At 34.4% G+C, this 1,153,433-nt stretch overlaps 1 protein-coding gene and 1 pseudogene across 8 annotated transcripts; one reads left to right on the top strand and one right to left on the bottom strand.

The window, feature by feature from the left end:
- Positions 1–173,756: 173,756 nt before the first annotated feature.
- Positions 173,757–174,496, top strand: LOC100712766 (small ribosomal subunit protein uS5-like; annotated as a pseudogene).
- Positions 174,497–388,946: 214,450 nt separating this feature from the next.
- Positions 388,947–1,136,388, bottom strand: Nav3 (neuron navigator 3). Of its 8 annotated transcripts, XM_063255189.1 has the most exons (41): positions 1,135,615–1,136,388; positions 1,125,569–1,125,683; positions 923,127–923,524; positions 617,925–618,042; positions 617,235–617,287; positions 598,418–598,490; positions 595,576–595,759; positions 570,450–570,518; positions 567,182–567,324; positions 556,601–557,621; positions 544,614–544,729; positions 528,604–528,712; positions 527,540–527,923; positions 520,653–520,772; positions 474,847–474,979; positions 473,535–473,808; positions 471,966–472,674; positions 469,620–470,108; positions 465,433–465,495; positions 463,867–464,027; positions 459,212–459,400; positions 456,456–456,508; positions 452,108–452,131; positions 450,265–450,342; positions 440,357–440,440; positions 432,411–432,522; positions 425,384–425,505; positions 424,525–424,545; positions 423,673–423,845; positions 421,806–421,959; positions 420,396–420,570; positions 415,390–415,487; positions 411,991–412,086; positions 411,571–411,739; positions 410,152–410,387; positions 402,307–402,461; positions 401,308–401,379; positions 400,516–400,712; positions 399,504–399,622; positions 396,560–396,763; positions 388,947–391,559 (listed from the first exon to the last, which is right to left on the bottom strand). In XM_063255189.1, exons 3-41 carry the CDS (start codon positions 923,196–923,198, stop codon positions 391,440–391,442), a joined length of 6,942 nt encoding a protein of 2,313 aa, XP_063111259.1. In that variant the 5' UTR covers positions 923,199–923,524; positions 1,125,569–1,125,683; positions 1,135,615–1,136,388; the 3' UTR covers positions 388,947–391,439. The 8 variants fall into 8 exon arrangements, with proteins under 8 accessions (XP_063111259.1, XP_063111258.1, XP_063111260.1 ...); XM_063255188.1 differs by lacking the exon at positions 1,125,569–1,125,683; XM_063255190.1 differs by lacking the exons at positions 1,125,569–1,125,683; positions 1,135,615–1,136,388 and adding an exon at positions 1,105,100–1,105,119.
- Between the last annotated feature and the right edge of the window lie 17,045 nt (positions 1,136,389–1,153,433).

The raw sequence follows: 1,153,433 nt of genomic DNA, 5'->3' as shown, positions 1-1,153,433 counted from the left end.
ATTTTATTTCAGCATTAGTGATTAATTGACTAAATGCCACAGTTTACTTAATATTTCATCATTTATTTCCAATTTGTGGTACCTTGCTGTCATGTTAGGTTTTTATTGATAAATTGTGTAAATTAACTTTTCTTATTATAGTTATTCAATATTTATTGTAAAAATAATTAGTTCCACTATAACATCTCTATATACATATATATTTTGATTTGATGGCATACTTTCCTACTACCTGCTGGGTATAGTATATTCACTTATCTCCTTTCTCCCCCTAGTTTGCATCTTCCTTCCTAGGAATCTAGTTTATTTTATAACAAATCCTGGAATCTTATAATAAACATATATGTTATGGATTAAAAACTGGTGATCAATTTAACACTAACTGAGTTGAATCAGCATGGTATTGAGTGTAGATGGCCCACGTGGGGAAAGTTGCCAGCATAAAAAAAGAGACATGGAGAGGAAGAGCATAGCATTATGGGTTCTCCTAAGTGTTGTTTGGAGCCGTTGTTTCTCCTGTAGGAGATTGACATTCTGGCTCCCCTGATATGAACTCAGTTGTTGTCATTGGAGGAGCTCAGGACCTTGTTGCTGAGAGTGACTGTGGTTCTCTTTGGGGGAACTCTAATTCTTACTTTGGGTTCCTGGCTCTGGAAGGAAAGATGTGTGCTGTTTAATCTCCAGGAGAAGTTTGTCACACTAGCTTCCTGAAACAAACTCTGCTGTTCTCAACATCAGAGGAACTCAGGACTTTTTTGTCACTGAGAATGGCTGTGGGTACATTTCAGGGGTTCCCTGATTCTTACTTTGGAGCATCATTTCTTGGCTCTAGTACAGAACCTTCAGCCTGCTGGCACAGCTCCTTCACCTCGCTGGCATAAACTTTCTAGCCACTGCTGATCTTTAGACCTTCCTAAAGCATATTCATGAAATGGATTTTCATGAGTCATTGTCGTGGGCTCTAGGTTTTCAGCTGTGAGCTCACGCAGGTTATTACCATGGGATCCAGGCCTTCAGCTGGATTTTCTAGGTCTTCAGTGTTATGGACAGATTTCCCACACTTTCTTGTATTTAACTCTTGGGTGGCCAGTATAAATAATGCTGTAAGTTATGGGTCCTGTATGTAATTGTTTTTCTTACAATCCCTGACTGTAACAATATAGTGATAAAGCTTAGTAACTAGAAACTCTTGTCACTTTATTTCTTTTCAAGACTGAGTTGTCTATTCTTGGCCATCTGCTCTTCCAAACAGGTTTCATGTCTTTTTTCTCCTAATGTAATTTGCCAAGCTCATGAAAATACAAGAATTTAGATTTTTATTGCACATAAGAAATTGTTATCTCTGAGATGAGTTCTGCCTTGTATCTTTGCTAATGACTTAAATATATTAAATAACATTATATTAAATAATGCTAAGTGCAACTTTTTATAGAGATCTTGATTATCATTTGAATTAGATTTGGGTCTAATATATTATTTTTTATTTTTAATGTTTTATATTTTAAAATTATATATTCTAACAATTGTAAAAGTAATAGATTTTTTAAAATAAACTTTTACATAGTTATCTTCATATTTTTATTTTTTGATTATCCTTTCTAGTTTATTTTATATGAAAAATATATAATTTATTAAATATTTTCTTCACTTATAATCTGTATTCTTTTCCTAATTGTTGTAGTCAAGAGGAATGTCAAATTATTTGGTTTCAGTATCTTCCAAGTGGATTGATGGAGCATAGGTATGCATGTTCTGGGTGGGTGATAGAGAAGGGATTTTAGGTATTATACATAGGTCCATAATGCTATGCTCTTCCTCTCCATAAATAAAGCATTATGTTCAGTCCATTTCCCAACTGGTACTGTTCCCTTGCTATGGTTCCTGGTCACCATGAACTAAGCAGCTTTGCTCTCTTATGATGTCTCTGCCTTGTGCCAGAAGATCAAGGATGAATCTTTTAAAACTGTGAGCCAAATGAAACTTCTCTTTTATCTGGTAGATGTCAAGTATTATGTCTCAGTGACAAAATAGCTAACTAATACAGGAAATCACTACAAGATAAGTGGGGCCATAACTTTGATTAGGAATCACTTGGTTAGGAAGAATTTGGAATGGTCATGCAGGAGGTATTTGAAAAAATTTGGAGGAACAAGCTAGAGTAATGCTAGAGTGCTGTAAGTGGAGTTGGGTGGATTATTCAGTTTGTAGGAACAGATTATCATTAGGAATGCAAAGAAGAAAGATCAGGCTCAAGATGTTTCAGCTGGGAATGAGGACTCCACTGGCAGTTTGACTAGAAGCCATGTGTTGTACACTTTGGGAGAAAACTTGTCTACTTTGTCTTGGGACTTTCCCAAAGACTGAGATTAAGAGTAGTGGACTAATTGATTTGGCAGAGGAAATTTCAAAGTATTTCAATGTTCAGTCCATTGGCTGATTTTAGACAGACTGATAGTAAGAATTAGGACAAAAAGCAGAGCAAAACATTTGAAAGACATAAATCTTGGCCCAAATGAACCATGTGTATGATTAGAGAGCCAAAATAAGTGTGTTTATTGAGCAATTTAGTGCCATTAAAGAAATTTTCTTTGAAAATGGACAGTAAGAAAGATGTCCTAAAGGAACCTCAGCAATCTTTAAGACCCCATCACTCACATATTCAAGGAAAGACTCTAAATCCTCCATGCAAGAAGGCAATCCCTTGGGATCCCTGCTTGAGAACAATATAAAAGTTAGTTCCCTGGGATTCCATTTACTGTATCATCCAGTGTCCCAGATCTTGCAGAGCCATGATCCAAGGGGCCTGCCTATGTCTCCAAATGAAAGCATACTTTGATTTATTCACTTGATGATGATTTTTCCGTGAGTTCATGGATGGTAATTTTGGCAAAAGCATTATGTTCAGGGAAGGCAAATTCACATTCAGAAAAAGTATCTGTGTCAGTAAGGACAACATGCTGCTCTTCCATAATGGAAGTAGTCCAATATAATCAAACTGCTACCAGGTAGCAGGTTGGTCACCCAAGAGAATGGTGCCACATCCAGGACTGAATGATGGCTTTTGCTGTTGGCATATTGGGCATTCATCAGTTGGCTTTAGCGAGATCAGCCTTGGTGAATGTGAGTCTGTGTTGTTGATCCAATGAATAATTTCCTTCCCTGCCATCCATGGCCACTCTGTTGATGAGCCCACTGGGCAATGACAGGGAGGATTGAAGAAAGAGTTGGCCACTATCTAAAGAATGGGTCATCAGATCCATTTGATTGCTAAAGTCTTCCTCTACCGGCATCACTTTTTAGTGAGTGCTTACATAGGATACAAATATTTTTACATCCTATGCCCACATGGAGATATCTCACATACATCTTCCTCAAATATCTTCATCACCAATTTTAGTTATAGTTCCATTCAATTTCCTGAACATCTGCTACAGCCTGTGAATTAATACACAGTCACACCATTTCTCCTTCTAGGTAAAATGTACTACCAGGTGCACTGTCTGATATTTTGTCCACTCTAAAGATTTCTCTTCATCACTGCCCTTCAGGAAGGACATCGCAGAAAAAAGCTATAATGCCACAGCTATTCATTCATGACTGGAGCCTGCATAATTGGCAGAACCATTTGTAAACCAGGTCCTGGTCTTATCTTGCTCTGACAGCTGATCATGTGGTATAACCCATTAGACCATAGGGGCATACTGGGCACAAAGGTACTGTAGTGGAAATAGGAGTCATGGATATCTGAGCAGCTTCTTCATGTAATGTACTTGTAACTTCTGGATCTACTCTGGCTCGATTATGTATATACCATTCCCATTTAATGACAGATTGTTACTGTGCATATCCAACCTTATTACTTGGTAGATAAGATAATACCCAGCTCATGTTAGCCAATTCACATTGCATAGTAACTTGGATTCCCATGGGCAGTTTCCACTAAGGCCCAAGAGCAGGCCAAGAGCTGTTTTTCAAGGGGAGAGTAGTTGTCTGTAAGTGATGGCAGAGTCTTACTCCAAAATCCAAAAGACTGTGCTATGATTCACCCACAGGGGCCTACCAGAAACTTCAAAAAGTGTCTGTGTTTGCCATTGACACTTCAAGTGCTATTGGATTGGAACTTGTGGATCACATGGCCCCAGTGGCTGCACCAACTTGGACCTGTTGCAGAGCCTTTCTTGTTCTGAGCCCCACTCAAAACTAGCAGCTTTCTGAGTCCTTAAGTAAATGACATTGAGTGAAACACCTAAGTAAGGAATGTGTTGACTCCAGAATCCAAATAGGCCCACTGGACATTGTCCTCTTTTGGTTTTAGTGGGAGCCAGATGCAATAAAAGCTTATCTTTTACCTTAAAAGGGGTATCTCTACATGTCCCAAGCCACTGTACTATTAGAAATTTCACTGAGGTACAAGGACCTTGAATTTTTTTAATTAAGACAAACATAAGAAATGACTAAATAATTTTTTTAAAAGAATAAGGGGGAGATTGAGATAAAACAGGACATAACAATATAACAATAGAGATCAAAGCATGACTGTTTCAGCAACCTAGTACTTCACCACCATATAACCCGACTTAATAGTAGTTACCATAGTGTCTGTCTTTTTCCTTGAAATATTTGGATAAAACTTCATATACTCTAGCTTCAAATATTTCCATATCAAGAAGCCCAGAATAAAGCCTTTCTAATTAATGAGTGAAAACTTTATAAGGCTTCAAGGCCACCTAATGGGGAATCATGATTACCACATATTTTTATATATTTGAATCATTACTTACATTAGGGAAACTATTTGGTATTCACACATGCAAGATTAATTTATTTCACTTATGAGTATGATCTCAAGCTGCGCCCATTTATTGATAAATATCTCAATGTGATCCTTCTTTATAGCTGAATAATACTCCATTGTATAGAAATACCACAACTTTTTTATCCATTCCTCAGTTGATGGACACTTGGGTTGTTTCCAAGATCTGGCGATTACAAATTGTGCTGCTATAAACATAGGTGCACATATATCACTGTGGTCCCCCCCAAAAAAAGTAATAAGCACTAAGGAGTAATAAAATCCAAAATGTGTAAATTTTGTTGTAAAAAAAGAGAGGGAAAAAAAAGAAAAAGAGCTCTAACGGATATAACAGCAAGTGTGTTTAGGGGTGTTAAATAGCTGACTATATCAATGTTTTTGGATCATTGAACACAGCTGTTTGCAGTCTCCCTGTTTGAATGTCCACCTTGTATTCTTTGATACTGTGATTTGAGCAACTATTTTCAAGATGATAATATGTAATCTACTAACAGGTGATTTCTTACTGTTATGTTTTTTTTTTTTTTTTTTTTTTGTAGTTCTGTATTACGTGTACCCTTTGTTTTGTTTTGTGTTTTTCTCTTTTTCCTCTTAAATAAAAAAAATAAAAAATAAATAAAAAATAAAAAAAAACAAGGACCTTGAATTTTAGTTGGATTTGTTTCTCATCCTTAAGCTATTAAATGCTTCACTAACAAACCCAGAGTAGTTTCTATCACCTGTTCACTTGGTCCAATCAACATAATATCAACAAATATGATACCTTGTGGGAGAGAAAGGCAATCATGATCCCTGTCAAGTAAATTATGACACAGATCTGAATAGTTAACATAATCCTGAGATAGGACAGTGAAAGTGTATTGTTGGCCTTGTTATCTGAGAAAGCAAATCATTTCTGATGGTCTTTATAAATAGGTATGGCAAAGAAGGCATTCACCAAATCAATAGCTGCATGTCAAACAACAGATGACACATTAATCTGCTCAAACAAGGAAACCACATCTGGTATAAGCATCTACAATTAGAGCCACCACTTGATTTAGTTCACAGTAATCTACTGTCATTGTCCAACACCCACCTCACTTCTGCACAGACCAAATAGAGAATTAAATGGAGATGTGGTGGGTATCATCACCCATGCATCTTTCTAGTCCTTTATGATGGCTCTAATTTCTGCAATCCTTCCAAAGATGAGATATTGTCTCATAATTACTATTTTACCAGGCAAATCCAACTTCAACACCTTCCACATGGCCTTTCAGATTATAATAGCTCTCACACTACAGGGTAAGGAACCAGTGTTAGGATTCTGCCAAATGCTAAGTATATCTGTCCTAATTATACATCTGGAACACAGGAAATGATTAAAGGATGGATTTGAGGAAATATTGGAAGCCCTGTGAGTTGGATCTTTGCTAAAACTCCATTGATCACAAGATCACCATCGCCCCTTACTCTTATTGGAGGGTCACAATGATGTTCAGGATCCTTTGGAACCAACATTCCAGTAGTCCCTGAAATGCCTGAGTCTCTGTCTTCCCTCAGGGTATATTTATTCTGGTAAAAGGCCTCAGGTCACTTTGGGGAGGATGCAATAAAGACTGACCATAAAAAAACTCTGGTAGTGTCCTTCTTTAAGAGAACTCTGACCTGGCTTCATTCAAGGGGCTCTGAGTCTGTAAACTGATTCAAATCTGAGAACTGATTGAGGGGTCATGATTTCCTGTTACTACCATTCAACTTGGTTTCTATTCATTTCTCCTTAAGTTTTTTTATTATATGTCAAGCACAAGTCTTGTATGCTATCTCTTTATTTCACTTTTGGGAACAAAGAGAAAGGCAATAGCAAATATTAAAGCAGGAGATTTGCTCCTATTAACAAGGTAAGGAAGAAAACACGTTCATGGTGAGGTAGATGAGCAGGCGCATTGCAACTTGGAAAAGCAGAATTTTATCAAGAAGGAATCAATGTTCCAGAATGTTGTGGAAAGGTATAAAATAATGAGAAAGAGGCTATTGTGTCCATCATAACAGTTATTTAGCTTCTGAGATAGCCAGGTAAATTCTAACTAATTCTACAATATTATTTATCTAATATGATATCTATTTAGAGGACTCAACTTTTTGAAATAAATCTTCATTCATCAAATATGTCCATACCAGAAATAAGATTATGCTACATTGGAGTAAAGACTCAGGCTTGTAGGAATCATCTTCATATTCTAACTTCTCACACAAATTATTTCTTTACATTAATTAGATTCTGAGTCTCACTTGCCCCTTATAAGAAATACCTAGTTTATCTCTGGGGTAACCACACAAAAGTTAAGTGGAATCTGCTTCTTTCAAAAAGCTTTTCCTGGCTCTCTCTGCATTCACAATGCATTGGTTTTGATTCAAATTAGATGGAATTTAAATATGCCCCCTCATTGAAACAGTTTATTACCCACTGTTGTATCAAGAGTTTAGTAGTTTCTTCCCCATAGTAAGTAATAAACACTTACTGAATATACAGAATTGGTTATTGTCAAGTCACTTGGCAATGAAACATAAAAGATACTGCTGGTGTTATATTGTGATTTTAGTTTGGGGCTCTGAACCCTTATAGAAATGAAATTTATAGAACAGAATACATATTTTAAAATAGCACAAAGTGTGAACTGATAGACGGTTATAGAATAAATTTAATAAAATTGGATTATGGTAAGTGAGGGAAGCCAATTTCAAAGTTAATCTTAGAAAATTCAGTGGCACAGAACGGAGGTGCCTATGGGTGTGTGTAGCCTTGAGAATAAAGCAGCACATGGGAGGTGGGAGAATAAAAGAAGAATCTTAAAGCCACTTTCTAGAAGAAAACATTGTACAGAGGGAAGCAAACCAGTCTATTGAAACGGACTGAACAGGACCTGTTTGCTGGTAAAACAGAGGTCAAGACCATTTTGGGTCAGACCATTGGGGAAGCCAGGTTGAAGAGTTTGAATTTAATATGGCAAACACCAGGGCGCTCTTCCCGAAGGGTGCTGAGTAGCAATAACAATGAAAATGGTGCCTGAGAAAGATTGCTCCTGCAGCAGGGGTCAGTAGCCTAATACGACTGAACATTTGCATGTAACACATTCACCAAAACATTACACTTTGGCCCCCTAAAAAGCCTCTGTGATTACAAAAGACTATTTTTGAAAGGCCCTGTGCTCTTGTGGCATATTTCGTTTCAGCTCTTTGCCAAGGGATTTCTTTTCCTCTCTTTTATCTTTGTGCTTTAACAAATGCCCTGCCACTGGCAAGATGGAGACCACACTCGTTTGTTTTATGCTGCCTGTGGGAGATGGATGAAAACGGCTGCATCTTAAGTTACTTCTCTGTGTTTGCTTGACAGTGACTTCAGCTCTGACAGGGGCATTCACCTCAGGGGTGAGGAAACAATTCCTCTTCATGCTCTCTCACTTCAGAGTTTCGCCTCAGCAGGGAGAAGGCAAAATCATATACATTATTTGAAGCAATTTTGTGATTTATCCACCGTGTACTGACCTACAATCAAATGAACTTTGCTTAAAACCCTCGAATGGATTTTTAACCGCTTCTCTGGGGCCAAAGAGAGACATGTTCAGGTAAAACTCTTAAAAAATTCTCCCAATGCCCCAGAAGCATGCTGATGTTTAACTTCAAATTGACTTTTGCTGGGTTGCAAAGATAGAGCAAAATTTCATTTTCTTTAAAAAAAAAAATGTGCCAAAGGTACACACACTAAATGTAAGGAAGAGTCCTTGAATTCACATTCCTTGAATTATATATCATGAGTTTAATCATATCCCATGTCTGCCCTATTGAATCTTAAAAATATTTAAACCTGAAGTGTATTAAGAAAGTCACATCTTAATCGGAGTACAGGCTGCTAGATTATAAATCAAACTATATAACTTTGCTTTATTGAAAATTTATATGGTCAAAAATTCATGAATGAACTTTGTGAATTGAATTATGAATCAAAAATTTACTAGTACATTTTAATTTATTGTTAACTTTAATTTTCAGCCTATTTTACTTATGCAAAGCAGTGTTTTAACACTGTTTGGGATTTCACCATTCTATCATACTCTCATCTCAGTCTTATTTTGCCTTGATCAAAAACGTTAAATGATTTTAAAAAACTTCACTGAAATTATAAAAACTTATCACCAGTTTGAGGATGGAGACATCTTGGATGTCACACTATAGGACAGAACATCAAGCCCAGTGGAGGTGGCAGAACTCTTTCACAGCAAGGCGTTTCTGAGCAGCTGTCAGAAGCTGTCAGTTTTAGAGGGTGTATGTGGAGGGGGCCCTGGAAGAAGAGGATGAAGAAGGACGTACAAGGACAGGAAAGTGACAACAATGTAACCCAGAGTTTGATTGCTTTTCCACATTGTTCCAGGTAAATTCTATGATCACCTGAATAACTGACTAAAGTTGTGGATAAATGAAAATCAAGAAGTGCAGGGAGAATATACAGGTAGAATAATTCAAGACTATGAGTGCCAGAGGTTTATCATGCCTGGATTCTGGCCGTAACTGTATGAATGGACATAGAATCTAGAAAATGACAGTAATTGACAACAACAGTGCTTACCTTTCACCAGATATTAATCTAATTGCTTCACAGCAGATTTAATCCAATTATCGCAGCCAACCCATGAGGTAGATGTTTTTTTTTAGCATCAGTTTTTTCATACAAAGAAACTGGAGTTCAGGGAAGGTTAAGTAATTTGTGCAAAAAGAAAGCCTGTTGGTAGAATGTGAAGCCAAAGGAATTATAAGAGTAATGTGTAAACTATCAAAATAATTATACTTAGTCTTTGCAACTTACTGACAAGGAAAAAGAAACAATGACATATTTAATGGCTATATTTAAACATATAATATATCCTTATAAAATGATAAAACTCTTAATTGAATAATTGTCTATTCATAAGCATAAAATAGAACTAGTAAGCAATGAACCTGGATATTAAACAAAGGATAATTTTTAGCAAGTGTTTGAAGATATGGCCTGCTTTCTCCTTAGTAAAATGTGAGAGGAAATAGACACATTGAGTAGGGAAATATTTAGCAGAAATTAGTGATTCATAAAATGATCAATCTATGCTAAGAATGTGATATGGAACTGGAGCTGTGTTATAGGGACACAGACTTCTGTCAGAAAGATGAGCTGTGTAATTCATGGAGTCAGTCAATTGCTAGAGCAGAAATTTTGCCAGGCTGGATTGAAGGAAATAGAAACAGGATCAAACAAAATCTGCTGGACTTCTAGGAGTTCATATTTATGAAACTAGGTGCTGGAGATACTCTGGGATGACGTGTTTTTATTCTTTAAGGAAAGACATATATGTCTGTAAGGCTGATTTGGAGGCTCACAGGCTTGGCGTTACTACTACAGGGCCTATGTGATGAACAGGGTGTCGGATAATCTTTCAATTTAGATAGGGAAGAGTTACTGACCAGGATCCAAAGGAAGAAGACATGTATCAAAGCTCAGTGAAAAATAGGAAATATGAATAGAGCTGTAATTTAAGAAAATGTTCTAAAATGGGTGTGGTGCTGCATACCTGTAATCCCAGCACTTGGGAGGCTGAGACAGGAGGATCCCCATGAGTTCAAGGCTAGTTTGAACTACGTGGTGAGACCTTATCTCAATATTTTTCAAACTCCAATATTTTGGATGCTTTATATAGTCCATATGATTTGATTCTGTAATCAGTGGATGAGAGTGATGCATGGCATTGTTACATCTCCCAATGAAATACTTCACACTCTTCTTTTTCCTGATTGGTTGGTTTTTTTGTTTGTTTGTTTGTTTGACTTTTTCATTTTTATCGGTACCAGGGATTGAACTCACGACTGCCTGCTTGCAAGGCAGGCGCTTATGCCGTTGAGCTAAATCCCCAGCCCCTGATTGGTTGTTTAGACATAGAATACCAATTAGAAAACTCTAAGGCCTTAAGTGATTTGGCTGTACATGTTTAGGTCACAGGTATTTAAGGGATTTTAGGTCTCTAAAAACCTTCTATTCTCACAGTGATCTAAGATAGCTTAGACATTAGAAAAAATTACACCTTGATTGTAGTATTTTATGGAAATTTGGGGATGGTTTGCTACAAAAGTGCATGATAACTAAAGAAACATAACTCTCCTACGTACATTGAATTCTAAATGAATGTGTCATTGTTTAGATGAGACTGGGCCTAAAGAGAATTGCACAGCAAGTCTAAGGCAAAATTTACTCTGATTTCTTGATTTACTTTGTAAATTTATTTCTGATACACATTGACACCTCTCATTTCAGTGATACTGAAGAATAGGAAGGAGACCTGGGGAGCACACAGGGCAGTACCAGGGTTATCAGTACCTTCAGTTAGAAACAATGTTGATTTTACAGATGTTGGGGATCAATAGTTTCAAATTACTTGTCAAGCTTGAATAAACCAAAGTGGCAAAATTGTCAAGGTTACATGAGCAAGCAGCAAGACATACGTTTAAAGTTATTTAAATATTTATTTTCTACAACCCACTTTTAAAAGGCTTTGTTTGTCTTTCTTGAGCAGGCTAGAATTTGATTTTTATTACTCATGAAAAGCGCTAATTTCAGCTAATTACTACAGTGTTCTGTAACTGTTCTTTCAAAGTGCTGTGACATCGATGTGTGCGTATGTTTTTTATTGCTAGTAACTTGCTTGTAACTTCTCATTTTCTACAAGAATACACTTTTGAAATGTTGAGTCTTTCCTATTTGCAGCTTATTTTTTCCAGCTGATACACTGCATGACACTACAGTGCCCGTCGTGAGGCAGTGAACTCACGTGAAAGGTTATTTGTCAGTCATGCATGCCCTATGGTGACAGATTCTGAACCATTTAAGCCTTTTAATTTCCTGATGACCAGACATGCAACAGAGAGCAGCCTGAGATATGATCTTGAATTTCTCCAGAGAATTTCATTTTAGAAGTTGGTCCAGATATTCAGAGAAGCCAATGTTATCGCAGAGAGAACACTGATTCTTCAGTGAGAATCAAAGTAAGCTGCCATTTATGTGACTGTAACCCAGGACACATTACTGTCCTGGGTCTATTCACTTTCTTATCTATGAGACTGTGATAATAACTTAGAAATACTGAGGAATTAATATTGATTAATGGATTTTTTAACAGTAAAACTTGTCTTTAAATACAATATTTGTAGGGGAACGCCTGGGTTTTTAGAGGAGATTTCTTTAGCCCTTTTCCAGACCTCTCTCCTGTCCTACAGCCAAGAACTTCCAGCTCTGTGGTATGGGAATATGACATAAATCATGCAATGAGGCTCAATCCAGATCACTAATAAGATTGAGAACTGAGTCATAACTACCACCATTTGTGTAAGATCTGGCCTAAAGATGTATTTTATTTATTATGCATAATTTAAGAATATCTCCAGTCTATAAAGTTGGAATCACTATAATAACAAATTAAATCTGAATGTCTTGCCATATGAGATATATACAATCTTATGCTTAGAATGTCAGTCGTATTAAGTGAAGTATATTTTGTATATTCTTATTAGCTGACTGTTGCTAGACATAGTAGGTTTGTTTTTGGAGTTTCAACAGCAATGCAATCCAGTTTTTGATAGATAGTGTGCATTCTACTAATGTCAACAGATGAAGGCCAAAACAAGAAATAATGTGACACATTTTCAACGTGGAAAATTCTCATCCATTGCTGCGTGTTTCATCCAAGAAATATCATTTGCTATATTTAAAGTAAAAATTATGCTTAGATAACTAAATTTAGATTTTTAAAATAACAAGGGACCAAAGAAGTTATGATTGTATTGGTGTGGATACTGCCTATCCAAGAGAGAATTTAACAATAATTACCAAAATTTCAAATTGTTATGCTCTTTGGATAGAAAGAAACTGTCTTACCAAATTATTATTAACACTTGTGCACAAAGTTATTTGCAAAAGAATGTAACAATGTATAATCATCACTAAATATACAAAGTGTGTATCTTTCACATACTTTTAAAGTGATATAGTAAAGACAATCATTGGATATCTACATTATGGAATGTTACATAGCTATCTGAAAGCAGTGAGATAGATGTATGTGTTCTTCAATGATATATTTTACATAATCTATCACTAAGAATAAAAAAAAAACAAAATCCAATATGTACACAATGTATAGTTTTATCTTGCATATAAACATGTCTAAAATATGTATATATTCCATATATATGTGACATTCATGGTAATTGCCTCTTTACTTTTAATTCTATCCATTTTTCTTGGAACTTTCACAGCAACATATGTCACACCTACGAGTTTAAGAAGAAAAATAAAAATCCAAACCAAAAAACAGAGAAGAAAATCTATTCGACAATGTTAATTTTTGAAAGTAATTAACTTTTAATTTAGCTCATATAGTGTCACATATTTATGAGCAACTGGTAAATCTAAGATGCTGCATAAACAATGGTAAACATTCCAAACAAGGTTCTTTTTTATAAATTTATATTGGCACCTTAGCTTGGATTTGAATTTTTCCTTGTTGGACTGGAAGGACTTCTCCCCATGTAATCTCAATCCTTTTACATTTTATACTCTAATTTATTTTTAAAATTGCCATTAAGTGAAATTGTTTATCAAAATGATGTCTATAAAAATTCTTATTTGGATTTTCTTCAAACTTCTCTAAATTATTTCTGTAAATATGCCCTTGGCTATGTTATCTTCTATTTAGTCCCTCTTTCCCAAATGTCATGATTCAAGTGCTTCCAAAATATTGATTTCTAGCCATTACCTCATACACAACCTACAGATATCTACCAAACTACTTAGCAGTAAATATTTAACTATGACACATCTATCTTAAACATATATTCAAGTTGAACTTTTCATCTTTATCCAAAATACACCCTTTGTTTTTGTTATGTTCATTATACATTATATCTGCCAACCTCAGGATCAAAACTCAGAGTCATCTTTGGCCCCCTTCTTGAGTCATAAAGCCTTGCAGTATCCCTGTCCTTTCTGCTCTACCATGACAACTCTCATGCCACAGCCTTTACCTCCTGCCTGTGCGCCTGGCTGGTCAGGTGTCAGTGGGTTTACTGCTGGTCTCGGGAAACCTCTTCTCAATCATTTTCCTGTTTGCCAGTATTTCTCCACTGACTTCATTTTTCCTTTCACTTATGCAACAATAAAAAATAAAAAAACCCTTACTGAGCACCTGGGGTTTTTTTCAGGGCTGGACATAGTTACAGAAAAATAATACGCAAATAAATTATAAAACCTAACTTCTCAGAAATCTGATCATGTTCATTCTCCTTTGCTAGAACTTTAATGATTTACTGATTTTTCTAAATGTAGTTAGAAATTTTTATATGATAAGTGATTGAATATTTATCATCCCTTCCCAAATTACCCCATAATCTCAATTAAAATGATAATGAAAAACAACACATTTTTAATTCAAATTTTGATATATGGGCTTTTGATCGTGTAATAGATGTAAAAGAATGGTATTAACCAGTTATTAAGTTAGAATATAACAAGCATCTTTAAATGAGGGCTTTGATAGCATTTTTGGTCATTTCTTTCTTAGGTCTCTTTCATCTAGTATGAAAACTTTTTAATGAAGATTCACATTTCATAAATGAAACTACATCCACATTTCCCAAGTCAGATATAAAAGATAATTTTTCACTTTTAAAATCCAATGGGAAAAAACACAATATTTTGCTGTTATTTTATGACCTTTAAAACATTGGACTCCTCAAGTTTGCTAAATAGAAGAGCTGCTTTCATGCATCTCAGCCTAAATTTAAATTCTGATTCAACTCACTAGTAATAAAAGATGAAATAAAAGAATTTCTAGCAGAAAGTTTCATCCTGTGTCTCTCTCTGAATACCTCTATAAAGCAGGAAGTGTGCGAGAATTATTTGGGAGGTCTGCTTCTCAGGATAGCTACTGCATCTGTTGTGTTGCTGTTCAGGAGATTTTCAGAATGCATCCTGCTTTGTTGCAGTGACTCCATGACGGTGTTTCTGAACCTCTGTGATGGAAAGAGGTCACAAAGAGAGAGAGAGAGAGAGAGAGGAGATTCCTCAGACATCTGAATTTTTGAGGTCAGAAAGCAGGACTTGGTTAAATGTTTAGAAAGAAACAGTACTTTTTTCTGACCCTAAGATACATGAGGCAGAAAGATAAAACATTTTCCTTAAGACTGAATGTGATAACATGATTAGTAGCTTTGGAGGTAAACAAAGATGAAACAAGGTGATACATTTGAACGATAAATCCATCCACTTTTAAAGTGTAAAATAGATAAGGTCAAATAAAGACTTTATGATCACAGAATATGATAAGTCATATAAAGTGCTCTCTTTGATAAATGACTCTGCAACTATTAGTGCTATAAAGATTTAAAACTGAGAACCTAAGCATCCAGCAGTAGAAACTGCATAAAGGAAACTGACTTTATCACTCAATTTTAAGAACTGATTTCATTTGTCTAAGAGTAACTCTTAGAATGAAGAGTCCATGAAGTTTAAGAGTAACTCTTAGAATGAAGAGTCTATGAAGAATCCATAGCTGGCCAATGATACATGAAGTGATGTTAGCTGGAAGCTCCTGAAAGTGATGTTTCTCATTTATTTAAAAAAATTAATACTTGTTTATAGAACATAATGTTTCCATTCCCTGTGGAATTGGTGCAGACACCACATTTTAATTCCTTTCTTTATCCTCTTCCCTCTTCTCTCTGCGTCTCTTGATGACTTTCTCATTTGAGAAAGATCTGTTGTCTGTTTCTGATCATAGCAACCCGATACTTTGCTAGTGGAAGCCCATTTGACCACATAAGGCATCATTTGAGGAACCAGCTGAGAGGAGCCATCATCAAAATGCACAGGTGCAAAACACACTGGTCCTCAGCTTCCAGGAATTGGAGGCAAAGTATTTCTTTATTATTTAAGTTACTTTGCTTTTGCTTTTTTATTTATTATTGCTAGATGAATTCTAACCCACCATATAGTCTCTGTAGGGCATGCAAACTGATTTATAGGCTAATAAAATTGATTTAATATTTTAAAACTTCTTGACTTTTAAATACATTTCCAATCTCAAGACACAGTAAAGGAAAAATACTCGTAGCTTTCCAGTGAAGGACATTATAAAAAAGAGGGAATCAGAGGAAGTGATAAATGAACTGTATGTGAATAAATGCTCTTAACAATTGTTCCATATCTCTAACAGTTTACTGTGGATACAGATTTCCTAGGAATTTGCCTGAGCAGTCCTGATATTTGCAACATCTAAATTTCTTAATTCCTCTTCTCTACATAAAATTTTTCTGCAGGAACAAAGAAGTATATGACATTTTGTTACTCTTTCAGTATAGCCTTAATGCATCGGATAGCTTTGGTTATCAGTTTTGCTGATTTCCTAATTTATTTCCAGACCAGATTCTTATTTTTAATTCTGAAGCTGTACATTTAGTTGCCTCATGAATATTTTGTGATTTAGTTGCTCAAACCTAGTGTCAAAAAGTCAGTATCACTTTTTGCAACCAATTCCTAATTTTTTCCCTATCCCCTTCTTAATGAATGCTATTGTTATTCACAGACTCTAAACTTATTTACATTCTTCTTGGACTTCTAGTTGTCATCATCCTCCAAAGATGATCAAGTACTGCTCGTTATATCAACTTATCATCCATGCTGGTATTTCTATTTCTTGCATTTTCAATGCTTCTATTTAAGTCACGTTTTCATCATTTTGACTTATTTCTCAAACTATGCCTCTAATTTATCAGATCATTTTTAGTTTCTTTTTTTTTCTTGGGCTTATTGTTTATATTGCTGTGAGAACAATATTTTTTTAGTCTTCAATTACCAGCCTATTTTCTGCCAATGGCAACCTAATGAAAATTATCTAAATACTCACAGGTTTTATTTGTTCTGTCTCTGGCTACTATGCAACTTCAACTCCTATTGGCTATTATCATTCAAGATTTACAACATTGTATCCTGGGCTACAACTTTTTTGTGACCTGGAAACTGTTTTGCCATCCACACTATTTAATTGCTTTCCTTTTCTAAGTGGATCCTGAGTTCTTATTTATCTTAAATATGTAGCACAAAGTGCAGTGAAGGCACAGAAGAGAAGCTTATACTTATGTATCACATTAATAAGTGAATAAATGAACAATTTCCAAAACTATGATAAATTATAACAAAACTCACAGTCATCTACAAAACAAGAACAATTTAAATGTTGCTTGAACATTGATAAAACCAACTGAGAAAACAACTCTAAAATTTGGTCTAGTAAAGCCTTCTGAACAACTTACTTTTTCCGAATACCAAGATCTTGATTACAATTCAGATATCTGTCTCTCATAACATTTTTTGGTTCTTTTACTAGATGCTTTTACCTATAAAGGAATTTAAAATTGATTGAAGATCTGGACCATGAAATAGGTAATTTATTATTTCTTCACAGATCATTACTGTTTTCTTTTATAAGAATTTAAAGAAAGTTTAAACTATAGATTTCAATGAGTAAATGGGTGAATATCCATGGTACTTGATTTTTACTAATTATAAAATAGGTTGATTTGTCAAAGTGTATAACTAGGAAATTTTGCTTAATCAGCAACAGAAAGTACAAAAACAGAAGATGCAAGAAAACATATTTGGGAAAGAACAGGCTCTGTAAATGGTTCAAGGAAAATGTGGTATACAGACGAAGAAGAATAAAACTAGACTACCTTTCCCTCCCACACTATATTAAAAAATAATTTAAATATACTCACCTCCTAAGTATGAGACCTAAAACTATGAAGCTACTTGAAGAAAGCATATGGAAAACAATTGAATATATCACTGTAGCAAGTGTTTTATTAAAGTAAGACATTGGAAGCAAAGGAAATGGGAGCAAAAATAGATAAATAGCCATACAGTAAACTTAAAAAGCTTCCAAATGGAAAAAAGAAATAATAAGTGCAGTGAAAAGACAACCTAGAAAGTACAGTAAACTAGTTTACCTGACAAATGATTAACATCCAGAATATATAAAGATTCAAAGACTCAAGAAGAAAAAACAAATACTCACATTTTAAAATGTTCCTTTGGTATCAATAGACATTTTTCCAAAAAAATTATAAATGGTCAAGAGTATGAAAAAACACTCAACACCAATCATCAGAAAAGTGCAAATTAAAATGGTAATATGATGCCATCTCAGGCATTTTAGGGTGGCTATTATTAAAATAGAAAAACTAAATTGTGGCAAGGATGTAGAGAAAAGAGCACCTTATACAGTATTCAGGGGGATATAAATTAACAGTAATCATGGAAAGTAGCAAAGAAATTCTCCAAAAAAAGAAAAAATAGATCTACCATATGATTTCACTACTGTATTTCTGTGTATATTTACAAAGGAAGGGAAATCAGCTTGTCAGGGAGATACCTGATCACTCATATATATTGCAGCTCTATTTACAATAATCAACATGTGGCATTAACCATGGTCTTAATTCATAGAAGAATAGATAAAGAAAATATAGTACTTATACACAATAGACTATCACTCAGCCATAAACAGAATGAAATCCTGTCATTTGTGACAACATTGATGGAGCTGGAGGACTTCGTATAAGCCATACTTAGAGAGACACTGCATGGACTTACATGTTGAAGCTAGAAAAGTTGATCTCAAAGAAGAATTGACTGGTAGTTACTAGTGGACAGGAACATTCGTGGGGAGGAAAGAAAGTGAGGAATATGTAATACGGAACAAAGTAGGGCGGATGAGCTCTAGTGTTCACAGCACACTAAAATGAAGTTCACAGCAACCTAACACCTACTTTATGAAGAAGTAGACAAGAGAAGTTCGAAAACTTCAAATATAAAGAATGATAAGGTGATGGAAGCCTAATTACCTTTGTTCATTATATATTTTTACATGTGCCACATGATTATGCTTTATCCCATAAATATGCACAAATGATTGTGTCAATTAAGAAACAATAAAAGATAAAAACCAATGGAATTCTTTACAAATAATTTTAGAGATAATACACAAATTCCCAAAGGAACCAGTGGCACCACTTATCCCAGAAATACATTTCTTTGATATTATTTTATTCACTCATTCAAAAAATCTTACATGAATCTACTCTATGTCCCACTTGTAGTATAAGAACAATCAACACAGACAAAATTCCATGAATTCAAGGAATTTACATGCTGAGGTTGCTTTTGTGTCCAACACACACACACACACACACACACACACACACACACACACACACGATCTGAAGTTTGAAGAAATTTCCAGGTCATGTTTACATTTTCCTGTTCAAGTAAATTTTATTTATATATATTTTGATATATATGTTTTGATGTATCAATTTTGATATACATCAATTTTGATGTATACAATTTTATATATCAAATTTTATGTTTTAAAATATTTATGTAGCCATGACACTTGAATTTTATTATGAACTTGTTTAAAACTAATGCTTCTCAGTTACTAAGAGAATTGTTGTCATTTGTCAGTTCTATAAAACTATATTTATATTTAAAAACAAGAAATTGTGATTTTAACATTTATAATATGAATCAGATGTTTCACTATCTCACCAATGACTCTGTGGAGGAGTGTGGTATTTGGGTGATATTATCAAAGTGTTTGCTGACACGTAACAAGAAGAAAGTGTACACACTGTGATTTTGTGGTACTTATTAATTGTCTGTGTGATACAATAGTACATCACTCAACCAGATCTGATTGAAACAGTAATTGAATATTTGGAATAGTGATTCACAGCTGGGGGTTTTTATGTGCTTGAATTTACCATTGTAACTATGAATTGGTTTTGTGATTCCATTGGTTACGTATTGCTTTAAATTAAACTGATGGGATTGATAATTGAATGCCAGTCATAAAAACTATACAGCTGGTATTTCATTATCTTGATTATTTTCTATCTATTGTGCTTCCATGCAAACTCTATAACTTCCCTTTTGCCCATCACTATGAACTAAACAATAGGTTATGCCTGTAAAACATCACATATCTTAATCAAAGTACTAACATGATGTCAGTTTATATTTTCACTACTTGTAGTTCTAAAAATTTTTGAGAAGCTATAATGTTGAAGCCACTATTTTTGTATTTTTAAACAATAACAATAATTTAGTTCGTTGTACTCTCACACTAGTATTTTTACTCTGCTTTTCTTTTAATTTATTAAAATATTTACTTTTCAGTATCACTTAAATTCATATATTTATTTTGGTAATAGCAGGACCACATGTATCTCATAGACTTTTAAACAGAAAAATTTGTGCATTGCTTGTCACAGTGTGTCAGCAACAGAACAAAGAGAAAAAATAAGTTTTTATTGATCTACTTCTAGTTTACCATGTAAGATTTATTTTTTAATGAGAGGCACACTTAATATCAAATTTGTTTCATCAATTTTCTCTTTTGCTAAATATTTCCTTTGCTAAATGTTTTCCTTTACTAAATAGTTTAATGGCTCACCATTGATGATCTTATTTTCCACCCAATACATAATGCCATATATAATCTGGTCAATTATCTGAATTTTGGGTTGGTGTGTTGTTTGTTTGTCAGTCTATCTGAAGTTTAACCTATAACTAAAGCATAAAATAAATCTATTTTCATAATAAATCTATCATCAATGGGAGAATAAATTGCAGAAGAAATAAGACAAACAAGCAATCTCTATTCCAATAGCAGCTGATATGAAAGATAAACAAGGTTTATAGCAAGGCAAAGATCTGCAAACCATGTGAAATATGCCACTTATGCCTTCTACTTAATATGTTTTATGTACTAAACATTAAGATGTACCAGATATAATACAACGGGTAAATTTAAAGTACTCATATTCTGTGGTTGATTCAAGGTCGAATCCTCTCTGTTCTAGGGCAGAAGACCACCTCTTCAGGCATAGGGAGTCAGACCACAAATGTCCATTATTCATCATAAAAATGTCAGTCAAGAGCATAAATTCGCCTTCAAAGAAACCTGCAAAAATGAATTTTAAATCTTCCTATGTAGGAAGATTTCCTTCTATGTAGGAGGCAGAGCAAAGGGGCTGCAGAATTACATTTCCCTGTGAGCTTCTGCCCACAGGGACAACAATTTTTTATTAATGCACAGAATCACCTTCACAAGAGATGAGAGAATCAGTTGAGAGATTTAGTGCAATAAAATGCAAAGACCTATTGAAGAAAGCAGGAAAGAAAGGCTTGCCTGTGACAACTCTCCCCCAACTCTTAGCACCCCAGCATGGAGAATGCTACCTCCTACTTGGAGTAAGGAGGCTAAACTGAGTCCAGGCCTTAGATTGCAATTCAGTTCTCTGCCTGCCAAGGAGAAAATCCACGGCTGTGCAAAGCCCCTGGACTTCTGTGGTCATGTGATTACCTGTAGACTAACCACTGAAATGGCTTGGGCCAGGCAGCTGACTGCTTTCAGCTACCCTTTCCCCAATCAGAGGCTGCAGAGCTGGGAGCAACACTGCGCATGACAGGAAGCAGGGCATGAAGCCAGCACTTTGTCTTGAAGTCTAGTATCAAGCCCAACACAGTGAGACCCAGAACCCAGTAGAACACAAAGGGCCTGCACAAAGGCCAGAGCTCACATTTGAACCTCCAGAGCAGTCCAGACATCAGACAGAAACCTGTGCACTGATAAGACAGACTAGAGTTTCAACTGCATTGCACATAGTCTTGGAGCGAGTCCAGGCTACACACACCCACCCCACAAGAATGTCCAGACAATTGTGGCTGTAAAACTTAAGAGATAATTCAGCTTAGTATCTGCCTTGATGGGCAAGGAATTGTCTTTGCCACTTATCCTTCAAACTCAGGCAATGTAGCCATTAACAGGGCAGTGTTTACAGATGGAATCCAGAAAGACCTCCACACTGAGAGAGAGCTGCATCACAGTAAGATGGACTTGTGTTTCGCCTTGCATCACCACTAGCTCTATTGTGCACCTTCGTGCATCCCTGACACTGTGCAAAGTACTAACGTTAAGAGACTCAGCCTGGATTCAACTGAGTGAGACTGTGGGTGACCAAAGTCTGCTTTCCACAAAGCTATCTTACCCTTGTAACTCAGAGAAAATAAGCAGCCTGCTTAGAAAGCCTGGAATTACATGGAAAACTAAAGCTAGACTGAGAAGACTGAAATAAATAACTCATTTTTCCATGACCAAAATGATACCACATGGCAAACCTTTAAGATCTTTCAGGAAACTATAACATAAGCTTTAAGAGCTTTCAGCAAACTATAACCTCAAATAAAAGTTGAAAGACAGTGCTAGAAAATGATCTCAGCTAGTATAATATAGGTTAATTATCAAATAGGGAATATAAAATAGTTGTTTTAAGGAAATTTAATAAGTGTGAAGAAAAAACTTGTTTAATACTCTAAAAGGACAAATTTAATGAAGAGTTGAAGGCAATTAAAAGTCAAAGTGAAAAAATTTGATCTGAGAAATATACTCATCAAAACAAAAACCATGGTAGAAGGCATCAATAGCAAAATAGGTCAAACAGAAAAAAAATTAATTAGCTCAAAGACAATTTGTATGAGAATGCATATCTGAAGAAGAAAAAAAAATGAGGAGAAATAAAGAAACTGTATAGGACTCCAGAAGTATTTAAAAGCAAATATTTGAGGTATTAATGCTCCAGAAGGACTTTAAAGTGTCAAAGGGGGAGAGATCTTATTTAATAGAAAATTTCCAAAAATAGAGAAACATACAAAAAATCCAAGTGTAAGAACTTAGAGGCCACTAGTGAAATCTAACCACATCTACTCCAAAAAGCTTATAATAAAGTTCTCACAGGTAAAAGATAAAGAGAAGATTCTCAACACTAAACTAAGAAACTAAAAACACGTAAGCATTTGCCTCATCAATTTAGAGTAAAACTGCTCTTTCCAGGAAAGGAGGAATGGCATAGAACTTTATAGTATTATTTAGAAATGGAGAAATGACACTACCAGACAAACAAAAGCTGAGAGAATAGACTCCATCAGACTCTTTCCACACAGGCAACTCAAAGAGTGTTAGTAAGGAGAAAACATGCAGCAGGATATAATGCACTAGGTGTGTAATTACACAAATTAAGAATAACTGGATATTGCAAACATGGTACTTAAAATATTGACATATTTAATATGAAGACTAAATGAATAAAACAATTACAAATGATAACAGCATTAATGTGTTAAGAAATAGATTGCATAAAAAGAGGCAAAAATGGGGCACCAAAAATTCAAAATGTGAAGGAAAGAAGTACAAGTGGAGGGGTTTTGATGAACATATTTTCTCTTAATCTTTTTCTTTATATTCATAACTTTACAATCATGCTGTTAGTTTCATTTCAAAACAGCTTGCAATAATCAAAAACTGTTTTCATTAATTCTCATAATAGGCACGAAATAAAAATCTACTATAGACCAACCAAAAAGAATAAGCAAGTTATCAAAATACTCCACTACAATAAACCACTTTACAACAAAGAAAGGCTGAAGGAGAGGGACAAAAAAATGATGTAAAGTACAATTAGAAAGTCATTTACAAAATGTCAGCTATCAATATTTACATTGAATTTAAATGCTTTACCTATTTAAATTAAAAGACACCGTTATTGAATAAAAAAGAAGATAGAGATGCAAATAAATGCTCCTTAAAGAAACACACTTCAATGCAAGGTGAAAAAGTGAGACTTCATATAGTTTGAAAGTGCGTGTTAAAATGAAATATTTCACACAAGTGGGATCCTAAAGAAAGCAGAAGTTGTCATATCTGTACCAGATAAGATACAACTTAAATTTTAAAAGCTGAAAATATACAAAGAAGTTCTTTGTGTAATAATAAAGGGGTTGATACATAAGAATAAATAATTCTAAATTTAATATTGGAAATCAAAATATATAAAGGAACTATCAATAGATCTAGAGGAGAGACAGACTCCAATACAATAATAGCTGTCAACTTTAATACCACGCTTTCAGCAATAGACAAATCATCCATAAAGAAACTCAACAAAGAAACAGCAGAGTTACACTGCACCTAAGACCAAGTGGACCCCATTGACATGTACAGAACTTTCCACTCAGCACCTCATGAAGACACATTTTTCTCATTAGCATATGCAGCATTTCTGCATATGCAGAGACTATATGACAAGTCACAAAACAAGCATTTAAAAAAAAATCTTGAGAAAGTACACATAGCTTTTCTGATAACAATACAATTAAATGACAAATCCATAATAACAAGAACTTTGGAAATGATATAAGTGTATGAAATTAAAAAAATAATTTTGAAAAACCGAGGGACTAAGCAGAAATCTAGACAAAAACTAAGAAAATTCTTGGAACAAATGAAAATAAGGACACAATATTCCAAAACCTGTAGAATACAGCAAAAGTTGGACAAGAAGGAAATTTTATGGCAATCAATGCCCATATCACAAAAAAGTAGAAAAATCTCAAACAGCCTATCATATCACAAGACACTAAAGCCAAAAATAAGAACAAATAACTAAGTTCAAGTTTAAGAGAAAAGAAGAAATAATAAAGATAAGAGCCAAAGTAAATATGAGGTTTAAAGGCAATATAAAATATCAATGAAAATAGAAGTCAATCGTTTGAAATGATAAAGATAAAAAAATACTAAAGAATGCACAACTCGAATAAAAAATCAGAGATGGAAAAAGGATGTCAAATGGTTAGCACAGAAATACAAAAATGAGTAGAGATTTTTATGAACAATTAGATGTCAATTACTTTTGTTTCTCGCTTTGCTGGGACAAAGTATCAGACACCCAAAATTAAGGAAGGAAAGGTTCATTTAGTTTAGAGTTTGTGAGGGGTTTCAGTATATAATCAGCTGGCTCCAAGCAGGGTGGCATGACACAGGTACAACGGTTTGTGGTGGTGGAAGAGGGCAAAGGGGGCTGTGGGGGAAGGACACGCCTCTTTTCCTCCCTTAGATTGTACACAGGTCACCCCCTCGGGTGGGAGTAGCGCTCAGCATCTTCCTGACCTCATCTTGCACTGGCTCCAGATATTTACAAAGTAACAACCCTGGCCCCCTGCTGTGTCACTTAGTTAACTTATAATTTTGCAAATTGACACAATGAACAATATTCTAGAGTGAAAAGAGCTTGCCCTCTACACTCCACATTGCAGAACTGCTGGGTTACTCAACCATTACGGATGCCAACAAATGTTATGACCTTAAAAATGTGGCCAAATTTCTAGACATGTATACTTTACAAGACCTAATCATGAAGAAAGAAAAAAGAGAGAAAGACTAAACAAATAAATAGCAAATAATGGGGCTGAATCAGTAATAAAAAGCCTCCCATCAAAGATAAGGTCAGAACCAGGTGGCTTCACTGCTGGATTCTATCAAACATATGAAAAAGCAGCATTATCAAGTCTACCTAGCGTATTCCAAACAATATAGAAAGCGAAAGCATTGTCTAAACAGGTTCTGTTATACTAGCAGATTTTGTTGCCAAAACCAGAAAAAAAGTGAAAGTGACTACAGACTATCTCTGATGAACACGGATGCAAAAATTCTCATCAAGATTCCAACAAATCATATCAAACAACACATGAAAGTGAATGCTCTCTATGAACAAATGGAATTCACTCAAGGGATGATAGCCTCATCCAATCCACACAGACCAGTAAACAAGATGCCCTACATCAAAAAAATGAAGGACAACAATGATAGTCATTCAGATACATACAGAAAATGAATTTGATAAAAATTCGACACCTCCCCATTATAAAAGTGCTGGTAAAGTATAAATGTACCTCAACACAGTAAAGCTATTTATAGTAAGATAACAAGGTAGTACTGAAAAGTTGAAAGTTTTCACTAAATCTACTTATTAACTCACTTTTATTAAAAAAAAAAAAAATTCTGGGATTTCTAGCCAGAGTAATCAGGCAACAGAAAGAAACAAAGCAAAGAAATTATGAAAGAAGTCAAGTTGTTGCTGTTTGCAGATAGGATCTTATTTATAGAAAAACTCTACCAAAAACTCCTAGTTTTAATCAATGAATTTAGGGAGTGTGCAAATATACAGAATCAACATACAAATATTGGAAGTGTTGCTATATGTCAGTAGCGAATTATCTGAAATAGATTAAAAATATATATAAGTAAATTTCAATCACACTAGCCAAAATAAAACAGAAAAACAACAAACAAAATCCTCGACATAAAGTTAACAAAGAAAATGATCTCTACCTAAATCTTTAATAGAAATAGTTGAAAAGAACACAAAAAAGTGAAAAGACAATTCATTTTAGTGAACTGGAAGAAACAATACTGTTAATATGTCCATACAACTCATGCAATACTGTCTGTAGATTCAGTATTATCTCAGCCAAAACAACAGTGACATTCACAAAACTATAAAATAATTTAAAATCTGTATTGAAATACAAACACACACACCAAAAAAGCAAGCAAGCAAACAAACAAATAAACAAAAACCAAATAACCAAATCCATCTTTAGGAAAAAGGAACAAAGCTATGTGGGTCTAAAATATACAACAAAACTATAGTCATCAAAAGTAGCATGTCATTTTTATAAAGTCAGACACGTGGGACCAATGGAAAATAATCAAGAGCTTAGAAGTAAACAAACAAAACAACCAAATGGATATTCAATAAAGAATCTAAGCACAGACATTGGATAAGAGATTGTTTTCAATAAATGATGCTAGAAAATTTGGATAGCCACATGAAAAAAGGATAAAACCAGGCTTATATTTTACCAGTTACAAAAATCAACTCAAAGTTGATGAAAGCACTCAGCGTAAGACCCCAAACCATGAAATTACTGGAACAAAACAGGGAAAATACATCAGGACATTGGAAATGGCAAGAAGTTTTGGATAAAACCCCAAATGCACAAATAGACAAGTGGAATTACATCAAACCAAATGCTTTTTCACTCCAAAGGATTATTTCTTACTTAGCTGGGCTCACAGGAATGTACCACTTTCCTAATGAGGAAAACTTTCAAAATTCTTTGTGATATACTTTTAAAACTGCTCTCCTGTGCAATGCACACCTAAACTACTTGCACCTAACTGTAACATTTTACCCTTGGACCAGCATCTCCCTACCCTTCCCATGCTACCTCCCTGGCCTCTGCTATTATTCTACACTCTACTTCTGTAAAATTAGCTTGTCTAGATTTCACATCTATGTGTGATGATCCAGTACTTATCTTTCTGTGCGTGGTCTATTTCACTTAACAAAGTCATCTCCAGTTCCATCCATGTTGCCACAAAGACTTCATTTCTTTGTATAGTTAGATAACATCCCATTGTATACACATTTCATGTTTTATTTATCCATTGATCAGTTGATAGGCACTTATACTATTTCTGTTTAAAGCTATTGTGAATACTGCTGGAGTGAATATGAGCTGCATACTGTTGGCTGGCATTTATATTAGTATAGCCATTAGTCTACATACTGATTTCATTTCCTTTGAATATATATTCAGTAATGAGATTGATGGAGTATATGGAAGTTCTAATATTTTGAGAAACTTTTATCCTGTTCTTTGTAATGGCTATACTAGTATAAATGCTAACCAACAGTATACTTTTTTTCCCACATCCTCGCCAGGAACTATTATCTTTTGATGTTTTTATGGTAGCCATTTTTATTTGAGTAAAGTATTATCTCACTATGGTTTGGTTTGCATTTCTCTTATGATCAGTGATATTGAATGTTCTTTCATACATCTATTGAATAATTGCATGTCTTCCTTTTTTGAAAATTATCTGCTTAGATCTATTATTTGAGTGTCCCACACTTTGTAATGGGATGATTTGATTACTGATGTTTAGGGTTTTTCCTTCAGTATTTTATATATTCTGGATATCAGCTCCTGGTCAGATGTATAGAGGGTAAATATTTCTCCCACTCTGATGTTGTCTCTGCACTCTGTTGATTGTTTCCTTTTCTGTGAAGGTTTTTTTTTTTTTTTAAGTAAGATAAAATCCTTTGGAGTGAAAAAGCATTTGGTATGATGTAATTCCATTTTTCTATGTGTACTGAAGTCATTTTTGCTGGTGGCTTTTCTTTTTGTAGTTGCCAGGTGCAAAATTTTCAGTGGACAATCACAGAACTATACAGAAGAAATCATAGTAACAATTCCATAAATAACTCAAAATATTGGAATTTATTTCAACAAATTGTCCTTGAGAACTCTGCATCCCATATTTTAAAAAAATGAGTCATGGCACTGTTTTGGCAGATGTCAAGGCATACGGTTGAGGGTATTTTAAGAACCAACTTCTACTTTTTGAGGAAGAAGCAGGCTTTCCTTTGTGTACCACATTATAAGTGAACAAATAATGAATGGGAATTCTCCACTGATAACTGTTAATTTAATACAAAAAGACCACAAAAGTTTAGACTCACCTAAATGTAGAAGTAGTGATAGAGTGCCAAATTTCCATTTCACCCTGTGGACCTGCTGTAATCTTGACTCGCCTTTTGAGGGAAGGATAACTTCTACTATTCCAAGGCCACTTTTTCACAGGGTAATATATGGTAGAGAAGAGAAGAGAAACCTGAGATTCTATACACTCAGCCTTGGTTGGTGATATTTCCTACCTCATTGAATTAGTCCAGATACTTCTCATCTAAACCATTCGTTTCTTCATCTCGAGTCAAGAAATTTTTATTTAAGATTAGCTATTTATCTGTTAATGACACTTATTGACAATAAATTAATGATGTTAGATTCACACATAAAGAGAAAAAAGAAAATTGTTAAACAAGAAAATACAAAGCTATATTATTTTCACATCAATTTTTTGCAAAACAATTTTAACTACAACTGTACTGCTACCTGATGTACTAGTATTCTGTGTGTGTGAAGTTATTATTACAAAATTATTTTAAGTGGTTCATAATTGCTAAATGTAAAAATACTCATTTCTGTACATTAAAACTTTAAAACTCCAGAACATATTTTCTATCCTAACAAATTATATGGTAAATTTATTTGACTTCTATGTGTATATCCATGTAAATCTTAATAGAACGTATGCCTCAAAGATCAATTAAAAAGCATTAACCATCTTATCTAAGGCTGTCATCTGAGGCACCTGAAATTAGTCTTTTGTGCAAGCTCTTCAATAATGCTTTTAGCACTATGGTTATCTCTGTGGATTTATTTAGTCAGAATTCATGATAGCACTGCAAAGAACTCAAACCACTTCTGTAATGCAATTTTATATTAAAGTCATAATTGCTGTTTACAACAGCCATCACGCCTGCTGTTTCTTTGTTCAGAGCAGACTAATGATGTTAGGAATATCAGCGAGTCTTCTAATCCCAAGCCATTCTCAAGGACTAAAGGAGGTTCGCTTCAGAAACAAACAGTATTTGTTACGATTCATTTTCCTGCTACTTCTTAAGGGAAAGGATTGTAAAACTTCAAAACCCGAAAAGAAAAATCTGTATGAAGAAAAAGCCAGTCGCTGCATTTTAAAATGTCACAGAAGACCACGTGGCATGTGCCCTAGATAACAAGTTCTCAAGCAGACTGAGTCTCCCTGCCTCTGCTCCCTAACTGACCTTATGCTGTAATGTATGGATAAGAAGTGCTTTTGTGCACTTTCAGTGGAACATTTCAAACTGAAAAGATGCTGAATTTAATTCCATTCTATTCATGTAGAGTTCTCAATTGAACACTTTTAGAGTCAGATTAAGGGGGAGATGATAGTTTAAGGTAAGAGTGATGTTTGAGGCAATTATCTGCTAACTACTTACATTCTTTGACATATGCAAAAATATTCTTCCAACATTGGATAACCAAGATTCATAGTTTCTACATTGTTAGTCATATCATGATCTTACTGCTTCTTTTTTTGCACTGTCCACATGAATTTGTATACATTAATAAGATTTATTGCATTTTAGTGCTTTTAGTTACTGACTTGTCCATAGTCCAGAAGTGCTGGGGCTGTAGATTAGTTTGCTGCAAGATCAAAGAAAATACATAGAGATGACTTATGAGAAATAAAGTCTATCAGAATATCAACAGGAAAGGGAAGGATAAACTGAGACATATTAGCAGAAAATGATGGACTTCAGTGGAAGTAGACCACATGGAAAGTCACCAGAACATACTTGGAATGTCCAGTTGGGACAACCTTGGCTAGTTAACTGCTAAAAATTCCAGGGACACAGGGACAGATAAGGAAATCACCAGGATCACGTGAGAGCAAGCTATAGTGAGATCACCCAAGAGAGGTCAAAGTGTCCATAGTGATCAGCTGAAATATTATACTCAGTTACTGCAGGGAGAATTTTATGAATTACTTAGTTTGATTGATTTGATTTATGGTTCCACTGGGTGACCACTTTTCCAAGCAGTGGTTGACTTTGCATACAGGCAAGAGAGCAGTTTGTGTTGATAGCACTAGTTTGCCCAGTTCTCAATGTTTATCACATAAATATTTGTTTAGATCCTCTGGTCCTCGTCTGCTTACAAAATTCCTTTGGCTTTGTTTATTTTTGTGGGACTGAAGATTAAACCCAGAGTGTCAAGTATTCTCAGAAAAAGTGCTACCACTGAGCCATATCCTTACTCCCCTTGAATTAGGAAGAGTTCTAGGAATGCAAAAGAGGTATTTCAAGGACATAATATCAAATGCTGTGGTTTTTCTTAGAGATTATATAGTTATAGAGCAAGGTTTCAACTCTAATTTTAGATATTGGGAAACTACAATACATAGAGATTCAGAAAATTCAAAGTTCAGAATCAAGAGGGAAGAGGGAGAAAAGGGAAGAGGCATGAAAGAAGAAATTAAGCAGCATTGTATATATGTTCCAACATCCCACAAAGAATGTATTAATACATGTGTTTAGTTTATTAGCACATGTGTTTATGTACTAACAACATGTGTGAATAAACTAAAATTTAAAAGTCATAGTTGCTTAATGGCAACATATGAATAATGATATCAGTGTCACTGGTAAGGGGAATACATATATTTATGCATATATGTATATGTATATATATATATATAGAGAGAGAGAGAGAGAGACAGACAAAAAGACAGACAGAGACAGAAATTTTACTTATAACAATTGAAGAACTGGCTGTTTGAGATATAACAATGAGGGGACAAAGAAAGAAACTGGGCCTCCTATATACGCCTGTATGGAAGGAACAAAAAAATATGAAAAGAGGAGGAAACAAGAAAGGGTCCTCGGTCCCCAATCCTGAGAACACTGATCCAGGAAAGGTAAATGCAAAGGAGAATGAGGACAGAAAACATGCAATATCAGGCATTGAATCAATAGACATAAAGCGATATCTTAGGAACCTCATAGACGAGTTCAAAGGTGAAGTATTTAACCAAGTAAAGCAAGATAAAGGTAGAAGAAATGCTAAGCACCTCCCAAGAAAAAACAGATGATAGAATGGAAAAACACAAAAAAGGGGAAACTTGTTTGATGGAGAAAATAGGGAAAACATAGAATACATGAAGCAGGTTCCAAGAGATTACCAGGAAACTAAAAACTCTATTGAAAGTTGTCATAACAGCTTGAAAGAAACTAAGGATAGATTATCTGAACTGGAGGACAGATTTGTAATGTGGGAGCATGAAAGGAAAAGCTTCTTAAAAATAACAAGGAAACAAGCAGTAACAATACAAAGTCTAGAAGATGATAAGAGGATCTATAACTTAAGAATTAAGAATGTAAAGGAAGAAGCAGGGATACAAACAAATGAATTGCAAAGGCTATGCACAGAAATAATCAAGGAGAACTTCCCTAATATGGGAAAAGGTAAAGATATTCAGATCTATGAGGACTACAGGACCCCAGCCACCTACAACCCAAATAGAACTACACCCAGGCATGTAATAATCAAAATTCCAAAAATCCAATGTAAGATCAGAATATTAAAAGCCGTCAGAGATAAGAAACTGATCACTTACAAGGGAACACCCATCAGAATTACAGCAGACTTCTTAGCACAAATCATCAAATCACAAAAAGCGTGGGGTGAAATAATCCAAGCTTTGAAAGACAATAACCTCCAGCTAAGATTAATATATCCTGCACAACTGTCCCTAGAAATTAGTGGAGAAACAAGGTGCTGCCAAGATAAAGAGGAACTGAGGGAATTTGCAACCACTAATTCAACTCTGCAGAGAATACTGCAGGACATTCTAAAAGTGAAAAGTATCAGGATTCCAGAAACAGTGGCAGAGAGGCCACAATGAATGGAGCAGAAAATGAAATGAAGAAGACAAACTGACAACTAATGACAGAAAAGGAGCTCAACAGAAATGAGGCAGAAAAGGTTGGATATAATTTCTAGTATAGATGGCCTAGATAACCTAACTTAAGGTAAAAAAGAGAGAATTGCAGGCAGAGTGGGTCAAGAGATAGGGTCCACTGATAGGCTCTTTATAGGAAGTATAATTAACCTGAAGAAGGTTATATGGACCAAAATCAAACATGAGAAAACAGAACTTGATGTGATAGGGAACCAGAGAGTAATAGGGGTAACTAGACCAGTATTTATGGATAGGTTGAACAGACAGGCTTTAATAAAAGAAGAAATACAACTAGAAATCCAGCCCAGGAGTGAGAAAGTTTGGAAACACTTAGGTAAATAGCAGGTCCCCCCCCCCAATACAAAACCATGAGTGTTGGGGAGACCCAAAAATACATGGTTCATTCTAGGGGAGTAAAGGGGAGGAATAGTCTTCAAAAAAAAATCAGAAGATATAGCTAATAGTGTATCAGGAATTAAAACCACTGTTACTTGCACCACGCTGCTTGGTTGGAACTTGTTCGGTCCTAGTTTGTGTACAAGCACTGGATCTGAGGGGCACAAACAGCTGTCCATAGCACAGTGGACATCTTTAATTTCCTATTAACTCAATCAGGATCCATGTATGACTTACACTGTTGTATCATGCCTGATCTTAGTTAAATCTGACTTGTTTGATTGCTGCTTATTATTGACAGATTTTATTCAAAATTGTAAGGTTTTGATGGTATCAAGTTGAGGAGTATAGACAACTATACTGAAAATGACAATGATTCACTATGATATCCATTCTGATTTGATTACTACCTGTTTTTGTAGCTCTACACTATCTACAAAGTTGTATTTCTGTTAATCCTGTTATGTACTGATATGTTCAATTATACTTTATCTGATGATATAGCCAATTCTGTTGATGATAACAAGAAACAGCACAGTGACCATGGTAGAACTCCTTATACAGCAGATTTATATGTCTTTTTAGATTTATATGTCTATAGGAAAAAGTTTAGTTCTGTCCTGCTTTGTTCTGTTTCTCCCTCTAATATAGAATGGACAGAAATACATGTTAAGACTCATGCTTACATAAAACCTATAAACAGTTTATGAGAACTGATCTGATGACACATGATGAAATGAACAAAAACTTTGAAGGGAAGAAAGTGGCACTGCAGTACCCAATCCTGATTCGGAGTGTTATGATGTGAAATCCAACAATATTATTAATCTTTGTTTTCTTTTTTTTTTTTTTTTTTTTTTTGTCTTTTTCCCTTTTTTGTTCAGAAGGATTTTAATCTAATAAGTTGTGTTAGGTCTCAACATAAATGAAGATATGGATAAATGTATACATGTCTAAGTGTATAGGATTAATAGCCATATTACTTAGTTTTTGTTGGATAGTTGAACAGAACTGTTTGCAGTCCCCCACGTTGAATTCCCATTTATATGTTCCACTTGTGTACCTTGAAAAACTATTTATATGGGGACAATATGTATACATCAGCTAGTGACTTATTACTGTTTATTTCTTTTTGAAAGTATGTACTATTTCTGCCCATTTTCTATTTTGTTTTGTCTTTCTTTAAATAAAAAAAGATATAACAATGATATTTTTGATTGCATATTGCAACATGTGCAATGTATACAGCAATTAAAAGTACATGTATTAATTAGTTTTGAATTTGAATAAATCTCATATTTTTAAATTTTAAAATGTAAAAAATAAAAATTATGATACAGAATTTCAAAGCAAAATGATATGAAATTAACAACAATTAATATATTGCATACTGTTACCATCAAAGTAGTCACTCAGATTATAAGAAATAGGCATGAAAAATGATTAAACAATGAAAGCACAAACCATTCTTTTTGATGAATTAATGGAGATTAGTAATCATCTATCTTGTGTTTATTATATTATATTATATTATATTATAATATAATATAATCTTTTCCCTTCATGTCTCTTTTCCCTCCTTTTTCCATCTTTCTTTTCTCCTTTCCTCCACCCAGTTGTTCTTTCCTTATGAGCAGTTTTTCCTCTTTCACTGTCCCAATATCTATTGTACATTTCCGATCTTATTTATTATTTCAGTTTTTTACAGAAGGGGACAATGCAATGTTCACACATGCAAGTCTAGTTATTTCATTTATGAGTATGGTCTTGAGTTATATCCATGTACCTGTAAAAACCTTGAGTTTATCTTTCTTTATAGCTGAGCAGTACTCCATTGTATAAAAATACTGCAGCTTTTTATCTACTCCATGGTTGATGAGCTTTTGGACTGTTTCTAAGATTTAGTGATCACAAATCATACTACTATAACATGGATGCACATATATCGCCATGGTATGATGTTTTCAGTTCTTCTGGGAAAATACCCAGGAAGGAAATAACTGGGTTTTATTGGACCTCTGATCCTAGCTTTTTAAGAAATCTCCACACTGGTTTCCACAGTAGTTGCCCTAGTCTACACTCCCACAATACTGGAGAAGTGTTCCTTTTCCCCCAGAGCCTGTCCTGCATTTGTTATTGGTTGATTTCCTGATGATAGCCATTCATTCTGGAGTGAGATGGAATCTCAGTGTTGTTTTAATTTGCATTTGTCAAATGACTAATGGTGTTGCATATTTTACATATATTTATTTGCCATTTGTATTTTTGAGAAGCATGCATTCATCTAAGTTGCCAAATTTTGGACTGGGCCTTTGAATTTGGGAAGCCTGAGTTTTTTCAATGTTTTATATATTCTAAATAAAAATCCTTTTTTTTCCCCATTATGTTGGTTGTCTATTCACTCTGCTAGTGATTTCTTTTGATCTGCAAAAACTATTAAATAAGATGAGATCCTAGTTGTAGATTCTTGGAAGTACTTGCCTAGTTGTTTGGGTTTTGTTCATGAACTTTCTGCCTACCCCTAAATCTCAAGATTTCTAGCTACTTTCTCTTTCAGTGGATTTAATGTTTCTGTTCTAATATTTAGATCTTTGATCTATTTTGTCTTTAGTTTAGTGCATGGCGATAGACAATGGGGTGGAAAGCTAGTTTTTCCCAGTACCTTTTATTAAAGACACTGTCTTTCTTTCAGTAAACATGTTTGACCCCTGTGTCAAAGAATAACCATTTCTCCACACATAATTGTTATCTTGGAAATATAAAGAAAAAATATGTAAAAATGCTGAACAATGTCCTGGAAAACATAAAATTTGACATTTATAGTTCTCTTTTTTTTTCTTATTTAGAGAAAGATCATAGGACCCAACACTTTTATAAAAGTACTTATGATACTGCCATGAATCTTCCCACCTTCAAAACTGGTCAGAGCTACAGTGTTATTTCATGTTCCGTAAACAGCAAGAGGTGTTGAAAAGAGTTCATTGTGTTTGCCTCCGCATCTCCAGCTACCTGCTTTCTTCAGTCAAGTATCCATCAGCTTCTAGGATGCAGCTCTGCTTTTTGCTGTGATGCCCTGCTTTCTACAGACACGTATATGATCCAGTTGAATCTCTAAGAATTATAAAGAGTGGTTTGAGTTTCTCAAAATATTTCTTCTCTACTTTTTGATATGATGATTTCAGGCCACCTATAGCTTCAACATGAAGGATACCAGTGAGAGCTGAAGCAGTGGTCAGAGTCTAATGGAATCTCAGCCTCCCTGTGGAGTCTGTATCACATAGGTAATTTAACACTGCAACTATGTTGAAGCAAACAGACTTGAATTTTCTCATAATAAGAAATACTAATGAAAATCTAAGTTACATAAGGAAGAACACAGTTTAGAGAACTGTCCTGGATTACTCTGTCAGCTGAAACTTTTAATGTTCATTATATTAATTTGCCCCTATAATCTGATGCCTGTTTATGTCTTTGTGTATTGTAAGTTACAAAAAGATTAAAAACACTTCTTTGTTTTGTATTGATAACCATTCATCTATTACAGTTTGGGGCAGAGAAGGGGTTTGCTAACTTTTCATACAAAGTACACTAACTTTTCATATAAAAAAACAAAAAGGAAGAAAGGTTATAGGAAAAAAGAGCAGAACATGCACCATTGTCCCTAATTCTGAGATGCCAGTAAACAGAGGGAATTAGATTATTGGGAATACTTTAAAATAATACGTCAAGTATGACTTTCTAAATGGCTCTGTGAAAATGCATTAACTTTGAGTAACAAAAGCAAAGGAATTAGAAAACAATATAATCCATGATTATATTGTTTATATTTGTTTATGTTTCTTTAAAAGTTGCTTTAAAGAAATCTAGATAGTCAACTTGAACACTTAGAATATAAACAAGCTTAACCTTGTAGGTTATTTAAAATGATATAGTTTGTGTGCAAATCATAAGAGGTACATTTATCATTAAAAGATGTATCTGATTTAGGGTAATCCTGTTAACCAATTCAAATTCCAGAACTGTCAGATCAAATAGGACTCTTTTGTTAAAATTCAAATTCAATGACTCACAGTACTCTATTTTAATTTTGCTTCTTTCTTTCACAACAAAAGTACACCGAACTTTTCTTTATCACTTATTTACTGGTGATCCTTGAAATGACAATCATCTAAATAACTTAGGCTAAATATTACTTTAAATTGATCTACAAGTCCCTTGAAAGATAAAGCACTTCAGACACCTACTGGTCTGAATGCGAGCACTTCATTAACATATGCTTAGAACTTATTTTTCTCAAGTCAGACAAGAATCCTTTGAGAATATTTGGTTCTTCCTATGATCCAAGATTTGAGTGGTATTCTCAAAACAGCTAACTTCTTTAATTATTTTGACTTACTTAGACTATGTCACACTCAGACATATTCTTAGCTTTGAGTACATAGTAGAATACAAATGCTGGCCTACTGAATTCTTGCCTAAATGGAAATGTTTACTCTGTAAGGTTTAATATTTTATCTCTTTAAGTGAAATCACAATCATTCTGGCACTATCAACAGTCTTCACCTTTTTTCCTTTCATTTGTTTAAAAATGGTTATTCTGATGGGTAAAGTCATTCTTATTAGCAGGTTGAATATGCAAATGATGTGTGAGTAAAAAAAAAAAAACTATCACTCTAACGTTAACTTTATGTTTAAGATATATTAAATTTTATATAACCCAACATCTCATTCATGATTCAGGATTACAATTGATTAAACCTGACTAACAATCCTTTGGCCATCCAGTCTTAACTTACAAAGCAAGCAGGCATGTCTTTGTAAAACTATATATGTATTTACACAATGGGTCTATTTTACTAAAATATCACTTTCCATCATGAAAGAGAGGCTGAGTAAATTCAGGGGAAGAGAAGATTTACTCTCTGGCAGGACTTTTTAAGAAATAGATTGTAAAAGTGTTCAGGGTTCAAACTACAGAAGATCTCAAGATGAGCTCATTTTATCCATTGCACAGTAGAAAAAAAGATTATGGTTTGAAATTGGGAAAGAATTAATTTTTATTGTTTAGGAGTATTCTGGTAGCACTGATCAGCATTGCAATGAGATGCTGTTTTCTAGCTGCCTCTATATTGTTATAGCTATCAGTATGCCTGTTTCATCAAATAAAATACAAGATTATGAAGGGAAGAAATTAATTTTATTTATTTTAGTAATTATAGCAGCTAGCACTGTGCTTGGTTCAGAGTAAGCATTCATAAATTATTACAAATTGTTTCCTAAATTCATGCATCATATGCAAAACTATAAAGTATCAGTATAATACTCATGAAACTTGAAAATGTTATTTAAAATACTAGCTTTTAAAGAAATAAAATATAGTACTAGTTTTCTTTTTACATAGAATTAGAATATGAGTTTCCTTTTCCTTTCTTTTCCGTTTATGTAGCAAGCATTGGGGCATTAAGTTTTTTTTAAGTAAATATTTTATCATTTGCCTAGCAAATACAAATGGATTTTTAATTTTTATTTTATTTAAGATGCATTTTTGACATGAAAATTTATACACATTTATTAGGTCCCATGTACTGTTTCTCTCCATGTGCACACTATTTAATAGTGACACTGGTGTAAGCATATCTACCTTGTTAAATATTTATCACTTTTTGGGGTGGAAACACTGAAAATATTTTCTTTTTTGTTTTGAAACATATAGTACATTATTATTTATAGGTACTTTAAAGAACACTGGAACTTATTTGTTTCATCCTTTGATTCACATTTCTTCATTTCTCCTTGTCTACAGGCTCTCTAGCCTTTGGTAAAGTCCTGTGATACTGTCAGTCAATGAGATCAACTTTTTTTTTTTTTTTTGTCTTTTTCCTTTTTATCGGTACCGGGGATCGAACTCACGACCGCCTGCTTGCAAGGCAGGTGCTTATGCCACTGAACTAAATCCCCAGCCCTGAGATCAACTTTTTTGTATTCCACATATGAGCACATATACCTTTTGTATTTCTGTGACTGTCCTATTTCATATAACATAATGATATCTGGTTCCAACCATACTGTTGCAAATGACAGATTTTATCTTTTTATGGGTTAATAGTATTCTGTTATGTTTTCTTTATACATTAATCACTTGTTAGACATTTATTTTTCTTTCATTTCTTGGTTATTGTGAACCAATAAACATGGCCATATAGAAGTGTCTTCAACACACTGATTTGATTTCCACTGAATGTATGCCAAGTAGTGAGAAGCACACACACACACACACACACACACACACACATCAAATAGCCAATATATGTATTGGAAAAAAATGCTTAACATCACTAATAATAACAGAAATTCAAGTCCCTTCACTCCAATTAGAATGGCTATGACCAAAAAGACAAAAGAAAACAAAAAACAAAAAACAAAAAAACAAGCACTTGCAAGGATGTGGAGAAAAAGGAAATCCTTACATATCATTAGTGGAAATATAAACTAGCACACATCATGGAAAGTAGTATGGAGGATATTCAAAAATTAAAAATGCAGCTGCCCTATTGTAACAGAAAACGACCCTTCCACCCATACTTGAGTCTCTCAATTGCCCAGGTAATAGTTCGTGTTCCAGTTCTGGTTGCTTCAGACTCTTAGAAATGGACGGTCACCACGATGCATAGCTTGTCACTATGATGCACATTGTACAAGCCAGTTTCCAACTGACAAGTCATTCTGCCTTTGTGCTTCCCACTTGCTTGGAATAAAAACCTTATTCCACCAGATGTCAGGGCATGGTATTTTGGGATTGGTCCTGATCTCGGCCTGTTGACATAAATAAATCTCTCTCCAAATCTTGGGAGCCATTTCAATGCTTCTGCTTCCACTGCAATACGATCCATCAGTGTTACTACTGGGCAGAGTAGGTTTTAAAACTTAGGATACAAAGAAAATAATGCATCATAGTCGAAAGTTCGCTAATCATACAGGGTGGTCTTCGTAGAAAAGCTACCTATTTCTTTCTGTTCCAAGTCACAGGGGGACAATTTGGCCATCTCTTAATGCTCAGGCATTAGGAACTTGAGAATTCTTTTGTGGGTAAAGCAGTGACTAAAAGAAAGAAACTGGAATGCTCAACTGAGTCAGGCCAATCAGGTCAGCAAAGATACAAATATGTAAACATGAATAAGAGAAACCAAGTTCACAGACCTTACAGTGTAGGACTAGACAACAGAATAATATAACTAAGCATGGGGACTCCCCAGGATGTCTGCCTTCACCATCAAAAAGTATCATTCACATGAGCAGTATCCTACCTCCCCTAGTGGTTGCTCGCTTTCCAAACTCATCTGAAAATTTCCATGCTAACTGAAATGTACTGTTCCTCCACCCTCCCGACCCAATGAAACCAGACTTACCCTTAGGACTTAGCACAAGTAGATGGTCAATAGTTCTGAGACCTTTTAGCAGCCACAGAGCAAAAGTAGGTAAATATCAACACAAAAGAAAACAATCAGCTTGGGTAGCACAGATCATCAGGGAGACAGAGCTTTGAAGAATGCAATTCAGACACACCCAAAGATGGTGCTGAAGAAATAAACAGGAGTTTGTATGACTAATTAGAGATAAAAAGATCTTCAAAGCAGGTGGTAAGCACAAAACATGTAAAATCCATCTGTTTCCAAAATATTTTTCTTATATTTGGATTAAAATGTTTATGATTTAATTAAAATTAATTTTATAAGTACATTAAAGTGTATAAAGGAATAATTCATGGCATTCTCCCTAAGGGGAATTATAGTTCAAATATTGAGTCAGATATGCAATCCTTAATCATTAATGTGATGACTCAGTAAAGGCAGCACAAAGAGTTGACTACTGAATGCCTCAAGGAAGGAAAGGTGAGGGGTTGCTTCAGAAAGAATGATGTGGTTTAGTCATTTAATTTTCTAGGTGATCAAGCAGAGACATGATTTCAGACAGTGAGGACAAACTGCACAAAAGCATAGAAACCTCAAGAAGCATTCGTGAAACTAAGTAAAATCATCTGACTAAAACGTGAGTTAGGATCAGAGGAAGAGCAACATGGGCTTTGAAGTCACACAAACCTAGTTTATGGCACCGAACTACCATTAAGTAGTTTGGTGACTTTTAACATGCCAATTAACTTATCTGATAACTTAAATCTGATAATTCATCTTATTTATTTATTTACTACTGTTAAAAGAGAAAAATAATTACCTTGCAGAGTTTTTGTGGCACCTAAAAGGGGGTAGGCATCTAAAACACTTTCATAATCTCCAAACATGTTCATTACGTTAAGACGTTATAATCAACCTCATCAACATCACAATGAAGTGTACTCACGGGAGGTGTTGAGACTCATGTGTAGAGTTTGTTATTTTAAGATTTAACAAAGAAAAGCAAATTGAGAATCATGATTTAGGAAAGTCATACTGACAACATGATAGAAGATGAAGAGAACTGAATCTGAGAGAATGTGAGATGAGACTGACAATGTATATGTTTGCAGCTCTGAAAATATATGACATTGGATGTAAGATGCAAAAGAATAGGATGCAGAGAAGGATGTCATTGTGTCTCGTTTTTCCCTTTCTTGTTTTTTTTGAGAATTTTTTGAGAAGCTTAAGTAGTTTATGGGAGGTCAAATACAAAGTCCTAATTGAGGTTGCTGTGGTTACAGCGGGAAACAAGAAAATAATGTGTATCTTTTCTTTCAAGCCCCATTCTTTTTTTTTTTTTTTTTTTTTTTTTTTTTGGCGGTACCAGGGATCAAACTCATGACCTCGTGCTTGCCAGGCAGGCACTTATGCCACTGAGCTAAATCCCCAACCCTCAAGTCCCATTCTTAAAACAGTTATTTTATCAGGATTTATTTTAGAACATTGTATTATATCTAATATTCTGCCAGATAAATTTTCTGTTTTGAACTTTCAAAGTAAGTATAAGATATAATGAATATCTGTCTTTCAAATTTAACCCCCACATTCATCCAAAGTATTTAACAGTCTGTACATATTATCTGATTAAATGAATTTAGAATCATGCAATAGTGAATAAAAGTCAGGAAATATATGAATATTATTTCTGGGCATTGCCAAACTAATTCAGAGAACATTATTACTTTACAAATTCGCTGCCATCTGCCACATTCAGTGTTGTTTCTTTTCAAGGAAATTTAGTTGTTTTTTTTTTTTTTTTTTTTTTTTTTTTTTTGTCTTTTTCCTTTTTATTGGTACCAGGGATTGAACTCACGATTGCCTGCTTGCAAGGCAGGAGCTTATGCTGCTGAGATAAATCCCCAGCCCCAAACTTAGTTTTTATAAAGTAGCAACACAAGGTGCATTGTAAAGTAAAATCCATATTTCCTCCAATACTTGCTGTATTAATGTTCATTGCTTTTGGTTGTTAAGACAGAACCTCAGTATGTATTCAGGCTGGCCTTGAGCTCACTTATGTCTCTACTCACTATGTACCCCAGGCTGGCCTCTAATTCACAATCCTCCTGCCTTGCCCTCCTAAGTTCTGGGATTACAGATATATACTAGCATGCCTTGATTTCATTTTTATTCCTATAAACATTATTTTAATTTTGTAAATTTTAAAACAAAACATAATAACATTGTAATCTGATATAGAAAATTATGATTATTAGAGTCATTTATATTTGTATTTGGTTACAATCAAATAGTAAAGAAAGCTAATAGTAATTATGTAAAAGAAGGACAGATATGGATGGCTATATTCTTGCTACTTTGTTTAGATGAATGTTTTGTTACTTTAATATTTCCCATGATGCAAAGAGTAAACCTAATAATCCTTGTTTTTATACTCATTTAAAAACTGCTTTCTTACACATTCCTTCCATAAATTAGTATTTTTTTTATTTTAAAAAGAATAACACCAAACAAAATAAAACAGAATAAAGCCAATCAAAACAAAACAGCAAAAGTGATACAAGACTTGAAAACAGGATAATAGGAAATCAACAATGACTACCATGATGCCTCTTGTTATCTTCAAAATTGCTGCCCATACCATCAGATATAATACAATCATACAAAACAGAACAGAATACAATTAATAAAAGCAAAATATTGCATAAAACAAAACAGTAAAACACAGCAAAACAAAACAGTGAGAACACTATGAGATTCAGGGCAAAGGATTTACCTCAGTGGCTCAAGCGCTTGCTTGGTAAGCACAAGGCTGTGAGTTCGATCCCCAGTACAAAAACAAAACAAAAAACAAAAAACAAAACCGAGAAATCCCCCATCGTTGCTATATTGCGTATTGTTATCCTCTAACTATATGCTCAGACTACTGGCTTGAGGCCCACAAAGTCAGTCAAACAATATAAGCATAAAGGTTTTTTTGTACCTTAGTTGATATCAACTCTAATCAGCCAGTTACTCTTGGGAGGCAGGCAAGCTTAGCTTTTCTTGTCTCCCAGTCTGCAGGTTGGCAGGCTGAAAGGAAGGGCCAATTGACTTTCTGTTTCTCCTCCCTCCTGGCCCATGGCTGCTGCTGGCTCATGGGAAGGGTGTGTCCATGGATAAATATTTGTCGTTAATTTATTCAGTGACAGAAATAGCTCTAGAAATGTGGCAATGAACAAAAAAAGACCAGAATCCTAACCCTAATGGAGCTAATATTCAGCCAGGAAAGTAAGTTTAGTTTTTATTCTATTTAAAATAAAATCACCTCCACAGAGGTAATTAATGCAATCAACATAAATCAGAGAGTCGTGGCTAGGATTTGCCATTTGAAAAAATGAAATAAGGAATAAAAACATGTGAAGGAGAAAAAGGCAAGTTCTGTTGTTATCTAGAGGGAAAGTATGTTAAGACATAGCAATGAAACAAAAGATCTGAAGGTAGTAATGTGTTAGAGATTCTCCTTAAGCAACACAGAAGCCAGAATACCTGGGAGATAATGAGAACAGTGTTTAGAAAGGAAGTCTAAAAGTTAATGATGGAAGGTATTATACACAATATGAAGACTGTTTTTAAGAACAGTCACCGAGCCCTTTTAGGGCTCTACCTATATGGGCATAATGTCTTTCCCTTCAATATCTTTTTCTTATTCCTTCTCATTTCCCCAATTTCTTAATTTTGGGATGCCTCTGACTTCTTTTCTTGGACCTTTTCTCTACTCATCCATTACCTTGATGGACACTCACAGTGATCTTTTTTAAATATAGTTTTTATACTGATAACTCCTATTTTTTTCTAGCCCTTTTAGGGCTATTGGTATAGCCCTATTAGGTAGATATTATTTGCTTCCATTTGTCAGGAAAGAAATAAAAATGAGACTGGATCAGATTATGAGACTTGCCCAAAAGTCTTCAGTTGAATTAAGATTACCAAGGGTTTACCTACAAATCCTTTTGTTCTGGAGCCCCCTACTGCTGCATCTGGGAGCCCTTCCTTTCTAAGAACAAACTGAAAGAGAGGAAGGGATTCTTGTAAAGCACAGGTCAGTTCTCTATTTATATTGTTATTCATGAATACATTTGTTTACTAGGACTGACTTGTGTACTTACATTTTACTTTTACTCCTAATATAGTGCTTTGCACAAATCAGTACATGTATATTATTGTTCATGATGATTACTGTTGGGGACTATGAAACTTTAATTATAAAATTCATTGTTTACAACCTGATAAAAAAGACTTAGAATATCTATGAGAACATTGATTTGGAAATAGCATGCACAATAAAGATGTAAAGAAGTTAATATTATGTATTTAAATTCATAAACATTTGTATTTTTAATGATCTTTCATTGTATTATTTTATTGAGTCATATTCTTTTTAGGAATTAAGAAGAAAATATGCTGTAGACTACGTAGTAGAAAACTCAGTTTGAGCACTTTTTCAGATGCAAAGTAGTATTTTAGTTATTATGCTATAAATGTCTAGCAATTTTGTATGTATTAACTTCTAAAAGAAATTATTCCTTATATGCCTTCTTTGATTGAAATTAGCTAATTCATATGTATTTTGATGTGATGATTGCCTAACAGAGTGATATAAGTATCCCTAGGAAAAGAAATAACATTATAGGTAGATGAAATTTTCACTCTTGTTACAGATATCTGAGGTTTTATTTATTCCTTAAATAACTAAATACGTTGTTACTGTATTTATCCAAAAACTAATTAATTCACTTTCTTCCTCCAGCATCATCAAATTAAGCTACCCTGCTGTTGGGAGTGTAGGATATGAAAAGGAAAATAATTTTGAGATGGTTAAAATTCATACTTGTGGGGATTAATGACTATGTGAGGAGAAAAACATGCTTCCAGCAAAGAAGTGAACACAGTGATAACTAGAGTGCGTTCAATAATATAAAACTAATATTTTATGACTCATGTACATGTTTTCCCATTTGATGAACATTTCAAAGCTTGGTAAAGGATATGTTACCAATTAGTTTCCTTAAAAAGTACATCCAACTGAAAAGAAATTATCCAACAACTGAAAAACTTATAGGCAATGATACAGAAACTGTTCTTATAATAATTGGTACTCTTCGTGAAATAAATAAGATTTCCTTTGGTTTTACAAAAATCACATACAATCAAAATGCTGTCAGTTCTACATTTAGGTACTCTTTGTATGAAAAATAGTTAGAAATTTAATTTCCAGCCTTTCATTTGATAGTATGAAGGATGGACATATAAATGCATGTAAGAATGTAAATGTATTTAGTACTTTTAGGTGAAATAATACCAATAATATTATATGAAGACAAGCTTGACCCTGACTCCCATTTCTGTTCCTATAGAATTGAGATTATCATCCTTAAATGATTATCTAGTATCCTCATACTTTTTCTCTAGGAGTTGGTAGACATCAACCTGGATTCTGTATTTCTGATGATCTCTAGTACACAGATGTAGATATACACACGACTCTGCAGGACCCAGATGTTATGTACAAGGAACACTGGTGCTATGTTCTTTTACACAGTGGCCCTTTTTTCCTTTGTACTCCCACTCATTCCATCATCTGTGTCCTCTTCACCACATCATGAAGAGAAGCACTAGGTAAATATGTCTAGGGCTTCTGAATTAAAACATCTGTTTTCCCTATGTTCTTATAGTCATGAACAAATAAGTATTTATATTAATTATGAAAGGGTAACCCAGATAATTATTACATTACTTTCTCTGTTATTTCCACTTGTAGAGTTCAAAACACGCCTGATAATCAGAGCTTCAATTCATTCTTTATGAATGAATTCATAATATGGTATGAATTCATAATATTCAATATTGTAAATATACTATTACTTATGTGACCAAATTTGGACTATTTTATTTTTTAGAATATTAATAGCATTTTAATATGCAATATATTAAAATTATAATTTGGTAAACATGTTCTTAAGTGTTCCTGTTTGGACACTTATGTGTGCACCTTGTACTGGTAATCAAAGTAGAACCTTCTGTTATTAGGGTGAAATCCAGATTAGGGACTTACAGAAAAGGGATTGCATACAGTTTTAAACTAAATAACATATTTACTGATAAGGTAAAATAGATTGCAATTGAATTTTATCTCAAAATTGTTATATTCCATCTGAAAATCAAAAATGATTAACTCTTGATCAAATATATATTTTGTAAATATTTTCTTCCATCCATAGGTTGTGTTTTCATTCTTTTGTTGTGCCCAAGCTTCTTCTTTGACTTTTGTGATCCATTAAGCGATCAGGAGCATGTTATTTAGTCCAAGAATCATAAAATTTCTGTGGATTCTCTTACAATTGATTATAGTTTCATCGTACTATGATCTGATAGCTTGGGTGGGATAATTTCCATTACTTTTTTATTTATTTAAAGATAGTTTATGGACCAATATATGGTCTGTTTTGAAGAAAGTTCTATATGATGAGGTGAGTGTGTGTTCTTACTAAAGTAAAGAAAAACACTACACATTTACTAAGTCCATTTGTTTTAAAGTTTGTTTTAGCTCTGAAATTCTTTATTAATTACTTGGATAGTGGATCTAGTTATGAAAATGGGATATTGTGGCACCCGTAATGATGGTGTTGGTGGTTATTTGATTTTTTAATATCCAGTAGTATTTGTTTTATGAGGTTAAGTACGTTGATATTCAGTGCATATATACTTAAAATTGTTATCTCTTCCTGTTGAACTGTTCCTTATACTCATATGTAGTGATTATCATTGCCTCTTCTGGTTAGTTTTAGCTGGCAGTTTACATTTTCTAAGAATAAAATTGCCACATCTGTTGGCATACTGAGTCTTGGAACATGAAAATTGTTTTCCATTCTTTAATTTTTAGTCTATAAATATCTTTTAGGTTTAGATGATTCTCTTGAATGCAACAGACAAATGGGTTCTGTTTTTCAGTCCACTCTGCCAACCTGAGTCTCCTAACTGGGGAGCTGAGGTTATTTACATTGCAAGCTATTACTGGAAGGTATTGACTTATTCCTGTCATTGTAGTCTTTTTCTTTTGCTGACTCTTTTTTCTTTCCCTTTTTGTTTAACTGCTTGCATTGCTTCACAATATATTCATCCCATCTGACTTTATGGTTTGCTCACTTTTTAGTCTCTGTCTAGAATATGCCTGAGTCTTTTTTATCGTGCTGGTTTGGTGTCCCTGAGTCTCTTAAGATTTTATTTGTCACAGAATGCCCTTATTTCTCCACCAATTTTGGCAGATAGCTTTGCAAGATATATTAGTCTGGGTTAGAAGTTTTAGGGCTTGAAACACTTCACTTCAAACTCTCCTGGCCTTCAAAGTGTGTGTTAAAAAGTCTGCTGTAATCCTAATGGGATTACTTTTATAAGTGAATTTTTGCATTTCTCAAAGTTTTTAAGATTCTGTTTTTAAATTGTACAACTGGGATTTGTCTATGAGGTGTCATGGGGAACTTTATTTTTCTTTGAAGTTATTTGATATTCTGTAAGCCCTGTATACTTGTATGATAAGATTTTTCTCATACTTGGAAACTTTTTGCTATGAGTTTTATAAAGATATTTTTACTTTATGTGCATTATCTTCTAATTCATCTAACTACAGTTAGCCTTAAGTTAATCTTCTTGATATCATCAGTATCTATTGAATAAATTTTACTTACTCTTATCTGCTTTTTAAACATTTTTTATTTTAAAGATATTAAGACAAAAGAGGATATAACAAAGTAGATCAGAGCAGAACAATTTAAGCAACACAGCATTTCATCACAAGACAACCCAACATAACAGTAGTTACCAAAATGTCTTTCTTTGAAATAGTTGAGCATACCTTCATATACAATAGCATCAAATGTAACAAAATGGTATAAAACTATTCAAGAGAATGAAAGTATTACAGGGCATTCAGAACCAAATAACAGAAAACAAACAATGGCTACTATATTATCTTACTGTCCATAAGAAACTTGTTTATACTATCACACATAATAAAATCCAATAAGATACAACATGATAAAACCAATGGAAACAGAAGAACAAAAGCATGGTAGGACTTCAAAGCAAGATGATATTAAATCAGCACTGGCTATTATAATGACTTGTTTTCTTCATACGATACCATCACAGATAATAAAATAAAAAAAAAGGATAAAACCATTCCAACTAATGAATGGAAACATTATAAGGCTTCAAAGCAATGTAATGGGGAATAATGATTACCATAAACTCTTATGTGCTGTTACCATTTCTTACACCAGAGACTATATGGTATTTATAATGTGAGTTTGATTTATTTTGCTTACGAGTATGGTCTCAAGTTGCATCCATACTTATAAATATCTCAATGTGATTATTCTTTATAGCTGAGTAGTACTCCATTATGTAAACATACCACAAATTTTTTATCCATTCCTCAGTTTATGGAAACTTAGGTGGTTTCCAAGGCTAACATAAATTGTGCTATTATAAACATGGGTGCACATATATAACTGTGGTATGATGTTTTCAGTTCTTCTGGGAATATGCTCAGAAGTGGAATAGGTGGGTCAAATGGAACTTCCAATCCCAGCTTTTTGAGAAATCTCCAGAATGACCTCCACAGTAGATGCACCAGTCTACACTACCACCAACACTGTAGGAGAGATCTTTTTCCCCACAGCCTCTCTAGTATTTGTTGTTGGTAGTTTTCTTGATCCTGGCCATTCTTTCAAGAGTCAGATGGAATTTCAGTGTTGCTTTAATTTGCATTTCTCTAATGACTAATGATGATGAACATTTTTTCATGTATTTATTTGCCATTTGTATTTATTCATCTGAGAACTGTGTATTCATCACATATGCCCGTTTTTGGATTGGGTCTTTGAATTTTGGGGGTCTGATTTTTAAAAAAATTCTTTATATGTTTTAGACAGAAGTCCTTTGTCTGAGGGACAGTTCGCTTAGATTATTTCCCAGTTTGTGGGTTTTCTTTTCACTATGTGGGAGATTTCTTTTGACATGCAGAAACTTTTTAATAAGATGTGATCCCAGGTATTGATTCTGGGAAGTATTTCCTATGTGGTTTGATTCCTGTTCATGAATTCTCTACTTACGCCTATGTCTTCAAGATTTTTACCTAATTTTTCTTCTAAAAGATTTAGTGTTTCTGTTTTAATATTTGGATCTTTGATCCATCTAGATTTTAGTTTAGTGCATGATGATAGGCAGAGGTCTAGTTTTAGTTTTTGGCATATTGAGAGCCCGTTTTTCAAGCACCATTTATTAAAGAGACTATCGTTCTTCCGGTGAACATGTTTGGCCCCTTTATCAACGATAAGGTGGTTGACTGTATTGGTAGTTGTGGCTGTATCTTCTGATCCATTCCATTGGTCTTCAGATCTGTTTTTATACCAGTACCATGTTGATTTTATTATAGTAGCTTTGTGCTATAACTTCAAATCAGGGATTGTAATTCATCCTACCTTGCCTTTGCTGCTAAGAACTGTCTTTGCTATTCTAGGTCTCTTCTGGTTCCAGATAAAATTTAGGAGTGATTTCTCTAGATTTATGAGGTATGTTGATGGTGTTTTCATTGGGATTGCTTTGAACCTATATAACAGTTTTGGGAGAATGGCTATTTTCATATTTATTCTTCCTATCCATGAACAAGGATGTCTTTCCATTTTATGAGATCCTCTTCAATTTCTTTTTCAGAGTATTATAATTTTCCCTATATACATCTTTTACTTTTTTTGTGAAATTAATTCCTAAGTATTTCATTTTTTTGAATGCTAGTGTGAAGGGTGTGGCTTCTCTTATTTCTCTCTTGGTGATTTTGTTGTTAGTGTATAGAAATGCTATTGATTTTTCAGTACTGATTTTGTATCCAGCTACATAGCTGACTGTATTTGTTATATCTAGGAGTCTTTCAATGGAGTTTTTGGTGTCTTCTATGTAGAGCATCATGTTACTTCCTCTTTTCCTGTCTTTACCCCTTTGATTTCTCTCTCTTGTCTAATTGCTCTGGCTAGTATTTCCAGTACTATGTTGAATAGGAGTAGTGATAAGAGACATCCTTGTCTTGTGCCTGATTTTAAGGTAAAGGCCTTTAGTTTTTGGTCATTTAATATGATGCTGGCTGTTGGTTTGTCATAGATGGCCTTTGTCATACTGAGGTAAAGACCATCTATTCCAATTTTCTATAAAGTTCTTATCATAAATGAGTGTTGGACCTTATCAAAAGATTTTTCTGCATCTATAGAAATGATCACGTGATTCTTACTTTTGGCTTTATTGATATGGTGGATTGCATTTATTGTTTTACGTATGTTGAACCATCCCTGCATGCCTGGGATGAATTTCACTTGGTCGGGGTGTATCACTTCTTGATGCTTTGCTGCATCCTGTTTGGCAGTATTTTATTGAGGATTTTTGCATCTGTGTTCATTAGAGAGATTAACCTGTAGTTCTCTTTTTTACTTAGGTCTTTCTCGGGTTTTGCTACTAGAGTAATATTTGCTTCCAGGAATGCTTTCCAGGAAAGACTTGCTTTTCTTTCAATTTCAATGAAGAGTTTGAACAGTGTTGGCATTAAGTATTCTTTGCATTTCTTGTAGAATTCTGCAGTGAATCTGCCTGGGCCTGGGCTCTTCTTTGTAGGTAAGGACTTGATTACATTTTCAATTTCATTAAAGAGAGTAGAGGTTTTTGAAATAGGTGTTGATGCTCTTCTGTATTTCCACAGTGTTGATAGGGATTTTGACTTTTTCATTCCTCATTAATTTCATTAATTGGGTTAATCAGCAGTTTTACATCTTCTTGACCCAGCTTTGGTACTTCATATGTTTCTAGGAATCTCCCCATTTCTTCTGTGTTATCAAACCTATGAGAGTAGAGGTTTTTGAAACAGGTGTTGATGATCTGTATTTCCACAGTATTGGTAGGGATTTTGCCTTTTTCATTCCTCATTGCATGATTTTGAACTTTTTCTTCTGTTTTTAAATTAAGGTTTACCAGGGGATTATCAATTTTATTTATTCTTTCAAAGAACCAACTCTGATTCACATTCTTTGGATTTTTTTCTTAGTTTCTATTGCATTAATTTCTTATCTGATTTTTATCATTTCCTCCCTTCTTTTGGCTTTGGGTTTGACTTGCTCTTCTTTTTCTAGATGCTTGAGGTGTAGCATCAGGTTGTTTATTTGTATTTGTTCTGTTTTCCTGATGTGAGAACTCAGTGCAATAAATTTTAATCTGAGCATAGCTTTCATTGCATTCCACAGATTCTGGTAAGTTGTATTTGTATTTTCATTTGCTTGTAGGTATTGTTTAATTTCTTCTTTAATTTCCCCTGTGACCCACTGATTGCTCAAGAGTGTGTTATTCAATTTCCATCTGTTGATGGGATTTTTCAGTTTATTTTATCATTAATTTCTAGTTTCATGGCACTATGATCCGATAACATGCATGGGATAATTTCAATTCTTTTGCATTTATTTAAAAATATTCTGTGAGCTAGCATATGGTCTATTTTAGAGAATGTCCCATGTACTGCTGAGAAGAATGTATATTCTGATGTTGTTGGATGGAACACTCTGTATATGTCTATCAAGTCCATTTGTTCACAGTTCTGTTATTTCTTCACTGATTTTCTGTCTGGTTGATCTGTCCCTTGGTGTCAATGGTGTGTTAAGGTCTCCTGTTATAATTGTGTTATTACTTATTTGATTTTTCATTTCTACTAATCCTTGCTTTGTATAGCTGGGTGCTATGGAATTTGGTGCATATACATTTAAGATTGTTATCTCTTCCTCTTGAAGCTTTCCTCTAATCAGTATGTAATGATCTTCTTTATCTCTTCTGCTCATTCTTGGTTTGAATTTCACAATAGCCAATAGGCTTATTGTTGACATGTTGTCTTTATGCTGTTGCATTTTTATCTTTCCATTCTGATTAATTGTCTGCCTTGCTTAGTGGCTCTTTTCTATGTATATCTACACTGTGTTTCAATAATCTTTTCCATGTTTTGGTGATCATGAAGTTCTTCAGGTGTTCTTTATAATGGAAGTATTTCTCCATCCATTTTGAAGGACAGTTTAACAGGGTACATCAGTCTAGGTTGGAGATCATTTTCCTTTAGGATCTGAAATTCTTCACTCCATGCTCTTCTTGACTTCATTGTTTGTATTGAGAAGTCTGCTGTGATTCTGATAGGTTTTCCTTTATAGGTGATCTGTCTTTTCTCTCTGACAGCTTTTAATATTCTATTCTTATGTTGGGTTTATGGAATGATGTTTATGATATGTCTGGATGTAGTTATATTTTGGTTATGGCTATTTGGAGTTCTGCATGTTTCACTGATCCTAATGTCAGTTTCCATTCTCATGTTTGGGAAATTTTCAGCTTTTACTTCTGTAAATAGCCTCTTGATATCATTTGTTTTGTCCCCTTCTTTTTCATTTGTCCGTATTAGTCTTAGGTTTCCTTTGCATCATGTTGCAGCTGTTGAATTGTTATTTCCTGGTTCCTTGTTATTTTTAAAAGATCTTTCCTTTCTTGTTCACTAGCTGAAATCTTGTGTTCAAGGTCTGAAATTCTGTCTTCACTTTTGTGGAGGCAATTTTGACAACTTTCAATGGAATTTTTGATTTCCTGTATATCTCTTTGCATCTGCTTCATGTATTCTGTTTGTTTCTTATATTGTTCATTCAGGGATCCTATCTTTTTGTTTTGCTCCTCTAATTTTTAACTGTGTCTTCTTTAGATGTGTTCAGCATCTCTTTCATTACTTTTATCACTTCTTCTTTTATCTGGGAGATTCTTTCTAATTTGAATTCCTTTAAAGTTTCCTGGAGTTGCTTCTTTATTCCAGTTGCTAGTATTTCAGGTGTATGGCATATATTTTCTTCTATGTACATGGCTCCTCAGATTTCTTGGGATGGGCTGGAAGTTTGAGATTGCATTTTGATCTCTTTTTTGTCATTTTCCTATATTTCCATGGTTCAAGTGATGTTCCAAAGCTTCCCCTGAGAGTGTTAGAAACCATCTCCTATGCCCTTGGCTCCTGGGCCTGAATGGAGGTTGCTGCATGGTCCAGTCAGACCCACAGGACTTCCTGTGCCACCTCCAGTGTTCCAGGAAGCTGGGCAGGCACCTAACCACTGTGGGTGATGGTGCAAAGCTCTCCCCAAGCAAGAACGAATGCACTGGAACTCACTTCACGTGCCTTCAACTCTCCTGATTGAAAAAGATTACCAGGCATGGTCTAGTCAGGCCTCAAAATCTCCCAAGCCCGGTCTGGTGTGGCTGGAAGCTGGGTGGGTCCTTGACTACTGAGATTGATGATCATAAACTCTTCCAGGACTGGCAGCCCAGTTCCCTGATTGAAAGAAGGTCACTGGGACTCTCATCGGCTTTAAATGTTGTCTGATTAGCTTCTCATGTGTGTCCATTTTGTCCTCAGTTTCCAAAATTGCATCTTTGTATTAGTTCTTTCTGCTATTTGTGAATTATGTAGATAGAATTTTATCACCAGGATTTTGGTTTAGCACCTTGTCATGGAGTCTATTTCTTTAGTAATTTTGTCACTCACATTTTAATTGTACTGATCAGCTCTTCCAGTGTTTAATTTTTCCCCATAACTACACTTCTCAATTTCTCTGAAAGTTTTCCTGGCTATGGGTTATGTCTTCTGTGGATTTCTTAAGTTTCTTTCCTTCCTCTATAACCATCCAGGAGCTCAGCGGTTTGATATTTGCTTTCCTCTGCATCAGTGCTTCTGCTCTGTTGTGGGAGAGCTGTGAATCTTTGAAGCATTTTTTTGCCTCATTTTTTCATGCCTGCATCTTTTTTCCCCCTGTAGGCAGAGATCAAACAGAGGGAGGAGAATTGTTATTGTTGATATGAGGAGCTCTTCAGTTAGGTTCTATCTTCCAGTGGCACCTTTGACTTGTTTGTTGACAGGTACATTTATTTTTTACTACTTTAACCTCTTCAGTTTAATTGAGTTGGCTTCTATCACTGTGTTGTAAGAAGAGATTTTCTATTTGTTCTAATGGGAGCAACAGACCCCTGATCATACATCAATCACACCTATTAAAAATTTGTTTTCACATTTGTGTCCTTGTATCAATGACCCTAAAGTCTGTACTTCAGGGAGCAGGTAAGAAGGTGAAAGGTAAGAGAGAGAAGAAAGAAAAATGAGTAGGAAAAAAAAAGAATACAGGGTTAGACTGTGGAAGTATTTTATAGTTAGGTTAAAGAGTTAGTGTTGATAGGGTTTAAGAGATATTTGTGGCATCTGGAAGAGGGCTGCAGGGGAAGGACGGTATAATTAGAGATTGAGGGAAGCTGTAAGATTGTCAGAACCTGTTAATGTATTTTAGGTGAGTTGAATACGAACAGTGCCTTTCCTTTGGTTTTGTTTGTTTGTTTGTTTGTTTGTTTGTTTGTTTGTTTTGCTTTCCACTGTTTTCGCGTCTCTCTGGGACTCCAGCCTCACTGTATTCCCACACTGGGTTTCCTCTTCCAGATGGGACAGAGGGTAGAAAGGGATTTATCTCAGGAGTTTGGACTCTAATTGGAACAGCTCCCCAATAGGCTTGCTCCCTAAGTTTAAGGGTGTAGGGGCTGGTGCACACCTGCAGGGGCGCTGTTTCCTATTTCAGTAACTAAATACTTGGTTTGATCTAGTTGGTTTGTCTTTCAGTTTGATTTTCTGTTTCAGAGTGTGACTTTCTCCCCCATTTCAGAGCACTTGTACTCTTAAGTGACTCTTCTCTGAGCATGTTCAAAGTATCTTCTTTATCCACTTGTGTTGCAAAGTCACATTGATACAGCCACTAGCACCTTGTAATGAAAAACATACTAGGCCTGGTGGCACACACTTGCAATCCTAGCACTGGGGAGGCCATGGCAGGAGGATCACTGCAAGTTTGAGGCCAGCCTGAGCTATACAGTCATTCAAGAGTACCCTAAATTACATCGTGAAACCCTTTCTCAAACAAAATAGAAAAACACTGTTAAACATAACTGCTTTGAAAAAAATAGTTATACATGTGATATATATTTTCTAGCTATATCCATTGGTACAAGTTTAATTATATATCTGTAGTAAATTAATAGGCAGTGCAAACCTAGAATGTGACTGTTTAGTTCATTTCTGTTTCCCTTCTCTAGCTAGTGGCCATAAGGTTGCCCATATCTAGGAGCTTGGGGTAGGACTAACTTACTCACCAAATCTTACTGCATACTTCCTCTAAACTACTGACAAATTGTTCAGTTAGATTCAGTGTAAATGTGATCTCTCTCAGCTACCCTCATTGTTAATTTTCTTTCTCCAAGAAAAAGAAAATAAAACTTTTGCCTCTCCAATGCTATCCTGTAACACTACACATACTCTCTATCTCATTTTTACTTGAGTTTACTGTTTGCAGCCATGGTAACCAACTGTTTTGAGCAAAATCTTTCATATCAGATTTCCCATTTTCAATAGTCTGCATTAAACTTTTGAAAAGCATTTAAGGCCTGAAATTTTCAGTATAACCTAACTATAGCTTTAACAGATAGAAATATTTGTTTTCATTTTTAACTGGTTTGAGCATGTATAAATTTGTTTAGACAATAGCATAATGTATCACTGAGATTTTGTTTAATATTTATATGAAACAATGCACAGGCTTGTAGTACATAATGGTTACATAAGTTGTGGTAAGTTGGTGCCCATACAAAACACCTACTTTTTTTTTTTTTTTTTTTAACTTTCTCTTTTCCTGCCACTCCATTTCCTCTTCCTCCATCTCTTGGTCCCTTTACTGTTTGGAAAAGATGTGTCTCTCTGTTTCCTATTATCTGTATTTTTTCTTGATCTTTCATTTACTTTTACTTTTTCTCATAGAGGAAAATTCATGCAGTATTTAGACTTTTATGTGTGATTTAATTAATATTATATTCTCTAGGTACATTATTCTTCTACAAATGATGGAAAATTATCTTTCTCTAATGCAGAGTGGTACTTCATTGTATATAAACACCTTTTCTTTATCTGATCATCTGTGGGTGGACATACAGGCTCCTTCCAAGATGTAGCCGTGTTGAATTGTGCTGCATGACTATGCATGTTTATAGCAGCACTGTAATATGATACATTTAACTCTTTCAGGAAGTTAACTAGTAGGGGAATAGCTGGGTTGACTAAAATCTATTTTTAGATTTTTGAGGAATCTCTATACTACACCGGTTTTGCTATGTTATAGTTCCACAAATGTATCAAGGTTTCTTTTAATCCACAGCCTCTCCAACATTTGTTTGTTCAATTTCTTGATGATAGCCATGCACAAGAGATGGAATCTTAGTGTTGTTTTGATTTGCATTTCTCTCAGGGCCAGTGATGTTGAACATTTTTGAATAAATTTATTGCTCATTTATACTTCTGCCTCTGAGAAGTGTTCAGTCTTTTTAGTTACCTATTTTTGACTCTTTTATTTTATTAATTTTCCTGAGTTCTTTATAGTCCAAAATAGCGTCACATTTTTTAAAAAATTAGAAAATAGGCTCATAAACTTCTACTTTTTGCTGTCAGAGAAGTCAGTGTAATGGCCAAGTGGTCATTTTTTATTTCTAGAAAATAATTTTTGTAAGTTCTAGAAATTATACAAGAGTTTATATATCCAAATAACCTTCTGGCTTTTAAAACTAGAACTATAACTTATTTTTGGTTTTTAGTTCACATGCTGACCCTATTCTTTACCTCTATTGATTATAAAAGCAGAATAGAATTTTAGATATGCTCTTTATAGTACAATATATACACTTTTTTTTTTACAAAATTTTGCTAAAATCCAACTGCTTTGTCATTTGCAATTTTGTTTCAGTTACCCAAGGAGTTATATGCCCTACCTAATTAGTAATGCCACCAATACCATTCAGGTTGAAAGAATTGTCGTGTCCTGTCACTTGGTCTACTAGTTACAGTTTCAGCGTATAATAGCTTGTCTTACAAGCAAAATTTTTCAGGAATGATGTAAACTCTGAAGGAGCATAACTTTAGTGAATAGTTGTATGGACAATTGAGATGACTGGAATTTTATAAATATCTATGAAGTCATTTACTTGCATTTTCAAAAAGAAATGGAAAGCTGAAGAAATTGAAATTTTGGAAATATAAATTTAATTTTTAATAGAAAAATATAAAGACAGTTAAGTAACAGACTGAATTTATACCCCCCAAATATGCCAAAATTATATTCTGTTTAAGTAGGAAATATAAAATTAATAATTTTAGTGTGTATTGAAATTACAGAGAACTGTAAAGATAGAATGATATTTTGAATTTATGTATTTCTAGTCCTCAAAAATATTCTATAAAGATCATATCTGTAAAAGTTAGTCTAAATAATGTCTAAATAGATAGATATTTTCAAATCAACATCCCAGATGCTTTGCAATGTCACACTTTAAGGTTTTCAGTAGAGAATTTCTGCTTTACAAAAGAGTTTAAAACAGGAAACAATATAATTATACATAAGTAGTATCAAGGTCTGCCAGGTCTGAGAGATGACCTTCTTTGCCTTCTAAATTAATCACCTATTATACCCTGGAAGTATTAAATGCATTTTTGGAACTTACTTCATTATAATACATAGCAAACCTTCTTGTAATAACCAACATGTCTCAACTAGCTCTAATGCATAAACAGCATCATTCTTGTTCTAGCAAGAATTTTAATTTGATCATTCAAAATCATTTTTATGTTGCAAATGTCTTATACATTAGAAGATGCCCAATTATTTTTTACAGTAATGTCAGTCACAATTGTATTGTGTTGGAGGAAGAACCAGATCTGACACTAGAGTGTACAATGTATGGTTTAGTATAAATAGTTTTGCATTTGAATTTCCAGGAGTGCAAAAATATGGCTAGACCCATGAATGTGAATTCTTGCCACTGCTTCCTTCACGGTTCCACTGTAAAAGAGAGGATTTGAATCTGGGGTATTATGGTTTAGATCTAGAATGGCTTCCCAAAGGCTCATGTGTTCAGAGACTGGAAAGATGACTGGCTGATGGTGCTGCTACTTATCAGTGGAATAATTCATTGATGAGTCCATAGCTAAAAGTGCTGTTAAGACGTGAGCCTTAGTTGGAAGAGGTAGCTTAATACAGTCATAACTGTGATGCATATACACCTCTCTCTCCATCTCCTTCTCTTATTCTTTCTGCTTCCTGGTTTCCATGATATGAGCAGGTTTCTTCTGCCTACCCTTTCACCAGGCCATCTGTGCATTGGAGCTGGTTAATTATGCACCAATGCTCTCCAATTTTTCAAAGTGACTAGAATGGTAATGATTTTTTTCTTGTTTTATGGCATTTTCTCTTCCATCCTGTGACAAGTAATTGACATTTTCTGTTTTATAGTCCTTAGAAAAACTTGATTATGATTCACTGTCTTTACCCTTAGATGACGGTACACACATACCCTTTGTGTGTGCATGTGTGTACGATTACTAATTTTAATTCAGTGCCTCCTAATATTAATTGTTCTTGGAAATTAGATTCCATATATATATATATATATATATATATATATATATATATAATCCCAGATTTAAAAGTAGAAAATACATCTATATACTTCACTTGAAATATCAGAAGAAATCCTAGCAGAAAAGGGCAGATGTAATATGTGTCAGCAGGATACAGGCTTAACTTAATTGTGAATATGCACTAATAACTGCTACATAAAATTAAGAACTAAAATATAAAAGAGAAAAAATGAGCCTGGAGGAAGAAGCAGAAAAATGCCATTTTTATTGCTATCATCAGCTCACATTTTCCATAGAGTATGAAAGACATGAAATCCTTGAGCATCTAATACTAACATTAATAAATGATGTTCTCAACCTTGTCTCCAGAGAGGCTACTCAATTTTTAGCATCGAATAGCTTTGCTTTTGTCAAATGAAAGCAGATCATTACATGATTAAATGGAGATGTGTGTGTGCCCGTGTGGGTGGTTTATGTGTACTTTGTTTCCACCCTTCCCTGAATCCTTTACATAACAGAAACAGAATAAAATACAAAGTGGTCTCCCAGGACCAGCTCTAGTGCTGAATACAGATACTTCCCTCCTGTAAGAAACAAGTACGCACTGAGACTTTGATTCGAACCGTGTATTTGACCCTTCTACAGAACTACATATCCCCTCTGGCTCCCTTCATGTAGTCTGTGTTTGGCATCTGTTTAGCAGTTAGCGAGGGCAGGTCTAACCTGCTGAGAATTGGAAGGAGAGCATTGTTTTTTAGGGGCCTATAATTTCATGAGCTTTGACATCTGGAACTCAGAAAAAGAAGCAAATTTCATAACCTTACCGTGAATCTTTCGATACACATCCCTTCAGAGCTGGTCCTAAGATAGCCCTCAGTTCATGTCAAAGACAGATGTTTTCCTTCATGACTCACTTGGGCAGTTAAAAAATAAAAAAAGAACTATTTTATACTAAAGGTTGTTCAGTTAAAATACATTTAAAAATACAAGCAGAAACTCTATCTTCTATTCAGCCAATTGCTAAAATTATTAGTATATGAAGTATGATCATTTAGGAATAGTTTTTGTTACTTTAGAGTTCAGAAGGGAGCTACGTATAAAAAAATATTCTACACTGGAGGAGGAAAAGGTCCTACTGTGTGGTGAGTTGACAGAGTACATCAAAATTTACCAGGAAAAAACTGCAATGTGAAGTTATTCAAAGGGCTTTTTTGCCTCCTATGCTGAAAATTTTACACAAACACAAACACACAGGTGTATACACACATATGCACACATGTGCATACACACAAAGAAAGCAAGGAGATCATTTTCCTTATAGAAACAATAGTAGAATAAGGAAATTTACTAACTGGTAAGAAAATGTCTGCCTTGAAAATTAGAATTGGGAAAAATGAGAGGGAAATGGGGCAGAGAAAGGGAAAATGAAACGTGCACTTTATAGAAGAGATAGAGAATTCTTTAGAGACCAAGCGCCCAAACTGTAACCAAAATCCACTTATTGGCAAAGTGCCAACAGTGCAATTAAACCTGAATACTGAGATTTTGGTTGAGAAGAAACAAGGGTTATCCGATGTTCAGCTGCTGGGCAATGCATGCCCACTGTGGCATGTGTGCCATGGGTTCACTGCCACTGCTTTATACTATGTGTGCATTGATGTTTTCTCTGAAAGCTTTGAGTGGATTTAGCAGCAAAACAAGACCTTATACATTGCAAAATATAAAGATTGATAGTAAAATTTGATTTGCTTGTTTGTCTTGGTAGGTTTAGAAGTTTAATACGCTACTTCAGGTCGATTTCCAACAACTGAAAATTGATGGTAGCCTCAATTAATAATCATCTTTGAAATAATTTTATTTGTTTCTGATGGTATTCAAAATTACTGTTTATATATCAAGGAAAGATAACCATACATTTCTTCAACCTTAAGCACACAGATTATTTTTCTAGATTCTTATAAACTCTTAGAAGTCCCACTTATTGAGATAATGGAACAGTGACAAGATGTTCTTATTCAAAAATTTGCCAGTGAATGTCTGATTTATAACAAATACCAAATTCTCCATATGAAAAATGAGGTATTCTGCAGAAGATTATTGAGAGTATTTACATCCACGGTCCACAGACAGCTTGCTCTCATTTCCTTAACACTGAACCATGAGCATTAAAAAAGGAAATTTTCACATAAGTTATCTGTAGCATACATTTTGTATGTGGCCCATCAATTGCTCTTCATTCATTGTAGTCACAGGAAGCCATTAGGTCACATGAGAGGATCAGGGTTTATGGAAATTTACTGAACTGAACTTAAGGGGAAGCAGTTTATTGTAAAGCCATGAACAGGAGTTTACAGAGCAGCCAGAGCTTTTTCTTCTCTTTCTTTATTTTCTGCTCTCCGAGCCTATATTCTTTCATTGCTTACTACTGTTCAAATCTATGTTTATTTTCTAATCTCACTAGTTTTGACTTTTCTAAGGCTTTGCCTCCATTTATTTATTTATTCAGTAAAGAATTTTTGAGCATATATAATAAAAAACAATGGAAATTTTTGGTTTGGGGAAATACATTTTTTTACAAAAATGTATTACTTGTGTTAATAGGAAACCTATTATTATTAGTTTTTAATCTTTTACTTTTATAAACACACTTAGAATACACAATGACTAATTTCTTTGGAGGAAGTTGGTACATGTATATAAACACATCTCTTCTCCTTCCAAATTCTCTTTTTTAAAATTTTTGCCAGCATCAGATTCATTTATATGTAAATCATTACCAAGTTAACTTTGATAACACAAATTAACAGTCAGACTAACAGGCCAAAAAGCTCAAAAAAAGTAGTAAATCAAGATGATATTTAGGTATATTGTTTATGCTAGACTACAATAATATTTTTCTTTTTGTCTTATCTGCCTTTATTTTGTACCTTTTTTTTTTACATATTGAACTGTTCACATAAGAGGAACCATTAAATATTCGAGCCTGTGTATCTGATTTAATTAACAGTATGGTGTCAAGGTATAACATTGTCCTACAAATGACTCAAGTTCATCCATCTTTATCGCAGGGTAGTACTCTAGTGTGTGTAAATATCACCTATTCTTTATTTGTTCATCTACTGATATACAGGCCTTTTCCAAATTTTAGCTATTGTAAATGGTGATGTTATGGATTTGAATACACACACACACACACACACACACACACACACGCACACACACACACACCACTGTGACACTGTCTTTAACTCTTTCAGGAAGATTAGAAGGATAATAACTGTATTACACTGCCTAGCTACAGTTGGTCAAGGGGAATTTCTACTTTTAGTTTGTTTTTTGAGGAATCACCATCCTGATTTCCATTGTGACTGCACCAGTTTATACTTAAACCAACAAGGAAGAAAGGTTTCTTTTTTCCTGCAGTTTCACTAGCATTTGTAATTCATTGGTTTCTTTATGACAGCCATTCTTTCTGAAGTAAGATGTGATCTCAGAGTTGTTTTTATTTGCATTTCTCAAATGGTGATGCTAAACATTTCTTTTTTTTTTTATTGGCTGCTTGTACTTCTTCATTTAAGATGTATCTATTCATTTCAGATCCCTAGTTTTGATTGGGTCTTAAAAGTTGGGTCTAATTTTTTAACTTTTTTATATTTTGTAAACATTAGCCCTTTGTCTAAGGAGTGGCTTACACAAATTTTTGCTGTTCTATAGACTGTCTCTTCACTCAATGATTTGCTTTGCTGTGCAGAAGCTTCTAAATTAATGTGATCTCATTTAGGGATTCTTGGTGTTATTTCTTGGTCAACTAGTTTTTGTTAAGAAAATATTTACCTACAATTATGCCTTCAAGAGTTTTACCTGTTTTTGTTTTCCAGATAATTATGTTTCTGCTTTAATATTTAGTTCTTTAATCTGTTTTGATTCTAGTTTAGTGCAGGATGAGAGATAAAGGTTTATGTTCAGTCTTCGATGTGTGGATAACCTGTTTTCCTAGCACATTTATAAAACAGGCTGTCTCTCTTCCAACAAAAGATTTGTCCCCTTTGTCAAACATATGGTAGCTGAGTATGCTCAGAGTTGTTTCTGCATCCTTTATTCTGTTCCACGAATCTATTTTTGTGTATATCATACAATTTTTTTTAATCACTGTAGTGTGGCAGTATAACTTAAGTTCAGGACTGTGATGGTCCTGCATTATCCTTGTTGCTCAGAACTGCTTTTGCTATTCTAGGTCTCTTCTAATTCCGTATTAATTATAAGGTTGCTTTCTCTAGTTCTGTGAGGTTGATATTTTGATTGGAATTTTGTTAAATCTGTAAGACAGTTTTAAACTGTATGGCCATTTTGACTATATTCCTTCTGTCTATCCAAGAACATGAAATATCTTTCTATTTTCTAGTGTCTTCTGCAATCTCCTTTTCCAGACTACCATAGTTCTCACTGTAGAAGGTTTTCATTTCCTTGATTGAGGTTAACTCCTAAATATTTCATTTTTCTTCATGGTGTTGTGAAAGATATTGTTTCCTTAAGTTTTCTCTCAATGAGTTTATTATTGATGTACAGGAATGCTGTTGAATTTTGAACATCGACTGTGCATCTTGGTGCAATAATTTATTTGATTATTAACTCTGGTTTTTTGGTTTTGGATTCTTCTATGTAGTAGCTCATGTCATCTACATATGATGACATTTAACTTCTTCCTTTCCTATCCAGATCCCTTTCACTACTTTCTCTTGTCAAAAGGCTCTGGCTAATGTGAGAATTATGGCATGAGCAGGAACAGTGATTAATTAATAAATATTTATCTCACTTTTCATTGCCAACACAGCAAGTAAACATAGTTTAAGCCTACAAAAAAAAAATCATTAAGTTGTGAGTAGATGCAGTGGTCAGAAGTCCCATATTAAGAAGCTAGGTTTTATTATTGGTGATAAGTAAAATAACATGTTTGTATTTGGAACATGGTTCAGTCATCAGGCTAGATGTGGTTTAGGATATACTTTATTTTATTAAGGTTCATCTCACAAATATAAAGTAATGGAGAGGTTATTTTTTCGTTTCTACTGCTAAACAGATTTCAGTTAGGTAGAAAATGTTCTGTCTTACAGTGATTTCCACTCTAGCATGAATGGTTTTTAAAGATTCTTATATATTAATTACACCTTAGGAAAAATAGTTAAGAAACAGCAAATGTTCATTTCAGTTGCTCAATTGGGATAAAACGAAGATGGGTAGAAGCTGTGTTCCAGCCTCTTAAGGTTGTTCATGTAGAAGAAGGAATTAAACTTATCTGCTCCAATGAATATAATGAAATCCAATGGTTGGAATTTGCGAGGAGGCAAATTTCAGTACTTTATGACAATTAGAACTATTTGAAAACAGAGTGAGTCACTAACATGGTTATTATGTTTGTTTCTTGAGAATAGCTCCTACTTATAATACTGAGTCTATGCAAGTCTATTAGATGCTTGACATCATATCATTGTTTGATTCTCACAATAACCCACAGTGATAAGTATTATTATTTTCCTATTTTATAACTAAGAAATAGGTTTAAGAATTTAATTCTCCACTTCGTGACCCAAGCAGAATCAGAGTCAGAATTTTTACTCAGGCCCTCTAATTCTCCTGTGCAGGCTTTTGACTTCACCTAGACAGGCTGTGAATTATGTAGCAAGAGCTGTGAGGAATGGTGCGACAAAATGGAATGAAAGTTGAGGGTCATACCAACAGCATGTCTGACTCTGAAACTTTCGGAGTTAGCAAAACCATGCTACGGGCTTCTTTGTTCTCCATTTTACAAACAACACATGGTATGACATCAACTCTACACAGGTGACCCAGCTCTACTAACAAATTCCTTGTCTGTCTGTCTGCCACTCTGTGTGTTGGTATGTGTGTTTCTCTGTCTAATTGTCCACTCATCTATCTTATTCATTCTTTCTCTTTGTAGTTCCCTTAGTAACACATCATTTAAAGTCAGCCTAATGACTAAGTGTATGTATTATGTGCATATCTGTTATAAAAATACTGTTCTAAAACTTCTACCTAAACAATTCTACATAGGCATTACGCTGAAGCCCTTAGTAAATGAAACTTTAACAGTTTTATTAAATTGTTTTCATATGAAGTTGTTTTTAAGAGTTTTATGAATTGTTTAATAAGTGATATTGAGTTTGTGTATTCTACATTGGAATAACTTTATGTAACATATTTTTTTTCTTCAAATGTAGAGTAGTATAAGTAACAAAGTCCTGGCTATTTTCAGCTCCCCTGAACATATCACAGACAGTTTGTTTAAGGCTGGAGAGGAGACCTACTAAATACTTTTAATATATGTGCTATTTCTAAATTATTTCTTTTGTTGTACCGATTATATACTAAGACAGTATGATACAAAAGAAAGTATAAAACAATAATAATCAGAAAAACTTGTTAAATTCTTTACTCCAAATGAGTACTAAACTATCTCCTCCCTATTAAACATGTAAAATTAAAAATTTAACCCTGTTTAACTTGTAAAGAAAGGCTTCAAATAAAAAATAGAGATCTTTTCTACCTATTTCTGTATCATAAAAGTTACACTTGATGTTGCTAGGAACATAACACTCACACCCCACTTCTCCTAAGTTTCATTATACAATGTGTTGTAAATTTCAGATGTCCAGACATAACTGTTGAGATCATTTAAGACTGATGCTTTTATAAAGTTGCTTAATTTCTGTGATTTAAAGATAAATTTTCTATAATTACATATGCAAATATACACATTCAATATGCAAATTTTGTGGTCTCTAGATTCTCTAACAATATCTGGTAGCCTTATTGATAATGACCACTGCTACTATGTGGTTTCACTGGGAAGATTTACATAATAAAACCCATGCCCAACATGTTGGCTGGCATCCCAGGCAGTGCCAGAATATTTAGCCCCTTAAAGACAGGTTTTTGAGGTTAGAACAGTCACTTTGAAGTCCACAGGAATTCATAAAGGTGTTGTTTTGCTGTGTTTTGGTGATCATTAACTTGGCAAATATATATATGTAATTACTTTGTTATATAATTATTTTATTATATATGGTCATAAATATGTATTGTTTCTGGGAGTGGAAAACACTGAAAGGATATAGTGATCAGCTGTGCACAGAATGATATACCTAACATTTGCAAAATTAAAGAAAATAAGTAAGAAGTCAGTAAAGATGTGCATTTTTCTTCCTAAAATCTAATTTGGCCAAGTTTTAAGATTGGAGACAAGAACTTTAAAAAGTTTCAGACCCCAGTTAGGTACAGAATGATGTAATTGAGAAATACAAAGCAGAGGAATAGAAGGAAAGAAAATGTCCCTTCTTTTTGCTTACAGTTCTGGTGGCAACTGGTTCCATTTCCATTTTGTGTTAAATGCTCATGTTGAGCCCTGTCGCCTAACTTAACAGTATTAGCAACTTGAAATCACTTTAGATTTGTGCATATCAACAGAAGCAGCAAATTTCATTTGCTTAGTGAAAAATGATGATAGAGTTGGGCAAACATTAAGAGAATAAATCCCTCAAATTACTTGGGTTACAGCAGATGCCTCAATAGCTACTTCCAAATCACTCTGCAGGTCCTTATCCTCTCTTGACTGATGATCGCCAGATGATGGGTCCATTTCAAGTCAAAGGAGCACTGATTAGGACAAGTGACGCTGTGAAAGAAAAATTCCTGAATACTAAGTACTTGGCACATAAAAATCACTACAGATTTCAAATATATACGTCAGTTTATAGCTCTGTTGCTGTAGAAAAAGTTATATATATTTTACTCAAAACAGGAGGCTTAAGTTCTGTCCAAAATTTCATTTTACATAGCCAAACATTGTCCTGGGACATTTTATGTCAAACAAGTAACCTAGGAACCTAGAGGGGAAGTCTATAAACTAGATGTGACTCCTTTAATTCTGTTCCTCACTTTTCTCAAATGGCTCTGATACATCAGTGTTCCAATCTGTATAAATTTCAAGAAAAAATGAACCAATGTTACATCTTGAATACATCCAGAAATTAATACTTTACTTGATTTGAGAAAAGCTGTAAAATGTATATATCTCTTCTATTTCGTTACTACAATTCCATGGAACTAGATGGCTTACTTCAGCATCTAGTAAAGTAAGTAAAACACAATATGGAAGTATTTAATTGTAAATAAATATTTTTAAACACTTAAAGATCTAGTTTTTACAGTTGATAGATTGATAAATACAAGGCTTTTAAAAATATAAAGATATTTTTCTATTCTAGACAGGATTAAATTCTCATTTAAACATTCTCATTAGGACATTTCCCCCTAACTACCAAACCAGACTATTAGAAGGAAAGAGACATTGGAGACTTGTCCTAAATTAATGTTACAAGATAGTTAGAATCATTTCTAAGTATTAGGATATTGCCACTAGAGTAAGTATTCAAATCAAGTTTTAAAAATACAATTTTTTCAGAAGTCTGGTTAGAAAGCTGGTATTTGATTTCCAGCAGCTTGTTTTCATAATTGCAGTCATTTTCTCCTTCTTACATCTATTTTCTGTGTCCATAATGCAGATGTTTGGATTTGGGGCTTCACAGGCAGTAAGATTCTCATGTCTGTCCCAGTGTTTGCTCTGCCCCATTGGTTAATCATTTCTGCCTCTCGATGCCATTGCTAGTATCTTCAGGAAGACTCCAAATACGAGGTCATCTGACAAGCCTCTGAGTGTACACGGCTCAGACATCTTTATGATATGGTGAGCTTGCGGAACTCATCACTCTTCCAGCCTTGTTAGTTCTTTGGATATTAATCCACTCTCAATTAAGCATTATTTGAATCGGTATATTCTTAAAATTTTTGTCCATTTCCAAATGCTGAAATTTTTTTTAATCCCTTACCACTTCAGATTTCCATCTGAACTAAACCCCAATATTTGTATACTATTTGCCCAAAGAATGTACTGCCAATTAATTAACTGATGTTCAAAACACCCTTGTGAAGGATTTTTTTAGATCTATAAAATGAGGCTTATCTCAAAGTCGTTCTCTTCATGGAGTTTTTAACATTTGATTTCCTTTCATTCAAAAACAGTTCTTTCTGATCATAAAAGCAATACCAAGTTTTTTTTTTTTTGTGAGTAATGTCGCATATGTATATAGTATTTGTAGATCTTCAGAGGAAATGCAATGTGTTATGCATTCAACTCCAAACAGTACTCAGAAATTAAAGTTGACCAAATCATATGATCATGTAGTTATCTGGAATGAGAGTTCAAGGGACATTTGCTCATTTATTCATTCATCAGATTCTTACTCAGAAATTGGTATGCAGCAGACAAAATAATCTGTCAAACTAATTTACTGACCATGTAATCATAATTACTACATGTATTAGACAAAATCTCTAACACTCACACTGAACAAGGAGGGGGTTGATTGTAGCTCATAGTTTCAGAGGTCTTAGACTATGTGTGGTCAGTCAGCTCCTAAGCAGAACCGCAAGGTGGGCCATAATAGAGGAAGGCTACTCTAAAAGAGAGAAGGGAGGAGCTAGAGAGGGAGACAGACTTTCCAAGAACACAATCTCAATGACACACCTCTTCCAACCCTGCGGAATCTCATAAGAGCACATATACCTCAATCCACTGATTAGCATAGCATTCTCATTTAAATTTGAACTATAACACTACTGTTTACTGAAAGTTTAAACATATGACCTGCTTAAAACCTAATTTTAGTTAGGAAAAGTTAGTGTATTACATTATTTAGAGAACAACCAATATAAGATATCCATTTGTATACAAACACACACACGTGTGCTTGTACATGTTTGTGTGTCTCTATTTGTCCATGTCATAGTAGTAGCTAGCATGATGTTGGATCAAATATCTGGGTATCCTCATTTTATTCATGGAGGTCTCAGAGAGAAATTTACTGTGAGTCACTTATAATAATTGAGAATTTTTGGATTTGAACCACCTTTATTGCAGAACCAATACGTTTTATTGGATCTCACAATACACATTACATAGTCCAAAGTATATCTACATTTTAAGTAGTTACAATTATATTTGGTTGGGGGTGTCTGGTCAGATGTATTAATCCATATAAGAAATATTCATTGAGAGTATACCATGTGTATTGGTTACTTTTCCCTTGTTGCTGGGACAAAATCATCGACACCCAGAATGAGAGAAGGAAAGGTTTATTTAGCTCACTGTTTGTGGAGGTTTCAGTCCGTAATCACCTGGCTCCAAGGCAGGGTGGCCTGGCACCAGGGCAACACTTCAGACAGCAGCCAGCAAAAACAGCCAGAGCAAAAGTGGGGGAAGAGCAAGCCGCTTTTCCTCCCTTATATTGTAAGCAGCCTATCTCACTGTCCCTAGGCAGGTGTAGCACTCACACCACCATTCTGCCCTCCTCTTGCACAGTGTAAGAACACTGGCTCCCTGCTTAGTCTCTTAGTTAAACTTCTAAACTTCTCAAGTTGACACAATGTGTCAACTGAAACACTATTTAAAAGGCACTAGGCTAGGACCTAACTGTAACTCTGAATGAAATACACAATAGCTCTGTCTTGCAGCAGGAGAGACAAACAATAAACAAATAAAATTAATAGATAATGTCAAATGCTATAAGAAAAATGAAATGAAACAATCTGAGGGTGGTGGAAGAGTTCTCTGGATTGGTGGTATTTAAGCACAGGTCTGAATAAAATGAGAGTGTGCATATCTGAAGAGAAGGATTGCAGGTGTAACGGTCCTAAGATGAATGGATATTTGCTTTAGAAACAGCAGGAGATGAGTGTGGCTGCAGAAGAGAGATTTAAGCGTGGTGATAGAGTAGCTGACTCAATAAATTTCCAACAGAACAGAATTATTCTAACGACAGAAGGAATACAAAAATTGTTGGTTTGGGACAATTCATGTACAAACTCCCTACAAGGAATCTAAGTAGACGTGATATATTACAAACATGTAATGATAAATAAGAAAAGTAAAAATAGAACAAAAAAGAATTTGAATTAGAACATTTGAAATTAGCAAAAGAGAAAAAAAGGTGAATGACCTAGGTAGAAACGTTGAATCTAAAGATGTACCAGGTCAAAATGAAGAAGTATGGGTAAGTTTAATGGTTACTGAGACAAAATTTATTCTATAGAGAAATTATGCTGACAACCAGAGGCCTAAAGATTAAAGAAGAGAGAAAAAGTGAGTATCCATTCTGGCTGAATGTGTGAATTTAAGCAAGTGTCGAAAAACTTGGAGTGCATTGATTAAAATGAAGTTAACAGAAGTCAGAATCTAGTCAGAAACTTCTAGAAGTTAATCTAGAAGTCAGAATTGTTATGCCCTTTCTTTGCTCTTGTGATCCAGGATTGTTTTTTGCTTGGTCTCTTTTTTTTTTTTTTTTTTTTTTTTGTAGGGAGTCTATTTTGGTTCTATATGAATGTAGGATTGTTTTTTCTTCTGTGAGACATGCTTTTGCTATTTTCATTGGGATCATATTAAATTTATATATCAGTTTTTGAAATATGGTCATTTGAATACACAGGTTCTATTTAGCCAGGCAGAGATATATTCCATTTTCTGGTGTTTTCTTTGATGTCATTTTTAAAAGTACATCATCTTCATTGCAGAGGTCTTTTACTTCCTTGGTTAAGTTAATTCCTAAGTATTTAATTTTTCTTGGTGCTGTTGTGAACAGTATTATTTTCATGATTTCTTTTACAGTGCATTCATTATTTGGGTACAAGAAAGCTACTAATTTTTGTTTGCTGATTTTGTATCCTACTACATTGCAAAATTTGATCATTAACTCTAGTAATCTTTTGCACTGGAAATTTTTTTCTCCAGTCATCTATGTAGAGAATCATGTCATCTGCAAATAATAATAATTTGACTTCTTTCCTCTACATACTGCTTTTATGTCTTTCTCTTCACTGATTTATCTGGCTAATATCTCTGGGAAACATGGGCATCCTTATCTTGTTCTTGAATTCAAACAGAAAACTTTCAATTTTTATATTTTAGATATTTCTTAAAATAGTAAAGCTAAAAAAATAGTAAAGCTATTACACTCTTCAGTCAGATATTCCTCTTCTAACTATCTTTCTGAAAGAGTTAAAAGTCATCATGTTACAGTAATATAGTAATATGTGCATACCCATGTTTATGGCAAAACAACACATAATAGCTAAATTTTGGAAGAAGACTAAGTATAAATGTAGAATTTACATGTGCAATGCTACTATTATATGAAGAAAGATAAGCTGCGGTCATTTGTAGGAAAGTGGATCATAGTATTATGTGAAATGAACACACATTTAAATGTTGCATCATTTCACCTTATGAGAAGCACAAAATAGAAATAACTTGAAAAGCAAAGTAAAAGACAGATAATAGGTCAGAGAGGAAGAGCTTTTGCAAAATGAAAAGGGATCAAAAGATGGAGAAAGGAGAAAGAGGAGAGAGAAACAGAAGGAAATAAAAGTAAGACAAGCCATGGTACATGTGCCAACTCTCCACGGGAATATAAACCTTATATTCCATAAGCATACACTAATAAGAATTAGAAGAAATGAAATTAGTATAGTATGCAAATATGAAAAATTCATTTTGATACAGAATGAGGAAGCTGTCACCATAGGTATTCAAAATGGGAGATGGATGCTGAAAGAAACATCTGAAAATAATAATTAATAATTGCATGTGCTTTTTATGTATTGAACATATTTATAGAATTATGTGTTTTATCCCATTTAGCGACTATTATGAGTTAAAATACTATTATTATATTTTCATTTGAGATGAGAATACAGAAATAAATGGATATTAAATAACTTTTCCAAAGTAGCTAATATGTTATTGACACAGCATTTTATCTCAAATGGTTTGACTCCAGAACCAGGTCTTAATTAGTAGTGCTTCTCTAGGGATCTAGAATTCCCATTTATAATACAGCCACCAATCTACATGGCATGTACTAAGTTTAAAATCATGTTTACAAAACTGAAAGAAAATTTAATTACTTTAAGTGGTATGGAAATGTAAATAAATTTGCATATAAAATATAATATTATGTCTGGTTTGAGACACATGTATCATGGCACATCTTAATTCTTTTTCTCATTCTATTCCTTTCTTCTTCTTCATGTCTCCAACTCCTGGTTCCCTTCCATTTTACTATATTCAGAAAAATAGAGGAATACTATGATTAAGAGTGTATGATGACCAATTGATATGAATAATAAAAGAATAAAGATATGAAAGATAAATGCATTATTGGAAACTAAACTATAACAAAATTGGCAGTGAGAAAACCACAATCATTTATGACATAGGAACCCAACGCATGAAAGATTCAGTGTTTAATTTGCTAAACACTGTGAGATTTTTGAAGAATGATTATTTTCATTTTACAAAGAATGGATATCAAATGTTACCACAAAGGTACACTGAATGCAAGTGGCAGAGCTGAAGTCTCGTCTGTTTTCCCTGAATCCAACAGCCATGCTCACTTTTTCATTCTTTCAACTTTGTGATAGGCTGGTGTTAGCACTTAGAGATTCTTCCATGAGATGGTCCAGTTATTTAAATTACAAAAGCACTGAGATTCAGGACTAAACATAAACAGTGAGGAATTTTTAGCAAAGTGTAGATAAAAGATAAAATAAAATAAGGGTTTCGAAAAAAGAACAGTTGTGACTCACAGCAACTTTGTGGAGGGGTGAGAGGGCTGGAGGAAACGGAGGACAAAGAGGGAGTCCAGCCACTGGTGGTGATGGAGAAGGTAGAGAAGCTGTTACTCTTTGGCAAACAAGTGCTATAACATAAGGAAATCCAAAGCTTTAGCAGTGGAATGACCCTTTCACTGTGTGGCTACAGCTGTGTCCCTAGCATAAGGGAACACCATCTGCCATGGAGGCGGAACGGTTGTGAATTGGAACAGCGGTCCAGGCTCCTTTTTGCAAACTTGGCAATGACTTTACATTGCAATATGACTAAGGTTTATGGGGATGGAGGAGCCTCCTTATACTAGCCAACTTACTGTAATCCCCAAACGGAAACAAACAAACAATTAATTTGCCCAATGCAAGAAAGATTTTTCTACGGTTTTATTTTAAAAATGGACTTTCCAAGTAATAACCAAGGTTCTGAGTAATATATTCTGCATGTTGTTTGGTAAGACTTTATCCTACAGTGTTAAGTAGGGTGTTGTACATGTGTAGAGGAAGACAGGGCACTTGGAAGGGGAAGACTGACTCAGAATGTTGGTAACCACAATCTGTTACATGCTGCACCAGTATCATTAAGTGGGCTAATTTAAACTGCTGCATTTTATTCTGTTCTGGTATATGTTACAACAGAACAAATGAAAATAAATCATGCACTTCAAATGTTGGTAGATTGTCATGGCAAATGATCTTGTTTCTTAAAGATAAACCCACTGAAGCTAAATTATCCATTTACAGCAGCCAGACAGCTGCTGTAAATATTTATTTTCTTGTTTTCCTTAATTTTCATAGGGAGAACCAAGAAGTGTGCAAGGGACAGAAATGTAGGGCTTTGGGAGGCACATGCCCAAGATGGGGAACACTGGCTTGCTTAAACCCCTAATGTATCATCTGAACAGATGGAAAATTCTTCTTGCCTTAGAAACTACTCATCCATCGCTGGGGTGTAATTGTCCCAGGTGCTGTGGCCATCTGCCAGATGTATTTACAACAAATGATTCCTGAAAACACTGTATACTGAAATCTCTGTGCTTCCTTAGGACATGGGCAAAGAGCATATGAAATTGGATACCAAAACTTTAATCCTACACTTACCATTTCTGGAATAGTAGTTTCTGCTATAGAAAAAGACAGAAATTGATTAGGCGGGATGAGCTATTGACATAAACCAAAAGTGGGAGGATGATCAAGTGTAGAGGTTAAAGAATTCAAGGACACACTAGCAACGTGAAAGAATTAGAGAGAATGACTTCATTCAGTTTGTTGTGAAAACTGCAGGTCATTTGGGTTTACGTTAGCAATGACTTCCAAGAGATAATTGAGAAAGTGAGATTGAACATTAATTAAAAAATATGTTTAATGTCTGGAGTAACTTATGAGTACCAAGAATATACACATGTCAAACCATGAAATTGTGCCATTAGTGTGAATAATAAAATAATAATTCAAAAAAAGGAATGATATTCTTAGAGTCACTCCTGTGAGCAATTGTGCTTTGCACAATTGTGTTTTACCCACAGAGGTATAATTGCCTGCAATATAGTTAACAAAAGCTGTCATTTCAGCAAGAAGAGGATATTTGGTTGTTCATGAATAAGCAATTACATAATCCATTTTCAATTTGTTTGAATGTAGCTAAGCAACCTAAAATGGACCTTTTTTTTTTCTTTTTTAATTTAGTGCCTATTGGTTATACAAAACAATGGGTTTTGTTCTGGCAAATTTGTACATACCCATATTTTAATCACCCCCTAACATCCCCTTGCTCTAGGTCCTTTAGTTTCACAGTTTTTCTTGGAGTTGCAGGGTGTAAAAGCTATTATGATTATACACATGTGCCCTATTACTCATCCTTTTTTGTTTCCCTTCCCTTCTCTTTTTTTCTTTATCTTGCCTAATAATAGTCATCTTTTTTAGACTCCATATATTAGGGAGAATGTGTGCAATTTTTCTCTCTGAGTCAGCGTATTTGGCACAGCATTATGATTACCAGAACATTCCACTTTCCTGCAAATGACAAAATTTTATTCTTTTCTAGAGCTGCATAATACTCCATTAGGCATATATGACATTATTTAAGGCTGATTTGCTTTGAAAACAAAAGAGAAAGCACTTACAAAATAAAAAAATAATTAAAATGAACATAACACAAAATTTAAATTAACAACTTCTGAAAACCTCTTAAATACTCTAACTTTATTGAGCAATTAGTTTGCAAGTAATAGACAAAAGTCTACTGCTTTATTATCAGACATTTCCGAGAGCTGTACTTTTTTTTTTATTTCTTTCTCACTCTAAATATTTTTCTCAGGCAACAACTTTTCTTTCTCCACTTGAAAACTAAAGAACTGGTCATATTTCATATCAATGCCACTTGACCCTTTCCTAGGTAATTTCATTTCTTCCTCTGTATGAAGATTTTAAATAATGTGTGCTTTCTGCTCAAGAATAAAGATGAACAATTTACAATTCTATCCTGATCATAGCACAAACTTCATGGTATAAAATCTCTAGACTGATGAAGGTGAGAGATGGCTTCATGTATTTCTGGTAATTCCTAATTTTGTCACGTAATGCAGGCATCAGAGGATTTTTAGACTGCCAGCAATGGCTCTTCTGACCTCTCCTTCATTACATACATCCACAGCTCCACTCCGATGCATCACTGGATCTCAGTTTATCAGTAGTAATTCATGTGCCTTGTTTAGCTTTACCAGTCTAACTATCAAGCTTAGAAAACTTTAGAAGCAGCTTTTTGCTGTTTAACTGCAATGATCTGAAAGCATCTCCTAAAAGGTTTCCTTTCTTTGTTCACACTAGCAAGAACAAGTGCTTTAAGAAAAATAAGTGTTGCTCAGTGGGGTTGCCTTGGAAAAATAGCCTGAGCACAGAGATAAGGCATGACATAACCTTCCCAAACTGTACTTTAACTTAGATTCACATGAATTTTCATACTCCCTACAAGTTTTTTCATACTCCCTACAAGTAAAAATAATGAAATACAAAAGACACCATCATACATGTGGAAATATAATGAGATACGACACAATAAAAATGTTTCAATGAAACATAGTTGGTACCCTTAAAGAATATTAAAAACTTACCACGTGGACAGAAACATACACAAGGATGGCGTCAGGGTAAACAAGACTTCTGAGTTTTGCAGCTTTTCTGCTGGATTTGAAAACACTACTGTTCCAAAATTCTACCCTTGTGTCCTGATGCTTTATGAATATGGAACAATAGGTTTGTCTGAATTAAGGTGCGGTGTTTTTCTAAATTCTTCATAGTAATGTATGTAACAAACCCTGGTAATACATGTAAAGATCCCAAATATATTCCTATAGTATAAAATCTGAATTTCATGTATAAATCGAATTCAAAGGCATTTGCAAAGAGATATTTACTGAACTGTGTATAGTCCTCAAATGCATAAAGACAACTTAAAACTGAGACATATTTCCCAAACACATCATTTTGTTATTCTAGGCATCCCAAAGAAGATAAGTAAGCTTAATTATAAAGGCAATAGTAAGTCAGACTTACATTTGTTTACTCTAAATTTTTTTTCCAATTTTTTACAGGTCACAAAATTTTCCACTTCATTTTTAAAATATTTTTTCCATTTTCTCAAGGACTTTTGCATTATTGAGGATACTAGAGGTATGTATTTTGTCTTTTCTCCTGTTCTAAGAAGATTGCAGAATTGAATGCTAATATTAATTAACATACTTACTAATAATTTGTTTCTATTTTTACATTAAGAAAATACCAAGAAGATGCAAATTAAAATTATTTTTCTTTCAAAGAGTGGAATGAATTCTTAAGTTTCTAACAAAACTACATCTGCCCTGATTCTGTCTTCTTTGGCAGTAGGAGAACAGCTTGGTTTTGCTACCTACTAATTATCAGGGTCGTTTGTGGAGACTGTTCACAAAGATGTCACCAGAGCTTGTTTGGGTAGAAGTCTGACAATCCATGTGATAATTTCATGACTAAAATAATTAAAATGGGAGACATATGTATCAAAAAGAAAATTATCTAAAGACTTTCTATACTGTCATCCATTTCTGTAAATAGTATGCACAACCTGAAAATACCCAATAATTCTCTTTAGCCTGTAAATTTTAAATCATAAAACTCTTTTTGAGAAATTCATTTCTGACTCTGCAGTTTGAGGCTGACTTCTTAAGGAGTGTGCTTCTATGAGAATAAATACATAATAACCTTTCAGTGTGATATATTTCACATTGGTAAATGATTTAGTTAGTCCTTTAGCAGGTGTTCAGAAAGAAAATTAAATTTACAGCATTAGAAGCCAAATACTCTCTTCCTCAAGCCCCATGGTATGCCCATGATAATTAAAGTCCTACAAATTATGCAGGCTCTATCTGCTACAATGGCAGCTTGGATTCAATTTAGCAATATTCCAGGGAGCTAAAGGAAGTCACCACATCTTTTTAGCAGTGTGGGGCCAAGGCCTTTTGCTGGCATCAGAAGATGACTTAATTCCTGTCCAATGTATGCACCTGCTGCACATTGAGGCAGAGACTGTCACTCTTTGGAGGTCTTTGCCAACAAATTTTTTCCTTACAGTTTGACATGCTTTCTTGGCTATTTGACGTGGGGTTTATTACTGTTTGCATCGCGTTTTCCAGTTACATCAGCAGGACAATTGATGATGAGTTTTTTTTTTTGTTTTAAGTATGATTGCAGAGATGAATGATGTTTTAAAGGTCCAGATTAGTAATAATGTATTTTTGTTTTGGCTCCGATGTGATCAGAATGGTAGCAGACTGCTACTTTGTCCAAGTTACTGTTGCCTGGCTCAATAATTTGAGAGATATATTTGTAGCCTACATTTATATGGACATAGAAATTTGGACAGAAAGCACTGGGATTTTAGTAGCAAAGCTATTTATCATATGGCTTTCCAGAGTTTCAGAGACCATGACAGCTATACAATGAACAAGTCACTGGAAGGTCAGTTTGGACGGCTTTCTTCACACCAAAGCTATTAGAAAGAAAACCGTCTTACCACTGTAAAGTCTCACAAAAATCCACTAGAACCGATATACTTTACAGAAATAGAGGAAAAATCAATTACAGTTAAAAAGCTCAGAAATTATTTTTAAAACTGTTCTGCAAAACAGTATACTGCCTAGGAATAAAGTTGACAAAGTTCTTTACTTACAGTATTGTCTGTGGGCAATTGTAGACAGAAAAGAAAAAAAGCATTCTTCATTGTTGTAGGAGTCAGGAACTATTCCAAAATATTCAGTAATGGAATCTATATTATCTTTTAACAATTTTTTTTTCATTGCAAAATCCCATATGATCTGCCATTAGCAAGTTAACAAAAAGATCTCTGGTGTTAAAACCAACAGCTACTTTAGTATATCAGCTTGTTTAAAAAGATGTCAGGTTCTCTGTACCTTATTTAACTTCAAGATGTGAGGTTTTTAATCTTTAGAATTTCTGAGATCTCACGTATCTTTTCTTACCCTGAAAATGCCTCATGGTTTGCATTTTGGTCAGCTTGAGACAATTATAACAAACATACTGTAGCCTGGGAGACCCCATTACCTTTATTTCTGGGTCTAATTTCAAGGTGTTTGGTGAAGGTCCTTTTCAAGGATTATCGATACCTGGCATTTCCTCATGTCCTAACTTGGAGGGAGAAAAAGATGAAAAAATCTGTCTAGCATCTGTCCCTTCTTAGAGCAGTGCTATTCTCAACCTGAGTGCTCTATCTCATGTCCTCAGTACCGTGCTTCCCCAAAACTCCACAATCAAATACTGTCACTTTGGTCATTAAATATTAAAAATATAAATTTAGGATCACAGGTCAAAAAATTTAAGACTATAGCAGTACATAGCTTCTAATATTTTTAATTTCTGTGTACATATGAATGATTTCTAAGCTAAATGTCCCACAAAGAAGTCTCTGAGTCTAGCCTGTTGTTTCAGATAATTCCATCTGAAATGTGCTCAGTGTTATTTTCTTTACCAAGTGATCCAAATCTTAATGAGTGCATTTATTCAGTCTATCAGTTCCTAAAGATACTGGGGTAAAAAAGACAGATGTGGTCTCTGCCCTTCTGCAGATTCAACCCAATGATAAATATCAGAACTTTAATAAGAAATGACAGATATTAAGACTGCTACAAATGAAAAGCATATAGAGCAAGAAAATGTAATTGAATACTTGCAGTTTGGGGGCACATAGTGAGTGTCCACTGACTCTTTAACTTGCTTACCAATAATTCAGTACCAAGACAAACAATTTGTAACTCTTTGTATATTTAATTCCTTTCTTTTCTCTGAAATCCCACTAATTCTATTTTACTTCAGGCTCTCATCAGTGAGAAAATAAAAAGCAACTCCTTAGCAGGTGCTCCCTTTTGACTCTTTCTGCCTTCTTCATGTTGTGGAATGTAATTGAAGATGGGAAAACAATTGATATTGTTGCTGACATCAGATATATGGAAAAACTATTCTAGTTATGATTGAAGAAACCACTGAGACGTATTTATCACCTGAGCCAAGAACACTTGAGCATGCAGCAAACGGCCAGCTGTTGACAGGAAGCCTGAGAATCATCCGCCCCACAGCACCACAGTCAAAACAAAGCAGAGCACAGTCTTCTCTGCAAGTAAAAAAGAGAAACATTCAGCTGTGAACAGGCAAATTCACACTCCCACGGCACTGTCACCTTCTCTGAGTCTAAAAAAAGTCTAGAAACTTTTTCTCCAGAATAGCATGAAACAAATGAGATTGTCCCATTTGAAGATGTCACAGTTCTCTCACGTCTTAATAGCAGCAGCTTGAAGTTAGTTGCAAGATGTCCGCGAAAGGAGAGAACACCTACACCTTACTATATATGGGAAAGCACAGAAGCAACAGCTGCTCAGGCCTGTGCTCTAAATGTCCCAATACAGCCACTGAATTCTCAGATGTCATTTGCGGAGTCATGCAACTCAGAGGACAGAAGGGTAGCAGGCCACCTGGAGGAGAAACTACACTTTCAAGTGAGGCCTAACCTAGACTGATCAGGGCAAATCATGGGAGAAACACCGTGATAGGTGTAGTGTTGATGATTAAAGAAGCATCTCTAGGAACCAGATCTCATGTTAAGACTGCCAGATTGAATGAGCTGGGAACATATGGGCTGAGTTAAGTACCATCACTGTTGGGCACTTCCCAAAATTTCTATCCTTCACTTTGTGTACATAGTCCACAAATAGGTCTACTCTCAAACTATTTCTAGAATCAATTATAAATTCATTATAAATTATTCATTATAAATTCATTATAAATTATAAATTATTCCTTCGATATGCTCTTCCCCTTCCCTGTTTGCTGAGGTACATTCTCAACTTTGATGATCTTAGTCATTACTTTCTGAACACCTATTTTGCAATGGTTCCCGCACATTTTGGTTACTCAAACTACTCTAATTCTAGGAACTAGGCACAGTTCTAATACTGTGATACAGAATTAAACAAAATAGATATTGGATGAGTTCTCTGACATGAGACACCTATGTTGGACAGACAGACTATAAACGCACAATTAATGTACTGTAATTATTGTAATGATGTTAAAAACAAAGTTTAAACTAGCTCCCACCATTTTTATTAGTTACAAACATAAGATTTTAATGAAATACAAAGGGTCTTAAATTTAATTCAGTCCTACACAATGAGTTGTGTTGCTTGCTCCACAACTAATGATAATTGCTGACTTGCCTTTTAGTTCCCAAATATAGCTCATGTCCAACATATCCAGCCTTAATTTACCATGTTTTTTAAAAAATCAAACCTGCATAAATTTTCTTTTAAACAGTACCATAATTCATTTGAATTTCCAAGCCTGAGAATTCTGCTTCCTGCTTCATCTCAACCATAAACTCATTCATCCAGTCCAATAGACACTTACTAATCTATTGGTTAATGTTCCTTCCTTTCTACTCACTCTGCTATTTTTGTGTTTTAAACTTCATTTTCTCCTTCTCTGGCTGACTGTTATGGATTCTTCGATACTTCCCATTTCATCTTCCTTCTAATTATTCATTATGAGTCTTAAATGAGCTTTCCAAATAAACCCCCAAACAAGCCACCTGTAGTTATGTAATGGTTCTGCAGGGTACTTCTGCCTCCCAGCTCCAACCTCCCATTCCTTCACTCTGTACTTAATTTACCCTGCAGTCCTTTCAGTCCCCCGGTTGCATCCCTGTTCTTCTGCACACATACACCGTTGGTCCTGTCTGTGTGAATGTTATCTCCTCAACATTTCCCTACCTAAATCTCCTTTGTCTTTAAAAAAAAAAATGCTTCGGAAGCTATTTGTCCAGAAAGCTTTCTTACATTTCTCAATAACATAGATTATCCTTCTTCGGTTTTATGTATATTTCTGTCTACTTGGCACCTATGTCTGGCATGGATTCCAACAGAATACTGGAAATGTGCCAGTTTCCAAAATTGAACAGAGCTCCCTGAGGACAGACTTTATCAATTTGATTATGGGTAAAAAATAAAGCATGATAGTCCTCAAAGGACATGGAATATATAGGCAAACATTTCAAGCCCATGCTTAAGGTTCTTTCTTTTGTTTTTAAGATTTTCAAACTTCATGTTTTTCACTTACCAGCTTAAACTTCTACTGAGAATTAGCCTTGTCCTTTTTATTTACTCATCTGTTTAAACCATACTTGTAAGTAACAAATTATAGAAAGAAACTAAAATGAGATACACTTACAAATTATTTCCTGAAATATAAAATGTTATAAAAATATTGCTACCCTTTGAATCTGAAGGGTCTTTAGATACAGGCATGTTTTTGACATTTAACACATTTTGATGTGATTCTTCCTATTTTGCAGTTATTCTTCAGATTGAACTGATCAGGAATGAAGTTCATAAGTGATGCAATACATATTTTTAAACTCACAGAAAAGTAAGCACTTTTAAAAACTTATAGAGAATTTATTACAAAACATTACTAGTATAAAAGAAGATAACTAAAAACCTGAACTCAGAACATTAATTAAATTTCTTCAGAGTAAAAAGAGTAAGAGAGAGGGATATAAAATTCAACAAGGTCTACCAAATATGATTTTATAATTGTTTTGAATTTATAATCTCAATTAACAATGGTTTGAATTTGAAAGATCTTTTTCTGACAGTATGCCCTGAGCAGAGCTAAAAACACTTGATTTCTTCCAAAAATCTAGAGCATTTCCACCACCTAAAAACCATTCCCCTCGTCTAACCTTTGCAAGAAGTTTTCTTCCATATGCCTTCCTAGAATAGGCATTCCTAAAAAATTTCTCATTATCTCTGCCTTTCCTCTCTTTCCTCAGCTATATTTCTGTTTCCGTGATATTTTTAGCATAGTTATGATACAGAAACACTTATATCAACTCAAGCAAAAACATCTGCTAGAAACACAGTGCCTGATTTTAGGAAGTCCAATATGGGTAAAATAGACTCCACTTTTAGGTAGCTCACTGTCTAGTATAGACAAATAGAAAAGATACAGATGTGAAACACTGAACTCTCTGAGAAAAAAGCAGCTCACTATTCTGGTAAATCTGGAGAGAACACTATGGAGCGGATGGTTTTAAATTGTTTTGGAAAGAGAGTCCAGAACCAATGGGCAAGGAGGAGGCAGGAAGGGAGAAAAGGGGGGAAAAGGAGAAAAGGAAATAAGGTTTAAGTAGAGAGAACTGCCTTTTCCAAGGCCCAGAGTTATGAAAGGACAACAGATTTACATGGCTGGAAGATTAGTATGGCCTGGCAAACATAAAAGAAAAATGAACCACATAGTCTATTTACTCTCTCACCTCTCAGAATATTTTGAACAAAAAAAAAAAATAAACAAAGTCTCTCTAGTAGAAGGTATCTTTCTATATGGAACAGAATAGTGGGCAAATTTCACACTATGTATACGAAAAAAGCTTTCATCAGTGAAATCCTGCAACACCTTGAGCCCCTGAGCTCCTCTTCCTCTGTCCTCGCCCACCTCCAGGATGGAATATGTCAATCTATTCTAGTATCACAGTTGACATTATAATTGCTTGAATTACTGTCTGTCTTTTAGATATATATACTATCTCATTCACAATGTCCGCTCTATCGTGTCTACTGCTGTGGTATAAAAGGGATCACAAATTTATTTAACAAAGTTTTACATGACACAAGAGTCAAAAACTGAAGACCTCCAAATCAAGAGAAAGTTGGATTATTCTGCTAAATTTGATGAAAGTGGTTAGTTGTGGAATGATTGTGGATTGTGCAAAAATAAACTCACGATCTAATGGTCATAAAACAGGAACAAACCCAGCAAGGCAGGTTTCTTTGGATCCTTCTTGGCCTCGAAGGGTAGAAGTCCCACCCTGTCCCAGATACAGGACAGGACCCCTAATTAAAGGAACTGTTGTGTATTAAGTTCAAGGGAGATAATTCAGAGACCTCTCTAGGTTTTGTGGCTTCCTTTGAGGGAGATGAGATCTGGTTTCTGTACTCTACCTAATCAGAGAGAAATTGTGGTTTTTACAACCGACGTGTCTCAACAGAAAATGCTTTTCTGCAGACAGGACAGGAAACAAATGGGTCTTGCTTCTGAAACTTTCCCAATACTCTTCAGTTCAAAGTATTTAATGGTGGGGCATCATACTTCAGGGAATCATTTCCTGAGTCCCAGGACAAGTTTCTAAGCCTATCAAAATGAATATAATTAATTAAACTTAATAAACAATAATAACATATATTTATATTTTATATGTATTTTAAAACATATATTTAAAATAGCACAGATTTTATTTTCCCCTTGTTTAGGGAGTTAGTGGATATTTGAATAAAGTGAGACATGGTAATTTTTTTTTTTATCTTCTTCCTTACAATACTCATGTTAAAACATAAAATTATAAAAAAAAACATAAAATTATTTTCATTTTTAAACATACATCTGATGCCACTTTTTCTGAAAAAGTTTTGTTTCTCTAATGTGTGAAGCCCTTATCGATCTATATGCTGGGGTATTTGACAATAAAAATTATCTTTAGTAGGTACATTAGACTAAATAATTCCTTCAAAGAGGAAAATACAAAACTTTGAAATGATGATTAATTATTATAAATTCCTTGGCCTTTGTTCCAGAAACTGTGAGGACCATGTAAGTGGCTCAGGTTGTTTCTACAACCATGTGTTAGAATGGGAGGAACCAAAACGTGTGATTAATCCTTAACCGCATGCATAGTTTATTTGTGTCAGTGATACAGAATTTCCAAGCTAAGCCTCTCCTAAGCCTCTTCTCTGAGACTCACTCTAGAAGACAAAGTGTTCGCAGCCTCTTCTCTGATGCATGTTTTGTTATTCTTTTTTCTCTAGTGAGATATGCTAAAAGTGTATTACAATTCCATGAAGAGAACCACCTGAAGTTTGATTAAGGTCGGATTAATATTGAAGTTCTCACAGAAAAGCTGTGAATAAGTCAAATTCCACCAGGAATTTTCAAAGTATGAGGGAAACCAAAAGTTAGTTCTATATGTGTTTACTTAAATGTAATGTTGATATTTATTATAATGTAAGCTTGTTTATTTGTTGAAAATTTACAGTATAAGTGTATTGGGTCATACTTTATTAAGCTTTCTATTTGTTGATTATAATTTTTATTTTTAAAATATTCTATAATTCTATAATTTATTCTTTAATATTGGAATGAATGACATAACACTACTTTCAATGCCACTTTACATAGAATTTCATAGATTCATTATTATTCTTAAAAGGTAATAGTTTCTATTGTCTCAGTAATAACCAAAGTCATTTTATTTAACTTCTAAAGCTACCTTGGGAACTTTTAAATAAACCTTGGGAACTGTTAGGCATGGACTAATTTTCTAGGATTTTTGTTTTATACAGTACATACAGGCATTAAGCTTGATGAGAATCTATGCAAATTGATCAGCACATAGGTTGCATGATTCCTCTGTAACATAAGAGCTACTCAGAAGTTAAACCAAAATGTTCCTGTCTCCTGAATCTTACACTATGAAAAATACTTATGCACAGGAGGGCTCAGGAAACATAGAATGCTAAAGCTGAAATGGGCTTTAATGTTTTCTAGTAGGAAATATGGACTCTGGGAATTCTCTCGCTGGCAACAAGTCATGGATAACTACTTTCTTCATAACTGATGAAATGGAATTTATTGTTTTCTAAGATGGTCCATTCCACCTGAAAATTTCTGCTTGTGAGAAAGCAGATAAATGAGGGATCACACACATATCGATTTATATTAAGGAAAAAACAAAAACATGATATCAGAATTTCAGAGTTAAGCCTTTCCTGAGCCCTTCTGAAAGTCACTCTAGAAGACAAGTGTTTCCAGCCTCTCCTGTGATACATGTTTTGTGTATCATCTGGTATAAGTGTATCTGGTCATACTATGTTAAGCTTTCCATTTATCGTTTATAATTTTTATTTTTAAAAATTCTATAATTCTATAATTTACTCTTTAATACTGGAATGAATGAAATAACACTACTCTCAATACAACTTTACATAGAATTGCATGGATTCATTATTTTTCTTAAAACAAATAATAGTAAATAAATTAGGAATAAATTACTAAATAATAAAAGAGATAGAAGATCAATGGAAGGCTGCTAATTTAGTGAATAGATGTGGAATATATTGTTAGCAATATAGAAAAAGATTCCACTGGGTTCTTTAGATAGTATAACAAACATGTTAAATTTAAATTAAATACATAAATGTAAACTCTAATTTTAGCCAAACAATAAAAATAAAATCCTTTCTATATCTTGCTTGTGCTTCCATTGTTTGTTTGATTTTTCCATGCCTATATTTTATCATCTGAATGATTAATTTGAAAATAACAATATGCAATGTATTAACCAATGAGAGTCTTCTATTATTTTCTTTTGAAATCCTATATCATTATTTTTATTCTTTTTTTTTAAAGAAAAAAAGAAATCTCCAAAGAAAGCATCTACATATCCAAAGGCATAGTGTAGATTTTCAAATTCAAAAGAAAAACCAGAACTAAAAGCCTGAAGCTGTACGGAAATATGACAATAAATATGACAATCCAAAAGTTAACCTTCTTTGTTTACATAAAGAAATTTCAAAAAATCAATAGAAAAGCATTTTGAAAAACACATGATCAACTACATTGTGTCAAAAAGCAGAAATATAAATAATAAATATATGTGAAATAGCTCATTTCTACAAATAATCAGACAAATCAAAATAACAAAATGTATATTTGTGTATTAGTAATAATAAATAAAAAATTTAAGTTTAAAAACAATCTTTGTCATTCGTTGATATGTTTTAAAATTTATGTTTTGTATTTTACAGCAAAAATATATATGCATATACTAGCACAATTATGTTTCAAGATATTTTTCTAAGAATATAGTATAAATATTCAATGATGCTAATCACAGTATCATTTATATTAAATATTTTAATATAATCCAAAATAAATAGATATTACAATAATTTTAAATGATGTACTAGGTTTCATGATGCATGAGTATATAGATTTTGTGACTATTAATTTTGAATTAATAGATATTACCATTAAAATACAGTAGAGATTATAATAAAGAAACTATGGTCTGATAGATTATTATTTTAGTAACTCATTTCCTGTATCTTTCTTACATCAATTTTGAAAGGCTAACCTATATTTAAGGGATGCAATAACTGAGAGATGGCGAGTCTGAATGCCTTATTCCAGATCACACAGTAAGAACTTTAGAATATTCACTTTAATAGTCAAAGCAATCTGAAACTATTATAAAGGCAACAACAGGTTTTATTAATTTTGGTAGGAATCACATGACTAAAATGCAAATGTGTGCATGAATTAAACTGTAAATAAAATAGCTGTAATACTGCAGTGTATTGCTAGGTACTTGTGATTTTAAAATTTTTTCATAGCATTTTATGTTGAAATGTTTACAACTTATTTCTATTGTTATTTGAACTATTGCTAATAGAACCAAAAGGTTTTTAATATTGCTTATATAAAATTTAAAGCAATATACATATGACAAGACATTAGATCCAAAGCAAGCAGGAATTAAAAGATAAAGCATATTAACTGTACAGCATTTGGCTCGAGAAAACTTATTAGTCTGGCAAAGTTAGGCTTTAGTTTCAAGAGTCTGTTGGGGAATGAGGGCCAAAATCAAATATGATGACTCTACCTGAAAGCATAGTAAAGGAGAAAATGTTGCTCTAAATGTCTATATTTTTAGAAAATGGTAAAACACAAATAGCCTTCTACATTACACTCTGGGAGACTGCATGAGAACTCACCTTGGCTCCAAGCAGATAAGAAAGGGGAAAAAAGTCCTTCAGATGGTTCTTTTTATGTCTCTTTTTAGATCTGTGTACATTTGTTATAAATTTAGTAGAGCAAAGTCTACAGAAATAGTGTTATAGAAGCTTGTCGGAAGAAAAGGCAATCCCTTTAGGAGACTATATTTCATATATTTCATATATGAGCCTCAAAAAATTCATAATAGTCCAACACACTGTCGCACAATTCACATTCAAATCTCAATCAGAGGAAAACATGGCACCAAAATTGAGAACCACTAGGGGTGGAGTTTAGAGTCCAGAGTTAATGGAGAATCTAAGTGAATGAAGAACAGAAGTTCCACATGGACTAATGGTAGGAGAAGAGCATCCTGAAAAGTTTTGATGGTTGTGGCCAATATGCTGGGTTTTAACCTGAATAAATGGATTGAACTTGAAGGGCTTTGAGCTGAAAGGTCATATAGTACACTGTTTAAAATAAATGTCAAAAATAGTATCCTGACTGCACAGCTGTGGCAGTAGCACCCAAGTAGGAAGGAAGTGTTATTAATAATCAGGTGATTGATGACGAGGGCTTCAATTAGATACTTAATCATCACTGGAAACTGAAATGTAATCAAGTTCTTCATATTTTAAAAATAGAGACCACCAGATAGATTTGTCATATTTTTTAAATGACTGGGGAGAATAGTAGCAAGTTTTTTGTGGAATTATGATCAAAGAAGTCACTGATAAACGCTTATATTGATGATTATAAAAGAAAATAAGCAGGCAATTTGCACAGAAAGAAATTCCCTTAATGTGCTAAAGGATATACCTATTTAATTAAGTACAAATATTGAACTTAACAGTGATACTGAGAACTTTTCCTCCATATGAGGACAAGAAATAGATGCCACCAGCAACCTTTGTATTAAGCCTTTACCTAGGAAGCCTTGCCACTCAGCAAGGCAGAAAAGATAATACTGAAGATTATAATTTAAAAACAAGAATTTCATTGTATAGATATCGTATCAGTATTGTGACTAATCTACATTATCAAAGAATTTACAAGTACGTTATTTGAATTCATACAAAAGTTGACAATTTCTCTAGAAATAAAAGCACAAAAAATTTGTTTTCCTATAATACCATCAATAATTTATCATCATATGAAAATATTAAGATACTTTTCCTTACATTGTCAGAAATGTGAAGTATTTGAATAACTACAAACATAGACTATATTTCTATATAGTACACAATTAAATTGGGATTAATCAAAGAAAATCTTAATAAAGAAGAAATATAATGTATTCATGCTAACAATACTCAAAATGTTGCACAAATGGAGGTTCTTTCCGTTATGTTATGAATGATATATCAATTGACTTAATTGCCAATTGTAAACTAAAATTGTTTGGGTCAAAAATATGTTTATATATAAAGTATAAAATAATAAAATGAGTTCATAAAGAACAAGTTTTAAAAACTGTACTAACATATTTTAAGGCTTATTATAAAATAAAATGAATGAGATAATGTGACAATCATGCACTAAATAATGTAATAACAAAAAAATCCTGATGCATATATTTATGGCCACAATATATGACAGAATACATTGAAAACCAGTAGAAAAGACAGATTTTCTATAAATATTCTAGGGAATTATGTACATATTTGGAAGAAAATGAAATTAAATATTTACTTCACACTCTATATAAAAACCATTTCCATGTGGATTAAACACCTCAGTGGAAATAGTTCATGCAATAGTCATTAAAAATGGTGCTCATGCAAAAATATGACTCCAGAAATTAGTTGACAGATTATATATCGCCAATCAAGAGTCCATTAAATACGTCAAATTAAGATAGTACTAAATGGATTGCAAAGGCAATTGAAGATACTTTATAAAACTTTGAAAATGTGACCCAGGGCAGTAGAACCCAAGTGGGGTAATGGGTGCCCATGGATTCCTGAAGAGAGTTTTATAATTCGTTTTATAGACGGATTTATTGAGTTTATGTCCATTCTTTTCTTGTGGAAAATTTTTATTGATGTGCAATGTAAATTGTGACGAACAAATAAAACAATAATATTTGAATTCACAAAACATGTTTTCACCAAGGATGAAAGATTTTAAATCTGTCCACAAAACAAGATACTTTAAAGAAACTCTGCTTTTGGGGATATAAATTAACAATGTATACAGCTCAAATAAATCAGCGCTGAGATCCACTCTCACACAAATTCTACCACATATTTCAAAAAAAAAAAATCTAAGAGAGAAACTTCAAGGACGTCTGTGTATTCTGAGTCAAGGCTTTTGGACCATGATAGTGAGAAAGTCTTAAATAGATCTCACTGAGATGCTGTAGAAATTCCCCAAGCTCAGGGAAGTGTCCAAACCATCACAAGACAACCCATTAAAAAAGGAAAGCAAAGATTATTGTAAATAGCTTCAGGAAAGAAAAAATACTATCTTAGCAAGGCTATTGGTATGATTCAGACTGTAGTTTTTGAGAATGAGGTGTTTACAGCGTCTTGGGATCTTGTCGCAAGTGTTTTAAGGTAAAGATTTCAAGTCTTGAAACTGACTGGACTATGTAGTCTGTGAAATCATCCTTTGAAATTATTAAATCTAACAAAGTGAAGAAAATTTGAGTTAAGTATTCAGCAGTTACTCATTTTTACATAAATTTTCTGAAGCAAGCACTGATGTGAATTATGTATTGGTTTATAATTTATTTCTCCTGAGAAAAGATTTTCTGGAATAACATGCAGTTTCATTTCTTTGTAGCTACTTTTAATGCATTTGATTCTCTTATCTTAAAGTACTGAAAGAATACAGCTGTCTTAATCAGTTCAGGCTATTATGTGTATAACTGAAGTTTATTTTTTGCAGTTCTGGAGACTGGGAAATCCAAGCTTAGGGTGCCTAGATGGCTATGTTGTTGTGAGAGCTACCTTCCAGGTTGCAGACTCCGGCTTCTGTTGATATCTGCTATCATTTGTATCATCAATACCCACCAAAAGCCTAGACATTATCAGTGTTGGTCTCCATGGTGCTATTATTAGGACATGCTGAAACCTTTAAGAGGTAGAGTCTCCAAGGGATCCATTGGTCACTCTGGATCCCTACTCTGCAAAGGATTATGATCCTTACATTTTTTTCCTCTCTGGTCGTGATAGGCTGTTTCACCAAAGGCCCAGAAGGGTAGCACCAACTTTCAAGAACTGGAGCCTACATATCTGTGAGCCAAAATAAACCTTTTTGCTACAGATGTAGCTCCACAGCACAGCACTTGCCTGGCAAGCATAAGGTCCTGAGTTCAATTCCCAGTACCCCAAAATAAAATAAAATAAACTTTTTCTAAATTGATAATTTGTTTTGGTAACAAATGCTAATACAGCATCCTCCCACGATGAAAAGAGTGCTTACCAGCTCTTTGGCCTCACCTTTTAACAACATTAATCCCATTACTGAATGCTCCTCTCTCATGATCTCATTACTTCCTTTACATATTATCATATTGAGATTACATTTCCAACATATGTTTGAATATTGGAAAGAGGAGACACAAACATTCAATCTGTGGCAATGATTGTTTTATATAAAGTTTATAAGTTAAAAAAAAGTTATTATATAGCTTAGAAGTTCATATGTAATTGGTAAAATCACTTAAAACAATAAATCAAAGTTTATCACCAAAGTTAAGGTGGGTAGTTATCTCTAGGTGGGCAAGAAGTTGCTGATGTGAAGGGGAGCAATTAAGAAGTTTCTAGAGGGGCTGGGGGTTTAGCTCAATGGTATAAGCACTTTCCTTGCAAGCGCGTGGTCGTGAGTTCGATCCACGGTACTGATTAAAAAAAAAAATGTTTCTAGAGTTCTGATCAAATTCGGTTTCATTCCTTTAGGGTTAGACATACTATTTGATTTGTAATAATTTCTTAAATTGTACTACTATTTAATGCACTAGGCTGAACTTTAAATTAATTAGGAACTTCAAGTTAATTAGAATTCATGTTTTGAATTCAAAGTCATGTCCTCCTGTACCAACTGATGGCTGAATTTCAGTAGTAATTCCCGTCTCTTTCCTAATTACTTATCCTTGAGTGATTTTAATAATGTTGCTTACTTTCTCATCTACATTTTCCTAGAATAAAGTATGAACAACATTGCTACTTTGTGAAAATGAAACTTCACAGTTTAAATGAATTGTATGGCTTAAATGGTATCTTTTGTCATTTTCGTTGTTAATGACGGTCATCTCATTTCTAAGCACCACTTTCTATACTGCACATGGATGCACATAGTTCAGGAAAGAGTTTTTCTATTTTCTCATTTATTTCCACTTCTGCATTATTGGAAGATACTTTTGTTTGCAACTGGGAGTTACTTGTTCCTGATAATTACTATTTTTTTACTTTACTAACTGTTCCCCCCATGGTTTCTGTGTGGCTTCTTTGATTATGAAGCATCACAGAAATTACTATTTGAGTCTTTTTTCTTTAAATCAAGATTATCTCATTAAATTTTATGGCTTTCTATATTGTCTATAAGCTTATGATCCAAATTACTATTTTCACTCTAAACTTATGAAGCTCAGGGCTAAACTCATATGCACAATTAACTATTTGAAACTAAGTCATCTATTGGGCATCTCAATATTAATGTTACTAAAACTAAACTGATAGTTTCGTGTCCAAATCTTCTCAGCCCATAGTCTTCCTTGTACCTTTCAAAGGCAACACCAACCTTCTACTGCCTAAACTTCAAAATCTTAGAGTTATGCTTGACTTCCCTTGTTTCTCATATTCCACATGAGACCTACCACCTCTGCTCATTTCCACCTTCAGATTCTGTACAAACTGTAAGTGCTTCTCTAATACCTTTTAGTTTAAGCAAGAATCTTTACTATGTGAATTCAAAACAATAGCACCCCAGGTGATGTCATTTTACACCCAGTCTATTTCTGTTTATTATTTACAAATGGTTGATTAGATTCTATGGTAACATAAGATTGATCAAAACTCTCCTCAAAATACTTCCAAAATCCTGTTTCATTTATTCAAAGCTAAAGTCAAAGTTTTAAACATTATGTATGATCATCACACATAAGCCCCCATACAAAGCGCTGCACATCCACCTTCTGACTGATTTTTTTCATGATGTGCGCCCTGGAGCTTACCTCTCTGGTCTTACCTATTATTTTCCTCTTTCCAGGCTCTGCTACAGTCACACTACCTCCCCTCAGCTCACACCTCAAATCTTGCTTTGTAGCTACAGTCAACCTATCATCTTGGATTTATATAGGGCTCACTCCCTTGTTTAGCTCAAGTTTTATTCAAATATTGCCTTCTCTACTAGATCTTCTGTGGTTATTTGTGATTTCAACTTTTTCAATCTATATTGTTAGCACTCTTTCTTTGCTGGCCATATTTTCTCTAGCTTATATATGTATGTATATATATACATATATATGACCTAATTTATAATTAATGCAATATAGTACACATTTTTGAATTCTGTTAATATATAAGTAAATATATTCACATTAGAAAATAATTCTAAGAGTATAAGACTTTCTACTTTTGTTATTGCTATATTTCAAGAACATAAACTTTTGCCTGGAATATACATTCAATAATTGGGTTTTTTTGAAAGACTAATTGGGTGAATGAATCTATGATTGTGTCTTACCTAACTCTCTCACAGGTTTAATATCTCAGTTTTCTCAAGAATAGAACAAATGAGATTCTTCTCTAAAAAAATTCAAACTTTGGGGGAGAATTGACTGTTCACTCATGCATTCAATGCATTGAATGTGTAGTTGATGCCAGACTCACTGTTCTTTATATAGTCTTTCATAAGTCAAAATTTCTTCATCATCCTCTGCCTTCTTCCATTTATTACTACTGATTGAGTTATTCTCTGTCACCCATTTGATATTTTCTTGGATTATTTCCTTGTCACCCATGATTTCTAATAATGGAAATCTTTCAACAAATCAGTCCATATGATCTAATGCAGCCCATCTTTGATTTAACAGTTACAGAGAGGAGTGCACCTCTAGTAGGAAGGTTAATGGGTTTCAGCCTATTCAGTTAATTAAAGTATTCCTTTGGCTATGAACATTTCTGACAGATAGAATTTACTAAACTTTTTGTTCTTTCACATTTCCCTCAGAAGTAAATAGATGCCAGATACTGTGCTAAATATTAGGACTGCTTAGGCAGATCCACATCTTTATGGCCCTATAAATTTCTATGGCCACTTTCTGTTTATTTCATGTGTTTTCCAGAATTTAAGACCAAAACTCTTTTCTTTTTAATTTTTATTTATTTATTTTGGTAGGGGGGGTACCAGGAACTGAACTCACAACCTTGTGATTGCTAGGTAGGTGCTTTATGCTATTGACCTCTATCCCCAGTCCCCTAAGATCAAAACTTTTTGGGTCAAATTCTTGGGATTGCATGACCTCTCCACTATAATTTGTTAGTTTCCAAGGGTTAAAGTTCGGCAATTATTAGTAGTTAATAATCCAAAGGTATTTTAACAACCTTTCTATATATTGATAAAAGTGTATATTATTCTTCTAAGTAGAGAGTGAGAGGCCTAAAATATATGGCTAACTTAGTTGGGCAGGTCATCAAATTTTTGCAATTCAAATTTTGGTTTACAGGCCTGAAACATCAGAATTATCTGGGATCTTAGTAGAAATGTCAACTCCAAAGTAATCCTTAAACCTGCTGAATTATAATGTGCATTTTTATAACATTCTCAGGTAATTTAGATGCCCATGGAAATCAGAGATAATTCTGCACATTACTTTGATTTTTAAACTGTTCCTGGTGATTGCTCTACATAATTTCATTGCTACCTTAAGTGACATAACCAAGGAGAAAAAATCGCAGCAAATTTTTGACTCCAAGAAAGTCAGCAGCAGGCTATGTTCAGCACTACAGATAAAGTAGACTTTTAATGGAATCATAGCAAAGATAAGTGGCAAAAGCATTCAGAAGTTTTCCCACCTATTGACATTACTGAAAATGCCTTCAAAGCAATTTAAAATCCTCATGGAGGAATAATGTAACCTGCCAGTCAGGAGTGTCTTGAACACTTGTAACTAATTGATGTTCACCACTTCAGGCATCAAATGCAATTATTGTTCTACTTGGGATACAATATAACTTCTTGTACTGTACGTGTATAAATTCAGAGAGCATTGCAAAAAATAAAGGCATGAAGAAGTCCACCTCGAGGGAGAGTATCTTTTGAGTTTGGAATATAGAAGATAGTAGCCTAGTAACATGAGGTTTAAATTGTATTGCTTGACTGTTACAGAGGTATCAGGAATCAATCCTGATATCTGATAATACTGTATTTAAGTATGGGTGATGTATTGGAAAATAGCCCACAATAGGATAAATCCTAAGATAATACTTCAAAAATAACCTAAGGCATTATTTTCTACTATTTAATCCTAACGTAATTTTGGGCTTGCATTTCAGTAACTGCAAAGCTACATGCTAAAACTTCCTACTACAGTGCATTAGCTTCTCAGAGTTCAAGTTCAGCAATTAGAGGATGGTGAAAGAATGATTTATGTCATACAGAGACAGAAACAGGTTAATATGACATTGCACCATTCATTAGACTTAGATAAAATTAATTTTTTATGTCAAATTTAGCATATTTTTTCTGTAAAATAAATGTCATTATTGTATAAATTGTGGCTTGAATTGTGCAAGTGGCAGCCCAATCTGCGTTATTTACTCCTCAATTCTCCAGCAATGTGTGGCTGACAATAAGGTTTTCTACATTAACTTAATAGAATACCTGTATTGCTTTTTGTGCTGCTGCCAGTTGCCTCAACACAAAAATAAGATTATTTATATGACACGTAAATCACTTCCACCCACACATCGCTTTACTTTTGAATCCCTAGGCAAGTGTGATTTAAAGTTCTCACTGCTCTTTTTTTAGAAAAATGAGACAAAACAAGATATGTAATATTGTAGTCATTGTCTGTAAGCTATGAAATATATTTACTGAGGCACTGCCTATTGATGCCACATAAAGACTTTCAAAATTTATGTGATTATGTATCATTAGTTATTTAAATAATAGAATATTCTGTCAGAATTTGTTTGTTTTAAATGCGTACACACTCATACACACAAATATGTGTACATGAATAGAAATGTAAGATATTCTTCTTGACACCTTACAGGCATCACCAGTTGGACTTATGGTGGGAGAGATTAGCTGTTCATTCAAAATGCAATCCATTTCTCCTGGGAACATGGCTAGATTTTCTTCCAGACTACATTGCAGTTTAAGCTCCTTAGGTGAGTCAGCTTATGTGGAAGAAAGTTGAATCTTCATATCCTTGATCTCCAAGTAACTGGATCAGAAGTTCTTCCTGCTACACACGGTCATAGGTCCTATTCCATACCCCTACCTCTTTCTCCAATGCCAACGTTCAACCTGAAGGGGTTCATGCACTGGGAGCTTGGAATTTATTTGGTCATGAAGCTAACACCACTGTCTTTAACAGGAATAATCATGTGTCTGAGAACCTCCAGAAATTATGACTCTCATTCCTAATTCTACTCACCACCTCACACATTTTTAAAAATCGGGATAAAGAATATAAACCAAAAAAGGAAAACAAATAAGAAATAAGAGTAAAGATGTGACAGGGAAATAGATGTGAGAGTTGAAGAAGCCTGACTGTGTCTAGAGGTTAGCCAGGGCAGGCAGGATGCCCTGAATCTTTGTAAAGCTGTCTTCTTATTATAGCTTCTTTTAATTAGATTCATAATTATATTCATAGCCTCTTTGCTAATGTTCATTTGCTGCTGTCACTGTTATCCTCACCCGCCTCATCTGGCTTCCATTTTTATGAAGCAATTGGACCACTTTCCCAAGCACAGTTAGCACTCTCAACACGATTGTTTCACCTTTCCTACGCTGTTGATGGCATTTTTGTGTTGATGGTAACATTTCTGTAGGCAAAATTAAAGTTGCACAGCTTTTAATCCTCTTCTCCATCTATCTTGTGAGACATTTGATTTTTCTGTGTGTATTTAATAAAAAAATACAGAGTTTACTAATTTCCAGTATAATAGTTGGCACGGGGATCATAAGACATCTGTGAGAAGCTCTGTAAGCAGCCAGGTATGAAACAAATCTCCGAAGAACAATGTGTTAAGCTCTATAATGAAAGTGTGCACACAAGCTTAAAGAAAGATAAAGATAAAAAATTGATTCTGACAGAGGAATCATGGGAAATTATGGGAAGGGATAATTACACATGCCCTTTAAAACGGGTATATACTTAACGAAGCAGATAGAGTAGAAGCATGTTCTGGGAAGAAAGCTGACGATCAAAGGAGTAGAGAAAAGATATAATCTCACTGGTAAAGAGTGAATACTGTGGGCCAGTGATATAGCTCATCGACACGGCTCCTCCCTGGGAAACACAAGGTAATGAGTTTGATTCCCGGTACAAAAGAAAAAAAAAAAAAAAAGACTGAATATTGCTAAGAGCTGATAATTTGGGTTTGCTGAGTAGAGGAGTTTATAGCAAGTATCTCTAGAGCCTAGGCTAGTAGGCTCAGAAACACTGAGAGGATGTATGTGTTCTTAGACTCTGTCTTAGCAAGCATAGCAAGATATATAATGAGAAACAGGATAAGAGGATCAATTGGAAGTTAATTTAAATAACCCAGAGAGTAATGATAATACAGTCTATTGTAGTATCAATAGGAGTTCTGAGGAGTACACAAGAGTACTTATGACTGAAATACAGCAAGTTAAAGGTAAGATTAGAACAGAAAGAATCAAGAATGGTTACACAGCATACAAACTATAAGGAAAAAAATCAATGAAAAGAAGTGGATAAACTCATGGGTGTTACATTGCTTCCTCTGAGTGGCATATGGTGTGAAAAGATAAGGTCAAACCTGTGTTCACAGGGAGTGGAGCAAACTCCACTCAGTATTCACTGTCCCTGAAACCAAGTGAGAAGAAAGTTCTAAAAACGAGAAAAGATGAACAGAAGCATCTTTAGTTGCAGACAGAACAAGTATCATTAAGTAGAATTGCTACCAAGGGAAAGTAAATTATTGTTAGAATTTTGAAAGTGTCTAGAAAATTTCCTTTACATCTTGACACGTTTTAACAGTTAATTTCCAAATAGAATTACCACAATTTTTGGCTAATTCAAAAAAATGCATAAGATTAAACTACATGTAAATTAGGGGAGTCTGGTATTATGTAGTGAATGTCTATGCCCCCCTTATCAAAGTCATGTGCTCAAATTCCAACTGCCGACCTAATTACATTAGGAAGTGGAATCTGGGGGAAACATTAAATTCTCTATATAAGAAGCCTCAGAAAGCCCACCAACCTCCAGCCATGGTGAATACAAGCAGAAGGCAATCTACAAAATGGAAGGGGCCTTCATTAGAACCCTACCATGCTGCCACCTTGATCTCACACCTCCAGCCATCAAAACCATGATGAATAAACTTTTGTTTATAAGGCACCTGTTGTACAATAATTTGATTCAGGCACATAAAATTACTGAAAATTTAAATCATCCCACTAGTGCACCATTTATAAATGAGACCATGAAAATGAACAGTCATTGTTATATAACTGGGTTTTTACCTTCAAATTTTTGAGAACATGAAAAGTTAAATTTTCTATATTTTTAGTATGGTTTAATTTCTGTACAATAAATTAACTGTACACTTTAGTATTTTGTGCACTTTTAATATCTGACCTCAGGCAGGTATTAATGCTATGATATGGCAGATATTATGCTATAAATACAATGGGACACATCAGAATTCAAAATTTTTAAAAATATGTCAAGAAAAAATGGGAAATTCATGGCAGTATATCACAGAATGTTGAACTCAAGAGTAAAATACAAATTTGAAAGTGATTAATGCAAAAGCAGAGCTAGAGATGATACTAATGATTAGGATTTGAACAGATTTAGTTCAACAATAGAAAATGTCTCTAGTATAAATATTAATATTCCTAAAACATAAGTCATCTTGATATTCCAAGAGATTATCATAAGCATCTCTATAAAATAATTCTTTTACTTCTACTTTATAAAAATTCTTATATTGAATTGAATGCTCATGAAAAAAACAAAATAAATGATAAACTCTAAGCAGAAAAATAATCTCTCTTCTTTCCCAAAGAAATTAGTAATCTGGTTATCCTTCCAATTTATCTTACATTTCTTCACTTGGATATTCTATTTAGGCATCAGATTCAGTACATACCAAACTCAACGCTTTTTTTCCAATTCTATTCATTTCTTTGACCTCCTTAATTCCACTGATGTATAGAATTAAATCGTTTTTGACTCCTTTTCTTCCTTTGCTAGCTCACTGGTGACCAAGTCCTGGTGCTTACTTGACTCTCATTCCTCTTATGTCTCACACTTGTTCTCTTCTTTTTAGCTTTCCTCTGTCATGTGTTCCTAGTTTAATTTGTCCCATTTAGACTTTCCCCATTTCCACCCATTCTAGACCTTCTTGTCAGGTTAATTTTGTTTGAGCAGATATTAAAATGTGACACTTTATTGCTGTATGTTTTACAGACCAAAGAGTCAAACACATTTAATGTACACAATTTAGTGAGTTTGGATCTATGCCATAAACTTCCACATTACTTCCAAAAGTTTCCTTTCATCCTCACCATTATTAATATTACTATAATTGGTAATAATAACATTAAAAAAATCTATCGTTTACCAAAACTTTAAGCAAACTGTACAATACTATTCAATGTAAGAGTACAGTATGTTTCTCTAAGATTTCTTCATTTTATTTATTAAAGTTTAATCAACATCTATTTATTAAAGTTTTATTTATTAAAGTTTAATAAATATCCTTATCTAAACATCTCCAAAGTCTGCCTCTTGAATACTGAGTCAACTGAGTCTCTTTGCTTGTTACATTCAATATTTCCCAAATTATTTTTCCAACTTGAATCTCCATTACTTCCTTTTATGAACCTGGATTTCCAGTAAAAGCACTTCTTCCTATACATACTTTTTGATTTATTGCTTTTATCGATCTGCTCTTGTTCCACATCATCAATGTCTGCCCATCCTATAAGCCAGTAATTGAAATCCCATGTAGCAGTCATCAATCTCTTTCCCAAAGTCCAATAGCATTTTTTATCTCTATATTGTACTCATATTTATCTAAAGTTTCTATGTGACTGAAAGTTTCAGAGAGATAAATGTGAACAAAAAACATCAGAAAAATAAAAACTTCTTTAAAATGAAGACTATTATTATTTCTTATCCTTGGACCAATATAAGATTTAGTGATTCCTTTCTAGCTTTTTATTTTTGCACTTTTCTTTCATGTTAAAGGTAAAATATACAAATGCAAAGCTGATAATTATTCCAAGATCATTTTACATGGCTTAATGCAGAGAAATTTATCTGTCCAGTTCCCCAAGATTCTTCTTTACTTATTCAAAAATTAACATAATCATTGAAATGACCAGCATGGAAAACCCGGTTAACTTCTAGAAATATTTTTCAATGTAAGCATCTGAGAGGATGGAGATTAAAGCTAAAAAGAGCTTTTTACAGACACTGGTCTAAGAATCATAAACTTATTAGCAAATTGAACTACAAAACTTCCTTATAATTTAAGCATCACTAGCACTCCCATTTTGCAGACCAGAGTTCCAAAACATGGAAAGACAAAGAAACTTATTCAATATTACATGGCTAGAATGTGGCAGAACAGGGAAGAAGCAAATATTTAAGTCTGGTCAAGACAGATGATAGTACAATCAGTGAATAAATTAATTAAGAATTTCAATAATTTGACTCAACAGTCTTTGGCATTAACTTATTTCAAGAGCATAAAATAGAAGCAAGTGAAAACAGCAAAATCATACTAAAATATAACCCTGCCTATAAGATCTTTATTTAAAAAAATAAAACTTCTACTATGTATAGACACAATTTTAAGTACACTGATTATTTACTCATTTGAAAATAACTCTTAATTATATAAAAGTGAAATGATTTTTTGTTACCTCATTCACAGTCAGTGTAGGATGAAATAGGATCACCACATCAAAGCCAGCATAGTAAAATGATTCAAATGTGACTTTTAAAAAGACCAATGTTCAAGATATACTATTAGTGAAGGATATGGACTTCAGTTAGTTAGTGAAGTCCTCTGGGCTTCAGTTTCCTTATGTATGAAATGAGACTAAAATTACTGACTCAGCAAGTCTGAAATAATTAATAATGTGTGTGAATTGAGAAACAAACTGCCTCCTTGGGATACAATGCCCTGGATTTAAATTCTAGTTCAGACATCTGAACTACAGTGTAATGATCTAGTTGTGGTTATTTTTCTCATTTTTGAATACTAATGAGAGCAATCTGAATCCTGTGGGGTTATGGGAAGCTTAGAGATAAGCCACAAAATACCTGACACATAGTAGGAGCTTAATGTATGCTTGATCTCACTATTTAATGTTGTAGTTAGGGGTTGTACACAGAGAACAACTATGATTAGGACATGGAGTTTATAATATTTTTATAATGGTCTCCAGAAGTTAACATAGGAAAATGCAGGAAATCTATCCGCAACACCAAAGACATAGATTATTTAGTCAAGAGCCTAAACCCCATGGCAATGTCCCACATGAGTCGAGGTGAAAACTCAGAGCTCAGGACAATGCCTCCCACGAGTCCAACTGCAAGTCCAGAGCCCACAAGAAGGACTCACGCCAGTCTCTTTTATGGATCCGTGCCGGGAAGACCCAAGGGTCAGCGGTGAAAGCCAGAAAGTCTATGCCAGCAGGATGAAGGAGCTGTGCAAGTGGGATGAGGGTTCAATGCTGGAGCCGAGAAGTCACACTCACAACAAAGAACAGGGCTTTCCTGAAAGGCACCACAGCCATCCTCAGCAATATGGAGGCCCCGAGCTCCGCCGACGACAAGCACAGTCAGGTATGTGCCAGGAAGCAGCGTGACGAGTTCATCCTGCAGACCACGCAGCACATGTCTTCCCCTCCAGAGCCAGGAAGCAATGCTCAATGTGAGGACCAAAGCTTCTCCAGGATAACCAACAGCTTAAACAGCAACTTGTAGCAGAACCCACAATGCCTCCTTAATGCCTCAACCCTTCAACACCTCCCTTCTTCTCCACCTATTTATCCTGGCAACCCTCCTCAGGTGGAGCATCTTTGCTCAATGCATGCTGATGTAATCCAGCTGGCGTTAAGTTGACCACCAGTTCTCAATCCATAACAAATGTTAACAAATTTTTTGCTCTCTAGGAGATCTTTAATTTCAAAGGAATTACTAATTACCCTTGACTTCAATTAGCTTAAATCTCAAGCAAAATAATCACACATTATTTATCTCATCTTTTTAAATCCCTTCACTGACTCACCAGTACCTTCCACATAACATTCTAATTTCTATTCTAAATAGTTCACATGGCTACATGGCAGGCTTACTAAGCAGCTCTTAATCTTTTCTGTATACCATCCCCTGGACATAAGGAGAACCCAGATCATTAAGCTACACTGTATGCTTGTTGCAGTAAAAGAAAGTTAAGGAAACTAGTTCATGTAGTCTGACTTCTCAAATTGAATTTGTTTTGCAATATAAAATTGATTATTCAATTTCCCCATCTTCTTTTTTCCCCTCAGACATTCAAACTCCTTACTATTTTTTCTCTTCACATCTTTCTAAGGCATGCTTAATTGGAATAGCTCTCGAACTTAATTAAAACAATAAGCATCTAGTTTACATCGTTTGTGCGGTGAATAACTTTGCAGTGGTTATTTGTTGATGTGAGCATTAAACTTACATGCTCTCAACTCTAGTGAGCATTTTCCCTGTTATATACCTTCATGTCCTTATTGATGGATTTAAGTGACAAAAGAAGACAGCAACAGCAAACCTCCAGGTCTTAACTGTTATACACCAGAGACGGGAGTTATGTACTATGCACATAAATCAATGATTCATCTTCAGAGAACTAGAATTTTTTAAAGCACTAAGGTACTATTTTGGTAAAAAAAAAAATGTAGAGTACTAATATGTGATATTCCTACACCTTGATGGTGCTGGTAGTTAGCTGTACAGTGCCAGTTCATTTGCATGAGTATTTAGAACTAGGGTTTAATGAGTTGCTCAGTTAAAATAACAGGCCCTGTGCTTAAGAGACGATGAAGTAAGAAAGAATTTTCACCAAAAGTAGAACATTTTAAGTAGAAGGAAAACCAATGTCAAAGATCCAAAGGCAGATATAAGAAGAGCAAGATTCCCAAGAACTTTCTATTCCACGTGAAGATGTTTTGCCTGTATTCTCATAGAAGTGTTCTTCCATGTCACACATTATAAAGGGGTTTGAAAGTCCAGAAATAATTTGCCATGTAGTATGGCTTTTGATCCAGGGTAAGGTCAGTATGCAAGAGGAGCACACAAAACTCACTAAATGTCAACCTGGTAGGTTGGAAAAGGGTCTTATGAGAAAGAAAAATATCCTAAGAGACGTGGGGTAAGGAAACAATATGAGGGAATTAAGAGGATATTTTTGATAGAAAAATAACATGAAAAGTCTGGCAATGAGAGAGCTTGATATACAGCAGGCAGTGGTCTCAGGATTCAGCGGAGGTTTGGTGAGTGATGAGAGATGTGGTAGAATACATGAGTGAATTCTCACTGAGATAGGTTTTAATACTGAGAGATTCTGTTAACTTGAATGACAATGAGAATTGAGAATTGAAGATTTTCTTCTCAGAGAACTGTCTTCCGCTTTTGGTCAACTCTGACAAGTAATGATTGATGCAATGGATTCGTGTCTTCAACACACTTTTCTTGTTAAGCACCTACTCTGTGAAAGACAAGTATGAGGTGCTAGAAGAGACAAACAAGTAAACAGACAATATATTCATTCCTACTTTCCATCTGTGAAACTGCACATATGCCTCTACTGTGTGGTTTATACTAAAATAAAATGCTCCATGAAATACCGATAGGGTGTTTGTTTCTGCTGATCTAGAACACAGGGTACAAAGCAAAAAGCTTATGGTGTTGCCTTAGTTTTCTCACTGATGGTACAAATATCTGACATGATGGGTTAGACGAAGAAAGATATATTTTTGACTTATAATTTGTAGAGGTTTCAGTCCACAGTTGGCCGGTTCCAAGGTACAAAGAGGGATGGCAAAGGAGAAACAGTCCATGGCCGAGCAGGAAGGAGGTAGCAAGTAGCAAGAAGCATTGTTTTTCTCTTTTATTCCATCCAGAGTATAAACTTTTGGGTAGTGACACCTACACCCATGTTGGGCCTTCCCATTCTCCACACATAGAAATATTCTTACCCAATCAGTACACTAATTTAGTAGCATGCATCCTTAATCCTATTACCACACAGGCTAGATTCAGAGAGCTCCAAAAAGCCCCCGCTATGAGCACATGAGGCAGGGGGGAACATGTAGACACAGCCATAACAATTACTGTGGAAGTTCAAAGGTGAGGAATTCAAGTGGTATCTGTCTCTGTGTAGTATCTATGAAACAGAGTAAGAAATAAAAGCACTGTCAGGACAGATTTTTCCAGAATCCACAGGAGATAGTTACAGGAAACTTACAAGGACAAGAGGAGAGAGAAAAACCTTAGTGTTCTGGAATTTCTACAATGGATGTCAACTCTACAATCAAATGTAGGACAAATCCATAGAATAGAGATAAAAACCTATGCTTAAAAAGGTTTTCTTTCTGTTCAAGGGAAATAATGCATTCGTTTGCTAAATATAAAACTGGTTGCTGTCATTTACATTAGGTTGAAGTTGGAATCTAGGGACTAGAGGAGAGGACAGTACTATTTTAATTTTAAATGACTTTATTTCTATACCTCTAATAGAGAGTAAATCAAAGGCTGATGATGGTTCTGCAGCTGGTAAAGGGAAGTGTGATGCAGATAACTATTTTTATTTAAATTGATGTGTTGTATTCATAAAGATTAGAGCAGGATGCTGCAGCTGCAAGAGGAAATTTAAAATTAGAGCAGCTTCAATAGTGCTGTTCACAATTTCATCCCAATTCCCCAGCCTTGTCCTATAGTAAGCATTTTTTGCATTTGTGCAGTGTGTGTATGTGCATGGATACACATTTAATATTTTCATTGGATAGTGAGACTAAACTGCTTTAGGGTCTGAAAATAAATTCACTCTCTGTTGGATAATAATCTCTCTTTTTCTTCTTATATCCATAGCTTTACAGTCATGTCAAAACTGTCACCTCATATCTGCTGTTTCTACAAATAAAGCAGCCATCGTTCCATTTCCAGGACCTGAACAGGTACTGTTTGTTTCACACACAATAAAATGATAAAAACTTTCCTCCAGTGTTTTCTGACCAAAAATAATTGCTGCATTTCAAAGAGTTGCTTATATAACTCAGATGTCCTAGATATCTCCAGGCTTCAGAGGTCATCTTTTCCTGTAAAGCCCAAATATGAACAAACTTTTAGTCTATTTGTCCAGAGAGATCTATTTTTTTTTTATTTTAAAACTAGATTTCTTTTCTCATATAGAGCTAGGAACCTCCCTCCACAGACATCCTAGGTTGGATAAACCTTAGTATCTAACCTCACCTACTAGGTTCAATGATAATATCATTATCTGAGCTCAGTGATAACATCATTATTTTATATGTACATATCCATTTAACAAGCCCTTGCTAATCCATGATCTCATTTATCTTCACATTATCTTGTACACAGTATGATTCAGATGCTAATAGCATGCAGTTTCATTTCTGGCCTGGACCTAAATCTTATGGCTTGGGATGCCATGTTTAATTACAGACTACATTGTTGAAAATCTGGTGAGATTTGTCTGGAGAAATAAAGAATACACATTTTTAAAAACTCTGAAAAGGATGCGTATTGTTAATAAATTGATGTAATTGTATTTTGTTGCTGTGTTTGTCACAGTTGAATGGGTAACAGGCCACTTTCTTCTTTCTGTTCCATTCAATGAACAATGATCAGATTAATGTCTTTGCATACTCATCTATAACAGTGTCAACCATATAAGGTTCTTCCTTTACTTATAATCCAAGGCATTGCATCATGATAATGTTAGAAATTTCTTAGTTCAAAGCAAATTAGTGAGACTTTGTGATTCTGGCTGTTGGACATATCCCTGTGGACTGCCCGGTCTTTCAGGTGCTCAGTATCTCTGAGGAAAGCAGATATACTCTTGGTAAAGTTATCAAACAGAGGGCTACTGATTGATTCAGGAAGTGACACATTTGTCAGGATTCCTCTGTGGGAAGCTGTAGAAATTTGGCTTGTCCAAATATCTTTGGCAACTGCTACAAAATCTTTTCAACTGTGGCAAGTTCCAGTCTGGCTGACTAATTCAAAAGGGAAATCATGCATGGCCCAATTTTCTGCCAGTCTTGCATAGAAACAACCAGTAATGAATGCATGGAAGACAGCATTATCTGCTTAACAGTCTCACAAAGACCACAATTAGAATTTGACTTGAAGAGTTTCATGAATGAAATGACCTGGAGAATAAATGAATGATGTTTCTGAAGAATTTCTGTAACCCCTAAATGCTTTGAGCTGGGAAATAAACTTGAAGAATTTTCTAATAATAAGTATTTTTTCCATACTTCAGTACATTCTTTTTCTATCTGTGTAATTTCTTTGCAGCTTATCAACATAGTTATACATACAACTCTTCTGGTTTAACTTTTACTTTACTGGTTAACTATTATATAAAAATATTTTAAATGGTATCTGTTAAGGGTTTATGTGGAATGGTTCTATACATATATTCATTGCATAATCTTTAGATACAGTTACACATGCCTGTCTGCTCCAATATTTATTTGCTTGTAATGAAATACATCGAACACTGTTCTTCGAGTGCTCTGAAATGTACAGTACATTATTGTTTCCTGTGCAATGGGTCACCAGATCCTCTTGCTACTAACTGTAGATTGGTTACTATTCCTCCAACTTTTCCAATCTCTTCCCAACCTCCTGGGCTCTGCTCAACAACATTCTACCCTCATATTCTATAAGACTAACAGTTTAGATTCTACTGAGAAGTAAGATTGTGCAGTCATTGTTATCTATGCCTGCCTTATCTCATTTAACATAATGAACTCCAGCTACATGCATGTTGTCACAAATGTTATGGTTTCACTCTTCTTATGACTGAGTAGTAGTCCAGTCCTGTGTAGGAGGCAACCAATTTTTTATCTACCATCAATTGATCAATTGATGGGAATTTAATATTTTTTCCCTTTTCAGCTGCAAATATTTCCTGGACATAATGATTTAATTTTCTTTAAAGATATACTTTGTTTTGGGATTGGTGTATCATAAGGCATTTCCATTTTTAATTCATTAAGGCACCTGCAACCTATAACGATTGTAGGACTTTGTATTACCATAAACAGCATGCAAGCCTTTACTTTTCTTTACAACCTTGCTAGCTCTTGTTATCTTTTGTCTTTCTTGACAGTAGCCATTTATACTCACGGAAGTGATATGCTGTTGTAGTTTAAGTTTGCCTTTCACTGATGAGTGATGTTGAGTGCTTTTTTTGTCAGATGCTTGTTGGCCATATATAATTTTTCTTCTAAAAAAGGGTATGTTCAGATATAGTGCCCATTTTTAATCAGGTTGTTATTTGCAATTAGATTTTTGAAAATCCATATGTATTCTGTATATTAACCTTTGCGAATATTTTCTGTCATTCTATAGTTTGTGTTCATCAACATGACTATTGTTTTGCATGTGGAGGGGGTGATTTTAGTTATTTTTTATTTATGTATGTATGTATTTATTTATTTGCTGTACAGATGCTTTTCGGTTTGATGCAACATCCAGTGTCTATGTTGGGTTCTATTTCCTATACTCATTGAATTTCCTTAAAAGAACTGTTTTTAGTTATCTGAGAATTTCCCATACTACTTACTGTAGGATTAGTTTCTGGCATCTTATTTAAGACTTTTAGGTGAAATTACGTCTTACTGAATGTTCTTGGTATTTGTTGGCATGTGATGTCATCTGGACTGATTTGATCTTTATTCCAGTCTAACTATTTGGCTTTTTTGTGTCTGGGTATTTCCAGATATTCTAAGTATGTTGTTTATGTTTTCTGAGCCTACAAAATTTCTTTCTGTATGTCAGCACTGAAGGGTGCCCCAATCTATATTTGCAGGAAGTCTGTGTTGGTATATTATCACTGTAAATAGTAGAAGATAATCTAAGCCAGATTTTGTCCCAAATACACTATTAGTACACTATTTTGTTCAAAAAAGAACCAGGAAACTACCTAACAAGAGTTGTTGGTGCCCATACGCCTCTCCCTAGTTCAAGATAGGCTTAGATGCCTTATCCACTGTTGCTCACCTACAAGTAGGCACTGTGAAATTTTACTCAGTTCTGATCAGATAGACCAGTCCCAGGCTCTTATGTCACACATGTGGCCCAATCTATATTACTCCAGAGCCTACAGTCCACCAAGACTAACACAGTACTGGGATAGAACCAAGGCTTTCCCTGCTGTGGTCTGCCTATTACTGAGAAGCACTCTGAATTATGAACACTGTAACAAGTCACAGCTGACACTAGCTAGAATGGAAGTCAAATCAACTGGGGCCATATGTCTTCCTACAACATTGGAAACTGTTCCAAAGACTGTTCACAGGTAGGCCTGTGGATGAGGGCCATTGGAATTTCCCATGTTCGCTTTCACCAGCCCTGAACTAAATTCCAGGCAAAGTCTTACATTTACCACCCTGTTCACTCCCACCAAATATACTGTGCAAGCTGTCCAAGGTCAGGATTTGTTGATGAAGGCAGTCCTCTTGTCACCTAAGATGCCTTGCTAAATAATGTGAGTTGTATTGGAGTTTGATAATTGGAAGAAACTATAAAATCAGGAGTGTAGCAGGGGATTTAGCTCAGTGGCATGAGTGCCTGCCTGGCAAGTGCTAGGTCATGAGTTTGATCCTTGGAACAAAAAAAATCAAATTTAAAATCAGTGACAACTTGAAAAAAATTTGCTTGTTTTGGAACTGAAGTGACTTATTTTGAAAAGTGTAGCATTTCTCCTTGAAAAACATTTTTGAATTGTGTATATTCCTTTCTGGATATGAATAAAAGATTTTCAAAAAAAAAAAATATCAGGGGTGTACCAAAGCCCAAGCTACAGGTGGCATTGAAGCATGTTGACATGCAAGTCCATAATCCTGGGACACAGGTTCCTCTACCAGGTGCAAAGGCCTTCTACAATATATTTCGAAGCTCTAGGTTGTGTACCATCCCTTCAGGTTCTTTGGGGAATTCCCAGTCATGGAAGCCCTCCACTGGTCTGTAAGACAAAGCTTTATGCTGATTCTTCTGTTCCACTCATGGGTAGGTAGAGTACTACTTCCTGTTTGCTGCAGAGGTAGAAAAAGTAATGGAGGTCACAGTTAACCACCCGAGTAAGCAATTTCATTGGCTCAGCAATTCACTGAATTTGGTCTAGTGCTTTGCCTAACACTGGGTTTCATCATGACAACCTAGTACTTGGATTCAAACTAAAGCATAGACTTTATTGCCTCCCAACAGGTAGCATGCCTCTGTCTCTCTCTGTCTCTGTCAGTCTCTTTCTCTCTCTCCCTATGCTGATATGCTTGGAGTTGGAGGAGAGGTGACTTAAGTATTTCTTTGATTCTTGCCTTTTTCAAAGTGTCTTTTTGTTTGGATATACTAAAAGATGGCAGTGTAATATCTTAACTGATTTCTTTAGCTTTTAGGCAAATGAATACCTTTCCAACTTAGTGCACCTGTGGAGAGATGAAAGTAGGAAGATTTTACTCATCTGCCTTCTTAATCCAACAAACAGCCGCTCTTCCAGTTCAGACACAGGGCTTCAGCTTCACTTCCTGTGCTTCCTTAAAGGGATCTAAGGAATAAAAATTGTGTTATGTTACATTCCTCAGCAAAAATTTCACTGCTATTTTGGCTGAGTTCAATTTTAGTTAAATTAAGTAAAACACAACTCACCATTTATGTATACTTCACTTTTTCATAAATACATGTATTTATATAAGTATGTTTTTAAGAATTTATGTAAATATAGCAGATAACTATTAAAATTAGATTTAAGTTAAGAAATAAGTTAAGCAGAGAAATATTAAGGATTTTGAAAACTGAAAATAATATCATCTATAAATGGAAATACCTAGTTCATAAATCATAACTAAAACACATTGATGATGTTCATGGCATATAATTCTACCACTGTCATTTTATAATAGTTCATATATCTTTGAAAGCATATTTCAATCAATCATTATCTTATCTAACTAGATATAACAATAGAAAGAATACAGTACTTTTTAATCTAATTCTAAGAAAAATAAACATTAAAATAAGACTGCTTAGGATACCAGCTTCTTATAGCATGTTTAACTATATTTTATGTTCTATGTTTAGACTGCAATTGATTTATATTTCTCAGTAAAAATAGTAATAAAAACTCTCACATTTTACTAGCTACCTAAAGATAATCATTATCATCATCAATATCAACTGATTTTGTATTTATCCTTTGTTATGGTTTGTGTCTAGGTGGCCCCCAAGCCTCATGCAGTCCTGGAGGCAGCTGAATCTAGCATTTGTGATTGATTCTTTGTCTAGCACTGGGATTGGTACTGTGAGTGCTACACCCACCCAGGGGCAGAGCCAACATACAATAAGGACAGCAAGGAAGTGTGCTTTCATTCTTTCCTTCTTTTTGGTCTTGCTGTTTACAACTACCATGAACAGTTTCCCCTCAGCCACGTCTCTCTGCTCAGTAAGGACTGAAACCTTCAAAACTGTAAGAAATAAACCTTTCCTTCCTTCATGTTGGGTGTCAGATATTTTGTCTCAAAAATTAGAGAAAAGTAACTAAGATATCCTTTATGGAAAAAAAATCATGTTTTCTGATATATTAAAATGATCTAAAACCCTACTATTAAAAAATACAGAAGTACACTACAGTCAGCGAATCTGTTTTCTGGGAAAGGGAAGAACAATAAACAAAGTAAGGTAAACTATAATAAATTATATGACTTAGAAAATAATCCAAGATTTCTGATTATTGTGATTACATATTACGTATAGTTTGTCCCAGATCATTTGAATGTCATTTGGATATTTGGAGAATTCCCCACACATTAAATCCTATTCTATGCAAATAACAGGGCTCATTATGCCAGATTCTCTTCTGTTAGGTCACAGGCAGATGACACATGGTCTGCCTAGGCACAGCGAGATATACAGTGTAGAGTAGGTAGCGTGAACCTTTACGAGACAAGTAGGAGAAACAAGGAGACACGACAGAAGTGATTACAGTAGTGAAAGAGTAAGACCTTATGAAGGTAGCAACTGTGGAAGTTAAGGTCAGGTGGTCAGCATGTAAGCTGTATCCATCTAACCATTATGCAGCTAGTGCTGGTTGTAGGTGATGATGATATTCAACAACAGTTTTATGGCATAGTCAAGAATTTTTGATACTCGAATCTCATTCACTGAATGTCTAGAATGATCTGAAAGCCACTGTTCATTGGTCTACTAGAATCTATCTACTTCTACTATATTTGAGTATCCTCTTACCTGAACTTCTTTCTCTTTGAATGTTTTATTTTATTTTTTTGCCTTTCTTACCAACATCCTCCTGCAAAATGTAAGCTCCACAGCACTTATAACAGAGATTATAGTCTATTTTGAAAATTTATAAATTCTATATGGCCCATCAGTATATCAGACATAGTCAAGGACCAATCAATAATTTTAAATAAATCTATTTCCAAATATAGTATGAACTTACTTTTAGGCAAGGAACATTTATAAGAAAATCATTCTTAATAGAATTTTAAGTAAAATATGCTAAAGTAACTCATTTGCTTTTAGAAGAGGAAAACACATATTAGCCTGGTTTACCTCTACTAAAATTCTTTGTTCTTTATGCAAATATTCCACTGTACCTCATTCCTACAAATAGTCCATGTAAAAAGATTTTGTTAGCATTTAAAAAGAGACAAATTTGGTATTATATCAAAATAAGTTATAGGAAAAAAGTACAGAGAGTTGAAAGCAATCAAATACATAAAATTGGCTAAAAGAAGAAAACTATTAAATATTTATAAATTATGTCCAGAAATAAAACAAATAATCTTGAGAAAGTTTATGAATTTCACAAAATTAATATAAACATAAAATAATTTTCTTTTTATCATGATTTAAAATTATTTCTGGTTTCTCTTTTTCATCTACATAGAATGCAAAGTATATCTGAAGGTTTGAAAAACCAACCTCCAAAGTTTTGTCAATTATGGATTATTGGAAGTTAATACAATTTACTTTATTAAGGATTTTATAAGTTTAGGAAAAGGAAAGAAACAGAAACAAAAATAAGAATAACATAATGCATCACACATCACTGTGCTAAGGATGTAGAAATATCCTTTCACAGAATCTTCAGCTTGACTCTAAGAGATAGCTACTATTATTGTTATTATTACTTAAAAACCTGGTCATTGAGATTTCTCTAAGTTTTTGCTGTTAGTAACTAATAAAGTTCTATAAATCTACCTTTAAAGCTGTTCTCTAAATTTCACTGAGCTGACATATCAAAGATAGAACTAATGAAAAATTATTAGGGCCTTTCTTACCTCTCATTTATGATAAGAGAGACAATCTGTTATGTAGTTATACAAGCACTCAAAGGACATGGAGTAAGCTACTGGCATATTTTGGACATGTCAATTGTCGTGACACCAGGAAATTGTAATAAAGGATGTTGATTATTCAAATCATAGGGAAAAAAATTGTGCTAAGACTTTAAATTTAATTAAAAATAGACTTTCATTCCTAATAATCTAATTTATTGTTTTGGATTTCATTCTTTTAATAATAATAAATGAATATCAGACAATAGGACAAAGAAGTAAAATAGAATGTTAGAATACAAGTATCTAATTCTGTTTATTTCATAAATACCATAAACTAGCTCTAATTTTGTTTTGGTAAATAATTCTCTATCTGACCAAAAGCACAGCTCCTGTCTAAAAAATCTTTGTTTGAATAGCAGGATGATCTTTCTGAAATTTCCAGTATAATTCAAACTAATTTTCTTCAAAGAGAGAGTTCCTCTCTCAGTATGATCTAAACTACATGAAATATTCCCAGATGAATCAAGCTGCATAAAATTGAGATATTTCTGAATTTGACATTTTTGAGAAAAATTTACAAATTTGTTTTCAAATGTAATTAAAATTAATAAAACTATATATTATAGTGCATTTTCAGTGAAATTTTAAGAGGTTGTTTTTGAAGATGTTATCTTTTAAATACAAATAAAACAATTTACCAAATATGTATACCAAGAAATACATCAAAATCACACTGCAAAAATCTGTGAGTTTAAAAATTCTTTATGTATCAGTTTAACACATTCTTGTTTTAACAACAACAACAAAAAACAGCAAATATCTAAAGAGTTTTCAAGTGTGGCAGTATTTTTCTGCATTTTTTTTCCTAAAAGAAAGACAAATATATACCCCCAGTTGAGTGAGGTAGCCCACATCTGTAATCCAAATATTTGGGAGGTGTAATCTCAGGGCAGATAAATATTTCTAAAGCATAATACACTAAAATCCTAATTTTAAACTTTAAAAAATAATGTGTTTGACTTTATTAAAATTTTAAAATTCAGCTTTTCTTAAATATAGAAAAAAATGAAAAGATAAGAAAGATCAGAAAATTATATTCACAATCATATTTCAGAAGGCTGTTACTCAAATTACATAAAGGTACCCTATGATTTAATAATATAACACCTCCAAATTAAACTTGTATAAAATGTACAAATGTCCAATACAACATTACAAATGCTAAAGAGATGTGTTTTAGTAATTCTTTTAAGGGTGATAACATATATCAGCCTAACTTGAATGCATTTTTAAAAAATAGCACATGCAAAAATTTCCTTTTTTTTTAGCACATGTGAATTTCCTTTTTTTCCCCAAAAAAGCAGGAGATAAAACTCTTATGTAAATTATTTTCCCCCTGTATCAAAAAGAAGGGAGGCATCTTTATCAACAACAATAGGGATTGATGTGGAGAAAAATCTGTATTAACTAGATATACAAACCCTTCATCGTCTTAATTCTCCACAATTAGCTGCTCTAGCACAAGTCTCTTTCTGTCATTTTCACCATTTACACTCTTATCTAATATTGTTTGCACATGTGCATTACTTCTACCTGATCTTTTGTTTTTCATTTTTTATGTGAGTTTTTCTACCCATATAAATATATGTACATTTTATTATTTTCTCTGGAAAACTTCTCTGTTAATTTACCTTATGTCAATTTAAGTCTTAGTCCCAGCAGGAAACCCTAAGTGGGTTAGACATTACCCTGAATTTTGAAACACCATTTATTGAAACAGCATTGTCCCTACAATTATTTACAATTTCATGATGTTCCTGTCACATGCTCACAAAAAATAAATTTATCATCACAAACATTGAAAACACAAAGTATTGTCAAGATACACATTGCAGAAGGATTCTATAAACAATACAATCGATTTTTAAATGTGGTTTGACTTGTGACTGGATGTCCCCCCAAAGCTTCATTCAGTTTTGGGGGCAGGATTCTAAAATTTTTGAATTAATCACAAATGGTCCAATGCCGGGATTGTGAGTGTGAGTGCTATACCCACCTGGGATGGGTATTCTGCATACAATATAAGGAAGAGAAAGTGTTTTTTTTCACTCTCCTCTTTTTGCTCTTGTCAATTTTTCTGTCTTACACCTCCATGAACTGTTGTCTCTGCCATGAGCCACCTTGCATTGGACCTAGCAGATTATGAACTGAAACCTCCACAAACTGTGAGCTAAATAAGCCTTACCTTTCTTTATTTTGGGTGTCAGGTATTTTGTCTCAGTAATAAGAAAATAGTAACTAAGTCAGAATTGTTCCTAGTATTTTTTTTTAATTTCAAGGAAGTACCTACAAGGTAATCAGTCATATTATTTCTATGCATCAGATTAAAACATATGGCTGTCCAAAAAGTGATATATCAATAGTCACTGTACCTTCCTTCATGATATTCTAAACAGAGCAATTCAAATGTTTATTAAGAGGTGAGAGGGTATATTAGTTTTCTACTACTGTATATGAAAATACCACAAACTCACCAGCTTAAAACATGTAAATTTATAGGGCAAAAGTCTAGATTATTTGCTTAAATTCTCACAAAATCAAAATTGAGGTAATGGACAGGACAGGCTCTTATCTGAAAGCTTTCAGAAATACTCTGATACAGATTGTTGACAAAAGTAAGGCTTTAGTTTTCCATTTCTTAGCTATCTCTTCTTGGGGTTTACTCAGTTCTGAAAGAGAGGCTAACTTCATCCCATATCAAATGCCCACTCCATATTTAAATATAGCAAAGGTAAATAATTCTCTTTCAAGTTTTTTATCACTCCTGTCCTTTCTGTGGACCAGCCATTAAAAAGAAGGAACTAAACATATCAATAAAGAACAAAGTGAAAGATAGATGATAAGAAATATGGAAGTAGATCTTTGTCAGAAGAGAAGATCAAGAGATGGAGGGAGGGGAGAGAAGGGAGGAAAAGGGAATGAGAAAAGAAATTAAAATGTGTCATGTACGTGTGCCAACTTCACACAAGGAATGTAGGCATTATGTATTGTGAGTGTGTACAAAAAGAAAGAGAACCAAGAAATGGTTAGAGGGAAAAGGGAGGAAAGAGGAAAAGAATGAAAAATGAATTAATATATATTGTGCACATGTATCATTTCTCTGCAAGAAATGAAAGAATTATGTATTTCAAACATGCCCTAGTTAAAAAAAAGTCCTCTTTTAAAGGACTTCCATATTTATTTGGCCTACCTGGGTAATGACTTTTAACATACAATGATGTTAGGAGTAATATTATGTCATATGTAGTATAGATTCCATCCACATTGAAACAGGAGAAGGTTTTAAAAGAGTGAAGGTCACTCTTTTAAATTTTCTTAATTTTATTCTTAAATTATTATTCTTAAATTATTCTTAAATTCTGCCTGTGTCAAAGAATTAATCAGTGATCAATCTGCACTAGGAAATACTACTCAGTGAAAGAAAGCAATAAACTATTGATACATAAAAAATGGTTAAGCTATGAAAAGTTACATTCAATGAAGAAAACTAGGCTTAAAAGAGTACATGTGTAATTCTATTGAAATGAAAGTCTATTCAGCACAAACTATGGCAATATACAAAATAATAGTGGTTGCCAATAGTAAATGAAACACTGAGTGTGTATGGGTGTGTGTAGTAGTAGTACTAGCCTGAGACAGATGCATACTTAAGTTTAAATTGGCACATATAATTAACTCATTATTTTTATTCAATTGTTTGAATATTTGTTTTTATTTATTTAATAGTCTTTAATATTTTCAGATATAGCTTTCCTATTTATATTTAAGTCTTTATTCATGGCCTTTTGGATACTCTGACATGATTTATTTTTCTATGTACATTTTTCAACAACTCTGATTTTACTATAGCTAGTGGTCTTTCAATTGATTATTTTTCTAGGAAGACAACAGTTTTGTCTACAGTGATAATTTGTGGTATCATTCCTATTTCACTTTCTTTTTAAATGAAGCTGTATAGATCTTTCAGAAAAATACTGAAATATGTTAATGATAGCTGATATTTTTTCTTTTTTTCAAGTGTCTTCCAATAAGATTTGTGATGTCTATATATTAAAGATTGAGGTTTTTCACAGTTTTCACTAAAGTAAAAATAGTGATTCAATTGTTAAACAACTTTTTCTCATTTGAAATAAAACTCTTGAGTTTGCTTATATGAGGATATGGAAAAGGTAATCATGTTAATTCAAATAACTTATTCACATTGGTTTTGGCCATGATTGGAGAGAAATATGGCCCAAATTCTAGAATCTGTATTCCCAGGTTGTCACTGAGACACAGCTCCTATCTTATGGTCTATATCATTATGACACATCCATTATTGTTACTCTATTGCCTCAACATGGCCTCTAACCACCATGTCCTCCTTATCTTGATCTTATCTTATTTTTGTTCTCTGGTTAAAGACTTACACATTCACATCATTGTGGCAATGGGAGTATGTCCTTCTTTGATCATCTGGATACTACTTCTTTTCAGGCCACAAGTTAGAAGTGACTTTGTCCTACAACATTTGTTATCTCCCAGTATTATAATTTATACATAGATGTCCCTTCAAAGCCTCATGATGGGGATTTTGAGAAGTGATTGGAACACAAGGGAATGCTTGGGAGTGGATTAGTCTACTGATGAGTTATAGCTAAATGTGATCCTAGGAGGAGAAGCCTGGTCCAAGGAGATGAATTACTGAGAGAGAAGTGTAGAAGAGTATATCTCATTTCTCCTCCTTTGTTCTCTCTCTTTCTCTTTCTCTCTCTGTCTTTCTCTCTCGTCTCTGTGTCTCTCTTGTCTCTGCACCTTTCATTTCTCTACCTCTGTTTCTTTCTCTCTGTGTCTCCATGTGTCTCTGCATGTCTCTCACTCTGCACCCCCTGTCTTCCCCCTCCCTTTCTCTTTTTCTCTCTCTCCTTCTTGTCACTAATTCATTAACTACTTATGTATGCCATTCTGTCTTTCCTTCGAGCCAACTGACTATGGACTAAAACCTTTACAAACTGTAAACCAAAATAAACCTCTCCTCCTTAAATTTAAAGATGTTGGTATTTTGTCCCAGCAACCAGAAAGTAACCACAACAAACTTTGGAACCAGAGAACTGAAGTTGTTGTTGTTACTACTACTGATCGTGTGGCCGAGATGCCTTTGGAACTGGTTTGCAAGAAGATTTCAAAAAAGTATGGAGATGCTGGCTGAAGAAACAGCCCTAGAATATTGTAAGACTTGATGGGAGATTCCTGCTCAGAGTTCAGAAGACCAGAATGTTGATTTATAAACAAAGCAGATGTAAAACACCAGTTTCAGGGTTATTTCCATTGGTAATAAGGACTCCATTGGAAGTTGGACTCTAGACCATGTGTGTTATGCTCTAGCAGAACATTTGTCTAAATTTTGCTCCTGTTGTGAAACTTTGAGGAAGACTGAGGTTAAGAGCAGTGGACTAATTAATCTAATAGAGGAAATTTCAAGGTAGTCTATTATTTAGACTGTGACCTGTGTACTACTGGGATTTAGCCAGCTATAACGTAAGAATCAAATGCCATTGGCACAATTGGATGATTTAAAAAAGTTTTAAATTCAGATAGAAAGAAAGTTCAAGTTAAGTTAGGGCCTGCAAAGATGAAGCAGAGAAAAGCTTGGTTGCTAAAAAAAAGTTAAAAAAGATTAGTACAAAAATGAAAAAATGTCATGAGAGAACATGAAGAACCAGCAAGGGTGCACCATTTAGAGGCTGTGAGTTATAAAAGTGAAAGACTTTGCTTTAAGAAGAGAGACCTAAGACATTCTGTTGAAGAAAGGTCACCTGGAGAATTGATTTCCCAGAATTTAATTCACCAAGCTTAGACACCTAGGCAGTTGGAAGCCTGTGTAGCCCTGATGCAAAACTGCTGACAGCAGTTCTTGGTGCTGATTGTTACCAAGTGCAGAATGTGAGAGTTGTAGGGTAAGGAAGACTTCCACCTATTTCAGAAATAGGTGTTGGAGGCCAAGTGCTGTGCCCTTGAGAAGGCAATGCATAAAGCTGAAAGAATCTGAAACTGAGGTAGTGATTCCAGGTTATGGGAAAAGCCAATAACATGGACATCTTAGGAAAACTCAAGTAGTGAGCAAAGCTGTGCCAAGAGAGAGGCCATTAAGGGCTAATATCACGGGATGTATGGGTGTGGTAAGGCCACCAAATGCTTTAAAATTCACATCTCACCACAATTTGCTCAGTGTCCTGGGCATGGATCCTCAAGGTTTAATGTCTGTCCTAATGGGTTTTAGTCTTGCTCCGATTATATTCCTTTGCATCCTCCAATTTCTCCTTTATGAAATGGGAATTTTTACCCTCTACTTTCTAACCTTCATAGTTTTGAAATGTCTAACTTCCATTTTTGATTTTTACAGGAGCTCATAGGAAAGTTTATCTTAAATATAAGAGGAAAATTTACACTGGGACTTTTCAACAATGATGAAACTTCAGATTTTGACAACTTACACAAATGGACTAAATGCATTTTACTTAAATAAATGCTTATCAGTCTTTTGGACACCAGGAAAGAGTATTATGGTTTCTATGTAAATGTCCCTCCAAAGACTCAGGTGCTCATAGATAGGGCTTTGGGGGAGTGATTGGATCATGTGGCATAATACTTATTAGTGTTTTAGTCCTCTGATAAATTTACAAATAAACATGATATTGGGAAGTAAAGTCTGATTAAAATTAAAGGACCCTGGGGGTATGGACTTTATCTCCTTCCTTCATTTATTGATCTCTCTGTCTCTTTCTAGGTAGTATATCTGTCTCTTTGCCCTGAAAAACATAGTTTTATTTTCTCCAAATTTGCTCTTTCTTGACAAGTAATTCAACTATTCTTGTTCCATGACCTTCCCCTTTCTCCCCTCTTTCTTACCTGCTTTTTCTCCTTATATTCTTCCATATTTCATCTCTTCCTTCCTTTCTTTTTTATACTTTTAATGGAAGATTGATTTTTCATCAGCATATACTCTTCCCTGATTTATATATGATTGTACTACTTCAAACATATTACCTTGCTTTTTATACATCAGTTCCTAGCACATACAGTTGCTATTAAATTTTTTGACTAAAATGATACATGAGAAAATTCTTTTTATTAATATGTCCTATATTTTTCCTGCTTCTACCATATTTTATTTACATAACTTTCAGGATATTTACAGTTCTGAGATTTTGCTTCATACACAAAGTAGAAATAATAGTGTGGCTGTGGTGAAAAATGAATGCTTTTCACTGTTAGTAGAAATGTAAACTAGTAGTATTATTTTGAAAATCAGTGTGGACATTTCTCAAAGCTCTGAAATTAGAAATTCCACATGACCTTTCTATCCCCCCTCTAAGCATTTTCCCCAATGAGCTTAAGAAATCATACTAAAGTGATACATGCATATCAATGTTTATACCATCCAAATTCATAATATCCAAGTCCTGGAAGCATCTTGGATACTAATCAACAGGTGACTGGATAAAATAAAAGTGATCAGTATGAATAATGTAATACTACTTAGCTACAAAGAATGACAAATTTGAGACATTTGTAAGAAAATCGATGCTGGAAAATATAATGCTCACTGAAATAAACTAGGCACACTAACTTAAATACTAGATGGTATCTCTTAATTGCATGAGACAAAATACAAACAGAGAATAATAAATGATAGATAGAAAGGGATGAGATGATGTGTCTCTTGCTCAAGGGAACAAGGATAAAGGATGAGGAGGAGAGAGAGGAGAAATAAAAAGAATAAAAATATGTCATATATAGGAACCTAATAACCTCAATTAATGTAAACATTTTATGCCATAACATGAAATAAGATTAAAATATCAGCAAGAATAAAATCTGAGATAGAGGAAATGGAAAAGGGTGAGGAGAGGAGGTTAAAAAAAGGAAAACAAGAGGTAGTATGTACATGCAGCCATTTCCTATGTAAACTGAATGTACCGCAAACGTACTGATAAATCAAAATTTTAAAAATAATTCAGAGCTACTGTATTAAGTAATATTACAAATGAGAAAGTAGTATAAATCTACATAAGTTTTGTTAGGAATTATTATTGTTGCACATTAAATATCCCAAAAAATTTGTAGACTTGAAAACTCAAGGAATCAATCACTGAAGACAGAATTTTGGGTGCAATATTTTAAATCAGAAACACTCTTCAAGTGTGTATTATAAACTATTTTACTCATGGTGAGTCCAACTATGGAGAGTGCAGGTAAGAACTGAATAGAACAGTAATAGTAGTGGATGTTAAGGTTTATTCATAGATGTCCCCCAAAACCTCATGTGATCATACACAGGGATGCTCACAGGTGTCTGGATCTAGAGTGTGAATCGTTCATAGTGCAGCATGAGTGTTAAGGATTCTGGGATTAAGGCTGGGTGATTACTAAATCAGTCCACTGAGTAGTTTGGCACCTGATCTAATTCCAGTGTCCTAGGAAGGCTATAAAAGGGGCAGAAAAAAGCTGCTAGCGTCCCTTGCTTGCTTTGTGCGTTCTGTCCACTAGGAACTATTTCTACTCTGTGATGCCTCTCTTCCATGCTTCTTTGCCTTGTGGCCAGCTAGTGATGGACTGAAATCTTTAAAAGTTGTGAGATAAATAGACCTTTCCTCTCTTAATTTATAGGTTTCAAGTATTTTGTCTCCAAAATTAGAAAAATAACTTAGAAACTGATGTCGAGTGGGATCATTGCTGTTACTGTACCTGATCATGTGGTTTAGGAGCATTTGGAATCGGCTTATAGAAAGAGGAAGAATTAAGAATGGTTTTGGAGGTAACCGACAGAAAAAAAAAATAGAGTTGAAATATCTTAGGCTGTACTTGACAGTAAATTCTGGTCAGAACTAATAAAATCAGATGGCTGATAGAAAAACTGTTAGTAAAAATCAGGTTTAAAGGTTTCTGCTGGGAAGGATTGTGTTCTCTGTTGAACTCCAGACAATTTGTGTTATACGTTGGCAGAAATTTTGCCTCAAGTTTGCTCATGTCCAGAGACTGACTAAAATTAAAGGCAGAGGATTAATTAATATTGCAGAAGAAATTTCAAGGCAGCCTAATGTTAGAGCAGTACTATGGCCGGTATTGAGGGCTTTTACTCAGATCTATGTTGAGAGTTAAAAAGCAATGAGCCCAGTAAAATGATTCAAAACTGTGAGTTTGGCCAGAAAGAAAACTTCAGTAACAGCTGTACCCTGCAAAGATGGAACAGGGGAGAAATTGGTCACTGAAAAGACTAGCAAGTAGAATCCAAGTATTTCAGAAGAAGACAACAGAAAAAATGGCTGAGGACATCACAAAGAACCAGCCTCAAGATTGCAAAGGTGAAAGAATTTGCTTTGAGAAGAAAGTCCCCAGAATATTAGATTCAAGAATACAAGCAGCCTGGAAAACTGGTTCCTTGAGTTCTCAGTGATCCAGGCTTTTGATCTCTACATTAAAGAGAGAAGGAAGCCTGGTTGTTACCCCAGCGCCAACAGACCCTGGCATCATCCATGTGGTGCTAGTTTTATGTACATGAAGAATGCGAAACATGTGGATTTAATAAGGCGTCCATCTAGATATCAGAAGAAGATGTAGGAGGTGAGAGAGAGTGTGGCCCCGGAGAGGGCAAAGTGTGGAGCTGTGAGCATGAAACTGAAGGTGCACCTGAGTCCCCAGAAACTTGAAGAAGGCAGAAATATGGATAATCTGAGGAAAACTGCAAGGAGGGAGCAGATCTGGTCTAAGAGAGAAGTCTTGGGAGCTCCAAACACCAGAGGTGCCATGGGGGTGGAGGCATCAAAGGTCTTAGGAATTTCCACAGACTACTTTTGATTCTGCTTACAGAACAACATGACAATGTTTACCCTCCTGAATTTTGGAATTGCTTTGGTCCTGTTTCTTTCTGTCCTCCTATTTGTACCTTTTAGAATATTAATGTTGATCTTTTGCCACTATATGTTGAAAACGTTTAACTTTCTTTTCATTGATACAGTGGCTTTCAGCTGAGAGTTTGTCTTACATCTCAGAGGGGCTTTTGAATCTGGACTTTTCAGCAATGCTGAAAGTTTTAGGACTTTGACAACTCTTAGAGATGAACTGAATGTCTTTTGAATAAAGGGAGGTGCATGAGCCTGTGACAAGGACAGGGCAGAATGTTATGGTTCATGTTTAGATATCTCCCAGAAGTCTCATGGGGGTCATAGATAGGGCTTGTTCCAAGGTGGCTGGATATAGAGCGTGTGCTATATTCATGGTGCAATACTTGGATTAAAGGTGGTTAGATTAAGGGCAGGTAATTATTAAATCAGTCCTCTATTGGTTTGGCTCTTTCCATAATCCCGTAGTCTAAATAGGCTATAAAACGGGGTAGGCAGAAAGAAGCTGCTAAAGTCCCTTGCTCGCTTTGCTCCTTCTCCCTGACATGAACTGTTTCTCCTCTGTAATTCCTCTCTGCACTTCCTGGAATCAGCCGATGGTGGACTGAAATCTTTACAAACTGTGAACTAAATAAACATTTTGTGGGTGTCAGATATTTTTCTCAGCAGGGACAAAAGTAAGTAAGGAAGTGAAATAATGTAAAATACAGAGGTGACAGGCTGAAAAAATTCAGGAATGAATAGGCAGAATGATAGACAACAATGATGCCTTGAAATTTGCCACATCCTTCTACTGATCCTCCTGACCTCCAGTCTCTTCTCTCTCACTTTGTTCAGACCTGCTAATGTTCTGGCAATTTTTTCTGACTCCCTTCTGTACCCTTTACTTTTCAGATCTTATTGATATAGAGGTTGCTTCTCATCTCTCTGAAGAGAATATATTTCATGTGCAGGTTAAATCACTTAATCTTTTTTGGTAGGGTCTTCTAGAACTGCTGTGCTTCTATTTTTTCAACAGACAAAATTGCACAGAAAATCTAGCCCTTGTACCAGTGGCTATAAAAGTTTGAGTCATGTTACAGGGTTATAATCTTTTCCAGTGTCCACCTGATTCTTTTAGAATATCTGCTTTGTGATGTGCTATCAATAGCATATATTTCTTCGCATACTCAAAGATACTGCCCCTGGTGATAAGGGGATCCAAAGTTGTACTATTCACATTTATATCAGACTGAAACACTGCTTAAATGAAAAAAAAAGAAAGAAATATGAATATTTCCAAGCATAATTATTATGGATCCTTTGATGGTTCTGATATTTATAGTTCTGATACTTTTGGGCAAATAGGATTCATATTAAATGATTTGAAAAACAATGAATATCTATTAACTATACAACTGTATCACTTAAATGAGTTTCAAGATTTCAGTTCATTCTTTAAAGTTCAGGCATAAGAAAGCTAAGTTTATGTTGTTTTGTTCAAACTACTAAAATTGTTCTAATTTCCACTTTAAAAGTGTCACTTGCTATGCATATTTGCTATTCTGTAACAATATTTGAGAGGGGGACAGGGAAAAGATAGTCAGGGACTTAGAAATGAAAACCCACTTAAAGCACACATCTGCTATTCTATTGAGTCAAGATTTGAACCTTGAGTTGTATAGCTAATAGATATTTATAGAGTTGAACCATGAGGATATCATTTCAAATTCTATATGGTCCCTGAGCAATCAGTAAGTATTTGTGAAATGTCTGTAAAAATGTATAAATACCATTGTCACTGCAGAATATATACTGTCAAAGCAAGCACCCGTTTTCACTGTAGAAACTCAAAGAAAACAACTGAATTTTTTAAAATGGATAAATGATGAGGAATAGAAAGTGAATTAAAGAGGAATTTCACACTTCATGGAGCTTATGAATAAAGAAAAGAATTAGAAGGAGAAAGAAAAAACATCACGTAATTCTACACTTATTTAGTGGTTTCATTATTAAGCAACCACATCAATGTCTCTTATGAGCTGGTTTTCACCGATGTAACTCCAGGTTTACAAACTAATAAGAGTTCCACTTCTTTAAACAATATCAGCAATACATTGTTATAATTGTTATTTTTATTTATGTGCTAAATGTTAAGCTATCAGTATACCATTGTCTTAGACTATATCCCATTGTCTGAGAGTAATTTCTGTGAATCAAAATAGTCAGGAAACCTATTAATGCTGATTCTATTTTATTTGGACAAAACGTGCATTCCCTTGCATCCATTGTAAAATAAATATCCAGCTTTATATTTGTAAAACTTTCTGAAAGTTACATTTGTGTTTATGTAAATTATAGAAAATTCCAACCGGAACATTTTTATATACCCATCAACTTTTTAACATTTCTCAACTAATTTATGATATGCATTTGCCATTCTTCATCCTCTTTGATAGAACAATGCATCTCCTAACTTATGGAAATTAAAGGAATGTTAAATTTGTTCATAAAGGATTTAGTCATAGTATGAAAATTACAAAGTAACTTCAATAAAAATGTTTAAAACACATGGCACTCCTTGAGTTATTTGTACATTTCTAATTAACTCACAAATATGCACTAACTGCTAAATTTTAGACATTATATTGGACACTTTGAGCACAGAAATAAGGACAAATCCTAAAGGTGCCTATAATAGAAAGAGCTAGGTGTGCCACAATAAAGATGATGATTACAATAATTAATATATAACTCACATGTACATTTTAATTACATTTACTATATAATCATATAAATACATAACTACTGCTTAATGAGAAAATATTTTTATCAGATACTGCAGTAGCCACCTTTAAATTAATTACTTGAATTATAATGATTCTGAAAGTTAGAAAATACATTATACTAATAATGAAAATGTTCCTCAAAACACTCCATGTTGCACTGAGTGGTACAAAGCAGAGTTTAAGTGTGTTACAGTTGATACACTGTATCAATTTGAGAAGTTTAGAAGTTTAACTGAGAGACTTAGCAGCAAGTTAGGATGCTCACTTTGTAAATATCCTCATCCTGTGTAAGAGGAGGGCCCAGAGACTTTGTGATTGCTACCCCGCTCCCTTTTTGTTCTGGCTGCTGCCTAGAAGTCCTGCTCCAGTGCTATGTCACTCTGCCTTGGAGCCAGCTGATTATGGACTGAAAACACCATAGTGGGCTAAATAAATCCCTCCCTTCATTCAGTTTGGGTAGCAGGTATTTTGTCCTAGCAATGAGAGGAAAGTAACCAAGACAAAGTATAGGACTTTATAATTGAGTGTGCAGGTTCAAATCCTTACCCTTGTATCACTTTATGCCTCTAGAGCCACATTTGTAAACATACAGGCCAGAGAACTAACCACATAAGGTTAGTACTGACCACAATACTAGTACTAACCATATAGTAAGTCAGTACTGTGTTTTGTGTAGGGCCTGCCTTGTAGGAAAAATTTAACAAATTCTAGCTGGTATAATTGTCCTAGCAAAAAACAAAAGCAAATAAATGGAGTAACTGAATGAGCAAAGGAAGGAAATTACTGCATCAAATAAAAAGTTATAAAAATTTAACCTTTTTTCCCTAATAAACATAAACTATCAGGGAGTATAGAGTGACTGACATAGAGACAGGGCAAAGTGGGTGAGGGAAGCGCATATTGCAAAGAAAAATCACTGGGGTATCCTGTTGTAAGACCAGCATGGAATTAGACGGCGATTTACCTTTTGTGTTTTCTACTATTCAGATATTAAAAAGAATTAATGTTAAAACTTTAGATAGCAGACTAGAAGAAAATGAGATTAAATTTTATTTGTTAACTTTTTAATATTCCAGAAATGCTGTTTTCACTTTTTAAGTTTATAGTTTAATTGGTAAATAAAAATATTTATACTTATTTAATACCAATGTTTCAAATATATACAGAGTCTGGCAAAAATATAAACATCGGGAAAAGAGGAATTGCATAAATATTTTAATACTAAATTTATTGAGACATCATGAGGTTAATGCAAATCATCTTTGGCCTCTGCAATCACAAGAGGTGCTCAAAGTCATGGCCATTACTTTCCAGACATTTATTACTATTGTAAATCACTGAGATGTATATACATTTTTTTGGTGTACTCTGTATATCTTTTATAATGTTAGAATCAGAATAAACATATATATCTTCTCAAAGTTTTATCATCTGTTTATGGTAAAATCTTTCAAAATTTGCTTTTCTATCTTTTTAAAAATATATACACCCAGCTTTTATCTTCAGTCATTTCACTGTACAATAACACACTCACTGTAGACAACAGCTTAGTGCGTGTTGAGCAGCACTTCCCCGTCCCTCCCTCTTCCTTTCATCCTACTATCCGGTAACCACCATTCTGCTCTCTTACTTCAATATGATCAGCATTTTAAGAATCTACCTATGAATGAAATCATGCAGTACTTGTGTTTCTGCGCCTGGCTTCCTTGGCTTAAGATAATCTGCAGTTGTATCGATGTGGTCAGAAAAGATAGGAATTTGTTCATTTTATGGCTGAATAATGTACCTCACTTGTATATAAACCATATTTTCTTTTATCTACTCATCAAACTTTTCACTAAGATCTAGTGTAGTATCTGTTCTTATCAATTGCTGCTTTTAATAAGCAGGACAATTATAAGTTAATCTTCTTACTATACTATATACTCTATAAAAGCCATGATTCTTGATATATCCTATGCCTTCTAATAAGCAAATAAAGAGAGTCTAATCAATTTTTTCCTATTAAAACAATTGACATATGATTGCTTCCTGGATTTGGAAAACAAACGCACATATTATGCTAAATTGTTTCTAAAAGTTGTATTATTTGGACAGATTAAAGAATTTTAATATTGTAGGCCACTGTGATGTAAAGGATTATAAAGAGGGAAAAGTTAGGATTTTGGAGTCAAACAGATACATTCATATTAAGCTTTTGGCATTTACCTACAATGTGTTCTTACAAAAACTAATAAATTTATTTGCTTTTGAATATATTCTGTAAAACGGGGATACTGTCTCCTTTTGATTGGTCAAAAAATTGGATTGGTGTGTTTGTAAGGTATTCAAATAAGTAACTATCAGGTAGATTTTGCTTAATACATGCTAGTTTTCTTAAATCTGTTCTCAAAATTATAGTGGGAATTGTTTCTGTTCTAATATTAAAAAGTATTTTAAGTATTAGGTGAGAAAATGAAAATTAAGATACCATACAAAAATAAAAGAAATACTATAAAATATTTCTTTATATTCAGTGAAGTTTGATGAAATACACACATATGTATATGTATATATATATATATATATAGAGAGAGAGAGAGAGAGAAAGAGAGAGAGAGAGAATAATAGAAGGAGGATGAAGAGGAAGAATAAAAGAAAAAGAAGTTGTTGAAGTTGTTCCTATGTGTTAAATGATAAAAAAACACAAAATCAAATTGTGGAATTGTATCAATAGTCATTGCTAAGTGTGTCAATCATCATTGATAACACTTTTTGAAAGAATATAAAATCAGCATAGTTATCTTATCTCGTACTCTATTCCTTACCACAGCAGGAATCTGTAGATAATCCACCCTGCTTAGACCCCTTAAGATCTTTCAAACCTTTTATAATCCCGGTTTCGGTTCACTGATAATTTTTCATGTCCTCTTGTCTTCTACACATACTTTTTGCTTAATAATTATAACTTCTCAGAGTCTTGCAGCGAGTTATAAACTTTTTTCTGGATTCTGTTTCTTCAGACATTTAATTGTCCATAACTAAACTGTCTTCTGATCTTTCCAGTATTTACCAAAGTCCAAATTGCTTGAAAACATAAAAGTAATTGTGCCCATAAAACCTTGTTGGTTACTTGCAACACCACTTTCTCAAATGTTGACTCGTAATGAATTTTTATTAATATATGAAAAATGTCTTTATAATCATTCATAAATACAAGGGCAAGAGTAGTAGCATTCTTATTTTCATTATTCTTTGTTATATTTGACTTTCTGAATAAGTTTTTAGTTCAGGTTCTAGGGAATGAATCTAATTTCAAATATGTGTTTGCTGTCCCATAAACTTTGAAAATATCCTAAAAAATTAATCATTGAAGCACTTAAATGATTTTTTCCAGATGGTTTCTCAAACCCAATAGTGGAACAACAGCAATAACAAAATGCAACACAAGTCCTGATTTTGGTTTTGTCACATATGGTCATGCATTTAAATCACACAGTATAACACTTGGAAATAGTTAGAACTTGTATAATTTATATAGACTCTCTTAGAGGATTGCCAGTGTCTTTAGGTTCTTTTGCATTACTGCCTGTATATACTAAAATTATATTTTTAAGATTCATTCCTATTGTTCGTATGGTATAAATTAGGCCCCCAGTGGTTGGTTGGAGGTAAAATAGGTGGTCATTTTTCTGATTGGTTAGAAAAAGAGAATGAGAATTTTATTAGAGAAAGGTTTCATAATGTCTATGATGCGCTTCATATATTTAATAACATGAGTCATTCTGAAAACACCCTGCTAAAATGACAACAAAAGATATAAAATATCCACCATTACTGCAATTTTATCCTTAAGATTTATGAATTTTTATCGTCTCTAAGTGATGAAAACAGTGCTTATTTGTGCAAACTGAGGAGCATTTGCTGTTCTTCCAGAAGTGACCACTTCTGTAATCTCTAAGCAGTACACCAAACTAATATATTAAAAAAATTCTCCTTTCAAGGTTACACTAGAAATCTTTTTTCTCATTTCAAAGAGTAAAAACCTAGAAGGGAAAATTGCTATAGAGGTTAAACAACAAGACCTTTGTTTATGGAGAAGAAGATCAAGTATATAATCCTCTTGCCTCGCCCCAGGCCAAACATGCCTATATGTTGAAGGAGGAATCTTCTCTGTCTTTTCCTTAAAATAATACACCACTGTACATGTATCTTTTTTAATATTCCCTTGGGTTAGAGGTGCCTCCTCAAGTTCAGTCAGACCGTTTTCACTCAAATATTTTCATTATTTATGTTCTTTTCAAAAGGACAAAAAACTTGTGCATAATATAAAAGTTTAGTGCAACACTCTTTCCTTATATTTTATACATAACTTGTTTATAGTTCTCCCTAAACCAATTGTATCTTAATGGCATCCTAATAATATTTCCCTAAACTTCAAAAAAATCTCATTATCTTGAAACTACAGGTTTGCACTGAAGAGTAGGATCTCAAAGATTAAATCTCTTCAGTGGAAATATTTTAAGAAGGCAGTTTGGAAATTTTCCTGCCAAGGATGATGCTAATCAAGGATGACTCTATAATGACTTTTTCTCTTTAAAACCTCAGGATGGTTTGTCACTTATTTATAGGATGAAAATGATAACTTGTATGCAGAAAAGCTGAAATCTTATTTAGTAAGTTCATGTTTCATATAAATGTTAAAATTTATATTGTTCCCTTGTGGAGTTTAATAAGAGCTTTATGATTAATACAACAAGGATAGAAGTTGTAAACAATATTAATCAATTAAATTGAACCAATTTATTATGAAAATTTCAATGACCTTCTTCCTTCCTGCTAAGGAAAATAGCTTCATAAAATTTGGTACTAAGAACAATAAGCTGCTCTACATCCTGTGTCAAGAACATACAACATTTCAGATGAAATACTGATTCCTAGCAGACTCAAGAAAAACACATAATTCATACACTTGGAGGCAAATCCATGGTCCATAGAATTCAGTGTTTAAATTTCACCTGAATTTTACCAATTGATGAAAACAAAAGAAAGTTAAAGGTACTGGCAGATTGGAAAGGCAGCTTCTTCTACTGAAATTATTAAGAAGGCGTGAGTAGTAAGACAGTTCCAAAATTTAAGCGAGATATCAATCAGTGATAAAAAGTTAAAGCTTTCCTCCATGCAGAAAAAACAGGAGGGAAGCAATAGTGGTTTCATGAACTCACCAAGGCTTACAGCACAGCTGCTAAAGAAAGTCAAAGAAGAAAGCATTTTGTTTCTCCCTCCCAAGATTTTAAGAATAAATGAAATATATGGTAAACAAATAATCATTCTCAAAAAACTAAATCATCACTTTTTTATGTTGATGTGCATGTCCTACATAAAATCAAACCAAAACAATTAGCTGCTACTTAGATGAATTTCCTTGGTACTCAAGCCTGCTTTGTTCTGACACTGAAATCAAAGAAGTGGAATTGTTCCCCTCACCAACGAGATAGTAATCAGTGGTATGTACTCAAAAGTGTTAGAGGAGAGAAAAGTGAGAGCTGAGCATTTTATACCTTCTCTTTCTTCTGTCATAAGTGCTGCAGGATTTACACAAAAGTATCTCTCATTGCTTTACTTGATTGACAACCAACATTAACAGTGCTAACAGCAGAATAAAGATACCACCAATATATTTCCCTGTGGTATAAGACTGACAATCTTATTAATATAGATATGTTTCAGATACCAATATGAAATATTCATACTATTGAATTGTATTTGGATAACTCTGTGATGAAAGAAATATATTACTTATGTTACAAAGTACACAGATGCATTTCAAAATTGCTTGCATTGGAAGTCATTTTCTTGTTAAGATTTAATTGTATGAAAAAGGCTTAAAAATAAATCTCCAACAAATTCCCTCTAAGTATCATAAAAATCAACAAAGGTTAAATAAAAGATGAGTCTACAAAAGAAGAGAAAATACATTTTATAGCCTCTTATTATTGTTCCCATAAAATAAAGAGGACAATATTTAATTTCATCACCACATAAAAAATATAACATTCTTCTGAGTTCTTATGGGACACAAAGGAATTCTCTTAAAGACTATTAAAAACAATACAAGTTTAAAAAAAACACTATTTCAATACACACTGTACTCAAGGTACAGTGGTATTCAAGGTACTCAAGGTCATTGAGTGTTTTTCAACACCCATTAATGATAGGAACTTATAAAGCACTTGATAAATACCTTGAAAATAATGGATTGTTCATAATTTGATAGCTGGTATTAATACATTCAAAAAATTAAATGATTACAGTTAAAAAATAAAACTTCTAACCATTTTCTTTGCTTTATAATTTCTGGTCATGAGAAATAGAGGAGTTGTAAAATATATTGATTAATGTATGCTAATTTTATGACATAGATGCCTACATCCTTATAATGAAAAAGTAAATGAAGTAACTGTATGTTGGAATAAAAATAACTCCAATATATCCTCCCTGTGTATAAGAGTAGATCATCTCTTTGTAGGAGATATAATATTTTGCATGTATGAAATATTATATAAAATTTTTAATGATAAATTAATTTCCATTTTTGCAAATTTTTCATAGAAAAAATGGGGAATAATTCATACTGTTAAGATTTAAACTTAAGAAAAATATTATAGGAAAACCAAGTCAAGTGTTTAGTGTCTTCTAAATTATATAAAACTATGTAAGATCACTGCATTGTTTTGACTCCTTCATGTAATACTAGAATTTATCTTGATAAAAATACAATAATACAAAACTCCTAGAAATTTATGTTTCAGTGTTAAAACATAGCAAGTAATATGAGTAAGATATTACAGATACAATTACACTTAAATTTTAATTTACGTTTAAAATGATGGATGATTGAAATTCTGAAATCTCACCTGTCAGTCTGGGGCTACAGGTTGTAGACCATAAATTTGGAAGCATGGTTTTCCCCACAAACTCACTGCCTGTGGAAAACTGTTGTAGTTCAGATGGTTGTTTGAACAGTTCCTTAGCATTTATGAGTCTAGGATTCAAAGTAGACATTCATTTGTCCCTGCATAGGGACAGATTCCTCTCTTTAGTTCTTTGTAGTGTTTGAGTCAACCATTGCTTCTTCTTTGACACTTCTTTTTCTGTTGGCTTAGAAGGTACTATTTTACTTTGATTCCCCCACACTCCTCTCAGTCTTCTGCTTCTGATTTCTTCCCCTCTACCTTACTTTTTAATCTTGGGGTTCTCAGTACTCTTAGTGGGCACCTTCTTCTTTCTGTCTCCATCATTCTGTAATCAATGTAAAATTAGTCTATTTTATGAAAGAGAAGAAATTATAGCACCATTAGGCATTATCTTTTATTCAGCAGACCAACACAAGTGCTGTATTTCAAAAAAACAAAATTTTCATAGATCTTTAACAGCAGTTACTTGAAGTTCAGCTAAGTTTAGGAGGGGTTAATAAAATTAGTTCTCATAAGAGAGAAATTTTTCCTGTATTTTAACACCATTGGTTTGGTTATTTGAGCTGATCAAGAGGGTAGTGGTGAAAGTTAGTGGTTAAAATCAGTGCAGAAGGGTTTGGGAAGAAGAGCTGCAGATTTGAAAATGTGCAAGGGACTTGGTGGAACATTACTCATCCTCACAGTTTCTTTCAGTTGAATTAACATCATCCTGATACGTGCCAGTATTTATTGCTCCCATTATGTTTTTTCTAGATACTTGAGTTTGTAATTGGTTAGTTTAGTAGTAGATTATTACAACTTTGAAGTTCTCATTTCCTATTGAACTTCACTATGCAATATATTATAATTAAATTTAGAAATAAATTTATTCTAAAGATATTTTAACTCATCTTGTAATCTATTTTTTTCTAAAATAACTATGCAAAATTGATACATACTTTATATATGTCCTGAACACTGTAAAATTTTATAATATATATTTTTGAATACTTATCTAGAGAAAACAAATTAAGAATAGCATATGTGTGGAAATCATGTAAGTGCCCAGCCAAAACAGATAATGAAGAAAAGAGGGCCAGCAAATGTAGACATTTATTTTGAGAAATAAAGGAAAAATTAAGGAGGTATTTTAAGGAACTAATGGAATATCTTTTGGAGAGGTATATTCATGATAGGCAAATAAAAAGTTAAATATTGCATATTTTCTCTTATATGAAGAAAAGAAAAAGAGAAACGACAGGAAAGTTAGAAACAGGCAGACTGTTGAGATAGGAAAGAAGATTGGGGGAGAAAGGATGGAAGAAAGAGGCGAATAGTGAATGCAAATATAAAAATAGTTACATGCATATAGCAAAAAAAAACCCAAATGAAACTCATTATTCTGCATCACTAATATGCACTAATAGAATTTTCCTAGGTTGAGGAATAAAAGACTCATAGAGGGATGTTGCAGAAGATTCAAGAAGTGATGAGAGCAGAAACACAGTCCAGGTCAGATAGCTTCATTTACTCAGGAGATCTGTAGAGAAAGTAAAATCATGTAAGAGTGAAAACCAGGGTAGAGGGGTGCCCGCCTACTCTAACCCCAGCACTGAGGTGCTGAAGCACAACAATCACAAATTCAAGCTCAGCCTGGGAAATTTAGAAGAAATTGTCTCAAAACAAAACAAACAAACAAATAAACAAAGAGTGAAAAATAGCAAGAAGAGAAAAGAAATGAATCTTTGGAAAATCAAGTAGAACGAAGATTAGCAACAGATGTCCTTAAAAGTTCTCTTGGGAATCTCAGTAGCTGAAACTGCATTTCACTGCCAGTTCCTGTTAAATAGGGAGCTGATTAGAATAGACAGGAAGAAACTTTGCATGGATTAGAAAAAGGGTGTTCTAAGAAAATCAGTAACACTTTAAGCAAGAAAACCTTGAACTTATAATGCTGTATTTAGACAAGGCAATCAACAATGATTATTAGCTTTTCTACTAATTCTTACACGTTTTAAAAAACTTGTTGCAGGATTTAAAGGGTCCTAGGAGATGTGGGTAAGTGTCTACTTTGTTCTGTTTCTGGAAGCAATGAATGTATTTGGAGAAAGAAATCAAAGTCAGTGGTTTAAACCTCCCACAAGACATAACATCCCATTACTTCCCCACCATACATGCACATACATGCATTGATTTTTATTTTTCTATCTTGGATTTTTTAAAAAGAGTTCTACCTGGAAACTCTCTCTCTGTCTCTCTCTCTCTCTGTCTCTGTCTCTCTCTCTCTCTCTCTCTCTCTCTCTCTCTCTCTCTCTCATTGTTCTTGTGTGTGTGTGTGTGTGTGTATATATATATATATATTCCACATATATATAGTATATATACATATTGCATATATATATATATATATATATATATATATATATATATATACATATTATCTACCACAACATATGGAAAACCTAATAGCTCATTAAGGAATAGTATTATGAATGTTACAAATATTAAAATGAATGGCTTTCTAAAGTTATACCTTGCAACTGTGTTAGTTTTCCCATCACTAGGACAATAAGTCTGACACCCATAGTTCAAAGGGAGAGCAGTTTAATCTGGCTCACAGTTTCCAGTGGGTTCAGTCTGTGGGTTATCTCCACAGCAGAAAAGGTATATGGAAGAGTATCACCACTCCACACTGCAGCACTTTATATTTATAATACATTTTTTCCTATTAATTAATTTTGTTTGGGATGACTTCTAACATTTGTAATCAAACATTTCTTACCAGTGTAAGGAGAACTGAAAGTCTAGAACACTAGAACTTTTTATCCAAGCCATGAAATGCACTTCCAATGCTTCTCCATATTTGTATGTGGTCAAATAAGGAAAAGTTCTGGAATTTTTGGATGTGGTTCATATAAGTAAAATCCCCTATATGGATGGACTATAGGGTAAGCTTAAAATATAATCCTAACAAGCACATGGCTGCTCTATGAGAAGATTGCCCTGAAATATTTATACTCGGTTTTCTGGTTGCATATACATCTTCATGTGTAATATATACAGGTAAGCACACATACAAATGCTCATATATACAGTCATTTTGATCTGAGTTTAAATCTTTCCATGTAAGAATATGAAAGGAAGGGGTCACTGGAATGTTCTGAGGGGCGGATCTAATTTCTTGATGATATAATCACCATTTATTTATTCCGTTGAATGTCAGATTGTAGAGACACAGGCTCAGCAGGATTAAACACCAAAATAGGCTTCAAATGAATTCTTTGACATTTCTCTCCTTGGAGGCCATTAGGAGGGCTGACAAGTACTTACTTTAGGGAGAAGTGTTCAGAGCTTGTGAATAAGCAGGGAAGTAGATGAAACAGAACTAAGATAATATAAATATATTTATAATTTTCACAGTTCTTTAAAGTTTATATATACAACTTATTTTTATCAAGTGCCTAATAGTATTAATTTATTACAAATTTTAGAAAAATTGAAATAATAATTTGTCATTCTCCAACATGATAAATTTTTTGTCATGCAATAATAGTAAAAGGAAAAATAGGTAATTCACTGAGAGTTTACTATGTATGTGTGCCAGATATTGCAGTGAATATTTTCTTTCATTTAACCTTGATGTTAATTTATATAATTTTCATTTTTAATCTAATAAATAGATTTGAGAAATCCTCTTGCCCATTAAATTAGTAAATAATGGATTTGGAATTTAAAGCCAGTTTTAGTCTCACCGCGAAGCTCATGCCCTTTTAACTACTCAGCCATGGTGTCATTATTTGTCACATCTTTAATAGTTAGAATGCAGCTTGGTCAGAATATATGCCATGTTGACCTCTATTTACAGCAATGTCCGCAAATTTTTCCAACTTAAACAAGCGATGACATAGATCAAATCAGTTTCTAAGCATCATGTTCTACTCAGAATTCATAGCATTTTCACTTCTGCTCTTAGCTTTGTTTACTCTCTGCTATTATTACTGAAACTGTTTTTCATCTTCAGATAGTTTTTAGATACAATAAAATCAGTCTTTCTGGGGCCATGCCATAAAAAGTGAGAGGTAAGATAAAGAGAAATGCACTTAAGGGACACAATGTATTCTATTTCTCCTCTTCTACCTTCAAAATTCAAATCCAGCCTTCAGGGATTTTGTACCACTTTTTAAAAATCCATTCTGGCACAGCTATGCAGAAAAAAATATTTTAACACACCCATTTCCCTCTTTTAAAATGTTTCTTTTAAATGTTAACCCGTAATTTCCAGATAGCATAAACTACTGTAAAAAATCAAAGGCAGTTTACAAGTTTTCATATGAATAACATGTTCAATGTACAATTTTATTGCTTTAGTTTCTGATGTGAGGAGCTGAGTATTCTGCATATTTCTTTCCTGTGACTTGATACAGGATGTATAACAGCATGAATCTTCTCTTTTCGGATGCAAAGATAATTTTGGGGGGTTGGTAACAATGGCTGCAGTTACAGGGACTGCATGCAGTTGAAAACTCTGCGTAATTCACAGCAATTCCATTTTTACTTTGCAAACGTGTTACTAAATTTCAATTGGGTGTTCATCAGCCTCTGAGAAAATGATTAAAAATAAAAAAAGAAATGTTTCAAGATATATTTTTTCATTCTCAGAGAATTCTGTTCCAGATTTTTAAAATCTACATCAACACCTACTTTTTTTATTATAGGCTCTATGAAGTATCTCCTTTTAATCAATCCATTTGGTGAACTTTGACACTGATTTAATACTAGACCATTATCCCAGTCCTCTTTCCTAAGGTCCATGAAAAACCTCTGATGATCTCTGCAGAGATCTGACAGGTCAGTTTTAACATATCATTTCGTACAGTTAAGTGTTAAGATTTTCACTCCGAGCACGATGGTTTTACTTAAACTGTGTAATACTCAAAAACTCGTTTGACTCAGATGACAATAAAGACATGGTAAACAAAATAAGATTTTGATTATAGAAAATTTTAAATCATTCCTCTATTGTCAGTGGAAAAGACACCTGCCAAATAAGGTTTTAAAAATCTGGTGCTGGCGCAGGCAATGAGAAGAGACTGATTTTTCAAGTTAGATAAAGGCTGAAGCTAGAGGGAAGCAACATGTAAGAATCTCAAAGTAGAAAAAAAGATTCAGAAACATAAAGTCAGCATGTATGTCAGGGTGAGAGAGAAGCAACACTATGTTAGGGACAGTGGGCAGGCATGAATAGGTGGGCTGCGAGGAGACCTCGTTAGGGTGGTAGACTTGTCACCAGTAACCTGGACCAGAACTACCACTGCAGGGAGAGACAGGAGGAGCCAATGCCAGCAGCAGGAAGCAGGCTGTTCCCGCTGTGACACCAAGTTTCCAGTCTGTGGAGGCTCCTTCCTGCGGCTTCACTCCCCACTAAAGAAGAGAAACTTTTCTGAGTGATGGTGTCATTCTAAGTGTGACTGCAGTAGCAGGAGCACGGAGGCACGTCAGGCCATACATGGAGCCCTTGACAACCGTACAGATTCCCTGGATGACACATAAATGACTGACAGACTAGAGAAAGTCAATGCCCCAGGTTGAGAATGAGAGGTTGTAAAGGCCAGGCCCCTAAATGACACAGAGATTGTGGTCTGTCTCTCTAGTCAGAGGTAAACCACCCACCCACTCCTTTATACCCACAGCTTCTCAAGTACAAGATGACTCAGGAATCTGATGGTTTACTGTCTGTCGCTATCTAGACCCATCATAGGAAAAAATAAATTAGAGCAGATTTTCAGCATTAGGAAGCCAGAAGACAGTACGTGGTGCTACACAGCTGTGGGTGAACATAACTGTTAGACCAGAATTAAGTATCCAAGTACATTTTACCTTGTAAAGAGGTAAAATCGAGACATTTCAGAACAACAAAAGCTGAACATTTGTCATCACCATGGCCTTTAATAAAAAAAAAAAAAAAAGTCTGGAAAGAGCTGAGTCAAAACAGAAAAAGTGAAATGTAAGAAGTAATGACAAAGCCGGGCAAAACATGCAGGTCCAGCAAAAGAAAGGTCAGCGCCTCCTGAGAATCGGCCATGCTGGGACTGAGAGGAGCCAGACAAGGAGCCAACCAGCCAGCCTTTCTGGTAAGCTGCACAGACGTATGGTTACACGGCTGAGAATCAACAACAAACCCTGCCTCCCACCCCAAGCAACTGGTTTGATTCAGGGGACAGGCTGAGTTGATAGCAACTGAGACACAAAAAGCAACTAAATGCTGGTATTGTTTGGTTGATTTTGCAGGCCTGGGGCTGGCAGTCTGAGCATCTATTGGGAGGATGACACTGCAATATAGCAAATACGAGGCATTTCCTTCTGTCTGTCTTTGAAGTCCAATATGGTTCTCACTGTTTTGTTTTGTTCTGATTGTTTTGCTTTATTCAGTGTTCTGTTTTGATTGGTTTTACTGTGTTTTGTTTTGGTTTGATTTTGCTATGCCTGAAGGAATGGATAACTCATATGAAGATATCAAGATATACTATGGTAGCTATTGTGGTTTTCCTGGTATCTGGCTTTTAAGTTCTGCTTTGTTTTGATTGGCTTTGTTCTGTTTTGTTTTGTTGAACTTTATTATCTTTAAAATAAAAAAATAAAAAAAGAAGTAATGACAAAAAAATCATAAATGTTTAGGTAAAATGAAAGAAGTAACAATACTAATAATCTGGGAGGTATACCCAAGATTTTTCTGGTAGAATTAAAACACTGGAAAACAAAGCATGTAAACAATAAAGGAGTGATGTTTTATTTTAATCACAGCGAGTGTGAGCATTAACACAGAAGAACTCATGAGCACACAAACAGGCGAGAGGGTGCAGGTGGACGTGTGAAACATTGCCCTATTCACAGAAACATTCAGGAAGAATACAAAGCATACACTCGAAGTTTTCAAATGCAAGAAATGCTGCCTCTTAGCGATACTACATAAAGATTAAAAAGGAACAGGAGAACAATCTTCATTATGTCTTACTTCTAAAAGCTGTACTTATCTAGGTTTTAGTTTTGGTCTTTGTATCTTTCATGTATCTATGTGCCTTTTTCTGAAAGAATATGTCATAAAACATTCTTTTTGTAAGAATCTATTCACCTCTCCGATATTTAGAAAATGAAAGATAATTTTAGGCTTTACTACACAAAGTAATTCTAACAGATGTACAAAACCCTTTTAAAGTAAATTGGGAGACAACCAACCAAGACAAAGGATGTGGTAGCAAAAATGTTCTCTTATACTGTTTTGCCTCCAAACCATATTATGCTGTGTGTGTGAGAGAGAAACAGAGACAAAGATGGAGACAGAGGAGACAGAGATACAGCAAAAGACAGAGACAGAAGAATTACTATCTCAAATTTGATTTGAGCTTCAACTATAGGTCAGAGAAAAAACATTAGGGCCAAATACTACTTCATGAGTGCTATGTTTAGTTTAATGTGGGTTTCTGGTAAACACAGAAAACAGGTGAAAGTTAAACTAAATAGTATAATTTGGGAGGAGATAATCCTGGCTTAAAATTATCTTAATTTGCAATTTAGAGATTTTTCTCACTATTTAATATGTATCCTATGTCAGTAATTCTAGCTTCAGAAAGTATTTGGGTTAGGAACCGTCTTAAATAAGCACTGTCATCAATTATCTTAACTGTTTCATAAAAAATTCACTTGAAATCATTTAAATGGATAGAATTGCAACTGTGTAAATGATCTGATGTATGGCATTTATTTTCGTGAAAAGCCTGTATTTCTTTCACCATAACTTCATTGAACATATTACTGTATTCACAATTATGAGTTTCATAAGTCATCATGCACAGTCTATGCCATTCGTAGTTAACAGTACAACTTAACTGCTAGAATTCTATCTTTTAACTCCTACAAACTCATATCCATGGAAAATTTTGTGAATTTAGAGAGAAGAGCTACTCCTTTTTTCCTGTACCAAAAATGACTAAATTGCTGTGAAAAGAATTTCAACATTCTTTCAAAGGTAGGAACTACACATACGGGAGTGTGCTTTTGCTATTGCCAACATTTTTAAATTATGTTCAGTAGATTTTAGAAATGTTTTCAAAAAGGCAAAAAAGGATAAACATAAATGAATATCAAAGCAGCAAAGTTCTAAGTGCGGATCTAATAAATATGCCATTTGAATTCTTCAGAAAAAGCAATTGATCTATTTTTAGCAGCCGGGCATTATTATATCCATTTGCAGTACTAATGAGTTTAAAAGTTAATCCTCCAGTTTCTGCAAAATGTTAGCATGTTTAACCTAATTCACAAAATGTTCTCAGGCCGAAGGCTATCAGCAGCTTGTTAGAGAGTCCATGACTTTTCTCTTTGCTACTCTGATTGCATTGCTGCAAATCCCAATGCCTTTCATAATTTTCAGATTTCCAGTTTATAAATGCAGTAATAAAACCAAAAACAACTTGATTACATATATCACCAACTTTGTTTAAAATATATAAGAAATTAAGAAGTTATAATTTTTTTCTGAATCAGACTGGCTACTGTGTTATATTTTGGAAATGTAAGAAAAAGACAATAAACCAATTTCAGGGTGAAAATTGTGACAGAAAATGTTAAACATCCATCCCACTGGTCTTCTCTCTCACTTTACTCCTCCTTACTTGTCATTCTGCTCCAAATGCCAAGCTTCAAATCTCTACAAGTCACCCCAAGTAGATCTCAAGATTTTCTTGATTCTCTCAGATCTACCAATTCAATGTAGCATGTAAATTTCATTTTCTACATGTATTAATGCTGATATTTCCACAACATGTGTTAGAATCAGGATAAATTTATGTTTTCAAGTGTATATGTTTGGGCCTCACTATTGGTGTTCTGAATCCAAGTGACTGGAAAGGAGACCCAGGACTCAGCCTGAGAACATCCCTGGTAATTCTGATAATCAAGATTGGGGCATACAAGGGCTCTAGTCAACCAGTAGAGAAAGCTGGAAAATATTAAAAAATGAAACTGAAGGGCTACTAATTGCTAAATTTGCATTCTTTAGGATCGTGTTTGCATTTTAATGGGTTATTCAATGATAAAACGCCAAAAGTACACAGTAATTTTGGCTACTTCTGGACATTCATTTATTTATTCATCAGCCTCCTACTGAGTACCACATTGAGCTTTTCCCATTTGAGATATGAGAATAAATACAGTATTGCCTTTGAAATAATGGACAGAATAACAAGAAATATATGAATTTTAAATGTAATGTGATGTCCTGACATAATAAATATATATTTGGTCTTCATTCCTGGTTTCTGGCTACAGTTCCAAAAACCCTTAAAATACCCTAAATAATAATATCTCCAGTGCGTCTTTTAAAATAATATTCAGTTTTCAGTCCCTGGCTACTGAAATAGCTTTGGATCAGTAAAAGTGAAGCAAAAGGGTTTTTTTTTAAATATTTTTTAAAAGAGTATTGCAACCACCTGAGTTTATGTTAATAAACTAACTTTTAGAATGCCATACAAGGGGAGGGGCTTGTTGCAAGAGAAATGAACCACTGGATTACATAATTGGAATCTTTAGCACCATCCCATGACCTGCATGGAACAGAGTAACTAGAGATTACCTGAAGTAGCAAGGGCCAATGATTTGATCAATCATGTCTTTGTAATAAAACTGTAAAAACTCAACAATGAGGTTCAGAGAGGGTTTGTGTTAGTGAACATGCAGAGGTGCTGAGGGGGCGTGGAAAGTCCATGCATCTTGTACCATAAGATTTCCTTGCCAGATCTTCCTTTTGGCTTTTTCCTTTATAACAAATGGTCAAGTATAAGTATTCTGGGCAGTTCTGTGACTGTTCTAGCAACTTATCAAACTAAGAAAGAACCACTGATTTCTAACCTATCAGAAGCACAAAAAGACAGGAACTTTCCTCTAGAGACTGAGGGAAACTTACCTTGTGGGCTCTGTGCAAACCACATAATCAGTGTCAGAAGGGCACCACTGATGTCAGCTGAGAACTGGAGAAGTGTGCTTAGTACAGAGCTAGCACCCTCCCAACACACACAGTGTATTCGGTGTCAGAAGTATAGTGACAATGAATATAGAAGAGACAGATGCTTCTCTTACTTTACAAAAAAAAATTAAATGTAAATATAAGCCTATGGGAATCAAAAAACAGAAGGTACTTCTTTCTTGTAGAATTAGAGAAAATTTTATTGGAAAAGGCAGTATTTGAGCTGGTCAAAGAAGGCTAGATGTTTTCCAAGTACACGAAGCAAAATGTCATACAAGAATGGATGAGTGAAGCTGGTATTCCCGGAACACACCTGTAGACCCAGAACTCACAATGCAAGTTCAAGACCAGCCTGGACTGCAGAGTGAGATGATGAATCAATCAATCGATCGATCAATCAATCAAAAGAATGGATAAATTGGGCTGGGGATTTAGCTGAGCACCTGCCTTGCAAGCGCATGGTCATAAATTCAATACCTGGTACCAGTAAAAAAAAAAAAAAAAAGAGTCTTTCAGCCAAAATGCGCAATGGACTATGGCTATGGAATAGAGGGCAACTCTGTAGAGAATAACTGGAGCCCCAAGTAAAGGGCTATAAACGCACTGCTGTGGAGTTGGCACCTTATTCTGAAGATGGACCAGTTATGATCCATTTGGTTTCAACACTTCAAACTCTCAAAGGAATTTTTCTCATGAGGTTAACTTTGTAAAACAGCTAGTCAGTCAAATCAGACTTGAAGACCTTCAGTAGGTAGCCTCTTCACCTTCATCCAGGCTGGTTTTGTCTCAGACTACATCTGAAGGAAGGAAAGCTGCCAGACAGCTCAAGCTGTATCTTCTCCGAGCTCTAATCCACATGAGAATGATGTCAGTTTTTCAATGGTCTTTCAAGTTGTCACACAGCTACAGGCAGTCAGGGACCATGTCTTCCTTATCAGTTCTATTCCATACAGAATAAATGTGTGTTCTTCAGAGCTGTGTCATATCAACAAACTCATTCTGATGCTACCAATCTGAGTGATATCCCCAACCCTAAAACAAATGAGATGCGCTGGTGTAAAGACTGGAAGCAAAGAGACATAAACTGGTCAGGACTGGCCACAGGCCTATTTTGAGGGGAATTGGCTGCCTTCATTAAAAGGCCAAAAACAAAACAATGACAAAAGGGCGGATTCTCAGTATTAGACATAAATAAAATATATTTGCAATAGAATTAGCTCATAGCAGAATGAAAAAATTGAAAAGGGGAGAAACTTAGAGCAGGATCAAAACATAAGATGAAAGAGATATTGAATTAAACTGACAGTTGAAGTGGAGAAATAAGATACAAAATCACTTTTTTAGTAGAACCTACTGGGTCTCTGAATGGTTGGAAGAAGAATGGGAGAGAGATGGGCTGATGCTGACAATATGCACAGCTGACACTGATGTTAGAGATATTCTCAGAATATAGCTCACACCTTTTCCAGACGCTTGCAGTGCTGATAAGATCCTAACGAGTAGATGCTAAAATCTCTGAAATAATTGAGACTACTAAAACACTGAGGAACTTGCATCACTATTCCCACACAAACACATAGGCATATATTTTCTTGGATTCTAATCTATGTGCTGCTAATTAATGCAATGTTAATTAAAATTGTGAGTTTGTGATACTATTATTGCCATTACACCTCATTTTTCCTCTGAAACTTTTCAAAAAGGTATTCCTTTTAAAAGGAAAAATACTCTCTAAACCTAAAGTGTTTGTTACTTGACTTTAGCTATTAAAAATGACCTTAACTGCAGTTCAAAAGGTTCACCAAAATTTTTTAATCCAAGTGGAATTGTAAGAACAAAAATAATTTAAAAACTCTGTCTACTCATCATCTTCTAAAAATACCAAATCTAAAATGTAAATTTTAGGTGCAACATACAAAGGATTTTTGGAAGTGGACTTTTTTCTAGTCTTGCCTACTCCAATAGTCTTTCAACTTGTTACTCTTTATTGAAGAAGATAGAATGTTTTCTACACAATATGCAAGCAATTTAAATTACCCAAATGAGGCCCTTTAAGTAGCAGTCATCTCTGTCTCTGGAGATTTGCTGTCATAGCAATTTCAGATCCAATTTATCTTTGCTATTCCATGTTTTACTGGTATACTTTCATGAATATCTACACTAAATCTGTTGCTTCTAGGCTTCATTTAAAAAGCGTATATAACAAAAGCCAGCTTTGCAGTTGTTTGCTATATAATAGATCTTCTTTTGAGAGTTATCTGCCTACAATGGATTTTGTGTACAAAAAGAGGGACTAAGGTAGGGAGAAGGGAGGCAGATTTTAAGCACGTACATTCCTTAGATCCAGGGATTTAGAGTCTAATGCCAGAGAGTGGGTCAGCTGAGAAACAAGAAAATTCCACTAATTTGCATAGAGCAATCAGTGCTCAAGCTGTCTCATGAAGAGTTCTAAATAGAATTTATCACAATGTGACAATATCATCCACTGGCAGGACACTCACTCAGAAAGAGGATGTGATGAAGGTTATAATCTGGTTAGAGTTCTTTGCTCTCTGTAAACAAGTTCCTCCTCTGCCAGTGGGGACAAGAACACAGAATTGAGTGTTCAGGGAGAGAAGTCGATTGCAGCTTTTTTTTTTTTTTTAAAGAAAGATTAAACAAAACAGAAAATAGGTAGAAATAGTACAATACATTCAGAGAAAAAAAAGAGTAAGAAATCACTAGTTGATGTCGTTTTACAAATAGTTGTTCATGGTACAAAAATGGAACATATAAAGTGGGAATTCAAACAAAGAGACTGCAAAAAGTTCTAATCAACTGTCCAACAAAAACTTAGTAACATGGTTGTCAATCCTATACATTTAAACATATATGCAATTATCCATATCTTCATTTATGTTTAGATTAAACAAATTAAAGCAGGTTAAAATCATTTTGAACAAAGAATAATAGTATTGCTGGACTTTACTTCATGACACTCCATGATCAGCACAGGGTACTGTACTGTCTTCTTTTTAAAACTGAATTTAAAGAAAGACTAAAAAAATCGAAAATGGGTAGTAATAATACATACTTTCAAAGAAAAATAAATAGTAAGAAATCACTAGTTGATGATCACAGATTGTCTTCTTACAAATAGTTATTCAAGATACTAAATTGGAGCATATAAAGCGGGGATTCAAACAGTGAGATTGCAACCAGTTCTGTTCAACTATCCAGCAAAAACTTAGAAATATGGTTATCAATCCTCTACACTTAAACATATATGCAGTTACCCATATCTTCAATTATGTTGACTTTCAATAAACCCAAGCAGGCTAATATCACTCTGAACAAAGAATAACACTGTTGCTGGGTTTTACATTATGACACTCCAGTATCAGCACTGGGTATTTTACTGTCTCCTTTTCTTCAAAGTATCTGTTCATATCATCAATTGTCATAAGATCAGTTCTCATAAACTGTTCATAGATTCTACACATGCATGGGTCTTAACATGTATTTTTTTTTAATTTTGAAAGTAGCAATTGTGCAACAGTGTAAGACAGAACAAAGCCAATGAGACAATGCTGTGAAATTGATACAGGATTTCACAGTAGGATACTGGGATTGTAGTACTAAGTACTATGGTATATCTCTTTAATTTAACAATAGCTATCCAGTCAGTTACGTACTGTTAAATCAAACCAAAAATGGAACACTGTAAAACGAATTGAGAATACTGAATAGAGCAAAAGAAATATAACAAAAAGTGAAAACAACCTATGCCTTCAAACAGAAGATAGAAGGAAATCCCCCATATTTGCTATACTGCTTATGGTCATCCTCCCAAGGATATCTATCCCCAGTAGGTAAGGGGGGAGGGGGCAGGTGGGAGAAGGGTGCTTGATTTTCATCTCCCGTGGAAGTTGGCTCACAGGTAATGGTTCTCCTCCAGGCCCAAACTGCAGGTGCTCATCAAGAGGGCAGGTGAATAAGCTGCCCCAATCCCTCCATGGCCGGAACTCTGGAGCTCTGTTCTCCCCCTGGCCTGTGTTGGAGACGCTTACCAAGAGGGCAGGTGAATAGGCTGCCCTAATCCCTCCATAATGGAATCAATGTCAAGTGGGTTCAAATGTCAGATAAAACAATTACTGGTACAATTATTTTGAATTTTCTCTGAGTCTCATTTACCTTATTTGTTAAAGTGACCAATAATGGTTAGTTCTAAGGGTGATATTCAAAATATTTATCATTTAGTAAAGACACAACACCTACCAATCAGAACACAAGTGTGACCATTAAGAACAAATGAAGAAATGTTTGCCCATTTCTGCCCTCTTTTCCCATAAAGTTGATGTGACAAATAAACAAAAGCTGTGCCAGTGCAGTGTCAGTTGGGGTTGAAAGCATCTAATTGGTCCTTATTTTTATTTCTTGCCCTTCCTCAGTGCATAAGCCTAAGATTCTACACACATCACCTTGTTCTCACTTCCAGAATGTTCTGTATGTAGTTAGATGAGGACTTAAAATACTCCCATCTCCATCCAACACTCTGAACTATAGAGAAATAATTTGTCACCTTTAGGAAACCACAAAGTAGTCTGTCATTGTTTCTAAACTTGTCTACATCTGCTTCCTGTGAGTTACTACTTAAGTATGATGATGCTTAAATCTATGCCTCCATCAATTTTTTTTTCAAATACAGTTCCATTTACATTGTTTACTATTCCACTTATTCAGGGATTGCATATTTGTAAGTACTAGTCCAAGGCTTTCCTAAGTATTAATTATTCAGTAATTAACAAGATAAATCACCCCAAAACTCTTATTTTTCAGGGTCCAGAAAATCCTATCTTTCATTGGAACCAGTTCATTTTCCTGTCTTCTTTACCCCAGTACACCAGTTATTTGCACCAGTCAGGTATTTTTTGTTGTTGTTGGTCTTTTGTCTTCAAGAGAGGGTCTCACTATGCAGTTGAGGCTGGTCTTGAACTCACTATGTATTCCGGGCTGGCTTTGAACTCACAGCAATCCTCCTGCCCCAGCATCCCAAATGTGGGAATTAAGGACATGTGCCACCACATTAGCTCCAAGTCAGAGTCCTGGTTGTTATGTTTAACTCCTCTCCTTTACCATCTAATACCTAACACAAAATCAACCTCAACCTCATAAATCATGAAAATTGAGTTGCCAAAATAGAATATTTCTTAATATTTGTTATCTAATAAAAGAAAGAATATTCACATCTTTTAGTATTATTAAAATTTTTCACTATGTTTGAATACTGTACTTTATATATAGGGATAATATTAAAACAAAATTATATTTACCTAGCAAGTAAGAAAAATTTCCACTCATTTCTTTCAGTATCTTGAAATGTTATTGTTCTGGTCCTCTGCACACCACGGTCCCTTTAATGATCATCTTGATATTGATTCCTCCTTGAGATTTGCTCTGTAGCTATTATGACCTCTGACTTCCAATTTTCCCATCGAAATATGTTTCTCTCCTGCTAAGAAGCAACCTACATGTTTTGTCTTTTGAAGCTGAAGTCTCAGCCTAAAATTTTCTTCACTGTTACACTTTATATTCTACCAGTAAAAGGCAAGGTTCAGCAAGTGAACACTGTTCTTTTGGTGTTATATTCTATTGGAGTTTTCACAACATCTGAAATTGCAGGCTGCAGCAGTGGGTCAAATACATAGTAACAACTGCTGGGCTTTGAAAAGCCTTTTTTCCACTTTACTAAAAAAAATTCTGCAAGACCCATACTGTTGGATCACAGCTACAGTTTTTCTCTGAATAACTTATAGTCAAACTTTTGCTTTATCTTATGGCTAGGAAAATTTCACATATCAAAGAAAGTTTGAGCAGGTCAGGAAAAATACATAAATACCCAGGTGCTAACATTGTCATTACAAAACACAAAACAATACAAAACCTGGCATATGCCCCACCATAGCAGCTGAATTATTTAAACCTATTATCTATCACCTTGCAGCTTTTGTGCTTTTAAGGGCTTTAAATCTACGCGTAATCCTATCAAAATTTATTCTTCCATTTAATAAATATTTACCAACAATATCCTCTGAGGCTGTGAATCAAGCCTTCTTTTTATTTAAAGGGGGATACAGAAATGAGAAGCAAGCTATGGCATTAAACATTTATTTAAAAATAATTGAATATTCATAAAGAGTTTAAATTTGTTTCTTAAAAATTATCATTCACAATTCTCAAATTAAAATTTATTCCCAATTTTCTTTTGATCATTGTCCTGGAGAGAAGATTGGAAAGGGATCCATATTTACATTTCTTGTACAGGAAATATCAAAGAAAGACAAAGTCATGCTAAACTATGATGCTTAGGTGAATTTGCCACAGTCTTTCATTCATTCTCTGGTTCATGCAATGAATACCACCTGAGTGGAAATATATATATTTTTATATATTTCAGATAATGCGTCCAAGAACAGGATTATGACTATGGTTAAAGCAAAGCAGCATCTTTAAGGAACTTAGGTTCTGGTGGTATAGGAGGAAGTAATTGAATATACTACAATTACCCAAATATAAAATGGGAAGAATTCTGTAACATGTAAAGGCCCTAACTTGAAATAACATAACCCATGTTGTTTCCTTTGGCTTTTTATTTGCTTGATTGTTTGTGCTGATAATTTCCCTATTCTTTAGAAGTAAAGATCTACAAAGAAACTGGAAAGTTCTGATTTCATTTGCGTGTGGGGTGGGGGGGGGGAGGAATTACAGTGAAAACCCAAGAATGGTTTATCTCTGTTCCCATACATAGATTTAAACCCTGCACACATTGCCCATGAGAATGGATGAGATTTGCCAAAACATATACAAGTCATTCATAATTTTTAGTTCCTCATCTAAGACAGCATAATTGCTACTTTCCTTCATGGTTTAACAGTAATTGTCATGATAGATGCACAAGTTTTAAAGGAACAAATATACCATGTGGTCGTTTTAAAACTTTCCTGCATCTCTTTTTTTCTTATATGTATGTATGATAGTACGGGGATTCTGCCTTCTCCTTTAGAGTTATGGTGGGGATTAAATAACGTAATTTACTTACTGATTCCAGTTACGTAACCAGCAGACTCAAAATACACGATTTTGCTATTATATGCAGGTGGGAGTGTGGGTTTTATGTCAGTGTGTCTCCTCAGAGGCATCTTCTGGTTGACTTTTTGTCCTTAATTCCAACTCTGATACAAATCATAGCAACTGCATAGACGATTTACTCACTGGGTTGTCTACTAACATGTCCAATTTAACATAAATTGAACTCCTAAATTTTTCTGCTCCTAATCATTGTTTCACCACCTCAAGATGAGATTTTTCCTCACTCAATTCCATCAGTTTCTGAACTTCCCAAAGCTGTGGAGCTGTGTTCACCTTCTATTTCCTTTTTTGACTTTATCTAAAATCACTATATGTTAAAACTGTATCTTGATTATTAGTCTTTAGTTTTGGTTTATTAGTCTTTTAGTTTGGAAAATTAGTCCCATTTTCCAGAGTGGAGCAAAGATGGCAGATAGATAACAACAGATGGCTACAGAGGCTCCCTGAGATAGTCAACTTAGAATTCAACATAATATAGTGTGGGGAGTCCTGAACAGAGGGAGACGAATTCTCTTGTCCCAAGAAGAAACTAAGGTGAGAAGAACCAATCAAACATACAGTCCTGGTGCTATTATTGGAACAGCTAAAGGCTCAGTGCTCCCACCACAGTGGGTGATTTGCCAAGCCATCCGAGGTCCCATCACTTCTACTCACTGGAGGTGCAGTCACACTAAGATTGGGGGTCAGCCAGCTGCATGGAGAGCTGAACTGGCGAGGAGCCTGCATTGACCTGTGGTGAGTGACAGGAGTGGAGACATTCCACAGAAAGGGGGGCCCCCCCAGGCAGACAACATTCTGGGATCAGGCAGGACTGGCAAGTACAAGGGGCAGCAGTGACTTCAGTCAGTTGTTCCCTTCCTACACGGGATTGGTGGAGTGAGTTAGGCTTGGGTCACACACCTGGCTGAGATCCAATTGGTTATGTGAAGTTAATTCCCTATAATGGCGCACACTAAGGCAGTGAAGACCTCAGAAGTTTGACTGACTCGGAAGGGAGGTGGCACTCAGTAATACAGTGCAGGCCTCAGCAGCTTGACTGATCCAGAGGGGAGGGGCCAGCATATGCTGCCCCTGTTTGCAACTCATTAGCACATTGCAGTGGGAAGGATCACCTAACCAGCATGCCTCAGAAGAATTGTCACCAACAAAGAAAGAAACTGGGGCCTCCTGGAAGAAAACAAAAAGGGTGCAAAGAGGAAGCTACAAGAAAAAGTCCCTAGGTCCTAACCCTGAGAACACTGACCCAGGGCAGGTAAATATAAAGGAGAATGAGAACAGCAAATAAGCAATGTCAGACATGGCACCAGTAGACATAAAGAGCTATCTTCAGGACCTCACAGAAGAGTCCAAAAGTGAAATATTTAGCCAGCCAAGTAAAGCCAGATATAAGAACATTAATAAAAGAGATGCTAAGCACCCCTCAAGAAGACACAGATGGAAAAAGGGAGGAACTCAAACAAAGGAGAGAACCATTTGATGATGAATATAAAGAAAATATAGAATACATGAAGCAGATTCAAAGAGATTACCAGGAAATTAAAAGCTCTATGGAAACATGGCAAATCTGCTTGAAAGAAACTAAGTACAGATTATCCAAACTGGAGGACAGGTTTGCAATGTGGGATTATGAAAAGAAAAACTTTTTTAAAATAACAAGGAAACAAGTAGTAACAATACAAGGGCTAGAAGATGAGAAGAGGATCTATAATTTGAGAATAAAGAATGTGAATGAAAAAGCAGGGGTACAAACAAAGGAACTACAAAGGCTATTCACAGAAATAATTAAGGAAAACTTCCCAAACTTAGGAAAAGGAAATGATATTCTGATAAATGAGGCATACAGAACTCCAGCCACCTACAACCAAAACAGAGCTACACCCAGGCTTATAATAATCAAGATCCCAGAAATTCAATATAAGAACAGAATATTAAAAGCTGTTAATGGCAAGAAACAGATAACCTATAAAGGAAGGCCCATCAGAACAAGGGCAGACTTCTTGACACAAACCATCAAGTCAAGAAGAGCCTGGAGCAAAATATTACAAGCCCTGAAAGAAAATAACCCCCAGCCCAGATTCATACACCCTGATAAACTGTCTCTAGAAATTAATGGAGAAACAAGATGCTTCCAAGACAAAGAGGAACTTGGAAAATTCGCAACCACCAATCCAACTCTACAGAGAATACTGCAGGGCATTCTAGAGAGAGAGAAAAGTACTAGGATTCCAGGAACAGTAGCAGAGAGGCCTCAATGAATGGAGCAAAAACAGAATGAAGAAGATAAGCAGACAATTGAGGGCAAAAAAACAGCATAACAGAAATGAGACAGAGAAGGTTGGTTATAATCTTTAATATAGATGACCTTGATACACTAAATTTTAAAAAAACACAGGTGGAGTAGATCAGAAGTTAGGGTCCACTGAGATGCTATTAGAAAATATAATTAACATGAAAAAGAGTATACCAACTGAAAATCAAATATGAGAAAACAATGCTCTATGTGACAGAGAACCAGAGAGTAATAGGGACAGCTAGACCAGTATTTGTGGATAGGTTGAACAGGCTTTAATATGTAAAGGAATACAATCAGAGTTCAAGTCCAAGGAGAGAGAAGTTTCTGAACCACTTAGGTAAATAGCAGGTTGCTCCTCCCCATTTAAAACCAAGGGTCTTGGTCAGACCCAAAAACACACAGTGTACCCTGGGGAAATGAAAGGGGAGGGAGAGTCTTAAAAAGGATGGCAGAAGATATTGTTAATAATGTATCAGGATTTAAAACCCACATTACTTGCAACACTCTGCTTAGATAGATTTTATTCTATTCTTAGTTTGTCGCTTGCATTAGATTTGAGGGCAAGACAGCTATCCCAAACACATCAGGATATAGCACAATAATCATCTTTAATTTCCTTTTATCTTAATCTGGAACCCTGTATGACTTATACTGTTTTATCATGACTGATCTTAGTTAAATCTGGTTTTTTTGATTGCTGTTTGGTAATGACAGATTTTATTCAAAACTGATATGATTGATAGTATCAAATCTGAAAGTATAGGCAACTATACTGAAGATGACAAGACTCTGTGATACACATTCTGGTTTGATAACTGGCTGCTTTTGAAGTTTTATTCTATACAAAGTTGTTGTTTTATGAATACTGTTATGTACTGATATATTCAATTATACTATGTCTGATGATATAGCCAATTCTATTGAAGATAATAAGAGACAACACAGGAACTATGGTAGAACTCTTTGTACAATGATCTTATATGTCTATTTCATTTCATGCATTTATAGGAATCCTTTTTGTTTTGTCTTGCTTTGTTTTGTTTCTCCCTCTAATATAGAAAGAATAGAAACACATGTTAAGTCTCATGCATGTGTAGAATATATAAACAGTTTATGAGTATGATGCATGATGGAATGAACAGATACTTGGAAGGAAAAGAGACATTAAAGTACTCAGTACTGATCCTGGAGTGTCATAAGTGAAACCCAGCAATAGTATTATTCTTCATTCAGAGTGATATTAGCCTGCTTGGGTTTGTTCACTCTCAACATAATTGAAGAGATGGATAACTGCATGTATGTGTAAGTGTATAGGACTGATAACCATGTTTCTAAGTCTTTGTTGGATAGTTGAACAGAACTGGTTGTGGTTTCACTGTTTGAATCTCCACTTTATATGCTCCACTTTAGTATCTTGAATAACTATTTGTAAGAGGACAATCTATAATCATCAACTAGTGATTTCTTACCTACGGGCTGTCTCTGACACTGAGCTAGGAAGTGTGGATAGAAGACACTGATAAAAATCATAATGGAAGAAACTTATTTCTCTACTTTAGGTCCATTCTCCCACACAGGCTTAGATAATGATTAGGATTTACATGGGTACATTTATGTTCCTATTTATTTCATCCATTTGATTGCCTACAAAATATTTATTTATCATCTGTTGTAATTTATATAGTGATTATGGCAGGAATAAAGAAGATGAATAAAATATAATGGCTGATATGCAGTTGGCACTCAATGAATAACCAAACTGATGATTGAGAAAAGCACAAGGACATTATGTTTAGTAGGAAATTTAGACAGGCAAACACAACGTAAGGACATTGCCATTGAAGGATGTATAAAATATACCCCAAATACTGTCTGCCATAGAGAAAGCAACGAATATCTGTAGAGTGAAAGAATATGAGCAAATGAGAAATGAGTAATAGGTATTAACTATTGTGGGATTACAGAAAATGATACACCTACTTTGGAAAGAATAAATAGGGGAGGAATCACCAAGTGTCATCTGGAAAAATTCTGGTTTGCCTAGCTATTTGCCAGGGACTCAGGAAATGCTGGTTTGCATACTACAGGAATATGTAAGCAGGGCTGGATATACAGATAGTTACAGTCATAGATATAGATAGATATAGATATATAGATATAGATATAGATATATAGATATATCGTATAGATACAGATAGATATAGACATAGATGATACAGAGATAGAGATTGAGATACATACAGACATAGACATGGCTATATACAGACTTATGTGACTAGTGCAAAATGAAATCACAAAAGTTGAATTCTTAGTTCAAAAAACACAAGGAAGGGCTTAGGATTTAACTCAGTGGTAGAGCACTTGCCTAGCACACAAAATGTCTTGCATTTGACCCCCGGCATACATAGCAACACACAAGTGTGTGCACACACACACCCAGAGCGTGGGGTAAGTGCTATTAAATTTTTTAAATTGTAAGGTTTTTCTTTTCTTCAATGCTCTTTACTTTGACTTTTCGTTTGATTTGCTAGTTAATACTGTTCTAAAAAAATAAACTTTCAAATTAAAATTGCTCATTTCGATTCAATTTTATATCAATTTCAGATGAAAATAGAAAAGGCTTGATGTCATGAATGACACCATTATATTTCATAGCTAGTAGGCGCAGGCACGCCATATTTTTGCCAGGACCATGGACACACTACAACACCACAACTCAGCTGTTTTCATTTACTTCTTGATACGAACACACATTCTGCCAATATTTTCTACATTAAGGTTTATGAAAAAAAAAAAACGAGGAAAGATTGAGATAAAAAGAGCTACAAGCTTACTCCATCTTTTCATTCTGGGCCAGCATTTTCTGCCAATGTGACTGGTAAGACCGAGAAGTCCAAGCAAGATCGGATACACGTTTGCATTTACCTTCTTCGCTTACACACCTCTGTCACTTTGAACTTCACTTACTCAATTTGTGTTCAAAGATATAATTTTTAATAACTCTTGAACAAGGATATCACAGCATTCAAAGAAGTGCAAGGCTCCTCTGGGTGTGAGGCGTGGTGCAGCTACACAGTTTGCTTGCTCTTGAGTACGCCCTGTTCCTTGTCCGGCAGCTTGAACCAGAAGAGTGTCTAGGGAACTTTGCTAAGTCTAGTTCTGTGGAAGGCCCTCATGTAAAGGAAGTGAGAATAACTGAAGTGTGGCCAGAGAAGCAGGCAGTGGCACGCTTCCATCTGTCCTAGTACAGGAATATTTAAGACTCAGAACTGTGGGAAAAGACAGCAGACCCAACTCAATACAACTTGTTAAGCCAAGTTACCTGGATTTGGTATCTACTCTGAAAATTTACTATTCATGAAACCCAGGGAATTTGTGGTTTTTGTGCTGCAGTTTCCTCATTTACGAAGAGCAGTAAATCAGAATAATCCCTTCAAAGGTCTTTATATATGATCACGCAAAATACGTTACCTATCATTACACTGCCTCTGGACTCATTCACTTAAATGTTTATGGCATCATGCAGCGGCTTCTAAGCTGGTAGACACTGTAAGACAAAAACTTATGAAGAAAACTGCACAGACAAAACCAGACTATTGAAATAACTTTTAACCACAGCAAGAAAGAAGTCAAAAGGGAATACATGGAAATAACACTCATCAGAGTAAAAGATGCTATTGGAAATAGACCATTAATTACAGCTAGCCAGCTAGATGTCTCATTTAGTAGGAAAAGAACTGGGGCATTTGGCAGCAGCATGGACAAAAGCAGCTGACTCATACGGTTACACAAAATCTGAAAATTTATTTAAGAGGAGTTCTCCAGAAAATAGAACACACTCTTCAAGGTGAGAATTGTATTTTATGAAGTTTCATACTCATTTTGGCACTATAATAAGTTTGTTTGTCCAAAACAGACCAGGAAAAAATATGTTAAAATAGATAGTGACTAAAATCTTAGTATAGAGCTCATTTCAGTGAGGTTTCAATTATAATAGATGTAGGCCTGTTCCCTTACAAATGCTAATAGCCCATATGTTCAGATTGGTCCATTTGCCAGTAAGCACATTTATTTGTAAGTTGGCCAGTTCTCTCTACTGAAAATTCAAGAAAACTTTGTAATGGTTTAGAAGCATAAATGTGATTATCAGTCTTACTTCAGAAAATTGCTGTAAATTTGCTATAAATTGTGTCTAGTCATAATGGGAATTAACAGTTACCTGTAATAGACTTTTACTTTTGTTTAACCACATTTCATTTCCTATACAACAGCAGAGCTTTAAAAGTATAAATCAGATATCACTTTATTGCATAAAATCTTTCAGTAATACCCCAAAGCAATTAGAATAAAATCAAAACCTCTTAATATAACATTCAAAATTCAGATTATCTTTCTCCTCAGTTTTTAACTCTAACTCTTTCAGAAAATGCGTTCCATTAAGTCAGCACTAGTCTTGTTTCTGGAAGATACCGCCAAGCTCTTTCCTTCAGATCCTTTATAAACCTAAATCAAAGTCCTAAAGGTTTGCCCATTATTGACTGTTTAGGGTCAGTGAAGTCATGGGAGAAATGTTACATTCTCTGGACAGCTTACTCTGTCTAAGAACAAAGGCATCTCTTCTCCTTTAGCTTGTCCTCTGCCACATACCAAACTGTTTATTTTTTTTTTAATTTTAAAAGACATCATATTCTTTCCATTTTTAGTTAGCAATATTATTACTCATATCTTTTAACATAATCAGAAAATTTTCCTACAACTATATCTCTACCAATCCCAAACTGTCACTTATGCCTAAAAGGTATTATGATTAATGTTTAACTAAATAACTGATTGAACAAATGAAAATCACCTCCATGATTTTATTTTGTGCTTTCTTGGTTTTCTTTCCACTATACTCTAGAGAGCATTTCTGAGTATACACAATTACTTGTTTGATGTTCCAATCGATTTCTTCAAAGAAAGTTAATATTTTATGGGGTTTTTGTATTTCATCTTATTTAGGCAAAATAGCTTATTCACTAAAATGCACATCAAGAATAACAATAGAGGTGTTACAGATTAATGGGAACAAATATTACAGCCACAAGTGCTGCCTTTACCATGGAATGTTAGAAACTAAAGCAATGAACAAGTCGATCTAGCGGGGAGAAATCATTCATTCTCCTTCCCACCCTGAAGGTCCTGTTCAACCTCATTACTCTGTGAAGCTCTCCATTCTTCTCAGTTAAAACTAATCACTCTTGAGTGCAACTTACTATATGTATTAGTGCCTACTTTGGTAGAGTAGAAAATTATATTTAACTTTAAAGTTGTTCGCTCTTCCATGAGATGGGGAAATATTTTTAGAATAAAATCATATGAATTTATCAATCTAGTTTTTGTGCCTAGTACACCATACTAATCAAATATTTTTAAAACTTAACAAAAGCTGTTCTAGAACTATTCTAAATATGTACTGATATTCATTACCAGTTTTGGTATCTGTTAGTGGTAGATTTAAAACAAGAATAAGCACCAAGCGTACTGGCACATTCCTGTAAGCCCAGGACTCAGGAGGCTGAGACAGGAGGACACTGTGAGTTCAAGGTCAGCTGGGTTACATAAATGAGTTTAAGGCTTGTCTATACTATATAGCAAGATCCTGAGCAAAAAAAAAAAAAAAAAAAAAAAAAAGAAAGAAAGAAACAAACAAAAGAAGAAAAAAATCCCTCAGTGAATAAGTGAAAAAACTGTAGCCTAGGGTCTATGTCTTGGTTTTATACACAGCCTATAGGCTATGAGGATGATTTATACATTTTTAAACTATTTTGAAAAATTCAAACAGAAAAATATGAGAGTTGAGAATTTTATGAAATATACCGAAGTTCTACTCAAATTAATGGGATTTAAGACATCCTACCCAAAACAGACACAATGGCACTTGAGGAAACACTCAAACCAGCAAGGTCAGTCTCACTTCCTGATACCTGTCTGCACTAAAGCAAGTCGAAAAATCCAGGAGACATTTTCTGAATGTCCCTTGAAATGTGTAGTAAAACCCTCACTCTAGTGGTGCCCACCATAAAACTTGGGGAAACCATCTTCATCCCTGAACATATAGGGACACAGATAAAAATCTGAAGAAAGGCTTTACTAAGTTCTCAGTCTTACCATTACATCAGACCCTCTTTGTCCAAATCTACTGCTTTATAGCAATTGCTGCTTCATCAAACGTAACATAAAATATGCAAGATTTACTCTTGAGGTCTTCATTTCCTGGGTCATGAAAACTTCTCAGTACATTTGTATATTTTCTCTTATTCATTTGTCTTTGTTAGTGGAGCCGGACCCAGGAATCTTGGGATGGATGAGAAGACACTTCTTATCCTCCCACAAAACACAACCACAAAGTACAGCTACAAAAGGATTGGGCCATTTTGACTAAAACCATTACACCAGCAAGGTCTAAAATATTTACTCCCTGGCTCCATACAGAAGAGGCTTACCAACCTTTATTCAAAAGCAAACAATAGTCTTTAAATTTACACATGATGGGGAAGGTTTGCTGTCTTTAAAACTTCTTTATATCCCCATCTCTCATTCCTTACTGCATGGACAGATAATCACAGGGAGGCACATTTGATACCTTGGTCCATCAGTCTTGTTTTCTAAAGCAGTGCGAAACTAGTATCTATCCTAATTCATTACCCTTGTGAAAATGCTTTAGAATCACAAGTGACTTTGAAATTGAGGGCATTCTCCTGTTACTTAACTAATTTCACCTGTTTTGAATGAAAATGGGCTCTGTTATGCAATAAAGTGAAGGCACAGTTGATATTTATACCAGATAGTGTGCTGTTATGCCACGCATCTTGAAATGAAGTCAGTTTTTAGCTTTGATGAAAAAGAGAAGGAAGAGAAGAAAAGAGAGGGTAGGAGAGGGCGAGAGGGAAATTTGTTCCTAAGCTTCACAAGACTCTGGAACAATTAAGTTGCCACTTCAGTTATTTGATGATAAAATCTGGGGAGAACAAAAATGTAATGCTCAGAGAGATAGTTAGCATGTGAGTGGTTGTTTCAGATTGTTCTTCTGAGAGATAGCAGTACCTTTTGTGTTCTTGTAATTCTTTGACTTCCTCACTTTTTTTTTTTTTTTTTTGGTGTCCAACACAAACCCAAAAAGGTGCAAGCACTTATCCAGACACCTTCTGGCTTCTTTTTTCCAAGTAAACCAACAAATGTGAAAGCTGACAGAGTCAGTGAATTGCTGCACAGCCCACTGTCCTCATTAACATCTCCCCTGGGCAACTCAGTCTGAATGAAGTTCCCTTTGTCTCCAGGGGACATCTTAAGGAAAGGAGTGTAAATTGATGAAAAGGAGAGGAATCTTCTTAGAATGAGCTTGTTTCCCTCACATCCCATTGAGGGGGCCATCTTTTTCACCTATTTAACTGTAAAAGAAAAAGAAAAAGGCCTTAGAACATCTTCCATTTCTTTGAAATAATCACTCAAAGCAGGTTGATTGGAAACGTCTTTTTATAATGAATTATAGTCCTTGACTACTGTATCCTGTAAGCAAAGAACCATTTTTGAACAAAACTTGCAGCCTTTCAGTATGAAAATAATTAAAACACTCTCCCATGTCCTGAAACAAATAATGGAGGTCGAAATGACAAATTTAGTACATAGATACATTCCTACCAAGTGCATAGGCATATACATGTGTAACTAAAGAAAGCTTGGCATTTACAAAATAGCCCCTAAAATTAAAAATGTCATTTCTACTTATTGAGAAATGTTAAAATAAGGAGAATGTGGCAAAACTGGTTCACTCTGTCTAAAGAAAAATAGCATTCAGATACTCTTCCTCAGACCTGGAGCCAGAGAAAAGTATTTTACAATTTCAAGGTTGAAAAGAGGAGCTTCAGGATAGATATGTCAGATGATAAAAGTCCTGCTGACTAGGAAGCTTTTAAATTATTTTCAAAATCTTTTATCAAGCTATATCCTGTTATAGAATATGGTGTGTTTTTAAACTGGATTTACCTCTGGCTTCAAAAGTGAACTTCTTTGACCGCATTCCCCTGTGAGAGAGTCGCAGGATTATGAATCCAGTACTTTAACAAATCAAAGAGTAACCTCAAGCCTAGTTCTAAGACAGTGGGTGTCTGAGAACTAGACAGTGATTGGCAGACTGTGTGTATATTATTTCACCCGATATTTACTGAGTCAGTAAATAGCAAGCACTGTAGTCACATCAGCACACACAGCATACAACAATTCCTACCATTAACATGCTTACCTTCTAATTGAGGGAAACAAGTAACAGATACTGTATCATTGAGAAAGTAAATAGCATAGTATATTAAAGAGGACATATGCTATGAAAAAAACTGTAAAGCAAGAAACAGAGGTATGTTGTTCACTTTTCTATCATGGGAACAAAGTAAGTGACACCCTCAACTTAAAGGAAGAGTAGTATTTTAGCTCACAGTTTCAGAAGTTCAGTCCATGCTGGGGTAATGCCAAGGAGGCCATGGCACAGCAAAAGCATATTAGAGGAAAGCTGTTCAACCCACAAAAGCCAGGAAGCAAGAGAAAAGAGAGATATTGAGGGCAAGGACCATAATATACCCTACTAGGTCATGCTCCAAGTGACTCAGCTCTTCTGCAAAGATTCCAAGCTAGCACCAATGCTAGAGAGGCTAAGGTAAGAGAATTGTCATGATTTTGAGTCCATCCTGGGCTGCAGAGTGACTTAAAGACCAGTAGAACTATATAGTGAGATCTTGTCTCAAAAAAAGTAAATTCACTCATAAAATCAATTAATTAAAAGGAAATAAAAAGGTCCCTATCTCCCAGAAGTACATTTAGCTGTGAATACATCAACAGACCAATACAGTCATGAGTATAGCACCACAATTATCCAATCAACTTCCAGAAGTCCCATGAAACTTTTGGCGGACACTCTGGGCCTAAACCATCACAGGAGGATTGAAGGGATAGGAGATGTTATCGTTTTGTAAAATGTGGTTCAGTCAAGGTAAGCTTCATAGAGAAGGTGACATTTGAATATCACTTGAAAAGTGGTTCTTCAGAATAATAATTCAGGCAGAACTGGTTCAGTGGGATCAAAGTTGGACTCCTCTTGCCATGAAATTGTAAGTTTGGGTAAGAATAAGTCATCATTGAGCAAGTTAATGGAGAAGTGACAGATCACGTAAAGCAAGCAATAATTGAAAACTGAGTGAGGACTCATTGGCAGATTCTGAGCACAGACATAAAGACACTGCTATGTTAAAGCTGAGTTGTATGGTACAGCACTTGGAGTTGTCATGAGTGTTTAGAAACTGAAATTTATTTCCTTACATGAGGCACGACATGTTGTATATGAGATGTGACTGTGGGGTTAGAAGTCCTTGTATGGAGCACAGGAACAATAGACTAGTTCCAAGTTTACAGTACAACTCTTGAGTCACTTATCTCTGTGCATCTCTAAGACAATGTAAACTACAAAATCATTGCCATGTGTAGCTCTCACAATGGATGGAGAAACAGGAGAGAGAATAAAAGAAAGATAAAGTGTTGGATCAAAATGGGTTGTCTTATAACTGGCAATCTTATATACATTTTAGTTATCACAATGATACTAATCCTCTGTATCAGGAACCAGAGTGTATGTGCTGAAGCTAGAAAGTCAAATTTGCAGAAGATGTTATATATATTTATAACAGTTTTACAGTGGTAATACAATAGAGGTACTGACAGGAGGTCCCTGTGACACATGTCAGATAAACCTAGCAGACGGAAAACTCAGGAGAAGTGTAAATGTGGGAGGAGAGCCTCCATCCCAAGTCATGCATGTCAGCAATGTTAAGTGACAACATCAGCTGAAGCTTAGGAAGAGAATAAAAATTGTCATTATAGGTACATCTGAGCAACTGCCTCATTCCTCCTGACTGTGACACTGTTCTTATTTTATAGCACAGTAAGGTGAATGTAGCTAACTGTGGTTTGTATACCTCAAAGCAGAAGAGAGGACTTTGAATGCACTCATCATATAGAAATTACACAAGTTTAAGATGATAAATATGCTAATTACTCTCATTCAAAGCATTACCCAAAGTTACATGAATCAAAACATTACAATGCCTGACAAATGTATATCAAAAACAAAAACAAAACGTTTGGTTATCTTCTCTCCCTGTTAAGGCAAGAACATAGATTTTTATTACTTGAAAATGTAATGGAATCACATATTTAAATGACAGAATGAAATACATTTTAAAATTAGAACTACATAGCAAAAAAAATTAGTATATATAAACTATAGATAGATAGATAGATAGATAGATAGATAGATAGATAGATAGATATGGTACTGTAGGTCATCTATAAATAGACTCTCCTGTATACCAAGAGGAAAGTTAAAATTTATCTAACAAAATTCCAAATATTACATTGCATAGGATACCAATTTGCATAGGATACCATAGGAAATCAACTTTGTTTCATGACAATACTTCCTCTAGGGAGCATATGATTAAAAGTAGAATATGGGAACTCTAGAAGTATTAGCACCTCCCATATCAGAACAAAATGAATGAGTTTACCATATAAATACCTTCTGCCAGATGAAGGCCCAGGGAGATACAGATAGAAAATCAAAACATGGTGATGCTAGAAGATTAAGACTGAAAACAATATTTCTCAAAGTGATTGCTTACAAGTTAATCTCTATGAAAGTGATAGGTGGTCAATTATATTTAGAATGAATTTACTAAGAGTATACCATCCTTCAAAAAATAACTAGACAATAGGGTGAAGTGGTGGACTATATAGAAGGAAGGATATAGGAGAGGCAAGAAATGTGATGAAAGAGTTAAATTTTAAAAAGAGTTAAATTGGCATGGAAATACAACAAAGAGGAAGTTCTTTGTGGTTTTGTTGAAGACACACCTGTCACACATTATGAAAATGGTGTTTCATGTTCAGCATGTTTTAGACTTGAGAAGGATTCTAAAGAGCACCTGGTCTCTTTTGTTTTGTAAACTGAGAGTCCAATCAGTTAAAAGATTTACCTAACCCCACAGGAAAAAATTTCAGTCTTAAATTTGGGTCTTCAATCAAAATAATATTCTTCATCTTCAAAGATTCTAGAATAACGCAGAGCATTACAAAGTATTTTTAAAAGTTATGATAATCTCAACTCCCTTTTTGGTGAGTTATTTCTAATGATTTTAGCCATGAGAACATAATTTTGTTTCTTGGGCGGTGAATTTCCAATTTCTAGCAAAAGTCTTGCATCTACAAAGTTTCCATAAATACAAGTACAGAGTGTTTGATCACTGTTTTTTTTCTTTTTTTTAAACTTTCTTCCATCATTTTACTATCAATAAATTTTTATCAGTGTTTATAGATCTGAGATGACTATAAAGATGATAAAAGGAAATATTATCACAGTGTAGATCATAAGACAAATTGCAGTGTGGTGCAAAGAAAATGAAAAGTAAAAGTCAATAATCTCCATAAATCTAAAATCAAATGTTGAACATACATACATGTATACACATATATAACAAATAATTTCATTTCAGGATTAGAATTCAGTCCCAGAATCCAATTTGCCTGATGCCTGGGTCAGTGCTCTAAATAATCACAATTTTTTTTTTTTTTATCCCATGACCTTATACAATAACAAAGTTTAAGAAGACAGTGTTTTGGACCAGGCGTAATGGTGCAAAGCCTTAATTCCAGCACTCGCAAGGCTGAGGCAGGATAGCCACAAGTTTGAGATCAGCTTCAGCTACATAGTGAGACCCTGTCTCAAATGAAGCCTTACAAAAAGAAGAAGAAGGAGGAAGAGGAGGAAGAGGAGGAGGAGGAAGGGAAGGGGGGAGGGGGAAAGGGACAGGGACAGGGTGAAGGAGAAGAAGGAAAAGGAGAAGGAGGTGAGTGTCTCAATAAGGTCAACATAGGCAAAGTGTTACTAGTAAGAAAGTTTGATAGATAAAAATCATTCAACCAAGTTTTTGCTACAGTTGTATGATATCATGAAAAGAGATTCTCGAGTCTCACCACCAAAACTGTTGATAAGTGTCAGTGGAAGTTTTATTCTTTATCTTCAGGTTTTTCTTTTAATATTTGCATAACATAAATCATCTGAGTCTGAATTAGTCTATATTCAGGTTGCATCACACCTGTGCCAGGAAGAAGCGGGTGTGCTGACTTGAATGGTACCACTTCCATCTTACTCCTTCATCTCATGGACAAAGCCGATGCTATATTTAGCTGTCTGAAAAGAATGACAGGCAACATATTTTTGACACCATGGAAGAGTGTGTGAAATGATGACAGGATAAGATTTCAGTTCTTTGATGTTTTAGAAATCCTGTCTTTTCCATAGATGTCAATATGTTGACCATGGTGCCTGACTTTTCTGTAAGAAGTTTTAATGATCAGGGACCCTGAATACTTGCTTTTGTGAAGTATGCCTTCTATCTCCTCAGAAATACATCCTTTCCATCTGTGACTGTCTGTAAAGTAATATGAATCTGAATTGTTCCTATTTTGCATCTCTGGATTACAGCATTCCAAATGATACAACCAAATCTATCTAAACCTGCACTCATCTTCCATATGGCAGGATGGCTAAATCCAAACACAGAAAGTGACTATTGAATTCTGATCTATAAGCATTCTACAATCAGAGAGTTCACTGGAGTTCACTTCTACCCTCAGCTTCATTGATCACTAGATTCTTGAGTTTTCTTCTGTGAGTTTGCTGCCTAATATGTAAAAGAGGCTAGGAAAATCTCACCAACTTTAGTTTTTTATGTTCTGAATGAAAATCCAGCAGCAAAAATGGATTCTTTTTTGATCACTCAATGTCATGCAGAAAGTATTCGTTCATAATGCATCTTTCACTGCTAAAACATTACAAATGGTGAGGTGCAAAGGAACACTCTGTACAGGGGGTAAGGTGGACTTTCTGATGAACATGGGAGAAAAGTTCCTCAGCGACAGTGAATTTTCCCTCTTCTTGTCTTTTTTCTTTCCTCTTTTTCATTCCCCTTTAATTCTTCCCTTTGTTGTAGCTCTTTCCTTTCTTCTTCCTTCTTTTGTCCTGTTCATTTTTGGTATTTTTTATAGCAATGGCAAAGACTGTGATGCACTCCAGCAATCTGACTCTAGCCGTGAGGCACAAGAATAAACTGAGGTGATTCACATTTGATGGGATCATCCTTCCTAGTGAGAACTGAAGTCATGATAATAGGAGATTATTTTCATTCTTCAATGCATTCATACAACAAATGTCAAGCGCTACTTATTATGAGTCAAACAGTTTATGAAATAGTAGGAATTCAAATATTTGCAAGACAGCCAGGAAATTCAGGATGTAGGGAGGACCTAGATAACACAAAAGGAAGCAAACACATTTTTAAGAAGTCAGACTCAGTCATGAAAAAGGCCTGAAAGAGTTTCATATTATAAAGAATATGAGTGAAGCGGAGGATGACATCATTTCTCTAACTGCAGTCAAATTGATAGAAAAAACAATTCTAGAGTCAATATAACATTCTTTGGAGTAAAATAATAATTTATGTAAGACAATCAAATATTTTAGTTGATGGAATTATCAACTTCAATTATCACCCTAAACCAACACAATATGCTAGAAGAAATATAAAACCATGTTTTGACAAATATAGGTTTAATATCAGTTATATCCAAAATATTCTTTATCCACAGAGGTGAGGAAGAACTAGTACTTGTGTTTTGTGAACTTGTAACTTATAAGAGGAAACCTACACAAATAACCATGCTGCAAAACATGGCTATGATAAATATTATATGAATATATTTATGATTTGTAGAAGGTCCCTATTCTTTCACAACATAAGATTAATTAGGACACTCACAGTTTCCACCCATCTAATGGCTTCCTGCCTGCCTGAATATAAATGTCCAAGGCTCAGCAACGACCTTCAGGGCTCTACACAATCTGTCTGTATTACATCTTTGACCTTAGTTCCGCTGGTGTTTTAGCTCATTCACTCTGTTCAGTCACATGAAGTTGCTCGCACAAAGCACCAAGAACCAGAATGAAGGCTTTGGAACTAACTTTCCTCCAAATATTCACATGGCTTTTCTCTCACTTCCTTCCAAACTTCCTCAGAAAGCAGGTGTAATGTGATCAGGTGTAATGTGATCGCTCTGCTATGTTGTTTTCTTTATCCCTCTGCACTTCTGCTGTGCAGGGAAAGCTACATAGATTTTATGTGTGTGATTCACTACTAATCTCTGCAAATTAAAATACAGAATGGAGTTTTCAAACTATTTCATTCCCTCTTATACTCCGAACACAATAACAATATAGATAAATATTTCTGAATACATAATATTTCTGAATATATAAGTATTCCTAAAGTAAAAGTGTCCAGTCTGTACAAACCCAGCTCATGGTTTCAGCAAAATGAAAGAATTAAATTGTGAATAAAGGAAGAGGCTATGAGAGTTTTTACTGGAGATAAAGAGAAGAAAAAAGGCTCCTTCCTGGATAAGAGTGGAATGCCAAAAGAAATTGCCATGCAGAAATTCCAGTCGAAGACAGAACAGTGGCAAAAATCTCAGTGTAGACTGTCCTTTCTGTAGCTCCCACTGCTCAGGGTGACAGGTCCAGGCCATCCTATAGAAACCCTGCTTAAGTTCTGTTCCTCTGTTCTCTTTTGCATGGTGGCTGATCCTCATGCTTCTTTTCCTGCTTATACTTGACCAAAAGCTCTTTTGCACAGCCTGCATCTCTTCCTACCTTTAATAAATATTTACTACTATTTGTGCTTTCTTGATTTCTTTGCTCAGGACAGAAAGAACCTAGAAACCATCTGGAAGGTGACTCGAGCACCACAAAACCCAGTAACAGCATGAGACAATACTTTGGGGATAAAGAAGCAAGTTGACTGGCGGCATGGTCCACCTCACTCATCTATGTCACGTCACTTAGTCTTTTTGCGTGTAGAGGATACTTCTCAAAAACAAGTAACGTCATAAAATTTCTTTATGTAATTAGTATATTGGTTAGATGAGCCATGGAATGTGATCATAGAACAAATTCATTTTAGTGTTCCATTATCCCTTAAAAGTGTTTAGTTGTTTCTTTTCAACTGAATAAAAACTTGTACACTATCATGATGTTTGGGTTCATTCTCAGAAATGGTGACTTTAAATCAAAGTTACTACCACGTATTGTCAGTAAAAGAGCAAGTCCAATTTCATCTAACACCAGAACTTAATCCTTTTATCATGGACAGTTAAGTTATTTAGAAATATTAGAGGCAGTCAGACAGGATTAGGTCCTGGGGAAAGGTCAGTACAGAAGACAGTTGTGACTGAGGTGCCTTTGTTGAAAGTCAGGCCTCTGATAAAGAAAGAAGGTACCCACATACTTCCACTAGGGATATACAGCAGTGGTTGATATTCTAAATAGGCATCCTTGTTCATGCCATGTACACTTTATAAGTAACTTGCTTCCCTATTTGATCCCCATCTAATTAATATTCCCTAAATGATTACGCTCATAATCTTATTGACCATAGTTTTGCCCCACCTCATACATACTTTTTTATTTCTCATTGGATCAGTGTTATCTTATGTCACATTATGGCTTTGCTCTGTAAAACCCTCTTGAGAAGCTGGGTCCCCAGGACCATCCACTCAAGATTCCTTCTATCTATCTTAGACAGAAGCTATCTTTCTCTCAATAAATACTTCTTACTCTTTCTGGGCATGGTACTTCATACCTGTAATCCCAGCACTCAGGAGGCTGAGGCAGGAAGATTGCTTTGTGTTCTAGGCCACCCTAAGCTATAAAGTGAGTTCAAAACCAGCCTGAACTACATTGTGTAACATTGACTCAGAAATCAACAGACAGACAGACAGACAGAGAGAGAGAGAGGGAAAGAGAGAGACAAAGAGAGAGAGATACAAGTTCTATTCTTAACTTCTTTTGCTTCTGGAATTCATTCTTCAATTTCAGAGAACACGAAATCCATGTATGGGACAAGTTGGGAGCTATATTTCCCTTGTATTATTTGAATTATTTGGGGGTCTTATATCACTTTTCTTGTATTCATCAGAGCCACTGGAAGGTAGGGACAAAAGTAAGACAGGAAGAGGAGCTCACAGCAAGGAAAGAAGGTGGTCATCTTCTCTTTTCTTACCTCTACCAACAGTGGTCACTTCAGAGTTGGAGCCTAGGAAAACACAAGAGAATGGAGAATAAAACAGACTTAATTGATTTGCAGTGTTTTAATTTATCACTCAAGTGTTGCAGCAACTGTCTGAAACAGACCGTTTCCTTCAATAATTTCACGGGCTCTGGGGAGATCGCTAATCACTGGTGATCACTCAGCTTCTGCCACCTAAACCCCAAAGCAACTGAATGGTCAGTTATTCCTCCTTGGCCCATATGATTCAGATCCATGAAAGTGAAGTCTGTTTTCTCCTGCAGGAAACTGTACAGTACCTAAAATAAAACTGAATTTCCTCTAATTCCTGACCTGCGAATGAAAACATTCGAGAAAAAATGGCTTTTCCTTTGTTCTTGCTATTAGAATATTTACTATCTAGTCAATTTGAGAATTTGTAGAGACAACTGTCCATTCTGTCTCCCCTTCTCCAACTGTAGAAAGTGCCCATTAACATCTTAGAACAGTCTTAACCTAACCTGAGATGAAGGACAATCATCTTCAGCTCAGTCACAGATTCACATAACAGCTTTCTTCCAACTCTCTCTGAATCTCCATTTAATGAATTTTATACACTCGTAATATTTTGATGAGTTTAAGAACTTTAAACCTATTCAAGGATCACTTTTCATAAAGTCCTGTAGGATGGTCTAGCTCACTGATGGTATCTTACATGGAGGATATATGGAATGGTGTGTGCTTTCTTAAATATTTGGAGACTTTATTTTACCATCCAATTTCATCTTTAAGAATTCTCTTTGATTCTCAATTGGCCCTGGACATAGTCTAAATGGTTGAAATTGCAGCTATAAATTCATAATTCTTTTTTCTGGCTTTCCAACTCACTTTTCCATCAGGTACACTTAATGCTTTCAAATCTGATAGCCTTTCTTTTGTTTATGTAAGAACACATTATTCTACCTTGGTGTGTGTACATCAGGCATGCTCCTTATATTTTATAAATTTGGCCAGCCACATTGCTACACTGTACTATGGGCTGCATATATCAGAGTTGCCTATGAATTAGGGCACTATTTTATATTTATATGTAATAACAAGGCATTCTTGGCTTGCAATATATATTTGTAGTATTAAAATTAGCTGGGAAGGAAGCACTAATAGAGGGATATAAGTAGGCAGCTACAGACCTGTTGGCGATGTGTGAGTCCATAGACTGACTATGTGCTGTAGAATGGAAGTCTTGAAAAGTAGGCCCCTCCATACTGAGTGAAACTGGGACATTTTAAAGTACATTGGGGAACAGTGTACTTTCTGATAGTGATTCACTATCAGAAGAGACTTAATTTCAAAGATTGCACTTTAAGAACAATAATATGGTAACACTCAAGTTGCATTGAAATAGGAGAGTTCCAAGAGAGTAGTTGTTAGAGAACTAAATATATAACATAACAAACAATCCAAAAATGCAAAGGAAATGTTACATAAATCATTGTGGAGTGGAGTGGAGTACTCTATGACAGAACCCGAGAGGAAAAAAGATACTTCAGCGTTTGCTGATTGGCAGAATGATATTGCAATTTTTTATGGGAGTTCAGAAGGGGAAAAATAATTCTTGGTCTGGTTTGGACTCTTTAGTTTTGTGGGAAGGTGAGGCACTCTATGTAGATTTATAGGGGACAGACTGAAACCCTGGCTCTGGACTGGGTCCTCTAGGAAAGATCTCAGTAGAGTAACGCAGCAAACTGTAACAAAACCCAGCGTCATCTATAACTGTAAGACTGTGCAAAATGTGTATTGAGTTTTTATGGGTTATTAGCTTGAACAACAATAAAAGCATATGAGAAAGTGTTTCAATACAATAAAAGGAAAACAATGTCTGATTCAAAACATTCACTATTCTCCTTAAGGAATAGAAAAAGAACAAATCATTGAAATATTGCTACTATGAAACTGAAACTGATAACAAAACTGTTGGCTAACAGCACACTTATTGAATTTAAAAACAAACATTTTAGTCTGAATCAATAATTAGCAGACTTGACATTGCAGAAAATTTAATTAGTGATTTAGTGGACAAAACTGAAAAGAAGCTGAAGAATCCACAGGAAAAGGTCACAAAGTATACTGACAGAGAAAATGAGAAAAATGGCCAACAAAATGAAGGCCTGGCTTATATGAGAGCTTCTTAGAAAAGAAAGCAGAGCAGGTGGAACAGAAACAGTAGTTCCACAAAGAAATCTACTAAATTATCAAGGGTTAAAAGTAATTTGTATTTTTAGCTTGAGTGAAAAGTCATATCCCAAATAAATGGACATTCAATAAAAATAACCTTCTGACAGTGGCAAATTATAAGCACAAAGAAGGCTTTTACACAGAAAAAGAAAGATGTGAGAAATCTTAAGTGTCCTTTCAAACAGTAAATGCAGGGACACAAAGCTGAGGGCAAAGGTCATGCATGACCCACGATTGATTTCCACATTCAGCCACACTTAGGAGTGAAGCTAAAAGGTGGACAAGGTCTCATAAAATAGACGCTTATTTTTAATTTTTTTTTTAACTATCAGAGGTGATTAATGGATGAAAGAAACAAGCAAGATCTAGGTTGGCAACTTGTGAAGGAAGGATGGTTAGAAGAGCTCCAGTCTTCACCTTCACCTTGGACATAATTTCCTTTCTCCCAGTGCAGACTCTTCAGCTTCTGACTCAGATCCTTTCGCCTTGCCATGCAGAATCTTCAGTCTTCCATTGTAGACCCATTGCAGAGTCCCAAAACAGGACATTGCAGTGGGCTCCTGGGACTGAACTCTTCTGCCTCCAGTATACAGACACCTTCTGCACTCTTCCTCATCTGACCCTGTGGGCGGTCACTGAAAGCGAGTTTTAATGCATACATATATATTTGTATTTTTTGTGTTATGTTCATTTCTCTAGTAAACACTGATGCTATAGGTTTTACTGGAGGAGACATTTTAGCATTTTTAAAACCAAAAAAAAAAAAAAAATCTGAAATGAGGTAGAGGAGGCTGTAAAACCAAAAAAGAAAATTTAAATTCTTCATATTACAAAGCACTGCATTTTTTATGCATTCAATATAGAATATGGAAAATTAGATAGACAGTCAGATAGATAGAAACATTGGTGTAAGATTACTTATAGCTGGGATTGGAAATTGTCTGCCGATTTCAGAATATTTGCATAATAAAAATGAACCACTTATAAAATAGATAACAATATATAAAAGTAAACATCAAAGTATAAAATGAAGAATGAATAAAAATTAAAAATCAAAACATAATAAATCTGTAGCATAAAAATTATTTTATCATGTATCCAGTCTTCTGTGTATACCACGGATGTATTTTTATTATTCATTGTCACAGACAGGAAAGCCAAGTTTTAAGAAGTAAGTAAGTTGCCTGGAGACAAACCACTGATAACTAGGGAGACCAGAATTAAAAATCTAGAGTCGAAACCCTTTTTTCACTAACATGTGAACTATATTGCCTGCAGTGTCCATCCATTCACACATGCAAGCAAGTATATGTATAAATATGATTTGTCACTGTCCTTCATTCATGCCTGTACATGTATTCATAGAAACACATGTTCACACGGACACACCTATATTAATGTATATGTGTACACACATGCATATATAACAAAAAATAAGAAAAGAGGCTTAAAAATGAAAAATATTTAAATTCTTCTATAATAAGACAGCCTAAGTTAAAAAGTTTAAAAATTAATCTTAATTTTCAGTCACTAAAGTTAAAATCTACTTACAGCTTGTTATTTTTCCCTCCATTTACAATGAAAGAGTGTCATAATTTTTTTACAATGGAAGAAGTGTTATAACTTTTGTTTAATTTTTGTTTTGTTCTGATATTCCTCTTCTTCTTTCTTGATTACTGGCTTTGCATGTCTTATTTCTCTCTATTGGACCTTCACTTCAATGGCTATAGTCTGAAACATTTCCTATTTTAAGAAAAATTCTTCCTGAATCAATTACACTTTCCCTTTGAGTTATACATTAACATTCTCCTGTCTTAAAAGCCCATCTCTATCCTCAATTTTATCTTTATCTTCCATTCACTATTTAATTCCAAATTTACCTGACTATTTCAGTTCAACTCTTCAAGTCTTTGGTTAGTATGTAAATATCCTCCCTTATTATTATTTTTAAGTTTAGTATACTATGAAATATTAAAGTAAATGAAATGTGGAATAAAAGAATAATTTTAAAACTGTACATGCTTCCCTCATTTCCTGGTCATCATCTTACCTATGAAAATCTCCCAGCCAATTTCACCCTCTGTAATTATAACAGCTGAGCAGGGTTGTCACATTGATTGGCTTCTCAACTGCCAAGGGGATTTGAAAAGCACAATTATGGGTGTGTCTGGGTGGGTCATGAAGGCATGACTTTGCTACTCTTACCTGGTCCCTGATCCCCTCCTTCTCTGGCCCTAGTCCCTTGATCTGCTTCCCAGTTCCCATAAACTAAGAACAAAGATTCTTAGTCCTGAGTCCTAGAAATTCATGTCCTTTTGCTATCATGTTCTTTCCTTGAAGCTAGCTGACCGAACACTGAAAATTTATAAGCCAAATTAGCTAAGCTCTCTTCCTTTAATTTGAGAGTATCAGTTATTTTGTCCAACAACAGAAAAGCTGAGTAATACAATATTCCTCCCTGTTCCAATCATTAAATGAGGTCATTTCCTAGGAGAGTATCCTAGGGCTTACAATCTACACTGTCCTTTCGGGTGTTTTTCTATTCCATGGCTACAGTTACCATCCATCACACATGCTTATGATGGCCTAACTTTGATCTCTTTCTTAGATCTCTTCCTTGAACACCAGATTCACATATTCAACTACTGTCAGACTCTTCATTTGGCTGAAGATTCTTTCTTCTGGATATCTTCCAAATGTTTTAGTTCTCTCCATTTCTCAAGCTGGCACCTGAGGTCATAATTATTTTCCTCCTAGTTATTCCTCATAACCAAAATAATCCCTTTAGTTTTCTCTGCTTCCTGAACTGAAGAAGGAAGAATAGGAAATAAATTAATCAGCTCCATTCTTTATAGCAAGGTAAAGAATAAAGTCAAAAATAATCGTTATGAAAAGACAGGGAAAATAAAAGTGGAGTTAGCATAGAAAAATTCATGATTGAAATATTATACAAAATAAAGTTTAGTATCTTTCATTTTCTTTCCCTATATTAGCACACCTCTAAAATTAATGTCACTTTTCAGGCTTACTTGTACTTTAAAGTAATTCAATTACTATATTCACATACCAGTGAACTTTCTGTATCCATCTACAGTCCTCTCACTATACGCTCATTGTACCTTACTGGAATTTTCCATTGTATGCAGTACTGGTAAATATTCCTCCCATCCCCATTATTTTTCCCAAAAAGAAGTTTATTTTTTTCTTTCATGACTTCTCTGTTTCTTGACAACCCTTCCAATTGGGGAATTAGACAGATAGAGAAACGAGTAAGTCTAGATTTACAGTGCTAAGAACAGGGATGTGTGTGTGCAATAATTTTTATGCATAGAAGACTCTGACCAGAGAGCAGATTTTAATATTTGATTTCGAATATATTCATCCAAATATGTGCATCACTCCTTGGTTTTATAGCCCAAGTCAGGTATATATTGATAGCACTTCAGGACCTCAAGGTAACTAGAAACTCAGTTCATCCCATTTTCTCCTCTATCATTCCTTAGCATTCTTCCTCACGCAGAGTCTGAACACTGCATCTCCGTGTCTATGAACCAGCCTGCAAGAAGCAAGGAGGAAGCTGGAGGCAATGACTACACTGGAAGAGGGGTGGTGATATGTCTACAGCCAATGATTAGAATTTAGTCCCAAACCACACGTGAGGATGGAAAAGAAAAGAGAAGCTGTGAAGAAGACTGCACAGTCTTTGACTGGCTGACCATGCTTAAAGGGCATTCTCTCCTAAAAAGAAGATATAAACGCTATAACTGGGAGTGTGAAAAACTGGATGAAAGTTGATAGCCTCCGATACAGAGCCAATGTACAGGTAGGAAGCAAGGAAGGGAGAAAAAGAGAAAAAAGTAGGAAAGGAAAGGGAGAAAGGAAGAAAACTGAGTCAGGTATAGAATTCAGTGAGGAAAAAAACACTGAAACTTTTCAACAGATTCTGAAAGAATTCAGAACACTATGTCTAATGCTACTAAAATGTTTCCAAAATAGCAGTGTTTGCATAAGTAACAGATTTCCAGGAAGATCTGTAAAGTTCCTTAACATTTTACCATAACATGAGGAATCATGACGACAGCTATGTGTTCATAAGATTGTATTTTGTTAGTCTTACTTGGGTTGAAGTTTGAGTAGTATACTTTTAGAAATACAATGTGTTGGTGAGTTCCATCAAATTTTGCATCAGAACACTTTGAAAATCTTATTTCTACTATTCAGTGACCTCCTGGCTATACACTAATAGATTTCCAATCCACTGAGAAGCAAACCTTCACAAACACTTTTCAAACTTTTAAACCTATGATTAAAAGTGCCTTTACATCAAAAAATCAATCTTTTTTAAGGCATTCAAGGGATTTGCTCTGCAGAGCAGAGACTAACATGCCAGACAGGCTCTTCTAGACTTTTAAAATATATTTCCTTTCCTCTATAAAGAAGTCATTATTCCAGGGATTATTTACACAGGTAGGTTTTTAATGATTCTAAAATTACATTTAAGATCCTGTTGGCCTAAGTATATGCTCCTGTTTACTACAAGATAGTTTTAAAATATTCAAAACTTTCATGCTATAAATGTAGCAATCATTAGTAAATATGGTTTCTTTAATACTTTGTTTAGTTATCTACACAGTAGATATTCTTCAATTTTGAGAAACGTCAAAGAAATATATAGGATATTTATCTTTTTGAAGCAGTTGTAGCATTTCCATAAAGCAAATAATATTTTGTTTTCTAGAACTGCAATAATATTTCTTCTTTGAGAAAATACCAAATGGCAGATGTTGCCAGTGCAACTGGAGGCTCGGTGGCCCCCAGGGCCCAGGCATGTGAGGCCAACATGGTAAGGCCAAGGAAAAGAGGTTGATTCCTGTTATCAAGCTAGGGCATCTGGACAAAGATACGATCATGTCCCTGGAGGAGAGTTACCTCTCCTGCATACCCATGAAGGAGTCTGAGATGATTAACTGTTTCCTGGGAGCATCCCTCAGGGTGAATTTCTAAAGATCATGTCTGTGCAGAAGCAAACTCATACTGCCCAGAAGACCAGGTTCAAGGCACTGTTGCCATGGGGACTATAATGGTCATGTTGTCAGGGTGTAAAGAGCTCCAAGGAAGTAGCCACTGCCATTCTCAGGATCATCATCCTGCCCAAGCTCTCCATTATCCCTATCTAGAGAAGCCATTGGGGAAACAATATTTATCAACTCCACACAATACTTTGCAAGTGACAAGCCACTGTGGCTCTGTGTTAGCATGTCTGCTCTCTCCTCCTGGAGGCACTGGCATCATCTCAGCCCCTGTGTCCAAGAAGCTTCCGCTGCTGGCTGTGACTGGTGACTGCTATAGCTCTACAGAGGTCATCTGTAAAACCTAACAGCTATCTGAACCTTAACCTCCAGGAAGAAAGTGTCCACTAAGTCTACCTACCAGGAATTCACTGACAATCTTGTAAAAACACTCAGCAGATTCTCTGTGCAGAAGATTCAATCTCCAGTGGTAGCTACAAAATAGGGCTTTTACACAAGAAAATAATGTGAGTAAAATCTGAAAAAGAAAATTTAAAAATAAAAGATATAAAGCTGTCACAATAAAACCAAGTATTACAGTAGAATCCACTGAGTTTTTCACGTGAAGGTTAACTTTTGTCAGTGTAGACAATGAATTTTATTTAGCTAGTTTTTTCCTTTAATGATTTCTTTGCATGTTACCCTGTTGCTCTTAGTAGAGATGTAAATTATCTGTGGATAGGGATCCCATCTTTTAGTTTGTTCACTTTTCCCATCATACCACCATAGAAATAATCATAGGTAGGCAATCCTCAATGAATACTAATGATATGCCTTTAACAATGGAAGAAATCTAATTACAAATTTTAATGTTTTGATTTTTTGTTTTGTTTTATTTTGTTTTTTAGTATGGGAGAATAAGTTCAGGACCTTGAATGTGTCAGCCACTTGTACCACTGAGCTGTATCCCTGGCCTTAAATGTCTGTATGTTCATACATCACTGTTTCAAGCTGATGTATGGAACTATAGATAGAGAACAAAAGAACATATTATTGATCAGATATTCCACAGGTTTCTGTGGTATTACACTGAGGCAGTGAATCAAACCTCTTTGCCAACATTCCTAAATGTTAATTTGATCTCTTACAGGCTTTTTTTTTGGGGGGGGTACCAGGAATCAACTTTGGGACCTCGTATATGCCAGGCAGGCATTGTACCACTGAGCTATATCCCCAGTCCCCTTACATGTTTTTTATATCATTCTATATTACATTAGAATTAGCCTCATCCTCCTGTTTTTTCCTATACTTTCATGTCACTACTTCTTTCCTAAATATTAGGTCACCATGTCATTTTTCATGAAGTCTTTGTGAAGTTCTAATGTCTAATTATTTTGTTAATTTGCTAACAAACCATATAAGTGGACTTAAATTAATGAAGGAGGCCTGCACATGACCACAGAGAACTTGGCAGAGGTTGGCACAACACAAGCCAAATGAGGGCTTAGATCATTTATCAGTTTGCAAGAAGTAGCTCCTGAAAATCACTGACAGATGTCCAATAAGAACAGAAAGCAGAAATTGAGGATAAAATTGTAGTGCATTTATTTTCAACAGAGTAATCCTGTCACTAAAATTGAATCAAAACCGAGCCATGTATCTTTTGCCTCAGATCCCCTATGTTCCTGAGGTCAGTGAGCATTTTTTGTTTTGTTTTTATTTTTGGTACCAGGGATCAAACTCATGACCTTGCACTTGCAAGGCAGGCATTTATGCTGCTGAGCTAAATCCCCAGCCCAAGTGAGCATTCTTAATACACATCTTTTAGTCCAAATCTGCAAAAGAATCTCGCTGGTTTCTTATAGTCCTCATTTAAGTAGTGAAAACATAATATTGGGTCTATTCTCTTGACATCTTTCAAATTTCTCTAATTCTTTCTAACCCAGGATCAACTACTACTGGATGATGTTCTAGGTACTGTTATTCTTTAACTAATGTGTTAAACAGCCAGTTAATTCATTTCCGCCTGCATAGGCTTGCTATGTACTTCCATTCAAGTTGCCATCCCATTTACTTCCTAATCTCATAACTATGTCCTTCAGATTAAATTTTCTTTCACGGATTCATTCTCTATAATCTTCATGAAAAAAATCCAAATTGCCTAATAGGATATTCACATTCTTTTACAATCTGGTCAACTTTCCTTTCCAATTAAATCTCTCCCTCCTGTTGCACTGTTGTCTGCCTCAGTGATGTTCCACTTTGAGCAAGTCAAGTGTTGGGCCATTTTATTACCCTTGACTGTCTTTCTACTGTATCTCTTCTGGACAACTTCCAACTAGAACACATCCATTCAAGTTTTATTTCCCTTCTTCCAGGCATCATAATATCTTTAAAAAAATTCTGTTGCTATATTTTCTGTTTCCATTTGTCTAAAATAAAGTCTAGAAACTTAAATGCCAAGAAAATGAAGTTAAAGCAAGCAACCACAACAGTGAGCACTGAAATTTGCCAGGGTCAAGAAGAAACAGATATGCAAGATCTCTACTAGAAAGTGTCAATGGGAAGGACAATTATGAAACAGAGAGTGCTACTACTATGCCTCAAATGTGCTTTATCCTTTTAATCGAGTATATTAATTTTCAAATGGGAAATAGTAAAATGTTACAAACTAAAATTCAACACAGTTATAATGCTTTTGTACTGTTTGACCTAATAAAATCCCATAAATTTAATGTTTTAAAGTAATACAAATTCATAACACTAAAGACTTAGAGGTCATAAGTCCTTATGGGTTAACTGCAAATGTCAGCAGTGCTGTCTTCCTTTCTGGAGATTCAGAGAGAGATCACTTTTTCTCATTTTTCCACTTTCTTGAAGCAGATTACTTGGCTAGTGTTCTCTTTCCATTGCTAGAGCTAGTAACGGTCAAACAATTCTTTCACCTCAACAGTGACTCCTATTTCATCAATATTTATAAGACACTTGCATTTATATTGTGCCCAACAAATAATCCAGAATAATATTGCTGTTTTAAGGTCTGTTGATTAACAATCTTTATTGTAACTCTAACCTTAATTCCTTTTTTGTAACATAACCTAATACAGTTTCCCGGCATTTGGGTGTAGACATTTTAGGGGGGAGACACTACTCTAGCTACACAACAGTCAATATTATGTCTTTCTTCAAAGCAACTCAAGGTTTGTACACAGTGAGGTCTTGTGATTAGATTTGTGAGTTTTGCACCAAATCCACAAAAGCCCATTTAAATTCTAGCTTTCTACTTACCAACAAGGTGTCAAATTTTTCTAAACTGGCATTTATTAATATGAACTTTTAGGGAAATTAGTTTTATTTGCCAAAGTTGTTAGGGGATGCATCATTTTGGAGCATACAAAATCTTCTCATAATTACAGGGTCTGAAATGGAATAATAATGTAGTTGTTTTACAGGTAAAATGATTCAAAATATGTCAAACAAAAAGCACACACAATGGCTTTTTTAAACCCAAAGAGTCAATAAATGATAATTGTAAATATTTTGTGTTTCAGTGATAGTAGCAGTTAATATGAAGTTGAAAGAAACATTTCTTTTAAACACCACAGTTTCAGTTAGGTGTCAGGATAGAGTATCAAAATTATTTTTTTGGCAAAAAAAAAACTTACTGTAATAGTAGAAAAATATCTATGTAAGTAATTTTAAAATTATGAAAACTAAGTCTTTCTAGATGTAATTTCAAAGGCTTCTCTGAATAATAAATACGTCTGTGAGTTTCTTTCAGGCAGCCGGGGCAGGAAATTTTTGTGCACAAGAGTAATATTATGGGAATGAAAAGTTCATCAATCATAACAAACAGTGGAGGTCAGAAAGGGATATCTGTTATTGAGCTCATAATCATATCCATATAAGAATAACATCAATAGTCCTGTTTTAATAGTACAATGAGCCACGGTGCAAAATCCATATATGTAGATATGGATATAGAAAGAGTATCTGTCATTGAGATGCATACCCACATCCATGAAGATATACATACAGAAAGAGAAAGCTAAGAAACTCTGAAAATCTGTGATTATAATGACTAAGATTTTCTTTGTTAGTTCTACATTATAAGGCTATTTATTATTAATTTTGACTCTCAACAGTTTTACTCCTATATAGTTAAAATCCTATAGTTTCAGTAAAAGGCAGTTATCATCAATAGTCCTGTTTTAGTGATACAATGAGACATGGTGCAAAATGAACCAGCACTTACTTAGCTCAAAAACAAAGCAGCACTACCAGCTGCGTGGTTGGATCAGGCAATGTAGAGAAGCAGGGGCCATATGGGGAGTGACTCAGCAAAGACAGGAAATAAATATCTTTCTCTCTAAGTGTCCTAGAGCTAGAGGAAGGAGATTTTTTTGGAAGAGGGATAAGGGTAGAAGGAGCTATTGATTCCTAACTTCATACATACTATATTGCAGATATGAGAGGTATCCAGAGAGCAAATGTAATTATTATGATAAATCCATGTTATTATGACTATAATGACTACTGCCATTATTATTACTTTGAGATAGTCTACATTAGTAGTATATTAATAAATACTTGAGCGGGAAAATAAGATAATAGAGAAATAAGACCCTCCAAAATTATTTCTCTGTAGAAACAGCATTTTGAACAGGTAATCACCCACATTAACTACCTTCCCAGGAGGTAGAGAAACTGAATGAGATCATAACACTCACCTTTAACATGAGCAAAAGAAAAAGCACAATGAAGAATGTAGGAGAAGAAAGTTGCCTGTGTTACCTTTCCTCCAATTTCAATTACTGCAATGTGGAGAGAGATGTCTTCTGTCTAGGGAAAGGAGAAATTAAGTCCAAGTCATAAATAAAAACCCAGTAGTAGGCCTGCCACAATAGACCCTCACAAATCTCTTCTTCTAAGACTAGTTCTTACAGGCAGAGCTTCTGAACTCAAGCTGGCCTGAAGACCATCTGATTGCCTCTACCACCCCTTCCATAACTTTACATACACATCAGAGAAAAGTGCTCTCTCTCATGAGAGTAGGGAAAGGAAATAAGCCTATGATTTTGGCTTGGAACTCAGTCCCAAACTAATAAAAATCCAACATTTAAAACAGACCCCTTTGGTCACTCTCCCAAGAGCAGTGCTCATGAACAGATAATCCAGTATCAGTTGAATGGACTTGAATTCTGATAAACAGCACCTGAAGCTCAGTGCAGTGATTTTAGGCTCTGTGTGCATCACAGCAACAGGAAGTACATAGGTATACTTTCTCCTGTCCCTATGCAACATGAGCGTCAGAAAGCTGCAGTGCCTATCTCTCAGAATTATAGAAGACAATTCATTTGGAACCAGAAGAGACCTAGACTAGCAAAGGTAATTCTGTGCAACAAAGGCAAGGCAAGGGGCATCACAATCCCTGACTTGAAATTATACTATAAAGCTACTGTGATAATAAACAGCATACTACTGGCAAAAAAAATCAGATCTGAAGATCGATGGAACAAATTAGAAAATAAGAAACAACTCCAGATACACTCAAGCACCTTGTCTTTGACAAAGGTGCCAAACACACTCACTGGAAGAAAGGTAACCTCTTTAATAAAGAGTGCTAGAAAAACTGGCTCTGTACATGCTGAAGATTAAAACTGGACTCATATCTTTCACCATGCATGAAATTAAATTAGAAATGGATCAAAAATCTAAATCTTAAAGCAGAAACATTAAATCTGTGGGAGATAGGAGAGGTAAAACTCTTGAAGACATCAGTATAAGCAAAGACTTTATGAGTAAAATCTCAATCATACAGGAACTATAACAAAGAATCAAAAACTTGGCTCCCATCTCTATTAAAAAGCTTTTGCACAGCAAAAGAAACTATCAACAGAGTGAAGGGACAACCCTCTATGTGGGAGAAAATGTTTGCCAGCTGTACCTCAGACTAAAGATTACTATCGAAAACATACAAAGGACTAAAAAAAAATCAGTCCACACAAACTTAAAGACACACTCTAAAACTGGGCATCGGACACGAATACATACTTCTCAAATGAAGAAATATTAACAGCAAATAAATGTATGAAAAAATACTCAACATCACTGTCATTCGAGAGATGTGAATCAAAACTTCACAGGAGGTTCCATCTAACTCCAGAAAGAATAGCTGTTATCAAGACATCAACCAATAACAAATATTGGCAGGGTTGTGGGGATAAAGGAACTCTTCTGCACTGTTGGTAGGAATGAGACTGGTGAAATCACAGTTGATCCTGGCTATTCCCTTCTGGTATCTTCCCAGAAGAATTCAAAAAGTCATACCACAGCAATATATGTGCACCCATAATTTGTAATAGCTAGATCTTGAAAACAACCCAAATGCCCATCAATCGAGGAATGGGTAAAAAGATGTAATACAATGGAACCATAAAGAAGGATAAACTGAAGACTTTTATAGGTAAATGGATGCAACTTGAGACCATACTTATAAGTGAAATACATCAGACTTGTATGTGTAAACACTATATTCTCTCTAGTGTAAGACACTGAAACAGTAAATAAGATCTAAAATGTACAATAGATATTGTAAAATGAGAAGAAACTGGTCAAAAAGAAAGAGAAACTGGGATGGGAGAAAGGGAAGATAAAAAAAAAAACTGTGTGTGTGTATAATATTAAGATATATTACTAATTTCTTTTAGTTCATAGAAAAGAGAGGTTTGTTCTAATTGTTTGGACAAATAAATGTCTATATTTTGTACTCTGAGTATCTAATTTAAAGATAGTAATATACGACGCATTAACAATTGTTACCCTCCTATTATCTTGTTTTGCAATTTTGTTCTATTTTTTTTTTTTCTTTAAAATAAAAAAAAGTGTAAAGAAAGCTGTGGGCTCTCAGTGCAATCCAGCATTACAAACTGATGACCACATGTCTGCTTACTTCATTCCCTGCCCCAACCACAAACAGCACAGCATGAAGAAAGTCATTGTTCACCCAAAGCAAGAAGAGAAAAAGAGGTGGTCTCCAAATCACTACCTGGAGACTGGGACCAGTGCTCTACAGTGAGGCCCAGTGCAGGCAAAGTCACAACTATAGGCCAGTGAGCGCAGGACAGGCATCTAGGTCTGCTCTGGTTCCAGGCGGAGGCTTATACAAATGGAACACCATTCCCCAGCACATCTAGACAACACACTTCAACTCTGGATTCAGAATACATTTGGGGCACCTTCTAAAGCTCAAATAGTGATGAGACAGCAACATAAATTTATGACAAAACTGGATTTCAAGGCACCTTCTACTGCTGAAATAATAGCAGTGGCCACAGCTTCAGAGCAAATAATCTGTCTACAGTTACTTGGAGGACAGGCACAATTAGACAGTGCCAAATTAGAAAGATTGTAATAAACACATAATCCTTCAACCTACAGACAAGATTGCACACCAACTACCAGCAAGAACTTTTAAAGGTCTACGACTTCATCCATAGGGGAAAATAAAGTGCTACCATCTTAACATGTAGAAAATGGTAAGTGTGAACTCTTGGACAAAGGATTTAAAATATCTATTAAGGAAACTTAATGAACTTTAAAAAAAACAGATAAACAAGTTAGTACTTTATCTGAGAAATTTAATAGAGTTTGTAGTAAGTTTTAAAAATCAAATAGATATCCTTCAGTATATATATCATATATATATATATATATATATATATATAGAGAGAGAGAGAGAGAGAGAGAAAGAGAGAATATATATATATATATATAATAAGTGAAATTAAAAAGCAACAGAAGACATCGATTGAAGAATAGATTAAACATAAAAATTGATCAATGAGCTTGAAAATTGACTATTTGAAAATATATGGAGGAGAAAAAAAAGAAATTCTTATGTAAATGTAACTTTCTGAGCACAGGAAGAAAAATATTGCATGTTTTCATTGATATACAGAATATGAAAAAGTTAAACTCATAGAAGTTGACAGTAGACTCATAGGTACCAGAGGCCAGAGAGAATAGAGGAGAGTAAGAAATGGATAAATGTCAGTCAACAGAGACTCTTGTAGTTAGGGGTTGTAAGGAGAAAAACTACAATCATGATACAGGCTTTGTAATACTATTTTATAATGGCTACCAAGAATTAAACACAAGAAGTGCTAGAAATTTGTCCCCAATGCTAAAATCCAGAATATTCAGCCAAGGGCCTAAATGAGTCCAGATAAAGACCTAGATAAGCCCATGACATGGCCTCCCACTAGTATAACCGGAGGTCTAGAGCCCACTAGAAAGACTCACGCCAGTCTGTCTTATGGATCTGTGCTGGGAAGGTGCAAAGGTCAGTGGTAGAAGCTACAGAATCTATGCCAGTGGGGTAAAGGAGCTGTGCTGGTAGGTTGAGGGTTTTATACTGGAGCCAAGAAGTCATGCTCAAAATAAGGACCAGAGCTGTCCTGAAAAGTATGGCAGCCATCCTCAGTGCCACAGAGGTCCTGAGCTCCTCTGACAATAAGAACAGTTGAAGACATGCCAGAAAGCCAGCATGACAAATTCCTTCTGGAGAATAAACAGCACACATATTTCCCTCCAGAGCCAGGAAGCTATGCTTGATGTAAGGACCAGAGCTCCCCCAAAGTGAACCACAGCCACTCTCACCAACAAGGTCCTGAGCTCCTCTGATGATAATGGTCAAAGTCATGTTGGGGCAGCAAGTCATGAGGAGCTTCTCCAGGAGACTCAATGGCTTGAAACATCAACATTTAGGAGAATCCACAATGCCTTGCTCTTCTCCACATCACTAAGCTGGTAACTTTCCTCAGGGGGGCCATCTAACTTAACACCATGATGATTTAATTCTACTGGTGTTAAATTAACTACTAGTTTTTAATCCATAACAATCCACCCCTGGTTAACTTAGTAACCATACACATTTGCTTAAACTGTAGTCTTTAGTCGCAGATTTGTGAAAGTTAATATATTATGAACTTTTCAGATTTACGTTAATATAACAATTACATATACACAATTCTTTTTACACTTATTCCTGCACCAAAAATAAAATATTCAAAGGGTGACCAAGGTTCAACATTAAAACACAATACCTTGCTTAATTAATCTGGTTACAGACATATAAAAACAACATTAAAATCAACCTAAAATAACAATTTTAATCACAGTCCTTGCTTCCCATTAACTTTTAATGTGGCATGCAAGACTAAAAAACAAGAATCTCCTGTAATTCAAATATGCTCTTATCTTCAGGTGAAGGATGTCAGTTCATTTTTCCATTGTCCTATTCTTTTAAACAACTATGTTCTCCTCTATTTCATCTTTGCAACCCATGGTTCCACTGGAGCCTTCTTTCTGGCCAAATGTTTTAAATTACTCTATTGGCTCTTTGCTCTAAATTTCCAACATAGATCTGGTCAAAAGTAACCATGGTACCATCTCAACAGTAGAATGCACTGAAATTTTTCTGCAACCCAGGTAATATCTCTAAACACAAGCAAAATGCAGAAAACTTTCAGCCAAAGCACAGTATACTACCTGGATTCCAGCAGCCACTTTAGTTCGTCTCAATAAAGCCTCCTGAGCTTCACATTAACTGGCAGCATTTCCACTGTACTCTGATTTTCCAGGTCCCAACCAGAGTCTCCAATATGGTTTATAGCATGCAGGGGCTGTCCTTTTGACTAGTCTCTCAGAATCTTTGCAAATTAATTTCCAAGGCTCTTAAGCCACATGGCCAAGCAACAGAACAGCAAGGGCCCACTCTCTTTGTGCCAATTTCTGTTGTAATAGGGGGTTGTGAGGTGAACAATTATAATCAGAATACGGAATTTGTAATATTTTATGATGGTTACTCAGAGTCAAACACACGAAAGTGCAAGAAATCTGTCTACAACACTAAAATCCAGTATATTCAGGAAGGACCTGGATCCTACAGCAATGTCCTGCTGTCCAGATGAAGACCTAGCACCCATGACAGTGCCTTCCACAAGTCCAGCGCCCATGAGAAGTACTCACAGCAGTCTGGTTTACAGATCTGCACTGGGAAGGCCCAAAAGCAGCGGTGGAAGCTGTAGAGTTTATGTCAGCAGGGTGAAGGAGCTGTGCTGGTAGGTTGAAGGTTCTACACTGGAGCCAAGAAGTTATGCTCAAAATAAGAACCAGCGCTGTCCTGAAAATATGGCAGCCATCCTCAGTGCCACAGAGGTCCCTAGTTCATCTGACAATAAGAACGTTGAGAACATGCCAGAAAGCCAGCATGACAAGCTTCTTCTGGAGATTAAACAGCACACATCTTCCCTTCCAGAGCCAGGAAGTGATGCTTGATGTAAGGACCAGAGCTCCCCCAAAGTGAACCATGGCCACTCTCACCAACAAGGTCCAGAGCACTTCTGCTGATAATGGTCAAACTCATGCTGGGAAGTTAGTCATGAGGAGCTCCTCCAGAAGACCCAATGGTTTGAAACATCAACATTTAGGAGAACTTACAAAGCCTCGCTGTTCTTCTCCACATCTCTATTTATGCTGGCAACTTTCTTCAGGTGGGCCATCTATACTCAACACCATGCTGATTTAATTCAGCTGGTGTTAAATTGACCCCCAGTTTTTAATCCATAACACTAACTCATTGTTTAATTGAAGAAATAAGTTCTGATATTGTCTTGTACATATGATAATGTACTGCATATTTCAAAAAAGCTGTAATGAGACTTGCCAAAACAGTTGATAAATCTTTGAATAGATATATATGTTTACCCTGACTTGAAAAGTACACTTTTTGAAAAATCATATGTATTCTATAAGCATGTGTAATTATTATGTTAATTGAAAAATAAACAAAAAGAAACCCTTAAGTTTATTCTGAGAAGTGTAAGGGAAAGTATTTGGAAAAACTTAGAAATTAACAGTATTTAATTTTCAAAAATGTGAATATTTAAGTTTTTTAATACACAAAGACAAATTAATCATGTAAATATTTGCAAAAGCTTGAAATTTATTACTGAATTTATTTACTAGGTCATGCAGAACTTGAATGAATTTACTCTACAGAAAATGTCTGTGAAATATTTTTTTCTAATTTGAAAGAATTTCTAAATTTCTACTCTTTCCAGAACAACTGAGTTTTCCAAAAGATAATTTTTGTAATATAAATAAGGTAAAGAGTAAAAAAGTTTCTTCCAAAGCATACATTTTCCAAATAATTATGTTATGCCTTAGGATATGACTTGTACCTCTTTATATTATAAAGTTATAAACATAGCAATATAACTAGCTCTTTAGAAGTCTAAAACATTTAGCATGTAGTTCAAAAATACCTAATATAACTAAGATGAAATATTTTCCACTTTCTTTAGTACATGTTACATCCTAAGATGATGTTCTAGCAATATACATTTTTAACACCCACTATAAATGTAGAATTTGGTTTATAATACTTTGAACCATATTATATAAAAACCAAATATTTAAGAAATTAATGAGTGTATATGTAATTAAACTGAAGCCTAATTAACTGCTAATTACATTTTTTAAATCTCTGAAAAGAACTTTTATACACATATTAATATATTTAGATTTATGAAACTCTGATAGGTTTGTAATGATGTCTCATTTCAGGTTGATTTCTCTAAAGTTTAACTATATGAAAATCTTGTCATAGGCTCACTTAGCATCTGTATACCACTTCAATGAAATGACTACTTTTATTTTTAATTGCCTATTGCCCATTTTCTAATTGGGTTTTTATCTTTGAATGTCCATAATTTTGCACATATTGTAGACACTATTTCTGTCCCAGTCCTTCCTTTGGGTGGAAGACTTGTCCTCACAATTCTTGCATCTTTATGCCTTGGAAAATCAGCAACATGTGAATGACAGCAAATCCTATTGTTAGCAAAAGCGAAGCAGAATTCTTTGGTCCATGTTTACAGCAGCTTCTCAATGCCTGGATACCTGAGCATGGCGAAATTGAGTGCTGAGGAACCAATTCCTTAAGAGGTCTTTCTTGAGCTAGGATTCTAAATATTCTCTTCTCAAATGAAAATTGGCACTTTTGCATTTTTTAACCTGCAACGGATAGGGTCTTACTGACTGTAAGTTCTCAAGTGGCTTTTTACTTTTCTCTGTACAAAGTACTTTTGTTGTGTGATACTGGGTATCAAACTCAGGACCTCATGCTTGACAGGCAAGTGCTGCATTCCTGGGCTAAGTCCCAGGTACCTTTGGTTTCTTTGAACAGGTAAGGGACCATACAAGGAAGCCAAGCCTACACCTCCATGAGCCACTGCAACACAGCCAGGAGCAGGCACTACTAATCCACACGATGTTTATTAAATAATAAAATCAAGGTATCATTATTAACACAAACACACTCACATTCATACACACACATTTATATACACACACACACACACACTCGCATATACACACACATATAGCTACACATCTCTTCCTGGTAAACTGTAAAATATTTCTTGATCTGTTGTTTTATCTTTAGACTATTTTCTGTTCATTGCACCAGTATTAGATCTTTGAGATTAACATTAGGATTATACTGTTTACATGAGACCAGAAATTGTAATAACCTGTCAGGTAGCTGTAAACAACAAACCCTTCAGTCTCCAACAGAGAGACTATAAATATGACAAAAATATACTTAAATGCAAACAAAAATATTTTCTATTTATGAGTATTATTAGGATAACTGTGATACCGTGAAATGTTATGATACTAAACAGGGTTGTTTCAGTGAACCACTGCTGGGGTGTTTCAGCAAAAAAATTTTACTACAACAGAACCCAGACTTACACATGTACGGATGACATTCTCAAAAGAGATCTTTTTGGTCAGGGTCTGGGTTTAATTTGTGACCAAATTTTAAATGTTTCTTACAAAACCACTATTTTTAACTGAGTCATGATATCCTTCCCTTTCTCAGAAATAGTTTTCTGGGATTGGGGCTGGGAAGGCTGAAAACAGATGGCTCAGATACTGACTAACAAAGGCGCATAGCAGGAGGACACAGGCAGCTGGCGTTTAGAGCAGTGATTTAGGGTTTCTGGATTGGTGTTGACTTTTTTACCTTGAAAAAGTCTAAGCCTTTTCATTTCCTTGACTCTAAACAGAAGTAAAATGGGCTCTCAACTATGCCAGTCTGAACTAAGCGCCTATTTTCCTACTGGAAAGCACTGTTAACTTTGCTCCAGAAAGATAGGTTATATAAGAGCCAAATAAATAAGCCTCCATTTAGAGGACCTCAGGAGTGCGTACAATGAACCTAAAAATCAATGTGAGCTCCTTTGACAGCTGAAATTAGGTGTCTCATAATGTTTTGCCAGCTTCATATAGCCTTGTATATTTTCGCACTACCCTCTATTCCTCTGTGATCCTTTATCTTCATTTGCCTCTCTCGTTAAGAATACAATTTTGCCCTTTTGCTAACATTTCATGGGCTTAGGGATTTACTTTTAAGAGCTGGTCACAAAGCCATGAATTGGTAGCATTAGACACTGCTAACTGCAAAGTAACCTGGAAAAATACGCACCTTGGGATTATTCATTAATACATTACCATTGATAATTTTATTTTGAAGTTTGGCCTTCTTTTTTTCTTTCTATGACACATGGTATCTAGCCAAAAATGAACAAAGGCTACAGAGAGTTCCCTGGGAGAAAGGAGAGCATTGTGATTCTGAAATATCACTGACATTCTCCTGTCTAAGTATGGAGAAGTGAAGTGTGAGACACAAGTTAAACATTAAGAGAAAGAGACAGAAAACTAGTTAGACAGCCAGTTCAAAATTAAATTAGTGACCAAAGGAAACTTTGAAAAAGAGACACTTGTTAAATGGATAGACAAAGAAACATGCTATTTAATAAAATATCTGAAATGACAGATGTGCTTTGCTAAAATTTTTATGCCTTACCTTGAAAACTGTTTTTCTTTTAAAGAAAAGAATTGATATGAAAACAATTCACTATTCTTCATAACAATGGCAGGTTCTATAATAGCTCTTGCAACTGAATTTATCTTTAGAATTTAAAATTGAATCTCTCAATCCCACATAGCCTCATCTTAACTTTTGCTGCTTATCCTTCATGTATGTTCCAATATATTTATGTAACTTACATTGTGTGTGTTTTATTATTTATCCTAGTCTCATCTTAATAAATTACAAAATCAATAAAGATAAGCCTCCTTGTTGGATTCACTGATATATCACAAGCATGCAGAAGGGATGCCTAATACAAAATATTTGGTGGATGTTATGGTTTTAGTGTAGTTTGTTCTCCCAAATTCAGGCAAGAGTAACCCACAAAGTCATATGTTATGGTATGAAGAGGGTGGAGATTTAATTTGATTACGTTGTTTATTCTAAAGCTCCCATAATTGAGTTCAGTCAGTTTCGTAAACAAAGGCAGAGGCACTCAGATGCAGACAGTTGCAAGAGTAGGCTGTTTCATGATATGTGATTCTCTGTGCTGTCTGAGGACCCTCTCATCTCAGCAAGAAGGCCATCACCAAATGAGGCCTTCAGAACACTGATGCAAAGTAAATGTTTTCTCTTCAAACTTACTGCCACAGGTATTTTGTTATAGTAATAAAAAAATGAACTAATATAGTGAGTGATTGGGTGAATGAATAAAGAGTAACATGACATATTAATCAGGATGTTTTTTTCTTGCTACATAGAAATAAATCAACTGGGAAACATTTTTAGCGTTGACTGCCACATTTTCTCTCTGTATTAGCTATGTGCTATAATTTAATTATGCTTTCTATTTTCATTTTACATGCATAAATCATCTGATTTGAAAGATATTGAAGTTCTCAATTTCAAGGATGTGAAGTAATTAAGCGAGATACAGGGTAAGTACCCTGTACAGTACCATAAGAGTTCTTTGTAGTTACAACAAAACGAATAAACACTTTTAGTATCTATCAATCGCAAAGTTCCACAATTTAAAATAAACAATGAAGAAGGGGGGAAAAAGAAAAAAAAAATAAACCATATCACTGCATACTTGCTTTAATGGACCAGCATTAATATGAATGTGCTGACAGTTTTTTATATAAAATTAATCCAATAGATCTAGAGAAACTTGGTTCTCACTGCTGAAATTTTGAACTTCAGTATAGAGGAATAACAGGTTTCTTTACAGAAAATGATACCCTGTGACATTTCAATGAGTTGTCAGATCTATAACCTCCTTTTCTGAACTGTTGCTGGAGGACAGATACCTTTCTTCTGGGGGCTGCATCTCTGTGAGTGGTTAAAAAAGGACGGGTAAGCTTCCTGCACACGGCACCATTATTTGTCTAAGAAGGTTATATTCATGCTAAATCATGTGCACAAAACCATATGGCTGAAAGAAAATAAAATGCTAGCCAATATACAGCATCTCCAGAGAGCCTATCCTGATACAGGATGCCTGCTGATTTGTTTGCTATTTGCATAGATGCCTTCTTTTCTTGGCTCATTGAATATACACATACATAAGTGTGTGTGTGTATAAATATATATATAGATAGATAGATAGATAGATAGATAGATATAGATATAGATATATTCATATTTTATTACAATTTTTGGTGTTACTTAAATGCCATTTGCTCACCACTACACAATGTTATCTCATGATCTACATGATGTTATCACACATTGTGTGTGTGTGTGTGTGTGTGTGTGTGTGTGTGTGTATGTATCATACTTTAATGTCATAGGTTAAGTTCAATCCCATTCCACTTGCCCCAAATTTATACATTGGATACATAATCCCCAGTACTTCACAATGTAGCCCTGTTTGGAGACAGTTTTTGAAGAATAAATTAAAATGAAACCATATCTGTGGGCCTTATTCAATAGGACTAGAATTATAACAACAAGAGAAACTTTAAGCACAAGCACATACCATGTGAAGACACAGAGGACAGCCACTTAAAATCCAGAGAGTGTGTCCTATAACAGTTCCACTCCTTTCAGCCTTCAGCAGAAATCCCCATTCTGGTATCACATCTTCAGTGTTCCAGCCTCCAGAACTGGGAGGAAACAATGTTCTGGTGTTTAATCTTTACCCAGTCTATGGTAACTTGTTACAGTAACCCTAGAAAATAAGTTCTGTATGTGAAAAAAAGAGAGCTTTCTCTTCTGAAATAATTTAAAAAATGATTAATAAAATGACAGAGGGAAAATGATTACTATAAAAATACCAAGCAACAAAAAACATTACCTTCTAGAGAAAAACACCTCATAAATGGATTTTTTAAAACATGGTATCAAACTTACATTCATTTCAGAGAATAGCATTAATTATAAAATAATTAAGGTTTACAGTATAATTTTGGCACCTTCCATATTTAACACTAACAATCTTTTGAAGTGGTTTTATAGATTTCAATCTGTAGGATGGTTTGTCCAATTTTCCTAGCTGGAATTTGAAACCAGAACCTCTAAATTTAAATCTAGTCCTACCACCATGTCAACTCTGCTCCTTGTTTGCATTTAGGTTTAATTTCTTTTGTTCTAATTGTCTTTAGTGAAACAAAAATAATATTCTCTTTTTTTAAAACTACCTGAAGACCAAGTTGCTTACAAGTAATGAGCATATTAATAATTGGTAGAATACAGGATTTTAAAGATTACTGATAACTTGAAATTATTAATTATTATTATGATATTTCAGTTCCTTCCAACTCTAAAATCCCTGTCTTTTGAACTGGCAATCTGTCTTAAAATTGAATGGTAAAATATATTATTTGCTTTTCGGTATGCCTCAGATTACCATACAGAAACACCTCAGTTATTTCATGAAAACCTAGTCACTCTCTATTTTTTAAACATTATTACAGAGTCACAACTGATTCACTTTAGTTTTTATTATTTTCTATATTATTGTGTAAAGGAAATGTTTAAGATAAGGTAATTGTAAATTTTATAACATCAGTGTCAGTTACACCTACTACAGCATATGAATCAAAAATGAAAATACACATTTTCACTAAATGTTAAACCAAGAACATTTGAATAAATCATACTTTATGTTGACATCTCTCAATTATCATTTTCTCCTTTCATGAGAGTGTTGCATGTAGAGCAGTCCCAACTTATCTGCCGTTTTACTTGGTACCTTTAGTTACTTTTGTCAGTCATAACTTGAACACTATGAAATGGAATCATCAAAAGTAAGTTATTCATAAGTTTTACAATGTGTACCATTCTGAATAATGTGATGAGATTGCACCATTTTGGGTCATCTCTAATGGGAAACAAAACATCCTTTTGTCAAAAGTATGCATAGAACTCATTGGTCATTTAATAGCCATCAGACGGCCTGTCCTCACATTGAACACAGTGCTTGTATTATGTAAACCTTATTTAGTTATATGGGTCCTAAAGTGTAAGATTAGTGTTGCAATGAAGGTTGCATGACATAAAACATGAAGAACAGATTAATTCTGTTACTATGTAGCATATTTAAAAAAGCATTTTTAGGGTTCAGACTACTCACAGTTACAGGTATTCCCTGGGGTCTTAGAATGTATCCCCCAGAGATAAGGGAGATTACTGTGCATGTTTTGTCTGCCTTGTTTCTTAATTTCTTGCTACCAAGTTTTATCTTCAATTCATCTTTGTAACCTCTATCTTATTTGTAATAGATGCTCAATAAATATTCAATTCTTGAATGAATTAACAATAAAACAGTTTTATATTTATCACAGTTATTAAATTTTGAATTAAATGAGAATAACCCACCAAGTAATTATTTCATTTCAAAGAAATTTTGTGCGACAAAATAAGAGTATTAATATTTCAGTCAGACTTTAAACAAATGAAGTTCTAAAAACAGATGGTAGAGCCTTTTCATCTGTGCTAAATAGATTTTTATATTAATTTATGAGTGGCATTTATCAAGTTTCTATGACATGAAAAATATTTTTTCCTTAAATTTCTGCATTTTGTCTCTAGCTTAAGAAACTGAAGTCCATTACTCTAGCTTATTTATACCATTACCTTGCCACACTGGACTCCTCTGGGGTATTTGGAAAGTAACCATTCCCCTGATGTTTCAATTAACATTCTAGAACACTTATTATCTTCACCAAGAAACTGTCTTGGAAACCATAACACCGTTCAGCTGGTAATGTATTTTTTGACTATTCAGAGATAAAGAGGTATATTGCTTTTGTTAAGGGATTCACATGAGGATAGAAATTGCTGGTGGAGAAAGACCTTAGCTAAGACACTCAGAGGAAGTCATCACCAAGTCCTCCTGCTGCTTAGCAAGATAACCAGCTCCATGTATTAGGGCATAACTGAAGTTACGATGCTAGAAACCCACTTTGCCAGCTCTCCAAGTGAGAAAGCCTTTGTTTTCTAAACCATCCACCTCATTAACTGAGGTTATAGGATCTGTCTTATCACTCTGCCTACACTTCAGAAAGTAAAAACAGTTCTTTAATTCTTTCTTATTTTACTGTGCGGCTGCAGCCACCAGTCATCAGAGTTTATTGAGCTCTTTCTCTGGATGCTCAGTGCACTGTGCAATATGTCAGCAAAGAACAACAGGAAGAAACTGTCTTCACCTTGAAAGTCTTCCACTTATGAGAAACTCAGGGAAGATATTAATTCTAACATCACCAAACTCTTTTATTGGAATAAAAAAAGATACAGATCAATATGAATAAATTCTGTCAAATATGATGAGGCTGAAAAGGTAAGTATGAAATATAAATGGACCTTTATTTTAAGAATGTGGGTCTGGCATTGTCTCCGGTGGACACGTGGAGTGGGGGCGTACATGTAGCTTAGGTTTGGGGTGGAGCCTAAGGGGCATTAGTGATGCACAGGTAGCCCATTGGTATTCATTTCGAGCCACAGGTAAATTCCTAGGGGTGGGGAAGATAGAGCCCCTTGGTTCCTCCTCCAAGGCTTTACTGGCTACAGTGTCCAGTCTAGGGCAAGATTCTTTCAAAATATATTTTCTTTCTACTTTGAATATACTTTCCCTACAATGAGAGAGACACACGGGATAATAATAAGGATCCACAGCTCACACAAATTGGCCTTATTTTTAGGCAAGTACCCTAAATGAATTCGATAACACATGCCATTTAATGAAAGGTGACCTTATTAGGAAAATTAGCAACTACATGCTATAAAGGCATGAAATGTATGCTAAAATGGTTCTAAAAATACCCCAGCGTAGCTCTCACATTTTCAAACAGAGATTAATGCAGGTGAAATCAAGGTTTATCAAAATTCCATCTTCTTTGAAGCAAACCATTGTTTCAATATAAAGAATTTTAGGAGTTCCTAACAAATATTTTCATTCTGATTAAAAGGTTTGGGTTCAGTTTGGTTGCTGTTGTAGTTTTCCTGTTTCCTCTTACCTCCTTACATTGTTGGAAGTACAAGGTTTTGATAAGCAGATAAAGACAATGTACAGCAACTGTCTGAGAGAGGGAAGTCAATTTCTAAAGCCATGTGCGATAACTTTAATCTTGCCTAATATCTTTTCCCTTGCAATCTTCCTTATGATCGATAAATAAAGTTTCTCCATGTTCCTGAGATTGATTGGTTTCATCACGGGCAAGAAATTTAATGGGCCTAAGTTCCCTGAATACAGTCCCCAACACGATGTTTGTTATCTTTCTCACCCCTCCTTCCACCCCTTCAGCAAAAGCCTTTTAGCAGGAAGAAAAGAAACTGAAATGATGGTGATTTAAAACCATGATAGGTAATTCTTGCCAAATGTTGACCTCAGGAAAGCAGGGATGTAATTCAAGTTGTGTCTCCAGCTACACAGAAGCTAAGACCTTTCATAGAAATTAAAAGCTACACCTAAATCATGATATCTACAGTTTAACAAATCAGTTTAGACTGTTAAAACATATTAGTAAGTAGCTACGTCTATAAAGACCTGTTTTAATGATGCAAAAGCCTCAGACTTTTGTCCTTTATGTGTGATACATCTTCAGAGGTTAGAAAAGGGACAACTTTCCAGTGGCAATATGTGTCTTCTTAAAATTCTATAACAGGGCATTTCCTAGGAAATCTCTTGGAATGTTCAGCTGCTTCAGAGAACTGGGAGTTGGAACAGAACAGGGAGCTGTAGCTGTGAGGAGAGTGGGTGGTGATTTGATTAGGAAGTTAGGGCAGCCAGTTCCAAAACAGGTCATTTAACAAAAGAAACATTTTAACGAACCGAAAGTAAAAGGAGAAAATTACTGATAGGTTTTGTACTTAATATGGATAGTTTTATATTGTGAAGGAAAAATGAACTTTGTGAAGTATGCTCTGATGCTTGTTTTTAAAAAAAATAAAACAGTTTTTGGACATTTTATGCTTGTGTGAACTCAGGCATTGCCCTTAGGTGTTAACTGGAGATCAATTCATTTTGGTCTAAAAGAAAGAGAAATTTTTTATGTCTTGAACTTTTGTGCCAGAGATTTTATTGGAAGATTGAAGTTCACAATAATACAGATGTGGCCATGTTTAGAATTTGAGATATTTATTCCTGGCTTGCAGATAGGACGGGCTACCTATTCTATCTGATTACAATCATTAATTCGACTATTATGTATTTAGTTTTTTTCTGGGTTGTAATGTAAGTGTGCACAAAGTTGAGAACAATTGAATTTCTGACTTACAGGGTTCATAGTCTTGGAGAGAAGCTGTAACATATATGCGTTACTTATTGCTAAACAAGATGTATTAGAAATTATTACAAATTACAAAGTGCAGTGAAATTAAAATAATTCTGTATGGAAAAGGTAATAGTCATAGACTTGGTTCTTAAGATTTAGGCAACAGATACAGGAAATAAATTTACAGTTAGGACAGTCTGGGTACCCTGGAAGAGTAAGAAGGTGGATGTGGTCTTTGAGAGTGAATATTTCCATCTAACTATAGAATGAAGTATGAAAAAATGAAGAAAAGGAAACCTAATAAGAATCATCCGTGTTCCTGCACAACAAGGTAAAGATCTTAGACTTTAGCTCTCAAACAACACAAAATGAAAATTACCATACATATAGTGTATCTTTAGCATATGGTCTAAAGTCAGTTCTTTCTTTAAGTTGATTGGTACAAGTTAGGTATACACAGTGATGACAGTCATCTTAGGTCATTTGTACATGATATAACTTAATGTTTTTCCCATTTCCCACTCTCCCTTCAACCCCCCCTTCCCCTTCCTATTTACAAAAGTTTTGTTTCCAGTTTTTCATTTTTTCTCACTTTTTTCTTTACCATTCCTTCCTTTCCCTTTCTTCCCTTCTAAGTTCCCCTTCTGTTTGAACATTTCCTTCCTATTTCACAATATCATTTCTACAGTTTGGTTCTCATTTACCCTTTCAGTTCTCACCCCTGAAAAATAATGTAGTATTTACACATGTCTATCTATTTCACTTAAGGGTATGATCTCAGTGTGGATCTGATTACTTGCAAATGTCTCAGGTTTTTCTGTCTTTCTTTATGGCAAAGTACTGCTCCACTGTATGAAAAATCAGCACCGTCTTTATCCATTCATCAGTTGATACGTATTTGAGCTGTTTCTAAGATTTGGCTGTGCTGCTAAAAACATGGGCATGCATATGTTGCTGTGATATGACACATTTCGTTCCGTCAGGAAGATACCAAGAAGGGGAACACCTGGGTCGAATGGAACCTCTAGTCTAGTTTTATGAGGAATCTTCACATCGATTTCCACAGTGATTTCACCAGTCCACACTCTCACCAATAGTGGAGAAGTTTCCTTTTCCCTCACAACACTGCTAGCATTTGCTATTGGTTGATTTCTTAATAATAGCCTTTTTTTTTTTGTTGACTGAGATGAAATCTCAGTGTTTTAATTTTCATTTCTTGAATGACCAATGATGTTGGATTTTTTCATGTATTTATTTTGCTATCTGTATTTCTTCACCTGAGAAGTGTGTGTTCATCTCAGATGCTCATTTTTGAATTGAGTCTTTAAATTCAGGGTCTGTTTCCTGAGCTCTTTATATATTCTAGATAGTGGCCCTTTGTCTGAGGAACAGCTCACAAAAACTGTTTTCCACAGTGTGGGTTGTCTTTCACTGTTGGTGGTTTCTCTTGCTGTGCAAAAGCTTTTAATAAAATGAGTTCCCAACTATTGATTCTTTGTAATCGTTCTTGTGCTATTGGAGTTTTGTTCATACAAATATTTGCATATACCAATGTCTCCAAGAGTCTACCTGTTTTACATTCCAGCAGATTTAGTGTAAATACTATATCATTTTATTGCCCTTCAGATCCATAAAGAAGGCAGTTTACATACAGGGCTCTAGATGTAATTCAAGAGTTCTTCTTCCAGTGATTTTACTCTATGTAATCTCTTTTAGAATCTCATGAAACACCTTTCCAAAAACATGTATATGCATAGATATATACAAACTTGTTCTTATGTATCAGAGTATTCATTAATTTCTATGTATATTCCCTGTTTAAAACTTTTGCTATACCCAAATATGATTTGAAGTGAGGGAATGTATTTTTCTTAATTCCATGATCCAGAAGTATTTCAAAACAGAATTATGTCAGATAATATTTAATAAATAAACAATTCAATAAGGTTATTTTCCTCAGATGAATAATTATACATGTGACTTAAATTAATAATTAAAATGATGCAATAATTTCACTCCAAATTTGAAATTGTTCCTCTGCAAAGACAAAAATGACAGATTGGTTCAAATCTAAATGACCTCTAAGTCATTTAAATTCCTTCAATTTTTTTTTTAACTTAGTCCTGTCACTAGTTAGGGCACTCAAATATGTATTAAGGTTACTATATCTTTCAGTTCAAATATCAATGTTTTCATCGATTGGGAATTCTTATATTTTAGTTACTTAAAGGATACAGCCTTATAGGGCAATGTAGTTACAGTTGAATTCTAAATTGGTACTTTCCAGCCTTGACACGTTATATATTAGTAAAAACCACAAAAATCTGTCAGACAGGTGGGTGTAGTGGCACACACCTGTAATCCTAGCATGCTAGAGAATTCCCAAGAGTTCAAAGCCAGCCTGACTTATATTGTGAGACTCTTGTCTAGAAAAAAAAATAAAAACAAAGGAGTTGAAATATCCAAAGCAAAGAATACCAAAATCCAAAAATCCTGTCAGGTTTGTCTTCCATAAAATGGAAATAACAGTAATTATCCCTTTCCTTAAGGTTATTTGAGGCAAACTATTTCTAAATTGTAGTATGTTACCCATTATTCAATTCATTAGCTAATTGAATAAAAATCTAGTCGAGGTAACAGCATTAAGTTTGGGAAATTAATTTCAAAAAACAAGAACAAGATCATGGTATAGTAAAAGAGATAAATATACACAAATAAAAAGCACTATAAGTAGCACAATTAAGGCATATATAAAATGTTAGGAAAATGTAGAAGGACCAGCAAAGAAGGGCCCCTGAAGTGATGTTTGAAAGAGGCAGCAATGAGTGGAAATTTCCAGACCTGGTTTTCTAGCTTGACCCTAGTTCATTATTGAAGTGATTTTCAATGTAAAACCAGTTTTCCTCCTTGTATATTAGCCCATGATATAGTGCTCATATTTCAGAATACAAATACTACATAAGCAAAAGAAAAATAGTGTATTTTACTTTAATCATTATATTTTGATACTTATTGGAGCATTTATATGTTTATGAAAGTGCAAAATTTTCAGTTTGATAGAAAAATATATTAAATTGTTTGAAGTCAATTATCAGAAAAGGTCAGATTGTATAAATTATGTTTATAAAACAATTGTAGGTTTAACTTTGTGGGGAGTATGAGATCCTTTTATTCATAATCTAAAGGAACATTCAACAGTCATGGGCAATTCATCACGTTAATGAATTTTATGCTACTGATAAAAATAATTTTTCAGAAATTTCACATTTATTGGACTTGGGAAAATATTTTTCTTAAAATTGTGAAGAATCGCATTTCTAATAAAGTTATAAAGAAATATACATATTTATATTAGCAGTGTAAAGGTAAATACCTATATTCTGGACATTTCTATGATTGGAATTTGTATAGTATCTTTGCTAGCAGTATTTTCCTAATTCAATCAACGTGTTTCTGTCAGTTTCCCAAGATCAGAGTGGAGCTGACAAGTGTAAAATTTTAAATTTGTTTCCCTGAAACATGTTGTCATAGATAGATCTAGAATATAGAGTCTCCCAGGAGGACCATTACCAAGGCAGAAGAGCACCATTTGGTGCAAATGCGGCATAAATTATGTGAACTGGAATTACTTAAGGCTAACCCTCTGGAAAAGGCCTAATATGAGTGGCCAAAACCACCAATTTATTTGAATTCATAAAACCTATATTAATCACACATATCCCATTGTTCCTAAATATGTATTTTGTCCAAGAGCGAGTCTCTTCATCTCCTCTCTTTCCACCACATGAAATTCATAGTTACGATATCTCCTTTTCCAACTCTCCCAGAAATGCAAATAAGCTAGTTGACTTTATTAAATCCTTAATCTTTGCCAGTCCCTTGGGAAGCATTCCATAGTATTTCATATCCCCCTCCCTCACTTCACAGATCAGATGAAAAATCGAAGACTGACAAGGATTAGATATTTTTGCAAAGTCAAACACCTGGTTAATGTTCAGAATGAGAATTTGAACTAAGAGTATAAAATATATCCACTTTGCTTCTAAGAAACACATTCTGAGATACCTAAAGAGAAAGAGAGAATGAGACATGCAAATCTAATTAAGTTCTTCATAATTCAAGGAGACCAAGATCTCCAGGATCAATGAATAAATTACAGAAATGAAATACTCAATCCCATTTAGCTGCTTTAAAACTTATTTATCATAGAAAGTTAAAGCATGGCTACTAATTAGTACAGAAGATCCAAAGGTAAATGATAGCTTTCTTATTCCTTGGTTGGTGAGTTTAAACTGTTGGTATATAGTGGAGAGTCCAGCAAGTTCAGTGGACTTCAAATTTCTTTTATTTTAGATTTTTATTTCCTACTCACTTGAGAAGAGACGTGATCACTATGGTAATAAATTAATACATATTCTAAACTTCATGTGTTTGAATACCCCTGAATGATTCAAGATACAGTTTCTACCAATGTCAAGAGTAGTGTTTTCTAATTCAAAAGTTTCAAGCAGTATAATTTTTCTACAAAGCATGAAGCCTTTCTAACCTAGTCTTCTGTTAGGCAGGATGGGGAATGATCTGCCAACTATGTTCTATCTAGAATTCATGATTAAATGTAGTCACTGGAAAAACTGGAGTATTATTTGTTTAGTTAGAGAAGAAATGAGTGACTGAGATCAAATTAAGCATGTATTGATGATCAATTGGATAGTATGTCTTAATTAGTCTTTTCTCTGTTATATATAAAGTAGTACTGCATACTGAATCTTTAATTATTATTATTTATATACCGTCACCTGAGATTTTAAAAGGTTTTCAGATATGTTAACATTATCTCCATATTTTAAATGATGTTACATTTTTTTTCAAATGAGATATAGACAGTAAGGGAATCAAATGGAAATCAAAATCAGAGCTTCTGATGGAAGCCTAGTTGGTCACACCAGTGAATTCAGTGACTCAACAACTCAGAATTTAGTAAGAAGTACTTAATATGTTTATAATACCTATAAAATATGAGAAATACCACTAGGCATTAATAACATTTCAATCTTGAGAGGCTGATATTAGATTTTATAATGTGTTTATTTAAATTTATCTTTGACTCATAGAAGCATACATATTGTATATATTAATGAGGTACCAAGTAATATTTGATACATGAATATATTATATAAGATTTAAAACGTTAGACATACTTATATCTTCAAACTGCTAGCATTTCTTTATGACTAAGAAACAAAATTCTTTTTTCTAGTTTCGTACCGCACTTGTACTAGCCTCTGAAAACCATCATTCTACACTGAGCTTCTGAGACATCAGCTTTTTTAGATTTCAATATGAGTGTGATTTTGCAGTACTTATCTTCCTATGCTTGGCGTATTACACTTACCACTCTTCATATTTTGGCAGTGTTGATGCTCATGACAATATTCCACTTTTTAATAGTGGAAAGATATGGTGTGGAGTATACACTGTTTCTGTATCCAACTGATAGATATCTTGGTTGTTTTGATTTCCTGGTACTATGAATACTGCTCCAATAAATATGGAAGTTCATATCTCTTCCACATACTGCTTGTATCTCCTTTGAATGTGTGCCCTATAACTAGAATTGCCTCCTTATAAAGTGTATTTATTTCTGATTTGTTGAGAAACCTCCAAATTGTTTTTCATAGTAAATGTACCAATTAAACACCAACAACAATATACAAGGATTCTCTTTTCTTCACATCCTTGCCATTACTTCTTGTTCTGTCTTTTTAATCATAGCCATTTTTCCTGGACCAAGGATATCTCATTGTAACTTTAAATGTGTATTTCTCTGATGATTAATGAATTTGGAGATTTTTTTTCATGCACTTGTTCATCTGAATTTTTTTTTAAGTTTCTGATTTTGGGGGTGGGAGGTACCAGAAATCAAACTTAGTGCCTTGCACTAGCCAGGCAGATGCTGTGCAACTGAGCTGTATCCCTGGCCATGCTCTCATTTTTGTTTGTTTGAGTTGTTTTTGATATAGAAATGAGTTGTTTTTGATATAGAAATTTTGATGTTCTTTATATATTCAGGATATTAATCCTTGTCAATGAGATAGCTTGCAAATATTTTCCCTCATTTTATAGATTGCCTTGCTATCTGGTTATTTGGTGAAATAAAAAGCTGAAGCTTTTTAGTTTGATGTGATTTCATTTGCTTTTAGCTTTTGCTTCTTGTACTTTGAGCATCTTGCCCAAGAAATTCTTGTGCATTATAGTATCTTGAATTTTCCACTGTTTTCTTCTATCATTTCACTATGTCCAATCTACTTTGGATTTTTTGTAATATGAGAAATAGGGATCCAGATTCACTTTACTGTGTGTAGAGATTCAATTTTCATTTAGAAAAACCTGATTTTTCCAACACATGTTCTTAGCACATTTGTCAAAGCTGAGTTAGTTATAGATGCATGCATTTACTGCTAGGCTCTGTATTCTGTTCTGTTAATCTCTGTGTGTATCCTTATGCTAATAACATAATATTTTGGTGACTGGGACTGCCTGCTTTCCCTCATCACTGGAAGTGTTAGTTTCTCCATCCACAGCAAGCTTGAGGATGGGAACTGTCAGGATCTGACCAGCATTAGATTCTGTCAGCTCATTGCTAAGTTTCAAAAAAAGCTTTTGCTTACTACCTTGTGCAACACCCAGAAAATGGAGTCTTGCAGCATGCTATGTTGTCCAAATTTAGAGTCGTGTTGGAGAAGTCACTTTCTTGGCCATTTAAGAAGATGCCAAGCTGGACCACACCTGAGTCTCAGAGCTGCAAGGTCTTGCACAGTTTTGGTGGACCCCCACCAAGTTCCATGTTGTGGCTGGAGTAGATGCAGGAGATTTCATGACTCTGTCCCCTGGTGTTCAGGATTCTAGTGGTACCTGGGAAGTTCTAAGCCCTGTGTCTTTGTACTGGCCTGAAATAATTTTGCAGCCCATGACTGGGGAATAAATATTGGAGACAGACTTTGGCTATCTGCGCTGATTCTAAGTTGAATCACACTTGAGTTGCACAGCCACGAAGGTCTGCATAGTTTTCGTAGAAAGGTGGGTAGAGCCCAGGTCTGCTCCAAAGTTGGAAATGATAAAGGCTGAAAGAAATGATGAATCAAAATTAGAGACTTTCTTATTGGCACACAGATCTCTGCTTGCTACTAGGATAAGGTTAGAGGATCAGTTCATGAACTCTGACCTGAATGAAGACTTCATTTTCTATGCTTGCTGGAACTCATTTCAGTGAGCTTGACAATGAACTCAAGACAATGCATTGCACTAGCTTTTCTGCCTTGCTTTCTAAAGTTTTGTAGTATTCCTGCCTGCTTTGCTAGCAGGGATTGTAGGACAGATGCCAGGGTAGTCAGCTACCTGCCTTCTGCAGTTCTAGAAGCTCCAGTTTTCAGATACTGGCTAAGTATCTGAAGATAGGGCTAAGAATTGTGGGACCTTGCAGATGGGGCTAAGAATTGTGGGACTTTGCCCAGGGCTGAATTTCACTGAAATGTGCCTAATATTGTTTTTTAATCCCAAAGCCTAGATTTAGAATAGTCATTGTCAATGACTCAAAAATAACAAAAGTTGGTGAAAAATGAATCTGTATATGTCATTGATTAAAATGTAAATTAGTACAATGAGCTTGGAATTAAGTATAGAGATTTTTCAGAATATTAAAAATAGAAATTCCATTTGACCCAGTCATCCTTTTCCTGGGTATCTTCTAGGAAAAAGTAAAATCACCCTGCTGCAATGGTGCATGCATATCCATTTATTGCAGCACAATTCACAATAGCTGAAGAGGCCCATATGCCCATCATCAGTTCAACTGATAAAGAAAACATGACTTACTTAGCCCTTGAGAAGGATAATTATTAGGCATTTGTAGGAAAATGGATGGATCTTGAGACTCCCAGGCTGAATGTAATTACAAGGTGTTGCAAACATTTAACAATAAAAAATAAAATTTAAGAACTCTCTCTTCCAGAAACAAGTGGCACCTGTCTCTGTGTTGGGCTGCTTAGAGTTGGGGGAGGGATGACACAGGCAAGTCTGTTGTCTGTCTTCTGAAACAAGTCTTCGTTATTTGTTATACTAAACATAGGTCCTATAGTTTTTCACTTGGTTGTCTTAGCTCTTGTGAGAGTGGATACATAAGTGAACAGTTGTACAAATCAGCGTATTTGTGGGATCACAATCACTAGAGGATCTTAGTGACAACATCTTCTATCTCCAAAAAGTGGGTATTATAATTACAACTTAACAGATAAATTAAGCTTGTAAATATGGACAAATGAACTTAATGTGACAAAACTAGAATATGTGTCTAGTGCAATAGTCTCTTACGAACTAAGGAAAGACGTGAACCCCAAGGGTCAGACTCCACTGTTCATAGTACACGATTTTCCGTATGTTGATTCAGCGAGACTTACCAAATTTCCTAAAATTAATATTAAGTATGTAGACTCAAACAGATAAATCCAATAGGAATTTCCACAAGACTGAAATTCCCAATCTTTTTCGTATAAAGACAAAAGGAAGTATGCACAAATTTACAGGAATTTATAAATCTGAAGTATGCACCTTGCCTTCACCTGTGAAATTTCTTTCTTAACCTGTTTTGAATATTAAACCTAAACAGGAATACCATTTCATTTGACTCTGTTTTTAAACAACATAATTCAAACCAAAACATTTAAGACCACAAAGTAATTTGCTGTTATATTCAAAGCTAAGTGGCCTAAAAAAGTTAGATGCATGTGAACTGCTTTGATACTTTAAAAACTCAGTTTAGTTTCATATATAGGAAGCTATGCAACAGCTAATAAGTCAACTTCTAAATCTACAATTGAGGATAAAAAGACTAGTCCTTATTCTAATAACCTTGGACAGTTTAGAAAATGGCAATAGTTACTAGTCCTTTCCATAACTCTGTAGTAAACAGAGGCCAGAAAGAAACTGTGACATTGGATAATTTTTAAAAATTATATAGCATAGCTTTGAAAAGTTGAAAGTGAATAAAATGGGTACCATTTTCAACATACTACATTGTGTATTTGCAGTTCTGTTATTATTTCTTTTTAGTTTGTGAACTCCTGAGCATAGTGATTCATGGTTATTATACATTGTTGTAAGTCACCAAGCGCACAAGCCATGTTCCATAAATATATAATAAGATGAGCAGGAATGCAAACATTGCAAGAACCAAATGAAGTCTACTGAGTCAACTTCTCAATTTATGAGTAGCCTTCAATTTTTTCTGTTTCTGATTCAAACTCTCAGCACTACTGATCTTCTCCCCATTCAATCTCTTTCCCTGTACCTCAGCACTGATCTCTCCTTCAAATTCAGTGCTTGCAGATAGTAGCTAATGCTTTTTATGTTTATTTATTTATTTTTGAGACAGGGTCCAGCTACCTAGTCCAGGCTGGGCTCAGACTTACAGTGATCCTATTGCCTAAGCCTCCCAAATGCTAGATTACAGGCACACGCCACCACACCCAGCAACCTGAAATTAACTCTTATCAAGCAGTTATGAAGTAGCAACTATTATTAGTGCTAAATTTATAAAGTTCAACAAAGATTCTCACTGTATTAAGTGGTAAAAATTATTATTAGTACAAAGATGCTCAATAGCTTTAGCAACTACCCCATTTGGATGAAGATTAGGAAGTGAGTAAATAAATAAGAATTCAGAACTGGATAGAGAATTTTCCAGGAGAGCAGTATTACAAGTTCCTTGCAACTAGACTATTAAGGCCAAAGCACATACAGCAATTTCCATAGGAAGAAACAAATTAATGTGACTGTGTTGCTCCAAATATGAATTTCAAAATTTTCCATAGTTGATTAAAATATTAATTATAAATTAAGAAGCATCCATAATGTATACATATTTTTCATTGGTTTTCAAAATTATTGAAGTATTTGTGGGCAAAGAAACTCTTGTAAAATTGAACACCTACTCATTTTTCTTAGAAATAAACTTATTGATATTCCATTTTAAATCTAAAAGTATAAAACTTTCTTATACTAAAAATTTTGCATAATTTTAGTTGTTTAGCTCAGAGATAAATTGGTGAATACCATTTGATCCTTATTTTTTGTAGTTTTATTTATTCATTTAGTTTTTAAAATAGTAAAACTAAAAATAAAATAGAATAAAGTTGATAAAAACATCAGTGAAAGTGATACTGGACTTCAAAAGAAGATAATAAAAAATCAGTAATGGCTATCATAATATATCCCGTGGATTGGTACACTCATAGGTTGACTTCTTGTTTCTCCTCCCCCTTGCTTGAGACTTCCTTGCATCCTAATTTTAATCCCATTGGCGAGAAGATCAAATTCTGTCTTTCCCTTTGTACCTCATTTGTTTTTATCCTACTCTGCATATATGGATATTAATATACTATTGTGTTCTAACTTATTTTAGGTACATAAACATGGTGTTTTCCATTTAGTGCAGGCAGCTAAGACAATTAGGCATCTAAGGCCAAATTTAAGGAATAGTCTTACAAAACGATAAAGGCAATATCTGATTTTTTTTTTTTTTTACTTCTTACAATCTCCACTGAGGGAGACATATAGTTTCTGATGTAAATTATATTACTATTCATACATATTTAACAGCTCCACTGCAGAATTCCTCCTTGTGGAAGGATTCTCATCTTCATCTTGTTTAGTAAATCTAACCACTTGATTTGTTCAGATCAGTGAAAACTGACTACGTGTGTATGTCTGTGTGTGTGTGTGTGTGTGTGTGTGTGTGTGTGTGTGTAACCCTTAAGAGTCAAAGTTTTAAAAATCAATGCATGATTGCATGTGCTCTATTGCCTTGTGGATTCATGCATTAGGCAAGGTTTCACATACTCGCTACTGGATCGTGGGTTTTAGAACCAAAACAATGTGGAAGACCTCTACCAAAAAAGATATTTGGCATGGAAAATAAAGAAATCTCATTTGTTTGTTTTGCTTTTTGGTAAGCTACTGAAATTTTGTAGCTGTTACTGTTGAGTTAGTTAGCATATCTTATCTGACAGTTTCTTCACGAGACCTTGAAAATGGCTGATTGCTTTATTTAGAATGATAGGTCATTATATACACAACAGAAACTCCAAAGGAACTTGCTCAATAGAATTTTTATCATGCAGAATTAAGGATAAGTAGATGAACAAATGATAGTTACTATGACCATGTAATAGGTACAAAGATAGCATTGCTTTAAGAACTGTCTCAACAAGATTTTAAAGTTTTTAAAACAAAATAATCACACTCAAACTTAATCCTTGACTTCATAATTATGTGAGATTTCTCATTTTAGAATTTTTCATAATACAGAAACAACAGGAAAGAAGTAGTAAAGCCACACTTAATTACTCCTTTTTCTATAAAAAATGCACATTATTTTTTAACAACAATGAAAAACACTATTTCCTACCCAGATGAGGAAAAACACTATTTCCTACCCCAAATAAAATGGAGAGAAAATGTTCTTTGGTTCAGAGCCAAATTTTTGCCACTTTGCTTCTCATTTTGCTCTTGAATTGCCAGTATGAGAAGCGATTATACAGTATAAACAGCTCAGTATTTCCAGTCATTTCTAGTAGTTGCTGATGGCCTTTTGTGGTAACTTATGAAAATTATTTGTTTCACTTCCCATTACATATATAACATATTTCATAGATTGTGTTTAAGTTAAAAGGAGATTACTAGATATCATGGTATCAATAATATTTACATTTTTATGCTTAATATATGTGCACAAACTTGCACATATAATTGACACTTCAAGTGTCAATCTTGAAAAGGAGAGAAAAGTGGGAGAGAATATGGAAGAAAAGGAGAGAATATGGGAAGAGAGAGACAAAGACAGAGAGAGAGACAGAAATTCAGTTAGACCAGTAAGCATCCCAGCAGCTCGAGAAGTTGATTGATGTTTCATGTTCTCACCTTTTCTGGGGGAAGCTCTGTAATTGGCTGCTATCTTATATCTGCAGGCCACAGCACCTTAACATCTGCAGGCGGCACCACCTTGACTCCCTCTAGGAGTTAAGTTTGGTAATTAGGCAGCACCTTGCCTACCTAGCTTGTTTGGCCTATTGAGGAATTATGTTAATCAGCCCACCTTATGAGCCCACGCGTGAGAAATTTGAATTGACCTATAACCCTCAGTCTTGCCACTGTTGCTAAGTTACCTGCTGACTTCTCAGAACCCAACTCCCTCCTCCTAAATACCATATATATTTGATACTCCTTCCTTGAATAAACGAGACTTGATCAGACTTCTTCGTCTTGTCTCCATTCCTTGTGTCTCTTGTTTCCTTTTCACCCCCACTCCCCCTCTAGGGTCTCTGTGGACTTACCCGCAGGCCGGGACACTTTTCTTCAAAGAATATCACCAAGAACTCCAGAATACACCTTCTAGAAATGATTTGGGATTAGAGAAGTCATCCATTATAATACAATCCTGATATGTTTTCCAACTTAATAGGTTTTGTAGAATGTCACCCAATAACTGCTAACTAGGAAGACATTAAGAACTTTAAAAAACCAAGGTATTTTCTTTCACCGCATGAGACTAGAGGCTTGCGCTGTGCACTGTGTTTAAAAAGACACTACTCCCCATGCTCAGTATTCATGCTATGTCTTCAGGTGGCAGATGACTGAACTCCAGGAGCATCAGTAGGTGGCCCGTGACCCTGGGCAGCTAATGTTTACCTGTGGGAATGCCTTTTAAAAATATCTATTCCAACACTCTGTCTTTGTTTGGAAAGTCTGTCATTTTCACCTGCTTGTTGAGAAATAATTGCTTCTTCCAGTCAGTGCTCATCTCTGCCCTACACAACTCAGCAAATGAAGGGGAGACTAATGACAAGAATATACAAACACCTTATTCTAGGGGGAAAAGATATTTTAAGAGACCCCATCATAAGAAATGTAAAAGCAGACGCTAAAAACACTCAGTTCAGTGATCCATTTCCTGCTTTTCCTCTTTTAGAGCAAAATAAAATATACATGAATGAAGGATACGAAAGCAGCCAGGTATATTAATGCTGTTTCACTGTTGAACGGTTCCCTCCCCAGCTTCTTCAAAGGCAGCTAAGGTGAAGGAAAAGTTCTTAGTCTTTGAGGGAATTAGTTGAAATTACAATGATAAGAAATACAAGAAATGAATTCAGGAAAGATGTTAGGTTTCTCTTACTGAAAACCCAGATAAAAGACAAAACACAAACATGAATCATGCAGATTAGGCGGTATTCAGAGCAGCCACCAAAACCTGGAAAGTCCCAGGCTATTTAAACACTGAGAGGCTACTAAAGAAAACAAAATAGTTCATCTCAGCTTCAAAAATACAGTATACTGTACCACACTAAAAGGAAAAAAGCTTCCAATTTGGAGGATTAATTTTGTGATGTTTTGAATGGAGACATTTTCTTAAGAAAATTAATATGTAGGCAAGAATATACTTTAACATGACACCATTTACAGCAATATGTGAAGGGATAAGCATCGCCATTTGATAAACATGCTCAATATCAGCCAAAGTATAAATTATAAATTATTTGGAGAATATAAAATTGTGTATAAATGCATCTTTTTCTGTGCTTTCTGTAAGGTATGCTATCCTCATTCCCCAGCCATGAGTGTGGCATCTCAGAGGGGCTGGCCCACGAAAACCTAGAGTGGCAGGGTTCACCCCTGTGATGGCAGTGTTTGCCCTGGCCTTTAAATGTCAGGGGCTGTGTGGGAAAGGGTGAGGCTCTGCTCCTGAGACCGGCTAGCACCCAAGCCTGCCTGCCAATGAAAACAAAGCAAGTATTTCAATTTTTTTTTTTAATCTAGAAAATTTACCCTCCTCAAATTAAACAACCTTGGCAAACACCTCCCTCTTTTGTCCTTTAACTAAGAGAGAGCTATTAGACTTAACAACTTTCTTAAAAGTACCCTTTAATCTCCAAAATAGTGTCTGAAGCCCATTGTTGAAAGGAAAAAAAGTGAAATCTCAGATAAGAAACCTTCCCTGGAGCAGCCGAGCAGATTCTGATTAACAGTAAATGTGAAGGTCTTAATTCCTAAGGGAAGTCAGTTTTTTTCCCTATGCATCTAGAACATGGGTTCCTTCTTTATAGTAACTTTAAGTCTTTAAAGAGGAAAAAAAAGAAGTATCTACAGAAAGGATGGCAAGAAGTAATTAATAGTTTCTGTTGAATATACACAGATATTTGTAATAATTTATCTGGACTATCATTGTCATATATACATATACATATGTATATGCATGCACACTCACATACATATATACCTGATAGATGATAGAGATTCAGAAATGCAGTGTAAATTTTTCTAGTAGCCATGTTGGAGAAAAAATAAAAAGAAAAAAGATAAATAATTTTTAATAACTTCATTTTGATAAAGCAAACAGACATTACCTTGGTTTTAGTGTTTACCTTTAAGGGAATATAAATTAAATAAAAACAAGCTAAACCCTTGATTGCTGGAGCTGCATTTCAAGAACAAAATTCACATGTGCCTAATAGCTCCTCAGCTGAACAGTGCAGAACACTTCAAGGTCAAAGCGCTCACATAAAAGTTGAGCAAAGGGAAGGTCAGACAGGGTAAGCAAATGTCCTCAAACTCATTAGCTAGACAAGAATGTAGTCCAAATGGGAACTTTTTTCCTAAGCTAATGCTTCTTCTAAGTACATTCTGTCGAACTTGATTGTTCAAAGTTTAAGTTTTACACTACACATTAAAATAGAAAAATGTTGGGGCAGTAAAAGAGAGAACATTTTTGAACTGTAGTTCATAATAATAATGCAGATTTATGTAGACTATTCATTTTGCTTTGAAATCCAAAAGTTTCTAAGTGGAACTCTTCATGAAACTCAACAGCCTCCATGGGAGAACTAGCCACTCTTTTGACTCATATTTCATTTTATTTTTTAATTCAGAAATCAACCTCATGTCCAAATCGTTACAGGCCTTCTGTTCATGGCTTTAGTGATCATTTTAGTTGGTCAGAGATTGTCCTAAAGTTCTTGAGGCCACATTAGCCAAATTCCAGAAATAAAGTGCGTGTCATACAATACACAGATCCTTTTTTAAAGTGTTATTCCAGACAACTGACCACAGGCAAAGTCACTTGAGTTCACTGAGCTGTAGGAGATGATGGATCTCCTTCACTGTGGGATCTGTCATCCATCATAAAGCACACTCTGCTCTGGGTAGAGATAATACATGATTACCAGGCTCAGGGCTATAAGAGAAAAGAATCATAAAGAATGATAAACAAAAGTATTTTTTTGTCAGTTCAAGACAGAACTACATCAAATAAGCAAATAAACCTTTAATTTCCTTCAGGTGTGAAAACACTTTCTTTATAAAAATCCTCTGTTTGATGCCCACTTTTTTCTGCTGCAAACACAATTTGTTGCTGCAAATAATTGTGAGGCATCCTTTGGGTTCTCAAACCTTATATCTCTTTCATTGAATTATCCTCTAATGCCCTGCACTGAACTGGAAACTGTCCCAGCACCTTGTCAGCTCTTTTTATTTTTGTTATAAAACAGGTTTTACCTGAAGGAGATGACCATTTGTTGCCAAACTTAATTAAGGAAAGTTGGATCTTTTAGAGCAGAGAAGACTATAAGTTGCTAAACCGCAAAGAACATTTTCTGTGTTTTTCTATGACACTAGAACATCACTATGTTCTTTTCATCCGAGTAAGGAGACAAAAGAGGATACTTTCTACGCCTGCCTACATGTTCCCAATATTTGATCATCATTTTCCTCATTTAATAGGTGAGGAAATTAAGATGGTGAAAGATAATTGGAGATACCAAATGCCTGAGAACAGAAGACGGAGCTAGAAGTCATTAACTTTGTCAATTTCCAAAGTGCAGCCGAAACACTGAGGGTTTGAAAAAGAACAGATGGTAGATAAAGGCAAGTACGGAAGACAGAGGCCTTCCTTTAACAACTTGGAAAGCTGTAGAGTGTTATGCTGCATCTTAAATAGAATAGAAATTTCAGATATTAAAAGCAAGCCACACTGCCTTATATGAGGTTCTAAAAAAACACTTCTCTTTGGAAAGAGCTGCCTATGTTTAAAATTATCTCTTAATGTCCTATTTTTTTTAATTAAGATTATTTAACAATTAAGGTAGATACACCGATCACATTCATCATAGGGAATTTGTACCTGTACATGATATACCTCGATTTGTCTTTTTTCCTTCCCAGTCCCGTCCCTTCAACCCCTCTTCCTCTCTTTATTTACAAAGCTTTGTTCCACTCTATCCTTCCTTTTCCTTCCTTCCTTTCCCACCCCCTCCTCCTTAATTCCCTTTCCTTTTGAGCAATGTCTTCTCATCTCACCATACCTTTTGTACAGTTTGGTTCTTATTTACACTTTCAGTTTCTCACAATGAGACACACACAGTGAGACAATAATTACATGTTTGTTCAATTTATGTATTTAAGAGTATGGTCTCAAGGTACATCCATTTAGCTAGAAATATCTCAGGGTTATCCTCCTTTATGGCAGAGTAGTGCTCCATTATATTTTTCAAAAGGCACATATTTTAAAATCCCTTTATTGGTTGATGGGCATATGAGTTGTTTCCAAGATCTAGCTATTACAAACTGTGCCACCATAAACATCGGCGCACATACATCGCTGAGTGTGATGCTTTTTAATTCTTTTGGGAATATAACAAGCATAATACCTGAGTTGAATGGAACCTTTAGTCCTAGTTTTTTGAAGAATCTCCACACTGTTTTCCACCGTGGTTGCACCAGTCTACACTCCCACCAACACTGGAGAAGAGTTCTTTTTTTCCTCATGGTCCCACCAGCATTTGTTACTGGTTGATTTCTTGATAAGTCATTCTTTCTGGAGTGAGGTGGAATCTCTGTTGATTTAATCCTGCCTCAAATGATTAGTGATTTTTAACATTTTTTTCATTTACTTATTTGCCATTTGTAATTTTTTGCATCTGAGAAGTGTGTATTCATCTCAGATACTCACTTTTTGATTGGACCTTCAAACTTAGAAGGTTTGATTTTTTCAGTTCTTTATATGTTACACATATGCGTCCTTTTTTTTTTAAGGAGCAACTGGCTAAAATTTTTTTCCACTCTGTGGCTTGTATTTTCACTGTATTAGTGATTTCTTTTGCTATACAAAAGCTTTTTTAATAGGATGAGATGCCAGTTGTTGATTCTTTGTAGAATTTTCCATGTTATCTGGATTTTGACACAAAAAAAAACTACAGAAAATTTAAATAGATGTTTTTTATCTCAATCTGATAAAAGCTATGTATGAGAAACTAAGAGCCAACATTATATTAAGTGGACAAAACAAAAAGCTTTCACTGTAAAATAGGGAACAAGACAAGGATGTCCACTATCACCACTCTAATTCAGTATAGTTCTGGAAACATTGGCCAGAGCAATTAGACAAGAGAGAAAAGTAAAAGGAATAAGGATAGGAAAGGAAGAAGTTAAATTATCACTATTAGCAGGTGACATGATACCCTACATAGACCCCGAGACTTCACCAAAAGGCCTACAGATTTAATAACCAAATTCACTCATTTACCTGAATACAAAGTCAGCAGTCAAAAATCAATAGCATTCCTATGCACAAAAAACAAACTCACTGAGGGAGAAATTATGAAAATAATACTTTTCATGATAGCATAGAAAAAAAAGGGAATGCTTAAGAATCAATCTAACAATGGAAGTAAAAATCTCTACATTGAAAAGTACAGTACTCCACAAAAGGAGACTGAAGAGGATATCAGAATATAGAAGAATGTTCCTTCCTTACTTTTTGATAAGAAGAACCAACATAATAAAAATGACCATAGTCACAAAATTGTTATACAGATTTGGTGCAATTCCAATCAAAATACCATTGCCATACCTCACAGAATTAGCAAAAAAAGAACTTTAGAATTCATTTGGAACTGCACAAAAGCTAGAATACCAATTAAGTTCTGGTCAACAAATGCAAAGCACAGAGCATCACAGTCCCTCACTTTAAATTATACTACAAAGCTACTGTGATAAAAACAACATGGTATTGGCACAAAAACAGATCAGAGGGTCAATGGAACAGATTAGAAATACAGAAACAATTTCAAACACAGAATCACCTTGTTTTTGACAAAGGAGCCAAACATTCACTGTATAAAAGCCTCTTTAATAAACAGTCCTGAGAAAACTGATTTTCCACATGCTGACGAGTAAACCTATACCCATGTCTATCACTATGCACTAAAATGAAATCAAAATGGCTAAAAGTCTAAATATTAAATCAGAAACATGAAATTTTCTGGAAGAGAAAATAGGTAGAACTGTTGAAGATAGGTATAAGCAGTAACTTCATGAATAGCGTCCTATTTTAGAAGTCTAGTTAAAATTTTTAAATACTGATTGTCTCAATGATATACTTTAAATGGGCGACCTTAAAATTGCATAAACTACAATTGTATGGCTTAGATGAAATTTCTCTCATTTTTTCATGGAGTTCTATAATAATTTCAAAAAAATCTAAATCATAAATAACCATCCCATTCCCTGGTAAACAAATTCTAACTTTTCAACATTTTGCTTCTCTATCCAAAAATCTTAGAAATGGATTTCATTTCTGTAATTCAAATTTAAGGATCAAGAAGTCTAGGTTCTTTGCTTTTATAATATTATCCACATGCCCACAATATTTTGTTACCTGCCCCAGAAAGGAACTACAACATATACTTCATATACCTTCTGCCATGTTCCTATCACTGATATTATTTAATTTCAAAATTATAAAATTTAATTTTATAAAAACAACTAAGACAAATTACTCAACTTTTATACATATATATTAAAATTCTACTATCAAACATGGTAACCACTAGTCATACATAACTATTGGTAGGTGAAATGCAGCTAATTTAAATTGAATTTTGCCAAAATATAAAATGTGCCTTGGCTTTCAAAAGGTAGGTACAAAAATAAATGTGAAATATATCATTAATGATCTTTAATACTGAATACATATTGAAATGTTTCAAATGGAATATATTAGGCTGAATAAAATATATTCACAAAATTAACTTTGCTGGTTTTTGTGTTAACTTTTTAAAAAATGGTTATTAGAAAATACACAACTACATGCATGACTGTAGAAAAATATTTCTATAGAGTAAAAGCTGGCAAACTTTCATTGTAAGGCCTAGACAGTAATACTAGACAGTAATATTTTAGTGGCAAGTAATATTTTAGTGGCAAACACAGAGTCACCTTGAAATTGTTTCTGTATTTCTAATTTGTTCTGTTGACCCTCTGATCTGTTTTTGTGCCAATACCATGCTGTTTTTATCACAGTAACTTTGTAGTATAATTTAAAGTGAGGGACTGTGATGCCCTGTGCTTTGCATTTGTTGACTAGAACTGCTTTTGCTATTCTAAATAATATTTTAAATACTCACTATTTAAATTACTCAACTTTTTAATCTCTCAATGAAAGTAAGCAGAGACAATATAGAAATAAATTAGCATGGTCATATTCTAAACAAACCTTCATCTACAGACACTTAAATTTATATTTTATATAATTTTTGTGTATTACAGAATTCTACTTTTGATTTTTTCAAGCATTTAAAAATATAAAAAAATTGTCCCTTCATAAGTTCTATGGTCCACCAAAGCTCACTTACAATTTTAATCTCATTTTGAGGTTTTTAAGGGATGTGATTTTTGACAGATAATTAGGTCATAAGGGCTGTTCTCTAGTTAATCAACTGAATCAAACATGTATTAATGGGTTAATCATTATGCAGAAAGGGTGTCTATTATAAGGACAGTCTGTCTCTCTTGACTGTGCTATTTTGCCTTCCTCCATTCATGACCCATACTAGAGGCCAGTCAGATGCGGGCACCATGAGCAAGATAAATGCACTTCTTTATACATTATTTTGCAGTCTATAGTATTCATGTATAGCTTCAGAAAATGAACTTGAACTAGAGGTCAAATAAATTTGGATAGTGAATGATCAGTTAGGTTTGGCCCATGAAATAAACTTAGCTGACCTCTGCTAAAGAGTATAAAGTATAGTGTGGGTGTGATCCTATCATCTGTCAAATCCTGTTTACCATGCAAAGGAGCTCTGAGCTGTGTTAGGGCACTGGAAGAGAAAAAGAAACAAAACCCTCAAATCAGGATTTCTGGAGTAAAGTAGAAACAGGGATATGGTATTGATTTTTCATGTGCCACTAGTCACCAGAATTTTTTTATCCTTAAGAATGAGTATTGTATTACCAAATGTTATGGCAAATACGTTTATACTATTAATTGTATGCATGTTTAAAAATAAAATAGATGGTGGAGGAGAGGTAGAAGATGGAAAAGAATTCACAGATACTAGTTGAATCTCTTGCTTAGCTTCCACTTGCCCTCCTAAGCAGCAGGTGAAACAAACAGAAAAGACAAGGCAGCAGAAGCCTGCACTGGGGCAAAGCTGACCACAGATGAAGTCGATAACTTCCATTCATCCATCTCTTGTGTTTTTGCTATTAGTTCCTGACTTCATGCAGCTTACAGTCCAGTGTAGCCAATAGATTTTAACAAAATAAATAGATACACCAATCGAAACTGCAAAAGCCCCACAAAATACAAGAATGGTTACACTGGAGACTGTTTATAAAACTTATACATATCTATGAATACCTCTAGGAAATTATTAAAGGGAAGAATGTGATTTATGATCTGGGTTTTTCACCATACATTCTATTTTTCTCTTAAAATTCGAAGTGAGGCTGATATCCTTGTTCCCTGCACCCCAGTCCAGTGAAATGCAGGGTTTTCAATAGCAGATATTTTTGTCTCTGATTCACTGACAATTCCCAATTACCACATAATAGTCACCCAATAAATATAATTTTAATGAATGAAAGTTGACACTGGGGGGGGGAGTCACATTGGAGGCATACTATTTATACTGAGGTATCCAAAGAAAATCTGTGATAGGAAAATAGTTTAAGTGAGTCTTGAACCAAAGCCCTCTTCTTACATTCTGAGAGCTACATTCAATAGCTCACCCTTCTGTAATTTACTCTCAGCCATAAAAATGGGTTCTTACAGTCTTTAATACTTCTCTGAAGGAAGAGTTCAAAGATAGAGGTTATGAATAGTCTCATATGTTGTCTTTCTCTGTAATATTTATTTTTCTAAATTGATTCCTGGAAAAGGAATCTTTTCAAAATATTGACTTTAATTGAATAGTTTAAGGACTAGTGTGCTATTATATGGTTGATTTGACTAGATTAAGAGTTTCCTGGAGAGGTGAGTGAACTTAGAGGGTATTAAACTCATTAGTAACTCTTACCATTTCTTACACTAGGGAGACTGTATGGTATTTATATGTATGAGTTTGATATATTTCATTTTGAGTATGGTCTCAAGTTGTGTCCATTTATTTATAAATATCTCAATGTAATCCTTCTTTATAGCTGAGTGCTACTCCATTATATAAAAATACCACAACATTTTTTATCCATTCCTCAGATGATGGACATGTAGGTTGTTTCCAAGATCTGGCTATTACAAATTGTGTTGTTATAAACATGAGTGCACATATATAACTGTGGTATGATGTTTTCAGTTCTTCTGGGAATATGCCTCGAAGTGGAATAGCTAGATAAGTGGGACTTCTAATCCCAGTTTTGAGGAATCTCCAGACTGACCTCCACAGTGGTTGCACCAGTCTACACCCCCATCAACAGTGCAGGAGAGTTGCTTTTTCCCCACAGCCTCTCCAGCATTTGTTGTTGGTAGTTTTCTTGATCCTGGCTATTCTTTCTGGAATAAGATGGAATCTCAGTGTTGTTTTAATTTGCATTTCTCTAACGAGTAATGATGATGAACATTTTTTTCATGTATTTATTTGCCATTTGTGTTTCTTCATCTGAGAACTGTGTATTCATTTCAGATGCCCATTTTTGGATTGGGTCTTTGAATTTCAGGGGTGTGATTTTTTAAAAATTCTTTATATGTTTTAGACAGAAGTCCTTTGTGTGAGGGAGAGTTCACTAAGATTTTTTTCCCAGCTTGCGGGTTTTCTTTTTACTATGCTGGAGATTTCTTTTGACATGCAGAAAACTTTTAATAAGATGTGATCCCAGTTAGTGATTCTGGAAAGTATTTCCCGTGTGGTTTGATTCCTGTTCATGAATTCTCTGCCTACCCCTACGTCTTCAAGGTTTGTACCTAATTTGTCTTCCAATAGATTTAGTGTTTCTGTTTTAATATTCAGATCTTTGATCCATTTAGATTTTAGTTTAGTACATGGTGATAGGCATGGGTTTAGTTTTAGTTTTCAGCATATGGAGAGCCAGGCATGGGTTTAGTTTTAGTTTTCAGCATATGGAGAGCCAGTTTTTCCAGCACCATTTATTAAAGAGACTGTCATTCTTCCAGTGAACATGTTTGGCCCCTTTATCAAAGATAAGGTGGTTGAGCGTGTTGGTAGTTGTGGTTGTATCTTCTAATCTATTCCATTGATCTTCAGATCTGTTTTTATTCCAGTGCCATGTTGATTTTATTATAGTAGCTTTATAACTTCAAGTCATGGACTTTGATGCCTCTTGCCTTGCCTTTGCTGCTTAAATTGCCTTTGATATTCTAGGTCTTTTCTGGTTCCAGATGAATTTTATGAGTGATTTCTCTAGATCTATGAAGTGTGTTGATGGTATTTACATTGGGATTGCATTGAATCTGTATAACAGTTTTGGGAGAATTATCATTTTCACAATATTTATTCTTTTTATCCATGAACAAGGAATGTCTTTCCATTTTCTGAGATCCTCTTCAACTTTTTCAGGGTATTATAATTTTTCCTGTACTTTTACTTCTTTCGTGAGATTAATTCTGAAGTGTTTCTTTTTTTTTTTTGGATGCTAGTGTGAAGGGTGTGGCTTCTCTTAATTCTCTCTCAGTGATTTTGTTGTTAGTGTATAGGAATGATATTGATTTTTGAGTACATAAGATTTTATGGTAATCATGATTCCCCATTGCTTTGAAGGCTTATAATGTTTTTATTCATTAGTTGGAATGGTTTTATTCTGGTTTGTTTGATTTTATTATCTGTGATGGTATGAACAGCTATTTTGAAGAAAACAAGACATTATAATAGCCATTGCCGATTTAATATCATCTTGCTTTGAAGTCCTTACCATGCTTTTGTTCTTCTGTTTCCCTTGGTATTATCATGTTGTATCTTACTGGATTTTATTATGTGTGATAGTATAAACAAATTTTTTATGGAAAATGAGATAATATAATAGCCGTTGTTCATTTTCAGTTATTTGGTTAGAATTTCCTGTAATACTTTCATTATCTTGAATCATTTTATACTATTTTGTTATGTTTGATACTATTGTATGTGAAGGAATGCTCAACTATTTCAAATAAAGAGACTTTATGGTAGCTACTGTTAATATCAAGTAGTCTTGTGGTGAAGTACTCTGTTGCTTACATTGTTCTGTTCTGATCTGCTTTGTTCTGTCTTCTTTTGTCTTAATGTCTTTAAAATAAATAAATTACAACACTAAAATGAACTCATTAGTGTGTGGAGCTATTGATCAGTTCATAGTAGAGTAGGCTATTAAGAGGTAGGAACTAATTGAAGGGAATGTATCATAGGAACATAAACTTGTGGACTATATTGGCCCCTGGCATCTTCCTCTCAATCTGATTTCCTGTTCACTGCCTCCCAGGGGACATGAATTGAGCACTTTTTTCCCACAATACCCTTTCATAACTTTTCTACCTTAGGTTCAACGGACTATAGACTAAAACCACTGAAACTGTGAACCAAAATAAATCTTGCTTCCTCTAAGTTGATATTGTCAGGTATTTTGTACCAGCAACAGCAAAAGTGACCAATATAACTGGTGACAACTAAGTTGGAACATAATTGGTGCCAGCATCACACCAAATAATAAAAAATTATTAATAGCTACTGCCCAAAACTAATGACACAATCATTAATAAGGATAAATCCTTCTCCCCTTTTTTTAGAAATACAGGCTTCCATTTATGATGAACACTATTTCCCTTTACAAAAGAACTAATAAAAGACTCTTAGAGTTGCAAAAGATTAAAAGATTGTCTGTTTCAACCACTGTTCTAAGGTAGGAATCCATATCCTTTTTTTTAAGTGATCACACAATCTGAGCTTCCTCATAAAGCAATCTATTTCACTGTTTGCATCTGGTGAATGGCTGTAAGTTGTTTCTTTAATGACTTTTCTCTTCCTCAGACTTATATTTACTGGTTCTTGTTCACTTATTCGACAGATATTTTATTGCTAACAACATGCTGGAAGATAACAGTGCAATCTTCATGGACCCTGCTTATGTAACTGTCTTTCAGAATTCATCAGAGTAAATATGATTCATCTTCTTTAGGAAAATTCTTCATAATTTTTAGGAGACAATTGTTCCTACAAGTGCAGAAAACAGCTCTGTCATCTTTATGAGAAATTATTTCACTTGGTCACTCTCTCATAATTGTCATGTGTCAGTTACTGCTCAGAGCTGTGAATACTGTTCTTCACGACACAGTTATGATCTTTTCTCCATGATAATTAAAGCTTATGCTCTGAACACTGAACAAACTGAGCATTATGATAAGACCAAAAAATGATGCTATGTGATCTAGAGTGTCACATGGTAGAGCCCTGAGAAAACTAACCTGTAATTTTGAAGCTGAAAGTCTAAAGTTGGCCAGGGTAGGGAAAAAAAGTATCTGCCCAGGAATGGTAAGGACAGAGACTCCACTGGAAAAACAGAATGTCAGCTATGAATCAAAGATGATTAAAAAACACATGAGAAACAAAAGTGTTACTAGAAGACATCGTACAGGTAATCAGAAAATAGGTCTTGGAGAGCTATATAAGTTGATTTGACGGTTTTTTATTAACTTCAGCCAAAAGACAAGTAGAATCTGAAAGATTTTAGGCAAGATAGTGACACACTCAGATTTGAATTCCATAATGATCACTCTGGTTTCAGTGCTCAGAATAAAATAGAGGTGAATAAAGCTTGAGGCAGGAAGATGTGTCAGTGTTTCTTAAAATGTAGCATACATATAATTTGAGGACCTTGTCAAATTGCAAGTAATAAATGTGTTTGGGTGGGTTATGAGCTTTCACATTTCTAACAAGCTCCTAAGTGACAATGATACAGATAAACTGAGGTTCTCAGTTGCACGGAGAAGACTATATGGCAAACGATAATGGAAAGGAGGTTAGGTGATGACAGGGGAGATGAAGAGGAGTAGCTGGATTCCAGTGAGTTTTAGCAAGTAGACTGAGGTCTTCATAAATGAGTGGGTGAGAGAGAGCTGAGGAAAGGATTCCCCCCACTATGTGTCTGACTTAGCTAAAATGTGGGGGCTATGGTTTAAGCACAAAATCAAAAACAAAAATAAAGTGTAGTTCATGTTTAGCCTCTCATAACTATAACAACAGGACAGTTGTTCCCATTCTAAGAAATTCTATACGTTTATTCACTGATGTATTAAGTAGCTTACAAAGTGGTTAAACTTAGTCACATTGCCTCGATAGACTATCAACGTTCTTTAATGGCAAATAACCTAGAGATTATCTTGTATACTGAGGAGCGTGTACATGCAGTGCATCTGTATTCCTGCAGGAATGTAGATCTATACAGTGCACTGTGGGCTTCAGTGGTTTGCATACCAATGGGACTTCATTTGGCTTTAGCAACAGAAATGGGTAACTGGAGATGAAAAGGCTCATTTCCTAACTTTTTACTGCTGCTGTGTTAGTAATAGTAGAAATCACATCTTGGTGATGAGCTGACATGGTTTTTAACAGTCAGGATTCTTTCTTTACTCCCACAGCACATTCCCTGGAAGATTTCTATTAAACAGAAGAGGTAGTTTAAATGTTTGATTATTATAGATTTTTTAAAGTTTACCCACATAGCAATTGCAGCCAGCCTTGCCAGGATAATTTAGGTGGGGCAGTGTGTGTGGGGGGAGAGGTGTTCTAATGCAGTGAAATAATGAAACCTCATTGAAGAGACAGGTTTTTTTTTTCTCTCTTGTCTGAAATATCATTACCCACTTCATCTTTTACGAACAAAGGGTTTATTTGTTGAACTATGCAGGCATCGGAATGATAAACAGCTCTCAGGATTGTTAGCCAACTTGGAGAGCTCGACTATTTCTGGTTGCTAGCTTTAAAAAGATGGCTGTTTATGGTAAACATTCTATAGTTTTCCGTCTACTTAAATTGAAGCTGACAGAAATTCAAAGTTAATGCTTTCCTTATAAAGTGATGCTTTGTGATGTAATTACAGAATGAAATATCTTGGCTGAAATAGGATTTTCTTCTGGAGAGATGCCATTAAAAAGGAGTAGAGAGTACCAGTAAACATTCTGAGACTCTAGATGACTAACAGTGAAAGGAAGTAAAGTCATTTCTTCAGTTCTCTTGAATGCTGTCAGAAAATAACATTTAGTTGAAACAAGCTATTCAAAGTAGACTTCAGGAACAGAACAAGCCACGTAAGTCCCAGGAAATGACAGACAGTTGATTTATAATGGAAAACATCATTATGATATCTGACCAGCTCCCAACACTGATCTTCTGGCAACATCCCTGATGGATCTCTGTAGCACAGATGACTTCACTGCTTTTCCTCCCAGCCTTGTGAGAAAACCAAATTTTCCAGCATCCCTTGCATTTAGCTGGGCCCTGAGACTGAGCCCCAACAACAGAACATAGGTAGGAATACATGAATCCCACTTCTAGATCGGCCCCTCAAAATTCTTCCAAGAGCTTTTCCACCTGCTCTCCCTCTTCTCTCCATGACTGTTGTGCAAGATCCCTGGCTCTCACATCATAGAAACAATCAAAGCCTTAAAAGCCATTGATTTTCTTTTTCACTGAATCTAGGTACACCTTGACTTCTATAGTCTCTAGAGCCATATCAGTGTTATGCAATTTGAGGGCCAAGTTAACCATAATTCAGATGAATAACTCTCTGTTATTGAGCTATGTGCTTATGTTCTGAATAAAACACTTTCTGGTACTGATACCAATCTCTGGAACTGAGGTCATGTCAAATGAGAAGCTTGAAGCAGTCATGATTGTTCACAGTGAGATGGAAGTAAACAAAACAAAGTGCTGGAGTAAATAGTCATTGTACCCAGAAAGAAACTACAGAGGTATGTTGATAAAGGCTTTATAATACCGTGCTTCCTAAGGGTTTGCTAATTTCTTGATTTCATTTTAATTTGTAATATTCTTAAGTTTTAATTACAAGTTTTATTTTTAATTTTTTTGAAAGCACTCTAATTTGAGTTTTTATAAACTAGCCAATAGGCAACATTTTACTAATCTATGAGGTGTATGAAGCTACTGGAATTTGGGGAGGTTCTACATCAGGCCTCGCATCAAAGCCATTGCCATTATTTTTGGAGATTTATAATAAGACTTAGTTGAATGAAGATACAAGAGCTTAACTGATACTGATTCTATTCAGTAAGTCATACCATCTTCACCATCTTGACAGGCAGAAGGAATCCCAATTCCATCTGCAGAGCATGTTGCTTAATATCAGACCACATGTGTTTTCAGAGAAGCCAAGTCCACTGGCTAAATGAATATCCTGCTCACTTGTGTAGTGGGAAGCGAGAAGGAAAGTATTTGAATATTACCATTCAGTTTAGAAAAGGAGGGAGGCAGGAGGAAGAACAGATATGGGTGGTGGACAATAATGAATGGATCAAGGTAGGTGGGAAGAGAAAATAAGGCAAAGAAACAAAAGGAAAAGGAAAAGATAGGCAAGTTGAATGTATTTCTTGTGTGGGCAGATTTTAAAAAGGCTAAATGCAATAAAAAATTACAACTTCAGTGAGTTTAATTTTTCTCAAAATGAAATGTAGTTATAAGAGTTTATCTATTTTGTCTTCTAGAAGGTTGTGTTTCTGTTTTAAAAGTTAGTTTTGATCTGTTTTTATTTTAGTTTAGTACATGATGAAAGTATGTATCTAGACTCAGTCTTCTTCATGTGGACCTCCAGTTCTCCCAGCAGCATTTATTAAAGAAACTATCTTTCCTCCAGTGTACGCTTTTGGATCCTTTAACAAAGACTAAATATTTCAACATGCTTGAAGGTTTTTCTGTATCTTCTGTTCCATTCCACTGATCCTCACAGCTATTTTTGGGCCAATATCATGTTGCTTTTATCACAGCAGATTTTTAATATAACTTCAAAGCTGGGATTGTGATGCTTGCTACTTTTGCTCTTTTACTCTAGATTTTTTTTTTTTTTCCTTTTCTGGGTCTTCTCTGGATCCATTTGAATTTTAAGACTGTTTTCTCCAGTTCTGTGAAAAATGTTATTGAAACTTTGGGATTATAGTCATCTGTTTATCAATTATGAAAATGTGGCCATTTTGACTATATTGGTTCTGCTTTTCCAGGAATGGGAGATACCTTTTTTATCTTTTGAAGTTCTCTTCAATTTCCTTTTTTGGGGGAGCTATAATTTTTGTTATAGAAGTATTTCACTTCTTTAGAACTCTGGCCCCACAGGAACTAATATTGAGAATCAACAGATGGAATAGCAAATTTAAAAGCACAACAAAAAATACCCAATAGAGTAAAAAGGCAACCTACATAATGGTAGACAGATTTCATCACCTATGCTTCAGGACCACAAAATAAAGGACTCAGTCAAAATATGGGCAACTAATGTGAATACACACTTCATGGAAGAAATACAAGTGGCCAGAAATACATGACAAAGTGCTCAACATTACTGGGCTTCAGAGAAATGCGCATTCGAACAACACTGTGATTCCAACATCCCCCCCAAAAAAATGGCTATCAAGAAATCAACTGATAACCAATTCTGGTGAGGTTACAGAAGAAAAATGAACTTTTCTACATTATTTGTGAGAATGTAAACTAGTGCAACCACTTTGGAAATCATTTCATAATTTCCTCAAAAAACTGAAATTAGAAATTCCACCTGACCCAGCTATTCCTCTTCTAAGTATCTTCCTAAATGATCTAAAGACATCATGCCATGGTGATACATGTTTATACCAACACAATTCAAACATACCAAAATTTTGGAATCAGCTTATATGTCAATCAACTAGTCAATAAAACATGTGGTACTTATACAAAACAGAGTACTGGTCTGCCATAAAGAGATAAATTTGAGTCATTTGTAGGGAAAAAAAAGGAATGTACCTTGAGACTATAAGTGAAATAAATCAGACACACAAGCTTAGATAGCTCATTGTTTTTCTTATATGAGAATCCCAAAGCATAAATAAAAAGCTAAATAAAAGATAATAGGAAGTAGGGAGATAGATTTTCACAAAGGGAAGGAGATCAAGAGATGGGTGGACAAGACAGGGAAAGGGGATGAAGAAAGGAATTAAGGTGGGCTGTGACCTGCACCAATTCCCAAAAAGAAATGTAAGCATTATGTACAGTAAACATGTACTAATAAGCAAAGAAAACAAGGAGTCTCCTTCTGTGTTTCAGAACAAAACATGTATTGAGAAGGTCTTTGGATAAGATTAGGTACTTTTGTGTAGAATTCTTAAACTGTGTCTGAAATGCTAAACATCTAAGAGATGCATAGACTAGGTATTGAGTTAAGTCTGAGATGGAAATAGGAGACTGAAAGCTGAGTCCAGAAAAGAAATGCTGCTAAAAACTGTGGTCTGTATCTACTGAGCACCCCAAATTTCCTACGAGGAACACGTGAAGCCCTTTCAAGTTTCCCCATGCACATTATCTTCTATCCTTGAGGCCGTATAGTCTCGCTTAGATGGGAAGAAAACTTTCTTGACCTGTTGTGGTGCTAGTTAACCCAATTAAACTCCATTTTTATATGCTTTTAAATTTTATTTTGGTGTATCTATTTTTTAAAGTTTTGTTTTTGTTAGTATATGTACTTTGAAACCCACCCTATTCCAGTGCATTTGGGCCTCAATGCTTGTTCTGTACACGACCATAAAGATGCATTCCTTGCTTGAGATTCACAATGATTACAAGAAGCCTCCTCAGTTCCAAACCCGAACTGGTCCTCAAATTCTGGAATCACTAAAGCGAAACCAAATTAACCCTTGGGGCTCTGTTTGGATCTTTCCCAAGTGCACTATCTTCTTCAATAAAGATATTTTGCTTATTATTCAGTAGAGGGCTTGCTAAAATCTCACTTTCTGACTTTGCAATCCTTCTGTGGACCTCTTTAGAAGTCTCAGGAAGAATGCAAGATCCACAACCATCAGGCAATGTAGATTAACATCTAGCCCAGGCTTTTCCTGAGTTCTGGTAAGGAGAGGGAGAAGGAATTTGCATGCAAATGTGAACAATCAGTAAACATTTTCAGGCTATTCATTCAATGGGTTTGGTGTAGATAATACAGTGGCTAAATTGGGATGTTAGTCAGCTATTGTTGCTGTGACCAATTACCAGAGAAAAATAATTAACTGGCTTCAAGGAAGAAACATCAGGGCAAGGAATAAGTAAATAAAGAACAGTGAGAGAAGAAGGAGACAGAAAATACATAGTACCATCATTAGGCCTCTGTAATTCATGCCATCAAATTATGGCCTCATTGACAGATTCCTGATGAAATTAGATCCTTCATGGTGCCATTACTTCAAAACCCATCAGCTGGCAATCAAATCTTCAGCACAGCTACCCTTTGGAGAGACCTTTTAGATCACAAGACTGACAACTGTCAAGCCAATCAGCCATTTTTAAGCAGTGATCAGTCACCCCATTCTGGTTTGCTGTTAACCTTCTCATCTTTAATCTCCCTGGATTTAGTTCCTTCTACATTTAGTTTTTCTTTCGTAAACATGTTTATGGCATAAAGATGACTATCCATTCTTTATGTAAAAATATATTTAAGTTTGATTTCTCACGTTTTTTGATTTTGATTCAATATCTTTTGATTAGCTCAGTACAAATTGTCTTTAACATGCATGTTTGGACCTACATTTTTCTTCTTAAGAATTGATTACATATCTGTGTCAGAAATATCCCAGATGGATACTAATTTGCAGTATTAAATATTGTACCTTATATATAGTTTTGCAAACACAGTACATCCAATTCTATCTAATTCAATTAAGAAAAAATTTACATATGAATATATGCAGTTACCATAACCACTATATGGGAGACATAAGGTACATTAGCAAATATAAGGTACATAGCATAGTAAGCTACTGCCCCTTCCTGACATTTGATATGTTGTTGTTATGTTTGCGCGAAATGTCTTTTCCAACCCTCTCCCTCAATGCCTCTGAAAACTATCCTTAAAGGCTAATTTCAAGTGCTAGTTCCTTTATTGACAATCTCTTAAATGCAGCACTTTTTTTTCCTTTGCGATGTGTTAATGAATCTGCCATATACCAAGTTTTTACTCAATTCATTCTCTGCAAAACAACTCTAGAAGGAAAGCACTATCATTTTCATCTTTACAAAGAAACTGAGACTATACTCTTTCCAACCAGAGAAACATCAGTTGACCAAGTCATGACATTCACCTTAACATGCTGGCATCAACATCCACTACCCTATCTTTTACAACTACTCTCCTGTCATGGTTATTTGCCATTTGTTTATTTAATCCACTAGAGTGTATATTCACTGAAGGCAAATGAACCTTTTTTTGTTACCCAAACAGAGGTTATAGCAATTGCCTATATTCATATGTACATTTCTCCTTAACTGAATTTGATAGAATTGGATTGTAGTGGGTCTGCAAAACTGTATATAGGATGCAAGATTTAATACTGCAAATTAGCATCCATTTGGGGTAATTCTGGTACAGATACATAATCAATTCTTAAGCAATAGATCAAGACAAGATTAATTTTTATTATTCACTGTCTCTGTGATGTTAATCCCTTTTCTTACTAGGAGATGTGAAACTGGAAAGGTTTAATTAGATTTGAATATAAAAGACTTTGCAATATTAAATTGTAACCAAATTCTAAAAACTGTCAATATATTTTTTTTGTTTTTGTTTTCTCGATGGTTCTTTATAGCCTTTCACAATTGTTTGCCTATTTTTAACTTCTACTATTTTCAGATCATTACCAATGAATATTATTGTAGTGTAAGCAATCAATAAAACAGTTTGTCTAACACATACTGGAAAACTAAAGGATTCCCTTCTATTTCTTTGCCCATCATTCAAACAAGCTGATATTGATTGGATTCAAATGGTTCCACTAGATTTTTATTATAATACAGAAATATAACCCTTTTGTAGGTTTCTGTTTTGTTTACTTTCAGCCTTCTTTTCATGATCACAATAAGAACCTATTTTGGATTTTTTGTTGTTCATGTTTATGTGTCCCATGTTATGTGTTATGTTCCCATTCACAGCTGTAGTCCTTTAAATGAGGGTTATGGTTGACACTTTCCATTCCATTTGATTCTTTTAAAAACAATTTTTGCAGAACAAAGTGACACACACCTATAATCCCACCTAATTGGGAGGTTGAGGCAGGAGGATCAAAATTTTAAGGCCAACTTTGACAAGTTAGGATATCTTTTCAAAACAAACCAAAAAAAAAAAAAAAAAAAAAATGAAGAGACAGAGAGAAAGGTGAGAGGCATAGTGTAATAACCTTTGAATAGCATATTCAGTACAGCAAAATAATACCACTAATGATTTCTGAGCAGCTTAGTCGTACTGCACACAGTAATTGCAGTAATTGTCTTCATACTGATAAATAACCTGTAAAGTAAAAATCAAAACAAAAGATGATTTCATACATCTAATCTTTCAAAAGCTTCAAACTTCCTTAGATCTCACTGCATGACGACTTCACTTGCCGTTTATTGAACATGGAATTGCACAAGCAAACAAAAGTGCATCTGTGTGGCCTCTTTGTCTCTGATTACTCAGCTTTTGTTACTTTAGACTTGTAACATATTTCCTCCAAAAGGAAGAAGCATAGCACACAAACATGCCAGAGAAAGCTTGTATTGTCTTTTTCAAGAGCACCAGACCAGACCATTCTAAACTTGGAATGCTGCACTGCCATCTGGGGGAGAAAACTTTAACAGTATATTTGCTTTTTGAGCTGAATGGGAAGGTGGGATTCCACAATCACCTAAGGAAATTGGAATAGTGAGAATTTTTCTAGGATCAGATATGAAGTCTTCTACAACAGTTTAAAGTATTTAGCAAGAGCAAATTATATACAGCTAAAGATACTCCTTGTTTTCCAAAATAGGGTTCTTTCATGAGGACACATTACTTTCATTTATTGTTGGCATTTTACTTCCTTTAAGCTATAATTTGAATCTGAATAACTTTTAGATGTTAGTGTAAGTCCCTCACTGAAAAGATGACAAAGTGGAGGTCAGATATTTCCACAGCTGCCTCTATATCATCAGTTATTTGTGGACTATCCAGGAGATACAAGTCTCCTATCTTGCAGTTAAATATTCTCTTTTCTACAGTGTCCTGTTTCCATCGACACTGATGCTATAACACAGATGCTTCCTAACCTTGTACAATAGCTGCTCACAACAGTCAAACACATGGAAAAAGGAATCAAGAATGGCACTGATTCTCAGATTCTGTTCCATGTTTTCCTTTTATAGAAGGCAAAAAAAAAAAAAAAAAAACAAAACAATATAACACAATCAAAATGTAAGGGAAATTGATCAAATTTGTGTTTACTTTTAGAGACTCTTATACTGAATTGTTATTAATCCTTGTTATTTATCTTGCACAAAATTCAGAGTAGTTACTTCATTAAAAATAAAAATAAAAAAAACCTTTAGTTCAAATTCCATTACCATTATATTAAATAAAATTTAAAACATTTGAATTTGATCTCTTCTTAGATAACTTATCATTGAGTTATGTTGGAAACAAATAAATTATAAGTTTCTATGAAAAGTGGCAACATGTGGACAAGTACTTTTAGTGTTTTCTGTATATTCAACATATTAGTTATATTCAAAGAGTAGTAAATAATGCATTAATTTATTTATAAATGTTATATTTTCTACTCAAAAAAGACAGCAATTTATTGGTATGAACTAGAATTATATCATCCTTAGCTACAAATCCAAAAGTCCCAAATTGTATGAATAAGATTTCTTATTATAATTGTATAGAGAATAGCTGAGACTTCATGAGAATCCTGCTCTGGTTTCCTAGCATCTGCCCAAAGCTTTATGCATAACAAGTAGTATACTTTACTCTTTAGCATATGTTCAGTACTCTGCAAGACAGAAAACTCAATGTGCTTTAACTTTAGAGTAATTAGTTATAGACATCATTACTAGCAGAAGATGACAGCATAATTATCTTAGAGGGGTACTGGGATGGCATGCAGAACGGACTTCGTAGGAATTAAGAATGGAGGCCAGATTAAAATATTGCTAATAGAATTAATAGAGTGGAACAGCCTATACTTAAAAAAAATCACAGCCCATAGCAAAAATAAATTTTATTCTCTATATAACATGCATACTCTAGAAGTTCATAAGATGTAACAGAAATAAAATAATAATTATCTTAAAAATTCATCAGTCCTATGTTAGCTTCCAAATAGGAAGAATGGGTCTGGAATGTTGGCCTAGGTTTTTTCTGTCTTCAATAGAATATTATTTTGTGCATGAGAAATTCACTGGTCATTGCCATTTTCACATTTAGTGGGAAAAAGAGGAAAAGAAAAGGGGAATATACCTCTTCCATTCAAGGGAATGTAACATATTGTATCATTTGCCTCATATCCCACCAACAAGACTTAATCATGCAGTCACATCCAGATGAAAATATGTAGCCTCATGCTTAACTAATATCCAATTTTATGCAAAAGAGTATCGTATCAGTCGGCGCTTACTAGAGAAACCAAATATAAGGAAAAAAGAAATGAGTAAAATACAAGACATACAAATATATAAGAATCTATAAGATTGGCTTACAGTGATCACACCCACAGGGTCAGAGAGGAAGAGCACAGTGAGTGCATGCTCACTGGAGACCGAAGGATTTAGTCCATGGTCTGGAGCTCACTGCAGTGTCCTATTCAAGTCCATGTCAGGAAGCCAATGGGTCTGCAGTGAAAGGCTGAAGACTATATGTTGAAAGCTGAAAAATCTGCTATGGAATCCAGGAGATGATGTGCAGCCTGAAGATGAGGACTGGAGCTCCTCCAAAGAAACAGAAGCAAATTTGCCCTTCTTCATTTCCATTTATACCATCCAGGCTATAAGCTGCCCTAGCATAGGTCTTCCACACCCAGTGGAATTGCTTGCTAGGCCAATTCAGCTGAGCTTCACTTACTCAAATTGACACAACGAATCAACCATCACAAGTATGTTAGCCAGGGTAATAGATGCTGCTACTCAAAAAATTTTTTAAAAAGTTTCTACATATGTAAAATAGTTTCAATACAATAGAATTTATTTCTCATGTATGTTTGACATTCACTCAGAGACCCAGACTGATCTTGGCTTTGCCATCTTGAATATATGGAATTCATTGCAGGGAATGAGAAAAGTGTGGTGCTTGTGTTTCCATTCATGGGGGAGTGGAAAAAGAGAAATGAAGGAATGTTTATGACTCTTAAACACCTAGACAAGGAGTAACAGATTTCATGTATCACTTCCATGTACGTTCTTGGAAAGCAGCTCTAAAGATCCTACCTAGCTGCAAGGTGGGCGACACACAATGTAGTCTTTGATGCCCATCCATCTTTAGGATTACTCCCTGTTACAAATGGAAGGATGGATTTTGCAGAAAGTGCAAGGGTATCTCAGTTCAAGAACGCTTTTGTTTGCAAACATTTTTTTTTCATAAACAGCATTTCATAAAGTTTTATTTTTATTTGCAAACTCGGCACAGTTGACAAACATAACCGCATGTGGCCATCTTTTCCAAAGTTTTAGAACAAATTTAGTTTGCAAACCCAAGTGCCACTGTAGTTTTCTCCACAAAAGAAATGACAACAAATATCAATGTCTTTTATCATTGCTTTGGCATTGTTATCCAATTAACACTTTTCTTCTCTTTCATACTTAAAATATGTTGCTGCTTTCTCACTTTCCAAGAGAGGCAACCCCCAAATCCCAGGACGGTCTTGCCTCCTGTGCCAACCCTGGCATCTTTGCATTTCTATCATGACTGGAAGCAGCTTCTCTTGAATTGGCAACTTTTAAATCAAATTGAAGTTACTGCCCTACACTTGCCAACCTAATACAAAATGTGAGGGGAACACAATAGAAACATTTAAAAACTAAATTCTGTAAAGACTAGAAATGGCATAGCAGTGAGAACTCAGTATCATGACAGTTGAGTAACTTATGTTAAGCTCTCTGGCAGCTTTTTGCTCCAATTTCTAGGCCTTATTTCTTTGGTTCTTCATCCTACCAATGTTTGACTTGGTCTTTAAGGAGGTTCTCCGTCCCACTATCTCTGGGGATACATATGAAGTTTGCAGGGGCACGGATTACCAACTTTGGAGCTTCCAAATCTAGGCAGCTTGCCTTCTGGTGGTTGGTCAGGTTTAGAAAGGCAGTTTAAGTTCAGCAGTGAACTATAACCTAGTTGTGAAAGCCCGGGCTATCATTTCTTGGGCAACAGAATACAGTGGAAAACTGTTCTAGATCATACACTCCACTTCCACCAGTACTGGCTGCAATAAATAAAAACAAAGTCCACATCTGCATGTTGCTTTTCTCTTGAAAATGCTGTTCTTTTGTTTATTTTCTGTGCTCTGTCAATCTCCTTTTGGCTCAATTTAATTGTGAGCACCTTAAGGAGAAATAAAACAATTGGCTTTGGTAGGAAGACAACATCCTTAATCTAATATTTTCCACTAGGCTGGCTCCTATTGTCCAGTAATTTTAATAGTTTTGTCCAGTCTTATCTCCTGCAAAGACTGTTTCATCATGGAGAAGCTCATTTTATCACTGCCTCAGCTTGGGCACAGAAGCCTTTGCTTTCTGTCAGGACTGATTTATAAAGGCCTTGAATTATAAGACTCTCTCAATCAATTTAGATCACAGGCCAAAGAAACAGAAAGCCTAGCCTATGTTACCAGAATTATAATCTTTTTTCTCTATCTCAGTCTCCTTTCAAGAGGCTAGTTCTAACGAGCTTATGTCTCCAGTAACACATGCCAGTAAGGCAAAGAAAAATAAATGTCTTATTTTTTTTAAAAAGTCAGTGGGCAATAAAAATATAAAAATTATCTTACTTGACAAATGCATATATATCCAAAATCCTTCTAAGATAGTTTTAACAAGATTCCTTTGCCATGATGCACTTATTGTCAGTAGGAATCTATTTCCCATTTCCTGCCATCTAATCATCAAGCCAGTATATCTGTAGCTGTTGCTTCTGTAACCCCACTCAATACAACCAGGTCCATAGAGAATCCAAAATAATAGAAGTTCAAACAAGAGAGATGTTTATATCTTAATTGGAGGTTAGCTTGGAAGTCTGGGTGTGATATAGAGGCTCTATCACCATTAGAATTTCAGGTCAGTATGTGGTTTCAATTTAGTCATGGAAGTGACTAGTTCACCTCTCACCAATATGCCAGTATCTCAGCTAAAGTGGAAGTCAGAAAGAAGCATCACATTTTCTTGGAAAGGTATAATCCAAAGTGGCAAACAGCCCTTCTGCTCATTTTCCACTCACCAGAATGAAAGCATATGGCCATGCAGGTAGACAACGGCTGGGAAAGTAGTCAGAATGCAATTTTTTATCATTTTAAAACAGGACAGATTTTGGAGGAAATTTCAGCAGTCTTTTGCATCTGTTTATGTGCCCAAATGAAAGAGAAATATAATATCATGAAACATATCCTAGCTATCCTCTGATATTTTCTCAAGTTTATTCTAATGAAAAGGTGGTCAAACCCATAATATTAATTTTCTCATTAATGTATCAAAGTTAACACTTTTAATCTAGTTGCTCAAAGGCAACTTCATGCAACAAGCCATTCAGTGTAATTCTGCCTTCTTAATTATTGAAGGTCTCTTACATTAGGGATAACCTTAGGTAGGGAATAATTTTCATGAACAAAGCTACTCCTAGACATAAGACAAAACAACAAACAGAAGAAAAAGTAATATATATCTACTAGTCTTTATCTAGAGACTAAATCTTTCACAGTTAGAGATTTAAAAAATAAAAACCTACAGATAATAGGACCTACAGGCATTAAGATGTGATTAAAAATGTTTCACTGGTTATCATATCCTGAAGGGTAACTACAGTTTACTAAATTTGTAATTCAAAATAAATGATAATATCGCACCGCAGATGGGCATGATGGTGCATGCCTATAATCCCAGCACGCCAGGAATCTGAGGCAAGAGGTTCACTTTGAGTTCAAAGCCAACCTGGGTTACACAGTGAGCTCTAGTCCAGCCTGTCTTACACGGTGAGACTTGGTCTCAAGAAACAAACAAAAGTACCTCATCACATATATCAGATTTTTAGCATCCCTCTAAAGCTCTCAGTCACATCATTTTTAGACTGCATTTATTCCCAGCACATGACTAGGACCTAGAAAATTAGCTGCCTTTCTCTTAGCAGAGATTTGGGGGTGTTCAACCATACAGTTTCAAAATTAAACAAACATAAAAAAACCAAATAAGCCTCCAATAAGCATCTTTATAAACTAATTGTTTTCTTTTCTTAAAATTTATTTTTTAATTTCAGTTTTGAAATGATAGGAAATCTTGAGTAAAAATAACTCAAATCCTGGTGGATAAAAATTTCAACAAAGTATAGGCTTTCACAAGTGGACAAACAAATATGAGCCTAAGAGCTTTATTTTTAAAATGTGGTTTCAGGCAATGCATTGGAACTTCAGAAAAAGCATTAAGGATGAACTTTGATGCTTCTGAATTTTAAAAACATGTATCATTTAATTAAAATTCCTATAAAATAACATAATCCAGTATGACTTTTAGTTATAGAAGTAGTTATATAAATTCAACATAAGTGTTTCCAAAGCAGCAAATCCACTTCAAGTAGAAAGGTGTTATTTTGTCGATTGTGGCAAGCTAACGGAGACTCTCTGCCCCTTCTCCAGCAGCAGCCTCCTCGGTACTGAGGAAATCTATCTAACATAGTTAACACTTTCCATTCTACTCAGTTCCGCCACATTTTGGAATTAACGAACACTGGTCCAGTATTGCCAGTATTTTCATACAGAATGGTATAAAATCCAGAAACAAATTTGCCACTGACGATTAGAAGACTCTGTTGCATAAAGCACAGATTTTCTACTAACACTTGCACAAGACAAAGGGCAACACCAAACAGATGATAGTTGGATAATTATATTTCAGAATATGTTTCTGTTTTATGTCTACTCCTCTCCTACCTCTATTCAGGTTTCCCTGCGGCCAGAAGAGTCGAGCCGACCTAGCTGTGCTGTTTGGCTCACACAGTCTGCAGTGTCCCACACTAGAGCCATCTATGCATCTGACTGTGTGCTTCAAATCCCACCCCTCTTTATCTTGTACTCAAAGCCTGAGCAATGCTCATCAACCTAAACATTCTGTGGCTCTATCTCAAACTTTTCTTCAGGACATCTGCTTTCTCTGGAACTAGTTTCCTTTTTTCAGTAGTTTCTGTGCCACCTCATTCCTGCATGTTTTCTTTAACTCTCATGTTTATGTAGAGTTTAATTTTCATATTCATTCTAATTGCTTGTTTTCCTATTTTCCCTTTCCTGTGGGCCATAAATAACTCAAGAATATGCCTCTATTTAGTTTGCAATGTTTATGCCAGCATCTAGAACAGTGCCATGTATGAACCCTCAAAAAGCTTCTTAGATGAACACAACGAAGCCAAATCAAAGCCAAATCAGTAAAGTGCTCAGGCAACCAGAACAAAGAGTGGTGTGGAGCAGAAGAAGGGGCAAAGAGAGTTCAGGGACTTTAAGGAAAAGACTGCTTAACAAAGCACGTCACGGAAGTCACCATTACACACTCACATCTTGAAATCCTGACTCATGGGCATTTTCCAAACTGGAAGTTGATTCATATACAATTACAACCATATTTATAAAATACAGAATTACTGAACCAGCTAAATATTTTAGTTCTCAGTTTGCAAAGACAATTTTTACTATGGCTAAATAACAGACACCCTTAAGTATCAGATTCTTATCCTACGTTGATTATCATGGCCTGACTTTTGTGGCTGCTGGAACATCTGTCATACCTCATATTAGAGATGGACTCTTGTGACTGGTATCTGTCTCCTATGCCATCAAAACTCCTTCCAGAGAAAAATGCAATTGATACCACTAAAAGAGAGAATCTTTTGGGTTCTAACAAAAAAATGTCACAGTGTAACATTTGGTTGGGTATTGCATTTACTAACAAAATACAACATAGAATAGAGGAAAGCAATGGATAAATGGATTCTTATTAATTTCTTTTGATGACTGAATCTCTTTCAAGTTGTTTTTAGTTTCTTTCAATGGCTTCTTAAAGCTATCACTTAAACCTTGTTTTCTTTTGGACAAGCTTTAATATAGAAGAACTAAAACATCTACACTAAAATACTATAGGCCCCAGTGAAAGGAACTCAAATTGTGACATATTATTCACCAAAAAAAAAAAAAAAAAGAAAAAAGAAAATCAAAGGCAAGCACAACAGGAAAGCTATACTTTGCTCTTTTTTTTGGAGAAGTTTGAAAGCAAGAAATGCTATTTTCTTTGGCGGAAGATTTGCCTGAGGCATTTTGTGAGCCAAACTGCTAAGTAACATCATTCTTCTCTATGCTATTTCTAATAAGTCTGAGGGGTTTTTATTTTCATCGTATCATAAAGAGATAATTTGGGTGGGGAGAGAAAACTGTCACTGGAGAAAAAACAGGGACCTTGAATTTAATCTTCAAAAAGAGCTTGCAATAACTAGCACAGCTACAAAGCCACCATCAATTTTGTATGTGAAAATTTCTAAGGAACTCAGCCCTCCTTGTAGCTGCACATTAACCTGTAGTAGATTCAAATAGAGAGAAAAAGAGCATGCTATAAAGTACTACTTTAGTTTTAATTGGCTGGCAAGATAGAATTTAATTGCATATTTATTCACTCGCTCAAGAAACTGAACTTGCAGAGAGCACTTACGGATTGCTCATTGGGAACTAAGCATAGAGACTACCATCAAGATAAATTTCCCATAGTCCAGTAGGGGGAGACAAAAATGTAATGCGAGATAAATATTTTTTTTCCCTCAGAGAGCAATTTCTCAACATATAGTGTGTAGCACAAAAGAAGTCTACCACTTTGGCCAGGAAAGACTTCAAAGAACAGTTTACCACAGAAAGAAACATGAAAATGGAATTCCAAATGATGGAAGGTAATGACATTACAAAGTAAAGAAGTATTTTAGAGGAATTACAAGTGTCTATGTAACAGAAAGATGTAGTGGGGGACAAGCATCGGTATCACAGATGACCTTTGTAAATACACTAGTCTAGTTTGATGTCAGTAGATAGTCTGAAATTATTTCCAATATTTCTCAAAAGCTAGTCACTGAACTATTCCAATAGACCAAGATAAAGGTAAAAAATATTGTCTGAATAGATCAATAACAGTAAGAAGTGGTAAAACCAGTGGCAGAGAAAGGACTCAAGATACAGACTGGGGCCAGGTTGGGACCAGCTTAAATTGTATCACCATGTTCTAGCACAGACATTTGAAGAGTCTAAGAATTTTGAATTCAAACATGACTTACCACAACTTTGTGAAGGTTGAGCTGTCAAAATTGGAAGAGAAAACATATTTAATTTATGCTTAACCATTTATATCAAGGACATTTAGGTCTTTATATGAGATATAATTCTATGTAAAATTGAATTTTCTTTAAAAACCTTACAAAACAAAATTCTAAATTCAAGTATTTTTTAATTTATTTTAAACAGGTTAAAACTAAACATAAAACAGAACAAAGCAGATCAGAAGAAAATAATGTAAGAGACACAGATATCAAAGCAAGACAACAGGAGAGCTACAGTGGCTACCATAATGCCTCTTGTTTTCTTCTAAATAGTTGTCTATATCTGTACACACAATGTATTCATACAAAACAAAACTATACAACTGATCAGAACAGAGCGATGAAGGCATTGCAGGCCTTCAAAACCAGACTATAGGAAAATCAACAATGGCTGCCATAACATCTCTAGATCTCTTAAATTAGCTGTCCATACCTTCATGTATGTTGAAATTAAATAATACAAAACAGATTAAAACCACTCTGAACAAAGAATAAAAGGATTACTGGATTTTACAGCATGGTGATATGGAATCAGCAATGGATACCATAACGTCTCTTTTTCTATAAAGTAGCTGTTCATTTCAGCATTCATTATATAATCAATTATCATTTTTAAAGTGCAGAAATGATTTCACAAAAACAATAAGGAATATACCAAAGTCGGAGAAAAATGGAGATTCCCTATGTAAAGATGACTAAGGGACATGAAGAATATAATGAGGAATGTCATTCAATTCAGAAAGGAGAAATTTCTAAAAAGGGAGATAGTTCATCAAACAGAAGTTTGTGCTGTCATTGTTTGATTGTGCACTTTTTATTTTTATGCTTTGATTTTTTGACTTGAACAATTACTTCTAGGAAAAAATGTGCAATTTATCAACCAGTGATTTCTTACTGCTTTTTTTTTAAAAACTTCTGTGTTATTTCTACCCTTTTTTCTCTTTTGCCTTTTTCTCTAAAAAGGGGGGAGATAAATTTTTCTGACCAAATAGTGTATATGAACTTGTAGAATTTCTTAATAATAGCTATTGATTGTTGGGTTCAGGAAGCTCAACAGATGCCTAATTGGTTAAACAAACACTAACGCAAACTTAAACTCGTTCATAAACAAGAAGGCAAGAGGGTTTTCAAAGAGATTATGGGGAAAATTTATAATATGCACAGAGAAGCAAAGACAGGTGTTATGCGATGTTTCTCCAGAAAAAAAACAGACCAAAACACTTTCAACTGAGGTCAACTTTCTGAGATTAAATCACTATCAACCAAAAGTATTGCATCCACTGATTAACTATTATGACATTTTCAAAGAAAGGTATGCAGTTTATGGCAAACAACACCTTACTAAAAACTTATTTTGAGAAGTAATCAATTTTAGAAAGAAATGTTTCATTTTGAAGTGAAGGAAATGATAAACATGAGTAAATGTAAATTTTTAAGTGAAAATTGACATTTGACATAATGATAATAGTAATGATAATAATCATGTCTATTTTGAGAATGAGTTGAGTTGTGTCTCTCCAGCATTCATAAGATGAAACCTAACCCCTTGCAACTCATTTACAGATTTCATTGTGAGTGTGTGTGTGTGTGTGTGTGTGTGTGTGTAAGTAGTCAAGTTAACAGAATGTCACAAGGGTGGCACTTAATTAAGTGGAGTCCTGACAAGAAGGGAACATTTAGATACAGACATACTCACATGGGGGAATAGTGGAACAGATCTTTCCTGGTCTTTCCCTTAGATTCCACAGAGAGTAACCTTCTAGCAATGAGCATTATAATTGTGTAATTAACCATGTGTAAAAAGTAGAAGCTATAACATTTTTCATGGTTCTGTGTTGGTATAAAAATAGTATGGAGATAATGATGAACATGATTTAAGCAGATTATAAATTATGACCAATAAATAGTGTACTGTCAAACTAAATGAAAAATAAAGTTAGTAACTTAAAAAAGTTCTTAAAAATAAACAATAAGTGAGGAAGAGCTACCTATGAAAATTAAACCATGAAGTACAAAATGTGATGGAAGAAATATCTGCAAGTAATACCATTTACCAAACTACTGAATGAACTAAAGTAGTTAAAAGGAAAGACACTTAAACTGCATAGTAAATAAAGTCTAAAATGCCACTTACAAAAGACACACATTAAATACACACTATAACCAGAAGCTTGTAATGTGTGACAAGAAGTTTTGGAAAAGGAATTATATATAAACCATATAAGAGCATATGATGGCAAAATAACTTACAATGTCTTTAAAATGCCATGGCATATTTTTATAAACTATTTTTAAAAGTCTTCTAAGCAATACATTTCCTGTGCAGGTTAATGTTTTTATATAAAAGGTAATTAGGGTAAGATATTGGCTTTATTTTCATTGTCTAAATTTTCATTTTATTAGCACATGTTTGTAGTACTAAGTCTACATTCATTTTAGGAGTTAGGTGCATGTACACAACACAGCTTTTTTCCTTTTTTTTTTTAATCTCTTTCCTCTTCACATCTCTCTCCCTTCTTCTGTCTCTAAATCCACTTTCCCAATTTTCTTGCGCATTATTCTCACCTCACGTTTATGACATACAATATTTACATTCATTGTGGGTATTAGATGCCTGAATATGACATATGTTAAGTCTTCTCCCTTTGCCCTCAGTCTCCTGGACCCTTTCTGTTTCCTTCTATCCATTTTTTCCTTTGTGATTTACACTTTCCTTTACTTAAGTGAGAGATACTACACTGTATTTTAGACTCTGTGTCTGATTTGTACCTCTTGACATTATATTTTTCACCTTTTGTTTTAATATTTGAGAAATATTTTTAGTTTTTAAATCAAGAGTTGACTTCCTTAATTCAAAACACTGAGGGTCCATAAAGAGAAGAAACTGTGCATTTTAATAGTACATTTTATGTCCTAAATACAAATAAATATTATCCTGCTTTTTTAATAGAAAATAATTTTTCAGGTAACTTTGATATTAATAGAATTATTCTCAAGTATTTGTCTATATACTGCAAAATGAAATAAAATCTCAATTAGGAAAATCTAATATATATATTTTAATACTTTTAGATAAATCATATTCTAGGTCAGCAGAAAACTATAATAGTAATTGTAACTTTGACAGAAAGCAAAAATTAGTACTTGTAAGTTTTCTGCCTAGCAAAGAATAAATGATTCCCATCACTCCAAATGAATTAAAAGGTATAATTTTAAAAATAGAAAATGATGATTGTAGTTTGCTAAAACAGCATTTATTACTGATTGATTTCTTTCAGGGATATACTGTAACTGTTCCTCAAATGTAATTAAATTTAAATAACTTTTATATATAAGATACACAAAGTATGAAATACATCATGAAGTACTAAAATAAATGGGAAATTCTAGGGGTATCTGTCTCAGATTTAAAGTAATGCTGTCAGATTAGACTTTATGTGATGCTAACAAAAATTTCAGGGTAATGATTTGACCATCAAATGATGGAATCTTCAATTTACTTGTTTATTGTGTAGTTTAATTTTGAATTTCTCACACTGGCATTGTGGACATTTTGAAATATATATTTCTTGGTTTTCTGTAGGGAAAATTTGCTGGCCTGCACATTTAAAGACAGTAAAAATAATCCTTGACCTTTACCTACAAGACTAATGGATATACTTGATTCTATACATCTCTTATTCCCAAACCATGGTAAAAATGTTTATAGGCATTGCTGAATGTTTCTTGTCAAAAAACTGGTCAAAAAACTCTGATTTAATTATACTTTTCATTAATTGTTTTTCTTAGCGATAGTTTTCAGGTGTCTCAATTTTATTTAGTCTTATTTTAGTTTATAAATATATAAAACATAGCTGAGAAAACTTTTGTCTAAAATTATGATTGGCACTTGAATGGAAGCACTGATGTCTATATAAAGCACATCTTTTATAGAATATTTATAAAGCAGATTGAAATATTTTTAGTTCTTTAATATGGCTTCTAGGGAAGCTCATTAGCATGCTTCTTGGCTGGCTATGTGTGTTAGTTAGGGATCTCAGTTACAAATTAAACATTAGTGCAAATTTAACATAAAGAAAGAGGAACTTGAGAATAACTTGTACAACCCAGAAGCAAGATAGCAGCTGGGTATCTTGGATAAGTTTGCTTAAGCTGGGAAATTGTGAAATCCAGAAATATTCTCAGTCTTGTTATTTATGTCTATGTGCCTATCTCATTGTCTTTAAAATTTCATTTTGTTATGAAATTTTATTATTATGAAAAATCTTCACTAATGCACATAATTAGAATAGTGAAATCAATACTAATTCAGCTGTACTGAGTTTCATCATGACAATAATTACCATTTTTGTTTCATCTCTTACCTTCCTCCATAGTTTACTCTACTTCAAGATACTGTAGCATTTGAAAGGAAAACCTAGATTGATAACATTGTCTTGTAAATATTTTTTCCATATACTCTTAAAAGATAAAGGCTGCTTGTAACATTACCATAAAACCACTGTCACATATAAGTTCAAAATAAACTTACTAAAACTCTTAAATTTTTTGCAGTGTTCAACTGTCCTTGACTGCATCTAAATGTATTTTAATAGTTGATTTATTTAGAATTCAAACAAATTCAATACTAAGTATGTTAATTAAATCCATTTTATTACGTAAGAATATGTCATTTCTCTTTTTCTGGTCCCCTTTCTTTGTTAAAGATGTAAGCTTTTTGTTCCATAAATTGTTTTACTGACTGTATCATCTAATCATTTTGTGCTATTTGAGGTATATATAATTTAATTTATGATTTAGGCTCAGGTTTACATCTTGGCAAGAAAATGTCATTAATTGTTCCATGTAGATATTATTACATCACATAATTAAGTTTTAAAAAATCAACTATTTCCTTTTTTTGTGAAGTTAAATTTCCTGTCTCTGCTTTATTCTTTATTAAATATGTAATTATTCAAAATTATGTATTTAGCATTGTGCATACAAGTATATATTGACAACTTATTTTCTTTAAAATCAAAGTATATTTTGGGGCCTGATTAACAATGATTCTTTGTTTTTGCAAGGATTCTAAATCATGTTTGATGAGTAGCAGAATCACTGGAATAAGTGGATAACTTTTCAAATACTGTATTATTTGAAAACTTAAAGATCCAAAAAGTACAATAGATGTTGTGAAGGGAATTAAACTGCTCAAAAGGAAAGAGCAACTGGAATGGGGAAAAAGGGAAAGGAAAAAAGAGAAAAAAAACTGTATATATACACAAGATAGCCAAGATAATTGTACTATCCATCCTATTAGTTCAGGGAAAGAAATTGTGATTGCTTATATTGTTTGATCTTTTTTGCATGCCAATATTTTGTAATCTGAGCAACTATTTTAAAGATAACTATGCAATATAGTGACTATTAATTTCTCATCAGCTTGTTTTAAAATCATATATTGTTTCTATTGGTTTTTTTTGTTTCATTGTTTTGTCTTCTTTTAGTCTCTTGAAAATAAAAAAAAATGTAAAACTCATTCAGATGTTTAATTGCTAGTAGATTTATTTAAAAATGCAAAGTCATATCCTTATAATGGCATGATAAAATTGGTAACAAAACTAATAATACCAATCCTCCAGATATACGCAGTGCTTTAGACATTGTTAAGCAGTTTTATACCCATAATTTCAGTCCTCAAGACAAATGAGAGGTAGGGCTGAGCCCGCAGCTTTTGCACATAGGACGGATGCAGAGCTCGCTCCTACCTGAGAGTCCATCTGTTGTCATCCTCAGGAAAGGGGTTGGCAGTTAATAATGTGATTGTTCCCTTAATGAAGGCAGTGTTTTTAACAGAAGTTGATTAATCAATTTCCATAATCAACTTTAAAATATAAAATAAAAATGCCAAAATTAAACTGGGTTTCAATAGATATTATTAAAATAAGCAAAATTTTAAATTCCAAGGTAAAAAATGACCTTTTGTATCATATAATGGAAGAAGAAAATGAGGTCAAATGTAAAAAACAAGAAAAAGATATCTGGGGGTGGGAGCTATTTTTATTTTTAATAACATACATAAAATTTTAATTTTCTATTTTTCTTTAATTTCTTTATTTCTTTAATTTTCTAATTTAAATTTCTATAAATTCTAATCTATATGATTCTTAGTGTCAGTGATTAAAAATTTAGAATTACTCAATACTACATTGAACTGAGATAATTCAAAATTAGATCTTTGAGAAGATGTCGACAGAAGGCCTGTCAGTGAGATGTATACACTAATTCCTGGGTAGGCTGCTTCACAGACAGGAAATGAGTAAAAAATAAATCAAACATATGGAAGCCATGAGCACAGGAAAGACTATTCAGCTTCATTATATTAACTGTGTAAATTCTGATTTGATAAATAAGTTATGCACATTCAAACATCTCAACTGGCGTTTTCAGAGGCATACCTTTACATTAGAAGTGACCTTTGTTTAAGTACACTGCTTAATAAGAAATATGATAGTGAATTATTTTTTAAAAAGTGGAGAGGTCATCAGGGTGAGGAAACTTCAGGGCTTTAGATTTCTACTAAGCAAATGTAAACTAATTCAGTGTAAAGAGTAACACAAGCCTTAGGCTTAACCAACCAAAACTGCCAACTAAATTCCAACTAGAGATTTTCCACTGGGATGATTCAAATAAGGCTAGTTCTGCACTGTAACCAATGAAACATTTTCTTTGTCTTGCTTCAGTGTGTGTCTTAGGAAAGCCTCGCATGGCAATGACCCCTTCCTGGCACCCTCCTATACCCCGCGGTCTAGAGTTGCCTGATTCGTGAATCAATCAATGTCTTTTCAAATAGTCTTCTTAAAATGTTAACTAGTTTAAGTTTCTTTTTCAACACAACTGGAAAAAATAAAAAGGCTGTAGATGATATTAAAATAGTATTGGCAAGAGGGCCTTTGGAAAAGTACTTCTGACCACAGATAAGTTAAGGAGACTTCATAAGGTGGCAATTTTAAAGGAAGAGTAAGAGTCAAGCATTCCAGCAGAGAAAACAGCATCAGCAAAACACAGTGATTTAAAGAACTTTTAGATCGCCCAACAAGAATAGTTTGAAGACAGAGTACAATAAGGTAAGAAATAAAATTTCATGGCAGTGAGCTCAGAAAGACTAGGTTCTGCACTAGGTAATGGAACTTTACTTCACTGAAGTGAGACATCAGCAAAAGATTTTCAGTAGATTCAAACAAGTGCTTCTTGACTTCTTATGGCAGGGTTACATTACAAGAAAATGGCACTGGCACTGTGAGTTGAAAATACAGTGAATTAAAATGGCATCCTTGGGGCTGGGGAGTTAGCTCAGTGGCATATGCATCTGCCTTGCAAGCAAGTAGTCGTGAGTTTGATCCCCAGTACCAATAAAAAGGAAAAAGACCAAAAAAAAAAAAAAAAAAAAAAAAAAAAAAAACAAAAAAACATCCTACCTGGGGAACATTCCAAGAAAATGGTCTGGCACTGTGTGTTGGAAAAACAGTGAATTAAAAAGACATCCTACTGAACATCCTACCTAAGGAACAGAGTACACTGTAAAGTTTCCACTGTTCACCCTCAGGATCGCTGGCTGATGGAACCTGTGGCTCCCTGCAATGCCCCGTATCACCAGAGCATCCAACCACAATATGCCAGCCCAGGGAAAGACTAGCATTCAGAACTCTCAAGTGTTGCTTCAAATCGTCTACGTGTGTCTGTGTAGTGCATGCAGTGATGCAGATTCTTCTAACAGTTGTATTAAAGGTAAGCTGGAAGGCTAAAATAGAAGTGGTTATCAGAGAAGAAAACCAACTTATCACTAATGTAGAAAAGGAAAGTGTGAATGGAAAGACAAATAAAAGAGATGAAGAAACAAATAATCAAGTCTTGGCTCCATAGGGTGGATATCACCTATTGCATCAGTTTCCTGTTTACTTCGCAATTAATCAGATTTTTATGTTTACATTTCTTTTTCCATTTTTTAAACAGTGTAATTTTTAAACCAAAATATCTTATAGACTGGATAATAGAACAGATGTATGCTGCTTCATTTTGACTCCCATAGAGTGGAATCTAAGAACGCCTGGCACTACATAAGCTATTAATTAGTTTTTCAAGGTCAAGTTTGAAAGAATTGTAAGCTACCAACTATAGAAATGAATGTGATAATGACACTCATTTGCTTTTGTTTTTTGCTTTAGTGACCCAACTGAGAAACAACTGAAGGCGACAAATATAGAAAGTAGATTTGTTGAACACAGGGTAGTGTCTATAATCTTAGCTACTCATCTGGCTCAGGCAGAAAGAACACAAGTTCAAGACCAGCCTGGAAAACTTAGCAAAACACTTTCTCAAAAATAAAATAAAAAGAGCTTGGAATATATCTCAGTGATGGAGCACTCCTAGGTTTGATATTTAGTACTATAAAAACAAACAAACACACAAATGGATAGGGGTGTAGCTTAGCCTAGCACTCTCTTGGTTCAATCCCTAGGTTTGAAGAGAAGAGAAGAAAGAAAGAAGAAAATATCTTCACATACAATCACTCAATGTTTATATATGATACATTGTTAGAAATAATATTTGAAAATGTACATTGTCTGAGGCCAAAACTGGGAAAGATTTCTAATGTGAAAAAGGGTAGCGAATATTATAGAATTTAAATTTTAAATATGAATGAAATATTGAAGGAGTCAGATCAATTGCTACCATTTAGAAGGAATATAAAGGGCAATCGACAGAGAGATAGACTGATTGATTGATAGATGAATGACATACAGTAGTTTATGCTTCTCCACTTAACAGAGGCTGATGCTGATGAGAGAAAATTCTTTAAAAAATGATATAACAGCACCTGTCTGGCAAACGTGAAGTCCTGAGTTCAATTCCTGGTACCAAAAATATATAAAGAATTTAAAAATAAATGATACAGTGCCAGGCCTTCCATGGGATTTTGTTTTCATTGTATACAATATTTCTATAGCAATTCTATTTAATATTCTAGGGCAAGAAACTGGAAAAAGTAGAATGCTCTTGACTTCTGATCCCTGAGTACTGTGGGACCACTTGGGGAAGCTGCCCAAAATAGCTCCAGTGCAATTCTCTATATCCTCTTTGTGTGTTTCTTTGGTGTCCTTCATTATTATTTTATATTGGGAATAATACATTTTATATGTACGTGGATTTTCTTTCATATTTAAATGTGATCAACACCCTCCCAAATCAAATGGAAGCATGTGTCTCTCTATCTGTGATGTACAGCAGAGACTTGGTGGGACTGTTGCACCAGAAATAACAAAGAGACAAGTATTAATATTTATTTTCTGATCACCTTGTCTGCTGCCTCTGGACCAATCTGGAAATACATACATTTGTTCATTCATTCATGCATTCATTCATTCAATCAATCAATAAATATTTGCACAATGCTAATTTTATACCAAATATGAGTCTAGGCATTGCAAACAATTCCCTTTTCCTCATGTAGCTTATGTTGTAGTTGTATTTGTAAAAAAGCAAATAGATAACACTTTAGATATTGATACATTTTATGAGAAAATAAATTAAAGCAGATTAAAGAAAATAGAGTATATCCATGCAAGGTAGGAGGAGATGAAACTTCTGCCGTAGTGCAGTCTATAAAGGTCTAGTTCATAACATGACATTTTAGCAAGGTCTGCAGGAAAGGACAGAGAGAATACATGAAGAATTGTGGAAGGGAGTTACAGGCACAGGAAAGGACAAGGCAAAAGCCCTGAGAGAGATAAACTTGATTCATCTGAGGAACACTGAGATTGAGTCGTAAGGTTGGAAGGAAGGAAATGAGTGGAACAGTGTGATTTGTGATTTTATTTATAAAGATACCAAATGAAGAAAAAAGACTAACAGCACAGAAAGGATTTATTATATGCTGAAAGCAGGAAGTGTGCCGTGCCACACAAAGTCGTGCACAGAAGCAGCAGAGGCGGTCAGGGGGCGGGAGCAGGAATGAGGGGAAAGCAGTGCACATCCTTCGTTGGGTTTCCATGGCAAAGGCGAGAAAGAGTGAGCAGTTCGACAGGGCTGTTGTGGAGAACCCTGGCAGACTTTATGCAAAGGAGTAGGCGTAATTGTCTGCTACTTGCCCTTGGACTAATTTAGGGCAAGAGCAATCCTGGCTTGGTACGTGGAGTAAGATAGAAGGTAAATAGGTTTCACTCAGGATTGGCTTCAGGGTTTGTAACATGGCTTTCAATAGCTGCAAAAGCAGATTAAGAGAGAAAGGTAGACAGATTTGGTTTCTATTTTGTCACTGTGATTAATGGATTCCATCTAACCAAAGACAGAATGAACACAAATAGTCAAAACTCAGTGGTAGAATACAAGGTTAGAAAGGCAAGGCATTGTAAATATTTTAGATTTTACTCTAGATGAGAATGGAAATCAGCAGAGGGTTTTATGCAGAGGAGTAAAAAGATCTGTATTTAAAGATTTGGCTCTCATTTATTAGTGTAGTAATTTTTATCAGTGCATAATAGTGATCGTAACAGTGATGCTTGTCAGGGAAATTGGTGCATGCATATAATATATCTTGATCATTTCCAATCCTCCTCCTTCATCTTGAGCTTCTTCCCCAACTCCAAAAGTTTACCTTGTAGTTTTCTATCATCTCTCCTTTATTTTATTCATTGGCTTATGTTTATTACTTATATTTTATGCTTCTTGTATAAAAGAAAACACCGTATTTCACAATTGTGTTTTGAAAAGAATCCTGACTGCTATGTTACAAAAAGGTTGGAAAAATAGGAATATAAGTATTTTAGTTTTTGAGTATTAAGTTTGAACTGTCTACTAGATATCCAGGAGTAGATGTTGAAAAGTAGGTTATGTAAAATTGTTCCAGATTTAGATCTTGGAATATCTGTTATATTCCTATATTTCACATAATATTTAAAATATAACATCCTTTTAGGGTGTGCTAAAGAAGTGGTGTAATGCCCAACAGTGCCACAGCAGCATTATGAAATCAGAGTAATGAGGAAAAACTACCACTTCTGAGGTGATAGATTCAGTAGTAGTAGTCAGGGAGGAAAGAAAAGGACCAAAAAGTGAGCTTTGGAAGCCATGAGAAAAGTGTTTTGAGAAGGAATTAAAGTGTCAAATGCTGTTTATGGTTTTAATAATATGAGTCTGTGAATTCAATAGATTTAACAATGAGGAATTTGACATAGATCATACAGTTAACCTTTCAGGAAAGTGTTCTTGCATAAGTGAGCAGAAATTTGGTAACATCTAGAAATAAATCATGTTAAAGAAGGTGCTTGGTTTTTAATACAGTGAATATCACATAGTTTGTTTTAATGTCTGTTGGTCTTCACCTATAAAGTAGGGTTATAGTAAAGATGTTATATTAAAAAGGAGAAAATGGGTAAATATTTTTAATAGAGGGTAAGACCAAATGAGTAAGCTGGAGAGTAAGTCTTAGGAGCAGGAGAATTTTTGCATGTAGTAATAGAAGGGTTTACATAATACAGATTATAATGAAGCACATTATAGAAGTTACTTCTTAATTGCTTTCTATTTTCTTAGTGTGATAGCACATTGAGATTGGGGATAAAGAAGGAATAGATACTTCTCACTCTATACACATGAGACATATACCATTCTCCACAACTGGAAGACAATAACTCACTTGTGATAGTGTCTGCCACTCCTGGGCTAAGTATCTGTAAGGAGATGTAACAGAATATGAACATCTGGGTACAGTCCCATTCCACAGAATTCAGATCCCTCTCTTAGAAATGTCATGTTGTCCCACCTCCATTTGGCATCTATTGTTTAGAGTTTACTCCCAAGATGCTTTACAGTATTATGTTCTTATTTTTTGTTATAAATGCCCATGCTGTTATTTTTAGAAAGAGATTAAACCCTGGTTTCAACTGCTACAGACACTACTAAGTCACAAATATGTAATTACTAAGCCTGATGCAGTGCTATGCAAAGGGAGAAATGAAACGTGAGCTGACATGTGCTGGAGACATCTGATGGAGCCATGGAATGCATTTACATGAAGAGAAGAAAGAACATGTACAAAGACCTCGTGTTAAGCATTGGAGACAAAAAAAAAAAAATGCCAGTGAATCAAGAGCACAGAATGTGCAGGAGAAAATGATGACAGAGAAAGTCAGAGGTTGGGAAGACCGGTCAGAGCTAGTAATAGACACCTTTGTATGTCATTTTCTGAATTCTCACCTTTATACTAAGACCAGTGCACAACTACTGAAGATTTTTAAGGAAACCTGTGACATGATCACATTTGTATTGCAAAAGCAATTCAAAACTAAGACAGCCAGAGATTTAAACCTTGAAGTTCACCACATGGAGACTGATCTCCCCCTTTACCTAGTACCTTCAAGTGTGTGTATAGGAGTAAAGGAGCTTCAGAGAATCCAACATGTACGTCAAAGTGCTGGATATTTAAAGACCAAAAGGATGAACAGAAAAAAAAGAAGCCAGAATGATAGGATAGATTCAGTCCATAATTTTTTTCCTCCAACTTGAAATTCTGTATCTCACAGACTTAGTGTTTATCTTACCAGTGAATTCTGTTTCTGGATCTTCCTTCATTTGTCATTTCCAAAATCCATTGCTACTTTCTCATATAAACTTAAATTATGTCTTTCCCTCTGTGTTCCCAAAAACTTCATATATTCAGAAATTAAAGACCTTTCTCAGAACATATAATTTCAAATTATCTATACTCAGAAATTAAGGCCCTTTCTCCTAGCACATCCTTTCCTCCACTATACTGTTTCCCACTTCTGAATTTCTGCCATGTTGATCCCAGTAAGTGACAATGCCCTTCCCTTCCAGCAGGTCACACACAATCTGTGATGGGAGATAGGAGTTTCTCTCCATCAAATTCTCCGTAAGAAATCCTCAGGCTTGGTGCAAAGTTGAGGAATCAATTAAATGTGTTGTTCCAACACTGAGCAGCTGTTTGCTTAACAGCAATCAGGGAGAACTACTTTGACTGGTAACTAAAATAACGGTATAATGAAGAATTACTATATAGGTGACATTGGCTTTCAACAAATCCATACTAGTCAACTTCTAACTTGGACCAAAATTTCTTTTTATAGTTGAAATTTCACCTACAGAGCAGAGAGAGAAATTAATTTTTTCCCTCAGTTCAGAGCACAAACCACTTATTATGATGTGCGTCATTCAAGCTTTTAGTGTTCTATAAAAACCAACAGAAAAGGGTGAAATGTGTTAAAATCGGCTTCTAATTATATTTAACTGATCAAAATTTTCTATATATCCTATTTAAAATGTGTGTATTATTTTTACAAAGCACAATAATTTTGTGGCTTCTAAATTGTTTTCCATGTAATTTGCTTAGCAACAAAAATAACACTATCTGGACTTCGTTTACTTTTCAAAAAGTACATATAGACTCACAAACATTATACTAGCATGAGTTTTTTAGTTATAGGCCTTCTCAAAGGAGTGATGAAAACTGGTAAGAAAAATAGAATAGAAAAATTTTAAAACTTTCTCTAAATCAACTTTGCGGCTTGCTTTTTCACTATACTTAGAAATTGAAGGTTCTCTGAGTTAATTTCATGAGAGATTTTATGTGTGTAATTTTCAATAGTTTCCATTTCCAGACAATCGTATTTCAACAATAAAATTTTATTAAAGATCAGTGTAGCTTAGCTTTAAACCAAGAAGTTATACATATTTATAGAAAAGCAAGAATTTTACTGCTTAAATTTGCATTAAAATAAAATTTAGAAAGTAGGGAGGACACTTTCAGTTACTTAGTCAGTAACCGCTTCTCTTCCTCATTCTTTGCTAATAGATTCAATTTCCCAGAATGAACACAGAAAATGCCAAGTAATTACTCAGTCTGTCTCCAAAAGATCATGACAATATAACTCAACATTCATCAATAGGACCCTAGTTAAGTTTACTGACAGATGTTTGGGAAAGATTTTTATCCTTCCTAAAAATGGGACATGATATAGGAAACCATAATGAAACAAATTTAAGAATTAAGTTCTTAAAGGAAATGAACCATAAGGAAACAAATTTAAGAAGTAAAGGTAGCACTTTAAAATTGAGGAGAAGAAAGAGGGAAAGAGCCTGGGTCCATGATAGAAGAGTTGCTAAAGCAACCTTAGAACTATTGCACATTGACTTTTTCTTACATGGCATATCACATTTTCTCCTAACATAAGCTATCTTTGTTTAGGAAAAATGACCTGATTAAATTTCTAAATAAGCATGCTAATTAAACTCAGGAAGGGTAAGGGAAAGTTTTCATAATTAAATATGTTTAGAAGTATCTTAATTGATCATTCTGCTTGGTAATGACTTTATGGACCAGTGAAACATGGCCAGCTAAAACACTGTCAGGTATAACTAAAATCGGTTTTAAGGGATAGCTTCTCTGTCAACAGCACCATGCACTCATCACTCAGAAACTTCATATATTAAGTCTAGGTCAAGACAGAAATGTTGCAAGAGAAAATGAAATGCTGTGTTTTCAGGCTCATAATTTACCATATTTCACTTCTATTTCTATTCTCAATTCTATTAAAATTCTCAATAAAGTTTAATGGTTGGGTCAGTGCTTTGATTTTGTCAGTGACATCTAACAGCTCAACCCTTGGTGATGTCTCATTAGCACTCTTTATAACTTTCATTTCTTAATAACAAATGCAAAACAACTCAAGCAGGACATTTTCATTAGATGCTAAATGAGCAAGAGCTACTGTCTTCTACCTCTGCTTGACTCTGTATTGGTCATTTCTAACCAGAAGCCTAGTATGGGAGCTGTCTATGGATGGTGCTTTGTTTTAAATTCCGTTTGAGTTCCAAAGAGGATGACTTACACTCACCAGAAATCCTGGATTTTGGGCTGCGTGTGTTAAGTGGTTATCTTATTTGGAGGGAATCAGAGAATGTTTAAGGTAAACAGAAAATATTTTCTTGGATATTTGAGTACCTTCTTGTGGAGTGTAATATTTTTCACTTCACATCTATTATTTTTCATTTACATAGTAATATAATTTTTTTGTTGAACATAGAACTGCCTAATTTAAGACATTTCCTAACTTCTCTTGGAGCTGTTTATAACATTATGGCTAGGTTAATATTGAAGTCCCAATATTATAATACCAATTATAATACCAATAATAATTCCTTATAGTATTGTATCCCGGTATTATATATTGTAATCCAAATATTGTAATCACTTTTGCAGTCCTTCTCACAATCTGGAAAATTATATTTGTAATCCCATTGAAATGTAATTGGAATTTTGGCAAGTTAATTTCAAGTCATCACCTTCAGGGCAACTCACAGTGAAAGTAAAGACACTAACACATATTCAAATTTATGGACAGCCAAGGGATCTATTGTAGTCAGGGGTTGTAAGGAGAAGAATTAGAATCAGGACAAAGAATTAATATTATTTTATTATGGTCACTCAAAGTAAAACACAAGAAATGCAAGAGATCTGTCCACAAAACTAAAGACTCAGAATATTCAGCCAAGGGCCTGGATCTCACAGCAATGTCCTGCATGAGTCCAGATGAAAACCTAGTGCCCATGAGAATGCCTCCCATAAGTCCAACTGGAAGGCTAGAGCCCACAAGAATAACTCATGTCAGTTGCTTTTACAGATCTGTGCTTGGAAGTCCCAAAGGTCAGTGGTGGAAGCTAGAAAGTCTATGCCAGTGGGTGAAGGAGCTGTGCTGTTAGATTGAGGGTTCTATACTCTAGGCCAGAAGTCATGCTTATAATAAAGGCCAGGGCTGTCCTGAAAAGCACCACAGCCATCTTCAGTTACACAGAGGTCCCATGTTCCTCCGATGATAAGAACAGTTGAGAACACGCCAGAAAGCCAGCATGATGAGTTTGTCCTGGAAATTAAATGGCACACATCGTCCCCTCCAGAACCAGGAAGCCATGCTCAATATAAGGACCAGAGCTCCACCAAAATGAACCATAGCTACCCTCGCCAATAAGTCCCAAGTTCCTCTGATGACAATGATCGAACTCACACTGCAGAAGCTAGTCATGATAAGTTCCTCCAGGAGAACCAATGGCCCAAACAGCAACACTCAGAGAAACCCAAAATGCCTCACTTCTCTTTCTCCAAGTCTCTATTTATGCTAGCAACTTTCCTCAGGTGAACATCTACACTCAGCACCATGCTGGTTTAACCAGCTGGTGTTAAATTGACCACCACAGTTTTTAATCCATTACAGGGTCCTAAGTCCAACCCAAGTGAGGATACACAGACAAAGACCTTGATACAAGGGCCTCTCCTGAATATATTATCTTGTGAAGAAAGGAGTGGTTCGGGGATGAATGACAGGGAAGAGTGTGGGAACCATGTGAGTAACTTGAACTGGCTGGCCAGGTGGGGAGAAAGCATCTTTGCAATATGCAGGGAGAATGACATGCAGAAGGACCAGTTGGCATAGTTCAATTAGCATTTGAATTGTTTTAGGAGGCTGTTGTTTCAGTATCTGATATGTAAACTTTGTACCCTGGAGAGTCATAGCCCCTTACTTTGAGGCTTGTACCCAGCTGACATTCCTGGAATTGTCTGGTGCTGCCATCCCACTGGGTTCAATCAGTCTACGAGGAAAAATGGGAAAATTGTCAGTTGTCCTTAAAGATTACTTATCAGTACCTCATCTGGCCTTATTTACATCACACATAGCCAAATAAAGAGAAAAGAGAAGCCATAGCCAGCTCTGCACATATCAGTGCATGGAAACAAGACTCGACTTTGTTCCACATTCAAGGGAGTCACCCAAATTGTCTCCTAAAAGTTATGATCAATGAAATATGAATTTGGCTAACACCAATACCAAAGTATGGCCAAAATGCACACTTTATTTTTCTCCTTCTATTCTTTTCCTTGACTGTCAGAAAACTATTTTGTGCCATGAGATGAAAGCCTTTGTTAAAGATGAAAGGGGACTAAAACCTAGAGACATTCAATGGATACTCAATAATTATGGAATTATTATGCAAGTGTAGACCAAATTTTTAAGCTTTCACATGAAAGAGAAAAGTAGTGCTTTTGATTGAGCCACTATTTTTTGCCATCTTGTATTGAAGTGAAACACTATTCAAAGTAATACATTTACCCCCCTCCACACTGACTTGCATCACCTTCTCTTTATGTACATATTATACCCATTAAATACATTGCTTCATTTGTTCCTGCTCTTTCCTCTTTAAATGCTTTAATATGTTTAACTAAAAGTTTGTTGCTACTTAAATAAAATGAAGAATAGATATTAGGGAACATCTAGCATTCTCTGTCATACTGGATTATTTTGATAAGTGAACAAAATACACTTTCAGTGGATGCATGGTCTTAAGAGGTTATTTAAAAAATCATATTTCTCAATTATCACCATGCACAGATTTTCCTCACCTGTTATTTAAAGAAAATGTTAGCATTTGCCTGAAGTTCTTAATATAAGCTCTATTTTACACCATGAGTTTTGCTAAAATAGGTAGTTTTAAACCTGTTCCTAGAAAATCCTCTATGTTGGAAGGAAGTCAACATAGAAGCTCTTACATTTATAAACTTTTAAATTAAATTTTGTACATGTAAACAAGGCTCTGCCTGAGGGAAAAAGCAATTTAACTGTCACCTTTACATGCATTTGGTAGACGAGTATTTAAGGTTATGTTATTGTCCTTCACCTCACTTATCTTTATGGCATTGTTTTCTGCTTGTTGTTGTTGGTTTTGAGGTATTTTATGAGTTTATGTTGACTATCTGTAAAATATAAAAGAAGTGGGAATAATAGAAGTGCTTAGACAAAAATATTTCTGATATGAGTTAAAAATAATAAAATTAAGCAATTTATGAAAAAATATTATTCATATGTGTCAGTTATTCTTATGTTTTCAATCTGACTATATTGAAAAATTCTGAGTGAGGTAATTACATCATGTGAGGATATTGTCATCTGCGGATTAATCCACTGATGTTCATAGATGAATATGCTGTTAGAGGTTGGGCCAGTTGGAGGAAGTGGACCACTATACATGTGTCATTGGAAGGTATATAACTGTCTGTCTACCAGAACAGCTATGCTGCACTACGGCCCTCTGCCTTCTTTCTGCCTTTAGGACAGGTGACCATAGACTGACCCTCTGAAACCCTGAGCCAAATTGAATCTCTCATGACTTAAATTGTAGATTTCAGGTGTCATATATATTGCTCCATCAATAGGAAGCATCAGTAAGACACTGTACTAATGTACAGTGACAACAGAAATTACTGTGATATCTTGTTTTTTGAATGGCACTAAGTTCAAATTTCCACTATTTGAACAGCAAAGTTTAGAAAACAACTCTTCTTGGTGTTCAAATCTTTGCTTGATGGTCAAATTAAAAGTCTGTCTTGAAAAAATCTGCATAAGGGGATAGTGAGTCACACATTGTGCTCACCGGAGACACAAAGGGGTTATGCTTCAGGCTAAGTGTCGCTCTTAGCTGAACAACATATAGCACTTGTTTGATTTAGGGGCTTCAGTTAGTTTTTCATTATTTCTTATAAAAATAATGAACTTTTCAGTGTTCAAACATGAATTTGAAATGAATTGAATTTGAAGCTGAAGTATCACTGAATAATGTTGAAGAAAAATAGTAAACTATGCAGTGTGAAGAGATGCTTTTTGCAATGTAAAATAAGAAAAGGATGAAAAAAACTTAAAATTGAAAAATCATTTTGTAGATCTTCATGGCTAGATGCATAGTTTATAAGCTTTGCCAGATGTTAGAATTCCTAAGAAAACATTAAAAATGCCTGCATCTCTTGCTATTTAGGGATTATTAGTATAGTATATGGCTTCTTTTCACTGATTCTGATATGTAGCTACACCTAAGAGTCACTGAACTAATGTATTAGCATCCATGATAAGTGTTAAACAGTGTAGCTCCCAGACCATGACGCCAATTTTGTATTAAAAGAACATTGTGAGAGTTGTGTATCTCCTACCCTTTAGTGATTCTTATCAGTCTATGGCAAAGCATATGACCTGTATATCTAAATTTTTAAATCTCTCCACTGATTCTGATGTGCAAACAAAGTTAGGAATTGCTAGACTAGTATACCAGCCTCAATGACAAATATTAATAAATGTAGCCCCAGATCATGATGTCAATTTTGTATTACAAGAGCAGTGTGATGGGTTTATAAAACACATATTTATCTTTAGAATATTGTATTTATGAATCATTAATTTAAACTTTATGAGTGTATTATATTAAACAATGAATTTAACAGAAAAAATCCAAAAATAAAGTATTAAATTTTTAATATTTATTGAGTGCTTATTAAAAAAGCATCTAAATTTTCAGCAGTGACTGATTTCACTGCTGAAATCAGTGTACAAAGTCTAAAATAGAACAAGAGAAATAAAATTCTATATGAGCTATGATGAAAATATCAATAGAGCTCTACAAAAAAAATATCATCTTCAATTATCACAACTAAGGCAGTCTTCACACATGACAACAGCATGTTCCATGCTCACGTAGCACTTACACTGATGGCTCATGTGTTTTTCTTTCCTGGCCTTTTCGTAGGACATACTTGACATGTCTCTAGTCTTGCTGTTTTTTAAGAGGTTCTTATTATTACCTCATGTATTGTTAACAAGAATATAAAACGTGAATAAATAAAGTATTAAATTCTTGATATCCATAGGCTATTTACAATAAACATCAATATTTTCAAATCAGCTGTACTCTTTCTTACAAAACTTAAGGATAACATCAGAAATAAATTCCTTATGAACTACATTGAAATACCAATAGACTTCTACAAGAAAAATAACCTTTGCTTCAATTATCACACCCAAGGCAGTCCTCACACATGACTGCTGCCCGATTCATGCACACATCTCACTTACACCGACAGCATAAGTGCTTAGCTTTTCTTTACTATGTGGCAGGCTGGTCTTGTTATTTCTTGTCTTCTTATTTTGTCAGGAAATTCTCACTATATTGTGCAGTGTGCACCTAGTAGGAAAATAAGACATCAATAAAATGAAATCAAATATGCTATGTGTGCTCAGAACAGACATCAACATTTTTACTTGAGCTGTTTACTTGTTTACAAAATGTAAAAGATAACATCAGAAATAAAAAAACTATATGAATCACAATGTAAATACAAACAAAAGTCTACCACAAAATCTCTGACAGGTGAACAGGCAGGAGTGACATCACAAAGACTTACTACAACAGCAGAACATAAAAGATGTCAATTGTGCCCTACTGAAAAGGACAAGAAAATAAAACATACATATTATCAGTGTAAGTGATACTTGTGCATGGAACATGTAAATATTTTGAACATGCACCTTCCTGTTCACCTATCAGCTCACCAGTGTGCTCCAAATATTTTTGTATCATTTCCTGGGCAGAAACATTTTGTAATTTCTCCATGATATTTTGCACTTGTTATTTTTTTTGTAAACTATCGAACTATTTATGCCACACATGTTTAGGATTGAGTAGAACACAACTTTTGGCCAAACTTTGTGTTTTCAGTCACACCATAGTTGCTGCATAATTCACCAATAATAGTTACTCCACCTTTAGTTTTGTTATAAAATTTACCATCTCAGGCTTCAGTTTTCTTGAGGTCTCCCTGTCAATTTTTCCATTAAGGTGCACTGTTGACATTAGCAGTACCTGTTTGTTTTCTTCTGCCATATACAAGGCCAATGTTATATCTTTATGAAACCCAAAGATTCTACTATAGAGTTTTCTGTTTAGAAATTGCAACATTTCACTAGGAATTTCTGCTTTGCTCTTTGTACAGTTCTTAAGTTGGTCAACTTGTGTTCTGTTAGCAAATGTAGCAACAGCCTGACTGGTAAGCCTATTCCCATTAGTCTAGGAGATGGGAGTAAAAAGTCTGTTTACAACATCATTTGGTTTATGACTATATGAATAACGACCTAGTAGCTGAGTTCCAGAATAAATTTCTAAATTGAAAGTATAATATGCCTTCCCTTCTACCAGGGCATATATTTTCATAAAGTAGTTTGAAGATTTTTTAAAAGTATATTGCATAAAGCTACAGTGATCACGAGATGCTGAAAGTGTTCATCAGTAGAGATTATGAATGCACTCAGATCTTTGACAACCACAAAATTCTCAAACACTGAGAAGATAGCTGTCAGATTATCAATTCTTTTTTCTTTCTTGACAGGTGGTTTTGTCATCAAACTTCAGGCAATTGGGTTTGTTTGTTCATTGTTGTTTAGACACGGTCTTGCTTTATAGCTTTGGCTGAACTTAAACTCACTATGTAGCCCAGATTGGCCTCAAACTGATGATCCTCTTGCTTCAGCCTCCCCAGATCTGGGATTGCAGGTGTACCACCACATCATCATCACCAACATCATCTCTGCATGAGTCACCTGGTACAAATCTGGTTTTTCATCTATTGAATTGCATTTATGGTTTCTTCAGATGCAGCTGCTGTGAGCCACACTCATACTCCAGTACAGTGCATGACAAGTTTACATAACAGAAAAATGGGTATATTTTACCCTACATGGTGCCCTGAGAAACTGACACAATAACTGTTATACAAAGCATTATGTGAATAAAAATCTCAGCTTGATACTTTTGCACACTTACCCACACTTAGTCTTTCATAGTGCCAAGTGAGTAAACACAAAGATTACTTCCTGGATCCTCCAGGTGCTGCAAAGATGCACAGCTAGTTACTGTTATTCTAAAGTACAAATTTGCAGTAGAAAAGTATGAAACAAGTTTTTGTAACCCAAATATAATGTCAGTGTTAATGTGGAAGAAGCTTAAATGATTCAAAATCATTTAAATATGGGAGAAGATCTGGCTGCAAAAGCATCATAAGCCACTGAGGATCAGAGCATATTACCCCTTCAATAGAGGAGTTTCTTAGATTTTGTAGGATAGCACTGGCCAGTGGAACTTTCTGCAGTAAAGGAAAAGCTGAATATCTGTGTGGTCCAATGCAGTTACCACCTGTCATGCCTGAACTGCATGGATCTAAAATGTGTCAAGTACAATTGAGAACTAAATTTTAATATGATTACTTAATAAACTTAAGTTAATATTATAATCAAATTTTAACCAGTTTATCTTTCAGTATCCATAAATGGTAATATTAAATAATCTTGTCTCAATGGAATTTCAGATTTTCAAATTTGAAAAAATGGCCCACTTATTTTGAATAAAAGCCCTATATATAACACATTTGCAAATGGAAAGTGTGTATATATATATATATATATATATATATATATATATTTTTTTTTTTTAATATGGTGTCTCACTGTGTAGCTCAGGCTGGCCTCAAATTCACAGCCACACTCCTACATTTGCCTCCTGAGTGCAGGGATTACTGGTGTGTACCCACACTCCCAGCTTATAAAATTTTTTCAAGTGGTAAAAAATTCAAACATATTCAGTGTACTCTTCCACTTGCAGAAATATTAAAACTCAGAACAAGTAGATTTATAAGTGACTTTCAGAACAAAAATCTAATTATAAATAAAGCTTTATATTTAGATGATTTTAATGAGACCAATCGTTATATGTATATAATAAGATAATAAGATTCTTGTCTAAAAGTCATATGGAAGAACACATACAGAGAAAATATCTGTGCCAAAATGAGCATACATTGTTTTTTCTACCTTTATGCTTATAAATTATGTGCTTTTTGTTTGAACATCCTTATTTTAGTCCCATAATTATCATATGATTTAGGCACTAATAGCTACATTAAAATGTATAGGAGGAAACTGAGGCTTACAGTGGTTGGTCATTTCTTCAATTATAGTCAATTTATAAATGTTAAAGCTGAAAGCCCCACTCTGTCATACTAATAATTGGTAGCCTCTTTACAATTACATATTTAGTACATTATTTTATTGCTATTCAATATTTTGATACATTTCTGAAATAATTGCTCCATCAACAGAAAACAATTTTTAACTGCAAAAGATGCTGCCTATTGTGTACTTAGGAATACATTTTCATTTCATTAAAGTATCATTATATTTCTCTACCTCTAGCTTTCTGGCTACAACTTGAACAAAACCAATTTCTGAAAGCCAAGGCAACTAAAATTTACTACTATTCAGAAATAAGAACAATTGGTTGCATTCAATCATCTCCTGCATTTTTGCCAAGATAGAAAGGACAAAAGTAGGATAATCATTATCACCAATGCCTTTGTTTTGTAGCTATTCATTAAGAGTAAGTTAGCCAAAATACACTTCTAGAAGAACTTGCTGATTTGCACATTTCTTACAAATGCATTCACCAAGTTGACAATGGTATTTAAACTCTAAATTTACCATAAAAAGATATCATAGAATTCTGAAGAAGCAAAACCATTTCTAGCTTCTAAAGTGCAAGAAAGAAGAGACAAAATAATGAGACCTTAGGAACATGTCTAAAAATGTGACAGTACATTCTGAACATCTATCTGGAACTGTCTCCATAAACTTTGAGGTACATTTAAAATGTGTGACATTGCCACACTAGGATCTTTTTCGAAATGAATCATCCAATTTTTAGTGTTTTACTGAGACTCTATAAGAAAAATACAGTATTGAATCAGCCAAGTAACTATGATCAGCCAGTGAACTCATCCAAAGTTATTCTTCAAATGCTTTGGAGATGATTACTGCTAAGGGCACATTTTCTATACCAAAGTTGCCATTTGTAATCAGTACTATAATCATAATACCCATAAATGCTTTTATATTTGTTTAAGAAAAATGTATATGATTCCTAATAATATTTTAATCTTTTTAAAAGATCAGTCATCAAAAATAAAACTGAACATTAAATAAGTAAAACTGCTATTTGTTGAATTTCACTCTATGCCTGGCACTGCACCTGGAACTTCATGCAGAAGAAGTTATTAGGTTACCTAGGAGAAAACTAGGTCAAGAGGTAAATGTCTTTTCAACATAACTAGTAGGGGCTGGTGCCTGTTAGCAAAACCATTTTCTCAGTCACCCCCTTCTATGTCAAGATATGTTTCTACCTGCAGGTGGTTAAGTATTTTGGGGTTTTTTTTGTTTGCTTGTTTTTTAGTGCATGCAAATCAAGGGCTCTGTCACTGAGGGACATCCTCAGTCAAGAGTATTTTTTAGTCCTTCCTTGTCTGAAATAGACTACTATGACATTTACAGGAAATGGCTACTGTGAAAAGAACCAGAAAAAATTTGTTATATAATGTTCTCCATAAATATCTTTATTTTCCTCCAATTTGTCCACAAATTATGTGCCAGAAATCATCTCTACAATTTTTATAATATTGTGATGTTTCTTATTTTTCAACTATTATAAACTTAATGACATAAACATATAACCTCAAATATATCATACTGTATTATGTTATTATCCTGTAGTGTGAATTAACACTTTTACTGTTCCGAATCCAAACTGGGTAGGAAGGGAACTGACACATTGTTATGGACAGGTGGAAGACTAAATTTAGAAGAGGAAACAAGCCCACAAAGACATTAGAAGAATGTGTGGCACATATCTGTATAGTCTTGGTGTAGGGAACATAAACTCCTCCCAAATTACTATGTCAAGTCAATTTAGTAACTTTCAAGTCATTAAATTTTTGGAAAAGCAGCTTTATATGTAAATACAGATGAAAATGTACAGATATGAAAATTTTCTGCATGATGAAACTATCAGGAAAATCAAATTATAAAAAAAGTCATCTACCTCACAGAAAGTATATATGAGAAGAAATTAAGGAGTATAAGGCCAATATCCACTTAAAAATGAGAGAGAAATAGGGTTCTTATTTATTGGTTGAAAGGAAAAATAAATCACAAATACTTGAAAGCATAACCAGAATAAAAAAAATAACAATAGTTGTACAAAGCTACTTTGAAATTTCTTATTGACAAGTTAATAATTTTTAAATTTCCAGCCACTCCTGTTAGTATGTTAGTAAAAAAATGACTCCTATCATAAATTACTAGTGGAGTGCAATGGTGTGGCTCTGGGAATGAAATCTGACAATGAATATTAAAATGGAAATGCATTCATTGTCATTAGTGCCTTCTTAAGAAAATTTATGGGGCTGAGGATTTAGCTCAGCGCATAAGTGCCTGCCTTGCAAGTGCATGGTTGTGAGTTCGATCCCCAGTACCAAAAAAAAAAAAAAAAAAGAAAAGAAAATTTATTCTGACAATTTACTGACATGTATATAAGATGGCATATGAACAATATTATATACTCTACCATTTGATTTTAATAGCACAAAATTGAGAAACAAAACCAAATATCAAAAGGACCATATCTCATAATTGAATTAACTAACTGCCCATCAATTTTTTTTCACTTGTTCCCTAAAATCATATGACCTAATCTTGTTGTACAAGAGAAAATGAAATAAATTGGTCTCTTACTACATGGAATTCTGAGAATAGACGAGACTCAGATGGCGACACAAAAGGTCACCTGGGAAATGGCAAAACAGAACTTAGATGACCTTCCTGTTCTGCAGAGAACCTGGCATAGCACAGTTACCAAGTCAGAGGGAGGGAAGCTGACTCTGAGTCAGGTCCCAGGCAATAATTAGTGTTCAAGGAGATATAACTCAAAGTAGGAAGATCGAGGTCCTGGCATTAGGAAAAGAAACAGATGGGAGAATCATTTGAGTCATACCCAGGTCTTTCGGAAATAGTAAGAGAGAAGAGAAGGAGAAAACTGTCTCAGAGAGTTTCACTGAAAAATTTGCTCAGATCATTTGGGAGTAATTTCAGAGACCTGGAGATATAAGAACACCAATATGTAGGCAGAAAATGGTGAAAAAGCAACTAAATAAATACATCCTTCTTTCCTGTGTTCAGACTTAGCATGATGAATTTAGTAAGATGCTGCCTGATATAAACACCAAGTTTCATGTTTCCTCCAGATACTTCTGTCTTGGTCTGAACACTGATGGAAACATTTCTGAACAAATTAGATGAAGAGGCTACACTGTCACTTTTCAAACAGTACAGCTCTAGAGCTCAGCTGACCATCACATCAGGGGACACAGAGACTAAAACTCAATAAATGCTTCCGTAATTTACAAGCTTATCTTGTGCTGTTGAATTTCCATGAGACTAATTTTCAGGGAGACAGTGGAAAGATGAAATGTGTCACTTGTATTTTTGCATATGACACTGGGAAGACCATCAGCACAGTGCTGATATTTATTTTTTGTTAAAATAAAATTTTATTTAATAATCTCATAAACATTAAAACTTAGGCATTATTATCCTATCTCTTGGAGAAGAGGAAACTGAGATTTGGAGAAGTCTCAAAACTTATCTAGGGCCACAAAGAAGAAGAGTTCAAGTCTGAATATGAAATAGTCTGATTTCTAGGTCAGAAACAAAGGATAGTTTACCACAGAATCAGCAATAGCCAGCGTATTACCATTTTCCTTTATCAGTTCCACAAGCCCCCAAATCCCAGAGTAACAGGAAGAAGAGAATATGAATATATATACTACAGAAGAATACAGTAAGAACAATGGTTTTGCCCTGAAATATATTTGTTTACTACACTGAGCAGAAAAATGGCACTATTCCTATCTTCCAAGATTGTTTACTATCACGTATCCTTGAAAATATTATCTAAAACAAGTACTTCTGACCACAAAGTGCATAGAAATGACAGAGGCTTGTGCATAATTAACTCTCAATACCAATTCAAAGATCTTGTTATAATATCGCTTAACAATAAGAATATAAATTTATAGAATAAAACTTGTAATTACTTCAAGAGAGTATAAGTGTACAATTTTCACAACTAAAAACTTGCACCTGGGTATGATCATCTTTGAACTAGGATCAATTTGATTGGTATGGAATTATTCTCATAACATTTAATTGGAATCATTTTAGAAATTAATAATTTTCATGAAATTATTTTGAATATTTTGTTACCATCTATGGAAATTAACCTACTCTGTACATGGCTATCGCTAGGGATTTCAAAATATATTTAGTGTTTGAGATTTTTATAAGATATAGATAAATATGTTACTAAGTAGTTTTCCATTGTATCTATTTTCATTTTTACATCTTATTAAAAGACTACAGAATTATTTTTAAAAATGTACTCAGTCTGCATTGCCTTTCACAATTTTCTCTGCAAATTCAGAATACGAAAGTTATATTACAAGGCTGATCAATACTAAATTCTAACTCAGTTACATTTCTAAAATTGCTAACACTAATTTGCTCCTGTGTCAATCAGGAATCTAATTTCTTGAAGTTATAGGACTAAAATTTTCCTCAAAACATACATCCTGTGTAACATTATCCTAGTTAATCTTCAAAAACATCTTACAAAATATACAGGATAGATGTTAGAGTCTTAGAAGAAACATAATCACAATCATAATCACAATTATGATTAAATCTGATAGACCCAATGATAAAGATTTATTCATTCATTTAATATAATAACAAGTATTTGTAACATTTTTCAAAGAATTTCTCTCTCTCGTTATTAATATAAGGTGGAACTACTCAAAAAACACACATCAGTGTGCAAAAAAAAATATATAAACCTTACAGGATAGTGCAGGGTGTGATTCATTCTCTTTGAAATTATATTTTCTCATGAGTAAATTACAAACAATTTCATTAGAAGAGGCTTTGAGAATCTGGGGTTTTTTAGATTATTTTAATAGTCTTGCCGTATTTTATAAAGTTGGTTTTGTTGTCTTTCTTTTTGTTGTTTGTTCTGTTTTGTTTTTGTCTTTTTGAGACAAGGATTCACTATTCAGTTCAGGCTGGCCTTGAACTCACTTTGTAGCCCAGGCTGGCCTCAAACTCGCAATTTTCCTACCTCAGTCTCTTGAGTGCTGGGATTAGAGGCATGTTCCACCACACCTGGCAAACTATTATTCTGCTTATGGAACTTGAGCAGTAATAATTGAACTACACTCATTCTGAGCCTGACAATATTATTAAATTTTATGGCATCTTGACAATGAATTGTCTATGATGTTGGGATCAGATAGACAGTCACAAAAAATACTCATTTAAACTAAATACAAAAAGTAAGTAGATGAGCAATATCTACTGAAGGGAGATTTCCATAAATGCTATGCTTGAGTTTCATTAAACATACTAAGAATATACGAAAAGTACTGTATACATGTAGTACAAATAGCTATAAGAAATTCTTAGTCTATAAGAAGAGATTACCTGAATCATAATTTGTATTCTTCAATATTTGTGGAAAGAAATGTTCCTAGGACAATAACCCTCACAGCAAATAGATGAAAATAGAAATCTCGTTTAACTTCACTCTTTAATTCATTAAGAGAATTTATGAAGTTTTAGAATTTAACTTTTACAGTTGGAAAACTACTTGACAAAAATAGTTAAAACAAGCACAAGTAGTTAAAAAAAATAGTTAAAACAAACAAGCACAGTGTAGGCAAGACCTAAAGCGATGACATGTCATAACCTGATTTTAGAGAAAAAGTATCTCTATTTTCCAGCAGCACCCTTGACTGCTCACCTCATTGTGTTATTTATTTAATTTTTTTGAGACAGTGTCTCACTATGAGTTCAGGTTGGACTTAAATTCATTTTATAGCCCATGATGACCTCAAACTGGTGAAGATTCTCTTGCTTCATCCTGAGGAGTGCTGGAATTATCAGAGCGGTAGGATTATAGGCATGCACCATCATGGCCATCCAATCTTTGATTTTTTTTATGGATACTGGGGATGGAAATCATGACCACATGCTTACAAGGCAGATGCTTATGCTGTTGAGGTAAATCCCCAGCCCCTCTTTGATAATTTTTAAGAATGAAAAGACTGATATGCTAATATTCCTTGTGTATAAAAAATGATAATGTTATTCCCGACATCGCCCTAAAAATAATTATTTTCATACACACACACACAAATGTTTAGATCTAAGTATCTGGTTGTCCATGTAGAGACAATAGTTTCCAGCTCCCCTTACATCCAGCAGTGGGAATGTGACTTAATTTGCAGCAATGCGATGTGAACTTCCTCTATATCTTCTTACAGTGAAATTGATCCTCTCTGAGTGATGTCTTTCTCACCTTTCATGGGTCAATGGTAACACAGTTTTAGCTGCAGAGACAAGTGCATGGCCTTTGCGGTGCAGGAACCTATTGGAAAAAATGGGTCCCTAATCCCTGCCGCAGCAGTTCTCTTTACCAGCTCTAGCTCAACTACTAAATGAAATAAAATCAAGCTATATTATATTTAATGGCATTAGGTAGCATGCTCTAAACTAGGCAAATAAATCATTTTAACAAATTTGGTCTTGATACAGAATGAGAATTGAATACACTTACTATGAAGCCTGAGTTGCTTTTGTAACTTAAATATACAAATCACAATTATGGAGGTAAGATTGCAGGCTACCTCTAGCAATGGTCTCATACTATATCATAACATGGAAGATGGTATTATATGGCTAGAGAGTGGCAATCAGGTGCCTACAGAAGAAGTAAAATACAATTACTTATATAATATTTTATAATAATCCAGTGTTATAATTAATCTAAACCTACACAGGTGAAAATTCCTGTACCTCATGACATTAATTTATTCATGATGAGTCATTCCCATGACCCAAACATCTCTCACTAAGCCTTGTTTCTAAACATTGATGAATTGGAGCGCATGTCTGAACATGGCTATGGGTGGGGAGAAATAATATTCAAACCCTAGCAACCTGAAAAGTCAATAAGGGAAGAAGTCAAGATTAGCATAGTCACTCCATAATACCAGGATACCATATTTCTTGTTTTTCCCTCAGTTTAGCATCTTAAAGGGGACAAAATAGCTACCAAGTACCCAGAAAAGGGAAACAGGTAATATCAGTATGTCTACTCCTTTAATTAGAGTAACAATAATATTTCGTATAAGTACCAATGAGTAAAATGTCTTCTTATACTTTACTGATCAAGAGGCATATATTTCAACTGGGCATATTGGTCCCCAGAATGAATTTGTGATATGTAAGTAAATAAGAGGAGAAATTGCCTGTGAGTATACAATTTAGTATGTCTACCATGGCTTATACTAATGGAGTCCAAATTAAATTCCTGTATTATGGACAAAAATTTATCATTTGAGAGAATAAAAAATAAAAACAATTATTACTTCCTTTGTTTTATTATTTAATAAGACAACTATTTTCTCTGAATCAGGTATCTGAGGACACAAAGTCTTTGCCACCAAGAAATATAGAGAAAAAATATTTTCAAAGTTCTGACAAATAATACTCAAAGTGTTCAGATTTTCCTCCAGTAAGATAGTCCTGAGAAGAGGATACATGTGAATTTAAGTCTCCAGTTAGTTATATCATAGATTTAATGCAATTTCAATCAACATGTCAACAACTTTCTTCACAATACTGGAGAAAATAATCTTTTTTAAAAATATTCTTAAATTTTATTTAAAGACTAAACAAAACAGAAAATGGGTAGAAATAATATGTACTTTCAAAGAAAAAATAAACAGTAAGAAATCACTAATTGAAGATTACAGATTATCCTGTTACAAATAGTTATTCAAGATACTAAAGTGGAGTAATATAAAGTGGGCATTCAAACAGTGAGACTGCAACCAGTTCTGTTCAACTATCCAACAAAAACTTAGAAAAATGGTTATCAATCCTATACACTTAAACATACATGCAGTTATCCATATCTTCAATTATGTTGAGATTAAACAAACCAAGCAGGCTAATATCACTCTGAATGAAGAATAAAACTATTGCTGGCTTTCACATTATGACACACAAGGACTGGCACAGGGTACTGTAGTGTCTCTTTTTCTTCAAAGTGTTTGTTTACTTCATCATATGTCATAAGATCACTTCTCATAAACTGTTTATAGATTCTACACATGCATGAGTCTTAACATGTATTTTTTATCCTTTCTGTATTAGAGGGACAAACAAAATAAAGCAAGACAAAACAAAACATATTCCTATAAACACATGAAACAAAAAAGACATTTAAGACTATTGTACAAGGAGTTCTACCATAGTTCCTGTGCTGTCTATTGTTATCTTCAATAGATTTGGCTATATCATCAGACATGATATAATTGAACATATCAGTACATAACAGCATTAATAAAATCATAACTTTGTATATAGTATAAAACTTCAAAAACAGCTATCAAACTAGATTGTATATCATAGAGTCTTGTCATCTTCAGTGTAGTTTCTTATACTATCGAACTTGATACTATCAATCATATCAGTTTTGAATAAAATCCATCAATACCAAACAGCAGTCAAACCAGATTTAACTAAGATCAGTCATGATAAAACAGTATAAGTCATACAGGGCTCCAGATTAAGTTAATAGGAAATTAAAGATGATTACTGTGCTACATTCTGATATTTTTGGGATAGCTATCTGTACCCTCAAATCTAGTAGACAAACTGGGACAGAATAAAATCTATCTAAGCAGAGTGGTGTGACTAATGTGGGTTTTAAATCCTGATACACTATTACCAATATCTTCTGCCATCCTTTTTAAGACTTTCCTGCCCCTTTCACTTCCCCAGGGTACACTGTGCTTGATCTAAATTGGGGAGGGGGGGCAATCTGCTATTTACCTAAGTGGTTCCGAACTTTCTCTCTCTTGGACTTGATTTCTAATTGTATTCCTTTACCAATTAAAGCCTGTCTTTCCAACCTATCCACAAATACTGGTCTAGTTGCCCCTATTACTCTCTGGTTCTGTGTCACATAGAGCATTGTTTTCTCATATTTGATTTTCAGTCCATCTACTCTTATTCATGTTAATTATATTTCCTAAAAATAGCATCTCATTGGACCCTACCTCCTGATTTACTAGATCTCTCTAGAATGCCCTGAAGTATTCTCTGTAGAGTTGGATTCATGGTTGCGAATTTCCCAAGTTCCTCTTTGTCTTGGAAGCATCTTGTTTCTCAATTAATTTCTAGAGACAGTTTAGCAGGGTATATCAATTTGGGATGGAGGTTATTTTCTTTTAGCACTTGGAAAATTTCGTTCCAGGCTCTTCTTGACTTGATGGTTTGTGTTGAGAATGCTGTTATTCTGATGGGCCTTCCTTTTTAGGTTATCTGTTTCTTGTCTCTAACAGCTTTTAATATTCCATTCTTATATTGAATTTCTGGGATCTTGATTATAATATGCCTGGATGTAGCTCTGTTTTGGTTTTAGGTGGCTGGAGTTCTGTATGCCTCATACATCAGAACATCATTTTCTTTTCCTATGTTTGGAAAGTTTTCCTAAATTATTTCTATGAATAGCCTTTGTAATTCCTTTGTTTATATCCCTGCTTCTTCATTCACATTCTTTATTCTCAAGTTATAGATCCTCTTGTTGTCTTCTAGCCTTTGTATTGTTATTGCTTGTTTCCTTGTTATTTTAAAAAAGTTTTTCTTTTCATAATCCCACATTGCAAACCTGTCCTCCAGTTTGGATAATCTGTACTTAGTTTCTTTCAAGCAGATTTGCCATGTTTCCATAGAGCTTTTAATTTCCTGGTAATCTCTTTGAATCTGCTTCATGTATTCTATATTTTCTTTATTTTCATCATCAAATGGTTCTCTCCTTTGTTTGAGTTCCTCCCTTTTTCCATCTGTGTCTGCTTGTGGGGTGCTTACCATCTCTTTTATTAATCTTCTTATATTGTGCTTTACTTGGCTAAATATTTCCCTTTTGCACTCGTCTATGAGGTCCCAAAAATATCTCTTTATGTCCACTGGTGCTGTGTCTGATATTGCATGTTTACTGTTCTCATTCTCTTTTGTATTTACCTGTCCAGGGTCAGTGTTCTCAGGGTTGGGACCTGGGGATTTTTTTCTTGTTTCTTCCTCTTCCCATCTTTTTTGTTTCTTCCAGGCGACCCCAGTTTCTTTCTTTGTTGGTTACAATTCTTCTGCAGCATGCTAGCTACGTGACCCTTCCCACTGTAGTGTGCTAGTGAGTTGAAAACAGGGGCAGGGTATGCTGGCCCCTCCCCTCCAGATCAATCAAGCTGCTGAGGCCTGTACTGTGTTACTGTGCCCCGCCTCCCCTCTGGGTTAGTCCAACTTCTGAGGCCTTCACTGTGTTAGTATGCACTGCTACTGTAAGGAACTGATTTAGGATAACCTATTGGGTCTCAGCCCAGTAACATGACCCAGGCCAAGCTCACTCTACCTATCCTATTTGGGAAGAGAACAACTGAATGAAGTCACTGCTGCCCCTTGTACTTGCCATTACAGCCCAGTTCCAGAATACCATCCTCCTTCCTCAGGCTCCTGAATGCTGAGATAACAAGTGCGCACCACCACACTTGGCTAAAAGATATGATTTAATCCTTTATAGGAGAGTGGGTGAAATTTAAGGCCACAATGTTAAGAGAAATAAATCAGACTCACAAACTTAATTAGCACACATTTTTTTCTTATATGAGAAGACCTAGTATATGTAAAGAACAAAATGAAAGATAAGTAATAGAAAATAGACAGTTAAATGTTCCTCAATTGGGGAAACAAGAGCTGGAGGGGAGCAAAAATACATGAAAAATGAACTAGGATGTGTTATACACATCCACCAACTCCACACAAGGAATGCAAATATTATATACTATAAACATACTAATAAAAATAAGTCACACTTACTACTTTTAATGAAGTGCACTTTTGGCATGGAAGACTGTACAAAAATACATCCTTTATGTTTTGATGTGGGTGGTTTATACTGACTACACACCAACCATTCCAAAGAGAACAATTAAGCTTTTCTCCTTTCTCTTCATGTGTCTGTTTACTCCACCTCTAAATATAGTAGACAGAAGATCAATCTCAATATTTGCTGTATAGTTCTTATTTTAGAGCTCTCTAATAATCTAGTAACATTAAGTAACATGAAAACATTATGGAACTTTTATTGTTGGTGATACTATTTCATTTTTACAGTTATTTGCTAATGCAATTGGATTTTAATTCATTTAATCATAAAGGTGGACCGAAAAGTGGGAACCAGTCCCATTAGTCCTAACAAGTCAAAGTGGAAATTGTCCCTGCTCTGAGATCAAACATGTGCAAGATTGATATCTCTAGTTCTTAATATTTAGTGATACTCATCCAGTCATTTAAACTCTCAGATTCCATTTCCTTATGTGGGGGTTGGGTTTATAACTCTTTGCAAGATAGGAGTCACAAGGATCTTTCACCATGATTTTCAAATCTCATATTCTTCACTAGAATAACTGTAAGAAGTAGGATCTCATAGTAACTATTTCCAACTTTAGTTAAACTTTACTGCAAGGAAGTTAATGAAAGACAACTTTAGCATGCTTTGCACTTCTGAAAGCTGACAACCACTGCAATGGTACACAAAGACTATTATTTTCCATCCCACTAGTCACTAGAATTATAGATCTGTAGGCAAGTAATGACTTTTGTCATTTTTCTTAAATTTGCATTAAAAATAATAGATTCAGTGTTGAAACACTGACAGCTAAAAACATACAAGTTCAGCATCAACACATAATTTCATTCTAACCTTGTTGTCTCAGTGGTGTGTTTTTTACTTTCCTCCTTGGCATACCAGGCCCTCGCAGCCTCAACTTGTATTATATAAGTTTGTGCATGATGGCTGTTTACAAAGGCTAACCACTCAGAATAGTATTTCAAAATTCTTTAGAAGTTTTGATTATAAACACAATGCATCAAAGTCACAACATCCTGTGACTATTTTTTTGAAAAGCTGTTAATTTCTATTTTACTTTGAAAATGTGATGCTCTTATTAAAAATAAAACTGAAAATGTTCCTCAGTTTGTACAGATTATACAGTTTTGTGTCCACTTATTTAATATATATCTATATGTAAACTTACCTTAGGATGTACATGCATTACAATGTATTAGTGAAAATAGGTTCAAAATAATTAACATTCCTTGCATTATTTCCCTATAACTCATGTAAAAAACCAGCTCCCTACATAGGAAAATTTATGATCTTTCCAGCATGAAACACACGCTCTATTTCAAACTCTTTTCTGCAGGGTACATCCTGAATGTTTCTAGCCACATGAAGATGATCATAGCCCACAGCCATTGGGAAAGTTTGCTGCTCAGAATGATTTTGGAGAAATAATCACTGGCATACCCCTCTGAGGCACTCTTATGAAACTGTCTATATTAGCTATCTCAGACTGTCATAACAGAATACTACAGATTGTGTTCTTCATTAACATAAATTCATTTTATTCAAAGTTACAGGCTGCAAGTCCAAGATTGAGAGATAGCAAATCCGATGTCTCCTGAAGTTTACAAATAGCTGCCGTCTGGCTATGTCCTCACATGGTACTTTCTCTGAATACTCATACCCCTGATTTCTCTTCTTATAAAAAACAAGCCATACTGGATTGGAACTCTAACCTTGTAAACTCATTTAAGTTTAATCATCTCTTTCATGGTGTTACCTCCAAAAGGTCATATTGGAGGTTAGGGCTTCAAATACAGACGTTGGGTAGGGGGCACAATTTAGTCCATGACAATGTTGTTATGGCTTGTGTCTAGATGTTCTCCCAAAAAGCCAGTTATAGATAGAGCTTTCTTTAGAAGTGGATAGATCTAGAATATGTGAGGCTGTAGTTAAAGGTGTGTGGTTATCAAATTAGTCCACTAATTGGTTGGGCACCTGCCCTAAGCTCGGTGGCCGAGGATAAAAAGGTTACAAAAGATAGAAAGAAGCTGCTATGCTAATATGGTCACTTGTAGCTTGGTACCTTTGGTCTTTTGTCTTCTGCCTGCCATGAGCTATTTATCCTTTGCCATGTCCCAGTGCCATGCAGTCCTGCCTTCGAGGCAGCTGGTTGTAGCTGAAGCCTCTACACACCATGGGCAAGTAAACCCTTCTTCTTTAACTTTGGGTGTTGGGTATTGTCTCTCAGCAACAAGAAAATAAATAAGGCAAATGCTCTGCTCCCCATTGTATGAGGAAGTCTGTCTCTATTTTAGTTTTCAAACCTAGCACCTGAACAGAGCTTTATTGTAAAAGAAACAAAAATTTATATCTTTGGAATCACAACTGGTACTTACTGCAGGGGGAGGGCAATGGTATAATTACTACCTCATGCACACTACAGAAGACAAACCCCTTTTCCAATTAGCATGTCAGCAGATATTTTCAGTTTGGAGAATTGTTAAAACTTTGTACTAAGGAGGCAAATGGAATCTATTCTACTCCTACTCCTGTTCTGTTCTGTTCTGTTCTGTTCTGTTCTGTTCTGTTCTGTTTTATATGTGGGTTATAGTTTATATCGAAAATGTCTCCCCAAAGTCTCCTGTGCTTGGAAGGTTACTGGATCACAGGAGTGCTATCTACTCATCATTTAGGGTTAGGGTATTCATCAATTTATGTGTCCATAGATGACTGTATTTGGAGGTGCTGCCTGGTCAGAAAAGGCGTAACTGGAGTGTATCCTAGAAAGGTATATTTTTATCCTTAGCTCCTCCTCTCATTCTCTCTGTCCCCTCCTAGTTTCTATGACATAAGCAGCTTTTCTCCTCCAGGCCCTTACACCTTGATGTGTGAGGAGAAAACCAATCTGGGACTGTGAACCAAAGTAAACTTCTTCTCCTCTGAGTTGCTGGCAGCGAATATTTCATCCCTGTGATAGGGAATGACTGATGCAATATGCAAAAGGTTTTCCAGAATGTCACTGATGTGTGCTAGCTCTGGCCAATAGAGCTATAATTCAGTAACATTCAACTAGCATAGGCACACAAAATTATGAGCTAAGTATCCTTAATATTTGCATTTCACGGATGAAAAATCAGATTTGATCAAAGTCACACAGAAGTGCCTGAAATACTGACACTGAGAAGAAACAAAGTATAGTGGGTAAGAAATGACAAAGAGACATGAAATAATTTGACCTGAAATCTTAAAATCTGGCCTTATGCTTTCTGTCAAGCTACCTAGTATCTTTAGTTATTCACCCTCTTCAAGGGTGAGATGGTATTTCTGAACTATTTTTCTATACAGCAAACCTCCTCAACACTTTGGAGTTTAAAATGAATTATTATCTTCCCTGAATAGGCACAGCAGGGCAGTTCTCATTTGAGGTTCATCGTGTAAGTGCAGGCAACTCTTTTGGGGGCTGAAGTTTTTCAAAGACTCCACTGGGTTGGATACTCAAGGTGACACATGCACATGGCAGCAGTGGTTGATGCTGTGGCCATGGAACTCAGCTTAGGACTGTCAACTGTGGCCTCTTCTGTGGTTTAGGAGGTTCTAAAAGGGAGTTTCTCAAGCATGAGCACTTGAATGTCCCTGAATATCATATCTCTTATGTATTTCATTGCCCAAGCAGGTTACTTAAGATAATAGGGATTTAATGACAAGGCAATTGGATCTCACATTATGGTGTATAAATGCATGCCCATCCATCAAGGGAAGGCCTTGAAAATGAATGGTTATGCTTTGGTTTCCTTCGGTCACTGCAATCACATTTCTCCTACCTGTCAAATATATTCATTTTCAGAGCCTCAAACTCTCATTTCATTATGAAACTGTCTTGAAGTCCAGAATCTTTCAGCTAAATCAGCCCAGGATGGAGATGGACTCATCAGAAAAGATCCTACAAGTGCAAATCCTAGAGGAAATTTCCTCTAAATGTGACAACCTGTGGACCAGAAGGCATCATGTGTCTCTTATTCACTAACAGCCAGCTTGATTCAAACATAGGATGACAGCAAAAGAGACTTCCACTTAAAAAGGGAAAAAATTGACAGCACAGAGCTGCCATTGGTCCACAGAAGTCATAAAACACATAAAGGTTGATTTAGATAACCCAGAGGCATGCTCATATATTATTTATTATTTTTTTGTTATTTAGCATGTCCACTAAATGATAATAGTTTTAAGAACAAAGTCTCTGTCCTTTCAGTAATTGTTTATCTATTGCCACCACTTAACAGATAAATAATCAGGTTTGTCGAGTAAATTCAGACCAGAGGTATGAAAAGTCATATTTCCTCTGCTAATTTTTGGGCTGCTTTTATTTTATTTCTTTTTTATTACATTTCCTCATTTAATGTATAAGGAGTTCAAAGTAGACCTCAAGGGTTTTGTCCAATTCTTGTGATTCTATTCTCTTAATTCTGTTTTTGACACTCTTTGGGTTCCATCACTAACATCACTAATTCTCAGTGCCACAATCAGTGGGAGCCATGACCAGCATTTATTTCAAAGTGCCCCACTCCTCAGTGGTGCTTTAAACAATATTTTCACAACACATTAGAAAATTAAGGTTAGGTGCACAAGCACACTGTGTAAAGGAACAGAACAGTTGAGGACAATCAAAGCCAGACAATGTTTGCACTAGGCTGCAAACATCTTCCAATTTCGTCTTGGTCTGGGGAACATAGTACAGCCCCATCTTCAGGTAGGAGCAACTTAGGCTTACCTCTGATGCCACCACTGTGCTTTGAAGCTCTCGAGATTTCTGTGCCTGGTTGTATTGCAGCAGAAAATGTCAGCCCCATATATCCTTTGAATTTCCTTTTGTGTTTTGATTTCTGTTCTTTCATGAGAGATTTTCCTATGAGTTCTACTGCAATGAGTTGCTTAGGAGACACATGCCTACCTGTAGAACCCTAATTTTGTCTCTAAATCATTTTCTAAATATTTTCTTTAAAAGCTAGCTATTCTCTGTGTCTTCCCATCACTGTTTCACTTTCTTTCTTGAGAAGATAAACTGCAGCATCAGGATTTGTATGTCTTCCCCTCGCTTGTTTCCTTTAATCTGTTCACTAAGTAAAGCATAATTCTTATAAATTCTGAGTTTCCATTAATTCAGCATTCTTTCATGCTGTTAGTGTTCTAAGTAGACTTTAATTCATTCTCTATTTTCATTTATGAGAATTTAAATTAGGTGACATCTCAGGAGGAAAAACTCCTTTCTTCTTTTGTGTTTCAGTCAATCCCTTTGTCAGTGTGTATAACTTCCCCCAATTATTGTGAAGCCATTGAAGATATTGAGAACAAAGCAGATTACACTTAATTCATATCAAATTTCACGCTTAATTTCATCTTCTCTGAGTTTGTACTAAAAAGTACAGTTCAGGATTTTTAAAGTCTAACATAAGAAGTTGTCAGTACTATACATTTATTGATCTATTGCTATGTGGTAACTGTTGTTCTCTTTGTTATGCATTGTTGCCTTTTAAGTTTTCACAGCTCTTTGATTTAGGAAATCTTACTATCATAATGATAATGTAGAAAGTGATTTACACATAAACAAGTCTAGTGACACATATACATATGCTTAGAGCCAGAGTTTTAGTCTTGTGTATCTAATCCCAGATATCATTAACTTAATTAGTATACAGATTCATATTTAAACTTAGAATAGTTTATTATTAACAAAACATTCCACTGTTACAGAAGAGAACAGTTTCATAAGAACTGCATTAGTGATAAATAGAACTTTTTATATATGTTTTCTCTTATATATGAAACATTCTCATTGTTATTGGACATTTTAGTTAACTTTACCTTTTTTCAGATATTTTTTTCCATCCTTAGCCAACAGACTCCATGTTCTACATGGACAATTAAGGCTTAGTTACATAACAGTTTTATCAGCTATAAAACATTAAGGTCTAGCTTCTGCCATTATCTTTCTGTATGTCACATCATAGCAAAGAAGCAAGTCATGATACATCTTTATAGCCTTGTCTAGACTCTTAATTCTGCAATTATAATGCCATTTCTATCTCTGGATCTTAAAATAAATACGACTTCTATGACTTCATCTCATATAAATCAGTTATTTTATATGATGCTTTCGAAATTATATTTAGTTCTTAAGACAAGCCACCATCTCCTATTTTCCATGACCAGAATTTCTCTTAAGATTTTGACAAAAAATGCTATAAAATAAATAAAATCTATTAGTTGTAATTCAATCAAGGGGTCTCAGGAAGATAGCAGATATTAGCCATAAAGGGTATTAATAATTGTCAAAGGGCACTAGACCAATAGAAACAAAAGTAACAGAAGAGACTGTGTGTAGTAGTCTGCCCTTTTCTAAATATTCTTGAGCAACATCCAAAAATTGCAAAAGATTTGATTATAAAAACTCAGGATTTAAGAAACACAAACAATACTTTTTGAAGAATAAACTATATTTTATCACCATAAACCTGGGATTGACATTAAGGTAAAAAAAAAATGGGAAGACAGAAGAAAGAATATAAATAAGAAGTAGAAGTCACTGATGTAGGAGTTTGTGTAAGTGGAGTAGAGTGGTAGATAACAGTCAGGGAAGATTTCTGCAGAAGCAAACCAGAATAAGTCAAATGTACCATAATAGCTCTTTAATGGTGATCTAATTTCTTCACCCAAAATTCTACACAGACTGTAGCAATTCAGCAACCATATATATTCATTTGAGTCAGATAGTGCTCATTTATGCATTAATTTCCTGTGGTTGATATAACACATAACCACACTTTTGGTGACATGTAACAATATACCTGTGTCATTTCACAGTTACCAAGGCCAAGCATCTGAAATAAAGGCACTAAGGCAGGTTTGCTCCCAATAGAGATTTTAGGAGACGTTCATTCTTTGCCTCTGAGGTCCTGATGGAAGGTGGCATTCCTGGACTCATTGCTGGATTCTTCCAAACTTTACTTACATCTTCACACTACCTTCATATCTTCTGTTGTCTGTCTGACATCTCCTTTTCTCTTATGTAGACATTGTCATTGAATTTAGGGTCCACCTAGATAACCCAGGATGGTATCATTTATAGAATATCAACTTAAACACATTGCAAAGACCTTCTTTTCCCAATGAAATTACATTAAACAAATTCTATGGATTTGACAAGGAAATGTCTTTGGAGGACGACCATTCACCTATCAATAATCTGACCAAGTATTCCTTCCAATGCAATTCTTAAAGAATTAAATTCATCTGTTTTCCAGGTTATGATTTTTTTTTTCCTTCTTTGAGTGAATCTGAACTTGATTTTTTCAGTGAAAATGTGGAGGCTAAAGAGGGTCATCATAGAAAGGCCCAGCTGTCATTTACAGATTGCGTCTTTTTTCCTGCTCATCTCAAGTAAAATACTGATTCTTTGAAAATGACACATGCTTAATAGCTTGATAGATAATGCCATCAGAAACATATGAAATGAAGTTACCATTATCAAAGAAGATTTAGAGCAAATCTCCAACCTTCCAAGTCATCAGGGATCTCCTGAGGAGTTATATTACTCACAGTCTCAAGCTTACAAGAAAAAGATGTCCGGTGTAAATAAAAGATTTGAAACAAATGTCCTGGGACATCTAGTTTGATGTGGTAGTGCAATGTTTTTGTTTACTTTTTTGCCTGGGAATACTGTATGATCACCAGGAGTACTAGCAGCTTAGTTGATTTCCCAATAATAGGAATAAAGAACTAAGAGTTCCTGAGACAGTAGTAGTAGCACAGTACTGGTAATGTATTTCCCTAAAGTGAGCATGGCTAAGAATTTCAAAACAGTTACAGATAGTAATTACATTTTGATTCTAAAAATGAATTTTTAAAACCCAAATTATAAATAACGAAGCAAATTTTATGAAAGTTAGCATGTTTCCCGGCAAACTGATGATAGATAAATGAGCATAGACACTACAATATCTTAACTCTTGTGATTCACTTCATGACCTGTAACAAACAGAAATAACAATCCAACAACAAAAATAGTAACAAGACACGGGTGCCTGGGAATCTGAAAGCCTGCTGACCGTCTTGCACCTTGTCTTTTCATCACCTGTCTGTCTACACCGAGGCCAGTATTTGGCAATAGAAAAAGGTGGCACATAGAATATTGCCATGGCCATCTTAATTACTTGGTTATTTTTTAAATCTTCAAATGTCTTTCCTTTTAACGCAGAACAGCATCACAGTGTCTTCTTTATTTCACATTTATCTTCACGCTGTAACCTTCGTCTGTATGTTTCCTTAAAGACAAGGCTAAGTTACACAAACACTTTGCTTCACTAAAGGGAATAATATAGTGCATATTCAATTTCTATCTTTAACACGAAGGGGTTAACAACTGCAAAGCCGACAAATGATTCTCTTTTTCCTCTGTCCTGTTTTTCTCCCTCCTTCTCCCCACTCTCTCTTCATCCTTTGTGGTTCCCATTCCCCTGGCTCTCTGTTCCCTGCTTCCAAATGAGAACCCAGCGGACAGCATTGTGCTGCAAACCAGAGATGTCAAGGATATTCTGTTCAGCAAAGAGCAAGACCATTGATCATTGTTTTTCTTCAGTGTTTATAGAGACTCTGGGCAAGGGCAGTGTGTCTGCCTTATGAAAAGAATTGAGAGTACCGCACAATTCTGACTTCTTGGAACAAAATGCTAAGCTTATTAAGCTCTGAATATTCAGCATTTAAATATAGCTCTGTGTGTTGTATCATTATTGCTTCAGTACAAGAGAATATGTATTTACATCTAAGACACAATTCCAGAGTCTCCGTGTAGTAAATACGGTGATAAAATATTCACCCCTACAGATCTATACTGAAGCAAACCAAGTGACAAAGAAACACACTTAGGCAAGACAGCGTTAGTCTGATAACTGTGTAAAAGAACAAAAGTAAAGAACATTTAAATTACCATAGTTCTCATACAGTATGAACCACAGAAATAGTGCAAGTTGTTTTTTAAAAGCACTGGATAAGCTTCTAAAGTTATGGATCTGCAACATAAACAAATTTAAACCTAAGGAGACATCCTGTTGCCATGACAATATGATACATCAGCTCCCTGTCAGGATGAATCGTGGGCTTCAAGAATATGATCACAGCACTGCACATCAGAGTTCTCAGATAACAATGTGCTGATTTTAAATCTCCCTCATTTATTACGTACAGCTTAGATTTCCTTCCAAAAAAAGATGTATTATAGGCAAATAACCTGGAATAAATAAAAAAAATCTTTCTTCTTATGAAGCTAGTTGGCAGGTCATTATCAGCAGTCGCTTTCTCAAGATTCCCCTTGCCTTCTCTTCTTATTAATTTGTAAGGGATAAGAAGTGACAAGCTAAACTGATGTACAATTAATTCATTCTCTCTGCAACATTTAACGTGATTTTTGTTTGTTTGCTTGCTTATTTAGGAGAAAAAAACACTGAAGAAGAAAGAGATCAATTAGAAAAAGAAGTCAAATATAAGAAAAAATAATTTGAATCTTAAAGACTGTATTCCTGGAATTTAAGGGCTTCTTAAAATCAGAGCAATGTAGGCTTCAGCCAGCCTGCAGACACAGGTGAGACTTCAGAAAGGAAGTAATGTTTGCAACAAATAGGCAAAAAAGTGTAAAAAAGAAGAGAAATTTTTCAAGAAAAGGACATGCACAAAGACACAGAATTTTGGAGTTTAAGCTCTATTTTGGGAAATCCCACCAGGACTGTACGCCTGGTGTGAGATGCATATGGGAAAACAGCATGAAATCTGCTTGCTGTGATGTGGAGTTTGTACTTTATTCTGAAGTATAGAAAGCCATCAAAAGATTACAAAGCATTGGGAAACAAAGTTCAAAATGTGCTTTAGAAAGATGGCTCTGACAGAATAGTGGAGGCTGCATTGTCTGCAGGTGAGAATGACGACAGGAAAATTAAGAAGCTAGTGCAGGAGTCTAAATGACAGACGAGCAAAGACTGAAAAGAGATTTGGGAAATCTATGAGTGGTAAGTTCAACATATACTGGTAATTTGGATGTAGAAGTTATAGAGGCAGTATTTCTGCTATTAGTAATAGGGTGTTATCCAGACTAAGAAATATGATGCATAAGATAGGCATGGACAGAGAGATTAGTGTATTACAGAAAAATCTTACTCTCTAAAATTTGAGGATTGAAGTGAGAACATCAAAGAACAAAAGATGGCAGCATGAACACTGAAAAGATTTACACAAGAGGAAAATGAGGCAAAGGAGAAGTAAAGGAAACAGACATGGGTAGCTTTTCTTTTGATGAAAATATTTGAAGAAAAGGAAAGCCTGACACAGTGGAATGTATTTAATTGATAGATAGTTCTACTGTGATAAAGATGTCTATTAATATGAAAGTGTGATACTATTGAACAATTTATATTACTTCTTTTTACAATGTCTAAGCATTGTTTGATCTCTACCACAAATCTATGTGCTGGATTTGGTATTATTCCACTTCTTATTTTATAGAAGAGAACAAGGAGGGTTAGAAATGCTAGACAACTTCCCAAGGTCATATGCCGAGATCAGATGTCTGTATTTTCATTTGCTTCAGATATTTAGTCTTACCCAAACCACATATAGAAGTTTAGTTTATTAATAGATAAACAATTACTTCATTAGTTAAAACCATTCTACTTCTCAAGAATATAAGAGATTTAAATATCTAAATGTATATTCAGAGTAATGATCCTAGAAATGAATACATACTATATTTTTATCCTGAATTTGTAGAATTTTTACCCTAAATTTGTAGTATTAAGGAAAATAATAATGGAGAGAACCCAATCTTACAGTCATTCTGCATAGAGATAGTTTATGAGTATGCCAGCCTCTCCATGATTAACCATCACTTATCCACATTTGTAGGTAAATAAGCAAGATCCTGACTGCAGACTCACTAAGTATTTGTGGTACTTTTAACAAGCTACAGAAAATTATTCCAAATATTTTCTCAAAAATCGTTTAAAATTACACATATATTTGTAAATCTCTTGCATAAATGTTTGAAGGGTTAATGGGAAAATGCTAAGGAAATCTTTTTAACTCTAAAAAAAGTGATGTTGCCAAGCCTGATGGTGCATGCCTGTAATCCCAGCACTCAGGGGGCTGAGGCAGGAGGATCACACGAGTCCAACACCAGCCAGGACTACATGGTGATTTCAAGGTCACCCCGGAATACACAGTAAGAATGTGTCTCAAAAAATAAATAAATAAATAAATAAATAAATAAATAAATAAATAAATTTAAAAAGTGTTGCAAAGTTAATGGAAAGGCTAACAACTAAAACTAAACTGGAGGGTGTAGCTCACTGGTAGAGGGCTGTGCAAGTTCAAATCCCAGCAGCTCCCCCATACAGTAATTGAAAGGAAGTCATATTTGGACAAACATCTTTTAGAACTGTGAAAGATTCTCTGAGAGCCACATAAAATCTGTATCATAAGAACCCCCTTTGCTTTGGTCATTATCTCTGAGAATGCTTTATATGTATTAATCAATTGATATAACAAAATTTATTGCTTTTGAACTTAAGCTAGGATTTTCTTTTCTTTATGATTTTTTTATTTTAGTCTAACATTTCTTTGTGATAGGCTAGTACATGTATTCACCAAAATATGGTTCATGAAGATTAAAATTTGCCCATTTTTATCTAGGGAAACACACAGCTAGAATGTGAATTCATGTGTTCTGACTTTAAATCTTCTTGATGGCATCACCATAACATTCTATGCTCCATTTGGTAAATTTTCTACGTTAACATTCCCATGATAAAGCCAATGAAGTAATCTTTTCTAGACAGAAGAAACCAAAGCACATTGAGATGTCAGTTGTCTCACAGCGATTATGTGTTGAGATTGCTCATCTAATAAAGTCATAATGAAGTCCCTTTTATTTGCTAAACAAATGACTTCATAAATAGCCAAAGATGTGTTTAGGTTGTCTTAAGTTCACTAGTGTGCTAGTAGTACAGGGTGCAGAGACTTTGCACTTTAATAATAAACAGTGATTTCATAACTCTGTCCCATGGCAAATCATTATAATAAACACTTCAAAAGAAGCCTCATTTCTTTTTCGCATAATGCAAGTATCAAATAGAGTGACCTTTCCCATACTTGCACATTATTTTATTTTAGTAAGGATAATGAATTCCTTTGCTTCTCAGTTTGTTCTTTGTTTTTTGTGAAAATTAATCATCTAGTATTCAAAGTCTTTCTTTGTAAGTCAGATTTTAGAGTCTCCGAGCTATAATCAAAAGTATAAACAGAATTCTCAGATAATAATCATGAGTTTCCTAAGCTTCTGAACAATATTTCAAGTAGGCCAGCTAAGACATGCCTGAAAATAGGAGGAAAAAAAACTAACATTTTATCTCAAGGACATTCTTAAAGAATGAAAGAGTTCTGTAAAGTTTCACAGCCTCTTTAGTATCATACGCACTTGTGCACAGCACTATCAGTATTAGGCTTCAGAGTGCATATGTAAATTAGTGATTTAATGAGGTTTCAGATATGAGGTCTGTACATGAATGTGGTTTAGACAATAAGTCACCCAGGACTAAAAAGATCTGAGTTTCAATGTATCTAACAGATATATTGCCCAAAAAAGGGAGCATTGGTTCAAATATTGTAATTATTAAAATTATTCTAATAGTATATCATAATAAGTATTATTTATTCTTTCCTGCAATAACTTTTTAAGCACTTTATGTGCCAGTCTCTGTGTTATGTTGGGAATTCAGGGAGGACCATAACTCTCCTAATGGAAATTTAAAGAAGTCTGTCTCTCAAGAAAATAAAAGTATAATATGTGTTTACTAACACAATAGAAAGTCACTGATGCTTAAATTTTTTTTCACATACAGGTAATTCTGAGAAAAACAATTTCCTACCAAAAATATTAAAATTGTTTCTGAATTTTCAGAATCAAGGAGGTAAGTGCTTCCACATTTTCATACTAATCCTATTTATAATTATATGTTCAATTAACATTTTGGTGGGAAAGGTTAATCCCCAAGACCCCATATGAGAAAAAGTAATTCTTGGAAATGTTCCTAAGTGAAAACATTATAATGAATTTTAAGACACTGGAGGATAAAAGATACAGAGATGAAGAGAAAAATAAAGGAAACTAACAGTGGTTTGAAGAGGTTATATAGACAGGGATATAGAAAGACAAGGAGAGATTGCACGAAGGATCACAAAAAGAGGCTTTAAAAAAAAAACAAATAGATGTACATCTATCCTTTCTGCATTAAAGGGGGTAAAAAACCAAAACAAACTGCTAGAAAAACAAGAAATAAAGACGACGATAAATAACAATAGCAAAGAGCCCAAAACAGTATAGGACTTCAAAACAAGGAGGTAGGAACATAACTAAGGTTGTTATTTTACATAGTGATCTTCAAGAGTTCCTCAGATCACCAGACACTAACATGCAAAACTGATCCAATCCTATGAATGTCAACTGCTTGTAGAGGCTTATACATGCCTAGAACTTCTAAACAGTTTACGAGAATCGATTGTATTACATGTGATGAAATGAACAGCTACGTTGAAGAAAAAGATATTATGGTATCCATTGTTGATTTCTCTTTGTCATGTTGTGAAATCCAGTAATGCTTTCTTTGTTTAGAGTGGTTTTAGTCTGTTTTGTATTATTTAATTTCAATATACATGAAGGTATGGACAGCTATTTTGAGGAGAACAAGAGATATTATGGCAGCCATTGTTGATTTTCCTATTGTCTGGTTTTGAAGGTGTGTAATGCTTTCATTATTCTGTTTTGATCAGTTTTATAATTATTTTTTGTATAACTTCATTGTGTATGAAGATATAGACAACTGTTTAGAAGAAAGCAAGACATTATATTAGCCACTGTGGATCTCCTGTTGTCTTGTTTTGAAATTTGTGTCACTTACATTGTTTTCTTCTGATCTGCTTTGTTCTGCTTGTTATGTTTTGTTTTATCCTCTTTAAAAAAAAAAAATTCCAAATCTCTGTAATGTCTAGCTGAACTATACTTTTAATGAATTGTTTTAAAATATGTGGTAAGAAGAATAAATCAAATGAAAGAATAAAAAAGAAAAGAAATAGAAATAATTAATAGAAAGCAAATAGATAATTAAATCCATAGGTTATCACATCTCTTGTCTCTAGTAACTTTTACAAAAAGTGACTCAAATTTGTTCATGTTATATTATGTATAATTTAAATAAAATCTTTGTATATCTTTGCCTACAAATATAATCACCCCTTAATCATTTCTTTAAAATATTGAATAATAATTATGAAGTACTTAGTAGGTCCAATCAACATGCTGAATGTATTATGTATATAATTTATTCTTAATAAGCAAAACACCATATTTACTATTATCATACCAATTTACAAGCAAATCATAAAACACAGGACTTAATTTACCATATTTCTTCTCATTTGCCTCTCTTTCCTCCTTAAAAACACATGACATCAGTGCTGAGTAATTTTAATAAGGCATTTATCTGAATCTTAATAATTTGTGTACAAACCCATGTTTAACAAATGTGTCATTGTGAATATTACATAAATTACTTTGGGCTAAGGTTGTAGCCTAGTTAGCAATACAGTCCATGTCTTATAAATAGAAGATCCTGGGTTCAATCCACGGAATAAGTAAGAAAAATAATAATATTCATATTGGATAAGTTTACTTAGAGCTGGAACAAAATATATATTTGGTGAATAAATTAAAATAATTATCATCACCATCCTTATTTGTTTCTGTGGCTAGTTAGACAGCCATGCTGGGCATAAAAATTTAAAGAGTTCCATTCATGGTTAACTGGCAATTTTGTATAATAGACCATATTGTTGTAACAATAAAATACTATCTTTCCATATATGACTATAGACTTCTGTAAAAGTTCCTTTAATAGCATCTAGAATTCTGTACCAAGTCAAAATGTGTTTAATGCAAATATATGTGTATGTGTGTGTGTATATATATATATATATATATATATATATATATATATGGATTACCTAATGCTTTGGAAATATAAACAATTTTTTCCATGGAAAATGCCTTGTTTATTTATCAAATGCAGGACTTCGTACTTGCCAGGCAGATATGGTGCGTGCAACTGAATCATATCCCCAACCTGAAACTCTCTTGTTTCCACTTGCTTATCCATGCCCTTCCTGTGTACACTGCTTCTTCTATTCCACCCATACCCATATGACTGTTCTGTCCTCCTGGGACAGTGGAAAGTGAAGTACAAAACATACCACTTGGCTTTGATTTATAAATGCTTAGTAGCCTTTTCAGAGAAATGTAGAGAATATAAAGTTAAACATAATATTTGAGAAAGGTAAATCAGATAAAATAAGAATGTTCCAAAATTAGGACTAATGAATGAAAAATATGAGGGCTATCAGACCAGAATGTATATGGCCAGGAAGATAGGAATAAAACTTGAATTTTGTTTTGTTTTTGCTTTATACCTGAGATCTGTGCTGAATGGACAATATCATAGCCCACTTAGTGAATGCCTGAACACTTAATACAACATGCAAGACCATACCTGGTCTTCTGCAAATCACCAGAATTTGACCATATGTGAATGAAAAGAAGTAGGTTTCAAATTGTTAGTGTATTATGTCATGTAAATAGAATGAAGGTTCAGATTAAAAATTAAAGTTTTGTAAAGATGTATGATGTCATTTTCTTACCAAAATCAATGAATTCAGGCCTATTACATCTGTTCATTATAGCTCTATCTGTGTGACTATATAACATATATTTATGTTATTGATATGTTTATATTTATATGCTATTATATTTATAAACATATCAATAAAGTTATGCATTTAATTTCCAGTAAATTCTATAGAGTAAATGCCATATAATTTCTTCTGTGAAATCTATAAATATCTCAAAGAGTATTTTATTTATCTTTATAGAAGCAGTACCAGGCAAAGTTCCTGAAGTGGTCACTTAATGTGAGAGTGTAAGAAAATGACTCTATCAGGAAACATGCTTTGAAGGGCATTGATTCAGAAGCTATAAGATAAACTTAGGTCATTTGGCTTGGAGGTTATTAAAACACCAGCACGAGGTTCTGAATCAGGTTGGTGACCCTGGAAACAGAGAGAGGGGCCAAAATGAGATCAACAAGCACAAATTGATAGTTTTCTATTTTAGAACCAGAACTCCAGTGGGGTTGATCCTAGAATGATTTCTGTCCCTTAGTCAAGTGCTTGAGGATACAAAGTAAAGGTTAGATGTCAGTGATAATAAGGACTTGTTGAAACTGCTTTTTAGAGAATACCACATACTATTCAAATAGTTAATCCATTAAAATTGACAATATTTAAACATTTAGTCTAGTGAAAACACAGAACACATTAAGACTTTTCAAATACTCTTTGTACATTCAAAACCACATCACTGGCATTGTTCTTAACATTCATCATTAAATAACTATAATTCTAATTATTATCTACTTTAAATGAACAAATAAATACACATAAGATATAGCTTGACCTTTAACATTTTAAGTATATTTGAAGATTATCATGGTTTATGTCTGTGTCCCCCAGGCCTCATGAGTTTGCATTGTGTATTTGTGATGGTTCATTGTCTTGTGCTTGGATTGATGGTGTCAGTGTGCCACCCACATAGGGGTGGAGCCAGGATGTGATGTAATGGCAGGAAGAAGGTGTGTCTTGCTCTTTGCTGGTTCCTGTTTGCTGTTTGCAGCCGCCATGAACTGCAGCCCAGCCATCCTGCCTGCCTTGGAGCCAACTGAGTGTGGACTGAAATCTCCAAAAACTGTAAGAAATAAACCTTTCCTTTCCCAACTTTGGGCTTCAGGTATTTTGTCTCAGCAATGAGTAGAAAGTAACTAAGACAAAGATTATATATATATATATATATATATATATATATATATATATTACATTTCATTTCAAACTGTAATTTGAATTTTTGCCAGCCCCACATTTACAGAAATAGATTAGTAAGTACTGTAATATGTGGGGCCATCCTAATTTGTAGCCCTCACAGGTCACTGCCAGATTTATCACTGACAAAAATTGCTGCCGAAGACTGACAGGGGCTTTGTGGGTGTCTGTCTCAGAGTCCAAGTCACATTAAAACTCTCAAGGTAAGACATTCTCTATATTCGTGGACATAAGAGGCCACATATACAGAGTTCTTATTGAGTTTTCAGGCTAATAAATCCTCAATGTCTCACGGGGTATTAAAGGTCAACCTATGCCAGTTATAAACAGGGCCTATTTTTGTGTAGGTCCCAGTCTTAAATCTTAAAATGCTTTTATTCCCTTTTATACAGGCTGACAGATACATTTTGTCTTCTCATTTTGTTTATACTTTTTCAGGATACATAAAAGCCTTTCTCACAACCAGGGAAACTGCTGATATACTTGCTAAAGTTCTGTTACAACAAAACCATTCCGAGGACTACAACTTGGTCACAGTGACCCATACCTGATATCATTGGTAACCTCAACAGCAATCAAAATTGCTAAACTGCCATCCTGGTTTCACATCACTCAGGCTAGATCTAACCATCCTTTTGGTACTCATCTCTGCCTTACGACTCACAGGTTGTCATGTTTTGTTATCCAGTTTGGTTCTTAATTTCTTACATTCTATTAATGATCATTTTTACAGCAGGACTCTTTAACAGGATTTCCTACAGACTCCAATGTCATGTATACCAGAGAAAAGCCATACCTACCTACCTTTTAACTTTTATGCTTTCATATGGGGGAATAAGCACCTCTCATAACTTCACTCCTCCTAATCCCACATTTAATTTTTCAGAATTCTGCCTTGCCATAAAAATGTTCCTACCTCAACATCATCCTGATAGAATAACATGTCTAAATCAAAGATACCTTTCCCTCTACCTCACTTGGGTCCTTAAATATGATGGTGCCATGTCTCCTCATAACATCTTGTCTCCTTGTTTTTTTTTTTTTGTTTTGTTTTGTTTTGGTTTTTTTTCAGTCTAACATACATGCATTCACCAGTGAAGTTGTCCTGGCTAAAACACCTGACACTAGCTTCTACCTATCAACCATCATCCCGTTGACTCCCCTAGACCCCAGTACAGCACCCTCAGCCAGCAGGAAGTAGTTAAAGAGAGAAATCTTCACCCCTTTTCATAATAATCATAAGAAGGGATATGAAAAGGTTTTGGCCCAGGCCGGATACTGTAGCCAGTAAAGCCAAGGAGCTCCTATCTCCCCCACCCTTAGGAATTACCTCTGGCACCAAATTAAGACCAATGGGCTATCTGTGCATCCCTAATGCCCCCTTAGGTTCCACCCCAGGCTGAGGCTACTTCTGTGCCTCACTCCATGTGTTCCATGGAAGATTGCTGGCCCTGGGGTGGATATGCCATGCCCCAGGAGGTCGGGGGTATCTCTCCCCACATTCCCAAAATAAAGGTTATTTATATTTCGTACTTCTTATCTTTTCAGCTGCCACCGGTCCTCCTCCTCTTCCTCCACCTTCCAATCCACAGTTCTTATCACTTATTATCTTTGAGCTTTGATGAAGCAGAATTTATTTCAGAGCAGAAATAAAAAGAAGGAATTCATGTCTCCATAGATAGGTCAAAGTGACAAGTAAAAATTTATTGTTAGAGCAAAAAGTAAAAATTTATCATTTAAACAATTCAGTGTATCTTATAAATAAAGTATATACAGATATATTTTAGTGTTAGAATTTTCATGATAAAAACTATTACAAAATCCCTTGTGTATCTATTTATGATTTGTCATTATATTTTATGCTTTAGTTTTTACAGATCACCATTTAGATAAAATCAATAGAGAATGACAACTTTTGGCCCTTGTTGTTGAGGTTGTTTAAAATTTCAGAGTTTGCAATTTTAAATTGTAAGGAAATCAGTCAGTATAACTGAGAGCATTTTTAGAAAGCAGAGTTGTATTATACAGTTTAATATATTCACAATATATGAAATTATTATAATGAGGCAGAAATTATTATTATGTTTGCATTTTAATTAAAACATCAAAAAATAGTGCACACCAAGTTGTATTAGTCACAGGTGCAATTGGAAGCATTCAAACTCATATGGCATAAATATAAATTTGAAACCACAAAATGGTGCCTTAACAATCATTGAAATTAAATAATGAAAGCACAGAGCTACTTTTATTTTTTTTTATATTTCACATTTTTCCATGTCACTTTATTAGATACATTTTATTTTCATTTTTATCTTACAAGTCAACCTTAGAAACAAAGCAGGAAAATTGAGTCATGCCTTTTTTTCAGTGTAGTAAAAGAATAGATGACAAAGGATAAAAGCAGATGGAATTTAAGACATCGTTTCCACATTAATACCTTGCCTCAAACACCATGCAGTATTAAATCACATCCCCCTCATGCAATGATATTAAATTCATACGCTATAAGGTAGTAAATGTCTCCATGGACTAAAGGGAACAGAATATCAGTTCAGAGGGATTAAGTTTCCTCACAGGAAGAGAAATGTAAAAACATATTTTTAAAAATGTAAAAATCCATTTTCAACGTTTCTGATGTAGTAGTGTGGTCATATGGGAAAGAATAAAGATGTTCCTAAGAGGCAAAAAACTGTTCCTTCCAGGTCACGATTGCCTAGTATCTTGTTCACTAAGGTAGGCAGCCCATTTCATTGGGGTTGTAAAAAAATCTAGTTTAAGGGGCTTTTATTTGTAATATTTCATAACAAAACTACAGGCAGGCAGTCACCTCCTCTTGCTAAGTTCAGATTTCTCTTGTGAGAAAAACATGCAACAACATTGAAAAGGAAATAATTGGAAACACTTCCATTAGACTGCAGAAGAGACACAGTGCTATTTTTAGAAGCCTAGAAAACTGACTGGAGAATGGGCTTATATTTTAAAAAGACAAACAATGAACTAACACTGATAAGAAAGAATATAAATGAAAATGTGTAATATTGAACAATAAGCAAATATCAGGTTAAAGAGAAAATAGCAAAGCACTCTGTGATCCTCACAGGGTAACACCTCCCAGATATGCTTACTCCAAATCTTAGTGAGCCTTTAAGTTCATTCTGCAATTTCCACTGCCCAAAAGTATGTGGCCTCCCATTTTCCTTAGATATCAATCAAAAATTTTCCTTTGAGTATAATTGATTCCTTATTCTTGACAAATTTTGAAATAGTTTTGCAATTGCACTATGGAATTGTTTCTAGTTTGAAAAAGAATGCTCAAGGAGTGTCACTGGAAGGCTCCTTCCTATGGGCAGCCAGCGTGGGAAGAGAGAACCAGATAGATCTGCCTCTACCTGCTGGACGTTGTCACCGGAAGACTCCTTCATGTAGACAATCAGCAGGAGCAGAGACATGCAGCCAGGTAAGCCCTATGCACCTGTAGACCACAACTGGAGGACCTTGGTTTCTTTGGGCAGCCATCACCCACCGGGAGAATCAGACAAACACATCCCTCTGTGCCTGCCAGCAACGTGGGAGACCCAGTGTAGACACACAGGCTGAGAGAAGCAGCCCCACCTCCATGCAGACCTGGTTGTTGGGGAAGCCCCTGTATAAGTGCACAGGTCTGGAGCAGCCCACCCCACACCCTGCTACCTCCATGTAAATCTGGGGTCAGAGGACTCCAAGTGCCTGTCCCATTCCCCTACACAGCCAAAGTGGGAAGTGTTTGACCAGCTTGTTGGGTGGAACCCAAGAGAATATCAAGACAAAGGAGCAAAAGGCAATCTCAGGCCTCCAACCCACACAGAGAAAGTCTGGGAGATACAGTCATGGAGGAAAATGGAAGTCACACACCTGAAATCTCTGAGAGGATAGCAACTGAAGTAAGGAAACAACTTTATGGATTGCAAAGGCAATCAAATCAGAAATAATGTCTCAGGTAAAAGAGAAATTATAAACATGATGAAAGAATTGTTCAACATATCTAAAAAAGACATAGATAAAAAGGAAGAGCATAGGAAAATGATGGAAACCTTGAAGGAAAAATATAGAAAGGAATTACAATGCATGAAACAGATTCAAAGAGATATGCAGGAAAATAAAAACTCAGTCAAAAGCTGGAAAACTGTTGAAAGAGACTGAAGATAGATTCAAACCTTGAAGTTATGATTGTAGATAGCATGAAAAGAAAGATCTCTTAAAAATAACAAGGAATCAGGAAATAACAATTCAGTAGCTGCAAGATGATATAAAGAAGCATAATTTAAGAGTGATAGGTGTCAGTGAAGAAGCATGAGTCAACACATACTAAATTAAAAGGCTATTTAAAGAAGTAATAGCTAAAAATTTCCAAAACATGAGAAAAAGATCTGGCGTGCAGATAAGTGAGGCATACAAAACTCCAGCTAGTCATGACCAAAGTAAATCTACCCAGACATACAATAATCAAGATCCCTGAAATTCAGCACAAGAACAGAATATCAAAAGCTGTTAGAGAAAAATAGATCACCTATAAAGGAAAACCAATCAGAATCACAGCAGACTTCTTAACACAAACTATCAAGTTAAGAAGAGTATGGAGTGAAGTATTTCAAATCCTGAAAGAAAACAATTTCCAACCCATATTGATGTACCCTGAAAAACTGTCTTTCAAAATTGATGGAAAAATAAGATGCTGCCATGATGAAGAACAGGTGAAGGAATTTATGACTACCAAACCCACCCTACAAAGAGTGCAAAAGGATATGTCTCTAGAGAGAGACAAAGATGACCATGGTTCCAGTAACCACATCAGGGGGGTTCGCCAAACAAGACAGGCAGTTGAATAAATGAGAAAAGTGGAGAGCCAACAACAAGAGGATAGCAGGGCGGAGGTAAACCAATGTATGCTGGTTGTAACCATTAATGTAGATGGCCTGACTCAGCAATAAAAAGAAACACAGGGAGAGGGGTCAATAAACAAGATCCATCAATATACAAGAAACACATTTAACTGGAAAGAAAATTCATAGACTGAAAATCAAAGGAGAGAAAACAATTGTTCCATGTGACAGGAGACCAGGAAAAAAAAAATGAAAAGGGTAACTGCCCATCAACTGAAGAATGGTTAAGAAAGATATGGTATTTTCACACAATAAAAAGCTACCCAGCTATAAAGTAGAATAATCTTGAGGCTCTTGTAGGTAAATGGATACAACTGGAGATCATGTTCATGGACAAAACAGTTTGAACTTATACAAGTGAATCCTAGCGTAAAAAACAGTAGGAGTTAAAGGGATCAAGAAGCAAAATAGTTATTGTAAAGTGATAGGGGAGGAAACAGCTGGGAAGGAAAGGTGGTAACTACTGTTAATTTTTTATTGTCTTGTCTTGAACTCTGATATAGTCTTCACAATTTTGTTAGGTTTGACTTTGATCTGTCTTGTTTTGTTAGATTTTACTTTGTCTGATTGTATTTTGAACATAATGAGATATATTATGATAATCATGGTTGGTTTCCTATTATCTTGTTTTGAGGTCTTATAGTGCTTTCATTTGTTTGTTTAATTGGTTTTATTGTTTTGTTTTGTTTGATTTTATTATGTGTGATGGTATGAAAAGCCATTTTGAAGAAAAAGAGACATTATAGTAACCATTGTTGATTTACTACCATCTTTTTTTGAAGTCCTATCATGCTTTTATTCTTTTGTTTTTATTGGTTCTATTCTGTTGTGTTTTACTTAATTTTCTTATGTGTGATAGTATGAACAACTTTTTTGAAGAAAATGAGATATTATAGTAACCATTCATTCATTTCCTTTTACCTGGTTTTGAAGGCCTATAATGCTTCTATTCTTCTGATTAGTTTTATACTATTTTGTTATGTTTGATATTATCGTGTGTGAAAGTATGGCTAACTATTTTAATGAAAACAAAAGACACTATGGTAGCCACTCTTGGTATCTTGATATCTTGTTGTGAAGACCTGTGTTGCTTGCATAGTTCTGTTCTGATTTGCTTTATTCTCTTTTGTTTTGTTTTGTTTTGTTTTCTTCTCTTTAAAAAAAATTAAAAACGAATGCTGAAGGACAAAAAGAAAAAATAACACAAAAGATTTCCATGCACACAGGAAATCCTTAAGAAAGTGTCTACATCACTGCTGCTATCTGTGAGGGCAGTGGCATGGTTATGTGATGTCCAGAAGTGTGGACCTCTATGATTCCTGCTTTAGTAGAAATGACTGTATCTATAAGCTTCTTTTATTTTCTCATAAACAGCGCATTTCTATGTACTTCCTGTGGGGTGTGGATCAAACTGAAGCTATTAGGCAGCAATACTTGGCATGAATACTATTCACTATCCAGTTTTCCTCAAGCTTATTGACTCTGCCCATTGACTTTATCAGCATACAGAATGCTCACTGTGGCTACAAACTCCTTCCAATAACCATTTCTTGAACTGGATTGTAAAGGTCCAAATAGTTTAGATTTGGAAAGTCCGCCAAAGACTTGGTCCCCAGATGATTTTGTGCCTGGGACATAGTGAAAATTTCAAGAGGTGGGCTTAGTTGGAATGATGAGTGATTGGGACACACTATTAAAGGATACATTTTGCACCCGAATGCTCTTCCCACCTCAACCACTCCTCTGCCTCCCGTACAACAGGAGACAAGCCATTTCTCTACTACATGTTTCCATGACACTCTGCTTCCTTCCAGGCCCAGAAGCAATGAAACCCAATTGACCAGCCCATTTTCCTCCATAATTTAACTGAGCCAGGCAGAGTGATTCTTATGACCATCGTGCAAGCCTTGGAAAAGCAAAAGCTATGAAAAATATTATGAGATAGTTCTGAGTAGTAAACAAGAATTTAACATTGCCAGAACCATCCAGGGTAGGAGCGAACAAAAGTCACCCAAAACACAAAATGAAAGAGCATCGTACAAACAGAATAAGTGCCTCATTCTGAAGAGTAATGTGAGTTTCTTTGAACAAACACCTTATCTTCTATGTGGTACTCCAGTCTTCAGAAGGCCTGGCTGGAAAGTAATTGCTCATTTTCCCAAGTGCAGCCACACTTTTCTCCTGTCTGTTCTCGTAATAAGGCTCCATTATGTATCCCTTTTCAGCCTAAAAAGAATCAGACACAAAAGGGACACATAGGTCTCTAAGTAAAAGAGAGCAGAGACTCAACAAATTACATAAAAGTTTAATGTCAGTATCTTTTTCTCCTCCTGCCACCACCCAGCTGAGCTCCACCGGCTGGCTGCTGGGCAGGGATGCTGCCTGCGCCCCCTGCTGTTCTGTGGGCTGGCTGCCCTCTTTCCCAAGATAACTTGTCCTTCAGCCTGCAGCATGGCGTTTGAACAAGTGCTGTTTGTTTCATATTTGTCTCACGTTTACTACCAGCATGATGGATACGTGATGCTATTTAATAATGACTCACTTGAAATATTAATAAAGAGCAAGAAGGCATTACTTGAATGTACTTTTTAATTATTTTTCCTCTGAGAGAAGGTGTAAATAACCCAAGAATCTGTTTCCTTCTGTATCCCCTAAAGTACTCCTAATTAACACTGGAGAAAAAACGATCACAGTTGTAATGCCCCCATTTCCATCATTTTTACTAGAGACACCTCTAATACCAATAACAACCAGACAACTGAGGTTTATCATAAAAGCACATTTGATGGACAAAGTAAGCACTAAAAGACACACTACTGCTTTCAATCTTTTCTGAACTAACCAAAATTTGGGGTTGATTGGAGATTTATGCAGTTCTTTACCTAAGAACTCAGTAATTTATCCACAGTACACAGGTTCAGCAGGAGGACAGGAGTCATATATGTGAACCTGACCTCTGCTTAAGGTGGCCAGATAACTTGTGACATCATTTCAATGTGTTTTCTATGCTGTCTCTGCTCCTCACATCCAAAAGCTTTAATTCTCTCTCCTAGACCCATGTCTGTCACCGTGCACTAAACTGAAGTCAAAATGGATCAAAGATCTAAAAATCAAAACAGAAGCACTAAATTTGCTGGAAGACAGAGTAGTTAGAAATGTTAAAGATACAGGAGTAGGCAGAGAATTCACGAACAAAACCAAACTGTGTGGGAAGCACTTCAAAGATTCAGCAACTGGAATCTCATCTTATTAAAAAGTTTTTGCACATCAAAAGAAATCACAAGCAGAGTGAAAAGAAAACCCACAGGGTGGGAAAAAATTGTAGTCAGCTGTCTCTCAGAGAAATGATTTATATCTTAAAACATATACAAAATTGAAAAAAATCAGCCCTCCCCCCAAATTTAAAGACCCAATCCAAAAATGGGCATCTGAGATGAACATGTGCTTCTCAGATGAAGAAATACAAATGGCAAATAAATATATGAAAAAATGTTCAACATCATTGGTTATTAGAGAAATGCAAGTTTAAAATAACACTGAGATTCCATTTCTAGAAAGGATTGCCATCATCAAAAAAATCAACTGCTGCAAATGCTGGTGTGGTTGTGGGGAAAAAGGAACTCTTTTGTACTGTAGTGGGAGCATAGACTGATACAATCACTGGGGAAATCAGTGTAGAGAATCGTCAGAAGGCTAGGATTAGAGATCCCAGTCAACCCAGCTATTGCTCTTGTATTTTCCCAGAAGAATTAAAAACATCATACCACAGCAACATATGTGCACCTTGTAACCTGTTTTGAAATTTGGTTTCATTGTTTGCTTATTTTTTTATTTAAAATAAACATATAAACAAATAAAAACAGTAATTCTCACTCCCTCCTTCTTCTTAGATTTTATTATGAATTTCTATTTTTTAAAAACTCAGACCCCAATTGCTATTGCCTTACAAATAGTTTCAAATTTAAAGAAATAAATTTCTAATTAAAAATTTAAATACATAAATAAAAATACTCAGTTTTAGATATTTTTAAAATGTCAGTACATAAATTCTAGTGGCTCTGGACACAGAAACAGATGTTCGTTTTTTAGACTTTCCCTGGGCTATTAGAGAAAGTAATGAATTCGAGTCTGGTTTATAGGGTTGGAATGGGAACCTTTACTTGTAGAGCTGGTTCACTTCTACAAAGATTTCAAAATCATACACATCTTACAGCCCAAGGAATGCTTTTGCTTTTTACATCCAAATGAGATATACTCTTCCTATTTTAATTTCTAGATAAGTTTTCATAACATAACTTCAAGTTACTGAAAAACTACAGAGAGCACAATTTCCATATACTGTATCAGATACCTTACTATCAATATCTTTTATTAATATGATACATTTCTTATAATAAACCACTGAAAAATACTTCATTATATTCACATTTCCTTAGTTTTCCTTAATGATCTTTTCTCTCCAGGTTCTATCCATGATGCCACATTAAAGGTTTTTGCCATAACTCCTTAATATCCTATAAGTTTTTCCATTTTCAGACTTACTTTCCTTCTTCTATCCTTTCTTCCTTCCTTTCTTCTTTTTCTGTTTGTTTGTTGTTTGTTTCTTTTTTTATGACCTTGATAGCTTTCAAGAGTACTGTGTTTTGTTTTGTTTTGTTTTGCTTGTTTTTAGTACTGAGGATTGAACTCATGATGCAGTGCTTGCCAGGCAGGCACTTACGCCACTGAGCTAAATCCCTGGCCCAAGAATACTGTCAAGTGTTTGGTAAAATGTCTCTCAACTGGGACCTGTTTAATACCTTTTCTCATTAAACTGCAGTTACAGATATTTGGGCAGAATGATCAGAGAGAGGTTTGTTTGTTTAAAGGCCATTACCATCACATTATGTCAGGATATCAAGGCACCATATTATCAACATGATTTATCGTTGTGAATGTTGAGCTTGATCATGTTGCAGTAGTGTTTGTCAGTTTTCTCCATCATAAATTTACTCTTTGCTCTCTCCTTCTGTATTTTCACTGTGAAAGGAAGTCCCAACGCAAGGCTCATACTTTTAAGGGGTAGGTGGGGTTATGTTACACTTCACTGAGGTTGGGGTATCTATATAAGCTCTTTGAAACTTTCCTACATTCATAAATTGCCTTCTCTACTCCAGTTATACATTTATGTATTTGCACCAATGTAGACTAGATATCAATTTTAACCTTTGAATGAACATCTAGTGTGACAATCTAGTTCTGGAAATTGGGAGCTCACTCAGTTGGCTTCTATATCACTTTGATGCCCCTTCCCAACACACTGCATGTTAGTTAGGTTGTGAAATTATAAAATGCTCTGCATTTGTGATCAATATTTACTGGTCCAGCCCAAGAACTAGTCACTCTTCCAGGAAATTTGGTAACCAAGACCTCCATACTCCTTGTGTTTATTGTTGCTAGGCTAATACTAATATACAGTACTTTGGATTATCTTTGGAAAAGATCATTTATTTACCCAATTATTTTGGGTTTTCCTACTAAAGACTAAATCCAGTGTTCATCAGGGCACTTGTCTCAGAACAAAATGCTGAAAATTGCTCTGCAACAACCTGTGGAAGGAGGACAAATGGCATCTATTTTATCAATGAGGAAACAAGAAAACAGAATTATAACAGCTTGCTCAAGTCACAAAGATTTGAGAGACCTTGGTTTGAGTACTGTTCTCTTTATCAACACAGCAAATTGATCCTTTTAACCCTAAAATAAGAATTTACACTTGTATTTTAATTCTCAAGGAAGACTTTCATAAAGCAGTCAAAGAAATCTGGCTTGAGTCCCTTTCAAGAGGGTAGACATGTCAGTGACAACTTCCCCAGAGACAGAAAGGGTAGGTGTTTCTGCAATCGTGTGATACATATGACATATACTTATTGAGGAAATCTAGTGCCCTACTCCACTGAGGAAGCCCATGTGGCCCAAAGATTCTTCTCCATTATAGCTCCAGCAGCCACTGAGAATGAGTCGGTGTCACCAAATTATTGTAGAATTTTTGGCAGTATTATTCTAAATTAGGAGATTATATGGATATGTGAGGTTAAACAACCAGCATTGTGACAAGGAAAATTTTTGTTGAGTGCTATGTAAAGCATATATAATGAGTGAAGTCATCCTCAAAACAGAGATACATTAGATTAAGTCAAACATGAATTTGGCATGACTCCTGAGATGTGAGGTTGGTAACTAAGAACTTTTGTTTTTCCTTAGTTGTTACTATAGCTTTTTTCAAGACAAAAACTGAAAAACTTTATGACCAGAGTGCTGAGATTGAAGGTCAAAGTTATGACATCACTGGGAGTTTAGGTCAACGACGCAAGTGCCTGCTTGGTAAAGGCTAGATCAAGAGTTTGATCCTTGGTACAAAAAAAAGTTATATTATGACTTTTTCAAATTTTATTTTACGCACCCTTTCCATTCCCTTGCTTACCTATACTAGACAATCTTGGGTGATATATTATATCAAGTCAAAGAAGAAATTTACATGCTTATATTAAGAATGCCACAATATGAATCCTGCAGCAAGAATTTGCAGACATTTCTACTGAATAAAAGTTTGACATTGCTTTCCCAAACTCAAAGATTCTCAAAAGAAAAAAAAACAAAACAAAAAAAAACAAAAAAAAAAAAAACTTCAGGAAATATGTATTATGAGTACCAAAGGCTTTGCATCAGCCAATTGTCTTCTTTTATACAGTCATTTCAGACAAAGCAAAAGTGACGCATTTGTTGTCTAAGAGCAGGTCTCAGAAGGCTGAAATAATTGTATCCTTAGATGGTGCTTAGGAAGATAATTTCATGTCTATAAAAAAATTTACCTGCAAAGAAATCTAAACCACTTAAACCTGTATCAAAAGACTTCACAGACATTTAGCCTGATTTGACAGTGATTCAAAGAAAATATATCTTTTTTATTCCCTGTAGAAAATTTTGTTTATCATAAACTTACTGCCAGAAGACAATATAATGTGATCCATGGAATAACAAATTCAAGTGGAAGAATAATACCAGCATCACTTACCAACATACAAAATATGCACTATACTCTGAATAGACTCCAAGTGGAGTGGTTTAAGTAACAAAATAGTCTGAAAAATTAAAGCCATACAAACTAAAGTCCTGCATATATAAATCAAGAAGACATATTCCAACATTTCATGACAATATACTTCGAAACAAGTTTGGATATTCTTAAAATAGTTTATCTTAAATGAATTTTAAATAAATGGCATTTTTAGTCTTGAAATACAACACACTTGTTTGAAAAAGGATCAATAAAAAAGCGAAAAAAAGGAAAAGCCTAATTATTCAGCTATAATAACCAAAATTTCTCTTATTTTTATATAACTCTTCCTTATTACACACTACATTATATAAAAGTATAGTAAAAAATATTTTTACTGTGTTATAAGATATAGACTGCTTTTAATGTTCATAAGTATCAATCAACATTATATTCGTGATGGTAGTTTGAAAGGATTCCCTTCAGTGACCATATTGTGATATATGTAAACTTCCACTGTTGAACATAAATGTTATTTCCTGTTTTTGTAAGTGTAAAATTCTGAACGAAACATAAAAAGTATACTGCATTGCTTGTATGCCTGATAGACTTTACGATAAATTTTTAAAGTAGAATTCTGTATCAAATTTATTGATACTAAATTTGAATGTATAATGTTAAACCATTCTGGGTATCAGTGGCAATGATTAACCATACATTGTCACACTGTAAATTTCTCAAACTCAAGGGTTGCTATTGTCTTAGTTTATTTCCTAGTCTCAACATCAAAACTATGATTAACATACAATCAGGACATAATAAATATTAGTTGAATAAGTTAATATTAGATAAGTAATTTTAAATAATTAGTACATATATACTTGGTTTTGTATTTCAAACTAGTCATAACCATTCTTAGACCACCTTTTTAAAGATAGCTCCTGGGAAACACTGACCAACCAAGGACAGTTATTCTTTCTTTATGCTGTACATGAATTATATAACCATTTTGCTTGACCGTTTATCAGCCTGTATAACCTTGAACCAACTCATGAACATTTTTGAGTTGCTAATCTTCTATCTGTAAGATAAATATTTTTTAAAAAATCCACTTTGCCTTCTTGTCTGGAGCTGTAGGATTTAAACAATATAATGGGAGGTTAAAGCTGTTTGTGCACAATAAGATGGTCTATAGAAAAGAGATTAACAATTAAAGACAGGTTTAATATTCTAGATTTCACTATGCTCAGCTCATCTTAACATCTGAACAGATTTCTGCAAATATGCTAAAGTCCTAGACTGAGAGGCAACTATTTCCAGTATCTGTTCGGAAAGCATAGATCATAATGCCCAGGGCTTCTGAGATTAGGAAGTGATATTTGTTTTCACTTCTATCTGTCACACTTAGCTGAACAATGCTTCCTATTGATTTATGGCATCAAAATCACTTCTTTTTTTCAAGCATAGCATTTGCCATTATCTTTTTGCAAGCACAGGAATCTGAAAGCAACACTATAAAAATAAATAAATAAAAATTTCACAGCTTAAGCATTGATTAAAAACCAAGTTGCTTCATTAAAAACACTGCTGGGATTTGAGGCACTTAGAGGCAATCTTTTCTTTTCCTCAGCATTAAAAACAATAGAGAGATTTATGGATCTTCATGGCTCTAAGAAGGAGCTCCTTGTTATTTTAATGTGCTTTGGATTTAAGAAAAAAGATGTTAGTTTAGAATCTAAATTTTTCCTCATTATATTTCCTACTTTTGTAGAGAGAAAATAAAGGATTTTAAAAATACTAACTAATACTTTGTGTCATTAATACTTGTATGACACCTATCCTGTTATAAGGATCAAGCAGGTAATGTTTCCTATACCTTTGTCTCATCTTTGAATTTCCTGGTCTTTTTCCAAAAGGGACAAGGTCAGTGACAAGGTAGAAATGAGGCCCAGCAGTCACTAGCTGCTGTCTTTAGAGATCTTCCCAGAAAGGAAAAATATCTGTGAGCCTGTCAAAAGGAAATATGTGTCTGGATTTCAACCAATTGCCTTGTGTTGCTCCTTCCAGCAGGTGTCCTGGTGGTCCGGAGGGAAGGGTGATCAGGTGACCGAGGCCCTTTGCCCTCCGGAAGGGCATGCAAGTAACTCCTCATGTAAATAAAGGGGAATTTATGCTTTGTGAATTCAAAGGAATTATTCAACCTGCTTGAAACTCTTTAAAACTCTCTCATGGATATATGGACTTAGGTTTCTATCGCTTTAAAATGAATTATTTGGTATGTCAGTGGTGTTAATCTTCACTATTAAGATACTTTCATCACAGAATTATTTGCCATATGAATGTATCAACTACACTATTATTTTCTTGATTCCTTTACTTGAAGCTGACAATTTCTTACTTAAAGTATTTTTAGAATGGAATTTTGAATTTGTCAGACTTTATATATTTTAACAGCTTAAAAATAAAAATTCAACAAAACAATAAAGGTTGTCGTGAAGCTATTTCTTTCTTGTTTAAAAATACAATGGTATAAAAATGTGGAAAGAAAGCAACAATATTTAATATGCTTGACACTGGATGATAAGAGGCCTTAAGATTCAAAATAGAGTGAATTTTCAGGCACTGCTATATGGCATTGTGTCTAGGTTCCAGATAAAAGAACCCCCCTGCACACATACACACCCAGTGACACCCTCCAGGAAATAAAACATTGCTATATATTTCATGTTTTATCTTTAAATTGAGCTTTGTAGCTTCCAATTCTACTGGTCCTATTTGATATGATAATGCAGGGAAAGTACTGAACTGTGTAGGAAAAATCTAAAGCAATTTTCTCATTTTTATCCAATTTTTTGTTATTAAGTAGGTGCGATTCTAGCTATGACTAAAAAACTATGAAAAAGATCTTTGGAACATAAAGAATTCTAGATTTCTAACTTCAAATGAACTCCCCAGAAAGCCTTGAATACAAAAGCAGTGTCTACCATTTCTGAAACTTTCATTTGCATGTAAATCACCTGAAAATATTAAAATTCAGGTCTAGATGAACAGGGCCTGAAGTTTTCTCTACTAGCACAGATTCTCTGTTTAGTGAACTACAATTTATTAGAAATGGATTAAAGCAATGGCTCTGGATCCAGGGACTAAATATCCTTTGAATTATAGTTCAACCACTTCCTAATTATTTTTCTATTATAGTTATTTAATTTCTTAAAGTCCATTTGCTCATCTGTTAAATGGTACAATATGTACCAAATGGAGGGGGAGTCAGGGGTTACTTTATTAGATTGTTGAGGAGAACAAATAAATGAGTCAATGTGTAAAGTACTTATTAAACCTTAAATAATAAAGAAATGCAAAGGGATAAACTTACACTTAGCACTATGGTGTTTGCCTCTTCTTTAGTGATAGACAAATCACCTGCCAACTTTTAGCATTTTCAAGGGACAAGGAAGAAAGAATATGTAGCTAGAGCCAAGCAAAGAAGAAAGAGCATGGTGAAATCTACAAATTTTCAATTAACATACTTGAAAGGTTACATGAAAGAATTCATATGGAATTAGAAATAGGGTATTGACTATGACAGAAACCTAACCTCAGATTTAATTGATGGGCTTAAATGATCATTTCTTAGTCCTACTTTTGCCAAACATAAGAGCCCTCAATGAAGAAAAGTAGCATTTTCAAGAGACTCAAATTGCACCTGACATTCTATTCAATTGTTTAGCATTCAATTCAGTCAAAAATTACCCTACACATCAGCAACAATGAACAAATCCCCACAATCAAAGAGAAAAAGACACATATAAAAGATTATAATATTAGAAATATCAAGTATGAACTATGAAATAGTGTATTAAACTATGATTAGTATATTAAAACTCAGGAGATTTAAGATGTCTTAGTCATTTCATGACAGGGACTTCATACTCAACCCTCAAAATTTAAAAGAAGAGAGGCTTTTTTGAAACACAATTTCTGTCCACAGAGGGACAGAAGTAGGTGGGCAAAGGGCATGGTAACAGAATAGGCATTTAACCATGGCAACCAGGAAAAACAGAGCAAAAGGAAGAACAGAGGACAAGACTATGTCCTTCCAGGTCAACCCCCAGTGACACACCACCAACCAGGACCAATTTCTATCTGAACATTTAGCTGCTGAACTCATTACATGGTGAAGAATCCACTGATAGAAAAAGAGTCCACTGGTGAATGTAGGGCCACAATAAACCTATCACGTACCACAAACATGGGAATTTGAGGAAGGTTTTAGATCTAAAGCATAATACAAGGTTAAGTCACCATATGGTGTATGAAGCAGTTCTATGAAAACTATGTAAAGTGTAGAACTAAAGAATGCAGTAAATAAAATGTGAAAAATAACTCAAAAGAATTTGATAGCTGATTAAACACAGAAGAAAAGACTGTAGAAAGGTACATTTGTAGAGGATTTATGATGCATAGGTGGTAAAAAGGAAGGAAAATATGAAAATATTTATATGTATTAAACTAAAAACCCTGTTTTGAAATTTCAAGGATGTATAAATACTTAAGAGATTTGTATAGATAGGATCTCTCAATGTAAAAAGTATCAATGTCCAAAGGGAAAATAATTTTAATGAAATTTCAACTAAAAATCTTTCCTCTTTCTCATTGCATTCAAAATATTGATTTAAAAAGCATTGACTTTTAAGACAAAGGGAATAGGAATAAGAGCAGCCAGACAATTTTGAAGAAGAAAAATAGGATATATGATGACCTTAGTGAACCATTCCCAGAGTCCTTTTTATATAAATTTTAACTCTTTCTCAGCAAATAAGCTTTTCAAAGATTCAATAAATTATAATAAAAAACAGTCAATAAATTATCTTTCTGTATCTTGTGTCTTATTTTATATAGTAATTTATCTCAAGATTCTATAAGCTTATAAGCATCTATGACTTTATAACATCTTTATTACAAATACAAACATGCCAATGGCATATGCCATGGCAATATTTGTCTTCCTCCATTCAGGCTGTTATTAAAAATCTTGGCCTGTGTAGCTTAAAAGCAACTGAATTTTATTTTTCATAGTTTAGGAGACTAGAAGTCTATGACCAAGGTCCTCCCACGAGGACCACCTTCTGGTGACACAGACGTGTCCTGAGGGTGTTCTCATGGAGAAAGGAGCAAGCCATCACTCTGTACCCCCTTTTACATGGGCACTAATTCTACTCAAGAGGGCTCGCTCCGTGGCCTAACCACTCTCTAAGGCCCTTCCGGTGAGGAGAATTCATCATTTGCATGGAGGACACAAACATTCATTTACAAATTATAATATTAAGAGTCAGACCCATAGAGTCACCCATTTATACCTGCCTGACTTTTTAATATTTAAATTATAATTAGATAACAGTATTTGAAAAAAGATTATTTTCAGTTTTTCTGCCTCTTTTTAACCCAAAAAATCATTTCTATGTAAGTTAATTACAACTACAGCAATGACTATTTGAGAAAATAAGCACATATATTGTTCTAAAACTTGACCCTTTTATGGACCATGTCTTAAAGTTTGTTTAGAAATAAGACTGAAACAATTTTCAAGGTGACACATGATAGTCATACATATTTCAAGGGTGCAGTATACAATTCAAAGTATACAATGTATAATGATCAGACTAAGATAATTAGCAGTTTCATACTAAACATTTATCAATTCTACCTCATAATTATCTTGTGATATATCATAAATTGTCATAGGTTATAGTTGCCTTGCTATGCTCTAGAATACTAGAATTTCTACTATCTAACCTTATTTTTGTACTTATTTCAATTTTTCTCCACATTAATTTTTCTTAGTCTCTCCTGATAACTACTCCACATTATTTTTTTATAAGATAAATTTCTTCTGTGGAAACAAATTTTTCATTTGCTATTGTGGTTATTGTTATTGTTCTGCTGTGCAAAAATGCTTTTCTCATTTTATCTGTAAATACTTCTGATGATACTTTTCACTTACCTCACTTCCGGGAGAACATGGCAGACAAATAACAGCAGCCACGGAGGCTCTCTGAGATTACCAACTTAGAATCCAGGAGTGGTGCCGTGTGAGGAGTCCCATGAGAGGGGACAAGTACCTTGCTGACCCAGGAACAAAGAAAACTGAGAGAAACCAACTGGAAATGCAATCCTGATGCTATAACAGGAACAGATAAAATCTCAGTGCGGAAGCTGGATCCCGCACCATTGGAAGCTGTAATTTGAATTTCCTGCTGCCGATACTGCATCCCAATCTGCACGGCAGGGAGAGAGACACGCGAAAACTCTGGGAGCGGGAATCGGCCCAAACGGCGTTGAGAGCGGGACTGGCTTGACCTGCAGTGAGTGAAATGGGGACCCTTTCATAGACTAGGAGGCTCCAACAGAGGACATTCTCGGAACGGGCAGACTAGCTGGAACACAGCCCTGCTGTGACTTTAGTCGCATATTCCCCTCTCAAGCAGGAGTGGTGGGGAGCGCTTGGCCTGGTGACACCACAGACTAAGATCCAGTAGGCTAGCCCAAATCAGGTCCCTGCGCCTGGCGGTGCACCCTAGCAGTGAGTCATTCAGTAGGTTGACCTGGAGGGGCAGGCCCAGCAGAGGTGGCCCAGGTCTGTGTCAACCTAGTAAACTGCAGTGGGTGGGAACACTTAGCTGGTGGATTCAAACAAACTGCCACAGACAAAGAGAAAAAAAAAAAAAAAAAAACACTGAGCCTACTACATACGCTTGTATGGAAGGAACAAAAAGTATGGGAAAAGGGAGCAACAAGAAAGGCTCCTCAGTCCCCAATCCTGAGAACACTGATTCAGGAAAGGTAAAAGCAAAAGAGAATGAAGACAGAAAACATGCAATATCAGACACGGCACCTATAGATATAAAACAGTATCTCCGGATCCTCATAGACGAGTTCAAAAATGAAGTATTTAATGAAATAAAGCAAGAAATAAGTAGAATAGTTAGAGAAATGCTAAGCATTGCCCAAGAAAAAACAGATGGTGGAATGGAAGAACAGAAAAAAAGGGGAGAATTGTTTGATGGAGAAAATAGAGAAAACATAGAATACGTGAAGCAGGTTCACAGAGATTACCAGGAAACTAAAAACTCTATTGAAAGCTGGCATAACAGCTTGAAAGAAACTAAGGATAGATTATCAGAACTGGAGGACAGATTTGTAAGGTGGGAGCATGAAATGAAAAACTTCTTAAAAATAACAAGAAAACAAACAGCAATAATACAAAGGCTAGAAGATGACAAGAGGATCTATAAATTAAGAATTAAGAACATAAAAGAATAAGTAGGGACTCAAACAAATGAACTACAAAAGCTATTCACAGAAATAATCCAGGAGAATTTCCCTAATTTAGCAAAAGGTAAAGATACTCAGATATATAAGGCATACAGGATCCCAGACACCTACAACCCAAACAGAGCTACACCCAGGCATATAATAATCAAAATTCCAGAAATCCAATATAAGAACAGAATATTAAAAGCCATCAGAGACAAGAAACAGATCACTTACAAGGGAACACCCATCAGAATTACAGCAGACTTCTCAGCACAAGCCATCAAATCACGAAGAGCGTGGGGCAAAATAATTCAAGCTTTGAAAGACAATAACCTCCAGCCAAGATTGATATATCCTGCACAACTGTCCCTAGAAATTGATGGCAAAACAAGGTGCTTCCAGGATAAAGAGGAACTAGGGGAATTTGCAACCACCAATTCAACTCTACAGAGATTACTGCAGGATATTCTAAAAATGAAAAATACCAAGATTCCAGAAATAGTGGCAGAGAGGCCACAATGAATGGAGCAGAAAGTGAAATGAAGAAGACAAACCGACAACTAGTGACAGAAAAAAAGCTCAGCAGAAATGAGGCAGAGAAGGTTGGATGGTACGAACAGCCATTTTGGAGAAAACAAGACATCATAATAGGTAGTGCTGATTTAATATCCTTTTGTTTTGAAGTCCCATCAAGCTTTTGTTCTTCTGTCTCCATCGGTTTTAATGTGTTGCATCTTATTGGATTTTTTTATATGTGATAATATAAACAAAAACTTTTTATAGACAAGGAGATTATACAGAAACCATTGTTCATTTTCTGTTAGTTGATTCTAAATATGCTGTAATACTGTCATTCTCTTGAATGGTTTTACATTGTCTTGATATGTTTGATGCTACAGTGTACGAAGTTATACCCAAAGATTTTAAGGGAAGAGACACTATGGTAACTACTATTATGTCGAGATTATCTTGTGGTGAAACACTATTTTGCTTAAGTGGCTATGTTTTGACCTGCACTGTTTTGTTAGTATGCCCTCTTTTTTATCTCAATCTCCTTTTTATTACCTACTTTTTCATTTTTATCCTTTTAATTAAGGGAAAATAAACAAAAAATAGCAGGATATATTATAGTAACCCACATTGATTTCCTATTAACTTGATTTGAAATTCTGTGTTGCTCTCACCATCTTGTTTTGACTGATTTTCCTCTATTCTGTTATGCTAGATAGTACCAAGTTTGAAAGTCTAGGCAACAACTATGAAGACAATAAGATCCATTGTGATGCCCATTCTGGTTGACTATTATCTTCTTTTGAAGTCCTCTAATGTCTCCAATATTTTGGTTTTATTGGTCTTATTCTTTACTGTTTTGTTCAATTTTATTATAACATGATATAGGCAATTCTTTTTAAGATAACAAGAGGCATTATGGTAACCTTTGTTGATCACCTTGTATTTTGTTTTTACATTATGTATTATGTCCATCCTTTTGATTTGACTGACTCTGTCCTAGTATGTCACATTTGGTTTTACTTTCTTCAAAAAAAAAAAAAAAGTAATAAGAACTGTAGGAGTAATAAAACCCAAAATGTGTAATTGTCATTGTACAAAGAAAGGAAAAGAAAGTTCTCTAAAAGATATAACTGCATATATATTTAAGTGTATAAGATAGATAACCATATTGCTGAGTTTTGTTGGATTATTGAACAAAACTGCAGTCTCACTGTTGAAAGTCTCCACTATATGCTTTAAGTTTGTAACTTCAACAACTATTTCTAAGATGACAATATGTAATTAACTAGTGATTTCCTACTGTTTATTTTTTCTGAAATTCTGTATAACTTGTACCCTTTTACTGTTTTTTTTTCTTTTTTCTCCTTAAATAAAATTTTAAAAAATATTTTTCACTTACCTGTTTTTTTATGGACTTTATTCTGTTTTATTTTGCTTGGTTTTATTCTCTTTCAAAATTTTAAAAAAATATTTAATATATGCTATAAAAAGACTTTAGAAATGTTACTATAAAGCACAAGCATATTAATGAAAATATTCAAAATCAATGTGTTTAAAATATCCGTAGGATCAGATTTTTAACAAGGGAGAAAAAAGAACAGAATTTAAAATTGAATGAATTAGCAAACAAAATAACTTTAGTCAATGAGTAACATAGTCACCTCATTGAGAATTAGATACTATAATCTGAATTATAAATAGACAATAAGAAGGCTCAAACCCTTTATTTTGTGCTACTTGACCAATAGTCCATTTAAATTTCAGAATCTGAGAGAAATGGCTTTAAGCGTGAGTTTCATTAGCACAGTCAAAAAGGTGGGAAAATAAATAATCTTGAATATCTCCAGGTCCCATAACTCAATTAGTTGTCTGGCTGATAAGTAATGTCAGTGACATATCTTGCATTTGGAATGTTTTCCAAAGGTCTATGCTAAAGGCTTTTTTCTCATCTTGATGTTGTTCAGAGACAGTAGAAAATTTAAGAGATGGGACATGGAAGGAGATTTTGGGTCTTTGAAGCATACAGATAACAGTTTGTCACTTTTTTTTTACATTTCAGGTGGCATAGATGAGCAGCTTCTTCAGTCCCATGTGCTCCTTCCACGATGTGCTGCCTTTCCACAAGAGCCAAAAGTAGTAGAACCAACTGACTATGGACTGAAAGCTCCAAAACTGTGAGGCAAAAAAAAAAAAAAAAAAAATTGATACAGGGCCTCACTATGTAGTTCAGACTCTTGTTGAGTTCTCTACGTAGTCTAGGCTGGTCTTGATCTTGTGGTGATGCTCCTGCCTCAGCCTTCTGAGGGCTGGGATTGCAGGTGTCCACCACCATACCCAATCACATTTTTCAAAGCTGATTATCTTGAATATTTTGTTATAGTAACACAAATTTGACTAATGCAATCAATTTTTTCAGACTATAACTCTCAAAAATTCCCTTGAGGTATTCCTAAATGAACTGCAATGAACTAAAAGATTTGTCACTTAAATAATGGAAGTACATAAAGAAAATATTTAATAATTAGAAGTTGGTAATTAAAGTTTTACGTATTTAAAGGCATTTAATTTTCCAAGTCAATGAAGACCCAAATATTAATCAAAATTTCCTTTCCAAATGATTATTTACATTTGCTAAACTTACAACTGGAATGTTAAGCTTAAAATCTTAAGAATTATTTTATTTATTAAATCAAATATAAATTTTAAAAATTAAATTTAACCTTGTTGACTCCTCATTCAACCTGTAAATGTTAAATAATCTTTTGTATCTACAAAAACCACTTTTGAAGCCAACAAAAATTCAAAGATACAAAATTAGAGGTTGATGAGATTTTTCATAATCCTACTTTGCAGTACAGATGGTATCTAACAAATATTATCAATTACTGTATGATTCTTCCTGTACATCTCTTCGGAAATCAATGTTTAAAGCAATTGATGGTCAATAATCTTCAGTGGCTATGGTATAACTAATTAAAATGCTCATTATGGTAATGATAAAAGAATACACACTCATTAATATAAAACAAAGTTATGCATTTTACCTTATAACTAGAGAGCAAATACTTTTAATGCTATTGTAATCATATTTAAAATTTAAATGTTATGAAATCTTTTTTTTTTTCTTTCTTTCTTTTTTTCTGGTACCGGGGATTGAACTCATGACCACCTGCTTGCAAGGCAGGTGCTTATGCTGCTTAGCTAAATCTCCAGCCCCATGTTATGAAATCCTTATGTAAACTTTTAATTTTTCTCCTTGCTTAAATTTGAACATAAAAAAACTGATGAGAATAAAATGGTTATAAATTACCCAACCCAAGAATGTCTTTCATAGAACAATTTGTGTAGTGATGCGTAGCATGTGGTCACAGTAATTTCTCCAAAATGGGTACATTTTCAAGAAAATCCTCATAAAGTTACCAGATTATGGGTTCGTTACTTCCTGTGATTCATCTGAAATGTTAATTTGTCCGTGTAGCATATATATCTATCTAGCACATTTTAACTTACAAGTGTGACAGCTTATTTCTGATCCCTCAAGATCTGCTGTACTAACTACACATTTTTTTTTCACAGAAAACTAAATTTAGGATTATGTAATATAGCTTGGTAATATGATGGTAGTAATTACAGGCACTGAAATAATGTACATTACTCCCACATCTTTCACCTCACTGTGCAGTCAGCCAAATTATATATTTATTAATTTTGTTAAGCTGGCCACATGAGTCAATAGATTGAATAGAGTCTCTGTTAATTAAGTTTGCAGATGAAATGACTAGAAGCCTGGAGAACAGGTCTGGAATTAAAAATGAGTTTAAGCAGCTGGAGGGGATTTTTGCATTGGATAAGTATTGGACCAGATGACCTCTGTGGCATTTTTGAACTTTGGTATTCTATAAAAGACTGAGAAAGCAATACAATAAGAATTTATACAAGTTGAATCAAATATAAAAATTAGATGGATTAAATTTATTTATAAATATACATATAATCAAAATTAGAAATGAGGGGTTATAATACAGGCATAGTTTTAAATCCTACTGGAGAGATGATTTAAGTTGTTTTGCCTGGTAAAATGTGGTTAGTGATGATGCACATCAATTTCAGGCCTTCCCCATAAGTGTATATTCATATAATCCTCCATTTTCTTCCTTTTTGTGGGACATTGTCATGCAGCAACCTCCAGGGACTACTTCAATGTTCTGTATTAATAATTGACTAATTTAAAATAAACACAAACCTATACCCAAATATGTTTTCCTTATTTTTAAATGACATTTTAAAATGACAGAAATCATGAATAAGTACTTCAGAAAAAAGATAAAATATTTAATAAGGGTATAAAAGGCTACTCAACTTCATTAGTCATTAAGAAAATGAAAATTGGAACCCAGTGAAATACCATTAGTTCCTTTCAGGATTATTAAATGAAAAATTAACATACAGTGCCAAGCAGTGGAAAGATTGTGAAGCAACCAAATGCTTGGATCCTGACATTTAGGATGGAATGTGAGTGTGATTTTGCTACTAAAGCTAATCACATCTACTCTCTGTGAACTTGCAATGCTACTCGTAGATACTTCACCGAGCAACAACTCTTATACTCAAAACATGCATGTACAGGTATGCTGAAAGCTTTATTACTAATAGAGAAAGTGGAAATATAAATGTCTGTCTTACACAAGACTGAATAATCAGTGATATAACAATGGAATAGCATAGCAGACATAAATAAAACAAACTCCATTATTTTGACACTGACCAAGGATCCCAACCCCATAAAAGATCCACATACATAATTTCATTTAAAGTTCAAAAGTAGGAAAAAAAATAGGCAAAGAAAAAACAACAGTATTTGCTTTCCATGTGTGTGGGGTGGGAATTGTATCTGGATTTACAAGGAGTTAGGGAGGTTTCTGGAATTCTGGGAATGGTGTACATTTTTACATATTTTGGCTATGATTCCATTACTGCATTTGTTTGTAAAATGTCATGGAGTTTTAAGCCTAAAATTTGTGCAAGAAAAAATGTTTTAAGTTTACAGAAAGAGTTATAGTCTAACAAGTTCTAGGTTAAACATACCAAATATATAATAGACACACGGTACTATTCTCTTTCTCAAATAGGATTTAATGATGTAAATGTAATCATGTCCAGAGGCAGGCTGGAGATCAGATGATCTTTCTGGGCTCCTTCAGCCCTATAATCCTATGACATTTCCTACAGTGTATTGTTTTTTTCTTTAAACCCCTTTAGTACTTCAATTTCTCTGGTACTGAGTCACACAGGACTGAATTTAATACTTCAGGGGGTTTCTCACAAGGGCAACATAGGTACAAAGTCTGTCACCTCCCTAATAGGTAATATGATAGAGTTGTATCCAGCGGGCAATCTCAATGGCACTTTGTACAGAACTGTACAGCCAGGTGGATAATGCAAGATAATACACTCTCTCTGCTCTCACCTCTGGATATTTTAACATTATTTTTTCACACATTTTTCTTTACCTCAGATGCTTTGCAGTAGATTTATTCTTCTCCCCCAAGGTGCACAAAATTGACTTTCCTTTGGTCAACTTCAGACCAATCTTTTAAACATTTTAAATCACCACAGGATCTAGAATACTGGTGATTTCAAAAAATTTTGCAGTGAATATCATTGGGCTCTTTGTTTTACATAAGCAAGTGGATTAATTGATCAAATAAGTTTTGCTTTAAAATATATATTAGTATCATATGAATATAGTCATAAAAGCCTAGAAAAGACAGGAAGAAAATTAATTACTAAAATTTGAAATTTTACTCATTAAACTTTCACAAGAATTATGCATGTTCTAATTAATACTACTTTAAAACTCTTGATTGATTCAACTTGGAATATTTTTAAATTAACCACTTCATACTAAAGAACATTGCAATATGAATAAAATTACTACTGCTAATATATTTCTCTTTTTAAATAAAATGTAATACTAATTTATTTTAATTTATGAAATGTGCATTGTATATTTTGCTTTGGCATACTTGAAAATCAAAAAAGAAAAAAATGAACCAGCTAGATTATTGTCAACAGACATTTTAGGGGTATTTTCACTTGGAGAATTCACTGGATATGAGAAGCCAATTATTTCTGTTAGCTCCCAAGCAAAACATTTACTCTGGAGAAATAGGAGTAAGCGCTCAGATTTGAAGACATCTACATTAATTGACACTACAACATTTGTTCCCAGATTTTAAGGCTCTCCAAAGGCTATCATTTTAGGACACCCATTCAAACTTTATGTCACTTAATGGTTTGGGGAAAATACAGAAAAACAGCATTCCACTGGACTGTGCAGCTGTGTATACAGCAATTTCAAAGTGTGGTTAATGGAATCTCAGCATGAAGCCAAAGATTTTCCCAAACTCATTAGAGCTGCAGGTTATTCCAGTGTAAAACTTGATTTTTATCTGGAAAGTAAAAATCTAACTTTACATTGTCATCAATCATTGTGAATATGTATCTATTTCTATACGTTACAGTTTGGTATAAAGCTTCTCCCTTCAAAATTTATGGAAAATGTTCATGTCATTCAAATTCTACCAAAATATCAATATAACTCAAAGGAGAACTTGTAAGAATTCAAGTAGAAAATTAGTGTATATATTTTAGAGAAAATAATTTTTTAAATACAGAAGAAATTACTAGACAATCCCGCCATGAAAATTTTACAAGAGGTAAAGTGCATGAACTGAATTACTTTTCTTTTTAATAGAACCACCTATCTCAGACAACTTACGCCAGAGCTAAGACTCACAAAACTACCCATCATAATGATATGCTTATTAGCCAAATCAGTAAGTTTCACTTATTCATTCTTCCAGTGGTTTAATTTTTTAAAAAGATTAAACTATGCAAAACGTATACAAGAGTATATTTTATTAACCATAATTTTTCATTGAAACCATATTTTCTATTTTGTTCAACAGATGTATGACCTAATTTCATGGTGGCATCAGAATATCTAGCTTCATGTTTCTTAAAGGAGATAACCTTAAAATTATTTCTTAGGGTCTCAGGATTTCAAAGATGTTCGATTGAAAAGCACTGACCTAGCTGATTAAAGAAAGCATATCCATTTAAGGAAATCTGTGAACACAGTTTCCCAACCAGACTGTACAAAGCCCCATGGCTGCCAATCGCTCAGTTTTTTACATAACTCAGAAGAATCTTAATTAGTGCCCATTTCTTGTACTGTATTCATATAACTGCTGTCTTAGATATCTTCTATTTTAAAGCTATTCCCTAACTTGTAGGTGGAAGCCTCCAAAATAGCTGCCAACTTCCTGCTTCCTGCTAATCACACTCTGTTCCTTCCCTTGAGGATAGACTAGACATATTGAATCACTTCTAACAAACAGAATACAGGAAAAGTAATAAAGATATTCTTTCCAAGAGATTCTGAACAAGAATACAGCCTCCTCATTACTATGGAGACAACCCTGTGGCTAGAAAATGAGAAAAATCTCCGGTCAACAAATGATACAGAACTAAATCTTGCCACCTGGCACAAGGAAAGGTTCCTACTGACAGTCATGAAGCAACAGAAGTTTGAAGGCAACTGGATCCTAACATCATGGCCGCAGAATTTAGAATGAGACCTTCTCCCACTTAAGATTTCAGATGAGGTCACACCTCTGGTTGAAGTCTCATTAAGAGATTTTGAGGCAGAGGCAGCCTACAAAGTTCTGCTCAGGCTCTAAACCCAAAGGAATTCTGAGAGCATAAATGTTTTGAGACATTTTTCCGTACCGCAACATATAGCTAACTATACTATAATTTGTGCAATTAACTTGTCTTATGCCAACTTGTGAATCAACTCAGAATTTAAAATTGCTTTGAAAATGTTGATTACTGAAGTGCAGTAGTGAGTACTTTGGGCTTTAGGATACTTATTCAACTCCATATGCTTCAAAAATCACAAAATTTTTAAAACTGTTTAACGATGAAACAAATTCACATTTCCTTTTCCTTCACATTAAACATCAATTTCTTTTGCATTTTCTCATATGAATTATTGCTCATCATTCCAGTTAGCTTTTTCCACATATTTTAGAGCATATTGATATAATTAGATACATTTGCCCAAAAGCAAACCTGACATTCAAAAAAAGAAAGCCTTAAGAGATTTTTAAAGATCTAGGATCTGTGAAGGAAAGAGATTTCTAGCTCAAAGTAATAAGTCTGGACTTCATAATTAAGCAAACCTGGGCTTAAAATGATATAAAAATAGTTAATATGACTACCTCTTAGGTTTTTAATCTCTGAAATTGGTTTAATGAAAGTAGCCTCATTGGCCTGTGATAAAGAGTGCCAATAGAATTTTAGCTATCATTTCATAAGTACTTTCTATGGATCTGGTAATTACATCTCTTATTTTATTTCATGTACACCTTAAAGAAGCCAATGAAATAGACAGTTACTTTTTTCACTTCTCAAAAGAAAGCCAGGCACCTCTGTGCTCTTGTACTTTCCCAAGGACACACATAGGTGGTGAAGTGATTAAACTAGGAACCGAACTGAGATTCAAATCACTCAACTGTACTATACATAAAATAATACATTGTAAATCTAATATAAATCTAACACCAAGTAATTACTAGTATAGTTTGCTTCTCTATATTATTTCCATGCAAAGATAGATTTGAGGGGCAGTCAGATAACTACATGTCCATGGCAGATTTCCATTGATTTATGCTATATAATAATCCACAAATCTCTATGACTTGAAACAGATACCTAGTTCATTCTCATAGGTGTATACATTGGCTGGGGAAGCATGGGCAGACTGCAGATTGGGTTTCCAGTCCATGTGTCTCTCTTTCTAGTCTAAAAGATACTGGAGAAAGAGCTTTTCATTTCAAATGTAAGAATCTCTAAGCGCAGTGTGCAAAATTATTGAATGTTTCATGAAGCTTCAACTCACAACTTTCATATACTCCCTATTTTTGTTTCATTGCCAAATACAGCCACATTTTTAATTCCAAAGTCAGCCAGATGGGGAAGGATAACTGTCCCACAGTAAATCATGGAGGAGAAAGAAGGAAGAATGATAAATGAACAGAAAAATTTGCCATAGCATTTATGGGATGTTATAAAACAAATAATAGATAAATATTTGGGATATTTGAAGTTTAAAATTCTAAAGTACTTGCATACCAAAAATTGCTTTTGAACTCCTGTTTTTCATTGATTAATATGTCTACTAACACAGTTGTGGTTTTTTAAATCATCGAGTTTTAAACAAGTATAGAGATGGCAATCATTCACGAAGAACTTTTCTATTATTCCTCAAAGTAATGCCAAATAGCTCTATTAATGCCTGTAATTACTGAATTAGTTAAGAAATGATGGACATAGTCACTGCAAATCATTTTAAATTTAATTTTCTTTTCTGTTTTCTGGGTACTTTTGACTAAAACCCTTCACAATTATAGTTGACTTCTACAGATGAATTGGCATTTATTTTCATAGTTTTCATAGCTAATCTCTTTAGCAGTATACAATTTAAGGAACATTGTCGTGAATTCTGTCTAAGTGTTCCCTCAAAAACTCCTGTGCTCTCAGGTAGGCCTTTTGGGAGATGACTGTAACACAGAGGGGTGACACCTATCAGTAAATTAGGCCACTGATTAGTATAGAGCTAAGTGTGATTTGAGAAGAGAAACCTGGTTGGGGAGGTGGCTGGGTGGGTGTGATGCTGGAAGGGGTTATCTCTCTCCTTCCTCCCTTGATCTCTATTTTCTAAGCACACATTTGTTATACAAGCAGCTATGTGGGACCTGTACCATAAAAGTCCCATAAATGAATGCAGAGTAACCCCAATGAACATACCAGAAAGGAAGCAACAGAAGTGCCACATTCTTACCTAATAGCAATCAAGATTTAATTAAGTAAAAATTTTGCCTGAATATGTCTTAAACAATAAGGAATTGTGTTGGTCCATCTATCTCAGAGTTCAGAGGTAAACTATTTAACCCAGGAGCTAAATTAAAACTCCTTTTGTTATGCTTGACTTCCAACCTTTAAGGTGACTTTTCTGACCAGGATGATAAAATAAAGCAGTTTGGAGTATAAATCTGAACTTCAAAAGGCCCAGAGGAAAGAGTTCATCTCTTTTAGTATCTCTTAATGGAATAAGTACATTTATAGAGCCTTCAGAAAACCTCTCCTTTCACTGCTGTTGTGCACTAGGGCGTGTGTTTCTGAAATAATTAGTGTGGCTAGAATAGTAGGCTGGCAGTAATTACCTGTGTGACTGCTCAGGCTTGGATTCTTCCAGCAGGACTGATGAAGGGAAATATATAACAGTAATAAAAATGGAAGACAAGAACGAATGATATAAGCAATTTAGTGGGGCAATATAACAACAGTACAGGAGAGATTGATTTTAATCATAAGAGAAAATTACAAGCAGCTGCTGGTCAATACATTTGAAAAGATAGACAAATGGACAGTACTGAATTATTTAAGAAATGATGGACGTAGTCACTAACAGTGATTTAATAAACAGAAAAGCTGAATACATCAACATATATTAAAACATTAAACTGGACAGATAGAGAAAAAATTTAAGACTTGCTAACATAGGCAACAGATTTAGACCATTTCACAGAAAAGTTTTACCAAAACTTTAAACACACATAATCCTTATACTAGCTAAACACATTCTTAGCCAGATGTGGTGCAACATACCTATAATTCCAGTACTTGGGAGGTTGAGGCAGGAAGATCGTTGCAAGTTCAAGACCACCTTGGGCTACAAAGTTAGCTCCAGGTTCCCCTGAACTGCATAGTGAGACATTTTCTCAACAATACAGAAAAAAATAAAAACAAAAACAAACAAACAACAACAAAAAAAAACCCCACACTCTTGACAGTTTTACTGAGATATAACTGACACATAGAAAGACTGCACATCCTTAATATGTATAATTGGATGAGCTTGCAACAGGCAAATACCTATGATATTCTCACCACAACCACCTTTACAGGCATAATCAGCACTTCCTAGGGTTATATGCATCCCTGTATTTTGCTTTGTTTTGTTTGAGTAAGAACAATTTTGTTGTGTTTTAAGAACCTTTAACATTTAAATTAACATATTTGAAATGCACAATACCATACAGTTAACCATGGCATTATGCTTTGCTAATTTCTAAAACTTTTCCTTCTAGTGTTACTGAAACTTTGTACAGCTGAACAACTCTAAAATATGTTAGTTCAAGACAGTGATATAAAACTATGTTGTTTAATCCAGCTATCTAATTTTATTGATAGATTGTATGAATCTAACATAGCATGTATGATAAAATGAGGTAATAATATAAAAATTAAATTGGTGTTCAATATCACCTTTAAAAATGGATAAAGTAGGGCTATTTCAGCAGTACAGCACCTGCCTGACAAACATGAGGTCTTGAGTTCAATCCCTGAAACTCGCCAAAAAAAGGCTACATAAAAATTTTAAAAATCATAAAAGCAAATTTAATCTAAGGTATTATCTTTAAAAATTCAGAGATATCAAAAATATTCTTACTGTGGTACTTATATGGTAGAGTAAATATAACTTTTATGGAACAGGAACTCAGCATTGCTGACATCTAACTGGTTGGTAGCTACGTTTCTCCTCTCAATCAGTAGTCTTGTGATGGTCACTGTTGGTAATAAACTAAGAAAGTGGCATTTCAGAGCTTGTTGAGACTTGGGGCAAGCTGTTGTGCAGAGGCTAATGGAGAAGACAGAAGACTGCCTAAGTTTGATCAAAGCAAAGCAGATTAACTAATGGTTCACTTGGTCAGGGTGATGTTTTTATTCGAAGGGTGGCCACATGCTCTACTGGCTGATAACGTGCGAATTTAAGATTGTTGTACATTTGCTTTTATTGCCCTGGTATAAAGGGATCCACTTGACTGGTAATCAAGTGAGTCCATGTAAAAATTGGTGCCAAAAATAATATTATTTTGTGACATTTTATGTTACTTATAATCTCCTACTATCTTTGATGTTTTCATATTTACAGATGGATGTCATTGGTTTTTACAATGAGTTCACAGGTGAGTTCATCTTCTAACTTCTATGCATTTTTTATGCTATATATACTTTATACTTTTATTTGATGTGATTATTAGTGCTTATATCTGTCTGTTTTTAAAGAAGTCAAATTATATTTGACAATAGTATGTAATTATAAGATTCTACACAAATATTACTACTTTTGTTAATGTTTTGCTTTCGTATTCAGTCATAGCCTTTTTATTTGATAGATGCTCATAAGTACTTTTAAAGAATTGCATGAAATTTTTGTGTCAAATAAATTAGAAATGAATAGAAGAGTTAGAAAATTCTGATTTAGTGTTAGCAATTCAAATCATCACCACTGTACTATAGCCATGTTAAGAAATAACTAAAACTAAATATGGTTATTGTTAAAAAATTCCTTTTTAAATTAATTACATTAATTTACATTAGAGAAGTACAATATTCAAAGGAATCCTGTAGTGAAACCTTTTAAAAATGCAGCAAGCCGTCATTTGATAATAATTCATCTTCTGGATTTTTGTTTTGCTTTAGGCAGAATTTGTAAGATACTACTACTGGGCATAGTTATATAAGCATTAACTAGGATGTCAGCTAAAACATGAATACTTTTCATGATAAACAAGAAGACAGGCAAAGGGTAACACTGAAAAAATGAACCTAAGTTCTTCCCATCAAAAATTCTAGTAAGCAAGATCTTTTATGAACACATTTGGATTCCAGTGACCAGCTTTGCCCAGAGTAGGCCAAGAGGGCATTTTATAGACTCTGTAATATACATCAACAATGAAAATATGTATTTTTCCTGGTAAAGATCTTCAATATATTTATGAAGTTTTGAATTTTGAAGCTCACAGTTCTTTTTTATCAGATCCATCTCGTCGTGGAGGGTGCTCAAATTTCTGGCAGATGGAAGGTCTGATTCATGACTTGCTACTGCCTAAAATAGAGTCCCCTAGGGAAGGTATGATGTTCCATAAGGACAATCAAAAAGCAAAACCCAGAGAATATATCTTCTTACTAAGATCAAGAACTTCCCTTAGGGGAAAACCAAGACAATTTTAGTTTTGGTTTTCATCTGGGCCATATCAACCTGACAAAATAGCAAAACAAGCTTTAACAAAGTTCTAAATAGATTCAGTATAAAGTTCAACCAAAAAGAAGATTAATGCAAGTAAGGGAAATGTTATATTCTAACAGTTATCAAATAATATATTTTTCAAACATAATAAATAGCTACAAAAGGTTAACATTGCATATGATAGATAATGAGAAATATTATTTCCATGAATGATTTAGATTAGGAAATTAAATATTCATAAGTAATGGATGCTTCTGAATTTCATAAGTAACTTCAAAAACATCTTTTATATTTTTCTAAGAAAATAATACATACCATATGAGACCATACTAAATTCATAAAATCTCAATTTTAAAGTCTAATAGTTTTCTATTACTATATTGATCTTCATATAAAGACATGATGATAGAAATAATTGGTCAAAAATATTTAAAACAAATATTGTCACCAAATCCTTTAAATTGATTTTTTTTTTTTGTACCAGGAATCAACCTCAGCACCCTGAACTTGCCAGGCAGATAGGTACTTGTGCTGCTCAGCTATGCCCTTGGCACACCAAGCCCTTTAAGTAAAATTGTGAAATATCAGAAATTTATTATCTGAAAGGCATTTAATTCTGGATAATTTCCTTTTATTTATAAATAATTTATTTCTGAAAGAAGCCATGTGTTTCTTACAAGGCCTTTACAAAAGAAATACTGGATTTTTTTATTGTTTTTGTAAGAAATATTCAACTATTATGCTGATCATGTTACCATAAATTTTTGTTTCATAATTATATCTAGGGTTTGTAACCACAAGAACATTACAAAATAAGTTTATATAATTTTCATTTGTTTCCAAGTCTGCAGCTTGTGTTCAGGGAGAAATAGAGAATAAGGGAAGATCTGGAGGACAACTAAAAAAACCCTGTCTCTAATACAATAGTTGTGAATGTATGTTTAACACTGAATAAGTAACTATTATTTTGCTTAATCTCCAATACTGCAATATCAACTGATAATTACTTAAGAGGAAACATCATCGTAAGGTTTTATTTAATAATTACTTCTTCAATCCCTCTTAGCTTTATAACTTTGAAAAGTCTAGAAAACTATGTTATTTGCATAGCAAATTTGAGGAATCTTCAGAATCTCAGCATCAGTTTCCTCAGTAAAGCATAAAGCAAGGAAACTCCCTTAGGGTGACAGCAAATGATGAGGTCTGAGACGGAGCAGAGCAGGCCACCTTCAGGGGAAGATCTCAGTCACACTGTCATTATCAAGTTCTAGCTTTTACAGTGTCTCCCCTTTCCCTGCTCTCTCCAGCTCTTTAGCACTCAGTGACCAATGAACTATAAAGCAACTAGGCTTTAATCAAGTCAGGATTCCCTCTCTTCCCATCTGAAAGGAAATACAAAGTTTATTCTCGAAAGTTATCAAAATTTTGCAGGCAAAACTGTTTCTTCCAGCTTGATGATTCTTTTGTTACGACCCAATGAAGAAATCTGATAACTAACCAGATAATCAAACAATGCTTTTTTTTCTACAGTCATAATAAGTTGTGGCTATATGCATTTCATTAATTTACTCCAAATTATTCCAAACACTGCGATTCATGATCAACTACGTCATAACTACCATGATACAGGTGTGCGTTCACATCAAGGGCCTTGCAGAATAGAAATACTTCACTGAAACAAGTAGAATTTTAGTGCTGACAACAGGCTGCCAGTGTAAAACACACATAACTGAATCAGGAACGCTCCCTGTGCTCAGGGAAGCTTTCGTGATATTGTTCCCTTATGCACATAAGTAGTATAAATAGTAAAATCATAAACTGAACTGGGAAAGAGGAAATAAAACAGAAAATCCGAAGAGAGATGTGACCTAGCTTAATGCTAGTATATTGATTTCTAGACTTACCCACGTTGCATTTTCCAGCAAGCCTTTCTTGTTTAAGAGTTACAAATGCAATAGATTCAAGACTTTCTTAGATACTATGAGCAACTAAAAGCTAACTTTAGTGTTCAGAAAACATAGATTTAACAAGCATTTTGATGTTAAATTCTTGTATGAAAGAAACAAATTGCTTCTCTTTTGAAAGCACACTTTCTCAATCTTTTTATTCCAGAAAATAAACAAATGGTAGTTACTCCTCCAATTATAAACACCGTAAGTATGCTATTAAATCACATTGCACAAAAACATACTTCACATCTTTTCTTTTGTTACCTTTTATGACTTTTGAAATGTTTTAGTACACATATGATTATTGCTTATATTTAAAAATAAATATTTTACTGGTTGAACAAAAAGCCAAATCCAAAACTCCTCAAATATCCTAAAATTATTTTTTTCTCTTCCTTCAAATCTACATTCTTCCTACCAAGCTATAAAACATGGACATATGATAAATTTTTTCTGAGAAATATGAATTCATATTGTAACATATCAAAATAAGAACCATCATGGGAGATAATAATCAGCATTTTGGAAGTATATGGCACAAATATTATTAGCTATCCAAAGACCTTCTATCAAAAGTCTGGAAAAATAGTGGCCAAAAATTCTCTTATTTTCAGATTGTGGATGTTGAAAGATGTCTTTCCTGATGGAATTTTAGCTTTTTACTGTAGCAGTAGAATGCTGATAATATCTTATATTTTTCATAACAGTATTAATAGCAACATGAGACTGGTAATGACTGAATTGACCCAATTAGAGCCATTATGGGTGTTTGGTTGTTTTGTTGTTGTTGTTGTTGTTTTTAGTAAATCCTGTTTGTAAAGTTGAAAATGATTAAAAATAGTGAAAAATACCATATTATACATTTTTTCCTAACATATGGGTTTTTTTTTTCACATGGACACTGCATTAATATCTTTAGAGGTAGAGATTTTCTAAGCCACATAAGGCAGGTTTAAACCTTTACAAAGAGATTACTTTTTTATTTTTGGCAATTATTCAAGAGATGGAGTTCTAGGGTAGAGCTTTACGAATCTCAGCACAAGGTTTTTTGCTTGCTTGTACTAGGGTGGTTTTCTCCGTTTATTTTTATCCATTCTTTTACAGTTATTTTGTTTGTTTGCTTGATTTTGTTTTTGGAGAAAGAGTACCTCCTCTGAGTGCACAGATTGGTAGCAATGTCCTGGCAAACCAAATGTGGTCACTAGGGCAAATATTGCTGCTCACCAGTATGTGGTATCATATTGAAAAAGCAACCCAGTACTTGGCTTTTTCTCTTGCTCACCACTAACTCCTTGATATACCATCAATCCACCCACTCTCCAATTCTATATAGGAATCACCTATGCCAACATGAAATAAGGTTCTCACAAAAACGTAAAATCAGAAAAGAGTAGAAATAGCAGAAATGCATTCTTTTTGCTTGTTTTCTTATTTCAGTATCCTTATATAAAATGAAGATGAACCATGTGGAGATGTTTACTCTAGTAATCCATATTTTCCATGAGACTATCAAAGATCAGCTTATTGTTACCTCAGATTTGTCCAGTTGAGATAGGTACTAATCAGCTCTTCACAGACAGAATGGCCCATTGATTCATTCATGCATTCATGTACCAAATGCCCATTGATGATTTATTGATTCTTAGGCATTCTTTTATCCTGCTAAAAGTTGAATGGTATACAGAGACAGTATCTGTGGTTAATACAAAAGGGCTTCCATCTAGAGGAGGGAGACAGAAAATACATAAACTGACAAATATGATAATTTCAAAAGTTCCTGAATAAAATGAAGCATGATGATAGGATTCAGTGTCTGAAAAAGAAGGGGCTCAGAGTATTCAAAGAAGGACTTTTAACAAAAGTGTTATTTGAATTATGACACATTGAATAGGAGCTATCAGGCACAAGTTAAGGGGACTCCGTGCAGAGGGCTAGGATTTAAAATTGAAACCTAATTGTAGAGTTCAAGGAACTAAAAGAAGTTAATAATATATCATTTCCCTCTAATTTTTGTATGTCATAATTTAAAAATTGACAGAAGACAAAGGGCTCAATACACTTTGAGTCTTTGGGAGAAAAAGATGTTAACTTACTTGTTCAAAGTTACTGTATTTTTTTTCTTTACATTTCAAAACTAATGCATCCCAAGATTTTTGAAACTTTCCACTCTCTTGTCAAGTGTGATATTGGGATCAGGGGTTTGGCTAGGTGGCACAAGTGCCTGCCTGGCACACACAGGTCATGAGTTCAATCCCTGGTATATAAAAAAGCAACTATAATGTTGGAAGTGAATTCTGGATTTGATTCTCAGCTAACTGAGCTGAAACAAAGCTTATAGCCCACACAAATACACATATTTAAGGTACTTTTATTTGTACAACCACTTTTGAAGCTCAAAAACAAATTAAGAGCTTGAATTAACTCCATTTAAAAATTATCATGCAATTTTGAAAGCAGCCTTTAAGTAGTTGAATGATTACTCTAAATCAAATATGCAAGTTCTCAAATCCAAGTCTTCTTGTTTAATTTTCCTCTTCTCCATTTCTGTTGCCTGAGACAGCTTATTTATTTCTCCTTCTAAATGTCTTGCATTCTTCTTCTTTCTTTAATCCATCTAGTATTATTCTTTGATTTTTTCTCACATTTCATGTTTTTTCTTATGCTTAATACTTTTTCATCTATGCTTTCTGACTAAATCCTGTTTATCTTTCTGGACAGGCTTAAGTGCTCCTTATTGCTTACGTTCTTCCTAAAATGTAGTCTAGAAGGAATGATATATTCTGACCCTCTGAGCTTTAAAGATTGGATGTCTGAGTGCTAAACATTTTCTCAGCCAACATTAATGAGAATCAGGTAGGAAGATTTAGACTTATATAAAACAAAAGTCTTATGTACTACCAGACAAATGGTCTCACGTACAGTACAACTTTGGATACCAAAAAACTCATATTCTGGACACCAGCAAGTTTATATTCCCAAGAGAGCAAAATAATTGTAAGTGTTCTAAGATTAAATATTTCTTACCTAGAACATTAATATCTAGAAGCCAAGGAATTATCTCAGCAGTTCAAGCACTTAACTGGTAAGTTTGATCCTTGGTACCAAGAAAAAGAAAAAAGAAAATTTGTATCTAATATTCTTTCATACACACTAGAATTGATATATTTTGTAATATCACATGAAGCTTTTTGAACCTGCTGCACTCTACTTAAATGCAATAAAGTCTATGTGATTTGTACTGGTAAAAAAAACATTTAACATTATCAAAATTAAAATTAAAGAAAACAGAATAATTCTCACTATCAATGCAGCTGTCAGTAACAGCTGGTCCAAAAAAACAAACAAGCAAGCAAAACAAAAAAGCCATTCTGGCATCCTATGTCTAAATAGAGAATATTTCTAAAATAATATCTATGAGTCATATCAAAGAACAAGAATCCTCAATTCAGCAGGAAAATCATATGGTTCTTTTTTAAAATATACTAATTTCCAAGTTTTCCCTCTTTTTGTCTAATTCATTTAAAAATTCAAACTTTTTCTAACAGTGATTCCTTTTTGAACAGTGAGGTTTTCCTCTAAAGGAAAACATTAGACATTTCTTGGGAAGCTGGTGTACTTATGTGGTACATCATTCTGCTGAGTATTCTGCTTAGCTACTAATTTGCTAATCAGCTTAAGTCATTCTGTTTAGCTGTTACGTAACAGCTTGCCATGGTTTATGTCTGTGTCCCCCAGGTTTCATGAGTTTGCATTGTGTATTTGTGATGGTTCATTGTCTAGTGCTTGGATTGATGGTGTCAGGGCTCCACCCACATAGGGGTGGAGCCAGGATGTGATGTAATGGCAGGAAGAAGGTGTGTCTTGCTCTTTGCTGGTTCCTGCTTACTGTTGGGGACCTCCATGAACTGCAGCCCAGCCATGCTGGCCTGCCTTGGAGCCAACTGAGTGTGGACTGAAACCTCCAAAAACTGTAAGAAATAAACCTTTCCTTTCCCAACTTGGGCTTCAGGTATTTTGTCTCAGCAATGAGTAAAAAGTAACTAATACAGAATTTGGTGCCAAGGAGTGGGGTCATTTGCTGTGACTATAGCTGGCCATGTTTTTCAAGAGGCTTTGGAAATGGGTTGTGGGCAGAGTTTGCAAATGTTGGACATGTTGCCTGGATGCATAGAGCTGGAGCAACTTGGGCTGTTCTGTAGAGGAGATTCTGGCCAGAGCTCCAGAGACCAGAAGGCTGATAGAAAGCCTCATGGTAAAGACCAGGCTTGGGAGGTTTCTGCTGGGAAGGACGGCATTGGTTGTTGGACTCCACATGATGTGTGTTATGGTTTGGCAGAAAGTTTGTCTGCATTTTGCTCCTGCCCAGAGACTTTGCCTGAGACTGAGACAAAGGGCAATGGACTGATTAATCTTGAAAAGGAAATTAAAAACCAATCAAACATTGAGGCTATGGCATGGCTATTGTTGGGGGCTTTCAGCCAGCTATATGTTTCAAATCAAGAGCAAAGAGCTCAGCAGGTTAATTTACAATGCTGTGAGTTTGGCCAGAAGGAAAAATCCAGGAAGGCTGTGGATTATGAAGGCAGAGTTGAGATTTTGATTGTTGATGGGAAACAGAGATAAGAAAGATGGCCCCGGGGCATCCCAAGAAGCAGGTCCCCACCCTTTGCAGACTCACAGCAAGGGTGAAATAATTTGTTCAGAGGAGAAGACTGCAGAGCACCATGCTCCAGAATGGCGACAGGGGCCACAGGAGGTTCCAGAATGGCAGCAATGTAGAGAAGCTTTTTTTCACAATCAGGTAAACAGAGCCCTGCAATCCAGGCAACTGACCCCTACAGCCAAGAGAGAGAAAAGCCTGGCTACTGCGTCAGCTGGCATCAGACCTTGGCAGCATCCACAAGGTGCTGATTTTAGGTGCGAGGAAAATGCACAAATTCTGAGGGTAAGATGGCTTCCACCTCGATTGCAAAGGCCTGGCTGGCCAAGCAGTGTACCCCTGAGAGGGCAATTGTGAAGATGTAAAGGTGAAGCCGAAGGTGCAGTGGAGACCCCAGAAGTTTGGAAAAGCCAGAAAGTGGATGATCCAAGGAAAGCTGCAAAAAGTGAGCAGAGAAAATTTAAGAGAAAAGCTGCAGGAGTTGAAATCACCAGAAGGGCCCTGGGGGTGGAATCACAAGCCTTTTGGAGCTTGCAATCAGACTTCTTCAGATGCTGAGCATGGAACTCTAGGACTTAATGTTTGTCCTGCTGGATGTTGGACTTGCTTTGTTCCCAATGCTTTCTATTCCAAAAGTGACTTTTGGAATGGTAATGTTTATCTTGTGCCTTTGCATTTCAGAAATGTTTAACCTTGTTTCATTTGTACAGGGGCTTACAGTTAACAGTTTGCTATAAATCTGAAACTGTTAGGACTTTGGCAACTCTTGGAGGTGGACTAAATGTCTTTTGTATGAACGATGTACATGAGTTCTGGGGGCCAGGGGTGGAATGTTATGGTTTACGCCTGTGTCCTCCAGGCCTCATGAGTTTGCATTGTGCATTTGTGATGGTTCATTGTCTAGTGCTTGGATTGATGGTGTCAGTGCTCCACCAACATATAGGTGGAGCCAGGATGTGATGTAATGGCAGGAAGAATGTGTGTCTTCCTCTTTGCTGGTTCCTGCTTGCTGTTGGCGGCCACCATGAACTGCGGCCCAGCCATGTCCGCCTGCCTTGGAGTCAACTAAGTGTGGACTGAAATCTCCAAAAACTGTAAGAAATAAACCTTTGTTTCCAACTTGGGCTTCAGGTATTTTGTCTCAGCAACGAGTAAAACGTAACTAATACACAGCTTAATAATTACTGAAAAAAATTCAAGAGTAAAAATTAAGATTTCAATACACATAATCATTTTTTCCTGAAGAATTTTTAATATGTACTGTATTTTAATTTATATATTTCATAATTGAGAAATTTTCCTTTCTGTGAATTTGTCATAGATTTGAGTTCACTAAAGAGAAATTAAAATTAAGCTATTGTGGCCTAGTCTAATATTAGTGTTAACACCAGCATCCATTTCACTATCAACGATTCCCAACAACTTTTGGCAATTCCACATCACTAAAGTTATTACACTGTAGCCAGCCCTCCTTGAATTGTGATCTCACCATCAAATCACATTTTTCACAGCTTATAAAAAGCACATTTGTTAGACAGAAGAAATACTAAGGGTTTTTTTTTTTTTTGAGTCTAAAAATGTCACAAGAAAAATGATTTCTACTTGTTATCTGCTTGCCAATACATAATACCAGATTGTTCTAACACACTGTCTGCATTGTATTCATAATTGTTACCATTCTTACTCAGAATTGGAGTCCTTCCCTTAGAGGAAAGGGATAGTTTGAGGACTCTGGATGAGAAAAGGCTCTAAATAAGGAAATATTGAACACATTTGAATGAATTTTCCTATGGAGAAAATTCAGTATATTTCTTCAACTCATCCAACTGTGCTGTGATTCCATGTGCTGTAGGTTTAGCTTTGTGTCCTGATCCCCAAGAAGGAGCTCTGGCCAACACCAGATTACGCCATGACCTAGCTCAGCTGTGCAGTTGCATCCTCCTTCACTATGGAGGCTTATTGGTTCTGAGCCCAGTATCTCTTGGGTTCTGTTTCATATTCTGTTGTTTGTTTTCTTTCCAAAATCGAGTTGGCAAAAATAGTTCTTCTTTCTGCCAGTAGCATTACTTCTTATCTTCCTCTTCATTCACCAAGCCGTGATCTACATACAGTATGTCCCCATGCTTTACCTCCACAGCAAATTATGTGTGTCTTGAAAATTTGAAAAAGAACAATTGTTGGTACTTTGTTAAACTTTAGTCTTTCAGGCAACTACTGATGTCTACTGACAACTGATGTCTACATTATGAGATAGATAAATTTTTTTAAAAAATAGACTAAAACAGTAAATTACTGTATTTTCCTTGGGTAAGGAATTTGTAAAGGGTACTTACCATTCTTGCAATGTTCCCTTTCATATGAAGGAGATTTCAATGTGATAACAACCTCCTAGCTTATGTACTGTTTATCCTGGTTGATAAATAATGATTTAAACTGGAAATTATACAATAAAAGATTCCAGTCAGTTCTTCTTTTCTTTGTTGACATTAAAAATGTCCACAATAAAGATACATTTTGCTTTGCTCATCTATGTTCATCGATCTTTTTCATAAAGATGATCTAGTTCCTAGCCAGAGTTGCTGATAGGTGGATCTATCTAATTCTCTGCTTTCATGTCAGACATACATGTATATATATGAATAAGCCACCACTCACAGCATCAGCATTCTCAATGAAAATTATCTTCTACCTATATCATTTTTTTTTTACTTTTTTGCCTCACATCTCTGTTGTTCTGAACACAGATAGGCAACCTATAGTATTATTTCTTAGGTTTTCTAGACCTCAACATAATTGAAAGAAGTATATTTTATTTAATTCATTTACCACTTAATAGAATGTATAATCCTTAGATCATTACTGTATGTTTTTCCATAACCAAGGAAATTAACAAATACCCATTTTTCCCCATATTTATTTTAGAATGGCTGGCCTATGACACAAATGTTTCACCATAACCAAACAATTACATGAATATCCTGTTCAAATATATAGTAGGGCACTGGTATTTATAAAAGTTAATAATATTTTTCCCAGAGATAATGTTCATTGAAGGTAATAAGAGCTAACACACTAGTCAAATTGATTGAGCATAGTAGGCCAGTATACTAGTAAAAACACAATGTTTAATTTTAAAAACAGTCCCCAGGAGTGAGATTATAACTATCTGTACTTTTTGCAATGCTAAAATTCAAGATTAAATTATTTCATGATATACAACTTTTCAGTAGCGAAAGTCAGGTCTATTTGACTTGAAAGCCCACATGCCTTAATGCCATACCACACCAGTGTATCGTGATGACAAAACTTTCAGAGCTTTCTATGATACAAATAGTTCACATGTGCAACAGGTTCACCACTGCTGCTGTACATTATTTTGTTAAACTAGAAAATCATATGGAAAAAATTATAATTCCACTTGTGTTTGCTGCTAAGATCTCACCAATATGTAAAAATGTATGCAAATTAATTATTCATTTCTATAAAATCCAAAGATGTTTATTAGGAAACTATTATCTTTTAGCAAAAGATTTGCCTATAAGATTATACATAAAATGTAGGTTCTTTGTGTTTCAAAAAACAGATTGTTTCATCTGTTCAGGATGCATCCAAAAGATTCATTCAAAAATAAATGTAAATAAGAATCAGTCTTGACTACCACATAGTCAAACCTCATACTATACTAAGACATTGTTCAGTGTACAAAAACTGCTGTAAAGAACAGACATCTTATTACTGTCTCAGCAACATGTCAACTATCAAACACCTTATATTCTGTCATTACAGAGCCTCTATACTTTCATTTCTAGTTCTCTAAAACTATATTTACTGATTTCATGTTTTTTTAACATCATTGTCCAATGAAATATGCTAAACCATTTACTTCCCAAAGAATCAGAATTTAATTTTCCATCCTGAAACTTCTTTGACATGTCACCACAGGATTCTAATTATTTAGAAGAAAAACAATGTTTGATGATACCCTTACTTTGTTGACATAGATTTGCAATAAAATGCATTATGAATCCATTAAATTTAAAATTAGCATCAGTGTCAATCCATCAGTTTTGAGCATGTGAACAGTTAACTTATGTAGTATGCAATGGTGTCATCCTGCACTGTGGTTATTGGTTAAATATATGTTTTAATCATCCTGTTCACACAAACTCATCTTAAACAGCACCCCTCTCCTGACTACGGTGAATTGTTCAGTGATAGAGTCATGACCCAAGCCAGGTGAATCAAAGCCCTTTCCAGATTTTATATAACTGGGGCTAATATTTTCTCCTTAAAAAATCCTCTAGTGATGTGATTACAAAGTTGTTCAGTAATAATCATTTTCAGCAGAGGCAGAAAGTTTATCTACCACAGAATAAAATAGACAATGAAAGATAAGCAAAGATAGATGGAGGGAAAGAGAGAAAGTATTTAGGTTTAACCAAGGCTCTGTTCCTATTTGTAAACCTCAAGAATTGTTAGACTTTGAATTACACTTGTATCCTTTCAATAAATCTTCCTTATTGCTTAAACTAATTCATAATTGGTTCATATCACTTGCACCTGGAAACTTCATACTATAGCATCCTGCATAGACTATTACACATTGTTCTTATTACTCAGAAAACCCTGATTCTGTTTCTTGATTGCTGTTAAGTATAAAGTGTTTTCCCTAATGAAAGGGTCATTAAGGGTCCTCTGAAGTACTGCTTACCACCTGCAAAACAAATTCAATCTTTATTTATACATTTATGGTGTCAGTGATGCTATTTCCCAAAAGTAAGAAGGTAAATTAGCTCATCATAATGTTTTTTTCTCTGGTCTGCTTTACTAAAGTTTCATACTTTTTATTATTCCTTAAATTCCTTACCTGCTTTTTCAAGAATTTCAGTTCATATTTTTATGCAAACCTCTGTATCTGCTTTCTCTCTCCTATTCTGCTCCATATGTCACATCTATAACAATCTACGTAGAGTATCATTTTGAGCAGCACTGTTCAATTTCAGAAAAAATCTACACTACAAACTTTCAACTTGAAATTCAAGACCATGTCTGAGGCCCGTAACTATCATTTCTACCTAAACTTTCATTGTTGTCTTTAAGAAATTCCATAATTATCTGCATAATAGTCCCTTGTTACTTGTTATGTTTCTAACTCTGCATTATTTTTCTAGAATGCCTGTCCTATTTTCATCTTATTTTCTAAGCTTTACTAAGCACTGTCTTCTCCTTGGAGGATGTATTTGCCTGGAGGCTAGCTAAACTAATCAAGAGGAATTGAAACTAAATGTGATGAAGAAGGGAAAAAAGCCATGAAGACAAATATGTAAATCAATTTACTATGGAAAATAGTAGCTGTAATATTCAAGGAAGAAAAAAATATGGGTGGTAACAGTGACTCATATAAGAAAACACTTGGGCCAGGACCCAGACAATACTTATAATCCCCAATGAAAATATACATCATTATGCAGATTCTAAGTAACACAAAACTTAAACTTCAGGGGAAGAAGCAATAAAAGCCAATTTGTAGACTTACTGTGTACTGTGCTCTTGTGAAAAGAGATTACAAGGTTACAGGGACATGAAGACTTTTTAAGAAGTAAAGGAAGAATGGCATAGAATAGCAAGTGGGTACTGTAATAGGTATCTTGATTGTCAGCCTGGTTGGCTTAAGTGATGCCTTTGACACTAACAATTCACACTTCTTACTGGGTGTGTCTGAATGGGTAACAGAGGTGTGGCTTGGGGACTGTATCTGGTACTTGGCATCTTCCTATATGGCACTCTTACACTGTATCCTGTTTCCTGGTTACCACGAATTGAGCTTTGCTCCATCATGCCCCTTTGCTATGATGTTTCTGCCTTAGAAACAGTGGTCATGAAATGAAACTTTAGACTCTATAAACCAAATTAAATGTCTCCTTCTCTAAATTGTAAATATCAGGTATTTTGCCCCTCAACATAGACCAAGGTTCTAAAAGATAAAGATTACTGAAGATTATCCAAGTAATATATTTGTTAAAACCAAAGATAAATTCAAGATGTCATCAGGTTACATCTTGGATTGTATGGTTAGTGTTAGGGAAAGAGTTTGATTTGTGCCAAGGGTTATGGATTAGAATTAGGGCCATCAAATAGACAGTAAGATTTTTTTTTGACTCAAAATAGAATCTCTGACAATTTCTGTATTAGATATTTTAAATATTTAAAGTCCCAGAGTGTACTAGAATTAAACATTGGAAATTATATTAAATCAGATGCAAACATAAAGGAATTATATAGTAAAGTAAATAAAATTCAAAATGATAAATGATGCTAAAGTACTATGAGAATATTAATCTTAAGAGAATTTGCATGGCTATCTTAATAGGAATCATATTGTTTTAGCATAGAAAGAATGATTAGGAAAAATGTGGTCTTTTATGGTTCAGATAAAGAATGACCCTTAAGACTCATATGCACTGAGAGGCAGGGTTTTTGGATGGTGCTTGGTCATAGTAGGAGTGTAGATGACTTGCTGCTAGGAGAAGGAAACTGATCAGAAGGATGAGTCACTGGAGGCATGATCTGCAAGGTGACTCAGTATCTCCCTTTCTAGCTGCTGTCTGAGCTCTCTGCTTCCCTGTCACCATACCATGATCATGGTTCCTCTGCCCAGGACTTTTTAGTATGCTGTTTATGCTTTGAAACTGCTAATCATGAACTAAAAACATAATCACAATAAACTTCTACACCTTTAAATTTTAGGTATAAGGTGTTTTGTTCTCAAAATAAGAAACTGACTAGGACAGATTTTGGTACCAGAGAACTAGGGTTGTTGCTGTGATTATCTTACCATGTGGTTTAGAAGTCCTCAGAATTTTTTTCAGTATGGAAAGGATTAGAGATGCCATACAGAGAAGCTCTAAACTGGTATATGCCAAAGTTGATGGGAGATTTTGATCAGGCTTCAGAAAACCAGAATGCTGACAGAAATGCAAAAGGTAAAAGTCATGCTCAGGAGGTTTCAGTTGGGAACAAAGACTCCACCGGCAGTTGGGCTAGATTCCAGGTGTATTACTCTTTGGCAGAAAAATTTTCTACATTTATCCAAAATCCTGTTAATCTGATGGATGAAATTTGAAGGAAGTCCAGCAGTAAGCCTGTGGCATGTGTACTGTTTGTGGGTTTTAATAAGACATACATTGAAAATCAGGAGTAAAATGATGTCAGGTTTGGCCAGATAGACAGCACCTGCACAGGTAGGACACAGTAGAGCACAGTTATTCAAACGATTAGGAAATAGCCAAGTACTCAAAGTGAATAGAAAAGGTACCTTGATGACATGTTAGGAATCATCTAGAACCCACCATTCACAGGCTCACCAGTTTAAAAAAAAATGAAAGGCATTGCTTTGAGATGAGCCTTAGGAAAATGGTTATCTGGGGTTTAGTTCACTGTCTCAGCTGTCCAAGCACTTGGAGTACTGTGCAATCATAAGACAACGGGGCTGGTTACTGCCCTAGTTGTTGGCCAGCTTTGGCACCACCCTCACGGGAGTGGTTTTAAATATGAAGATGTATGAGTAAAGCGAAAAGTATAGTGGAAATCACAGGAAGTTGGAGAAGCCAGGAACATGGAACATCTGTGGGAAAACAGTGAACAAAGCCATCTCACGAGAGTCTGTAAAGACTGCACCCAATAATGTCACAGCTACTGGGCCACCCAGACTCATGGGAATTCACATCTAGGCACAGCCTGCCCTAGTGTTGGACACAGAGATACAATAATTACTGTTTGTCCTACTGGATTTCAGTTCTGCTTTGCTCTTAGTCCTTGCTGGGCCTCATTTCTCCATCTGGGAATGAAAACGTTTACCTTATGCCATTGCATGCAGGAAATGGTTAGTTTTCTTTTTTACATTCATGAGGCTCGCAGATAAATGTTTGCCTTTAGTCTCACGAAAGACATCGGACTTGGACTTTTTAGTAACATTGAAAATGCTAAGAATTGGGTGACTTTTAGAGATTCATTTTTTTTTGTAGAGAAATGTAGGTGAGTCTTTTGGGGACCAGAAGGAAGATGCAATGGTTTGCATGAAGAATTGCCCCTAAAACTCTCATACATTTGGAGGTGGGCTTTTGGAAAGTTACTGGTTCATAGGGGCACTATGGCTGACTTGCTATTAGAAAAAAAAATTTGGTCAGAAGGGATGGGTCACTGGCGATGTGACCTTGAAGGTACATCTCTCTCTCCAGCTCTTCCCTTCACGCTCTGCTCTGCTTCTGGCAGCCACACCCTGTGTGCCTTTTCTCCACAGCACCTCTTCTACCATATCATTTTTGCCTTACAACTAGCTAACTAACTGAAACCTTTAAAACCATGAAACTAAATAATTTATCTTTGTTAAATTGCAGATGTCTTGTATTGTGACTCAGTGACGAGAAAGTGGCTAAGACACAGTCTCTAGAAGTAAAAGTAATACTTGGGGAAAATTCATTTTAAATAAGAATTTACCTAAAAAGAATTGGAATATAATTGAGGAAAGTATCTAGATAAATTGAAAATTCTAGCTCATAGTGAGAATTTTCAAAGTTCTCTAACATCTCTATTAGTAATTGGCGCATTCAAAAATTGTGAAAATATAACAAATTTGAGCATTTCAACTGACAAATATAGTATGATGATAAATACATAGGATCATGCATGCCAAGGTTAAAGTCTTCCAATTTTATCAACTTTGCTAATCTACTTACCATTTATCACACAAGTACTAAAATGTTTTTGTCAAATACCAAAAAATAATATGTAGTGCATGTTCGGGGAGGATAAAGCACGCCATAAGATCTAGAAGACTCCTAATGAATTTTTAAAAATCACTAAAATATTTCAAAAGCATTTTACAATAGATTAGGAATCAAAAGTAATAAAAATTGCAAAAAATTAAAACCATCAAATGAAAATATACAGCATGGTAAAAAATGAAAAAAAATACTAAATCTTTACAAATATTCTTCTTTTCTAGTCTTTCAAGGTATCAATATTAAATATAATGAATTACATCTAGTTGTCCACATCCATGTGAATCAATTTTTTTTACTAAAAACCTACATTTGAGTGACTTGTGATTATAGGTACCTGTAATCCCAAACTCTGAGAGGCTGAGGCAGGAGGACTGCAAATTTAACCCCAGTCTGGGCAACTTAGTGACTTTGTCAGACCCTATTTCAAAAATAAATTAAGGTCTGGTCACATGCAAAGACCCTGGGCTCAAGCTCCTGTACTGCAAAAATAAGTAAAAATTAAAAAGCAAAATCTTACACTTAAGTACTAGGAAATGTAATGCATCTGTATATGAACCAGGGTCCTAAGACCCAGTCTTATTGCAGTCTATTCTAGATTTTCTCCAAATGACAGTATTTTGTTATATTTTAAAACATTCTGCATTATCAGAAGTGTAGTCCCTCTTATTTTCTGGGCTCCAGAGTTTGTTGGGCAACTGAGCACAGAATCAACCTAAGTCTAGTTGAAGTAGTCTTCAGTCTACAATTTAATTGGTTATTTACATGGTACACACAGCGTATATATATACATCACAGGTGTCATTTATATTTGATATAATTTATTTCACAGTGAAAATAATAGAATAAATAGCTTGAAATGCTTCTATACAAAAGCCTTCTCGTAAGAAAGTATTATTGATATGTAGAAAAACTGAGAGCATTGTAGTACACATTTGATATATAAAAATTTGGTATCTAGTCTATTTTCAGGTACATATTAAAAACCAAAAATAAAGAATGCCTGTAACTACAATTGGATGAAAATACAACTTCATGCAAGTGCAGAAATGAAAAACTGAGGAAAGAAAAACAATACAAGAATTATACTGGTGAATATACATATAATATGGAAATAAAATATTGACTAATACAATATGGCAGCGTAAATACAATCACATAAATTTTGAGTTTATCTAGATATGCAAATATTTTAACATTTGAAAATGCAACTAACTTTGCTAACAGAAGAAAAATTAACATTATAATAGAAAACACTTCAAAACTATCCTCAAACAAATCTTTGAGATAGAAATATTTAACCTCATTTAAACATTATAAGTGCATACACATATTGAAATATCATACTACCCTAAATTATTTACTATATTATATTTTTACAAATCAGTTAAAATAAATATAAATGAAAGATACATTTTTGATATACATAAAAAGAAATCATACACAGCTATGAAGCTTAATACAACAGACCCATGCTAACAAATACAGATAAATTGCATAAATATATTGGGATAGAGAAAATGGAATTTGCATGAGAGTTGTATAATTTGATGCTAATTAAATAAAATTAAGAAAAAGTTCTATTATAGCAATGCTTATGTACTTTTTATAGTTATTTATATATGTAATAAAACTGATTTCTTAGATGAAAAATGTATTCAGCACAGTAGTTTTCATAATCTTGATGGTAAGCATATGAACATTTGTATTGCTATCTGTACTCTATGTGCATACCTCAAAAATACAAGCATGCAAAAATGGAGTTATACTTACTGAGAGGAATGTTAGGAACTTGAAATTTATCAAATGAAAAGATTATTTTCTATTTTTATAAGGAAAACGATAGGTTTTTTCATTCACTTTTCCACAAATACTAGTAATTCTACTATGTGCCAGATACCATTCTAGCTCCTGAATAAATAGCAGTTAAAAGGGAGACACTTTATAGGTCCTCCTTTAATAGCATTTACAATCCAAGTGTCAATTTACAACAGAGATTCATGCAATTCAGCATAAAATATCTTACAACCAATGTTTAAAGTGGTGCTTTGTGGCAGCATAAGTCACATCAGGCTAATTTAATTTATTTTAAAGATAGGAATCAGTTTTTTCTTTGAAAGTAGCCCTTTTTAATAGCCTAGAGAAATAAGATGAAATTCAGCAAACCTAAGGAAACATACAAATTAACTGATACTGGGATAAAGGAAGGTTTGTTTTTGGAACACTGCACTGCTCAGTTTTCTTATGCAGTAAGAGATTTTTTTTTTCTTGTTGAGTTTTTGGTTGTTCTTAATGGTTTAGGCATAGATATAGATAATAAAATCTATTGTCTTTTTTCTACATTAAAACTTTAAGAAGTTGAGAATGGTAAAATGCAAAGCACCAGCATGCCAAACTTTTCAGTATCATGCCAAAATTCTCTTTTCTTACAAATCTTATTTCTGCTCATGAATTTATAAATATTCTAATAACATGAATCTAAATTTATGATTGTTAACTGCAATGGCTTAATGAGACTAATCCAACTGGTTGTGAAATATGTTTAAAATATGTATTTATAACAATTTATGGTTCCAGATGTGTACACGATTTTCTGTTTCTGAAAGAACATAAGGAATGGATTACATATATGTGTCATCAGATCTTGTTTTAATCAATATTACCTGAGAATACATTAGATTTTGCTGCCATCTTTAATTTGGCTTGACTTTTATTGCAGCTTCTTTTAAAATAAATTATTTTCAAAAGGGAAATTGTATAATTTTCTGTTAAGTAAACTTCAAAAGTAAAAGATATATCAGAGGAGGCTATCTTGGTAATCTCCAAAGTTTTAGCCCACAGGAAACACTTCAGGATTAGTAAAAATTATGCTATGAACAGGTTAAGTTTATCTCAGAAATGCAAGGTTCCTTTAAAGTTGGGAAGTTCATCAGTATAATCTACACTGTATGTATAGAGCAGAAGAACATACAAGATTATGTCAATTGGTATAGAAAAAGAATTTTACAAAATATAACTAATTCAGGTTTTTTTGTTCATGTTTGTTTGCTTGTGACAAGGTTAGGCTACATAGTTAAGGCTGGCTTTAAACTCTCTGTGTAGCTCAGCCTGGCCTTGAACTCATAGTGATCATCCTGCCTCAGCCTCATGAGTGCTGGGACTACAGGTGTGCACCAATACTCTTGGCCAATACAGAGTATCTTTAAAAAATATTTAGGCCTAATGTCATGCTTTCTCATTGTTCCAATTTAGATATGAAATGTCCTCCCAAAATGTTTATGTGTTTAGACCAGACTTGGGCTTTTGAAAGGTGATCAGATCATGAGAGCTCCAATTTGACCTGTGAATTAATGCATTGATGGATTCATAATTTGATGGCATTTTTGGAAGGTAATAGAAACCTCGGAGCTGGAGCCTAAATGAAATGAGTGGCTCATGGGGTTGTGACCTCAAGAACCACACCCCTTATCCCAAGGCCCCTCCTCCCCGTCTCTCTTACCGTCTCTGCTTCCTGGAGACTGTGGGGTGAACAGCTCACGCTACCATGCTGTGACTGCCATGACGATTTGCCTCCCCAGTGGCCCACGGCAATGGGGTCAGCTTACCATGGACTACAACCTCTGACTCCGTGAACCAAAACAAATGTTTCCTTCTTGTTACTCTCAGGTATTTTGCTATAGTGACTAACAGCTAACCAATAAAATACTGGAAAGAAAGAGTTTTTATTTTCTATGAAAAGACACCAAGGAGCAAGGATGTACATCTGTCATTATTTTTACCATTGTGTTAATGAGATAAGCCAGAAAAAATTACAGAATAAAAAGAAGAAAGTAAAACTTCTTTCCATAGATATTTTTAACTTATATATCCTAAGGAAAATACAAAAGAAAAAAAAAAAAAAACTTCAACTAATGATTCAATAAGATAGCAGGATAAACATCTACATATAACACAATTGTAAACTGACAAAAAATCTAGAAAATGAAATTTTTAGGTTCTCATTTAAATACTTTTTCAAATATTCAATACTTAGAGGAAAGTAACAAAATATGTGAAAGAGGTGTTTATTAATAAATACAAAAACTTTCTGAGAAAATTAGAGAAGCTTAAGTAGATATTTGGTATGTCCATGGATTAAAAGAAAAAACATATTGCTATGATACTAATTTCCCACCCGCGAGGTGGTGTGTTCTTGTAATCCCAGCCCTTGGGAAGCTGATGAAGGAAAATCATGAGTTTGAGGCCAGCCTGGGAAACACATTGACGTCCTGCCTCAAAACAAAACAAAACAAAATCAATTTTCCCTGCTCTATATTTCAAAAGTAAACTCAATCAATTCTCAGTAGGCATTTCTGTAAGGAAATGAAAGATTGTTGGCAAATTGTATTTGGAAATATGAAATATATTGAATAACCAAAGCCAGATTAGAATAAAACAAAATTTTAGGACTTTTGCTATTGAATTTTGAAATGTACTATAACTCTAAAACACTCAAACCTAGGTGATATTCCTCTAATGTTGATACATACATGTGATTAAAACAAAGCATTTTAAAGACTGATCAGAGTAAACAGTCAGCTTAAGATCCAAAGCTACAAATATAAGTCAGAGGCAGAAATATGATTATTTCAGGGTTCAGTAGAGGAACAGAGTCAACATAAAGTTTATTACAATTATACATGGAATTTATTGATTAGGCTTACTTTTTTTTGGTACCAGGAATTGAACCCACAACCACACACAAGGCAGGCACTTTAAGTCACTCAGCTAACCCCCCCACCCTGATTAGGCTTACATGACCAGAAGGGGAAGCACTCAAACTGCCTTCTGTAAATCAGAAGTGGAAGAATAGAAAATGACTCTGCACACTGGAGAGCCAGAAGATCAAAGACCTGAATGTTTGTTGCGGGCACTGATATGTGTCTGCATTGGAAGGCTAGAGTTTGTTCCAAAGCCTTACAGAATTGGAGACAATCATCCAAAGACACTAACAGTGGAGGCCAGAGCTACTCCAGAGAAAAGGGGAAAAACCTCATGTCCTCTCTATCCCATGCAGGCTATAAGCCTGTCGCTTGGTGCCACTCATTTCTGGAGTAGGTCTTCCCTACTCAGTTGCAGGCCTATGTGGCAATCAACCACAGACACACCCAGAGCTTTACTAATCTGCTAGGTGGTTCTTAAATCAAAGTGGCACACCACTATTAATGACCATGGTCCTCATCAACAAATCACACTGCAGAACTGCATGTTTAAAACACACACACACCTCACTCCAAATACAAAAGTAAGTAAAAAATGATTATGGATCTAAAAGAAAGTGGTAACTGCAGGAGCATTGAAAAAAAAAATAGGACAAAATGTTTGCAATTTAGAAGATAAACAAATATTTTTTGGACTCAAAAAAAACTTCCATGAAAAAAGTTTCATAAAGTCTCATAGCTAATGAAAAATAGCATTTATGTAAATGTTTATGAACATGCAGAAAATATGGCCAGATATTTTCACACAAGAATTTCAAATAATAGAGAGTAATGCTTACTATGTATTAAATACAATTTTATACTTTTATACTAACTTATGTAATCCCCAAATTAAGTCAAGGTTAAGATTATGTCCCAAAATTAAGTGTGGGTGCTTTCATGTCATATTTACAGATAAGACAACCTGAGGAACAGAATGGTAACTTAGCTAAATTAATGCTGTATGTTAGGAGAACTAAACATACTTCACTTTAGGTCTTTAGACTCCAGATTCTGCATCATTAACCACTTATGTATTGAGCCCTTTGGGGCAGCTCAGTGCTTCTCGAACTTCAGCAGACATAATCTCCTCAGATCACTTGTTCAAGCAGGAGTTCCAGCCCAGGATCAGAAAATTTTCATTTTTAAAAATTCTCAGGTGATGCCCTGAGATGCCACTGGTGCTCAGACTATGAACTGGTGTAGACTATATTTGAGTGGTAGTTTAAAAAATCTTACTGTGAATGACCTTTTTAAACAGTAAAGACTTTATCAGCCAATGCAGTAATCTATAATCTAACTTCAGGACAGCAAGATGAATAAACCCTTAAACTTGTATGACTCTCTGAAATCTTTTTCTAAATCAATATGGTTTAATACTTAGAGATAATCAAAGCGTGATTTGTATAATATCAAAACAGTCTTTGCCTGTCAAAAGGAGGCAAAAGCAGTGCATAGCAGAAAGGGTTTTCTTATAAACTTTCTACAATTAAAAGGAAGGTAACATAATACACTGAAATCTGCTGGGTTTAAAAGCTAAACTCTACCTACAGTTAGTGTGCTTATGAACTCAAGAACTAATGTGTCAGTCAGGACTTAGTTTAATTCTAGAGACAAGATGACTTTTATATCAGAAGCTCCTTACATATATGTTTGCTTCTCTAATGGGAAGTTAGTTTAAAGAAAATATACAAATCTTACCTCACAGGCTACCATAGAGGGAAGAGGTTTGGAACAAGTTTGGCAGATTCTCTGGGGCCTAGCCTATCTCTAGAAAACAGTTGCTTGAATTTAAACACCAAGGACAGATATTGCAAATTTTAGCTACTTTCTTTCATAAGAACATTCTACTGTGAACTTAAAAATTTAATCAACTGCACATTCTACTTTTGAGGGGAGAAAATACTGAGTCTTTGTGATATAAGAAACAAATACTGGTGAAATAATTTTTGTTTTTCTTGCTTTTTTTTTTTTTTTCCTTTTTCCTTGAGACAGGGTTTTGCAATGTAGTTCAGGCTGGCCTCAACTCCTGTCTCAATCTCCAAGTGCTACCATTACAGATGTGCACCAACACACCCAGCTGAAAATAATTTTCAAATGAGATGTCAGTGTAGGTTAGGAATGAAATGTCTTCACCAAATGTTAGCTAGACATGTCCTTTAATGGCTAGGTTGTCAGCCTTCCTATAGTATATGAGAACTGGAGGGGTCACGCTTAAAGATGGAATTCTGGGTTTAACTAGATCTTTTTTCTACTGTCAGGCACATACTAAAGTCTCATAAAGTAAAAAAGTCTGTCCATAATTACCACCACTTTTATGTTGGTGAAGGAAAATTTTTTATTTGAGACATGATAGAGATACAATGGAAACAAAATATTTCTTATTTTGGTCTCTATTGGTTAAAAAGCCAAATGAAAAAGAGAGGATTTAAGAAAAAGAGAAAGAACGCAATATCAATTCATGCCACTTCACATTGTATTTCTAGTATGGAATATTAAAATACTTTATTATTTTTAAAAACCATTTCTGGCCTGCAGAACAATGAGAAATTAATTTCTATTGTTTTTAAGGTAGTTTTATTAGCTCTTAATTTTGAGAACAGGTCTGTTACCAAAAGAGGAACCAAAATGTAGGCACAGAAAATGCTGCTATATTACATTAATGAATTTTTGGTTAAGGTAATCTCATATCTTTCAGAAACATATGAAAAAGAATTTTAATGTTGTTCTATACATTTAAATGCTCAGCCAAGATTCTTTTCCTACTTGGTCTTGAGATAACTCAAGAGTGCACTCAGGTCATACTTCTCACAATCCAGTGATGAATCCAGGAAATACTGGAATTATAATTAAATGTTTTAATGTGTTTCCTGTTACTAAGCAGAGAAGCACCCCCACGAAAAAAAATGCCTACGCAGAAATTATTTGTGTTTACCACTCTGGCTTCCTTGTCCCCAAACTGTTCTATTAGATTTATGTTGAAATAAATATAATGATCCAGGCCCACCTCTGACTCCACCAAATGTTTGCCTTGAGGAGCTAGCTATATGCTCACCCTAAGGAAGCTATATGCAGTGCTAACTCTAAGAAGTCCTAAAGAAGCGCTTTCTATCCACAGTGGAAAAGAGTTTCAAGGTAGCTTGCACTGCCTTCCCTGCCCCCATGGAGTCTATTTCAGTTTGTGGCAAAAAGAAAAAAAAAAAAAAAAAAAAAAAAAAAAGCCTCACGTATATATCCAATAAATTTCAAAAACAGCTCAAATGCATTTGTCTTGTTTGAGTGCTAGCGAGAGTCTTAAGAAGCCACCCGTAGAACCGAAGAAGGGCACTTGACCTGGCAGGAGGGATGATTTTTCTGAGAAACTGACTTTTCAGCTGAAGCCTTTTAGCTTCAGATGGACCTTCTAATAGATGGGGCAGGAGGACAGGGAAAGGACGATCGTGATGAAGCCATAAAGAGAACTGGGAGTGAGAGTGCTGGGGGAAAGATGAAGCAGGAAGAGGTCAAGAAATGGAACGCAAGTCACTGGGGTTAAGGTGGAAAAAGCAAGCACAATAAAAAAGTAACATGAAGCCAGAGGAGCCAGAGCAGCGAGCTTTGTCAGCAACCCTCAAGATTTCCGCTGTTCCCAGCAGGACTGAGGGTTGTAGACAGGCGGGTATGTACTGTTACAGACCTACTTCTTTAAGAACATCTTTCTTCCTGATTTTTTTTTTTTCCCTTGAGGTATTAGGGGTTGAATCCAGGGCTTGGCTCACCTTTGGCAGTGCTGTGCCACTGGGCTACATCCTCAGCCCTTTATTTTGAAATCCTCAGCCCAGTATTTTGAAATGCTGTCTCACTAAATTATATCTGACTGTTCCTCAAACTTGTGATTTATCCACCTCTGCTGCTCAGGTAACTGGATTACAGGTGTGTATCACCACACAGGGCCATATGGAGACTTCATTGCTTGGGAAGATGATGGTGCTTGCCAGGGGGGCATGGTGGTTCATGCTTACAAGCCCAGCACTCAGGAGGCTGAGGCAGGAAGATTGCACATTCAAGGTCAAGTATATGCTACATAGAGTTTGAAGTCAACTTGCACTATATAGTGAGACCCCGTCTCAAAGAAAAAAAAGAAGAGAAAAGAAAAAAGAAAACATGATAATGATGCTGGGCACCAAAGTAGTAGGAATACAGTAAAAAAAAAAAAGTGTTTATACAGAGAGCACAATTGTGATAATAAACAATTGGATAATAAAAAAGAAACAGATATGGGAAGAGACCCAGGTTTCTGTCAGAGAAGTCCACCCAACATCTAATGTGAAAACAAAATAAGGGTTTGTGATTAAACTTCTAAAATTTGGAAGACTACTTATTGCTACAGGACCACATAGTCTAAGTTGATATATACAAAAATCAGGGATATTTTGGATCAAATACAAATAGGTAAGAATTTTATATTAAATTCTACCTTTAGAACATAACTTCACATTAGATATAGTGCCAGGAACTGTTAAGGGTTTGCTATTGTTGCCCATCCTAAACAGAGGCAGGGTAAAGTCCAGTAATTAAGGTGGCAGGAAATATTCAACTCAAAAGAGTAAGCTCTGCTTCTGCCCAGCATTGCTGGGAGCCGGGATTTCCCAGCAAGAGGTGAAATCTTCACACAGGCTGGATCCATTCCCATCATGCCCAACAGCTCAGTAATTTATACTGCTTTCCCCACCCTTCTCTCCCCATTGCCTATGAATTTAACAATTTAAGAAGTTTAATTATGAATGGTTTTTTGAGGGAAATAAAAAGCAGTCATGACAAACACACACACACACACACACACACAAAGACGCATGCACATGGGCACGCTTCCTGCATCCTTTTATTTTTGCTGGTTCTTGTCACAGTTGAAAGCTTGACACGTCTTTTAGAGTTGAAATGAGATTTGTGACTTGAGTTGCATCTTCCTTGCCTCTGTACAATCACATGCACCTTCAACCTCTGTACAATCACATGCAACCTTAAACTCAAGGTTTTTGTATGAACTGCTTCTTTTTTTAAAAAAAAATTATTTTAAAGGGAATAAAACAGAACAATACAATGAAACAAAACAGTGAAAACTCAATATTGGATTTCAAAAATAAGATGGGAGGGAATATACCATAGTCACTGCACTGCATATTGTTACCCTCTAAATAGCTGCTCAGACTCCCAGCTTTAGGCTTGCAAAGTCGATCAAACAATACAAGCTTTCAGTTGCTTGTTTACTTTATATCTATCATCTCAGTCTGTGTTCCTGTGAATCACCTGGTTGTTTGGTTGAGGGTGTTGCTCTTCTCTTCTGGCCCTCCTCTCTCAGGATGGTGGGCTTCCATAAGCTCCCAAGGGTGGGCATGGGGCAGCTTCCATCCTAGTCCCCCGCCCGACCCTCCACTGTACTTTCAGAGTGTTACTCTTAATATTAGCTTTTTAAGCAACTCACACTTACAGGCATGCATACACTAGTGTGAGTGAGCCCAAGCCATCTTCACCCAGTATTTGTGAATATCTTCCTCTGCTTTTGATGCCTCCTGGTCAACATCACTAGTGTCCACAGTATAGCACGATGTAGTTTTACCACATGAGAACTTTGATACATATGGAAGCACTCACATCTATGCAAGAGGCAAAAAAAGGCAGAAGTGACTCCAGTGCAAGGGACGCATGGGCCCCAGTCCATATCTCCTTACCCCAAGAAGACTGAGACTTAAGAAGAGAGCACAGAACTGAGCCCATGGGATTTTTCTCCTAAAAACACACAACTTGTGAGGAAAAAGCAAGTTGAAATGACAGTTGGTACCTTGGTGGGGCTTTAGCACTGACTGTTTCTCCAGTGATTGATTTTTATGCTATACATAATGCCCCATAAAGAAATGCATGTACATTTACCCAAGTAAGGAGGGAAACATGTAACTAACGTAAGTCCCGGGAAAATAAGTGAAAATGAAATTATTTGGGCTTGAACCCTGACCAGCTACAAGCTAGACTTCTGTTCATTGTTTTTCTGATCTATGAACAGAAAGTGGCTCTTTTCCTTTAGCATCCTTCTCAGTCCTTGTAAGCTGGTCCTTTTTGTGCACTATGTTTTTTCCCCTCAAATTCAAACACTCATTTCCTCCCACCCACAGGATAAAATGCCAAGTGCTATTTTCTGATCAGCTATTGGTTTTGTGCCATCTGTCGCCTATGAAGCATGATTTCAAAGAAAGCAGTGGAGCAGCCTGTCTTAGCTTTGAATTGTCTTAGGCAACCACCTCTTCCAAAGTGCTAGACACAAACCTGTTTACTCCTTGTCTACCAGCTTGATATGCTTATGATTTTTTATTGTTTATAATTTACATCTAAATGAATTCACAAAAGATAGTGAAAATTTTCATTTGAATTGACATATTGAAAGAAGGTTTTTAAACCATAATCAGGAGGTTCTAATAGACATGCCAGTCATCCCAATTGAGCTTTCCAATAAAACATCCTTTCCCATAAGTTTTCTTCGTTTACTTCTGGAAAAGATAATGCTTAAAATTGTTCTCCTTTAAGGGAAAAAAGGCAATGAAGAAAATCTATGTCATCCTTCCTTATGAATTTTATAATATTTAAAAATTGTATCACACCAAAAACCATTCTTATGGTAAATGCAGTGACATGTAATTGTCACCTCGGCTACTCTTGAGGTTGAGATACAAGGATTACAATTTCAAGGGCAATTTGAGTAATTTAGTGAGATTCAGTCTCAAAATGTAAAAAGATAAAAATAAAAATAAAAAGGGCTGGTCATTTACTTCAGTCGTAGATCACTTATTAAAAATGCTGGTCACTCATGTTAAGAAAGGAGGTAATGGATAAATTGAACACCTATTATTAATTCACAAAATGTAATTTCCAGCTTCTTAAATCACTGGCCTTTCATTGTTCACCTAAGCTATCTACTTTATATACATTTTCTTTAATTTACGTTTCTTTTGTTTTCAAGGAATAGAAAGATATTCAAGTCAAAACAAAAAAGAAAAAGGTGAGATTATTAGCATACTAATGATTGAATACTCAAATGCAAATTACCATTGCATTCATCTGTGCCCAGGACAGAAAGTTGTCCCAATGATTAAGGTGATGAACCCCCTCCCTCAGACCAGATTCTAACTCACATACATACCGAGTAACTTCTAGGTTCTATGCCCTTCCCCAACAGCAGAAAGTACATAAGAAATTGGTGCTATCCTCTTGTCACTTAGACTGTAGTGAGAATCACAGATATAAAACCAATTATTTTAAGTTTAAAATATAGTAAAATTGTGCATGCTAGAAATATTAGATATAGTGCCCAAGTGCTTTTCAGAGAACACTGAAGATCTCTCAGAAGTGATGAAATTGCAAAGGCTGAAATCACAAAGAATAAGTAAGAAGTAACCAGGGAAGTGGTACTACAGTCCTTCAGTTAGTGCAAGTATATACTGTCTAAATCCCTTGGACTTTTCAACTTCAATGTTTCTGTCAAATTATTCTGGCTAATTAGGACTTTTTCTACCTCCTATAAATATACTTTCCTTCAGCTCCCAAGATCACACAACCATTGGCAAACTATGGTCTCTTAACTATTGGCAAACTATGGTCTTCTCCTGGCATCTGGAGGACTTAGCTTCTCTTAGTCGCTGTTATTTGTCCAATCAGCTTGGTTAAGGGAGATGATGATCAGTGAAGCAAATATTACTTGAAGTAAATATTCATCATTTGAGTCAGGAAAAACAAACAAGAAAAAAAGTGGATTTTACTGGTGAATTGATTTACCTGTTTAAAATACAGATATTTTTAGACACACACACATACAAAGTATCAAGGGCAGTACTCTATGCTTTTTCTCATCTATGAGGGAGAGTTACACACACTCTAATTCAGCTTCCCATATAATTACAGGAGAACATGTGGCAGTAGCTAAAGAATGGCCAGAGGCATCAGCAGAACGTAACTGCAGAAGTAAAGGCAGCTTTCTCCAGAGATGTAGTCATGACCTTGCCGTGGGTAGCTCTCAATTTCTAAATTTATATAGATTGCTACTGGTGCTTTGAAAATGCTTATGCTGAATTCCATGATTTGGATATTCATAATAAAATTATTCTCTCAGTATTTATTTGTAGCACATTTTTGATTTCTAGAAAATCTCTAATTTGATTTCAAATACTATTAATTATTTACTGCTATGAACATTATGGTTAAGCTATAAGATTATTCAGCTATAAACTAAAGATAATAATGAGTCCCTAGTTAAGAATTCAGTGGAGGCACATATAATATGTCCTCTAAAAATAACACTGGCTAATACACATATGGTTCAGTCTCTGTCATAAAAGATGTAGAGACAGAGATGGTGTAAAGATAGCAGAGTGGCTCTCAGAAGTCCCCACGTTCCAGGCTATTTCTGTGTTTCTGTTCCCCTCATGCTGGACGTGGCTTTCCCCTTTGAGTCACCAGAATCCATGCGGTCTACTGAAACATTACAGTGAGTGAAAAAGGAGGGAATGAGGAGTAGGGGAACAGATTTCCTGAAAGTACATTTCATTAGCCAGTACTCAAGCACATATGAAGGTAGGTATGCAAATACAATCATTAGTTCTACTTTTCACTTTGAAAAAATTTGAATAATGAAGTGTGAAGGAAAAATAAATTGGTAAGTAAAAGCTTTCTCTGCCACAATATTTCTCATAGGATTATTGTGAAGATGATGTGCGTTAGTACATCTTAAAATCTTAGCACAATGCCTGACACATTATCAGCTTTATTACCGTTAGTTAACTGTCAAGAAAATAAGCTGTTATTTAACTCTTTAAAAATGCATGATCACATTTAAATGAAATTACCTATGATTCTGAACTAAATAAATGCTTTTATTTTAAAGCGCTTAAAAATTTAAGATGTGAATCAATGTCAGGTAAAATATATAAGAACACCACATTTAGACAGTAGTTACAAATTAGACTTGTGTGAGGTTGTAAATGAATAAAAATTTGATTTTTTATTAAATGAAAGATCTAAATGTAGGAAACTGCAGAAAAATCCATATGCATAAGAAAGCAAAGTGGTTTTTTTGAACTTTAGAACAATTCTTAATAAACAACTCAGATGTGATGATAATAGAATATGGGCACTTCCCCAATATTCACAGATTTCACACAGTTCCATGCAAGTGCCTGTGTAGGTGGAGAATGACGGAGAGAAAGTGTTCCTGTTCTCCTTTAGAAGTGTCTAAGCTGTTCTGATTTGCCTTTTTCTATTTTTGCCATTTTTTGCTCTTAATTTCTGCTTCTCTCTACTTCCTAGTCTTTGTGCATTTTCTCCTTCGATTATTCTGCCAGGCTACTTTGGTATGCTTTTGAGATTCGATATAAATCATAAGCAATGACTTTTATTCCTTTTTAGAGTGTATATTACCTTAAATCTCTGCTTGCAGGCCAGAGAGGGGGCCAGGTTCTCTGATTCTCTGTAACATGTTCTCAAGACTAAAATGGAAGTATATCACAAGAAACGTGATAGGAGGATGGGTTTAAGCTACATCTAGACCTAGGTGAATGGCAGTTTAGGCAAGCAAATTAATTATCCTCAGTTTATTCTCCTTTCTATTAAGACTAGCATAATAATTCCATGTATTACATAAAGTTTTATTTTGAGAATTAAATCTATCATATGTAAATTTCATAGAACAGTAAAAAATATGGAAACATAAATGTTAGTTGTCTCATGATGATGATGGTAATTAAACTAGATATAAAAATTCCACAGTCAAGTTTCTGATATCTACAAAATATTGTTTATAAATAAGACTATTTTACTGTTAAACAAGTGTTTTACCATGCCATTAGATCAGTTAGAACTTCCCACATGGTGTAAAACAAACAAAAACTGGAAAGCAAATATGCTATATCTGATTCATCTGTTGTGTAAATTCTATTTTCTGATAAGATACTGCAAATTGTCCAAAGTCTGTCCTTGTGGCTCTAGTCCAACAGCCAGTGCTGTCACACATTTATCGTATGATGATCTATGATTCTTTACCACTAACCTTCCATCATTTGGTCTAACTCAGGAACATATCATCTCTTTAGTTCGATTTTTTTCCTGTAGCTTGACCCATCTGTGTATTTATAGGTACTTTACTGTTATACCAAACATGAATACTGGAATTTAGAAATGCAACCCAAGGACATTAAAGTTCACCTACAAGTCACATGATTGGGATCATGCTTTGCTAGTTATGCTGAATCACAGCACTCCTCACAATTAAAGATACAAAATTCACAACACCATAGTTATGTGTGATCATGGGCCAATTAGTCATTCATCCATTGAGATGTATTACTTAAAAGGAACAAATGGGCAATCTTAATTACATGATCCCAAAATAAGAATCGGATGTCAGTGATAGTTTCAGGGTTGAAACCCCCACATGATGGTCACTGGTTTCACAGAAGATATTGAATTAAAGAACCAAAATTGGTAGATGGCAGTTATCTCCATAAGGACTTAACTTCAATGTGCTAATGCACAATTAATAAATTAATGTCCTACATAATATCAATAGTTAATTTAAAACACATTCATATGGTGACTGGATAAATATGATTAAGTAGTTGAATGTGTTATACTTGGGTCAGTGTTACATCCCTGCTTATAAGCATGAGGTTAATATATTAGTGTTGATTATGCATTGTATGTTTTATGTTTGATGACATATATAGTAGTTAGTCCATTTATTAGTAGGTAAAGATCAATGCACAAAATGCACAGCAAAAAAAGGTAAAAATTGGATTTCTAATACTAACATAGTGCATAAAAATGTCTAATAACAATTTAAGAGGAGTGATGTTAGGGAATAGTCTAATTAGAATTTCAGTTTTGGGTGCTGATGGTGGAGCTGTAGGCTTTTTTCTTGGTTGCCCTAAGGAGAAGTAATCTCCAGGTTTGGCTTACAAGGCCCAGGTTAATTGTTTTACACTATAAATTCTCTTCATTTGAAAAGCTTACTTTTTAGTAGGTTGTTAGTGTTCTCAGTATTAGAAGAGTTGAAAAGCATAAGATTGACTCTAACTAGCCAGTGATAACAAATGGGGCCTCAGCTCATTGAGCATCAATTCCCACTGGTATAGGTGACTTGGTTCCAAAATTTAGAGCAGAAATTTGACTGAGAGGGTGGAATGTTATGCCTCCTTGTTTTGATGAATTAAGAATGGAGATAATAGCTAGAATGAGGATTGATATTACTAGGGCTAGCATCCTCCAAATTTATTAGGGATTCATCATAAGATTGTATATGTGAGCAAAAATATCATTCTGGCTTAATATGGGCTAGAATACTAAGAGGGGTTGCTGATATAAAATTATCAGGGTCTCACCGGAGTTCAGGGGAGAATAAAACTATTATTAACAGGATTAGTATTATGAGTTGAAAACCTAAGATATCTTTATTTATGTAATATGGAATGGAATCTTATCAGAGCCTGATTTTTCTCCTCATGGATTATTAGACCCTGTTTCATACAGGAAAAGTAGGTGGGTTATTACTGGAACTATGATGATAAATGGTAAGATAAACTAAAATGCAAAGAATTTGTGTGAGAGTTGCTTTGTCTACAGAGAAGTCTCTTCAAGTTCATTCTACTAGGTTAGTGTCCCCGAATAAGATAATAGATCTGTAACGACTATGGGGCCCAAAATGATACTGCCCACATGGCAGGAAGTAGCTATGTCTTAGCTATGTCTGCAAATAATAGTACAACTCTAATATTTCAAGTTTCTAGGAAAGAATATGGCCCATAATAAAAACCACATCTGGTATGTATGTACAGGCAAGTGGAGAACACTGGTGATCCATTTACGTGTAGACAGTGGCTAATCCATCCATGGCTTACGTCTTGGCAAATATATGTAACAGAAGAGAATACAATGGTTGTATTTGTTATATAGCTTATTGCTAGAAATAGTCCAGGAATAATACATAAAACCAGACAGATGCTTAGCTGGGAGCTGAAGTCTCATCATACTGAGGCATTAGGTGGGGCTGGGAGGTCAGTAAACAAATAGTTAATAACTTTAATCACAAGATGGGTTTTTTAGATGTTTGTAACTAGTTTCTGTACTTGAAATATGATGATTTTTCATTTCAATGGTCATTATTAAAGGCTCTGTACGAAGCCTGATTTTATTTACTGTGCCCTTATCAAGTACTTATTTGTTATCGGTGTTGTGTGTTTTTCTTCAAAACCTTCACCTATTTTGACAGTTGCCTTTAATTGTAAGTGGTGGTGTTTGGTGTGCTATTGTGTTAAAATCTGGTGGTTTCCTTTTTAAATTGGATAGTATTTTAACTTTATTTTTCCATCATTGTCCAGACAGATAATCCCACGTGATCTATGCAATGTTAATCTCAGCTGATACAGCCATTAGTCTACCTAATGTGACTATATCTACATTTTGTCTGACCATCTAAAATAAATATGCTCAATTATTCAGTGCCTTATAAAGAACAAATGGTGTTCTTTTCTTTCTAGTAGACCCTTTTCCAAGGTCTTGACATATCTTGACAGATTGCCTCTACTTTTATCAAAAGCAAAGTTTCTAAAATGGCTTTGGCTAGCAGATGATTTCAAGAATTCACTGTAAATGATAGCTATTCTCTCTGAATAAGAATCACATCAGTACACACATCCAAAATTTTACATATGAGTTCAAGAGATTCACAGATCTGTTACCCATAAGTTAGCTCTTTAGAATCCATTCAAATTTTTTATCAGTTAAGTTTAATGTACACCATAAAATCATAACCACTATTACCATATAGATAAAAATCCACAAAACTATGAACAAAATTTAGTCTCTCTGCAACCTACAGTTTGTTTCAAACAATATTTTTTAGTTATGAATATGATATCATCCTTTAGGGTAGGCATCAACTTATATCCTTCAGCAGCTCAATCTTCAAAAATAATCTACAAATATATGTGATCATTTTTAGTCTGTAAAACTTAAATAAAAAAATTCTATGATTAATATGGTGACTGCCTACCTCATTCCCAACTCTTATAAAACCAAATACATTTCAATTTCCAATCTAAATTCATATATCATCACTGTTCATGCAAAAGTTCGTTATTTCTCTGATGGTACCATACAACAACTTAGAAAAATATGTTCTCTGAAAAAAATTCTGGATAATCAGGGATAAAAATAGTGATTGTTACACAGATGTGACTTAATATGAACGAGTGTCTCCCACATTCTGTTCTCATTTTGCTGATACTTGGAGTTTAAGAAACTCAAACGTCATGTAGTTATTAAGGGATACAAACCAGTAACAATAATCCACTTCTATGTAAATTGAAAGCCTAGGTTCTTTGATGTGTACATTTCCATTAGAGAACATACTTACATTTATTTAACTATTTTCATGTCCTTTCCCCCAATATTTGTTGAATAACTGCTATAAAAAACATAAGCTTTTAGCTAAGGTAATATATTCATGAGTACAACATACGTGCAACAAATGCAGGCAGTTTTCTATGTTCCCTTAATGAAACAAAAGAAGTAAATAAATAAATAATTCAATAGTTCAGGAAGCCCTGCTCATCATTTTGTCAATGAGTGAGTGTCTACAGAGGATGTAAGATGAGAAATATGAGTCTGTAGAGACCTAGAATAGCAAAGACAGTTCTAAGCAATAAAGGCAAGGCAAGAGGCATCACAATCACTTGACTTGAAGTTATGATACAAAGGTACTATAATAAAATCAACATGGTACTGAAATCAAAACAGAGCCGAAGATCAATGGAATAGATTAGAAGATACAACCACAACTACAAACACACTCAACCACCTTATCTTTGATAAAGGAGCCGAACAGGTTCCCTGGAAGAACAGTCTCTTTAATAAATGGTGTTAGGAAAACTGGCTCTCGATTTGCCAAAAACTAAAACTAGACCCATGCCTATCACTGTGTAAATTAAAATCTAAGTGGATCAAAGATCTAAGTATTAAAAGAGAAACACTAATCTATTGGAAGACAAATCGGGTAGAAACCTTGAAGACATAAGGGTAGGTAGAGAATTCATGAATACGACTCAAACCACATGGGGAATACTTCACAAAATCAATAACTGGGACCACTTCTTATTAAAAAGTTTCTGCATGTCAAAAAAAAAAAAAAAAAAAAACCTCCAGAATAGTGAAACAAAAACCCACAAACTGGGAAAAGATCTTAGTGAACTCCCCCTTAGACAAGGACTTTAGTCTAAAAACATATAAAAAATTAAAAAAAAAAACTCAGACCTCCAAAATTCAAAGACCCAATCCAAAAATGGGCATCTGAGATGAATACATACTTCTCAGATGAAGAAATACAAATGGCAAATAAATACATGAAAAAATGTTCATCATCATTAGTCATTAGAGAAATGCAAATTAAAACCACACTGAGATTCCATCTCACTCCTGAAAGAATGGCCAGGATCAAGAAAACCAACAACAACAAATGCTGGAGAGGCTATGGGGAAAAAGGAACTCTCCTACACTGTTGGTGGGAGTGTAGACTGGTACAACCTTTGTGGAGGTCAGTCTGGAGATTTCTCAAAAAGCTGGGATTGGAGGTCCCAATTGTTCCAGCTATTCCACTTCTAGGCATATTCCCAGAAGAACTGAAAGCATCATACCACAGTGATATATGCACATCTATGTTTATAGCAGCACAATTTGTAATTGCCAGATCTTGGAAACAACCCAAGTGTCCATCAACTGAGGAATGGATAAAAAAGTTGTGGTATTTTTATACATTGGAGTACTACTCAGCTATAAAGAAGGATCACATTGAGATATTTATCAATAAATGGGTGCAGCTTGAAACCATACTCATAAGTGAAATAAATCAAACTCACATGTGTGAATACCAAATAGTTTCCATAGTGTAAGAAAGGATTCAAATATATAAAAGTGTGTGGTAATCATGATTCCCCATTATGTGGCCTTGAAGACTTTTATAAAGTTTTCACTCATTAATTGGAATGGCTTTATTCTGGGCTGCTTGATATTATTGTCTGTGATGAAATGAACAGCTATTTTGAAGAAAACAAGATATCACAATAGCTAGTGCTGATTTAATATCATCTTATTTTGAAGCCCCACTAAACTGTTGCTCTTCTATCTCCATTGGTTTTATCATGTTGTATCTTACTGGATTTTATTATATGTGATAGTATAAACAAAAAATTTTATAGGCAAAGAGATAATATAGAAACCATTGTTCATTTTCTGTTTCCTAGTTCTAAATACCCTGTAATACTTTCATCCACTTGAATGGTTTCACACTGTCTTGATATGTCTGATGCTATAGTATGCGAAGTTATATTCAAATACTTCAAGGAAAAAGACACTATCGTAACTACTATTAAGTTGGGTTATTTGGTGGTGAAGCACTAGGTTGCTGAAACTGTCATGCTTTGACTTGTATTGTTATATTGCTATGTCCTCTTTCATCTTAATCTCCCCTTTATTCATTTAAAAAATATTTATTTATTTTCTTATTATGTTATTTTTTTAATTAAGGGGGAAAATTTTTTTAAAAATTAGCAGGATATATTATAGCAACTTTTTTGATTTCCTATTAACTTGATTTGAAGTTCTGTATTACTCCCACTGTCTTGTTTTGACTGATGAGACTATGTTCCGCTTTGTTTGATAGTATCAAGTTTGAGGGTATAGGCAACTACTTTGAAGACAATAAGATTCACTATGATGCCCATTCTGGTTTGACTATTATCTTCTTTTGAAATGCTGTAATGTTTACAATGTTTAGGTTTTATTGGTCTTGTTCTGTACTGTTTTGTTCAACTTAATTATACCTAATGATATAGGCAGTTCTTTTTAAGGAAGCAAGTGGCATTATGGTAACCATTGTTGATTATCTTGTACTCTGTTTTTACATCATGTACTATGTTTATCCTTGGTTTTGACTGACAGTTTTGTTTTGTCATGTTTGGTTTTATTTTCTTCTATAAAAAAGTAATAAGAACTATGGGAGTAATAAAAGCCAAAATGTGTAAATTTTGTTGTAACAAAAGAGAGGGGAAAAAAGTGCTCTAAAGGATACAACCGCAAGTGTGTTTAGGTATGTTAGGACAGATGACCATATTATGGAGTTTTTGGTTGGATCATTGAACACAACTGTTTGCAGTCTCACTGTTTGAATGTCCACTTTGTATGCTTTGATCCTATGACTTGAGCAACTATTTCTAAGATGACAATGTATAATCTATTAACTGGTGATTTCTTACTGTTTTATTTTTTGCAGGCCTGTATTACTTGTACCCTTACAATGTTTTGTCTTGTTTTGTTTTGTTTTGTTTTTCTTTCAAATAAAATTAAAAGAAAGAAAGAAATATGAGTCTGTAAAACTTTTATTAGCTCTCATTTCCAACATACCTTTCTGAACAAGAGCAAAGTGTAAATCAAACGATTAATATATACTATTACAAACTTATATTTTATATATTTGTGTTTAACTATATACCATGTTATTTATATTTAAATATATCTAGAATCATTTATTTCATGCTACATTAAAATTTTACAGGTAATTTTGATCATATATAACAGTTTTCAAGTTATTTCCTGACATTAAAATCCGTTCATATGTGAAATGTTCCTGGGCCAATGATAGGAAGATGATCTGAATGGCATCTTCAAAATGAGAGTCCAGGGAGACAAATGTTGAGAGCTGGTGTTCAAATGTGTCTGGAGAAAGGACATTCTGGCCCAAAATACAATCATCTGGTTAATTTTATAGTATTACAAGTGGAATAACTGGCTTATACCATTGTTTAACATCACAAATTACTGAAAACAGCCAAAGTAAATTTCAGTATTAAAGAATATAGGGGAAAAAGTAAAGGGAATTGTGACCATCTTGCTTAAAAACTTCTGAAAGATGTTAGGATATCACTGGTGACATTTGTAAAGACCATTTTCCATAGGTTGATGAAAGTGAAAACCTTCATTACAGTAAGTTGAGTAATAAATAAGAAATGAAAATTTAGAATCAATAAGTAAAGTTACCTTACTTGCCTTTTCCATTACTGAACAAATCAGAAAAGTTAAAAATGTTAGAGCAAAACAGCTAATGTAATAGTCTCACAACATTTACACTGTCAATGTGTATGGTTTTTGAATATGTGTGCATGCCCTCTCACCCTTTTTAAATGGAAAGTTTTTTTTTTCTGTGTGAAGATATCTATCTAAACCATTTTTGTATCATGCAGTAGCCTGAACCTCTCACAAATTCAGTAAGAATCTGTTAGCCAAATAAAAAAACAAACAACAAAAACAGACTCAAAGAGCTGAGACCTCATCTGTTCTAAATTCAAGGCATAACACAGTCCTATTTTTTTGTAAAAACATCTAGCCTACAGTGTGAAACAGTGAAGAGATGCTGAGCCTCCCCTTATTTTATGGTCTCTGAATGACAGTTTCAGGCAGCCCCAGAAGAACTATCAGGACACACAGACAATGCTGAGGACCAGTGGAGGTATGTGAATGGCACCTCTGAAAGCACTTTTCCAAGAGGAGCCCGTCAGCTCCTAATGTGCTTTACCATTTACCTATCATCTTACAAGTAAAAACACATTTCTTCCCATGTAACTACCCATGAGCACTTATTTAATGTTATTACTGCCCTCTGGAGTACTGCCAGGCAAATTTCCTTGGAGCCTATTTTAATTAATAATATGGTTTGCACTTGCTTGAATCCCAAGTTCATTTCAAGGTAAAACTCCACTGTAGACTGCTATATCTTCTCTACCTTAGCTCTGCTTTGAAAAGAAGGTTCTGACTGATGTAGGTGTCACAGAGCACACCACTGGGCATGAATAGAAAAAGCAAACAGCATGTACACACAGTTACAAAAAAGGAAAAAAACAACTTAGGACAAATGTGTCCGAGCCTAATTTTTAGAAGATCCAAAGGACAAATATGGACCAAAATACCCAATACAAGATTTTGTAATCCTTTGACTTTCACCCCAGGTGTGTCCTATGTAGGTCAACCTTTTCTTTTCAATCCAAGTAAAGAAATATAATAGCAATGTTACTAGTTAAACATCTGCCTCCTTGATAGGCCCAATTTTGGTAGGAATATTCCAAAATTGGCTTGAATTCTGCAAGTGTTGTTTGATTGGGTAGAAAGAAGTGGCTAAACTGGTACTTCTCAGTGTTTCCGGTGTACCTCCTAGGTGGGCAGTCCCTTTTTGTGCACCACTCAGCCCCACTGAGTCACATCCAGCTGCCTTCTTACCCCTATTTCTTCTAGCCCAAGCCCATGTGTATTTAAGATTTTACTTAATTTTTTTGGAAATCACAGGTGGAAAGATCCTTTGACAAGGACATTCGGTACCACCTACCATTAATTCTTAGGCATCCCAAGCTTCAAACTCACCTAGAGAATTTGTGGTAGTAATTAGTCCTGCTACAGTTTAGCTTTGCACCATGTTGCTGCCTGATTTTTTCTCAGATCAAACTCACTTAACCATAGCTCCCACCCAAGGTTTCAGATAATTTCTACTGCAGAGAAATTTAGCTAGTCCTTTGTTTGATCATAAACCATCTGCTCATGCCCAAAGGGCCTCATCCTCATATTTACGGCCAAACATGACTCCTTGCTCCCTAGGAGGAAATCTGTGCCAGGCTGTAAAGTAATACATTTTCCCCTCCTTCTGCGACTTTAAAATAAAGCTTGTATTCTTGAACTCTCCATTGTGAAAATTATGTTTCATGTTGCTACATTCTCCTGAAAGATCTCAAGACATCAGGATTTATTTTATTTCCTTTGCCTTTAGCCCTAATGAATTTATCCAAATGCTCAGCCATTCTGGTCTCTGCTTCCTTGCTGAATTCCCACAAAATGGATAAAGAAGGAAAAGAAGAAATGTTTCATTTAGAGCCTGCTCATCTCTCTTTCATTCCATCTTGGTTCATTATAGCTAGAGGTGTGTTATAGCCTCTTCCTGGCAAGACTCCTCATTCCACTCATTCAAAATGCTTCTATTCTAAAGCTCTATGGCTCCCCGCCCTGTGTTCCTTTACTTCAATATACTCCCTGTGCTAAAATACCCATTTGTTTAACTTGCTACACTGAATGAGGTATTTCTTACAGTTTCCTAGTGAAACAATCAGACAATAAAAACTGTTAAGCAACAGAGCTTTTTCTTTGGGAAATGACAGAAATAAGCAAAAATAGGCATTTATCCGATGAAAAAAGCTATGGAGAAAAGAAAAATAGTGAAGAGGAATAGATGATGGAGCAGTCTACAGATTTCTGTAGGGTAGTTAGGGAAGGGCTCACTGAAAGTTTGATATTTAAGAAAATATTGATAAGGTTGTTTGCTATTGCTGCTTTAACATAGTGTCACAAATCCTATGCTTTAAAACTATGTTTAGTTCTTTAGAGGTCAGGTGTCACAAATCTGAAACACGTTTTACAGGGAATGTATCATGGTATAGGCAGAGCTGCACTTACTCTGAAGCTGAATCTGTTTCTGTTTTTTTTCCAAATTTTAGAGCTGCCTTAGGCCAATAGGACAGCATTGTGTTTCAGTGGTCATATCACTGTCTTCTGCATTGAATCTTCTGGCTGCCTCTGAAAAGGACCCTAGTGACTACATTTTGAGCCTACTGGATAATCCAGGATAAATCTTCACCTCAAAATCCTTAATGTAATCAGATCCGAACTAGCTCTTGTACATTATAAAGTAACATTTCACAGGTGAAATGAGTATCTTTTGCATCAAAAAGCAATGTCTCACAGTGAACCTGAGTATCTTGAGAGACCAACTGAGCCCAGCACACACTGAAAGAACGCTCATGCGGATGTGTGAGGGGAGGTATTTCCATGCACGGAACACAGCAGCACCAGAAGTCCTGAGACGTGAAATGAACACTAAGGAATCCAGTGTGTCTGGAATAAAGGCAGTAACCACAGTTCACAGGAGTGTAGAATATCCAGCAGCAGAGCTTTTCAGTCAACTGTTTGTAGCTTTAAAACCCAATGCACAGATTTTTGTCTTCTTCTCTGAGGTGGAGTGTGAAATAGATCATGTGAAGAATCCATGATGGTGACTACATTAGAAATGACGAAATACTCTCCTCCTTTAAAGCCATTGGCAGAACTTCATAATAATGTTATGTTTTTTCCCCCAGTCTTTTTATTTTTTCCCAAATCCAACACACTGTCAGAAATTTTTCCATTATAAATGATCAGAATTTGGAAGGCAAGTTTTCTAGACTGTCCACTTTCCCCTAAGAATATTAAAAGGTCCTCCAGTATAGAGTTGAGAGTTTTGCCACTGTTCAGTCTCCTCAAAGTAATGCACAATGAGAGAGCATTGAAAGTTGCTGCTTTGAAGTCTATTCTTAAGATTCTGGTTTCTATTCAGATGTGAGAGACAGCTAACAGGAAGACTCCATCCAGGGGAATGTATTTAAAAATGATGAAATGCTTGTTTCCCTTTCAGCATCTTAGCAAGATTATTAAACTCTTTGGATTTGACTGCACATTGTTTTCTGTTTTGAGTATTTGACCTTAAGGATTGTAAGAGACTGAAAGGGAGAGGAGGTTAGAGGGGAAAAAAAAGAAGAGGGGCTATCTGCATGAGGCTATTTAAATGGAAGCCAGCAAAGCCTCCAAGCACAGGTGGACATTACCTAGATAAGTTCAGACAGTTTTTGATAGAAAAATTCATCCGGCATTAATAAGAAGTGCTAATGAGGCTTTCCAGCACCGGGAACACAGTGAGCCTGCTGAAATGGCATGGATGGCCTGCAAGCCTTGGCTTGTCTCCCATGCTGCTCCCTGGCACAGGAGCCTGACAGTATTCAGCAATCTCCTGGTGCTATTATGCCTGCCGTGGGCTTGGAGAGCCAATTTGGAAGTCAAAACCTGAATCTTATCTTTTTCTCTTTGCATTCTAACCGTAACAGTCTAATTTTAGACAACGTGCACGCTTCTGGCTACCTAGGAGAAGGACCATGTACAAGAAATTTCAGGTTCCATATTTTAACATATTATCTCCTTGCACAGAGCAACTACACTTCCTGTGGCATATTTTTCTCAGTAGGAAGTGGACAAGTAAGATAAATTAAAAAGAAGCAATTTTAAGATGGGAGCAGATCCACAATGCTTTGCACTTTTATGAGGAAATGAAGAAAATATGTAGAATTTAAATTTCTTACGTTTTGGTCATCTTTACCCCATCATTGTCCTATACTTTGGGAATATAGATAAATTCACAACACCATTATATGGTTAATTAACTGGATTTTTAAAAGAGTATTTCCTCTTTGTCTAATATAGCTTGGTGAGTAAAATCACTCATCACTTACATGTCTAGAAATATTCACCTCAACTTCAACTTTGCAGAAGAACTTTGCAGGGATATCCATTTGGCAGGGACAGATGCGTCTTCTGGGAGAGAAAGGTTAAAGCTGAACAGCCATGAAAAGAACTACTCATGAAAGAGTGGCAAATCCTCATGGGGGCTTGTCTGAATGGTACAGTTACCACTTTGGCTGCTACTGGCCTGCCACCTTGCCTTATTTTTTTGGTGCCCATGTTCAAGGCATACATAAATCAGTCAGCACTAAACAAGATTTTTCAATGTCTGCTCTGGCACTAGCCTCACTTCTGTATTGAGAGCTCACATCTATGTTTGTTCACTATGTACAGTGGTTCAGTTAGGCTGACCCTTCATTTCTGCACAAATATGCAGCATGGCCAGTTGGTATGCAGGATATTTGCTCATCAGAAACAGAAACCCCTAGATTCTACTTTCTGAATTTTCCTCGAATCAAGCTTATTGCATGGTCGTATCCTGAGCTTCTTCATATGTAAGAAGTAACTACTAAGTCAAGAATCTAGCAGTTTGCCCTTGCGAAAATTAGTAAGTACAGAAACATGCCCAAAATGAATAGATTCAAATAAAACATTAATTAGAGTCACTCAAGAAAGGGAGGAGAATAACTCTAAAGGTGACAAAGAAAAAAGTTAAAAGATCCCACGGTGGGGGGGAACAGTGGAATGAAAGACAAGTAGTACCCTTGACTCACTGCATTGGTCTGCTAGGACTCCATGACAACACAGCATACTGTTGATCACTTATACAGCAGGATTTTTTCTCACAGTTCTGGAGGCTACAAGTCCACAATCAATGTCTTATGAGCTTTAGTTTCTCCCAAGGCTTCTCCTTTTGGTTTGCAGACACCTGCTGTCTTTCTGTGTTTGCATATGGCCTTTCTTCTGTGCACACAAATTCCTGGTGTCTTTATGTATCCTAATCTCTACCTTGAATAAGGATGCCAGTTAGATTAGATAATGATTAGAAATCAGTCAATGAAGCCACATTATAACTAGAGATATATGCAAATACTTGATATATCTATGTGTTTTTCCCCCTAGCTTCAGTAACTACAAGGCCTCCGATATGTTTCAAAATTGCCATGGAAGTCATTGAACATTTTGAGAAATAGATATTTCGAAGTGGATGGCTATGCTATAGAAAAAACAAAGTTGAGTGGGCAAAGAAATCCACTGGGCAAGTCAAACTTTCTTGTGGCCATAACGAAGCACAATTTTTCTTTCTCTGTAAAGCCATCATCATCTTTGGCTAGCTTCATGTTATACCTTTCTTGATCATTCCTATTTTGCTTCTATCCAGTCCAGTTTATACAAACAATTGGCAAGCCCATATAGCCTATGCAGTATTTATTGATTGAGTATATGAGTCTAATTAAAAAATTAATTATAACCCAAATTGAAAATGTAGACACTACTATAGCTGAACTCTTGGTTTTGAACTCTTAGGATTTCTCAGGCTGATTGTGAAGTATTCCAGGGCTTCAGTTATAGTTCCTATCACATGCATTTGTGCAGTTTATGCAGTTTGCCACACACACACACAAATAGCGCCACCTATCAAGAAGAACTATTTGGATCCTAGGTATTATTACTACATAAAAGTATTGAGATTTTCTGATGAACATTCTGATGAATTTTCTGAAGAACATTCTAACAAAATCAGTTTGCTGCAATAATTTTTAAAGGAACATAAAGTGTTTGAATAAAAATACCATTTTTCTTTTTTAGCAAAGTCATCATTAAAGGCAAATGGTAGCTTTGTGATCACTTGTGTGTTGCATTTATGGACAAATATCTGAAAAAATGTCTTCCTGTTTAAAAATAGAGTTACCAAATTCAAAATAAATAATTAATTAACTATTTAAAAAGATTAGACCAAAAGCTATGATACCCAGTAGTTTCAAGGACACGTAGTTTTCAGATGTTGGTTTCTAAAATATAAAGAACAAAGGATCCTCGGACAAGTAGTTGATTCCAAGATCAGAGCACAGACTATATAATATAAACTTGAACATTACATAGTATCAGATAATTTTTAATTAAATACATAATCAAAAACACAGAGCACAGACACTGATAAAGATGTTCCTAATAACCAAAACTGGGATGATTTGAGAGAGAAAAGGACAGTGTTAGATGTTAATCCATGAACAATAAATGTCTATGAATTTGTATTGATATAAGTGAAGAGTATGGGAGGGGAGGAGAAGGGGTTAAAAACAGAATTAAGATGCATTATATACGGCTACCAGCTCCACACAAGGAATATAATCATTATGCACTCCAAACATGGGCTGCTCCCCCCCCCAAAAAAAAACCTGAAAAAAAGAAGAAAAATGTTAACTATTATCACTCTCAATTTTAATATGTCACAAATCAACTTCCTTTCTGACTGCCTTGGAGTCTATCTGTCTTATGCTACCTAAACTGAGTGATATCAAATAGAGTGAGAGATGTGAACTCACTAGCAAACACCTATTTTTCTTATTGCAAATCTTCAGTACCATCTGTCTAATTTATTTCTCTTTTCACTCCTGTGTCTCCTTCTCTTGTCATCTATTGTGGCCCATCAAATATTGCTAGCTCCCCAGGGACTGAAAACATTAATACATCAAACCTAAATACAACAAGCCTAAATGTCGTATGGTTTGCCTTATATAAGAAAACCAAAATATAAATACAGAGCAAAGTCAAAGACAGTAAGAGTAGGGAGATAGCTCTTTCTCAGAGGGGGAATGGCATCAAGCGATGGAGGGGAAGAGAGGGAAAGAGGATGCATAAAAGAGGGAAGATATGTTATGTCCATGCACCAACTCCACATGAGAATTGCAAATGTTACATAAAGCAAACATGTACTAAGAGAAATATGCAAAATAAAAATATATAAAAAATGAAAACATTAATTTAAAAGATAAAGCTAATATGCTTTATTTTTCTGTGAAACTCTAATAAATATTCCCTAACTCTGACAAGGGTCCATGTTAGAATACAGATATATTGAAAACATTTATAACTAGTTTAAGAAGTAAGCAAAATTGTGATTAATCGGAAATTTGCCCAGATTTCATAAGCTTTGCCTTATCTTTAATAATTAATTTGCTATCCTAATTTTTTAATTAATAATATGGATGGACAAATATGAATAAGAAGCCCATGCGTTGCTGTGAAGAGATAGACATAAAATGTCATACAAGAGCTATGATATCTGCATCATCTTTTTGACCTAAAAAAACTCAGCTAAAATAAAGCATGCTCTTTAAAATTAAAAAACAATGAAATGCTAGCAGGCTGAAGCTTTAATATCTGCATCAATCTAATTGTAGTTGCTTGATCATGTCCTACAACACTTTTTTTTTAACTTTTCTTGTCCTAATTATAGCATTCTATTTTTTATGAGTTATCTTCGAATACGTTTACCCTTTAATATTTTGGTATTTTAAAAATGAAACTGCAAAAAGATGGAAGAAATTATATTTGTATCTATCTCTCCTCATAGTTCTTAATTTTTTACTGATAACAAAAATTTCAAAATTTAAAAGTAAATTTTTTATTGGCAAAACATTTTGGTTGGTTTTAAAGAATTCAGTCAAGCAAAAATAATGGGTTCCTATTTTCAATTTTCTGTTTTCTGAAAGAACATTCTGTGGTGAAGGAGGAATAAGTTATTTACTTGTTTTTAATCATTTTCACTTGTAATGGAAAGCTTATGAGTCTAGAAGCAAAGGTAGTTGCAAATGAATAAAACAGAGAATTTTTTTTATTAGAGATTTTTTAAATGTTTAGAATTGGTTACATGAAATTCTGATGACTAAAGAGGATCTGATTTCATAATGTCCAGAAAAGACGATGATCCCCACTACTATATATCCACATCAGAACTCCCACTTAATGTTTCTGATTGAAAGTCAATGACACATCAAAAACCTAACATATAAAACAAACCCCTGATATATCAACCAACCAACCATCTCTGTTCATCTGTGCCACGTCAAGTAACAGTAGCTTCATCATTTCAACTTTACATGACCAAATGCTTTGCAGTGGTGGTATTAGGATTCAGGATTATCCAGAAAAGTCTAATTTCAGAAAACTTCAAATTCAGGCTGAAGTCAGAATTCTTTATTTTCAAAAGAACTCTTTGCTTTTAAAGCATTCAACACTTTGCATGAAAACCACCCAGATTATGAAGGGTAGTGTCCTTTAATGTAACTCATTCTAAATGCTAATCATATCTTTAAAAAAACATTCACATCAACATTTCAATCAGCAAATAATTGGTGACCATGGTCTAGCCAAGTTAACACCAAAGTCACTGTGTCCTTCTTGACTCTTGTGTACCCAGTAGCCATCAAACTATCCTATCTACTCCATTTACTTCCCTGGCCCAAGTTAACAGGGTCTCTTGCCTAGATCATTGCAATAGCTCTTCCTCCCAGGCTTCTCTACCTCTGTTTTTTGCATACTCTAGGCACACAGCCTCCAACCTCAGGGTCATTGTCCGTGCTATTCTTTTTGCCTATAAGGCCATTTTGCAATTATCCACATGACTGAATGAATACATCCTTGTAGTGTTAATTCAAAAGTCACCGTGTTGGCCAGCTTCTCATTCTATGCAAACACCTGAGATAAATGTATGGGGAGAAAGATGATTTGGAGTCACAGTTTTGGAGGTTTCCATATTTGATCAGCTGGTTCTGTCACTTCTGTGCTTGTGGAAAGGCAAAAACATTATGGTAGGAACTCAAAGCTAAAGAAATGACCATTTCATGGAGGATTCCTGGCAAGAGGCGAGAGAAAGAGGGGCGGGGGAGAACATGCCCTCACAGGCCTCACATATGAACAGATTTAGTTCTACTCTTTCTTAAAGGGTCTACATCTGGGCACCAGCCTTTTTAATACTTTAATCTTTGGAAAACACTGCAGATCCAAATTATGCAAATAGGCATTCACCTTAGACTTTTCCTGGCCTCTTCTATCACCTATTGTGAGATATCCTTCACTGTTCCATTTCTTGGTTTATTTATTAAATACTGTCTTAGTTAAATATTATGTATTATCTTCCCTCACTAAAATGTAAGCTCTATAAGGAGAGAGAGACAGACTAAGAGACAGAGAGAGACAGAAAGAGGTAAGAGACAGAGAGAGAGAATGGACACTCATAAGGAGAGGGTTAGTAGTAGGTACTCAACAATACAGCTTTAATAATGGAAGTGACTTTTAGAAATTATTGAGAATTAAAGAAAATTTTGTGATTGGGGTGTTAGTAACACGAACATGAAGGATTATTCAAGGTGGAAGGGAATAACAAATGCATGAATGTTGGCTTAAACCTGCTAACATAAAGGAGACAATAAGCATTCAGTGTCACTGAAAAGTTAAGTTTAAGCGTGGGACAATTAGTATGCATTTGGACTAGTTAGCAGGTGGTGATATAAAATAGCTTGAGGGAAATTTGTGCTGCAGAGTAGAAAAGATTGAAAAATTTAAAGCAGTGTGACAGGCTGGTCACATTTTTACTAACACAAGTCGGTAGACTTTAATTTAGATAACATGTTAGAATGAAACTCGGAAGAGGAGTGGCCGTTTCTAAAATAATATTGCTTACAATAACTCCCAGGGCTACTGTATCTTCAGGAGAGAGGAGAAAGTGATAACAATGTTATTAAAGATGAAAATCTATCCCTTACATTAAATACCAAAAAAAATGAGAAAATTATTGTAATTATTAATTTCTAAGTCTATGTTTCACTGAAATAAAAAGTCATTTTGAAGTAACAAACAAATATAATTGTAACAATGTTTTGGGTTCACATGGGAGCTGAGGAACTAATTATTTTTACCCTCTAAACTACCTACTGCTGTTTATCAGGTTTGCAAGATAAATGCTTTCACTCATTATATTTACACAAATCCCCCTACAGTACTTTTCTTTATCAGTGCATATAAAAAAACAATCGATTTTCTAATACTTTCTAACTTTCTCAATTAACATACTTACACTTACACTTTATTAAATTCAGTCTCTCTTGATGTACACTATCTTATCAACTTTATCACCAGAAAGTACAGATTCTAGAATCAATCAAAATTTGAGAATTTAATTTCCTCCCTCATGAATAGAGTCCACCTCTTCTCACCTTCCAAATGATACCCACTGCTTTCATTAAATCAAAACTAGTAACTTTGCCCTTGGTAAGTTTAGCTGCTAAGCCTTAGGAAGAACTGAAAAATGAAATTGAAAGTTGTTACTAAATCTCATTATATCCTGAAGATTGCTGGATAATTTTTCTAAAAAATTAAAAAATAAAACAAAAACCTCTCCAAGCATGAATTTTTCTAATGTGAGTTGTTCATTCTCTTGGTAGGAATAGAATTGGTATGTCTATTTATAATATTACATTACAATCAAGAAGCAAAACCTATATTTCATTATATTTACTAAACATATCAGAATAATAACTATTTCAATGCACATTTCTGTGTGAGTTATGTGCTTTAAGCACCTCCTAAACAAAGGAAAAAGTAGCATTTGAGAGATGGGAGGGAGAAACAGAAAGGTACAACTACTCCTTTATGGGCTTTAAAGAACACAACATATCTAAGACTGATCAATTAACAAATAATTCTTAGGCGAATCCAAGTAGAAATTTAGAGGAAAGAATGGAGGATTCTTTATTGTTCTTCCTTCCTTAGATGTAGAATGGCTCAGATTTGTTTTAAGAGTTTTCTATTTTAATCCATGTCTGATACTTTGAGTGCAAAACTACCACCAACCAACTGGCATTTGATGAAGATGGCTTTAGAGTTCTGAATCTGATTAAACTTTAGACAGGGTTTTCCTGACTGTAGGCTCCCAACTTCCTTTCTTTCCAGTTTTTGCTCTAGGTAACTTGAAAGTTTATTCATTTATTTATGACTGTATTTGAGATGCATATTTTATTATAGCAGAGAAGCGCCTTTCTCAGGGACTTGGGAAATGGCTTTGCAAAGAAATGGAGAGCCCCGAGTTCCTGTTCTCCAGAACAGGGCAGGAGGCGAACTGTGGAATAACTGCCCGTTAGCACCACATGTGGCCTGTCTTGACCAACCTTCCCACCCTGGCTCTCCCGCTACTGTCCCACTGGCTCTCCACACCATTTAAACAGTTGCCTGCTCTTTGTGTTAAGGAAAGGGAATTCCTCCTCCCTTCCTCTTGCAGCAGCCTTTCTCCTTTGGAATAGTAGAAGACTTGAGCAAGTCTTCCTTGTGTTACCTACTGGTTAGGCCTATCAGCTTGGGGGTGTTTGCTCACCACTACTAAATCAAAGGATCCCATTTATTTTTGATGAAAAGCCAAAAAGAATTTATTCAAAGCCTCGTTCACCTAACATCACCATGTCATCTTGTACAGGGGTTTTAGGGCCTCAGCTGAGAAGCACATGTAAAGTTGGGTGAGAAAGCAGAAGGATCATTTTGAGGGCTTCAAATGCTAACAGTGTGTCAGTTGAATACTTAAAAAAACTCAGATACCTAAAAAATGAACTTTATAAATTCAGTATAAAATTCTTGAAAGAATTTAATTAAAGTGCTAAAGGAAGTTATGAAGAAAGTTAAGTCATTAAACTTGAGCTAGCCAAATACTAACTAAATAATAAGTAAAGAGGTAAAGCCAACTGCTTTTCATCAGATAAAATTTATTTAGATTGATAAAGGACATGATAAAATTTGTAAAACAAAAGAACCTTGAAACTGAAAAATATTTCATGATTTGTAAGTTTAATAAATTAACTGTCAATATCAGCAAAATATCAAACATTTTGTTGCCAAAAGACATTCTAAAAACTCACATTTACTAATAAAATTTTGCACTGAATTATCCAATCTTTCAGGGATTCGCTTGAATAACTTGACTACTGATATAAAATTCACCAAAAACTCAATGAAAGGGTTTCAGATATTTTTGTGGGAAAATTATCTGTATGAAGTTCCTTTAATTGTTTTTAAAAATAAATCATAATCAAAATATCTGCTCATTTAAAAATCTTCTGCACTGTAAATGTCAAGAAAAAGTATAATGTTCTTAATTTTATTTGTTGTTTATTTTAGCTGTTTCTTTTAGTTAGTATAAGGTCTTTAAGGAATCATTGATGCAATTTTATGTATAGGTGGGGTTTTTTAATGTTTAAGAAAACACAGGTCTTTAGAACAAATACAATTATGCCCACTGAGAGCATCAATAGCTACTTTTATCAAATTATTTTACAAATAGTACTGTGCTAAATGCCATATTCTAATACATCGCAAGTGATCCTATGACACTGTGTTAACAACAAATACTAAATAATATTTTTAAAAATACACTAAATCTTTAGTTTACAAGCATAATTCCAGAAATAAGCTGATAAATCAAAGTACTTGTATATGAAAGTAAATTTCCCCATAAAAATAATGGATACTGAAGCAATTCATTTCAAAAGCCAAAAAATTCATATAAATGATTACAACACTATAATACAAAATAATAAAGATAATATAAAGAAAAATTTAAAAAGTTAACCTGCACTTACCTTTGAAAACCTCTGTGGCTTAGTTGAGGAAGATAAGAGGGTGGAGGGTTATTGTGCAGGATTAATTTCACAGGACTGGGGATTTAGTTCAGTGGCATGAGCGCCTGCCTTGTAAGCGCGCAGTCGTGAGTTCGATCCCCGGGACAAAAAAAAAAGAAAGAAAAAAAGGATTAATTTCACTATGACTAACAGGATCACTGCTATTTATTCAGTGGATTTTTTTTCATGCAACTCTAACAGGGAGCTATCCAATGACACTTTTAAGAACTTTACAAAAATGTGACATTGCACATGATATAGGGGAAAGAAACTCTCAACCTGCTATGAGTCCAGTACAAACTTGTATTCTCTAAAATCAAAGAATGAATTTTAGGAACACTGGAGGTCAAAAGAAGGTTCTATTGATTAAGGGAAAGAAAATTTCTGTCTGAGAGAGAGACAAAAAGGTCCTGAGTAGATTGCGGAGGATCTTGCCTTGGAAAGGGAGTTTTATAGAGCAAAACCACAAGGTGAAGTGGGTCCAAGTAGGGAGAAATGGGAACTCACAAGTGGGTGTGGACAAAACTAGGGTCAGTCAATGAAATTAGAAGTGTAATTGCTCAGGTAAAATTGACTAAATCAGGATCAAAAAAGGAAGCAAGTCACAGAAACAGAATAGGGGCTCTTCCTGTAGGAGTTGGGTCAGTGGCTTCCTGGCTTCCCCGAGCTGGTGGATACCTATGTAAAAATACAGTCCCCTTTTGGTTATCCTTACGAAGTATGTGGGCACACTTTTTCTTTTTATCTTAAGGTCTGGCCCTCGGCGGAGGTGCCTGTCTCCTCCACAGTTGCAATGTGTCTCTCATCTTCTCCACTGACTCCTTCCAGGGCCCAGTCCTGTCTGACTTAGCTCTCTGTGACTCTCTGTCATCAAACAGATATGTCACTCATAGTGTTGCAGCCTCATTCTGGTGGTGATTTTCTACAAAACTTCACAGTGTCTCCCACATTTTAGACATCTTCCTAATCTCATTTGAAGGGAGGGATCCCTCTACCTTTTTCCTCCTCCTCTGAAGATGAGATCTCTGTTACCTCTTGTTTGGAGACAATTACCCACAATCCCACAGAGAGAGAGAGAAAGAGAGAGAGAGAGAGAGAGAGAGAGAGAGAGAGAGAGAGAGAGAAAAGAAAAAACCATTGGCTCATTTGTGATCACGTGACATTTGGGCTGCCCGAACGACTTGTATTACAAAACATCATTCATTTGTCAAGTTAAAATTTATTAGAAATGTTTGTTGGTCTTGGGAACACTCGTGAACAAATTACAATCCCAGGTTTCACTGTAACTGAACTGAATAAGTAAATATATAAAGATCTCATTTTTCTGGGATCCCCAAAGGGATCGAGTGTATCTACTCTAATTCTTATAGAGTAAGTAAGCCCTTCACAGCAGATATGCTGCAAATGTGTTCTACATATAATGAAATGTGCAACAGATGTAAGACTTCCCCAGTCATAAAATTGTTTCTTTGGGAAATGATTCGAAGAGAATTAATTTATTCTGTGAGCTTCAGGAAACAATTTGGTCACTTCCTCTATTCAGACCTATGAAGAGAGACCCTGTTTCCTCTTCAAATCAGCTTGTCACTAGCATTACCATTTAAAGGAACACCATCAAGGGAAAGCCAGTAGCGCATAATTAAAAAGCTAATTGCAACACATTCAAGAGGAAAAACTTAGAGGGTCTTCTCAGAAGGCTACATGAAAAATATTCACAGGCAAGTGTAATTAAAATAAAAATGAACTAAGCAAGGAGATAGATTGTAGGAATGTGGGGAAGTGACAGGTCAAGAGGGGGTAAGGGTGACAATATATTTGCAAAATGATTTGAGAAGAAGAGCAGAGAAAATAAACAAGTGTTCTTAGATTCAGATCAGCATTCACTAAGTGCAGTTTGGTTGTTTTCATGGATAACAGGGAGTGGCATTTCTGAAGGCAAGGCCACTCCATGGGAAAGAAGCCAAGGAGAAAACAGCATGTCTGAAGGCCAAATTGTTTCACCCAGAAAGGGTCCATCCAGCTCTGTGTACTGTTGGAAAGAATTAAATATGCTTTGCTGAGAAGGAAAGTCAGACCATTTTATTTTTCATCCAATTCGAATAAAAAGCAAGCTACAATCAACATAACAAACATGTGCTGATTACTTAATATAATTCTACTGCATTCATCAAAAGTCTTTTTTCTCTTTATAAACCAGTTCTCCATAAGTAGTTGGGTGTCTTACAGAGCTAATAAAATGTAGCCTCAAAGAAGCACTTGCATTCACATGCATTAGCAGAAGTGTGTGCACAGCCACCTGCTGGGCGTGCTATGAAGTGCAAGGATAGGTTCCTCATTTTAAAATATCTCCCGCCTGGGCTTGCTACTGTGCAAGAAATTTCCCACAGCAGAATCTTTTACATTTAGGCATTGTTTTCTCTGAAGGTCCATGTTCAAATTACATCTGTTAGCTAAAAGGAAAACCAGACTTAGTCCTAATCCTCATCTGTAAATTTTCATTATACTGTGAATGGCATCTGGGGCCCTAGTCTTTCTTCTTTATAAAGTATTCCAATTCATGTAAATTGGCCTAAAAAAATCTGTACAGAATCTTTATGTGTTGATTACGTACAAAGTTAGTACTATGTTTGTATTTTAACTACTACTAATACATTTACAAATATAAATAAAATTTTACGAAGACATTTATAATTATAAAATATGTAATTAATGATAATCAAATTAATGTAAGGATTTTTTTTTTTTTTTTGAGACAGGGTCTCACTATTGCAGTTCAGGCTGACCTTGAGCTCACTTTGTAGCCCAGCCTGATCTGGAACTTGCAACAATCCTCCTGCCTCAGCCTTCTGAGTGTTGGGATTGTAGGCATGTGTCACCATGCCCAGCTAATATTGTAAATTTAATGTGAGGCGAATATAGTTTTCCTTAAAGTGAATTATTGAATGCACATTGTGTTACATGGGAAATGAATTTTTCCATGACTGATTTTGTTCAGCTAGCATGTTTGATACCATGGGTCAAGTGCATCATGGACATTTTAGTCATTGATTTTGACTTTGTTCATCTATGACTAGACATTTCAAGAAGCATTGTTTATAGATCTTGAGTGTGTATTTTTTATACTGGAGTCCCAATCAAGCGGTGTTGTAAACATAAAAATTCAAAGTCTACAATCAAGAAATCAATCATCAGTTCTTAGCTTGTAAGGTGGTCATCCAAATGATTCAGGATATATTTATTTTAAACTGTAATCATGCCACACATCTTAGTTGTTTAAATACAAACGAGGATCACAACTTCCCCACATCTTTCCATGGTTACATAAGCCCTCACCAGATGCAGTGTGTGAAGTGTGACTCCAGAGCAATGTTTACCTCAGAACTTCCTGCAATGATGCGAGTGTCCTACACGCATACAATTCAGAATAGCAACCACTAACAAAATTTGACTATAGAGTTACTGGACTTGCAGTTAATTTGACTGGAAAATTGCAGAGTAAGTTTTACTTAAATTTGAGTTACTTAAGTTTAAAGTTATGTGTCTTTAGTGCCTACTATAATGGCCAGCAGACCTGCAAGCTTAGTTTTTTCCCTCCTAAACTCCCAACAAATTCTAGCTTTCCAAATGTTAATAAGACAATTCATTGTATAATAATTTACTCAGTCATTTAAAGATTAAAACAAGAAGTACTGATTAGCTCAGAGATTTTGTGGGTCAGAAATTTGGGAGCAGCTTTGGATGGTTCTGGCTCAGTCTCACAGGCCACTGCAGCCAGGGTATTTACTGAGGCTCCCATCATCTGAGGACTAGCCAGGGGCCGCAGGAGGAGCCCTGGCTCAGCTTGCTACAGGGCTGCTGTCAGAAGGCCTCAAGGCCATGCTGGCGGTTGGCGGGACCTGTGTTTCTTTGCCAGGAGGGCTTCTCCAGAAAGCTGCTTAATGTGGCCTCATGACATGGAAGCTGGCTTCCTCTAGAACATATGATTCAAACTTCTTTCAGAGTGTGTCAACAGAAGAAGGCAAAGTGCTTTTCATGTCACAGTCTTCCATTCACACCCTGTCACTTGCTCTTTGCTTATTAGAACCTAGTCACTATATTCAGCCCACTCCCAGAGGAAGAAGAGCTCACTCCACTGCTCAAATGAGGAAATGCAGATTTTGTGCACACAGTTTGAGTTTCTCATAGATGTATTAACTAGTAATGGAGCTAGTAAGTGAAAAACCTTGCAGTTCAACTGATTTCAGTCTTAGTCTGAGCTCAGTGTTTTAATCATAGCTCTTACTGCTTAGAACAATCATATATTCAAATGCACGATCTCTTTAGAGCACATTTAGAAACCAAATGCAATCTAAATTCAAGTGTCTACCTTAAATTTTGTTGATTTTTTAAAAGTCTGAATTTTAAAAATCTGTTAAATTCTCAAGTGCTACTTCACATTATAATTTCATCGCTTAAAATTTTTCCTCTTTCCTAAAAAATTGGATACATTATGTTCAGAAAGAACATAAAGCCATCAGAAAGAAAGAATATACAGCAAAGATTCCTGACATTTGGCACCGCAGGACCAATGACACACTGAAAAGTCAAGTTGTCTTGCTGTTTTCCAGGGAATGGCAGAATGACAGCAGGTCCCAATTCCTGTGTGAGAGTTTGCTATAAAATCTTATTTAAGCTATATTACACAGGCTGGGGGTGGTTGCCAGAGAAGTATAATTCAGTGATATTTCCAATCTTGATCTCATCTCTCAAAAAATAACAAAAAGTATTCAAGTACATTGATGACTAGACCCTTACTCAAATCACCCCTCTTTCATTCTCTAGTACCAGTAGAGGCCCAGGGCTTGCATTAGTCTAACAGAAGAATCCTGGCTACCCTTTATGTCAACTCATTCCCTGTTGTTACCCCTTTTCCATCCCACTGACATGGCAGCTTTCATAAAAACTTCTCTTTGGGGTGATGATCCCTAAGGAATATATTAGATCTTCTTCCTCATCACATATGCTAAACAACTTTTCTTGAGGTCTCATCACCTCAGTCCAAATCACTGACAACCCGAGGAGGAAAGGGGACGGTAAGACAATGCAGCAACCCACGTTCACAGGCAGGGAAGAGGGATCCATGTCTAAGAGTATTTTTACCTGTCCCCAAATATAGTGAATTGCTGACACAAAGTCAGGCATCCACACACTGGACACAAATATCAGAAATCTCCTTCTGGTGGAACAGAAAAACTGCCCAGAAAGAGATTTTGCATTTAATCATCGGGGAAGCATTCATACCCTTTCTGTTGAAAGATTCAACTGTGAAATGCTTAGAAACAAAATTCAGGAATGGGAAGAGCAAACACAGAGAGAGAAAAGCTACAAGATAGTAAACTGAATAAATAGGAGACCTGAGGCAGAGAAGGAAAATAGCTTTAAACTAAAGTGTGATTAACTGAGACAAGTCAAGTGTGCCTTTTCCTTGCAACTCAGAGGGATCAGATATGCTTATGAAAGGATAAAGAAATTATCCTTTAACAATTTTTTAAAGAGTTATTGTTACTTTTTAAAAAAATCTCAGTGTCAGTCCTGGTCTAAATTGCTACAGAACTAACAATGGCTAGCATTTATTGATGGTTATTATGTATCAATCAGTGTTTTAACTGCTGTAAAAGTATTGACATATATCTGTCATTATGAGCATCTTATACACAGATATTAGGTATTGAAGAGAATAGAAACAACTTGCTCCAGGCCATATGATTTGTAAGTATCAGAGACAGTATGTTTAAATCAGTTTGTGATGCTATAAACATTCTCAAATCCTAGATAATTTATAGTTAACATAAATTTATTCATTGTTCTAGAGGATACAATCCAAAATTAAAGGACAAGAGTTGCTCTCTACTTGTAAAATGGTGCCTCATTGCTGTCACCTGCAGAGAGGAAAAAGAAAAGGCTGTGAAATAAGGCAGCAGAAGAGCTGAAGGACAAAGGTATAGAAATGCAAGGTCCCAAGCCATGTCCTAAAGTCATTCGTTTCATTTTTGGAGACTCCTGATGTAGTCACCCTAAAGCCCCTATCTCTTAGTACCATTGTATTAAGGGGTTTGTGTTGCCTGAGAGTTTTGGCGGGAGCTATACATAAGTTCAAACCACAAATGATTAAGTTTAAACCTATATATTCCATAAAGACCTTACTGTATTTTTCTGCTGTTCTATATTAAAGAGTTCCCTATTCACTCCAGGGTCATTTCCTGATACATTATCCTGACATGACTAATTCCCGAACATCTTACTCTTGTGTGATCTAGTATGCAACAGCCTCTGTTTAATTCCATTAAACAGAGTCCTCAGTCCTCTCAGCCCTTGCCTCTCCTCCCACAGTCCCTCCAAACTGTAGCCTGCATGCTTTGTCCTGCCTCGCTCCTTCCCTGATGCCCCGTGTAACCTGACTGAGTGACGGGGATCCCAGAGCAAGCAGCACAGAAAAACAGCAGGTCTCTGGACTGCTACAGTTTCATGCATTTGGATTCTGAGGCTGCAGAATCTAACTCTGACAAACAACGTGATCTTTCAGACTGTTCTGTAAGTGTTTATTCAGCCTCTCAGTTGAAGAACAAGGAAAATGAAATTTAGTGGTGAGCTGTATGAACGTGGCCTAGCTCTTAGATAATTTATTTTTTATGACAGATTCCATTTTCTGCTGCTGGCATGATTACGTGGAACACATTTGTCCACTGAGAGTACATTTGTGTCTTTTGCATGGGCTAACTAGATGGTAGCATTTAATTTCAGCAATATTATTCACTTACCAGACCAAAAGACAGTACATGCTCAGAATTACTAAGTTTACTGAAATGGTATTTCAAGAATCAGTTTTGAGAGGCAAAGGGAACATCGGTCATAGCTTGACATTGTCTTATTACATTCCAAGTGCAAATATCAATGAGATGATTGTTTTACAGATAAACTTAGGTTTCAAGAAGTGCAAGTATATATTCGTTCATTAAGGTAATATTGCAGTATCGTTTATTGTATAAAACTATGGCTGAAAACTGAAATAAGTATAGAATGAAACGCAGAGACTATGTTAACAAGGATTGGTGAGCTGGATTAGTGAATGCACATCAAACAAGACCTGCCACTCATTAAGTAACACAAATTGTTGAAATGGCACAATGTAGCCCAAGGTCAGGTATTCTGACTCATGAGAAAGAAGATTCCTGAGCATCCATGTGAAATATCTTGATGTTTAAATGTCGGTGAATGTGGTAGGCAGGATTCTAAGAATGGCTACCAAGAACCAGGGGCATTCTTCCTCTTATAATCCTCTCTCCCATAACTGTGAAGGAAATCTTTTTAATATGACGGCATGTTACCCTCATGACTACTATTTGGCAAAAGGTGAGTATTTAGATGGGCTCAATTTATTTACATGATACCAAAAAAGAAAAGCTCAAGAAAAATTACAGATCTTTGTTGCCTTTGAAGATGTAGGGAGCTATGCCTAAGACCAGTAAGCCTACCTCTTGCATCTAAGAGCAGTCCTAGGCTAACAGCCAGACAGGAAATATAGTTGTCAGTCCTACAACTATAAGGGTTGCAAACAATGTGAAAGGTCTTGAGGACCTTTAAAAAGATTACATCCCATCTAGCACATTGATTTTGGTCTTGTGAGATTCTGAACAAAGAACCCAACTGAGTAACCTGACTTATGATTTCCAGAACTGTGAACTAAAAGATGGGCATTGTTTTAGATCACTAAATATGCGCCAGATTTTTACTCAGCAATAGAAAACTAAATCAGTAAGCAATTCATTTTAGAATGTTCAGGAGCAAATTTAGCATCAGTCAACGAATTATGAGTTTTCAAATTTTGTTAAGATGAAAGTGGCATGAGGAGTTTCTGATAAAAGGAATCCTAAACACTTCTCTGTATTTTTATGTAATAAATTATGCCAGGTGATGGTCATCAATGAAAGTCAGTCTTAAATCAATTTTTACTGAATTTCTTAGATTGACTGATTACATTTTGAGATATAAGAGGAAATTCAACACAAATTGATGATGGGTAAGTAATACATAAAGCATTAATGGAGATAACTATCAGTTTTGTACATATTTTCTGTGATTAGTAATCAAAATAAACTAAGAAAACAGAAATTCTCCCAAACTAAAATTTTCCCCAAAATGGTTTGAGGATAACTATTTCTTTGAAATATGCTTTATTCTTGAGTGACATGTTTCTTTAAAATGGACAGCGAATATTTCTATCCCCAACAGAGTCTCAGGTTAAATAGCATTTAGTAAAGTACAAATTCAGAAATTCCAGAAGATATTGATCCCATAAAAATTAATTATTGCCTCATCTTCCTGGTAAGCAGCCATGGCTCAAGCAAGCACTGGGCAACCCTGGGAAAGAACCAGCCAGCCAGCGTCTCCTGATCTCCACTCCATGTTGGCTTTTAGGGCGCTGGGCAACAAAGCAACCTGCTGGACTCTCTGGTAGGCAGCTGTGAGCCTACCCCCATGGGGGCTGAGAATCCAACACCTCTTCCCCCTACAATAGCAAATGGGAACCAGAGGTCTGAGCATCTCTTGGGAAGATGACCATATGCAATACAGCAAATATAGGAGATTTACTTCTAACATCTCTTTGAAGGCAAATATTGTTATCACTGTTTTGCTTTATTTTGATTAATACTATTGCTGTATTCAATACTCCGTTTTGATAAGTTTTATACGTTCTGTATTTGGTTTGATTTTGCTATACCTGATTGAAAGGACAACTCCTGTGAAGATAACGAGATATACTATGGTACCTATTACTGTTATCCCGGTAGCCTGTTGTGAAGTTCTGTACCAATTTCAAAAAATAAATAAGTGAAGCAAAATAAAATAAATTATCAATATATTTCAGAAAATTATTTCTAGTGATTTTGGTAATAAAATTCTTCTCAATTCCTGGATAAAGTCATTATACTCTTTGACTGAAATGATTTTCAAATATGAAAATGATCAATCAGGAAGTAGTTTCTCTAGAAGATTTACAAGATTATCTTCATATATTCACCGTCATTAGTTGAACACCTAATATGTTCAATTTTGGCAATAAAATGATGGATTCTTGATCCTAGTAATAATACTAATTGGCTAATGTGATATTAATTTATCAAAATGATTAATCAGTGTTTCTGTGGCAGTCTTCACAAGATTTTTTCACCAGCATCAGTCAAACATGCATTATGTTTAAGTCATTGTGTCATAAACAATGTACTAAAAGCAGTTGTAACCAAAAAGATAAATTAGCTAGCAATCTTCAAATATGTTAATCTGTTTCTCCTTTTCTCTTCTAATTTTTATGGTATAGTTAAGAAATAAGCATGTACGTTCTATTAAAAGTGCTACTAAATTTTCTACTTACCCTCTCCCTTACCACACACAACAAACATCAATTTAAAAACATAAGATGACTGAACTCACTGGGTTGGAGATGGAAAAGCTGGGCAATGCAGGATGCCCACTTCCTTTCACTGTTAGCAGAGACCGATCTAGAGCTGCTACGCTGAATTTGAACTCAAGATAGTGAGTGGGCCATCCTGCTCTCCTGTGCAGGCACATGACCAACTCTGTATCATGCTATTCAAGAAGCTGATCTTCCTGTGCCAAAGGGTTTGAAGAAAGAAGTGGGGCTTTCAAGAGTAGGTTAGGGCCATGGAAAAAATCTGAGTGAAACTTTGTGTGTTCGTCTGTTTTTTGGTGCTTTAACAGAGTAGAGGGGATAATTTCTAAAGACAGTGTATTTGGGCTCTGGGTTGTGGATGCTAGGCAGTTCAAAGCAGGGTGCTGGCATCTGGTGTATCCCTTGGAGAGGCATCATAGCAATCACCTTCAAATTTCCAAATTCTAAGTACCGCTACTGTTAGAGTTTGGGGATTGAGTTTCTGTTTTTGTTTTTTTGGTACCAGAGATTGAACTCACGACCTTGCAATTGCAAGGCAGGTGTTTATGCCTCTGAGCTAAATCCCTTGCCTTGGGATTGAGTTTCAAACACTTAAAATTTGAAAGATAAATCAAACTGCAACACTTGGGTACTAATGATTTTACAAATGTAACATGTTTGGGCCTTAAAACTTTACCCCTTTTTCCCAGAATTTCTAAGCCCCATATAAGCCCGTTATTATGCCTTTAAATTCAACAATGCATTTACTTAATGAGATTTTGAAACTATGGATATTCAACAAATCAGACATATTTATCTTTAAAGGCCACCAATAGTTATTAAAATTTGTTTAGAAATGCTAAAAGTTTGTTTTAAAGCATATCTAACACTGCTGTTTCCTTTAGAATTTTCCAATTGGTATGTCATAAATATTAAGGCGAGCATTTAGACTCATTAATATTTCACTGCATAGCAGAATTTCTCCGACACTTTGTGTGTGTGTGTGTGTGTGTGTGTGTGTGTGTGTGTGTGTGTGGGCGGGGGTAGATACCATGTTCCACATAAAGAGTAACAAAGTTTTTTAATAGAATTTTTTGCATATTTTTTAGTTGAATACACAACTTTACAGATGGAACTCTATGGTATGATTCATATATTGTAACATGCTAGAGATAATCAGGTATAGTTATTTTTCAAGATTAACACTTGGGTTTATTTCCAATAAAAGGTAAAAGTGTAAAAGTGCTGGTGGCATTTATTTTCAAACTCCTATTTCATTTTTTGGCTTATGGATATTGAGAACTGCACCCTGACCTTTCTTTGAAATTAATGGCCACATAGCAACTGTAAGTCTGCTTCTACCAGTATCAATATTTGCTTGGCTTAAGAAATGTTTTCATCTGTTTGCACATGATCTACTTTCTAGTTCTCTGGAGCAATTGCATACCCTTTGAAATTCATTCTGTGAGAAGGAAATTTCCAGAGCACACTGCAAATCCACGGTGTCCTACAGGAGTAATGCGGGAGTCCGCTCTCACCTAGGTGACACCAGCTGGTCATACCAAACTTTCCACCACCATCGTACCATGTTCACAGCAGATAAGCACTTTATTTTCAGATTGAAAATTAATGTTAGTAACAATTAAAATTTCATTTTATGGGCAAATTAAGTCATTTTCCTTAAATCATTATGCAATTATGTATTAGTGCCATTCCTCATTTCAAATTTCCAAGTGCACACTCAGTGTGATAGAAATCTTTTTCCCAAGCTAGTTAATAAAATTCTCAGTTGATCTTGACAAAAGGAAACAGCTGAAGGCTGTGCTGTAGGGAAAAAAGGCTAATTACTGTGCTGCACTCACAGAGGGGCTATTCACAGAATGTTCTCTCTAGTCATCCCTTGGCTTCTGCAGCTGAGCTAAATTTCTAGCAGCAGATATTAAGGAAAGCATATAGAGTTAATGGAATATGTCTCTAGTCCACTAGTGGAAAGAACCACTACATTTTAATATGTAAGACAAAGCTTCAACATATGAGAAAACGTATTTCATTTTATAAATTTCAGCACTGAAAGGAAGCCAATTAGCAATAAAAGTCTTTGCTGAAGTAGACAAGGGGAAACAAAGTCCTTTATGTAGATCAGGTAAATTGCAACTTTAGTCTCTTTTTTCTCATATTTAATCTGTATTTAATTTTAAGAGTATTTTTGGATTTCGCTTTCTTATTTTGTTATCTTAAATCTCTTAAAGTGTTGGTATTTGTAAATGTTGGGATGATGGGTATTTTGCAGTGATTTTTAGTCTTGCTCTGGAAGCCATTCTAAAATGTGTTTGAATGATTATGCTTTATGTTGTTTCTTTCTTATAAAATCTAGAGAACAGGATTGCTTCTTATCATGCAAAATCTGAGGACTATTACTCAATTGTAAGATGAATAGGTGCTGAGTGCTTCCTTTTTTGTGTCTCTACAAAACATATATGTTGAAATCTTACCTTCTCAGGTTGAAAGTATTAGGAGGTGGGGTCTTTCTTAGGCGGTTAGGTCATGAGCGAAGAAGCCCCATGAACCGGAAAAGTCTCGGACCCTTCCATGACATGAGGATGCTTGTAGAGGACAACCATCTATGAGGAGCACTCACCAAGCACTAAACCTACCAGTACCTTGATCTTGAAGTTCTCAGCTTTCAAATGTAAGAAATACATTTCCACTGTCACATAATTTACGGTCTTTTGTTATGATAGCTTCAATAGGCTAAGACAGTAAGAAACCTGTGTCCTGGAATTATATAAGAAGATATAGATGATAGGTACATGATAAGTAGATGGACAGATGATAGACGATAGACTTAGATAGATATGGCTAAGACAGGTGATAGATATGTAGTTAAACAGACAGGTACAGGTAAAGGCAGAGACAGATGACAGATACAGAATGTTGAGTTATTCTATAGAAAGGGTGGAAACTTTTATTAAAGAATCCATGCTGGTTGAAGTTAAAAAAAATGTTAGAAAAGACAGATCAGGATGATCACTACCAGTTTGAGGATGAAATGCAAGAGTTACTGAGATAGATACTGGGACCTGTTACGTTATGATATAGTACTGTATATGAAGGGAAAACCAATACTCTATGAGTCTCTACATAAGCAAGTGGCAAAGTTTCTTCTCTAACCACTTGGCATATGTGCGCTGGAAGAGGCTGTGCATCTGATCTGAAAAAATTGCTCACCGAGTGTTATGGTTTATACCAGATGTCTCCCCAAATCCTCAAGTGCTCATATGCAGGGCTTTTGGAAGAGAACTGGACCGTGGGGATGGTGTAGCAGAGCTGCTTTCATGTGGTGGGGCCTAGTTACAGGGGGTCACTGGAGTTGGGTCCTGCAGGGTCTGTCTTCCCCCCATGCTCCTTCCTTCTCTCTTTTCTGGTTTCCTTGACAGGAGGAGCTTTCCTCCACCACACCCCTCTGCTGTGCTGTTTCTCCTTTGGAGCTGGCCAAGCACAGAGTGAAATGTGAGCCAACATGAACCTCTCCTTCGAGTTGCTGATATCAGGCATTACATCTCAATGATAAGAAAGTTACCTACACCAAGGTTCACTGTGCTGTTCTATTTAGTAGCCAGGCCCTGGCCATACATAGCTTCTTAGCACTTGATCACCATAAAGCCATGCAGGAACTCAGTTTTGGCTAAGCTGCTGGTAATTATAAAATTTAAATTTGAATTGAAACAAGTTATTTCAATCTTCTCTGTCCTCTGTAACTTATTTCAGTTCTTTGTATCGATCAAGTTGCTCTAATAGAAATTTGACATCCAAATTGAGATGCACTGGGAATGTAAAATATATGCAGAATTCTAAAGGCCAGGGATACAAAAAAGAAAACAGAATGCAAAATATGTAAAAGACTTTATTAAAAGCATTTAGCTTATTTGTTGAAATGATAACATTTTGATATATTGGAAGAATAAGTACATTATTTTAACTGATTTCACCTATTACTGGAATTTTGAAAGTGCTTGCCTGGCTCTCATATATCTTCTGAGCTGGCTGCTCTACCTTGAGGCCTCACAAATGAGCACAGTCCAGGTGAATTTCCCTCCTGAGAAATCACTGATACTAGAAGACTTTCCTTTAGCCTCTGTGGTGTGGCTATGTTGGAGAAGGAATATCCAATCACCTTGAACCTGATTCAGGCTTCACATAGTTCTTGCTTTCAGTCTCAGACACTGGATGCAGCTAGGTTTCTAAGACAATCTCTAATCCTGCTATGAAAGCACTAAAGAGACTGCCCAATATTTTACTCTGCAGCAGATCAAAAAAAGGCTGAATTAGAGAATGTACATAACTTACCATAAAAGAACTGGGCTATACAATAAGCAATTCAGCCTCTAAGAGTTGCCAATATTTGACAAATTATTGCATTCCATTCCATTCCATTTCAAATATCTGTAGAGATTTTGATCTAAATTCTGTATCTTGAACACCATCTGTAAAACAATCTAATACTGTATTTAGCTGTTTCTATACAGCATGTCAGGGTAGAAACAACCTGGATTGAACACAACTAGTAAAGACTTAGTCATTTTTCTCTCCCCGGGACAAAATACCTGATATTTGCAAATTAAAAGAGGAAAGGTTTATTTGGACTTGTAGTTTCTAGAGGTTACAGTCTGTAGCCAGCTGGTTCAAGGCAGAAAACATGTGGAGGGAAGCACAGCAGAAGAAAAGCTGCCCATATGAGGGTGGCCGGAAAGAAGAGAGCAAGGGGAGGAATTAGAGAGGGAAGATGTGCCCTTCTGGCCACAGCACCAGGGACTCTGCTTCTGACCAGACTCTGCCTTCTGACGTCACATTCGGCTTGTTACCCTCTGATCCAGTCACCTTCCAAATGGCCCTGGTCTGAACACGTGAGACTTTTGGGAGTTATTCTGCATCTAAACCATAATGTATTCATAATCACACAATACTTTGGATGGGCTATGACTAGATTTACAGGCTTTGTACTATCTTATAAGCTATCTGAGAGCTGCATGCTATTTGTATCGCTAACATTGTATAAAACTGTTACACCAGGTGCATTTTATTATCTGTCACCAGTTAGGGTATAAAAGCTACAGAACACAGGTGATAGATTAGTTGATTCTTCCAGGAGACATCAGAAAACAGAGTTTTCAACTCCTAATTCAATGGGTTTCACTTACATTTTACTTCTTTTACAAATGTTACATTAAATGCAGACAAGTATATTAGGCAGACTGAAAAGTAAAAACCAGGTGAACTCTGAGGATTTTTGTTACATTCCTCTCGTTCTAGTCTCAGTGTTATTCACTTGGATGAGATCTTTATTGTGGAGAATCTCCCCAAATTGAAATTCACATCTTCACTCTGGTTTTTATGCCGTGGATTACTATTTTGATCTTTTCAGTTACCACCTGTCTTCTAGACTTTAGCATTACATTTGCAACTGCTTGTTGTAGGTTTTATTCTCAAAAAAAAAAAAAACTTCACATATTTCAATTGCACTATATATAACTAAAACATCTACAAAATACATAAGGAGGAGAAAGAAAAAGAAAACCTGAGCCAGGTGTGGTGGCACATGCCTGTAATCCCAGCACTCAGGAGGCCGAGGCAGAGGATCATTGAGAGCTCCAAGGCCAGCCTGAACTGCATAGCAAGACCCTGTCTCAAAAAGAAAGTAAAAACAAAACAAACAAACAAACAAACAAACAAAAAACAAGAAAAAAAACCACGGATAGGAAATATGGAGCACATTACATTTAAAGAGGGGGAAATTCTTAAGTATGAGGCCATGTCTTTACTGGATAACTAAAGTCCTCAGATCATTGATGTTTCCAGAGTCACTATTCAGTTTTCTAATTTGCAGTCTGGTTTCTAGGAAGCACCTTGCCTATACATGAGAGCTATCAAATTTAATGGAATTGTTGGACCTATAGTATAGTTTAGAAGCTGGGTGTGGTGACACATACTTGTAATCTTAGCACTTTGAGAGTCTAAGGCGGATTACAAAAATCCAACTTTGCCAGGGCAATTTAGTGATTTAATAATAATAATAATCAATAATAATGAGCTGGCAATATAGCTCAGTGTGAAGGCCATGGTTTTATTCCCCAGTTCCACAAGAAAAAAAAAATTTCATTCAGTACATATTTATGGAGAGTGAAATATATCCTAAACTCTGAAGGAACACTATGATAAAAGGACATTGCAGTTATATGCTATTCTAGAAAAGCAGATAATACGGGTTCTTGGTGTAGTCTGATGGAATCAGAAAGTTTTGTCTAAGGCATTAATGGTTTGAAGTAGCATTTGAGAGTATGTGAAGGCCCTGGGGTAAGAGAAATCAAATTATACAAGAACATTATTCTAGGGCCAAGGATACAGCTCAGTGGCACAGTGCTTGCCTGGCAGGCATTAGATGTTGATTCCCAGTACTAAAACAAACAAAAACTCATTTTGAACCCAGTGTAGGCAAAATACTACTGCTTGATGTAACTTGAGATCTCCTTTGAATAAATCAAAATTCTGATAAAATGTAGCAATTTTAACAATAATTTAATTAGTTATGAGGTTAATATTTGTGCTGGGGAACTACACAGACATTCACTTGACAATAGTCGGAGAATATTTAAATAAAAATTTTTTCTCTGTTTTGTCTCAACTACATTTTCTATAAATGTTTCTAGTAGGAAAGAAAACTTCATGTTAACTTTCTGTAGGTTTTACTATGCAGCAAGATTATAACAAAATTTTAACACATGTGCCGGTTACGTTTTCTAGAAATGTTAATATTGTTCTTGATTCAATAATTATTTCTATGTTCCAATACTTAGGCTAATGGTATAGAGAGAAGAACCCAAAAGTAAACAGTGCACATGGAGAAAAAGGTGCTGCAGGACTACACAAGCTTCAGATTCCTCTCTCATCTCATTTATAAAAACAAAAACACAAACAAGATGAGGGAGATAATCACATGGCCAACTTATAAAGATTAGCCCTTTATATAGCAGTATAATCCAACAGAGATAACAGTATCAACAGAGCCACAAAGTGAGCAACACATTAATCACAAATTTTCTAGTGGCTACATTAAAGAAGTAAAAAAAAAAAAAAAGACTTATTTTTATTTTATTTTATTTTTTTGTACTGGAGATCAAATTCACAATCTTGCACTTGCCAGGCAGTTATGTTAATTTTACTGCTATAGTTAATATAGTGTAATATATTGAATACATTACTATTTTAACATTTAATCATTTAAAAAATTATTTAGTTAGTTGCTCATGAACTGTAACTCCGCCATGTCATTATAAAATATTAAGGTCAAGTTTTAAAAATTCCAATGATAAGGAAAGGTTAATAATATACATATTATAATTTAATAGAAGATAAATAACTAAGAAATTTCATTTTCTTCCATGATGCTACCTTATACTGTTTTATGAATATATTTTCTTTGAGAACTCCCGGGCAAAATATGTTACACAGACAATGTATAATTCATGTGGAAAAGGATGCTACAATGATTATCTGAATGACTTTTACTAAACTAAAAAAAAAAACATTGAACTCATTAATGCAGTATATTACTTATTAGTCATTATTCCCAACTCCAGCAAAAAGCAAAACAAAATAAACACAAGTGGGGCTTCTTTTTCAAACATCTTCTCTGCTGAAAGACCTAATAATAGATATTTTTAAAGAGCTCTATTTTTATAAAGATGATTTTTTTTTAAAAAAACGGAAATTCATAAGGCTGAAATAGAAATTTTGGAACTTCTCCACATTCAAACATAATTTGCTAGTATCATTGATTCTATCAGTGTCTGAAAATACCCTGCAGCATTCTGCAGTCAACTATTCCTTGGCCTTGTCTCTACCATCCTTACTGCAGAGATGTTAGAAGGGCATGAGCACAGAGATCCCAATACTAATTATAAGTCCCAGAATGCTATGGTCTGGGTCTCAGTGCCTCTGAATCCTAAGAAAATTGCCTGGTACATAGTAGATACAGAGTACACTTTTGTTGAATAATAACAATGGCTACAGTTTGTGTACATTTAAGATGTGACAGACACTTTTCTAAAGAGAAATATGCAGTCTTCAAAAAAAAGCCCAAGTGGGTACCGCATGTGTACACGTGTATGTTTGTGTGCTCAGAGACTGGGATTGATACCAGGGCCTTGAACATTCTAGAGAAGAGCTCCATGATGAAGCTACACCACCAGCTCTAAATTTTGGGTTAATGAGTTGTTTACTTGAGTGAAATACATTGTAGAAATTTTCTATATGTCCCAAACTGAGTTTAAGAACAAATGCATTAATTATAATTTGTTATAGATGACTGAACCATTTCATATACTTTTCTGTTCTACAATTTTCTTAATTCTAAATTTTTCTGATTTTAGAATTAAAACCCTACTTATTATCCAAATTTATATTGTAATTACTAAGATTAAAGAAATGCTGAATCTGCTTTGAAAAAAAGAATTTTTTTTTTGAGACAGGGTCTCACTTTGTAGTCCAGGCCAGTCTTGAACTCACTATGTAGCCTAGACAGGCCTTGATCTTGCAGCAATCGTTCTGCCTCAGCCTCCCGAGTGCTGGGATTGCAGGAGTGTACCACCATGCCCCGCAAGAAATTATAATTTAAAGGAAGTTATTTTTTTTTTTTGAAATCTTCTCTAATAAAGCATAAACCACTACCCAAACAACTAGTTAGCTTTAAAATAAAAATCAAGGATAATAAAAACAGTTAATTCAATAAAAATAAATATTTAATTAGTTGATTTAACTATGTGAATATCATAATTTTTTATATTCTTATCATCAAGCATGAGAGGACTATTTAGAATTTTCTAAAAATATTCACTGAATAAATAACTTTCATATTTAAGAATTATTAGTTTATGTGCTTAAAAGATTTGGAGCCCTTCCTATATGTAAAATATAAATTTACACATACCCCTAATGGCATATTCATAGTGTAAGTAACATTTTAAAGCTTGATACTTTCTTATGCATGACCATCTAATTTTCCCCATACACAAACACCACACCTTGTTGTCAATAAATAATTCCACTTTAATGGCAAAGTAATAATTTAGACAGATACAGGGTGCACATTTGCAAAAAAATATATGCAAGCTGGTTTACAAGCTAGAGGAACAATAAACCAATAGAAAATACATCATCCAGTTAAGTCCATTGACACCAAGTACTTATTGTCGGGGCTTTACAAAGACTACAAAACTTTTCAGATGATTTATTTCACTGTTTCTGCCTATTTACATGATATGTTACATCAAAAATGTACAAAATATAAAATGTATACAGACAAATGTTTCACAAACTAGTTTAAGTTGTAAACTAGGTGGACCTACTGGGATGTATTGCAGGGTATTCTGTTTATGCTCATGTTTGGACTGTTTCTCAAAATGGCAGGGAAAGATTAGCAATTTTCTTCGATCACATATTATACAAGGGCAACTAGTCATTCATCCAGGTATATATATTGATGTTGCACAACAGATTGGAACCATGTTTTAGGCTTCAAAGTCAGGGTGACAATTCTATGTGCATAAATTCAGTTCAGATTTCCCTCAGGGCAATAGCACCTTGTAAAGACCTATATGCTTAGTAACACTCGAAAAACTGCACCGATGTCTCGTGGTGCTGTTATTGTTCTATAGCAACTGACCCACGGGTGGTCACGGAGGGTAGCACCATTTACACATCCTATAAGTCACACAGTTTGCACATTGGCATATGCATAGAACAAGTCTACACCATGGCCTAGCCCTTGGGTTTCATCAACTTAAAACCTGGGCTCTGTGTGTGGTGGTAGCTTCTCTAGTGGCTGATCAGTTTTCATGCACTCTCTTTAAAGCCTGCCACAACAGATGTACTTCCAGACAGTTTCACTTATCCAAAAATGTATTGGCTTCATGTACAATTTTGAAGCATGCTCACTCTAGCACTGATAGCTCCTGCATAGTCATAACAACTGTAAATACAGGACAAATACACCAGATAATAACAGTTTTGAGGATCTGCATTCTGTATTTGTTTGCAATGTACAGGAAATCTCAGCAAGTGAAACACCTCTTAACACCAACAGGGTAAAATACAATTTTTGTCTGTATTTGTTTCAATTTGTGCAAGTTTGAAAAAGTATTATTTACAATACCTACCCAGTAGACTGTGCAAATCTAACCTTCCTTTACAGTATATATGCTTCCTCTTCCACAGTGAATTTACTGCTTCAGTGTTCTTTAATGCTGAATTTCTCATGTACAAGAATAGCAATCAAAACAACATGCGTCAAAACTAATTAAACAAAGAAAGAAAAGAACAGGGAAGGAAAGCCAAATAGTTGTGCTCATGCTGCATCTAGTGCTTCCAGCTCTGCTGGACCAGAATCAAAATCTGCCACCTTCCGGAACTCTCTCAACTTAGAACTTAGAATGTAGCCACGTCTCTGCTCTTAAGTGATGGAAAGAGCGGGTTTCTAGGTTACTGGAATAGTTTGGAGGAGAGGCAAAGCAACCTATTTGCAAGGTAAAAATACTGATCTTTCACCTATCCATTTCTTTAAAAAAAGAAAGAATGGTTTATAGAGATGAAGCTACTGCATTAACTGGCATTGCTAGGTTGTAAATGAAAAGACAGTGGAAATTACCAATGATTTAGGATTTAAACCAACTGTTACACTGTTGTAGAAATCTGTTTTAAGGCAGTGAGACAGCACCATAGGAAATGTTCCTTCTTTCACTGAAAAGGCTCAAACAAATAAAGCCCTAAGAAAGCCTTTTGTCAGTGTTGACCTAGAATTGGTATAAAACTCTTGTAAAGGGAGTGGGCAGGTGGTTTAAAAAGACCACTGTGGTAAAAACAACCTTATAAAACCTGTGACTCATACACTAAAAAGTTGGTGGAGCACATCATGAGAACATGGCGGTCAGAATTAGATTGGCACTTCTCCAGCTTGCCACAGTAGTGTTTTCCTGGTGGTTGCACAATTCCTTTTGTGCTTATGGAGGACTGGCCTCTTGGCTTCATTCTGGAATAGGGTGAGTGCACAACACAAACACTACTGGAGCCCTGTGACCAGCACCATGTGGCACAAAGGAGGTTGAACAGATCAGAGGAATGGACCCTGCTTAGGGAGAAAGTCCCTTAGAGGAATCAAAAGAAAGGGTCGAAAAAAGGTCTACATTGTAAACTTTTAAGAGGAAGAACATAAAGTCCAGTTTGGCTATCTCGTGTGCAATCTATTCAGATGCCCATAGCTAGGGTCCTTTCCAGTTGACTGGTGGAGCCTTCTGGTACTCCGTGGATATAAAAATGCCTAGAAATAAAATAAAGTTAAGCTCCCATTTCAATTTAGCATCCTGGCAGTTCAGGCTTGGTTCTGCTGCCTCCTTGGAGACCACAACTCTGGGTCAGGGCCTTGGACAGGGTGCTTTCATACTGGCAGTGGTTCAGTGAAAATACCTTTCAAAATAAACCGTTTTTAAAATCATCATCTTTTCCCCTAGCTGTTTTTACCCTCTAGAGGGTAGATTCAAGAGATGAATCCAAAATGTCTTCATGGTGGCTGGTGCTATCGCTGTCGCAGCTTTGTGTGCCCGAGTAATTGGCTGCTTCTTGAAGTTTCATTAGCATATTCATCTGAAGAAAGAAAAAGAGACATATATGTGGGCAGTGATCCACTGAGTCGGCCAGCCCCAGAATAAACACTGCTCGAGCTTCGTGGAAGAACCAACACATCCCATCCAAGTGGAATAGGAAAACGGTTTTAGGTTTCCATGCATTGCCCCTGGCTCCTACATTATTTTTCCCAAACACACCACTTCATCAAACCATGGGGACAAAATAGGGCTGCTAGAGAATGCTTTCACTTGGGGCTGTGAATAAATATTGCTGCAGCAGGGAGACTGGAAAGGAAACTGTATCACAGCTGGACACCTGGGTTGGTTGCTGGAAAGTATGCCAAGCTTCCCAGCTTTTGGCTGGAAGAAGCAGAAAGCACTGAATGGCAAGTGAAAGTCGTGAATGTTCATACACGCAGACGCACAGCCCTGCGTGCACAGGGTCCCTAGGGAGGAGGAGTGGACGGAGGGGAATGAAGCCAGCTGCTGCTCACAAGCCACCATCTGCTGCTTAGGAGCTGACCTCAAGAGGAGGTGACTGAGTGAACTGAACCATGAGCATTTGGAAAGGGGGAAGGAAAGAATCACTGTCAGGTTTTTGTTGTTGAATTTCTTGCTGAACTATGATTGATACATCACTGAGAACAAAAACCACCTTCTGGAACAGAAGCGACTGTCTCAAGTTTCCTGGCTTTATAGGAGATGGATAATGTTTGTTTTAGTAAAAAGGACCTATGCAAGAAAGCACCAGGGGACAAGGGAGCCTTTCAATGTATTATGAAATAAAAGGCAGTCCTGTCACTTGGATTTTGATAGATGTGCATCTCCAATGTTCGTGATAGAAGCTTAAAACAAAGACTGCTTCAAAGCAGTTGTGGATAAATTGATGCTCCAACAATTTTAGAATGCACAGAAAAATATATAAGCATATTTAAGTGGGATTTGCTTTCTTTCCAAGGGTTTCTATGTATCATAATAAACTTGGTATTGCTTAATGTATATGAACAGTATTTTATATACTAATCAAAGTTGTTTTTTTTTCTTCTTAGAAAAATAAAAGGAAAAATCTAAAACAAGATTCCTTGGTTATAAATTAAGATATTCACGTTGGTGTGCTTCTTATAAAATTTGTGCTTAATAAATGACTATAAATAAACAAGCTCAATAATCAATTTCATCAAAATGTCTTTCTGACAAAGAGGCTACAGTTATAGGATATTTTGAAGTCATTTAATGACTCACAGGGCAATATTTTCAACATAATTTTCAGGGTTACTCTGAATATATCAACTCAGTTACAGGAAAATAAGAAATGAGTGATAACTTCTCAATAAATAAATCAAAAAAGCCACATTTCCCCCTGTCTCTGTCTGTCTGTCTGTCTGTCTGTCTGTCTCTCTCTCTCTCTCTCTCTCTCACACACACACACACACACACACACACACACACACACACACATCCCTCTAACTTCATGTACATTCACATTCCCCATCCCTTTTCTTTTGTCAGCCCATCTCTTATTGGCAGCTGGCTGTATGAACACATCTTTGGGTGAAGCTCATTGGTAAAACAGAACTATGTTTTGAACATCTTCCCAATTTACCAAGAGTAGAAATGGGAGACAAAATCTATTTATGGGTTACAATTGTATCTCAGTCCCAACTGTTTGAAACAACTTGAATGGTGACTGCTGTTAAAGTATTATGGTATAACAAGTGTGTTACTAATGTCTGAATTTTAAAATGCTGAAATTTTCTGATAGAACTGGACAATATATTTTGTTGAGGAAACAGGATTTTCTAATTAGCAATGTATTTTCCAAATTTCCAATTTGTAATAAATATATAGAATAAGATTTATTTAGTCTTCTTACTGTATTGCTTTATATTTTGAAATTGGAGACTACAAGAGGGGTAAAGTTGTATATGATTTTGTTATCACTGTGAGAAATTCTAATTCTCTATTAAAGTATTTCCCTTCTCCTCTACTTGGTCCCCTACACCACAGTCACAGTATCATGTCTATCATTTCTTTTACACCTTCTTCTTCTTTTTTTCTCATGTACTGGAGACTGAATCCAGGGCATTCATACCAAGCAACATCTCCAGCCTTTTGGTAATTTTTATGCTAGGACAGGGTCTTTTTAAGTCAGCAAAATTCCCAGGCTGGCCTCAAACTTGCCTCAGCCTCCCGGAAAGGTGGCATTAGGACATGTACCATCTAATAATGCTTATCCTAAAAACATCTTGGTCAGGTCCTGATCGCTCAGAATACCACAGAACTGATTTAGTACCTCTTGACTTTAATCCTCTCTCCTTAAATTTGTCCTCTGATTCATTACCAAAGTGATTAGAAATGGCAATTCTAACAAAGTAAGCTTTTCCTTAGAAATCTTTAGTGGCTCTCTACTGTTTCTGGGATGAAGTTTTAAATTTCTTCAAAGACAAGGCTCAATATGATCTAGCAATCATATGCTTCTATAGGTTTACTTCCCTCCACCAATTTTTATATTGCTCCCTAAATTCTTCATTTCTATTATACACTTCTGTATAACAGATTGTTCTTTTTTAATCTGAATGTTCTCCACCCAGCCATACAATAAAATCTGATTCATTCCTCAAAAGCCAACTCAAGCATCTCCTCAGTGATGCTTTCTCCTAATCATTTCCTTAGTGCATTTACAACTTTCCCTATTACACACCTCTTCACTATTTTATTGTAGTTTATGCAGGATGATGCCTCACTCCACTATTGGATGCTAAACATCAGTTTTGGATTCAGAAAAGACCACTTCTTAAATCAGAAATGACAACTTCCTGTCACTGAATCATAGCACTAAGCATATATTTATTAACACTCAACTCCTTGATGAGTGAATATTGCAATTTTAAAATCCTGTGAAATGTGCCAAAATCTTGTATTCTTGTTCAGATACAAAGGCACAAAGGCTCTCCTCTCTCTCTCTCTCTCTCTCTCTCTCTCTCTCTCTCTCTCTCTCTCTCTCTCTCTCTCTGTCTCTCTTGCCCTCCCTTCCATTTTCTTCTCTTTCCACCCTCCCTTCCAATTTTTGAGGTTCTGGGAATTAAAATCTGGGCTTTACACATGCCAAGTAACTGCTGCTCTGCCTTGAATTCTATTCTAGGATCCTCTGAGATGTTTCGGTTTTGGTTGTGCTGAAAGTACATACTTTATGTCAAAAATTATAGAAATAAAAGCAGACATGATATTCAATTTTCTATCAATTTATGATTTGCCTTTTGGCTTCCAGGTTTTAGCCTATAAATATCATAATCCATTATTTCTTATAAGGTTTATTATAGTAATAGATTATGAACTTTTTTTGCCTTTTTGAGAGAAGGTTTTGCTATGCAGTTCAGGCTGGCCTCAAACTCATGATGATCCTCCTGCCTCAGCCTCCCGAGTCTGGGATTACAAGCATGTGCCACCATGCCTGACTAGGAACTAGAACTTTTTAATGCCAATTGTTATATCAAAATTGAAGACCTCATATTTCTACTTTATAGTAGAAGATAACAGTGTCTGAACCAGAGAAACTGGTGCTTGATAAATTTAGGTGACTTGGACCGTGAAAAATTAGAAAGTTCAGAACAATTCCAAAGGCCTCCTACCATACTAACACTGAAAACAAACTTCATAAATACCTCTTCTTGTCTAAAGCAGACACAGTGAAATAAAAATGCAGAAGCTATGCTAGAATTTATTAAAAACTCAGATCAAATATTCCATTCTTGAACTGTAAAACTTACATTTAGTCTGTTACATTTTAATCATCCCACCAGCAATTATTTAGTGTATACTCACAATTCTGTTGAGTTTAAACCCATTCTTCCATAATTATTGATGTCTATGTATCATGTAAATCACCAAGTACTGCAATAAGTTGTGAAGATATGAGGCTGGACCCTTAGTGAATTAGCCTAGACTAGATTTCTCAAGCACAGGACCTTTGCACTGTAGGAAGTTTTCATGGAAACTTCAGCCTCTTTATTGATCTCTCAAAACACCTTGTAAATTATTCCATGAGAGTGCATTTTACTACAGAGAGTATCTGAAAAGTTTCTTAGACTTTCGACAAGTGACCCCAAAAATGTTAAGAGTGATCAGTTGAGATGATGATGATGTTTCTGTTTGGCATTGTTGACATGAGTATTCAATAAAATATCAAGTCATGTTACATCCTTAGCTATAGCTCTAAAGTATGATTTTAAATTACTTCTTTTTTAGTCTTTGCATGCCTTAACTCTCACAATAGCCTTTATTTCAGTTTCTCCTCTGTACTGGTTGTAAAAATCAAGTGACTCCTATGGTAGCAAGCTAATAAATACATTACATGTGAAACCGACATACTGAAAAAAATATATAAAAATAGATATAAAACAATCTGTGCTCTCCTGTGTTCTTCATAATCATATGTACTTAGTATTTTCAAAATATACTTTGGAATGGCATAGATTTATTCTAACTATTCTAGTATTTTGAGAAATAAAGTCATACAAACTTGTACATGGAATAAGGCAAAGAGACGAACTGTCTTTAGGTTTCCAGGTCAGATTTTTCCTTCCCTCCTTTAGGCAACAGAAGACCAGAAAACTAATTCTAAATGTAATGAGGATAGTTGATCAGAATAGTATATATATATTTTTTTTCATTTAGGATCAATATTTAGTTTTCTCTTACATACCTACTAAATTGACTTACGAAATTTTGAAGACTTATTTAATTACTAATACAACGTAGCGCTTATTGGGAGACAAACTGGATACATGATTCAACTTGGTTTCACCATTTCTTGACTATTTTTAAGGCAAACAATTTTGATTTCCTTTTTAAGAATTTCACCCAATGAAATTCAGCCACAGAAGACAGAGTTAAAACTGAGTGCAGTGTCAGGGCAGTCCTAAATATTACCTACCAGAACTGATGTTTTGACCCAAATGACTGAAGGGACCATCCACTGAGGTCAACATGAACGGGGTGATTCAAACTTCCGTGGCTTACCAGAGGGTCCCCTTCTGTGTCAGTCTGTGGAATGTGCTTTGAGGTTGTCGCTTCTTTCGTGGACGTACAGCCCTCATACCCAACATCTTCCGGGCGCAGCTCAAGTAGCGCTGGGCCCTCCTGCTGCAGAGACGCTGTGCCCCAAGGGTAAGTGTCCAGCACCCATCGGGAGGGATCTTCCCATGGCGCCCGTTTGCCATACATCTAAAAGGTGGAATATATTTGTTACAAAAAATTTTCACTTTTTATTACATCAAAAATATGATTACTAAGTAATTTCTTTTACATGTTAATATCACATAGGACTTTTAGGATGACCGTTTTTATGCGGTTTTCCACATTTTAAATGTACATACGTCTCACTTAAAATTGAAACTAGTCAAAATAAAGAGGAACATCTAGCTATATAATCAGCACTCAGGGAGGAGATGAAAGAATTATTATGAATACATGTAGAAATAACTTCCCACATGTGCCTTTACAAACCAAGAGAAAACTCAAGATTGATAAATAAAAGCTCCAGTATTAGAGGATTTTTAAAAAATCCATGTTTATAATGAAGAGGTCTCCACCCAAGTGCAACTGGCAGAAATGATGGATGAATGAAAAGAGAATTCTTTTTCACTGTCAAATTTCACTTTTAGCCTCATCCCTTAAAGAACTATACAGATACACAACCTAGAGAGCACCCACCCCGTAAGCAAAGATAGAATCTTTTATTTAACCTCTATAGGACTGAATCAAAAGTCAACTGCAAAGCATGCCATGAACTTCCAAACTTGTCAATGGATACATTTTACTTTTGTCTCATTGAGCTACAGTAAACCATCACAGTGGGACATGCCACAGCATTTCCTGTGACATTAAGTCAGCCACCAGGAGCCAAGACTGTCACTGGTCGTATCAGTCCAGTGAGGACAGAAAGATCACCATGACCTGTGTTCTTACAGTGTGTGTGTGTGTGTGTGTGTGTGTGTGTGTGTGTGTGTGTGTGTATGTTTAAACAAAGTCTCATCAAACTTTGACTCCAATCTTTTTTCCAGATTGGTTTCAACTTTTTCATTTTAAAATTTAAGTATTTCTTAGATTTATAGTCTCTCTACTGCTCTGCAAGATTTTAACCAAACTAGATAATCTTTTCTTTATTGTATTTTTTGCCCTTGTATGAACTTTTTGTAAAATTGATACTTGAGATACTCTTATTTTTTTTTCCTTTTTTCTTGGTGGATATATGCATGTATAGGAAGTAATGATGTTATTAGAGGAAATTAACTGTAGGAAAATGTTCATCAGGAAAATGATTCTAACTCTCAAAGTATGAGTGAATATGAATTTTTAAACATAGTTCCTTTGTTTTTGAGCAGAAAGTTAGCTTAAGTTCTACTTTCTGGAAGACACAGAAGATTAGAAGAAAATTGTATAATTCCTGGAAAGCTTATGCTTTCATAACAAAAGACTCAAGAATCTAGATTTAACCCTAAAAGAGAATGAGTACCTAGAAGCAACAGATACCAGCCTTTTAAATAATCTCTCTAGCTCTCATTCCCTAAGGAAATGTACAAACGTAGAGAGACAATAAAAAGCCTAAAGAGATCTAATTCCTCATTTTGGAATGAAGAGATATTACAGAAAAAGAATGAAATGAAGAAGAATCTAAATGTTCAAACCAAGACAAATTGATTGCTGACATTTGAGCAAAGATTGAACCACCAGAATACAAAATTCGGTCCATTATATCACTAGCATCTTTCTAATTAGAATATGAAGTAGGAAACACTTCTCCTACTGGTCCTCCTACTGGTCCAAAGCTGAAAAGTTTTTTTTTTGTTGTTGTTTGTTTGTTTTTAAGCAATTTCCTCTGAACTCAGAGTTTCATCTTTGCTACTAAGCTTCACTTTTTTTTTTTTTTTTTTACCTCTACCTCCAATTTAAGGTTCTTCTTGCCAGAAGATCTAAGGGAAAGTCCATGACATAAGCAATTCCTTTGTATTTTGGTCCTTCAGAGGCCTTGCATGGAATCTCCAAGGAATACTTGCTGCCAACTTTTTCTGGCTTTCACAGTCTTCAGTAGCAGTCACAACTGTCTACCTCCTCAAAGGTTGTATGTTTTTGGTGTTGCATGTGCTGAATGCCCACTCCACCCCCAAGAATATGTTAAATCTAATAGCAGTTAGGAAAACCATAACTGAGTATAACTAACCAGAAACTCCCTAAATCTTGGCTCAGTCATTGGAAAGGAGATCGAATTCCTACACATTAAAATGGGTGATTATATAACATAAGTCAGGGGTTTCTAATTTTACAGTTCCATGAAGTTTGATATCCAAGTTAGGGAAATAGCAACACTGATGGAAAGGGGATATGTTGTTGAAGAAACAGTTTTATTGTTAATGATACACTTTCTCTTTTTAGTTAAGCATAAACAGGACTTTTTGTAGAATGTCAGGGACTAAGGCCGATGAGACAAAAGGCAGAAAGGTCTTCAAACTAGCCTGTCATAGGTAAAGAGACCAATCAACCTTCTTATAATTCAAAGTGTGCCCTAAAAAGTAGCAAAAGATCTTATAAGTGGCATTAAAGAGCTTCAAACAGTGAGACATACCAACATCAGGGTGCCTATAAGTAAATATCGCTTGCTATACACAACATGATGAGTATGAATGATCAATACCTAAGTAATCACGGCTGTGAGGAGATGCCCAAGTACACAATGTACTGTATGAGAAGAGCATCTCGACACCTTCTAGGACAAATGGATGATTGCTGCATGAATCATGTTTACTTTAACTTTTATATTTCTTATTACAACAGGTAAGATACTGCATATTATTTGCTCTTTATATTTCATGACTCATGCCTAAAAAAATAAATGTTTTATTGCTTTTAAATGAATCAGCATGCTTTTGTGTTTGTTTTTAAAAGTTCTATAAATTGAATATTATACCTGAAGGCCTTCTCTTACTGCCTCCAGAATATAAGGTACCAAAGAGTAATTCCAGAGATCCATGAACCAAACTCTAGAACCTTCTACATCCATGGGACAGGGAAGGAAAAGTCGGGGACCTGAGAAGACAAATAACAAGCAAAGTTTGAAAAGGGTTACATTTGCCAATCTTTACACATATTTAGACAATATTTGGAGGAACAAGATTTTTCACTGGATTCCTAGAAAATTATAATCTTGACTAACTACATCTTTACTAAAACATATTCATTCAAAACTCAATCTTTTGATCTCTTCTTTTTATAACAATATTAATATGAAGCAAAACATATTAGAATTAGGAGATAATAAATGTTTTTAAGTAGTCAACCTGCCTAGTTTTACAAATAACAAAATTCAAATATGCTAAAATGAATTGCTAAATAAACAATGCAATTTATTTGTAGAATTTGAAATCTGTATAACTATTTTGGTCGAAATACAGAATTTTTAATTTAACAGAATTTTTAATTTTAATCTATAGAATGTTTTATGATTCTCAACCACTTAAAAAATAAAAAAAAAACATTGTAAACTCTATGTAAGAGAAATAATTCAAGCATTTTTGTCTTCAGGAAAAATAAATTATTTACATATCAACTAAATTGTCTCTAAAGTCTTCTGTCACAACTATATTTGATATGAACAATTAAATTTATTTTTAGCATTTAAAGCATCCTAAAAAAGAAATAACTGTGTTTACCGCAAATGATTACATGATTTTAGAAATTTGACTTTATTGAATTCATTTGATCTCAGCAATATTTTAGTAGGCCATAATTGTGAGACAGAATGAATTTAATTAACAATACAAAACAGAAAAAGGCAAATTTTCAGGAAAGCTAAAATAAATTTTAATTTTTAGGTTTAAAAAACATTAGATTTGGTTGTTATTTTCTATCATCCCATCTGGCCATCTTTACCAAGTACTCTTAGTTCCTGGAAAACAGCATATTGTAATTTTGGAACTCACCAATGGTAACATCAGAAGAACTGTGTGTTTCCAAAAAACTGTTGAGATGATGCCATGTCTTAGGAATCCAATCTATAATTTTGACTAGGTCATTATTGCGTATATTCCTTTCAATTTCCAACTCTATCAGTTTCCTTCGAAGGTATCTACCTAAAAAGCCTTTCACTGGTTCTGTGTGGTTTGCACATAATACCCACCTACAAAAAAAAAAAAAAAAAAAAAAAAAAGAAAGAAAAGAAAATATATTTTGATAAGAATGGAATGTAATTCCACAGTAATTTACATTTCAATACAAAGTAATAGTATTCCTTTATAAATTGATTGGTCCAAGAAGTCTGGCAGTTTATTTGCCTTAGAGTTACAAAGTGGAGAACTTCTCTTTCTGAGCTGAAGAGACCTCCCGGGCTGTCAGCCTCCAGTGGGAGTTTACAAGCTGAGCTCTCTTCTGCAGCAGAATCAGGAACCCTGAAATAGCAGCTCTCACACTTAAAAGAAAAGTGCTTTACTTTAGCGAGGGACATAGAGAGCAGGAAAAACATTCCCACTCTTTTTTTTTTTTTTTTTTTTTTTTTTTTTTAAAGAAACACTTCTGATTACAGGTTGAGGATCACAAAATGTCTGCTTGGAACACCTGTCAGAAAATGTGAGAATTATTTATACACTACAGGTCATCACTGGCAGCACTGGTACAAAAGAAATGGAAAAATAAACATTGTAGACAAACAGAAAGGTGCACAACCAAACAATCCCATCCACTTCGCCAAAGGAAACAATCTTTCAATTTATCTTTACCTGAAGTTGTGATGCAGTTCTAAATTTGGTGATGAGGAAACTCCCTGATTCATTGTTCCAATGATATACGGACTAAGAAAAATAAGAAATATAAAATTTAGACATACTCGAGGTAAATGTGATTAATGCATTAAAGTTGTCATTGCAAACAAGAATAGAATTATTTCCTTTTAAAAACAGACTTTAAAAAGATCATTTTGTAGTCTTAGATTGAATAATGGCAAACATGACTATCCTGCTAATTACTATTGGGGATTCTAATTTCAACTCTGACATTGAGTTAAGGAATTTTCTCTCTCAGTGTAAATTTATTCATCTATAAAGTAAAGAAGTTAGAATAATCATATGATTTTGACCCACTCTAATATATCTAGTGATTATAATTAAAATTTATTATTTTTCCTATTTTAGTATTTCATAGTTATTTTAAAGGTTCTCAGTAATGTGTAGATTTATGTTCAACCCAATTAGTTTTAACTGGTATATTCAGCACCATTAATATTAATTTCTGTTCATTATGTTCTTGGTGTCCTTTCCTTAGAAGCCATGTTACAATGCATCTTAGTAAGTCCTTTATTAACCTTCCCCTTCACTGCCAATAGAAAAACATGACAGTAAATGAGAGTCAAGTCTGAATGAACTAAATTTATCTCTAGAGAAAACTGGAATTTAAACTTTGCAATGGAATTAAAATGAAGCTAGAGTGCTAAAGTTTTCCTGTAGATACCATTTTCCTCACTGAAACTATTCATCGTTGGTCTGTAGATCATAACGCTATCAAGGAACTAATGTGTCTAAAAAAGTACCTCACACGTAATGAATGAATAGATATTCTAAGGAAAACTACCTGTAGATTGTTTCAAAATATGATACAACATTCGTGAGAGAATCCGAAGTTAATGGCACAAATTATGGCTCTTAAAATACAAAAAGGTATAAAAAAAGCAAAAGAGATCACCGTTTTCACGTTTGATTATGTAAAATATTTTGTAAGCATACCATTTGTTGTATTTACAGTTGAGAAAACCATTGAAGATATCACTCAAAGATCCTACATGATGAAGATTATCAAGAATTATTACAACCGGGAGCTCCACACCATTATTATCAGCACTGCACTGCTCAGCTAGGTTAGCTAGATACTGCTGTAATTCCTTTAAAAGACAAAGAAAACAAATCTCTCAATGAGCAATTCATACCATGAAAAGCAGCGGCTATTTTAAGAAAATTATACTTTATCTTCTACTCAGGACTTTGCTTTCGCTAAAAGTTATAGGTCAGTCTATTATTACAAATGCCTTTTACAAGGCAAAAAACTCATTTAGCACACACAGAATAAATTTTTCAAGAAAGAGACAGAAGAGAGAAAGTACAAAAATACAGTACCTGTAGCAAATTAAAACGATAAATGAAAAAAATTTCTGTTTTATTCCTTGAAAGAAAAAGAGTTCTAAGAAAGATTATGGCAAACCATGAACATTGAGATTGATATTTCAATGATTAAAGTACATTTTTTTTCCAAATTTATAATTTCAAATACAGATTAAAATAAAATCTAAATGGCACTTCTTAGTTTCCACTAATAATTTCAGTGTTTCAATTTCAATTCATTATGTGGTCTGCATCTAAAAGCATAGCCATAGGCTCTGATAAAGGTGTGAATTCTGCTGCAATTTTAAACAAAGACAACATTTGTTATATTTCACTGGCTCATTTAACATTAGCAATTAGCATTTCTTGAGCATTTTAATTCTCACACAGATATTATTCCTAGTTAATAGCTTTTAATCTAATTATAACCAGTTCTTTTGCGTGACTATTCTCACAGATGGGTAAGCCAGGAACATAATTAGGTTCTTTTAGAATTAACCTAATCAGTAAGAGCATTACCATAATATTTGCATATTTGCAATGGCATTTTTAATTTGTAAATCTTGCTCAGCACTTAAAAAAAAAGAAATCTATTGTCCTAATTTCTACAGACCGGTAAATACATGAACTACTGTCTAGATACTACTGCAATCTTTATGCAACGCAACTTCTAGAACTAAAAGTACGAAGAGAAAAAACAGTGGCCAAGAGTTTGTGGTATTTGGAAACAGTGACTTAAGTTTAAATGTAAAATCAATTAAATAACTAAAATAATATTTGCTTCGTAGTACTTTAAAACAAAGATAATATAAAATAGAATCAGTCACACAGAATAAGTGCTGCCTAAAGCAGAAAATATAGGAATAATATGGTTAAAACTGGTGCATAGTCTCGGGAATTTTATTCATCTTAAAAGAGTAAATGAATCTTCTATCACTCATCTAGCTATATTAAGACAGTCACTCATTTATAAAATATTCACTGTCTATCTGCTATGCTGACAGCCTTAGACCCTATTGCTTTTCCCTTTAGGCTCTAAAAGTTTTCGCATTAGGGAATGAAATATAGATATGATAAATCATTTCAGTAGAATTTCATGAGTATATTATGAGATTGGAAAATTCAAAAGAAAAACCTTCACCTAACTAGTGGGTATCAAGGATGGTTTTCTGGAGGAGATAATGTTGGAGCCCAGGGAAGACTGTCTGCATACATATGAATAATGAGCTTACAGAATGCAGTGCAAGGTGCTAAGAGATGCTAAAAGAAGCCTGTACAAAAGAGAGGTTAATTCTACAAGGAGTATGATTCTTTATTATTTTAAAGAGAGGATAAAACAAAATAAAAGAATACAAGAAAATAAACAAATGAACAACAATAACAAAAAACCCTAAACAGTAACAATACAGGCTTTCAAAACAAGGTAGTAGGAACTTAACAAAGGCTGTTATTTTGCATAGTTATCTCCAAAAGAGTTGCTTGGATTATTGTTTATAGACATGCAAAATTGACCTAATCCTATGAGTGCTAAATGTTTTGTTCCAAGAACTAACAGGATTAGTAGTACAATCATCTTAGCTATCTTAAGTGTATATATACATTTTTTTTTTTTAAATTGGTAACAGGGATCCAACTCACCACTGCCTGCTTGCAAGGTAGGCACTTATGCCGCTGAGCTAAATCCCCAGCCCCTATATATACAAATTTATAACTTTTCCCTTTTTTTTTTTCTTTTCCTTATCCAAGTTATTTTTGCCCTTTGAGCAGTTTCTTACCCTTTCATAGTATTTATTGAAGATTTTGGTCATTAGAGAAATGCAAATTAAAACAACAGTGAGATTTTATCTCACTCCAGAAAGAATGGACAGGATCAAGAAAACACTCAGCCACAAATGCTGGACAGCCTGTGGTGAAAAGGTACTGTTCTGCACTGTTGGTGGGAGCGTAGACTGGTACAACCACTGTGGAAATCAGTGCGGAGGTTCCTCAGAGAGCTGGGATTGGAGGTTCCATTTGACCCAGCTATCCTGCTTCTGGGCATATTCCCACAAGAACTAAAAACATCATACCATATTGATATATGTGCACCTATATTTATAGCAGCACAATTTTTGAGACTCAGATCTTGGAAACAATTCCAATGCCCATCAACTGAGGAATGGATAAAAAAGAGGTGGTATTTTTATTCAATGGAGCACTACTCAGCTATAAAGAAAGATCACATTGAGGCTTTTATAGGTAAATGGATATGACTTGAGACTACACTCATACATGAAATAAACCAAACTCACATGTGTAAATACTGTATTGTCTCTCTAGTGTAAGTGTAAATACTATATGGTCTCCCTAATGTAAGAAATTGAAAAAGTAAATAAGATACCAGGGGTATCATAATAGTCTTTATAGCGTGGCGACATTTGAGATAAACCTTAAATAATAAATGAAATTGCACATGATAAGTTTGCAGTTATTCTATACTTTAACACACCTCTACTAAGCATTTTCAATATGCCAGGTATCATGGCACCAAAGTAAAACATTTCTGTGTCCTCAGAACTTGGCATTCATAAGCTGAGAAACAGACCAGTAAGCTAGTGGTAGTGTTATGCAGTAAACAAAATACACAAACAGGGAAAGACTTAAGGGAAGTATTTGACCGAGCTTAGAGTTCAGACAATAAAATATATTAAGGGAGAACTTTGAAAATCTAAAGAATAAAAATTGAGAGTTGGAGAGTGTGAGACCATCTTGTGTATCAGAAAATAATGGCTCTATTGTTATAAAAGAATGTAGTACAAGGTAGTGGTTTGGGTGATATGTGCTTTGGATCCAGGAAGAAATGGGATTTTATTATATAAATAATTGTGAACCATTTGATATGCTAGTTTATTTGACTATTGTTAGGTGGGAAGCAATTTATTTATCAATAGAAATAACAATGTGAAGAATGAAATGATTAATTATAAATGGAAAAAGCATTCCAGAAGTATATTATTTATGTTAGGCACAATAAAACTAATAGTCAAAATACATTACTTACATAGATCAAACATTTTGTTCACATGACTAAAGTAAACATTACATTTGTTTATATGAGTAATGTAAACATTATATGAATGATGTAAGCATTACTCATAAATCTAGAGAAGACTTTCTGGTGGCAATCTTATTTCCTATTAACCTTTTACTTTAATATTAGGCAAAATTTTGGTATTTAGAAGAGGAAGAAGAGCTCTACAAAGGTGAAAAGGAATCAAAGGCACAGACATGAATGCTAACCACAGGTGCATGAATGACTAGCATAAATGTTTCGAGTAACTGATGGTAAACACATTGGAAGAGGCTGTTTGCACCTGGATTGGTTCTGACGGCAGTGCAGAAATCCTGAATATCCTAAAGACCTGAGTAAAGTCAAGTCATGATTTAAAAGTGTAGTAAGCAGATATCAAAGGAATAAAAGTTATCAGTAAAGAGAACATTGGAACTGTTGAAGCCAAGAATCCCTAAGGTTCTGAGTAGGAAGCAGTGTGACATTTTTTGATCAAGTGCAGAACGTAAAGAGAAAACACTGGAGGATATTAACATGAGTGGAATCTAATTATAAATAAATATAATTATTCTTTTCATTATATGAGTGGATAAAACCAACAAGAGGCTGAAGAGGAAATTTTAAGGAAAATATGAATTGTACTCTCAGAAAACAACTACAAATGTCCGAGTGACAGAGAATAATTAGTCTGGGTCAAAAGGTGGTTGTAACAGAGATGGATGGAAGCAAATGGACTTAAGCTTTTTCACAGCTGAATTTGTCATTTTTAAACTCATATTTTAGCAGGTGAACAGAAACATATTTATAAGCCAACGTAAAACTTACAAAACTGAAAGAACACATAGCTAATAGTGCTCATGTCAATCACATAAATCAACACAAGGTGAAACCAGGGGAATGCTGGGGAAATTCATTTACGAGGAGCGAAAGAAAGGGCGGTCACTGCAACAGACTGAGAGGAAATTTATGAGGCAAGTAGAAAGGGAATAGGAAAGAATGATAATCACGAAAGAAGAATTTCTAGAAAGGGAAGATGAACTGTAGCAACATTTTAAAGAGAAGAGACGGAGCGAAGAGGAGAGACTGAGTGAGCAGATGGCCAAGGGACCCCACCAATGAGGAAGTCACTAGATGATTCTGGACACACGGAGCCCTTGGATTGTTATGTAGTTGACCTTTCTTTGTGAATCACAGCACATCCCTTGGAATGTAATGAAAGCTACAGAACAGTCAGACATAGGAAGAGACATACACAAGAAATTTTTTCTTATGACTTAAGAGGCTTCCACAGACTCACTTACATCTTATATGGATGCACTGAGGCATTAGTATTAGAAGCTCTATGTCCCTGTGTAGTTATAAGCAAGCAGGGTACCTACCAGATGACCAATGGCAATGGACACAGCTGTATTTTGACATTATAGACAGAACATAACAGTTATATACAGACCACTGAGCACTGCTTTTTTCTGATTTTTGACTCCAGAAACAGTAAAAATTAATCTTCCATGGACAGCTTTCTGATCTTCTCCCTCCTAACATTCCAAGTGGCTTCAGCTGGCTACATCGTCTTCACTAAATCCTTTTCTAGCCTTCTGGGCCTGCTATATCAAATGTCACAAAGTGTAATTGTTTATGTGCACTGCTCTCAATCAAAATATTCCAGCTGGCAGCTTGAGGGAGGGTTTGAAGTGTAGGAAGAAGAACAGAATGTAAAATGTAGAGGTACCAAAATCATTAAAAGATTCATTTCATTTCATGGTTATAATTTGATTTTTAAAAATCAGTAAATGCTTTTTGGTTGTGTCTCTCCAATAGCACAGCACAAAATGCATCAGCATTTATACAGCTCCATTTTCCAGGGAGAGGTCTTACGATTTCATGTCTCATTTGCATTTTATTTTAATAAGTCTATACCGTTGGCAACCGTCCTTAATAAGATCTCCACTTGTCATCTCCCCTTCTTTATATCATCTTCATTTATAGCCACCCCACTTCCAAAAGCAAGCAAACAACATGTGGGTCTTTCTGCCCATTTGGAAGGAATTAGTCAAATTCTCTGCACTGGCTATTTATCCAGCATTCCCGACAGTTCATTCATATCTAACAACCATAAAAAAGCAGCACACATCTGTAGTTGTGTTTACTGCTTTCTTGATGATGAATGCCATGTGGTTTTTCCATAGGCTTCTTCCTATTACAGCTTCCTACTATCATTAGTTTCATCTAAACACTCCTATCAATGCTTTTGTGCTCATTATTTTGTAACAACAATTGAACTTTCTTAATATTGGCACAGATAATACTATTTTTCAAAAATCAAAATATGCTAAAAATGTTAGAAATGTTCATTAAATATTAATACTATAAAATGGTACATAACACTAAGAATATCTCTAAGCATTAAATCTTTTTAAAACTGATATATATATGTGTGTGTGTGTGTGTGTGTGTGTGTGTGTGTGTGTGTATAATAGATCTTAAAGGGAGATACATTTTGAGGCTAATAAAAATTACCTTCTTATTTTATTGAATCAAATTACATCCTAATGAAGTTCGAAGTCAATCTACATATATTTAATTTAAACATATATTGTGATCCCCATCTTTATTGAAATGCCTTGGTTTCTTCTAACAAAACTATTTCACTCTTGACTTTCTAACCACTTTTCTTTTTAATTAAAGAAGAAGTTGTATAGCATTATTACGTATCAACATTCAGGAACAAACCAAATGAGATCACAAGAATACCTAAAAGACCTCAATCCTTTCATCTGTTTTCCCTTCCTTCCTTCCTTCCTTCTTTCCTTCCTTCCTCTTTCTTTCTTTCTTTCTTTCTTTCTTTCTTTCTTTCTTTCTTTCTTTCTTTCCTCCTTTTTGTTGAAAAGAAAATAAATCTTTGAAGTCTCTTTTGTAAAGATATAAGGAGACCTGATCACAGCAGGTATTAGATGTGTAGCCTAATGCAAACAATTGTGTTCTTTCAACTTGACTCAGAGAACAGTCAAATATTCTGCCTCTGGTTTTATGTCTCCTTGGTTGAAGTGGCAATGAGTGATTCAACCACAATTTAATAAATCGTGCTGTGTTTCAATGAAATATTCAGAATCCAGTGATTGTACTCATTTAACTTTTGAGGCATTCTATCATGCTCTATCACTGTTCCTTTGAAGAAAACGTACAAGGCAATTTTGACCCTAAGGGTGTGGGTGTTAGGGGAGGGGTAAATGTGTGTGTGCATATGTTTGTGTGGTTAATGCTTAATTAGTATTTAATTAATGAATACAAGTACACCATATACTATACTGTGCTTATTACATGTGCCTCTCTCGTGCACACACAGACATATACACACATAAATATACTTATTTAATCCTTAAAACAATCCTATTTTTCCACATTGTACAGATGAGAAAACAGAATGCAAGCACAAGCAAATTCAGTAATGAACCCTAAATCTCACAACTAGGCAGCACTAAGGATAGAATCAACTACCACACTAAGAAAATTTTTCCCCAATATGTGTACTTTAGGTATCAAGAACCCAGTAGGTTTGAGATCACATTTATTCCTGAAAATGTGCAGACTGACATTCCTGAGATAATGGATCATTTTAGATCATCTAACCAGATTATCTTTAATAAAAGTAGTATGACTCATTATTACTGGAATTCCTTTAGGATATAGATTATAACAATTGAAATTTCTCAAGACTTTAATAGACATAACTAGTAAAATTAGTTTACTGTTAGGAACCAATTCCCCATGCCTACTTCTTTTCTAGATTTCTTTATTTACCCAGTATGTACAAAATCACTGGGTAGGTTTTAAAGCACTTATAAAATACGACTGTTCAGACTGATAACTATGGCACGCTGGACATTGGTACATGGTGAAATAGACATTGTTTAGTTTCCTGTGGTTCCTAAACATAATTCTCATAGAGATGGGACTTGGGCAATTGCTGAGATCTTAGAATATATTAATTATCATCAGATCATCATTGCTGAAAAGTCCCAGTTAATTTTGACTTATCTACAGACACTGAGACAACTATTACCTTTTTATAAAACCTTGATTACTAGATGTAGGGTTATTTTTCCTGTGTCGCCAAAGCACTGTGCTCACATCTTTCTACTGTAATACTTCCTAAATGATTATCTAATAAAATACAGACAAGGGCTCTGTTTTCTTCTGTATTATCCCAATGCCTTATAGAGTACCTGATAACTGATTATCATTGAAAACAGCAACTGTCTCCAAGTTGATAAAGCAAAGTTTATTCCCTTACTAGATTACACATTTAGTGAAGAGATAGATATTTTTCCATGTATAACATGAAAGTGTCTTACAATCTTAAAACTTGATTACTTAAGACACTAGTGGATAAATAACATCTGTTTTCTTGGGACTCTGTGACTTACCTTACTTGACTTATGGTCCACATTAAAAGTGGCAATAGCATCCTCTGTTTTTTTCCTCCCCAATTTGGCTATAACATATTCAGCAAGTTTGTTTGCTAAATAGGTCTTTCCAGTACCACTTGGTCCTGAGAGTATAATTCTGTGATGCTCCATCAACAAGTTAAAGTACCTTTGGGTAATTGGCTTAGGAATCAGTGTATCAAAAACAAAACTATCCAAACTGTTTTCTTCTATTCCTACAGGAAGAAAAAAAAAGAGAGAGAATAGTATGATGTATTGCTTCCCATGAGCTAGAATTAAAATCCAATGTCAACTAGCAACAGAGCTTCATTCGTCATAGGAATACACTCCCGACCAAATAAATTGTAGGTGTTTCTATCCCACAAACATGTCGCCATTTTAAGAAAGAAAATACATCAGGAGGAAGGCAGTGTGAAGATCCAAATCAGAGCAAGCTACTTCCTTTTGTTTGTGCTCGCCTCCACAGACTACCTCGTGTTTTCTTTCCATTTAATGTTTGCAGAAAGAAATGAAAGCATTATAAATTCTAGCACAAAACATTCCTTCCCTTTGAAAGGGGTTAATTTTGTTAAGAATAAATGTGGAGTTTATGTAAGATGTCCGAGTGTCTCTGTGTGTGACCTTTTGGTTTAACTTTTGTCCTTTCTCTTTATTAACATCTATTTCTCATTTTACATTCCAGCTCTACAACCACTTAAGCTTTTGAAGAATACAAATTCTGACATTTAGCAAGGAATTAGAGACGGAGCAACAGTATATCTCTTTTTACTAACCCAATTATCTTAATCAGAAAATCAAATACTGATGAATTCTTGTGTTAACCTAGTTTATATAAATTTATTGTGGTTCTCAAACATAAACAAACAAAGAATTATGGAGACACGTTACTTCAGGTGTTACGTTAGCCTGTAATGAATCACATCAACTGAAGCAAAGAACCAGAACTTCTCATTTCTGATTTTTTACTTCTGTTCTTCATCCTCAGTGATTATTTATTGAGTATACATTTTTTTTAATTTAAAAAGTGATGAATTTATTTGGAATAGTTTTATTTGGAATAAAAAACAAAATTTGTAGTTCTCTTGTCAAAGATGAGATTGGGGAAAAATCTAGAAATTTGTAACTTCTTAAATCACATCTTTCTGACACCTTAGCGATACTTATAAATGTGTTGTAAATTTCAGATCTCTGAATTCAAAAAAATTCATTTGCATGGGTTTTAATGTTTTCAGTAAGATTTTAATTCTTTTTAAAATATCAAAATGGCCACTCCATATCAAAATCTTCAAAGTGGTTACCATAATTTATGAACTTGAAATTTTAAATGGAAACTGCAAATAAAGGATGATGATTTTTGGTAAAAAGTTATAATTGTGCTTTTTTCACTTTCATTTTTACCTTTTAAGTTCACAGTGATGGTGTTATTATCTCCAACAAGGTATCCACAAGGCAACAGTTCAGGCACTTCCAGGTTAGGGGATCTAACTAAATCTCCTATACAATAACTAGCAATGCAGTCAGAGCTCAGACCAAGGCTTGAAGTTGTATCAACTCGCAACACATATTCCTGCAACAGTTCAAAAATAATAAATAAGATAAAAGAAAAGTTCAAATATCTATAACCAACATAAAGATAAATGTAACAAATTTTAGAGATAGGTAATATAAAAACTATTCATTTCAAACAGTAAAAGAAGGGAAATACAAGAGTTCAAGAGTATAAGAAGGGAAATACAAGACAATAATCAGAAATATTTACACTATTGGGGTTAAGGATATTATCTAAAAAGAAACAGATGAAAAATAGTACCACCATACCTTAAAGAGCCGTCTAATTACACCATCCAAGACATCCCATTTGGTTTTTCCACTGACACCAATGGATCCAATCAAATATGCCTGAGACTTTTGATCCTTAATCAGAACAAAATAAAGAAAGATACAATCCAACTGTGTTTCTTATTTTATTGATATATTATCTTTTAAAACTTAATAATGCAATTGGTGATTACTAAAGAATTAATTTAAACTAGAATTCATTAAGCCTATGGTTATGTGTTCTACTTTAACAAATGAAGTGGGTTATACTATAAAGGATAACTTGGCAACTTAGGAACCTAATCAATAGCAACAATAGCAAGCAAGAAGGAAATTAGATGAAGTGCTTCAAGAAAAGCTGATTCATGACATATTCAGTAAAGAAAAAGAGGAAAGGAATTAAGAATAGCCTGGCATTTTAATGCAATGGGTCTGCTCCTAACCAAAGGAATTTGGCAGCAAGAAAAGGGTAAGAAAAACGAAATAGCATTAGATCATCTGAATCGTAGACATTTATCTCACAATTTTATGATCTCATTGTTTAATAAGCCCAATGCTCAGTTTTTTTTCCACTTTTTAATTTTAATCCAATCCAGTTTTAAGAACTATAACTCATGGAAGTATAATATGTTCACATTTACAGAAGGGTCTAATTTTGAATTTATCAGAAAACTTACTATTGAGAAGAACTTGCCAGAGAAAATTATGGGATTAATTTAACAAAGCAAAGCATTATTTTATAATATAAGTAATGATCTCAACTCTATTTTTATAGGGTAGAAATTTGAGGAATTTCTAAGAATGTTAGAAATATAAACAGCTTAGAATTTGTAGTTTAAATGGTTTCTTTTACACAGACTCACAATGGTTACATGAAATGACTGTCAGAAGATATAATTAGTTATTACATTACAATCCTATTTCTAGTCACTAATTAAGTGGTTATTGAAGGGTGGAGGACACTGATCAAATGTTACATGGCATGGATTCTACAACACACTTTCTATAGGAGACAATTTGAGCAGTTCTCCTTGAATATAGCATTGGTTAAATCAAGAGTTGCCTGCATGTGCTGATGGGTACAGAGCTGGCTATTGTATGTCTTTTTCTCTTCAATTATCTCTAAGCAATGCAAATAAGGCCAGCTGAAGTACAGATATGCAATCTTTAAGCCCAGTCTGACAGTTTCCTGTTTCCTTGCAGTGTGCTCCTGGTCAGTCTGTTGAATGCAGCTGGATGGTAGAAACAGTGAGCTCCAGGAATGTCAACCATGTAGTTAGGTATGAGCCTCAAAATAAAGAGGCTATGATTCCCTAGGGCTCAAAAGTTTATGTATTAAGAGACTGAATAATAGCCTCCTAAATTCATTCATATGCTATCCCAGTGGAGTTATGCAGGCTGGTCTTTCTGCTTAACTTTTTCCTTGCATTTTGCAAAGGTGCTTTTCTCCCCACCTAGCTAGCCAGCTCAATTTACTGATGTAGTTTCCACCATCCTTCCTGTCCCGATCCTCAAGCCACTTCCTCCTTTACAAGGTAATAAATTTTGGGAGAGAACTTGGATCAAGGCCTTTGCCCTTGTATCCTCACTTGTATCAGGACCCCTTCATTGCCATAACTTTGAATACATGTTAATGTCTTTACTCTCACCATGGAATGCATTGGAGGAGGGTGATTGGAATGAATTTGGTGGAATTCGAATAAAATTTCTATGGGATTACAACGGTAACTTTCTAGATTGTGAGAAAGATTTAAAAAGGGGTTACGATACTGGGATTACAATACACAAGATTTGGATTACAATATTCAACATTTGGATTTCAATCATTTCTATCACCTAAATAAAAATGTGACCTTTGGTGAGTCACTTAGCTGTCTCACATCCTCAAATTCTTCATTTGTAATATTTAACCCTATACATGTAAATAATTACTACCATTATTAAGACATACTCTAAGTTAGAAGCCAACACTTTTGCCAAAAATAGTTGAGAAATTCACAGCTGAAACAATGTGTGTGTTGTTTTCCCTCTTATTATGGGCTAAATATTTGTAGTCCTTCCACTGCCTCACTAATTCAAATGCTGAAGTCCCCAGTCTCAGTGTGATTGTATTTGAAGTTAATATCTTCAGGAGTTCAGTAGGGTTAGATTAGTTTATTAGTTAAAGTGTGCATAAAAGTGTGGGACTTTGTGAAGAGAATGATATTAGGGTGGCTCCTTTTTTTTCTCCCCTAAGACACTGATGTAAGACCATTTGAGAACACATCAAGACGCTGACCATGTGTGAACTCAGGAGACAGCCCTTTCCTCAAACCAAATTGGCCAAAACTTGGACCTTGGACTTTGTTATTAGCCTCTGCAACTGTAAAAGGGAAAAAAAAATTTCTGTTGCTTAAACTACCTGTTCTGTAATATTTTGTTATAATAGCACTGGAAAGCTAAGATGGCTTCTTTCTTAGAAGGTTTATTGGGAAAAAATATGTTAAAACACGCCATCTTTTAGAATTATTCTAAAAAGAAAAAAGCTTATTTTCAACATATTTATAGTGAAATCAAAATGGATATGATGCAATAGAAGAGCTGCTTTTTAAATTACATTTAGCTTAGGTTCCACCAAGACAATTAGACGTGCTGGGGATTTAGCTCAGCGGCATAAGCACCTTTCTTGCAAGCAGGCAGTCATGAGTTTGATCCCTGGTACCGATTTAAAAAAAAAAAAAAAAAAAAAAAACTATACACATACAAGTTTGCATCTTGCCTACTAAGTTAGAATTTTGACCCAACAAATCTTTCTGGTTTTATAGAAGAGGTAGAGTCAAATGGCATTGCCAATTTGAAGGCAATATTTTAAAGCTAAAGAGTTAAAATACTTGCCCAATGAGCTAGAACCTTGATTATAAATGATGTAGACATGTAACATCAGAGAGATCTGTTCTCTATGGATTTCAGTGTAATATGTGCCTGTCTGATGTATATAGTGTCGTTTATCGTATAATCTTTTTGTACAAAGGTCCTATTGTCAGTACTAGTGACAAGTAATTGTACATCATAAATATTACCCATAATAAACAAGCATCTCTGCAAGAATATGGGAAACAAGATGTTCATGTCAAGGAATGCAATTATTTCTCTTTCTAAGTTTTAGAAATGGGGTGCCGACTCCTACTGTTTTCAGAGAATGCCCATGTGATATATGTGAGATACATTTCTAGCTATATGGTGATGTGGTTTTTTATTGTCCCTGGGTTTTAGGCTTATTTAATTAACTTATATTATACCAATACCAAGGCGAACGTTTCCAATAGGATATTTAGCAGAATGAATATTTAAATACAAAATACATTTAACTCATAGGCATTTTTACTTTTTTATATACATAATATAAGATTAAAGAAATACCTTTGATCGACCATAGCCCTTGCTTATGGAGACTATAATTTTCACACTGCGCCCATCTTTATGTCCAGATGTATCACCTGCATCATCTAGCAGAATATCTATCCAAGTTTAAAGAAACACACAAACAACAGGATACCATTAGCTTGGATCTGTTTACTGTCTCTGTTTTCTCTCTTACAAGTACTTGTTTTTTTTTTTTTTTTTTCATTGTTCGGTGAAATTTGCTCCCACTCTAATCAAACTTGCTTAAATACCTCACTTTCAAAAGCATATATTACAAGATGGGGATAATGTCTCAATCTAAGGACACATTTCTGCTTCCAATGATCTTCACCAAGGTGTTGGGCTATTGCCTTTAAATGAGGAAATAACAGATTTTTTAACTTATTGCAGATAGTACCTATTAAAGACAAGACAGTATTCAATCACCATAACTGTAAGTCAACAGCAATCAAACTTTTCTATCCAAATTAATTATCCAAGATCAATACCCATACAATTTATGAATTCAGAGGTGCTGAGACTGACAACTGAAATTATTTTCAAGACTTTGGTACATATGCAGCTGTGGTACTGCTTGGCTTATATCTATCATTATTACATAGTTATTGAATTGTATCTCCCTACAGGAGAGTATTAATTATTGCTCTCTTATACCCTTTATGCTAATAATTATAAAGCTAAAATAGTACTTTAAGAGTAATAGTCTAAAAGCAACAAAAGAATGATAAAGTTTCCTAAACTTAACTTATACACACAAAGTTAAAGATCACATAGTTTCTCTTACATGAAAAATTATATATGCCTATAGAAGAGAACAGAAAAAAAAAAGAAAAAAAGATATTTTAATTTAACCTAGGTAAGGAATCTAAAGCTGTGCATTGGCTTAGTAGAATTATTCACGTTTTATATGTTCTTTGGCCTGTTAATTTGCTTCTTAATCTGCATATATGTTAATTTTATGAGATCTTATAAATATGGGAATCTGATACTGGAAAATCAAAAGGAGGACAGAGGAAATGGAAAAAAAAGAATTGAAATTTGTTATGTACATATACCAATTCCCCACAGTGAATGTAATCATTCTGTACTACAAATATGTATTAATAAAAGTTTTTAAAAATGCTGGTTTTTAAATGTGACTGGATTAATTTTCAAAATATATATCAAGTTAATGTTCAAAATATACTATAGTAGATTAAAGTCCATATATATTTACCATCAACAGTGATGCTATTACTGAGCCATGCTTATTATGAAGACAGTGTTTTGTGGATAAAGAAAGCTCAGTTACGTGCTAAAGGGCATATGTACCTGGTGACAAGCTGATTCAGTTGTTCTAATAATAATTTAGAGAGACAAAGGCTGTGACTGAAACATCAAAGAGATAACTACTTAAAAAGAGGGCTCCTGAAAATGGAATGGTTTCTATTATATTAATAATTATCCATATGTAATTTTGCTGATACATCAGCTTCATTGGATTAAGAAAAGCATAGAAATTTAGTAAAGCTTGATTATAGGTGCATTTGCATATGTCATGAAGATATATGATTGTGGGTGCTATACAACCCTGTCATATTTATCTTTGCCTGGTTCCCAGCCACTGTGAAACAAGCAGCTTTACCAGGCCACTCCCCAGTGCCAGGAAGTTTCTGTCTTGGAGCCATTGACTGGATCTCCTAAAACTGTGAGCCACATTAAACCTCTCCTCTTTGAAGTTGTGGGTGTCAGGTATTGTGGCTTATTGGCAAGAGAAGCTGTCTAATACAACTGTGCTGTAAGATGATTCAGGTACAAAATAACTTGAAAGATATTAAGATTTTCTCTAGGAAATTTTATCAAAAGCAATCTCTGTACTAGAATTTAACTATTTTTGCAGTCTTAAATTCACGAAATGTTTATTACCTTTCCCACACAAAACTCAAACTCTAGAGGAATTGATTCTATTTGGCATAGGAGAGTAACTACAATACCTGTTACCACTACTTGTGAGAGAGGACTGGAAATTTGAGTTCAGCTTGGCAATTTAATGAAATTCTGTCTCCAAATAAAATTTAAATACTCATAAATGTCTAGTGATAGAGGTTAACTTAAATTAGGGGATGCAAAGCACTGGATTCAGTCCTAACAATACCACAAACAAATAAATTATATTTACATACAAAAAGATTATAATTGAAGAATTGAAAATTCTTTGCACCTTGAATTATTACACATTATATACATCTAACAAATTACTGTAATGTACCCCATATATTGTCTTGATTTAAAAAGCTCTCTTAAGTATTATTTTAATTCTTTTTATCCTAATTTTAGTAGTTTATAGTAGTTTGCATTGGTTCTTTATGCCTAAGCTTCTTTTAGTTCATGATCAAATTACCTCTTTAACATTTTGCTCTACTATAAATATCCATAAGTACTCAACCAGTACTTATTAAGAATAAAATGTACAATTTTCATAAATATTTAGCACATGTTTATCAAGACAAAAGATATCAAAAAGTATGCTAGGCACTGGGAATAAATACCAATGTGAGAAGAAAAATGAACTCTCTGCTTTTTTAGAATATGAATTTTCAACAAAGCAATAATCAGAATGTATTCAGTTCTTTGCTGAAAAGAACCAGGGCAGTGAAATAGTAATCAACAGAAGGGAGTTCTAGACAGATGTCTAATCCTGGAAGGCTTCCTTGAAGAGGTGATGCTTGAGTAACACCAAAAGACTGAAAAATGCTAGTTAATTGGAAAGCCTCGGAAAGAGGTTCAATCAACAGAACAAGTGCAATTGCTTTGATGCTAGAAGTCAAGGAAAGCAAGGGATGGTATAAAATGATGTCAAAGCAGGCAGTCGTCCATAGAGCAGGGTGTTTTTCCTGATTTCTGATCCCCATATCTGCTCAAGTAATTTTTGGAATATGTCATTCTTTTGTTATCATACTAACTCTTGAAAACAAAATTTAAAATACGAAATTTCTCCTGACACTAGATATCCCACCAAAGCCTCTCTTGTGGTCATAAGTAGGAAGTTTCGAAGGAAGTTGGATTATGGCTTGTAAACATGAATTAAGTATCTGTGGAACAAAATTAATCCATGGGTTAGAATCAGCATGGTTCTGGATGGCAGCATCCAAAAGGCTGGTAGCATAGATGGGGTAAAAGGTAAGGCAGCTGCCTGCTTTTTGCTGCCTTCCTGCCTGCCATGCCATGAACTGTTTTTCCGCTGCCAAGCCCCGCTGCCTGGGAGCCAGCTGACTGCGAGCTGAAACCCTGCAAACTGTGAGCTGAAATAACACTTCTCTCCTTTAACTTTGGGTCTCAGGTATTTTATCCCCGTAAAGAGGAAAGTAACTTAGACAAGGAGGGTAACCATTAACCATTAAATGAGAGAACAGCCATTCTTGCTTTTGTATATGTGGCTACTGAAGCAAAATTAATGCAATAGTTTAAAAATCTAATAGTAGAATAATCCAGGTCTCAGTTGGGATATTACTGCTTGTTATCTGGTTGCAAGATTTTGAAAAAATTACTACAATCAGTTTTTTAAAATCTCGGTTTCCTCATTTGTAAAATGTGGCTTAAATAGCACCTACTACTAAGAGCATAACAGATCATGCTTTCAAAACATTTTACCTTTCAGGTTTAGGATGTTTTGCTGTTATTTCTCTCACCTATATGCATATTCTAAATTCTCTTATCGATAGTGGGAGGAATACATCATGAACCACGCTGGGTCTTTCCTGCTCACAGTATGATCACCTGAAGAAACAACTTCCAGAATTGAGAAGAAAGAAAGAAAGGAAGGAAGGAAGGAAGGAAGGAAGGAAGGAAGAAAGAAAGAAAGAAAGAAAGAAAGAAAGAAAGAAAGAGACAGAAAGAAAAAAAGAAACAAAGAAACAAAAGAAGAGAAAAGAAAAGGAAGGAAAGAAAAGAAAGGAAAAAAGAAAAGAGAAAATAAGAAACAAAAACCTAAAAAACTTTAAGGAAAGGGTCCTGTGTACTTTATATTGGCAAAAGAAGACATGGGCCAAAATGTTTATGAATACTGTTATCCTAAATTACAGAAAGTTCCAGTTTGTCTTTCTGGAATAAGACAGGATCTGGAATATTTACATTTTATTTTAGAAAGGGTATCATAATAGCAGCTTTAAACATTATGACTTTTTGAATAAAAGTGATTTATTTAAATATGCATTTTGTGTCAACAAAGTTGTGTCATTTCTCTTATCTGTTTCTTCCTTTTCCTTCAATGTTTTCTCCTATAGTCCACATAATTTAAATCATTGGAGCCTCAATTCTACAATTCTGAAGCTACCCGGGAACATGTATACAATTGGTATCAGAGTGTCACCTGGTGGTTGTGCTTTGCAATTGCTACAGGCCCTCAAGGAAACGTTTCCTAAACTAAATCTTACATCCAGAAAATGATTCGAGGCCATAGGAACACTTATATTTTATAATTGAATATTTCATCAGATATTAAGATAAATTTACATCATAAGATTGTTTGCTATATAATCTAAACGGTACCCATGTTCCATCATTAGTACTGCTGAATACAACAGAACCCTTTTGTCTGTTGAAAAGTTAATGGAGCTGCAGACTGGGTGATACAAAAGCACTGTGTTCTCTCTTGGTATCACCGTGCAGGGCAATGTCGAGGAGACCTTAGAAACAGGCGTTGTACACATAACTCTACTAAATGGTGTGGAGTCATTATTGTATTCATGAGAATTAATGAGCATTACTGAGAATATTAGGAAGTAGTGACTTTTAAAAGTGGAAAAGTGACTTTTAAAAACATTATTAGAAAACTGTACCTCTAAGATTCAGTTTCACAGAATGTCCTTCAAAATTAAAAGTTTGGTTAACTGACAAACAACGGGGACTATCTCTGAGGATGAATGTTAATACCTTAAGCGGTTGCATGGTTTTCTAAATTCTGGCTCTCCTGTCCCTGCTGACCGTGGGCGTGCTGAGCTGGGCAGGCAAGCACACTGACTCACCTGAGGTGACAGACTCCGTGATGTTGAGGTTGTTGAGAGACAGCCCCAGCGACTGCCTGGAGGAGGAGGAGGATGTGCTGCTGGCGGACTCCGATGGAGGCCGAGTAGGCTTGGCCGCGTTGCCAGTTTCCGCCTTCAACCGGTCATTTTCTGCCTTCAGTATTTCAATTTCATTCTGTTACAAAGATGCAAAACATGAACCACAATTTTGGCTAGTTTGAAAAAATGTCACCAAGTCTGTGTCAGAGTTTATCAATTTTCTGCTAAATAAAGCCTGAGGTAATATGTTAAATAAACAAATTATGGAAACAGAGTTTCCTTCCACAGAAGGAAAGGTAAGCCATTCTGTCTCTTGCATTTATATGTTCTGAAGTCACAAATACAAACAGAATTATTAGTAGTAGTAACATTTTTTGTGGCGCTTAGAACAGAATTCAAGGCTTCACCTGTGCTAGGCAACACCATACACTGATTTTTACCCCAGTACTATTTTTTAAAAAAAATACCACATTTTGGAGAAAATTTCCAGACTTGGTCTCATTTGAATTAAGAACAATATAGCTGTATAGCTCCCAACACTTTCACTTTAAAGTGATATAAAAATCCCATTGACAAACAATGCCACTTTTATTTCTGTGGATTCATGGAAAGTAGGAAACAGAACAAAACAAGAATAGTATCAATAAGGTGATATAAAATTACTTCAACATCCTAGCTAACCCATGAAAACGTTTGTGTTTTTTCAAAACAGGATGCTCAGCTTATAAAACAACAAAAGCCTTTTTATGAATATATACAGCGGCAGCTGAATCTGCTCAGCACTGAGCCTTTCTTATTTCAGTTGTCTGTGGAACCAAGTGATTACTGGTTTACAATAATAAAATGAAAACTTAGTCTGAGCACAGACCGGCTCTGAATTTAGCCTTTAGATGTTTCCAAAAAACACAAAAGCTTTACTTTTACAGATGGCATCCTAAATCATTGTACTTCTGTGTTCAGAAAGCACATGGTGAATTTCTACAGCTTCCTCGTTTTCATTTTGCAAGAGAAAATAGATGAAGATATTTGAAAGTCAGATCTAACAAGCATTTTTTAAAAAGCCAACATAAGAGTAATTCATTGAAAAGTAAAGAGGAAGAATTACGGTTTCTGTAAAACCAGCTCACAGTCTGAACCCAATCAGGAGTCCAAGTGCTTTGAATGGCCCTTGATTTGAGTACAACTGGCCACTTCCACTTTCAACTCTGGATTTGAGAAAATTTCTCATTTGGTATTAAGAACTAAGTTGCAAAGATCGAATGAACAGAGCGCATTTCCAGAGTGGATCTGAAGTGGAATTAATTGTTGGTCGCTCAGAGAAGCAGCATTTTCATTTCTCCATTTGTTCCCTGAAGGTGCTTCGGCACTGACCTGCATCCGATTCATGGCTTCCCGGATCTGATCCAGGTGATGAGCGGAGCTGAGCGCCTCCAGCCGGATATCTGTTAATTTTAATTCCTTTTCTCTGAGCTCACTTTTCAGCTGCAGAATTATCTCTGCCTCAGCCTCTGTGCATTCACAGATCCTGAAGGAAAGGAAAAAAACAAACATACAAATTTGGTGGTGCAGGGGAGCCAGCAGATTAGAAAAAGCCCTTTTAAAAGCTAAACTGCAACACTATCCAGCAGGTACAGAAATTATTTGCTGCTGGCAAAACCTAGAGGCAAACAGGAAGTTTTAGCAACAGTAATACATTCCTAGGTTCAAAACCGAAAGTGGTTGCCCTTTTCTTTTAATCTTTCCTTGCTATATTCTGAGGCTTTAAAATGATCTATTTTTATGGAATGCAGTAAAAAGTGATTTACATTCCTCGGTTTCTGATATTTACAGAGCAGTCGAATCATAATAGTACTACATTTCATTCCATACTTTTCGAGGAACATAAACATCCATTTGCAACGTGTGAAATATTCTGCTTTTAAAAACCAAGGCATTATACATTCAAAATGTTGATTTTTTTTCTTTTGTAAAACTGCAAACAATAATCTTATTTGCCTCACCATGATCTTTCAGTTAGTTACCATGAAAATTGAATATAAATATTGTAGAAATAATTAGAGAGATTAGTTTTGACATTTAAATAATGGATGAATGTTACATAAGCTTCTTTTTAGGCCCAGATGATTTGGATCATCGCTAAAGAAGTGAACACACAAACTCCAGCCCACACTACAAGGCTGGGTAGGGACTGTTGGGAGGTCATATGTATTACATTTTCATTGCTTTGTTGTTTTGTTTAGTGAGCAGGTTTGTAAATCTCTACCAAAATTACTTATTTCATAAGAATTAGTATCTTTTCCATTTAAAATTTGAGAACTAGGTTATTGATCACAAAGTATAAATAACTCATGTTTGTCCACATAGGTGATGCGATTACGTCCCCATAGTGACAATTCCATTTTACAGTTTTGTTTGTTTGTAGTGTTTTTGCCTTTCTGAGATAGTTTCACTACGTAGGTCAGGCTGGCTTGAACTCACAGTAATCCTCCTGCCTCAGCCTCCCCAGTGCTGGAATTACAGGCATGCAGTGCCACACTCATTCACGTATTTGACAATGATACTCATTGTCATGGGTACACAGGAAAATCTGATTTAAATAGTAAGTGCTAGAAAAAGAGTCATCTTGTCATCTCAAAGCATGTTCCTACATACTGAATGCTATTTTTTTGCAGTACCAAATATTGGGTTATGAAAGAAATGTCATGTTAAATTATCTAACAGAATGAAAAATGAACTACAGGTTAGTTTTAAGAAACTAAATTTTAGTTGGAAAATACAAAGAGGAGAAATTTGTGGTAGAAATGCATGCAAGTGATTTCACAAAAAGCAAAAGCTAACAGTGCTAGGTTAGAACCTGTTTTTTTGAAGTTTTCATGCATCACACCATTTTACCGGGATCTATGCTTGTAGATCACAGGGCCATTTTGCCGTTTCTTTGGTGGCCAAACAAGAGGTGACCTGCATGTTTGCACAGTTAGATAATGGATAAATGAAAGTGAAAAGAAGGATCATGATGTAGACAAGCACAGAATGAGATTGAGAAACATTTGATTCCAGTGAAACATTTGATTCCAGTGATTCCAGTGTAACAGTGAAACACTACCCATGATTCTGACTAAGATTTGAAGGTGATTGGTAGTGAAAAAGCACAGCCCATCGCATTTAGAACAAAATCATGGGCTTGGCCTGAAGTTGTTTTTAAAAAGCAGGTCAGTATTTTGCACAAGGAAGGACTTACGCTGAGGCAGAATGAGACGGTTTCATAGATGTCGACCCACAATCACCAGCATTATGGGGCAACTTGGGCGATGCAGGAAGGGATGAATCTGTCAGCTCTTCAATGTCAGAATGTGAGGAGGGAGGCTTGGTGGACTTTTTCTTTCCGAACGCTTGTTTGAAAGAGCTTCTTAGCTGAAAGAAGGACAGAAATTACCTTTCTTGTCTATTTGCACTTTTGAGGGGTATTGCTTTGGGGCGTTAGTTGCAGGTGCCATCCTAGCCACTGCCTGGGGTCAGTATATATAAGCAAGTATTAACAGTTGCAGCACAGTATCTCTTGAAAAAAGACATTGCATTTTGTGTTTTCCTTTTATTCTTGTATTAATGCAGCGCAGCGCAAACATGGAAGGCTTTAAAACAGTGCAAGGTCAAGGGCATGGCTGTCAGAGCACTCATTTAAAACTAAGTACCTTGAAGGGATCTTCATTCCCAATGCTTCGCTCTTCAAGGCAATTTGTTTTAAATGGCCACTTTAGCGCTACAATCAAGTCCTATCCTGCTGACAGTACAAACTTAAAAAGCAAAATGAAATCAAATTCACCTAACACTTCATTAATTGTGATTTTCTATTCAAATTTTCAATTCCCAGACTATTCAAAATCAGAATTGGTATCCCCTGCAGCTCTATTCATAAAGTGGTTTTACTTCTCTTTAAAATTTGAGATTAAAATGAAAAGACACAAAGGAAAGACATACAAGGTAATCTGTTTTTAAAAGGTATAAAAGCCTACTGCCAAAATGAATAGCATTCATGCCAAAGGTAGGGTTTTTTGTATAGATGCATGCCAAATTGTCCACGGTTTATATTCACCTCACTTCCTCTAGAGTTCACCTTGCAGAAACATGAAAGAATGTGGAATTACAAATCAAGGGAATGAAGGCTGGTCAGTATTTTAAAATATTACCTGCATAAACATTTGTTTAAACAAAAAAATTTTGCATTATTTACCAAAAGCACTCTGGTAAAATCCTCTGATAGTTTTGTTTTGAGTTTCATCAAGAGTTGTATTTTATTTAGAAATCTCTCTTTGTTTCATGGCATTAAAGAAATCCTTCATCGTTTTAAAACTGTCTGCAGTGAATAGTGTCTTCCCCTCAGTTTTTAAGCAATTGCATAACATCATCGTAAATTACGATGAAAATTTCTCAAACTTAAAGCATAGTTTTTTTCAAGTGTCTACAGTTTTTCCACATTCTCCTGGCAAAAAATAAATAAAAACAAAAATCAAGCAGACACTAATGTGGCTGACTTCTTATGTTCCTAGTTTGGTAACGTTTTATTCATTCTGTTGGCCCTGGCAAGCCCAAGAATGAGGTTGCTCTCAAGGGCTCCTTGCCTTTTACAAATTTGATTCTCCTTTTTCTTTACAGTCATCAGTGGCACCACCACAACTGCCATCGCCTCTAAGACCACCATCATTATCATCATGCTCCAGCATCTTCCTCCCCACTCTGACAATAAACACCAGCTTTTAGTCCCAATTTTCAGAGTGAACACTCTTCATCACTTTGCCCTCCTAATCTCCGTGATGCGTGGAGCACTGGGGGTGCCAGTCACTTGAATGGGGCTCTGAAAACTTCCACAAATTTCTACAGCCACAAAGAGAGAAGATTGAGTCACTATGCAATGATAAGGTAATAACTGAATTAGGTGGACGATGAGGGCTTACCCAGTTTTTCTTTTTCTTCTTCTTGGAGTCAGCATCATTACCACTGCCAATACTGGAATGGCTGGTGGCACTGTTGATACTAGAAACACTTTCGGAGGAATGCTGTCTTCTGATGCGGAGATCTAGCAACACATAGAGAGTATCACAGTCATTCAGTCTCAGTCTGGAAGGATAAATCCTTGAGGCTTTTTGAGAGGAAGTTCTCTAACAGTGTTCAACAAGGTTTTGTACAGAGCATGTCAGTACAATTTTGGTCTTATAAATTTAATACTGTATAACCATATTTGCTTTAATTAACTGAGTTATCTACATTGAGATTCAATAGGAATCTCATGGGTCTGTAGCACTGCTGGTTTAATGAGTTCTGAGTTTTATCCAAAAATAAAATGCTATGCTAGTGATTTCTACTGAATACCTGGATCAAACAACAATTCCAAAGTGATTTATTCCAAATGATTAGTTCCATGAAGTAAGTGGAAATTCATAATAGGATGAAAATTAATTCTGTCTTTTTAATATTTGTGCTTTGAATAAAGTTATCAAAGCCAAATATATTAACTTTCCATTCCATTGAACTGTACCATGTTAGAGCCAAAACATAAGCATATCATCTCACAGATGAAGAAATTCAAGTACAAAGAAATTCAGTAACTTGACCAAGGTCAAAGAGGCACAGAGAAGATCTTCTAAGGAGAATCTAGGCAGGCTGAATTTGTGAGTTAAACATTTACATATTTATGACAATGCCACACTTCCAACATACCCCTAGTCTCTGTACATGAATAGAATAGCAACACTAACCATAATGCCTAGTATATTTCCAAACTCTTTAATTTTATTCTTTAATGAATGAAATGAATCTAGCTACTAAATATAATTTGCATAAAGTCATGTAATTGAAAAATAGTGGTCACACTCATAGCTAGACTGTTTCTAATATCTAGTGTGTTAGTACTGCTATATACACAAGATATTTTGAAGGTAATAGCATTTGATACTTAATCATTTTAAAAGTACAACTTATTCCATAGAATTAGCTTATAAGATTCATTCATAGCTATTAAATTAAAATCAAAATTGAAGTTTTATCTACTCTCATTAAACTGGTATTAAATGTTAGTGAGACACAGTACTTATAAGATCACATTTGCTTTCAGGGCATTCCTATTGGTATATTTAATTAGTGTCAGTGCATATTAACCAAGCAAAGAATTCTCTACAGAACTTGTAGAATGTTAAAAAAAAAATACTATGAAATAAATTTTCAAATAGTCTCCAAACAGAAAATTGTTTAAAATCAAGCCTGTTCAGCTGACAACTTTATTGAACAGTAAAAATGACCCAAGGCAATAGGCTATAAGTATGTACAAAAATGATTAAGATGTATATATATATATATAAGTGTACATACAAATATATGCACATGTGTGTGTATATATATATGTATATATCCACATTCATATACATAAATAGCAATAAATATCTTTATTTTTCCATTAAGGAAATCATGCTGACAAATTCTATAGGAGGAAAAATATAGCTATTTTTCAAATTACCTAAGTTTTGGTCATTTAGAATTATTTAGAAAATAAAGATGAAAATGTTTACTGATTTTTACAAGCCAAAATGTTACCAAATTCAAAACCTGAATCAAAGTACTTATTGGTGCTATTTTTATTAAACAATAAAATACCCTTTAATCATTTAGTATAGAAGTCATGCAGATAAATAATAGAAGAATAGGTGTATTTTTTCATGTTTTAAACTTTTGATGCAGCTAGTAATTAGCTTTTCTGACAAAGATATAGTATTTTATAGTTTTTACTAATAATTAACTTTCATAAATAGGGCAAATAAAATATCAGAAAATTCTAGTTTTAATTATATCGATAACTAATAAGTTGCACTTTATTTTTATTAGCTCCAATTTAAAAGTAAATTACAATAACTATATAAATGATCAAATACAACTGAATTTGTCAATAAAGATGATCAAAATCATACTGTCAATATTGTCACAGCAATCTTTGAGACATCATAATACTAGTAAAGGAGAATTAACCAATACATATCGACAACTTGAATGAAGGGAGAATTCTATTTTCAAACTGTACTTCAAGTTATATATTTTTTTCTCTTATGTAATTTTCACTTTACACCTTCTGCATCAGTTCTGTCCTAGCTCAGGCCATCAACATCACTTGCCTGGTGTACAGCAGCTATAGCAGGCCTAGTTTCTCACTTCCCAGCCATCCTATACACAGGAACTAGGAAAGTCTTTTTAGAAGAAAAACTTCATTTTCAGTTTCTGTCTTAAAATTTTTCAACAGACTCTATTTTAATTAAATTAGAAAAACTCTAACTCAAAACATGGGCAAAACTGTCACTCAGACAAAGGACTTCTATCTAGAACATATAGAACTGAAAAAAATCCAGTTACACAAATTCAAAGAAACTTCCCAAATGTCCATCAATCAAGGAATGGATAAAGAAGATGTAGTATCTTTATACAAGGGAGTACCACCCAGCTATAAAGAAGGGTAAATTCGAGGCTTTATGAAGACAATGGACATAATGAGACAATATTCATAACTGAAATAAATCAGACTTGCATGTGCGAAGTTCATATTGTCTTTTCTTTTTAAAAAACTGAAAGAATAAATAAAGTCCAAAATGTAAAAGAGATATTGTGAAACTGAAAGGGAAAGAAACTGCTTAAAGGGAAAGAACAACTAGAATGTGGGAAAGGAGAAAAGAAAGAAGGGAAAATATCTATCTATCCATCCAAGATAAATAGTTACACAACCAATCTCTATTAATTCATTGAAAAGGACAATGTATGCCTTCATTGTTTAATCAGTTTTTCATATATATATTTTGTAATCTGAACAACTACTATGAAGATAATATGTGATATATTAACCATTGTTAATCTCTTATTATTTTGTTTTGAAATTCTGTATCACTTTTATTCTTTTTTTCTTTATAAAAAAAACCACATGGGCAAACAGACCTCAATAAACAGAAAATAAACAGGTCAGACCTATCTTCCCAAATATGCTCTACTTATTCAGCCATGTTCATTATCTTTCTTGTGTCAGTTCTGGAACGTTCTAATCACTTTTGTGCTTCAAGGCCCTTCCTGCATCTTTTTCCTCAGTGCTTGCAGTACTATTTGACAGTTATCTTTAAATTTTCCCTAAAGTGTTGCTATCATGGAAAGGTCTTTCCTGGTTGTTCAAGCTCTAGCAGTTTACCCAGTATCCTTTTCTTTCTGAGACAACTTATTCTTATATATCTTAGAATTTGAAAATATTTTCTGCTCTGTCACTAAATAGTCCATTGATACAAAGACCAAATCTATTGTGCTTCCTGTGACTCCTAAATCCAAGACCTTGTACATGATTATGCAGTGGTTGCATAAATTTATTCAAATTATTCATTTATTAAATGTACCTACCATTATTTCTAACAAATGTTTGCTATGAACAGAAATTTAATGTATGTTGCTAAACTGGCCTTCGTAATAGTTAAAGGAAAACTCATGTTTACATGGAAGTAATAACTTGAAAACAATAGTCCAAACAGAATAGTTTGTGCTGTCATTGATTGTTCATTTTTATGATTTTATAACTTGAATAACTACTTCTGAGATAGCAATATGTAATATATCACCTAATGATGATTTACTAATGTTATTTTTTCCATGTTATTTTTTTTGAAATTCAGAATGATTTCTACACTTTTCTGTTCTTTTTTAAAAATGAAAAAATAGTATATTGAGAAAAAAATATCATAGTCTCAACTTTCAGCTACATAGAAATTATGTTTGCTATAATAGTTTTTATGTGCCTTTCATTGTAGCGAATTGTGAGTCTTTTCAGTACAGTCATTCATTTGTATCTTTTTTATTTAGATATATAATGGTGCCAAAAGTAGAGCAGACACTTTAAATATACTTTTAAATGAATAGATTCTATTTTACTCTAGTCTCTATATATTAGACTTTGCTAATAAATTGTTATAACTAACTTTAGAGAAAACAGAATGGTAAAGTAATGTATTTGTGTATGATTTTTGCGTTTATGAAACTATTGCTGCATTCCAAATATTTATATTAAAATCGTATGTTAAAACCTTTATGACAAAAATAGTCTCAACTACTGAATTTCAGTATGATTTCAAATATAAATTTATAGGTTACCCAACCACCTGAATAACAATGAAAAATTCACAATTAGTCCAATTTAATCCTTTTTCTATATAATATTAATGGTTAGTGTGATAAAATAGTACTAAACTCACTAAATTTAATATTAATTAGTATCTATTCAGAAAAAACACCTAAATATTTTGTATATGGTCAAACTTTTATAAATAAGTATTTATAAAATGCTTATTTTTATAAGTAATTTTTGGTTTTAAAATAGAAAAAATTACTTTTTAACATTTTTCTACTCTACTAGATACAATGTATTATTTTTTTCACTTACCATGATCTCTCCCACATTTCTGAGCAAAGGAATTATTATCTTTTAATTCAAGCAGGTATATTTTGCTACCTGTTGCCTAAGAGAAAAGAAATCCTTCCAGAAAGTTTTACTTCAGTGACTTCTACTGTATTAAAGAAGGGATTAAGCCTTTTTAAATCCCTTCTGGACCTATTTATGACATGAAGATTTAGAACATAAGCTGCTATATTATGGCTCTAAGATAAGCTTTAAATACACAGTAATTTTCCATGTAGCTTATAAATCAACTCCCCACATAGAAAGCTTCTAAATTCTTAAGAAAAGTAGCCCATAAAAAGTAGTTTGTCTTTTAAATTAAGTATACCTCACATTAAATGGTTGTTTTCCTAATATTTAAATTCAACTGTACTTTGTTAAATTATGTTATTCTCTTCTGTAAAATCAGAGTAAGATCCTTTTATGTGCAAGGCATCATCATAGGTCCTAGGATGCAAAAACAAGCCCTTTTACTACGAATCAGGAAAGCAGATCTTAAAGTCACTGAACTATAATGTACATCTGTAAGACTAACTACAGATTTTTCTGGTAACCTACATTAGTGATTCTCATCCAGTTTAGGGGGAAAGTATATTTAATGCCTTCCATTTTCCAAAAATACTGTATGCTGAATAAACAGGGTACTAGTTTCTAAGGGAAATTAACAGGCTGTATTAAGAACTTACATGTAAAGAATTAAAAGAAAGTTAGTATCGCTGAAATTTGGCACATAGTATCCAAGAAAAAAGTAAGTCAAGAACATCTCACACACAGTCAGCAATCACTAAATATTTTTGGAATGAATAAAGTTGGCCAAGAAAGAAAATGTCCTGTTAAAGAGCTCGTATTTCAACTGAAAGGCAACGCGATACCTACAGGCATAAGTTTTTAGATGACTGCTCTGGCTTTGCTGTGAAGAAGAGTGGAAAGCAGGGTAAACCTAAGAACAGGAAGCCTAAGTAAGCATCTGTGGTCACAGTTCACAAAAGAAATGACAAATGGTGATAAAGTATGAAAGAAAGTGAACAAATCCAAGAAATAGTTAAGGGTAGAATCCATAGAACTCACCGATGTATTGAATCGGGAGACGTAGTTATGGACAGTATCTAAATTTGTGGTTATGTAAAAGGATGGCGGTGTCATTTACTTAAGCAAAGAACACCAAGACAAAAAGTGCAGAGAAAGAAGATGTCAAATGCAAATATGTAGATGTTGGGTTTGTAGTACCAGACAGACATCAGAAAGTATCCAGGAGAAGTTCTGGGTGACCAGATGGACAGGTGTACATCTCAGAAGCTGATATAAGCCTAGAGCTATAGATTTAACAGTTATGAACACAAGAATGGTAATCATAGCTAGAAGACTAGATAACTTGTTACAGAATTTTAGATAGAATGTATAGAATGAAAGTTTCAGGATCAGAATAGTAGAAGCTTAACACATCCATAATTAAATCAATGAAAAAGAAGGAACAACAAAAACAACTTCAATAAAAACAAAGAAGCAAACAAATCATTTGAAAGAGATTTCAAAGTATTATAAGGAGAAATGAGCAGATGATGTTCTGACTATTAGAAAATAAATGTTTCAAGTAATAGAGATTGGACCTAAGTATTAAAGCAGTTTCCATAACTAACACAATGAGAATTTTAAGTGCTGTATTAGTCAACTGTCATACAAGTCACTGCTGATCCTGGATACTAGGAAATGGAGGTAACAATCCAGTGAGCTAAAAAGTGATTGCTTCAAATTTCTTAAGATGAATGCAATTATTATGTAGCACAAACATACATTTCTGATAAAAAAAAATGAAGAGCACTAAAGACACTGATATTCCAAAGTAGTTTTGCATATCTGACAGACCACTTAAGATTTAGGAAAATAATTTTAAACTGGGAAACAGTTGAGCATATTTAATGCTACTGAAAAGAGCCAATATATGAATAAGAAGAACACATGTAAAAGAATGATGACAATAGTGAGCATCTCTTCAGTGGAGAACCAAGTGATAAGGATGATATCAAAAGTTTCACTATTGAAAATTTCAAAATCATGATGATGAAAAGAAGGTCAAATGTTAGCCTGCCTCCTTACTTTTAAATTACCTGTAAGAAATTACCTTTGTATTGACCACATCCAGGAGAAATTGCTTCCCATGTTCACTTGTTGGGATATTTGCCTATTGGCTGTTTAATTTTATATACAGATCTGGATTATCGTAATCATTACTGGCCCTGATTTGCTTGATGTCAGAATGCATGTATTAATCAATCAGCTCTCCTACATCTATGGGGAGGAATGTGTGTAAGACTATAGAAATGAATATGTTAAGGTTTATTTTAAAATTATTTGATAATGAAGCTTATTATTCTCAAAGTTAGACTTCGGATCACATTAATTCCACCTTGCTGATTTGAAAAGGCCACTGAATAGCGCGCTTTCCTCTAACCATAAATAGTAACTAGTAAAAAAAGATGCTTATTCTATTGGATGAAAAATGGCAATATTTCTAAACATACCTTTGGGAGGGTGGTCCGGACCGTTCAGTGCTCCCTGAATAGCAGCCTGGGCAGCAGAATTCTGGGCCTTCAGCATTTCAATGGTTTCTCTTAGCTCTATAAGTTCTGATTCCTGTGGAATAAACAGTTTGGAAGGTTTAATGTCTGGAGAGAAAAATAAAATGGGTTCAATTTTACATTGTGTCAACATCCTGGGAGATTTGGATGCGTGGCTGACCTTGTTACAATTTACATATCAACTCCTTTCTTTGCTAAACGAAAATTTTAAGAAGTGTTTTCATTAGTAATAGTCCTATAAAAGTGTTGCAATCTTTAAACCTTTAAAAGGGTGACATTCAAGCTGACCAACAGAAAACAAAGTGAGATATCACAGCATTCATTTTAGATACCAAACTTGTAATATTACCTGTGATTACATTAGATATTTAGATATTGCCATTACATCATTGTATTTTATTTATTTACTGTCAACTGGAAAGTGAGTTTTTGTCAAATGATTGATTTTTAGATTTTGTGTAACATATTTTTCATTTGGTAATTCTTTGCCAAGTAAATAACCTGAAGCTCATCCCTAACTCACTTCTATTAAATGACATTTTACTAAATTTCTGTTGGCATATTGGGGTCGTCTTAGATCCTAAAGCTTTTCATCCAGTAAAATTCCTAGCATCAGGACCCAGCTTAACTAAAACAAACAATGGGGGATACCCTTTCATAAACAATATTTTGTACACAATTCTTAAACAACAAATTCCCAATGTAGTTTACAAATCCATTTTTTGAATAAAATGTATGTTTCTTACTGACATTGGGATAATTTAATGTTATATTCTAATACAAATCACTAATTCATTTTATCTTTCTCAGCTAAGTAAGTGAGTTACTGGATTAGAAATTACTTATTATGAGGAAGATAAGATAGCTGGAGAATAAAAGAAAAAGGAAAGGAAATGTGTAGGTAGCACAGACAACATTTCCATCAGAGATTCAAACACAAGGGTATCTTTCTTGATGGTGATGCAGTCTTAAAAATTAGACTTCTCTCAGCCTCTTAGAGGAAGAGGTCCTTAGTAATGTGCCTGTCATTCATACTTTTCTCTAGCAGCTTCAGCAGAAAGTCAAATCATCAGGCTTGGACTCTTTATCCCTTTGGTGAATAGTTTACTGGTATTTAATATATCTCAGGATACAAGGAAGAAAAGATAAAGATTTTCTTTGCATGAAAATCTTGGATGCCTGGTGACTGTTCTAACCTTGGATAGTTAATAAAAGATAGACAATGCTAATTTAAATGATATGCAAGTTTGGGAGAGTTACTTGGCACCTCATATATTTATTTTCATTGGATCCCTGACAAGTGAGCAGCTAGATTTTAAAAACAAATTAATTCTTTTCATAGACTTTTAACACTTTATAAATCAAAGAACCTTTACTGACAAATTAATAGTAATTTCTTGAATTTATATGTAGATCATCAAATACTTGACTATAATCCATTATCATTTATTTGTCATAGAGGAAAAATCTGGTATTTATGGAAAACTTTCCGGCTCAATTCATTAATTTCTTTTTTCTGACTTCTATATTCTGACCCTTGCTCAACTGGCAATGGGTAAGCTTATCAAAATTGAATATATTATACACTTAAAATTAACTCCCCAAGAGGTAAAATATTTACTGGAAATTCATTCTGATTTTGTAACAAGTTTATTTAAAAAGAACACCCATGGTGCATAATTAATGAGCCAGATAACTTGAATATTAACATTATAATATAAATACTAGGTTGCATGTTGTTTTTATTAAAAAAAGATTTTCAACCATGAATTTAAGATTAATGATGTTCATAATGTAGGTTAAAAGTATGCTAAAGTAATTGGTTATAGTTTCAAAGGAACAAAATGGAAATGAGATTTTATGCAAGTGTCTAAAATTTGAGCTTAATTTTTATCAGCTGACTTATTTCAGTGTAAGGATTACACTTAAATCTTTCTAGAGAAATCTCTTCTAAAAACTGTTTTTTAAATGATTTAAAGTAGAATGTTCAGGGAATTTTTAAAAAGGATATTGTGTTGATATATACTAGAAACATCACTCTGTAAAATTAAAGACTGCTTTGAAAACAAAAAGATATTAACAGGTTAGTTTTTACATAGTATGGATCAGCAAACCCAAGTAATTCTATAAGCTAGCATGTAACTTGGAAAAAATTGCCTCCGTGAAAAGACCTACTTTAGGTGAACTTTATAACTATAATCAAGTACCTACAGACTTAAGTAAAAGGAAAGCTAAATTTTATATAGATTGATATAATCTGTTTAAAACGACATTAGTTTTCCCCAAATCTAAAATCCCTTCTTATGTCAGTTAATGAGATCCACTTCCACCTTCTCATGCATGCTGCAACTGCCTCTTTTCTTTGAAACATTTCATGCCTTTTGCTTTTAATATTCTTCCTACCCCTCACAGGTGACTCTGAAGTGTCTCCACACTTAGCTGTTTTTCTGACAGAAAAATAATAAAGTTCCCTTCTCTCAGATCCTCTACATATTTGGTTTGCTTAGTTGTTGGAAAATATGTTTCTTCGTGTGATTTATGACCTCACCAAATGATGGAATGATTTTGTTGAAATGTTCTGGTCTACATTCTGCCATTCTATTTTCCCATTAAAGAATAACATGAAACTTTAACTTTATGGCATAGTGTTTTGTTTTTTATAAGACAGTGGTCAAGAGGGAGTATAGTGCCATATGAAAACACTGAAACTTTTATTACTTATTAAAAATAGAGAGTCTCAATGTGGTTATGTAAGTAGAAAGTTTAGATGGCAATAAAGTCAGTCTGGCCTTGCTTTCTTTCTCAATATTATTATAGAGATAACATCAGAGATTTTATATAAAAATGCGACTGGGATATAGACACTTTTTCAGTCGTTTGTCAGTTTTGTTTCTCAGTTTCACAACTATAGCTAGTTGTTCACATTTATTTTTTAAACATATTTCTTCAAAGGTTTCTGCAAATTGTAATGTTGGAAATTGTAATGTTGCTTTCAAACAAAATTATGTATTATTTTTTGCTCTTTGGTGGAAGTTTGGATAATGACTATGATTACATGTGAGTTTTAGATGTAAATTACAACAAAATCCTTAGGTAATCTGAGATATTTTCATATGATCTCTTTTGAAAGCAAATGAGAAAGCATTTAAGTTTTTAGAATCAATTAAAACTTCAGAGAAAATTATAGGAAATATATCATCAAAGTATGATTTTGTAGGTTCCCTCTCCAATTTAGTAGTTTCCAATTTCCTATAATCATCATTTAGATACCAAAGGACTAGGGGAATCTGTAAAAAGCTTTGGGAATAACATGAGCAAAAATTATTTTCTTTATACTTCTCATCTCCTCCCCTGAACCATTCAGGATAATAATGGCCCAACTCCAATTGACCTGGTACGATCCAGTTTTACATTAAGTTTTTTTTATATAAAGAATCCAAATGGAATAAATACCTCCTTGAATAATTTTTACATGTTTCTGAAGAAAATAAGGTATATCATAGTGAAATGCTTCTAAATGAAATAACCAAATAACATCTCAGAAAACAAGTCCAATTAAGGTTAATTGGTGGTGTTTCCAACCTAAGTTTCTAATTATCTCCTACCTTTTTCAAATTACTTCCTGATAAAGGCCTGTTTGGCTCTCCCCCAAATTTTATTGAACTGTGTTGACATTTTAGGTAAGGCTCTCACATTTTTCCACAAAATATACTTTCACTTCGTCCCACTAATAGGCAGTTAATCTGACTTTATGGAACTAAATTTCCCAAACCATATTCTTCTCTTTTAGCCTTTTCTTTGTATTTATTTTGAAGTCTTGTGTATTTTTTTACTGAAATCAACTGGCTGTTTCTATTACATTTAGGTTCAGATAAGCAAATTTCACCAACTCCCAATAGAAAAAAGTAATTTAAAATTAGGTATTCATGTTTTCTTGTACTCTAAAAAATTAACATATTGTCTGACCCTAGGTATTTATTTAAAAAAAAAAAAACACCTCCAGATGACAAATACTTTAAAATAGGATGAGTTAAATACCAAATATATTCTAATTTTTCCATCTTGATATGTCCAGGGACCTTATTTGAATATATTCAGGATTCTAAATTCCTAAATGAGTATAATCTTTCTAAATTTGAAAACAAGGATTTGCAGTAGTTCTGTAAAAACTTCTTCCATAAAATATATTTGCAGAATTCTTGCCATTTTAATGACCTGTATCAGAGTCTTTCTCAAATGGCATTCTTTGAGAAAATTAATCCCTGCATATAGTGCTCTGAGTGACGTTTCCCATAATTTTCCTCCTTGCTGCTTGTGCTCAGGCTGCTCCTTCTTCTGTGAAATAAATTCCTGTATTTCCTCTGAATTAATTCTCTTCATCCTCCAAAAGCCACAGAGCTCCTCTCTATCACCTCTATTCTGGAACCAGCACGAAGATGCACTGGTTCCCTTTGAGAAGCTTGTGACTTTGTATTGTCGTGTTTCTAATGGCAAAATAAAATTTCTGTTAGTTGACTTATTCACTCACATCTTTTCTTTAAAATGTTGTAAGTACATAACAGCAGTATTCTGGCACACAAATTCAGGAAAAGAATCACTGCTATTTGCCAAATAGAAACAAGGAAAACTGTTAGTACAATATTCAAGGGAGGGATTTTGTTGCATGAGTCAAACTAAAATTTGGGAATTATTACAAGTAATTAATCCCATATGATGACTGAAAAATCATTCTTTGGAGACAGAAGACAAGGACTGGAGTGGTAGTTTAGTTTATCTATTTCACAAGCCAAACACGTATAGCCAACACGTCTTTGTTTCTTCATGTGTTGGCTTTCTATCCAACTTCCCAATGAACTCATTCTGTTTTGCTTTTTTTCAGTGGTGGTTATCTTCATCTGAAATATAATATCTCTAATCTATTTTTATCAGTACCTGTACTAGAATTCAAATTCCATGTGGAATATATATAAATATAAATAATAAATATATAATAAATAATAAATATATAAATATAAATAAATATTTATATATATAAAACAAATCATGTGCAATACCATATATACATGCATATTTTTATATGTGAATATTTTCATATATAAGGATCATAAAATTTATGAGATATATATGTATATATAATGTGTCATATATAAGTTATTGGGAATACATGGAAATATTTCTCATAAAGTTTATGTTCTAGAAAATATCTATATGTATAGATAACACATACAGATACGAAAATAAATGCATACCTCATGTACTTATTTTTTCAGCCTATAATGTTTCCTTCTTATAATCAGAAGATCAGCATATATTTGATGAATGATCAAATGGGCAAATAAACTATAGACCTCTAGGAACAGAGTTTATAAACCTCTATTCTATGGTCCCCAGGCTTTTTCTCAGGATTGCTGGATCAACAAAGAATAATATGCTCTTTTATGTCAGCTCTTAGAAGAAATGTCTTTGCTGAAATATGATTAAATGTTATGCCCTCAGCTTTTAGAGAAATGTCTATCTGAGCAATGAATTTGTCTTTTCTTATTCCCTGACCCCAATTTAAGAACCTCTGCAGTAAATTTGTCCTTGAATTTCGGGCCAAAAAGTTTGTCTCTTCAATCTAAATTATACTCTTCAGGTTAGAAAATGAGAACAAAAGACAACAAGTGATCTCTTTTTGTGCCTTAGTGTTCCTGATACTTGACTCGGCTCACTGCTTTGTGATAGTAATTATCCAGGTTCATGTATTTTACTGTATACATTCATCTCTCCTTTCTTTTTAGATTCTGCCACTGAATCTTTCCATAATATATTGCAATTAATTTTTTCATCTGTGTTTTTATTAGAATCTGTCACTGAATTATGCCATAATATATTGTAATTAAGTTTTTCATCTGCTGTTTTTTGTTAGATTCTGTCACTGCATTATGCCATAAAATATTGCAACTAATTTTATAGGCTTTTTAAAACCACTTTGGAAAAAGTAAATTTATAACTCTTAGCTTAATAAACTAGTTACCAGCGTTATGCTGTATATATACGTTGCAACTAGAATGATTTTATTTTTGGTTAAAAGATAATCAAGGCAATTTGAAGTATCTTAATATCTTTTAGGGAAACATCACAATTCTGGCAATGCTATTTTAAAGTTATATAAATATAAAACAAGAGCATGTAGTTATAAAATTCTTTGTATTATTGAAATATTATTAAATATTGTATACTTATAGGCATTATAAATTAACATGCTTGTACTTACAAATGTAAGTTGAAGGATCTATGGGGGATGGCAATGTTTTTTATTAAGTTTAATTTCTTAAAGATATTAAACTTGAATATTAATCTTTATTTCCAGCAATAGGCCTTCCATGATGATTTGATTTATCTTATTTTAGGAAAAAATGTGAGAAATATAAATGAAACATTCCTGGATGGCACGCTACATGTAACATAATTATGTTATCTCACTTTCTATGTCTATAATGTTATTAACATACTTTTATAATGCTTAGTTTGAGTTACAAAAGGTGAGATATACTTGCTCAGCATCAGACAGCTCTCAAAAAATAGTCAGTGTTCACATTCAAGATTACTGGGTTCCAGTGTGCATATTTTTTTTTCCATCTGGCTGCCCTAAATGGACTTGCAATTCTGTTTTTCTCATAAGTGCTTTAAAGCATGAAGTAATAAACTAGCCTTCTCCCTTTCCTCAACAAAAGAAAAATAAACTCATAAGTTCAAAAGGAGTTTTTAGTCATGCTTCTCAAAAAGAATGGACAGTATTTTCCCATGGGTAGAAGAAATCTGTGAAGTAGAAGAATTCTAAAGCACCATTTGCCAATTACATCTAGAAATTATAAGATATTAGATTTTATCTTTTAATTGGATTAAGTTTTTAAAGCTTTCATAAACTTACAAACTTGGTAATGTATGCTAATTTTGTAGTGCAAGTGACATACCTTACAAATGTTAATGGCATACAAACCATCACTAGAACAGAATATATTATTTCCTAACATTTTAGATTGTGGCTCTCTTTGGGAATTAAGCTAGCACAATGGTTGCCTTCACACTTTATATATATATATATATATATATATATATATATATATATATATAACTTTATATAACTGTTTCCATACATTTCAGAGGCTGCACCTGCCTGAAAATCCAAAGAAGACACAGGGCCAACAGCAGAGAAGACAGTTAACTGGTATTTATAGGGAAAGCAACTAGACTTTTTGGGGAGCATCACCTTCTTATTAAAGCACCCTTTGTGAACTTAATCTTGTCTTTTCAGTATCCATTATCCACACCATAGAATTCTTAATATTTATATTCAAGTTCTTTGTATAACTTAATATTATTTCAAAGGCAGAATTCACAAATGCCAGCTATTTCTTATGACTCCCAAACTGCACAGGACGAGTCATGCATTCTCTGACTGAAAGTCCCTTATTTGATAGAGTATTAACATTTATCCCAGACAAGCTTTTTGAGTATTGCAGCCTACTTTTTAGAGGGTGTATAAGCCATGTGTTTGTGAACATTTTCATTAATGTATAATTCTTGTCGACGATAACAGTTTGTTATACAGAATGCTCTCTCTTATACAATTGTTTCTGCTTCTTAACATTTGGTATTCTTTTAATAGTTTCAGTCAGAAGCAAAATAATGACTACAAAGAAAGAACTTTGCATTCACATATGGATTAATCTGATCATGTCTGTAATTTAAAATGTGAAAACAAAGGCATTATCTTGCTGTCCTGATTGGTACAGAACGGATCCTTTGTAGTATTATATTTCAGGAGATATACTGTGGCTATTATCTAAGTGCTCTATGAAATGTGCTTTCTCCTTTCAACCTTCAGTGGCAATACTTAAACATACCTTTTGTTCTGCTGTCATTGTTAGACTTTGCAATCGGCCAGTCATATTTCCTAAACTTTTTTCAAAAGCTGCTACGAGGTGAGCCTGTGAAGAAAATGGAAGAAACACTGTTAAAATGTCAGCATTTTCTGTGGGTAGACAAAAACCCCTCATTTTACAAAATGCTTAAATCCAGGCATTTTAACTTCTTAAATGCTATGAGTACCCTGGCTAGCTCTCAATGGTGAGTCCCTTTTAACACAAATCTTCACTTTTACTTCTAAACTTTGGCTTCTTAAAGTGAGTGTTTCAGTAGCTTGACATTTGATATTAGCTCAGCTTGCAGAAGGGTATGATATTTTGCAAATAATAACACCTTCTGACTCGTACATCACGCAGGGATTTGACACCCAAAATACTGAATAAAGTTCTGAGCTGCCAAGTTTTGAGAAGAAAGCCCAAAAGGAGGTCAGCGAAATAGTCAATGGACAAATGTTCCTCATTTTTAGACTTGCGTGATGACCTTTGAAGATATTGTTAGCTCCTCTATTGTAATAGTGCTCTCCTTCAAGTGTCAGACATCTGCTGACAGCTTTAACATTATCTTTCCTCCTTCTCTACTTACAAAGGCCTGAATGGAAAAAGAGTTGTCTTTACCTTCCAAACTTGTTAATAAAAGAACTTTATTTCCTACTTCTTTATTCCCTTCAACTAAGGAAGCATAAGGAGACCAGCCAGAGATAATATTCAGCCATATTTTATTTAAAATTAAGATTTTATAGATTTTCAGTTTTATTTTAAATTTCAAAGAATTGTATCATAATACAGACCCACATGTCTTATGATTAAGAAGTATCCGAAGGTCTTACTGTAACTCTACAATGGACCAGTTTCCATCTATCTCTCATGTGCAACAGCTTGAACCAAGAGTAGCAAGTGTGAACAGTTGTTTCAGTGTCTATCCACAGCTCAAGGAATAATGTCAGGTACATTATCTCAAACTGACAGAGCTCCATTGTACCCCTGAAATCATCTAATGATTGGCTATTTTACAACCAAAATGTATAATACACTATATATGGGAAAAATTTGGAAATCCTTGGAAAAAATTAATATTGCTAGGGAAGGGTATACCACGACTCCACTAAGATGTATCCCTCTAGCTGCAGCAGACCTGAGAGAGTGAGGTGTCTACTATTAAAAGGATCTCGAGTCCTCAGAATTAGGACTCTGGATGTTTAATGCATTACTGGATAACAATTAGAATGTAGAAGCATTTTCATTAGCATCAGGACACAAAGGTGTCTGCTCTTAGCTCAAAACTCATTTTTCCCTGCACTTCTTTATATGATATTATAATGCAAAGAAAAATAACTTGTAGAGAACACTTTTACTGGACTCCAACTCCAAGTCTTCAGTACCACGCGCTAACTTGTGTTCTGTTATATTCACTACTGCATTCCACCCTGTCAATTTCTCCCCTTTCTGTCTCTCTTCTTTCTTTCTTTCTCCTTCTGTCTTTTACTTCTCTCTCTACATATCTTGGGTACTGAATCTTCATCCACCCCCACACCAATGTAACCTTGCAAATTAAACACTGAGGTTTGTTAACAGATTTAATTAAATAGCTACTACTCTAAAGGAAGAATGACATCTCATAGTTAAAAGATATTTCAATGGCATGGAAAGACATTACATCAATCTTGATATGCTTAGACGTTAGCAAAGGCTGCATCTTATTTTTGCTTATATATTGACCATTTTATGATTGTGAAAAACATATTAAAAATTAACAAACGAAAATATGCACTTCACTAATTTATCATACAATAAATATTCAAGTACTCATCAGCCAAATCAATAAATACGGAATTTCCAGATTGCCCTTGTCCTTTGCCAAAGACAACTAGGATTGTAATATTTATGTTAACTACAGTTTTGCTTTTCCTGATAGTTTTGCAGTTAAATTTGAATTCCTAAACACTTGACTGCATTTTAGCTTGCCAAGTACCCCAGTGCAATTATATGGCATGAGTCTTTGGTAACTACTTTATTTTGCTTAACATTGCTCTTCATAGTCATCTGCGTAGTGTGCAGCAGGGGTTAGTCGTGCTGTAAGTCATCCATCCATGTGAATTCTCAATATTTGTCTATTATGGGTATTTGCAGTGATTTGCCTTTAGGCTCTTGGAAATAATTCAACTGTGATCATAAAAAGGATACTAAAACCTAACATTGCTTGCTTTATTTTGAAATCAAGAAATATGTAGAAGAAACTCTAGTAAATTCTAGAACTTATTATTTATAAACTAAATAGAAGATTCTATTTAATGTTGTAAATTTTTATGTCAGCAACATTTAAAGTACCATGAGTCCTCCAATATATACACTTGAAAAAAATCACTCTGATTCAGTTATCAATTTTTTATTAAATTTTGATAAGAAACAGTAATATAGCAAATAAGTCAGGACTAAAAACAATATGCTACATAAATTATATTGTTTACATTTTATAGCTTTATGTAGCCAGAAAATAACAAAATATTTACCATTACAGTAGCAGTTTCTAATGTTGAAAAAATTTTCCCTTTAATTATTGACTTTAAAATATATTCTAAATAACATTTTAATTTGAGTCATGCTGTTTTCAATAAAAAGTATATTAAAATTACATTAGTGAATTATTGCTTTAGATTTATGTCACTTCTGCTTAGATTATCATATTAATTTTGTTACTTTGGAATTGACAAATGATAAATTTCTTAGCAAATGTAATTAATGAAAAAGAACTAAATGAGGGAAATTTTCCCACTAACAGTGATCTTTACCATCATAATGAATCGAAGAAAATAAAAATGATTAAACTGTGTGATAATATGCCTTATGTAAAAAAATTTGTAAAAATAACTTAAAAACTATGAATTTTCAGGATAATTATTAATCATATGTTACTTGGTTTTAACTTTTCAGCAGTTGCATAAAAATCAAAACAAATTATATATTAAATATTTCCTGAGCTGTGTTAGATGAAGTCGGTCAAGGATACAAAATAGATAAACTAACATTAGAGAAATATATTTTTAATGCAAACTGGTTTTCGTCATGGAAACATAATATAAGTTGAATAGTTTTATAGAAAAATTTTTCTGATAAACAGTAACATGAAATTTGATTATATGTAATGTCTTCATTACATTTTTTCATTCACAGTGGGACTATCTATCAAATGTGTATCTTTCTAGCAGTATCCTAACAGAGCTAAGTGAAGCTGCATAAGTTAAAGTACTTAAGATGGTTATTTTACTACATGCAAGATTTTACATTTGATAACTATTAGTTAGATGAACTATGAACAATTATGAAAGGTTTCATATTTCTTTTATCTTATATCAAATTGTCCCGTCAGTGTTTGTCATTGTTAATGTGGACAAAATAGTTTCACATTAGAAGAAATGCAGAAAACCAAAAGTAATTGCCAGCTTACATAAAAACACTAAATAGAGCAAAGAAGTAGGACACAGTCTCAAAAAAAAATAATACCCCAGAGGTTTGCAGAGAAAAAACAGTTGCAGAAAAAACAGTACCTTTTATTTTGTTACATATTCATTCAATAAAAGATTTGAAAAATGTTAGTAATAACTAGCCTTAGTCCAATTTCCATTTACAAAGGCCAAGGTTTGTAAACAAACTATACTGGAAAGCAAACAAATGTCTTCTACCTGATTTAGTTGTGTGAAGGCGTGGGTGAGAGCCAAGGGAGCCTGGCTTGCAGCAATGATGTCCCTGTGCATGCCTGCAATATAGGTCTTCTGTTTTCTTGCTACTTGTTAGAGGTGGGTACTGATCAGGGCAAGTCAGGCAACAGAATTCAGCACAATACACTTTCTTTTTCCTATGGGCGTCCTAGTAGGATCACTTTATCCACTTCTTTCCAGTGCAACTCCACAAAGAGGAGGAAAGGCTCAGGGCATGGTCTACTGACTAAACCTTTACTCTGTCATTCATATGAGAAGTGAGCTCATTGAATATCTTTCTGCTCTACAAATGCTCCTTTTAACAAGGGAGGAAAAAAGCATTTTGCTCAAATTTAAAAATTAAAACGGTTAAAGTTCAAAGCTACCAAATATAAGGAACATACAAAATACAAAATATTTCCTAGTTAAGGAACGTCATTAAGTCCTAATAATTACTATTACAAAAATACGAACAGATATTGAAAATTATTATTAAACTAAAAATAATTAATATTTTCCAAATAAAGTCATTGAAATGTGTCCTTCTGTATCATATCTATCACATTTCTAAACAACAAATGTTACTATAGAGATCACACATTTAAACAATCTGTAAAACTTATTTCTAGTCTAAACAAATTAATAACGAATTGCTTGGCTAGTTCAGAAGCAATGTGATATTTTCTCTCTTTTTCTTTTGCTTGTTTGCTTTCTTTCTTTCTTTCTTTTTTTTTTCTTTTTTTTTTTTTTTGTGCCAGGAATTGAACTCACAGCCTTGTGCTTGCCAGACTGGCACTGCACTGCTGAGCTATATCTTCGGCCCTTTCAATGTGAAATTCTAGACTTATTTTTATGTCCAGTTAGAAATTATAAATTAAAACTATGTATATTCTTGGTTTGGAGCACATCATGGGATTTAAGTCCTTCCCAGTATGAATAAAGATCTGGGTTTGACCCCCAGTGTCAAAAAAAAAAAAAAAAAAAAAAAAAATGCAAGAAACCTTGACTTATTTTGAAAAAAAAATCCTTTGCAAGATGATATTATTCAGATACTATGGTTAATTTATTTTTATTTTGGGGGGGTCATTGTGTTTATTAATTTACTAAAAATTCTAAAATGACTATTTAAAATATGATTTCAATTCTAAGAAAGTGAAACTGCGTGGTTGTATTGAGGTGGTTCTATCATACTGATTCAAAATCTTAGATTTTATTTGTTGGAGTAAAACAACATATTTAGACCATATAATTAGTTTAAGAAGTGCTTTTCTCTATCGGAGAGAAATGCACAGTGGAAATGACAAATTTTTGAAAGATGGCAATTTTGTACAACCTAGACTCATTTTTGTAATGCTTGAGGCAATTCACCAAATCCTTTTCCTGTCTTAATAATGTGGGCCGTTCCACATAGCATCCCCACAACAGCAAAAAAATGAAAATGAGACTGGAATGGATGAGATTATTTGTAAAGGGTACTTTGGTGTTTTGTTTTGTTTTTGAAGAGAATAAAATAAAACAAAATTAAACAGAATAGAGTCAATCAAAACAAAACAATGAACATGGTCCATATCTTCAAAGCAAGATAAAAGGAAATCAATAATGGCTACCATAATGCCTCTTGTTATCTTCAAAATAACTGCCCGTACTGACAGGCATAATAAAATCAAACAAAATAGTAAAGAATAAAATCAATAGAAACAAAACAATGGAAGCAATACTTCAAAACAAGATAATAGTAAGAAACAGTGGCTACCATGATGCCTCTCATTATCTTCAAAGTAGTTGCCTAAACCATCAGACATGATACAATCAAACAAAGAAGTAGAATAAAATCAATCAAAATAAAATAATGAAAGCAATATAGGGCTTCAAAACAATAGGAAGTCAAAAATGGCTGCCATATTTTGCTATCTTTGAAACAGCTGTCCATACCATCAAATATAATAAAATTAGACAAACAAAATAAAATGAAACTAAACAGAACAATGAAAACAATATGGGTTTCAAATCATCATAATAGATTAACAATAGCCACTAAAATTCTTTTAGACACATCCTCCTCTTTTACGTTCACAGGACATATCGTGCATTTTGGATTCCACTAACTCCTTTAGTTTTTTACACTAGGGAGACACCATGATATTCACCCATGAGCATGATCTCAGGTTGTATCCATTTACCTACAAGAGCCCCAAGAATGTCCTTCAGTATTCTTTGTAAGGTTGATTTGTTATTCCTTCAGTTGTTTGTCACGGAAGTATATTAGTTCTCCAGTGATTTTGAAAAATGGTTTTGAAGGGTGTATCGGTCTGGACTAGAAGTTGTTTTCTTTCAGGACTTGAAATATTTCACTCCAACTTCTTGACTTGAAGTCTATTGTGATTCTGATGGGTTTTTCTTTATAGGTGGTCTGTTTCTTTTCTCTAACATCTTTTAATATTCTGTTCTTATGTTGAATTTCTGGGACCTTGATTATTGTATGTCTGGGTGTAGATTTATTTTGGTTATGGCTAGCTGGAATTCTATATGCCTCACTTATCTGAATGACACTTTCTTTTTCCATACTTGGGAAGGTTCCTGTTATTATTTCTTTAAATAGACTTTTAATGTGATTTGTGTTGACCCCTGCTTTTTCACTCATATCTACTATTCTTACATTATGTTTCTTTGGGTTGTCTTGTAGCCTTTGAATTGTTACTTCCTGGTTCCTTATTATTTTTAAGAGACCTTTCCTTTCAGGATCACAAGTTGCAAATCTTCAAGGTCTGAAAGTCTATCTTCAGTTTTTTTCAAGTAGTTTGCCAGCTTTCAATGGAGTTTTTAATTTTCTGGATATCTCTTTGAATTTGTTTCATGTATTCTAAATATTTTTTATATTGTTCATTCAAGGTTTTCCTCATTTTACTATGCTCTTCTATTTTTTTAATCTATGTCTCCCTTGGAGATGCTTAGCAATTCTTTTATTGTGTTTTTCATTTCTTCTTTTAACTGAGATTGTATTTCAGTTCTAATTTCTTTTATAGCCTCATTAAATTGTTTCTTTACTTCAGTTATCATCACTTCAGAAATTTCAGGTGTGTGACTCCTGAGATCTTTTGTGTTTACATCTCCTGGACCAGCTCTGCTTGAGTTGGAGGCCAGAGGCTGCCTTTTGTTTTTTCTTATTGCCATATTCTGGGGTTCTTCTGGACAAGTGAGTAGTGGCCTCCTAGGCATTTCCCACATTGGCTACAATTTTTCTGAAGCGAGACTGTTTGGTTCTTCTAGCAAGTGCTGGCTATGGGTATGTGATTGTGGCCATTGGGTGCACTGGTATAGGGCTGTCTGCTGCTTTTCCCATTCTGTGCTGGCTCCCTGATGGCTGCTGGAGTGCATACAGGAGCAGGGTTGGCACCTGCCTGTGTTCAATGGCAGAGATTCTCCACTTTGGCCTCTGGAATGTGCATAAGTGTGGGGACAGCTGCCACCTCCAAACTGAGCTGGCTACCTGCAGAGAACCTCCACATTGTCCCCTGGAATGTACACAGAGGCAGGGCTCAGTCCAAGCAATTTCCACAAGTCTGTACCTGCCTAGGAGCTACTAGAGGAAGCTGGCAGCATTTTGGTTCTGGGCTTATCGTGCCCTACTCCAAATGACTCCCAACCAATCATTCTCTCCTCCGGAGGACTGAGTCCTCTGCACTCACCACTAACCAGTGCAATCCTCTGCATCTGCTGCTTGCCTCCACCACCTTGTCACTTTGCAGAGGTCTCCGGGGCTGCCAGCTGCCACTGTCGCAATGACCATGCATCCCCAGATTACAACAGCTCCTCTTGCAGGGTGAATCTGGCTCTGGGCGAAGGCAAAGTCAGCTACTGCCTTCTTCTATGCTTTAGTTTTTCTTTTTACTCTTTCTGTGGGCTTCAGTTCTTACTTTAGATTCTTCCTAGGTCCAGGGGACCCACATCCTTCCTTCTTGTCTCCTCCACATGCTGTATCCTAGCATCTGGACTATGTCTGCCAGAGAGGCTGTTTACTCTGCTGCATACTGTCCTACCATCTTTGGTATTTGGTCTTAATTTACTTTGTGTATGCATATAAAAATATATTCATATATTATACAGGGAACCAGATATTAACTCACATGAAAGAAGCAGAACACATTACGAATAATAGTTAAACAGTATTTCTTAGGAGTAAGGAAATATCCAGTACTGACTAACTCCCCTGATAGCTTATTATCATTTATAGTTATAAATCATATGACAAAATAAATGAATGAGTTAAATATGATTGAAGCTAATAAAATTATAAGCAGTGTAATATTTTTGAATGTTTTATGTTTCCTTAAAAATGCAAACATAAACATAACAATTCATGCCTTGAAGTTATTTATGATAATATTAAAATATTTAAAATAGTAATATTAAAATTGTTTTGTAATTATTTATACAAGTGTCCATTTATTATTATCAATAAATATTTAGCCTAAAAGTAAATTTTAATGAATTAGTTTGCTGACAAAGTAGACGATAATATACATCTTCATTACCCGAATCTTTTGACTTTCATCTTTTGACATTTTAGGCAAATACATTTATCTGATGGTAAAGGCTTTAACAATACATATTTCTACCCCCTCAAAAGCATTGTAACTGGTAAATTAAGGTTGAAATGCCTAGGAAACCAAACATTAGACATCCATTTTAAAACTGTAGTAGATTTACATTTTTAAATTTGAGATGGTTATATACTTACAAGATGCAAAGATAGTACTGAAGGTCCCTATAGTCTTTATTTAGTTTCTCACAACCTAATCTCACGCAGAGTGTCTGCCCCCAAGCCTTCCTTGGTATAAATCAATACTGTCCAGTGTGTTTCTGGCATTTACACTTCTGTCTGCTCAACAAATTCGGGAACCTTAACAAAAGTGTTTAATACTATCATACACATAGGCTATTGTATAAAATTAACTACAGCCTTGGAATTATCTCTTTAAAAGTTATTCTTAGAAATTTGTTTTCTTTACATTACTGTTAATTAATACTGTTGTCTTTACCTTAATACTGTTGTCTTTCAGAATTACCAACATAATTCCCTAACACCTGATCTTATTTTTAGGAATCTCCTAGCAATGTATATTTAAAAAGAAGAAGAAGAAGAGTCAATTTAAAACTAATATGATTTTCCCAAATTTGAAAGAATAAAATTACTTCAAATACAACACCAAAATGAATACGTTTGGAGGAAAATGACTTGTTCCTTGAGAATTTTGTTTTACAGAATACATTTTACTCTTTAGATGTTGCTCATGAAAATCATACGCTGCACCATGCACCTGTTCATTCTTGATGTGTTGCACTTTGTGTAGAAAACTGAAAATCTCCACAGAGGAGCAGAACGGTTGGGATGGTAAAGTGGAGAGCAGCCCAAAGCCTCACAGCAGAAGAGCAGACTCATGCTAAGCAGGGGCAGCAGGACATACGGCAAGATAGCAGGAGCTTCCTCACCCCTGGCTGCCGCTTCTTACACTATTGTTCCTTGGGAGTGGGCACAACGCCACACGTTTTCCTTTATTACTCTGTATCTACTCTGAGAACTCCCTCGCACAAGGAAAGCCAGTCAATAAATATTAATATAAGTGATGTCCTTTGTTGACAACATTTCTGATCTGTTTTGGTACCAGTAAAGTGTTTCATTTTAAACTGCTTTGAAAACTTGCCAAGGTTTTTTTAGAGAATTGCATCTCATCTACCATGTAGCATTGCTATCCAAACTTTGATCTAAGGTAATTTTTTAGACTTAATTTTATGCTTACCTAATTGTTCAATAAATGGAACTAGGAGAGGCAGGAAATACTAGCAACCCTTAGCCTGTTATGACTTGGGAGGAACTGTGGAGAGCAACAAAAATAAGAAACTAGAAAAGAAGTGAGTGTTTATAAAAGTTACTACTGTTTGAAATTCAGTGTGGTACTAAATACCATTTAAAAACATTTGACTACTCTTTTTTTTTTTTTTCACATTGTGACTACTCTTCAATTTAGATTTGAATTTCATTACTGAATAGGCAGAAAACCTGAACTCCATATGAGTCCTACTATTCGGTAACTTACGTTTGTATAATTTTGAACACTTAAGGTCTGTTAATAAAACTCTCCCATTCTACTACATTAAAACCTGTTCTGCTACATGTAAAAATCAAAGTCAACTTACATTTGCTGAAAGTTGAGATGTGAGAGTAGCAACTTTTTCTTGAGATGCAACCAGCTCTCTTCGCAGCTTATGGATTTGCTGAATGCAATTAAAAAAATCAATTCAATAGATAGATTAATAGCACTAAGAATTTAACCCAAGAAAGAAAGCACTATGTTTAGATTCTTTGGCCATGCCTGTTGCTAAACATAAGAGATGTGAACAGCAGCTAAACAACAGTGATCAAATGTCAATAAGGACACTGGCTAACTTCCCAGCCTGATATAAGCATTTTCTACAATACAATCTAAATATGTCATGCTGTTTGGAAGTGATTAAAATGCAAAATATTTACAAATATATGACAAAATTCTATGTTTATTTTTTTCTCAAGGAATTTCAATTCTTTAATATACCAAACCTTCTACTCCCCCCCAACATAAACAAGGATGCTATTGTTGAAGTTGGACTTTCAGAAAACTATCTCAGTTTGCAAAAGCATTGTGAACACAGTTCATTAACTGTATTTTTCCCGTCTCATAATAGATTTGGTGGAGAAGAAATGGTAGTCAACACTGAGAGAATTTTAAAAAGGAAAGGAACCTGCAGCTGCCAGCAAAAAAACTAGACATTTATACGATTTCACCAAATACTCTTCCATTTCATTTCTATTTTCTTTAAAATGGCATTCCTAGCCTCAGCTAACATTTGAGTTACATGCATGAGATGATAACTAAAAATACTTCTAGAAAGTAGAGCATCTGCTTTATTTTTAGACCGATATAGCTGAAAACGACATTCTCAAGTTAATATTCTCTATTACATGATTCTAATTCCATTAATTTATAAGCCAGAAATTGTAAAGTAATTTAAATTAAAAAAAAAATACCATGGCCCACTGAAAAGTAAAAATGATAAAATGATAAAAGAACAACTGGATACTATTATTTAGGCAAAGAGCAGTATCATTTCTCTACCTCAGTAGTTATGTTTGATATTAGAAACTTGGGTACATGCTGTGATATTAAAATAAAGCCAAGATTTTTAAAAATCAGATTTTCTCTTTAGTAATTATAAATTATATAATCAATATTTTTTCCGAGTTTTTGAACCTAGGGCAAATTTTACTTAAAAGTTGATGAAATAAGACTTCAAAGGAAAAGAGTTTTGTCTATTTTTTTTAACAAAAGATATAGCTAAGGCACTTAATTTTGCTTCAGTGTAAATCTATCAAAGAGTCATTACTCTTTGCATAAAGTCCTAATTGAAGTTTTCTCTCTCTCTTAGCCAGGTCCATTTTTATACAAAATTTTTTTTAATTTTCTATACAGGTTGCTGTTTGATTTGTACATGATTGCACTAAACAAATATTTGTGAATGTGTGTGATGAGAATATATACCGTCCAAGACATAAAAGACTCATCAAGGGTGATGAGGTCATGGCAAAAGGAGATGGGTTTGGATGCTGGCATCTATGTTATGGAGGCCTGGTGCCTCCCATCTAATTATTTTTAATCCTATGCAGATGATCTCACAGGGTGTGGAACAAAGATGGTAATGAAACAGAAACAATAGTGGCTTTTCTATTTTATACCTTATTCATTAATCAATATTTAATGAGACCAATCACTGCAGTCAATTCATGAGATGTTGAGCTAAGACCGAACAGAGAGTTTGTTGCTAACACTTTCCTTTCATTGCCTTTTAAGAAGCAATGCAATACCTAACACCGTTTCATTTATGGACTAGCTAGGCTCTGTCAGGAGTCCTGTAGTTATTCTATTATATCATAGAGCCCTCTGCTGGTAACAACACATATTTCATCAGAGATGAAAACTAAAATACTCAAATATTGCAATGTTACCTCTGAATGAGCCTTTTCTTCAGCCTGTAAAAGGTAAAAAAGAAACAGAATTTTAACTATAAAAATTGATGAAATCCATTATTACATTTCAATAAATTATATTTTAATATTCTTTGATCAAATATAGTAGTGTAAAGTGCACAAAAGTTTTCAACTATTATACTAACAACAGGATCCTATAGGTTTTAAAATGGGTATTACTGTGTATATATAAAAACAAAGTACTTTAAATATGTGTAACTTAATTCATGGACATATAATATGTTCTAAAGGAAAGACAGAATTAAAGACTAAGGCCTAGACCTTAACACACTGCTATGGAATTATGCTCCAAAAGTATGGGTCATAATAAATGAAATACTGCACATTTGCGTACAGAATGTAAAAAATGGACTCAATGAAATTATGTAAAACCTGTTAGCCAAGATTTAAGAGTAATAACTTTATTCTATGATTTGCATATTATAAAAATGCCAAATAAAGCTGGAGAAAAAAGTAACCTCTCTTGATAATGACAGAAAATAAAGGTTATTAGTTCCTACTTTCTTGTATTTTCCCAAATGATTATTAATTAAGTGTACTGGGCTATAAGTCAGCAAAACGCTAAAAGGTCAAGTGCGAAGGCAGTGATGAAAATGAATAGCCTTTGATTATGTAACTCTTGGAAATAGGTCTGGGTGGGAAGAAACTCCTGGGATGCTTTTGATGTAGTTACAGAAAACTGAGCTTTTTTCGTTGTCTTCATGCTGGGCTGTAAAATGTCAGAATATGAGGTCATGTACTATTACATTTGGGAAAAATCTTCATTTTGGAAAAAACTGGAGAACACCTGTGTCTGAAGAGCACAAGTGTGATCTCTCCTGTAACAGAATTGAAGCTGGAAAATAATCTCTGATACTCTTTATCTTCTTTGATATTTCCTTATTAATTGATGCAAAATAACTGAACCACTTTTTATGTCTTCTCTAGAATATATAGAATAAAGAATATAAATATCAGGCTATATTTTATGCACAAGCACTTTTCCTTATCCAAGTTTTATCTTTTTTATATTTCTCTAGCTTGAAAAAGTGTCATTTGTAATATGGTAATAAGATAACAAAATGGTTAACTGGGAGACTCTTAGCAGTCATTGTAAAATCTATGTTTAAAAGCAATGTTGACATACATTTTGAATATTTTACATCTTATTTTTAATTTTTAAAGTGATGATTTTATCTTTTATAATTCTAATAATTTCAGATTTCATGAATTGATTTTTGATTCAGAAGCAAGGAATTTCAAGTCAAAACTTTAATTACCTTAAACAATGAAAATGGCAAAGTTAACTCTGATAATTACTTTTCCCTGATTCTTGGTAAAGTTTTTGCCATTTTATTTGGTCCAAATTCTGTTTTTAGTTGTTATAGGATTATGTTAAATTAGTTATAGACTCAACAAATAATCCATATATTTGAAAAATAGATTTATTCTATTTAAAAAATAAGCATTCACATTTCTCATTAAAATAGCCATAAGTTACATATATTAAGAGGAAGCATAATTTTCATATATTGGTTAACATTAATTCTATATCTTTCTTTCTCACAGTTGATTTTTAATACTATCATATTTTAAAATCCTTATCTTTGCCCATTTTCTGAAGTTATCAATATAATATAGGTTGCTACAAAGTTGAAAAGTCAGATTATTACTATACTTCTTTTAGTGGTTTAGTATGGGATTAATGACATCATGATAGAATTTGATTACTTGTCATTTTTAATGTTAGCTTTGAATCAAAGCCAATATCCTGCAAGAGGTAAATAATATAAAATGCTTTTCCCAAATAAAGTTACGTCAGCTGATTCTGTATTCTGTAAGCCATTAAATGTTAATTTGCTTAGCACTCATGTTTATTAAGCAAAATATCCCTCATTTGGCATTATCTATGGTAAACAACACGTAAAGGGAATATACAATTAATCATGCTATTATTCTCAGGGGTCCACTATATATTAGTATCTACATTCAGAATGAGTCCAAGTCAAATACGGCAAAAGAAAAAGTACCTATATTATGGCCCAAAATTTAAATATCTAACAGAATCAGACTTGTGAAGAATGGAAAGGATTATAGGTATTAACAAAAAGAAAACCACGTAGTTTTGCTACTTTATCTTTGATTTTTCTAGGTTTAATAGAGATATTCTTAATACTCTTCAACTCATATTTCAGAGTTGGGGATATTTCTTAAAAGCTGGGTGTGGTGCCACAAGCCTGTAATCCCAGTATTCAGGAGGCTGAGGCAGGAAGATCATTGCTAGTTTGAGGCCAGTCTGGGCAACATAGTAAGTTCAAGGCCAGTCTGAATACATAGTGAGACCCTGTCTCAAAAAATGAAAAAAAAAAAAATTAAAGGACTATTTCTGTTTGTAGGAAAAGCAACAGCTTTTGACTCAAACTTAGTTTTAGTGTCAGAAAGACAGGAGGAGGAGTTGATGGCAGAAGCTGTGGTTTCCTTGAAAAGAAATACCAATGTCTACAGGGGACTGTAAACATGGAAGGCTTTTATCTCAGTGGGATTTCTAATCATTGCAGCTATAACAGTTGGCCTATTTATAGGTGCATATAGTCTCCTTAATTTTTCACACTTCCTTATTATACATTTCAGTTACACTTCTTGATTGTTTTTAATTAGCTTTATTGTTTGGATATCTCACTTCTATTTTTCTACAATAAAAAAATATATAGTGCTGCTTTTGATTTTGTTTTGGTTTTTGAGAAAGGGTCTCACTACGCAGTCCTGGCTGGTCTTGAACCCGGTACAAACCCAGGCTGGCCTCAAACTCCGGTTTTTTCTGCCTCAGAAAGAATGAACCCTGTTATACTGTATCTGACTTTTTGATTAACATGTATTAATTATATATATTAATGTGCTTCAGTGTGATATTTTCATACATGGGCACAGAAAGCATTTTTCAAATTGTTTATCCTTCTACAAATTTTACAAGCACTGTTTATTTCCCTATAAACCAGCACTATAAATTTAGTCAAATTAAAACAAAAATTTAATTTCTCTGCTGGAGGAGACACATTGGCAATAATCAATAGCAATCTGAGGCTAGTGGTTACTACAATAGCTGGTGGAGATTTGGAATATTTTTGTTATCACAGAAGTCTATGAGACCTCCCTATAAAAAAATTTCTCATTTGTTTTACTCACACTGTCCTTTTTTTCATGAATCTTTCTTGGGATTCCTATGAAAGATTTATCCAAATGTTACTGTACTTATTAAAATAGTCTTATATTCATGATTTTATTTTTAGAGACTTAAATTCCTCAACAAGAGGTAGAACACAGAACGTGTTCTTTCAATAGATTTTCACATTCCTTCTTTCTCTTTAAGCTTTAAACAGTAAATTCATATAAACATTTACAGTGTTCCCTTCATTTTTGAACTTATTGGTAATTTTAATTATTAAAAGCAGAACCAAGCATGATTTGTAACTGCAATGATGATTCTAAGAATGACCCACCTATGACAGTACATGTGCAGGATTAACTTACAAGCAAAAGGCTGTAATATTTAAACCTAATGGAAAAGAGTGAAAAAATTAAAATTGTCTTTAATGCTTAATTTCTCAGTGACAGGTGAAGACTGTGAACTTTTCACAAATCTTTCAGTGCAGGACTGAGGATTATTCATAGTACTCAAGACTCATTGAAAGTCAGCAAGCTGCTTTAAATGTACTTCATTACTACCAAAGCATGAAGGAAGCTTCTTACAGGGTATAAATTCCTACAGCCTTTAAAAAAGATAAAATTATAGTTAATGGACAAAAAACTCATTTCGGAAAAAAACCTATAATTCCACCCACTGGCAATAGAAGTTGAAAGATGGGTACTCCTGAGACATAAAATATTTTAAGTTAAACTCTATTTCGAAGATATGTTTTTAAAAATAGGTAATTCTTTTAAAATTTTACTCTTGGGCAACATGTTCTCAGGAAATAACTTTAAAAATCACAAAATAAAAGAGAAAAATATTGTGGAGCAATTAATAGCTGTGGGTCGAAGAACCAAACAAGGAGACTAACTTTATGAAAGTATGAACTTAGTAATGGTTTCAGGAGCCCGTGTCTTCAGACACTCAAAAGACTGAGTTTTGCTTACACTCATTGTTTGCAGGACACTTGGTAGGGGATCCTCGAAGTGCTGGAGGAGCACCTGCCTGCTTATTGGGTATCCAGTAGCTTTGACTACCATCTTAATTTATTACATGGCATCTGTGTAAATGTTGGTCTGCTCTGCAAGTATCTGCATGCCTGGCACAGGGTGAAGCTTTTCCTTAACTGCTAGCACTTACTGTAGAGTAAAGAGAAGAAGTGCTGGAGACCAAGGATAGTGAAGAGCCGTGAACTGGGGAAAAGAGAAAAAAAAAGTGTAATTAGAATTAAAATAATAAAATCTACCCATACACTTGATGCCTTCACTGAAAAGTAAGGGATGGGCAGTTAGGGAAGGAAAATATAACAGCTAGCTATAAAATTCTGAGAATGATTCTGCTGCAAATTTTTTGGAGATTACAATATCAAGACATGAAAAGATCTGGAAATCCAGACTAAAATTGTCACAAACTTTTGTCTTTTTTTTAAATTGGTACCAAGGATTAAACTCAGGACTGCCTGCTTGCAAGGCAGGCACTTATGCCGCTGAGCTAAATCCCCAGCCCATGTCACAAACTTTTAAAAGTAAAAAACTTTATGCATTTTATTTAATTTCATTTTTATGCAACAAATATACATATATTTTCAGAATTTGTTTCCATTTGTTTCCATTGCATTATAATGCAAGGAAACAAGCAGTTTATCCACTCTGAAATTTAAATGTTATTTACAAGTTGATATCCTGTAACCTAGCACTCAGGGGGCTAAGGCAAAAGGATCCTTGTGAGTTCAAGACCAGCCTGGGCTACAGAGTGAGTTCAAGCCAGCTTTAACTCCCTAGGGAAGACCTGTCTCAAAAAGACAAAAAATAATCAACAATTCTTTTAAATGGAAAATTCATTTCTTCTGAAATTATAGTAATATACAAATACTTCTATTCAAAATGATGTCTCACAAAAACTGAGAATGTAAAATTCAGCCTTTTATTTCTATATGTTAAAACACCATGCTAAGCCACCAAATGCCCATTTTATATTTCAGTAATATATTAATTCAAATATATTAAATCCTAAAGAATGATAACATTATATTTTGCCTGCCAAAAATTCCTTTTCTTATGGAATAATAGTTATTTCTTAAATGCTTGTTTTAAACAAATACTAGCTGAAGAAAGATATAATTAAAAAATAATTATAACACACTAATACATATGCAAATGAGATCAATATGCTGGTATAAGAACACAGGAGAGGTGCTCATCACTTTGTCCCAAATGGTCTGGAAAAGCAGAAGAAAACAAGGGGATTAATTCAAGACACCAAGAACCTCTTTAGAAGTGCTGATGTACCTGCATGTGGTCCACAGAAGGCCAAAGAACAACCTCCAATTTTCTACCTTGAAAGAATACTACCAATCTATGAAATGTGAAGTATTCATCTGTGAGTCTATTTACAAAAGACATATTATTTAAACTCTACCAGCTCTTACATGAACTAAGAGTGCTAGCATGGCGTATCAGAGAGAATATGGGCAATAAAGCAGAGAAATTCTATATTCATTCTCTATCTGCCACTTATTATTTATAGCTCTGTGACCTTAGAGCGTGTGGCTTAGTCATTTCATTTGTAAGTGTTAGTGTTGGGCAAATTATCAATAAAGTCCTTTGACTCTAGTTCAATAATGTTTTAAATTCTTTTAAATGCAAAATGAGTTTCTTTAGAAATGTAAAATCTAGATCACAATTTAAGGAAAATAGTAGCTTAATATTCAGTGCATAGATACCAAAAAACCAACCTGCCTACTTAGGCTGGCATTCTCTGGCTTAGATTATTATAAAACCCATTTGTGGAACACTAGAACTTCTAGCACATAACTATCATTTGTTTGTAAATAAGGGGATACAAAGGCACCTATGTGCTTAGCGAGTCATTTTTGAAACATTACAAGAGGCCTGTCTTGGAGAGAAGGACAAAGAAGCAATAGTCTTACCTTTCGCATTAGTTACATATTTTCTGCTACACAGGTCAGTCAGGTGATTCACAGGGTATAATTTACTATCTGCCACCGTGAACTCAATGGCTTGGTTACTATCCCAAAAGGTAGAGGCAACTGTTGCCAACTGATTTAGTGCCAGCATGTTAAATGTATAGTGATGACCTAAAAAACATGAGTCAATTTTCATAGCTACCTAAACTTTTAGGCAGAAGATATTTTAAATCAGAAGATAGGCAGGAAAGGAGAAAGAACAAAGCTTGTACTATAATAACTGGGCAGTTACAGGCTTTCATCTTGGAATGTTTCAAGATACGGAGATTTTTCTTTTAGACATAATTATTGTCTATGAAAGTATGGCTGTTTTAACGTTTGATTTTATTAAATGAGTTTGGATTTGTTTGGTTTCATTTTATCCTCAGATAATATGCTTTACAATATGTACATCACATGTTTCCTTTATAATAATTTTAAAAATCACTCATGAAATTTTAAATGTCTTAAAAATTTTGATATTTAAAATATATAGTTTAAAAATATGAGTATTTGAATATCTACTAAGCCTGCTATTTTTAAAAATAGATTTATTGAAAGTATTCACATAGAACTGTACAATGGTAAAGATATTTATTAAATCAGGTGAGAATTTTACTGTTAAAAGACAAAAAAAATGACGTAAAATATAGGTACAATGTGAGTTCTAAAATGATATAAGAAACTAACACCAGAGGGCGCATTTGAAAATACAAATCAGCAAATTGTAAGTTTCACAAGACACTTTTTCAGCTTCGTGTGTAATTATAGCTCTTTAACTGAGATATGAAACAAAACATTTACTGTAAAATTTGACAGATATGAGAGGTCTCAAAAATTTGACAGATATGAGATATGTGCATTTTTTGTATTAGAAGACTTGGTTTCACTTTCTAAAGGGATCCACAGTCAAGCATTAATCCGCACGCACCTTCTTCCATGCTGTCCCTGAATGAGCCTGAGTGGCTGATGGCTCGCGGCCTCTCCTCCAGAGACGTGGCGCTCCCGCAGAGCTGCGAGTCGTCATAGAGATCAAAGGAAGAGTCCTGGGCGGGGATGCTGTTTGAGCGCATCATGGTGGGCCCCGGCAGGTTAAACTGAGACAGGTTGGTTGGACTCACTGAAAAAAGATAAAGCATATCAGCCTCTTATGCTGGGGTTTGAACAATGAAAAAGACAGGTTAAAAGAAAGTAAGAATTGGTCCCACTTCTTGTCAAAAAATGAATTTACAGAAAGAAAGATGGCAGAATAAATGGCTTTTCCACTCTAGAGACACATAAGAATTTCTAAATAGGAGAGAAATAGATGTGGCCATCTACTAGGAAAAAGAAGGCTACCCAGGGCATTTTACATGAACTACACATAGCAAAGCCAATTTTTAAAGTAAGATTCTAACCTTACTTGTGATGATTTGAGAAGCAGAAGAGGAGATGATTTAAAGAGAAATGTGAACTGAACTTTTAAAAATTTCCAAGTCACCCTCCACCTTTGCTTCTAGAGCTAGACAAAAACTGAGTTTAGGATATTGTTTTAGATAAGAAAAAATGCTATTCTCAGAATTTTGATTTGATTTGTGGAATCTTCACATATAATTAAGTAGAACAGTTAAAAATTCAGAAAAAAATATTTAATTTTTGTAGAGAATAAACTTCAGATATGTTATTTCTAGATTTAAGTAGTTTGTGTCATTGGTGAGTTTAAAGAAGAAATAAGAGATATTACAAACATTACATAGTAAATGGATGACTGAATCAGATGTGAGTCTCAATGGGAACAGTCTATGCTTCCATAAGTATAAAAAGAAAAAGTGTAAAAGAAAAAGTTTTATTCTGAATGGCTGAAAGGTGCATATGAAAAGAAAAAATACTCCAGGTAAAAAGATGTTTGTCAGCAAAAGCATAGAAGCTGTTCGCACACAAATGTGTTTAATAAGCATTCTGCCTCTAAAGGGCCATCTACTGTGTAGATCTGGGGAAGTTGTCAAGGCTAATGCTTTTGCGTAATAACCTTTGTGGCAACGTGAAATGTGAATGTAAGCAATCACTGTCATTCATGAGACATCACAATTTGTTTTACAGGTTATGAGAGGCCTTACGGAAACCACGACCAATACAAAATGAAGTTTAATTCAAAGACTTAGTTTATATAAATCATATTCTGATATCCTTTCGGGAGTAGGGATGGTTTCTAATGTAGCTGGCATGTGGAGAAATACCTATAAATTATTGTTTATTTCGGCAGTAGTTCATAATAGCATACAATAAATAACTAGTTGTAGTGTTCTTAATTTTCTAATACTTGTTATATGTGAATGTTGCAATAATTTATATAATTTTTTTACATTGTTACACATTTTAATATGTAGACATGATAAAGAAAGCATGAATACCACAACTCATGAGTGTTACTAATAATACTACATTTCACTGATCATTCAGAAAATAATGACCAAACTGAAAACAACAGACGTCCAAAGCAAATGCAGGACAACAGCATACTTAATTCAAATTTAGTTAATTAAATTTTACATATTTTAAAAGGTTAATAGTAGAGGAACTTTAATTTCTTACTAAATTTTAGTAGTGCCTACTTTCTTGGTCAAAAAATATAAATTCAAATACAAAATAAATCAAAATTCTTTAAAATTTATTTTCACATTTAAAAACTAGTCATTTTTTTCCCATGTAATGTTGCACAGATAGAAATCTCAGAACCCCAGGAGCATGTTTACCTATAAAATCTGGGTAGGCAATGAGAACACTCATACATGGTAGGAAGGTCTTCTGCCACAAAGCCCAGTGGCTGAAAATGTTTAGACTCAGGTAGTACAGGCAGGAAGATCTGTTTGGAATCTACTGAAATTATCTAAGTTTTAGAAAAGTTTTAGCATAGTAATGACACTGAAAAGTGAGATGTATTACCTTTAAAAAAAAAAAACTTACATGCTTTCTTCTGTTACAGAACATGATAGTATAGTTTTGAGTAAGCCTGTTGATCATACTGAGATTTTGCTTTGGAGGAGTTGATGGAGGGTTATGTGTGAAATTGTAAGGAAAAGATAGGAAATAGCTAAAGAAAAGACTTTGATCTGAGGCAGTTACGTGGTCTATGCTGACAGAATTTGAGTTTTAGTGCTAAAAATAATCTCAGAGTAAAAGAGGAATTTTGATTTGAGATGAAAAACTCAAGTTGTAGATGAAAGCATAGAACATGCGTTTAGGATGCGAAAACAAGAAAAAAATCTTAGTAAATATATAAAATGAGAAGATGGAAGATGAATTGTATTGTCCAGAATTTATACCTAAAGCCTAAAACAATTATACCTACAGTCTCTTTCACTTCCAAAAGTGACCTAGCTTATAGTACAAATGATAGTTACATTAAAAGAAAGAATTCCAGTTGGAAAATTATAAAGAGAATCAAGAAGGTGTTGTCACTAAAGACATGGCCTGAAGTGTTTTGAGAGGGAGAAATGACAGTTGTGCCTGATGCTGCTGTGAGACCTTTGGTAGAAAACACAATGGAGAAGGGCAGGAGATTCACTTCCTAGAAAGCTGAACTTGATGGTTAGACTCCTGGTTTCATAAATGAAAAGTAAGGGACGTAGCCGACCAGTAGTTTTTAAGTCAAAGTCAACAGGGCACTAAAGTTCACAGAAATGATTTGTTATCAGTAAAAATATAATTCACATTTCATATTCATTGTACAACTCTAAAATCTAGGTAATCAAATATAGTCTCCAATGCTATATCTCAACTTAAAAATTATATTTGTAAAATCACACTGGTGCCAGCTGACATGAAGTTCATATAACTTTAATTTATACAAACTTGTAAGAAATTTATCTCTGCAAAATATGTGACATTTTTGGTAAATGAGGCCTTAATTCAAATGTCAGAGTTTTGCGTTAACTTCTCGTATTTCTAAATTGAGAATCTCCTTCACATGAAATTCTGTACTTACTGTATTGTGACTTATTATACTCAATTAAAGGGAAGATCACCCAAAGCTGATGAGTGTTGTTGTTTTAGAGTATAAAACATGTTTTATATAAAATGAGTATTTGTCAGAGTCTATCAGATCCTCCCTTTGTCTTTCTTATTTCTCATTTTTTGTACATAATCCATGTTACTCTTCATAACATGACCTAAACATGCTCATGATATGACCTAAACATAACTATAACATATTATAACAGTAAACTGAGAAAACCAAGGCTTCTCCAAGGTCAGACACAGGCTTTTCTTTGTTTTCCTCAAAGATAACTGAATAGATGAACTAAAATATGATAGCAGAAAAATGATAGGAGTCAACTAATCAAAATTCAGTTAATGAAAAAATTTATAAGTGATATAAAGTCAATTTATAGCAATGATGTGATCCGAGTTTGCTTTATATGGTCCATGAAATCAGATTTTCTTTTACATTCCTATAACAAAAATATTTCAATATTTTTTTGAAGTTAATGACCGAAGCTTTTTGTTCTGCTTTATAACTAGGATTTAAAGTAAATATAAACTACAGTTCTTTGAAATTTATCGTACAAAGAAGCTTCATCAGTGTGTAGATTAGGCAATGAAAATTTGCAGTTGATAAGGATTAATTAGCTCATGTAAAACCATGACTGAAATAATTGCTTTTAATTGCTAAAAGCCTGACTTGAAAAAGTTGTGACAGAAAAGAAATAGGGTTGAGTCCAATGTGTGAAAGTTGAGAAGTTCAAATTACTGGAGAATGTGAATCATCTATAGGGACAACGTTACAAAGACATTTTTCCAGTGAAAAAAAATAATGACACTAATTCATAAGTGACATGATACAGGATAAATAATAATCTATTTTTAAAATCAATAGATCTAGTAACTTATAATTGATATATTTAAACTTACTGTGACTCTTCCTTGTTTTCTATGATATTTATGCAAGTGATTTTATGCTTCATAAAGTGATTGCTAAGTGGAAAGTCACTCAATGGCTAATAGAGTAATTTATGTTTCATCGTGTTCATCTAAAAATGTTCACAGAATTTTGCCTAAGCAGGAATTCATATATTTTAAGGAGAGTTTAATTTTAGTGATGTTAAAAGAAGCTATCTCACAGTCATTTCGTTGAATGTCATTTTCTCTGGAAAGATTTCTATCTTCTATTTTTCTACAAAAGGATTAAATTTTGCTTCCAAAAAGTTTCCACGGTTTAAACAAAAAAAAAAAAAAAAAAAAAAAAAAAAGAAGAAGAAGAAGAAGAAATGCTTTACTGGTTTTAAAGAGGCTTGTAACATACAGTGGATAAGTTGCTGGGCTTTCAGTCAAGTATTATGGGACTGGCTTCCTCCTTTGCCCTCTCTAATGGTGAGACTTTTTTTTAGAGTCAAGTAAGTTTCTGTAGTTTAGATCAAAATACAATGAGAGGATTGTCTGTGTTAAGCAATCATTGCAAGTAATGAACAATATAACGTTTATAGATTATTCTGAACTATAAACAACTATACAAGTAATTTTTATAGGGCAATGCCAGGGCTCCTATGATAATAGGAATGAAACAAACAAACAAACAAAAACCACAATCTATGTTTTAGAATATTTTACCCAAGTTGGAAAAGTGGTATTTTCCTGTAGTAGAAGATGACATGGCAGAAGGGGAGACCAGAGGTGACTGGTTGCCCGTATCCTGCAGACCTCCAGTAGAATGAGAACGCAACCATTCTTTGCCCTCTTCTTGGTTGGCCTGCCGAGATGACGGGGTGTATCTGCAAAACAGCACAGCTAGGACACTTAAGCACATCTACAAGGGCAAGGCAATACCAGGACAGGAAAACAATTGAGAGGAGTCTACTATTTCAGACTGAACAACAATCTCAAGCAGATTGATTCTAATTAGAATTGCTCAGTTCTTCCAGATGATTTGACACCATCTGTTCGAATCCCACAGGAAAAGAGGCATTTGAGAGGAAAATTATGCTTCTGTGAGACATAAAATTGAAAATCATAAGCAATGAGCAGACAGCCAAGTTAACTGAGAAGGACCCAAAGTACAGTGCTTGAAAGGTTGTAAACGCATAGGCCAAAAATGATACACAGTGATAGGACAGAAACCAAGGGAAGTGGGGGGATGTTCACAGAAAGGCATGGGAAATGGAACACATACTGATGGCCACTTATTTTAAAAGGAAAAACGGTTCCTTGTCAAAATGCATTTGTTATAACATTTACATTTTTAAGGAAGGCAAGGAAATGTGCTTACTTTATTGGAATAATTGTCTAGATCAAATTTTCAAATGGAATACTTGTCAGCTGTTTGCTCTTGCTAACAAATTCAACAGAAAAATGATAATGTAGAAAGTGCTACTCTGACCATTGTTCCTCCAGAGTAATTAAATTCTTTGTCCCCAAACTGGACAGTTTAATATGTTTATAGTGTTCACCTCCATTAGCAACTTACTCTATATCTCCTCCTCAGGAAAAAAAAATATGTGATGCATATTTTTTGGTTATGGATTAAATTTTCATTTTATTTTTTATTCTGATCTGATAATTATTTTGAGGTTATTAAATATTATTAGATTTATTTAGATTTAAATTCAACTGATACCAGCACAGCTGAAAAATAATTGAGGCTCTATGTGTTTTTTTGCAAAGGATGTTATAATCATACCTTAATTACAATACTGTCTGATGATGATGAAAATGTTTTCTCTGATTCAAATTAGATATTCTTGAACCTTTGATCATTACTAGTTACATCTGCAGACTGCATGGGTTTTGGGGTTTTGTAAACATATGCCTCCAAGATGCAAAAATTAAGGAAGTGATGTTATGTTAATTTGGAGGAATGAGTTCTAGCTTCTATCAAAAGTTAGTGCCCCATCTTCCAAGTAAGGCCTATAATAGGTTTTTAAAGACGTCTCATATCTTCAGAATAGTGGTATTCATATTGGAATTAATTTAATTTGAGTCACTACTTAATTTCCACCACTCTCTCTCCCTACAGGCCATCTCACTAACTCTTCAGGTCAGAGAAAGTATCAAGATTTAGTGACTTTAACCTCATATTAGGTGCTACATTGCAAACAAAGACAAAAGAAGAGAGACAAGCACACAAAGTTTACGTAACAACAGAAAAAAAGCAGCAGTTGCGCTGAGAGAAATATATACCTTAGTCCCTTTTTGGGTAGTGTATTTCTGTCAAGCTGCATGCTGTTAAAACAAAGAAAATCCCTAAGGACATAATGTAAACAAAACTTTCAAAGTATACATCCAACACAAATGCTTCTCTGAACTACACAAAATAACTTTTTGGTAACACATACGTAAGTGCTTAACTCATCGGAAAATGTCACCCAAAAGTAATAAGACATTGAGTTCCTTTCTAAGCTAACACACTCAGTGATACTTTCATAATGGAATTACTGCAAGACAGATTAAATCCTGTTAGCACAATGGCCTCTGGACTGTATTTATCTTACACAGTGGTGGTTTTCCCTTTCCTTTGCAACTGACTAGACTTTGGTTTTGATTTCATATACAGGAGAATCACAGTGGTGGCAATAACATCGACCTGCTCTAAATTAAAGTGACAACTTCCAATGGTCACAGAGGATGGAAAGCACCATTTGATGTTTATCTTTTGTCTTCAAATTAATTTAAATCAAAAGTGGCTTATTGTCCATTAAGAGAAGAAACATAATATATAATGAGTATTTTTCTTAAAATGATGTTTCTGGTATCACTAATTTATCTAAACACCTTAATGAAATTAAATTATGCCATTTTTTAGAAATCATCAATTAGGTATGGAAAGGAATATAGATATTTATCATATCTATTTTAAATAATTGCCAATTGTTCATAAGAAAGATTGAAAGATGTATCTAGATTGATGAGATGGCCTCTCTAAAAAGAGAGAAACAGAGGGCATAAAAATAGGTGATAGAGTGAGACAAGCCTATGATTCTGTTATAATTATTGGCATGTAGATAAGGAATAAAATTAATTTGAATTTGCTGAATTTTTGCTCTTTTTCTTTAGAATCTCAAATGATTGAAATTAAATACACAGGATATGAACAATGGGAATGATATAACATGGATGCAAACACACTGACTGAAAATTTAACCATTCAAACTCAAAGCTAAAATGTTTTCTTCCCTGTGTACTCCACTGATTAGCCCATAATGGATAGCATCCAAAGGCTTTACGCAACTTTACTGAGAATGTGCACATAATTACCACATTAAATAGAGCCATTTCCAGTATATAGTAGAGCATACCATAATAATTTTCTTAGGAGAGTAGAAAAATAGTTAAGAGGAAATACATTGAAAAAATATTATAAGTTTATTTCCAAATACAAACTATATTATGGTGAAGTATTCATGTGGTAATGAGCCACTTTAAAGATTACCTCTGTCATACATGGAAATTAAATTTAAGGTTGCAGAAAAATTAAAAATAGGCACACTTTTGCCAATTGTATCCTATTGTATAAAAATTATTTTTTATGTTGCTGAGCAATGTAATAAAAATTAGAAAAAATATATTTAAGCAAACATAATTTAAAGATTTACGTAGTAGCTTGAACCTGATTATTAATAATTTCATTACATGGAACTTTCTGAAAACCCTCAAGATTTCCAAATCATATGCCAGCAAGGACCTAAGGTACTATCAATGAGTGATTCAATCAAGGTGCTGTTTGCCTAGATAGAGAAAAGCAAGTTGATCACATTTGATATTTAATGACAAATCAGAAATACAGTTATTATTATAAACTTACTTTAAAATTTTGGTTATATTACAAAAACTAGGACAAAGCAAAATAAATGTGAACTAATTATGGTTCAAAGACCATTAATGAAGTAGGGCAGCCATTGAGGGGAAAACGTTAAAATATTTTATTACTTGTTCATTCATTTTAATAAGCTAAATAAAAATTAAAATTGGTATGAAAGAAAACTCTCTGATTTTATAGTATTATGCTGTAAATATTAAGATATTCTAAAGTAAGGCATGAGCTTACATATATCTTTATTTCTATCTATAATTAATTTGCTTTAAATATTTACACTTTAACATATCTTCCATATACAAGTCATTGATTTTCTTTGCAGTCTCAACATTCTGTTGACAAATTCAGTTTAATTAAACCAGGATGAACAATTACTCTACATCTACATTTATAAGGAGACAAATACTTCTTCGATCTACTTTAAAGGTTGAGAACAAACTGTTATTGCCTCCAGTTTTGTTCCTAAAAAGTGAAAGTACACAATTTTTTAAATCAAAAATTATTTCAGTGCAGTAAACTGCTGCAGGGAATGAATTAATATTTTATTTGACAATATACCCATGACCATATTAACATTTACTTTATATTGCTTAATTAACAATAGTACATATTAAGAATCAAAGTCAAAACATATTTGTACAAAAAATTTGAAGTATGTTTTAGAAAAAAATTAAAGTAATCTCATTTATAATATTGAGCTATTTCGAAGATTGGACAACTGTTTAAAAAATAGATTTGCCAACAAAGAGTAAATGTATGTTTGTTAGTGTATTTGCACAGCAAAAATTTATGCTGACTTCAGCTAAGATATAGGTCAGGTTAAAATATGAAAACTGCATCACAATTATAGATATATTAATCTTAGCTTCTGGTTTTGATTTAAGGGTTACTTGGTTATAATTAGATACTTAATTATTTTGGAACATCTGATTTCTGAAGGTTGAAGAATTGGTTAAAGACCGTATGGACATCTTGCTGCAGTTATTTTTATAATTTGAAAAAAAATCTATATTTTGGAGGTTAGTTCTGGCAAATGAATGATACTGTTTTTAGTATGCTTGCCTGATTTGGGTTTCATCTTGTTATTTGGATTCTTCGCATCTGAGTATGTAAAGAAGGATCAGTCATTAAAATTGTTTCTATATTTCAATATAATTTACTTTATATATGACAGACAAGGATGTTCATATGGCTTACCAGTGCTAAAACTAGAATCACAGGTGTTGTGGGAAGTCTGACTTCTTTGATTAAGAAAATAAAGTACTGGTTTTATACATGCTGTCCATAACAGCAAATTTAAAAGGAAAATGGATACATTTTACTTTCTATCATCTAGTTGATTGCCATATTTGCCTTGGTCCAGTTTTGCTATGAGGAAACATATTTTCTATAATTTACCAGACAATGGGGAGAGCAAAGTGAGAACTCTTAGGTTAAAGGATAACAGGTGCAATGTAAACATATGAAGGTGTTTCTGTTTATTTGTATTTGTTTTGTTTTATTTATTCATGCAGGCGCCTATGCCACTGAGTTATATTTCTGATCCCTGTAGGTAAATGTTTTGATTGCTGTTTTTAAAATGTTTTGAGGAGGAAAGCTGGAAATCTAGAAAAGAGGAGATATTGCTGCATCAATGTCAGAGTGAGAAAAATTTGTAGAAAGTTATCAGCATTTTCAGGAATCAGTAATGCTTTTCTCAAATCACACAATTAAGACATGTGGCCAAGATCACTTTTGAAAGCTTTATGTGTGCCAAGAAATAAATATCATTAAGTTTTTAGTGAAAAGGTGGCAGCTTGAAGACATTTTCCTGGAGTTAGATTCATATCAACTTATTTTAGAAAGTTCTTTTTTGAGTGGGACAGGAACCAAGAGACATTCTGTACAAGAGTGATATTTTCCCATACGTACATACATTATATAAGAAATGTACATTACATTCTCTATGTTAAGTTAAAAATTATAAAACCAACGAGTATATCTTTTTATAAGATCAGTTTTCAAGAGGTATATTAAAGTAGCACTAGTATATAATTTTCTCTAAGAATGCATGGCTGAAAACTGACTTTTTCCCCACCTTAATATAGATTCCCCAGTGATTATTTTGCTATTTTTCATAGAAATGCAAAAAAATCAAATCTACCATATCCATCAAAGCAGAATTGTAGAACACATTAAAATACTTTTTTAGAAAAAGGTTTAAATTATCATAAGGAGCTTGTATTGTCCTGATACTCAAGCCAAATTATAACGATGTCTTGAGAAGACATCATTTGATATATAAATTCATGATTTAAGTATTACTCAAATTGCTTACTGGCAATGAATGTAAGCAGTCTAGCCATCCTATCTTTGATGGTTTTAGTCCTTTGCAAACTTGGTCATAAAAGTAAATAAAAAGCCCAGTTTCATCAAAGTCATTTCCTTTCAATCTTTTGTGGCTTTGCACACTGGCTCTCACACTGAAATCAAGGGAATCTAACAGGGGAGGGGTCTAGGCAGAGTTCAAGGAGGGAGGGGTGAGGACTTCAGCAAGGCCTCTAAGGAAGCTCACCTTTCTGAGAGAGTAGATCTCACACTACCCGTTCTCATGAGCAGGCTCTGAACCTCGTGAGTGCCTGTGGTCAGTCCAGACAAGGAGCCGTGATGGCTGAGGGGCAGATCAATGGACTCAGAGCTCGTATGGAGGCTAGTCATGGACTGGTAACTTGGAGTGTCCTTGCTGCCAGCAGAGGAACTGCTCAGATTGGCAGCCCACACAAGACCACCTGATGTGAAAGAGTGAACCGATGCTGGGCTGGAAGCCAAAGAGTGACTTAAGCTTATAACATCTGTCGTTAAGTCTGAGGGTTTATTGAAGAGAGGGCTGCTGCCGCCACTCAGCCCACCAGCACTGCCCATGCTGCCCGTACCAGACGATGGTGATTCCAGGCTGCCTTGCCGCGCTAATGTGGTACTAGGGCTGGGCACTACTGAGGAGGATTTCACACCCTCAGTACTAGGTGCAGAGGCAGATTTGCCACCTGCCTTGGCACCAAACAACCTAAAAGAAAAACAAATAACAACTTCAGTTGTTCCACAAAACTAATATCCACATGTAAAATTAAGGGTAACAGTCATCAGAGCCAAGTGTGCATTGGTGTACTGAGCTACCAAGCACTTCCTGTCTCTGCTTGGACTTTCTAGTAATCGAAGGTAAATCAGTCCTGGTCTGCTACCCAGCGGAGGGGAGAAGAGGACAGATTCAAACATGAAAGTCCCTGAACTCACAATTAAAGTGCTCACAAGAATCTTCCACTCATATAATTGATAATTTTTGTGGTTATCTATTTATAGAACCATTATAATGAAACAACTTCTTCTCATTCAATATAGAACACTGAAGTGTAATTTTTTCTTTGTCTTTTTTTCTTTCTTAACAATTGATTCAAAATGAAAAAAAAAAAAAAAAAAGAAAAACTAAAAAAAAAGTGCTTAAGGCAAAGTTGAAGTCATGTTGAATATCTGGGGGCCTGTGTGAATATCTGTTGGGGAGAAATTGGTTGGAAACATTGGCAACTTGTAAGTTTGTCCCTATTTTCCCAGGAAAGGACAAAGGGTTTTATGTCAGTTGCCAGCGTTATTCAAATGCATATTTACAAGAGTGATTTGAAAAATACCAGGTGCTAAGTCAGATATTGGAGTTTAGTTCAGAAAACATTTTAGTTTTGTAAATGAAGTAGATGATACAATCAAATTCATGTAAATATGGAAATAGGTGATATGAAGTAATGGCATGATTACTAATTAAATTGCAATGAAATCCATATTTCCTACAGTGAAATATTTTGACGAATATGAGAAATTGTTTCATAGGTAATGGGCCACAGGAGGGCACTATTGGCTTTTACTTAAGCAACAGAACTATTTACTCTCACTAAAAGCCCTAATTTAATCTTTATAATGAGAATCAATGTTTTAAATAGCCAGTTTTTCAGGATCAATATTTATACTGAAGCATAAAATCTTTATATTTTCAAATAATAATGTATAAAGTTGTTAGACTGTAAATGTTTCAAGACACTTTATTTCCAAGATATCATAGTTCTTGTCATAGTCAGCAGAATAAAACTAACACTAAATATTTAGCAGGTCATGAGATATAAATCATGCTGTCTCACTTCACAGATTAGAAAACATACTCAGAAATATTTAGTTATTTGTTCAAAGTCTTTAACTTCATACATTTTAGTATCAAAGATAAACCTAGCATGGAAATCAATCAGGTTGCTTAGCAGATCAAAGTCCTGGCAAAGAAAGCCATGGAGAGTTACAAAATTTAGCTCGCTCTTTAGTTCTTTTCATATATTAACCATCCAGGTGTTTTCAGATTCTGTCAATCAGATCACAGCTTGCTTTTGTTTCATATATTATGATATGTTATGCTATAAATCTGGCCAATACAATCCACCAAAGGAGCACAGTTTCAACTATGCTCATGATCATCAATGCATTAAAAGCCAGCAAGACAAGGAATACTAGAAAGGATTGCCAACAATCATAAAGACCTACTTTGAACAGTTTTTTCAACTATGTAAATGAGGAACAAAAGTCTATTGAAGTTTTAGAAGCTACCACTTTGTTTTATCACCCCCTGAGGTTACTGTCATGGTTTTAAATTTCTTAAATGTGCTAATATTACAGTGACACTGAAACTGCAAAGTTTCACCATTTCTCAAAATGAACACTACTGTTTGACCTAGCTATTACCTGATCTTAGAACCCTCTGTATTTTAACAGATTTTAAATTCAAGTATCTTAGTTTAAGGATATTCAGGGTAATACATTCATCTACATATACCACATGAATATAACATACACATCCTTTTATAGTTCCCCATCTTCATTTACATATGCTTACCTTCGGAATGTAGGTGAGGCAATGTCTGGATACTTGGACCCTGGCTGCCTGAGTCCTTGAGTACCACATGCAGTGGCAGAGGTGGGGCTGGACTTGGGGGAACCTGACAAAGAAACACTCTCTGAATCAGAGACTGCTACTTTTTCCTTCTCTTTGTCTGTTTGGTTGACAGTGACAGGACTTGAGCGCCCCGAACCAATCTTTGTGGGTTCTCTCAGTTTGGAGGTGGTGGCACCAGCTGACTTGCTGCTGACATTGGAGTCGATGCTGCTGGTACTGGATCTGTGGCCACCTCGTCCAGGGATGCCACTAGTGCTGGACTTCGAAGGGCGGGGCAGGCTGCGGTATTGCAAGGTGGTCTTTGAGCTCACATGCAGCACAACGTCATCCTGGTTCTGTGAACCATCTAGACTGGTTTTTCTCCCTGCGTTTGACTTCCCACCAATGGCAGCAGATTTGGGGATTTTCCCCAGCGTTGCTGAACCACTTGTTATGGTTGCTCCACTGCTGGTGATCATTGTAGATGACCCAACTCCGCTGGGCTTCTTAAATCCAAAAGAGCTGGTGGCAGTTGATCTTCCAATGCCCGATGGGGGCTTTTTCCCCTCATCCCCGCTGCTTTTTCCTGCATCTGAGGGAGACCTTTGTAGAGATGATCCTTTCAATGGGGTTTTCCCTTTCTCAGAAGCTTTGGCATCATCTGTTTTCCCTAATTAATGATAAATACACAAACATATGTGCCTGCATATTTTGGAATCATAATAGCACTTCCTAAAACAGAGTGAAAAATGTGAATCTGCCTTTAAGTTGTGTTTATTTATTTATTATTTATTTTTTGATACTGGGAATAGAACTCATGACCCCACACTTGCCAGGCAGGCGCTGTGCCACCGAGCTATACCCCAGGCCCAAATCAGTTATTTTAAATCTAAGTAGGCATACAACCCAAAGTATTAAGATGATTGAATGGGTAGTTACAAAAATTTGGCTGCCAGAGGAAATAGAGATCAAGGATATAAAATACATAATTTTACTAGTTGAGTTTCTGTGGGATGATTATATTTGGAATACATTGTAACATCTGTACTTTGGACAGCACTATTTATGTTTGGAGGAATCGTTAAAATGATGGTGTAATTTTTCTGAGTTCTTTCATAAAGTCTAATAACCAGCATTCTAACCCATTATCAGCATGACTGCTTTTTTACCCCAGAGTCTGTGGTGAAACCCAGTGGCGTAAGTACCATAAAGATTGCAAACTTTCACAAAGAGTCAGAACAAATGAAGGCTGTCATTGCCTATTTAACCATTATAAAACCAGAAATGGTCACAACATAGAACATACAGGAACTTCAAATTTTCAGTGTGCCCTCTAAAGAATTCCTACCTCATTGTACTTATGTGAGCTTATATGATAATGAAGTATATGAAATTTACATTAAAAGACTACTTAACTCTATGGAGAACCTGCTTATTTTTCTAAAAGAAATATTATTAGTGAAAACAAAGCCCGAATGGAAACCCGAGGTTTAAAGGGCTTGGTAAAGCAGGTGGCAGTGACAAGCCTACCAGGAGTCTTGAGTGCACTTGTTCCAGCTTTCTGCCTAGCGGGGGCCCCGCCGTGGGCAGACATGCCTCTCCTCCAGGAACCAGTCTGCGAAACAGCCAGAGAGCCTTTCTGCCCTGCCTTCTCCACGTCCTCAGGAGCACCCGAGGAGGAGCTGCCCTTCCATTTGCCCCCGCCATCGCCAGGGCTGTCAAAATCCTCTTCTGGTTTCTTCACCTCCTCGGGACTATCCCAGGTGTCATCTGCTGTGGAACGTTTCTCTGAGTCTGTCTTCAGCTACAAAGAAAAAAAAAAGTTCAGAAAAACATTTTATACAGAAAAATTGTGAAGTGTGAATTTCATGGTGTAATGCACTGTCAAACTGATTTAAGATTTTTTTTTAAAAAAAGCACTGATTTATGTTTCAATAGAATTCCTGAGACAATTCTATTTTTATTTTTGTCTCCATTTAAGTTTCATTGATTTCACATAATTCTCACTTGTGCATATTAAAGAATGTCAGGATAAATATGTGCAGAACTCCCTAAATAAACACTCCAGAAAAGAAAAAATAAATTCTATGTCAAAAGTAATGTGGTAGCTGGATACAATGGCACAGGCCTGTAATCCCAGCACTCTAGAGGCTGAAACAGGAGAATTATCACCAGGTCAAGGCCTGGTTATGTATGGGCTACATAAATGAGTTCAAGGCCAACCTGCACCACATAGTGAGACCTTGCCTCACTAAGACAAATGAACAAAACAAACGAACAAAAAAGTAATGAGGAAAACTATAACAAGAAAAAGCTTAATTATTAATATACATTCTTGATTAACCATTCACATGAGATTGCTAAATTTTTTCAGAAATCAATACAAAATTAATTAAGAACAATACAAAGTTATCAAAATAATTGTTAGATTTTTAAATATATCAATATTAGAAGGAAAGATATATCAACTATATCAATATTAGGAGAGATGGGTCAACACAGGTCAATGACCAAAAGCAGGCTGATGAGTACAGTTATATCTCCTGAGGATTGCAAAATGAGGAAAGACTAAAATAAAAATTATTCTAGGTCTAGGGTAACAAAGTGAGACCTTGTTACAAGCCAGCTTTATGAACTTTAGGGACTTACGGAGTGATGCTACAATTTAATCTGATACAACATCATCTGGGAGAAGAAACTGGCAAGAGGGCTGGAGATACAGCTCAACAGGGCCAGTGAGAGGTCCTCTGTTTGATTCCAGTTAACCACTCCGCACGAAAATCAATCAAACAAACAAAAACAAAAACTAGCGGGACCAGCAGAAACAGAGAGGCCATTTCACCTGCGTGCTCTTCCTGGAAGGGACAGTGATGTTGGAGTAAGAGCTGACTGAGGACGTGGTGTTCAGGTCATCGGTGCTGATGTTATCGAGAGTGTCACTGAGCCCGCTGCTCACAGAGCTGCTGTCATCCCAGCTAAACACAAGACATGTAGAGCAATGAGCCAGGCATAGGCCGTAAAATGCAAGCCCCTGCCATTTCCATTCAGCACTCACCATTTATTAGAAAGACAAACCTCTCAAAACATCTTAAGATGAGGATAGGGGGGAAAAAGTGATATTCACTTTCCCTTTTGGGAAATTATATCAGAGAATAACATTATCTAATAACAAGGGAACCAGTGTCTAAGGCAGATCTCATGTCTAGGGCAATATCTATGGAATGAAAAACAAACAAATAAACCTTGAGACAAATATTGCATACTGTTAATAAAGAGTAATATACTACTCTGTTTTTCCTGAAAAAGCAATCATGAGTCATAAAGCAGATAAGAATTCATTCTTTTTCTACAAATCAAACATTTATGTTGTAGTCAGGAACCAGAGAGTCATTGTTTCTTCTTTTTCCTAGCTTTGTAACTATTTGTATTCATTCACCAAGTCTTAAAAATTGAGATTCATTCAATGATATCATCTTTCCTGCATTCTTTCTAATTCTGAGTAATACATAGTATTTCCTGTTACTCATGATCTTTCCTATTACAGTTTTTCTGGTTGATTCTGGGCTGGTGATCAAAATTCACACCTGGACATGACAGTGTCCTCTGATACTCTTTAAAAACTTCTCCTTTTCCAGTAACTGTTCTAAAGCAAAATGTATTTCTCTCAGGGTTCTCAAATAAATCTATTTAATGGGTAAAATAAAATATATGAAATTTGGATATGCTTGTTTTTTATCTAAACAAGAATAAATAAAAAGGGCTACATGTGTAGGCTAAAATGTACAACATTATATAGATGACATGTTAAATAATGAAGGATAAAGAAGCTAACCTGAAGCAGAATTGGAATTCTATTATGCAGACAGGTGGGCTACAGTCTTCTCATTTACTGACTAGGCTACAGCTTCTCATCTAAAGCTATTTGTGTTATTTTAAATAAATCTTTCCAGCACTAAACATAGATATTGTATAAGGACACAAATTCCATGTGATGGTCATGTGGTATAAAGAACCGCTTCCAAAAATCCCAGAGTAAAAAAAGAATTCATAATGAAAGCATAAGCAAACCTCAAAGAGAAGAAAGTTGAAGTATTTTATTGGCTATACCACAAAGTACATCGAAAATAACAAAGGTATATCCAATCACATAGAAACTAAATTAAAAAGTAATAGAATTTATAGCAATGTCATTCATAAGTATTCCTTCTTAGGTGTGTATTTTGTTGCAGATTTTATCTACTGAGGGCATAAAATATCATAATTAGCAAAGACATTTATAAATCATACTATTATCAATAGGTAATATTTTGAATATGAGCAAAAGGACATTTTATACTATAGCAAATCTCTATGACTACCTCCCATAAATCTTATTTTGGTAATTTCTCACATAATGAGTCATACTGATCTGAAATTAAAATAAACAAAAATTCCCATTCCAAGACTCCCTCATAGAAAGATAGAACATACAACATAGAACCTATTTACCAATTACATGCATGGAGTCACAGTAGATAAACAATGTTTAGCAAGCAATGTGGCAGGAGTGTTTGAGCTTTATCTATTAGCCAGCAGAATCATGCAACTCTCTCCTATCAGCACTGGCAGATATCTAGACTTGTGGTCCAAGTTTCAGAGGCACTCACTGGAGTGGCATAACCTGAGGAAATGCTTCTCTAACAGTCTGCCAAGAAATGAGTCCCCATTTAACCCACAAACTTAGAGTCTAATATGTTTTATTTCCTAAAATACACCAAAATAGACTCTGGAGCTTACAAATAGAATTCTAACTAATGTAGTCATTTTAAAACTACTTTTGGGCTGTGGATTTAGCTCAGTGGCACAGGTGTCTGCCTGGCAGGCACAAGCGAGGTCTTGAGTTCTATCCCTGGTGCCAAAAACAGAAAGCAAAAAACAAACAAAAAACCCTCTACTCTTTATTTCTTCGTTATTATATCCTTTAGTTTTTCATCACTATTAAACAATTCCTGTAATATTTTCTCATATAAATATGTGCATGGAAATTATGAAAATATACACACACACTTTGATGACCGTGAGAATACGGTAAAGCTTAGGGTCCTCAGCAAGATATCTATCAGGAAAATTAGAAGGTAAATAACAGATCAGAAGAAAATATTTATAAAAGGCTTTATTTGATAAGACTACTATAAAAAAAGGAATCACAAAAACTCAATAGTGACAAAATAAATAAGTTGATTAGAATGGGCCAATAATTTAATGGTTATATCACTAGAACAGACATACAGATGGCAAATAAGCAAGAAAATATTAGCCAGAACCCTGTGTCATCAGGGAGTTGCAGATTAAGGCAGTGAGATACCCTATGTACCCATTAAAACAGCTCAAACTCAAAACATTAACAACACCATATGCTGGTGAGGATGAGACGAATGATAACCTGTATTCATTGAGGGAGGAATAGAAAAGACAGCTCAATAGTGGCTTCTTACAAAACTAAAAATATTTTCACCATAGGACAAGCAACTGTACTTTGGCATTCCAAATCAGATGAAAATACATGTCCACACACACAAAAAAAGTATGAGCACAGATATTTATAGTAACCTCATTCATAATTTCCAAAACTTGGAAGAAAATAACATGGCCTTTATTAGGTAAATAGATAATCTTTGATATGTCCAGATGGTGGACTAGTATTCAGCACTAAAAATGATGTATAGGTCATGGAAAGACATGGGAGGAACTTAAATGCATAGTACTAAATACAAAAGCCAGTCTGAAAAGGTGACATACATGATTCCAACTGCATAATATTCTAGAAAAGACAAAGTATGGAGACATTAAAACAATCAATGCTTGACAGGGGTTGAGGAAGGCATGGGTAAGTGAAACACAGAGCACTTTTAAGGTGGTGAAATTTTTCTTTATAATACTCTAATGTGGATATGTACATATACATTTGTCCATATACATGGAGTAAACAACACTGTGGGTAAACACTAATGAAAACTGTGAACTTTGGGTAATAAAGATTTGCCCATGACAGTCGATCAATTATAATAAATGCAGCATATCACTCCAATGGAGGATATTGCTACTGGGAAAGGCTCAGAATTTATGGGGTAAATGATGTACAAGAAATCTCTTGTTTCTTTGTTTTGCCATGAATATAAATCTTCTTTACAAAATAAAGTCTACCTATAAATGGTGGAATGCCCATCAAGGGCTAACCTGCTTCGCTAGCCTAAGCTCCACAGGTACTTGGATTAGAACTGTGTGCATTTCCCACCTCCAACATGATGTTTCCAACCCATCTGCCATGGAGTACTCCTCATTGTCTATGTGACTAAACCACACTAGCTGGGTCCCAGAAGCCCACCAGCTAGAAAGACTTTCAGTTTCTGTTCTCAGGAGACTAAGCAGTGCTCCTCGCACCGTCATCTTGCCCTGTGCATACCTCTGGGCTTGGGATTTAACATGTTGTTTTATGAACCTGTAATGATGGGTTTAAGTAGATCATTAGTATGTGTAGTTCCTGAGCTCAGAATTATTTGTTACTTTCTTTTAATCACTACTGTTTAGGAAAACATGTAACATTTAAACACTGAGTGAAACTCTCAAATTTACTGAGGTTAAAAAGAAAAGCAGTTACCAAATTAAGCTCTCATATTTACATGGGGTTTTAAGGAATATCTACTATAATATGCTATGTATTCAAAGAATGAAATTAAATAGAATGATAAAAAATTTAATGGGTATTTAATGAGTGACTGTATAGTAAAAAGATACACATCAATACTTCTAAAAGTTGCTTTTTGCCAATTTAAATCTTGATATCAATGAAATACAAAGTTAAGCATAACAACTAGTACTATAGTTATATTGTTTTAAAACAATTTAACATCTCAAATGACCATAATACCTTTGTGGTTAAAACTAGGATCATTATGTACTACAATCATGTCCTCATAAAAACAAAAATTGGAAAAAATATATAAACTATACAAGGAAAAGACTTTAAGTCATAAAGTGTCAATTTCTCAAAAAAATGAAAAAAAGCTTTTTAACAAATTGAGACAAGAAAGTTCACATTTAGCTTTGTGAAAGAAAACAACAGAGTCACAGGATTAGTGTCTTAGTTGTGATCCTTTTAAGAAGGGTAGAGATAAGCATGATTACTCAAGTGTGCATGTTTGACTTTTCTGTCTCAGAGTGTGGTATTTTAAATCTAAAATAATTAATGCATGGCTTTTCTCTGTTCAGGCTGTCTTAGTTGCTTTCCGTTTCTATAATAAAATGTTAAGAGCATAATATCAACACCGGTCTGGCTCTTACAAGGGCTTCTAGCCACACTGAAGCATGGCAGGTGGTATTGGGACAGGAGTATTCATGACAGGAAGAGAACGCAAGATGAGACAGGAAGCCAAGAGAGTCAGGGCCAGGCTTCCTCTTTATAGTAACTTGCTATCATGGGACCGGCCTGAGATTCCATGCAAATGACAATACTTCCCAGGGCAGCATGTTCCTGTGACCTAACCACCTCCAAGAGGCTCCATGTCTTAAGGGTTCCGCCATTTCCACAACACTATTCTGTGGACTAAGCTTCCAGTACATAAACCCACGTGGCACAATCAAAGCCATCACCAAAGCACAGGACACGTTTTACAAATGAGGAGATAGTTGAATTACAAGGATGGAATGCTTATGGGTTCAAGGTATCTAACCTCAGGTAACTCTTCAGGGCTTCAGAAATTCCATTTTATACAAAATAATTCTTCCCAACTTTCAAAAGTATACTATTCACTTATCGTTTCTTCCTCTTAATTCTAAGCTCTTTCTAATATTGTAGTGAAATTGCTTTCAAAAAGATCAAAGACTTCCATCAACTGCTTACTATCTGTTTTACTCCACTAAGTTCACAATGCATACTATCAAAAAAACCCTAAAGGACAAGTAGTAGTATCATCTTCTCTTTACAGTTTAGGATAAAAAGCTAGCAGCATCCCAAGAAGAGGGAGCTGGGATCTGAACCCAGGAATTTTATCTTCAAAGCTGCTTTTCTCTCTGCTTTCTCTCCATTTCTTGAAATACATCAATGACTAATATTTATAAGGCTCTTTGTCAGCCTCCCAGGGATTTTTACTTTTTTTCCTCTTCTTTGGAATTTCTTTGAATTTCTCAATATGTTGCATTTAAGCTCCTCAACTCATTTTAGAAATTCTTACTTGGAAACTGGCAAGCTATCAATAACTTCAAAATCACTTTATAATTATGACACCCAGATTCACATTTTTAATCTAGACTTGTCTCCCAACTACAAGATCAGCATCTTCTGTTTCATTTGGACAGTCTTCAAGGATGTCCCTGAGATGTTGATATCTCAGATTCTCTCCACTGAGTTTACATAATTTCCTTTGAAAAGTCTTTTGAAATTATGCATAGTTTTAGTAGCTAGCTCCACACTGTCCTTTCTTACACTTGACCCTCATTTCATAAAATTTGCAGAAATTTATGTACTCCTACTCAGTATGATGAATAAAATATAGCTTTCCTTCCTTGAGAAACTCATTGTTTATTGGGAAGGACAAAACTTCAAGTTATTACAATACAGAATGGTAAGTGTTATAAAAGAGATTGTGTAAAATGTTTGGCATGACTGAGCCAATATCTGGAAAGTTACATTGCTTCATGACAGGAATTTTAAAGGATTCATCTAAAAAGTATTATGTTAACCAGTAGGTAGCATTTTAACCCATTATAAATCATTCATTTAGGGGAGCTTTTCTATTTCTTCATCATAGTGTGAATTACTGGAAATAAAGGACTGTGTCTTTTTTACTATTATAGCTGCAACACACAACAAGGTATCTGTTGTAGAATAAATAAATAAATGAATCATTTTTAATTTTTAAAATACTGCTTCTATTCAGCAATTTTAAGATACATTAAAAGCAATAATAAATGCAAGTTTTGAGAAAAAATGTTAAATACATTACTTTGCTAAGAAAACTTGAAGGAACATTTTTGACTAATGACAGCATAATTTTTCTCAATATAAAGTTTATGACTTGGGCTTTCATCTTTGATTTTGTAGATATCAAATTAAGCATAACTAAGATGCAACTAATCCTACTTATTATGGAACATTTAATTAAGTTAAAACTTCATAGAAAATAGTTTCTTTAGTGAAATAATTATTAGCATAATTAGCTCTGAGTAGTGGGTCTCAAATGTCATATTTCCATCCTTTCATTTTTAATAGCATTAACATATACTAAGATTTCTTGACTATATTCTTTATAAAAGGACAAATCTTTATCTCTGCCAACTCACAGATCTGTCACTGCTAAATTTTTCCTTAACAATCTATGACAACTAAATAAAGAATCTATGACTGCTCAATAAAGGACATGTATCTTATCAACACAGTTTTAATTTCCACAATGGGTTATTATCTGCTTTGAAATAAAACAAATAAATCTATTAAGGACATTCACATACCAGTCTTTGCACAGACACATTTCCTGGGTAAATAACTGTAAGTGCAGTTGGTGGGTAACGTGGTAGAAGAATGGAAGAAATTTCATTCTTTTTCAAAATGGCTATATAATTTTACAATGTTAAGACAAGAAATGACAATTCTAATCACTCAGCTGGGTGTGGTAGTGCATTCCTATAATTCCAGCACTCAGGAGGCTGAGCCAGGTGGATCTCCTTGAACTCAAGGCTAGCCTGGGCTTAACATTGAATTCAAGGTCAGTTTGAACTACAAAATAAAGCCATCTCAAAAAAAATTTTTTTTTCTATTTTCTCCACAGTCCTGTCCATACTTGGTAATGACGTATGACACTGAATATTGTTAGTTGCATTAATAAACAGTTTGAATATTTTTTTGGTAACATGTATCCTCAAGGTTTTTTATCATATTTTGTTTCCTTCCTTACTGAGAAATAGATTTTTTTTTTTTGCATACTTTAGATGGATAAAAGTTCTTTTCAAGATATTTTCTGTTTGGCTATAGGTTGCCCATCATTTTTCTAATGTTGTCTTCTTTCTAATTATTGAACTTTATAACTTGGATAAATTAAAATAATTGTAAGTAATTCATTATATATTTTTTCCTATTAAGGAACAACTGTCTCACTCAAGGTTGCAGAGATTTTTCACCCATAGTTTCTTCTGGAGTTTTTTAAATTAGTTTTACTTGTTACATTTATTTACATGAAAATTTTCTTACTATCTGACTAAAATGTTGAGTATAGATTTAATGTATTGATGTATGTTTTATGAAACACAGTTTGTTGAAAATATTTTTTCCTGCATTTAAATACCTTGACATTTACATGATAAAAGCTAGTTGTTCATTTACATGTGGGTTCATTTCAAGACTCTCTGTTCTGTTTCATTGACCTGTAGGTGGATATTTTTGGTCAATATCATCCTATTTTTTGTTGTAATTTTCTAGTATGGCTTGAAATAGGGTGATGTAATTCTATAGGATTTATACTTCTTTGCTTTAAAAAAAAAAAGGTGCTTTAGCTACTATAGGCCTTTACATTTCCATTAAAAAATCAGCTTCTCTACTTCTACAGAAATGTGTTGGTGTTTTGATTGGATTATACTGAATCTAAGAATCATTTGGAAAATATTGCTATCTTATTTTTAGTTGTCGCAGTCCATAAATAAGTATCCCTTTCAGTATTTTGGCTTTCTTTAATATCTTTCAGAATTGATTTGTAATTACTGGAATAGGAGCGTTAATTACACAGAATAATCGATTTTGTTTGCAATTTTGGCGAAAGCATATAACATAATTGGATTATTTTCACACCTATTGCCCCCTGGTCTTTCTCTCTTCCTCCCCCAGTGTCCTTTCTCATCTCTCATATTCTTTTTTCTATTTTCATGTTATCTCTCCTTTTCTTCTAGATTCCTCACAAAAGAGAAAAAATGCAGTATTTGACAGATCTGACCTATTTCACTTATCATGATGGTAGACATATTTTTTAAAAGATTCTAAATAATGTTTTTGGATGTTATTGTAAATAATATATTTAAATTTCTATGTTTCAGTTTATAAAACTGAATTTTAAATGTTGGTTCTGCATGACAGAATATTACTAAATTCACTAATTAGGTCTTTTTAAGTTAATTGATTTATAGGTGCTGGGGACTGAACTTCTGCATTTTTAACTGATGCCTTTATCTTTTTTGCATGCATGTTGACTCAAGTCAACTGTGAAGAAATGCAGTTTTTGTTTCCCCTTTCTAATCTATATGCCAGTTTCAATATACTTAGACATGTATATTCATCAAGATGAAAGCCATTAATCTTAACCTTAAAAAATAGTGACATTTTCCCTTTGTGACAATAACACTGCCTAACATTTAAGTTCAGGAGAAAACTTCAAGAAATAATTACAAAATTATAAAAGCAACAGAAGAACAAATAAAATACTGAATTCAACTTCTCAGTGATTATTTTTAAGAAAGTCTGTAATGTGGAAAAACTGTAACATTGGGATTTATATCACATTTTAAGTTAAATTCTAAATGACTTCAGAACAAAAAAAATAAAAGAGTATCTAGGAGAAATATATATTTTTGTTCTCTAGACAAGGAAGAATTTTCAAATTATAAAGCAATGAAGAGGCTTACAAAGAAACCAGTAAGATTTTAAAAGAAGCAACCTTCTATTTTCCTATACATATTGGAAAAATTATCTAAATGCACAAAAAATAAAATTCATCAAAATTTGATAAAATAGAACATAAAATATTTAAATTTCTTATGGCTTGAAGCTCAAACAAACCAGGAATAATAATGCTAAATATATATAGGAAGATGGAAAAGAATGTAAACATAAAATGCAGAGAGAAAAATTCCAAATATCCCCAAAATATACAAAGAAGCTTAGTTTCTTTATTAATTAAATGTGCCCCCTAATAAGCAGTTAGTATGGACAGAGTCTTTACCAGTGACACACATTTTTTTTCAATACTAGTGGAATGTATAATGGTATTACATTTTGAGGTTATTTGGCAATTTGTAATCAGACATCTTAAAAATGACATCAATACTGACTTTGACTCCTATTTCTACAAGCCAGTACTAAATAAATAAACTTTGGGACAGATTTACTTATTTGAAGATTTATTTTGAATTATATTCACGACAGTATTCCTTTTTCTTAGCAATTAAAAGGAATAAACTATTCATAGGTAAGAAACATGAATAAGACATGAATAAAGGTTACAAATGATTTCTTTCACCGTATTCTGCATCAGCTCCCATTCTGTCATAATCATGAGAAGGCTGTCTACTAAAGTGATATTATTTCTCCTCTCTATAAAACATTCACTCACTCATAACTTTTATTGGTATGCATTTTTGCTAAAATAAGGCATAGTCATATAACCTGTTTCTGTATCTTCTTTAATGCTTTGATTACACGTCAGCGTTATTTAGAAAGTATAACTGTGGAGAGTATAATGAGTAGCAATATCCAAGGGTTCTTAGGTAAAGTCTGTTGAAATAGAAATTGAACATGAGCCCATGGTATGGGAATGGCACAATGCTCTCCCTCTAGGCATGAGCATAAAACCCTCCATACAAAATTTCTCATCTTCTTGCCCTTGCACTGTCTCTTAGCAATCATCTTCATTCACCATTCTACATATGTAATTAATTTAACACTTTTATTATCAAACACTATGAAAATCCATGAGAGCTGCACCTTTTTAAAAAAAATATTTTGTTCACTGGTGTCTTTCCAGTTTCCAGAGCAAACTCTTGAATACAACAGGCATTAAATCAACACCTAGCTTAATAAATCAATCAGTTAATGGCAACCTGCCCACTTGAGCCTCCAGGCTGACAGTAATGACCTAATTGGACCTCAAATCACCAAGCATGAATAGAATATCACATGCTGTATTAGAGTCCTGAGTGCTATTTGTACCTGTGTCTCAGTTCTCTGGACAACACTTGGAGTTACTGGACATGTTTTGAACCAGGTTCTTATCATTTCCTACTTCAGCCCCACTCTGAATTGACAGAATGAAGTTACTATTAGTAGATAAGTGAGATAATATAATTAAAGTGCCTATTCCAGTGACTGAGACTTGTGGATACTCACACAATTATAAAATAGCAATGAGGTAGATGTAGAAAAATATATTTGGATAAGAGTAAAGGTCTGCATTTATTCTACAATTATCTGTTATCAAATGGAAATGCTTCAAGGATCAGTGAATGAACAGTTAGGAAACCAACTAAAGACTGGAGGGTACAAGCTCTATTAAAAAGGCTAAAGCCAAGATTCTCAAGAGAAAATAATATGATCTCTTCCATGATAAAAGGTGACAAACAATATACTAACAAATAATATAGGAAGAGGTCTATGGATTTAGTAATTCTAACATAAAAATACTTGATTCATAAATGGAAACATTTGTACAAAAAAAGGAAAGTTTAAAAACAAATTAAAAGAAAACAAATATTTTTTAAACCTTCAAAAACAAAAAACAAATTCGTATCAGGTTGCAGGATATGTTTTCTCCCACTTTAATAAATATGAAATAATTCCCATAACAGGATACATTTCTCTTTCAAAATACTCTTTTGATACAATGATCTTTGCAATAATAACAAAACTTCTGAAAACTGTTTAGGTTTTGCATTTCAGTATCAAGATACTCATCCTCTCCTCAAAATATGGGCACAAAATCACTTAGACTTACATGATTCTTTTCTATCAACAAACACAACACACCATCTGTCAAGTTTAAGCATTGTAACAGTCACAGGGCAACTTCTCTGTTATTTCAGACTTGCTGATAGAAAATGAGATAGTATTATTTCAAGAAAGGTTAATTTATCATTTCCTGAAAAACATTTATCATGGAGAAAAGAATACGTGATTAGGAGAGATTTTTGAATTGCAAAGAAATAAGTAAATATTTACATCAACATTAAAAATGATCATATGTAAATATCTATCTATATATATAGAATATACATGATTTTTGTTATAGTTCAAGTAAAATTCCTTAGCGTTTCTAAGGTATTTCACTGTACTATGCTCATTATCTGTCCAATCTGGTAAAGGTTAGTGCCTGGCTTAGCATTCACTTGGAATATCATCTCCTCTATGAATCCGTTCCTGATATCCAAGAAAACTTTACTTCATCCACTTCTGTGTTTATTTTAAATATGTGTCCAGTACAGTGTAATTTGTAATTTGTAATTTGTCCAGTACAGTGTAATTTGTGTGCTTATGCAACAGTATCAGTCACAGGACTGAGGATGAGGGCAAAAACAGTGGCTTTTCGCTCACAGAATGAGTGTTCATCTTGACTTTGGTACAGTGTGACACTGCTCTTTAATGTTAGCAAAATCAGTGAATGATGTAGCTTTATATAAGCACAAACTATTATTTTTATCTGTGATGCATTTTCTAGTTATAGTACTAAAGCATGCAAATACAGTAATTATGTATTATGGCAAAAACAGAAGAGGGGATGAAATGAGACAAAAACCAAGAAGAGAAAGTGACTTACTCAGCTTCAGGAGAGGAAGAACAGCTTTTTTGGAATGATACACTTAAAGAGCACTAGGAGACAAGATCAACATCAAGATAAACCATCAGTAAAAGGGTTAGAGAGAAAAAACCAATAAAGGGGGAGAAAGCAGAAAATATAAATCTTGAAAGTAAGAAAAATCTAGAGACAGATGGAATTAGTACAGAAGGTAAAGAGATAAGCATATATTTTTTCTATTGAAAAGGTAAATAGGGCCAGCCTTGAAGGATGTCTTAGCCTTCTGTCACTGCTAAAACAAAATATCAAGTGCCCAAAGTTAAAGTGAGGAAGGGTTATTTAGCTCACAGCTTGTAGTGGTTTCAGGCTGTCATCTGCTGGCTCCAAGGCAGGATGGCACAAGGAAGAGCAACAACCATTTATGGTTGTGGAAGCCAGCAAAAGCCACAAGGGAAGGAGGGACAAGTCTTTTTCTGTCCCTTATAATGTATGCAGGCTCCCGCTCTAGGGTGGGTGTAGCACTCACACCCTTACTTTTAGCTGGAACTATGACAAACCAATCAGCAGACAGATTTTCTAATGCCACACCTTTGATATTCTAGATACAGTCACTTCTGAAAGGCCAATCCCTGTGACTGCATGAGGTTTTGAGGGACACCCAGACAAAACCCTGTAACAGAGGAATTTTGTATTTCATGGCTACAAGTAAGAAATCAAGGGCCAGGTGTGGTGGCACTTACCGACAATCCCAGCACTCAGGAGGCTGGGGCAGAAGGATGCTTAAGAGTTTGATGACAGCCTAGGTGACAAAGTAAGCTTAAGGCCAGCCTGAACAGCATAGTGAGACCCATTTCAAAAATACAAACAAAAGCAAAAACCCCACTGGACAGTATCTTTTACACTGGCAACAGACTGTAGAGTTTTGAAAAAGTAAGAAGAAAATTATATCAAGAGAACTTAAAATGTATTTGTAATCCCATTTGAACTTGACACCTTTACTGTAGTTTATTATATCATAGTTTAAGAGTGCAACTCTTGAACTAGGAATTCACAAAAACATAAGTTTAAAATCTTCCTATTTTCTATTATTTTAACTCATGTAGAATGTTTTGAATTTATCTAAGCAACATTAATAGAGACTAACAATATGATATGGATTATAGTTAAAGATAGCAATCAAACCAAGTGCTGAAGTTTTCATTTCCTTTAATTTTCTCTAGGAGACAAATGGTAAAGATTTATAATTTTTCTATTATGGTATCAGATAGGGATAAACAACTAAAGGAAAATCCCTATTGTTTGTAAAATAAATCTCTAGATAGCCTATGTTGCATTTACTAAATGATGTTAGTTTAAAGTAAATTTATGCTCCAGGCAGGCTTTTATATTTTAATGATATCTGAAGGAAAGAAAAACAATCCTGTTTTTATGATATGAGGTGAAACAGAGAGTGATAAAATAATGGTACTGTAATTTATTTAAAGACATTACTAGAAAAATTTTCATATTAGTATTGCCAGTTTTTTTCAATGTTCATTTTTATGATACTATTATGTGGTTGACATATGCATAAGCTTATCTAAAATTCTAATTGTGGTAAGCTGGGAATATAACATATGCTACATGGAGACATTAACTCAGGGATTCATAAATACCATTTGGTGGTGTCTTTTTATATCTTATATAGATTTAAAAGCCAATGTATGCCTATTCTTGAAAACTAGGTTGTTCAGAAATATACAAAAGAGGCAATGTAAATCATCTGCAGTTTTACTCAGAAGTGACCACTATTAATAATTTAATGACTTTGATAAGTCTATTTTTGGATAACATATATATCATGGATATATCTATCTATATATTATCTATACATAACTATAATATCTATCTATATATCATATTTTTTTACTTCATTGAGATCTTGATGATTATACTACTATTACATGAAACATTCATTCGGTTTATGTTATGAAACATGTGATACTTTAACTTTTCCCAAATCATTATTTCTTATTTCTATATACTCTCCCAAGCTGTACTTTTGTATTCTTTATCATTTAATATAAGTATAAAATATTTTGTAGTTCTCTATTATAAATATTATCATGATGAATACCTTTGTATGTTAATAATAGGTTACAACATTATAATTTTATTAGGATAAATTCCAAGAGAATTATGGATTCACAGGTTATAAACATTTGAACAGGGCAGATGCCGTTTAAGAGTTGGAGAACGCCTGATCTTATATTTCAGCCAGCAAGAGGAGCCTGCCAAGCTCACAAAACCCAGGTAGTTTGGTTTCCGTGAGTAATTCTCAAAATTTGATATGTTAAAAATAGCTGCTAGTTGCAATTCAAAGTTACATTTATCAAATTACAAGTGAATTTGAGTGTTCTATGGTTTTACTAGTTTTCACTCTGCAAACTATTTACATTCTTTAAGGATTTTTGCGGTGGAGTTTAAATAGTTAATTTGTATTATACTTTTATAAGTAAATAATGTTGCAATTATTTTCTCGTTCATCTATTTAGTTTTCACTTTTTTTTGGAGGGGTGCGTTTTGAAACTCACTATACAGCCCAGGCTGGTCTTGAACTTGCAAGGATCCTCCTGCCTTAGCCTCCCGAGTGCTAGGATTACAGGAGTGCACCACCATGCCAGCTTAGCTTTCACTTTTATTAATGATATCTTAATAAGTTTAGAGATGTTTTAATCAAACGTAAGAATTTTTGAAATTTTACCCTATATTTCTCAAAGGGAACTTTGTGCATAAAATTTGATTTGTATTCTTTTTTCTTTTATATTCCTGTACCATGCTATAGTGAAAAATATTTTTGTAACAGCTAGAGAACTTGTTGAATATCACTTTTTAATAAGCTTTTCAATCCTATTTATTATGATGATTTATTTATTCAATCTTAATATATCTAACATCATCATATGGCAAGCACTGAAAGAGAAATCACTAAGATATAGAGGGAAAAATAAAACCTTGCCCTTAATTTAGAAAATATTTTACTTTTGTGAATTTATAAACTTATTTACAGTCATTTTACTTAATAGTACTCATAGCTATTAAGCCTTGGCTAAATTCTCTCTTTTCTCAAAAACCCACTTTCTCATTTGAAAGATTTTTGGCATTAGCTATCTGTTTTAAAAGAATAGAAATGCCCAAATCACTGTAATTGTGAGGCTGAATGAAAAGGAAACATTATATAGAAATAAAAGAGCTTAGATAAAGCTCACCAACTTAGCCACAGAACTGTGTATAAACTTGGAAATAAATCTGTTTTGTTTTATCTTCCTGAAACAGCATGCATTCAAGTAATAAGAATGCAATAAATATTTTTATTTTTAAGAAAGAAATATCACTAGCAATGAGGAAATATTTTTGCTTCAAGATGTATAAAATGTGGTGTAAAAATAACATTTCAGATTCTTCCATTTTAAAACATTCAGAATATCGCCTTGGTAAAGACAATTCCTCTATAAAGCCAGTGTGATGAACAAGTGTCTCAAGAAAGAGGTGAGAGATGGCTCAGAATCAGAGATGCTTGCCAGGACAGCCACATCCTCCCTCCAAAGAACAACAGATGGCAGCAGTAACAATGAGAGCTTGCATCAGATCCTGTCTGGTACACTTGCAAAGTGGGCATTTATCTTTTCTAGCGCCAGAAGCCAGCTGCTGTCTCCTTATATTATATGCATGGATATATAAAAAAAGAAAGAAAATGCAAAAGTGATGTTTAAATCAGCTTAACAAAGGAAGAGGCCTGAGAAATGGGGTAAGCTAATAACAGGACGGCCTGGGCAGCTGTCTTAGTTTCCTGCCGTTTCACAGGTAGGGTCCTCAATGCTAATGCTTGCTCTGCCTAACCCATCTCTAGGTCTAACACACTTAATGCTCCAGGACACTGCCTGGTTTCTCAAAATGCTGATCTCTCTTTCTGGGTCACATGTAGTAGTTCTCAATTAATTTCTTTTCTCTTCCAAAAGAAGATTTCAGTCCACAGACTGTTGTGGCTAACAAGGACCATCTCTCATCTCAGGCAGACAAATCCAAACTAGAGCACACACTGTCAGAAAGGGTCAAGACAAAACAAAAACAAACAAGCGAGAGACCAGTGAGTTCTGGTATGAGCAGGAGTTAGGGAATTTACAGGAGCTAAAGTCTCACAATTTAAACAGAAGCAATATGATACCCAGTGACAAAATACCGACTTTGACAAATGGGGCAGCCCTTCTCAAAGAAAGATCTGAAATCCATTTCCCAGGATTTGGTGAGGGCAAACAGAAAACCTGCCAGAAAGAAAGATGCAAAGACTTGAAGAAAAGCAGTTCCCTTTGTGTAGTATTTGCATAAGTTATCAGTTACTCCCCACTTTTTCCAAAAGATAAAAATGAGGTTTTATTTGAGAAGCATGGAGAAAGTCAGGTAATTATTTGGAACATATATGATGATCATATGATGATTATCATATGATGACTGACTCATATGATGATCTTAAAGATTGAGGCTTTCTCTCTGGAATCTAATACCACCCTGTGTAAACTTCGAGCATATGAGACATTGAATACTTTTCTCAGGCCACCATGAGTCAAAATGTTTGATCAGAAAATGAATTTCATCAAGTATTTATACAAACCCTATATTCCTATTTCTAAGACTACTGCTAACATGTGTAGTAATTATTCTTGTTCATAGTTAGCTCTCCATATCTGTGAGTTCTGTCTATTAATTCAACCAAAGGTAGAATGAAAATACTTAAAAAGTGAAAAAAAATCATCTGCATGTGTACAGCATTTTTCTTTTTATTGGCTAAATAATACAGTATAGTAGCTATTTATATTGTAGTTGGCATTATAAAAGTCAAAGTATACAAGGGGCTAAACATAGGCTATATGTAAGTGTTACATAATTTTATATAAGGCACTTGAGCATCCTCAGGCTTTGGTATCCATGGGGTGAAAGGCCTGAAGCTAAGTCCCCACAGGTAAGGAAGGATAACTGCAATCACATTCACCACGGCTTTTCAAAGAGTGTCACATGGATTTAAGCCACACAGCCTCTCAGTTGTACATACATGGCTAATTTATAAACTTATGCAAGCACTGACCCAGACAAAACCTATATTTTCTACCATACATAATCTCATGAATATATTATGCCTATACATATGTATATATGAATATATATGGGAATATATATATATATATATAGTTTCCCAAAACTCTTACGCATCTTAGCTAAGTCATCTCTCCTAGAAAAATTCTTCAAACACAGTCTCTTAAAACACAAATTGAAGGCTTAAAAAAAAATCACCAATAAAACTCTTTCATCTCTGCTTACCTTGGGACACATACTCTGAGTGGAATGGTGAAATGAAATAGCAGAACTATTTCAACTCTGTTTATGTTCATATTTATTGATTTCCTTTCTCCCACTCTATTGCTCTGTTTCTTCAAGACTTGAGTTTGAATTTCTAGAAATCATTTTTAGCAATTACTATCTTGCAGCAATTAGAGTATCTTCATATATACCTACATAACTTGCAAGATATTCTGTTACAAACGTCTCATATATTGTGTCATTGCAGTATGCTGACAAGGTAAAAGATTTCATGATATATCAATTATGTCACCAAGATAACATATTTTTAAATATCTTTGATGAAAATGATACTTTTTAAATATTTACTTGCTTCAGATTTATAGCCTGGTAATTTAATTTGCTTTTCCTTTATCTTTGTGTTTATCATACTCTTTATTTGTAAAATAATGATGATAGTGCATTCTATAACTACATATACATAAATATTGTAAGTATGATCTCAAAAGGCTAAGTGCTTTAATATATACACAATGATATAACAATGTTAATATCATTCTCCCCCCAAACAAATGGGCCTGGGGATTTAGTTCAGTAGAGTAAGCACATGGGTGGCAAGTGTAAGTTTGCGAGTTCAATCCCCAGTACCACCAAAAAAAAAAAAAAATTAGTCTCCATATTTAGACTTGCAATCATCTCAGTAACTGTTTATAATTTACAAACTATCTTTTTTGTTTGGTTAACAATTTCCTGTCATTAAAATACATCATTACTGTGTATCTCATGTATGATTTCAATTAAAAATAATTCATTAACAACTTCCATGTGATGATAAACTTCAGGCATTTGAAATATTTCCTAGATTACTTTTAGTGAAAAGAACAAGAAGATATCATAGCTTTCTAGTAGAAGGAAATTTTCACCTGCCTCAACTCTTTGAAACAATTACTTCTTCAATGATTTTATATAAACTGCCAAAAGAAGAAACACCTGAAGTGCATATGTAGTTATCTGATTATTTTCAAAGATGATAATTCAAAAATTATCCAAAATAAAGGTAGGGTAAAAATAATAGTAATTTTTAAAATTTGTCTCTTCACAGTCTTTTGGATCAAAATATCACTTAAATGTAAAATTGAACACGACTTTGAAGAAGAAACAAAGTTTACTAGCAAAAAAAAATTACGTACATTTTAGTTCTACATTACTAAGGTTTTGCTTTTCTGCTTAATATGCAGGTGAGTTTTATTTTTTGTTCAGATTCCTTTCATTTTGTCCAAATGAAGCAGAGACCTTATGATCTCTAGTCATCCCCACCATTCTGCTGGATAAGCAAATCATTTTTTTTGTCTTGTTTTGTTTTGTGGTATTGAGAATGCAAATCATAACCTCACGCATGCCAGGCAGGTGCTGTGGAGCTAAGCTATATCCCTGGAATTATAAGCAAATCTTATAACGTGTTTCATTTCCAAAATGTATACCTGGGTTTGCTGTATTATTTTGATTGTAACTTCCTATGTCTGAAGATTTCAGAGCACTTTGATTTTTTAACTTAAACTTAATGTGGTCCCTCTGCTGGTTTTTACTCCATAATTTACTAAAGATCCCTCTATATTTCAGGCTCTGTACTAATTCATGATTATTATAGAATACGTGTATTTAACTATGAGTCCCTTAATTTTAACCTATTTTGAATCAAATCATATAAAAGTAAACATGTATCACGTAAAAGTGATATCTGAATTTATTTGTTTCTACAAAAGCAGTCACAAATTTAGTCACAGAAATTTAAAACAATTATCTAGTGATTTGTATTCACCATCATAAAGGGATCATCTTTCATTTATTTATTCACATTCCAAGGATTTGCTAGATATTTCCTGGACCTACAAAAGACAAGAGAACAAAGTCTAGCCATTCAAGATTTCATCAAATTAAAATTACTGCAGAAAATATATATGGCTTGGCAAGTTTCTTCCCAGAATTTAACTATGAGTTTGGCTAACAATTAATATTTTAAAGGCTGGTAAATACATTACTTCTGTGCTTTGTAATAGAAAGAAACAAATGTCTACATCCCTTGATCTAAAATGCCTTAAAATTTGGCTTATCAATCAGTTGAATATGAATTAAATAGTTTAGAAAATAATGAATACTTTTAAAGAGTAAAATGATGAAGTTAGGTGTGGTGGCTCATGCCTGTAATCCCAGCACTCGGGAGGCTGAGGCAGGAGGATCATTGCGAGTTCAAGACCAGCCTGAAGACCTTGTTTCAAAAAGACAAAAAAAAAAGTAAAATGATGTCTTATCTGGTGTTAGAAATGACCTTAACAAGAAAGACTATTTAAAGATCTATTACTTCAATAAATAAAGAGCAAAAGGCAAATAATAGGGTATAGGAGACAGATCTTTTGCAAAAGAGAAAAATACCAAGAGATAGAGGAAGGTGAATAAATGAGAGTGAGAGGGGATTAAAAAAAAAAAGATGTATTATGTATACAGACTAGCTTCCCATGAGCAATGCAATCATTGTGTACTATGCAGGTGTACTAATGAAAGTAAAAATTGATTAAAAAAAAAAAGATCTATTCTTGTATATACTATGGCAATCCATGAACAATAATTGAAATTTTTAAGTGAGGCTCGCTTCACCCGGCCTCTCCAGCCTTTTTCTGTCACACTGTGTAGACATCTATCTATTTGCCATGCTACTTAAAATAGCACTTAACTGAAATGTAACTTTTCTAAATATTCAAGAAATTCTGCAAGAATCTAGGCCATCGGACATCTGTGTCTTAGTTCATCTTGTGCATTACTGAATCCTTGGTGCTGGATACAAGAGATATAGAATTTCACATAATGAATAATGAATGAACTCTATGGGCTAAAAATAGTAGAAAAATTCAATTATCATTTTTCTCCCTTCCCATTAGCACAACTGTAATTTGCAATAACTGCTACTTAAAGAATAAATTGAAAATGATAATTACTCTACATATTCTTTGTAGGTTTTACTATGGAAATAAAAAAGCGAAAAGAGAAACAAGAAATATAGCTATGTACAGATAAATTATTGCCTACATGCTTATTAATATATTATTTTTAGTGAATATTTATTTTAAATTAAGATTTTTTCTGGTGAACATACTAATAGGGAATTATCATAGAATCAGTTCTCAACTTCTGGCTACAATTTAAAGCTGTCAATATTAGTCAGAAATATGTATGTTACCTAGATACAGTCAACAGTTCATGCTCATGAAATACATTATAATCTTATTCTAAAGCCAAATTTAAGTTGATAAAAGTTTATTACTTAAGAAGTTTAATTACTACTGCTACTATATTCAGTTAAGTTTTAATCTCAGAACACCAATAAAATCATTTGCAATTATTCTTATGTTATTGATGCGTCATACAGATAATCTTATTTCCACTATTTAGCTATGTTAATAATCTGTTGTATTTCCAAACAGCATCTTAAAATATAAACTACACAGTTTACAGTTATGTCATCACCCAATCTATTAGTGGAGTAAAAGGTTAAAGTTTATATCTAGTTAGATACATTCACACACAGCACAAAAATAGTTCTGACACTTTGTAAAATGCCATCCATTTTTCATTTTATTGTTAGAGTTTGGAAGTGAAAAGAAAGATTTTTTGAAAAGCCTGTTAGAGAATTTTCACATCTTTCTGACTTTTATCTTTGTAGTCATTGAATTTTAGAAATATGAAAGCAACTACTACAGTAGCTTTTTATAGGAACTTTAAAGATAGGTCATATAGACAGCTATATGATGTGTCAACCATAGCAATTTTTGTTCTACAAAAACTTTAAAAATATATATGTTGGCAATTTTAATCATAACCTACAAAAAATGTCCAGGGTTACATTATAAGAGAGTTCACAATATATCAACAACATACGTTTGTTTAATGTCCATAGTACTATGATTATTAGAAGATACTTGCAAAAGTTCAGGAGTTTATTATTAATTTAACAACATGGGATCATTAAGGTGAAATTTATAAAAAGCATCTTCAGCCAATAGAGTTAATAGTAATATCAGATACTTTAAATTCAAACAGCCTCATATTAGAATCTTAGATACATTCCTTAACAATTTTGAATTTTCCACTACTTAAAAGTATATTATGCACATTAATTTACTATAATACTAGGCTCAAAGAAGTATGTATATAAGTTCATTTTAAATGATCGTATGTTGGTGCAGTATACAGTAAAGATACAAGATAAGTAGAGAAATATGGTCTATTATGTTTATATTGTTGAAAAATGATGATAGAGGTACCTTGAAACAATAAACAAGATTATAAAAGTTAGTGCAGAGTAGCAGAGAAAGAACTCAAACTCCAGTTTGAGAGGGAGGAAACACTGAATCCACGGAGAAAGGAGAAAAAAAACTACAGAAGGAAAGTCAGCGTCTACAGAAGAAGAATGGAAGATGGAACTGGACGCATGAACTGGGACAATGAGACTCACACTGGCTCTTTGCGGTGTCTCAGGAAGTGCTGTCAGGTAGGAGACAGGAATATGGGGAATCTCCAGTATCAGCACAGATACAGTGAGGCAAGGGGAGGGACCTAACCACCTGTAAAACACCTTGTATCTCAATATAATTCCATAGGCCCAATTAGGTTTCTAGTTCTAAGTTACTCATGCCATCAGACTGGACAAAAATGTCATCACAGAGGCAAAATTAAAATAATCATCTAAGCTAATAAAAACTACAATGAAAAATTTTCACTGACAAACCTAAGTATTAATATGACTTACGGGTTAAGTTTTTGATAAATCAGAAATACCAATATGTTTGTTTAACCAAGTCAAAGCGTCTTGCTTCTTTTCATAGTAAAATTGTGTTTATTTAACATACATTGAAAGTTCATATGAACCTTTCCTAATTATCACAGTCTTAGTATATGACTTAGTATTTATTTATTTCTTCCTTACTTGTTTCACTTGTGTGGGTTAATTTTCCTACTCAAATTACAATCAGAAAGAAAAGAAATCAGCTTACAATTGAGTACAATTCTGTAAGTTGTTTTCGGTGGATGGAGCTTGAAGAAAGGATTTTATTAGGGAAGAATCATAATGTTGATGGCTAAAAAGACACCAGCTTATATGCATTACCTGATGTGCCATATTTGCTAAGAGACAGCAATGCACAAATAGCTGTAATGTTCTGATTTCATAGCATATGGAAATTAGAATTCAGTCATAATCCCAAATGCTTAAACAAATGAACAAATACTAATGATGGATTTAATAGTTCATTGTAGACAGTTAAAGGCTAAAACTACAAATTCAAATGCTAAGAGATGTGTGTGTTTTTAATATGCAAAAGTGTTTGCTATGTTCCCAGAGATGTGGGATACACAGCTATTTTCTTGCTCACGTGCTCAGATTCTGAGTGAGCACCCCATCTACAAATTCTCTAAAGGTGCTTGCTAGCATATGTAGCTCCTGTCTGAGAAGTGAGACCTAGAGCACTGCAGTAATCATAAGGGTAGTAGCACTCACTAGAACTTTAGAAGTTTGCATATTTTATTTTAGTCGCTTCCTGAGCTTCTCTTGAGAAGAGGACAAACAGAGAAAAAAGTGGGAAGAAGATCTCCAGATTTTTCCTTCTAATGAAGATACTGTTGGCATTACCTGTGAATTTATGTGATTGTGTATTTCAGCCAAGTGCTGAAAAGAAAAAAGATACGTTGCAAAATTAGCGTGATCATGGGTCTTCCCTTCTCGTCCACCTAGTCCACATGTTGACATCTTCAAGGATAATCCACTGACACACATGGATAGTGTTTTTATTTTTATAGGAAATCCATTGACACACATTTATAGTGTTTTACTTTTTATAGGAAAGAGTGAAAAAACAATGAATGAATAAACTATATTTTAACACTTCAGATTTTATTTATGTCCATTATGGACTCATTTGGCTCTATAAATTTCATAACCATTAATTCATTTAATATAATTTCTATGTTATATGAATTATATACTCAATATAGTTCATTACTAATTATAATTATAAAAAGACATCCATGATACGTGAATAAGAAATATATGCAAACGAATGAACTTTATATGGTGTTATACAGGCAAAAACATATATAACAAAAAAGACTAGAAAAAAGTTTAGTTTGAATTATGTTTAGAAGTGAGGTGGGGATTTTTTTTTTTTTTTTTACTTAGCAAAGCATTTGTGTGATGCTACTTTTGCAAATAATAGTTTATATTAATTACATTGATGTGTAATGTTAAATTTAATCTCATATTAACAGTTCGTCTATGGAATGAAGGCCAACAGTTTTTTGGTTAAGGACAATTAAATAGATTCTTAATTAAATACAAAATATCTATAAAGCAATAAAAATAATTAGCCAGTTGTGTAAATTTAAAACACTCAGTATATGCAAAAGAAAAAATCAGAACAATTAATTCTAGTACTAGAATATCTTCATTTATTATTAGTTTTTAAAAAGAACAAAGAGATAAGATCTTACACTTTAATAATAGTAATTTTCCATTCTTATATTACTTTGCCACCCACTAACACTCCTGTCATAGAATTTTTAAAGAGTCAACATAAAACTAAATTTTAAACACTGTTCAGATTACCGCCCACTTTTTAAACACCCATTTCTCTCTTTCACTGCAATTTCCAGAAGGGTACTTTGGCAACATCTGGATATTTCAAAGTGTCTTCTTAATTGGTCAAGTATCTTCCAAGCACTCTGCTCAGTACAGAAGAACACACATGTGGACACCAACATAATCTTTAATCTTCCCTAAGGATATAGGTTTTCAGCTATAAGTCTGATTTCTAGAATTGGCTCATACACATCAAGGTCTGTTACAGAAACAGCTTTCATAGAAGATTTATGTATCTTGGCAGCTTAGCAAAGAAATCCTCGCTTTCCGTGAGATCAACAGAACCATTTTTAGGAAATCACTGCCAGACCTGAAGTTAATTTTCTATAATTCTATAACGTCTGTAATCCTCACATGGATGTCTGGGTTTTAATCAGCCCTGCAGCCTAACAAATGGATAGTGACTTAACAAAAATAAACACCAAACACCATTCAACAGGAAAACCACAAGATAACATAAAAGAGCATGTGGTTAGAGGCCTTGGAACACACATTGTTTCATTGACAATGTTTAAGCCTTCTTAGGCACTCAATTCAAAAATAGAAAAAAGTGTTGATGTTATAAAGGAAATCTTCATTAAATCTTTTTCGCTGGTATGAGAGATGGCCAGTAAAACACAATGAATAGCCCAACAGAAAGAGGGGAAAACAGAGGAAAGGGCCATTGCGTTTCCTCCTGCGTGGTGGCCCATCCGCCCACTGTAGGCTCTATTGATTTTTGTACTTTTATTTAGGCCAAACTTGTCCTGAAGAGCCTGTTTGTTTTCCTACCTCTACTAAAACCTTGCTACTGTTTAAAAAAATAAAGAAAAAATTCAAACTGAATATGGGCCACAAGTAGGCTGCAAAGGTCTGGTAGTTGGGTAGACATATCTTTCCAAGTTTTAAGTTCTAGCCCATTTTCAAGGTCTCCTTTCATTTATTAGTTTAAACCAAATGGCATCATTCCTCAGCAATGATTAATCTCTTTGTGAACGATGTTCATTACCATTTGATTCCTCCTTGAGCATAAAAATTTAAGAGGTTAGAAGTAAATCAACAACATTGTCCAAATAGTCTTTCATAATTTTATTGTGATAAAATCACTGGTAGCAATAAATATGTATACCGCTAATCATATTCTTACAAGTGTCAAGAATTGAGCATTTGGCGTAATGAATTAACAAGTAAATATGTTATTACTCAAAGTACTGTATGCATTTTATAATTGTATTTGATTCCTATTTGCATTTTCCATGTAAATGGCTAACAATAAGTATCCCAAACACTCTTATTAAGTCGTCAATAGAATTTTTAACACTAATAAATAAGAAACATGTGCTTCAAGAAAGGTAAACAAAGCTACAGTCACATTTTCTGTAGTTCTGTTAGCACCCCTACTTTTACCAATTGTCTTAAAAATGAGCTAAGGAACATTTTCTGTACATAATATCACTTAATCTCTCAACAATTACATTTTTAAAAAAACGCTATTATTACTATAGTGCAGAGGATGAAACAGTCTTGGAGCTAAAAGCCCACTAAGGAGCCCAGTCTTGCCCAACAATTACAAAATGGCTAAGCAGGAAGGTGGCCCGATTCTTGGAGTCCCGAGTTCCTGCTTTTCATTTCTTGCCATCTCATCTTTTTGATTAAGAAACTCAGAATTCACTGCTGAATGGGTCTTGGTAAACTTAATAGTAATTAGGTCACCAATTTACATTTTTATCAAGTTACATTTTACTCAGCGTTGAGCTTCTGCACTCAGTTTCTGATAGTTGCTTCTCTTGATTGTCTTTGCCAAGATGTGTTCCTAACGGATCTGTTCTTGGAGCTATTCAAATTCCTCAGCCTTGACCTTTTTCGTACATACCAATTTTACATTTCAGACTGCCTGCCTGACATCTCTTCCTGGGTGTTCAGCCTACACACAATATGCTTCTCACTGAATCCATCGTCTTTTTTCTTCACAAACGTAACATTTTTTACTAGATCTTCTATTTTTGACCATCGTTTTCATAATCACGTTAGAAGGATGGATAGAAACTAATGTGAATCACTACTAGGAGGCTAGAAACTCATGTGAGTACTACGATGAATAGTATTAATGTTCACAAACAGGGAAAGGCAAGTCTCAGCTCATGACACACCCATGTGCCGCGTGACATAAACAAAGGATAAATGCCTGTTATTGTAAGCCACTGACAGTTGTTACTACAAATACACGATTTGGTCTCCTCCTACCTTGACATAAAATAAAATCAGATGAACTTAATTTTAAGTTTGTAATATACTGTGTACCTATTATTGCAGGCCCGCTACCCTAACAATGCTATTTCCCAGCTTTTGGAGCTTCCTTAGCTTTTGCATATATTTTCGCTTGTTTCTGTTCTATCAAGATAACTCTTCTTCAGTTGAAATCTGATCATTTCACTCTCCTCAGCAAATATGGTAAATGGTTCTCCAAAGAACTAACAATGATAATAAAATGCATTTTGAAAGTTAAAAAAGGTCTCAGAACACCAAGTAATCACATCAAATAACACTAATAGTTCAAGTGTCAGAAGAGGAATGAGACTTGATCATTGGATTTAACACCATGTACACAATTTGATAGAAATGAAAGCCATTGTGAATTTTAACACTGATTAGCTTAATAATAACAGTCCTAAAAGAACAAAAATGCAAAAGAGCATTGTGGCAAAAGACTATATGGGGTGAATTCAAAAACAACCGGAAAAGAGGAATTGACATAAACTTGTGAAAAGTTGTTTCAATGCTTTTACTGTAAACAGAAAAAGAGAAAAAGCTGGTGGCTAAAGTTCAAGACAGAATGAGGGCATGACATTTGTTTTACTCTGCTCACAGTGAAAGAGGCCCTTCAGTATATTTATGCAATTGCTGATGAAGTAAAAACATGATCCTGGACAGTTTACAAACACTTGAGCTATGATTGTGACCCCAGAGAGAGGATGGCATCGAATGTGTAAAGGAGTGTTTAGCCTGGTGCAGAAGCTGAGACAGGACACACACAGAGGCAGGAGGTAAGGCTAATCTCAGGGCAACCTGTAGGTAGGAAGGTAACTGGAGGGCTGATGCACATTTGGATCACTTCCATTTTCTCAGGGAAAAAATAAGCATGCTGAGAATAGGGAGGAGGTATTAGAGGTCTAAGGACAAGAGAAAGAAGAGCTGTGAATTATCTGTTAAAAAATAAAAGGGAAAAAATAAAAAAAAATTAAAAAGAATAAAAGGGGAATGGCCAAGAAACACTAGATTTTGGGATGTGTTTGTTGTGCCCTTGATATTTCTACTCATGAATTACTATGAAATCAGTCTGAGTGCGTCTCAAGGTCTTTTCTCCAGGCATAGTTAGTGGGCAAAAGCTAATTAGAAAAAAAAAAAATTTTGCTTAATTAAAGGTTAAAGTGAGGTTTTGCTACTTAAATAAGCAAAGTGACAAAAGGGTGTATGAGTGGAAGCAGTAGCCAATAAAAGGTTGACTTTTATTTTTGTTAGATCCCAGAGTGTAACTGGTACAAAGCAGAATATGAAAGGATCGCAAGGGTTTAGATTTCTTACAAGTGGGTGATATTGGTTCTTGTTCAGAGTTACTATTCTTGGTGCAGAGATAATATAAGAGAAAAACTAGAAAAATAGAGGTAGCTTCTAGACATTATGATAGGCAAGATTATGTTACTGAAGGGGTGAAACTTCATCTAAACAAGTTCTAAGGTGGTAATGGGAGTGTTTGATAGAATTGAAAAATAAAATGTCATGAACCTAGGAAGCTAGACTATTGCACACAGATAGTTTGAGAAATCATGACAAGAATAGTGTTAGCAATTGAGCAAAATCAAGGAGCATGCAACTTGAGTCACAGAGAAAGAGAGACTTAAAATTATTGCAGTGAGCAAAGTGGGGAAGGGAAGTAGGTGGTCTAGATTAGCAGTAAGGGATTCAAGTTGATTTTAGCAAAGACGGGGAAGGACAGCAAACCACTGTCCAGGCCTGGACGCAGAAATGTATGGGGAAGGACTGTAGGGATAGCAGACTTCAGAGGAGAGCCAGGTTTCAGCGAAAAGAAGGTAACTGTGTAAGAAGAACAGACTCCAACAGAGGTGACTGAACTGACAGTGAACCTTGAATTCTAAGATTCATAGTGTAAGATGTAAGTATTGGAAAAGTACAGAAAATGGAGTTTAAACAAGGATTTACAAAACTACACCTTAGTGGGAACATGAGTGTGGGGAATAACATTTTGTCTTAAAATAAATTGATATAAAATAAATCAATTTGTCCATCACACGTCTGCCAGTACAGCGCTCCCTGTGGGAAACTGGATCGCCATAGTGCTTTCATTTAACAAGGCTCTCAGAAATCACACACAGCAGGCTTAAAACAAAACATCAAAGTATTCAACATGTAACTTACTACCCACATGTTAAAATGGGACAGAAAAGAGTACTTCATTAATCTGACCAACAACTTTTTTAGAAAGCCAGGGCACAAATATTTTCCAAAGAAGTTCATTAAATTGACATAAATAAGACAAATTTTGAAATATGAATAGGAATAAGCCAAGGAATGAGACATAGTAAATAGCAACCAGGAAAAGATCTAATTAATGATTTCATTTTTTAGAAAGTTTGGGTGCTTATGCCACAGAGCGAAACCCCCAACCCCAGTCTGGCATTTTATAATGAAGACTATTTTTGTGGTGTGAGTGGAGGCAAAAATAAATTGTGTGGCTACAAAGGGCAAGAGCGAGTTGGCTGTGCCACTCAGGACTATGGGATCCTGACTCCAGGGGCAAATCATAACCATGCATCCTTCTCTGGGCAAAACAAGAAACACAATTTTACATAGAGAGCATAAAGAGCCTTAAAAAGCCTCTTTTTTCTTCTATATTTGCCCTTACTAGGAATGTCATGTAGTCAAATAGCTTCATTGTTTTAATAGAGAAGAAAGCCAAAGAGATAAATAGCGTCAATGACGACAATGTTCAAGGGACACAGCAAGGGGACAGCAGACCTAAGCTGCGAGGAGTGGAGGAGCAGAGTGTCCTATTTTGCTGCCATTCATGTGACTTGGGATCCGCGAGCTGTGCTGAATACCAAAACCGGCATCTCGACTGAACTATTAGGTCTATTAGCCTTGTCTCTGCATGGTCAATAACAAAACGTCTGAATGTATGATGACTTTGAGCACGAGCCTTTAAGAAAGTTCCTACAAATCTGAAAAATCAACTTTACTCTGGACTAATACACTACTATGCCCTTAAGATGTTAGGAACATCACTATATATTCAGCAATGTAAGTAGCTAATGCTTCACACCACAGTGGACAAAATCTCACATGGCCTTGTAAGTTTTTCTCCCTTCCAAAATATTCTGACTTCATTTTTGCCTTCTTATTGCCTTTTATTTTCACACCTGCTACTTTGTCTCATAAATAAAATTTCTATAAAACGTAACAGACTCCATTTATGACTCCTAAATTGCCTTTGCTAAGTACGATTTGGAATTAGCCTATTTGTTATCAGAAGAATGTGCTCAGCTACATAAAGTCATAAGATAAAGAAGTTTCAGATAATTAGATGGTGCTGATTACACCTGCAGCATGCACTTGACTTTCATGATTGAAGACTGCAGATGCTATTGTATTCTGCAAAACAGAGCATCCCAGGGAGAGGAGAGTCCAGGGTGCGTTGTAACTACCAGTATCAATTTGAGCACTATTATTCTACTACAAGTAATTCGTCTGATACCTTGGAAAACTCCAAAGTAGCCACCAATCAAGACTTTACCTATTTTAGATAGAAACTAACCTATAATGGGAAAAGCGAAATCTACAAGTCACAGTCAATACTGACACCTACTGTGTTAATAGGTTGCTGTCATTATAATAACAATGGAATAAAAATGATAAGAATTTTCTTTTAAAGTATGGTGATTAAGCCTTTCATCTACAGAACATTTATGCAAGCGAAATTTATTTTAAAAGCCTGTTTCAAGGTAGAAAACATTGAAAAGTTAATTTAAGCTTCACTCTGCCTACCACACAGACAACTTAATCTTACAGAAGTATTCCTATTGATCTTTAGAAAATGAAAAGAAGGATGCCTGTTATGCCTCTGCTGTTTCCTTGCTAAGACGATATGATATTCTGATCTCCTGCTTTCAACTGGTCTTTGGATTTTCCTTGTATTTTATGCCACATGAGTACCTACTGTGAGAGTAATACTTTTACATTTAAAAATTGTAAATTATACCCTTTCTTCAAAGTATTCTAGTCCAAAATGTCAGATTTAAGAACGTCCATCTGGATATAAATTGAGATTCTATTGTCAACAGAATGAGAGTTTGTGCGAGGGGGAAAGGAAATCAGATGAGAAGATACTGAAAGATGAAGAAAGCACATGGAGAAGGATAAACATACTAGCTCTCCATGCTTCACTTACTTCATTTGCAAAATACAAAATGCAAGTCTTCAATTATGAACATTAAGCATTTGGAAGAGCATCTGTCATACAGTGAATTTTACAACTAAAAGTTACCTTCCATTTTTCTACTGCCCTCTGTAGTGAGGAGCACAGCCACCATTGTCAATGGGTGCAGGTGGCAGAAATTCTACCCAGTAGCCAGGTGGACCTGACACTCCTATGGTGTTCTCTTTGGACACAGTACTATTGTAGACACATAAGATCAGGTAAAGATTCCTCATTTTTTGTTATTATTTAGTTATCTTTTTTATTTTTTGTTTTTGTTATTATTTATTATTTTGTTATTGTTTAGTTATCTGTAAAAAAGTAAATTTTAGAAAATTAAAAATGTGTGACTGATTCTTCTGTGAAAATGAAAATAGAATTGTAAACTCATACTGTACATTTTTTGCAAATTATGTTATACAAAGGATAACCCAATTAAATTGGAAATATTTAGTAAAAATAGTCAAATTATTACAGTAAAGACACATTGCCACTATTCTTCCTCGAAATTCTCTTCTCGTTTCAGACACACTTACGTGATCATTTATGTCACTTTTGGAGGAAGTTCTCTTTTGTCAGTGACTTTATGTGATATGGTAAAAAATACAGCAGTATTGCTGCTACTGCGTGTGAGCCAATGAAAAATTAGGATTCTAAAGATATTACCAGGTATATTCATCTATCCTATTCACTACATCTGTCATTGTGGCTTCTGGCTTTTCCCCAAAAGCTAAAATGATGATGAAAGCAGAACTACAAACACTCATAGGAAAAGATTCCCAAACTCCCTCCTAAGGTCGCAAGAAGATGCGCTAAGTCTGTTTGGAGTCAGTATTTTGAGGAACAATAATAGCAATGTGTCTTTCAGTATAATGAAAAATTTTAAACATCACATTTTTGATCATATGTCATAATATTTTTAATGACAATATTAAGGTAAGTTTAGCATTTTGAAGGAGACACTAATATTAAATAAAAACACCGAAAAGTACTGTCTATGTCTGGTTAAAAATGAAAATAATGAGTGTCTAATAAAACTTCAGAGATAAAATTAAGTTTTGTTTTGAGGCAAATTTCTTTCAACATTAGTGGCTATGAACTAATTTTTCCAAAGGCAGTTTCAGGTAACTAAGCTATAAATCTGTCTTTATACCTAAAAATGTCACCATTTTTATTTAAAGGCAACAAAAGATCTCTTCAGAATTCTTGTACTAAACTCGTACTGGATGCAAGGCTCAATGGCACATGAAGGCTGCATGCTGTGACAGTCCTACCTATGGAAGGTAGGACACTCGCTAACACCAAAGCATGCTCCCAGCTGGGGATTTCAAATGATAGTTTTATTTTACAGTCAATTCTGAATGCTGCTTGGACACAAGAGGGTGTATTTATGTGTGACACTCCTCTTGATCTATTTATGGAATCACAGTAAAGACTTAAAAATGGGCAAAATATTTGTAGATATATGGATCAAAATGTCTGTTCTCATAATTTGTTTTTCTACATACTGCTGTTGCCATGTTACACAAATGACTAAGCATGCAGTTGATGGATACCACGCAGGTGATACCTTCTGGGTGCTTGCAGGTCGGGGCAGTGGATGTCAGAGGGTCATCTTGGTATAGTTCTCTTTGTCTGTCACCACACTGCAGAGTTGCTCAGAGAGAAGCTATGGCTTTAAATTAGAAACTGGAGAGTGAGATGCAACTCTCATACTTCCTTTTTGATCTCATAACAGGATTAAAGTCTGATACATTACAAATGAATCTGAGAACTTACGGGCTGAAATGTGTACCACTAAAAATTCATATATTGAACTTCCTCCACTACCTCAGAATCTTTCTTTATTGAAGATAAGGTCTTTACAGAGATGACTAAGCTAAAATGAGCTTATTAGGATGGGCTCTAATCCACTTTATTCTCTCCTTACAGAAAGGAGAAACCTGGACAAATGCATGCAGGAATACGATGCAAAAAATGAAGAGAAAATAGTCATCTACAAGAAAATCTGAGAGGAGCAGATCCTTCCCTCAAACCTCATAGAGCGACTGAACTCTGCCAACACCTAGATTTTTTACTTTTTGCTTCTAGAAATGTGAGACAAAAAGTTTTCTTTTAATGTGTGTCACCCAATGTGTAGTATATATACTTCATTACAGCAACTCTAACAAACTGACACACAGAATGTCACACCTAGAATGAGAATCAGGAAATGGCTCCTGGGCATTGGGTCCAAATCATAAACTCTGTGAGCTAAGAATGATTTTTATACTTTTAAATAATTAAAACTGTTAATGGCAAAGTGTTCTTTTTTATCTAAGTATATACATGATACCTTGATTGCCACTTACTATAAGAAGCCTAAAAGTATTTATTATTGGGCACTATATGAAAATGTTTCTTGAACCCTGACCTAGATAAGAATCAAATTGAATTCAGTTCTGGTTTCAGAATTAAATTATTGGAACATCAGTTAAGTTTGTGGAGTAGCTGTATTCTAACTGGTAAAAAATTTTTAACAAGTTCTCTAATTTTACACAATAAAGAGTAAAAAATATTACAAAAATTGTGAAAAAAGAAAAATTAAGAAAAAATCATACACAATAGCAGTTGAATTTTTCTGACATTAATATAAAATATGAAAAAAATTTTGAAAGTCTGAAGTTTTCTTCTCTCAGCTTTCTGAACTCCGATTAATTTCTTGATGTTTTGATGGAATGCAAAAATATGGAAAGCAGAATTTTTAAAGAAAATGGTCATCAAATATTTTCCCATTACACTATTTAGGTTTCTGATCAAGTGCCTTGGTCAAAATATTTTTAAATGGATGCTGGGCAGGTTTAGACATAACAAAAATTATGGCAAAAATGAGATTTTTTTAAGCAAACAAAAGCAAGTAGCAATGCTAAGGATAATCTTTGAAAGAATTTCACACTTCATAAATTTTTCTCTATCATGTCTTCAAATGTCAATATCCTGTCTGCATGGTTCTTTTTATATCTGTGTTTAAAAAATCTTTATATAAAAGAAACCATTCAATTATTCACTCAAATAAACTTTTATAGGGCATTAGCAGCATATCTGGCCCTGTTCTAGATATTAAGAATATAAAGTCAGACAAATGGAATAAATATTTTTTAGTGATACATGAAGAAAATTGTAACATGACAAATTATATGAAAAGTAAGTGACACTGAGCCTGCTAAGAAGACTTTAGCAGAGTTTACAAAGGCAACAACACAAATGAATCTTTAAGGATGAATGATAGGAAGGATACAGTTAGTATTCCAGGATTCCAGACACAGCAAATAATATGGTATAAATTTTAGGGTGGTATGGCAGCAACCAATAATTCAGGGTATTTATTTGTTTGTTTATCTTGTTTTCTTGTTTGTGGGCTTAGGGATTCAAATCAGGGCCTTCACACTAAGCTGAATCCCCAGCCCTTTTCTGAGACAGAGGCTTCCTAAATTTCCCAGGCTAAGCTTGAACTTGAGTCCTCTTGCAATTGGCCTTGCAGAGTGCTGGAATTACAAGCGTGCACCGTCATTCCCAGCCAATTCAGTGCTTTCAGAATGAAAACTGTGAAGCCAGGCAAGGCAAGAGACTTAGGTAACTCTGCCAGGAACTCAGATGCCTGGATTTAGAACAAGTAGAGATGTGGGCTAGAGATAGAGTGCACTAGTGATTTCATAAGTTAAGCATGCTAATAAGTAAGGATTTCAGTAAAGTCCTTCTTTGGTCTTGATTGGTTCAGGAGGTAGAAATAACCTCACCTGCTTTATCCAGGTGACTCCTAAGGATCCCACAAAAGCTTACTTCTTCCTCCATAGACTTGAACCTTGAGTAATTTAGTACAGAGAGGGCTCTGAGTAGTAAGAAGAGAAACAAGTCTATCCATAGAAAACATAGAGTCAAGCCGAGTATAAAGGAAATTGTATCAGCTACATCCAAATTCCCAGCTGTTATACTTTGCAGTTATGCAGACAATGTGTAACATTTTGTCCTAAGCAAATTTTAATGTGATTTTCTCTATCTGAAGAGGCCTATTACATCTGGTAGCTACAAATATTTCATTCACATTTTCATGTAAAATTAAAGCTAAGAAAACTAAATACCTTGTTTAGACACATATAAATAGTCAGTAGCCCAGGTGGAACAAGGAAGCTGTGAATCCAACTTTTTTTTTAAACACTGATATTCTAACCAATTTGGCTAAATTGTATCTCCCAAACCTGTATTTTTCTCCTGATGTATTTTGTTTATAGTAATTTAAGATCTTGTACTCAGTAAGCACATGGAAAAAATTTGGGAAGAGTGCGTATGGGGAATCAGCATTCTGTGAGGCTGAGACAGGAGGAACGCAAGGTTGAGCCGATTATGGACAACTTAGTGATTTAGTGAGACCCTGTTTCAAAAACTAAAGTCTGGAGATATATTATAACTCAGTAAGACAGCTATTCAGTCCCCAGTAATAAAAAAAAAAGTGTCTTTGATAAGATGGATTCAATTATCCTAGATTGCCAAGATTACAGGCTCTAAATAAGGTGAAAAGCTGGGGACTTTACTATGTGTTATCCACATTGTCACTTTATGTCCCCACATCCCCAATGTGCTGTCCCTGAAATGGATTAAGGCAATTCTGGTGCACCTCTTTGTAGTTCTATCAAGGTGTCTATAAAACCCTGAGCCTGGCTTTGAGTGAGGTCTCTGCTTTTCTATGTCAAGATGTGATGGCTTGTTTCCAAAGGAGCTCTGCCAATGTCATCCCCATGATGTGACACAGGAGAGGCCCTCACAGGAACTAAGCTGATGCAGACACCATGCCCTGAACCTGTTAAACTGTCAGCTAAATAAACCTCTTTTCTTATAAAGGTAGTCACCTCAGGTATTTTGTTACTGTAACGGGCTGATTAATTACATATGTATACATCATGGCACACCCAAACTGAGGAGATACATTGAGGCAATATCCTTGCCTGTCTCTAGGATGGAAAGAATGCAGATTTTTTCTATCCTCTCTATATTTCTATGTTCTGTGAACTTTCTTTAGCAAACACCAAGAAATTTTACAATGATAAAACAGCTACGTAATTCAGGATATAAGCATTCACTTAGATGAAAATACTTTCATTTTTAAATTTATCTGAAAAAACATATGGAAACTGTGTTAAAAGTTAAAATCATCTCACTGCAAAAAAACTTTAACCATTTCAAACACAAATTAGGTCAAACAAGAAAAATACATACAAGTGGAGCACATATGATATTAATAAATAAATCCATGCCACCCACTCTGTGCGGCCAGATGAAAGAGACATACAATTTATCAGCTGCCTGCTGGAAGTCCTCAATTTAATGATCTCAAATGGAATGCCTCACCCCATTAGTTATCCTATTAAAAAAAGAATTTATCCGTAGTTCTTGAAGGGGAAAAAAAATCCAACTGTTTCATGTCTAGATGCAACTTCTCAAATCGAATTAAACTATTAAATTAGCTAGCATAATCTCTACTGTTTTATTGCTTCTCGTGAAAAAAAAAATGCAATAAAAAAGGTCCAAGTGGTCTTTTCCTTCATTAAGTACCCTTAGTAGTCTTCTGTATATATACCAAAAATATTTCTCCCATTGTCATAATTTTGTTATTTCTTTGAAACTTTTAGAAATACTTATGTTAACAAACATTAGATTTCCAGATAATGTCAAATACATAAAAGAGCCAAACACTACTAATTTGCTTTCCTTATACTAACAATTTTAGCCAGCCATTTAGAAACACCAAAACATGTAAAAAATTACTTTATGTTTTGTGTTTTTAGGTATATTGACAATCTGAAGTAGAGGAGATTATGATTACATAATGAATTAATCTATCAATATATTTGGAGCTGAATTTAAAATGCTGTTAATATAAAAAGAAATATTAAATTATAAAATTTGAAAATGTTATATAGCTATGTTAAAGCTTTTATCTAAATTAATTTTAAGAGTAATAGTAAGACCAGAGAAAATGAATTCAAATCCTGCCATTACAATTTATTACCAAAGTGTGTTCATTACAGAGATAAAGTAAAATAATATACTTGTCATGGTTTATGTTTGTGTCCCCCAGGCCTCATGAATTTGCATTGTTTATTTGTGATTGGTTCATTGCTTAGTGCTTGGATTGATGGTGTCAGTGCTCCACCCACCTAGGGGTGGAGCCGTGATGTGATGCGATGTAATGGCAGGAAGAAGGTATGTCTTCCTCTTTGCTGGTTTGGGCTTGCTGTCGGGGGCCGCCATGAACCCTGGCCCAGCCATGCCCACCTGTCTTGGAGCCAACTGAGTGTGGACTGAAACCTCCAAAAACTGTAAGAAATAAACCTTTCCTTTCCCAACTTGGGCATCAGGTATTTTGTCTCAGTGACGAGTAAAAAGTATCTAAGACAATACTTAAATAATGAAGTACACCAACTACACATTCTAGGACCTGTGTGCTGATGGCTGCTATAGTTATTTTTATTATAACCACTGTTTATTATTCTCTCTTCCTTACCTTTCTCCTATCTCATCATTACCATCTTGATGAGATTTATTTGCAAGTCACACTGGAAGCAACAAGGGAAAAGTTCTGCAAAAATTATTGACTCTAAAATAAACAGTTGTGGCCAAGTTTCATATTAAGACCAGTTTTGCCAAGAAGTGCTAACAGTATGCAGTACCACCTACACATATGTTTCCAAATATACTGAAAGATATTTCAAAAAATATATATCTACCATTTGGGCTAGTGATATTATCTACATAACCTTGGAATTTTAATGGCATTTTGGGTTTTAACAATCTCTGTTCTGACATATATTTAATGTAAGATTTGAGCACTCCCCCAGGGTTGATCACAGTAGTTGGTAATAAATATATACTCAGTACATTATTGTGGCAACATTAATTCTACATTGAATTTTACATAAAACTGTTATAAGTTTATAAGATTCCCATGGGTAAGTTAGTTCTGAGAACCAGAGAAAAGTCAAACACCATCTTTCAAGCTGGCAACAATGAGTTGAGTTCAAAGGAGAGATGGGAGGGTATCAAGCAACACTTGTTCTTTTTTCTAACATTTTGTAATGGACTCTCTCTACTGAGAGCAAAGCAATGTAGGCCGAGAGGGAGACCATGTGGTTATGAAATGAAGTGATTATATTTATCTATTCCCATTGCAGTCTATTAATCTTCTTTGAGTTTGTTTTTAATTCAGTAAGCTAATGAAGGAAATCCTTGAACTACAAGAATACACAGATTTTGTGATTAAACTGAACAAATCAACACACAATAAAATAAGTAATTAGAGTATATGGAAATCAAGCATAAGGAACCTGACCCTTGAGCTATTTGATTGATATTTTAGGAGAAACTAGTTGCCTTTGCTTTTCATGTTTGGAATAGGCATAGAAATAGAAAAGAAGTTCCAAACCTTATAAATGACTACCGATATGATTTTATGAGAATTTTCTATGATCTCCTTCATAAGGGCAATTACATTTCTGCACAATGCTAATAACTGTTGACTTAACCATCTACTAAAACTATATGCTCGTACATAGTTTTCCTTCAATATATGAAGTTAGGTACAATGACTAATAACATATGGCATGTAAACTAGTAACACCCTATTGTCTTTTTTAAGGTCTTTGATTAGCTGTGACTTCAGGACCTGGATAGTAGTTTCACAAACAACCCAAATAGTACAGTTCAAATATAATGTATATGACATAGTATATCTTAGCATTTTAAAAATTATAATTATACATGAAAATAACTTTTAAAAAAGATAAATTGATTATGTTTGAAATAGCAGATATGTAGGTAAAGATGTAATAGAATCCAACATAGTCCAGGAAAGGTATCTTTCTTGCTATGATTTATATAATCATATAGACTTGATAACCACATACATTTTTTACATAACCAAATGTATTTTATGATATTTCCATTTCAGTAACTCAGGCAATATTTGTAACTGACCCAATCATCCAGGAAATCTCTACTTCTCAAATGTAAATTTAACACCTACTTTTGGCCAACACCTTACTCTGAAGTCAGTTTCTTTCATTCTCTTTATTAGATGTGCACATGGTCTTCTAAACTACCAATGCATTTAGAATGCTTTATCTCACAGCCTAAAATCATCGTAGGCTTCACCATACAACTTGATTCAGCTTAAACTCAACAGTCAATCACTTAAAACACATTCAGGTTTCCCAATGCTGTGTCAATTCAGTCATCTATTTTTCTATTCTTCTACTCCAGACGCTATGTAAGGATATAGAAAATACTTACTGACCATGTATACTATAAACTCACGATGTCAAGTATTAACTAGTTGGCTTTATGTAATGTAAAGAACTCTTAGCACAAAAAAGATTATTAGACACAAACAAAATTTAAAACTCGTTTCATACCATTAATTAATAAATTAGAAAGCTACAAAATGCTGTTGTTATGGCTTATATCTAGGAGCTCCCCAAAATTTCATGTGGTCATAGGTGGAGCTTCACAGAAGTGGCTAGACCTAGGGTCTGTGAAGCTGTGATTGAAGGTATGTGACTAATACTGAGCCTACTGATTGGTTTTGCGCAGTTCTGAGTGTGGATAAAAGGCAGGTATCCCGGAAGGGACAAAAGAAGTATGATGTTGCTGCTACTTGCTACTTCATTACATTATTGACCATTAATGACCTCCTGCCTTCTGCCCTCTAGGAACTATTTCTCCTCAGTGAAGCCCCACTGCCATGCCACTTGGCTTTGGAGCCAGCCAATTATGAACTGAAACCTCTCTAAACTGTGAGCCAAAATGAACTTTTATTCCTTTAAATTCGGATGTTGGGATTTTGTCTCAGCAACAGCAAAAGTAACCAAGACAAGTATCATCTATCAGGTAAAATACTTGTATATAGAACATATTTTAAAAAGCATTTACAACTGAAGTAATCTTAGTACTTAGTACTTAGAGGAATATTATGGCAGGAGGATTGCAAGTTTGAATCTTGCTAAGACAACTTTGTGAGAATATTTCTCAAAATAAAAAATAAAAAGCATTGGCAATATAGTTTAGTGATAGGGTACCCTTATATTTGATCCCTAATACTGCAAATTAACAACAACAATAATTAAAAACAAAAGGTTTAAATAGAAATTTCAATTAAAAACTGAATAAAAAGTTCTGACAATAGCAAATGTTGATAAGAATAAGAGGAAGCAATTATCATACATTTGTGGTGGAAATAATAAAGAAGACAGGACATGTCATAAAAAAGTAAACAAAATATATCACACAACTCAGATCTTCATTCTGGAGGTATCTACCAAGGAGAAAAAAAGTATATGCCTCCACATTGATTATTTATGAATGATCGCAGCAGCATTCTTCAGAAAAGTTAAAAGAATGGAAACAAGTCAATATTTTGTTAATTGATAAATAATCAAATATATTACACTCAATAGTTTACCACTTGGAAATAAAGGAGAAATTACTGAGATCGGTTACGCACATGATCAAAAACATGCTTCATGAATGAAACCATAGACAAAAGACCATCTATCTGTGAATTCTCCCATTCCCAATATCCAGAAAAAGGCAAAAACAGAAACAGAAAGTAGGTAAGTGGTTGGCTAGGCCTGAGCAACACAGTGGAGACTGATGTCAAATGGCTATTCAGCACATTGTTGTCTTCAAAGTAGTTGCTCAGATTACAATATATAGGCTTGTGAAATTGATCAACCAATATAAGCACAGACTAATCTCTTCAATGAACTAAAAGAAATTAGTAGCTTAATTATGTCAGCTATAATATTCATGTTCATTATCTTAATCTGCACATCTGTCCCTTATTCTCAGCAATGACTACCACCTACTTTACAAATAGAGAGCAAAACTATAAATTCAGGTATTTTCCATACCTCCAAACTAATGGAGAAACTCTTTTTGTTTCAGAGAGTGAAGTGTCTCATCTTTCAGTTAACTTCACTCTAATCTCACTCCATGCCTTACCTTTGGACCTTTAGAAACCCCAATGTGAGGGGCTGGGGATTTAGCTCAGCGGCATAAGTGCCTGCCTTGCAAGCTTGAGGTCTTGAGTTGGTCCCTGGTACTGATTTAAAAAAAAAAGAGAGAAGAAGAAGAAACCCCCAGTGTGGTAGCTCAGAAAACAGAAACTAATTTCACTCCATCTGGAGGCTGGAAGTCAGAAATCAAGGAGCCATCAGAGTTGATGGCTGGTGAGGTCCTATTTCTTGGTTCATGGACAGCCAACCTTTTTCATGGTGGAAGGGGCTAGGGAACTCTCTGAGGTCTCTTTCACAAGAGCATTATATCCATTCAAGAGGACTCTGCTCTCAAGACATAATTACCTTCCAAACTCCCATCTCAAATACCATCCCATGGAGATGTCGGTTTAAACATTAAATCTGTAGCAATCCTATGATCTCTTTCTGGATTCTTCCTATATCTTAAGAATTTTTTTTTGCTTAATAATTCACTCTCTTTCCCTGTTCTAATTCTTTCATCTTCAAAATGAAATGGAATAGATCAGAAATAAATTAATCCTCACTCTGTCCCTCAGTTCACTTTTGTTTGACTTCCCTTCATCCCTTCTATCCCTTCAATGACTGTTCTTTGTTTGTTTATTCTTTAGTTGTGAAACACTCCTGCTTGGGTCTATTTTCTTACTTTACATGAGAGGCAAAGATGTGACTATAGTGTGCACAGTGTTGATTCATATGGCGATTAAACATAATCTAGTTAGTTAGTACTAAAATGTGTCTTAGGCCGTCCTGAAGCCAATGCCACTGAGGAATGCCAGGGCTGGTGACCTGATGTTAGCTGTCTTGCATTAAGACAACTTGGAGGTGGCACAGAGTTTTTCCAGTTACTCATACCTGGTGAGGAACCTGGTGAAGAACTCCTGAATGATGGCATTTTCACTCCAAACAAGTGATACCATCACTGCATCTGTGTGAGAAACTTTACTGACCTAGGATGTTTACAAAACTAGGTGAGCATAAAAGGACATTCTGTCTCCTGCTTTGTATGAGTGTCTCTGTGATTTTACGGATTATCTGCCACTGAGGAAAAGTGACATCTTTAAGTCTAATGATCACATAGATCTGTTAGAGTTGCCAATATATAATAACTAGGAGATTGCAGAAAAAAGCTCAGATTCTTAGCTTCACTGAAAATATCAAGTGGTTTAGTCATAATTGCCCTGCTTTTCAACATCTGTACATTTCTAAAGGCAGCAATCTTGAGAGATGAAGGTGGTGACCCTTTTAGGCCAGTCTTATTTATTGAGTTTACAGGCTATCTCCAAGCCCAAGAGTCCCTGCTAGAAATTAAATTTGCTTATTCTTTCATGATGAACTGTTAGTCTTCAAAACTCTAAGACATACAATGTTAGTGGTTTACCACCCACTCTGTGACATTTTGTGATGTAGCTGAGCATGTTAACATACACAGATAAAACTCAAGTTCTCTAGAAATAACTGGTGTTCCCATTCCATTGTTCCCTTCCATTCTTTATTTAAATATTCACCCAGTTTTTCAACTGGACTTTTAGTAACTTCTCAAGAACTCTGCTTCTTTTTCTATCCACCCTCTTTACCATTCTGCCATTTCTGGGAAAGAGTCTTTTTAGAATGCAGTGGCTACAGCCTGAGTTCTTGCTTTGAAACGCAAAGCCAAAGCTAATTAGAGCAGGTAAAATAACTCCTCATGATTGACAGGCTCAAACTTTTGTCTTTCCTACCCACATTCCCAGGACAGTGGCAAAATCCCATTAAGGTTTTCTTACCCCAAACTCTTCTAATATTTATGCTGTCACTCTACAAATTCCTCCTGAGTGCTTTCAAAATACATGCTAAAAAACATCTGTGCTTTTCCCCCCTAAAGAATCTATTTAAATCATTGTTTTTGGTAAGTCTATTTTTATACATTCACTGTGTATTATGAATTTTTGAAGTTCTTAGAGATTGTCCAATGTATCTACAATGATTATAAATATCTAAGAAACACAATACAGTGATGAAATACCATGGAGGGTTTTTTTTTCTCCTTTAAATTTTTTTATCAGTAAGTTATTTAACTCTTATTTACTAATTTGCTAAAATGAACTAATCATTAGTAAGTTTAATATTATTTAAAATAACTTTAAGGTAGCTGGGAAACCAAAAGGATGGGAAGTAAAATACCTAAATCTTTTCTGTTGGCTACATAGTCCTGGGTAAGTCACTTACTATTTCTGAATCTTCATTATTTTAAATGTAAAATATTGCATTAGATTAAATCAAGAAAATTTAACCTAAAGTATCTGATATTTAACATGACCAAAAACACTAGAAAAGACCAGGGAAAAGTTGTGGTGTTGAATATTCAACAGTATGTTGAATATAGATAAAAATGTCTTGTGCATTTCAAAAAGCTAGTGAAAAAAAGTTTGAATGCTTTCATCAGCCTATATGATGTCTGAAAGGTCTTTAAACAACATGATGCACTTAAACTTTTTAAAATTACATTTCTGTATTTTATAAGCTGATAATGGTTACTTTAGTAAATTGTCTGACAGATGCTTATTGAGTTCCACAGCCACTGGAGACACACAGATTAGATATTACATCCAAGTGTCTCATATTCTGAGTGTAATTAACATGACCGCGTAACAAAAACACTGTCGTACAGTCCTGGAATGATGCGTAACAAGAAAACAAGGAACATGATACAGAAATATAATGTATAGTGCTGTGAAGGACTTTTTGCCATGTAAAATCTGAATAATCTGTTGTTTGTGACTGTGTGGAATTTAGTATAATGAAACCTCCCAAGAGGAACTTTCAAGTAGGTGTCTTTGGCTATGTAAGATTAAAATTCTAAGATTACAAGGTTTAGGCAAATTTGCAGAGAGTAAGTTTTTTGATGTTTGAATAGTAATTGCCATTTGTGTTGAATAACAAGGAACAAAAAAATGTTGCCTTCAAGCTCTTCTTGCCTATCTTATTTGGAATAGATATTACAATTGAGAAAATTTTATAAAGTAAGAAGTATTTTTAAAGGAGCGATGTACATAACTAAAATATTTAAGACCACACATTTAAAAATGACCCTTGTCTTGATTCACTTTCAAAATATAGGTTTTAAAAAACCTTAAAAATTAATTTAGAAGATGAACTAACAGAAATTAATAGTACACTTATCTGTCTTACATATATTTCATTGTTTGATTGATCATTTTTTCATGCCCATCTTGTAAACTGAACAACTACTTTTAAGATAACAGTATGCAACATATTAACTAGTGTTAATTTCCTACTATTTTTGAAAGTTTGTATTGTTTCTATACTTCTTTCTGTTTTATATTTAAAATAAAAAATTATTTAGAAGCAAAGAAAACTCTTTATTCTGTTAACAGGATAAATTAATGTATGACCTGATTGTTATTTAACCAACACAAGTACATAACATGGTATCTTTGACACCTTTAGTTCAATAATTCTCTTAGAAAATTTGTAACTTCATTAAAAACTACATCTTGCTAACAATTTATTTCAGGGGCAATAAGCCATTATTTGATCTAGTTTAAATTCGGCATTGCTGGTATACCATAACTTTGGATATTCTCTTTTTCTTGACAAAACTCAGCTAATAAATAGAAACTTCAAGCTGCGAGTTTTTGTTTATGCTGACTGTTTATGGTTTGGAAGGTCTGGGATATGTTTGATTATTTTTTAGATAAAGATTCTTGAAATTTAATGTACTTAAAACAATCACTTAAATGTTTTGAAAGCTCAGATTGTTGTGCTCCAAGCCTAGAGTTTCTGATTCTTAGATGGGTCTGGGAATTTGTATTTCCAGCAAGTTCTCAAGTGAAGCTGCCAGGAAAGGTGTCAAATTTTGGGAATTACTGTTTTGAACAGACCAAATTTATTAGATGTCTGTTTCACTGGCTCTGTTGATGGAGGGCCCCTTAGTGGGATCCATTCTGGAACTTTAAAAAATAAGAACAGGTTATTCAAATTTGTTTCCAAACTAAAGTTACACTTGTGCTGATTCTTAGGTCTTTTCTATCACAGCCTCATTTATGAAAGACCAAGGGACTTTCCCTCTTTTAACTTTCCACTGTCAGCTAACAGTATGTAGGCCATCAGTTTCAAAAGATCGTACTTACTTTGGATTCTGTTCCCCTCTACTCACTGTCTCCCATTTTTGTACATGAACCATCTCCTTTTCCTTGTAATATCCTTGCAGCTTCATGGCTACTCCTGACCTCACTTGCCTTGCTACCAAATTGGATTTTATTGTTAGGTGGGATGACTGGATATTATAAATGAATGGATAGCCTAACTTCATTCCTTTGCTCATTCACAATATCAGCTTTTGTCAAAATCTCATCATGTGATGAATATGACTAACATTCTGCAGTCATAGGCTTATATTTTAATAGACGATACACAAAATAGACACACAAAGAAGTGGGATGTGTTTGGGGAGTGGTATGCATGATGATGGTAGAACATAATTGACTAAGGAGAAGCTGATAGGAAGCTACTCTGAAAACACTCCTCTGAGAAGGCCACACTGGAGTAAGACGGAAGGTAGTAATGTACGGAGAGCAGAAAAGGCACTCCAGGCTCAGAAGCATCAACTCAAGTGCGGAGGTAGAAATGAATTGAGACTATTCAGAAGAACAGACAAATCTGGGGGATACATATCAGTAAAGATGTCAGGGAGCAAGTTTAAGGAGCAGGCTGGGGAGTGAGGGGAAAATGTTCATCAGCCTTTTAAACTACCTATTTCAACACACACACACACACACACACACACACACACACACACACACACACACACGGGGAAGAGAGCGAGACAGAAAGAAACAGAGACAGAAAACACAGAGAGATCTTTTCAGATTCTCTTCAATTTTTTGCTGATTTTATCAAAATCATCACAGATGGAGAGCATTGCTCTTGTAAGCTAATGAAAGAAACATTTCTGACCTAATTTAGTTCTGTCTTTACTCAGAATTTTTACTTTATGAATAAGGAGGGAATGCCCTTCTCTGTCTGTCTGTCCGTCTCTCTCTCTCTCTCTCTGTCTGTCTCTCTCTGTCTCTTTTAAGCAACTTAAGAAAATGGAGAAGCCTAAGAAATTAGCCTAAAGCAGCAATGGAGAACCTCTTACAACTTCCAGTGACTCAGCTTGCCGTGGCACCCCCCCATTGGCTTGCCACACTTGGCCTAAAGCAAGACTTGTATATTTCAGCACCCTCAAGAAATGCATCCAGTTTATTATATATGATAATTGGAAATGTCTCTTATATTACTAGCTTCTAGGTCAAACTAAGATTATTTGAATTGAAAACGTATTGCCTAGGTAGGAAAATAAGTCTATATTTATTATTAATGCAAGTATTAAAATAAGAAACACAATGTTTCAGTATCACAGAGCTAAAATGGTCTTGGAGGTGAAAGAACTTTAGTTTTTACAATATTCAAAAAAAATCATTGACAGAAAAGAAAAAGACCTTTGCTTTCTTCTGTAAAAACTCTCTCGATCTTATTTATAAGCTTCTCTTATGCACCGTTTACCATCACCTACACCGACAGAATTACCTGTCTGCATCCACTGTTACATCATGAACGCCTCTCTGGATAACATCCCTGGAGGTTGTCGTGTCTGGTACCCGGTTCAGACTTCTGGTGTACAGGCTGAGGCCTCCATCTGTCATGTACCTGAAGAAAAATGTCTAATTAGTCCACAGAAAATTAAATGACCTTTATAATTTAATTAAATACACAGACTGGGTTCTTACTTTTCAATAATTATTTAACATCAACTCTATTAACATTTTTTTCTGTATAAAAATTCTGCTCATCATAAAGATATATTTTTTGTAATAATGAAATAACCTTTCAATTTCATTAGATAATATTCTTTACTACAATGCGTAAGTGGAATATTATAAAACCTATTTTTTCTTTTGCTATCAGTATTTTGGACAGGTTCACAGATAATAAAACTCTTATTAAACAAAAGCAAAATCATTTTATTTTGTGATTACAATTTTTTAAGCAGTGGAGGATCATGAGACTAATGGGACATCACTAAATGTCGAATTTATCTATTCAACAAGTAAGAGTTCTGCCTCAGTCAGTCACTATCCTAAAATAATAATCAAGATATATTAAATATTGAAAATACTTAATATTTAAATGCCAAGGCCCATTGTAAATAGTTTACACGTAATAGCACAACCATCTCCATTTTAGAGATGAAGAAAATGCGTGCTAACTGGTTGAGTACTTGCACGTGGTTCTTTGTCAGCTTGGTAGAATGGAGGAATACTTCTAGAAACGGGGCTGAAGACACCGTGAATACTGTAACCACCAGTGCTGCCTGTCCTAAAGGGTCACATGGTCCTCCCACTTCCTGTCTTTGAGCTGTCCCCATTACTAAGTACACTGTTTATAGATTACATTGCTTCAAGCTATTTACATTTCTTGTGTGACATTTTTATTAATCTGATTTACTCCACTTCTGTTACAGTCCATGTTTTTTGTTTGTTTATTCTTTATTTCCTCACTGGTACTAATCCTGTTTTATTTGAACACATTGCATACATTGTGGCTTATAAAGAGTTTGAATCTGATAATTTTGTCTGACACATTTATATGTCATATTTTTCTGAACAAAAATAGGTTTCAGTTAAATAGCTTTCTAAGTTCACATAGCAACCACTTCTGTTGTTTTTGTGTTATTTGAAAACTGGGACTTCAGACCTTCAGAGTTCTGTTTCTATTTCCTTTTCACCCAGGCCTTCTCTGTTTTTACTTTAATTTCCACATCCGGTTGATTTGATTAAAGTTCCAGAACTGTGTCCGATGCAGCATCTTGTCCTGAAAGAGGACAGTGGCTTGGCCTTTTCAGCAGTTCCTGACATTATCTGCTCCATTCCCCGCACAGGACCGTGGGCCCCATGCTGTCTCGTCAAGTGAGCACAAAACCTGTCCCAGCTTCACCTGGTGTGTGTGAATTTTCTGGTCAATTCCCATAGATGTTTTGGGGTTCTCCTCTTCCAGTACTAAGCAATATGGCATTGCTACCCTCTGTAACTTCGCACAGAAATGTTGATACCAGCTTAGTTCTCTGACACTTGTTTTCTGTCAACTGCTTATACTTGGGCAGCTTATCATCTTTTTTGTAAGAAGTTCTTTCATTTTGTGTTTTTTGACTTTGCCCTCATGTTCCTTGTTTTAATGGAGAAGTTAGAAATTTTTTAAAAGGATTTGTTTCTCCCATATATTGTATCTTCTTATTATTTTATTGTGTTTTTATGGTTAACATTTTCTCTCAGCTGCTATATGTCACAGATAGCCAGCTTTTAATTCTATGCACATCTTAGAGAATTTAAAATGATTTTCTCATACTAACAGATGAACTACAGCTTAGTGTCTTCTTTTAGAGTTGTACAGATAACATGAAAAAAATGCCCCTAGATCAAAAGTGTGAGTTAAGAAACCCACACTAACAAAAATGACTGCTGGGAGACTTTTTCCATAATTATGTGGGGAAAAAAAGATCACAGAGGAGAAACCTGTGCATTTGACATGCAGATAATCTCACAGGGCCAATACGTCAAGAGCAAAGACTAGAGGTAGCCTTTTTAGATTCAAGTACAGTGCTACTATTCACTAGCTCAGGCATGTCATTTAAACTATGACGATTGCTTTAGCTGAAATTTGGAGATAGTAATATAACACAGAACATTGTCTAAAATGTACTAAGTACTATATATATCTGGTCTAGCATTGTCAGGCATTTTTTTCCCATGATGTCTTCTGTATTTGTTAACATTGATTATACCCCATACATGAAATTAGAAAAAAAGAATTGAGATTAGATATCTGACTCAGAAGTAAACAATTTTAAGCCAGTTTAGGCACCTTAAATTTTGCACTGCTATACATACTTCAGTCACTTAAAGCCTAATAAAGGAGAATTAAAGGAGGCTTAATGCAGAGTCAGGATTAAAGTATATCTTCCTCTCTATTTTAAACTTCATTCTCTAGTATTCCTAAATTATTTTGTGTTTGCATTATGTGATTTAAGTACAATTTTAATTTTAGGTTACATGCTTAGTCCAAACTAAGCATTACCATGAATCACCATGCTGCAGAAACTTAACTTCAATTTTCACTCAATTAAAATAAGTAAATTTTCACCCAATTTCCTAGTGTTCTTTTGCAGCTTCACAAATAGGGATATTTTTTCAGACTTATTATAAGCGGGCTTGCTCTGTATAATTCTTAATTACTGACAGATCCACATCCCCAAGTGTGTAAAGTAATTTCAGAAAGAGGAGGAAGAGATAAGCCTTTGCATGCTTCAGGAAATTTTGAATTCTCAGAATGCCGATTAGGTAATTTTCTGATTTCCACCAAGAGTACATGAAAAATATGAAATTTCATTCCCATTTGAATTGCCTTCATGACATTCCTGTGCTTGCATGAGAAAATAATGTCCTAAATTAAAGAGCTTCATTCATTAGTATGTTTTATTGAGCCTCCTGCACTTTTCATCACTAAAACATACTTTTAAAAATTGTGATAGAAAAATGAACCCTGTGATTCAATTTTCTATAAGTTGTAGCACATTCATGTCTAAGCTCTTTTTTTTTTCACTTAAAGAAAATACAATTGAATTAGGCCATCTCATCCCCCACATGTAAATTCTAGGCTAAAATATTCCACTGCTTCCTAATGAGGACCCCATGCCACACCACATCCCCTGGCAGCAAAGGCATGCACCCCAAAGGTCCTCTGCACAGAGGCTCCAATCCCCCTTGAGCTGAGACCCAGCCACATCCCCATGTTCCACACAGCAGAAGGGACTTGCCATGCTTTACATTTCAGTCTCCTGTATTCTGTATGAGGAAAGAGACCATAAATCCATGCAGGTAAGTATCTCTGAAAAAAGTTTTGTGCAGAATTTGGGGTCATTTTACAACATAAAAGATGAAAACCACTGATGTACATTTAAACAGACTTATTTGAGAGACAACCCAAGATCTCCTTTGAAAGAATGATAAAGAACATAGGGAAACCAGAAATCTAAATCAAGTGTCAAGTGAGAAATGAAACAAGTAATGAGGGAAAAGGATCTAAAACATTTTTGGTCAGCAGTGAATTTAGCAGAGACTACCCAGCTCTCATCACACAGGTTTCCTGATCTCCCTAGACGCTTATGCTGCTGAGCTAAATCCCCAGTCCCTAGCACACATGATTGAATCACATTTTTTTGGCCTTTCTTGTAGAGGTAACTAGGGATTTGCTCCAGACAAAGAAATGTAGGTAGAATTCATCTGTAGAACTTTCAAACCTGGTGCAAATAAAGTATTTTCACATCATGGCCCTTCCCTACTTATGCCATTTTTCTGATGGATATGAATGTTGAGAGTGACATTGGAAATGTGCCCCGATAATAGTAGAATTCCCATCCACCTGACTCTGAATGATTAGATTATATGGTATACAGCCCCCAACTGAAAACCCCAGACAAACACCCATGAGTATATGAAAGAGAAGCAATCTTTTCATTACTTTCCTGAGGCTGTGACATTTCTTTGATAAATGAATTGTTATTAGCTAACAAAGTCTTAAAAAGACAGAATGTTCCCAATTCAAAATGCCAAGCAATTAATTATCTCAGAATACTTGTGTGTATGCATAGTGATACATGTATACACACATACATCGTTATTCATTTATTGGATAAATGAACATATAGCACAGGGGGGGGCATTCTGTGTTCCTAAGTATAAGAAGACAATAATTTGTCCTACAAAAAATAATTATGAATGATAAGATTGCTTGCATGAAGACATACATGCATATATGTTTGTACATATATAAATATATGTGTATACTAAGTATATAATTAAATATTCATATAATGTACTTGAAAAGTGATATAAAACTGAACATACAGTACATTCACATTTAAAGAGATAGAAAAAGAAAACGAGGAAAGAGGAAGGAGGTTAGAAAAAATGAAGAAGAAAAAAAAAGAAAATTGAGCCAAAGAGGAACTCCGTAGTCCAATGATGCCATCATGTTCTCTGTAATTGGCATTTCCTCCTAGGATATGTTAAATCCATACAAATGTAATAACGGTAAGCAATAATATCTGAAACTCACATGATATTTATAATAAATTTAATGATGATGAGAATGAATTTATTGAGTAATTGTATTGCACAAGCTAAATAAATTTTTGTGAATGAGTACATTATGAAGTACTACATTTTTATCCTTATTTTGGGTGACATAAAATGAATTTGGGTAAGTTAAATCCCCAAGTTGTCTAAGAATAGAAAGGGATTTAAATTAAGCTCTCTGGACCAAACTACAATCTGTCCTAATTAATTATCATCAGGCTTCCCTGTCCAGTTTAGAAGGGCAGCTACCAGGGACTATTGGATTTTAGGATGTGAGAGCAGAGCTACAAATGTCATTAAAAAGCTGGTTTTGTGTACATGTATGTGTCTTTTGTTTTAGGTCAAATTTTCATTCAAACATAACTTTTTTTATAAATCAGGACAGAGTACTGATCTAGAAGAGCAATTCCCTAGATGGGTCCTCTAAAGACACAAGGATAAAATTAAGTCAAATATCACAATGAAGATTATAGGTACAATAAATTGAAAATTTTTTCCACAAATTATTGAGCCTCAGTTTTTTCTTCCTTCCAATGTTATGGCTCAGAATAGTTTTGAAATTTCAGATGTACTTCAGTGGCTAGAGTGAGGTAAAGATAATAGGCTCTTTTCAATAAAAGTTTTTAAATGTTATACATATTATTAAATACCACTGGTAGTTGGTATGATAAAGGAAAGAGAATATAAGTTTTAATAATTTTTATTTTCAAATATTTTGTTATGATTTTTCATATTCACATGTGCTTGAAAAATATTAGAAATGAAAATCAAAGAGCCAATATTGGAGCTAATTATACCCAGTGTATTTTCATAGAAAGAAACACTACTGATTCTTAGTGCTATATTATATTGCATTTTCACCATTGGTGGTGGTACTGGGGATTGAACCCAGGCAATCATAAACCAAGCCCTTTTTTAACTTTTTGTTTTGTAACAAGGTCTCACTATGTCACTGAGATGCTCGGCCTCTGCTCAAACATATGCTTATCCTATTTCAGCCTCACAGAGCATCAGGATTATGGGTGTGTACCACCAGCCCTGTCCACCCTTCAATTTTGAAATCACACATCACTGGGTTCTAGTACAAGTCTGGTCTTCTCTGTGTTATACAGCAGGAACCATTGGGCTCAATGTCTTTGTGTGTAAGTATGTATAAGAATACCCACACTGTATTGGTATTGGTAGGGCTGGATAAATGAGACAATATATTTAATGCACTTTACCAGAGTACATTATGATTGGAGGAGCACAGAATGGAATCACAGTTATTGGCAGAGGTAATTTTAATATAATCTGGAATATATTCCACCACAGTCCATCCTCTGATTAAACCAAGCATTCCAAATTGCTAAAATACTCTAAGAGATTTATAATCATAGCATTTTGTTTTATTGTAAGAGGAAACAGAAGGCAAACAAAAAAATCTAAGATGTGTAAAGTCTGTGTGGTGGCAGATGAGTTGGAAATAAACTTGCTTGGTTTCCAAACTTGACTGGTAGATCACTGGAGAGCACTCTGGGGTGTGTCTGGGTGTGTCCTGGCGGTGTGGCCTCCAGGTTTCCATCTGGTCCCTCCCCTCTTTCTCCCTCCTGCTCTGCCCTTCTGTGTGGCAGTGAGTTAAATAGCTGTGCTGTACCATGTCCTTCTGCTATGGTGTTTCTGCCTTGGAGCCCATGAACTGTGACCTGAATCTCCTTAAAATATGGGCCAAATTAAACCTCTCCTCCTTTAAAAGTTGTGAATGTGAGGTATTGTGTCCAGCAGTAGAAATCCTGGCTAACACGGTCTAATGCCATCATAGAGAATAAACAGATTGAACAAGCCAATTAAAATTAGATATATGTAACTAAATTCAAATTGGAAATGTATTATTGAAGAATGCTAGAAAATATTTATTGTTCAAAGCAATTACAGGCAGCCTGGGACAAAAAAGAAAATAGAACATTTTGGCAAAACTCCTCCTATCTCCTTCCCATGTCCTTTACCACAAAATCTGTTACTTATGAACATGTGAAAGTCATTCTGAACAACACAGGCCATCTGTGTTTCTCCAAGCTAACAAAACGCAATGGTGTATAATGAATACACAGCCAAAGGAAACCCTGGATATTTTGCTTTCCGTGAATGAGCAGAGGAAATGTCTTGCAAACACCTCAAGAAAATTCTGATTGCTCATCTTTTCTAGTGACTTAACAAGTAAACCACCATGTCTTTTCCACTGTGAGTGCACCCTGTAGCCCACCTCTTCCCTCACACAGTGCTGCTGAGACCAGGGCCACTCACCCACTGTTGATGTCATCAGACCTGAGACTCTTCCCCAGGATATCGCCATCACTCATGTATCCACCGACATCCACCTCAGAAGACATGTCCAGGTCACTGCTCGCTTTCTCACTCATGTCCATCTGTGACATGTTTCCCAGCCGAGAGACAGCGGCTCTGCGGAGAGGGGTGGTGTACATGAACCTGGAGGGGTCCGTGTGGATGAACCGACTGGTCCCACTTCGAGGGTAGCCGGCACCCATGGAGGGAGCGTCTCCTGCCTGCAGTCGTGGACTCGCCTGACCCAGCCTCCAGGTCATGGGAGTGGGGCGACCTGTCAGGTTGGGAATGGTCCTTCCATTCACTTCTGTCGTCACAGTGCTGTCAAATGTTGTCTCCAGGGTGCTGTCAGATAAAATGGAGACATAACCATGCTGCAGTCCAACAGGCCTAAATACCCAAAATGCATGAAGACAAGAAAGCCTACAGTTGAAACAGTCATATCTTAGGAGAATATGACTTTCACCTAAAAAATTACTGTCTAGGTTCATTTTGTGATTCTGATCACCTCTATAGAAGTCAAAATGCGCAGAGAGCTCTTCACTCACTTTTTTTGGTAGCTGTTGTTACTTGTTTTTATCACTGCATTTTAGATAAAACAAAATATTGTTTCATTTTCTCTGTAAACCTTAATCTATGAAACCTTCTTAGACATTGTTTGAGGTTAGCTACAATCATGCTTGCATATTTTCTGCCACTTTTCTAGACATAGTTCAACTGTAATTTCTGCGACTGTTCTCTACGGCAGGTATGAAAATCCTTCTAGTAATTATGATGGTAGTTGGCAATAGCTAAGTCAGTTTGAAAGGGAAATTTTATGGATAAAGAGATGGATTACAGAACCAACATCCTGGAGAGAAGCTGAGAATTTTCAGTTTAAGGATTTTCACTAATTGTCACATACAACACAAATGTATAAACAGTAAACAATAACTGAAGTTTCTTCTTTATACTATGAGAAGGTAATTGCTTGATAATAATTTTTCTTCTTTATTGACCCAAAGATACACAAAATTGAGAAAAACCTGTGGCTTATCTGAGTCCCACGAAGACTAGACATAGTCTCTTCTAAATTCTGCCTCAGATCTGCTATGTTTTTAACTGTTCTCATTCTTCTTGTTTCTGGATCTTCACCTGGAAGAGGAAGATAACGATACATGTGTTATTCAGGCATTTAATTTTCTCAGGATAATTATATGTGTAGATATGTAATACAAACCTGCCTTCTTAGAACTAAAACCATAGGAGGAAGACAATTCTAAAAAGTTTGATCACCTGAAAATTACAATTATTAATAAAATAAAATGTGAATGGAAAAGAGTAATATTATAAGCAATACATTTGAAATTGTATAAGCACAATAATTCTTGAGGTTCTATGCCTTTAATCTTTGCAAATTTAGAGTGATCTTAAAAGATATTGTGCAATCCTCCATATAACTGAGCTTAATTTTAAAAATCTGAAGTTATTTAGGTGTTAATTATTTCAATATGCTCCTGTTGCTAAATATACTCAGACTTGTTGGGTTAAGACTTTCTTACACAGAAAATAGATTTAGATTTCATCTTTATTTCAAACTTAGCAGTACATAATGGCTATACTTATCATTACAAAATAATTACATTTATGGATAAGGTATATAATCTTATGTTAATTCTTTTTATGTTCCCTACTCCTCCTGCCCCTCTCTGCTCCTTCCAACTCTTGGCCCTTTTCTCATGTGCCAAAGCTCTATTTCCATGTTTTCTTTCAATACTTTGGTTCTTTTTCTTCTTCTTCTTCTTCTTCTTCTTCTTCTTCTTCTTCTTCTTCTTCTTCTTCTTCTTCTTCTTCTTCTTCTTCTTCTTCTCTCTCTTCTTCTTCTTCTTCTTCTTCTTCTTCTTCTTCTTCTTCTTCTTCTTCTTCTTCTCCTCCTCCTCCTCCTCCTCCTCCTCCTACTCCTCCTTCTCCTTCTTCTTCTTCTCCTTTTTTTAATTTGAAGACTAAGACTAAGTGAGGTGTTTCCTCATAGAGGCACTTAAGAGCTGTCTTGAGTCTTTTGTTTTGCTAGACTCATGGACCAAGATTTACAACATGGGATAGCTTTCTTTCAATTATTCTCTTTATAAAGGCAAGCAAAACATCCATACTGGTAACTAAGTTCAAGTAAAATCCTAGGCATCTATACTCAAATGGTTGTGTCTAATGGACATAAAACAAAACAACCCCGCTCTGACAGTGTGGTAAGTGCTGGGCTCACACCTAGCACTGGGAAGCAGAGGCGCCCTTATTGTTTTATGGCCATGCAATACTTCCCAGCTAGTGGTACAGGTAATATGAAGAACACAGAGAGAGAATAGAGGTGGGATGGTGCTTCTTCTATCTAATTTGAGCAAAGGGGAAATAGGATCTTAAAAATGGCGGAAAGAGAAGGGAGAAGAAAAGAAGAAAGGAGATAAGAAATGAAAGGAAAGGGAGCCAGAAAGGGGAGAGTGAGGGAAGAAAGAAGATGGGGTGGAGTGGTAGGAGAGAAAGAGAGGATATAATTAGAGCACAAGTTAAGGAGGGACAAAAAGAGTAAAGGGAAGAAGATGAGGCCACAAAAAATTGTAGACAAAGGAATGCAGGAGGAAGTTAGAAGGCATGCAAAATGGAAAAGGAAAATGGATTCAGGAAAATAACATGAATTAAATCACACTCTGAATATTGTCACACAGACAAGTCAAAAATGCATATCTATAATCTGATAATCTAGATAACTCTCCAACATCCCAATCTACTTCCTTATCATTCAAGCAATAATTAAAAAAATATATAATACATGTGACAAACATTCACAATCACAATTATATAGAGTTGGTGGGATTTCAGAGATTAGTGTTACCTGTCAGCCACAGAACTCATCTATGTATCAGGTGGGACATGGCACCTGCCTTTGCCCGAACCTTCAACACCGCAAAGGTTTGCATGTTGCTTTTCAATATTAGACAGAGATAAGGGTGAGAACATTTCTGGGGAAGGTGCCATCATTTGTCTTGGTTCAATTTCTATCCAGGAGCCTCAATGGCTTTGAAACCAACTGAACAAATTCCTACTGGCTTTACCGTGGTAGCCATTACAATACAATAAGACAACATCTAAATTCTGTGTTATCTTTTTCAGTGAAATATTACTATGAATATTCAGTATTTCTCATCCCAGATGTTTGCCAAAACAGCTGCCATTCTGCTGCCAAAATCTGTTATCTTTTATTTGTAAATTGCTTGAACAATTAGAATGTGCTTAATAATAGCACTATTATTTCAAGCTCAGGATACACTGAAAACTTCCTTAAAGTAACCATACATTTTTAAAAATGTAAAACTACATTCACATGGCATGCTTTTTCTATGCTAATTCAAGTCATGAAATCTCTAATTCCATAGACCAACATTCTTTCCAAACTCAGAACTACTAATAACACGTGAGATTCTAACTATATTTGTATATATTTGAGAAATGGCAAAAAAGAAGCTCTTTTCAACTTCCGTAATCTGGTAGATCCTTTGAGACAAAGAAAAGTTTCATAGGGAAAAATTTAAAGAGTGGGTAAAGAATATCATTACATTCAAAGAAAAGGCAGAGATACCAAATTGACCAATTCAGCTGAGTCAGCCATTTCTCAAATGCACCATCCCCTAACCCTGTATCCCTTCTTTCTGGTAGAAATTTTAAAATGAGACCAGGGTAGACATCCACCACCTGGAATAATATCAAAATTGATATTTGAATTGTTGTCAATACCTTTGTAACATTAATTTTAGGAACATTGTAGTTTTAGACATTCTATTCCACCAAATATTGTGTATACCTACTTCATTCCTATCTAAACTTCTTTTCTCCATTCCAACAGTCATTTTAGATGCTTAGATTCTGAATTCATTGCTTGTGTTTGTGGTTTCCCTGATCTCTCAAAGCCATGGCCTTTCTCTCTCCTTTGATTTTTCTCATCATGACATTCACTCATGACATTGTACCACTCATGCCAGTCAGACAAATAGACCTTCTCCCCTCCACACTTACTGAGCAAACCATAATCACTGTCTTATTCATGTCATGAAAGATAATAGCCAGAGCAAAATTTATTATGGTAAATGTTTTCAATGACCCAGGAAAGTCAAGATAAAAACTAAGTGCACTTACAAACCCCCTAAGGATTGACTGCACTGTCTGAAATGTCCTATAAATTGGCATTCAAATGATGTCCAGGGCTTCGGTGGTAGTGGAGTGAGGTACAAAAGGCCAGAGATGAAAGGACACATAATATTAGATGTTTACTAACTAAATACAAGCAGCCCCCATCAAAGAGATTTAATTAGTGTCAAATGTATTCTATCTCACTTGTATAATCTGAAAGGTGACTATTATTCCTGAAGGAGACTTCCAATGTATCCAGCACAATGGCAGCAGCTTCCACACATTTTCTGAAGTGGTCCATTCTGAAATCCACTTGAGTATTTATCATTGGTACAAACTGCTTTCTCATTGCTTACAAAGTCTTTTCTATGAGCAGATGCCAGAGTTACAGGCTTAATTTGGTATTCTACATTATTACTTAGTGCCAAATGGACCATTAAATTTGTGTGATCTGCCCTTACTTTAAGATTTAATTATACATAGCATAATTAAGATTGGCAGCACTGACATCTTTTAACAAAAATCAACCTATATATGAAGGAACCTGATTCACAGAAAAGTATATCCTCTACCCGATCCACATTACTTATGTTATTATTTAAAGTATATTTAAAGTATAGTTGTTTGACCTCTTTTGAGTTTCATCAATGGTCCAATAATTATTTAGATGAAAATTTTAAACTCTTCTACAAAATTCTGACATTGTGGGAAAAAGAGCAAAATATGGTCAATGACTTGACAATTACATTTTAAGTGTTCTCCGAAAGAATTATAGCACATTCTCTGGCCTGTCTAATTTAGTAGGATAGGCAAGAGTGAAAAGTTGAACTCATGGGACCCTGCCTAAAAACTTAGAAGAGACCATTTTGAGTAATATGCAGTACTCAGCAGGTGGCAGGAATTTTGAAATTGCTGTGTGTTGTGAGCTGGGATATATTCACCAACTTAATGTACTTTTATAAACAGAAATTCACTGAAATGATTAATTATGCTGAGATATGATTATTCATACCAGAGCTAATTTAATGCATTCTTATTTTACTTGTTTGTAGTTTTGAATACTGGTACAACTGGTGATGACAGGATCTTAAGGAAAGTAATATAAATGTAATAAACTGATTCTCTGTTCAAAACTCAAGGCATACAAACTTCTATTGAGAGGTTGTCTACCAACTATAATGATCCAAGTGATTTGTATATAAAAAGTCCTACTTCACCTACACACCTATCTAGATCATGCTATAATTTAACAGAGCAACCAATAAATAGTGCCAGAGTACTGTACTTTGTTGATATAGTTGAAAATACTTACATAAGGGCTACTTAGAACAAGATAATGCTATCATGTTAGAAGCAAAGATGAATATTGTCTTATTGTACAGTTGAAGAGATTCTAAAATAAATACAAAGAAAAAAAGAAAAGGATTCATAATATTAGAATTCTTGCCTTTGTACTGAATATAGTTTTTATGAGAAGCAGTTCATCCAACAAATCACATAATGGTGGAAAAGTAATTCTTCAGTGTCTAAGTACCTAGTGGATTCAGATTCAGGAACCAGTATTCTAACTGTAGAAATGCTTACACTTTCAAAGCTAAACTGACCAGAAAATTTTCCCCTATATTCCTCTGCAGTCTGCAAGCTTTTTTCTACTAAAGCTGGTTTACTGAAATAGTCCAGACAATCTTATATAGCATCTTATTTCAGGAGGGTTTACATAAAGGAATAAAAGGAAACCTGTATTTAGCAATAGATGCACAAATCAGGAACAAAGAGATCACTAGCCAGGTATAATTCTTTCAAGCTTAGGGGCCATTAAATGAGGTCCTTTGTGAAAACACACACTGGCAGAAAATATGATGTGCTCAATGGTTTAATATCAGAGATTCTTGAAAAAGGAAATGCATTGCCTAAATATAGTTCAGTACAGCACTGAAATTGGAAACATCAATTAAAATACATACATTTTAGATTAGGTAAGAAACAAAGTGGACATTTAAAGTTTAATCATAAAACTGAAGAGTCACTTGACATCTTATTAACTATATGTACTTCTGCAACTCATCACAAAGGCCTAGTCTATAAAGAATAAAAACAGTACACACTCAATCAGCATAGTTTAAGTAGTAATAAACTACACATGCAGAAGTAGTTTTGCAAAGCACCAAAAAAATATGTATGTAAAAAGCAGTGGCAGCCTCTGAATTTTCAAAAGTGTTGCTAGAATACAGGGAGTTTATCTCTGAAGTATGTAAAGAGGCTATCTATTCAGGTTACTTGGAGGCAGCTGAAGATCCTTGAATATAGAGAAAATTTATCCAGAAGGCCATTCATTCTTCATTCCAGATGTGAGGCAAGGTCACCTTCAAGGAAGCTGAGCAAACAGACTTCATTAATGACTAAACAACAAAAATATGCCTGGAGTTTTAGGAGGTTAACATTTATTTATGGAGATCTAGATTATCCTGGACACCAGGCCAGCAATGCCCAAGGCAGATGGCTGGTATTTACTTTCTCCAATTAGACTTTACAACTGGTGCTCACAGCTCAGCTTTACCAAGGGAATCATTTGAAGAAGCAAGGAATGTTTAAAATGGAGTTTAAAAAGGTCTATTTTTTAAAAGCATCAATCTGAAGAATGGAAGGCAGCTGACCCATACAAGTAAATTCATAGGAAATTATAAAACTTTAAATCCTACACACATTTTTAGCAGCAAACTGGACTCACCCAATAAGTCAGAGTAAAGTGCCTGCTCCAGGTCGCCCAGCATGGTAAGAATCACTTCCTCATCCAGATGAGCTGTCCCTTCCCTCAGGCAGCTCTCCCCTTCCTCCTCAGCCCAGCTCCTGCTGATGCTGCTTGGCTTGGAGGATGCATTTTCATCTTCGGACCTGCTGTCTTCATCACTGTCACCTTCCAAGCACCTTCTTGTGGACCAGTCCTCCAAATCCTCGCTGTAGGAATGACTGCCTCCTGCAGGCAGGAAGCTCCAGGATCCTGAGCTGCTGCTGTGGTACAGGGACTGCACAGACCGCGAGAGAAACCTGGACAGTGAGTGCCTCTCTGCATACTGGGCTTCTCGCTGACTGGCCTTTGCAGCATTTCCAAACCAGTTGGAGATGCGCACAGTGGGTCTCCTCTCCCCTTCGCCGCTGAGGGAGAGATTGGTGAGAGACTTCTGTTTCTGAAGGCAAGCTCCTTTCCTCTTTACTTCTTTACTTCGAAACACAGAGAGCTCAGCAGACCGCTGCATGGTTCTTCTAAGGCTTTCCTTCTTTCAACTCGATTTCATATTGTCTTCCTACACTCCAATTGCAAAGTGGCTCTTTTGCTTTTAATTAACACGTACACTGCCAACACAACCCTCAGTCTCAAACAGAGGATTCTGGAGATAGCTCTGGTTACTTGCTCACACTTGAGCTTGCCACAAGACTTCAGTGATCAGTAGTACTCACAAACATTTTGCTTAAATATATGTGAAGCAGAAAAAGAGTTCACCAAAGACTCTGCTCCAGCTGAAAAGTAGCCCAGGAAGCCAACTACGTTTGCCCATCTTCATCCAATCGCGTGTCTCAGCAGGGTGATGAGTCCACATTTCTCTCTATTGCTTCTGTGTTCCTAGATGCAAGGTAGTGAAGCACGAACGATGCCTCTTGCTTTTTTTCTTCCCTCCTGCCTCTCACCAGTCTTTAACTGATTTAGGTCTGCAACCCTTTACTCTAATGAGCTGACACGGTGCAGCAAGTACAGCTTCCGCATCAGAGCACAGTAAGAGCTGAAATTAAGCACCGAAGCCCAGCCCTGCACAAGCGTCTCGCGTTTTAGTATTCCACCTGCATTCTCAGATCTATGGCTCTTCCTTGCTGCTGCAGTGGAAGCTGCTGGCTGCCATGGCAGCAAACATCCTGCTAAATTAAAACAGAGGCACGGGAGCGGCTGTCCAGCCTTGAATGCCACAGGTTTCAGAGCCAAGCTTGAATGAGACGCTATACTACCAAGCCTCTGTGCATTTAAATGATTCTCAGCCACCCCGCCTCCGACACGGACACACACATACTCACATACACAACACCCACTGCTCGGTGCTGAGGATGACAGACTAATTCTCTATAGCTGCAGGCAGCTGAAGCAGGCAGAGCTGCCTTCTGAGTGTTGGGATTTATGCTGGAAAAGCACAAATCAAATTGAAGAATGTAAAGGACCTAAAAAATGGAGCATGACACCCTCTACTCACTGAGAGATAATGCTTTAAAGGGAAACACTTCACCGCATCTTTTAAAGGACCAAATCAAGTCTTTTATTTCTTTTAAGTTCTGAAGCTACTTAGTAAAACAATAGTGTGATAATAAAAATCAAAATTTCTTTTTTTTCCCCCCTCTGGAAAAATAACAGCAAAAATAGCTTGAGAGGTTTTTTCCCCTTCATATTTTGACTCAAAACATACAACTGAAAGTTTATGGTCAAGTGTACAGAATATAATGATGTGCTAGAAAACACAAAATGCACATCATTTCTTTTGACACTGAGCATTTTTCAAGACTATTCCTGAGCCAATCACAACATAATCAATTAGTGTTTAACATTTTAATAAAACAATAGAAAGCCTAAAAGATAAATTGCTTATATTTACCTTGTGCTGGTTGTGTACATTACAATACAGTCATGACATTCTGCTTTTTTGAAAACTTTTAAAAACAAATATATGGTATATTTGAAATCATGTGTACTATGACAGTAAAGGAAAAAAGAATGAAAGAAAAACTTTTCAGAATTTTCTCTTTACAAATAGCCCTTGCTAAAAGAGGAAAATTGAAAAATATATGCAAACATTTGATTGTCTTATTCAAAGAGATATATAAATCCTCATCATTTTCAGAGCTAGTACCATAAAATTAATTGTGATTTTTTCCACCTCCTATTTATATTCTCAACTAGGAGAAATGCCTAATTTGCTAACTATGTAAATTAGCATTACAGTATGCAATGCCTATATCTGTTCCTATAATAACTACTTATTCTGCAAAGCTAATTACGCCTTATCCTCCCCACCAAGGTCGATCATATTTAGACCTACTTTACATAAGTGTAAAAGAAAATTAGATGGAAAGAACACTACCATTTATGACAAACTTTTGCAATAAATAAATTGTTAATGCTGATTGCTAACTCATTACTTTTAAAACTTGTGTTTATACACTCTGAGCTCAAATAAAAAGAATGCAAGTGACAGATCATTGAATATGTTAATTATTCTTCTGAAACATATTTTTTAAAGAAATAATTTTAAAAGGTTAGAATGCCAGTCCTTCTGGTATTGTTGAACAGAAGATATTTTTCTTCATTTTGAATTAATGTGACTCTGAATTTTTAGGTTATGAAATCACAGTGAAATGTGTTTAACTTATAAAGCTTCAATTTGCTTGACATATATCACTCTAGTATACAGTGATGTCCCTAAAGCCTGCCAGACTCACAAAGAAGGGTGCTTATATGAGCATTAGGCTGAAATTAGTAGTTTTCAACAGGGGGTGATTTCCTCTTGAAGGGTCATTTGAAAATGCCTGGAAACATTTTTGTCCAGCATCACAACTGAGGTGGGCGGTGGGTCACAGGGATAGAGGCCAAGGGTGCTGTCAAACATCCTGTAATGACAAGTCTGAGCCACAAAATGATTAAGCAGTCTGTAGTGTCAACAGAGCTAAGGTTGAAAAATCCTGAGTTGCAATACCTTTCAAAATCAATGCTGAGTTTTTGCCAACATTAATGTCCACTTTGCACTGGTTGTAGCACTGTTTTAGGTATTCTGTATACTTAGGCCTGTGCTCAAAGAGCAATTCTAAGCTGAAACATGTTAATCTCATCAAACAAAAAAAGGAGAGATGAGTGATCCGAGCAATGGTTTCTAAAGGCTCTGCTCAGGAACGGCCTATGGCATTACTTGATTTATATTTAATTTATCAAATCAAATCACAAGGTCTTTCAACATTCAGTGGGATAGAATATGTTATCCTCTTGCCAGAGAGAATCCAGGAATAGACCAACTAAAGCAAAGAAACCAGTAAGGAAAAGTTTGTAAAGAAAAATATCTCTAATAACACTTCAAAAGAGGATGTTTGTTCTTTTGTTTGAAAATATTAACTTGTAATTTGTGTCATTTTGTCCTTCCAATTATATTAGTTCACAAGTTTATCCTAAATAATAATAGTAAGGGACCTATTTGCTGCTCCCTGGAGACATCCATCCCTATTGCATTGAGGTTACATTCATACATGCTTGTATTTATACTTATTTGGATTCACAATAAAAGTGTATATTACACAAAGTGAAGGAGGAAGCCTCAGTGTACAGGAATAAATATGCCCAGTCAATAGCAAAAGTGTGAATCATGCTAATTTTTTCAAAGCCTAAAATAATGCTTCTAAAATGTTCTGGAAAGGAATGATTTTCAGCTCTTTAGCAAACATAATTATAATGTGTCTATTTAAGTAAAAGATCTAAACTGATTTGAATTACCTGAGCTTGATCTTTTTATCTTTATAAATATTCAAGAAAAATTTAATTTTACTGATCATTTATGGAGGTTTTATAGGTCAGATGTTTCTCGTTATTTAAAAGAAAAACTAATAATTCAGAAAAACACGTGCAATCATAAGCTCCCCTTTTGGTTTTGACCTAAATACGTACTTCTACAAAGATTCCTTGAATGTGCAATATTGTTTTAATATTATTACTTTTAAAAATCACAGGTCAGCTTTATTGACACTGAGTCAATTTGACATCCATCAACATTTTTAGTTGAATGTAAATTCCATAAGAGGTTAAAAAGTGCATTTAACAAATGCTACACGTGGTGTTAGATATACTCATGCAAAAGAAAAGAAAAATGTGAACCTATGCAGAATAGAAAAGTTACAGAATTTCTTGAATGATATGAGTTGAATGAAAATTTGGGCTCATTTTGTACTAGCAGACCCTCTTGACACTTGAGGGAAAAAGATAGTCTCAGAGGACAAACTTTTTTTTTTTTTTTCAGTGAATGTGAGAATATAACTTAGACCAAAGCAATAAAATATACACCATAAATTCAGTCAGCCTGTAATATCAAGGTCATCACATGACTCTTAGAGGACAGGCTGGAAACAGTAAGCTTATTTATTCACTGTTATAAATTATATAATACATAGTAATTGACAGAACCACCATCATTAGACCAGCAACTGTCATGAAGTTTTCTCCAAAAAAAAACAGGATCAATGAAAGGAAATTAAAAGAATGTGCTTAAACATTTCAGAGAGAAATTCTTGAAGATTTATTAAGATCACCAAATAACAAAAGTCATATCACTAATTCCTAATGATTACCTTCATACCATAATTTAATTGTACGTTGGCTTTCACTACCACTGAGTGACAAGGTTTTTATAATTTCAAGTGAGTTATTGCACTGATGAAAATGTCAACAGCTAAGCTTCCCACTTAAATTAGTGAATCCCTCCAGCAAGTCAGCAATGCAGTATAAACAGTTTTCTCCTTAATGGTTTTGAATCTCTTTATATGTCATATATCTTGTGGGTCATGAAACAGATTTTTTTCACATTGTTTTAAACCAAAAGAAAGTATTTTTCCTGTGTAGTATGTGCACATTGCAGAGAAGTCAGGAAAGAGCAGTTTTAAACATGGCTTTTGCAGGCCTCAGTCTTTCCCCACCGTGACCTCAGATTTTTTCTCTGTTGTTTTAAGTTTTTCTTTCTGACTGTTTCAGTGAGGATGAAGGCAACTCCTGCATAAGTGCCAAACTTTCTTTTTCAATAGCTTCAGGCCTAATGGAGGAAAACAACATCTCTTTCATAATAGTCTTAGGAAAGATTCTGAGATTGAATTTCATTTGCTCTGATTGAAATAGGTTGGGTCATTCGTCCATTCTTGAAACTATGAAAGAAGCACTGCTTTGTTGGCTGAACTTAGACCAATTTTATTGGATCACATGGAAAAGAAAAATCCCCAAAGAAAATCAAGGCATTTTATCAAAAATGAGAGAATGGATGTTAGTCAGATAAAACTACATCAAGACTTCAAAATAAGCTTACTGTGCAGGTCGAGGTGATTAAGTGACAGATCACTAAATTTCTCCCAAACTCCTTCTGAATCACTGTGCATAATTTCATATATTTATATTTGCATTATCTTCAGACTTCTTTAAATTTATAGGCTTCAAAATGTATAAAAACTGGATTTTACCCTACAAAAACTAATATTATCTGTGAAATATATCAGAAATCACTTTACTTTAGAAGCAAGACATAATTATTTCCCATTGAGGCCTTGCACCAACCATGTGCATTAAGCATTCAACAGTTGCAGTAATGCTGAAACTTTGAGTCTAACTGATGAGCCACAAAGACCCCCGTGGGTTTAGGAAAAATGCCAAGTTTTACACAAGCAAACTAATGAAAATAATAAGGTAAATCGCATTTGTTCTCAATTCGTTTTCATGAAGTTATTTCTTACTAGATTTATTTGTAGATCAAGATTCTATAATGTATACATCTAGTGTTCCTTTGAGACCTGTTTCCTCTTTACAACTAACTTAGTTGCTCCCAAACATCCATTAATTCACTTACTTATGGTTTTATCTATTTGTTTCTTATTACTGCAGAGGAGAGAGCATCTCAGGTTTGTTTTCCCAGCTTTTGGAATGTCTGACATACATGCAAAGTGATGACTACTTAACAGATGGGAAGAACAACACTATAGCCCTCAAAAATCCTTTATTAAGACCATAAAGTCACTTCAGAGACAGGAAACAAAGGAAAAATTCAAACAAGTAACTAACAGCAGTCCAGAGGCCGGAATTCATTTTTGCACAATTCAGAACACTTGTCTTCTCACATTTACTCTCGTCTTTGAAGAAATATTCTGTGGGGCAGTCTGCACTGACACCAGGACTACACTCAAGGGCTCAGTTTGTCATTGTATTATTAGGTAGAATGCAGTAGCTAATGAAAGGAAGAAAAAGAAGGAGGGAAGTGAAAGGGATAGAGAGGAATTTAAGCTACGTTAATATAGGAAAGATCTCACGGGCTTTACACTTCTGAAAGGTTCATTCTTTTATGGATTTCTTCCATTACTATGCTCTTATTCACACTCTCACATTTTACATGTTTTTAAAAATTCCAACTAATTAGAAAGCATTTACTAAATGTTATACTGCCTCTCTTGAATGAATAAACCTTTTAATCCTCAGATTCTTTGATTATTCAGTGAAGCTATCATTAAAATCAGATTTTTAATTTCTACTTGTGCAAATTCCTTCTGATGAGTGTTATTCACCCTAAGTTCACCACGATTACTACTTTCTGAGTGCTTTCAAAGCCAAAGGTATCTTTTGTAAGTTTCCTGTTTATAGTACAACTTTCTTGGCACTTGAAAATTATTAGATTCCTCCTTCATAGTGCCTTCTATTTCTATGATATGCCAATTGCAATAAATTAATTTTTCACACATTTGTAGAGTAGTAACTATGTACCAATTTTTCACTTGAGATATATCAACTGGTAACACAGAAAAATATAGATGGGATGAAATAGCTAAAATCTGGATATATTTTGAAAATATAATTATTGGCTATCTTAGATTATTTAATATCTTAGTTCATATAGTGAGTTCAGAGTATCATTTTAATTTATTTCAGTTCTGAAATTTTCAGAGAAAATAGTAAACATTCTAATACTGAAAATGTCCCACAAAGCTGATCAATACATATACTATTTTCCTGAGTTCTGACAGCAAACAATACTCCAGGACCCAACAAGATACTCTATTAGATTAGAATACAGACCTAAGCAAGTAGAAAGATGGAATTATCATCCAATAAAATGGAAAAGATGAGGGCTGGGGATTTAGCTCAGCAGCATAAGCGCCTGCCTTGCAACAGGCAGTCATGAGTTCGATCCCCGGTACCGATTAAAAAAAAAAAAGACAAAATAAAACGGAAAAGATCAAAATGAAAACTTTATGGAAAGGCAGTTCCAAGGAAGGAGAGAACGCTATGAGAAAAGAACTAAGCTGTGTTATGCTTATGTATCTACTCGTCAGATTTAATCATTGTGTACTGTAAATCAGTAGTAATAAAAAGCTTTTTAAAAATTAATAATAATGACATTCAGTTTTGGGGGTAACAGGTTGGGAATATCTATGATGTACAGGTGCACAGGTTTTGTAAGTTGTTGGATATTTGATTCCAGGATTTAAGGACGACAATTAGAACAGAAACACCCATGGTCCATGGGTACAAGAATGAATAAGACCAAAAGCCATGATGCAGTATCAAATTACAAAGGGAACTTGGATAGATAGAGACGTTCAGGGGCAGAGATTTAGATGATTTTAATCACAAGAGGTAAAAAATACAGCAGTCATAAGAAGTAAAAAGAAAACTAAAAAGGAGCACATAATAAAATTTGAGAAAAACCAAGGGAATTTGGTACCATGAAAAATTGCATTCTAAAGGAGAAACTTTCTCAGAGGAGGGAAAATGATTGATGGATGATGAAACAAAACTAGAAATGAGACCCATGCTTGGTATTGGCCGTGTTGACATTATTATTAACTTTGAGAGTGATTTCATGGAAACATGGCACTTAAAGCTTGGAGGTTTAGGAGATAATGATGGAGGAACAAGACTGAGATGAAAGGCTATTTTTTGTTAGGGAGGGACATAAATGGATACATATCCGAAAATCCTTATTGTAACACATAAATATGTACAATTATTACTTGTAAGTTACAAATAATTTAAGAACACACATTTAATATTGTTGTATAAAGTTACCTTCAGGCTATATGAATAAGGTGTATATGAAACAAATAAATTTCATATTACACGTGGGTCCCATCCCACAATACTATGTATATGCAAATATTCCAAAACCCAAACATATGTGATATCTGACACTCTCTGGTCCCAAGCAGTTTAGATCAGAGATGCTTACCATGTCCTCAATTTATAACCTACAGACTACAAATAAATACCATCCCTCTTCCACTATCTCAAGTTTCCATGGAGAGACATTTGTCCTATGCTACTAGACATTAACTTTAAATGGATACCAGTAAGAATAACACCGTTGGGCGGGGGATTTAGCTCAAAGGCGTAAGCACCTGCCTTGCAAGCAGGCAGTCATGAGTCTGTAAAAATAAAAAATAAAAGATAATAAAAATAAAAAAAAATAATAACGCCATTAAATATGAATTATTGCAGCATTTATTTTCTGTTTTCTCTCCTCAAAACTATGATTTTATTCATAATTCATTACTAGTCCAAAATAATATTATTCCTTCTGTGGAATCCAGTAAGACTACATAAAAGTCTAGCTTATATTTCACTGTCACGCAGTCTATTAAAAACATCAATGTATTAAACAAAAATATGACAAATAATTAAATCTAGACAGAATAAGAAACTACACAAAAATTTTAATATGGGTTATTCATTCACCAGCTCTATTCAGTGACATACTAATTTCAGAAAACAATGTTTCTTTGTGAAATTCATAATTGCAGCTATTTATTCTCAGCTAGAGATTTGATCTCTGGTACTTTGTAGGCATATTGAAGACATTAATGAATAAAGAAATATGGGAATTGTGTGCCTCTTTTGTTATGTCAGGTTTATAAAATATGGTCACAATATAAATACTCAGCATCATTCTGGTCAGGGTACTTTGCAGAGCTAAGAAATAGTCACTTTTTCCAACTACTTAAAAAACAAAAAATAGAATCCTCATAGCTACATCTTACTAAAACAGCTTCCACTGCTTCCCTACATTGATTGTATTCTCCATTTGAAGTCTTTGATGCAGGGTGATCATTAATGTTAATTCAAAAAGTATTCTCAGGATGTTTTCTGTTATTGCCTATATGTACTGGAAGATACTGCAGTAAGGCCTATGTTTGCTATAGTTTGCTGTAGGACTGCCAAAATATGGATGTTCCTTAACTGTCCCAAATTGTGATATTGATTTTAATGATCTTCAGAGAAAAAATGATACTTTGAATTCTGAGGGTAGTAGAGTAATTATTAAAATTAATTAGTTTTTTTTTCCCCTTGTACTTACAGGAAGGGTAAGTGGGATTTATTAGAGTAACAAACACACTTCTACTTCCATGCATTCTTAGAAGCAGATAAAATCCTGAATTCACTCTTTAGGAATAGTATATTTAGACAAGAACTTACTTAGTTCTTCATTAATACAGATCTCTATATTACAGTTACACCAAAGATTTTCCATATAGGCCTGAGCTTATCTGAATTGTAGGAAAAATTTTGGGCTGATAGTGAAAAGGCTTGTTTAATATATTTAATAATCTGATAATTTAAATCTGAGGCATGTATTTTTATGTGTTTTTTTTACATATATATAATGAATATTTTCCTAGATTTCTTCCAAGCATACATTTGGAGCCACCATGCAAAAATGTTCTAAATGGTACCCAACTGAAGACAGAGCAGACCTGAATTAGTCACAAAAATTAATATCAGCACTTGATTTTTAGTATTTTTTGACTCTCCAAATAATACCCAAGAGTTGCTTTACTGACAACAATACGTTTCTCCAGGTTTTCTTGACTGTATTTGACTTGACTAAAGGCAAAATAACTTACAGACTCCACTTCTGGAAATACTACCATTTTTTTTTTTATTCTTAGACTAAAAGAAATCTTTCTGAACAAAATAGTCACATACCTAAGAATCTCTGCAGCAAGAGAAGCACAAAGTATAATTTTGCAAAAACTACATCCTAAGTGTATTTAATAAAAAGATGTACAGGAGATTACAAAACTTCTGACATTAGATCTATCCATGAACTAGATGGCTTACCAGATATCTCCTCCAGGCACTGCTTAGCCGTCTTATTATATGAGGAGTCTGTCTTTGTAGGACTGGTACAGGAGTCCACAGATGGTAAAGAGGGCCCTTCATTTTCTGAATGTGCTCTGAAATTAGCCAAGAAGACAGAATGAATGGCAGTTGTCATCATCAGCGACTCATCAAAGAGCAAGTTCTCCAGCATCAGAAAAAATCAATTTATTACAAACTTTCCATCAAGGTAGGTTTTTTTTTTTTTTTTTTTTTTTAATGGCTGAATGTTCCAGGCTTGTCAGTCTATGGGGGAATTTTGGTACGTTTTAAATACATAACTCAAGTATAAGATATCAAATCAAATATTGTAGACTTTCCTAGATTTAAAAGTTTATAATTACTAATAATTTAATTTTTTTGAATAAAAGATTTGAAACAGTTAACTTTTGGGCCAATTTAGTAAAATATGGGCAGATTTTGTTTTCTAAGAATAATAAAAACACAGTGCCAGGGATTTAGCTCAGTGGTACAAGCGCTTTCCTGGTAAGTGCAAGGTCATGAGTTTGATCACTGGTACCAAAAAAACAAAACAACACACACACACACACACACACACACAAAACAAAACAAAACAACACTGAAAATACACTTTGTATTTGTGCTGCCAGAGCAAGCATAGTAAATATACTTTGAAGTCTTTTTTTCATGAAAATTCTACAAAATATATTCAAAGTATAAGTACAAATAATTTGTGGTTATAAAATTATGACTTTTATCAAATATTTAAATAATGTTAGTCAATCAGAAACAAATCATTCTTAGATCTACTTTTTATATTATGTTCTATATTTGGTGCACGTACATGGTATGTATTTGTGTGTGTGTGTGTGTGTGTGTGTGTGTGTATGATCAACAAAAATGGTCAAATAAATTAAATGAAAAGAACTCCACAGAGGGACTGAACACTTGATATTCTAATCTTATTTCAGACAGATTCTTTCCTTTATTACTCAGATAAAGGTTTTAAGAATCTCTTTTTTTTTTTTTTTTTTTTTTTTTTTTTGTCTTTTTCCTTTTATCGGTACCGGGGATTGAACTCACGACTGCCTGCTTGCAAGGCAGGCACTTATGCCACTGAGCTAAATCCTCAGCCCCAAGAATCTCTTCTTAATATAGCTTCAAAATATACATATATATGATTTAAACCATTGTATCTTTGAAAAATTGTCAGCCTGAACTACTAAGACACTGAAGAGGGCGAGCCAAGTTTGCTCACTCTGCTCTCTGTAGCTTCCTTATTTGCCTTGTCAGATTTCCATTTTTAATACTGGAGCACGGCAAATAACCTCTACACATTTATTGCCTTAGTGCCATTTATTAAAATATTTACATATGAAAGGGAGAAATCAGTAAAATCACTAAAGAATGAATTGCTTTTATTCTGAGTCCTAACTTTGAGAAAAATAAAGTGCAATTGTTGATATCAGAAGTCAATGATATTCAACTGACAGATGTAGAGACTCTAAAATGCTCATTTAAGATGGTAGGGATCATAGAACACTACATGCTATCTATCTATCTATCTATCTATCTATCTATCTATCTATGCATGTATATGTGTATCTATATATATATATATAAATATGTGTGTATATATACATATGAAATAATATATTAAAAAAGAGAATTCCTTATCAAAGTTATGTGCTTGCTCTCAATAATTTCCAACAGACTATTCTTATTTTAACTAAAAACTAAGTTATAAGAAGCAAGAGCAAAATTAAGATGGAAGTTACACTATGCAAGCAATAAGACTTATCACTAAGGTCAGCAGTCGTCAGTGTTGCCAAAGTCAAGATACTTTCAGCCTTTATTTTAGATCTGGCCAACATTTCAAACAGCAGACCAACTCAAGAAGCTCTCCTAATTTGGCTTCACTGACCAAATTCTCCATTTTTCTCTCTCAATTCTACATTTTCTTCTTCTATTTCCCCCTCTATATCATTCAATGCTGGGGTTCTGGGGAGGTAATGAAGGGTTACAAGTACAAAACCTCTAGTTATTCAAGGACATATTCTAAACTTCCAATTTTCATTTGATAGGCTCTGTACAGATTTTATCATACTGCATTTTTTCCTGTTCACACAAAAATTTCAAAAGCATAATTTTAAAGCAACACTTTTCTCTAAATTCCACCCATGGAATTGACATCTCTTTTTCATGATCACCAAAATGCCCAAAGCCATTACGTACAGAACTAAATTCACAATGTTTTTTCCTTAAACAGTTGGTTCTCATTCAAAGATCCCGCGAGAGCACACGTTCTGGAGACCAGAAGCATTGCACAGTCTGGTCTCTACACCAGCACCATCTTGCACAAATCTCCCTGTATTCTGACCACGGTGGCCACAAGTGTCTTTCCCAATTGCTATAGCAGCATTTATCATCTGATAATTTCTTTCACCTCAGTTCATCTATGTTCATTCTTTTCCAGTTGAGTGTCAGCTGAAATGATTGTTTCTTTAAAACTCCTTCCTAATTTCACTGATCAGAGGACGTCTCCTAATGTAAGTGCTCACTGCTTCCTGTGCCTAGCTTTACAGCACTTCATAGACATGTAATATGAAATTAATGTAAGTATTGATTAATATTTATCTGCCAAATTAGATTACATTCTCTACGATAATCTCCCCAGTCTTCCTGATATATAGTTCAATGCCTATCACCTAGTTTGTACTTAAATATTTGAAAAATAATTAAATATATAAGTAATTATATTCCACATAAATATATAATTTTATATCAATAACCAATAATGAGGATGAAACAGCATTATTTGTATGAAGAAAATTTGAGTAAAGCTGAGTGCACAGAGTTTGAATGTAAAACTTGAGCATATCACTAATTATTGACTGATATAACACTGTGTTCATCAGGAAAAAAGAGGAAAAGATTCACCTTGAACAACAGATATGAATTCAATTTTTTTTATTACTAAAAGTTTGGAAAATATCTTGAGGCATAAGGAGTTCAAATCAGTATTAAAACAAGCAACATACCCAGCTCTAGGTGCAATCTATATTTTTCTTCTCTGTTCCCTGGCTTCTCCCATATTTCTGCCCTCCCCAAATATTTCTGAAGTCCACTATGGTTTAATCTTCCACTGGGTTTATTTGGGTGGGGAGCTACTATAATTTCCTGACCTTTTTTCGTATTTATGAAATTAAGATTTAAAATATCCTCTGCATTTCCTAAGGATGTTTATCACTTGTTGAAGAAATTTAAATGGAGAGTATGCTCTGAGACTAGGGTCCCCAAGGAAAACTGCCTGGCTGCCTTCCAAGAAATGTCACAGTGGCACGATGCCTTGGTGAGCTGGCTGTGAGCCAGGACTGGTCTGTCGTCCTGAAGATTCCACATTCACAGATTCAGCTCTCAGAAGCTGAGTCACATGAAGTAGTTCATTGAGAATGCTAATTGTTTCCTGTTAGACCAAGACCGGCAGCTGCCCTAAGAGCCAGACTACTTGTGGCCATGTTACTTGTAAGATGCACAGTATTTTGTCTGTACAGAGCAAAACATATTCAGATTTTGTTTTGGGAATAGAGATTTTACTTTATTCAAAACCTCTTAAAAAGCATTCCTCAGGAGCTGACTTGTGGATATCTTCCTTAATATTTAAAAATTATTACTTGATTCCATTTGTTATGTCCCCACTTCTCACATTAGAAGGACTTTTTTCTAAAATATTGTCACTTTTCTGACAGCTCAATAGTGACTTGGAGGCTTTTATTTTATTTTTCTGGTTGATTTACTCTATTTGGCTTACTCACTTTAAGTCACAAGCTAATCTTATTTGTATTCAACATCTTTGGTATATTTCCCAAGGTGTTCACTTGTGTGTATGGAAACAACTGACCACTGGAAAGAACAGAGATGTTAAACTTGAGATAATTCTAAAAGGAACTCAGAAATCATTTTTGGCTTATTTGTATGTATGGAGAAGTAGATATTTCTATATAAAGTAGGAGTTGCCCATTTCTCTAATATTTTTGATACCTGTTTTCATAAAGTGAAGTTAAATTTTAAACGATCTACAGAAGGACAATCAATGCTGTTACGTTTATACAAATGATGAAAGTTGTATAACTAAATCTCTGGAGGACTGTAAACTGCCCTCTGTTTTTATAACTAGTTCATGCAAAATGAATAAAATATATTTATGGTTATTTATGAAAGAATTGATTAAAAATCTAAAAACAGCATGTATATTTTGACAGAATAAACACCTCAGTTCTCTCTCACAAACTGATACTTCATACTGTCCAAAAGCAAGAATTAATGTCATAATATTCCTTCAAAATATTTAGCAGACACAGCTCTGAGTAGACTAGCTCAAAGTGGCTATTGTGCTAAAAATGTTTATTAAAACTATAAGGTATAACATTGCAAAACATTATTTAACTTATTTTGAGTTCTAATGAGACAATATGTAAAATGACATTATCAATTGGTCTTCACTAAAAATTTATTCAATTTACACTTGAATGAACTTGAGAATAAATCTTAGGTACTCTCATACTTAAAATTTCTAATCTCATAAATCTGGGTCTATGTATTCATATTTTGAAATATAAAACTAATGGTGGAGATGTGTATGACTGTACTTGCATGCATATTTTAAAGTTTTGCTGACTCAGAGCAGTCAGGCTGTGGTTTTAAATATTACTCTCCAAAGAAAGAAATCAGTTTCTGAAGGAAAACATCAATGTGTACTGGAAATCAAGAACACTTTAAGTCAGAAAGAGAGGAACTTTCCAAGAGTTGTCTAGTTTGCTAAATGGACACACCTGCCAGCATGAATAGCTCCTATGAGCTCAACTGAAGTGTTTTAAACATAAAATGGGTTATGGCAGCAATGAACCATAATCCACAGCGTGCGATAGGAAGTCCTTAAAATTTAGAGGGTTATCTAAACAATGGAGAGAAGAGAAATCAATCAAAGTAGAATGCAGAGGATTAAATGCAGAAAGAATAATGAAATTATAACAATGATTTATCTATTGCAATAAATGATTAATCCAGGTGAGGACTCTCAGTGGATGCTATAATTTAGAGGGGAATATAGAGTGAGGAACACAACTTTTACACATAGATTCACAAAACACTCCTAATAAAGTCTATTACATACAGGAGTGGATAATTTTAATGTAGAAAATTATAAAATATATTAATTAGAAAATATTGATAATCATATAATGTAAAGAACATAGCATCATTTCTGTGACCTTTTCTAGCAGTGTCTGTATTTCACATTCAAAATATTGCTGTGTGAGGGAATTTAAACTGCTCCCTGAAGCATGGAAATATATCAAGCTAAGCAAGACAAGCTTGTAAGGCAAGAAGGTTCAAATGAGAAAGAAACAAATGAGGGGGGAGGGGAAAGGAAAGAAGGGACAAGAACAAAAAAGAATAGAAGCAAAAAATTGAAACAAAGACTTGTAAATAAGGAAGAGAGGAGGCTTTGAAAGGAGGAGAGGGGAATGGAAAGAAAAAAGAGTCAATATATATATCATGTGCAATACAGATTCCCTATGATGAGTGTTATCGTTATGTATACCTGAAATGCATCAATAAAATAAAAATTTTTAAAAGGAATAATACAAAAAGCTTTAGTTTGTGCTGATGATCAGTGATGCCCAGTTCATATAAAACCATATTTGCAGAATAATCTGAAATAGTAGCCGCAGAGCTTTATGAAGCTTTATCGGAATGATGGTTATTTGTGCCACACTGCAATGTTTGTAAACTTACAGTTGCTACTCAATTACTGGTTTTACAAGCCAAATTTCATAACTTGTCAGTAAACATTTTCAAAACTAATGCTTGCATTCTTTGCCTTTTTGGACACACTGTATTCACAGTTAAGTTTTCAGTGTCAGTTCATAGGGGAATCTAAGCATTCAGAAAAAAAAATTGTTTTAATCCTAATCTCTTGAGGATCCATGATGCTGCTGCAAAAGACCCACCATCATTTATCAAAAGAAAGAAAACTCCTAAATTTCTTGACCTAGTTTACAAATCAAGTATGTTTAGAGAGTTTCAGCTTATATTTAATTAATGGATTTGCAATTATAGTGATTTTCTCCTCCATAATAGTGTTCTTCCTCATCTAAGAGATGGGCATTTTTTCATTTAAGAGAATTGCTAAGCCTCATTCCATTCTATTTGCTTCTAGTTGTTTACTTTATGCCCAACATGATGTTTCACTGGCACTTAGTACAAATGGTTAGAAAACAAGATGCAGACTTTACAGTAGCAAGTTATGGATCTGGCTGGCATTTATATGATATTGTATTGGAGAGTACCAAAAACACAGATTCATGCAAAAACATAAAGATCTCTCTTTTGAGTTAAGCAAATATTTTACTGTTTTCTTCCTATATCTTTGCAAGTAGAGGAGATATAAAAGTCACATAATAAATACAAAAGTAACTGCAGAAATATGACAAGTGGAAATGACATGTACATTTTGAAAATCTGAAGTAGATAAAGTAAATTTTTTGAACACTGTGCAAAGTAAACAGGATTGAAGAATAAAACATAAAAGAGGCAACAGCAAACAAAGAATTGGAAAACTCTGATGTTGATCTTAATCATTATTTACTTTTCATAATTGGGAATTCTCAAACAGTTCTTAGAAATATCTGAAAAGTCTGTAAATTCCTCCTTCATCTAAACCCTTAACCTGGTTCATCCTGATTCTGTCCCAGAAACATTTCATTGTATCTTCTGAAAACATACTTTCCAAATCATGCTTCACACACACAAGGGCTCAGACACATGCATACACACCCCAAAATGCACAAAAACATACATAGTCCAAGTTCCTGACATTCAAGAATTTCTATCACAATCAGCTCCATTTAGTCTTCTTTTTCCAGAAAACCTGACCTGACAAAGTATACTTATTGATCTTTTACACAGTTTACATGGTCCCCACAGTTCTGTACTTTTGTCTTGTACTCTGATGTTTGCATGTCCAAATTCTACTTAGCTTTCTGGGTCCAGATCAAGTGTCAGTTTCCCTGATTGCAAAAGTGAGCACCGCTTTTTTTTTTTTTTTTTTTTTTTGAAATGATGATGTTGCAAATCTCCTGGGAGTTTTAGACTTCCTGCTGTATTTCACAGTCTACTTTGATCCTACCTCTTCTGTGTTACATTGTAGACAATGCAAGGAAAAAGACAGCTAGCTCTGTGATGTTTCCTTTTGTGCTTAAGGCCTTTCATGTGTCATTACTGAATGAAGAAAAAAATCGTGAATGAATGTACTGATCATAAGGTGTGGTTTAAACCTTTAGACAGTTTAAGACTGCTTATATTTCAATTCAATCTTTACATTTAAGACACCTTGGGAGTTATTTCTTTTCTATTGTACTGTACATTTTGGTCAGTTTTCCCACTCTTCTACCCAATATGACTGTGTTCTGTTTTAACATTTTTTAAAATCAGGTGTGTATACATTTTTGCCTATGTGATTGTGCTAACAGGGGAAAAGTCTTGTTTTGGTGATCTTATATGTTTACAAAGAAGGTAGGTAGGGGTAGATTGAATGTGAAATCACATCAACCAACATGTACATGATAAAAGAACAGATGGTATTTAACTCTAAAAGGATGATAAATTATAACACTAGCAGAGGTATGGGATGCTTCATTGGACTAGATAGTTGAAGATAGCTTCTATAAAGAAACAGCAGAGATCTAAGGACAAGTCATAGACATTTGGTGGAGACTCTTCATAAGCAGAAAAAAAAACCTCTATGACAACAGAGCAAGGGAAGGTGGTTTGAACAATACCATTATGGCTGAGATACAGTGCAGTAGGGGAAGAGGAGGCTGAATGTAATTTGAAGATTAGATAGATTACATGGGACCTTCTAGGGCATAGTGAGTTTTTGAGTTTTACCCTTTAAGTGTAGGTGTCATCTAACAGATGGTTTTACAATCTGAAGAAAATACAACTTCTGCTTAACTTACAGTGGATTAAGTCCTGACAGTTCCATAGTCAGGTGAAAACAGAAGTCAAAAATGAATTTAATAATACTTACTGAGCATCATAATTAGTCAGCACAGCACTCTATAGAGTATTGCATACTGACCCTCAAAGTTGTGGTGGCTGATTGAAAGCTTTGGCTTGCTGCCGTAGCTGCCCAGGTTAAGAGAATATCCTAGTACATGTTTCTAGCCCAAGAAATGATCAAAAGTCAAAGTACAGTTTCTACTAAATGGGTACCTTTCATACACTGTTATAACTAAAAAAAAAATGTAGGTCAAACCATTATGCCAGGGGTCATCTATATATGATTTATCCATTTAGAAGATCCGAGTGCCCTAAATGTGAAGAATGTTACTATAAAGGGACAGAAAGTGAAAAATGGGAGGCTGGCCAGAAACCCGGTGAGAACTGGTGATACGCTGGTGGATTGCACCAGAAAAGGAGGATGGAAAAAGACAGAAATGTCAGTTTGAGGACATATTTTGATAAATGACTTAGTAGGCCCAGCTGAAAATTGGATATGTAAGGAGAAGATAATTGAAAAATGACAACATATGATTTTTCCCAAATTTTCCTGTTTAGATTTCCATTCCCATGGTTATGACTCCTAACCTGTACTGATAGTGGTAGTTTCAGCTGAAGTATTGCATGCCACTTTGTAATTTATCTATTGCTTTCACCATGCCTAGATTACAGAATTGCACAATATTAAATTTTAATGATGGCAAGACATTATCCCTTCTACCTGAAAACCCAAACTCAAATTTTAAGTCTCAACTCTTATTTTAACTTCTCTGTGAGCCATTAATTGGCTGCTCTCTTAAATTACATTATTATTATTATTTTGTTTTTTGAGACCCTATTCTAGTTTCAAATAATTCTAAAACTGAGAGCTTCTTATATTGAATTTACAATCCCGTGTTAAATTCTCAACCTTGATCTTAATTATTTCTGCTCATTAAAATGAATGACAATAAATTCAAAATTATTATTATCACTTTGGAGAAATAACTTAGTTGTAATAATTTTATGTAAGTTATCTTACAGTGGGTTAAAGGTATAAAATCCATTAGCTGCCAGAACCCAACATTAAATTTAGAGGACTGTGAACATTCACCAGCAGCCATAAATCTTCCCATTATATCAAGGGTGTTTAATACTCTTTAAATATTGCATATATGTATGCTTATACAAAGAAACTCATATACATGTATTTTAAAATTTTACATTAATAGAAATTAAACATTTCCTATTATACATGAGCTGTGATTCAGAATTGCATAAACCTGCATTGATATTTTCATAGCCAGAATTTTCCCAATAAAAATTTCTCCTATTTCTATACACATTGAAAGTACATAAGTAAAGAAAAGTACATTATAGGGCGATTGAAAAGAAAAATTAGGAGCTAGTCAGATTTGGGTAGAGGTACTGCAAACTTAAGAGATTATTACTACTCCAATTTAAGACTGCTGCTTCTGCAGGGTACTGTGGCACACGCCTGTAATCCTAGCTCTTAGGGAGCAAAGGCAAAAGGATCTAAAGTTTGAGTCCAGACTGGAAAAATTAGGCAGATACTTTCTCAAAGTAAAATATAAAAAAGAGCTAGAGAATTAGCTCAGTAAAGAGGTGTGGGTTATACCCCTAGCACTGAAAAACAAAACAAAACCAAAAACCCAAAATAAAACAAAACACACCAAAAATTTTTTGTTCATCTTCTGGAAAACTGGTATAGCAACTAACTTTCTTACACTCAACACTTCCAAGTTGTTACTTCCTCTTTTTAATAGTTAAAAGTTAATCTCTAGTGTCAAATAGATATTTAATGAAATTTTACTCAGCCATAAAAGAGAAAGCAATCTTTTTGTTTGAGACATGTGTGCCCCTGGAAAACATTATATTAAATGAAACTAGCCAGATACAGAAAGATAAATATCTCATGATCTCATATATATGGGGGATATAAAAAAATTGATCTCACAGAATTAGAATGATAAGTTACCAGGAGGCTAGAATGGTTTGGTGGCAGGGGCTAGAAATTAGGTGATCAAAAAGTACAAAAATTCAGTTTGATAGGAGGAATAAGTTTAAGGAACCTATTAAACATCAAAATGACTACATGATTATAGCTAATAGAGATTTTATTCTTGAAAAATACTTAAGAGACTGGATTACAGAATTCTCACCAAAAAATGATAAGTATGTGAGGTAATGCATATGCTAATTAGGGTATTCAGTCATCTATAATTTATATATTTCACAATTTCATGAGGTAATGGATGAATATAATTTTATCTGTCAGTTAAAATTAAATTTGAAAATAAGTAATGATTAAAGAGCTCCATCTTTCATGTTGCATAAGTAGAAATATAGAACTTATCTGAGATTCTAGTGTGAAAAAAATTTGACAACTAAAAAGTTATATTTTGAAATGGAAACCATTTGAAATTGAATTTGTCAAATTGGCAGATATTTATTAGCAATTACCTATGAAATTAATTTGTGATTCTTTTGAAATGACTGATGTTCACATAATTAGAGATTTAAAAATGTGCTGAGCATGACATTTGCAACATGTTTTCTATATTATCAAAATGCAAATTAGGATTTAATTAATTATGTTTTTCAGTTAGGAACCCTGGAGTCAAGAGCAGCAGACTTCTTTGTGCCAAACACAAAGGTTTTAAATGAGTTACTGCCACTAAAGTCAGAACAGTAAGGCTTAAAGGAGATGTTTCAAGAGATTAAAAGGAACAATTGTGATTCTGCTTTGCTGAGGGTATAAAGTCCCTAGAAAAGATACTGGGGTTCTTCACTGAGTTTTGACCCTTTTAATTGATTACTAATCATAAAATTTCTCTCCTGTTGTTAAACTGCAAATCTGTGAGAGGGAAAGAGAAGAGTCTATTCCAGCCCCTTACTAACTAGTCAAGGAATAAAACTAGACTCAGCAGTGACTGACAAATTTCTAATAGAGTAAAGCAAATCACAGGACAATAGGCAAAATGTGCTATTTTTATAACCATGTTATAATATGACACATATTTTATTTAGCATATATTTTGCATTTTAATACACATAAAATACAATGAATAAATAATAAATAACAAGCAAAAACTAAGTATGCATATACTAATTATATAGATAATTCTTTTCACTTAGGACTTTTTTTTTTTTTTTTTTTGTCTTTTTCCTTTATATCGGTACTGGGGATCAAACTCATGACTGCCTACTTTCAAGGTAGGCACTTATGCCACTGAGCTAAATCCCCAGCCCCTCACTTAGGACCTTTTACTGATGGGAAATTAACAAAATTTTTACTTTGGGAAAGCAATGTCTTATAAACAAAATTTAATAAATGGTTACAATATACCAGAATATATGCTAAAGATATATATCTATTTCTCTTGTAAATTGCTATTTGGCAGTTATAGAAAATGAACTAAGAGAATTTAAGTAACTTGTCCAAAGTTATATAGCTGGTAAGTGGTATAGCTAGGGAATGAATCCACATCTGGGTGCTACCAAAGTCTGCCTTTTTAACCGTTGTAGTATACTTTCTCCCGTGGGTGACCCCAAAAACATCTGTGAGTGCCAAAACACAGAATGATTTTAAAAGACCACTATCACTAATAGCAGGAACACAGTAAAAATAATAATAATGCCACACAGGGAAAAGTCAAGGCACGTGTATTCTATCCTGCCTTTGACAACCAGTAGACTGCTCTGTGAAGTCTTCAATCTTTGGTAACACGAGAATTAATCTAGATCATATTGTAGTTTTTCCCCCCAGATGAAGACTCCCAATTGTACACCTTTTAGTTAAGAATGAAGCATCAGTCCAAACTGACGATCCTGAAACATTACTTACTCCCACCGCAGTTTGAAGCTATGAACTCTTTGAGCATGAAGACCTATGAGACACACGTGGGCAGAGCCCGCCTTACCTGTAAATGAATGGAGCCACGGTGGCAGTGTTGGGGTGACTGTGCTGCTGCTGCTGCTGGGGGAGTTGGACAGCACCGTTTCCTGTGCTCTGACTGCTGCTCTGCACCGACACAGTGCAGAGGGAAGCCTGGCCAGCTTCCCTCCCATCCAGCGGGGCCGGGCAGTATGTGCTTGTTTTCTCAGTGGCTATGGGCTTGGGTAGGGAATGGGAAGGGCTTCCCTTGGTAGTCCTGAATTTTTCAGACTCTTTGCTTGCTGTACTGCTAGGTGAAATGGTTTGCTTTGCTGTCGGCACCTTTGAGCCTGGTTTAGGAATCCCACTGGAGGATGGAATTAAACTTTCCTTCTTGGCTGCTGTGGTCTTGCTGCCCTTTGGGATCAAACTGGCGATTTTGGAGGTTTTTTTTGGAGCTGTCTCAATCACCTGGTCTTTCTCTTCCTTAACAGGTTTTTCAGTGCAAATTTTATTTTTGTCCCTGTTCTTTTCCTCTTTTTCCTTTGGCTGTAGCAAAGACTTTTTATTGCTGAGATTTTTGCTTCCAGCTTTTGGAGGGGCCAGTTTAGGTGACACTTTGGGACTGCTATTTGTTGAACCGCCACTATTCAGACCACTATTAAAACCTTCCATTTCGCTACATTCAGAAAAGACATCATCATCTTTCCCACCATCATTGGATCCTGAACTGGGAGACTGAGGGGGCCGTAAAGCAGTCCGTGCATTTACCAGCTTGAATTTTTCAAGCATAGATTTCTGTCCTGAGGGAGCAGGTTTGACCCCTTCGGAGACAGGTGGCTTCAGTCTGTCTGAAGATGGTGTGGGTGAGGTGGCTGGACTTGCCTGCTTCACTGTCAGCATGGTAGAGGTGGCGCTGTGCTTGACATTCATGGACTTGCTGCGCCAGGGCTTGCTGGCACTGGGAGAAGGGATGGCGGAGGCAGGGGGCTGCCCAGCAGTGCTGGGAGGCTGCATGTTACCATTTACACCTGAAGATGGCGCAGGGCCTTTGGAGGAGTCTGGCACTGTTATGACAGCAAAGAAAGGAAAGGCTGATTAGTTTTGATCATTTACAATGCATCACTGAGTAACTCTTAACCGTAGACAAAACATTTGTAACAGTCTTACAAGGCATGAATTACTGTTACCACTCCCATTATACAAATAAACCTGGGGCAAAGAGAGACTAAAAAACTTGTTCAAAGTCATATAGCTTGGCTTTGAAATGATTTTAGGGACTGTGTTCTTATCAAGCAAACCTACAGCTTCCTAAAGTAATCTGAAGAACCTTTTAATTCTAACAAACCAGCAGGCCATGTTTTGACAGCAGAAGAAAACAAATACTTTTGTCAAAGAGTACATTTCAGTAGGTAGCATTTCCTTATGTAGCATTCAAAAATCACATTATAATCTGAATTTTCATATAGATATTCTAGCACTTGGAAATCCCTGATTATAAATACTTTTTAAGAATGAAAACCAAATCAAAAGAATTTCATAATTGAGAATATAGGCAAACTGGGTTTGAAATTAAAATGTTAATATTTGGGGTTCCGCATGGTTCTGATCAAGTCATTAAATCTACATTTTATTGACAGATAGATTCTTTCCTGCGCATCATCTTTTGTAAGGAGTAAAGAACGATTACATACTTAATTTGATTCTGTTAACACATTAGATATTGAAAAATAGATGCACAATTATTTTTATGAAATACTCAATTAGAATATTTTACAAAGAATATCCTTTTGAAAATAATCAGGAATTGGACCTTATACATTATTACTCATTCCTAGATATGAAGTTACCATTTTTAATTGAAATATTTTCTTCAAAGGTTGAACACACGCTAAACAATATGTAATTAAGCTAACTAGTGAAGAACACTAATCTTACTCGATATTCAGAAAATAAAATTGACATACAACAAAGAAATCAGAGAAGAGAAATGAGACCAAGTTGCTTGTTGAATGTTTGCTTAGTTAGGGAAGTTTTATTTATTTTCAAATAAATGTGCCCAAAATAACAAAATAGATATTTAAAATTCATATTAATTATAATAAATGTATAGACAAAAGCATTTTATATTAAAGTTCCTCAAATGATTTGTTGTACCAGTACTGAATTTTAACTCCTCTTAGCCCTCTACAGTTCATTTCACTCAGCAAAAAATGATTATTAATATTAATATTAGAGGACAATACCTATATACTGTCAATTATGTGTGTGTGTGTGTGTGTGTGTGTGTGTGTGTGTGTGTGTGTGTGTGTGTGAGTATGTGCCTATAATCTCTGGACTCTGAGAAACTGAGGCAGTAGCATAACAAGTTCTAGCCTGGATAACTTTCATGATTTAATCTGGGAACAAAACCAAACTTTTAATCAAAGCCCTAGTATAATTCCTTAGTATCCTCTCCCTCCAAAAATTATTCACTGAAAAGTCAAAAATTTTTCATAGTACAGTATATCTAAATTTTGTATAGTACATAATACAGTAAATCTAAATCTAAACAGCATATGATGTTAATTGAACTTTTAACAGTAGTGGTATAAAATCTGTATTGTGCCCATATTTAGAATAATTATAGAATTTCATTAAGTTTATTTATAAACACTAAAGTGTTCTTAAAATAGGTGTTTTGACCAATTCATACACAAAAAATCTAACAAGCTTCAAAATATATCTACTGCCTATGAAAGGATTTCAATATGTTGCTAATTATCTGTGTTGTAAGTATAGGTGATTCCAAGTTTATTTCACTGACAGATCCCTTTCAGAGACTAATAATATATCATCACTAGTGGATAGAGCACACTGAGACTGCCTATCAAATATTTCTTCATATTAATTTTTTCTTATTGGTCACATCTTAGATTTTACCTTAGCTTTCTCTGAAAAAAAGTTAGCCCCATCTCTAGCTTTGATCAAAACTCTAACTAGATGACTGCTGTGGTTTCTTCCCAAGTTTAGTACTTCCTCTAACAAGTCATTATCCTCCACGGAGCTGCCTGTTAGCTTTTATTACATGTTAGAGTTGATGAAAGCAAAGACCTGCCAGGTTTTTTTTTAATTTTTAAAAAATTTTTTTGGTCTTTTTTCGGTACCGGGGATCGAACTCACAACTGCCTGCTTGCAAGGCAGGTGCTTATGCCGCTGAGCTAAATCCCCAGCCCCCGAGCCTGCCAGTTTTATGCATAGTTTTATACTATGTCATAGTTAGGCACTAAACTCAACATGAATAACATATTAATTCAATCCTTTCAGCAATAGCATGAAGTTATTAATTTTTCATCTGCAAAGGAAAAAACCAGAAATATAAATAATAAAATATTGTGGCCAAGGTTACAAAATATGTAAGTGATAAATCTAAGAACTCAACTGCTTGGATTCTAAATTGATTCTATAAACTACTATATGGCACTATTTCTATAGAAGAGGTAATGTCAATAGTTTATCAAATATAATGTTGTCACTTCAGTTTAGTAAAATAATAACTGTTAACTTAATGCCTTTAACAGGGTTATTTAAATGAACTTTATTTCTCAGTGAACTAGGGTCAACTGGAGAGTAAGAAATTTTCCTCCAAACAAAATTCATTTTCTCAAGTTCAACATAGTATGTAAATCCCCGTGCATTTCACATGGCAATTACACCATCCGTTTATTTTTCCTATAATCATATATAACCATACATTTTTACTTTGTCCAAGAATTTTATTTAATGCTATTCAGTTCCTGTAATCTATAGGACATTAATTTAAGCTCGTATCTATTTGAATTTGCTGAATGCTTCCTTTATTCAAGACACTCCAAGGTATTTTGTCCTCCTGTTGGAGATAAGAAAACTCAGAAAAGATGCTTGCAACTGCACAGCAACAAGATCACTTGTCAAATGGGTGGGGTGTAAGACAGTACATAGTACAGAAGGTCAGAGGTACAAGAGATCACAGAAGGATGTTGAGTAAGATCCGCATAAATGCCGTAAAGAAGGCAAGTCGGGTTTCCACAACAGGAGCAATAAGTCCAACATTTTGTTAGAGAACTACAGGAATTTTCCTATTTATTTACATTTTAAAATGCATGTATGCAATATTGCAATGCCAAGTTAGAAATAAATGCATTCCTCTCAAATCCTGTTCTGGAGATATTGCTAAGAGGAGCACAATGACGTCACATTAAATGCATCTTCATTCTCTGACCTTTCTGTCAAATGTGTTATTTTACTTCCTGTAATGAAAATAAATCGTGTTGTGTTAAAATATAATAACTGTATTTTATTGAAGACTCTTAACTTTATTATTTCATAGCAACCCAACAAGGAAGGAAATGCTTGTATTTCTAGTTCAAATTTGTGGCAAACAACGAGCCAATAGGACTTGACTTATTTAATTGTGTATGCTAATGAGTATACAGGGGAGCTAATTTTAATCACTCATTGTAGGAGTCTAGAGCTTGAATGCTGTATTTGCCTGAGAGTATCTGACATTTTTATGTGTTCCTCACAGTGTTTCTCAGACTTAAACGTGCACTCGAGTCGTCTGAAGTTCTTAGTGAATGCAAACAATGAGTCAGCAGGTCTTTGGTGAAAGCTGAAATTTTGCATTTCTGAAAACCTTACAGATTTGGATTTGTAGAAACCTTCTAGATTTTCATTTTAAACACCTTCCAGATGGTTTGTACTGTGGGTCCTAGACCATGTTTTGAGTGACAGAGTTAAATAGTTGCAGGAACATGTAAATTGTTTTTTAGGCCATTACATTGGTTAAGCTCATAAATGTCCCAAAGCTGTGCAGTATTAATGGTTTTCCCCCTTTGAACTTTCGGAACCCTGGGCAACTCTTGAGTTCATCTGGTTGATTAGCAGTTTATGGCAAAGAATCACTAATAACTTGTTCAAGTTTTCTGAATGTCCTTTTTTCATTATTTTAGACACAGATTTAGGGTGAATTTGTTACATGTCTGCAAATAGTTTAAGAAGTCAGGGAACTCCCTGTCCTTGCCAGCTTGAGAGCTTTGGTGAAGATGCAAACAAAGATAGAAAAGAACCAATCACAATGTTTTTTAAAGGGTTGAGGGACAAAGGAAGTAGGAGAGAGTGCTTCTTCCTTAGACGGGAGAAAACTAGCTTAGGACCTTAACTAGACTACTATAGAAGTTCAAGTGCAGAAGAGAGATTTCAACATCACTAAACCCCAAAATGAGATAAGAGAGACTCCAGATTATGACAGCCACATCCAATCCACAGTAATGGTCATAGCAACAGCTGTAAAATTGTTCTCGGCTGAACACACACATATATGATACTTCTTTATGTGCAGCTCTAAATATTTCCCCAGACTGTGTCTATATGGCAGCAATGTGGTGCTTCAGGTTTCATTAAAAGGACGAATTACAGGTCACTATGCATCAGAAAGTCTCTGGAAAGTTAAGAGTCTCTCTGGAAGGCTTGCAAGGCTCACCAGAGTAGCTTCTACAGAGTGAGTGCAACACAAGTGGTAATCTCTGAAGTTTATGTACTCAGTAATGAGTTTCCTGGGCCCAGTGATGTCCTCTAAAGGTTGATCACTCAGTTTCTGATGACAGGGACCTTACACTGTAGAGCTTCAGTTAGTGTTAGAGGATTGTGTCACCATGCTACAGTGTGTCAGCTTAACACAGGACGCAGGGAACACTCTCAATTTGTGTATCTCTTTTTCCACAATATGTGTGTGGCTGAGCTGGAAGCAAAGTAGCTCTTATCTCAAAGACACATACAGTGACAATAACAATGATGCACTGTTCCTGTTAAACATCCCCTGCATAACAAGCCCGGTGCACAGAGAGGTAGATAGGATCTGCTGGACACGGGACAACACATCAAGTCCGTGAGATCATTCTCGAAGAAAGGCATTGCTTCAGCAAAATGGTTAGGGCAATGAATCTGGTAAGTAATATGCAAAATATCAATCTGGTTCACAATAACATACCAAAATAACTTTTGAAAATATTTTTTAAATTTTTTAAAAGGAAGCATTCAAAATCAAATCTGTCCTCATTGAAGCGGCTCCTCCTTTTCTCACAACATTGTTTTGCTTTGTGACATTTTGTCACTTATTTTTATGATTCAAAATAAATGTGGGATGGTACAGTAGGGATCTTGGAGGCAATTTCCATTTGTATGTATGTATATTCTGTTATTGCAAAGTCAGAGTTCTCCCATTTATGGAATATTATAAAATTTAAGGATGCTTTCATCCACAAGCCAGTTTGAAAAAGCATGGAACTGATGTGTAGGAATAGTTGAGGGTGCTTCCATACATGTGCATGTTTATGTAAACAAACAACATACTTCATACGCACGTGACTACTTAGTTATATCACCTGATATAGGTACCTAGAGCTGTGCTGACTCATGAAAATCCCTAAGATCCTGAAATTATGATTTGACATTGTGATTTAAGCTTGTGTAAGTGTTAAGTAACATTGTAAAGAGCTATGACAAAATATAATTAAACCATCAATAAAGTAATATAACTAAAACACATTTTCAGTACCTTGGAAAGCAAATTAAAAAATCAGTTATTTAATTTTACAGTAATTTTAAAGTAATTTATGAAAAAAATCGAAAGTATTTAAGAGCTCAATTTCTATATTTAGCTGACAATGAGAATTGAAATTCAGGCCCTAAATCAAAATTCACATTAACTCTAATAGTTTTGTAACACTGAATTAAATTTTGCTAAGTCCTTGGCATCAATTCTACTAATTCTATGTTCAGGGTAAATCAAAGTAAAAGCTTCCACATCAGAGCTGCTAAATTAGAGTCCATGGGAAGAGAAAAGAGATCTCCTTTGTAGCAAACACACAGTTTCAGTATAAAAATCACTTGGGAGAAACAGTGAAAAGATGACAGCATTCGCTCTTTGCTGTGGCATGTTTCTTAGAAATAAGGGGGAAAAACTATTTTTCTCTAAGGAATTTTGTTAAACAACACATTTACAAGTTCAGAAACTACCTTTTACATAAAGCTAGGGATATTTAGATTCTTAATATTAAGTCATTTGGAATTTTTTGAGATTTATTACTGTAAAACTTGAATAATTTCTTGAGGTTGTCTCAGGATGCAAAGCATGTGTCCCAAAGAACAATGATATAGTTCTGACTTCCAGAGAAAATGTGTTTTTCTATAGAGCATGTAACTATCTAGAGTAGTCTTACAAAGCACACGGGCAAATGGACACATGCTGGCGTTAGAATATAGCAGTCATTGTCAGCTTTTGAATAATGATCATCAGGAGAAAAAACAAAAGGACTCTCAAAAGAAAATCATTACAAAAGATGTGATCTTCATTTCACCATTTGTTATGAAAAATTTGTTCCCAAATTTTCCTTCAATAGAACAATGAGATGGCACTGCATTTCATTATAACATTTCTATTTCAGCCCTCACTGAAAGTCATAATTTATGACAATGTGCAATGAAATTTTAATTCATTTGGTGAAATGGTGACATGAGGATACATTCTTTAAAACTGCCTTATTACTCATATGATATTAGATGCACTTTTTGAAATGGAACTTCTGATTTTCTACTGATTTTACTTTATTAAATGTCACACCATTTGTAAATAAGTCATTTTTATTTTTATAAGTCATACAAATGAAAAGATAGTTTTCAGGATTTTTTTCCCCTGAATAGAGAAGTACAATAGTTTCAGAAATAAGCCCTTATTAACCATGACCAATTTTAGAGATCCTGGAATTGATTTATGTAGCTTGTAAGACTTGCCATAGAATGTACAAAGAATATTTCCACTTAGAAGTAAGTAGTCAAGAAACATACTACAGAAATCTGATTACTCCTTCAAATAAAATACATTTATTAATCTTAATTGTTCTACTTTTTAATAATTAGGGAGGAATAGAAATTATCATTATGATATTCAAGTTAGTATTTCCTGAATCTGATAATTATATGACAACTTTTGACAATTCCTTTTTAATCTTCATCCTTCTTAGTCATAATCTATATAAATACACAAAATATTTTGTGACAATGTCAATTATTCAGCAGACAGAAGTTTCCATTTTTCAATTCACTAGGAATGATATTATTTAATCACCACATAGAATCATATTTTTGTTATGTTCTAACTATGAATCTTGATGTTGAAGGGTTTAAGCAAATACTTTACTTAAAAATGTATCATAAATATAGGATAAATTTAAAATTATTTTTCATGTACAATTTTCGGTCATGTATTTTCTTCTTTTAATTTATAATAACATTTTTGGGATACAAAATGGTATGCTCTAAGTAACTAAGAGATAACAACATTGATTCTATTGACATAAAATAATTCAACATTTAATAGTAAATGCCATATTGCATATAGAAGAAATCCCAGATGGCATATTGCAATATGTATTTTAAATTTACTGGCAGTTTATAGACATTTAATGTCTACATTTGATGCATAATAATTGTGTGAATATGCAAACACACACTTTAAATGTTTTAGCATTTTTAGTTTGAATTTAAAGTAATGGTTGAATCACCACAAAATGCAGGGCATTTTGGTGTAGATAACATACCTAGGATATTGTCCTCAATTCTGCATATTATGTGACATCTATCTCCCCCTGGTGGTTATTATAAATATTGCTATATTCTATTTTTGCTCCATTAGATATACATAAAAGATTGATCATGAAAAATATTATTGCTTCATTATTTTTGTATTTTTACTTTTAGAAGTGGAGATAGAGACTTCCACATACACAAAAGGTCTGATACATTATGATATCAAAATGGTAATTTATTGAAAGTATTTCTTTACTTCATGCCAGAATTACTGGAAAAATTCTACAGAAACATTCTTAGACAAAAGTATCATGATGTAGTTTAATTGGATACTTTGGAAGTCCATTCAACAAATCTCCATTCGTAAGCTTAAATGTGTGTGTGTATATATATATATATATATGTATATATATATATATATATATATATATATACATATATATATATTCTATTTAAGCTTATATATATTCCATATGTAATATTAATATGTATATAATTAATATGTATTTTAAACACACAGAGGTATTAGCCAGAACCCATAGTATACTATCTAAGGTCACAAAAAGAGGAAGTATGATTTTCCACTGAGCAACTGTCATCTTTCTCCCCAGGAAAAGTCTAAATCCTCAGTAATATTTTTTTAGGAATTTAAAAAGAGCCTTCAAACACACAAATACAGACATTCCTCCACCTTCTTTTTCCACTCAAATGAAGAGGTGGGTACTACCTGGATCATGACACATTGCTGCTCTTGGGGGCTTACAGTCTGTTCTATTTCATTTTAGGTGAAGGGAGAGATTTCTCAAAAGGGTGTCTGACTCATACATCATGGTGTTAATTTATGCCTGAAGAGGGGAAAGTTGCCCTATTATTTACTTGTGTGAAACAATGTGTAATTATCTAACCTGGGAAAAAGAATTATTACTAAATTGAATTACTCAAAGCAGATCTGCCAAGCGCCCTATCAACTAAATATTTGGGTCAGTCTTTTTTTTTTTTTTTTGTCTTTTTCATTTTTACTGGTACGAGGGATTGAACTCACAACTGCCTGCTTGCAAGGCAGGTGCTTATGCCGCTGAGCTAAATCCCCAGCCCCTTTGGGTCAGTCTTTACTTTTGCATCCTCTTCCATATACAGCCCAATACCATGAATATAATTCAGTGTTACCGATTTGAAAACCCAGCACCCCCAAACCCAAAATAACATTGTAATCATTGCAACAGCTACATTATTTGTAACAGTACATGTTGCTGATTTTATGATTCAGGCATAAGCACCAAACTTACCTGGGTCACTCCCAGGTAACAAGTACTTGGGTAGTCCCTCTTTAATGTACCATTCTGTACTTCACAGCAAACTGGGTAACATGTGGATAATTTCTGATCTGTATTTAACACAGACTTCTACTAATTGTCCTTTTTTCTGACTGATTTTATGATTTGCCTTTTATAGTATATATAATTTCAAGAAGGCAAATGTGAATGATTCATCTAGGGAAAACTGAGGGTATGTCTAAGTTTTGCTCTTTTCAAAGATATACACATATCATAATTATAACTCATTTTTGGGGGTACTGGGACTCAAACTGAAGACCTTGCACTTGCCAGGCAGGGTCTTTGCCACTGAGCTATATCTCTGGCCCTATAACTCACCTTTTAATGCTCCAACATTAACCACACCAAATACAGCATGTATGTAAACTGAAGGTAAAGATTCAAATAAATGTAATAGAGCTTTATGATTTCAGGATAAATTTCCATAAAATATGAAAGATATATGAAAATGCTATTTATAAGCATCTGGGAGAAACCATTTGTGAAACAGATTTTATGCGTGGGAATATAATTAAACACTTTAAAATACATGAGTGCATATTCATAAGATGTTTTTCAGATAAGAAAAGTCCTTGGTGACATTTTTCATCCCAAAAACTATTGCACTGCACAAATATTGAATTAAGCATGTTAAGTCATGAGACTTACAGTAGACAAAGGCCTTAATAAGGTAACAGACAACTACTTACCTTTTTCGTTCCCATTTGCATAATTTGGAGGTTTGTTTTTGTCAATGCTGTTAAAGCTTTGACTCCTTCGGTTTAGGTTGGATGCTCCTTGGGCCTTGCTGCTGCTACTGCCTGCAGCTGACACCCGAGAGGGCCCTGGAAGTCTGAAATAGCAAAAGAAAAATTGCATTGATATTGTATCAATGCAAAAAAAATTAGAGAGCAAGGGGTTCTGATCAGGGAAGAGTTAGTAGGAAAACCATAGTACTATATAGAATGTCCTGAGTTCCAGTGGACAGAAAATGGTACTTTCTATGACAAATAGCTAACTACAAGATTGGACCACCAGAGGGGGAAAAAAACTATATTACTTTTTAATAAACATGCCCTCACCATGGCAACAATAAAGAAAAATTAAAATAGGTGACATCTAACTAAAGAAAATAGTCATAATTTCTCAATTGATGATTTATAAAATTTTGCCTTAAAAGAAATGTAACAATTTCCTGAAAATCCACAGAAACAATAACACTTCACTTTATTAGTTCACAGCATGTTAACTGCAGTTGTTAAGTTGACAGTTTCATCCTGGGTAACTGAACCCTAAAACTTTTAGATTAATAAGAATAAAGTTATGAACAATGAAAGAAAGCAAATATTTCATGATTATATAAGCTAGGTTAGCTACACTGTTTAAAGAATGGTGCCAGGAGCAAGGTTAGAAATTACATTATATGCAACTAGGATGTCTCACAGAAAAAACCTTCATTCATGTAAAACATAAGAAACTAGACCTCAGCTGGTGATTTTGTAAGTGTGTTCACCTGATTATAAGGACATGGAACCAAAAACGATGCAGGTTTCCTAAGGAAAATCACTGTTAGCAGAGTAACAATTTAAAATATACCTACAGCAATAGAAGTTTCATATATTCTTTGTATATGAGCACAGAGATGAAGAAACTTATGGGAATTGTTTTATGCCTAGAGAAAGGAAGTTGCAAGCTACTGTTATTTCATTTGGTCCACAGGTAAACATTATTTTTGATCTTTCATTTCACTGTTTTTCTTTTAAAATTTTAATTAATAATTATTTTATATGGGTTACACCTGACTTTATTTTATGTCACTGTCATCTTGTGTATGTATATATTCAATTCACATGAATAAAAATCTAGCAGTTAGGAAGCAACACTGACAGTAAGATTTGTTGAGAAAACGTGATAGTGAAGGTGCCAACAACTTTGCTGGTATCTGCTGCCACCATGTGAATGTGACTGTGTATTACTTTGAGAATTCTATTTGAAAAAAAAATCCAGGCCTTATAAATATAGCAGTAAAATTTTTTACGTCTTTCTTTTCCATATCTAGAAAATGACTCATATTAGACATCAAAATTTCATGATCCAGCTGTAATATTATTCCACTTTTAACTCACATTTGTAATGCTATCTAGTTTATTTTTACACATTATTTAACAATTCTAACATAAAATTATGTGAATAATTTTATTTATTTGTTTGTTTTGTTGTTGTTGTTTATTTTCTGGTATTGGAAATCTACCTTGTGCTTGCCAGACAGACGCTGTGCCACTGAGTTATATCCCCAGTCCAGAATAAGTTTAAATAGTAACATGTATTACAAAATGAACAGGAAAATACAAATCTAAATTTTTAAAAATGTTGATTTCTTGGAACAATTAAATTTTCAATATCTTGACTTTGTCTTAGAGTTTCAATACGAATGACTAATAAATATTCCTTTCAGCTATTTTGTTAATTAGCGGTTATAGCATGCACAAGATTAGAATCTTTTTCCAAGTGATTCCACCACTAAACTTGTACTTAGAGAGCTAAAAGGATTTTTGAGTATAGCACAATAACCTCAGACACTAATAATTTTCAGTAGCACTGAGTGCATATTCCAGAAAGAACTCAACTAATTAATTTGACCAAACAGCTCAACCATAATAAATCTGAGACAGATTTCTATAGACATAATTGTAGGCTTAGGAAGTTCACTCCAAACTCACATGTATAAACAAATTTTGTCACAAACTTGCTCTGCTTGCAATAAAACCTGACCTATTTCTAGAAAGCAATTAAAATGTATTTTAATCTTTACTGTGACCCATGGAGCCTAAGATCTTCAGTCTGAAGATCAAATTAAAGCAAATTAAAAAATACATTTGCTCTTCTCATTACCCTAATTTGACAGGCAGCCAGACTCTCCAGATCATTCATCAAAGTAATAAAAAAGGGAAATGAGATGAGGGGGAAAACAGAAAGAGAATATGTAAAAAAGAAATGTTCCATTTAAACAAAAATCCTTAAAATACTTCTTACATGCCCAAGTATTAGAAGGAGTAATAAAAATGTTCATTATGTATAGCAGGTCACTATTCCCTTACACATTCAAATTTACAACATTTATTATAATTTTAATTAAATATCTTTTAAAACTTGTTTCTCCAGTATCATCTGGAGAGACACTAATATAGAAAACCAAGATAAAGGTTAGAGCACCTACCTCAGATCAAGGCATCAGACGCAGTCCTTTGGGTCATGCATGCGTAGTATGGCTCATTAATGCTGCAAGGACTAATAAGCCATTACTGGCCACTTCCCAGTGAGGGAGAAAGTGCACAGACTCATGTAATAATCGGAGGTGCAAGACACTGATGATGTGTTGCTACTCATGTGTTTAATACCATAATGATGACTTTATCAATGTGAAGTCAAAAGAAAACTCAAACCCTTTCAATATTTTTATATATTATTATTATACAAGTTATTTATTCTATGCATATTTAAAATACACATATCCTGGGGAAAGAAAATGAAGCTATTATAGATAGTGAATTGTCTAGGCTTCCCTGGTACAAATTTTCCTGGCAATATCGGCTAGCTTTTCTTAATTCTCCATTAAAATGTGCAATAATTAATATGTGTAATCTCAAAAAGTAGTTCTAATTTTGCATTACTTCCAAATTCTGTGTACAGGAGCTTTCAAAGTATTTTTAACTTGTTCTGAGTCTAGGACCTATATTTCATCCCAGTATGTCAGTGAGCATAACTAATCTGACATAGAAAAACAAACCCATCTGATCATCTACCACATGCATGCTCATTCCTGAAACTGTACAGAAATCTACTTGGACGAATTTAATATTCTAAATTTTTCACTCAGAAACATATCATACTTTTAAAAAAATAGAGTGATAGGACAAAATATTACTGGGTGCTTATTGAATATCACTAACAAGCAATAAATTAGAGATATTAACTGACCTAGTAGGCTTTTTCTGACTGGTTGCAATTCCACTGTGATTAGACTGAGTTGCATATCTGGCTGTCAGACTGTATGAGGAGAAACAGAGAAATTGAATTAAAGAGATCCTTTGAACATGGAAAGAAAGCACAAACTTACAAGAAAACTATGAGTTAATGAAATACGACTGGAACATGGATAAAATGTATAAAGAACAAATTAATCAGAAAATTATGGCAATGTAACATAGACACCATGACCTTTGATTATGAATGTACTATGCAGTAACAGCACACCCTTGTAATAAAATGTGTCATTGCTAATTTTAAGACTACGACTATATATTGCTAATAGTTTAATAGTATTATTTCATCTTATAAAAACCATGACTGAAAACCTCAGGGAAATTAAAGTTTCATTGACATAATAGAAATATCTCTTGATAAAGTTATGATAAAAAGTATGGGTTGAGCACCATTAGTGTGTACAGTAAGCTTTTCTGATGTGTTCTTTTAAACTAAGTACTTTGAAAACCAAATGACCAAAATATCTGGTGTCTGTCTAATAAGTTCATGTTGGTCTTTATCTAGAAGTTTTAAAGAAAGTTAACAATAAATGATTTTTTTTCTAAAGGAAGTTATATAAAAAGTTGAAATTTAAGTGGAATCAGTCTTGAAGACCAAGCTTAACAAATACAATCTCTGAACATTTTAAAATAATATTTCTTAATGGTTTTTAAAATTAAAGTCTTTTATCCAAAGACATACAAGAAAGCATTATTGAAACCAAACTGTTTGTTTGTTTTGTTTTTTGTTTTTTTGAGGCGGGGATCGAACTCACAACTTTACGCTTGCCAGGCAGGCACTTATGTCACTGAGCTAAATCCCCAGCCCCTATTGAAACCAAGTTTTGAAGATAAATATTTTATAATCAAAATGTAAATGCATACATGAAATCAGTTTCAGAGTTGTTAAGAGGAGCGACATTAATTTTATGAAGGCTACAGTTCAACTCAGTAGACCCAATGGCTATCCGCACATCTCTGTGGTCAGGGTGGATGCTGGGATGCCACCCATCAGGTGAACCATGACAGTGCTATGTAAATCCAACTGCTGTGTGCCCACAGTCTGTAGATGTGGAAGAAGCCACAACAGGGGATGTGGGAATCAGGAGAGGAAAGGTCATATGGCCCCCTGCCTGGAATTACTCCAGTTGCTTTCAGCCCAGTGGAGCATATTTCAGTCAAGAGGAGGCTTCTTAATACAGTGAGTTTTCTAAGTTCATTCTTCCTCCTGCAGCTGGTCTGTCCTTGGAAGTTGAAGGTCCTTTAAACTGCCTGGCTTGAGGCAAGTACGTTCTCCTGGGGAAGCAGTTCTCAGATTTACAGAACACTTGTGTTTCACACTTGTCATGTTATACAATGTCATTTGTTTTTAACACATTCTGTCCTTTAACTACAATGTACAGTGAAACAACTGGTCAAAAATGGCTAAACTACCTCAGTAACAAAAGTGTCACAGAGTAAGTGAAAAATAGAAACTGTCTCAATGCACTGAGATATTCTATAAAAAGTAAAGCATTCAATGTGAAGAAAAATCTTTTATGAACTTCTCATTTAACTTGCCAATGTGAATCTAAGAGTACCTGGTAAAGCTTATCTGCTGTTTTATTTTACATTTTCTAAGTTAATCATAAATACAAGTAGTAAACATGATAATGAAGCTATGTACTTTCTTTCAGTGAACTGGCTTTCTCATTGAGTTTCCTCCATGATTTTAAACACCACAGTATGATTAGTTGTACTGAACTGGAAAAAAAGAAGCAACAAAATCTGGAGAGGTTTAGTGATTTAATTAAAATCAATTTGGTTTTATGGTCCATATCTCATGTATGTTTTTCAACTTACTAAGAAAGACTATCCTTTTTGCTTGTTTTTTTTTTTTTTTTTTTGTATCAAATCCCTTCTAATTCCCTGAAATTTAGGTTCTTCCCTGCTTTCCTTGCATTTGTAAGATGTTATCTTAAAGAACTTTATAGCTTTGTTAAATTTTCACTGCGTTAGTAATCATACTTGATCCCTCCATTTACTGAATCATAGGTAAGATACCAACTAGCTCAACTGGTGTGTCCACTTACATTCTTGTCCACTTTTTTTCTTTCCATTACTGGGATCTCTTCCTTTCCCCAGCTGTTAAAGGAATGGTTTATTTTCCTCACAAAGAACATGCTCTTTTTCCTCCAGTGCTCTTCTGTGTTCTTTTGTTTTCTATTTTCTACTAAGATATAATATACTAAAATTCTACACCCTAGAATTAACCTGCCCTTTATACTCCAGGTCATGGATATCAGCTGCATGAAAGACTTGTCTACTTCTTTCATTTTCAAATTCAGTATACCAAAGTCTCCACCCAGGTGCTAATCTGCTTCTTCCAAGTTTCTTTTCTTTACGTGTTCCTTGGATGGTAATATAGTTGAGTCATGTGGACTGAAGACTTCATTAACTGACTTTGCTTTTCTTTCCTTGCGATTATTATAAATGGGCAATCAATAGCTATTCATTCTGTTTGAAATGACACAGATTCATTTGCATCTAGGCTCTTCAATTCCAATCTTTATCACACCAAATCAAGTTTTCTACATTTCCTGTAATACCTCTGAAGTAGAGAAGAATTCACAAATAGAACTGCTTGCCTAATTCACTTTCCAAAATGGATAATCAAGATCAAGGAAGGCCAAAAGCTTAGACTTGCCCTCTGAAATTATAAAGGAAGGAAGAAATTCCCAGAGAGACAATAAATTTCCTAAAACGTATAGCAAATTTGTGGCATATTCAAACTAAATATTAACATTCAAGGATTTCTATGTTTGTACATTTGCATCCCTATGCATGTTACCTTTATCACTTAATAAATGCTCTAATCAAGAGGACTTCTATTTCCCAAGTCAATTTTTGTGTACTATTTTTATACTTTTATCCTGCTATAATTCCTATGGGAATAATTTCTACCTGTATCTGTCATAGCAAATCTACCTAATTTTTAAGAACTATTATATGGTCGGGGGTTTAGCTCAGCGGCCTAAGTGCCTGCTTGGCAAATGAGGATGTGGATCCGATCCCCAATGCCAAAAAAAGAACTATCATAAATGACATGAAGTCCATGTACTATTTCTTCATCAACATCCATTTAAATCTCTAAATTTTCATAATTACTTATTTACCTTCTTATTAAGTGAAAAGTTAATGTTACTTAAACAGAAGTTTCATTAATGTAATAACTTCATTTTTTTAAGAAAAGATAAAATAATTTATCAGAAAAATTCCTTCAAGATACACCTGAAATTTTGAGTCTAACTTGAAAAATAAAGAGAGTGGATACTTGGCGGGTTTTTAAAGGAGTAAATTTCTTGACATTTATTTTACTTGATGAAATGTACCAAGGACTATCATAGATATTGGTACTCTGCTTTATCTTATTAAAAAGCAAAAGTAACGTGGGAAAATAAAATATGCTATATATTACCAAGTCAATACATGTGTAGAAATAAGTAGTGCAGAATCTACCAAAAGTATATGCATCATGAAAATAAAAATTTATTTAAATACTAAATTTATCAGGATATCATGAGTTTAAAACAAGTTACTGTTTGCCTCTACAATTACAGTAGGTTCTCCAGTGGTGGTCATTAATTTCTGGACATTTAATAGTACATTGAATTGCTGAAGTGTATAGATTTTATCATGACTTATGTATATTTTTAACAAAATTATTATTTAAACAACAAAGACAATCTTAAAGACTTCTGTTCCAGGAATACAATAATAGAAACAGAATGAAAATACACAACACAACAAATAATCCAATTTCTTTAAAAAACAAGTTGCAAAAGGAGAATAAAATATAGAGTGTAAACCTACACAAACTTAAAAGTGCTTAAAATTAATTACTATGCATGGAATATTTTTAAATGCTGACTCAAAAAGCTTAAATCATTTATGAAAAAACTGAGGAAATTTTACTACCTAGATAGTGAGTGAAACCAAGTAATTACTATTAATTTTTAAAGTGTGATAATTATGTTTGAAAGGAAATAATATATATACCTATATCCAGCTATCTGTATCTATATATCTATTTTAGTTTTTTTATAAAGTGCTACAAAATCATGGGTTGAAAATGATCAATAGTAGAATTAGGAGTTTAGTGTGGTTGGCTATAAGGGAAGGAAGATAGATTGTGAGTTGATAAAATGTAAGTCCATGAGGAATTTAAGTAGAATTTAGAACAAAACAAAACAAAACAAAAAAGGTAGAATAAGGAATCCTAGATCCCCAACCTAACTAGGACAAACCTGGAACTCCACATTGGAACTTTCTGAAATGTTAACAATAGAAATGAAAAAAAACAAATGGAAAATGGGATAGAGAAAATGATCTCTCTGGTACAAAAAGAAATGGTGCGTAAACAAAAGGTATTAGAGAAGACACAAATAAAAGAGTACATGATCTTAGAAAAAGATGGAAGCAAAAAAATGTCCCACATAGGAGAGAAATATTATCCATGAAACAGATACAAAAAGAGATCCAGTAAATTAAAACTTTTATTGAAAACATATATGACAGATAGAATGAAAAAAAGGGTAGAATTTCATATCTTAAACACAATTGCAGAAAAAGATATCCTAAAAATAACAAGAGACCATGAGAAATCAATCTGATAGGTACAAAACAAAGCAAAGAAGAATAACACAAGATTGACTGTGGTAAATGGGCAATGAGACAACTGGAGTAGCACAAATGCTGTAACAATCATAAATATATATGTGCCTAACATGGGAGCACCGAACTATGTAAGACAGTCATTGGTAGACGTGCAAAATCAAAAAGCGATAACACAATTGCAATGGGAAACCTCAGTATCCCATTGTCACTGAGAGACAGGTCAACTAGATTGAAAATCAGCAACGAAATATCAGAGCCGAACTAAATCTAGACTTAACAGGACTAATGGACTTAATAGGAAGAAGTCACACCCCAGGCATCCATGGTAGTGGCCCAAACAGATCCAGCCAGCTCATCATGGGCCCAAAGAAGTATACACCAAGGTCCCATCGCCATTAGGAAGGCATCAATGAACCACTGCCTTTTGCATCTCCACCACTCCAGGAACGCTAGATTGAGGGAACCTAGGTGCCCAGTACAACCACCTGCACCGATGGACTAGCAGAAGATGCAAGAAGCATCTAGGATCCAAAAATGGGCTGATTCAGATAAACACAGGAAAATGTCAAAATGAAGAAGTGAAATACAATCTCAGGCCTCCAGCCCATGTAGAACAAATTCAGAAGATACAGTATAAATTAGAAGTCACACACCTGAAACTTCTGAAAAGATAACAACTGAAGTAAAGAAGAAATTTAGTTTTTTATTGATTGGTTAATTTTACATGCCAAGGTCTGATAGTCTGGACAACTATTTTGAAGATAACAAGAGGTACTATAGTGAGCATTGTTAATTTCCTATTATCTTGTTTTGAAGTCCTATATCATTTTCATTGTTTTGTTTTGTTTGACTTTGTTTTGTTTTCTTTGATTTTATTATATCTGAAGGAATGGACAGCTATTTTGAAGATAACAAGATATATTATGGTAGCAATTGTTGATTTTTATTATCTTGTTTTGAAGATCTGTATCATGTTCATTGTTTTGTTTTTACTGGTTTTATTTGTTTTGTTTTGTTTAATTTTATTATGTCTGATGGTATGGACAGCTCTTTTGAAGATAGAAAGAGGCATTATGGTAGCCATTGTTGATTTACTATTATCTTGCTTTGAAGTTCTGTATCACTTTCACTGTTTTGTTTTGAATGGCTTTATTCTGTTTAATTTTATTTGAATTCATTCTTTTTGAAAACCTAATTACTCTGTAAAGTATACCTGCCACAAATGTTTAGCATATTGAAAAAGTTAATATTTCCTATAGTTATGTTTATAGTGTGGTATCACCACTTTATGAGCCTACTTACCACTTAGACAATAAACAAAATACATATTATTTCATCAACTAACTCACTGGTCTTATCAATTCTATTTATTTCTTTTTTTATGATTCTATATATTAACAGACTGTGCTATACCAATTTGCATTATTAACAACTGCCTGGCATAAATGTCTAGCCCATTGCTACATAAGTCCACACCACTCTCAATTCTTAGAGGCTAAGAACCAGTTTCTTCAGAAGAATAATTTGTTTTGTTTTTTTATGGCTCTGTGCAACTATATTTAACTCAGTAGGTAAAGCATAATTTTTGCATAAGATCTAACATTGCTAGAATATATAATGTTCAAGGCATTGTATGTAAGTTTACACAAATGAGCACATGCGCTTATGTGTATAAATAATTTAAGTAGTTATATCATAACTAGTAAATAATAACTTTGTTACCAATTTGCTCTTATACCCTTGATAACAGCATGTCATTCCTTATTTCTTTTCTTTTTTTTTTTTTTTCTCACTTGAAAAGAAGACAGAAAGACAGCATGAGAGGCTCAGCTGGGTATCTATCAGCAGTTACCCAAAATACAGTTACAACATCAGTTGTATGTGCTACAGTTTGGCTCACAAAAGCTCCTCACAGATCTGGATTTTCAAGCTAAGATATCTAGGTCGGAACTGTTAGGAGGTGGTGGAACTTTTACAAAGTGGGGGGCCTTCAGTCACTGGCACGTGACCCCACAGCAAACATTGTGGTTCCCCCCTTTTCACTAACCACTGGAACCTCACTGTTGAAAAGATGATCTGTAGACCACTAATACCAGAACCACCTGGTCCCTGTTAGAAATACAAAATCAGTGCCCATCCCAGATGCTTTCAACTAGAATCTACATTCTAACAGGCGCTCCAGACAATATCTGTGTATAACAAAAACAGAGAGGCTGTGCTGCGCTGTATATCTGCAAATGTATATTTTCAGAGAGAAAATAGGTAAACGTGTAGGGTCAAGCCTCTTTTTAGCTTTCATCTTCCATCACACTACTGCTCTAGATGGCAGCAGATTCCTTCGGAATCCACACCCCTCGCTTCCCTAACACAACAATCACATCTGCAGTTCCGCTTGTTCCACAAACGTAAGTTTCCTCATCGTGCTATCTCCCACTATGGCATGCCATGCTCACATCCACATTGATATCCTAGACATCAGCCAATCTACTACTCCATTCCTTTTATAGCAAATATATGTTACAAGTTCAAACTTAATCCTAAATTTCAGAACTTGTTTGCTAAATTTTCCTAGATATTTTATATAAACTGTATAATAATTTATCAGGATGAATATCTGTCTTTTTACAAGACTATTATACTCTAGGGCAGCACTTAGTGTTCATTTTTGTATTCTTAGTCCATACCATGAGTTGGTATTACCTAGATAATTGGTTGACTAATATTTACAAATTATCAAACTATTGCATGCTCTATCTTCATTCTCTATGCAGGGCAAATCATTCCAAGAATGGAATTATCAGTGCAACAAAAGAAGAAACAGAGAGACAATACTCTGCTATATTTACAAGTGACAGGCATGTATATCCATTTTCCTTTGTATACCTCACAGCAAATCTGCATAACATATTATTAGCACATCTGATTCACAAAAATATGAAAATTGAAGTACTTTACATAAATGTATGTGTATAAGTAACACGTTTTGTAAATTACAGTGCTAAAACTTGAGCATGTTTCTAAATTCCATAATTCTACGCATTTTCTAACATTTTTTTCACTTGGTCTTAGCCAAAAGGCTGAGAAGAAGTCACTATTGTCAAAGAAGTATATTAACAGTTGTAATACTTCCACATTTCTTTGGGCTAGCTATCAATTTACTATTTACTATTACCTATGAATTTATGAAACTTCCCAAACGTTATGATAATATTTTTATACTGCCTAGAAAATGTCTTCAGTTTCAAATAAAGCTTTTAATACATTAATAATAGAGTACATTAAATAACTTCACTGAACATTTATCTAGAAATCTAAACAAACTTATCAAAACAATATTAAATAATAATTTCAGTATATAAGCAACTACTTCCATAAAATATTATTTATTTTAAAGCAATATTTTAAAGAATATTATTACTTATTTTTAAAGCACCATTTTAATCAAGATTACAATTAACATATGTCTTATAAGCTAGCCATTGTTATGTCCTTATTCAGTCACAGTGACAGTTATTGTCCACAAAACTTTATTGTAGCCTCAGAATCTTTAGCCATTATTCAAAAATTCCTTATTTTTCAAGAAGTTCTCCTCATCAAAGCATTGTTAAGAAGATGAGAATAGAGAAATTTATAGAAAATGTTTTACCTCTTTAGTTATTCTAACAGTGGATTTCCGCATGCATGGAAGATACAAACACAAATATATGTATATACATGTATATATGTGTGTATATATCTTATTACTGAATTTTTAATTTCAAGAATATTTGTCCAAGATGTAATGCACATACGGTTACAAGAAATTGTCAAATATATCTAAATATCAGGCATGTATCACTTTCATCTTCTGTCGTTTCTTTCAAACAATCAGGAGTAGCAGTTAATATTCCAATTTTCTCAAACTGGATTCACTCACTGTGGGTATTAATTTTTTTGTTTTTTTTATTTATTTATTCTACAACTATTATCTTTATATGACTTTTTTGTCCAATAAGAATTTAAAGAGTCACATCAACTTGTTAAGTAATTCAGTATTCAACAGATTGTATTGCAGAACTACCAAAAGATTTTAATTACAGAATGATACATCCGCAAATTAGGTCCATCTTTCTTATAGACACATAAAAGAGGCATAGAGGATGAAATGCATTTGGGAAATTTAACAAGAATGGAAACAGGGAGGCCAAGAAGAAAATAACTGCTATAATTCTGGCAAGATTATGATGAGGAGGTAAGGAGAGGCAAAGGCAGAAATAAAAGTAAGTGATCGAGGTAAGTTAAAAGAGTGGATATTATAATTTGAAAAAGGGGAAAATCTAAGATGATTTCTGGACCTCTGGCTTAAGTTGCACTGCACAGTTACTGAAGAAAGAATGCAGGAAAAGGAAGCCCTTTGAAAACAAGTGTAGGCTTTTATTAAGAGTTGTGCCTAAAACTAGGTTTATCTGCAGAGATGCCTGTTTACACTGTAAAAACGATAGTCCTTAAAACTATGTGTATTGTATTTGTCAGATTTTCTTTTGCTGAGACAAATTATCCAACATCCACAATTTAATTTATGAGAATTTCATTTGGCTCATGGTTTTCAGAGGAGTCATTCCATGGGTGGCTGGTTCCAAAGCAGAAACATGGTGGAATGACATGGTATTTACATAGCTGCTTAGCTCACGGTAGCTGGAAAGCAGAACAGAAGAAAAGCACAAGATACAAAAGGGCTAGAAGCATCATACCCTACCCAAAACTACATACAAACATATCCAAAATATATGCTTTACTAATCCCTTTTGTGGCTTCCATACTAATCAAGTTGACATTATATCCAACCATCACATACATACATCGCATACACATGAATACATACATAACTTATGTATTCTTTATAAAAACTATAATTAGATATTCAGTGGAAAATGTATTCACTCCAAGCTTACAAGGAAAAACACAAAAATGTTGACAGAAGTGTAGAAACTGGCACATTAAATAATTTCTGTGAATGAATAAACTGAACTGTCAAGAATAAAGACTTGCTAGGAGTTTAGCTCAGTGGTGCAAGTTCCTGCCCAGCAAGCATGAGATCTCAAGTTTGATCGCCGGTAAAAAAAAAAAAAAAAAAAAAAAGCAAAAACAAAAACAGCACAATGATTGGTTAATAGAAAGAATCCAGAACCAGATTGCTTTAGCTCAGCAGCTCTTTGTGATAGCTGCTTAAAATTTAAAAGTGGGTGACAGCTTTTATCTACTCAAATTCTTTTTTTTTAAATGAAGATTCACTTATGTATCACTTAAAAAAACATGTAGAATTAAATGCTACAACCATTGTAATGAAAACGCAGCCAAATTCACATGCACACAGAAAAATCCTAAGGGGTCTAAGTATTTTCAGGAACCTTGTACAGCAGAATATCCTATATTTCTCAATCCCTAAAGTGACCTCACTCACCTGAGTTTGGTAATACTCGCGCTGCTACATTCTTTGGAGCTCACCTATCATTTTGATGATACCATATATGTACTCAGAAGCACATAAGCATGACCAGGAAAAGTATAGTACCTAGGGCTTTAACTATGATTTTTAGATCTGTACACTTACAATTATTTTGGAAATATGCTCTTTTGAAAATAAATACAGTTAAGTTTAATTGTCACTCTAGTTTTTCAGAGTATTACTTGTCTTGCATTTTAAAGTAAAAAACACCAACCCTTGCAGGACTTGTCCTTATAAAGAATGATTAGAAATTTCCTAACATGATATCCGAGAACCACTATTGACAAAAGTAAACATAGGATAGACCTTCCAGAACTTACATATCTCAACACTGTACAAAATTTAATATAGAGGTCTTAAGTTCAGGAGTTTTGTTTTATTTTGTGATCTGGTGATTAGCTGAAAATATATTTTGATACATAATGTGATGTAATATATTTATCCGTATAGGGTATTCCAACCATCCTTTGTATGAAATCCATACTCTAAAGTTCACAAATCATTTGAAAGACAAGGAAAAACTGTCTCAGAAAATGAGGTATCTCTCAATAGGAAAACTATTCGCCTTAAGGAAGGTAGTGAAGAAGCTACATTGCAAAACAAACGAAATCACATTCTTCTTGATTGCTATCTATCCATAGATGTTCATGAGCTCCTGAGTATTGTGCTGAGTTCTTTTTTCTTTTATCTTTACAATTCTTTTCCTGAGAAAACTCTTGTGGTTCTGTTCCTTTAGTCAATAAAATATTGATAAGTTAATGTTTCCAAGTCTGAGTCTTTGGTTCTGGCTATATGCCAAGACTCAAAAATCACATGCTAGACCCCGTCATTTAGGAGTCCTGTTCAGCTGCAAACCTCTGAAGACCAAAGCTGAACTTTTATTTGTATTGCCTTCTGCTTTATTTACAACATCATTTTTTCCTTTATTGTACGATCATATATTCAGAATGTTAACTATGAATAATATTCAGAATATACAAAAATCATGTATTCAGAATTAAGCTTAAAAATTTCTTTAAACCAGTTCTTCCTTAATCATAAAAAATTTCTTTTTATGCAAGAATCTAAAAACTGCTTTAAAATGACAACTAACAAAACAGAGATGTTTTCTTATTGAAATACCTTAGTGTCCCTTAGTTAACAAAACTAGAAATGTGATATACCATATTACTAGAGAAGTCTTTCTAAGTTATGAACAATGAACACTGTAGTCTCATTTGTCCTGTGTTTAACAATCTCCAAAGTAATTTGCTTTTATGTTTAGTAGGTAAGTCTCAATTCCTAGCCGTAAGTTGACTTCATCCTACGTAACTTGTACAAATTTATGTAGAGGTATGTACATTTGATACTCCTTCCACTGAGAGGCGAGATCCTTATCCTATCCACCCCTATTTGGGTGCACTTATGAGTGGCTCAGCTCATTACAGTTACCAGGTAAAAGGTCTGACATTCTAAGAATCCCTTATTGGAATGGGTATGGATAGACTCCATTCCACTTAAACTGTTGGGCTTGCGAGTGAAGAATTCATCTTAGAAATGGAGAAAGGTTCTACGTCCAAGTGATTCCACAGTCACCCATCCTGCCCCAGGGGATGCTCTGGGCATAGTGGAACAATGACAAGCCTTCTCCTCTGAGCCTAACTGGTTCCTTGGCTTATAAAATCCATGAGTGAAACAAAAATAGTTTCTGTTTTATCCAATAGATTTCAGAGTCTTATAAAATCTGCACTAGATACTCAAAACATACCTTTACTTAAACTTTCTCTTTAGGTAAGTAGCTATAGCTTCATGTATGTGAAGTGATATTTGTCTTGCTAATGCCTTTATATGTTACTTTTCATGTTTTCAGTCACTTAGCAATTGTACTCTTACTTATGTTAAGATTACTTAACCTAGTGAATCATCTGATTAAATGTCTGGTTTCTGTATAAGATTTCAGTGAACTTGAAAGAAAGAAACATCACCATATGCTACTGTACTTCTAACATAAGGCTTAGTAGTGAGTCTTATTTGAAATTTATTTGTTGAAAAATCACATTTGAAAGTTCAAATTTGAAAACATCACTAGTAGAAAAGAACAGTGGACTCTCATGTAACATACAAAGGGTGCCAGCAAATATACAGTCTTTCATTAAGCCATCTGGTATGCAATTACTATGTCCAACTAGACACTGGTTGATTCCTCAAAACAAAAACCCAGCACAAAGTACTATTTTAAATGGATGCACCAAATAAAAACGTAGATGATTAAACTGTTTTCACAACAAAGAAGAACATAAATGAGTACTTTACAACTGTATAGGTTTTTTTCTATTAGGAGATCATAAAATTATTTTATAATTCTCCATGTATTCTTATCAATAGACTTTCTATCCTGAAGAATGCAAACATGCAGGAATGAAAAATTCTATACAGAAGTCATGTGTAGTTAGATATTTCAGATACTTGATTTCCAAAGAAAGAGATTGCCATACTAAATCATTTGATTACATTTGTTCTCTGAACAACACTAACCCTAAAGAAATACTTGTAAATACAAAAGTGGAAATGTGTGACAGTGAAGTAAGAAATGCCTTGGGTTTAGGTTTTGGAAGACAATTTTTATCTTCTAATTTTATTCCTCTATTATGAGATAGTATCATGTTAAAAAGGTAAGACTCCTTTCAAAATTACTGCAAATGTCTTGAGAGAAAAACAGAGAATAAGTTACCCAGGATATATTCTAACTAAATATATTTTTGAATTCTTAAACTAAGGATTTTTAGACAAACATCAGCGATAGTAAAACATGTTCATTAAACATTTTCAGAACGGAGACAGACTGAAATATACTTCTTTATACTGTAAGTCTTATGATGGCTCAGAGTACAAGTACACCTTATATTCAGAAATAAGCTTAAAATTTTCCTTAAACCTTTATCATAAAGCTTTTCTGTTTATGCAAGAATCTTAAAAACTGCTTTAAAATGATATCTAACAAAACAGAGAAAGTCTTTAACCACATTGACAAACATTTTTCACATTGCAAAACCATGTAAGTTCTTTTTTAAAAAGTTAAGATATTTTGCAAGTATCTGCACTTCAGAATGTGACAAAATACTCTTTACTTAGAAGTTGCTGATACTTCAGTGAAAACAATTCTTCACTACTACATAAATGAGTCAAAAACTTAACTTGAGTTCACATGTGCTTCTTTTTAGTAGCTGGGTGGCTGAAATACCCTGACTACATCTGAGACAGATAACTGATAACTTGTCCCATTAGTGAAATATGGCATGAAAATACATTATAACATCTGTCTTACCTTAAGTCCTACAGACAGTTAAGGTCACCTGCATGGTCTGCTTTTGTGAGGTCTCAAATTGTAACTGAAGAAGGAGATGCCTGTATGAGATATTTCAGCATAAAAGTCTCTGCCTCTTCAGGAATGTCAGACTTCAAGATAAAAGATAACTCAGGAAAGTAGGCTCGTGTTTCTCTCACAATGTCGTCATAAATTAGATTTTCCTCAATGCTTTTACTTAAATGCAGTTCAAAGCTCTAAGCTGTTTTGTGGATCTTTATCCATTTACCCTTTTCGATACACTGAGAGTGTCATTACAAACATTTCATTTTAATGCTACTGTCTTAAAAAATTGAACTTGAAAAAATGGAAATAGCTATTTCATTAATCTAAAAACTAAACTAACAGACAAAACCCACTCAGGTTAAAGAAAACCTGAATTATTTAATACATTAAATATTTAAATAATTTTGTAGTCAGAATGAAATAATTTAAGAACCTATTTCGTGGTATATGTGTTTATGAGAATGACTTCAATTGTCATATTTATAAAATAATTATATAAGTGTGTGTCTATAAAAGTATGTGAGGCTTTATGAGAAATATGCTTTACAGAGTCCTTGTAATCCAGCAACTCTTACTGAAAGCAAATATATTCATCAGTTGGTTCATATTATTAACAAGTGACTGGGGTCTGAAAAACATCATGGCAAGTTTGGTCATGTCTACTGCTTAGTCTTACAGAGAGAAAGGCTGGTTTTTACAATGTATCAGAAAGGTATTGGTCTTTTGGTCTCAAAGAGTATATGGCAGTGGCATGTTGAGAAGTCGAAGTATAGTAAGAGAATACGGGGGGCCAAAATCCAAAGTGCAATGAAGATCATCCCTTAAGCACTGATTAAAGTCTCACAGCCATGATGATTTCAGTTGCTGAAACATAGTCTTTCAGATCCAACTATATGTTCACCCATTCCTCCAGGATTAAAATTTGGATTCAAATGTGTATCTCACTACATGAAAATAGTTAGATGGTCATATTAACATGATTATTATAAGTTTGACATAATTTCATTTTCCATTGTAAGTCAATAAGTCGAAAATTTGAGGTATAGTTTTTAGTATAAAACATTAATATATAATAGTTTCATATGGTAAACAATATCCAGTGAAATAGTCAATTCTATATATCAATGTTCTAAAAAGAGAGTATGTTGTAAATATAAAAGTAAATTATCTATAATCAGGATCATAATCCTAGTAGTTGTGAGAAAAGTTTTATTGAGTATATAAACAGGACATCAATATGTCTCGTTACAAAATTTTTAATAAATGATGACTGAAAAACTAGTTTGCCTGAATTGCAGTTCTAAGATGACTCTCATAAAATTGATAAAGATAGATGCTGATAGATAGATAGATGATAGATGATGGTAGATTAATCTCAGAATTATATATACAACTAAATTATATAATACTGATACAATATTGTTTTGATTTAGGCATTTAAATCCAAGAAACACTTCTCAATTTCCCTAATTATAAGTCAAGCTACTACTTGAAAATATGTGCTCTCGTAATACCTGTGGAAAGACAGAGAATGATTATGATGGTTCCATTTTAGACCCAGGAAACAGCTCCGTGAATTGATTTGTATTCAAAATTTGCAGGCATTGGTCTCTGTGCCTTTCAAGAAACACACATATGTGTTATTCCCAACTCCTTAATGTGTTGTCAGTTTTTGTGCTAATGAAGAAATAATACAGATGTAAGTTCATAACTGGAAAAGGAAAACACAAGACAGACAGGAGCTGCAGATAGACAAGAGACTTCAATGAATTTTGGAAAACCAAAATAAAAGGAGGCTATTTCTGTAGAGTAAGGGAAGCCTGGCTCTGTGTACATGTAGAGAGAGGCTTTGGTAGAGAAAATCAGGGAGGAAAGTCAGACTTGGAAATTCCAGATGAGATAAGTGTCTATAAAAAGAGGACAATTAAACAAATGTCTGTCAATTCCCATCATTACCATCCCGTAGACATTTTTTACAGGCAAGAGCAAACAAAGCAAAACTAACTAACAATCTGAACAAACAAGCATCATCCTAAACTGTAATAAACCTATAACTTTAGAAAAATCTCATGCTTTACACAGATGCAGATATTTCTTAGTTTGATTGGACTAAATCCTCCAAAGCACCCTAAAATGAGCTCTGGCCCATATTCAAAGTTATCTGCTATTTTCTACTTCAAGTCAAATTCTCTAGAGTTTCAGAAAGACCTTGAGAAAGAAAAATTAGGGAATGCCTTGTTTCTGCATACATACACTTAATGTATATGCTTATTATACACACATATTCTGTTGGTTTTCAGGTTTTGGAATAAATCTATACTATGACCATGAAAGAACTATATGTATATGCAGAATGGAATCTTAAGTTTACAAACAATGAAAACAAAAATAATTAAAGTATAAATGTCAGAGGTTAGAAATGATTAAATAGTGGAAGGAAATTGAACTATTGTACAATGTATTACAAAATAGAATGCCAAAAGATAAGTCTACAGTTGATTAAAAAAGAAATAAATATATTACTTCATTATATAAATTTACAAAGTTAATGAAAAAATAAAGGCAGCAGATGTAACTCTCTCAGTGCCATTGTTAAAAGACTTGTGTACACTTACATTTTGGTTTAACTAAGAAAAATTGTATGTTGTGTCTACAACTAATTCTTTCCCCCACCATAGTCCATTGAACAGATAATAATGAAGCTACCAAAGAACCATTCGAGTGAAATATTTCTCATAAAAGACTAGTGCAAAATCCACGGATCATTTCTCAGCATTCATCCAACTCATTTGTAACGTGTTGTACTTTAGATCTTATGAATAATGGTTGTAATTACAGTACAAGCTCTATAGGCAGATTTCTTAGGTTAAATTTACAGACTATTCTCTGTGAAACTTTATGCACGGTCAACTGAACTTTCTATTTGCAGTTTCCTTATTTGAACAGTAAGATTAGTACCTGTGTTATGGGGAAGCTGTGATGATAGCATGAGGGTACACAGCTATGTGTATAGAATGGTAGCTACAACACAACCGTGCTACACTTGAATGGTTACTTTTGACTTCTCCTCTGTTTTGGAACACTTCCTTAAGGAATTTTGCAAAACAGCACACTCAGATTTTCTTCCTACTTTACAATCTGACTCCTTTAAGTTTGTTCCACTAGGTCTTGCTATGTCTCTAATCTCTGAATTCTGGTTGGCTCCTGACCCACGTTTTAGCTCTCTTCTACTTTTATACAGAGATTTTGCTAAATTTATTGTGTGCAATCTTATAACATTTTATGCAGTTTACATGCTATATCTGTGGGATTTGTATCTATAAACCGTTTCATTCCTTTAAAATCCAGTCTTGCTTTTCCAATGCCTTCTTTAGTATTTCCACTTAGACATATCTCATTGACATTTCAAATTTGATATGTTCATAAGTGAGATTCCTACCCTATCTCCACCAAAGCTGTCGCTCCAATAGTTTTTCCATTTCATTAAAGAGAAATATCATTTCTCGTGGCTAATGTTACAGTATTAGTCTCTTGTTTACCAGTTCCATTACAAATATATCACCTTCTTTACTGACAGTACCTTCTAAATGTATTTACTTGAAATTAAACTTCCTCTCTCCACTTTTACCATGATGGCCCAAGCTTTTCTCTATAACTGTTTCTATCACCTCCCAACTTCATTCTATTCTCAGTCCCACACCCAAGAGACCTTTTTGAATGTCTGCATGTTTCATTTCTTGTGTCCACAAGAGTGTTCTATCTGGCCAAGAGCAGAAGCCAAAGTCCAGAGCAGGGAGATAAAACCATAATGATTACTTTTTGCTCTTTCTGTAAATTGTATCCTATTCTTCTTTGCCTCCTTTTCTTTGATCCAACCTAACTGGGATAGTTTCTTTTGAGAAAAATCAAAGAATGATGCTAACTCAAGGTCTAATATTTGTATTCTTGTAGCCTGAAACCCTCAACCCCAAGACAACCCAAGAGAGAAAACTTTGGTAAATGTCATCATCTAATGAGGGCTTCTCTCATGACTTCCTATTTAATTTTGTAAAATTATGGCTTCTATACATCTGATTTTCCTATTGTCTGTTTTTCTGCCTTATCAGTCATCAAATTATTATAATACATTTTAGTAAACTTTTTATTCCATATCTATCATTACTAGAACTTTAATTTTAAAATCTGTTTTATTGACTGCTATATTTCCTTTGCCCCTGCAAATATGTGGAATATATTAATTGTTTAATAAATACTTCTTAAATAAATTCATGAGAGGGAGATAGGGAATTGTGAATCAAAAGATAATGATCAAATGAACACATGAATGAAAATTAGTGGTAGACCTCGTTGGTATTTGAGAGTAACAACTGAAGTTAATAGCTAACGCAATTAAATAGTTAGCTGTGTATAGTTAGAAAACAGATGGAAAAGGCTGAGTCTCAATAGATTAGTTCCATTTTTATTTTATAAAAAATCAAATTTTATAACAAAATAATAAATAATAAAATTAATAAACTGCACATCATTATCCTGAAAGCAGGTTTTCAGAGTACAAAATACTCACCAAAAAGTTTCACACAAAAAGAAACAGATAATCACACAAAACTTTTATTGCCAACAAATTGAGATAAACTAGTCGTGTGAATGAAATAAATTAGAATATACTAAAATATTTTTGAAATAATAGAATGAGTGATTTGAGGAAATGTTTAAACTTTTTTCTATTTCTTATTTATTGTTCTTTTCAGCCCTGTCTCTCTATAAATGATGTTTCTCATGCAAAAGAAACTGTAATATTTAAGCTTGTGTGTCGAACTTATTTTACTTATCTTTGGGATTTTATTATTTTGAATTATTTTCATATATTCAATAATATTTAGAAGTGGATTTGACAAGCATAATTATAGAATGTGACAAAAATATGATCAGTGATGAGGCTATGTTTCTAGAATGTCAATATTTTATTATACGTGTGGTATGATCTTAATATGGGGAAAATGATGAAATACTGTGTTTATTGTATAATAACTAGACTTTAGTGCATAAATTTACTCTTTATGTCTCCTTAAAATACTCATGATGAAGTTATCAGAAGTCTACTATAAAAGGTAAGGTTAAAACCACTTGTCTAAGGATACTCCATGAGGATTCGCAAGCAAGGTTCAAATCTAGTCTTCTCTAAAAATGACAACAACGACAAGGAATTGCTTTAGTTTTTAGTTTTTCAAAGATTCATAGGTTTGAGAATGTCCTTTTTCCCCTTTGGGAACTTAGTTTAACATTTAATTGATTCACTGACTTTAAAAAGAACACACTATAGGCCACAACACAGAACTGAGTCATGTAACTAATTGAAGCCAGGTTTGGGAGGGCTTAAATTACCCGAGCTTTCCTGTCATCCTAAATTAAACTTCCTTATATACGTCTCAAGATTTATAACCTCAGGCTGAAAAGCTGTAAACCGTCAGGGTTTTGGAGTGAATCCCCCAGAAGGAAATAATGTTTCCTGGAAAAGAATCCCTGGAAGGCAAATGACCTCCATGGGAAGAGGGCTCGCAGAACATCGTGTGTGGTGAGGGTCAGAGGGACCCAGGGAAGAGGTGGGAGGAACCGGTCACTCAGAACACATGCTTCTTGCAAGTCCTGTAGGAAGAAGTCCGTGCCACTAAAAAAGCAGCATGGGGATGGGGGCACTTTTATTTGTTTCAAAAAATGCAAAAAATAGAAGGGAAAATCATCCTCTGCTGATATAATAACCCAAATTCCCCAAATACCTTTGTTTTTCACTCTAGAAAAGCTATCATAATCAGTGATCTTGCCAGTATCAGTCATCTATGTGATCCTATCGCCACTGTCATACCCAGTGTTCCCTTTTTACATGTTTTAATTATCTAAACATAAACTAAAATATTTATTCGTGGCCTCAATAGTTGTGACTGACAAAAGTAGCTACTAACTGAAAAGAGGAGGCAGGTATTCAATAACATGAACAAAAATTAAGCTTAAAAAGTCATTTTAAGTACAGTAACCTCCCTCCTTTTAGTTTTTAGCAAATAAAAGATTATATTTTCCAAATACTATCATTTTGATGCCTCAACACACCAGGAAATATATAAACTAAATTTTTATTTTGTATTTTTTTTCATTAGAATGTCTCACTGGATATTTTCAGGGAAACAATGCATCCATTTACATGGTATCATCTGCTTTCATGTGCTAGGGACTTAATACAAATTTAGTGACATTTAACTGTCTTGTTCCTTTCCTATCAATTAGAACCGGAATTACCAAAACACAGCATATGAAAAAGTATGATTAGCACAATTTCCTAAGGGCCTATAACATATTCGTGGATGGAAATAAATTTTTGAATTTAAAAATTGTGATTCAATTTACTTTATTATCTACAACATGCAATAGTATTTTCTTCATCTCCCACTTAATATTAATAAAATGTAACTGTGAATCCAATTCTTATAAAAGGTTTTGTACTCTTCATTAAAATATTTCTCATTTTTCTTTTCTTGGCTGAACAAAAGGCCTTTCATCTATTATTATCAAAATTAAAAGCCATAAATATAAAAGAAACTGGCTTTCCTTTTTGAATTACATAAATGCAAATGAGAGGCTTTAAATATTTTGTAAGACAGAAAATGTTTAATCTTTAACCACCTAAAGTTTTTCGAGAGGTCACTGGTCTAGACAAATTCTAATTTTAATGCCATATATATATATATTATTGGTACCAGGGATCAAACTCACGACTGCCTGCTTGCAAGGCAGGTGCTTATGCCACTGAACTAAATCTCCAGCCCAGACAAATTCTAATTTTAATGTAAATATATTCAATTATTTGAGGATTACTTGATTCACAAATCTTTATCACTCCTAATAAAACAAAATGTTTCCTTGTGAAGGATTTGAAAAATTTAGAATCTGAGTTCCACTTTTTAAAAATTTATTTATTAATTTATTTATTTTGTCTCTTTGAAACAGGGTCTTGCTCTGCAGTTCAGGCTGGCTTTCGGATCACTTTGTAGCCCAGGGTGGTCTTGAACTTGCGACACTCCTCCTGCCTCAGCCTCCAGAGTGCTGGGATTACAGGTGTTCACACCTGGCTTCCACTTTTATTTTAATACAGATACATTACTTAATTAGATAATTTAATATAAACAGATCATAAAATCAAATAAAATTGATCAGTGATCAAGGAAAACTTTTTTGTTCACATACACTTAATTTTGAATTAAAATATCATATAACTATTTTGGAATAAATTAAAAACCATGAACTTCTTAAAAGTATTCTTCCTTTTCCTTATATAACCAAGCTAATCTCAATCTTTTATGCTAAAATTATTTGTTAACAAATTTAGTCAGTGACATGAAGATCTTAAAGATAAAATGTTTATGCTAGATAACTTATGGTATCAATATTTTTTTACTAGTTTGTTGTTAAAACTGAAAGCAAATAAAGTATGTATTATTAACTGCACATTAGATCATTTGTCATTCTTAGCTATTTTATTTAGCTCATTTAAATAAAATGACAAATTTCTAAATGGCTTTATGCTACTGGTGACATTATGCAGTCCAATGTAAAAGTACTTCACTCATGTCATCTATTTATATTTTTTGGTACTCAAAATGCTAGGAATCTTAATAATCTACAGTTATATCCTACAAAGCAGAAACTACATTGATGATTAGAAAATATACATAGGGCCTAGAACTAGCAATATTAGCTATAATGATTATAATGAATGAGAACCTAAAACAAAAAGAATTTAGCATTTATACTAAACATATAAAAGACATATAAAGAGTATGCTACAGTATCAATTAGGACAGAAGCATAAAGCTCCATGTGTTTAGGTAACTTCTGATGGTTCCTTCATTAACCTTATTGAAACTAACCGTAGTTCAGTGTCAGGCAGACTCCAAAACAGAAACACATCTTTATTTGTCTTACACTAATTCAATAAATACATAAAAATTTAATTTTAAATTACTTAAAAATATAACTTCAAATCTATTTCACATGATTATTATTTTAACTGGTACATACTAATTGCATATGTTTAAGCGGTACAATGTGACATTTCAATATATACACGTAATGTGTAATAATGAGATCAGGATAATTTGGATCTATACATCAATCATTTCTTTGTGTTGAGGACTGTAGTGATTAGGTTTAATTGAATCAATTATTGACTTATCAAATGCCCAGATTAGCTCTTTTGGGTATATCTGGGTCAGTTTTGGAGACATGACCTTGGTTGGGTATTGTATATGGTGTTTGTTCTGTTCTCTGGTCCTGTTCCCCTGCTCTACTCCCTGGCCACCATAAACAAACTAGCTTTGTTAATACCAGGCCCTTCTATATATGATATGTCTGACTTGGAGCTTCCACTGAAACAAGGAGACAAATAAACCTTCCTCCATTTAAATTTTGGGTGTTAAGTATTGTTTCTGAGCCATAGGAGTGTAAATCAGTAGAGGAACTGTCACAATCCTTCCTCCCAGTTATGTTGAAGTATTCAATTCATTATTATCAGCTAGAGTTAGCCTACAGACTAAACAAAACATGAGAAGGTGGCCCTCCTACCCAACTGCACCCATATTCACTGATCATTCTTCCTCCATCTCCTCCTCCAGACTTTTTCTAAGATCCACTAACTATTCTATTCTCTACTTCAAGCTCAACATTTAGCTTTTACACATATTAGTAAAAATATTCAGTATTTGTCTTTCTGTGCTTAACTTTAAATATTATAGTTTTCTTAGTCTAAATTGAAGTAACAAAAGTATAGACTCATCACCTCTTATAATAATTCATTTTAGATTTAACTATTAAGAACTTACAGAGTAAAAGGCTCTGTGCTCCTTGAAGAGAATACAAGTAATCAACATTTTAAAAACATATAGTTGCCATTATAGTGCTAACATTTTAAAATGGTATAGTAGAAGTAATGAACAATGGATGTGAAGAGTTGGTAAACTTTAAATTAGATGGTAATTAGAGTTATGGAAAAAGAAACAGTATTACAAAGTCCTACGGGAAGGTGAGTTAGGTGAATCATATTATCAGAAGTGTGGTGAAACTATCTGAGAAGACAACATTTGAGGAACTGACTCAAAGGATCTAAGAGCTAAGTGGCTCTTAACATTATAGAGTTCTGAAAAATGGCTTTAAAGTATTGCCTTTTACAGGTAAGTGCACATAAATTCTACTTCATGGACTAATTCAATATATACTAATTCAGTGTACCAAGTCTATATGCATGGAAATCAGTATATTCTTCAAAATGTACTTAGTATAAGTTCTGTACAAATTATCTTTAAATTACTACACTTTAGGGGGATGAGTACTGCATTTAGCAAAGAGAGTACTCTATAAAATGTATTAAAATAGATACCAATTCAAAAGATAATTAAATCCAACGTATTAGAAAAATTATGTAAGAGTCTATCTACATCAGCCTTAAAGAACACTAATGAAAGTTTTGAGAAAAATTTGCAAGAAAGAAAAAATAACATCTCTCCCCCAAACTTTATAAAAACTACGGCTATTATAGTGGCTTTATAGTTAAAAGTTCCTTTACGTTTATTACCAGACATAAATATCCAGGAAGAAAAATAGGAACAGAAACATTTTCTTCCAAAAGCTCATAAATGCCATGATATTTTCTATGGAAAATTTTAGACAACAAATTCCACATAGCAGATAGAGATACTGAGTGAAGTAAAGTAATGATGAATCATATTCCATAACATTTCCAAATATAATGTGTTTTGTATAAAATAGCTTTCCTTAAAGTTTTTTAATAACCACCTCTGCATCCTCTGTAATCAAATTGCTTAAGTCAAACTCCAAGAAAAATGATCTGATTCTTTTCAAATCTAGGATTCTTTTACATCAACCATTTTTACACAAAATATTTATAATAAGTAAAAACGATGTTTGTTATATTTGTAATATTTATTTTTAAAGAAATCCAGGCAATTTATATTATAAAGATTGTTTCTATTTTTATTCTATAAAGATTGTTTTCATTTTTCAAAACCATTAAACATCACAGAAAGCCAAGATGAGTTCAAAAAGAGAATATCTTATTTTGAAAAATTATCACTTGTCATTCCATAGACTTCATATATATGTAAAAGCTTTGGTAAAATTATGATTCTTTTCAAATAGATACAGTCACTGATTAGTGAAATCTTCCAATAGGACTAGAACTTATATGGTTATGTTAAGAAAATTACATTATTATAAAATATAAAACAAGGTCCATATCTTGGTGACTGAAATATTGATAAGTGATTTCTGGACAGCTGAAAAATTATAGTAAGTAGGAGGTGGCCTGTGAATTTTTAATTCAATTTTCTGAGTCAATACTGGTTACCAAAAAATAAAATCCTCAAGATAGATTAATTTTAGGTTTCAAGTTTGGTTTCTTAGATGAAAAATGTTAAAGAAATGTGAATCTATTTTTAAGCACAATGAACAGTATTTTTACATCCTCTTTCCTTGAGAAAAATAATTATTTCTATTTGCAGAATAGACCTAATTAACCAATACCCTAGTCATTTTCCAGGAATCAGTCTAGCATCTGACAGGAAACTTATCAATTTAAATTTCATTCTGTGATCATTTTTGATGTGTCAATAGGCTAGGATACAGTTCCAGTTATCCTATTAAATATTAATACAGATGTTGCTATAGAAGTATTTTGGAGATGTAACTAAGGTCCACACTGAATTGATTTTAAGGTAATATGCATTAGCTGGAATCAACAGTTGAAAGACTGCAAAAACAGCCTAATATTTCATGAGAGAAAAAGTGGTTGTGCCTAGCAGTTTCAACTCATGATGGGAAACTTTCAATCTCCCCTTTTTGCTGGGTTGTTCTTACAATGTCAGACATGCCTAGTCAGTCTTCACAATCATGTAACACCATTCCTCATGATAAATCTCCTATGATTTACTATAACTCTGCTGGTTCTGCTTCTCTGGATAAGAATCCAATCCAATTGTAAAAATATGGTAATGGAAGAGAAAAGTAAGTCATCACGTTGGGAGCACCCTACCACGGGCTGTGTCTACATGTGCGAGAGATTCGAGCTAGGCAAACAGTTCTATGCATGTGCATACAATATACACACAAATACAGCCTCAGACAAAAACAGTAGGTTACTAAACACTCATCCTCCTATGTTTAACAGACAAGAAGTTTTTGACCGAATTTATCTATCAAAAGCATCAATGAAAGGAGACCAGGACTCAATAAACATTCTAAATACAAAAGCATTATATAAAAGAAGCATGCCACAGTGCTTATACAAAAGACATTTTACACATTTTAATGCAGAACAATTATCTTTAAAAGGCAAAAATCTTCTGCTGGAGGATGATAGATGTTGCTTGTTCAGCCAAAAGAAAAGTGCTTTTAGTTTCTGTAACAGTAGTTCAATGTTCCCAGCATACTGATAAACTACTTAGGTAGTTTTACAAACTTATCAGCTGTATTTTTTAACCTAGTCACATCTAGACAAACTGATTTTAAAACCACTCCGTCTCCCTTCCTTACCTGGACTGCATGTCTTGCTGTGTTTTGACCTGACTGGGTTCCGGAGGAGGGGATGTGTGAGTAACTCCCTGCTGAAGTTCCACCAAAGACTGGTAATACTGCTGTTGACGGTGTTGCTGCTGCTTGTAGCGAGACAAACTGAAAAACAGCCCTAGAATGGCTTTTAAGTTTCCATTTCTTATTTCTGTATCAAACAAAATATAAAAACAATATCATGCAAATTGAACGTGTAATTTTTAGAAATGAAATTCTAGATGCAATCCTTCTAAACTAAATCTAGGAAGTTAGAAATACAACCTGATTTACACCATCATAGCTTCAAACAGATCAGAATTTCTATGAACACACCAACATTTCCAAGTAGCTTGGGATTCTCAGAGACAGAGAGGAAAGGGGTGGCGGGAGGAGAAGGCAAAGCTCACTCCACGGAAATGCTCTTTGCTGGCCCTGAACTACAATTTTCCTACTTAACTTCTTGGAAATGGATGTCCTTGTTCTCTTGAGCTAATTATTTGATGTAGCACTCTACTCCCCTTACAAATATACACAGCCGTTACCAATATAGCCGTGGCTATAAACTGGAGAAAACAAGCTGCTTGAATACTGGTTGTCTTGCATTTAGAAATACTGATGTGTGGGTGTGCATCATAGTACCAATTGTATTTAGAACACTCGACATTCTTTCTGAATCACTCACTAACCAACTTGTACATACATACATGCATACATACACACACATATATCTTCCAAAAATATAGACATTTCAAAAAGCAGCCTATAGCATTTCAATTGTTAATGTTTCAATCATTCTGTGCTTATTTTATGTTTATATAATTAAATAATAAAGATGAGTAGACATGACATTAAATAACATAACTAAATAAATTGAAGTATAAATCCTAATTCTAACAGCTAAGGCACCTGTGTATGTTTTTATGGTACCAAATGATACAAATTCACAAGGTCAGCTACAATATGATCCTATTTTTTCTTCTGTAGCTGTAACTTAGGAATGAAGAAGTAATAAAGCTTGAAATAAGGCTATACAACTTGTGATCATATCGTAAATACAATTTACTTTGGCAATAAAACACATCCCCCATTGAGGTCATGGTTTTACAACCCCTTATGAACTTTAGGAGCACTCCCTATGTGGGTTCTTGCTTTCTGACAGTTCTTCAGGTCCCTCGAACTGTGAAGGAGGGTGAATCATAAAAGTACACCTTTGATTTGCTCTATTTTTCTTTCAGGCCTTACTCACACTTGCTGTAATGTAGTACTGCATTGGTCAAACTCAGACCACAATAGAAAACATCGTTTTTGTCCTATAAACCTGAAAGATCTTCTTTACAGAGGTTTTCCTTGATTTTCTATGTATGCTTGAATTTAGAACATCCCTTTTGAGCATCTATATACTTTTAGGTGATATATAAAAATCAGTGGGATTATACATATTAATAATTTCATGTGAGAAGGAAGAGACATGAACAAATGAAAATATTGGTGCCTGTCTTTAGTACTTGAAAAATACAAGATTATCCTGGGGAATGTTACTCAAATTATATTCTAAATTACAGAGCCACCAGTAAGACTTGAATCAAAGCCTTTTGGTCATTAAAAAGGTAACTTAATTATATACTACTGCATCATAGTACATATATAAAAAACAATTTAAAATAAAGAAAAAATATAGAATAAAATGAAAAATTAATTTATAATATTTGAGAAGTACATGATTTATTTTATTGCAAGGACATTTAAAATTTTACAGTCTAATATTTCCAATAGCATTGAGAAAAGCTGACTTTCAAAGCAAGTTAATGTCATAAAGCTAACTGTCAAGGTATTTAATGGCATTTTTCAGAATTTTAAGTATACAATTAGTAGTCTAATTAAAAATTATTATTGATGCATGATCCACAACAACTTTTATCTAATAATCTTAGCAAATTGATTTTTATCAACATTATTTGAAAATTTCAAAAGGGCTCCTAAAAATATTAGAATTCAAATGTCAGTAGTTGTACATTAATAATCTATGCAAAAATACCTTTCACAATATAATAAACCTGATACATAAGATTTAAAGTGATAAAGGACTACACAAATAGAAGAAAAACTGGAAAATAAAATGACATGAGGGAGAAAAGGAGACAAACAGAAACATCATTTAGTTTTATTAAATATTTCAAATATTGTCTCGTTTTTGAAAATTTTTGTCAATTTATATGTAGGAAAAATAAGCTCTCTAAACAGATGAATGGAAAACCTAGTTCTAACTTTTCCTACTTTGCTGTATATGAAATGTAGTGGTGATTTTTCAAACCATTAATGTTTTTAAATTATTTCCATATGACAGCTAAAAGTACTTTGGTCTAGTTATGTAAGAATTCAAAGAGATTTGACATATTGAATATTTTGACCATCACCTTTAACTTGATTAGGTTATGTTAACACTATAGATAAAATAATATTTGGACATTCAAAACACAATTTAACCTGTATTTATACTCAATATTACCTAATATTTACCTCTTCATTCATATGTCTACCTTTGGATCTGAAAACACTCTAGGCTATTCATAACAAGGTGGCATTTTGTTGATTTATAACCCACCCCATCACTCATTCATGCAAAAAATAATTATGACAAATATGAAAAAATATATAAATAATTAAAGTATACTTTAATAACCACTATGTTTATGTTTCTGTTACTTTGGAAATTTCATCAAATTTGTTGTTATATTACAGAACTATATATTCCAACATGGTATTTCTTACACTCAAAAACATCTTTTTAGAACACTGATGCTATTTATGACAGAGTGCTTTTTCTTACCTTCAGCAGATAGACCTTGAACATTTACTCCTCTGGCTGCTAGAAAACTAAGGCAGACATCAACATTTTCAATCTGTAACATGAAAAGCAATGAGAAAATTAACTTAGAGAGTTATTTTTGATAAGTACATGAGGGAGAAGGGAACCAGAAAGAATGATAAAGAATGAATGTTTTACATTCATTTCATTCTAGAGATCTTTACCAGAACTTAACCAGAATTATTTTGGCTAATTACAGAGTGAGTATAAAGCTTTCATTGTCCAGTTTAGTACTTACAAACAATTCATAAAGGCCTGTCAAGAATGGCATTCTTGCAGAGTAGCAGCCCACCTACTTAACATAAAACTGGATTTTGTGCTTTACAAATAAGTCTCAATGAAACCACCCACATCCAGTGAGACTGTTACATGTGTGGATCTTACAATGTTAGATCATGCATAATGAAAATTCAACCAATAATAATCACCTTAACTATTCCAAAAAATAGATAAGAGGAAAACAGGACCAGAACATGGAGAAATTAGAAATTTTCATTCTAGAACATAGGAGATTTTTAGAGGTTTTATTTATTTACTTATTTATTTTTGATACCAGGGATTGAACTCATGACTTTGTGTTTGCCAGGCAGGCACTTACACCACTGAACTAAAACTCCAGCTTTTAGAGGTTATATTTAGAGTTATATTTTAAAAATTTGTTTATGTAGTTGATTACTAATGTGATTAAGTACAGGTACCGGTGTATTTGCTTTTGTAACAAGATGCCCATGTCATTTTCATGGCTTCTACATGATTTATTTCGACCACCATGTATTCATTAAGAATGAGAAGCAAAAAACACAGTGACTAATTTATGTTATGTAAGATGTGCATCTCATAATGGTCATGGATTTAAACAGTCAAGACTTCCAAGAAAGACCAGAAAGATAGGAAATTCCTGTTCCTTATCAGCATCTTAGTATTTGGAATTATAAAGTAAATAACATATTTAAAGTGTATAACTTAGTAAGGTTTTGATTTTTTTGTTAAGTTCTCAGCAAAAGATACTCATGAGGACACAAAACAGCCCTGTTATTTTTCTCTCTGGCTTAGCTTCATAGTAATGTTAAAGTGCCTCTGAAAATGAAAAGAAAACAAGTTCAAAAATCTGTTTTTCAAAACAAACTATATGCCTTTTTAAAATGCACCTTTTTGCAAAATTAAATTTACAAAACAATATACACAGTGTATTTTTTGCTTAAAAATAACCCGTCAAGTTATACACATTGACTTTACAGGGAAAAAAAAAGGGTACTTATATTATATTAATTCACTTCAAGGTAAATTTACTTAAATTATTTTACAGAGAAAAAGAACAGAGCTGAACATTGTGAATACAACTACTTGAAGTTTTGCCCTGTCCATAAGTATCTGAATATCCAAAGAGGCCTTTGGTGCCAAAGTGCATATCAGAACCATCTCTTTCTTCACAGTTTACTTTGCTAATGACCATAAGATTAATAAGGACTAAAAGGAGTCATTTAAAAATCAGAAATGAGGACAAATGAGATTGTATTATATCTGTCCAAAACAATCTTTTAATTTATTCAAATTCATTCAAAAAATTTAAAAATCAAATAATTATCATGGTCCAGTAAGAAGGAAGAAAAATGGACTGAATATTTTAAGTATTTGTAATGCTAATTCTGGTGCTATTAGTTTGATAGCAATTATATCCCTTTTATAAAAAAATTTTATAAAAAAATGATTTCTGACTTAAACACATAAATGTACCAGAAAATGTTAACAGGATATTATTACCTAAATTTTAGCAACTTTTATGACAGAAGGTGATGGTAGAGAAGTGTTTTATAGTTCATGACATTAGGGAGCAAAGTGGGTAGCAGCTCCAGAGAGGAGGCAGTGAGAAAGTGTATGTGGTCCCCAAGGCTATACTTCCCGGACTCACTCAGACACACACAGGAACAAGGTCAATTAATCCGCTAGGTGTTACTTATCCAGTAGAGTTAACTTATCCGGATGGACAAATTGGTTCATAACAGAGTCTCTGAGTTTGTAAGATAGATTTCTTTGTTTTTTAGCTTACCATTTAACCAACATGCAACATAGACTGAATTGGTAAGAGAGACACACAACATTCTCTCCATATAAATTACAATTAGAAAAGAAATAGAAATAAATGATCCCCAAAACAAGAAAAAAATACTCTTCACTGTTTCCAAATCTTTTTATTAGAATACTTAACTTTTTGGAATATTCTGTATGGTTCTTCATCATGAGTCTCAACAATTTAGATAGTTATTTCATTTTTCTATCAGTGTTGCAGAAACTAAATAATAGCAAAAGAATAGGTAGTGGTATATCATTACCAATAAGACAGTTAAAGACTAGTTTACTAAATTTAGTTTATTGAACAATATGTGTTTACTTGGAAAAATTAATTTTCCCACAATAAAGTAGAAAAATAATATAATTTAATCTAGTACTTCTGTTCCTACTTAATTCCAATCAGTTTATGAATGCATTTATTCCTGTTTGTAGTATGATATTCCGATGTTTTTATTTGTTTGTTTTTTAAGAGCCTGGATGGAACTCAAGGCTTTGTACATGAGGCAAGAGCTCTATGAATTGAGCTATAACTCCAGGCCCCTTCACTACACTTTTTATACAATAAAAATGTTATAATAATAAACATAAACAACTTTGAAAATTCTTGTTAAATGTCATTTTTATAGTGAATTTCCTCCCCAAGTGCATACATTAAAGTACTTTAAATGAACTATTTAACTATATATTATGTTTCCATTAATGACTTTTTATTTCAATAGATTCTTAGGAATTCAACAAATTCTAGGATAATTTTGTCATTTCTGTTTTTTAATACATTGCTGTTAAGGATTGCAGTTAAATAAACTTACCATAAATATGGTTTTAATTATTTTTTCATATGAAATACTATTTCTTTGAATTAAAAACCTCTATGCTTTTTTATTACTGTACAAAGAGATAAAAGTGATTTTACCATCAAATTGATTTAAGTTACTGAAATCAGTTTCAATTTCACCATTGTTTGAGTCAGATAGCAATCAAAATTCAAATTATAGCTGTACCCGATAGTACATGTTTACAACCCCAGCACTCCAGAAGGATGAAACAGGGTAATTAAAAACTTGAGTTCTGCCTATGTGACTTAATGAAACCATGGTCTCTGAATGCGTGAATGAATGAATGAATGAATGTAGCAAGGAGATAGATCTTTTGCAAAAGGAAAGAGGACCATGAGAAGGGCGGAGGTCAGGTAAGGAAGTAAGGAGAAAGAGAGGATGAAAAAAACTGAAATGTACTACATTTATTAAATGTGTTACATAATATATAACCATGATCTTGGGTAATGTATATGATTCTTTGACATCCTTCTCTGGTGCTGTTTTGCTGTTCTGTTCCCTAGGTGCCATAAAATGAGCATATTTGTTCTCCCATACCTTTCTACCATGATGTTTTACCCTTGTAGCCAGCCAATTGTATACCAACTCCCCTTAAACTGTGAGTTAAATTAAACATTTTTCCTTTTAGTTGAGAGCATTGAGTTTTGTGTTGGGAAACAAAAAAACTAACCAATATAAAAAGCTTCTTGGAAGAATTCTTAACCTTAGAGGTCACTTTCTGCCAATATATATTTTCTGTTTAATATTTTTAAGTGATGTGAATGGTCTAAATTCACCAATTAAAGACAAAGATTAGCATAATGGTTCAAAAAACAAGGTCCAACAATATGGAATACACAAGAAACACATTTAACTCAAAAAGAAATTAGTAAACTTAAAATTGAAGAATATAAAACAATGTTTCAGGCAGTAAAAACAAGGAAAAAGTAGGAGTTAGTACACTAACTGCAGACAAACTAAAACTGATCAGAAGAGACAAAATCGCCACATATTAGTTAAGGGCACAATTGACAGAAAGATATAGTGATTATAAATTTATACACAGCAAATACTGGCACACATAACTTCATAAAAGAAACACTAATGGACATAACAAGTTAAATATCAATACAATTATAATTGTATTGTAATGGGGGACTTCAATTGTAATGGGGAATTTCAATACAACAAGTCCTCAACTATGAATGAACTCCATTCTGGGAGAACATTCACGAGTTCCAGTCCAGGAGAACATTCATAAGTTGGACACATTCATAAGTCTGATAAAGTGAGTCTTACACATTTTTGACACAAACATAGTAAATATTTCACAGATATAAATGAATCTAATATTTGTATTTTTATGCTTTACAGTGTGACAGTTTGCAATTCAAATGTTCATAAGTTAAGAGTTTACCATATTATGTCACGAATTGACATATCAATCACACAAAAATCAATGAGGAAAGTCAAACCAAACTTTTGAACAAAGAGACTTAACAGATACCTACAGAATGTTCCCCATAACAACAGAATATACATTATTTTCAGCACTGCATGGAACTTTCTGCTAAATAGATCACACCCTAACCCATAAATGATGCTTAAATGAATGCAAAATAATAGAAATTGTCTCATGCAATTGTCAGATCAGAGTGCTGTGAAACTAGAAATCAATGGTAAGATCCACCACAGAAACTATGCAAAAACACAGAAAATCAATAATGCCCTTTTGAATAATCAATGAGTCACAGATGAAATTGAAGAAGAAATTATTTAGTTCCTACAAACAAATTATAACACCAGTATGGTATACTGGAAACTATGGTTCACAATGAAAGCAGTGCTAAAATGAAGGTTTTTTATCAGTGAATTCTACATCAGAAAAACAGAGAAAGCTCAGATAAATAGCTGAATGATACACCTCAAGGTTCTAGAAAACCAAGAATGTTCTAAAAACAAACCTAATATGAGTAACGGATTTATGAAAATCAGAGCAGATATTAATGAAATTGAAATTATAAAACAATAAAGCATAAAGAATTGTAAAGTGAGTTCTTTTAAATTTTGTACAAAATAGATACAACATTGGTCAAACTTATCAAAATAAAGAAATAAAAGGGCAAAATAATGATGAATTTTGAAGAAATTCAGATCATTAATAACTAATTTGAGAACCTATTATCTAATAAAATGGAAAGCTCAGAAGAGACAGGTTTCTGGCTACATATGAAATACAAAATCTAAACTTAGAAGATGCAAAAATCCTGAATAATGCAATACAGTTCAATGAAATTTAGGAAGTAATAAAATAGCAACCAAGTTTTAAAGAAAAGCATAGGTTTCAAAGGATTCTCTGCCAAATTCTACAAAAACCTTAGAGAAGATCTATTGCTAGTACTCAAGTTTTTAATGAAATCAAAATGGAAGAAATATTCCAAAAACTATTCCTAGAATCCATCATTATCCTAATTCTAAAACCAGAAAATGACCCAACCATAAACCATAACCATCTTTAATGAACACAGAAGCAAACATCCTTAATAAATAGTGGAAAACAGAATCCAGCAAATTATCAAAAAGATTATAAACCATGATCAAGTAGGATTCATTCCTCAGATGTAGGGATCAAGTATGAAAGTATGAAAAACAGTAAATGTAATAGACCACATAATCAGAAGCAAGAACAAAACCAGGTAATTATCTCAATAGATTCAGAAAAAGCATTTGCCAAAATCCAACATACATTCATGACCAAAAAAAAAAAAAAAAGACTAAAGGAAATAAGAATGGCAGGACTTTCTCTTAGTCTAATAAAAGCCACTTATGGAAAACCAATGGCCAACCTCATCCTAAATGAAGAAAAGCCAAAAGTTTCCCCTCTAAGATCAAAAACAAGAGAAAGATGTCCACTCTTACAATTCCTATTCAGTGTTGTTCTCAAAACAATGTCAAACTTTGAAGGCTGAAGAAAACATGTAAACATATCAATATTTCACACATATTAGAACCATGTGTGAATGAAACTTGTTATCATTATATTTTGGGATTAATAGAAATAATTGCAAAGAATGTATACAACCATTGGTACATGAAGGCATTATTTGATTTTTTTAGTCCTGAGATGATAACCAAACAATACACTTCATTTTAGGAGACTAAGTGACATTTTACACATAAATCACTCAGTGTAATATATACTACACTTAGTGAGACTTGTTATCTCAAGAAATATAAAAGTATCTGTGATTTTTATAACATCAATATTAAAATATTAATAAAAGTTGACAATAGTACAAAATGATATTGTAGCCTCTTTTTCATTAGCCACTACATGAATTCTTGTGAGAACTATCCATATTGCATTAAATCTGCTTTCAAAAACGGTAACCCAGTGGTTCTCAAACTTTGCTGCACATAGCAATCAACTGAGGAACTTTTAAAACAACAGATGCCAAATTTCCATGCCCATCTATTAAATAAAATGTCAGTGGATAGTAATCACTTCCAGGACATTTTACAGTTCCCTGGGAGATTTTCAAGTTTCAGAAAATCTTGAAAAATCAAAGCATCAATCAATATTCTTCAAAGAAAATGACAGCCTAAGATCTCAATTTACCCACATGTGAGGTAGTAATTATTGATTATAGCCATAATTGAGATTATAGCCATGCATTGCATTTTGCTTACTTTGCTCATGGTACAATGTAATCCATGTACTTTATTCCTGTGAATCTGACCAAAAAATGTACACACACTTCAGGAAAACAAAAGTAGTAGTATTTTTTCAACAAATGGTGTTACCATCATATATAGCAGAAATATATAGCTAGCGCTTAGAGAAGAAATTGAAAATGCATGAAGCAGCAATCTCAGTGACTAAGATTATGCAAGCAGTAATTCACCATACTAATGTCTGAAAGTTAATGGAAGGAACTTTGAGCATCTCTTGTAATTTTAGAGGACAAAGTAACTTGTCATAATCCCATGACATAGCAATAAATTTAGTATTAAAGTATTTATACAACTTTTCCTGTAAGCATGTATACATTTATTTCTCTCTCTCTTTTTCCCTCTCTTTCCCTCTTTCTGTGTCTCTCTCCCCTCCCTCATATATATATATTCAGTAATACGGAGGTATTCACTTTGAGTTCTAGAGGTACGATGCTCCTCATCTCAATCATGAAGCAGTCATATCTTTAACTCATGGAAATTCAATCCCAGTACTTCTACTTGTTTATTATTGTGTCAGACAGAGTTTTTTGAGTCCTTTCTTCTACTTGTGGCTTAGCTTTAATTGACGTGGAAGGCCTACTTTCCCTATTTTCATGTTATATTAATTATGACTAAATTACTGTGAAAAAACAGTACAATGAAAATAAAGTTCCTAAGTTTTAACCATATCAAAATATATAGTTATACTGAGCCTTGAGGCTTTTTAGATACTATCGAATGCATAATAATATTGGAAAACTTTAAATAAAAACAAATAAATGTGAAAATAAGCCTGCTATTTAGGTTTTCTTTATTGAAGATAATATATTCAATAGAAGTTGGTCCATATTTTCATAGTTGGGTAGATACTATTTATATCATTATTATCAGCACATCAGACATTTTACATTTAATTTTTTTCTATAGAATTAAACCGTTCATTGAACGTTTATTAAATTTTATGCTCAAGGCAGAGATACTATCCTCATACATTCTAAAAGGCATTGAAATTCATAATAATTCCAAATACTCCTGTGAAAATGGGACCCTACTTTTCAAAACATGGATGTTTCTGATTTTCTAGTTTCATAGATATATGTTGAGCTTGACCCTTATGCAGTTGATAAATATGAGCATGTCTAATTGCCACATCCCAAACTTGGTTTCAAGTGATGAAAGCAAGGGGTCATACTATTTTTCTTCCTTATGAAAATTCAAGGCAGTCATCAGATAATTATACCTCCCCTTTTCTCAAATATCAGGACTTTTGATATAACAGAACATTCCAGAAACAGTACAGTTATTTATTGATCTCATGCATTTTTTAACTGCATGTTCTATGGCAGACTTTTAGTATTTTTCTACAGAATGTATACAACCCAACTTAGGAAACAACTGGAGGCTTATTTCACAGTATTAACCAAAAGCTTTCTTTCATATTTTCTTATAAATATTTAATGCAAACTACATTTAGGCGCTAAATAACTGAATATGATTATTATCAAACTTAATTTTTTGCTATGTCTAAATCATGACATACCAATATTGAGCAATTCATTTACTCATTAAATAGTGATTCTTAATGGACAAAGAGCTTTGCTGGATGCTGAAGGGATGTAAAAATGAATTACACGTTCTTTGCCCTTGAAAGCTTATAAAATACATGAAGAGACAGAATAGATTCACAAATCACTATTCCATCAGGCATCATATAATACATTGCAAAAATTTATCAATTTTCACTACAGATCTGGGGAAGCATCACAAAAGTGTCACTTCAACTTGAGGGCTAACTCAGATTTTGATAAGGTTAGACAAGTATCGGATGGAGAAGCAGTGCCTGCCAACCACAACGACCACAAAGAAAAGTGTTCACAAGGGTGCTGGAGAGCAGATTGCACAAATCCTTGTTTTCTCAATTAAGCTTATAGACTGAATTTTAACACAGGACACAAAAACTGTAGTATAGAATATTAAATAATCATAAAAGGACTACCGTGCATAATACCTGAAAAGCTTATTTTTCTCTAGAAATGCACCCTGGTTAGGATAGATCTGAAGTACTAGATACTGCTGTAACAAATGATACTCAGAATGTCTAGAGGTATGAAAACCAATCTTAACTTTGGCTTTCCCGGAACACAGATTCTATTTTGACTTGTGCTGTTTTCCATTAAGTTTAGTTCTTGATTTTCATGATAAATTTGTGCAATTATATAAACTGATAAATCAACATGACTTCAAACAAAAGTTAGAAAAGATGGATAAGTTTTATCAAAATTCTGTCCTAATATAGAATTTTAATAATTATATAGATTTTAACCAAATATAAATTTTTCTGCTGATTTAAAGTAATACACAGTAATCGTTTTGCCTTAAGAGTTATAGGATGTTTATTTTTGTTCATTCATTAGTGATTATTTGTTCATCGAGAAATTTCTGAGCCCTCAAAAACAAAGATCAACCACTCAGTGAAAGTTAATCTAAATTTAATGTGATGAATGTTATAATTAGAGAAATACAGATTACTAAAGAACACTGAAGAGTTTCTTTATGATTGGAAACCAAAAGGACTACCAAAGAAAGTTATTAGTAATTTAGGCTTATTTAACAAAGTTACAAAGATATCTACTTTTAAAGTTAACATCACCCTACCATACTACAATGATAAAGTGTTTGTTCAAGAACAGAATGGATATTCTTAAAGACACAGGGAGCTATTTTCATAACCTCTAGATTTTGTTGCTTAAAGAGAAGCCTGCATTACTCCCTGAGAGGCTAGGAATAGTTAGAAAAATGAAGGAACATGGAATAATGTTGTACTGGTTAGTCTTAGCTATCAACTTGGATGGATTAAGTAACTTTTGGAAAGTTGATTAGCTCAAGGGGTTAATCCACTGATGGCTTAGAGTTTAATGTATTGTTAGGAAGTGGAGCCTGGTTGGAGGGGTTGGGTCACTGGGGACATGCCTTTAAAGAATAATCTTTCCCTGGACTCCTCCCCTGAGTTTTCCCTTTCTCCGCTATAAAGTGAATAGCCTCACTCCAAATCTTGGGGTCCACCACAATCTTCTACCATGATACTTCTTTTTTGGCCAAATTAAACCTTTCCTCCTTTAAATTGTGCATTATCAAGTATATTGTCCCAGCAGGTGATTGATATAAAGGTGAACCCAAGGAAGAAGCTACGTGTGTTGGTCATGGTAGAGGAATATCATATACTGAGGGACCTGCAAACTCAGAATAGCTAGGAATATTGAAAGTTGAATCTCACTTAAATACTTCTCCAGAATTTCCAACTGTTTACCATTTGAATACACTCTTACGGGTAATAGCCTTTCAATCAGTTTGAAAAACCTACATAGGAGAATAAGTCAGGCAGAATGGGATCCAGGAACAGAAATTCTAAAATTTGGAGAAAAGTGGTGACAGGAAGCAAGGCCAAAGAGAAAAATAGGTCTTAATGACACCTTAGCTATCAGATTCTAGACGTCCAAATCCTAAGGGTCTAGGCTTCAGCCTAAATCTCAGAAGTTGAATGGTGTGTTTTAATTAAAGGAAAAAAAGTGATCAGTATTACATTAAAGACATTCATTTTATGTAACCACACAGTACCCAGATTTACTGATATATAAAAATCTTTTAATATATAATGATAGGCAATGAAAACTTAAGAAATCAAATTTTACCTACATTATCTGCAGTACGTTATTTATAAAAATTTTCTTTCAGTGTATTTTATTTTAAAATCAGCCACAGTATTCTAACTTTGCAATCCACTGCACAAAGAAGTTGCAAGGTGGTAAATGTTGTACTGCATTTCAAAAATGGAAGCAACTGTTCAAATATCTCCACCTCCACTCAATAGGCTAGCCCAGAAAAGGAATTTACACATAACTGTGAGCAAGTATACTATTTATAAAAACATAAAACTTTTTAATTTCACAAACTCTGCTAAGTTTAGTAATCACTAGATATTAAGATTGCAAAATTTTTATATAAATATACCATTAAATAACAGAACAAGAATTAAAATACAAACCTGTTAGTATGCAACCAAATTGTCCTTCCTGCCGCACTCTTCTCCCTTCATAACAATATTTTGTTTTGTATTGTTGTACTGGAAGTTAAACTAAAGGCATTTGAGCTACTCAGCTTTTTTTACCTTTGAGCAATATGTGATAATTTCTATTACATTTGGGGAGATAGCCAATGAAAAAGAAAGGATAAGTTATTTTATGATACTCAATTACTGAAGATAAAATAAATTTAAAGTTATAGAAGGATTATAAAATGTGTAACTTCTAATAATAGATATGATTGTATCTTATTTTTAATGAGAAACTTGCCTATCGGGAAAACAATTTATAGCATTCTGAGTTTACACAAAAATTTAAGGAGGATGGCAATACTAAATTGTATAATAAAATATGAACTACATATCATAATTGGTTATATATATATATATATATATATACATACATAAACTGTATTAATTTACCATAAAATGAAAAAATTCACATCTTCTTTCAGAAACAGAAAAATACCAAGAATGCAAATCAAATTAAATTCCTTAATTCCAAATTGTGTTTATCACATTAATTACCCAAACCAACTTAAATATTGATGCATATTAGTGTTAAAATGTTTAAACAACTTACTATATGATCTGAAGTTATTAAAGTATGTATTTTCAATTTTTATTTAACTCTGATTGCCAGACCAAATAATTTACACAAAAATGGTTTTCATATTGCTGGGTTCTCTTTCTTTGTACATTAGACTTAATGTATTTTAGGAAATGTCTTTATTGCCTCATGATAAAAGTACTTTTATAGAACTACGGAGATTACAAGGTATACTGTAAGATAAAGCACTAAAAGGGAAATTATAATCTTCCATAATTTTTCAGAACCAACCTGGGAAATCAGAATTCCAGTGGATTTGGAGTCATAAGTTTAACTCCTTCCCTGCAGAAATGAATGGGAGCCTTGGGCGTTTGTGAGTTCTTTTCGTGGGTCATGTATTTAGAAGTAAGAACTCCACTGACACTTGTGGTTTGAGCACAACAGACTGGCTTTTAATGCCCCATAGTATTTCAGTTACTTCATTACAACTTCACTAGTGTAACAGAACAATTTCTGGAGACAAATTCAGTTTTAAAAATTATGTAATATTCTAATAACTTTATCATGAGTTATGTAATACTAGTAGTTTATACTCATTGCTCCAAATTTTGAATCTACATAAAATAATGAATTCGTTAAAGAAACTATAAAGTAGCAATTGTCATTTAGTATGTCTTTAGATATCAGAGTTATATTTGCAGCAAAGCAAATGTCTTCATCCAGTTATTTCTTGCTAGCCATTCCAAAAGATGAAAAGTTTTAAAAATGGAAGGGGATCATATGAAAGGACAAACTTAGCCATATTCCATTCATGTGAGTCATAGTGATACATCCGTGCAGTGTGCCATTTATAAGACTGTACTAAATTTTTAACAGCATTCCAATATTTTATCTCTTCTCTTCTTGTTTTAAAATCTTATCTTCTTATATTACTGAAAAAGATTGGAAGGCAACTATATGCAGTGGCCAAAAAAATTGAAACATAAAGGAAAGAATACTGATAAAAGTATGGGCTACTTTCCCTCTCAAGAGCAATTTCACTTTCCACATAATTATAACTCTAGAAATGAGACAACGATGTCTGTGAAATACATAACAGAATTTATCTTGAAACCACAACTCTGTGGGATGTGGAATCAGGTAGGAAGGGAATACCAAAACCTACTTTTTCATTGTTAGGATTTTTAAAAAAGAGTAAGAGGAATAAATATCCCCCAGATCTTCACATCAACAAAGTTTACACAATAACATGCAAGTTCAGAAACGAGATTGAAAGTCATGCTGTTGGGCTGGGGATTTAGCTCAGCGGCATAAGCACCTGCGTTGCAAGTGCATGCGTGAGTTCGATCCCTCATATCGGGAAAAAAAAAAAGAAAAAAGAAAAAGAAAGTCATGCTGTTGAAACACTTGAACTTACTAGGGTGAAGTACAAGAAGGAGTCAAGAAAGGAAGAAACGTAAGCTGTGGACACTGAGCCACACAGTCTAATCCTTGCTTTGCAACTACTTCACATAATCAAGTGTCCTAATTCCTCTGTGCATCTGTAAGGACCCTTAAATATAACAGCCTATTTTAACATAGAGATAAACTTGTTTTCAAAACAGATTTTCCTCTACATGTATAACATTTTTGTCTAAGAATCTTACACTTGTGCCTCTGCATTTCAAATAGAGGTTAAATATTTTTGGCTATTTTTATTCTGCTGGGTATTCAGGATATTCTTGGTATTTATAGTTTACTAATTTATTTCCTCATGTATGCTCACCACACTTATGGCATGCAGAGTTTATTTTGAATCTTGATAACACCCACCTAGAAATTATTCAACAGGTGCCATCATCTGTAGCTTCCTGTCTGAATGATGTTAGAGTGTTCAGTAAATTCACAAACTAAATTCTGCTTTTTTAAAGAGCAGAATGTTATTGAGTGAAAGAAAGCTTCTGTCTGAGAGAGAGAGAAAAAAAGACAGAGTGGGAGAGAGAAAGAGAGAGGGAGAGAGAGAGAGAGAGAGAGAGAGAGAGAGAGAGAGAGAGAGAGAAAGAGAGAGAGAGAGAAAGAGAGAGAGAGAGAGAGAGAGAGAGAGAGAGAGAGAGAGAGAGACCTGAGTGGGTTGCCAAAGACTTTGTCTTTTCTAAGACTTTTATAGAGTATAGCCACAAACTAAGGCAGGTCCAAAGTGGGACTCGAAGGTGGGCATGATTTGGGACAGAAATGTTTTTAAGATGAGATTAACCAAAGCTCATGAACAAAGCACATGTATGACCTTGAAACAGGGAAATATGAGTCAGTATATCTCAACAGTGGCACTACTGTACTGCTGAAAGGACTAGCTTATGGTTAAGTTTATGACATTCAGACTCTGTAGGGCATATGTGTATGTATGTGTGTGTGCAAAACAACATTCTTTCAAAGAAGCATTTACCTGTATTAATTTTATTTATCCATTATAATCTATTATGTGTAATACATGCATGTAATATGAGGAAACCATAAAAAATTAAATGGAATAAGATCCAGTGGTTCCCTGGTAGACATCTTCCCCCAAAGAGCTTAAGATATCATATAATAGTGATACATGTATACCAATGTTCATAGCAACACAACTCATAATAGCTAAATCCTGGAAACAGCCTGGATACTCATAAGCAGGAGATTAAATTTCAAATGAAGTATCAATGTATAATAGAATACTATTCTGATAGAAAAGAATGACAGATTTTATACATTTGTAGGAAAATAGATGCACCTGGAAAGTATAATGTTGAGTGAAAGAACCAGACACGCAAGCTGAAATGCTATATAGTATCTCTCATTCAAGTTAGGGAATAAAAAAGGATGGCTAGAAGGGGAATAGGAGATGGATCTCTTGCAAGAGGGAATAGTCCAAGGGAAAATGAATGAGGGACGAGGGGACGGAAGGGGAAATAAGTGGGATAAAGTTGTGCCATGTACAGGCACCTAATAACTTCAATTAATACAAATATTGTAAGCTATAACATGAGCTAAGATTAATAATATCAACAAGACTGAAGAATGGGATGGGGAATTAGAGGAGGAGAGAGGATGAAGGAAGGAAGAGAAAAGTTTTTAGAAAAATAAACAAGGTATGGTATGTACACATAACTGCTCCTCATGATTACTGGAAACTCTGTGAATTGTAAATATACCCTAATAAGATAAAACAATAAATAGAAGAAAATTACGTAGAAAAGAGCAAGCTAGTGCTATCAAACGTTCCAAAGTCACTGTAACATTAGTTTGAATTCTTTTAATATTTGTTTGATCTATTTCAAACACTGCATTTTCATCTAATCATATCCACTATGACATAATGGAAAAGAAATGTGACCCATTTTTTTAACGTGACCCATTTTTCCCACCAGCAAATCTGTCACTTGAACTTCAAGATACCCTTCTCTACCACTTCCTTTAGGATTTGACATTATCACTTACCTCCCTCCCACTCTCTCCCTCTAGTGATCCCTACTGTGTAATTTCCTTCCATGAAAAAAAGTCTTCAAAATTGCTTTGTCTTGACCCCATATGTTCTTTTCTTTAAAAAAAAAAAAAAACACTAGACATCCCTAGAAAATGACTCATGTCAACCCACACTTGTCATTTACTTATAAAGAAATTGTGGCTGGGCAGGAGACCTTTATATCCATTTCTAATTACCAGGACGTACTTCCCCATTCTAATATACCATCTAGTTGGCTAAGTAGTGTTTGACAGCACCTGCCACACTTATGTCAGCTTAATGCTCTATGTTTCTAGGCTAGTGTACACACCATGGCCTTACCTGCAATATTCATATTTACCTTCAGGATTAATAATGTGCATGTGACCCACTCTCTACATAATGGTCTCATTCTCTGAATATCACTTTCTTTTTCTGACTCTTGCACTTTTGCTTACCAGATAAATATTGATACATCCCAGAAGATCCTCAGCTTTTTGCACGGTTGACTTTACACAGACCTCCTAAAGATCTCATCCTTGTCTATGACTTCAACAGCAATCTATGTACTAGGTAAAGTCCAACTGGTATCTTTCTTTGACATTTGGAAATTTATGTTCAGTTACCTAAAGTTACCTTCTACTTGATAAGGTACAAGAAACTCTACATATCAAAAACTATGAACGCCTTATCTTCCTCTGTCACTTAGTCTTTTTCTCCTATAGCAATACTTAGCAATAATAACGGTAACCACTTACTGATTTATGCCAAAGAATTGGGGGCCATTGAAAATCCCCTAAACTCTGTATCTCCCACATTCAATTAGAGACTATCAATGTGCAATCTTCAGGAAGCATCCAAGGTAATTTTTAAAATATTTGTATCAGATCATGCCACAGCCTAAGTTAAGTCTTCTGGTTTCCTCAGGTGAAAACGAATGCCCTAAGAACCCTTCTTATATGGGACTTATATTATTGTCAGTCTTCAGTCTACCCCTTAAAACACATTTCACTATGCTCAAACTGCACCGATCATGTCTGCTTTAAAAATACACCAAATCTAATCCTTTCTGAATCCTTTGATTCTTGCCCATGCAACTCTGTTGTGGTTATTTATTCAAATTTGCACCACTGATCATCATACACAGGTATAAATATCTGGTACCTGGTGTTTGGCTAAAACTAAATTTCCCAGATTTTATGAGAATTTACCTTTATAGTGTAGATTTATGCCTTACAAGAAAACCTTTAATTAGAAAGTCTCAATGATGGTTCAGTAAAGGTCATGAAGTTTCAAATTTCAATGAAAACAATCTGTGACTAGAAAAAGTTATGAATCTAGTTTTACCCTAATTTTTGTTATACTACACAAAGAATAACAGAAAAGAAAGACTGAGGGAAGATTGATGATGACAATAATTCTAAGAGCAGGGATAGCATTCACTGTAACCAGCACAGATCCTGCTGGCAATAAGGGAACACAGCATCCTGTTTGGAGTGGATACATGAAATTTGTAAGCCTAGGCATGCTATCATATTTCCCTTTCCTCTACTTTTTTTTTTTTTCTCAATTATAGTCTGGAACTTGTACTCATTGATTTTATAGAGCCAAAGTAAATTCTTTCAACTAGAGGCAAAAAAATTACAGAATGTTACATCTGCTTTGTAAGTAGTCTTCTAAATAACACTGAGGTCATACCAATTCCAATTTCAAGTTCAACCACATCAGAAAAAAAAATAGATCCAAGTTATGATGCAAATTTAATGTAACTCCAACTACTTTAATACTCTTTGCTTGTCAAAAGAAACACCATTTTCATAACATTTGCATTTCTTAGGCTTTGGTATTTTTTTTTTTTTGTCACAGCAGCAATATCAAGATAACATCCATAGCATCAGTTACTTGTATTTTGGAGGTAATGGGGACTAAGAAGCATCACAAAACTAATAGATTTATATGATCTCTAGATACAGATGGTTCATGTAAGTATCTAAGGACTGTGTCTTTGTACAGTTTTGAGCTTTACAGACTTATTTATTTATTTATTTATTTATTTATTTTTACTGTCATTGAGTATAAACTTAATGCTCATTAGATTCTCTGTAATCAGAATCCAATTGGAATGACAGAATAGGTGGGAGTCTTGCAACTTAATAAAACCCAAAATGTGTAAATGTTATTGTAAAAAAGAGAGGAAAATAAAGTGCTCTACAGGCTATAACTGCAAGTGTGTTTAGGTGTGTAAGATAGATGACCATATTACTAAGTTTTTGTTGGATCATTGAACACAACTGTTGGCAGTCTCACTGTGTGAATGTCCACTTTGTATGTTTTATTCTGTAACTTGAACAACTATTTCTAAGATGACAGTATGTACTCTATTAATTAGTGATTTCTTACTGTTTATTTTTTTGAAATTCTGTATTACTTGTACCCTTTTACTGTTTTTTTTTCTTTAAATAAAATTAAAAAAAAAACAAAGGGAATGCTAACTATAAAAAAATATTTTTATATTTATCCAGTAGCTCCTTAAGGTTAAAATATTTATCCAATAGCTCCTTAAGGTTAAAATAATGAAAGCAAAATAGATAGTGCTAAAGTATGATTTTAGGTTCCATAGAGCTTTTTAATATAAAGCCCTAAAGAATGTCTTAACAAGTATTAATCCACGCATGTGTTTATTAGAAACAATGCTGTTTTCTTAATAACAATGCTGTTCTGTATTTTTATACCAGCTTAATTAATAAAGAATGCTATATACATCTTATTATAATAATATATTAATTAGAGTTTAATTGTCAAATGAGAAGCCAAGACTCAGAAAGGTTACATGTTTTTCAAACTTCCCAGTTACTACTGTGGCAGCATCAGAGTATATTTCACTATACTGTGCTTTCAGTAAAGCTTTAGAAAACAACTGTAATTAATTTCCACACAGTCATGTTTATGCTCAGAGTAACTGGATCAGGAATTTTCTTTAAAACAGAAGTATTTTATAGAGAAAGTTTCTTTCATAAAGTTTTTTTTTTGTAACAGCTGCAAAGTTCATGACATTTTTTGTAGTGCTTTGTAGTGCTTATTTGAAAAGCACAGCCATGCTAATTAATCATTCTTTAATAATAATTTTTGATTATTTTGGATTTCATTTTTTTGCTGTTAAGTAAAGCACGTCAGTAAGTTTAGTATATGTGCTGCCGAGAACAGCACTGATCAGCAAGTTTAAAGAGTGAATTAAATTTCTTCATTCTTCCAAGACTGTGACACGATTTCATTAAGTATATTCACGGCACTTATACTGTGATAAAAATTTGAGCAAGACTCATCTTGTATTTTGGCTATGATTCATGATTATATTTGCTTCGTGTTGTGGATTTTGGCTCTTATTCATGGTTCTATTGGCTTGATATAACTTCAGTAAGGTATTTTGTGTTTCAGGTTGTCTGTCCTATAAAATTAAAATTGGAGCTATTTAATTAAAACTGATTTTTATCTAAGTAGTTAGTATTTTTATTATAAAATTTTAAGCTTTACTAGATGATAAACACAGGATTTAACCTGAAAGAGACAGACCTCTCCAAAGATTACTTTCTGGAAAAGCCATGAGTCATCTGAAAATCACTCACTACTTAGCAAATTTAGAGCGTGCCGTTAGAACTATTTCCACAATGTTGAGAAGCCCATGTGCTTACATTGGACATGTTAGGAACAAAGAAAACTCTACTCATATATTTTTAATGCATATGGCAAATTATGTTTTTAAAACAGTTGTTCACATAAAGAGGCACCACTTAAAATTGGAAATGAGATTTATGGCCATAAAGACCAGTGTTCAGAATTAAATTATCTAGCACATCAAAATAACAAAAAAAAGTCAAGGATATAAAAATAAACCTAGAAATACGTCACATAGGAATTATACTTATTCAACTGAACTGATGCTATCACATGTCTAAACTGTACCCTTAGAAACACATATGACAGGATGGGATCAAACAGCTTAAGGCACGCACAAAACTTTCAAATCCATTTACAAAGGTAGTTAATTCTGGAAATGATGATAAGCATTATATAGTAAGAATAAATATGATTCTTACCATCTGAGAATGATTTCTAGGACATCCATTGATATCTTCAACTTTTTCATTTGCTAAAGCCAAGAAATAAAATAAAAGAGAGAAAAAAAGAATAACATGCTTAAGCAACGAAGTGAAACACACAAAAGAAGAGTTAAAAAAAAAAGAGAGAAAATGCTGCCGCTATGTACGCTCAGTCTCCCAAGCCATGTATAAGACAACACACTTGTTAGCAGCTGCCAATTCTATGTGCACAAATCAAGCAAAAAATAAATAAATAAATAACAATTTTTTTAAAAAAGTGAATGGAGGAAGAAGTTGCCGCTAATTCTGTAGCTTGTGCCAAATGACTGCTGACATGAAACCTTTCACAATTGTCTCTGCTGGATCAGGATATAGTTTCAAGGACTCACAGACTATATGAGTTGTTCCAGTTAATGAAATGCACACATGGGAGACATCTGGTTTAATGAAGCATTCATTTTTGACAATCCAGTGTATGTAAAGCTACAGTTCTAGCTATTTAAAAGCTTGGTCACACTGCCGCCTCTTTCAAATATCCTCACATAAACACATTTAATTAAATCAAGGGAGAGCCACATTAATCTCCAAGACTCATGGAACAATTTGGTATGCATTCGATTTAAATTGTAATTTACAAGAGGGGTCAGGAGCAAGACTCTAAGCTTGCTCTGAGAAGGCAGGTCTTACCTATGATCTGGATGATTTCTGCTAGGAGCACTCCATCTGCAATGTCCTGTTGCAAATCCTTGATCAGCCGCTTGTGGCCCGATTTTGCTAGGTAGTGGTTGGCCCAGTCAGTGTAAATCTGTTCGACAGAGAGAGGGAAGAAGTAAAATGGGTGAGGCAAGAAACAGACAATAAAAATGCTTAAGACAAATGTGGAATTCAAAAGGGAGCTATTCTGGATTACATTCCAGTTTCAGAAGTCATGGCTCAGAAGGAAATAGTTGTTAAGTAATTTTTAAACAGATCTTTCCTCACTTATCTCCTGTTTCAAAGGAAGATGATTCATTCAAAATCATGGACTAGTCACTTGTGACAAAGCAAAACTCCTTCTGATGAGGACTGAGGGAACTTCTATACAACTCAGTTTGAATTTCTCTGTCTATGTAAATAGAAGCCACCTGGATTGATTTTTAGAGGAACTTCATAAAAACTTCTATTAGAAGATTTTATTGAATTTGTCATGTGAGATACTATATGTGACAATGTTTTGGCATCCCTTTATGAAATAATTGCAAATGCCTTCCTGTGTAAGATATTTTGTTTGGCATGTCATTTCTCATTTAAGACTCTTGAAATGTGTTTATATTAGAGAATATAGGCAGCAAATGAAGTTAGAACACACAAATTACAGTATAGAACCAAGAACTTGCTTGCAAGCCACAAGGTTGGCAATTTGACATAGAGTAGAGGAGATTCTTCAACAACAGATCATGTTATTAAGAAATACTAAGACTGTTCAAAATTTTACAAAAATAACTGTTACTAATTTTTTACCTATTAATGTAATCTGATATAATATTGAGCAAGAAATAAGCATAAAGATATTTTGGTTTCATAGATGACTGATACAGATTTATTAGTAATTTTATTTCAAGGCAGAGCAGGATATGATAAAATAGGAAAAAATGAAAATTTTGAAATGAGAATAAAAAAAAGAAATGAATGCAAAATATAGACATTGTATGGTATTTATATACAATGGTGCACTGTTTTGCTATAAAGAAGGATGCATTTGAGTCATTGGACGGAAAACAGATGCAACATGAGACCGTGATGTGAAGTGAAATACATCAGAGTAACTCAAATATCACAAAGATTGAACCAAAATCTGAACTCAAAAGCTTAAATATTACAATTGTTCTCTCATATGAGAAACTCAAAGTTTAAGTAAAATCAAATGGCAAAATTAAAGGTAGGAAATGGGGAGACAGACCTTTTGAAAACTGAAAGAGGACTAAGAGATGAAGTTGGATATAACAGCTCTCCAGGATGAATGTAATAGTTATGCACTGTAAGTGTGAACAAATAAAATCAAAATTTTAAGAACGTGCTCTTAAGTTACAACTTGGGACATAGCGAAACTGGAACATGAAAAGCAGAGGAAAAGGCTTCTCCAAAGATGGTCTGTCATATGGAAGGGCAGAAACACATAAACACTGGACACAATTTTGAAATGTGTAGTGAGGACAGGTGGTAAAAATTGAAACAAATAATGCTGCAAAGGCAAGTTGTTTTAATCAAGAGCAGTGAAAGCCAAGGAAATTACAGAAAACATCTTTACATTGTATAAAACAAACATACATTTCAGCAGAAATAAGCACATCATACATGCAGAGTTTCTTTAGAATTTGAAACTCCTTTTTTTAATTACTGGAGATGGGACTCAGGACCTGCACACTGACACATGCCTACCCTATCCCCATTTTATTTTGAGACAGGGTCTTGGCTGATTCACTAAGTGGCACAGACCAGACCTGGAATCTTTCTGCTGCTTCAGGCTCCCAGTGTTGGGCTTACAGTGTGTGGCTTACCATGGCTTACCACGCTTTGCAATTTTTTTAATAATTTCATAAGAAAAGTTCTAGAATCGATATTCCCTGCCCAGCCCATATTTCACCACACTGTCTCATAGCACAGAAATATACAATGCGAGATCTTTATCCCTAGTCAGCTCATACTGTGCATCTTAGTTTTCAAGTTCAATGTTTCATGTAACCATATTAACAACACTCCTACAAGACAGCTCACAAATATTTACTTTATTGATTTTGATTTAATAATGTACACAAAAATCAATCCCCCAGTTGAAAGATATTGGATAAACTTTAATATGTCTTACCTATACATAAACATGTAAGACACATCCATTAGTATCTATATCGAAATATATATATATATATATAAAATATACATATATTCACATGCTATTATTTTTATAATAAAAAGCCTAGAAGTATGACTGGTACACGTTTTTTGGAATGGATCCTAGGAATAAACATTGTGAAAAGCAAAATAAAGAAAAAGTGTTTTGAAAAATGTAAATTAGCACTTAGATGACTAAAGCTTCTGAAAAATGTAAATGAACAGTTTCTTCTTATCTATATATCACATACATGATTAATTTCATAGTTTGCCTCTGTCATACAAACTTTGAGTTGAGTCTGATCTGAGTTGTGCCTGTGTCTCCATAGGCTCATGCTATTCTCTCATGGCTCGAGTTTAAAGGATCCACAAGTGTGTGTGTGAGTGTGTGTCCAATCAGATTTATCTTTAAAGTCCAGTCAACTATATACTATCACTAGGACATTGGATAACATATTTAACCTTTCTAGACTTAAAAGCTTCCTTATCTAAAACATTGACAGTAATACTAACAAAATTTTGTCAGGACTATTTAAATTTATCATTTATGAAATATATGTCAGAGTTAACTGTGAAAAGAAGACCTCACTGTCATATTTTAGCAGCCAGTTTTGTCTTGCTATTTATAGCTTTCAAAAAGGTACTTGATTATGTTAGTATTTCACAAAGGTTTCCAAAACTGGTCATTTTTTTAAATGTACTACTTGCTTCTGATCCTTCTGTCTTCTAATTTACAAGAGGCACAGATCAGTTTACCATTTTAGCTCAGGAGAATTTGTATATGTTTAAGACTACTGTGTTCTAATTCAGTCCTGTTAAGTTTTTTTTTAAGACAGCACCTCCAAAAGCCTCTGTCTTACACGGAATTCGTTTTATGAAGATATAAAAATATGGAAATATTTATTTAAATAACAAACTGGATAGAAAATATCAATAATGAAAACAATGGATGTCCTAAGGCATATCCACGGTGCCTTAGACATTAGCCTTCCTGGAACTTAGGGGAGAAAGCAGACTGAAAGATACTGAGTTGGCTTTGAGATCTTATGGGGAAAACCTGTGACTTAACTCACACAGCATTTTTACCTCGTCCAGGATTTCTTCCAGAATAATACCACACATGGAAGTGCTTTTACTTGTCCACTGATCTGAAAGTTTACTCAGATGATAACTTAAACTTCCTTTGCAACTGGAGCTATCAATGACAAGTGAATTGAAAGCAAATCCGTACTTAAACAACAAGTACCATATAATTTTTGATGAGGATCCTTCTAACATGTGTAACATGTAAAAGATACTTAAGCTTCTTCAAGAAGATCACAAGAAAAAAAAGTATTATCTTCCAAAAGCATGTCATAATCCAAATGTCAAAGCATAAAGCAAAAGTGTATACATATTTGAAATTATTTTATACACACTGTATAAAAACTATATTTCTCTGTCCACTTAAATCTTATGTGTGAAAGAAGAAGAAAATAGTGGAAAAAGTAAAGTGTGTCTTTAATGAGACAATGTTTAAGTAAAACACAAGTTACATGAAAGTATTTAAAATTCATCAGTAAATCTGCTGTAATGCTTTGGTGAGGGAGGATACTAGTTTAACTTTGTCAAATTTATGAAGTATTTTTGTTCAAATAAACAAAAAAATGGTGTAATTTTGTCCTGATTTGGGGTTTGAATTGCATAGTTGCCTTTAGTACATACACACACACACACACACACACACACACACACACACACAATGAAGCCATTTAACCACTAATTGGTCCAATTATTTAAATAGAAAATGACCCAAAAAAGCATATTTTCTTTATTAATTCTTATAATAGGTAATACAAAAACAAATTTATCAAATTTATTCAATACAAAAATTGACTGATTGAAATGACACGTGCCCCAGTGACCTTTGGAATGATCAGGATGCAAACAAACACACTGCTTGAGTGACACCTGGCACACTATGAAATGGTAACCTCTACCTTCAGTTGAATGAACTACAAGTTGTGTGATTAGGTCTTGCAGGATTATGTTACGAATTAATTACATATGAATTTCTCAGTGAAAAAAATTGTATATTAATCATAATTCAGTGTTGGGTAATTTCTGTAAGAGTCACTGAGGATGTTAATAATCAAGATTCTGGCCCAGGTTTCAGACATGATTTTCTGATAAACTTCCAAAGTCAGTTTTCTCCAGTGATTTTGATTAACTGTAACATTTAAACATGAAGGTGATACCATTTTATAACCATATTTTGAAAAATATAGGAAAGTTACTAATAGTTCATTTTCCAAAAATCTACTTATAAATTCTAGATATACAAGTATGTAAAACAATCCATTCACAATAATTAAAAAAACAGATATCAAAAGTCATAGCATATTTTAAATTTCATATATATTTGCATGAATTGTAGAGTCTATTACACAAGAGCCTATATTTTTTCAGGAACATTCTGTATAATTAAATTTCTATTCTGCCACTTAGAATCCAGGTGGATACTAATCTAACATTTTATTTTCTCTCAATGCCAATATCCTCATCTGAAAAATGGCAATAATATTACCTCTCAATAACATCAGCCTCTCTGAATATTGATATTTTGAGCATAGTGATTAACTAACTATGCATCTGTTATATTGTAAATTATATTATTACTAGTACATTGTTTTAATATAAAATACATTTACATTAATTATGAGCTTATTAAATTTTTTATGAGCAATTATCATTGTCAAATCCATGAATCTTAGCTCTCTATCCAAATGTAATGAACCTAACTAGTTAAAGAAACTGTTCTAAATTATAATGACCCTTTACTCACATTCCCTTACATATTTATTTTACAATGCTTATTTTCTTTCTAATAAAATGGTGAGATGGAAGATAACTTTCATAACATGACACTACTTCTACACAGTGAGTGTGTAACAGTAAAACAACATTAAAACTAGGCATACGGTGATTCTCCAGAGTCAACTTATGATGATTTTTTAAAACTAATAACAACCTAACTTCCAGGGGCTAGAAATCATGTGAGAAACCAATGACTACTCTTCCATATCTGTTTTCATGGCAAACTAACAAATTTTTATTTAGATGTAACTGTGGGTACTTATTCCGAAATATTATTCACTATACTGCGCAAAATATCTTTATTTTTCATGCCTAACTAGTGCTTTGTATTCAGACCATCATCTTCCAAGTTCCCTTAACCTTTGTCTCTGGCAACCACCATTCCACTCTTGTTTCTATGAGTATAATTGTTTTGAGTTTCCACCTGTAAGTGAGACCATAAAGTACTTATTCTCAGACTTCTTTCATTTAGTATAATGTTATCCAATTCCACCCACATTGTTGAAAATGGCCTCTTTTCTCAAGACTAAGTAGTATTTACCTGTGCATATTTTTTATGCACACCTTCTGTACCCATTTATCTGGTGAAGGACATTAACACTGATTTATTATGTGGATTCTGTAAACAGCACTGAAATGAACATGGACGCATATATGTGTCTTCAACATTGTATTTTGAATCTTTAGGGTAAACGCCCAGAGGTAGGTGGAGAGATCAGAAAATAACTCTATGTTCAGTTTTCTCAGGAACCACATTACCATTTTACATAACGGCTGCACCAATTTCCAACAGCATCCATGGCCTCTTTTTTCTCTACTTCTTTGCTACCATTTGTGATCTAATATAGTTTAAATGTCTCCCAAAGATTTAGGTATTGAGAATGTTAACTTCACCAGTTGACTGGTCCATTGGTGAGTTCATAGCTAAATGTTCTGTTAGGAGAGGGGAGCTCGGCTGGAGGAGGTGGGTCATCGTGGGACGTGACCTGGAAAACTTGCCCTTTGACCCCTCCTCTCTTTCTCTGTTTTTCTTTCTATTTATCTTTGTGACTGCCATGAGTTGAACAGCTTCTGCTCCATGTCCTTCTAACACAGAATTCTGTGTAGGACACAAGGATTGAAACTTCTGATACTATGAGCCAAAATAAACTGTTTGTCCTTTAAGCTATGTTTGATAGGTATTTTGTCTCAGCAATGTAAAGATAACTCTATTCTCTGTATTTTGTATAAAATCCATCTTAACAAGTGTGAAGTGATTGTCACTATGGGAAAACCTAGAATTTCAATGACAATAACTGGGCATCTACGTCTTAGAAAACAGCAAAGGACTGAAAAGAAACAGTAAAAATGTAAATGGTAGATTAAAGAAGCGTGACTGCTGATCTAAGTAGGTTTCTCACAAAGAGGAAAACTAGTATTAGGAAAAAAATTGGAAAGAAAAAGTCCGGAAAAAACCTATGAGGCCATCCCTCTGACTTGAGTTTCATAGTAACATATGGACCTAACAAGGGAATTACATAGCACAGTGTCTACCTCAGCAGTCTGCGAGAGCTTCTCCTAGCTCCTCTCTCCTCTTCTGTTCCTTTCTCCTCTCCTCTCCTCTCCTCTCCTCTCCTCTCCACTTTTTTTCCTTTGTTCTCTTGCTTTCTTTTCTTTTCTAATCTTTTCTTTTCTTCCCTAATCCTCTGAGAGCCATATAGAATTGTTTGGGAGAAAGTGGTGGTGCTAGAGTTCTTAAGAACAAAACAGGCAAGGTGCATAGACCCAACAGAGGAAAGTAGAAAGGGATAGTAAAGTAAGGACATATTATTGATAGCTCATGTCTGACATGTACACATTTAGCACTTCTTAGGCAGCAATGATTTCAACAGTAATGATGACGTGTCCACTCTGTAGCATCAGCTGGGGGTCTCGGAAGCTAAGGGTCTCTGTTAATATGGTCCTCTGTTTCTCAGGTCTGTGCACTCATTCCAGAATGGCTGGCTTAAAGCTGAAGTTCTCCTGCAAAGAATGAGGAAGTTGGGTCCAGTATAGATTGAAAAAGTCAGAAATGAAAGGACTGGGAAATGGAGGTACTTATAGTACCACAAGAGTGGGGACAAAGTGGACACATGGAGGCCACAAAGTCAGGGAGAAATTCCAGTGAGCTTCTCCACCTGGTATCTTTGCTCTGCTCATATTTATAAAAGCAAGATGGTCCCTAAAAGTAATCGTTTCACCGATTAGTGTGGTCTAAGCCAATCAGGGCCTTTTATTCCGGTGTGAGCTAAGGGGTCATGGGGCACATACTAAATGCATGGAAGCTGGTCCCTAAAAATAACTGTTTCACACCTGCAAAGGTCTCACAAAGGGTAACTTGTCTGAGTAAGCACGTAGTCATTTCTATAACCTTCTGCTATGCTATCCATGCCTTATGTAACTGCCTATCTTCCCCCTCTTACTGTCCCTGAACTGCTATGATGATCATAACCACATGTGTCAACCCTCACCAGTATATCATATCAGAGAGAAAAGTTATATGAGGGAAGGGAAAATATATGGAACTGAATGAGATGTTTTTTTTCAAAAAAACAAGTTTTTAACTAGAATTGACTGTTACTTTGAGTTGAGAGAAATAAATATCCTCTTACTGTACAAAATCAGAGGTCTGAGTGGGAAACCTATAAATCCTTATAAAAACTGATTTTCAGTGAAGTTTTTTTGTTGTTTCTTGAGACAGTGTTTTGCCATTAGGTCAGACTAGACTTAAACTCACAGTGTAGCCCAGGTTGGCCTTAAAATCACAATGTTCCTCCTGCCTCAGCCCCCAAACTGCTGGGATTACAGGTATGCACCACCACACCTGGCTCAAATCATGTTTTATGACAAGAGTTCAAGTTCAAGAGTGATAGCCATTGTTATACACAGAAGATTGGAAAATCAGTGCATAATAGATCCTATTTTTAGTCATTTTAGAAAGCAGATTACAGACCGGATCTTCAGTTGTTATCATAGAACCAATAGGAAAAGGAGATTTATGGGGATCAGTCCCTTGATTCTTGCAGGACTGCTATGGGTTGGATGTAGTTTGTCCCCCAGGAGTTTATATGTCGGAGACTTGTTCCTCATTATGGTAATGTAAAAGTATAAATTTCCGAAGAGGAAGGGCCTAATGGGAGGTCCTTAAATCTTGTTAGTACATTCTTGGAAGGGATCAGCATGGGTCTCCTGAGACACAGGAGGTTGGCTCTTGTGAAAGCTTGTTATAAAAGAACAAGCCTGGCTACTCTTGAGCCTCTTCGGCTTCTGTCCGACAGCATAGACCCTCCCTCATACACACACCCCGGCACGGTGGCATACACTGCCATCTTTGTGACACAGCTACACAAACAGGAGGGCTTCCTGTTATGTGGCTTTAAACTGTAGCTTTGAACTATAAGCTAAATAAACTGTAACTAGCTAAATACACCTTTCTAAAAATAAGTACCCAGCGCTTGTATTTGGTTACCACCAAAAGTACCTACTACATAAATCGAGCAGCAACATCAACATTAATTTGCATATCGTATAGTGAAAAGCTGAATCTATTAAATGGTTTTGGTAACATTGATAGCAAAAGATGTTTAATAAATTTTCCAACTAAATAACTCAACATACATATTTCTCAATTTTTTATGTTAAAGTCGATGCTGTTGATAAAGTTGTTCAAAAAAATCAATTTTGAAGGTGGTTTAGGTTTATTTAATTTAAGGTCAATATTATTGCATCAATAATCCCAGAAAGTCAGCTGATATAGTCCATGATGGAAAGTAAATTCCTGAGTAAATAAGAAATGAAAAGTCTAGTCACTTGTTTTCACTTTTTTCTTTATTTTTCATATCCAGTTTCTGACTTGGTCCTGCTAATTCTATCTGCTTAATACCTCTCGACCCTTATGCTCACTGGTGTTATAATTGCTCTGGTTCCAGATCTCATCATCTCTCTCTAAAATTGTTCTAACAGGCCAGGAAATTGTCTGAGTACTGGCAGGTTGAGCGTGACACTGTCCTGTACACTAGTGATTACTTTTAAATGCATATCTGATCAAGTAATTTACTTAACTACTCAAACATCACATAATAGCTCTCACTTACCTCTATGGAAATAAAAGTTTCCTTATGAGGCCAGTTTATGTCATTTCAAAGAGAGAAGTTGATTTAAAGAAAAATGGAAAGAAAACACATCACAACTAGGAAGGTTACAGGAAAAGGAATGGAGGAATGATATTCACAAGGATGATCTGCAGAAGAGAATATGCAGTGCAATCAAGGACACTAAGACCTACAAAAGAGCTGAGGTATAAAATAAACCAGTGAGTTCAGAGAGCCATGAATAATGCATTGCCAGGGCCTGAGGAAGGGGCACATGGAAATACTAGACAGTAAAGATTGGAATAAGGTAAAGGCCAGGCAACGCAAAACCATGTATAAAGTCAAGGAGGCTGTGCTTCTGATTCTTAAGGGAAAGTTAGTTTATGTAAAAGACATAAAAATGAGAGCCCTAACTCAGGAGCACTTCTGAAGTACAGTTAGGAGCAAAGAAAGACGGAAAAATGGAGACTACTTAAGAATAATCTAAATTCATTTTTCATGTCTAAATGATGAAATGCATGTTTTCTGCCCCATGTCTCCTAGAAAATTTCCCTCAGGATAGCAAGAACAAAAATCAAAACTCAAACTCTTTTATGACATAATGCATAGATACGGAAGATAGATGCAAAAACCCACTTTAGCAAAAAAAAAAAAAAAAAAAAGGTATAAAACAAGATCAAACCCACAGGAAACTGTAGAGAGAAATGTTACAACAATGGAAACAGGTTTATCATCAGAAAACAGAATGACTTCAGAAGTGAAAGCATTAAATCAAACGGCGGAGCATATGAATAGCTTCGAGAGGTATGTGTTTACCTTCCTCTCCCTCAGCCCATCAAGAGGCAAGATGTAGAAAGTTTATGGGGGTGGTGGCAAACCTATGACACACGTGCCACAGCCTGCTGTCAGTTATAACTGCAGGCTCTAAAAGGTTCATCATCAATGGTCCGGGACAAATCCAGAGTTATGGTTACCAAGTGATCAAAAGGATAAAAGCACAGAAATTAAATCAGGAGGATTAAATGAAATTATGCACACCACTGCTAAAGGCCCAGCAACTGATTCCCCTATAAGCATTTTCTCCTTTAGGAATGTAGAATTCTACATTCCCCACCTCATCCCAGAATACTAGAAAATCCATCTCAGACAGTGTTCATCCCTAAGATCAATGCATACTGACATTTCATGTAAATAAATCAACCACCTGGCCTGTGGGTGTCCTAAAATCTAACACTGAAACCTAAGCATTGTATATGCACACACATTCAGGTACACATAATTCCAAGTTGCTTTTTTTGCCTCATACTTGATACACAGACATTTGATGAAATCCTCTGAAAAGTACCAAGATACACAAAAAGAAGTCAGCATAAAATAGCCACATATCCAGGATCAGAAGAGATTTTAAAGGAAATTATAATTAATAATCTAACAAAATGATACTGTACCCATCAAAAGAGAAAAATAATATATGCACATGTATACATATATTTATAGAGTCACAGAATAAACAAAATTGTTGCAAATTTAAAAAAATAGCTAAATGTCCAGATATACAGCTCAGCATAGCATCTGCCTGGCAAGCATGAGGTTATGGGTTTGATCCCTGGTACAAAAAAAAAAAAAAAAAGTTAAAATCTTTATACTTAAGAGATTGAAACATTAAATTGAGAAAATTTATAGGAAAGTAGAACTAAATGCAAATTATTGGACCCTAATTAAAAAAAACATGAGCATATCAGAGAACAGATTCAGTAAGTCAAATGTCAGACAAATATGAATTATAAAAAAGAGATATAAAATTTATTAAAACACTTAGTAGAGTTCAGAAGATAAAAACTGATGAAGATAACCAAGGATAAGGAAAACAGCCTGAATGTTCCAAGATAGTAGGGGATAAAAAAGAAATCAAAAAGTGCAAGTTATGTTCAAAGGAGCCGAAATCATAGTGGCATCAAAGGTCTCCCAGCCACACTGCAGCTAGACTGCATAGAGAAGTTCTGTGAAAATCTGAAACAATGATTTTCGATATCAAATTTTACACCTAAAGTTGGTAGTAAAGAAAAAGAACTTATACAGAATATTTTAAAAGGAAACAATTAATTCCAATATGCCCCGTGTCAAGAACGTGTGATAACGTAAAATAATGGAGTCTGACACACAAGTGACCACATATAAGAGAGAGGGAAAAGATATTTTCATGTTAACAGCAAAACAAAGTCTGGTCCCTCTGTTGTGTAGCAGAACTAGAGAGCAGTTGTTTTAGGTATATTATTTCAACATTGTTGATGCCAGGGAAATGCTGGCACTGATAATAATCTGAATGTCTCAATGACAAGGAAAATTTTATTGGGATATATTTTATAGAGCTATTGGAAACTGGAAAATCTTAGCCAGAGATTAACAATAAGTTACCAAAATAAAAGTATGAGGCAACAAATATTAGTTCTAGAGAAAAAAAAAAAAAACAGCAAATTTTATTCGAGAAATGTGCTACAATCACAGAATACAATTTTGGCTAACTGTAAATGATGTTTTCAATTTATATTTACATGACAATAATGAAAACAATATGGATTTAATTGACTATAAAACGCATGAATATTGGGCTGAGATTGGGAAGAGGAATATAAAGGGTCTGAATCCTCATACACTTAAAAATTCAATAGATAATCTATAAAAGTGATAAATTGTGACATTACAGGTATTTGTAAATATTGGCATAAATTCTCTAGGACACCACTGAATGGGTGAACTTTGTTTTATTCTGCTGAAGAGGAGAAGGGCTGGGTGAACAGAGGGTTGCTTTCATTTAGACTTCTGACACTGTTTCATGTTTGTTGTCTGAAAACATTTTAAAATTATTCTTTTAAAAATAAAGCTATTAGAAGTATGCAAGCTAAGAGATAAAGAGAATATAAAAGACTTATCTAGGAAATAAAGTCAGCAGAACCTGGAAGTAAAACAGATTCGGTATAACAACCCAAATTTGTGGCTTGGGTTATCTAGGTACAATGGCTCCCATTTATCTATCAGACAGTCAAAAGAGCCTGACTTGATGCATGCTGATGAGGTCATCAACATGTAGTTCATATATCTATCAAGGTAGGTGCATGCTATGCAGTCTATAAACAAAAGTTGTACGGTTCCACCTGAGGGAGTATTGGCCTTAAAAATGAATAAACTACATTGACATGCATAACTACTACTTTTTAGTATCACTGCACAGAATTTGGGCTTTTCTAACTTTGAATAAGTAGTAACAACTTTATTTTAGCTCAGTGTGCTGAACTGAAAAATATTTTCAGCAACAAAACATAGATAGTATGTATCTCATCATTAATATCAAGTGACTGCAAATGAGGCTGAAAGGTTAAGTTTTCTTGTATACATTTAAATCTTGAAAATCAACTTTCTTTAGAACTAATATTTACATAATTTAAACAGAATTTTATTTTCAAAAATAGGGCTCAAATTTATTTTCATTTTTCAGAAATGCAAAATCAAATGTTTTACAGTATATAATGAGAAAATCTAATAACAGAGAAAGATTTAAATATAAGAATTCCTTTTCAAACACAAAGTTCACATACTACAAATAGAAGACACAGTGTGATTTCATTCCTAGTGAAGAAGTTTTGCATATGGTAGGCACTCAATATTTGTTCAACTGGATCTAAAATTTGTATCATTCCATGAACACTTTTAAATAAAGTATTTCATAACCTGTGGAAAGGGCTTGCAGAATACCCTTTTGTATGTTGAAAGTACTCTCTTTCTAATCTGAGAACACTAAAAAAAACCCCATTTATCCCTTTTTCAAGAATATACTATTTTATCTATCATAAAACACACTGCGTATAATTTTTAGGTACTTTGATAGTCATTTCCTCTGTGAGAAGCTTCCTGAAATTCTTACAATCATAATGCTAGATGAAATAAATAATATCAGTATCCTAAACTCTCATTTACTTCACCTCACCCAACCAGGACAATTTCTTGTTATTCAGACATTAAATGTACCCTTTAAGTTTTAGGTTTTACTGAAATGAAATTATGTTGATTTTTTTTTTTACATTTATAGCCATAATACCTTAACTTTAAACCTAGGAACAGCTCTCTATGTTCACACACAAAAAAAATTTAGGTGAATAGACACAGACATAAATGTAAACTAATCAAAAAAGCAGGGACAGGCTTACCATGCTAACTGCAATATGTTCTGAATATGCTACTTGCAATTTGCTTCTAGAGAAAATGACTGAGGTCAGACATAAACTGGGTCCCTCCAAATGAAATCAACCTGGTGAGCATTTCCTGAGAAGCACTGTGCTTGGTTGGTGTTGTGGGCACATCAAAAGGATAAGAGCTATAGCATATCCTAGGAAGGAGTATGACACATGTCAGCCAATTTTGAAAACCTGCTAGGTGTTCTTTCAAATGAGTGGATCTGGACTGTTTGCAAGCCCTCTCATTGAGTGGCATCATCTCCCCTACATCCTTCATCCATCTCTCCCTATATTCTTAGATGACTCAGCATTCATTGGAAGCCATGTGCGCAGCCCTCTAGTACATCTTACCATTTCAAATGTACTGAATGCTCAGCACCTGAGTCAGCATTTCCTCCTCTAACTTTAAGAGCTATAATCAACTGGAGCAATTTCATGGTAGACAATCAGTCACACCATTTGGCATAAATCAAATATGTGATGAACCATCTACCCTGTCTTCAATGCACAGGATCTGATTAATGATCTTTCCTCCTACAAGGAACATGACGTTTTGAAAAGTTTTGCAAAAGAAGTTGGATATTATAATTATAAGAACAATTCTGGTAGTAATTTAAATTTTGTTTCACTTCTATTACATTTCCACTGCTACTGACATGACAAGATGGGCTACAGAGCATTCTTTCTCAAAGATGTAGTATCTACTAATAATAGTGTTGAGATTAAGACATGATCTAAAGCATTTTGTGTGGTTTAACTCATTTACTCCTCAAATGACCCTAAGAGGAAATTATTATTCCATCTTAAAGGATACTAAAACATAGAGGCAAAGTAGTTTCTCAAAGTCACAACAGTAGGCAATTCATAGAAGTCAGATTTTATGGCTCCAAATTTGTAGTCTGAGCCCACACTCAAGTAAATATTTCATTTATAAGGCCTCCTAAATTCCAATATACTACAACTATTCCCATTGCATATAAAGTTGATTTCCTATTGGGGAAAAGGCTCCTTTATTTGGTTGTAACAACATCTGGCACTTACAGAGTTCTATGGAAAAATCCTTCTTAACAACTTGCAAAGTCTACTAGTATCACTACATGAGCTAAAATCTGTTTATTAAGTTATATCAAAAAAGTTGTTTTAAGTTTCATTAACTCTGTTTCCACCTTGTTTTAGGAAACTAAAGCAAAAATAGTTAAGAACCTTTACCTTCTTTTTTGTCTTAATCTGAAGAATTTATACAAACAATGCTAATAAATGCAAAGTAAAATTAGGAAACGTTTTATGATCAAGCGTATGTCACAAGACAGGTGAAAGAAAATATTGTAAAGACATTCAAAATGAAAAGAGAATAAACACATGTGTCTTATCAATTCAGAGTTTCTAGGGCTTTGATCTGGGTATTTATATTTGTATTCTAAAAATGAGCAGTGAAAAATGACTGATAAAAACACCGTAGACCAAAGTGTGGTCCTGGAAGCCACACCATTAGAGCCACCTAAGAACTGATACAGACACAAATTACTAGGCCCCACCCAGATCTACTGACTCAACAGACCAGGGAGGGTAGTGTCCACAAACCAAGCTGTAACAACCCCTCCAAATGATTCTGATGTGTTTCTGTTTGAGAACCACTAAAATACAAAAATGTTGTTCACTGTAAAAGAGATCAATTCTTAAATTTAAATTGTTTTTCAATTTAAAACTGATTAAACTGTTTTTAAACTTTTAAATTTAAAATTTCTCAATATATGTTAAAAGACTCATGACTTACATATTTCCCTTTCCTCTTAAACTTTTCCTCATCAAGAAAAAAAAAGCTCATACATGCTGACTGCAAATGTTCTTCGCAAGAAATTCATTCTTCTGCTATAAATCCTTTAAATTATTAATAATAATGGAAGATATCTATTGCAAAGTTTTCAAAATAGAGATTATTTATCTGTCTGTTTGCTTATCTGCCTGTCTATCAGTAGCCAAAGCACACTTTACATTTAGTTGGGCTAAAAATATATAAGTTGGACACTTCAGAGAATTGTCTGCTTACTGTGTTAAAAACCACAGTGAAAAGTAAGGGAAATAAAAATGCAGTACTCAGGAGTAATAATAATGCATTTATTAATTGATGATCAGCTGCAATAATGACATTGATGGGAGAAAAGATTTAAAATATTCATTATCTTGCCATTTTTCTTTGTTTCTTGTATAATGAACCCCAAGCAAAAACAAGACTATTAGGAAGATTTAATTCCTACTCGAGTATATCCTATTTTCATAAATACTTGAAATTTTAGACTCCACAATAATTGTCATAAAAATATATGTGTGCATGTTTGCAACCCATAGTGAGATCTATACTCCAATTTACTGTTTGCCCAGGACACTTTGACAGATATAATTTGTATTATAGTCACACACAATGACAACAGCTCCCCGTGAGTGGTTTCTCTTCAGTGATATGCTGTTACCCCAAGTCACCACGGAGAGGAGCTAGATCCACATGAGTAAAAGATGATCTGCCAGCAGTGGCTGCTACTGTGCAGGTTTATCACACTGCAGAGAAAAAACTCTCAGAGAACGAAACCACCACAGGAGCACAAAAGTCTCAAGATCTCAGGAGTCATCATATTAACACTCAGCTTAAAATCCTCCAAGTCTCATTTTAAAATTCTTTCTTTTTAGATGCACCACAGTTTCTAGATTGCTAAGGATTCCATTTTAGTCTTCTATAAATTATTGGACTTTGTAAAGTGGAAAATAAAAATTAAAATGGAGAGCGAAAATCCGCAAAAGAAAGAATGTTCATTATATAATTTCATACTGTTCATACAAACACAAGGTAATAAATAAAAATCAAAGACTGTAATTCAGTCAATAGTTCAAGTCTCCCAAACCGAATTTTAAAGAGTTGTTTTCTTTACAAACACATTTCTCTGACTGATATGGCTCCTTAAGACACACTGAAACACAATCTGAAACATTCTCTCAACATGGAAGACTCAAGAAGTAAATATTCTCAGTAAATCTGGAAGCTGATCTAACTTGATATGTTTTCCCCCAGTCTCTTACCAGTCACATGCTCCTCTATCTCGCCCCACCTCCCCAAAATTGAATTTTTGAAAGGTTTCAGAAGTGGAAAATGTGGAGCCAGCAATCAGAAATGCTGGGCTCCTTTCCCAGTCTCAGCCCTTGCTACTTAAGTCTTGATTTTCCTTCTCTTTAATGCAGGGATCATACTCTTATCGACCCTGCCTCACTCAAAGGATTATTGCGAGGATTCACTGTAATATAAAACATCTGTAAAGTAGAACATGTTACAGAGCATGAGGCATCATTATTTTAAGCAATAGAAAATAGTACCTAAGAATTGCATATTAAGACATGTTGTCTTATGTACTTTTTGGCATCACATATACTAAAATGTATTCTCTTAAAATAACAGTAATTAACTACAATTAGAAGCTATTTATATACACATGTCAATACTGACATTACTAATTTACCATCATATACTCCATTACCTAAATTTTATTCTCTGTCAGTAGCAGATACATTACTTGTTATAGCCAAAGAATTTATACATCGGTACATATTTTGAAAATGAATGAGGGTGTAACAATTTCCTTCTTTTTATAAAGAATTGATGACCCAAATAGGAATGGAATTCCAGCAGCCTGAGGAATAAAGTACTCTTACCTCTACTCCTTGTCAAAGAACCTGTTATATTTTATCTTCTATTCAGCAAAATTGGTTCTCCACTTTCCAGAGCATAGAATAACCTTTAGCAAGTAGTTTCTTACTCAGAAACTATTTTTGGCTCTTCTCTCTTTCTATTTAAGTAAAGAAATGTGGACTAGTTCTTACCAATGGACTAGGAACTGAATTAATTTGTACCTCTTCCAAGACTGCCTATAAAAATACCCCTTTCCTAACATCTATCCTTAGGCCAATCCCAAGTACGTATCTAGGTGGAAGCAGGAAGCCACAAAATGACAACGTATGCTTTCATCACTCAGGGCTCTTTTATAAAACAAAGCATTTCTATTCCATACCACCAACTAGAAATGATCATGGGCTGAGGAAGTGGAAATTGATATCTGTTGTGCAGAAAGACTGAAATCCAGAAATTTGTTACTGAAAGCTGGTGCTAATTTAAATTGCAGAGGCGTTCTTGCAGTCAAAGACTTTTCCCAGAACTCCTCTCTACATAAGAATTAATTTAGACTATACAGGGTTCAGGCCCATTGCTGATGGTCCTATTGTCTTAGCAGAGATCATTTGCCCTATACTCACAATTCTGGCTGAATATCCTATCTGTGCTTTTAGTTATATTTTTCATTAAATTCATTTAACAGCAACTTTTGAACACTTATTATGAACTCTTTATCATCAAAAACTTATCTCTTCTATTATGAAACTCTAAAATTAGACCTGTACAGTTCCTTTCAATTCCTTACTACTGGTCCAGGGTAAAAGAGTATGGATACCTGTTGGTCAAATCGTTACTGCCAACATCCTTGAAACTTGAGATAACTAATTTTTTCTCTATAAACAATGATGAAAATAAGACTAAGTATAAATTATATCTATCCTTACTTTGATTTACAGTTTGCCAATGGGTCTTCTAATTTGTTCTTCACAGTGTTCATCTGAGGCAGTTCTTACAATAATGGTCTAACTTTACAGATCCACAGAAGTCATGAAGGTCTAGGCAGATTGTTTTACAAAACTGAACATCATGTATGACATTATTTTGATGACGCTTATAGTTCCAAGTTCCAGTAAAGATAGTTTTTTGTAAAAAGGGGAAATAATCAATTTCTAAATTTATCATTATTTCTATATTAGTTCTATGATTTCTGAATGTAAGCAATGTCACTTAAAATTCAGAATTCTTAAGGATCATAATCTAGGTGATAGAAGAGTGGAATGATGAAACATATTTTTATTGTTTAAACTAGTTTTAATTTTAACATGCATCTCTTCCACATCCTAATTTAATATCTTTTATATGCAATTGTGTGCCAAGAAAATATAACTTCTTCTAATCATAGTATTTAAAATCAGAAACCACAATAAATGCCAAGTGAGAGAAATATTATTATACTACTTTAGTTTATTCAAAGTAATATTAAGTAGCCACAAAAATAAAATTATGCTTATTACATAACAAAATAAAAAATATGTTGCAAAATAAAAGTATGCATACAAAATAGACAGCATATTATTTTAGGGAAGTGATTTTATTACAAGTATCTTTCCTATAATCTAAAGATTCTATAATATTAAATTTCTTACATAATTAGAATTGATTTCAAGCCATGATCTCACTTTTATTTGAAGATAATTAGTAAAAAGAGTTTAAAAGCATTGTTTGCTCTTCTAGATAACGAAACACAGTAAGACTTAGGATTTAGATCTTTAGATGCGAACACTCCCTGGCCATTAGGCCCATAGAGAAAGCCACATGTAATGTGAACAGTTTCAGATAGGACAACACTGGCCACAGTCACTAGAGACCAATCAGCACTGGACAGAGGCCAAGGCTGGCCCAGAGTTCTGAAAAGAAAAGTACTTTGCGGTACCCCATTCAGGTCTAGAAAGAAGACCCACACCTCGAATGGAGAGCCAGTGAACACGGGCACCCCAGAGCTGCACATGCTAGAGCAGAGGGGGGTGAAGGGGGTGAAGGTCAGTGATAAACTATAAGGTCACCAGAAAAGACAAGGACCAGGATGTTCATAGGATCCCAAGTGACGGGAAAAACAATTAGGGTATTTAAGGGAAATACTGACACCCACAAGGGCAGATATCTTTAAAAATATATAAAATAAAGTAACAAAGTAACAACAACAAAAATACCACTCTCCTTCACTGATCATAGCTCAAGACTTTAAACCACAGAGGCAGTGATGTATTAGGCATCTTTTGGGTGACTAGTTAGCGGAAACTGATGACTAAATAAATTAAGGAGCATTTTCAGGCTGACGCAGTAGCTTCCCTTAGGTATACAATCAGAAGCCTTTGTAGTTCAAAAACATTGACACACGATCCAGAGGAGAGGCTTTGATGTAGGTGCCATGGTTCCCAGGAAGCCATGAGGGCAGGTCATCCCACTGCAACATTTACTTCTGGGGAGGATCATTTCACAGATTATTACTCTGCTTCTCCTTTGAAGAACTGTATGAGATGGATCTGCAGAACAGGACTGCCTCTGTTTACCAGTTTTCTCATCATCAGTGAGGCTCCACACAGTTGCTCTCCTTCTCTGACATGCATAATTTTGAAAAGACACCATACTATCTTCTCTTTCGGAAAACTATGAAAAGGGCAATACTAAAATGTTTCAAGGTGTTTACTGTTCTGTTGTTTTATACATCTATAAAATAAATGCTATAAATGCTATAAAATAAATGTTCTTAATAATATGTAACTTTAATCCTATGCTTTCCACTAGTTTTTATCTTTTCATATTAGGTAGGTTATGTTAACTCCAAGGCAAAGGAATTAAGCTATGAGAAAAAAATCATAAGGTCTCTTTCCCAAGTCAGTTCCAAATTGTAGTTCTTAACAAAGGCATTGCTTTCTGGATCTTATGTACTTTGATCAATAATAGCCACAATTTGTTGGCTATTTCAGGAAAGTAGTGTCTATGTCTAGGCAAATATAGCTAACATTGTTGATCCAGGGCTAATCCACAGATTTCAACAAGTCTATCAACAATAAAAGGGGATTTTGATCTGCCTCTCTCTGACTTTATTTTGCAAGTAATTTGACTCAGTTGAACAAAATTTATTAGTATCTAAAGTTATAAATTAATATTTGAATGAATGTTAACATTAATAAATGAATATTAATTATTTGAATAACTTCCATTGCTAGATTTATACTAATGAAAATAATTTTGCATCTTTTTTCAAACTAGCTTAAAGATTAAGTTTTGCTGAGCAGACTGACACACGCATCTAATCACAGGGGCTCACACATTGAGGCAGGAGGATCTCAAATTTACCCAAACTAGGCAACTTAGGAAGATCCTGTCTCTAGATGTAAGATAAAAATGCACTGAAGATGTAGCACAATAGAAAGGCCCTGGGTTGGATCCCCAGTACACACACACACACACACACACACACACACACACACACACACACGTGCACATGCCAACAAACCAACACTACAAAAACTTTTTTAAAAGATTACTGGTTACTTCACACACACTTCTAAACTTAAATTTTAGCTTCTCCATTGGAAATAAGGATTGGAAATGACAAGAAAATTAGCAACCCAGTTTTCAAATACAGGCTTATGATTCTCAACAGGCAACATCTGTAGCCATTTTTTCTCCCTTCTGTGACAAGCGTATGGACTTAAATAATTCATATGAATCTGACTGGTGATCTCTGAAGTACACTGTCGTCTATAGTTCCAAAACTAGTGAGTCATCATTGTCACCTTATAGAAAATAACCCTTCCCAATAAAAGAGACATCTCTAATGTAATTTTTTAAAACTTGCTCTTAGGATAAACACTGAAGATTAATATTTGGACTTACTCCTCCAAATCAAGAGAAAAGAGATGAAAAATGTTTAGTTATATTATTTAGAAGGATCCAAACATTAGAACAGGACCTAAATATTGCAACACAGAGGTGAGTTAAATGTTTGTATCTGTCTTTCTGAAAATTAATTCTAATTTTCATTATATACATTTTCTAACTTTTTTAATTTTCCATGATTGCAAGTTAACCATATTAATTGTGTTTCTAAAAGTAATTGTGTTTCTTTATTCTACGGACAAAGGTCTGTCATGACTTAATTCGTTTTACAATTTGGGGTATTGTATTGTGTTTTTCAAATGTACTATATTGATTTTCTCTATGAGGAATGTCAGAGCATTGGTGAAATTCAATTTTTTTCAGACAAAAGAAAATGCTTGATTTAGATAAAGTAAGAAAATCAAGTGCAACATAAAGGATCGTATTCTTTATTTTAATATTAATTATGGGTTTTAGAATGGCATTATTTATAGTTGAAAAACAGTAACAACAGGATACACTGAGTTTGACCATGTGCTAAGCACTAATCTATGCTCTATACATGTACAACTAATACACTTCTCAAAACCACATGTTAAAGAGTTATTACTACTCTTATTTTACAGGTGATACAACTAAGATTTAGTCTTAGCAAGCAGTTTGAAGAATTCACACATGTGATGCATGGCTGAGCCTAAAATATTAATAGAGCATAACAAATTCTAGAATTGTTTGAATTTTAAAGCATTTTATTTTTAGGCGACTACATGATATATCATTTTAAAATGCCTCCAAATAAATCACTGTCAAAATAAATGAAGAACTCATTTGTTTTTGTTCTGGTAGTGTGTGGATAACAAGCAGTGGCTACTAATAATAACAGATGATTGATTCAAAATCACAGCCAAATTTATTACCATTTTCCATTTCTAAACCATACTTAAAGAAAATCATACATGATATCACACAACTTTCACACAGCACTCTGGAAAGCAACCATTCTGCTGTGGTTAAGGTGGGCTGTCAATTTGATTGGTTTAGTAGCTGCCCAAGTTATTAGTAAATCACATTTCTGCGTATATTTGCAATGGCAGTGGAGGCATGACCTGGGTATTTACATGTGATCCCTTGCACCTTTCTCTCTGGCATTGTTCCCCTGCTTTGCTTCCTGGCCACCTCTAACTGAGGAGTTTTACTCTTCCTCACATTTCTGCCATGATGTTTTAGCTTTGGAGTCAACTGGCCATGGGTGGGACCCTCAGAAAACAGGCTTTTCTGTTTTAAGTGGAGAGTGTTAAGTATTTTGTCTTAGGACCAGGGTAGCTGACTAATACATAGAAACAGTAGTGGGACTTGGGCTTCTGTGATGGTCATAAGTAAGTGGTTTAAAAGCCTTTGAAATTCATCTGTTGGAGGAGTTTTGAAAGGGTAGGAAACACGGGCTAGAAACGTTCCAGAATGCTGCAAGCAGAAAATTATGGGTAAGTCTAGCTACAGCTCATAAGACCAAAATCATGGTAAGAACAAGGACAGTAAAAATGAGGTTTAGGAGTTTTATGAGGAAAAAAGAACTTTTTTGGCAACTTGCAATTTTTTGCTAAACTGTTGCAAAGATATTTGTCTGTATTTGGCCCATGTTCTGAACCTTAAAGGAGACTGAGGTTTAGAATTTTAATCTAATTGATCAGGCACAAAACTTCAAACCAGACCAACAATCAGGTTGTGTCATTTATACTGCTGGATGATCTAGAAAGATTTATGGTGAGAATCAGGGGCAAAAAGCAGATCAAAAAAGAGAAAGAAAAAAAAAAGAAAGAAAGAGAGAGAGAGAGAGAGAGAGAGAGAGAGACAGAGACAGAGACAGAGACAGAGAGAATAAGAGAGACAGAGAGAAAATAAAAAACAAAAGAAAATTTTAAATTTTGGCTCAAAAGGAACATGTGTAAATTTGAGGTTAAAGAAAATGTAGTTTCTGAAGATATGGGTGTCACTAAATACTACAAAGTACATTGCACAAGAAGATGTCTTGAATGCATCTCAGAAATCAGCAAGATTCTACTCACATGTCTTAGTTACTTTTCTCTTGCAGCTGAGACGAAATACCCCACACCTAAAATTAAGGAAAGAAAGGTTTATTTTGCTCACACTTTGTGGAAGTTTCAGTTGTAACCAGCTGGCTCAAGGCAGGGTAGGATGGCACTGGGACAACACTTCAAGGGAGCAGAAGACAACAAAAGCAGCAAGAGCAAAAGCAGGGCGACAGGGGTCCTCCCGTACACTGTAAGCAGGGTACCACCCTTCCAGGGCAAGGATAGCACTCTTGCCATCTCCATACCCTCCTCTTGTACAGACTGAGGGTGTCTACAAAGGAAGGACTTTATATATAAGATTTTGTTAATTCATCAAACAGAATAGTTTGTACTGTCAATGTTTGTCCATTTTTTATGCTTTGCTTTTGTAACTTGAACAACTACTTCTAATATAACAATATGTAATTTATCAACTAGTGATTTCTTAGGGTTTTTTTAAAATTCTGTATTATTTCTATCCTTTTTTATGTTTTTCTTTTTTTCTCTCTAAATAAAAAAAAAAAAAAAGTAAGGACCTTGGCTTCCTGATGACTCATTTAGTTAAACTTCTAAATTTCTCAAATTGACAAAATGTATGAGCCATTACACCATTCCAACTTTAAGGGTACAAAATTGTCATCTTTTCATTTAAGAATAGAGTCCGTAGGATTCCAGCTGAAAAAGAGACACTTAAATTACTGATTCTCAAGGATTCACTGCACTGTGGTCCTGCCTGCTTCTAGACTACTGGAACATGTCCAACGGGACCTGACTAATGCTACCACTGACAGCAGGCCTTTGTGTCATCCACATAAGACTGGGTTAGTCAGTGTGTACAGTGTGGTAGTGGTCAGGGATGCTTCTACACAGATTTCATTGGAAGCTGTGGGAAGCAAAGCAAAGAGCAGTTAAGAGAACTATGTGTGAAATCATGAGGTAGATTAGAGACAGAGACTCCAGAAATTCATAAATTCCAGGGACGTGGAATGTGTATCAGGGAAAGCCACCCACAAAGAGCAGAGCCAGCCTAAGAGAGAAGCCATGGGGCTACAACTGACGAGGCCACTGGAGTACAGCTATTCAAGCCCTCTGGAACTCACATCTCACCACCATGTGACCTGAGTGCCAGACACAGAGACACACGTCTTAATGATTGCCCTGCTGAGTTTCAGTCTTACTTTATTTCTTTTCTTTTTGATCCTATTATTATCATTTTAGGGAAGGTTTATCCTGGGCCACTATACCTTGTGATTATAGAACTTTGGGGTTTTGTTTTATTTTGTTAATTTCACATAGGTCAACAGCTACAAGTTTGCCTTGAGTCTCAGAGGAGATTTTGACTTGAACTCTTTAGCAATGCTGAGACTGTTGAGGTTTTGGGACAGTGACAATTATGATTTACCCAGAGGAAGGATTCTTGTATCATGTTAGGTAGAATCATGACTTGATGTTTACTTGGAGAGTAAGTATGGTTTAAGGAGGTGTGTTTGGGCAACAAGTTGACAAGGGTTAGAATTTCACATTTCAGGGAGATTATCAAATTAATATTTTTGGAAGCTATTCATTAGATTAGTAAGGCGCATTTGTGTGTGTGTGTGTGTGTGTGTGTGTGAGAGAGAGAGAGAGAGAGAGAGAGAGAGACAGAGACAGAGACAGACAGAGAGAGAAGAGACTGAGAGACAAAGAGAGCTATTAGGAAGGACTTTGGGACTACATGTGGTCGCTGGAACTATTTTCTCTTGTACTATCCACTTCACTTCTCTCTGGCTAATACGAGCTGAATACCTTTGCTCTGCCACTGCATTCTGCCATGATGCTTCTGCTTTGGATCCAGCGGACCATTCACTGAATTCTTTGAAACTGTGAGCTAAATGAACTATTTCCTCCTTTTACTTGTGGGTGTTGGGTATTTGGTCCCAGCAAGGGAAGATATGACTAATACACATGCTATCTGAATGATGTTTTCACCAACAAAGAATAAACTGGAAATCAATGAGGATGTGCTTGATTTGTTCTGCAGCACTTGCCATAAAGATGTCTCTGTTTTTGGTCCCTTTTCTTCCAGTTTGCTTTAAGTGATTTCATGTAATCTTTGATGTACTTTAGGTAGGCTTTGTGTGTGTGTGTGTGTGTGTGTGTGTGTGTGTGTGTGTGTATGATGATGATTCATAACAGTAAAAACATTAGTAGTAATTACGGTACTTTTAATACCTTTGCCCTCAGGGCCTTCAGGAGAAGCATTTCTACTAAACAGCAAGTCACTAACAGTGCTGGCTGTCCTTGTGAATGAACACTGTGTCTTCTCTCTCCAGACACTGCCTGTCTGTGATCTCCCAGATCTTGTAGGAATCAAGAGAATGTCTCCTCAAGATCTTGATGTTGGGATAGATAAGTAGGATTATGACTGAAAGGAAACAATCAAGGCACTACCTTAGCAGGAGCACAGTATTCATGGAAAAAACTTAGAGTGCAGAAAACACTTAGCATGTATTTCAGAAATGCTATTAAAATGATGGCAAGTTATACACCCTCCAAACACAAGAATATTCGGTACTCTATAGAAATCACATGTTCTACACTTCAAATTCCAATCACACATCCCCACAATGACAAAAGATCACCAGACAATCAAAGCTTAATTACATTTTTGAGAAAGTTAAATAAACAATTGTTCTCTGAGACTCAAAATTGTATTGATCTAATGCAATATAAAGCAATGGGAGTATAGCGGACACTGAGAATGGTGCATGTGCAGGACTGTCTCTATGAAAACAGGACTATTCTCATAAGAAAAAAAGATGTCTGCCAAGTTAATACAAAGTTGTTCTTCAGTGGTTGCTAGGTAACATATTTGAGCTTAAGAATTAAGCTAAATTATAGATCCTGCAATATGCTTTCATATATTTTTGATAAAATAAGGCATTAAAATGCAATAACTACACAAGACAATGAGCTTATATGACACAGTATACATTATTATCTCCAAGTCCAGTAATGGGGATTGTGATAGTAACCTCTGGGCATTCTGATTTGAAGCAGGATACCCAAGTAACTGAAGACTAAAACATATGGGCTTCTGATGAGGAAATTCTGAATACACTAATTCACCTATGTTACTGTATTTACCACGATGAATGTTTCAATTCCTGTAGATGTTTTATCAAGAGCTAGTAAAGCAAAAGAAGGCTTGACCAAAGCTTGCTTGTCACTTTAATTCATGATTAACAGCCTGCTGTTTATCCATTTCTCTGCCCACAGACACCTTATCTGAACACTTTCTGTAATGGTCACCCTCATACTAAACTTAAATGAAATTTACCATTATTCCTCTTTTTGGTTTTCTTTGAAAACATTTTTTTTTTCCTATATGGCCTTGTGACTGACAGGAAGTACCCAACTCTTCCATTTCCCAAGGCTGGCCAGAGGGTGGAGTGGCTTAGCCATGACTGGCCCTTCACATCCCCCAGAATGCACTGGAACAAGTTGCTTCAGAGTCCTTCGTGGTTATTGAGCAGCCAGCCTTAAGGCCACTGCAATGAGTGCAGCTTGAATTTCAGCCGTGGTAGTTTTTCATCTTCCACTTCATCTGTTGCACCACTAAAGAAGGAGGGGTGGCTAAGATCAGGGAGAGAAGGATTGGGGCTCATTATTAAAGTCCTCAAACTCACTGAACAATGATCAGCTGTAATGATCGGAGGTAACCTTCCCAAAGATCCCCTGGTTTTTCTCAGAGATAGGACAACTGATTCACACCACCTTTCCCCTTTAGTGGACTGAGGCCATGGAAGATGGGGCTGTCTTGGAACATGTCTTGGAACCTACTTAAGCCATCACAGGCCTGAAAGTGCTATAGAAACAGCCTCTTCACACATTTCTGAAGTTAGTCCAGGAGGGCTTTTTGAAGGGCTCACTCTCTCTGACCTCCTATGTTATAGCAACCGCCCTGTTAAAATAATAACTTTGGTGGTGAACTTACTTGTACTTGTTTCTCTGGTCATGTGGGTCCCAAAGTTCCTACAAATCTGCTCATGAGGGCTGGGGTATAGCTCAGCAGCATAAGTGCCTGCCTGTCAAGCACAAGGACCCATGATTCTGATCCCTAAGTAGTGTAGACAGAAAAGTTGTCTAAAAACAAAACAAAACAAAACAAAAAGAACATTAAACAGCAGCGGCTCTTAGCCCTAAAGACCAATGGCCAAAGACTAGCAACAACAACAACAAGAACAACAACAAAAAAAAAAAAAAAAAAAAAAAAAAAACAGTAGCAGAGACTAAAACCTTGCAGAGCTGACATATAATATCTGACAAAAGCCAGATCACAAAAGAAGTGTTGCCATATAGCAATATCCAGTCATCCAATGACATGTGCATCACTAACAAGGCTGTACTTTGCCAACTCACAATTTCCAGGTGAATCAAGAAAAGTAATCCTTAACTGATTGGCAACCTCCCCTTCGAAGCAGTACTCCGGTTCATTGTTTCTCCTTGGTTCAGTGAAATACTGGGTCTGCTGTACATGTACTGTAATGCTTATGGTAGATTGTAATAATGGTCACAATGTCTACTCATCCCATAATGATATGGAATCTATTTCTCCGAACTTGAATCGAAGTGGCCATTTGATTGCTTTGTCTAATGTGACCTTAGCTAACAGAATTCATGTAGAATCGCTCTATAACAGTTCTTGCTTGTCTGTTGCCCTTGGAACCCTATGATACCATGTGATAATGCTTGGGCTATTATAGTAGACAAGAAAAAGTCATGTGGAGAGAAATTCCAGTCACTCCAAGTATATCAGATGAGGTCATTATAAACTAGCTTGCTAAAACTCATACAATCCCCAGTAACAGTCACATACTGACCAGCAGTTAACAACGAACATGAGTGAGCCTATAGAGCAGAGATAAACTTCCTTCATGAGCATGGCTGAAATGGTCAGTTCACAAAGTTGTAAGTTAAATAAATATGTATTGTCTTAAGGTATGGAATTTGGGGTTAATTTCTTAGCAGTCACTAGTAACAGTTACTAGCAACAGCAGTACTTTTCCAGTAAATACAACAGGTGTTATGTGGTAAAAGAATCTGTTGCTAATAGTTACCAAGAATATGATATATATGTATAAGGTAAACTAACATTTTTCAAAAGAAAATAGCCTTGATCATGGAAATTTGACAAAGAAAAGAGTCACAAAGTAATGTTTAATATATTTTTGTTTCAAAAGAGTTCTAATAATGACAGACAGTATAATTTCCAGGGTCTAAAATAGAAGAGAGACAACAACAACAAATCCACAATGTAAGTACAGATTTCAGGTACAAAATCAAGGTTTATTGCTTGAAGTCAATCCTCACTTCATAAATTTTCTTGAACCTATTGCTACAAAACAGTTTGATTTAGTTTGCCTAATTTCTATTTCATTCTTTTCAGGTTTAATAATCTCAGTAATGTCAGTGATAGAATCTATTTTTGGGATTCAAAAAGTCACAGTAGGAGTCAGGGTCTTCTCCAGAGAAAAACAGAAGCCTATGTATGTATTTTAAATACAGGAATTTAATTTGAGGCTACTTACCAAATGAAGGAAAGATGACAATGTTTAAACAGGGACTGTTTAAACCACCTATATTTTAACAGGAACAGGAAAGGTCCCTCACAGGTACAGCAAGATGGAAAAGAGGTGTGATGTTGCCAAATGCTCAGGTCACATTTGCCATGGGAGGATATGAGACTACAGAGATGCAACCCAGCCTTGAAAAGCAAATAGGGAAGCAGTGATCAATAAATACCCTCCTCTTTCTCTGCTTCCTGCCTGTTTACTTCCCACAGGGCCTTCAAGAGTTGAATACTTTGGCAAACAAGTTAAAACATAATTAAGCAGAAGAGCAGGGGATGGATAGAAAAGAAAATAGACGATACCCAAGCACTACAAGAGAACAGAATTAAAGAGAGCTGTTTAAACATTTGCCATAGCATGAGTTACATTATATTATATAATCCCACTAAGGCAACTAACCGTCAATAATACAGTTAAGTAATTGAACAAGACTGATGACATGAAAATGCATATTTTTATTCATTCAGATTGTTTTTTAATCTCCTTATAAAAGTATTTTGAACTTACAATCAATATTTAAAATAATAAACATAATCTTAAAGATCAGTTACCATGCCCTCATTCTTGTGCTGCTATTTAATAACTTCATAATCATAGATAATTGGTTAGCTCCCCATTTTCTAAAATATAAAATGAATGCTATTGATATTTAATTATAAAAATAATAAGATGTCATTGAGGTATAATGAAGGTTAAAGTGATAACACAAATCAACGTTTCCTCCACAGAATGGAATAGATCAATAGACAATAGTGAAACTATTGGCTATTATGTATCAAAATACTATATGAAATATATGTATATGTATCAAAATATTATATGAAATATATAGCCTTCAAACTTTTAAACCGTCTTGATTTTATAAAATGGTCTTCATATAATAATGATGTTTAGATATAATAATATGTTTTTGAGTAGTCACACTGCAAGCCTAGAGTGGACATTACTTTCTTTTATTTTTGATATAAGATTTGTTCAAGTTTTCATGTTTTTCTTTAACATCATACACCACAAACTTCATCAATATGGGAAGCTTTTATATTCTAGATCTCTTTAAAATAATAAAACAGTGCTGTTCAGGACACAGAAATGAGGTTTGTGATGGTTTGTGTTCAGATGCTCCCCTCCCTCCAAGCCTCATCAATCATGGACATGGCCAAACCTAGCATTTGTGATTGGTTCATTGTCTATTGCTTAGATTGGTGGTATAATGCTATACTGAGCCAGCATACAGTGTAAGGGTGTGAAAAAGGGGTGTCTTCACTCTCTTTTGCCCTGTTTGTGCTGTGCTGCAGGAGCAGCCATGAACTGCTGCCCCTCAGCCATGTCATTGTGTCTTGGAACCAACTGAGTATAGACTGAAACCTCCAACCTGAGAGAAATAAACCTTTCTTTCCCTAACTTTGGGCATCAGGTATTTTGTCTCAACAAGAGAGAAAAGTAACTAAGCAGAAGTCAATGTTTGTATTAAGATTTTCAGAAATGTATTTGCTTGATGATAAAATGCATAAATATTATTTATTATGATCCAACTAAAAATCTGATAGTAACATAGATATTAATCAAATATATCTTTGCTTATGCTTCACATTTGGATATTGGTGGTAGGGTACCACTGATAAAATGAAACATATTCCAATGTAGTTAAATAAAGTTATTATGTAACCTTCCTTTCTTTAGAGATTTATTAAAAATTTTTGGAAAATCTACTCCTTCTCCCTCTTCAAGAAATATCTAATATCTTTCATTCTCTTATGTAATTTCTACAATAACTGTTTTTTCCTCCACAGGAGTAGTTATTCTTTCTGCTTGGCCCCTTTATCTTTTTAAAGATTTGAAGTATACAAGCTACAATTAAGAATGATTTTCAGCCTTTCCCTTCAAAACAGTCTTTGGAGTTGTTATTTTTTATATTTGAATGAAATATAATTACACCTATCTTTCAATATCTTTCAAATAATACATAGAGTTTATTTGATATTTAAAAATATGTTATAATCTGTGTCATACTTTTCAAGTCCAGATTCGGGGTACTGTATTTTCTTTTTCCAATGTTATTAACCCTTATGCAAAACTTACTTTCTAATTTCATTCATGTCTCTGCTCAAATACCATCATTTCATAGCAGGCTTCTTTACAGTTCTTGAGAAAATGGTCTCTGTGCTCTGCAATTTCATTACTATTTCACCCCAGACATTGTTAATTCTCAAATGTTTATCATCTATAATATACTATAATTTTGCCTCCCAATTTCCTCTCTGAACTCTCCCAATTAGAATGTAAATGTCACATCATTAAGAATTCTGTCTTGGTCATTGCTGTGGTAGTAGTGCTTTGGACAATTTATAGCTCATCAGGAGAGCTCTATAAATATTGATGGTATAAAATGAATGAATGAATGTTGAATTCATGTACCATTAGTGGACACATAAAGATATTGCTAATTTTTAAACTTTTCTTTACAATTCTACAGGAAAAGACAATAATGCACTAAATTTAATTTCTCAGAGATAAACACTGTCCTTAAGGAACATAGAAAATGTATCCTCTCTATCCTGATGAAATTTGCAAAACAGAACAGTAAATTTATGTTATAATAATAATATACTATCTGAATGGATGTGATTGGTAGATCACATCCATTTTCTTTAACAACCATTTTTCTTTAACAAAAAGAGACCCAATGGTAAGTTCTGGTTTTTGTGTCTGTTTTTGTCAAACATTCAATAGTAACTGATAATCTCTACATCTGTTATTTATTTGATAGATCTCAAGAGGGCCATACAAGTTGAAATTTCAGAGAAACCTTTAAAAAAAACTCCCTGACCATATGGAATGTCAGAGAGAATGCTTAACTGTTTTATAATTGTTAGATTTAAACTTTTGCACAGTGGCTACTGATGCATTCTTCTGAATAAAACATAAAATCTGAAATTTGTGCCTTATTCATTATTTTATTTTATAACCAAAGATAATTACACATTGAAATGAGGCCTTCTTGACCTAGGAGAAGCTAAAGGCCCAGAAAATCTGCAGCTGGTCAGGAAGTAAACTAGGGTGGAGAAATTTTTGCAGAGAATGAAGAGAGAAAGATTAAAAGCATACATGAAGATACTTAAGGTTTTGTCAGAGTGTTTTCAAGGTTTTAACAGCTGGAATCCAAAAGGTGTAGTTTGCCTCCTAATACATGTAAGTAAATGAAAAGACTTTCAGAAATTCATGGAGCTAGATTTAGCTTGGAATGACAAAAGCCATTTAAATTATTTCATAACTAATATGTGTGCTTAAACATAGACATGATACATAAAATGTAAAATACCAGATTATTAAAATACAAAACACCTACATATTTAACTGCTAAAAAGTTTTATTTTACTGTTGAAATCTTCAACTATCATTTTTCTGAATATAACAGATACTCAAAATTTGCTTTTTGCAAGTTATTCACCATTAATTTTATTTCCCGAGAGCTTAGACAAATCCCATGGATTGTTACTCCATACTCACACAAGGAAAAAAAGTAAGAAATCCAGGTTATCCCACAGGCACCCTTTGAGGAAATTTCGTCCATGCCTGTGATCATGATTTACTTTAATGGAATCCCCAAAACAAAGAAGCTGCCCTTCAAATATGATTTTTACATAAAAATGTAAAATGATTTTTACACAATCATCTGTCTTGCAATTTCATGGCCTGGAAACATCTGCAGCAAAACACTAGAGAGCACCCCTGACTAAAATATCAAAGTAACTGCTAAACTCAGAGGCCAGATGAAGCACAAGCAGTATAAATCATCTGTATACCTCTAAAAACGTCTCACACATTCTCCAATGATTGACTGATAAGTGATACGTGAATGAACGAAGCTGTTGATAGTGAATCAACAACATTATCTTGTTACATGCCAGTAGAACCGATAATACTCGTGTGGAGAACAATGTTAGACGATTCTCTCTTAAAGCAGCTTTAAAAGTTGGCATAGATACAAAATGAAAAATTTATGGGAAGCATTAACCAGCTAAACATCTGCTTAGATTTTCATTCAATTAAAAGCAGAGTATGTCATATAAATTCAACTTGGCTTCCTTAAAATGTCATGGCTCAAAGGTAGAAAGGGCTTCTGCTCTGGATATGATTAAGATTCACAAAGAAATAAGAATTTAAAAAAGAAAGTCAACAGTTAGTGAAGCTACATTACATCCCAAGCACAATACTATAATAAAAATAAACCTCATGAAAAAAATCTTAGATATGAGTCAGACTGAAAAACAAAATGCACAATAGTCACAAAAAAAAGGACACATAACTAAGAAAAGATAATATTAAAGTGATCTGTAATAAGGTTTAAAGCCCAACATGGCCAGGGATTATATAAACATTTTAATGAGTTATTTTGTAAAAATAGAAGTTAGATAAGTGACGGGATTAAAACACTTACTTTACTTAACTTTCAATTCAGGATAGCATAGCACCACCCACACGTATACTGCTGGAATTCAGGGCCTAGTCTTCCAGTACACGTAAACTTCTCTGTATCAGACTAGCCTGATAATTAAAAGGTCAAACTATTTTAATGCAATACATATAAAACTCAGAATAATGCCTAGTGCATGGTTAAAATTTAGATAAATACAACTACGATCACTGTAAGCTTCATTCTTAAAATTAAAATATATTTAACTCAGAAGTTTGTTGAACGAGTAAATGTTTCAGGGACTGAACTAGTATCACACACATGAATTCAACCTTTGTTTCTTCTTTTTGCCTAGTTGCATGGCTTTTCTGTGAGCATGAGAACCGCTGTGTGTTTATGATGCAGAGCCATATATACTTTGTTTTAGAGCAAATTATATTGCATTTTAAGGTTTTTCACAATGAACATCTATTCACATCAAAATGAACTTTGGAAGAAACAAAATCATGACTAATGTAATGTAATCTGAAAGGAGAATATATATTCAGGTTTATTAAACCTGAAAACAATGAAAAGTTATCAACATACTTTAAAGGTACTAACTGCTTCATATATACTTTAATTATTTCCCAAAGTTCTTAAAAAAACAATATGCTTTAAAATTTTAGGTATGTGGAGCTGGGGATTTAGCTCGGCAGCATAAACACTTGCCTGCCAAGCATGAGGTCGTGAATTTGATCCCTGGCAAAAAAAAACAATTCAGGAATGATGACAGTAAAAACAATAATAATAATATAGTTTTAGGAAACAGAAATTGATTTAATTTTTTTTCTTCTTTTGTTACAGAAGTTGAACTCATTACCTCACACTTACTAGGCAGGCACTGTGCCGCTGAGCTATGCCCCCGGCTCCTGATCTAATTTTTAAAATTAAGAATATATATTGGAAGGTTATTAGTTTGATATTGATTTACGAAAATTTCTACTGCAAATTACAGTTGACCCTTGAACAACATTGGAACTGCTTGCAAACAGACTATTTTTTTTTAATCTAGGGGAGGATTTTTTTGAGATTTATGAACCAATTTTCATATAGATTTAAAATTTTAAAAAAGCTTAAGAAAAGGTATGACCTCAATGCATAAAATACTTGTAGTTACTAGCTTATTTTTATCATCTCTGACCCCACTGAAATTTATTTAAAAATTAAAATTTAGCAAAACTGACCCATGCACGGTACGTGTGACACTATTTATAGTCAAATGTAAGAAAATGTAACATGCAGTATTAAATCAATAACTGCCTAAACTTAACTGATCACACACTACACCACTGTAATGATTTCAGAGTCTTCCTGTGCTGTTGAGCTGAGGGCCAGCTTTGTGAGTATCTGCTAAAATATACGTGATGCTCATCATCTCAGCCTGACAGGTTCGGCTCCCTAAGAAAATATCCACAGTAAATACAGTGATCTCTCATGCTTCTCAGCTATTTTTCACCGCAGGTAATATGTATGACATGTAAATATTTTAATTGACTATGTGTTATCAGTAAGCTCACAGTCAACAGTAGGCTATGGTTTTAGTAGCTAAGTTTTTGGAGAATCAAACCTTAGACATGCAAGGATTTTTTACTTTCTAAGAGAGGGTGGACACCTCTACTTACTGGATTGTTCCAGGGTCAACTGTTCTCAGCAGCTGATTAATGAACATTTAAAGATTAAAAGGTGTGATTTTGCACTTACTTAGACTTTGTTTTCCCAGGTCTGCAGGTGGAATCCAGTTCCTGTGAATGCTACTCTAGTTTGCTGGATTAACTGTTTCACAAATTTTGAGGGTGGCAAATTTTCATTCCTTTGTTTGTCACATGCAAGATTCTAATCTCATTGCTTCAGTGGAATTTTAGACCTTTTAAAGAATAAGAGGGTTCATCTTTTTCTCACCTTCTTTAACCAAGAACTTCTGAGGGTTTTGCCCTCTTTTTACACTGAGATGGCTCTTTGTTCAAATATTTGGCATACTGCTAATAGTTGGTTATAAAGGCACAGCACTGCTGGAAGGATATTCATACATTCTTTAATTCAGACAGAATCTTTATCATGCACATACTATTTGTTAGACACTGTACTCTGTAGGTTGATAGAAGTATAAAAATAGTCATTTACTTCTCTCTCAAATACAGATGATTTGGGGGTTTCCTTGCGAACTTATTATTGTTTTCTACTGATTAGCAACTGCACTATCTCAGTACTCAGTTCTCACTGTCTTTTCAAGTTTTATTATACAGTTTCTCATCTTTTCTTTCCACTTTCAAGAGAAGTTATGATGGTAAGATAGCACCAGCCTGTCAGGGGGCACATTACTTCTCTGAGATCTAAGGGATTCCCCTGAAAGTGCAATATAAAGTGGATTCTGTGTGTTCTGCAGTCCTGTTTCCCCCACAGAAGTCACTTCTTTGGGGGACAGAGAGCTTTCTTGGTCAACAGTGTCATACTGAGAGTTGTCTGAGCTGTGTCTTTTCAGAGAGGAAGGATGCTTCCAGTGCTAGACGAGAGCCATTTGGTAAGTTTATATAAAACTTAAAATATAAACTTAGATGTGTGATCAGTTAAGTTTAGGCAGTTATTGATTTAATACTGCAAATCAAATATAAACTTAGATGTAGGTAGGATAGATTTTTAGGTAAGAACACCTTTCTCACAATCTGTTACACAGAAGGACACTCCAGTTTCTTTTATGTCTTTGTGTTCCTGGAAACTGAACCTAGGTCTTTCATCATACTTGGCATATGCTCTATCACTGAGCTACAAACTCAAATTTCTTTGGAATTCAATTCCCCGTGGGACATATTTTAAAGAATGCCTGAATAATACAATAATGTTATGCTGATAATGATCTGAACATAAATATAGTAACATTATAAATTAGTCTCAAGAATGATATAGCAATCAATTAAATATGAAGACAAAGCTTAGTTCTCTAATGGTATCTGTCCCACCAAAGGAACTGTATGTTAAAACCATCCGTAAACATTGTGCGTCTAAAGTAAATTGTGATACCTTGAAGAAGTTAATAGTAACTATAGACTCTAGTGCTAGTCAAACCACTCCAGTTGAGTCTTTGATTGACCTGAAGATGGAAAGGTTATTCCAAAATATGTGCAAACATTCATAAAACATCATGTTCCCAAAATAAGCAAAAAAATAAATGCTCTACTTTTATGGGATCAAATGAGATAATATGGGACACATTCAACAGGATGTGAACATCATTCTGGTAGCTGACTTTAAATACTTGTGTGGGGGAGGTACTGAGACTTGAACTCACAACCTAGTGCTTGTCAAGCAGGTGCTGTGTCTCTGAGCCACATCCTATGCAAAAGTATGTCACATCTGCTAACATTTTCATAAAAAAGTAGTTCTACTTAAAAAGAGAAATAACTTAATGTTAGGTGAATAACGTTAAGTGAAATAAATCAGACACACAAGCGTAAATATCTCATGATTTCTCTTATATATGAAAAACCAACAACGTAAATAAACTAAACAGCAAAATAAATCACAATAGGAAACAAGGAGCTAGATCGCTTGAAAAAAAGGGGACCAAGAGGTGGAGTGGGGAGGGAAGGCAGGGGAAGAGGAAAAAAAAAGAATTAAGATGTGTTATGTATATGTATGAACTCTCCCTTATGAAGTAACCATTATGTACTCTCTATGTGTACTAACAAAAATTTTTAAAATATAAACAAAAAGCTACTCTGTCTTGTATGACAAGGTGTTATAATTCCTAATTTACAGCAAATAACCCTGAGATTGAGAGAAACTTAGTGAGCCTTATCAAATGACAAAAGCAAAGACCATGGTTTAAATTTTGTCTATTGTTAATCACCCTCTTTTTACTGAACTACAGAATTTATGTTTGATACTATTTTTAAATGCCTTAAATTGTAATGTATTTTCTCAGGCAAGGATATTTTTGCAGAAAAAGCAATCTGATCTATAAATTATGCAAATGAGAAAATTTTTAGAAGGGTGCACTGAAACATTCTGTGAAATATTGCAAATAGTACAGTAGTGGGAAACCCCACCCATTAATCAGAGTGCTTTAACCTCTGTATATAAAAGCCACCTCTCAAATAAAGTATGAGTCTTTATGGTGAATAATATTTTCAGAAAAAAGTACTGGAAAAAGTATCATAAAATGAAATTAATCTAATCACCAAAAATTGCATAGACACCAAAAGCAAAAGAGTAGCAAGTATATATTTTTTAAAATTGCATTTTATCTTTGTTTCTTTTCTCCTAATGAACACATTTATATGCATTTTGGTAAATGATACTCATTTGGAAAGCATTTAATATAAAAGACTTCCAAGCTTTTCAGTAAAGCACAATATATTTAGCCCATAAGAAGTCATAAACCATATGTCAGCTCCAATACTTTCTTCAGGCATATGTTGCTGGTTTTATGTGTTTATAATACAGTAATTTTAATATTTATGCTTACTTTCCAATATGTAATTAAAAGTCTATGTGGAAATAAGCAATTTTGAATAAGCTGTTTTGGAATATGCTGCTGACAAACATACAATTTGTGATTACTACTTACATACAACAGATAATTACATTTTAAAATAACAAAATAGAAGAAAATATGCTAAAAACCACTGTCAACCACAACCCTGAGTTTCTATACAGTGGTGGTTTATTTCTGCCTTCCAGAAATATTCTTTTATAGTACATTACGAAAATTATGTAGCAATCATTTTGTGTTTATACACGGGTCACCACTTTTACTTAGCTACTCAGAATGAGAGAAGTTCATAAACATTCATCTCTATTTACAAATATGTCGCATACATGTAATGTTATATAAATAAATGTTTCAATCAGTTAACACTCACTGAGCCTGTTTACTAGCCCAGTAGCATGTATGTGTTCACCATATTGATAATTTAGCTGTCTCTTAGGTATTTACGATCTTGGGAGATGGTTGATACACCTTAGCTTTGTTAAATAGGTGTAACCATACCTTATTCTCAGAGTTGTTCTAAGGTTTCCTACTATACAGTAGGGAAGTAAGAATAAATGATCACTGTATAAAAGTGGATGATACAGATTACTACTATGTTACGAGTTGGCATAAAGGTAGAACAGAGAAGTATGAAGAGCATAAATTCCACAGAAGAGACAGGATTCCCTCAATCTTCAGAGATGAGCAGGCTACCAAAATGTCTTAGCTGATGGCTGCTAGCTCAGCTTCTGCAAACACAAGGGGGCAGGACCTTCAGCACAGACACAGGGTAGGGAATAATGCATATAACACCAATGAATTATCACCTGCTGACACCAGCCTTTGTGCTGCTGTTCCTCCTGACTTGAATATCGATTTCTACTTTGCTGACAAGTTGAAATTCATTCTTTAATCATATAGGCTCAGAAAACATTCTCATGTCTGCAAAGCCTACCATTTCCACCTCTTCCCCCATGTAAGGAATCCTGTCACTGTGATCCATTAGCTTACTTTTGGACACGACAACAAACTCTTGTGGCCCTGCTTCGTCCACCACTGCAGAACACATTATGAAAGAGTGTGTTTTACATTTGTTTTTCTAGTAGCCAGCAAAGCCTACCACACCAGAAATCAAAACAGGTTTACCGACTTTTGAGATAGAAGATGTGCCTGAGGCAAGAGGAGATGGAATAAAAGTTGACCAAAAACCAGTTTACAGAATGTTCAGAAAGCAGAAAATGTCCTATGTGACTTCAAATTATAGACGATTTTGTAGATCAGTGACAACCGAGTTAATATCTTGGGAAGTAGAGATACTAGACCCGCAAAGTCTACTCCGAAGTGGTTAATGTCAGATGTATAGACTAGGATGGCAGTGAGAAAATGCAGAAAATAATACACCTACTAAGCAATGACAGAAGTTGACAATTCAGTAGGAAATAGGTTACTTCTAAGGATTATTTATTGTCTTCAAAATTGTGCAGTGTAATCTACTTTATTCCTGTATAATTAAAATTTTAGCACTAAGAGCTAAGGTGTAGATTTACTATACGCCAGACATTCACTGATTCCTTACAACTCTGTGAGGAAAGCACTATTGTTCTCTCATTTTACTGAGGGGGAAACTTGCTCAAATCAATAATTAGTGTGTGGTGGAGCTGGGATTTGAACTCAGGCTTTCTGGCTCAGTGTAGGAATTTTATCAGTCAGATACATAACCAAGAGACTGTCTAATCCTCAAAACTAATCCATTTCCAAAGTAATTTTTTCTTCCCTGTCCCTCAGGTGTCACTCGAAAACAGAAGCCAGTTTTTTTTTTTCCTGTTAGTTATGTTCACTACAATAAATATAAACTCATACAAAAAAGAGATAGCTATAAAAGGGGTTCATTATAAAGTTCAATGGTTTGTCCTAAAGACGGACAGTCTTCTGGATTTGGAAATACCATAAGCAGACATTTTAAAATTAACTGGAGAGCCCTTAGGGACAAAAGCTTGTTTGTCTCTGTCTCTTCTTCCCCTCCCTTCCATCTCTCTCCCTCTTTCTGCCTCTCTTTACCTTTCCCTCATTCTCTCTCGTCCTGTGTTGTCTTTTGTGCCTGTTTTTCCTGCTTCATTCTTCTCTGATTGTGGGTGGATTGGCTGTCTCAGTTCCACGCACCCATCGCAAATACAAGTTTGTTATTTCTGAGTTAATTAATGCCAGGCCCCTGGTTATGTCTACTGGTACCCCACTGATTTCACAGTTTCACACACTTCACGGTTTGGTAGACTGTGGAGAAGGTGCTCCTGGAAATGAAAGTTCACAGGTAACCACAGCATGTCTCTTCCTGACATTAATACTAATTAAAATGTTATAGTTAATTCTGTTTCCATTGTGCTCAACACACAACATGTTACTGTAGTAAATTCTGTGTCAGTAATTTGATGGGTTCATCAGCCATGTTTAATAGTTTCTTTTAAAATATAAATTAATTACTGTCACAATGCTAAGTTTACATCTCTAAGTTTATTTTATTTCTATTTATACAGAATGTAAAATAGAAATATGCTGTAACATAAATTATACATTTAGATATTGCTTAAATGAGGTCATTTGACTATGTATGTTAAAAGATATTCTCTACCTTTAAAACTATCAGGTACTCTCTCCTCTCAAGCAGTTAAGATAATGATCTAAAATTGGAAGAGACTTCCTTACCAAAAATGTAGCACCGATAATGTAAATACGCATGAAAAGAAAACTAGGTTTCTGATTCCTACTATCAGTTACAAACAGGAAGTTGATTTTGGTTTCTTTACTCTCAAAGTAATCTATAATTTTTAATGCGTCTATTCATCTTAAATTTAAATTTTGACAATGCAGTCACTGTTCATAAAGCATTAGGTCCCTGAAGACATATACTACATTTTATTTTGCTAAGAGGCGACTGTTCTGAATTAATTTAAGTGAGATGCTTTCAAAGGTGTCCGGAGACTGTGGACAGCAGATACGAACTTCACTATCACTGGGCAGGTAAGTATCAGATCAACATTTGATACACTGCTTTGTGTCTTTATTATGGTCCTCATTCAGATCTCTCGTTTTTTTTTATAAATACTTCTCTTAAAGCAAAAAACAACAACAACAACAGAAAACAAGCATTAATTCTTGTGCTGGTAACTGGTAAAATTATCGTAGACCTAAAAATAACAAAATACTGATTAAAAGATAGGTTTGCTTTTCAGCTCAAAATGAGTTAGGGTTGAATTTATGAAAATCTGATAAAAGTGCTACAGCAAGTATATTACATACTGCTGCACTTTTCTACTTCCTATTGGCTTGATTATCTGTCTTTTGGCATAATTTTTATCACATTTTCCAAAGGATCAGTTTCAGCACCTGTCTACACAACATTAAAAATGACCCAATAATTCATTTATTCCAGTAGCTTACTGGCCCATCAAATCTCGGATTTAATAGAGTTATTCAACTCATAGAGTGAGAAAAAGTACTCTAGAAATCAACTCCAGGTAAAGAAGTACCCTAAGTAGAGGTGAGTATATAGGGGAGTTGCTTAGTCTTATTTAAGACAAAATCCTACTGCCAACCAAAATATTCAGTCAACTAAGGTTTCAGGAAATAGTTTTTGAAATAATGTATAACCACGTAAACTCCATTACATAAGTGAAAATTAAGAATATAAATCATTTGTTTCAGAGATATAGGTAAAAACAGTTATGATGAAGTAACTCATTCCATTTCTATCCCTGGTATTTCTCCAAAGACCAAATGTATATATTATATATGTTACATGGTTATAGCTACATCTAAAGGCACCTCTTATGTGATACTCAGAAAGTTATTAGTGACAGATCTCAGAGCTCCATGTTCCAAGAAACTCAGTGAGCACAAGCAGAAACCAGAGAGGCCTCCTATCTAAGCATCCAAGGATACTAAATTGGAACAGGTATACAAGGCTCTGTCTATATTTAAGCTCATTAGAGAAATATGGTGTAAAAAATAATTAGGGTTAATTTGTAAAACTAGAGAAGGAGCATATGTGGGAAAGCAACACTGAATGAGGGGTTCCAGGTGGGCTTCATTTTCTAACTGCTGAAACTGTTCTTGTTAAATTTCCTTCAAGCCCAGAACGCGTGCCTCCCACTCTTAGAATGAACAGGCTATAAGTAAAGAGTGAAGCCTAACGTACTGACAGAGGTAAGGTGAACCAAGCCAAGAAACTGCCCAACTCTCCTTCCGTGAAAAACAAGAGGCGGACATCAGCCCCAATCTGTAGAAAACTGTGATTCAATTCTAATTTAGAAGAAATTGGATGAAAACAAACAAACAAATGAAAGTTTATTCTTTCAACAAGTCTGTCTTCAAGGAGTAAAAATAACAAACAAATGGTCAAGATTTCAAGAAAGTCACCAAAGAAAAGAAGGGCAATTTGTAAATGGCAGAGACGTCCAAACAACTAACAGAAAAAAAAAAAAAAATACTAACAATAGGAATTACTACACTGACTAAATGATGGGTCTCTCGCAGGTAGTGAATGAACAAATGTTTTTGAAAAAGGCATGTACATTTTTAAAACTTAAACACAGAAAACATGTCTCATATTATGATTACATATTTTGCTCTTCCTTTACATTTTCAAAAACAATCATTTCAAGTTCATAGCATCCCCTTAAGGCATTTCTGGACAATTCAGCTGCAAATGCCGGAATCTAATTCTCATAAAATTATGTACCTTGTGTTTTCTGACCGTATCTTCTACCCCTTTCCATGACTTGCCATAGTCAAGGTTAATGATGAGTTGTAACTGTTAACGTCTAGTTCTCATTCAAGTGAGTTGTCAGCAATGTCTGATGAAACTGATCATCTTCCCCTCTTTGAACACCTTCTCTACTTGGCAGCCTCCAGGTTTTCCTCCTGCTTCTCAGGCTCCTCCTCACTCTCTGCTGTTGTTTTCTCATCTCACTAACCTCTAAACATTGGTGTGCAATAAGGTTAGTAGTTAAATCTCTCTCCTTTCAATTTATACTTTTCCCCTTGGAGATTTCATCAACTTCCATGGATTTAAATATCACTTGGTTATTATTGACCCTAAAATTAGAAACTATAGTTACTACCTTTCCATGAATTCCAGATCCATCTGCCAACCTCACATCTCAGCACAAATTTCCAAATGCTTCCGGAAAGCATTTCCAAAATTCAGCTGCTGATACTTACCTCTTCCAAACTGGCTCCTCCTATAATCTTAGGCAACTCACTTTCTGCCAATTTTATGCTTCCAATTGATCAAACTAAAACACTGTCATCTTCATTTTCCTCCTTTTTTTATATACCGTGCACAACCCATCAAGCAAATTCTGATACTTTTTTGCTTAAATTTATAGATGATTTAAATTCTTATTTAGTAAGATCACTTTAGGTATATTGAGGGTAGATTGTAAGGTTTTATTAAGTGGAAACTAGGAGATGGATAGATTTCTATTGACTAAGCTATTAACCAAGGACAGATGATGTTGGCTCAGATTTTCATTACAGCAGTAGAGATGGTGAAAAGTTGTTAGATTTTGGATATGTAGAACCAAAATAATGAACATTTTATTGATGTGATAAGCTAATCTATATGTACAAGTTTTCAGCAATTATAACCATTTGCACTTGTGGAAAGGAGAACCATTCTTAAAGAAAATTGTGTTGACATTTTTATGCCTTGGGTCCAAGCTGGGCTAATACCAAGGGCAGACAATATGTAGATGATCAATGAATCAGAAAACTATTTTATCCTTGAAATTATTTACTCAAACTTGAGTGAAATATTGAGCTCAGCTTTTTAGTTTTTCTGGGAAAATATTGAAATATTCTATTTTAATTTCTCTATATCATTTCCACCAGAAATTATTCATTTTCTCCTATTGTAAATATAACAGGATGATACATATATACATATATATATATATATATATATATATATATAATATTTTCACCAATTTAAAATCTACAGATATTTGAAAACCTGATAAAATTTATTCATTCAATTGACAAATTGATGAGTTGAAATAAATCTAATTCAAAAATGTGATAAGATATTCATAAATGAGAACTGATGGTGTAGCATAAAACTAAGACCAGAAGTCCAATGTTAAGTGCATGTGTGGATTAGTCTATCTAATTTCTATAGTCACACTCTCGTCTACAAAATGGGAATGCAAACACCTATTTGCCATTATTTTTTAAGAAGCAAATAAATTTAATTATAAATAGCAGTTTTTTGTCAAAAAGTGAATTTGTTTAAAACAAACATCATTGGTAAAATAAAGAGATACAGTGTGAAGCCAGCTGAGAGTCTGACCAGTTGGAGGCAAAACTATGAAAAACTAAAGGAACGTGATGTAGGAAGTTGAGTTCAACAAGAATAAAGTCCATAGTAAATACACAGATATCCTCTCTTGAGAGTTAATTAGGAACACAGTAATTATTATCATGCTTTGAATAGTCATAATATCAATGAACACATACATTTAATACATATATATGCACACCTGCCAACAATTCCTATGTCTTTCCCATCTACACACAATATAAAGAAAAAATGTAAAATTAGAACTCAGGAGTATTTCATGGTAACTGTAAATACAACTTATGAAGGCAAATGTCTGAATACCTGGCTAAAGCATAGAGATGAGTATTAAGCCAAGAACAGCCTACAAACTTACACTTCTAATTACTGCACAAAGTATTTTGCATCTACAGCTCCCAACAGAACACCTACTCAGGGAAAGATCCCATTGTTTATAGGAATGAGAAGTATGAGAAATGAGGTTAAAAAAAAAGTATTAAAGAATGAAGTCAGAACGTCAGGATCACATGGAGAATACCAGTAACTACTCGAATCTATCACATTAAAGGGCCAATATAACATAATAGTATACACTGATCATTTACAGGAACATTTATACAGTGCAGTAGTGGGTAAGAAAGATTTATTCCCATGACAGGTAAGAGTCTCTGCTCACTAAGGACACAACAACCATCCACGATGCAATCAACAGCAGGCAGGGAAAACCACAAGATGAGGGAAGGGCCAAAAATTCAAAGTTGCAGTATTAAAAAAAATCATTTTATTTTTTCTAGATCTCTTCCTAGAAAAATGTTCCTGAGGGGCTTGTGAAAATTCAGGCTGTGTTTCAGAAGATCTGGGTAGGGTTTGAGATTCTATATTTTTAAGAAGCATGGGTAAGACCCACGTCTCTAGTTCAAGAACCACATTCCAAGCATCAAGGTACTAAACTGTGATTTCAGAGGTGATTCCTACAGTGACTATTCATTAGCTATGCCCTACAGCTTTGACCTGTTTGGCCCAGACAATCTAGAGTCTACATTTAAAAACCTGGAATTTCATATAAAGGTGAGCTTTGTAATTTTTTTGGTTCTATAACAATACTCAAAACCATTGGCATCATCACCTGCAGCTGAGTGAAAATTAGTCCTTGAGAAGGGGGAATATGGGACAACAGAGAAGGGACAAGGAAGTAAAAATCATTAAGTATGTGTATGTAACAATTCCTCAAAATGAATGCTATTATTACATATTGCAAACATATGCTCATTAAAAATAAACTTAAAATATCCACTATGTTCTCATAGTGGAATGTACTCGTAAAATTACTTTGAGAATACAAAAGAGGGTATGTTTTCTCCAACCCATATTGACAATTTCACCATATAGAATATCACTGATAAAGAGCATTTGTTATACAATGCAGCAGTAATATTGATTTAGTTTACTTTAAGAATGTTTTTCACATCTATGTTTTTGTCAAAATTTAAAGCAAGTTAGACCAGATTGTACCTATCCTTTTTCTATGTCATTTATATCTGTCAATTTCTATGTCATTCCAGTCTTTGACTTTGAAACACTTGGTCTTACTCATGTCTTCATTTTTAATAACTAATATAGAGCCAGACTAATATCATAAACTGGATTTCCAATATACAATATACAATATACAATGTATACAATATACATCTGTACAATATACAATGTATACAATATACATCTAAAAGAAACAGAGTTTAGAGTTAAGGTCCTTTGTTTGAGGTCTGTGGTACCCTATATTTTTTACATTACTATTTTCACTCTGAAACTTGTTTCAGTGTGCAGGCAGATATATAAGCTATGTGTACCTGCAGTAAATACATATTTGTAGATTTACAGTTAATGCTTTTGATTAATATTACATCCTTACAATTAAACTATAAGTTGGGGTTTTAGTGAACTCCCTCTTGAAAAAGATCTTAGTTATTCACATCTAAGGTGTTCATAAATTAAAACAAAAACATAATCTTACTATATAACTTAATTCATCAACTTGACAACATTGGCATTTTCTTGTTTTTGTAACAGATTTCCACTGCCTTAAAAATAGCATTAAAAGAGATTTTACTTTTTACTGGAAACAGAGATCAAAAAGCAAACTAAATGGCCACGAAAGGTCAGAATATAATTAAATCCCACTTTCAGTGGTTATGTCATAATTTATACTTTTATATGAGTACTTTGTGAAGGAGTAGGAAACATGATTCTTTTTATCAGATCTTGTATTTTGTTTAAAAAAGAACATTTGGGTAAATGTTTCCAGACAGGAATTAAGAGAGAGAAACTCTGTATGAGGTAGTAAGGTGAAGAGGAATGAAAAGAAAGCAGATTTGAGGCAGAATCATGATGCCTACTTAAAGCCGACAATGTTAAATATTTAAGAATATGTAAAACTTAATGTGTTTTATCCATAATTAAGATAAAATGTTTTCACTTAGAAGAGGCTGGTTGTAAACTATGTTATAAAATCAAGGTAAAACCAATAGAAAATTACTCCAACTAAACATATGCATACATTCAGAGCACCCCCTCCTTCTAGAACTATTTTAAAATCAGGGTGATCTGGCACAAACCAGCAAAACTGGTGACTTTTCGTCTTAGTTTCTTTCTGTTATGACACCTTTCTAGTTTGGTATCCTCATTTGTCACTAGGGTCCTAGGTATGCAAGATTACATTGGATAAATCTGAAAATATGTCATTTACAACAAACTTACCTATAATGTGATTATTTTTCTTCTGTCAAAATTTATCACACAGTTTTTTCAGATGTGGCTTCTGTCACTAGTATTTTAATGAATCACTCCTCTTCATGTGGGGCATTTTGTGTCAAAAATAGAAATGCGAGCAAAATTTCTGCTGGTGCAAGACTCGTATACTGAATCAAACTGTCTGAAAAATGTTTTCTTTGTACTATAGATGATTTTTAAATCTCAAAATGTTTCACATAAAATTCTAGCTGTCTAGTTCTCTTCAGGAGTGAGAAGATCTTGGTACACCAGACTCACACTTCCATATGTTAATAGTGAGCAGAAGCCACTCCTTAAATAGGATCCTGAGCTCCTCACTTAACCAAATCTCCCCCAAGTACTTAATGCTATTTCTTTCCCTCATTGAAAGAAACCTTCCCTAACCTCAGTAAACATTTCCTTGAATTTGCAACTTCTGTGGTAGATTATATATTGGCTACTTTGTTTCCATTTTGTTCATTGAAGGGGGTAGGTAAGGCTCTAATAAACTAATAAAATCTGCAGAATTTTTTTCTAAGCTTTAGGTCACCCATGTTTTTACTAAAATTGTTAAATTTATTAAAATTGTTTTGCAAACTCAAATGACTAAGGTTTTTATATTAACATGAAATATCATTTAGAGCATAATTTAAATATATATAACATGTACATATTCTCTAATCTGTATTGTGGCATACAAGCTACACTTAGAATTTGTGCAGGGGACAGAAACATTTCTAGGTTATGCTATACTGTAATTGTCATGTTGGAAAGGTGATAACGTATCTTGCAGTAGGTTAAATTATGAATTTGAAAGCAAAAACCAGGTAAGGACAGAGGACTACATTAGAGAAAGATAACATTGATGGGAAAAATAGTTTTGTATTTTCTGCTAAAATTGAAAAGCTCTTGGTCTGTAGCTTTCTCAATATCTATTAGTGTAACTACAGATACAAGGCAATATTAGGTCTGTAATTCCTTAGGTATTAAATATGGTCTTTGGCCCCTTCTTGTCTGATACTGTTTCTCTGTTCGCAGCTGTCATGAACTGAACATCTCTGTTTTGCCACACCCTTCTGCAATGAAGTTTCTGCTTGGAGTCAGCCTACTGTGCCCTGCATCTCCCGCAACAGTGAGCCAAATTGAGCTTCTCCTCCTTTAAGTTATGGATGTCAGGTATTACGTCCCAGCAACAGGAAAGCTAAGACAGTGCTCTCAGTTTTACACCTATGAAAAACCATCAGTTATTGACCCTGATATTCCATGTAAACAATAAAATTATCTGTCTAATAATTGTTACCCTTTTCTTAGTTTTCCTTTTGTAAATACATACACACACATTAATTTTTACCAGCACTAAGAACTTCATATACATTTTACCATTTTTATCTCCATTTTAAAATGATGAAAATGAGGACTATTTGGCTTAATTCATTTTCTCAAAATCTAAATCTAGAAATTGCAATCGTGGAAAGTCTGATTTTAGATTGCCTTGTCTAAGAATTTTGGGAACTCTTTGGTCATTACCTAAAGAAATAATTTTCCATCAAGAAGGTACAGTGATACCTTAGTTTATGAATTTTATTCTTCCCATAGTCTGGAATCCATTCTTGTCCAATAAAGTTTGTGACCAGAATCCTGGACAGAATGAAGTTTGTGAATCAAGGTGCCAGTTAGTAGGAGGTATTTGCCTATCTATCTTGGTATTGAGTGCTCTAATCAGTGGTAATAGTGTATTTCATGGAGCTAGCCTTACAACTTCTAAATCTTTATACTAACCATAAATTTTGATGACATTTTTTAGCCATTAATTCATGAGATGACCTTGCTTTTTGACTTATTTTATTGTTTTGAACTATTTCTCCTAATTATCTGTGGGTATATTTCCAACATAGTAATCTGATAAAAAATATAAACTGATCCATGGTCCAATAAGTCTGAGAAGCTTCTCTGTAAGCTGATTCCTGTGCAGCCATGAAGAGAAAAAGAGTGGAGGTATGCCTTTCCTTCTCAGATTTGCTGGACTAATAGATGAATAGTCACAGCCATAAGACTGTTGGCCACAGAAGAACAGAGAAGGGCGGATGAAAGGATCCATGATACCCTCCAAGTCAAGCAAAATAAATGGACAAGCGAATGCAGCACTTAAGATGAATGCTTCTTCTTGGAAAAGCAGCAGAACATAAAAGAAGCAAATTAGACTGGAAATGGGGCTTTAATGGTTTATCTGAATTTATTTCTTCAGGGATCATGCAGATCCTTAAACGTTCTAGGCTCCAGTTTCACTGGAAAAATGTTTGTTAAATTGTTGCCTGTGCTTGTGATTTGTATGATGTACTGCATTATATTAAGTCACTGTAGCTTACGTAGTTACTGGTTTGAAAGAAATTTTACAAGCCACAAATAATGGGACTGGAAATATGTTAAATCATGTAGGAAAATATCCAGTTTTGAGAAAAAGAGAATTCTATATGGCCACTGGTCCAAACAGACAACATATATTTATTTGCCAAGGATATAAATAAGTTGTAAAACTGGGTACTTTATGGAAATTTTTGATTCAACATTATGTGATGACAATGCTGACCATAAATTATTTACTAAGTATCAAAATAATCTTTGATAATAAATTCATATCAAATCACAGCATGAATATGGAAGACACTAGCTAAAACATTGGAAAATATATTTAAGTTATTTTGTTATTTTAGCTTGTTTTCCCTACCAATTCTTCAAGGAGCAATACCAAGGAAAAGTTCTAATATTTCATCATGAACACTAAATTAACAGGGAGTTCTACTTATGAAATGGGATAATCTTGCTTAAGAGAAGAAAGGGTGGAAAATATTTACCTAACCACAGGCTGCTTTGGAGAACTATCTTGTGTCTAAATTATTAAATAATTTATCATATTAGAATATTGGCCACAATTCCTACCTTTTGAACTAGTTACTGGAACATTATAGGCATTTTAGAAGTTGATGGGATTTGAAGTCTCTTTGAAGAAACTTGTGACACTTTCCTAAGGCAGAGATAGCTGTTTGAGGCAATTTTAGATGTATTTGATTAACACTTATTTTGAAGTATTATTCTGCTCAAGAAGTCATCTTTATACTTTAGATTATAATCTTATAGTTGGTTTTATTGAGATTTAGGGATTTTTTCTAAGCCAAAAGAGAGCAACCCTTTTACCTTATGAAGAATTACACTAATATCAAAGCAAAACAGATGTTCCCACTAAACTAAAAAGGAAGAATAAGAAATAGAAGCATTTTTCTATTTCAAGCTAGGAATTATCAGATATAAAGTATCTAAAAGCTAGTGCATAGAAATAACATTTATCATCTTTCTTTATTTCATAATTTATTCAAAATTAAAGAGATTGAAATAGGCTATAACGCTAAGTACTCAGCCTGTTCATTCCTTAAACAAATTAACCAAAAACTAAATTGATTAAATTTATTTAGCACAAGAATTTATAAAACACAGTCATATAAGACTAACATAAGAAAATTCAACGGCTGAGTTTTAATTCTTAGATATTTTTAAGTCACTGTAGCTGTGGCTTCAGTTTTGAGTAATTATTCAAGCTGTCATTAGACAGCCATAGAGCAGGATTTATAACTACTCCACACATTCATGAAGGATTCAAACTTATATTAGTTGTTCTATGTATGTTCTGCAAAAAATATCAGATGCATATAAATATTATAAACAGTATATATAACTGCACTACAGCTCTAAACACCTATATTTTCCTATGATCATCAAGTACTAGTGTCTTTTTCTACTCTAAGCATGTGAATTGTATCTATGTATGATATTAGGAAGAGCCTAGTTATCTATTATTCTATATCTATAATAATAACGATGTTTCAACTGTTCAGTTACCATTAATCCTGATCTCTAACTAATGTGGTTTAAAATGAATGATATCTATTTCAAACAGCATGAATCAGCATGAGTTCAGGATTGCATGAATTACTGCAGAGCAAAAGCATATTTACTGAGTTATTAAATATTTCAGTGTGGTTAAAATCATTTCATTTATCATGACAGTGTTTTTATCTGTTAAAAGTCTAATTTTAATTGCAGTTGTTTTTGATGATGTGAAGTATCTTATTTTTTAAAGTTTATTATTTATTTTTAATAAGTCAACTCATAAATACAAAACTAATTTAAAACTCTAAAAAGATAATTTATAGCTTACGGAAAATTTAATCCACACAAACTTTATAAGTAGCTAAGTATTGAGTAGAAAAAGAAATTAACTTCTAATAACTCCATTTATCTTTCCAACAAATATTTACTGAGTTTTTATTAATTCTTGAAACTTTTGCTAATGGTAGTCATGTAACACTGAATACAAAGTAGATATGTCCTTTGTTATTATGGAGTTTATATCCTAGTAGATAAAATAAGCATCACATATCACACAAATCAATACAAATTTCCATAAAACTTTACGATAGCTCTAAATACTTTGAGTTATAATCTTTCCCTGCATACTGGTTCTGAGGTTACCATGTAAGACAGACATTAAGTTACTCCCAACTCAAATTTTCCTTTGAAAATTCTTAAGTTCCCTATAAAATAGAAGATATGCAACTTTAAAATATAACCAAATATAGTTGTATAGAAATTGAAATCAAGAGAGTCAGGTCTTCTGCTTCACAATAACAAAAGAGTATCACTGACTAGAATGACAAGCAGAATTTTCTGAACATTGTATTATTTTCCTGTTCTCTCTATCTCCTTCTCTCTTTTCCTTACAAGCATTTATATTGAATTTCCTTATTAAATGCATCTATGATGGTACAGCATTGTGTGTATTTTCTGTTCCTCCAAAATGAAGTATTGTCCAAGAGAAGGTCAATATTTGTATTATTAGCGTCTAATATTGTTAGTGGAGTCTAATATATGCTTGTTAGATGAGCATGGAAATCTCTTGTCAAAGCTCCATTAGTCCAGAAAAAAAAATCTTTCCCAAAGAGATTGGAATCCACAATGAACTCTATAAAAATAACTGAAAATTGCATTCAAAGGCATTTTATGTTGACTTTGATGATTAAATAAAGTGATAGAGCTATGTTATAGATTAAAAACTGGTGATCAATGTAATGCCAGTGGAATTAAATCACCATGGTGCTGGGCACTGATGCTCCACCTGAGGAAAGTTGCCAGCATAAATAGAGACGTGGAGAAGGAGAGAGGAGGCGTTGAGGCATTGAGACACTGTTGGATCTCCTACGTATTGCTGTTTGAGCCGTTGGTTTTCCTGGAGGAGCTAAGGTCCTCACATTGAGCACTGCTTCCTGGCTCTGGAGGGGAAAACATGTGCCACTTGGTCTCCAGTATGATCTCATCACGCTGGCTTCCTGGCATGTACTCAACATTTTTATCATTGGAGGAGCTGGGGCCTCCAGGTCACTGAGGATGGCCGTGGTGCCTTTCAGGCAGCCCTGGTCTTTGTTGTGAGTGTGACTTCTCGGCTCCAGCATAGAACCCTCAACCTACCAGCACAGCTCCTTCACCCCACTGGCATAGACTTTCTAGCTTCCACCACTGACCTTTGGGCCTTCCCGGCACGGATCCAGAAAAGAGACTGGTGAGAGTCCTTCTTGTGGGCTCTGGATCTCCAGTTGGACTTGCGGGAGGCATTGTCATGAGCTCTGGTTCTTCATCTGGATTCATGCAGGACATTGCTGTGGGTTTTAGTATATTGTATGTTTTTGGTGCTATGGACAGATATCCTACACTTTCTTGTGCTCTAGGCGACCATCATAAAATAATATTATAAATTACATGTCCTGATTTTAATTGTTCTCCTCACAACCCCTAACTACAACAAACTATAAATTATGACATAAAACAACACAAGTTGGAAGTCCAATTTTTAGCTAACTTCAGGTCAATTATTATATACTGGTAGGCACTGTTCCATTTACTTAAGGAGAAATAATTTTTTAAAAAATATTAAGAAAATTACATAAGTGCTATTAAGTTTAATCGCTTTTTTTTCTCAGCCACCAAAAGCAAGAAAAGTGGTGACATATTCTTATAATCCTAGTGTTCTCACAGACTAAGGATTGAAGATTTCAAGTTTGAGCCCAGTTTAAGCAATTTACAGAGACTTTCTCTCAAATAAAAAAAAATATGGGGATATAGATTAGTGTAAAGGCTCTGGGTTCAATCTCTAATGATATATATATATATATATATATATATATATATATATCAGAAAAAAATGTGCAGTGTATCTATGTCCTAGAGGATTTATGCCCTTGAGGAAGAAGATTTCAGAAAATAGTTATATAGGAGTGGAAACAACAAAATGTTTAAAAGAAATCTAAGACCAAATACATATTTATTTTGAAATAAATTTCATTAATTAAACGATATGGAACACTATTCCTGTCCTTGAGTGATTTATAGTTAATATGCTAGAATAAAAGATCTGTAATGTATACTCAACATAATATGTTAAATCACAGAGAGAGACAGACAGAGACAGACAGAGACAGACAGAGAGAGAGATAGAGGTCTATTGTACTGATAATGAAGGCAGCTTCTGAAGATCAAAGGAGCTAGAGGGTACTCACACCACTACAGGCAAGCAGGTCTTATGAGAAGAAGTCTTTCAGCCATTCAGTGCTTGTTACTGGAGCAGAGAAATGAGGCTGTAAGTATCAATTTGTATTATGCCATGCAGATTGCACGTCATCCTGTGGTCACAGGGACCACTCATGTGGCTGCAGGCTGGCCAGATTTACACTTCTCAGGCAGCAGCTGAAACAGCGAGTCAGTGAAATTGTACTGGGACAGTAAGCGAGGTCCAGACGAGATATGTGAGTGACTGAAAGCAAGGAGCGATACCAGACAGAGGGAACCGAAGAAATATAAAGATGTTAAATAAGAAGGATTTAGGGACTGATGTGTGATGAAGAATAAAAGATGGGTATTTGGCTTAAATAGGGAAATGGGAATCTTTAATAAGGAAGAAGAATTGCCAAGAAAGGATATTATTTGCTTAAATTAAAAGGTTCTTTAAAATAAATATCTAACTAAAAATTTAGATTAAAAGAGAGAAAGATAAAAACAACTAAAGGGGTGTTTCACTTTGTATTAAAACCAGTTTGTATTACCATTTTGTATTAAATTAGGGAATGATTTAAATTAAATGTGGACTATTTTGCTTTAGCAATGGTCTTTTAACAATGCGTCCACTTCAATTTATTTAAGTGCCTCTAAACAGGTCATTAACTACTCAGCAGAGACACTAAGCACAGAAAATGGTGTAAGAAGTTTAAAGCAAAGACTAGGAGTCACTTTCAGTTTAAAATCAGTTCAGAAGTTTCTTTGGTATTCTGATATCTAAAACTGTATCTTACTGACTGATGTTATATTGCCCATAAGTAAGGAAATTCCTTACAAGACCAACACAATTTTAATGTTTATTATAAAAATCAACACGTGTGTTAAGTATTCTACAGAAGCTCCTTTTTATGAACCATTGTTCTTTTATTTTTTCTAAAAATAAGAGACACAGTGATTAAAAAAATAATTACCAATGTGAAATTTGAAAAATTACCTAGTTTGCCTAGACTTCAAATTGGTTACTTGTATAATTACCCCATGGAATTATAGGATGTTTGTGAATCTGTGGCAACCACATTTCAGTATAATAAAACACTTACTAATTCTTAGAAAATGTGATATTTTCAGTCAAATTATATAGAATCTCATTTTCAGAAACAATGATGAAATCATTAAATTTGTATTCTTTACCTTAAAGCAAATGACACAGAATTTTTCATGGTACGCTACCCTGATAGATATTGTGTTCCCTGTATTTTCCAACAGTAAGGATGAGATTCCAGAAGCTCCCTGTTCATCATCAGTATCCTTATCACCAAACCTATTTTATAAGGTTTTTAGCAATTCAATGTTTCTAAAAATTATTCTCATAATATGAAACTGTTAATGTTTCATTCATCCCACGAAAGTGTTATTAAATTAGCTATATACATGAGAAATGTCATAATAAAGAAATAATGAGGCTGGGTGTGGTGGCACACATGCCTGTAGTCCCAGCACATGAGAGGCTGAGATAGGAGGATCCCTGTGAGTTTAAGGCCAGCCTGAACACCACAGTGAAACCCTGTCTCAAACAAAATGAAATTAAAAAAAAAAAAAAGAAGAGAAATATGAGGCTATCATTTATTAATACTTGACACTGTTTCTAGCCACATTTTCAAGATCACATGGTCATGAAATGAACTGAATGACCTTTACCTGAATATACAATAAACAAGTATCAAAAATATAGCTGGCCATTCTGTCTCCATGAAGTTTGCTTTGGGTTTTATTTTAAATTACTACCAAATGACGTGACGCATATTTCAGGTGGTCAAATGTAAATTTTTACTTTTTTATAAATGGCTAGAAAGTGTAATTACTCTTCTAAGAAATATTTTAATCTTTGATATGTGATTTGTGATTCCCTATGGTAAACAAAAATATAAGTAGAAATAGAAAAAAATCAATAATTATAAATTATAGCAAAAATGCAGCAGAAAACATATTCCAGAACAAGAAACAAAGAACACTACTGTGGAAAAGTATTCATATGCTCTCTTTCTCTTTCTCTTTCTATATCCATGTTAGAAAAAAATCTAATTATCATTTATATTCATATTCTGTCTCTTCTCCCCACCCCTACTCTGAATACATGTTAGAAGAAAATATACTTTTTATCAAATATAATTTCAAGTGATTTTGTTGAGCAGTGGGACAGCTATGAAAGGTTGACAAGAAATTATTATGGATGCTGATGGATGAGTCAATCTGTTCTCATTATGTAACTTTGAAGAAGTCTATATTCATCTCAGCTGCCCATTTTTGGACTGGGTCCTTGAATTTGGGGATCCTATTTTCTTCAATTCTTTATGTGTTCTATATATAAGTCCTTTAGCTGTAGGACAAGTGCCTGCAATTTTTTCTGACTCTGTGGGCTGTCTTTTCACTCCGTTGGTGATTTCTTTTGTTGTACAAAAGCTTTTTAATAAGATGCGATCCCATTTGTTGATCATTTGTAGTCTAGGTTTTATTCATGAAATCTCTGCCTACACCTATGTGTTTGAGATTTTTGCCTATTTTCTCTTCCAGTAAATTTCATGTTTCTATTTTAATATTTAGATCTTTGACCCATTTTGACTTTAGTTTAGTGCATGATGATAGACAAATAGGTCTAGTTTTAGTCTTTGACATGTGAAGAGCCAGTTTTTCCAGCACCATTTATTGAAGAGACTGTCATCTTTCCAGTGAATAAGTTTGGCTCCTTGTTCAAAGATAAGGTGGTTGAGTGTGTTTGGCGGTGTGTCTGCATCTTTTTGTCTGTTCCACTGATCCTGAGGCCTGTTATTTTGCCAATACCAGGCTGATTTTAATGACAGTTGCTTTGTTATAGAAGTTCAGGTCTGAGCTTGTGATGTCTCCTGCCTTGCCTTTGTTGCCTAGAATTGCTTTTGCTATGTAGGTCTCTTCTGGTTCAAAATGAATTTTAGGAATGTTTGCTTTAGATTTTTGAGATATGTTAATGGTATTTTGATTGTGATTGCATTAAATCTGTATTGCAGTTTTGGAAGTATGGCCTTTTTTTCACTTGATTCTTTCAAGAACAAGGGATATCACTCTCTCGCTCTCTCTTTTTTTTTTTTTTTTTTTGTACAGGGAATTGAACTCACAACCTTGCACTTGGCCAGGCGGGCATTTATGCTGCTAAGCTATATCCCGGGCCTCAATTTTCCTAAGTCCTCTTCAGTCTCCTTTTTAAGGTACTGTACGGGTCATTTATATCCTTTATTAGACTGATTTCTAAGTATCTCCCATTTTTGGACGTTATTGTGAAGGGTGTGTTTTCCTTAACTTCTCTGTGAGTTTGTTGCTTGTGTACAGGAATGCTATTGACTCTTGAATATTACCTTTGTATGTAATACACTACTGAATTTGGATATTAAATCTATCAGCTTTTGGAGGAGTTTTTGGAGTCTTCTATGTAGCGCATCATGTCATCTGCAAATAGTGATAATTTTGATTCTATTATCTCACTTAGACTACACAGCTTCAAGTTATATACCATTTCATTTCCATTTAATACAAACTTAGGAAACACAGGTATTATGTAGTCAGTTGATATAGATCTCTGTAAAACAATATGCTATTCTACAATTTCTTTGTAGATCTTCCCTAAATACGTATTCTCTAAGGATGTACAGGAAATCTTTGAGTGTGGCGATTTTCCAGGTGCCTTAGCCACTTCCTTCCTCACTGAGACACAATACCAAACATACATAATTTAAAGAAACTTTTAAAGAAAAGTTTATTCTGGCTCATAGTTTGTAGATGTTCAGTCTACAGTCGATGATCCAAAGGCAAAACAGCATGATACAGAGAAGCATCTCATGGCATGGAAGATAGAAAGCAAAGAGAGATAAATGGAGGGAGGAGTGAAAAATGCCCTACAGGCCACGTCTCCAGGGATCCATCTCCTGCAATCAGGGTTCATTTCCCAATACACATTTGGTTATAAACTTGAGTATCATGGCTCTATGATCCCACCACATTGCCAAAGTCCCACCTATGAGAGCATGGGGCTTTGTGGGCAGCCAGATACGTCACAACATTCTTCTCCCCCAAAAGGCTCATATCCATAGTTTTAAGCAAATTGCATTTAGTTAATCTCTAAGTGTCCAAAAGTCCTAACAATTTTAGCATTTCTGAAAAATGCAAGTCCAATGTCTCTGAGGTTTAAGGCAAATTCTTAGCTGTCAGCCTCTGTAACAATCAAAAGAAAATTTAACACTGTCAACATACAGGCACAAGGTGAACATTCCCATTCCAAAAGGCAAAAAAAAAAAAAAAAAAAGAAAAAGAAAGAAAATACAAGGGAATGATACCAAAGCAAGACTAAAAATTCAGCAGGACAAACATTAAATCCTGTACCTTCCTGTTGAGCACTCAGGGCAATCTATGGCAAGAAGACTCCGGGGTGGTGAGCGGGCACCCCTATCACATCACCAGTGGTTGGAACCCTTATGAGTACTCTCTTGGGCTGGTTTTGCTCACTTTTACAACGTTTCTCAGACATGCCGTTTCTGGCTTCTCCAGTTTCCTGGGGTCTCCACTGGACTTTCAGCCTCACACACTGCCATTTTTGGTGCACACTGTCTGCCTTTCCAAGTCTTCTTCTGAAATCTGGTTGGAAGCCTTCCTGAACTCACAAATCTGACAATTCCAGCACCATTTGAATGATTGTTGGAGACCACTATGCAGCGGTTCTGAGCAGGATTTAAAATGAACTAATTGGCTTTCTGTGTTTATCTAGGAGTCTGTCCTAGGCCTCGGCCCCTTGCCTGGCAATGGGAGCTGATCCATAGTAAGCGAACCTCTATGAATCACCAGTCCTGGCTGAGGCCTATGGTGGCCTGTGAGGCCAGAAATACCTCAGAGGACAAGATAAGGCCACAGCTGTGGACACTTGGCTCAAACATCAATTAAATAGATAAAAACTACAAAAACTACTCCTACAGTCTCACTTCTACCATGTCTTCATGATAAGACAGTTCTACTAAACTGACATGATTCATTACTTAGAGACATCCTTAAACTGACTCCCAATGTCCTGCTCATTGCCTGTGCTTTCCTCAGTTTCCCTGCCCTTTGTTGTTGGACCTAATAAATAAAGTGGGCGGTCCAGAGAAGTCTTTGTCTTTGCCCTCAGAGTCTCAAGCTCAGCTAAAGGATTTTGACCCTCCTAGAGCCCTCAAATCATATCACTTGTCTCATTTTTTTTATACCTCTGCCATACACTCATGTGGGAGATAGGAGATCTAGGTCAAGACCCAATAGATGATTCTGTGTTCTGCCACCAGACAAAACAGTATAGCTGGGTCATTTTGTGTTAATACTGCATAGGCTTCAAAGTGTCTGGATGGCTGAGTGTGGTGAACTGAATGCCAGAGAATCAATTTCCTAGATTGCCTTTCTCCTTCAAAGTGCTCTGTGGGGCTCTCTTCTCAAGAAGTCATTCATTTGTGCAATTTTGAGCCTGGAAATAGCCAAGCCTTGCTAGTTTCTTATATTGCCTCAAGACGTTCTTTCTTACTGTCCTGTTGTAAGGTACTTAGCTTCTTGTTGGCAATAATCTTTTTAGCAACCAAGCTTTCATTTTCCATCTTTTCAGACCCAACTTTGCAGGACTTTATTTTCTGGCGAAACTGGAGACTTTCTAAGTCATCCAGCTGGGTTGTTTGTTCTAAATTCTCAAGATAGAGCTAGTTAACAATCCCCAAACTACAGCATGAATACATATTGCATTACCTTGATTTTGATCTTCTGAGATCAGAATCTCTTCTCAAACTCAGTTCACATCACTCTAGAGCTACTTTTTCATAAAGGAGGAAAGATTTATTTTGGCTCACAATTCATAGAGGTTTCAGACCACAGGCAAGAGGCTCCTAGGCAGTTTAGCATTGGAGAGAGACACAGAGAGGGTATAAAAATCAGAAGCAGCTTCTGGCACAGCAGACAGGAAGCAGAAAGCTATCAAGGATAAGTGAGGAATTTATCCAGGTCCAGGTGACTCAGCTCCTCCAACCAGGAGTTATCTCTCACCACATTTAGTTATAAAATCATCCTGATGAGTACCATGCCCCCATGATCCAATCACCTCCCTGAAGCCCATCCTATGAGAACACGAGGCTTGGGAGGTCATCTAGATAAGCCATAATATCAGGGTTCCTTGCTTATCTGGACTATGTGGTTGCACTCCGTTACTAACACATAAATAGTCTTTCAAGAGTCAGCTGTATTTGTTGTCATGAACTATCAACCTCCAAGCACTAAATATATTACTTATATTTAGACCTTCTCTCCCCCACTTCCTGCATAGGTCAGTCAAAATAAAGAAACAGCTGTCTGGGACAAAATAGGCATAGACAATAGACACAAACATCCTCAACTGGGAACTGAAACCCACGAGTTCACTTCTCTGTTTTCAAAACACCTTCCTGGACTATGTGACACTGATGTAAAACTTAACATTTTCAGCTACTATTGGAAAACAACTAAGTTTAAAATTTAATGGTCAAGGGCTGTTTCTAGAGCAATGAACAAACATAATTGGAACTCCAAAAGCATTACAAAATTAAAACAAGGCGAATGTAATCAACATGTCTTGCCATCTACCACCAGATATCTTAGATGACATTTACTTTTTTTAAATTGACTTTTAGAACAGTTTCTGATCTACAGAAGTTTATAAAGACAGTGTAAAGTGTTCTGATATACTCAACACTCAGTTTTCTCTTATTAACATCTTTCAGTAGTATATTATTCTATAATTAATGAACTGATGTTCAATAAATCCGCATTTCATTCAGATTTTCTCAGCTTTTAACTAAAGTCTGTTTTCTGTTCAAGATACTCATTTAGGATGGCACATTACATGTAGTTGTAATATTTTCTTGGATCTTCTTAGCTATGGGTTTCTTAGATTCCTCTTCTTTTTTAATAATTTAAACATTTTTGAAGAGCACCAGTCAGATATTTTGAAGAATGCTCATTTAGTAGAATTTGTCTCATAATTACAGCGGGGTCCTCATGTTAAGGGAAGAAGACCATGGTGGTAATGTGCGTATTTTTCAGACCATAGCAAAGGGAAACACTATCAGTGCCATTTCTCATTGATGATGTTGATTTTCATTACCTGGTTGAGATAGAGTTTGTCAGATTTATTCTCTAGAACATCACACTGTTTCACTACTAATCCCAATACCACATGCTGGAAGGAAACCCACACTTCCGGAGTAGTTAGTCCCCTTCCTGTAGGTGCAGTGGCCACAGCACTTATGTGGATATGTTATTATGTATGCAAGATTTGCCTATTACCCTCATTTATTTATAAAATTGCTTACTTAATAAGGGCTTGTGAATATTTATTTTATAATTTGGGTTTAATACTACTTTGTTTTCTCCCTCAAACTGTTTCAACTTTGGCCACTGGGAGATTGTTATGTTGCTTTGACATATTCCCTAGTACTATCAATGTGGTGCTTTTTCTCATTTTGGGGGGGTTAATCCCCTCCCACCACAATATAAGATTCTCCAGGATAATTCTCATATTTTATTTTCTAAATCTATCATATATCTAAAGATATCTTGTTTCTTTGATTTCAGAATGGTATTAGAAGCAAAGATATAGATGTTCGATATTGACTGCTACTACTGGGGGGGGGGGCTTGATTTTAGCCTTTCACGGCTGAAAAGGCAAAATAAAAGTCTGTGTATATTACCCATGTTCCTACATCTGATACAAATATTCCATACATAACAATCTATACTAAATATGAATTGATACATTTGTATCACACTGTAACACTCTAATCTACTAACATATGGATCGTTGGGGCCTCCTCCCCTTGCTTTTCTGTACATTCTTACTCTAACAAGATCATAGTAACTTTTAACTCAAAAATTTAATGAGATTTGACCCATCACCTATCATATGATGACTCCTCTATAATTATATTCGAGTCAATTTGGGAGTCCCAAGTGTTATCTACAGGTATGTCAGGTGTAGCCACAACAGGAATGGAATGTGCTCTGTTATTTTCTTTTCTTGCCCAGGTTCCATTTACTGAGAAGGTACTTTCAAATCTAGAAAGGGTTCCTCTGCTATGTTAGAAGTCTTGTAGCAGATGAATCTTAGCATATTATTTAATCTTAATTTGATGATCTGAGCTCACACAATAGTGTTAGGTATCCCAGAGAAGTCTGAGAGACCAAGTTTTAATAAACAGACACTAGCTAGACTTTATTTATATTCCACATAAAGCAACAGAACCCATGACAATACTAGAAAAAGGCTTGTCTAAAATCAAAAAATAATGCAATCAGTGAGTCATGCTCTGGCTTTACAAAAGGTGCTGTGAAAAACTGCACTTAGCTCTGTGGAAATACTTATAATTCTACCCCAACTAAAATAAAATAGTATATAAAATATGATATAAAAACAAGAAAAAGTAATAAGGATATGTACAAAGCTTTTGGAAAGAAAAAGTAAATTATTTAAATAGAAGAAAGAAACTGGTTGCTATCAGGCTTCTCATAGCAAATTTGAAATGAGAAATTTAATCAACATCAAGAAAATTCTGAGCAAAACATCCATATACCATATTTTTATAACATTCCAAGCTATGAATTACATATGAAGGCATAACAAATTGATTTCGGACATGCAAGTTTTCAAAACATACTCTTTAATGTACCATATTATGAACGATTAGTAGAAAATGTATTCTCATATTTTAATAATGAACCCATTAAAATATTTAAATGAAATAATAGTAAGTAAAACTACTGAAATTATTACTTAAAATTACATTTAAAAATAATCACAAGCAGATTTAATTCTGGATGATACTAAATAGAGATGGAATCAGCCAGGAGAGGAAGATTTGAAAAGAAGGGCTCTTATTCTAATCTTTTTATATAGCTCTTGAGGTTTCTCTACACTTTAATGTAGTCTGGCACTTCTTGTAAAACTCAAATATAGAACAGTTGAGATTTTAGTAAGTAACTTTGAAGCATTACCTGAAGTTCTTAGTGACATTCCTACATTCTTTTGAGGAAAGGATGTAGATGTTCATGGAGAATTTTAAATATTTTTGCCATATATTTAAAATTAAGCTAATTCCTAAGTATTGCAATTTACAACATGAAAGTATCTACTCTCATGTCTTCGAATGTGTACTAAGAATTCATGCACTTCTTGATAGAGAACTGAGAGAAGAGAAATGATTCAGTATCAGAGCCATATAAGGCAGAAAATACTTTAAAAAGACAACTAAATACCAATATCCTGAATGCTTTCACAAACTGATTAGCAAAACTACCTTTCACATTTGAGTCAAAAACTGTTTCATAAATCATCAATATTTGTATACTTTACCATGGAAATTACAAGAGAAAATATTTTTAAATATGATTTTTCTAGTTATTATATTTTCTTTTGAGAAAAGAAAGTCTTCCTCTTTTTACAAATACAATTGTTCATACTTTGTTACATAGACCTGTCCACTAAGTTAAACATTTGTGCGTATGCAACACTATCACAAGAAACTGTATTTTAAATTGGTTTAAGAAACACTAATGAAAAACAAAGGAACATTCATTAAGAAATGGGTTACTTATGATATCTCTACCATGAGCAATTTTAAATTATAATTCACTTCACTTCCTTATATCACTATTAAGAGTACCATGGGTACGTCAAACTATTTTCAGGGTTAGAGTTAACAATTCATCCACATTTGTTTCCTTTCATGTCATCAGTACTGAAGAAGTGAAAAGGTGACTCTGAGGTCATGTAATTATCAAATGTATCACCACAACTTTAATGATCTAGTGTAACTCATCCAAAATGACTGACTCCAAAATCATTCATAATACCATTAATGAACTAATAACAAACATACAGTTATAAAATATTAACCGAAACAAATGAATAAATTTTTAAATGTATCATCTCTACACTATCTTAGTAGAAATGAAGATAGTAATAGATCACGATGACACTCTCTCTCTGCCTTAGAAAAGGACTAGCAACCTTAACTGCTAAGTTACTTCTCAATATTTTTCTCAAATGACTATAAAGGCAACAATCCAATTATTATCGGTCTCTATAAGTACTGCCTGGTAATAAATGGACACAAAGGTATATATAAAATACATTACAGACTCCTGTATCTAATTTACTGTCAGTAATTCACAAGGGTTTTCCATATCTCTTCAAAAAACTCTTGTACCTAGTATTATCTAGTATTCTATTTGTATGCAGTCTAAAAATTTATAATAAGTCATATATATAATCCATATTGTTTTCTGCTAGGAATAAACTTTTACAGCTAGTTATTTAACTGGTGGGGGAAAATCTGGCTTCTTTAAAATGCTATTAGGAAAAAAAAAACAAAGGAACTAGCTAAAATGTCTCACGTCAATCCAATTCATACCTTTTTGCATTTTGACTTCTAATATTTAAGTTTATTAGTACATGATCATTATATATAACATTTACATGCCTTGTAGGAAGCTGATACATGAATATAACAAATCTTAATTTTTTGACATCCTCTCTCCCTTCCCTCCTTACCTTTTCTAGCATCCCTTGACCCCCTTTAATGGGAAGGCAATTTGATTCACTCTTGAAGGTAAATTAGGATGAATTTTGCTCACTATTATCCCATTAAAGTGTTAAATTCTCCACCCAGGAGGTGTTCCCTCTGCCATTTTGAACATGGGAAGCAGGGTATTGAATTGAGCAGACTCAGAATATTCTCTGCCTCTGATGACAATGCTCTCCAATGTGAATACACATTATTTTCTCCAACAATACTCCCTTGCATTTCTCCAATCAAGGAGGTACCACTGTGGAAGTTAATTCTAGTGCCTTCTTTATCTCCATAAGTATACGACTTTCATTACCTAGTTGTGGTTTTTGGCTTTGGGATCATCCAGAGCAGCATGTTTGGTTACAATAAGGAAAAATGTATATATTCAAAATATTCAGATAATGAAATGTAGCTGTTTTCTGACAGATTCAATTTTATTCTTTCATTTATACATTTATATATTTTAAAATATTTATTTATGTTTCCAATATGATAGGGAATACTTTAGTATTGACAACATAGCAATGGATAAAACAAAATCCTATACTCCCTGACCTGATATTTTCATGCAAAAAATCAACTGATAATTATGACACATTGTTAAGTGCTCTGCAGAGAAACAAAGCGGGCTGATGAAATAAGGCGAATGGGATGCTTTTTTACAAAAGAATAGTCATAAGAACTTTTTGAAGAGGTGCTATGGGAAAGCCTTGCGAATATTAAAGATAAAGCATTTTAGGTAAAAGAATAATGAGCACAAAAATCCTGAAGTTGCATGTACAAAGCATGCAGAAAGGAATTTGAAAGTTTATATAACCTCTTAGATGTTTCTGAGAGAAAAGGCTTTCTCAAAATTATGAATAAGAATATTTTTAAATATTTTTTTCCACTTAAAAACAAACAGGCTGAAGTTATAGCTCTATGGTAAACTGAACACTTAGCAAACACCAAAAACAAACGTAAAGAAAGACCTCCTTTTGACCTCTGTTGGTAACAGTTAAAAGCCTGCCACACAAAACTTTACTCTTGCCAGCTGGTATGTATTTATACATTAAAATAGAAACATTTTCCCATAACAAAATATGGATTGAGTGTGCTGCTTCAACTACTTTAATGTATATTTCTGTAAAATTTCCATTAAAGATGTTGACTTTGAACAGAGCAACAACATCTATTGAGAAAGGAAAATGAAACCATAATTTATTGTGCCAAGAAGTCATTACTCATTACCGAAACAGCAAGGTAGTTGTTATTAACCTCACCTTAAAGAGCAATAATCTACAGCATCATGGATTTTTGCAACTTGCTCCTAGTAATTACTGTATATGAATTCAATCTGAGAAATTTCAGAGCCTGTCTCCCATATTCACTAACAAGCACAATACAGAGTGAAATTAGACTTTTTTACTTTTTTACTGACTAGAAGAAATTGTTCACTAAAAATGAAATAAGAGCAAGTTTATAAGATTTTAATATATATTCAGTGTCTTTACAAAGTGTATGAACAATACTAGCATATAGTGCTAGCTAGGTAATAGAGGTGGACATCCTCACACATTGTTACTGAAAGAATAAATTGTCCAATATAGCTACAGGGAAATGTCACATAATACAAGATGCAATAACGCAATAGTACAATATATGATGAGAATAATAAAAATAATAATGTGACAATCCAATTTAATATATAGCATATAATATAAATTGTATACTTCCATTAAATGCTACCCTGCCACTTTTTTTGGGTTTTTTTTTTCATTTTTTTTGATTGTTATTGTTGTTGTTCTATATTGGAGTGATCTTGGATGGCTGGAACTGAGAGTAGCAATGTATATAAACGTAACACAGATATTATTCTACTTAGGCAGCAACATATACTGCATTATTTTCCCTTCTTATCTGTCCTCAAACACAAGTCTTCTTTATGTTTACTGAAGTTTTCACCTTGCTATTTAGGAGTACAGAGGGAAAATATATTTGAATTTCATGAACAAGGACCTGTGATCTAAAATAATTCAGTTTAAGCACACTCTGTATCTTGGTGTAAAAGATTCTTATGCATTAACTTTTTCTTAGCTGATCACCCATCTCCTCCTCTCTCAACTTGTGAGTGCTGTGTACGTGCCTGTTTGCCTGTGCATATGTGTGTCTGTGTGTGTGTGTGTGTGTGTGTGTGTGTGTGTGTGTGTGTGTGTTTTGCTGGGGATTTACCATTCAACCGAGGGACTTCCTACCGAGTTATAACAGTTTTTATTTTTATTTTTCTATTTTGAGACAGTGTAAATTGCTCAGTGTAGCCTCAGATTTACCATCCTACTCCTCAGCCTCCCAGAGTGCTAAGAATACAGGCCTACACCACCCTACTGTGCTTATTTTTCTCTTTTAAATTGTTCTTAAATACTACGCTTTTTCACACTGTGCTCACTTGGCCCTTTCTCAGGGAGAGGTAGATCCTTGTCCTTACTTCTACAGCGTAAATAAGCAATGTGACTGACTTAATATCTTTTTAATCACCCCAATATTTTCATTGATTCTGGTTCACTACATGTTTTGCCAGCAACAACAAAATGTTTCCATTTTTTAGATTTCATTCTGGCTAATTTAATCTCCTAAAGTATAGAAGATGAATTCCTATATATTCTCACTTGAAATTATCGAGATGTCATAATGACCAGAAATTTTATATGACTATTTCTAAATTTTTACACAATAGTTAGCACTTGCTTTCTTGGTAAATCTTTGTAGATATTAAATTTGACCAGAGTAATGGCAAAAGTATATGGTATGCATGTACATATTTATTTCCTATTCCAATACAAAATGCTATCTCACAAAATATTGAGTACAGTTATGACACATTAATGCATTCAAAGATAGTTATTACATACCTACTATCTGTTATATATTTGAAATACATTATTTGGAAGAAAGTCTCATTAGGTTTTCACACTCTGCAACCTAAAGTTTAACAAAAGATGTTTAGCAAATAACATAGTAATCCATTAATAAAAACTGAGATGAGTTCTAAATGAAAAGAACATGCTATCAGAAGAGACCATAAACCAAAGAAAGCTGACGAAGACTTGGGGGTTGGGAGTAGAGAGAGAGGGAAGTGGTCAAGGCCTGAGATCTGAAAATAAGCAAACAGCTAACCCAGGAAAGAGTAAGAGATGGAAAAGTTCAACTAGAAATTCCCATCTAACTGGTGCCAAAAATAAAAACAAAAAAAGAGAAATAGGAGGGAAAGAGACAGGGAGGGAGGGAAGGAGACAGAAAGAGTGTGAAAAGAAGATAGGAAATACGTTCCCAAGACACTCAGCCTTTGTCCTGTTGAAAATGTCTGGCATGATGAGGATTACATTTATTAAGACCAATTTCCATTTACTCAATAAATGAACATATGTAAAATATAGCAGCATACTGGTGACTAGTTTGAAATGATAATTTTCATTTCAAACTACTTTTATTTGATATTTATTAAACATTCAAAAACTCTGCCCTAAATAGAAAGTTTATTTACCATATGTCAAGAAATTTACATTATTATTTCTTCAAATCCTCTGAACACTTGATAGTTTAAAACTTTATAAAGTTGAGAAATTTTTCCAATGTTACATGGTTTATGAGAGGTATACTTAAGTACTGAATCAGTCCTGTCCAAAGCTGAACATCATTCCATATGACTATCTCCCCATGTGAATCTGGATCTGTGGTCCCTGTAAAACAAAGCATCTTCACTTCCTCTTCTTAGATGATCATTTAAAATGTCTTGCACTGGTCTACATGGGCACTTTTCACATGGAAGTATTTAACTGCTCATTATTTAAACAGATTTCATGAGTCTCCTGCTTACGGTAGTCTTTTTAGCACATAAGAGCATATTGTGGTGGTGTTTCTCTCTGTGCTACACCTAGTGATCTCAGCATACTACTTGTGTATTTTCAGGTCCTTTTGCAATTTGAATAGGTCTCTAAGTTGGGTTGCAGACTAGAAGAAATTGGAAATTCTTATATTTTAAAAACAGCTACATTTTTTCAGTAAGGTCCTTAAGTTCTGTATATGAATTTTAGCAAGACATCCATTTAGATAAAAAGAAGTTTGGGGAAGAAGAATACAAAGAATTAATGGGAATCAGTTATGTAATAATAATTGTGGTAGTCATGAAGAACAAAGAATAATTATGTTATCTTGGACTTTATCTAATTACATTGTGAATAACTGCATTTATAATTTCTAAATTCTGGCTTCTTTTTACAGTGTTATATTTATGGCTTATTTTGATTATCACATTGCTAATTTTGATGCTCACAAAGTTATTTGCATTTTTTCTGGAATAGATATATTTTTCACAGTTTTATTTACTTACATTGAATAGGAACATAAATAGAAGTAATGGTCTTCAAAAATTATCTCTATTGGAAATAAGTGTTTCATGTTATTTTGTAAGTGAATTTGATTACTCACTAAATATTTGACTCTATGAGAGGAAAATATTTTTTCCATTTAACACTATTAAATCAGATGTTCTAGTTATTCACTGAGTTATTAAAATACAGAACATACGTTCTATCCCTGAAACAAGATTTTAAATTCCAATGGAAAGGTGCATTTATTGCAATTGATCTACAAGCTAGGTTCTCACAAGAAACTTCCCCAAATTTTTATAAATTGGGATTAAACTGTAAAATATTAGTCATTGGACTTAGTGTGGGACAGAAGCAGATGTATGGTCCAGCATATTTTGTCTGTTGGATTGTCTATCTTGTGACTTAAATCAAAGTAGCCTGCTGAATACATAGATGAAGAGGCCTGAGGAGTTTATATGAAGGAGAATTGTAACAAAGTGATTTTAAACCTGCTTTCTTATATTAAGTATCATTGTATAATACTCTAAACTCATTCTAATGAAATCATGAGCCTTATGTAATCAATTTCAGTCCTCCAACAGAATGTAGAAATATTCTAATACACACATAATTCCTCTATTTCTATTCATGTTTTGTCTGTACTGAACCAAACATTCAATATAAATGTAATTCTGTTCATTCACTGTATTTCTATTATAGATTTGAATCTTGGTTGTAATATTAAAATAGTATATGTATGTTATCAAATCTTATTTAGTGAAAGTCTAATAAAAATATGATAATGTGAGGTCAATAGACATTTCTAAGGGCAAGAGTCTGCTTTTAGATACATTGAAAATGCTGATTACCTACTATGTACAAAATAAGAAACTGCTAATTTTAAGAAAATGATTGTATGATAAGTTAACTTTCAAATAGTTGCTTAGCAAATAGATTATAATGACCAAAAATACACATATAGAAGAGAAGCAATCAGTTTAACTGTACTGTAGCTAGTTATATAGCAACTTTGTTCATTTGTCTGTCTAGTAGTAGTGCTTTAAATTATAATACAGAGAAAATTCAAAAAATTCTTAGTGATTTTTACACTAAGAATAACACTAACCCAGTAGATGTCAAAGAGTCAAACATCAGTTAGCAAGAATGTTTCCCATATTCTAGAGACATAGTTCCAAAGAATCTCAAATTTCCCCTTGAAGAATATACTAGTAAGAATAGATGATTGGACAACAAGCCATGTTGAATTCTGTTTCTTGGGAAAGGGCTTGAAATTCTTAGTACTTTTATGTACATTATAAAGGTAGAGGTGCATATCATCTTTTCTTTCTTGTTCATCAGAAATGTTTCATATATCAGAATTTTCTCTTATTTCAAATAAAAATAGAATAATAATATAAGATTGATCTATATGAACTACATATGATTTTTCACACACAGAGTGAAAAACTTTAAATTACCTAATTTTACAGATAAAGCAAATGTAAAATAAAAAGAACATATATTACATTCCTCCATGCACTATTCACATCTCATCTAAATGTTTCATCTATTGCTAATCTGTGTGCCTTTTGTAGAAGTCATAGACCCAATAATATTATATTTCATGTTGATAAGGAATTAGGAAAAATCATATAGTGTGTCTGATGCCACAAGACTGGAGAACAGTAAAATTTCTTGCATTATGGATTACTCTGGAAAGAGCTCCTCCATTCTTTGAGTCACTGCATGCATGCACGGTAAGAAATAACTCGGTAGGGGCTGGGGATTTAGCTCAGCACATAAGCACCTGCCTTGCAAGCAGGCAGTCGTGATTTAGATCCCCAGTACCAATAAAAAGGGAAAAAAAAAGAAATAACTCGGTGTAAGAAACTACTTCAGAAATAGAGACATCAGTTATAAAGACCAAGGTAGGTAACATCTCTACCCTTTAAATAGAGGTTCTTTAAAAATTTAAAAAAGTAAACTGAGCTGATTAATTTAAGAATTTCATATTTTATACTTGTCATGAAACAGTAAAAGTAAGTAATATAGTTATTATGAAAAAATAAAAGTGGATATAATTACCATAAAAAATAAATAAAGGTGAATAACGTAATATAACTGATAGTAGCTCTACTGAAATACAGTCCCAAGAGTAATTATGTGAATATTCGCCCCAAGAATTTATGCAATCTGTTTTCTCAGTGTTGTGATTTAGATATGGCTTATTTTTCAAAGGTTTATATGTTGGAACCTTATGTTGGAACAAGTGTGTTGGAACAAACTATGGAACCCTCAAGAGGTGGATCTTACTGGGAGGTCCTCATGGAAACTGGATAGAAGGGATTTGGGGACCAAGTCTTCACTGACCTGTGATCCTGTGGTCTCATACAAGCCCTCAGTGTGAAGCCATCGAACATTAAACCCTACCCAGAATCAAGGAGATTGGAGGTACTTGATCTCAGGCTTTCCATCTCCCTAATACTAGCTAAATAGGTTTTCCTTTATAATACAGTAAGTCTCAGGCATTTTGTTATGGTAATGCCAAATGGACTAATATACTGACTAATATCCAAAAAGTATTTCTGCTGCCTCTGAGTCCCACAAATGATTATTATATAAAGTGCCATTTGTAGAGTAAAGGCCTAAAACCTAGTGCACCAGTGAAATTCTTACAGTAAACATGGGCTAGTGTATGTGTGATACTTTTAAAGGGACTTAACATAGGAATTGCTGAATATGAAAATCACTGAAAGCTAGATCACAAGGAATGTTTCAATAAATTTAACTGTCATGTGTGACACACTGGGTTCCACTACTGAGATGACTGACAAGTCACCCAAAGTATAATTTGACTTAATCCAGGAAATGAGAGAAAACAGAAATAAAAATAAATAAATTAAGGATACACAAAGAAACTATGAATAAGTATTTAGATATATTTTTATTATGGATATGATGCTCCATAGAACTGTTTTTGTTTGTTTGTTTGTTTGTTTGTTTGTTTTTTTGTACTGAGAATCAAACTAATGATTTTACACTTGCCAGGCAGGCACTGTGCCACTAGGTTATATTCCCGGACCTTCTTTAGATGATCTTTTGCTTCCTATTTTGTCTTCTGATTTGAAAACTCTATTATAAAAACAAAGAAAAACTCTCAAATTTGAATAAACAATCTTAATTATTTCACCTCTAATTCTGTATTTCTGCACTTTTAAAGGCTTCCCTCATTTTCAGTGTAATCTTAAAACACAGTCTTTTATGGTTTTAGGAATTGCTTTCTTTCCTAATGTAGAAAATTTTTATTTTGCATCAAAAATTATAATTTGAAGGCTAACAAAATATTGTCACACACATTTATACTAATAAATTAAAGGACTCCTAATAAAAAGAAACTTGATCATTTAAACATGCCAATAAATTTTAAACTTATCTTGCAAGAAATGTTCAGTAGGAGAACTTCTGTTCTTATTTTATGCGTTAATATTTATAAGTAAGAATACTTCAAAATTTTGTCCATAGTTGTTTATATTTTTTATTATGATTATCAAGGAAGTAAACAATCCAAAATAGGTTATTGACAATTCAACTAGTAAATAGAGAATACATTCCCAAAATGTCAGGAGACAACTGCTGAAGAGTCTTGAACTTCTACAAAGTTAACTACTATATAAATAATTTATTTTACACTTTTTAGATAAGGAAGGATTAATTTTGTCACACAAAGATATATGCTGATCCATATGTCCATACTAGAATTATTGTTTGACCACATTTTGCATTTTCTTTCTCTAATATTTGGTGAGTTGATATTCTCAGCTCTTCCACTTTAAATTTAAAATTTCTGGATTTGGTACAAGCAGCTGCAAATACTTTAGTAAATATTTTTCAAGATAATAATTTCTTACATGTATGCATATACTTCATGAAGTCACAGGCGAAGGGTTTTCATTAGGGAAAAAAAAAAAAAAGGAAATAAGAATGATCCCATGTAGCTGAGAGAAAAAAGAAGGCGACCTTTTCTAAAATGGAATGTGACTGTGTCCTCCCTACAGTGTCCCCACTCAAGCTCTAAAATAAACAGTTGCTTCATCCAAGATACTTCGGCTTGATTAATATGGAAATATTAGATAAACTATTCTTTAATCAAAATAATGTTTTTAAAAAGGTCACGATCACTATGAAATGATACTTTCCCTTGGGGCTTTCATTTATTGATAAATTCAAACAAAAAGAGAGTAATGATGCTGACTGTTTATAATTTTTCTTATTTGTTGGAGTCACTTACTGGACCTTGGTAGGAAGGATTACAAAAAGGATTATTAATTTAATAAATGTTTTGATTCATCCCATTTCAGAACAGAACATCAATCCAAAGTAAACACTCAGATTATTTAGCAGATTCAAGGGCTGGCCACAGTAGACACCACACCATTCACAGATGATCACTCAGCTTTCTCTTTACCTCTCCCTGTGTCTTTTGGCATTACTAAACTGGAAACAAATTCCTCTTGTTAATTTACAGAACTGATTCAAGGAAAGCAAGATGTTACATCTTTGCCATTAAACTTTAGGTAATTAACTATTACACTGAGTTTTCCCTTGGACAAAAGTCTCTGCAGAAATGAACTATTTTTTCCTATGCATATAAGCTAAAAGTACTAAAAATCTATTATTTTAATGATATAAAATTTAGAAATTGTTAAAATTATTCAGTATTCATCCAATGACCCATAGCCAAATGTAAAATTCATTCTAATGTGTATACTGCATCTTAAAAATCTTTAAAAAGTGCTTCATGTACTTGTTATTTAGAATAATTATAATATTATCTTTTGAAAAATTTAAAAATTCATGCCTGAAATGAGACAGCAGAAAGTACTTTTAAAATTTCTTCTTAGGAGCTGGGGATTTAGCTCAGTGGCATAAGCGCCTGCCTTGCAAGCAGGCAGTCATGAGTTCGATCCCTGGTACCGATAAAAATGAAAAAGACAAAAAAAAATTTCTTCTTGACTTGGATAGTATTTAAAAGAGATATTAAAAAAGAAAATTTAATTAAATTGACAAAAATTATTTTACCTTCTACCTAATAGTCACACAGATATTAGACTTGTGAAAGAGGATAGTTTTTCTAATGGACCAAAAGAATACATATGATTTTTACAGTTATGGATTTTAAGTTCAGTACCTAATAAAATATAGAATAGCAAACAACCTACAGGAAAATTATTTAAAATTCTAGAAGTTTATCTATGCTTTCCTGCAGCATTTCTGCTTTCTGTATTACATATACCTCTCCCAGCTCCAACAATGTAAAATGCAGTGGGGTTTTATGAGTATCTGTACAGAAGGTAATAACAGCCCAGCATCCTATTGCTTATATGGCGGGTTTTAAATGTCAAGGACACTCAGAAGGTCATGAATCATTTATTACTTAACACTGTCTACTCCATTTTCTTTCACAATATATGAAGCTCTGCCTGCATTGTTGAAGCATTTCTTAAACAGTGTTCTCGTAAGATAGCCACAAGCTGACTTTATTAGTTCACCATTCCAGATCTTTTTGCATTACACCATAATGACATTAATTTAGCACACTATTATCTTCTTAGTCACGGCAGATGTCCCATAATAGAATGACTGGACAAAAAGTCACAAAACTTCTAGGAAGGTTTAGTTAAGAAAGAATTTCATGTTGACAGATACTATAGTCATTTCTAGAAAAGAAAGAAAAAACAAGAAAATAAATTTTATAGATCTTCTTTTCTTTTCAAGCTAGGAAAAATTTAACCTCTTATGAACCTTTACCCAGAGCTACACGCTTCTACAATCATTTGCTGCTTGTGTCTCCACTACATGGGAGAGCAGCAAGCTCAGCGGCACAGTGCCAGCCTTGGCAAGCACAAGGCCATGAGTTCGATTCCTGGTTATATATATATATATATATATATATATATATATATATATATACATTCAATTCCTGGTTAATTTGAATATATATATACATTCAATTCCTGGTTAATTTGAATATATATATATATATATATATATATATATATATATATTCAAATTAAACTCTTGCAGAAGTATATTGATGCTCAGGACACAGGTCTCTGAGAGAGAGAGAGAGAGAGAGAAAGAGAGAGAGAGAGAGAGAGAGAGAGAGAGAGAGAGAGAGAGAGAGACAGACAGACAGAGAGAGAGACAGAGACAGAGGAGCTAATGGGATTTTCCAATGCTTTATTTGTAAATGACTCTTCCTCATACCTTCACTGAGAACCATACATCAAATGAAAATGTTAGCACAGAGCCAAATAATTCAGGCTAAAATGATCAAGTTTACTGAATCTAAGAAGGACTGTTTGAACGTTGTGTCCTTTATTTCCCTTTTATAGGCCAACTGAACATCTTGACTAAAAGTCACTGAAATGTTAACTTCATTGCCATTCAGAAATGTATGAGCCCCTGTTGGAAACCCTCCCCATCTGGTTTCAAAACCATATACACCTCTATTTACAATTGTAAACCTCAGTTTAGGCATTCACATCTGCATCTAATATTTGACAGTAAAAACTAACTTCACTGAATTTAAATGTCAGATGCAGACTTCAGAGTACTGTATTTTACTAAAATAAAATAATACCAATCTATTCTAACCCAAAGAAATAATGCTTTATTAAATAATGAGAGTTCGTGCCCTGTACCCAGCAAACTGTTAACAAAAAATAAATATGTAACAGTTACTTTAAATCTTCCACAACGTTTTGACAATAGAAGTTCTCTCTTTTTTTAACAATAGAGGTTCTCTAATTTTCACATAAGCGACTTGATAAGAAGTTTAGACAATATAAAATACACAGCAGGTTATGTGTGTATTTATATGGATATGTGTGTATTTTACTGGCATACTTTTGTATATATGTGTATAAATTTTCTATAAAATATAAGCATACATATTTACATAAACATACATATTTACGTGCATATTTACATAAAATGTGTATATATAAACACACACACACACACACAAATCCCACCTCTACAGTTGATCCACTGTCTTCTCAGTTTCCTTTCCTCTCCTGATGGTAAACATGGCTACCCTTTTTCATATGCATGCTTATAGAAATGAGTTATGCACAAAGAACTAAATGCATGCATATATACATGCATTTAATTGATATATTTCTTCACAAAAATGGGAACATACCACCCACAATTTTTGCATTTTGTTTTTTCTACTCAGTGTATCTTGAGGCTAATTCATTACAAATGCATGTACATCTACCATGTTATCTTTAATATAAAGGAAAATATTTTAACATTTTAAAACTTACTATAAGTTCAAGTAACTTACAATGAAACAAATTAAGTGCAAAGAAAAATGAAAATAGTGACAATGTGAGGAAGTCAAGGAAACAAGAAATGTGAGAATTATGGGCAATTACAAGGTTCGAGTTGAGGGCAAAATTGTCATTTTAAATGTTTTTTTTTTTTTTTTTGAAAAAGCAAAAACACAGAGCATAAGAGGTTATCAGTTTGTTCTTTCTATCACTCAAAAAACTGTTCTTCCAAGAAAGCAACATCTGATTTTCTTTAAGCATGAAAAATTATTCACTCTGTCATAAAACCTTTGCCATAGGGTCGGAAAGTTACACCCCAAAGGGCTATATATATTTTTAGACAAAGCTGAATAATTTTAAGATAGAATTTATATTGTTTCTGAGACACATTTGCAATAATAGTTTCTGGCACCTTATGATATAATTTTTAACTAAATTTGGAACATAAGAGAATCCTAGAGAAAAGTTATCCCAGTACGATTAAAAACAGTAAGAAATACACAAATTAAAGACAGCAACAGCTGTGGAAATTTTACTTTCTCAACCCTAAAATACTAAAGAAATCTCAATTAGTTGGAAAACTGACTTCCACTTTTCAATGTTTAGTGAGATGACTGAAACTTATGCTATTGACATCCTCATAGTTACTTAAACAAAGAACAAAGATCAGACAACACTTTCTACAACCATGCTAAAAACAAATTAGAAACGATACCTTGAGTTTGTAAGTTCAGTCAATCAAAGGAAAGGTTTCTGAGTTTATGTGAGGGTAAAGATCCTTGCATCTCCATCAAGAGATGACCACAGCAGAGTTATCCACAGATATTACTCTGCTAAGCATAACCAGCTACATATTCCATCAGCCTATTTCATTTCATTTGGATTGGGTTTTTGGTAGAATAGCTATTGTTATACAGACAGCCATACTTATGTAGCAAGCTTGTCTTTTTAAGTTTTTTTTTTTTTCTTGAAGTTTAATATGAACAAACTTTTGATTTGTGAGTCTTTGCTTTCCCTGAAGAAAAGTGGTCAGACTGAAATGAAGTGGATAGGCTCTCCTCATTCTGGAGAATTCCCACAGTGTAAAAAACCACAATGAGATAGTGTAATAAAATATGGCTGTGACTTCCCATCTGTCTTCAAGAGGGTTGTTTTCTCACCAATCCTTCTGGTAAATCTGTTAGAATTGTGTATGTAAACAGCTGGAGTCTTAGATTTTAACATTACCATGGTGACTATACGTATCACATTATTTCCTGAGAACCTAAAGAAGCACGGGTGAAGCTTTGAAAGGCTTAATTAACAACACAGCCCTCAACCAACATTTCCGGGAGCATATGTATTTTGAGTCAGATTCTACGTCCACATGGAACCCAATCCCTCCAAACCCTTGTGTCCCACTGGCCTTTTCTTTTCATGCTTTCCACCTCCCATGAACAGCAAAATTTTCAAGCTATGTTCCAGATCTTAAAATACTGCAGTGTATTTTACAATGTGGATGATGGATAACTTTTTGAAATATTATAAGTGATTGTGTTTTATTTCAAAAGCCACTGCCAAAAGTAAAATCACAGGCCAGATTCCTAGCTCCCCTGGAAATCTCCTAAGAAGTGACCCCTCAAAATTCCTAAAGCCATGATATAAATATGGATTATATTTTGTGTCAAATGCAAGATGTGTTTCTATTCTTGGCAAATTTTATGGACAACATTTGGAACCTAGAGTGAATTTCCTTTTTACCATGTAATCTCTGCCCTTCACAAACACAGATAATAGAATAGCAGAAGAACTTTGTGACATAAAGGCATAATTGACTCCATAACCTGATAAATACAACTGTGTTAGTGAGAGATGTCATTTTTATCTATGTATTTCATCAAAATACAGACTTTATCAGCCCTAGTTTTCAAACATGATATTAAATCTGAGCACTTAGTTAAGTATCTTGCAAAAACATTAAAATATGATTAATTCCTTTGACAAAAAGACAACCCAAGGCAGACCTTTTGTTCATATATATAGAGATAGATAGATGGATAGTTCATGAATATATAAAAGAAATATCATTTTAACTAAAGTTGATTTAAAATTCAAGCTAAAAAATTGTCCAGATAGAACCAAATAGAAGATATTTTAACATTTATTATTACAAATCTTGCTGAATACTTGAAAGAAACAGAATTAGTTATTTTTATTGTTAAATTAAAATTTTTTAATTAAAACATGTACACCTTCTTATTTCATGAAACCATTACAACTAAAATAAAAACCAAAACTACTCCCACAAATAATTATATGATTTTCAATGAAAATTGAAACCAAAATCTTAGTGCATATAAAATAGTTATTATTTATTAAAGACTCATTGTAGGTATGGAAAAAAAAGAGTCCTAATACTTAAAAAGAATTCTGTGAAAATCATGTTGTAAACTTCATTTTGAAGATAAAAATCCTGGAATTGAGTAGCTATGTAATAATTATCAGAAACATGTAAATTTGAACTTCTTTTGACTGGCATCTCACTATGCTAATTATCCACATACATGTGTGTGATGAAAAAAGTTAAAGATTTATTCAAAGCAAAGTCATAAAAAGAGTTTTACGTACTGGATACTGTTAAATATAATACTAACAATTAGCCTACAGTCGCTAATACTTTAATTGTCCAAAGTAAGCTGAAACACTTAGAAACACTGAAAATTTGTAAAGTCTACTTTCAGAAATGTAACTGCTTATCTTCAATTAAAATCACTTGAAAGTATAGAATTCTCTGATGTCTGAAAAAATTTTTTAAATTCTTATAATATTCCAGCATTTTCTAGGAAACAGATGTGAACAATTGCTTTTATTTTCCTCTACTCAAGCTAATATTTTATGAATTCACAAGCACTGTGACGTAATTGAATAATAAGGATATAGTTTTTATTGTTTCTTTGTATTACAGTGGTTTCAAACTGTAGCATTCTTTCAACTGGAAAATATTCCAAAATATAATTATTTTTAATTACTTTTGCAGTGAAAACCCTAATTCAAAGATGCAGTTAAACCAAATATATTCTTAATTCAAGTTAATTTATATTTACATGTTAGAGCAAAACTATAATTCTCAGGTGGGTTTCCTAAGTGAGCAAACTAGCCTGAAGCCTCAATAGTCTTATGGAGACTTTTATGAGAAATTTAACATTATTTCTTCCTAATTTTCATCCTGCCATTATCACTTCAGAGTCTATTATTTTTCAGATTTAAACAGATACTTTTTACAAGAATCAATAAGGCAAAGAATATTTCGGTTCATAGACAGCTAAGACTTGCAATCCTTAGTTTTTCCTAAAAGAAAAAAATACTCTCTCTATTAGTAAAAAGAATTATGCTTTGTCCTATTTTACTCTACATCATACGTACAAGGGTACCATGGATTTCTGACAAAAAAATTGATAGCAATATTACAAAAGTTTATTAATTAAAAATTTAATAATAAAATTTAATGGAAGCAAATGTAGTAGTATTTGCTTTGAAAAATGCACTATATATATATATATATATATATATATATATATATATATATGTTAAAATTTTTCATATGAACACAACCAAAAATCTGGTGAATTGAAGCAATAACCACTGCTTGTTTCTAATACTGTAGGCTGAGAACTGGGGCTAAGGTCAGCTGCAAGCCCCTTCCACTGATTACACCAGGGCTCACTCAGGCACCTGCAATGCGCAGGCAGTCAAGGACACCCTCATCTATCTGATATTAGTGGGCTGTGAGTTATGGCCCTGGATCATGTACTGTCATTATCCAGCAAATTCACGCTTATTCATGTAGTGATCTCCAGGGCGGCAAGCAGGAAATCCACAGGCTTCTGAATCCTAGGCTCAGAACTCTATGATATGTTTTCAACAGTATGTTATGACTGCAAGGAAATTTCAGCTCCACCTTGATTCAGGATAGAAGGTCCTGCAAAGTACTGTCAAATTTTTATGACATATCATAATGTCACTGAATATAGACTTTATATGAAACTACAAAAATAATCACCCCTTACAGATATCATAAATGTACTAAGAACAGATTCTATCAAAGTAACATTCTTTCATTTTTTTTTGCTACCAAATTAGTAGTCGAGGGAAAAGCAAAGATACAGCATTTGGATTTCAGAAGGACATTTGATGACTATTTGCTAGAATTATTTGAAAAATATACACAGAAATTCAGATGGCATGATAGAACAGTAAAATAATTTCAAAAACATTTAGAGAATAGCAATTAAAGAATACTAACAGACAACTGTTTACCTGAACATCTTAGAAGCCATACCAAATGATATACTAAGTAATATTTTAACTGGTATGTAGACAATATTTAGATGATATCTCATTTGATTTAAAATTTAGATAATAATCAGAATAGAGCATAAAAGTGATAATAAAAGAAATTTACAGTTAACATATTTGGATTTTAAATCACATGTTATTATCCAAGATAAATGCCATAAATATTTTGGTGCTTTTATTTCTAATTATTCCAGTATGTACGTACATAACACACACAAACATGCACACACACATACAATAAGTACACACAGGTTATATTGTTTTTACACTTCAACATCCTGTCTCTTTTCCTGCTTTTATATAAAAAACAGTTCTACATCATAAAATGTTCTTGAAAAACAATTTCCAATGATAAGCACATTTTGTGCATTCATAACTCAATTAAAAATGTTAAAGAACATTTGCTTGACAATAAGCCTAAGAACAAACCATAAGGGATTTATTCAGTCAAGTTTATATGTGGAAATGTTAGGCTCAGCCAACAATATGATAAAGTTGCTTCAGTTTGAATCAACAGAAACAGGCTGCTTTCCAGTTACAGGAACAAAAGGAAATAGACCGTCTTTGTTAAATCACCACAGTGACTATTGCTTTCTACTAATTTTTAAATCTGACTTTAAGATGAACGTATCCGACTGTCTAAAGAATAAAAAATCTATATCATAAGTAGAATTCATATCATGTAGAGAGAGATGGTTAAGCTTAATTGTCAACTTGATTGGCTTGAGAGCTCTCTTGGGTATTAACAAAGCAAATATCTGTATTTTTCTGGATGGTCATGCAGGCATGACCTTGGGGGCTCTGGCTGCTTTCTCTCTGGTACTGTTCTTCTGCTCTGGTTCTCAGCTAAAATGAAGAGAGCAGGTTTGTTCCATCACATTCTTCCGCCCTGAAGCTCCTGAATCGAAGCCAATCAAGCTTAGACTGAGTCCTCTGAAACTGTGAACCTAACTGAACCTCTATTCCTTAAGTTTTCAATGTCAAGCACTATGACCCAGAAAGAAAACTAATAATGTGAATACTGAAGAGCAAACAAGACCAGACATTGTCATTTTCCTTCACCCTGTACACTACAACTCTGAAACATTCCACCCTTTAACAGGTCTACTTTCCAAAGCAAATTCTCACCTCCTCAAACTTTTATTTATTATCTTCTCCATGGAAACTGTTCAAGACTTGAATGTGACATGACTCATATAGTAACTGTTGAGTCTGTAAGTGTATGAAAGAATGCACAAATGAACTAGAACAAATATAGGCTATAGAGAGGCAATTTTCTAGCTTAGTATAAGAAAAACGCATACCCTATGAGATACCAACTCTTGGTAATTAAAAGGATTCTGTCAAACCCATGTTAAAAGATATGTACATTAAGTAAAAAATTTGCTGATTTATTTGATGAGGTCAAAATTCATCTGAAAAAAAAATAAATTTGGTGTTAGTTTCCTTAAAGTATAGTTATTAATATTACTTAAAATGAGCACATCTTTGTGTTTTAGGATATTTTTCTAAAATTAGCTTTCAAATATATTATTCACATTCAAAATTATATGTGGATGCTTTTATATAAATTAGCATTGTGATCTTTAAAGTGCAGTATTTCTTTAAAAAGACAAAACTTGATATGTTTACATTACAATTTGAAACATATTTCTCAAAAAATATCATTAACAAGTGAAAATACAACTCAGAGTTGGAAAAATATTTACAAATTGTATCTTCAATGAGGGCCTCATATTCAGAAAACATAAAAACTCCTGTAAGACAAGAAGGAAAGAAATTAACATGCATCAGAACAGTGAGCCAAAAAATCTGAAAAGATATCTTATAAAAAAGGATATCTAAAGTTTAATGAAATGCATGAAAAATAGTCAGTTATACTAGGTTCAGAAAATTGGAGATCAAACATGAAATCCTACTACAGAGAGAATACTCAACAAATATATGAGAAGATGGTGAATTGCATATGAGAAAATAGTATGCTGACAGTTTAATTCCACTGCAAAGAAAATACTAAGATTCTGTGTCCTAAAACAATGAGAATGGCTGGAGGGATGATGTAGTCAGGGGTTGTATCGACAACAATTAGAATCAGGACACAGAATTTATATTATTTTACGATGGCCACCCAGAGCAATGCAAGAAAATGCAGGGAAACTATCCACAAAACTAAAAACATAGAATATTCAACCAAGGGCCTGAATCCCACAGTAATCTCCTACTTGAGTCCAGATGAAAACCTAGAGCTCATGACAGTGCCTCCCATGAGTCCAACTATAGGTCTAGAGCCCACGAGAAAGACTCTGGCCAGTCTCTTTTACGGACCCGTGCTGAGAAGGCTGAAAATTCAGCGGTGAAAGCTAGAAAGTCTATGCCAGTGGGGTGAAGGAGCCGTGCTGGTAGGGTGAGGTTTCTACGCTGGAGCCAAGAAGTCACACTCATAATAAAGAACAAAAGGCTGTCCTGAAAAGCACCACAGCCATCCTCAGAGACATGGAGGTCCCAAGCTCCTCCAACAATAAGAACAGTTGAGTATATGCCAGAAGGCCAGACGACGAGTTTGTCTTGGAGATTAAATGACACATGTCTTCTCCTCTGGAGTCAGGAAGTGATGCTCAATGTAAGGACCAGAGATCCCCCCAACGTGAATTAGAACCATTCTCATCAACAAGGTCCTGAGCTCTTCCAATGATAATGGTCGAACTCACACTTGTGGAGGCTAGTCATGAGAAGCTCCTCCAGGAGAACCAAGGGCTCAAACAGCAACACATGGGAGAACTCACAACGCCTCCCTTGTCTTCTCATGTCTCTATTTATGATGGCAGCTTTCCTCAGGTGGACCATCTACATTCAGCACCATACTGATTTAATTCAACTAGCGTTCATTTGACTACCAGTTTATAATCCATACAAGGGAAGATACAATTTGTTACTACCCCTTAGGAAAACTATGGCAGTATCCACCATAGTTGAAATATGCTTTGCTGTGTTCTTCCAGTGATACTTTTAGATATCTACCCACAGACATTGTGTGTTATAGTTACAAAGTCACAAGTAAAAGAATACTCACAGAAACACTATTCATAAGTCTTGAAAGTGCAAATCATTCAAATGTTCACATTAACAGTGGAATAAAAATAGGAAAAATAATACAATAGAATAACATACATTTTAAAAATAAATGATCTGAGTGGTAAATGTAAATGCCAGAAATGGGACATTCCTGTTTTAGGCTCTATACTTATTAAAAATTCGTTCTTTTTGTGAAAATTTACAAACTATATATTATCATATGTGCACTATTGTGTCCACATTATACATTAACACAGATTTTAGAATACAGAAAAAAATTTTTTTGGAAGATAGGGTCTCACTTTGCAGTTCAGGCTGGCCTTGCAATTATTACTATGTAGCCAGACTGGACTTAGACCCATAGTGATCTTTCTGCCCCAACCTCATTAGTACCGCATTACAGGCAAGCACCACCATGCTCAGTATGAATTCATTATATTTATGCAGGATGAAGTATATTTTTGATATAATAAAATAGCATATTCATTGTTCTTAACTTGAGTTTCTTAGTGGACCTGTAGTTTCTTTATTCGCTAAAATAAGACAGAATTCAGTCTATAACAAATAACTCATTGCTGTTTATTTTAAATGATTTTAAGGCAATATTGACAATATAGTCTTGAGCATGAGGTTTCACTGAGTGGAAAAGTATTTTCCAAATTTAGAAGTTTCTCTTTACCTAACCAATGCATAATCTCAGAGATAAGAGCAAATGTAAACTGCTGTTTTGCAGGTGAGTTGTTTTTATCACACATGAACTCTATGATAAGCAGGTCATACCTATTTATACTTTCTAAAACTGTTTTATATTTATAGAGGTTGCCTTATCTGTTTTCATAACTGCAATATAGAAATAAATCAGAGTCCAAATAGCAGTAATGAAGTTGGGAAATTCAGCAAAGGTTTTCTAAAGATAGGACACCATTAAAATCCCTGAGAAAGAATCTAGTGCCTTCATAGTCCAGGGTGAAGTCTAAGACAGTTTGTTGGATAAGAAAATATCCAAGACATGTTGTAGAGCACGGGAAAGCCAACAGGACTTGTGTCCCTTGACATTTGATACTTGGGATGGTCATGATGTAGGGTCTTCCCTGCCAGTATAGGATAGTCCTGATTGAGAAAAAATGGCAGCATGATACAGGCAGATAAATCTTGAAACAACATTTCTCATCTGCTTGAATCCAAAAGTTTCTATATATCCCAGGAGGGATTTACCAAACTACAATAGTATAAGCTCAGTGACAAATACAGGTGATACAGGACTTAGTGCTCATGTCAGAAAGGAAAAGCACAGGATGCCCAAGAATTACCTAGAAAGGCCATCTCAGCAGAGACCAAAAAGGACCCAGATGGCAGTAAGCAAATAATAGACTCTATCTCTTGGGTCTGGGGATTTAGCTCAGAGGTATAAGCACCTGCCTTGCAAGTGTGTTGTCGTGAAGAAGAAGAAGAAGAAGAAGAAGAAGAAGAAGAAGAAGAAGAAGAAGAAGAAGAAGAATAGACTCTATCTCATTCCATCCCTCGATATCTTAGAACCATCCCTGTACCCACTGCCCTTATCCATCCAAAGATGTCATTATATAAATGAGAAAGAAAAAGTAAACCTCATGGGAAAAGGCAAAATAGCACTGACAAGAAACCTGATCTTGAGATTTACAAAACTTTTACTCTAAGGAGCTTTTCTTCCTTACACCAAAAGAAGAACCTCATTTAATGTTCTCCCATCTTTATCAATCTTCTTTTCACCATGTCAGGAAAAATGGAGATATAAGATCAACAAAAGAGATATAGAAAATAAAGGTACATTTTCCTGTACATCTAAGAAGTACTGTCTCTTAAACCCTCATAGGTAAAACATATAAATTACAGTGCACATGGGTGAATTTACTATAGTACAGTGAAATTATGAGTACATAGAGGAAGACCTAGATCATATATCATCCTGAACAAGGAGGATCATTGAGATCTATGAAGAAAATCTAGTAACAGACTCATCCCACCAGTTATAGCTTAACTGATAAGGAAAGTCAAGGATGCCAAGACAATTTAAGATGTTGGTGTGTGACTCCATCACCTTACAGATTCTTTAGCACAAGGCAATGGCTGGCTTTCTATGAGATAGTGGATACAGTATTTCATGCTAAAGTCACAATTATATTTAAGCAAATGTGTTAACAATAACGTAAGTAATAGTAATAAACAAATGAGGCATGATGTGGGATTCTACATCTATGTTTAAAAATCACAGTTTTGGATAGTCCATTTCAACTTGCTGAGTTATAATTTTACCTCATACATAAAGATGATAACATACATTAGAAAATCCTGTACTCTATCTTCCACTTTTAATATTCTGTATTTTTGACACAAGTTTGGAGACACATGTGACCATTACTGAACTGGTGTATTCAGTTTAAAATGAACATAGTATATTATATTCAAGCCAAAATTGTGACTCTCCAGAATCAGAGAGCTGATATAAAGAAATACAGAGCTAGTAACATCGTTAATAAATTATGAATAGGTTCTAGGATACCTATTTTTGAAACATGGATATATGGTAAATCATTAGTTAAAAGATTAAAGTTATAAAAATCATTGTCCACTTTTGTGTTCAGCAATATCTTTAAATCCCCATCATATGCAAGGCACTAGGTTAGCAAATCTCAAGAAAAAAACATAGATCAAACTGGTCTGTTCTTAATAGGCGTATTTAAACCTTGAAAGATTGCCAAGATTATGCTTGGGGAGATTATTTTTCCAAACATGTCTTCAAACAGTAGATATGATTAAGGTAAGTGTTACTGTACAAAACTTATAATCAAAAACTTTCACTAATGAGTAAATATGGTACAATTTCGGTCTTTCAAGTGTATTGAAAAGTTTGATTTTTACTTTTATTTGCAGGAAGGAGATTTCACTATGTTTACCTATTGTACATTCTAAAATAAAGAATAATATAATCTAAATCATCTAGTGTTTCAGAAAATATGGCAAATGTAGCATACATGAATTCAATAGACAATAAGGTTGGTACCTCTTTATACTTTACGTTACTGCCAGAATAAGCAGTTCCAAATATTTAGTAACTTATATGCTGTATTAAAAATATTATGAGATCATCATTCAATATTTGTAATAGAAGAAAAGGTTCCTATGTGTCTCCAACTTTAATATATCTAGCACAGATTTATATGGACCAAAATACTTGCAGTACAGTTGAAAGAGTATAAAAACTTCTTACTGATTTTTGCCACACGCAAATCTGAGAAGGTAACATACAGAGTGGATCTTAAATTCACTCAGTATCCTAGCTTTTCAGTTAGTAGCAAAATTCATTGCCTTAACTCAGAGCAGTCTGTTATTTTAACATGACTGTTTCTATTTATAAAGTTACACAATCAGTTTGGTTCCTTCTTCTTCTCTGTCTGAGACACAGTTTACAAAAACAAACCACACTCATTACACAAATACATTGCCAGGAAATCTAATTGTTGTTTTCTGGGAGAAACTAAAAGACCTGCATCTTGACTTATGTCTACTCATCCTAAATTACATTTATTCTTTGTGACACTTTCTCCTGGCTAAAAAAAAAATTGTGGTCTGAGGTTTTACTATGCTGATTCACAGGCCATCTTTGATATTCTGACTCTTCATGCTTTGGCTTTACAAAGGTCGTATAAAAGACAGCCCACTGCACAGCAGGAAGCATCCCTTGCCAAGGTCTTTGGGGAGTACCAACACGTCGCGTTGAGGATCCAGGTGGCGAGACATTTGAACAAAAACTTTACACAACAGCATTTGAAAAGAGAGAATAAGACAAGGCAGACATTGGACCTATTTCTAACTCTTCTTTTAGCTGAAAGGCAGCTGAACAAACTTGGTGTGCTCATACGTAGGCTGCAACACTATGGTGGTGTGGTATACACAGCAACTTTCCCCACAAGTGAAATAAACTGCATGTGCAGTGAGAATGAACATGAGGATAAGACATAAGAGATCTTCTTAAAAGTCCTAAAAATATAAAATATAATAAATTTATAATCACCATTTAATCAAAGCCAAAAATTGATAATGTGAGTCCCATAATCTGTGCAGCATCCTTTCTCATGCAGAATGAATTGTAAGAAAAGTTAGTACTCAAGCCACGCTATTCATCCTGGCTGGAGGACTTCTTTCCTGCAGAATTCTCTATGGTTACCTCTATGGATTTTATCTGCCCACCCTTTTAAAAATCTTAGCTTGATTCATAGAGAACATAGATATGTAGGGGCCAAAGAGAATATGTTTAGCAGTGCCTGAGGGAATTCATTTTTGCCTGCCATACTAGACAAAATATGATATTTTGCTTCCCCTGCATTTAAAATGTGTTATCTCGAAGGCAATTTTATTCATCCAATGAAAACAGAGAAGAAAAACGAATAAAACGTATTTCTGAAATCTAAGATTCTCACACACAAATGCCTCTGATAACTGTGGGTGCAGACAGAGGCTCTCTTCTGCTTTATACTCCCCAAACATTCTGTCAGTGGTCTATTATAGCACAGACTTCCCAGGCCACATCCTGTGTGTCTTAAGGAGAAGAATCATACTGTGGAAATAAAAGGAAAGTCATGGTGTCTGTAGGTATTCTAAAAAGGTGCAGAGAAAATAGGTTCACTGCACTCACCCAAGATACCATTACTTTCATCTCAAAACCCAAAAGACTGAAAATTGCCCGAAAACTCAGGAAACTAAGATATGTGTTATTGACAATTCTAAGGCTTTTTTACAAAAGCAGAGCGGAATATTCATTTCCAAAAGTGATTAAAATGCTATGAATTAGGCATGAAAAGATGTATTTATAGTTGAAACTTATTTTTTAAAAATATTCTTTGAAAAACTAAGACTTCCACAGAAGTTATTCTAGAGTAATTGCTAGAAGGCACTTATGCTATTAAATCTCAAATACAGAAGTAACAGCCTCTGGCAATGAATCTTTAATTACAGAAGGAAACAGTATACTTTCAAATTGATAAATTACAGTAATGAAACTATTAAAAATTAGAATACATAAAATCAGAGAATAGGGAAAATCTGATTAATGATTTGGATAAGCAAATATTCTTGTTTACTTGGTATTGAACCATTTCAAAATAATAGATTTGAAGCGTTAAAATGTGTAAATAGCAAGAGGCAGTATGGAAACCATTATTGATCACCTTGTATTTTGTTTTTACATTATCTATTATGTCTATCCTTTTGATTTGATTGACTCTGCTCTGATATGTCGCATTTGGTTTTACTCTCTTCAAAAAAAGTAATAAGAACTGTGGGAGTAATAAAACCCAAAATGTGTAATTATTGTTGTACAAAAGAAAAGAAAAGAAAGTGCTCTAAAGGTTATAACTGCATATATGTTTAAGTGTATAAGATAGATAACCATATTACTGAGGTATTTTTTTTTTGGATCATTGAACAGAACTGTTTGCACTCTCACTGTTTGAAAGTCCACTTTATATGCATTAATTTGGTAACTTGAACAACTATTTCTAAGATGAGAATATGTAATCTATTAACTAGTGATTTCTTACTGTTTATTTTTTAAATTTTGTATTACTTGTACCCTTTTTCTGTTTTTTTTCTTTTTCTCCTTAAATAAAAAAAAAATGTAAGCAGCCCCATAAAAACTGATGCTGATGGTCACCATATGTGAAAACTTACGTCTTAATCAAGTATTTTTTTAAATTTAACCTTTGATAGATTTTTCTGGTCATAAATAACTTCCAGTATATATTATCCTCACTAATTCTAAGCTTCTGTAGTGAATTCATCATGCACATTACAAAAATGGTTGGAACTTTACAGAATAAGCCTCTTGACAATGAAATCTCAGAATGCTCATGAATAAAGAAAAAAAAAAAACAAAATGTGAATCTTCAGTGCAATATTTTAACAGCGGAGGATCTGATATTATTGAAACTTTGTAATAATTTGCATTAGATTTTGGATAACTGTCACCTCCAAAATGAATTCATGTTATTAACTATATCAATCCATCCTTCTCTTTCCTGTCTAGTGTTCCCTTGTCCATAATTGGGGGCCTGGATTAAGGTCAATAACATTTAATGCGATTTTTTGAGTGCACTGAGCATTTAAAGTGAGAAATTTACATACTCATTAATTTTTTAAAAAATTATGCCATAGTTACACATAGCTAAATAAAATAATATTAAAACCTTTAAAAATTATCAAAAATATCCAAAAGTTAAATGCAGAAGAAAATTTATGTTTATTCACTATTATTTTTATTTTAATCTATTTAAGTGTAAATGGAGAATCATGATTAAATGATGGTGACATAGTGCATAGTTATTTGTGAATATACTTCAAGAGCATACCTTTCCAGCAATAAAGGAAATAATATTAAAGTACTTGCCTCATCTTAGCTGAAAGATATAATCTGAAATAAAGTCATTCAAGGTTAGGGTTGGAGAAGTTATTGGTCAAAGATCAATAGTACAGGACTCAAAAGAGGTTTTCAAGAGCATTCCTCTACTCTAGATACAATTTTAGGCTACACTGAGCCCCACTGAGCACCCACAAATCTGAGGTTAGGCCAGAAATTGTTACTGAGACTATTTTAGTTAAACAGTGTTGCATGAATTTACAAGTTGCATTTGTAGGCCACAAATCTATTACTTATTTCACCAGAGCACATGAAGCCAGGAACTTTTGAATGACACACACATTTAAATATATTTATTCAAAACTACACATAAATTTCTTCTTTCCTGTGATTATTAATATTATAGAAAACGATAGCATTGTACAAAAACTATCTGCAAAGGCAAAAAATAAAACAAAAACCATTTGTGTTGACAATGTCTTATCTACTTCGGAAAAAATAGGTCGTGTCTTCATTTTGCTATGCTGTAATATTGCTTTGAAAAACATTTTATATCTAGAGAATTTTAAATATATACTTTACTTTCCATTTTAACCACAATTCAGTGAAGTTGATAGTCTTCACCTAATCTTAAATTTGAGAAAACTGAGTAAAATCATGAAAGAGTAAAAGAATGCAAAAGTGCTACAATTCTAATTCAAACTTTCTGATTACAAGTTTAGTGACCTCTTACTGCACTACTGTTTTTACTAGAGGTGGATACAATATGTCCTATTCATATTTGGATTATATGATGATAAAACATGTACGTGCATCATATAGATGTATATGCTATATACCTATATAACATATATGCATAAAAAGAATATAAAGATACTCATTTCTAATGCAAAAATATTCAATAACCATTAAACTAAAAATTTAAGTCCATATAGAAAAGAAAAGGATGAAAGAGTAAATCTGGAAGAAAAAGGTTGAGACAATTATTATTTAAATTACATATGGATGCATCAATGAAAAATGTGCTACAAATCCAGAAATAGCAAAATACATGAACTCCTTGAGCAAGGATCAGTTATGTTTTGGCCACTGCTATGGTCTCAATGTGGCCTCAAAATTTGTAAGTAGATATTTAAATAGCAGTGTCATAATACAGGATAAAGCCGTTAAAAGTGATTGAGTCATGAGGCTATTCCACACATGGGTAGACATAGAGAATTTACAAAAAGCCAGGAGAGACTGGATTCCCTCTTCTGCTCCTCTACTATGTGCAGACTTCGCATTCCTTCCATCAGGAGGATGCAGAAACAAGGCATCAACCACATCAAAAACAGGCAGATGATTGTCACCACCCAAAAAACCCTCTGGGGACTTGATCTTGGGAATCCAGACTCCCAAACTAGGAGAAGTCAATTTTTCATGTTTATGTCAATTTCTCATGTCCCCATCTATGGTATTATATTATAGAAAAATAAATGAACAAAGAAAAACAACAATTAAAATACCATTACACAGCCTTTATATAACATTGCTTCAAAGGATGAGATACAAAAGGGTACATAACTTCTAGCAACTATACAGAAGTACACAAAACAAATCGTATACACTATTCTTCTAAATGTGTCTGTTCCCATTGTTCTTTGCTTCTTGTGAATCTATGTTTATTTGCATATTTTTTAAAATGTTGCCTATTGTATCGTTACCTTTTAATTCCATTAATCATATTAAATTATTTTTTCAAATAATACAGGGTCTAAATCAGTGATTTTAAACTGAGGGCAGACCGCCTACATGAGATATTTGTCTTTATCAGGAGATGTTTTGATTGTCACAACTGGAGAGGGAAAATATATTCCAAATATAATAAAGGGTATGTATTTGAAAATTAGAATTAAAATAATTTTTTATATTTCTAAGAATTAACTAGGAATTTAATGTTAAAAAGTATAGTAAAGGTGGATTTCTAAAGAGTCTGGTTATTGCAAATATATTTTCTATAATGCCTGTAATTTTAATTTAAGCTAACATACATATATGTTTATGTATAATTACATGCACACACTGATACACACTGTCTCATAAATATGAAGTATGTGATAAATATTTGGCAATAGACTAATTGACTAGATAAATGATTAACAAAGACATTAAAAGATACATAAAATCCATGCTAGGGACTATAAATGATAACTGGAAGGATTTAGATTCACAGAATTAGCAATCTTTTGTAGAACATAATACGTCGAGCTGGAATCAGAGAAAATAGCTAAGAGAACATATTGTTGTTGATTATCAACCGTATGTTCTATGGAAAAAGGTACCATAGTATAGATATCAAATGCTCACTAATGGAAGAAACAGCTGTAAAAAGCAGATGATTCAAAGAGAAATGTTAAGACAGAATTCAAAAAATATATGAGTCAAAATAATAATAGTATGAAAGTTCTGGCAAAAATAGTGCTGTAGAAATTCAATAAATCATTCAAAACAGGTACTGTCAAATTATATAAAAACATGAGAATTCAGAGATAACAAAGAAAAACACACAATCTGTGAGAGGTTTAACTTGAGGAAACCTGTTTAATAAACAATACTGCACAAAGAAGTAGCTCCCATATATAGCTTCATTTACACAACCAAGACTAAAGACTAATGAAGTTATAAATGCAAAAAATTCATCTTGCATTTGCAAAAAGATTATTCTATGCATTGCTCTTCATATTCACTTACCACATTCTGAAAGATCTGTAATATGAGTTGTTCCTTTCAATACCAAAGGTGAGTTTTTCAGTGAATAATTTGCACATTTTCTCTTAGTCCCTGTTGCAACCAATTTCTGAAGGGCTGACAGTAGTTAAATGGGATCTCCAGGCCCAGAGAGTGGACCTCCTCTTAAACAACTGTGCAGTTTCTCATTTAGCAATAGCACGGAGCCAGGAAACGCCTCCTTCCTGCTGTAACATCTTATTCCACCCTAAATATTTAAATTTCTTTTCTAATATTCAAATCTTAGCTGGTCTGGCCTTTCTGGTCCCATCACTGATAAGAGTTTCCAGGACCAGCAAGAGACGACCACTAAAACAAAGTACTAAAAAAAGTAGAAGCATGAATGCCAGATCAAGAGAAAGAAGTATTTTAGGATAGGATTCTGGGTCAGCAGGTTAGAGCAGGAGTCAAATGTGGCCAGCAGTATCAGCCAGGTGAGTCAGCAGAGTACCATAAGTTTCTTATATCATACATTAGTACCTATTACCTTGATGTACTTTTATAAAACTGTGCCAACTAAAAGATCTTTTCTATCTATAATCTAGAAATTAATACCTTATTCAATATTTGTTTTCAAAGATAAATCTGTATAAATCAAAGCAAAATAATGACATCGTCGAAGACTCTGTGAGTAAATTAGAATATTTTTAATGTGGTACATTTTGGAGTTATGTTGAACATCTGACTAATTAAAGAGTCCCTGGATAACTAAATTCTGACTCACAGTTTACCAAATCATTTTCCTTAATTCCTGGGTACACAGATAGATTGCATTTCCTGGTCATTCTTTCCATTAGGTAGTTCTAATCAATGGAACTACGAAGTGATCAAATATCTAAGTCTCATACACAATCTTCTTCTTTCATTGATGGCTGGTTAGAGACGGAAGAGTAAGACCACAGTTTGGGGGACTCTGGGTTCCTGGGTTCCTATACATTGCTTGTCAGCAAATGTTTCCACAGAGAAGCACATTGTAAATATTTCACTCTAAGCCAGACATACATTTTACATTCTAACTACTCATCTCTGCCATGATAGCACAAAAGCAGCTGTACAATAGCACAGAAGCAAACACCATACCTGAGTTTCTAAAAAAAAATCTTTTAAAAAAATGGTCAAAAGCTAGATTTATGCTATGTTGGTTTGTCAACCCCTGATCATATGGGACCATTCAAAAAGTCAGAAATGTATTTTTCATGTCTTAACTCTCTAACATCTAGGGTTTAATCTATTATTGAAGGTAACATTAATACTACTGATATAAGTACAATGTCATCATGATAGTGGGTAAAATCTGCCTTACTGTATTTGATTATGGAAAATTGTGAACCTGTATACCTCAAGTTTTCAAAGTTTTATGCAAGAATTCATTGCAATATGGACATGCTAAAAAGAAAAAGCTTGTTTCATGAACTTCAGAGGCTTTCTTGAATGAACATTTTTTGCTCAGAAAATGGTAAATATTTGCCTTGGATTTCTCATCTGGTAATTCTTTTTCCTCCAGTAAGAACTGCAACACTTCTAAACAAATTATTCCATGATTTGCAATGGGGAAGTCCTGCCCTGTAACCAGTTAGGAAACTCTCCCACAGATATCAAATTTCTCTCCCCATCTCCCTGATTACTAATCCAAAGAAAAACACATTTCAAAGCAAAAATAAAGTCACAGTGATAACCGGGGAAGAGGAAGGGTTCCAAATGAAATTTGTCAAAGATTAATTCAGTACTCCTGGCAAGAATCCATAACCATCTTTATTTTCCTATCACATGACTTAGTATCCACAGAGTAAAGGGCAACTCTGCTTTTGAATACTGTTCATACAGAGTAACAAATCCAGGACCAGGGAGTTAGCTCAGTGGCATAAGGGTCTGCCTGGCAAGCACAAGGTCATGAGTTCAATCCCTCATTAAAAAAACAAAATAAAACAGAATAACAACTCCAGGGACAGAATGAGACTGACACAACAAGGATAAAGAAGAACTAGGCTAGAATTTAAGCACCACATCCCTGATTTCAGTCGCTGTATCTGTTTAACTGGAATATACTGAGTATAACATTCAGCTCATGGCAAATACTCAAAAAGTGTTAGGGATAATCATTAGATTTAAGTGCAATTTGTTGCCAAGTTTCCAAATTATCATTTCAACAAAACCACACATTTCTGCACAAGTAAAATGTATTTATTCTTTAAGACATAGAACTTTGTGATGGTAGACAACTCACACAGCTATCAAAATATCTAGTTTCTTTTACTAGACTTGTTTTTCTGTCACTGTTATGGAGCTTGACAGTTCAGTAAGCATTTGCTCTATCACACTCTCTTCTGTATTTTAGAATTTTTTTCCTTTTTCTGATTTTTACACATTTGATTTCATCATCATCTTTCTGGTTTATAGACTCAATCATGTCCTTTTGACACTTAGCATTTATTTGACTGGTGCACATTCCTATGGCTGAGGGAAAGTCCCCGACACGTACAATCTGAAGGACAAAAGATGTGTTTCGTCTCACATCTGTGAACTGCTGGCTCCATAACAGCAACATCACAGTGGAAGGGCACAGTGGAGCAAAGCTGCTCACTTTATGGCAGCGGGAAAGCAGAACACAGGGGAAGAGCTCCAGCAGGAGGCATGCCCTCCAAAATCATGCCCCCAGCAACCCACATCATTCACCCGTCCCCACCTCCTAACAACACATCCAGCTATGGACATCAGCAGGGTAATCCACTAATGAGCATAACACCTACGTGTTCTAGTCACCTCTCCAGAAGTGTCACAATCCCGTCAGGCTGACAATAACTGACTCAGCATTCTTTGCCTGTCCTATACTGAATCTAAACCTTCATATGGGCATTTGATGTCCATCTTTCAACTACCTTGAATCACTGCATCTCTCCTGTCACATTCTACATTCTAGAATTGGTGAATAATGTGTACCATTGTGAAAAACAACCAAACAAAAAACAGTATTTTTACCTTAGTAAATGTTATTCTCATATATATATATATATATATATATATATATATATATAGGCTATAATCAAATTTATTCTTGAGAATATGATTGAAATGTTATTTTCCCCATATATAGAAAAATAATCATTGCCACCTTTGTTATACTATGTAACACTGTTTCTGTGCTAAATACTAGATACCTTTATACTATTATAATACAGACAAGTAATAAATGTTGACTAATAACTATATGTGTATTCTGTTGACCTACAGATTTTATTCACTTTCTCTTTAAACTTTCATAATAAGCTAATCTAGTTTATATTGTGGTCTTCATTTTACAGATGAACAAAATGAGATTTAAGTTTCCAAGGTAATTTTGCTATTAAATATTGGAGTTTTCCAAACAACCATGGTGACTTGTAGATGCCAAGTATTGCAGAAATTATGAAGGCAAGAGGTAAACATAATCAAGAAGAGATGACTTTTTAGAGCCATTGGTGAACTCTAGTGAAATGAAAGGAAGCTGGTGATTAAAAAAATAAAACAAAAGCAAACTTTAGCATAATGGCAGCGAAAATTACCCACTCTTCAAAAAATCAAATGTCTCCAAATTTGTAAACACTGATTCTGTAAACTAAGAGAAAGAAAACTACTAGTTTTATTTTTACTATGACTTTAAGGGAAACATAATTGCAGTTAAAAGTTGGTTCCAAGTATGGCTTTTCAGTCTGGTTTGATTATGTTTTCCAGGCTATATTCCACAATATCTGGAATTATTTCTGCTTGTTAAAAATGGAGAATGTCATTGATATGTGTGTTGGGAAAAAAAGGTATTTCTATACATCTTATAATGCTTAGAACAGTCACTACTCTGGACCTCAACATAGAATTATCAAGTGTTAATATCATTGGCACCAAGATTGAAAAGTTCTTGTCTAACTATCCACTGGAGTGCTAGCATTTAAAAATGGAAGAGAAAAGAACAAAATCAGAATGGAAATAGGAAATAGATATTAAAAGATGCCATTATTCTTATGTTCTTTAACTTTTCAGATAACAGAGACTAAAGTGCAGAGACTTTACATGATTTATCTTTTAGAATATAGAAAAAGTTTAATGCAAATCTTTGAGCTCTTACAATCATGTCCTTTTTAGTATGTCGCTGAATAAAATGGGTTTAAAACTGACTATAAGTAATTGTTGATAATGTAAAAATATAGATACCAACATAGAAGGACTATTTTGCTAAGTAATAAATGGCCTATATTTTGATTTTATGTTGTCATAAGCAATATATTGAGCACTTTCTTTCTACGAAAAGAAAAAACGATGGCTATTATATTGGAAAGAAAGAGCATAATGTGTTTAACAAGCTGGCAATACTTATATACCCAGGGTGGATGCACAGAAGAAGAGTTTGTGTTTGCAATAAATTTAACACATAGAAATAATATAGAGATTTTTAATAACTTTGTAGTTTAAAGAATGGGATACACATCTTTAAAGATTTTATGAATCAAAAGCTAAAGTAACAGACAACAGTATCAGACTGTTATATTTCTGCCAGTTTTTACTCAAGGACAATATAAGTGTTATAATTACCAAACACTGAACTTTCTGCCAGGCCAGAAAGTGTTAAAACTGAACCATTATTACAAAATTTTTTGTAACATAGATAATACCAGGTGAAACAATTAAAACAGACATAAAAACATAACTTTGAAGGATGAAGTCAGAGTTATAGCTATAAAAAGCAATAATCATGTTCCTTTAGATACAAATAACTAAATGTGCAAGATCAGCAAAAACAGGCAAGGAAGGCAGAGTCATCCGGGGACCTGAGAGCTGACCTCTGCAGCTGTAGGTCTGCACAGCTCTGAAAAGGCTACCAGAGGAGCAAGACAACGGGAGTGCTAACTGTCCTCTGCAATCAGGCAACCTCTCCAAAAGGAAACAGCTGGAAGCCAGAGCCAGAGATATACTTTACTGACATCTGCTGCTATATTTCTATGGGGAGGTTCCTTTCATTTATTTCTGTTATTCATGTAATGCAGTAGAGTTCACATGTCAACTTAATTGTCTTCTCCTGATAATTCTTGGCATTTGGACACAACCGATGATTTATTTACAGTTTGCTAGCAATGTTAATTTAACACGTAAAGTAAGTCTCACAGTTTCATATAGAAAGCAAGTCCATCCCTAGTTCTCCTTCCCTCCCCTGGACACCAGCAGAATTCAGTATTGTAGCAGTTTATTTTCTAGGGTAAGTGTTTTGTATCTAAACAGCTTTACTCTGAGTCTCTATGCTACCCCACTATAACATGCAGATATTGTGAAGTAATTTAAGCTCTCTAGGCCTCAGTTTCTTTATCTGAAAAATGGATAAAGGCCTTTATCATTAGCCTATTATGAAGAGGGAATGAGTGATTTCAGGAATGGCCCATTACTCAGCATACAGTAAGTTTCTACAAACATCATTTAGTATTAAATCCTCCATAGCAATGCATTCTCCTATCTACCATTGCAAGTGTAATTTTGAGTCATTCTTAAATAACAAAGTCCCCATTGCATACTTAATGAAGTCTGTTCCCACTGATAATCTCTAAAATCTACCATATTTGACAGATATTATTGGTCCACTATAATAGTTTATTCAACAGGTTCTTAATTACAAACCTTGCCTTAAAAGAATAATTTTCCTCTCTGTACCTGAGTCCTATCTGCCCATTAAATTCCAACAACACCAAGTGTTTTCTGAATGTTCCATCCAAATAGAATTTCTCTCAGCCATGAAGATCATCCTCAATAGTAATACTATTTAGGTGATATAATTGTCTATATTAGTATTTGTATCTAATTATAGAATTCAGTAAATACTTTTGAGTATTTTGGGATTTCAAAGTGCTGGTTCTAGCCCTTTGAGTTGCTTCCCTTTCAACTCGAAAAGTAAAAAAGTGAATGAACATTCATATTACCATGGACATAAATACCAACTTTCTCAATTAGTCTGGCCATGTCCCAGTAGGATGCAAACTCGCTTCCCTCATACAATTCAGTAGAGTTCATGTGTCCTAAGTGCCATAGCAATTTGTTTATATTTTGACTTTTGAAATACATCTTCAAAATTTGGGTAGATTTGGAGGATAGTATGACACTTAGGAAATTAATGCCATTTTAGTCAGAAAGAAAGGGTATAAAGTGATAAATAAAAAGGACTTGTCTGACACACCTAGATTTAAATTCTACATTTTAATGTTATTTACTATCCATTTTTAATGAATGACTCCTGCTTTCTCTATGCCTCATTTATTTCTATGAGAATAAAATGAGAAACTCCCTACAAAATACAGGGCAGGTACTTGAAAATAATTGTTTTCTATAATAATATTTTAAAAAATAAACGTTGAGTTTTCACAGGTAACCCGACAGGAAAGCCTGGGTGGGCACAAGTGTGGAGAGTGGATACAGCACAGGTGTGAAGAGCTGCAGGTCAAGCAGGAGTTGGGAAATACAGGAGAAGGGAATATTCTCAGTGGTCGGCATGGCCAAGAACTGTCACGAAAAGGGGTATCGGAGGTGCATATGTTTGCTGGGCTATGAAAACACAGATCATCTTTCGTAACCTTAAACTACTGATTCTTATGTAGAGGTCCAAATCAAAGCAACTTCTTCCATCTCATCTGGGAGAATGTTCAGGAAGAATGAAAAAGCAAATGTATATAAGTTTAAAGATGAGAAAAGTCAAGATAAGAAATCAGAATAAGATAGAGCTCAGTAAAACACAAGCCCTTGACATATTATGACGCATTTTTCAATGATATGCAACCTGGAACTAAGAATTGGTGTCTACTGTGGGCAGTTAAACTGAGAAGTGTGAAGAACCAGAGACACTCAAGAAATAGACATATGGGACCTGACAGGTAGTTAGGGGAATGGGAAGAAGAGGAGATGGCAACAATAGGGGTTAGAATGTTTATGTGAAGAAACTCTAAGACATGAGAAATAACGACGGTGTTCAGATTCATCAGCATGGTGACTGTGTTGGATGGATAGTTGTGAAAATACACAGAAGACATGAGAAAGCATCAAGTACCAAAAGATGGGAATGCGTCTGAAAGGGATAAATACAAGAAATAAAAACTCTAGTTTCTAGCAACATATGGGATATAAGATGACAATGTATATCATCAGGTGTCAGCCAGGGAATTCAACATTAGATGACTGCAATGATGGCCCTAATGATAAACCAGGGCAGGATAGGAAATGATGGAGTGAAGATACATTCTGGCACTGTCATATACAATACAGGGTTTAAATGGTCTGAGAATAAAGTGAAAAACTAGACCTGAAGACTGAGACGATGACACAGTACTCCATGGAAATATTTTTTAATGAAGGCAATTTATTGTAGGTACTATCTATGGTCTATTTTACCTTAGACATAGAACCAATAATTGTTACCTGGGCACATAGCTGTCTATAGTAAACAATGCATCTTCTAGTCTCTATTGTAGTTAGGTATAAGATCTTCAAACTTTAGGGAGGTTGATAAAATGTCAAAATATTTAATGGTATAGAATGTATCATTTTTAATTGAGTGAAAGTCATTGATCTACTGGAAATTGAGAGGTGGAAGTCCCAAGTGGATAATGGTGGGTGAAACAAAAACAAACAAAACAAAACAAAACTTGGCTCCAGGACAATTTCCTGAAGTAAAGCATTTAGCCATTCATGTTTATCTCCAGGGTTAAAAACATGGCTTTTTTGTTATGTCGAGTTTTCTATTTTTGTAGCCCATCTAAGTCTCTCTAACTACCTTGATAATTTTTACTATTCTCCTCACTTCTGTTACATTTGCCCAAAGATTTTTTAAAAATCTCTAACAAGAGTTCATTTTAACATTCAGAAGTATTCTGAAATGCTGAGCAGGCATTCTTTACATTTGTTGGAAAAGTGTTTAATCTGATAAGTGGCATGGTAAAAGAAAAAGATTTATATTTAAATATAAATCTGTGCTTGCCACAGTGATATTGGGATACTGGATGTTTGACTGATGTTTGTTAACCAAAGCGATCAACAAAATGCTGTTGAAAATAGTACCCTTGGTGGTCAAATCTTAAGCTAAGGCCATTTTGCTAAGTGGAAGTCTGACTAAACCTACGGAAATGACAACCATATCCACCAGTGAAAATGGATCTCTCTATTCTTTCCATTGAATTCAGCAGACGAGTCATTATGGGTACAAAGAACATTAGAATACCATTGGAGGGTGCTCATGTTTAATTATTTGCAGAAAGCTAATGTTTTAAACGTTTTGTTGCTAATTTATGCTTCCTTGCTTTGCTCACATTGGACTGACAATTATAACTATAATCATATTTACTGTTAACTGCATTTCTTAATTACATAAACTTTGTTAGAGTTAGAGCTTTTAAAAACCATCTGTTTCAAACCCCTTTTTAATAAATGAAATGGCTCAAAAGGAAGAAAAGACCTTAACTTAACTCTTAACTCTTTCTCCGAATTAATTTCATGTCCATTGATCCATTCATCCTCGTATTCACTCATTACTTTAGTATTTAATTTTTATTAAGTGTAAAGTCTTAGTGGAAGCAATCAGAGCACAGAGTAAGATATGGAGCCTATCTTCTATATATTTTCAAAATAGTAGGTAGAGAAGACATTACTCATGTAATTAAAATATGCAATTATAAATATTGGTAGTAGACATATTTCTGTAGACAAAAATCATTTTAAAAAGAGAGAGAGACAGCAAAGACTTTATGAACAAAGTTGCCCTTAACTTGAAACTTAAAGATTTGGACAGGTAAAGATCAAATAAGAAATTCAAGTGGAATGGGATTTCTATTGTACTTATAGAGTTAATTTCTTTATGTGTAGATTTTTCCCCACTTAAAGTATTTTTAACTTACACTTGAAAAGGCAAGTAAAATCAAAACATTTCCTCAAGAAGCTGGAGTAAGAATGGCAACATCACAGTTAATGCCTCATTAAAAAATGATGCATATCAAAGTATAAAAGGAGCCCAGGAAAGCCCTTAGCTGCAGGGAAGCCTGGCACTTTGCATCTGGAGAAAGCAATGGTATTATGCTCAGCAATAAACTATGAGCTCATGCTCACAGACTATTGTATAGTAAATGCCTGAAGATGTCAGTAATAACTAAACCAGGAGGGTTTCAATTTATATGTGAAAATCCAGACAAATGTGCGGTGTTAAGAAAAATATTTACTTTCCTTCATATAACAATGAATTGAGCGCTCGGGGATACAAATACACACAAATTCTTTCAAATGACTTTTAGAGAAAAGTCAGTAAAATTTTTATACTTTAATCTCTTTTTGCATGATATATGTGTGTATATATATACATGCACACACACATATACATATATAATGTGTATATTATATATGACTAGGTCCATTTTTCCTCACATTTGTGACTCATTAATGTTATCAGTGATAGAATATTATCTAGCACTAACTATATCAATAATTAATTAAGTACTTTACCAATGAGTAACATTAAGGAATTATAGTATATGCTTTTCATAGAATTTTGTTCATGACTTTTGTCACTAAAAAAGTATGTTTTTATAAGACACATGTCCAGGTTTTCAATTATTTTATCTCCTACTCTTTTACACTTACGTCTGTCTATTAGTCCCCATTTCACAACATGCTCTGTGGTCCACCTAAAAGGAAATTTGCATTTTAGCTATGTAAGTCTGCAGCACTAACCTTGCTGTCTTCTTTCTCCTTGGCTTTTCCTTGGAGGGATTTCTTCTCTCCAAATTCACAGGTTGATTTTAATGCAAGCTGACAAGAAAGCATTGAGCTCTCTGCCTCAGCAAGTTCCAAAGGTCCTGAAGAATAATGCTCCAATGCAGTCGTGCCAAGACTTGGTATCAGAAGAGCAGTGTGAAGAGGCTTTGACCCAACAGCTGGCTGCCTCAGTTTTGAGGCAACCCCAAGTACAGGCATGGCTTCTATAAAAGTGCCTTTTTGCTGCCAAAGAAAATGCTTCTAACCTCAGTCTGGTAGACTCCAACTTTAGTATTTCCAGAACAAATACTTTAAACAAAACTAGCAGTCATTCTGATTTAAAAAAAAAAAAAAAAAAAAAGCTAATAATATAACTTTCAGGAAGAAGTAAAACTTCATCTTCTGTTAAGTATCTTTTTTTCTTGCAGGCAAGGATGCTCTCTTACCACCATTCTCTCTCTCTCTCTCTCTCTCTCTCTCTCTCTCTCTCTCTCTCTCTCTCGTCCTCCTCCTCCTCGTCGTCCTCCTCCTCCTCCTCCTCCTCCTCTCCCTCCTCTCTTTCTCCTCCCCCCACTTTCCTCCCTCTCTCCTTCCCTCCCTCCCCTTTTCTTTTATTCTGTGACTCAGTGTCTATGGAATACTAAATACTCCTCTAGGGAGTAATCTTTCTGCAAGGTAAATGTTACAAAACTCCTTCCTTAGGATTAAACAGTTCCAATTTTGCCTTTTCTTCTCACTACTGTAGTCTGGACTCTGAGCTTTGAGAGTAAATAAAGAAAACAACAAAAGGAAAAGCCTCCAATTCAAGCGTCAAAGAAGCCAAAAGATCACAATAGTGTAAGGACAGAAGTTCTTCCTGACTTCAGAAATAACCAGCCTGTATGCTCTTTTTAAAGAAAATCATATTTCCCCCAATTTTAAAAAAAAATAGAAAAAGAATGGACACGTTAATGGCCAAAACAAACAGCTGTTGGAAGAACTTTTAGCCCGGAAACAATTTCAGCAATGAAGCTGTTTGTCTGATTTCCAGCTATTTTTCACTACTGACAGCCCAGAGCTGTGGTATTCATTCTGTTTCATCCCATGAAATGAGGTTAAATTCATGCAATAGTAACTAGAAAGCTAAAGCAAATAAGTTATTCAGGAGACCATGCCGTCTAGCTTAGGAAATACAGTAAACAGTAATCAAGGCTCTAAATATATTATTATTCTTAAATGTTATAATGATGATAAAAATATTCCAAGCTAATATTTACATAGAACAGACCTCATGGAAGTTCTAGAGTAATCATATAAGTACTATCGCATGCAAGCACTGCAGTAATTCAAAAGTGTAGGTACAATTGTCTTCTCATTTCCAAAGAATGATTTTGATTCAGATACGCTGAACAAGGTAAACTCTGCAGCAAGTGGGGATTTTTCACTTTAATAACTATTTTTAAAAGTAATTTAAAATGGCATTACTACTCAAGATAGTAATTCAATTTAAAATTCTAAGCTTCTAAAATGTGCATATATACATTCAATGACAATAAATGTTTATCCCATTCATAAAATATTTTACTTTAGCATGCTCCATTTCTTGTAAAAGCACATCAGGAGCTAATTTTTAAACTAACATTTGATGCATATGAATTATATCCTGAAAATTTTTGCACAGAGAAAAATGAAAACAGAAAAATATTTTCTTAGTAATATCAAATATGGGTTATAGTATTGAGAGTTTAATAGCAACTTCCTCTCTAACAGTAGTTTTGTTTCATATGTTTGTTTCTACCTAAGAATTACACAAGATAAATTTACTCATGGTTTTAATCTATTTAGAAAATCAATAATACAATCATCAAATATCATCAGAATTAGCAAAAGTACAACCAAAGTTCCTAGAAAAATCATTGGATCTTAATATAAATACACAATAAATTTTGCCAATTATCAAAATCATGATCATTAATACAGAAGATGTCTTGTAGTAAAGGAATGATATTCTTTGGCCTACTATTTATAACTCTATACACTATTACATACCTTTATGTAATGAGACATAATTTATAGATGAATGAGCCAGTAACTATGGTAAATATATGTGTTTTTGCTCATGCAGTATAAAAGAAATTCTAGTTCAAATTATTAATTTTGCAGACATTTTGAAAAGCAGCCAGAGAGCTTTCCACAATGGGATAATAAGAAACAAATATAATGCTAGTGGTGATAGAGAAAGGAAATGATTTCTGTGAAGAAATCACTTTGAAATTTATAAAATGTTCAACACAATATAACTTGAACACTAATATATTGTTTCTAAAATGAGGGTCCAATCATACACTCACATCCTCACACTGCTAATAAAATATCATAGCTAAAAACAAATATGATTTGCAAGAGAAATGGATTCTAAGAAGACCATTCAAAACACAGGTTATTTGGGGAGTGGGTCACTAGCAAAAATAGCATTGGTACTTTGGAAGACACTTTGGACCACCCAAGAGTGTGGCCAGTTCAGATTTTTTTTTTAATGAGTACAAATGTTCTTGATACTTTAATAAGAAATGGTAGAAAAATGCAGGTAAAAAGCGAACTGTGAGACACTGGGCTTGCTGTTTATCTGGAGAGAGGATCAGTGCAATGTGCAAATATATAAAAACTGCTCAAAACCAGAGGTGAGGCCATGATGAATGAGCACCAGCTACAGGTACTACTTTTATTTTAATTTCTTTAAAGCTGAACCCAAAGAGTTTCTTTTGATTATAGAACATTAAAGCTGAGGGCCTTTTTTCCCAGCCCAAGACTGTACTTTAATTCTACTTTTGACTATTTTGTCTCCCTTTGCTTAGAATAAATCACCCTAATGACAGATATGGCTTCATGTAAAGCTATATATTTTTTACCTTATTCCAAAGTAGTTGACTTCTTACCAAATGCAAATGAGCAATTAAAATATTTATATTTTACAAACATATCAGAGCAGAAAATACTGTAGTACTCATAATGTTTAAAAAATTTTTAAAGTTCCTGGTCAATAAGACAGTTTTTCACATTGAAATGACTTTAGTATATTGTCTAATACAATTTAATTATGAATTTAAAACAGAGTTGAAATTATAACCACTATCAACCATGCAATATCCTTGCAGTAGCTTTTGCCAACAAGAATACCAACAAATGAACTTACAGAAAATTCACTGTGTATCTGGTGCTGTCTTCTCATATCATCCTAAAAGAACCATTTTGAGGACTAGAAGACAGTCAGCAAGCATTTAAGTAATAACTTTAAGGTCATAGTTATTATGCACTGTATAATAGCAATGTTTGAAATACATAGCCTACTGGCTTCATCCTGAATCCATAGTAAGAATCACAACGCAGAGGTCTGGGAATCATACTTACATGAACTGATTCTCTTACATACTAGAATCCAAGATCCATACCTTATAAAATATGAAGTCTGATAATTCAGAGAACAGCTACCTAAAATGAACCCGTGATCAAACACCTGTTCCCTTAGCTAATAGCTGTTTGAATTTGAATACACAGATCAGAGTAAAAGGAAAGAGAATATCAAATACTAACAAAGGTAGACTTTTAAGTAAGAAATATTAACATGTACAAAAAGGATTCACCACATTAAGAGTAAGCAATCCTAAAATTATATGACTTCAATGATAAATCTCCAAAATATACAAAGCAAAATCTGACAATATTGATAAAAGACAGCGTAGAGACGACTAAATGGTGCTAAAAACTGTGAAGAGTGTGAACTTATCCTCTGCTTGCAACCTGAAAGACACACTGGCACATGTTCGTGGATACTGGCAGATGGCATTAGACCCCTACATCACATACTGCGGACATTTTATTATTCATAGCAACAATTGCGGCGGGAATACCATCATTTTTGTGATAGCTCCCCAAGACCCAGGTTATACAACATAATGTAACAAGGACCAGTTGTGACAGCTCGCACACTTGTTTAAAATACAGAAAAGGAACCTTGAGGGTAAAAAAGAAAAAGTCTTTTAGAACAGTTACAAACAAACCTCTTTTACCTTTTTTGCAAGACATATGCATCTGCTTCATTATATTGGACAGCAAGCCATGCTTTACTCCAAAAAGAAATAGTATCTCTATTTTCATGTTCTTTCTTATGTCCCTGTGTCTCTGTTTTCACACACTAACTTCTACACTTATAAAATTGTATTTTCTGTCAATTATCTTTTAAAAAGAGAAATGATTAAAAATGAGCTTAATTCATAAAATTTCCTTTTCTTTTGCTAAGCTTTCTTTTGTCCAAGTGCACATTTCCACCGAGAATTATTTTCCTTTTCCCTAAGTCACTTTCTACAGCAACTCTTTTATTTTACATTTGCCAGTGGTTAAGTGGCTCAGGTTTTGTTTGAGTGGAAAAGAGTTTGTCTGACATTCAGTTTTGAGAGGAAATTTTCTAGGTATAGAATTGTAAATTAATAATTTTTCTTCCTTAGTAAAGATTTTTAGTTATTGTTTTTCACTTGTATAGTTTTGAGAAATGTATTGAAGGGCTGATACTTGTCCATCTCTGTGCTGGCTATTTCATCTAATTCCTCTTAATATTTTCTAAGACTCATTTGCATAGCAAATAAAATATATTTTTCTTTGTGTTTTGAGCCCACTGGTCTCCTCTGTATTTTTATCACATTTGAATACCTTTAGACACTATTTCCTAAAATATTAAATATTATCTGCATCCCACATTTTTCGGAACCTCCCATTACACATTTGTTGGGCCATCCAATCTATATCAGACATCACCAGTTAGTTCCCTACTTTTTTTGCTTCATTTTGCTTTCAATTAACTTCTATCATTTTTTCAAGTCCACTAACTTTCAATTTCATACTGTTTAATACTTTGTGTCTTTCATAATTTCCTCATCATATTTATGATTTATTCTACCTTCTTAAATATATAAAGTGTCCCTATAACTCTTTTAATACCTATATCTTGTAATTTGTCATCTCTGATACTGTGAAATATATTTCTATGGATATTTTCCCTCCTGAGTAGGAGTCATGTATTATACATGCCTGTTAAACTTTTACTGGGTAGTAGGCATTTTGAATTTATAACCTATTAAATAATGGATGTAGAATAGTGTGGTAATTAATAATGGCCTACAATTACGCTGCTTTTGAGATTTTCTTTTAACCTATATTAAGGAATGTTTAGGTTTTGTTCAGAGTTAATTTGCACCTCTTATAAAGAAATATGCTTTTGTGGCAAACTCAGTTTGAGTTCTCCACTCCCACCCTGCAATCTGGATACAGATGTTAAGAAGATTGCAAAATCATAGACTTCCTCTGTGATTGCTTTTCTTTTGAGTACCATAAACTTGTTGATGTATATTGTCTAGTTGCTGAGTGATATTGCTTTAAGACGTTTGCTTAGTTTCAAGTGCTTAAGGGTTGAGAAATACTCTTATTAGCAAATAATATTTACAAGGATAAAGAAAAAGTCAGATTTTAATTGCTTCCTCCAAATCATCTTTCAAACACATTGAATGTTATTAGTTTCACATTAGACTTCAAAAGCCTACATTTTTAAATTATCTTTCATCCATATAACAACTTTCCTTAAACTTTAGATAAAAATAATTTGCACTAATAGATGATAAAATGATTGAGTTGATTTGTCTTCATATTCAATGAATAAATTTAGTTATAAAAATAAAGCAAGATATAGTGAATACAGAATTAAAAGTATTCCTCAGACCATGCTTAAAACACTTAAAACTCTAAGATCTGTTTTAGAATCTTTCTTTCAAAACTCCCACTGCCATAATTTGTTTCAGACACATGGGAAAAATATGATGCATGGAGAAGTACTAGGTTTATAATATTTTGAAGGGTAAATAATATAAAATGTGTCTTTTTGTAGTACTGAAGAGGAGAAAGGAAGATGTGGTATCTGGCTAAACATAGTAGGTAAAGAATATAACGGTTATAAAAATAAAACAGTTAATGGATTTTTGCAAAGGTATACAATGTCCACTAAAGTTAGGATGATCTCAGCAAAGGTGGAAAGTATACATTCTCCATGATACACATTTATCATCTTATAGGTTCCTTATAATATGCTGATAGAGTAAAGTGAGAAAATAAAACTAACTAAATACAGACTTTTCAACCATAAATACAATGAACCGCAAATGTAGAATACTTTGGGAGAAAGTTAACTTTCTCCCACACAGTACATCAATATCTAGAGTAAAAATATACATGTATCTAGATAGATGATAATTAATTGTTTGAAAAAAAGCATAATTATTTGGATAGTCATGCTACATAAATTTCAGTAAATAAATCTCAGTAATAAAACAGTAGACTTATGAATCTGGATGAATGCTCAAAAAGACTTGCAAAATTAAAAATACTTAAATTCAAAAGGTCTATTCTTGTTAGCATACATATACATAAATATGTTTTGTTTTAAAGTACAGAAAATCTCTTTAATTCAAGGTTTGACATTTTAGTCTTGAAAAATGTTATCAAATAATTTTAGATGGAACAAAATGTAAAAACACAATTCTATAAGGTTAATCTTTGTACCAAGCTTCCTTCATTAATTTTGTTTTTTATTATTTTTGAAAATCATATAAATTATAACTAAACAAAAAGATACATTAAAATACAATCATTTGAAGATCTCAATAAAAATAATGTCTGTGAAGGTATAAGTTATCGCTGTGAATGCTCTGCAGGCCTATTGTTTCCCATCTCAGCATCGTAAGACCTAATTTATTTTCACTGCTCCCACTCTTTCTGAGTCTAATTTCAGGTATCTTGAGAGCATATCAAGTTTCTTTCAATAATCAGAAAATATTTTATTTATTTATTTATTTTGCTACTGGGACCTGAACCTAAGACCTTACATTTGCCAGGCAGACACTGTTCCACTGAGCTACAAACCCAGCCCTAGAAAACACTTGTAGAAAGTTTTATTTTAAATTTTTATTCATCTTGAAATTTTAACACGAAATTAGCCTACATTTTAACCCTCATCTGAGTTAAGTTAATTGCTGTGACTACAAGATACCAAGTTTATCTCCAGAAAAGTTTCTAAATTTCAGATATAACCTAAAAACTGACCCTCTTCTTTATAGATCATCTTAAAAAGCCTCTCGACTCAATAATTAGAAAAGTTTGTGACATTTACTAGAACTCCAGAGATATTTCAAAGCACCTATTTGAGTGTGTGTGTGTGTGTGTGAGAGAGAGAGAGAGAGAGAGAGAGAGAGAGAGAGAGAGAGAGAGAGAAATGAGAGAGAAAGAGAAAAACAGCTGGAGAAAGAGAAGAGAACAAGAAGTCTATTATTCCACCTGTGACGACATGAAGCTCAAATCAGAAATGAGGACGTCTGATGATGAAGACAGAACTGATGTGTACTCTTTTTCTGAGAATTTCATTCAATATTTGGTCCATCCTTTCAACATTTAAATAGAATATAATTAGGCAGGATTAGGAAGCGTGGGTAGCAGTAAGCAGTTAGGAAGCAACACAGTCCCCTAAGTGTTCTGAATGTCTACTTATTCAATGGATGAAAGTGGTAACTCCGGACCAACGCTCGCAGCTGTACTGCTCTTTGTCTCTAGTGGGGAAGCATGCAACCTTCCCAGCTGTGTGCAGCAGCCCTTTTCTCAACAGCCCAGATATAAAATAAATATTTGTTTTACATCAGATACTGCAAGCTGTTTTAAATGTGTTTTCCACTCCCAATTTCATTTTGAAATTTAATTTCCGATGCAGCAGTACTATGAGACATCGTCATGTGGGCTCTTGTCCTCCTGAGTAAGATTAGGTCTGCTTATTAAAACACATCATTAATTGTGCCCACTTCTCTCTTTCCAATTTCAAAAATCCGAGTTCTTCATAGACACCAATGCCTTGATCTTCGAATTTTCAATCTGTAACACAGTAACGCTTAGCTTCTGTTTTTATAAATAAGTCTGTAATATTCTGTTACAACAGCACAAAGATAAGCATCTAGTCCATTAGATTTAAAAATCGATCGAAAATTTAAGTTTCCATTGCATAATTTAAAGCCTCAGTGAACACTTAAAACCTCCTTTGTCCTTTTTGTTTTTTCTAACCAGAAGTGTTGTTTGCGTATTTCCTCTTACTAATTATCATTCACCTGAGTAATCACCATCAATTTTCTTTGCCCAATCTATTTTCCTACTAGTGTTGATCTCCAGATATAACATTTCTGTAAAATTATCAGCATCTGAAGAATTTCTCCATGAAATTTCTTGAAATGGTTCATTTTGAAATGGAAAGTATCAGTAACTGTTGCCTAACTTTTATAGATCCTTGATGGATTGCTTTTATGAACAATACGCATGGTACCTGTGGTGCTCTAAAACACCTCTTCTCTGTTTTAAATGTTTAAATCATGAAAGCAGATAAATGGAAAAGCATAACACTGAAAAAGCACAAGAGATTTCTGTAAATATCACTTTTCATTGTGATTTGCTTCTGGTTTTTTTGTTGTGGTTGTTATTGCTGTTTGGCTCTGGGGACTCCCCACTGTGTGCACTGAGCTACATTCCCAAACCTTTAATTTTTTGTTTTGTTTTGTTTTTGCAGGGGAAGTTTGTTTGTTCGTTTGTTTGTTTTTTGAGGCCAATATACATTTAAGTTGCAAAATTTGCCAGGCAAAGCCCAAATTTTTATCCTAATGTGTCAGTCTTTCAAAGTGCTAAGAACATACGCACCTGCCAAAACACCTGACTCACTTAGGACTTTTAAAAAATCATGATTCATGTGACACATATTTGAGGAGTTTCTGATTTTTAGCAAAATTGAAAATCTAAGCTAAATCTAAGCTGCTTTGTTTTCTTCTTTCCCTACATTTATTTACCCACAAGGTTTCCCTAAATATTTTCACAAATACTCTCCTTTTTATCCCTCCCAAAATTCTTGCACAAAATGGATTAGATTTAGTAAGTAGGGTAAGAATGACAATGGAAAACATGATTAAGTCATGCATCTAAAATTTTACTAGAGCTATTACAAATCGTGCTAGTGTAAACACAACTGAAAGAGTAACAATATCCCTGGTGTACAGTAGATACCGTGATAATGAAAAGCAAAGAATGTGCTCAAAAGGAAAGAACAACTCGGGCAGGGGAAAGGGGCGGAGGAAGATGGGGAAAGTTTATATGTATGAGGTAGACATATGCAAAAAGATAACTGTGCTACTAATCTCTGTTGGTTCATCCAAAAGAAGTGTGTCCTTTCACTGTTTGACTGCTCGATCACTTTTTCATGCCTAAATCTTTTAACCTGAACAACTACTTCTAAGATAATAATATGGGATATATTAGTGTTGATTTCCTACTATTTTTTGAAATTTTGTATCATTTCTATGTTTTTTATGTTTTACTCTTTAAAATAAAAAATAATTATAGTTTTGTTTATGTTCTAGTTGTATTCTAAATAAACTGTAAAGATTTTACTAACTTAAACATAATAAAAGTTAAGAAAAACTTGCTGATAGCTTTCCATTAAGTAGATGGCAATAAGCAATATTTTATTTTAAAGAAGAATTTTAATACTTATTAACATCAGTTTAAAATTCTCATTATAAGTCAACTCTTCCACTTTTAGAATGAGTAGCATATTTATACAATAATTGGCTAGTCTGTAGTTCATGCCTAAAGAAAAAAATGAGAAAAATGAGCTGGAACACAAAAGAGTCAAAGTACAGTTTCTATTGGTCTCACTAAAAAATTCCTAGGAACATCTATTTCCACTGTGAGTTTTTATTTAATGGAGTACTATTCAGCTATAGAGAAGGATATACTTGGGGCTTTCATAGGTAAATAGATTCAACTAAAGACCAGACTCACAAGTGAAATAAATAAAACTAGCATGTGTAAGCATCATCTTGCTCTCTAGTATAAGAAACTAAAAAGAAACTAAATAATATACAAAATCTGGAAGAGGTACTGATAAAGGGAAAACACTGCTCACATGGAAAGAACTGGAAGGGGGGAAGGAGAAATGAAGAAATGGACAAGAAAAGGGAAAGGGAGAGGGGGAGAGAGAAAGAAAGAAAGAAAAAGAAAAAAAGAAAGAGAGAGAGAGAAAGAAAGAAAGAAAGAAAGAAAGAAAGAAAGAAAGAAAGAGAAAGAGGAAGAAAGAAAGAAAGAAAGAAAGAAAGAAAGAAACAAAGAAAGAAACAACCAACGGATGGAAGAAAGGAAGGTAACATAGTTGTACTACAAAATTGTTTAGTTCGTTGAAAAGATTGGTTTGTGCTTACATAAGTTGATTAACTTCGCACACCTATATCTTGTAATCTAAGCAACTACTTTGGAGACAACAATATGCAACACACTAACCATTGTTAATTACTTATTATCCTGCTTTGAAACTCTGTATCATTGTTTGTTTTTCACTTTTCTCTCTTTGAAATATAAAAATAACATAGACTAACATATATTTAAACTTGCTGAACTGTCATTCATGAGTGTAACACGTTATGCACGAAACTGTAACACTGCATGTCATTACACAGCTAGGAAACGGAGCTTCCTGACAACTTTTAAAATTCTGATTTTTTTCATGAACTGAATTTGATGTACAGTAAATACCTTGCTTTTGATATTGTTCATCATAAGGGAAGTAAAATCCCGCTCATAAATTTCTCTGTCTGTAAAACAGAAGTTCTTTTTTGTCCCCCAATGCAGGTAGGATAAACAGTATGCTGCTATTTCAAAGAAAGAGACACTATAGTAGTTACTGTTAATTATGAGTTGTCTTGTGTAAAATGCTGTTACTTGCATTGTTCTAATCTTATCTGCTTTGTTATGTCTTCTTTTGTCTTAATCTCTTTAAAATAAAACAAAAAATTTAAAAAAGCATAAAGACTAATATATTGTTTCTTGTCTCCTACTCAGCAGTTTCTGATGGAGTCCATAAAATTTTAACCTGGATTCTTCTAAATGCAATTATCTAGTCCAGACTTTTCTAACAAAAGCATTAAATATTACATGTAGTCATTGAAAACAAAGGATGTTAACAATCAAAGGCTTAGTTCCTGGAAAGCCACCGCCAACTTCCCACACTTTCTGACAGAAAACAGGCAAACAAAACAAAAGAAAACAAAACAAAAGAACTTTGAACAAACATAAATGGAAAGTTTCATAATTATAAAGGGATGGGAGGGACTCTTCTCCCTTAAAGCCAATTTTTCTGTTTCCTTTTACACAGTGAAATGCCTCGTTAAAGACTATATCATTTTCATAGAACAGTTTTAAAGTTCATGCCTGAAAGTATGTACGTTCTAGAGATTTTATTTCTGAAATATTTTCTGCAATAGTATTTTTGAATTTCCCACTGTACACATCTCAAACTCTCATAAAACAAAGTGTATGGGATTTCTCTGACAATACCATTAGGGAAAACAATTGCAATTTAATAGTCTACTGAGATTATTTAAATTTTTAAACCTCCATTTTTCTTATATTATTTTTGTTTATGTTAATCATAAAGAGATTCTTACCTTTATTTCTTCCTTTGGGACTCATAAACAAGCCTATTTTCTACATATATTTATAATCATCAGTCCCAGTTTCTAATTCACTGGCTTTTTCTCTCTAATCTCAGAAACATTATCTTAGTAGTTAAAAGTTAATAGTATGAGGAGCATGAGACATATATAGACTCTACATATTTTTATACTATATATATTTTATATAGTTTTCTTGCTATTGGAAGAATTACAGAAAAATATGTACCTATGCGGAGATATGCCTAAATGTATCTAATTTAAGTTATTTAGCCTAATTTACCTTTTAGAGTTAAAATGAGATAAATGAGAGAAGAATGTTGATTTTTCTCCCACTAGCTTGCATCAACCACATTGGGTGTTAAGGAGGTATCTTATAGAACAAACAGAACGTGACTATAACTCCAAGACAGTATATATAAACAAGAAAAATAAGCAAAACAACACTTCACCAATACTGTCACAAAAGTGAAATGACCACTTAAATGTGGCAATGCTAAGAGCTTTCAAAAGGATTAAAATGCTTTGCTAGAGAAATATCAGGTGAGGTTAACATTTTCCTCTGCAGTAAGAATAGTGATCTTCACAGAATCGCTAGGAAAACTTTCCAAAGCATTTTAATCATTAATAAACACTATCAGTAAAACACTGAAGGAGAAGGAAAGGAACTCTTTATTAAGTAAACTTAGCAGCTTTTCCTCTTATATTTTTCTCCAGAGGATTTGATTTAAGCAAAGCATCTCTGGCAAGGAACAGGGCTTATTATTCTGTCACAAAATATTCAATAAAAGTGCAAAATTACAAGCGAATCTTAAAGAGATTGAGCAATTCCAGGCAAATTTAAAATAGGCTGCTCCATTCAGATAAGCTTGAAAACTTGCTTGTTCTTTCTCACTTTTCCATTTGAATTTTATTGGTGCCACTTCTTTCTCAGCATCTGAACTCTCAGTAAGGATCCTTCTATAAAGTGATCAGCCAAACATAAGTTGGAAATTAGGAATAAGGGTGAATAAATATCTGTCTAGCAAATCAGAGAGAAATGTAGATAAGAAAAGATAGTAATATATTAGAACAAAAAGGAATAACCACCTTTGGAGGGAAGCAGGAAAAATATAAGTTGTGGAGGCACCAACTCAGGTTGTTAATAAGCAAGGATCTCACAGTTAACATACATGCCACTTTCATACTCCCTGAGCTGTTCACTTTAAATGTGCCCTGAAAATTATCTATTCCATAGTTTAGGGATCATAATTAAGATTATTCAAAATCTTATTAAAGGCCTAAACTCCTCTTATTTATGTCAAATAACTTTTAGCATATATTTTATTAATATAGAGCTTAGGAGAGGAAGAAAGGTAGGATGCAATATAAAATACATATGAAGGTAAACGAAAAAGTTTTTTTTTTTTTTTCCAAAGGTGATGCCAAAGATGGATGAATACATTCATGTATAACAACTGGTCACCGTGCAAGAGTCATCCTTATGATACTTCTTCTCAGAAGCTATCTGGATTCTTTACTTTCCATTTGTGCTTGCAATGGATCAAGAATTTATTGGAGAGTCTTGAAGAATTAACTCAAAAGAAGTACAGTCAAATGCATCATCACAGAGACTATCTGAAATACTGATATGAGTCCTATATGAGAAGTTAAAACTGTCTCATTGTATCCACTTTGAAGGAGGTTGTCACTTCTTTCTGTAAGAAAGCACCATTTCTTAGGGCAGAGGATTTAGCTCAGCGGCTCAAGAACTTAAGCGCAAAGTTGTCAGTTTGATCCCAGGTACCCAAAAAAAACAAAAAACAAACAAACAAACAAAAAAACAACCAAAAAGTAGGGAAGGATAAGAAAGCATCATTTCTTACTGAGCTAAAATGCTTATTTACATGAGGGACCCACATACAGGGTGCCAGTAAGTCTTAAATATAGACTAATACATTCAAAGATATATTGGTAGTATAATAAGATCATAGTGTATGTTTCCAACATTCTGTTTATAGCATTTTGTCTTTATTCTTAATTCCTTTCAATGAATATCAAGTTATCCTCTCTGTTAGCATGTCTGGCAATTATCTAGGAATTTCTACAAATTTTAAATTATTCTCTCATTAACCTTCTTCCTAACTTTGAAATTTTACCTCATAATTCTCAATACTCCTGTTTTTAACTGTGTCCTCAAAAATCATTTGATATATGAGACCAGCATAACACAATGCATTTCAATTTCTCACCTTTTGTGGGTGCGTAAAATGTTCTCATTACCATAAAATATTAATAGAAAATCAACCTGTTCTCTTTAATTATACTATTAATATATCTAAAAATTGCTAAATACCACATCCAAGTTTTTATTTTGATAGATTATACATGGGATTCTAAAAATTACAGTGCACAGTCCAGAAAGGATGCAGAAATAAAATAAACTGAAAAAATGATTGCATGAACTGTGATGTCTCAGGAAGCAATGACCACACTGTATATAAGAACTAAAATATTTTGATGAAAATGATAATTATATCAGAATGCAGTATAATTTTAATGGCTGTAACTTACCAGAGATGAAAATTTGAAAGGCCTTAAGGGATGTATCAGGATATTTTCAATACATTATACTTAGCTTCTTAAATCATAATAGATGTCTTTAGCTTCCTCAATTACTTGAAAGAAAATGTCAACATTTACTACATATTCATGAAAGTGTATATGCTGCAGTTTTAATAATGAGAAAATAGTAGCATAATAACACAGCAGTGTCTTCACAGGGTAAGATACTCAAGTTTCACTGCTTGGAGTTTCAAAGTAAGTGTACTCTTGCCCACTCCAATACCTATCTGATCCATGGACACTCATTTGCCTCAATATAAACAATATAAGCAACTGTACTCCCATCGTTAAAAAATGACTAAATCAAAGTCAACCAAATAATTTGTCTGCAAATTATTCGAGTTTTGCATATTTATACAGCATAAAGTTTCTACTTGGATATAATAAAGAATCTGATTGTAGTAAGTAAAGCCAGAACCAAATTTCAGAAACAGTGCCGTCCTGATTCATTAGGGCTCAGCTCCTGATTCATTCCATTGTTATACTCTGATAGCGGAGATATTTCCCTTGCATAACGGCATTCAAGGATGCCTTTGTTAACTTTGTGCCAACTTAAGGACAGCATAGTCAGCAAATCTTCAGTGAAAAGCAGTCTCTCTCTCTCTCCTCTCTCCTCCTCTCTCTCTCTGTCTCTCTCTCTGTCTCTCTCTCTCTCTCTCTCTCTCTCTCTCTCTCTCTCTCTCTGTCTCTCTCTCTCTTTCTCTCTCTCATCTCTCTGTCTCTCTCTCTCTTTCTCCCCCCTGAAATTAAGAAATCAAACTCAAAGATGCTTTTGAATTCCCCAAGCCATTGATCCTCAGCAGCATCCTAATAAACATTTTAGGACCATGAACAAGGTGAAAACCTTAAAGTAGTCCTAACTAGTTTTAAAGTTGCACATTCAGTATTTTGCTTTCACTCTGCTGGTTTTTAATCACAGGTGAGTCCCACTAATGGGCAATTTCCGACTAATTAGGAGGAAAGTAGGCTGGTGTTTAGAGGGCTCACTTTCTGCTTCTCCACAGTGCCTTCCTGGGGATCTGTTGGGTTTTTCCTGCCTTCTTTAATTGCCTCTGCTTACTACGCATCGGTTGTTTTTACTGGCTCTAACCCAGTAATTCCCTTTGAATTCAACCTCTTCTCCTTGTTGTTTTCTTGGTATAGTATTTCAAATAAAGATCTCCATGGCTTTGGTTTGCTTTATTTATTCCTTTTAATTTGCATGGTGCACAGTGACATTGAAACAGAGTTCAATGTCAGATCACAGCAGCAGAAATAAATTGTCTGATTGGGAGTCACTTTTCTCCAAAGGCTGTTTAAGAAATTTCTTGTGTATGGGGAATGTTAAAGGATGTTGGGGTGTCTTCCTTCTTCTTCTTTGTTGTGGTCTTCTTCTTCTTCTTCTTCTTCTTCTTCTTCTTCTTCTTCTTCTTCTTCTTCTTCTTCTTCTTCCTCCTCCTCCTCCTCCTCCTCCTTCTCCTCCTCCTCTTCTTCTTCTTCTTCTTCTTCTTCTTCTTCTTCTTCTTCTTCTTCTTCTTCTTCTTCTTCTTCTTCTTCTTCTTCTTCTTCTTTCTTCAGACTGCAAATCACTATGTAGTTCATGCTGTCCTTGAATTCATTATGTACCACAGGCGGGCCTCAAACTCCCAGTGACCCTCCTGCCTCAGCCTCCCAAGTGCTGGGATTATAGGCATGCATTAGGGTGTTCTTCTGATACAAGTTTTGAGGGCCATGTGTCTTCTTGGGCATTTAAAAACTTATTTCTCTGGGTTGTTACACTTGTGATACTATCTCAATGGTTCTTTTAGTGTTCTGGCACCTCAAAAGCACAAATAGGACTTGCCAAAATATAGAACAGTTTCCTACTCACCAAGTCTCTAAACTCATCTGGGAAGAGGCATGATTTGACTTTTTAATTAGTTCCTAATGCTGCTGGCCTCTGTATCTCTATAGTATGTTATGAAGAAACAGCAAAAAAGATTCTTTCCAAATCACTGATGTATTTTATATTAGATGCAAAATTATAATAACAATAATTTTCCTCAACTCTGAAAGCAGTGAAGTCTAAGTTTGCCACTCTAGTGAAGTATTTTGATTAGTGACAGACTAATTTGAATGCTTATTATTAGTCATACAAATTAATGTAATGCAGGCTGTGTGACTGTTAAACAGGGCTATTTTCTACTCTTTCTTCATATTTTCTTGTGAAACTCTGTCTAAATATACATTCACTCTTTGTTCTTTAAACCTTTTTGCTTTTCTTGGGTTCTACTTTCTCCCAAGCTATTTTTGATGAAATAGCTTTAGGATTTGAGTCAAACGCTCCAAAATGTAAATACAAACACTGGAAGAAGGATGCAGAGGAATACACTTCAGAAAGGTTAAACCAGTGGAGCTCTGCAAGCTGAGGGCTGGGAATTAATGAGTAAGTTCTTTGGGGCCTTCTAGGATTAATCCCAGATTTGTTTTTCTGCTAAAGGATCACATTTTTGAGAAGCAGTCTGAATTAGGGATCTCAGTTCATGTCCTTCAACCAGACAGAGCTGATTTCTCCCTGTATTCTTTGTTCTGGGAGCTGAACTCTGAGCCTTGTGCATGTTCTATCACTGAACTGTGCTACCAGCCCAAGGGCACCTTTAGACAGAGTCCTGCATGACAGCAGCCAGTTGCAGAATGAATACTGTGAAATGAGTGCTTTTGTCACAAAAATAAGGAATCAGTGTGTGGTAGGCCATTTTTAAGAGAAACGTTTTGAATTAAAAGTTTAAATTTCTGTATTTCAGAAATCTGAATATCTTGTATTGTCTTTGTCACACCAAGAAAACCAATTTTAACATTATTTCTTTCTTTTTTTTATCACTCTTCGTATGTTTTTACATGAGCATTTTTTGAATTAAGCAAATAAAACTGATTTGACACAGTGAAAGTTTTTTTTAGTATTATGCTTTAAGATCAGGTTCGAATATCTTGTTTATAAAGAATAATATTTGTTAAGAATATTATATTTGTTAAATATAAATAAATATTTGTTAAAAAGTTAAATGAAAATACTATTGAAAACTTAGATTAATAGAAAGAATAGCTTAATAAACAACATATTTGTTCATATTTTAAATAAAATTTCTTCCTAAAGGTCACACTGAACTATATACTGAGACTATCTCAAAAAATAAATATATAAAACTAAAAAGAAATCAGTTTTAGTTTAGAGTTTCTAATACTACATGTATTTAATCTTGGAAAGAAAAATGTATTCAGTGCTTGATGGTCTGCAAGATCACCCTAAATTCTGAAATACATCCAGATTATAAAATCATTATCAGTCCACTAAAGGAAGCATGAAATGTCAATTTAAACTGGTAGATTATTCACTAAGTTACAAAAGACCAGACTATTGGTATAAATGCTATTATTTCTCTTATACAACTAAAGTATATAAAATGACTATATGCTAAATTTGCCCAATAGAATTCGAATTTAAAATTCAAAAGAAGGCAAAACTCAGAACAATCTAGAGGAAAATAATTTGAAAAGTGGTATTTGAGAATCAGGTTTAATACATCCTTGATTTAATATTTCTACAAAAGCAAAAATGACAAGCCATTACAAATACTGGCAACTCAATTGTTGCTACACTGAAGCAACCAGGAACTCAAGCAAAGTCAAATCCCATACAATAACCAAGAAATCTGCTAGATATTAAAGCCAAACTGATTTGTAATTCACCATGGGATAAAGCCATAGCAGAATGATTTTGTTTCAAAATAGAAATAAGCAAATTATCATGACTGGAATGGTATAGTGCATAGAAAGAATAAATAAGACACAACAAAGTATCTGTCCTGTTTTTCTAATAATTTAAAATATCACAAAGATAGCAACTTACCCCCCTCATTGGTTAAAATATAGAAAATACAACTGCAAAGAAAACCTACCAATGCTACTTTTGTTACTAAAGTATCATTGAATTTGATAAGGTGTTATACAATAGATGGCCCCTACTAAATTATCTTAAGAAGTTTTCAAAGGTTTGGATACACAAGAAGAAGAAAAGTTGGTTGGTTTCATTAGTGTACTTTATTTGAAGTTAATTTACATTACTCTGAAGTCTTACCTCTTCAAAATAATTAATTTCTCATGTAAGAATTCTGTTTTCCTTTTGACTACCTAGGAGTAATAATCACATTTCTTAACCTTTTATCTGTCTTTCCTAGAAAAATCACAAATAACTTTGGTTAAGCTACAAATGTAAAACACAGATAACTTAGTATAGTGTTTCTGACACCTGACTTCTGATATCTCTTTAAGCTTGACTTTGCTAGTGTCAATTGTAGAAAGAATATTAACTGTATTTGCCATTTTCTTTTTTGCTGACTCTTGTTTGATAACCCTTAAACACCTAGGCTAAGTTAACATGCGAGAGAATGACCACAAATAAAAATGTTGTTATGGGTAATATCAACCTGTCTAACAAATTTTTGCAGCTAGAATTATTCTTATATTTATGCCAGTTATTTTAGACCCAAGAATATTTATTAAACATGTATTAATTAAATTAGTAACTCTCTTTTATATCTATCTATCTGTGTAATTTAAGAATATTCAAATGGAGCCCCAAGGATAGCCAAATGTTTCATTCAATTCACTTATTTAGTCAGCAGCAAATACAAATAAAAATACTATACCAATTAGAAGGATGTATGAGACGTGGTATCCCTCACTCAGCAGCTAACTAACAGGAAGCTAAGACAAGAATCATTTTGTTTTGAAACCATTAAAGAGCAAAGATGATTGTCTCTGAAGTGCAGAGGGAATTAGAGGCAAAGACTTGAAATACAAATTCATGCAGATCTTTTGGGAACGGAAATGTGACCTAGATATAGATGGAGGCTTTATGAAGGGGGGGGGGTGGGAAGGAAAGCAAAAAGGATTAAGATGTGATACATACATGTACCAACACCCCTCAGTGCATTAATCCTTTATGTATCACAAGCTAAACTAATAAAAATGATGTGATAATTATTTTTAAAAACTATATCCAAGCATTAGCATTCATGCTTTGCTTTGGCCAATGGAAAATTAATCATAATCATAGCAATTATTATAATACTTTAAATTAAAAAACACTCATTAAAATCTAATATTTGCATATTTATCCCCTCTGTTATCTCATTAATTCTCACAACATCAATAAAGGAGGCTTTATTCTTTCTGTTCCTTCAATGTGGAGAGTGAGGTATAAGAGATTAAATGATTTGTTTAGTGGTACACAGCTACTAAGTGAAATTCTTTTTCATGTTTCTAAAGTTGTACAATTATATTATTATATAATTGTGTATGCCACTATTTATAATTTTAAACCAATATTGTTATATTTAACATTAAATTTAATTATATATCATGACCAGTAAAGGCTTAATTTCAACTTGCTTTTACTAAAGCAAATTTAATCAAAGTTTTTGTTAACTACTATGAAGCTGGTTTCTTCCTCCTCACATAGCAAAAGACTATACACATATCATTTTTAAACTGCTTTGAGTTTTAAAAACTACTTTTTAAAAAAATCTGCATTTAAGCCATAGGTTAAAAAGAGGTAAATTGCAAAACTAATGTGTTTAACAATTTACTATCCCAAAATATATGAAATGTGCAATAACAATTTTAATAATTTTAACATGTACACACTTCTTGGTTGCGAATCCACAAGCCGATTCTCTTATAAAAGAAGACTTATGGAAAATAAATTACAGAAAAAAATTAGAGCCTAAAATTTTGATTAATATTCTTATTAGCTCTGCTACTTGTTAACTTGACAAATTGGGCTGTCTGTGCTTTAGTTTTCCAATTTGTGAAATGCAGACAATAATCTATGAAATTTTGTGAGGAGTAAACAATAAATTATTCATTTAGCATGTAGGTAATTTTGTGCTGGGCACTGTACTTACATTATCTCCATTTCACAGACAGTATAAGAAGAACTGTTATATTCATTTTGCATCAAAAAATTTGAAAAATTTTCTAAGGTCACATCTTAGAGAAAAACAAGCCTCTCCTCCATTCTAGATATCTCTAACTTTTGTATGGTGCTCTGAAAAATGTAAAGAGTGATGTTAAAATAACAACTTCTTATATAGATAGCTGGCTGACTCAATCTCTAAATCAATATGCACTTGGAAGATTCATCTTGACTCAGGGAGTGTTAGAGGTAAAGAGATCTTAAAACCATTTAGTTTAAATGCAAAAAGACAATGAAAACTTTAAAACAGTTTGCTTATTTACCTAACATTTTAAAGATGGTAGGAGAACAGTTCTTGCCTATGAACAGGATCCAAACCTCCTATCAGTACTTTCCCTTGCTAATAAGCTAGAAACCACAAGTTAATCACAACTTTAACAGGAGATCTAAAAAAGTAATTATCCTTTCACTTTCAAATTGTAAGTAAAATGAGCGCCTCTGATTTCAAGTAATATTATTGATTATTTTTATTGTAACTCTGTTTTTTCCTTTTAACATTGGTTACAGGATGCAGTTCTCTGTAGTTGTTTACTCACTCATTATTGTCAACGTACTTCCTTCGGAGGAAGGAGGCTCCGTGAGGAAATTCTCATTGGGTACACTTTGACACTAGTAAAACCTAAGAAAATGTTTAGATTCCTAGAATGGCAGGCACCTGGGATGTTATGAAGCCTCTCAGCAAGTTCTAGTTTGGGTAGCATGGAATGACTGACTATTAGGTGTAAAAGACACTGTTGTAAGAACCACTAACAGATATGCCTCTCACTAGTAACAGAGTGATTAAATGACTTGTTTGCCAAATCACTCATGTCTTAGTGTGAGTTCTTTAAGGAAACACCCATGAGAGAAAATAGAGAAAGAGCCTGTAAATACTGATTACCTTCAAATGATAATATCATTTAAGGAAAGCTGGAGATATCTCTGGCTGCTGTGAACTGTAAGGGAGATTGAGGCAATCCTTAAACCAAATTTGCCTATAAAAGGAATCATGTATTCCCCAGGAAGAGCCTTGCCTAGAATCATCTCAGTGGCTTATAAATTGCTAAGAGAAGCCCTGAGATGGATATGGAACTGTCATAATGGATTTCAAAGCACACCAGCAGAGACCTTGGGTGATGCACCCTATAGTTTTCATCTGCAAGGTGTGTTCTCAAGGTCATCATGAATCATATCCAATGCATTACACTACATGATATTTGAGCACTATCTAGGGAAATTGATAAGGAAGCACCAAAAAAACCTTAAGATTAATTTTCTGCCAGCCTGTGAGAATACTGTTTAAAATAGAAGGTAAACGGAATTATCAAAAAATTTGTTTTGTATCTTGTCTACCTGAGTTTTTCAACTGAGTTCTGTACTTGCTGAGTATAGGAGACTAAGTAAATGGAATGAAAAGCAATTGACTTTGAAATTTTTTTAGGCAAAAGACAAATTGAAGAAGTTGAAAGAAAATAGAAAACAGGTCTAGCTGTAGCAACAGAATAAGTATGAGAATAACGACGAATGCTGATTGATGAATACGTGATATGTTTAGAAGGAGTCTACAGAATTGTACATACAGGTTATTTAGCTCTGTCATGTATCTTCAATGAAACATGGGATAGTCATTACCTTTTGTGAATCTCATCTCTTTGTCTATGAACAGAAACAACATAACCTATGCTACAGTGGAGTTATGAGGATCAAATAAGATAATATGTTTAAGCCACCCACAGTAAGTTTCTAAGGGATAAACTTGTTGGATTTTATCACCGAACCTATCATATAACCTGAGGAAAATATTCTCTAGTATTCGTTACCATTAATAGGTCTTATCCATAAGAATGTGTCAAGAAGGCAAGAATGACAAACTGGTTGAGAAGAATGCAAGCTGTTTAGTATGACACAGCTATATTACCTGGTAGACTTGTGTGTTTTTGATTCTTAACTCAGTTGTAGCTAGATTGCTTTCAGTTAGCATCTGTTACAGTGTGACTATACTTGCGATCATTTTCATGATTATATGTATTAAAAATGATAATAGCGGGCTCCTCTCTATTTGTAGTAAGCTGGTTTGGTGGTTGAGTTTCACAGGATTGAAATGTGCTAAACAGTCACTTAACTGAGCCTTGCAAGATTATTCTGTATACCTGGCAGAAACAGAACACATGAAATAAGAAATCTACGCCAGACTGATAGAAACAGGAGGATAAAGGTAGGCTGCACATACTACCAACAAGTACCAAGAAAGGAAAGAAAGAAAGAGAGAAAGAAAGAAAGAAAGAAAGAAAGAAAGAAAGAAAGAAAGAAAGTAGTTCAGTGGTAGCTTGAAAGTAGATGAAAAACAAGAGGACATAATGATGAATAAGCCAAATTCGTGGTAAAGAAGCAGTTGATGGAGAGTTGGTAAGAACTTGGACATAATTTCCAGTCACACATACCCTACTCTGGTAGATGAGTAGAGAATTTATGGGAGGGATTTGAGATCTGAATAAGGGAAACAGGCTAGTTGGCGTAGTATAAGAAGAACTGAATGATTAAAGATTGAATTAAAGTATAGCAATGAGATTGAAAAGCAGAGGAAAATTTTTTTAGATATGTTAAGTAGAATAGTACTGACTTTGGTACTGAATCCCTGTAGTTTGTGGAGTAGAGAACCATAGAGAGCTCTTTTATGATGGCTTCCACAATTCAGTCAGAAAGGACCGGATAGGTAGAGATACCATTCATGGGTTAGTGAAAATGAGAGAAAAAAGTCAATGTGGGAAACTATGGATGGAGCATGCTGAGTTCACATAGAAAGCAAATCTAAGGTTTTGCTTGTTTTTTGTTGCGTTTGATCTTTCCTACTGTAAGAATTTAATCTCTTGCAACTTCAATTACGGTATCTTAGAAATGGAAATTCTATTTTTTTTTTCCAATCTGAAAGCAGAATCTCTACAAAGTCTACATAATAGAAGGAAGGAGGAGGAAAAGGTGGGTGGGATAGAGGAGGAGGAAACACCTGAAAAACTCTTCCGTATATATATAAAACAAAGCAGATGCTTTCAAGAGTGTGCCATGTGCAAAACTCATTAAATCAAAATATAGTGTCATGGGCTTTGAGATTCATAGACTTTCAGAGCTGAAAGACACCTTAGAGATTGTGTAATCCAAGCTAACATTTCTATAGATGAGAAAACAGGGGTATAGAGAGCATAAGAAACTTGGCCAAGATCACAAGAGGGCCTATAATAGGCAGTGGTTCCAGTGGCTCTGCTGCTGCTTCTACTGACCACACTCAGCAGTGACCTCTAGTTGAAGCAAGCACAAACAATTTAAAATAGTACACAATTACTTGTACTGCATCCAGGATTTCTAATTATACTACAACATTTCAATGGCATTCTGAGCAATCTCTTATAACAGAAAAAATCATATATACATGTAATACACTTCTATCAAAACTACAGAAAAAATACTGGATCTACTGACATTTACCTCAATCTCATGACAGTTATCTACGCTTCATCAGGGAGCCACCAGTGTACAGAGATGCTAAATATCTTAGCCTTAGTCACAAAACTAATACTGCAAGAAGTCAGGATGCTCAACACGGTTCCAAGGTTTGTATTCCTCACCACGTTAGGAAATTCCATTTAATCACTTTTTCCATTTGTCCTCAAATATTAGTGTTACTAAAACAGCACCACAGCACTGACAACATCTAATTATGTTGTCATTTAAATCCAGACCTAAGCGTTATCACGGTAGTCCATGAAAAACTTTGCAGTATGTATATTTACAGTATCATCTATCTGCATAATTCATATTAACTTTTGATGATCTATAAAGGTATGTATTTTAGTCACATAAAATAAAGTTTCTGAATAAAAATGCTAAATGGCAAAGATAGTTGTTTTAAAAAATGTCTAAGTTATCTCAAGTAATCACTACTGTGGAATCTTAAAACTCAGGTCCTTTTGAAAATGATTATATATCATAAAGTAAGTGGTTCCAGTAAAACACTCTGGTTGCTTCACTGTTTGTGTATAAGTTACCCGCTGGACACCTGACCAAAGGCTGGCAGTACTAGAGGACAAGGGAACTAGTGAAATATGTAGGTCAGAAACAAGTCCTCCTCTGCTTCCCCCAACTATCATTGCTATTCATCTGCTTTCAACCTCAGGCTGCTGCTATTCCAGGAAATAGGTTAAAGAGAGTGCTTTGCAACCATCTCTAAAAAATAGTTCTGAAACAAAAGTCCCTTCTTCTAGGACACTGTATGTCATGAAGAAAAGCGAGTAGAGTCTGAGCACAGGAATGATAGGGCAGGCCACGGGTTGCCACGCGCTGCTGGTCAGGAGGCTGAGACCACAGCGTACTCCAAGGCCTTGACCCCACGGTGAGTACCGGGAGAGGAGAGACCCTGAATTTTAGAAATGAAAAAAGTGTCAGCTAACTGGACGAAAGAATCAGGAAGAGGTAAATGTTAAAATTTATGGGTTTTTTTTTTCCCACACAATCCTTCCATCTATAATCCTATCACTCAACAACAATTTTAATAGCACCTTTTCAGTGGTTCACCTTGCATGCTACCTCCACTGAACTGCTTCAAAATGCTAAAATACAATAACAATTACACATTTTGGATTTTATTACTCCCACAGTTCTTATTACTATTTTTTTTGGAAGAGAATAAAACCAAATGTGACAAAATAAAGCAGAGTCAGTCAAAACAAAGGATGGACATAGTGCATGATGTAAAAACAGAATACAAGGTAATCAACAATGGTTATCATAATGCCTCTTTCTATCTTAAAAAGAATTGCCTATATCATCAGGTATAATAAAATTGAATAAAACAGTACAAAACAAAACCATTAAAACCTAAAAATGGGGACATTACAGGACTTCAAAAGAAGATAATGTCAAACCAGAATGGGCATCATAGTGAATCTTATTGCCTTCTAAGTATTGCCTATACTCTCAAACTTGATACTATCAAACAGAACAGAATAGAGTAAAATCAGTCAAAATAAGATGGTGAGAGCAATGCGGGGCTTCAAATCAAGTTAATAGGAAATCAAAAAAGTTACTACCATATATCCTGCTAATTTTTAAAAATTTTCCCTTAATTAAAAAAATAACAAAAAAATAAATATTTTTTTTTAAAGGGGGATATTGAGATAAAAGAGAACACAACGGAACAATACAGGTCAGAACAGAACAATTTAAGCAACATAGTGTTTCACCACAAGATAACCCGACTTACTAGTACTTACCATAATGTCTCTTTCCTTGAAATATTTGAGTATAAATTCGTATACTACAGCATCAAACATATCAAGACAGTGTGAAACCATTCAAGAGAATGAAATTATTACAGGATATTAAAACCAGCTAACAGAAAACGAACAACGGTTTCTATATTTTCTCTTTGCCTATAAAAAATTTTGTTTATACTATCACATATAATAAAATCCAATAAGATACAACAGGATAAAAGCAATGGAAAACAGAAGAATAACAGTTTGATGGGACTTCAAAAAAAGATGATATTAAATCAGCACTAGCTATTATGATGTCTTGCTTTCTTCAAAATAGCTGTTCATATCATCATAGACAATAATATCAAACAGCCCAGAACAAAGCCATTCCAATTAATAAGTGAAAACTTATTAATTTAAAACCTTATAAAGGCTTTGAAGCCATATAATAGGGAGTCATGATTACCACACACTTTTATGTATTTGTATAATTTCTTACACTAGGGAAACTATTCAGTATTCATACATGTTGAGTTTGATATATTTCACTTATGAGTATGGTCTCAAGCTGCGCCCATTTATTTATAAATATCTCAATGTGATCCTTCTTTATAGCTGAATAGTACTCCATTGTATAAAAATACCACAACATTTTTATCCATTCTTCAGTTGATGGACACTTAGGTTGTTTCCAAGATCTGGCAATTACAAATTATGCTGTTATAAACATGGGTGCACATATATCGTTGTGGTATTATGCTTTCAGTTCTCCTGGGAATATGCCTAGAAGTGGAATAGCTGGAACAAATGGGACTTCCAATCCCAGCTTTTTGAGAAATCTCCAGACTGACCTCCACAATGGTTGTACCAGTCTACACTCCCACCAACCGTGCAGGACAGTTCCTTTTTCCCCACAGCCTCTCCAGCATTTGCTGTTGGTGGTTTTCTTGATCCTGGCCATACTTTCAGGAGTGAGATGAAATCTTAGTGCGGTTTTAATTTGCATTTCTCTAATGAGTAATGATGATGAACATTTTAAAGAGACGAAAAGAAAGTGCTCTAAAGGATACAACTGCAAGTGTGTTTAGGTGTGTAAGACAGATGACCATATTTCTAAGTTTTTGTTGAATCATTGAACACAACTGTTTGTAGTCTCGCTGTTTGAATGTCCATCTGTATGCTTTAATTTTGTAACTTGAACAACTATTTCTAAGATGACAATATGTAATCTATTAACTAGTGATTTCTTACTGTGTATTTTTTTGAAATTCTGTATTACTTATACCCTTGCACTGTTTTGTTTTGTTTTTTTCTTTAAATAAAAAAATGCTAAAATAAATTAGGCTTATGTCTTGAGCTTCATGGCTGTTGACATGCCCTCCAAATGAACAAAACTATTTTATTTGGCCCCCTTTACCATGAAAAAGATCAATATTTCAAAAATGTTCCCTTTAAATTATCCTAGTGTTACAAAGACAAAATAGTCACTTTTAGACATATGAACAACATTAAAGGGACATATGAAGAATATTAAAGTAAAGTAAAATAGTAAAGTACATCTATAACAGACACCATTTGGAAATGATAGTGGGCAAATGGTTGCATGATGAAAAACCCAAAAAAATATACCATTTTAACTCAGAAAAGAAACAACCCAAATAAAATAATATTAGTGTTCTCTTATTTCACTGTGATTAGAATTAGTGTCTTTTCTACTATACTTTTCAAAAAGAAACAAATAGAAGCACAAAGAATTTGGAGCATAACAAAATAGACACTTCCAATTATTTTTAAGAAAAGACTTAAATAGGATTTTTTTAAAAGAGACACTATTTGGCAAAATAGTAACTGCAATGATTTTTATTGAAAAGACTTAACAGTTTCCTACAGCATAGATGAGAAAGTTTGACCCTAAATGCCAAGGCAAAGTTCTTAAAAATCTACATTTATCAAATTGCATCTTCCATCTCCCACTAAGTCTCCATGTAGTTGAGGTTTAATATGGCAAATATTCCTCATCTCAGGATAAAAAGGTTATTACTAAGCCATCTGTAGGAGGAAAAGAATAATCACAGGTTGCTTCAGGTTCCCGAATATGCCCTTTGCAAACTGTTCTCCATCTTAAACTTGCTGTACCGTCCACCGATCCTTATTTTATCAGAGAAGCCATGAAGCAGACGGAACACACCCACACATCACTGCAGGAACATCACCACGCTGACAAACAAGAGAGAAATTCTGACCCTGTGACTCACATCACACTTGCTCTGCAATCTGCAATGCTCTCTTGCTTTTTACTTACCTGACCTTGAAAGATCAGCTGAATTTCTACCCTGTCCTAAAATCCACCAACAGTACAGCAATTTGCAATCATAGCTGGGAATCATTTGCTAGAAACTTACATTATTTTTACCTTCTTTGATTCCCTCCCTCACAACCTTACCTCTTCACCTCAGGAAACACATCTGTCTAACATCCAAAACCTTTGCCAATTCATATCTCAATTTCTGTGTAGGGAACACCCTCCCATTGCACATTTCCTTGGGAAAATAGTGACTGGCTCCCACAAGCCAAATGGGGAATGTCTGCATTGGCCTCTTCAGGACAGACAAAGACAATCATGCTCAGAGTCCAAGTCCTTCTGAGCTAACTGAAGTTTTTAAATGTTGAACACATGACAGCAGAAGTACTGTGATGAGGAGAGAGTGGAGGCCTGACGGCCACATGAACCTCACATTTTGCCTTTTGAAGTCAGCATTTGTGGTTTGATGCAAAGATTCCTGATTGCCCTATCGTCCAATGTTTACTGCACCCAAATTGATCTTTCCAAATTATCCTGCCTCCAGTCATACAAGAACCATAGACAATAAAGGATGCTAATTCACGAACTACTTCAGTAGCAAATGAATTGGACTCCGTAAAGAGATGACTTTTTCTGCTGTCTTATCTATACTTGTAAACTTGTTATATGCCCTGAAAAGGTAAGTCCCAGGTTTAGATTATTATCAGTTATAATGTCCTTCTTTATGGTATTATTTTGATTTTTGCATTCCCCAAGTGGATCAACTTCTGATAGCTATATGTGCCCAGCTATGGATACTTTCAAATTCTGATTTTTATTTGGAATATAACCTTTAATACATTTATCATTCTGCAGGCACTGCTGTTACCTAAAATGAAAATAACAAATTAATAGAAGAGGTAAAAGCCATCTTGCAGTGCTGTCCATGTAAAATGCCATAGTAGATTACCCCTTGCCCAATCCAAAGCTGTACACTACTACAAAAGCACTTCTCCCTAAAGGATGAAGTACATCAATGTTCAGTAACACAGGCTCTTAGTTTTGTTTACTGCCACATTTTTTGTTGTCTTTTGTCTGGATTCTCTTTCTTTTCATTAATGATCCTCTTGTCTTCTCAACATGGCACTGATGTAATCTTTCTTTAGAAAAGATCGTTGGAATCTCTGCTTCATCTCATTTTAATCCATCTAGTAATAAGCTAGGTCCAGTGAGGTCAATTTCCACTTATCCATTAAAGAAAGAATGTTACACTTATCACTTGATAGTACTTGTATGAAGTTACATGCTGTCTTCTTTAGCATGATCACAGGGATTATTGCTGAATGGTAGATACTAGCCTAAGCTCTTCGATTTATTGTTTTATTTGATTCTCAGAATGTGCATATTATTTTGGCATTACTTTCCACCACTTATTAGTGAAAAATATGAAGGTCAGAATGGTTATGTATTTATGCAAAGTCACATCACTAAATTTAACTGTATGGGACCATACACTTCAATGATCATAATTTTTAGTACAATCCCCTCTACATAAAATATTTTCACTTTATAAATTCTGGTTCAGTCTTATTTATCCCATGTGATGCAGATCAAGTATTCACTTGTGTAAGAAGCCTGCCTTGCCTTTCTCCTCATATGGAAATAGTTGGTCCTTTAATTTAATTCTCATATCGCTTTATTTTCTCTCTGTGTATTCCAAATCTCTCCCACCTCACTAGACATGAAGTCCCTGGAGGCTCACTTGTGGTCTTTTTCTCTCCATGCCCTTTTGGACTGCACCTTTCTATGTGAGCTTCACTGTTGGATTCGCTTAAGTGCACTGCTTGGATATTGCCAGCATATCCTGTGGGATGAGAATGTGGCTACCAGACACTGACAATCAGAGGCTGTCATCTCTCTACTTGCTCCTCATCCTCCACAGTTGTAGAGTGTTTGTGTATTCCATCTGGATATTGCCAGCATATCCTGTGGGATGAGAATGTGGCTACCAGACACTGACAATCAGAGGCTGTCATCTCTCTACTTGCTCCTCATCCTCCACAGTTGTAGAGTGTTTGTGTATTCCATCTGGTAACTCTGATTCTAAAAATGTTGTATGCCTGTATTTTACAAGTACAAAGAATAAGATCAGAAGCTCTAATCTACGAATCTTTAATTAGCAACTAGAACTGATAGCAAACCTCATATGAATACAGCCCCTTTGAAAATGGTGTTCTCATTGTTACAAATGGAAAAACAATCATATAATAATAGAGAACATTAATAGAATTTATGGCATAAATTACAAAGTGTGTTCCAAGGATTGCTTGTGATGCGATAAGATCAAAAGATTATTTTTCAAATGAGGAAGGGCAAAATGAGAAGATTTAAACATATCTAGATTCTTGAATAGAAGAATTCACGCAGGGGGAAATCAAAGGTGGTCTCCAAATTTATGAGGGTCCCATCTCAAGGGTTGCAAACTGTTTCCTGCCTGAAGGAAAACTGGCTTTGATGAAACAGAAAACTTGCCACAACAATGGTACACAATCATATATGTTTGTCCAACTCTAGGGAAGGAATATTTATGGTCTAATTACAATGAAGTTTTAGAGTGCCACAACCTGGCACCACAGCTCCATGTATTAGTTCCTATCAATGAGCAGTTTGCGACAGTCCTGAATGCTCCAAGTATACGCAAACTGCCACAGAGAACTCAGTTATGGGATACATTCATTTTACTGGAACGATCGTTTTTACCCCCTGAGATGTTGTTTTAGCATTGGTTTCACACAAGTTATGGGCAGAAGCCAAAAATTTAATTCATACCCTCTGGGTGAGATTTTTCAACATTGTGACAAAATTTCAACCCCAAACCACAAATTTCAATGGTTTATGACATCTATGCCAAACTGATAGTTATACTGGAAATAAGAAATATGACCAAGTGCCACAAAAGTGTCATTACTGAGCAAAATACAAGTATGAATGCCAATAATTAATTCTCACATATGGAGAGGTGCATAGATGAGTACTTAAAAAAAAACTTAAAAATCGATCTCAAAGTATATTAATAATATAAGAAAATTACAGACTGCAATACACACAAAATATGCCACAATTTAATTAGTCATTTGATACATCTAATCTGAATAATCACTGAGCAAACTATTCAGTTTCTCTGTGTCCCAAAGAGAATATCTCATGTTGCCTAATAATATGAACATTTATTATTAGTAAGGATTGGACATTTGTTGCTTGAAGGTAATTTCCTCGTTGACTAATATACACAATTTCTTTGTTATATTTTTAAAAGAAAGACTTTTTCTCATTGTTAATATAAAGAAATACCTTTTTCATTATAACAATTTGGAAAATAATAACATAATTTTTCAATAAACAGCAAAATACTTATGATCTCTATTTCCCTATGTAATATTTTAAAGTCATAGTTAGATTCTTGAAGTCTTCCATAGTCTACCAAATTAGCTAAAAATAATAATAAAGGATTTTTCTAGGTAATTACTAATTTTTAATAATATCATTTAAAATGACTATCGATATTGCACTCAAAGTTTAATGGTTTAATACTTCCTTTTCTATTAAACATGATTAAACATTAAGTTAACTAGAATCTGAAATATTAAGCTAGATCAGTGGTGTTGAACCTGTGTATGTGTGCCACAGCTGCTTGTTTATATCACTGAAAGCTCTAAAAGATTAGCCATTATTGGGTTACAGAGATAAGAAAAAGATTATACTATTCCTATGATTAATTATTTTGATAGTATGAAAGTCTCTGGCTCCGATTAGCATTGTTCAGACACAGCATTTGTCAGGTATCTAATAACAAAGCACTCTTTTAGTGAGCCCAGATGTTGGCATTTTTGAGTGATTGAACAGGAATGGTAGTGGATCTTCTTAAAAAGATTATCACAATACTCTTACTGGACATATCTTTGAATAAATGAGTGGCCTCTTCATGGTTGTAGCTGAAGTTTGTCACCTAACTCTGGTAACTTTTAGAGACTCTACAAAATAATTATCTGCTTCTGCTTCTGTATGTCTCGCTATAGAAGGATTATACAAATTCTGAAATCCATGATCTATCAAAAACTACTTAGCTATTAAATACAGGAAAATTTCAGCATGTATCAAAAATCTGAGATTTTTATTAATAGATATCCACCCCATCCATTACAGCTACTTATTTTTATTTATTGGTTGTAAAATGAGGCTAACCTCAAATTGATCCATCAGCTCTCACCTTTATTCACCTTTGTCAGTATACATGGAAGATAAAATTCACACTAACCACATTAATTGAGTTCTGTGAATGTCTCAAACACTAGAAAGTCTAGGACACAATCTGCTCTGCACTCATGACCAAGGAATCAGTCATGACCTTGGACTTTATCCTTTGGGAGGGAAGACCATCCTTTCCTAATTTGTGCAAAAGTGGCACGTGAGCTTGTGCTAATCATGCACACATAGATAACCGAATTTTTTTGTGCTACTTCCAGCACTAGAAGTGCATTTACCTCTTTATTCACACACAAGAAAGTGAAAATATTTTTATTATAGGATCTAATTATAAGATATATATGTGTACATGTAATATATATATATATATATATATATATATATATATCTTCAATTCATGCAAAAATGTAAACACTTTGCTATCATTATTCAATAATGCTTGGTAACAAACCAATTGGAATTTGAAAGGTGTTTTATAATACAGCTAGAAGCAAAGCCATTACAGGATGAAAAATAGATTTTACAAGTTGTTTATTTTTATATTTAATTTATGTAGTCCCAAAAGTTATAAAGTAGTCTGTGCTCTTATACACACATGAAACAGAACAAATATAGATAAAAATAGCACTATAAGCTAAGATTTAAAGCAAAACCTGAGGGAATGGATAGAAGAGGAAGTGAAAATAAAGATAAGATAAAGTCACTAATGAGGTGGAAAACAAAATATATTTCATAAGATGAGGTCCACTGTTTAGAGCTCAGTCACAAATTTAGATTGTTTTACATGATACAGATCAAAGTTGGAAATAGAAACCTACTTTCAAGGATGATACTCATGTCAAAAGCCATAACCATTCCAAATAAAATGGTGACTTCCAAACCTACTTATTTTATTCAAAACATGAAGTTAGTCATGCACTCACAGTGGAAGCATAAATAATTTTGCTATTGAGACCACACAGAAATTCTTCACAGAGGCCCTAATGGATGGACACTGATATGTAAATACGCTAAACAGAACCACATGTTTCTATTTTTATTGTTTTTATGGATTATTGCTTTGATAATATGTCAAAATTCAAGAATATTACATTTTAAGTAAAAATGCAATAATGTAGTTTGCTTGCATGGTTGTTTTGGTCACCCCATCTTAATTAGAAGGAGATGACTATTTAGGTGGCTGTTTATTTAGGTGTAAAGATGAACAATGATTATCTGCTAGCAGAAGTCTGTCTATAAGAGAATTTTGTTCAGTTAATGAAGTCCTTTAGGTGAGCACTTGCTTTCCAGACACATAGTTGCTTTCAATGATTTTTTGCTACTTTCCAGGGCTCTTTCATCCTCTGAATTTGTAATTCCCAATCTAGAAGGATGGAAGATCTATGTCTCTTATAAGAGATCCTCCATAAACATTCTTTCTCTGTTAGCAGCTTTTCATAAGCATTTTGGGATGATAACTTCAAAACTATATTCTCTTAGAAATGCCTTGAATACACCTGTTTAATAATTTTTACTGATTGAGTAATGATTATATAGACAGAAAATAAACAGCATCTATTTGTAAAAACTCATGAAACCCAACCTAATTCTTCATGGGAATAGGACAAAGAAGATAATTACTGTGTAACACTTCCTAGTTTGTGAGAGTCTAACCAGGGGAGTATCTAAGTACAAGGTAAATGTTTATCCTTTTTAGCATCTCTAGTTGTCTATCCACATATCTTATTCACTTGAGCATTAAAAAATGAGGAAATTGGTATTGAATCCTCAAGAAAACCACTTCATATACACTGATTCAGTAATAATAATGTAAAAACGTTATGAAAACACTCATTTTCATCTTTCAACCATATTTTTATCGAGTTCAATAGACAGCATAAACAGGTAAATGCAACAGAATTTTGCAACATCCAAATAAATTTCATATTAGTAATTAATAATAGAATGGCTGTAAGTAATGACCAGAATAGACTGTGAATCCACCAAATCCTGTTGCTTTTTTATTCATTAACATGACTACAGAAGTTGATATAAATGGAAAAAGATAATGTAGTATAATTATATAATTAAGCTAATAAATCAAATCTAGATCTTATTACAGTGGGTAAAGTGTATATAAAATTGTTAAAACACATATTTGATTATAATCTATGAGAAATATTTTATTAAAAATGCAAAACTCCTATTCTTTAACTGTTTTTGCCTGCCTGCTTTATCTTTTTCCATATATTTTATCATTATCTAACATGTTATGTATTTAACGTATTCTTCTTATTTATTTTCTGACTCTCCCAGATTTCAACTCCATTAGGACAACAATGATTTTATACTGCATTAAGCCAGAGACTGGCTTTATTGGTAATTTTTTTGTAGTTAGTACATACTTGATAAGCATCTGTAGCTAAATGAACAGAGTAATTTGCAGTCAAATTTTCTTAAAATATATAGAAATCTTTCTAAACCAAATAGAGATAATATAGACATTAAATAGAGTTTTTCCAGTGGAAGATGTAATTTTCTATATTGCTTTTCTTCTGTGACCTTGGTGGTAACAATTATGGCCTTTGCTTTTGTCTACCACAATTTCAATATAACTTTATTTCTGGGCAGACTAAACAATAAAAAAAGAATGCTTTCAGCAAAGGAAATTCTGATAAGATGATTCAGCAATGATCAACATTTTGTGGGGAAAGAAAATCTCGATTTATTATGGAAGGGGATGCCAAACAAATAAATATCACAAAATGATGTCATATCTCTGTCATTGAATGCCTGTATGGTTCCTAACAGAGAAAAACTATCTGTTTCTGTCACTTAAAATGATAACATTTTGGCATGATAGAGTCTTAGAACAGTATTTTTCACTGACATTTTCTTCATTATAATTTATGTACTATTAAAATGCCCGGATTTATGTGTTGTTCATAAAAGGTCATAACATAAACATGAAAGGAGACAGAAACAGCTGGTAGGCAAGACAAGGAAGCCATTCGGTGAGGTCAGGTCTGGGAGCTTTCATGTTACATGTATGTCCCAAAGGCACATTTTAAACCACAACAAGAATTCAACACAGATTCCAACTGCTTAAACCATCAAAAAGTTTCCTTTTAAAACAGCTTCTCATGTGACTGTGAGTTTATCCAATGAAAATGGAAACTCTGAAACAAAGGATACAAAATAAAGATAAAAAGATCAACAGACATAAAACTCAGTTCAGTTCTCAAGACTTTATGAAAACCCTCACCTGCTAGCAACATCTTATTCGGTTAGCTCAGTAAAGTGCTGACACTATTTACCACTAATCTTAGCAAAAATTTGCCTTCATTAACAAAGTGTATTCTTAATATCATTATCACTCAACTCAGAGTAACTGAAATCAGATGTTACGTATTAAAAATTCTTAAATTGATAAAAACCAATGATTTTTCCTGATTACCTGAAAGATGCCAAAAATTTTTATAATTTTCATTTTTATTTGAAATAATCTTTCTGTTTTATCTCCACTGTTCAGAGTATGCAAAGTTCTTGCCAGACCTTGACAGACTCAGAGTAATTTAGAGAAGGATTTAAATCTAAACACTGTCTTCCTTTCAAAAGCATACCAAGCTGGAGCAAGCTACATAAATTCTCCAAGCCCTGGCAATCTAATCTGTCAGTGTTGTTAATGATGGTGTCTAATTCAGGACTGTCATTAGGTCTAAATAAATTTGTGATAAACTGTCTTTTGCAGTGTTTGGTACATAAAGATAAATATTGGCTATTATCAGTAGACACTGGTATTGGATATGTAGCATTAATTTTCAACTCAGCATACTCTTGGCTAAGCTAAATCCAAATGTGAGATCCTAGATTTCACACAAAAGCAGGAAATTGTCAGTAAATGCAACAAGTCGTGATGAAAATGTCCTTGCTAAGCTACTTCTCACTACACAGATCTGATGTTCTTGGTGACTGCTGAGAAACAGGAAGGTGATGATCTCTAAGTCACCCTCATTTTTCTGGGTCTATTTCTCAAGAACACTAAATGAATTCAGGCAAAAGTCAACTAAGTATATTTTCCTGAATAATTGAAAGTTTATTGACTGCTCTTTTCCAGTGTCATCCTCAAACTCAGTCACATTCCTCTTCAAACTATTTTAACAGAAAACTAACTCAAAGTCCTCTTAATTCAAAAATGTTGCAACACAAACGCTGCAAAGCAACCATCTCTAACCCTCCCACAGGCCCTGTTCCTCCCCTTTTTCTAATTTCCTTACTCCTATGAACATACTTCTCAGTGATATTGTTCCTCACAGAGTCAGTAATTACCTCCTACTTTGGAGTAAGTTCCAGTGAAGGAAGGGAACAGAAGGGAATGGAAGGGAATTGAATGGAATGGAAGGGAACTTGAGCTGTTTCTGATGTTTCCAGATCACTACTGAGATTTCAAATACAATACTTTCAGATTCAAAGACATTTATTTTTTTATAAAAAGATGGTCCTCTTCCTATTTTTGTAATATAAATAAAACTGACTCAGAAATTCAGTATTCCCTTTTTATATCTAGAAAAAAATCTTAATATCATAGTTCCGAGGTCAAATATTCATTTTACTGAAGTTATTGATAGTAATAATCTCATATGTGAAGAATCATTTTTAAAATTAATAACATTTTCTGCCTATTTAACTGAATCGCTACAGTATGTTCAAGTAATGTCTGATGATGATAGTAAGTCTTAATTTTCTTGCTGAAAAATATAATAGTAATATATTTTAAACACTAGCACCAAAGATGTGAGTTTAATAATAAAAGTAAACCGTTTTAGTTCTGATTGTTACTAAGCAAATTTTAATGACTGATTATTTATTTTACTAAATTATAAGACTTGTAACATGTTTATTAGCCATGCTTAGAATTATCTCTTCAAATATTCTTTGTTTTTTCCTTTGGTATATTTACTATTTATTCTTTCAGAAACAAGGAAATGTACAGAGGAAACTTCAGACATTAAAGTTTGTTTCTAACCAAATATATAAAACCAATCAGCATTCCTCTATTCAAAAACAGTAGCAATTGCACTATCAGAAAAACACATTTGACAGACTGCAGGACCACTGTGGGAGCTGTGCCCTTGTATTAGTTACTAGTGACAAACTGGGGATTTTCCACGTGTCTAAAGTTGTACTAGAAATTACATATGAAAGCTTGAAAGCCTGTGATTTATATCAAGTATAATTTCTGTCAAACAGACTTGAATATGAATTTCACAAATATGCACAACTATGATGCATGTTAAAAAGCATGGGGACCATAACTGACAAGCCTAGATTTAAATGTGGGCTCAGCTCTGTATGAATTTTCTTGAACAAATTACTGAACTTTTCTATGCCTCAGTTTCCACAGATATAAGATGGAAGAGAAACTGGCTAATTTATAGAGTTTTTAATTTTAGAGGGCTTTAAATAAATCAATTCATATAAGAGATTTAATGTCTGAATTGTAGCATGGACATTGAATATTTGCTATTTTTGAGGAAAGGCAATTAAATGAACAAAATTCATGTAAGGAAGAATAGAGTTATGGCTGATTACTACATACCCAACCATGTGCCATATTGATACTGGTTGTTCTGCATGGATCATCACATACGGTTTTCACAATTATTCCATAGAAAACCACTAATACACCCACATGTAAAAGCCAAAATCGAGACACAATGAGATGGAGTTACTTAGTTTAAAAAAAAATGTCATACAAAAAACCAAGATTGGGGTCCACCTATTTGATACCCTGACTTTCCACAACATTTTCTATCAAGAATTATCCCCTTCTTATAAACCTTATAATTGCATAATTTAGAAACTAACAATTTTTTTAAAGTGATCATTTTTAAGAATAGACTTAAGCCCAGCGTTTAAATTGTCTGACACTGTGTCCTATTCTTTTCCTTCCACTATTTGTCTGTCTGTCTATCTCCTCTTTGAATGTTAAATGATAAAACCATAAGCTTGGGCACTATTCCCCTTAGACAGCAAATTGAGGGAGACATGTGGAAGCTATGAAACGGTCAATGAAACGGACAGCCGTAGAGAAAGCATGAGCCAAGTTCTCAGACTAAGATAAAAGGAATAGCTGTGTTAATGTCGTGCCAAAGGGGCGGTTTAAGTTTCACTTGGAGAGGGAACAGAGAGAGGGGTGCTGCTGATGTGTGGGAGGAACTGACAGGTTTTTCACACTTTCTTCTAAAGTAATTATAATCTTCTATTTCCTGTATCATTCACATCTTCCTTCCTTTCCCTTCTGTTATAAATGTGGTCAAAATTTTTCTAGCTCAGAGGAGAAAACAAAGAGTTTCCCTGGGTAAGTCTTCAGCTGACACTTCTTCTTCTCTCTCGTTCAAGCAACCTGACCAGCAGTACCCTTCCCACATCCCTAAAGTTTCTGCAGTAATTTCTGGGTTTCTGCCAGTCATCAGTCAAACTGTATTCTGAAATTTAATAATCATGTTGTATTTCTCATTTGGTTTCATTTCCTTCCTGTAAATTTCATGAGTGACTCCATCCTTTACTACAGTATCTTTTTCTTATTTCTTTTTGCTTTGTTTTGTTTTGTTTTGTTTTTCTTTTTCATGGGCACCAGGGATCGAACTCACAACAGCCTGCTTGCAGGGCAGGCACTTACGCCATTGAGCTAAATCCCCAGCCCTTTTTTCTTATTACTATATTACGATTTACTCCTGTTTCTCCCACTTCTCTTTGTCTTGATACTCTTTCTTATTTAATCATTTTCCTCAGTTTCCTTTTCTGCTTTCAACTCAGTCTGCATACCTACCTAGAGAAACTGCTTTCATTTCCATTTATTAAACTGTATCGTTACCTTTTCCAGCCTCGCTCTGCCATCCCCTATGTGAATTAAGGCTCCAGTCCTTCCAGTCCTTTAATAATCCATGATTTTCCAGAACCGCATTCTCTGTCCATGACGTTCCTGGCATTTAAATGCTTTATGTTTTCTGGCAAAGCAGCTTACAAATCATGACTGAATGTCTGACACGTAGTCAGACATTGCTGCCTCTGTGCTCTCAAATACCTCTATCACTGATCAATTTCTTTTCTAGCTGCACTCAGAGTATGCTGCTCAAAGGCACATCCTAGAATAGATCACTCATCTTCACAGCTTACATGGCTGGTCTAGTCACATAAAGCCTTCCGTAATTAGTATTTGATCGGTGAACAAATTTTCAATGATGAAACCAGACCTGACACCAACACTAGAAAGGCAACAGGGCACAGACTGAGGCCAAGGTGTCTGGAAAAGACGTTTGTGGCCAAATTATGAGCAACGTAGGTGCAGCAATGATACTGCTTTCAGAAGTCTTCAATTCTCAGTATGAGAACACTGAACTCTTCCAAGGAGACTTTAATAGAGAAGAAAGTTTGAAAAGATTAAGTTTTCTGAAGACTTCTACTTTAAAAATGACATTTTAAAAAATTTAATAGCCTTCATAATGGTTTATGCTCATGAAACGTTTTAAGCAGTTTTCTTAATGTGGCACAACTGATAACACACCATTAAGGGATTTTACAAGAGGGCACGCGGAGGGCTGGCTTGCTGCTGCAGACCCGCAAACTTCTGGATGGGATATATATTACATGGACTGGGACAGTTTCCAGAAGAATGACCCAGATTCACTGTCCCAAATGTTTCCTATATGCTGACATGAATATACAGAAATTTATGGAATTAGTCATTGCATTTATCAATGACAGATTACTGAGCTAATCCAGGGACACAGGCATCTTACAAGGAAATAAACTAGTTCAAAAAGAATAAAATGAAATGATGTTATCAATGACACATTTTATAAAGTTCCAGAATATTATAAATCCAATTTAATATAAAAATCTTCTTTTTAAACCACATAAAGTAACAAATAAATAAGTATCTATTTAAATCAAGGAAATGCCAACTTAAATGAGTTTGAATTCTAGTTTGGAACCTGATTAAAATGATTTTTGAAAAGCTTGAAAATTAAATTAGCCTCACTAACCCTAAATAAAAATTACTCAAATTTATTTACTTTCTAAATCTCTTTTTCAAAGTCCCTGATCACTGGTACCAATTCAAAAATGGCCAGGTTCCTAGGCATCAGCCTTGCAACATGGATCAAAATGATGATGATTACATAAGTGGTAACATTTGCATTTGACAAGTGACAAAGGGGTGATTTTATTGTTTTTGAACAGATTCTATCACTCAGTATAAATACAAAACAAACATATAAACCATCCAGATAATATGATGTACAACCTAATTAGAACAGACACTAGCTATGCACAGAGGGTCACACACATAAAGGACCAGCATCCAAAGTGTTGTTACACTTCACCAGGCATTTGTTTAGTTAGTTAAAAAAAATTAAGATGCATGAGTCTAAAAGAAAAGATGACTCAGAGCAAAGAGGAAAACTATTTTCATGTGATAGAGCTCTGTCATAGATAGGGCCACATTTATAATTAAGTAAATGAAGCTCCTGATTTAGATCCCAGGGTCCACAGAGTACCATGCCTGGTGTGCTTTTTCCTTGAAATTATCAACATCATTCTGCTGCCCATATCTCCCAGGATCTATGATGTTATTTGAGTGAGGCATCCAAAACTCAAAACAATAACATCATGGGCTTCATTTCTATTGCTTTTGTTTGGGGTTCTCTCCAATATTTTACTCTGAACTCTCTACTGAGCTTAATTCCCCCATCTTTCTCAGAATCTGATGACTTTGTTCTAGCTCCAGTACAACACCCTGGCAAGGGGTCCCTTCCACTGGTTAGTACAATACGTATTCTTTTAGAGGACTGCACAGGACTAGGTTTCAAAAAGTGGAGAATATGTAACTGCTCTCAGGTAATGTTCATTCAAGGTAGACAGAGAATGAGTTCAGGGTTCCGCTCAACCTGTGTTCCACCAGAAGTCTTAGAATTTGAGCCTTAGGGTTGCACACATCATCTCCCACCTGCCTGTGTTGCAACAACGGCGTTGCTGCTGGTTCTCAGCAATGGAAGGCAGTGGGGCTAGCAGCAGGCAGTGCTAACGTATGTGCAGGACCCTTGCACACAGAAGTCAGTGATGTCACTCCTTTCTCTTTGCAGTTGACTCTTTAACAAAATGAGAGTTCTGTAATTGTTGCAATGTGTATTATGTCATTGAATGTGTTTTAGTATCACTTTCCTCTAATGCTAATAGGCTCCTCTAATGCATGTCGTTTCTTGGCTCTTGTGTATATGATGATGCTATGCCTCCTCAGACTGAGCCTAAACTGTATTATTGAGGGAATAGGATATTCTTTTCATGACTAGGACTATTCTTCTTTCTCCACCCAAGGGTCTGTACTGTGGTTGTGCTTAGATGATAAGGATATGACCTACATTTTAAGAGATCGTATTCAAGGAATGTAGTTGTCATAGCTTTAAGAGTTTAAGAAATAATATGACTAGAAGATGTGTTAGTCTATGCTCATGTCCTAGACTTTTGAATGGGAAATCTAACATGACTAAAAAATAAATTGGTTCACATGTCCCCCATATTCTGAATAAATGCCTATTTTTGGTTATAATTGTGCAAAAGAACAATTTCCAGAGAGCTACTACACAACTGGATGTGGTATCTAAAAATGAGCATTAAATATTATTAGGGAATTGTGAATATAAGTTCTACAAGATATGATCATCCAATTCAGTGAATGTCCAAATAAAAATATTATGAATGTAAAAGATACAATACCATCAGTCCCATTCAGAATCCTCCCCTTTGTTATCCTATCATTCTTGCCTCTTTCTGAAGCAGTTCTACAAGTCCTCCACATTAAATATATGAAGTCGTGCTGTCATGGCTGCTTTAACCTCCTAAACTGATTAAAAATGTTCACCTCTCATGGTTATTTTGACTTTGGGGAAGAGCCAGAATTTCATGGTGCCAGATCCAGTGAATAGGTAGATGCAATTGTCAAAACTAATTTGTGAAATTTATTCTTGTTCATAAGTGAAATATCCATATTTTGACCATGTTTCATGAAAAGGCCCAAGCCATGATGATGAAATGTTAAGAATGTTGGGAGAAGATACCTCAGCCATGAAGCAGAACCAGGTTGCCCCTAATGAATTGCTGTATTATACGAGTCTTAGGTCTTGCCTGTTGAGACAGTGAATTTCTCAATGTGTTTTTAACTAGTTTTCTATACAACTCCAGATTTTTATAAGGTTTGGGTTTCTTAACATGAATATATAATTAATAGATATTTGTGAATCTATAATGTTAGTACCATTAATAGATATTTGTGAATCTATAATGTTGTGTAATCTTGAAAAAAATTCACTGAGAATATAATTTTGAAATTCTTAATAACATTGCTGTTTGCCTAGCATTGCATGATGTTAACTGAATGTCAAGGCTTTGTGCTCCCACCAAGAATAACATGGGAAACCACACCATGCACACTTTCTAATGCTTGGTTCATTCTTTTCTTCTCTAAGATATTTAGTGCCTTGCTACCTCCATGGAAGCCTACTAATTTTCAGGCAAAAATAGTATCAGGTTTTAAGTATTCTCAAAAGCTTTGTTGATATTTTTTAATGTTTGGTTTTTAAATGAATTTAAATTCAGTTAGAATTACAGAAGAGGTGCCATATTTATAGCTGTCTTAATAGACACTTAGAAGTGCATCCAATGATGGGGACACAGAAGCTTCTACATCTTAAATTAAATGCTCTTTCTGTGAGCTAGTACTTTGCTTCTCATAAGCTCCCCAGTTTTGCCCTACACTGTCTGACATGCAGGACACCTATATCTTCTGCTGATGTGCTCTATTACAAAATCTACATCTGTTGCAGAAATCTGACAGGTGATTTCGGCTTTCTGGGGAAGATCACAGAAGAGTGTGGGGATATCATCTCTTCTTATTTTGAAGTCTCTGCCTTCTTATAATTCTGGCAATGCCAAGAAGACTAAGTGCTTCAGCCTTTGGTAAACCAAAAACTTTCACTAGAAACAGAACAGGAGTAGGTAGGTTTTTTTTTTTCTTATAAAATAGCCAAGGTTTAATGTTACTTATGTTCTAAATATCCAGTTCTGTAGGCATAACCTATAACTCAAAACTTACCATGCTCTTGCCTCTTTGTATTCATATATTCCTGAATCACAGTGGAGTTTGGTAAATTTTTTGCATCCTTCTAACTCAGATCTAGTTTTCTATTCTTTCAATGGAAGGTATTATACTGGGGACATACTGACTTATACCCTGTAAGTCAACCTTGAAAAGGCATGGGAAATGGACTTCTTTTTCAACATAACTTCTTCATAATGATGGCTTTGAAGTTCTACTGACAGCTAGAGTATTATTCCAAATAAAACTCCTTTTTAAACTCACCAGCTCCTGCTAGTACAAGTGACACTAAACGATCGCCAAAATCAACAGTGGAAACTTAGAGATGATAATGTAAGTTAACATTCTCCTTTAAATTTACATGTAGAACAAAAACAAAAAAATATCCAACCATGTCTCCAAAGCAAACTTGGATGATGCGCTGTGGTTCTCTAGAATTTGGTCTTCCCATTCCTGTTACATATAGAGCAGTTGTATCAAGGCCAAGGTATTTTCTCAGCATGAAAATCATCTCTGCCTGAATATGTAAATAAAAACCTGACAAAAGGAAAATACTTTGGAAAAACATTCAAAAGATTTTTACATGGCTGCTCAGTGATTTAAAAGGCATTTCTTTCTTTATATACATGGAAATTTCCTGCCAGATCTGGATTTAATATTGATTCAAAATAGGATCCATACAAAGTAAACATATTCTATACCAGCGATATTCTAACATTCAGTGTTCAAAAGCCTATGATATTCAACTCACTGTTAAAAAGTTCCTATTCCTGAAGATTTAAAACTGATCTTAGGAAGGAAGCACACTGTATACTAAATTATTACTTCAACCAGAAGTTAGATGCAAACCATCAAGACCTAGCAGTAGTATATCAACTGTTTTAATAAGAAAACATCACTGGTTTCTTTCGAACTAAACTGAGATTAAACTCAGAAATAGCTTTAAAAGTCAGTCTGTATTCATAGAAATTCAACCTTATTTTATATCCTGTACATTTTATTAATTGAGTACCAAGCACCCACAAGATGGGGTAATCAATGTATGCTCATTTGAACGAACATATAAGTAAAATAATGACAGGTAATCTACAGTACTTGGTGGAAATGATTTTATTTGACAAGTTCTCTAAGAAACAAAGGACTATCTTTAGAATTCCACAATTATTTCAGTCAATATAGTTTCATTTTCTACCAGATAATGTCCAAATTATAGCTTGTTGGAATTATACATATTCTTAAATCAGTGAGTAAGAAAGATCTAAGATCCAATCCCAGCTATGCTATTTTAAGCCATATGAATTTCAGCAAATTTTGTAATCTATCCAGAGACTATATTTATTTTAACCATTTTTCATTTTTGTGAATACATAATAACATTTGTAAAGCAACTACTTACAATCCTACCCACTATTGTGTCCCCCCTCTCCGCCATGGTTTTAGAGTGCCCCTTAACTGGCTTCTTCCTCACCTTGAATCTTAGGATGCAAAGAACATTGAAAGCACCCACAAATTTTTAACATGAGCAAGAAACAAACCTTTGCCTTGAGTCATTTTTGCAGAATAAATTAGCAAATTCTACCTAATAGAGGTAAAAGGTAAAAGTTGAATGTGTTAATAGGATATGGAAGCTTTTCCTTTTATAGAAATACTAAGACTAAAACTAAAGAACTAAAACTGCTGCTGAGTAAATATAGAAGATTTTAGAAAGTGGAATGATTAAGAAGAATCCTCTCAGGGATGAGAGAAATCTACTATCCATAATTGTTAAACGGTGGAGAACAGTTGAAGAATCCAGTTCAAAGATACCATTTAAATAAAGATGGCAAGCAAGTATTGTATAGTACATCTCAAAGACTTCCAAAAATGTATCCATATTTTAGGGTGTACATTCAAACAAGAAAATAGGTATAGTTCAGAATACTATTTTAAACCATTACTGAGATACTCAGTCAGAAAAGCTAATTAAAAATCTTTATATAATATGTGGACATACCACATAGAATGATGAATGTGTTTCATTTTTTTATATGAAAGTCTAGACTCAAACTACACTGGCCCTGATGGAACTTGTCTTACTGACATCAGTAAATTTAAGAAGAGAAGTGCCAAGATAATCTAAAATTTGCCAAGCATTCCTTGGTTTCCATACCCAGAAAAATAAGCAGTACAATATACTAGGTGAAAAAACAAACAAACATGCTTGGAAAGTATTTTAAAACTGAAATTTCAAAAACAATCCAGCATCATTTACATAAACTACAAAAGCCATGTAAGCTAGAATTCTGAAAGCATGCTCATTCCTATGATTTTCAGATTTTTATAATCTTATTTTATTTCTATTAGCCTTTACTTTAAATAGTATGAGCAATAATAAAATGTACAATGTATTACACACTAGTTGGTGGTAGTCTGTGCATATTATTTAACACAGTCCTTATTTTTAAGAGAATGATATTCACAACATTATCTTTAGAAAGAAAAAATAAGCAACAAAGATAAGTATAATTTGTGCCTGTTCGGTGTAGGGCAAGGGTTCAAAAGTTAATATTTCTTTATAAAGACTGTGGTAATTAAGCATTTTAACTTTGTCCTCTGTGGCACAAATTTTCTGTGGCACAAATTTTTAAAATAATTTCCTATGCCATATGAATGCCAAAGTAATTTATCTTAAAGATTTATTGAAATGCTTTTAATCTAAAATTATTTTAACTACTTGTGTTTTATCCAATAGCACGGCAAAAAGGAAAAATCAACCCTCATCCATTAGATGGTCACAGAGCTTTGTGATCTTGTGTATCCAGCAGTTAATACAGTGGGGGTATGAATGAGCCAGAGGTCAAAATACCTATGGCCTCGATTAAAATCATATATTTCATTTCTGACTTAGAAGAATGGTAGCAGGAAAATATAAACTGGAAATTATCAATTGTGATATAAGAGATCTACATCAATTCCAGAAGTGTCTACTAAGGAAAACACACTTACTATGACATGTTTCAAAATAAAGGAAAAGATGAAAACTACTGAGATTCATATGTCTATGGAAAGGTAAATTTCTAGGCCTAGTTTTGTAGTTAACATTGAAGAGAGGAAAAAGCAAATCAGTAACTTTTTTGTCTAAGTTCGGGAAGAGATACTTCCTGACATTGCTAATATTCATAATATCATATTTAAATATCTTGATATATCAATTTTTATTAAGATAGATAATGGTAAGTTGTTGCTTTGTCTGTAGCAATTCATTATTTATGTCTTTAGGCTTCACATAAAGTCAGGAGCTAAATAACAGTATTATAAAGAACATGACTCTGGCAATACTTTTGTCTCATGGCAGAGGAAAACAAAACCTCTTAAAATCACTGGTCTCATGAGAAATTCAAACACAGTTTCACATAAACAGCTAAGCCATTAGAAGCACAGCCAAAAGGAACATTAACATTTTCCTAGGATTTTTGCAAAGTCTCACTAACACTCGTCAACAGGATTGCCATTCTGCCTAGTTTAGTGGCATCAAGAAATGGGAAATTGTGATTAAGAAACTTGGTTTTTGAAGCTGTCCGAGTTTTAGTGGGTAAGAATGAAATATTGAATTAAATTCAAAGTCCAGGCTCAGACATGAACTCCATCTCCGTGCTGTAAATTGTAAGTATCTAGGAGAAAACCTAGATCAATTAATTCTTTAGGAATGGTGGTCACAAAAGGAATTCAATGAGGAGAAAAAGTCACAGTCATAATTGGTATCGGATATAGCTTTAAAAGCTCTTTTCCATATATTATTACTCTTTCCCAGTGTAAGTATATGTATGGATGTGAGATATTGAGTAATTCTGCTAATGTTTTTGAGTGGCTCCAAGTAATTGTAGCACTGGTGTCCTTAATCCTGTGTCATTATTAATCAGGGAACAGAGGAGAAATTGAGAGTACATGGCCAAAATGGATGATCTGGAAGAAAGATATGGTGACAACTAAGATCTAGAAAACCAGGTTCATCCGTATTGTAAAAAAATTTTAATTATGTTCTATAAGATTTACATGCACATAGGAATTGAAAACACAAAGGGTAAAAATGAATTCCCATAAACCTCTACCCACCAAGTCAATCTACTTATTCATAGTTATCAACTATCCACAGCAAATTTAGTAAAGAAAATTATTTATGATAGAATGTTATTTTAACTGTTCATATAATTTCTTTAGAAAAGTTTATCTATAATATTTATAAACTAATGTCAGCAAGAACTATCATTATTTTAAATTATTAATTGTTCTCGAAACAAATTTAGGTGTAGCTATTACAACTTTTTTCATATACCAAGATGCAAAATATCAGGGTCAATTATTTGACATCTAATGGCGCTGAAAGCAGTCATCTGACTAATAGAAGCTTGAATATTTTTAGTGAATCTGAGATGTAATGACAAAATATCTTTTATTATATTCTTCTTTGAATAAATTTTAATGCATAATGTTAGCAAGCATTCATCGCCTTTCAATTGTAAAATAATTTCATGGTAGCTAAAAGTAATTCATATAATGTTGACCACTTCTCTGACATTTCTTTAAAAATGATACATGCAGTGTTAAGAACAGTAGTGATGGACCACTCCTCTTCTCCCATTTTTCCCTACTACATCGTGGCAAAGCATGAAACAGAATAGAACTGCTCATTTTTAATGCTATTCCCATTCTCAGTATGACCTAACCAGTAAAAACTGCAAAATCAGCAGTAGGTCCAGACCTAGCGATTGTCCTTAAAAGAGAGGGAGGGAAGACATACACTTGCGTTGTGTCCAAGAAGCTGTCGTTAGACACAGGCATGAAGTTTGCTTTTTGCCAACGCCAAGTTCAGCAATTGCTACTGCTCAATTTCTGAATGGTTATCTACTTTAAGAGAAGTGATTTAGGGAATATTTTTAAAGGAGCATTACTGTGAAAAGCCTTGTCATAAACTTCAGTTGAAAAAAAGTTTTATGAGGTGCCTACAATGTGCAAGGCAAAGTGTTCCCAAGGATGATAAGTAGTTTTCTCTACTGCATTGGTGGCAGACACTTAATAAATAAAAATAAATGGATTGATCTGATGGAAAATGGGGTGATGGGGATTCATTTTTACTTTTTATGTGATTCCAATTCCTAGCTCCACATAGCTCTTACAAAACATTTTGAAAATTTTCCAAAACATGGATGAACTGAGCTTACTAGATCTAAATTGTTCATAAATACAATCGACAGGCTCACATCTTGGAGGTATCTTTTGCACTCAAGCCAGTTTCAATTCAGATTGAAAATACAGAGTGTCAAACACTCTCATTGCATAATTAGCTACAGTAGTGTCACAGTGACCCAAATGCCCAAAGCCAGCTCTTCCAAAGGTCAAAATACACAGCCTCACCAAGAAGAAATGTAAAGTGTGTATTCAATGTGGAGAGATGATAATGAAGGGGATGGTACCCTGTGCCTGTGTCACTATCATAGGTCATTTACCTTTCGTACCCTCATAGGAGTATTACAGAATTGCAATTTTTAATATACCTGTTCATAGTTTTGAAAGCAAAGACTCAATCAGGCCGAATATTTTTCTTAAGTATATAAGTGGCAGAGCTAAGATTCAAGCTCAGGTAGTCTGGGTTTAAATTCAGTACATACTGAATCAGCACTATAGGATTGCAGCCACGAAAATCTATTGAGCCCGAGGCTCATTTCTGTCCTGGCTTGCTTTGCATTCCATTAAACTGAGACATTTTCATGTGTCTTTATCTGTTTTTACCTATAAACCAAGAAAAATGAACTCTTGGCTGGATTTATTTTAACAGCAGTGCCAACCCTGAATTTGTGGGACCTGGCACTTTCAGGTAGTAATTCTGTCCCTATAAGAGAAATACAAACATCCCTGCCTATATATTCCTTTAGAAAATGTCAAACAAATAGTTTCCTCCCCAGCTTCCATGTCAAAATGGAGTATATTTCATGTTTTACACCAAAGAGAAGATCTGTGCCAAGTTTAAATTAAGAACAAAAGTCAAAGTAATGGTGCATCAGTTGTGGGTTTGGCAATGGTAAGAAAAGATAGCCTCAAAGAAAACTCATACCTTTTATGGAAACCAAATATTGACCACAGTTGGCACAGAGAAAACTGCATGGACAAACAAAACTGCTGGATAAACAAATCAAAATTACATAGGAAGCTGACACCCATTCTTTACAGTGGAAAACCAAAGATAAAAATGAGTCACAAATTTTGTATTCTTGGAAAGGATAAATGTTCACCCATCTGGTTATATGTTTTAAGAAATATTTCCCTGAAGATGTCTAATATTTCCAATATTTTCTTAAATAACAAACTAAGAATAACTTCAATGTGTTAATGTCAGAAAACAACTAGCTCTAAACTCAGCCATGAGAGAAAAATATTTTGGTTGAACAATGTGTGATTGGTATTGTGTAATTTAAGGAAAAATATATTCTCAGATTCAGACATTTCTAGAATATAAGAGAACATTATATGTACATTTGTATATGACTATGCCAGGATAGGTAATGGATTTAAGGATTAAAGGGGTTCCTTCAAAGTTGGCTTAAGCAAAGTAATTTTCAAATAGAGAACCTCTTAAGAATAAAAGCTAATTTGTCTCTTTTCTATGAAGCACCCTTACACATATCTTGCCTTGAGCAACACCAAACTAGATTTTTCATTGTTTAACAAACAAAAAAATAACAGAAACTATTTTTCTATTATATGCTCTATTCTTGAGAAATACAAATACTAAAACACTTTAGTCCATTCCCTTCCCCCAAAAAAAGAAAAGAAAAAGAAAACTTTCATAATTAATTGTAGGACTGCAGTAATCCACAGCAAAAAAAAAAAAAAAAAGAAAAGAAAAGAAAAGTCACGTCATCAAAGGTACTTTTGGTTCCATTCTAAGTGAAATAGAGTTTTTAAAAAACCGCCATCTGATTAATTTGTGTAAACTTTCAAAGTGGATTCACTAAAATGCTGTGTGTTGGGTTCTGTGTTTTGCTTGTTTGATTGTTTGTTTCCTGCTTTGGAAAAAATCTACAGGAAACTATTTCTGACTTGCTGTCTGACTTTCTGCTTGCTGTTTGTAGGCCTTTTGATATGCTATTATAGTTGTCACTACACATTATAATTATCAGGTCACTTCAATCTTTAAACGGAGCTCTGAGAGCCATGTAATATGCTTTATGAGAACCCAAAAGGCTAAAAAGCTTAAGAATCCAATTCATAAACTATCTTGATACTTATGCAAGGTTATCTTTCCTCATGCCTTCACACAATTTTCATTTCATTAAAACAATCATGGCATCTTGGACTTTTAAAACAAAAAAGAAGCTATTGCATTTAATCCTTAATGAATGGAACAATCTCTTTTATTATATCTCTCTATCAGCAATTGCTTGAGACTTCTGAAGGAATCAAGCCCATCTTTTAAAACCTCTACTTAAAAGGAAGCATAATGCTAGGAGTAGAACCACTTGTAATTCAAATGTTTAAAGAAAACTGGTCAGTCCCCTTTGGGCCCATCCTTTAAATACAGTGCTCCTTTAAAACACGGCCATACCCCTCTGGATGAAGCCTAAATATCACAGACTTCAATGTGTCCATGACTTCTTTTGATCTTTACGACGTTTCTACCATGCCCAAGGTTTTTATTATTTTTAACAGCCACTTCATACTACTGGCCACATTAAATTTATGGTCATATAAAAAGCCACTGCCCAACCTTTTAAAAAAATGTCAAGCTGTGTCTCCATGAGTTTAAAATTGCCCATGTTCATTTTTTAAAGTAAATATTTACATTCAACTGTAATCTCATAAAATTTTGATGCAATCCATCAATTCTGACTTTTATTGTCTGCCCCAATTCTCTCAACCATCACATTAAGGCTACCATCTTATCATTTGTAGCATATCTTTATGATGTCATTAACTTCTGATACTTTTAAACGTTTCTAAGTATTTCACCTAGCATCCAGGCTGACTCTTTCAAGGTCTGATACTTGAATGTCTCTCAGTATAAGAATTATTAGAAATAGGCATTCTTTTCCATTTAAAATTATATTCCTTTCTTCGACCACTTGATTTTTGAAATGTATATTTTTTCTCATTATGCCTTTCAGTGTTAAATACTGACACCTCTTTCCAGAAGTTCCACATAAAGTTGAAGGGAGTATAGCTATAGCTTGGATCTTGAATGTTTCCCCAAAACCCATGTTTTAAGACCTTGATCCTCATCCTGTTGTACTATTGGGAAGTGGTGGAATCTTTAGGAAGAGGGACAGAGTTAGGTCACTGAGTCGTGCCCTGGAAGGATATATTGGGCCCTCGTCCCTTCCTCTTTGTTTCCAGCCATCCTAAGGTGAGCAGGCCTTCTCTCCCATGTGCTCACATCATGTTCTGGGAAATCGCAGGCTCATTGCAACAGGCCTAAATAACCATGGACTGAAACCGCTGGTACTATGAGCCAAAGTAAAGCTTTCATTTTAGTAAGTAGATTTATCTCAGCTATTTCTTACAGCAACAGAAGGCCAACTACCATAAGAATCTTTCCACTTTATTGATGGTGTGGAAATTTCATTTTTAACAATGTGGATGGTTTCTAGCATATCAATCTTCTCCAGACTTAAGTATAACTGCCTAATGTATACATTTAAGGTACATATTGCGCTATACATATGTATAATGAAACGATCACAAATCAGCTAACAAATCTGTAACCTTACCTAATAATCCTTCATGTTGGTTTCATTATTTCTTTTGTTTGGTGGCAAGAACATTTAGAGTCTACTGTTTTAACAAGTTCTAAATACATGATCCAGCCTTGCTAACTATTTTCAGCGTCCTTTACACTAGATCCTGAAATCTTATCCATCTCATAATTGAAAGTTTGTACCCTTTGAATGACAAGTCCACATTATCCTTCTCCATTTCCCTGATAATGATCTTTCTATTCTTTGTTTCTATGAATTCGGTTTCTCTTACACTCTACACATCTGTGATATCACATAGCACAGTATTTATCTTTCTCTATCTAACTACTTCCATATAGCATAATCCACCTAAAAGTTCATCTGTGTTACTGAAAATGGCAGTGGCTGAGTAATACTCCAATATGTGTGCATATGTGAGTATATGTGCATGTGTGTGTGCATGTGTGGGTGTATAACCTCTTTATTCATAGATGGACATTTCAACTGTTTCCTTGTCTTGACTATATCACTCCTAATCCAATTTTTAATCTTATCTTCAGTCTAGAAAAACATGACATTTCAAATATTTTGTCATCCAGAAAAATAAAAATCTTGGATTTGACAGTAAAGAAAGACATGCATGGACCACATAAACTTAATGTGATAAACAAAGGCCCTGCCACAACACTGAATGACTGACAGTTTCCATCCAAAATCACTGGCTGTCTGTTATTGTACAGTTACCAGTAGGAGACAGTACTGGGCTCCTTACAAGATACTGTTCTATGATATCACAATGAAGCAAATTTATGTTGCTGTCATTATTTTATATGCTTTGAAAATAGGAATTTAACAATTTAAAAATATTGTCTTACTGTGGCAAGCTGTAAAGAAGATTTATCCACCATATTCTTTATATTTCTTAGGCAAAAATCACAAAATGTAATCAAAAAGCATAGGGTCACAAAAATGTATATTATAATTCAAAATGTTTTATGTAAAAATAGGAAAGAGTCTGCAAAAATATAGTAAGAAACTAATTTCAAGGCAACAAACATTTTAAGAAACTTACCATGTCTGTTATAAGAGCCATTGAATTGAATAGCATCAATCTAAATTTTAGATATTTCTTTGCTTTTGATAACTATTCAGACTACAGGACATTTAGCAGAACTAAAAGATAGAAATAATAACCCTAGAAAAATGAGTCATTGTTTCATTTTTCCAAATCATGACAATAGCTGAAATGTAGCATGTAAGAGATTTTGTAGCTGGCTACTGCCTAACCACTTTCAGGTCCAAAAACAGAGAGATTTCCTCTACAGATAGGCTAAAGTCTGTAACAAAAGTCAATAAGTTACTTTTTTGAACAATACTTACTGCCTAAGTATATCATATTTTATAATTATTTCTACTTCCCCCCACTCTATTTTGCCCATATCATTTTCAAAAGAGACTGGTATTACTTAGATCTTTAATTTCAGCAAATGTGTCATAGGTCAAAGAATACATTAGTTATATAGTATACGTATACAGTATATACATACATACATACATACATACATACTAATTTTGAAATTCCTATACATAGAAGATATGCAGATATACTTCTTGGTAGATTGAAAGAGACTCTGACTTTCCACTAAGCCGGGAAGTCCATTTTTTCAAGTCCATTTTTCAAGTTCATTGCATCAATGTCTTTTTTTTTTCAAGTCCATTTTTCAAGTTCATTGCATCAATGCCTAACTAATATGTAGCTTTTGTGTGTTGACTTCTGATGGGGATTTCACAACAGTAATTCAGGCAATTTCCTGTGGTTTTCACATTAATACATTTTTCTATTGTGTAAGGTTGTTTTCATGCTCTGACAACAAAACTGAATCATTGTGCTAGAAACCACATCGTCCATATAATCCAATAATGATGGTAGTCAAAGAATCATACAAGTTAAATGATTTTTCTTTGGACTTTTTTTTTTTACTGTTACTTATAGGCCCTCCAACTAACCATGGAGTTACCACCCTTTACCAATATATCTTAAAATATGTTCTTGCATTTATACCTGAAGCTTCAGTCCATGTTGTAGGTTAGCCTAAATGTTCAATACTAAGTGCTTAATGTAAAGCTTTCTTGATCCCTGTTTCATTTTCTCCTATACAGTTCTGGTTTTCTATTTACTTGGGCGCTCATTATTGCCCTATTTTTCTCATTGAAATTTTATTTTTTCTTGTCCTTCTCTGTCAAAGACTATTAGTAAGGTTACAAGGCAGTTTTGATTGACTCTGTGTGTGCAAATAGTCACTATGGGACCTCATTACGCATCAGCAAGCATTTGTTTCAGTTCTAAGGAATCCTTATTGCTCTCTCCCCAGAGCAGATATCAAACTTCCCCACCACCATCAAATCTCCTCAGGCTTTCTTCTCTCTCTCCAGGTCCTCACACACCATTCAAGGAGTATTTAGTGCGTGGTGACCCTGCTTACTAATTTAAAAGTAGTGTTATTATCCCCGAATATGATCACTTCACAATCTCCTTCCTCTCCACTGAATGATTTGGGTCACTTAGTCATCACCAATCCTTTCATGCTAAACAAATGTATTTGTAATCTTGGCTTTACCCAAATCTTCTTTTAGGCAAATTGGCTCCATCAATTTTCCTTGCTCTTTTATCATTGTTTTCTTTCATACCCATTCAACTAACTCTCGGTTTTCATAACAATCAAGGAGTGCCACTTGGCTAAGAGGTTCAACTCCTATTGGGATAAGACCAAAGACAGTCATGGGTACACACACAATGGGTGATATACTACTCACCATTAACAAAGTGTTATTTTTTACTTAATGCTTAACATTTTTAGCTATTTGATAGCATTTAATGTTATTAAAATCACCAAAAATTATTATGATTTTTAATATAAACAAACCATTTCAGTTCTATATTCTTAATTTTGTTTTGTTTTGTTTTTTGTCTTTTTCATTTTTATCGGTACCAGGGATTGAACTCATGACTGCCTGCTTGCAAGGCAGGCGCTTAGGCCACTGAGCTAAATCCCCAGCCCCCTATATTCTTAATTTTTAAAATAAGTCTATGTTAGAATTCCTCATGAGTTTTATTTAGCAACAATTTATTGTTCAAAAAATCTGGTAAAATTACTATTCTCTACTTGAAATGCAAACTTGACAAAGGAAAATAGATTTACCTAGATCAAAAGATTTTCTAATGGCATATTTTAGAACTATAGAATTATTTTTAGTTCATATCTTCAAAAAAACTATAACTTTGGAATTTAAACTAAAATATTGAAACATTAAATATATGGTTCATGATATAGCTTTACTGAGATTTGTATTAATATACCATTTAAAATGTAAAAATTTCAAAAGGTTCAACATAATCAAAAACTGGGAGAAACATATGCAGAAAATTCCAAGAACATTTATATTATATCTGTCACCTGATAGTAGGTTGCAGTCAGGTTCCAAAATACTCAGCAGCCACTCATGTATTACATAGGCATTTGCAACCTTTTCCTTTGTCATGGATGCTTTACATTGTGTTTGGAGTACAAATTCCAAGGAGGAAAGGGGATAGGTAAACAAATGCATTATGGTCTGGGAACAGTAATCTCTCTTCTAAAAATAAAATAATAAAAGCAGTCCAATTGTTAGGAAACCATTTGTTGAAAAGTTTTCCATGTCTCATTGAGTTGACTTAGGACTTTACCAAAAAATCAATGAAATACATATATATATATATATATATATATATATATATATATATATATGAGATGCTATTGCAATATTTTCTTTTCTACAGATCTACTTCTCTTCTCTTTCATCATATTATACCATGTAATATTACATACATTAACCATTTCTTCAGCAAGTCTTTAAACTTTGTTTTTAAGAAAAAAAGGCTTATATTTGCACATAATTTCATCAGCGTGTACATAAATATACACATAAATATACACATAAAGCCATAATCTTTTTTGATATTTTCATTTAGAAATCATTTTGGGTAAAATTGACATTTTAATAATATTAACTCTGAAAGTAAATAAAAAGCATAGATAATGCTAATCTTTTATATCAGCTAATTTATCCCTAATTTTCCCTCTTCTTTCTTATAGTATACAGAACATATGAGATAGTATTCTAAAATTAAAATATTGTTTTCTACAATAAATAATGTAAAAGATATGGCTACTATCTTAATTTTAGAGTGTTATTCCTTTTCCTATATACTATAATTTATCACACTGTAAGTTTATATTTTTTATAAGATTTGATAGGTTATTAATATCTTCAGTAATAAAATATCTTTAGTGATATTTTAAATTGTATCTATTCTTTGTGTTTACCTTCTTTTGTTAAGTATATCTCTGATCCATCTAAGTTGAGTGTTGGTACTTTCCACTGCTGAATAGTATTTCATTTTAGCATGTAGCATATTTTGCTTATCCATTCACTTATTGATATGCATTTATGTAGTTTCACTTTCTAGAAATTATTTATGCAGTATCTAAGGATACTTGGTCACAAGTCTTTGTATTGGCATAGCATTTTATGTTTTCTTGGGTTATTACCTTGCAGTGAATTGCCGTATCATATAAGAGGTGCAGGTTTATGTCAAAGATATTGTACATCATGCTATGCTATTTCCATCAAAGGCAACACACTGAGATGAATTAGTTTAATGAGCAAGGGTTACAAAGAAGCTAAATTTGTACCAGCTAATGAAGGAACATAACTGATCCTATGCTGATAACCTAACATTAAAATCAAACAAAATGCTCTTCCCAGTTGAGAAAAAACTACTGAGATAAAATTATGCAAGAAGACAATTTGTTATACAGAACCAAGAATGGGTTACTGATCAAAGATTTTCATACATACTATGTAGGTATACAATAAAATAAGTAATAAGATTTCCAGAATTACTTAAAGATCAGCTGATAATATCATGATGCTAAGTCTGCAAATAAAGGACAAATGAGATTATGGTCTTAACATAGGCATCCAAACTAACTAAAATACTACAGTTAGACATCTCTTAGATTTTCTTTAAATAAGGATCAACTAATGTCAAGAGGCACAAAAGCAGGAAAGAAATTATTTATTAAGGAAACAGACCTTAACTTGTCCTTGTGGTCATCTGTGAAGCTAAATTCCTAAAGAGTATGTCCTGAGCAAAATGTATAAGATAAAGAGGGAAAGTATTGACTAACCAATGATTTTTACATTTATTCTCATTTTTATTTGTGTATTAAAGTAGAAAAGATATTTTCAGTACTTAAATCTATCTATTGAACTATTTGAACATGCACTCTAAGGGACTGTAACCAATTTAAGAGATCTTTCATAATGAAATGATGCTGTGGACTATTGACAGAAATTAAACTGGTTAAAATTGTGTGTTATACACATGATAAATAAAAACAAACATAAAAAAATAGAGAAAGGAATGGAAGTAACATACAGAAACCCCTGAATATATAGAGAGATATGGACAGAATATATATTGGGGCTGTGATCCTTATTTGTCCATTTCTTCTAAATCTGACTTCTTCCTACTTCCAAGCCTGCTCTTTTCCAGCATAATAAAAGCACTTTAGGTTCTCTGGAAACTGCTAAAAACTTCTTATTCTCACACTTATTTTTAGAAAATGGTCCCAAGAAATGAATTTAGTACTCCAGATATGGCCTTCAAGAGAGAATGGAATGCAACATTATAATACCATGATGAAATAAATTTATTAACTTACCTTTATTCATGTATAATGTGTTTTAATTTCATAGCAATAAGTATTGCTACAAAACGTGGTATAACACAGAATTTCAAAATTAATTTACATTGGCATAATACATTTTACACAAGTAACACAAACACGCACACACCATTGCATGTGTTTGCCTATAGACTTTTTTAAATGAAGCACCCTCCAACAAATAAAGTATGGGTTTTATTCCTATAATATCGTTATATCTGCTGCATTCCATCTTAGTAGTTTCTAGAAGGCTATTTTCATGTCTTTAAAGCATTCTGATACTCTGCATGACTATTCTACATTTTAGAAATGTCACATTAAAAACAAAATATCCACACATCAATGAAACGAACATCAGTTTTAAAGTGAATACTGTCTTGCTAGTTTTGTTTCTACATTAGGATAATAATTAGAATGCAAAGTTTTAATTAAAACGATATATAATATCAACCAAAATTATTTAGTAGAACATGCAATAAATAGTAATTATCAGTTTTCAACCACAAAACAAAGTGAAATCGTCTTTCTCTTTATTCTATTACCACAAGAAAACAAAAAAATTAATTGATAATGTGAATTTTATCAACATAATTGAAAGTAAAGCTGTAAATTTTATTTTAAGGAACTGCTAACATTTTAACTTATATAAATGACTGTTAAATCAGATTGTGTTTTTTGTTAAAACTTGATTTAAATAGTTTAAGTTCATAATGAAAACAGTTATTCTTGAATCATTATAAAACACCAGAAAATGTCATTTAAATTTGAATGTTTAAAGCTTTAGAACATAACTACTGTCTATTTATGAGACAATTATCCCTGTGGATCTGAACTTTCCATCATCAGATATTATTCCAATTTACTATTACTGTAATTTTCTAGGATCTGAAAAGTTAAGTAGCATACTTGAGGTTAAAATAAAACTTGTTTTAATATCATTTTAAAGTTTGTTGCTAGTGGAAAGTTATGCTTTGAGTAAATTTATTTAAATTGGTGAGATACAATTTTCACCATAAGTTAAGAATATCCAACTCAATGAATTTTTCTAATAAAAAATGTTTTCTTGTAATCTGATGTAATTTTTCACTATCTCAGTACCCAATGAATATTAATTTTCCTCTTAACAAAAACCATAAAAATAAATACTAAAGATGTATTAAGATAACAGAAAAGCATAAACCTTGCTTTCCTTATGAAGAAACATACTGTCTACTTAAAGATATGGAATGCACATAGAAAAGGATTGATGTCCTGCAAGTATGTACTGACTTTAAGAAAATATACACTATGTCAAAAAATGACACAGTTGTTAAATTTAATGTTGTGGTTTATCAGGTTTGAATGTCTACTTTGTATTCTTTGATACTGTGATTTGAGCAACTATTTCCAAGATGATATTATGTAATCTATTAACAGGTGATTTCTTACTGTTATGTTTTTTTTTTGTAGTTCTGTATTATGTGTAACCTTACACTGCTTTGTTTTGTTTTGTGTTTTTCTCTTTTTCCTCTTAAATAAAAAAAAAAAAAAGAAAGACATAATAAACACAATAGTTATCCCTTATAGGCCATCTAAGACATGTTACATTGTATTTTAATTTACAACCTTTAATTTTTATAACAACCCCACCTGCTTTTATCTAGACCTGACTAATAAGAATACTGAGGTGGAAAAAAGGTCAATAATGTGCCATAATTCACAAAATGAGGGCTAAAGCTAGGTCTTAAACCTAAGTACAGTTGTAGAACCCACAGTGTTAACCACTGGACTGTTCTAACAATACCTTTTTCCCTGAGCATTTTATTCAAGTATAATTTACATTTATAAAATGCAATATAGATGAATACATTTTAACAAATGCATATGTATGTGTAATTGCTACTTAAGGTGTGTGTATGTGTGTGTGTGTTTTCACACTTATTTGTCTACGTTTTTAGCTGCAATTTTGGTTATTTTGTTTAGATAAGTTAACCATACTTTAGAAAAAGGCAAATGTATCATTAAGAAATAGTAATAATAACTGATATTTATTAAGTAGACATTACCTGGCTTTACTGTTCTATACGCATCAAATCTAGTGCTTTCTATAAGAAAAATGTGTTAACTGTCAGCCTTGCAAGGCCCTCAGGCCACACGGTTTCTTCCTTGGAGGCAGCCCAAAACACACTGAAATACCTAAAACTATGAGCCAAAAGCAAATTTCTCCCCTTTAAGATGAAAATGTCAGTATTTTTCCCCAGCAGTAGGAAGCTAACTAATACTAACAAGCTCAAATACTGATGAGCCTTCAGCCTTTATCTGCTCCCAGATCCCTCTCTTGTTCTAAATGTACACAAACATCTGATTGCTGTACAGTACACTCTACATACCAAAAAGCCAACAACTTCAAAGGTGATTTGTTTAAAAAGTTTCCTTCTGCATCTATCATCTGTATCAACAGTAAATATAGTGTTATAGTTCTCTTTTCTCCATATCTTTGTTTCTTCTCTCTCTTTATTAGAAGGAAACAAAAATAAATAAATAAATAAACAAACAAATAAATATAAAAAACCAGAAAAAAGATGATGGGGGACTATAACCTAAAATTAGGTTCAAGTGACTTTTCATTTACATTTGATTTATATTTGACTTAAATATAACTTTAAGGGACACACTCAAAACAGCATAATCTGAGTTATTAAAATTACTGTTTTTAAGATAGTCACTTTCAGCAATAGAAAAATCACTGCTAGCCTCTAGCTTCACCTAGTGGTTTTTACTCCTTCATATACAAATATGTGTCTGCATTAGTTTTTACTAGGGTACTGTTGACTTCATAGGACTTGACCATTTGGAACACTGAACAAGTAAAGGGATTTAAAAACAGCATGGCTTCTAGTTCATATGACCTAAAATAGTTTTACCTACATACATTACACAGGGATAATTGTGATGAACACAGATATTTCTGCAAGTATTTATGGGCACTGAAGATACACTGCAAGAAGATATGTTAGCCAAACAGCTAACTAATTCAGTAAATGCAATTTAGAACCAGCTTTGGAGTAGCCTAGGGAGAGCACAGACACTGGAAGGAAGAAAGCAATAGAAACCGAACCTGTCAAGTGTGGAACACTTGCAGTTAATAACAATAGATTACAAGGGTGTGTATTTCTATACTACTTGAAAAATTAAATCTCATGTATATAAAGAGTATTCTGACACTGTAAACAACTGTTTCCTAATATAAAAATATGCAGAAGACTGAAAGTATATTGAAAAGTTTAAAGAAAGAAAGCAATACCCAAAAAGATATTTTAATCAAAAAAGAAAAGGAAAAGAAAATAGACTCTTTTTTTTGTTTGTTTTTTAATTGGTACCAGGGATCGAACTTACGACCGCCTGCTCGCAAGGCAGGTGCTTATGCCGTTGAGCTAAATCTCCAGCCCCAAGAAAATACTCTTTCCAGAAATGGTTTGCTTACACAAGGGTGTAACCCATTTTCTCTCTTTCTTATCAACATCATTCAGATTTTTTAACAATTTTGAATTCCTAATATGAATACACACATACAAACCTCTTTATGCTAACTCATTTATTAATGATATGATTTTTATATACTCACTTGTGTTATAATTCAAATTGTAATTAAGGATAATTAAATCAATTATTTATATTCAGAGGTAAATGTCATCTTCTAATATTCATTATTAAAATATTATAATTAAAAGATCAGTGCATTAATTTTCAATGTGTATCTTATTAGACTCAAAAGTAGTCTGTCAAACGTTGGATAATTTCTTGTTTAAAAATATATTCTTTGTATTGTTTGGTAATATATGCTATTATGAGAAAAATACCATATTCCTGATATCTATGCAGAGAATGATTTACAGTACTCCTCAGGGGCACCAACAAAGGGCATTCACTGACACATTTATGCCAATCTGCATATTATTAGCTTTTTCAGGAATAAAATTAAATCAACTTTATCTTGTCCTTGGTAAAATGAATTATATTTGACTCTTGTAAAACGTCAAAGCTATCAAGAGCACAAAAGGATTTCAGAAAGCAAATGAAGGAAATAATCTCGTTCCTGCCCTGCAGTATTGATTTTGCTGTTTCTGTCCGCTTCTGTTATAGTTTTACTTAAAAGGAACTGGTCAAGGTTGATATATTACAGTTCTGCCTGGCAGAAAATATTTTTCATAGAAATTTGGTAGCAGCAATGACTCTGGGTTATGCAAAGTCCCTTCAATTGGCAGTTTAAAATCCCAGATAGGCTGACTCATCCCTTCCCCATTTGGAGGTTTAAAGAAACAAGTCAGTATGGCACACATCTTGCAATTTACTGCCTGCAGATCTCGAGGCCAGGTTGTAGATCATTCTGCTCAGGCCATAAAATTATATCCCAACATGCAAATCTAAAACCTCAGACTCAGTTGTTGTGACTGCCTGAATTGTATGAGGATCATCAGACCTTGCTTCACAATTCAAAATTCCATGCTGCACCAGATAATAATCATGCAGAGATCGACCTAAGGGTACAGTTTTCTGCAAGAGATTATCATGTGGCTAAATGCACACAAAATCTGGGGATGAAGAGAACAAAGAGGGATGGTACAACAAAAATTCTGAGAAGAAAAATGACTGGTTCATAGAAGACCTGGTGTAAGGGAGGTTCAAGAAGATGGCAGATTGCTTGATTTTTTGTAGCAAGCTCTATACTCATTCTTATAGCATTCAGAACAAAGACTTCTTCCTCTTATTGAACTCTTCCTGCTGTTCCCTCCCATGATGATATTTCTCCCCTACTTCTCTTCTTTTTCTTCAGAGTCTTCTCTTTTCATTCCCCTTACTTAGTTTTTCTGAAACCCTCATCTTAAAAAGTAAAATGTTTTGACCTAGCTTTTCTGGCTCCTCTGAGCATGTAAAATGCCCACTCTGGCAAACTGAGGTTTCTCTCTCACTTCTTACTTATTTACAAACTGACAATTCTTCTCCCAGCCTGTTAAAAGATACCTAGCTAAATCAAATCAACAGTTTCCTGATAATTGCCAGACACTTTAGTGACCCATTACTGAAACTTGATCAACTCTCTCCTTCAAATTATTCGATATTCTTGGCTTTCATGTAACCATTCTTTGCTGGTTTCCCTCAGAGCTCTGGCTACTCTTTAATCACAACTGTGGTCTTTGTTTCTAGTCACTATTTAAATGCAACTTTTCCTTAAAAATTATAACCACATTATTCTTCACCATTTAGCCTGCTTTTGTCAAGCAATCATGGATGATGTTCTGGAACTTTGCTTCATCTCTGAGCTTGTGAATATGTTCAATTTATACAGATGATTTATACACATAAAACCCAGATCATACATCTTGTATCTCTGTTTACCTGATTTTAAACCATCTAGTCACTGCACATTTGCCTTTAGAACTTCTCCAGACCACACAGACTCAAGGTACCTCAAATTAAACATGTGTTTTACTTATTGGTCAAATGCTCTTCTTAGGTTTTTGAGTTTGGTAAATGGTGACTCAGCTTTCTGAGTACCCAAACCACAAATGAAGCAATCAGATCTCTTTTGTCCTCTTCTAATCTTTGATAATGTCTGATTGAATTTATCTTCATGCCTCCTAATCTGTCCCTCCTCTTTTTGCCTATAGGCACCTTTGGCCATCAGGATAAAGTCCAAAAGTTTTCTATAACAAGTCTGTTCATCAGCCCATTTCTCTTATTCTTCCTCTATGAATTCCCCACAAACACCCTACATATGCACAATTTGTCGTACATCCTGTGACTCAGTCAGGCTGAAATATCTCCATCCCCACACACACTCTGCTTTTCCAGCTAGGCGTTCTGTATATGTGCTGCTTCTCCATCCTCAATGCAGTCATAGCAAACACAGAACAATGACTAATACACACAGGCTGGGCACTCAGACTCCTTGGTTTCAAATATCAGCCCTCAGCTCAGTAGCTTGTGACCTTTACCGATTCATATGCCTCGTTCTTCTCACTTAAAAAATAAGGACAAGTGTAAGTTTTATCTCAGAAAATTATGATGAGGCTTAGAGGAGATAATCCATGTGAAGCAATTAAATTAGAACCAAAAATACCATCTCAGTTGGTGTCAGCAGTTATTATCAAACCTAGATGCAATAAATACTGACAGTGAGTATTTAATTCTGTCTAGTTAGGAGTGCTACAAAAAATAGGCATGCAACTGAGGCCCTGAAGATGGGCTCACTCCATCATGGAGCCACCTTTCCAAACCGTGAAAGGAGCCTCTCTTGAAATCTCCCTTTGCATAGAAATGTCCATTCTGTGGGCCAAATTCTTCTTAAATTCCATTTTCGGTCCTCCTCATCTGTTCTTCCCTACATTTTAGCAAGCCAGGACCATGGCCCTTCCTGTCTGAAGATTCCCACCAGCTGACAGAAGACCACTTCATCACTCCTGAACATGGACCGCAGCAGCCGCTAAACTAGGGGCCGAAGAAGTGTCAGGAGTCCCTGATTTGGGACATAATCTGCAGTGATCCCCATCTTTTTCAGAGTGCCCAATCCCGCTGCACAATTTTGGAAACTAAATGTGTGGCTTCCTTTCTTTTTATCTGGTTTTCAAACTCTTCCTTGTCTCACTTACTCTCTGAAGCCTGCAAACCAATTCTAACTCCTCCCACAGGAAAACTGTTTTTCTCCTCAAAGCTAAATGCAAGGATAAGTTCTCTCTGCCCTTCTTGTCCTTGTAACTTAATTTTGGTTCCAGTTGTGCTTCCTCAACATCCATAAATTTTCGATGAATGTAAAATTTTACACTAAAATATTACATGAAGTCATTTTTAAGTTAAGCGGTACAGTAAAGATTTTTAGTGAAAAATAAAAAGCACTAATCTATCTCATCATCTAGTTCAATTTAGGAAAGGCACTACTTTAACCTCTTTCTTACTTCTCAAATTTTTCTCCTATGGACAAATAATGTCCATGCCATTAATTTTTATTTCAAAGCTCAAAAATCTGCTGAATAACTATATGGGAAGATGAGAATTCTCTCTCTGTTTAATTTTACTCCTTAACCAGATTTCTCCAATCACAAAGTGAAATTAACATTATAGTGATTAATTTGCATATTTACAACATCATTCACTTTCTCTTCAACATTTTTCTTTTTAGTACAATTAATGGCACATGGAAGAAATTGGCATTGTTTCCTATGTTACTGTCACTCAATCTTCAGGAAGTCCCTATAGCAGAGAATACAAAATAATCCATCATTTTCACTTGTCTTGTTCCTTTAAAGATCATCTTCTGATCTCCCTGCCTCCTCTGGCAGCCAAAGCAGGACCCATAAGGGTCCTCATCTTCAGCTTCATTTTTAAGCCAATTACCTTTGTTTCTTGTGTGTGTTTTACCTCTTAGTTTCCATATCTCACGGTGCATTCGCTCTTGATTTATTCCCTTGTCTTGCTGGACCACAGCAGACGAAGTGGAAAAACTTTGAGGCTAAGTGTCTTCTCAATTACCTTTCTTTTCTTTCTTTTGTTTTTTAATCCTTTCACACAGAGATTAGCTAAGCGTCAAATTCGAGTTTGGCTGTCACTTTCCACCTGAGTATCACAATATTTATTTTTTCTAGCTTCCAGTCCTAGTAGATAAATTCTTACTATTAAAAAGCTCTTAAGATTTGTCTCTATTCTGAATATTCCAAAATGTCACAATGCTTGTCCTATTGTGTACATGTGTTTCTAATGATTGTACTGTCTTCAGTGGACACTTTCAGCATGAGTCTCAGGAGTTGGGCCTGCTTTTAGGATGTTAAGGGCATTATTTTTCTCTCTTTTTTATCTTTTGCAATTTTTTTCTTATTAGAATTCCAGATCATAGTATTTTATTTTATTCCTCTGTGGTTGGCTTAGTACAACAGTATTAGACAGAAAATTATTCAATATATAAATTAGGGAGCTAGATTTCTTAATTTATTTTGCTTATCTTTTCTTATTATTCTTTTTAGTCTTTTTAAAACCTGTTTGTTTCCTTCACTTTCAACCCCCAATCCTTACAGTTTTTCTAACTTCTAGAATCATGTATGTTCAATTCTAAAAGTCTTTTTGTTCAGTAAATGTTCTTCTCATATTTCATCTTGTTTTTATTCTTTTATGTGTCCCTATTTTTTGGGTGAGTTTTCAATACTGGCATTTTATTTATGTTTCTAACTATACTATAAAATGTTTTCATTTCTCATGAGCTATTTTTCATTTTTTTCCATGCTTCTGTCTCACTAGGACAATTAACTATTTTCATATTAAGGTGAAACAGGAATAGATTGGAAAACTTTTTAGTAGACAGAGATCTTGGCTTATGCATTTTACAGCACAGTGATTAGGATTTCAATTTGCTTCATATGTTCTCTTCTCCTGTCCCTCAGATAGCCTTCATGAAAAAAAAAAAAAAATCCATCACTCCCTACCTAGAGAGTAAAAAGACTAGATGCAAAATCCTGGAAAAGCATTTGATGGCATCACTACTTACTATCCACATCTTCAATCAACTATGTAGTTGATTGAAGATTTTTAGTCCCTCTCTTCTATTTGATTTCTTGAAGTTCACAATATTTGTTGATCATTTTCATCAGTAAATAAGCCTGTCTTAGGTCAGAATGTAAGAGGAACAGTCACATGATTATGAAGAGAATCTGGGAGGTTAATTGCTAATTCAGAATTTCACCCATATCTCAGTCATGTTTCCAGTGATTCTTTGTTGCATCAGTTACTGAACTATGTCAGGTCCCTAAAGTGAGGACTTAGTTTTTATCTTCCTTTCTGCAGGTGTTACACATTTCCTATTCTCTGCTAAACACGTTTCTTTAACTTAGTTTTATCTTCCTTCTGCAAGTGGTTACAAATTTTCTATTTTCTGCTATCCATGTTTCTTTAACTTTTCACTTTATATGATGCCATTGATCTTATTTATCTTTATCTTCAATCCTTTTCCTTACAAGATTTTACTTCATTGCTACTATAAGTGAGATTCAGGAAAAAGTATAAATAAACAAGGAACTCAAATCCTTCATAGGTAAATAGCATTTCTTTTTCACTTAATTATGAAGTCTCCTTCTGCTCCTTTTGTGTCATTACAGGAAGGATGTCTTTAGGAAGGATGAGCAGTGGCCTTCTGCATTCTAAAACCAACGGGTGTCTGCAAACCTACCTGTATACATATATACACATATGTTAACCCAATATGTCCAAGTGAATTCTGGGAATCATTTAAAAACTAGTCTCATTGTTTACTCCTTCTTACTGCTTTATATGATACCATGTCTACCTTACTACCTAATCTGAAAACCTGACATTTTATCTGTTTTCCCTTGTCCTCCCATCCAATAACAAAATTCCAAAGATACGAATGTTTTCATGTGTTTTATACAATTGTCTCCCTCCTGTCCTCAGTGCTAAGGCTTTAGTCTGCTTCTTCATTAATATTTATATGGGCTACTGTAAGGCTCTGATTATTCTTTTGGTTTCTATTCTTGTCCTTTTTACACTGCTTCAAGTGGGAGCTTTCCTACATACAAATGTACTCATGACAATGCCTGTTGAAAAGATAGGGCAGGTCATATTAGTGAAAACCCTTTTGTCAACAAACAGTTAACATTCATAGGATTAGATCAATTTTTCATGTTTATATCTGGTAATCTGAGTAACTCTTTTGAAGATAACTATACAAAATAACAACCTTAGTTACATTCCTACCACTTTGCTTTGAAAGCCGATGTTGCCATTGTTTGCAGCTCTTTGTTATTATTATTTATTTGTCTCTTTTGTTTCTTGTTTTTCTCTAAATTGTTTTATTTTGTTTGCTTTTCCCCTCTAATACAGAAAGGACAGATGTACACACATAGGCTTATACTTGCCTAGAACTTCTCTTATAGAGTTTATGGAAAGTGATTTTATTACATGTGATATCAACAGCTACTTTGAAGAAAACGAGGCATTATGGTAGCCAGTACTAATTTCCTATCATCTTGTTGTGAAGTCCAGTAATGCTTTTATTCTTCATTTTGGTTGGTTTTAGTCTGTTTTGTATTATTTAATTTCAATATGTGTGAAGGTATAGACAGCTATTTTGAAGAGAACAAAAAGACATTATGGTAGCCACGGTTGATTTCCTGTTGTCTGATTTTGAAGGCCTGTAATGCTTTCATTCTTTTGTTTTGATCAGTTTTCTACTATTTTATTTTGTTTGAATCCATTACACATGAAGATACGGACAAGTATTTTGAAGAATTCAAGAGACATTATGGTAGCCACTGTTGATTTCCTGTTGTCTTGTTTTGAAATCCTGTGTTGTTTACATTGTTTTGCTCTGATCCTCTTTGTTCTGTTTTGTTTTGTTCCATTCTCTTTAAAATAAAAAATTTTTAAAATGGAAAACCCTTTCATCATAAGTTACAGTATCCAAACAAGGATAGGTATGTTGTGGTTCACATTCCCGAATGACCGAGAAAGAAAACTTACTTCACAGGACTGGAGTGTGCAGGGGATTAAATACCATGAAGGGATTCCCTGGGTCTCTTCTTTGTTTCTGTCCATATATTAGGTTTATGAATCCAAAGCCACGATGCCCATAAGGCAGGAGATCTTTGCTATTTGTAGGCTGGAGTACATATTTCACCAGCCTATCACATGAGCAGGGACTGTTAGTCTGTTAATTCCAATTTTTAAAATCTCAAAGACATATATTGGCAGAACCAGCTTGGGTTCTGTCTCTACTTCTGTAGCTGGTGCAGAGGGAAAAGGCTGACAGAAATTATTAGAATAAAGAGGCAAGAAGTTATCATCCCAAAAAGAATAATTAGAAGAGTGCTTGGCAATAACAGTTGCCCGTGATATGATACAAAATTGCCTGGACTTGAATCCGGCACAGCTCTTAAACTGTGTAACTGAGACAAACTATCTTCTTTATGTGTGAACTGTCCCAGGTATAAAATGATGATAATGTGAAAATGATCTCAAACACCTGTTGATTCAATAAGTAAAAATTTTAGAACTCTACCGTCTCCAGTAAGTAATAAATGTTGGTCATTTGCAACAGTTTAAATTCTTCTTAGCATCGCAAAGTTTATCACACCCTTCTCCTTGCTTATTTCTTCAGTGTTCCTTGTTCTAGCACTGCTCACATCAGCACTTCCAAACCCGCAGAACAATGTGCACCACCATACACACTCCTTGGCCTTTCCCATGCTGTTCTTTGTCTCTGAAAAGCCTCTTATGAATTCTGTCTATCTATGTGCCATTTAAGACTCCGTTCTTTCCCATATTAAATATTTACACATTTTTATTCTAAATGAATTAAAAAGTCAAATATTTATGCATGACAATTTTCATTGCTCCTCAAGATCTGAAATAGGAAGCAATATCTTTCCTTTTCCCTTTTTATTCTCATGGTTGCTTTCTACAAAGATTTCCACAGATACAGCCCCAAAGCAGAGCAAACACTCAGATCATGAATACGTTGCTGAGATTCCCACTTGAATCTCCATGTTTACAACTCGAAACCTCATATATATACCATATATATGACCTGGATAGGCCAGGAATCGTGGAATCATCAAACTTACAATTGCTCCTTTTACCATCCCTATCCAAATGGTTTATCTGTGGATGAATCATGGATGTTTTTATATTCTAACATGAGACCCAATATTCTTAGTTTGTCATAAAGTCGTGCATGTAAACTCTGCCCACCTCTCTTGCCATTTTGAGCCATTCTCCTCCTCATCAGGAATGTGCCATTGTGTCGGACTTCAGAGTCCTTTAACGTACCAGCAGCCTCCTGTCTTATCTTTACTCATGCTCTTCTTTTGCCTACAACACGCCTTCTCTTCCTTCTAAAAACGGATAAATGTTCTCATACTTGGTCTTGGTGTAAATGTCAGCGAAATGAAACTACGCCTGATTCCCTAAGCCAGAAGGTACTTCCCACTTTTGTGGCATCTTGTTATTCATTTTTATGTCCAAGCCACAATTTTAGTTAATTCATTCTATAATTAATTCTAATTTCATTTCTCCTGCATTTTCTACAAGTTACCTCAAACCAGAGCTTTTGTTGTATATGTAACTAAAACTTCATTTCTTTGTAAAGTACATACAATATCATTGGCACATGTAAATATTATTAATAAATTTAAAGGTCAACTATGTAAATTTGTAATCAAATTATGATAAATTATTTCAATCTACTGTTTCAATGGTTGTTAAAATATGCACAAGTTATAAATATGGGTAAAAAATACAAAATATAAATTATATATACGGTATTTCAGTTGTTTAAGAACACACAGAAAATAGGTCTGGTAGGCAGAAAAATAATTTTCTCCTCCAAAATGCCTTTGTTCTAATGCCTGGAATCTGAATATGTCCTGTTAGATTAAAAGTAAAATTACATTTACTAATCAGTTGATAGAGCTAAAGTGAGATTTTCCTGGACTCTCATGTTGGGCACCATGTTATCAAAAAGGGCTTTCAAACGTGCGAACTGAGACAGAAGTGTCACCAGCGTAGTCAGTGATGTAAAATGAGGCAGATTCCACCATATATTGCTGGCTTTGGAACAGAACAGCAAACAAACCAAGCTTCCATCTTCCAGAGTTGGAAAATGCAAAGTTGGATTCTACTCCCAAGCCCCTAGAAGAAGCACACCACTGCAAACACTTTAATTTTTTTCCAGTGAGACCCATTTTGGACACCTGACTTCCAGGTCTCTAAGATAAATACCTTTGTTGTTTTAAATCGCTATATTTGTGTAGTACTGTATTATAACAGTAACAGACAGCTAACATAAGACATGTAAGTCAGAAGAGCTTATAATTTTTCCTTTTGAAATCTTGTATGGTTTTACAGGCAAGGACTGTGTACTACCATTTTCATTGATTTCAATCCTATTCTAACAGTGCAGTCTGCACTACTGTGCTTCAGACTTATATTTCTACTTAGTTCTTGAAAACTTACAAAGTGATGCCAATGTAGATGGAAAATCTCCAGAGGAACCTCCAGTTTCTTTTTAATGAAATGATGAATGAATAGATTTCTCACCAGTTACATTAATTTAACAAAGGATAGTCTGTCCTTTGTTTAGAGATGTCTGTCTAAATTGATGGCTTTTAGCAATTAAAGACAGAAATAGTTCAGGATAACAGTATTATCTTTGTACAATTTTATTCTCTTCTTATCCTTTTATAGCAGTAATAAAAACAATAACCACTGGATTTGGGGCTCTATGAGGCATATTTTAGTTCCTGAATGAGGAGGAAAGAGGAAATTCTCTCACTGGAAGAATTTATATCACCAATATCTTGTAGATGCTTTACTTTTAAAATAAAGTTTCTGAATGAAATACATATGGCTACCTATTATTTTATATTTTAAAAAGTTCAGAATATTGCAGGACAATACAAGCTGTAGGTTAGTGAAGTTACTTGTAAGATTATAAAGTGTGCTTGCTCCAGAATTATACATTTAACAATATAATTCTCGCTTAGGTTAGAAGGAAGATTATGTGCACCTCTGAAAGTTCTGAAATTTAAATTACATAGAATTTAAGCTTTTTTTATAAAATTAAGTAGGAAATTTATAGCTTAAGCTATATTCTACCAATTACATGAATATTACATGCTCGAATAATTCATACCGTTTTATTTTAAAATGTTTTTCTAGCTAGCTCCTAGTGAATAGAGATTAAATTTTTCCTTTCATTTTCATACACAGTCAAATAACTGAAATTTGACTTATACAATGTCAATACCATACTACAGATGGAGAAAATTATCTAGAGAAGAAAGATACCATCAAGAAAAATGGGGAGGGGTGGGGGGGGGAGAAGCAGAACAGTGTGAAACAATTATAAAAACTGGTTTTATTTCCCTCTAGCACCTTCTAGTGGCAAACATAGTGTATTGCCGAATCCTGCAACATGGAAAACATCTACTTCAAACATTATCTAGTACATATTTTATTTAAAATTAAGCAAAATACATTTTAAGTTTTTTGTCTCTACATTTATATAATCACAATATGTGCTTAAATAGAATGAAATTCATGTTCCTTTTTCATAAGTTCCTTCCTCGAATGAGTGCTTTGAGCCAATTAATTTGCAAGGACTGCAAGTTTTTTCAATCCTTAATTTCAGGAGAAAAAAACTGAAAAAATTAGGATAAACTAACAGGCTTTCAGTCAGATAGACAATTGCTCAGCTTGCAATCTCTCTACAATTTATAATAAACCAGCAATTTTGAGAGAAATGATTAGCACTTTTCCATATTACATTGAGACTATAGTATTATTTAATACCAGTAATAACTACCCAAATATCCTAATGCTTTAAATGTATAACTGGTATATATAATATTAAAATATTTGATCATTTCTAATGTGCTATTGTCCTCTTTTACTGGATATAGAAAGTAATAACTTACTTCATAGTTAGAAAAACAAGAGATGACTCAAATGTACTTTAATATTCAAGAGGAATAAATAAAGGTCTATGTTTGTCACTTTATGTGTGCTTCAGGGACAAATATTTGAGAATTATACATGAATAATGATTTTCACTATACTGAAGGCACCTACTGTACAGCTCCAAGAGGTAAAAGTCGAACTATGAGACTGCATTTTGAAGGAGGAAGCCCCCCAGATTTGTATAGTGACATGGCAAGGACAACTGACTCCTGATTAGATTCTTTCAATTAACCCCCCTTTATTGCCATAATCATTGAGCTACCAAATAATTATAATTCAACTTTGCACCTGGATTTCCTATAGGGACCCAGCTGATTTAAGCCTTCACAGCATCTGTCATGATCTGAAACTCATTTGTACCTGTGGGCAGAGATCATGTCTGTTTGGTTTAGCATTTATTTCTAACAACGAACCGACTGCTAGGCAAACTCACTACACATCTGCTCCATGGCTCCACTTGCCCTAGGCACCCACCAGCCTTCTTAAGAATTATCGAAGGATAATCCCTCAGATGTCAGACATTTTTCTTCCTTTCACTAGTGTTTAATGTAACAATTAACTGGTCTACTTCTCCAGCCCTTTAAGGCTTTTGAGGTATATAGCAACCTACTCTTCAACTCACTTTACTGATAGTCAGTTGAGTAACAGGCAGAACTATGAAAGAAAAGGGGACTGAGGTGGAAAGTCCTTTGCATGTCACACAATTGTGTAAGAAGGCAGAGATGCTGTCACTGGCACTACTGCATTCTTGTGACCTGCTCTCTGTTCAGTATATATTAGGCAGTCAAGTATTTATAAAGAAACACATACACACTCTGGTCCTCCCTCTCGCTCCTCCTCCCTAAGTGGAGAAATTATGAATATGCTTTACAGAATTAATACAAAGTAGAAAATATTTTGTAAGAAACTGAAAGTCAAAAAGATATATAATACACTATACATAATTGCACAAGAGTTACAGCATGCCCTGAGTAAACACAGTCATATTCAGAAAGATACAATTACACATCCCTTCAACCTACACTTTTTGAAACTTATGAGAACAAGCAAGCGTGTCTTAAGTCAGAGAGCTGAACTTTATAAGTAAGATTTTGGGCAAAAATCCCTGCTCCCCAAATACTGCATGATTTCCAAGGAACAAGATAAAATTTATGTCTGTAGTGGCATGCAAGAAATAGTTGGCTTATTTCAAAAATGGTTCAGATCATTCCTCTCCTTAAACCATTCCTTTGTATAAACAAACCAAGAAAACAGCCTGGACACACTTCAAAATGTTCTAAAGAACTCAATGAGACATAAAATAACATTATTTAACAAAATTTTTCAAACTTTAGCAGAATAATTTTTGTTCTTTCTGTTACTGTAATTTATCTTTAATTTGAATACTTTCTGTAGTTTACAGTCTCAAAGGTTGCCCTATAATAATCAAATAACCAGCATTACTGCTTAACTTTTTGAAGACAAAAGTTTAAATATAAAAAAATCTGAACAATATGATACACCATTCCAGTATTTTTTCTACTACCTGTGCTTCAGTTTATAAATCTACAGCATGTACTTTCCTGAAAGTAAACAAGCATATTAATTACAAGAAGCCTTGAATTCTCTTTCTTCTGAACAAAGGATATTTATAGTTCCTATCAAATGAAGTATGTTAGTCACAATCCAGTTCACTGCACAGAAAAAATATTTAAAAAATACAACTGAACTCATTTTCATGTCTCTCCCTGTCTGTAGAAATCCCACTCACAATCAAACAATAGGCTAACAAACATACGCATCATGCTGGGGCAGCCAATTGTAGGTTCATCATTGCTACTGTCAATGAAAATATTTCTTCAGCAAAAGATTGACTTGGGCTTTTCTCTTCCATTTCCACACACAAAACACAAGATTCATGACAATTGCCTCAGCGTAAAATCATTAATCTTTCAGGTACAGTAGTCTTAAATTTCCTGTCAAAAGAAAAACTCAGCAGTACAATGGTTTCCTGGCCTGGTTGGTTGGGATTGGTTCACATGAATCAGAAAAGTCTGTTAGTTCACATTTAGTTCACAGATATTTGGAATTTACATAAAGGAACATGGATTTTGCCTCTACAAATCAGATACTGGTCAGGAACTGCAATGAATTCCTCTGTAAAATATACTGTAGGAATGCTACATCTGCATAGGGCACTTTTCAAGTATGGCCACTCAGAAGCACTAGCATTTGCAACTCAGAACTTGAATTAGTATATTAATTATTTCAATGTAGAGGATAAACAACATAAAACACTACCTTAAAAAAGATGAATAACAAAAGGTAATTATCTTTATGTTTTATTCTGTTCTTCACGATTTGATATCCATAACCCTTATGACTATGTAACATAAATAAAAGCATAGTTAAATAATTAAATTTTAAAACTTTAGCATGTATGAAATGGAAATAGGATGCACTCATACATACAAGAGAATTAATATTAACTGGTAATACAACAAAATTAAATAAAATAAATTTTCAATAGATTCAAATTTTATTACTGATCTGAAGACTGCAAGAGGGGCCAGCCCTTCAGTGACAGCCTGGCCAGGGGAATGGACTCATGGTCACTCTGAGCTCCTTCCATACCAGCAAGTACGGTACAGCAAGCCAGGGGTTCGGAGTAGCAGACAGCATGACAATGGTGTGAGACAAAATGCCACATGCCTAGGGTTTAAAAACCATAGCTGTCCAGTACCTGCAACTGTTGGGACAATGGAAAAGAGAAGGCTCTCCTGACACAGAAAAAGTTGGTCACTCCCCTACAAATAACAGGAGTGCTGTGCTTGAGGGTCACTCGGTGTGTGACCCATGATTGCCAGGAGGCTCCCATGGAAACGCCACCAGCACCTCCAAGCTGGAGACTCTGGACTGCTAGGAAACCTGAGACTGACAAGTAAGCAGAGCAGAGTGTGGAGCAGGGGAGATCCCAGAGAGGAGAGGCAGAGACTGTCACCAGGCTCAGAGGGTGGTTCAGGAGAGCCAGAGCTGAAAGGGAGCTCTCCTCTAGTTCTACCGAGCATTTGAAAGGTCCGAGATGGCATCAGGTCCAGCCTACCACCCCACACTGGCCAAGGGAGCCCTCTGCCTAGCCTGAGGGCAGCCTGAGTTTCACAGGCAGGTCTGAGACAGATGAATGACTAAAAGAAGAGGGATGGGACACAGCACCAGGCAGTCTTCTGGTCATATACTAGGCAAGAAAATCCTGCAGAGGGAAGAGAAGGAGTCACTTTGAGAATTGCCAGGCAGTTAATGGGGTAAAAGTATGAGGTCCCTAACACAAGCTGAAGAAGAACTGGTGAGCCAGCAGGGGAACAAACTACACCACATTTGCTTCTCCCCAAATCAATAGAGGGAATCAGATGAGATCACGATGGAAACCTGCAGTGGCTATGCCCCAACCGCACTTTGCAGGCAGGAGACAGATGAATCTAGAAAGAGAGAGACAGCCCGTGCTGTTATGGGCAGGCAACTGAGTAGTCCACGGGGGGAAACCACCACCGGGCTGCTTACAATTAAACTGTGACTGCAGTGTAGACTGAGCTGTGCAGACCCTCTGGGTTAATGGAGTAGCAACAGTATGAAGGCTTTTTATTTTTATTTTTGTTGTTGTTTCCTTGGTTGTTTGTTTCTTCTGCCTTATCATGGTTTCTTGTTTTGGTTTAGTTTGGTTTTCATTTTCTTGTATTGTTTTATTATTTTCTCTGGTTCCTGCTCCTTATTGGTATTGTTGTGTTGTTTTACTTTATTCTTTGAGGTTTCACCCTTGTCTTGCTCTCTTTTTTAGATTTCTCTTCTAGTTATTTATATTTTTTTTACTTTTTTCCTTGTTTTCTTCTTTTTTCTTTCTCACTTTCTCTTCTCCTTCCTTCCCTCCTCTCTCTGCCTACCATCTGATATATTTACCACAGGGTCCGACACAGGTTCATTAGAGAATAATGCTTAAACAGTGCCACGGCTTAGCCATGAGCCTTCAAGGATACGTCAAGGCAATTCTTAACAAAGTTGGACTCAGATGACCCAAAATTATAAAGATACTAACAGGTTCCAAAAATCTCACAGCCTCTTTCAATCTCTAAATACACTTTTACCCATCTCTCCACGCTTTTTCCTAGCAGTACAAGTAATCGCTCAAGCTCCCTCAACATTAGCCCTTTATCTCAACTATTAAAAGAACTCCACAGAGTATGATCTCTTTTCTAATTTTCACCAAAAAAAAAGTCTTTTTAAACCACAAAGAGTCTTTCAGGGTTACTGATAAATGATGAATTTATCCGAACAAGTTTTAATGCTTATGATTAATGTATGGTTGTATCTGTGGATGCTGTTATAACAAGTAGAAATTATTTGACAACACAGCGACCAGACTCAACCTAATTAAATTGAATAGTTTGAAAAGGTAAATAGTACTTCACAAATGAGATCAAGAACTCATCATTAACAACAAAAACTAAGAGATTTTTATAACAAAACCAAATTGTCTTCACTCTATTTGACCACAGCTATCATTACACACACACACACACACACACACACACACAGATACATGAAAAACCAAGGCAAAATAATCTTTCCAAAGACTTCCAACTCTCCCAAAGCAGACACAAGGGGAACCAATGGAAAGAAAATGAAACTTAAAATAGCAGAGCTGTATGAAATGATTAGAAGTAAAGCAATGAAATTGAATGAGTTCAATGACCATGTAACTCACAAGACAGGGAACTAGCAAACAATCTGATCAAGATGGCTATGAAGGATACAAATAAAAAATTAGAAGAGCTGAGTGATAAAATTACCATAGAAACAGACTTCATTAAAAAATGACAAATTTCACAGATGATTCTACTGACCAACATGAGGAAAGAGCCTCAGAATTAAAGCACAAAATGGAAGCACGTGATGTTACACTCAGAGAAACCTTAAAACAATAAGAAAACAGAAATTCATCGAATGGATGATGATATTATGAAGACTAACCTGAGGTTGTTTCAGTTAGAGAGAAATAGAGCACAGAACCCATGAAATCAAGTCTTTTAATAGAAATCAGAGTGGAAAGCTTTTCAAGTTTAGGAAAGAATTTAACACACAAGTAAGTGAAGATTACAGAATGCCAACTATGATGAAAAAAGAAGGAGCCACGACACTTCCTGGTCAAAATCCCAGAAGTGGAACATAAAGACAAAGTCTCTTAAGCTACCAGGGAAAAGCAGAAAAGTCACCTATAAATGAGAAATCCATTAGGATTAGAGCAGATGTTTCAACACAAACTTTAAAGGCAAGGAGAGCTTGGAGTGAGGTGTTTCAACCATAAAAGAAAACAGCCTCCAATCCAGAATAGTATACCCTAGAAGATTAACTTTCAAATAGATGGAGACATAAGGACATTCCATAACGAAGAACATTTTATGGAATTCATGAACACCAAATTGGCATTCCAAAAAATATTTTAGAAAATACTTTAGAAAGATCCTAGACAAAAGCAATGAAGAAAATAAAGCCAAAAAGTTGGATAGAATGAATACATAAAGCAAGATGAAAAGTTAAACAAGAAAAGGAAAAAAACAAATAAAGAAATCAACAACAGAAAAAGAACACAATGTTAGGAATAAGTCAATATCTTGTAGTAATAAATGACCTCAACTCTCAAATTAAAAGGATCAAAAGACAAAGTTCAACAGTTTGTTTCATTCAAGTAACTCATCTAATCCAAAAAGAAATTCATAGACTAAAATTCAAGGGATTGAGAACAATATTCCGTGCACAAGGACTCCCAAAACAAACAGGGGTACCAATTTTATTCTCATACAAACTAAACTTGAAGATTAAACTGATCTGAAGAGGCAAAGATTTGTCATGATATATTAGTTAAGGGAATAATAGAAAGAATTGTAAACATATATGCACTAAACATTAGTGTAAATATTAATAATATTTAAATAAAAGTAAATATTACTGGACATAAAAGATCAAATAAAAACAATATAATCATAGTGGAATTAGTGGGGTATATCAATAACTCACTTTTACGAATGTTTCAATTAAAATAAGGAAATACAGAACTGAATCAAATAAATGTACTTAGTAGATATCTACAAGTGGTCTACCCTGCTACAACATATTACATATTCTTCATGGAATTTTACCAAAAATATATAGATATACTAGTCATAAAGCAAGTTTAAGTAACAAAGAATCAAAATCATCCTATACATGCTATCAAATCATAGAGCACTGAAATAAGAAGTGAATTGGAAAAGGAATCACAGAAAGTTTAGAAACACTTAGATGCTAAATAACACACTCTTGACCACCAGGATCTAAGGAACACAATGAAAGCAACGCTGAGAGGGAAGTTTATGCTGTAATGCCCATATCAGAAAACAAAGTGAGTTGAAAAAACATAAACCAGTGATGCACCTCAGAATCCTAGAAAAATAAAACAGCCCAAACCCAATCCTGGTACAAGGAAGGAAATTATAAAGACCAGAGTAGAAAGCAATAAACTAATAAAATTTAGACTGTAAAAGACCTACAAACATTAATGAATTGAAGAGTCCCAAAAAAAATCAACATATACAAATCCTTAGCCAAACTTACCAAAATAAGGAAAGAAAACACATATATTAGTGTAATAAGAAATGAAAAAATAAATTTAAGTCATTTGTAGGAAAATGGATGTCCCTTGAAACCATAATAATAAGTGAAATAAAATATTTATGTAAACATAAATAATGCATTGAGAAGCCCAAGTCACACATAAATTAAGGAGCAAAATAAAAGATAGAAGTAAGAGCAGGGAGGGAAATGTTTTGCAAACAGAAGGGGACCAAAAATGGAAAAGGGGGCTTAAGGGACATCAGTAGAGGGAAAAGAATGTAAAAACAATTAAGTTGTCTCATGTACACTTACCTATTATTCATAATGAATGTAATCATTATGTACTTCTAAAATGCACAAATAACCACAAAGAACCCCAAACAGCCAAAACAATCTTGAGCAAGAACAAAATAGAATACGTTTCTCTATCCGACTTCAAGTCATATTATGAATACAATAATCAAAGTGGAACAATGTTGATATAAAGCATTTATATTATTAGAACAGAGAAGCCAGAACATGTCCACACATAAGTGATTAAATGATCTTAGACAAGGGTGCCATAAATATACAATGGAAAAAGGATAGTTTCTCATACAGGTGGCAGTGGGAAAACTAGAAACTTCATGTGTAAATATGAGAAACTGGACTCTTATTATAGACAAAAGAAACACATGGATGGAAGATTTAAGCATAAGTTTTCTTACTAAAATCCTTAAAGAAAACATAGGAGGTAAACTTCATAACATTGGTCTTCATAGTAATATTTTGTATATGATGCCAAGAACAAAAACAAGCAAATGTTACTTCAGTAAATTTGAAAGTTTCTGCATATTAATAGAATAAAAGGGTAAACTATAAAATGGAAGAAAATGTTTGCAAATTACATATCAGATAAGGAGCTCATAGCTGAAACCTTATATAAAACTTGAAGTTAATGGTCCGCTTTAAAAATAGTCAAAGGAATTAAACAGACAAATGGTCAAGAAGCATATATAAAAATGTCTACCATCACTACTTATCATAGCAATACACATCTAAACACAGTGAAATATTACCTCACACTTGTTAGGATGGCTACAATCAAAACTCTGAAGATAAGTCTTAACAAAGACAGAAAAACTTGGACCCTGTTGCACTCTTAGCAGAAATGTGCAGTGGGGAAGCAATTACATACAACATATGAAAATCCTTGAAAAATTTACAAATAAAGTTATCATCATATCATCCAGCAATCTCACTTCTGTATATTTATCCAAGAGAATTAAACACAGAATCTTAAAGAGACATCTGTATTGCCATATTCAGTGGAGGATTGTTCAAAGTATGAAATGAACCTCAATTTCCATTGATAGATAAGTGGATAAAACTTGTAGCACACACATACAATAGAAATTTATTCAGCTTAAATAAGAGCTAAACCCTTAAATATGCAACAACATGAATAAAATTTGTGGACATTAGATGACATGAAATAATCAATCATGAAACATTATATGAAGTGAAATAATCAATCATGTTCAACAAATTTGGAGTTTTACTCATGCAAGATGGAAAAATTGTAGAGATTTATGGCTTAATAATGTGCATATAATTAATGTTAGTGTAATTTCCTCTGACAGTTTTGTTTAAAAGGTGGATTTTATGTTACATATTTTATTATAACACAAAACCAAAATCTCATAATGCCAAATAATTTCCTATTCACAGCACGTACTCATGCACAGACGTTAAATTTAATTTTTAACAGTTGCTTTTACTCTTTTTACCATGTTCTTTTCTAATAAACCTTAACAGGTAGTTTCCTAAAGGCTTTATCCCACAGGATTTCTGCTGAAGATACGTTTCTAATTTATTTTGCAGATACAGTTTGCTTTATGCATATATAGCTTAACATTCAGCTTGTATAACAACCAACTTGTATATGCTAGCAACCATATTCCCTTTATAGATAGGAAAATCAAGGCATAGGAATGCTAAGAACAAATGGTATAGTTTAGAAGGAAATTAGATACATCAAACACTAAAATCTAAAGTTTTATCCAGGATTTTAATTTAAGGAAAATTTTAAAAATTTAGATTGCTGAATTGTTAATCTGAATTACTACTATGACACTCTGGGCAAAAAAATAATTTCACGTTCACATCTATACTTGTAGTTCATAAAATGAGAGTCACAGATAAAATTAGTTATATGAAAACAAGAATATGAAGAAATACAATATTAAATTTTTATACAATATTAAATACAATATTAAATTTTTTATTTTTAGAAAAACTATAGAAACACAAGGAGTCAGTGGTTTTATTCTGCACAGTACCCTCTGCACAGAGGAGCAGCACTTTAATCACTTTTTATTCGTCATGTTTCTCTCACTCCATTCAGTTTGCTCAGAGCAATGGACATTCCTTATCCATTTTTATCTGTAGCCCATATACAGTGTTATATATACAAAATGAGAAGACATTTTACACAATGTACACATTTCTACAAAGTACCCTGTACCCTACTGACTAAATTAAAACGTCGTTGTTATATAATACAAAAAGAAATGTATCATTTTCTTAATGAGACCCAGTAAATAGAATCTTTCATTTATTTTGTCTCTTGTAACTTATGCAAAAGATGAATTTAGTTGGTTTGAAAAGGTGGCTATAAAGTCCATCAATGCAGGAAAGCTCATGTTGTGTTAATTATTTTAACTCCTTTAAATCAACAAGTATATCCTAGACTGATAAATACACAAGCCCCCAAATTAGACCAAAGGTAGTTTGACTATTCCTTTTCTAAAAATGCAACTAAGTTTTTTGAAGAAAAAGTTATAGAAAATGACCCCTTAAGTATATGATGCTAAAGTGTTATTTCAAAAAAAAAAAAAGTTTATAATTTCAAAGTTTACACACCTGGGAAAGAAACTTAAAAGATGAGACTGAATCTCATCTTAATGGCCTAATATTTTATAAGAGGTACAAAGTTACAGAGATAAGTTCTGGATTTTATAAACAACTCACATAATCCATAGATATGACAAGTGAAATTCTATGATTTCCTTTTGCCTTTAAATTGTGACTGTAATCTCAACTCTACACTACCTTGGAACTTTTCCTCTTAGAATGAAGCAGACCATATAAAACAAAAAATCCCTAAAATTACAATTTTATAAACACTCCAAGCTTTCATGATATAAAAAATACTTCAAAAATTAAATAAAGTTTAATGTAGTATATCTAAAATTAGCATGCTGTATAATAATAGATTTGATATCACCGCTAATACCACCATCATAGTAATTTAATAACTTTACTTTTGGCAAAAACATTTTATTAACTCTAAATTGCGAAAATTAAATTTCACCAATTTATTAGATATACGTAAATGTGTATGTTTATATACCTAATGTTCGTTATTTTAGAGATGTTTTGAAAAGTTGAGCATTAAAATTAATAAAATAATACAAGGATGGAAAGAATAACACACAGCAAAGTTTGAAAGCTAGTTTTAATAAAGTGGATTTCTACCAAAGATTTGATTTCATGGTATCCGCTCTACATATATTTGACTCTAGATGCCATTTTCAGTTTTATAATACAAATAGGTTAAGCTGTATTTAGACGTCATTGGCAAATCATACTTTCTAGTAAGGACTTACTCTTTTCCCTATGGACTTAATACTACAAAAGTTCTGTATTTCCAAGACAAATACACTTATGGATAGGACTATTACTAAAGTTTTTATTGTTGCTGCTTTTGTAGCTTCAAAGGAAGAGCTAGGTCAGTGTCCGTGTGACATACTTTGTCTATATAGGACCTAATACTCTAGCTTTATACTAAATAAAACAACTATAGGTTAAATAACACATATATATGTATATATAGGTAATGATACTTCATGAATCTGAAAAAATGTGTTCATTATATATAAAATACATATTTAATTCTTTAGATGAACTTGGACATTTAATGTTGTATAAACTTCTTTGATGAAGTGTATTTAAAATGGAAAAATTTTCAAGTTGTTAGAGTTACTTCATTAAATCAATAGATTAAATGTCACAGCAAATTTTCACCTAGACATCATGCAATAAGAATTGAAAGCAAAATCTTTTAATAATAAATTTAAAAACTGAATTCATAATGTTTTGCAGTTTTACCATAAACAAAGCTATATGTAAAGTATAGGGAGCCTACCTATTTTGACAAATTCTTTGTATCTAATGAGAAGTTACCTCTTATTAGGGCCTTCCATCGGAGTTCCTCAAGGTGCCTGTCAGAATCATTGAAAGTTACACTGGAGGAGTACAAAATAGAAAGGAAGGGCTATTCCTTCAATTCTCACAGACCCCAGCCTGTGATTCTCTACAGGGCCCAACACAGCTCAGCCAGTAATAGCAAGCAATCATCATCCACAACAGTCTAAACTATTAATTTCCTAAGGTAAATTTAGTGCAGATGAGTTGTATCGGTCTCTCTTCAGTACACATTCATAAAGTTTTATTTGGATTGTTTCTTCACAGCTTTACTACTCATAGAGATTTGGCATTTTTATGCCTTATCAACCCTGGATCAAGATTTCAAGCAGCAGAGACTGTAACATCATTTTCACTGGAATTTTTACAAACTTCTAGTCACAAGGCATACATATACATATAATAAATTATATTCCTAGAAAAAGCTTAAGAAAATTTTTTATTTCCAGAAAATAATATGACATATTCTACCATGCAGCAAAAAATAAATAATGCTGATAATTTTAGCAATTGATGCTTAAGGACATTCAATTTTGCTACACATTACCTACCTTATTTTAGAAGTAACAAAAATGAATCTGCATGATTAATTACCTAGCTCACAGTTGCCAGTGAACTGCTAAGTGTTACAATTAGGATCCAAATCCAAAGTGCATGGCTTTATAGTCATGCACATAGTCATTGCCACTTTAACGTGCACATTTTTATAAGCTCTCCTAGAGCAGAGACATTTTTAAGTATATCAAGGGAAATAAAGACATCAAAAGTCAAAGTATAGTAGTGCACACTTATAATTTCAGCGTTCTTGGAGGATGAATCAGGAGTATTACTATTTTAAGACCAATTTAGACACCTCAGCAATATAGTAAGACCCTGTCTCAACTAAAAAAAGAAAAGTCTAGAAATTGAACTCATTGTGAACATCCTAGATTTACTCCGGAGTACTTTAAAAAAGACATTAAAAAGTCATTTAGAAAAAGAAACCTATGCAATATCATAAAAGGAAAGTTTATAATATGATAGAGAATAAAATACAATTAGCAGGCGTTTAATATATTTTATGGATTTTGTTATATACCATTTTTACTTCTGTTTCACTCATTTACACCTAAGTATTCAGTATAATTAAGAATAGACATATGAATATCAAACTTTAGAATAATAGTTTATGATGAAAAAGTCACTATATAATTCACAAATAGTATCTAAACATATATATATATATATATACATATATAGTAAAGCCAAATTTTAAAACTTAATTGAACATAAGATAGGTACAGATTTACAGTGCATTTGGATAATTTTTATAAACACCTTACTTTTATCAGTGAACATACCTTATTTTATTCTCAGACAGAAAAACTTAAAACAGCACAGATATACATCAGGCTCCCTATTTAGTGGTATTAATTATTTGGGTTTCTTTATCTAAATGTCCACACCAAGTGAGAAAGTCTTTTCTTGTTCTTGGCTCTTTCTCAGTTGGCAAGAGCTAAGCTCTACTTGCTCAGCTTAGTGACTACATTTGGGTTATTCTCACTATGTTCTGACCACGACATTAATGATATTTATTTTACCAAGCTTTAAATCCAATGAGAAATGACCCTTCACTAAGGAAATTAATGTTTAGGATCCTAAAATTGTTGGTTTATAACTCATTAAAGATCAGTCTCTTGTTTCACAAACTGTAATTTAAGGGTATATTTCACTGTGGAGGGAACCTGCTTGCATTATCTAGTATTTTCTGGAAACAGAATTATCACAAGCAGAACAAATTTATGAGGGGAAGCAATGCATGATAAGTACATATCGATTCCTCCCTTTAATGTAATCTGCTACAGTCTCTCTTTCTCTCCCTCCTTCTTTCCTTCCCTCCTTCCTTTCCCTTTTCACAAAAATATACAGTGATATTTTGGTACATGTCATTCATTAATTCTGGGAGTTGCCACCATTACAAAAAATGACAAGTTCCACACTATTTTGGCTGAAAATAGTAGCTGCCATGAGACAGTCTACAATGACAAGTTCTAGCTTGTGCACTGAGTACCAAAACCAGTACCTAGACAAAATCTTCATGTCAAAATATGTTGAGTACCAAATACGATGAGTTTCAAAGCTGTTGTGTAGCAGGGCACGACTATATCTCTTTCTCTCTAAAAAGGAGATTATGGCTTGAGAAATAAACCAAAACTAGACACGATACAATGCAATACTGGAAAACAAAACAAGACAGGTAAACTCAGGGTTTGCTTTTGATATACTCAAGCTTCAGATGGTTTAAGTGATCTTGGAGTTGAAGGACAGATACAGACACAACAACTAAGAGTGTTTTAATGGAGTTGTTGGTTTTATAACAAAAGAAGAGAAACAGCAATAGGAGGTCACTGGATGTAGAAGGCTACAGAAACACTCTACCATATAATTAATAAAACTGAACTCAGGAGGTGATAACTAGGAAACACAAAGGTAAACCCAGAGGTGAAAGTACCCCAGCTCTGCATTGTCATAAAGACTGTGTAGCTGAACGCTAAATACTTCCTAAAAGCGGACTGCTGAGTGATGACTGAAAGAGCAACTGTTATCTTAAGCTGAAAGGGAATTCTTGATGCTGAAGGCACAGACACCTCTTCTGCCCAAACCAGAAAAGATGTGAGGAGCTGTACCAGAACCTGGACTGCAGCCTCAAGGAAGCCTGCCTAGGATGGATTAAAAAGGGAAGGCCAGCAGCAGTCCAGAGGAGACTATTAAACATTTGAGGCCTGCATCTAATGAAGTATATCTAAAAACTGCTTGTGTTTTACTAAAGAAAATACAGCTTTACCACTGAAACTTCATCCCTCTAGGAGAAGAATGACTGAGATGCTCAAATGCTATCAGGCCCCAGGAGGAGAAAGACGGAGAAGCACTAGAGAGACATCTAGATCTTGGAGGACAGCTGCCTTCTTTTGACTCTCAGGAGATGGTATTTAAAGCAAATTATTGGTAGAGTTACAACAATAAGGATTCCTGCCAGAAATTTCTATCTGTGGGAGGCTCCTCTCTCACTTCTACTGACTTCCTGACTTGTCTCCCCACGTGTCTAAAGAAACAAGCTAGACATGTCACCATAGAACCTGCCCTTCAGCTTCCCCTAGTACTGCACTCTACCACCAGAAAAGGACAGATTCCCCTTTGCAAGTCCCTTCCACATTTTAGTGATAATTTTGTGATCAGCTCAACATTCTTGTCCCTTTGCCTATATTCCAAAGAAATAAGGAAATGAGAAAGAATTACTATTAGCACACTGGTCTTAAAGCTTTATCCTTTTCCCGTAAAGTCATGGAAAGTGAAATCATGACAAGAACACAGAGAATTTCCAGTGATGAACAGACAGCGCAAGTTAGGGCTGAGGACTCTGAGCAGAGACTGCACTTCACTCCAGAGGCCACAAGAGTCCCTGAGGCTCGCCCTGTAATCCTCACACAAAGTAAGGAAACCACTGCAGACCCTTGGGGGACTGTAAGTGGTTTGATGTTTCCCAAAATTCAAAGCACACAAATAATTTTCTTGTGTACTGAGTGTATTCAAACATGAATTATTCCCCAAATGCATAATTTCCAGTTACTTCATTTCTTTGAGTAGTGCAAAGTGACATAGTATTTGAAGTGTGTTATAATTCTGTTTGGTTTATAAGGTCGTTGGTTTGGGATAGAATCAAGAAATATAATACAAAAGTTCTGACCAACAAAAATTGAGTAACTTAAAAATTCTTAGAAACAATTTTTTAAAACTATGTTTATAGGTACCTGCCAGAAAAAAAAACTCAAAGAAAATTTGCCAAACATATTAGATTAGTTCATTTAATCTCCTGCCAAGCGCTAGAACAAGGAAAATACTCACTGTTTCTAGAACTACAGTAATATGAAACACTGTTTTTCTAAATGTCAGTATTCCAAAAACATTCAAAGGAGCAGAAACAACAGAAGTCCTTGTTTTGTGCATGTCAGAGAAATCCTTTAAAGATTCTGTTTTCTAAAACTCATATAAGATTTCTATTAACTTGTTTAAATAACAATTGTTCAATATATTTTAAGTATCTTCAAATAATGTCTAGTGGCATATGTGTGAAAAAAAAGGAAATAAATGACGTTAGCACCATCTTCCAAATGAAGAAACTGCTGTAAAGAAGAAAGTAAGTTTCAGCATGACACAGAAAGCTGGCATATTCAAACTTCAGTTTTCCAATAATGCTTTTAATCCACTGAACTGATGAGCCACAGGGCATCCCCATGTTACTTGTTTGACAAAAGCTCCAAACAAGGTAACATCTGCCCAGAAACAAGTCCAGGTAAATGTCACACTCTCAGACCCACAAGGTAAGTCAAATTTTAAATGTTGCAATCTTGTTTCAAACCTGAGGAAGAGTCCATGTGATAGCATATTGATTTCAAGTAGTCTAGAGAAGGCTGAAACTTTAAATGATTTAATGCATGCTATATTTGTAATACAGAGGCTATTTTAAAAATAAAACTGCACACACTAACTCATAAGAATAACTGTTGGCTGATTTTAAAATTTTTGTGAGGATCAATTAAATAACTCCTGGCTCTCAAAATACAGCTTTTTAAGAAAAAGACTACTACCATAACTTATAAAATGCAATACAATTTGGCATTTATCTCTGTAAAAGGTCATATTAGGACCTTATTAGAAGAGTTTACAGTTCCCTTAACAGTTTATGTGGGTTCATGTCATTTATCTTGTCTGTATGATTTGGCTCAATATTTAAAACTGGAAGTCTGAACAGAGATAACTTTAAATGACAGTTTGAAAATACATACAGAAAAGAAAACAAACTGTTTAATTAAATACATTGTCTACCCTGTTCCAGCCCAATGTTAATTGCTAGAAATACAAAATCAAGACTGAGAAGACTCAGTTAATTAAAGAGTCAGACATCTGTGCTTCATAGAGTACTTGTATTCAGAAGCCCTTGGCCAGGAAATGATGTCGGGCATGTTATCTAACGTCTCAACATCTATAATTTTAAATTTTCAAATGTGGATATAATTATTCTTTTAAGTAAGCAGAGATTTTTACACTTATAAGATTTTGTATATTTAAAACACTGATTTCTTCCTGTACCGAAGACATATGTTACTTTACATACACATTTAACTAAAACTGTGCATAACTATATATCGATATCCATTTATATACTGTCTCCCTTTCACTGTATTGCATGGATCTTAATGCAAAGAACATTCCTATAAACTCAGTAGCCTACAGCATAATTACGTAATGCGTACATAGTCATTATCAAGTAAAAATTCTATGAAACATAAAGAAAAAGAAAAGGAAAACTATTCTGCAAAAACAAAGTTCTACTCAAGGTAGGCCCTGAAGAGGGAGTAAAAGTTTTGGTAAGCAGACAAGTGAAGCAAAGCACCCAAAGCAGGGAAAATACATAGGAGACAGTTTAGTATTTTGCCAAAAAAGCACATTTTTCCCAATATATTTAATACTGGGCCTGTTTTGTCTTACAATATCCAGTGTGTTGTGACTGAAAAAGATCAGTCATGAAAATCACGATAATTTACACTTGACAGTTATTTGAAAACACATCTAAAATGTACTTTCAAAGTAGGTCTGACCAATGGATTGCACTTATGGATCAACATATGGAATTGATCTCTAATTTAAGGACAGTTATGTTATGTGGAAAACAGAAAACTATTTTCTAGTCTTTGAATAACAATTGAAAAATTATAGTATGCACTCTTAGAAGTCTAGTATGCTCATTAAAGTTATAGTGTAATTTTCCAGCATTCATAACAGACTTCTATTAATATTAATTTAGTTCTTCCAAATGATTAACTAGTTCTATGAATTAGTTTGGACAATGACAAGTATGCCTGAAAATTCATTAACTTTTTATTAATTCATATTTCTTAGCTACTCAGCAGGATAATTTTTGACTTGAAGTTTGAATAAAAAGCTATTGGTTGTTTAATAACTTTCCTTTATAAAAGAATTCTATTTCTTCAATTTTAGATAATTTATACTTTAAGACCACCATCCTTTATAATAGCTTTTGGGGGAAATGCAACTGTAATGGATAAATACAACAAACATTTATTACAATTTATGAAAGATATATATATATGAAAAATATACAATTAATAATCATAAATATCAGATGTTTATTGTGAAATATCTGAAAACTAAAATAAGACAAAGAAATCTTAGTACCGGTACTCCAGCTATGAGAATTTTCCACTAATAACAAAAGAAAATCTGATGTTCTCAATGCGGCTAAGACATGGGATCCATGATAGCATTTGTTTTTAGCATGTATGATATTACCTCAGATTCTGGAGGGTTTTAATCCATTCCCAGACCAAGAAGAGCAAAATGACCTCAGAGGAAACCACCTAACATGTTTCATCTAATAGGAACTGTTGATAGTCATATGTAGCTAGGGCTACAGCTCAATGGCACAGCACAAAGTCTCTAGTTCAATTACTGGCACCAAAAAAATAAAAACAAAAACAAAACAGGTTACTCATATGCATCCCCTTCTCTTTTTTGATAAAATGTGGCTGTGAATGGAACCACAGAGCAGGATAATCCCAAGAAATAAAATGACAGACAGAACCTTAACAGTGCAATTTTGGAGAGGGTTTTAAAGATATTTCATAATTGTAAGTTTCTCGTGTTTACTGGAAAATACATTTTGTTTTAATCTCAAATTAGTCTGAGCTACTTTAAAAAATTCTTACCACCAAAAGAGGAGTTCAGATTAATATAATACATATGTGACAAAAACACACTCCCTTCAACTGACCTAGAATTAAGGTCAGTGGAGGCTGGGGATTTAGCTTAGCGGCATAAGTGTCTGCCTTGTAAGCAGGCAGTTGTGAGCTCGATCCCTGGTACCGATAAAAACGAAAAAGACAAAAAAAAAAAAAAAAAAAAAAAGAATTAAGGTCAATGTAATTTCAGGACCACAAAGGATTTTTCCTCTCTGCTTCTTTCTGACTCTTACAACTTAAAAAATAACTTAGTACTCCACAAAATTTCACAGATGATAAATATCATAAAATCTTTGTTTAATAAATATAAGCTTTTAAAAATGTATACTAGGGAAAACTAATGCCTTCCAAAAATTCATATTGAATTGAAAAATTATTAAGATACAAGTTTTTGATCTTGTAGGATATGACAGAATAGACTTCAAAATGTGTGAAGTAAAAGCCTTTTGTCCATCTATTTCATTAGTTCTTTTGCAATGTACCTTTTAATCAGTCTAGTTTGCTAATGCCCACTTTATTAAAGCAGTTCAGTTTACTTTACAATGGAAACATACAATTGTTGACTTTTTTATTATTGCCTTTAGCAATTAATTATTATGTAAAATTGAAGGTTCATTAGTAGGGACATTTTCTGTAGGAAAAAGAATGATATGTTTTTCTTAGTATGAGGACATTTTTATGAGAATATGTAATACTAGTTAAGGGTTTAGGTACAATCGTTCTTCAAATCCAATTATGTGTACCCATTGTTATTTTGGAAATTAAGCAAGTAGAAATCAAAGCTGCTCAACAAAATAGCACTTAGGGTACAGCAGATTTCATTTCTATTTTAAACATAAGCTCTGTTAATCATGTTTTATAAAATCCAGATTGACACTACTACTTCTAATCCAATCTATGTGAATCACTTGCCAACTATTTTTAAGTTTCAAACACATACACACATATACACAGACACAGACCATGTTTGTAACATTAAAACTTCAGTATTTTTTTTTCTAGTACTGCAGATTGAACCCAGGGCCTCTGCACTGAGCTACCTGTCAGTCCTTTATTTTTAATTTGAGATTGAGGATCTTGCTAAAGATCCAGACTGAGCTTAAATTTGACACCCTCCTGCTTCATCTTCCGAGAGCACTAGTGGCACAGGAATATACCCCCGTGACTGGATAAATCTCAATGTTCTTTTTAATTAAATAATAATTGTATATAGTCATGGGGTACAATGTGATAATTCAATAAACGTATAGAGCATGAACTGAGCAATCAAGGTAATTAGTATCTCCATCTCCCTACCATTTCATTTTGTTAGAAACCTTTGAAGTCCATTGTCTGTATTCATAAAATACAAAATAGGTCACTGCATACTATGGCCCCAGCAGTGTTCTGTAGAACCCTAGAATTTATCCCTCCTATCTGACAGTGTTCTGGTACTCATCTCCCTACTCAGCTGCTTGTAAACACAATCTCTTCTACTTGAGAACAACTTTTCTAGCTTCTACATACAAGAAAGAACAAATTTATTTCTCCTATATCTGGCTTATTTCTAACATACAATGTCCTACACTTTCTCCATTTCTGCCACAAATGGTTGATTGTTCTACTGCTATATATACATACATATTTTTTTCTATATCTAATCGTGTTAGTGGATAACTAAGCTAATTCTATGTCCTTGCTGTTATGAATAGCACTAACAGTGAACACGTGAGTGTATATATCACTTTGATGTGTAGATTTCATTGCCTTTGAATATATGTATATATATACATATATATATATATATATATATATATATATATATATATATATATATATATCTCCAGGAGTCGGTTGGCTGGATCGTTTGACTGATCCATTTTTAGTTTTGGGAAGGATTTTCATACATTTTCCACAGTTTGTTTCTAACAGAAGAGCATAGGAATTCTATTTTCTCTGCACCCTCATGAACAAGTTAGTTTTTAGGGTTTTTTTTTTCAGTATTAGTATTGAACCTTCACATTGAGCCACATCCCCAGCTCTGTTTTATTTTTAATTTTTCTCTGAGATGAGATCTTACTAGTTATGAAATGATGAACTCAAGCTTCCTGCTTCAGCTTTTCAGTGTGCCCGGATTAACTGCATGTACCACCAGACCCAGCTCAGTTTTTTCCTTTCTTAATAATAACCATTCTGACTAGGATGAAATTACGTCTCTTTCTGGTTTCCATTTTCATTTCTCTGGTAACTAGTCAAGTTGAGTAATGTGTCATATACTGTTTAGCCATTTGTAGTTCTTTTATGAGAAACATTTATTCAGACCATTGGCCCATTTTTTAAACAGAACTATTTGCATTGTTTTTGCTTATTTTTTATTTCACTTAGTGAGGTGTTTAAGACCCTTATATTTTCTAGGTCCTAACACCTTTGTCAGATAAATAATGTGCAAGATTTCTCCTATTCAGAAGGAGGTCTCTTCACTGTTACTATTTGCTGTACAGAAGTCTCTTAGCTTGATATAATCCTGCTTGTTTTTGCACGTGTGTCTTTGGGGTCTCATTCAAAAACTTATTGCTGCTACCACAGTCTTGAAAAATTTCCCCTGGTTTCATAGTTTATGAGCATTTATTTAGTTCTTTGATACATTTTTCAGTTTATAGATTTTATAGGCTTAGAAACTGGGGTAAAATTTCATTTTTCTGTACATAGACATCCAACTTTCTCAGTACTATTTATTTAAGAGGCTTCACTTTATATATGCTTTGGACACCTTTACTGAGAATTGGTTGCAGATGTGGTGGATTTAATGCTAGGTTCTCTCCTTTTTCATTGGTCTGTGTATCAGTTTTGGGGTTCTGATTCAGGGATTAGTATAAGTCTGTTAAATTGTTTTGAGATCAGATTTGGTGATGTCTCTGGCTTTGATATTTTTGTTGTTGTTGTTGAAAATTGTTTTGCTATGTGTAATTATTTAGGATTGTTAAAAATTTCTGTGAAAAATGCTATTGTTATTTTGATGGGGACTGTACTGAATTTGTAGACAGTTTAACAATATTAGCTTTTCCAGTCTATGAACATGAGAAATTTTTCCATTTACTTGTGTCAGTTTATTTCATGAATGTTTTGTAATTCTCACTGCAGAAATCATTCACTTCCTTAGTTAAATTTATTCCTAGGCATTTTATTTTTTATATAACTTCTGAGAATGATCACATCAGTTACTCTGCTTTGATGATTGCCTCTTTAGTACATTCATTACTAGTATAAAAGTTTATTTTTATATCTTAATATTCTATCATAAGACATTTTTCCAAGTTATATATTAGTTGTTATTGTCTTTTGATTAAGTTTTTCTACACATAGAAGTATGTCATCTGTATACAAGATGATTTTTGGATGATTTTAACTTTCTCCACTTTATCTGTGTATTTTTTCTTTCTCTTGACGAATTGTTCTAAAACATTTAGTAATACATTGACTAAGATGGTTAAATGGAGTCTTTTATTTTCCTAGATTTTAAAGAGAATAACTTTTTACAACTCACTATGATATAGGCTCAGAGTCTGTAATTTATAGCATTTTTCACATTGAGATATGTTTCTTCATTAACTAATTTGTTCATTCTTTTCATCACAAACGAGTGAATTTTACTGAATGCTTCCATCACCTGTTCAGATGGTCTTATAATTTTTGTCCTTCATTTTATTGATGTGATGTATTTATTGATTTGTATATGTTGAATCAGCCTTACTTCTTTATGATTGTACTTAGTGATCTTTTGAATGTTTATTGAATTTGATTTGCTTATATTTTGTTGAGGACCTCTGTACTTATACTAATCAGAGATATTTGTCTAGAATTCTTTCTTTTACCCTTGACTGGTTTTGGTATTAGAGTAATATTGGTCTTATGGTTTGAGTTTGGAAGTGTTCTCTCTCTTTCAATCTTAGGAATAGTTTGAAAAGAATTAAAACAAGTTTGATTTTCCCTACTTTTTTCTCTTTTTGCTGTCTTTTTCCTCTTGTAGTGCTGCCCCTGTGCCAGGGCACCCTGCCTTGGAGTCAGCTGATTATGAACTGAAACCTTCACACACTGTAAGCTAAATAAACCTTCCCATCCTTAATTTGGGGTGTTGGGTATTTTGTTTCAACAATGAGAGAAAAGTAACTAAGACATAAAGTTTGTACAGATTTCTATAAATTTAAGTATATCTTCCCAAAAGACCTAGGAAGCTCAATCCCAGATACTTCCGATGATAAATGTAGATATGTGCATACTAAATAATCTATATTTAAATATTCACAACAAAAAAATTCACACCAGATTTGTTCAAAATGGTCATCAAAAGCAGAATCAATTCAAATGCCCCAAAACTGATTAACTTGTAGTTGGTAAAAAACAACTAGAAAAATTAATAAGTATATGAAAAAAATGACCAAAATTTACTGTAACCCATAAACAAAGAGTCCACATTTTGTTCCCAATACTAATGGAATATTCATTAAAATAAATCAAATGCTGAGCCATAAAGTATGTTTTATTAAACTTTTAAAAAATTAAATTTTCCAGAATATGTTATTTGACCACTAAAATATTAGAACTTTCTGAATCAACAATAAGATATTAGCAAAACCACCCATCATTAGAATTAATATAGTTCTCAAAAGCCTACATGTCAAAGAAGACATCACAAGGCATATTGAAAAATGTTTCAGTTCAAGAATAATGAGAATTCAACATTCCAATTTTTTGAGTGCAGCTCAAACAATGAGGGAAATACTTTAAAAAGCTTTTCTTAACAAGCAGAATTAAGTTTTAAAATTATAACTTCATTTTTAAAATTTTATTTAAAGGAAAAAAAAACAAACAGTATAATGGTACAAGTAATACAGAATTTCAAAAAAACAGTAAGAAATCATTAGTTAATAGATTACATATTGTCATCATAGAAATACTTGTGCAAGTTACAGGATTAATGCATACAAAGTGGACATTCAAACAGTGAGACTGCAAACAGTTGTGTTCAGTGATCCAACAAAAACTTAGTAAGATGATCTTCTATCTTAACACACCTAAACACACTTGCAGTTGTATCCTTTAGAGCACTTTTTTCCCCTCTATTTTTAAAACAACATTACACATTTTGGGTTTTATTACTCCCATAGTTCTTATTACTTGTTTTGGAAGAAAATAAAACTAAATATGACAAAACAAAGCAGTCGGTCAAAACAAAGGATGGACATAGTACATGATGTAAAAACAGAATACAAGGTAATCAACACTGGTTACCATAATGCCTCTTGCTACCTTAAAAAGAATTGCCTATATCATTAGGTATAATAAAATTGAACAAAACAGTACAGAACAAGACCAATAAAATCTACACATTGGAGATATTACACAACTTCAAAAGAAGATAATAGTCAAACCAGAATGTGCATCATAGTGAATCTTATTGCCTTCAAAGTAGTTGCCTATACCCTCAAACTTGATACTATCAAACAGAACAGGAGTAAAATAAGTCAAAACAAGATGATGGGAGCAATACAAGAGTTTCAAATCAAATTAATAGGAAATCAAAAAAGTTACTATGATATATCCTAATAATTATTTTGAGTTTTCCCTTAATTAAAAAATAATAATAAATAAATATTTTTTTAAAAGGGAGAGATTGAGATAAAAGAGGACATAATAACATAACAATACAGGTCAAAGCATAACAATTTCAGCAACACAGTGCTTCACCACAAGATAACCCGACTTAATAGTAGTTATCATAGTGTCTCTTTCCTTGAAATATTTGAGCATAACTTCATATACTATGGCATTAAATGTATCAAGGCAGTGTGAAACCATTCAAGAGGATGAAAGTATTACAGGGTATTTAGAATCAGCTAACAGAAAACGAACAATGGTTTCTATATTATCACTTTGACTATAGAAATTTTTGTTTATACTATCAAATATAATAAAATCCAATAAGATACAACATGATAAAACCAATGGAGACAGAAGAACAACAGTTTGGTGGAACTTCAAAATAAGATGATATTAAATCAGCACTAGCTATTATTATGTCTTGTTTTCTTCACAATAGCTTTTCATATCATCACAGGCAATAATATCAAACAGTCCAGAATAAAACAATTACAATTAATGAGTGAAAACTTCATAAGGCTTCAAAGCTACATAATGGGGAATCATGATTACCACATACTTTTATATATTTTAATCATTACTTACAATAGGGAAACTATTCGGTATTCACACATGTGAGTTTGATTTATTTGACTTATGAATATGGTCTCAAGCTGTGTCCATTTATTTATAAATATCTCAATCTGATCCTTCTTTATAGCTGAGTAGTACTCCATTGTATAAAAATATCATGAGATTTTTATCCATTCCTCAGTTGATGGGCAATTAGGTTCTTTCCAAGATCTAGCTATTACAATTGTGCTGCTATAAACATGGGTGCACTTACATCACTGTGGTATGATACTGTCAGAAGTGGGGTAGTTGGAACAAATGGGACTTCCAATCCCAGCTTTTTGAGAAATCTCCAGACTGACCTCACCAATGGTTGCACCAGTCTACACTCCCACCAACAGTGCAGGAGAGTTCCCTTTTCCCCACAGCCTCTCCAGCATTTGTTGTTGATGGTTTTCTTGATCCTGGCCATACTTTCAGGAGTGAGATGGAATCTCAGTGTGGTTTTAATTTGCAGTTCTCTAATTACTAATGATGACGTACATTTTTTCATGTGTTTATTTGCCATTTGTATTTCTTCATCTGAGAAGTGTGTTTTCATATCAGATGCCCATTTTTGGGTTGGATCTTTGAATTTTGGGGGGTCTGATTTTTTTAATTCTTTATATGTTTTAGACAGAAGTCCTCTGTCTGAGGGAGAGTTCACTAAGATTTTTTTCCCAGTTTGTGGGTTTTCATTTCACTACGCTGAAGATTTCTTTCGATATGCAGAAACTTTTTAATAAGACGTGAGCCCAGTTATTGATTCTGGGAAGTATTTCCCATGCAGTTTGAGTCCTGTTCATGAATTCTCTACCTACCCCTATGTCTTCAAGGTTTCTACCCAATTTGTCTTCCAATAGATTTAGTGTTTTTGCTTTAATATTCACATCTTTGATCCATTTGGATTTTAATACATTTGGTGATAGGCATGGGTCTAGTTTTAATTTTTGATCCATTTGGTGATAGGCATGGGTCTAGTTTTAATTTTTGGCATACGGAGAGCCAGCTTTTCCAACACCATTTATTAAAGAGACTGTAGTTCTTCCAGTGAACCTGATTGGCTTCTTTATCAAAGATAAGGTGGTTGAGTGTGTTTGTAGTTGTGGTTGTATCTTCTAATCTATTCCATTGATCTTTGGCTCTATTTAATTCCAGTACCATGTTGATTTTACTACAGTTGCTTTGTACTATAACTTCAAGTCACGGATTGTGATGCCTGCCTTGCCTTTGTTGCTTAAAACTATCTTTGCTATTCTAGGTCTCTTCTCACTCCAGATGAATTTTAGGAGTGATTTCTCTACACATATGAGATATGTTAATGGTATTTTTATTAGGATTGCATTGAATCTCTGTAAGAGTTTTGGGAGAATGGCCATTTTCACAATATTTACTCTTCCTATCCATGAGCAAGGGATGTCTTTCCATTTTCTGAGATCAATTTCTTTTTTCATTGTAGTATAATTTACCCTGTATAGGTCTTTCACTTCTTTCATGAGAGTAATTCCTAAATATTTCTCTTTTTTTTGGTTGCTAGTATGAAGGCTTTGGCTTCTCTTATTTCTCTCTGTGATTTTGTTGTTAGTGTACAGGAATGCTATTTATTTTTGAGTATTGATTTGTATCCAGCTACATTACTGAATTTATATATTATATCTAAGAGTCTTTCAATGGAGTTTAGGGGGTCTTCTATGTAGAGTATCATATCATCTGCAAACAATGATAATTTAACTTCTTTTCCTATCTTTACCCCTTTTATTTCTCTCTCTTGTCTAATTGCTCTGGCTAGTATTTCCAGTACTATATTAAATAGGAGTGGTGATAAAGGACATCCTTGTCTTGTGCCTGATTTTAAAGTAAAGGCCTTCAATTTTTTGCCATTTAGTATGATACTGGCTGTTATTTTGTCATAGATGGCCTTTATTATATTGAGGTAAAGACCATAATTCCAGTTTTCTGTAAGGTTCTTATCATGAATGAATGTTGGACCTTATCAAAAGCTTTTTCTGCATCTATAAAAATGATCATGTGATTCTTACTTTTGACTTTATTGATATGGTGGAATACATTTATTGATTTATGTATGTTGAACCATCCCTGCATGCCTGGGATGAATCTCACTTGGTCATGTATATAATCTTCTTGATGATTTGCTGAACTTATTTGCCAATATTTTATTGAGCACAGTATTTTTGCATCTGTGTTCATTAGGGAGATTGGTCTATAGTTCTCTTTTTTAGTTGCGTCTTTCTGAGGTTTTGGTACTAGAGTAATATTTGCTTCCTGGAGTGACTTTTGGAAGGATTACTTCCCTTTCAATTTCACTGGAGTTTGAGGAATGTCGGCATTAGGTCTTCTTTGTATTTCTTGTAGAATTCTGCAGTATATCCATCTGGGCCTGGGCTCTTCTTTGTAGGTTAATTACATTTTCAATTTCATTAATAGAAATCGTGTTATTCAGCAGTTTTACATCTTGACCTAGCTTTGGTACTTCATATGTTTCTAGGAATCTATCTATTTCTTCTGTGTTATCAAACCTTTGAGAGTAGAGGTTTTCAAAATAAGTGTTGATGATTTTCTGTATTTCTATAGAGTCTGTAGTGATTTCACTTTTTCATTTCTTATTACATGAATCTGAGCTTTTTCTTCCCTTTTTTAAATAACTTTGGCTAGGGGCTTATGAATTTTATTTATTCTTTCAAAGAACCAACTCTTTGATTCATTGATTCTTTGGATTGTTTTCTTAGTCTTTATTGCATTGATTTTTGCTCTGATTTTTATAATTTCTTCTCTTCTTTTGGCTTTGGGCTAACTTACTCTTCTTTTTCTAGATGTTTCTCGATGTTTATATTTATTTATATTTGTTCTGTTTTCCTGATGTGGGGAATCAGTACAATAAATTTTCCTCTGAGGATGGCTTTCATTGCATCCCATAGATTCCGGTAAGTTGTATTTGTATTTTCATTTGCTTGTAAGTATTGTTTAATTTCTTTTTTAGTTTCCCCTATGACACACTGATTACTCAAGAGTGTGTTATTCAGTTTCCATTTGTTTGTGGGATTTTCACAATATCTTTTATCATTAATTTCTAATTTCAAATTGCTATGATCTGATAACATGCAAGGAATAAGTTAAACTCTTTTGCATTTATTTAAATACGTTTTGTGAGCTAATATATGGTCTATTTTTGAGAATGACCCATGTACTGCTGAGAAGAATGTGTATTATGATATTGTTGGATGGAACACTCTGTATATATCTATCAAGTCCATCTGTTCACATGTGTGATTTAGTTCTTTTATTTCTTTGTGCATTTTCTGTCTGGTTGATCTATCCCTTGGTGTCAATGGTGCGTTAAGGTCTCCTGTTACAGTTGTGTTACTGATAATTTGATTTTTCATTTCTGTTAATACTTGTTTTATGTAACTGGGTGCTCTGGAATTTGGTGCATATATATTTAAGATAGTTATCTCTTCCTCTTGAAGTTTTCCACTCTAACAAGTATGTAGTGACCTTCTTTATCTCTTCTGATCATTATTGGTTTAAAGTTCACATTGTCTGCAAACAGAATGGTTACTCCTGCTATTTTTTTTTCTTTTTTGGATTCCTGTTGCATGAAGTATTGTTTTCCATCCTTTGACTTTCAGTCTGTGAGTATCCTTTTGGGTTAGATGGGTTTCTTGTATACAGCATATGGTTGGATTTTGTTTCTTGATCCATTCTGCCAGTCTGTTTCTTTTAATTGGTGCATTGAGACCATTTACATTAATGGTTGTAACTGCTATATGTTGGTTTATTGTTGACATGTTATCTTTCTGCTGTTGCATCTTTATCTTTCTGTTCTGTTTGTTTGCTTTGCTTAGTGGTTTTTTCCCAAGTATATCTAAATTGTCTTTCAATGTTTTTAGCATGGTGGCTTGGTGATCATGAAGTTTTTCAGCTGTTCTTTGTCATGGAAGTATCTTATTTCACCATCGATTTTGAAGGACAGTTTTGCAAGGTACATCAGTCTAGGTTGGAAATAATTTTCCTTTAGGATCTGGAATACTTTACTCCATGCTCTTCTTGACTTTATTGTTTGTGCTAAGAAGTCTGCTGTAATTCTGATAGGTTTTCCTTTATAAGTGATCTGTCTTTTCTCTCTAACAGCTTTTAATATTCTGTTCTTACATTGGATTTCTGGGATGGTGATTATTATACGTCTGGGTGTAGTTTTATTTTGGTTATGACTATTTGGAGTTCTGTATGCTTCACTGATCCTGATGTGGGTTTCCAATCTCATGTTTGGGAAATTTTCAGCTATTACTTCTCTAAACATCCTCTTGACATCCTTTATGTCATCCCCTTCTTTTTCATTAATCCCTATCAATCTTATGTTGTTTTTCTTTGAGTCATCTTGCAGTTGTTGAATTGTCATTTTGTGATTCCTTGTTATTTTTAAAAGATATTTCCTTTCCTGTTCACTAGCTGCAACCTTGTCTTCAGGGTCTGAAATTCTATCATCACTTTCATTGAGGCCATTTTTTACAACTTTCAGTGGAATTTTTGATTTTCTGTATATCTCTGTGCATCTGCTTTATGTATTTTTCTTATATTGCTCATCTAGGGATTCTTTTTGTTTAGTTCCTCCAATTTTTAAACTATGTCTTCTTTAGATATATCCAGCATCTCTTTCATTTCTTCTATCATTTCTTCTTTTACCTGGGAGATTATTTCTAGTTTGAATTCCTTTAAAGCTTCCTGGAGTTGTTTATTTCAGTTGCTGTTACGTCCAGCATTTGAGGTGCATGGCATATATTTTCTTCTATGTACATCACTCCTAAGGTTTCTTTGAATGGGCTGGATGTTTGAGATTGTAATTTGGTCTTTCATTTTGTCATTCTCCTATATTTCTGTGCTTCAAGTGTTTCGAGTGTTATTCTAAGGCTTCCTCAGGGTCTGTTGGAAATCCTCTTCTATGCCCTGAGCTCCTGGGATTCTGGCACCCACTTCCCTGGATTGATAGAGGGTCACTAGAGGTGGAGCAGGCTGGCTCAAGCCCAGCTTCTGGAACCAATGACACTGATTAGCACTCCACAGTCTGCCAAGCACAGCCAGGAATGGGGAGGCCGATGCCGGCGCCCCAGACCGGCCATGCTGTTCCAGTATAAATTTATAACTTTAAAAAATTAGAAAAGTTAGCAACTTGAAGATTTGAAAAAAAATAATGAAACTACAAACAAAATTTATAAGTCTAAAAGTTGTTTCTTTGAAAACATTATTAACTGATAAATATATAGAAAGACTTTAAGAAAAAGGAGAAAACACAAATCACACAGAATAAGAATATAAGAAGCAATATCAACAAAGATTTTTGTACAGCCTACAAGAATTGTATGATTAATATAAGTAAATTTTATAATTTAGATGGCATTGTCAAATTCCTTGCAAACTGAAGTTCCAAACTGACCCAAAACAAACAATAAGGGCCAGAGATGTCATTCAGTGGCAAGGCTCCTGCCTAGCACGTGTGAAGCTGTGAGTTCAATTCTTGGTACCACAATAAACAAACAACAGTAAATTTAAATACCCTGATATCATTAAATATTGAATTGGTATTCATCTCCACCACAAAGAAAACTCTCAGTTCCAGGAGTTTCATTGGTAAATACCGTCAATATTATGGAAGGAACATTAGTAATCTTATACAAATTTTCAGAAAAGGAGAGGAAGGAATTCTAGTTCATTTTAAGAGGCCAGGATAATCTTGATACTAAATCTTCTATATAAAAAATCAAAATAAAACTTCAAACAGTAATCTTCATCATTATACACATTTTAGAAAATTAAGCCCAAAAATATAAACAATAAAATACATAATGACTGACTAAGTTTTACTATAGGGATGCAAAGTTTCATTTGAAAAACAGTCAACACATCTAACTAACAAAATAAACACTATACGGTCAGCTACATAGATATATACATGCATTTGACAACATTAAACACTCATTTAGAATAAATAATAAAAACTAAAGGAAATGGACATAAAGAGAGAATGCCCTCAATCTGATAAACAGCATTCATGGTAAACCTCTATTTGGGTCACACTCTAAAACTATGAAACAAAACAACAAAAAATGTGAAACGAGAGGAACATTTTGTAAGATTAATGTCAAAAATGAGCATTGGGGTAAAAAGCAGACTCACATGAATAAATCATTATCACAGTCATTTTACAGATGATTGAGACAGAGAGATTAAATGATTTGCTCATGGTTGTAACTCCCAGGGTATCAGGAGTTATATTAGGACTGTAGGACTCCTGTCTCCCTGCATTTAGCTACTGTGCATAGGGAATTATTTGAAGCTATTTTGAACTGCTCCTCACCATTGGCACATGCCTAAGGATAGCTGTAGGGAGGAGGAGGTGGATAATGACACCGAGAAGCTGCATATAAAGGCCAAGGGAGCCCTGGGACAGTAAAGGACTCAAGGAAGCCTGAAGAGAAGAGGTGAATGGCAAGTGACAGGGATGAGGGAGTTAATTAGATATGCCAGGACTTTCCAGACTTGGAGAGGTATACAAGATACCAGGATGTGATGACTCCTTTGGGAAAAAGAAACTGGGTCAGAAACAGAGATACAGCTCTATAATGAGATGAATAGCCCAGCTGCTAAAAAGGACACTAGCAAGCTATAACAACAACAAAAAAAAAAAAAAAAAAAAAACAGGTTTCTACTGTATCACCAAATCTAAAGCTCATGAGGTGGACACACGATGCTATGTAAGCTTAAGATTTTTTTAACAAGCAGTAGATGAAAATAATTTAGAAATGTGTGAGCCATAATCTATAACCAAGCATGATAGGAATGAAACAGAATCACTTGTAGTATGTTTGTGTTCAAGTAGTTTTCAATTTTAAACATGCTCACAAATGAGTATTGCCAACTTGAATGTACATCCTTCTATGCATGTATCAAATATTGTTCTTTAGTCATTCACCATGTGTATTGATATCTTTCCTGCCTCAGGGATGGACATATTCACCAGAGAAACAATTAAGCCATTTCAGGAACCCAGGATCTAGCCATGTGTCAAAAAGGAGAACAAATAAGAGCATCATGTCATGTGCATCCTGAGGAATCAGGTGTGTCTTATCAACAGGACAAAAAAAAAGCTTTTGTGGATATGTTTAGGAATTTCAAAGAAGAAAATTTAGGACTATGTATTGTTAGCTGTCCCTAAATGAGATCTACTGGCTCTTTTTGAGAAACCAAAGAAAATTTCTGAAATCAGGAAACAACTAGGTTAGTGGCTTTCTCTGACAGATTTTCTAAACAAAATTTAATAGAGATGACCTTCAAATTCTCACTAAATATCAAGCTATTTAATGGAAGATAGCCTGTCCTCATGTGTGTGAGTAGCTATGAAAACAAGGAGAAACTGGTCAGCATTCTGGTCAGGAATAACAGCTCTATTCAGAACTACCTACTCTCCACTGTAAACCTTGTTTAAACCCAGGCCATGGCCATGCAGAGCTGCCTAGAACAAAATTCCTTCCAGGGATGAGGAAGCTTCCCAGCATTGTCATCACAGATAGAGAGCAGGGAGTCCTCTGGCTCCAGTGCATGGTAACTGAGGTAGATGTAAGACAGTGGATTAGTATAGACAACTTCATTCTACTTATGCAATCTCATGATTTTTCCAAGGAATAGTCTGGTATGATAGTTATATATAGCTACTTAATGATGAATTTATAATAATAGTTATTATCTTCCAATTTCTGTGGGAGAGAAGACCAGCACAAACCAACTGAGTCTTACTGTTTCTGCATATCTCACAGGCTGCCATGAAGCTGGTGGCCAGTGCTGAGTTTCCTTCCAAGGACAAAGATGGGGAGAAAGATGCTTCTAAAGCCACACTGGCAAAACCCATTTCCTTTCATCTTAAACCATAGGCCTGTTTTCTGGTGGTTCTTGGCCAAAGACCTTCTTTAGTTCCCACATTAGTCTCTCCAATAGCAACATGCTTCCTCAAATCCAGCAAGAGAGAGGTTGTACTAGCAAGATGGAAGTGACAATCTTATACAACCTAACACAAATGGTATCAGGCAATTTCTACCATATTCTATTGGCTAGAAGTTAGTTACAAAGACATCCCACATTCAAGGGGAAGAAATACACAGGGCATGAGTCCCAAGAGAGAGAATCACTGGAGCCATCTTCCTTGGTCTGCCATGTACGATCTCATGTATCACGGAGTGACTATGTTTGAGTAAAGAGGTTGTATTTCTAAGAGGTTGTACTTTTAATTAATTCCTCTAGTCTGACACTGATTTGGTGGCAGCTTTCCCTACAAAGATAAGGCTGCGCCTAAAGGGATTTGTTTCTAAACTATAGTTTAAAACATGACAAAATAGCTTCCAGATGAAGAGGGACCACTTTCACAGTTTTCTCAGAAGTAGAAAATGTGAGCCAGTACAATGTCTGATCACGCAATTCTGATCTTTTCCTGACCATTAGGGGAAGTGAGAAGCAATTTTTAAAATGACCCTTTTAATAAATTTCATGCAAATATATAGAAAGTTTGGACAATAAAATGAGTCTCATCAAACTTCTACAGAGCTTTGCACTCTTCTATATTTTTGCAAGGTGTATGTGTGTGGCACAGAATAAGGATGAAAGAGAAGACATTTAGAACCTGTGTGTGACAATTTAGGAACAATGCTCCAACATTAATAACATTTTGTTTCATCCAGGGGAACAAAGAAGACTCATGTTTCTCCAATTTTAAAGTTTTTGCCTGTACAAGGATAGTTTAAGAATAAAGCCCCTAGGAAAGTTTCAGGCACTTATTATTTAGTTAATGTATGCTATTATTGTAAGTAATATCTCTTCCCCAAATAGAATAACCCAACTCCTTATGGGATGAACCCCACCATGTCCCTCAGTTCCTATATCTTAGTCTCTTGCCATGTACAGACTGTTATCTCACAAGTTGACACTCAAAAAATGTCTCCAATAATCATGTTGACATCATCACGAAGCAGATCAAGCAAGATACTTTTGCATCACTCTTTTGGAACTAACCTTTCTGGGTTTCCTTACAAATCCAAAAGATACATCCCTGATAATGTCTTCCAAATATTTCAGCTTTCGTGTGAAATCAGCATGCCTGACACATAGATTTCACTTTGCTCTCCAAGCCCAGAACACATGATCATTTTAATTCAAAACAACACCAGTAGTTGAAATTTGTGGGCAAAGCATGCTTTATGGGCTTAGATTATGTACCTTGGAAGTATAGATTTATTTTTAGTAAATAGTGATCATAGTTTTTTCTTCCATTACATATCTATACAGTATAGGATCTAGTTACATTCATTTAACAAATATTTATTGTTTTAATTTCACTGTTTAACATTCAGGAAATACATTAGCATCAAAACAGAGAAAGTGCTATCTTGAACGAACTTATCTGCAAGTAAAGAAGACATTCTGTGGTGATTTGGAGGTTCTGTTGGCACAATCTAAAGCTTCACAAAGTAGTAATTCAGTTGATACTACATACCCATGTAGGCACAAATGTTTTCTAGGTTACAGACTGAATTACAAGATGCAGAGGCTATAGACACATAGGCTTCCAAAGTTTTGTCACAGTCTTTGTTGTTTGGGTACTGGGATGATCATCTGGTATAGTGATATTTTCTCATGGGATATAGAGATCTAGCAGTCAAACTTCAGGATTCTTCATGGGCTGGCAGTTGGCTTCTTTTCTTTCTTTCTCTGGCTTTTAGAAAGACCTTATGAATGTTGCTCTTCTCACAAGAATATCCCCAACTTTCTGCACTGCTGTTTTCTTGGTTAATGTCTATGCTTCCGATTTTAACTCAGAACTTGCTCAGGGACTCCTCTGTTGACTCCTGGATTACGTCAGATCTCTCTGTCATTGAATTGCTACAGGCATGCCTTTATATGTCACATTATATTTATAATTTGTGTCACTTTTTAATATCTTTCTCTCCCAATGGATTGCTAAACTCAAGAACAGTAACATATTTCTGTTTTAATAATATTGCATTTTTACACAGCTGTTTATTTTATACAATAGAAGAATATAACTATGACAAAAAATGAATGACAAACATAATAGAGAAACATAATGACTGTATCCTTATATAAATAAATAAACACACTTCTTTGTCCTGGCATTGTGAGTACCCTAGGAGCCTCATTCAATATTATTGCTAGATTGTGACTGTGAAGAGGCTTTTAGTCTCACCATGAGTGATACACAGTGCCAGATTCAGGGCATGAATAATATGCACATTCATCAGAGTGCTGATTATTTCATTTGAACGTTAGTATTACTACAATGCCAAAGGATTCGTGCTATTTCCATGTTACATCTTGGCACACTGAGATTTAGGAAGGAAATGACTTATTTGATGCCATAAATCTAGTTAATAGTAAAGCACTGTGTCTGATCTAAATTGCTTGGGTCCTGATCTATTTTCTCTTTAAACTAGTAACATTTATAAAATCAATCTTTACATAATAAATATATAAATATATGTTTGGGAATATACAATATATAGAATATTTATGCATGTAAGTATTCAAATGTAAATGGAAGATGTTTTATTATGGATTTCCTTTATACCATGAAACTGCAATGAGATATTCTTATACAAGATAACTTGCATGTTGTATCAACTATATAACTGTGCTTAATATTGTCAAATAGTTCTCATTTTTGCCTCTCATTTATATGGTCCATCATTTATTACAACATGATCTTAATCTGAGAAATTTCCCAGCCTCATTCAACAATAGGATCACTGGAGGGCAGTTGGTTAACCACAGATAAGTATTTGACATCCCTTCTAGCAGTGATATTGCTGTATAAAAAGTAGAGTCCCTACCTTGAAATGATCTTACTGATATTTAATATGTATTTTTTGATATAAAAGACATATGGGTAAGAGCCTACATGTCGATTTTTGACTGATATTAGTTTAAATCCCAGTTTCTTCTTTACTAGCTGTATGACATTGGACAAGACCATGTAAATGATATATAGGAATATATAAATGACATATCAGCCCATGTAAATGGTGATATAGTGAAGCCAATCTCATTGTATATATCATATAAAGCAGTAACTCAAAAATGAGATGATTAAAATTATAAAACATGACTTAATAAATGCACACACATGAACACACTTTATTTTTTTTTTTGATGGTACTAGAAATCAAACTCAGAACCTTGGATTTGCCAGGTAGGCATTTATGCCATGGAACTACACCCCTAGCCCCTGCCATGAACACTCAAACAAATAAAAAAATCACATTTGTTACAAAGAATCATTGCTAATAATGTTCAGCAATTCACATTGACTTGTATTATTAAATGGAGACTATGAGAATCACTTCATTCTTTAATAATGGGTAGAAAGCACAATTATGAATAATGATAAGAATTACTTATAAGAAGTAACAAGGGGGGACTGGGAATTTAGCTCAGCGGCATAAGCACCTGCCTTGCAAGCAGGCAGTCGTGAGTTCGATCCCTGGTACTGATAAAAAAAAAAAAAAAAAAAAAAAAAAAAAAAAAAAAAAAACCAAAAAGAAATAACAAGAAAAAATGAAGTTATTTTTATAGCAAATAAGTCTAACCTGAAGAAAGGGACTTAATAATAAATTATAGTTAAAAATATACAATTTATCTTTTTAGGGAGAAAAGGAGGAAAATACAGTAATATACACATCTATAAATGTATTTGTATACATCTATAAAAGTATAAATACATATAAAATATATATATATATATATATATCTTTAAAAGTATATATATCTTTATTAACACAACTTTTCCACATAATTATTTTATATAAAAAATTGATAACAGAAATAGTCTCTCAGAAATAAATATAAAAAAACAAATAAAGTATAATACTTTTAATTTGAGGTAGAGTTATCTTTTTTGAAGAATCACTTTCAATTTCATAATGTGTCTGAAATGTTCATCTATATCTATACACTTCCTGTTTTAAAAATAACAATGCTGAACGATACTCATGAGGGATGCCAGATCCTACAATCACAACTGCCACTGTGGCACCTCAACTATTAAAGATGGAGTTTCAAACAAGGCAAGCAGAAATAAGAGACATTTTGTAAAAGAAAATGTTATACTCTGATTGAATTCAGAAGCCATGACTCAAGAAAATAATTGAGTTGTTAATGACTCTAAAAGAACTTGCTATAGAATGGTCAGGTCCCTTATGATTAGTTTTGTCACCTGCTGTTTCCTCTGATTTGTATATATTTGGTTTCTTATATTATCAATATTTTATTTTTGAATTTTATGTGCCATTTTCTTTGTGTTTCTCTCTCTTTTCTTGTCTTTTCTTTTCTTTTCTTCTCTCTTCTCACCAAGGTCTCACTATGTAGTTCACACTGGCCTTGCACTCACTTTGTAGCTCAGGCTGACCTGAAACTTGTGGGTCCTCCTGCTTTAGTCTTTCAAGTGCCTGAATTACAGTCACGCACCATCACGCCATCTTGTAAGTGCTATTTTAAACATGGTTGAATTTGACAAAAGGCATGACAAGAAGGATGTTATTCATACTGTCCTTACAGGATACCTGCCTCATTTAGTTCTTATATGACTATAACCAGATTTCTACTTTATTAAATTGAAATTTCTATTTATTCTGCTTTAAATTTTCTTTGACAATGGCTTTATTGATTATCACTCTAATTACATATTAACTGCTGCTTTAGTGTTAGGGAAACAGTAATGGTCCTACTTTAGCTTCTTGAAATTTTGCTCCTTTTTATATCATAAAGACACTTAAGAGGAAATAACATTTTTCTGATTTTTTAAACATAAATACTTATTTGCTTCATTAACTCAGCTAATGGTATATTGTTCCATTTAAGTTTTTTCAGAACTAAAAAATTAATATGGGTAAATAATGGGTATAAATATTAAAATATATAAAAGAACATCAGGCATGTTGGTGCAGGCTTGTAATCCCAGAATTCAGGAGGCTGAGACAGGAGGATTGCTGTGAGTTTGAGCCCAGACTAGGCTACATAACGAGTTACAGACAGCCTGGACTACAGAGTGAGACCTTCTTTCTAAATAAATAAATAAATAAAATATATGAAAGAAACACATTTCAAATAAAATTTATTACTAATCTCACAGGATGGCGTAAGATTTCAATTTTAGCAATTTGAACTTCTGAACTACAAATTCAGAAAATATGAAGACTGAAAAACTGTTTCTTTTTATATGAGAAGGGGAAAGAAAAGAGGCAATTCTAGCATTCGTATTATTCTAGACACCACACTTGTGTTTTATTATTTACAGCCATGTATGGCTTTAGCGAAGATAATCTTTCTTTAACAGAGGAGAAAACTGAGGTTCTAGAAAGCGAGGTAAATTGCTTATTATCCTAGTTGAGTTGTTTTTGCTCTAGCTGAGACTGAGTGCTGAACTGCCCGGAAGCAAAACTTATGTCTCCCCAGCCGACCATCCTGCTCCATAGAAAGAAGAAAAACAATGCCTTTGACAGGAAAACTTTGCAATGATGTTTACCAAGTGCAAAATATTTTAAATGATTAATTGCGTTTACTCTGTTTAAAATGGTAACTAAATGCTATCCATTCTAAACAACATATTCTACAAAATTTGAGAAGTCTTTTTGTTTTCCAAGATCACAGAATCAACATCAAATTTATCATCCTGTTTTGGAGTCATTCATTTGTCAAAGTGACCCAACACTTTCCCTGGAGCATCAAGCTGAGACAGTTTATTTTACAAGTGTTGTCTAGGAACCATCTGCATTGAAATAACTTGTGAAATTGAAAAATACTCAGTCCAATTGAATCAGGAAAAAACCCTCTATTGTATGAAGGACTATAGTTATTCTAATATAGGTGTTGGCTGAAGAACCTGATAAAGTTGAGTATTATCATACATTGAAGAGTGAAAAACACTTGCCTATGAGAGGGGAACATAGTTCAGTGTTGGTGATTGTTATGGATCAAAAACTGTTGGCCAAATTAACACCAGCTGAATTAAATCAGCATGATGTGGAGCATAGATGGCCCAACTGAAGAAAGTTGACAGCATAAATAGAGACGTAGAGAAGAGCAGGGCATTGTGGATTCTCCTAAGTGTTAGTGTTTTGAGCCTTTGGTTCTCCTGGAAGAGCTCACTCTGACTAGCCTCCCTGATGTAAATTTGGCCATTATCATCAGCGGAGCTGGGGACCCTATCACTGAGAGTGGCTGCAGTTCACTTTGGGGAAGCTTTGGTCCTTATACTAAGCACCACTTCCTGGCTCTGGCGGGGAAGATGTGAGCTGTTTAATCTCCAGGAGAAGCTTGCCATGCTGGCTTCCTGATATGCTTCCTGATATGTACTGGACTATTTTCATCATTGGAGGAGCTTGGAACCTCCTGATCACGGAGGATGGCTGCTGTGATACTTTTCAGGGCAGCCCGGTCCTTATTTTGAGAGTGACTTTCTCGGCTCCAGTGTAGAACCCTCAAACCACCAGCATGACTTCTTCAACCTGCTGGCATCGATTGTGTAGCTTCTACTTTCTAGCTGACCCCTGGGCTTTCCCAGCAGATCTATAAAACAGACTGGGGTGAGTCCTTGTGGTGGGCTCTAGACCTCCAGCGGGACTCACGGGAGGCATTGTCATGAGCTCTACATCTTTATCTGGAGTCATGCAGGCGTTGCTGTGTGATCCAGGCCCTTGGCTGAATATTCCAAGTCTTCAGTGCTGTGGACAGATTTCCTGCACTTTCTTGTGTTTACTTCTGGGTGACCATCTGAAAACAATATTATAAATTCTGTATCCTGATTCTATTGTTCTCCTCAAAACCCCTGACTACAACAGTGACTCCTCAGTCTCATTTTAGAGTGACCACTGGATGAAATTTCATGAGCAAACTTACTGCTATCTGACTGTCACGCCTGGAGCTGAGGCTGCAACTATTTCGCTAACATTCTAAAATGCGACTGCTAATTTTCCAATTAGTGTTAGTAAGATTCCTAGAATAGTAATCTTTTTAATAAAATTCTAATAGCAAAATGTATAAATGCTACATAAAAGAATGACTATTTTAATACTGCTTTAAATAAAAGTACATAATAATGCATCTTTCTTTTAGTAATGGTCACTCAGTTATGTCACCTTATGATAAAACCTTACTTCAATTTAGGTTCCTTTTTCATTTCTGTATTGTATTATATTGTATTGTATTGTACTGTATTGTATTGTATCATATCTGAGCACAGGGATAATGTTTCCACAATCCGCCCTCAGAGAAACACATCTAAGTATAGTCCACTGTTACAGTTGCTAAGGTAACCACCATCTGCTACTCCATTAAAAGTTACAAGTTCACAGACATTTTAACACACCTTCCCACAACATCCAACATAAAAGCACTGCCTAGACAAATCTGGGCTCTCTTGTATTGGTTTTGCTTCTCATTCTGGATAGTGTATGGCAGCAAAAAACACATTTTTAGTTTACATTTTCAGTGCACTTCAGCCATTGGTAAGAGACAAGATCTGTTCTAAAATGGAATCTTGGATGAGTTCATTTGATTCATTCAGTGATTTCACTGCAAGTTTCACTTGAACACTGGTAAATAATGTTGAGCTGTCTGAAATTTTTTTATTCTCTCAGCAGATGTTCAAGACATGAGAATAACATATTTTGCTTTGGAAAAGAAGCAGCAGTTTCAGCAGGAAACTTTATCTTTTTTAGACTCGCTAATGCTTGGAAATATCTGCTGAGTGTGTTGAGATCTTTCATATCTAGTCTTATTAGTAAAGCTTTTAATATGCTTTCAAACCCATCACCTCTTTACATGTTCTGAATCTAGTCCTAAATTCTGATTTGTTCCATTATTCACTTTTTATGCCTTTGGTTTTAACTGAGTCTCCTTACAATAATTTACAAAACCATATAAATTTGGCTTCTTAGATGTTTCAGGTTTTCCCATTGCATGGCTCCTTGATGCTTTTTAGTAATCCTTTCATTTACATCTTATTGATGAGGCAGAACACTATTAATAACAGCTTGCTACAACTTCCCTCCCCTACTCTATGTTTAATGAATTGAATTTTTATTGTGTTTTATAGACTCTACCACACCCAGTCTCTAACATACTCTGTAATCTAACATCTGTTGTTAACTCCATTCTACTGAAACTTCCCTCTTTGATGTTACCAATAGCATGCCCATTATCAAATGTGATAGTGATAAATTATTTGTCACAATTGTGCTTTAGATAACCACTGGATATTGTAATCCTCACTCCCTTAATCACTACTCACTGGTTACTCACTGGAGACTCCTTACTCAGTCTCCTCTATTTACTGATTCCTCAAAGTTAGGTGAGTAAAAGGTTACTCTGTATCTTCTATTGGCCTACCTCTAGACAAGTCCCGGAAATGAATGAATGGATAAGGTAAAAAGGTCCTTGTTCTGATGATATTTACAGTATACAAGATAAAAGTAATCAAAATATTAAATGAGGATTAGAGTAGTGTACAATACATGCAGACAGTAATGGAATCTAATCTCTGCTGGGAGTCAGGACTAATCTTTACTGTGTCTGTTTTCTCAATCAAATATCATTTGTATCTTCTCTGTTTCTCATTAAGATGTTAACATTATTTTAAATAATAATATAATTTTTAAATGTCATTCTGTGGCCTGATGATACTATGTGGGAGAACTGAACAGGAAGGAAAATTTCAAGAATGAAAGTGAAGAAATACATACAATCTCTATCCACTTAAGTTGCAGTACTAAACTGAGTATCAGTGAATTTGAATTAGTTATCATATTTATACTCTACTGCATATAATTAAAAATGTCTTAAAACTGTCACAAAAAGTTGACATTTATAGTATACAAAAAATTTTAACTTCATAAGAATGTGAACAATAATTAAGCCATGAATTGGAGTATATTATATATAAAAATATTTTGGAGGAATACATCTGCATAAAGGTGGAAAAATCTATATGTTGATTTATTTAAAAGTTATTAAACAATAAGACAAAGTATAAAATGCTGTCCTAATTCTCAAGTAGCTTATAGCAATCACTAGACTTAATAGAGAGAAATTATATTCATATAATTTTTCAGAGATACAGCCTACAATATAGGTTTTCTTGTGAGTTTTTTCTCTGTTTACTAAGTTAGAATGTCTCCATATGCTGTTCTGTTTTGCTTACATTTGTTCTGTTATTGAGCAACTAAAGAATTCATTTAAAATTCTGGCAGTTTCATTAATTTTCTCTAGGCATTTCTTGCATTGATTTCCAAATTCTGGAATGTCCATAGATCAGGGTTTTCAAGTGCTTTCAGATTTTGGATTCTTATAAATCAGTGTGAGATAAACTCCAGACGTGGAGGGATAAAGTGTACACTTAAGAACTCACTGATGAATATGCACCCCGAGCCAGCTTTCTTGCATGTTCTCTCTCATTTCCTCAAATTCTCACTCTTGCTCTTGCTGTCTCTCTCTGTCTCTCCCTCCTCCCAGCCTGATCCATCTAAACAGACTGTGTCCAAATAATCAAATAACATCATTAATAAAAATCAATGTTCAGACCTAAAACAATAAAATATGCTTGGGTATTTATTTTTATTTTGTAATTGGTGTTCTGCTCTAGAAAGAAAGAGAATTTTGCACAGCAATCAGTTGTTCACATTCTTTCAGGTAGCAGTTATGAGGAGAAAAACCAAACTGAACAAAGTCAAACACTGCAAAATAATGGAAAATCAAATCCTATTACAAGACCAAAATGTGCACATGCTAATACAGGAAACTGCATTCATTTAGGTAACAGAGCTATGAGATAATGAAGACACAAAGACTGTTATGGAGTAAAGACCCCACCGAGAGGCAGCATTGTGTCATGGATATGCCCACACACTTCAATCTTTTTCTAAATTCCTCCATAACTATATTTGCATATTGCAGCATATCACTTAGGCAGAACTGAAAAACTATGACTTCATAACTTCATCATAGCTTTCACATGGTGAAGTGTTTAAGACATTACTGTTTGAAATTGAAAAGTGATGTACACTCAGAATATGAAATGTGAATTTGGGCAGATAAAATGCTTGCTTGATTTCCCATGGATAAATTACAATATAGATAAATTACTTGATCTATGACCTTGTCCACAAGTGGGCTTAATATAATGCAGTATTACATGAAAATAACTGAGCGCCTCATGAAACTGTCTATCAGAGGTGCATGATTGATTAAGATACCCTTACCAATCAAAGTATGATCATTCAACTATTACACATGTAGAAAAGGTATAGGACACACTTGAGCAAATAAGTCAAATTACAAAATTAATGTTAGGACAAAATATCTGATTTTAATACATAAATCTATTAATAATCACTATATCTCGTAATGTATGTAGATAGTTATGTATCAGAACTATTAAAATCAGTCATGACTAATCTGGTTTTCAATCTGTATATATAGGATAACACTAATTAACTTTATAAGGTCTTATAATATAAATAAATGAATCTGATCCTAGAAAATTAAAAGGAGTTGGGTTAAAAGGAAGGAAACTGTAATATGTTATGTACATGTACCAATCCTTTCTCTCATTCTCAATGTGATCATTAAATACTGTAAACATCTACTAATAAAAGTAAAAAATGGTACATTTAATTTGCAACTTGAAAAACTCACACATAATGGAGGAAAAAATATTCTGCCATTTAGTTACTTAATCAATCATTTCTCCTCCAATTAAACATTGATTTTCAAAATCTAAAAAGACAGTATTGGTTAGGAATAGCCTTGTGACTATAGTAAACATTTTCAAACACTTCAAAACTTCTTAAGTACTCTAAATATCAAGGGTACACAGGATGGAAAAATACATTCATTGTGTCTAAATTCATATATTTAAAAATTATTATTTATGAAATCCACTTTCAAGTTGGTTAATGGTCCCCATGAGTCTCAGGGACCACACACAATGCTTTAATAAACATGAAAACCAACTACATTCATTTGAAGATTGAAATGGATTGGCAATGACCTGGCAAAAAGTCATTCTTACAGTTCTCTGAGCTTCAGAACCATTCCAGAAGGGTCTTATGAAGGGAAAAATGGAAAATTTAGTAATTGAATATGAAAGATAAAAGTAGATAGGAAGGAAAAAATAAAAATGAGATGCAATAACAACCGTGTGTGCACGTATGTGTGTGTTAGGAGTATCTTACACACTGGACCTGAGGCAGTGTCATTGAAGATTCTGAATAAACAAAGAGGAAAACAGTAATCTTCACCACGATACAAGGCCAGTGGTAATGCTGATCAGCAGATGGCGCATATGTGAGGAAAACCTGTTTCCTCACATATGTGCCCAAAAGAACTGCTGTAAAGTGCTTTACAAACTGCATAGCATGCCACGTAGTTCTTATTGGAAGCTTACTGGAAGCATGGTTCAAAGATTTATGTATATTTACATGTTTGAGTTGTTCAATAACCCAATTTTAAACTGTCATTTTAAATGAGAACATAAGAAAAATAAATCATGTATGAAGAAACTGATTTTAAAAATCCAGCTGCAGAACTTTGAAAAGGATGAAATTTGAGGATTAATATTAGCTGGCTTTAGACTTACTATAAAGCTAGAATAATCAGGAAGTGTGGTGTGGGGCTGGCTTAAGGACAGAGGAGCAGATCAAAGGGACATAAAGTACAAAAATGACCCAAAAGATTCTGGTCAAATTTATTTTTAAAAAAAATGAAACAGAATGAGTTGGGAAAGGACAATTTTTGCAACATATTCAGCTTTTTAAAATGCTTATTTGTATTAAAAAACTAAACACTGATTTATACCTTAGAACATATACAGAAATTAAGGTAGATTATGAACAAATATAAAAGTCAAACTATACAGCTCATTCGGGAAAACAAAGGAAATACACATTTGTTTCCAGTTATAAAAGATTGCTAGAACACAAAAAGAACTAAACAAAACAATAATCTATCTTTTTCCTTTAATTTTAATATTTCTACTTATTAGAAGCCATTGTTAAGGATATGAAAAGTCAAATCACAAAATGAGAAAATATTTACAATTCAAAATCACACACTTTCTGGGTGTGGTGGTATATGCTATAATCTCAGCACTCAGGTGGCCAAGGCAGGAGGATTGCTATGAATTGAGGCCAACCTAGACTACACAGTGAGTTGAAACTATCCTGAACTACATAGCAGGACACTGTCTTAGAAACAAAACCAAAAACATGCCAAACAAACAAACCAAATTAAAATCACATATTATATCCAGATCCTCTAAATAATATTACAAATAATAATAATAAAGCAGTAAGACATTTAAAAGAGGTTAGGACATATGATTCAGAAAAGATCATATAGGAACACAGTATTTAGATGAAAATTTGCTTACCATTCCCATAAGAGAAATGCATATTTAATTCACAGTGAGATATCACTTCACATTCATTGGAACAGCTAAGATTACAAAAAGTAATCATGTCTCATACAGGCAAGAATGTAGATCAATGGGACCATTCAGATACCAATGTTAGGAAATACATGATTGTTCATAATCCATGAAAAATCATTAGAATTTTTTAAAAATTATATTTCTGTTATCATTTATCAATTCTACTCTAACAGACTTACCACAAAGAAATTTAAAATACAATTCCCCCAAAATATCATACACAAAAATCCATAATAATCTTACACATAGTAAAATTAGAAGGAACCAGATGTTCATTAGCAGAAGAAAGAAAATACAACACTCTCATATAAAAGAATATCCTTTAAATAATAAAAATGAAAAAAATGAATTGTTATAAATGGATGAATCTCAAAAAACATTTTGATTAGTATAAGCCAGCCATAAAAACAAACCTTAGTATTTAAACTTCTGTTGCCATAATCAAGATAAAACAAATAATTTTTAAATAGGACATTATCATTAATATGGTTAAAATGTCCATAATACCAAAAACAACATATGGAGTTAGTGCATTCCCAATCAAAATTCCGCTAACATTTTTCACAGAAACAGATAAAACAACCTAAAAGACTACAGACAATCAAAGCAAACTTGGAAAAAAGAACAAAGTACGTGCAGATAAATCCTTTGCAAATTGAAGGGGATCAACAGATAGAAGGAGAAGAAGAAGGGAAAAGAAATGGAATGAAAAAAAACCAACAAGTTACATACATATACCAACTTCCCATATGGACTGTAATCACTATATAAAAACATCCACTAATGAAAAATAAAATTAAAGAAAAGAACAGTATTGAAGTAAAGATATGGCTTGATTTTAGAATTATCCCAAAGCTGTAATAATCAAAATACCATGCTACTCACATATAACAGACACACAGACCAATGCAACAGAATACAAAGCCTTTATAGCACCATTCATTTGCATGATGTAGAATAAATGTAAAAATCCATCAACAGATGAGTGGATAAGGAGACCACAATTAATATGCACACATATAGTGACATATGTCCTCTTTAAAAAGAGATCATATCATGTGCAACAACACGGATAAACTTGGAGGAATTATTTCAAGTGAAATATGCCTGGTAAAGAAAGACAAAAACCACATGCTGTCTCTCGTATGTGGAAAGTAAAAAGAGTGAGCAAATAGAAACAATAAAATGGTGCTTACCAGAGGCTGTGGATCAGAGAAGAGTTTTGGGAAGATTCTGGCCAAATAACCCAAGATTTCAGTTAGTACGATATATTTGGATATTGGTAAGAGATAACTGTAGTCCCCTAGTCAATATAAAGATTGTCCCAATCAGAGTTGAGAACAATGGCAAGGATCTCCAATGACTTATGTCACATGAAAATAAAGAAGATTCATGACACAGAAGAGGGCTGATGACCATGCAGCAATTACTAAAGCAGCACATTGTTTTAAATGCCTCATGAGAACAAAGACATTCAATACGGAAAGAGAACAAAAGGCATTCTATGGAAAGGAGTTCAAAAGATAGTTCCAGGAAAGTACATATTCCATATGATCAGATAGTATTGGGGTCATCTTGGAAAATAGCACAGAAAATGTTTCCCACATCCTGCAACTGTGAAGTTAAGGCCTGCCTCCAAGCGATGCTATACTGTCTTTAGAGTCTCATTAGCAACTGACCATTCAGTATACCCATCAGGAAAAGCCACGTTACAGCTTAAAAACAAAGTACTTCATATACACATTTTAAAGCTCTTTGTACACATTTTCAGTGCTGACCCTATAAGAGTTTGAGTCCTCACCACAAAAAAGTAAGTACGTGAAGTTATGTCCATGCTAAACAGCTATTTGAGTCATTCCATAATGCAAATGTATGTCAAAACATCAAGCTTTACATAAATATGTATGTATAGTTTTTCTTGTCCATCTTTAAGGTGGATAATAACTTTCTAGAAAGACAGATATCAGAGGAGCCATTACCTCTGAGGAACGAGGGAAATAAATTGAAAAGATGATCATCTTGACGTGGGTACTGACAACATAGGTTTATACCCTTATCAAAACCCATCAATCTATATAGGTAAAAACTTTAAACCTTACTTTTGGAAATTATATCAGGAAAAACAAGAGGGATCAGTTTCATAGAAAGCCTCATGTCAGAAACCTGCTGAAAATACATGCTGATAATTGAACACACTGTGTTGTTCCTACCTTCACACAAGCTGAAAATGCTGCTCACATGTAGAGTTTTAATCCAAGTGAGAGTCTCCTTTGAATTAAAATTTTAAAATAGACATTTCTATAATGAAGTTACCCTTCATCTTACTGAAAATAACTCCTGACTTCTTGTCCTTTGCTCTTTTTCTTTAAATTTAAAGACCATAAAAGGAATGCCAAATATTTCCAGGAATAGAATTGCCATTCGTACAAGATTTGATATATTTGACATCGCTAACATAAATGTTACCTGCTTGTCTTTCAGCAAACAGACACCCAAGTCATATTTACTAAGTTAAATGTTATTCTTAACAGGCTTTCAGTTTCATTACTCACAGGGTAAGTAACACAGAACTACTATTCTGAGTTTATTTTTTCCAAATTCAACATATATAAGGTGAAGAATTATTTGGAGAAGTGATTATACTATTTTAGAACCACAAATAGTAAAGATAAAAATTTGGTTATATTATGTAAAAAGATTAGACTCCAGGGCAAAAAAAAAATCTGACAAACAATGTGACTCCTCATCATCCAATAAAGAAAATGATACTGATCTCGTAATCATAGTTGTTGTGGTTTGTCTGGATGTCCCCCCAAAGCCTCATGCAGTCATGGCGGTGACTGAGTCTAGTGTTTGTGAGTGGTACATTGTCTAGAGCTGGGATTGGTGGTGTGCATGCTGCATCCACCCAGGCGTGGGTAATTGGAATATGATATGGGGGAGGAAAGGAGGTGTGCTTCCCCCCTTTTGCCCTTTTGCCTTTTTTTTTCTCTTTTGCTCTTGTCACATGTGCCTGCTCCGAATGGCTGCCCCTCAGCCATGTCCCCTTGCCTTGGAGCCAGCTGAGCAAGACTGAAACCTCCAAAAAATTGTAAGCTAAATAAACCTTTCCTTGCTTCACTTGGGGCATCAGATATTTTATCTCAACAGAGAGAGAAAAGTAACCAAGACAATAGTCCACCTTAATGAGGACCGAAAGGAAAAACATTTTAATAGTCTTTCAATAGACTTCATCTGAAGAAAAGTGTCAATAAATCCTCTTTCTGGGAGTTTACCTAGCATTGTTTCTTCAGATTTGATTCTGCTGATCTTTCTTCCAGCATTTGTCCTTGTCTTCTACGTGAATCCATGACACTTTTAATTTTCCATGTGAACATAAAAGGAAACATATTTTTTACTTTATTCTCACCCACCCTCCATATAGCATAGAAGACAAATTTGCTGAAAATAAGTAAGAGAGACCAAGAAGTAGTTCTTCTTCCCTAATTGACTTCTGGACAAAATAAAAATAAAAGAATTAGCCAGTGTAGTCTAAAACACCACAGGTCTCACTGTTGATGCTAATCTTGGAGATTATGGTTTAACTGTTATAGCTGAATACATAAATATTATGACAGAAGGGCATGGTCTCAGGGGCGGCAGCCAAGAAGCAGAGCAGGGGTTTTTACAATAGATTTTTAAATTGTTTTCTGAACCTTTCTTCTGAGCTCCCAATAAAAAGTACTTCCTATAAATGAAGTAAGCTCAATGTGCCCCAAAGGATCTCATGTTCCCTTTCATTGTTTCCTATGTGTTGTATTTCAGTGAATGGCATCACAGTCTACACATGTATTTGAAAGTTTTCCTAAGGATTTAGTTCTGATCCACCCCTTCACACCAAGCCAACATCAAGTAATATCAAACCTTTTCCGAATACCCTCTTGTCCTTCATATAGTTACGCATAATCTCCGCTAGTGTCCTACACAAGTTCTTCAGCATCTTACTTAGATGTTTAAGATATTCAAACACACACTATAGTAATACTGTAACTTAATAGTGCTAACCTAAAGTTCTGATATGAGTTTGAAAACCAAGAAAAAGATCCAGATTAACTGATAGCTAATTCAAAATGAGTTAAAGTGCCTGCCTGGCAAATGTGATGCTGTCAGTTTGATCCGGGGTACAAAACAACAACAACAACAACACAAAAAAAAATGAGTTAACCTTGAATAGGAACTGCTCAGAAGTCTAATACACGTTGGCATAGTCATACTGAAAAGTGCTTTTGTTCACAAGCAAAAGAAAAGTAATTCAAACAATACTTTTTAAACTTTTGGAATTACTTAAAAGACGAGATACTTAAACAATCTCAAAGGCTTTACAATGAAAATCCAAAAAGCCTTCAGGAATCTGGGCATCCACTCTTCAGCTCTTCACTTTCCTTTCTGTCCTTCTGATCTCTCTAGAGCTAGTTTTCTCTACTTCTTAGAGCGTCATATGGTATAAGATGTCTGAAATGATGCCCCTGAGTTTTTACAGATCTCTTAATTCTGAACACATAAAAAGAGTGACAAGAATTAAATATGTATTTTTTAAGCTCATAGGAAAAGAGTAAGTAGCAGAAATAGTCTGCAAATTAAATGGACACTGGAAATTTAAAGTTCTTCCAAAAACCAGTGAATTAAACATCAGACAAAAACCTACAGTTGATCCTTTAAAAAGAGCTAGGGAGGTCCAGGTAGAAGTGAGGTGTGCTCACCAAAGGGCTTGCCCAGCAGATGTGAGACCCTCTGTTCAATCCCCAGCATTCAAAACAAACAAACAAACAACAAAATATAGAATTCTCACAACACTTTAAAATCCTAAAGAAAAATAATATAAAGACATGATATTAATGAAGATGATCTTAAGTCATTTACAAAAATAAGCAATGCTTAGTACGTGCAATTCTCAGAATCATATATGCCTAGGTGAAATACCTAAGACTTCTGTAGAAATAAAACCTATCATAGAATATGTTGAAAAGTTTGAGTTTAAATCCTTAAGCTTCAGTTACACACAAGATCACTTATCTATTCCCATGATGATGCTAAATAAATGTAATACTCTGCTGCTAATTCTTTCTGAAATAAGGTTGGTTACATGTCTTTTAAAACTTTTTAAAATATTAATTCCTTAAGATAAAAGATAAACTGCTAAATCTCAAACAGCAAAGTGATACTAATAAGAAATAAATTTCATTACTCCTCTTAGGAAACATGCTATTTAGTAATTTATATTGTAAAGAAAAATTTTTCCAAATTTAATTTAATATTTGTTGGGAAAAAGGAAATCTATTTACTGTAAGGATTCTAATTAGTAACTCATAAAACAAAGAAGCCATTAGCTTTCAGATTGTACTTAAAATTTTTAATAGGGCATATCTTATTTTTATTTTAGAACTTTTTTTTTTACTTTTCACTAAGCTGTGTGAACCTAAAAAATAGTTTACTTAAGACCTTAACTTTCCCTAAGTAACTGTTTACCAGAAACAAGGAAAAGACTTCTTTCCTCAATTTATGCTCGAAAGGGGGCAATATAACTGATACTTAAATTGTGTCATTTAAGAGATATTAAAAAGATGAGTTTGTAGGGCACATAGGGTGTCTTATGCAAAAAGAAAGGAAAGCCCACTGGTTTTTATACCTGGGAAATGATGGGAAAGAAAAATAAAACCAACATAAGGGGCCTGAAGGTATAACACAATAGAGAACACTTGTCTGTCATGTGCAAGGCCCTGGGTTTGGTTCCCAGCACTTCAACCAAACAATAAAACATGAGGCATGTTTGTGGGGTATCCTGGAGTAGCACAGAGGACAGTGTCTCGTCTTCCTGGAAGAGATCACAAAAGCAAGCCACCTCGCAAGCCAGTTAGTGAGTGACAATATCAAGGTGGTACCGGCCTATCAGACAGAAAAAAGCCATAAATCTAGAGTTCTGAAATGGCCTTCTACTAAGCAGATGCTGCCTCAGGATCCAGGGTTTATACTATCAAGCTCTCTTGGTAAGGGGAGCTTGATAGTAAAACGGGAACGTAAAGTCCAGATGTCTGCATTATTGACCACTGAGGGCGCTTTGAAAGACTGCTCAGACAGAGCTACATGCACCAACCTGGCAGGCTAGATGTAGGAACCTGGAGTCCATTTGGGGTACCCACATGGGTGAGCACAGCAAGTACTGATATCCCTACCATGCTGTTATGGATTAAGAACTGATGGTCAACTTAACACCAGCTGGATTACATCACATGGCATTGAGCGAAGATGCTCCCCCTGAGGAAAGTTGCCAGGATAAATAGGTGGAGAAGAAGGGAGGTGTTGAGGGTTGAGGCATTAAGGAGGCATTGTGGGTTCTCCTATGAGTTGCTGTCTGAGCTGTTGGTTCTTCTGGAGAAGCACTCGTCTTCACATCGAACATTGCTTCCTGGCTCCGGAGGGGAAGACATGTGCTGCTTGGTCTCCAGGATGAACTCGTCACACTGCTACCTGGCATGTAACTGACTGTGCTTGTCATCGGAGGAGCTCAGGGCCTCCATGTTGCTGAGGACGGCTGTGGTGCCTTTCAGGATAGTCCTGGTCTTTGTTGTGGGTGTGACTTCTCAGCTCCAGCATAGAACTCTCATCCCACTAGAACAGCTCCTTCATCCTGCTGGCATAGACTTTCTAGCTTTCACCGCTGAGCCTTGGGTCTTCCTGGCACGGATCCATAAAAGAGACTGGTGTGAGTCTTTGTGGGCTCTGGGCCTCCAGTTGGATTCATGGGAGGCATTGTCCTGAGTTCTGGGTTTTTATCTGAACTCCTGTGGGACATTGCCGTGTGGTTTAGGCTCTTGACTAAATAATCTATGTCTTTGGTGTTGCAGATAAATTTCCTGCATTTTCCTGTGTAACTTCCGGTGACCATTATAAAAATATTATAAACTCCATCTCCTGATCTGAATTGTTCTCTGTGTACAACCCCTGACTACAACACATGCATCCAGATCTCATAAGATATGATTTTCCCAGAACACATAACACTGACACATGGACAGCATCATACATAGAAAAGGAAGTGGACTGAGAAGCAGGTGGTCTAGATTATATTTGAATCCAGAAATTTACCAATTTAAACCAAACAAATCAAATAATACTGGTCTGATGATCAGCTTTTCCTGTTCTCTTGTCTAATCTATGGTCCTCAGTTATTCCATCAAATGCTAACGTAGATGTTACTGTGAAAGTGTTTTAGAGATATAATTAGAAACAAATCAGTAGTCTTTATTAGAAAGAATTATCCTAAAATATGGGGTTAGCCTTTTGGTTGAAAGTTTTATAAGCAGAGGTTTGGGAAATTCTACTTCAGGACAGCAAATTCACCTCCCATCTAAGTGTCTCAGCCTCTTGTTGAAGACCTGCCTTGTAGGTTACGAACTTGCTGAGCTGCTTCACACAGCTGTGTAAGTCAGTTCTTTTCAATAGACATTCTCATATGTACCATCTATAGTTCTATTTTTCTGGCTGAAATCTGAGTGATAGAAATGCATAGTCACAAAAATATTAAAAATAACTATGAATGATACAAATACTACATTTTTCTGTACATCTGGCTTGTACTATGAGTTATACAGTAGGTGCAATACCTCCCATGTACTTCAAGGACTTCCAAATACTTTGACTGTCTAAAATTCATTTACCCTAAATTCCAGCCTTCTAGTCCCAATTTGATCTACCAGCTCTAGAATTTTTTCTTTATCCACCAATATATCAATTCTGATCCTGCTGTTTTATGTGCTCATAACATTTGCTTTTCTTCTGTTGCATACATTAGAGTTGAAATTAATATTCAAACATTTGGCACTCAGCTGTCCTGCCCTCTAGGATTTAAACTCCATGAAGATGAGACCAGGTCCCAATGTATTTGGCTTGGTCACTTATTGAGTATTCTCAAGCATACAGACTTGGACATACGGTGGATGCTCAATAAAGGCTCAATAAACTGGTATATACATGAATATACACTTTTTGAAAAGGCCAGAGTTCAAAATTTCAGTACAGTTTAAAAATATCTGCATTTGATAGTTGATCTCCAGGTACACTTTCCAAAGGATACTTGTGTAAGATTCAAAATGTGGAGGTTAGAGCTAAGAAGAATAGGTTATCATTGAGCTTTGTTACTGTGGAGGCATCCCACTGAATTTCATGAAATCTTTCTTAATAAATGTGTCCCAAATCACATGAGCTAAAGATGGCCTAGAGCAAGACTTCCATGAAGAAAACCTAATAAAGCTGTTTGCCAATTTTAAATTTATGCAGAACCATAGATTTTATGGCAGAGACAGCTAAATGGCACATTTTATGTTATTCTTAATAGTATTTTAAAAACTCCTTAGAAATGGTGATTCATCTCATGACATGAAATATTAATTTGGAAATTAAACTTAGGTAATGAGAATATGGGGAGTCATAAATATTTTTAATAAAAACATATAAAGAAAGCTAACAAAATTCCCATCCTTTTATAAAATTAAATTGAATATAAATATCAATTACCACTTTGTAAAACAATATTATTTTGTACATTAATCATAACATATTAAAAGGAAAATATAAATACAATAGAATCTGCTTATAATTTTGCATGTATTTTACATTTTAAGAAGTAAAGTAATTCCTGCAAAACAACCTTCTTGGCTGCCTCCTCACATCTTTCTTTTGGAATAGAAAGAAGCCTAGTAAAGGTTGAAGTCAAAGACACCAATCATACAAAAATTCAGGAAACAGATATTTACTTTCAGATGAATTTGGTGCCATTATGCAGGAGATTGCTTAGATAGGTGCTCAACAAAACTATTAAATCTTTCTTAGGTACCAAGACAAATTCATTCATATCTATTGGCTCAACAAACATTCCACACTTACAGAAGACTTAGCAACTTAAAAGTGTGTGTTATGCTTTGGATTTAATATTAAAAGACAGTCTTCTTAAGTGTTTTCAGTGGTATTTTTTTGATGCTACTTCTTTCAAAGAATATGAAGAAATTACTCCCATGGCTATCAATCTCTGATGAATCATTCATATAGCACATTTGGGTATGAGTCTCTTGAGATGTAATCTGACCATAAAAGGATACATTCTAAAATCAATATATGCATGGTCAATGAAACCAAATTCATGGATAATGGTGGGGTTTTTTTTTTTAGTTTTGAGAGAAACATTATCCAATAAAAAAGTAAAAAAATTATATTTTCATAAGTTTATAACCCAGACTTCATGATTAGTTATAAACTTAAGAAAAAGAATGCACAGAAAAAAACATTTTTAATTACTTCTGTGACTGTTATTCATAATATGTCAATGTATCCTGCTAAGAAATAGATTAATAAAGCACATTCTGGTGAGTTTGGGTGCGATATGAAGGTAACATTTTGAATAAAATACCTATCTAATCCCTGCCCTATTCCTTTCCAATACAGCTGCCCCACTTGGCTTCCTGACTGCATAAACTGAACATCTTTGCACTGCCACAGTGTTTCTCTCTTAGAGCCATCTGACCATGGAGTGAATCCCCTGGAACCTTGAGCCAAATTAAGCCTCTCCTTTAAATTGTGAGCTGCTGTCCCAGCAGCAGAAAAGTTGACTAATTATAAATATAAATGAAAAGTGATTACTACTAAGAAAGAAAAAGTGCAATTGAATAAAAATATGAAGAACAACAAAAGCTAAGCATCTTTTTGGAAGCTCTATTTTCCTTTTCAATTACTGCCTTTCAATATTGCCATAAAATTTTTAAAATGGACTTGCATATTAACTACAAGTAATAACTCCTTTCAAACAAAATTTCTTGCATTGTTACTTCATATTCTACATTACTAGGCATATATATATATATATATATATATATACATATATATATACATACACATGTGATTTGACATGAAAATAATAAATATGGAAAAACAAATGCCCGCTATATTTCTAAATTATCTCAGTACTGAATACACATAAATTATATTTTAGCTTTTATATATTGTATTAATAAACTTTTCATTTAAAGGATACCCTTAGTTTAAGATGAACATCATATTTTTGGCTTCTGTATGAAATTAAATATGAAACACCTGAAAAAAAAACTACTTCCAAAAGAAATGTATTATTATTAAAAACAATAAGCTGCATACAGGAAATGTTCAACAGAACTATGACAAATCAAATCAACTTTACAAGAACTTCTTTCAAAGAAATTCCATCCTCCTATTTAATGTGAATATCAAAGAAAAATTCTAAATCAAATAAAAATACTTAATCCTCCTATAATAGGCCTTAAGGATGCACAATACATCCTTTCAAATAAGAGGATTTAATTCATAATTCAATTTAATACCTTTAGAAGAATATTTAGACTTAGAATAAGTCAATTGCTTTACAATGGTTGAATTTATTTTCAGAATGCATTAAATTGAAGCTGTTACATTCTTTTTTTTTACTTTTATTTAAGAGGAAAAAGAGAAAAACACAAAACAAAACAAAGCGGTGTAAGGGTACACATAATACAGAACTACAAAAAAAAAAAAAAACATAACAGTAAGAAATCACCTGAAGCTGTTACATTCTTATAGAGCATTCTTTTTCCTAATAATATGTATGTCATTTGGTTTATTTAACAGATAGCAGATTAAATATTATTCCCATTCCACATAACTTTGGCAATCTGATACTTTGTGATCATTACTATAAATCCATTAATTAAATCTTTCATTTTATAAATATATATTACTTATCTGCTTTGTATAAACTATTTGGTTTAAAATGATAAATTACTCAGATACAAATTATTGAAACAAGAAAACACTATTTTGAAAATAACTAGCAGAGAAATCAGTGGGTTTGAAAGACAGTAAAAATGTGATTAGATAGCAAACTTCATTTAATTATATGAATCACCTATAACTGGAAATTTCTATATTAATAAGCTTAAAAGAGGTTAATGTAGGATTTTGTGAAAACAGAAACTCTATCAAAAACATTTGACATGAAAGTTATAATCAATGAGTAATAAACTAATTAAAACTATAATGTATTAGCTCATTCTCCATTTCTATTACAAAATCCTGAAGCTGGGTTATTTAAAATCATAAATTTATTTAGATCAGTTTTTAAAGCTGAAAGTCCAAACATCCCAACATGAGCTCCAACTAGGGACCCTACTGGAGTGATCTCTTGGAGTGAGCAAGTATGAGAGTTTTTGACCACATAGTGAAACAGTGAGAAAGTCTTAAAGGCCAGGTCATTCTTTTACAACCACTTGCACTGATGACAGCAGCTAACTCCCTCTGCAAGACCAGTAACAGTCCCTTAAAAGAGTAGCACTTTCAGGGACATGTCACCAGTCTCTGCCTCTTAAAGATCCCACCACCTAACATATAATAACACTGAGAGTCTTTCAAAACATGAATGTTTAAGAAACACATTCCAACCAAATCCAAACCTTAACACTTTATTGCACAGATCTTTCATTTTTGTCATCTGTCAAATAAGGATAAAAAGCTAACTTTATGCATTAGATATTTACTGACTAAATGAGTTAAAACAGGAAAAGATTTTAAAATGTCACATGTATTCACATATTAAATTGAAAAGTTATTGATATAATGTTTTCGCTATGATTCTGGCCTGAAAGAGAATGGTTTTGATGAGACACTTCGCAGAGATCCCAACTTGTCCTTTGCATAATTACGATAGACCCTCAGTTTACTGACTGTAAACAGAAATAATCAGGTACACTTTCAGGATTCTTAAGAAGATGAAAATAATAATGATGACAAGATTGTGTCAAAGTTTAGCCTGACCTACAGTAGTTGTTCAAGAATTAGTTTTTATCTTATAACTCAAAATCAGCATACTAAAGATTTTTAAAGGTATATGAGATTTAAGCATTCTTTATCTTCCCAAAATACTACAATAGTTCCCCCAACAAGAGAGGTTTCGTCAAAACTTTATCCCAGAAAAGAATAAAAGTTATCATCTTCATAAGAGGAAAACAACATTTAGAGAGATTATTTACTGGTTTTGTTCTGAGTAATGCATAATTTTAAGCATTTTTCATCTTCACATAACAATTTATATGGAGTAAGATCTCAAGGCTCATAACAATTTGTTCCAGAGTAATGACTATGTAAAACAGAAAAGGATTTCTGTAATTCTATCTATAAGAAATTGTTGGTTATTGACAAACTTCTTTGATTTCACAGAATTGTTAGAACTGGGTTTCTTAAAGAAGTAACAATACATTATGCAATGTGCTCTTGACTAAGTTTCAGGATTGCATGTGGGCTTCCGTACTTTTTCCAAAGGAAAGGCCTAGTGTTTTCATAGATTCTCAACAGAGTGCATAAACCACAAAAATGTAAGAATTCCAATTCTAAATCAATTCAAATAAATCAGATACTGTTAAGTACAAAACAGTAGGAACCATGCAAGCTCATATGAAGAATTCTCAGTTTAATGAAGTCATCCCTGGGTACCCATAAGATGATGTAACACAGGACTCCCTGTAGATAGCAAAATTCTTGGATACTCATATCTTTTAAAAAATATTGTAATATTTGCTTATCATCTTCACACACTCTAAAAATATATTTAAAGATTATAGATTACTTATAATATCTAATATAAACATCATGAAAAATAGTTGATGTATGGTATTGATTAGGAAATAATAATAAAAACAAATTGTATATGTACAGGACATATGCAATGATTTTCTGAATATTTTTGATTTGTGCTTGGATGCATCTATGGATGTGGAACCAACAAATATGGAATGATCCATGTATTTATTTTTACTGTACAAGAGGAAGAATCTACACAAGTTAACCAGATCTTAGGGTTTTTAGGCTGTAGTTTTATTTTTAATCAAATTAAATATAAATTTATAGAATGGCAACTGACATATTAGATCTTTCCAGAGGTGGTGAGGCTTGCCCTAAGACCCACATTCTTGGAGGCTCTGGTAGGAGGCTGGCACACTCAAATCCAGCTTGGGAAACTTAGTTGCTCAACAAGACCCTGTCTCACATCAAAGCATAAAAAAGGACTGACATGTAGCTCAAAAGAAAGATCCAAGATTTGGTATGAGTACTATAAAAAATCTTAACAGAGGAAAAAAAAAAGATTGAGCAAAGATTCATAGCAATGTACTTTTGAAATTCAAAAAAATTTATGATTTAGAGATTATGATAATATTGTGGAAGAGGATCTTACCAATTATGGCCTCAGCAAAGTACTGTTAAAATATTATCACTACCACATATTCATGATACTACCAAATTATTAAATTAAATTATCAAATTAAACCAAACCTCATTTGTACTGGGTATCACAATTATTTGGTATAGCAGTAGGAAATTATCCTGAAATAGATTGAACATTAATTTTAATGGCTCTTTAAAGAAATTTTTAAGTTAATATATTGCTAAAATAGTTTTAATGCAAACATTTCTTGAGTATTTAAAGTCATATATAGTATTTCAAGGATGTATTTCACAATTGGCACACATCAAAACCTGAATAGTTTTATAATTTTTGACTTTGATTAATTTTGTTCACCTTCATATTTATCAAACTCTGCACCATACAAAAGGGTCAAAACTGCAAATGGTCTACATGCCATCAGTTCTGAGAAATATTACCCCACAGATTTTAAATCAGATCCATAATTAAAAGGCAAAATATATTGCTTCTATATGGTTGTATACATAGATACACAAATGCATGCATTAGTTCATGCTAACATTCTTAAATACTGCTGTACATGTAGTATAATTCTCATTCATAATCACAAAAAATAGCTTTTCATACTGCATGATGTTATATTTATTTTATAATTTTGCATGTATAATTTTAAATTAATGAACTGACTTAAAAATTGACAAATCGAGAGCCTTATACACTGTTTTGACTTAAGTGAGGTATTTCTGAGATAACTCATATAGTGCAGGCTTAGCATGATGATTTCTCATTACACCAGATAATATTGTAGAGAACAACAAGTGATTCAGAGGCAGGAGATTTAGCTCAGCGGCATAAGCACCTGCCTGGCAAATGTTAAGTCGTGAGTTTGATCCCAGGTACCAAAACAGACAAAAAACAAAAACACAAGTGATTTTGTTTTATGTAATTAAAAATCTTTACTCAAAACCCAAGAAGAAAAACCCTCTTAGTAAAGTGTAAGATGTTTAAAAATGACTCAGATTGTTCATTGAAAAAAAGTGAATAAGATTTGTGTTTAATGGATTCTTAAAGAGTGCAATTTACAGCATTTAAGTGAACATTAAGTAGATGCATTGTTGCTGTAAACTGCAAATTATGCAATAAACATGATAAGGCATAAGCAGTTTTCTTTCATGGAATTAAAGCCCAATGGTATGGAATGTATCCTAATTCATTCAGTATTGATCAAATATTCACATAAAATACACATTCTTTGGGGACAGGGGAAACTTTATTACCAAAAGTATTTTTGAAAAAAATACGTTTTATAGTCAATTTATGTTTTCTTACTTTATCTTTTTTCCACATTGACTACGTAGCCTTGGAGTGGAGTTTAAATCACAAAGCATTCCCAATTCATCAGGAACTATGCAAGTGTCATCATGAAATCTAGGCAAAAATATTCATTTTCATATGATAACTATTAATTATACTTAGGAAAAACATAGTACTTTGGAGATTTCTCCAAATGTATTTGAAGAATGTATTTCTCCAAATGTATTTACATGTATTTACATGTAAAAAATTATTCTGTAATCCAGGCATTTACTAAATAGCAACTGTATTTTAGGTACAAGTATAAAATCCCTGGCAAAATACAGTCTATTTTTTAGATACATTCAAAATGGTACTTTTTGAGGTTGTAAAGATTTCATAAAAATTTACTACAGTAAGTCCAACAAAGAAATATAGTGAGTTTCTAAGATACAGAGTTATTGTAAAATTTGGGTGTTAGGAATAACTAAGTGAACGTCTAATTTAAAAACAATTTACAATAGCAGGGCAATAATAAAATATTTGGAAATGAATTTAATAGAAATATAATATATATAAGATGAAATTTTTTTTGTCACATTGCTCAGAGAAGTTAAAGGTGACCTAAAATACGAGAGATTAGCCAAAAGTATTGTTAAAATGACAATTCTTGCCAAGTTGTTTTACAACAGAATATTCAACCCAGGAAACTCTATTATAGGATTGACAAACTAATTCTAAATTTTACACAGAATGACAAAAATCCTGGAATAGTTAATTGTTAAAAAGAGTCAAATTTGAAGAAGTTTAAGAGCAAATAGAAAGCTATATATAAGCATATATTCATGCATACAATGTATCATCAAATATAATGAATATTCAATTTTTTTAAATTATAAAAGAAGACACACTGCCACTAACCCGCCTCTCCCCAAAATTCTTCTCACTTCAAACACATCCCATCATTCTTGCAGCTTTCTGAAATACTCTAAAAATCTTCTTTCATATATCTTTAATTATGCAGTTGCGGTTGCCTCAGTGTTCTGAATCAATTCAAAACGTTCAAATGCAAATGTTATACCATTATTTATAATGGATTTGAGCATCCAAGCATTTGAATATTCATGGAAGAACCCAAAATCAATCTGCCACAGATACCAATGGATAATTGTACTTGGTATATTTCCAGATAACTCTTTTTGAAAGAAAATCACACATACTATCACTACTTTTTGAATTCACGCTGATCATGGTATTTGTGGACTAACAAACACAGATTGCTTGACAAAGGACTTATATTTTGTCATCTAGAATAGAAGTTACACTGAACAATATGCAATTCACACATCACTTTTATAAAAAATTGGACATACCACTTATTTTCACTGACCTTTAAGTATATTCTTTAACCTTTTCCACAATCAGAGATTATGATACAGTTGTCCCAAATATTTGGTGAAGTCTTTCATTTCAAAGCATTAGGGTTTATGAATTTGAGTGCATTTTGATAGGTATATATTTTTCTTTTGGTATTTCAGACTATATTTTTTTAGCATTGTGGTCTTTTTTTATTGTTCTTGTCAATTATTTGCAACTTTTTTTCCTTCAGGCAACATACATTTTTTTAAAAAGCATAGAAATTCAGGATTTGCAGTCTGAAGATATTGGTGTATTCATCACATAGGGGCGATCCTCAAAGTTAAAAAACAAGTAACTGAATTTACTTTTTGAGAGATAACAAATTTAGATCCATCTCATGCAAAGTTCATAACCCTTCAGAAATAGCAAAACTAACACCTCAACTGAAGAACGGAGGTAAATTTAACATGTCCCTCATGGCACTGATGGAAGTACATACAAAATTTTATTAAACTTTAAAAAAACACACAAATACAACTTTTGTTTTAGAAACTTCCATTTATTTCTTGTAAACTGATTACATATGCTATTAAGTTTTAAATGATTGGGATTATTCTTATGAAAATAGCAAATGCACCTTGATAGTGTTCTGCTCTTGGATATAACGCAGAAAACTTAGCCAGAGGAGCAGATCTCTAGACTGAAACAGACTTGAGCCAAAGCTTAGCTCTTATCCTGAACTGATCTGTGGACCTGGATATCATAGTTAACCTCTGCAAGCCATATTTTTACCATCTAAAAAATAGACATTATATCATTGGTCTCTAAGAGAGACTTTAAAGAATAAATAAAGCACCATGTATGATATTTAGGAAAAGTATTAGGGTTTTAATATAGAATGAAGAAATAGAACTGAAACTAAAAAATGAGTGCTTTTAGCTACTGGGAGAGAGGATACTAAAATAAGAAGAGAGTGGCATGTTCTGGGTAGGCAGTGTGGCATAGTGTTTGGAGACAATGTTCTTTAATGAGATATTAGAAATGCCAGCTCAGCCCATTTTCTCACTGAGAGCATGGAAGGTTATTTAGCACCATTTTTCACCTGTAAAATTGAAACAATAATGACACTGTCTATAATATTTTCTAAAAAATAGTCTTTTAAATTCTAGTTCTACTTTTGTCTCAGTGACCTACGAGACTGTAATAACAGCCCAATTTATAAGCAATAACCCTGAGAATATATTGAATCTCAGAAAGTAGAAGGCCACTGTTTTTACTTTCCCTATATAAAATTCTGCTTTCTTGTGTCACCATATCCTGCCACTGCTTTAAAAGGACTCTTTCAACAATAGAACCACATATTTTTTTAAAGCTACAGTTGGAGAACTGGCCAAGCACAAGCAGAGTAGGTTCTTATTAAAATCAGACCAAGGGCTGGCACTATACACAGCCCAGTATCTCTGACACTTTATCAAAACCTGAGTATATAGATGTGCTTCTACTACATGGGTTACTAAATATCCTGGTAGAATATCCAACTTAATATAAATGACCCGTTTTATACTGCTACATGTAACTGCAAAAGCACAAAAATTAATAAACACAAGCTTGGCTAAAATTCTAATTCTAACTCCAAAACTTTTACAAGGAGAATGATAGACCACTGGCCATTTAAAGAAGTAGTCAGCTACCTAAGAACTAGGTGTACACACAAAGGTTCAAGAAGTGAAGTCAAAGGCTGTATCAATGATGGACCAGGTTTAAGAGCTTTTGTTTTAAGGATTTTTAAAATCCTAAGCGGCTACGTAATATGCTCCAAACATCACTGATATCAGCAACAAGAAAATATTTGAGGGGTAATAAATCAACAACAAAGTAGAGAAAACACAAAAATGAATCAGTCATTCTAAGTCTGAAAGGATTAAGAGCTCACAGAGAAAAAGCAGTTCAAATTTTTCTTCCATATTTTTAAAGTCAGTAAAAGCACGATGGGGCATTCCCTTGTGTTCTAATGCCCTATATTTTCTAAGGAATTGATAAAGTTACATTTGCCAGATAGGAAATTATGCAAGCAGCTGAAATGAAAAATGGAAAATTTTATAATTAATTTCACTCAACAAGACTGTGTAGTCTCATGCATTCTTTATGTAAATGCATCAAAAAGTGCAATATATTTGTGCTTTGAAGAGACTAAAATGCTTACCAGACAGTTTCAATAACTTTTGCTGTCATCATCTGAATGAATTGACTTACATTTAAAATAGTTTCTAAAAACTTATGAGAAATGGGAGTTTTTGGTCCTCTGGGCTCAGATGAAATCATTTAACAAATAAAGAGCTTTGAAGTTTTTCCTATTGTTATCTTTAATTTATTCTTAATCCTTATATTGACCTAATTTTATATATATATATATATATATATATATATATATATATATATAAAGATATCTTGTTGATCTTCATTAATCTATAATAAAGCACTACCACACCAACTCCAAGAATATTACCACATTCGTAACTTTAATAAAACAAAATATCTCCTTACAAAAGCACATTACAACTATGTAATATTAAATTGAACTAAACAATCACATTAAGGAAATATAGAAATATTATACTTCATAGTACATTATCTTTTCTTCATCAGAATTTTGCACTTAAACTTTTTTCTTCAAATCACGCCTTAGTTTAACTCAACAAATTGAGTATCAAGGCTTCCAGCTGCATCTCCTTGAAACTCAGCATCAAAGGGAACCTTGTGACAGCAGCGAAGTGGCAGCTAGAGACTTCACATCAAATGGTTTTGTTGGTTCCTCCAACTGCAGATACTCAAGGTACAGCTTACATGTCAATGTTCATGGAAGACACTTGGAGCCATCCACCCCATCATAGCACAGAGCAAGTTATATCCCACTAAATACCTCGAAACACCTGTACTTCTCCTTTCAGTGTAGTAAGACAAAAAAATTAAAATAACTGCATGTGATTATTTGCTCAAGGAACATTTTTTTTTAATTTTAATTTTTCCGAGTGATGTGACTGAGTACTTTGCTCTATCCCAAAAACACAGCACCAAGGAGGCAGGTAGGAAATAACTAACACAAGGAGGAAGAGACCGAAGGTTTAACATGAGCCAAACATAGAGGAGACAAGTTTAGAAGACAAAAGTGGCAGGTGAAAGCACATCTCTCATTATACCTGAACAAAAGATTTTTGTTTGAGCACATTCTGGCTACATGGTTTGTGAAACACACAAAGAAACAAACAAAACCTGTACCAAATGAAATAAGAATTCAAGGATTTCCCAATTTAAAAAGATATTACAGAGCGGGAAAAGGTGGACATAGTCATTTTGAAAACAAACAGCTACTTTACATCTGTCACTTTTAAAGGTATATGTCACATCTTTGGCCATATAAAATATAACAGATACAGGTAAAATGATATTGTATTTGTCACAGCACATAAGACTACAAAAACTCCTGTAACAAAATAAATTGTATTTATATAACCACATAAAAGTCACAATATAGTTATACTCACATGAATTTTACTGCCATTTTAAAATTCAAAATGAAACTCACTATTTCTAATTTATTTTTCCTGTTAGAGTAAATAGCACTTTATGAATCAAAGAGAAGCCAAGTACTCAACTGTATAATTAGATGCAAACAACATGATGTGATAATTTATTCCTTTGATTTAAGGAGAAAAAATGTGAAATAAATATCTATAGGACAAAAAATAACATCGTGTATGGTGTCTCCTTATGTAAGGGAGATACTCAATCAACTGTGTCTCTCATCAATACACAATATAAATGTAGAAATGGGTAAGTACTGATAGACTGTGAACTACCTAAGGTTAGTTTATGCCTTCTTCACTATACTATCCTCAATATGTAGTAAAATATTTATCATGTAGTAGATATTCAATAAATATTTGTGGATCAAGTATATGAATATCTAATTTTCAGCCTTGGACCACCAATGTTCATAGTCTTCTCTCTGTGATGTCACTGGCTTGAACAATGTCTAATACAAACTTTAGTCTAAATTTTATTAAGAAATTCAGGAATTGAGTAGTGTTGAAGAAACCTATATATATTTTGAATAATTTATGATTGCAACAGATCATTGGAGACTTAGTCTATCTAGATACCTCGCTGGCATTTTCTGAGTTTCCTAAGGGTTCACTCAGTGACTCGCTGAAAGAATTAACAATTTTGGAAATAATATATGGTACTATCAGACAAAGGGTTTCCAGTTAACTCAGAGAAAAACTGTATTTCCTCAGTAGACACAATACTAACCCATCAAGTCTGCTAACAAGTAAAATACTGTTGTGCTAGGATCACAGAAATTACAGTTGAAACAAACCTCCAAAGGTTCCACTACTCCCCTTTATGCACAAAACAAAAGTGAAATGCTTATAAAGCAAATAAAATAAATTGGCACTGCAGTTCTCGGGACAGCAAACATTAGAGGCCCCACTGGTTACACAGCTCTTCAGTGTCTTCATTTCTGGATGAACAACAGCGAATTCGGGGACTCTTTTACTCAGTGATGAGCTCATAAGCAGCAAGCAGAAATATCTGAATAATCAGATTGGCCCTGATTCAACTATTACCATTTAATAACCAGTCATCAATATACTCTAAGACTGTAATTTGTGAGCTATAAATACTGCTATTAAAACACTTGTCAGTAATGTTCACTACCTTTGATGTTTTTGACTTAAAACACCATACATGACTTAAAGTCTCCAACCAGGAGCCCAATTAAATAAGCAAAATTAGAGGTGTCTGTGAGTATGCATGTGTGTTTCTGAAAAGATAATAAAATCAACTAACTACTGCTGAATTATAGCACAATTCAGGATCCAGTCCTGTTTGATAATAAATTCCAGCAGCTTCTTGGCTTTTATATTAATCTAAAGAAATTGCTTTGAAAGCAGTCCTTTACTTCTATCATGCAAAGCTAAAATGCTCAGTTTTATTTTGTATGCTTTTCCAAATAGGCATGATTTTTCAAATAGGCCAAAATCTATCTTTGCCCAATAATAAAATATTGAACATCTGGGAAAAATCAGAATTTTTTCTCTTTATGAAGTCATTGTTTTCGAGCAACTACCAGGATCTTCCTTGATCTTTTTTTTTTTTTTTTTTTGTCTTTTTTTTTTTTTTTCGTTTTTATCGGTACCAGGGATCGAACTCACGACTGCCTGCTTGCAAGGCAGGTGCTCATGCTGCTGAGCTAAATCCCCAGCCCCCTGATTTTCCTTGATCTTGAGGGCCCAAAATATAATCTTGCTGCAGTTCTCCATCTGCTTTAGGAGAAATTAAGACATATACTGTACGTTAAAGCACAGAAAACCACATTTTTCTTCTATATAGAAATGTTAGAGCTATGCTTTTAAATCAAGCAATTTCCTGAGTGACAGGCTTTATTCATTTACTTTTTTGAGGTAGTAAAACACTACATAGTAGTATCAACATGAAGAGCAGTGTGCCTATATTACATTGTATCATTCCTTAGAGAAAGTGGGTACAATACAATAATAGTACTGAATGTAACATGTTAACAGATCTTTCATTTCACATCAAATATAATAGGATCAGAAACAGTACTAAGTAAGCAGTGAGTTGATTCTGATCATGTCCCTTTTCAAGTGTTTCTAGAAGGAAGCAAGGAGAGTAAAATGGGTGTATCCAAGACTTGCTTAAATTTCTGAGATTAGAAAGTATGTATCTAGTTTTAGCAAACAAAAAGTGCTGCAATCCTGCAGCTAATTGAAATGGCAAAGTTTCAGAAGACAAGCAGTTTTGGCTCACTGGGATTTTAGCTGATGCATAAAGAAAATCAAATATAATTTGGGTGTACAAGCTAAGGAATTTGCAGTCTGTTTAATGACTGGGAAGCTGCTCTCCCCTTACCAAGAAATAAAATAGTCTCCTATTTTTTAAGTATATATAAGCTAAGTTCAGCTTTTTAATTTTTTCCATTGTATGAATATGACATAGCTATCCATTCTCTTCTTGAAAATATTTAGCTCATTTCTGTTGTTTTGCTACTGTAATTGTATTTTCTGACACACATGGGCAGTTTTCTAAGGTACACATGCCATGTCCATGTGTGTTAAGTCATACAAAACCTTGAATTTTTAAGGTAAAAACAGCCAAGGATCAGCAACATCAAATTGTTCAAGCTAATATTTGAGAGTGAAATTTGCTGAGTCTTGCAGGATTACTGAATTTTATGAAACATCTTCAAAATGTCATCTCCATTCACATATCTTAAAATTTACATTACTGATATTGTTAAGGTATACAACATGTTGTGATACATATATTGTACAGCCAGATTATTAGTAGAAATTAATATATTTCATCACCTTCCATAGTTAACTTTCATATTATACAATTACCAAAAATGTACTCTCACTCAACTTTCAGTACATAGTACATTACCATTAGCTATGGTCCTCATGTTGTACACTTGATCTTTAAACTAGTCTTTGTGTGTAAGTAACATCTGTGACAACATGGACAAAATTTCGAGACATTATGCTAAACAAAATAATTCAAAGGCAGAGAGGAAAATATTATTTGATTTCAATGAGGAATCTGAAAGAAAAACGTTGAATAGAGTTGAGTGGAGATCACGGGCAGTGGGAATGGGAGAAGCAGATCAAAGGGTATAAATTTGTATTTTAAATCAGGAGAATTGTGAATGTTACTCCACTGCTACCCCTTTAGTGAGGACCTGCTTCTAAATATGCGTTGCACTACAAATATTCCTCTATGTTCTCTCTTATCTGTGATTAACTTTCTAAATTCATTTCATTTGTGTAATACGCTTGGCTGTCACCAGCTCCCACTTCTATGAAACAGTTCAATGCTGTAGAACTGAAAGGGGAAAAACAAAAAACATTACATAATATAATGGGAAATGTGCTAGATATGAAAATGATGATGTGCTTTCCCAATCATTGAGGCTGGAGCTAATAAATTAGATAGTGAATGGGAAGACTGTTTAAAAGGACAATTACCTAAGGCCATCCCTGCAGCCATGAAAGTTACTCTCAACTCTCTCTACAAGCAGTGTTCCTGTTATGATTTGTTTATAGATGTCTCCCCAAAATCTCATGCAGTTTTAAATGGGGTTTTTCTGGAGGTAGCTGAATCTAGAGTGTGTAATTTATAGTGCAATACTTGCAGTAACGGTGCTGAGACTAAAGGTATAAGTGCTACACCTGCCCTAGGGCAGGTAGCCTACATATAATATAAGAGACAGAATGATGCTTGTTCTCTCTCTCTCTCTCTCTCTCTCTCTCTTTCTCTCTCCTTGCTTGTTGCACCATGAACTGCCGCTTCTCTGCCATGTGCAGCTCTGCTTCGAGCCAGCCAATTAAGAACTGAAACCTCTATAAGCTGCAAGCTAAATAAACTTTTCCCCTTTTAACTTTGGCTGTGAGGTATTTTGTCTCAGCAAGAAGAAAACTAAGGGGCTGAGGATTTAGCTCAGTGGCATAAGCGCCTGCATTGCAATCAGGCAGTCCTGAGTTCGATCCTTGGTACCGATAAAAAGGCAAAAAAAAAAAACAAAAAAAAAAACTAAGATGGTCTCCCTTCCAAAAACTACAGTTGAATGCTTCTTGTCAAGATCTTTTTTAGGCCTTTAGCAAGACCCAAATCTATGTATCCTCATATCATGTGCTATGCATCCAATAAATTTTCATGAATGCAATTGTGTCTGTGTGTGAGGTACATACTGGTGAGGAGGGGATTAACACTACGATGCTAGAGTCTTATTCTGGGTATTAAGGTTGGCGATTGCTTTGGACATTTACAACATTTTTTTTTTGGACCAGAAACTGAACTCACTACCTTGCACTTGCCAGGCAGGTGCTTATACTGCTGAGCTAAATCCCTGGCAAGAACTTATTTTCTTTAGGGAGCTGTTCCATGCTCTGAAGTCTGGGCTCCTTGTTGTGCTTCATGGTTTTCCTAGTACCTGAGGTCCACCTCTGCCCCTGGGTGTAACCACATCTTTGTGATCACGTGTTCACACAAACCCTGCCCCTTTTCTCTGAGCAGTTCCTGAGCATCCTTCTGAAGCCCTCACTATGCATCCTCATACTTAATAGAAAAAAAAAAAAGTGGGGACCTTATTTTTCAAAGCCAGATTCATACCATGAATTAAATACTGTTCTCCTGTTGTGTATTGATTTGCAGCAGTAGACAACATAGATGAATCTCTGTCCTCATGCAATTTACATTTGGGATGGAGAAGACAGACAATAAATAAAAAGCAGTAAATTTATAATGTGTCAGATCATGATGAGTGCTATAGATATAAAGGAAGTGTGACAAATAAATAAATGAAGTTTCTACTTCAGTGTTCCTCTACAGAGTATAAATTGCATAAGAACAGAAGATATAATTTATTCATTTATGAATCACTTCTACCTAGACAAGTACCTAGAGTCTGACTAAATCGCTAAGTAAATTAATGAATGAGCATTTACATATATGTCTAAATGAAAACTTATTCCTAAATCTGTCAAAAATCCAAATGGAGAGAGTATAGATACCTTGATTTATCTCAATAGATATTGTGCCTGCATCTAACTCAGTGTTTGTAATTCATTGCATTACGTGCCCATCTTTAGCAATTTTCAGTATTTAAAATACTTTGAGGAGATATATATATATATATAGATATATAGATATATATATATATATAGAGAGAGAGAGAGAGAGAGAAAGAGATAGGTAGGTAGAGATAGATAGAGATAGATAGAGAGATGAGTATATATAGATGTTCTATATATACTATATCTATATATTCCTCTATCCTTTAATGAACAATCTATATAGAACAGAATAGACATAAAACCCATAGGATGGTTCCAAATATATGCTGCATCCTTCCTAAAGTATTTTAAGTATTGTCTCTAAACAAATTAGACAATAGGCTCAAGATAATAAATAGTTCTATTAAATAATGATATATGGTAAAAAAAAAAAAACCCGTAATGTTTATGTGATAGGTATATTCTGACCAATGCAAACCATGCCAGGTAAGTAGGGTGATGAAACTACAAATATGGGAATGTTACTGTCACCTTGAGAATTTTAATCTACTCAAGCACAATACAGAACTATTTTTTTTTTGGTCTTTTTCCTTTTTATTGGTACCAGGGATCGAACTCACGACTGCCTGCTTGCAAGACAGGCGCTTATGCCACTGAGCTAAATCCCCAGCCCCAATACAGAACTATTAATGTATTAAAATGCCACAACTTGAAAGATAATATACACGTAGCATTCCCAAACTGAAATCCAAAAATGTTTCAAAGTCTGAAATTTTTTGTTTTTGTTAAGACACATTTTATCAACATAAAATCACTGTACATAGATATGGGGCACAGTTTGGTAATTTGAGACACATATACAATATTTGAGGTCAAAGCACAGTAGTAATTAATATTTCCACCTTCTTAAGGAAAGCTGAAAGTTTTAAGTGTCATATTGGTTAGAGAAAGTCAGCCTGTAAACTACTGTAAATCATACACAAATATTCTGAAATGTGAAAGTTGAGAAATCTGAAATATTTCTGGTCCCAAGTATGTTAGACAAATGACACTCAACTTCAGGGCCCTCTAAAACAACTGTATTTTCCAATCAATATTTTCAGAGTATTGGGAAGGAGCTCATGAGAGGGTTTTCATAATATGTTCTCTAAGATCTTCTGAAACACTATACAAACTTGTTACTACAAGACACCATGACTCCTAGCAGAAAGCAGGTGCCACCATTGGATTGGGTGGCAAAAGAAAGAAAATATGAAAAGAGGATGGAAGAGGTGGTACTAAGCGGACAAGTAGCACACTGCATGGCTTTGGGGTCTCTAACAACAATTATGTAGCAGAGCACAAACATACCTTGTGTGTATGAAGGGAAATTCTGACATTCTATGTTTTTTAGCAAAAAAACCAAGGGAAATAATTTTCCCTTATTCCTAGGAGATACCATTCCAAAGCCTGACAATTCACAAAATTGCCCATAGATTATATTTTTAAAATTAATGCATTTATTTCATACAGTAATTGATTTCTCGCATAAGGCTTAGCTACACTGTGGTTTTCAATTAATGATCAATTGCTACCAAAAGCTCTAGAGACAAGAAAAATAATGGTCTATGCTCTAGTGCACAAGTAAGATAACAAATGGCATCAAAATACACTAAAATATATTTTATGTGGCACAAAATATTGTCTATGATGGAACTTTGACTTGATTAAAATATTAATTTATTCAAAAATTTTCTATGATAGCAGTCAATTATGAAAATACTATTTAAAAGAATGATTTCCAGCTGGGGATTTAGCTCAGTGGCATAAGCGTCTGCCTTGTAAGCGTGCAGTTGTGAGTTCAATCCCTAGTACCCAAAAAGCAAACAAATAAAAAAATGATTTCCTCATGTCACAACACAATTAAAATAATTATGTTCTTTGAAACTATCACTGGCATATATCAGTTTAGTAGAACAAAGAACATTTTAAAATATATGAAATACATTAAAATGAGAATATGGGTTGAACTATTAAGTTTGCTATTTAGAAGATATTTGCATAAGACAATGTTATAGACTTAGCCTAGATTTAAATTTAATATCTATACTCATTAGTTATATAAATATAAACAAGTTTTATACTTTGCTTACTATTTTGTACAATAGTGACAGTAATATTTTTTATCTCATTGGATAAGAATTAAATTAACATATGTAAAGTATTTGGAAAGCATGTTAATACCTATTACATATTAAATAACAAAAATAACATTGAAACACTCATCTCAGAAATTTTGTTTTTGATCAATACTGGAAACTATTTCTAGTCTAGCTCTAAGTTGCAATAACAAATATCAGAATCTTTAAAATTTTCCTGATTGTGAGAATTTTATATTGAATACATAATTTCTAATTATAAGTAGAGTATCACAAATTTTTATAGCTAAGGAGTTGTTTATGTGCTGTAAATTCTATAGTCGGTATTTTTCATAATGTAAGTACTTGAGATCATTTATCTTACCTGTTAAAAACATTATATCATCCCTATATGGCTACAAAGTAACTGAATGTGTTTTTAAGGAAAAATGAATTGTATCCTATTTCTTTTACAACAAAGTAGCATAATATAAGTGGTATGAAGCTGACTTTGGAAACCAACTACAACTCAGGTGCTGTAAGAGCTGTGCATCAGTTGGGTAACTTTGGGAAGTCTGTCTAATTTTCACAGCTCTAATTCCTTTATCTTCAAAATAGAAATAATTTATAGTATCTTTCTGAGAACATTCAATGAATTAATGCAAGAACAATTTTTTTCTGAGATTGGTCCATTATGAAAATTCAATACATATTAGCTGGTATTATTAATTTTTATAGTAAAATGCTCTTTCACCAATTTTTAAGATGTTACTTTGGTAAGGTACAGAAATTAATCTCAACAGAGCATTAATTCCCAAGTAAAGTGACCATTATGAAGAATAGAACATATGTCTTTGTCTGTGTCTTATAACTATTGCTGTTAACTCCAAAGATGGGACTCATCTTTACCTAATTACTATAAACATTTCAGGAGAAAACTTTGCCGATTGCATTTGCCAATTACATTTTTCTTCTTACATAAATATTTTCCTTATTGAAAAGGCAAATTTGCCCTTAAAATAATATTTAAACTTATAATATAAAATGTAATAGTTTTAAGTCTTCAGATATAAATCATTTTTTATTGTTTTAAATTTTCATGTTAGTAATTTCACTTCATAAAGACCATTGTATTTTAGATTACTGCCAAATTGTTTTAATATGGATGAAATTACTGTTCAGATTTTAGAAAACACAAGAACAGAATACACCATTTGCATTGTTAACATACAGAAAATATTTAAAAGGTAATTCCAAAATGGAAACAAGGTAACTCTTGCTCTAAAATGTCACATCAAAATTTTTGGGTTCACATGTTAAACATAAATAAATTAGTGTGTGAAAATGCATTACTTGTCATCAATGAAATCTAAAGATGCTGAGAGGAAAAGGTCACTGATTTTTCAGTTTTCTTCACAGCCATCTTGCTTATAATAGCTGTGGTTCCAAATTAAAGGTAATTTGCAGATTATGGCATTATAGTAAGGTTTATGAAAGAGATTATTTACAACAATAAAAACAATTTCCCAGGCTGTCTCACAAAATTATCAAAACACATCTTCTATGTAAAAGAAACTCACATTAATTGCAGGTGCTCAATAAAAACAATTTAAAATTAAGGTGAATTGATCAAAAGGTGAATTGATCAAATGATCAAGGTATCAAAGCATACAATTAACACTAGCGAGAATGTCCCAAAGATAACATCATCTGACAGAGGAATCTGAGAGTCTTAGAAAAGCTCCAGTGGACTGAGGACCTGTTCTGTGCCAGGCCTACTAAAACTTCAACAGAGTATTTCACTCAGTCCTCTCAAAACTCTAAGTAATTCTGTTAGATAAATTGAATTAATCAGAGATTTGCTGAAATAGCACTAAGTTAAAATACACAAAAATAATTGAGAAATGGGAACAGAAAAAAATACTCTATGTACCATCGGAATGAGCACATCAAATCTTAATCATAACTTTAAGAGGCAGGCTTATATGAAGAACACATCAAAGCGTTTTTTAAGGATATAAAATAATACCTGAACAATTAGAAACTCATGCTATATTTGTATTCTTAGATGAAAGAACTTAACATTATAAAAATGTTAAATCTGCCAAAATAAATATTGGCGAGGTATCTCTAATTCAAAAAGTTGATGATCTCTAAAATTGGAAAATTCCTAAACCTGACTCACATGAATTCACCTTACTTCATATGATGGATGACTGTCAAAATGAAAGTTCATTTAAAAGGAAAAATATTGCACAAGACTACTTTTAGACTATGTATGTAAGGTTTATACGGAACTTAAGGAATTTCACTTACATAGTTGGACCCTGTGCACCAAGATATTCATTACATGCTTGAAAATACTCTAAAATCAGGAAAATCCAGAATTACAAACACTTTTAATCCAAAGCATTTCGGATAAAGAATACTCAACCTGTAAATAACTTTGACACAAATTCAATTAGCATCCCATATTTATTTTTCTAATTGTTAGTATATTTTAAACTTCTTACCCAAAAGAAGTGAATTGAAAAACAGTGTTATGCAAACTGCTTCACTAAAATAGTGGTGTAAAATTGCACTGGGTTTTTAAAAAATCATTTTTAACTGACATATTTGCGATTTGTCTGTTATGATATAAACAGAGAGTAAAATAGTTATTGTAGTGAAGTAAATTAGTATATTTATCATTTTTTTTTGGAGAAGCATCAAAAGTCTATAAAGATAGGCCTGAGGGAGATAATGCTAAGCACAATATGCCATGAACAGACAAAATATTGCATGATCTTACTTACATGTGAAATCATTTTTATTCAGATATTAATATCAATAAGAAGATATAGCATGCTAAAGGTAATCATTCGCTGCTAACACTTGTTTACCAATTTAGTCAAATTATTTATTAACTATGACACTAACATAAATACCAATTTGGGATTTATACTGGCTTACTTTTTTAAATTTTTAAGTGGACTGTTTAATATTTTGAAAATCAATCCAGGCATGGTAATGCCTGTAATTCCGATAATTGGGAGGCTGAGACAGGAGGATTGCTGTGAGCTGGAAACCTGGCTGGGCTACATGGTGAGTTCACAGGACATCCTGGACTTCACAGCAAGACCTTATCTCAAAACAAAACACTTAAAAAGTTAGAAAATGACCAGAAGGTTTTCAGGCTTTATTTTTAGTATAAGCATCAAAGACAATATAGTATTCTTTTAATAAACATCTTTAGAAATCTCAGAATTTCTATTTCCATGGCAAATGTCTATTTTAACTATCACTTCAAATTCCTTATTGAGAACATTTAATATCCAACAACTGTAAATTAGCTTCAGAAATGCATGCATGAGGCACACATTTGCTTTAACAAAAAGTATTGAGAAAACAAGAAATGTTGAAGAGTCTAACAACTGTAATAGTGAGTAAACTTCAAAACAGCCTGCTTAAGTAAAAATATAGTGAAATAGTTATATATTAATAAAAGAATGGTAATTACAATCTAATACATAGTAAATGGAGATAATGATAGAAATTGTACTAGGGACATTGTGAACGATGAAGCGATTATACCTGTGAAATATTTAATGTACTAACTTCATATTGTAAAAAATATTAAATTCACCTAATAACTGAGTTTGCTTTGATAGGAATATTTTCATTTTCCCTGAAAATGAATATTAAAAACAAATTTATAAATATCTAGAACAATAATTTTGTATAAATCAGTGTAATTATGGAAGACAAGATCAGATGAAATGAAATATTTAACATTCCTATGCACAATGCTAAATTCTAGTAAAAGTTTTAAATTATGACTTATATGTATATTTCCTAAGATATACTTAATATATAATTATCATATATATACATTTCTATATCTTTTTAGGGTGGGGTAAAATAAACTCCAAATCTTGATATATTGTGTTTAAAATGCTCTTTATTACTTCAAAAGAAAAGATAGTATAAGGTATATACCTCATATTTTCTTTGATACAGGAAATGAAAATAATACAATGACAGAAACATATCAGTATGTTGATAATATATATTATTCCTAACTTTTTAAGAAAAAAACATACTTAAATTCTTCTCACAACCTGGCAGGAAAAATACATAATCATCTCTGATGATAAGCAGAATAGTAGGTTTAAGCTACTAAGTTTGGAATGAGTAAGTTATAAAACAATTTTCTTGAGTTTCCACTTCATCTGAATCTTACCAACAACTTTTGAACAGGAAGACAAGGCCATGGTGTACCACTAACCAGCCATGTGACATTAGATGCCTCTCTGTTCAGCGTTCATCATCTATTAAACTGAGTATCTGAAATTATTTTTAAGGTAAAAAAAATCAAATGTTATCAACTTAACATTTCAGCATTTAAAGAGGGAGACTGATTTCCAGTTTAATTCCTTTACTTGTTATGCATCTAACACAGTTCATGTCAAAACATGGCAAGGATAACAACCTGATGTCATTACCACCACCATCCTACAGTGGAGGAAAGCAGGTGTTTCCAATTGGTGTACCTGGTATGTTCAGAATTTGAACTTGTATCTCTGCCCCCAAATGCACAGCTGTCTCCTCTACAGCGTGCTGTCTGCCATAGCTTCTGTGATTCTGCTAATGGTAGCTAAGCTTTTCTTTTCAGAAAAGTTCACTTAGTGCCAATTATTCTTTCTAGGGACGTTCTGGAAATTAAAACAACACTGATTTAATCTCTTTAGAATGGCCTTTGTTCCTTCTTCTCCCACCCCTACATGATGGATGAGTTCCCCAGGGTAGCTGCATGCCAAATAGAACCCTGGTGTCCTGAAAGAGTTAAGGCAGCTTGTACATTTGCATAATTTACAACCAGGGAGTAGCTGAGGGACTGGGAGAATCTGGTTCAGTAGGCCATTTAGAAATTCATTAAAATTTATTCACTCCTTATGTTTTCCTGATTACGGTCAGAGCCTAAAAATATCAAAAAATAGAAAGTAAATTAGAAAATAATGGAAATCGGACATGATTACATTTGCAACTATAAACTCTTAAATCATTCCCACTGTTTGGCAGCTCCTTTCCTTGAATATAGAAACTTATTCTTATGTTCACATTAGACAGTTAATTGAACAGAAGAGAAGTTGCCATGGAAACAGTGTGGTATGCCCTGGTACTTCGTGGGGAAATGAACACTCCTAATTATCACCAAATGTATATTTCTTCTTCTATATGCTATAGTTTTTAGTGCACAATCTGTTTAATGACCACCAAGTTGTTCATGCATCATGCAGAGGGTAAAAGAGGCCTAAAAATAGACAATTCAATCCTCAGGTGTGAATCTGCAAATTCTATTGAAATAAAGCCATGAAATTATTTTCTTTTTTCATTTTAGCAAATACATTTAGCTTATTGGAGCTTAACATTTAAGTGTAAGCAATTAATACAAAAATACTGCTCAGAAGAAAACATCTTGATCTTTCTTTAGCTCTTTAAAATATTTCATCTAGGAAGACATAGGGATAGACAAAGATTTCATGAACAAAACTCTGACTGCATGGGAAATACTACAAAGAGTCAACAACTGGTATCTTATTTTATTAAAAGCTTTTGTACAGAAAAAGAAATCACCAACACACTGAAAAGAAAACTCACAGCATGGGAAAAAAATCTTAGCCAGCTGTCTTTTGGACAAAGGACTTCTATCTAGAACATATAAAGAACTAAAAAACATCAGACTCCCCACAACTCAAAAGTGGGCATCAGAAATGAATAGACCCTGTGCAGAAGAAACACAAATGGCAAATAAATATAAGAAACATGTTCAGCATCACTGATCATTAGAGAGATGAAAATTAAAATAATGCTGAGACTCCATCTTATTCCAGGAGTGGAATATTCTGGAATATGCTGAGACTCCATCTTATTCCAGGAGTGGCTATTATCAAGAAATCAACCAATAACAAATGTTGCAGGGGTGGTGGAGAAAAAGGAACACTCCTCCACTACTGGTGGAAGTATAAACTGCTACAACCACTGTGAAAATAAGTGTGGAGATTCCTCACAAAACTAGGTATATAGATCCCATTTGACCCACCTATTCCCTTCTGGGTATCTTCCTAAAACAATTAAAAGTATCCTAATTATATATGCATATCCATGTCTGTAGCAGAACAGTTTGTCACAATTAAATCTTGAAAACATCCCCAAAAACCCAACAACAAATGAATGATTAAAAAAGATAAGATTTTTTTAATACAGTGGAGTACTATTCAGGCATAAGAAGTATAAACTTGAGCCATTTATAGCTAAATGGATACATCTTGAGACCATTCTCTGAAGTGAAATAATTTTGACACACATGTGCAAGTATCACATTGTCTTTCTGGTGTGAGATACTGAGTGTAAATAAGAACCAAAATAAATAATAACTATTGTGAAATAGGAAGAAATTGTTCAAAAAGAAAGGGGAACAGATGAGGGGACAAAAGAAGAGAAAAGAAAAACATAGAAACAGTATAAAGTGGAAACAAACTTCTTAAATAAAAAGGGGAAGAGAGATTGAAGGGAAGACAGAGGAATGGAAAAAAGAGGAAATATGATATAGCATATCCAAGTACAAGTTCTGTATGATGGCTGTGATCATTATCTATATATAAACTGTACCAATAAACTTCATTAAAAATATATATGCATACAGGTACAATGAAATGCAGAGCACTCCTGAACCTTATCCTAAATAAATGTCAATTGCATTCATGAACACACATAATTTTTTTTAATTTCATGTAGGCAATTAAAGTGAAACAGCATTTGTGATACAAAATTTCTATGGGCGAAACTCTGGAAGGAACAGAGATTTGGTCTGAAGGTACATGATTTACCATCTGAAAAAGCCGATGCTATGGTGTTTTATAGGGTTACCAAAAGGAGCATGAAGTTGGGACGACAGAAGATAAACTGACTCAAGAAACTGAAGCAGTTTTCCATTGAGATCCTTGAAGGATAGTGCAACCTTTGGCTGACTGAGGTGCTCAGAGCTGCTCAAAGGGATCATCTGTTAAACCGTAGGCATAGTTTGACCCTGAACTCCCAGCAAGATGGTAGGAAACAAAACCTGCAGTCCTGTGGCCTGCTGTTGACACTCTTACTACCTACAGTTTCTAAAGGAGAACCCAGCTGCAGCTTTCCAAATTCTGCTCTCATAAGTTGCACTCTGGAGTCCACTTTCTAGTTCCTATTTTTTCCATCTTGCTTTTTCCATCTTGCTTCTATGACCTTTTGTGCTAAATCTATGGGATCTCCTTCAAAAGAGCTTCTATAACCATTATTCCCATGAGCTGGCCACAGCATCTACCTCCTTAAAAAGATCTGGGTAATGTCATAATGGAAATCTTGGGTTGATGAGTCTGGGTAATAGTATTATAAGTGTTAGCACTTCCTAACTCCTCCCACACCTGCTATGTTTCAATTCTCAACGTGATAACCAAACTCAGCACATCACATAGAGAGGTCAAAAATACAAGGTCACTGTAAGTGATGGGTAAAGATTTTAATAATATTAGAAAACAAAACTTAATATGAAATATATTTAAGAAGTACAATACATTATGATAGTCATGCAGGATATTACTCAGAGCATATTTTCTTGGTTGGTAACACTGCAGAGAACATTTATTATTTTTAAATATTCTATGGGAAAATTCAAGTTAAAAATTTACATCAGTTTGCAACAGTCCAAGCAAAGGGACATGTGAAACACAGAGGAATCATATTTGCCATAACTTTACAAGTAAAACTTTTAAGCTCTAGGCACAATGCACATTAAATAATGGACACTTGATAAACATTTGCGAAAGATCCTGATGTTGCCAGGTCAGCTTCAAAATGTCAAACTAAAAGCCACATTAGTTTCTGCTCTATGTGACTCAGAACATTTGCAGAATTTCCTTTTCACTTCATTTAGCACAGAAAATTTATAAAAAGACATTTAATCAAGATGCAAATGTTTATTGAATAGTTATGTCCAAGTCAGTTGGAATCCTGTTAATATACTCTAAAAAATACAGACAGTATTTATGATCTTGAAAATAAACTGGCCCATACTTTTACAGCTTTATTATCTTCACACAAGTATAAAATTGTTAGAAAATAGTATAGATATAACTAAATATTTAAAAGAATGTTTTAGTCTCAAAACTTTTCTCTATCAGATATTGAGGGTTGCTCTTTTATTGAATAAAAGTTAAAATTTACCTGCTGTGTACATTCAATACTTTTGAGAATGATATTGGCAAATTTAAAATTCTAGAAAATTCAGAAGATACACTTAGATTTTGGATTTCTATAAAGAAATTTGCAAACATAAAAAAGCAGTAAGTATATAGCATACTAATAGTTTAATGTTACATAGGATAATTGGAATATTACAAAGAATAATTTTTAAAAAGTTCATCTTTTTTACTGATAACTATATTTCTTCTCTCAGGTCAAAAATATAAAGTATGTTGCTATGCAAAAATAATCTAATATGTGTCTTAACTTTTTCTATTAACTTATGCCTGGCTCATATTCAATTATTCATTTGGCTTGTTCAGTTTGCGGGTTGTTCGATTCTTTTGCTTCTGTATCTGCCTTTTAAAAATTCAAGTCACTACATTTCTGTCTTTATTAGCAACAGTATTAACAGGTAATGAAAATCATCAACACTTAATAAGAACTTGAAATATGCCAAGCATTGCTTAGAGCACTTTATATGTTGGAAGCTATTAAACACTCACAATGAACCTCTACATTGGGCAACATTGTGATTTCTAATTTACAGATGGGGAAATAGAGGCTAAGTTTCTTAGAACTGAAGATCATTAATTGTGAGGCCGGTAATTAAACTTGGAGTACAGCTTCCAGAATCTACACTCTTAACAAGTCATTACTATTTATATTCCAATCTTCCACAAAATATTACCTATATTCATTTTAAACATCATAATATACACTATTTTTCTATAAAATTATGGAAAGGCAAAAAAACTAATGGTTGGAAAAATCTATAACTAAGAATAAGTTACTGGTTAATTATGGGTTGCCTTGTGGTAAAATGCTGTGTTACTTGATTGTTCTGATCTAATCTGCATTGTTATGTCTTCTTTTGTCTTAATCTCTTTAAAATAAAAAAATAATAAGTTAATGGAACACTGAGAATTAGGGATGAATGTTTCAAAATATTGCAATATTTGGAAGGACATGACAAGTCAACTCTGAAGCAAATTTTAATTTGAGGATAAAATGTTAGTTTCGCAAATGAATATCTCACAAACTGACAGTAAACCATAAACACTGGTGTCATTCTCGCCTCCCCCCAACTTACAGTGCATCCATCTACACACCCTTTACCTCTCTCTTCGACAGCCACCGTAAATCTTCTGTGCTTCCACAGCTTGATCAAACCCAGCTTCATCACTCATAGACTAATGTGCCAGCCCTGTCTCCCCTCTTCTCAGACCACAGGCCTTTCTGCATAGAGTGTGCAGTGTTCCCTTTGAAATATTTGTCAGTTGCATCATTTTTAGACTGAGGATCTTCCAGTGATTTTTGAGGTGACTCTGAGTAAAAGCTGTCCTATGGGCATCCAGCATTCCCATGTGTTTGGCATGAAGACTTGTCTCCAATTTTATTTTTTGCACATTGTCCTGGTTCTCTAGTCACCTACTATTACGAATTGTCTAGTTGTAACTAGTTGTCTCCCCAAAGCTGTATGTCCTCAGGTAGGGCTTTGGGGAGGTATTTGGATCAGGGTGTGTGACAATAGATGAGTCCCCTGATGGCTTTATAGCTAGTTATGATGTTGGCGGGTGAAGCCTTATGGGAAGAGGTCAGTCCCTGTGGGCATGACCCGGAAGGATATACACATCCTTCTTCCTTGCCTTAGTGGCTCTCTGCTTCCTGCCAGCCATGCCATGACCTGTTTTTACTCTGCCATGCCATCCTATCTTGGCACCAGCTGACTATGAACTGAAAACTCCACAAACTGTGAGCTGAAATAAAGTTTCCCTCCTTTAAGTTGTGGGTGCTGTGTATTGTGTCTCAGCAACAATAAAGTAACTACTGGTCTTCACATAAAAATAAATACGGCTAACGTTTTGGTACTTACCGATAGCTCTGATGAGTTGCTTTCCCTCAGATCACCACATACTTGTATCTGCCCTTTCATTTCTACTGAAAATGTCACCTCAGACAGTCCTTTTCTGGTCAGCCCATGAAAAGTAACACTCTTTCATGTTCAACCCCCTACACACACACACACCCATACATACACACACACACACTTTGCTTTTCTATTGTTTGCTTCTATTACTCATTTTTATATTCTGTCTCCCTATTCCTATACAAATTCTCTTAAGATACAATTATATGCTTGATTGCCAGAGTGCTACCTGATGCATCATAAATGCTCAAAAAACCTGTGTTGAAAGATGCATGAATTTAGATACAGAATTTCTTCCTCTATTTGTTTTACTAGTGTAGCAGGGAATGAATTTAGTTCTTTGTAATTTTATTTTGTTTAAAGAGATTGAGTCTTCAGATCATTCTCTGTGTTTTACTTTAAACAGATGCTTTCATCTATAATTCTCCCTCCGGAGATGCTATCAGGAATTTAAGGTTAGAAAGTTTATCTTTGTAGTGCTTATAAGAATTATCTCCCAAATTCTATTTTAATAGGAAACTCAAGGAAAATCTTAGCACTGGTATTCTTTGAGACAAAAATAATATCATATTAGACTCTAATAATGGTAACCAGGAGTAAAGCCAACTTCCTTGAAATTTCTTATCCATAATTGTACTGCCTATAAAATAGTATTCTCTAACCCTTAGAGACTCCATTACACCATTTATGGAAAGACTGTGCTCATATTTTGGATGTGCAAGAGATGTCTTGTGACAAAGGCTGATTCTCTTTCCTGATCCCATCAATGCAATACCAGAACAGTTCCCTCACCTGTAGAAACTGGAGTTTCCACACATTGCCATACCCTTTTTCTGAACCTTGGTAGTTATCAGCCCTTGAAATTCTTTCTGGTTCGTCTGTAACATTCTCCTTTTAGACCAACTTAATTTTGTCTCCTACTAACACACTGTATATGTTATTGTTATACAAAGCTGCCAGACGCATGTCACCCATCAAGATACTCCCATGGCTCTCCGGTATCTAAGAGGCACTGGGCAAACACAAAGTGTTTCTAACTTTTACATCTATTTTCATTATGTCATTTTTGGTCTTGCGTGATTTTAGTTAAAGAACCACTGTGTTTTCAGTAACAAACAAATATCACATTTTAAGTTGCAAAGAATACATTCATGCTCTCACAAATGTGTTCCAACGTCAAAGCCCCTCCTGCACCAAGGCAAACCAAGAAAACACTAATGACTCAACCCTCTCCCTGCCCTAATGTTTGCCAAATCATATTTCTGTCAATTTCTAATCAAACACTTACATAAAACTGTACTACAAATATTACTGACTGCAAATCACTGTGCATACTCCACAAAGCCACTTCCTGCCCTCATCAAGATGACAATAGATTACTATCTTCCTTCTGTGCCTCCGTATTGCTTTACACAACACATATGGTGAAACATGCATTTAACTCTGTTCATTTCTCACAGATATCTATTATAGAACTTCATACTTTATCAATCCTCCATACCAAAACTAATTGGTAAATGGGACAGAATTAATGTGATTAAAATAACACGATTTGTCAAAAATCAAGAATGAAAATATGAGAACTTTATGCCTTTTCTAAATATTTTGGAACCATCACGATAATCTTATGTATATTTTCTTGATACTTTCACATTCACTTTTCTTCCAACTTCTAATTAAAAATTCACAGGGAGAAATATGATGCAGAATATAATGGACGTTGACCAATGCAGTGAGATAGAGAAATGTTGAAGTCTTTGAAGCAGACACTATAGGTCCCTTGCCTCTTCTACCTAATTGCCTCATCTGTGTAGTATATGGTAATAATGAATGGTACAGGTTCTGCATTAGAAAGGTAAGAGACAGCATGATAGCATCAGAAGGCCATAAATCTTAACTTTGAATGTTACACATTTCTATCACAGATGCCTAATACCATAGCCACACAAATCTAAATACGGCACCAGTCTTAAAATAAAATGATAACATATTGGATTGTAAAAATATGAATTATATGATTGTCATGAGAGGAGACATCTTTTGGGGGGATCTCTTAAAATAAAGCAAGGCATGCAATCAATCTCTGTGGCTAAGAGCTAGAGTTTATTGTCTCTAGGGTTGGTATCTGGCTTCTCAAAAGTATGAACAAAGCAACTGCCAGATTTTACTCAGAGGTTGCATCATCTTATTCCTCACATGTGGTGAATTACCGGGGCTCTGCTGGATAGGAGGGCATTTTTTGTGTGTACATCAGTGTTCATAGCTCTAGTACCAAATTAGGACCCAACAGCCATAGATGATCTTAGACCAACCATCCCTTAGCGTTGCATAGTGATTGATTCAGACAACATAAGAGAAATAATTTTATAAATTATTAATAAGAATAGTCACTTATCACTTGCTTATCACTTCTGATACACAAGGTAGAAATACTATTTCAGGGACAACACAAACTCATCACAACTCAGTTCTTTCTCAAGAATCGCTTGGATTAAAAATATGAAGTCCTTGTTCATCCCTCCTGGGCTTCACTAAATTATCCACCTTTTGTACAACAATATCCATCCTGTTTCAATATTTCACATGTCACCTGCATTTCTCAACTCTTCATTAATCACAAAGGCTTACTCACTGTTGCTTTTCATAATTTGATAAATTTTCTAAATTTCATTCAATTGTTGAGTATTGACGCCAAAGTATTTTCTTTTTGTACTCTTAATAGTGAGCTGTCTTGTTTCTTTTTTCTCTAGTAGCCGAAATATGGCTGTTAAAAATTGTAAGTGTTGATTAAAAGACTGAAAAGAATCTCAAATAAGTTTTTACATGTGGATTCCCCTGGGGTGTCTGTATGTTTCACTCAAACATTTGCCAACGTCATCATGATAAATGAAAGCCCTACGTTTACTGAACAACTACTATACATGAAATACCATGTAGTAAGCAGTTCTCATGATTTATAAATTGCATAAAATCCCAATATAGAAATTGACAAACTGAAGCTCTGGGAGATAAATTAATGATCAAACAATTCAGAGCTAGCTACTGTGTGGCAACTTGGGATACAAGAAAAGGGGACCAAAATCTTAAGTATATAACTACAACATTTATAGTCTCCAAAATTATATTTATTTTTATTACTTGGTTTCAAATGAAAAAGAAATGCCTTCCATTTTCATGAAGGATTTTTGTTTGCAGTTTCTGCAACAGAAATCAGAATTCTATGCTTTTCACACCCTTTTAATGTATCCTTTACCACATAGGATATTTAGACATTTGAATACTTCCAAATGAAATCACTAGGTGTGCATGTGTGTGTGTGTGTGTGTGCGCGCGCGCGCGCGCACGCACGCGTGCGTGTACCTACATGTGGGGGGTGGGGAAAAAACAGGGGGGATGAGGGAAAAACAGGGAAAGGGATTTTTGTTTTATTGTAAGTTGAAATACTCTGATTCCTAAAATAGAATTATTTCCATTTCAAATCATTTTGTGAATAAAATACCCACTGGCTCCCTTCCTTCAAGGGGGAGAGAAAAATATACACGGGAGGATGATTTAAAGAAGGCAAGTCACACATTACCAACTCTACTTATTCATCTTCTTTCCCATGTGTCCCTTGTGATAACAAAGGCATTTCCTACAGTCATCCAAAAACAATTAATGCCATACATCATGTGTGAATCCATCTGACAAGAAACACCATCTGTGGCCACCATGGAATGGTTGCTTGGAAGGCTCAGCTGACCTGCAATCAAAGCTCAAAGACAAGACAGTGTGCTAAGATTTACAGGTATATTTTTAATACATATGTTTCATTTACCTTATCCACAAAGGAAATTATCAGAGTAAAGAAAAATGAAATGCAATTCCTCTGATCATAAAAAAAGGCCAGGAGAAAGCACATAGTTTAATTTCTGAATCTGAGTCCTAATGACCAGTATCTAAAAACTACTGTTGATGGATATGGATTATTTTTAAATATGTAAGGAAGATTTGCAATCTCTGCAAGTGTTAATAAATGTGTGGGGAGTGGTTTAAGAGCAGAGTTCTATTTTCTAAAAAAGAACAAAGAATTATGGTTGGCAATAAACACATTTTATGCAAAAAAATCCCTTTTTCAGTATATGGCAAGGCATAATAAATACTTATGAAGTCTATACTACTAACTGTATAAATCACATTTTTCAATAATCACAATAATAAGATTCTTATTTTGTGAGAAAACCATTATTTGCCTTATATTTTACAACTATATTTCTTGTTTGCTAACACAAAGCTTACCCTGACAATAAATAAAAAAGAAACATAAGTTTCTAGATAGAATGAACTTCACACAGGCTATTGAAAATCAGTTTGTTTAGTTTCTGTGAGCTTTCAACATTTGATTTTTAGACAAGGACTAATAACATTTACTACCTTGTCATCCCTCTTCCTTCTTTCTTCTGTGTTTATTTTCCACTGTATTATAAAACCCACAAATAAATTTTATAAAATACGAACATAAAGGTAATTTTGCAGGAGTCTGTCATTTTTATTAAAGTATAATCTTCTCAAGTTTTCTTTTAATATTATGAAAAATTTTACATATCTGTGTTAATACACATTTTCAAAAATGAATTCAGATCTATAATTGTCTAACATTTTAATTTTATAATCTTTTCCACATCTCTTATTTTAACTTGTTACTAACAATAGCATCAATTAATACAATCATTAATGTCAATTTGCAATACTGAGTAAAGATAAACAAAAACATATCCCATTTCCAAGAAACAACATGCCAACCACTTAATATTTCATTTGTGTATTAGCAGTTTCTGACTATAAAGCCTACAATCATTCCAAAGATTTAATTAGTTACCTATTGTGTGAGAAACCAATTATGACAAAAGTTAGTTTATTATTTTGTAGTGGCCATGGGGAATGGACATAGAGGCATTCACACCTTCCCAAGGCTAGAAAGATGACACAGGTACTAATGTCACAAGGCTTTACTAGTCCTCTAAAGGGTTCTACTGAGTTCCTTGACACATGGACCTCTTCATGGAGCTTCCTAGGTTGCTCTATACCATGGTAAGTGGCCCCTTACCTCACATATAATATAATCCAAAAGAACAAGGCAAAAGCTCTAAGGACTTGAATAACCTACCGTCAGTCTCTACCTCCTGGCAACATCCTAGTACTATTTACACAAGCCAGCGGGAAGGTGTGCTCAAGCATCAATAGCTGTGTCTGAGGAAGCTAGGAACACACCTGGAGAATGACTACTATAGTCAACAAGAATTAAACACTGCCTTAAATCACCAATTCACCAAATTAAAGAATTGCCCAATCTACCCTAAAAATGCAGTATTTAGTTTTCCAAAGAGCTTCTAATAGGCATGGAACTCATTGAATTGAACTCTGAAGTGTGTTAAACATGAAATCACAGAGGATGGCCTTCAGAAACTCAAAAGAATTAACAAGCTAAGCAAGTGTTTAGTATCTTATAAATGTTATAATGAATTACACTGTATTCTTCTTGAATGATAGAACTTATGAAAAATGACATGTGACTAATCAGTAGTTCTAGATATCAGCAGTAGTGTAGGATTACAAAATATAAAAGAAAGTCAGACAAGACACTGAGCTTTTCTGTAGAACACCATTCCAAGGAGGTATCTAACTGCCTGGTGCATTATTTTCAAACATAATTATGTCTGCAATACAAATAGTAGTGTGAAAAACTTGGTTTTCCCTGTCTGCCTCTGAGATTTACAGAGCCAACTGAGGCAAGAAACTTAATAATTTAGAGGCTAATTTTGTCACTTGTAGACTTCTCCTACCCAACCATTGGTTATTCTACAAATTGTGGAACCCTAAGCATGTTGGGGAAAAGACCATATCAAATTTATTAGAAAGGGGTCAGATTTACTTTTGAATGCTGCACTTGAAATTACCAGGGGAGCTGAGCATTCATCAGAATATGTCCAAGACTAATTAGATTCCTGTTCTCATACAAAGAAGTCAACATGGAACTGAAAAGCATATAAGCATTCATTAAATAAAAGTCATGCTTAGAATTATTTGTAAGGAGGCAAAAGGAAGTAGGAAATTACCAAGAATATAAAGATTAAACAAGCCTAGTACGTAAGTTTGAAGGGTCATTAGAGAGTTCATGGAAAATACATTAAAATGACATAACTAATAATTCACAAAAATTTTCTAATAAAATAAAGTTTTGTAAATTACAAAAGATCATGTCCTGAGAAACAAAGTTTGCAGAAAATTGATTGCATATTTTAATATTTCAAAGAAATAAAGAATAAAGGTCATGTCCTAAGAAACAAAGTTTGCAGAAAATTGATTGCACGTTTTAATATTTCAAAGAAACAGACCCTTTTAATTTTATATTTCAAATGTTATTTTCATAGAATGGCATATTTACACTGGAACACATTTCCACCACTTCTTTACTGAGATATTATAGTACTTGGTGAACTAGTCCTCCAACTTAGGAGTCATCCTCTCTAGAAAGCTGCCATATATAATAACCCCTCTCCACTTATGATTGGACGTGCTCTACTTAATGAGTACATCCTTGATGATAACGTTGCTAATGAAGATAATGACAGCATCTACAAATGACATTTTGTAAGAATTCTCCATGCACTGTATTATATGTTTTACACTTTGACTCACTGGAATGGCTTTTTTCAACTCATTTGATTGGAAGACAGACATATAGTTGATGCCCTCCTTTACATGATCATACACTTAATATGTTACAGCAAAGAAGCCTAGTACAGGATTAGGAAGCGAGGCTCACATGTGCATCTTGACACATATCAAATCGACAAACCACTGCAAAGTAAGTTGGTCTGTAGTTAAATGGTTTCCTTGGAAAAAACCATGTTTCTAATGAGCAAAAAGACAACTTCACAGAGGAGTTAATATGAAATACAAAAACAAATGACTGTGGAAGGGTTTATTCTGTGAAACTGTCCTATACATACTTCTCTTCCAACCTCACTTATGAACACAGAATAAAACCCTTTTGTAACTCACAGGCACGAGTATTGGAAGACTACTCGTTGCTTTGAACAGCAAGAATTTCTCTTTGTTATTTTCTATAATGCAAACATTAAATAATCGCGCAAGAGAATAATGAAAATGGAGAAAGCATACTTTAAGGACAGAGGTCTTTGAAATACGCTTTTCATGTAAAACAGCTGTTTACCTAACCCTGACACTCAACACTGCTGCCAATACTTTAGACCTTCGCTCTCGATTACAGTGTTCCCAGCACCATTGATCAAGTGGCCTAGCCCCCAAAACAAGTAACAAGAAGTAAAGGTGGTTGAGTTCTTTTTGAAACAAAGAACAAACTGGAATAGTAGAAGAATCATATGTGCATAAAAGTCACCCCTGGCACTGTCTGAAATTCTATTCTGAGCAAAGTATTCAAACAATTGGCCAACAAACACATAAATGAAATCAAGTTTATTCTTCTTTTATGGAAAAAATGGATTTAGGGGTCAAGGAGAGATTCATCACTGCTTTAAGAGAGACTCCTTTCAAACTGCAGGGGATGACATTTTAAAAATGAAAAGAAAGAAAATGGATCATTAAAATATTTCTAGAAAATGGTAATTCTATGACATACTCCAGCAACATTAGAGGAAAAACTCTTTTTTCTCTAAAAATAGGTTGGGGTGTTTTATGAATATGCTAAATTATATGACAAAAGCAATCCTAAAACCGCCAAAGAAATCCTTGGCCTCGCCTGCCACCTCCTACCTCACGGTGAGTAAGGAAACGGCTTCTGAGCACAAGGGCCAGCAAGGGCAAACTGACAGCCCTCTACCTGTGACAACATGCTGTCTGCTGCCATAGAACCAGCTCTGCCAGACAAAGGCCTATTTAGTGAAACTACAGGTTTGCCCAACAATATTCAGGATTCCCTTAATTTTTTAAAACCGCAAAATTGTTCATTTCCTGAAACTGTATGGATCATAATTAGAGGCATCTGTGAAAAATGAGTCTTACAAACAGAGTGATTTTAAATAATGGTTATAGGTTCATTCAGATCACATAGTACAGCACGCTTAAAGCAATAATGAATATAAAATAATTTCTGCAGAACGTATACTGCACTTCGGAAAGTCTACCACACTGTGTGGGATTATAATCTCATAATGTCCAGTCTTTTCTATAAAAGTATCTGAAGACAACTGTTTTCTAATGACCCCTTGAACATTTAAAACAGACACCCAATGAAATCATGTCATTAAATACCTTCCAAAATGCCTGGCATGATATTTACAGGATAATTACTGTCTTACCTCATTAACAATGCTTAATGGGTAACAAAATGCATTTACAGGAACTTTGTAAATGATAGTAACTGAGGGCTGGGGGACATGATAAAGGAGGGAGAGAAGATGAGAGCTTGGCCACTAGGTATTAAGCTGTAGTTAGACAGGAGGAAGCAGTTCTAGTGGAATGGTAGATTAGCATGTACTGGGCATTTTTAAATGCTAGAAGAAAGGATTTTCACAGTCATGTTGTGCAGAAATGATACGTGTTTGAGGAAACAGGTATGTCACCCCTGATCTAAACATTAGGAAGTGTATGAATGTTTCAAAATATCACATGGCCCAACATAAATATGTACAATTGTTGTGTTTTTACATTATCAGTTAAAATGCAGTTTTCTGAAAAGCTGAACTATCTTTCAGTAACTGTACAGCCACTTCTTGAATCAGCATATTCAATATGCAGAGGGATGCTGGGGCATTGAGTCCTTGTCTCACTCCTTGGAAGCCCTGAGTTCAATCCCAGGCACTGAAAACACACAAAATAAGTACAACATAAGAAGTTTGGATTCCTTTCTTCCAATGAGTATTGTTAATTTGAGGCAAAAAAAAAAAATGTATACTTCATAAACTCTACTCAGTGATTGCTTTTGTGTTTTTGTTATAGCATTTTATTCATTGCTTTAAATCTTGCTCTTAAAAATGTTTCAGAAAACATCAAAGCTCTTTATAATATGTAGAGCATGACTCAATACATGGACTATACAAATTATATTACTGTAATATACATAATTACATTTATATTATTAATATACTGAAAGGTACATAAAAGTATGTAACAGAAATGATAAACAGGCTGACTGAGACAGGATTTTTAAATGACTTTTCATTATATAGTTTCATGCATTTGAATCTATACTATATGAATATATTTCTTTTAAAATAAAAATTACTTGTAACATTTTAGTAAGAAAATAATGTTTATAGGAGAGAAACAGCTGGTATTTACAAGTAGGATTTCATTATTTTGCCTAGTCTTACCAAACTTGATTGAAATTATCTCCTTTTTTTCCATAAAGTACAAGTATTTATGCATTGCAACTGATTTTCTCCAACTAAAGGAGTTAAGTTTTTGGCAGAATAAAAAGAAAAACAAAGCGGAACATTTAAAAATGGGAAATTAGAAAACAAAATTGTCTATCAATGCACATATTTTTTTTTCTGGGAGGTCCTGCCCTAGTTATGGTAACTGTTTATCCTCTGATGTGACTTAATAAAGATTAAATTGCTCTATTTTCACATTGGCATTTAAAATAAAAATATAAATAATAATCCTGAAAATTAGCAAAAATGCATATTATTAAGCAAACATATTTTTTAAAACAGAACCTTTAAATAATACTAGAAAATTGGCATTTAAAATAAAAATATAAATAGTAGTTAGTCCTGACAATTAGCAAAAATTCATAATACTAAACAAACATATACTTTTTAAAACAGAACCTTTAAATAGTACCATAAAATTAGACGCTATGAGATTCTCAAAGTTTTACTTTCAACTTCTTTTTCATCTCTTTCCATGTCTATTTTATTTATAAAAGTTTACAGATCACATAAATTTGATCACATATACACAGATTTTTAAAATATCCCACTTTCGAAACAGAAAGGTAAAACATGGTACTTTGTTTTTCCCTCTCCATAGAGGAAAGGCTCACCTTCCCCAGCCTTTCTGTAGAACTTGCTTCGCTTTGGTGTTATCCCAAAGCAGAAATCCCTATAGCTCTAAGCACATGTGAATGTTCTTTTGACATTATTTTGTGAATCTCGATAAATGTAGTCCAGCCTGTTCCAGAGAGTTCCAGGAGTAGATCTGGCCACAGAATTGTCATTTCTAGGTGCAACCTGCATACAACCTACCATACTTGGCTGCTTAAAAATAGAGATAAAACAAAACTCTGAAAACTGGTAGGTTTTTCTAAAATTAAAACTGTGATTCCAAGTGGATAAGAGGGGATCATTCCTATTTATTTGTCCTTTAGCAAGCAAACTGAATTAAATGGCATACAATACTAAAGCCTCCTATCTATAAAGTTCTATGGTAAGACAACGGGAAATCAAATGAAAAGTAGGCATAGGAAAAAAAAACAAAAAACATCTGAAACAAAGGCCAAAAATGTTACAAAGTGTTTTCTAAGTGACAGCATTTGAGATTAAGTAAGAGTAATTACAGAAGAAACTTGTTTAATGAATGTAGGCAAATATCAGCATATATTAGATGCTAACAACTCAATGATATAGTTTATTCTCTTAAGATTAGTATTCAGCTGTGTCTTTTAAAATCTTACACAGAATTACTATACAACATTGCCTTGAAAGATTAAGAAAAAATACAATAAAAGGGGAATATAAAGCCATAAATAAAATATTCAGGAAAAGATTATAGAAGAACAGTATTTTCAAATTCTTGACATGCATTCAAAACATATATTGAATTTCCTTCTTATACCAAGCACTGAGCCATAAATATGTAGGTAGGAAAGGAAGGAAATAAGGTCCAAGAGAGCTTAAAATATAATTTTGATTAAAGTAAATGAAAAGAGGCACAGAAACACAATGTTCGGCAGCATACTGTGGAGGGGATTTCTTCCATCTGAGTCCCCAAGGCTGCTCTATGAAAGCATTCTGAAGTGATGGTTAACCTGTCAGTGACTCTCCTACTTACTTTAATCTCAGTGCTATAACAAAATACCTGAAGCCCCAAATTAAGGAAAGAAAGGTTTATTTAGTTCACAGTTTGTGGAAGTTTCAGTCCATAATCAGTTGGCTCCAAGGCAGGGTGGCAGACACAGGGACAGCACTTCAAGGAGACAGAAGACAGCAAAAGCATCCGAACAAGAAGGAAAGGGGAAAGAGCCAACTTCTTTTCCTCCCTTACATTGTAATCAGGCTACCGCCTGCTAGGGCGGGTGTAACACTCACACCATTTCCATGCCCTTCTCTTGCACAGGATGAGGATGTTCACAAAGTGAGCACCCTGGCTCCTTGCTGAGTCATTTAGTTAAACTTCTAAATTTCTCAAGTTGACAGTGTATCAACCATTACAGTGATGGTAGAAAGTCGCTTTCCAGGGACAAGTTTCCAGCATAATCCAGTTTGTTAGAAATATAGACCATCAGGTTCCTCTCCTAACTTACTGAATTAAAAATTAGGTAGTTGCATCCTATGATCTAAATTATAACAATTCTTCCTGGTGAATGTGAGGTGGACTGAGGTGGGAACATCACTGTCATAAATAAAAATACTGAGAGGAAAATGCCATGTTATGCAAACACTTACCGTTAAATTACCAACACCATAATCAACTACAAAGAAGAAGAATAAAGAAAGGCTTTGTAATCGATAGAGAAAATTCTCTGGGCTATATCCACATGGAGAAAGGTCTGAAAACTACTGGAAGAACAGAAGCATAAGTGGGAGTTTAACTTGAGGCCAGGCTACAAAGGGGCCTTAAATGCAAGGTTGGTGAGTCTATTAGTTTTGTGTTTCTGTAACAAATATCTGAGTCAATCAGCTCATGGAGAAACAAGTGTTACTATAGTTCACAATTTGGGAGGTTTCAGCCCATGGAAAGAGGAGGACATCAGGAAAAATACGTAAAAGTCCTGTAAAAATATGACACTTTCCACCAGAAGACCTTTCACTAAGTCTTACCCCTGAAAGTTTCCACCCATTCCCTAAAGAGCCATAGGAAACTTAACCTATTGGTCTTTCTGGGAAACTTATTCTAATGTAAGCCATGAGTTAGAATTCAGAGGCAAGTCACAGAAAGCATCTAAGTATACAACAGTATACAGAAACATGTACACATTAAACGTAAAACTCAATAAATTATCACAAAATAAATACTATTAAAGATTTTGTAAAGACATGAAGAAGTGCTTCCTAGAGAAGTGTGTGGTAGCGGTGATTAGTCCTGTTTTAGGAGGTAGAGACCGAGAAAAAGACACAAAATAAAAGACTGTTACTCCTATCAAGTACAATAGGTCAAGGAACAGTTAGAATGTTTTCCTAGGAACACTGAATTTGATCGGGGATCCTTAAAAATGGAAACTGAGGCCAGGATGTAAGGTGACCTGAACAACATCATAAAATAGCTGGACAAAGAGCCAAATAAAGCCAATGCTTTCTGACTCTCAGCCTTAGGGGCCTCTCCTATAGTATATCACATGACACAAAAGAGAAAGCCAGGACTTTCAAAAAGGAAAATAGATGGAACTTGGCATGTGACTAGATGCAAAGAGTGAAATAGAGAATTCCCAGTTTTCTCTGGAACCCTCAATTCTATGTGACTTTGTAAATGTTGCTACCAGCTTGGACAATCCTTTGGGGGAAGGTTAGTAAACACAGAAAATATTTTTATTATATAACAGAGAATGTGATCTTAGCTGCTTAATATTGGAGTCTCAGCAAGGCCAGATAATTCTCTTTTTCTTATTAACATCTTGTTATGGCCCAAATCCATATCTAAAACAAAGCAAATATTTTGCACATAGGATATAACAGTCTCTTAAATTACACGGGATGGATAATACTGACTCAATTGCCACTTGTGATTAATTCTAATAAGGCCTTGCTTTAGAAGGTTTTTGGCAGACATTATAAGCTGCCAGTTCACAAAAGGCAAGACTTCATTGTTTACAGCAACAAATGTGGGAACAATAATGCACTGCACCATCTTTCTGCACTTCCCTGGATCTGTTTAAGAGGAATGTTTGAATGGCATTATGGGACGTCCATATCTTGAAAATTTTATGGGAGGAATATAAAGGCAGTGACACATCTATAAAATTTCTTCCTTTTATTATCTATTTTGCTTCAAAGTCATTAGAAATCTGGCATGAAAGAGCAATGAAAACAATCTCAAATGATTGTGTTTCCTTTGAAAGTCTTTCAACAGTTTCCATTCTTATTGGATCATTTTCTTTTCATGTCAGTATTTAAGTTTTAATATAAATATTCTAGTGAAAAACATGTTAAACTAACATTCTCATGTCACATTAGCCTATGCACTTTTTCCCTAAAAACAATGTGAAACAGATTATTTCATATGATTTCCACAAGTATTTTTTCAGAGCAATTATTTACTGAGAAATTTTTCAAAATGTTAGAGATCATTCGAGAGAGAAGAACAAGACTTTTTTTTCTCTCTCAAAATGTTTATATTGTTCTTGGCAAGACAAGCCATTGAAATTAAAATAGTTAAATGCTTTTGCAAGAAAGGAGGGATTAAGCAGAGAACAGAACAGGCAGAAGGATTTCTGCAGGATGGAGGAAAAGAAAGCAGGACTGTCATGAAAGTTAATACTTGTTACTCAGACTTCACTTTGACACACAGTCAGCAACACTCCTGCAACACTAGTTTTGCCTGTCTTCCTGTCGTCTTTCCTCTGAGGCACTTCATTTATCCGTCTCCTTTCAAAATATACACGGGTGCACAAAGTCAAGTGAGAGGTCAGAAATATCACGGAGAGCTGGATGAAAAACTGTGAGTCTGCAAATTTTAGTTCCCATCATATTCTCTTTCAAGTTTGGTTCCTTTTATCCAGTTGTTTAGTCAACGTTGACTCCCTATTATAAAAAACATACATTCCTTGTTGAAGACTAAACCATCTCACTGATTTAAGGGGATAGACTGGTGGAGTTGTACTTGGTAGAAGATGCTTCCTAAATCATAACATAACTGAGTGTTGTAACTTTTGCTAAAGATTTGGACTTAATCTAATCATTTGCAGCTAGAATTATTACTAACACATTTAAATATGTCAATGGAAATATGTGCTTTAAAAAATAATATTTTTCAGATTTGTCTAAAAGTGACTTTGAAAACATGTAGAATAATTTTCTTACACTTTATTGAAAAGCACTATGGCCTTGGGATTCTATTCATTGATCATAATGAATTTATCTATTGTTTCCTTGCATTCATTTGTCTCCTGAATTCAGTCAGTTTTCAGGACAGAACTCATAATCCTAGCAAATCATATTCTATGCCTTACCACAATTATGGGTTCAAGGATGGCTTGTAATTCTTCCCCCAGCAAAATTACAGGATGACTCCTTAGCAGTTTGAGATACAGCCTCTTTCTCTCACTCAAATATGTTGCAGCCATGTGTTCCCCAAGTAAGACAACACTATAAAGTTTCAACATGAGATGTAAGAAACCAAACAAACTGGAGAAGGATGCAGTTAGAATTTTGTTCAATTCAAGCCTAAATGATGGAGTCAAATCCCTTTACTGTTCAGGGCACTTTTCATATGATTTTCCTTAACCTGCAACTGATAAACACAAAATCATTAAACTCAGTAAATATTTATTGAGCACATTTTACATACTAGATTCCCGAACCACAGAAAAAAAAAAAAAAAAAAAAAAGATATATTTTTTCCCTGAAGTTCTTCATATTTTAGAGGAGAAATAAAGAAACAAATAGATTAATGCACTGTACTGTGATATGAAGAATAATTAAGAGTGGATTATGAAAAATGATGCGAAGTTGGCCACAACTGGCATAATGAAAGTAAGTTTAAAAACATTAAAGTGTCGGATCCAGCCACATTAATTTAGACTGCCAGATTGCCAGTTAAAAGCATAGCTAATTCTTTTGCATTCGGTATAAAATGCTTTAAATGGCAAATATTCACTCAGTACTGCGGCCCTTAAAAACAGTACATCACTGCTGAAACAAATTGTAATTTATTTTGTGACATGAGAAGGACATTTCAACAGACAAAATATAAAGTTAATTCTAAGGCCACTTCCATGTTACTCACTTTACCTGTAAAGTTTTTCAGAAGGAATATTTGGGAACCTGAAATGCAACAATTCGGTGAAGCAGAAATTAACTGCTAGTTTAAAAAGTCAAAGTAGTAAAATAGTGATTCCACGCTAAAATGTATTCCTGTAGGAGGAAAATGTTCCCTGTGGAATAACATGCAATAAAAGATATGAAAGCAATCAAGATTATGAAGAACTCAAGACAAATGTCAGCTACTGCCATTTTTCTAGAGAGTCTTACTATAATCAAACATGCAGGAAATACAATTATTTCATGCATTTGCTCCTAGTAAAAGATTATAACTTTACTCTGAGAGGACAAAATGAGCAAGTTACAGAATTCCCAATACAACTTCTCTTTAATTTACAGGGCAAAGAGAACAGGTTAAAGAAGTCCCAACACAAATTAATGTGTTGAAATAAAGAACTGTCGTTCTGCTCTTCTTGGGTTTGTTCAAATACAAGCAAATGGTCTGGAGCTTTGTTCCTGACCTTTTATAACTGGATGAAGAAATATAACGTCAATTATTTGAATTTTCAAGTGAAAATGAAGGTGAACAAAAGAACCAATATTTATTAAGTACTGAGGACAACTGCCATGCTTAAATGCAAGTGTTTTTATTCTTATAATTAGTTTTGGGATGATCATTTTCATTAAATAGATGAAAAGTCTAAGCACACAGAAGCTTTGATGATGGCTGATTTTAAGGTATTTTACTAGGTCTTGATTTTCATATTATTTAGAATTGCTATAGCTAAGAGACATTTCTACAGCACATAAAACTGAACTGTTTTGAAAGGATTCATCATCAGTCAAGACACATTACCCTCTTCCCCACTGTCCCTTTGTCTAACCTTAACTCTATCCTTTGTTATTTAACGTTGATTTAAAAAGCTAACTTTGAAACAGGGTTAAGTAAGGAATGAAAACAAGAGTTCAACTCCCGAAGCAAACAACATTTTATAGTATTTCTTTATATTAAAAAGTGCACCTTCTGAAATACTGCTAAATACTTCTTTTTACTTGGAGTTCAAAGTTTATTTCTGCTAATTGTGAAACAGTAATGTAAGAGTACAGTTCTGTGACTGGCATTGAATATTTTAGGCTACCTAAGCATCTCCAAACAAGTTGAAACTGTACCAACAAGGACTGTTTAAATAAAAAGTTTAAACATGGTGTTATGGTTGATACATTGTGTCAACTTGAGAAGTTTAGAAATTTAACCAACAGACTCAGCAGGGAGCCAGGATCCTTTGCAAATAATCTGAGCCTATGCAAGAGGAGGACAAGAAGTGGTGTGATTGCTACACTGGCCCTGGATTGGGGGAGTGGGGAAGGGTAACATAAAGGAGGAAAAGAGGCTTGGTCTCCCCTCTTTTGCGCTGGCTGCTTTTTTCTTTTCTTTTCTTTTCTTTTCTTTTCTTTTCTTTTTTTTTTTTTTTTTCTGTTCAAGAGAATGTAACTAAACAAAACAGAATAAAGCCAGTCAAAGAAAAGCAGTGCAAGTGGTACATGACTTCAGAAAAGGATAATAGGAAATCAACAATGGCTGCTTTAGCTGGCTGCTGCCTTGAAGTGTTGCCCCAGTGCCATGCCATTCTTGCCTTGGAGCCAATTATGGAGTAAAACCTCCACAAACAGTAATCTAAATAAATCCTTCCTTCATTTTGAGTGTGAGATATTTTGCCCCATCAGTGAGAGAAAAGTAAGCAAGACACATAGCTACCTAAATAAGAGCACAAGAAACAGAAATGAAGTGAGGGGCATAACTGGTCCCAAATATCTAATGATTCAACTGAGAACTTTTGGACCTAACTTAATAAAAGACTACAACAACCACCCAGTTCTGTACCGTCAGTATAGGAGTCAATACGCTACATGAGATACTCAGCACTTCATTATGGAATATTTTGTTTTATGGTTTTGCCCATTATAAGTGTTCTGAGCATGTATGAAGTAGGCTAAGCTAAGTAATCATGTTCAGTAAGTTAAGAGTATTAAATGCTCTTTGACTAACAATGAGCTTGGCAAAATCTAACTCCCTTGTAAGATGAGAAGCACTTTCATATTATAAAAGCCAAACAATTTTGTAGATATCAAAAGAAAATCACCAACGACACCAGAGCACACAATCCAATGTACAATATGCCTCTCAACATTATTCTAGGTGACTCTGTTTTCTAAAATGCATTTGAAGAAGGGAGAAAGGAAGAAAGGGAAGGGGGATGAAGAAGGAAACCACACAATTTTATGAGAATAAAATCATGGTTCCTAGAGGAGAAAATAGCTAAATATTTAAAGAACGCTGATATGTGGCTTCTCTGTGCTGGTCACTGTTCTAGGTTCCATAGCTGCACATCCATTTATTTAGGGATCTGTATGTGGGATTTCTAATAGTCTTCATCTTTCTGAGAATTACTTTTTTCTCTTATTCTTACATTTTTCATTTCAAACTGCACTTACATTCCTAGCCCATTTGGAACTCTGACCAGGGCTTCCAGTTTTCTTGACTCATATTTCTCTTTGTTTTTCTGTTAAATCCACTGATCTTTAAACTTGGACAAAGAATGATCTGTTCTTCTTGTAAGTGGAGTGTGACTGAAGACAAGTGGCTATGCACACTGGCTGTGCGCTTGATGGTTTAACACTTGCTCAGGCGTTAGTGTTCACTTTATTTACCCATGATGAGCACCTTTCCAGTGTCCCACAGAAACCTGTCTTTCCTAACCCCTATTCTACCCCTCTAGTTATACTCAATAAATGGGGCATATTTCTAATTCGTAGAGAAATCCAGGAGTAATCTCAGCACTTGGAAGGCTGAGGAGGACTGTCATGAGATCAAGGTCAATTTGGGTCCATAGTTAAGTTCAAGACCACCATGGACTACACACTGAGATCCTGTCCCAAGAAACAACAAAATAACTCCTTCTAAATCACAGAGAAAAAGAAAATATCAAGTAAGAATTTTCAAACATTTCTTCAAACTTCTAAGCTCAGCCAATATAAGCTCTTCAATACCTTTGTCTTTTGTCTTTTGTATTAAACATTTCTTCCATACAATTAACTTTCCCCTCCTGCACTTTAAGCCTCTTATTCAGTGGTGTCTTCCTCTTGGGCTACAAACACATTTAACTTTCCTAAGGAATAAAAGGAAGGAAGGAGAAAGAGATGATGAAAGGCAAGAAGGAAAGAAGAATATACTACTTCCTTATGGATTTTTCCTCAATCCTAGATTGCTTCCTTCCTCTCACTGCCTTTCATTATGACCATGGATCCAACATGTGCTGTTCACCTAAGTCTCTGGAAGATGTAGGTAGGTAGGTAGATAGATAGATAGATAGATAGATAGATAGATAGATAGATAGACAGACAGACATAGTATCTGTCTTGGCTTGCTCCACATTCACTAATCCACAGGTCAGTGTGAATTATTCTACAAACTGTGATCTTTTGGCTTCTATTCATACTGATGTATTTAAATGCAAACGCTGAAATCACCAGCACTCACTAATGCCATATTAGGTTAAATGTCACATTATTTGTCATCTCTCCAGCACTTGTTACTTCTCAATACTCCTTGTTTACCACAAAGCAACAAATGTGAATGACTGGCTTACAGGTGACTCTAAAGGCAAAAATCTGTGATGAATTCTGATGTCTGTCACCCTTGATAGCCAACGTCAGAAGGTCCAGGATGCTCCCAGCATTGTCTCATTTCCTCAATAACTATAAATAGAAAACTAACAACAGCTTAGTGCTGTATTAGGTAACACACATATATATACTCCCTGCTAGAGTAAATTAGGGTGGAGAAGAAAAATTGTGAATTATTTCAAGAAACTGAGGGAAAGCCAAGAATTTCAAAGTTTCTTGGAGTCATCTGTTGTAGTGATCTTTCCCTCCCAATAATGTTGTGAAAAGTAAATAAAGGTCATGCTTGAAAGCTACTGTGATTGGATCCTAGGGAAATTTGGAAGCTGTTTTCTGCTAAGTAGGTTTGTAGTAATCTATGCAATGAAGTTACAGACTGTAATTACAAGAGGAGTGAAATGAGGTCTACAATTTAGGAGAATTCTAATACTAGTCCTTAATTCTCTCTAGTCTCTGTAGAGCACTTATGACTTCCTTCTGGTCCCATCCCCTGTGCTTCCTTAATGTTGATGTCCTTCAGAGTTTGCTCTTAAGTTTCCTATCTGTACTAATCCCCTCCTCACACCAAGTTGCTGGTAGCCTCCAAATCTTCCTCTGTGTCATAACCAAAGTCTTAGTTCATACTCCTGGACATAGATATCAGATGGTCTCGTGTCATTTCAAACTTGCATATTAGGAATGGAGATCACTGTATCCCCATGTCTCTAATTCTGTGTACTTCCCCCTCAGATCTCTATCTTCATGGTCATTACTCTGCACGAATATCCGTCAATATTAATTCTTCATTTCTTCCTTTAAGAATAAAATTCTCCTCTATTTTAGTTGGCCATATGGTCACTTGGTCTAAAGGACACCATTGCCAGAATTTGTTATTCTGAGAAATGGATATGTCTGACTAATTTGGGACCAACCAAATATGAGTGGACTCCATGTTTCTTATCTCTGATACCACTTCTTTAAAATATTGTAGAACCAACATTCTTGTTGATGAGACACTTCAAACATGTGGATCTGGCTATCTTGAAGGAATATAGAGGAAAAGAAAAAATCTGTATTTATAATACTTAAGAATCCATATTAACCCTGGATTGCTAAACCTGGAAATAAGTGCTTCCTTACATAAGAGAAATAAGTGCTTCCTTAAATCTACTGTTGCTAAATTGGATCTCTGGTACAGCAGCTAAAAGAGCACCTTAAACATTAGCCACCTTACAGTCTGGCAACTTCATAGCCACTGCTTCTCATTCCATATCACCCCCCACTCATGATCATTTGTCAAATATTATTGATTCTATCTGAGAAAAATCTCACGAACTTAATCATTCTTCATCAGTTTCACAGACATTGGCTGAGCCCTACCTGTCAAAATCTCTAACTTAGAACTTTCTAAGTACGGTTCTACAGCCAGGGTGCCTTATACTGTCTGTCACCTAACAGCCTGTAGCACACTTTTCTTACCAAACATTTCTTTTGGCTGTTCCTTATCAGTATGTCTGAAAGTTTACACTGTCTACCAAATACAACCCCAACCACCTTGGCGTGGCATAGAAAGATCTTTGAAACCTCTTTCATTTCTTACCTTTCCTCACTACTTATTACCTGCTCTATTCCTACACAGTACTCATGATTCTGAAATGATCTTATTCTTCTTTATTTAACTGTCCCTCTGCTCTTAGGGTCTCATCTCCTTTTCTCATTTTGTCAGAAAAATACATACCTAACACTTACATCTCCGTCAATGAAATCTCAGCAGTCTCGCTGATCTCATTTATTGCTCTATTATCTATAACTGATTATATACCTTGTTCATACCTTTAAAAACAGCAGCATTAAATTGTATTTTAATTTACTTATTTGCATATCTGGCTCACTCTATATTTCTGAAGGATCAAAATTAATTTTTATAACTATAATTCTAGCATATTAGACAATATAAACAGTAGTCAAACAACTGGTGGGTTTTTCAAAGCTTGAGGAGGTATATAGGTTGGTTTAATTACTGTAGAGAATTATACTGCCTGGGTGAAAATATAAAATAGGGATAGCCTTCCTTTATAATTGAAAGGGAAAAGCATTAGTTGAAATAGCCTAGCAGTCATAAAAGCTATGAGCTTTTAATGCTATTATTTTCAAAACTAACACTATCACCCATCAATTGTACAACCCAGGTATATGACTTACCCGCTCTGTGCATCAGGTACCTCATTTAAAATGGAGATATTAATTTTTACTATATTATAGGTTAGATGTGAGGTAAAAATAAATTCCTTAGGTATAAAGTGCATAAAGCAGGACTACCATACCAAGCTAGCTGTGATTTAAAAATTTAAAAAGTGGTACAAGCAAGGCCAAGGAGAGTACTGTGAATTTAAGTAAACAATCAAGATGGCTGATTATTTCCATCTTTTTTCAGCATTCTCTGGAGACGTAATATATATCAAACTGGATCATTATTAAACAGATTGATTATTGGGTTTTTAAAGTTGTAGAATATTTGACAGAAGCCCAGCATATGTAATCATACCCGGCAAATTACCTGGAAACACATATCAGGACCCAAAACCAGGCCAGATTAGTCTTGAACTGAACATTTATCCCTATCTGAAGGTCGCCTGTCATCATTTGCCTCAGGATGAACCCAATGTGTCTCTCTGACCAGTTTCTGTACATTTCTCCCCAGATCTGCCAGCCAAAATGAGTGTTTTTCCCATGGCTTCCAATACACTCTAGCTCCTCAACTTATGATATGTACTTTTCTGTTTTGTTTTTTGTTTTTTGTTTTGTTTTCGTTATTCCTTCTGAGATAATGCTCTTGCTGACTGTCCTTCTTTCATGTTCTCTTGTCACCTGGTTTGATCTCATGGCCCCACCTACACTGTAATCTTTTCCCATTGTCACTGCAGAAGATGAAATTGCCATGAAGAGTAGGAGAGAGTGAGACAGAGAGAGAGAGAGAGAGAGAGAGAGAGAGAGAGAGAGAGAGAGAGAGAGAGAGAATATAGCAAGACCTGGGCTGGAAACTCCATTGAAAGAAAACCAGGTTTATAGCAGGACTGCAGATAGTATGCTAGAGTAAAGGGCTGTACTGACTACATCAGTAATCCTACAAGATCAGTAATCCTACAAGAAAGGCGTTGAATGAAGATCAGAATACCAAAGATGGGCTTTACCAATCCCAACCAGTGCTGGCCCAGATACTAAATATTTAAGCGCAGACATAGAAACTCTGGTTTTGCATTCCCCGAGGCAAACTTATATTTATCCTGCATTACTTTGACCACATGTATTACACATTTGCTTAAGCATCAATGTTTCTAAACATATGCTGACAGCAGGCATGGCTACAAAGGACAAGAAATCCTGTGCTTTGCAGTTTTTCAAAGATCTGATGGGATTCTTTAATAATTCAAAAGCTGTTATCCTGGCCTAATGACAAAACATTTCTGAAAATTGACTATCACAGTAACAGAGGATTAGACTAACTTCTGGATCATTATTAACATGTCTTCTTGCTCTATATTTATTAAGTTTTGTTTGCATTTGTCTTCTATAAACTGGAAAGTAAGCCACGTTAAAAACTTATTATCTCTCCAAAGTAGCACATAGCATTTTAGACAAAAATAATAATATTGAGCCTTCTTTTAACAGTAAATTGTTTAAAGAAATAAAAAAGTGAAAAAAATGTAAGAATTTTGTAAATTAAGACAAAGAGAAATTTGGTAATGATAGCAACTGTTTGAAAATTATCTAACACATATATATCACTAAGATTCCATCAATTGAAATGATTTTCAATTTATGAGACTTCATTTTATCTTTGATGAATCAGAAGATTATGGCAAATTACATCATATTAAATAGAACTAGCATTATCCTTGCAACTCATTTCACTGCTAAGTATACCAGACAGACATTCATACATTAGAATATTTGAAAGTGAAGGCTAAAACCCAATGCTAGCTATACTCAAAATCAGCAAAATCAGAATCTTAAAGGAATAACTGCTTTCCTATTTTATTGTAGCCTTATTCACAATAGCTATGGTATAGAAACAACCTAAGTTCCTTAAAAATATATGAATGAATAATGAAAAAATGAGGTACACATGTAATGGAATATTGTGCAACATTAAAAAGAGAAAAAATGTTTCCACAAGATAAAACCAATGAACCTGGACGACATTATACTAAATGAAATAAGCCAATAAAATACTTTAAATACTACATGATTTCAACTATAAAAGGTTTCTAAAATAATTAAACTGGTAGAATAGAATGTGGGTCAAGGGTAAGGGTTACAGAGTTACTAATCAAAGGATATAATTCTTCAGTCATGCAAGGTTCCAGAAGCCTACCATAGAGAGGAGTACTTATGGATAATAATATTATGTTATGAATTTAAAACTTTAAGATGGTAAATCTTATGTTAAAATTCTCTTCACAAAAACAAATAAAAAGCCCAAAGAAGGCTTGGGTTCACTTCTGAAGACAATGAGCTTTTTTAAATTTTTGGTATGTGACTTGTTTAAAACAAAATGAAACCTTGGTCTCCTAAGGGAAACCACCCAACTCCATCACATCAATAATCACACAGCTGTCTCTATATTAATTACTCCTGTACACTGTATAATCTTACCTCACTGGACACTCTGTGTTAACTACCAAAATGTTTTCTTTCCTCAGCTGTCACATGCCTTGAAAACTGACAAAGTATCATCCATATTTTCTAGTTTTAGCATCTAATACAGGGTGTAGAAATAAAGTATTATAATTAATGAATTGCTCAACCAATCTTTAATTTGAAAATACAAAGGTATATTAATATATTATGGCTTACCTATAAAATCTGTAAAGGTTTTAACATGTGTTTAACAAAAAATAAACCTAAGAATAAAATTTTGTTTGATTCACTTGAAGTTTAAGAACAGTAAATTATATACTCTGATAGTGTTACATTTAAATTTGTTTGCTGTTACAAAGTAAACTATTTGTGTTTAAACATAGTAATCAATAAATATTTATGAGTTTGATAAAAAAACAATTTATATTACTTAATTAAAATAATCAAGTTAAATGGTCATACAATTTATAGGGCAACAGATTTTAATGTGATCTGCTCACTTTTTTAAAAAGTACTACTTCGGGGCTGGGGATTTAGTTCAACGGCGTAAGCACCTGCCTTGGAAGCAGGCAGTCGTGAGTTCATCCCTGGTACCCATAAAAAGGAAAAAGACCAAAAAAAAAAAAAAAAAGTACTACTACTTTTATTGTTTCATCCTGCATCATGCACTGTCTCATGTAAGAGAAATCATGAAAATTTCAAACCGGGATTTCATGAAAATTTCATTATGGGAGAGCACTACTCCATTGTGTATGAACACATTTTCTTTATGCATTTAACTGCTGATGAGCTCACTGAATACTTATAATTGCTTCAGTATCTTCCCAGCAACTGTTCCCTTGCAACTGTTACTATCTTGGTGGATAAAAGATATTCAGAGACATCAAGCATCTTGTCCATGGTCAAACTGCTGGGAAAGGGGTAGAGTTGAGATCTGGATCCAGATTTGCTCAGCCCCGGAGACAAACCTCGAATTAACTAATACCAGTAGTTATTTGACAATAATGACATTGCTCAAAGATTGCCAGAATGGAGTACACAACTGGATAAAAACTATAAGCCCAGTGAACCTCCAGTTTTGTGCTAGTGAGTTTCTTTCTATTTAAGACACAGTTTAAAGAGTTCTCTCTTATTGACTTTCCAGAAAAATTTATCTGCTACAATGTTAAATTAAATTATATAAATATAACAAATATTAAAGCTAAGTATGTATATAACAAATATTAAAGTTAAGTATGGATAAGGCAGAGCAAAAACACTTCAAATTTGTGGTTTTGGTTTGTTTGAGTGTTAGGGATGAAACTCAGCTTTGCAATACCGAATATGCACTCTACGACCAAGCTGTATCTTAGTTCTCTACACGTCACAATTGTGACAGTTTATTTATTCTACAAATTTTTGTTTGACACTAGGAACAATGTGGTAAAAATAAGTGTAAATCATGAAAAGATTTGTTCTATAGGTAGTCATTTAGTATGCACTATACACAAATAATTTGGCTAGAAAACAAAAATTGGTAGGATACATTGTTCCTTAAAATTTTGTATATTTAGGATACATTGTATGATGTTTCAACATAAATGCAACAATCCAGTCAGAACCACCTCTTCACATGAAGTTTCTAGATTTATTCATTCTAGATAAATGCAACTTTGCTTTTGAGGCACTATGTCTCCATTTCCTTACCCCTGATAACAACTCTCCTAGTCTTCTTGATGTATTTGACATTTTAGAAAAAAGCAAGACCATGAAGTACTTTCTGTAACTTATTTCATCTAGCACAGTGGCCTCCAGGCTCATCCATTTGCCATAAACGAAATGATCTCCTTTCTAAGGATAAATAATACTTCATAACACGCAACTTTAAATAGATACTATTTAACACACTGTAATGTAACATACATTAATCTTACATAATATACATGCATATACACATGCAGTACAATGCCTTTCCCTACCCATCCTTACATTGTTTTTACATCCTGTCTAATGTGAATAATGCTGCAATGAACATGGGGTTGCAGATATCTGAGATGATGGGAGACTGCTAGACTGTTTAGTACTTCTATTTTTGATTGTTTTGATTGTACCTCTATACTGTTTTCTAAAATGGTTGTACCATTGACACTCCCATCAACAGTTTATTATGGTTCTCATTTCTGCATACCCTCTTCAAATTCCATTATGTTTGTCTTCTTGATGTTACCTCTGTTGTCAGGACAGAGTGAGATGTCATTGTGGTTTTGACTTGCATTTCCCTAGTAAGGAATGTCTTCATATATCTCTTGAATATATGTAGGTCTTTAGAAATCTGTCTATGCAGGTTCTGTAATAATTTTTAAGGAAATAATATGGTTTGGTTTGAGTACTTATATATTTTGATTGTTAACCCCTTTTCAGATATAGTTCACAAACACTTTCTCCCAATTTATAAGTTGTCTTTTCATTTTATTGATCATTTCATTTATTGTGCAGAAACTTTTCAGTGGTTGGACAGACTCCTGCCACAAGGCAATCTTAGTTTGTCAAAAACTTCATTTTACTAGACATAATGATAATGAATTAACTATTGCAATTTTATGAATGCATGTTAGGAGATTATGTCAATGCATCCTATCACTTGGATTTCATACAAGTGACTATATTTTTCAGAAAACGTTTTTGCTAATGTCTTGCAAGAAAACATATGCTACTGTTGGTCCTTTACAATTAAATAACTGACAAAAACGCCCACATTTATGATCCTAAACATAATCTGTAATGTATAGCCTGCTTAGAGACAGCAGTTGTGGCAAGAAAAAACATACTGTGAAGTTTTCATTGTTGTTAAATTACACATTTATGAGAACAATCAAACTACTCAACCACATACAGATATGCATATCAGAGAGACAAAAGCCAAATGATAGTATTGCAGATAATCACTACTGCATTCCAATCAGTAGTGTCTTGGAGCAAAGAAGCACTTTGCAAATATTACATTTTGGCAATGAATTCTTTTCTTCTCATAATGGAGTTTTATTACTGGCATTTATTTAAACTAAAATCCACTTAAGAAAAAGAATAGCTAATTATAAATCATATGAAGTAAAACAATTATTCTACTTGATAGTGTTTGAATTCCAGTAAGGAGAACCTGGAGGGAAAAAAAAATCTAACCTCAGTCCGTGTTAAAAAGTGTCTCATCTCTTCCTCATTTTCCTTTATTGTCTCACTTTCCTTTTGCTGTCTCTGTGCTTTATGCCTAGCGCTCCCTTATCCGGCACTTTAGTGCCCTAAAACCCAACGAAAACTTAATCTGGTTGGGGAACATTTCTTCCAAGTAAATATCCAGGCTGTTCTGCCAGATGTTCAGCTAACGAAATCAATTACTGTATAGTATTTCCGTCCAGTCTTGCTGCTGGCAAACCATTATTATACATACACAAGGAGTTTTGACAAGTCAGTGGAAACTGGTTAAAATAATTGGGCACACTTAACTACTGCGAGAAGGCTGGTTTTTGTTTGTTTTTTGTCTTGTTTTGTTTTCTTCTTTCCTAGCACAGATAGAGGTCTGTAGAATTCTGAGGGTGAGTTTTTCTATTCTGATTCTTCCAATATAGCAGACCAGCTACATATTTCCAAGCATGGAGACTTGGAAAAATTTACCAATCTTTTAAAATTGCTATTAAGTAGAACAGCTTGCAATGAGAACAGGTAACAACATATGTAGCATTTGTTTAAAAGTTAGCAACTCAATATTTTGTGATGCAAGTCCAATATATATATATACATGCATATATATACATATCACATGTACCTGTTGTGAAATGTTGAGAAAAACATTTAACAAATTAATAATATATAACTTCTCATTTATTTTTGTCCACAAAACTTCTCCCTCTATAACTCAGGAAAAATCATAAAGAAAACAAATACTAAGGCTGTTTGAGAGAGGGAGGGAAAAAAAGGAGAGAAGGGAAAAAGGAGAAAGAAAGAAAGAAAGAAAGAAAGAAAGAAAGAAAGAAAGAAAGAAAGAAAGAAAGAAAATGTGTTAGAATAAAATGTGATGTTTTACATTCTTTAAATCCAACTGACTACACATGCACCCACACCCACATGAACTTAATGTGAGTTAATATCTCATTGTAACAGTAGCAACCCTTTTCAACAGATACATTATTTTTCAAAGTATGATCATTCCTGGATGCCCTAGAGCACTTTGGGTTTCTCTTTGCTCTGAGAGGCAGTCTCCACTGAAAACTGGCTTCCATTCTTGTTGCAGGCTGGAAAAAAGCAGGGTTGTTTGCATGGCACAGCACCAAGCCCTTTAACTCAGAGATTGGTGCAATTTAGAAGCTCAGTTTTTACCACCTCCATCTGCTGCCCAAGAAGAATTAGATCCCAGTTGTCTAGGCCACTGAGCAAGGATATTTACAGAATTCCTCTGGCATTTCCTAAGGCCTCTGGCCTTTCCACCCAAATGTCAGCATTTTCTTTTCATTGAATAGGCTTTGCCAAACAAAAACAGGACACTGTATGAAATGGCTTTATAAAAGTAAGATAAATAAATTCAGAATACCTTGTATACAGACAACCTGAGTATTCAACTGCCAAAAAGAAATCACTGAGCCAAAACACTCAAAGGAATTTAGAAGAGTTTAGCAGTTTAGCAATTTAGCATATGTGAACAAGTACAACATATGTAGGAGCACCGACCAAGACATCACACCAAATGGCTAGTAACAACTGTTAGGCTACAGGGCATAATATGATTATCTTCATTAAGGGAGGTTAAAAATAATTCACCCCTTGAGGTTTTCCTATATTATTAAAAGGATTGGGTAAGCACAATCGGACTTCTGTAGGAAAAAAAAAAAAAGATAGCTACTTGGATTAAAGCTTCACAGAGACACAGTCTTTCATTTTGGCCTTAATCTTAATAAAGCTTAAATGAAACCAAAAATGACCATTCTTTTAACTCAAACTTTCTCCAAAAAGTTCTCAGAAATCATATATGTCAAACATATATGTTATTCCAACTTAATGTATTTCTTCCTTGCACTTGATTTCAAGCATGAAACTTCATGTGTCAAGCGATAATCAGCGCTAACAAAATCCTCTTTCAGGGACCCCATAGCCAGAGCGGGGCAGTGCCCTGTCAGGCCCAGCCATCTTCCAGCCCCATGTTGACTTTCACTAAGCCTCCTAATGACAGGCAGCAGCTGGCCTTCAGTTTTTTGATCACAAAACCTGGGAGGGAAGCCCAATAAGGAGGCGGATCCAGAGCCACTTTCTGAGCCAGACATTATGCAAAACACCCACCAAGCCTGCATATCAAACAGCCGAGAATTTCTCATTTCTAACCACGGTGAAGCCACATATCATTGAAACCTATTTTGAATGCTTGCTTCAATAATAACCAAAAAAAAAAAAAAAATACAATTTATAATTATAATTTGCAATGTAAAATTTTACATTTTATGATCCATAAACCATCTGAGAAATACATTTAATCTTTCAAAGCAAATCGGCTAATTAATAATAATATAAGTAAGATATGTAGTTAAACATGCAAATACATTAAGGAATATATATATAGATATAGAAACATATACATAGAGACACATTAATTCAAATATGTGTATGTGTGTGTGTATGCACGTGTGCATCCGTATAGGATTGCTTCACGAGTACATCCATTTTTAGATAACCAAACCTACAATCATTCACTATATGTTTTTCATGGTTTGAAATCTCTAACACCTGTAAATACATTTGATAAAATTATTAAGTGTTCATTTCCTGATCATTCAATTCATTGGTTAGCTCTAAAACAAAATAAATTACTTATTCTCTAACCACCAGCTTTTTCCATCTCTGTAGAGCTAAAACTATTGACTATTTTTATGCAGTCTAGAAATACTTTTAACTACAAAATTTGTTCAAAAATAATTTAGTGAGGAAGATCACAAGTGTTTCCTATACTGTAAATTTTCCCAGAGATGATAATCCTAAAAACACACAATGAAAATCTGATGAAGAGTCATTCTATCATCCATGAGTATATAAAATTTTCAATGTATTTGACATTGATAGAATCAACTAATTATTGAAGCAAATCACTGGATATATTTCTTTTAAGAAATATATCTTCAAACTAAAAGTGATTTATTAAACAGGTATGGTGGCACATGCTTATAATCCTAGCACTTGAAAGGCTGAGGCAAGAGGATCACTATGAATTCAAGGCCAACCTGGATTACATAGTGAGACTCTGCCTCAAAATATTGTTTTTAATGAAAGGCTTATGTAAAAATACTACATAGGAATAAATACTACTATATATACTCTGTTGTTACATAATTCCATATACTCTCTTTTCTACCAAATTATCTAGTGAATAATTATAAGGTGGAGTAATTTGGTGAGAAGACATGCAACTTCCATCTTCAAGACAATATTTCCTCCCCTTTGATTTCTTGAGCCATTCTTATGTAGTAGTTGTCTAAGACAGAACTGACAAAATTCATCATCTTTGCTACAACGGCCAGTTATTATCATGATCTTCCTTTCTATGAAAAATCTGAAGCTGAAGGGCGTTGTGCACAAGGGAAAGAACATACAACCTGCTTTATTGGAATTTACTGTAAAATTCTGTCCATGCACAAATTTCACATAAGCTCCAAGTAAATTCTTGACTATAAATCTATATGACTGAGTGCATTTATGCTAATAATAAAAACTATGGTCTGAGTATTAACTTGACTTTCTGCTGGGGAATCTGCTTCAGAGTCTTCTCATCTGAATCAGCATTTTGCCTAAGCAAAAGTCAGGCTGGGAGCTTAGCCCATCATGGATGAATCATCTATATTTCTGTCCTCCACTCATCTAAACTTTGGCAAGTCCTAAACTCAAATGCCATACACAAATTTGTGTACACAAAACCCCTACTGGGAATTGTATCTACTTTACACTATGATGACTTTACACGTGCACATTTTCTTCTATTTAGAGCACTGAGGTTGTTTTAGCATTATCATGCAGAACTTACAGTATCCAATTAACCTAATCTTTTCTAGAGGTTTACTTTGTTCCAAGTTTACATAAGTTATCTCTCTTTATGCTCTTAACAACCCTATGAGATAAGACTATTATTGTTTCTATTTTACTAATGGGAAATGGAGCACAAAGACATTAAGTAAATTGATCACAGTGATATGGAAAGAGCAGAAATAATGCATGTTATGGTTCCTATCTAGATGTTCCCCAACCCCTCATGCACTTTACAGGTGAGGCTTTTGGGAGATGGTTGGATTATGGGAACATAACACTCAGCAGATTAATCCACTGATGAGTTTATAGCTAAATGTAATTTGGGAGGTGAAACCTGGCCAAAGGAAGTGAGTTAAAAGGGTCTATCCCCCGTCGCCCTCCCTGGATCTCTCTGCTTCCTTCTACCATACCATAAGCTATGCTTTGCCATGCTTTGAGGCTAGCAACTATGGACTGAAACCTATACAAACTGGGAACCAAAATAAACCTCTCCTGCTTTAATGTCTGGGCTTCAGGTATTTTGTCCCTGCAATGATGAGGTAATTAAAACCGAGATCAAAACTTGATAGCTCCAGAATCCAGGTACTTAAACTCAGTACTTGGTGGATAATTCTGCTCAGGGGGGGTATCCCATACTGTGACTTTATATATCATTATTACATAAATATTGAACATATGCCTAACAGGTTCAGATTGTTCACTTGTGTGATAAAATTTCGTTTGCCACCATCAGCCAACAATTTTGTCAAATGGCCAAAAGATAAAGATCTCTGTGACCTCTCTTAGTGGCCTGTGGGACAATTAAGCTTTAACTTCAGCAATCCTTCACCACTGGCTTGCTACTCACTTGAATGTTCATCAAAATCTGGAAACAGGAAAATGGAACTTCTCTCCACAAGAAAAATACAAAATGATTTTCAAAAGGAGTATAATTATCAATTTCTTTTGCTGTATGACCATCCATAAAATAATATTTCTATATCATAAATCAATGTGTTCATTTTATTGTTTGACTGGGTTTTTTCCTTGTGCTGCGGATTGAACCAGGGCCTCCAACATGCTAAGAATGTGATTCATGGAGCACTCATGCACAGAACTGATTTTTTAACCTATCTCTCTAAATATATAATTAGATGACATTTTCACATATTTATTTTTCTATATATAGAGTATACATATATGTACACACATAAATGTAGACCAAGTTACTTATACACAGCATTTTACATGTGAGGTTATGTTTTTGTTTTCTTTTTAGCAAAACCAGAGTTGATATATGCATAGGAAAATAGTCTCTGAAAACTTCCTTTCAAGAAAGCGCATTTTTATAAATATCTTTTTGTTAAGGTGATATTTCTTATATTTTGAAACCCTTAGTGTTACTTCCACTGTCTGCAAGATTAGAAGCAATAGAAGTAATTTTAAGAGCATAGAGACATTTCCTACGTCAGAGAAGGCCAACTAGTGGACTCTGAGTAAGCCATGAATCGATCTAACATTCTCAATCCAAGAAAGGGAATCTAACACTACAGCCCTAATTGACCAGTGAGGGAAACCAAGGCTCAAAGGCAATTAAGTCACTAATAAATTCCACAGGATTATTTAGTGATGGAGCTAAGACTTAAAATATTACCCGTCCCTTTTACAAGGTCTGGATTTTTCCTGCTATTTCAAAGTTCCACTCTTATCACAAGGAAAAAATTATAAAATATTTTGTTTCTGAAGAAATCTTTGTCTAGTGTTTCGATCCTTTATCTCTGGATTCTCTGAAATCCAGACATTGCTCTAGATTTTTGCTCTGATAAGGCTTGAAGCTCCTTTAGTATATCTATAGAGTTCGGGTGTTTTAACACATGTAGAGGTTCCAGAATTCTGGTTTCCCCATGTAATTTCTAAGCCTTTCTTTGTAATGTCCACCTAATTTACAGCCCACATCCTTTTTCCCTACTGCTCAGTATCCTACGGACCAACTAAATCCCCATTCTGAAAGAGACTGAAAATATAAAAATGAGAATCAAAGCTCTCTAATCCTGTTCTTCTTAAACAAAAAACCATATTGCATTCAAATAATAGTTGACCACTTCATAAAAGAGAAGTATGTTTATAATTTAGACCTATGATTTTTGTGACATTTCCTTTATATGTACTTATCAAAACAAGATCTTCTTTGGATAAGACATGATGATTTATTCGTGCTACGGAGTGAATATACACTAGACCCTCATGCTAGGTAGTAGGGGTACAAAGATACCTAGGCCTTGGAATGGGATGTACCTAAAAAGATGTGGTATTCATGAAGAATTACCATACAAGTTATGGTGTTGAGAACATTGTCTCAAAGTGTCAAGGATATGCCAAACGAAGCTCAATTAAGTGCTCTATGACATAGCTCCCCAACCCCCATGCACCAGTCAGTGATCTATGGCAGGAAGTGAGTGGCAGGTAGGTGAGAAAAGCTTCACCTGCACTTACAGCTGCTCCCCACAGCTTGCATTACCACGTGCACACCACATCTGTCAGACCGGCAAGGGCATTTGATGCTCACAGGAACGTGAATATGCACGTGAGAGATGTAAGTTGTGCATTTCTTTGAATCATACTGAACACCACCACACCAGCCCCCAGGTCAATGGAAAATTTGTCTTAAATGAAACAAATTTGTCATACCAAAACGTTGGGGACCACTTATGTATGGTGTTTTTGCTTTCCCTTTACTAGTTATATTAGTCATTTTGCCTTTTCTAGAACAAAATACCTGAAAGTCCAAATTATAAGACAATGAGTTTAATTTGCCTCACATTTTAAGGGGACTTAGTCCATAGTTAGCTCCAAGGCAGAAACAGCATAGAAGAGGAGCATGGAAGAAAAGAGACGCTTAGTCCATGGGAACCGGGAAACATCCAGGGAAATAACAATAAAGGACCAGGGGCAATGCCCTAAACGCATCTCCATGATCTGCCCAGACACAACCAAAGTGTGCGCCACCAATCTCCTGGGCAGTTACCAAGCCAATCAAGTTGACATTTCAAGCTTAACAATCACTGTGGTCAAATATAATGGTAAAATGTTATTTACTGGCTCATAACATTATAAAGAGATTTTCTGAGAGCATTACATTGGGGTATAATCAGAACGTATAAATTTATGTTTAAAGTCATGAAAACTGTAATATTCAGGATTATAATGGACAGTTTGGTTTAAAAACAATGAAATCTACCTGTATGACTAGAAACTGTTATGCAAGGTGTAAAAAGTCAATGCTTAAATTAAAAATAAATGTATCATGGTAAATGACACTTTGCTATTTATCTCCTAGAAAATATTCCTCTTCACTTTGGGCATACTTACGCCATCATTCTAGCCACTTTCTGAAGAAGTTCTGGAAGTCATTTTCATGAGTCTTTTTAGTCACACTGCCACGGCTGCCTCGATGTCATGAATTTATTCAAGCTGTTTACCTTTCACAGTCCTTTTCACATTGAAGGAGAGCTAGAAATTGCATGTACCACATTCAGTAAATAAGGTGAATGAGGATGCACCATAAAGTTTCTTATGAACCTGCCTTTGATGGATGTCACTCCATGGCAGCATTCACTGTATTTTTTATCATATTTCACAAAATACTCACAAAACAGAAGTTTCATACTGCTTCAGAAAGTGGAAAGAATGATGATAAGTAGGTCTGACGCAAGGAAGAATATTAAACGGAGATGAATTGCAATGTAGTTTTCTACAACATAGCTATTTTAAGATTTAAATGTATTCTCTTGTTGCATTAGACTTTCTATAGGTGTCTTTGGTCACTGTTTTGACATAACCTAGTAGCTGATTCTGGAAAGTTACACAGCAAATTCTGAGCCTCGAATTTCTCATTTTCAAAGACTATGTAATCCCTATGTTTCAAATTGTCTTTCAAATTTTGCAACTCTTACTCAGAGTGCTCATAAGTCAGTCTCCTAAAACTTAACATTCCTAGTAAGTAAATGTTCCTACCTCTGATTTGTTTGACTACTCAAACTCTCTGCTACTTATTAATACTTATGGAATATATTAGCTTTATCAAGCTTCTCTGGGCCCCTTCGATTTTACATTCTTGGATTTAAACTGGTCTAATATTAACTTGAAATAAAATGTAGTTTTGGACTAACACTGCTTGGAACATAAATGTGACTAATGATACCTCTGCTGACTAACATTTTACTGGTTTTAGCGTTGGTAAAATCTCCCCAAGTAAGCTTAAGGATCATATGGCTACGCTGATTTATTGTTTGGCAAGAAGATGACAACTATATAAGACATACAAGTGTCATTATAATCCAAATGAGTATAATCGTGACTTCAAATCATTTGCTAAAACTTTGGAAATATTATGCATGTGATTTTGTAGGTATTCTGATTCCTTTGACCTTCATAGTTTTGCCTGATACTAATTTGTTGGTAGAACTTATGGTGTTCAAAGATTTGAAATAGGACTTAGTTCTCCATGAGATCATGGAAAACATTTTCAAAAATTCTACATATTGAGTCAGCTATGAAAATGTACCAAATAATTTATTATGAATGATTTATTATAACTCAATTTTCTTATATATACATTGCTAAACTGATTAGCTCATTCACTGCTTCTTGATTGGAGAGCTTCTGATTATTTCTTATAAACAAAGCAAGTCATGTAAACAGTTGAAGTTTGATGCAGTGATTGATCTAACTGATCTGTAAGAGCCCTTTCAAAATTCTATTCTGTGTCATTTCTGACAGCAGAAAAGGTTAGTGTCTTTTCTGCCATCAAACAATGATGGTCCCTTGCTCCACTTCTGTGTATTATGAAGATGACAGACAACCTTCTACGATGGCTCTTGTTCATTAGTCTAACTCAAAATCTGATTCCCCTAGCATCCCATTGTATACTACACAGTCGAGACATTTCAGAAGCTGTAACCAAATCAAGTTGTGCCCCTGAAGGAAATGGTCTACAGTGTGTGTTGTCCAATATGATAGTCACTAACTGCATGTAGTGAATGTGAATGTGGAGTATAGTATATGAAACACAAGATATAACATTTAATTTAATTTAATTAATTTTAATTAAAATTGCTTTACAGAATTAGGTGATACTATTTCAGCCAGCAGAGTTTCTACTTTCTAGCTTTATTTCTCTTGGAAATAATCCAAAATTTCTTTTAGACGCTAAGACCTTAATAAAAAAAACTAAATAACACTTCAGTTCATCAACATTCTATTAGAATTAAGGTTCTTTCTACAAAAGCCTACTTTTAATTATGTTTGTAAACAAGAGAATGAAAAGCTCATTATTTTTGAGAAAAAAATAAAACAACATTGTATCTTAATGGATCGCTACTCTTTTTGAATGTTGGAAAGGATGTAGCCTATAAAACAAGCATAAAAAGGCTGATTACACTTTTTATTTTTTTATTTGAAAAAGTGCTCTTCTAAGCACTAGAACGAAAGTCTTTCTTCCAGAGAAGATTCTTAATATTGTTCTTGGCCAACTGATTATATAAGATTTTACAGGCTAGGGTTTGTATTAACAAGAAGTAATCAGTACAAATTATGGCATGAGAGCAAGGTATGTTTTGACAATGGTAGTGATTAAATCCACAGCCTTGCATATGCTAGGCAAGAACTCCACCACTAAACTGCATCTCAAAAGCAAGTTTTGAGATTAAATACTTATAATATTTCAGAGGTAAAATAATTGACAAACCTATCAACACCATGTGTTTATGTAATAATTTCTCATTAGAAAATAATTTGTTTCCAATTTTATGTTTTGTCTTTCCTAGTAAGAGAAGCTAGAAACTTACTTTGGAGTTGTTAAAACTGACTCTGTCTAGGATGCTAAGAAATTTTACTAGAAGCCCCCACTACCCACAGGGAGTATGACCAAGTACTGTGTGCGCTGACAATAGAACAGGGAAGTGGTAGTTGACCTCCAGGAATGAAGTATGGACAGGAAGATGCTGGAAATTGGAAATTGGTCTGATGCAGTGGCCCTTCCTCAAGCTGATATTTTGGAGGTGGTTATGTACAGAACTTGAAAAGGATAAACAATAAACATGGCAATTACACTTGCCAAAGTATAGTCCAGCTTAGCCCTAGAAAGCAAGATCATCTTCTCTCAGAGAATATCTTAGACCAGTAGCAAAAACATGGGCATCACCAGTCAGGCATTACAGAAACACCTGCCAGCACCATCTGGCAGCTAATAACAGTGGCATGGACTTGTGAGGTTGGGGCTCGGCCCAACACAGATGAGTTCCAAGATTGACTTCAACTCTCCATATTTTCCACTGTATCACAAGCACAGTTCTTCAGCACCAGTCTAGAAGTAGATAGCCATGTGCCAACATGGTAGATGAGGCCACTGTTAATTTCTTCAAAATGTAATCAAAAATTAACCATCCTTTTGTCTTGCAAAAACCTACACCCTACACGTTAAATGGCTTTAGTTTTAGTTTTTGATGCAACCTATATAGATATTGAGAGTCCAGACATCACATAAATAATGGTCCCTGTCAATTAAAAAAGTCTAAATTCTAACCCATCAAAATATCATAAATAAATACACCAGCAAATAGTTAATTTGTGAAAGAAGGTGTAAATCTTTTAAAAAAATCAATAAAACCATGATTTGTCTCACTTGTGACATCTAGAAGGCCTTTGAGTAGTGGGAAAAGAGGAGACCGCATCAATACTCATGCTTTGAAATTTCTGCTCTTTCTTCACAGGTAGAAATAAAGACTCAGTGGGATATAGAGACCTGGAGAACCCTCTAGTCAGAAAAACCCTAACAAAGTTGCCTTATTTTCTTATTTTAAGGCATGATCATTTGAGAGTTGCTTAGGAATAAGACTAGCTTTTAGTTTTTAAAATCATTTGTTTAGCTCTTTATCAAAATTTACACTCTGACTTGACAAGTGCTCATTAAAAGTTACTGAATAAATGGTAGTTTATGGGCCCACCCAGTTTATTCTTAGTTCAATACAACAGTTCTTGAGTATACATTATATGCAAAGCATCCTGCACAAGGATGCCCAAGACAGGCAGTGTCCCTGACTACAAACAAGCAAAGAATATATGAATAATGATACAAACAAAAATGGTTGTTAGGAAGTCAACCAATGGGAGCTCTAACAGAACATAATGGTGAAACTTGCAACAGCATTTTTCGTTTAGGAAACTGCATAAATATCAGCTGTGTGAATAATCAGACAAAGCTATGCATGCAATAAGTAGAGCGCTAAGCGCTTCAGGCAGGAAGACTAGCCCGTCCAAAGGCTTTAAGGTGAGATATTCCCTTCTCTGTTCAAAGAATTTAGAAATTCATTTCCAACATGGCTGGAGGGGAAAACATGAGAGGCAAGGGCAGGAGCCAGGATTTTAGGGAGAAATGATGGAGATTATACAAGGTCCTCTGGGCCATGTTTTGAAGTTTAGATTGTACTGTAAAGTCTTTAAAGAATTTTTAGGAAGATGAGTGATAAAACTGGATGCACTGTGCATGTTAAAGGACCATTTCTGTAACTATGCATACTTTTAGTGTCATATTTAATTGGATCCTAATTTAGTGTCTGATGATGAGAATGAAAGAGATTTATAAAATGTCAATTCCATTATTTTGTATTTTTCCTCAAAATAATGTAGGCATCATGAATCACTTCACCAACTCATAATTACATAAAAATTTATGGAGCAAATCAGACTAAGACATTAACTATGAAGTTAACATTATTTCAAATATGTTACCATGAGTTTTTCCCTGTTAATTAGAAAATAACACGTACATACAAGATGTTGTTTATCTGTTATTTGCAAGCATTACAGTTTACCAGTATCAGCAACTGTTAAAAGACAAAGGTCTTACTAAATTAGCATGAGGTAAAGCTCTTCCATTATATTTAACAATGTTGTTTAATCAAGCAGTTGGTAAGAGTTTAAAGGAAAACATCTAATTTTAACAAGAATAAAAAATTAGCTATCAGCAGCAAGATTTGAAAACCAGGCAGAAGCATCTACATGTTTTATTTCTGCTGTGTTCTTAAGAGGGACCTTTGCCTAAGAAATGAATGTTCACCTTTTGATGAGTATCTTATAGCTACAAGCATGCACGAAAACACAAGCATTAGGGAAATATAATGATCATAACTGTAGCTCCTTTTAAAAATATTTATCAAAATCAAAATTGAAATGGGCCATTGTATGTAGAATACAATTCTTGCCTTCACTTTATATCATACAAATCAAGCACACTGTAGATTAGGAACAAAGATGCCCACTTGTATGTTTTCTTTTATTTTTAAAGATTCCCTCAGACACGATGTGGGAATGTCCTGAAATGGCTAACAATCTTATCTCTGTGACAGGCCCACTTCTCATTTATTTCCACCCCAGTGAGCAAATACTAAACGTGAACACAGTCCAAAAGAACATCCTGCCACACTCCAGGGAAGCGCAGTGGCTCACACACATGCATGTACTCACATGTGTCACTGGCACTGCACAGAGAGCAGGAAGCCAAGGCTTTGTGGGTTATCTGGTGGCTGACAGGTTGACACAGGGGAGAAACTACTATGGAGCACAGCTCCCCTGCCCCTGTGAGGAATCGCAACAATATCTCCTTGTGAAACTCATCAGCTCTCAATTTAAGCTGCGATCCTGACATTTTCCTAAAAATGAAATGGAGCTCCTTAATATAACTTTATGAAATCAGATTTCCACAAGAAGATAGATCGAGAACTTCAAATTTAAGTTTCCAAATATGACAAGGATAATAGACTCAATCCAGGTTTAGTGTCAACAAAGAAAGGTGGCTTCCCAATTCAGGATTCATTTTTTTAATCCTTTCAGAATCATTTTGGGAATCTCTCCCAAAAAGCATTTGCTCTAACAAAGTACACTGCTATAACTGCATGTGGTTTTAAATGTGCACCTGAAGAATTCACACATTGAAATTTAAACCCCAATGCTAGATAAAGAAAATAGTAACTCAATCCCACTATGATATTTAGCGTTAGGGACACTGAGAAGGGATTAGGATTAGACAATGTGACTATGTAGAGTTCGCATGATTGAATCCAGTGATTTATGAAAAAGAGTTACCAGAATTGACACAAGCATAACACATGGCCATTTCCTTTCTTGCCACCGGGCTGTCCTGTGTCATCTCGGGATTTTGCCAAGAAGAAGGCTATCACCAGATGTGACCTCTCAATCTTGTACCTCAAGAGTTAAGAGACAAAACAAACCTTTTCTTTATAATTTACCTAGTCCATAGTGTTATGTTATTAGTGACAGAAAATAAACCAAGATAAAGTCTAAAGTCTGATTTGTACAGCACAAAATTCCAAGAAAAAAGTAAGAAAGGCTTCTGTAATTTATGTCCTTTAAACATATTTAATAGCTCATTAAAAGCTAGATGTTATTAAGAAAAGAATGAGTTGATAAGTTGATAAAAAATAAAATCATATACTATTAACCAAAATAAAAAGATTCAAGTTGGTATGTTCTATGAACTGGGGCAAATTTTTCTCCCTAGTATGACATGAAAAATATCTAATCTATGACTTCATAGAGTTATAAGAAAAAGAGGAAATGCAAAACATAAGTTTTTTTATAACACTAGTATTCTACTTAGATAGAAACTAGAGACCTAACCACTTTGCTAGAAAAGGAAGAGATGATAAATAGAAGTGACTAAATCCATTGATAAGGCAGTTAACAGAGTAAATAGTTTCAAAAGTACCTACTGTGCAGTACTCTATAAATCCATGAAACACACTGAATTTAGGCAAACTCTGGCATTTATAACTATGGATTCCTTTCTTCAAATAAAGTATTATGCTAAACTGCACAGAAAAACAGACTTCCTAAATGGAGTGGGTCTTAAGTCCATCTCTGAAGCAGTGACTTGGTAAAACTCAGCTAGTCTACTGCAAGAGAGTAAATGATAAGTAGAAACTTCTGAACATACTGTTGAAGACTCTTAGCCAAAACACGATCCACTGGGTATTAAGGTAGTACAGCATTATGGAGGAGTACATATAAAAATTGATCCTAAGTAGCCTGGGTAACATAATATACTTTTTGCTATTTTTAACCTATTATACTGCCTATTGGAATATGTGTCAAGAAGAATTCATAAAAGAATAGTTTACCCTGTGAAATAATGAAAATTGATCACAGTGAATTCTTCCAAAAACTGAAAAAAGTTATTTACTTTCTTTGCCTTAATTCTTGAAACTGACATCCTCAGATTTAAATGTGCATTTGAAAGTGTGTTTTATACGTGAAATCTTGAATACACAAAATTATTTTTGAGGTCACAAAAATAATTAATAAATATGGGATGGAGTTCTAAAATTGACTTATAAGTCAGTTACTAAAAATTCTCCACATACAATCATGTACTAAATACTATTTTGATTCCAGGCCAGTTGATAGGTCCAGATGCCTGGAAAAACAGCGTGACTTAGATACTCCTAACTCCTTCAAAATGCTTTCAGCTCTGTTGATTACCTCCCATGTTATACTGAGAATCAAGCTGGGGGAACTTTAGTGAAAAACCTATGGCTATACCTCTAATCACTTTGATTGTAAACATCACATATTCTTATTTAATATTCTTTCATGTTGTTTAAAAATATTTTCAAATATTTCCAGTGAAAGTTGAAATTTCACTGTGGACTCCTAAATGCCCACCACTGGAGCTTACAATTAACAGTTTCATGATGTTTGCGTCATCATATGTCCCCCATATACATATTTATACATGTTCTCTCACTTTGGAAATGGTAGAGAAAAAACATTTCTTAATGTACTGATAATTTTCATGTTTAATATTCTCTTTCAACTTGAAAATAAAAAAAATTTCATATTATTACTGAGGATAAAAGTAGGCTTTTTAAAAAGCACTACAAATTGATAATAACCGTACTTGTTAATGTGTCATGACCACAGAGTAAGGGAAAAAGAAATCTCAAATTTACAAATTTACAAATATCTTTTCTGCTGTCTCTGGGGCTGAGCTCTAATCACCTGAGACTCATTTTGTATTCATAGGCTAAAATGGAATATCCTGAACATTAACAGTTCTCTGACTCTCCAGAAAATTGGCTGGCTAAGCCATGGTCTAAAATGAGTCACTGACACACAGGTAATACAAGCTAGGAAAGAATACTTGAGCCCATAGGCAAATTCTATCTTGGGACTGGGGTGAAAAACCCAGCATCCACCTGTCTTCTATCTTTTCTTCTGTGTTTCTGTAACCATTCTCAAGTAAAAAAGTTCAGTGATTGGGAAGCCTGCTTGTTAGGAGTTCTTAAATTGTTTGCAGTCACAGGTATGGATGAGAAATATAAAATGGGCTCCTCTGATATGAGCTAAATAAGAAGTCACTAAGAGCTGCACTTATAAAATCTCATGGGAGTCAGAGATGAGAAAATATTAATAGTTCTGTCTCACAACTCATGTTTTAGCTTTACCCTCAAAAAAGATGCAGCATCCACTCCCTATATCAAGCTACTAGCTACTGTTTCCCCAGTAGTTTATATAAAAAAGTTTTCAACACTTTCAATCATTTTAGAAAGGAAAAGAAATGAGAAAACTGGGGAAAGACAGAGGTTGAATAATTAAATGCCAATAATCAAATTCAGTCTTACCTAGACCCTTATGCACCACTTTTGTTAGACTTTCCCAAAGATATTGCTGGTCTACTTGGTCCAGTTTTGAGTGACTCAGCAAGTAAAAATGTTATAAATAAATATTTATCCTTTGCAAAACTCATGTTGAAATTTAATTGCCATTATAACAGTATTAAGAGATAAGCCCTTCCAGAGGTGAATAGGTCATCAGGGCTCCGCCCTCATGGATGGGTCTATGGTATTATAAAATGGTGTGCTTAGCTCATTTGCCCTATGGAACCACCACGTGACTCTGAAACAAGAAGGCGCTTGCCAGTGCTGATACCTTGGTACTGGACTTTGCATCCTCTAGTATTATGCTCTTTCCAAAAAATAAAACCTACTTGAGAAACAAATCAGCCTTGAAAACCAGGTTTCAAAAATAATAAAATGATGCTCAGTGGCTATTCTGTAAGTAAGGTAAGGAGAGGTTGAGACTGGCATTTTTGATCTTTAGTTTTCAGAGCTGTTTTCCAATTAGGTCTTATTTTAAGATAAACACAGTATAAATCTAAATTTCATTTTTAATTATAAATTATCTACTGGGAAATTCGGTGAAAGCAGCACATAATAAACAAAAATAGAAAGGGTCATAGGCACCATTATCAATTTTCCTGTGTATTTATTGCTCCTTTGTGACAAAGTCACCTATGGGGACCTGCCCTCTGGGAGTGTTGCCTCTTTCCATCTTTATCCACACCACTAACTTACTTAGCATTTTCATGTCTACTCTATGAAGTGGTCGGTTCAACTTAAAGGGATGGGAAAACCTAGATTTGGCTTCTAGATTTAAGACAAGACAAGTTGTCAGAAAAATCCACCTTTGAGAGACTTTGGAACAAATATATCATTTTATAAATGCTTGTTCTTCATTCTGATTTAGCTGCTGTTTTATGTAGATACAACTTCTTCAGTAGGGAACCACAGAGGAAGAGAATGAACAAGAAGATTTTATCTAAACCCTACTCCAAAACCTGAATATATGACATCTGATTCAAGGAGAGTTTCAAGGAATTATGTTTTGTTTCTTTTTAACCCACAGGGTTAATGTAGGAGACAGAAGAAGTGCTGACAATTCTTTCATTCACTGCCTGGGACTGTGTTAGTAGCAGAGGTCACCAATAATGGGAGTGGAAAGGAGGTGGCAACAGCTGTCCTGTGTGCTGTCACCTGTCAAATCATGCTTACAAGTCATAATCAGCCATACTGAACAAATGCTTACATTATCATCAGTCTGGGTATGCATTTAGGATATTTAAGAATAAAAAGGAAGAAAGAATTCTTCAAAAGTTTAAATTCCAAGTAGCTGTTCTAAAAGAGACACAGCTGACTGATGCAAATACATTATACAGATATCAGAATTCTAGTAAAGAATGTCTTCATTGAGGCTTCCCCAGAGCAGACATTAGAACAACAATTGAAGCGTAAGTACTTTATTTAGCTGATGACATCACAGAGTGCTGCAAGTAGGGGTAAGGAGACAACTCAGGAGACAGGATACTCGGGCACTTTATAAAACACATCACAGAGGTGGTTAACTGAAGCTTCTTCCTCCTTAGAGCTCTCAGAAATGGTCTCTAATGCAATGCTTTTCAAATAATTCCATTCATTAAAAGTGTCTGGGAATCTTCAATGCACATTCTGATTGAGTATGTTTAGTATTTGGCCTGGCATTGTATTTCCTATAAACTTCTAGTTAAAAGTGATTGTCCTCAGGATGCACTTTAAAGATCGAAGTTTTTGAAATATTCCTACTGTGCTTTTTCACTTACATTTTCCAAATTTATACATGAAATGGAATTCATTATGTCTGCCACTCAGGTAGTATATTAAATGTTTTGCTTTAAGTAATTCTTATCCCAGGCTTTACACAGTGTCTGAAGATCAGTCTTGGAGATATTTTGTCAGTTTCTGTAAAAGAAAATTCCCAAAAGTTCTGCTGGAGAAGTCAGCTGGCCTTGCTCTCCAGCAGGCAGCCTGCTGTCCTCAGAAACCCAGCAGGGCAGGGCAGGGCAGCCCCTTCCTACTCCTCTCCCTTCTTGTTTGCTTACCTCATTCTTCTTGTTCCCCCACTCAGGCCAAATCATGTTCTGATTTTCTGATTGACTTCAAATGTTTGGCCTCTGGAAATGACAAGTCTATATTTCTGATCTTGGCATTCACTCTTTCATGTATTGGAGGTTCATGTAATTGTATGCTTTTATGAATTCTGACTGTTTGAACTATATCCAAGACGGCTTTTGGGAACTGTTTCACCTGGTTATAGTCACCTGAAACCTCAAGAAAGGCAACTGAATTTGCTCAAATGTTCTTTTTTTTTTTTTTTTTTTTTTTGTCTTTTTCGTTTTTATCGGTACCAGGGATTGAACTCACGACTGCCTGCTTGCAAGGCAGGCGCTTATGCCGCTGAGCTAAATCCCCAGCCCCTTGCTCAAATGTTCTTAAAAGATTGGGTGATAAGTTAATACATATTTATGGTCTGATGGGGAAATTTTCCAATTCCTTTAAAAACACAATTAAAATAGAATTTGACAAGGATGTGATTGGTCAATCAAAGTAGGCCACAAAGTAATCACAATTATTTTCTTTCAAAAGTTACATGTTTATAAACTAGATATAAATATATAAAATCTAATGTTGTCTGTACGGAGGAGTTAAAACATGGCGTGCTGTTTCATTTTACATTTTCTGCATTGACAGCATGCATTCATGCTTTCAAATGTATGTTAGTAGGAAAAACTCGATCCAGTTATCCCTTTATGAAATGGGAAAAGTCAGAAGAACTTCTGTGTGAGTATAAAGACCAGAGAAAGAATTTAAAAGAAAAAGGAGTTACAACTTACTAAACTTTATGGTATTAGTCATTATTGTGACTATCATCATCAAGATCATAATGAATAACACTCAAAAATTTACATGTAATTGTGCCTTCAAGATACCGTAAAGATACAAATCTCAGGTATCTAGTACTTTTATCCTATTTACTAATCTTCCTGAAGATACAAGTTCATTATATTGATTTTACATTTTAAATCCATCAATCAGGAACAAGTACATAGAATAATTTAGAATATATATCATTTGATTGTATCATCTCCAATCCTTTCTGTCGTTCTGAATCATTTACAACAACAAAGTATGCTGCCAGTGCAAGTGATTACATAAAGGTTTAGAACTATCTATGCAATATGATAGGAGAGATTTTAAGGAGGTTCTGTGTTACACTGATCTGACAAAGGAATTTCTAGTCTCACTTCTAGTGATTAAAAACAGCTTAGTTTACCTAATTCCTCCTTTAAGAAACTCCAGAAGAAGTGATTGAGAGACAGATTCCAAATATGCATAATGGCATTGTAGTATGTATTCCAAAGTAAAAATTTTGGATAATCAGTAATTGGATGATCAATTTTTGCTGAAATTCATTACATCTATATTTTGAGATTAGATTATTACTAATAGTTGGTGTGGTTTTGCTTTAGAAAATTCCTTATAATGTATTTCACAGAAAAGAAGTCAGGAACACTTATGAAAATTAATCACCATTTTAAGAATGCATCTTCAAAATTACCAAAGAATGGAAGACTGAATTTATCGTCAGTAAATCCTCTATTTTTTAGTTACTTGTCTTCATATTTTCTATTAAGAAAAATCGAATGACTAAATATCTTTAGTCATTTTCCAATACAAATAATTTTGAGTAGCCCACAATGCCCGAGAGACTAATCCCAGTACATTCTTGACCTTATATGATGCCAGTTTATTGTCACTACAAGAAAATGCAATAATTTAAACTTTAGCAAATCAATGCACTAACAAAAGGATAGTAAAATAAGAATTAGGATACCTTTAAATTGATAATTATTTTTCTGTAAAGCACTGAAATCGTAAGTTAACCTGTTTTTAATTAAAATGATTAGAGCAACATAACAATCCTATGTAGGTATGTGAGCCTGAATCCTATTTCTGTTTTATGTTAATTGAAAGAGAAAGGACAAAATGGGCCTGTATGAGTAGATGTTAATGACACATTCATTGTTACTTGCAGATAACATTTTCCCTAAAAACAGCTTTAACAGTACTGTAAGTTTGGTGTATCACAGTGGAGGTCTTCAACATTACTGACTTGTTCTAATTAGTATAATAATTCCTTATTTTACATGATTCTACATGTCTCAAAATTTTTCATTCATTATACTCACAATTACATATTACTTCTGAAATAATTACCATCTTTTAGAAAGACAGTTGCTTTGGAATTTATTTTGAGCTTTTTGCAGAGTAAAAATAATATTAACTCATATGCAAATGAATTGACTTTAAGGAGTTAAAATTGAGATGGTATTAATCTTAAACATTTCCATAAAAGCAAACACCTCTGCCTTGAATATATGCATCAATATTCCACATCCATTTCTGGTTTAAAGGACAGATCAAAAGAACACTTCCACTGATTATTTGTTGCAATTCATCACTATTATTTTGAAATGTACATCCTGATAGGTTTTTAATATAGCCTAGTAAGTTGTTGACTATGAAAAATACTTTTATTTAATACATACAGTATTCCTAAAGCAATAAAATAGTGTCCTAAGATTGTCGAAATTGCGGACTACTGCAATTGGATTGCAAGTAGAATCTACTATCTACTAAGCTTTTCTTTTCAGTTCAAGGTCACAACTAATTTATTGCAGTAACATTTGTACCTATTTGGCTTCTACTGCTTAGAGTTTTAGAAAAAGAATCCTATGAAGCAATAAAAATTAATAGAAAGCAATATAACAGTTCTGACAACAACAGGCAAACAAGATTGAAAGGGTAAAGTCATCAAAATGAAACACCATATTATTGGCATTCAGAAGGTTTAAGGTGACCTAACAGCTTTCTCATCTGGGGTATTCCAAAAGCTAAATGTCAAGAGCAGAATTATGAGTTAACATAAACTAAAGATTCCACTGATAAAAATTATTGGAATCAAAAAGCAATTGAACTTTGCCCAGTCCTACACTAAATCCAAGTTGAGATTCCTAGAAGAATTCTAAGACTTCTATAAGATCTTTAGAAGTATTCTTCTTTAACTTGTTATAAGCTCCGATTTCTGGCTTATCCATGATGAACAACATTTTAGACAGTACTTATAGATGATACCTTATAACTTTTAAGTATTTTTCTCTGTTCAGATTTAGCAAGTTGATGAAGTATTACTTTTAAAAAACTCAAAAAGTCATATACTTTTGAATGTTTCAATTTTATATGTATATTCTTGATAATTATTTTTACAGGACCAAGACTTCTAATGAGGTAAAAGCATGTTTTGTCTTTATAGGAAGATATTTTATTAATAAATTGAACGGATAAGCATGCATTCTATAAATGACCTCATCCCTGACATTCACTTCTCAACTCATAGAACACATACAAACTCAAGTATTCAGTATCCTGAGAGCTTCTATTTGGAAGTACAGCATTATAAACACAATCCACACATTTCAAAAGCAAAATCCCTGAATGGTTTGTAGGCTCAGAGAGCTGTTTTATAGGTGCCTACATCCAATCTAGTTCAATGAACGTTGCTGTGAATGTGGAATACGTTCTCAACACTTTGAAATAAGGCATATTTTTCATTCACACTTTCACTTCTTGATGAGAGGATGAGTTAAGATATTTTTCCAGTGTTGTCACTGTGCTTGTTCAATTAATTCATCATGATGAACTATAAAGACTCAAAGCAATTACAGGAACAGTTTTATGATCTCCACTAGAAACTATGTGCTATCATGTCTTGGGTCATACCTTTGTTTATAAAGATATATGATGCGACATTTAATTTTCCCCTTATTTTAAAAATCACAAAAATACCATTCAGATGAGATGATCCTCATAACACTTGACAAATTTTAACTTTATCTTTTCTTCTAAGTGGGATGTGTGTGTGTGTGTGTGTGTGTGTATTAGTTAGTGAGTGAGTTTCTAACTTAGATAGAGACCTTACATACCAATGCTGACCCGCATCAGTGAGGCCATTAGAGGGCATTAGAAACTCATTTTAATCTGTTGGTAATGGTCTCTGAAAATCACTTCTCCTCTATCTCCCCACCAACCAGATGGTGAGGCTACAATAAAACAGAAATCCTCTTACCTCATAACACTAATCTCGTATTTCTAATTTTCTCCCAGAATTATAGCTCTCCATGATTTTTCTAAACTCTATTATTAGTAGTATATTATTAATGACTTAAGAAGTCCATTGTAAATTGGCCTTTGTGAAACTAGACATCATTACAGACCATAATTTAAGGTTCCACACCAAGATTTGGGGAATGACTCGAAGAATTCACTTCATTCTTCAGCTTGCAAGATGTTTGTAATGGCAGAAAATATCTTATTCAGGAAATAAAAAAGATAGCACTGGCAAAGGTACTTGTCCTTCCTGTGAGCAAAGCAATGTTTCCAACCAAAATTTACCTCCCAAATGTTGTTTACCTCGTTCCCCACCTCCCTCTTCACTCAAGCAATAGGGTAGGCAAATTACCATCAGAGTTAAGAACACTCAAAAAATATAGAGAAAAATTACCAGATGCCTCTCTAATAGTTAAGAAATGACTGAGCATACTTTTAAATTGATATTTATCTCACCATCTATTCTGAATTCATGCCTTACTGCCAGAAAGAAGCAAAAAATAAAATCTGGTCTCTTACAACATCAAGCATTCTTAATAACAGATTTATTTGTGCAGAAATGTGCAGAAATTTTTATCCATATTGAAGTGAAAACTGGCTCCATCGTGTTGGATTTTATAGTAGCATTTTCTGAGATTTACTCACAATGCAGGTAACTCAGTGGATGAACCACGCTGAGCATGAATCATCCACCTATTCCTGCCTCCATTTAGTAGCAAAGCCTCATCCTTATAGCACTGATCAAAATAGCCAAAGAAAATTAATAAATTATTAAATCAGCAATACTCTTTTAAATTTCTTCTAAAACTGTGAAGGAGTATGTGTCTTAGAGGATGTTGAAAGTAAATCTTAAACCAAATTTCTAAGATAGAAATAAAAATAAACCTAAATCATGCCCCTCAATCCAAGGCTACTTAATTTTACCTTCTGGTATCTCCCTAGTCCCTGCTTTTGTGCCCTATGTACTGGGTCCCCATACGTCTGTAGTCGCCTAGTCAATGAGAATATACCACAAGTTAATATATTTTATTTAGAGTGAGGTTTTTTCTCCTGGTTACCATCTCTAACTTTTTTGAAAAGTGCTCCCTGGATAGCTCTTACTACAGTGCAGTGGCTTAGTACTAAGGATTTCTAAAAACATAGGAAAATGAGATTTTTAAATACAAACTTCACTATTCACTTCCAAGTTCCTTATTCTGAAACTCTTGAAACCCATTTTTTCAAAGATACTAGCACACTCTTTTCTTGATAATTTCTATTAGTTCTTTGGCATTGCATAGGAAGAGTCAAACCAAAGTTCACAGTTGCCTCGTTTCCCAGGTCAGCTGTAAAGTGAAAAGGCACAGCTGATAGGAACCAGAAGCCCTGGAGACTTTTAAATGCCATGTACGCCTTCTCCTGGTGGCAAGGAAAGTTTTCTCCTAAGAGAGCTCTAGCATGCTCCAAACCCTCAGACATGCCTGTGACTCGTACCTCCTCTGGATCTCAGAGAACCTCTCATGTTGGCTCAGGTCAGCGGGTCGCCAGCACAATTCAAGTGATAGCACATAGTGTAAAAATCCCTTCCAGTCTACTGATTGGATAAATCAGAAAACTCTAGAAACAGAATTGCCAACTGATATTAAAATCCAGATCCATAACAACGCTTGACTATATAGCAAGAATAACTTCTGTGAAGGTTTCTAATTTTATCATAAAGCACACTGACTTTCAATTTATCAAATTCTTTTTAAGCATAGATAAAAAAGACTAAGCATAAGGAAATGTATTTGCCTTACCTTCTTCTGATCTTCTAATTTGTGACTCACTAGATTCTTCCCATGTCTGTTCATTTCTGAAGATAAATCCATCACATTAGTTTCTTGCCCTTCAAAATGCAATCTCTTCAAAAAAGCAGCAAACTAATCCAAGAGGCAATCACAGGAAAACACCGGCATACCACACTTTCCATCACACACTATCTCTGAACTTCATTGACTCCAAGAAATGATTAAAAAATCCATTGATTGAATGAAAAAAATAGAGTTTGCAATTTACTCCCAGGACCTTCCAAATCAGCATATCGTTGACTTCTCACAAGTGAAATTTTCACCCAGGAATTTTAAATCCAACTGCTATCTTCTTCTTTCTTCACAATTTCCCATTTTTATAGAAAAATTAACAGAGTTCCATAAACCTGTGATTAAAACAAAAAATAAACACATAGTTAAAACTTCCACATAATATAGTACAATTAATGAAATAAATACTTAGCTGGATTTTAAAGTTAGATACTACTTTAGACATGAGTATTTGAATTAAAAATGACAGTTAAAAGGAATTATTTTACTACATGGCATTTAAAATAGTAATTATATACATAACCAAAACACTGTATTAAAACAAAAATTCCCTGCATAACAAAGTAAATGCAACGTGGTATTCATACACACCCATAAAATACATAGATTCCACTGTTCTATTCACTAACTTTTAAAAAAAGAAAATTCAGGTGAATAAATTTTTGCAGGTTTAGTATCTAATTAGTAACAGAATTATAATTAGAATTCTGATTATTTTGACTCTAAAACCCATTCTTAGTCGTAGATATTCTTTTCTCAACTCATATTGTGTATTTTTTTCAAACAGCTATCATAAGGTTAGCAGTTGTCTTGCTAGAAAACATTTGTACCAGATACAAAGTATATAAGGATTATCCTTAAAAGGGTTATCTAATTCAGTGATTTCCAAACTCAGTCAGAAATCACCTATGAATAATAACCTTAACCAGGTAGATTCCTGGTGTTTATCTCTATCCCTGATAAAATAGAAGCTAGAGAGCAGAGATTAGATATTTGATTTTTTTTCCATCTCTTGTAGATACTTGTGATGCACTCAAGTGTAGGGGATTTGAGCACTCCTCTCCTACTGGGCCCTGTAAACCTGTCTGCATATTAGACTCACCCTGGAGCCCTCCCAAATGGGGATTCTTGCATTCTTTCCATAGAAACCATACCTTAGAAATTAATGCCCCAGAGTGTAAATTCTCTTTCCACAACTGGCCAGCCACAACCTGGATATGTCAAACAAGAGGAAACATTGCCTCAGAAGGCTGTCCTCCTATTGAGGCAGTTTTAGTCTTTAGACCTTCTGAATGTGAAGATAAAGCCTATAATTCTATACTTCTGTCTACTTGTTATTATTCATAATCTTTATAAACATCAATATACATAAAATGTTTAATTTCTCTCTAATATGATAGTTCTTCAAGCATCACTCTACCCAAATTCTTCAACTCCCTGGTTACTTCCTTTGAATGAAAGTGTCCTTTGCACATTTCTCATAAGCATGAGGGTCAGTCACAAATTGTTCCATTGAAGAACTCACCACCAGATCCCCACAACACATGCCAAGCCAAGAATAAAATATATGATAAAGGAGACAGCTAGACTTTGAATCATCAGCTTCCAAATGGCTGTTCACACCTCCCCATATGCTATTTCATGCCTGGCATCCACTTGCTTCTTCTTCAACTGCTCTGCTCTGCCATGCAGATATTTTAGCCTTTGCGCAATTGTAAATGCTACCAGCACAGCACAGTAAACACATGGGAAAGAGCTCTGACATAAGAGAGAACATGGCCAATGTGAGGAGCTGAAAGAAATCCAAAGAAGAGCCACTGAAAACTTTTAAGAAGGCATGCAGCATAAATAGGTTTGTGATTATAAAATTTCATCTTAACTATAATATAGAAAATCAGGACAAACCAAACATGTGACAGAGAAATCTAAGAGGCAGTATTTGAACAAGGAAAGGAACAGATAGTAGCATCCTGAACTAGAAACAGAGCTGACAGCCTGAGGAGTGACAAAACCAAAACATTGTTTAAGAGGCAGAGGTCACAAACCTGGTAATTGGGTCTGAGTTGCATGATTAGGTGGATGTGCAAACAAGTGATAGCATTACTTAAGATAGCATACTCATGATAGAGCCATGTTGAATGAGAGAAGGTTTTTTAAAACAAAGAAATACTTGCTAAATACTGTATGAAATAAAAGTAGATTTATCTCATTGGTGAATATGGATGAAAAAGCCTAAAAAAAAAAAAACATTAGTAAACAGAATCCAGCAATGTAAAAATGAATAATACATCAATTTCAAATTGATTTCCATACCAGGAACAAAAAATTGTTTTAAATTTTGAGACTAAAACTGTGTAATACAACACATTAAAGAAATAAGGAAGAAAAATGATATGCTCATCTTAAATGGTGCAGAAATATAATTTGATAAATTATACATTGATGAATAAAAAAAAATTTCTTGGCAAATGAGGAATAGAGGAGGACATTTCCATAATCTTCCTTTATCTGAAAAATGTATTCACAAAAAGAAAACATCATGCATATTGATGAAAAGTTTAAAAAAAAACCTTTTAATATGATCACCTAAGACACACGAACATCAGCTGACCACTGATTCTATTCCACTGAGACAAGAAAATATGAGGGCAGGAAAAGGAGAGGAGAGAGATGCTGAGGCAGGGAAGCAGTAGAAAGGAATAAGCAAAATTTATTATTTGTAAGTATTTTGATGATCTACCTAGAAGCCATTAAATATCCAAAAATAAATTACTAACATTAATGAATAAGCTCAGCAAGTTTTTACTAGATACAAAAACAATACCCATAAAGCCTTTGTGTGTCCCCATAACAGCTACAAACATTAAGAAAGTACAAATTTAAAAGGATACAATTTACAGTAACATTAAAAACAGCAAATGCTCTGGAGTAAGTCCAATAAAAGCAATAATTTTATGACAACATAGTAAAACAGCATCAAAGGCAATAAGTAGAGGACTATTCACAAATTGGAAGACTCTATACTTTAGAAATGGAATATAATTATAATTCTATAATTTAGAAATTGTCTAAAATATTTATAGATTTAGCACACTGCCAAACCCCAGTTCCCTCTTATAACCTGAGAAAAAAATTTCTAAAATGTAATATGTATAAATGTCAAAGACCAAGCTAATATATGACACTGGTAAAGAATAACAAATATTAAGACATTTTAAACCAGTAGTAAATAAATGGTGTATAATTGATGCAATGGTAGACATCTAAGCCCACAGAATATAGAAGTCCCACAAAAACAGGCACTTGGTATAACAAAAGTGGAATTACAAAGCCATAGGGAAAATCTTTTTTATGAGTACTGGATGATTTAGTTATCCAATGGATAAATAGTTAAACTATTTCACAATAGTGAATAATCAATATTCAGAGGATTATAGATGTACACATGATAGAACAATAAACATCTGGGAGAATACCTGTGTGATCTGAGGATAGGGAAAGATAACATGCACAAGAATACAACATTAAAAATGATTCAGTATATTTAGAATCGATATTCTCATTTGTTAAACTAATGAGAAAATATAAGTGGAATATATATGATGGAAAAGTATTTGAGATGTGTATGTGTGTATATGCACATATGAAAATCAGTAATAAAAATAAGTATCAGTGCATAAAAATATTTGAATAAGATATTCAAAATAATAATAACAATAACAATACTAATACCAATAGGGAACAGATTCGTGTTTGTCATGTTAAGAATCGGAGAAGACTGCTAAAATGAGCTGCAGGATGGAACTGTAGCAGTGAAGCAGTATGTTGTATCTTCACTGTGGAGGTAGTTGCACTAATCTATTTTATGTGATAAAATTGCATAGAATACACACACAAGTAAGTGTCTATAAAGTTGGTGAATTATGAATATACTTGCTATGTGGACTGTACCATTTGCCAATTTCCTAGTTGCAATGTTGTACAACAGTAATGCAGGATATTAACATTGGCAATACTAGGTAAAGGAGACAGAGCATCTCTCTGTACTTCTTTTCTAGACTTCTTGTCAATCTCAGATTATAAAAGAAAATATCTGAGAGAAAAGAAGAGGATCTATGAATAAACACGGAGAAAAGTGAGGATTTCACTAGCATCAGGAAAATGCTAAATAAATCACATTAAATCTAATTTCTAAAACCCAAATAACGAAAAAGAATGACAAAATTGTTGGCAAAGATATGAATCAGCAAGAATACTGCTGGTTAAAGTGAAAATCAATACAAATATTTTAATAAAAAATTAATGTTATATACTGAGTTCAAATATATGCATACCTAAGTACCAATAATACTTCTAGGCATGTAGTCTTAAAAATATATTCATATGTACATTAAAGCATACATAAAAATATTCTTTCAGAATGACTAAAAGATGAAAAAATTTTTAAAAAATTCAACTACATTAGAATGAATAAATGATTTATGGCATATTTATTCAACAGATAACTATAGATAAAATTAATATACATACATACCAGAATGTTAGAATCTCACTAATAATAAGATTTTTAGAGAAGCTCAAAACAGATGAATACTGCAATAAAGTTCCGAAAAATGGCAAAACTAACCATTTTATTGAAGTAAGGGTAGTTATCATTTTTAGTAAGGGAGTGGAGGAGGACCTTTTGACTGAAATTTAAATGGAATCTGTTGTAGTCAGGGTTTGCAAGGAAATAGATTTAATATAGGACACATAATTTATAGGATTACTTTATAATATTCACCCAAAGAGTCAAATGCCAAAGAGTGCCAGAGATCTGTGCACACACTAGAGACCAGAAGAATTCAGCTGAGGGCCTGAATCCCAAGGCAATGTTCTACACAAGTCCAGCTGAAGACCTGGAGCCCATGGTAATGCCTTCCAGAAGTCCAGCTGGAGGCCTAAAGCCCCACAACAACGTCTCATGAAAGTCTGAATCAACGATCTATACTGGAAAGGCCCAAAGATCTGTGGTGGAAGCTAGAAAGTCTGTACCAGCGGGATGGGACCTGTGCCAGTGGCTGAGGGATCTGCACTGGAGCCAGAAATTGACACTCAAGGTAAGACAAGTGCCAATCACAGCCATGCTCAGCATCAGTGAGGACCCAAGCTCCTCCCATGATGAGAACAGCTGAGTTCATATCAGGAAAGCCAGCAGGAAGTTTCTCCAGGAGAATCAACAGCACAGCACCTTCCCCCTCAGCTCTCCCCTTAACTGCTATCAGCAGTCCTCAGGTGGGCCTTCCCCTCCCAGAACAATGCTGATTCAGTTCAGCGAGGTGTTACAAGTTGACCATTAGCTAATCTACCAGAGTCCTATCTATCTCCTAATTTTTTACTCATATGGGCATTATATGCATGTTAGCTTCAAGCCAGATGTTTACATTTTGCAGTTTTCCAAATGTATAATATGCTTCACCCCCCATAAAAGAATTAAGAAAAAATTGATACATTCATGTCTTCAGTATCCTGTGACATGGGACAATAATGGGACAATAATGTTTCCCATAAGTAACAAAAAGCACCTAAGTTTAACTGATGAACCTTGCTATTAACAGGTGCTATTCCTTTTTAGACTATGACACATAGTTTTAACTGAATACAATGTTACATTTGCTAACAACAAGGTTCATTGAATGTCACAAAAATGCACTGACATCCTAACTCCCCAAACAGCTTCCATATTGTAGTGTAGTAAGAGTGAGATATTATATCAACCATACCTTTTGAATCCTTTTCTTCATGATAAAATGAACAATATTTTTAAAAAATCACTAGTCCTCTAACTTATTCAAGTTTATCTATTTTATCTAATATGATTCTTCATTGCAAAGGACAGGTCCAAAATAGTCAAATTTAAAATCCCAGTCCTGGTCCTTAAGTCTACAGTTCAGTGGGAATTATATGCTACTAAAAGCAGTAGTATATTTTTTTTTAACTCTGTCAACATCAAAAGATAAGAACACCACTGAGTTAACACTGACAACAAAAGGCAATTCGTGTGGAATTAATAAATGGATTATGCACATAAATATTAATTTGAAGGTATTTTAGTTCATTTTAAATCAGGAATCAAACATGACTTATTCTTCCTTTTGTGGAAAAGAGTAAGATAAAACTGTAAAGAAGCTAGAAAAAATATAATTATTCACATGAAGATTTTGAAAAGTTGTTCATTCATATGAAGGTAATTGTTAATATGTCATATTAATTCTCCATCATTCTTTTTTTCTTATTTAATATGATGCAATGGTTGAGACTGATAATAAAATTCCATCACTTTAAGAATAGAGTAATTTTGTTTTTACATTTTAAAGGACTCTCCCAAGCTGCTTTGAGTATAGTGGTACTTGCCTGTGACCCCAGTGCTTCAGGAGGCCAACAGGAGGATGGAAATTAATTTTAAGTCTGTCCTGAGCAATTTGTGACTTAGGGAGACCCTTCTCAGAATTAGCAAATGAAAAGCAGCTAGGAAATAGCTCATTATGAAGGCTTTCGTTTTAATTCAGAGTATAGCAAAAAAAGAAAAGAAAAATATCTTTCCACACTGCTCAGATTCACCCACGAGTCTCTTGCTCATAGCAAGGATAAAAAAAAAACTTTTATTAATTTTTTATTTTATTTTCGGGGGAGTGGGTACCAGGAATCAAATTCACAGCCTTGTGCATGCCAGGCAGGTACTTGTGCTGCTGAGCTAAACCCCTGGCCCTAAAAAAAAAGGATATTTAGAACTGAGATTTTGGAAAGAGACTTGCTGATCATCTGGTTGACTGACTGAGTTACATGTTACAGTCCAGCTCAGATTCTGAGAGTGTATTCTTTGCAATCTAAAAGATACAGAGACCAAGTGCCTATAGCAGGGTGAAGTGGCCTGTGGCCACAGGGTACAGTAGCATAATTAAGAAGTAAATTATGGGTCTGTCTGATCTTAGATAACTGACAGGAAAATCTCAGGAATCAGATATAGTGTTTGGGGGAAGAATGTTTTATTAAATTCATTTAGTAAAAGAAATCTTGATCAAAAGAATAATTTGCAAGCTAACAATTCTCCTGCTAGAAGAAGTTGTAGGTATTCCCGGAGAAACAGACAGACACTGAGAGGAAATCTGGAATTTTCAACTAGGAGAAGCCACTACCCAAGTAAAAGGGTGAGCTCAGAAGGAGTACAATATTTCCAAATCTCACATCAATAGCCACGAAAGTCCCTGAGATATATGATAGACAAGCCATTTTACAATAGTAAAAACTGAGTACCATTCCCTTCTTCCCCAGTTCGCCTACAAAAACTATAGGTGAGTCAGGCATGGTGGTACACGCCTATAATCCCAGCTACCAGGGAGGCTGAGAAGAGTGGACTCCAAATTCAAGGGCAAGTTAGCCATTTAGTGAGACTCTGTCTCAAAAATAGAAAGTTGAAACAAATAATCAGACATGGCTAGAGCTGGAGCTCAGTGTGAAAGCCCTAAGTGCAGGCCATCGTACTGCAAAAGTGAAAGCGAAGACCCTAGAGGATGAAGAACAGGAAAAGAAAGAAGGAAGGGAAAGGAAAAAGAATTGAAAAAAGACAGAAAAGAGAAAGACACAGAGAGAGAGAGAGACAGAAAGAGACAGAGAGACAGAGACAGAGAGACAGAGACAGAGAGACAGAGACAGAGACAGAAAGACAGAGACAGAGAGACAGAGACAGAAAGAGACAGAGAGACAGAGAAACAGAGAGACAGAGGAACAAAGAAAGAAAAAATAGAAATGTGGTAGCAAGGGGGGTAAAGATGTGTTTATAAGTATAATGAAGTTAACATGCAAATTTTGAATTGAAATTATTTCATAATTTGCAGGAATGATAAAATTTATACAATGTGAAAATTAAACAAAACACTAATATAACCAATATTTGCATTATGTAATATAGAAGTAATTAATTCCACTAAAAAGTTTTTCTTAAAAAAAAGATACATTTTGAATGAGTTTCCTAGATATAGAAGTCATCAGTCTGAAAAGAAGATCAAACATAGAAGTTATTGAGGTTGAGAAAGGCACCAAGGACAGCCTTCTAGAAGGATCCAAACTATCCATTGTACTATTTCCAAAATTATCTCTAAAAATACAAACCTTAATCACTCTACTTCACTAAAACTCATCAATTATTCCCTGATATATTAATATACTAGTAGTATACACACATACACAAATAATTTCCTCTGAGGCTGAAAAGGTACCAATATAATTGTTTCATTCTACCAAAAACATAAGTAATAGTTTAGAAAAGCCCTGGGTCTCTTCTGAACTTCTTCATTGTTTTATTCATACTCTTTTTTGAGATTTCACATGCATAGAATAAAGTGTAAAAACTTATTCATTGTTACATACTCATAGATTGAGTTAACCACCATTTATGCCAAGATACAGAACATGTTTCAGACTCCAGAAAACTCCCTCACAAACTTTCTTACATTACAGTCATATAGGTGATAACTACTCTGAGTTTTAGCAACACAGATTTATCTTCCCTGTTCTTGAAACCTCACATAAGTGAAATCGTGCAGTCTACCCATTTATTTCTTTTCTCATTATTTCCACACTTAATCTGGAATATTTGCTACTGTTACATAACCTGTACCTCATTACTTTTTGTTGGTGTTTAGAAGGGACGAGAGTGTTCATGCATCCCCCCAATTCAGACAATGGAGGAAAGTAAAGCTCAGTTCAACTCTGACACTTTTAGTTATCACAAAAACTGTGTCCTAAATCAGGCTTCATGAACTTTTCAAGTTTATAATACAAAAATAAAGAAGTCTATTTCATTTCATGTATTTTCTCCGGGCTCTGCTTTCTCTATTCTAATTTAAAGATGTGAAAGAATAAACAATCTCCATGACTACATTATTGATTAAGCAACAGATTCAAGATCTAGAAACCATTAAAAATTTGAGAGGAAGCTAGGCGTGGTGGCGTGTGCCTGTAATCCCAGCACTCAGGAGGCTTAGGCAGAAGGTTTGCTACAAGTTTGAGGCCAACCTAGGCTATGTAGTAAAACCGTCTCAAAAAGACAAAAAAAAATTTTTTTTTAAAAAAACCTGGAGAAGGGGAAAAAGGGGACAGAGAGGAAGGAAGGGAGGGGTAAGAGGAAGCCCATAAAAATGATCAAGACGTGATTTATATATAACAATTCCCTAAATAAATGTAAGTATTGTGTTGTACAGATAAAAACCAAGAAAAATGATTATAAATTTCTGTAGGAATTTTAACTATTAAAGATGAAATGGCCATATATAGTCCTAAAATTAAGATACTGATTTGTTGCTTCATTTATTTGTGAACAAATCAGAAATATGAGTACAAAGACCAAAGATAGGGATCAAAGCTCCAAGTGAAAGAGGTAAGAGGCCTGTCTAGCAGAAGATGACTGCAGGGCCAGAATATCCCCCTCTTCATTTGGATATCAGATCAGTCGTTATATATAATAATGTACTGCATCTTTATAACAATATTAGAAGGCTAGTAGGTAAATAAAGCTGTTTAAACATTAAAACTCATTCATGGTTTAAATACAAAAGAATATTTCAAATGGAACAAATCTAATGAAAATATAAAGTGTTAACTACATGAACTTTCGCATGAATTACTAAAAATACTAATAACAAATATGATAGAAATACAGCTATAATACATGTAAGAAATAAGGCCCTAAAATCAAGAAGAAATTAGCGATGCCTATATTACTTCTAGACTACTAATCATTAATCAATAGATATTTATTCTCATGGTAAGAAAAAAAACAGTTAAATGAAAGTCAATATCAAACACAAGAACAAGAAAATTAGAGAAAATTGTTTGTATTCAGTATTATTGATTATATGAAAGGTTCAAGAAAATCTATAAACAAATTATTTAGAATAAACTAGGTTATCTCATGCTGTACTCCAGCAAAATGTGTCATTAAATCAGCAATAACAATAAAAATAGTGAAAAAAATATTTTATAACAAATCCCAGTAGAAAGAGAAACAGAATGTGATGGTCTTAATGATAAAACTAGAGATTAATGTTTTTTATTTGAAAGATATATATAGTACCTATGCTATATGAATGAAGAAATGTCACATCTTATAAGTAGTATTCCATATTATAAAGATGTTGACTTTCTTACAAATATTCCATAAGTTCAATTCCATTTTAGTCAAAGTCTCAACATATAATTTTATGCAACTTGAAAACTAATTATGCAATTATATGAAAAATAAAGGATAGTAAGAGCCAAGACAATTAAGAAAAATGCATGTATTCCAAATATCAAAATTTATATACAGCAATGATACATAAAGTTACACAGTGTTGGCCAAAGAGAAAAACATATCTTATAATAGAATATATTTTTTAGAATTGGAAACACATTCACATAGATACTACTGATACATAACTCAGTAAGAACTGACAACTTTAAAAAATGCCTGGAGCAACTGTTTATTATAAATATAAGACAAAAGACAAGAGAATATAAAATTCTGCTTTAAAAGAACATAAAAATGTAAACCTTAGTGAAAAAAATTGGTAATAGCCATTGATACAACAGTCAGCATATAATAAAGCCAGAGAATATATACACACATATATGTATGTACAGACACAAAAATTTTATATATATATATATATACATATACACTTGTGTATGCACACTGAAAACAGTACTTTTACAAAAGCAAAAATGAGTCCATAGAGAAAGGAGCAAAATACACTTACACAACCCACACAAGGAGAAATGTGGATGGTAAATAAGCAGGTGAAAAGCAGTAATTGGCGTATTACAAAAAATTTCAAGATAGTAACATTCTCATCTGAAACAGTATTACAAATGTTTAAATGTTGTCAGCAACAAGTACTAAAAAAAGATTTAATACTATCAAAACTTTCATAGACTTCTGGTAGCTTTGTAATTGGTACAAGTACTTTAGTGAGTTATTTGAATCTAAGAAAGTTGAATTTCAGTAGATTTGATTCCTCAGTTGACTTTCTAGTAATAAACCTGTAGACTAAAAGGATGCAGAAAATAATTATGGTCTCCTTGATAGTGGTAAAAACTGTAAATATTAATCAGAAATTTAGTAAATTCTGGCACATATGTGTATTCACATTGTATAACATTAAAATGAATGAATTAAAGTTCATATATCTGTATAAACATCTTCATGTAATTATTCATCAAATAAGGAAACTTCAGAAGAATAGATTAAGTTTTAAAACATCTGAATATAAAATAACAGAAATAAAGAGAAATATGGTAAAAGCCTAAGAATTGTTACAAAGAAAACACAGTAACAGATAAATCCTAAATCAGGATAGCAATCTTTTTTTCCTAAAGTGAGAATTTGGAAGATCGGGGGATTACAAAGGCAGCTTTTGGTAAAAATACAATAGTTCTTTTCTTCAAAGATTCTCTGAAGCAAAATACTAAGATGTAACAAAGCTAGATGTTGAATATACATAAATTAATTATTATTGCTCATTTTGCTTATGTTTGCTTAACACCTAAAGTAGTCCACAATGAAACAAAGATAGTTTAAATATGTAAGAAGTTATAGAATATAATAGTACTTTTAGCATGTAAATCAACCAACCAACTAACTCCGCAGGGGCACACTGTCCTCCTACCTGGCATTTAGCGTTTGGGGGGATATTTTTTGATCACCCATTAGCTGAATAGTACAGTTTGCATTTATTGCTTAGGTGAGGAGTGGGACTGATAAATGTCCTGCAATGTATACAAACAAAAAATGAGAAAACTGTCCACAGACCTCCGATGACAAGTGCAGGCACCAGGCACTCTATCAACCTTCTTAGAATATAATCAGCTTGACCACTGTGTTAGTTCAGGTCCCACACAATGGGAAAATGGGCTTTTCCTTGGGTCTGCCCTTAATAACTTTTTCCAGAGCCTCCTATATGTCAGAGGTTATTTTTAAATCAGGAGGAGGAAAAAGCCTCAGGCTTTTCCCCATCCCCCAGCCCTCTCTGAGTGATATTTCCATCTCACTACTTCAGCCAAAGAGTTTGAATCCATCAAGTCAACCCCAGAAAATCTTTATGCTCTAACTGATTCCGATGCACACAATTAAACAGAGTCACGGTGCTATTGCTTGCCCCATAAATGCCCTCCCAATGTGAATTTGCTCCTTTTTGTGGCATCAAAGAAAACCTAGCAACCAGAATGTCAACATGAACGCAGCACAATTTTGTGCTTAAGCTTTCAGAAAACAGCAAGCCAGTTATGCAAAACAAAACCAGCTTTTCTCTTTTCTAACAAAGTATTCAAAAAGGTACATTTAAAAAATTGTTTAATATTATGCTTCGCAAATGACGATCTTATAAAATTCCATCTTTCCCATTTGTGAGACACAAGAGAAATAAAAACAGCAGGAGAAAATATTACGTTCCTTGAAACATAGATGCTCTGCTTCATTTCTGTAACCGGGAAATGGTAGGTTCTTTGCCTTTATCAGATAAATTGGCTCCACAGCCTGCATTTAAAGAATGTACACTGGTTTTCAGCAGGAAGTTTGGGCTTGATTAATTCAAGAAAAAAATAAGGAAGCAAGGAAGGTTGAATATCATTCTAAGCCAATAATTGTGTGTGTAATGGAGATGGAACATTATAAAAAGATTCATATTTTTAGGTACTAATGATAAGTAGAAAAAAAGCTTGCATCTTTCAACTAAATTTGTTTATTGCCTGAAAACTCAATGTTAGTAATTCAAGGCCAAGTGACAGGAAATTACAGTTCCCTGGCTGACATCAATTCGATCTTCAGTAATAGTTCTAAAATGGGGTTTGAGCTCTGAAGAGAGGGAAATGCACATACACAATATTTCCAATAACTCAGGTCATAACCCAGATGATATAGCACACATTATGTGGAAAAAATTATGATGTATGCTTGCAAACATGCAGTGCCTTATTATGTAATTTTAATCAAACCTTTTATTTGATCAGGTTCTTACATTTAGTCTATATATAGACTCATTTACTTCGTGAAATCAGGCTCTTAGGAGGGAGATTTGAAACACATGGCTGTTTCTTGTAGTGACAACAAATAAACAATCTTTTTTTTTTTCTAGATAATCGTAAGAGTATAAACACAGATCTGGCCAGCCAAATTATTTTGAAAATTAAGTTAAAAACAAGTTGATTTCCAGTTTCCTTGCCAGAATGTTCTCTGCCTGGTTCCCTCTGGGGAAGGAACATTTCTCACCTTTTCTACCCAAATTCATGCCCTCATAAAACATATTGATCCTTCAAACTGTCTTGAGAACAGAGATTACTAATTGTTACCTGCTGGAATTCTCCACTGATCCTCAAGGTTTAAAAGTACATAGGGCAGTGGGGGTGTACCTGTGGCATGCCTGATACTTGTTTTTCTTTTAAGACAAAAGATGTTAATGTATGAGGGTTTTTTCCTCAACTAAAAACTCAGGATTCAGGTTTCATTACAGAGCTATCATTTTCTGATAAGCCAGTCTGGGCTTGCACTGTGGGCACTTGGTCTCTAATAGGTTTGCCATCACTGTCTTAGAATATCACAATGAGAGACTTCACTCCCCACTTTCCAGTTTGAAAATTTTACCTATTTGATGACGCTATTTCCAATGGAATGAAAGCACAAATGACATATGCCCTACTCATGATGTAATTTCAAAACAGCTTGTGCAGTAATTTTCTGTTTCCTCTTTCCTAGTCTTTGGAATATAGTGTTGCATAGTAAGATAGCTTCTACCAGTGACTATCACAACACCCTAGAGAATGACAGTGAGGAAATGAAAAAATTCTGAGTTGCTGAGATGGAACTTCTTGTCTGTTATGGAGCATTCACCTCTCTCTAAATTGCTCTTAAGTATAAAAAAATTCAATCTATATTGCTGTTTTTGTTATAGAGGATTTATGTTTACCATAAACAATAAAGATTCCTGGCCTAATAGACAATGAAATAGACTGGATTGTATAGCCACTTTTCTTTCCTGTTCCCTGTAAGAATCATTATAGTGTTAATATTGTAAGATTTTGTACCTCTGTTTCCTATTCTCTGCAAATTGCTTAGGCAAGGCCCTCACCATGGCCTTCACTGGTGGATTACAATTCTCAGATGCTCTTAGCAAAAACACATTTTTTGTTTAGAGATGTGTCTCAGCCCTCCTGGCTTCAGATAATAAAAAGCATGGTTTTTAACTCAATAGTCTACATTTTATTTTCTATTATAGTTCACATTTAGACACTAGTCCTAAACAAATAAGAGCAAAGATTATCTATACAATATTGAAAACTCTATGTTAAGTAGAGAATAAGAAGCTTTCTAGTGTACACTACTGTGAAAATTTTCCATTAGAGGGGCCACAGATATATTTGGAAGAAAATAGAAACCAGCACTCATAAGAAAGTCATTCCTTTTCATTTGTAAAAGGAATGGAAAAGGAGAAACCCTTCAGGGAGCCATAAAGAGTATTTTCTGTACTGTACAAACTTCGCTTCTTTCATAATTTTTGGTGATATAATAGAATACAGTACTTATTTATTTTACTATTCACAATTATGAGCACATGAAGCTGCACGCTTGCCACAGCAGTTTCTCCCCCTGTGCATCCAAGAAGATCACATCTTACCAGGTGGTAAATGATATTATTCAGGTCCAAATAGTGATGGAAACAGAGGCTTGGTTCTCCCTAAGACATTCATTGGTTTGTCCAGGCCATGCATTGCCTGATATCTCCTGTAGGATCACTGGTTTTTCATGCATATACATCACTTTTTTTTTAATCATGGTTTTCATAAATTGAAAATTAAGTAGGTGCTATGGTTTAGATCTACAATGTCCCATAAAGTTCTCCTGTGTTTTGGAGGGTGATTAGAACATGTGGGTACTATACTCATCATGAGTTTTTAGTTAAATGTGCCACGTGGCTGTGGGGCCTTGTTGGAAAAAGGGGGTCAGCAAGGGTGTGAGTCGTGAGGCTACACTGACCCTCTCTGGATCCTCCTCTCCCTGTCTGTGTCTTAGCTGTCATGAGTTGACATGCTCTCCCCTGCCATCACTCTTGGCCATCTTGTTTCTGCTTTCAGGCCAGCTGACCATGAGCCAAAATAAACCTTTCACCCTTCAGGTTGTGGGTGCCGGGTATTCTGTCCCAGTAACAGGAACATGATTAAGACAATTGATAAACAACTTCTGAGCTAGAAACACTTTCCTGTCTCCCTTGAAGCTGGTGTGACTACTTTCAACCTAAGCAGAATTCATTTGTGCCACTGTTCTTAGAGGAAGTGCACATTTAATCACTTGAAATTTTCCTTCTGACTAGTTAGAAGATAAATACTACAGCAAGAGTTACAGAAGCCATCTTAGGTGTTGACATGGAAGCCACATACTGAAAACATACCAGGGAAGTTAAATTAGCCTGAGTTCCTAAACAGATTTTAAGCAATGACACACTACTACTCCTGGATTGCCTTTGAATTGCAACCGAAAAAGCATAACACACACACACACACACACACAAAACTTATCTCTTATCTAAGGTATATGACGGAGGTGGGCAAGATTATTTATAGACTCTACTTTAACTTACATGCATACTTACTCCACGTAGCATCTCTGTAACAGTATCCCTGGGCAACCCTATCATAATGAGTGTTTGAGTCTATTTTATTACCATTAACTCCATAGCAGAAAGTTTAGCCCCAGGGGCTGGGGATTTAGCTCAGCGGCATAAGCGCCTGCCTTGCAAGCAGGCAGTCGTGAGTTCGATCCCTGGTACCAATAAAAAGGAAAAAGACCAAAAAAAAAAAAAAAAAAGAAAGAAAAAAGAAAAAAGAAAGTTTAGCCCCATTCCCCCTCTCCTTGTTTTGTTCATGTAACTCTTTTGGCATTACTCAGTTTAAAATAGTATTAGGGCCTTATATTCTAGCTCACTATTTTGCATCAGACCTGGAGCACATTGACTAGATGTGCCTTAACACACTCAGCCCTATCTTGGTAAATAGTGACTAGGAAGCTGTCTCTTCCATCCACAAAGGGAGGCAAATTTTCTAATTTTTAGTTTGCTATAATTACACAGACTTTCCTTAGTCCTTCTTCCAGTGAAGTCCTTTCCCTAGAAATCTGTGAATAAAAACACAACCATAAAAAAGAACTTCTGGATTAAGAGCAGGTAGACTCTTGCCAGACTCATCTTTAATTGTTTCAATATTTGATTTCGACTTTTTTGCAGTGACTTTAAGATATCATAGCATCTAGTGAGCTGCAATTTTTATGTTAATTAAATCATAATTGTTACATAATTGCACAATGGCAACGGAAGGGAGAGAAACAAGTAAAGAGAAAAAGAGGGAGAAAAAGCAACAGGACTAGAAGAAGGAGAAAGAAAGGAGGACAAAGAAAAGGACAAGAGAGCAGGCCATCGGGACTAAGAGGGAAGCTGAGGAGATGCTACGGAAGACTGGAAGAGACAAGAGCTCTCAGTCAAGGCTCTTTGAAGCATTAAAGCCTAGAAAATAAATGTCACTAGCAGTAGAAGATGTGTTAAGAGGGCAGCTAAACCATTAAATAGATCAGCCCTTCGGCTACCAAACCCCGAGAAGGGAAGTAACTCAAATACTCCAGTAGATCCCTGGCTTTCTAAAGGAGCTTAAAGCAATCTTAGGAAACAAATGATGTGCCTTCTACACCTTAGGAAAGACCTTATGTGAACAAGTTCAAAAGAAGTGACTCCATCTTCAGTAAGTGAGAATGCAGAATTGTCAAGAAAAGCAACAAAATAGTCTATTGACCAAAAATGAAAAAAATAAAGGAGCTTTTTCAGCCACGTTGGAGAGACAGGGCTTCTAGTCTAGATATCAGACTAACCTTCAGTTCCATAAAGAAATCTGGTTAGCCTTACTGAGGGAAAATAAAATTTTGAAAAGAATATTTTTTAAGAAATTGGGTCTAATAAACCCATGGACATCAAATACAGAATCCTTAAAAAAAAAAAAAAAAAGGTATTTTAGAGCAGGACTTTGAGGGAAAAAAAAACGAAATGAATAAATAATGAAAATACAATGATGAGAATTACTAATTTTCATAACAACCTTCAATCAAATAGTTACTTTAATAATGCTAATAACTCACTGCGAATTTCTAAACAAAGTGATGTTACAAGAAGAGATTTATAACTAAATACATTTGAGACAAATCAGAGATTTATAAATAAATGAATGTATAGGATTATTGTTCTGAAAGGTTTGGTGATATATAAAGAAACTGTAGAGTTCTGTCACTTAAAAATCTGGCCCGGAAGTTGTTAGAATTACCTTCTCTTAAGCAGTTCAGGATGTGAGAAGAACATACAAACATGAAACTGACAGGTGAGTGGGTTACACGCAGGAATGCACACAGGAGCTCTGGAGTAGAGGAGCAGGAGGCAGCAGTACAGCGTCTTCACTCAGCAGGGTCTGAGTAAAACTGTCCTGAGGTTCTGCTTGGCCTCTCTTCCACGTATTCACTTAGAAGAAGGTGAACAGTACAAAGCAGGAAGCATAAGAAAGCAGGAGCTACCTCTGGTGCTTCGCCTGCTTCCCCTCCTCTCACCCTGCAGGAGACAATCCCTCTTTAAACACAGCACTAACAACCTGAGTAGCACACTGAGGTTGGACCGCGATTGCCACTGTATTAATAGGCTTCAGCAGTTCAAGCCCATTACAATGTGAGAAAGCCATAGTCGCACACGGACTGAAATGTCATGTGATGCAGTATTGCAGTTATCTCTGAGAGGTGAAATGACGAGCGCTTTCTGTTTTTCTTTTCTTTTTATAGATGTTTTCAAATGTATGCAGAAGTAAAGGGCGTAGCGTGGTGACCTGTGTACCTATCACCTAGGCTGAATTCTGATGGCCATCATAGTGTCATTTAAACCCCATCACTGTCTCATTTTAAATTGTCTTGAAGCAGATCCCTTTGTATATCCTTTCAGTACACATATTCTCCCTTGTTTTTAACATGCGTGGTTCCGTCTTTTATAATAGAAAAACTCAGATTCTATTAAATAAACTAAAGCAATTCAAGGAAAGACCAAAAGATCATTTAAGATCTAAACTTAAATTGTAAGCCAATATTCATATGGAATATAGTTCATGATTGTAACACTTATTAACTTGGTATTAGAAACATTATATTAAAATTATATTTTTTACTTAGTACTTTCACAGTTTGGAAAAATCTTTATAAGACTCTCAATTGCTAGTAAAAAATACACATATTCACAGCACTTACCTATGTTTCTACTCATAGACACATATTTTCCTTCCGCCCCTCTACTTTATATTACCAGTGTCTACACAATTTAGCATCTACTTACACTACTTCTATAGTCCAGAAAGAATTTAAATGTTGAAAGATTAATCACTAAAGTATTTTTCTATTTAAAACTTACTAAGAATCTCATACAGGTCACTATGTGCTTTCAAAATATGTGTTTGGTTCAAACATTTTATTCAAGAATTGAAATAAACATTTTTCAAAAGGTATAATTCTGTGGCCTTTTAAGAATCACATTAAATTTGATATCTAGATAGGAAAATGAGTTTTTGTGTAGTATTACTACCTGAATCTACTTTTGGTTTAGGGAAAGTGAACTGAATTATGGACTATAATAAGTAGGCTGTCAGCGAGGTCCCTCATTGCAAACGCATCATTGATGGGATGTAGTCATTGAAGGCATGTACTCAGTTCTATTCTTCTGTCTCTGGCCAAGGGGTTTCAGGGTAAAATGTAGAATATAGCAAACTAAATTCTTATAAAAGTAATACATCCAGGTGTGGTGGTGTACACCTGTAATCCCGGCACTAGGAGGCTGAGGTAGAGAGTCGATGTGAATTTGAAGCCATCCTGGGCTATATAGTGAGATTTGGTCTCAAAAAAATACCATAGTAGAAGAGGATCAAGTGGGATGCTAAGAATAAATATGAACATATTTTCTCTGGAAAGTTTTTAGCTTAGAACAAAAGTTTAACCTCTAGTTTGGTGCAGCCAGTGTAATGCCAATCACATCCTTTTCTATAATCAACACCTGACAAAAGCCCAGGATGATGGAAGCGGGCGTGGCACGAGGATCCAGGAGCAACACTTCCCATTTCAATTAATTTCCATCAAGGCAGTTTCAGTGCACTGCACAGCAGTTTCACAGGGGAATGAACTTGAGGAAATCACCAAAGATGCCTTCTGATCTAGTCCCATAAAATCTATTACATATTTACAAAAATCCTACTATGGGCCATTTTAAAATTGTACGCTCTGCTTTCTTATTAAAGTATTCTACAAGTAACAGCACTCTCATTTCTAATTACAGCCAAAATGAACCACCTATGGAAACTTTAGTAAGCCCAATCTGCAAAGATCTCTATATAGTTATTTGTTTTCCTGACTATGAAAATATGGCTTGAGTCACAGCAAGCCTCCCTGCTGAATCAGACCCTGAAATGAGTGTCTCGCTTGTGATGTTGTTTTTACATTTGGCTGCTGTGAGCCTCATAGGCCCGGCTGCTGATCATCATTCAGAGGTGAACATGATTAACCAATTACCAAGCACACACAAAAGGCAGGGGTCAGACGTCATCATCAAGCAGGGGCAATACAGAGCACACGGGTCTGCAACATGGCTACGGGAAACAGACATTTGGCTGCTAACCACAGACCACTGCTGATATCACAACCAGAATTCACATCACATAAAACAATTAGAAAGACCAGACTTAGAGTTGCTATGCAAAATAACAGAGCAGAGAGTGTGTTATGGAAACAACGGCCTTATTTTTGAGCCAAACAATTTCTTAGGTGGCAACACGCAGAAAAAAGAACGTTATTTATTGAACACTCATACTACAAGACAGCAAGAGCAAGAGGCAAAATGATGTCTTAAATGAAATAACAAATCAATAAAAATTCACTCCATATTACTTCAAATAAAAAATCTCAGAGGATTATTCCCTGATTCTGCAATAAAAAAGGTGTATCACCGTGCTAGCAAGGCGATAATAGTTATCTCTTGTACGCCTTGCTATTTCAGTGCAAGGCAAGGATTCTTAATACTTTAAAATGAAAGTGATTCATGTGATGTTGCAGCTAGCAATGTAAATAGTATGCTTGCATTTCAGTTGATACATCTCCATATTTTAATATTAATTTATCATGAGCATTATAAATTACCATCAGTAGTAACAGCCACAGTGAGACATAGCTATTCCCTTGCAGATCTCATTATTCTTCAAATATTAAGCCTAATTTATTTTTTTAAAAAACTATATTTAAACAGCACTACAATCACATCAAAATTTCCAACATACTCCAAAGGATTTAAAAATAATGCATCCAGAATTATAGTTTGTAACTGCATACGCATGATCATTTCTTTTTAATATACCATCTTTTGGAAAAAACATCACATAAGTTTATTTTTGCTAAGAATCTTTTAGAGCTGAGCCTTATTAGAAAGGAGTCTGCTTTGTGGGGAGAGACTGAGTAGCTTTCTCCTGATGGAGGTTGGATATTTGTTCCCTGACAAGAATGTTAATGTTTCTTCAAGAATATCAAATGTTTTCCTCTCAGATGACCTCATACATCATATCAAGTACCTTGACAGCTCAGGCACTCTGAAAACCAATGCCAGACAGACTGGTGTACTGCTACACCCACACCTAATGCCATTCTCCACCATCATGAGCGACTGCATTTCTTTATGTCTAGTGTAGTATCATATTCTTAACCGCACACATTTCTTTTCTATTACAGCATTATGATTCATTGTACTTTATTAATTTTAAATTAAAATACAAAACTTAGCATGTATCAGGCATTATAATAAAAGTTTTACAAATATCAACACACTTCAAGTTCCTAATAGACTTAAAAGATAGATGCATTTCTTTTTCTTTTTTTTTTTTTTTTTTTTTTTTTTTTTGGTCTTTTTTGTTTTTATCGGTACCAGGGATCAAACCCACGAATGCCTGCTTGGAAGGCAGGCACTTATGCCACTGAGTTAAATCCCTAGCCCGATAGATGCATTTCGTATCCTCATTTTATAGATGAGGTAACAGTCACCAAGCCTACAAGTTTTGCTAAGCTCATGCCACCATTAAGTAAAAAAGCTGAAATGAGACCTCAGCAACCTGACTCTAAAAAATAATTTCAAGGTTTTATAGAGACCATGCACATACTGATGAGGCAAAGTCACTTTACACAACTCTGCAGGTATCTTAAATTAGGCTGATCACTGATTCTAAAGCTGACCTAAAGGTTACATAAATATGAATAGTAAAGAAAATTCAGAAAAAAGGGTAATATTTTACCCTATCAGTTGCCTAAAAAGATAGGAGAGTTCATTATAGAAAGATAATAAATCAGCTCAATTTGAGATTCTGCAAAATCAAAGGGCAAGAATAATCACACATCTGAAAATTTTATCACCAAAGACATGTGAATTTCAGGTAGCATCTGCTTTACACACTCAAAACAGTTTTAATTTTTTAATAACCAGTGAATTCATGACTATTCTGGTAGAAATTTGTAGTGCTCATCCATAACTACTTCTCTTTTTCTTTGAGGCACATGCATTCTTGTGGGCTAAATGACTGCTTGTGGCCAGTTAGTCTAAAGAATCAAGTCACAAGGCAGTGACTGAAAGTGTGACACATCAGATACTGTGATAAACAGTGCCGAGGGCTGGCTTTGTGTAACAGAATACGCTGCCATTTTAAAAACTTACTATTTCTCTGAGCTACTGAGATTTCAGGAGCAGCTGCTGTGACATAATGAAAATGTATACATTGGGTCTCTGCCCCTTGCTACCACCACAAACTTCTCAATTTCTTGTAATTTTCTAAAAAATACAGGCAGCTTTTGTTCTAATGATGGGACTCCCAGTGGGGTTCTGGGTGTCTTTAGAGGGAGGCTGGCCACCAGAAAGACCATGCCACAGTAAAAAGCTTCTGACATTCAGCCCCATATCCACTCTCCAGGGAGAAGAGAAGGGCTAGATACTGAATTAATAATCAATCATGCCTATGAGATAAAGCTTAAAAAAAAATCCCTCCAAGTTGGTAAAGTGCTTCTGGGTTAATGAATACATCCACATGCTGGGGGTGAGGGAGGCACCCTAACTCCATAGGAACAAAAGCTGTTACACTTGGGCATCTTCCTCACCCTAACCTATGCACTCTCCCTTTGACTCTGTATGTATGCTTTGTAATATGCCGTACAATAAAGAAGTAAATGTCTGAGTCCTGTGAGCCATTCTACCAAATGATGTAACATGAAATGGGTACCTCTAACTTATAAATTATACAGAAATTGTGGGTAATCTGCACTTGCTTTTGGCCTCTTAAGTGGAGAGCGATTTTGTGGGAGAGCCCTTCATGAGTGGGGTCTGAGCTAATCCAGGCAGGTGGTATCAGAACTGAACTGATATGCAGGACACCTAGTTGGTACTTGCAGAGAGCCAGAGAATTGCTTGATAAGGAAAAAGAAGCTCACATATTTGGTGTCAGCAATGCTGTGAGAGCAGGGAAGAAAAGGGTTTATTTTTCCTATACAGTTTTTTATTCCTACTGTGTAGCTATTTCATCCTGATAAGCACAAAATGCTAGCACGGCAGCTTAATATATATAAACACTAAGGGGACTGTTGGAAAAAATGGCAGCTCATTTATAAACCCATGGTAGAATAAAAACTTTAGAGGTGATAAATAATAAACAACATACAATTTAAATTGAGGATGACTGGGACAAATTTAACAGGCTTTAGAAACATGAATAAAAAGAATACAAAAGTTGACTACAATAGGAGATCTGGAGATAAAATTAAAGACAAGTGATAATCGGCATATGGGTGACAAGTATTTTCTTGAAGAGACTAAGACAAATAGAATAAATGTAAGAATGCAACATATTAAAAATGGAAGTTAAATGATGACCTCAATAATCAAATGAAAAATCTCACTACATACAAACTCAGTGCTCATCCCTTATAAAAGTCAACTTGAAATGGATCAAGACCTAATTGTAAGGTATAAAACTACTAGAAAAAGCATAAGACTAATGATTCAAGGCATCAGTGTAGGCCCTCAAAACACAAGAATTAAAACCAAAAAGAGACAAATGAGATTATACTCAACAAACAAAAAAAGTCTGCACAGTGGTGAAAACAACCAACAGAGTGAAGCGATGAGCTAGGGAATGGGAGAAAACATATTCTAGCTATGTATCTAACACAAGATTATTACACAGAATGTATGAAGAACCCCAAAACCATAACAAAAATAGTAATCCAATTTAAAAAATGAACAAGTGATCTGAATAGAGAATTTTTAAAGTAAGAAATACAAATAGCAACTAACTATTCAAAAAAATTCTCAATGCCATTAGTCATCAAGAAAATGCAAATCACAGTTCCCATTCAGTACCATATCAGCCCACTCAGATCAACTATTAACAAAATAAGAACAAATGAGCCCGGATGGCACATCTATAATACCAGCACTATTGGAGGCTGATGCAGGATGATCTCAAATTCGAGGCTATTCTGGACATCTTAACAATTTAGCAAGATCCTGTCTCAAAAAAAAAAAAAAAAAAACTAATGAAGGCTGGGATATAGCTCCATACAAAGGCCCAGGGTACCATTTTCAACACCAAATTAGGAAAAAAAAAAAAAAAAAGATCGCTGGCGAGGATGTGAAATGAAAGAAACTCTTATGCACTCTTGGTTCTGGAGAACTAGACAGAGGTTCCTCAAAGAACTAAAAATACCTCTACCACAGTTAGCCAGCTATTCCATAAGTAATATCCAAAGGAAAGAAAATCAGCATGTTGAAAAGGCCCTTGTACTTCCATGTTCACTGTAGAATTATTCACAGTAGCTAAAATAATCAACCCAGCAGTCCATTAATAAGTAAATGGGATAATAAAAATGTGATCTATATATGAATATTACTCTACAATAAAAAAAGAAAGAAATACTGTCATTTATTGCCAAGTAGATGGAACTGGAGAACGTTATTCTCTAAATTAAGAGAAATAAGTCAGACACGGAATTACACATTTCACCTGTCCTCCCTTTTATGTGGAGGCCAAAAATGCTGTCAGGAATACAAAATTGTTATTGCCAGCATCCAGGCATAGAGGTCAATAAAGGAACAGTAATGGGTTGCCAAAGACACATAGAGGAATAACTTCTTCAGCAGAAGACTGACTAGAGCGCTATATAACCCATAGTGTATTTTATGACAATTCAGATTAGCATAGTTTGCAGGATCATTTAAGGACATGATAAGGAAAAAAAATTAAATAAACTGATTTGATCAGTGCACCCAGTATGCATGTGTGGAAAGATCGTACTGATCCCTGAACCCTGCTAATATATATTATTAATACATGTTAGTCATAATCCATTAGTACAGTCATGTGCCACTTAATGACATTTCAGTGATGAACAACAATTATGCCCATAAGATTATAATGGAGCTGAAAAACTCCATTCTCCTAGTGATGTGCCTTTAGCAACACGGCTTTGTAACACACACTACGTGTCTGTTGTAATGCTAGTGCAAAGTTATCCGGCTTCTAGTCATGTAAATGTGTAGCACGATCATATACAGTATATAATACTTGATGATGACAATGAACAACTATGTCATTTGTTTATGTATTTATACTACAATTTTATAGCTATTTTATAGTATACTATTCCTTCTTATTAAAAATTAACAGTAAAGCAAATGCAAGCAGTGCCTTCAGGAAGTTTTCTAGAGGGTGGTACAGTAAACATAGGAGAAACAGCTCCTGTGTGATTTAGCCCTTGAAGACCTTCCAGTGGGACAAGATGTGGAAATAGAAGGCAGTGACATTCATGGGCATGAACCTGTCAAAGACTAGGCTAATGTGTAGTTTGGTACTCATCAAAAAATTTGAGAAATAATAAGAAAAAGTTGAACCAGTTACAAGTAGAAAGAGACAAAAAGGAATTAAAAATAAATATTTTGGTACAGGGATAAAATATGTTCTGTTTTAAACTATTATTTTAAACTAAGTGTTATCAAGTAAAAAGTCACAGTAAGCTAAGGTTAATTTTTGTTGAAGAAAGAAAAATATCTTTCATCAATGCATGGGACCTGATGACACGATGTTTATAAAGTCTACGGCAACACAGTAATGTCCTTGGCCTTCACATTCAGTTAGCACTCACTCATGACAAGTGACATCCAGGTCTTTAAGCTCTGTTCACAAGTGCATCCTACAGAGGTGTGACATTTCCTTTTACACCACATTTTTACTATGGTTTAACTGTTGAGACACACAAATATTAATCATTGTGTTACCACTGTCTACAGTATTCAATAGAGTAATCAGCTCTCCAGATTTGTGACCTACCAGTAGTAGGCTCTAAGGCAGTATAGCTTAGGAGTGTAATAGGATATATACACTCTCGGTCTGTGTGAGGATGCTCTATGCTATGCACACAAGAAAAAAAACTATCCAGAAACCTATATATCAGCATATATGCTTGTTGAAAGAGATGCATGATAGTAATTGGATGCAATGAGACTGAAGAATCATTCCAATAAGTATTACAGGCAAAGCGTGAATGAACGAGAGAGACACTAAGAAGGAAGGAAGCAAAAGAGGAAGACAAAAGGCTGATCACAAGTATCTGCATTGAACTCTATAAAAATAAAAGTGATCTCAAATATGACCTTGTGGTTCCAAATGTTAACACTAAGCAAATCTGTAGCCATAAAGCAAATTTGTCTAAAGATGAAGTATTCATAGAGTTTACTAACAAGCAAGAGGCTTTTCTCTCCCTTTAAAAAAACTACCTTGATGTTGTCAAAAAACGTAAAGATCATAAAGTAGAACCCAGAAACCATAAAAACACATAAACAAAAATACAATTAAAGAAAAACAACTGCAGAATTTGACAGCATAAAAAGTAAAGAGCTTTAATCCTGAATCGGACATGTTTTGCAAGTTGAGAAGTTTATATATGACTGTCGACTTGGTCAACATTTATGCCCAACTAAGAAAACTGAAGAAATTACATGTTTCATTTTCAGATAGCTTTGTTCATACAGCAAAATATTCTTGCAGCTGGTGAGAAATTGTTAGATTTCCACCAGCATTAGGAAACACTTGATTGAGATGAATCTTATTGGATTGGATTTACTGATAGAAATTTGATTATGTTTTATTTCAGAAAGCTTTATCTGTTTTAGTAATGAGAAAATAATTACTGTGAAAATGCTGTTATCAAAATATTTTCTTCATTTATTGGTTCTCTGCATATAGTTAATATACACCCCAAATTACAAACGCAATAATTTGATGATTATGTCTTTACACATTAATGATGAGAATAGGAATAATTTCCAGCACATTTACCCTTCAGGGCCTGGAGTGTGTGTTTGTTGTTTTAAATTTATATAATGTTTATCCTTGCTAGTATCCACATTTAATCTACATTTTATGCTACATGTATTTTAATTAGCCAAAATGTTTACTAAATTATAACACTCAAATATTTAAATGAAATATGAAAGAAACAGAACGTGAACACTCTTCATTTTTGATAATAAGGGAAATGGGGGAAAATGAAAAACAAAGACATATTAAAATATAATCAAAATTTCTACATAACTGGAAACCAATGTAGATGTGTACTAATATGTTTACATGCCCCCAAAAGAGTCAGTACTTTTTTAACTGAAAGAAATCAGGAGGACTTCAAAGAAGAACTGAAAATAAACATATGAACACATTTTTAAATGTAAAAATACATTAATAAAGTTGGAAAAATGTAAAACTTAGGAATCAAAGCGTTAATCTTGTACAATAATGGATGTCTATTTTTATTGCTGAGAGATGCTACTAGTATTGTTTATTTTATGCCCATCAGAGTGGCTGGTTCCACCAAAGTAATCAGTTTTCCAAGTCCAAAACCTGTGCACCAGCCCTAAATCTGCCTCCTCCTACAGGACTTTCACTGGCTCACACACTGCTCGCCAACCACCTGAAACCTTCTTCAACCTGAATGTGGCTCTGCTGCCCCTCAGCTGACTGCAGGCCTCTTTAGGCACAGGGACATAGCTAGTTGCAACACAACTTCCTCAGCACTGCTGGTCTCTGACACAGCAGTGAGCGATCGATAATGAGGCTCAGTGAAAAGAACAAGCTGTGTGTGACATGAATGCAAGACAGCTAATTACATGTCCTAATATAACCTTTATTAAATCACACACAAGGCTTGCTCTTTTGTGCCTTCTTACATATTAAAAATGCTTTTTAATCTGGTTTTCACAGTGTTATCTTAGAATTAAGTGACCGAGCATGATATTTACAAAAGGCATAAAATTATTACAGAAGAGATTTATAGGGGGCTGGGGATTTAGCCCAGCAGCACAAGTGTCTGCCTGACAAGCGCAAGGTGGTGAGTTTGATCCCCAATACGAAAAAAAAAAAAAAAGATTTATAGGAGAGAGATAACTTCACTTGCATAATTCCATTCTAAATGTAAATTTAAGGTGGTTGCTCTTTTTCGTTAAAAAATATTATACCTTTCAAAATCTACACTTATTTCACTTTGAACATTGAGTAGTTCCAAAGCTGATCATGATTTGACCTCAGGCTGCAAAGACATGAAAAAAGTTAACAGCGACCATGGTCACTGTATTTGGTCTGCTCACACACTGCTTAATATTTTGGCGGTGGACCTGCAATCCAGTTCTAGCCAAGGAGGTGGACTCTTCAGGGAGGGTTACTGGAGTCATAGGAGGGGGTTGTTGAATACTAACAGGGAACATGCACTTCCAATGGCCCCTGCCACCATGTGGAGCAGAGTTACTTGTCACACAGGGATAAGGACAGCTGAGAGGGACAGAGAGAGAGGCAGAGAGAGCCAGAGAAAGAGAGACAGAGACAGAGAGAGGACCTAACTGATTCATACCTGAAGGTTACTTTTGACTGTGAACCTCCTTCACAGGCCAATAAAATATCTTATTATTCAGCAAAATGTAAGCTATAATCTTATCAGTTGCTGCCTTCCTGGTAAGCCATTTACTTCGCCTGACCTACTGTTTATTTAATTGTTAAATTAGTGTGACCACACTAACTTAAAGGCCACGTTTTGCAAATGTGGACCTACAACCACAGACATCAAAATCACCTGGGACACGATTTTAAAACAGCACATTGAGGAGGCCTCACAGCAGACCTATTCAGTCAGGTACTTCACAGGGAGTGACGTTTCTTTAAATCACCCCCAGGTATTACTGGAATGAATTTTTCTAACCATTCACGTACCTCTTAACTTATCTAGCTATCTTATTTATCTTTTAAAAAATCATATTTTCTTAAAGGAATGTGCAATGTATGATGGCATATGCAATGCTAACTGACATGCTGAACTGTAAGTTGAATAATTCTGATGAAGTAAGAAATCAAGCTTACAAAAGCACCTTGTGAGGTTACTATTATGAGACTAACACCATACTGTACATATATGAAATCAGCACTCTCTTTCCCTAACAGCTGTGGCAAGAGCTCATTTTAGCCTTGTACCCCTTCAATGCCTAGTGTTCCCAGAACAACAGAATATAACAATATTTTTTCTCTTCAAATTCTTTTCCTTGACTTTTCCTAGGTAAAATATATGAATCTCACGCAAAAAGTTCAAAAATTGCAATCTTTGGCATAAAGGGGTTAACTCCTATTATTAGTAGGATTAAAATTTGCCTGGAGTTGCTTTGGCAGACTTACAAATTCACATCTGATTCATATTGTTTCTGTTTTGCACTTCTCATGTCTCTCTGAGCAAACAAACAAATGTAATGTAATATAATGTGCATAGAAAAGATGTATTAACTACTAAATACACATGGACACTTTGCTAAGTGTGTATATACGAATAAAAGGTAATACAGAAAATTATTCTAAAGCTATCTTACCAATTCAATAAAAATATAAAAATGAACACCTGCATATTGAATAATGATCTCCAACCAAGTTGTACTTCTTGGATTTTGATAACAATATCCTCTATGGTTTTAGTAATAGAATCAAATCTAATATCTCTGACAATGAAAGAAGGAAACAAAAATCCCAGCAGCTATATTTTAGGAATTCACTTCATGTTAAGTATCAATACTCAAAAATATTTGTAAGTTTCATCTTTATTTCCTACTCTGCCTTATGCCATGTCTCTGCCTCAGCGAACACCCACTAATACACAGTCTCCCAAAATCATAAGAAAAATACTGGAAACAAAAGGCTATTGTATTACACTAGAAGTAAAATTATCTTTTAACTCTCAAAATGTTAGACTAAGCCTAGGTTCAGCGTACTCTTAATTTAATGTTATTGGACTTTTTTTTTAGTAACTTCTCCTAGACAATCTTTGAAATATAGCAAAAAAATTCATCTTCACATTTTTGTCTTCTATTATTAGAGCAAAACATCATTGAGTACCACTGTAGGTTCTAGAAGAAATAATGTATGGTGTTCATTATTAGCTAAAGTAAAGAAACAATTTTAATATTTCACACACAATATAATTTCTCACTCCATGGTGTTTATTCTACAGATACATTCTTGTATTTCTAACTGCCTAGGTTTCTTAGCCCTTCTTTGACCCTAATCAATATTGCTTAGAAATTTTCAAAATGAGAGGAAACAGTTTTCAAATAATTTACTGGCAGCACTCAAGACCATATACATAAAGACTATGACTTGAATAATTTAGAAGACTTGTTTAAGGAATACCAGTGAAAATGGATTTTATCATTAATGTGGTCTTAACAACTGTTCACTTCAATTTGCATATGAAAACATTCTAACCTGATGATAGGTTTCAATATCTTACGTAAGCTGTAGACTTTTTATTTACTTTCAATCAGTTGTTCACATAACTTTAGGGAAATTTTTCTGCAAATATTTTCACACTTCTGCAGGATCTTGCTAAACAAGTTACTAACAACCTGGATAGAAAGATGTTTTAGTGGTAACCACACATTAAAGATGAGAGAGAACGAATTTCTCTAAAGTTTTTCAGGCTTATTTCACTAAGACCTATTTGCTTACATTTGCATGAGTAATGTAAAATTAGGGACCTTGACTTTCTCTGGTGAAATTAGTCTTGTTTATTCATTGCACAGTAGACTTCTATTATTTTGGAGTCCCCTCCTTTTGAACAGCCCTGGGAAGCAGAGGTATTTGAGGCCCTCATTGTACTGATTCCTGTGGAATTGTATTATGTGGAGTCAGTGAAGCCAAGATGCTCTATGTAAAAAAAAAAGGCCTGTTCTGTTCTTCCAATTCTCATTAGTGTTTGCACATACATGTGCACACACACACACACACAGACACATACAGACACACACATATTAGTGTGACAGGCTGGTCTTTCAATTTGAAGAATAATATACCTACATGGTTTTAAATTTAACTACTTTTCATCAGTGCCTTTATTCAGATTTAAGGCTTTCCATCAGCACTCTGGGTGTAGCTTATTTTTGCCCAACGACAGTGATGGTGTATTTTTTAGAGGTTTCAGTAACAACCCACAGTGGGCCACAGCTTCTCCACCGCTGTTATAGGAGTTTCTTCCACATTTTTGCTAGAATATTTTCCTATAATATTATTCCTCTTTAAAAAAAAACTGCCAAAGAAGTCAGTAAAATACTATAAAATTTAAGAACAGAAACTGGAATCTGACATGGTGTGGCTGTATACCATGCTCTTAAGTCATTTACTACACAACTGTAGTTAGGTTCCATAACCTCTGTGAGCCTCAATTTCCTTATCCACAAAAATAAAAATAACATATGTAACAACTTACTTCCTTTCTATGTTAGGTCTCAATAAATCATGATTATTATCACTGTTGGTGGGGCAATTTAGTGCCTAATGAGAATAAAGTTCTAAAGGCACAGGAGGGCCAGAGATTTAGCTCAGTGGCATAAGCACCTGCCTGCCAGGTGCAAGGTTGCTAGTTCGATCTCTGGTACCAAAAATAGAGACAAAAGGCATAGGATTTTCTGTTGGCTAACACTATAATCAGATTAATGTTTTCACCTATACAACTCAAACTCTAAACATTCTATACCTCTCATCTTCACTAACTCATGCTCGACCTTCTTAGTATGAATGTTTTATTTGTGCTTTTACCCTGGAAGTACTTGTTCTATGTGAAAATGCTGCTCGTACTTTACACTGAAGCTGCACTGTTCACTCCTGTGTTAGCTGTGGGCAGATTTAGTCACCCCGAGGTGCCACAGCACATATAGAGCAGAGTTCTATCTGCACTAGATACAATCACTAGAATTTATTTAGACACAAGTCTCCAAAGCTAGATGATGTGTTACCCAGCACAGATTTAGTGTGAGATGCTTCTGCATCCACGTTTTTAAATAAAGGTGAACTATTGGTCAGATTTCACCACTGAAATATTTCCTAGAAAGAAAAATTCATGGCACTTTTCACTTTTTTGGCCACTACTCTATAATGCACAATTTCTTTGAAGTCGAAAAATTTCTCATAAATGAAGATAAAGAAGATACAAGAGTCTTCTAGAAACTACTACAAATAAAAGCCAACAGCACATCAAAAAAATCACTCAGTAATTAAGTGAGTTTCATTCTATAGATGCTAGGACGGCTCAACAAAAGAAAATCAGTATAAACAACACAACAGCACACAATGAACGATAAAAAAATGTATGACTATCTCAATAGATGTACAAAAGGCATTTGATAAAATTCAACATCCCTTTATGATAAAGTTCTTCAACAAACTAAGTATAAAAATCATAGCTTGATATAATAAAAGTTATGTATAATAAACTCAGTCAACATCATACCACTAAGTGAGAAAAAACTAAAAGCATTTCTTCCAAGGTCAAGAACAGACAAAGTGCCCAGTCTCACAATGTTTATTCAATAGAGTACTAGAGTTTTCGTCAGAGCAATTAGGCAACAGAAAAAAATAAAAAGTATACAAATACAGAGAAATCTAAATTATCCCTGTTGACAGATGATATGATAGAAAACATAAAGACTTCACCAAATGAACAAATTCAGCAAAGCAGGAGGACACAAAGGTCAACAGAAAAAGTCAGTATGTTTTTATACAGTAATACGGAATCTGCTGAAAATCATGAAATCAGACCTATTTATACGAGCCAAAAAAAAAAAAATGATCTCTAAGAAAAAACTTAGCTAAGCAAATTAGAGGTCTTTACAATGAAAACTATAAAATATTGCTGAAAGAAATTGAAGATAATAAAAATAAAAACATACTACCTAAAGCAATCAACAGTCAATGTGTTCCAAATCAATTATCAGTGACATTCTTTACAGAACTAGAAAAGCAATCTTAAATTTCAAATGAAACACAAAATACTTTAGTAGTTTAAAAAACTTGAATAAGAAGAACAAACGCATAACACATCTGATTTCAAAATATACCATAGAACCATAATAAAGAGAACAGCATGGTATTGGCTTAAACAGATAAACACATAAATGGAAAAGAAATTACCTCACATATCCACAGCAAACTGATTCTTGACAAAAGTCCCAAAAGCATGTGCTAGAGAAAGGTCAGCCTGTTTGATAAATATTTCTGCAAAAATTGGCTATTCTGATGTAAAAAAAACTGAAACCTGACCCTTATCTCTCAGTGTTATTTATTTTATAGTATAAAAACAAATTCCAGATGAAATGCAAGTAATAAATGCAATAGAAAAAATGCTCAGTATCATTAGCTATGAAGGAAATATACATCACACTACAAGAGATACCATCTTGCCCCAGTAAGAATGGTCATTACTACAAACAACAAGTGATGGTGAGGATGAACTCATACATAGTTGGAGGAAATTTAAATTAAGACAGCCACTATGGAGAAGAGCATAGTGTTTCTTCAAAACCTAAGAGTAGAACTACACCATATATACTCCACTTATTCCTTTCCTGGGAATATATCTATAGTAAATGAAATAAGCACAAAATAGATATGTGCTCCTGTTTATTGTGGCACAATTCACAATAGCAAAGATATGGGATCAGTCTCGTTGTCTGTAAATGGATAAATAAAGAAAATGTGGTCCATATACACAATGGGGTATTATTGAACTGGTATTATTAAACCGTATCAAACAACAAAATCCTGCATTTGAAAAATGAATGGAACTGGAGGACGGCATATTTAGCAAAAAAAAAAAAAAAGCAGACAGAAAGTGCTGAAGGTTCTCTCACACTTGTGGAAACACTACAAAGTCAACTGAAAATAGGGTCATTGCTAACAGGGCCTGGGTAGAGAGCTGGTGGAGAAGCAAAGCAGAATGTGCAACAAATCTGGGTATCCAAACACCTCTTTGGAATTCTATCTTAAATTCTTTTTCATATGTAATAAGTTCGAGTTTATTAATGGAAAATTAGTAATGAATGATCAGAAAATTTACAGTGTGATATGGAATATATGTCTTTCTTTTCCTATCAAGAACCTTCCAAATACAGTTAAGAAAGTAAACAGTAACATAATCATACTAACCTTTTAAAAACTGTTATCACTGAATCTGTGATAGAACCAGATGAATTAAATTTGTCAGAACTTATGTTAATTACCATAACAAATACGTTTTTAAAAATATATTGAACTGAGTCTCATGAATTACATGCATTTAAATATAACACACAGATATGTTAACAAAAACATTTTTATCCTTTTCTTTCTCTTCCTCTTTTTTCTTCCCCTTCCCATCTCTGTGCCTCTTTCTCTGCACTCATGTGCACATACATTAATGGTTTGAAAATTACATACATTTTTATCCTAATACTCAGTATAACACATATTGTGATATTTTATTGCTGTAATTATACCCAATAAATTATATAACACTTTATTTAAAAATATTTTAAAAGACATTTACATCATTCTCAAATATTAAGGTATATCTGCCTCTAAACCTTCCTCCACAGAGTATCAAGCTTGAGGCCTCTGTTACTGATTAATCTCATTTTTAATATAACATTAAGAAACACACCAAGGAAATGCTATAATATTAAAAATAAAACCAAACCCTTAAGAATGTTTTTGGCTTTGCAATAAAGATACGATAACTGCCAAAATATCTTTAACTGGAATCTGTTAACTATGCATTTCATTTACATTACATTTGCAGTAAATTATGGAGTTGTGGACACTCAACATATATTTTAAAAAGTCACAGTACAGATGGTAAGACACAGTTTAGTGTTTTCTTCTGTCATTCTTGCCAATAACCTCTAAGGGATCTCATCTATCATTACAAATATAAAATAACATACTTTTCTTATGTTACTACGGGTATATTATTAAGCTAGCTATGGAAATTAAATATGCTTTGAATCTTTGAGCATGCTTCTAGTTTTCATCAAGATGACCACAATAGTAGGCACCTGTAATCCTAGCTACCTGAGAGATTGAGGCAGAAAAATCATAAATTAACGTAAGACACGGTTATATCATCAAATCATATTTTCCTAAGTTATGTTTCTAGCCAATTAAATTCTAAAGGTAAAAGAGTCTACTTACCTTGAAAATAATTTATCTATAAAAACTGACCAATATTCTTTTCTCTAGTGGAAACAGACATATAACCACACTAGGTAATGGAAATACTCCAGTACTTTGATATATTTTTAAATGAAACCATCTACCTATAACTGAGCCATTACAGATAGTAACTATATGCATACATATATATACATTGGCTTTTACAAAAATATATCCAGAGAATATTATTTTTCCATTCAAAAAAGATATCTAACAGCACAGACTCATAGAAGCCAAATTATAAAATTCCATTAGCAGAAAGTCAACTAAAGCAACTAAGTACATGAAAACATCAAAATGCCCTCCAAATCTGCCCCTTAATTTTTATCTTAACTCATTTTTCTCCTTTGAACTGAACTCACTTACCTTGCTTGCTTTAATTACTTTCCTTAACAACTATATTTTATTTACTGAAAAGTTACTCATGTCTAACTTTTTGTATCTCTGTACATTGAGAATAGAACATAAAGTTTTCCCAAATGTGGAAGGATGAGAAGAAGATATGTTCGATATGAAGAAAAGGGATAATAATACATCATATGGTTTACTCTGAAGTAAAATAAAATATTCTCTTTGAAATATTTTAATGTGTGGACTGAAAATACACCATAGATTTAAAATATGTTCAAAATCCTACAAGTAGATTATTTCAATTATTAGCCAAAACTATGAAACACAAGAGGCAAAAAATGCTCATTGTTGTATTATTCCAAAAACAAACTACTAGCTATCAGAGCTTTCAAGTGGACAGGATTACAATATCTAATTAAATTAAGATTGTTATTTATATCCTAAAATAAATGGATTTCTATTCATTTTTGTGCTTTATGTACTCTAGAAACATTATAAGGAATTTAAAATCAAAATACAGCGGGGATCCCTTGTATGTATTCTCAAGCAATTTAATCAGCAGTAGTGGGAACTAAGGCACTAATCAAGTGAAATAATGCTATTTATAAACATTCATATACAGGTTTTGAGGGAAAACAGGTTTTTATTTTTCTTGGGAACATACCTAGGAAAAAAATCTGCTATGTCATATGGTAACACTGTGTTTAATATTGGTAGAAACTATCAACTTGTTCTTCAAAATGACCATTTTAAGTTCTGCCATTAACAGACAAAGGTTACAGTATCCACCACTTTACAATATTGTTACTGTCTTATTTTGGCACAGGTGAGCACAGGTGTCTCATTGCTGCTGTAATTTGCATTTCCCTAGAGACTGAAAATATTTTCAGGTGTTCAGTAGACATTTTATAACTTTTAAAGACTAATAATTCAAATATTTTATTCATTTATTAACTAGCTTACTTTTAACTGAATTGTTAGAATTCTTGTATGATCTGGTACAAGTCTCATACAAGAAGTATAAACAGTTTCTCCAATTCTTTCTTTCTCTATAGTGTGCTTTAAAACAAAAAAAATTTAAATCTAATAAAGTCCAAGTTAATATTTTCCTACTTATGAATTTTATTATGAATAATAAGAAATTATTGTGTAATACAAGATTATGGAAATACATTCCTTTGTATAATTTATAGTTTTTACATTTACAGTTTGGTCTATGATCTACTTTCAGTGAATTTATGTGCACTGCATAATTTCCATATGAAATAGGGTTTCATTTTATTCTTTCGTATATGTAGATCCACTTGCTCCATTTGTTGAAAAATACTATCTTTTTGCTTTTAAACTACCTTACCATCTTTGCTGAACACTCTTTGTATTAACTTAAAAGCAGATAACATTTGTTGAATTTTCTACTTGTTTTTAGATTTATCAAGATTATAGTTTATGTTTTATAAGATTACCTTGTGATTCCAATCTCACTTTCCTTTTTAAAGTGATAGTGATCCATGAATAACTTTTATTTCAAAGGTAATTCTTCTTAGAGATAGAATCTATATTTACTAGTCTGACCATTAATCCTAGTACATCAACTGTATTCTATTGAGAAACACCTAGCAGATTATTAAAGATAGGTCCTGGGTATGTTTTGAGGATGCATGATTTTGGGTACTGCATATGGTCCCTTGTTTACTCCTCTTTGGTGCTGTTCTGCTGTTTTTTGGCCACTGTAAACAAAGCAGCTATGTTCTCCTATACCTCACTACCATGCTATTCCTCCTAGGAGCCAGATGATTATGGACTGAATCCCATTGAACTGTGAGCTGAATTAAATCTCTTTCTTCAAATTGTGGGTGTTGGGTGTTGTGCCCCACCAAAGGAAGAGCTCGCTAACACAACTATACATTGTGCTAAGAATGAACTGACTCTTCACAATACTATAAAGGTAGTTCTAACACATGTGAAGTAATTTTCTTGTAAAATATTTGATTGTTCATTCACTAAAAAATAATTTATTATCAATAACAGGAAAAGTTACACAGTCAGACTCGCTCTAAGCTCTTAGATTTTAAGACTAAAACAAGTATTGTAGTTAGTGCTCCTACTGGAGCTACCTGACAGACATTTCCTTTGTTCAAAATATGCTGTTGCATTTAGAAGAATGACTCTTCTGATGAGACAGGTTAGCAGAGCTGTAAATCAAGGTTCTCTATACACCCTCCAGAACTGTTAGAAATTTCCGTAATTTCTACCATCAGTATGATCTTGTTTTGCTTTACATTTGCTATCCATACACAGTGAGGTATGGGATCAACTTGAAGTACTGGGCTTTAGAAGTTCAAACAGAGTGACACAAGAGCAGAATAAATTATTTGAATTCTATAAAAAGCTGCCAGGGAAATATGAATAAAATTCTCCTAGTCCTGAACCAGAAATATAGTTCAGTGGCACAGCACCTGCCTGACAAGTGAAAGGTTCTGAGTTTGATTCCTGATTGCGGAAAAAAACAATTCTCCTATTCCCAAAAGCAGTGCAGTTATGCCTAAATCCTGTATATTTGAAACTTTGGTTTATAATATTCCTTTTAATTCTGGTAACTACAACTTAAACCTCAAGAAAATTCATCTACTTGTTTAAACTAACCATAATAATTTGCTACTCAACAAAAATGAATCCCAAGTTATTTATTAAATTCCAAATATTTCCTTAAATTCTTCTATCTCATTTTATGGTATCTGTCCACAGATTAAAACTGATACGCATTCTCAGAGACTGTTTAATAGCTGGGCCTCCACAAATTACAAATTCCTTGACTTAATGAGTTATTTCATTAATGAACTCCTGCAAATAGACTTAATCATTGCACTGTTTAACTCAAGTCATTTATCTACTTTTTAAACAGGCTTTATCAGTATGCTTGAGCTGTCAACCAGAATACCACATTCTGGATGGCTGGAATAACAGAAATGTACTTTTCACAGTTTTGAAGTCTAAGAGTCTGACATAAAGATGCCATCAGGTTTGGTCTGATGGTTCTTTTCTTCTGGGCTTGTGAGGATACCTTCTGGCTGTGTCTTCACATGGTCTCTCTTCTGCATGCACTTAGAGATCCAGCTCCAATATTCCCTGCCTTTCTAAGAAGGACAGCAGTTCTTTGGGATCAAACTCTACCCTTACGACTTCATTAAGTCTTAATTATCTCTCTAAAGCACTTACTTCATATACAGACATTTTGGGAATTATAGCTTTACAATATTAATTTGGGCAGGAAGAAACACACACATGCATACATGTATACAAATCTAAAACATGCTTTCATAGAAACTTTGAAAATAGTTTATGGTCACAGCGGATCTTGGTTCTTTTCATCTTTTTCATAAACATATGTTTTATTTATCATGTTTCTCATACTACTTTGGTTTAGATTTTAATATCTCACAAATATCACCATCTATAAATGAGCCTGCCTTCCACGAGTGTTCACAATACTAACACTGATACATCATTGGTCATTAGCAATTATTACAGAAACCTGTTAAAGTAAAGCTTAAAACTCAAGGTCTCTATTCACATTGTGAAACTTCATTTTATCAACTTTGTTTTCTGGTCTTCATTTTTTTTCTGGTGTTTTTTCCTAAGATTTAACATTATCCAATTCAATCACAATACACATATTCATTAAGGACACTGGATTCATTAGCGCCTGTCCGTGTCAAATATTAGCCCAAATATATATGATGTTATGAGCGTATATAGTTAGATATGATTGTCACACATCATTACAAATTATTTGATGATCTTCCCATGAAGAAGTAGGGTCTATATCCCCTTGCCTCTTCTAGTAGAGATGAGAATCCATTCTGGAATACTGGTTTATCTGTAGCAATATCATCTCATTAGAAATTCACAGTAACTTTCCTCATTGCCTGGACAAAATATCTAGCTTAAAGGAGGAGAGTTTTATTTGGCTACAGGTTCCAAAAGTTTCCATTCACCTTCAGCAGACCCAAATACAGAAAATAGAAGATGCAAGGGCTTGGGGGGAGAAAAGCAGCCTATATCATGGTGACCAGAAAGTAGATAGCAAGTGTGTGGCATTGGACTGCTGTTCACACCATGGAGCACAGGAAGCAGAGAGTGAAGGGAGGAGCAGGACAGGGAGGTGTACCTTTCACAGCACACACCCAGTGATCTGCCTCTTCTGCCCAGACCTAACTCCTAACTTCAAGTCATTTCCCCCATGATTCAGTCACCTTACAAAAGCCCCACATATATGGATTTTGGGGGATATTCTCAGTCTCAACCACAATGGGCATTGTGACCTGGTATGTGAAGGGTTTCTGGCTGGTCCAAATATCAGCACTTAATTCTTATTGTTAAATGTAACAGTGAATTTAAGTGAGATTGATTGTAAAAGTCTCCAAAGATGTCCAAGTTTTAATTATTGAAGTCTGTGGACATGTTGTGTCATATGACATGAAGAAATTAAAGTTATGGGTAGTTAATTAGTTAATCTTGAGGTAGATTGAGTGTTCTAGACTAGCTGAGTGAACCAATGTAACCACAAAGATCTTTGCAATAAAAGGGAAGAAGAAGAAGTAGCAATGAAAAGATGCTATACTGCTGGATTTGCAGATGAAAGAAGGGGCTACGAACAAAGGAATGCAGGTGGCCTGTAGAAGTTGTGAAACACAAGGAAAGAGATTCTCTCTTACAGCCTTCAAAGAATAGCCTTGCTGCCATATTGATAGACCTCCATAAGACTCATTTGAATTTCCAGGCTTCAGAACTGCAAGATAATAAATTTGCCATATTTGAAGCTGAAGTTCCTGGTAAATTTTCAAGTCAATGATTGGAAAGTAATACAATTCCTTTGTATTTGAATGAAGTATATGGAAGTATATACTTCAAGTATATGAAGTATATACATTCAAGTATATGGTCAATGAAGTATAGATGGAAGTGATACTACAAAACTAGGCCATGAAAAACCATGCAACTTCTCCTTTCTTTTGATTTGCTTTCTCTCAGGCCACATGTAGGCTGACACTGTGAATACATGTCTTGTTATTGTCCTAGCATAAGGCAACAGACAAGAATAAAGAAGCCTTCAAATAGTTCCACGACCTACCATTAAAGTAGTTTCAAACCTTCTAGTTAATCTGGATTAATGACTCAAATAGCATGGAACAAATACATGCCACTTCTATGTGGGCAAATGAAAGTTGTTTTAGAGACCTGTTTAGAGATATTGTTTAAACTGGAACCGATTTGGGTTCCTGGAAGTGCAGTACTGCCATAAACAAACATAAAATGTATGGCATTGGATAAATGAAACAAAGGATAGGGTGTAAGGACTTACGGAATTTTTTGGAGGTATAGATAATTAAATAAGCAATAGTGATAAGAATAAAAAGTGTCAAACAGGGTGAAATATCTACATAGGGTATGTACAGTAACACCACCTTATCTGAGTGTTCAGGAAAGAGTAACATCTACAATGAGTTCTGGAAGGTAGGGAGAGGGTATACTAAACCCAAGGAGGCCAGGTGTAATGCCTGGGGAACAGCAGACGGTTCTGTAACGTCTGAACATAAACTTTCCATATGTATACACTATAGCATGTGATAGGCTAAGAGACAAGTCCAAACCTGAGAAAACAGGAGAGGAGGCCTATGCAATATGGAGGCTCATGCAATATGCCAAGTAACTTTGTCTTATCCCACAGGCAAATATCCACTTGTGTTGAAAGTAGGAAAATAGCATGACAATATTTTAAGTTGTGGAGAATCACTTTTACTGAAATGGGAAGATTGGGTTAGGCGCTACAACAACCCAGGGCAGAAATTTAGTGGGCTAGGCAGGGGTTATGAAAATTGTGAGTATGGAAAAATGCTAGAAGGGATTTGGTAGTGAGAAGAGAAAACCAGGAAGCAAGAATAAGACTCGTTTACCTACTTGGGCAACTTATTGAATAAGAGCACCCTGTGCTTACAAACAGAACCAGTGGAAGAACATGGCAAATCATAATAAAATTGTTGAATCCTTTGAAATATAGTATCACAAAGTATTATAATCATGAGAAACTGGCAGATTTCTCACCCATGAGACTATTTCTTCAGGGATGTTTTTAAAATAGTGAAAAAAATAATAATCAAATGTGTTTCTATATTAAAGACTAAAACATTTAAGAAATTCACTATGTAGGAATGAGGTCAAGTTAGAAAAAAATCAATGTTTTCTATTTCCAGCTTTAATATTCAATATAAAAATATTCCCATAAGAAGGAGGAAATTATCCTTTAAAAGGCTGACTCTTCAGAAGAAAAGCTATCCAGACCCAGATCTCTAGTCTTTCAGGAAATGGGAATCAATGAGATCTCAAGCTCATGCGCTCAAAATTACTTAACAAGCCATCATGTGACCAGTTACCCTCATTACCTCTCATATCACAGCACGACAGCCCTATGCCAAGAGGCTACACTGATTGACTAAAAATAAACCTTCCTTACCACAATTTCCCTCTTAACTCAGCTGGGCAATGGAACACAATATTTATTTTGATTGACAGAACATTTTTAGATCTAATTATAATTTCCACAAGTATAGGAACATGTTGTGTTTTCAATATGAATTCCAACACAATTGGATGATTCACATGCCAATATGGGTCTAGGGTGCCCATAATATCAAATCTCTGTATTCCTGCACATGCAAACAATAAATTGGTGGGATCAGAATTTGTTTATTTTGTTACAGAATGATGTTAATAAGGCCAAGTTCCAGAGCATAATTCCTTTTTAAGGAACTTAGAATTGCTTTCATTAAACTGGTATTCCTAACATGTGCCAGTACATTGGCAAATGCATTATCACTTTGTATCCTTGTATCAAGGCAGCACTATGGAAATTCCAATGGCACTTCAGAAAGTAACGTTAATGTTAACTGAGTAACTCTGTACTACAGCTCTCTTGTTGGCCCACATATTTTTCAGTAAGTACCACACAGCAATGGGGTCTTTAGGCTATGGCCTTTTTCACAGCCTTACTTCTGAAGAATTTATCATCAGTTTCTTGCTCAGTTAAGTATGTATAATTCCATCAATTGGGATTTTGTCATTGCTAAAAGTCTTTGCTAAGAGTTCCATCTTGACCTTTGTACCTGAGGATTAGCATAACTTCTCCACATGCATCACTGTACTTCCTTACTCAAGCATGACTCAGACATTTCCTCTTAACACATGGCCTTCAGCCACCCTGACTCCAAAGGCTAACTATCCCAGCCTGCCACTTATCTTTGTTGAAATTTTTGTCACATTCCCTGTAACTCCTCAAGTATAAGCTAAACTTCTCAAAGCTTTAGGATAGCAGTGCCAATTGCATATATAACATTGTCCAAATGTCTTTCATGTCTTAAATTTAAATCTACATTTTGAACCTACACCTCCTATTCCCATCCATCTTAATACACGACTTTTTCTTCAGTAGATGCTTACACCAGTCACATGACATACATCCTTAGGACAGACCTTCTCATTTTAACAAATAAAACCTTGTCATGTCAATCATATTTCCTAAAACAGGTAGAAGTACTGCTAACTATTTTCTAGTGACCTAGCTAATAAATTAGCTGACATTTTCCATTTCTTCTGCAAACAAACAAATCATCCAACTCATGACCAATGAATACTAGACTCTTGGAATTAATAGGAAATTAATTTCTAGAATTATTCTACATTTTCACTCCCTCCAGTCAAAAGATATACTTACCAAGAAGTCATTGTATTTATTTCTAAGTTTGTCTAAACTTGGTGACTTCTTATTGAAACTACATATTTTAATGAAATTTTACATAAACTGGTGAGATTCAAATTTTGGTAAGTTTGGTTCTACAAAACCTCAGTAAAATTTTAGAAAAATTGCTAAATGAGTTGTTTTTGTATTGCATTATGGTAAAATTAATGGAGAAAGTGATAAAAATATAAAGCTTCCTGCTCTTCTTCCTATCTATACATAAAAACATTCACAGTCTTTAAATTCTTGCTTTGTGTGTAGTCAGGGGTTGCAAGAAGAACAAGACTATATACAAGACACATAATTTATAGTGTTAATATATGATGGCCATCCAAAGAGTTAAATACAAGAAGTGTAGGAAATCTGTCCACACACTAAGACCTAAGGAATTCAGCTGAGGGCCTGGATTCCATGGCTACCTCCTGCAAGAGTCCAGCTGAAGACTGAGTGAGAATTTTGGCCCAGACAGGACACTGTAGCTGGTGAGGCCTTAGAGGGAACAAAGGAGCTCCTATCTCCCCCACCCCTAGGAATTTACCTGTGACTCCCTCTACCCTACCCCCTAGGAATTTACCTATAGAGCCAAACTAGGACCAATGGGCTACCCGTGCATCCCTGATGCCCCCTTAGGTTCCACCCCAAACCAAGGCTACTTATATAGCCCCATGCCATGTGTCCACCAGAGAGAAAGCCGGACTCCAGCGGGCGGGGGGGAGGGGGAAGGTGTTGGTTTTCTCTCTCCGCATCCTCAGAATAAAGGCCTCTTTTGTTTTATACTTCTCATCTTTTGGATATAATCTTATCACTGAGAGCCCATGACAATGCCCCACAAGTCCAACTGGAGTCCTAGAGCCCACAATAATGTCTCTTGCAAGTCTGTCTCATGGATCTGCACAGGGAAGGTTCCAAGGTCAGCACTGGAAGACAGAAGTCTGTGCCAACGAGGTGAAAGATCTGCAGTGGAGCCAGGAAGTATGAACAAAGTATGAACCAGAACTCCTCCAAAAGTACCAGTCGTGAACTCCTCCAAAATGAGAACAGCCAAGTTCCTATCAGGAAGTCAGTGTGAAAAGCTTCTCCTGGAGACTGAGCTGCACACCATTTTCCCTCTGGATCCAGGATGCTCAACATAAGGACCAGAATTGCCCCAAAGTGAACTGTAGACATTTTCAATGACAACAAGGTCCCAAACTTCTTTGACAATGAGAACAACCAAGTTCATACCAGGAAGGAAGCTCAACAAACTCCTCTAGGAGAACCCACAGCAACAGCACCAAACAGCACCAAACAGTTAACAACAACACTATATGAGAATCAACAACACTACTTCTTCCTCTCCAGTTCTTTTTATCTTGGCAGCAGTCCTCAGATGGTCCATTCATATTCAGCACCACACTGATTCAGTTCAGCTGGATTTACAAGTTGACCAGCATTTATCCATCACACTTCATAAAGAATGTAAGTATGTGTATAGTTCATATGTAATCAAACAAAACCACCTCAGGATTTCCATTCACAGATTCATGTTCAACAAAAGGTTACAACACAGCTTCAAAGATTGGCAATAAACAGTCCTGTATTTTAAGTTAAAATAAAATATTGAAGATAATCATGTATTATTTAATCAACTTCATTAATTATTCAAATGACTAGTACAAATTCCATCAGATAACATTAATAATAGTAGTTAATAGTCATTGATAGCAGCCCTGTACCAAACACAGTGCCATGTCAGGCAGGAAGTTAGGGGTCTTCTTGTAAGAGACCCTTGCCTTCTTTGATTCATCACCTCAGCCTGGAAAAGAATGCAGGGATGGAAGCGAGGCTGACTTAAAACCAAGATCCTTCCAATGCAGAATAAGGAACTCAGCAAATGAAAGTGTGAGGCAGAGGTTTTCTTACAACACTGGAAAGGTGGCCACTGTAGGACAATGAGCTTGTATAGCAGGAGGCTCTTGGAAGATGAGCTTCTCAGTGTGTGTCCATTCTTCAGGGTGCTCGAATCCAATCAGGATTTTAGGTTTGTTGCTGGAGAGCGTGTTGCTGGAGTGAGCTAAAGTTCATGGAGTTTTAGGGTGTCTAGTGCATGCAAATAGGTCTCTAAGAATAACCATTTTATACCTGCAAAAGTTTCACAAAGGGCAATTTCTAGTAAGCAGGTGGTCTTTCTATAATTGCCTAGCACATCAGGGATGTCACATCAACCACTTTATGCCCTACATCCCTGCCTGTCTTCTCATTGTCCTGACCATAAGCAGCTATCCTGCTCCACAGGTGGTGCGGCTGAGGATGTCCTGTGTGACATGGTTCCGCCCACTCCTAACCCATAACCCATTTGGCACCCTTGTTTGCATTTCTTTAGTAGCCTCACAGCCTGCCTCCATAAATCTTTTCTCCTTCTTTCTCTGACTTCCTTTAATCAACAAATAACAGAAAGAATATGTTTTTAAAACTCAACTGTGTTTAACTAATCTATTTTAAAGTCTGCAATGAATTTACCCTTGAAAACAGCATTGCCAATCCTTACAATGCCTCCAAAGTCTTCCATGACCCACCATTGTTCATCGTTTTCTTTCTCCTTTCTTTCATTTCTTTCTCCCATTCATCTTTGCCTTCTAGTACCTACAATGCGGCAAACTCTTCCCCATTTCTGTTTAATCGCACACTGGAGAAGTTCTTTTCTACAGCTTCTCTTTATTTCTCTTCCTTCTTCAGATCATAACCTAAAATTAATTCCTCTCTGAATTCTTGATCTAAATAACCTCTTGTTTGTATTCACAGCATCCAGTACTTCTATATTATTGAACATAACATAATTGATAAACATAATTATCTGTGCAGTTATTTCACCATCGTCTTTCTGAGGAAACAAGGGCACTTTTATTCACCTCCCTAGTACCTCCACACTACCCTTCACCTATCAGATAAATGCACAAATAACTCTACAATGAATTGATTTATAAGGTGCAATTGAGAAACAGCATGAATGTTTAAGTTTTTTAAAACTTTAATATAGTAAGACAAATTGCCATTGACCCACACACACACCTCTCTACACCCCTGCTTTAAATATACTTACCCCATCTTGCCACTCTATGAAGTGGCTCTGGAAATCTTTTGTATCTTCAGTTGCAGTGTTGTAGTGGCTGTCTCAGAATCCTGAATCTATTTAAAATGTTTAACTTTTACACACTTCCAGAACTGCACCAAAAAGTGGCAAGAACAAAGTCATGTTTTCAAAATAAGGGGCAGTACTTTAAGAGGAATGAATATCAAGGTGTCTTTTACTATAATCATTTTTTACACTTTTAATCTAAATAGTCATTGCATTTTCTATCATAGTGCAGCATATCGATGTTTATATTTGAACAGAAAACAGAGGTAGAGCCACAGAACTTTCAAACTGTCACCTAGCCCAGAAAATTTTCATTACCAAAAGGCTGACAATGATTCTTCAGTTATTCTGTGACATACTTCCAAGAATGGAGCCTTCTCTATGACCTGCATTACATTCTGTTCCTATTTTATTCATTGTCATATTTAAGGTACCTAACATAAACTCAGAATTCTGCTCCTCCTTGTAAAAGATTTGCCAAATCTACTTAATGATATTTGTGTAATATCAGCAATTCACATTTGAGTTCTTCATTTAGGAATATGTTGAAAATATTAAATATAGTATGTAGGCTTTTGGAGTTTACATTAGAATTTTATACTAAAAGCAAAAAAGAGTTCCTACAGCTGTAGCCCATTTATGTACACTAATACTTCTCTTATCTCATAAAATGCACTTGAAAAAACAGCAAGTCTTCACCCAAGCTCTTTTCTAGTGTTAGATACAGTTCTGGCAAGCACAAGTTACAGTCAAATTCAGTAAATAAAGGCTAGCTTTCTAGAAGGCGGTACAGTGCCAGTGGTGAGGAATAACAATAGACAAAAAATACAAAAAAAAAAGACAGCTGTAATGTACTTATCTAGAATGTATCATTTCCTGACAATAATTCAGAAAATTGATGCATAACCATATCTTAGAGTCTTGTATATCATGGCTTATTAAAATAAAAATAGGTTCCATTAAATCTGGAATATAAAACTTACTTCTCTCATTTTTCCTTAAGTAAAAGACACAAACATGAAAACAAACTACCTAGTAAAAGATTCATTGTTCTACTTCAATGATTTTTAAATTATGAAGCACCATGTATTAAGAGCTGAATTAGATTAGTAATGAATATAAGAATATAGTACAGTGCATACTTTTCCAAAATAGTAAAATACAGCCCTTTAGCTTGACAATTTTTCAAATAGAAGATAAACTGGAACACTCAAACACACTGAATTAATAAAATGATGATAAATCACAGAGATAAGTATTTGATTCCCATGAACAATATTTCATTCCTCCCAAGTACTACCCTGTTTTCAGGCACAGCTCATAGTATGAGGCAGTATTATGGTATATTTTTATATATGGTTAAAATAAGAACCCAAAGTAAGTACAATAAATGGAAAGACATTTGACCATTAATCAGACTAAATGAATAACTGATTTATACAAATATAATTACTAACCCAAGCTATATATGATTAAACTTCAAGCAAATTTTAATAGATATTATGTGTGCCGTGCCCGAATGTGTTTTAAGCACTTCAACAGAAATATCTCAGTGAACCCTCACAATAAGGCTGACAAGTAGGTATTATTAAAATCTCCATTTAAAGTTCAAAAACTTACAGTACTGAACGGTTTATGAATTGCTTCCAATCACAAAACTAGCAAATAGCAAAAGTAGAGAAAAATCATAGAAGTCTATCTTTAGGACCTACTTTTAACCACTGCAAAAGTTACACTGAGAAGGTCATTAAATACATCCATGAAATAAATACCTGTGTTCATTTTCAAGCAATTATAAAGTTGAACAGAAATCAAAGGTTATATAAAATAAAATTTTGAGGAATATTTTTATAAAATTTTATTACATGTGAAGACACAAAAAGTACCAATGATTTCATATAAAATAAGGTATTATTCTTCCAAAAAGCTTTGCAGTCTAAAATTTTGTTATTGTTAGTTTTAAACAAATGATTATAGAAAGAATAGCTTTCTGCTCCCTTCAGCTGGTCTCATACACCAGCAACCTGTGGTCTATAAACACTATACCACTGTATAAAACAACAATTGTATGCAGTCATATCAATGGTTTAAAATCAGAACAAAGGGGTTACAGATGTAAATGAGAATCAACTGAATTTTATTTATCCTTGAAAATCTCAAATATATTTACGCAAAGCATTAATGTTTACAAGAAACATGTTGCCTAGCAACTGATACATTCTTTCCAGCACACTTTGTTGGCACTAGAATTCTCTTTGGATAGAAATTTGCAAAATACTTTCAAAGATATAGAAATGTGCCTCTTGCTGAAAGGGTCATTGAAAAGCACTCCAAGACCACCATTGATGGCCAGTTTGGTATTGACTCTACTTTTTATTCCATCTAAATGTCTAATAATCATAACTAAGCAAGTTTTTTCTGATTCAGATATTAATTGTTAAATTTATAGATGATCTATATTTATTTTTCCTTTTCTCTTTACTGTACGGCTACTTTGCTCAGCAATTTCCAGGGGGAAACTGTTAGGTCAAAAATGTTAGTTACCCACATATAGTAATGAACGCATTATTCTCTCTGCTTGAAATGCTTTTCCCTTTGTCTTGGCCAAGTCTGCTTTTTAGTCTTACCTGCTCTATTATGATCCTCCTTCTGATTTCAGTATCTCCCTAAAATTGAATTTTAAAAGACAACTATTCTTGGGAGTTAATTATTTTGATATCTGAGCTTCAAATTTTAAGTAGTTTACTAAATTCTGGGTGAGACAAAGTATGAAACAGAATTGCTTTAGCATAATATATTTACCTGAACTTATCAGAGCCCCCCAAAATGTGTAGAAACTACCCAAAATGGAAGTACACCCTTGTCCTTATTGACAAATGCTTCTAAGAATATCCAAAGACAAGATCACCTGTCTTATATACAACAAAGGCTGGACACCCTCAACTACCCATCCAGTTGTCCTTTACAGAGTGAGTACATCTGAAGAAGCATGAGGTCCAGTGTGTGATCACAGCCTTTTATAACCTCCACTGAGGCATTCACTCTTGAGAACAGGGCGAAAATCACAGCCACGTTCTCCCTACTATTATAACAGAAGGAACAGTATTTCACATGCAGGTAGCTCGGGGTTAGCTAAATATAAGTAGACAGGGCTAGAGAATTTCTTTCATACCTACTAACCATCATGGGTAAACACATTTCTGGCTTTGCATTTGTATATATTTGGAGCGGGGAGGGGGGAGAACATGAGAGAAAAATTGTTTGCAAAATACCTGCATGAGATTAGTAAGAACATGGTAGGTGTTCCAGAAATTGTTGCTGATATTGTCACCGTTACTAATTTTTATTAATATTCTGAGCCAAATGCTGACAATATTGAACTGAGAGCTAGGACTTCTCTCAGGAAGCACACACTGCACCACTGCTCTCTACAATGAATATCTAATAAAATTACTTCAAATAAAGATATGATTATGAAAGATGAAACCATCAAGCAGATCTACTGGAATCTCACAAACAAGGATTTAACACCATTGTGAATAATATCTTCTCTTGGTCAAAAAAAAAAAAAAAAGTCCCAGAAGTTTCCTTGGTGGTTTTGATTAGGAGCTAGAAAGAGATTTCTTAAAGGTAAAAGGTTGGGGCTGGGGATTTAGCTCAGCGGCATAAGCGCCTGCCTTGCAAGCAGGCAGTCGTGAGTTCAATGCCTAGTACTGATAAAAAGGAAAAAGACCAAAAAAAAAAAAAAAAAAAAAAAAAAGTAAAAGGGCAAATGATTCTTAAAAGGCTTTAAAACTCGTACGCATGATAGCTGGCTCCTTTGTGTTTCTGTGCCTCATTTGTCTGGCTTTGCTTCCAATAGACAGAACTGAACTATTCTATCATTTTTAAATTTGCATGTCTTTAGCTTGGTTGCCCCGCTGACTTTTCCCAGCATACAGGACAAACCGCTGACACTGAGAGATGGCATTTCTCTTGGCCCAATCGCTTTCTGTCCAGAACAAGTGTAGGCTCGCCTGTGGATAACCAAAGAGTAATGTGGAAAGGAACATTGTGGTTGCAGAAAACAGGATCATGGTCTGACCAACCAAAATCAAGCAACATACTAAGATTTCTCATGTAGAATTAATAAAGGTAAATGAGGTAAATGCCCAGATAGACAGTACTCAGGTACATGTTGCACAAGCTATTAGACAGCCTAAGCCAACTCCTGTTGCACTCAGATGCATGAAGAGGTACCACACTGGCAAGAGGGGAAGCCTTCCTGGTTATAATACATGAAACAAGTAAATAAGGCACAAAACTGTGAAAGGGAATTTTATATATTGCAATATCTCACTAAGAGTTAGTGTCAGCTACTTTGAAACTCTGGTAGCAGAGAGTCTACTTCCTCAAAATTAGCCATCTTTGGTGACACAGACACTTTCAATAGGAAGGCAATGATGAATGTCTATATGAAAATAATTTAAATAGAATGGCAAGTGTGAACAGGAGATGAAACGTAGCCTTGATTCTAAAAGATGAAGGAGAAGGGGTCGGAGGGAGAGGAGAAGAGGAAGAGGGAAAGTCAGAAAAGCAGACAAACCACACATGGAACCTTGAAGCTCACTGTCCAAGTATAAAAATATGGGGGGGGGGGCACACACATGCGGATGACCCCGCCCACGTTTGTTTGAAAGCGATGCAAGACATGTTTATTCCTAGTTTTGGTGAGAGGGTCCATAATGAAGCAGAGGCTGAAAATTAAATAAAAGGAGAACCCAAGTGAAGGAATCAGATTTTGGAGCAGTAAGAAGGAATTGGACTGAAAGCACTTAGCCTTGGTTCAGAAGTCTTGGAGGAAATTAAAGTGAAGTTCTCAAGAAGAAAAACAAAATTTTTATTCTAGAACTTAAAGCATATGGAATAAATAAAAATACTCTTCTCTAAGTATTTCAATTAAGAATTTCCTAAGTGGAAAGACTAACATATGAACAAGGACACCTACATATATCTTCCCACATCCAACAGAAAATGCTATTTGTGGTGTAGTATTTTCTGTTATTGTCTAAAATTAATAGAATAAATTTTATTGGGAGTGCCCTGAAAAATATGTTCCTTCGGGTATGCCCACTTTCATCTTTATGTTCACCTTATCACTGCTATTAATAAAAACTATTTAACTTCAGTGGAACATTTTGTCTATCATGAAAATAAGGGTTTAGTGGATTTTAAAAAATGAATTGCATTCTGGGAGTCTGGGAGGGAAGATTGCAAGCTCAAGGCCAGCTTGGGCATCTTAGAAAGACATTATCTCAAGACACACGAAAAAAAATGGCTAGGAATGGGGTCAGTGCAAAGGCCGTGGGCTCACATTCCAGTCCCACAGAAGAAGAAGGAGAAGGAGAAAAAAAAGGAAAAAGAGGACGAGGATGGCACACGTAACAGAATAAATTCACCATTAGGAACATATGTTATTCAATTAAACAGTTTACCAAAAAAACACTTTTACTGACCAAAAACTATTTAGATTAAATAAAAATAGCAACTCATCCATTCAGGACCTGGAAAACACTTTCTTAGCCAAGCAATTGAAGTAGTAATCATTAGAAATCCATCATGTTGATACCACACCTACTGCTATGTTATTAGATCTCTGTGGTTTTCTATCTAAAAGCCTACTTCTCCAAACCAAATAATGATTTTAAAGACTTGACAAAACTCAATTTAGGGCTATTAATTAAAAAAGTAACCAGTACCCATGAAAACAGTAAAAGTCCTGCAAAAAACACTAGAAATGTTGTTACATATCAAAGGAAACTAAAGACTTGTTGACTAAATACAATGTGGCAACCTCACTTAGATCATCAGGCAGAAAAAAGCACATGGAAAATTTGTGAAATCACAGTAATGCCTGGAGTCTAGTTATTATTTTCAGTTGTGACAAACATGCCATGCTTAGCCTTGGGAGAGATGAGGGGAGGATCTATAACCCTACAATCCTCCCAACCGTTCTGAAAAGCTAAAGTTACTGCAAAAGACAAAGTTGATTTTAAAATAAACTTAACTTCAAAACATTAAAAAAAAGAAAATCCTGCTGTCTATTTTTGAATCGCTGCAAATTGCAATTAAACAACTGCTGACAGAGAAGTAATCAGGTCTCCATTTAAATTATGAGAACAAGAGAAAAGGTTAATTTTGAAGTATAGTTATATAAATCGTGAATCATATTTAGCAACACGAATCCTATGGCCTACATTGCAGAATATGCTCTGCTTTTAGTTTCTTTCCTTCTGTTCTTGAGTTATTTTTATTTCATTGGACTTAGTTTTAGATGTTTTCCTCAAAAAATCATTTTTATCAATTAGCTATCTTATAGGCCCATTAGTGTAAAAACTAATGTCACCCAAACCAAGATGGTAGCTTTGGTCTTCACAATTTGGAGGCATTCTGGACTAGAACTATTATAAAAATAAGCATACTAACTAAATGAAAAATGTAGGAACTATTGTTCAGTTCAAGTGAAAGCATTTAATACTTTCCTTATATTCTAAAAATATATATTTCTTTTAGTTTAAAATTTTTAAACTTAAATTTTTAAAAATAGTTTTAATGGCATATAATTTAGATACTATAAAATCTACACATTTAAAATATATAGCTCAGTAGGTTTTGTACTCGTGGAAATATAACACCAGCACTTCAATCTGTTTTAATATTTTTAAAAGAAGCATTTATTCAATATTTAACAATATAAGGTATAAAATGGAACTAGATTCATGTCTCAGTCCATCTTTCAAAGTATACCCTATGTTAATTAAAGGTTATAACACTAAAAGAGAAAAGTATTTTAAATCTAAAGATTAGGAAGATTTTTAAATAATTTATTTTTAATTGACAATCATTACTGGGGTACACTGTGATGTTTTGATACATGTGTACATTGCAGAGTGATCTGGGTAGGCTAATGAACATATTCAACAACATGTTCTAATTTTAGAACATTCTAATCACTGCCTCACAAATCTCTACCCCCTGAGCAGCCATTTTCATTCCGTATCTCATCTCTTGCTCTATATAACTATAATATATTTGCTGCCTCTATAAATTTGCTTATACTAGACATTTTATATGAATTAAATCATATGATATGTGGTTCTTTCTGACTACCTGGTTTCAGTTAACATGTTTTCATAGTTCATCCACACTATTGCATGTATTAGTACTTTCGTTTTCTTGCTGAATTATATTCCATTTTTAAATATACCGTATTTTTCTCCATTTATCAGTTGATGGGCATCTGGGTTGTTTCTAGCTTTTGAATATTATGAGTAATGTGTTAAAAGCATTCATTGTGTACAACTGATAAATATACATTTTCATTGCTCTTAGAAATTCAATTGCTACTTCATATGGTAACCACGTGTTTGAAATTTTGAGACACTGTCAAACATTTCTCTTATGTGGCTGCTTTACATGCCCACCAGCAATATTTGAGGTTTCCAAATACTCTACGTCCTCATCAGTATCTGTCATTGTCTATCTTAAAATGCCTAGTTTTTACAACTTATAGTTTCTCTTTATTACATTATTTTTCATTAAAAATCATTTGGCATTCTCTGTTCTTCCTTCCTCTTTGCTTTAAAAAAAACTATAAAACAAACAATTGCAGTGAAACAATAGAAATTGCATTCATAATCTTCTTACTCTTATTATTTCTTAATTTTTCTTCATTCTCTTGTGACCTAGTCATTATGCTTCTTTCTTCACTAGTAAGTGCTTTAACACAACTTTAAAAAGTGTAGATTAACACTAATGCCCTTATTAGCAAAGCAATTAATGGGATACACATTCATGTGTGCAATGGAAACAGAATTATTAATTAGCCAGGTTACCATACTTCTCTCTCTCTCCAACCAAAGATAGCTGTGCAATTCATAGTTTATTACTATCATCATCATCATTATTATTACCCATTACCAGATGGATGAGAAAATCAAATGATGAACCATCACCAAAAAAATTTAAATAGTTGCAGAGAAAATAGAATGGAATAGCAACATTACAGCTCGCTGTGCTGCTTTGATACTTTTGATTTATTATGTGTGCATTTTTAAAATTGAAAAGTACAATATATTTCTTTTTATAGGGGATAGTCCAAGAAGTTTGAAAGCCTCTAATAAAACTATAAATTTGATTTCTCATTATCTCTTTCTCAAGTAGAAAGAATTATTTCCTAAATTGAAAGAAATGAAAAAGAGGAGTGATTTTTTAAATATTAAAAATATATGAGAATAAAAACTGGGAAAGGAGATTTAGAGATCATGAGGAAGAGAAAGGAATTTTAAAAAGAAGCAAGCCATATCATGTATACGTGACTACTCCCCAAGGTAAATATAAACTTCAAGTAGTACAAACATATGCTAATAAAATTAAAATTAAAAAAGGATTATGAAAAAAGAATTTAAGAAACCAATATACAAAAGGAAAGCTTAACCAGTTTGGCTGTAAGCTACATATTTAAGTTTCAAATGTAAGTTGAAGATAAAAGCAAGTAAAGAATAAAATTTAAAATTTAATTATGTAGGACTACAAATATTGCCTCTTATGTGCTGCTGTATAATAAATTTCTAGGTTATTCAAAGCTAAATATACTTGATTCTTACAAATTTATGCTTACTGAGATAAACAAGCATTTATCATGACTAGAAAAGATGGTTTAACATCTCTCTATAGACAAGGAATTGGTTCTTTGTTGAAGATGACAGTAGCTTATAGCATTTGAATCAGCCAAATTTTCATTAATCCCAACTTTACTTCTAATGATACATGGCACACTAAAAAGCACTAAAAAATTCTTTAAACTATTTTAGACAAAGATGTCTTCTAGAAACTTACAAGATGTTTAAAAAAAAATAAGACAGATCAAAGAACTTAGCACAGCGTCCAAGACCCAGGTCATAGCAAGTAATCAATAAATGGAAGTTATTTCATCAAAATAATTTTGTAAGTCACAAAAGTATTTGAAGCAGATAGCCCCACTATATAGGTAAATCATAATAAAAACAAAATTAGTAAATGCAGAAGAACATTGTGTTGAAGTAACAATCAGACAAGGACCTGCACAGAGATTCCATCATCACTTCCAGTTCCTGTAACTATTATATTCATTTTTAAAATTGCCATAGTCATATGTCAATTTCTAACACTATAAGGCAATTTAGGTTGCAATCAACTATGTAACAGTCTACTGACAGCACATGAAAACTTCAGAATATATTAGTCAAGTAGAATTATGTGGCAACCACAAAGACACAAGAACCAGATACTCAGAAGTATCTCTCATTTATGTGTCTTATGTAAGTTGCATTAAACTACACAGTACCTCAAAAAGATAAGCACACTGCATAAACACAATTTATGAAATATGAAGCAATTTGGAGATATGGGAGCTGAAAATGTGTAGCTGAAAAATGCTAAGGTATTAATTATAAAAGACTGAATGACTTCTTGAAACTTAGGTTGTATCTTGTCTGGGTCCTTTCTAATTGGAATGTCCAGAAAATATGTATGTCTGACCACAACCTGGTCATACTAGGTAGTGTACCTAGCCAGACTATAAGGCAGTGGCTTTTGAACCAACTCTAAATAATCTGATAAGCTGCTCATTCTGGTGGTATCTGCTTCTCAACAATTCACAGATATTAGGTGCAAAATGAAATTTGTGACAAAGACAGTCTCGTGTGGTGCCTAAGGTTCAAAAATGTCTGTTGCAAAGAGGAAAGAAAACATGTATGGTGAGGTCTACTCCCTGAAACAAAACCAGCGTTTTATTTTGTTCTCTAATAGAATTCTCCCCAAATTTTAAAACAAAGGGTTTTTTTATTATCAGAAAATAAACTACATACATTTACTTCTTATAAACAAGTTCTATACTAATTATTAGAACTTTGTACATTTAAAAAAACAACAGTTATAAAAGGGCTATTTGTGAATAATATGTATTGAGACAGGGAATGACAAAGCACAAAAATGAAAGCAATATAGAAGCAGTTGGGCAAAACTGGAGAGTGTTAAGGCACCAATTTGTTTATCTGAAAATTTGTGTATAAAAAATTAAAATTTATACTGCCGTTCTGGTCAAATTATTTTTCACAATGACAATAATGCAAATTCTATACAGAGAAATTCTTTCTAACAAATACAGAAAGAATCAAAGAATTAGACCATCATGTTTCAACATCTAATACAATAACCGATTCAACTCATAAATGAGAGATAATGCCATTAGGTGGGAAGTTGATCAGAGTATTGATAACGAAGAGAGCCAGCACCACACGTGACTTGCTGAACCTACTCTATAAATCAGTGAATGCGAAATAAGCAGATAGCGTTTACAGCCAACATGATGCAATCATTTATAAATTATTCCCGCAAAGAATGCCATGCGTAAATCTAACTTAGCCTTTTTCCATAACTTGTTGTCTACATAGGGCATAGGAAGACAAGTTAAATGCCTTGATAAAATAACACTCAGAAAAACTTAATTACAAATTGTGAGACTTTATACAAAACATGATCTGCTGTTTTTCTAAATTAACAATAGAAGAGAGGAGAAAGGGAGACACAGATTGCAAAAAGGGGAAAGAGGCTGGAAACATAAAAGGAGGTAGAGAGCAGAGTGCTTTTTACATTAAAATGATCCAAGAGAAGTAAAGAATATAACCAAGAAACAATAAATAAAATGAAACCTCATGTTTAAAAACCAATTTTAAAACACAAAATTTCTTAGAAAATTGAGCAAAGGTGAATAGTCTGAGAATGACCCTGCATATTGCTCAATCTATTTGAATTGGTAATTGAATTGTGACCATGTATATAATGGCCTGATAATTGATAGCTCTAAGCATTCCAAAGGGAGCAGATCTCTGGTAGATGAAGATACAAAGCTCCAAGTAGGGAAGGACTGTATTTATTTTATTCACTACTGTATCCTCAGTGGCTAACACAATGCCCACATACAAAGGACGCTGTACATGGCCAGTCGGAGAGGACATCTCAGAAGATGCATGGATTTTATCACGTCAACAACAGGAAATAACATGAAGCTTTTAAGAACGTGCAAACTTCTCCAAGCATCTAGAATTTCACGCACATTTAGAAGAATGAGAACTATGGCTAACATGGCAAAGAGAAGGCAAATCATAATGAACTCTACCTGCTGTGAATTTTGTATTTCCCTGAGATGACAGAGGCAGTCTTAAAGTCCTCACCATACATAAACTCTAATGGAATTAGAAAACAGCTTTTTGGGGACAGGATTTTTCCAGTATGAGCACTATTGACATTCATGCTAGTTAATTCTTTGTGTACGGTAGCTGTCCTGTGCAGGATAAAATGCTTACCAACACCTTTAATTTCTCCCACCTAAAGCCAGTAGTACCTCTCACTTTTTTTTAGTAGTACATGTTTATAATACATAAAGTTTACATTCATTATGGGGAGTAGATACATAACATGATTTTTCTTTTTTATCCCTCTTTCCTTTCCTTTCCCCTACCTCCATCTCAAGATCCCCTTCACATTTACCAAATATTTGTCTCCCTATTTCTTGTTGTCTACCTTTTATTTTGTTTTCTTTTTACACTTTAGGTTTCTAGTATAAAAAAGTTCTGTGATAGTTAAGCTTACAGTCCTGCTCCATTTCACTTAACATTATGATCTCAAAGTGCATCCATTCTCCTACATATACTCAAATTTACCCTTCTTTATGGTGGAATACTGTTCCCTGGTATATAAATACCATATTTTCTATATTCATTTATCTGTTCATGAATATATTACGCTGCTTCCAAGATTTAGCTATAATGGGTTGTGTTGTTATGAATATATACATATTTATCGCTGTATTGTGATATCTTGAATTCTTTCCAGAAGCTACCTAGAAGGAAAATATCTGAGTCAAATGGAATTTCTACTCTTATTTATGTGTGTCCAAAATCTCCATATTGATTTCCATGGTGATTTTACTAATTTACATTCCCACCAACAATGTAGATAACTGTGTTTCCTTACATCATCATTTGTCATTGTTTGATTTGTTTCAGTGCAACCCTCACCTCTGACAACCAACAATATCTCCAGACATTGTTTTCATAAAAGTTTAATTTCCAAAACGTGAGAATTCTTACAAAACATCTGCCAACTCTTCTACCTATTGTGTATTATTTTGGAAAAGTTGCTTGGCTTCTCTGTTGGGAGCCGCGGCCGAGCCCGGTCGCCTTACTTGGCGGACGTGAGGCCTGTAGAAAAGAGCAAAGCCTGAGCTAAATTACCCCTCCCATCGAGTGAGCCAAGTTGGCGCCTGCTTCCTGCCCCCTGATTGCCCTGGCGACCTAAGCAGCCCGCGCAATAGAATAGTCTGCCTAGCAACAACTGATGTTAGCCAATCAGCCCGCATCGCGCACTTTAAACTGATTGGCCACTGTTACCCTATAAAAGTGAATGCCTCTCCCGCCACAAGAGAGAAGCACAGAGAGAGATAGGGAAAGTCCACCGGCGAGAAAGGACTGGTGGCAGAGCAGAGGCCTCGCGGGGCCCACGCGGAGACAAATAAAGACAAGGTTGCACACCGTCAGAATCTGTCGTGTGTTTTTCCCGCCGGCCGGGAGCGACACCGACACTTCTCTGTTCCTCAGTTTTCCCAATTAAGAGGATAATAAAACTTACTAAGAGTGTTGATATTTTGGAATATCTCCATTCATAAGTATCCATGTTTTCTCTTTAACCCGAATGTGTGCATAATCTTGGTGTCGTAAGTGATCACGGAAGTCATGGAACAGGGCTTAGAATGTATTCACAAGCCTTGGAATTAGTGCTTGGAAAAAATGCTGATGTTTTTCATACTTTTTGTTTTTATTCAACAAGTTTTTGTGATGTGTCCACTCTGTGCTTGATACTATTCTAGGAGCCAGGGACTCAGGAGTGAGGAATCAGGTATGTTCCAGGTTTTAGCACCAAAGCTGTCACTGGCAGCTTTATTGCTCGGCACAGCTGGGACTTTCCTCTTCACAGTCTGTCTGGGTCACTCCTTGATGTAAATCATTGAAATTCTCAACGTGAACTTACATTGGTTCATTTCAAGGGCAATATTTAATAGCTAAAAGCTTCACCAGGGTCTGAGGGCATGGAGAAAATCAGACACTTAACTGGTTCAGCCTGGCCAACGTACAATCATAGTGTGTTTAAAGCTGTTTGAGCAGAAAACAGCTTGGCTCTATAGAAAACAATTCTAGTTGACAATAGCAGCCAAGTTGAAATCTTGCTAAAATTGCATCCTGGGGCCAGTTGTGCTCTAAAAACTGATCTTATATCTCCTAAGTGGGAGCAATAGGAAGAAAAACTAGGAGTAGAGTGCAGAATCATGTGCAGACATGTTCGCATCACTGGTCCAGGAGATGGAGAGTTGCTAATCATCCTTCTTTGTGTTCTTCTAAATGCTCACGATATGAGGCTCCTAATAACGCCTCTCCTCTCTGATCATACATTGGACACTGCTGTGTTTTGGCGAGAGCTGGCTTGGGCTCTATGCCTCAGAGATGTTGAATTAAATGAAACAGTAGAATGGTATCCTAAACTCAGACAAATTTTTTGGAGAACCACAGATAACAAACACAAAACCCAAAGTGTTATTTAAAGTTCAATGTTTGAGACAGTGGAAAGATAGGAAAACGTCAAATTCATCAGAAAATGATACATTTTATGTAATATTTTAGACCCTCCCTGGGTCTTCCTGAATTTCTATTCTTCTAATTCAAATCCACAACAAAAGAATGATATGATTAAATAAATAACATAAGTTCATTCTAATAATAGATATTATGATAACTATTTTCAAGAAATTTTAAGACCTTTTTATATGTGGTACAAGCTGAAACAAATAAAAACTAGAAATTCATTTAACATTAGCTCTCAAAATTTAACTGCTTTTCTTGATCTTTACCATGTTTAGAATAAACTTTTTGCTAAACTGCATGTCAGGATCTAATTCAATATCCAATAGGTACTCTGTATTGTAGGATAATTGGTACCAAAAATCAGTCAATTAAAAGGAGACTGTAATCTCATAACAAATGATTGGGAAATTGGATTGATAGCATTCCTTGAAAAGAACCAATAAAGGAAATAAGTTAGTTTATCAATATTTTAAAATGGACCAAAAAGAATCAAGTATCGATTTTAGAGTCATTTTGTTTCCAAAAAGAAAAAAGAACTGCATGAAAACACTATCAGCAATTCCTCACTTCACTTCTGATTCACTAGAAAAGGATCATTTCACTTTCCAGTAACTCACATTATATTTTCATTATGTTTCAGCAAACGTTGCCTATTGTGGAGGTTTGATAACATATGTAAGGAAAGATGGAATCATTAAGCATGAGAAATTTTTGAATAGAGACTGTCATTTATGTAAATATTAGTAAACAGCTTCATGTTACTAGAATTTTTGCTACATAGCCAGGAATAACAAAGACTCCCTGTTATTATCATACAGCAAAATAGGCTGATTAGTCTCTAAAATCATAAATAACAAAATTTAAAAATTACTCAAAGGATCACAAAAAGATGATTCACATACGAAACAGTCACAAGTCCTAACAGCTGTTCTCAACTTCCAATACTATTTTGAAATACATTATTGAACTTTTTTTGGTTTTCTGCTTATCCATTTGTTTGTTTTTGAGACAGGGTCTTGCTATTGTAGTACAGGCTTGCTGAATTTGGAAATCCTCCTTCCGCAGCCTCCAAAAGTTCTGGGATTACAGTCATGAATCAACACATTTAGCCAATTATTGATATTAAGTGGATATATCTGAGAAATAAAGGCTTTTGTCTAAATTTGTGCATAATATTTTAGTCTCAATTCATGTTAAATATCATTACATAATAAGAAGAAACTCTTGAGGTTTATATAGCACTTTGTAAGTTACATCACAGGAAAGCCGCTTTACAGATGTAGAAACTGAGGATCCAAACTATTAAATGTAAATATCCAAAGACACTTGTTTAGTAAAAGGTGCAAATAAAATTCGAAGTCAGATATTCTTGATTACAAGTGCAAGACTTTTTGGTCTTTTCTCTAGCCCTGTGAATTGACCCCAGTAGTGCTCTATACCACAGTGCCTTTGATGAATAATCAAAACCTCTTTTAGCAAAAAGGACAGCAGAATCTTTCCTTCCACAGGACAGGGTCATTTCTTTCTAATTTAGAGTACCAGGGAGACGAATTTACTTTTATTTTATTCTCTATGGAGAGAACCCAGGTAGAGTGTTCATGAAAAGGACAGAATTTGTGAAGCAGTTTTGCCACTCTTCAGTCACATCTATCCATCTGAATTATAACCTCATGGAGAAAGCTCTTCAAAAACCCTTGGGAAATTCCCTCATGATCAAATTTGTACTGGAGGTTTTTTCTAAAGTTTACTTAACTAGAGGCTTACAACTGTTCAGCTCACTCTAAAGCCTCAGTGTCCACTTATATAAGTTACAACCACTCATAGTGGGAGCCATCACACACATTTAAATTATCTCATGTCTGGCACAAGTATTTGGACATCATTGTTAAACTAAGATGTTGTTCTCCTCATTGTGAGTCTTGTATCCAAGGTTTATATTCTTATCTCTGTGATAATTCACTTAAAGCTCAACCTGTATTTTACTCTCGGCAACTTCTAAAGCTATGCCATTTTTATTGGGATTTATATCTCCAGAGTACAGCAAGTAGCTGGGAAAAAAATAGGCTCCTTGCTTTTAACAAATTAATATATTGGTTTTTAAATAGTAGAACAGCTTCAGGTAAATATTAATTGTCCTGAATACTGCTGTCACTGTTTTCTGCTGAATAAATGAATCAACAGCTGACAATCTTACTACAGCCCAATGTAGCAGATAAGGTGGCCTTGATTATCTATATTTTTGATGTTTTTAAATGAAGCTCAGAGAAATAAAATATACTGACCAAAAATACTGGGCCATGCTATATAATGTAACATCATTTCAGACATTAAGTGAGTCAGAGTAAAGTCTAAGAGAACAGACATATCTAATCTTGGTAACTCCTAAAATACGAGCTAAATCAGAATCTTGAGACCATACGAAGCAGACAGACCAGTGCTCTTGAGTGTATCTCGGCCTTCTGCCCTGACTATCATCTAGTTCCTTTATTCAGCATGGCAGATTATGTTTTCCAAAGAGAGTAACAATGACATATTTTTTCCTAAGAGTGACCTGCCAACTGTCAAGCCAGGAAGCAAAATCGAATTTCCTTCCTGTTGAATTCAGGTTGTCTTCAGTATTTTTTGACAAATGGGGAATGATAAAGATAAAAGTTTGATCCTAGAAGGCTACACTATAGGAAGTCTTATAAATGTTTGTGATTCTTGGAACAGTGCAGTTGAAGCCAAGACCATGAGAGAAAATTAAGAAAAAGTTAAGGACTGGTCACTAAGTTTGGAAATGTTTATAAAGCAAGAGAGCACTTGAAAATTCTCAGAAAATCTGGGATGGGAATTTAGCTCAGTGGCATAAGTGGCTGCCTGGTAACTGTGAGTCATGTGTTCAATCCCCAGTACCCCTTCCAAAAAAAATCTCAGAAAATGTATGTGGTCTCTACTATGTGCAGGTACTATAAAAATTTTTTATTGTACGTTACAAAATTGTTTTATGTAAGAATGGAATGCAGACTTATGGCAGTTATTGAATTAAAATATCCAATGATCTCAAGTGATCACAGCTTCCTATCTCACTGTCCTGTACCTCACAGCTGTGCTGCTTATCACCATTTCATTACCCTATAACCCGTCTTAACCAATGTCTGTAATACTTCACCCAGCCCATTTGATGTACGTAGCTGACTGCTCTCAGACTGATGAGCCCTGCTCGTCCACAAACTTACAATTCCTGCACTTCTTCACTAAAGTATTTATTATAATTTGAATTAATTCTAACTGGCTATTTCTAGGATTATTAGCTTAGTGTATCTCAATGTATTTCATGAGAAAGGAGATCTGTTTTTTATTCATTAGAATCCTGTACGGCATTCCTATGATGCCCAAAATTTTGCACGTAGGTTTTATTTGGTGAAGTGAATAAATAAATGTCACAATTATAGGTCACTGAATGACAGCAAGGGTATTCTTTCAAATCCGAAGCTTGCTAATTTTGTTTTCATCAAAAAGGCCGACTATGACTTCCAGTGAGCTCTGCAAGTTCTAAGATGAGGTAGTGGATTGGTAACCGATGGTCAACTTAAGCACCAGCTGAACTGAATCAGTGTGGTGATGAGTGCAGATTGCCCACCCAAGAAAAGTTGGCAGCATAAAAAGGAGACCTGGAGAGGAAGAGAAGTGTTATGGATTCCCCTGGGTGTTATTTTTTGGATTCACTGGTTCTCCTGCAGGCACTTGTCACGCCAGCTCCCCTGATAGGAACTCAACTGTTATCATTGGAGGAACTCGGAACCTTGTTTCTGAGGGTGGCTGTAGTTCATTTTGGGGAGCTCTGGACCTTTCTTTGAGCATCACTTCCTAGCTCCATAGGGGAAGACTGTTTAATCTCCAGGAGAAGTTTGTCAAGCTGGCTTCTGATATCTACTTGGCTGTTATCATCATCAGAGGAGCTCAGGAATTCATTGTCACTAAGGATGGCTGTGGTACTTTTCAAAGGAGCCCTGGTCCTTATTTTGAGCATTGTTTCTTGGCTCCACTGCAGAACACTCAACCTACTGGCACAGATCCTTCATCCCACTGGCGCAGATTTTCTAGCTGCCACTGTTGACTTTCTTGCCTTCCAACACAGATCCATGAAACAGACTTGCATGAGTCACTGTCACGGGCTCTAGGTTTTCAGTTGAACTCATGCAGGTTACTGCCATGAGATCCAAGCCTTTGGCTGGATTTTCTAGGTCCTTAGTATTGTGGACAGATGTTCTGCACTTTCTTTGTATTTAACTCCTTGGGTAATCATCATAAAATAATATTATAAATGATATGTCCTGTATGTAATTGTTTTCCTTGCAACCCCTGATTATAACAGATGATAATTCTGATAGGAAAATATGTGCAGTATAAGTTTTGGTGACAACAGATGAGTAACATAATAGCCAACATCAACTTCCAAATACCCTTCTTACAAACTCAAAAGAAACTCTAATATTTTGGTCAATTACAGCAAACCAAAAAAGGCAGTAGCAAAACAAAAGTGCACAATCTTTGATATGAGACAGAATGACACAGACCTACAGTCATGTCACAATTCTGCAAATTACTAATTGTGTCCTATCAGCAGTGTATTTCTCTGAGTCTTATTAAAGTATAAAAAATAAGGACAATACTTTTTTCATGAAATTGTTATGAAAACTAAGTAAAATCATCTACAGAACATTGCTGATAATGAACTAGATTGTTCAATACAACTTGTTTCTCCTTTTTTGGAATGTGTAACCACCTGTTCACACATTACTTAATGAACATCACACCAAAACCCACCTGTATATAAAAGTTAAAAGGTACATTAACTTTTCTTAAGACTACAGAGCCCTGGTTCCAGAATTTCCATCTGTTTAACTATAAGTCATTGATTAAAAGAAATATTTCTAAGGCTATAAGTTTAACATACAGGTAGGAGAGGTAAAAATCTAATTGGAGCCTCCGTCTCAAAGAGCCACAGAACACAACTTTTGCCAATGCATTTCTGAGCTAGCCCTATGATTACTTTTTTCGTGTTTCAAATTGCAATTACAAGAATCAGTTTACATTCCAGGAAAGAAATACTGCTTCCTACCTCAAAATGGCTATCAATCTCAGGAAAAAGAATGGCAGTCTCATTGTCAATGAATATTACACAATCTAGTATTGACATGTATGGCAAGCAACTAAGTTATTATCATTTTGGTTCTATTACTGACAATTGAGATGATTATATAAGAAAAATGTAAATTAGAAAGATACAGAAGATATCAAAGGAAAAAGTGTATAATTTTAAGTGTTAGCCCTTCCCAATGACAATCCTACAAATCTCTATAAATTCATCAAAATGTTTATGTATACACACAACACTAGTCCCTCGAGATGCTCTTTCTTTCTTTCTTTCTTTCTTTCTTTCTTTCTTTCTTTCTTTCTTTTCTGTCTCTGTTGGTACAAGGATTGAATCTAGGGTCTTTGCACTGAACTGTATCCCCACCTCTTTTTAAATTTTTTTTTAAATTTTGATTAAGGGTTCCTGCTAAGTCACTAATGTGACCTTTTGCTAAGCTGGGCTAGAACTCGCTGTCCTTTGTCTCAGCCTCCCAGAGTGCTGGCATTCCTGGTGTGCACCAGCACACCTACCTCAGGATCTACTAGATTTTACTACCTACAACACAGTATCAAACCAATACTTAAACAATTTTACCAAGTTTAAAATAAGAACATTTTAAATGCAGTAGGAATAAATTTTTCAAATAGAGAGCAGAAATCATTTAAAAGAGAAAAATAAATCCTTTGGAAAATGGTACCAAATAGCTTCTCAGTTCAATATTCAGCACTTGGCTAAATTTTGTGATTTTTTTTACAGTTTTTTTTTGAAGCAAGCTCATTTGAGAGGCAGATTTTGGTGGCAGAGAATTCTAGGAATAATAATTCTGTGGATCCTTATATATAAGAAGAGGTTTTGAAAAGGGGAAGGAAAATGTCTTTTGAATGCAAGATGAAGCTATTTGCGCCCTTATCTCATAACTTCTGATGAACATTACAGATATAACATTAAGTGATTCATGTTTAATATGTCCTTTCCAAAATTACCACCAGACAAAAATTTAGGTAAAGCAGTGAGATAAGCTTTTATCACATAGCTATAGACCTATGATTTCTAGGCGGAAGAATTTCTAATGATTCAAAGTGGGAAATATACTGGATAGAAGAACATGAGAACAGCCAGCTGCCAAATGTTACCCTTGTCACACGGATTTTTTTTATATCTATTACCATTATCATCTCAAAAACAATGGCTATTTTGATGAGCAAAAAAAAAAAATGACAATTGTGTATTAAGTTACATGGTGACCGCTTTTAGTAAGTTTATTATCATTTTCCCCTATTTGACACAGAATAGCATTATAACATAGGTATTTGAGAATCCCTTCCTCGTGCTATGAATTACATCCACATGTCCCTCTAAAGACTCATGTGCTCCTAGATGGGGCTTTGGTTGTGACTGAAGTACAGATGCATTATACTAGATCATGAGTTTATGATAGTGGATTAGTCCACAGCTTGGTTTAGGATGATTGGCTTACAGAAGAGGGAAGATCCTCTCTAGATGTGAGGCCAGCCAATAGGCTTGCAGCCTGAGTGAAAAAAAACAAGAAAAGAAGGAAGTCTTGCTGCCTCCTGCCTGCCATCCATGGACTGTTTCTCCCCTGCCATGCTCCGCAGTTGTGGAGCCAACCAACCACAAGCTAAAATAAATCTACAAACTGTGAGCCAAAATAAACTTTTCCTCTTTTAACTTGTAAGGGTGGGATATTTTGTCCCAACAACAAAAAAGTAACTAAGACACTTGGATCAATTTCCTTAAGTCAAATGAAGTTCACATGTGTGTGACCCATGCCATCTCAGAGGGCTGTGGAATCAGAAAGACCTCTTATTTGACATTTAATGCTCTAAGTTCCCATGTGCATAATCATGAGTTCTTAATAAAAATGTTTAAAAAGAACCCAGTGCTTTCATTCTGCGCTGAACCCCACAAATTATGGGGCATTTCTGCATAAAATGCCTTGCGCATCATGTATGTTCCAGAAGATCCTATCTGGCAGTCAGTTCAAAATTTAGTTTCTAATAAGTCCAAAACACAAGCAGGATTCTGTCCACTGAGACTAAAAGCTTTCAGCATCAGGAGAGGACATGGCAAGTAGACATCTGACAGTGGAAGTGTGGCACCTGATTCCCATGTAGGCTATTTCAGCTCTCAACGGGTAGCAGAGAAACCTTGCAGAGAAAAATCAAACTTTTTAGAAAGAAATGAAAGTCTGGATCCCTCAGAGGCGAGGACCAGCATTGAGCTGAGATTACATAGTTATCTCACACAGAACAGGTATGAGAGTGCACGTATACGAGTTGGGCATATTAAGATCCTTTGTGATCACTCTTTCAACACACAATTACACTTTTGAGGAGCTTTGGTAAAAAATATAAAAAGAATAAATTAGCCCCAAAAGCTATACTCAATTGTCTTCCCAACTGCACTTTTGGAAAAAAATTATTTCTTTTGCCCATGTGAATGTGCATGACTATACAAAAAAATTAATCTACACTTGGCAGCACTGAAGTGAACAAAAAGTTTCCCTTGACAATATCTAGCTAAAATATGATAAAGCTTTGAAGCAAAATCAATATGAATTTAGCCCAGATATTTCTGACACTTTACAACTCCTTGACCCTGAAGGAGAAATTTAGTTCCTCTAAACCTGTTTCCTCTGAGGCAGGGCAGTGCTCTGGTGACTACATGGACACTATAATGTAATAACTAAGAGGTGGTATTCTAGAGCATTTGACTTCATTTCTTTCATATATCTATAGGCTATCATGTGTGTTTGTGTCCTGTCAAATTTATATGTCAAAACTCGAATTATCAATGTGATGGTAGTAGGAAAGGAAGGTATTATGGGTAATTAGAGGATGGTGACAGAGTCCTTGGGAACGACATTAGCTCCCTTACAAAACTGGCCCTAGAGAGCTGTGCTGCAGTTTCTATCACAGCAAGACATAGCAAGAAGGCACATGAGTGAACCAAAAGGCAGGCATTTACCAAACTCCAAATCAGCAAGCCCCTTGATCTTACACTTTCCAGTACCCAGAGCTATGAGAAACAAAATTCTGTTACCTGTAAGTCTCCTAGATATTTTGGTATTTATGCTAACTTGTTATAGCAACTCTAACAGACTAAGACATTGTGGATTCATATTCTCGTGGGGTTTAATCATATTATATTGAAATTAACCTTGCCCATCCCCACTAAAATATAAATACCTTGATGACAAGGGCAGTGGCTGGGTCATCATCTTCGATTCACCAGTGCTCATCACACTGCTCACCTGTTGCCCATCAATTATAGAATTTAAAGACTCCTACAATGCTTTTCAAATATTGGTTGCCCGATAAATATTTGATGGATAAATGCAAGATGACTGGAGAGTTTTCAATCTGCTCCAAAATCTCCTCTCATATACATTGTAGCTATAACTAGGAATTTACAGCAAATCAGTAGTTTCATATTTGGAAAGATCAGAGCACACACATATCAATAGGAGGGACTACTTACTCCAACTCAGATACCCATTCTCAAAGTCATTGGCCTTCATTTTTCAAGGCCTAAGAGTAGCTGGCCTAGCAAATTCTCCCCTGAGTTCATGTAAATTAAAAGATGTATTGTCTAAGTTGCAATTTAAGAAGGATGTTGTGGTCTGGAACAGTGAATTAAAAAGTCTCAGGCCCTCCCCCATTTCATTTAAGAACTCACTGGTATCATCTTCTGTTTGATATTTTCAATGATGGTCAGAAGCATAAACTTAATTATTAACACAACTGGAGATGTGACTGATCATGTGGGTGCTATATTCATCACTGGATTAACTTACTTGTTTGCAGCAGAATTTTCTGTTAGGAGGTAGGGTCCGATTGGAGGTGAAGCCCAGCAGGTAAAACTTTGGAGTTCATCTCTCACTACAATTCTTCCTCTGTGGTGTTCTGTTTCCCAGACACCTTTAACTACACAGCTCTGTCCTTTCATGTGCTTCCACCATGATGTTCCAGCTGGGAGCCAACCAATCACTGACCGAAACCTCTGAAACTGCAACTCAGTTTAAACCTCTCCTTAAAGCTTCAAGTGTTTTGTCTCAGCAATGAAAGAGTTAACCAAGACAGATAAGCTACTATGACGTGGTAAACTTCTATAAATGAACACATTATACACACTGATATCACAAAGTTAATGATTGTCTGTATTTTTTACCTATATTGGCTTTCTATTATTTTTTGTGCAGCTTTTTAAAAAGGAGAAATTCCTTCCAAGCAGCAGCCACAGTAAAATGCTTGTGTACTACATAAGATGGTGAGTTTCAAAGTTTTCAGTGCCCAGTAACTTACATTTCTTTAACTTTTCAAGTATCTCTGATGCTATTGGTCTACCAACTTCTCTTTGAGAACTGATACAACACAGAGGCAGTATTGAGGATGGACAGAGCTCTGAATCATATATTTAGTTAAATATATGATTTTTTCACTTCAACTGCACAAAATACTTAATACACTAGTGACGTTTCTATGTTCCTTAAATAAATGCTTTATATGTGGGTTTCCTCCCATGTAAGTAGTCTCATGTCCCAAATGATGAAGTTGATCCACAGCCAGATCACAGATACATGACCTGTCTTTCACCACTTAGATTCACCCAAGGAGCCATCAGTTGAGAAACAAGCAATGTGTGGAAGCAGGCTCAGTGGGCAACTTCCATGCTATTGTCATTGACCGTGGCAGGCATGCAGTTTCCTCGGGCTCCAGTGGGTACAATTTCCAGTTTCTGACATTCAAGCTGCATGAGTATAACAAGGTCAAGCTTCTGGCGTTTATTACCACTTGGTACAGCAGCTTCTCCCATAGGTTAGTTAAGCAACCTGACTTCTAGAAAGTTCTGTCCCAAAAGATTTAGCCTGGAGTTCCTCCTCCTGCTTTTCTTATTCTATTGGTGATGCGGTATCAGCTAATGAATTCCTTCCTGGAAGAGTGTATTCCAAACAGTCCTGCCTGGTTGCACTCACCTTCCAGTCTTATCCGTCACTATATTACAGCTTAGATGCTTTCTTTGTAAAATGAAAACACTACAAAATGAAGACTGCCTCAAAAAAATTTCTATAGCTTGAACTAATTCACACAAGTTTATTGATTTTCATATAAATTTTTAGTCTCAACTGTATTTCTTGGCATAAAATCTCAGTTTCATAATTCTTAGCAACCTTATAAAACACAGTATCAGTAATTTTTCACAATCCAGAAATTGCTTTTAACTGATGTTGACTAATAAAAAAGAAAAAAATAACAGAAGGATGCTTTTCTCCATGTTTTCTTCTCCCAAAATTGTGGGTATTTTCAAATAAAATATTCAATATTTCAAAGTGAAAAACAGCTATTAGCAAATTACCAAGAAGTAACAGAAGCAGCATTGGAGGTGATGCTCACAGCGAGGCTTTCCCCAGGCTACACTGAGAGAGAGGCAGAGAAACCAAAATGTATTTTTCCACTTCTACTTTTTTCGCAGCCCCAAGAAGTCCTCCTGGCAAAGCTGTCATGTCCAATCCTGTCTGATAGTCCTGGATACAGTTCACTAACCTCTTATTTGTTTTACAGCTGACAACCTAAAGAGCACAAATGCAGTTTTTACCTTTGATTGCAATTTTTTTCGCCTCTAGTCCCCAGCACGGATTCAATTGGCAGACAATCTCCTTACTTGAACTCATCTTCTTCATGCAGAATACAAAATATCAAGCTAGACCACACATTAACAATTCCCCTGAAGCCCCTTTTTCTCTCCTTTCATTAACACTTGAGGTTTTGGAGGCCATACACTTTTAATCAAGAACCAGGGATGCGGTCACCTTGACAGAGGCCTCTATTTTCATCAAACTGAAGCTGAGAAAGATCAGTCTATATGTTCACCATCACAGATCTACCAAATATAAGGAAGAGGATTTGACCTCAGCTCTACCTGATTCCAGTACTCTCCACCTCGAACTATGCTGACATACTACTGCTCCATTTAAACAAGTATTCATAGTAATTATACTTACTATGGATACTTCTTAAGAGCCTGACTTCCTACTACTTAATTTTTTTTGTTTAATTAGAATACAATAATCACTTGGTTAAATGGGTATCACCTAAACTTTTATTAGAATTCCAGCTCAAATAACCAACTGGTATGTTAATCCTGATTTTTTTGAAAATACAGTTTAAGCACATCTTATACACTAAATCTTTAACAAATGGAACAGTTCCAAGGCATCCAGAGTGAAGGGGAAAAGAAAAATAGCAAGGAAAAGGGCAAAATTATGAGGTAGAGGTATTAAGAAGTTTCCCAAAGGAACATCAGTGATCTAGGTCTCTTTGCAGATGTCAGTAACCTTAGTGAAAGAATCTAAGACAGAAACACTTCTTTCAGGCCCGTCTCCCTCATAAATCAGCCTTAGAACACAGTAACTACCATCTCTTGTTTGTATCTTCCTGTCCATGGGATAATTGTAGGAATGAAAGCCAATCCCTTCACATCCTAAACAGGTAGACATCTTTCAAGCTCAGGAGCAATCAGAGGACCCTGTGAGTCATGTAAGTTGGGTGTTATTAAAAGACCTGCAGCTAAAGATGTGTTATGAGATAAAATGGCAACAACAGAGCTAGACGGAGCCCTTTACTAGGTAAGTCACCACGCAGAGAGATGTACCAGGACAGTCAGTGAGACAGAGATCCTCACAGTTCTTCAATCCTAATAGCTTATGATTGAAAAGAATTCCAGTGGGCTCAATAACCTATTAGAGATCAGACAGTAAGTTAGCAGCAGAGAATTCACAACACTGAGACACAGTCTGGTGTCCTTACCAGTATTCTACAAGTATCTAAAGATTATCCCAGTCACCTATATCCAGAGTAATCTAAACCATGACTAGCAAACAGATACATCCAGCCCAATAGGCACCCCCAACTTGTAAACCAGGACAATTATTTGCATAATAGATCATGACAAAATATACGTGGTACCTTGGTTCCTCAATTTAATTTTTTCCATGGCTCTGATCATAAACCAAATTGGACAAGAACCAAATCAAATTCAAGAGTTAGGTTCAATGTTTACCTTTTCAGAAAATTTGATTTCCCTATTAAAGCTTAGGCACAAAAAGCTATCTTACTCCTTGAAACATGAATTCATTCACCTTGTTTCTCTTATTTCTGAGTATATTTTTGTTTCTGAATTATTTCTTGTTCCACGAAAGCTGGTTTACTGAATGTCTTGTTATCAGATGCCCTACACACACACAGATGATCTAGAATTTCACTAAGATGCCCAGCTTGGGGAATTTGGAAGCATCCCACTGTAAGGAATAGAACAGTGCAGAGTGAAATATACAGGAAAAAAGATGTGAGTATCCCTGAGCAGACTGACACAGCCAGCATTTCCTCTTGTATTTATCCCAATCTTATAAAACTTTATCTTACATCTTAATTCTATACCACATTCTCCCTGCCACTCCGTATCTTTAGACCTAACTTCTAAAATTTATATGCATCATTCATAGGCTATCTAAATAGAATATGGTATTAGCTTTCAAATTTGCAGTGTCAGGAAACATTTGTAAGTGTTTTCAGGATATCTGACACCTCATGACAGAAAAAAATTTTTGTTTTAAATCATTACCTACAATTTCAAATATAATATGCTAAATTCATTTTCTATAACTCCTAGAAACTGTTTTTAGATCAATTCAATGCCAATTTAAGGTTGTGGATACAATTATTAATGCACTATAAAATACATTAATCTGCCAAAACAGAAAACATGAATTTATTTTATTTTTTTCTGGGGAACAATTGCTTAGATTTTATAATTATTCAGACCTTGAATATATCCAATGTATTTCTCTTGTCCAGCAAAAAAAAAACAAACAAAAAAAAAGATTGTATTGATTACCTACTTTTTATCTCAATTACAAGGAAAATGATGCCATTCAAATTTAATTTTTTCAGTCATTTCTCTACAATTAGGCATACAAAAATGATGAAGACATTACAAAATGGACATAAGCCAAATTGGCTTGAGTAGGTTACATGTAAGACCTTTGTACTGTCATATTTTTTTCTCCTGAGGTTGTGAATAATCAGACACAGACAGGAAGAAATAGGAGTCAATAAATAAGTGGGTTATTTCTCAAATGCAAATACTTTAGCTCATGTTGGAAGATTATATTATTTATAGACACACAGCATTTTGAGACAGTAAAACCAGTATTTCCTTACAATTTATCACATGCTGAGTGAAAAATATGTAATCTATTACAGTATTGAGCAGAAAATCTTTCCCCATAGCACACAGCCATGTGGACCATGAAGATTAATAAATATTACTTTGACAAGGTTACGGGAGAGAAAATCAAAAACTTAATTATTCATAGTAAGATATACTGATTATCACTTTTCACTAATCTTATTTGTTAAGAGTACTTTACATTCTACTCAGGTTCTGTTTACTAAGTAAAAAGAAAATCAATCCCCATTGCATTGAGTAGCTCAGTAGCTTGGACCACTAGAACAGTTTTTTCATTTTATAACTTAGATTACCACTTAAAGATTATACGCATATCCTTGTGATACTAGGCTTTCAGGCCTACTGCTAAGTCAGAAGCCAGACATTTCTATGTATCCCAAGATATAAATTTTTTAATTTGCCATTTTTAGCAGAAACATATTTTATAATGTGTTCTTGAAGTTTATAGACTTTGTCCACATGTTTTCATTCTTGAAATGCTGGATATTATCTAAAAACAAGATGATCCTCTACACACAGGTTTACTCAGCCATTTATATAAACATTGGGTAATATTACTCCTTCAATGCCTTATGGTCCAATTTGGAATGCCCATAACAATAGAATATAATGAAAAGTGTTCACTTCAAATTCTTGTTCCTTGAGTTTTTCTAGATAGCACATATGAATTTCATGCAAAAATTCATAACATTTCAATCTTCATCATAAATAACATGTTCATATAATATTAGGTAATTCAACAAGCCTTCATCCAGAATAATTTCCAAATCTAGTTCCCCAAAAGATTTGCAGTTAGAATACGTAAATAAGGAAATAAACCAAAATTTACTGATAAAATGGTATCAAATTCAGTTGTTAGCACTGTTTCTAGTAACTTCTGGATGTAAAGTAGCTGGATCAACTTAAAAGTTGTATTAAGTGACTTACATGTTTTCTCTCTATTCATAGTGTTATTGTTGGGGGTCTCAGAAATGTTGTGATTGTGAGAAGAATCTTGCATGCACTGGAGAGGAAGAAGTTAACCAAGGTTTCCCTATCTTCCCACAAAGCCAGTAGAAGAGTCTCTTTCAATCCTTGACACAGTCTTACATTAGAAGAGACTAGCCCGTCGCTAGCAGAGTAGCTGAGAGCAGGCCTTTGTGTTGCCTGGCCTACGGCTGGAAGCAGCAACTCCTAACTGCTCCTGCAGGAGCTACCTGGATTCAGACTTTTCTGGCTGTGATTCTAACAGATCAGCGTTTGCTGTAAAAACAGTAGTCCCTGAGATGTTAAATCTCTCATAGTGAATCAGTGTGCAGGCAGACTCTCCATCTATGTACATGTTGGTGTATCTCACATGTAGCTACCCATTCTCTTTTCCAAGCCTTTATTCATACAACGTAAGAAAGGTCAGCAAGGGAAGGACTGTCAGGGAGTCACTGATGTTTAAACCATCAGTCAAGCCTACTTCCTTGTTAGTAATTCTGAGTGCCACAACTTGGAATTCCAATCCATAGCCCACATTCCACAAACTAGTCTGAATACACTACAGGAAAGTCTCTCGGACTTGTCAGCCTCTGTTAGATTCAGGCATGCCAGCCCTGCTGAGAGCACTGTGCCTTTCAAATCCAGTCAACAACAGAAAATCTCAGTGTTTATACATGTGATATCATGTATCACGTTTTCAACCTGACTTTCAGAGTTAACCTCTCAAGAAGAAAACATTGGACAAAGATTGCAAATAGGTCTCCAAATGCATTTCTTGCCATCACAGCTGTAACTTCAGCTGTTACCCCTCAGAGGAAATCTGATGACACACGTCACAAGGAGAGAGTTCTATCAAACCCATATGACAGAGCCTTCCTCCAAGGAGTGTTGCCTTCACTAGGTTGTGAAGCATAGAACAAATTTCTGAAAGGAACTTTGTTTCCTTTTATTCTGTGCAATTTTCCCTTCCTTCTTACAGCAAGCATTTTCATTACACTCCTTACAGCAGTGGATGGCTATTAGATTCTGACGTCTCACCTTCCAGTCCCCTGACCAGGTTTTCACTCTCCCCTGTGACCTGTTCCTAAAACCCAGCCCTTTCTCTCCACGTTCCACATTCTAACGTTACCCACTCTCTCTGTTGTATGCTCATCTTTCTTTGTATGTGAGATTATTATCTACTATTTTCCCTAACACCTTTAGCGTTTGTTTTTAAAGGAAATGTTTCTTCTAATCTTATGTTTAGCTCTTTATGCATCTTACATTTCTCTCATGATCAATGTTAATGCTAGTATGTATTACACTTTTCAACTCGCAGGAGATTTTGCACAATAAAATCTATTAATAATCACGGATTATTAAGAAAATGTTTTCTGGTCTCTACAATTTAAATGCTTTTATAAATGAAGACGGACTTAGAAAAGGAAAAGAGAACTGAAGGCTTAACTACTTCATAATTCCCATATACAAATAATGAAAAATTATCCTTCTCATTATCCTGAAATACATTAAAGTAGAATTATACTGTCATTTGATGCTTTTACACAGAGAAAACATCATTTGAAAAATAACATAATGTAATTTTAAAGAGCATAGAGCCAGGATATAGCTCAGTGGCATAGTAAGTGAACCTCTATGAATCACTGGTCCTGGCTGAGGCCTATAGTGGCCTGTGAGGCCTGAGACACCTCAAAGGACAAGATAAGGCCACAAATGTGGACACTTGGCTCCAACATCAATTAAATAGGTAGAGGCTGCAACTGCAAAGATTACTTGTACAGTCTCACTTCCACCATGTCTTCATGATAAGACAGTGCTACTAAATTGACTTGATTCATTACTTGGAGACGTCTTTAAAGTGACTCCCAAGGTCCTGCTCATTGCCTGCACTTTCCTCAGTTTCCCCACCCCTTGTTGTTGGACCTAATAAATTAAGTGGGTGGTCCAGAGAAGTCTTAGTCTTAGGTGTCTCCAGCTCAGCTAACGGGTTTTGACCCTCCTGGAGCCCTAAAATCATATAGCTTGTCTCATTTTATTTAAACGTCCACTGTACACTTGTTTGGGAGATCAGGAGATCTAGGAAAAGACCCAATAACACTTTGATCATTTTAGAAATTGATCAGAAACTATGTATACTTCCATTTTTAGAAAATAGGAAGCAACATTTTTTATTAAAAATGAATCCATCCATTCTTTGTCCAACAATACTGCTGCTAACCAGATGAAGATATTGAGTACTTTGAAACATTTTTATTCTATATTGTGATACATACTGATTGATTGTATCTCTCAAATCTAGTGCTAAAATGTATAAATTGCTATTGATTACATATTGAAATATTTTGGAAATATTGTATAAATTATGTAAGTCTTACATGTAGCTACTAGAAAGTTTAAATATATATATATGTTTGTAATATATTTCTTTTGAAAAATACTGGTCTAGGCAATGTAAATCAATGGTTATTCATGGTACATGTACTAAACACAGAGTATACGGCAGGGAGCTATGTGGAAAAGATAATTAATGGGTACAGGAGTCCATCAGGATTAGAGGAATAACTTCTATTGTTGTACATAGACCACTGCAATAAATAGGGTTGATAAAAGTAAATTTTTTATAAAGATATACTAAAGAGAATTTTAATGTCTCCACGTAAATGACATGGGTCTGAAATAATAATTATGTCAGTTACTCTGCTGCAATTGAAATGAATGCCGAACCCAATAAATATGTTTAATTACTAAGTATAATTACATAAAAACGTATTTAAATATTTTTGTTATTCATTATATATCTAATCCTAAAGTAAGATTTGACAATTGTTCACCTAGAATTATTCACTTGCCATTTTATAAATTCATTTTTTTTAACTTATGGATATGAAACCTACTACCATCTTACTGTGTCTCCTTTTCCATTATAGTCACTGTCATCATTTTTGCCTTCTTTGTTCTCTGTCACCTTCACATGATTCCCCACTATCTGCCCCTGGCCATGTTTCCCATCAGTTTCCATCACTTTGAGTCCAGGGCTCAAAGGTAATAATGTCCCTATCTCCAAAGCCACTTCTTACTCTGGCTATGGGGCCACTGAACATTGTTGAATGTAGTATTGCTTCATTTTCTTTTTTCTTTCTTTCTTTCTTTCTTTCTTTCTTTCTTTCTTTCTTTTTTAAGAATGAAATTATTGGGACCAGGAATTTAGCTCAGCAGCTGTGGTGCTTGCCTGGTACACAAAGGGTCATGAGTTTGATCCCCAGTACCAAAAAAAAAAAAAAAGAAGAAGAAGAAGAAGAAGAAGAAAGAATGATATTATTTGTGTACAGAACACTGACCTCAGCAAAAATGGTAATACTGGTGATTTGCTATACTCCCTGCACTGACAGTTTGTGCTCTTGTACTAAATGAGACATTCAAATACACATTAAGACATTGAAAAGAAGAATGAAATTCAGTGATTGTGAGGTGTGGGCCATAAGCACAATTCATAAAGATTTTTACTTTTTAAAAAAGCTTATATTATTGCCTAATGAAGTTTCCATTTTAAATGTTACTGATAAAAACACAAAAATAGATTCTATTTACGTGCTTCCAAAAGTAAATTGACTGAAATATCAAAATTTGACAAAATATTGATTTGTACAAAAGAAAAATATTTAAGTTCAATATTTTTGCATTCAAGGTTTTTTTTTTTTTTAATTTTCTGTAAGCACCTGAGGTGTTCACATATGAAAAATTTAGGTCCTTGAGAAATGAAATAAAAGACTATTAAATAAACTTCAAAGCAGGAAAACAGAAACTTAATATGAAACTCAGAAATTTATAAGCTAGGGTTTCAAGTACTATTGAACAAAGTGGGTGAAATATTATTCACAGTGTTTTGATATGTCCTAAAATTAATCAACATGTGGGGAGGAGCAAAGATGGCGGATAGATAACAGCAGGCTACAGAGGCTCCTTAAGATAGTCAACTTAGAATTCAACATAATACAGAGTGGGGAACCCCAAACAGAGGGAAATTAATTATCTAGTCCCAAGAAGAAATTAAGGTGACTTGCCAACCATCTGAGGTCCCACTGCACCTGGCCAAGGTCCCGTCACGACTTGCCAGGGACCCACCACTTAGACTAACTGGAGGCACAGTTACATTGAGTTCGGGGGTCAGGGAGCTGAACGGAGAGCTGAGTTGGCAAGGTGTCTACATCGACCTGTGGTGAGTGACGGGAGTGGAGCCATTCCATAAATAGGGGGGCTCCGACGGACAACATTCTGGGACTGGGCAGCCTGACAAGTACGAGGGGCAGCAGTGACTTCAGTCAATTGTTCCCTTCCCAAACTTGGTGGTGTGAGCTACGCCTGGGTCACATGACCCAACTGAGACTCAATAGGTTATCTGAGGTCAAGTCCTGCAGCAATGGTGGCGCACACTAACCACACTGGCCCAGTGGGGCCTCAGAGGTTTGGCTGGTCCGGAGGGAGGCAGCGCAAAGTAATACAATAGTGCAGGCCACAGCAGCTTGACTGATCCAGAGGGAGGGGCCAGCATACACTATCCCTGTCTGCAACTCACTAGCACACTGCAGTGTGAACGGTCATCTAGCCAGTGCACTTCAGAAGAATTGTAACCAACAAAGAAAGAAACTGGGGCCTCCTGGAAGAAGCAAAAAGAGAGACGAAGAGGAAGCAACAACAAAAAGTCCCCAGGCCCCAACCCTAAAAACATTGACCCAGGACAGGTAAATACAAAGAGGAATGAGAACAGCAAACACGCAATATCAGACACAGCACCAGTGGACATAAAGAGATATATTTGGGAGCTCATAGACGAGTTAAAAAGTGAAATATTTAGCCAAGTAAAGCAAGATATAAGAAGATTAATAAAAGAGATACTAAGCACCGCTCAAGCAGACACATGGAAGAAGGGAGGAACTCACACAAAGGAGAGAACCATTTGATGAAGAATATGAAAAAATATAGAATACATGAAGCTGATTCAAAGAGATCACCAGGAAATTAAAAACTCTATGGAAAGATGCAAATCAGCTTGAAAGAAACTAAAGATAGATTATCCAAACTGGAGGACAATTTTGCAATGTAGGAGTATGAAGGGAAAATTTTTTAAAAATAACAAAGAAACAAGCAGTAACAATACAAAGGCTAGAAGATGACAAAAGGATTTATAACTTGAGAATAAAGAATGTAAATGAAGAAGCTGGGACACAAACAAAGGAACTACAAAGGTTATTCACAGAAATAATTGAGGAAAACTTCCCAAACATAGGAAAAGGAAATGATATTCTGATATATGAGGCATACAGAACTCTAGCCACCTACAACCAAAACAGAGCTACACCCAGGTACATAATAATCAAAATTCCAGAAATTCAATATAAGAACAGAATACTAAAAGCTGTTAGAGACAAGAAACAAATAACCTACAGAAGAAGGCCCACCAGAATAACGACAGACTTCCCCACACAAACCATCAAGTCAATAAGAGCCTGGAGCGAAATATTCCAAGCCCAGAAAGAAAATAACCTTCATCCCAGATTGATATACCCTGATAAACTGTCTCTAGAAATTAAAGGAGAAACAAGGTGCTTCCAAGACAAAGAGGAACTTGGGAAATTTGCAACCACCAATCCAACTCTACAGAGAATACTGCAGGGCATTCTAGAGAGAGAGAAGTACTAGGATTTCAGGAACAGTGGCAAAGAGGCCTCAATGAATGGAGCAGAAAACAGAATGAAGAAGATAAGCAGACAGCTGATGGCAAAAAAAGAGCATAACAGGAATGAGGCAAAGATTTTATTCAAAACTGATATGATTGATAGTATCAAGTCTGAGAGTACAGGCAACTACACTGAAGATGACAAGACTCTACGAAACACATTCTGGTTTGATAACTGCCAGTTTTTGAAGCTCTATACTATATACAAAGTTGTGTTTTTATTAATATTGTTACGTACTGATATATTTAATTATACTATGTCTGATGATATAGCCAATTCTATTGGAGATAACAAGAGAACACAGGAACTATGGTAGAACGATTTGTACAATGGTCTTTTATGTTTATTTCATTTCTTGTGTTTATAAGAATATGTCTTGTTTTGCCTTACTTTGTTTTGTTTCTCCCTCTAATACAGAAAGGACAGAAATACATGTTAAGACTCATGCATGTGTAGAATCTATAAACAGTTTATGAGAACTGATGTTATGGCACATGATGAAATGAACAGATACTTTGAAGAAAAAGAGACATTAGAATACCCAGTGCTGATCCTGGAGTGTCATAATGTGAAACCCAGCAATAGTATTATTCTTTGTTCAGAGTGATATTAGCCTGCTTGGGTGTATTCAATCTCAGCATAACTGAAGAGATGGATAACTGCAAGTATGTTTAAGTGTATAGGATTGATAACCATATTTCTGAGTTTTTGTTGGATAGTTGAACAGAACTGGTTGCAATCTCACTGTTTGAATGCCCACATAAGCTCCACTTTAGTATCTTGAATAACTATTTGTAAGAAAAAAATCTGTAATCATTAACTAATGATTTCTTACTGTTTATTTTTTTTCTTTGAAAGTATGTATTATTTCTACCCATTTTCTGTTTTGTTTAGTCTTTTTTTAAATTAAATTTTAAAAAGAAGACACTACAGTACCTGGTGCTGATCACGGAGTGTCATGATGTGAAATCCAGCAATACTATTATTCTTTGTTCAGAATGATCTTAACCTGCTTTAGTTTGTTTAAACATAAATGAAGATATGGATAACTACATGTAAGTTTAAGTGTATAGGATTGACAACCATGTTACTAAGTTTTTGTTGGACAGTTGAACAGAACTATTTGTGGTCTCGCTGTTTGAATTCCCAATTTACATGTTCCATTTTTGTATCTTGAACAACTATTTGTAAAATGACAATATGTAAACATCAAATAGTGATTTCTTACTGTTTATTTTTTTCTCTGAATTTATGTATTATTTCTACCTATTTTCTGTTTTGTTTAGTCTTTCTTTAAATAAAATTTTTAAAAAATTAATGAACTTGCATTGATCCAGTATATGTATTTATCAATTATGTGGATTAATCACAAGCTGTGATCTTTTTGACAATGACTTTCATCTATCTTATTTGCATTTCAAAGAAAGAATGTCTGATTTTTTAAACTTGGTCAAACAAAGCTTGCAACATAGCTGAGCAAAGTTCACAAGCTTCCTATGTCTTAAAGACTCCATTCTTTCTGGAAAATCTATATGTCATATAATATTCTGAATGTAATTCACCTTCCAGCTTAACCTTGACCTCAAGCCCATAATTATCAAAAGATGAATAGCAGCTGTAATTTGGTTTGTCTCTTCAGGTGGCTGTGTGATCAATACTGCTGTAGCATTCCACACATCTTTGATTTCCATTATTTCCATTTTAAAGCATCTCCAAGACTCTCATAAGCCTTTGTCTATGTACTCAGTATTCATCAAGCAATACATGCTAGCACAAAAGAAATTTCAATGAAACCAACCTAAAAACTGTAGATATCTACACGACAAAGAAAAATAAAAGTGCAAGATAACTTATTTCCAATTTTAGGAATCTATAAATGTGATATTTTTGTATCAATCACAACAAATTCTTACATGTGCATATTTAAAATGTTTTTTCAAGAAAATCTAAGTATTACACAATTCGTTACTATATACATAAATTCTATATTCTAATTTCTTCTACTTTTCTACATATAAATATAACTCAAAATGCTTATATAGTATGCAAATTAAGTCTAAAATGGACATACTGAAATGATTTCTGGGAAAAGCTTTAGTAGCCATACTCCATGAATATGATTTGTATTTATGACACCTGAACAGAGTAAATAATTTGAATGCATAAATACTGAATGAATATCAAAGTCTAGAATCATGAATTTTTCTTCAACAAAGATTATTAAAATCTAATAACCAATTCAGGCATAATGTAGATTTTCATGTATATTGCTTTCCTTTTAGACAATTAGGTGCAGAAATTTCCCAAGACATACTCTTAAATAAAGATCAATAGCTGTGAAGCGGGTGGAGCCTGGGACAGTGGAAGATTTATCACATTAATTTTATAGCATCTGTTCTCTGCAGCAATGATTAGCTAAGTAGCAAATCAGCTTTGGATCTTTGTTTTATATTTTAATTTAATTTTTGGGAAACAAATTTACAATATAGCAATTTTGAGAAATACTAAAAACTAGTGAGATCAAAAAAATAAAGTCTAATATCAGTAGAAAAATAAAGACATATAACCTCAACTGAATTGTGATGAGGATAATTTGGGTAATGGAGATAATACAAATACATACACAGAATAGAAAAATTAAAATTAGAAATAAATACAGGTAGTCATTTAATAAATTGTTTTTCTAATACTGACTATGGTTTCCTGAGGTATTCACAATTCCATTTAAACCACTGTAGTATTACAACATTAAGAAAACATCTAAAAATATCTAGAATAACTACTTTTGGAGAGTTCATGTGTCTGTAATTCATCAAGTTTAGTTTCCTTCTACAACATAGAAATGAAATATGTAACAATTCTGTGCAAGCTCTTTTCTTTTAGGTACCCACAACACAATTACACAAGTGATTTCCCAAAGTTTCTTGAAGTCTCTGAACTGGAGAATAAATGTGCTAAAGTTATTTACTATAACCTGGTGGCTACAAAGATTTCTTCAATGCTTACTCAATGAAAGAAAATATTCTTATGAACTTTGCTTTAGAAAATTAAAATGAACAACAAGATGGTTTATTACATAATTGGAAGTCATAGCACGCATTTGTCACTTAATACCAGATAAATTTTACCTTTAATTAATACTCGACAAACTCTCTAATGAATATTACCATTAGATTAATAAAATAACAAACATACGGAGTTTCACAAGATGTTCAATAATGGCACTAACCATTTTTCAGTATTAAAAAAATATTCACAAGGCAATAATTTATTCTGAATGAATTAACGGCTATATTTCTGGTTTTGCATTTGCTTTAGTAAAAAAGTAATAATAATAATACATAGTAGAATACACTTCAATTTCTGTACTTTCATTTATTTATTAGGAGACAAAATGGACAGGAGATGAAGGTGACATGTTCTTAAAAGGATGGTTCCACTCTAATTGGCAATGAATAGAGAGTAAGGGTCTGAGAGTGTCTGCTTTTTGACTTTCTATATTTTGTGCAACAAATACAATTCTTGGAAGCATATATTACACTTGCCTTTTACAATTTATTTAGGATCACTCTACATTTATTCTTGCTCCAGTGATTTCAAATTAAATATTATGTCCTTTTCTAAAAATAAAAATAAAAACTGAGCATTTGTTCACAGAAGCCTATGCTTATTCAGGCAAAAGAGTTTGACAGATTAATAGATTGACATCCATAGTCAAGGATAAAGAAAACAAAATTGATTACAACAGATCTTAATCATGGGGAGGGCCTGAGCTGGAAGGAGGCAGCTGGTGATTGTACCTCTCACAGAACGGGGGTCTAGGGCCTCTGGTCTAGGGCTGGCCTAATTACATTTCCCATATATGTAACTACTAAATTCAGAAGTGGACCTGTAGTCCGGATGACTTCTTCACTCATGCCAAGGATATATTATAAAAAGTGTTTCTTAACTTAAAATAATAACAACAGCCTACTGACAACCTCATTAGCATCATGTGTATACTAGGTCATATTCAGTGAATTGGTAAATGCTAACTACAACCGTATAGTATGTTTATTCTCATAGACTAACGAACAGACCAAGGGAGGTCAAGTAACTTAAACAAAACACAAATATAAGTGTTACGATCAACAAAAGTGTTACGATTAATCTTGATTGTCAACCTGATTTACCGGCTGGGCATGGCGACATATGCTCGTAATCTCAACACTTGGGAGGCTGAGGTAAGAGGATCATAGTGAGTTTGAGGCCAGCCTGAGCTACAAAGTGAGTTCAAGGCCAGCCTGAATTGCATTATGAGACCCTTTGTCAAAAAAAGATCAAAAAAATTATCTTGTTTTACTAAGAAATAAGTAAAACACACTTTTGGATGTGTCTGGGTGGGTCACAGAGACATAACCTTGGAGACTATTATTTGGTCACTGGTCCTTTCATCTTAGACTCTTTACCTGTCATTCTGTTTCCTGTCATGAAGTCAGCAACTTTTCTCTGCTCCACCTTCCCACCTTGACATTTCTTCCTTGGAGCCAGCTAACCACGGACTTAAACCCCTGAAACTGTTACCCAAAGTAAACATTTTCCCCTTTAAATGGTGTATGTCATGCATCTGGTTGCAGCAATAAAACCTGAATAATTCACAAAAATATCTTCTATTGTTCCTACACACAAAAAATCACTAAAACCTCAAATTATAGCAGTAAAGTAATAGCTAAGAAGATTTAGGAAGGCAGGTTCAGAAGGGAGAGTTCTGTATGTGAGCAAATTATTCTTTCTACACACTTTCAACACTTCCAGTTCAAGACTCGGCCACTGAGATAGATTTGGTTTTTGCTTAAGCAAGAGCAATCTATTTTACTCAGAAGAGCACATTAAATTTTGACATTATCTACACCTATTCTCAAAGATTTGATGGACAGCAGTCAAAAAGCGAAAAATTAAATTTCCCAGAAATGAAAGAGAAACTATGTGCAGCAATCTATTTCAGCAGGAATGCAAATGAAAGAAAAGATTGCAGCAGAATGAAAGGCAACGAATGAATGAGAATGACACTATGGAGCCATCACCTGCTTTTTAAAAGGCCCTGTTAGGAAAAAGGTCTTGAGAACTTACAGTAATGATAATCACAAGCGCTAACATTCATAAGGTTTTTGCTTTGTACCAGGTATTGCTCTGAGAGATTTAAGCAGATTAATTCTAATCTTCGAAACTCTAGGGCTAAGTATTTACATTAATCCCATTTCTTAAACAAGAAAACTGAGACGCAAATCACAAAGCCCACAAGGGGGTAAAAAGGGATTGAAATGTAGGCAACCTGAATCCTACGCAAATGCTACAAATTTCAAAGCATGGCCACAGAGAGGCCCCTCTATCTAGGTGCTGTTTTCAGGTGTAGAACACAGAGATCCAACCCTCTGTTTTGTATACTGTACATTCCCTCTGTAATCTATGGTAAACTATCTGAAGAAAACAAATATCCCTTTTAGATTTTAGAAAGTCAAATTTATATGTGTTAATGAAGGTTACCCATGATGGTTATTTGAATTGTGTCCTGTACAAGGATCATCAAAAGTACAATAGCTAAAGGTACGCAAATCAAGCTGAAGGGGCACACTGCAATAAGAAAGGAATATAGGACAGAGCAATACAAAAGGGAAATTTAAAATATTAATCCTGTTTTTTGTTGCATTTCAAGATATCCTTCCCTTCAAATAATTGTAAAGGCACTTCTTTGTATAATTTCAAGTTTATTCTTTCAAAATTTTTAAAGCCAAAATCAAGCATTGCACACAACTGCATAAGTAGCCTAGATCTACCAGTGTTAAAAAGTCTAAATTGAATCCAAGTTAATTTTAAAGAGTATCACATGAGTAGAATGCTGCTTCCATACTTTGGGTGATAGCCTTTACCCCATCTTTGGAGTTCTCAGAAAACTGAGGATATAGTGGACCTTATGTGTAGCTAATGCTAAGGAAAATAGGAGAAAACAAAAATCCCTAAGACAAAATTTACAACTCTTATTACTCAAAACCACCATCAGAAAAGCATAATGAAGCATTCACATTCTTCCCAAAAGATTTTAATTGTTCAGCTTCATCACGTTTCACATTTCTCTAACTCAGATCATAGCTATGAATCTTGCCACTGATCCTGGCTCGGTATTCTCACAGAAGATCATTGCTAGTCAGGTTGCACCTGCTTTCTGATTGCCTGCCTCCATTTCCATGTTGAAATCAATGAAACCTATTAGTATGTTCTCTGCTCTGCACTTTAATTTTGGATAGCAAAGTATTATTAGTGTAATCATCCGGACAAGCCTGGTTCAGCATCAAAAGTAAAACTGAAGGGCTCACGATAGAGAACATTAATAAGAATACTTAATAAATTCTATTGAAATCTAAATAATTGAATGCATATATGATATAAATTTTAAATTGAAATGGATTATACCCAAGTAGAGGAACAGCAACAGAGAGTAGACATTCTTTATACTTTTGAAAGACAAAACATGATTCTACCCATGTACCACTGCATTCCTTAAATATAATCAAAATCATTTATTTCTGTATCTGAAAATGATTGCTCATTTTTAAAAAGAAATACTTCATGATATTCTGGGTTTTTGTGTACCGCCATGTACTGCCAAAAACAGAAAAGTTTCAATAGAGAAACTTAACAATTAGAAGATATCACTTGGTTCATTTCTTACTGAATTTGTCTCACCAAGAACCTTTTACTATTTGAAGGGTAATATTTATTTACCATTCGCCTAATAGACATTAATATGGAACATGACCCCAATTTTCATTACACACCAGGTTAGTTAAGCAAATTCATTGTCTCTATGTTCAGTGCTAAGAATCTAAGATAATCACCTAAAGAGACAACATCAAAGAGTAGCAGCAAAGGAACATTTAGACAATGGTCATCGTAAACACAAGCAGCTATCTACTTCCCATTGACCTATCAGAAAGAAGGAAGTAAAGAAACCAAATAAAAATAAAAACAGGGGGCTCCAAGATCATTGTGACTTCACCCAAATTTTCAGACAGAATTTAGAGTAGCTTTAATGGGTCCTGGAATTTGAGAAGCCTGCCTGACTTCTAATGAAATTAGGCACCTCAGGATAGCATTTGGTGATACAATGCTGTTATCTATTTCACATATCCAAAGCTTTTAGAGTAGAAGTGTGCAATTCTCCATTCACAAAATGATAGCAACTTCTCCAAACCAACCTCCTGTTTCTGTTCTTTTTTATTTGTTTGAAAATCTTCCTAACTTTCCTGTCCTATATAAATCATCAGCCATGGAAAATACTTACGGGACACCAGGTAGGAAAAATACTTGGAAAGTTCTGAACATACATCATACAAAATATAGTTATAATAATCCAAACTAGGTCAGATGCAGTGAGAGGATGAAATGAATGTATAGTAGCCCCTTATCTGCAGCAGACATGTTCCGAGACCATTAGTGGATGCCTATAACTACAGATAGTACCAAATTGCATACATTCTGGGGTTTTTTCCAGATAGGTAAGTAGATAGATAGATAGATAGATAGATAGATAGATAGATAGATAGATAGAGTTTAATTTATAAATTAGGAACCATAGTAATAAGGCAATTAAAACATTGCAGAATTCTCCTGTAAGGCAATATCACCTGAATACAACACCAGTTTCTCCCTCTCCCTCTCTCTCCCCCTCCCCCCTCCTTCCCTCTTCCCTTCTCCTCCTCCCCTCTCTGTTTTAACATGTACTAGTATTTAATTCCTCTTTACCCTTGAAGGAAGTGCTGTGTCTTCCATTTGGCATATCAAAATAGAGTATTCTTTGGAATACTCAAGAATAAAATAAGGGCTACTTGAGAACAACACTCTGATACTATAACAGGTGGTCTGATAACCCAGACAGTTGCTAGTGACTAACCATAGGTAGCCCACACCATGTGAATATGCTGCATAAAGGAGCATTCATGTCCCAGGAAAGATGTTGTGTGACAATGTAGAGGGCAATTTAAATTTCTGAGTTGTTTTATTTCTTGAGTTTTCTATTTAATATTTTCAGATCACAGTTATTAGCAGGAAACTCAAACCACAGAAATAAAACAGCAGATAATGGTTCACTACTGTTCTTGAAATAAAATTATGAAATCTTGTTGGCTAGAATTTGTGACTGTCTCAATATCTGCACGAGCAAGATGGTAGAATCAAGTGTGAATGGAGGGCAGTAGTTTGGATAAAATAATGGACAGTGCAGGCCTCCAACTGATGCAAAGAAATCAGGAGATACAACTGATTAAGAAAGTGATGAATTCAGTCCAAAACTTTAAGAGACGCCCTCAACAGAGTTATTCAAAGGAGTTTTACTGAGAGATGCAAACTGGAGAAAAAGATCTGCCTAATATTAGCATGTTTTAGTGCTATCCAACAGAAATACAATGCAATTCACATAGAAACTTTACATTTTAACATAGCTACATTTCAAAAAGTAAAAAAGGAATAAATGGAGTAATTTTCACTTCATCCAATATATGCAAAATGTTTTTCAGCACATGGCTCTAATCACATTTCAAATACCAAATAACCATATGGAACTACCATATTGTTCAATGCAGACCAGGGGCAGCTGAAGGCTTGTGAATGGCTGTATTATGCAGAAGGTAACATAAGGAGGGAGGATTCAGAATGGCAGTCTGGAAAATGCCTATAGAAATGATGGAGAAACAGCTTACAAATGAGATGAACATGAACTTTTCAACGACAGCAACAACAAAAGCATCACAGAAACTTGGAGAAATAGAGATAGAATCTTTCATGTAAAAGGTATTAATCAGTATCATTCATAAGAAAATTCACTTAAGCAAAGCTTGAAATTTCTATCAATGCTAATAATGTTGACCCTAACAACAAACATTTCACTGGTCTTCAGCAATAGAAGTGAGGGCAGATTGAAAACCAGGCAGATTTCGGGAGACCTAAAAAAATCAACCAAACTTGGTAACACTTTTAAAGGAACAAAATTATGAATATAGAATTTTCTAGGCCCTTCTGAAATCCTAGGAAAGTGTCCGTATAAATAAGGAACCCTAAAGTTTAACTTTCAGTAACTGCAAAATCTTACTGCAAATTGGTACAAGATGTCCAGATGTATTTAAAAGACAAGAAAGAAAAGCAATGTCATGGTAATTTCCAATATATTCAGGATTGAGGCGAAGTTTCAGATAGACGCCAGGCTACCCAAAATTCAACATGAGGTAAATAAAGACAAAACACAGGGATAGCCACACAGGCAGGAATGAGCTGAAGAGAGAACTTAAAGTCATTGAAATGTGGCTCATGTTCCAGCATCTGCAGACTGGACCCTGTGTTGGGTATTCTAAACACAAAAGAACCAAGCATTGCCAAGTAAACTTCTCTTTCCAAGTAATTCCATGCAAAAATTATCTTCAAGAGATTGAAACATTAAACCACAGGTACCTAAGATTTTATAGCTCTTCCCTACCACTTCTGAGCCATTTAACTTTTCTATCATCTTTATCCTTTAATTTTCAAAGGTCTTAAATATGAAATTTTAAAAAATCATTCAGTACTCCCAAAACAGAAAATACAGGATTACACCACATAACTTGTTTGCCATACTTTTGCCAGAATGAAGCTAAATATTATAATTCTATATAATTCAGAAACCCAGCCAAGAATAGGTATCTACAAATTTTTGAGCAATGCTTTTAGGGACTTGCATGATAAAATGAATGAAAGATGAGGAATGAACATTCCTTGCAGTTTTAAAAATGAAGCTTTCATTTAGAGTGATTCTCTGCCATATGGAATGACCTAGTTGTTTAGAGCAAAATTCTATTACCATGACAACTGAGATCAAACTTTCTATAGTACCTTTGTTTTTTTTTAAGATATATTCTTTCCTGCAGTCCATTTATTCTGATCAAAAATAAAGTATTAATATAATTCATAAGTATAATAAATTAGTATACTTCACAATAAACTACTTGTATACCAAATAACAAGACAATTATCAGACTGTCCTTTGATAAACCACAGGAGTAACCAACACACAATCTATAAAACTCCCTCACAGGAATCAGAATGACTATTGGCTACTGAGAAGTTACGGCAAACAATCATAATGGGAAGTAAAAACCCCAAAATTACAGATCATTTTAGAATGTATACAGTGATCTTTTATGACTTGACCAGTTTAGATCTCAAACAAATCTGAGGTAAGAAACATTTTCCATACTCTATAAATTGTTGTTCAGAGAAATTAAAGTCTTGTCCTAGCTTTCAATAAAGAAAACTTAAGATTTGTGATGTTACAGCACATAATCTTTAGAGCAGCAAGAGCAGCAGAATAAGGAAACTATTGGCTCATTCATTCATCTTCCAGGTACCACACAGTGAATTCCAATGAACAGGCTAGGATTTTACAGGTGTTTACAGGAAAGCTTTTTACACATGACCTCTTGGCAAACATGCAAAATGATATGGGTTAATAATAGGAGTATTCGTCATCCACAAAAGTGAGCAATTTCTTTATGGGTGGGATTAAATGTCTGTACTACTATTTTTTTTTTCTTACTATCCTTTACACATACTTTCTAGTTTTCCAGTTTTTCTCTTTCATTCTCCCTTTTAAAACATTCAGACATTTGGTCTTCAGAATGTTTCAGCTCATTAACACAGAATTTCAGGAATTCCAAGAGAATAATTAACTGGGCTAGGACCCTTAACTATCTCATATACATTTTTAATTTGACATTCAGTGAACAGTAAAATTATAATAGCCCCTCCAGTTGTGATATGCAATACCTATGTAAGTTTAGTCAAGAAAAATACATCAAAGTCAACGTATTGGATAAACTGTAGGATTTAGTCATCAGAGGAGTCCTGAGATCAAAGCAAAATTAATTCCATTATCAAGTGCTTTTTAAAGTGAAATCAAAAATAAGGTTTAAATCACAGTTGAGGCGACACAAGAGAATTGCCACAAGTAAACAATGTGAATGCTACTTATTCTTATCTAAATTCCAAACACATCTGAGAACATTCACAAAGACATTAGCAAAAAGAAACGGGGAAAAGACATCTCTCTAATGAACTGTGCAGGAACACCAAAGGAAAGCCTTCTTCCTAGGTCTGCTTCACATTAATCTAAGGCCAGCTGGTGCTGGTGATATAATAATGGTGAAATATCTGTAAGCCTGGTGTTTTTATCCTTGCAAAAGGAAGAAACTGCTCCTCTAAAGAATGCTATTTCTGAGCAAACTAGAATGGATGCTGTAAGGATCTCCTCATACTACATCTACCCAACTCCTGTAATATATGGGTGAGAAGAATCGGTATTGGTGAGGAATTCCATGGCTATCTGAGCACTCATAAAAAGGAGGATTGGTCAAAATAATAAAGCTGTCCAGTGTTTTAAAATTTTATCATCCATTTTCTAGTGCTAATGTGTAAGTTGTTCCCTGATGAGAACAAGGTTCTGATGACATGAGCATTTTCCAAAAGAGTCTCTTGAAATCTGCTCCCAATAAACTTTAGATAAACCTTTATATAATTTCCAGCCTCAGCTTCATCTCAAATGATGGTATCACCTTAATCCTAGATCTTTATCCTTTATCTTCAATATGGTTGGCTATGTTAGATAAGTGGACATAAATAAGATTACTTCCAAGGATCCTTTATTAAAAGGTAATCATTGTACTAGAACAGAATAATCTGATGAAATATTGTTTCTCTTTTTTTGAATTCTCTTATTTTGGAGTTCTAGACTGTTCTATTGAAGGAAACTTTGAGGAAGCCTAGACAGAACAGGTGGCAATATTTTTAGTGAAGGAAAAGACAGAAGTCTGGAAATGGGGTTCCACTGCCCAGTTGGGGCACTGCCTTACAAAACACAAAGGTAAAAGTGGTCTAGCTATGATGGCTCCTGATTTCTCAGTTTGGTTTAATGTTCTTCAACTCCTATTTTAGCACACAATTAAGAACTATTTGGATTAGAAATGATGGTCCTTTTCAGTAGTGATCAGTACACACTGAATGCCAAGGAAAGAATGGCTTACATCATCAATAGTTTACAAAATATAAAGAAATGTAATATTTTCAGAGCACTTAAGTTTATGGACTGTATCTCAGACTAGCTATGGGATTTGATATTTTTCTGAGTCTATCAAAATCAAACACTTGCCATGCTAAGGTTTTTCTCCATCTCAGTGTCACTAAGGATTAGTGGTCTGGATGATTCTGTGGGTCAGCTAAAGGTGCACTTTCACTTTACATTAGCATTTAAATAGCTTCACCATTCTAGGCCATTCCTACTTCTATCTTATACAAATCTGGCCAATGTCTCCATATAGAAATCCTAAAGAATTTGTATCAGTCCATTTTACCTCTGATTTATGTGTGCATCAAAATGATGGGTAAACTCTTTCTAAGCTGTTGACTGAACCAAATTTGACAGATCTAACAACTGAAAAGAAGCTTTGAGCCAGTGAAACAACACTTTTCTATGCCTCAGTAAGGAAAGGAATGCTTCATTATACAAATAATTGATATACATAAGCAGAAAAATTTCTGCCAACATAAAACAGAATACAGGAAACATTTGTTTCATAATATGCCACAAACAATAACAATTAGCATTTGTACAGTCTGCAAAAGACTAAGAATATGGAATATAGAGTCTGTTCAGAGAAAAAAGCTACCTTAAGAGATTTTGTCACTCAATAATAGAACAGAATCCCAAAACTGTCATATCAGACCACACTGCCAAGTATCAAGTATTCTTAATTATTCATATGAAATCAAAGTTCAAGGACTGCATCATGTTCCAGACAAGAATGCCTCAGGATCTGAATTACATACTTAGCTGCAAAGACTTTAGATCACATCTGTGTATTAATCCTAGCTTTACCAGTTACTAGCTTGATAAACTTTGCCAAGTGGTAGAAAAACTTCTAACCCCATTTTCCGCATCACTCATATGAACATAATGCTAATGCCTAAATTTAAACATCATTTTGAAACTGCAATATAAAATGTAGGTAAAGCTCTCTGCTGAGGATACTGACTGATGCAAAGCTCTCAAAATATCCTTTAAAATGTTACTATCGTTACTATTATTTTAGCAATAAATAATTGCAAATGAAAACCTTGAGCTGGCTATGTGTTTGAGTATAAACAAATATATTCAAGAATTATTTGTCAAACACCTATCTGTCTATGTAAGTAACATAGCATCAAATACAGAAAGGAAAGCTCTCTCCTGGATCTTTCATTCCAACAGTGATATGGAAAAAGATTCACAATAAGTAAACAAAAAAGGATGATAGGTGATATGTCAAACAACTGAGTACTAAGTATGGTAGAAGTCTGCCTCAGCTAGGAATGAGGACAGGAAGAATTGCGGAAAAGTAAATATTTGAACTAATCTCCAAACCACAGAGAGAGACCTGCCTGAGGAAGATCTAGGTCAAAAGCTTCTAGGGAAAAAATACTAAATTCTGAAGCCTTGCGGCAGAACAGAGATTCAAGGGCCTTTGGAAGATTTTTCTCTTCTAGAAGTATCACAACAGGAGAACACGTATTGACAGAAAAGAACTTTTTTGTTAAAATGCAGCATAAATACTCAGAGAAAACCCTCTGCTGGCTTGCGGCTGTAGGTAGAACCAATGGCCTTAATCAGGAACCTATGTCATTGACAATCGTTCCTTAGTGCAGTGGTAGTGGAGTAAACAGAATAGGCTAATGTGGTTATTTTTTCTCAACTCTGTACATCAGTCTCAGATGGCCAAGTTATATGCTGTTGTTTTTTTTAAAGTCTTATCATGGGTATGTATCCGCCATACTTAAGTCCAGCATATTGGTGAAGTAGGACTTGTTACACCAAAGTTTATTATTCATGGATGGTCATCAAGAATATTTTGGAGGTCAAAAGTAAAAGTCAACCTAGTTAAATTATTTGTAGGCTAATTCTCTATCTGGTTATTGCTAGAGGGAACACAAAGGCAGAACTAATTGAAATGGATTTTGCCCCGCCAACCTTTTGCTAGTATTTGACCACGCTGATTAGACCTCAGAGGACTATGAACCTGAACACCAAAGAACCCACATCAGCAAGGGCTTCACAATGAACTGCTGACAACCTCCAAAGATATTCCTTGCAGAGTGCCTGACAAGAAGTGCAAGTGCTGGGCACCTTGCCTCAAAAGACATTCAAGACTGTATCTCTAAATCTGCATCTCACCCGGTCTCAAAAGAAAAAAAGCAATTATCTTTATTTGGATAACTACAATGTGAAATTCCTGGCACATGAATTGCCTGACACAGAAAGTCACCAAAGGGGACCATGTTATTTCTAAAAGAGTAGGCATTATGTACACTGGAGAGAAACTTTCTTTGGTATCAGTGTCTTCCTTTTGACATTTTCCCCCAATTTCCTATGGAAAAGATATTTAAGTAAGATGTTTCAGATCCATTTTGCACAAAGCAGAGAACAAAAACACCGTACAATTATTAGTCCTTGGTTTTGAGGGTTGGCGAGGGTTGTATTTTGCTTTGTTTTTGTTGTTCTTTTCTGCTTCTTTTCAGATTGTTTCTACTCTAGCTACCCCAATGTTTGATCCTCACAGTCCATCTATTATTGTTTAAAACAGACAGGTTGAACATTTCGTATGGGCCAATTGTCAACATCCTCATCTCTTCTTCTAACTTTTCTTACAATCAGGGGTGTCAGTATTAGCATGGATTTGAAGCTCAAACACAACTTGTCAGAGAAAGAAAGCACACGAGAAATTTAGTAAAAGACCAGCATCAGCACTAAAAACTTGCTATTAAGCAATAAACCATGTTAAAGTGCATATTTGGAAACTTTAATTTTTGTAAATAAGTTGAAAGGGGAAAATGAAGATATAGTAAATGATTAATTATCAGATATATTTTGATTAAATGTGTTTTGTTTTAGCTTATTCCAATTGCATGCAAAGATATATGGTACCATGTATTATAGAGTACTGGACAAAACATTGATTTCATTATAGTTACCACATGTTTGTACACAGTTAAATGATCTCTTCCAGAATCTATTTCCAGACACTAAAATAACTAGATATTACTACAAAGACAAGAGCAGCATAAGACATAAAGAGTTTTTCAAATGTCAAGGATCATTTCCCTCATTCTCTTACTCCTTCAACTTTTTAACAACTGAGAATTGAAGTGTATCAGAGTATATAGTTGTGAGTTTTATCTGAGTACTTCCAAATATTAAATATACTCTTCACGAAGAGTCTTCCATTGAGTCTCTGCCTTAGGATAAACACTCTCCCATGGGACATTTAGGCACAGCTGCATCTGACAGTAATCATATCTACAGCTAAACAGACTCACAGCTCAAAATTCCTTACAGATGCCCAAATTCTCGGGAATCCAGAAATAAAAATGATCCTCCTTCTCTCAAAGAAATAAAACAAAAAGACATTTCCCATATTGGTGAAATAGATGATTTTAGAATTAAAATACACACATCCATACACTGACACAGATAGTTTTATATTACCTTAGATGATAATAAACCTCTAAAAGAGCAATTTGAAGTCAAATCATTTGCTCTCATAGGACTAACATATAGATAAGTATTTGTATGCAGAGTGGGAGATATACATGCATTTAATATATTTAACAAAAAACACTATTACATACAAATTCTCATTTAATCATCACATTTGTACTAAGTGAGCACTGTTGATATTCTAATTTTCTTGTTGAGGAATCTAAGAATCAGAGTATCAGCAATTTTTCTTAGTTTCAACATCAGTAAAAAAAAAATAATAGTACCTACAGCATACATTTGAGAGATAAAATTCAAATAGCAGTTGCTAAGTTACAACAATACATGACACATAATCATGTATACATTTGTTCTTTTTTTTTCTTTTTTTTTTTTTTTTTTTTTTGTCTTTTTCATTTTTATTGGTACCAGGGATCGAACTCACGACTGCCTGCTCACAAGGCAGGTGCTTATGCCGCTGAGCTAAATCCCCAGGCCCCTATACATTTGTTCTTATAATTAACAGTACCATTGTTGTGGTACTTGCTACTACGCATACTAAATACTCAAAAGAAGTTCAGTTTCTACCATTATTCCCATCGACTCTTATCTCAAACAAGGAGTGATGATCACAAGAACCTACCAAATGAAGTATTTGCAGAACATTCTCATATAAGAAAATGATGGCCATAGTATAAAATGATGGACCATGATGAGCCATGGTATAAAAAGGAGCTCGGGTTGGGAAATGTAGCTTAGTAGTGGACTGCTTGCCTAGCATGTATAAGCCCCTGAGTTCAATCTCAAGTAGGGTTAAATAAAAAAAGAATTAGAAGGAGCTAATTTCTGAGGTGAACAAGGGCCAGATTACTTATAACTTGGTAGACCATAACCAGCTTCCTGAATTGCATTTGAAAGCAAATTGGCAGCCAAAGCTTAGGAAGGGAAGAAGAGCCTAAGGATAATATGCTTCCCACAGCTCACTCACTTAGCACTTTCTATTACCAAAGTGTGTTCTATTTACTTAGTTTAGAAGTCAATAAAACTGTTCAGGGTTGCTCAGCACACATAAAACACAAAAACACAACCTCTCAAGAAAAATAAAACAATAACAACAACAACAAAAAAAAAAAACCTGCCATTTCTCTCTGAACACTTGAATGCCAGCCATGGTTCAGAAATATCCAACTGGCAAAAATATGCCCTTAATGGATAGAAGTACTTTTCCTGATTAATAACTCCGTTTATGACTACCTCAACCACACATTCCAATGTTCTAGATCTTGTCACTAAATAAAGGTGAGTTAAGACCTAAAACCACGGTAAGAAAAGTTAAAACATTTGAATTTCAACAATAAACCTGTTTCAGAAGGGGCTTTTAGTTTTAAACCAATTCAAATGGATAAAAGACCTAAATGAAGACCTGATACTATAAATGGTTTCAATGGCACCTTGACTTTGCACTTGGCATTGAGTTTTTTGATATCATAACATAAGCTTAGGCTAAAAAGTCCAAATACTTAAGAATATATCAAACTGAAAAGCTTCTATACAGTAAAAGAAATACACAACTAAATAAAGGCAGCCTATAGATGGGTAAAAATATTTTCAAACCATATATCTGATAAGGAATTAACATTCAAAACAAAGAACTCTTACAATTCAATAGTGGAAAAATAAATAACCCAACTTAAACAAGTGGGCAAAACTATATATTTTCCTCAAAAAACACACACAAGGGGACAGGTATATATGGAAGGTGTTCTCCATGACCAGTCGGGGAAATGTAATCAGAGAAAAGTAAATCAAAACCACAATGAGTTATCACGTACATTTGTTATGATGGTTATGCTCAAAAAGACCAAAAGCAACACGACTGTTAATCCTGATATATCAATCTCATTAGATTAAGAAACACTGTATATTAGTACAGTATGTCCCTGGTACATTGTGAAAGTGTGACCTTGGCCTCTGGTCACCCACTTATTCCTCTCTGTAATGCCCCCTTTCTTCACTTACTATGTGCCATGAACTAAAAAGCACTGCCCTGCTATGCTCATCTGACATGAGATTTCTGCCTGCTGATCAGGCAGATCTGCCTTAATCTCCCAACAGCATGAGCTAAATTAAACTTTTCCGTCTTTAAACTGTGAGTGTCAGATACTGTGTCTCAGTGGCAGGAAAGCTGACAATACAGATAGAAAAGTGGTGAGTGTGTGAAGAAAAGGGAATTTTTGTACACTATTGGTGCAAATGTAAATTGACACAGCCTTTATGGAAAACAGCAGAGATGTTCCTAAGGAAATTAAAAACAGAAGTATGCTATGACACAGTAATCCTTCTGAGGATACACTCAGAACCAATGAAATCAGCATCTCATAAAGATGCCTGCATTCCTATGCCATTATAGTAATTTCTACACTAACCAAGGCATAAAAACACATAGCCCAGGGATGTAATTCAGAGGTAGAACATTGCCTAGAATATTTCAGGTCCTAGGTTCAACCCCAGTATCACAACAGAAAAAAGCTAGTGTTCACTGACACATAAATGAAGAAACTGTGATATATTTACAATAGAATATTTTTCATTTGCTAGAACATGGATGAATCTGGAGGACATTATGCTAAGTGACATAAGTCACACACGGATTTAAACAAGAAGTACTGTATGTATAACATACAAAAGAAAGGAAAAAATGTTGGTTACCATGGTCATAGGAGAGTGGAGAAGTAGAAAATGGAACAGATAATATAAAATGATAGGACTTAGAAATTATATTGAGCAATGTGAAGTTTTAATCTCAATATAATAAATTTTAACAAAGAAACACCTATTAGGCATATTAAAAGTTTAATATCTAGGTTTAAAGCTTCCTAAAGTCAAGAAAGATAAACCTTAAAGCTTGCACTGGAGTTTCTTTTGTCCCCAGAGCAGCAGTCCCCAACCAAGGGTGATCACAGCTAACAACCACACAGCCCAAATATGAGATAGGACTAATATAACATTATAAACCAGACATAAGCTTCCTGCATATAAATCTAAGTATCCATGTAGCATGCACACTTTGAAGATTTATAGGAAAATTACTTTATACACATGAAAAGTAACCCATTCAATCACTATAATGATTTTTTAAAACTCTCAAAATGAACATAAAGTTGAGGCTATATGAGCAGAGTCTTAGTTCCGTTATGACTCAGTCTAATGTTGCTACATCTCAGTGTCTAGAAAGACAATGTCCTACTTAAACTGTCACTGTCCTAGTTGTTTCATAGGTTCTTAGGCTAGGAGTCTGCAAGTTATTAAATACCCTGGGCTTAAAGGAATTTTAATGCATCTGATTATCTGTGAGGTTTAAAGGCAATAAGCAGAACACAATATTTCTTTCATAGCCTGGGGAATCCAAGACCCTCTTTGACAAGTGTATTAAAAACACAGAGATAAAGAAGGACTAAAAATAGTGTGTGAAACTAACGTGGTCCATCTCAATAGTGTGGGAATTAAATACTGCTACTTGGTAGAATGGAAATAATGTTTAACCTATGGAACAGGAATCTGAAGAAATAGTAAAAGTTTATAATACAGCATATATACATGACTTTAGGTTAACTGAGGTTTCAAAGTCAAATATTGAGCTGTTAGAAATTACTAATGTAAAGAATAGAGTCTTTTTAAACATTCAATTAAATCATAGGGGAGTTCAATGAGATATCAGTAGATATCATAGTAAAGCTTTCCTGCAGTTCTGGTTCTCAAGACATAAAACACCATAAACAACCTCATGGTGTGTGTCTGGAGGCAGCTCCCTTGTCTCTGCAACCTTTCCCACTGGTTTTCCAACTGTCAAATTGAATCTACCCAGAGGCAAGAGGAGGCCATACCAGGCAAATTGTAAAAATAAACATAATGAAAATAATAACAATATGGGTATTAATAAAACTAGTTTAAATGCAATGAGCATATCATTTCATGATGACCATAAATGAAATTTGGTAATCAGTAATGAAAAGTTTTATAATAGAAACAATACAATGAGTTCCTCATATCATTTCTGGGCACGTAAGACTCTAGTATGCCAGTCTTTGTGCATCAATGTGAGACTTGTGACTGATTTCTGGCTTCTGGAACATAGGAAATGGAATACATCACTGCTAGATGTGGTCCTTAAGACTGCTAGCTTGATCTGACATAGTTTCTTTTTATTCACTGGCCATCTGGATAGGAAGAGTTTAAATTCCAAGGAGGTTTTGGAGCACAGAAATCCATAAATAAGATTCCAAGATCCTAAGTCATTGTTAAAAGGAAAAAAGCTCAGGTGAGTTTCCCAATTTTCAATTGCATGCATCAGGTTCCAGTTGATTTTAAGATTCCAAGACTCTTTTAACACTAACTGAGGGGGCTGAGATATAGCTCAGGGGCACAAACACCTGGTTATGAGTTCAACACCTTTACCATGAAAAAAGAAAGACACCTGTACCAAGAAAGAAAGAAAGAAAGAAAGATAGATAGATAGATAGATAGATAGATAGATAGATACATAGAGGACTGCATATTCCCGAGATATTTCCTAACTGCTTCCTAGAACATTATCTTACATAGTTCTTGTAAGAATCTTCTGATCCTTAGTCTTCCCTGGAGGAAACTGAAGCTAAGAGGGTTCAGTAAACACCTGAAGTTACAAAGCAAGAAGAGGCAGAGTTTGGCAGAATTTAAGTGGAGCTGTAGAGCTCACCTGCCAAGTTCTCGGGATTCCTCCTCAGGACATCCTAGATACTGCTGGGGATTGAGATAACAGAGAGTAACGAGATTGGCTAATTTCAAGCAGCTTTAATCCAAGGAGAGAATAACTGTCACTTCAAGAACTCACTGAACTAACCTAAAAATCTAAAACAAAGTACAAGTGAAATTAAAATAAACTTCCAGGCACATACAGTTCAGAAGCTTCACAAGAACACTGTAACTATCCTTCATTGGACTGAAAAGATCCACTCACAGGCAACACGTTAAGGCCTTTCCTACCCTTCAGGAATTAACTAAGAAATGGAATTATGCGACATCACTCCCTATATTTGGGTTTTTCTAAAGATTATTAAGATGTCTTAGCAGCCTGGGGTTTAGTTATGAATTCTGTCACCTCTTGATTAATTGCTGCCTGCCATTTGGTATACTGCTGCTAATATCAAGTAAGCAAATGTTATCCTCTTTAGCCTCCAGGTATGCCTTCCCAATTCCTTGAATGTTACTGTTTTGGGGGTCCTGTTGTTTTGTCTTGTTTTTTAGTCTGCCTTACTTGCTGAATTCTGTGTTAAGTGCACCATCCTGCATTTTCACTTGGTGTCTTATTACTGGATGTTCCTTCCTGGAGAATCAAGCGTTAGCCAATTACTATCTATTGAATCATCTCTGGAGCATAAGAAATGAGTCCTCAAAGGCTTGACACTACTATCTTTTGTCAACACTTAATTTTAAGTAGATTAAAAAAATTCATTTCATAAGTATCTACTGACAACTTTCCAGGCATTGTTCAGGGAACACTGGTGAGCAGAAACAAATGTATTTCTGCCCATCATGCAGCACATGTTTTTCAACGGGCAGGCACTAATTAAATCACTAGAAGTTATATTGCTATGGTGCAATATCGGACTCCTCAAAAGTATAAGATACAGTTCAATATGACAATGAAGACAACATAAGACAAACAATTCTGATAAATAGGTGGAAGGGCAGGGCATTTCACATGAAAGGCCCAGCTTGTCTAAGGATCAAGTAGCCAAAAGGGCACATGGTCAAAGTAGGGGTGTAAAGAATGAAAAAGGTAAAGGGAATCTTGGGGCAAGATAAAGCTAGAAAAATGAACAAAAGTCATATCACTCAGAGATCCACAAATTTTGTGAGAGATGGTAAGCTACTAGAAGTTTTCAGGCTCCTAAAGCACCACCAAAATATCACATAACCTCAGATCATGGCAGATATCCACCTAAAATCAGGTTATTCTTATTACATGGGGGAGCTATGCATAGGGATAACTGACTCGTTATTTAAGCACACCTATGGTCAGATTTCCCTATAACTGAAACCACCTAATGAGAAAGTCAGTATGAAATTTGTCCCTGATTTTAGCTGAAATGATCAATGACAAATCTCCACCCTGGGCAAGACATTTAGGTCAGCCTCAACTAATGGATCTAGACTTATTTATTTTGATCCAAAGTAGAAACTTTAACATCACTAATATAGACGGCTGTTCCTGAATTGATGCCTGAAACCAAGTGAAAAAGCTATCACAGATACTTAAGAGAAAAGCCACTAGGTTTTCTAAGACAGACCTTGATATTGGGGGCAGGGGTGCTATTCAGTTAGCGAGTTTGGGATCCTGAACACATGGTTGGAACCCTGGGAGGTGAAGTTAGCTTCATCATGCCACTTGGAATCTTACTGATGAAAGCCTTAATTAAATACTGTATGAGACAAATTAAACAGATTTGGTTCAGCTTCTGCCAGCCAGATTAATTACAGTGCCCAATGGAAAGACATTCTCAGAGGGAAATTCTCCAGAAATGATGGTACAAAACTAAAGTGTAGATAGTATTGGAAGATAATTTTCTAGAGGTTCCTAGCAATTATACATATCTTGCAAAGAAAAGCACTAACATAGCCCTTGTTATAAACTATCTTCTCAAGGATGTTTGTGAAGAAAATAGTCTTGTAAGACAGAAACAGCATGTCAACAAAAGGCAGGTTTATTTACTGTCCAAAACTATAAAGATAATGTTTCTGTCCAACGCAAAGGTCAGGCATGTTTGCTCAGAGCATATTATTCTAACAGATTCGGTTTCCCTCATGTTGGCTGAGACTCTTTTTCTAGAAAGCAAGCTATTATATGTGTAGATATCACCTGAACTTCTCTGCATCATCCTGAGGGAGCAGGAGACCTGAGAACTAACACAGCAGCTAGTAAATCTGCTATTGCTATTGGTCTGAGTGATAAAGCCCTTTGTATTTCATCAGAAGTCTTTGTCTTTTGGTAGGACACATGAATTGTGGCAACTTAACATATCAGCCTTCAAGGATAAGAAAATTATCATATTTTTTACATTTCATAGCACTCAGAACACTCTGGAGTAAATATTATAATATCCACTTCCAGATGGGAAAATTAAGGTTTTGCCATAAAATATAGGGTCCTAAACTATTTATTTGCTTCTTTGTTCAATCAAATATTTATCTAAATGTTACAAATCTAAATATAATGTTTGAAGAATCTATGCTCCTGGACATTTCAAACATTTGTTGTTAAAAGATCATTGTTTCATTGTGGTGATCCTGAGATACTCCATCTATCACATGGAATTCTCCTGGTCACAGGAATGGCCATATGGTTTTAACTGTTCGAAACAAACTTAATCCCAAGGCTCTTGGTCTAGGGTTGAGAAAGGATATACCCCATACTTTAAAATAGCATGATACAGAGCAGTGACAGAAAACCTTTTAAAAGTAAGTACCCAAACCACAACCAAAAACCCACTTACTTATTGCAAAGTGCCAACATGGCAATAAAACCTGAATCCTAAGGCTTTCATTTACAAAAACCAAATCATACATTAATAGCTTTTGTTTTAACAGAAAAGCAAATAACACACGTGCTATAGGTTCACCACCATTGATACAGGGCAAGGGGTGTAGGACCAGGCAGCCATTTCTTATGACAGAAAATATTCTAAAGAAAAGGCATGTGACCAGTGATAGGTATTTAGGTCAGGATGCTTGTCTCTTCTGACAGGATTAACATCATTCTCACAAGAGTGAGTTTGTTCAGAGTAGTGAGTTATTAATAAAATCCAATCCTCTTTCCTTGGCTCTCTCTGGTTGCCACCCTCTTGCGTATCTGGTATGTTAGGAAGTAACGAGAAGGCTCTCACCAGAAGCCAAGCAGTTTCTAGTATCAAGTTCTTGGACTTCTCCACCTTTAGACTAATGAACCAAATAAACATTCCTTTGGAAATTACCCCTGCCCATGGTATTGTGTGACAGAAACATAAAATAGACCAAGACAGTTGTATTAAACCAATATCCAATACATTTTCTAAAACTTAAAACTTTGATGTTGCTGATTAATACAGCTCATCTGTTTACATCAGTTCCTTCACCACTAAATACATTGGCTCTCACTTACCCCACCCCACCATAGAAAGGTATGACTTGCACAATTCTGTAAGAGATCAAGAAGTAGGATTTTTTTAAAGCAAAGAACAATCCCAAAGGTTTTACATATTATGGAATCAATAGTCTTCCCTTGCCCCAAGACGTGTTCATGGTAGTTATTCAAAGCAGAGAGTGATGCCTAAGACCAAAACAAGAGGGGAAAACATCATAAAAAGCTTTCTAAAGCATTTGGCAAAGGTATAAACAATATTCTATTAAAGTGCATATCAGACATCAAGAAATAGATGTCAAGTTCCTGCATCTAAAATCTCAGACCTAACTTGAAGTGATAAGAGCACTGTATATTTAAAGAATTTCAAGTAGTGGAATATTTATGCAAGATACAGAAGTGGGAATTTGATCGGGAGTGGAAAGTACCTAGTGTTCAGATCACAAAAGGCACCCTGTGTAAGTTAATCGATTTCATCTTTATTCCACAAATCAGATGTTTTTACTTGGAAGACATAAACTACGCATGTAGAAATCTGAACCATATTAGTTACTTTTTTCATTGCTGAGACAAACACCTGAATCTCAAGATTAAAAAAGGAAACATTTATTTAGCACATAGTTTGTAGAGGTTTCAGGCCATAACTGACAGGCTCCAAAACAGGGTGGCACATGGCAGAAGGGCAATAGTTGAGCAGAAGACAGCAAAAGCAACAAGAGGAGAGAAAGACAAGCCTCTTCCTGCTCCCTATATCATATCCAGACTACCAGAATCAGGGCAGCACCAATCCAATCAGAAGACTGATCTGACAACCACCCAGCCTTAATTTCAGCACCCTTAATCCCAGAATTGCACTACAAATCAATCACATACTCTAGATCCAGCTACTTCTGAAAAGCCCACCCGCATAACTGCATGAGGTTTTGGGGGAACATCCAGACACAAACCATAGCATGAACATTCTGGGTCTATGATTACATTTTCTGTGTTTAGGAACTGTATACACATACACTGGAGATCTGCAACTGTCTTTAAACTCTCAAGGAGATGTATGGATGAAGAGAAAGTATGAAATCTGTTAGGAGCATCTGTAGGGGGATTTTTCTCAAGGGATGTTTGGGAGACAAGTCTGATTCCCGGGCTATATATGGATTGGGCAGATGGCATGTGATACTAAAGAAAGGGAAGTCATGTTAGAGACTGTGGGAAGTGCCACAGAAATTATGCACATAATACTTACATGAAATCAGGCAGCTCAGGAAAATAAATAAATAAAATAAAAGCAAAAGGCAACAAGATTCTTGCTATAATCATGCCTGACTATAATACTTCTAAAAATATGTATATATTTTAAATTTCCAAGGATATATGTACTTACATAGAATAGCACTAGATACACAAGTAGCCTGCCAATCTTTGGATTAACTTCAATTAATGTTAAGTCTATGATAGGTTTTTCTTTACATTTTTATAATGTGTTTCAGTTTGCAGATGAGGCTAAATAATTCTGACTGTTAAAATGTTAATCTCAGAAATAAATTCAAAGAAGATTACACAGACTCTGAGAATGGGAACAAATAAATGTGAATATTCTCAGCCCAAACAATCCAAATCTATTTATATAATGATAGTGCATAATGTAAAAAAAGATAATGATTATAAGGTAATATACTAATAAAGATTTGTGGCATTACTAACAATAAGGAAAATAGATTTCATTTTTAAAAAGAATACAGTATTAAAGTCTGAAAAAAACCAAATGTTGACAAAGACTAATTTCCTACATTGCTAGTGGAATAAAAGTTTGGTAAAACAATTTTGGAGAGAAATGTCTTAACATCTAGTAAGGATTAAGATATTCATATGCATGGTAGACAGAATAATGGCCTCTCCAAACTACCCATGTTCCAAGACCTAAAATATATGAATAAATTACATTGCACAGTGTTATGATTTGAATCCAGATGTCCCCTTGAAGCTTCATGTGGTCATGGGTAGCCTTTTTGGGGATAGCTGAATCTGGAGTGTGTGATGCTGGGATCCAGGATGTGACACTGAGATTGATGCAGCGGTGTGTTGCTGGAATTAAGGCTGCCCTACCCTGGATGTGAGCGCTTCCCACCCTAAAGGAATGAACTGCTTCTCCTCTGTGATGCTTTTCTACCATGCCATCCTGCTTTGCAATCAGCACCTCTAAACTGAAACTTTACAAACTGTGAGCCAAATAAAACTTCCTCCTTCAACTTTGGTGTTGGTTATTTCGTCTCAACAACAAGAAAAGACTAAGGCACAGGGAAAAGGGACTTTTCAAATTTGATGTTACAGATTTGAGATAGGGAGATTAGTTAGATGGGTCTAATGTAATCAGAAGGGTGCTTGAAAGAGTGAAAAGGTAGGAAGGCCAGAGCCAAAGAGATATTTGAGATGCTATGTTCCTGGCTCTGAAAAGGAACTCAAGTGACATCTAGAAGCTGAAATAAGGGGGGAAATTATATTTCCAAGCCCCAAAAGGAACAGAGACTTGCCCATACCTTGATTTTATGGCCCAGTAAAACCAAATTTTTGATCTCTAGAATTGTAAGATAATAAATTTGAGTTATTTTAAGCCACTAAATTTGTGGACATTTGTTATTAGCCACAATGGGAAACTAATATAATACAGTTAAGTCCCCAGTTTACCATCATTCAAGTTGCGAAGTTTCACAGAGACAATGCAGCTCACAGTACAAGCATCTGTAGATGTGAACAAATTGCAGAAGTTGCTCATGTGTTGCTGTGTGCTTACTGTGCAGTGCCTGTTTGATATTTTTATGCTGCACATTGTATATTTATGTAACTAGAAATTCCACTTTTCTATCTTTTCCTAGAGAAAAATCACACATGTACACAAGCAATCATTAAAAAATGGTTATTTTAGAATTTCATGAAAGTTATAAAGCTAGAAATACTAAATGTCCATCATCAAACCAAAATACAAAATAAGATCTGATTATACAAGACAGCATTATGGGAGATCAAAAATAACTTACAAACAATGACACAGATATGTCTCTGAAATATAATATTGAATGAAAAATTTTTCATTTAACTTTTAAATTGAAATTTAAGATACTCCAGAATATTATATTGTGTCTTTGTAATACATATGTATATAACAGAAGAAGGATAAAATACATGTAAGAATGATAAACACTGAACTCAAGACATGATTCCCTTTGAGAGTAACAAAGTATCCTGGCTTGAAAAATATTCGAAGTAATATATTTTTAAAAATTAGATTTGGTAAAGCTGGGTAGTGATCATGCACTTGTCATTTTGTTTTACTTTTTGATGACTTCACCTGTTTACAGTCTGCAGCAAACTCCCAACCCCCAACTGCCACCCTTTAAATCAGTCTAACATTCCTGGAAACATATCAGAAAACAATACTGTTTTCTCATTTAATGTCAGGAAATAAATCGAAAACACTATTATAGTCCCCATTACTCAAGTGCTGCAGCTCAAAGCAAACCATTCAGGGAAAGCAGGTTTAGGTGTGTTACAAGGAGCACAAGGCAGGTTCTTCTCAATTTTCCATCCTAAAATTCCTGCAAACTTTTAAAATGTACTGAGGCCATGGCAATCTTGTTTCTATAGGTTATATACCCAGTGTTTTCCTATGAGGAACTAAAACTAAGACCAACATTTATATATTCATCAGTTCATTTAAAATAGCAATAGTATACTATATGTATGTATGTTGTAGTATGTAATGCTGTTTTTTTAAAAAAACAAATTATTAGAAGAATAACACTGCTCTATACCTTTACTGTCTGATTTCATACAATCAAGGTACATTCTATAGAGATACACTGTTTTTACAAAAGTATACAAAGCTAATTCCAGTAGATTAAAGTAGATTTGTAAAATTTCATATTCCCCAGAAAGATTTTGGGAACGTCTGAGAGTTTCCAGACCAAACCTTTAAAACTGTTGGTTTAGGAAATATTCTTCATTCTCAAAAACTAAAATATGGTCAAAACTATATGAATGTTACATTAAAAACAGTGTAAAAATTACCTAGTAATCTGAAGACTAATAAGATTATAGGTTACTAAAAATGTAATTTTTATGTATCCCACACATTAATGTTAAAACTTACATGATAAAATGTTTTAAACAAAAACAAGGAATTAATAAATTTAATATGCTTAAACAAATACAAAGTGGAAAAAAACATTTCATAAGGAATAAGATGATTTAGATTCAAAGAACTTTAAAATATTAAAAGGTATGTAACTTACTATGGCTATAGAATAAAATTTCCAGTACTAGAGGCGTTTCTACCCAAAAGAATTGAAGATGTGTTGTGTAAAAAGAAAAATTTTTATATTTTCATCTTAACTATTTTTCTAGGGAAAAGAGAATGCAGTGTAAAAAAAATAGAATATAAAATCATTTCCAAGTCTATTACTGAATTTTATGATGAAATTGAATTGGACATATTATAAACAATAATCATTTACTCCTGTGTGAATATTTTAATTTAAACGTGTACCTGTTATCGAAATAAGGTTATTTTAGACTCAAAATCAGTGAGACTATATGAAAAGCAATAGCAACAGCAGCAAAATCAACACTACCACCACCCGCTGGGAAGCCTGGGGTATATGAGGAGAACCATAAAAAAGAATAACAGTCATGGAGAACAATAAATAAAGAACAGCTACAAGCTCACAGAGTATTTTTGTCCTCTTAGCACACCCTTCAGAGCACCCACACAAGATTCTCTGAGCCAGATTCAAATCGCTCCTGATATAAGTGCCTGAGGCTTATTGCTAACAGAACTACCTGGGGCTTATCTGATAAAACTCAAAAGGATTAGGGCTGGGGGCAGGGAATTTTCACACATCTATAGCCTCTTACTCTGTGAGCCATTTAACTATATGTCAATACCCTCACAAATTCTCCAGCATAGAAGTTTCTTGGTTTAACTATTAATTGTGTTAAAATGCCACAAAATGAATGTAATTACTTTCCTTCAAATTAACTATTTGCAAGTCAGCAGTAGGTTTATCTTTTAAGCTTTCTCTTTAGCCTTTTAAAAATCAAGTATTAGGAGCAAAATTGAATATAAAAAGGGTTTGTAAAAAGCATTTTTGAACAATTATGAAATTAGCAAAGCCACTAAATATACACAACAAATTTTCCCATCACAACTCGTACCCAGTACAGGAGAGATTCAGTTTATCTTAGGGTAACCCACCATGCACCATGGCTAGCATAATCCTCCATCTTTTAGATGCATGCATGCTATCAACACTGTAAATTTAAATTCTGGAACAAGGCCCAGAATCTCTTGTTAACTGAAAACCAAGCGTATCCCTGAAAGAAAGAGGTTTGCTCCCCGCATGGATAATGCATATTTTGCTTTTCAATACTTTTGGCAACACATTCTTGAAGTCTGTATTCTTCTGGCCCAGCTTTGTGATATCATTTCTCAACATTTATGTCATTAGCACGATGGGTGGGCAGTTTCTAAAAATACACTGAACAAAGTAAAGGCAAACAATCCACTTAAATTTTAAACAAGTATTTGCTGACTAGCACCTCAGAGAGAGAAAGAAGATCATAAAAGTATGTGACATATTACATGAATACAGAACGATAGCACACGGGTAGTTCCCCGTGTGCAATAATCTTCATCAAAAACGAGTGAGATCAGATTGTTTCAGAACCAAAAAAATTTTAGATGATGTGTATGTACCCTGTATTCTACACAGCACAGCCCAGAGAGTTAGTGTACCATCAAACTGTTTCATATGCCTGAAACAAAACATACATTATCTGGAACAAAGACTCAGAGTTCAGATCAATTTATGTTAGGAATCACAATTAAATAAGATATTAAATGGATTCTGTTGCTAGCAAAGGGTCATGTGAACACTGCAGAAAAAGACAATAAAGGAAAATGAGACAGAGATATAAAAAAATCAAAAGATTAGAGTAAAAATGAAATGATATTAGGGAGGAAAAGAGAAAGATAAGGAAGGAGAGAAGGTATAGTTTCAAGCTTTCATGGCATACACAGATGAAAAAGATTTGATTTCATGATCAAGGATATTCAGCTAGCAAACAAGATCAATCATCAACAGGCCACTAAAGAAAAGAGGACTTGAATTCGTACAGTATTTTAGTTTGCATTTATTGCCATGTAAGTGGACAAATGACGACCAAAATGTCCCTTTATTACAGGAACCTGCAAATATTTTGTGTGGCAAAGAATGTAAAGATATGGTGAAGGTTGAAAGCCTTATAGTAGTGACATTTTCCTGGATTAGCCAAGTAGGCCAGGTTTGATATTAAGAGAAACTTTCTTTATACCTAGCCACGAAGAATATTCTCTTGATGGAGTCTGAGATAAGGCAGGGAAAAGGCTGCATAGGCATGAAGAATTAGAAGAACTTGATCCACCATTGCTGAGAGCAGTGGACAATAGACACAGAAGAACCAAGTAAAAGAATGTAATCAGTTGCCAGCCCCAAAGAATGTCCTGACTCACAGCCAGAGGAAGAAGTGATCTCTGTCCTACAACTGTCATCAAAGGAATGGTGACTACCGTCCTATAAACACAAGGACTGAATTCAAGTAATAGAGAGAATGAGCTGAGAAACAGACTCAACCTCAGACACTTTAGCAAAAACCACAGCCTATTTAATACACTGAAATTCTAAGTGGAGAACCACTGGGGGCCTACAGAACTGGGGTATTAACTCACTAAATTTGTGTTCATTTGTTACTAGAACAATGACAACTACCAATTCTGTACCTGTGAAAAGGGGATGTTGGCCAACTCTAAATGGTAGCTGGCCACAGGGAAAAAGCCAATATTCATGTGGGCTCAGAGTTAAAATTTAAAAAGGCAACACAATGATTAAACCTGGCAAAGTACAATTTAAAAAATGGCTAAAATATATATATTTTTTAATTTTGGGGAAAAAGGTAAAACAAAATTTCTAGCAAAATAATAGGAGAATAACAATAGCTAATACATTACATGTTGTTATCTTCAAAGTAGTTGCTCAGGGGCATAAAAATTTCTCCAATGAATATTAGCACAAACTTTCCTTTTTAATGGTCTAAGAGATACTAATAGTATAACTGACTTGCATACTTCCCTTTTCCCTACTGTCTCTTTTCTTTTTAATCAATCTAGTTCCTTTTCTTCCCATTTCACAATATGCATTGTACATAGCCTTATTCACTCTTTAAATTTCTCACACAAGAGAGATAATATGATGTTTACACATGTGAGTCTGATTTATTCCACTTACGAGTATGATGTCAAATTGTATTCATTTACCTATAAAAATTTATCTTTCTTTATGGATGAGTAGCACCCCATTGTATAAAAATACTGTATCTTTTTAATCCAAAAAAATGAAATATGTAGGAATTAATCTAACGAAGTAAAGGATCTATATATTGAAAATTACAGTATTCTGAAAAAGGAGATAGAAGAGGATATCAGAAAATGGAAAGATACCCCTTGCTCATGGGTAGGAAGAACCAATATAATGAAAACAGTCATACTCCTGAACCGGTTACACAGATTTAATGCAATTCTGATCAAAATACCATTTGCATACCTCACAGAACTAGAGAAAACATTCCTAAAATTTATCTAGAACTATAAGAAACCTCCGATAGCCAAGGTAATCCTGGACAACAAAGGCAAGGCATGAGGCATCACAATTCTTGATTTGAAATTATATTACAAAGCTACTGTGATAAAATCTGTTTGGTACTGGCAAAAAAAAAACACCTGAGGACTAGTGGAATAGATTAGAAGATACAAACACAGCTATAAACACACTCAGCTACCTGATCTTTGACAAAGAGGCCAAATAAGTTTGCTGGAAGAAAAACAGCCTCTTTAAGAAATGGAACTGGAAAAACTGGACTAAAACTAGACCCATATGCACTAAACTAAAGTCAAAATAGATCAAGGATCTAAATATTAAAATGGTAACACTAAATCTACTGGAAAAGAAAGCAGGTAGACATCTTGAAGACATAAGTGTAGGAAGAGAGTTCATGAGAAAAACTCAGACTACACAGGAAATACTTCAAAGAATCAACAACTGGAATCTCATCTTAAAAAGCTTTTGCACAGCAAAAGAAATCATTAACAGAGTAAAAAGATAACCCAAAGAGTGAGAAAAAATTTTATCCAATTGTCCTTCTGACAAGACTTCTATCTAGAACATATAAAGGATGAAAAAATTAGACTCCCAAATTCAAAGGTCCCATCCAAAAATGGGCAGCTGAGAGGAACACACACTTCTCATATGAAGAAATAAAAATAGCAAATAAATAGATTTTAAAATGTTCAACATCATTGGTCATTCCAGAAATACAAATTAAAGCAACAGAGATTCCATCTCTCCCCAGAAAGAATGGCTACCATCAAGAAATCAACCAATAACAAACGGTGCAGGGAAAAAGGAACACTTCCCCACTGCTGGTGGGAGTGTAGGCTGGTGCAACCACTGTGGAAATAAAATATTTCTACTTAGTATTTAATGTGTACAGATGTGTTGGAATTCATATAAATGAGTATTTTCAATATTTATGGACAAAGCTCCTTTTTTCTGATGCCTGTAGTATTACATTAATAGGAATTGTAACTTCTTGATTCTTTTAAACAAATTAGTTATAAAATTGAGTATAGGAAACAATTATGTTTGCGATAAAACATTGAAACGTAAAAAATACATTAATCCCATCTAAAAGCAAAGATCTTCATTCAAACTGATGTTTTATCAAACATTTGAACATTTAACAAGTGATTAGATAGGATGCTCTATTATCAAAGATAAAATATTATTTATGAGATATCGACAGTGTACAACTTTATAACAGTTATTGTGTCTGAACAGTAATGAATAGCTTAACATTTTGTTTTAATTTTTGAGCCCTACAAGATGCAAAGAGTATTGTGTAGATAACAATCTTATCTAAGAGCTCTGGGTCATCTTATTATTTGTTTTTAGGAAAACAGATGCATCTTGAGACTATATGTTAAGTAAAATAAATCATGAAAGCTTAAATATCACCTGATTTCTCTCATATGAGGAGCCCATACTACAAATAAATTGAAGAGCAAAATGAAAGATAGGTAATAGGAAACAAGGAGATAGATTTTTACAAGTGGAAATGAAATGAAGGAACGGGGGAAAGAGGACATAAAAATAACTAAGGTGTGTTATGTATGTACAGGTACCAACTCCCCATGATAAAAATAATCATTATGCATCGAAAATATATACTAATAAAATTCAATTTTTGAAATAAAATAAATGAGACAGGCCAACATAGGGCAAGTACATTGATTACACCCAAAATTCTAAAATCTTAGAACCCAAAGTTAACATCAATAGGAAAAATACACAGTGTAATTCTTTTAGCTGTACATTTTTGTAAGAAAGGGTCTATAAATATGAATTAAGCTAAGATGAATATTGTTTTATAATTGTAGATTATATTCAAGTTCAAAACCTTAACTTCTTCTGCAAAGAGTCATAAACACTATTTCTGTACTATGTAGCATAAAAATTTCCAAAGTCGATAGAAATCAAGGAATTTAGTAACCAAGCTCATTAAACATTATTTAATAAGATCTCTGAGCTATATTTTTGTCTCATCATGTCTACTGCCATAAAATTAGAAAGAATTCTTCAGCAATATTTGAACAAATCATCATCAAACTTACTCTTTACTCTGGATAATTAAGATTTTCCTATGCACAGGTTATCTTATTTTGTGATAATTTTTTTTTACTGTAAGGCTATACTGTTAAAAATCAAGTTGTAGCATGTTCAACCATATTCAAAGTAAAAGCCATCTTATCAAAGTGGGTATATAATGGTACCTTCTTCCTTTGGTTTCCTAGGTAATAATGGGCCTATAAATTTTTACCTGGCTACATTTGCTTTTTATTGAAACCATTAACTTAAGTTTATTGAAGCAAAAAATTATGAAATAAAAATAGTCAGCAGACAAAGTTTCAACCCAGCCATACAATTCTGGGCGTGTATGTCAATATGTGCATACTATATTATTTAAAATGTAAGAGCCATGTCATGGCCATGCTATTAAGAAAAACATTGAATTGGCAGAAAATATTGGCAACCAAAGGATACTGAGTAACTACAGCTATGTATTTAATAAGAAATAAAAGTAAAATTCAGGAAGCACCCTCATGCTAACAGCCAAACTTAGATTTAACTACCTTCTCTCATATTTAATGGTTGGCAGTCACAATTTATTTCATTTGAGTTGCTACAGAAAACCACAAAAAAAAAAAAAGAAAGCAGGAAAAAAAAGAAGTCCCTCCATTCTCTGATTTTCTAAGTCATCATCCAACTGCATTTGCGGTTTTCTTGAATACAACTCCAATCCATAGGCTTAAATATCCTGTTGAATAATGGCCACATTTTCTCTCTTAGATTGATGGAACAATGCAACAAATTAAAAATAGGTTTAAATCCTCCTGCAAATGAGCATTAGTCCAGAGCATGGATCTGGTCAGGCTTGAAAGAATGCCAGAAAACCAAGAATATTAATAAAGATGATGATCTCCCTAGCCCTGGAGCTAACAGATATGCCTTAGAATACAGGGACTCTCTGACATATGATTTTGAAAAATAAAAAAAATGAAAGTTTGGTAGACTGACCTTTTTTCAGAATTGAATTAATTTAAAGCAATCTGTAAGGCTTGATATTTCCTAAGCCCTCAAGGTAGTTTATAACTATAGCAGATGGGTAATTCTGTTTATAGTACATAGTAGCCTGTCCCAGATAACTGAAAACCTATAGGTTTTAAATGGGAGAAGCTTGTATGATGTTCCCATATTTTTCCCTAGAAGTACATTCTAATAGGCATTGCTTAAGCATAGTATTACATTCGTAATCCCCATATTGGGCACACCATCAAAACAAAACAAAACAAAACCTGCTGGGCATAGTGACTCATGCCTATAACCCCAGCACTCAAGGTGGGAAGCTCCCTATAAGCTGGAAATCAACCAGGGTTACAAAGGTGGGCCTGAACTGCATAGTAAGACCCTATCTCAAAACAAAACAAAAACAAATCTGGAATCACTTGCTTTGTATCTTTCTTTCATTTCCTACTACTCTATTAAAGCAAAAGACACCTATATTACTAATGTATAATTTTCTCACATGAGACTATCTTACAGGAAAATATGTGTAATAGCACAGAAGACAGGAAATCATGTTCTATCACATGAAACTCAAAGGGAGAATGAAAAGAAGCATTGTGTGAGTGAAAAGGGAAAAGCAATTGAAAGATGATTACCAAAGTAGCAGACGCTCACTTCTAAATTTCATCGTGTACATCTCATTGACCTGAAATCGCATGCACCTGAAAGTTGAAAATGGGGCTGAGGGTGTGAAAATCCACTAGTTGAAGCTATTCAAAATTGAGAGCAGTCAGATAAATCCAAGACTCTCATGACCCCTGGCAGCACTCACATCTCATCATGGTGATGAATGTCCCATTGACGCTTTGGGGGCATCGATCACTTCAGCACAGACTGCCCTTGCTGTAAAGCATCTTGGTGATTTATGGGCATGGGCAGCCTGATTGTGGCCTTTCAGCTCTACTGGGTGCAACAGGAGGCCTCCTGAGTCATTTAGGTGAAAGAAAGTTTCAGTTGCTGTGTAATTCCATCTCTCTGGCAGCTGAATTCATTATCTCACATACCTAGCAAAGATTTGCCTATAAGTTTAGATCCTTTTTAAAAGCCATCTCTCCCCTGTAAGATGTTCTAAAAAAAACTTACCACAAGGTGATTTTATAGTTTCCTGCAAAAATAAAATAACAGTTTGGAGCTTTGTACCCAAGGAATTTGTAAAATCAATCTATTCTATAGATGATCTCTGACCAACTTCCAGAGAGCACAACCAGTTCCTACATAAAACAAAAACCTGTGGCTCCTTCACACCATGGCCATGTATTCTAACTCCCTGGATCTGTCTTCATAGCCTTTGTTACTCTCTCTAGGCTCTATTAGCTGACATTTTAGACCAGACACTCTGTTGCCTACATGATCCAATGCACTCCATGGTGTTTAGGAACAATGTGGTCCTACCAAATACATGCCAGGCATCTTCCTGCTATGAAAACCAAAATGTCTCTAGACATTGCTCAATGTCACTGAGTATCAGAAGACAAAAATCACCTCCAGTCAAAAATTACAGACCTAGCCCTAAATAACCTTTCTAGAATATTCATTTCCTTAGACCTATTTTTGTTTTCTTTAGGATCCATCTTATAATTCAGAGCTTAAAAATTCTTACATTTTTTGAATCAGTGGATAGCCTCTCACACGGTGATTGTTTTAAAGCAATAATCATTTGTATATTTGAACTTTTCCAGTTCAGTATTAAAAATCACATTACATAAACCCACAGTCCACATGGGAAAAGTACCACCTTTGAAACAAAAATGATACGGAATCTAAACACTGTAATCTACATTTTATATAATGTTTTTTTCTAAATAAATTATACTTCAAATATTTTAAAATCTCATTGATTTGTTAATGCTTTTGAAGTTTTTATTAAATACTATCAGAGAACAATGAATTTTTAACAAGATTATATAAATATAACTTAAAATTCCCATTGAATTGATTTACTCAAAATAGAAAACAACCAATATAGATCATCCCAAATCAGCAAGGCATGGTTATTTAAAAATTTGTATACTATCTAATGTTGAAAATGCATCTCTCAGAACAAAACACATGCTCTAAATATGGAGCCCGCATTTCCTGCTTACATGAAGCATTGAATACTCATGGGTGGCCCATTTAAAAACAGCACATAGTTCCCTGTACATTGTACTCAAGAACCACTCTGCCAAAGGTTTGAGGAGGAGGAAAGTGGACGTCTGAGTTGGATCAAGTGTGTACGTAGATATACAGAGATACTCTTGTGGTTTATAAGCTCTATCTAGGATGAGAGCCTTTTAAAAAAAATCAATATGTTCCCTAATTGATCCACTGGAAGTTTCATTCTGACAGTGAGGAGTAGTCAGAAATAGCATCTGGTTGATTTAATTCAGCACTTTACAACAGTGGACCATGATTCAGATGTGGTTAGAAAGAAGTCTATGGAGATTTAGAGTTAGGTTTTAGAGGCTATTTGATTTCTAAAGCACCAAACTTGACAGCTAACTGATAATTTGGAATTGTAGATGAGTTGTAAAGTTAGGCAAATCTCCCTGAAGCTAAAGAGAAAAGCTTACAAATTCTATTTCTCACAGTGGCTCAGAATAAATACATTTCTAAAATATCAGAATAAAGTCATTCAAATCTGTGTTGATTCACTCAGGAAAAAAAGTTAATTTTTCACTCTATCAGATCAAGTTTTAAACACTCAACTACTGACTTACAGGCCCTTACAAGGTAATACAGTATTTAATGGTTTTTTGCAGTATTTACTTATACCAAATTAGGTAAATTCAGAATGCTTCCAAGATAATCAAGAAAGATATAATAGTCTTAAGATGTTTAACAAGAAAAAGAGCAAGTTATGTTGCTCTTGCATAATGATAAAATTGTATATAATGAATTAGCTAAGAAAACAGTAAGCTCTCTTCCCACCAAAATCTTAAAAGTCAAAATCAGCTACACATTGGTATTATCAAGGGTCATTGTCAACCCATTTTATACTTCTGATCTCCAATACAGTACTGAAACAATCTGATGAAAATAGGGAGGATTCTGTATGTAATTTATTTTGTCTCCTCTAGACAGAAAGATTATTGTCTTTTCTGAGAACAAAATCTTTAAGGAAATGACTATGGTAGAGTACAAGGTCAAGGGAAATAAACTCAGTGCAAACGGGTTCAAACTAGTCTAAATAAAATGAGCAGTCACATTTCCAGACAGCTTGTCAAGTTCCAGATAGTTTCATAGTTCAGAAAGTAAAGGACTATCATAAACCCATATTTTAAAAGCTTTTAATAAAAGCAGACACTAATATCATCCTTTTGTGTCAAGTACTTTGTAAGTTACATTCATTTAATTCTCAATACAGATAGGTGCTCTTATCACCTCCAAAGCCACACACCTAGTAAATAGCAAAAGCAGGATTAAAGGACAAACCCACCATAAAGTAATAGTAATCCATGTTTCCTAGGGAAAGTATAATTGACCCTCTGGCAAGTATTTGCTGAATACCACTAAGACTCAGTGTTATGTGTTGTGGGTAATGGAAAAAAATCCCAGCATGGTATCTGTCCCATGGGCTATCAACAAGATTTCTTCCACGTTATTCTAGTGGATTCATGACAGAAAAAAAAAAGATCCAGAAATGATTAAGGACCTCATAGATTTTTTTAAAATGTAGAATTACAGTATAATTACTTAAAACTTGTAGCACAAATGAACTACTGTAAAAACCCTAATTTTTTATTCTAGTTTTTACCTTGACAAAGTATTGCAAAAGTGTACATTGAGCAGACTAAAATGAATTATCTCCCACATAAAGTCAACAAAATATTTTACAGTTGACTAGGGCATCTGGGAGCGTGGCTTGGTGGTAGTTTTCCCTCATAAGTGCAAAGCTCTTGTGTTCACAATGATCTGCTACAAAAAAATAAATACACAAGCAACAACTTGATTGAAACTGCTATTCACAGCCTATCATAAATTACAATTGTAAAAATAAGTTTTAAAAGAACAGTTTAAGTTTATTTTAAATATGTATTAATTCAAGATTTAAGATAATAGTGTATATTTTCATGTCTTTTCTGGCTTCTCACCTCATTCTCCATCTAGGAACAGATGGCATGTGGAAAGGATAAGATGTATAATTTTAACGATCTCCTTGCTTCTATAAGAAGTTACAAGGAGCTAAAAGGAATGGTAAAAATAGAGCTGCTTCTCGTTTTTTATAGAAATCTTAGATTTTTGCTATGGAAGAAACAGCAACAATTAACTTATGCCTTAAATATTAAGGCAGACACTCCCCCATTGAGTACACAAGCTAGAAAACTCCTACTTAGTCTCTATTGCTATTTTATTTAACTGCACCCATCTCTTCCAGAGACAAAGAGATTCAAAGATCCTTCCCACAGTAAGCTCCAGCATACAATTGTGACCCAAGGGCCACTATAGTGACACAGGATGCAGGAGAGTTTGCATGTTTTTCAGTGACTATTCAGTATTTATGCATTATCTTTACTCAAAATCTAAAATTTTTGTAAGAAAATATAAGCACCAACTCCAGATGCACTGACAGAAGACAGAACCTCTTGTAAGCTTCAGGTAATCTACTAATTAAAAAGAAAGGCTGGCAAAATTTTATACTAGTTAACTCTTTTCTGATAGCTCTGTCAGTTATCAGAGCTGATACCAACTGTCCATTAAAGAGGAATAACTAAGACACCAATGTTTCAAGATGTGTGGAAGGTAATCTCCTATATATTTATTCTCCATTTATCAAAACTATAGAGTACTGCCACTGAAAGTTATTTCTGAAAGGTTAACTTTGACATAAAAAATGAAAAAGACTCAATTCATTTCTAAGAATGTAGACTACTCTAAAATGACAGAAATAAAATGGTTCCTTTGTCAACAATATTGAATTGATTTCAGTAGAGAGCAGGTCTCATCATAAACAACGGGGAATTGTTAAAAGAATGCTCCTTCTCAAGTAGTATGGAGGGATGGTTCCCAAGGACCTTGAGAACTTTCAAAAGACATTATTTCCTATTGTATGGCTACTTAAGATTATTTTCATTTTTTATTTCCGGTTTCCAAGTATTGAAAATGTTATGAAAGAACATAATGCTAATGATGAAAACCAACACTTTGCTTACTATATAAGCACCTGGCATTGTTCTATGTATGCCTCATATACCAATACATGTTAACTTCACCATAAATGTATGAGGAAAGGTGCTATTATTATCTATCTACATTTTATAGACGAAAACGTGAAACACAAAAGCTAACATTAATAGCTGAGCCAGGATTCAAAGGTGGCTGACAGTCTGTACTTACATCCCACTGGATGTAAATGTCATCTTGTGCAACTTGACAGTATTCAATTGAAAAACCATGTGATAATATAGGACTATAATATAAAGTCTTTCTGTACTACAAATATTCAGGATTTACTTCTCTACATCTTTCACAACTACAAAGATGTTTCTATAGTTAGTCAAAGCTTAAACCAGAAGCCCCTTAAAAGCATTTCTTATTGACTTGCAGCATGATCAAAGAATTTTGAGCAACTTATTTATGCGCCAGACTTGTGGCAGTGAAATGCATCATGTTAGCATCTATAGTCCTACCTCTTCCCAGCAAGTGATAACAAGTGCAGTGGGTAATGCAGTTCAAAATGTTTGATGATGAAAGCAATAAATCTTGTTAAAGTCTCCTGATTTTTACATAAAAATCAAAGCATTTGTCAAGAAAATGGAATGGTAAACATCATGCTTGTGTTTATGAATTTTAATGTCATATTTACATTCTAGTAAACTGCATTCTAGTTATCGACATTCTACTAAACTCTTGAATGAGGTCCACCCAAGAGCTTTTTCTTGAAAGAATGAAAGAATTCACTATACAGTGTCATCTATTAGAACTCCAACATCCTTTTACAGAGACTCGTCTTATAGACCTAGGACAAGCCACTACTGACTGAATTCCTTGGTCACAATTATAACAGGCTCATCACACTAAATGGAGAAGAGATGCTGTGAATACAACTTCCTAACTTCAAGGACCAGATACTACATACATTATTAAAGACTACATTGTTCCACGGAGGGAAAAAAAGACAAAAGTCATGCTGGCTTTCAAATGAAATACTAAGTGCAACATAGATTTCAAGAAACTAATTTAGAGACTTTACTAGTCCAGAGACCACATGCTCAGTGAGGAAGACTTAAAGTAGAACTGACATACACAAGTACGTATCGTAACCAAAGGCATCCAGCCTTCAAGTTTTTTAAACGGGGTTGGGGTGCAGACCCACGATATTCAGCATAAATTAAACCTCTACAGGTTGAATTCAATCCAGATTCAATCACTGTGTCCTAACTCCTACTTTGAACAGTTTCATTGCACCATTTCCCATCGAGGACCTAAATTTGTTTCTTTCTAACGTACACTGTATTTGAAATGATTTTGTTGTCATTTCAACCCAAAGAAAAAGATATTTTAAATGGCACATGTATCAACAACAATAAATTTGTTATTCCTGTTAGATTTCCTGAAAGATTAAGAGTAATTTATATATTTCACTAACATATTTAAACAAGAACTCCACAGCTAGTACCAAGTTGATATGATTCTCAGTTCACCTACAATCACTTAGCAGATATATGTTCTAGAATAAGTTTATTAACCTCTCCACATTTCTTTTTCTGTAAAATGGGTGTGCTAGCAACATCTACCATTGGATTAAATGAGTAAATATTTGCTAAATTCAGCATTTGTTAAGGCCTCAAATTTAAGCCACAGAAGCTATTATTTATTCTGCCCCCAAGAGATTCTGGAGGATTTCAGGTTGACTACAGATGAAATCATTATAGTGATGTCTTTTTCAAAACACAAAAGTCCCAAATCAGAGATCAGGTGAAGATATCCTTATGTTGATTTACCATAAAATAAAGAGCGTCAGTATATTAATATGTTAACCATCAGCAATGTGTTGCAGATGAGAGTTACACTAGGCCAGTGATGGTGCACCTTTTAGAACTTTCAGTGATTATACCAGCAAGATACACATGCATGCCACAGGCTTACCGCCACTGTTATCGGGTTCATCAAGTTGTGTAAATGGGTTCATCAAGTTGTGCTGCAATCACATCTATTGTGACAAAATAGATGTATCTTATGTTGGTAGTTTTCATTTCTTCTTTTTCATTATTTCAATATGGCGCCATATGTTTTCAAAGTGTTATACTGCATCTATACCATGTTTATTACTTAATGTCTTCATATGGAAATACTTAGAATATTGTCACCCAGACTTAACACACGAAGACTCCATTCCCAAATTTCACATCTCTAGCCTCAAAATTAGGCCTAAGTCTTTGCTGCTGTTTCTCTTCTTAAGACCAGTAAGATCTAGCTGATGGAAAGAACTACCATGTTTTAATTTGAATCACAGATAACATCTACAATATTGAGCAGCTCTTATGTCCCAGACAAAATAATAAACAATTCATTTGTATTAATTCTTTCAAAAACTCTGTAATGTAGACACCATTTTTCCCCACATTACATCAAGAAGGAAAGTGAAAGAGAAAATTACATACCTGACCAATACCACGTAGCTCGAAATGGGAAGGTTCAGATTCCAACAAAAGAAATTTGTATTAAGTCCTAGGATTTAGCTCAGTGGCACGAGCACCTGCCTGGCAAGCATGCCCTCGTGAGTTCAATCCCTGGCTCCAAAAAAAAAATTCATGCTACAGCATGAGCTCCACAGTATCTCCAGAGTTTGACTTTGGTTGAAAATAAATGTTAAGCCCTGTCTTAAGTTTCTTAAGACTTTGAGCATCTCAGTATCAAAATTACAGTCTGGTATGAATTCTAAATAACATATATGAATTGCCTAGTCTAATGGTTAATAGAGCAGCCAATCAATGAAGATATTAGTTAAATGTTGATCTGTATGTGTGAATGTTAATTACATACATTTATAAACATCAATTCATATTACCAACACACACACACTTTTTTACTAGTATAGCAGAAAAATTCAGGTCTGTTAACATCTGTGATACTTGAAAACAACTGCAGAGAGGTCAGGAAGAAGCTTTGATGGTTGGATTTATGTTCATCAGTATTCTGTGGTGCTCTTTACGATGCACTGTCCTGTGGGAAGATTGTATACCCTTCCCAGTTTAACTCAGTCATAGGTATGTGATTTGATTTGGTCCATAAAACATGGGCAGGAAGTGATGTACACAACCCCTGGTTTTAAGAACCAATGCATTGTTCACAATGTCTTTTCTCTTTGTCATAAAAGCATCAGTATTCACTACCTATCAGCCTAGAAATCAATTAAAGAAAATATGAAGAGAGCTGCAGAATATTTACAATATAAATATGCTAGCAGTGAGAAATGAACTTTTATCTATGGCAGCTGCTAACCCTTGCTGTGGTAATTGCAGAATGCTCTTCTAGATTTGTTAACTAAAACAGTGTGTTTGAATATACAGAGTCCACCCAAAAAATGTATACACACTCCAGGAAAAGGAAAAATAATATGATGCTTTTCAACAGATGGTGTTATCCTCCTATTGGGGACTCTAGAGGATGTTGTACATTACAGAAAACCCACTAAACTGCTGGCGCTTAAATAAGAAACTGAAAACACATATGCAGCCATCTTAGTGACCCAAGTTACACAAGCAGCAGTTCACTGTACTAACAAATGTCTAGAAGCTAATGGCCACCACTCTGCGCACCTCTTATAAATATGGAGGTCAAAAGCAACATAATAATCTCATGACATCTCAATAAATTTAGTATTAAAATATTTATACAACTGTTTCTTTTCCAGAAGTATGTACACATTTTTGGCTGAATATATACACCGAAGGTGTACATACTTTTCCTGAAGTGTGTACACATTTTTGGCTGAATATATATATATATATATATATATATATATGTTTTTGCACGATGAATATTCTCCCCAATTTACACACATGCTTTATAGCTACAGATACAGGCATAGCACAAAGAAGTATTACAGTGATTCTTTTCTTTATCCTTGGGAATTTGTTCTTAATTTAACTTTTGATGTTTTATAAATGTTATTTAATGGGAGAGGTTGAAGAAAATAAACCATATGCAAAACTTCACAGCTAAAATCTTAAAAGTCTTCAAATATTCAGGTCTTGTATTTTGTTTGGAGGATGATCCAAATTCAAAATTCTAAGGCCTATGAAATTATTCCAACTATCTAAGATGAATAAGTAATCACATGTTTTACCATATGTACAGTAGAAGGGGACTTTGACTTAGAAGACCTAGCTATGGATTCAGGTCAGTTCTTTAAGCAGCTAGGCTATGAGATGCCAGTCACATCCGCTTGTCTTTTTTTGAAAGTATCCCTATCTTTGTTCCCCTGCTCTAGTGCTCCCATGTTTGTGACAATGAATGGTTAATCTTTATGCCAAATCACTTCAAACCAGCAGCCTCAGATTGCAAGACTAAGCACCATATGGTATAAAAGTAGTTCAATTCCAAGCTTTCAATGTGTATGAAGTTGCATTATAACAAGTATCTTTCACTTATATTAGACAGAGAATTTTTTAACTTATAATAAAAAGTACATCAATTAAACATGTGAGCTTTAAGTGAATCACTTTCCTAGCCTGAATCACCTAATCTGCAGAAGATATTAAAGCATCCATATTTGGTTGTTGTGAGACTCCAATAATATGAATATGTGCAAATAATCAACCTTTAAAGGAGCAATCCCAGTCATTTCTAAAATAAAAATTCTAAATTCTAAATTCTAAATTCTCAGGCAAGGAAATTGTTGGTAATCACTGTGCATTACAACTACTGTACCTACACACTTACTGCAGACATGTCAAATTTTATGAGGGAAATTTTATTAAACTGCTAATTTATTAAAATGTCCTATATAACATAAAATAATTATTGTATTATTTCACATGATAGTGAATTTTAGCTGATTCTTTTAATGTTTTATTTTTTGGTTGTTACAATACATAGTTCTCAGTTAAAAAGAGAATTCCCTTTTAAAGTATTCTTTCTTTTAAAAAAATATAATGACCCTTAAAGTATAATTGCATGGAAAGGCCTGTAGAAAAATCAAGAACTAATAGGAATTCAAATTTTGGAAAGAAGAAAAGGTAAATTGATTTTACGTATATCTTTTCAAAACCGGAGTGATTTATTTAATTATCTTTTTTTACAGTCTCAAAAGCAATGTTTATTTGTGGAAGTATCACCCTGGTTATGTACCTAACCTTACAAACATGATGTATAACAGGCACGATCCCCACGCATGTAGTATTTCTTTTCAGATAAACATTGATATTTTCCTCCACAATGATGTGAAGAAACTTAGGGAATAGTCCCAAAGAATTTATTTTAATATTGTTGATACACTCTAAGTAATATCTGGCTCTGCTTCCAAAAGCAAAACAGGAATGTTAACCACTCAATAAACTATGACTTTTATGTTAGATACAAGACTATTAGCTTCCTAGTACTCATTTTTTTTCGGGACTCCAAAGACTGTACTTACCTGTGACCTAGTAAGACACAGGTAATTTTGTGTTATTGTAATAAATACACAATTCTGGGTTCTATTTGACTTGATAGGGCCAAAAGAGTTTTATCTGACTCATTGGTATAGTAGTCGGAAGGTTCAAATAGGATGATACGGGCATCCCAATGAGAGTCTCTTGGCTGTGTCTCAGTATGGCAGAGAAGTGGAAAGCTGACCAGTCCCATATGCAAAGGACTGAGACATGGGGTTACCTTGCTGCTTAAAAATCCATTTGCCTGAGAAATAACCCAGTCACAAGATACCTGACCCACTTGCACACAACAGCAAAACTCTATTAGTGAGGCTGGAGTTCCATAACCTAACTACCCTCCTATAGGCCCTCCTCCAAAAGCTTCTAACACCGCCAAATTGAGGACCAAACTACAAGCCCTTGAACCTTTAAAGGATAAATCATAGCCTGTCTAAAATGTTGCTTTGCTAGCAATAGTTTTCAATGTAGGAAGTATCTATTTTGTGGAACTAAATTTATGGAGTTATGGTGTGTTCCATTATAGCTGTTTTTAATAAAATACCTTAATTTTATAAAGAGTTTCAAGTTATCTTTTTCTGTAGTACATGCCTTAAAACCGTGTGAGTGCAACATTTTCTCAAATGTCTCCTTCTCAAAGGACACTTACTATAGTAGCATCAGCATATTGAAGTTTAATGACTAAAGTAGTGGTGATTTTGATCTAATTCAACCTTAGCTATGTGGCAACAAATACATAAAATCACAGACAGTCATTCTTCATATCATTCTGTTATGTCTTAAGTGTTATTCATTGCATGGTATTCTCGATTTTTTCTTTTCACATTAAAATTGTTTTTTTTTTTTTCATTAAAATTGTCTCAGGAGGAGCCAGGGATTTAGCTCAGTGGCATAATCACCTGCTTGGCAAGTGCAAGGTCATGACTTCAACCACCGGTACAAAAAAATAAATAAATAAATAAAAAAGAATTATCTCAGGTGTTTACTTAAGGAAACTTAACAATACTGAAACAATGGAGGAAAATCTGGTAAGTATAAGAGATTATTCAGTAGAAAATAGAAAAATTTTGGACTCAAAGTGTGTGTGTGTGTATATATATATATATATATATATATGCATACATATATGTTCAACATTAAACATACAGTATAAATGGTTCCTATTTATACAAACATGCTTGAGAAATCATTCTTACATAGACACCAGACAGTTATATAATTTATTAGTATATTTTTAAACTAAAACAAAATTTTCATTTCTGAGGCAATCAATATTCTAAAGGAGAGATAATCAAATTACAGTTATTACAAAATTGCTGATCTGTGGACACCCATCAAGTGCTATTTAAACAGATGTGTTATATACAGTTCATACTTTGTGTGTGCTAGTGAGTATATTAAGTAATTTATTAGAAGTGCTGCTGGATGAAACATTAAGAAAACACATTGCCCATCGGCATGTGTTAATAATAAACTTCACATCTCTTGTCTTCGTTTTGTCTCAATTATGAGCAGAAATACAGGATAACTGGAGTTTATGGACTGCTCTACATTCAAAACATTAAGTTAAAATAATCAAATGTCCTTCAGTGTAAGTCAGTCTATCCTGGAGAAGAAGAGATAAGCAGAGTCAATCCTTCTAGTGGGTAAAGATTGGCCAGACACCATAGCAAGTTATATGGCAGCAATTAGACTGCATACAGCACAGCAGATAAGACAATAAAACAAGTTATTGAATACAGCTATCCGAACTTTGATCAATTTCAGGAAAGCAAACTAAAAAAATTTTCTGTAGTTAGTATCTTAGCTCTGATAAAAAGATTCCATCTGCTGAAAACAGCGCTGTCCAACAGAACTTTACATAATGACGAAAAGGTTCTCCCCTTCCCAAAATATATATATAGCCATTCCCTGGCTAAGAACATTAAGTGTGGCAAGTGTAGGTGACGGTCATACTACAGTGATACATGTATCTCCGTGTTTATAGCAGCATAATTTATAATACCTAAATCTTGAAAGTGGCCTATACATCTATGAACAGATAAAGAAAATATAGTATTTATATACAACATAAAGAAAGATAAATGGAAATCATTTTAGGAAAATGGATGCACCTTGAGACCATAATGCTAGTGAAATAAATCAGACACACAATCTTAAATAGCATACGGTTCTCTCATATGAGAACACAAATTTCAAATAGGAGCAAAATAAAAAATAGGTAATAGGAAGCTGGGAGATGGATCTTCCTCAAAAGAGGATCGAGAGATGCTAGATAGGGGAGGAATGGAAGGGAAGGGATGGAAAAAGGAATTAAGATGTGTCAGATACATATACCAACCTCACACAAGGAACGGAAAAATTATGTGCTGTAAACATGTACTACATAAATTAAGTTCTGAAATAAAAATATTATGCATATTATATTCATTGTACATTGAAGGTATTTGATAAATGTTTCCAATAGCAACACAGATTTTTCAGGTATTATTAAGGAAAGCCATTTGAGCTAGCGAGAGCTAAACATAAATCATATTTCAGGTTCTGTGCTTTTGGTGTGCTGACCAAAGTAAGCAATACCTGCATGCCCTTTATAAAACATCATTTGTGCACAGTCTGATCCTGCTTGACTGGAACACTTGATGTCATCACTAATTTTTATACTTAAGACTTCATATATTAAGCTGACACAGAGTGGGAGTTCTTTACTACATAAAGTGGTTTTCCTCCAAGATATCTTTCTGTCATTTTTAATGGTAGATTTGAGAACTAATTAAATGCTTTATAATATTTAATAAGAGGCAATAATTCAGAAGGGGAGATTCTTATTATTATTAACATGGATAAATTTGTCCTTCAGCTCAGAAATCTAGATGTAATTATGAGAGGAAAATATATGTTAGAGAGAAATTAAAATTTTTAAGCATGCTATTATACAAAACAGAGTCATTTTATCTTTATCTTACTTTGCTACACTTTAGTAAAAGTGATTGAAAGACAAAGAAGACTAGTCCTTTAAGTAACTATCAATGATTAACTGTTACTAGCTTTCGTAATGCATGACAGATATATATCAAAAGAAAAGTTGTTCACTTCATGTCTAGGGTACTAAAATTGTTTGAACTTTTACAATTGCCATTTAATAGAATTTTAGCTAGATTTTATGTTAAAGCTGCAATATCTTAGCACCTTCCAATAATAGAGAGTTTCATGTTTATTCTTTTAAATGCTGTATATTGACTTTCAAAAATGAAACAGTATTTCAAGTAAAACACACACCCTGTTCTTAGGTCTTTTGACCTTGAAAGTTTTAAGATTCTCAGGTGAAAAAAATATTACTCAAATATGAGAATCCCATAGATCCCAGAACATAATGGAGATTTTACCAAAGCCTCGAATTACTCAATATATAAAATACATTCATGGTATGAAGTATTGTCCCTCAATGGACTTTTTAAACTCTATTTTTGAAATTCTGTTTTAAAGGACATACATATATATATGCACATAGAACTTGATAAAGGAAGACATAAATTATTCAGAACATTACTGACAAGCAAACCAAACTGGAGTTTCATCAGAGTACTAAGCCTATTTTTCCCACCTGAGTATCACTGCTGTTTCTTCCTTATATTGCTATATATAAGCATCCTTTGATCATAAGGCTTTAGGAAGTGACACTGACTATAATGATAATGACAGCAGTAATCTTCTCTAAAGCACCTACTAAATGCTAAGTACAATGTTAGGTAATTTTTTATGTATTTTCTCTCTTAAAATAGTCCATTACAGGTAGGTATCAATATTCCATTTTGTAAGCAATGAAATCACAACCCTAGGGAGACTGAATAACCTGTCCAAGGCCATCCAGCGAGTAATCTGAAGAGCTGGAAATCAAATCAGTTTGCGAAATGCCCTCACTGGAAGACAGAGTCAGACTAGTTGTAACAAGGGCACAATGAAATGAGTGAATGGATGAAGCAGCACAGAGAGGATAGTTTCCTTCCCTCCCTGCAACCTTTTTCCTGATACTTTTCCTGATATCTGTCAGCAGCAGTATCTATATAATTTATCTGGTGCAACAGTCACAGACATCAGCCAACATTGGTATCAATACCAGGGTGTTTGTTAACAGTAAAAAAAATAAACTCACCAGGATCGTGTGACCTTGTGTAAGATACCCAGAAGGTGACATTAAAAAAATTACTATACAAGACCCTATTTTTGAACAGAAAGCTTCGGAATCATTAATGTGTTTTCTTTCCTCTTTTAACAAGAAGGCAAACCATACAAAGCCTGAAGGCTTTTAAAATAAAACACAGACTTCTTGGGAATACACTCTTGCCAAAGTAATCTATGGAAGGTATTCAGCTCAGTATTTCACCCTTTATAAAATCAGCTGATGGATACCAGCTAGAATATGAATGTTGTGTTTTAACCACTATAGAGATTAGTCTCTCAGAGCTTTTATCATTTTTATAAGGAAAACCAATACTAATACAAGGACTCTGTCATTGTAAGAAACCACTTAGGCACCACTAATGCACAGGCATCTATTACTTCCAAATTGTAATACAGGGCTCACACTCTATCACATCTGATTTCTTTCCCTTATTATTTTCTATAAAAATTATCCTGGGATATTTTTTCATTCTCCATTTTATTAAATTTCATTTTTCAGTTGTCTAGACAGAAAGAAGTTGGCAAGGACGCTGAACTCAAAAATTATAGTAATGATACCACTTAATAATGCCTTGACACTGAAATCACAAACCATAAAATTACAAAGCTGATAAACTGAACTTAAAGCTAAATAACACTGCCCTTCAAAAAATACTAATGAAAAATGAAAAGATAAATCACAGACTATAAGAAATTATTTTGTACAAGGCTTACATCAAAAATATTCAAACAACATTTTTAACTAGAAGCCATGTTGCACTCCAGAAAAAATTCTGTCTACATTTTGCCCATTACCTGAGTTTTGTGGGAGGTTGAGATAAAGAATACTGGACAAATTTATCTGGCTGAGAAAATTTTATGGCAGGTAAAAATTCAGGCTGAGGTATTGGTATTGCTGGATGCTTTTAGTCTCATTTATAATAAAAATTAGAGACAAAAGCAGAGCAAGAATAATTTGGAACATTTTATATGGGCTAAAAAAAATGTTTAAAGCTGTGGCCAAGAGGTGTGATTGCTAAAGACATTACTGCCATTAAAAATACACAAAGCACTTTGACATGGAAGAAGAAATATGTCTTAAGGGCATCAAAGAATGACAAGCTCAAGGGTGCATGAATAGAAGTATTTCCTTTGATTAAAAGAACCCTGGATCTGCTGCTCAAAAGGGGCATGTGAGCAACTTGAAACAACACTCATAAGTGAACTAAATCAGACTCACATTTGTAAATGTCGTATTATCTCCCTAGTATAAAAATATATAAATAAGAAAACACTGAAAGAGTAATAAGATCAAAATGTACATCAGATATTGTAATAATGAAAGGAAAAGAGTGTTCAAAAGGAAAGAACAGCTGGGATCAGGGAAAGGAGAAATGGAGGAAAAGAAAAGATTAAATACATGTAGGTACACACATGTAATGTATGTGTGGATATGTGTGCAAGAAAGATAACCTACACTACTAATTCTCAATTGGTTCATCAAAAAGTATAGTTTGTGCTGGCACTATTTGATTGATCATTTTTTGTGTCTAGATCTTGTAACCTGAACAACTATTTCTAAAACGACAATATGCAATATATTAACTAGTGTCAATTTCTTTGTTATTTTTAAAATTCTGTATTATTTCTATACTTTTTCCTGTTTTTATTTTATAATTTAAAAAATTTTAAAAAGAAGAAGGTCCATGTGAGGAATTGGTTTTTGGGATCCACTTAACATGCTCAGCATTCAGGGTCCCCTGACATCAGGGTCCTAGGGGACCTGGCTACTCCTCAAGCTGGTGGCAGACCACAGTTTTATATACAATGTTTGCTCAAACATGCAGAATATAGGAGTTGTAGGTCCATGGAAAACAGCAGTAATAGCTAGACTCACTGCTTATAGAAATTTAAGAGTTGATAGAAATTTCCTAAAATTGAAATTGTAGTGATCATGGCACAACTCTAAATTTATTAGATATTACTGAATTACACATTAGTTTTAGATTTAATAAATTTTAGAAGGTTTTTAGAATTCATAGAAATATACTTAAATAAAAATTTTAGCATAAAAATATTAAATTTTTCATTTAAATTGGAAGAAAATGTTTAAGTTAAAAAAGCACAAAGGCCATTAAAAGTGACATTACTGTGTCTGCAACTCAGAAATAGGATACATAGATACTTCTCACATGCACTGCAGCTCACCTATGAAATTCTGAAAGGGAAGTCAGTCTGTTATCATACAAATATTTCATAAGTAGAAACCAGCAGAAACAAGGCAATTAACCAAACTCAAATAATATAAAGTCCATCCAAATCAGAACATTATTTTGTATAAAATTTTAACTTAGTGCCTTCACTTTTCCAAGATACAGTGTTTCAAACTGACAAACCAAATACAATTCATTATTTTCCACGATTCACAGGTAAAAACTGTTGGAAAGATTCTTTTTGACAACATGTGTGATGTCAGTCAGAATCGCAGATTTTTCTTTCTTACAGCTAAATCTTAGTGGCAGTTTTGAGACTATGATGTATCCTTTTTGCTCCTGTTTTTCTCTTTTTACAAAAAGTAGAGGAAAACATGCCTTTCCTCTTTCACAGTGTTGTGACAGGTATCACAGCTAAATTATATTCATATCCTATAAACCTGTGACTATTGTTATAAAGTTGTAATAAGTCATATTAAAAACTTCATGAGTTTTAAAAACTTTCTCAAAATTCCAGAGAATGCTGTTCAGTCTGAACTGCACAGGCCAGAATTTGAGCTGGGGACAGATGCCAGCTAATAACAGCACCCCTGTCCTCAAAGAACTCAGGACTTCAAATGAAAAACATAACATTCCAATGCAATATCGTCAGCTCATTCTTCCCATATGTATGGGTCACATTACAATACATTTTTCTGGTAAAACTTTCTATACATGGCAATGGTTTCGATACTGACAAACAAATGTGATACATCACAATTTGTCATGCTTTAGATTTTTATTCTCCCCAAGGAAAGTGATGGGGAATGTTTCAAGACACTCTCAACTGGGCAGAAGACATTTCAAGTTGTCACCAAAAGTATCCTAACTAGTTGCCTGATGCCAACTGTCTGGGTGACAATGTGTTGTACAATAAAATGGAAGATCAACTGCTTTCCAAAGCACAGTTCAATTATTCATACTTAAAATTGGAAGCCCTGAATCAAGGGAAAAGCAGCAAATCTTGTTCTCACTGGGATCGCTAATGAAAAATTTGCTGAGCTTGGATGAGTGAGCCAAATGCTTTCCCACAGCTGCTCCAATTAAATGAGGATAACTTAAGTAAACGAAGCTTTTTTATACGATCTCAATAAAAACAACAGTGTCTTATGGATTCATGCTTGGGACTGAATCAACTACATTGTCATTGTCTCCTAGAAACAAGATGCACACAATGTCTTCCTTAACATACTCTCAAATTTGACTTCTTCCCCATTTTCAAAATGTCAGGAAATTCCTGTAATCTACAAATATATTCTGCTCAGACCCAACTGCTTAAATACTGGTCAGTGATGTACAACTTATGAATGATGAGTTGCTTTTCATTTATCAACCAACCAGGTATCAACAACATCTTTTAGTTAAGTTCAAAAGGGAGAAATGCTGGTAGGCCACTGCATAAGGAAGTCTGTGTCCATCCTTGAGATCGCCCTGTTGAACAACCCCATGATTCTTCCTAACAATTCTAAATAAATAGAAAGTGCTTGGCTTTCTCTTTTTGCAGGAAGTAACCTCAAGTAAGATGATACTCCATAATAAAAATGCAAAGCATTTTATATCTCTGCTGCTATTAATCAACAGTGATGGAAAAATCTTTAAAAATGCAGGAGTGTCTCCATCCATTTTTCCTAATGTAGCTACTATTGAGGCACAATGGAGGACTTCTCAAGCCCTTCACATTTATCCCACAAAGAATATCATAGGCTGGATGTCTCTAAGGAGGTAGATAACCAAGAATCATTGTGTAGTATTGTGGTCTTCAATTTTTTAAGAACTTTTAAATCTTTCAAAGCATCTTCTGAGTCTAAAGAGCCTCACTAAACTCTTTCCTATGAATCCAGAAATCAGGAACATTTTTAAACAACTCATACCAGCAATGTAGAATGTGTTGGACATTAATGGTATAAACAGCAAAACAAACACAAAGGAGAGTTGATTTCTGTTTAATAGCTACAACACTCCAAAACAAATAAAGTTAGCAAGGACTTGAATTCTGGAAGCTTTAAAAAGTATCAAATTCCGGTACAATGAAATAAAAAAAAATAATGATTAGTCTTGGACTACTGTGGTGACAGAGATCGGTCATCAGTGTTATTGTAGAGCCATCGAGATGGAGGGATATCATAAGCTCTGTCTGACAGTAAACCACTGGAGGTAAAGAATTAGAAGGAGGATTAAGAACTCACATACAGGACAATGTAATGATTCTTTGGGGATCTGTCATTGAAAAGATATAAGAAAATCTGACTTCCATTCCCCTATTTTGGGACAGTAAATAAGTCTAAATTTTCCACAATTCTTCATTTTGGTCATACTATCACACCTCCAAAAAGAAGGGGAAATGATCTGGGACCTTCCTGGAGTCATACTCATCCCAAGCCCAAGCACAGCCAGGCTTCCAAGTACTTCTCATCTACCTGGGGCTCCGAGTGCTATTAAAACCACCATTCAACACCTCATTTCCCAGAATTCTCACAAAGAAGATGAATTCACTTATCGGTCCTCTTAAAACTGCTCATGCAAGCATTTTTTCACTGTGAAATTTTCCTATTATACTTTGGTGTGCAGCTGCAGCTTCCTCAGGTTGATAATCGTTAATGTGGTATTGTCTCAAGAGCACACAGGATGTACACGCTTTCAAGGCCCAGAATAACATCTGTGGATCACACTTTCTAACCACTGCAGGATGAGGGATAAAAATCCCCCAGGGGATTTTGAGCAGTTTGACAAAGGTTGCTAGAACACACTGTATCTCAAATATGGCAACAAATACTGTGTTAATAAAACTGAATCGAATAGGGAATTTTGCTTTGTTTCAAGAGTATGTCACTTGATTTTAACTTTATTTCAAAGTAAGTCACTAGCCATGCTGGATAAAACACACAATTCAATCCACTTATCAGTGTTTTCTTGCAATTATTGTTAAAAATTTTGTACTTTCTTGAAAGAATCAGCTATATCTACCTGAAAGTTATATAAATTTCTGAAAACATTTCATTCCATCCTAAGGGCCAGGAATGATTTTAGCAATCAGTAGATTATTCTAAATTTGTAGTGAGTTTTTAAGTAACATTATATGGATTGAACCAAAATTATTTTGTGTTTTACAAAGAACACCTTTAAAGAAAGAGTTACATGGCCCATAAACTGGAAAAAATGACAACTTCCTGATCTATATTCTCAGAGGACAGTAACATGTTCAAGGCTCTGAGAGGTCTTTAGTGATGTATCCTGTTTAATGTTTCAACCAAGAGTGTTCCATATTTAGAACCATTCTTTTAATAACTTCCTCATATGATTAAGTCTGTGGCTATGCTGTTGCTTTGGGTCATGAGACTTCTGTCTTTACTTTTAAACTGAATATATAATCAACAGTGACAGATATTATTCAGAAGTATTTTTGAAGCTACCCTGATTTTTGTCTTCATAACTTCTCCTCCAGCTCCCTATGGAGAAGGATCATGTTTTCTTTAATCTTCTATTCTCAATACCAGTAGATAATCAGCAAAATTTTGCTAAACAAGTGAAGGAATGCCCTCTAGATTTCCAGCATTATCAACAGTATGAGTTTAATGGCATGCCACAGAAATTATACAACATATTAAAACATTAACCCATAGTGCTTCAGAGTGTGATCTTACTTGGAAATAGTTAAAATGGGGTCACAAGGGTATAATCTAATTCAATATGGTTGGTTTTTTATAAAATCAAAATGGTAATTTGGACACAAATACAGATGCACAGGGGGAAGACAATGTTAAGACTCACAGGGAAAAACAGCCATGTGACTGGAAGTCAAAGAAAACCAAGGATTTTGGCAAATGCCAAAAGCTAGAAAAGGCAAGGACTTCTGTCTTGAAGTCATAAGGGAGAATTTAAGATGGCCAACATCCAGATTTCAGAATTTTGGCTTCCAACAGTATGAAACAGGAAAAGTTTATTGTCTCAAACCATCTAATTTTCAGGGCTTTGTTACAGTAGTCCTTATAACCTAAATTGCATAACAGGAGATATTTTATATATTTTTTCTATGTTGGCTTAGAATAATAAACTGAGTTGGTAATAAAGTATTTTCTTCAACAGTATTTTAAATAATAAGTTTCCTTTGGAGGAAATCTGGACTCAAGAAAAATGAAAATTAATAAAAAATAAGCCAAGCATGGTTGCACACCTACAATCCCAGCACTCAGGAGATCAAAGCAAGAGAATCACTGTGAGTTTGAGCCAGCCTGGGCTACCTAGTGAGTTCAAAGCAAGTATACACTACATAGTGAGACCATATCTCAAAATTATAGCAGCCATTGTTGATTTCCTATTATTCCATTTTTGAAATCCTGTATCACTTTCATTGTTCTGTTTTGATGGATTTTGTTCTGTTTTATATTGTTTGGTTTTATCTTCTTAAAAATAAAAAAGAGAAAATTAATGAAAACTAAGATCTGATAAGCACTAATCTGCAATGGAAAAACTCTGTAGAGATGGCCTCCCAGGCTACTTCTTGATGTACTCCATATCACAAAAAATGTATGCACACAAAGTGGGGCTTTTTTCCAAATATTGTAGTGCATACTAAAATATAGCTACTCTAAATGTTGGCAGAATGGTCTTTCTGAAATGCTAGATCATGATCAATTTGCTTTGAATCAAATAGGCATGGTTGTAGGAGTCCAACTATATATTTGCAGCAAAACACTGCCCTTATTTTTAAAAGACAATACTTTTATATTGATTATGTTCTTTTCACTTTGTTAACAAACACAGTGAGGTTTCTCACAGAAAGCACTGAAGGCCAGAGCTAAGCAGGAGCCATCAAAGACATTCTACATGCTAAAAGGTGAATTTTAAATGTAAAAGCTAAAAAGTCCCTTTAAAAAAGGATTTCTTGAATTTGTCTTTTTCCATGGTTGCAGGTTTGTTCAACAAGCACAGTGTTCATATCATCACAGAAACGGTGATTTCCACTCTCACGAAGACATAAGCGATTGGGGGTGTCCTGCAGTTATGCTGTTTACATAAGATTGGTGGTTAGAAAGAAGCCAGAGGTCACTGATAAAGGACACATGGGGCTGAAGAACAGAGTGTAGTTTTCCCTTAGATGCTCAAAGATATATTGTACAAATACTTGTTTATTATTCACTGCCTGAAGTTAGAGAGATCAATGTTTTCTTCCAGCAATTCAATGAAACAACCTTCAACAAATCTCTCTCTGAATGTCTTTAACCTACAGTAATACACGAGCTTGATAATACTTACCGTCTGATGGTACAGACACACAATTCTCATTATGATGCATATCACATCATTAATATATATGTATATACATAAAGAACTACATAGTCCTTATTGATTAAACTTTTTAAGTGATAGTGAAAAAATTAAATAAATACATTGTAAGTAATTAAAAATAATATATCTTAGGGAAATAACACAAGCTAAGAGATCTATGAAATATCTCCCAGTGTGTGCTTTCCTCTGATACATTAAGCATTTATAAAAAAGAAACAGAAAACAATTATTTGTCAATGGCTCATTGGTTATTTTCTTAATATTTACTTCATATTTTTATACTGAATGACCAGAAAAGGCTATTTATTTGTTCAGTAGTGTATGTTACAAGAATAATACAAATTTAAGGTCAACTTTTAAATTCATGTTTACATGTCAGAGGATTCCCTTCTAAACAAGTGGGGCTGATTGGTCTACACCCACAGGGTGTCAATGGCTTTACCATATTAAGATAGGAACTGCTTACTTCATCAATATGTGTGCAAGTCATTAGCTGTACTACAAATAGAGCTGTTTCCTGATGTTCTCTGGCTGGGCACAATCTGTACTAAAAAAATATTGCATAGGAAAGAAAATCCCAATATGCTACAGTCCACATTTCATTATTCATTAATTAAGATAAATATCTAGTGGCTCGGCACTGTTCTAAAAATGCACCATGCTAATCAAACACTACCGTTTATATTGACAGGTATTCCCAGTTCAGCTCTGCAGGGGCCATCCAGTTCAGTCACCAGCATTGTAATGACTTCATAGTCTTGGTTTAAAACTAGAGTTTGTAATAATTCACTGTGTAAAAGCCAAGAAATCCCAATCTCCTTCTCTAGTATCACCACATTTGAGAGTAATATAATAAGAAGTGCCAAAATACTTAAAATTTCAGGCTGCTATTGGCTTTTCAGGATATTACCACTTCAGACAAAATGAATGTCTGAGTATAGAGAGATCCTCGCAATCTTTGATGTTCCATATCAGACAGGGAAATGCTACAGACTGTCTCCTCTGCAAACATCAAGCTGCATGCCCTGGAACCATGCCAAAGAGGAACAGGCATTAATGAGTTATTTCCCATTGTTAGACATTCTATGGCAATGCCTTATAATTATGCAAACTACTGAAGGGACAATTTAAAATCTAATCAGGATTAGGAAAAATCCTTACATTATCGTATTTTTTACAGGACACTTTTGTTTTACTATCTTCTTAGCTAAACTCAATCAGAATATGCCCCTTCCATAGTAAATCAATTTGAAGCTATTTTGTTTTTCATGTTCCTTTACACAATGCAAATAAAATGAGTTAGCAACTGACCTTCCCCAAAGGACCAAGTCAGACCTAATTAATTTATATTAAATTGGAGAGTGGGGAGAAACTAATTCAATGTGACTTTTTTAAGGCTGTATTTTTTTCATATACACTTTAATGATTTGAATCTTTGTAAAATATCAAATTATGGTGTTATGAAAATGTTTGAATCCCACCACGTAACACTATGTCATTCCATATAAAAGTGCTAGAAAAATCACATCTAAAGCAAACTCGATGCGCTGAATCAAATTCAATACAGCATATAGAGGCTTTTAAATTTATTCTGTAGTATATAACTGGCAAAACTCCAAAATAACCACATTGCAAAAAATTGAGCTGCTTTCTTCTGAGTTGGTTTTTCTATCCAAAATTAGAACAGCTACAAAGCAATATATTGCCTATCATAAATATTGATATTAAATGTTTTGAGAAAGCAATACTTGCTCAGAATAAAAATTTCAGACTTCACAGAGGGATAAAAGCAATCAAAGTCCTTTTCTCTTCCAGATTCTATTTTTACTGTCAAGAGTGATCCCGTTAATAAGCTAATGTATATTTTTTCATATATTTTACAAAGATAAGAATTCTGTAATTTTTTTGTACTTAATATGTGTTGGACATCTTTCTAAGGACGTTTATATCAGTCTTGGTAGAGTGATTTTATTCTATAGATTTACCATAATTTATCAGTTACGAATTTATGAGCATTTCAATTGTCTACAGTTTTGGATTTGACAAAACAATGTTATCATGAGCACACTTGCTTTTGTGTATTAGAAATTTTTCTTTTGGCAGCAGAAATACAGGCACAGTAGTATTGTTGCATCAAGACTGCCAAATTGCCCTCCATAAAACTTCTACCAACCATAGATAAATGAAATTTGTATTTTCCCAGAATTTTACCACCCACTCCAAAGGTTAGAACATCATATCTGTACATCCAAATGTATCGACACAGCTTAAAACATGTTGAATTTACTCCTCTCAACAAACCTACTCTATCATTCTCATTTTAAAAATGAAGAAATGGGTTTAGAAAAGTTGAGTAAAAATCAAGAAGAAAGTCAGGGTGTCCAGTTCCCACATTTCCACTTTTCCCAGGCTACTAAGACCCACGTGAGTGAACAGTAGTGGGCTCTTCTTTAAACTCTGCACCTCGTTCCACCACCTTTTTTTGAGAGGATTCACTAAACAGTCAAGCAACAGATGATGGAGCAGTAAGAGTAGTTTTAAAATTTCTATCTATAAGATATCATGAACCAATATTCTGTTTTCACTAACCTTAAAAATGAGAGTAAAAGCAGTAGGAACTATGTTATGAGATAATAAAAGAAAAATCTGTATTCTTTCTCTTGACTTTTTCAAAAACCTACATACCTCTTCAAAGGAAAAAAGTTCTAAGCACCTGTCCTAGCTTTCCTGTGCTGGAAAACCTTCTGAACCTGTGGGTGGAGCACTACCTTTGCATCTTGTGTTGTTTCTTCACCCAATGACAACAGATTCTGAATCTCCTGTTTACCAGAAATCAATAGAATTGTAGATCAGACTAGCCCCATACTATATAAATAAGAGCTATGAATAACTTCCTTGATCAACTGCTTTCAAGGTCCTATTTCTTTTGCCCAACTAGAGAAGATTTCTAGAGTGTCTTTGTACATATTTGAACAATTCTTTTAAAGGAAATTTAAGTGACAGATTAAAGCAAGTAAAAGACAAATCATCAGGGAATTTCTAAAAACTGAAAGATAATTATGGGACTCAATCTTTATCAATTTATACTTGAAGATTTTCCAGAATAGACTTGAGGTAGATATAAGAATATCTAGAAAAATGTTTTTAATTTTTTAAATTCTAAGTACAATACTTAAAAAGATTTATAAAAATAAAAATGAAAGGAGTACTTAAGAAGCAAAAAAGAACATGAACCAAGGAAATAGAGACCTGGTTTTAAATGTTATTTCTCCAAAATATCTTAGCTGGAATTCATTAAATACTCTCTCATCCTACTTTCATTCTGTTCATATTAGCTAAGCATCTACTATGTGCCCGATAGTACTATAGGTTCTGAGTTGTCCAATATAATGGCCACATGGCTATTAAATACACAAAATGTAATCAGTATGAATTTAAATGTGTTGTAAGTGTAAAGAACGTAAGAACTTTTAAGGAATTAAAATTTTAAAACATGCAAAGTGTTTTATAGTTATTTTATGTTGGTCTTATATTGAAAAAATTATTCAGGGAGCTATTAAAATTAGTTTCACCTTTTTACAAAAAATTTTAATATGCACTAAAAAGTTTAAATTATATAGCTTTCATTGTTTCTATTGGGCAGCATGGTTCCAGATTTAATTCCCCAAATTTACTGTGCGTAAGACCTATCTAAAATCTTGATGAAAAGATTCTCATTCAGTGTGTCTAGAGGAGCCCTGAGATGCTGCATTTCTGATATGTTCTCCTGATGCAGTGGGTTTACAGAGCCCACTCTGAGTAAACAAGACACAATATACTCAACCTGGCCAGTGCTGGTCTGCATATAGGTGTTTTCAGTGCAAAAGGAGAGAACTGCAGAATTTGAGCAAATAAGTAAGCATTTAGAACTCATTACAGTAGGCTAACATTGTCGCAGAACTCAACTACATGACCACTGGACTCATAGGGAACAGGACACAGCCTGCCTGGATGTTGCTAGAATCACTTAGCATATGTGTATTGGTCATTGCTAGTGACTCATCCTGAAAGACTAGAAGTGTGAAAGTTGTCCTTTACCATAGTAGTTTAAAAAGCACTTCAGAATACAGACCATCCTAACCAAAGAGGGTTCACAGAAAATCAAACTGGGAATATAAAAATTTGCTGATTTAAATACATTTTAGAAACATCAGATTAAACAAAATTAAACTCCTTTACTACAGTGCTTCTCAGAGTCTCCAATATGCTCATGTGCTTTTGTATCGCTAATAGAAAATAGTATTTAATGTTTCCCAGATGGTTTGGGTATCAAAAACCCTCTCCTACAGCACCATCACCCATGTCAGGGAAATGTACTTTGTGATATTCCAGTGCATGAAATCATTCTTCTAAATAATTTATGTGAGGTATCTTCTTTTTCTCAGCCATTTGAGAATCACTAATTAAATATTAATTGAAATTATCCTGTGGTACATTCATTACCATGACCATGAATAGTTCACAAATTTTTAATTTGAAAAAAAAGTTATTATTGCTCTAAACTGAGACTTGCTCTATCAGCAGCAAAAGAGTTGTTTGGCAATTAAATATATCACCATAAGATAATTTTAAAACATACCCAGAGACACAATACTACAGTATTGTAGAGTTTTAATGCATTACCATTTACCATTATTTTAAGGCTAATTTGGAATTTGCATAGCATATTTGTAATCTCCAAAGAGATCCATAATGAAATGTTACCAACCTACAGAGTATACACAGTTATTAATTAGGCTTCGTTTTCTTTTTACAAAAATCACACTTCCTTACTTTGAAAGAAATTAGAAGTTTACAGGTAAGTTGTGACATATCTGTTTAATTTCTTAACAAATTTCATCTGCACGCCTCAAGGAGTCTCAGACCATAAGAGAGTGAGACTGAAGCTCACAAATTAAACATTAGAAGCTAAAAGTGGACCTCAACATCTTTTTATTTTTTCAGCCACCACTGGCAATGTAAATACCTTTAGCCAGAAAACCACCAAACAACATTACTTTTCCAAAATTAATGTATTAAATTAACATTAAAATGTCTAAAATAGCCTGTTGATTGTGGCACACACCTGTAGTCCCAGAACTATGGGACACTGAGGCAAAAGAATAGCAAGTTCAAGTCCTCCAGGGAACTTAAAGACTTAGCAAAATTGTGCCTTGAAATGAACATAAAAAAGAGTAGAGAATGTGGTGTAGTGCAAAGGCCCTGAGTTCAGCCCCCAATACCAAACACACACCAACAAAACAAACCACTAACAAAGCAGTACAAAGAGCAGTCTTTTCTTGTTTGTGTTTGTTTGTGCATTAGGAAATGATTAACAGTCTTAGCAAGCTCACTGTAGATATAATGCTTACAAGAATATAAAATGTTATTTCAGTAGTACATCCTTGGCACCTAGAACAATGTTTTGGCAGACAGTGAGTATTCAACAAACTTATTAAAATAAATCTTTAGGTTGTTACATGAGAAAGCAACATTACAATAGGAATCGAGCATGTATCTGCTGTGAAATGATTAGAAAAGATACAGAATGTGAATAAAAGACACAGACACATGATTTATTTTTTTACCAGGAATTGAACTCAGGACCTTATGCTTGCCAGGCAGGTGATTATGCTAAAATAAATGATCTGTATGCCATGTGTACTTTTAAGTACAAGTTACATTTATTTACTTGTTTGTTTTTTGGTATGGGGTATCAAACTCATAATCTCATGCTTGCCAGGCTGGCGCTTACACCAGTGAGCTAAATTCCCAGCCCAAGAAAACATATAGAATGCAAAGAAATAAAACAAAACTTCTCATAATCTTCACAGGTTACCTTTTAGGTCCATTTGCACATTACATCATATGATTAGGAACTTATTTTCTTAATAAACTTGAATCATATTCCATAATGCATCTTCCCTGACATTAGTGATGCTAAACAAAAACACACAGCTTCATTACAAGTGGCTACATAAGCTATCATAAATACACAAAATTTACAAAATGCTTCACTACTGAAGTCTCCAGGTATTCCTCTGGCTTATATTCCACTCAGTCTGGAAAGAAAGAGTCTCTGATTGAGTCTTTTAGGTCTTCCTAACCATTTCTTTATGCAATGACCCTAAAATAGCATATGCATTTTAAAGACTTTGTTATGAATGGAAAAACTATTCTTCTGAAGGTTACAGCCCCTCACACTCCCCCAACCAGTACCAAAAACAAAGCTTCAGTTTTAACTGAAAGTTAGGCGCTGTGGCTCAAGACTTCCATTCCCTCACCAAACTCAGTAGCAACAAATGGCACGCAGATGGGACAGCCACTGTAGGAGACTTGATGAAGTTATCCTGATTGATGTGATCAAAAAGCAGGGAAAGGAGGGAAGTCGGCTGTGTTTGGTTATTGTCTTTAATCCAAATGATTTCTTGTGCAAGAGCCATGCCCTCTGTCCTAAGAAATCCACAGCAGAGGTCCTATGAGAGCTCTGGGCTGAGGATCTTTGTGGAACCAACATCTGTGGGAGGTACAAGTGGACGACTTCAAACTCCTGGGAATCAGTATTTTGCTAAATGAATCTGTTGGTATCTTTTTAAAACACTACCACAGATTTAAAAATTGAGTTTGACTTTAATGGTGTAGAAAATATCCATGATGATAAATTCTTCAAGCATTTCTCAAAACAACTTAATATATGTTTACTTTCCTCCATTTATAGTCAGCTGGTCTGAAAAAAAACTTGGATCACTTCTCCATCTTGGTGAAAATTTCCAGTCATGTGGTTGTATTGCTAATGATACCAAATTCAATGAGAGCCATGAAATTAGAGGGTGGGATCCACTTGATACTCACAGCCACCCTAACTCCTTTCATGAGTAAATAAGTTATAAAAATTCTTATTTCATAGTCCACTTTTGCAACTTCCTTTACTCACCTAGCACCACACCCTGAAACAGAGGAGCAGAAAGAAGTATCTTCTGATCCTATGATCTAGAAGTGAGACACTGTTACACCTGACCTAAAATCGTAACAATTTCAGAGCTCAGACTAATTACAGCTTCAATGATCTTTTTCAGAACTTTGGCTTTAAAAGGCATCAAGATACATGTTGCATTATATTTCATAAAGATTAAATGACTACATTTTCGTTTTGCCTCATTATGAAAATTTTAAATTATCTTCACTGACAACATTGAGTGAAACAAACTTTGGTGAGAGAAATGTATAATTAAAGCATTCCGATATGTGATTGATAAATAGAGAATAAATTACAAAGTCTATTGGCTGAATGAAGTTTATGGGATTACTTTGGAGACCGAGCTTCATCCAACACAAGTTTTCTCTATTTTTCCTGCTAAAAACGACATTTTATTTGGTTATTTTGTTGCAACCTCATTATCATCGAACATATTGTTGGATATTCCAACCAGAAGTAGGTTTAAAACATAGCCATCTTTTTTCTGTAATTAAGCTGAATTAATTAATGAATTCAATTAGCATTTGTTGAGTATTTTATACTAGATACCATTCTGGGAACTAGAGGAACTGTAGAGATGAACAGAGACAAGCTATCTCTATCCACACACAATTTTCATTGATTGAAAATTTAGAGGATTCCAAACACTGAAATAAAGACCAAATAAACCAGTTAAACACACAAAAGTAGGAGGTTGCAATTTACTTGTTATTACTTGTCAACTTTATTTTTTCTTATTTTTGTTCTTTTTTACTTTTATTAAAAGTGAACCCTGGAACCTTGAGACTCTGGTTATATAGCATAACAAATCATAGTTTAAGTACAGAATATCAAGAATTTCTTTTTTTTTTTTTTTTTTTTTTTTTCTTTTTCATTTTTATCGGTACCGGGGATTGAACTCACGACCGCCTGCTTGCAAGGCAGGTGCTTATGCCACTGAGCTAAACCCCCAGCCCCCTCAAGAATTTCTATTCATTTGTTTCTTTTTTTAAAAATGTTCCCACACCATAACTGTAAACAAAACTTTCATGGTACCTGTAAAGCAAGTGATACTGTGGATAAATCCGACTCAGTTTAGAGCTGTTCTGTCTCCACAGGAATCATGCCAATATTTAAACTGTTTTGCCAATGTCTCCTCCTATCTACCTTTCTCCCTTTCCTTCCTTTATTCTCTGTCTGTAGAGTGAAGCATTTTTCACATTCCTGCATTTCAGTTAAGTGACACCTTCACTTGAAATGCCTTCCTTACCAAGGCCCAGGTATATTTTCTTTGATTTCTACTTAGAAGGTACATTAAAAGACAAGACTCAATTAGAGTACAGACGCAAAATTATTCAAAATGGATTTCATTTAATTAGATTTTTTTAGTGTAAAAAGGGGTGTATTTAGCATGATGAGATGAAAGGGCTCTAAGCAAAGTTGTACATAATAATGTTAGAAAGGTTTGCCACGTAAGTAATAATTAAGTCCTCTCTGCTCATCCTATCACAGAATTTGAACATGGAAAAGGATCATACAGGCAAAACACAATAATTAGGAGAATTATATTTAAATGCATCATAGAAGGAAAAGTAACAACATAAAAGCACATTGTGTCAGTTTATTGTTTTTATCTCAATTCCACAATACTTTAAAACCTAACACACACACACGTTTTCCTGTGAAATTTTGAATAACCAATTACCCACAAGAGAGAGAAGCCCATCACATTTTATCTTGGGATATGAGCATACTCACTTGCAGTTGTATGTTACATTGAAAGTTTACAATATATCATTAATTTTATTATACAGATTATACATGCACATACGCCTGGTATGTTTTCCATCACAAATCACAAAAAGGTTTTCCACACAAAAACCTTGTAACTATGTAACTATGTGAGTTTGAGATGCTAAATCTAAATACACATACCCACAAAAAAAATTCTGACTGCAAATAACTATTCTGGAAGCCTAAACAATGTGCAATCATGGCACAGTGATCTGAGTGTGCAGATGTGAGCACGTCGTTATTAAAAGGGTTACTCCTCAAGATGAGCACAACAACATCAATTACTCTCTATTCCTGAACCTCGATAGGCACAATGAGGGGATCAGGACTTGAAACAGTGCCATGGTATACAAGGGAAATGACGGAGGAGAAGAAATGGGCTTTGGATTAATGAGCTGGCATACGCGCCACGGCCTTAATGGGCAGTGCTGACAGGGTTCAATTATAGCAGAGTGAGCAGGCTCATTACTGCCAGTGCCTGTCACTTAGGGCGCTGGTGCAGAGGAGAATCCCACTGACTGTAGACAAAGGGAAAGAGAAACATGAAAACAAAAGGCATTTGCAGAGCATCTTCAGGGGCAAAGACCTGACCTCCCATCACACACGCACGTGAACACACACACACACACACACACACACACACGCACACACACCCCAGAGGCTCTTTGTATTTCCACAGAGTGAAGTTTCTCTGCCTTGGCTTTTTTTTTTTTTTTTTTTTTGGCTTTCTAATTAATCATCACACCTAAAGTATTTAGGCAGAAATATAATTGAATTAAGAGCTAAGGTCAAGCAAATATTATTGCTCAGAAAGTTCATCCACATTAAAATTACTCTTTTCTCTGAGCATGGTTAATCTTACAGTTTCATTACTCTGCACTGTTTTACTGACAACTATCATCCTTTATCATATAATTTTTATAGGATCAAAATGAAAACTTTGATTTCCCAAATAGCTACAGGTAAATTTCCTAGACTATTCAAATTACCCTCACATGCTGGTGTTTAAATGGAAGGGGAAATGTGAACTGAAAATCTGATAAGGCCTGACTAATAAAACTTTCAACAATGTGCAGGATAAAGTCTTGCCACAGAAAATCCATTTCCAAAATGCCTTCCATAAATCCACTTACAAAAGACAAAAGGTTGCCTCTCTGTCTTATGAAAAATCCCCTCTGTTTCTACAAAAACAAACGCACATTAGATTCCAAACAATGGATACAAAAGCAGTGACTTGATGTGAACAACAAAAACAGTCTGAATTATTAATATCATATATCTACTATGCATATGTACCAGTTTAGTCTACATTTTTAGCACAACATATGTATTTAGTACTACTTGATATGCAACAAAATTTTAAAATTACATGGACAGTGATTTACAATGCTGAAATTTTTTCCTCCTAGAAAAACACTTTCAGGTGACTGTAACAACCTATCTTTAAATAATAATTGAATTACTTTTCAATAATAGATGAACATCAGAAACAAAAATCAATCTTAGTGAAGATAACTCAGGAAATGCTCTAGTGGTTTTTGAAAACAAAGAAACAACAGAAAATTTTTATCATTCAGAGAATAGTTTACAGCTCCTTTCCTGAAACCATGACAAGTGTACATAATCAAAATTGATTTAAGCCTAATGTAGCACCCAAATCAAAAGGAATAATCCCTAAATGTATAGTGTAAAGATTGCTAGTTTAAAGTGAAAAAAAGTAAGTGAAAACAATGTCTTTAGTTCCATTGTCACAGCTGCCTTAAAGCCCTGCACTGATTCCAAACATTTACCTTCACCATCATTTTGACTTTGGGGAAGAAGCAGAAAGGTCATAGTGCCAAATCTGGTAAAAACACAGATGAGGATACACTGTGATGTTTATCAGTCTGCCTTTCCAATGGATGGCACTTGGTACCAATAATCAGATTTTTAATCACACCTTATAAAAATATGGAAGAGGACTTTCAGAGCTTCTTAGAAAGTGGCAAGAATAACAGGATAACTGTATTTGAAGTAAGTGGGAGTGTTTTGAGAGGAATTAATGTCAATGTGTCTTTTATTGTAATAATTTCTTACATTTAAATATTCATTGTATATTTCAGTCATATCTTACAGCTATTTTTGTACTAGGGATTTAAATTAAAAAACTTTTCTAGTAGGGGTAGATGCTAGAAACAGGTATAACTATGATTCCAAATGGAAATCATGTAAAATTTTCCATTTGCTGTTATATTACCATATGTATTCTTATTCTAGAGGTGATTACATTCTGGTGGTCATATTCAACTTGAAGCATCACTCTAGGCCAAAAGTCTCTACTTATTCTTGTTCGCAGTCCAGTCTCAGTCTGTTGTCACATCCCACTCCACGTGCTGGAATCAAAAGGAGCGAGGATCAGGAAGCCCAGCCATCAACTGCTTGGTCACTGACGGTGGACTTAAGAAATACCCTGCCCTGTCTAGCTAGTATCTCTTCACATGGCTTCCTACCCCCATCACATTTACCTCTCAACATACACTCACCTCTCCAGCCAACCTTAGCAGTCCTGCCAAACATCACATCCCACCAGGAAAAGCCAATAAAATACCAATAAGCACAAGGTTCGTCATGTAACACCCACTGTGTATGCAGAAGGGGGGATGATTGTTTTTCAGGGTATTCCAGATGGCACTGAAGGGTCCCATGAACAACATAAATGAAATCAAATCTCCTAGGCTTCTTAAATTTACAGGTGGATAAATGAGGGCAAATTCCACACACTGTTAGTAGTCTACAAATACAGAAATGGTGAAATGTATATGAAGAATCTAAGTGCAAAGAGCCCGGCTATTGGAAAATGTTGATTCTCCCTCCCCACCCTCCCCACCATAATGCATGACTTCATTATACCCTCAGACCCACAGTACAGTACTTTGTGGCTCATAACCCCTCTCAGATCCGCCAATCTAAGCCACAGAGTGTGGGATGAAGACTGCCACAGTTTAAGTGATGTGCAACCACTAAAAGTGTATTTTATATATACCTCTGATCTCACTGACATAATTGGCAGGGACTAAAATATATTTTAACTTATCTCACTATTTCCTGTCTGCAGTGCTAGTAAGTTGAAAGAAAGATCTTGTCTTTTGGTTCTCAGGATAGTCTTTAAAAGCCTTATACAATTGCATTTCAAAATGTTTGTTGAAAGAAAACATGCTTTCTTCTCTTCTGAAAATTTCAAATGATATCATGTGTAATACCCTCTTTTAAGATATGGAAAGCAATTTACGAAGTCATAAGTATGATTACCAGGAAGGAAAAAAAATATAACATTTGAAGGAAATCAATAGATACAACCTACAAGGTATTTTTATACTACAGGGTAGATGGATTTAAATTTTTTTGTATATTCTTTTGACTTTTTATACTACCATAAGTGCATTTCTATTTTTAATGAAAAATAAAATCATTTAAATTTAGTTCAAATTTTAGAGTGAGATAAATTACATTTTCCAACAATTACTGGCATTTCTCCAACTGAAAGACGGGTAGCTCCCAGCAGAATGTGTGTCTGGCTTCTCAGATCTTAACTTAGCAAAATCTTTCCCTTTTTTTGGTGTTTTCATCTTCAGGCCACTCATACACTCTGATCGTTGACACCTGGAGAGAACACTCACATGCAATATTCACCTGACTTGGGATCCATACAGAAACAGCTAAGCTAGAATTAGCAAATACCCCACCAGTAAACTGTTTTTTTTTTTTTTTTTTTTTTTTCCTTCCTGGGATCAAGAGGAAAAAGGTTGGTTGGCTTTTCACAAGAGTCTGATTCACTGTCAGCCAACCACACTCATTTCCTCAGTTTTGATTCAGCTCAAGGCTTCCACATTCACCAACTTCCAAGCCTTGATCAATTATAACATTTAATAGCTTCCAAATTCCGTAATCATTCAGTGTCTATTCCACCAAAGTCATAAAGTCATCTAATGAACACTCCATGAAATTCCAAACAATGGTGGCTCTAATTATGACAGTCTCTCCAGATTCTGGCCATTGTTTCTCTTACTCCACATCCTTCCATCACTGAGGTAATCAAAGTAAAAATCAAACAGCACTTCCCTTGATTCTGATTCCTTTGATTACTTGCTTGGCTCAAGAAGCCTCACTCTGTGTACCTTAATTCTTCTGGAAATTTTAGTTCCCAGCTGTACTCCATCTGGGACCCTGTAAATAACTGTACCTCAAAATTCAATGTGCACACCAACAACATCAGAACCTAAAGATCTACAATGTATATATTTTAAACAGGTCTAAGATGGGGCCTCCGATTCTTCAGTTCCAAGAATTTCCTAGGTAATACCCATAATGAAATTCTTGCTAATTTGAATTTCACATTTCTATTTGTCCCTCTTAAATTCCCAGAACTTAACACTCCCAAGTCTCACTTACTCTTCCAATGTGAGCCTTCTTCTTTCCAAATGGGAGTTGCCCAAGCCCTAGTTACAAACATAAAGCTATGATTATACACGTAATACCAAAACAACTACTTCTATGAAGAGATACATTCAATTATTTTAGTTCATAAAACTCCATAAATACCATCATAATTGGCATAAGTAGTTGCAGTAATAAAAATACTAAATTAGCCCATCACTTAGATTAAAATAATGTACTGGATATATGAGCTAAAAGATATAACCTAGGTCTAATGCTCATACTAGGATTTCCTTTCTGCTCTACTGTCATACATTTATATTACTGAAATCTACACAGATGACTGAAGTTTCCTGTAAATTTCCTCAACTATAGAACACCTAACTTCTATGGGAAACAGATCTGGATTACTTAGCCTACAGCTGCTCCTGCTTCTAACAATTGCACGGGTTATATAATAATAAAATAATTCCATGTATGAGCAAACCACATTCCACTTTCATTATCCTCCGAGGACTCTTCTGCATGAACATAAAAAATCAGCTCTTTTCAAAGAATTTAAGGGAAGGGAGTGTCAAGCAATGTTTAACACAACAGTTAGCAGCTCACAGTGCTCTACCCTCTCTAAGCACACATAAATAAAGCTAGATTTCATTATGGGCCTGACAGCATTGTATACCTTTAAATTTTTTATTTTATTTCAGTCCTAGACAAAAACATAGAGGGAGAATAGAGATGCTTATAAAGAATGGATCATAAACTATCATTGTAAGGAATAAAGAAACAAAGAACACCACTGAATCAAGAAATACTTTCCAAGTATTTCTCAATACTTTATTAAAAATATATGAAAATTGTACTCCAATACATTGCTTTTTCTCTTGACACTTTAAGCCCTTAATTTGAACCATATTCTCAGCATTGAAAGTATTATTACCAAAAACTGCACATTTCCAATGACATCTTTTTAAATGAATTATCCTTGCCTCCATCTCTTTCACATCAAATCATGACTCTATTATCACATATTTTTCATGTTTCATGACATTAGTAATTCTAATTATAAACAGCTAATCATGCAGTGGTTTGCTTTCTGCCAAAACACCTTCACATACTCAGGGAGAACCCACAACAACCTGGGACTTCTGGCACTGTATTCAAAACCATCAGTTTTGGGTGCCCCAGATTATTTTCAAGAAAACATAATCCTGTGCCACCTTTGCAGAATAATGGATACAAGCAACACAAATGTTTAGAAGGTGGATGCATAGTAACTACTACATTGGCACATAACAAAAAAATTGCAGCAGATGTTGGAAAAAGTTTTATACAGGTCTCAAAATCTTGACACTTCATGGATATTTAGCTTTTTTCTATTACACGACAGAATTCACAGTCTCTCTGGGCCATTCCTACAAATCCACATATTCACTCCCCATACAAATTTCTCTCTTAATCATTATTGAAAAAAACGATGGCATTTATTTCCCTTATTCCAACTGATCCTTATAAACTTTAGTCTATATTTGACATTTCCATTTATTTATCTTTATGTGGAATAATTTAATTCTTAATTTCTATTCATAGATTCTATTTTCAAAACTATTAGTCATATTCCAGATGTTTTATAAAGAACACTGAAGAACGGTTAATTGTGATTACCACATGCTACAGTCTTGTTTAAACAGATCCATTTCCAAGTTAGTTAGTAGTCTGAGGACGTGGAAGTTATAGTAAAGTCTAAGGTAGAAGTAAAAATGAGTTTCATCAGAAGGGCTGTGTTCCTCAGAAATGAAATCAACTACATCGATTAAGGCGTAATTGCTGTCTTTAAATACCAATAAATGTTTGGAATTCTGATTACAAATAATGGAAAGAAAATGAAAAATCAAATCCCAACACATTTAGTTTATACTACAATGAAGAAAGGGGAATAAATGTAAATGATATCATTTTACTGCATTTCTGTGAGTTGTATAATTGTAGTTCTTTAAAAGTTTTACCCACATTTCTAATCTGGAATTTTAAAAATTTGTAATCACTGCTCTGGAAACTCTCATACTTAATGTAAGTAAATCATTCCTGACTCTTTTTAAATATAATAAAGCACTGTATTTTCTTTCTAAAAATGAGAGCACTTGCATTCATTATTTCTCAACAAGAGAGATGGGAGAAACTTTGGTGAAAAAAGTTATAAAATGAAGGTAACTTGACAAAATGACAGATCACGTTGGGCAATTCTTAAATAACCTTTAAAATTTTGTTCTTGCCTTGTAAATCAAAATCAGAGGTGTAAGTGCCAATCAGACATATTCCACCTCATACCTAGAAATACTACTATTATTTTCCTGCTTATATCACTAGCACAATAACACTGCAGAAGACTTGAAAAGATAATTTACAACACTGACAGATTTTGAATAATATAGGAAAAAATTCCAACACTTTCTTTAGAGTTGGATTGCTTCTCCTTTGTGCTAGCAGCAATGTATAAGCGTTTTTTTATAAAAGAGTTAGCTATGAATCCAACACTGGCTCATGACAAATTCAGTCAGACTGTGTCATTTATACATAACCATCTTTCGGGACATTATGTTTTAATCTCAAATAAAATTTGCATTTTTCTGAAGATAGATAAACCATCTCTCATTTTTTAACCCTTTCATTCACACAAGGAAGTAGTATCTGCTTTAAGCTACAATTTGCATCACTATTGGACAATGTACATCTTCTCTTGACTGCATTTTCGTTTAAGTCATGATAGTGATAAAAGGCGGCCAGCCACTCTGAGGCCCTGGGCTTGTGTCTGCTTAAGCAGCAATAATAATAACCCAACCTTCTCTCTCCCATCTCATGGCTGCTATTTTCCTATGGTGCAATAAGGTAAACGGAAGAGCCCAACACAGTCTTTGCAGAGCATCTTGTTCTCAAAGGGCTACGCTCTAATGCAAACATGGATGCATTTACCAGCAAAGTTGTTACCCAAAGTCTTACAAGCTGCTTTCACAAAATAGCAAGAAAGTAATAAATTAGAGCTAGCATCTGCTTTGTCCAACTTAGAAACTCGGATCAACTTTGTTTGACCTTGAATTTTGTTTTGTGTTGTTTTGTTTTTTGAGGAAATTCAGTTTTCTCAGTTAAGGGAAGTGTAAACAAAATCCCCAAGAGGAAATGTGACATGCCCAAAGCCACACGGAAATGCAAAAGAGACAAAGACCTAAATTTTTCCAGTTACACATTACTAGATAAAGATCAATTGCATTAAGCTGTCATTAATAACACACCTCTAATCTCTTGAACTGTGTCTCTCCCCAACCTCAAGTCATTCATAGTGCCTAGAATCCCAGTGAAGATAAAAAAGGACAGATTTCACCTTAAAGAACCCCAAAAGCAAAAGCATCCAGGTGAAATAATTGTAGGTGGAAGGACACTCCAGGAAGACAGACCTCTTCCCTCCCTTAGAATTTCTACCTGGTGCCAAACTTTCACAATACATAAAAGATCCAAGAACTGCATAAGCTCCTGAGGAACTTTCTGTACCTCCTAGAGTTATCCTAAATCCAAAACAAATCTTCTAGAAAAGCTGATGGGGTAGGGTATTTCTAGAATATATCCACAGTGATAGAAAATGAGCCTGGGCACTCTAGGTCACTTCGTCACAAGGAGGTACCAGCAGTAGCACATCCTCCACCACCAGTAATTTTCTGCAGATAACTCCACATGGAGAGACGTGCAGACAAAAGGGCTCAACATGCCATCTGTATTCCAAACCAGGGGGCCTCTGGTATTGTGTGTTGGCTCCATTCTAATCATTATGCTTCTGCAAACTGAGAAAGGCAAACTATAATTTGGAAATGGCTACTGTTGCATTTGTTTGATTGTGTGTTTCCCTCTGTTTTAACAGCCTCCACACAAACCAAAAGTGCCTATAATATAGGCACTTAATAAAAGCTCACTAAAGAATTTTTTAAGCACCTTGTTTTGATTACATCTGTAACTGGCTCTGTTGACAGGTTTCTAAGGATTATCCCAGACTAATTTTGGGAATATTGATTCAATGAATTCTTGAAACTGAAAAAACACAGCAACCTTTGCTATTTAATAACAAAATGGGCATTAGAGAGCTCTTTTCCCTGCACCTCATTAGAAAGAGCATCATGAGATAAAGAGTACAAGCTTGAGGAGTTTAAGAGTTACTTAGACAAAGACTTGACATACTTCTTCCTCAGTTTCACACAAATAAATTCTGTGGGCACTGATTTATGACTTGCTAGTATCTGACTTAAACTCAAAAGTGAATTCATCATTTAAAGTATTTTCATAGGATCAGCTGAAATTCTAAGGCTGTGGCTTATGGTTTTCCTGGATGTTATATAAACAAGTATTTTCAACAATGTCATATATTAATAAGAGTATTAGACTTAGGAGTAATTGAGCCAGTATTCTGATTAGATAGACCCTAAATTCTCATAGCTCTCTTCTAATATGCAGGCTTTTAAATGTTTCTGCGGGCTCTCTAACCTTTCCTCATATATTCCTCTTATAATGTTCTCTTCTCTGTTCTTGTCTAGCTGTCATTTCTCCATGAAGTTATTTCCACACAATAAATTAACTCTCTCATACAAACTGAACTATACCATTACCCCATACAAAGACTCTCATGTAATCAACACTCAAGTTTGGAATTAATTTCATCACCGGTTTGCATCAAGATACTACTTGTCCCTTTGCTCAATTTCTTTACCTAATCACATTCCACTAATATGGGGGGAAAAATCACCAATAACAAAATTAATAAAATGAGTAAAGACAATTATTATGTAACTGGGGAGGACTTCAAGGACAAAAAGACTATGGACAACCGCTGCTTCAAAACTTTCATAATGGATGCTGTTTGTCACTATATTAAGTGGTTTCTGGGAGCCATGACTTGTAAAGTATAAAGATTTATGTCTAAAACCATGTTGCTCATGTGTTAAAAATGCTGCATTCCCATTTAGCACAATCCTTGAGACTTAATCCTGTGTGCTACAAAGCTTTATTTTAACAAAACACAAATGCTAAAAGAAAAAATAGAGCAAATCTGTGAAGTATTTCCAATTTCAAAAAATTAGATTGATGACTTGGCCTTGCTAATAATTAGCTGAGGTCTAATACATATGGGACGCCTTAGGAAGTAGGGGCTTAAAGAGCAATGTTTTGCATTACAAGGAATAAAGAAAGAATAAATTTGAAGTTTTGGAAATGGCTCATGAAAACTTAGTGGAACTCAAAACATAATATCTCAAAATTTAAAAACTTTTTTAAAAATCTTAAAGAGCTCAGTTTAGTTCAGGCCAAAAGCTCTGAGTTCAATCCCCAATTTGGAGCTGAGTGGTGAGGTAAGTTACTGGCCTCACAATTTTGACAAACTCAATTCTACCTTTATCAATTTGAAGGAGAGGAGAAACATTTACTGCTTTAACTTTCTGAGGAATGTTATGGCCCTTGAGACTTTCATAATCATTGAGCAATTTTAAAAAGTGCTTTGATTCTATACCTTTGCACTCACGTGGAGCACTTTAGTAATTACTTCAACCTGAGTAAATGGATGCTTTCTCCCCATAAGAGAGCAAAGGATTGAGCTGAGAGAAGGAACAACAGAGAGAAAAGAAATAAATGAGAAAAACCATTCATTCGTTGAAAGGAAAGAGTATCCAGCAGAGAAATAACATAGTAAGATTTACTCTAGTGCTTCTCAACTAAAAGAGTAATTTCGTCCACCAGGGAAGATTTGAAAAATCTGTAAATACCACTGGCTGTTTAAACAGGGAGAAGAATATATCTAACGTCTAATGATTGGGACAAACAATGCTGTTAAACATCCTACAATGCATTAGTATCCCCTTGTAATAAAGAATTCCCCAATCCAGAACATCAATAGTGCTGAATTTGAGAAACTCTGGTCACACTTATATAAAACATGAAAAAAGTCACTGGAGGAACAATCACATCAGGGTATTTAGCCAGGAACAGAGAGGCTCTGCAGAGGGCTCCCTTTGTTTTTGTTGATTTCTGTGCAGCCCAGAATAAGACTTGTGCTATCTCCAAAAATTTGCTAAGACACATGTAGGTACTAAAGACAAACTCCAATTCATATACAAGGCTTCAGCCAAAAGTGACCAGATTATGAGGCAAAGTCAGGGTACTGGTACCCAAATGTCAAAATGATTTGAGTTCTAGATTGGAGAGGTACCAAAATCTTAACACTACATCCTGATTTAGGGTTGAAAACAGAAGGAGGTATTGGATTTTCAGCCCATACTACAAGAAGTGTGAGAGTCAAAATGAATACCGCTGACAGCAACTTGCACTGATTTAAAACTTCCTCTGTGTCAAATACCATGACAAGTTTTCCATATGCAGAATATCACATGTTCATTACAAACTATCCATTTTATGGTTGACAAAAGAGATGGAAAAAAAGTAATAATTAATAACAGCCAAATTTAGGAATCACCCTGAGGATTAGGGTTAGGATTAATTCCCAAATCTAGGGTTAGGATTAATCCCCAGGTCTAATATTCCCAAACCTTGTTTTGACTGCTATGTCATACCAACCTCATGATTCAAGGTACTGATCCAAGAGAGACATAAAAACAACATTCATTTAGTTATCCCTCAATTTTCTGAGTGCCTCCTTTGAGCTGAGGACACAATCTGTGAAAGACACACGGGTGCCTTGCTCTCCGAGAAGAATCCACCATTAAGGACTGAGACAATCCAGAGTGAATCCATCAACATCTCCACCCAGGCCCTGAAGTTCACAAGGCCCAAGCAGAACCAAGAGCTTTCCATTTGTTCTCAAGAATTTGATTCCTTTTAGGCCCAGTGCAGTTCAGAGTTCAGTCCATACGCTGAGACTTTTCTCTGGTAACTAACTTCTCTCCATTTTCATAAAGATAGACAAATCCCTCTCCTTTTCCCTTTCCCTTTCTGACATTTGATGGGAAACTCCACACAAAGACTCTACATAAGGACTCGCTGCTTTCCACCCATCTAGATCTTTAAAAAATAGGGGGAGTGCATATTTTCTTGGCAGGAATTTTGAAGTCCTCAGATCTCAAACCTGCAGTCACACAGAGAACAAACAGAGGCATCAAAATACAACAAAACAATAAAGAAAAAAGGCTCCAGAACCAGTTGTCTGACGAAACAGCTGCCGCCTATACATAAAAAACTCTCATACATTATGAAAAATACAGCAGAGCAAGAAAATCCCCTGGATTATGACACAAAAGATTGTATTTCAAGTGATAACTTTCTCACTTACTGCATGTGACCCTGGGCTAGTCAATTAACCCTCTCAGAATCTCCATTTTCTCACCTATTAAATGAGTATAAGTGTTCCCCTACTACCTCACAGAATTGCAACAGATAAAATACAGTCACAAAGAGCACCGTAAATTGTCAAGATTACCCATTATGCTTGATATCCAATTTCATCCATCTCTAATTGAGATCAAACATTCTGTCACAAATATAGGTACTTAGTAGAAATCACACCACAAGCTCCCATCACGCTACAATACTCTGGTGTCCCAAGCTTCATCAGGAGAGGCACAGACACTAACAGGGAAAAAGCTGCTGGTGATGAAGCCTCTATAAAATAGTTGGCATTCCTTGTTTCCTATTTCCATTTTTTATTATTTTCTTATAGCAACAGAATCAAATAGTTGATTTATTTATAGTCATATCCTGTTATGTCTCATATTTAAGCAAAATTTCTTACAGGTATGTGGTACACATAACCCTCAGCAAGCGTATTTGGATTTTCTACTCTGATTAATAGAAAGACCCTATAACCTATAGCAGGAAACAGATAGTGTTTCTCTCCTCCCTATTTTTGTTGCCACTATGAGATAACAAAAGTATAAGTGGGAAAAAATACCTCATTTCAATTCAAATAACACTGGAACACTCTAAATAAATGTTCATTCATATAATGTGATGAGTATTATTTACTTAGACAAGCACAAAGACTTATCTGTTGTTTATATGATTTGAAAACTATACAAATATCATCACTGTTCACACTGATGTATGACCACTTCTCCCAAATAAGCTCAAGATGCCTATAAGAATGACTACAGCAAATCATTTCAGTGATGCAGCACTGGGGGAAAAAATGTGAGCTTTGGAGCAAGGAGCTCTGATACTTATGGACACTCCATTTGTGAAACTGAACAGGTATTTTTGTGTCATAAGACCAATCATAGCTTTTGATGGTCAGTTGCCTTTGTGTCAAATGAAGATGCCTATTTCCTAGGGCCACTTTGAGATTGAAATGAGATAATTCTAGTAAAGTATGTAACACCACATACCTGGCATTTATGGTATATGTTCAGGAACTCACAGTATTTTACTACAATGAGATTTATCAGCTGAGAAATATACAAGGTCATATTTTCTAATAAGTAAATGCTCTAAAAAAAACTAATCTCCTTCTACTTAAGTTTACTTGCTAAACACAGATTTGAACAGTGGACACTTAAGAATAAGTTTTCAAAAAGCATGACTTGTAATTCTACAGCAGCTACATACAAAGTATAATACTGAACATTCTGTCTGAAAATCAAATTAGCAAGGTAGTCACTTCAGGTAAGGTAGCAGTTATAACATAGATCCAAATGGCCCCTGTGTCAATACAGAGAAGAAGATGAATGGCAAGAAAAAACCAAGCTACAGACAACAAAAAAGCCACTCTCAGGAGCAAAAGGGGTCAGTAACAGGTATTATGTTGATGGTGACAATTCCCACAGGGCATACGAGGCAACAGTGAAGAGAACAGAATTAACCACAAAACCAATACGGATAGTCATAAAGGGTCAGATGGACTTCCTAGAGTTTAAAGAAATCATAATGACTTTTTAAATAGCAAAGTATTAAAAAGGTTAGAGATAGGAATGGAATCCTTTTCTGAAACCCTAGTCCGACTCATTCCCTGTCACTCTTCACCTGCCATCTAATACCTCACAACTATACCTTTCTGGCACCAACTTCCACAACAGATTTCAGATCTTTTTCAAGATAATGTTCACATGCATTGTCATATTTACACATTTCTTGATCTTTTAACAAGTAACTATGCTATGACCCTTAGGTTTCACTGACAAATTTTTCATTGTTTTGTTTTGCCCTAGACCTTTCTTCTTCTCACAGTGCTGTTTTACTTGATAGCTGTTCGTGTTTTGATTTTTATGTTGCAGTTTTACACTGGTGATTTTTAGTGTTATAATTTATAGTGTTATAGGAGAGCTGACTATATTCCTGGAATGACCCATACACATTGTGCTGTTTTGTGTGATCATGTAAAATTGCTCTGCCTTAGGGCTTAAATCCACGTCCATTTTCTTCCTCCAATCACTATCCTACTATTTGAAAACAGCTCATTCTGAGAGCTTCTCCTGAGTGATCAACATGGCTCCCTTTGGGTGCTGGCCATGAGCTCTATAGTGCTTCACATGCATGCTTCTCCCATCGCAGTGACCTTGTGCACAGAAATAATGCTTTTGCAGACGCCTCTATTTCAAAAGTAGGGATTCAGTGCATACTGGGTTTTTAGGTGTCTATACGTACAGAATAGGCACTCAATACATGTTTATTGAGCCAAACTAAGCAATAAACAAAACATTTAATTTTAACATTCCATTTCATGACACAGCAACAGATAAGAAGAGAAGGAAAGAGCAAGAGGCTAAGAATATCAAACCAGATGAACGAAGGATCATTCAAAACAGGGTAAGCATGCTGACAGCAGCCAAAAGAGGTACAAAATTAAGGGGCTTGATATAAAAGTCCAAATGCCAAGTAAGATACTGAAAAATATCATATTTACATTTAGGAAGAAATCATCTGAAAAAAAATATATATATACAATAAATTTGCTATGTGCAAAAAACGAGGCTGTATTATGCCCACATAATGACTCCCGTTCAAAACTTTCAGAAAAAAACTGCTACACAATGTTTTCCCCTGACTAAACAGCTTTTACATTTTAGTGATATTTTCCATATATGTTATAGGAAGAGCATTACAGGCAAGACTTACTAACATTTACATAAAACACGTTTAAAACAACCAAAAAGTCATATTTTTTACTTTCCTAGAATGTAGATTACTATGACACATAGTAAACAAAGTTCTTTTTAGTTTCAGCAAGTTACAAGATAAGACAAACTTATATTATCATTCATTCATCCATAAACAACAAAATACGTGGAAAAGAGCCTGATTCAGTAACTTGAAAGGACTTCTGTTGAAAACAGTCAAATTTCACCAAATGAAGGGTTGGTAATATACTATAGTAGTAGACTTCTTACGTAGAATGTGTGAGGCCCTGGGTTTGATTCCTAGCATGAAATATACAGGAAAGGAAGGAAGGAAGAAGGAAAGTGGATACAGAGGGAGGAGGGAAGAGAGGGAAGGAGAAAAAAGGGATGGGAGAGGAGGGATGAGGGAGAGAGAGCAGCCAAAAAGAGGAGGAGAGAGATAGAGATGTCACAATTGAAAACTGGCTTTTGCACGGATTTACAAGCTGCACACTACCAGCAATGTACCAATTGTCCCTGAACCTAAGATTCATGCACCGCCAATGTCTGAATGCAGACATAAAACAATATAAAAGCTCAATTAAATTCATTTAAAATTTTTATTTTATTAGCAAGAAAAAATTATCTTCTAATTGGTAAGAAATAAAACCAGGAAACACAAAAGAAACATCACAATAAAAACAAAGGGAGAGATGTGTTTCACAAAAAAGAGAGTGCAGGCAAACAAATAGGCACTCCAAAGGAAAAGTAAATAAATGCATAGAGGAAATAGGAAAAAAAAAGAAAGATAGAAAACACTTGGCTAAACAAGTTTTACTTATAAAGCCTGTTTAAGATGCTGCCGTAGGCAACCACTGGACTATGAAATCTCAAGTGTCATTTAATTAATTTATGATTATTAAATTGAGAAACAAGTGAGATGTTTCATGGGAAAAATTCTCCCTGGGAAATGAAGTAGGCAGAGTAGAGGTTAAAAAAAAAAATGGATGAGACTATGGGACAAAAACTGCAGCAACAATCAAGAGCTCATTTCAATTCACATCCTTCATTTCAAACCATCCTTCAATGGGCCTGCAGAACTTACTCTAAAGCCCCTTGCTCATGCCTACGTGTATCCATTATCCTCTCTGATGTCATGTAACTCATTATTGGTTAATTTTAAATGATTCCTTTTAGTCCTTAAACACTTTTTAATGCCAGGTTCTGTTTTGAGTGATGTATGTAAATAAACATCCCCTATTTAACAATGATTCAATTTAAGATTTTTTTGACCATACAATAGTGAAAAAGCAATACGTATTAAGTAGAATCTTTACTTCAAATTGAATTGTGATCTTTTCCTAGGATAGTAATAAGCATAAGGTACTCTTTGTAATGCTGGCAAGGTCCGTCACACAATCATGAGAATAAACAACTGATACTATATAGCATGCTATGCTGTTAAATTTCGCTGTTTGGTGGATGAAGTATATTTAAATACATTTTCATCTTGTGATATTTTCAACTTAAAATGGGATTATTAGGGCATTTACCATCTTAAGTCGAGAGGTATCTATATTCACTTTATTTTTGCAGGGATTAATTCTGTTCCCACTTCACACATTAGGGAACTGAGCCGCAGAGAAGTTGAGTAAATTACCATGGTTACATACAGCCAGATTTGGAACCAAACATTCTGGATCTAAAGTGTACAGAACCATTGAAGACACCAAGAAATAGAATAGATTCTAATTCTTCATGTCTCTCCTCCCCTTCCAAAGCATGTACTTTAATAGTCTATTTTATGAGTGATGCCCAAAACCGAGCCTCTCCATGATGATGTCATTCCTCATGAGCACGCATGGTTCAAGCCGAGTCTGTGTAGCCAACATGGCATTTGCAGTTCATTTGCAATAACCAAGGGACTGGATCCAATAGACTCACCCTAATTTGCTGGAGTGCTACAGAGTGTCATTCTCCCAGCTAGCAGTGAAACAAAATGTGCACGACTACTAGGACTGGCTCCAGAATAGCAAAACAGCATGTTTTAAAGTTATAATTTCTCTAAAGACAACACATTTTCCTCTTTTCGAAATTGCTGACCAAAGTTCTCTTTTGCCTCTGAGTAATTTACACTACAATTTGTCAATAGCCAAAGAGTCAGATGGACAGCATGAAGGCTCATCTTAATAACATGTCTCCTATAACAATCCTTCTGGCAATTGCTGTTGGCAAACACTGATGGCATACTGTGCCCATTTGGGCCAAGTATACGAAAAGGGAGGGGATAGAGCTGGGTGCCCCGAGTGAACATGCCTTAGGGATTTCATCACAGATTCCAGTGAAAGCTAATTGGATACTCCGGGATGATAAAGAAGCAAAGTCGGAAAGATAAACAATAGACTTTTAGAGTAGAAAGGCATAAAGCAGTGAGGAAACCCAGTGCTAAATGTCAAACACACATTATCTCAAAGCACAAAAGGATTTTTACTATCTCAGATTATATTTCAATAACAACGTTGACATCTAAGTTTTTCATCGTGTCCAAGAAATTATCTTTGATCCTCTAAGGTTATCCAAATGTCCTAAAAGTACACTTATCAGGGTACATCTCACAATAACAGTGTGGCCTATGATTGCATGTACAATAACAGTTACACAAGCCATTTCATCACTGAGCTAGATATCATGTGAACTTCAAACGAGTTGATACTGTTTTGTCCCCAGGTATCTTCCATGTCTATTAGTGTGCATAGTATTAAAAAGGTACTTAATTTTTTGGAAAATAATACAAGCCGAGCAAGCTGGTTGTTGCTAAGCCTAAAAGACACCTTTTCTTCAACAAATGGGGATACTGCGGATTGAACATAGAGGGCTCATATTTGCTAAGTTTGTGCTCTAGCACTGAGCTGCACCTCTAACCCCACAAAGTCATCTTGACTTCCAAAGATAACATGAACTTCAGAAGAGTCAGCACCTAAGGCACCTAAAACCTAAAGCCAATTCCAAGTTACTAGAAGTGTTTTTTTGGAAATAGGAAAGGAAGAGATGGTTATTTGTCCCACTGTAGCACTTCTGGAGGGACAATTACGGAAATGAATCCCAGAAAAAAAGGTCAAGAAAGATAGAAATTCTGACTTACAACTTTCATTCTGCACACATAGGTTACGAATGAAAGAGAATATATGTGCCTTAATAATCAGGTGAGATTTTTCATCACTTTATTTCTGCTTCATTTATTGTCTGCATTTTATTTCATGGCCTGTTTGCCTTCAACTGAACAACTATTTGGAAATCACTTAAATATGTATTATGTGAGTTTGGATGCACTGTGTTTCCCCTTACTAGATCAGAGACAGAGAAAAACACAAAAGTGATATTTTTATAGCTGAATAATGTTATTGCCTCAAATGCCCTTTCTCAAATAGCCATTCATATGTTTTATATGTATTGAGTTTTTTGCTTTATGGTAATGAAGCCATATGATTCTGAGAGTTCTCTGACCAACTGTAAAATCATTTAATCATAATGAATGTTCACAGATATAGAAGGTAGATGTGAAAGGGGAGGGAGAGTATAGCAAAAGAAGAAAGAAAAAACACGGATTCCTTGCCATCATCAGTTAACAGGAAATACACAAAAATTTGATTTTTGCCATCATAGTCCAGAGCTACAAGTAAGTATTCAATCCACACAAATCTGAATAGTTACTATAGCAATAAAGATCTGGCTGCAAATCTCTGACCAGCAAGTCCACTAACAGATACTCATTTTGTCAAACAAAAAATAAGCTTTTTCTCTATGCAGTAGAGCTCATTAAGGATGAGCAGGACATTTCAGAGGAAGTCACCGCTGCACACATATCTGTATTCATTCAACTACAGTAATAAAATATGTTAAAGACCTTGCATGTACCACAGAGTTTGTAGTCTATTAAAGATTAAAATCCATAAAGACATCATTTCAATGCAGCTAAAACAAATATGTACACTACTGTGGTGAGCTGATGACAGAAACAGTTTGTTGAGATAAGTACACCCTGAAGGAAGAGTGACAGCTAAGAGCTCACAGTATACGTCTGTGCCTCTGTCTGTATGGGATGGAAATTATGTCGTAAGGGTGAGAGGAGGAAGAGACGATCTGAGATAAATGGGCATGAACAGCAATATGAAGGTAGAAAAAAAGAAGATATAGTTTAGTATAATTAAAGCAAGACTCGTAGGCAAGAACGTAAGAGCACACTATGAAACTTGGACTCTTTCCCAGGGCAATGTAGTACTGATAGGTTGTTAAACAGGGAAGCAAGGTGGTCATACATATGCTTGCCAAGTTACTGTCTCAAATAGTACAACTCTTGCACAAGTCATTATTTTATCAGGTCAACAAATGACCTAATCTCCGAGAGAAGATGAGGAACAGAAGAGATTTTGTGTGACATAGTAAGACAGAGTTCAGCTGTGAGTGTTCCAAGTGATGAGGAAAGTCCTGATTGGGTACATGACATTTAAAGCCCTAATAGGGGTCCTGATTAGTCTCACAGGGATCAAAAATCTGAAGATGAGTATCTATAAGATATGTGATAGAAGTAGGTATTTTATCCAGTATCAATGGCATGCTGTGTTGATAATTGAATGATATTATACAATTTAGAATTATACAAAAAGTCACAAAAATCAGTCATATCCTTTGACATAATCACTAAAAGTCTATAAGGAAATAGTCTGAAGAATAACCTAAGTTCATGGCAATATTTACATATAAAATTTTAATCACAACAATTGTATGATAGCAATTATTTTAAATATCCAAAAATAGGAGAATAAACTATAATGGATTTAGTCAATGAATTATGCACTCATTCTAAACATGTTTTTAATAACACTAAAAATCTTACTCAAACTCCTCCCTTCCTCTATTGTCTCCAGAGGGCCAAGTATGGACAGTGAGAGAAGTCTAAGTTCAGCTCCTCTCTTCCTCCATTGACCTGGACTCCATGAAGGATGAGAGAAGTCTCAGATCCCACTCTCCCTCCAGTGAAAGAACTCATGGACCACAGACCTGCAGGAATGCCAGTGATACAGGAGGACCCTGACTAAATTGTACTCAATGGATAGAATGAGCAGAAGGCATGGAAATATCCCATACAACATGCAAAATGAGCTAATAACTGGTCGCTAACCTTTCTTTTCGTTTTAGTCTACTTGTCCTCTTCCTCATTCATGAACTACCTCACTTGACTATTTGATACTTTCATGCAAGTAAACATTATCACTTCAAAACTCCTTGGCCTTCTCTTCTAATGCTTCCCTCCTGTGACCTACTATTATCCAAAATCTGGGTGATCATCCTGTGCCCTCCAACCTTACTTCTAGTGTATTTAATCTCACTCATCTCTCCACCACATACAAGTTCCTGGTATAAGTTAGATTCTACCATATTTATGTAGACCTTCCTCTTATGGTTATACATATCAAGATAATAGTTACCACAGTTAGTAGCCAGGATTGAGTCTACAGTTATTGTCAACTGAACTAATTTAACCAGGTTATCATACATGCTGTAACCAGTCTTTCCCCCTTAGATGACAATATTGTGATTGTAAGGGATCATAACCATTATGAAAGTCTAGTAGTGAGGGAATGGACACTAAGTCAAACTGATAGCAACTCCTCAGTATCAATATGTTGGGAAGGTAGGTTCTTGGGATAGACATAAAGACCAAGAAACACTTTTATCTAGAAGAAATCCAGAGGAACAAGACCTTCTAGAAAATCCTTGGGCATGATAAGATTACCTAAAATAAGAAATCTATAAGCATCAACAGAGAAAACAAAATAAAATAGAAAATGACAAGATGAAGAAGCAAAATGCAATCCTAAATGCCCAGCTCCCCAGGAAAAGTTGAGAGCACAAAGGGAGGAAATTAGAAGCCAACATTGGCAATCTCTAAAATGATAGCAGCAGAAGCAAACAAGTAAATGGGGCTGTTTGCACCCACTTTGAACCGTGGCCCTGCCGTGCCATCCTGCCTGGGAGCCAACTGAATATGGGCTGAACCTCCAAAAACTTGCTTGAACTCATGCAGCTGAGACATACCAAGCTACCCGAAAGCCGGCCACCACTTCAACTCATGGGAGACGGACTCACACTGAGGATAGGAGTCGGCAATCCGAACGGAGAACTGAGCTGGCGGGAACCTGCATTGACCTGCAGTGAGTGACGGAAATAAAACCCTTCCATACAAAAAGGGGCTCCAACAGACAACATTCTGGGACCAGGCAGACTGGCAAGAACAAAGAACTGCAGTGACTTCAGTCAGCTGCTCCAATCTCAAGTGGGATTGGTGGGGAGTGCTTGACCTGGGTCACGCCCCGGACTGAGAGCCAATAGGTTAGCCCACACCAATAGGTTAGTCCCTATGCCTGGCAGCACACCCTAATGCAGTGAAGTCCTCAGCAGGTTGGCTGACCAGGAAGGGGAGGGCCCAGCATAGGCTGCGCCAACTTGTACCTCCTTAGTACACTGCAGCGGGTGGGAGCACCTAGTCAGCATGCTTCAGATGAACTGTAACCAACAAAGAAAGAAACTGGGGCCTCCTATATACACCTGTATGGAAGGAACAAAAAATATGAGAAGAGGAAGCAACAACAAAGGGTCTCTAGCCACTAAACCTGAGAACACTGATCCAGGCAAGGTAAATGCAAAGGAGACTGAGGACATCAAACATGCAATATCAGACAGGCACCAGTGGACATAAAGAGATATCTTTGGGACCTCATAGATGAGTGAAGTATTTAACCAAGTAAAGCAAGATATAAGTAGAATAATAAAAAACAAATGCTAAGCACCTCTCAAGAAAAAAAGGAAGAATGGAGGAACATAAAAAAAGGGGAGAACAGTTTGATGAAGAAAATAGAGAAAACATAGAGTACATGAAGCAGGTTCAAAGAGATAACCAGGAAATTAAAAACCCCCTTGAAAGCTGGCAAAACTGCTTGAAAGAAACTTAAGGATAGATTATCAAAACTGGAGGACAGTTTGCAATGTGGGATCATGAAAGGAAAAATTTCTTAAAAATAACAAGGGAACAAGCAGTAACAATACAAAGGCTAGAAGACGACAAGAGGATCTATAACTTAAGAATAAAGAATGTGAATGAAGAAGCAGGGTACAAACAAAGGAACTACAAGGCTATTTATAGGAAAACTTCCCAAACATAGGAAAAGAAAATGATATTCAGATGTATGAGGCATACGGAACTCCAGCCACCTACAACCAAAGCAGAACTACACCCAGGCATATAATAATCAAGATCCCAGAAATTCAATATAAGAACAGAATATTAAAAGCTGTCAGAGACGAGAAACAAATTACTTACAAAGGAAAGCCCATCAGAATTATGGCAGACTTCTCGGCACAAACCATCAGATCGAGAAGAGTATGGAGCAAAGTATTCCAAGCCCTGAAAGAAAATAACCTCCAGCCCAGATTGATGTACCCTGAAAAACTGCCCCTAGAAATTAATGGAGAAACAAGATGCTTCCAAGATAAAAAGGAACTGGGGGAATTCGCAACCACCAATCCAACTCTACAGAGAATACTACAGCACATTCTAAAGAGAGAGAAAAGCACCAGGATTTCAGGAACAGTGGCAGAGAGGCCCCAATGAATGGAGCAAAAAGCAAAATGAAGAGGACTGACAACTAAGGACGGAAAAAGAGCACAACAGAAATAAGGCAGAGAAGGTTGGATATAGTTTCTAATATAGATGGCCTAGATACACTAAATTAAGGAAAAAAGAGAGAATTGCAGGCAGAGTGGATCAAGAGGTAGGGCCCACTGAGATGTTCTTCATAGGAAATATAATTAACCTGAAGAAGGGCATATAGACTGAAAATCAAATATGAGAAAACAGAACTCTGTATGATAGGAAACCAGAGAGTAATAGGAGCAACTGGACCAGTATTTATGGATAGGCTGAACAGACAGGCTTTAATAGGTAAAGAAATACAACTAGAGATCAAGCCCAGGAGTGAAAAAGTTCAGAAATGCTTAGGTAAATAGCAGGTTGCCACCCCCCCCCAATATAAAACCAAGGGCATTGGGGAGACCCAAAAATGCACAGTACACCCTGGGGGAGAAAAAGGGGAGGAATAGTCTTTAAAAAGACAGCAGAAGATATTGCTAATAGTGTATGAGGAATTAAAATCCATATTGCTCGCACCACTCTGCTTAGATAGAACTTATTCTGTCCCAATTTGTATACAAGCACTAGATCTGAGGACACAGACCACTATCCCAAAAATATCAGGATATAGCACAGTAGTCATCTTTAATTTCCTATTAACTTAATCTGGATCCTGTATAACTTATACTGTTATATCATGACTGATCTTAGTTAAGTCTGATTTGTTTGATTGCTGTTTGTTACTGACAGATTTTATTCAAAACTGTTAAGGTTGATAGTATCAAGTAAAGAGTATAGACAACTATACTGAAAATGACAATGATTCACTACGATACCCATTCTGGTTTCATTATTACCTATTTTTGTAGTTCTTCACTATCTACAAAGTTGTATTTCTATTAAGGTACTGATATATTCAATTATACTTTATCTGATAATACACCCAATTCTATTGATAATAACAAGAAACAATACAGTAAACATGATAGAACTCCTTGTACAGCAGTTTTATATGTCTTTTTGGTTTTATGTGTCTATAGGAATATGTTTCATTCTGTCCTGCTTTGTTCTGTTTCTCCTTCTAATATAGAAAGGATAGAAATACATGTTAAGAGTCATGCTTATGTAAAACCTATAAACAATTTATGAGAACTGATCTTATGACACATGATGAAATAAATAAATACTTTGAAGGAAAAAAAGGTACTAAAGGACCCAAAGCTGATTCCGGAGTGTCATGATATAAAATCCAGCAATATTATTATTCTTTGTTCAGAGTGATTTTAGTCTGCTTTGGTGTGTTTAATCTCAACATAAATGAAGATATGGATAAATGTGTATATATTTAAATGTATAGGATTGATAACCATATTACCAAATTTTTATTAGATAGTTCAACAGAACTTTTTGCAGTCTCCCTGTTTGAATTTCCATTTATATGTTCCACTTTTGTATCTTGAACAATTATTTGTAAGAGGACAATATGTAAACATCAACTAGCAATTTATTACTTTTTATTTTTTCCTTTAAAAGTATGTACTATTTCTACCAGTTTTCTGTTTTGCTTTTTCTTTCTTTAAATAACATTTTTTTTAAAAAGTAAATGGAAGCGGCCACAGAAAAAATAATCTCTAAGGTACAAAAAATATCACATCAAAATAAAAGACATTAAAGCAGACACAGATAAACAGAGGAGCTCAGGAAAATGATGGAAATCATAAATGTCAAAAATAGGGAAAAAATGGAATCAATGAAACAGATCCAAACAGATAAGCAGGAGATTAAAACCTTCATTGAAAATATACACAGCAGACTGAATGAAGGCATGGATGGAATATAAGATCTAGAAATGTAATGAACAAGGGCTGGGGATTTAGCTCAGCGGCATAAGTGCCTGCCTTGCAAGCAGGCAGTTGGAGTTCGATTCCTGGTACTGATAAAAAAGAAAAAGACAAAAAAAAAAAAAAAAAAAAGAAAGAAAGAAAGAAAAGAAATGTGACTAACAAACAGGAAAAGAAAGATATTTAAAGATCACAAAAGACCACAAATCAATCTAGCAACTTATAGGATGAAGCAAAAAAGAACAACATAAGATTGATTGGAATCAGTTAGAAAGCTAGAGACAGCACAAATGCCACTAAAAGCCTCTTCACAGAGATAATGGCAGAAAACTTTCCAAACATGAATAAAGAATTTGACATAAAAATAAATGAAGCATATGCAACTCAAAATAGCCATGAACAAAATAAATCTATAAGGCATGTACTAATCAAGATTCTCAAAATTCAGCATAAGAACAAAATATTAAAAGCAGCTAGAGAAAAGAAATATATCACCTATAAATGAAAGCCCATCAGAATCATAGCAGACTTCTCACACAAACTCTCAAATCAAAGATAGATTGGAGTGAAGTATTTCAAATCTTAACAGAAAACAATCTTAAACCCAGATTGATATATGCTTTCAAAATTGATGGAGAAATGAGATACTTCCACGACAAAGAATGACTAAAGAAATTCATGCCCATACAATAAGCTCTACAAAATGCTCTGAAGGACATATTATAAAGAAATAACAAAGATCACAAACACATGAACATCATTAGCAAAAAGCCAACAGGCAGGGCAAGCAAGTAAGCAGAGGAGAAACACAGAAAATAAACAACAGTAAAACAACATAAAAAAGAAAAACCAACACATGTCATTATAACCATCAATGTAAATGGTCTCAACTCATCAGTCAAAAGAAATAGCCTGACAAAATGGGTCAAGAAACAAGATCGATCAGTATGTTGCATTCAAGAACATGTGTATACAAGATAGATAAGATAATGATATACCTAGCTTCTTTTAGTTCCTTGAAAAGAATATTTTGTGCTATTAATGTTAGAACAAGATGTCATACCTGTATCTCATACTCTGAACAACTACAAAGATAGTACATAATGTATCAATTATTAAAATAATCCAACTAACTTCTTTTTTTAACTAACCTCTTTTGAAACTCAGTTTCATTGTTGTATATCTTTCTCTCTTTTTTCTCTTTTCTTTACTTCTTTAAAATAAAATTTAAAAACATTTTTAAAAAGCAAGAAGCACATTTAATCCAAAAAGAAATTCATAAACTATGTCAAAGAATAGAAAACTATTCTACATACCATAGGGATGAAGAAAACAGGAGTGTAGCTATTATATTTGCAGACAATGCAAACTTTAAGCCAAAACGGATGAAAAGAGACAAAAAAGATGACTACTTACTTGTTAAGGGAAAACTCCAAGAAGAAGAGATAACAAACATAAATATATATGCACCAAACACCAGTGCATCCAACTACATTAAAAAAAATATTAACATACATGAATAGCCAAATAAGCACTAATGCAATTGTAGTGGGAGATCATAATACTCAACTCTTAGAAGTAAACAGATTGATTAGATAAAAAAATCAACAAAGAAATATCATAATTAAATAAAGCCTGTGAACAAATGGACTTGGTAGATGTCTACAGGGTGTTCCATCCCAAAACATCAGAATACACATTCTTCTCAGAGGCACATGAGGTGTTTTCTAAAGCAGACCATATACTAGCCCATGAAACATATTTAAGTAAATGCAGAGGAACTGAAATCACTTCTTGTATACTATCTCACCATAACACACATGAAACTGGAAATCAATTACAAAAGAAATCACTAAAATGATCAAACACATGGAAATTAAACAATAGACTTCTGACCAACCAATGTATCACATAAAAAATTAAACACAAAATGACACAGTATAAATAATAATGCCAATACAACATACTGAAACTTATGGGATGCAACAAAAACAGTCCTACAAGGGAAATTTACAGCAATGAACTCCACATCAGGAAATCACAATGAGCTCAAATAAACAACCTAAGAATGCACCTAAAACTTCTAGAAAAAAGAACAAATCAAATCCAAAGTTCATATAAAGGAGGAAATTATAAAGGTAACACCAGATATTAATGCAACAGAAACTCAGAAAACATTACAAAGAATCAATGAATAGCAATGTTGGTTCTTTGAAAAAGTAAATAGAATTTATAAACTACTAGCCCACTTTATTAAAAAGAAGAAAAAAACACAAATTTAAACATTAGAAATTAAAATGGATAAATCACAATGCATCCCATAGAAATCCAGGAAATCATCAATACCTATTGTGAGAACCTATTGCATGGAAAACACAGGAAAAATGGACAGGTTCCTAGACACAATTTGCCAAAACTAAATCAAGATACAATCCAAAAAAGGGCATCTGATGAATACACACTTCTCAGATTGAAGAAATATAAATGGCAAATAAATACATGAAAAAATATACAACATCATTGTTCATTCAAGAGATGCAAATGAGAACACTGAGATTCCTTCCGGAAAGAATGTCTGGCATCAAGAAATCAAACAATAATAAGCGCTGGAGAGGCTGCAGAGGAAAAGGAAGCCTTTGTTGGTGGGAGTGTAGACTGGTGCAACCACTGTGGAAATCAATGTGGAGATTCAATAAAAACTAGGATTATAGGTCCTATTCGATCCAGCCATTCCCCTCTGGGCATCGACCCACAAGAATTGAAAACATCATATCACAACGATATACGTGCACTCATGTTTATAGCAGCACAATTTGTAATAGGTAAATCTTGGGGAAAAACCCAAATGCCCATCACCTGAAGAGCGGATAAAAAATGATAGGTTTTTTAATATATAATGGAGTACTACTCAGCTAGAAAGAAAGATAAATTGAGACTTTTATAGGTAAATGGATGCAACTTGAAACCATACTCATAAGTGAAATAAATCAGACCTATATGTGCAAACATTGTATTGTCTCACTAGTGTGAGAAACTGAACAAGTAAATAAGATCCAAACTGCATAATAGATATTGTGAATTGGGGAGAATCTATTCAAAAGAAAAGACAAACTGTGATAAGGGATATGGGAAAGGAAAAAGAAAAACATATACAGCTAGCTGCTCTTATCTCATCGAAAAGAAAGATTAATGCTAATGTTGTTTGGACAATATATTACACCTATATGTTGTACGCTGAATAACTACTACAAAGACAACAATCTGCAATGTATTAATTATTGTGACTCTCCTACTAACCTGTCTTGAAACTTCGTTTTATTGCTATTTTTTTCTCTTTAAAATAAATAAATGAAACAATCAAGTTTCAAAATTATATATTATATGATTACTATTAAAAAGTTATCTTTACCTTAAAAAGTAGGCAAATTCAATATATATAAAAATGCTAGAAGTTTTCACTTGGAGTTATAAAAATACAGATAATTTTTTCTTCGAATTTTGTGTCTCCCAAATGTTCTATTAAGTATATTTTCTACTGTGAAGTAAAATAATTTTTAGTTTAAAACATTCTATTACACCTCTGTGATAGTGGCCAGGATAAAGTAAACCCATGATACCTTCTCTTCTCTCCCCCAGGTGATAACTAAAATCTCTAGGATAATTCAAAGTGAAACTACTTGAAAATTCTAATTTTAAAAAACAGGTAAGTTTAGTATACTGAATTTTTCTTTCTTCCTGTAAGTCCCTGCTTTGAATCATGTGTGGGCCTGAATTTCAGAAGTTCATATTGGGTGTAGATTAAAAAAAAAAAAAACACATTCCTCTTGCCAAGATTTCAAAAAATGAATCTCTACAAAACAGACAACTGTGGAAGGAATCTTTCCTTGTCTTTTTGCTCCCACTGTTGTTCTCTCCCAATCTGCTGAGGCCACCTGAAATCACAAAGTTGTGTTACTATGACAGCTGTGACAGAGGCGTTTAAAGTCTGAATAGAAAGCATATCTCTTAATTCAAAGGAACTACGAAAATGAACCCAACAGAATGTGAGGGAATCAGCGTTGCTCTCAGCACCACTCTCCACCCCAGCTGCTCTGGTGTGTCATCCCAAGGCCAGCCCCAAATGGGAAGAACTCAAAAGCATAGAGAAATACTAGACCTTTTAATCAGAAAATAGTAAAAGAGATCTTATAAATCAAAATGTACAAGGGGAAATCCAGTGAGAAAATGGAGAAGCAGTTCCTCTGGTTCCACATATAGACTAATCCTAGTTCCAGGCACACCTCAATACATACTGCATGACACAGACACAGAGAAACCCAGCACAGGCTTCCAGAGTTGAGCTTTGATCACAAGCATCATCCAAAACCAATTAAGTCCCAAAATGGCAAGTGTATAAAATAAACCAAAATAGCAGAGCAAGATTTTGCAAACGGAACTGACACAGGGCAAAATACTCACTGGATTAATGTAAACCCAAGTGGGGTTGACTGTCTGCTAATAAAGTAATTTTTAAAATCTCTTGAGAGGATTTTAACAAGACTCATCCTCTTATTTAATAATATTCACAAAGTCCAGGATATAATCCAAAATTATTCAACATACAAATAACTAAGAATATCTGACCTATTCACAGGAAAACTAACAAATGACAGGAACTAGTCCTAAAATGACCTTGCAGGAATTACAACAATGGTAAATATCCTCGAAAGGAGTTCAAAAAGCAGGTCTTCAACAAAACAAATAAGCCATCAACAAAGTTTGCTAGTTTTGTTTAATTTCTTTTATATCCTTATTTTGACCCAAAAGCAAATAACATCAGAACAATCAACGCCCCCACTTATCAATATCTAAAACTTGAAAACTCAGTAAATTGTCTTAATAGCAGATAGAGATGAAAACAAAAACTGTCAGCAAACTTGAAAATAAATAAATAAACATTATCCAGTCCCCCAAAATAGAGAGAGCAATGACTTTTTAAAAATATATGAGCAAGATCTCAAAAGATATGTGGGATAATATCAAAATGTCAAAGCTGCATTATTAGATTCCCAGAGAAAGAGATAAATGATATTTGAAGCAGGCAAAATGTATTTGTAGAAATAAAGACTGAAAGCATACCAAATTTGTTGAAAGCATACAAGATTTGTTGAAATACATTAAAGATTCAGTAAGCTCAATGAACCCAAAGAAGACGAAATCAAAACTGTACACAGACATTTTCCAATCAAATTGCTGAAAGCAGCTAAAGAAGAAAGATTCATGATAGAAAGAGAGAACAATTCAAATTATTATAGATTTCTCATAGGAAATCACGGAGCCCAGAAGAAAATCGAACATTTTAAAAATACTGAAGCAAAAGTACTCTCAATTCAGGATTATATTCAGCAAAAATGTACTTCAGGAACAAAGAAAAATAAGAGCATTGTCAGACAAAGGAAAGTTAGCAGAGATGGCCAGCAGACTTCTAACATGAGAGATACTTTAGGAAGCTCCTCCTAATAAAACAAAATGATATCAGGAATGAAGGAAGAAAATAAGGTAGTAATAGAAAATGTAATTTTTTTCTCAAAAGTTTTAAAACTATGCCTAACATGTGAAAGCAAAGACTTTAACATTGTTTCAGGAGAGATGGAAAAGAACTACAAATTGAATATTCCAAATGTCTAAAATCTGCAATGTTCCTTTGGAGATATCCAACTGGTAAGACCTACATAAATCCTCCAGAACCCATAAACTCCAAAATCAGAAACACTTCAGGTCTAAAGCATTTTAGATAAAGGGTTACTCAAACTTGTATGTAGTTTATTGACTCTAGGTAGCCTGCCAAAGTCAGTTATGTATACTGTAATCCAAATCAGACTCCCAAAATCCAATAATAATATAAAGAGATGGTCAAAAGATAAACTGACAAATTAAAATGAAATGCTGAAGGATTCAAATAATACAAAACAAAGTAAAAACAGCACTAGAAAAAGGGAAAAAAACAGAAGGTACAAACAGGAACAAAATAGTAAACCTAAATATGACTACATCAGTAATTACACTAAATGAAATGATCCAAATATACAAACTAAAGACTGGAAAAAATGAAACAATTACATGCTGTCCTCAAAAGCTTTACATTACATATGATGATATGGGTGGTTTAAAAATAAAAGTAAGAGACAAATATGCAGTATGTGATTGTAAATGTGTAAGGCTCTAGGTTCAATTTCCAGCACCATAAATTAAGTAACTAGCAAAAAGTAGAAATATATACCATGTAAATTTAATCAAGAGAAACAAAAGAAAATTGAAGTAGCTGCATTACTATAGAGCAAAATACATAGCAGAAAAAATAAAATGGAAAATTAAAACATTTCAGGATGATAAAATTATTAATTCAACAAGGAAACATTAAAAAAATCATATATGCCTCTAATAATATAACATCAAAACCAAAAACTGGTAGAACAGAAACAGTAAATAAATACATCCAGGACTGGACTTGGAAACTTCAACAATCTTCTTTCAAAAACTGACAGGGAAAACAGACAGAAATACAGAAAAGATACAGAAAAATGAAACACTACCAATGATTTAACGAACATTGATAGTGCACCATTCCCAACAAAAGTAAATCATCTTTTTCAAACTAGAATGGAACATTCACCACAAAATATCATCTGCTAGGCCACAAAACAAATTTAAAAGAAATCTGACCTTAAAAAGCATATTCTTGACCATAACAGAATTAACCCAAAATCAATAACAAAAAATGTCCAGATAATCTCCAGATATTTAGAAACTAAACAATACATCTCAAAACAATCCAAGCAGAAAGTGTCAAAGGAAATTAGAATATATTCTGAACCAAATGAAATTACAAAATATTAATATTTGCAGGATTCAGCTACAGAAGCACATAGAGTGAAGGACATTTAATGTTTATATAGTGAAGAAAGATCTCAAATCATTAATATACATGTGTGCCTTAAGAAACTAAAACACACACAAGATCTAATTCTGGAGTTTATCAATTATACATTTTTCTATTTCACCTCCTTAGAAAACAGTGAAAGAAATATGTTTTAGTATGACTAGGATAAGGACATCTACATACAAAGTCCTATGGTAATCTCAGTCTGGTTCTATAAACAGTAATGCTTATTTGTTTACCTTTGGAAAGGAAAGGCCAAGATAAACAAAACATTTCAGTGACAGAGTGAGCTTTCATCTAACAGAAACAAGAATTTCAAGCTGCTGCCTGATGTTCAAGACTGAATAGGGATAATACAGGGAAAGTCATCAGAATTTCTACCAAAACATGCCTTACCAGGCCAATTCTGCTTCAAGCCCTACCGGAGATAACAAACTCTACACAATTGTATCTGCTTTCTATACACGTTCATAAACCTTTTGATAAAAACCACATACACCACCACCACCACCACCACCACCACTCCCAGGCAATCACATTCATCGGGAAAATAAAATTGATTATAAAATTTAAACCTTATCATTTTAAGCTAACTCTTTATTGTAAGAAGGATCTTTCATTTACTCAAAGTGACTTCATTCATATAAAGTCATAACTACGACATGTCAGTGTTGTGGTCTCCACAACTTGCCACACGCCTCTCTCCATAACAGGAAAGGGCTGAGCTTTTGTTTACACTCTATTGGAAGCCCTCCAGGAGTGGGGCTGCAGAATCAGGGGCCTATAATTTAAAAGGCTAAGGCAACCAACCTGATGAAATGCAGCAATTGTTCACCCTTAGGTGGCAGGGTTTACGTGCACTGTAGCGGAAGGTGAAATGTATAAAGTCTGGCATGCTGTGAGGAGTGAAAATGACAGAGAAACAACGGTTCATGAAGCAACAAACAACAGAGTGGTGGGACCTGCTTCCTGGAGAAAGACTAAAGAATTAGCATCTGCTTCCCTGATTATTCAACAGGATTCTCTTCTGCACAAACTCCACAACCCAGAGAGGAAAACCATCAGGGTTTGATTACAGATTTACATTTGAGAAGAATTGTTTTTCATTTTCTCTTCCTGATTTGCTTCCAGTGGTCAAAATAATAGCTCAGTTGAAATGTTTAAAGTAAGAGAGAAGCTAATCTCTAAAAAGAAATAAGATATAAATACAGTGCAATTAGTATGAATGTCACAAACATACAGTACAGTTGCATGAAAATGAATACATACTATTGATGCTTTATGTTTTAGTTTACACTGATGTAAACCTTTAGCTGTTTTATACATAATTGGAACTGTCAGCAAGCAGGGAAAGAAGTGAGTAGCACTCCTTCCATGTCAGCCCCTGCACGCCCATTATCTCATTCAATCCTCACAAGCACAGGCTGACGCAGGGGTCGTCTGTGGCCCCTCCTTGGCACATGAGGGAAATAGGCCAAGAGGAAAAGTTTACTCAAAACTAAAAATTTACCATAGGAAAGAGCCTAAAATCAAACCACAAATATGAAGTCAAAGTGTATCTACCTTAGCAGTTCATCCTTACTACAGCTAAGGATGCTTGCATGTCCTTAGTTTTCTTAATAATGATACTAATTCCAAACCCTTAAGTTTAGATAGATCTTTCTATATCAGGCACAGTTTCTGGCACATACCTCACATTGAATAAACACTAAATTGAATCCCTTTTCTAAGAAGCAGAGAACTACATAGTAGGAACTGTAAAACAAAAGTTATGCTCTCTTGTATACTCATGCAAACACACACACACACACACACACACACACACACACATAAGCACAAACTTTTATCTCACAAGAAGTTCACTGGAAAATTCAGCTCAGCTACTTTCTGGGTATTTAAGTTTTTCCTTAGCCTCAGTCTCCTTACCAGAGGACTGAGAATTAAAGCAGTTCTGGGAGTGGCCTCAAGGTTAAAGAAAGAACATGTAGCAGTACCTGCCAGAATACCTAGCCCCTGGTCAATAAGCCATACGAATCAGTCCCTTCCTTCCCAGTAAGTTCTCCTGAAATCGTTCATAATTAATGTAAATGCTAAGTGAAGTGGATCTGAGTAAGAATCTATGTAATAACAATAATAGAAACCAAAGATAACAAGCATACAGACACTTGTTCAGATGGAGCCTCAGAAGCTAGCTAAATGTGACCCAAGTCTTCGCTCCCCAGCCAGCTACTGTAACTGTTTCCATAAATGTGCAGTGCTTCCATGTCTGACAGCTGCTCAGTATCCTACATGAAAGGGCAGCACTCCCAGCCCAGCTCGGCCTCCCCTGTCACCGACTGCCACTTCCCTTCGGCAGCGTCCGGCCCCTGCTGCAGGCTGCTATTTAAGTAAAAGGGATGTCAGGGGGAACCATCACAAAAAATACTAAATCTTAAATGTGCTTCCTCCTCTCCTAGTAACTAAATGTATTGATTCAAACTCTAGCAGTATGCATGAAAAAAGATAGGAAATGCTCAAGGATTTATCCATCCTTGCCTGTCCTTCATTCCTCCCTGATTTCTTTCCTGTTTTAGTGAGCAGCCCTTACAATTCCTGCCTATAACTGAGTATGACAAGCTAAGAACGTAATGAGTATGTGCATGTGTGTGCACACTAATGTTACCCTGTTCCTTCAAAAGGTGGAAAAGGAAGACAGGGAAAATCCAATCCTTATAAGGAGCACAGAGAAGTGACTGTTCTATGATATCTTAATGACATTTTATGTCTTTTTACAAGAGTATGATCATAGTTACTGCCATTAACATTTAACAACAACCTGTCAATCAGTTTGAAGAAAGATGTTAGAATTTAGTAACAATCATGAAAATACTAAAAAAATTATAATAATGAATTTGGAGGCTTCCCCTTAGCTAGTTGCTTATAAATATGTGATCTAATCAATGCTAAACGATTATATATTAAAAGTATTTCGAGAACATTCTAGGAACATCTGATTGTTACTCTTGAAAATACACATTTCTACTTAGTGAAAGTTGTGATTGAAATTCTGAGAATGCACTTATAATCAAAAATACTACCTTTAGTAATGCTGGCCTTACATTCTAATTGCTTCCCAATCAATTTGACAATTCTTCTGAGACACTACCTACATCTAAATCTAAATGTCATGTTGTAACATTTAAAAACACAATTAGCTGTATATATAAAAGTAAAGAAAGCAGAAAGTATTAGCCCAAGGTTCCAAATTGCTATTTCTGAAAATTATGCAAGGAAATTGTGTCAAACAAACATTGAATGTTAAGTGCTATAAAAGTTAAAAATACAAAAAAATTAGTCCATATAAATACTAATTATACATGTTTATATGTACAGCACAGCATGAAATGTTTCACCAGAAAAAAAATGCTTTCACACTATTGAAACCCTTAATTCTACTTTTATAAAGAAAATTTACATGATTCTGCATTATGCCAATTAACACTGACAAGTTCAAGGCTACAATCACAAAATGTTTCTTTAAATATGATATTGTTTTTCTCCAAAACGGGGTCTGGTAACAGTTACTTTCAATTCACAAAGACAATAATGCCATCATCTCAAATCTACAGTGTCAACAGGTTTATGATCACAAACACTAGATGAGCTGAACATTGTACCTACCCTTCAATAATGCTTGCAGTCTGACAGGGTTTGACGGTTACCATAGTGATCATGTGGCAGCCTCTGATTTATTACCTTGTTCCCCAGAATTGTGATGGCTTTTCAGCTATACTTTCAGCAGCTATTTCATATTTGAAAGCTACACTATGATAAACGTCCACTATCTAAAAGATATACTCAACAGAATGTGACCTTGGAGAGCAATGCTTTAAATGCAAATTGTCAGATTTGCCTTCCTCTTAGAATATGAAAGAGTGATTCCAAAGCCAAGCAAAAAGTGAGACCTCTGCCCTCTGATACAGCGACTCTTCTCCTTGGGGACTGTCATTTTCGGGATACCACCTAGTGAATATTTAAGCAGTCTGAAATGGACAATGTAGCAATAAATTTTGCTGAGACTAGCCCAAATAGTACATTGATTACAAAAGCAGGCATGAATCTGAGCAATTAGTGAGGCCTTCATTTATGGTGCCACCAAATGTTCAATGTATTTGGAAAGTCATCACCATCGGTCAATAAATTATGTCATTTTGTCCCAACTAATTGACACAGTAAATGCTTCCACACAGAAACTTGAAAAGAGCATTTCAAAGAATAAATTTCACAGTCGGGTGTCCATTTGCCAATACTTCCTCGTTAAACATACCAAAGGATGATGAGCTCTTATTAAAAGAAAAAAATCTACCTAGTTTTATGTAATTTTTGCTTTAGGAAGCACCCGATACACACTACTGGTGCTTTATCACAAAGGTTGTCCCACAACTAACTGACATGTAGATGTCAGCTGTCACCACTGCATATGTGCACTCACATCCTAGAAAGATTGTAATGTACATCATTTTATTCTGCTACATGGTTTCTGACTTTCCTTTCATTTGACTGCATGGCAATAAAACACTGAGAGAACATGGCCTTTCAAGCTTATCACACTCCTAAGCACCATACACTAAGTTGTGAATTAGCAAGTCCCATGTGGCTACTGAGCTATTGATTCTGCCATCTAATTCCCTTCCTTTGACAGGAAGGATATTGCTTTTAGGATAAATAAAACAATCTCCACAATCATTCATGTTTAGTGCTTAGAGCTGTGTTTGCAGAAACCTTTTCCAAGGAAGAAAACATACACAGTATTTTCATAGCATAATAGATCAACACAAATAAAGGCCAGTTCACTGGGGCTTTTTTTGCAGCACAGATATTAAAGCATAACCATGGCCTGGCCGGCAGTGTGTTTTTCCTGACTCACAAAACCCAGAGGTAGAAATGAATTTTCCATTTTCTGCTTTGTTGATTCATCAAATCTGTGCAAAACCTGCCTTTGTAGTATGTTAACAGGCTCCCCATGAATCATTGCTGACTTAACCAGAAACTTACATGACAACTAAGTCTTACACTATTTTACTGTTATTGGGGTAGAGAAGAAGATCAAAAAACTCAAAAGACCTCCAACAATTACAACACAGATATATTTTGTAGAATAATTTTAAAAACTTCAGACTATAAGTCATATATCACAGTCAGAGATTCCGGAAGCGAGAATGACTGGGAAGAAGGTAGAAGCTGATTGCTTTGAATTAGCTATTTGACTCTGTTGTGGGAAAAGAAAACCTAATAAAGTACAAACAACTTTCTACCCAGTCACTCACACACTCTGCCCGCCAACTCTTTATGGAAAATGGTAACACACTGGGGAGCAATGACAGTTCTTCAATTAAGTCTGATCCATTTGTTCCTGTACCTTAAAATTCATAGGTATCTCATGAGGCCCAGTTTAGGACTTAAATCAGATACATGATAAGGAGAATTCACGCTATTGGATTAGGTGCCAAGAAGTCATATGACATGAACATCTAGAATGCCACATTTCTTCATTTAAAAACTGTATGCATGTGCTTGGTATTAAGAAATTCCAAAGTTAAAGAACTTTTATATGCCTCATGGCAATTCTACTTTGCATAAAAATAAGACAAATAGATAATCTGCAAAACTGGGTTGGCCTTAGTATGGCAAAAAGTAAACATTTTCATCTAGGTCTCTGTCTCACCAATGTCTTGGAAGTTATGGCATCAGCTTTAGTATTTCCAGAATTTGGTCTTCCAAACCTTCCTTATGTATTCCAGTCCTCATCACCAATACAGCGACTTCAAATCTATACTCCAATCAGAAACAATTCTCTGAGAAGAATGAAGAAAATAAGTTTTTAGATTCTACTAAGCTACCAAAGCTAGCAAAGTAGATGATCAAAACTAAAATTGCCAAAAGCCAAACAGACAACACAACATTGAAGACAATAAAGTTGCAGGACTTCAAAATGTACCATAAAATTTGTAGTAACCAAGTGGAGAATTATCAAAAAACAAGAAATATAAATCAATTTAAACAAAATAAAAAGCCCAGAAATAAGCTATATATAAAATACTGATTTTGACAAAAGACCAAAGACAATATACTGTAACATAGCCTCTTCAGCAGATGGCTGCAAACAGAACAATCACAAGCACAGGAATATGAACATTTAATCTGGAGATGTATTTGTATCTTTCAAAAATTTACATATATAAATATAAAACACAAAATATAAAAATCTTAATAAATCTATACAATCTAGGATTTGGTGGTGAATTTATATAATAATCAGTAAAGGCATAAAGAAAGAATTGGTAAAGCAGACTTAAAACTAAATGTGTCCCTGCCACAAAAGATACTCCTAAGAGAATGAAATGACAAGCCACAGGCTGAGAAAATATTTACAAGAGATATATCTAATGAAAGATTTCTATCAAAATGCATGAATAATTATCTGAAACTCCACAGTAACAAACAATTCAAAAGACTATGCCATACCCTAATAGGCATCTCATCAAAGAAAATACACAAATGGCAAGTAATCATATGAAAATATGCTTCATATGATATGTGATCACAAAAATACATCCTAAAACCCCAGTTAGATACAGCTACACATGTATTAGAATGACAAAGCTCCATAACACCAAATGCTGGGCAAGATATGAAACAAAAAATTTCTAATTTAGTGATGGTAGGAATGCAAAATGGTACAGCCACTTTTAAAGACAGTTTGGACAAAAGCAGACATACTTTTGTCATGTGATCTGGCAACTAGACTTCATGGTATTTACCCAAATGAGCTAGAAATTAGTTCTACCCAAAAATCAGCACAAAAATATTGATAGCAGCTTTATTTATAACTTCCAAAATGTGAAAGCAACTAAAATGTCTTTTAGTAGATGAATAAACAATGGTAGATCTACACAATGGAGTACTGTTCAGTACCATGAGGAAATAAGCCATGAAAAGATATGGAAGAAATTTCAATGCATATTATTAACTGAAGAAGCCAATATTAAAAGGCTACATGGTGTATAATTCCACCCATATGACATCCTAGAAAAGGTAAATCCATGAAGACAATAAAAAATAGTGATTATCGGGGATTAGAAAGAGAGAGAGAGAGAGAGACACAAATAGAGCATACAGGAATTTGAGGGGAATAAAACTATTCTGTTTACATTATAATGGTGGATATATGTCATTTCATAGTTGTCCAAACTCACAGAATGCACATTACCACCCTATATCACTCTACCAGAGGATGAGGAGGTTGTGCACGTGTGCAGGCAGAGGGTGTACAGGAGAGCTCTGCACTTCCTACTCAGCTTTTGCTATGCCTAAAACCATAAAAAATAAAGCCTATTTTTTTTGAAAGATGGAAAAGCAAAATTTTATTAAGAATACAAAGGGTTAGTTTATCAGCATTTACAAATATGAAAATACAAATGTACCTTCCTGTGGATTACTTCTGAACCATCCAGCCCCAATGCAAAAAAAGAAATAAAAGGTGCTGATGGATAGGTCCGCAGTCACCAACACCCCCTGTTACAGCACCTCCTGTGAATTCTATCTCTTCACTTTTCTTACCTACAGAGTCCACTTGGAGTTAACAACTGTCAGGCAGACAAGAGTCATTGTGGCCCAGAGGTCAGCAATCTTATTAAATCCCTATGCCACCACTGGGACTAAATAATGCCCATACTACTCAGTGCAAGGCAGAAGGGAGAAAATGATTGAAGAGAAAGAGTTAGAAATAGCCATAGGGGAAATGAAAAAAGAATAGGAACTGGATGAAAGCAGTGGAAAAGAGAAAACCAAATGAATTCTGTACATGCTCAGTCCCTGACTTTCTTAAAAAAAAAAAAAAACTACCAATTAAGAACACATTTGGTGCAATTAAATAATCACTGCAACTGGTAAACTCCTATAAGGCAGAGCACAATCTTACATTTTTGTTATAGATGTCATTCTACTGTGAATACATAGCCCACACCCAGAAATACTGGTAAAGTCATCCCTTGGCATTTAGTAGACAAGTGCTAAAATTCTGCAAGTATGAAACATATTGGCATTTATTTTTATAATGGCGATGTTCCAAGATATGCACTGTCTGTCATTTTAATGAACATCAATTGGACCAGAGCAAATAAACATGATACAACTTTTCATTTTACATCTCATTTGTAGATATTAAATGTATTATTAAACATTCTTTCAAGATTTATCTTCAACTATTCAGTTGGAGATTTGTTCATTCTGTTCATAAGTGCTATGTTACAGAGAGGACCAATGATCACTGGATTTGCTGAAAATTAATAATAGATATAGAGACCTAGGGACTATTTTCAAACACTACAAATTGAAGAACATGTGGTTTGGTTTATTTAACAAAAAATACTTTGTAATGAACAAATCATCACCTTTTTCAACAAAACCTTCTATGATTACATCCAAAAATACAGTCATATTACATTCAATGCTGATATTGTCCAGCATTTTTGAAAAGGCGTAACAAAGAGACAATTCTAATTTAAAAGTATCAGCATAGTAAGTAAGATCATGGCATTTGAAAAGCAGCTGATGGTCTGTAGTAATTTAACCTGAAGAAATAAACTGAACTTGAGAAGAGATATGTATTGCAAAGAATAAGAAATGTTCTTGATTATAGCAGATTCCAAGGTAGTAACAGTGGATAGATTTAGGCAACTAGATGCCATTAAAGAAAGCAGAAATTCTGAAACTTTATCATTATTTAAAGATGAAAATAGTTTTTTAAGTGAGAAAAAATTATCCAGGAAAAAAAAAAAAACAAAGCAGGATAGTTATAAAGAAAATTCAGATTTAAAATTATTCCATAAAATTTCAGGACACTTTGGGCCAGACAGACAATATTAGATTGCTGGATATGTTAACCAGATATAGAATAATGATATTCCCTAATCTGAAATACTCTAAGGACTAATTAAACCAGTTACTTGCTGTCAAGGTCAACTAGTCAATGACAAAATTTATTATTTCGCTTTTTCAAAATATGATTTTAATCACAACAGAGATAAGCAAATGAATGAAGAAAATACTCTAAACCTTCAACGTGGCAACAAATACAACTGAAATACTTCATTTCCTTTTTCTTCGCCCAGTCTCAAGGCCATTTTCCACTGGCAGACAAGATGAAACAGAAATAGAATGAATAAACACAATGGAAGAATTGGTTCTGATCTCTCAAATCAACAAGCCACTTTTGTATCCTTTCAGGTGACATCACAAGTCACTTTAAAATGATTTTCTTCGGTTTCTTTATAAACAATACTTAAGCGCTTAGCTAAGGCAAAGGAGGGGAGAAGCACTTGAGGAATTGGTCTTTTCCCACTGGCATTACTGTCATGCACTTCCTGTGACAACTTTCCAACTAACATTCTAGTTTACATGACAATTCTTCACTAGCTGTTTTGTGTAAGGAAAGCTGGACCCAATAGCTTTAAATTCCATTCAAACCTAAAGATCTATAAACTCATGCAATTGGAAATTAAAGTTAAGTCAAAGTACAAACAATATACCAAATGGGAAGAACTTTCAAATCTGATATTTTTCTTTTCCCTGTGTACACAGTATATTAAAAGTATTAATTTACTCAGTGTTTATCTAGTGTCTTTACTAAACATGGTCCTAAACATCAGACATACAGCAACAGACAAAAAAGCCACTGCCATCACGAGCTTACAGTGTAGTGACACATTTAAAGAGCTCTACTATGATTGAGCTATGAAATATTGAAACCATTACAAATAGTGACAGGCAAAAAGACTATAAGATGTATATGTACAAATATATTTAATATAACGTCACATGTAAAATATGACCCCAGAAGTTGAAAAGGCAGAAATAATTCTATGGAAAGTCAATAGATTAATCACTAAATGGATCAGAAAGGTAAATAAGAAAATATCCAAAGCTAAAAAATATTATCACAATGTGCCAGCACATGGATCCATCAGACATGAGTCATGTGACAAGAGGCCACTTTCTGTGAGTGCTTTTCTGTTTGCGCTGAGCCTTTAATCATCATGTTCCATCAAGTACCTAATAGGCATTAATTCTATCATTCATTCTATCTTTATATGCTTACTAAGATCAAATTATAAAGATAAAAAAAACTGGTGCCAAACTTCAAGCAGTTCAGACTGTTAGACAATGCACAAATGAATAAAGCATAACAAAGTTAAACCTCCACAAAACAGAAATTTTGAGTATAATGTATCAATACTACATAACATAGAATAGATAATGCCCAATTATGTTATAAAAACAGGAAACAATGTAAGTTAAGAAATGACAAATGACTAACATACTATCATAGGTGAAAAAAAGACTGCCAAATAACAAAGAAGTATCACTGACTATGAGATAATCTTGATTTCAAAGATTTTTAAATGTGAAATAATTTGTATATTACCATCGAAGAAAAAAATGATACTCGAGTCACTTGATTAAAAGCTACTCAGGACTATACTTGAGATAAATTACCCATGCTTACATTTAAAATGAAGTCAATCAGAGGACAAAAATACACATGATACAAAGTCAGAATCAATAGCACAAAAAGCACCATATTGACCTTGGAATGTACTTGGACAGTATTCTTCTTAAACATTCCTACTTTGTACCATCTCTGACTCTGCCATCTCCTAAGACATAATTGCCCTCACACAAAGCTGCACATATGTTTGTTCCCTAGTTTAGAAACTATAGTTGTCGTTTCTATGTTTTTAAGGGAAAAATCTATTGATTTTTGAATCTTTGTTCAGTGCTTGTTTGATGAATTAGTTAACGAACAGCTCTTCCACACAACACAACAATCCAAGTTGGTTTATAAATATTACAACATAAAGTCATGCTATGAAAGCAGCAAATATGCTCACACTTCTCAGCCCATTTTGCTCTAAATATACCCTGCCCAATTTGTTAGAATTATCACAGAGAAATAGAAGTAGTATCATCACCTAATTTGCTAAACTGAAACAAACACTAGTGTCTGAAGCAAGGATTAAATATAGCTCTAAGGATACAAAGGGAAAGGAAATACTGTACTTGTAAAATAAAATCCTAGACAAATTATCATATGTGAACAGGGGACTTAAGCTTTTTTTTTTTCCTTTAATTATAGTATAAAGACAAGTAGATGTGTCCAAATGGAGGGATATTTAAAATATATTTTAGGTCACTGGGTAAAAATTAAGAGTGTCAAGACTCCGCATAAACAAAAAAAAAAAAAAAATGAAAAACCAAGACAGCCACTGTTCCCCTAATAAGCAAGCACTAAGGGTATGAAACTGGTAAGAGCCAGTGTCCTAGGAAATGGGCTCCCTAAGGGTTAAGTCCTGAGTTACTGATATTAACAAAAGGAATCCCTAAGGTATTTCTTACCATCATTGTGAGTAACAAAAGAATGGCAGGTCTCTATTTCCTGTGTGCTTACTATGTGCCAAGTACTATGCACTGTGTTTAACACCTGAGCTATATTATCTTACTTAATTCTCATTACCATCTTTCACTCTCCATTCTAATGCTACCAAGTTTGAGGGACAACAGCACCTAAAGTTCCCTCTAGCCATTCTCTCCTCTTCATGCTCACTACCAGTGTATTATCTCTCCTTCATCCCCCTTAACAAAACTGTGGAAAGCATTTCCTTACTATACTTCAACTGGCAGGTCAAAGTCCTTTCCACTCATTCTCCAGTTTGCTGGAGACTGAATCTTTACAAAACACAAGGTTTTCCACTCTGGCCCCAAGTGCCACAGGTTCCACCAGGGCCCTTAGCAGAGCGTGTAGTTACTGCACAGCATGATCCCGTCTGTGTTTTCACATTTAAACTCTGCCCCTTCCAGCTCTGTCTTCTAGGTTCTCTGTGGCTCAGTTCCAGCTCATTTTAGTGACCTGTACAACCAAGCTGCTTCACTTCTCCGTGCCTCCTCCAAACTCTTCCCGCTCATCTCCTCCTCTGTGATAGCAAACATGACACAAACCCTTACCCCCAACTACTACCACTAAGATTGAGGTAAGGTTAGATATCCTCCCAAAGCGCCTGCTCTGAACTCAGTGGTGCTTCCACAGCACAGAGGCATCAGTGATGCAACTGATCTGATCAGTGAAGCCACCAAATACTCACTAACTAAACAAAGACAAATGACATAAACTGAAAGTCCTCAGTCCAGCAATTTACCAAGCCAGCAAAAAAGCATGTGAAATGGCAGGGTCAACAAATTTCTTCTTTATCATATCTGACTCTCAGCAGGTGCTTGTTCTATTTGTGCCCACAGTATATCTTATTTTTATACCTTTACTGTAGTAACATGGATGATTTTTTCCTTTGTCTGTCCTTATTGAGAAATAAGTTGCGAAATAACAAATCTTTATAACTCTTTCCCTTTTCACTTTGTCATAAAGACACAGTTTTATTACATCGCACCAGGACAAGGAATGAGCAACTGTGTTAATGACAACTAAGGAAATATACAAACTATCACCATACCAAAAGCAAACAATGATTTCAACACATTATTTAATTTCCTTCCAAGAAATAAAAATTAAGGGATTGTGTACCAACATGCATATTCTCAATGGACAAAAATGTCTTATGTATTTTCCACTTTCTCCATCTTTTCCTAGTTTCCTCCTAGAAATTATATACTCACATGAAACTAGTTAATTCTTTTATTGATTATAAAGAAAGCCAGTGTTTCAGCAGTCATACATGTGAGTGGCTATTTTTCTATGTGTTGCACATAATACTCAAGTATTTTAAAACATCTTATACTACTTTAGGCTGCTATCTTCTGATTGCCATTAGCTCTAATTTTGAGTCAGCAGGGGAGAAAATTACCTGAGAATTTTAAATGAAAGTTTACATTTAATTACTGCATTATCAAGTTATCCTAGCATACAATTATTTTGGCTAAAAATACAAGCAGTGTTGGATGAGCCTAATTCTTTTGCTCAGGATTGCATCCATTTTTCTAAGCAGTTTAAATGCAAAAGCTATGTTTTTCCAAATTTCAGACCATGTTGTAGAAAAACATTGAAAGAGTGTGAGGCATAAAATTCTAACACATGGAACATACAAAAGCTTCATCAGATAGAGATTAACAATTGTCTCCAAGTCGTCAAGTGGCATTATTTGGATGATGCTAACCATGGGAAAGCAACACAGTACACAAGACTGTTCTGAATTAGAAAAGCTACCAACTCAGCTAAATCACACATAATGTACTGACCACGGGCACTCAAGGGATTGTGGTCAAATAGCCAGCAAACCAGTTGGGTCAGGATTGGCTCTCAAGATGTCCAGAAGTAAACAACAGTTAATGACTTGGTTCCAGCCTGCTCGGTTATTCAAATATGCTTTCCTCCAGTTCTTTTTGGATTAGAAAAAAATAATTTAACACTGCCCAACATCTAGGGTATGCATGTAGGTGGGAAATCACCCGAAATATTCCATTTCTTACTAATAGGTCTTTATCTAAAGACCTGTTAGAGAGCCAACAATTAGAAAGACACAGAAGTTCTATCTTGCTTCTTAAACCATCAAAAAGAGTTTAATAATCTTTTCATAAATATGTTGCTTACTTTTTTAGGATTATAGATAATAAAAGAAGTAAGTGTATCTTTAGGATGTCTGGAGTTAGTGTCTCTCACTTAGTGACACTGGAAAACTAACTCCTTTAGAAGTGATTTTTTTTGTCAAAATAAAGCAATAACTAGCTTATTTTAAGATTCTCTCCAATGTACACAAAGATCTCAACTTCCTTTACTATTGCAAAAAAAACCCTTCCATACATTTAAGTGAAATAATCGAGATTAAAAATATATACATTGCAGTGTCTATGTGTCTCTTGGGAGACCAAACTCTACACATCCCTTTAAAAAAGTGGTAATTCCTTCCTTTCAGAATTCTCCAAGGAAGATATGTTCTCCTTCAGCAATATAAACACATATTTAGAGGAACTGGTGAAAAGAACATTGTACAAATTGCTCAAATCATACAAAGATGGACTCTTGGAGGGGACCTCTCACAAGAAAAGGCCCTTTTAATGTTTGGAGAAGGTGCAGAGAAATGGATCAACTCTCAGTATACAATAAACATATTGAATCCATCCTACTGAAAGGGAAAAACTGTATAAGAAAAATTATTCTTTTTAAAACTTTTTCTTTTGAAACTGCTTAGCTCCGTAACTGCTTCATGGCTTTGTAATTACTTTCTTGACCCCTGTAACCATGAGAGCATAAGGAAACATACAGGATGCCTGATTGTCCCATTGTGCCAAGCTTCATAAAGTGATGGTCATTAATCCACCCTTTTAACCAGTGATCTCACCCTGCTAATTAAAAGAACTTCCAGACTGTTTTGTCTTGCCTTTGTATCTCCTTTGTACCTCCTGATTGTGCATCATATAAAAGCCCTAGACCACCAGAAATAAGGACCTGATATTCTGGGAATGATCTTGATCAGTGCCAGTTGACATAAATAAATCTGTCTCCAAATCCTGGGTCATTTTGGTATTTCTGCCTGCTGTAGCACCATAGCTGAATCATTGCCGAGAGCACTAGGGATAGATAGTGATATTGGTTTCCTGTTTGGTAAAATTACTCTAAAGCACTATTTCCCAAACTGTGTCCTATGAGATGTACACAGGTGCTCACCAGGATAGGAGGCTCCATGATCCAAAGCAGAGAAAAGCAGATAAATTCCTTTGTCTACTGACCCTCTCAGAGCCTTAGAATGTGAATATAGATCTGTACCTTACAAAGTGGAATAAAATATGCAAATACCTTATAAACCTATCTTAGCTTTTCTCCCAAATAATCCCCATTAATACCCACCCTGAAACAGAAGGTAATACTCTTTACTTTGTAGAATGTAAAACAAAATCCAGATCTAAGATTTCTCTCAAATTCCCATCAGATGACTTCATGATTTCCTACACTTACAATTTAAATTCTACAGCAAGTTATCTAACATCAATGAAACAGGTAAGTTATGTTTTAATGAACAGCAGATAAATACCTAAATGAAAGGAACCTTCTATTCCACTGTATTACCAAAACCAGTGTATATCAAATTCACTGTATAAGAAAGGGATTAAATTAAATTATGTCAAAGCTTTTGCTTTTTATGAATAACTGAAATACACTGTTGTGCTACTATGATATTCTGCTCAAAAATTTGAATTAAATCATCTACATATTTCTCTCTTCACTACTCTCCACATATATACATGCAGACATACAATTTTATGATAAAGTATCTCAGGGAAAAAATGCCAGCACAATGACAATGTTACTTGGCAGCTCCTCTTTATACAACCTAGAGCTTAAGGGAAGGTCAGCACCATAAAAAAAAAGTGATGACTTTGAAATGTGTGTCATGAAATAGAGCTATTTATCAATATGCCTGACAAGAATAAGGTGAGAGCCCATTTCAGCCAGCCAGAATGACTGCTGTACATCACACTCAGAGGCAGTAAGCCAAGACAGAATGAGTATTACCAAGTTGTTATGGTAACTAAATTGTAGCTGATTCCATAAAACATTAGCTTTCCATCCCAGGGACTGTGTTTAAAATTCAATGCGAGTCAGAGTCTCTACTCCAAATGAGGCAGCTGGTGGTCACTTCCAAGTAACATAAGCCACCCAAGAATAAACTCACTTGAGCAGCACACAGTAGCAGCCACAGCCAGGCCAGCTCAGCTGCTGAGGCCAGAGACCTAAGCCCCCAGACCTGTGACATCATAACCACAACACTCTTGCAGCTGACTTCAACAATAATAAGCACTCTCCACAAAGGCAAACAAAGCAAAGCCAAGGTCGCAAGACAGCTAAAAGCAAAATCACAGGTAGAACAGGCATCTGCTACCATCAGCATATGCAGGACACTGTTGAAGACTGAGCTTCGGAGGCTAACAGATTTAGTTTGAATTCTGATCCCTCCCTTACAGACAACCTGAAATTACTCTTTTTGCTTAAGCCTGTCTGGACTACAGTGGAGATCATTGTGGGTTTGAGCAGTGGTGATAAGAATGAACTTGACATCAAAGAACTTGGATTTTCATCCTTTTTCCTAGCTGTATGATTTTAGGAAAGTTACTTAACATCTTTTGAACCTTAGTCTTTTTAGTATAAAATGAGATAAAGCTCCTTACCCTGTTTAGTTGAGAAGTTCACATAGACCTATGTGCAACATAATAGAAACTTAATACAAGCCAGCTACTCTCACGCTCATAGAGGTACTTACTACTACTTAGGGTAGATAAAATAAGAAACATTTAAAGATGTCCACGCCCTAATTTCTGGAACCTGTTGTCCCTTTTCTATCAAAAGGGACTTTGCAGAAGTGTTAAATGTCTTCAGATAGTCAAGTTATTTTGGGGTTATCCAGCGATAATCAGTATAATCACAAAACTACTTATAAAAAGAAAAGGGTCTATAATATAAATGCAGAGGTCAGAGAAAGAATATTGGAAGATGGTAATGCTGGTTTTGAAGAAGGAAGGAGGAAGGATGTGCCAAGGAATGTGAAGGGCCTCTAGAAATCAGAGTAGATAAGAAAACAGATTATATCTCCTAGATCCTGCAGCAGACAGCTTGATTTTTGGACCTTCAACATCTAGAAGTATATGGTAGTAAATTTCTGTTATTTAAACTACTACATCAGTAATAATTTGTGACAGCAACTATGGGCTACTTACAGCAATATAGTACTTTATTGCTATATTAAATGGTAACATGTAGGAGTAACACATGGCACATAGTAGGTGCTTAATACAAGATGGCTGGTGACTTATGCCTGAGGGTGGAGGACAGTAAGAGAGACCCCAAGCTCCCTGAGTCCACTACAGCCAATATCTGTCACCTGCAGCATCTGCCTCCTACTGCATATCAAACAGCTTTGGATAGACACCATCCTTTAACCATTCATTCTCAGATAATCACACCTGAAATCATCCAGATAAATAAATGAACCAGAAAGGAGGTATAATCAAGCAAGAAGCACTTGAATTCTGAAAATGAGCCAACATAGATGGGAATGTCATTAGCCCAAGGCTGGCTTATAATGCAAAGTAGGGGGGAAAATAAGACTTTGAAAAAAAATAAAAATCATGTCTATTTGCCTCAGGTCAGGACTAAAATCATTGATTCTACAACAGAAATCTGATGAATCCATGATAAGAAGATTCCTAGTAATTCTGGTAAGAACTGAAACACAAAAATTCAAGCACCTGAACCAGTCAACAGGGATAAATGCATCAACACAGAAGGGATCATAAAAGAGGGTTTCCCTCTCCTGCCCCTTCCAGCTAATGTCCACTGTGGATCAAGCATCAGGAATGCTCTTAGCTACACGACTCCTACTGCATCAGTGACGTGGAAACGTATGCCGAGTTCACTCTACCCCCTTCTTCAAGGGTCTTGGCTTGGCCCTGCACACTTTCTGAGTTGAAGAGAGATGGCTTTAATTGAGAGAGCTACACAGACACAGTGGCCAGGGTGATGTTAAGAGCAGCGCTCCCAAATCATGTGCAGGAAGATGCATGAGACGGTGTGATAAATAGACTAGGAGAGGGAATGAATGCAGCAGAGAAGGAGACAAATTATAAAAATCAACTGATTATTCACATGGGTGGAATTCATAGGCAAATCAAGGCTGCCACTTCCTCATGCACCTTCATATTCCTTCCTGATGCCCTACGTACCACGTTCACCTCGGTGACTGTAGAGGGTCAGGGAGCAACACCAGCTATCCTTGTACAGAAGATTTGGTACTTGTTTGTAAAGGCTGCATCTATGAATCAAGCTCAAAAGTTATATCCTTCAAGTACGGGACTTTGGAACAAGAATCAGCAAACCATATAGAAGAAATAAAGTGCAGCCCAAACTCATCCTTTACATGATGAGACAAAATAAGAGTTATAAAAGGAAAGGTACAGACAAGGAGCTAAACCCAAAATGAACACCCTGTTACATTTGATTAGGTTGAATACTTTATTTTTTCTAGGATTTGCATTTGCCTAACAGTAATTGCATTTACCTTACATTTTCTGCACATAAAGATGTGGCACAAAATTCTAGTTTGGAGTAAATTATGGGTGCAATACATGCATGGAATGTCAAAATTCTCTAATTGTACATCAGGGATTCTTCAGCATCCATAGTTAGGGTGGACCTTACAGGGTGGGAAACTGAACATGTGACTTAAATATGAACATCAGGATTTTCTTTCTTTGATTTCTTAACATTTTGGTCTTATGAAGAAAGACTATGTGCAAACAACTAATCTAACCACCTTCCTTCACCAATAAACATAGAGAATTGAAAATCAGATGACCAGTTTACTCAGGGCAGTCTGAGTTTATATTTAATGAACCACTGTTTGGATTGTATGCTTATGGAGAATAAATAAATTATATGATTATTCAACATAGAGAGGCTATAAACCTGCCTAGATCCCATGTTCATATGCATTTCGCCAGTACTAGGGCTTCCCAAAGTGCTTTCTATGACCCAGTACTTTTGTCAGAAAATACTTTTTATTTTGGTTTTCACTTGTTTTTCTAATAGGGGGAAGAATTCCTCTAAAACATAATAGTAAGCTTGGGAAAAACTAAATTACCACTGGATAGTTTTCTTCAATTATATCACACTGATATTTTTTCCTTAGATAGTAGCCAAACAACGTAGACGTTGTTTGTACAATCCTCTGAAAAGCTACACTATTAGAATTTTTTCTTCCATAAACTCATGATTCTTACACTGAGAAGTACAACTCTGCAAATTGTCCAGAGAAGTAAGCTAGCAAACAACAGAATTTCTAGTGCAAATGGATTATCTATTTCTACATTTCCAATTTATTTTTGAGTAATAAAATAATACCAAAATTACTGAGTACAAAGTCAGTCATTATTACTAGTATGAAGCATGATATTTCAGAGCAATTTCCTACTTGCTTCCAGAACTGTGTGGACCTTAGTGTATGCACTTAGTCATCCTCCATTTTCAGGAATACTGTGAGTTGAGATTCCAAGTGTCACTGTTACAGGTATTCCAAGAAAACTTTATGGCTGACACCCCTGACTATCATTGCCTTTCAGAATGTGACCTCATCCATGCTTCCTGAAGAAGCTCTGCCATTGTCCCTAATCTTTAGAACTAAACTCTGTTGGGGCTATTAACATCTAAGCTAGCCTTCCTGGCAGCAAGTGGAAAGACAGACTTCTACAACTCATTCAAGATGACATGACCCAGCCACATTATCTCATCATACTATGCTATCCTGCAGGCTACAGGCCTGCCTAGAAACTGTAGATACAGAGAGAAAAAACAAGAATTACACCAAATCTTTCATTAGTATACATCCAACATGGTATGCTCTACAGTTTCCAGCAATATAAATTGTCAACAGGAGAAAAATCTTTTTATGTTATATTTTTTAAATTTTTTTTATTTTGAAGAGAATAAAACCAAGCAACATAAAACGGAGTCAATCAGAACAAAACACTGAATGTGGTACAGGACTTCAAAACAAGGTAATAAGAAGTCAATATTGGCTACCACAATGCCCAGACCATCAGACATAATAAAATCAAACAAAACAGAACACAATAAAACCAATCAAGGCAAAATAATGAAAGCAATAGAGAAAATCTTGTCAACTTCTGCGATTGTCCTAATCATCAGATGAAATTGTACAGGAAGCAAAAGAAAAACAAAATAACAAGTAGGCAGTAACAATGAAAATATGATTGGGAAATCTATATCCTATCTTCCAATAGTGCCTGGCTTGAAACTGTTATTTTCTTAACCCTTGCATCTTAAAAATAATGTATTTTATGTGCTCAGTGTAATGGATGCCTCACTTAGACATGGCTGCCTATTGTCACTAAGACTGCACCGTAAGTAGGATGAATAGATTACTTCACCTTGGCAACTGTATTATTTCTGGATGTGCTACTCTGAATCCAAAGATTTAAGGAAAAAGAGCTACATTCCATAAAACCCTGATCTTCTATAGCAATCTTGTAGCCTTTCTGGGTCCCACTGAGATGAATGTATACTACTAATTTCACAGGATCACACAAATGAGGATCTTTCAGAAATATGTAAAGGCATGTGCAAGTATATTGTTTTGAAGAAGCAGCACAGAGAAGGAGTCCAGGAAACTGGATTTGTATCCTATTCATGATGTCACTGATGATGTCCAAGAGGACATTGTTCCAGCTTTTTCTAAGCCTCAAGATAACTAGGTTAGAAAAAAAATTAACAGAATAAGAGAAATATGGAGATTAGTAGATTTATTCGCAGGCACAAAGCGAGGTAATGCTGAATTAATTTTCTTTCCTAAACACAATCAGATGTTCCTATGCTCTTCCTAAAGTAATGCAATGAAAAGCTATTTCAATATTTAAAACAAAACCAACAAGCATGCATCCCACAATCACAGATGTGATTTCCAGCTGAAGTGTAGAATCAAACACACAGGCCAACACATATACAACTTAACCTCATTAGCAGTTTCCTCACACAACTATTTCGCTGGGGGAGAGGAAACATTCAGAAATGCACACTTGTAGAATTACTCCTCCCTAGCTGTTTGGCAGGAAAATACAATCTGCTTTATATAATTACTTCATTTTAAATGGTATTTGATTGAACCCTTGCTATGTAAAATGATCTTGAGCTGATTGAAGGACACACTCAAACTCTCCGATTAACAAGGTGGTTTTGGAATAGTGTATCTTGGGCCAAGGAGAGGATAAACACTCCTATTTAAACAATTTTAACACCTGTAATGATGAATTCATTCATTTCAGAGGTAAGTTTTATTAGTCCATTTTGAGACTGATAACACTTTAAATCATACTCTCCTTAGAAAAATGAGCAAATTATGCACAATGCTCATTTGTAGTGAGTATGGAAAACAAATTATCATGCTTGATCCATTTACGATGTATGGAACATAATGCGATATATAACTATAATTCACCATCATTATTGACTTACCTATTTCAAAGATGAAACATAACAACCCAAAACACAGTGGGAAAGAAGTACTTTCCTTCTATTCATGCCTCCCTCGAAAAACAAGTAGACTGTGCTCCCCCAACTATCACTTTACACCTCAAACTATGTACAGCTCCCTCCAGTGTTGTAAAGCTATAACTAAAGTTCTATAATACAGAACACTCAGGACTAGAGGATAGAATCCTTACATGCCTTTATAGATCAACTACAATGTGCCCTTCTTAATCATAAATGTAATTTCAAAAGTCTAGAAACTAGTGATTCTGGGTTCTAATTCTACTTTGTCATTAATCACTTTTGTAAATTCAAATAAAACAATTTTCTTTACTTCAGGCCTCAGTATACTTACCTATAAATCAGTGACAAATACATGCACTGTATATCTTCTAAATTGAAGGTATCAAATGCTAGATGATGTCGTTGAATATCAAAACTACAACATGAGTACAATAAATACCAAATAAGTTATTTCCTATTAACACTAAATTGCCATAGGAAGACTATTGTTTGTATTCTTATTGCAGATTTTCCCTTAACCAACTTGTAGACAGGTGATTTATTATATCACACATACTTTAAATAATACCATTTCGGACTGTTTTAGCTAGAGTCTAAAACAGAACTGGAGCACTTTGCTCCAGGCCTTAGGGAGTCCTCTATAACTTATTAGAGATATTCTGACTCTGGCCATAGGCTATTTTAATCCCCCCACCCCCGCCACTGTCATATCTGGCTATCATGGCAATTTAGTTTAATCAGACCTTTGTGCAGGGGAAAAAACATGAATAGGCATTGAACGAATCTTGTTTAGAAGTCAGGCTAATGGCGCTGGAGATACAGCTCAGCAACACAGCACCTGCCTGGCAAGTGTGAGGTCGTGAGTTCGACCGGTCACAAAAAAAAAATCCTCAGGCTAACTTTTTTTAAAAAACACAGTTGGTTAGAAAATACACAATTGTGCTTCCTTACACATACAGCTAATCAGTTAGCAGTAAACTGTTAGAACTTTATCATCTAACCTGATCATGTTGAGGTTTTCAAAGCCTCTAACAGATAGTGATAGACTGTGTTTCTCTCAGAGATAGAAACCAGCAATTAAATTCTTTAACACCTCCCTTCCTTTCTACTTTATTCTCTCAGCCAAACAAAGAACACCTGAGCAAAATGTAAGGCTTGATACTACTTAGTTGCACACATAAGAAAATAAAAACTGCGTAACTAGGATTCTGACCACAAAACCATTTGCTCACATGGTATTCTTATCATTCCCAAATAATGATGCAAACATGCTTGGATGCTAAAGTGTGAGATTATTTATTTGCTGGGCATAACACAAAGGAAAATAAAATGTAGCATTATGCTCCCTACAATTAGAACTCAGCCAATGCATTGTCTGCTGACTGGATGCTGAATTTCAATCTATTCTTTCACTGTAAACCAAGAAAAAATAAGGGTCTGAACATCAGCCATACAACACAAATTCAATTACTCCGAAAGCAAGGAAGACATATAATGAGATCTTTTCCTGTCTACAAGGTCATCCTTCTAATTTGTGGATTCATTTAATCCGTAGGTCCAATTCAATATGTGCTAGTCTTCAAAGAAACCCACATAGGTTCCTAACAAGAGTTCTAAGAGAAGGTTCAGATTGCAAATATAAAAAGTAACTGCAACATGCCCACGGGTAAATTGCTTCTTTTGGGTAAGCAATACAAAAGAAACATTTTTCTAATTTAAATATCTTTTGAGGGCAATAAACTGCCTTATCAAAAAATTAAACTCTAACTCTAATCAAAAATGAAACTAATAACATGTATTAGAGGTTAATTTTCAAGGGCTTAGACATATAATTTGCCACCCACTTCTTTTTCATTAGCAGCACCAACTAATCATTAAAAACTTCCCTGGACTATGCCGTCCTTTGATACGAGTGACTCACATGACTGGAAGAGAACAATTATTCATCATTCCATCTTCAAGAAACTGTTCAGCAAGTAAGGTCAAATCCTAAGTTCTCTGTATTAACATCTGAAATACTGTATGAAAACTCACAAACATTTATAAGTCCTGCTGCTTGGATTTATCTGACAAAATAGAATGTTTAAGTATTAATTGGAAAGTCAGTGAAATAAAATTCTCCTACCAAAAAAAATTCATGGTATTATTTTAAAAGTTTGCTAAAGTGGGCTGGGGATTTAGCTCAGTGGTGGAAGCATCAGCCTGGCAAGTGCAAGGCTGTGAGTTTAATTCCCGGTACTAAAAAAAATTTACTAAAGTCATAAGGAGATGACTCAAAACTTTGAACTTGTGAACAAGCCACTAACACTAACGAAATCACAGATATGCTATGAAGTGTCAGTCTATCTATCTTATAAATTGATTTTTTCATAACAAATATACTGTGAGATTATACATATATATATCATGATACATAAGGTTGTCTTATTTTGAGAACATGCATGGCAGTTTTGTGAACTGGTTCACTAACACATTTTTGCAAGTTGAAGCACTCAACCTGTGCCTCATTTTCTGAAATTTTTCTGTATTAGATACAAGTTTAAGTGGTTAGTATCTAAGTAATCTGTGTGAGGGTTTTTTAAGTTAATATTCAAAAATATAGTTGCTTGGTTACACACATCTTAACAATAATTATTCAGCCTTAAATGGCCTGCAGAACTCACAGAAAAACTTTACTCATGGGATGCCACAGACTTCAATTCACGTTGCTCTGGAGTAACTCAGTCACTACAAAGCATTTCTTGTTTTTGATGATTACCTTGTGATAACTGTATCTTTGTTAATATCGATGAAGTTAAATAAGACAACCTCAGATTTCAGCAGATGCTTCCAATTCAGTTTACAGTTTTGGTCTGCATTATGAGGTAAAGATAACATACACTACAAACAACTTTTTAAGTACCCTTTTAATTCCTATGCTTTCTTGTTGCACACATAGTTGCTGTTATTGATAAAATCTATAGTAGATATACACAGTTACTTTCCACTTGCACTAGTGGATAGGTTCTTTCACAACAATAGCCAATCTAATGCTCACATCAACTCTGAGACAGCTGCTACTATCACTCCCACTTTTCAGATGGAGCAACTGAGATATGGATAAGCTACTTTGATCACATTCATACTTATAAAATATGCTGCATGAAGAAGACTCGGCTGTTAGCTGACATGCGGTATTGCTTCTGCAGGAAACAATCTTATAGGATGATATCACAGTCTGATCTTGCTCTCAAAGGAATTACATATGCCATTCCTGCTTAATACTCTTCAATGATCAATGCTACCTCCAGAATAAAAGTCCTTGTACTAGAATTTATAATTGTGATAAGGTATCTATATTTCCAGCTCTCTCAGACTGTACCTGTATCATACACATATTTTTGTTTATGAGTACTAACAGTCCTCAAACTTTTCATGTTCCCTTCTGTTTTTGTACCCTTGCAGACTTGCATCCTGAAACATCCGCCTCCATTGTGGCCATCTGGTACATTCCCACTCATCTTTCATGACTCAGTCCAAGCATCTTTCTGAGAATTCTTCTCCAAAGCCTTTCCACCAGGCAGATTTACACCCACTTCTCTTTTCCCATGCACTTTCTCCATGCATTTAGTACAATGATGACAGTTTCATAATAAATAAACTTTTTAAAGTCCCTCACCAACAGTGAGCTTCTGAAGAGTAACTCTTCTTCCTTCCCTGCATATTTTTCAGCACAGAAAAGAGTCGATATGCCTCAAGAATAAGAGAAAGAGTGAATGTATAAGTGGCCTGACTACAGTCAAACAACAAAATAAGAAGTCTGGAACTCTAAGACTTCATGGTTGTGTCACTGGAACGCTATGAAGATGTAATAAACAAAGTCATTTCTTTTGTCTTAAACTTTGTTTTAAAAAATAAAAATACAACAAGAAAATCTCATTATCCAGAAACAACAGGTCCATAACAAAGGAAGAGCTTGATACCTGTAGGACACTATCAATAATTCAATATAGCTTGAATCTACAAAAGGAAGGTCAGGCCCAAGAGTAGGGAGGGCCAAATCCTGAAGATCACTGTGCCATGGAACAAACTGAATTTTGCTTGACTATTATATCACCACCCCCCTTTCAATTAAGACCACACTTCCTTCTACCTCTGCAGTTGAAATGCCACTTTCCCATCAAGCACGATGCAGTTTCCACATCTAGAATACTTCCTTTCTTTGTTTGGTTCTCTTCACAAATGCTCATACTTGTCTACAGAACTTGCCACCTTCATACAAGTGTTATTTCATCTGCTAGACACAAACATCTTAGGAAAAAGGTTTACATCTTTGAAACCATTTTAAATAAATACTTCAACTAAAATTTGGTAGAACTAATAAGTGTTTAAACAAATTAATGATTGCAAATAGTAGCAATTTCAGGATACATTTCATGTGGGAAAAATTCCTCTCCTGAGTCCTCAGTGATTCTACATGCTTCACTTGGGCCCATGATCTAAATAAAACATCTTCCAAGGATATATGAACCCCGTCTTGTTATTGATTATATAAATATTAGGTCGTGTAACAGTTGCTTGTCTAGAGCAAGATGTCAGGTTGCATTTGAATCAATCACTCTTGTCAGAAGCTAAGGAAGATTTCAAATGTATAATTAGTGGATCGTGTTAAAGAAGAAACATTATATGTGGAGCAAAAACAGAACCATGGGTATCCAAGAAAACATGGATATTTTTATTGAAAGGAAAAAAAGATTCACATATTTGATTATAAACTATAGCTCAAAATCTACCAACTTTCTAGAAATGAAGGAAAAACAGTAATATAAATACATACATATATACAGTTGCCAGGCAAAGTAATACTCATTCTCCCAGAACTTGGACATCAAAAGAATCAATACAAAAATTGATATTCATTAAGAATAGCCACAGATCAAGGATGGCACAAAGTAGAGTTAGCATTGTAATTCGAATCAGAGGCATTTTCATTCTAAACTATTTCAGTTAAAACACACCTTTCAAACATGGATCAGACACCTCAACCGCTTCTCAATAATGAAATGTACTACAAAATGGTGCAGTACTCACAAAGCAAAAAATACTGCATTTTCAGTGTGACTGCTGCTTTGTATGCTGAGGTAGGCTCTGTACCTCACAGGATATTTTCTCAACACATTTTCCTGTGTAGACTGTGTCCTGGATTCTGTCACATAAAAAAATGAGCAGAACATGAGTAATACTTCCCCTTCACTTAAAATCTTAATGTAATTACATGGTGAGCAAAGAGGTACAAGACTGAGCCCACGGGTAGCCAGCCTCTCTGTAGTAAGATGTTCACTTCAATTGCCACTCCCCTTGGAGCCACACGATTAGAAATTTGCAGCACAGAAGTTTTCTGATAGCCAAAAGATGCAGTAACGACACCATATTCAGAAAATCATTTTGCAGGATTCCCTCCTCCCATTCCAACCATCCCAGAAGGAAGATGGAACAGGAAGACGTTCTTGGGTAATAAACAGTCAACAAGGACAATGCACTTCTGCAGAATTTAAGTGCTTTCACATATAATACCTTAATTTCATTATAGTAAACCAAGCCATATAATTAGCCTGATCCATCACAGCCCAGTAAAGATCCATAATGGCAAAGAAAAGGGCAAATGAATCATTAAAAGGCTTGAAATTTTAAGGTGGTAACAACTAAAAGATTTTGTCCCAGAGAACTTTTCTTCCCACAATTCAAAGTTCAAATATAATACTATCATCCAGCTATAATATTAAAATTACTGATTTTTCCCTACAAGCCTATTATTCCCAGATGCAATTCATAATGCAAAGCTCTGAAAATCTAGATTTTTATAACCTGACCTGAAATTAAATAAAGCTACAATCTTTATTCTACTGTATTTACTTTCTATCACGACTGTAATAGATTATCACAGAATTAGTCATTCAAAATACAATTGCATTACCTTCTAAAGGTTTGTCTTAGCTAAAATCCAAGTGTGAGCAGGACTGCTTCTCTTTCTGAAGGGTCCAGAGGAGAACTGGCTTCTACATTTTTGTGCAGTGACTAGAGCGCACCTGCAATTCTTCACTTAGGGCCACTTACATTGGAAAACATAGCAAGGTAGCATCTCTCTCTCTCAACACTATCTCATCTCTTCCTCTGACCAGAACTGGGGAAGAACTTCTGCTTTTAAACACCATGATCAAACTGGTCCCACCTTGTAATCCTTGCTCCCATCTCTAGGTCCTTAACCTTTAATCATATTTAGAAAGTCCATTTTGCCATGAAAGATGATATTCACAAGCTCAAGATTACACTGAAGACTTTGGAAGGGAGCAATAGTCTGTCTACTAGATCCATTTATTGTGAATTTTCATGTATTTCCTTCTATACACAATAAGTAAGTACTAATATCAGCACACTTACTTAAAAGTTTATGAGATGCTTTTCCACTCAGGAAAGAAAAAAAAATTCCCAAAATACGATATAGATTTAGGTTCTATAGGGATTTCCCTGAACAAATACTAGGTCTCAAAAAAGGCAAGAGTTATAGGTAATGGCATAATTTCTAATGTAACTTTCTATGACATTGAGAGCTATCTGTTGCAGGCAGAAAAGCCTTTGTGGTTATTGAGGCCATATACAGGAGACCTTCGGAAGAACATCAGCATTTATTAACCATGTAGAATTCAAGGTAACTCTCAATTATGGTAACATTATCCAATCTAGTCTTATGCTCAACACAGCCAAGTCATTATAAATTGTAAAGTCTAACTATAAATAAAACAGCTAAGCACTATGAAAAGCAACAAATCTTTTAAATTAAAAATTAATACATTCCAACTTCCTCAAGGGCAAGCACTTTCTTTTCATCATTTCTGTACTTGTGATCCCCATCACAATATAAAAGACAGCTAATATCTACAAACTTTATTCTTATTTAAACATGTATACTTCGTGGAAAAAATGAATGCAATGCTGGACATGCAAAGAACATAAAACAAGAACAAGAAGATGGGACATATTACCCAAGAACAAATAAGTGAAAGCAAGTACACCAAAAAGCGTCTAAGAAAAGCAGGCCCAGATTCTATACACTTCTGCCATAGATCCGTTTTATTAGCAAGTGGGAGTGGTTTAATTTCTGTGTATTTCATGGAGGGAAAAATACCCGACCTGTGTGTATCAATTCTAAAAGTAATTCTCCCTGCACATTGTGCTCAAAAATAAAAATATCAAGAAGTACTAGTGACTTCATTAACTTTTTCCTAAGGCATGTGATGTAACTAATTTGTGATCTCTTGAAAACTAATTTCTAAAGGACTGCTTATTGGTTTTTCTGAGTCTGCTCAGGTGATGCTTGTTCCAAGAGCAAATGTGTATGTCAAAGACCAAAAAAAAAAAAAATCAATTTCAATTCTCAGAGAGCATGATATTGGTATAGGTCAGTGAACATCATCATTGTTTTATAACAAGGTAACCTTGGGTCTGAAAAAGCTCTTGGGGCAAGAATCCTATTAGTTACCTTATCTAACATATAAAATATTAAATGAACAAAAAACATATGCTTGAAACCAAAAACAAATTGATGATGCATTTGTGAAAATATTAACACTAATCTCAAAGATCAAAAAATTCTTCAGTTTTCCAAAATTCTAATATATTAAGGATTTGACCGGTTTTTAAATTTTCATTAGGGGCTTTGGAGAGTGTTTCTTTTCAGCTTTTTTGTTTTGTTTTTATTTTACTTTGGTTTGATTTGGTTTTCTAAACCATACCAGTTAAATAGGTGAGATTGCACCGAACTTTGTATTTATGCAGAATCTATTCTAGCTAACATATCTAACTTTTAGACTTCATTAGCCTAAAGTGAGAAAAAAAAAACGGGTTGACATACTTGACATATAATCTAGAACAATGCTTAAGCAGAGTAACCTAGCACTATATTACAAAAGGAAAAATACAAAGACTTTGTTTTTCTGTGTGTATGTGAGTGTGCATGTGTGTGTATGTCTGTGTTTTGATTTTTTGAGATAGTCTCACTATGTAGCCCAGGTGGGTCTTGAACTCACAGCGTTCCTCCCATCTCAGCCTCCCAAGTGTTAGAATTAGGGGTGCACCATCATGCCTGACTAATTCCTAAAGGATGTCTATAATAAGTGACATGTTGTCTGGGTCTTGTTTAAGTCATATGATATTTGGAGCATTTTATCTTACATAGTTCAATAGCTAAAAGAAAAACCTATGCTATTAACATCCCAAGTCATAAAAGTCTTTATGTATATTTGGGGAAAGAGTGGTTTTGGAGTAATCTGAAGGTATGCTATACCATTTCAAAGTTTGTCTCCAAGTATCAGGTGGAATATGCCCTAGCACTCACTACCATAGGTCCCTCCTTTCAAAATTCCAAAAACTGCTAAATTGTTGATAGATGAATCCCAAAAGAAGGACTAGATCTGAGTCAGACTTTAGCAACAAATAAGAGTTATTCTCAGGAGATAAAATAGGGATGCTGCTTATTCACTGTTGTAAATATTTATTTACATAACATTCTGTCAATTAGACCTCTACAAACTGTCATTTCTACCTATCGATAAACACTAATAGTATTTATAATCATAAAACTAAGGGAATTTATTAGTCATCAATTGCTGCTATGTAACACATTAATCAAATGTTTAACATTTTCAATAAGCAATTACTACTTCACATAGTTTTGTGGGTTAGGATAACAGGAGCAGTCCAGCTGGTGTAGCTTGAGAGGTTTTGGCTTGGGGGCTCTTAAGAGAATAGAAAGAATTACTCAGGGCCACATCTATCTGCAGTCACTGCTAGGCTGTAAGTTCTTCTTCCAAGGTGGATCCTTCATATGATTGTGGTTATTAGGAGAAGGCCTCACTTCTTGCTATATTAAGTCTCTGAGGACTGAGCACTCACAACAGGACAGCTGACTTACTGGAGAGGAAGTGAGCCAAGGAAAGCAGAAGAGGCAACTTCTTTTATGACAGTCTCAGAAGTCTTACATCTTCGTTTCTACCATATTCCTTGATCACACAAAATATATACAGTCATACGAGAGGAGATCTCCCAGACATGAATGGAAACAGTCAAGGGTCACTGGGGACCATCTCAGAGGGTGACCATCACATTCTTGAAATTAGTTTCTACATGAAATAACTATCACTGCTTACAAGCTTTTAAATTGTTAAAGTTCAGCTTCTTGAAAATCATTCTACATATCATAATGTGGTAGCAATCAGACATCCCAAAACTCTTTGAGGGAGGCACTAATATTTATTGAATCAAACTAATCCCACATTTTTTAACCCTTATTTATTACATTTGCTCAGTTCCAACACATTTTTCATGTAACATTTTTATTGAATCATCACAAATGCTTAGTTCCATAATAACTATATCATTTTGGTATCAATTTTATTGATACTAAGATCAATATCATTTTAAAACAAGATACTCTAGACACTCAAAATCAAACTAAGTAACAATTTCCATTACTAGAGAAAAGCAAACCACAAAATTGGGAGGAATCTTAAGAAGTTACCTAATTTGTTGAAACTGAATGACAGATCCACTGGAATCCATTACACTATTCTTTTAAATAAAAAACAATAAATTTCAGCATACTAATCCAATACAATAATTTATTTTTTTCAGAGAGGACACATGATCAGTATGTAAAGAACATTAGTTATGCAGTGAAGCAGAGTACAAAACTCTAAACAAAACACCACAAGTAAAAATGAAAACATCGCATTTTGAAGCAAGTAGCATTTTCTCATTGAGAAACTTCTGGCGACTTCATCAAAAATTATTGAGCACTCTTCGGTAGAAAAGACTTGGACTTTTAGGATTACAAGAGTATTTCAGTCGGTAGTCCTACTGTGTGAGTATACAGCACTGTAATAGTCAAGCTCTAAATTTAGTGTCATGTTTTTGTCACTTTTTAAACTAGCACGTTACTACAATAGCTAATTATTAGAGTTTGAACTTTTGAATGAAACTCCATTGATAATCTTGATCCTGCATTATTTTTTTAAAAAGAAAAGTTAAACTTTTCTGGAAATGAATGGAACTTTCCTCCTCTAAAAAAGATTATTCTTAAATAGAGTCTTATCTTCTAGGTAGTTGGTTATTTTTACCATCAGACTATAGGGAAGCCATGGTGGGGAGAGGCAGAGAAGAGAGGAGCGGACTAGGAAGAAAAAGTAAATCTAATCAAAAATAACTGTGGCCTCCCCATATCCTTCAGTACCAGTAAAAACAATACCACTCACAGTTAAAATGCAATAAATATTTGCTACAGGAGCTCTCCTATATAATATATTCTCTCATCCAATCATCATGAAATTCCTTTTTAACAACTCTTTCATAATGGAGACATAGAAACTCAGATTAAGAAACTTGTCCAGGATCACATAGCTTACTACATGATCAGGGTTGAATTTAAACTCAAGAAGTCTGCTCCAGAATCCACATTCATAATTGCAGATAATGGCCTGATAATGGATCAATGCAATCAGGCAAACTCTCTTTATAAGGTAGCATAAAATATAAACACGCTTGGGAAAAAAATAGTCCCAAGGGGTAAGACTTTTTGGTCATATTTATTTTTACAAGATTGGCATATAAAAGGTACTATTTCTTTCTGTTATGCCTACAAAACTTACCAACAGCTATCAAGTAAGGATAGCGACTGAAATAATCTCACCCAATAGAGAAAAGAAAAAGCCAATGTAAGATTCACAGTTCTACATAAAAATGAACCACATACAAACATACATAAAACAAGAAAAAATATATTTCAGTTTGTTTCAGTCTTTCCTGGCTATACCTAAAGTGCTATGAATCACTTCTTATCAAAACAGTAACTTTGTTTTCTAGTCTCAGGAAAACTCTTAAACTCTATGTCACCAGCAATGCTTCTAGACTTTGAAATCTCTAGATCTCCACCCTCTCAAGTAGCTAAAATGAACACAACTCTTCTGAAAAATGTTACCTATATTAGCAACAAGAATAACAGTACAAACATTGTATAAACTAAATTCATGAACCACCATCAGCTTCTATATTCTTCCTGGGATCAGGCATACTTTCTCTGAAACTTTTTAAATCATTCAAAAATAAAAGAATAGTAAATATATATAATTTTAAAGGGTTGCAGCTTTCTTTTACAAGACCATTGAGTTACATAACCAACTTGAACGGTGCATTAAATTCAGAATCTGTGCTACTGCAATGCTTGTCCTGAGACTTCATCTAGGACAGAGAAATATGATGACCAATGGAAACATGAGCGCCAGAGGCTCATAACAGATATTATTGTTGACAGTCAGACTTGGGAGAGAAAATGAAGTATGAGCAGAAAGATAGCTCTAGAGATGTTTTTCTTGCCCTGAGGTCCACTTAACTTTATAGAAAATTAGTTTTCCTTATACAGTGGGGGAGGGGAGGAGGCAGTCTTAAATGAGTAAGAGTAATAGAACAAATTGATTCCTTACTTTCTGGGAACATTTGTCATGCATATTGTGTCACGGAACACTATGAGCTGTCCATGGAACATTATGAGTAACTGCCCTTCAACAGTGGTCAAGGAAAACTGTCCATCCTCTATTCACATGTCTTTTCTGTTGCCTCTGAGAGACAGAGTATATCTTTTAGCATGTACCACTGTAATATATGTACACCCACGTGGATAGGATTATATCATGTACACACATGCCTGGGAATTCACAAACAGGGAAAAAGATTATTCTTACTTTTCTTTTGGAAAAATGGTGAGGCAAGGTGACAGGTGAGATTAAGAAGCCCTGTGCAAGAATAAGTCTGCACAGGAGCGGAAAGCAGGAACACAGCTTGGTCTCTTGGCTTCTGCTTTCTGCTGGTAACTCCCTGACTCTCACCATTTCTGACACTGCCACAACCCCTCAGGCTGGAGTTGGTGATTTTCTCACCCTCTTCTCCCAGCTTCACACAAAACCAGACACTCATGTGGCACTCCTGTGTAAGTTCCTTACTGTTTCAGAAAAGAGATTATAAATTGGGGCTGGGGATTTAGCTCAGCGGCATAAGCACCTGCCTTGCAAGCAGGTGGTTGTGAGTTCAATTCCTGGTACTGATAAAAACGAAAAAGACAAAAAAAAAGATATTATAAGTTTTATGAGAATTTCTTAACACCTCTCAAAAGGAGTAGGAGACACTGCAAAAGAATCTTCTAGGAACCAAAAGGTTAACATCTCCACGAAAGAACCAGCATGCAGATTCTTTTCAGATCAACCCCTGGGTGATCACAAAGTGTAGGTCTGTGTCCCTACTCCAGCTGACACTCAGGACACGCATTTCCTGTTGCCATGGGTTATGAGAATGAGTCATCTGGAACTCTCCAGACAACTTGAGAGACATCGTACATTAATTTCAGAATTCACAAAATATATTCTTGGCAATCATCAGTGTTAACCAATTCAATTCTGATATTTTACTATCACATCATAAACATTTCCTAAGACTCCTGCATGGAAATAGGAACTTGAAGTAAGTAAACTTGAGGGATTTTCCTGTTTGCAAAACAGACAAGCTCATCACTGTCAATCTTTCATTAAGTGATTCATATATAAGAACAAGTAAGAGGAGCATCCTCAGAACCAATGTGCTGTAAGTGAGGGTAATTCAGAATGTCACTAGTGTACCTTTTAAACTCAAATCACAGGACACTCAAAGCAATTTTTCTTGTTAGATTCATAGTGTAGACACACATAATGAGGAGCAGTCACAGCAAACTATTAAGTGACCAAAAGGGCATAACATCTTACTCCAACAACAAAAATGAACATTTTATTGCACCTACAATTAATTGTGCATTCAAATTGCACTCACTATGCCAGGAGCATCTTGTTTGTGTGTATCATAAAAAGCCCAGCTAGGAAACACCAAAATTCAAAGTCAGGTAGAAGTAACAATTTAGAGCCATCAATGTTATTATTATTATATTGCCATAACTGTTCATCAGAAAGAACACATAAAAAAGCATGCTTTTGGGATTTTCCTGGCAACAGAATTATTAAGTCTTTTGTAAATGTTCATCTCAACTAGATAAATACTGTTTGGTATAAACAGTAGTAAGTGTAGAACTAAGAAAATGTAAAACATTTAAAATGTTCAGTTTCTTAATTGACTAAAAACAAAGACAACAGTGTGGAGGAGCACAGCAATTATCTTTCTCTTGGTTTGGGCATATGTATTTTCCACCATACCCATGATCTCTCTTCTTCCTGATCTATTTTCTGCAGCAAGATTCTTTATTCTATATTAATAGTTGAATTTAACCACAAATGTGCAGACAAAGGAAAGGAGGTAAAGGGAGCCCTGTGAAACGGAGACCTTTTTCTATATAAATCATTTACATCACTGAAGGAAGGAGTGGAGGAAAAGCATTGATTAGTATCATCTTCACATGGGAAATGTTTTGACCTCAAGACAACTTGAAAGCATAACTAGATCTAAGAAATTAAATCTTAAAAAATAATCTACATAAATCTGCGCTTTGGTTAAATGCAAGTCATCCTTTTGCTTTTTCCCTTTTGTTTTCTTATGCTATAGACATACATTTCAAAGAAAAAAATAAAACCATAGTGAAGAACCACTTCGATATAAACAAGGTAGGATGGGTTCTAAACTTAGGTGGATCGTTATTAAAATATTAAGTTCTCTATCTTTGTAATATAGTTGTACACATGCTAAGGGCCAAAGACAAAAAGCCTGGCTTTATTGTATTTTCACATCTTCAGTCTCAAAGTCTAGTTATCTCATACAAGTTGCTGGGCCTTTTTCTCTCTTGTAGCAGGTCTCTAGACCAGCTGGTTTTCTTAGCACTTTGTATCAGATGCACCCTCTTCAGCCACCTCGGACTTTGGGGAGCAAGCATCTGAATCTTAATTATGTCCCACTCGTTGCAATGACTGCCTAGTGCTGAATGATACTCAGAGAGGAGATAATTAAGATAATAGGAGTTGCATGTGTCTCAGAAACTAAAGGGGGAAGAAAAAGCTGTTCCCCAAGTTTCCTAAAATTAAATGCGAAAGAGGGGGGAAGAGTACAGCAATCATTGAAGGGGGAAGTGTCTCTAGAATAAGACCACATGTTTTTTAAGATACATTTATTTATACCCATGGCTTATTTGGATTTAAAACATATGCAGCCCTTACAATACATGTCATACTTGAAGCTGTAGAACTCTGATTGTGACATACAGGTACCCAGCTCAGAATGCATTTCTGCAGAATCCAGGAAGATCAATAGACTCGGGAAACAAACATGTTGATGGATGAGGACGGGTCTGAAAACGACCAGGTTGAGGTGGCCACGCTGCAGGTTTCACAGCTATTCCCATGTTGGCAGAAATGAAGGGCTACAAAGGATTCTTCCTCTTTTTTATAAGAGGCAAAGAAAAGGAGGAAATAATGGGAGGAAAAACAGAGGAAAAGAAGAGAATACAGCTAGAGCGGATGGCGAGGAAAGGAAGAAAGAAACGGGAACGGGGAAAGAGAAAGAGAAATCCGAAGAGGGGCGGGGGAGTGGGAAGAAAAGCTATGATGCATGGACGCTCGCCAGCACCCAGCCAAGCGCCCCATCACCCAAGCCTGCATCCCTCCCTCGCCGGTCTGGAGCCCGGCGAGGCTCCCTGGCGCTGACAGCCCTCCCGGGTCCCCAGCGCAGGCAAGGGGCTGATGCCCAAAGTAGCCGCTGCAGCCAGCCCTTCCGCGCCGCCACTCCCTGGCCCACACTCGCCACCCGGGCCCCGACTTCTGTCGGTGCCCCCGCCACTAGTCTCAGGGAAAAAGCCGAGTAGAGCAGAGCGCAGCTTAGGAGGCAGAAAAATTTAAAAAGAGGGAAAGGGACGGAGGCAACCAAAAAAAAAAATTTTTTTTTTCTAATAATCTGGCAATAGATCACGGGGAAGCACCAGGGGAGGGGACCCCAGGCAAGCACCTGGGAAGGAGCACGCTGTTGCAAACACCCCGGGCTCCAGCAAGCTGGGCGATTTTCCACAAAAGGAACTTTGCAAGGAGCGCAGCGGTTTGCAACCGGAGGGAAGGCAATCGCAGCGTTACCTGGCTGAGGTCATGCCCGCGGGCCGCCGAAATCCTCAGGTTTGCGAAATTGAGCCACTTGATCAGGTTACTACGGAAATCGTCTTAAGGAGAAAGAGGGAATCAAGCGACCCAGGCGCAGCCTCGTCACCGCGAAGGAAACTGCTGGGGCCGCCGAGCGCGGGCGCGGGACCGGGCGCGGACCTCTCGGGCCCGGCGGCTCCGTCCTGCTCCTCGGCCGGGCCGCGCCTCCCCGCCCCGCGCCGCCGCGCAGCCCGCGGCCGCCGAGCTCTCCGCGCGCGCAGCCGGCTAAAGCGCGAGCTCGCCGGAGCCAGCCGGCCTGGGCGGGCGGCGAGCGGCGCTGTTTCCCCGCCGCACAGCTGGAATTTAAAGAGACAGACGCGTCGCGTCGCGGGGTCTGGGCTCTCCGGCTGAGCAGGGGAGCCCGCCGGACGCCCGCGGTCTGCGCCCCCGCGGATGCACCAGCGGCTCCGGCCAGAAGTTTGCTTGGGGACGGTGCAGAAGAGCGCGCAGCGCGCGAGGTCCGGTCCCTGCCGCCTCTCGCGAATGCAAACTGCAAGCTGCGAGGAGCGAGTAAGAGGAGAGGGATTTCCCCCTCCCTTTGGAGACGAGGGGGAAATGATTTGTATGCTCAACAAGTCAGGCACCTATTTTCAGCCGCTCTCGTTTCCGTTCCTGTGCACTGACTTTTTTTCGTCGAAAGCACACAGGCAAAGAAGGGTTCACTCTTGGTTTTATGTCTGTCAGACGCTAAGCAGAGATGCGTGGGTTCCGGAGGGGTGGTGGCAGAAAGATATAGCTGTCAAATATCTTAGGGGAAAAAAAATTTTTTTCTTCCTTTCTCAGCCAACCGAGCATCTCCTCTTCTCTTCCCTCCGAGCTCTGCAAATACACGCTTAAAGGTACACTCCAACCTCTCCTCCAGCGTCTTCTGAGGGTTACCTTTCCCAGGCTCCTTTCCTCAGCAGCTGGGAGCACAGGTCTGCTCCCTGGCTGAGAATCAGCAAGACTTGGGAGAAAGCAGAATCCAGCCTAGCCCATTCCCAGCCCGGCTGAACAGTGAGCACATCTTACACTGCTGTCACTGTTAGGACTCCCATCTTTTTCCAAACAGAAGGTGTTGGCCAGTTTACGTGGTTTGATGCCATCATCTATTTATTTGTGAAACAAAAGACATTATAATTCTGTGATTTCTTTTGCCATAATAGCCCTCCCCTTACACTGCTTTATATGCTACACCATCTCTTTGTGACATCAGTTCAACTCACACACCCCTCCCCCAGAAGCAGTAAGGGACTCTCCTTGAATTGTCTAGGTCAGTAGTGTCAAACCTATGGCACGCGTGACCCAGCGTGTTGTTTGTATCACTTAAAGTTTCGAAAGGTTTGCCCTCATTGGTCTAGGTCAATCAAATTACTCCACAAAGCTGCTCTTGCACTCTGCAAACCGGCAAGCTGGCAAGCAAGACTCATGTTACTCCCCCTTCGATCTTGGACTTTACAAATTTTGTGAATCCTGCACTTGGCAAGGAAGCTACATTCTCATTCCAAATGCATTGTTTCTTCACTAACCTCTCCTGGTGCACTGACCACCAGGGCTCATAGCTCTCCCAAGCAGCCTTCCTATCCCTCTAGTGCCTAACCTCCAGAGTAACTTTGGAAACAAGTAAGTCATGCTAACCGTAGCAGAAATGCTTTCATAGTTCCCCAGTTTCTCTAGATAGATTTTTTAAAATACAGTGTAGAGCTCTGTTTTAAAACAGAATCTTAAAAATAGCCCTATTGGGGCTGGGGATTTAGCTCAGCGGCATAAGCACCTGCCTTGCAAGCAGGCAGTCGTGAGTTCGATCCCCAGTACCGATAAAAATGAAAAAGACAAAAAAAAAAAAAATAGCCCTATTAAAAAATGCCTGAGTCTAAGTAATTTATAAAGAACAGAAATTAATTTCTCACAGTTCCTGAAGTCAAAGTGCCACCAGGTTTGCTTTCTGGAGAAGGCCAGTCTCTTGTCCTAAAACTATTTTGGATGTTGAGGTCCCACCCAGTAAAGGACTAATATACAGGAAGCTTCTTCTATAGACACCTTAATCCCATCCATGAACTCTCAGGATTTAATCAGCTCCTAAAGGTCCCACTTGTTAATAGATTCCACCGCAGGTTGTTTTAACATGAATTCAGAGGGACCCAAATATTCAAACCATAGCAAACTGTTTCTCACAAAAACCTGCAGGACTTACTTAAGCAGAGATTTGAAGACCTCATGCCCAGCATTTTTCATGCAATGGATCTAGGGCAATATATAAGGATTTGAATTTCTTTGGCTGTGTGCCTCAGAGGGCAGGTACAGGGTACAAGGATCTCTGAACTGAGCTACAGCCCCCTCCCCTACTTTTTTCTTAGTTTGAAATAGCGTCTCCATAAGTCCCAAAGTTTGCCTAGACTGGATTTGGATTTGAGATCGTCCTACTTCAGCTCCTCAAAGTGCTGAGATTACAGGCATGTGCCACTCTGCCCAGCAAGAACTGATAATTCTAACAAGATTCTGGGTAACTTTCAGGATACTTGTCTGGGAACCAATTGTACTTTGTCAAACTCTAGCGTGCGTCTTGTGAGATTTGCCTACTCCTCCTGCTTCATCTCACAGCCAACAGTTTCCATGCACATCGATGCCACCCTTCTTCATACAGCACGCATCCACCCTCTCTTACATTTGCTGTGTCCTTCCAGGAATTCTCCCCATCTATGACTTCTTCGCACACCCCTCCACGGTCTTGAACTCATACTCAACTCTAATACTAAGCTCTGTTAGGACGTTTCCCCAAAATACCCGAGTTGCATACCGGTTGCCCTCTCTCTGTGCTAACTCTACCTTTCACATGTTCTAGCTAGAATAATTGCATAGGTATTTATCTTACTGCACTGTGAGTGCTAAGAGCAAAATGGTAGGTTATTTATCTTTGTGTCCTTAAGTCCCTAGCACATTGCCAGAGACGTATCAGTGCAAAAAAAAAAAAAAAAAAATGTTGATAATACAGGTAGGGAAGAAGAAGGAGAGGAAGAGAAAAAAAAAACAGGAAGAGAGAGAAAAGAGGTAACACTTTTCATTGTTGATCTGATGATGATCAAAAATAAAGCCTGTAATAATATTAGAAAGGACAGAGGGAATACAGAGAATTAATATTTCTGAATTCCTAGTATGTATCAGGCACTTAGTTGCATACTTTGAACATTACCTCATCTACTCATATGAACCACCATGAAAGATAATATCTTGCCCAGTGTCACGTAGCAGTTTGTAGGCTGTATGTAGGCACTAACAGAGAATACTTTAAGCACTACAAAAGTGGTTTTCCACAGATATAAAGAAGTTTTATGCAACTATTAATATTTATTAGGATTTTATTACTTTGATAAATATCACTTGAACTCACCCATCTCCTCCACCTCCATCCCCCTCTATCCCCCAACCTAGGTTAGGGTCCTCGGAAAGGTTCATGGTTGCTTTTCTGACTCAACAGCCCACTACTGTGCAGTCCACTGGTAGAAGGGGGATCTTGGGCTGCCGGCTGTCATTTCTGTGCGTTGCTCTACCTGTGTCTCAGATCTTTAATGCTCTGTAAAGTTGTGAATCCATCAACCATCCAGATAAACATCCCTTACAGAGTTGGGGCCAGAGGCCTTTGCTGGTCTATATTTCTGCTATGATATGTTTTACTGTACCAGAGATTACCATTAACTGGGGAAAATGTGTACATAAATTAAACACAGAGCAAATGAAATTATTTTTGTCCCTCTGGAAATTTATTTTAAAAATACATTCTAAACAAAACTGAGTTTATTTGAAAGTAAATGGATTTTATGGCCATTTAGGATAAGGCTTTAACTCAAAATTTAGTTGATTACTATAAAGATACAGACTCTCATTTATTGAAATACATTCAATATAAACTTGTCATAATGACTGCAGAATAGGCCAGTGTCAGAATATTTGTTTTCTTTGAATACTTGTCCTTTATACAAGATTTTATGAAAATATGAAATTCTTACAGCTCCAAAATGTTGTTATGGCAGTGAATTTTAACTTTATCTTCATATTAAAATCACTTGAGGACCTTTAAAAATTTTCAATGCTCAGGATGTATCTAAAACCAGTTATATCAGAACCACTAGGATTTGAAATTTAAGCATGAAGGCTTCTAAAGACTACCAGGTGATTCTAATCGGAGGAAGCCAGATAGAGGATCAATTTATCTTACTTCTTTTTTCTTTTCATGGAGTGGGGAAGGGTCAGGGATGGAATCCAGAAACTTCACATTGAGCTTTACAAAGATCTTTTTTCTTTCTTTCTTCCTTTCTTTCTTTCTTTCTTTCTTTCTTTCTTTCTCTCATTACCAAGATAGGATCTCCCTAAGTCACAAAATTTTCCTTTGCTGGGCTCAAATTTGCAATCCTCATGCCTCAGCATTGGACAATGCTGGCATTACAGGAATGCTCACCTTGCCAGGCTACAAACACTTGTTTTAAGATAATTATCAGTGGAATTCATACCTGCTGCTTATTAAAATCAACTTGGAAATTTTATAGGTCCTCGTGCCCACAGTCACATATAGAGATTCTGACTTATTTGGTCTGGGGTGAGGATAGTACTCTCTATTAATAAAGTCACACCAGCGTTGAGCCAGTTTTGAAAATCACCATTTTAGACCATCACTTCTCAGAAGTCCCAGGACAGGAGAATGAACATCACTCTGGAAGACATATATCCTCACTCTCCTCCAGATCTCCAAAAGGAAATTCTGGGATTTGGGTCCAACAACCTGCACTTCAGTGTCTTTCCAGGATGCTGATACACAGTAAAGTTGGGGCACTACCTTACAACAAAGAATTAGTGACATTGTTCTCCTTCAGAACTAAGAAACCTGCAATCATCTTCAGCAAACCGGAGTCCAGTCTCATACAAAAGTTTTAACAACCACTACTGGCACAGCCCCTGATGCCACTGATGCCTCTAGGGTCAGGACTTGTGTCTGGAAAGCCATTGTCCCATTGTGTGCTAAGCCCTGCAATGAAATACTGAGACTCTTAAGAATTGCTTGCTTCTGTTTTCAAAAGGAACCTAACACTAAACCAATGTTTTGTGGTTCATAAAGAAAATGACTCATAAAAAGAAAACTCTTGTACCTAACTCCCCAAAGTAAAACATTAAAGGAGCACTGTGTGATACGTATCTCTGCCCTACACTGACTTGTCCAGTTGTAGAAAACATCATCATTCAGAACTAAAAAGCTCAGTGTACCTTGGTTATGAGCGCAGTTGTGAAGTGCTCTTCTGCAGAACCGCATTGCAGGAAAAACCTCAGTAAGAGAAAATGATCCCTCTTTCCTCAAACCAGACCATCAAATCCATGCATAAGGAAAGAGCTAATCAAACTGTACCCTTTCTGGTTGCTCACAGGAGTTCAATCTGCCTTCCCAAGAAGCTACTCTGGTTCCTGTAGTTGCTTTTAGAGAAACAAATATGTGGTTATTTTCGAAAGGCAAATGATGTTCTTCTTGAGAGCTAGGAAAACCCTGTCCATCCTAAGTTACAAGTGTTAAAGGGAACCCTGATTCCCACAGCCTGGGCTTCATTCCAGAGGAACAAGCACAGAAGCCAGATCCCTGAAAGCAAGCACTGTGTCACTAATCTTTGCCTCTAGTCAGGCAGCCAAAGAAAACCCCTAACCAGAGAATTCAAAAGAAGACACCCTGGACCATGAAATTTCCTTTCATCCTTTTAGCTGCTGGAATTGATTTCAGGCTACTAACCTGTATCCTTGAAGGAGGATCTTTCAGGATAAGCTCTTTTTTTATAGCCTGAGACCCAGCCTCTCCTTGGCAATTGCTTTCGAAAAGTTCTGAAATGGACTGTTAAACTACATTTTCTTCTTCAGACTTCTTAGGAATCAATGGGATTTCTTTACTTTAATAGATGAGAGCTCCAGGGAATAGATCCTAAAGGAGGTCTGAGTTGCCAGCAAAAAACATCAAGTTCTAAGTTGGTGACAAGCAAAAAAGGATTTTGAAGAGTGATCATGTGTTTCCCTGTTCTTTTTCAAATAGCCACATTAATTACTGCATCAGTTAGTGAACTACTTTAGAATGTTTTAAAGTTTGAATGAAGTCTCCTTCTACAAAGTCCAGAGGAAATAATAGTCATCACCAAACTGCAAAATATCACCTAAGTTTCTTTTTTTAGGCATATGTACTCAAATAAGCAACGCAATGCCCAGAAATGTAATTAGACTGCTTAGGTGAATAGAGAGAACAGTAAATGTTCTTTAAAAAATATCAGTTGTGAGGGATAAATTTAAAGGGAACCAAAAGTAGATAAGTATGGTAAAAATGAAGCATGTAAGAATAATTGAGAGGAAGGTTGCTGTAAGTGGGAAGGGGGCTTTCATTTGGAGGGTACTAGTTCTGCACAGACATGTGGGCTTGTTTCATTATGGAGTTAATCTTGGAAAAAGCAATGAAAAGTAAAATCTTCCAACCAGATGATTCTTTAAGGATAGATTGCTACCTGAATTTGAAATTAACAATGAGGTTACAAAAGAGAAAATCCCTGTCCTTAACTGAAATTACAGTGAAAGTACTATGAAATATAAATAAATTCTTCTATGTGAATAACTTTACATATATAAATATGCATATGCATGTATCCATTTTTACATATATTTGGAGACAGAGGATGCCAAAAATGAGAAAATATTAGCAAAAGATGTATACAGATGGATTGTGATACAGTTGTAACATTTATGAGTGTTTTAAATGTTTTCAAAATAAAATGTTTAGTAACATTTCTATAAAGTTAGTTACCCAATGGCACAGTATAATCTAAGATTAAAATAAGGGTCTTAGGTGTAGGTTTTATTCTGTGCTAAAACGTAAGATACTTTCTTGTATCACAATTGTTGTCATTAGAGATGTTCCTCACATCTTTTATCACATCACATATTCCAACTAATGAAGCACAGGAATTTGGACCGTGGTGATCATTTTAATATTCTGCAAATTGATTTCTAGACCATTCCAGCTTCGTCTTATTGATAACCTTGGTAACCTAGAAAAAAAAAATAAGCAAGACTAGCCAACTGTGATTCCTATATGTGCCTATCAGCACTTAGAATCACATTTCTCTGTCTCCTAGAGGCTTCATGATGCCTTTTATTGTTGGTCTACATAGCAGTGGCACCAAGTTCATAAGGACAAGCTTAAGTTTAAGCAGCTAAATGAATTCCTTATAGGTACCCACTAGAATACCAGTACTAGCCTTATTATTTTCTGTATTTTAAACTATGAAATTAGAAGTATAAGCTTGTAGAAAATGTAGTGTGCACATAACCCTTGAAACTGTAGTATCTGCAGATTATTAGTGAATTTTACCATCATTAAATCAACACTACCTGTTGTTTTCATGAAGCTTTTGATCCATAAAACTGTCTTTCTTTCAACTAAATTTACATGGATGCTAATCACACTAATCTAGGCTACAATCTAAAAATTCCTGCAAATAATCTCAACCCTGAACTAAGACTCAAATCATGAAATAAGAGGAAATTTGCATCTCATTTAAATTTATGGCTTAGAATTCCTATGCAGACATTTTATTAATAAATAAGAACAGAATTGAAATAAGTACCATATACTTCGATTTGATTTCTTCAAATCAACTATGCTGTTTTTGTTAGAACAATCCTGATATTCAGATGGGAAGAAAAAAAAGATTTTAATTTCTAGGAGTTGATCAACTCTAACTTGCACAGATCTCTTATCTTTTGGGGAAACAAGGAAACTCAGAAGAATTAGCATGAAAATAAAATGGAACAGAAAGCCATATTTTTCTCACATGCCTAAGGATAAAGAGAACAGATAACAGAAAAATTTCATCATTTCTTGCTACACACTGACAGTGCAAACCAAGATTCAAGAGGTGCTTGCTAGGTAGAAGAGAAGGATGTTGCACTTTGTTTCCGGGGGGAATAAAGATTCAGAAAGGGAAAATTCTGTTTAAGTGTCTCGGTGTTATGGATTAAAAACTGGTGGTAACTTAACACCAGCTGAATTAAATCAGCATGGTGCTGCATGTAGACAGCCCACCTGAGGAAAGTTGCCAGCATAAATAGAGATGTGGAAAAGACCTAGTAGTTGTGGGTTTCTTAAGTGTTGCTGTTTTGAGCCATTAGTTCTCTTGGAGGAGCTTACTTCCCCAATATGAGTTCAACCATTATCATCAGAGGAACTCGGGACCTTGTTGGTGAGAGTGGCTGTGGTTCACTGTTGGGGAGCTCTGGTCCTTATGTCCAGCATCACTTCCTGGTTCCAGAGGGGAAGACATGTGCCATTCAATCTCCAGAACAAACTCGTCATGCTGGCTTTCTGGCATGTACTCAACTGTTATTATCATCAGAGGAGCCTGGGGCCTCTGTGTTGCTGAGGATGGCTGTGGTCCTTATTTTGAACGTGGCTTCTCGGCACCAGTATAGAACCCTCAACCTACCAGCACAGCTCCTTCACCCTGCTGGCACAGACTTTCTAGCTTCCACCACTGACCTTTGGACCTTCCCAGCACAGATCCATAAAACAAACTGACGTGAATCCTTCTCGTGGGCTCTAGACCTTCAGTTGGACTCATACGAGGCTGTGGGATCCAGGCCCTTGGCCGAATATTCTGGGTCTTTAGAGTTGTGAACAGATTTCCTGCACTTTCTTGTGTTTAACTCTGGGTGACAATCATAAAATAATATTATAAATTCTGTGTCCTGATTATAATTGTTCTCACAACCCTGACTATAACCCTGGGTATTATAAAGAGAGGAATTACACACCCACTTGCCTTATCAGTGAATTCAGGCCACATTGCCACATTCAAAAAATGTAAAATGTCATGGATGGAAAGCTAGTACAATCCCTTAGTGGTTCAGCCACTTAGAAAATCTACTTGAATATGTGGAAAGTTTAGAAACATTGGAGCATTGCTCTTCAAATCAGTGGCTTTATAAAATTTATGTCCCCTAAAAAGAATCCTGTTTATTTCTATATATGCATAATTGTATGCCCTAAACTGGAAGTTATATGAATGAAACAAAGAGATAAAGGGATGCCCTGAGCTTTTGTAGTGACTAAGAGTGCATAGGCATTAGTGGAGTTTTACTCATTTTTATTACATGATAAGAGAAAAAAATTTTTTTATACCAAGGAATTGGTTAGGAGGAACTTCATTAGCTTCCATGGGTTACAATTTTCTTCCACCAATTTTGGCGAGGTGGCTTTAGGAACTCAAAAACCAGCACAGATCACCTTGATTACAGAATGCACCCTGAATCAAAGCTATTAGGAATTCAAATATAGTAAAGTCAACATAATATGTGGATAATGGGCAAATAGTATGTTTAGACCTGAGGCAAAATGGTTCCAAATAGCAGGAAAGTACCCGTCTTTCTATATCGCCACCTAATCTAAAGCTATTTATTGCCAGAAGCAAGCCAAAAATACCCTGCAACTCATTGCATTTCAGCTAATATATGTGTGTATTGTGTATTTTAATCTATACTATCTCAGTTCTTCCATGAAAAAAAATTTTAAACTTCAGAGTTCCTGATATATTTAAATGTATGTGTTAAGTGTCAGTCCACATATTTGATGAACTGTCATATTTCTGATCTATATGTGTTTCATTAAAATCCACTATTTAAATTCTCCCTTACATGTACCTAAACAGGATCGAAAGCACATGTATGTGTATGTGTGTATATTTTATTTTGATTTCCTACTTTCAGAAATGCTCAAGCATTTTTTGTTTATTAAATGCAATATATTAACTTGAGAGTCCAACCTCATAATACTTCCTTTCAAAATCCCTAACATTGTATTCACTGTATAATTCTTCTGTGTAAATATTGATTCCAGCCACAATTTGCTATATGAGATGCTGGAAGGACGGATAAGGACAGAGTCACATGATACAAAATGCAGAATCATATCTCAGCTCCCGTAATAACTGTCATAGGACAGCAGATGTGCAATGCTAATGTCTACCTCCTTGATGTTTTGCAGACTAAGAGGTTTTCCTAGTAATTTATAAAATTGTTGAAGTCATAAGCACTTAAGAAGTCAGTTTTACTCCAGCTTTATCAGGACCGTTACTGAAAAGAAGTCACTTACTACTTTCAGTCAAACAACTATTTTTGTTCTGTGTTTATATCAGTTATCATTAATTACCCTGTGAATCTGAGTTTATTTCAGTCCCCCATCTTTAGTTGTACACAATATCCAGACAGAATATTGAATGCTAGTGCTGGTGAAGATAAATGATTTATACTTTACATGAAAATAATCTAAAAACATTTATATAAGAAACATTTTTCCACTAATGCTACCAAATAGGATATGAGTAGTGAATGCTCAAGGAATATTTCATTACTTTAAAAGTAAAATTGAATAAAAATCATATAGAGAATAAGACACAGATGAGAAAATATATGGTCCTCCCAATGTCTTTCCTGAACCAGGGGACCCTTGAGTAACAATGAGATTTTCAGGAGGAAAAAGGTAAAGTTATTACAGACACATATTTGTTCCCCTAAAGCAAGTGCAACCCTTGACAAGGTGCATATTTTCAAACATACATACCCATAAAATTTACTCAAAGGTGCATGACTTCCTTTACTTAAGAGATGACTCAATCAATATATTCATTACAAAACTGAGGCCCAAAGTCTATAGTCAAAATTTATGACCAATTTATTCCTTTTTCCTCTAAAACTTTCACCAGCCCCTCTAAAGGCTGCTACATTCAAATATCCGTGGGAGGTTTTCAAAGTTCTGAAAAGTGTTTATAACATGCTATTTCTGTAGAACATGTATCTTTTGAAATCTTTCAAAACTCCCTAAATGGAAATTTCTGTGAGGATATATTCTTCTCCTTCTAGGTGATTGCATTTGTGTCTAAGAACTCAATTTCACAAAATAAGTTTGGGGAAAATGTCATTATTATAATCAATAATCATGTAATTGGTAAGTTTTCATGATTATATATAATAAAGCAATAATACATATTTCCCTATACTGATTCATAAACCTAGTAGATTTATAATTACTATATATGACAAAAAACCTTTGCTCCTTTTTTAGAATGTTAATAATTCAAACAAGCATTATCTTCTATATATTTTTTTAATTTGCTTAAAATATCTGCTTGTTGCCAAACTGTAAATTTAAAGATATCCCAGGGTTCCTCAAATAATAAGCTTAAGAATAATTAATCAACCAGCATGCTTAATATTGATGTACTATATACAAGACAGTGCCATCCCACAATAAGAGGTTGTAAAATTTACAGAGAGTCATACCAGAACTAAGAAATGTGTTCTGTCTGCCAGAATGACAGCATATGAGAATAAGACAAATCAAGAGTACCACAGAGAGTATATGCTTCAAAATGAGGAGTTTGTTGCTAAGAACAGCCAATTTTGTAATCCTTCCTCTGGGCTTAAAAGGCCATGGGATTAAACTGAACTACTGACTTTTATCTAGGCTTTACAGAGTCTCGATACTCAAAATGAGGTCCAGAGGACCAGTAGTAGATGCATTATCTGGAATATGATTAAGAAACACAGTCTCAGACCCCATCCACACCTATGAATAAGAATCTTGATGTTTACCAGGCTACAGGATCCTTGACACACTTACAGCTGAGACTATCAAGGTGGTAATTCCTGATCTGGTGCTGAAAGAATCAGTAAAATAAAATTAAAGTCAGAAGCATGCTACAGGATAGTGAAATTGGAACTACGTTCATTTTTGTGTTAGAAACAATCAAGTGTATCCGGGACTGGAGGAGAGGGGAACAAAGGCACCAAACAGGAAACCATAATTTAAGGAAGTCACACCGTGTGTTTTGTGGGTTTTCCGTGCAAGTTCCTTTCTCCTCAAAGAAAAAGAAGCTAAAAGCAAAACTGTTGCATGCACCTTGCCCAACTGGTCAGAGTCTGAGATTCACTGAACTATGTTTTGCAAATAGCCCTCAGGATCATGATTCCTCAGGTCATGATTAACCTGACTGCTGCCTATGTTGAGAACTATTTATTCCTGTTTCTGTGGAACAAGCATGCCGAAGCAGACTTTGGGGGTGGGTTGGAGGAAACCTACATCCTCCTCTTGACTTTGTGTACATATGGACATATGAGGCGGCCTCCTGTCCTGGTTGAGAAGCTGATTGGTCAAGTTAGATTCAAGCTACACAGGTTTTGGAGGAAAATGGTGGTGTCTTTGATTTTGAGCTTGGTTTGTTCATTTGTTTGTATTTCTATTGTAATACTGGGGATTGAACCCAAGGCTCTGCATAGAACTATATCCCCAGCCCTTTACTTCTTTACTCTTTATTTTGAGACAGGATATCACTCAGCTGCTATGTTTCCCAGGCTGAGTTCATATTTGCAATCCTCCTGCCTCAGCCTCCTTGTTGAAGGACCTAAATTCCAAGAGTTGCTACCATCTATGAAGAATCAAGTCTTGGAATTTAGGTCCTCCAACAAAAACCGAAATGAAATAAATGAAAAAGAGCAAGCTCAGTGTGGTGGTGCACACCTGCAATCTCAGCATTCTAGGAGGCTGAGGCAGGAGGATATATGAAGTTATGAAACTAACACTGTGCCATGAAAAAGTCAGACTTAAATTAATGCACTTGTTTTGGGCTAAAAAATAATTAAATTTGAAAGACATTGGTTTTTGTCTAACATTAAAACCTCCTGGTGGAACAATGGAGCATGATTAGGAAATTACTAATTAAAATACAAAGCTGAGATTTTCAAAGCTTAGAGGGTTGCCTGGAGCCTTATCAATGAGCTCATCCATGGGAAAGCTTAGGATGAAAAGGATGAGATAATAAAGAAGTCAAGGAAAATATGGCCAACAAGATAGTGTAGTGTGTGGTTTATAGATGGAGTAAATGTCAATATGACATCGAAATCTAAAAGGAGAGACAGCATGGAAAGCCTGACGAGAGAAATTCCACTAGACAAAAGTTAATAGTACCAAATGCCATGAAGAAATCAGAGGAGGCAAGGAATCTGAAAATAAACCCATATAGGTAGACAAATATCTCAATTATATGCTAATTCACTTTATTGCATATTTAACAAATGAAGAATTCAGCACTGATCTTGGGAAGAAAAAGAATTTCAGCAGGAAAGGAATAAGTAGTGCAAAGTGGTACCTTGGGGGGAAAATAGAAACAATTTTGCCTTATTATTTGTATTAAGATAGAACACGTTCTGCTAGTTTGAAGGCAGAGAGAAAGGATCGCATTAGGAGAGAGACTGGATGAGTTACAGTACAGACTAGGTGAGTATAATGGTCAGTGTTGGAGACCATTAGTGCTGAAGTTTTAGCACTAATTAACAATTTTATGTTTTCTATGAAAGAACTAATTTAATTCTACACAGAATGAGTATTTTTCTATATTGGCTCACCTTGTCTCCTTGCCCTTTGCTTTTATGGCTTTACATTCTAAAAAACCAAATTCTTTTTATTCCATTATACCTTTGTGAACAGTGAACTAATTTTACAAAGAAATATAAAATTGAGTAATCAGTCTAATTGTGAGCCCAGCCCTAAATTTATAAGTTAGTTCTTTTAAAACCCACTAGGAAATTTCAAATCTTCTTTAAAAAGAAACTGGATGTTATTGTATTATAACACTGTATTATACTGTATTATAATAAGAATTTTAGAAAGCTTTATCTCACAAGAGTGACACCTTATACCCTTCTCCAAATCATCTTCCCTCTTAAGATTTGTCTACAAATTGTGTAAATGTGTCCGTGAAATGGAACAACTATCCAAATGTTATTTCTTCATTGCTCAAATTATTGATCTCTTCCAAATAGCATCTATTACAATGCGATATTTGAAAATGGGAGCTCCTCTCCTCTATGCAGAACAAAATGCTGCCTCATCTAAACCAGAGGCAAGGACCCAGCAGTCCCCTTGCAGAACAATTGTCTCAGCTGTATCTGCTTTGCTCTTGACATCTCTTGGCTAAACTCCCATGCCTAAATGTCCCTTGAGCAAGATAAAATTTCAGCATGATAGGATATCAATTTCCCTCACAATTAAATCCCGTCCTAGACATTCAGATACAGTAGCAACTTCATCTCAACCCAACAGCTACCCCATTTGGGTAATGACTACTGAGTAGAGAGTTACTTCCTCAGAAACGAGAAGCAGGAATTCAAAACAATCGCCAATGGCTGCTTCTTTGCTGCTCTCAGAAAGGAGGCGAGAGGGCTGAGAAAAAGCAACTGTGCTTGATGGCTTTGCCACATAAAATAGAAACAAGAGCAAAATTCAGTTAACAACAGCACCAACAAAATAGCCAAGCTACTCAGTTTGGGCAATAGAAATTGTTCTAAAATAAATGAAAAGAACAAAATTGTTGAGCCAGAGTCAATAAATATTTACTCAACTTAAATACAAACTGACTGTTCTTAATGAAAAGGTAAAATGTGGGGGAAGGTATAATTGTGAATGTATTTCAAAATTCCAGCCATACTGAATCTCATGAACTATTGATGTGTGCAGCCCAACTTTGAAAGTAACAATGCTTTATAAATGTTATTCTTTGCAATATAGAATCCAAGACATTGTTACTAACTGTGTTACTGTCAGCCACAGTATATCATTAACCATATATGCAACCCACTCTAAATGAACATTAAAATGTTTTGGGTGCTTACCTTGATAGCCATAAGATTTATTGAAGTCTGAGGTAGGGCCTAAGAACCTGAGATTCTGTGTTTCTAATAAGCTCCTAAGTGATTTACTGCTGGTGCAAGGCTACTCTGAGAAACAAGTGTCTATAATGGTTTGTCAGCCTGAGAGGTGGTACATACCTATAATCCCAGCACTGGGGAGCTGAGGCAGGAGGAGCACTGCAAGTTTGAGGCCAGCCTGGGCTACAAAATGAGTTCAGGCCAGGCTGAACTGCATACTGAAACCTTGTCCCAAAAAGACAAAAAAAGTATTTGTCAAAATTGCTGGGGATTTAGTTCAATGGTGCAAGCACCTGCCTAGAAAGTACAAGGTCGTGAGTTCGATTCCCAGTACAGAAAAAAAAAAATGAGTACATATATCTGTAATACATTTTTTAATTGATTTCGCCATTTCCTATATTTTCCATCATATATTCAATATATTTGATTAGCATATAAATAAACATGCAGATGATATATAGGCATTATATATTGCATTTAAATATTATTTAAGTGATAGAGATAGATGATGCATGATAGATGATAAATACATAGATAGGTAAATAGACAGATGATAGATAGATAGTCAGATAATGCTTCTGAGACTAAATACTGAGAGGTCTCAGAAAATTACAGTTCCAGCTCCAAACCTGGTAGACTGGAGACCCAAAAAGATACTGTTAATTTAGGTTCAAATCCAAAGAGAGAAAAAGACTGGTATCTTCCAACTGACTGAACAAGAATCACATGCTTAGAGAGGAAAATCTACTTTATTTGTCTATCAATTCAAATGTTAACCTTATTCACAAATACTCTTATCTTCACAGCAAAACTGATGTTGACCAAATATCTGGCCCAGTTAAGTTGCCACATAAAACGAACCATCACAAGTGTTAATGCTACTCCAACACACACTTTTTTTTATTTCTATCAAATAATAGTAAACTAGTTAAAATAACTCCAAAGAATTTCTTTCAAATCCCTATTTGATTACCAATAAGTTAAAAAGACCAGCACATTGATTATATAGTATTTGTCATTGGAGGTAACAGAAACAATTCCTCTTATTTAAAGAAGACAAATATTTACCTCAAAAATGCAGTGTTAAAAATTAAGTAAGGGCTATATTGAATGGTTGCATCAGAAGTTGGTTTTCCATATACAAAATTAAGTCATTAAGATAAGTTTATATGAAAAAGTATTTTTAAATATATGTGTACAAGGTGTTGTCCACTTGACTGGATTCATAGAGTCCTGGAGAAGCGACTGATGGTGAGCACACTAATCTCATCAGTGAGATAACAGCTGGATGGGCTCTTAGGAGGTGCAGCCAACAGGAGGAGATGCACATGAAAGTGTGACCATGAGGACTAGAGCTAGGCGCTGGCCCTGGCTCTTGGTTTCTTCCCCTGCTCGCCATTTTCCAGGTGCTATGATTTGAGCAGCTTTCCTGTGCCCTGCACTTCTGCCATATTGCTACCCTGGACCTAGCTAACCATGGACCAAAACCTCTGAAACCATGAACCAAAATCTCGCCGGTTAAGTTGAGAATGCTGAGTATTTTGTCCCAGCAATAAGAAAGCTGAGAAATATCATGTGTGAAAATTAAATTTTTTTATCTACCTTAAAACTTGTTGAAGTCTTAAATATGCTACTAATTAGCATTTCCACATGCTAATATGTAGTTATACCATCCTTATACAAAATGGAACTATATTGAACCTAAAATGTCAATGTTAAAATGTATTTAGGCTCAGCTGAATAGAAAATAAAGATGCCAAATAAATGGCATGTATTTTATTAGTTATTCATAATGTTTACAATAATGATCATATGTGACTTAGTGTCTTTGAGTTTAACCATATATGTATCATATATGCATATATAAAAGGAAAATATATTAAGCGATGGTAATGCTAACAAAATTTCCTCAAATTCTAAGTCTGACTCTCCTGAATTAATTTTCAGTTGCAACTTGCATTATTCTTCCATATAATATCTTCCTCTGTGTATCAGTGACACAATAGTTCCTTTTTTTATTTAAAAAAATAAAATCAAATAAACAAAACAATAAAGCTAATCAAAATAGAACAATGAAGGTGATACAGGACTTCAAAACAAGATAATAGGGAATCAACAATGGCTACCATAATGTCTCCTGCTTTCTTAAAAATAGCTACTCAAAGACAATATTCCATGTGACAGGGACACAGAAAACAGCAGGGTCAGCTTACCCATCAACTATGGAATGCATTAGAAAGATATGATACTTTTATAGAATGGAAAGCTACTCAGCCCTAAAGAAGGAAAGTTGTGAGGCTCTTGTAGGTAATCCTGCTCATGGATGAAATGTTTTGGACTCACATGGGTGAGCATCATATTATCTCTCTAGTATAAAAACCTGAAGGAGTTAGTGGTATCAAAAACATACAATAGATATTGTGAATGTGAAAGGGGATGAAATGTCTAAAAAGGAATGGTGGTCACCATTGCTCATTTCCTATTACCTTGTTTTAAAGTCCTGTATTGTTTTCATTGTTTTGTTTGGTTTGGTTTTATTCTGTCTTGCTTTGGTAGATTCTATTATGTCTGATGGTATGGCAGCCATGTTGAAGATAACAAGGTATATTATGGTAGCCATTTTTTATTTCCTAGTATCTTGTTTTGAAGTCCTATACTGCTCTCATTGTTTTGTTTTGATTGGCTTTATTCTGTTTCATTTTGTTTGAGTTTATTCTCTTTAAAATTTTTTAAAAATATAGCCATCCATACCATTGGATGTGACACAGTATTTAACAGTGTTTTATACTATCTCTAGGATATTCTCCTAAGCTACTTATGCCTATTCTGTAAGATTTGATGTTGGCACTTTCAAGATCAGAAGATGTTAAAGAAATTTCCAGTGATTACTCATTACTCCATAAATATATAAATATTTAAATATATAAATATTTAATATATAAATAATTTAATATATAAATATATATAAATATTTCCAGTGATTACTCATTACTCTATAAATTGACTAA

This window comes from Cavia porcellus, unplaced genomic scaffold, assembly GCF_034190915.1.
Source record: "Cavia porcellus strain 051 isolate PalLab524CR breed Dunkin Hartley unplaced genomic scaffold, mCavPor4.1 scaffold_8, whole genome shotgun sequence".
Taxonomy (NCBI): domain Eukaryota; kingdom Metazoa; phylum Chordata; class Mammalia; order Rodentia; family Caviidae; genus Cavia; species Cavia porcellus.
This window is presented reverse-complemented; position numbering and strand designations above follow the sequence as displayed.

What these genes read in the sequence shown, in the direction of transcription:
- Nav3 (XM_063255186.1), bottom strand. Translation starts at nt 719,979, where the DNA reads ATGCCTGTACTTGGGGTTGCCTCAAAACTGAGGCAGCCAGCTGTTGGG. An exon ending in TGCAAATGGGAACGAAAAAG is followed by an intron (nt 557,622 to 567,181) that starts GTAAGTAGTTGT and finishes CTGTCATAACAG; the next exon opens with TGCCAGACTCCTCCAAAGGC. An exon ending in GCCTCACCTACATTCCGAAG is followed by an intron (nt 470,109 to 471,965) that starts GTAAGCATATGT and finishes TTTTTCTTTTAG; the next exon opens with GTTGTTTGGTGCCAAGGCAG.